We start from the raw sequence: 1,084,505 nt of genomic DNA, 5'->3' as shown, positions 1-1,084,505 counted from the left end.
GAATGGTCAAAGAAAGAGTAGGGCCGATCAGGGATAGCATAGGGAATTTGTGTGTGGAGTCTGAGGAGGTAGGGGAAGGCCTAAATGAGTTTTTTGCTTCTGTCTTTACGAAAGAAACAAACTTTGTAGTGAATGAAACCTTTGAAGAGCAGGTGTGCATGCTGAAATGGATAGAAATAGAGGAAGCTGATGTGCTGAAAATTTTGTCAAACATTAAGATTGACAAGTTACCAGGCCTGGACCAGATTTGTCCTCGGCTACTTTGGGAAATGAGAAATGCAATTGCTTCACCACTTGCGAAGATCTTTGCATCCTCGCTCTCCACTGAAGTCGTACCTGAGGACTGGAGAGAGGCAAATGTAATTCCTCTCTTCAAGAAAGGAAATAGGGAAATCCCCGGCAATTACAGACCAGTAAGTCTCACATCTGTCGTCTGCAAGGTGTTAGAAAGGATTCTGAGGGATAGGAATTATGACCATCTGGAAGAGCATAGCTTGATTAAATGCAGTCAACACGGCTTTATGAGGGGCAGGTCATGCCTCACAAACCTTATCGAGTTCTTTGAGGAGGTGACTATAAACGTTGATGAGGGTCGAGCTATGGATGTGGTGTATATGGACTTCAGCAAGGCATTTGATAAGGTTCCCCATGGTAGGCTCATTCAGAAGGTCAGGAGGAATGGGATACAGGGGAACTTAGCTGTCTAGATACAGAATTGGCTGGCCAACAGAAGCGAGTGGTAGTAGAAGGAAAATATTCTGCCTGGAAGTCAATGTTGAGTGATGTTCCACAGGGCTCTGTCCTTGGACCTCTACTGTTTGTAATTTTTATTAATGACTTGGATGAGGGGATTGAAGGATGGGTCAGCAAGTTTGCAGACGAAACAAAGATTAGAGATGTCGTTGACAGTATAGAGGGCTGTTGTAGGCTGCAGCGGGACACTGACAGGATGCAGAGACCGGCTGAGAGGTGGCAGATGGAGTTCAACCTGGATAAATGTGAGGTGATGCATTTTGGAAGGTTGAATTTGAAAGCTGAGTACAGAATTAAGGATAGGATTCTTGGCAGTGTGGAGGAAAAGAGGGATCTTGGTGTGCAGGTACATAGATCCCTTAAAATGGCCACCTAACTAGACAGGGTTGTTAAGAAAGCATATGGTGTTTTGGCTTTCATTAACAGGGGATTGAGTTTAAGAGCCGTGAGATCTTGTTGCAGTTCTATAAAACTTTGGTTAGACCGCACTTGGAATACTGCGTCCAGTTCTGGTCGCCCTATTATAGGAAAGATTTGGATGCTTTGGAGAGGGTTCAGAGGAGGTTTACCAGGGTCCTGCCTGGACTGGAGGGCTTATCTTATGAAGACAGGTTGACTGAGCTCGGACTTTTTTCATTGGAGAAAAGGAGGAGGAGAGGAGACCTAATTGAGGTATACAAGATAATGAGAGGCATAGATAATGTCAATAGCCAGAGACTATTTCCCAGGGCAGAAATGGCTAACACGAGGGGTCATAGTTTTAAGCTGGTTGGAGGAAAGTATAGAGGGGATGTCAGAGGCGGGTTCTTTACAAAGTCCATCGAGTCCACTGCGTCAATTAATCATGGCTGATGGGCATTTCAACTCCACGTACCCACACTCTCCCTTAATTCCTTGCGAGATCAAGAATAAATCAATCTCTGCCTTGAAGACATTTAATGTCCCAGCCTCCACTGTGCTCCGTGGCAATGAATTCCACAAGACCACCACTGTCTACTTAATAAATGTCTCCTCATTTCCCTTCTAAATTGACCCCCCTCTAATTCTAAGGCTGTGCCCACGGTTCTAGTCTCCCCGCCTAATGAAAACAAATTCCCAGCGTCCACCCTTTCTAAGCCATGTATCATCTTATAAGTTTCTATTAAATCTCCCCTCAACCTTCTGAACTCTAATGAATATAATCCCAGGATCCTCAGCCATTCATCTTATGTTAAGCTTATCATTCCAGGAATCATCCGTGTGAATCTCCACAGGACACACTCCAGTGCCAGTATGTCCTTCCTGAGGAGGGGGCCCAAAATTGAACACAGTATTCTAAATGGGGCCTAACCAGAGCTTTATAAAGTCTTAGAAGCACATCGTTGCTTTTATATTCCAACCCTCTTGAGATAAGTGGCAACATTACAGTTGCTTTCCTAATCACGGACTCAACCTGCAAGTCAATCTTTAGAGATTTCTGGACTAGCACTTCCAGATCCCTTTGTACTTTAGCTTTATGTATTTTCTCACTGTTTAGGGAACAGTCCATGCCTGTATTCTTTTTTCCAATGTGCAAGACCTCACATTTGCTCACGCTGAATTTCATCAGCCATTTCCTCAAGCACTCTCCGAAACTGTCTAAATTTTTCTGCAACCTCCTCAGTACTACCTAGCTGTCCAACTAACTTTGTATCATCGGCAAACTTTGCCAGAATGCTCCCAGTCCCTTCATCCAGATCATGAATATAAAATGTGAACAGCTGTGGCCCCGACACTGAACGCCATGGGACACCACTTATCACCAGCTGCCATTCCAACAAAGAACCTTTTATCCCAACTCTCTGTCTTCGGTCAGACAGCCAATCCTCAATCCATGCCAGTAGCTCACCTTGAAGATCATGGGCCCTCACCTTACTCAGCAGCAGCCCATGAGGCACCTTATCAAAGCCTTTTGGAAGTCTAGGTAACATCCACTGAGTTTCCCTGGTCTAACCAACGTTTTACCTCTTCAAAGAATTTGAAGGTTTGTCAAGCACGACCTTCCCTTACTAAATCCATGCTGACTTGTTCTCATCCGACCCTGCACTTCCAAGAATTTAGAAATCGCATCCTTAAAGATGGATTCTAGAATTTTACCTACAACCGAGGTTAGGCTAATCGGCCTATAATTTTTCATCTTTTGTCTTGATCCTTTCTTGAACAAGGGGGTTACAACAGTGATTTTCCAATCATCTGGGACTTGCCCTGACTCCAGTGATTTTGGAAAGATCATAACCAATGTCTCTGCTATTTCCTCAGCCACCTCCCTCAGAACTCTAGGATGTAACCCATACAGGCTGGGAGATTTATCAATTTTTAGACCTTTTAGCTTTTGTAACACTTTCTCGTTTGTAATGGCTACCAACTCTGGCCCATGACTCTCCTTAATTGTTGGGATATTACTCATGTCTTCCACTGTGAAGACTGAAGCAAAGTACTTATTAAGTTCTTCAACTATTTCCTTATCTCCTAGCACGAGCCTTCCTGCACCAATTTGGAGCGGCCCAATTTCTACTTTTGCCTCTTGTTTGTTCCTTATGTATTGAAAGAAACTTTAACTATCATTTCTAATATTACTGGCTAGATTGCCTTCATAATTGAGCTTCTTGATCCTTATTTCTCTCTTTTGTTATCCTGTGTTTATTTTTGTAGTCTTCCCAATCTTCTGATTTCCCAGTGCTCTTGGCCACTTTATAGGTTCTCTCTTTTTATTTGATACATTTCTGACTTCCTTTGTCAGCCATGGCTATCCAATCACACTCCCCACCCCTACATCCCCCCTCACCCCGCTAATCCTTCTGTTCTTTGGGATGAACCTCTGTATTACGTCCTCAATTACACACAGAAACTCCTGCCATTGTTGCTCTACTGTCTGCCCTGCTCTGCTTCTAGTTGATTTTCGTCAGTTCCTCTCTCATGCCCCTATAATTACCTTTATTTAACTGTATCACCATTACGTCCAATTTCTCCTTTTCTCCTTCAAACTGCAGTCTGAACTCTACTATATTATGATCAATGCCTCCAAAGTGTTCCCTTACTTTAAGATCTTTTATAAAGTCTGGCTCATTACATAGCACTCGGTCCAGGATTGCCTGCTCCCTTTTTTTTTTAGATTAGATTACTTAGATTAGATTACTTACAGTGTGGAAACAGGCCCTTCGGCCCAACAAGTCCACACCGACCCGCCGAAGCGCAACCCACCCATACCCCTACCTTTACCCCTTTAACCTAACACTACGGGCAATTTAGCATGGCCAATTCACCTGACCCGCACATCTTTGGACTGTGGGAGGAAACCGGAGCACCCGGAGGAAACCCACGCAGACACGGGGAGAATGTGCAAACTCCACACAGTCAGTCGCCTGAGTCGGGAATTGAACCCGGGTCTACAGGCGCTGTGAGGCAGCAGTGCTAACCACTGGGCCACCGTGCCGCCCTTGTGGGCTTCATCACAAGCTTTTCCAAAAAGCCATCCTATAAGCATTCCATGAATTCACTTTCTTTGGATCTACCAGCAACATTATTCACCCAGTCCATTTGCATATTGAAGTCCCCCATGATCACTGTGACCTTGCCTTTCTGACACCCTATCTATGTCCCGGTACATCTTGTGCCCCTGGTCCTGAGCACTGCTGGGAGATCTCTACATAACTCCCATTATCATTTTTCTTTGTCTTTGTGGTTCCTCAACTCCACCCACACACTCTCCACATCATCTGCCCCTATGTCATTCAGTGCCATAGAGTTAATTTCATTCTTAACCAACAAGGCAACCCCACCCCCTCTGCCCGCCTCCCTGTCTTTTCGATAAGTTGTAAATCCTTGGATGTTTAACTCCCAGTCCTGAACCCCCAGCAATCACATCTCTGTGATGCCTACCACATCATAATCATTCACAATGATTGTGCCATTAATTCATCTATTTTGTTACTAATACTACAAGCATTCAGGTAAAGTGCCTTAATGCTAATTTCTTATCCTCATGATTTCCATAATCTCCAGTAATATGCCCTAAATTGTCCTTCCTTTTTGCTTCATTCCTAGTCTGCCTTAAACTTAAACCCTGCACACATGCTAACCTGCTGCTTATCTTTCTACTTGACTCCATACTCCCTGTTGCTTTCCCTTCCCCCGACTCACAAGTTTTAAAATCCTAGTGACCACTCTATTTATCCTTTTTGCCAGAACCCTGGTTCCAGATCGGTTCAGGTGGAGACCGTCCTATCGGTATAGATCATCTCGGTTCCAAAACTGATACCAATGTCCCATGAAGTGGAATCCCTCTTTCCCACACCATTCTCTTAGCCACATGTTTACTTCCCTAATTTTCTTATCCCTATGCCAATTGGCACGTGGCTTGGGCAGTAATCCGGAGATTATGACCTCCAAGGACCTGTTCTTCAATTTCCTTCCTAGTGCTTGGTAGTCCCCAGACAGGTCCTCCTTCCTAGCCTTGCCTATGTTGTTAGTGCCAATGTGGATCACAGCAATTGGATCCTCTCCCTCCCACTCCAATATCCTTTCAAGCTGGTTGGAGGTGTGCTGCCCCCGGCACCGGGCAGGCAACATGCCATGCGACTCCCGAACCGGCTTGCAAAGGATACTATCTGTCCCCCTAATTATAAAATCCCCTGTAAAATCCCCTATATGTGGGCGGCACGGTGGCACAGTGGTTAGCACTGCTGCCTCACAGTGCCAGAGACCCGGGTTCAATTCCCGCCTCAGGTGACTGACTGTGTGGAGTTTGCACATTCTCCCTGTGTCTGCGTGGGTTTCCTCCGGGTGCTCCGGTTTCCTCCCACAGTCCAAAGATGTGCAGGTCAGGTGAATTGCCCATGCTAAATTGCCTGTAGTGTTAGGTAAGGGGTAAATGTAGGGGTATGGGTGGGTTGTGCTTCGGCGGGTCGGTGTGGACTTGTTGGGCCGAAGGGCCTGTTTCCACGCTGTAATGTAATCTAATCTAATCTAAACAAGGACTTGTCTTTTTGGTCCCCAGTCTTGACTGGCCTTCTGCACCATAGTGCCGTGGTCAGCTGGCTCATCCTGTTCACAGTCCTTTTCCTCATCCATACAGGGCGCAAAAAATCTCATATATGTTGGAAAAGGTCAAAGGCTGAGGCCTTGCAGTATTTTTAATACACTTTCTGTTAATAATCATACACAACATGATCACATTGTCCTTCCCTCTTACTCTGTATACCCAATCCTAAGAGACACCTATTCAATGATGGGCATCCCTATGGGCAACCCCAGGTTCCTATGGTCTCATGGTGTTTAACAGACTCTATAATCTCTAAGCATTGGGATTGTTCTATGAATCCTATTCATTTACATTCCAAAGTTACTTGCTATACTCCTTGGGGTTTCTCTCAGGTTAGCTTATCTCTAGGGACAGCTTGAATTCTGTTATTCATTGTATTCCATTTTATCAAATTCAGCAACTCCTCTTACGTTTCAAACTGTCCTAATTATATATGAAGAAAAAAACAAAAGACAGTTAGTACTTGCTTATGTTTATAATATTGATTTCTATTATAATGTTAGCTATAAATGTAAAAGTGTACAGCTACTACTGTCAGGACTTCGTGATTAATGGATTGTGAGCAATCTATTTTGCTCAGGGTGTAAGAGAAGTCATTTCCTACAGCTGGTTTATTTCACATCCAGGATTAAATGCTTTTTCTTTAATACTTTTATTGAACTTTGATTATATGTATCTACTCTTATGTTAAAAACTATCCCAGGACTCTGAAGAAACTTTAGCTAGAACCCATGTTTTTTAATATTCTAGCGACTTTAAAGAATCAACTATTTGCTACAAAATGACGTTAGCTGGTGTCAGTGCAGCTGCTTAGGAGGTTGATTGGGTTTTATCTTGCACGGCATGTTTATCCAGTTCCTGGGACAATTATTCTTTCATTAGTGAAGGCTGGGATTAGTCACTTGTCCGTTTTGCAGGCATGGTCATTTCAAAACTGTTCACAAAGACTCTTTCCCTGGCCATAGAGCAGCTCAGTTCAAATGTGCTATCATTTTCATTAGTTAAAGGCAAGAACAGATTGTTTGTCTTGTTTATCTCCTGTCAGCCATCTTATGTTGTAATGCTAGAGCAGGCTGCCTTTCTTTGTTTGTCAGCCATTTTGTGAGCAGACATGGACTATCTTGTTATACGTAGATGTGGTACATCCGTACAAGTATCGCAAAGATGTGATTAATGGAATATAATGAGGGAAAATGTAAAAATTGTCTATTTTCCAGGAAGAATAAAAATCAGACTATCTAAATGGTGACAGAATTCAGATCTCTGAGATGCATAGGATCTGGGTGCCCTAGTGCATGAATTACAAAAGCTTAGTATATTGGTACATCAGATAACTAGGAAAGGTAATAGAATTTTATTGTTTAAAGCAAGAATAGACTACAAATAAAGGGAGATAATGCTTGTTATACAGAGCGCTGGTGAGACTACACCTGGAGTATTTGTACAGTATTGGTCTTCAAAATTTAGAAAGGATTTCAATGTGTTGAACGTAATTTATTAGTTTTGTTAGACATTTGTAATGAGTAGGTAATCTTATGAGGAAAGGTTGGATAGGATAGGCTTATACCAACAGATTTAGAAGTCAAAGTGACAACTTGGGTGAATCAAGAAATAGGAATAACTGTTTAAAAGCAAGTGGTCACCCATTTAAGATTGAGATGAGGAGAATTTGTTTTTCTCACTGGGGCTCTCTTCACATCATGGCAGAAGCAAAGTCTTTGAATAGTTTTAATAAGGCAGCATTAGATAGATTAATGATCAGCAATGGGTGAAAGGTTAATGGAGGTAGGCATGAATGTGGAAAAATCAGATCAGCCACGATTGTATTGAATGACGGAGCTGGCACAAAATGTTTAGTCAAGTCTTTGTCTGCTCCTAATTCATTCATTTGTATATTCGGATGCTATCAAGACTCTGTGAAGAGATGGTGAAATATCTACTAGGGAGTTGTCATACAAAAAACATTCGTGTAGTAATATGTAAATGAAAAATTTGTTGGAATGCTGGATAATCAGTAATTCCCCAATAAAGCAGAGACAAAAATGCAATAAACTCTGCGTTGGGACATTGGTCTAACCGAGCAGTGTCTATTGTGCCTAATGATCAGACACATAACATGCCAAATCCATGAGGGAAGAGCCACTTAAGTTGTATCCATGGGAGTAGATCACACTGTGGTGCTAGCACAATCCACTTTCAGCAGTAGTATAGAAAGAAGAGAGGCCAAAATCAGACTGTTGCTGCTGAATGGTATAAGAGAGGGTAAAACCTGGGACTGGCTCCATAGATGGGGGACTGATAGAAAATTGAAACCACGAGCAGCACTTTGCAAAATAGAAGGAGGACATTTGGGTTTGAAACAGCATTTCAGAACAAAAGAAGTGAGGGAGAAAAGATGGAAAAGACAGGAATTGGAATATGGTCGATCTTCATTGTCAGAATATTGACCAGCATCAGAACTTGCTCAGATGGGAGAGAAAAAAGTAGGACTAGAGTTCTGTGGATTGAGGAGAGAAGGTCAGTACTGTTCTTCCCTGGAGCTTACCGCCTCCTTAAAGTTATCCATTTATAACCCTTACATTAAGGAAAAGCAACCTTTTCTCTGAATAGATATGTTTCAAATAAATTGGAATTAAATTAGCTTGGATCACTTATTTGCTCTTTAATGCAATTTTGAAAAGAAAAACAAAGTTTTCTCTTCTTTTGCAATAAACCAGAAGCTCTCTCCTTTTATAAAACAAAAGGATGGAGTGGCAATCCATGTCAGATTGCTAATCCTTAGAAAATTCCACTCTATGAAAATTCTGATACAAAATTGGAACTGAAACAGCTGTCAGATTTGGGTAAAAACATCGTGCCTGCATTGAAGAAGTTTTCCTCCTCTCTCTATGCCTGCCTTGAAGAAGTTTTCCTCCTCTTTCTACAAGAATCTCAGGGAGCCCCTCTCCCACTGCAACTCCCAGGTCATTTCCTCTGCCCTGAAGCTCTTCAACCATGTCCTGAAACAAACGCGCAACAGTTTCCTCATTTCTCCTTCCCCCACCTCATCTAGTTCCAAACTTCCAGCTCAGCACTGTCCCCATGACTGGTCCTACCTGCCTATCTTCTTTTCCACCTATCCACTCCACCCTCCTCCTTGACCTATCACCTTCATCCCCTCCCCCACTCACCTATTGTACTCTATGCTACTTTCACACCACCCCCATCCTCCTTTAGCTTATCTCTCCACCTTTCAGACTCTCTGCCTTTATTCCTGATGAAGGGCTTTTGCCCAAAACGTCGATTTTACTGCTCCTTGGATGCTGCCTGAACTGCTGTGCTCTTCCAGCACCACTAATCCAGTGTCAGATTTGGGTGTTGCATTTGGAAACCAAAATGGCATCTGATGTGCATGTACATCCATCGCAAATCATGCAGAATTTTAATCATCATGGAGAGAAGAGAAAGCTTTCTTTACTCATGTCTGAAGCAAGTATGAGCCTATTTTGGTCTCTGCTGCAACCAAGAGGTCAAGGCAGCCAATGCCATTGCTGAGTACCTCATTAGTGCTAAAGAACATACAAGTTAGAAAAGTTATTGCTTTCTATAATTACCAGTAATCCAGCCCAATCATTTATCCAAAAATTAAAGCATGAAACTACATAAGCTCCAATGTTGTGGGGCGAAGGTGCTCAAAGACTGCATCCACATTTCTAAACCAAATTATCTTGACACAACAGATAACTTTTCTGGGTCAATGTAAACCATTGAACTGTTAGCTAACAGAGACAAACTTTTGGACAAAGGTCTCAAACTACATTTCTAGTCAAGCATCCTTGGGCTGCTTTGTACAGGGAAATGGATAATTAAGTGATGATTACACATTCCCATAACATTCAATGACACAACTTGGCAGGAATTGATTAGATTAGATTAGATTAGATTACAGTGTGGAAACAGGCCCTTCGGCCCAACAAGTCCACACCGACCTGCCGAAGCGCAACCCACCCATACATTTACCCCTTACCTAACACTACGGGCAATTTAGCATGGCCAATTCACCTGACCTGCACATCTTTGGACTGTGGGAGGAAACCGGAGTACCCGGAGGAAACCCACGCAGACACGGGGAGAACGTGCAAACTCCACACAGTCAGTCGCCTGAGTCGGGAATTGAACCCGGGTCTCAGGCGCTGTGAGGCAGCAGTGCTAACCACTGTGCCACCATGCCGCCCACAATTATTAACACCATTTAGTGATCTTGGCTCAACCATCTTCAGCAGCTTCCCCAAAGACTTTCCTTCCATTAATATCTTGGGGAACTGTCAGGTTCTCGAATATTAATAAGAGGATATTATAAGAGGATATAGGCTGACAATTACACAGCATTCAGTGTCATTCACAACTCCTCAACTGCTAAGCACTGCCTGTCCATTTGCAGCATTCAGCATTCAAGCTTGGAATGATATGTGGCAAGCAACATTTCTGCCACACAATGTCAAGAATTAAACATCAACAACAAAAGACAATCTAGCCATCTTGCCTTGATAGTCAATGGAACTACCATCACATTGAATTCACCCATAATTGACATCCTGAGGGTTATGGTTGACCAGAAACATAACTGGTTCAGTGATATACCTGCAAATCCAATTGCAATAAGAGAAGGTGAGAGACTAGGAACTCTGAACAAGTCAACTTTTGTCTCACGAAAGCCTATCTACAAAGTAAAAGGCACAAATCAAGATTGTGTGCATGGAGGAGTGAAGGTCTAACAGTTGAGACTTGACACCACCAAGGACAAAGCAGCCTACTTAATCAGCACCCAATCCACCACCTTAAATATTCATTTGTTCCACCAATGGTGTATAGTAGAGGTAGTACATAAAAGATGCAAGGATTTTTCAATAGTACCTTCCAAACACATGACCATTGCCACTTAAAAAGACAAGGGAGTAGATGCATAGGGGTACCAATAGCTGCACATTTCTCTCCAAGCCACACATCATCCTGACTTAGAATTATATCACTACTCCTTCACTGTTGTTAGGTGAAAATCATGGAGCTCCCTTTCTAACAGTATTGGGGGTGTGTCTACATAATTGGACTGCTGCAATTCAGGCATTCAGCTGAGTCCTACATTCTCAAGGGTAATTAAGAATGTTATACAAATCTCGGCTTTGCCAGTGTTACTCACATCCCTTCAAACAGAAAAAAAAATCCATGAAGGTGTTGAGGAGCTATTGGAAGTGTTCCAAATACCAGCATTTAATCAAAAAAATACAAATGGGCAAATTCAGCAGCAAATTATAGAGTAATGATAAAGACTGGCTTCAATCTTTCAATTGTTGGCTAGAATGGTATTGATGTGAAAGACAAAGAAGAACATGAATTCCTGAAACAGTTACAAGAGAGCTTTGTTGATTAATGTGTTTTCAGCCCAATGATGATAGAAACAGTTCTAGATCTGTTTCTGGGGATATGTTGAGGCAAGTGGACTATGTTTCAGTAGAAGTGCTTCTTGGGAACAGCGATCATAATATCATCAGCTTTGGAATAGTCATTAAATAGAACAGTAAACAATCAAATATAAAACGAGATAACTAGAGAAAGAAGTATCTATGGAGAGAGAAACAATGTTAAGGTTACATGTCTGATATGACTCATCTTCTGAATCTGTTCAGAATTCTTCTGAAGATGTCATGTCAGACTTCAAACATTAACTCTGTTTCTCTCATCACAGGTAGTACCAGACATGCTGACTTTCTCCAGTATTTTCTGTTTCTATTTCGGAATGTCCAGTATATGCTGTATTTTGCTTTTAATTAATTGGAGAAGGTCTCATTTCAGTGAGTTAAAAAGGGATCTGATTGAATGCATTAGAAAGCAATCCAAAGCTGGGGATCCATGGATGACTAAAATGAGTGATTAAACTGAAGCCTGTAATGAAAGTGTATGACAAGTGAAAGTTTAATAATCAAGTAGGAAAATAAGTTGAACATACAAAATAGAAAAGAGGATGAAAGGGTATGGGAATAAACTAACCTCTGACGTAACAGTCTTTAATAAACATTGAAACGGTAAACAGATATAAATTTTCATTAACCTCCAATATTTCCACTCATGTCTTGAGAGAGCTTTAAAGAGCTCCTTTTGGTTTCTGCCCTCTCCTTTCTGTATTCTCATCTATATGGAGTGGTCTTTCAATATGATTACACTAGCAATAACATAAGAACATATAATACCTTAAATGTAATGCAACATTCAATGGTAGTTCACAGAAGCATTATAAAACTAAGTGTGATATCAAACCATGGAAGGAGATAATAGGCCAGGTGACCAAATCTTTTGTTGAATGAACGGATCTTGACTTAAAGTGAAAAGAAGGTAAAAAGTAAAACAAGTTCAGTGAGGAAGCATCAGAGCTTGGGGCATGGATAACTGAAGGCATACTTATAACTGATGGAATCATTAACATCAGAGATGCACAAGAGGTCAGCATTACAGAGGTGCAGCTATTCCACAGAGTGCAGTGGAGCTGGGGAGATTATAGTTGTATGGAAGGGTGAGATCTTGGAGGAATAAAAAATGAGAATTTTATTGTGAGGGTGTTACTTAACCAGGAGATAATGTGGGTCGCATGTTTCAGATCTTCAGAATTTGCATTCTTTGTCTTTTTCTATCGATAATGTGGGTCAGTGAGTATAGGAGTGACTGGGGAATGGTAGCAGTACATTGATTGATATCATGTTAACAGATGGAAGGAAGGGGAAGACCATCCAGAAATGCATTGGAGAAGAAGAATCTAAAGGTGACAAAGATACGAATGAGGATTTAAAAAGCAAATGTCTTGATGCAAGAAGTGTTAGGAGGTGCTAGCAGCAGCATTAATATGATGTCAAAAGCTCACCAGGGGATCAAGTATGACACAACGGTTGCTCATAGACTGACTTAATCTCAGATTACTGCTAGTATAGTACAGAGTTTGAACTTCTTTTACAGTGCAATTTGATAATATTGTGAAACAGTATAAAATCCATGGAGATCTAAGTTGTGAAAAGTTGTCTCAAATAATCAACTATTACTCAAAAGAGACAAAGTTAAAAATCACACAACACCAGGTTATAGTCCAACAGGTTTAATTAGAAGCACACTAGCTTTCAGAGCGACGCTCCTTCATCAGGTGATAGTGGAGGGCTCGATCATAACACAGAATTTATAGCAAAAATTTACAGTGTGATGTAACTGAAATTATACATTGAAACATTGATTGTCTGTTAAGCCTTTCATCTGTTAGAGTACAGTGATAGTTTCATTTCTTTCATGTGTAAATCACAAAACCTTTTTTTTAAAGTTGCATTCTCGGGTTAGCTGTTAACAATGGTGATAGCTAGACAATATGTTGAAGGTGTTAGCCCCCTGTGTTCTCTGTCTATGACCTGGTGTTTAGATTGATTCTAATCTAAAAAGTGAGATAACAGAGTTTTACATAAATTCATGCAGTTTTTGAATATCGCCCCTTAGGTTTCTTTTATATCTTTCCCCTCTCACCAAAACCTATGCCCTCTAGTTCTGGATTCCCCGACCCCAGGGAAAAGACTTTGTCTACTTATCCTATCTGTTGGGGAGATTTCACTGCGGTGTTTAATGTAGGGCTAGGGAGGGTGACACTTCCAGCCCTGAAATGGTTAACAACAGCCAAGCGAGCTGCTGCAGGCGATTGCATGACTGCTGGAGCTTGTAAGGGATATGCATAATGTTAATTAAATCTTGGAGCCTGTAAATACCAGCCAGTATCAATTGCCCCATCGAAACTCGGGATTAATAAAGAAACTGATCGGAATCTGTAACTGTTAGACAAGTGTGAATTGCTCTATCGGAACCTGTAACTAGTGAGTGTGAATGGCTCTATTTAAGTCTAAAGTTGATAAGTGTAATTGACAATTTAGTTAAACTAAAACTATTGAAAATGGCTAGCCTGTCAGACGCATAGTAATTCCTTGACACAATGGACTATTGAATACGGGATCGGAACCGCTCCCAGGGATGGCTGAGCCATTGTCAAGCACAGCAGGAGCTGGACAGGCACTTCGATGCGGCCAATAGGAGGACGGATCCCCAGCGCGTGCAGATGAATGGACCAATGGGGAAGGCGAACTGACCGGGGACTCCAGGCAGCGCGAAGTATAATTGTGTCAACTTTGAACGGGAAGGCAGAACGCCTTCTCCAACGAATGCATGCTTGTAGATTCGTTGTATCAGTTAAGATTCTGTGAATAAACTGCTGTCTGCGTCTAATCATAGTTGCCAGTGTGAGTCTCTCCTTCCAAAAGAACACGCAAAGACGGGACCCTCCGGGTCCGTCTTAACATATCCATGCCCCTCATAATTTTGTAAACCTCTACAAGGTCACCCTCAGCGTCCGACTCTCCAGGCAAAACAGCCCCAGCCTGTTCAGCCTCTCCTTATAGCTCAAATTCTCCAACCCTGGCAGTATCCTTGTAAATCTTTTCTGAACCCTTTCAAGTTTCACAACATCTTTCCGATAGGAAGGAGACCAGAATTGCCTTAACCCGAGTTAATCAGGAAGCCCTGCCCAACCAAGGGATCAAGGGATCATTTTTATGAACTTAAGTCATTATGGTACCTTTTTGAGGGGACAGTGACCTATGTAAAAACTTTGTCTGGTTTTGTGTACTGTTGTTAATTCTGATGAGACTTGGGGTGCATTGTGTTTGCGTCCCTACTTCTCTGATGTATTGCAATTATTGATATGTATTGTATTTGTATAACTTGGAATAAAATTAAAAGATCAACGGATTTAGAGTCTCCTCTGTTCAGTGGACTGACTCTGAGTTGGCTGGCTACAGCCAATGTAATGTGCACAAGAAATAAAGATTGACTTGGTGATGAGATACCGGCCTCTGTGCAGTTATTTCCATGGTGACGGGAGAAAATAGTACATGCCTGAAGAACATTCACCAGCAATGGTTATCTTGGAGTTGAGGTAAGCATTTCTAGCATCACGCCTTCATTTGGGAAGATTTGCTCACTTGATCCTGCCATTGAAGACTGGGCCCATATGTGAAAAGAATGTGATTTTTTTTTCCAGGCTAATGCCATTGGGGCATATAAAAAGCAACAAGTAATTCTTCTGACTGCTTGCAGACATGCAGCATTTATGGTTATAAGGGCCTTAACTTTCCTAGAGGCACTAGGCACTAAAACCTTCCAAGTGTTGATGGAGTTGGTTAAGAAACATTACGATCCCAAACCTTCTCTAATCCTGAGATGCTATCAGTTTTATTGGGCTGTTAGAGAACTGAGATAATCTGTATCGAGTTATATGATAAGGTTACAATGACTGGCAGAGGCATGTGATGTTGGGTTAACCCTGAATGAGATGCTAAGGCACCATTTGGTATGTGGGATTAATGATGTAATCATGCAGAAGTGACTACTAGCTGAAGCCCAACGAGACTTCAAACAGGAACTACAACTGGTGTTGTTATTAGAAAATGGGGAAAATGGAGCCTGGCAACTACAGAGTATTGCAATGGAAATGAAGACTCTCACTTGTCCAAATGAACTTAGGGAACACCACTTGAGCATATACAATCACACAACCTCATACAGAGTAAATCCTGAGTAGAGGAACCCTTGGAGAGCCCACAGCAGAATGCCACAATAAAGCTGAGCCTTGGACAAGTGGCTAAAACGTTCTTCAGGATCTGGGATGGCAAGTCATTGTAGTTGCTGCTGGTACACGGAATCAAGACAGCAATAGAGTCCTACAAGGCCTGACTTGAGTAAAAAAATATTCATAGGGCTAGTACTCTTGAGAGTGCATATCCTGGAAAGCGCCCTTACATGTGGGTTGGAATAGGTAAATTACTCAGCGACATCCAAATTGGAACCAAATAAAATTAATGTTTGGTTAAATGGTCACCCAGTTCCCATGGAAGTTGATACCAGCACAGCTGTATCTGTGGTTGCAGAACCTGTTTTTAACAAAAAGAGCCTCTGGTATTAGTCCAGAGACTTGTGCACAGTTGGGCATGTATTTGGGCAGTCACAGTGAGGCGATTTGTACCTATACATTGACAGAAACAACAACTGAGCATAGCATCCCCCATCACGAAGGAAGTCCCTGTACACCTCCATCCCCCATCACGAAGGAAGTCCCTGTACACCTCCATCCCCCATCACGAAGGAAGTCCCTGTACACCTCTATCCCCCATCACGAAGGACATCCACCGCCTCCAACCTCATAGTCCCACAACCCCGCACCGCCCGCTTCTACCTCCTGCCCAAAATCCACAAACCTGACTCCCCCGGCCGACCCATTGTCTCAGCCTGCTCCTGCCCCACCGAACTCATCTCCGCATACCTTGACACTGTCCTGTCCCCCTTAGTCCAAGAACTCCCCACCTACGTTCGGGACACCACCCATGCCCTCCACCTGCTCCATGATTTTCGCTTCCCCGGTCCCCAACGCCTTATTTTCACCATGGACATCCAGTCCCTGTACACCTCCATCCCCCATCACGAAGGACTCAAAGCCCTCCGCTTCTTTCTTTCCCGCCGTACCGACCAGTACCCTTCCACTGACACCCTCCTTCGGCTGACTGAACTGGTCCTCACCCTGAACAACTTCTCTTTCCAATCCTCCCACTTCCTCCAAACGAAAGGAGTAGCCATGGGCACCCGCATGGGCCCCAGCTATGCCTGCCTCTTCGTAGGATATGTGGAACAATCCATCTTCCGCAACTACACTGGCCCCACCCCCCACCTTTTCCTCCGCTACATCGATGACTGTATCGGCGCCGCCTCGTGCTCCCACGAGGAGGTTGAACAGTTCATCCACTTCACCAACACCTTCCACCCCGACCTCAAATTCACCTGGACAGTCTTAGATTCCTCCCTCCCCTTCCTCGACCTTTCTATTTCTATCTCAGGCGACCGAATCAACACGGACATCTACTACAAACCGACCGACTCCCACAGCTACCTGGACTACACCTCCTCCCATCCTGCCCCCTGTAAAAACGCCATCCCATTCTCCCAATTCCTTCGACTCCGCCGCATCTGCTCCCAGGAGGACCAGTTCCAAAAACGCACAACCCAGATGGCCTCCTTCTTCAAGGACCGCAATTTCCCCCCCGACGTGGTCGACGATGCCCTCCACCGCATCTCTTCCACTTCCCGCTCCTCCGCCCTTGAACCCCGCCCCTCCAATCGCCACCAGGACAGAACCCCACTGGTCCTCACCTACCACCCCACCAATCTCCATGTACAGCGCATCATCCGCCGTCATTTCCGCCACCTCCAAACGGACCCCACCACCAAGGATATATTTCCCTCCCCTCCCCTATCAGCATTCCGTAAAGACCACTCCCTCCGTGACTCCCTCGTCAGATCCACACCCCCCACCAACCCACCCTCCACTCCCGGCACCTTCCCCTGCAACCGCAGGAGGTGCAAGACTTGCGCCCACACCTCCCCCCTCACCTCCCTCCAAGGCCCCAAAGGAAACTTCCATATCCGCCACAGATTCACCTGCACCTCCACACACATTATCTATTGCATCCTCTGCACAAAGCATACTGCAGTACATCACCTGTCAATCACTATGCCATGCTGAACTGTTCTTTCTGTCAATGCACAGGTACAAATCTCATGCACAAGTCTCTGGACTGATATCAGAGGCTCTCCATTACTCACTGTGCCAGAAACTCCTGACTGACTTCCCTGGACATCCGTAAAGATTACTACCCGGAGACTTTGAGACACAGCTATTTACTTGAACCATATACTGTATGTTTTCCATATATGAGACTGGTACATGGAACAGACGTGGGATTGATGTAGCAGTGTGCCACATGTCACCCATATGACTACATGGCCATAAGACATAGGAACAGGAGAAAGTTAATTGGCCCCTTGAGCCTCCTCTACCATTGAATAGGATCATGGCTGATCCAACACATGTCATGTGCACTCTTTTGCCCTTCTCCGTAACCCTAGATTCCCCTAATGATCAAAAATCCATTTATCTGGGAACTCGGCAAGATGGCGGCGATTCTGTAGAACTGCTGAGAACAGCTCTGTCTAACAGCCAAAGCATACTGGTGTATTTGCCATCCTTGGCCAACTTATGTGGTGGAATTATTAGTTTAAAACCTTACAGAACACATATTTGTTAATATTTGGGAGTGGGAAGGATGCCAAAGGGAAAAGGAGCGAGCAAACAGCAGGGAGGACACTTCCCTGCAGCACCTACCACACCAGAGACTGCAGCAGCAACAGCCTCTCCTGAACCAGCCCCGGGGACCTGACAGACGCACAGGAATTGGCTGCAGCCTTGAAACTTGGGGCTGCGATTGAGAAGATCCATAGGGAGATTCGTGCCCAGGTCCAACCTATCCGCATCCATGCTGCAGAAGCATAAGCAAGAGATCCAGGGCCTCAGGGAGCAGCTGGAGGAGGTGGAGGGTCAAACTAAGGCCTCGGAAGCTGCAATGGAGTCCTCATCCAGTCGGATCCAGCTGCTGGAGCGAGAGGTGCAGGCCTTGCGAGACCATATCGACGACCTCGAAAATCAAGGTCGGAGGATAAATCTCTGTTTTGTCGGGCTCCCTGAAGGTGAGGAAGGTGAGCAGCCAGTCAACTTCTTTGAAAGCTGGCTATTGAAGATTTTGGGCCTTCACATCGAGTCCAGCAGGCTGCAGATTGAAAGGGCTTATCGGGTTACTGTGCACAGGTCAGGCCCAGTGTAATGCCCCCGCCTGGTCCTAGTTCACTTCCACTCATTTAAGGGCAAGCAAAAAGTGATAGAAGCTTCCAGATCCCTGGGAAAAGATCTGCAGGCACTGCTGTACAAGGGGTCAAAAATCATGTTTTTCCAGGATTTCTCTGCAGCTGTATTTTGAAAGAGGAATTCCTTCGGTGAAGTTAAAAAGAAACTGAGGAACCTGAGCATCGAGTACTCCATGAGATATCCCGCAGTACTCCGTTTCAACCATGAGGACTCAGTTTATACATTTGACTCAGCAGATAAAGCTAAAAACTTTGTAGACACTTTAAAAATAGATGGACTGGCCTGAAGAATACAGTTAATGTTTGTTCTCTTTTCCTTCTTTCCCCATGTTTTCCCTTCCTTTTTTATTCCTTTCTTTCTCCTGAATAATTTCTTTTTTGGAAAGGGGGGAGAAATACTTGGAATAAGTTGTTCCTTTTTTTTTAATAACTGGATTTTCTGATGGGAAATTTTGTTGATATTCTTTGTTGTCTACCCTTTTTTTGTTTGTTCTGTTTCTCTTTTAGTAACAACTAGGGGTGACATGAAGCCAGGGATGGGTGGAGTGCTCATCCTGACTTTGTCTTTTTCCTGTTGATTTAAGGATCATCTCCTTGTTTTTTATTTCTGGCCTAAGGCTGGGCACAGTCCGGGTTTTGTTTAGATTAGATTCCCTGCAGTGTGGAAACAGGTCCTTCAGCCCAACCAGTCCACACCGAACCTCCGAAGAGTAACCCACCCAGACCCATTTCCCTCTGACTAATGCACCTAGCACTATGGGCAATTTAGCATGGCCAATTCACCTGGCCTGCACATCTTTGGATTGTGGGAGGAAACCGGAGCACCCGGAGGAATCCCATGCAGACACAGGGAGAATGTGCAAACTCCACGCAGACAGTCGCCCGGGGCTGGAATCGAAGCTGGGACCCTGGTGCTGTGAGGCAGCAGTGCTAACCACTGAGCCACCATGCCGCCCCTTCAGAAGGACAAGCTGCATCAGGTGCAGTCGCATTATTTGAAGGAGCTGTGAAAGAGGGGATGGGTAGGGTGAGTGCCCCCTATGGGCTGGGGCAAGAGTCTTCCATTCAAGGTTTTATGGTTGGTTTTCTTTTAGTTTTTTTGGTAGTAATAGTTGTTTATAGTTATGATGGAGTAGTTTTTGTATATATAATTCTTTACTTATGCTTGGCATTTTTTAAGCAAGATTCTCCCTCCCGGGGGTTCAAGGGTCTCTGAAAGGGGATATGGCTAAGTGTCTTATTAAATGGTGTACCTGGAACATCAAGGGAAGTCATTTGCCCGTTAAAAGGAAAAAATGTGCTTTCTAGCCTTAGGAGGGAAAGGGTTGATATTGCTTTGTTGCAGGAAACCCATCTTGATGATGGGGAACGCCTTAAATTACAACAGGGAGGGTTATATTCTTTTCATCCTTTACTACTAAAAGTAGGGGAGTGGCAATACTTATCCAAAAAAATCTTCCGTTCACATTATTAGAACAGGTGAAAGATGAGCAGGGACGGTTTGTGATACTTAAAGCCCTAATACATGGGGAGGAATATGGCATTTTAAATGTCTGCTGTGCTTCGGCGCATCCCCTCAAATTTTTGATTAGTGCTTTCTCTAAGTTGAGTGCCTTTGGAACCCGGCACATTATTATAGGTGGGATTTTAATTGTCTTTTGGATCCGACAGTGGACAGGATGCCTTGTGGGACCCCAACTATTTCTTTGCAAGCCAAGCAGGTGGTTGACTTATGCGAGGAGTTGGGGCTGGTGGATATTTGGAGATTCACCCTACCGGCAGGGACTTCACTTTTTCTTCAAACCCAAACAAATGTCACACGAGGTTTGATCTTTTCCTGGCTCCCTCAGACCTCCTGGATTCGATTATGGGTTGTAAAATTGGGAATATAGCTATCTCTGATCATGCCGCAGTATTTTTGGAAGTTAAGGCCAACAGTGAGGGGCTAGGTTTGTGGCACTGGCGTTTGGACCCTTTTCTCCTTAAAGATTCCAAATTTGTGGAATACCTTTTGAAGGAGTTTCAGTAATTCTTGACTATTAACTCAGGCACGGCTAGTAGTCTGTCTATGCTATGGGAGACCACTAAGGTCTTTCCTATGGGATTAGCTATTTTCTATTCGGCTAGCCAGAACTGACAGAAGGAGGAACAGCAGCGTCTACTTGAGATGCAGTTGAAAGTCGCCGAGGTGGCACATTTTGTGTGGCCTTCAGTGACTAAGCTACAGTGGATCATGGCCCTCCAGGCTGCCTTGAATTCAATACTGACACAAAACACAAAGAAAGAACTTGCTTTTGCTAGACAAAGGCTGTTCAAATATGGGGATAAGCCAGGGAAGTATTTAGTGTACCTGACTAGGAAAAAGCGTGCTCCCCAATCCATTACTACAATCAGACACAGTGCCAGGGTCCTTACATACGATGCTAATAAGATTAATGAGGCTTTTCAGAGATTTTACGTTGAATTGTATCAGTCTGAAAGTTGTGGGGACAGAAGAGCTAAAATGGAGGCCTTTGTTAAGAATTTGGACCTCCCAGGGATAACCTTGGAACAGGCCTCTCTCCTTAATGCCCCATTGACAGTTCAGGAAATACAGGAGGCAACTAAGCAACTTCAGAGTGGGAAAGCACCTGGCCCAGATGGTCTTCTGGGTGAGTTTTATAAGGAGTTTATAGGGATTCTGTCAGGGCCGATGTTGGAGATGTACAATCACTCCTATATGCATGAATGCCTACCACCATCTTTGAGAGAAGCTAATATTTCCTTAATTCTTAAGAAGCGGAAGCTTCCTGAGGATTGTGCCTCGTACAGGCCCATCGCTCTATTAAATTCAGATTTCAAGATTCTGTCCAAGGTCCTGGCGCTGAGATTGGAAAAGGTGTTGCCCTATATTGTTAAAAAGGAACAGACAGGCTTTATAAGGGACCGTAAGTCCTCTAATGATATTATAAGATTGCTGAATATAGTCCAAGTTTGTCAGCAACGATTGATTTAGGGGTTGGTTAGTTGCAGAGAAAGCATTTGACAGGGTGGAATGGCCGTATCTTTTTTATGTCTGAGAACAGTTTGGGTTGGGTGGAGTCTTTGCTAGGTAAGTGGAAATTTTATATTCTGGATTAGTGGTGCTGGAAGAGCACAGCAGTTCAGGCAGCATCCAAGGAGCAGCGAAATCGACGTTTTGGGCAAAAGCCCTTCATCAGGAATAAAGGCAGAGAGCCTGAAGGGTGGAGAGATAAGCTTGAGGAGGGTGGGGGTGGGGAGAAAGTAGCATAGAGTACAATAGGTGAGTGGGGGAGGGGATAGGTCAGGGAGGAGAGGGTGGAGTGGATAGGTGGAAAAGGAGATAGGCAGCCATTTTGAGGACAAGTCCGGACAAGTCATGGGGACGGTGCTGAGCTGGAAGTTTAGAACTAGGGTGAGGTGGGGGAAGGGGAAATGAGGAAACTGTTGAAGTCCACATTGATGCTCCCTCACCACCAGACGCCTGGAGGAAGAATGCCTCATCTTCCGCCTCAGAACACCTCTCAGATTCACACCAGGAGATTTTATATTGCTACCCTCTGGCCGTGGTCATCACCAACGGGGTGAAGTCTGGGAATTTTAGGATTGGTAGGGGTAGTCGGCAAGTCTGCCCCCTCTCACCATTGTTGTTTACGTTGGTGATCGAGCCGCTGGCAGACGCCATTCGTCAGAACGTCCACATAACCGCTCCGGAAGTGGGATCGAGGGCACACAAGATTACATTGTATGCGAGTGATGTCCTTCTGTTTTTATCAAACCCGAGGACCTCCATACCCCATTTGATACAATATATCAATTCATTTGGAGCTATTTCAGGATATAAGATCAACTTTGCAAAATCGGAGGCTATGCCTTTGGGGAACCTTAAGGATGTGCCAGAAGTTGAAGGTGGCCCCAAATTCCCTTTTAAGTGGTCACGGGCAGAGTTCCAATACTGAAGCATTTTTATTACCCCCAAGTTTGATCTGTTATTTCAGACTAACTTTGCTCATTTGCTCGATAATATTAGGCTAGATCTCCAGAGATGGGAGGCTCTTCCAATTTCATGGCTGGGCCGAATATTTCTTACTAAGATGAATGTTCTTCCCCATTTGCTTTATCCCATGCATATGCTCTCTATAATGTTTCCCAGGTCAACGCTGCGGAAGCTTATGGGACGGTTTGGTTCCTTTGTTTGACATCGTGGGCAGCCCCTCATCAAACTTATTAAATTGCAGTTGCCTCAAGGAAGGGGAGGAGTTGATTTCCCAGACATCAGGAGGTATCAATTGAGTTCCCTGCTGTCCTGTATCTGTGATTGGGTAGGTAATGATCCAAACTCAATATGGCTGGATATTGAGGCCTCTCAGGCAAAGTGCCCTCTTATTAACCTGTTGTTCATGGATAAGATGAGGACAGTTATGGACCACTGCCAGAACCTCATTAGTACAGTCAAGGCATGGAGGGCAATATGTCAGAGTGAGGGTTGCCTATCCAAGACTTCACCACTTACACCTATAGTTGGCATGCCAGGGTTCTGACCAGGGATGATGGACTCAGGGTTCAAACTATGGGCAGCGAGAGGGGTTTCTAGTTTGGAAGACTTATTTGAGGGGGAGGTTATGATGTCTTTTGAGCAACTGAGCTGCAAATATGGGTAGCCCAGCAGAGATCTTTTTCCATTTTTTTCCGGTTAGGGATTTCATCCAGAAGAAGACAATGCTTCTCACTAAGCCCTATAAGCCCAATACAGAGAGGTTGTTGCTACGTTCCACAAGCACCTTTTCGGTTAGTGCCCTCTATCGCCTGCTGGGTGGCAGGGCCTGGCAGGATATTAACCAGTTATGTGAGGTCTGGGAGCAAGAGCTAGGAGTGGAGATCTCCTTTGAAACATGGGAGAACATATGGGAGAATGCTCGAAAGATCTCAATCTGTAATAGGACATGAGCTATGCAGTTAAATGTTCTGCACAGGGCTCATCTGGCACCAGACCCTCTGGCGAAGTTTAAAAAAGGGGCATCTTCAGCATGCCCCAAATGTAAAATAAGTGTAGGTACTCTTACCCATTGCTTCTGGACATGCCACAGGCTCCGTGTTTATTGGAGCGCTGTGGCGGGAGAGACAGGGAGGGTATTGAGGACTGAAGTCAAAGTAGACCCGATATCTCTCCTCGTAGGTCTACCAAATGTACCATCTTTAGACGGGCATGGGAAGAAACTATTTAATATTCTTGCATAATGTGCATGGAAGAATACTCTGGTGAACTGGGTGTCTGAGAACCTGCCAGGCTTGCTGGGATTGCAGAAATTAATGATGGAGCACATTCCCTTGGACTTTTTTACAAACATGGTACACCACACAACAGACCATTTTTACAAGACATGGCAGCCCTACTTGAGTTATTTGGATATAGATTTGTCAGTTATCTTAACTAGGGTGTTTGTTTAACCAGGATGGTTAGGTTTGTCAAGCCCTGGGCCCTGGAGGGTGTCTCCTGAGTTAATACAGGCATGTATACAATGCTCCCATTCCTTTGTTTGGGAGCTTTGCGCTGAGCATAGCTGTTCTGTATTTGTGCTTTTTTTGTTTTTCGGTCTATTAGTTATTTACTTATCTATTGGTGTTGCTTTGCACAGAGTTAGAGTTTGTTTTGTATTATAGGGTAGGTTAGTAGTTAGTAGACAGTAGTTGTATTGTAATTTTTTTCTTTTTATTATTCTGATATTTGTTATTGATTGTATTTTTTTCAATAATGTTGTGTTCGTAAGGTTAAAAAAATTTGCTAACAAATATACTTACAAAAAGCAATCCATTTATCTCAGCCTTAAATATGCACATGGACTCTGCCAACACAGCTCTCTGCGGCAAGGAGTTCCAAAGGCTTATAGTTCTCTAAGAAGAAATTCCTTCTCATCTCAGCCATAAATTGGCGCCCCTTAATTTTGAGACTATGTCCTCTAGTCCTAGACTCTCCTGTGAGGGGGAACATCTTCACTGCATTTACACTGTCAAGCTTCTTAAGAATTCTATGTGTTTCAATGAGATCGCCTAACCCTGACTGCCATCGAGAGAGTGGCGCCTGAAAAGCACAGCAAGTCAGGTAGCATCTGAGGAGCAGGAGAATTGTTGGTCCAGGCAAGAGCCCTTCATCAGCCTGCTGGCTGTCAATAACTGTGACAAATTGCCTGGATTTATGTTAGCATGAAGTAGCAAAGCAATATAACATATAAGTTCACGAGCAGGCTTCACAGGTAAATGTGGACCTTAAACTCTTGTGGGAGAATCCAGAATTAGGTGCCAATGTTTAAAAATGCGACCTATTTAAGGAAGCAGTATTGAGATTCATTTTCCGAGGGTTTTGAAACCCTTTTCCTCAAAAGACAATGGAAGCAGAGAGTTGGAATATTAAGGTAGAGGTAGATGTTCATGATAAGCAATGGGTTGAAAGGTCATTGAGATTAGATAGGAATGTGGAGTAATCAGATCAGCCATGATCTTACTGAATGATGGAGCAGACTCAAGGAGTGACCTATTCCTGTTCCTCAATTTTATGTTTGTGAGTATACTCATAACCAATAGATGGTGCCAAACGTCCACAAAATGGGGCAGCAGAACAAATGGGCAGGAACAATTTTGTTCTCAATTTAGCAATGGGGAGGCAATGGCCCAGTGGTAATAATGCTAGACTCTTCATCCAGAAACTCAGCTAATGCTTAGTGGACCCAGGTTCTGATCCTGCTATGGCAAATGGTGAAATTTGGATTCAATAAAGAATCTGGAATTAATGGTCTATGATAATCCTGAAACCATTGTCAACTGTCAGAAAAAAAACTCAGCTGGATTTGTTAATGCCTTTTCGAGAAGGAATTTGCCATCCTTACTTGGTCTGGCCTATTCCTACTTGCTGAATGTTGAAGGGAAATATAAAAACAAATGCAGCAATAAATGATCTCTTCTGAGGGAACATTCTATAGGTTGACTGTCCAAACAATGACATTGTGCAGAAAGTAGACAAATTTAGAAGTATTCTATTGATATTCATTTCAATTAGATTTGAATTTATTAATCAACTAGAATCATAGAATCTATACAGTGTGGAAGCAGGTCATTTGGCCCATCAAGTCCACACCAACCCTTCAAAGAGCATCTTACTCAGACCCACCTCCATACCATATCCCTGCATTCCCCATGACTAACCCACCCACCCCTAGACACTATGGGCAATTTGCAATGGTCAATCCACCTAACCCACACATCTTTGGTCTGTGGGAGGTAACCAGAACACCCAGCGGAAACCTGTGTAAGCACAGGGATAATGTGCAAACTCCACATAGTCTCCTGAGGGTGGAATCGAACCGGGGTCTCTACACTGTAAGGCAGAAGTGCTAACGACTGATCCACTGTGCACAATTGATTAAGCACTTATTCTTGGAGACTCAGAGGCCTAGTTAGCTTTACCCCCTTATCTACAGTGGTGGATGCCAGCCTGGTACCTCCAATCCAATTCAAGCCAAGTGTCCATCAACAGCCACTGACCCAAGTATCTAAAATCTGGATGTTTTCCATGCTTTGCACACTTCAACCTCTTTATGTTTTAAAATAACTTTACACAAGCACTCTTGTTGGTGCGACAGACAAAGAAACACAGAATTTGGTTTGTGGTAAAACTTGATTATATTGATGAAATGTTTCTGAATAAAAATACCATGTCAGCATTTCCAAAATCCCCAAAATATTTACTCTATCTAGCTTTATCAGTCTGAGAAAGGATATTTACTCGCAATGATCAATGTGTTGGAGCTGGGCCATTGGAATTCCTTCCTCTCCGATGTAGGTCTGGCTCTCTTCCAGGAAGGTGGGTCTTGCAGGTCAGGGCAGATCTTCGCCTGAGTCTTCTTGGGTTGCTGCAGGGTCTTCTGCACATTTCTTCCCTGTCAGTCTTCACTAAGGGGATGATTTCCAGATGTATGTTTTAACCCTCTTGACCTGAACCTTCCTGAATGTTCTGTGGCCTTTGACCAATGGGGTCAGGAATTGGCTTCAAATCATCCAATGCGGTTGCATCAACATCTTTCACTATTGCCAATGCAAGGAGATATAAAGTGCTTCTTCTCAGCATTGGCTGGAAGTCAAGGTGCCAGAAAGTCTAATTGGTACGTCTCCAATGCATTACCTTCAGGCTGGTTAAAACTGGTTCCCCTGAATCTTTATGACCTCTTTGACCTTGCTTTCCACTGATCTCTATAACCAATAGCTGCTGGCTGCTGGTTAATTTAGTTTGGCCAATTTTTTGTCAGGCCCGATTTCTCTGGCTGTGGCTCAATTCAGACTGTCCAATTTTAGGCCCTGGTTCACTTGACCACATGGGAAAATCCAACATGATCTCAGTCTTCAGATCACTAGATTTTGGATGTTGAGCTTTGTAGGAGCAAACCTATCACCATTGAAACCCCTGAAACCTTTGTTATTAGATTTTGAAATGAATGGGTAAAAGGTTGCTCTTTCATCACATCTGTTCCAAACTGCTTCTAAACAGACACAAATAGATCCAACACCTGCTCACTTAATTCTTTCAACACTGTGTGAGATGGTGATTTATATCTCTACTTCCTCCAGTCTAGTAATCTTGGTTTGCTGCTTATGTTACGGTCTCTCTTATATTACAAAACCAAACACAGATTATTCTAACACCACCATATAAAGTATTCTTGAATCCAGAAGAATTCAGCTCCATGAGTGCATTTGGATTATAGATGTTCATAATCAATATCTATAATGCATTGAGCAGTGATAGATATGTCAAAATAGAATTTGTATTTAATTGGACTTCAACAGCACCTGTCTCCTTTTCATCTTCCCACATCCCAACCCACTCCCTTGCCCATCAAAAATAAATAGAATCAACCATAGGTCACCATTTTGTCTCTTTCCGAACAATCTGTTCTTGATCCTTTTATCCTTACAAATGAGTTCTGCATCTCCAGCCTCAATTTCCCCTCCAAAATCTTCAAGTACAATGTTGTCTTGCAAAGTTTTATCCACTTTCCAAAATCTCCAAGCTGGATTCCATCCCTGTAGCAGTACTAAATGTGGCTTTATGACTGTGATTATCATAACAAAGTACTCCTCATCCTTCTCAACCTATTTGCATCTTCTGCACAGCTAACCATGCAATCTTGCTCCAATGCCTTACATGCCTCATTTATGTTTTGGAGAGGCAATGTCATAGTGGGATTATCACTAGACTTTTATCCAGAAACTCAACTAACATTCACAGGACCTGGGTTTGAATTCTGCCACAGCAGATGGTGGTATTTGAATTCAAATAAAATTTTTCTGGAGTTGATCATGAACGTGAAATAATTGTCAATTATTGAAGCTCACGAATATTTTCAGGGAAGGCATTATGTTAGTTCACCTGGTCGGGCCTGCAAGTGACTCCAGACTCACAGCAATCTGGTTGGCTCTCAACTGCTCTCTGAAATGACCTAGCAAGCCTTTTAGTTGCATCAATCGCTATGCAGTCCCAACAAAGAAATGAAGCCAGATGGTTGCCTGTCAATGACCTGGCTCCAGTAGAGACATTGGCAGAAACAGCTTTGTCGACTCTTCCAGTGCCAAAATTGGGAGAGTTGTCTCACAGACTGTGAGGACTACAGATATTGGAGATCTTAGTTAAAAAGTGTGGCACTGGAAAAGCACAGCAGGTCAGGTAGCATCCAAGGAGCAGGAAAGTTGATGTTTCGGGCATAAGCTCATTCCTGATGAAGTGTCTCACAGACTAGTCAAGTATCAGCCTGACAGAAATACTCACAGAATCATACCTTACAAACAATATCCCAGACTTCACCATTACCATACTTGGACATGTCCTGTCCCACCAGCAGGGCAGATGGTATCACAGTGCTGTACAGACAGAAAAGAATTGCCTGGGAGTCTTCATCATTGACTGTGGATCCCATGAAGTTTCATGGCTTCAAGTTAAGCATGGGCAGGAAAACCTCGTGCTAGTTACTACGTACTTTCCTACTTTGGCTGATGAATCCATACTCTTTCCCGATGGAGAAAGCATTGAGGGTCGCCAGGGCACAAAATGTACTGTGAGTGGGGGAATTCCAATTTCCACAACCAAAAGTGGTTCAGCAACAGTACTACTACTAATCAAACTGAGTTTCTGGAATGTGGTGAAGGAACCAACAAGAGGGAAAAAAATACATGACATCATCTTTGCCAATCTGCTAGCTGCAGATGCATCTGTCCATGACAGGATCAGTAACAGTGACCACCACACAGTCCTTGTGGAGACTATGTCCTGCCTTCGCATTGAAAATGCATTCCATCATGTTGTGTCGCACTATGATTTTGCTAAATGGAACAGACTTCAAACAGATCTGTTAGCTCAGAACTGCACATTCGTGGAGGTGCTGTGGGCCAATCACCAGCAGCTGAATTGTGCTCCAGCTCAATCTGCAACCTCTTGGCCTGGCATATCCCCCACTCAACCATTATCATCAAGCCAGGCGATCACCCTGGTTCAACGGAGAGTGCACGAAGCATACCAAGAGCATAACCAGGCATACGTAAAAATGAAGCTTCAACCTGGTGAGATATAAAGCATGACTATCTGCCAAACAGCATAAGCAACAAGTGGTAGACAGATCTAAGATGATCCTCAACCAACGGATTAGATCTAAGCTCTGCAGTCTTGTCACATTCAGTCGCAAATGGTGGTGCATGGTTAACTCACTGAATATCCACATCCTCAATGATGGAAGAGCCCAACACTGTGCAAAAGATAAAGCTGAAGCAGTAACAGGAATGGTCCATTTCAGCCTTCTCCAGTGGTCCCCAGAATCACTGATACATAAAATATCGAAAATAGGAGTGGGAGTAGGTAATTCGGCCCTTTGAGCCCACTCCACTGTTTAACATAATCGTGGTTGATCTTATCCTGGTCTCAGTTTTACTTTTATTCCTGCTCCCCATAGCCCTTTATCACTATTTTCATCAGAAGCATATCTATTTCTTTCTCGAATCTGTTGATTGAATCTGCCTCCACTGCACTCTGGGGCAGTGAGTTCCACAGATTCACAATCCTCTGAGTAAAGTAGTTTCGCCTCATCTCAGTTTCAGACCTATCTTGTCTCATTCTATATCAATGCCACAAAGCAGAACATCTGTTAAACATCCACGTTGCAATCCCCTTTTATATACTTCAATCAGATCCCCCTTTACTCTTCTGAATTCCAGCAAGTATAAGCTGGAACAACATCACTGGAATCTCCTTGTGGACCTCTTCTGAGTGCCTCCAATGCCATCACATCCTTTCTCAAGTAAGGAGACCAAAACTGGACACTAGATTTCAGATGTGGTCAGATCTGCATTTCAGATATAATTGCAACAACACTTCTTTACTTTTATAATCCTGTCCTTATACAATAAGTACCAAGGTTCTATTTGCCTTTTTCATTATATGCTGCAGCTGCATAGCCACTTTCTGTATTTCTTGCACAAGGACACCCAGATCCCTCTGCACTGATGCACTTTGAATCTGCTTCCCATTTACAGAATAATTTACTCTTTTTATATTTCTAGCCACAATGGACAGCATCACATTTATGGGAGAAAGTGAATACTGCAGATGCTGAGATCAGAGAGGAGAGTGTGGTGGTGCAAAAGCACAGCAGGTCAGGCAGCTTCCTAGGAGCAGGAGAGTCGACTTTTCAGGCATAAGTCCTTCATCAGGAAAAATGCATTTATCCACATGTAACTCCATCTGCCAGATTCTGGTCCACTCTCCAAGCCTATCTGTAGACTGGTTATCTCCTCATCACTGCCTGCTTTCCTTTCTCTTTTAGTATAATCCATGAACTTTGCTATATTAGACTGTGTCTACTTGCAGATTGAAAATGTGTTGCTGGAAAAGCACAGCAGGTCAGTCAGCATCCAGGGAACAGGAGAATCGACGTTTCGGGCATAAGCCATTCCTGAAGAAGGGCTTATGCCTGAAACGTTGATTCTCCTGTTCCCTGGATGCTGCCTGACCTGCTGCGCTTTTCCAGCAACACATTTTCAGCTCTGATCTCCAGCATCTGCAGACCTCACTTTCTCCACTTGCAGATTATTTATGCAGATTAGTGGGCGGCACGGTGGGCGCCATTAGTGGGCGGCACGGTGGCACAGTGGTCAGCACTGCTGCCTCACAGCGCCAGAGACCCGGGTTCAATTCCCGACTCAGGCGACTGACTGTGTGGAGTTTGCACATTCTCCCCGTGTCTGCGTGGGTTTCCTCCGGGTGCTCCGGTTTCCTCCCACAGTCCAAAGATGTGCGGGTCAGGTGAATTGGCCATGCTAAATTGCCCGTAGTGTTAGGTAAGGGGTTAATGTAGGGGTATGGGTGGGTTACGCTTCGGCGGGTCGGTGTGGACTTGTTGGGCCGAAGGGCCTGTTTCCACACTGTAAAGTAATCTAATCAGATTGTAAATAGTTGAGGTCCAAGAGCTGAAGCCTGCAGCGCCCCACTGGTTATAAAGAACAAAAGAACAAATTACAGTTCACCATCCAGAGAAGAACCCATTTATCCTGAACCTCTGCTTTCTGTCAGTTAGCCAATCCTCTATCCAAGCCAATATTCTACCATTACCCTATCCCCCACCCCCATGCCTAACTTTCTGAATCAGTCTTTTATGGGGCACCTTATCAAATGCCTTCTGGAAGTCTACATGTACCACATACACCGGAACCCCATTGTCTATCTTGCTGGTTGCATCCTTAGAGAACTCTAGCAAATTTGTCAAATACGACTTGCCCTTCATGAAACTTTGCTGACAGTGATGAATTGAGCTTTGTTTTTCCAAGTGTTCAGTTATCTCCTACAGGCCATTCTACTATAAAGCACGTTTTGTCCACACAATTCGGCTGTAACACGATTGGTGAATTGGGGAACATTTTTTTAAAAATGTGAACTCCAGTTGTACCATACAACATGATTCCATCCCCAGCACTAGGTTTCGCTGTGCACTGGGGACTGGACTCGCATCAATATCATGTGGTCAGTCTGCTCACGTGCTTTGTGGTGAAGTGCTTCCTGAAAAGTACACTGTTGTACTTTATAATTGATTCCAATAACTTCCCCACTACAGAGGTCAAACTGACTGTTCTATCATTTCCCACTTCTTGTCTATCTCCTTTTTGAATAAGGTTGTAACATTAGTACGTTTCCAATCCATTGGGACCTTTACAAATCCTGGGAATTTTGGAAAATCATAACTGATGCATCCACTATCTCTGCCACCACGTCCTTTGATACCCTAGGGTGCCAGCCATCAGGCCCCAGGGATATATCTGCATTCATTCCCATCAGTTGACTTAATACCTTAATACTAAAGTACTTAGTAGTAATTTCACCAAGTTCCTCTGCAGTAACTGCAGTTTTTGGGAAGAAGTTATTGTCTTCCCCACTGTGAAAACTGAGACAAAATACTGTTTGAGTGTCTCTGCCATTTCTGAGTTTCCCATTATTGCCTCACCATTTTTGTCCTCTTCTCTTCTTTTTCATTATATTAGAGAAGCTTTTGGTATCAGTGTTTATGCTTTCTGCTAGTTTCCTTTCGTAGCTCATCTTAGCTCTTCTGATTTAAATTTTAGTAACTCTTTGTTGACATTTAAAGTTCTCCCAATCCACCCACGAAGTTTTGCAGTATGACATGCATTAGTTTTTGCCTTGATGTTCTCCTTGTTAAGCCATGGTTAATTTTTCATCTTTTTACAATTCCTTTTCCTCTCACGAATATACTTTAATTAAGTGGACCTGGCTCTTTATGTTTCCCAGTCCACTTGGGCCAATTCCTTCCTCAGGTGTGATCTTTTCCTAACACCAAAACTCTTACATGTGACTCAGTCTTCACTGTTTCAATCTGAATTTGAAATTCTAGCATGTTGTGGTCATCTCTTCCAAGAGAATCCTTAATTACAAGTTAATTTATCAATCCTCGTTCACTGTGTAGTGCCAAATCTAAAGTAGCCTGTTTTACGGTTGACTCCATGACATGTTGCTCTAAGAAACAATCCCTCCGACACTCCATTAAACTCTCTTCGAGGGCACCCTTGCCAAGTTGATTAATCCATTTTTTAATGCATGTTCAAATCACCATTGTGCCCTTCTCACATATCCTCATTGTTTCCCGGTTTATACTATATCCTACTTCAGAAGTACTAACTGGGGGCCTGTAAATTACTCGTAACAAGGAGTGTCTTCCCTTGCTTTTTATTTCCACCCAGACTGATTCAACATTTTGATCCCTTGTGCTAATATCATTTCTTAATATAGTCTTGATGTCATCCCTAACAAATATAGCGACTCCACCTCCTTCAGTTTTTTGTCTATCCTTTTGGAATACTGAGTACCCTTGGATATTTAACTCCTGGTCCTGATCTTCCTGTAACCACATTTTAGTAATCCCATCAGGTTTTACCCATTTGTCTCAATTTGTGCTGTCCACTCATCAACATTGAGGTACAAAGGTTTTTAGTAAGTTCTACTGGTTTGTCTTTCTTTTAATTTTTTTTCTGTACTATGCTTTCCACTCTTTCCATCCTTATTTATTAATAGCTTGAAACACTGAGCCTCACCTCTATCATTTACTACAACTTTCAAATCATTTTTTATGATTTTTTATGATTTCTTCCCTCACAATAGTCATTAAAGTGGTCCTGCCCGTTTGTTCTATTAACATCCACCTTCTGCTCACTTTTAGATCTGTTGCTTTGGTTCCTATTCCCCTGCCTTATTAGTTTAACTACAACTGAGTTGCACTAGCTTCCAATCCTCAATCTTCAGCCAATTTGATTTACTCCATCTGATAACAAGAAATGGGTGGAGGCACTGGATATTGCAAAGGTAAGGCTGCTGACAAAATTCCAGCAGAAGTAGTGAGGACTTGTGCTCCAGAACTTGCTGCTCCCTCAGCCAAACTCTTGTTACAACACTGGCTTCTACCCAACATCGAGGAAAATTTCCCGGGTATGTCTGGTACACAAAAAGCACGACAAATCGAACCCAACCAATTACTGCCTCATCAATCTACTCTTGATAATTGGTAAAGTGATGGAAGGTGTCATCAACATGCAATCAATAACCTGCTCAGTGATGCCCAGCTTGGGTTCTGCCAGGGCCAATCAGCTCCTGACCTCATTATACATTTGGTTCAGACTTGGATAAAAGAACTGAATTCCAGAGATGAGGTAAGAGTAACGCTTGTTGACATTAAGGCTGCTTTTTCAACTGCGTGTAGCATCAAGAGCCCTCACAAAAATGAAGTCAGTGGGTATCAGGGGCAAACTGTACTTGTTGAAGTCATACCTGGCACATACAAAGATGATTGTGGCTGCTGAAGGAAATAAGAAACAATGTCCAGTTAAGAGTCTCTGCATTTTAATTATTTGTTGTTCTTGAGATAAGGCATCTAATCCTCTTGTACATCAAAAAGATTGGATAGGACTGACTTCAGCACACCACTATCCAGTGAAGAGAGAATGTTCCTTGTGTGATCTACAATATGGTCAAGTAAGCACTACTAGCTCAACTCTACATTTGCATCCCGGTTAAAATTGGACTTAAAATATTCTGAGATTACTGACTGTTTGGCAGTGGCAGTAAATCTGGGTTTGGTGGTCAGAAATTCATTCATATCCCGTCCAGAGCCTTGGTAGAATATTTTTGAGAAGGAACAGTCTTTTTATATAATCACTGCTGGCAGACAATGATTAGTCTCCATTTGTGCCAGTTAGAATCTCACTAAATTGTTATAATGCTTATCAGTGATGTTCAGATGCTGTTACAAAGGGAATAAGGCATAAATATGGTGATTAAGACATATAAGAAAACTAAGGCTCAATTGTTCAAAATATGTGTGGAAACCTGTTTGAAGAGCATGCTATGTTTGATATTCAGCACAGTGAGAGCATGACTGTGAGTAGGTGCTAGTGAGTAAGAGGGTGGTGTGGTAGTCAGTGTGATTTCCCTAGATTTTGCTCCTCCATTACCAGCTGCCTACACCTTTCCTCTAACCACTGGTTTGTTTTCATTTACAATTTTAGGTAGTACCTATCCCGCCACTAGGATGGCATGATGGCTCAGTGGTTAGCAATGCTACCTCACAGCACCAGGGCAGAAACAATCAAGAGCAGCCTGGCCCCAGGAAAAATCTATGTAAAAATGTTTTTGACACCATTTTCTAGAAAACTCTCTTTAAGGACCACGTTAGTTTGCTTAATGCTTACCCCAATGGGGAATGAAGCAAGTTAAATATTGCTATGGGATCCTATGACTAGATTCACATTCAGATTTACAGATAGTAATAAAGCTTTAGCCTATTTGGAACAGAATGCACTGTGAAAATATCTTCCTAAGATTCATGCACTTTTTGATTTTTTTTATGTTTTAGGAATTAACGCTTAACTGTATAAAATTAGATAAATGCAGATTATTACAGTTGAAAGATTGAGGTCAGATTAACAGCTAGGAAGATTAAATCAGAAACAGCAGGTGGGCTTACCTAGTAGGGGATGTGGTGCCAACACTGCTTACAGTAATGACAGCCCAGACATAATGAATCTACAAGCACAGACCAAAACAGAAATTGCTGGAGAAGTTCAACAGGCCTGGCAATATCTGTTCAACTAAGTTAGTTAAAAACATTCATGTGAATGCTGAAAAGCTGTAAAACCCATTTACTTCATCAGATCAAAGAATAAGTAGTAAATGATGCAAATGTAACCTAAAATCAGGCAAAGGAGATGTCAGAATGAGTCACATTGTCATGAAGTTGGAAGGACCTGAAGAAGGATCTCTAGTTAAAATTTAAATATGCGTTTGTTGAGAGAATCAATTTAAAATCCAGAGCTGAGACACTAAACGCAGTGACGAGGCAGCACAAAAGCTGCTGTTAAAAGATTCCAGATGGTTAGGATTCAGGAGAAGACCCAGCAACTGGTGGAACAAAGCTTCATCAAAAGATTAGGGCTAACAGAAATCCTGGCTATTTTCAGTGCAGTGTATCTAAGAATGGGGTGACGGAAGTCCTCATGAAGTATTTGCAGCTGATAAAGATTGGAACAAAGAACAAAGAACAAAGAAAATTACAGGAAAGGAATAGGCCCTTCGGCTCTCCAAACCTCTGCTGATCCAGATCCTCTATCTAAACCTGTCACCTATTTTCTAAGGATCTGTATCCCTCTGCTCCCTGGCCATTCATATATCTGTCTAGATACATCTTAAATGATGCTATCACAACCGCCTCTGCCACCTCTGCTGGCAACGCGTTCCAGGCACCCACCACCCTCTGCGCAAAGAACTTTCCACACATATTTCCCTTAAACTTTTCCCCTCTCACCTTGAACTCGTGACCCCTAGTAATTGAGTCTCCCACTCTGGGAAAAAGCTTCTTGCTATCTGCACTGTCAATACCTCTCATGGTTTTGTAGACCTCAATCAGGTTCGCCCTCAACCTTCATTTTTCGAATGCAAATAATCCTAATCTAATCAACCTCTCTTCATAGCTAGCACCCTCCATAATGGGCAACATCCTGGTGAACTTCCGCTCGACCATCTCCAAGGCATCCACATCCCTTTGGTAATGTGGCGACCAGAACTAAATGCAGTATTCGTAGAATCATAGAGTCACAGAGATGTACAGCACGGAAACAAACCCTTCGGTCCAACCTGTCCATGCCGACCAGATATCCCAACCCAATCTAGTCCCACCTGCCAGCACTCGGCCCATATCTCTCCAAACCCTTCCTATTCTTGTACCCACCAAATGCCCCTTAAATGTTGCAATTGTGCCAGCCTCCACCACATCCTCTGGCAGCTCATTCCATACACGTACCACCCTCTGCGTGAAAAAGTTGCCCCTTAGGTTTCTTTTATATCTTTCCCCTCTCACCCTAAACCTATGCCCTCGTTCTGGATTCCCCGACCACAGGGAAAAGACTTTGCCTATTTATCCTATCCATGCCCCTCATAATTTTGTAAACGTCTATAACGTCACCCCTCAGCCTCCGACGCTCCATGGAAAACAACCCAGCCTATTCAGCCTCTCCCTGTAGCTCAGATCCTCCAGCCCTGGCAACATCCTTGTAAATCTTTTCTGAACCCTTTCAAGTTTCACAACATCTTTCCGATAGGAAGGAGACAAGAATTGCACGCAAAATTCCAACAGTGGCCGAACCAATGTCCTATACAGCCGCAACATGACCTCCCAACTCCTGTACTCAATACTCTGACCAATAAAGGAAAGCTTACCAAACGCCTTCTTCACTATCCTATCTACCTGCGACTCCACTTTCAAGTAGCTATGAACCTGCACTCCAAGGTCTCTTTGTTCAGCAACACTCCCCAGGACCTTACCATTAAATGTATAAGTCCTGCAAAGATTTGCTTTCCCAAAATGCAGCACCTCGAATTTATCTGAATTAAACTCCCACTCTTAGCAATTTCTCAGCCAGTTGGCCCATCTGGTCAAGATCCTGTTGTAATCTGAGGTAACCTTCTTCACTGTCCACTACACCTCCAATTTTGGTGTCATCCGCAAACTTACTAATTGTACCCCTTATGCTCGCATCCAAATCATTTATGTAAATGACAAATAGTAGAGGACCCAGCACTGATCCTTGTGGCACTCCACTGGTCACAGGCCTCCAGTCTGAAAAACAACCCTCCACCACCACCCTGTCTTCTACCTTTGAGCCAGTTCTGTATCCAAATGGCTAGTTCTCCCTGTATTTCATGAGATCTAACCTTGCTAATCAGTCTCCCATGGGAAACCTTGTCAAACACCTTACTGAAGTCCATATAGATCACATCTCCTGCTCTGACCCTTATCAATCTTCTTTGTTACTACTTCAAAAAACTCAATCAAGTTTGTGAGACATGAATACATGTACATCCTGTGCCTCAGGATTCTCTCCAACAACTTGCCCACCATCAAGGTCAGGCTCACCGGTCTATAGTTCCCTGGCTTGTCCTTACCGCCCTTCTTAAACAGTGGCACCACGTTTGCCAACCTCCAGTCTTCCGGCACCGCACCTGTGACTATCGATGATACAAATATCTCAGCAAGAGGCCCAGCAATCACTTCTCTAGCTTCCCACAGAGTTCTTGGGTATACCTGATCAGGTCCTGGGGATTTATCCACTTTTAACCGTTTCAAGACATCCAGCACTTCCTCCTCTGTAATCTGGACATTTTGCAAAATGTCATCATCTATTTCCCTACAGTCTATATCTTACATATCCTTTTCCACAGTAAATACTGATGCAAAATATTCGTTTAGTATCTCCCCCATTTTCTGTGGCTCCACACAAAGGCTGCCTTGCTGATCTTTGAGGGGCCCTATTCTCTCCCTAGTTACCCTTTTGTCCTTAATATCTTTGTAAAAACCCTTTGAATTCTCCTTAATTCTATTTGCCAAAGCTATCTCATGTCTCCGTTTTGCCCTCCTGATTTCCCTCTTAAGTATACTCCTACTGCCTTTATACTCTTCTAAGGATTCATTCAATCTATCCTGTGTACACCTGACTTATGCTTCCTCCTTTTTCTTAACCAAACCCTCAATTTCTTTAGTCATCCAGCATTCCCTATACCTACCAGCCTTCCCTTTCACCCTGACAGGAATATATTTTCTCTGGATTCTTGTTATCTCATTTCTGAAGGTTTCCTATTTTCCAACTGTCCCTTCACCTGCGAACATCTGTCTCCAATCAGCTTTCCAAAGTTCTTGCCTAATACCGTCAAAAATTGGCCTTTCTCCAATTTAGACTTCAACTTTTAGATTTTGTCTATCCTTTTCCATCACTATTTTAAAACAAATAGAGTTATGATCGCTGACCCCAAAGTGCTCCCCCACTGACACCTCAGTCACCTGCCCTGCCTTATTTCCCAACAGTAGGTCAAGTTTTGCACATCCACATGTAGGTACATCCACATACTGAATCAGAAAATTGTCTTCTATACACTTAAGAAATTCCTCTCCATCTAAACCTTTAACACTATAGCAGTCCCAGTCGATGTTTGGCAAGTTAAAATCCCCTACCATAACTACCCTATTATTCTTACAGATAGCTGAGATCTCCTTACAAGTTTGTTTCTCAATTTCCCTCTGACTATTGGGAGGTCTATAATACAATCCCAATAAGGTGATCATCCCTTTCTTATTTCTCAGTTCCACCCAAATAACTTCCTTGGATGTATTTCCGGGAATATCCTCCCTCAGCACAGCTGTAATGCTATCCCTTATCAAAAATGCCACGCCCCCTCCTCTTTTGCCTCCCTTTCTATCCTTCCTGTAGCATTTGTATCCTGGAACATTAAGCTGCCAGTCCGGCCCATCCCTGAGCTATGTTTCCATAATTGCTATGATATCCCAGTCCCATGTTCCTAACCATGCCCTAAGTTCATCTGCCTTCCCTGTTAGGCCCCTTGCATTGAAATAAATGCAGTTTATTAGTCCTACCTTGTCCCTGCCTGCCCTGACTGTTTGACTCACTTCTGTTCTCAGCTGTACCCGTCTCAGATCGATCTCTTTTCTCACTATCTCCCTGGGTCCCACCTCCCCACCTTACTAGTTTAAATCCTCCCGAGTAGTTCTAGCAAATTTCCCTGCCAATATATAAATCCCTTCCAATTTAGGTGCAATCCGTCCTTCTTGTACAGGTCACTCCTACTCCAAAAAAGATTCCAATGATCCAAAAATGTGAATCCTTCTCCCATACACCAGCTCCTCAGCCATGCATTCATCTGCTCTGTCTTCCTATTCCTGCCCTCACTAGCTCGTAGCACTGGGTGTAATCCAGATATTACTACCCCTGAGGACCTTCTTTTTAAATTTCTGTCTAACTCTCTGTAATCTCCCTTCTGAGTCTCAACCTTTTCCCTTCCATTGTCATTGGTTCCAATGTGGACAATGACCTCCTGCTGGCCCCTCTCCCCCGTGAGAACATTCTGCACCCTCTCTGAGACATCCTTGATCCTGGCATCAGGGAAACAACACACCATTCTGTTTTTTCTCTGCTGGCCACAGAAACGTCTGTTTGTACCTCTGACTACGGAATCCCCTAACACAATTGATCTCTTGGAAGCCGATGTACCCCTCATTGCATTATAGCCACTCTCAATACCAGAAACTTGGCTGTTTGTGCTACGTTCCCCTGAGAATCCATCACCCCCCACATTTTCCAAAACAGCATACCTGTTTGAAATGGGTATATCCACAAAAGACTCCTGCCCAGCTGCCTACCTCTCTTACCCTTCCTGGAGTTAACCCATTTATGTGACTGTATCTGAGACTTTCCCCCCTTCCTATAACTGCCATCCATCACATACTGTTACTGTTGCAAATTCCTCATCGCTTCTAACTGTCTCTCCAACCGATCCACTCGATCTGATAAGATTCGCATCCAACAGCATTTATGGCAGATATAATCCACAGTAACCCTTAAATTCTCTTTAAACTCCCACATCTGACAAGAAGTACATATCATTGCAAAGGCAATTTTTGCTCCTTCACAATCTACAGACCCAGAAAATAACACCATCTTACTCCTCTACAAACACTGCCCCAGGTTAAATTAATAGCTATGGCTTATATTTTAAGTTTAATCAAGAGACTTATCTCCAAAAACATATAATCAAGAAAGAATCCACTATACTCACTACTGCAGCCTTTCTCTTGGACAGACTTAAAACAACAAGTAACTTATCTGATTCTGTGCTGTGAACTTTGCCCAACAGTTCCTCCAAGATTAGTTATACATTTTACTGTTTGTTAATTTTCCCAGATGCACTCCGATGTCCAGCAATACACGAATTCAAACAGCAAAGGCAGTAACTGTGCAGGTTCTTTCTCTCTCTCTCTCTCTCTCTCTCTATCTCTCTCCCCTGCACTAACTTCACCATGTGCTTCCTTTGTTTGCTCTTCTCCCTTTTAAATTGCTGTTGTTTTGACTTTTTTTTTTCCAAAATTCCAAAAAATTGCAACAGCATATAAAACAGTAATTGCTTCTCCTGGAATTCGAGGAAATCACCTCCGACACCTAACATACCTCAAAAAAAGGAGCAGCTCTTACAGCCAGAATCTTTTCCCGTCCTCCATCTTGGATTCCAAATGTGACAGAACCAAAGTCTGATACAACTATAATATGCTGGAAATGTGTTGCTGGAAAAGCACAGCAGGTCAGGCAGCATCCAGGGAACAGGAGAATCGACGTTTCGGGCATAAGCCCTTCTTCAGGAATGTCGGTTCCATAGGCAGGTGCTGAGGAAGGAGATGTGGCTGTGGTAGCGAGTCTGTTTGAGAATGTGGCTGAAGAGCTTCTGTGCAGAGGAGATGACCTGGGGGGTGCAGTGAGAGAGGGACTCACTGAAATCTTTGTAGAGGGAGGAAGAGAGCTTCTTCAAGGAAGGCATCCTTGTAAGAGGATTCGCAGTAGGTTGAAATCTTTGAGGAGAAAGTGAGGTCTGCAGATGCTGGAGATCAGAGCTGGAAATGTGTTGCTGGAAAAGCGCAGCAGGTCAGGCAGCATCCAGGGAACAGGAGAATCAACGTTTCGGGCATAAGCCCTTCTTCAGGAACTATAATATGACCTGCCAACACTTGTACTCAATACCCTGTCTGATGAAGGAAAGCATAGCATATGCTTTCTTGACCACTATGTCAACCTGCGTTGCTACCTTCAGGGTACAATGGACCTGAACACCGAGACCTCTCTGTACATCAATTTTCCCCAAGGTATTTCCATTTACCGTATAGTTCAGTCTTGAATTGGATCTTCCAAAATGCATCACCTTGCATTTGTCTGGATTGTATTCCATCTCCATTTCTCCACCCAACTCTCCAATCTATCTATATTCTGTTGCATTCTCTGACAGTCCCCTTCACTGTCTGCTGCTCCACCAATCTTAGTGTCCTCTGATAACTTGCTCATCAGACCACTTACACCTTCCTCCAAATCAATCATGCATATCACAAACAACGGTGGTCCCAGCACGGATCCCTGTGGAACACCACTGGTCACAGTTCTCCATTTCAAGAAACTCCCTTCTCCTATTACTCTCTGTCTCTTGTTGCTCAGCCAGTTCTCTATCCATCTAGCTAGTACACCCGAGACCCCATGTGACTTCACTTTCTCCATCAGCCTGCCATGGGGAACCTTATAAAATGCCTTACTGAAGTCCATGTATATGATATCTACAGCTCTTCTTTTATCAATCAGCTTTGTCACTTCCTCAAAGAATTCTATTAAGTTGGTAAGATATGACCTTCCCTGCACAAATCCATGCCGCCTAGCACTGATAAGTCCATTTTCTTCCAAATGTAAATAGATCCTATCCCTCAGTATTTTCTCCAGCAGCTTCCCTACAACTGATGTCATGCTCACCAGTCTGTAATTACCTGGATTACTCCTGCTACCCTTCTTAAACAAGGGGACAGAATTAGCAAATCTCCAGTCCTCCGGGACCTCATCCATGTTCAAGGATGCTGCGAAGATATCTGTTAAGGCCCCAGCCATTTCCTCGCTCCCTTCCCTCAGTAACTTGGGATATATCCCATCCAAACCTGGGGACGTCTCCACCTTAATGCCTTTTAGAATACCCAACAATCCTCCCTCCTTATGCCGACTTGACCTAGAATAATCAAACATCTATCCTAAACTCAACATCCGTCATGTCCCTCTCCTCGATGAATACCTTCGCAAAATACTCATCAAGAATCTCACCCTTTTCTCTGACTCCAGGCATAACTTCTCTCCTTTGTCCTTGAGTGGGCCAACCCTTTCTCTAGTTACCCTCTTGCTCCTTATATACAAATAAAAGGCTTTGGGATTTTTTTTAACCTTGTTTGCTAAAGATATTTCATGACTCCCTTTTAGCCCTCTTTAATTCCTCATTTCATATTGGTCCTACTTTCCTGATATTCTTCCAAAACTTTGTCTGTTTTCAGTTGCCTAGACTTTATATATGCTTCCTTTTTCCCTTTAGCTAGTCTCACAATTTCACCTGTCATCCATGGTTCCCTAATCTTGCCATTTCTATCCCTCATTTTCACAGGGTCATGTTTGTCCTGCACTCTAATCAACCTCTTTTTAAAAGCCTCCCACATATCAAATGTGGATTTAGCCTCAAACAGCTGCTCCCAACCCACATTCCCCAACTCCTGCTGAATTTTGCAAAAGTTGGCCAATTTAGCACTCTTCCTTTAGAACTACTCTTGTCTTTGTCCATAAATATTCTAAAACTTACGGAATTGTGATCACTATTCCTAAAGTAATCCATTACTGGAAACATTCAACCACCTGGCCATGCTCATTCTCGAACACCAGGTCCAATATGGCCCCTTCCTGAGTTGGACTAGTTACATACTGCTCTATAAAACCTCCTGGATGCTCCTTACAAATTCTGCTCCAACTAAACTTCTGACACTAAGCCAATGTTGGGACAATTAAAATCTCCCATCATCACCACCCTGTTGCTCCTATATCTTTCTGTAATCTGTCTACATATTTGTACCTCTACCCCATGCTCGTTATTGGGAGGCCTGTAGTACAGCCCCAACATTGTTACTGCACCCTAAGTCTGAGTTCTGCCCATATTGCCTCACTGTTAGTCATCCATAATGCCTTTCTTCAGCACAGTTGTGATATCCTCTCTGACCAGTAATGCAACTCCCCCACCCCTTTTACTTCCCTCTCCATCTTGCCTGAAGCATCTAGATCCTCGGATATTTAGTTGTCAAACTTGCCCTTCCCTCAACCAAGTCTCAGTAATAACAATAACGTTATACTCCCAGGTACAGGTCACCACACTACCAGGAGGATGTGGATGCTTTGGAGTGGGTACAGAAAAGGTTTACCAGGATGTTGCCTGGTATGGGGGATTTTAGCTTTGAAGAAAGTTTGGATAGACTGGGTTTGTTTTCCTGATGGAACTTTATAAGATTGTAAATAGGATGGATAGAGTGGAAGTATGGGACATTTTTCTAAGGTGGAGGCTTTAATTACTCGGGACACAGGTTCAAGGTACGGTGGATGGGGGTGGTGGTGAGGCTTAAAAGAGGTGTGCAAGGCATTTTTTCCACACAAAGGGTGGTGAGTGCCTGGAACATGATGTCACAGGAGGTGGTAAGAGCAGACATATTAGCAGTATTCAAGAAGCACCTAGACAACTACATAACTAGGAAGGGAATACGTTGAAACTTTATTGCTGGAACAGCACAGCAGGTCAGGCAGCATCCAGGGAACAGGAGATTCGACGTTTCGGGCACAGGCCCTTCTTCAGGAATGAGCAGAGAGTGTTCAGCAGGAGAAGATAAAAGGTAGGGAGGAGGGACTTGGAGGAGGGGAGTTGGAAATGTGATAGGTGGAAAGAGGTCAAGGTGAGGGTGATAGGTCGGAGTAGGGTGGAGGCGGAGAGGTCAAGAAGAAGACTGCAGGTCAGGAAGGCGGTGCCGGGCTGGAAGGATCCGGCTGAGACAAGGTGGGGGGAGGGGGGATGAAGAAACTGGTGAAGTCCAAGTTCATCCCCTGCGGTTGGAGGGTTCCCAGTCGGAAGATAAGACGCTCCTCCTCCGACCGTCGGGTTGTTGTGGTTTGGCGGTGGATGAGTCCAATGACCTGCATATCCTCGGTGGAGTGGGAGGGGGAGTTGAAATGCTGTGCCACAGGTTGGTTGGGTTGGTTCGTCCGGGTGGCCCAGAGGTGCTCCCTGAATCGCTCCGCAAGTAGGCGGCCTGTCTCCCCAATATAGAGGAGGCCACACCGGCTGCAGCGGATGCAGTAGATGATGTGGGTGGAGGTGCAGGTGAATCTGTGGCGGATATGGAAGTTTCCCTTGGGGCCTTGGAGAGAAGTGAGGGGGGAGGTGTGGGCGCAAGTGTTGCACCTCCTGCGGTTGCAAGGGAAGGTGCCGGGAGTGGTGGTTGGGTCGGTGGGGGGTGTGGATCTGACAAGGGAGTCGCGGAGGGAGTGGTCTCTACGGAAAGCTGATAGGGGAGGGGAGGGAAATATATCCTTGGTGCTGGGGTCTGTTTGGAGGTGGCGGAAGTGACGGCGGATGATGCGCTGTACATGGAGATTGGTGGGGTGGTAGGTGAGGACCAGTGGGGTTCTGTCCTGGTGGCGGTTGGAGGGGCGGGGCTCAAGGGCGGAGGAGCGGGAAGTGGAGGAGATGCGGTGGAGGGCACCGTCGACCACGTCGGGGGGGAAATTGCGGTCCTTGAAGAAGGAGGCCATCTGTGTTGTACGTATTTTGAACTGGTCCTCCTGGGAGCAGATGCGGCGGAGACGAAGGAATTGGGAGAATGGGATGGCGTTTTTACAGGGGGCAGGATGGGAGGAGGTGTAGTCCAGGTAGCTGTGGGAGTCGGTAGGTTTGTAGTAGATGTCCGTGTTGATTCGGTCGCCTGAGATAGAAACAGAAAGGTCTAGGAAGGGGAGGGAGGAGTCCGAGACTGTCCAGGTGAATTTGAGGTCGGGGTGGAAGGTGTTGGTGTAGTGGATGAACTGTTCAACCTCCTCGTGGGAGCACGAGGTAGCGCCGATACAGTCATCAATGTAGCGAAGAAAAAGATGGGGGGTGGGGCCAGTGTAGTTGCGGAAGATGGATTGTTCCACATACCCTACGAAGAGGCAGGCATAGCTGGGGCCCATGCGGGTGCCCATGGCTACTCCTTTAGTTTGGAGAAAGTGGGAGGATTGGAAAGAAAAGTTGTTCAGGGTGAGGACCAGTTCGGTCAGTCGAAGGAGGGTGTCGGTGGAAGGGTACTGGGTGGTACGGCGGGAAAGGAAGAAGCGGAGTGCTTTGAGTCCTTCGTGATGGGGGATGGAGGTGTACAGGGACTGGATGTCCATGGTGAAGATGAGGCGTTGGGGACCGGGGAAGCGGAAATCCTGGAGGAGGTGGAGGGCGTGGGTGGTGTCACGAACGTAGGTGGGGAGTTCTTGGACTAATGGGGACAGGACCGTGTCGAGGTATGCCGAGATGAGTTCGGTTGGGCAGGAGCAGGCTGAGACGATGGGTCGTCCGGGGCAGTCAGGTTTGTGGATTTTGGGCAGGAGGAAGGGAATACATCCTGGAAGCAAACACAGTTTTAGTATGGAAGGGCAAATGTGTTAGTGCAGGCTTGGAGGGGTAAATGGCCTGTTCCAGTGCTGTACTGTTCTTTGTTCTTTACAATTTAGAAAATTCAGCATCAACTCAACGAAACTGTTTGAAATTGTGCTGGTGATTAGGTATTTGGAAGTAGTCTCAGGAATCCTGGGGATCTTTGTGTTTGTTACAGAGATTAAAATACCAAGCCAGGAGAAATTGTTGATGAATTCAACTTTTAAGATGTCCCAAAGCCAAATTTTCAAATGTGACACATTTGGATCCCTGCAGGAGACAGAGTTTTAATAAGATTTTGTGATCCATGTTTAGGTGGGATCTCGTCTGACAACATCAGACCTTTAAAATAGAGTCCATGGGGTGCTGAACTACAGTTTAGCTGTTAATTCATACTTATTTCATGTCAACCCTGAATGTCAGAATTTAAGTCATAACTTTGTGTATATGATTTGAAATCATTATTTTATCTGCATTATTGCTTATGGCATTTTGTTCAAGTGAGAATAAAATAAGATTTTTGGCTATTCAATTCAATCCTGAAATTCTTCCCATTGGTTCTTCTACATAATTCAGGTTTTTAAAGAGATTATGGCATATCAAGCCAGATACTGGGATATTCAAAAATCATTGTGTTTGTACACTCTCTATCTATCCATGATGTAACTGAAATGTATAATTTTTGCTATAAATTCTGTGTTACGATCGAGCCCTCCACTATCACCTGATGGAGGAGCATCGCTCCGAAAGCTAGTGTGCTTCCAATTAAACCTGTTGGGCTATAACCTGGTGTTGTGTGATTTTTAACTTTGTACACCCCAGTCCAACACCGGCATCTCCAAATCATATCCATCTCTTAGGTGCATGTAAAACTTTGAGGATTGATTTTCATTTGGATTCATAGCAAAGAATAATTCCTGCTGCGATGTATTATGGAATGGCTTGTATAATAGATCTATTATTTAAAATATTTCAAATTAATGGTCCCACTGCAATATTTGTAATGTTGCATTCATTGGGATCTGTGAACTGAAAACGTCTTCCTCACAGAAAAGCTCTCCTGTAAGATTGCTGACTTTGGCCTTGCACAACTGCTTGAGAATGATCATCACGAGCTGTAGTATTGGAAATACAAATAATATTGAATGAAATTTGTGACAACCAGAATTTGGAGCAAAATTTTCAATTTGTATGTGGCCATTAATCATTTAAGTACAGAGAAAAGTTAGTAGGCATGATCATAATAAATTTTTCATCAATTTGAAAGAAAAGAGGAAAATCTGCCCTTAGCTTCTGCATGTTTCCAAGTTATCAGATTTTTGTTTTTGAATCATGATCATAGGGTCAACAAAAATTATAATGACAACTGATTCCTCTGAAAATTATTGTTCGCTGTGACCAGGAGCAGGGTGCATAGCAACAAGATGTTTGAAAGGACAAACATCAATCCATTGACCTACTGACATCTTCACACTACTACTTTACCCTCAATTCTGTTGGGCAATCATGCCCTTATGTATAATTTGATGATTTTCACAATAGGCTAGAATTTGCAAAGTCATATTGCGGGGAGTGTCACAGACAGTCAGCAAAAATGGAAGATTGCACACAGAACACCTATGAATTTTAAAATGTGTGCTGAGAAATAGTGAAATAGTAAAGAAATACAACAAATTATCTGAAGAAAATAACTACATCTGCTACAAAAAATATTTTAATCTAGGATGTGTACATTAAAGATCCCAGATCTTAAGTAGTTTCATTGATTTCATTCACTTTTAGGACTTAAGTAGTGAGCAAAACAAATCAAAGTGAAAACCTCCCAATTCCAAATGCAAGCCCTTCATGAGTGGGAGAAGAAATGTAAACAAGTGGAATTAGTTAAAGGAGAGAGATACCAATGAAAATAACAGTTGAGGTTTGCTATTCCACCAATGCAAATTCTCAAGTAAAAGCAAAATATGACAGGTACTCTGTACATTGGATACAAGGACAGAGAATGTTGGAGAAGGTCAGCCGGTCTGACAGCATCTGTAGAGAGACAAACAGTGTAAATATTTTGAGTTCAATACGACTCTTCTTCAGAACTGAAAAATGATGGAAATCTTTTTATGCACTTTTGACAGAAATGGAGGACAGACAATGGGAACAGAGAGGGAGTTGGTGTAACTGACCACATGATGCATGTTTTTTTATTATTCTTACATTCTAACCCACAACCCCACCATAGCTTTGCCTTGTTTGTGTCTTATTTATTTTTCTCTCAGTAGAGAGGACCCATTCTCTCTACTTCAAACATGCATTTACATACATATTCATCTCGTTTTTTTTTAACCACCATTGACAAGGCTTTTATCTTATGCACTGGGCCTCTACACCATCTGTTCCCTTTGCTCCTGCTCCATCTCTGTCAAAATTATTAACAATATTCCAACACTTTTTATTTCTGAAGAGTCATGCTGGAATCATGGAATTATAGAATCATACAGCATGGAAACAGACCCTTCAGTTCAACTCATTCATGCCGACCAGATATGCTAAATTAATTAGTCCTATTTGCCAGCATTTGGCCTGTATGCCTCTAAAACCTTTCTAATCATATACCTATCCAGATGCCTTTTAAATGTATTTGTATTAGCCTCTGCCACTTCCTCTAGCAGCTTATTCCATACACACGTTACCGTCTGCGTGAAAAAGTTACCCTTGGTCCTTTAAAATCCTTCCCCTCTCACCTTAAACGTACGTTCTCTAGTCTCGGGTTACCCCACCCTAGGAAAAAGACCTTGGCTATTCACCCTTTCCATGCCCCTCATGATTTTATAAACCTCTATAAGGTCACTTCTAGCCTCTAATGCTTCAGGAGAAAGTAGTCCTGGCCTATTCAGCCTCTCACTATAACTCAAACGCTCCAGTCCAAGCAACATCTTTGTAAATCATTTCTGCACCATCCTTCCTATAGAAGGGCAATTAGAACTGCATGCAGTATTCTAAAAATAGTCTCACCAATGTCCTGTTCAGCCATGACAGAGCAACACAATTCCATTACTCAATGCACTGACCAATAAAGGCAAATATGCCAAATGCCTTCTTCATCACACTGTCAGTCTGCCACTCCACTCCACTTTCAAGGAACTATGCAACTGCACCCCTAGGTCTCTTTGGACTTAAGACATGAACTCTGCTTCCCTTTCCACAGATGCTGCTAGGCCTGCTGAGTTTTTCCAGCATTCTTTTTTTTTGTTTATGTGAATTGTCAAAGTGACACTTCAGATTGGGAACACAACATTTCCTATATTGTCCAATTCTTCCTTGTCTGACTGTCTCTTCACACCATAATTTCTATTTCTTCCACGTGAGTTCAAATCTTTACACCAAGCTCCAGCAATTTTTATGTGTTGAATTCTGCATACAATTGATGTATAAGACAGATCATAAGAGTTCATTGATTATTTCATGCAACTATAATTAGAAGTATTTTGTAATTTTCAATCACCTATTCTGAACATAATATGTTTAAATTTTTTCTATGTTAAAGTTGCGAGACAATGGACAGCACCAGAAGCATTCAGTGACAATATTTATACCTTCAAATCAGATTACTGATATTTTGGAGTACTTCTGTCTGAGAAAGTCCCATATTGTGACATCCCATTCCTAGATATGACAGTCACCTCATCAGTAGTGCGTGATTAATTAATCTATGCAACTACCTAAATTAATACAATATAATGAGATATACTTAGGCAAAACCACCACATAAATTAATAAAACAACGTATTTCTCCCCATGCCAAACCATAGCAATCAGCTCCGATTCTTAACTAAATAAATTATTGTTGCTTGCTTGGATTGTGTTGAAGGAAGTGAACATAATCCATATAACTATGCCGGGAAGATTGCAGTGAGAAATGGAGACCCCTGGAAGGAAGTAATAACAATCATTGATACAAAGATTGAGGTTGGCTCTAAATAGCAACAATGAAAAACTAAGCTAATGACATTCAATGCAGTAATAAAACAATGTTTTCCAATTTCCTCATGTCAGTCCTATAATGAAGTAAGTATCCTACATATGTAAGTGATAGAGCTGAAAATGTGTTGCTGGAAAAGCGCAGCAGGTCAGGCAGCATCCAAGGAACAGGAGAATCGACGTTTCGGGCATAAGCCCTTCTTCAAGGCTTATTTTCAGCTCTGATCTCCAGCATCTGCAGTCCTCACTTTCTCCTCCCATATGTAAGTGATAAACTCACAACCTGAGAGAAATCTGGGATCAGAAAATGATTACAATTAACAATCAGTGTGATGTCTAAAAAGACCAACTCTTACTAAAATTCAACATTATAACTGAATGATTTCTTAATGTCACGTGCTTGCCTTGTCTGATAGCAAGCTACTTGGATAACTCTTTATGTTGAAGAAGTAATCATCCAGAACTCTACTCATCAGTTATTCTGTGGCATGACTCCATTACCAATTCATGGATTTGCTAGTTGGATGCAAAGAAATTCCTGGCAAATGCATCATCATTGTTGGAGATAGAGTCCAAAGAGAGGGAACAGTTGCACAAAGGAATGGAGAACAATCAGCGTAGAAGAATGATGACTGCCAATGTGGTTGAGGCAAGGACATGGAGAATGTGCCTTATCCCAACCTCCACACACCAGATTTTGTTATCATGTATCGAAAAGTGTGGTACTGGAAAAGCACAGCAGGTCAGGCTACATCCGAGGAATCCTGATAAAGGGCTTAAGCTCGAAACATCGATTCTCCTGCTCCTCAGATACTGCCTGACCAGCTGTGCTTTTCCATTGCCACACTTTTTGACTCTGTTCTCCAATACCTGCAGTCCTCACTTTATCCTTGTCTTTGTTACCATATGGTTTGCTATTACACAGAACCCATTGTTAGCCACTAATTATCCTTATTAGCAGCTCTCCATTTTCATAGGCTGACCATTATCCACTCATTTGTCTGTCTAACTGTTCTTCTTTCTCTTTGGGCTCTATCTCTACCTATCATTTACTTCTTTCCTCCACCCACCACTCAATCTTTTGCATAAAAAAAAACTTTTTCCTAGCTACCATCAGTTTTGAAGAAGAGTCACTGGAGCCTAAACATTAACTCTGATTTCACTCCACAGATGCTGCCATTCCAGCAACTGCTGTTTTTGTTTCTGATTTCCAGAATTCTCAGTTCTTTTGTTTTTTTACATCATAATTGGTATTCAGGGAGTTACAACCTGGTGCTCAATGTTCTTTGCAAATATTTACAAAATTAAAATTTACCTGAATAAATGTTTCTGTTAAAAATATAGAGTCATAGTGCTGTACAGTATGGAAACAAACCTTCCAGTCCAACTCATCCATGTCAACCAGATATCTAAATTAATCTAATCCCATTAGTCAACATTTAGCTAAATCTTCCTGTTCATATACCCATCCAGACATCTTTTAAATGTTGTAATTGTACCTGCCTCTGGCATCTCATTTCATACATGCACCACCATCTGCATGAAAATGTTGCCCCTTTTAAATCCTTCCCCTCTCGCCTTAAACCTATGCCCTCTGGTTTTGGACTCCACTACCCTGGGGAAAAGACCTTGGTTATTCACCCTATTTATGCCTCTCATGACTTTCTCAACCTCTATAAGGTCACTCCTCAACCTCCAACACTTTACCTGAAATAGCCCAAACCTATTCAGCCTCTCCCTGTAACTCAAACCCTCCAACACTGGAAGATCCTCCTAATTTTTTTCTGAATCCTTTCAAGTTTCACAACATCGTTCCAATAGCAAGGAGAACAGTATTGAACACAGAATTCCAAAAGTGGCCTAAGCAATGTCCTGTACAGCTGCAACATGACCTCCTAATTCTTATACTCAATGCACTGACTAATAAAGGCAAGTGTACCAATTGTCTCCTCCACTACCATGTCTACCTGCAACTCTATTTCAAATAACTATGAACCTGCACTCCATCACTTTCCAGGCCCTATCATTAAATGTACAAGCCCTGCCCGGATTTGCCTTTCAAAAATGCAGCATCTCACATTTATCTAAATTAAACTCCAGCTGCCACTCCTTGGCCTATCAGCCCATTCGATCAAGGTCCCATTATACTCTGAAGTAACCTTCTAGGCTGTCTACTACACCTCCAATTTTTGAATGCTTTAGTTCTACTTTAAAATGCACATGGATGAGCACTTTAAATGCCATAACATTCAAGTCTATGGGCCAAGTGCATCAATGTGGGATTAGTGTAGAGACATCAGTACAGACTCAATGGGTCAAAGGGCCTTTTCTATGCTGTATGGCTCTGTTATTCCATGATTCTGTTTCATGTCAATAAATTAAGTGCTTAGTATATGACATTGCCACAATATATTCTTTCACATTTATGCCTCTTTTTTATGGCACTGCATGGTTTTTCACAACATTTGAAGGTATTAATATTATTTGGAGCAGTTAAAGAAAACAGAGAATGTGTTGCAGATTTTATGAATGAAGTCATAATGTCTCCACCTGCTGGCTGCCCATGCGGCCTCCATGAGATAATGCTTCAGTGTTGAGACCAGAAATCAGAGAACTTCAAATTAGAAGCAACTTTGAAATATGATGAAGTGTATTCTGGTGCCAGAGCAGAAGAACTAGTTTGACCAAAATAGGAATTTAGTGAAGAGAATAGATAGATTCTCTTGAATCATACTCAATTTGTACTAACCCTTAAACAAACCTTGGACTCTGTACCGTCAACACCAATTTGTGTTTTTTTTTAAATATCTATTTCATACCTGCTAACCATGTGTTCAGCCCTCCTTCGAAGCATTTGGAATATATATTTATATTTATGGACTTTGTGAAAAACTAGAAGAGATTAAATTGTTTACTAGATTCAAGAAAAAGAAAGGTGCATATGTCAAGTATAGACAGCAGGGATGAAGTGAATCCCTCGGAGTACAAGGGCAGTAGAAGAATATTTAAGAAGGAAATCAGGATGATGAAAAGGGCACATGTGATAACTTTGGCAAATAGGGTTACGGAGAATCCAAAGAGTTTCTACAAATACATTAAGGACAAAAGAGTTAACAGGGAGACAATAGGGCCTCTTAAAGATCAGCAAGGCAGCCTATGTGAAACCACAGGAGATGGTCGAGAAACAAAATGAGTATTTTGTTATCAGCATTTACTGTGGAGAAGAAAATGGAAGCTAAAGAACTTGGAGAAATAAATGGTGAAAAGTATCCACATTACAGAGGAGGAAGTGCTGGATGTCTTAAAATGCGTAAAGGTGGATAAATCTCTCGAACCTGATCAGCTGTACCCTAGAACTTTGTGGGAAGCGAGGGAAGTGATTGCTTGGTCCCTTGTTGAGATATTTATATCATTGCTAACTGTGGTTGAGGTGCTGGAAGACAGGAGGTTAGCTAACTTGTGTCATTATTTAAGAAAGGTACTGTATGTTCTCGAGTAATAGTAGTAATAGTAAATGTCGACCCCCAAAAATCTAGAATTTTCCATATATCTCATGTAAAAGACAATCCTACCTCTTCGCAGATTACAGATCAACATTCATGAGTCAGTGTGCCGGCTGTCACACACCGCTCTGTGTTTTCAGAATTACCATTATTCATTGTTTTTTTTATTTGTTTAGCGATCAATTGGACTTCTGCTAATGATACAGTATGATTTTTAACAGGCATGAATTTCAGCCACTCAAAAGTAGTATCCATGTAATAGTTGACCTCATAAATTTAATCTTAAAAAGTAGTTTAAAAATTTTGACTATTACTTGAGTACATACAATAGTAGGGAAAAGTCAGAGAATTATAGACCAGTGAGCCTGACATCAGTGGTGGGCAAGTTATTGGAGGGAATTGTGAGGGACAGAATTTTGCATGACTTTGGAAAGGCAAGGACTGATTGGAGATATTCAACATGGCTTTATGCGTGGGAAATCATATCTCACTAACTTGATTGAGTTTTTTGAAGAAGTGACAGAGAGGATTAATGAAGGCAGAGCAGTGGACATTGTCTATTTGGACTTCAGTAAGGCGTTCAACAAGGTTCCTCATGGTAGACTGGTTAACACAGTTAGATCACATGAAATGCAGGGAGAACTAGCCATTTGGAAACAAAATTGGCTAGAAGGTAGGAGACAGAGGGTGGTGGTGGAGGGTTGCTCTTCAGACTGGAGGCCTGTGCTACAGGGATCGGTACTGAGTCCACTGTTTTTTGTCATTTATATAAATGATTTGAATGTGAATATAGCAAGTATGGTTAGTAAATTTGCAGATGACACTAACATTGGTGGTGCTGTGGGCAGCCAAGAAGGTTACATTAGAATACAACAGAACTTTGATCAGATGGGCCAATGGGCTGAGGGAGTGGCAGATGGAATTTAATCTAGATAAATGTGATCTGCTACATTTTGGTAGGGCAAATCTTATACACTTAATCATAAGGTCTTAGGGAATGTTGCCAAACAAAAAGGCCTTGGAAGTGCAGGTCCATATTTCCATGAAAGTGGAGTCGCAGGTCGACAGGGTAGTGAAGAAGGCATTTGATGTACTTGCCTTTCTTGGTCAGTGCATTGAGTATAGGAGTTGGGAGGTTGTGTTGTAGCTGTACAAGACATTGGTCAGACCACTTTTGGAATACTACATTCAATTCTGGTCTCTTTGCTCTAGCAAAGATATTGTTAATCAGGATGTTGCCAAGATTGGATGGTTTGAGCTATAAGGAGAGGCTGAATAGCTTGGAGCTATTTTACCTAAAGCATTGGAGATTGAGAGGTGACCTTAAAGAGGCTAATAAAATCATGAGGGGATTGGATAAGGCGAATAGTCAAGGTCTTGTCCACAGGGTAATGGAGTCCAAAACTAGATGGCATAGTTTTAAGTTGAGAGGGAAAAGATTTAAAAGCACCCTAAGGGGCATCTTTTTCATGCAGAGGGTTGTACATGTGTGGAATGAACTGCCAGAGGAAGTGGTGGAGGCTAGTACAATTACACCTTTGAAAAGGCATCTGGATGGGTATATGAATAGGAAGGGTTTAAATGGATATGGGCCAAATGCCTGAAAATGGGACTAGATTTATTTAGGATATTTTGTTGGCATGGATGAGTCGGACTGAAGGGTCTGTTTCTGTGCTTTATATCTCTAAGTGTCTATGACTCTAACAATGTCATTAGTGATTCATGGGATGATGTGATTAGGACAACTTAAAATCAAAATTCATAAGAAATGGAATTGTTGTGGGCATTACTGGTGAGTCTTTGATAGATTTGTTACAGTCAAAAGAAGACCAAAAGCTCGAAAGTCATTCAGATGGTGAATGAAGCAGAAGTCCAGAATCAACACTGAACAATATGAAGGGAAGAAGGTTTTTGTAAAGAAGATCTTCATAATGCATTCAATACTTAAGGTACAGAATTACAATAGGTGCATGTGAAAACTAGTGAGGTGCATAACAAAATACTAATAGTCCTTGCCAACACTGGAGCAAAAAAAACCCCACAAGCATGAACAGCGGCCAGCTATTATAACCAATCAAAGCTGACAAAACCCAGTTATTAAAAACAATAAGTCAGTTTCAGAAATTGTGCTGAATCAGTACACAGTTATTAAAAAAAAAATCAAAGAATTATCCACATAAAGATGAAAGTGAGGTATAACTCTTTCCAGGAGAATGAGGTAAAAACAATGACTGCAGATGCTGGAAACCAGATTCTGGATTAGTGGTGCTGGAAGAGCACAGCAGTTCAGGCAGCATCCAAGGAGCTTTGAAATCGACGTTTTGGGCAAAAGCCCTTCATCAGGAATAAAGCTTTCCAGGTGAAGACAAATCCAGCATTTTCTTAGGGGAAATTGGTCTTCCAAGTCATTCATTTCCGCAAGGTGACATTTATATCAATTGCACCTCACAAATTTCAAGTTAGACCCAGGAACAACTGTCATAATATTGTCACAAAGCAAGCCCTGTTAGATAAAAAAACTGTTTACAGCTGAGAGATGTTCAACAAAATGGTCCAGCGATCAGCACACTTGATGCTAAAGGTCTCCTATAAGTAGCTGTTGAATATGGGGAACGTTAATCACTAGAAAACCTATAAGCACTTCGCAAACAAGAATTCTTTCTCCTGAGTAGAAAGACATATATCGACCTCAATCTCATTCAAAAGCTGGAAGGGGTTAAACAACAAAATATTAGGGTTAAGGTCAGGTTTAGGCTGAGGAACTATTGCAGACATTTACAAAATTAGTTCCTGAGTCAAAAGAAACACACATCTCAATGAGGAAGAAGGATTCCAGGAAGGGGATGATCGTCAACCAAGCAAATTAAGGATAGCATCAAATTGAAAGAAAAACATACAATTTGACAAAGATTCGAGATAAAACAAAGAATGAGGAAAGTTTTAAAAATCAATGGAAGATTACAAAGAAAAATGTGGGGGAAGCTGATTTTTAGTATAAGCTTGGAGGAAAATTCAAAATAGGTAGCATGAGTTTCTTTACATGTATGAAAAGAGAGAGACCAAAGTGCATATTGGCCCCTTAGAGAATGAAGCTGGGGAAATAGTTGTGGGGAAGCAGGAAATGGCAGAGAAGTTGAATTAGTATCAGAATTCATGGCATAAGAACCTACTTGCATTCGAAAATAACAAATAATCAAAGCGTAAAAGGGGGCTAGGACGTTAATACAATAGCTATTATTGTAGAAAAAGTACTAGGGTTAAAGGCCGATATATCCCCTGGACATGACATGTTGAATCCTAGGAGACAATAACTAAAGTGGTATTAATTTTCTGAGAATCCTTAGATTTGTAAATTCCCGAAGGATTGAAGAACTATTGCCAATGTCATTCACTTATTCAAAAAGCGAAAGGAACAAGAAATATAGGCCTGTTAACTTAATATCTCTCATTTGGAAGTTTTTAAAATCTATTATACAGCATGCAATAGCAGAGCATGTAGAAATACATAGGGGTATAATCAAGCAGAGTCAGCATGTCTTTATGAGGGGGAGATCATACCTGACAAATTTATTACAGTTCTTTAGTAGGAAGTAACAAGCAGCACATATATTAGGGAACTATTAGATGTGACATATCTGGATTTCCAAAAGGAGATTTTGAAACAATAAGGTACTCCATGTAAGGCTAATTAATAAGATACTAATTCATGGTGTTCAAGAGAGTAAATGAGCAAGGATAGGGGATTGGCTAGCTAATAGAAAACAAAAAAAGGGGGCATTTTTAGAATGGCAACCTGTAATTAATGAAATGTACAATTGCCAAGTTTGCACATGCCACAACTGTAGGTGGGAAGATAAATGATAAGGATGATTCAAAGATTCTACAGGGGATTTTGACAGGTTAAATGAGTTGGCAAAAAGTGAATCAATGGAATAAAGTGTGGGAAATTGTTAGCTTATGCACCTTGAAAGGAAGACTAGAGGAGGTGATTATTAGCAAGCTGCAGCAGAGGGATTTAAAGGTTCTCATATATAAACCACAAAAAAACTAGCATACAAATAAAACAGATAATAGGGATGGCAAATGGAATTGAAGATAAAAATAGAGAAATCTTTTTAAAACTACACAAAGTACTAGTTATAACACATCTTGAATACTGAGAACAGTTTTGGTCTCCTTACCTAGGCAAAGATATACTGCATTGGAGGCAGTCCAGAGAAGGTTCAGTTTTTTTTTGTATGAAGAGAGGTTGATTAGGTTTGGCCTATTGAAATTTGGAAGAATGAGAGCTGATCTTATTGAAACATATAAAATTCTTTCTGAGAGACTTTAGGTTGCATATTCTCAGAGTAAGGAGTAACCTAGTTATGACAGAGGAAGAGCAGGACGTTTTTTTTTTCTCTCTCAGCTAGTAATGCCACAATGGAATTGTTTTCTGGAGAGGTCTGTCGAGGCTGGGTCATTAAGTATATTCAAGGTTGTTATAGACAACTTTTTAATCAGCAAGAAAATCAAGGGCTTTGGGGAAAGTGGAGTTGAAGATTATCAAATCAGCCATGATCACATTGAATAGCAGAGCAGATGGGCTGAATAGCCTAATTCTGATCCTGTATCTTATGCTCTTATGGTCAGGAACAGACAGTCAAATAACAGCTGGTCAAGGAATAGATTATATAAAATTTTACAGGGTTTCCTAAGGCAAAACCTCCTTAGGTTAATTATTTGATATAAGTAATTTATTTCATACCATCAATGAAGATCTGAAAATATACCAGTTTTGCAGAAAAATCTTCCACTCTTATCAACACTGGAGAGTATTCAGATTCTAAGTGGAACCAAACATTGGAAAGAAAGGCAAACAAAGCAGCAACTGTACAGAGTACCCAACTTGAAACAAATGGAGCTTCTGCAATTGAATTGAGTCAGATTGTAACAGGGCTCAGCAAACAACTAGTTATGACAAACTTGTGTCACACACTATATGCCGAACAATCTCAAAAGAGAATAAGTTTTACTGGCATCTCCGCCCTCCTTATATTCCAAGAAGAATTCTGAACAAATATAATCGATTTTACATTAAACAAGAAGAAATCTTCAAGTAACAGAACTGAGGAAGTCAACCAGTTGATTTCACCAACAATTCAATCACTAAGGGTGAACAACAATGTTCAAACTATAAAGAAGTTGAAGTAATATTCCTACCTATGTAAACGCATATCTGCATGTGGATTCAGAACAAAAATTTACTGTCACAAATTTACTGTCACTCCGCATGTAAATTCAAAAAAGTCACCACTTGGAAGAGACAAACAATACCTAAAGGTTTGAGATGCTGCAAAGCTAAAAGTGCCTGTCCAAGTAGGAATGACCTCTTCCACAAAGGAAGTATGAGAGATTAAAGGCCCTCCAGTTTAGAACAGAACCTCAGGCTGTTGGGAAGATAGTCCATGATCTTCTACCCAATTAATTTTAATTCTTCTAAATCCGATGAGAAGAGGTTTGTGGAGAATAGTGAAACTCCAGTTCATCTGAATGTGTACTATCAAAAGCTTGTGAGGTGTGGGTAAATCTGCAGGTAGCAGTAAATATAATAATATGAACATATGTATACCAATAATAGTCGTGAGAAAACAACAGTTCCGAGGGTTTGTTGTAAATGGACCTGAAAGGGTTAATATTTGATTGAGCGCAATAAGGACCACCCATTGTGATGATGTAATGAGAACTTAGAGGAAAAGTGAAAAAGGACCCAAGGCTACTTCTTCATGTTAGTTTTTTATGGTAATGTAGAGCCTATTCTTATAATCTGTAAATAGTTGCAGCGAGGCATTGAACTACAACTTTTTTTTCTCTACAAGACGCTTCTCATTAGACCTCAAGATAGCTCCCATTGCATACTCTATACCACATAACCCCGAAAGAAACTGTACATATTGAAAACACAGATAGCAGCATACAACATAATTTGTCCAAGCACCCATCGGGGGAAGAGAATCTTCTGTTCCCTGCTCATTCACTCAGTTTACAAATCCTCAGTGGCAGCCACAAACTTTGGATACCCAATTGTAATTGTCTCTGCAAACCAAGGGAAGTAAATTGTTATTCATCAGACAAATGGTGAAATTCTCCTTAAAAAGGTGAAAGTATCCTTGAAATAGCAGCAGCTTTGTTTAACTAACCCCTGAAGAACTGAGCTAGCCACAGCAAGCTGGATTATTAATGATAGTTAACCATGAAAGAGATCTCCACAGCAATACCTTCAAGCAGATTTGGAATGATGTGCTGCCTAGCAGCCGTTGGATTTGTAAGATATTCAAAAGGCATCTCCAAGCACTTAAAGATAAAAATCCCTTGCAGATTATTTACTTTGCCCTGTTGATCATTAAGTAACAGGACAACATATACTGTGCAATTTACACTATACCATTTCCACTCAAACAAGAAAGGTTTAGGGGAAATGCTTTTCCTGTCAGGGCTTCATGAGTTAATAAATTTGTGGTTACGGTGAAGAAACCTTATGAAGTTTTGCATTGCAAAAATATACATTGTTTATTCAAATAAAGATTTTCAGGAAACTGTGGGTAAGTCAAGTCCAAGTGGGGCAAACATCAATAAGCCTCATCTGTCGTATTAATGCAAAGCACTGTTTCTAGGTCTTAATTAGAAAATAATATTGTGAAATGCTCTGCATGCAGTGTAGATAGAAATCTTAATGTAACTAATTTCTGAAAAATCTTTTTGTGGGAAAGTCCTAACCAACACTTGCTGCCAAATAGACAGTTTGAAAAATAAATACTTCACACATTTTTTTGGGTGTTTTGTCAGTTTATGTACCTTTCTTTCTCTGGTGATTCATTTTTTTAATACATTTTTACATACATACCATCTTTAGGTGCCTTTAAATACAGTTGTAACATTCTATTTCAAGGATTTATTTTAAAACTTAATTCTTTTGTTCCATCTCCAAGCTAGGTTTAAAGAGAACATGATTAGACAATCTTGCTTCAAGGGTTGATAGATTGTGCTGTGATGAACAGTGTGTAATATTTAAAAAAACTAACTTGAAAATTGAATCATACAATTGTAATCATACAATTCTTGTGGCACAAAAGTTATTCAGTCCATTGTGCCTGCACCAGTTCTATTACCAATCGCTTCCTTTTTCCCCACTTCCTTCACACCATTTTTATCCCTATTATGTTTGTTTAAAACCCTCCCAAAGATACTAACAAAACGATCTGTGAGAAACTCAGTCCCAACTCTGTTTAGGTGCATCCCGTCTGCCTTGTCTGGGTGCCACCTTCCCCAGAACCAGTCCCAGTACCCTGGGAATCTAAGCCGTCCCTCCCGCTCCATTTTTTAGCCACACATTCATCTGCCTTAACTTCCTATTTCTGTACTCATTTGCTGATGGCATTGGGAATAATCTGGAGATTACTATATTTGTGGCCCTTCTTGCCAACTTTCTATTCAGATCTCTAAATTCTGATTGTAGGACCACTTCCCTCTTTCTACCTAAGTCACTGTTACCAACATGGGTCACAGCCTCTGGTTGTACACTCTCCCCCTGAAGTATTTCCAAGAGCCTGTCTGTGGCACCAGAGAAGCATTATTCCATTCTAGAGTCACGTTGATGGCCACAGAAATGCCTGGCTGTCCCCCAAATGAAGAAATACTCCATCACTGTCACTTCTCCCTTCTTCTTCCTCCCCCTCTATACAGTCAAGCTGCTGTGCTGCCAGAAGCTTAGCTGTGTCTGCATTTTCTTGAGGAATTGGCACCCTCATCAGCTTCCAGAATGAAAGTCATGATTTGGAGATGCCGGTATTGAACTAGGGTGTTCAAAGTTGAAAATCACAAAACACTAGGTTGTAGTCCAACAGGTTTAATTGGAAGACTAGCTTTCTGAGTACTCCACAACCACCTGATGAAGGAGCAGCGCTCCGAAAGCTAGTGCTTCCAATTAAACTGTTGGACTATAACCTGGTATTGTGTGATTTTTAACACTAGAATGAAAAACTGAGTTGACAGCAGGACCGCAGGAATTCCTGCACTATTGGCCTGATGGTCTTTGCCTGCCTGGTGGTCACCCATTCCCCTCCTTCTTCCTGTCCCCTGAGCTCTGATGGGAACACCTCTCTAAATATGCTATCCATGTAACTATCAGCCTTGTGGACATGCCACAGAATTTCCAGCTGTTCTTTGAGCTCTCAGACTCGAACTTCAGGTTTTTGTAACTGAGAGCACTTCCTGCACACATATTGGGCATTACAGTGACATCACTGCAAGGTGATCAGGATTGGGAGATGAATATTCAAGGACACTGGTGGAGTTCATCACTTCCCACCTATGACAGACAGCTCCCAAATTCCATTTGGACAACGTGAACGGCCAAGTCTTCAACTTACTTGGGCTTATTTACTTGCTTATTTACTATGTACTAAGTTAGTAATTCAGTAATATGTTTCTTAGAATTTTTATTTGCGCTATTTCAGAAATCCCACCTTGCTATCAAATTTTCTTTCGGGTCATTAGAGGTAAAACTACCATTAGAGGTACAACAATAGGTGGCATCTCACTTGCTGTATCTAGAAAGTGGTCAAATCGCTCAAGACTAGGAAGAATCTATATATCATATTCAACATGAATAAGGGAAAATTCAAGATTGTTCCCATATTGTAATCTTTCCAGGATTCAAGAAATGTAAATATTTTGACTTGTGTATTGGCATTTTTGACAATGCTTAGCATTTTTGCATCAGGAAAGAATACAATTCCATTTAAATGTTATAGATAGGCCCAAGTGTTCCAAACACCAGTGGATGAGATCAAGGACCTCAGATTCAGCCTCACCCAATTATGAGTGGTGGTGGACAATTAAACAACTGACAGGATGAAGAGATTCCATGATATTTTCTATTCTCAACGTGGTGTAAAAGAAAAGACTGAAGTGTTCTCTACCATTTTCTCAAGGGAAATTGGGGATCCACATACCTTGATGAATGCAGCTCCTACAACACTACACATGATCCAGAACAAAAATTGAACTGGGCTAGCCATAAAAAATATACAAGAGCAGGCCAGAGGTGAGGAATACTGCAGCAAGTTACTCAAAGCCTGGCCGCCATCTGCAAGATACAAGTCAAGAGTGCAATGGAATATTCCTCTCTTGCCTGGATGAGTGCAGCTCAAACAATATTCAAGAAGCTTGACATGCTCCAGGATGAAACAGCCCACTTGGTTGGCACCACATCCTCAAGTATTCATTCCCTCCACCATGATGCCCAGTAGCAGCAGTATATTATCCACAAGGTGCATTGTAGAAATTCTCCAAATATCCTGAGACAGCACCTTCCAAACTCACTTTCAATAACATCTAGAATGACAAGGGCGGCAGATACGTGATAACAGCATCAGCAAGTTCCCCTCCAAGTCACTCACCATCATTACCTGTAAATATATCACCATTTCTTCACTGTCACTGGGTCAAAATCCTGGAATTCCCTACCTACTGCACACGGACTGCAGTAGTTCAAGAAGGCAGCTCACCAATACCGTTACTTCACCCCAACCTCATTGAAGGGCAACTTGGGATGAGCAATAAACACTGAATCAGCCAGCATCACCCAGATTCCACAAATGGATTAAAAAAAAAACTAGCCTTGCTTGTGATAATGACATGTTAGATCTTGTTACTGTGTTTTTTTAAAAAACAGGTTACCGGGTTACAAGCTCATGACTCCTGTAAAGGAATATTCAGTTGCAGTATTGCTACACTGAAGCAATGCACTGATGTATTCAAGCAAGGTATGGAAACAATGTGTGTTTTAACGATCTACAACAAAGGCTTTTAAGTTAGCAAACATTTAACAGGGAAGCACCGCACAACCTAAAGCTTGCGTGTTTGGATATGAATCATTGTACAAATTCAAGTTAACAGTGACATAAATTTAAGCTGAGAATTAAAAATGGTGCATTATATTCCAACATGCTGTAATTTTTAAGAACTGTCTGCTCTGTGTAATATTATTTAAAATAAAATATAACCTAAAACAATCCAGCATAAAAAATAAATCAACTTAAGCAATTATAGTTTCATTTTGAAACTTGCCAGGTATTTTAATGTATAAAATAACACAACAAATAATGTACAACCCAGTCAGTGTTGCTTTTGGAAACTAAGGTAGAAAAATCACACCAGCTCAGCATAACATGTGCAAAGTTGAATTTCGAAATGCACTTCCATTGTAATGAATATATTTTTGACTAAATTAACAAGACGTCCAATAGAGATGCACCATGTCATGGCTGCTGGGAGGGCACTTTCTGGAGAGAAAAATGTTCTTATACACAGTATGCAGAAGGCACTTTCATGGCATTTTCTCATTGATTTATTTTCTGCCAGCACAAATTGCTGTTGGCACTAGAGCACAATCTTCTGAAATTCAGCGCAACTGGTAGGTTTAGGTCATTGGTAAGTCCTTTGGCTTTCTAATATAGGACTGAACACAGAAAATTGAATGTGACAGAGAAATGTTTTGAGACCTAAATTCACATTAAATTGTAAGTAGTTTCAGCGACATAAGAATGAAAACACATGCATGATTTGAGGTGCTGCAATAAATAAACCTTTTGCTTCAGTAGCCCAACAAATTGTTTGTAGCTAAGTACGTTGGTACAGTCCTTCTGTGGCTGTAAAGAAGTCCTCCAGAATACTCTGTAAATATTCAAATGTAGGTCTGTCTTCTGGAACCTTTTTCCAGCAACTCATCATGATATCATAGAGTTCATCTGGGCAATGGTCTGGGCATGGCATTCGATATTCACGGTCTAAATTCCGAATCACTTCAGGGTTACTCATTCCTGGAAAAAACAGAAATGCAGCCAATAAATACCTGGCACAGTAACTGTTCCAGTATTTGTATTCAAACTCTGCATACTTCCAGTCAGCTTTCATAAATTTATTGATTGAATGAAAGTTGAAAATTTAGCCTGGCAAAAGTGGTCCTGTGATGGACTGGGCTTCTGTCTGGATTCTGTTAACCTTATCTCTGCCCTGACCTAAATCCAGTGGATTTCAATGCAATGCACTGCCATTTCATTGAGGTTAATTGGAGGGGAGTTGGAGTGGGGGACAGTGGTGGTAAACCGACAGGTCCAACTGGCCACAACAATCCTGCCCTAAAAATCCTAAGTTCACAGGACTGCCATCTCTTCAGTTGGTTTGACTGTAAAAAATAAATATCAGAGTTAATCATATTAAACCAGAAGTAACTAACTCATCTCCAGTCCTATACTGCATGAAACAATTTTACAAATTGACTACACCTCACTGGCATACTTTAGCTTTTTGATTCAGCCTAGCACATTTTCATTTTATTGTACTTGATATGATAAATATAAAGAAAATATAAATTCAAAACTTAATGTATATTTTTTAAAATTGTATTGCATTAGTGAGTGGTAGGTTGTGGGTTCAAACTTGTCACTCCTATCACAGTGGGGGAGATTGTTCATTAACTATTCATTGGTAATGGTAGCTGAATGACAGCAGTTTAGACATTGCCTAAAAGAATTGAATCTAAACACTCAATCGAGAATAGCTCTATTTTTCTTAAAACATAATGAAATGTGAAATAAGAAACAACCATTTGGCCCACCAAAATTAAATAACTCAATTGTCTGCATTTCTATCAAGCAGGACTCTGCAACAGGGATGGAGTCACACTTTTTCTGGAATTAATGAATTCCCCAACTATCAGCATTTGAATGGATTAGACAGAGAAGAAGGGTATCTCAGATTACAACAGGATCTGGACCAGATGAGCTTCGGAGGCTGAGAGGTGACCTTATAGAGGTTCACAAAATCATGAGGGGCTTGGATAGGATAAATAGACAAAGTCTTTTCACTGGGGTGGGGGAGTCCAGAACTAGAGGGCATAGGCTTAGGGTGAGAGGGGAAAGATATAAAAGAGACCTGGGGGCAACTTTTTCACACAGAGGGTGGTATGTGTATGGAATGAGCTGCCAGAGGAAGTTGTGGAGGCTGATACAATTGCAACATTTAAAAGGCATCTGGATGGGTATATGAATAGGAGGGGTTTGGAGGGATATAGGCCGGGTGCTGGCAGGTGAGACTAAATTGGGTTGGGATATCTGGTCGGCATGGACAAGTTGGACCGAAGGGTTCGTTTCTGTGCTGTACATCTCTATGACTCTATGACTCTCATATTAATTTAAGACTCAGGTTGGAATTTTTCCCATTTTAAGTTAAATATTGGAGGTTAGTGTGTTGGGTGGCCATGTGCACCAGAAGTGAATTATCTCATAGGATCATGTGCTTCTCAGCTCATTCCCTATGCAGGCAACATACTGCTTCAGTTACTCAGCAATTCACATGATGAGCAACCAGAAATTCTCACTTTGCCTGGGACCTTCTGCGGTTCAAGACCACAACAGCATATTGAAAGGCCTTTTGGACACCACTTCAGATGCTGCAAGCTGTAAGGATCACATCAGGCTGTGATGGGAACCATGAAACTAAACATCTGATGTGAATCTAAATTAGCTCCAAGGTTTATGTTCATGCATTCCTGGACTAGATTTCTGACAGAAGTTAGTCCTCTTCCTGAATCACTAGGTATGATGACTAGATATCTCATCAGACATGTTCAGCCTGATCAGAGATTGCAGCATAATTCAATGCTGTGGCTTCACTAAAGAAAGACAGGCAACAGTGCCAAAAGAAAGTGAATAACTTGCTGTGCTTTTTAAAAATTTACTCAAAGGATGTGGGCATCACAAGCCGGGATTCATTGTCCATCCCTAATTTCCCAGAGGACAATTGAAAGTCAACCACATTGTTATGGGTCTGGAGTCACATGTAGGCCAGACCAGATAAGGATTTCTAGTTTCCTTCCCTCAAGGACATTAGTCAATCAGATGCGTGTCTTTTTTTTTCCCTGACAATCAACAATGGTCTCATGATCTTCACCAGACCTTTAAATCCAGATTTTCATCAAATTCAAATTCCAGAACATTGCCTGGGACATCAAATTAATAGTCCAGCGATAATAACATTAGGCCCTCGTGTCCTCCCGAAAGTAGCTCCACAAGGGAAATCAACTTCATCTTTTCCCTGATACCTCACACTCTAAGGGCCATCACTCACTCTAATTCTGTTCACTGCACATACATTCCATCAAGGGTGTTGGATTGCAAGTGTCAATATCACAAGCAAAATGCCCCCTCAAGGGCTCACACCCATCACTTCCTCAAAAATTATTAACCCTTCCTATTCTCTGCTCTTCCTGCTCACTACCTGCAACTGCCTCACCATCTTAAATGGCTATGATCGTGCACCCATTTCTATCATACTCATGACTTCTCACATTATGGGCCAATCTTCACTGCAATCTGGTGATGAATGTCAAGACTAATAGAGGAACATAAGAAATAGGAGCAGGAGAGCTCCTGGACCAACAAAGGAATGGCAAACAGCAGGATTGTCACACCATTTTTGTATTCATACAGTTCTGGTCCCCTTACTTGACGAAGGGTAGAACTACACTGGAGTCAGTTCAGAGAAGGTTCACTCGATTAATTCTAGCTATGAAAGGCTTATCGTATAAGGAGACATTGAGCAGTTTAAGCCTATTGTTGCTAGAGTTTAGAAGTATGGAAGATTTAATTTAGATTAGATTAGATGAGATTAGATTACTTACAGCGTAGAAACAGGCCCTTCGGCCCAACAAGTCCACACCGACCCGCCGAAGCGTAACCCACCCATACCGCTACATTTACCCCTTTACCTAACACTACGGGCAATTTAGCATGGCCAATTCACCTGACTTGCACATCTTTGGACTGTGGGAGGAAACCGGAGCCCCCGGAGGAAACCCACACAGACACGGGGAGAACGTGCAAACTCCACACAGTCAGTCGCCTGAGTCGGGAATTGAACCCGGGTCTCTGGCGCTGCGAGGCAGCAGTGCTAACCACTGTGCCACCGTGCCGCCCACGGTGGTAATTATGGTATGTAAGATGTTAAGGGGGACACAGTGGATGTTTCCCCTTGTGGGACAATCTAGAACAAGAGCTCATAGATTGGCAGATTTAAAACAGAAATAAGAGGAATTACTTTTTTCAAAATGCCGTAAATCTGTAGAATTCACTACCCCTGAGTATGGCAGATGCTGGAACACTGAATAAATTTCAGGAGGAGGTAGACAGATTATTAGTAATAATGGGTTCACCATCAGGTGTGCCAGTGGCCCTTAGTAGACTGAAACAAAAGATACAGGAGTTCATCATGTTCTCAACACTGAGGTGGCTCTGGTATGTAAACACATGGAAAAGACAGAGGATGCTTTGGAGACCAGGTCCAGCTGTATATTCCCTGTCTGCCAGTTATACACTGTAGCCCATGTTCTATCACATTAAACATGGGCATTCACATCACTGACAAGGTGAAAGGGGGCCAAGATATTCAATCCCACTCCATGTGTGCCTCTTCTATTCGGTTAGGCAGACTGGTGACAGCCAGAACTGACAGACCGACAGATAAACACCCCAACAGCTTCTTCTCTAAAAGCTCTAATGGTGCCCAGCTCCTCCAGCTCCCCCTGCTCGTAACCACAATGTTTGCACCGGGTCAACATATGGAGGTTGAGCCTGCATTTAGGCAGAAGATTCCCAGCAAAGTCAAAGGTTAAAAGCTTTCTAGGACTAATCACCTAAATCTTCAAAGTTACCAAGGGTATCACACAGCAGGTTCTCTCCAACCCCACTGCAGAACTTGAGCCTGAACCTAGAAATGGTGGGAAGGAGAGGGAGGATAAACAAGTTTCAAGGACACAACTGCGGTTCAATCATTGTTTAAAAGCAGCATTTTTATAAATATATTTCCCTTGTACTATTTATAAGCCTGCTATACTATCACATTGTCACAACAGAACTGGGTTAATTGAAACAATGTGAGTATCTGCAAACCAATAAAAGGACATGCTACATTGCAACCACCAAACATTAATTGTTCCCTCAACCAACTGCAGATAGCCTCATCATCTGAGGGCCTATGAGCCTAGGACTGCAACCAACCTACTCTAAATGAGTGTCAGAGACACTGAGACCAAAGGCAAGATGTAAGAGAGGAGCCAGGGCCTGTTGTCCCCAGACATGTTGTTAAACTACTTTTAATGACTGTATTGAGGTCAGCCAGGTGGAACTCATACAATATGAGTTCCTTGATTGGGCCTATTAATAGAATCCCCACAGTGTGGAAGCAGGCCAATTGGCTCATCAAATCCATACCAATCCTCCAAAGAGCATCCCACCCCGATCCATCCCATCTCTGTAACTCCATATTCCCCATGGCTAAACCACCTAACCTGCACATCTTTCGACAGTGAGAGGAAACTGGAGCACTCAGATGAAACTCATGTTGTCATAGGGAGTTCATGCAAACTCCACACAGATTGTTGCCCGAGGCTGGAATCAAACCTGGATCCCTGGCGCTGTGAGGCAGCAGTGGCAACCACTGACCTACTGTACCACCCCAATCTAGTCCAGTCAGGGAGTCCCGGCTGACAAGCAACAACAGGAATATCAGACTTCTGGCTCTAACGAATCTGGATCAGTGTCAAAGACTCTTCATGTGTAAATAAAGAACGACTGGCTGACAGAATACTAGCCTCTGTAGAGTCATTTCAGTACTGTGGTCAATCCCTGGATAGTACATGGCACAGCCCTTAGGACTAATTGTGTTCGTACCCACTGATTGACTAGACTCCAGCTTTATCCCACTAGACATTCTTTCCCTTTGATTTTCACACACCAACATTCTCTTCCAGCATTAACATTATATTTACTGCATTAGCATTACATTTGCTGCATTATCTGCTGGCATATTCTGCACCTCTGAAGTTGACACAGCATCATGCAGAGACTGACTATTATGTGTTCTCTTCATTGTTTCCTACTGTCACAGGCTGCCTGCCTTTTATGGATGCTTAAGTTTAAGTTGGCTGCTTTTCACTCTGCACCAAAGCACGTCCTCTGAGTCAGAGGCTGCTGGCTGCTCCTGCTTGCAAAAGCTTCGTATGATAGAACAAGTGCAGTCTGAACCTGTTGATGCCACATATGTAACCTGATGTTCTGAGGCTGATGTATTGCCATTACCCAATTATGTGGGTAGAGGGTTCAGGGAGACACTGTCCCCAGTAACCATGGAGGCACTAAATATAATTGTAGCAGGTCCACTTAAAGTAAAAAGAAGAAAGATGGCTGACACGTCCATGAGCTCACCCAGACTCAAAGTAGAGGACCTGACTCAACTGGGACTCACTTTGTTTTGCTGTTGAGATTTGAAAGGAGTGGCTTTCTTAACTGAGAAGAAATAAATTTGGAAGGAAAAGTAAATATGACAACTTATGTAATTAATGAGGTGCAAATAGGCTTCATGCTATCGAATGGTATGAATCTAATCTTCCTTTTTGTGGAATGAGGTCTTGATTGCAAAGGTTTTTCTCTATGGTGAGAATTTAATGCTTAAACTCTCACTGAATTAAATCCTCACATTCAGAATTATTTTTACTATCTCAGGGAGGGGAAAATCATGCTAAGCAATTCTAATTTCCTGTTACATCACAAACATCACCACGGACTGGTTGGACTGAATGACCAGTTTCTGTGCTAAGAAATTAGACAGGTTTGTATTGATATGACACTTTCCATGACCACAGGATGTCTCAAAGCACTTCATGGCCGAAGAAACACTTTTGAAGTGTAATTTTCTGAAGTGCAATTTTGAAGTGAAATCACAGAGCCAGCTACCGCAAACACTAATGTGATAATGGCAAGATAACTTGTCTTAGTAATAGTTCAATAAGAGGTAAGTACTATCCAGAATAACTTCCCCATTCTTTATCAAAATAAATTAGATTAGATTCCCTACAGTCCCAACCAGTCCATACCAACCCTCCAAAGAGTAACCCACGCAGACCTAATTCCCTCTGACTAATGCACCTAACACTATGGGCAATTTAGCATGGCCAATTCACCTGACCTGCACATCTTTGGAGTATCATAGGATCATTTACATCCACCCAAGCAGGGAGATGGGACCTCAGTCTAATATCTCAACAGAAAGACAACACCTCCAACAAGGCAGCATATCCCCAATGCTGTACTGAGCAACATTCTTGACTTTTATAATCAAGTTAAACTTGTTTTTTTAACAAAGGTTAAGAGATCTGATAGAGACATTTACAATTAGAAGGGATTTTAATAAGGTATCACAAAATCACAGAATGGTTGCAGCAATGGGAAAGATAAATAATTAATAGTCACTAAAAATAACAAAAGTTTATTGTAGGAGATTTTTTAAAAAATATACATGTCCAGTGGTTTATTAGGACATTAGATGCACTGTGAAAAATTTCTGTGAAAAGCAAATCCACATAAACTCCAGTAAAGAGACTAGATGAATATGCGAAATGGAAAAATAAAGGGATTTGGAAAAGGATGTGGAAATGATACCAAGTAGAGAAATATTAGACATGGCTGTCATTGGTTCCAATGAGTTAAAGGTCTCCCCTGAGGCTGTAAAATTAAAGGTGGAGCTCATTATTTGCTGAACTGTGCACCGTATATTTGCACATGAACCATAGCATTCCATGTTTCTGAGGAAGCCAGAAAAAGTCTTTATACATCCATTCACACATTTCAAACCATGGCCTGACAGAATCAGAGAGCACTATCTAGATATTGAGCAATGTGTCAAAACATGCATCTGTTTTAAAAGTGCAGTTTCAGCTCTCGCTGGGATTAACATGACATTGCCAGCTTTAAGTCATCTGTTTAATAAGTATCATTAGGATTGGTGTTCAGCTACTCAATAGTACATTATATTACTGAATGCTTGCTGTCACTGTTATCATTTCAATGTAAAATAAATCATACATTAAATCCATTAAAATCCAGATATCCAGTGCAATTGCTACACTACCTGGATATGGCACTCTCCCATATGTTACAATCTCTGTTAAAAGTATTCCAAAGGACCAGACGTCAGACTTAATTGTGAACGTGCCATAATTAATAGCTTCTGGTGCTGTCCATTTGATTGGGAATTTGGCACCTGTGACAAAAAGAAAATAAAAAATGTAAAAATTATTGTTCTTGCCACCAATTTTCATCTTTTCTTTCCAGAAGGTTTTAACTTATTGTGCATTGTGCTCTGGACTCAGGGGCAAGTGCTGTTGACTACCAAACCAGCTGTTCCAAAGCTTGTCCTTTGAGTGAAAGTAACTGGATATCAAACAAGAATGAGAATATTTCCCGCCCATAATGTGTATATTGCATCAATAGAGCTGGGAACATTAAGAAAGAATAAGCCAGAGAAACTAGGATGTTCTTGAATGACTTAGTTCAACACCAGAAAATAAATTGACTTACTGAAGCACAAGGAGCAATTGTACTTAATAAAAATAAATAACAACCATCCTCCCATTGAATTTTTTTTTCATTTTATTAGAAGGAAACATCAACTAGACAGTGTGTGTGTATCTGATAAGCTGAACCACTTCAACTGCAATTTTTGTTCCAAACTTTCCAAGTACAGATAAGGTCTTGATATAGACACAGTTAGATCAACTCCAAATTTAACACTAAACTATCCACTATCCATACAAAATTCTTTGACGCATCTATGGCCCAGAGCAGTGGTGAAGAATGACAATGGGGTATTGAGGAATTCAGAATTATAGGGATTTCAGAAATGGGGAAAGCAGAAACAATGCTAAGTATATTATTAGCATTCTATACATTCAAAGGCTTAGGAACATATACTCCTTGAAAATTTGTGAATACAAAACAAAGCCTTACCTTCTCTTGCTGTGTATTCATTATCTATAAGCCTGGCAAGACCAAAGTCTGCAATTTTACAGATCAAAGCATCTGATACTAGAATATTGGCAGCTCGCAAGTCCCTGTGGATGTAGTTTTTCTGTTCAATGTATGCCATCCCCTCTGCAATCTGAAAAATAGACATTCCAGTACTTAAAGATTGACAATGAATGAAATATCAGTTCTTAAAATCACTGGTTCTCAATGTTTTCCTTGATGTATTGCCAAACTTGGGATAATCTCCGTTCAATCTCACACGCTTTCAACCCGATCCAAATCCCTTCATTACAGTTCAAATATAGCTGTGAATTAAACCATTTAATTCACACTCTGGTTCTGTAAAATCTAACCCACCATGCTGATCAGATTAAAAGGAACACAAAATTTTCCCACACCCACAAACCTGGTCGACACTTACTTCTACTGCATCTGTATGAATTCAGTGTAAATATAACAAAGGTGGCTTTCCACACCACTTTCTTATGAATTTCTCAAGTCCACAATAATGTAAAAATTATAAGTGCTTCAGAAAATTATGATATACTCAAACTCCTGTTACTTGGATCACTTCTCTCCAAACATTGTGCTGGGCAGACCTATTCAATGTCATGACAATTCTTGCTCTGAATCACGAGGAATCTTGCTCAGCTTCTTCAGTAAGATTTTCACATGCTTTTACTTGAGTTACATACTTTTTTACAGCTGCCACTGTGCCTCAGCAATCCAGTACAACATTACAACCATGTCTTCCAATGAATCTCAATGTTCTGTTCCAAGTGCACCAAAACTCCATTCCTCACAGCTTTATGGGTGTGCCTTCATTACATGGACTGTTGTGGTCAAGAAAGCAACTCAACCCAGTCATCTTAAGAGCAATGAGGGATAGGTAATAAATGCTAGCCTTGCCAGCATTGCTCACAGATGAACTTTGTCAGTTTATGTATGTTAACCCAAGTAACGTACACCAGAAAGAGTTGGGTTTTTTACATGACAGATGTCTTGAAGTTTATTTCCAAGACTAACTATTGACACAAACTGGTACACATTCTGGGTTTTGTGCTTACTGATATTACTATGCATATATTTTGGTGTCATGCAATTGTCTTAAAGTTACAGGCCTGTTTTGGTGTTTAATTTGTGCTCGATTAGAACACTTATATCCCACAGATGAATAAAAAATATATATATTATGGCCTTGGCCACAAGTATTTCATCTTCATATATGGTTCCCAATAAATCTGTCATTCTACCTTCCACTGGAACATCATTCATGGCCTATTCAATTGTAAGATATTCTAAGAGCTCGGATGCAACACCAAACCTTTCCTGCCACTTTGCAATAAGAGGAAGTAAGCACAGTTAGTGCACAGTCATTCTAGATTTAGGAGACCAATGACATTGTTTCTTAATAGACTTTTCAATCCTATAGCATTGTATTTAAAAAATCTTTTCATCCTGTGGCACAAATGCCTGGACTCCACTCTGCAATCCAATGGGGCATTATATTGGTAAAGCCAATGAGCTAAAGAACTATATTATACAGGTAAAATAAGTGAATTTTAAAGAAGGCCTCCAAGGACAAGATTGATCCGAAATGACTAAGTGGAGTTTAACAAGAGAATGCCAGACAGTCCATCTGTGGGAGCCGTAGATAATGTTCCAGCAGGTGACAGAGGCAGAGATGGGCTGACAGCTGGGGAATTTTTTTTATGTGAATATGTGTCTGTTGAATCAGGCCAATTGCCAACTCATCAGTGAAAATCCTTCAGTCTGAATTGACTAAGGTATGGATCAAGATCTCAGAGAAAAACAAGTTAAAATGAAGGCAGGAACAGGCAACCTTACAAAAGGACAAAGTAGGCAATTTTCCTGAGGAAGGAATAAGGAATTGGAAATTCAACTTGGGTAATGAGTGGGGAACCAAGATTACAAAGAGTTTGATTCAGCCTGGAAGCTAAGAATTGTCTATCATGTCAGGCAGGAATTCTCTTGAACTAGCAAAAATACCTTTTTCTCATGTTCAGCACAATTCAAGACCAGTTAAAACAATTTAATTGGTCAATCATTTTATTACTGCTTGTGACATTCTGCAATTTGAAAACTTACTGATGTGACTTTGGTACAAGGGACACTGCTTTTGTTTTCTTCAGTAAATTGTCTCAAAGCTCAGTGAAATAGTCACTGTTTTTCAACCTCTTCCAGAACATTGTTACAACTGTAGTTGTTTACTTGCAAAAGGAAAATATTCTTTACTTAAATTCAAAACCTACAATAGCTTTTGGAAAATTGTAAAAACTCATCTTGTGACATGGAGCTTTACTGTTGCCATAGCAATCAATTTGATGAGTACAATGGAATTCTACATTTTGAAGTGTTAGCACTGGGAATTCTGACACTCTATAACATTTGTGCAAATTGCTCCCTAAATCTTAAACAGACAGATGTCTGCATTATTTGATTTCTTCTCCTCAAGGCATTTTTTTTTCAAAATGTGCTTATCACAGTGGAAAATGGAAGCAATGAATTCATTTCCTCTGCTGATCTCACAATTGATAGGAAGCTGTAATAAAGCAGCAACAGCAGCAGCTTTTTCTGACAGACCGCTACTTCCTAACCTGTAACTTATCTTACTGAGAGCAGACTTCTAATTTTAGCAACACTGTAAATTAATTCTTTACATCGAGTCATAAATTGGATTACTGTGATGCAGAGCACATTGAAATTACTCTTTTAGTAGATTCAATGAGAAATATAAAAATATTCTTTCATTACTTTCTTACACACAATGTTAACCTGTTTTAATCAGTTATTCACTGCAACTGTGGGTGTTTGTCTCTCACTCCTATTTTCCTCCGACCACTAACAGCTGTAGTAGTGTATTGATTTGATCTGACTCTCACACCTACTCTCTACCCCCAGAAACTCAACACAGCTCGAACATCTTACATACATGATTAAACTAAATATGTTGGGCTACAGAAAATATCATGCTCAAATTGCAAAGAATTCTAACTGCACAGATCATTAAAAGTTGCAACTTTGAAAATCTTATGAATGTCTGACACCTAGGAAACAGGAAATCACCAACTACCAATAGAAAATGATCTTGGGGTCCTATTCCTCAATGACTATTAGGCCCAACAAGCCTGTCCGTTTTTTGACATCAACCTCATCTTATCATCATCTGACCATACCAAGCAATCCATTCTCACATTGATTATATAGTGGGTTTAGAGAGATGATAGATCTTGCACTAAACCATGATTTACTTTCTCCAAAACCACCTCACATTGTTGATGAAGCTTCAATATGTAACCCATTATTAGTCTCCAGACCACTTTTCCAATCCATTCCATTTAACGGATATCATAGAACATGTAAATTTGCCTGCAGTTTTATCCCCAACACTAAATGCACAACACTTTCTTCCTCGTTTATCTAAATCAATCTGTGACTTTTTCAGTTGAAGATGGTTCCTTTATGGAGAAAGTGAGGACTGCAGATGCTGGAGATCAGAGCTGAAAATGTGTTGCTGGAAAAGCGCAGCAGGTCAGGCAGCATCCAAGCAGCAGGAGAATCGACGTTTCAGGCATGAGCCCTTCTTCAGGAATGAGGAAAGTGTGTCCAGCAGGCTAAGATAAAAGGTAGGGAGGAGGGACTTGGGGGAGGGGCGTTGGAAATGCGATAGGTGGAAGGAGGTCAAGGTGAGGGTGATAGGCTGGAGTGGGGGTGGGGGGGCGGAGAGGTCAGGAAGAAGATTGCAGGTTAGGAAGGTGGTGCTGAGTTCGAGGGTTGGGACTGAGACAAGGTGAGGGGAGGGGAAATGAGGAAACTGGAGAAATCCGAGTTCATCCCTTGTGGTTGGACGGTTCCTAGGCGGAAGATGAGGCGTTCTTCCTCCAACCGTCGTGTTGCTATGGTCTGGCGATGGAGGAGTCCAAGGACCGGCATGTCCTTGGTGGAGTGGGAGGGGGAGTTGAAGTGTTGAGCCACAGGGTGGTTGGCTTGGTTGGTCCGGGTGTCCCAGAGGTGTTCTCTGAAACGTTCCGCAAGTAGACGGACTGTCTCCCCAATATAGAAGAGGCCACATCGGGTGCAGCGGATGCAATAAATGATGTGTGTGGAGGTGCAGGTGAATTTGTGGCGGATATGGAAGGATCCCTTGGGGCCTTGGAGGGAAGTAAGGGGGGAGGTGTGGGCTCAAGTTTTGCATTTCTTGCGGTTGCAGGGGAAGATGCCGGGAGTGGAGGTTGGGTTGGTGGGGGGTGTGGACCTGACGAGGGAGTCACGGAGGGAGTGGTCTTTTCAGAACGCTGATAGGGGAGGGGAGGTAAATATATCCCTGGTGGTGGGGTCCATTTGGAGGTGGTGGAAATGACGACGGATGATACTATGTATATGGAGGTTGGTGGGTGGTAGGTGAGGAACAGTGGGGTTCTGTCCTGGTGGCGATTGGAGGGGTGGGGCTCAAGGGCGGAGTAGCGGGAAGTGGAGGAGTTGTGGTGGAGGGCATCGTCGATCACGTCTGGGGGGAAATTGCGGTCTTTGTACGGTATTGGAACTGGTCATCCTGGGAGCAGATGCGGTGGAGACGAAGGAATTGGGAATATGGGATGGCGTTTTTACAGGTGGCAGGGTGGGAGGAGGTGTAGTCTAGGTAGCTGTGGCAGTCGGTCGGTTTATAGTAAATGTCCGCGTTGATTCGGTCGCCCGAGATAGAAATGGAAAGGTCTAGGAAGGGGAGGGAGGAGTCTGAGACGGTCCAGATGAATTTGAGGTCGGTTGGAAGGTGTTGGTAAAGTGGATGAACTGTTCAACCTCCTTGTGGGAGCACGAGGCAGCGCTGATACAGTCATCGATGTAGTGGAGGAAAAGGTGGGGGGTGGGGCCAGTGTAGTTGTGGAAGATGGACTGTTCCACATATCCTACCAGGAGGCAGGCATAGCTGGGGCCCATGCGGGTGCCCATGGCTACTCCTTTGGTTTGGAGGAAGTGGGAGGATTGGAAAGAGAAGTTGTTCAGGGTGAGGACCAGTGGAAGGGTACTGGTTGGTACAGCGGGAAAGGAAGAAGTGGAGGGCTTTGAGTCCTTCGTGCTGGGGGAGTGGAGGTGTACAGGGACTGGATGTCCATGGTGAAGATAAGGCGTTGGGGACCAGGGAAGCGAAAATCATGGAGGAGATGGAGGACGTGGGTGGTGTCCTGAACGTAGGTGGGGAGTTCTTGGACTAAGGGGGACAGGACCGTGTCGAGGTATGCAAAGATGAGTTCGGTGGGGCAGAAGCAGGCTGAGACAATGGGTCGGCCGGGGCAGTCAGGTTTGTGGATTTTGGGCAGGAGGTAGAAACGGGCGGTGCGGGGTTATGGGACTATGAGGTTGGAGGCGGTGGATGGGAGTTCCCCTGAGGTGATGAGGTTATGGATGGTCTGGGAGATAATGGTTTGGTGGTGGGAGGTGGGGTCATGGTCAAGGGGGCAGTAGGGGGAGGTGTCCGCGAGCTGGCGTTTAGCCTCAGCGGTGCAAAGGTCGGTGCGCCAAACTACTACTGCGCCTCCCTTGTCTGCCGGTTTGATAATGAGGTTGGGGTTGGAACGGAGGGAGTGGAGGGCTGCACATTCTGAGGGTGAGAGGTTGCAGTGGGTGAGAGGGGTGGAGAGGTTGAGGCGATTAATGTCGCGGCGGCAGTTGGCTATGAAGAGACCGAGGGCAGGTAAGAGGCCAGCACGGGGTGTCCAGGTGGATGGAGTGTGTTGGAGGCGGGAGAAGGGGTCGTCAGAGGGTGGGCGAGAATCCTGGTTGAAGAAGTAGGCACGGATGCGAAGGCGGCGGAAGAATTGTTCGATGTCACGCCGCATGTTGAACTCGTTAATCCGAGAGTGTAGGGGAATGAAGGTGAGGCCTCTGCTGAGGACTCTGCTGAGGATGGTTCCTTTATTCCAATATCTAAATTATTAACAAAACATGAGAAGAAGTGATATGAAACATTAAACCCTCCCTCTCTATCTGCATGGATGTTAGCTAACCTTCTGAGTGCTCCCAGATTTTTTTGCTTTTATTTCAGAATTCCAGAAACACCAGTATTTTAATAGTTTCCTGTGTTTGAAGTCAGCCTGATCAATAAACCTGACTTCCAGGCTAAAGGGAAGGGTGGTACAACAAGAGGAAGGACAATGGAGGAAAACTTGCTGTTACTTACTGAGGGTGGGTGGGAATTGGGAGGTCTGATTCTCATCCCAGGGTAGATAGGAAGTCTAATCCCCGATATCAGATATTGAGTATACCCTGAGGCCTTTGCAGTGAGAGACTGGGTGGTGCAATTGGAGACCAATGAGGAAGGAAGTCTACTTCCTTTTCCACCAATAATGCTCCAAAAACACAGAGCTTCTGTCTGATGCTGTCCTTGGCTACCTTTAACTGCCAGGTTTCCAAGAAGCCTACAAAGTTGGCAATTCAGAGGCTGCCAATCTTATTGGAATTGTTAAATATTCAACACAGTTCCCAGGAACAGGCTGGCAACCTGCCCATTGTCTAGCTGCCATTATATTCAGAAATAAGCATTCAAGATAATGGTTTTAGATTTTAAATCTATTATCTTACATGATCCAAACCCAACCATTTTGGGGGATTAAGATTCACTTCATGAAGCAAAATTTAATAACGCACTTCCCACGAAGTGAATTTTGTACACATACATTAATGCAAAGATCATGCTAATAAGGAGTTTCATTTCAATCGAGATTGTGATGAAAACCACTTTGTTTAATGCAATTGATAATTTGCAAGCTAGCAAGGTGTGGAAATTGCAACAGTCAGGGAACAGAAAATTCCAAGAGATGCTGCATTTATTTGACTGTTAAAAATATTAACGCCATTCAATATTGCCTAGGACCAAGGGCAGGTCTTCCTATCGGGTCTACACCGAACCTCTGGGGAGCATCTGATCCAGACCCAATACTCCCACCCTATCCCTGCATTTACCATGGTTAATAAACCTAGCCCGCCTATATGAAAACACTGCGGCACAATTTAGCATGGCCAACCCACCTACTCTGCATATCACTGGACTGTGGAAGGAAACTGGAGCACCCACATAGATCCAGTGAGAACATACAAACTCTACTCAAGCAGTCATCAAAGGATGGAATCGAACTCTGCTAGACAGCAGTGCTAACTCTGAGCCATTGTGCCACCCTACTTGATGCAAGGTTCTCAATGGATCACTCACAAAGCTCATAGGTCAGTAAGGAGCAATTCAATGGTTAAAGATAGTTGGTAATGTATGAGAGAGAGACAAGTGGACAGAAGTAGGCTTCATGTTAAGCAGCGTTGTCATTTAGCTAGAAAGTTCAGAAAACAACTGAACTACACTGATTCTAAGTTGCTACTCAGGAACAAGTTCTAAGAATAGTTGTGAATTTCTGTGCTCCTAGGACTCCCAAAAGAGTCTTAGGAATAACTTGATATAACTGAGCAATACTAGATCTCAGGGAAAAGTAAAGGGCAGGCCCTGCTTGCTGAAGCTAACTATTGATGGAAAGTTAGCATTGTGAAAGTGAATAAGTACTTGAGTTCTAGTTCTCAAAATCCAGGGAAATGTACACCCAGGATAGGAAGGTGATCCATCAGAACTTCAGCAATCACTAAGGCAGTCCATGCAGCTCTTAGAGGACAGATCATCAGAAGAATTGTGATTTATTGTGAAGTTTTGTTGAGATTTCAGACCTACCATGTCATAGAGTTATAGAATCATAAAGCACGGAAACAGACCTTTAGTCCAATTTGTCCATGTCGACCAGACATCCCAATCTGACTTAGTCCCATTTGCCAGTATTTAGCCCATAAATCCTTCTTATTCATACACCCATCCAGATGCTTTTTAAAAGTTATAATTTTACCTGCCTCCACCACTTTCTCTGGTCGTTTGTTCCATAAATGCACCACCCTCTACTTGAAAAAGGCCCCCACCAGGCCCTTTGTAAATCTTCCCCCGTTCACTTTAAATCTATGTCCCCTAGTTTTGGACTCTTCCACCCTGGGAAAAAGGCTTCAGCTGTTCACCATATCCATGCTCTTCATGATTCTATAAACCTCTAATGTCACCCCTCAGCCTCTTCGCTCTCGGCAAAATTGCCCCAGCCTATTCAGCCTCTCTTTATAACTCAAACTCTCCAATCTCAGCAACATCCTCATATATCCTTTGTATACCTTTTCAAGCTTAGCAACATTTTTCCTAAAGAAGGGAGACCAGAGTTGTATGTAGTATTCTAATAGTAGCTTCACCAGTGTCCTGTACCAATGAAAAATGTTATTTCAACTCCTATGTTCAATTTTCTTACCAAGGAAGGCAAGTGTGCCAAATACCTTCACCACCCTTTCTACCTGTGATTCCACTTTCAAGGAACTGAACATCTGCGCCCCGGGTCTCTTTGACCTGTAACAAATCCCAGGTCCCATACCATTTACTGCATAAATCCTGCCCCGGTTTGCCTTACCAAAATGCAACTCCTCACATTTATCTAAATTAAACTCATCTGCCACTCCTTGGACCATTGGCCGTTCTAATCAAGGTCCATTGTACTCCGAGATGATCTGCTTCACGGTGCACTACTCCATCTATTTTGGAGCCATCTGCAAACTTACTGTCCATGCCTCCTATATTCACATCCAAATGATTTATATAAATGATGAAAAGCAGTGAGACCTAGCACCAATTCTGCTGCATACCACTGGTCACAGTCCTTGAGTCCAAAAACCAACCCTCTATCACCACCCTCTAACTCCTGCCTTTAAGCTCCCCCTGAATTCCATGTGTTCTCACCTTACTAACCAGTCTACCAAGCAGAACCTTATCACTAACATCCAGGACTGTTGAGAAATTTGATTTTTGATTGAATTTGCCATTTGATGTGCTCTGTGGGGTGTTCTATTTGTTTGTTACCCATATTTGTCTCAATTAATTTTAGATGGGTACAGTACATTGTTCATTGAAAGTGGAGTTGCAGGTAGACAGGGTGTTGAAGATGATGTTTAGCATGCTTGCCTTTATTGGTCAGAATATTGAGTATAGGAGCTGAGCTGTCATGTTGTGGCTATACAGGACCTTGGGGAGGCCATTTTTAGAATACTGCATTCAATTCTAGTCTCCCTTCTATCGAAAGGATATTGTTAAACTTAAGAAAGTGCAGAAAAGATTTACAAACATGTTGCAAGAATTGGATTGTTTGAGCTATAGGAAGAGGCTGAATAGGCTGAGGCTTTCTTCTCTAGAGGCTGAGGGGTGAGCTTACAGACATTTATAAAATCATGAGGGACGTGGATTTGGTGAATAACCAAAATACTTCTCCCAGGGTAAAGGAGTCTAAAGCTAACAGGCATAGGTTTGAGGTGAGAAGGGAAGGAATTCAAAGGGATTTGAGGGGAAACATTTTCATGCCAAGAGTGGTGCGTGTATGGAACAACCTGCCAGAGGAGTTAGTGGAGGCAGCTACAATTACAACATTTAAAAGGCATATGAATAGGAAAGGAGAAAGTGAGGTCTGCAGATGCTGGAGATCAGAGCTGAAAATGTGTTGCTGGAAAAGCCCGAAACGTCGATTCTCCTGTTCCCTGGATGCTGCCTGACCTGCTGCGCTTTTCCAGCAACACATTTTCAGCTATGAATAGGAAAGGTTCAGAGGCCAAATGTTAACAAATAAAACTCAATCAGCTTTGGATATCTCATCGCTGAGAACAAGTTGCACTGAAAGGTCTGTTTCCATGCTGAAAAAATATCGATGACTCTCTGTTAGAATATGATTTTCATATACTAGATTAACTGTAACTGTTCTAACTTTGGACTTGAAGGTTTATTGTGGAGTGTACTAAACCACTGAATCTGTGGCTTTAATCTGTTAGCATCTAGCATCTCATATTTTGTGAACTTTACAAAAAGGATAGTTCGCAATATAATTTAGGGCCCTTCTGGGAGTTGAAATCCATAGTTAAATATATGAGTGTTGGGTTGGGTCTTGCTACGCTTAAAGTTGAGAAGATTTTCATGCTGAAGTTAGTTGCACATATTGGAAATCAAAATGACTGCTGTTGCTATGTCTTTTTCTGGACAGAAAAGACTTATCCTCAAATGATTTGCAAACAATGACCAAGGTTGTGCTAATCATTAGCAAAAAATTTGGAGTTAGAATTAAAAACATTATTCCTTGTTTCAATGGAACAAACGTAACTCACTTATTTAGTGAATCCTACTGCGCTCGTTCATTCAATGAAAAGGACTGCACATGATAATTCATTGAGTAGACGTACTCTCATTCGTTCAGAGCCACAAGCTGAACGCACATTCATTGAAACAAACTGCATTCATTGAATCATCGAACTGACTAAGGGACTCACGAACCTTCTGCTACAAAATATTCTGGTCGGTAAGGCAATGGATATTTATTCAAGTCTTTTAGAAATACAATCCTCAGAGTATGAAACAGTTAGAAATGTGGTATTTAACACTTAGAAACTTATTCCTGAAGTTTACTAAGTAAGGTTTTACAACAGCAAGGATAAAACATTTATGGAATTCACTATGAAAACAGAAATGTAATCAGGCTTTGTTGATTGGAATTAGAGTAAAACTTTGAAAATGTGAAGGATATCATGATTATGGAAAAATTTAGGAATGGAATTTTAATGACAATTCAGTCCTATTTGAATGAATGTCTGGTATCTTATCTTATCCATACTTGCCTCATGTTAACTTTGGATGTTAGGGTACAAGTTAGTAGATTGTGTGAATATTCTGCAATATTGTGTGTTGTAGGGTGTATAGTCATTTATTCAAAACAGTGGAATCATGTAACTTTATTCTGTTGGTTAGTACTTGGAATCTCACACTTTGTCAACTTTTTTAAAAGTTCCTAATTCCCACCAAATTGTAACAAATTTGGAGGCCTGGCCCAGAACCATTAACAAGCTTGAAGCCCCTATTCATTGGATAGCCTGCTAACAGAAACAATTAATGCATGGTCCAGTTCTGGTACTCACTGAATACAAGCAACTTGATAATCAAAACAATTTACTTGATAATGTGGGCATCTCCTTTATTAAGCTTCAACTTTTTTTTGGCATTAGAAATTAGAATTGGTACTTTTATCAATCAGTTCCATAATGGTCTCACAACATTTATCCTATGATTTCTTTATCAGGACAAAGTTAGGATATATTGTATTACAAATATTATTTTGCTAATCCCACCAATATCAGGTACAAAAAACATTCCAGGTGCTCAATATTTAACCTTAAACCAACATCTACATTTTTGCCGCACTGACCAAATGTACTTATGATAAGATCTTCAGATATCCGCTTCAATCAAATTATTAATTGCAGAATCTTAGAACATCAGGTGCTGCAAGACTCACGAGCAAACTATGAAGGGGAAGGCCATTGGTGCTGCTTTTTCCAGAGTTCAAACTTCTGGATATGGAAGAGAGCATCTCTAAGTCAGAGACTAAAAGAAAAATTACATCTTCCAGAGGTATATCCTTTAAAGTGGGCCCATGATGAATCATGTTATTCAGTCTTTGCAAGGAAAGGTACTCCTAAGGTAGGATGGTAAATTCACTCAAGCAAAAGATAGACTGCTTAAAAACACTTTTAAAACAAACAGTTCAGAACTTGTCTCTAGAGTGGGCGGCCAACCATTCATCCTCTCTACAAGTAATGCTTGCTTCTCTCAGGGTGAGGAAAAATATAATGTTGTGGAGTTGAAGGTGTTATACTGTACCTTTAAGAGACAGTGATAAATTGAAAAGTTGGCAAGCCTATCATGTAACTAACTGCAGGCACAGACTGTGCTGGATAATTTGAAGATGCAGTATGGGCTACCCAATGAGATTCAGTCAGACTAAGGATCTAATTTTACTGCTAGGCTGTTTAAGGAAATCATGGATAGCTAAGGTATACAGCACTTTAAGTCAAGTGCATATTAGAGGTGCCCCAAATGAATCTACTCAGTTTACTCCTTTTGGGTTAATATTCGGACAGGAAGTGAGAGGCCCTTTGAAATTATTAAAGAGAAATTGATAGGGCCAAAGTCGGAGATCCCACAATTGGATTATGTATCGGTGATGAGGGAGAGATTAAATTAGGTAGTTGAGTTCGTGAAACAGCACCTGAAGAGGGCACAGTATGGAATGACACAGGTGGCAGATAAAAACTCTAAAATATGGACATTTTCCTGTGCAGAAGATATATTAGTATTGTTACCAGTGATAGGTGATCCCTTCAAAGCCAGGTTTAGCAGTCCCTATCAAATTGAGAAAAAGTTAAGTCAGGTGAACTATCTGCCAGATAGGAGAAAACTGGTATGTCATGTAAATATGTTGAAACCTTACTATAATAGAGAGAAGGGACTGGAGAAGCAGGTGTTAGTTACTGCCTCTTAGAGTGAAGAATCAAAGCCAAATGTTATGAAATTTGATGTGCCTCAAAATATATTAATCAATGAGGAAGTCCTTGAGGAGTGGGATAGGTTAGTAATCTATCTGTCTCAGGAGCAAAGAATGCAGTTGAAATGTTTGTGCAGCAGTATGAGGAAATTTGCAGGAATAGGTTAGGGAGGATTAATGCTATCGTGCAAGAGATAGAAGTAGGGAATGCTGTTCCGATAAAATGATACCCCTACAGGCTTTATCCCTTCAAAGCCAGACAGGGCCAGAAGGAAGTGGAGGCAGTGCTCAACGAAGGTATCATTGAACTGAATCAGGATGAGTGGAGTTTGCCAATCGTTAGTTTCCAAACCTAATGGGGACTCAATGATTTTGCGTGGATTATCGGAAGATCAAAGCCATAACAAAATCAGACTCATACCTAATACCAAGATTGGAGGACTGTGTAAAGAAAGTTGGACTCACTGCGTGGTTATTGGCAGGTATCTTTATCAGAGAAAGCAAAAAACATTTTCACATTTGTAACCCCAAATGGGCTATATCAGTTCAAAGTGATGGAATGAAGAAAGCACCAGCCATATTCCAAAGACAGAGTTGTGGCTGGGTTAACAAACTGTGCAGTTTGTTTGGACGATGTAGTGATCTTTAGGGAGTTCTGGAATGATCACATGGTACAGTTGACAGAGTGCTTTAAATGAGCAAACTGGTAATAAACTTAAACAAAACTGAACAAAACTTAACCAAAGCTTTCTTCCTGACAGGAAGCGAAGTGTAGGTGGTGACCAGTGGGACCGCAGCTATTTACAATATACATTCATAAAGATGAAGGCATTAAAAGTAATATTAGCAAATTTGCTGATGACACAAAGCTGGGTGGCAAGGTGAAATGTGAAGAGAATGTTATGAAAATACAGGGTATCTTGGACAGGCTAGGTGAGTGGACGGATGCATGGCAGATGCAGTTTAATGCGGATAAATGTGTGGTTATCCACTTTGGTGGCAAGAACAGGAAGGCAGATTACTGTCTAAATGGAGTCAAGTTAGGTAAAGCAGAAGTATAGTGAGTTCTAGGTGTTCTTGTACATCAGTAAATGAAAGCATGCATGCAGGTACAGCAGGCAGTGAAGAAAACTAATGGCCTTCATAACAAGAGGAATTGAGTATAGGAGCAAAGAGGTCCTTCTGCAGCTGTACAGGGCCTTGGTAAGACCACACCTGGAGTATTGTGTGCAGTTTTCATCTCCAAATTTGAGGAAGGACATTCTGGCTATTGAGGGAGTTCAGCGTAGGTTCACGAGGTCAATTCCTGGAATGGTGGGACTATCATATGTTGAAAGATTGAAGCAACTGGGCTTGAACACACTTGAGTTTAGAAGGATGAGAGGGCAACTGATTGAGACATATAAGATATTTAATGGATTGGACACACTGGAGGCGGGAAGCATGTTTCCGTTGATGGGTGAGTCCAGAACCAGAGGACATAGTTTAAAAATAAGGGGTAGGCCATTTAGAACAGAGTTGAGGAGAAATTTCTTCACCCAGAAGTGAAGGATCTATGGAATGCTCTGCCCCAGAAAGCAGTGAAAGTCAAGTCTCTGGATACTTTCAAGAACGAGATAGATAGAACTTTTAAAGATCATGGAATAAAGGGTTATGGGGATAAGGCAGGAACAGATACTGAGTGTGGATGATCAGCCATGATCATAATGAATGGTGGTGCTGGCTCGAAGGGCCGAATGGCCTACTGTTGTACCTATTGTCTATTGAATTCGCAAAAGCAGAGGTGATGTTCTTGGTCATGGAAGAGTGACCCTAAGAAACACAAAGACGAAGGCCATTGAGGAATTTCCACGACCAACCTTGAAGAAAGGGATGCTTCGATTTTTGCGACTAAGCGGATTCTACCTGACGTTTGTTTCAAACTTCAGCAGTGTGGTGGCACCATTAACAGATTTGCTGAAGAAGAACACAAAGTTTCTGTGGACAGAACAATACCAGGAGGCATTTGACAATTTAAAAGCAGTATTGACCACCGTACCAGTTTTAGCGACCCCAAACCTTTTGAAACCCTTCTAAGTTGCAATCAATGCCAGTGACATAGGAGTTGGAGCTGTACTGCAACAGGAAGATGATGATGAAATCAAACTACCAGTTAGTTACTTTTCAAAGAAACTCAATACCCACCAGAGAAAATACTCTACAATTGAAAAAGAATTACAAAATTTTAATGTTTATGTCATGAATAATGTGTCGGAGATGGTTGTGTACATGGATCACACTCCTCTTACATTCTTAGAATGATTTAAAGGCAAGACTGTGAGATTATTTCATAGGAGTCTTATGTTACAGACTTTTAATTTCCAAATCGTACATGTTGTAGGTCATAAGAATGTAAAAGCAGGTGCATTATCGCAGATTTAACCAATAAACTACAGGTGCGATTGACTAGATACAAATGTTTTATGTGTGTGTGGACAGAAGTTACTATGAACTTAGATTAATGTCCTATGTATGTCATGGTAATTTGGTTAAGGAATAGAAAAAAAAGAAGCCATCTTTTCATTATGATGGTTCATTGTTTTTTAAGGGGGGAAGCAAGATACTAAAACACAATCAAATTTGAAATTTACTGTTTTGATAACATCAACCAATGAGATGATCCAATGTTTTAGAGTATAAAAGCAGGCATTTTTGACAGTCAGAGGAAAAGCACTTTCTGCCATCGAATAACAGCTATCCAAAATCATTCTCTCTGAAAGGTACCTTTTTCATATGAAACATCTTTGCAGCAGAAAACCAAAGACAACCCAGGGAAAATCTGCAGAGGATGATCGACACAGCTGGCTGGTTTTGAAACTTGATTTGCTGTAAATTTAATAGGGGCTTTATCGGACCAGTACATAGTTATAGAGTGGGAGGTAGATAAATCATTAAGACAAAAGAGGCTTACAGTTGTAGATAGTTGTTGTTTAATGTTCTCTTTTGGAATTAAAGAACAAAATTGGTTTTTTTTTCTGTGTGTCTGGTTTAAATTAGCAGGAGGGTTTACCACGTGTCATAACAATACTTTATTAGGTGAAAGAAAGCCAGTTCCAAAGTTCTGTGTGTACAATCTAAGGGCTAAGCCATAGACTTTCTGCCTTTCCAGGGGTTCCATCTCTAGCCCATCACATGTTAATAGTCATGCAGAGGCTACATACCAAGAAGGCATCATGGAAAAAATCTCCTTGCATCCAGGGGCTGACATCACTGTATCCTGGGTGAAAGTGACTACTGCAGATGCTGGAATTATCAGAGTCATGAGTGTGGTGCTTGTAAAGCACAGCAGGTCAGGCAGCATCAGAGAAGCAGGAAAATCGATATTTCAGGCAAAAGCCCTTAAATTCACCTGAGTGGATATGGATTCCTCAACTGCATTCCTTTTTTCATTTAATATTTGACTTTTTAAACTCATTCCATTTAGTGACTATACCCACTGATGAACAAGCGTTACTGCATTCAACCAGATTGTCATGAAATGGAACAGTCACCACTTGCATTATTAAATCTAATGCAGTTTATTTGAGCTTTTCACCAAACTCAATGCAATTGATCAGCAGAATTCCCAGTGAAGATATTGTCACTGACATCTATTTCTTGTGACATTAATATCTAGATATAAAAACTTACAGACCTCGGGTGAAAGAACCAAGAAGAGGAATTAATGAAGTAGCTCTACCAGGAGCTGGCAGAAATGTCATGAGCTAATAGCATCCTTCTTTGATGTATCATTATATCATAGTTGCTGCCATGTCTCTTCCTTGAAATCTCTTGTCCATAGCTATTAACTAGACATTGAATCTTAAATTCCGGGTTCACACTGTTTGCCAAGAAAGCGCAGAAAATAATCAGGTTAGGCTGGGTGCAACTTGAGCCACCCACTTTTCTACAGTTCTGGTCACAGTGATAGAGCAAAGTGAAACAATAGTAAAAACATAATTCCAGCAGACTTACCTGTGCAGACATGTCAATTAATTTTACTAGCTGAAGCTTACTTCCTTCATCAGTCTTTAAGAAGTCGAGCAAACTACCTGCAGTAGAATAAGTCACACAGTGAAATCATATTAGAGTCACCATCTGTGGCAATCAAGGAAGAGAATGCCACAGGATCAATAACACACTCCACAGGTTAAACCTTCATTCTATTTTTTTCAGGTAAGAAGTTCTATATTGGCAAGTAACCAAAAATTGGAGCACACATTGTAGAACTCACACTCATTGCAAAGTAAATTGCAGCAAAATTTGGACTTCATTGAACTTCAGTGGCAGAAATCATGCACAACAAAAGTCAATTCTGGGAAAAGGAGTCCATCCAATGGGATGCCTGAAAAACACTTGACCAGATACTGAGTCAAGCCATTTGATTGTTATACCTGTCAGCTACCTACTGCAGGAGCCAAACCTTTACATTTGTAAATGGCAAATCCTGCTCTACATCTGCTTCCTCAAACTGGTTTCAACCTGAGGTGCGTCACTGACACAACAGTAATGTTGATCATCAATACCCTTCCTTTTGCCAGTGAGGAAAATGCCCCCAAATTTATCTATAGCAAGTGAGTAAACTTGCTGTGGAGGTGTGAGAGGTGCCAATAGTTCATCCAGATATTTTCAATAAAACTAGAGAAGGTCCTCTTCTGATACTGTGGTAGTGTCCATATCCCTAAACCAGAAGGCTTGGGTTCAAGTCCAACCTGTTCCAGTGGTGTGTAATAATACCTCTGAACAGATTTTTAAAAAGCATCAAAGAGGCTTGAGGCACATTTTCAAATCTCTCAGGGCACATGCCTTATATCTAGTGCCAATATTTGGTTCCTAAACAGGTCAACAGAAATCCCACCCCATTTCTATAGCTTTGTGCAAAATGACAGGGAAATAACATACAATTTATTTAACTCCAATTTACAATGAAGTACAGCTACAAATCTGTGCATAAAATAAATATGTTAATTAATCAATATATCATAGATCAGGAAAATCACAGTTAATACAAAAAATGATAGCTATATTCATATTAATATGCTTCCACAGTTGCAATTGGATTAGTTATCAGGCAGCAGCATCTTCACTATACCTTTTGCCATATATTCTGTCACTATGTAGATGGGTTCTTTCGTTACAACGGCATATAGCTGCACCAGCTTGTCATGTCGAAGTGTCTTCATTAGGTTGGCTTCATCCAAGAATGCCTCAGGAGACATGCTACCTTCCTTCAGCATTTTAATAGCAACCTTGATATTGTCCTTATAGTGGCCTGGGATTTGAAAAACAAATGCAGTCCTGAAAATTCAATTCAAGTATTTTTTGGTCACAATCTTCTACAAACTTTTATGACTTAGGGACAGGAGTAAGCCATTTGGTCCCTCATACCAGCTCCACCATTCAATAAGACCATGAGTTGCCATGAATACTTTACAGTCCAACCGTCTACTTTAAACTTTTACTACAGGAATATCAACAATTACATCAAATATCATCAAACTACTTACCTTTATGTTGAAAAGAGTCAGTTTTTTGATGAAGAGAGTTCCAAAACCTCACAAGAGTCCATGAGAAAGACTAATCCTTACCTCTGTCTTAAATGGATGCCCTCTTACTTTTAAACAGTGATTCCTAATTCCAGACTGTCTGACAGGACTGAACATCCTTTCTGCATCCACCCTGCCAAGATCTCTCAGGAACTTTTATATTTCAATCAGGTTATCTCTCAAGTCTCCCAAACTTTTATGACCACAAACCAACCTGTCCAAATCTTCCTTGAAAGACAATCCACTCATTCCAGATATTAATCTGGGAGGCTTTCTCAAACAGTTTACAACAAATTTACTTCCTTACATAAGGAGATTAATATTTTACACAGTACTCCAGATGTCCTTGTAGAACTGCAAAATAATATCCCTACTTTTGCATTCAATTTCCCTCATAATAAAGAATAACATTCCTATTGAAATGCAGTTCCTGTATGCTCACCTCTTGTGATTCATGCGCAAAGACATCCAGTTCACTCTGCATCTCAAAACACTGCAATCTTTCACCATTTAGATCTTATGTTTCTTTATTTTTCCTGCCAGAACGAACAATTTCACATTTTTCCACAATTTCCATTTACCATTGCCCATTTACTTAACCTATCTATAATCCTTTTAAGCTTCTTTACACCCTCTTCACAACTTAGTTTCCTATTTATCTTACTGTCATTAGGAAAGTTAGCAACATAACCTTTCTCCTTTTCATCCAAGTCATTGATATGCATTGTGAAAAGTTAAGATGCCAGCAGTTATCCCTGTGGCACACCACTCATTACACGCTGCCAATGAAAAAAAAAAGACCCATTTGGACATTTTTTCGATTTCCTGTTAAAGAGCTAAATTCTACCTATACCAATATATTGCCCTCTACACCATGTGCTTTCATTTTCTATAATAACTTTCAACGTGATAGCTTATCAAATACCTTCTGCAAATTTAAGTACAGCACATCCACCAGTTCCCCTTTAACCACACAGCACATATACCTCCTCAAAGAAATCCAACAGATTGTTTTCTGGAAGAGAGATCACATTTAAGTAATATTGACTCTGTCTGATAAACTTGGACTTATCCAAAGGTTCTACTAAAATTTTATTGATATCATCTTCCCCATGATAGATGTTAAGCTAACTGGCCTATTGTTGCCTGCTTTCTGTCTCCTTTTATTTAATAAAGGACTTACATTCATTATTAAACGAATGGTTCCTTCAATCTAAGAAATTTTGAAAAATTAAAGCCAATGAATTAAGTGCTTCACTAACCACTTTTTAAAAAAATCTTAAGTGAAGTCCACCAGGGTCTGCAGAAATATTGCCCAAAGCCAAAATTTTGTTCCATACCAATTCCCTGGTAACTGTAATTTTCTTGAATTCTTCTCTCCCTTTTCTCGATTTACAGTTTTGTTTGTGTCTGCTATGTCTGTTCAAGTCATCTGTCATTGTCTCTTTTTCCATTATTAATTCCCCAGACTCATTTTCATGGGCCAATGCTCACATTGTTAACCTTTTCCTTTTTAAAATATCTTTAGAAACTCTTACTATCTGTTTTTATATTCCTAGCTAGGTTTATCTCATATCCTAATCTTTCCTTTTTAAAGTTATCATTTGCTGTATTTGAGATTTTGACCAACCTTCTGAATTGACACAATTCTCTTTTGTAATTATATGTTTTTCCTTTAAGATTGATTTTTCTTTGGAGTTAATCATGGATTGCGAGTCTTCCTCTTAGAATTTTCTCTCATTGGAATGTATCTATTCTGTGTATTCTAAAATACACCCTTAAATATCCGCCACTGTATTATTATTGATATATGTATTCACTAACTTGTAAGTTCAGTTTAGCCAGCTCTCATTCATGCTTTCATAATTGCATTAAAATATTAGGCTTGGCCCCATTTTTCTTGCACTTCATTCACATTATGTTCAGAACTACCTAGTGGCACTTCACTACAATGTCATTAATTAGTCCTATCTCTTGCACAATGCTAAATGCTGTGCATCTAGTAGTGCTGTGGAGGGTTCCAGAGGAATCAGTTTTTTCCCCTCTGTCTGGAATGTACAATCAGGCCAATCCCCACTTCACAAATTCAATCTAGAGAAAGAAATTGTTCCAGAGATTCAGATGCTCATTCTGGGTGGCATAGTCTTCATGGGAGTTGTGGTTGCTGCCTCAGGAAAGAGTTTAAAAGAAGTCACAGGGACTGATGGATGCAGAAGTGGCTGTTTGAACTGGCCCACTCCATCACCTTGCACGTTGTCATGGATATAAAATAATAACAACAAATTTCCCTCAACTCTCACCCATTCCTCGTCAATGCTAAAACAAACCCACCTCATGCCCCCGCCTGTGATATTGTGCCAGATGATCACTTTGGTACTTTGTGGCATTTGCCACCTCTACTAATATGTTGTACCAGCTTCATTGCCATTAATCCTCCTTTTTCTTTGTTTTGTCTTGGACAGATCTAGTCATTAGTGAGAGAGGATATACTACTATACAGTAATAACAAGAAGGTTTAATCAATGATATCAATTGGTACACTACATTGGGTCAGGCACTATTACAAGAATGTTATGGAGCTCCTATATATGTATTTGTTTCCTCTAAAAGCTTGTAAGTTTGCAGATGATATTAAAATTGATACAGTGAACTGTGAAGAAGGTTATCTAAGATTACAACAAAATCTTGATCAATTGGGTCAATGGACTGAAGAGTGGTGGGTGGAAATAAATTTGGATAAATGTGAATGCATTGCATTTTGGTAAAACAAACAAGGGTAGGGCCTTGGGTAGTGTAGAACAGAGAGGCCTTGAGGTTCAGGTACATAATTCTTTGACGTTTGTGTCACATATAGATAAGGTGGTTAAGAAGGCATTTAGCATGCTTGCCTTTATTGGTCAGACCTTTAGGTAAATGACTTGGGACATTATGTTGAGATTGTACAAGATGTTGGTGAGGCCTCTTCTGAAGTAATGCTCTAGTTCTGATTGCCTTGTTACATAGGTGGGATTTTTTAAGCTGGGGGAGGGTTCAGAAGAGATTTAACATGATATTGGCGGGAATAGAGGGTTTGAGTGATAAGAAGAGGCTGGATAGGCTAGGACATTTTTTTCACTGGAGCTTAGGAGGTTGAGGGGTGACCTTACAGAACTTATGAGGGATATAGATAAAGTGAATAGCAGGTATCTTTTCCCTAGGGTGGGTGATTTCAAGACAAATGGGCATATTTTTAACATGAGATAATTCCTTTATCTTCTGTCCCATGGCAACATGAAACATGTTAACCTTACACAGGCGGTGGTTCGTGTGTGGAATGAAATTCCTGAGGAAGTAGTGGATTAGGGCATAATTACAACATTTAAAAGACTGATGACAACAAACTTTGTTGTTGAAGCCCTCTGCTAACTTGATAAGTGGTTGTGCTCTCCATTTCATATGTACCATGGAAATACTTGAATAAACCACTAACCAGATAAGCTGAACACCATTACTTGTAAGCAGAGCTTGTGGCTTTTGCACTCATGTATTTCTAAATATGTTCTGAAGAAAATCTACCAAACTCTCTAAAAACAGGAAATGAGATCAATACCAGCACAACATTAATATATAAGCGTATTTTTTTAAATGGTCAAATAATCAGCTACATAAGGACTGATCATTGTTTTTTTTTCTCTCCTCTCAGTTGTTTAATTGTTGTTTAAGTTTTTTTTTCCAAGTTTATCATCAAAGTTACAATAATCAAAAGCCCAGCAGCAATTATATATTCACAGCATCATGAGTTATTGAAAAAGCTTGACATATCATATCTTACCCACTCCCTTACCTGCAATCACATCAATCTAACTTTTCTATTTCAAGTACTATCTATCCAAACGATGTACTTTTAATGAGACTATCAAATTCATTCAGATCTGACCTGGTAGAAGTATATAAAATTATGAGTGTCATGAATAGGGCATGAATAGTCAATGACTTTTATCTCCCGGACACAAATATCAAATATTAGGGACAAAGGTTTAAATTGAGAGGGGGAAAGTAAAACGAAGATGAGATAGTGGATTACAGACCAAGTCCAGACAGATGGAATTAGTTTAGAAATGAGTCATGGTCAGCACAGCAAATGATAACAGGCGAATGACCTGTTCTTGTGCTGTACAGAACTGTTCTGAATTAGATTAGATTACTTACAGTGTGGAAACAGGCCCTTTGGCCCAACAAGTCCACACCAACCCACCGAAGCGCAACCCACCCAGACATTTACCCCTTCACCTAATGCTATGGGCAATTTAGCATGGCCAATTCACCTAACTTGCACATTTTTGGACTGTGGGAGGAAACCAGAGCATCCGGAGGAAACCCACACAGACACGGGGAGAATGTGTAAACTCCACAGTCAGTCTCCTGAGGAGGGAATTGAACCCGGGTCTCTGGCGCTGTGAGGCAACAGTGCTAACCACTGTGCCACCGTGCCACCCAAACTGTGCCACCGTGCCACCCTATGTTCTGCGGACTAGCATCCACTGATAGAGCAACAATTGGGAATTCCTATGTTGGGTTTTCCTGATCAGCTTTCACAACCGAGAACAATCTAGGTAGTGTCCTACTGGCTGTATTCTATAGGGCAACAACTAGTGAGAAATATATAGAGAAGAGGGTGTGCTGGGGAAACACAGAGGTGTAAAGCAACAGTACAGTGATAAGTGGGGACTTCTATTGACCAATAATAGTAATAGAGTAAATGCAGAGGTAAGGAGGATCTTTTCAGGTATATTAAGGAGACATTTCTTGATCAGTTTTTTTAGTTCATGAAGGAAGAGACATTGTTGGATCTGCTCCTGGTGAATGAGGAGCATTGAGTGGGTCAAATGTCAATACAGTAATATTTTGAAATTGCAATCATAATATCTGAAGATTTTGATTAGCTGGAAAAAGAAAGAAGCAATCCAGAGTAAATAGACTTAATTGCAGCAGGGCCAATTTCAACCAATGAAAACAGATTTGGATCAGAGCTCTGAAGATAATAATTGTTATAGAGAACAAGGTGCATGAGAAAAATAGCAGAATGGCTTAGGTCAGGCTGATAAACCAAGAATCAAGCTCAATAAAGACAATTCAGGGGGAATGTAGAATAAGCAATAAAAGGGACTCAGAGTATGAAAATAGACTGTTAGCTAATATAAAAAGAATCCAAAAGTCTTCTGTAAGCAACTTAATAGTGAAAAAAACAACAAAAGGAGGAATGGGCAGATTAGGGACCAAACTGAACTCCTATTGGTAGATGTAGACAGTATGTCTGAGTTTCCAAGTGAGTAATTTGTGTATAAAACCCTGAGCATCTTGACATGGTGGATGTGGAAAGGATGTTTCCTGTCATATATGAACTATGTGGCACTGTTTAATAAATAGGAGTTGCCCTTGCAAGCCAGAGTCAAAGCGAATTTGTGGTCACGGGGGCTGTGTGACTTTTCTGTCTCATAAACTGGATATTTTAAAATTAAAGGGTAAATAGACCTTGTGAGGCAAGAGAATCATAGCTTATCAGGAACTATTCTAATTGAATGGCAGAACATGCTTGAGGGGTTGAATGGCTGATAGCTGTTCATTTTTTGTCTGCCTAATGGTGTGATGGAGGCTGATTCAATAATGGCTTTTGACACTCATCATATTTTTAAATGAGTACCTGAAGGGCAAAGAAAATCCAAGGCTATAGGAAGAACAGGAAATGAGATGAGCTAAATTGCTGTTAAAGAGAATTGGTGACAGTTGATGGGCAGAATTGTTTCCTTCGTTGCTATGACTGGGTCTATGATTCTATAGTGATAACTTTTCCAGAACATTAAGAAAAATTATGCTGTTTCTCCCAATCTCCTACACAATGAAACATTAGCAAACACCAAAGATTATGGTACTCTGTTAACAGACACCATCTAATATTGTTGTGTCTCCATAGTCCATGTTGTGGAGTTGCACGGTTGCTCATTGTTTAGCATTGCTGCCTCAGAGCGCCAGAGACACGGGTTCAATTCCAGTTTTGGACAACCGTCTGTGTGGAGTTTGCATGTTCTCCCCGTGTCTGTGTGGGTTTCCTCCGGGTGTTCTGGTTTCTTCTCACAATCCAAAGATGTGCAGGTTAGGTGAATTGGCCATGCTAAATTGCCCACAGTGTTCATGGATGTGTAGGATAGATGCATTAGTCAAAGGTAAATGAAGAGTAATAAATTAGGGGTATGGGTGGGTTACTCTTTGGAGCGTCAGTGTGGACTTTTTAGGCCAAAGGGCCTGTTTCCACAGTGTAGTGGTGAGCAACACTGCAGAGGTAGAAGTAGGCAATTTGATGATGGAGAGGGTATTGGGTCAAAAGTTCAAGGTCAAATAGGAAAACTAGATTACTATCCAACAGATAGATATGGTACAGCAAGAAAGTGGGTCAAAATTGTATTTATGTCAGTTAGAGGTAGGCGGAACTGACCTTCTTATAAAAGGGAGGAACCTATTAGTCACTCAATTTCTGAAGTAAATGCATTATATGGGCAAATAATGACGTCAAATCAAAATGATCATTTTTAATGCCCTAAATATTTTTAAGTTTCTTATGTTAATTTATTTCTTTTAGAGTCACTCATCCAAAACTTTACTAAAGCTAATTCTGAAAAGGAGGTCAACAACCCTCCCACATCAGCTAATATATCCTCTCAATAAGCCAAATAGTCAGCAATCTACATACCACACCTGTGACTATTAGTTACCAAGATACTCTGCACATGCCAAACTTTTGTTAATAAACAGCATCAGAGATTCTGAATGAATAATTGCAAACAGGGCTTGTGGTGAAACAATGGCCTTGATATTCAACAGTCTTTTTTTTACATTTTAAGTTTCAATGTTACAATTTTACAGTTTCCCTATCTCAATACCCAATTTAAATCTTTCCAGCAGGAAGCCCCATTCACTGGTAAATTTCATGGAAAGAGCATGCCATGATTGACAATAGGTAATCCCAGTGGTTGAAGGCAGAAGTGTACATTGGTGAAATTACTTCCAGTGTTTGCTGTGAGAAAGAATTAATTTATTCACCACTGACTTGATTCATGAAGCAGTGGCGCTAGTACTGGGAAAAATCAGATTAGTATCATTGGGAACATCCTACACCTGAATGGTGCTAGTGCCAGTGATCTAGCAAGCCACATATCTAGGGAAGTAGAGAATGCTTTAAACTAAATAGTGTGTGCAGTGGAGCAAACTTGGGAAGATGTAGTAAATCAAAGAATAGAGCCAAAGCCAGAGTGAAAGGTATTAAAATGTGAAATGATAAACAGTCTATAACAGAAAGGGATGAAGAGGACATAGAGTCATAGAGATGTACAGAAACAAACCCTTCGGTCCAACCTGTCCATGCCGACCAGATATCCCAACCCAATCTAGTCCCACCTGCCAGCACCCGCCAATATCCCTCCAAACCCCTCCTATTCAAATACCCATCCAACTGCCTCTTAAATGTTGCAATTGTACCAGCCTCCACCACATCCTCTGGCAGCTCGTTCCATACACGTACCACCCTCTGTGTGAAAAAGTTGCCCCTTAGGTCTCTTTTATATCTTTCCCCTCTCACCCTAAATCTATGCCCTCTAATTCTGGACTCCCCAACCCCAGGGAAAAGACTTTGTCTATTTATCCTATCCATGCCCCTCATAATTTTGTTAACATCTATAAGGTCACCCCGCAGCCTCCAATGCTCCAGGGAAAACAGCCCCAGCCTCTTCAGCCTCTCCCTATAGCTCAAATTCTCCAACCAGGGCAACATCCTTGTAAATCTTTTCTGAACCCTTTCAAGTTTCAAAACATCTTTCCGATAGGAAGGAGACCAGAATTGCATGCAATACTCCAACAGTGGCCTAACCAATGTCCTGTACAGCCGCAACATGACCTCCCAACTCCTGTACTCAATACTCTGACCGATAAAGGAAAGCACACCCAAACGCCTTCTTCACTATCCTACCTATCAGCGACTCCACTTTCAAGGAGTTATGACTAAGAGTAAATCATCAGGTAAAGTTGGGAGATTACAAAAAGTATAAGAGGACAAAATTAAAGGCTATCTGAATGCATGTAGCATTCTGATTAAAACAGATAATCTGATATCACAAGTAGAAATTTTAAGCTTAAATAAGTATAATTGGATAACCATTATGAAGACCTGACTGCAGAATAGCATAGTTTGGGAACCAAATTTTGATTGGTACAATGCATTTTACAAGAACAAAGTTAAAAATCACACAACACCAGGTTATAGTCCAACAGGTTTAATTGGAAGCACGCTAGCTTTCGGAGCGACGCTCCTTCACCTGACTTTTTTATAATTCTGGAAGCTAGTGTGCTTCCAATTAAACCTGCTGGACTATAACCTGATGTTGTGTGATTTTTAACTTTGTACACCCCAGTCCAACACCGGCATCTCCAAATCAAAAATACAGGAACAGAAAGTTAGTGAAGGCGAATGAGTGGCTCTGTTAATGAATTACCATATTGGTGCAATAGATGGGAATGACCTAATTCAGGAAACCAGAATATAGAAGTGGTCAGTGAGAGATAAAAATAATAAAGGATTCCCTTGCCTATTAGGAGTGATGCACAAGGCTGCTAACAGTAACCACACAAAAGAGTACGAAGGGAGAAAAATGGTAGTGCAGAGCAAATAATCAGGCCGTCTTAATCAATATATAGACTGGATAAATTAGACGAGAAAAGGTCACCTGTAGATACGTTCATAGAATGTTTTCATTTTATTTTTTTAAAACAGCTGACCAGACTAGTATTATGTAATGAAGTAGGATTAATTGATGACCTCACAGTGAGAGTACCTCTAGGAAGCAGTGATCCTACGATGATTAAATATTAAGACTAATACTTTAGATAAAGACAATTATGATAGCATGAAAACAAAGCTAAAGTTAACTGAAAAATTACATTAAGGGATATACCAATAGAAATTCAGTAGCAGACACTTAAGGGATGTTTCAGAACGTAGAATAGATCATTTTCAACAACAAAGGAATATTCCAAGGATAAAACGCACCATCTACGGTTCACAAAAAAAATGAAAGACAACACAAACATTAAAGAAGCTCACACTTGCTCAAAGATGGGTTGAAAGGCAAAGGGTTGGACAGAATAGAAAAAGAACAGCAGCAGAAGATAAATAGATTAATAAAACGGAAAGTAAACTTTCCAGAATTATAAAAAAGTCAGAAAGTTAAAAATCACACAACACCAGGTTATAGTCCAACATGTTTAATTGGAAGAACACTAGCTTTCGGAGCGTTGCTCCTTCATCAGGTGATAGTGGAGGACTCAATCCTAAGATACAGAATTTATAGCAAAAATTTACAGTGTGATGTAACTGAAATTATACATTGAAAAATACCTTGATTGTCTGTTGAGTCTGTTGAGAAAGACTCAGCAGACAATCAAGGTATTTTTCAATGTATAAATTTCAGTTACATCACACTGTAAATTTTTGCTATAAATTCTGTATCTTAGGATTGAGTCCTCCAATTTCACCTGATGAAGGAGCGACGCTCCGAAAGCTAGTGCTTCCAATCAAACCTGTTGGACTATAACCTGGTGTTGTGTGATTTTTAACTTTGTACATCCCAGTCCAACACCGGCATCTCCAAATCAAAAAAGTCAGAGTTTGTGTACATATTTTAAAGAAGATGAAAACAGTGAGCATTGGTCTTATAGAAAATGATTTTGGGAGTATCAAGTGGGAAAATGTATATTTGTCCATTCTGGCAGGAAGAATATAAAATAAGCTTACTATCTATTTGGTGAGAGATTACAGAGCTCTGAGATGCAGAGAAATTGAGGTGACTTAGTGCATGAATCGAAAAATGTTAGCATGCAGGTATAGCAAATAATTGGGAAAGCATATACAATGTTAATATTTATTGTAAGGGAATTTAATATAAAAGTACAGAGTGGTTATTTGACAATACTTGATTATTGCTGAGAAGAGACATATTTTGTCAAAACGTTTTGTCATAAAATCATCAGGACAGTTCACAAGAATAACAATTCAATGGGAAAACAACATACTGCATGAGGGAACAGTGTACATTGGTTTGCAAATAGATTCTGATTGGTAGAGATGTTGCCATGGTGAATGCACCAATTAGCTGCCAGGTTTTGCTTAAATTTTAAACCATGGAAGGTAGTCTCTAAAATTGCTCCCCTTAACAACCTTCAGATATGTCCTGTACTTATGAAATCTATCCTGGTGAATCTTTTCTTTCTCTTTGCAGGATTTATATCGGCCAAATTTCCTCAATCTCATGTTTTTAATTTATTTACAGTAGTATTTGCTCAATCTGAGTTTGTTACTCTTGGCAATGCATATATCCTGCTTGAATTTAGCCTGCATATATACAATGTTTTTCAGTACTTCAGGATATTTCAAAGTGCTTCATGACCAATTAAGCAATTTTAAGTGCTGTCAATGTTACACTGTAAGAAACACAACTATGAACACGCACATGGCAAGACAACAAATATCAGTTAATGTTTAAATAACTTTATTTAGTAATGTTAATTGAGGGATAAATATTGGCCATGACACCAGGGTGAACATTTTGTTCATTTTTCAAAAGCGCTGTGACACCTTTTACATCAGCCTGAGAGTGTAGACTTGTCCCATTTGGGGTATTTGCCTTGAGGTCAACTCCTCACACTTTGTGCTTTTCACCACATTTATTAGCATGTAATACCTCTTAAGGGTTGTTTGAGGTAGTTTACTGCCACCAATCCTTCCTTGGGTGTGTTTTGTCTTGGGCCTAGCTAGTGATTTGTGGTAAAGGATACATCACCACAAATTATCTACAGAAGACATACAGCTCTGAGGCACCAAGAAGGTTTATTGCATGATAGCAATAATACAACCAGTTTTGATAGATGCATCTGCTCTTTCCAAAAGATAGAGCAGAACACTTTGTCTCTATCCATAGACGGTGAGACATCAATGAAATGTGTGGACCCCCATGTAATATTAGCAGTTATCCATTCAGAACCATTATCTTATTCCACAAGTTTAATTTCACAGTTTAAGAACCTGAATTGTTCCACAGCTCGACAAGGTCATTATTCAAAATCATTCATTCAAAATCAGCAGCAGCCTGGATAGATACCGTAAATAGGGAGAAACTGTTTCTGCTCATGAACAGAACAAGAAGAAAAGGGCATCGATTTGAATTGTAAATAGAGCAAGGTGAAGCAAGGAAAGTCTTTTTCACTTAGAGTATGGAATGCACTATCTGGAGGCAATTTAACGGAGGGGGAATTCTTGAGAGGGAAGTATTCAAGAGGGAATTGAACAATTATTTGGTTAAAAAAGAATGTGCAAGGGGATTGGCACTAGATGATGCTTATTTAATGACCCAGAGTGGGCACGATAAATCAATTGGCCCCCTACATCATCATAATACTTCTGTGGTTCTGAGTGCAGTATTAAACTGCAGCGACAAACTGTTGCATATTAGTTAACTTCAGCCTTGATCTAATTGGCATCAGAGCAGATAAATAGACAAGAGTTTTTTTTCTCTTGTCACTTGTGTAGCTGTGACAGAAGAGAATTAACAACTCAACACTTGCTCAGTCCATGAAATCATGGCTGGGTGGGCATCAATGGTACAGCACCAATGATACAGCTCCCTATTTTACAGATTGACATTTACCCAGCTGCAAGTGGCCGACAAAATTCAGCCAACAGATTCCATTTTTGAAATTTGAAATTAATGATGTTGCCCTGAGGTCATCAGCAAACTTACTTCTGTGTTGAGAAGTAGGGTCCAAACCTATACTTAACAAGAAGCCTAAAAGTGCTTTCACACCATAAATATAAAAATAGATGTGGTTTCACACCAGCGATGCTAACATGAGATGAGCGGTTGAGGAAATTGGGGGAGTTAAACAGTAAGCTTTTTTTTCAAAAACAAAGCTGTGTACCTAATTTTGATTCAGGTCATCAGTGGACAAAAAATAAAAAGGACAAGAGGTGGGACAACAGAATTTCATATCATATCAGGACTACAATGTATGGGACTTGTGGACAATGAGATTACATGGATTCCTAAATGTGCATGAAATTGCTGACTTTGGTCACTCTGTTTCAGATTCTTTGGGCAAGAAATTTCTCTCTGGAAGTGGCACAACACAGGATATGCATCACTAACCTGTGGCACCAAGATGTCTCCGGGGAATCAATATAACTCAGCTTAGTGCCACTTACGAACAAGCTAACTTTCAACTGAGAGTGAAGTAAAAACATTCCAACACCATGGCAAAGATTTTTGAAGGGTTGTAGGGCTGCAAATTCTCACTGCTGGACAACTTGACAATTTGCCATCATTTTCCTGCCTCATGGCTATTCACCCACAGACAACAGATTGACATTTAGTCCTAAAGAGCCTGTTAAGGGCACTCTCCTGTGATTGACTGGCATGTGGGCATCCCTATTCAGAGGCCAAAGCCTAGCTGAGGGATTGATGTGGTCTCTTGGCAGTACAACAGGGCATCCACTGTGAAAGAAATGGAGGGTTATGTGAACAGAGTTCGATAAATAAGTATAGGAGGAGCTGGTTATATTGCAGCAACTGGTTGGGCCAGCTTCTATGCTAAATATTTAAAATAGTTCTATGCAAAAATGGAAATTAGTATCTAGACTCATGCAATTGTGAAGTGAAGCGGAATGATATTCATATCTCTAGGTACGATTTGTGCTGTATTTATATTGCAACGGATGGATGCTAAAGATCTGAAATAAAAACAGTCAATGGCTGGTAAAACTCAATCAGGCTGGTTATATCTGTAGTGAGACATCAAAGTTCACATCTTAGATACATTGGACTTGAAGTATTAACTATTTTTCCCTCCCCACAAATACAGCCAAACCTGCTATATGTTTCCAACACTTATTGCTTTTAGTTTTGAATAACTCTTAACTTACATTTCAATAGATGAATGGATTTATCTATAAACAAAGGAGTGTAACTATGTTTCTATTGAATGCTTTGGCAACAAACAGCAAATAAAATAATTTGAATCAATTTCCACTACAGTGTGCCTGCAGAATACTTTGAACAAGTTTCTGCCACACTATTATTTCCTGCACATTTACATGAGTTTGCATTACGGAGGCGTTGTTGTGTCGGAATGATATCAACATGTTTATTATCTCACAGCAATGGATTAGGTAGCAGTTCTCATAAAATTCCTGGTTAGTGTATGTGAAAACAATGGAGCTTCAAATACATAAAGTTCCCCCTTTAAAGGTAAAGTCACGATAATTTTACCAGATCATAGAGTTACTTCTCATGAGAGAGAGATGACTGATGATGGTTTAAGCTAAAGGTCACCATGCCTAAGACAAGGGGAGAGGTTGAGAAGAAGTCTTTCATGGTAACCTCAACTGGTGCAGGAATTGCTCCCACACTTTTGGCAGCACTCTGCATTGCAAATGAGCCATCCAGCCAACTGAGATAACTGGAACTTTGCTATTCAGTAAAGCATATTGAAGGTATGGGTCATGTGAATATTGGCCTGGGCAGATGCAACTTCAGCAATACTCAGAGAGCTCTACACTCCCCAGAACAAATCAGTCCACTTAACTGCCATCTCATCCATCACCTTAACATTCACTCCCTGCACCTGTAAGGCACAGAGGTTGCAATGTGTACCAGCTTCAAGAAGACACTACAGTAATTTACTCAGGTTTCTTTGACACATCTTCTAAATTTAAGACCACTACCATTCAGAAAGAGAACAGTGGCAGCTGCACAAAACCATCATCATCTGCAAGTTCCCTTTCCTACTGCATACCATCCTGACTTGGAGTTATATTGCCATCCCTCCACTGCTGCTGCGTCAAAATCCTGGAATTCCCATTCTAAGAGCACTGTGGGTGTACCGAAACTACGTGGACCACAGCAGTTCAAGAATGAAATTCCTCAACACCTTCCCAAAGGCAATTAGGGATAGGCAATAAATAAGAACTAGGCCAAGCCAGTGACACCTGAATCACATGAATAAATAATTGAAAACTTACCCATCCAGACTTCTCCAAACTGTCCAGCACCCAGTTTAGTTAACATTGTCAAGGATTCTCTTGGTATTTCCCACTCATCAGGCCACCATGGCTTCTGAGGAGTGAGCATTGGGCATGGTTTAGTCAGACGTTGGCACAAACCATCTGAATTTTCTGAAGATATGGCATAAGAGATCAATCAATAAGAGCAGGCTGATAGAATCAGAATGAAATTCTTGCATTAATGGCTGACATACTTACTTGAATAATAGGAAACAAGTTTTTGTAAATTTGGGAATGTGACTCTGGGAGTGATATAATAACCACCGGTGTCAAGGGTTCTAATCTTGTAGTGTTTTACTATATCACCATGTTTCGAGTCACAATCCTTGATAGAAAGTGAAAAGCCACCTGTACATGGTAGTGAAAGAGATAGTAAAACTGTTAGTGAGTTAAATATAATAAAACAAAGCTTGTCTTATACATTTCCCCTTTTTTAAATCATTTAAGCATTTTTAAAGTACTTTTGAAATATAAAGCCAGATTTTCAGGGAGATTCTTTAAAAATGGCAGACAGAACCCAAATCCAGAAGTCCTGCCATCATTTCATGAGAGATCACTATTTTGCGAGGGGAGTAAATTGGGTGAGATGTGACTCAGATGTAATGGAAATGCAAAATCAGCCAGACTATTTGAACTGCTTAAAATAACAGCAGAGTGATATTTAACATTTTTGGAGACCAATAAAGGCAAAAGAAAATTGAAACATTGAATTTACATAATCTTAAAACAATCGTTCCACCAGTTATGGCACACTTGCAAAATGCTCAGTTTCAAAATTCCATATCTCAACCCGAAGGGATGCAAAATGTGAGACTTTTTAAATCCCAAAAGACAGATTATCAGAGAATACTGCGGAGAAAAGTCTGAGATGAAATATTCAGCACGTTTCAAGCCCTTTTTTTTATTACAGCTTGAAGGTAGAATTTGAATTTTTATCTAATGAAGTATCAATATGGCTGACAGGAAATTTACGAACAATCTTTTATCACTGTATTTTCAGAAATAGCTTTCTATTGTGAACCAATTACAGATCTGATACAAAGTAAATCTCATATTAAAATTTCATATGCAGTCTGTATAAAGCAAATTCATATATCACCAACCTTTATTAGTTTCACTCGCTCGGATTAGAAAAGATCCTAACTTATTGCCTGGTGCTAACAGTTGCCTCTCAGCATCTTTGCGGGTTATTTCTCTGAAGAACCATCTGAAAATGAGTAAACAGAACATCTTTAATGCATACTTAGCCTGAGGATAGTCTCCCCTGTGTCTTGCACTGAGAAAACCCTCACAGCAGACTGCAATAATTTTATTTACACCTCCTAACAGAGAGGGTAGCTAAGAGGGCACTGTAACAAAATGCTCAGATTTTGTAATATACACTTTTTTTTTAAATTTGATTTAATTCTCTACAGTGTGGAAACAGGCTATTTGACACAACAAGTCGACAACAAACCTCCAAAGAGTGACCCATCCAGACCCATTCCCCTACATTTACCCCTGACCAATACAGGGAGGCGGTTTTTAAAATAAGGAAAGTGTGTCCAGCAGGCTATGATAAAAGGTAGGGAAGAGGGACTTGGGGGAGGGGCGTTGGAAATGCAATAGGTGGAAAGAGGTCAAGGTGAGGGTGATGGGCCGGAGTGAGGGTGGGGGTGATTCCTGAAGAAGGGATCATGCCCGAAACGTCGATTCTTCTGCTCCTTGGATGCTGCCTGACCTGCTGCGCTTTTCCAGCAACACATTTTCAGCCCTGACTAATACACCTAACACTATGGGCAATTTAGCATGACCTACCTCTTGCCCATTTTAAAAAAAGCTTGCACATTAAAATGTAAAACATGGCAAGGTATGTAATTTACTGGCCATAATGTCAACCAAATCTAAACTTTAACAGGTTAGATTGTATGTTTGTTGCTACTTTAATTACATCTGACACATAACAAATATGACCAATATCACATATTAGTTTACATGATGCTTTTCCTTAACACTACCACGGAGGCCCTTCAAGAGTAAGGACAGAATAGGGGCTGCTTAAAAAAGAAAGTAGGACGGCAAAGAGGGGCTATGAAATATTTTTGGTAGAAATTACTAAGAAAAACCCCAAGCCATTTTACAAGTATATTAAGAAAAAGAAGATTATGAGGAAACAGTAGGACCTATTAGAGACCAATAGGACAGCGATACAAGGAGTCAGAGGATGTCTTGAATGACGAGAGCTCTTAAATGAATATTTCTCATCTGTATTCACAGAGGAGAAAGACATTGTATCTGGAGATTTTAGTTGGGATGGTGAGGTTCTAGAGCAAGTTAGGATTAATAAAAATAAGGTATTAAATGTTTTAGTGGGCATAACATAGAACATTACAGTGCAGTACAGGCCCTTCGGCCCTCAATGTTGCGCCAACCTGTGAAACAAATCTGAAGCCCATCTAACCTACACTATTCCACTTTCATCCACATGTTTATCCAATGACTCTTAAAGTACCCTGAGAGTTGGCAAGTGTACTACTGTTGCAGGCTGGGCAGTCCACAGCGTTACTTCTCTCAGAGTAAAGAAACTACTCTGACATTTGTCCTATATCTATCACCCCTCAATTTAAAGCTATGTCGCCTTGTGCTAGCCAGCACCATCCAAGGAAAAAGGCTCTCATTGTCCACGTTATCTAATTCTCTGATCATATTGTATGCCTGTATTAAGTCACCTCTTAACCTTTTTCTCTCTAAAGAAAACAACTTCAAATCCCTCAGCCTTTCTTCATAAGACCTTCCTCCATACCAGGCAACGTCCCAGTAAATCTCCTCTGCACCCTTTCCAATGATTCCACATCCTTCCTATAATGCGGTGACCAGAAGTGTACGCAATACTCCAAGTGCAGCCACACCAGAGTTTTGTATAGCTGCCACATGACCTCATGGCTCCGAAACTCAATCCCTCAGCTAATAAAAGCTAACACACCATATGCTATCTTAACAACCCTATCAACCTAGATGGCAAATTTCAGGGATTTATGTACATGGACACCGAGATCTCTCTGCTCATCCACACTACATTAGCCTGGTACTCTGTATTCCTGTTACTCTTTCTGAAGTAAATCACCTCATACTTTTCCACATTAAACTCCATTTGCAGCTTATCTAGCCCTCTGTAACCTGCAACATCCTTCCACACTATCCAAAACTCCACCAACTTTAGTGTCAAGTGCAAATTTATTAACCCATCCTTCTCTGCCCACATACAGGTCATTTATAAAAAATGACAAACAGCAGTGACCCCAAAACAGATCCTTACAGTACACAATAGCAACTGAACTCCAGGATGAACATTTCCCATCAACCACCATCCTCTGTCTTCTTACAGCTAGCCAATTTCTGATCCAAACCATTAAATCACCCTCAATCCCATGCTTCTGAATTTTCTGCAATAGCCTACAGTGGGGAACTTTATTAAATGCTTTACTGAAATCCATATACACCACATCAACCGCTTTGCCATCATCCACCTGTTTGGTCACCATCTCAAAGAATTCAATAAGGCTTGTGAGGCACAACCTACTCTTCACAAAACCATGTTGACAATCCCAATCAACTTATTCCTCTCTAGATGATTATAAATCCTATCTCTTATAATCGTTTACAAGACTTTACCCATAACCAAAGTGAAGTTCACTGGTCTATAATTACCAGGGTTGCCTCTGCCCCCCTGTTTGAACAAAGGAACAACATTTGCTATCCTACAATCATCTGGCACTATTCTTGTAGACAATGATGACGTAAAGATCATAGCCAAAGTTCTGCAATCTCCTCACTAGCTTCTTAGAGAATCCTAGGATAAATCCCATTCGGCTCAGGGGACTTACCCATCTTCATACTTTCCAGAATTGCTAACACGTCCTCCTTATAAATTGCTATAAATTCTGTGTCTTACAATTGTGTACTCCACAACCACCTGATGAAGGAGCAGCGCTCCGAAAGCTAGTGCTTCCAATTAAACCTGTTGGACTATAACCTGGTGTTGTGTGGATTTTTAACTTTTTACACCCCAGTCCAACACCGGCATCTCCAAATCAAGACTGTATCTCAGTATTATCCTGAACAACATTGTCTTTTTCCTGTGTGAATACTGATGAAAAATATTCATTTAGAGCCTCTCCTGTCTCTTCGGACTTCATGCACAACTTTCCACTACTGTCCTTGATTGGCCTTAATCTTACTCTAGTCGCTCTTTTATTCCTGACATACCTACAGAAAGCTTTAGGGTTTTCCTTGATCCTACCTGTCAAAGACTTCTCATGTCCCCTCCTGCCTCTTCTTAGCTCTCTCCTTCAGTCCTTCCTGGCTAACTTGTAACTCTGAAGCATCCTAGCTGAGTCTTCACGTCTCATCTTTACATAAGCCTCCTTCTTCCTCTTGACAAGAGATGGCTGCCACATTTACTTCAAAATGGTGACTACGGTTCAAAATTAATTTAAGGACTTTTGGATGTTTCTAAAGGGCATAAATAGAGGCATTGTGAAATCTACCAACTTAAAAGTTAGGGTCTATTATTACAGTACAGTGAAAGCCATCTAGACTTCTCATTTCAAATCTTATAATTTATTTAAAATCTAATATCTTATATAGTTGTACTTAATATTCCTTGTCTGCGTTGCTGCTATCATGACTAAAAAGGGTCCTTTCCTCTTGACCAAAAACAATAGTTTGAGTACAATTAAAGAATGTCCCTAGTTCCACTAATAAATATTTCACATGTTAATAGATTATTTCTCTATTTGGTGTTTAAATGAAGTGATTTAAGTGCCTAAATCTATCTAACAATTTCCAACAATGTTCAGACTTTATTTATGCACTAGGATACAGTTTGCAAATGCTACACATTGTATTGATACTGTGAATAACAAAAATTTATAAGTTGACTCCAAAAAGGTCTTAATGCTGAGCAATTCAAGACATGATTCAAATAATGTGGGAGGATGGATTTCAGCTTTGCAATATATGATAGAAAAATGTTCCACCATTTAAAGAAGTGTTCCATTACTTCATTACAAAGAATGACAAAGTATTGGCAGAAACAATCATTCTGCCCAACATGTGTCTGTGTTCCACGTGAACCTCTTCTAACCTACTTCACCTTAGCCAATTGACATTACCTTCTATTCCTTTTCCCCTTGTATATTTATCTAGCTTCCTATTAATTACAAGGAAATCTAATCACTCTCTGGCATTATACATAACACAAAGGATGGTTAGGTACACCTGACAAACTTGTACATTGTTCAAATTTGTCTATGTGAATTTACAGTTCAGCCACAATTATAACTCTGACAAAAAAAACTTATCCCCAAAACATTATCATCATTTCTTATGTTAGATGCTAATGGATTTGCTGTGGATTGCCAAATTTTCTGGTATATTTTTGTTTTTGTTAACTTATAATCTTGTTAGACTGCACATAAATTGAAGAAAATTCATGAGGGACATTAGATGCAGTATACATAGTGAGACTGAAATAAAACTTAAAAACAGCAAAATAAGTTTCAAATTCCTTACAAATAGACATATTCAAATTTCACATTTTCTTCAGTCTTCTAACATTTGCAATGACTCTCCAATTAACCTTTAATGATTGTAACTTTTCTGGCCCAAGGATGGAAACAGTAACACAGAATTTAAGAAATGGTGTTAAAATGTTCCACAATGATAAATTGATAATAAAATTGGAAATATTTACTTTTCCACTTCTAATGATGCCACCCTGGCTACAAAGTTACTGGGGACAAATCCTTCTTTGCCAGAAACCAATGAAATTGCTTTCCACCAATCTCCTTGTCTGAAAAAAATAGAATAGTTGAGTCATTTTTGGAAATATGAAAACATTGAAATGCGTAATAATAGTTAATTCATCTATGAAAGTAATGTCCATATTATCTTTTCATAGTCTTAATATTTGCAACAGATACCTTGCTGTAATTTATTGTGTATTTTTGTAAAAAAAAAGGACATCATTTAAAACATTAAGTAAACATCTGAGGGCATTATATTTATGCTAAAAATCTTTATGTTTGTTCTTCAAGCCTCCCCAGATAAGGCATGTTTTAATTCACTTGACTTCACCGCGAGTTGCCATTCAAACTGATATTTCATAAAATTTATTGCACATGATACATCAATACATGCACAGGAGGGCTCTTGAGGTTAGTGACAAATATCACTGTCCTTCCTCCATTTCCTATTTTCTCTCAGTCTAGCATTTTATATTTAATCTCTCAACAGTAAAGGCTCTGGGTGCTTAACCTTCACAAGGAAACTAAAACACTACAAAGTAACAAGTCAACAGTAAAGTCAACAGTCATAAGTAAAGTACACTTTTTTTTTCTGAGAATCTAAATTTTAGCTTTAGATATGCACACAATTGTGTAATTGGCAAATACATAGCAGCTCATATTTTTCTTTTAAAAAGTTGATAAATCTTGATCATGTACTGTTCAGTTCTTTAGGAAGTGTATTTAGGAAGCATCAACCTTGTTGTTGTAAACTCACAGCAGGAACACAAGGACGGCCAACACAGAATAGGAAATTGTCACAGCAATGCAAGCTTCCAACACCAAGGTCTGAGTTTATTGTTGATGCACAGCAGACACAGTTTGCTGTTTTCTGTGTTGGATTATATGTGATCATGGTGTAGGTGAATCTGATGCTAGCAGTAAGATGTAGGAATAAGATGCCTCATCATCTTCTCTTGAGATTCTCCTTGATCTTCTTCACCTGAGAGTGGCATGGTAGCTCAGTGGTTAGCACTAATGCCTCACAATGCCAGAGGTCCAGGTTCAATTCCAGCCTTGTGTGACTGCACAGAGTTTGCATATTCTCCCTGTGTCTGAATGGGCTCACTTTGGACGCTTCAGTTTCCTCCCACAGTCCAAAGATGTATGGGTTAGGTGGCTTTGCCATGCAAAATTGCCCATAGTGACCAGGGATGTGCAGGCTAGGAGGATTAGCCATGGGAAATGCAGAATTTGGGGGTGGGTCTGGGTGGGATGTGGTATCAATGGGCTGAATGGCCTGCTTCCACGCTGTAGGGACTCTGTGCTTGGGAAAATGACATATTATATGGGGTTTATTTTCTAGTCTTAAGCATTTAGATTAAATGACCTGCAGATCCATACAGGAAGGATTCATCCTACTTTCCATTAGAATACCTTTGTATAATAAAGCATTTCAGTCAATGACAGTAGCTATAAAACAAAGCAGATCAGTATCTTAGAAGGACACAGAGAATCTGACCTATGCATTCTTCTTAATTAATGTACTGATCTCAAAGATCAAATAGTTTTAACCAAGAAATCTTGAGATCTCCAGACATGGGTGCCACCTTTGCCAAGATTACTTTCAATCCGGTGATACACCAAGGAGATCTCCAGGCATCCAGCAACATTATTTCATCATATCAGAGCAAACAATCAAGTCAAACAATTTTCAGTCAGTAAACCAGAAGGTTAATTGCATTGATTGTCTAAATTGTTTTACTAAATTTTAACAAGAGCGAACAATTAATTGGACAACACAAATTATACAGGTTGTTCTGTTCTCACGTGCATTTCATCAGCATGCATTGGCTATAATGCAATTGATGAATTGTGGACATTATTTAGACAACACAAACTTTCTACTGAATCTATTTTTGATTAGCGATCTTCTTCAGCTTGATTTTCTATAGTGTGAGGTTGCAGAGGAAGATAACTGTCGTGTTATAGCAGAACAACCTGTAATCTGAAAGAGCATAAACTTTAAAAAAATTTAAAACAATCAAATTCTATCTTACTGGAAACCCAATATGCACAGACAGATACTTTATAAGTAGTTATAGATAGCATTGTTGGTAAAAATTCAGTTACTCCTCAGTGATAAGAATTCAAGTTTTGTGGGATATTTATTTGATATTGCAATGTCCAAGAGGAAGTTATCATCAGTTTAATGATTTTTAAAAAATGATATCTGTGGGGATTTCATCAGCATATACGGAGATGGAGCAAGGAATGGATTTTTGTGTTTAATTCAGTGCTCTTCACACTTTTTCCCACTGTGGCCATGTTCTGAGGCTTGAAAACAATTGCAATCCCTAAGTAAGCAAGGGGGAGCAGGGAAAGACTTGCTAAAGCAGGGGGAAAGGAAGCTCAGTGATTGCTACTTCATGGCTCAGAACTGCATAATTTCAGTTCTCAACCCCCACTTTGGGAACCACTGCTTTAACTGTTCATGCACTGATATCAGAAGTTGTCAGTTTTCCAGTTGTAACAATGGCAACCATAGACAGTTTTGCTGATATTGCACAGCAAAATCTGGGCCAATATTTCTTCCATATTATACTGTACAAATACTACATCCATAACTAATGCAGCAATATTGTCTGATAGCATTAGTAAAACTTCAGGAATATGCTACTCAATTGCATGGAGTACCTCATATTAGAAAGGTGAAGGAATGGTGTCATCACCATTGTCTCTTCATTTTCTAAGATGTGTTAAGGATTACATTCCAGAGACTTAGGAACAAGTTGCATCTATTTAACTAAAAAGAAACTTACTCTGTTATGATGATAAGTTGTTCACCTTTCTTTAATCTTAGATCACGTTCACTTGTTGGTTCATAGTCATACAATGCTACAACTCTCTTTTCAGCTGGAAGAAAGACCATAAAATTGAGTTACTGCTTCACTGGTAAACAATTCTATTATCCAGTTTGTTAAGAAAATTTCTTTATTTTCTGAAAGCTCCCTTGACATCTCATAAGGAGTTCTCCCATGCCTCAGTACTCCAGACTTAACCCTTGGTTGTTACAAACTTTCTGCACTAGCAAAATTAAACAAAGAATGACAACTTGGAAATTTGGTGGTGGTAAGTTAATGAAAGTATCAACAAAAATCACACTTATAACATTCAATCAGATGTTGAAATGAATATTTTGGGGGATTCACTTCATGAAGAATGGATTGTCGTGTCTTATTTTCACCCCCACAGGCTTTGTTCTCCAATTTATTTATTTATTCAACTTATTATTCAATTTATTCAACAAATGTCAGACCATTTCCTGACTATGTCATTTCCAATTCTAGCACTAAAACAATTGAATTGGAGAATGTCAGTACTACCATGAAGGCATTTTGGTGTTAACCCTAATATAGTAGTCATGGCACTGAATTTTACCAAGAGATAGTGCAAGAACAAGCCTTAAATCAAATAAATGTAGTTTAAGAGATTTGGAGCTGAATTTTATGTTTTTTTGGCTAAAAAAAGTATAAGTTGTGTCGAGTTTCTTTTTCTCAGGAAATTCTGCCATAAGGCCTAGCAAGTTTTCTCACCATAACTTACAAACATGCTGTCTTCAATATCAACCTCACGCTTAGGCTATCCATCATGCCTGACTCTGGCCCCAACCTACCACACTATTCCCAAGACAGCTCACTAGTCAGGGGATATTTGCCAAATGGCTGGCATCCCTTAAGCCTCTGCCATCTTCAAAAAGCTGCTATGACTGCCCCCAGGGGAGTAATAATATTCCAAAGCTGCTTTACTTAGTCATGGATTGATTCTGAACATGTTTGACAAGGAGACAATGGCACTGTGATGCTCTGACAAGAGGTTTGGTGGATTGGCCATGCTAAATTGCCCACAGTGTCCAGGAATCTGTAGGTTAGGTGGATTAGCCATAGGAAATATAGGGTTACAGGGATAAGGTAGGGGGGTGGATCTGGATGGGATGCTCTTCAGAGAGTTGTTGTGGGCTCGATAGGTTCAATGGCCTGCTTTCACACTGTAGGGATTCTATGATTCCAATACGAGGACCTGGAGGTCCTGGTGGATGGGTGATGGAGAGGACAGTTGTCCAACTCTAGTAAAATGAGCACAGGAGGCAACACCACCAAACCCTAACATCATGGTCTGAGGTCACCACCTAGGTCAATTTCATCTCGACTACACAGTACCATAAGAAAGACTTCACTGCTGTGCCAGGTTAAGTTCCACACTCTTCGCTCTGCCATCTCTGATTCTGTTATTGTAACCACCTTCCGTCAACGTTCATGCTTTGCAATTCTCACTGTAGCCTGCAATGTCATCTCTCTCTCCCGCAATCACCCACTACCATATAGCACTTTCCACACCACTAACTCTGCAGAGCCTTTGCACCAGCAGTGTCACCATCTCTGAGATGAAACACCTGCATGCTCCCAACACCACCTCCTCGACCTCTGAGGATGTAAGTACCAAGGTCTCAGAGGAAGCATGGAAAAAGCTGTCTCCTGCAACCCTCTCCAACGCAGATACTGGAAATAAAGATGAAACATTTAGAACCAGGAATGTGGAATCAAATCTGGTGAGCACCTTGCTGCGATAGGCCTGCAATTGGGTGAAGAAGAAATGTCCCAGTCGACTGACACTGGAGGATTGGAGGACTGAAGGAGACCAGGCACTTGCCCAGGAGAGGACCCTGTGTTGTTGGAAATCATGGATTTCATTCACACCAACAGGGAGGAACAGGAGGTTCCTTACTCCCCAGAAGCTGCAGGACTGCAGCAAGTCATGCGACTGTCTGTCTGCCTTGGTGGCAGCCATGGAGATCCAGGTCCAGCCCCACCTCTGAGTCAGCTGGAGAGGCATAAATGCTTGCACTTCATTGTGCCAGCATTGATCCTGAGGACTGATGGCATAGCAACAGGGAGAATGTGGAGCATGGCATGCACTCCAGATGACCCCTCCTCACAAGTAGACAGGTTCATGCCAGAAGGTACCCAGTCAGCAGGAGGAACCACATATAAGCCCCTCAGAAGAGTCCAATGCTGGATTTTTCACTTCTCTATTTTTCTAACAACTGTAGCTTAAGAAGTTGTATCTAGGGATCTTTGTGCCTAAGACGGTACCGTAAGCGGCAACTTGTACGTTTTTCATTGTACTCATTTGAGTACATGTGACAATAAAGCTAATTCTAATTCTAAAATTGCAGAGGTGGCTAAGACATTGACCTTCAAACTGCCTGCCCTTTTGACCTTTGAAAGTTAGTGCTGAGGTGGGTCAACTTGCATCTGTCAATCATTCCTGGGATCACCCACCCTTCAGGGCCAACATGTTCTACTGCAGCCTGCTATGGAACATGGGAGTACACTAAGATGTGGTATGGAAAGGAGAGGCAAACAAAAATTCACTGAGGGCACTTTAATGGCATGGGTAACAATGCACTGTGTGCTATTTGGCACTTTTTTGCACTTCCTCATACAACATCCCTGCTATTTTGTGGCCTCAGTGTCCAAAGATGTTCTGATATGAATGACCTGGTCAGTGATTTCGTGGCCGGGAGTTGCAATATAAATAAATAGGGATGATGATTAGAATAGCCAGGGAATAGGGACCTCACTGGGGTTCTGTGTAGTGCATGGTCTGTGTGCCATGTTCTTTCCCATTAAAAGCCCTAACATTGTTTATTCTTGCAGCACTCACCCTCACAGGTCAAGCCAGTAATCCTGTCCCGTGCAAATGTGATTGCAGCCATTTCTTTCATCAATGCACACTTTCAATTTCCAACACAGTGGAAGGCCATATTGAGCACTGCTCAGCCAGTGGCTCCAACCACCTTTTCTAATGTGTTCATTAGCCCAAGAACTGTCAAACTTCCTTCTTTGTTGCCCTTCCTATAAGTCCCCCCTTGCCACCAAATCTCCCCAAACCACAAGCACATTTTACTCCTATTTCTGCAGACAAAGCTACAGAACTGATCAAGATCCACTGCCCAGACTTCAGAGACATTGACTCACCTCACCAAGGCCACTGCAACTGGAAGCTTTACCATAGTCAATCTCCTGGATTGGTATCAGAGAGTACCCTTGACTTACAGTATCAGGACCCCTTGACTGATGGGTGCCTCCGTGAACTTTAATTAGGACTACATCTCTAAGACTTTGGGACATGACTGGGTGTTTGCTGTTCATGCTGTTTGTTTGCTGTGTAAGCTACTGGCACATTGTGCAGGTGTGAGATTGACGTAGCAATGTGCCATATGGTAAAATATCTAATCCCTCTCCCCTATGACTGAGAGTAACTAACTGGCAGGGCAAGCTATCTGGTTGTGTGACTGTGCTATTTGGCATGGCATGGAAAAAGCACAGTGTGAACATGCAGATCAGTGTTAAGTGAGTGAGTGCTAAGAGAGCAAACCAGCAGCTCTGACGTGTAGCCTCATTCCATCCATGAGCTGGATACCTTCCTCTGTGTACAAAGTATCCCTGCTGCACCCTCTCAATGCTAGTTGCCAGTGCACCCTGCAATACAAGTCTGTGATTCCAGAGTGTCCTGCCAGTACATCAGAAAAATGCCATGATGGTCATGAGGGGTTGGTGAATACAGATTGTGAATAAAAGATGAGTGTGGCTGATGACCGCATGGGTCAGCCACATGATGCTCTTTGTTTGAACATATGACTGAGGCCCTTTGAAGAATGCAGCAAGCTGAATCCACCAGGAAGACACTCTGGTTTCCATGCCTGCTTTATCAATTTCTCGCTTGTAGAAATCTGAATATTAATGAGGTAAGTTGGGTCATCAATAAGGTACTTAACAAGCTATAACCCCCTTAATTAGTAACTCTCCAATGCCTAACAAGAAATTAGCAACAACTCTTTAGATTAGATTAGATTAGATTAGATTAGATTAGATTACCTACAGTGTGGAAACAGGCCCTTCGGCCCAACAAGTCCACACCGACCCGCCGAAGCGTAACCCACCCAGACCCATTCTCCTACATTTACCACTTACCTAACACTACGGGCAATTTAGCGTGGCCAATTCACCTAACCTGCACATTTTTGGATTGTGGGAGGAAACCGGAGCACCCGGAGGAAACCCACGCAGTCACGGGGAGAATGTGCAAACTCCACACAGTCAGTCGCCTGAGGCGGGAATTGAACCCGGGTCTCTGGCGCTGTGAGGCTGCAGTGCTAACCACTGTGCCACCGTGCCGCCCACAAACTCTTGTCAAATACTAAAACGTTACATGAGGTGCTCCTGATGTCAAGATAGGCCTTGCCAGACTTCTCATCCAGATCTGCCCCATATCTCACTATAGCCCATATCTGCCCCATATTTCATTATAGTCCATATCTTTCAAACTCCTGTAAGATTCTGCCCATGATTATTGGAAGTTAAAGAAATGAAATTTCTGCTTTGAATGAATTGTATTCAAAATGCAAATTAAGAAGGGCTAATTACATTTCAAGTACCCACTAACTGGTGGCATGGTGACACAATGGTTAGCACTACTGTCTCACAGCGCCAGAGACCTGGGTTCAATTCCCACCTCAGGCAACTGTCTGTGTGGAGTTTGCACATTCTCCCTGTGTCTGTGTGGGTTTCTTCCAGGTGCTCCAGTTTCCTCCCACAGTACAAAAATGTGCAGGTTAAGTGAATTGGCCATGCTGGATTGCCTGTAGTGTTAGGTGCATTAATCAGAGGGAAATGGGTCTGGGTGGGTTGCTCTTCGGCGGGTCGGTGTGGACTTGTTGGGCCGAAGGGCCTGTTTCCACACTGTAAGTAACCTAATCTATTTTCTGCAATTATAAACATAACATATTCTATGAGTCAGAGCAATTAAATGTATAGATGTAATTAAACTTGTAAAAATGACTGATAGTAATAGTTTGCCTAAAAAAAGTATACTTTCAAGAACCTTCCCAAACTAATGAATTCTGGGGTATTCTAAATCTTCAATCTGGATGCATATGCACTTAGTCCTTAAAGAACCTTAAAGGTTCACAGGAAAGAGAAGAACAAGTGATTTCAGATGTAACTTTGATTTTGTTTCTCTAATCTTTCGCACTGACTTTGTTGATTTCTGTCCTGATTGTGCTAATGGAAACAAACAGAAACATGTCCACTCAGCTTTCAGAAAGCTAGTCCAGTACACTGTCACAGGAAGTTCAATGGGAATCTATCAGAAAGGCCAGAATTTAATATAACTATACACTTAGAATCTTAAGAAATAAGAGAAGGAGTAAAGCATTCAGGACTTTGAGCATGTTCCACCATTCAATGATACCTTGTCTGATTTGATTACAGCCTAATACAACTTTCCTGCATGTTCCCCCCATAACACTTGACTCTCCTGTCAATGAAAAATCTGTTTAACTCAGTTTTGAATGTACATATTCAATGACCCAGCTTTTACTGCTCTCTGGGAAACAGATTACCATTAAACACTGACAACACTCCAGAGGTGAAATTCCTCCTTTGTTCCATCTCAAATGGGAGGGCACTTATTTTCAAACTGTGCCTCCTGTTCAGATTTCAACATTCCACCAGGAAACGTTCCACCATGAAACATCTCTCTGCTTCTCATCTATCAAGATTCCTCAGAATCTTACATTTCAATAATATCAGCTCTGATGCTGCAAAACTCTCCTGAGAATGCATCCAGCCTGTGTAACCTTTAAGGCAAGTCCATCATCTGAGGAATCTGTCTAGTGAGCTTTCTCTAATTCCATTTCAAGTCTATCCCTTTGCAAGTATGGAGATCAAAAGTTGACACAGCACTACAAGTGTGGCCATACCAATGTCCTGCACAGCTGTAGCAAGACTTCCAACTTTTATCCTCCATCCCCTTGTGATAAAGACCAACATTCCATTTCCTAATTGCTTGCTCTATCTACATGCTGATGTTTTGGTGATGTATGTTCAGGGATAACCTGATCCCTCTGTACTGCAATATCGTCTCTATTTAAATAATATTCTGCTTTTGTATTCTTCCTATGAAACCAGGCAACCTTATATCTTCCCACATTAAGTTCCATCTGCTTGTGACCATGTGCAGGAATTTCTATTTGGGTTTTTTTAAAGGATAAAAGCCAAGATAAGTGAGCTCAGCCTGTCAGGTAGTGGAGTCAGTAGCGATAGCTGATACACCAGAGGCATATCAAACTGTTGAACATTGGATCTGAAAATTACTTCATTCGATCAGGGATATGGACTGTGTTTGCTTGGCCAGCATTTATTTCCCATGCATCGTGGCATTGAGAAGGTGGTGATGGGCTGCCTTCTTGAACAACTACATTTCATTTGCTGTAGGAACACCCACAGTGATATTGGAGAGGGAATTCCAGGTTTTTGATCCAGTGACAGTGAAACAATGGCAATGTATTTCCCAGTTAGGGTGGTCAGTGGTTTGGAAGGGACTTTGCTCATCGTGAGGTAATGTATTTGTCGCTCTTGTGCTTCTAGATCCAAAGTAGTGGTCGTAGGCTTGGAAGGTGTTGTCTCAGGAGCCTTGGTGAAGTTCTCCTGGCTGAAGTTATGCAGAAGGCCTGTAAAGAAGTCTGTGAAATCAGGTTGAAGATGTCACTTTTACTTCACTGACGAAGTAAGCCACCAAGAGCAGTTTTCAGCACCCTTTCATTTGCACATTAACCTTTGGACAGATCAACTTCACTAACAAAAACTGAAAGAACTGTGTGCTGGAAATTAGAAACAAAAACAGATATTGCTGGAAAAGCTCAACATCTGGCAGCATTTGTGAAGAGAAATCAGAGTTAATGGTTTGCATCCAATTCTGACCTGAAACTTTAAACCTGATTTCTCTGCACAGATTCTGCCAGAACTGATGTGCGGTTTCTGTTTTTGTTGGCTTCACTAACAGTAAGCACCTTATATACAACCTCAATGGTCAGCTGTCATTGATACAGAGAGCAAGGACTTTGTCCTGACGCCATGGAAATTAATGGAGTCAGAGGTGCAGGTCCCACACTTGCATATCTCCACACTTAGAATAGGATGCACCAAGTAGGATATAATAATTTAAATGCATGTTGCTATTTTTATAAAGATCATTGCAGACAAACAAAAGGAGAAGAAAAAATAAATGTGAAATTGGGAAAGAATGATCAGGGAGAGCTCACAGTGCCCAGATTACCCCTGACCCTTTGCTTTTTGAGACACCCAAGATTACAAGAGAGCTCTTGTGAAGACCTGACTTCATGACCCAGCTACTCCAGAATTATGTTATAACATTTCTGAACAGGATGATTTTTTAAAAAAATTGGACAAGATTGTAAATGTAAGATAACCAAGGCACATAACCAATCATCAATGTTAATATTACTTATACATAAATTACCAAACAATAGTATTCCCTGCAATTAAAAGGCAGGGAATTACTACAATTCAGGGTACTGAACTGAATAAATGCATCCAAGAATCCTGAAGCAATAAGTTTGTTTGGAGTGCTTCCTAGAAAATAGTTTAATGACTATCGCAGCAATACTTAACGATACAAAGGGTATTTGTTTTAATTTGTTTTCCTTTTTTTCTGGATTGGCAGTGACTGCTGACCATGACATCAGGATTAATTTAAAGTATTTACTGATTAAGATTAATGTCTTCACACTGTCCTGCTATCACAAACAACATTATCTTAAAACAAATAAAATTTGGCTAGCCCAATCGCAGGAAATTATTGGCATAACATTAAGAAACATTTGATGTTGTCTATGAGACAGAACCATTAAATTATGCCTCAAAGTAAAACATTATGTTTCCAACATCATCAAAAGCAATCCAGCAAAATTGTGATGATTTACGTCATGGTTCAGATTCCCAAACCAGTACAGCATCTACAAGAAGCTAGTCATGCATTTCACATCAGTTTTCCAGTCTGCATGACTGACTTTGCTAATCTCATTGACTTTTTTCAGTAGCTGAATTTTACAATTCTACCTTGTATAAGACAAATGGAAATATATTAAATTACGAATCAGTGCTTTGTACATTTGAAAGACAATATTTGAAGGACAATATTAACAGATAATTTTACAATGATAAACTTAACATAGCTGTAATCATAATGCAATAATACTTGCAGGAGCACAAGTTTCATGAATATTGGGTGGAATTCCAGATCAGCTAACACCCACAACCCACACACTGTCCTCACACATCTATTTCCAAGCATCTTGCGATAATCCCTGGTAAGTTTCCAGTGCCTTATTGGCAATGGCCATCACACCAGGTTGCAAAGCTGATAATGGAGAGCTGGTTTCCCAGCAGCTCTTAGGTGCTCTATTCTACTAGGAAATAAATCTAATGTGGAACCATACCATGAGTGAAGATTATGACCAGCAAGAGGGAGTAAATGCCAGAAGTTGAGCTACGTGTACAAGTTTAAGCAAGTAGGAGAGGGAGACATTGTTGTGTCTTGTTCTGGCCATTTGTGCAAGTGGCTACTTTATGGTCAAAATACTGCTGGTTATATCCAGGAGCGGGCCGAGGGGAATACCAGGCTTTGTTGAGAAGGGCGAACAGCAACAAGGAAATGGTGAGGTAAGAGCTTTCTTTTTCCCTAAATCCACTAGTTGTTAAAGGTGCAGTTGACTGTTAAGTGCATGGCAAGGAATGAGAGAAGACTGATGAATTAAATTGTACTTATTTCAATGCAAGAGGCCTAACAGGTAAGGCAGATGAACTCAGGGAATATGGGACAGGGATATTAAAGCTATTGCAGAAACATGGTTGAGGGAGAGAACTGGCAGCTCAATGTTCCAAAGGATAGCTGCTATAGAAAGGATAGAAGGGGGGGCAAGAGAAGAAGGGAAGTGGCTTTTTTGATTGTGGAAAACATGGCAGCAGTACTTAGAGAGTATATTCCTGGGAGATCATCTAGTGATGAAAATGTGTTGCTGGAAAAGCGCAGCAGGTCAGGCAGCATCCAAGGAACAGGAAAATCGATGTTTCGGGCATAAACCCTTCTTCAGGAATGTGAGATCATCCAGTGAAGCTATATGGGTGGAACTGAGAAATAAGAAGTGGGTGATCACTTTGATGGGACTGACAGTCAGTGGGAAATTAAGGAGCAAATATGTAAGGAGATCACAGATAGCTGTGAGAATAATAGGGTTGTAATGGTAGGGGATCTTAATTTTCTCAGAAAATAGACTGGGAGAAAGTAACATAGACTACAATAGGTAAATGGGGGTGGGGATGGAGGTGATAGGTCAGAGAGGAGGGTGGGAGAAGGTAGCAAAGTACTACATACAATTCTGATTCCCCTGCTATTGAGAAGGATATTATTAAACTGGAAAGGATATAAAAATGATTTACAAAGATGTTACCGAAACTGGATGGTTTTAGTTATAAGGAGAGATAGGCTGAAACTTTTTTCCATGGAGCATACACAGCTGAGGGGTGAACTTATAAAGGTTTATTAAATCATGAGGGACATGGATAAGGCAAATAGTGCAGGTCTTTTCCCAGCATAGGGAATTCCAAAACTAGAGAGTATAGGTTTAAAATGAAAGGGGATAGATTTAAAAGGGACCTGAGGGGTAGCTTTTTCACACCCAGTGTGGTAATTATATGGAACAAGCTGCCAGAGGAAGTGGTAGATGCTAGCACAATTTAAAAGACATTTGGACAAGTACATGGATTGGAAATGTTCAGAAGGATATGGGCCAAATGCAGGCAAATGGGATGAGGTCAGTTTAGAAACCCTAATCAGCATGGATGAGTTGGGTCGAAGGTCTGTTACTGTGTTGTATGACTGTATAATTCCTTGAGTCTAAGAGAATGCTTACCTTGAAATTGCATTATGCTTCCCTGAGAAAAGCAATGTAGGATTCCCACCAGTTCTCCAATTAGTGGGTGGGACCCCCATTGCCAATTTTATCTTCAATAGTAACCTCATCCACTGCACCCAGTGCACAAAGAAAGGAAAAACAATCTTACCCTGAGAGTGTTCGATTAATGAAGTCTGATTATTAAACTGCACCTGCAAAATAAGCAATTAGTTTAATGAGAGAGGTCCTAGTAAAATTATTTTATATTAAAAGAAAGCAAAATAAACCAGAATCTCCAGGAGCACAATTGGTATTTCAGATACAAAATGGTAATGCAAAGTAATCTACAGACAGTTATTGTAGTGCAAACGTATATCTAATGCTAAAACACTTTCAGGCAAAAGATAATCTAGTACTAAGAAAGAAAGAAAAAGAATTTGCATTTGTATGGCACTTTTCACAACCTCAGGATATCCTAAATTACTTTACAGCGAATGAAATACTTTTGTAATGAACATACTGTTCTAAGCAGGAAATGTAGCATCCATTTTTTCCGTAAAAACATCCTACAAATAGCACTGGTATAATGAGTAGATCATCTGTTTAAGTGTGCTAGTTGAGAAATAAATATTGGTCAACACACTGGAGAAAGGTCCCATGCTCTTTTTAAAATAACACCACGACATATTTTACCAGAGAAAGCAGCTTGTGTTGGTGTTGTGTTCAAATGACACAGACTGCATCTGAAACCTATAGTCTGCTGATTCAAAGCCAAAATTGCTATCAAGGCTAATACTTATTGAGGGTTTAGGCAGTTCAACTAAAAAAAGGTGAAATATCAGTAAAGTATTTTTCTTCTATATTAATTTTATCCAAAAAAAGATATTTCCTAAAATTTATATTTGTAATGGAGAATGAAAAGAAGAGGGCCCCTATTTTATGCTGATCAAATATCTTCACTAGATTAAACAAAATGGTCATAGGGCTTCTTTCTTTCTCTTGGAGGAAAAACCAAATTTCTTCTGTTTTCCCAACCTCAGTCTAATTTCTGTGTAGCCTTTGTGTAGATTGGGATGAGATGCAAACACACATGCGCTCAGTCTGAGGTTGGAATCCCCATTAGGAAATGCCTTTTTATTTTTCTGTATTTTTGATTGTGGACTGAAATGCAAAAATTACTTTTTAAAACTAAGGTTGCTGAAGGACGACTGTATGTTTTTGAAAAGAAGCAAGCTGCACTGTTTACAGAGCTGCTGTTTCTTGTAGTAGAAAAAATTTACAGACCAAATGGAGCATGGGTGTGAACAAATGGAAATTCAGCCAGTAACAGAAAGCTGATTGATATGTGGATTGTGGTCAGTTATTGTTGACAAAAGCCTTCCACATGCCATCAACTATGTGATTGGTTTTCAGGTATCTGAACAGATTGGGGCTATGAACAGGATTTCTACCAGCCTAGGAGCTGTGTCTGTTCTTTGCAGTAAAAGCTAAAAGCTACTCAAAGAAGAAAGAAAAACAGTTTATTTTCCCTTCAGCAGCTGCTGTAAGCTGTGACTTTTCATTAATTAGAGACTGTTTTCCCTCTGCCCATAACATCTATTTTTCTTCCTGTATGTGCATTTCTATGCATGTACTTGTGTTGAGGAGATGTATAAGATAATTCACTTATGAGTTTGAGCTCTTCGCTAAACATGCATTATGAAAACAGGTGTGAGAATTTTTTTAACTGTGATAATGAATTATTTTTGTGATTTTTTTGTCAAAGTATTGGAGGTGTGGTATTATCCCTACACTAGGAATCCAGAACTTCAGACTAATACCCTTGGACATGAGTTTGATTCCCACCATGGCAAATGGTGAAATCTGAACTACAATGACCAGTTAGTCTAATGTCAACCATGTAATACTGTTAAATGTTACAAATATATACTTGATTCCACTCATTTTTTAGGGAAGGGAATCTGGCCGACATGTGACTACAAACCCACAGCAATGTGGTTGACTCTTAACAATTCAGGATGAGGGGGGGATCCAAGATGGCGGCGACCCAGCAAGACTGAGTCTATAGTGCTCCTCTCAAGACTTGGGTACAGTGGGTCACCCACCCCCTACCACGCTCACCAAATCATTTATAATAGTTGTGTAATTTTACATTTAAACAATTTAATCCTAAGTAAAAATGACTAAAGGGAAGGGAGCCCGCAGCTCTCAGCAACAGGAACCCCTCCCCCACCCTCTCCAGCTGCAGCAGAGGCATCCACAGCCACCCCGGGGGACTTACCTACAGTGACAAGCTTTGCAGAAATGATTTCCAAGCTGAATTCGAAGATCGATGCCTTTATTGCAGAATCCAGAAATCGTTGGGACTCGCTCTCGGCCGCGCTGCAGAAGCACGACCGAGAAATCCAAGAAATTGAGCGCCGAGTCGGAGGGGCGGAGTTAAAGGCTGCGACCTCCGAAACTACCGCTCAATCGGCCGTGGATCAGGTCCGGACTCTCGAACAGCGAGTCCGGACCTTGGAATATCATATTGACGACCTCGATAATCGAGGTCATCGAAAAAATATTCGTTTGCTGGGCCTTCCCGAACGGGAAGAGGAAGGCCAGCTTACAGCATTCCTGGAGCAGTAGCTGCCACAGCTTTTAAATCTGCAAGCTGGATCAGGCCAGGTAAGGGTGGAATGGGCCTACCGGGTCGCAATACGTGGGCCCGGCTCGAACCAGCGCCCGCGCCCGGTCCTGTTCCGGCTGCAGAGCTACAAGGAGAGGCAGATACTCCTAGAAGCCTCTAGAAATCTCGGAAAAGACCCCCAAGCTATGATCTATAAAGGATCCAAGATCATGCTATTTCAGGACTTTTCCCCGGCTCTGGTTCAAAAGAGGAAGGCATTCAATGAGGCGAAGAAGCGTTTAAGGGACTTAAATATTCAGTACTCCTTACACTACCCAGCGACGTTACGCTTTAACCATGAAGGATCCGTATATAACTTTGGATCACCAGAAAAGGCTAAGGAATTCTTGGACTCCCTTAGATAAACTGTAAGACATAATGGATGTTGGTTTGCCTTTCCCCCGCTTTGGTTTATATCCCCCCCTTTTTTTTCTCTTACCTTACTGTTTAATATTATCATGGGGGGTGGGGAGAGGGATTTGATTTTCTCCCCCCCTTTGGGTTGTTTTCTGTTATTATTTTATATATGTATATGAGGGATGTATGTATATGTGTGTATATATATATATAAAAGCTGGGAGGTTTGGTTAATGTTGGTGGGGGGAGGTGGTTACCTTATTCAATTTTACCTCTGTCTCTAGGAGCCGGGTTGTTTTCCCCTTGTTATTTTGTATTATTATATTTAATTATTATTTGTTGAGGTGGTAATTTTATAGTTATATGTTTATATATGGTATTAACATTACCAAATATATCCAGGTGTTGGTGTGGGTGGGGGTAGGGTGCTCATTGTTAACTCTAGCTTTGTATTATATTTGAATTCTCCTCATTTTATTGAGGAGTGCCTGGGTCAAGGGTGGGGCATTGGTTGGGAGACCAATTGGTTGGGAGATATGATGGACTTTTGGAGAGGAAGTGACACCCCCTGGGAACAAGGGGGAAAATCTCCACTTAGATACGTTTTATATTTTTTTTATTTAGAAATAGTTTTTTATTGTATTGTTGTGGGTGTATTAAAGAGGTTTTATTTTTGTAAATTTTATATGTTCTACGCTCGGGATGTTCTGGATAGGGTTCCCCCTCCCGAGGGGTCTCGGATTGGCCCAGAGGATTATGGTTGATCAGTCGGTTAAGTGGTGCACCTGGAATGTCAAGGGGAGTAATTTGCCAGTCAAAAGGAAGAAAATATTATCAAATCTTAAGAAGGAAAGAGTTGATATAGCTCTCCTACAGGAGACACACCTGTCGGATAAAGAACACTTGAAATTACAACAGGGCGGATTTGATCAGGCCTTTTTTTCTTCTTTTAGCTCAAAAAGCAGGGGAGTTGTTATTCTTGTTCAGAAGAATTTCCCTTTCAAAATCCTAAAGCAGATAAAAGACGAATCTGGATGATATATCTTGATTAAAGCCCTCATAAATGGAGAGGAATATGGGATTTTAAATTTTTTTCTGCCCCCCGGCACACCCCTTTAAATTTATAACGGAAGCGTTTTCAAAATTGATGGCTTTTGATGCGCGTCATATAATTATAGGGGGAGACTTTAATTGTATTATGGATCCGGAAACAGATAGGATTCCCAAGAGTACTGCAAGAGTATCTCCCAGATCTAGACAATTGATGGATCTGAACAAAGAATTAGGATTAGTAGATGTATGGAGATGTCTTCATCCACAGGGCAGAGATTTTTCTTTCTACTCTAATCCACATAAATGTCATACCAGAATTGATATGTTTTTTGCCCCCTCGATTTTGTTAAATTCCATATCATCCTGTAAAATAGGTAGTATAGCAATTTCCGACCACGCTGCTGTATATATGGAAACTAAGGTGAGGAACAATGGGACATCCCCTCGGCATTGGCGTATGGACCCCTTCTAATGAAAGCTAGTAAATTTGTAAAGTACTTCTCTCAAGAATTTAAAACTTTTTTAGAAATTAATTCAGATACAGCTAGCAACCCGTCAATGATGTGGGAGACCATCAAAGCTTACACGCGAGGTTTGATCATCTCCTACTCAGCGACCCAGAAGAAATTGAAGGGAGAACAACAGCGTCTGCTTGAAGCCCGCTTAAAAGCAGCTGAAACAGCATACACTAATAGACCTTCTATTATTAAATTGCAAAGGATTATAGCTCTTAGGACAGCTCTAAACACTACGCTTACTCAAACGGCTAAGAGGGAAATATTATTTGTAAAACAAAGGTTATATGAATATGGCGACAAACTGGGTAGATACTTAGCATTTCTTGCAAAGAAAAAAAAGGCCCCTCAGACTATTACATCTATCAAGGAAAGTACGGGTATTTTGACTCATGATCATAAAAAGATTAATGCGATCTTTAGAGAATTTTATTCTGAGTTATATAAATCACAGGATTGTGAAGACAGGACGAGGAGGATGCAGTCATTTTTTAAAAATTTGACTTTTCCAGGCCTAACTCCAGAACAAGTATCGGTCCTAAATGCTCCTCTTACACTCCAAGAAATACTTGATACAATTAGGCAACTTCAGAATGGTAAGGCGCCAGGCCCAGATGGTTTTCAAGCTGAATTCTATAAGGAATTTACAGAAATATTGGCTGGTCCACTTATGGACATGTATAATTATGCATATAGTCAGGGCTGTCTCCCGCCTTCGCTGAAAGAGGCAAATATCTCTCTTATCCTTAAAAAAAGAAAGGACCCAGAAGATTGTACATCATACAGACCAATATCCTTGCTAAATGTAGATTTTAAAATCCTTTCTAAAATGTTAGCACTGAGACTAGAAAGGATACTGCCACATATTATAAAGGAGGATCAGACGGGGTTTATTAAGGGCCGTAGATCATCCAATAATATTAGAAGGGCTCTGAATATGATTCAAGCCTGTCATCAGGGAAAGATACCAGGAGTAGTGGTTTCATTAGATGCGGAAAAGGCATTTGATAGGGTTGAATGGTCATATTTGTTTTACACATTGGAAAGGTTTGGCGTTGGACAGGTGTTAACCAAATGGGTCTCAACATTGTATAGTGATCCCAAAGCAGTTGTGGTTACCAATGGATTAGGTTCGGATAGCTTCAGTGTGGGTAGGGGCTGCCATCAGGGATGTCCTCTCTCGCCATTGTTATTTACGCTAATAATTGAACCACTAGCAGAAGCTATATGAGCTGATCCTAATATAGTGGCCCCAAGGATTGGTACAGGTAAACATAAAATTACCCTTTATGCAGATGATGTTCTTCTATTCCTCAGTAACCCTCTGATGTCCATACCTCGCCTAATCCAAGTTATCAATACATTTAGTGCATTCTCAGGCTATAAAATTAATTTATCAAAATCGGAGGCTATGCCAATGGGTGGTCTTGCTATGATACCCCGCTTAGCAGACGGATCCCTTTTTCCCTTTCGTTGGTCTCTGGAGAGCTTCTTATATTTAGGCATTTTTATTACTCCAGTATTTGGTCAGTTGTATAAGGCTAATTTTGTGTATTTACTGGAAAGGATAAGGCAGGATCTCCAGCGATGGGGAGACCTACCAATTTCCTGGTTGGGTAGAATAGCACTAATCAAAATGAATGTCCTGCCCCGTCTCCTATATCCTATGAGAATGCTTCCGGTGATGCTGCCGAGGACGGCTTTATGTAAACTATATGGCTGGCTGGGTTCCTTTATCTGGAATCATAGGCGGCCCCTCATTAAGCTGAAGAAGCTACAGCTTCCACAGGCAAGGGATGGATTGGACTTCCCAGACTTTAGGAAATATCAGTTAAGTTCCCTATTAAGTTACATAGCTGATTGGATCTTGTCTGATCCACAATCAATCTGGTTGGACATCGAGGCCTCTCAAGTGAAATATCCACTTATTAACCTTTTATTCTCAGACAAGAAGAAAATCATTACAGATCACTGTAAAAACCCTATAATACTAAATACAATCAAGGCTTGGAATATAATGCGGCAAAATGAGGGCAATTCACATAAAACATCCCCCTATGCACCGATAGTGGGAGCATGGGGATTCCAACCGGGGTTAACAGATGCCACTTTTAAACTCTGGAGATCCAGGGGTATCTCGTGTTTAGGGGATTTATTTAAAGATGGGGTCCTGATGTCTTTTGAACAGCTGCGTCAGAAATTCGGATTACCTGATGGAGACCTCTTTCGATACTTCCAAATTCGAGATTATATACAGAAGACTACGTTATTAGATAGTCTTTATAAATCAGATAGAGAATGTAGTGTCCTACGACCAGTGGGGGTATCTTCCGTCAGTACTATTTATCATTTACTACATGATGAAGTATCGGGAGATATGGATAATCTGCTTAAAACATGGGATCAGGATTTGGGACTAGAAATCTCTATAGAAACGTGGAATGATATTTGGGAAAACGCTAGAAGAATTACTATCTGTAACAGAACCCAGGCTATCCAGCTGAAGATACTTCATAGGGCCCATATAGCACCGGTTCGATTGGCAAAATGTAAGGCAGGAGCATCTCCAATGTGTCCTAAATGCAAAATAGAGGTGGGCACTCTTGTACATTGCTTATGGACCTGTCATAAGATCCGTAGATATTGGACTAAAGTAGCAAGTACCCTGACAGAAATTTTAGGAACGGAAATTAAAGTGGACCCTGTATCTCTCCTCTTGGGCTTTTCGAACTTTCCCTCCCTGGACACGTACGGGAAGAGACTATTTTCTATTCTTTCTTTCTGTGCAAGGAAAAATATTTTGGTGAACTGGGCGGCTGAGGGCCCCCCTGGACTTTCAAATTGGCACAGATTAATTATGGAATGTATTCCCCTTGACTTCCTTACAAATATGGTGCACCAAAAAAACGAATTTTTTTATAAAATATGGCAGCCCTTCTTGAATTACATAAATACAGATATTTCGGCTATCCTAACAAGGGCTTTTATTTAATTGAGATTACAAACCTGGCTGGTCCGGGGTCCCTCAGGGGAGGAATCCCGCACGAGTACGGATTTTATTACATCTGGTGTTAACACATTCTGAGCATGTAAGAGACTTAAATATACACTCTGGTTAGTTGTAGGTTACATTAGTAGATAGTTGAGTTTTGTTTGTTTGTTTTTTCCTCTTTTTCGGGGTTTTTCTTTTTGTTTTTTTGTTAAATTTTGGCTATTGTATATTTGAGCTAATTGTATATCAATGTTTATATCTGAGAGTTTTGTTTATTTTTGTAAACTTGTAAAAATGTTAAATTTCTAATAAAAAATCTATAAAAAAACACAATTCAGGATGGAACGTAAATGCTGGCCAGGCAGCAAAGCCCATGTCCTGTGACTGAATGGAAAGAAAATGTCTCAATCTTTATTCATACAACACTAAGAGGTGCAAAGTGTTTCGAGCCTGGGGCATTTGGAGTTCAATCTGGAGAAATGCAAGGTATTTTATTTTGGTACAACAAACAAGGGTATGGTTTATACAATTAATGGGAAAGCTTTACATAGTGTTGTAGAACAGAGGTACCTAGGGGTTCAAGTACACAATTCTTTGAAGTTTGTGTCACATATAGACAGAGTAGTTAAAAAGGGGGTTTGGCACGCTTGCTTTCATTGCTCAGTCCTTTTAATACAGAAATTGGAAAGTCACGTTGAGGTTGTACAGGACATTGGTGAGGCATCTTCTGGAATACTGTGTCCAGTTCTGGACGCCCAATTATAGGAAGGATATCATTAAGCTGGAGAGAGTTCAGAAGACATTTACTAAGATGTTACCGGGTATGGAAGGCTGAACTACAAAGAAGGGCTGGATAGGCTGAGGCTTTTTTTCACTGGAGCATATGAGATTGAGAGATGAACGTATAGAAGTTTATAAAATAATGAAGGGGATAGATGGAGTCAATGGTAACTGTCTTTTCCCCAGGATGGGAGATTTCATTTCATTGGGGCACATTTTTAAGGTGAGTGGAGAAAGATTTTAAAAAATACATGGGACATTTCTTTTTTTACACAGAGGGTGGTTCATGTGTGGAATGAATTTCCTAAAGAAGTCATGGATGTGGGTACAGTTACAGCATTTAAAAAGGATTTGGATAAGTACATGAATAGAAACCTTTGGAGGGATATGGACCAGGAGCAAGCAGGTGGGATTAGTTTAGTTTGGATTATGTTCAGCATGGACTGATTGGACCAAAGGGTCTGTTTCCATGCTGTATTGCTCTATGAATGTTAACATCCTCACTATTTGCCACACAATAATTTGGAATTATTGCTAATTTTGAAATTTTACACTGTGTCCCAATATCCACGTAATTTTAATATATCAAACAAAAAAAAGATCTGCACTGATCCTTGAGAACGCTACTGTCTACTTTCCTCCAATACAATAGCTGGTGTATAACAAAATGAAATCAATTGTATTTACATATACTGTAGTACTCTCACACCCTCAAGGTATTGTTTACAACTATCACAGCACTTTTGAAGTATCATTTTGTATTGCAGACAGGCTCATAAGCCACAACATCACATAAACCAGAATAAGATCAACGTCTAGTTAATTTATTGTGTGAGATGTTGATTGAGAAGTAAATGTTGACCAATTCATCAGATGTTAGCTTACTAGCTCTGCATTGGTCAGAATGCTTGATGAACTGCCTGACTTTTTTGCTAGAGCAGCATGGGCTGTTTGGCAGTCGCCCTCAGTTTAAAAATTTATTTGTTTGTGTTATAATGTAGTCTTTTCTCAAAATTGCAGTGGACAGAATACAAAAGGCCAAAGTAAGGTTTAGGATCCACAACTGTCTAACTCAAAGTAAGAATGCTATTTCTAAACCAATGTAGGCACCTATTAATACTAACAGAACATCATCATATTAGCCATGCTGATGCATTGTTAATTTGAAGTAATAATGATGAGAAATGGAAAATAAAATGATATGAATATAAAACAAAAGATTGTTTCAAAAAATGAAAAATGCTGAAAATACAGGACCACAATGCACTGTTCTTAGAGGAATGATTGGTTAATTCTTAGGACAGAGAAATCTTCAACACACTGGAATAGAATACTCCCCATTTGCGGAATGAGTGCAACTCCCATGACACTCAAAAAGCTTGACACTACCACATCCATAAACATCCACCAACATTACCAACATTCAGTAGCAGTAGTGTGTACCACCTACAACATGCACCACAGAAATTCACCAACGATCTTCAGACAACATCTTCCAAAGCCACAAATACTTCCATCTAGAAGAACAAGAGCAGCCAAATACATGGGAACACCACCAGATCCAAGTTCCCCATCAAGCCACTAACCATCTTGACTTGGAAATATATCGCCGCTCCTTCGCTGTCACTGGGTCAAAATCCTGAATCCGCTCCCTAACAGCACTGTGGGTCAATCCACAGTAATGGATTCCAGTGGTTCAAAAGGTGGCTCACCACCACTTTCTCGAGGGCAACTAGGGTTCGGCAATAAATGCCCGCCCAGCCAGTGATACCCAGACCCATGAGTTATTAAAAGAAAAGCACTGTAACTCATCCATCTTCTTTTTCTAGATGTTAACTGACCCATTGTGCATTTTCAGTATTTCTCTGCTATTATTTAAACTCTTCTGTATTTTTCCTTTAATATCTGAGTAAAAGTGGAGCATGCTGTAGTTCTACTCACTTGCTGAAGCGTAGTTTCACCGGGCAGCTGATTAGTCTGGTCCTTGAGGGTAAAGCTATGCCTTCCCTGTACACTGCTGGTGGCACAACCCATTTTTTCTGAAACAGAAGAAACAGAACATCAACTTGATCTCAATTTTGTGAAACTTAAAGTCCTCCAGAAATGCATTTTTCAACAACTTAAAATCTCACAGCAACTAACATCCATCATGTCTTCACCCAAATGGCAGTTATTAATGCATGAATCTTAACAATGGTTGTTCAATCATTTGGACCAGAGATGAGACTAATCTTTCACCTTCTGAAATTCAAACCTGTAGCAGGGACCATTAAAAACAGCATCATTTCCAAATGGGGACAGAATGTAGGCTCGAACCCCTACTTACAATGCCAAGTTATATTTATTTGGCAGTACTAGCTTTCAGAGCACTGCTTCATCAGGCAGCTGTGGAGCAGGATCATAATGGGTTGCAGGTTTCAGTTCATTAATAAGTAAATCCCAGAATTTCTTTCCAGTCACATTCTCAAGATATCTCGAGTTATCTCAAAAATGTGACTGGAAAGGAGTTCTGGCATTTAAATATAAATGAACCGAAACCTGCAACCCATTCTAAAAAATGAAAGACTTGACAGCAATTTAGGCGTGTTCAATATCTTGTATCAGTTGCATTACACTGAGGTCTTTTGCTATAAATTGTGTGCCTTGTGACCTTGCTCCACAAGTTACCTGATGAAGGAGCAGTGCTCTGAAATCTAGTACTGCCAAACAAACCTGTTGGACTATAACCTGGTGCTGTATGATTTTTAACTTGTCCACCCCACTGGCGCATCCACATTATGGCTACCTACAATAGTCACTCAGATTACTAGTATTCATCACTTAGATTCTCAGATGATCATTTACTAGGAGGCTCTTGTTACAAGAACATAAACCAACACAATCGGAACCTTCCCCAGAAGAAGAAAACTTAGAGTAAAAGAAAGTGAGGACTGCAGATGCTGGAAATTAGAGTCAAGAGTGTGGTGCTGGAAAAGTACAGTAGGTCAGGCAGCATCCGAGGAGCAGGAGAATCGATGTTTTGGGCAAAAGCCCTTCATCAGGAAGTTAGAGTAGAACCAAGCTAAGGCTGAATTGATCTTTCTTGAGTATCAACTCAATTAAATGACTGAAACTTTAAATGGTCTACATGAAAATCTAATAATAAAATATTCCACATCTTCTTGGTGCTGAAAAATGAGAGAAGAAAAATTTGCCTGTGTATCACTAAACAAAAGGGGAAACCTTACCTGAAAAGCAGTAAACACAACATGAAATCTTGTATGGATATTTCCAAACAATCGCTTGACCAGTTTTAAACTGAAAAATCTTTGAAACAAATTTTCTTAAAAGTCAGGTATTGTCAATTTTGGGTTGTTTCATGGAGGATTTCATGAACTCTAGTAATTTTTCTCATGCAATTCCCTGCTGCGTACCTCACTTTTGTATTCACCAATAGCAGATCTTGTTTTTATATAAGATGTGGAAATGTGTTGCTGGAAAAGCGCAGCAGGTCAGGCAGCATCTAGGGAACAGGAGAATCGACGTTTCGGGCATTAGCCCTTCTTCAGGAATGGCTAATGCCTGAAACGTCGATTCTCCTGTTCCCTAGATGCTGCCTGACCTGCTGCGCTTTTCCAGCAACACATTTCCATCTCTGATCTGCAGCATCTGCAGACCTCACTTTCTCCTCCTTGTTTTTATATAAACCCACCCATTCAGTAAATTTTTTAATTAAGTTGAACCAAAACACAACCATGGTAATTTAAAACAAAGATGTTAGTAATATGGGGTGGAATTTTGGCAGTGTCAGTTTCATTGAGCTTTGTCGGTAGTTTCTCTCCACAAGGCCCAGCAAATTTTCTTACACAATTATCCCAAACATACCTCATCAACTACTTCCCATGTTCCTATCGCATCCCTCACATCTAGTGCTAGGCTAATTCTCCCACTCACTGCAGCCAGAAGTATTCACCAATGTCAATTACCTTGGCATCAATCAACATCCCTGGAGCTGGCATCATATATAAAATGCTGTTGCAAACCTAGTCTTGAGCTCCCCCGGATGTGTGCAGATACTTGCCCAAGCATGGCTGAGAAGGGAACATCAGTGTTCTACCTTATGGACAGGACCTGGAGTTCCTGGTGGACATGTTGGTACAGAGGAGTGCTGTCTTCTTCTCTCACACTACCCAGGCAAATGTGATCATCACAGTCCAGAGGAAAATCCACCAATGCATGGTGAATGAAATTCTCCACCCTGTCAGGATAAGTGCTACTAAGCACCAAGTGCCATCAAGTCCCAGCAATCAAGTTTAAAGCATTGCTCATAATTGTGCCACAGTCCCATCACTTCCATGGTGTATTGACAGTTAATGTGGCATATTAAAAGGAATCTAAGGGGCAACATTTTCACGCAGTATGTGGCGCGTGTATGGAATGAACCACCAGAGGAAGTGGTGGAGGCTGGTACAATTACAACATTTAAAAGATATCTGAATGGCCATATGAACAGGAAGGGTTGAGAGGGATATGAGCCAAATGCTGGCAAATGTGACTAGATTAATTTAGGAATCTGGTCAGCTTGGATGAGTTGGACCAAAGGGTCTTTTTCCGTGTTATATATCTCTATGACTTCATTAGTCTAAGGTCTACCCCTTGGTCATGACATCTCTTTAGTCTTCTGCAGTTCTAATGAAGGGTCACTGGATCTAACCATTAACTTTTTTTTATCCACAGATGTGGCAGACTTACCGCGTTTCTCCAACACTCTGTTTGAGTTTCTGGTTCTGCCACTTTGTGTTGGTTAATCTCCAAACATAAATGTCTCCTTTCTGGTAGTCCTCCTTGTCAACCCCAAAGGCTTTGCAATTCCCAAATTCCCACTCCATCCATCTGTCTGAGTCTGCACTTATCCACTTTACACACTCCAGCTCCAGATATTTCACATGGTAGTGTAGTGTCTCCCTATGGAAACCAGGGTGCTGCTACCATTAATGACTCCCCTGCTTGTATGACCCTTTTCTCTCCCATGCTCTATTCTCACTGCAATTATTTACTGATTTGCTGCCCTTCCCCTTTTACGATAGTAATCCTCTCTGCATGCCAGGAATCTGCCTCCAGTTCCCATGCTTAGTTCCCCAACTACCCTTCCACAGCACTGGACATTTCTTAACCCTTCTTGACTTTTAGTGCACTCCCAGCCTGACTGTGACCAACTTATTAAGCAACTTAGCTGAAACATGTGTTGCTGGAAAAGCGCAGCAGGTCAAGCAGCATCCAAGGAGCAGGAGAATTGACGTTTCGGGCATAAGCCCTTCTTCAGGAATGAGGAAGGTGTGCCAAGCAGGCTAAGATAATAAGTAGGGAGGAGGGACTTGGGGGAGGGGCATTGGGAATGCGCTAGGTGGAAGGAGGTTAAGGTGAGGGTGATAGGCCGGAGAGGGGGTGTGGGTCCTTGGCTATCTCCATCACCAGACCATGGCAACATGACGCCTAGAGGAAGAGTGCCTCATCTTCCGCATAGGAACCCTCCAACCACAAGGAATGAGTGCAGATTTCTCCAGCTTTCTCATTTCCCCTCCCTCCACCTTTTCTCAGTCCCAACCCTCGGACTCAGCACCGCCTTCTTGACCTGCAATCTTCTTCCCGACCTCTCCGCCCCCACCCCCTCTCTGGCCTATCACCCTCACCTTAACCTCCTTCCACCTAGCGCATTCCCAACGCCCCGACCCCAAGTCCCTCCTCCCTACCTTTTATCTTAGCCTGCTTGGCATACCTTCCTCATTCCTGAAGAAGGGCATATGCCCGAAACGTTGATTCTCCTGCTCCTTGGATGCTGCCTGACCTGCTGCACTTTTCCAGCAACACATTTTTCAGCTCTAATCTCCAGCATCTGCAGTCCTCACTTTCTCCTTATTGAGCAACTCAACAGACATCCTTGAACAATGAATGACCAAACTGATATCTGTAAAACTTCCTAAGTGTGTTTACATGATTCCCCAGCACTGGACCCAGAGGGCTGACTGTGACCCCACTTTCCTGAACTGAAGAGGTATAGGCACCCTGACTGTCACCATCCCAACCAGATGCCTGACTGCACCCAAGCCCCTTGACCCACTGCTCCAGAACAGTTTTGGTCGCCATACTATAGGAAGGATGTGGAGGCACTGGAACGGGTGCAGAGAAGGTTTACCAGGATGTTGCCTGGTATGGAAGGAAGATCGTATGAGGAAAGACTGAGACACTTGGGGCTGTTTTCATTAGAGAAAAGAAGGTTTAGGGGTGACTTGATTGAGGTGTACAAGATGATTAGGGGGTTAGATAGGGTTGACAGTGTGAACCTTTTCCCGCATATGGAGTCGGGTATTACAAGGGGGCATAGCTTTAAATTAAGGGGGGGTAGATATAGGACTGAAGTTAGGGGTAGGTTCTTCACTCAGCGAGTCGTAAGTTCATGGAATGCCCTGCCAGTAGCAGTGGTGGACTCTCCCTCTTTATGGGCATTTAAGCGGGCATTGGATAGGTATATGGAGGATAGTGGGTTAGTATAGGTTAGGTGGGCTTGGATCGGCGCAACATCGAGGGCCAAAGGGCCTGTACTGCGCTGTATTCTTCTATGTTCTATGTTCTAACACCCTGACTGAAGGCTGCGTCCCCACTCTTGATCGAGGACATGGCCAATTGGTTGTAACACATGCAGTGGATTAAAATGCAAGATGCTGCAGCAGTACTGCGAGCCTTAAAGCTTTGGCTGAGGGGAAAAGCTCATGCAGGGATGCCATGAATATTCAGGTGGATGCAAAATGAGTGAACATTCAGAACACAAGCAAGCAGCCTTGATATGCAGTCTGATCCAGGCGGTGAGATGGCTGCCTGCCCCGTGTGCAAAGAGTCCTTGCAGCAGTATTACAAAGAGATGCTAATGCATTCTAAAGTGTAATATTAAAGTGCAGATGCACACTGTAAGTAGATCGAAGTGGATGGTTGCAAAGAGGCTGGGACATGTTGGATGCCAATTTTGGAATATATGACATTCATGTAGCTGCTGCCCGAACATGCCCAGAGGCAATGATGCCATGTGTCCAAGATGGAGGTCCAAAGGAAGGAGTAGTGAACTAGAGTTTCCAGTTTCCATTATTTATATATCAGAAATTGGTGGCACGCAGCCCTGGAAAGATTCCACCCACAGACTTCCTGACATTGTCGAAATCTCATTTATTTATCATTTCTTCAACACGATATGCAGATCTATTATCCTATGTATGTTAAACAGTTGATGTAGAATTCTTGAATTTCTATCCATTTGGGACATTACCTTGCAGTCGAGTGCAGACACAAAGCCAGGCAACTTGTCAACTTTTGACTACCCCTGAGAACAGTTGTAGTGAAATTAAATACATTGAATGGCCTTCCTCATCTGGATGTAAAGATACTAGTGAGAGTGGGTCATGTCTCTTTGTAGCTAGTTGATGTTCATGTATCCTGGTGGCTAGTTTTCTGCCTGTTTATCCAATGTAGTGTTTGTTACAGTTCTTGCAAGGTATTTTGATATATGAACATTAACTAGCCACAGAAAGACATGACCCACTCTCACCAATATCCTTACATACAGATAAGGAAGGACACCACTTCGCCTGGGATAACATATCCATCCTAGGACAAGCAAAACAGAGACACGCATGAGAATTCCTAGAAGCATGGCATTTCAACCAGAACTCTAACAACAAACACATTGAATTGGATCCCACCTCCTGAGAAAAATAACAGGAAATTATGTCACTACAGGAACTGACATCACCAACCCAAAGAAACCTAAACACATAATAAAAAGCAGGCCATACCACCAGTGCTTCATCCGGAGGCTCACTGATGATGTTACTTAGTATGGTGACGAAACATCTGAAAATAAAACCTTTCAGCTCAGCGAGCAAACTGACATCCGGAACCTCAATCTGAGTTACAAATCTTCTCAAAACTCGCAAGCATATTATGCTCTCCTGGTCTCATACTAAATTTATGCTATGATAGCGGTAAAAATGAACGGTACGTTTTCAACTTTCACCATCTTATTTTAATACATATGGTTTACAAAAGTGAAAAACACTGACTTAAAATGACTGTAATGATAACCTGTTCACAGGTAATGCAACATCATAGAGCTTTCAATAAATAAGAATCAGCTTAAATTGAAATTAACATTTTATCAAATTAACTAAATGCAGTCACTTAGATGTGTATCTCTTGTTTCAGTCACATCTTTCTTGAATGTTCACATAATGCAATGTAAGTCTAGCCTATTGTTTATCCAGTTGGAAGAAACAATGAAGCCAGATACAGGAATACACACAGGAATGGTATTTTGGGAACTATTTTTGGGCACAGCAGAAAAAAAAGGATGATAGATTTATAACAGCAAAAGTGGAAGGTTTGTTCTCTCTGTCTCTCCCTGTTTATCTCCCAGCCTCTTGGAGGACTATGCCTGGTAAACAGAAACATCCATTGAATGAGAACTCAAAGTTGTCTTTAAAATTTTGCCACTGCAGAGAATATGTCATAATTTAAACAACTGTAATCTCAAGTTAGTACTGAGACTCCTCTTTTTAAACTTCATACCTGTGTTTGTGAGCATGTTTGATGTTGTATTGTATTGTTGTTCCAGGGTTAATAACCAATAATATTTATCTTTCTTTCATTAAAAAAAAACATTGCAACTGACTCCTTCATTTTAGAACTAGCAAATTTCTTTTTAATTAAATATGATGCATGCTAAAAGTCATAAAAATCTTTATTTAAGCAAACTGAAGGGTGTTTAAAAGAGGGGAGCTGATTCTCAATCCTCCACACCTGGTTTTAACAGCAATTATTGCAATTAAGAAATGAGTATAATTCCACACAAAAAAAGCCTATCTGCTTCATCAGAGTTCTGAGCTCATTCAGATTTGAGCATTATAAACATAGAAAACATGCAGGAGGACGCCATTCAGCCCTTTGAGCCTATACCACCATTCAATATGATCATGGTTGATAATGCGATCTCAGTAACCCATTCCCACTTTCTCTCCATATCCCTTGATCCCTTTAGCTGCAATGGCCACGTCCAGCTTCCTGTGGGAGAGAATTCCACAGGTTGATAACTCTGAGTGAAGAAATACTTCCTCATCTCAGTCCCGAATGGCTTACTGTTTATTCTTAGACTGTGACCCCTAGTTGTGTACTACCCCAACATCGGGAACATTCTTCCCACATCTAGCCTGTCCAGTCCCATCAAGATTTTGTATGTTTCTATGAGATATCTCCTCATTCTTCTAAATTCCAGCAAGTACAAGTCCAGTCAATCCAGTCTTTCCTCATATGTCAATCCTGCCATCCTGGGAATGGATCTGGTGAACTTTTGCTAAATTCCCTCAACAGCAAGAATGTCCTTCCCTCATATGAGAAGACCAAAACTGCACATACTACTCAAGGTGTGGCCTCTCTAAGGCCCTATATAACTGCAGCAAGACATCCTTACTCTGATACTCAAATCCTCTCACTATGCAGGCCAGTATGCCATTGGCTTTCTTCACCACCTGCTGCACCTGCACACCAACCTTCAGCAATTGTTCCACCATGACACCCAGGTCTTGTTGCATCTTTTCCTAAACTGCTGCCATTGATAATAATCTGCCTTCCTGTTTTTGTGATCAAAGTGGATAACCTCATATTAATCCACATTATATTGCATTTTCCCACTCAGCCAGTCTGTCCAAGTCACCCGGCAGCTTCTTATCATCCTCCTCACAGCACGTGCTGCCACCCAGTTAGTGTCATCTGCAAATTAGGAGATACTGCATTCAATTCCTTCATCCAAATCGTTAATGTATATTGTGATCAGCTGGGATCCCAGCACTGAATCCTGCAGCACCCCACTCATCACTTCCTGCCACTCTAAAAAGGACATATCTATTCCAACTCTCTGCTTCCCTTCTGCCAACCAGCTCTCTATACAAAAGCATGACCATTTGACACCAAATTGATTAAAATATATATGCTTTTTTGGATATTCATAGAATAGTAAATGTCACTCTATGCATCTAAATAAAAGTAAAACTAAGTCCATAATACAGAATTTGTTAAAGAATACGATATATAACCAATAATAACGTCACTGTTTGCCGCACTTCTGTTTATACTCACTTGGTCATACATAACTTGAGTATTGCAAATAGACAAATGGACAAGCTTCTCATTTTGCACACATCAGGACAAAATCTTAAGAATACCAAGGGAATCTCAAAGGGAACAACCATTTATGTGGCATGGGAAGAAGGTGCTGATTAATTGACAAATGGAGTATGTTTAACAGAGGCATTTCCTTGGAAAATGCACTAAGGAATAGTTAACTGTCATTGTTTAATTTTAAATTTAATACTCTGATTGATCAACGATTTGCCATGAGGAATATACCAGTGAATGGCTGTCCCTCAAGCTTTGTTTACTTGAAAATATGTTTTTCTGTTCACAAAAAAAAGGCTCTGCCTGTAATTATAAGTAGTATCTAGCTGATGCTGGTGTGCCCATACTGTGAGACCAACTGATGATCTAAATTTGTTGCTAATGTAATTCTTCAGCAGACACCAGGACAGCAGCATCCTGTTAGAGGGGAATACCACCCGTGTTGATCGTGTATCGTAGCGGTATGAAATAGCTAGCTTATTGCAGGTGAAGTTAGCATTTAACCAAGATGTTACTATGCAGTGTACTATTCTCCCCTAATAGGTCATTGCTGTCAAACCAAAAAGATATGCAGCCTGCCATACAAATTAATAATGCGATAATATGATTTCAGTACCAGTATGATCGCAGATCATATCGAACAAGGTATTTACAACACAGTTAAAAATATAAACAATGGGAGAAAACAATTCACATCAGATGGGCAATTGTATTATTGATTTGTTTATTCAATGCAATTTAAATTTTGAGATACCAGTTGCCCAGACCATTTCCAAATTCAGAATTATGAGGTGTGTGGCTCTCGACCTTCTGCACAGCATTTCTCCCTTTTTAACTCTCAAAGTTATACATAAAAACAGATCATTGTATAGACATTTGTTCACTTCTATACTTTTTAAATTGTTTTTGGCATTTTGATTCCAACTAAACAGTTGATAAACAACAAGGTAAAGCAGCATTGCCTGCACAGAGGATTCATATCCTAATCCAAATGATGTCACTATATTTCTGAAAATGGATCATATCATCAAAATATGAACCGCCTTCTCAACTGAACCAAGTCCTTGAAATTCAACAATTTACTCAAGCTTCTTCAATTCACAATTCCTTATATTCAGAAATGTGCCTCGTGTTTGTCACATAGTCCTCACTGCTTTCTTTCACTAAAATGGTTTTCTTCCATAGTGGTAAAAATCCAACTACTGACCTAAAAATCTCACCATTTAGAGTACATCAACTCTGAGTATTTTTTCAGAAGTGATATCAATTTTAAAAAATGATTCAAATACCTCCTGGTCTTTGATTGAATTTCCGTAAGCCTACTTAGTAACGATGCTGAAAACTTGTTGCTGGAAAAGCGCAGCAGGTCAGGCAGCATCCAGGGAACAGGAGAATCGACGTTTCGGGCATAAGCCCTTCTTCGGGCTTATGCCTGAAACGTCGATTCTCCTGTTCCCTGGATGCTGCCTGACCTGCTGCGCTTTTCCAGCAACACATTTTCAGCTCTGATCTCCAGCATCTGCAGACCTCACTTTCTCCTACTTAGTAACGATGCTTTAAACCCTGCAGTTGTGAAGTGGCTTTCTCACAGCACATTGTAAATCTAAGTAAACCACATTACTGAGACATTTGTCTCATAAACTTATCACTTGGTTCAAATTTAAATCATAAAACAAGCTGGCTGGAAAACTGATATTAAAGGCAGGTTTCCTGTTTTGTTTAAATGCTGCACTTGTGTCTTTAAAAAGCTCACTTTGCTCTTTACTATGGTATTTGAACTGCCTACCCTTCCTAGAAAAAAACTTTCCATTTAAGTAACTACATTTTTACAACACCAGATAACAAAAATGTTAGAGAATAAAAATTCCTAAAAACAACATGTTTAGATTAATTTTTGAATTTTAATTAGTTGATTGGTTTTCTCATTGTGTGGGGTCTAGGGAAGTAACTTTCAGTTGTACAATGATTCGAGAGAAATTTATTTACAAGTAAATGTAGATAAAAGGATTTGGAGTGCCATACATCCAAAACATAAGTAGAACATACTAGAGATGTTTACTAGTCAACCAGTATTTAAAAGAGAACGATAGGTAAAACTTCAGGCACAACGTTTCATATGAAAACAAGAGGATTTGAATTACAGTTTCTGATCTGGATTAACCCAATTTTACAGCAGAAAATGGTGTCTCTTCAGTGGACGTTATGAGGAATGTCTTAAAGGTGTCTTCATTCAGCAGGCAACCTTTTCTTATTAAAGGTTGCTCATTCTAATAATATCTTTAGAAATCTTTCTTCTTAAGAAAGCAGTGGCTCGTGAAAACAAATCACCCTGGTCAAGAAGTAAACATTCATCTCATCAAGTTAGCTCTTTCCACAGATCACACATAATTTACCCCATCATGTCCTATCTATTGAATCTGTTGAAGGTTATTTAATTATTCTCTAAACCACAAAAAAACAACAAAAATAAGCACATTAGCTCCATCACGATCCACGTTAGCTTTAACCTGAAAAGGTCTCACTCTTTCTTGTCTAGTGCTGTGAAATACATACATTCATATCTGACTTTTCTTCATATTATAAACATACCATTGACAGACCCTTCACCATCTAAACAGTGCAGCAAAATACTGCATTTAAAATGCCAAGGCATAACAGGACCAAGCGCAGGTAAATGGGCTTCGTAAAGTTTGGTATCGGTTGGTTGGCATAGACATGGCTGGCTGCAGGACCTGTTTTGTGCTATATGACTCCACAACTAAAGATTGGAACATACAGGGAATTTTACAGAAGTGCCAATACCAAAAATCAAAGAACTCAAATGTTTGTTAAAAGCAAACACCTTGGAATTTAAAACCATTAATGCAAAGCTCAAAACGGGTTCACTGAAAAAAACGATGAATTTTATAAACCAACCTATTGCTAAGTTTGCAAAGTATTTATCAATAATTTTCATTACAAGAAACAAAAGGTGAGTACAATGTGGAATTCAGTTTAATATATTTGACAAGTGTGGTAAAGACAATGAAGAGGAAAAGAAGTGACTGAAAAATAACTTTCCTGAATCTATCAAAGCCATTTTTCCAAAGTCATAGAATGGGCAACATTGAATATACTATTACCATGCCATTGGAGAAAATGTAAAGGAAAATTAGACATGATAATCTGGTTAATTCATTATCATTACATATTTCTCCTCCTTGAGTTCACTGCTTGAAGGTAGGTCCAACTCACAGCAGCAAATCCTCCACCACTGAAGGCAGGTATTGAATCCACTCTAGCCAGAATGGGGATTGAACCCTGTGAAGTTAGCACCAACCTGAATCACACTGGTCATCCATGACACTGACATTAGAGACTCCAGCTTCTTTCTGTTGCCTGGCTAACCAGGCGTTTGATCCTGCTCTGATAGCTTGTCATCATAATTTATAAGGATTTGGAATTTGATATTCAAACTGTTTGGCTGCATTATGAACACATCTGCCTTGCCTTTTATATCCTGGAGTAGGTCTTAAACACAAAGATTCTAGCTCAGGGGCAAAGAAATGAGAACCCCTTTTTACACCATTGCCTAATGGTATAAAAAGTTATAATTAGATTTAACGAAGAAGAAATCATTTGAAGTCTTGAAAATGAAGCTATTCTTTATGTTTCTGTGAGATTCCAATAAACTTGAGATTAGGTAATTAGGTCACACTGAAATATGTACCAAATTAACATTTACATCCATGCGATTTCCTTCACAACCTCAAATCTCAAAACACATCATAGCCAAAGTAGTGTTGCAATGCAGTAAAATGCAGTGACTAATTTCCATATAAAAGAATCCATAAATAGCAATGAGATAAATAACTGGATAATCAGTTTTCTTGGTATTGTTTGTGAGATACATGTTATCCAAGACAACAGAAGAATTCCCCTGCCCTTATTCAAATAGTGCTGGAAGAAAGCAAAGGGGGCCATGTTTTAATCTTGTGACTGGAAATTAGTACTTTCCAAACTGCAGCACTCCCTCAGTAATTTACTGAAATGTCTGGCTTATATCTTCAGATTCTGGTGTGCATACAAATCTACATTCTACGAGTCCAAAGCTGAAGCTAACGCCAAAATACAAGATATTCTCACTTAAAGCTTTGATAGCTCTGTGATTATTTTACTGATGTAAAACATGCCCTTAAATATCCAACATGGTGAGAAGAATCCAGAAGAACATTCCACACCTGAAACTCACCATCCACTTTATTAATAAAAGCCCTTGCATTGAGGCCCAGATTGAAACCTGAAATATTTAAAGAATACACATCTGACCGTGAAATGCGCCCTTAATATTGCACTGAAGTGTCGGCTCAGATTGTTTGCCTCTCTTTCTGGTGAAGAGGTTTCAGCCTACAACCTTTTGATTCAGAGTTGACATCGCTTTCACTGAATCAAGGTTGTCATCTATCTGTTCTTATTTTTTTTTTAAAGACATTTTTAAATTAAAACGACTCAAATTGCTTCATGTTAATATTTGATTATCAAACAATATGATAGTACAAATAATGAAAGGAATCTTGTGGAGAACTCTGAAAAGATATTAAAATCTTCAAAAAAATTAGAATACTCCCCATATTAAAAAAAAGATATAATGTATGTAAAGAACGTGTCTTAGTTTATTGTTCCTAAACACAAATTTACTTCAGCAAAATTATAAAAGAAGAGGTCAGGATGATATGTTCAGCATCAAGATTCTATGTGTAAAAAGTTTAGTAGACAACAGAGTTAAGTGAGATTCAGTCTTTGCAGGTGCCATAGAAGTAGCGTATATCAATCAAAAAAATCAAAGCCAAGACAGACTGATCGTTTCTAAAGATCTAAATTATGTACACAAGCTGAGAGCGGAATTAATGGAATTGGAATTGGCTGTATGTAAGTGGAAGAGAATTTCAAAGAAGAAAAACTGCATTTATTACAAATGGAGTAAGATAAAGATATTTATATATTTTAAAAACTGTCATGCGAAATATACTTTGTCAGGTACAAATGAAAGGTATTATGGAAATATTTTGTACGGTGTGAGAGGATAGACCATAATCATTAGCTAAAAGGTCAAAAATTCCTTTGGGTGCTCACAGTGCTGGTATCTCAGAGATATTCAGGTAGAAGCTTGGTATTTAAGAACCAATCATTGGAATTTAATAAAGTACTGAATCCATGTGGAAATAAGATACATATTCAATGTTTAGCTTTCAAAATTTTATGTTATAACTTTACAAATAAGACAATTAAATAATTTATACCACTGCAACCCGGAGAATGAAAACAGCATTGCGCACCCAAAATATGGGGTCAACTGGAGGCTAATTTGTGAACAATCAAAAATGCAACAGATATCAATGGCACATGCAAAGTTTAACAGATAATTAGGTTAAATTAATTTTTAAAAACAGGATCCAACAAATACTTCTACTAGTCTGTAAATGTCATTGAGTGCTGGTTGTGCACCTCAACATCTGGTTTGCGCCCCAGTTTGTGTCAGTACGACACTCGGTTATGAAATACACTAGTTACATTAAAGCACCATAGAAAAACTTTAGAAAAATATTTTTGCACCAGCAAAAACACAAGATAGTTCTCCTCATATTACATGCAGGGATGCCCTTTTATGAGAATGGAGTGATCAAATTATTTTTCAACAAAGGGTAGATTGATTTTAAATTCGTTCATTCTAAATATAGTCGGAAGAATTTTCATTTGCATCTCATAATAAATAACTTCAGGCACATCCAAATACAGAGATCGAAGGAAGGAAACAAGCTATTTCACAACTAGTTAGTAAAACAGTACTACTATTAGCAGTATATTTGATATTATGGAATACATCATACATTTTCCAGACTTATTTTCCATTTCACTTACCTTTTCGAATTCCTCTTTTTCCCTTTTATCCAGAATATCAATTTTAAACACACCTAATTTCTTCCAAATTCTGAAGCACTTAACATAAGGAAGAAAATCTTCCTTTGCACCAGCTCGTCCTGATAGACGAGAATGCTTGCATATGACGGTTAGTTCTTGTCCATGTCAGAATTTCGCACAGTACCTGAGTCCTCCCTCAAATGATGAGGTTAAGAAACATTTATCTATGATTTTAACCCAGTTCACCAGTTGAGGTCCAATATATATATTTTTATCTTGCACCATTAGGCCTGGACTCCCACGATCCCACATCTCGGTAAATGTCGCAACGAATGTGTTGTTTTATTTGGTTTGATCTCAAACTGGCTGCAACCTGATAGCATTTAAAACAAATGTGACAAAATATTTAGGAACGTGCTTCCTGCTGTGAAACATATAGCATGAGTCTTGAAGGTTGGTGGTGGCAGAATAATTGCAAATAAAATCTACAGTACTTAGAGTCCAAGATCTTTCCATAGTAACCATTAATGGGGAAAGATCATTTGGAGATGATAAGCTATGTCCCAATGTATATGAGGAGAAATTGATAAACAATTGTGTCTTTAAACAACCCAGCCAGTTTAAAGTAATTTCCCTGGTCCCAGCAAGCAAATTTAATTTTACATCTTAAATAAAAGCAAAACACTGCTAATGTTAGAAAACTGAAAAAGGCTATAGAAACTCAATGGGTCTGGCAGGATTTGTGGTAAGAGAAATTAAGTTACAAATGGAGAGTCCTTTAAGGTTTTGAAGAAGAGCTACATCAGACTCAATACACTAACTCTGGTTGACAGAATTACTGTTTTGAGTGTGATATGGCTTTTCACGGTCATTAGATGCCTCATTGCATTTTATATTTTTTGTAGATAATGTGGTAGCATAAGGAATGCAGGAGCTATTTTGTGTATCGTAAACTCACACAAACTGCAATCTGATAGTGACCAGATAATCTGTTTTGTGATGTTGATTCTGAGATAAATATTGGCTAGGACCCAAGAACAACTTTTCTGCACTTCATCAAAATAATGCTTTAAAATCTTACGCAACCACCAAAGAATTCAAAAGAGAATTAAATATTGGGAGTTGGTGATGTCGTAGCAATGTCACTTGGTTCAAAATGCAGTTCTGGATCAATGGTGCTGGAAGAGCACAGCAGTTCAGGCAGCATCGAGGTGCTTCAGCAAAATCAACGTTTCGAGCAAAAGCCCTTCATCAGGAATAAAGGCAGAGAGCCTGAAGCGTGGAGAGATAAGCTAGGGGAGGGTGGGGGTGGGGAGAGAGTAGCATAGAGTACAATGGGCGAGTGGGGGAGGAGATGAAGGTGATAGGTCAGGGAGAAGAGGGTGGAGTGGATAGGTGGAAAAGGAGCTAGGCAGGTCGGACAAGTCCGGACAAGTCAAGGGGACTGGAAGTTTGAAACTAGGATGAGGTGGAGGAAGGAGGAATGAGGGAGCTGTGCAGTTCACCTACTCTCTTGAAACAGTATTTTGCGACCCAAAAGAGCAGAAGGTGAAATTTAGAATTACAAGTTAATGACACTTGACTATGATTTATTGTTACAAAAACTTGGGACCTCAAGAGGAAACATAATTGATTATCCACTTGGCAATTGTAGTTGAAGGTGGATGCTTTAGCTTTATCTTTTGTACTGATATGCTGGACTCCCCTATAGACTTCTTCCCGATGTTCTTTAGGAGAGGAAATTTGCCATCCTAATGTGGTCTGGCCTACATGATTCAAAAGCCCTACATGGATCAATTGCTTCCTGATGAAGGGCTTTTGCCCGAAACGTCGATTTTGCTGAAGCTCCTTGATGCTGCCTGAATTGCTGTGCTCTTCCAGCACCATTGATCCAGAATCTGGTTTCCAGCATCTGCAGTCATTGTTTTTACCTTGTTTTCTGAAATATCCCAATAACCCATTCAGCTGCGTCAAATCACTACAATGTCGAAAGAAAGCAATGACTTGGATGGACAAGCCAACATTAACCAAAGAACCATGAAGGATTATGTCAAACATAGATTTGTTAACACTGAAAAGTACTCTGGGGTCTTGTGCCAAAATTAGCAGAGTTGTCCCACAGATTAGTCAAGCAATATTCTGATATAGTCATGTTTACAGAATCATCTCGCAGTCACACCATTATCATCACTCGGTATGTCCAGTCCTACTGGCAAAATTGCCCACCAGAGGAAGTAGCACAGTGGTATATAGTTAGGAGGGAGTTGCTCTGGGAGTCCTCAACATTGACATCAGATTCTATAAAGTACCATGACATCAAGCCAAACATGACAAGGATACTGATTACCTGATCCTGCTGATTACTACATATCACATTCCTAACCACTTTTGACTGATGATTCATTACTTCTCCATTTGAGAATAAGCCACTGTGGACAATCAGCAGCTACAGAAATTTTTCAAACTATAATTTACAAGCTACTATGAGCATTTCCTTCACTCTACTATTACCATCAAGTTGTGAAACCAACTCTGATTTAATGAAGAAAACAGGAGAGCTTGCCTGGAGCAGCATCAGGTATACCTAAAAATGAGCTGTCAACTCAGTGAAGCTACAATGCACAACTAATTGCATGCCAAGTAGCAAAAACAGAATGTAACAGACATGGCTATGGGGGACAAGACTAGAGTGGTGCTGGAGAAGCACAGCAGGTCAGGCAGCATCTGAGGAGCAAGAAAATTGACGTTTCGGGCAGGAGCCCTTCATCAGGAAGGAGTCTATGGGGGAGTCCAGTGTATCAGTACAAAAGATAAAGCTGAAGCATCCATCTTCAACTAGAATTGCCAAGTGGATAATCAATTATGTTTCCTCTTGAGGTCCCAAGTATCACAATTGTAAGTCTTTAACCAATTCAATTCACTTCATGTGCTATCAAGAAACAGCTGAAGGCATTGCATATTGGCTATGGGCCCTTATCACATTCCAGCAATTGTCCTCAAGATTTGTTTCCTTGAACTAGCTGGACCCCAAACCATCTGTCCCCGTTCAGTTACAATACAAGCATCCAGCCAGCAATTTGGACAATTGTTCGGCTATGTCCTGTGCACAAACAACAGTATTCAAGAGGCAGCTAGATGTAGCACTTGGGGTGAATGAGATCAAAGGTCATAGGGAGAAAGCAGGATTAGGCTATTGAGTTTGACAATTAGCCACGATTGTGATGAATGGCAAAGTAGACTGAAAAGGCCAAATGGCCCTCTCCTGCTAATATAATTCTATGTTTCTATGTTTCACACTCATCTAGTCAATTATGTTGAATCAGTCTATTCTTGAACATCAGCAACAAGTCATCAACTATGAAACTGCACTTGAAAAGGAATAACTTGCTCTGACACTCAGTTCAGGTTCCACCAGGCTAATCAGCTCCTGGTCTTATTATATCCTTCATTCAAACACAAGTAAAAGAGTTGAACCCCTGGTGTGAGATGAAATAGAATGGCTCTTGACATCAAGGTTAACCTTTTACCAAGTATGGCATCAGGGAGTCTCAGCAAAACTGAAGTCCATGGGTCTCAGGAAGAAAACTTTTCCCTGTTTGGACATATATTTAGCACTATGAAGATGCTTGTAGTTGTTGAAGGTCAGTCATTTCAGTTCCAGAGCATCTCTGCAAGAGTTCCTCAGGGTAATGTCCTAGGCGCAAATATCTTCAACTGCTTCAACAACGTAAGGTCAGAAATGGAGATTTTTATGGAAGATTGCACAATGGTCATCACAATTCACAATACGCAGATGTTGAAGCAGTATGTATCTAAATGCAATAAGACCAGGAGAATATCGAGGCTCAGACTGATTGGTGAGAACTAACATTCACACCATACAAGTACCAGCTAATGGTCTTCTTCAACAAGAGAGAACTAGCCATCATCCCTAGATCATCAATGACATTACCAACACTAAACCTCATATAAAACACCCCAATTGATTGACACCCCATTCACGACATTCAACCCTTCAGTAATGATGCACAGTGGCAACAGTATGTACCACCTACAAGATACACTGCAGTAATTCATCAAGACTCCTTCAACAGCACTGTCCAAACCCATGAGGTTTACCAAACAAAAAGAAGTAGCTACTGAAATCCAATCACCTACAATTCTCTTCAAAGCCACACATCATCTTGACTTGGAACTATACCACCATTCCTTAATTGTTGCTAAGGCAAAATCTTAGAACTTCCTCCCTAACAGCAATATGGATGCACTTACCCAATCCAGTGGTTCAAGAAGGCAGTTCACCTTCACCTTCTCCAGGGTAATTAGGGGTGGACAATAGATGTTGACCAAATCAGCGACACCCATATTTCATGAATGAATGTTTTAAAAACCATGAAATATTGCTCTAACTCTAAGCCCCATTCCTTAAATATTGAATTCATTCATTTTTCTGGCAATAGTTTGTAAGTAAGTTAGTCTGTTCACAAACTTGGCATTACATTTAACTCTGAAATAAGCTTTCAACCTTTATCATACCATGAAGGCCACCTACTTCCATTTCTGTAAGTTCTCAGCTCATTTGTCAATGTAATCATCATTCTTGGGTTTTACCTCCAGATTCAATTAATCCAATACACATCTGACTGGCCTCGCATAGTTTTCCACAAAAAAACTTAAGGCCAAGAAACCAATCTGCCCATGGCTTAAATTGCAATAATTCCTGGTATAAATGCCACCCATGTGTGTGCTAACTTACATTGGCCCCCAGTCAACCTCTTGATTTTGAAAGCAGAGGTAGAAGGTCTCTTATTAGCAGAATAAATGTTTGGTCAATAACATCACCAATAATCTCCCAAAAAACAGTAAACAACCCTCATACAAATTTCAATCATTCACGTTTTTGTGCTGCATTAATTGATTTCAGCATTTAATCATTCAACATAATCTCTCCTTCTATGCTTTAAAGTCATATTGTTTTCTAATGTTCCTGTGAAGCACTTTGAGACATTTAATAATGTTAAAGCTACAGTACTGCTGTTATTGTTAATTCACTGGTCTGATGAAGAGACACACCTAAACATTAATCTGTCTCTGTGTAAAGATGGATTGGCCTGCTATATATATCTATAACTTCCATATTACATTGTTCATCTCAGCAATAGCTATTCAATCTATGTAATTCAGATGTCATTGTAACTCTTTACCTCAATCTAAGGAACTAGATAGGAAATTAAACCACATTGTTCAAAATTATTTGTTGGGTGTTTAAATTATTTGTTGGGATGTGGGCACTGCTGGCATCTGTAGCCCATCCTTAACTGCTCTGGAATTGAATAGACATATCAGAAGACAGTTAAGGGTTAATCACATTGCCATGGGTCTAGAATCACATCTAGGCCAGATCAAGTAAAGATTACAGATTTCCTTCCTTTATAACTATTGATGCTGGTTTCATGGTCAACCTTATTGATATTTATTTTGAAGATTTATTGATTGAACTAAAATTCTATCAGCTTGAGCTTTCAGATTACTAGTATAGCAACATTATTGCTATGCTGCTGTTTCTGCTTAGTTCTGTCCAGATTTCATTATTGAAAACTCAACCTAACTATTCTAATTCCATTTTCCATTTTCCAGCACTTGGCTCATTGTCGTGTATGCCTTGGCATCCGAAATATGCCTTAAATATTATGAGGGTTTCTGCCTCTATCATCCTTACAGGAAGTGAGTCCCACCAACTGCTGGTGAAAAAAATTTCCTCCCATCTCTTCTAAACCTCCTCCCCCTTACCTTAAATCTATGCCCCTTGGTCATTGCTCCCTCCACCAAGGACAAAAAATCCTTCATGTCTATTATATCTATGCCCCTCACAATTTTATACAACTCGCTCGGTCTCCTCTGCTCCAAGGAAAACAACCCCAGTCTATTCAATTTCTTTTCATAACTAGAACTCTCCAGTCCTGACAACATTCCGGAAAAAAATAACTGCAGCTGCCTCCCTAGTGTAATCATACCCCTCCTAAAATGTGGGCTCCAGAATTGCACACAATACTCTAGCTGTGGTCGAACCAATCTTTTACAGAGTTCCAGCACAACATGCCTGTTCTTAAAATACATGCCTCAGCTAATAATGGTATGTATCCTATATGACTTCTTAAACACTTCATCTACATGTCCTGATGCCTTAAGAGACCAGTGCAATGCATACCGCTGATTCTCAGTCTTCACAAGGTCTTATAAAATTATTAGATTGTTATGGTTAGAGATCTACCAAAAGCTATCCATGAAATGGTTTCTTCCTCTATGAAATTATTTTTCAATAAACAGCCTATTGCGATAAGATGATAGTCATTATAATGAGAAAATAATTTTTACAAACTGTACATAGATTACACATGATATTTAAAATGTAACACTTCATTCTAATAAAAAGATCATAGCATTAAATGGCTCATAAATTAAATCCATTATCAAATAAGGTGCACAGGGCTAAATAACTGTTGGTGATGTTACAGCACGTGATTCATGTTTTTATATCAAGTTCCTAACTCGCCCATTTGAATTGAATCGCTCCTTCTAGATGATAGAGATCACAAAATTAAAACAGAAAGTGCTGGAAAAACTTAGCAGGTCTGGCAGGTGTGGAGAGAAAAAAAGTCACATTTTTTGTCTGATATGATGCTTTTTGTTTCCCAGGAAGTCATACCAGATTCAAAACATTAACCTTGTTTCTCATAGATTCATAAACACTTACAACTCAGGAGGGGGTCATCGTGTCAGTAGAGATCCAGTTATACTAACCCATTTCCTGGAGGCTATGGCAATGCAAGTGAATCTATAAATGCTGTTTAAATATTATGAGAGTTTCTGACTCACTCATTCAGCCAGTTCCAGGCTCCCACCTGACTCTGAGTGAAAACATTTCACCTCAATTCTCTGCTTCCTACCTCTTAGTTTACTTTTATGTCCCTTGGTTATTGATCTGTCTACTTTTTCTCTCCACAGATGCTGCCCACACCTGCTGAGTTTCTCCAGAATTTTGTGTGCTTATTTCACATCTCCAGAATATGCAGTACTGTGCTTTTAAATGGTATAGGTCAAGATTTAGAAAGTGCTATCAAAGAATTCTTGGTGAGTTATCACAATGCATATCGCAGATGGTACATATACTGCCACTGTACATCAATGAAGGGAGTGAATGTTCAAGGTGGTGGATAAGGTGCTAATCAAATGGGCTGCTTTGTCTTGGATGGTGTCAAGCTTCTTAAGAGTTGCTGGAGCTGCATCCATTCAGGCAAATGAGGAGTATTCCATCACACTCCTGGCCCGTGCCTAGTAAGTGGACAGGCACGAGGGATATGGAAGGTGAATTACTCGCTGCAAAACCTTTAGCCTCTGACCAGCTTTCATAATCACAGTATTTATTTGGCTAGTCCAGTTCAGTTTTTGGTCAATGGTCAACCACAGTGATGCTGACATCATTGAACGCCAAGAGGTGATGGTCAAGATTCTTTCTCGTTGAAGATGGCTGTTCCCTGGCAATTGTATGATGTAAATGTTACTTACCATATTTTTGCCCAATCCTTGATGTTTAGATTACAGTAGTGCTGGAAAAGCACAGCAGGCCAGGCAGCATCAGAGTCACAGGAAAATTGACCTTTCGGGCAAAAGCTCTTCATCAGGAATGAGGATGGGAGCCTTGGGGCTGGAGAGATAAATGGGAGGGGGTGGGGCTAGGGAGAAGGTAGCTGAGAGTGCAATAGGTGGATGGAGGTGAGGGTAAAGATGATAGATCAGAGAGGAGGGTGGAGCAAATAGGTGGGAAGGAGGATTGAGAGGTAGAACAGGATATGAGGATGGTGCTGAGCTGGAAGGTTGGAACTGGGGTAAGGTGGGAATAGGAGAAATGAGGAAATTGGTGAAGTCCACATTGATGCCATGAGGTTGAAGGGTCCTGAGGCAGAAGATGAGGCGTTGTCCCTCCAGGCGTCGAGTGGGGAGGGAGTCGCGATGGAGGAGGCCCAGGACCTGCATGTCCTTGGCAGAGTAGGAGGGGGAGTTGAAATGTTCGGCCACAGGGCTGTGGGGTTGATTGGCACGATTACCCGGAGAAGTTCTCTGGCACGCCCTGCGAGAAGGTGTCCGGTCTCCTGGAAGAGACTGCATCAGGAGCAACGGATACAATAAATAACGTGTGGAAGTGCAAGTGAAACTGTGGAAGGCTCCTTTAGGGCTTTGGACAGAGATGAGGGGGGAGGTGTGGGTGCAGGTTTTGCAATTCCTGCGGTGGCAGGGGAAGGTGCCAGGAGGGGAGGGTGGGTTGTAGGGGGCATGGTCCTAACCAGGTAGTCACTGGGAGAACGGTCTTTGCGGAAAGCGGATAGGAGTGGGGAGAGAAATATGTCCCTAGTGGTGGGGTCTGTTTGTAGGTGGCAGAAATGTCAGCGGATAATGTGATTTATGCTGTGGTTGGTGGGGTGAAAGGTGAGGACCAAGGGGGTTCTGTCCTTGTTGCGGTTGGAGGGGTAGGGTGCAAGTCGGAGGTGCGAGACATGGATGAGATGCATTGGAGGGCATCCTCAACCACATGGGAAGGGAAATTGTGGTCTTTAAAGAAGAAGGCCATCTGGTGTGTTCTGTGGTGGAACTGGTCCTCCTGGAAATTGGGAGGAATTGGGAATACGGGATAGCATTTTTGCAGGAGTTAGGGTGAGAGGAGGTGGGTTTGTAGAAAATGTCAGTGTTGAGTCAGTCATCGTTGACGGAGATGGAGAGGTCCAGGAAGGGGAGGGAGGTGTCAGAGAGGGTCCAAGTAAATTTAATGTCGGGGTGTAATGTGTTGGTGAAGTTGATGAACTGTTCAACCTCCTCATGGGAGCACGAAGTGGCGCCAATGCAGTCATCAGTATAGTGGAGGAAAAGATAGGGAGTGGTGCCAGTGTAACTCCACAAGATGGACTGTTCTATGTAGCCGACAAAGAAACAGGCAAGCTGGGACCCATGCAGGTGTCCATGGTTATTCCTTTTGTCTGGAGGAAGTGGGAAGATTCGAAGGAGAAATTATTGAGGGTGAGGACCAGTTCAGCCAAATGAATAAGAATGTCAGTGGAAAGGTACTGGTGGGGATGTCGGGAGAGGAAGATACGGAGGGCTTGGTGGCCCTGGTCATGGAGGATGGAGGTGTAGAGGGACTGGATGTCCATGGTAAAGATAAGGCATTAGGGGCTGGGGAAATGGAAGTCTTAAAGGAGGTGCAGGGTGTGGGTGGTGTCCTGAACGTATGTGGGGAGTTCCTGGACCAGGTGAGAATAGGACAGTATTGAGGTAGGTGGAGATGCATTCAGTGAGGTAGGAACAGGCTGAGATGATGGGTCGGCTGGTGTAGTCAGGTTTGTGGACATCCATGAAAGTTTCACCTGCACTTCCACATGTTATTTATTGTATCAGTTGCTCCCGATGCAGTCTCCTCAACTTTGGGGAGACCAGACGTCTTCTAGCAGAGCACGTCAGAGAACATCCCAGGGACACCCACACCAATCAACCCCACTGCCCTGTGGCAGACCATTTCAACTCCCCCTCCCACTCTACCGAGGACATACAGGTCCTGGGCCTCTTCCATCGCCACTCCCTCACCACCTGACGTCTGGAGGAACAACGGCTCATTTTCCACCTCGGGACCCTTCAACCCCATGGCATCATTGTGGACCACCGGTTTCCTAATTTCTCCTACTCCCACCTTACCCCAGTTCCAACCTTCCAGCTCAGGACTGTCCTCATGACTTGCCCAACCTGTCAATCTTCCTTCCTACCTATCCACTTCACTCTCTTCTCTGACTTATCACCTTTACCCCCACCTCCATCCACCTGTTGCACTCTCAACTACCTTCTCCCTAGGTTCACGCCCCTCCCAATCATCTCTCCACCCCAAGGCTCCCAGCCTCATTCCTAATGAAGGGCTTTTGCCTGAAAGGTCGATTTTCCTGTTCCTCAGATGATACCTAACCTGCTGTGCTTTTCCAGCACCACTCTAATCTTGACTCTAATCTCCAGCATCTGCAGTACTCATTTTCGCCAAACCTTGATGTTGCCCAGATCTTGCAGTATATATGGACATGAATTCCCCAATACTGAGGAGTTTGGAATGTTGTTGAGTATTGTACAATCACCAGCAAACTTCCCTACTTTTAAACTTACGGAGGGAAGTAACTAAAGATGATTGGTCCGAGGACACTATCCTTAGGAAGGGGATCTTGAAGCAGCATGGTAGTGAGCTAGGAGACCTAGGTTCAAGTCGACCTGCTCCTGGGTACAATAACGCCCCTGAACAAGTTGAAATATAAAATACAGCGAAGAACACCTGAAATGATGTCCTGGGGCTGAGCTGACTCACCTCGAACAAGCACAAATTCTCCTCTATATTGGATATGACTTCAACCAGCAGAGAGTTTTCCCTATGTTTCTCATTGACACTGGTCGATGGCACATACAGTCAGAGAGTCATAGAATTATACTAACCCTTTGGTTTAACTCATCCATGCTGATCAAATATCGTAAACTAATCTACTCCCACTTGCCAGCATTTAGCCCATGTCTCTCTAAACCTTTCCTGCTTATGTACCCATCCAGATGCCTTTTGAATGTTGTAATTGTACCCATCTTCACAACTTCCTCTGGCAGCTTGTTCCATAATGCAACACGTTCTGTTTGAAAATGTTGCCTCTCAGATGTCTTTTAAATATTTACCTTCTCACCTGAAACTTTTGTCTAGTTTTGGACTCTCCTATCCTGGGAAAAAAACCTTGACTATTCACTCTTTCAATGACTCTCATGATTTTATAAACCATTATAAAGGCACCACTCAGCTTCCGCTTCTCCAGGGGTAAAACGACCTAGTGTATTCAGCCTCTCCCTCTAGCTCAAGTCCTTCAAACTCAGCAACATTCTCGTCAATTTTTTTTTAACTCTTCCAAATTTAACAACATCTTTTCTACAGCAGGGAGACCAGAATTGAATGTAGTATTCTAAAAGTTGCCTCACCATATTCCTGTAAAGCTGTAACATGATATCACAATTCCTATCCTCAATGCACTGACAAATGAAGACAAACGTGCCAAACACCTTCTTCACCACCTTGTCTACCTGTGACTCCACTTTCACGGAACCATGCATATGCAACCCTCGCTCCTTTGTTTGGCAACACACCCCAGGGCTGTACTACTAACTGTATAAGTCCTGCCCTCGTTTTCCTTACCAAAATGCATCACCTCACATTTATCCAAATTAAACAGTCCATTGGCCCACCTGATCAAAGTTTCAATCTACTCAAAGATAACCTTCTTCATTGCCTACTACACCACCAATTTTGGTGTAATCTACAAACTTTGGTGGCACAGTGGTTAGCACTGCTGCCTCACAGCGCCAGAGACCCGGGTTCAATTCCCGCCTCAGGCGACTGACTGTGTGGAGTTTGCACGTTCTCCCCGTGTCTGCATGGGTTTCCTCCGGATGCTCCGGTTTCCTCCCACAATCCAAAGATGTGCAGGTAAGGTGAATTGGCCATGCTAAATTGCCCGTAGTGTTAGGTAAGGGGTAAATGTAGGGGTATGGGTGGGTTGCGCTTCGACGGGTCGGTGTGGACTTGTTGGGCCAAAGGGCCTGTTTCCACACTGTAATGTAATCTAATCTAATTTACTAACCACACTTCCAGTATCCACATCTAAATCATTTATATAAATGATGAAAATGTTGTGTTGATATCAAGGCCAATCACTCTCACATCACTTCTGGAATTCAGTTCTTCTGCCCATGTTTGGACAAAGGCTCTAATAATTGTCACTCATCTCATGACCTCATGGAACCCAAACGGAGCATCAGAGAGCAGGTTATTCTTTTGCAAAGGTAGCTTCACAGGAAAGTCATTGACTGAAGCCAATGCTGTAGTTGTACTGGATAGCTTGCCTGGGGACATGATTAGTTTTGCAACACATCTTCAGTTCATTTGTCAGAATGTTGTCCGGGCCCTTAGACTTTGCAGTATCCTGTGTCTTCAGGCATTTGTTGATGCTTGTTCATTATTTGTTCACATGGAGTGAATTGGATTGTTTGAAGGCTGACATCTGTGATGCTAGCAACCGCAAAAGGAGGCTGAGATGTATCATCCACTCGACACATCTGGCTGAAAATACAAATGCTTCAAAGTTTTCTTTGTACTGATCAGTTGGGACATCCATTGCTGAGGATTGAGATATTTGTGGAGCCTCCACTTCATAATAGTTCTTTGCCATTCATGGCAGAACTTCGATCTGATCTATTGGTTAAGGGATTACTTAGACCTGTCCCTTGCTTGTTGTTTTGGCATGTAAATCATCCTAGATTGAAGCTTCTCTAGGTTGAAATCACATTTTTAGGTATGCCTGGGGCTGCTCTTGGCAAGTCCTTCTGTTCTCTTCCCTGAACCAGGGTTGATCTCCTCATTTTATGGTAATACTTGAGTGGATCATATACCGGACCTTGAGGTCACAGATCGTAGCTGAATACAGTTCTCTAGTGGGTTTTCTCTCTCAATGTTATTCAGCTCACCTCAGTACATAAGCACCATGCCTCCATGAGGCCACTCACATAATGTTGCCACCACTAGGGCCTTGCAGGTTTCCCATTACCAGCACCATATTCAAATTCCAGCTATGCAGCTGTTCAAATGCTGCAAACCAGGTAAAGCATGTCACATTTGTATGGAAGATGGCCAATACAGAAAAATTGTCACTGAGCTTTACTAACAGAGACTTGATGGATGGTGTGGTTCCCTCTGCATTCCAGCATACTGCATCCCCCGAGTTAATTTCTTAAAATTTCCCACCACAGTAGTGGCCCATGATAAATTCTTTGGCTTCAATGAACAGATTGACCCCCTCCCATCCAGGGACAGACTGTAACCCAACACCCAACCCCACCCCCCCACCCCACCCCCAATCAAATGGAATGACAACTTCAACTAATGACCCACCAGTCCTCTCATGCAGACCTGTGAATTTTCACCTATCTCTGGATTGTTGCACTCGACAATGATATAGAACCCCAGACCTTGAACACCCCGAGGGCTGATTGACTGTGCCTAAACTCCGGACTCATATCATACAATGCCCTCAACTAACATTGTCAATACCACCTAACTGACAACACTCCCAGTACACATAGACAAAGAGGACCACCAATTTGACTGAGACAATGTAACCATCTTAGGACAAGCTAAACAAAGATATGCACGGGAACTCTTACAGGCCTGGCTTTCAACTCGCAATGCCATCAACAAGCATGTTGACATAGATCCCATATACAAACCACTGCAAAGGAAAACTGGATATGATACCACCTACCTTAACAGACCAGGACATATAAATATCAAGCAGAGTAGAGCAACAACACTTCACGGAAGTCACAGTGATGGCGTTATCTAGTATGGTGAGGAAACACTTGCATGATGACCCACCAGCTCATTGAGCTAATCTACAACCACAAACAAACAATGAAACTCCCAGTGGACTAGCCTGAGGAGTATGGCCCTTAGTCCTTGAGACATGGCCATTTGGCCAAAGCACATTCAATGTGTTTGCCATATGGTTTACAGGCATATGCTGCAGATGTGGCACTGACAAAAGCAACACACAACCCCACCCTCATTTGGCTGATCACTGGTGGCAAACACATACAAATGATATTGTCCTCATTTCAGGCATATATCTTAAATATAAATGGAAATAGTTATTTACCAAACCATGCCTGAATGTTGTCTAAGTCTTGCCATATTCTGGCCACAGATTGCATCAGTATCTGAAGAGTTGCGAATGATGCTGAACATTGTGTATTCATCAGCAAACATCTACACTGTTGAGAAAAGATTTCTGATGAAGTAGCTTAAAATGGCTGGGCAAAAGAAATTTCCCTAATGAACTCATAATGGAGGTTCTGAAGCTGAGATGCTTGGCCAGCCAAGAGGGAATTGGATTTATCAAGTCTAAAGGTAACAAAGGCAAGAATACAGATTTCAGTAACACATGAGCTGAGGCAGGAGCAAAGTCAGGCAATGTTACTGAAGTAGAAATAGGCATATTTCGTGATCACACCATTTCTAGGCTGGAGAGATAAAAGTTTAGCAGTTCTAACACTGAATTAACTCGAGATCAATGAGTGAGCTAATTCTTAGCTGATCAGTTTTATTTCATAGTGGAAAGTTTGTAAGTAGTTAAAGCAGAGAAAGATAGAAGATTATGGGCAATGAAATTACTTTTATATTGCTATGTCAAACAGCTGGCATTGACACATTGGCTTCAACACAAAATAACTTAAATACCTTAATATCCCCCACGACTCAGTTAGGGAATGACACAGCCAGACCAGGTACACCTTCCACTATAGTTGTACAATGGAAATGGAATGATGAGGGTGTGCCAAGCAGGCTAAGATAAAAGGTAGGGAGGAGGGACTTGGGGAGGGGCGTTAGGAATGCGATAGGTGGAAGGAGGTTAAGGAGAGGGTGATAGGCCGGAGAGGGGGTAGGGGCGGAGAGGTCAGGAAGAAGATTGCAGGTCAAGAAGGCGGTGCTGAGTCCGAGGGTTGGGACTGAGATAAGGTGGGGGGAGGGGAAATGAGAAAGCTGGAGAAATCTGCATTCATCCCTTGTGGTTGGAGGCGGAAGATGAGGCAGAATATGGCAAGACTTCGACAATATTCAGGGATAGGTTGGTAAATAACTATTTCCATTTGTATTTAAGATATATGCCTGAAATGAGAGCAACACTTCCTCCAGGCGTCGTGTTGCCATGGTCTGGCGATGGAGAAGGCCAAGGACCTGCATGTCCTTGGCGGAGTGGGAGAGGGAGTTAAAGTGTTCAGCCACGGGGCGGTTGGGTTGGTTGGTTAGTGCGGGTGTCCCAGAGGTATTGCAGGGGAAGGTGCCAGGAGTGGAGGTTGGGTTGGTGGGGGGTGTGGACCTGACGAGGGAGTCGCGGAGGGAGTGGTCTTTTCGGAACGCTGATAGAGGAGGGTAGGGAAATATATCTTTGGTGATGAGGTCTGTTTGGAGGTGGCAGAAATGACGAAGGATGACACGATGTAACTGGAGGTTGGTGGGGTGGTAGGTGAGGACCAGTGGGGTTCTGTCCTGGTGGTGATTGGAGGGGCGGGGTTCAAGGACGGAGGAGCGGGAAGTGGAGGAGATGCAGTGGAGAGCATCGTCAACCACATCTGAGGGGAAATTGCGGTCTTTGAAGAAGGAGGCCATCTGGGTTGTTCGGTATTGGAATTGGTCCTCCTGGGAGCAGATGCGGCGGAGGCGAAGGAATTGGGTATATGGAATGACGTTTTTACAGGGGGAGACAGGCCGCCTACTTGCAGAACGTTTCAGAGAACACCTCTGGGACACCCGCACCAACCAACCCAACCGTCCCGTTGCTGAACACTTTAACTCCCCCTCCCACTCCACCAAGGACATGCAGGTCCTTGGCCTCCTCCATCGCCAGACCATGGCAACATGACGCCTGGAGGAACAGCGCCTCATCTTCCGCCTAGGAACCCTCCAACCACAAGGGATGAATGCAGATTTCTCCAGCTTTCTCATTTCCCCTCCCCCCACCTTATCTCAGTCCCAACCCTCGGTCTCAGCACCACCTTCCTAACCTGCAATCTTCTTCCCGACCTCTCCGCCCCCACCCCCTCTCCGGCCTATCGCCCTCACCTTAACCTTCTTCCACCTAGCGCATTCCCAACGCCCTTCCCCCAAGTCCCTCCTCCCTACCTTTTGCCTTAGCCTGCTTAGCACACCTTCCTCATTCCTGAAGAAGGGCTTATGCCCAAAACGTCGATTCTCCTGCTCCTTGGATGCTGCCTGACCTGCTGCGCTTTTCCAGCAACACATTTTTCAGCTCTGATCTCCAGCATCTGCAGTTCTCACTTTCTTCCAATGGAAATGGAAGCAAATAACTACCATAGCAAAGCTAATGATTCAAAGAGGTAATTAATTATCAGAGAATGCAAATGTGCAGAAGACATTTGTGGCTGAACATATTTTTATTGTAATTTCGCATTTCAAGAAGCTGAGTTTCAAAAATGCTTTTCAGTATAATTATGAATTAATATTTAGAACTTTGGTGTAAGAATTAGCCGATCATAATTTTAATTTCCATGATGGAATATGTTTATGAGGCTAAAACAAAACTTTTGCTGGTCAATATAGCAACTATGAGACATGAATTTAATTAAATAATGTTTTAATGATGTTTCTCATCACTTTCCAACATTGTACACTGCACTTGTGTTATACAACTCATTACAATATACTGCATTGTCGTAGCAGTATACCTTACTAACCAATAAATTGCTACAATTGTTAACACAGAAATGGCAGCATGTTCATACAACATTTCTCTACCTGCACTTTTAACAAAGGCATTAATCTGTGATGCAAATGTATTAATTATTCATCCATTGTGACCAATAGGAATTCTTAGGCTTATAAATCTGAGTTTGCTATTTTGTTTAAAAAATACAACATTAAATTTTAAAGTAGTTTTCAAGTAGAAACATAATGAACAAATCAATCGAAATCTTTTTGAAAATGTTTTCAAAACAGTCCAATACTATTTCTACATTAATACAGGATACCTCTTTGGAAATAAATTCTGAATCAGCACTTCATTGTGCAATAACCATAGAAATAAGAAATTAGATGCAAGTACTCTTTCTTTAGAATTTTAACACTATATTTTTGGCCAATTTTAAATTCAACATAACTTTTCAGAGCAACCTAAAATACCATTAGTTCTCATCTACCTGTTTGTAGCATTTACTTGCCTGGCATTCTAAAGCCAGGTTGCATTCAATATCTATATTAAATGGCTGCATCTTTCACAGAATGTTCTACAGTTTTATAAACCACAATGGAAAGTGTCCAATAGTGGACTAACAGTTCAGCATACGTGACAAAATGATGTGTTTTTTAATTTCACCAAACCACTAAGTTTAAGAATAACTCACATTTTACAGATAAAAAAGCAGCAGATATACTGCAGCTTATAAAGCAGGTTATTAACAAGATGAATAGAAAGGGGTTGTGGAAAGTAATTCTCATCAGAGTCAGCAGTGGCAAAAGTGTAATTTGTATATTTATAGTTTCACATTTCCACTTTATTTTCAGTAATACTGAGCTCCTGCTTTTTCAATTCCTGGCAACAAGATGATGGAAGTAGAGCTTGCTATTTGTTTGATTTTCCTCAGGATGTCATGAAAATGCAGAAGCAGCACTGCTGTCAAACATATTGATTCAGGAAGTTAACATTTTAAAACTATGCTGTATGCTGTAATGTTATGCTTGTAATGAAGATGCAGAAGATTTACCAAGTGTTGCAAACCTGTACAATGGGATAAGACATGGAGAAAATAATTCACCTTCTGTTACAATGGTACCTTAATTCTATTGACCTTTAAACTATATATCTAAGGTCAGGACAATTAGTAGATAACTTAATGAAGGAATGGGTTTATAATGAAGGAGTTCTGGTTCTTCAGAAACCATTGCAAAACCAATACATGTCTGATATATACAGGAGTGACTGGAATTAATTGAACCTGTGCTGATGGAAATGATTTGAATTTTTGAACCAGAACTATTATGAGTACCGTACAATTATTATCAAAATCAACTATTTTGTTAAGCAAGTTATAAACCACAATGAAAATGTGCAGTAGTGGACAAACGGTTCAGCATACATAACAATTTTTTGTTTTTATTTTCATCAAACCACTAAGTTTCAGAACAACTCATGTTTTACAGATGAAAAAGCAGCAGATATAATGCAGCTTAAACTTCCACTGTAGGCATTACTGGCATGGCTAGTACTTGTTACTTTTACCCATTTGCCCTTGAAATAAGTGGTTTGGTCAGCCATTTTAAATAGCATTTTAGAGGCAACCACATGTAGATCTAGTGTAACATGTAGGTCAAACAGAAGATTTCCCTCCCTAAAGGGCATTGGTGAACGAGATGCATTTCTATGACAATCAATAACACTTCCATGGTTAGTACTACTGAGATTAGCTTTCAATTCCAGTTTTTCTTCATTAATGGGATTTAAATTTCACTGGCTAACATGGTGGTGTTTTAATTTGTATTTCCAGAGCATTAGATTACTAATTATGACTATGTCACCTTCTAATGCAGGAGAAGAAAAGATTTAATGTGTAAAAACCATGAATTCTGGTGATCTCATCAATTCCTTACATTATTTGAATACTTAAGAAAGTTTGCTCTGCTGAATTTATTACAATCATAAAATACTCATTTTTAAAGATTTTATTTGTCATTAACCCACTCTTGCAATTTCTAAGGTTTTTCTAATTTAACTCTACAAGTCAATGAGTTTCTTGCTAAATAAAAATATATTGCCATTGCAATTGCATACAAGTGTGGAACTTGAAAAAGTTGTAGACATTGTTATGATGGCTTCAAATGTAATACTTTTGTGGACTTGAGTTTAAAGAATTGTGAAGGATTATTCCTTATAAGGAAAAGTCAATGAAAAGACAAGATAAATTTATTCTTAATAAGGCATTTCTCAGAAACCGTGCAATTCCAGATAATTACTAGTCTCTGTTGCTTGAACTCACTTCAGGGAAAACACCAGGCTTGGAGTTTGTCTTTGGAGAAAGTCTATTAAAAGCAAGCGACTCTGCTTTTGTCTCCTGCTTCTGAAGCAGCTTTGTTGTGAAAGCAGTGTTAAATCTAATTGTCCTCTTGAACAGTGATTGGAAGACTTCTCAATGCACTTGTTCCCCAAGCAAGTTACGTCTGTCAAGATCCCAGAGACATCTATATACATTGATGACACTAGTCTACACATAGCAGAATATCAGATTAACAGCCATTTGAACACTTCACACCTTAACCCTTTTGCCTTCAAAAACTGTTTTACCCAAAGCTTACCTCTGCAGAGAGAAATCAGTGATTTTCTGTTTACTCAATACATATATTTTGGGCTATTTAGAGAGGTAAAGATTTATATTTTCATATTACAAGGGGAGGTCATACTGTAGTGGTAATGTCTCTTCATTTGTAATCCAGCAATCCTAAGCTTATGTTCTGGGGACATGGGTTTAAACCCTAGCATGGTAGATGGTGATCTTTGAATTCACTAAAATTATTGCAACAATTTGCAAATGGTTCACTAATGTCATTTAAGGACAAAGATTTGTTGGTCTGACTCCAGACCTAAACCAATCTGGTTGACTTTTAACTGCTCTGGGCAACTAAGTCTAGGCAATAAACACTGAACTAGCCAATGATGCACACATTCCATGAACTAATAAAAAATATGGGGTTGTCAGTTTTGCATCTTCATCGAATAAGTTCTAGTTTATACCAAATCAAATGTTCTATGTTATTTGAAGAAGCATGTTTAATGCATCATTTTATTCTAAGTTGAATATACATAACATGTATGACTGGCCATATCATGAACAGGGAAAAAAAAAATTACATTTATGTTGTTACCCACAAAGTGGTGAGACTAGAAAAAGACAGTGCATTACCCCATCTTTGTCATAACAACATTATAACATTTTCTGTAAAGTTATCAATCTAGCTATTAACTAAGTAGACAAATGGTAATGTGAAATCAAAATACAAGATTTACCTGCAATAGTTTGGTCTAAGAGCTAATGGAAACCAACTTCTTAAATAAGTATTATTTTAAATAGTAAGCTATTAATAAGCCTGTAAAATGACAAATTAAATCAAACCGTTGTTACTTAGGTCCCCTTTGTTTGCACAGGATGTTAAAGAGCAAAGAGAATATTTTACATCAAAAAATGATTGGAAATGGTTCACAAATTTTTATCTGAGTGAATTTATAATAAGTGATTTTTTTGTGCTTGTAACATGGGTGGTATCTCTCATCAACGTGAGGGCAATAAGAGTTAGCATGTGGTATGGAACTGTAATCTCACGTATGTAAGATTGGAAAGCATTGATTTTTTTTCTCCCTGAAGGTCTTTGATTTTTAAGACAACACAATAACTTTCATAATTATTAGATCTGCTGCAAAAATCAGCACACAAGTCACTGAATTTACTGAATTCAACTTTAGAGTTTACCATGGTGGAACTTGAATGTGTAATCCCAGTTTTTTTCTAATCCTGTATTATAACCATTTGCAACATTTTGCAAATGTGTAGTTTTTTTCTTTATTCTTTCTTGGGATATAGACACCTGAAGAAGGGCTTATGCCCGAAACGTCGATTCTCCTGTTCCCTGGATGCTGCCTGACCTGCTGCGCTTTTCCAGCAACACATTTTCAGCTCTGATCTCCAGCATCTGCAGTCCTCACTTTCTCCTCCATATAGACACCACTGACAAGGCCAACATTTGTTACCTATTCTGAATTGCACTTGAACTGAGTGATTTGCTAGGCCATTTCAGTGAGCAGTTAAGTGTCAATTGCTGATGTTGATCTGGAGTCACATATAGGCCAGACCAGGAAAGGATGGCAGATTTCCTTCTGAAGGGGTCATTAGTGAATTAGTTTGCTTTTTATAACAATCAATTGTAATTTCTTGGCACCATGAGACTAACTGTACATTCCAAACTTATTCATTGAACTTAAGTTCTACCAGAATTAGTCTGGGTCTCTTAATTACTATTCAAGTGACATTACCACCATTACCTTCCTCATTCATCTAAATAACCCATCTATATAAAATCTACTGACAAAACAGGGTTCCTCTGAGCTTCTTTCACCTTGTGAATTTATAGGCTTCTGTAGCAATAAAAATTAGGATTATTAATAGCACACTTTATTGATTTGCATAAGTATCTTTAAATGTTATTAAGAGGGCCAGCTCCCATAGCCCAACTTTATTAGTTGCCTACAATTAGCACCATTTTTTCTAATGAACCAATTTAACCAAAACGCTATCTTATCTTTTCACTTTGAAGTATTGCAGTATTCTTCATTTCTATTTCAGATTTCCAGATTATATTTTAACCACCCTAAAACTCAAATTATTGAAATAGAATCATTAAACCCTCTTTGCAGATTTAGTTTTTAAATGACATTGAAAATCCTATATTAACAATTTTCAAATTATGAAATGGTCATTATTTTAATAGATATAAATAATCGAGAATCTAAAGATAGTTTCTGACTCTAGAGAACAATTTACAGCCTTAGTTTCTTAGAACTAACTTTGAAGACAGGCATTTAGAGTCAGATAAATACGGTATGGAAACAGACCCTTCGGTTCAACTCATCCACACTGACCAGACTTCCTAATCTGGCCTATGCTTATTTGTCAGCATTTAGCCCATATCCCTCTAAATGCTTCCTATTCATATATCAACCCAAATGCCTTTTCAATGTTGTAATTGTACCAGCCTCCACCACTTCCTCTTGCAGCTTGTTCCATACATACAGCATCCTCTGTGTGAAAAAGAAGCTCAGGTCCTTTTTTAATCTTTCCCCTCTCCCCTTAAACTTGTACTCTCTAGTTTTAGCTTCCCAGACCATAGGTAAAAGACTTTGGCTGTTCATCCTATCCATACTATTAGAGAGAAGTAAGCACAAAACATTGAATAGAACAAATTCCTGGAGTTTTATTTCCTTTATAAAAGTGTCAAATGCCTTCTGTATTTTTATTTGGTTTACTAAGTAAAGGTAAAGTCACTGTGGTCCCAGAGGATCATAGGGCTGCTCTCTCATTAGGGACAGAGAATGAGACAAGACTAGGGCAAGGTTGAAAATGTAGGACTTTCCTGGCAACCTCAGATGGTGCAGGAATAGAACCCATGTTGCTGGTATCACTCTGCACTCATTCATATCATAGTCACAGAATAATGCAAAATAGCAGACAATGATTCAAACCATCACTTCCTTTCCAGCTCTTTGAAAGAACTATCCAATTTGTTCAACTCTTTTGTCTATTTCCCTATTGATATTCTGCCTTCAAGTAGTTGTCCATATCCTTCTTGAGGTATGAATGCAATATACTCTGATGAAGAGTCATCTTGACAGAAATCATTAGTTTGCTTTCTCTCCATTGATGCTGCGTGACCCACTGTGATCTCCAGCATTTTTTTGTTTTCAATACAGATTCCAGCATCTACAGTATTTTGCTCATACATATGTTAGCAACTGCATTTTCTATAAACTTTATTTTCTATACCAACAAAATTTAGTGAACAGTTTTTTTTCTGTTGTTTAAATCGCTAAGTGAGTCACTTCTGTCTATTATGTAAGAATCTAAAATTTTGTCAGGAATATCAGACTGTTTCTTAGACTTAAACTTGCCCATAGATTTTCTGTAGCATTTTGCAAGGTAAGTAGCTGCCAATCAAATATCTAGCCAGTGCTGCAATCTCCACATGGCATTGGGAACTCTGAGGACAGGGACAACTGTGTGTCCCTTTAACCTATCAGAATGAACAACAATTGGTGTACAGGATGGAGCCTGAACAAGGAAAGGTAAGCTGGAATCTATGAACATTGACTTCAATGTTAAATCAGGTACTGAAAGTGGAATGAAGGGAGGAAAGCATTTGATTCAGAGAGAGGATAAAAAGAAGTTTTAAAAAATACTTTTCCTCAAACTTCAACTACATTAAAATCTTAAAGAATGAGATTGAATGGTTGTGAACAGTTAATTTTCAAAGTCACACAGGTTATTTGAGAGGATTTGTTAAGATACATTTGAATGGAATGAATTGACAACGTTAACCTTTTGTGCCGAATTTAGTACATGTATCATTAAGTCCAGAAACTTTACATGTATCATGCAAGTCCAGGAACCTTTTGTGTCGAATTTAGTACATATATCATGCAAGTCCAGGAACTTTACACCAGTGAACAGCTTTGATGGAATGTCGGACATAGTTGGCTCGAGTACTTTAAAGCGAGATAGTGAATCCCAAGCAGCAACCTTCGGATGTTCATGTTTAATTGCCTGAAGTTGCTGTTCAATTTAAACTTGCCCGCTATTTGGTCTCGCTGCTATTTTCACAGCAAAAAAAAATTGATCATAGATTACCAACAATAATCGCAGGAATTCCAGATTCAGTGATGAAGTGTTTAACGTAGATGTTCAGCTGGACAGAGTAGAACATAAAACAATACAGCGCAGAACAGGCCCTCGGTGTTGCGCCGACCTGTGAACTATAAAAATGCAAAAATCTCACGGAGTTGTCCAGCCATTCAGTTTCCATTCATTTCCAGCTTTTTTCAATACAATTAGCAATAAATTTGTAAAGTTGTATACTATATTTATTTTACAGAAAGTCGGCATCTCTCCCCATTGGCAATTTCTGTAGTTTGACTTGGAGCGTGTCGATTTGAAATGTTGGTGCATAACCAGATCAGAGATGGCATTTTTTATCTAGATAATGCGTCAATTGGTGGAGGGTGCAGATTTCAATGAAATTTCACCGAAACTGCGAAGTGAACATCGTGAGACATAACGTGAACTCTTTGCAACTTGGATGGGAGGGTGAAAGCGTTATTTCTTAGCTCTATAATAAATTACATGGAGCATCCGAAACACTCAGAACGCAACGTCCAATAACATCGCCGCAACTTACCGTCAGGTTTTGAGTTTCCTTGGAAAATATTACTGGCAGTAAAACCCTTCATTCATGGTGACGCTGGCCCAGGGGAACGCTGGCGATGAAAAGGGGAAAAGCTGAAAGACGCTGTTGTAATATTAATGCTGGTCACACAGGCTTTCCATCAGCTGCACCAACACGGTTTACAGTTCTCTGAGCAATGGGTTACGGCGCTTTCGCAACGCTAACATCACAAGAGTATAGACAGTACGGTGTGTGCAGGATGATCCTCCTCAGATCCATATCTACCGACCTTCCCCTTTGACCGCAGCCTCTAGGGGTTGACTCCTCGCTCGAACAGCCCAGCTGCTCACCCACGGTCTCCCTGACATATTGCTGACATGTCGCTTGCTGAAGCAGACACTGAGTTTTCCGCATCAACTTCTTATTTTAGTATCAGAGAAGCTCTCTGCCTGCCACACAGCCGCTGACCGGAGGGAGGATGTTCCCGGTTTATTTGTGGAATGATACTCGTTGTAAAAATTAACATTCCTGATGAAGAGCTTATGTCCGAAACGTCGACTCTCTTGCTCCTCTGATGCTGCCTGACCTGCTGTGCTTTTCCAGCAACACACTCTTCAACTCTGATCTCCAGCACCTCCAGTCCTCACTTTCTCCTCGTAAAAATTAACCCTTAAAGTCAGCATACGCCAGAGGTGGTACAGATCCCCTTGAAGAAAAATCAGTAAAACGAGTGACTGAGACATACTGGTGCTGCAATTTGGAGCTCCTGCATGATTAGAATATTCATTTTCAGATATTACTGGGGGTTTTAAGAGCTTGTTTTTTTTTTATAATTCGGTTTCCCTTTTCCCTTAGTGAACTGGAGATATTTCCACAATTAGAATGCTCCAGTGTTTAACAAAACACTGTCCATAACAAGGGAATAGCGAGTCTAAGAGAAATAGACCATTAGACCAGAGGAGGAAATGCTACAAGAGTAGAATTAGGCCATTCGGCCTATCAAGTGTGGTCCATCATATGATCATGTCTGATATCTTCCTATTCTTGTTTTTTTTCCCTGTAACTCTTGATCCACTTACGAATCCACTTGATCCACTCCTAGCTGTCTCTGCCTTAAATAGACTCAATGACTTGGCCTCCACAGCCGTCTGCAGTAACGAGTTCCACAGATCCTGAAAAAGCTACTCCTCATCTCAGCTCCAAAGTGTCATCCCCTCACTCTGAGCCTGTGCTATCAGGTCCTAGTCTCTCCTACTAATGGAAGCATTTTATTCAGATCTCTCAGTAGTCTGGGCATTTCAGTCAGATCCCTCATATGACAATCCCTTCATCCCTGGGATTATTCTTGTCAGGCTCCTCTGGACAGCCAACAAGGCAAACACATCCTTTTTATAGCCATCATTGAATGGCAGAATGGACTCAATGGACCGAATGGCATAATTTCTGCTCCTGTGTCTTATGCTCATAATATTCAAAACGATTTCTGACCAGAACCTCACACAGCATCAGCAGTACCTCATCTTGACAAGTCCTTTATCCCTGGGATCATTCTTGTAAACCTCCTCTGGACCCCCTCCAAGATCAATACATTCTTTCTAAGATATGGGGCCTAAAGCTGCTCACAATATTCTAAATACAGGCTGACCAGAATCTTATACACCCTCAGTAGTACAAACCTGCTCGTGTGTTCTAGCCCCCTCAAAATTAATGCTAATATTGCAATTGCCTTCCCAAGTGACAACCAAATCTGTACGTTAACCTTAAGAGAATCCTAAACTAGGACACCAACTAGGACACCAAATTCCATTTGTGCTTCAGATTTTCAAAGCCTTTCCTCATTTAGAAAATAATCCATACCTCTATCCGTCCTGCCAAAATGCATAACCTCAAGCTTTCCTACATTGAATACTATCTTCCACTTCTTTGCCCACTCTCCTTGCCTGTCAAAGTCTTTCTGCAGCCTCCCCACATCCTCAACACTACTTCTCTCACCACCTATATTTGTGTAAGCTTAGCAACAATGCCCTCAGTTCCTTCATTCAGATTGTTAATATATAACATAGATTGTTTTGGTCCCACCACTGAACACTGACAAAACTCCACGAGTCACTGGCTGCCATCCTGAAAAAAAGACCCCTGTATCGCCACTCACTTCTTTCTGCCAGTCAGCCAACCCTCTATCCATGCCAGTACCTTGCCCCTAACACAATGGGCTCTTAGCCTATTTGGCAGCCTCCTGCACAGACCCTTGCCAAACGCCTTCTGGAATTTCAAACAGATCATGTCCACTGGCTCTCTTTTGTCTAACTTGCTTGTTATCTCCACAAAATATTCTAACAGATTTGTCATGCATGACATTCCATTGAGGAAGCCATGCTGACTCCATCCTATTTTACCTTGCACTTCCAAGTAATCTGCAATCTCACCCTTAATAATGGACTGTAAAATCTTACCAAGCACTGAGGACAGGTTAAACAGCCTGTAATTTCCCATCTTTTGCCTCTTTCCTTTCAGAAACAAGAGTATTACATTAGCTGTTTTTCAGTCCTAGTGATTCCTGAAATATCACCACCAAAACCTTCACAATCACCTCAGTAAGTCTCTCTCAGAACCTTGGGATGTAGTCCGGTTGATTTATCCACCTCAGATCTTCCCAATTCTCCAGAATGTTCTTTTTTAGAAATATTACCAACTAGTCTACCCTCATATTTCACCTTCTCACCCTTTATTCCTTGATTTATTTGTCCTCTGCTGGTTTTTAAAGACTTTCCAAACCATCGATTTTCCCAGTAATCTTCACAGCATTGTATCCTTTCTCTTTCACTTTTATGCTATTCTGACATGCCCTCCGTTGCCTCTTCTGTATTTAGTATGTGTCCTTGTCCTTGGAGTGAATTTCTGCTCTACCTTGTGAATTACCCCTAAAAACTGTTGTCATTATTGGTCCACTGTCTTCCCTACTAGGCTCACCTTCCTATCCACTTTGGCCAGCTCCACCCTTATGTCCTTGTAGTTATCTTTACTCGACTGTAATACCATTATATCTGATTCAAGCTTCTCTCTCTCAAACTGCGGGGGGAATCCTATCATTTTATGGTCATTGCCCCATGGGGTGTTCCTTCACCTTTAGCTCCCTCATCAACTCAGCCTCATTACTCATCACCAAATCTGGATTCACTGTTCCCCAGTGGGCTCTACCAGAAGCTGCTCCAAAAAAAAACTATCTCAAAAACATTCCACAAATTCCTTATCTTGGGATCAACTCCCAAACTGTTCTTCTCAATCCACCTGCATATTGAAGTCCCCCATGATTATTGTAAAAAGCGCCTTTCTTTTGTGCCTTTTCCATCTCCTGGTTTATTTTCTGCCCCACATCCTAACTACTGCTCAGAGGCCTGTACACAACTCCCATCAGGGTCTTTTATCCTTGGTAGTTCCTCAAGTCTACCCACACAGATTCTGTGCCTTCCAACTCTATATCACTTCTTGCTATCAATTTAATTTCATTTCTCATCAACAAGGTTACCCCACCGCCTCTGCCCATCTTCCTGTCCTTTAGATAGAAAGTGGGTCTTGAATATTTAATTCCCAGCCCCAATCCCCTTGCAGCCGCATCTCTGTAAGACTCATAATATCAAGTTTATTTACCTTGGTTTGTATACCTTGCACATTTATGTAAAATACCCTCAGTCCTGTATTGACTACCCCACTTCTCATACTTGTGCCCTTCACTGCTGTTCCTGAAGTTTCCTGACTTTGCCCTATTACTTGTTCTGGAAAATTTAATAACTTCTGCTGAGCTCTCCGCCTTTTAATTAGTTTGATGTACTTTGACCTTCAGCTACCTCAGTTTGCAGTCAGCTCAACTACCTTATTCTGAATGCTTATGCATTAAGATACAAGGCGATTAATTTAGCTCTATTATCAAGTTTCACTGTACTTTTATTGTTCCTTGGTCCAATAATGATATCCAGTCTATTCCCTGCTTTTATTTTGTGGTAACAATCAATCCCATCACTAACCTGCAATCCTATCTTGTCCTTTAACTTTGATTTTATAATTGTCCTTGTAACTGAATCCATTCCCACACTATTTAGTTTAAAGTCTTAGTTACGTGATTCGGGGACACTGTCTCAGCATGACTCAGGTGGAGTTTGTCCCATCGGAATGGCTCCCTCCTGCCCCTGTAGTTATGCAAATGTCCCATGAATTTAAAGATTTTTCTCCTGAACCCATTTTTGAGTCATATATTTGCCTTTTTAATCTTATTGACCCTATGTCAATTAGTTCATGGCTTAGGTAGTAATCCAGAGAGTACTACCTTTTCAAATCTGCTGTTTAATTTATCCCCTCACTACTCATAATCCCTCAACAGAACTTCTTTCCTCTTTCTATCTATATTGTTAGTATCTATATGGACCCACAACAACTGGATTTTTCCCTTCCCACTCCAAATTCTTCCGAAGCCCAGATGAGTGAATCCAGGCACCAATGAAGCAACAATGAATCTCCATTCCAGCCACGGAGAACAGTGTCTATTCCCCTGAAAGAATGATCCCCAATTACAACTAAATTTCTCTTTTCTCCCCCCTCTTGAATGGCTCCCTCACCATGACGCTATGGTCAGTTTACTCAGCCCTTGCTCTCATCCACACAGGGAGCAAGAATCTCAAACCTCTAAGACAAGCTCAAGGGCTGAGGTTCCTTCAGCACGACTGCCTGGATTCCTCTAACTGCTTCATTCTTGGCCATACCCTTCTTTCACTGACCATTGATTGAATTCGAAGTAAATATTCTAAGGGGTCTGACTGGTCTCTGAAGCATAACGTCGAGTTAATTCCCCCCTTCTCATCTGCCCATCTGCCATTCTTACCTTGTCTGGCCCATGTGTGACTACAATGTGTCGACTCTCAATTGTCCTGTCAATGGAAAGTTATTCAATAGCATCTCAAAACAATTAAACCAGATGGACTATCCATTATCAACTTAGGCATCTGAAACAATGGAAAACTTGCTCTGTCCATCCTGCAAATCTTCTATCTAATATCTGAGCACTAATGCTAAAATTAGGAAAGCTATCTTACAGATTAGTTAAGCAACAGCTGACACAGATATATTTAAAAACATACCTTGCTTGGGCATGTCCTGTCCCAACAGCAAGTCAGACTGAGCAGAGGTGGCAGCACAGTGATATATAATCAGGAGGGGGTTCCTCTTGCAGTCCCCAACATTCACTGTGGACAGCATGAAGTGTCTTCACATCATACAGTCATACAGCATGGAATCAGACCCTTCGGTCCAAATAGTTCATGCTGACTATATTTCCAAACTAAACTAGTCTCACCTGCTTGTACTTGACCCATGTCCCTCCGAACCTTTCCTATCCATGAGCTTATCCAAAAGTCTTTTAAACGATGTAACTGTACCTGCATTCACCACTTTCTCTGGCTGTACATTCCATGCATGAATCACTCTCTGTGTAAAAAAGTTGCCTCTCATGTCCTTTTAAGTCTTTCTTCTCTCACCTTAAATATATGCCCCCCAGTTTTGAACTCCCCCACCCTAGGAAAAAGGCCTTTGTAATTCACTTTATTGATGCCCCTCATGATTTTATAAACCTCAATAAAATCACCTCTCAATCTCCTACACTTCAGTGGAAAAAGTCCCAGTCTTTCTAGTCTATTTTTATATCTCAAACCTTCCATTCTCAGCAACATCCCGGTAAATCTTCTCTGAATCCTCTCCAGTTTAATAATATCCTTCCTAAAACAGGGCAACCAGAACTGGACACAATATTCCAAAAGGAGTCTCAACAATGTCCTGTACAACCTCAATATGATGTCCAAATTCCTATACTCAAAGGTCAGAGCAAAGAAGGAACATGTGCTAAATGACTTCTTAACCATCCCGTCTACTTGCGACACAAATGTTAAAGAATTATGTATCTGAATCCCTACATCTCTTTGTTCGAGAACTCTACCTAGAGACCTATTGCTAATAGGATAAGTCCAAAATAAAGAGAATTTATTTTATGTAGAGGGTTCTGAACCTTTAGAAATCTCCACCAGAGGGCTGGGGAAGCTCAGTTTTTGAGTTTGTTTGAGATAGTGATTGATAGTTTTCATATTACCAGTAGTATTAAGGTTATGAGGACAGGGTGGGTAAAAGGCATTGAAGTGTTTGATCAGTCGTGTTTGTTTTGAATGGCAGGTAATGGCCTACACATGTTCGTTTTACTGATAGAAAATCAAACTGGTCAAATATAAAGGTCATAGCTGTTAGACTGGATCTGCAATAGATGTGTTTTTTTTGTCATACTGACCCTTATCCTGACTACTGAAGATGCATCTGACATGACAGAATTGGTGAAATAACATGCGCAGAGGCCAGTGTCCTGTCACCAAGTCACCCTTTATTTATTAGTGCACTGTACACTGACTGTGGCCAGCCAGCTCAGAGTCAGTCCTCAACTGAGGAGACTCGAGTCTCCTGGTCATATTTTTCTTTATTTTTTCCTTTTTTGAAAAAATGTATCAAAACTGTACAAAATACTAACAGTGAACAATAATCAGCAGTTTGCAAGAAACAGCAGTTTACAGGAGAAAGGCCAAACACCAATCCCCACCGTACAGTTCACAGGGAAATGTAGACAAACCCCAAATCCCATCTTATTTTATCAAAACGGAAACAGTAGGCAAACACATACAAACAGTCCGATCAACTGATCAATAAAACAGTGCGTATAACAAAGTCATCCCTGGCAACCTAGCAATTCCTGCCGCTACACCCGTTCCAGTTCCCTGTCAACCCCGTGCCCACTCCGACTATTGGTCTGCCCTGACACACCTTCCAGCCACGTCAAGGACAAAAACCTGTCCCATTCTCCCCCGCCCCAGCACTCCCACCAGTATCTAAGATTTTGCAACTGGTGCTGAACAATGTGCAAACATCCACTTTTATGACTTTATGATGGAGGAGTGGTCATTGATATAGTTGAAGATGATTGGCCCTAGGAAACTGTCCTGAGGAATTCCTGCAGTGATGGCCTAGAACTCAGACAAATGGCCTCCAAATACCATAGCCGAGTTCTTTTGTGCTAGGGTGAACCCAACTAGTTGAGAATTTTCTCCTGATTCCCATTCTCTTTTGTGGTCTCCTTCATTGCAACTCTTTCAAACAATGCCAAGGTCAGTCACTTTCCCTTCTGCTCTTAAATTCAGGTTTATTTGTGGATTCCAATGGCTATATAGACAAGTGCTAAGGCTCAAGGGCACTCAGAAGGTTCTTTGCAAATAGGACAGGATAATAAGTATGATTATATGTTAGATGTATTGATAGTTTAGGATTTTGTTCACCTTTTGCTTTTTTTGCCACTGCTTCTGATCTGTATTCACTTTCTAAGTGGACCACACAGTTTTTTTCATCTCATTAACATAAACTGAAGCACAGGCCAAGATAGGCAATATTGTGGGACTAGAGGTAAGTGCTGTCATGATAGGATGACTGGCCTTCTTCTGTGTAGAATTAATTATATGACTCTGTGAAGTTGGGAATCTTGATGGTGGAGGTCAGACACTCAGCTCAATGTTAAACAGGAAAGTGACGATACATGCAATGTGGTTCAGTCTCTGACAAAGGCCAAGAACTGGATGGCGTTGTTGACTAGGAAACAAAACGTTGAATGGGAGTCAAAGACAATAGCTGTGGTCATTCCAATATTTAAGCAAAAGCAATTTCTAATTATCAGAATCTGAAACTACAATAAGACAGCATGTGGAGTATGGCAATAACCTTTGCATAAAAGCTGTGTACACAGTATGGTGCGGGTCACATAACCCTTCCATATAACATTTTATAATTCTGCTCAGAATATGTATTGCAGCATGAACCACTGGCAAGTTATTTTTCAATAGTCTGCCATAGGCAGGAATATTAAAAGTGGACAGGCAGGAGCCTGAAAGAACACAGCAACCAGGCATTGACAGGAGGTACAGAAGTCAATGTTTTAGGTGTAACCCAATCGAAATGTCGGCTTCTGCACCTCTGATACTGCCTGTCTTGCTGAGTTCTTCTATCCTTCTGCCTGTCCACTTTGGATTCCAGCATCTGCAGGTTTTTTTTGTCTCTAACCAGGCAAGAATACTGACAGTTTTGGGGAACCTTCACATTTTTAACCATTTCAGAGACTTCCTGCAAGCAGCTAGGTACTTCAGGAGACCTCATAAGTTATCCAAAGAAAAGTATTCTCTCATTGCAGAAAACAGTGCCATTTTGTCCTCTGTGCTTCACTTTCAGGTACCTACGCTTTAAGATCCACCCTTTTTGGTGGCCTGCTGCAGCAGCAGTTCCTGTAAGGACCACAAGATAGGCTTCAATTAGATATGGCTTTCCTGAACACAGCTACCATTGATTGTTATAAATGTGAGAATCTATTGGTGCACAGTTTATTTTTCCTAAAGGTCCTGAGTAAGCATGTGGAATAGGATTAAAGTCTGGAATGACTGAAAAACCAAGATTTCAAAAACAGATTGACTTAAAGGAATAGAAAAATCTTCAACATAATGTAACACTGAACATTAGCCAAATGGCACAAACTTAATCAAATGCAGGCATGAGAAATATTAATGTACAGAATACTTAGTGTAATATCTATTTTTAATTTTATAAAAATAATCCAAGTTTATAATGGAGGTCACTGACAGTTGAAGAGATTCTATTTGTAACAAGAATATTATATCAACCCCATGTAAATACGGCATGTTCTGCTCATATTATCTAAACATATTTTTAATTGTTTACATTGCACTGCATAAGTGCACCACAAAATAGTTTGACACAGATTTTGCCATTATATTGAGCAATTGTCAATGTTGTCAAATTGTTTCTTTTAAATTGAGTAAGTCACCTGACCGTTAAGCATTAATTGCAAAGTCAACTTGCAAACATGTATTCACTTGTGTTGTTAAAAAAAGGCTGTGAAATAGATAGTGATGAAACCTTTCAAAGCACCAAATAAATGAACATTAAGTAAAAAGGACGGAAAGAAACTCAAAATGCAATTTATTATGTGGTTTCACCATGTGTAATGACATGGATCCAAGTTTTCTAGCAGTGGAAGGAGAACGCATGCTGCTGACTGGGATTTGAACCACCCAATTATATTTTATGTTACATCTTTGGACTTTCTGGTTCCAACTCCAGCTTGGAACCAAACATGAACAGCCTAATTAGGTGTGGCCAAGTGTAACTAAAACAAAGTGAAGACCCATCTCATTATTAGGGTTTGTCCTCAGCTCACAGACCTACAGAGTTTTAAAATTGACCTGTAAAAAGATGGCATTGAACAGCGTCCACCTCTCAGCAAATGCTCAACTCCACTCATACTCCTAAATGCTCACCTCTCTCCACCCCATCTCCATAAAAATGCTCACCCACCTAACCCACCGAGGATCATCTGTCCACTACATTCCCGACACTGCTCAACCATTTCAACCCGGCAATATAAATAGAAACTCATTCAGTTTTGCATAAAGTTGTCAAGTATTGTAATTGTTTTGGATAAATTATGGTGCTATGATAATTAGAATGATTAAGTACTGGACATGATTTTAAAATGGTATAAATGTCTAAAATCAACAACAGTCAAAGAGACAGTCACTTCCATGAGTTATGTCTCCTGAGTGCACATTTGCAGAATAAAACTGTTGTTTGTTCACACCCTCAACTCTAATATCATTATGACTTAAACACTGCAATGGAGCAAACTCCAGAAATGCGATTACCCAATAGCAGTTGACCCTGAAACTGCCACTCAGTTAAACAGTAATTATGGATGGGCAACAAATGGGCCTTGCCAGTGATAACCATATCCCAAGCAAGAAAAAGAATCAGTGGCCGTACATCAATTTATCAGTTCTGAGACTTTTCTGTGTACAGGTCATTCTGCTATAATGTGTGTTTCATTAATGCAAATTTGCCATAACGTGATTGAACTGGGGACACTGAATTTTTAAAACGTGTTGGATGTAATGCAATTACATCACCAACACTTCAAGCGCAGTTTCTAAGGTGCGAATTTTTTGTAACATGAGGTTGCACAAGAACGCAACCATCATGTTATAGAAGAACTACCTGTACCCAATAATGGTGATAATCATACTTCAAAATAACATTATCTAAAGTATGTTGGGAAATCATAAGAGCTATACTAAATCACAATTCAAGTTTACTTGTCTGGAACATATGATCATGTGTAGGCCATTGAGCCAGTTAAGCCTGTGGCTGATCATCTACCTTCATGCCATTTTTCCAGCAATATATGCATATTCCTTGGTCATTCATCTCCAGAAATCTATTCATTTCCTTCTCAAATATGCTGAAGAATTGAATTTACACAGTCCTTTGCAGTAAGGAATTCCAAACATTCGCCATCCTCTGCGTGAAGAAATTCCTCCTCATCTCAAATTTTAAATAGCCTACATCTTAATCTAAGATTGTGTCCCCAGTTCCACAATTACCAACTAGTGAAATATCCTACCAACTAGTAAAATTTTTACAGAGTGTGACAGGGCAACCACCCTGTCACACTCTGTAAAAATTTTATAAGTTTCAATTAGATTACCTCTGAATCTTTAAAATGCTAGAGATTAGAGGCCTAGTTTCCTCAATCTCTCCTCATAAAGTAATCCCACCATTCAAGGGATTAATCTGATAAATCTGTGTTGCACTCCCTCATTGACAAGGGCATCTTTTCTAAGATAAAGAGATCAGAACAGTATTTAACACTCCAGGTGTGGTTCTACGATAGTATTACCCAACTGCAGAAAGACATCTTTACAGCTGAACTGAAATCCCCTTACAATGAAGACCAACATACTATTTGCCTTCTTTATTGATTGTTGCCTCTGCATGCTAGCTTTTAGTGAATCATGAACAAGGACATACGGATCCTTTGGGCACGAACAATTTCCAACCTTTCACTATTTCAGAAATATTAGTTTTTCTGTGTTTTTTTCCCATTTAGTCACACCATTAAGTTAGCCTGTCCATGTCTGTTTGAAGCCTATGCACAACTTACAATTCTACCCAGTTTTTGTCATCAGCAAATTTGAAGATATTACAAATGGTAACTTCATCCAAATCATTGGTGTTAATTGTAAGCAGCTGTGACCTAGCACTGATTCTTGCTATTTCCCATTAGTATTGGTAAGTTTATGTTCTGGGAACCAGTGTTCAAAACCCACTATGGAAGATGGTGGGATTTGAATCCAATAATGATCTGGAATTAAAAGTCTAATGATGACCATAAACCACTAGCAATTGTTGAGGAAAAACGATCTGGTTCACGAATGCCTTTTAGGGAATGAACAAGGGTAGGCCATTCAGCCCCTCAAGACTGTTCCACCACCATTCAATGAGATCATGCCTGATCTGTAGCCTAACTCCAAATACCTGCCTTTCGCCCATATCTCTTCATACTTTTACTGAACAAAATTTGTCAATCTCAGATTTAAAATTAACAACTGATCCAGCATCTGCTGCCATTTGTGGAAGATAGTTCCATACATCTACCGCACTTTTTGAGTCGAAGTGCTTCCTAACTGTCCCTCGAACAATCTGGCCCCTTAGTTCTAGAATCCCTAACCAGTGGAAGTACTTTATCTACCTTATCTTTTCCTGTTAATACCTTGAAGATTTTGATCAGATCACTCCCTTAACCTTCTAAATTCTAGAGAAAACGAGCCTAATTTGGATAATTTCTCCTCATAATTTAATGCCTGAAGGTATCATTCTTGAAACCTACGCTGTATTTTCCATCAAGGCCAATGTATTGCCACCTGTCCTTACCTGCCATCTTTACCTGGTCTGGCCTACATGTGACTCCAGACTCGCAGCAATGTGGTTGCCAGTTAACTGCCCTCTCGTCAATTAAGGATGGACAATAATTGCTGGCCAAGACAATGATGCCTACATGCTGTGAAGATTTTTTTTAAAAAATCCTCAAATTCAAGAAGCTTTAACTAGCTTCTTAACCATGATTTGTCTTTCATAAATACAAGTTGACTCTGCCCATTTCTAAATGTCTGGTTATCACATCATTCATACCATATGCTAACGTTTTCCCTGCATTGATATCAAACTAAAACATCTGTTGTTATCCATTCTTGCTGTCTCCCTCCCTTCTTGAATAGTGGAGTTGTATTTGCCATCCTACAAAATTTTGAAAGATTTTATCACCGTTCCTTCAGTCGCTGAGTCAAAATAGAATAGGTTTTCCCCAATGAGGTAAGGAAGGGATAGTAGGGAGAAGGAACCTTGGATGACAAGAGATGTGGAACATCTAAAGAAGAAGAAGGAAACGTACTTAAAGTTGAGGAAGGAAGGATCAGACAGGACTCTAAAGGGTAACAAGGTAGTCAGAAAGGAACTGAAGAATGGACTTAGTAGAGCTAGAAGGGGGCATGAAAAAGCCTTGGTGAGTACAATTAAGAAAAGCCACAAGGTGTTCTATACTTATTTGAGGAACAAGAGGATGACCAGAGTGAGGGTAGGGCTGGCCAGGGATAGTGGAGGGAACTTGTGCTTGGAGTCGGAGGAGGTAGGGGAGGTTTTTAATGCTTCAGTATTCACCATTGAGAGGGACATTTGTGAGGACAGCGTGAAACAGACTGATTATTAAGAAGGAGGATGAGCTGGAAATTTTGAAATTCATAAGGGTAGTTAGATCCCCTGGGCCAGACAGAATACACCAAGGTTACGACAGGAAGTGAGAGAAGACTTTGCTGCACCTTTGGTGATGATCTTTGTGTCCAGATGACTGGAAGGTAGCAAATGTTATTCCCTTGTTCAAGAAACGGAATAGAGATAACCCTGGGAATTACAGACCAGTCAGCCTTACATAGGTGGTTGTTGGACAGGGGTCTTACAGACAGGATTTACGATCATTTGTAAAATCATAGTTTGATGACAGATGGTCAGCATGGCTCTGTGAGGGACAGGTCATGACTCACAAACCTTCTTGAATTCTTTGAGGATGTGCCAAAATACATTGATGAAAGAAGAGCAGTGGATGTGGTGTATATGGATTTTAGCAAGGCGTTTAATAAGAGTCCCCATGGTTGGCTCATTCAAATAGTAAGGAGGCATGGGATACAGGGAAATTTGGCTGCCTGGATACAGAATTGGCTGGCCCCTAGAAGACAGAGGGTAGTAGTAGAAGGAAAGCTTTCAGAGTCGGGAGTATGATGCTGGAAGAGCACAGGTCAGGCAGCAGGAGGTTCGACGTTTCAGGCATAAGCCCTTCATCAAATGAGGCTTCAAGAAAGTATTCAGCCTGGAGTACAGTGACCAGTAGTGTTCCAGAAGGAACTGCTCTGGGACCTATCTCTTTGTGATTTTTATAAATTTCTTGGAAGAGGAAGTGGATGGGTGGGTTAGTAATTTTGCTGATGACATGAGGTTGGTGGAGTTGTGGATAGTGTGGAGGGCAGTCGTAGATTGCAACGGGACTGGGCTGAGAAGTGCCAAATGGAGTTCAACCTGGAAAGGCTTGAAGTGATTCATTTTAGAAGGTCAAATTTGAATGCAGACTACAGGCTTAAAGGTAGGATTCTTGGTTGTGTGGAGGAGCAGATGGACCTTGGTGTCCATGTCTATAGATCCCTCAAAGTTGCTACCCAAGGTGAGAGGGTTGTTAAGAAGCTGTATGGTGATTTGGCTTTCATTAGCAGAGGAATTGAGTTTAAGAGTCGTGAGGTTGTGCTGCTGCTCCATAAGGCACTGGTCAGACCACTCTTGGAATATCCGCCACAAATTCACCTGCACCTCCACACACATCATCTATTGCATCCGCTGCACCCGATGTGGCCTCCTCTATATTGGGGAGACAGGCCGCCTACTTGCGGAACGTTTCAGAAAACACCTCTGGGACACCCGGACCAACCAACCCAACCACCCCGTAGCCCAACACTTTAACTCCCCCTCCCACTCCACCAAGGACATGCAGGTCCTTGGACTCCTCCATCGCCAGACCATGGCAACACGACGGTTGGAGGAAGAGCGCCTCATCTTCTGCCTGAGAACCCTCCAACCACAAGGGATGAACTCGGATTTCTCCAGTTTCCTCATTTCCCCTCCCCCCACCTTGTCTCAGTCAAATCCCTCGAACTCAGCACCGCCTTCCTAACCTGCAATCTTCTTCCTGACCTCTCCGCCCCCACCCCACTCCGGCCTATCACCCTCACCTTGACATCCCTCCACCTATCGCATTTCCAACGCCCCTCCCCCAAGTCCCTGCTCCCTACCTTTTATCTTAGCCTGCTGGACACACTTTTCTCATTCCTGAAGATGGGCTTATGCCCGAAACATCAATTCTCCTGTTCCTTGGATGCTGCCTGACCTGCTGCGCTTTTCCAGCAACACATTTTCAGCTCTGAAATGTTTTCCATTCCAATCAAAAATGAAGAGCTTCCAGATTCCAAGTGACAACAAAGTTCAAGACAAAGTGTAAGCAAGGAGGCAGCAGCCGAACCAACCACACCAATCATGAGGATGTACAGTAATAGACAGAGGCGCCAGGGACTGATATCATGGCCCCTGGTGCTGGTCCTGGCCCTGACTCCCAGCCATGCCCCAAACCAATCACAACAGCCTCACCACCAATGTAGGCAGCAAGGACCCATCCTGATTCTAACACAACAACCCGACATGTCAATTTTGCACAACAGCAGCCCCTCCCCCAGGGTCCCTAGTCCCTGATGCATTCCCACACCATCCTTCACCCCATCCCAGTGAATGGAAGTATCTACAACTCAATTAAATCAGTTTGCTAAACTCTACATTGGACAGGTATCTGCACAGACTTGAGGCCTGCCTTTTGGGGCTGAGGTGATTAGGAAGGCACATGGGGTCAAGCAAAATGTTCAACCTTCCCACCTTTTCCTCATTAATAAAACCTAGAATACTGCATGCTTTATTAACTGTTCTCCATCTAGCCTAAAACCTTTAATTACTTGAGAAAATCCAGATCTCTCACTCCTGCTAGCCTTTAGAATGGTTTATTTTATACTATCGTCCCATGTTCTACCAAAATATGAACCTCATACTTACCTATACTGAATTTAATCTATCACAAATCTCTGTCAACTTGTCAATGTCCTTTTGAAGTTCTACCCTCATAGTTTTCAATGCTTCTACTAGATCACTTCTGGTTTGAAATAACCCATGTACTCAGTAAGCAATTCAGAATATTCATACATGTACATTTTAGTACCATTCATAACCTCTCAGATACTGAAGCAGACCAGGTCCAAATACAACAAAATCTATACAATAGCCAGGCTTGCGCTGATGAGTCTCAAGTAACGTTAACACTACACACTGCCTCTTGACATTCAGTGGTCCCCCACTAACAACATCCTAGGGTTACCATTGACCAGAAATTCAACTGGCAGGAAGAAGCTATGAGTACTGCACAAAGTAACTCATGTTCTGACTTGCCAAAGCTTGTCCGCCATCTACAAGGCACAAGTCAGGTTAATGGAATACTCCTCACTTGCCTGAATGAGTGCAGCGGCAAGAGCAGTGAAGAAGCTTGACACCATCCAGGTCAAAGCAGCCCACTTGACTGGCACCACATCCACTTCCTCCACCAGGAAGTGCGCATCTGCCAGATGCACTGCAAAAATTTACTAACAATCCGAAGACACCTTCCGAACTATGGCGACTTCTGTCTAGCAGATGTATGGTGTAAATATATTTCTTACTTTAAAAACGGAAGGCTGGCTGTGACTCTGGATGGATTCAGTATTTAAAACTGTGGTGACTCTGTAACTCAAGCAGGGGGCGTGGCCACGTGAGGTCCCCATCTTGAACTCGGAAGAGTGCGGGGCGTGGCCACGTGACGTCCCCGTCTCGCACCCGGAAGAGTGCGGACCGGTCACGTAACGTCCCGTTTCGCGCCTCGGAAGTGGGTCGAGGAGGCCACGTGATGCCCCATTTCGCGGGCAAAAGAAGGTCATGTGGGGTCGGACAGCTAGGAATGTAAGAAGGTGGGGAAAGGAGTCAGATTAACACCCAATCAGAAGATAATTCTACCTCAGTGTTTATATGACGTTTTTTATTGTATAAAAGACTGGGGCAGGGACAAAACGAGGTCTTTTCTTTTTGAACTGGCATACTTTTGTAGTTTGTCAGGGACAAAGGGGTTTAGACCCAGAGCTCTGAATGCTTTGTTCACTTACTGTGTAAAATAAATTAAGAGTGTGAGACCGAATATCTTCTCCTATTGCTTCATTTAAAAGAACACGCAGGACTTGGCTCACACATAGAAGAAAGTAAGTTTGTAGATTGAGCCAAAGTCCAACAATGGGTACACCACCACCTGCAAATTCCCCTCTAATCTACTCAATCTTGACTTAGAAATATATCACTATTCCTTCACTGCCCTTCGTTTAAAATTCCTGGTACTTTCTCGCTAATAATATTGTGGGTCTACCTACAGAATAGGGACAGCAGTGTTTCAAGAAGACAACTCACCATCACATTCCCATTGATTAACAAGGGAATTGGCAATAAACTTTGGCCCTGCCAGCAATGCCCACGTCCCACGAATCAATTTTTAAAAAAGTTTCAAAAGTGAGATCCTGGCTTTGAGATGGTGCGGTTCAAAAAGTGTGATATAAAGACAAGTCTTTCTCTTACTAGAAACGTTTATGTTTATTTTTCAATAAGTGAGAAGCTGAGAAATACTTGGCGCAGACAGAACTGGAATGCCACGTAACCATAAAGGGATTTCCTCATACTGTGGGGAGGGAAGCATTAAGGAGCCGGATCCTTCAGAAATTGGAGGAAGGTAAGTATTTCAGAGAAATGGTGGGGAGGAGAGCATCATGAAGTGTAGGAAATATTAAGGTCTTGCAAAACTACTGTCGGTTGGAAATCGCTGATACTGAGACTGGGAAGTACTAGAGCCTTAAGCAGTTACTACTTCCTGTTCCCAGCCTGCATGGCTGCAATGTTGCTGGAGCTGAGAGGAAAGCAGTGTGTTTGCAGCACCTGAGCTCTGGAGGTTAGGGATCAGCTGCAAGTCTCACTGAGTACAGTGCAGACAGCTGGCAACCTGAGCTCTCTGCGGAACTCGGGGCTGAACTTGAACCCTGTTTGAATGGGACCGAAGAAAAGGAAAGTGGTGACTGCTCGGCCTGGGGCGAGGGAAAGAAGGAGCGGGCTGTCTGTGCAGCTGCAACCTGGTGTGGGACAGGGGGCGGAGCCGGAGCCCCGGGGCCATCTGCAGCAGCAGCTCCCGGAGGAGGCTCCGGTCACCAGCGTCTATTTCAACAAAGTGGCCCACCGCAGGCTGTCCTCGGGCTTCTTCAATCGGCCTTGTGTGACTTTGGCCAAGGAGTTTCTGGGTCAGGTCATGGTCCGAAAGTTTCCGGATGGTAGTGAAGTGAAAGGCAGGATAGTAGAGACTGAAGCGTACCTGGGCGGTGAGGACCAAGCGTCCCATTCCCGCGGGGGCAAACAGACTCCGAGGAATGCCGCTATGTTTATGACTCCAGGCACCATGTATGTTTATCAGATTTATGGGGTGTATTTCTGCTTAAATGTGTCCAGTCAGGGAGATGGTGCGGCCGTTCTGGTACGATCGCTGGAACCTCTGCATGGATTGGACACAATGAGACAACTTCGCAGCAAGCGGAGGCGAGAAGCTGGGAAACCCCTGAAAGACCATGAGCTATGTAACGGACCCTCGAAACTGTGTCAGGCGTTAGACATCACCAAGATCTTTGACAGGGGGGACTTGGCTACAGGCAATGAAATCTGGTTGGAACCTGGCCCTGAAGAAATAAATGGAGCAGATATAGTGTCCACCAGCCGCATTGGGATAGGCTATGCAGGGGAATGGGTTAACAAACCCCTGAGATTTTATATAAAGGGCAATAAATGTGTGAGTGTTGTAGACAGGGACGCTGAAAAGGTGAAAGATTAGTTGGGTTATGCCGTTACGAAATCACTGTTATGGTGCCCTAATTTTTCATAGTCTGTTTCAAAGCTTCAGACATTGTTAACTCTAAGTAACTTAGTCTGTTCAAAACACCAAGTATAGTGCAATATTCCAAAAATTCCGAACATTCTTTTGTTTTTTACACTCCTCATATTGACTGGCTGCAAGGGAGTTGAATTGAAAATATAGAAAACATCTTAAATGCCCAGATTAGTTCAAACCCATCATTGTGTTGAAGCCTCTTCAGAAAAGAGAAACTTTTTAAACCACTCTGAACAAATAAAATTCTTTCATGTACAACATAATGATGTAGATCGCTGAGAAAATACTTTGAAATATGTGTATTATATATGTCTTAATTAATTTTCACAATAAAATACCTTTTTTTTGCAATGGTCTATTATTTGACTACAGCAGCCCTTTATCCCAATAGGTCTATACTTTGTCAAGCAACTTAAAATGGCAGCAGGGTGGCTCAATGGTTCGCACTGCTGCCTCATAGTGCTAGGGCCCCAGGTTCAATTCCAGCCTACTCCCAGTGCTATGAGCTGGTGAGGGTAGAAACAGGAGGATAGAGCAGATGAATGTATGGCTGATGAGCTAGTGTATGGGAGAAGGATTCACATTTTTGGATCATTGGAATCTCTTTTGGGGTCGAAGTGACCTATATAAGAAAATCAGATTGCACCTAAATTGAAGGGGACTGATTTAAAGGCAGGGAAATTTACTAGAACTGATCAGGAGGATTAAAACTAGTAAGGTGGCAGGGTGGGACCCAGGGAGATAGTGAGGAAAGGGATCAAGCTGAGACTGGTACAATTGAGAACAAAAGTGAGTCAGTCAGGGCAGGCAGGGACAAGGTAGGACTAATAAACTGCATTTATTTCAATGCAAGGGGCCGAACAGGGAAGGAAGATGAACTCAGGGCATGGTTAGGAACATGGGACTGGGATATCATAGCAATTACAGAAACATGGCTCAGGGACGGGCAGGACTGGCAGCTTAATGTTCCGGGATGGAAATGCTACAGTAAGGATAGAAAGTGGGGGTGGGGGGGGGGGGGGGGGGTGGCATTTTTGATAAGGGATAGCATTACAGCTGTGCTGAGGGAGGATATTCCCGGAAATACATCCAGGGAAGTTATTTGGGTGGAACTGAGAAATATGAAAGGGATTGGGATTGTATTATAGACCCCCTAATAGTCAGTGAAATTGGGAAACAAACTTGTAAGGAGATCTCAGCTATCTGTAAGAATAATAGTGTGGTTATGGTAGAGGATTTTAACTTTCCAAACATAGACTGGAACTGCCATAGTGTTAAAGGTTTGGATGAAGAGGAATTTCTTAAGTGCGTACAAGACAATTTTCTGATTCAGTATGTGAATGTACCTACTAGAGAAGGTGCAAAACTTGACCTACTCTTGGGAAATAAGGCAGAGCAGGTGACTGAGGTGTCAGTGGGGGAGCACTTTGGGGCCAGTGACCATAATTCTATTTGTTTTAAAATAGTGATGGAAAAGGATAGACCAGATCTAAAAGTTGAAGTTCTAAATTGGAGAATGGCCAATTTTGACAGTATTAGGCAAGAACTTTCAAAAGCTGATTGGAGGCAGATGTTTGCAGGTAAAGGGACAGCTGGAAAATGGAAGCCTTCAGAAATGAGAAAAGAATCCAGAGAAAGTATATTCCTGTTAGGGTGAAAGGGAAGGCTGGTAGGTATAGGGAATGCTGGATGACTAAAGAAATTGAGGGTTTGGTTAAGAAAAAGAAGGAAGCATATGTAAGGTATAGACAGGATAGATCGAGTGAATCCTTAGAAGAGGAGAAAGGAAGTAGGAGTATACTTAAGAGGGAAATCAGGAGGGCAAAAAGGGGACATGAAATAGCTTTGACAAATAGAATTAAGGAGAATCCAAATTGCTTTTACAAAAATATTAAGGACAAAAGGGTAACTAGGGAGAGAATAGGGCCCCTCAAAGATCAGCAAGGTGGCCTTTGTGTGGAGCCGCAGAAAATGGGGAAGATACTAAATGAATATTTTGCATCAGTATTTACTGTGGAAAAGCATATGGTAGATATAGACTGTAGGGAAATAGATGGTGACATCTTGCAAAATGTCCAGATTACAGAGGAGGAAGTGCTGGATGTCTTGAAACGGTTAAAAATGGATAAATCCCCAGGACATGATCAGGTGTACCCGAGAACTCTGTGGGAAGGTAGAGAAGTGATTGCTGGGCCTCTTGCTGAGATATTTGTACCATTGATTGTCACAGGTGAGGTGCCGGAAGACTGGAGGTTGACAAACGTGGTGCCACTGTTTAAGAAGGGCACTAAAGACAAGCCAGGGAACTATAGACCAGTGAGCCTGACCTCGGTGGTGGGCAAGTTGTTGGAGGGAATCCTGAGGGACAGGATGTACATGTATTTGGAAAGGCAAGGACTGATTAGGGATAGTCAACATGGCTTTGTGCGTGGGAAATCATGTCTCACAAACTTGATGAGTTTTTTGAAGAAGTAACAAGATTGATGAGGGCAGAGCAGTAGATGTGATCTATATGGACTTCAGTAAGGCGTTTGACAAGGTTCCCCATGACAGACTGATTAGCAAGGTTAGATCTCATGGAATACAGGGAGAACGAGCCATTTGGATACAGAACTGGCTCAAAGGTAGAAGACAGAGAGTGGTGGTGGAGGGTTGTTTTTCAGACTGGAGGCCTGTGACCAGTGGAGTGCCACAAGGATCGGTGCTGGGTCCTCTACTTTTTGTCATTTACATAAATGATTTGGATGCGAGCATAAGAGGTACAATTAGTAAGTTTGCAGATGACACCAAAATTGGAGGTGTAGTAGACACCGAAGAGTGTTACCTTAGATTACAACAGGATCTTGACCAGATGGGCCAATGGGCTGAGAATTGGCAGATGGAGTTTATTTCAGATAAATGCGAGGTGCTGCATTTTGAGAAAGCAAATCTTAGCAGGACTTATACACTTAACGGTAAGGTCCTAGGGAGTGTTGCTGAACAAAGAGATCTTGGAGTGCAGGTTCATAGCTCCTTGAAAGTGAAGTCGCAGGTAGATAGGATAGTGAAGAAGGCATTTGGTATGCTTTCCTTTATTGGTCGGAGTATTGAGTACAGGAGTTGGGAGGTCATGTTGTGGCTGTACAGGACATTGGTTAGGCCACTGTTGGAATATTGCATGCAATTCTGGTCTCCTTCCTATTGGAAAGATGTTGTGAAACTTGAAAGGGTTCAGAAAAGATTTGTTGCTAGGATTGGAGGTTTTGAGCTATCGGGAGAGGCTGAACAGGCTGGGACTGTTTCCCCTGGAGTGTCGGACGCTGAGGGGTGACCTTATAGAGGTTTACAAAATTATGAGGGGCATGGATAGGGTAAATAGGCAAAGTCTTTTCCCTGGGGTGGGGGAGTCCAGAACTAGAGGACATAGGATTAGGGTGAGAGGGGAAAGATATAAAAGAGACCTAAGGGACAACGTTTTCACGCAGAGGGTGGTCCGTGTATTGAATGAGCTGCCAGAGGAAGTGGTGGAGGCTGGTACACTTGGAACATTTAAAAGGTATTTGGGTGGGTATATGAATAGGAAGGGTTTGGAGGGATACGGGCCAGGCGCTGGCAGGTGGGACTAGATTGGGTTGGGATATCTGGTCAGCATGGACAGGTTGGTCTGAAGGGTCTGTTTTCATGCTGTATATCTCCATGACTCTATAACTGTCTGTGAGGAGTTTGCACATTCTCTTCGTGTCTGCGTGGGTTTCCTCCGGGTGCTCTGATTTCCTCTCACAGTCCAAAGATGTGCAAGTCAGGTGAGTTGGCCATTCTAAATTGTCCATAGTGTTAGGTGCATTAGTCAGTGGGAAATGGGTCTAGGAGGGCCACTGTGGGCCGAAGGGCCTGTTTCCACACTGTAGGGAATCTAATCTAATCCCATTGCTCTCTTTTCACCAAAATGCTTTGGTTTTTTCTCTTTTTAAAATTTTTATTCAATTATCCTTAAAAGATGAAATAGTTTCTACCTAAAATAAGCAACCCCATTCCACATAATTATGCACATAAAGAAATTTCCCCATCCCTCTGTCAATTTTAACTTGATTCTACTTGCTCATTGTTTTCAAGAGATATTCTTTCCCTATTCGATGTCCAATTACAACAATCTTAAAAGATTCTGTTGTTTCTTCCCATTAGTCATCTGTTCTTCAGTCAAAATGGACTCAGAATCTCAGTTTTTTTTCTTCATAACTTCAGCTTCCATCTCGAGCATAATTATTATCCACCACACCTATATTCTCAATGGATTTAATGTTTATTGCATGATATAATTGTCCTAAACTGTACACAATATTAAATGGCCTAACCACTGCCTAGTATCTGCTTCTTATTTCCATCTTTCTGACTGTATCTTCCTCCTCTGACTTTCAAAAAATTATGTATTTAAACAAGCAGCCTTGTTTATCCTACATCTTTCCATTATGTGCCAACTCCCATTTTTTGTTTCTCTTTGTAAAATGTATTTCATCACATTTCTGCACCCTAATTGCATCCACCATGTCTATCCATTCACCTAAGCTGTCATGTCCCTGAATCTTTAAACTTGCTGCTTACCAAATCTGTATCCTGTAATGGATATAAACTGAGAACCATATAAACTTATTAATGCATATAAACTGAGAAGCATATAAACTTAGTAATGCTTATAAACTGAGAACAAAAGTGGATTCAGCACTACACCCTCCTTTATTAAACTTTCGGCATTACTAAATCAGAGGAAATGTTCATAACCCTCTTCTCCTGTCAAGCAACCTTATCTTAATCCATTATTAAATCTTGTACCACAAATCCCCATTGTTTAACCCTTTTCAGACAACTTATAAAAGTTCATGACTGCCGTTCTCCTTTATTCCAATTTGTCATTTCACCAGAATTATTGCCTTTCATAATTCTCTTGGGTATTTCACCGAATTAGGCTGCTGCTAACTTTGCTTTTTGAGGCTTTTCAGTGCAGGCCTGAAGTTGATCTTCATGAAACTCACTGCAATTTGGTTGTTTTTTTTTTAATTCTCAGGATAAGTAGAATAGTACAATTATTTGGGAATGTTTGACTGGGTTGTATAACTGTAAGAATTATGACTTATCAAGCCACAAGTATGTTGTCTCCAATGAAGGAGTAATGGTGGTGCAAACTGTACATCTGTTCTACTGTGTCTTGGGATTCCAGAGAGATGAATGGTTTATGGAAATACATATCATTGGTCTCCCAATGTCTTTGTTTGCTCATGTGGTACAATGGACTGATGTTGCTGAAGAATTGGCCATCCATCTGCAATGGAGAAAATGAGATCTGCAGATGTTGGAGATCAGAGTCGAGTATGTGTTGCTGGAAAAGCACAGCAGGTCAGGCAGCATCTGAGGAGCAGGAGAATCGACATTTCGGGCCACAGCTGCCTGACCTGCTGTGCTTTTCCAGCAACACAGTCTCGACATCCATCTGCAATATCTGGTGTTGACATCTAAATGTAAAGATGGTGTAAGATGTATTGTGTTTCAAACTTATGGCTGTTCCATTGTGCAAGAGCTCATAGTTCCATTAATGACACCCTGGGCTTTTGACAATTATGCCATTTGCTAGTTTATGAGAGGTCTCTAATGTTTTCTTCCTCAGAGGGATAGTGGTAATGTATTTTTTGCTCTTTCAAACAAAGCTATATCTAAAAATGGTTGCACAGTGATATCATCCCTCCTTTTAGAGCCTGAGACCTGGATTCAAGTCCCAATTGCTACCCTTCTGAACACATGAATTAAAAACATCTCCAACTTTACCAGATTGACACCTCATTTTAAAGTATACCTGGTGTTGATTCTGGAATGCCCTCCTGCACATTCATTGAACCAGATTTGATTCCTTTCCTTGACGTGGATAGTAGACTGATGTATATGCTCAGGTGAGTTTAAAGATTGTGACTGAATACAAGTATCCTGCTTTTTGGCCTGCAGCACCTTATGGATGCGCAGTTGGAGTTGTTAGATCCTTTCAAAGTCTGTCCCATTCAGCATGGTGGCCTCAGAACACTTCAACCGCAGGGCATCAATGTGGACTTCACCAGTTTCCTCATTTCCCCTCCCCCCACCTTACCCTAGTTCCAACCTTCCAGCTCAGCACCATCCTCACGACCTGTCCTACCTGCCAATCTTCCTTCCCGCCTATCCGCTCCACCCTCCTGTCTGACCTATCACCTTCATCCCCAGCCCCATCCACCTATTGTACTCTTTGCTACCTTCTTCCCAGCCCCAACCCCCTCCCATTTATCTCTCCACCCTGAAGGCTCCCTGCCTTCAGTCCTGATGAAGGGCTTTTGCCCAAAACATCGATTTTCCTGCTGCTCCGATGCTGCATTTCCAGCACCACTCTAATCTAGACTCTGATTTCCAGGATTTGTAGTCCTCACTTTTGCCTTCTTGTTTGGCATCCAATCCAACATTATCAATATCTACTCCTTCCATCACTAATGTACAGTAACAGCAGTGTGTACTATCTTTAAGATGTACTGCAACATCTGATCAAAATTCTTAAACAGCACCTTGGAAACCCAAGATCTCTGCCATCTAGAAGGACTAGTGCAGCAGATACATGGCAATGATGCTCATTTGAAGAGTCTGTACGGCACAATGGACTGAATGCTTCCTTCTGCACCATAATAATAACAATCATTACCGTGGCCGAAGGAAGCCATCTTTTGATTTTGGGACTATTTACACACTGTCGCATTTACATACATGATAAAATGACTCCATTTCAACAATATATTCATTACTGCTGTGAAACACTTCAGCTTATCCTGAAAATATAAGAAAGCACTAAACAAATGCAAGTTCTTTATCAGATAAGTTACCTGAAATTTATTACAGATTGACTACCCATTTGGAGACTTAATGCACAAGGTTACATTGGTCAATCAATTGGACAATCTCAATGGCCATTCCTTACCCTTCTTTTCACAGAGATAAAGATTCTGTAGAACTTTATCGTTACAGAGTCCCATCAAGCAGTCAGATCAAACCCTCCAATCACAAGGTTCTCAAACAACCTGACAACAGTGTATAGCAGTAACTAATCTGCATAAAATTATCAGTAGCAGAATGTAAATCATTTTAAATATATATGTGTAGACACTCACGACTTGACCCTACTGTTATAAAGTCATGTTGCACCATTTGATTGTATTGCAGAGAAAACAAAGACTTTCCATAATGTGTGAGGTGCTGCATTTTGGACAAAGAGATCTTGGAGTACAGGTTCATAGTTTATTGAAAGTGGAGTCGCAGGTAGATAGGATAGTGGAAGCGTCATTTGGTATGCTTCATTGGTCAGTGCATTGAGTATAGAAGTTCAGAGGTCATGTTGTGGCTGTATATTGCATTGGTTAGGCCACTTTTGGAATACTGCATGCAATTCTGGTCTCCGTGCTACAGGAAGGATATTGTGAACTTGAAGGGGTTCAGAAAAGATTTACAAGGATATTGCCAGGTTGGAGGGTTTGAGTTGTAGGGAGAGGCTGAATAGTCTGAGGCTATTATAAGGGTGAAAGTGAGGTCTGCAGATGCTGGAGATCAGAGCTGGAAATGTGTTGCTGGAAAAGCGCAGCAGGTCAGGCAGCATCCAGGGAACAGAAGAATCGACGTTTCGGGCATAAGCCCTTCTTCAGGAATGGGCAAAGTTTGTCCAGCAGGCTAAGATAAAAGGTAGGGAGGAGGGACTTGGGGGAGGGACGTTGGAAATGTGATAGGTGGAAAGAGGTCAAGGTGAGGGTGATAGGTCAGACTGGGGTGGGGGCGGAGAGGTCGGGAAGAAGATCTCAGGTTAGGAAGGCGGTGCTGAATTTGATGGATTTGACTGAGACAGGGTGGGGGGAGGGGAATTGAGGAAACTGGTGAAATCCGAGTTCATCCCTTGTGGTTGGAGGGTTCCTAGCCGGAAAATGAGGCGTTCTTCCTCCAACCGTCGTTTTGTTGTGGTCTGACGATGGAGGAGTCCAAAGAGCTGCATATCCTTGGTGGAGTGGGAGGGGGAATTGAAATGTTGAGCTACAGGGTGGTTGGGTTGGTTGGTCCGGGTGTCCCAGAGGTGTTCTCTGAAACGCTCCGCAAGTAGCCGGCCTGTCTCCCCAATATAGAGGAGGCCACATCGGGTGCAGAGGATGCAATAGATGATATGTGTGGAGGTGCAGGTGAATCTGTGGTGGATATGGAAGTTTCCTTTGGGGCCTTGGAGGGTGGTGAGGGGGGAGGTGTGGGCGCAAGTCTTGCACCTCCTGCGGTTGCAGGGGAAGGTGCCGGGAGTGGAGGTTGGGTTGGTGGGGGGTGTGGATCTGACGAGGGAGTCACGGAGGGAGTGGTCTTTACGGAATGCTGATAGGGGAGGGGAGAGAAATATATCCTTGGTGGTGGGGTCCGTTTGGAGGTAGCGGAAATGACGGCGGATGATGCGCTGTACATGGAGATTGGTGGGGTGGTACGTGAGGACCAGTGGGGTTCTGTCCTGGTGGCGGTTGGAGGGGCGGGGTTCAAGGGCGGAGGAGCGGGAAGTGGAAGAGATGCGGTGGAGGGCATCGTCGACCACGTCGGGGGGGAAATTGCGGTCCTTGAAGAAGGAGGCCATCTGGGTTGTGCGTTTTTGGAACTGGTCCTCCTGGGAGCAGATGCGGCGGAGTCGAAGGAATTGGGAGAATGGGATGGCGTTTTTACAGGGGGCAGGATGGGAGGAGGTGTAGTCCAGGTAGCTGTGGGAGTCGGTCGGTTTGTAGTAGATGTCCGTGTTGATTCGGTCGCCTGAGATAGAAATAGAAAGGTCGAGGAAGGGGAGGGAGGAATCTGAGACTGTCCAGGTGAATTTGAGGTCGGGGTGGAAGGTGTTGGTGAAGTGGATGAACTGTTCAACTTCCTCGTGGGAGCACGAGGCGGCGCCGTAAAGACCACTCCCTCCATGACTCCCTCGTCAGATCCACACCCTCCACCAACCCAACCTCCACTCCCGGCACCTTCCCCTGCAACCGCAGGAGGTGCAAGACTTGCGCCCACACCTCCCCCCTCACCTCCCTCCAAGGCCCCAAAGGAAACTTCCATATCCGCCACAGATTCACCTGCACCTCCACACATATCATCTATTGCATCCTCTGCACCCGATGTGGCCTCCTCTATATTGGGGAGACAGGCCGGCTACTTGCGGAGCGTTTTAGAGAACACCTCTGGGACACCCGGACCAACCAACCCAACCACCCTGTAGCTCAACATTTCAATTCCCCCTCCCACTCCACCAAGGATATGCAAGTCTTTGGACTCCTCCATCGTCAGACCACAACAAAACGACGGTTGGAGGAAGAACGCCTCATCTTCCGGCTAGGAACCCTCCAACCACAAGGGATGAACTCGGATTTCACCAGTTTCCTCATTTCCCCTCCCCCCACCCTGTCTCAGTCAAATCCATCAAATTCAGCACCGCCTTCCTAACCTGAGATCTTCTTCCCGACCTCTCCACCCCCACCCCAGTCTGACCTATCACCCTCACCTTGACCTCTTTCCACCTATCACATTTCCGACGCCCCTCCCCCAAGTCCCTCCTCCCTACCTTTTATCTTAGCCTGCTGGACAAACTTTCCCCATTCCTGAAGAAGGGCTTATGCCCGAAACGTCGATTCTCCTGTTCCCTGGATGCTGCCTGACCTGCTGCGCTTTTCCAGCAACACATTTCCAGCTATTATAAGGGTGACCTTATCGAGGTTTATAAAATCATGTGGTGCATAAATAGGATGAATAGATGCAGTCATTTCCTCAGGGTGGGGGAGTCCAAAACTGGAGGGCATGGATTTAAGGTGAGAGGAAAAGGATTTAAAAGAGAAGTAAGGGGCAATGTTTTCATGCAGAGGCTGGTACATGTATGGAATGAACTGCCAGAGGAAGTGGCGGAAGCTGTTGTAATTACAAATTTAAAAAGGCCTCTGGATGGGTATACGAATAGAAAGAGTTTAGAGGGATATGGGCCCAAATGTTGGCAAATGGGACTAAATTAATTTAGGATATCTGGTCAGCATAGACGAGTTGGACCGAAGGCTCTGTTTCCATGCTGTACATCTCTATGACTCTATATGTTTTCCGAAGAAGAAATTACACCAATAAATTGAAACATAATGCACTTAAACATGTTGTGAAGTGGAGAATTTCATTAGTAGCATTATAGATATTATGGGATTAGTAGCAGGGGAAAACTATAAAGGATTGTATTGCTGACACCCTGAGGCCAATTGAGTAACAGCATGACATAATATGAACATGGTTACGCCCTTTCAGTTAGGGAGCTGGCTAACTTAGTTGGCCAATTTGCAATTCAGCAAGGGTTTCATCCTATTCCTATTTAAGTAAACTTTGTACATGTTTCCTTATCCTGTGCCTTGAGAATGGAAGAGAATAGCAAAACACAACTGTCAAAACACAACTGACAAAACTGCATCAGCAAATATGTCAAAGGCATACCTCGGGGCAGACCATGAATAGAATTGCGGATGATTTTAACAAACCAAGCCTCTCGAACTGAACAGGGCCGATTGAAATGTTTTTCCTGCAATGGTCAGATCATTAAAGCAGCCCCTGAAATTAGCTATCTAGCATGCCTGCCTGATTACCAAAATATTCCTCCAGGTTCTCCAGCAGTTCTAACTAGAACAGGCTTCAGTGTGCATGGCACCCAATCAGGTGCAATGTGACCATTATTTCCCCTGTAGTTCAACTGATACATTTGATCATTTGGTTGATTTTGCAAAAATCAACCTCACTGAGCAACATCTCCTTCTGGAAGAAGTGGATTGATGAGATCAACCACTCATCATGGATCTAACTCAAAAATATACCTGAAGAGAAGAGGACTTCTGTTATGCAGTAGTAATGCCCCTAACTTTGATCCAGGAGACTTGGGTTCAGGCCCCATGTGCTCCAGAGGTCTTTCATAACATCTCTGATCCAGGTTGATTGGAGGAATCTGTCCTCGTCTATGAAATAACAGTCCCTGTTGACCTTGGTAAGTACCATGACATTAATCATGGAAAACAGTTTGTCAGCATGGAATTGGAGATGACTTTTAGGATGTACGTACCTTATGACTTGATTATCCCAATTTTAAACTCCTCTGGCATCATTGTGTTAATCTTGAGTGAAATCATGCTGCAAGGTTGTTTTTGTGTAGGAAGAAGGATCAAACAAGCTCAAGCAAATTGCAGTAATAACTCACACCAAGTGCCCACAAATATTATTTTTATACTACGCATTATACCATAACTTGGGTCTAGAATTGGCTGATTTCCTTCCATTGAAAAGTTAATAGTAATCCTTTCAACAACAATCCAATGGGATCATAATCACTTTGACTGATATCAGCTCAATTGAGTATCAGGTGTATTAAGTATAAAAGTTGGCAAATCATGTTATAAGAGCATAGACCATAAGAGTGAGGAGTAAACTTAGGCCATTTGGCCCATCATATGTGCTGCACCATTCAGTATGGCTGATAGGTTTCTCAACCACATTCTGCTGCCTTCTCCCAGTAATCCTTGACCCCCTACTAATCAAGAGTCTGTCTTAAATGCATTCAATGACTCCACATCCTTCTGCAGCAATGAGTTCCACAGATTCACCACCCTCTGGCTGAAAAATATTCATCCTATTACTAAAAGGTTGTCCCTTCACTCTGAGGCTGTGCCCTCAGATCTTAGTCTTTCCTACTCGTAGAAACATCTTCTCCAGGTGCACTCTAACCAGGCCACTCAGTATTCTTTAAGTTTTAATGAGATCCCCCTCATCCTTTTAAACTCCATTGGCTAATGACCCAGAGTCATCAAACACTCCACAGAGTCATAGAAATATACAGCATGGAAACAGACCCTTCAGTCTAACTCATTCATGCCAATCAGATATCGTACATTAATCTAGTACCATTTGCCACAATTTGGCCCATATCCCTCCAAACACTTTCTATTCATGTGCCTTTTAAATGTTATAATTGTACCAGCCTCCACCATTTCCTCTGACAGCTCATTCCATTCGCGTACCACCTTCTGTGTGAAAAAGTTGCCTGTTAGGTCCCTTTTAATTCTTTCCCCTCTCACCTTCAATCTATGTCCTCTAGTTTTGGACTCCCCTCCCTGGGAGAAAGACATTGGCTATTCACTCTATTCATGCCTCTCGTAATTTTATAAACTTCTATAAGGTCACCCCTTAGCCTCTGACAGTCTAGGAAAAATAACCTCAGCGTATTCAGCCTCTCCCTCTAGCTCAAACCCTCCAACCCTGGCAGTCTCTTTGTAAATCTTTTCCGAGTTCTTTCAAGTTTTGCAACATCCTTTCTATACTAGGAAGACCAGAATTGACAGCCTTTATCCCAGGGATTGTTCTTGTAAGTCTCCTTTATGTGCAGTTTTGGTCCACACACTGCAAGAAGGATGAGGAGGCTTTGGAAAGAGTGCAAAAGAGGTTTAGCAGCCTCTGTCTGGGTCAGAGTGTACTAGCTATAAGGAGAAGTTGGACAGGTTTTGATTGTTTTTGCTAGAGCATTGGAGGCTGAGAAGTATATAAAATTAAGCGAGACATATTTAGGGTGGATAGTCAGAGACTTTCTCACAGTGTGCAAATGCCAAATACTTGAGGGTATGGGTTTAGGGTGAGGGGGGAAAGTTTAAAAGCGATGTGCAAGGCAAGTTTTTTTTCACAAAGAGACTGGTAGGTGCATGGAACATGCTGCCATGGGAAGTGATAGAAGCAGAAACTAAAGCAATGGTTAAGAGGCATTTAGACAGACACATGAATAGGCAGAGAATGGAGGGACATAGACTTTGTGCAGGCAAGATGGGATTATTTTAGATTAACATCATGGTCAGCGCAGACATGGTGGGCTGAAGGGCCTGTTCTGCATTCAATTCTAGCTTTTTAGCTTAATTCAGTTTCTCAAACTGAATTTAGAAGTAATGTCTGAATTCCTACCTCTAGATTACTAGTGCAATATTTATATCAATTACACTGCAGCAACCCATATGACGATGCTTTCTCTCATGCAGGAATAAGTCAAGTTTCGGCATCATGATGGGCAATTTCAATTCTAGATTATCTGCTGTTTTCCTCTTTTCCATTCCTTAATTAAGAATTACCACTCATACAGGATTGATAAGTAGCGTATGTTTGATCTACTTGAACATCTCAAACAGCTTTACATAATAGACAAACTATTCACTTTCAGTTACAGAGTGACTTATATATACATCTTTGGTCTCACATGCTATTGCTTGGACTCTCATGACTTTTGATCATGGGTCAAAAGTGAGGACTGCAGATGCTGGAGATCAGAGCTGAAAATGTGTTGCTGGAAAAGCGCAGCAGGTCAGGCAGCATCCAAGGAACAGGAGAATCGACATTTCAGGCATAAGCCCTTCTTCAGGCTTATGCCCGAAATGTCGATTCTCCTGCTCCTTGGATGCTGCCTGACCTGCTGCGCTTTTCCAGCAACACATTTTCAGCTCATCTTCTTCCTTGGCTTATTAGCATCATCAGCTCTTAAAACCATTAAAAAAAACTCTTTTTTTCCCCCCAGATAAAACTACGTGCATTAAGAGTGAAAATACATATACATCAAGTAGTTTCAAAACTATTTATATATATCAAGAATTGAAAGTTTTATCAAGTTTAAGAGTCTAAGAGCTGAATTTTCCCAAAATGTATCCAAATTTCAGGCAATTTTATGGAGAGTTTCTCTCCTTGAGCCCTAGCAGGTTTGTCAGCTCAATTTTATGGCTCACCTCATTAAACATAAACCATGCCTGCAAGACAACTCTCGCACTACCTTATGCTTACCAGGCTGGAAATGTCTGCTGCTGCTGGGATCTTCTGGCTTTTCTGTCACCAGCACCACATCTGGAGCCCAGCTGTACACCAGTTCAAATATTTCAAGCTAGGAATCGGACCTTTTCATTCCAATGTTGGAAGAATTGCCAGAGATGGTCAATGTAGGAAAACTTTTGCTTTGCTAACAGGAGGCCCTTGTGGAGATGGTGGTGGATCGTCTTTCGTCAGAATTACCAGAGGAGACTGCAACACTAGATCCTGCCAGTCTGTTCCAAAGTTGCCACTGGGTCGCAGTATTTGCAAACCAGAAGTACACTCGGCAGTGCAGGAGGAAGAAAGGCTTTCAGTGTTCTTCCAGGGTAAGAGCCACCATCTTATCTCTGTACCTCAACTCACTCTAACTTTGCTACTGCACCTACCTCCCACAAGGTCATGGTCTAGCACTCTCAATCTGTTGCATGCAGCTTCTTCCTTCAATCAATCACTCACTCCATCCCCAGATGAACATGCTACTAACCCTGCACACCTTCTGTATTTTCAACTTACTCACTCAGGACAACTTACCACCTTTGCCCCACCTGCAAAAGCATGAACAGCTGTTCCAGCCACTTACATCCCACTCAATTCCTACCCTTATCTCATTCCAGTAGAAAACAGTCCTCTGTAGACCAGATAGAACCAAGTCAAATGCTGGAATCCCTGATTTATATCAGGCCAGGATACTCTCAGTATGTCTGACCTCTCTAGCCATAAATGCCTTGAAGTCATCTGCCCAGAGATTACAAAGCCAACAGGGCCCACTATCAAGCAGGGTCCCTACACGCCAAGCTACAGACCCCGGGTCTAAGCCTAGATGTAGTGAGAGCAAAAGGAACCATATGATGATACATGGTTGACTCTTCATTGCACACAGAATCTCATATTTACAAATATATTATAATTTTACCTCATCACCTGTCTGATCAACAGTCATTCTAGCTATGATTACAAGAATTAAACTAAACACACTAGCCTTCCTTAATACTGCACAATGTTATAGCCCTGTCTGAAGGATTGCTATCCTTTTCCTAATACACATACTAGCATAAAAGCCTTCCATTAGTTTGGAAGTTTAGCTTTTACTATTTTGCAATAAACATGAAGAAAAAAAAATCAAGAAACTACACTTGACATTGAGAATAAACAGAAACTGCTTCCTTTCCAGAATAAACACATTTACAGCCAATGAATGATAACTTCATCTCAATTGCATGAAAAGCAGTTGCAAATTAAGATCTGTCTGTCTTATGTCTAATGCTGCTTTACTTTATCATGGTGAGGGTGATGGTTTTCCTAACCAATATTCTGAGACCTGGGCCTCATGCAAAGGAAACCAGCAAACTGCACACCTCAAGCAGGCATCCAGATGTAGCTCACTGGTTCTGGGCTAACATGTTATTGAATGTCAACTGCACAGAGAGTCGTTAGGAAGATGCTCAGGAGGATTTGGGAATTTGGAAAGAGAAAGATACATCAGTGGCAGCAGCCCAGACTATTTTTGATGGGCATGACAAGTTGTTTGCTCTTCCAAATTGCACAAATGTTACATTTTTGTTAGTTATTTTAGAGATTCTTCGCTTCCGGTACATCTACAGAGCTGTTTGCTGCATTCACTCCAGCTGTGAAAATTATCTCAGTAACTCTCCAGAACTACGAATAACAGTAAACCAAGAAGCTCAGGCGTTAGGCATGTTAGTTTAATACAGTGGTGGACGGGAAAAAAAGCAAATAATGGACTGCTGTATATAACTTCCATAATGCCAATGGACAAGATATAATCCACACACTGAATTATTTTTCCACCCATTTTCTCACATGATGACTCGTAAATGACCACATGGTGGCAGCAAGTTACAGAGCCTTGAAATGAGCTGAAGGTTAAGACTTTTGTTCTTCCCAGAGTACTTTACCTCTAGTTGCTAACTCAGAGAAATAATCTGAACACCACTCCACATGCACAATAATGTGAAAAGATGCAGATTCTTCCTATTCAATATGTTAAGCACAGGTTCACTCATGGTGACAAGGTGGCTCAGTGGTTAGCAATGTTGCCTCATAGCGCCAGGAACCCGGGTTTGATCCCTGCCTCGGGCGACTGTATGGAGTTTGCACATTCTTCCCGTGTCTGTCCGGGTATCCTCCAGGTGCTCCAGTTTCCTCCTACAATCCAAAGATGTGCAAGTTAGGTTGTTTGGCTGTGCTAAATTGCCCACAGTGTTAGGTGCATTAATCAGGGTAAATGTAGAGTGGTGGAGTGGGTCTGGTGGGTTATTGTTTGGAGGGTTGGTGTGGACTTATTGCGCCAAATGGCCTGTTTCCACAATGTAGGTAATCTAATCCCTTCATCCTCTCAATTTCCTGCATTGTCTGACATTCAGCCTTGGATGGTTTGCAATTTCCTCATATTAGACCTTAGCAAAACAAAAGCTAAAGTTTTTGACCTCCGCCAAAACATCCCTTGTTAGTCCATCCCTCTTCCTAGATACTGTCTCACTTTGAAGCTGACTGTTTAAAAGCTTCATGTTGTGTTTGGCCCAAGCTAAGTTTCCAACCCCATGTTCCTCTCAATTAAAAGTAATTCTTCCTCCTACTTTCACCACATCAGAAATTTCACAGTCCATGCTGATGAAACTATACCTTTACTATCTTTTAGTGTGATTATACCAATTCTCCCTTTGACAGGCCTCACATTCTCCACAAACTTTAACTCTTCAAAACACTGCATCTGTCATTTACTCTGGATCATGTCATTCTCTCCCATCACCTCTCTCCTCCTGACCTACAATACCGTGAAGAAATATTCGGGAGAATTCTTGGGACCTAGTCAGTGTTCGTCTCTCAACTAGGACCAATTAAAGCAGATTGTCTGGCCATTTACTTTAGTTCTAGGAACTTGCTATCCCAAGGGCCAGCACACTGATGTATAAGAATATTTGAATTTAGTCTACTTCTGACCATTCTTCTGACTGGACAAACATTTAGCAGCAGCACAAGATTGTAAAATAGAGGACACAAAATATTATTAAAATTAAAGGAAAATGCTGTGCTATAAAAGAACTAACTATATGTACAAATCACTTTCAGAGAATTAAATCAGACTACACGTGGGTGAATTTTCCCTCATGAATGATACATCAGTGAACTCCTTGATTATTCTGTGTAGTTTAGAGTGTTTGATGTTACTGATGTCCCATTTGGCAAACCTAAGGCATAGAAAATAAGCTGTGGTTACTATGACTTTTGCAAATTGCGTATGATTATCAGATTTGAGCAGAGGTGGCAGAAGGCTGCCGAGAATACCATTGGTTCAGTGAAACCTGGAAGTGGAAAAGGTGTGTACGATGATTTCAGATGCAGTCAATGTAAGCACAGGTTATGTTTTACACATATGAAAGTTTTTAAGATAGAATGGATATAACATTGAAAGTTCAGCTCACAATCAAATAGAACACGATTACAAACAGTCTGGATCAAGCTGAGATAGTGGCCAGACTAGTAATTGATGCTAAGAGTATGAAGGCTATAGTGCAGAATGCAGGTAAGTGCTTCATTAAGAAGATTACAGACCATGGAAGACCATGAGTCAAAATAAACTTGACAATACCAAGGCAGTACAAAGGACAAGGAATATGTTGTCGAGGCAGAATTGGATGTCATCAGCAGAATGGATCAATGATGACCAGAGGTAATGGTATGGAAGTTACTATGCTGAATAATGGATCGATAAGCTTTCCTGGTGTTGTTCTGTCTATAATCAGAGATGTAAGAGGGTAACCAGATGAGGGTAATCACATCTTGCTTGACAATCAGAATGATCACAACAGGATTAAGTAATATAAGACCATAAGATATGGGACAGAAATTAGGCTATTCCACCCATCAAGTCTGCTCCACCATTCAGCCATGGCTGATAAGGTTTCTCAACCCCATTTTCCCACCTTCTCCTCATAACCTTTAATCCCCTTAACAATCAAGAACCTACCTAACTGTCTTATATATACTCAATGACCTGGCCTCCACAGCCTTCTGTAGCGATGAATTCCATAGGATTCACCACTCTCTGGCTGAAGATTCTCCTCATCTCCATTCTAATGGGTCTTCCCTTTATGCTAAGGCTGTGCCCTCGGGCCCTAATCTCTCCTGCTAATGGAAATATCTTCCTAACATTCGCTCTATCCAGGTCTTTTGGTATTCTATACATTTCAATTAGATTCCTCCTTATCCTTCTAAACTCTGTTGAGTACCAATCCAGAGTCCTCAAACATTCCTCATATGTTAAGACTTTCATTCCTGGGATCATTCTCATCACCCTCCTCTGAATCCACTCCAGGGCCAGTACATTCTTCCTGAGATGTGGGGCCGAAAATTGCTGGCAATATCGAATGTCTTCCATTCATGAAAAAAAATCAAGTGTCAATGTGTGGTTCAATAATGTGCAAAACACACTCCATTTATTTTAATTGGGTAAATGTTCTGTCCAATAAATTATCAAGCAACTGGGTTTGATTCCCATTCTATGTTAGTTGATGTCAGGTAGGCAACAATGTTACCATTTAAGATAGCTTCAGTACAAGTGGATTAGGAAAGAAGAAAATCAACTATATAATAAAAGCATGGAACTGCAGATGTTGGAGATCTGAAATAAAACAAAAAGTGCTGCAGAATCCCAGCAGGTTTGGCAGCACCTGTGGATAGGTACACAAAGTTAACATTTTGTGTTGGATATGAGTCTTCTTCAGAGCAGAGAGGGGTAAATTATAAGCAATGTGGTCTCCTTGCATGTGACAAGATAGGAGGATAAATCAATAACTTATTTTATTACAAAAGAGCAAGAAAGAAACTGATGGAATTGTTAACTGCACCACACCATTATTAAACCATACAAATCTGAAAACTTTTGGTTTCTTAAGCAGGTAAAATATATGGAATTTTTTTACACCTTGTCAACCTGTTAATACAACAGTTGGACATGAAAACCAACCTTAGTCTAGTCTTGGGCTGACCCTTGCCAAAACAAAAGCATATTTGAAAATGTCAGATAAGAACAGTATCTGTGCTAAGTCTTTATGGTGTATTAGGCTGCGGGAGTTCATTCGCTGGGCTTGTATGTGAAGATTGATTAGTTAGGTGAAAAATCAGAGTGGTTACCAGCATCAAGCAAAATCAGACATTAGGAAAAGTGGGGAAACTAGCAAGAAAGAAGTACACAGAATCATATTCTATGTGAGACTGAACAATGTTCATGTTATACATGTTGAATGACAAAACATCCCATGACCCTTCACTGTTGAAAGTTGGATCCAAGCAAGAGTAAAAATGGCCCTCACTTGGTTACATTCTTACATTTCTCAATGTTAGAACAGGGGAGGACATGAGAGCTCTAGGAGGCTGTTAAATCATATACAGGAGTAAGTTTGAAGGAGAGTTTCAATATCAATTTAATTGAATTGAATGAGTTTTATTGTTACATGAGGGAGTTTGATGATAGAGAGATCAGGAGTCTAAAAGATGCATAGTTCCAACACTGATGGTGCAGCAGTAAGAGAGGGAGAGTGTGGTCAGTCAAAAGAGTGAGTGGTTCTGGAAAAACTTGAGGAGGTTCTGAAGGAGGAGCAGTGGGGCTGTCGATGGCTTATAAAATGAGGTCAAGAAGTTTTTAAAAATGTGCCCAGGGATGGAGAATTGGCAAAGAACAGGTTAATTAGGTGGCAGGAGTTTGTGTGGAATAGAACATATTAGCATGGTTTAATAATGGTGTAGTGCACATTTGTAAAGTAAAAATATGAGCCTTTAGGAAATTTTAAGAGTTAAATTAGGAAGATTTAATTAGGAACACTTCAAACAGCTGACAATCCATGAGAGGGTTTTACAGTTAAAGTTTTGAACAATATTTTACAAATACTTGGCGCGTTGTAGGAATACCTCTTTCTGCAGACAGTTTCAGTGAACAGACTGGCGTGTAAATAAATCGGTAGCATGAGGACCCAACCAGACAACTGCTGTTGCATTCCCTGACAGTGGCAGAGAGTAGAGAAGGCACAGATAGGAGTCTGCACCAGTCACAAGGAGCAGGGAGGAACTGGCTGCAAAATATCTTTTACGGTCTCCTAGCAACATTCCTGACGCAGAAATCCCAGCTTTTCTTCCACCCCCCAGAACGTGCGACTTGCATTCTGATAAAGCCACGGTGCTGACTGCCGGTGAATGGTGGGCTGAGCTCAGTGCAGAAACCTGCAGCATGGATAACTGGAGCACAACTGATCGGCAGCATGCGATAATTCATCGGTTCGTATCTCGGTAAATACAGGTGAGCAGAACTTCTAATCCGTGCTATGTGAATAGAGGTTTACGTTTGGTTGAATTTACTGGTTCATCAAAACAGGCGTCCCATTGTAAGGGAAAAGTGGATTTGTTTTCTGACTGTTTTTGCACCTACTTGAACGAATGATGTCGTCTGTTAGAGAGGGTGAAACGAAATGGATTGGCGGGGTAGCATTTAACCCATTAAACATCCTTCCCGGAATATGCGTCTGATTTTTTGAGTGCGCCATTTAGACGAACCACGAAGGATTCCCCTCTTTGGAGTATTTATTACAATGATAAGGATATGAACTAGTCAATTAAAGATCCACCAGTCTTAATAACTCCGAATTGTCTAATATTCAAAATATGCTTTATATTTAAAGTACAAATGTATAGTCTGTAAAGAAGCAGAATCTGAAAAAAAACACTTTAGATTCAAAATAGGAAACTAGTTATCTTGAGATATTTGAGGAGTACACCAATCAGACAGCCCTCTTGTAGATTTAGACCAGAATATTCTGTTCCTTGGGATTGGAGCGCTATGAATCCACATAATGGTTACAATACGGAAGGAAGCCACATATCCCGCGGAGTTCTGTACCAATTTTCTGCAAGAATAACTCAGCCAGTCCCATCCCTCCATTGTTACATGTAGCCCTGCAAGAATGTTCACTACAGGCTCTTATCAAATTCCCTTTTGAAAGTCACAGTTGAATCTGCTTCCACCACCCTGTGAAAGTGCATTAATCTCTCACTGGGTAGTTTTTCCTTACACCACCCTTGATATTTTTGTCATTCGCCTTAAAACGATATCCCTAGCTTCTTGACCTTCTGCCAGTGAGAATGTGTGCTCTCTAATCTGTCCAGATTCCTCATGATCTTGAATACCTATAGCAAATCTCTCATCTTTCTTAAGATAACAACCCCAGCTTTCCCAATCCATTCATGTCTTGAAACTGAAGTTTCTCATATCAGGAATAATTCTTGTAAATTTCTGTGCCTTAGATCCGAAGTTCTAGAACTGGGCACAGTTAAAGCCAAACCAGTATTCCATCAAGTTTCATAATAACTTGCTTGCTTTTATGCTCTCTGCTTAATTTATAAAGCCCAGGATCATGTGTGCCTTTTAACCACTTTTCAATCTGGCCAGTCTCCTTAAAAGCACTCGTAGCAAAAGGTGTTGCTGTTTCAGTATCCACTGAATTCTGCCCTTTATTTTGTATTGCCTTTCCTCATTCTTTATATTAAAATTTGTCATTGCAAATTTCACTATGTTAATCTGCTGAATTTCTGCCCAATTCACCATGCTTTCTCTGTCCTCTTGAAGACTATCACTATCCTTCTCACCATTCACAATATTTCCAGTGACTAGTGGTAGTCAACACTTTCATGTAGCTATTTCTCCAAATGTTCAGGCGAACTTCAGGCAGCTCCAGTCAGAAACAGACAGAAACCTCATTCATAAATGCTAGTGAGACATTAAGTCCTCCAACACCAATGAGCAGCACAGCAGATGGGTGGCATAGTGGCTTAGTGGTTAGCACTGCTACCTCATAGCACCAGGGACCTGGCTTCAACTGCAGCCTTAGGTGACTGTATGAAGTTTGCAATTTCTCCCCATGTTTGTGTGGGTTTCCTCCCACAGTCCAAAAATGTGCAGATTGGGTGAATTGGCCAAGAGAAATGCAGGGTTACAGGAATGGGGTGGTGGGTCTGGGTGAAATGCTGTTCTCAGAGTTGGTGTGGACTCAGGTCAAGTGGCTTGTTTCTTGTTTCCACACTGTAGGGATTCTATGATTTTACTAATGTCTCATCCAGCCTCAGTACTCCTGCTCAAACATGCGGTGGAAGTCTCAACTGATAATTTTCCGAAAATTAGAGGGAGTCTCAGCTGCAGTCAAGTAAGACTGGGTACATGTTTCCAATTTTTTATGAATTTCGCATCTTGAAGACTTCCAACCTTAATATTTTTAGTACTGTAGGTTCTATACATAAAGTACCTGCAACTCTAAGTGCTGCTTCTTTTCCTTATTGAAGCCTGTGCTGCTGTCCTTTCAGAAATTGGTGAAAATCTTCACTTTCAGTCATTATACATTAACCCACCCAATTGTCTACCACTAGATCAGCAAACTACCTACTAGGGAGCACAAACAAAAACAGAAATTGCCGAAAAAGCTCAGCGGGTCTGGCAGCACCTATAAAGAGAAATCAGAGTTAATTTTTCGAGTCCAGTGATTCTTTCTCAGAACTGGGGAGGATATTTTTGGCTGGCAGCTCACCAACAGCTTTATAACAAAATAAACAAACTAAAATGGGTTGGGATTCACAATGATACTCATCATTCAATACCCTGATCACCTCTGGCCTTGACCATCCCATACTCTAGCCATCCTATGTCATGACCACTCTTTGACATGACCACATCCTACCCTGACCAGCTTCTTTCCTGACCATCCCATGTTCTGATCAACCCATGCCATGACACTCCCTGCCCTGATCAACTCCTTTCCGATGCAATAAAGTTAAAATTTCACTTCTGTCTTCTAATAATTATCTCTCACTGTAATAAAAACTCTAAATTCCCCTCCAGTTTCTATTGATAATTCTGACATTGGAAATCCAAGCACCATTGTTCCTAATGTAAATGCTGGGGTCCACTGTAAGAAGTCTCTAGATCAGGATGTGCTACTCCATTTTAAGTATTGCACTGCACGTTAAGAGTGCCATTTGGATGGATCTCAGCTGCCTTACTAATGACATAAAGGTTATTGCAGTGGAGACTTGCTTGTTGAAAGAACTCCAGCATCAAGCTTATTGCTTTAGCCATCATTTCCACCATTCCTTGAAGTGTTCTGTCTGCAAAGCTTGGGTCATGTGCCAGGTCCCGATCACTGGATGGGCCGTATTTCTGCTACTCAAGAGAGCATGACACTTCCTTTTACCTGACAACACGGCAAGCAGATCTCAACCTGACCAGGGAAATTCCCAGCCTGTAAAGCTGACCTCCTCTTGCTTGATTTGGAGATGCCGGTATTGGACTGGGGTGTACAAAGTTAAAAATCTCACAACACCAGGTTACAGTCCAACAGGTTTAATTGGAAGCACACTAGCCTCCGGAGCGACACTTCTTCATCAGGTGATAGTGGAGGGGCTCAATCCTAACACAGAATTTATAGCAAAAATTTACAGTGTGATGTAACTGAAATTATACATTGAAACATTGATTATCTGTTAAGCCTTTCATCTGTTAGAATACAGTGATAATTTCACTTCTTTCATGTGTAAATCACAAAACTTTTTTTTAAAAAGTTGCATTCTCGGGTTAGCTGTTAACAATGGTGATAGCTAGACAATATGTTGAAGATATTGTTTAGCTATCACCATTGTTAACAGCTAACCGAAGAATGCAACTTTTTTAAAAAAAGGTTTTGTGATTTACAAATGAAAGAAGTGAAACTATCACTGTATTCTAACAGATGAAAGGCTTAACAGACAATCAATGTTTCAATGTATAATTTCAGTTACATCACACTGTAAATTTTTGCTATAAATTCTGTGTTAGGATTGAGCCCTCCACTATCACCTGATGAAGGAGTGTTGCTCCGAAAGCTAGTGTGCTTCCAATTAAACCTGTTGGACAATAACCTGATGTTGTGTGATTTTTAACTCCTTTGCTTGTTCCATTGACACTGGTGATCATGATTTAGCAGACACAGGTTTTTTCCCAAAGCAAGGCCTTGTAAAAATTGGCTGCACAGGTCAGGATTTGGTGTGCCCACATTTCTAGGCCTTCTGTACATTCCCACCTGACTATAGCCAGTAAATGTAAGAACTGACAGGGTTTTTCAGAGCTTACTTTGTTACCAAATCACAAATATTTTCTTTACCCTTTCAGAATGTCTTCAGAGCTACGGTCTCTCATTTGTGGCATTTTACTCAGTTATTTGCAGTATGTTTTCCTTGCCTCTCACATCATTCCTGTAATGAAGTGCCTAGAACTTACAGAATACTTCAAAAGTGGCCCAGTCAAAGTTTTGTATAATTCAGAAGTCTAATTTTCCATTATATTCAGTGTTACTTTAAAATTCATAATCCAATCTGTCTTCTTGTGCACATCCATAACAAATGTCTATGCTTTTTCCATCATCCTGAATCGATATATTCCATTATTTTAATAAGAATCTGACAATTTAGAATGTTCTTCCATTTACTGTTATTTTCACATGAACAACATTTATAGCTTTGTGTGATGGCCTTGTGGAGCATTGGTCAGCATTCCTGCTTCTGAACCAGAAACTCCGGGTTCAGATCTTGTCCATTACTTAATGGCCGAGAGAGGTGTGTCCATAATGAAGCTAAACAGGTTGAATATTAATCTGCAAATCCTTCCAACACAGACAGTAGGAGTTGAAAAGATTCCAGGTCACCCATCTGATGGAAAGAATCTTGGACGCTCCATCATGCATGTTGCCACAGCACTCCGAGTGAACTGTAATATGCCACTGCCATATCACAGTTTTCTGTATTGAACTGCATATGCCATCCACCTGTCCAACAAATTAATCTATTTAAGTATTCTGTATTGTTACTCATTGTTTTTCTTGCCTTCAGTTTAGTATTACTTGCAAATTTTAATATCATTCTTCTTTGTGCCTATATTTGAATAATTTATATAAATGAAAACCAGATGAGATACCAGTGTACCTAAATTGGATGAACTGAAAAATTATCCTTTTAGCTTTTTTTTAAAATCTTTATTCTCTGAAGCCTGTTCTGCTCATTTCCATTTGGCTATATATTTTAATATGTGTTTGACTGTCAAAGCAAGCTGATTTGTAGCACAAAGTTCTCTGAAAGTGGATATATTAACCATTACACTGTATTTCATTTTGTGATTTCATCCAATAATGGTCATGATAAATAAAATTAACCAAAGAACTGCAGAAATCAGACAATACAACTCTGAGTCTATGATTCTTAGTATAATTCGTGGCAAAACTCAGCAGTTCTGGCAGAATGTGTGGAGAGAAAGTAGAAAGTGATCCTTCTTCATTGACAAGCAAGAATGATATTCAGTCATGGGAGGCAGTGCAGAAAAGAATTGCAGAACTAATCTCTGATATCAAATGACTGAACTGTGAGGAAAGGTTGAAATATATTGGGATTTTCAGCAGGAAAGGAATTGTCCTTTCAAAGAACATTTAATAGGGGAACACAGAAAGCAAATCAAGAATTTGCTTTAAATCACATTGCAAGAGAAAAACAGTGGGTCACAAGTTAAAGTGAGTAAATTTAGGATCCATATCCAGAAATTCTTCTTTACAGAAATCGTGACCAAGGTAAGGAGTGTACTGGCAGATCAGTGGAGGTCGAAATCCTCAGAAGTCTGCTTTTAAGTGCTGTAATATACAACCACCTTTGAAGAATGCCAAATGCATGGGCAAGGGTTATTTCCATCAAGTACTTGCAAGGGCATGATAGCAGCAGCTTTCCTGGCCAAATGTTTAGCTCTCTTGAAGATCAGCATGGCTAAAGAATTTTATCAAACTGTAACCTCTCCTAAAAACATGCTTGGGACCAAGTGATTTCTGGATTTCAGAATGTTCTGTATTACAGAGTGACTTTGGAGTATCTAACCACAAGTGTATGAACTGCAAACACTATAGATATACAAAACTGCGATAAAATATAAAGCAGTAATACAATTTGTTTTACTAATCCAAATGCTGTATCTTCCATATTTCTTCTCCCAAAATAATACACCAAAATAATGCAAATACTATTGAGGTGATGCATGAGTTCAAAATATAAAACCCAAGAAACAAGAGCAAGAATGGACTGTTTGATTTGTCAAGGCTTCTCCACCATTCAATAAGATCATGGCTGATGTGATTATAGTCCTAACTCCACTTTCCTATCTGTTCCCTCAAAACACTCAATCCCCTTTTTCGACTATAATCTGAATAATTCAGTCCTGAACATGCTGAATGACTCTACAGCACACTGGAGAAAAGAGTTCCAAACAGTCAAAGAAGAAGAAGAAATGCCTCATTTCTACCTTAAATGGGATACTCCTCATTTTGAGGAGTGCCCCCTAGTTCTAAATTCCCTCCATGAAAGGAAACATTCTCTTAACATCAAAGCAATGGAAAAAGGGGAGGAAAGTTTCACCAAGTGGACTACTCCTTTGCAGGACTAGCATGGTCTGAGTGGCCTCCTAGCTGTAACCATTCTGTGTTTCTAAGAAGCTCAGCCACAGTAGTTGAATCCACAACTTCATTCAATGCACTGATTCAGCAGCTCAGAAGTGTTCCTGCCAACCAGACAAATGTTCTTTCTTGTTATTATCAACAGGAAAGAAAGCTAATTAAGAACTAGCATATCCAGACTACATAAGAGAAGACTTGAAAGGTGATCAGATTGGCCTAGAGGATCCAGATCTAACTTTTATGGGAGGAGGCAGGCTGTGTACAAATGTGCAGCAATGATATCAAAAGGGATTGTTAACTTAATCAAACATTAGTCTGAATTGAATGATACTCACCGAAGGCCACAGTCAGGACATTCTCAGCTTTGAGTTTCACTGGACATTGTAGGGACGAGGGGCTGCCTGCCTGCCACTTTAATAGAAATTCAATTTTAGGCAGAAACATTGAAAATAAATGGAGTGAAATCTTCCCAGCTGCAGCATGGGCAATGGTGAGAAAGTTAGGAGAATCACATGAAGTGCTTCTTGGCATTACGAGCCAGGAGTCCCATTTTCCAACCAAGCAGCAAGATGACTTCCTCTGTGATAAATGGTAAAAAGCTTATTAACATGCATTAACATCCTCATTATTAAGTCATCTCCCCTCACTCTTATGCATTTTTCCATTTTCATGCCCATCAGATAGACAGTGACAATTCCCGACATGAAAGTCAGAACGATAACCTGGTGACTGCAAATTGCTACTTGCCCCTTCAGGTTTTCAGTTAGGACACGAAGCACCAATGTCTTTAGGGCATACTCCATGGATGGTGACCATGTATCCCCTGCCCATCCACACCTACACGTTTCTCTGACAAAGCAGGTTCCCAGTTTCCTTCTGTCCCATATGTCTGAGGCAGTTGACAGGAATCGTGCAGAATAGCTGTAGATGGCTATTGCAGCGCACATACAGCTGAGTTTAAGGATGGCACTGATGCCAGGAAACCTGGAAGGTGCTGGCCATGGCCTGTGATGAGTGAGACGCCACAGAGGCATGACGGACAGGTGATGAAGACTTGAGAAGATAATGTGAGAAAACTCTCAGAGAGAAACTCTCTTTGAAACTCATCATAATTGACAATTAGCTGATTTCTGGTAAACTTCAGCCCAGAATTTTTTTCCTTTCCGGAACAGTCTCCAGCAATACTTGTTAAGGGGAGGCAATCGTCTGATCGTATTATTGCTAGGCTATTAATCCAGAACCTTAGCTAACGTTCTGAGGATCCAAGTTTAAATCCCACCACAACAGATGGTCAAATTTGAATTCTTTTTTTTAAATGTCTGAAATTAAGAATCTACTGATGACCATGAAACCATTGCCAATCGTAAGGAAAAAAAATCCATCTGGCTCACTACTGTGCATCAGGGAATGAAACCTAGCATGACATGTGATGCTCAACTGCCCTCTGAAATGGCCTAGCAAGACACTCATTTGTATTAATAGGGTGTCAGTAAAGAAATGAAAATGGCTTACTGCCTGGCCTGATCTAGGCACTGGCATTAACGATAGCAGAAACAGCCCTGTCAACCCTGCAAAGCCCTCCTTCCTAACATCTGGGAGCTAGTGCCAAAATTGGAAGAGCTATCTCACAGACTAGTCAAGTAACAGCCTGTCATAGTCATATTCACAGAAACGTATCTTACAGACAAGGTCCCAGACACCATCATCACTATCTCTGGATGTGTCTTGTCTCACTAATAGGGCAGATCCACTCAAGGTGGCGTCATAGGTAGTTTCCTAGTGGTCCTAAACATTGACTCCAGACACCATGAAGTCTCATGCTATTAGGTTAAATAAAGGCAAGGAACGATCCTGCTAATTACCATGTACCGTCCTCCCTCCGCTGATAAAAACGGATGGCCACCAGTACTGTTCCAGAATGTACTGGTGTCCATTCTGTCCACCACCAACAGTAGTTCAGTAGCTGACCACGTTGGTCAGGTCATAAAGGACATAGCTGGTGGACTGGGTCTGTAGCATGTGCTGATGGAAAAACATACTTGACTTCATCCTCACCAATCTGCCGGCTGCAGATGTATCTGTCCATGACAGTATTGGTCAGAGTGACCATTGCACAGTCATTATGCAGAAAAAATCCCACCTTCACATTGAAAATAACCTCCATTGCATAGTGTAGCACTATCACTATTGTAAATGAGGCAGACTTCGAACAGATCTAGCAACTCAAGACTGGGTGTCTATGAGGTGCTGTGGGTCATCAGTAGCAGCAGAAACATACTTCAGCACAATCTGCAACCTCATGGCCTGTCAAATCCCCCTCTCAACCATTAACACTAATCCAGGAGATCAACCCTGATCCAATGGAGAATGCAGGAGAGTATGCCATGAGCAGCACCAGGCATACCTAAAGATGAGGTATCAACCTGGTGAAACTACTAATTAGGATACTTGCATATCAGCACATACAAAACTAAGCAATCACACAACCAACAGATCAGATGTAAGCCCTGCAGTCCTGCCACATTCTTTTGTGAACGGTAATGGATAATTAAACAACTTTCTGAAGAAGGAGGCTGCACAAATATCCCCATCCTCACTAATGGAAGAGCCCAACATATCAGTGCAAAAGATAAAGTTGAAGCCTCCTCCAGTGATGCTCAGCATCCCCAGATGCCAGTTTTCAGCCAAGCCAACGTTCCACGAGTGATTTAAGAAAACTTGTTGGTGGACCATTAAACAACCAGTAGAACTGACAACATTGTACATATTGCATTCTCTGCCCACTTGTATATTTAAATCATAATCAGTTTCTGACATCCAGCAGAGTACTCTATTTTCTTATTCAAGCAGCTGCAAACCTGCTTGAAGCAAGACAATTAAGAAGCTATTTAAAGGATTGTCTGAAAATTGAATCTACAGGGGAAATGGGTTTACAAAGTGCCAACTGTGTTTTCTCCACCAGTCATTTACTTTTCAAATGAAAAGTAGCAGCTAGCTGTTGAAAATCCCTGACCTCTGAACCGTGGTGCTGACAGATAAGGTGGCAATTAACAAAGAACAAACTGCCTGTCAGAAGCAGGGCATCACATACATCTCATTCTGTGTGATCTGCTGTCTTATATTTGGTGAAGCCAGAGATTCAACATCATGATAACAATTAATGCAGTGAATGCAGTGTATTCTGGTTTGGTGGTGGTGATGGTGGGGGGCTCTCTTTAGTCTCTGTTTTGTACCAATCACTTAAGCTGAGAACAATATCTACACAGCACAATGCAATACATGTCAACTGTTTTGAGGCAGACAGTTTATCGCAGTCATTTTTAGTGGCCATGAATTCCACTTTTCATATTCCAATTTTCTTCAGTAGTTTTCATTTGCAGTCAGTGCAATATAGGTGGCAATCCTTGATGGTGATAAAAACAGTTTCCAGCAATCTTTATTGGATTGTGGAATTCTCCCAATCAGCTATAGTAGCTTCAGTTAGAGCCGTAAACAGGGTTTCCAGCCGTCCCCTGCCAAATTTCTAGTGGCTGAATGGAAGAGTCCACAAGTAAATTCATGATGTTCCTCAATGTCCACAGTGTGATTTTTATATATCTTTGTTGTAACTGCACTGGTACTTCCCAGCAGAAATGCTGTATCATAACTAATGACTTTGTGTTTATTAATTGTATAGCTAGATCCAGTATTATTGTAACATCGGAAACCAAAGAAGGTTAATAAAAGGGCTTTGAATTTGATAACATGTATTTACACTAACTATATTCTATTGTGCAATAATATCTGAATATTGACTCATTTGAGAGTTCATCATTACGTTGGGCAATCAACCAGCAATTTCAGTGTTCACTTGGAAATGTGCCGTGTGGAGAAGCACACAGCCTTACAGTGGGGCACTAAAAAATGCCAGGGGAAGTAACGCTTTGTCATTTGTATAGTTTCTTTTCACTCTGCTTCAATTGATATCAGGATTTTTATCAGAACTTTTAGAAATCTATATTTAAAGAAATTGGCAAAAATATTAAGGTATCATTGTAAAAAGGAGGTTATTATAGTTCGTAGCTAGGGCGGCACGGTGGCTCAGTGGTTAGCACTGCTGCCTCATAGCGCCAGGGACCCGGGTTCATTTCCTGCCTTGGGCAACTGTCTGTGTGGAGTTTGCACATTCTGCGCGGGTTTCCTCCCACAGTCTAAAGATATGCAGGTTAGGTAAATTGGCCATGCTAAATTGCCCGTAGTGTTAGGTGTAGGGGAATGGGTCTGGGTGGGTTGTTCTTCGAACGGTCGGTGTGAGCTTGGTGGGCTGAAAGGCTGTTTCCACACTGTAGGGAAGCTAATCTAAATAAGACAGAACTGCGAATGCTAGAAATCTGAAACAAAAAGTGCAGGAGAAACTCAGCAGTGTGGAGAGAAACTAGAGTTGACACTTTGAGACCAGTAACCCTTCTTCAGATGTAGTTACTTTACTTCAGAATAAAATGTTGCATTATAAAGAAAATAAAATGTTGCCACTAAAACAAACTCATAATTAAATCTTGTTTCTTCAAGTAATAATACATGTATTGAAAATTCTTTTCAATTATAGGAGTTTGAAAATTTTCTAAACACAGCTCATCAGAATAGGATTTCAGAGAATCTGTTCTCTCTTACAGAAATCAGCTATAGTTTAACAAAGACACAATGGCTACGCAGTCTGTGCCGAAACTTGAAGTAAAGCTTTTTGAAGATGGACAGGACAACCCAGACAGTCAGAATGATGACCATCTGAGGAGTCTGAAAGCACTTACTCAAAAACTGAGGCTTGAAACCAGAAGACCTTCCTATTTAGAATGGAAAGCCAAACTTGAAGGGAAAGACTGGAAAAGCACAAAGCTGGAGGACCAAGGGCTCATAATGACAAAGAAGCCCGGTGAGGAGCCCAGTAACTTCAAGAAAGCACAAAGACAGTTCAGTGGGAGTTCTGTCAGCGATGGCAACTTGACTCCAGGAAAATTTAGTGGCTTTGAGAATATGGACGAAGCACTGAGCTGGCTCCGGAAGGAATTGGTAAGTTCAAACATGTTCTGTTTCCTTCTTAAGCTTAAAAAGACATTCTTCCCTTTTCTGGTTCTCCTAAGGAACATTGCAGCAAAGTGGGTAATACTAAGATGAACTGCTGTAATTATTTTTGCCCTGGTTTTACTTCAGTTCAGTTTACCTCAGCTTTAAATGTTACTTCAATAATCTAATTACCGACTTGCCTGAAGTATTATGCTAGTGTCTCAAAGCTGCTATTCATCAGTCCCTATTTTTGCCAAAAAACTGATTGACACGTACACAGGGCTCAATAAATTTCACAGTAAAATATTTGCATCAGTGCATCATAAAAAGGATTATTTATCAGAAAATCACTGCTTACACACACCAACACAGCAGCTAATTTGCATTGAAAGAACACCCACATTTGCAGCACGGTGGCTCAGTGGTTAGCACTGCTGCCTCACAGCACCAGGGTCCCAGATTCGATTCCAGCCTCGGGCGACTGTCTGTGTGGAGTTTGCATATTCTCCCCGTGTCTGCGTGGGTTTCCTCCGGGTGCTCCGGTTTCCTCCCACAGTCCACAGATGTGCAGGTCAGGTGAATTGGCCGTGCTAAATTGCCCGTAGTGCTAGGTGCATTAGTCAGAGGGAAATAGGTCTGGGCTGATTACTCTTCCAAGGGTCGGTGTGGACTGGTTTGGCCATAGGGTCTGTTTCCACACTGCAGGTAGTCTAATTTAATCTAAACTTGCTGAGCAGTGGCCATTCATTTCAAAGCAAATGCCAAAATGGTGATGTAAATTCAAACATATCAATGGGTAGTGAAATATAAAATAAGGCTGTGTTCACGAACATCTGCATGCACGGCTTCAATTACGTGAGATGGAATACTCCATAAATGAGTTCAGCTCTAACAATGCTAAAGAAGCTTGACACCATCCAGAAATAATACAGTCTGCTTGATTGGCACCACATCCACGAATAACCATTCCCTCCACTTCTGATACATAGTAGCAGCAGTGCACCATTGATAAGATGCAGTGCAGAAATTCACCAAGACTCCTTTGACAGCACCTTCCAAACCCAAGACCACTGCCATCTTGAAGGGTAAGGGCAGCAGACACATGGGGGCACCACAAGCCACTCACCATCCTGACTTGAAAATATAACCCAGTTTTTTCAGTGTCACTGGATCAAAAGCCTGGAACTCCTTCCTTAATGGCATTATGGGCGTACCACTGCCCACCCTCTTGAAGATAGAGTGCTACTCACCCTGGACCAAACCCCTGGCCCCTATTACACTGTTCCCACCCATGCTTTCCCATGTCACCCCTTTGCAAATCTTGCTGCCCCCTCCCCCCACAGTGGTACTGCTACCCTGCCGACCCTGAAGCCTCAGTCCCCAAGATTGACCTGCCACACTGTCCAGGTAAAAATGAGGACTGCAGATGCTGGAAACTTGAGTCTGTATTAGAGTGGTGCTGGAAGAGGTCAGGCAGCATCCAAGGAGTAGGAAAATCGACGTTTCGGGCCAAAGCCCTTCATCAGGAATAGAGGCAGGAAAATCGACGTTTCAGGCAAAAGCCCTTCCATCAGGAATAGAGGGTCTATTCCTGATGAAGAGCTTTTGCCCGAAACATCAATTTTCCTGCTCCTTGGATGCTGGCTGGTGTGCTTTTCCAGCACCACTCTAATCCTGCCACACTGTCCTATAGCAGAGGCCACACGCCCCACCTCCTTTAAGTTTCTATGGACAGATCCAACAGACTGACTATGGCCCACTCCTTTGAGTGACAGAATTAGACATCCACGGGCAAGGTGTGCCCAGAATCCTGATTGTTGCACATATTTTCCCTCAACATGTTAGCCCAACCTACGAACATGTTGCTACAAAGCCAAAGGACTCACCCACCTCCCAGACTGCAGAGAGACAACTGCTGACCAATAAACACTGACCAGATTCCTAACCATGGCCAATTCCCTAGGCTGGTATCCGTGTCTATTCTTGACTTAATGTGCCAGAAACTCCCGTCTCCATGTAATTCAGTAAGGACCAGTCCTCTAAGATTTTGAAACATGGCTATCTACTTGCAGCATGTTTGCTGCATAACCTCTGGTACATGACACAGGTCTGAGATTAATGTAGCAAAGTACTATACAGCAAGATGTGCAGCCCCCTAGGCTGAGAATTGCTCAGTAGCAAAGCAGGCTGCTTGTTTTTGTGACTGCACTAATTGGCACAAGGCAAGGCAGAGATGGCATGAGCAACATTCCCCTAAACTGTGCAGCTTCTCAGCCACTTGGAGATTTTTTACACATCAATCTGTGCATTGGCATCCAGATCTAGAAGCTGCTGTTGCGTATGTCCTCAGGATTCTATGCATTAACATGAAAATTAGAGGAAATGTATGCTATGAGCATGCATGTGGATGCTAAGTGAGTGAGGGCTAAGATGCAGTCTGATCCAGTCTGCAAGCTGGTGCCTATCTGTGCATGCAAAGTGTCAATGGCGTTCGATGTCAGTTGCTGATGAGCCCTACAGTTCAAGTCTGTGTATCCAGAGCATACTGCCAATGGGTATTACAAGTGGCAGTGTGATGCTCTTCAAAGGGTCGGTGTAGATATGATGGACCAAATGGCTTCCACACTGTAGGGATTCTATGATTCTATGACTGGCGGTCAGGCCTCCTCCACTCAGTAATAGAGTGGTGGAAGAATGCCCTTCAAGACATGCTGAGACTGCAAGTAAGCCTACAAAGATTGAAGATGGGCACCGAATCAAGATAAGTTCCACACATTTTTGGTAGGGAGGAAATAAGGTGCCCCAGAGATGGGTGGGGTTGGCAGGGAGTATTGGAGTCAAGAGTGCAGTGCTGGAAAAGCACAACAGGTCAGGCAGCATCTGAGGAACAGGAAAATCGACATTTTGGGCAAAAGCTCTTCATCAGGAATTCCTGATGAAGGGCCTTTGTCCAAAACGTCGATTTTCCTGCTGCTCAGATACTGCCTGACCTGCTGTGCTTTTCCAGCACCACGTTCTTGACTCTAATCTCCAGCATCTGCAGTACCCACTTTTGCCTGGCAAGGGGTATTAACTGAGGGAGCATGTTTTATAAGGGAGGCACAAATAGTCAAAACTTTGGGTTGGATGGATATGCGGTGAGTGCATTTCTTAAAGGGTTGCCCTCAATATGCACAAGGCCTCTACAAAAGGATAAAAAATGGCATTCTCACTTGTATCCATTTCTCATGGTTTTATGGCAGTGGACGTCTTAAGTGGACAATAGCTGACCATGTAAGGACCTCATTAGACCTAAGGGCAAGAAAACTAATGGATACCTTACCCATTCCTAGTATTCTTTGGTGGGCAGAAAGTGGTGATGTACCAGTATGATATATTTTACAAGCCTCCTTTCCCTCACACCCTGAAAATACACACATCGGCTGGGACTATAAAATCCAGCCCGTACATTTTCGCAACATTATTAATGCAAACATTTAGTCATATTGATTTGTGTCCACCAATTAAAACTGATGTGAATTTGCTTTCTATTAAATTGATGCCAAATATTCATAACAATTATAATTCAGCTACATTTCAACCAATCATTTTTTAATCATTCAGCAGATGTCCTTGCTGTTGGCTGGCCCATTATCTATTGCCCAGCCCTAATCACTCTTGAAAAGGTAATGATGAGTTGCCTCCTTGAACCATTGCAGTACATTTGATGTTATGTGTGCTATTGCCAGGAGGAGGGGTGTGGGTGGGTAGACTTTCAGGACTTTGACCCAGCGACACAAAAGGAACAGCAATATATTTCAAGTCAGGATGTTGAGAGCTTGGAAGGGACCTTGCAGATGATGATAGTCTCATGTATGTGCTGCTCTTATCTTTCAAAATTGTAGTGGTCTTGTGTTTGGAAAGTGCTTTCTAAAAAGCCTTGGTGATTTCTACACTGCGTCTTTTAAATGGTGCACACCGCTGCTAGTTTGTTTCGATCATGGAGGAAATATATGTATTGGGGCTTTGGGGATTCAGGAGGCGTGTTACTTGCTACAGGATCCCTAGCAACTGACCTGCTCTTTTAGCCATAGTGCTAGATTTATATGGATAGTCAATTTCTGGTCAATGGTAACCCCCAGGATGTTGATAGTGGAGGATTCAATGATGGTATCATCATGGCGAAGTGGTTAGATTACTCATTTTGGAGATAGTCATTGCCTGGCACTTGCGTGGTATGAATGTTACTTAGCAGTTGTCAGCCCAAGCCTGATATTGTCCAGGTCTTGAAGTGCTGGAACATGGATTGCTTCAGTGTCTGAGGAGTTATAAATGGTGCTCCACATTATGCAGCCATCATAGAATCCCTCCACTTTTACGTTAAGATGGAGGGAAGGTCATTTTTGAAGCAGCTGAAGACGGCTGGGCCGAAGGACTCTACTCTGAGGAACTCTGGGTGAGTTGTCCTGCAGAAACTTCCATATCCGCCACAGATTCACCTGTACCTCCACACATATCATCTATTGCATCCTTTGCACCCGATGTGGCCTCCTCTATATTGGGGTTGTGGAGCGTTTCAGGGAACACCTCTGGGACACCCGGACCAACCAACCCAACCACCCTGTAGCTCAACATTTCAATTCCCCCTCCCACTCCACCAAGGATATGCAGGTCTTTGGACTCCTCCATCGTCAGACCACAGCGAAACGACGGTTGGAGGAAGAACGCCTCATCTTCCGGCTAGGAACCCTCCAACCACAAGGGCTGAACTCGGATTTCACCAGTTTCCTCATTTCCCCTCCCCCCAGCCTGTCTCAGTCAAATCCATCAAATTCAGCACCGCCTTCCTAACCTGCAATCTTCTTCCCGACCTCTCCGCCCCCACCCCAGTCTGACCTATCACCCTCACCTTGACCTCTTTCCACCTATCACATTTCCGACGCCCCTCCCCCAAGTCCCTCCTCCCTATCTTTTATCTTAGCCTGCTGGACCAACTTTCCTCATTCCTGAAGAAGGGCTAATGCCCGAAACGTCGATTCTCCTGTTCCCTAGATGCTGCCTGACCTGCTGCGCTTTTCCAGCAACACATTTCCATCTCTGATCTCCAGCATCTGCAGACCTCACTTTGTCCTGCAGATGAGATGATTCATTTCCAACAAACATAACCTGAAAAAAAATCTTGAAGGTTCTCAAGTCCTGAAGACAAAAGGCATCATCAGTCGATGATCAGTGACATTGGGATAATTTAATGAATTTGAATATGGGCAAGGAAAATAGACTGCAAACTGTTTGGAAACAATGAGGGCATGGAGTGAGAGTTCAATCATTCCAAAAAGGAGTAAGTTTATTCAGATGAGTGAATACTGGTATTTGGTTCCACATATTGATGATTTAATCAATAGAAGGATTGACAGTTAGTGTTTGGCCTTACTGTTCAATTACACTGCCCATCTTTAAAAATCACACAACACCAGGTTATAGTCCAACAGGTTTATGGTGGTGGTGGAGGACGCAATTGCAAGACACAGAATTTATAGCAAAAGTTTACAGTGTGATGTAACTGAAATTATACATTGAAAAATACCTTGATTGTCTGTTGAGTCTTTCATCTGTTGAATACCATGATAGTTTCACTTCTTTCATATGTAAATCACAAAACCTTTTTTTTTAAAGTTGCATTCTCAGGTTAACTGTAACAACTGGTGTTAGCCAGACAATATGTTGAAGGTGTTAGCCCCGTGTGTTCTCTGTCTGTGTCATAATGTTTAGACTGATTCTAATCTAAAAAGTGAGTTAACAGAGTCTTACATGGATTCATGCAGTTTTTGAGCAAAGTACAATGTAACTGCAGGTACAAATTCACCCCACAAACATATATGTGTGCATATGGATTTGTGTGTGTGTGTATCTGTCTGTCTGGGTTGGGGGTTTGTGAGTGTGAGAGAGAGTGTGTATGTGACTGTAGAATGTCTAAGTCTGTGAGGGGTGCATGTGTGAGTGTGGGAATGTGTGTGTGTGTCTGAGGTGGGGAGTTGTGAGTGTCTGTGAGAGAGAGTGTATATGTGTGTGCGTGAGTGTAGAGTGGTCTAAGTCTGTGAGAGGATGCACGTGTGAGTGTGTGTGCCTGTAAGGGTGTGTGTGAGTGTATGTGTGCGTGTCCAGGTGTATATGTGTGTGTGTGTGTATATATAGTGCAATGGTGGTCACCTGTAGTGTGACATGAACCCAAGGTCCCGGTTGAGGCCCTCCCTATTGGTACGGAACTTAGCTATCAGCCTCTACTTGGCCACTGTTTGCTGCTGCCTGTCCCGAAGTCCGCCTTGGAGGATGGTCACCCAAAGGACCGAGGTTGAATGTCCTGGACCACTGAAGTGTTCCCCAACTGGGAGGGAACCCTCCTGTCTGTTGATTGTTGTGCGGTGCCCATTCATCCGTTGCCATAGCCTTTGCTCGGTTTCCCCAATGTACCATGCCTCAGGGCATCCTTGCCTGCAACGTATAAGATAGACAATGTTGGCTGAGTCACATGAGTACCTGCCATGTACATGGTGGGAGGTGTCCCCACGTGTAATGGTGGTATCCATGTCCACACTCTGACACGTCTTGCAGCGCCTACTGTGAAGGGGGTTGTATGGAGTTTTGTGATTTACATATGAAAGAAGTGAAACTATCATGGTATTCAAACAGATGAAAGACTCAACAACCAATCAAGGTATTTTTCAATGTATAATTTCAGTTACATCACACTGTAAACTTTTGCTATAAATTCTGTATCTTACAATTGTGTCCTCCACAACCACCTGATGAAGGTGCGTCGCTCCGAAAGTAGTGCTTCCAATTAAACCTGTACTATAACCTGGTGTTGTTTGATTTTTAAACTTTGCACACCCCAGTCCAACACTGGCATTTCCAAATCATGACTGCCCATCTTCAGTTTGCTAAGGGTAAGTAGCGCACAAAGCCCATTCCCATTTGAGAATGTAATCTGCCAGAGGTAAAATAGTGAATTTTAAATGACCCCAAACCCAAACATATTTTTCTAAATATACTTGCTTATGGCATGGATTTTATCAAGCATGGAAGGCCCTTTCAGCTCATCTGATTTATTCCTGTCAACAGTTCAGGCATAACTCAAGATAGTGGCCCAATATTCAATGCTTCTGCTAAGAACAGCAGTTGAGAAAATGTGCCGATTTATTGAACTCATGTGACTCTGTTTTTGCTGCTTGTACTGATCCACAGGGTTTATTTTTAAACCAGACAGAAATGCGTCTGCAAGACCAGCAGCTGGCAAGACAACTGATGCGTCTTCGTAGTGACATCAACAAGTTGAAGATTGAACAGACCTGCCACCTTCACCAACGAATGCTTAATGATGTCACCTATGAACTGGAGGAGAGGGATGAACTGTCGGATTTGTTTTGTGACTTCCCAGTAACCAATGCCTTCACTCTATCAGCACCTCTCAAACTTATCGGCGTTACTAAAATGAACATTAATTCCAGGAGATTTTCTTTATGTTAAAAATACTGAAAGCACTGTGCACTTCAGATTGTCAGCAGTTTCTCTTTGGAGATGACTACAGTAAGCCTCAGAAGTACAGAGAAAGTAATCTGAATTATTTCTTTTCTATGCTTTTGTTGCCTGTTTTTTGCAATTTTGTTTTTTCCTTTTTCTTCTCCCAGCCTTTTCTGAGCGCAACTGTTGCTGCTGTATCGGACCATGTGTAATGGAAACACTCCAAATAGGGTAACTGCAGGCTATTTGACCACAAAGTCCGATCTCCTCCAATATACGAGTAAAGGCTCTCATCATTAGAGATGAGAAGCGTGAAACCTGAGAAGACTTTTCCACCTTTCTTTTCCAGAAATCCCGCAATCAATTGTGTCACCACAGCCAGGTTCCAGTGATAAAATATCTGACCTTCTTTGTAATCAGGAGAGAAGGACCTTCAAACAATGCAGTACAGTAAGTTCTGCTATAACACGTGTTTCCTCAACGCGAATTGGCTTGAACGTGGTTGAAGATTTTAGAACAGTTATTTGTAGAACAGGAACTTTCCTTATCTATATTGCTGTAATGTGATTCTGGTCCCATAACGTAAATGGGACAGCTGTTGTGTGAAAAAAAGCAAATTACTGCGGATGCTGGAATCTGAAACAAAAAGAGAAAATGCTGGAAAATCTCAGCAGGTCTGGCAGCATCTGTAAGGAGAGAAAAGAGCTGACTTTTCGAGTCTAACTGACTCTTTGTCAAAGCTCTTGTGTGATTTTCTTAAAACACAAGAACAGAATATATTATATCAGAATCGACTGTATTACAATATTCATGGAAAAAAATGTAAACAGTTGGTAATTCCAGCTGGTGTTTGTAAGTTTCTTGAAGGGTGTAATTTACAACTCTAGTATTGATAGAAACAGACAGTTATGGATTGGCTGCTCATTATACAGCCTGCCAAATTTTCCAATCTGGTGAAGGCTACAGGAAGAATAATTAAGCACAAGCACCAGTTTCCCTCATTGGGCCTATAGCAAGCCAAAGCATACATGGCCAGAATGCCTGTAAATAGAACCACTGGGTTATCATGGCCCATCATTGATTTATAATTTTAACTAATACTGGGGTAGTGCCCCTAAGAGCTGTAAAAAATGCCTTGTGACACCATTCTTGCAGTCTCTGCAAAAATCATTCTCCTCTTTACCCAGACCTAACCTGAGTTGGATTGCAAGCTCTGTTAGTGTACAAATTGGGATCCAATAATGTTCACATGATTCAATTTTGTTACTGGAGTATACAGTTAGAAAGCTGGAATTTTCAGAGCATTGTTCATGTCTAGAAGCAAATAATTTGCGTGCTCCTCAGATGTCCCTAACTAAAATCTGAAAACGACAAACATACCTTGAAATGAGACTAGGTCCCATAAAAAGATTAATTAGTCAAATCTCTGAGAGACACTGCAGTAAAAATTCAAGTTAGATATTTGTAATCAAATATTTAACAAATCCAATGCACTATAGTAATTTATAAAAGGAAAGCAGTTAGATTAATTCACTTGATGAGCATGATCCTGACAGTTGTGAAACAAAGGGAGTTAAAACACCAATGCATTGTAGTGTGCAATATAGTGAGATGCAATTTTATAAAATGAAGAATCCTAAATTGGGCGGCACGGTGACTCAGTGGTAAGCACTACTACCTCACAGCACCAGGGTCCCAAGTTTGACTCCAGCCTCAGGCAGCTGTCTGTGTGGAGTTTGCACATTTCCTCTGTGTCTGCGTGGATTTTCTCTGGATGCTCTGGTTTCCTCCCACAATCCAAAGATGTGCAGGCTAGTGAATTGGCCATGCTAAATTGCCCATAGTGCTAGGTGCATTAGAGGGAAATGGGTCTGGGTGGGTTACTCTTCGGAGGGTCGGTGTGGACTGGTTGGGCCGAAGGGCTTGTTTCCGCACTGTAGGTAATCTAATCTAAAATCTAAATTTTAGTCAAGATTTCAGTAATAGATTGCCAGCCATTGCCAAGGAATCACTAAGATCCTGTTGTCATAATCTCCTAAATAACAAGAAACAGACAAGCATTAACCAAGACCCAGGAAAGGTTTGCTCGCCTGCATTTGTCACCTGAAGAATGGGATATGATGTGTTAAAAAACCAACAAAGTAAAGGTAAGAAAGACAAAGCAGTGAACAAGAAATGTAAAGAAAGCTAATAAAATTAATCACTGATTTGATGCACATTTGTCTCAACTTGTGAAGGTATTTCAATGCAAAGAAAGTCAAGATCTCTTGCGGACTTCACAACAGTGTTTAAATTGATTCATTAAAGTTAATTAAATTAACAGGGCGATAATTTTGCTGGGAAACAGCTCCTTGAACCGTAAAGGCAAATAATAGGATGCAAATTAAGGAAATACCTCCTTTGTCATGGTAGAACAGAAAGCCTGAGTAATCATTCACAGAGAATTATTGCATAAGCCAAAATGGAGCAGTAATTGTATGCAGAATTTTGGCTGTTTGTAGTACAGCTAGTGCAGAAGGGTGAGTATTCTGCAACTGCTGGTGGAAGATCTAGGCCATTATTTTAAGTTCCCATAAAACTTCAGTTTCCATTCTTTTCCTAGCTTTTCTCTGTCTTCTGAAAACAGTGATTTATGTTGGAGAATGGTTCCCATGGGATTAGTAACCATTCAGTTCATTTTAGCTGGCTACTCTTTATGAGCCAAAGCAGAGTATTTGTTCAATCAAGCCTAATGCCCATACAAAACTTCTGGCAGAGTTAAAGTTCACTGGAAACTAATTAATAAACTGTAATGTTCCTAACCTGTATGGTTCAGTACCCAAACCATTGAGCCTCAGGAGAAAAATTAACCTGAAATGTCATATTTTTCTCTCATGATTAGTATTCAATTCTTGATCTAGTTTTATACTGCAGATAAAAATGGACGTAGACAGTCATGCAAGATCAAGCTTGATGGGGGGAAACTGATTGCAGCCTTATTTGTTACTGACTGACAAAAGGAAGCAAGAGTGAACAAGGTCCGAATGGATATACCCTTCTCTGTATGACAAATGCCTTCTGTATATAAGTGTTCCAAGTGTTTTATTTAGATTTACATGGATAAAAAGTGAATATTTAACAGAATGTCCTTGGAAAATTAGCATAGGTAATGCTAAATTAACACATAATTAAGAAATGTTTGATAGAAAGAAGTGCATCTGAGTAACAAACATCATGTAGCCAACCATACCATAACATCCTGATACAATACACTGCTGGCTATGGGTAAATGCTGTTATGACATTGATGTTTGGCAGTGGCATTTCATGTCAGATTGTATTTGTTTCAAGTTCAGAAAGTCAATGACCAGCAGCAATACCTTGCTTTTTTTTTGGTTCTTTGATGCCATTAGTAATTATTTGGATTCACACCAAAAATAGCATTATACTCTGACATGGTTCCCACTGAAGAATCAAAGGTCATTTCCTTTTCTCATTTTAAATTGATCAGTTATTTTTTAATGTCAACTTCCATTGAATAAAAACAAATTCCACCTCATCAGTAGCTTTAACTTTGTTGTGCCATCATTGAAACTAATAAAATCTATTAGAGGAAACCAAAGTCAATTTGAATTTTTCCTGATTCTGATCAAAGGTGGTTGGAATTTCCATAACTACAGGAAGAGAGAAATTCTGCTTGGATAAGTTCTGGAGTGTTGAGGCCTTCACTAGGCTCAGAGTGAAAACTATGCTTTGTCTCAGCAGATTTTGAGTTCTGGTAGACCACATAATTCCTTGGTTAACCCAAAACATTACCAGGCAGCCTTAAAGTACTGATACTAATGCAGTGAACAGAGTCATCATCCATATCCCCCAAATCTGACTTTATTGGATATTTCATACGTGATGGAAATTTGTGGATCCAGGCCCTGAACTAAATTCCAAACTCCCACAGGTTTTATCTTAGAACTACGGTTTCACCCTCATTATCTCAATCTGTTAAATTGTAGTTTTCTCCAGAAAGCGAGTTTTCTTGCACTTCAGTCCTGATGAGTACAAGGTACAAAAATTTGACTTCAAGTCTTATGAGCAATGTTTGTGCTGTCAAAATTATGCAAGATTCATGAGCATTTTTCTTTAGTACTGTAAATTATGTTACAACTAACTGTGTATGGCAGAACTGATGTCAAATAAGGATAAGGTTCCATCCATAGAGTCATAGAGATGTACAGCATGTAAACAGACCCTTCGGTCCAACCCATCCATGCCGACCAAATATCCCAACCCAAATCTAGTCCCACCTGCCAGCATCCGGCCCATATCCCTCCAAACGCTTCCTATTCATATACCCATCCAAATGCCTCTTAAATGTTGCAATGTACCAGCCTCCACCACTGTTAAACAAAAGTTGACACCAAAGAGGACATTAGGAGGAGAGATGAGAAACTCGATCCAAAAAACAGACTTCTGTGCAACAAGCCATTCCTGCCTGCACTACTGTTCAAACAAACATCATTACATGGGAACACCACCATCAGCAAGTTTCCCTCCAAGCTACTTACGATTTGAGTTGGAAATATATCAGTTTCTTCACTGTCACTGAATCAAAATTCTGGAATTCCCTCTAAAGGCATTGTCGGTCTACTTACAACAAATGGACAGTAGCAGTTCAATAACTGCCTTCAAGTGCAATTCGATGGGTAATAATTGCTGGCCAGCCAGTGAAGCCCACATTCCATGAATCAATAATAAAGTTTATTGTGTTGTGACAATCTCCTGCTTTTCCACCATTCCCTTGCGTACTATTCCTACCCAAAACTTTAAGGTAGAGTCACAAGGGTCAGTCTAGAATTGAGACCCCTATGTTTCTGGCCCTGAAGGAGCTGACAGCATCCCCCATTCACTCAGTTGGTCTAGAGTCCTCACCAGTCCTACCTCCAGGTTCCTGCTAGAGCTGACAGTCTACCCCACCAATCCTTGCTGGAGTCAACACCTCTGCCTGACCCAGTTCTGCTGGCTGTGACAAATCCCCAGCCCTGCTAAAGCCACTGTTCTGACTGAACCTGATCCTGCTGAACTCAGCATACTGCTAACAGCACTGATTCCTGACACAATTCAACTCCTCTATGGCACACTCAGCACCTTATCTACCCACCACCCTACCCTCCCCACCCACTTGCCACGCTGTCCACCTGGCACACTACCCTTTAATCTACCCACATAGTACCCTATCCGCTCAGCTTCTCTGACACTGTGAAGGTGACTCTGGGATTTTTAACTCTTGAAGTACAGCAGTAAGTATTGTGAAAAGAAACATGTCTTGTCCTATAACGTTACTTCAGCACTGAGTGGATTTGTCCCTGATATTTCCAACTGATGCATTCAGGACAGGCTTTCCTTGGAATCTTGCTGAAAAAAATCATCGACTGATAACTGGATAATTTTACAGATTATTATTGTTGGTCAAATCTGATCCCACAGTAATTGGTATTTTGAGCCAAGAGAAGTCGCCAGTACTTCCAGCACCTTCTGTCTTTATTTCAGACTTTCAGCATCTGCAGTAGTTTGCTTTTATTTAACTGGGGAACTTATTAATCATACCAGCACCAAGTGTCAGACAAGCAGCCTGACACAGTTGATATTGAAACAGTAGAGGGATCGAAAGAGGTGGCAGAGAGTTGAGCTGCGTGTAACTCATTAAAAGTGCTTTGTAAATACACCTTGTTGCTGTGGTAGCTGGTATTAGTTGCTAAGGCTCAGGAGCAGGAACACAGATGTGTTTCTTTCTTTCCCCATTTGTCTCAGTTATATATTGTTTTTGATAACTGAGTGATGGGTGAACTTAATTGTCTGTTGTTAAGATTAAAAATATAAAAGGTGGTTGTTATTTTTAAGTAGAACTTTAAATCCATGCAATTCCCAACTGTGGTATTAAAGCCACCACCTAAACATCTGTCACGGAACGGATAGTACCCTTGGATTGTACTTTGGAAACCATTACTTTCAGGATGGGAGTGAAAAAGAAAATATCTCCGTGGGATTGCTTTCTTTATGATGATGACCAAAATAATTGTCAGTATTTATACCATTAATTTTATCTTTGGATTGGGTTTAGCAAACGTTTTGTAGCTGTATCATCCTGTTTTGAACTTCTTTGCAATCAGGATCTATAACCAGCAGATTTTTTAGGTTAGATTGCCTACAGTATGGAAACAGGCCCTTTGGCCCAAACATGTCCATATTGTCTCTCTGAAGAGCAACCCACCCAGACTCATTCCCCTACTGTGACTAATGCAATGGGACAATTTAGCATAGCCAATTCACCTGGCCTGCACATCTTTTAGATTGTGGGAGGAAACCCACACAGACATGGGGAGAATGTGCAAATACCACACAGACAATTGCCTAAAGCAGGAATTGAACCCATGTCCCTGGCAATGTGAGGCAACAGTGTGAGCCACTGTGCCACCCATTTAAGGGAGCGCAACAGATTGGAGATTCTTTCAGTTATAGTCTATATTATGATTCCATGCATGATATATCACTAACATGAAGCCAACATTTAATGTTTCAGAAGATGCTTTCATATTTCATAAAGTTGCTATTGGCATTCAAGCATAAATATAAAAGGAGGGAATCGTACACAAAGAATTGATCTGTTGGTGGCTTGGCACAGTGGCTCAGTGGTTAGCACTGCTGCCTCACAGCACCAGGGACCTGGGTTTGATTCCAGCCTCGGGCTACTGTCTGTGTGGAGTTTGCACATTCTCCCCGTGTCTGCATGGATTTCCTCTGGATGCTCCGGTTTCCTCCCACAGTCCAAAGATGTGCAAATTAGGTGAATTGGCCGTTCTAAATTGCCCATTGTGTTAGGTGCATTCGACAGGGGTAAATATGGGGTAGGGGAATGGGTCTGGTGGGTTACTCTTCGGAGGGTCAGTGTGGACTTGTTGGGCCAAAGGGCCTATTTCTATACTGCAGGGAATCTAATCTAATTAGAAAAGCAATAACATGCTTTGTATGGCATTGTAGCATTACTTGGGCAAATCGTCTCACATCAGAGCAACAAATGTTGAACTAATATGTTGCTGCAAAACAAGATATGTTTAGAGTTGCTCTATTAATAGGATGCAGTTAAACATGTCCTTGCCTAGTACCAGTATTGTTACAGCTGAGGTGTCTGTCAAGCAGGATATTGGCAGGAATATGTGGCAACAGTAAGTCACTGAGGGACGGAATGTGCAGATGCATGAAAGAAAACAAGTTGGCATACGAGGTCCAGCTGGTGTAAATCAACAGTTTTAAACATATAGGTTCCCAGGTCTGCCACTTCCAGTTGTACTTTAGGAGGTAGAATGATCAGGAATTTATCTCATTAATCTTACCATTCCTGACATCAAATTTACACTTTGGGGTTATTTTCTGTCAGCGCACCTCACTCTGACATTGCTAAGTGTATTCATATACTTTGTGATGCCCTGGCCCACTCCTCCATCACTGCTAAGACTTTTTCTCTCCCCATGGTACCATCACATTCAATCATAGAGTGTATATTACATACCCAAACACCTCCCCCCACCTGACTACCCAAGGCCCCAAATCTTCCACAGGAAGAAGCATTTCACTTGTTGTACTTCTTTCAATGTAGTCTACTGAGTTCATTGCTCACAATGTGAACTCCTTTCCAGTGGCAAGACCTAATGAAGACTGGGTAACTGCTTTAAAAACACTTTTGCTCTGTCTGTAGGAATGACCCTGACCTCCAGCTGCTTGCCAGTTCAATAAACCACCATTCTCTCATGTGAACATTTCTGTCCTGAGCTTGCTGCTAAGTTCCAATAAGGCAAGCTCAAAGAATAACACCTTATTTTTCACTTCAGCACCTTACAGCTTCTAGTACTCAATACTGAATTCCATAACTTCAGAAACTTACCACATTATATCTGTTCTCTACTCTTCTTACATTCTCTCCCCCTGCCCCCTCCACATTCTTGTTTGTATGCAAAAACAGAAATTGCTTGAAAAACTCAGCATGTCTGGCAGTGATCTTTCTTCAGAACTGATGGTAGCTAGGAAAGAGTTGCTTTTATGCAGAAGGTAGGGTGGGGGAGGGGATAAAGAGTAAATAATAGCGCACAGTGTAACAGTAGTAACACAGAGCCCAAAGAGACCGAAAGAGAGTTGGATAGACAAAGGAGTGCATAACAGTTAGCCTTAGAGAATGAATGGCTGCTAATGGAAAGACTATTAGTGGTTAACAATGGGTTATGTGTAATAGCAAACCATGTGATATCAAGGCCTGGTGAGTGGGGGTGAGGGAACATGTGGGGAAGGTGCTCAAGCCCTAAAATTGCTGAACTTGATATTGAATCCAGAAGGCTGTACATTCCCCAAGCAGAAAATGATGAGCTGTTCTTCCAGTTTGTGTTGAGCTTCGCTGGGGCACTGGAGCAAGCCTGAGATAGAAATGTTGCACAAGCTCAGGGGTGGGGAACCTGCAGTCTTCTAGACCATTGTGTGTGGCCTTTTGAATGATTCCAAATTTTGCAGAACAAATCTTTTATTTTTTATTAATTTTTTTTTGTCCTTTATTATTTTTATTTTAATCTTAAAATGAATGTATTTAAAATACCAGAGAGTAAAAGAAAATTCAATGAAATAATCCTCACAGACTGACCGCCACAATTAAAAAATTGGTAATTCATAAGGCTCCTAAAGAACTACAGATGGAATTGATTGAGCTCTCAGAAGATGACATTTTAAAGTCCTTATTTGATGCTAAGAAAGATCCGATAGAAATATGGAAAAATGCAATAGAATACCCATGCCTTCAGCAACGTGCACGAAAAATGCTTTCTTGCTTTTCAACCACTTATTGCTGCGAATCTACATTCTCCTACTTAACCAAAATCAAGACGCCCTTAAGGTCACAAATGATGGATACCCATCTAGAGGATCAGCTAAAACTGCAGACCTCCATGCTGCAACCAAATATTCAAATGCTTTCCTTCAAAAAGCAGTCACAACAAAGTCATTAAAAGGTTAATTAACTTTAGAATTAACATTTTTTTCTTTTTCTTTAGTTAGTACATTGTAGTTAGATTTTTACAAAATAATGTGAATTTTGAAGAATATATAATTGTAGTTTCTTGGATGCAGCCTTATTAGATTACAACTAACATAATGTGGCCTCCCAACATGAAAAGGTTCCCCACCTCTGCACAAGCAGTTTTCGTCACCCAGCTATAGGAGAGATGTTATTAAATTGGAGAGGGTTCAGAAAAGATTTACCAGGCTGGGAATGGAGGGTTTGTAAAAATAGGGTGCATAGGCTGGGACTTTTTTCACTGAAGGGTAGAAGATTGAAGGGTGACCTTATAGAGGTTTATAAAATAATGAAGTGCATGGGTAAGGTGAATAACAAAGGTCTTTTCCCTCGGGTGGGGGAATTCAAAACTAGGGGGCATACTTTTAAGGTGAGCGGAGAACGTTTTAAAAAGGACATGGGGGACAACTTTTTTGACACGAAGAATAGTTCTTGTGTGGATTGAACTGCCAGAGGAAGTGGTGGATGCAGGTCCAGTTACAATGTTTCAAAAACATTTGCATAAGTACATGAATGGGAAAGGTTTGGAGGGATATGGACTAGTTGGACTGAAAAATCTATTTCCATGCTCTATGACTGACTACAAAACTACAAATGGATAAAAATGAAGTTGGCTGACAAGTTGGAGATCTCAGGTTGCAAAGGTTTCTTGTTCTAAGCACAAAGAACTTCATTAAGTGGATGTGCCAAACTGTTTTTCCTGGACAAAATACTATTTCCCATTCTCTTCTCATTTCAACTACAACGTTTTGTTCTGCTGGCTATGGATTCTGATTGCATAGAATTTCAAATCAAGATCACAAAGCTACAATAAACTTTATTTAAGGAATGATCTATACAAAATCTGTGATATAAACACTGATGTGATTACTTTGGCTGTCATTATAAACAGTCTCTTGGAGAGAACTCCTCCCTCTATTTTTCACTTCTATCCTGAAACCAATGGCTCCTATAATGCAAAAGTTATCTGGTAATTGCTTAGATGGCTGATTAAATCATGATGGCTAGGAGTGAGCTGCTCCTGCCTCACCATACATAAACTAGGGGCACAACAGAAGTAGCTTTGTGGAAATTTACTACCCAAATATCAGATAATCAGCAGGTCGTGTATGATAATGTAAAAGCAAGCATTGATTGGGCATCATTTGAAAATGTTGCTGAAACCAAGTGTGTGCAACTGCAGCTTACCAGGATTTATTTTGGTTTTTTCTCATGGGCCCCTCTAGTATATCTCTTGTTTTATATATTAAAAAAATTCTAAAAGCTATGAAGCCGTTAATATTAAGAACAGAAGTTGAGTGATCAAAACCGAAGTCTCAGTACACCACACAAAGCTCTGATGCCTCAGAGATATGTAGATGTTGGCAAATCTATTATTTTAATGTCTGATATAACTACATTTTCATTAGACTTTTTTGTATTGATTTCAAAGAAGAATTAGAGTAAGCATCCATGTGAAGGAAGCTGTTCCAAAAGAAAAGTGATCAAGTGAAGTCTTCTGGCTGGGAATATAATTTTCCTCACTGTCAGCAATTTCTAAATGCACAAATTCTAAATGTACAGATGCTATGTTCTACAAATACTGTAAACAGTTCTTCTGTGCACTTGGGTGTTTTCTCTATTCATTTGTGTTAATAATGCTTACAGCTTAAATTACAATAAGCCTATGTTCCTCTATCTCTCCAATCTAACAGGCTGCCTTTAGATTAGATTATATTACCTACAGTGTGGAAACAGGCCCTTCGGCCCAACAAGTCCACACTGACCCTCCGAAGAGAAAGTCACCCCCCTATATTTACCCCGACTAATCCACCTAACACGACGGGCAATTTAGCATGGCCAATTCACCTGACCTGCACATCTTTGGACTGTAGGAGGAAACCAGAGCACCTGGAGGAAACCCACACAGACACGGGGAGAATGTGCAAACTCCACACAGACAGATGCGGAAATTGAACCCGGGTCCCTGGAGCTGTGAGGCAGCAGTGCTAACCACTGAGCCAAAATGTCGACTCTCTACGTGTCATACTTTCTATATTTAATATTATTGTTTGAATATTTTGAATTTAATATTTAATATTATTGTTTGAATTGTTACTCTGTTTTTTTTAATTTTCTAGTTTAGCATGTGTATAACTGCCTCCTTATAAATACCTTAGTTTAACGCTGATCATAGGTTCACTTTAGTCAATAGGTCCTTAAAAAGGATTGAAACACAACAGGCAATGACACAATGAGAGTAGTGTACCATTTTCTTGGACATTATAATAAATAAAAAGAGAAGCAAACAATATAGTCCTTTGAGGAGAAAGTGAGGTCTGCAGATGCTGGAGATCAGAGCTGAAAATGTGTTGCTGGAAAAGCGCAACAGGTCAGGCAGCATCCAGGGAACAGGAGAATCGACGTTTCCGGCATAAGCCCTTCTTCAAGAATATAGGTATAACTAGTTGTAACTATTATGTTCTCCTCACAATTTACCTTCCTGCATATCTCTCTCAGTGAACTTAGATATTTTATATTCCAAACCATTGTATAAGTCACTAATACAGATTTTTAATACCTACATTCCAGGCCCTGATCCTAATAAGACTTCACCTTTACAACCTAACACCCTGATGAATGTCTTCTGAAAATCTGAATACACTACATGCACTGGTTCCCCCCTATGTAGTTGGCTTGCTGCACCCTCACAGAAACATTAATAAATTAATCTAACATGATCTCCCTTTTGTAAAATTAAGCTTGGCTGTAGCTAACCACAAGTGCTCCAGAATTACTTATTTTTCCTATAACTCATGTTGGGCAAATCGACCTAGAGTTCTCTATTTTCTATTCCTCTTTTCTTGCTAACTTCCAAGGATCTTATGTTTGTTTTTGATAATCCCTTCCTTTTAACATACTTGTAAAAATGCCTGCTGTCTATTGTTGTGTATATCTGTTGCTAGTTATTCAGCATTTATCAGTTTTTGGGCATAATTTGCTTTTGTTTTTAAAATGCTTCTAATGCACATTTTTTGGTTAAATTGGAAGCCTAATCTTTTAATCTAATACTACTCTTTTCTCTATACAGTCCTTGGCCTAGTCTTCCAAAGAAGAATCACATTAGCTTTGAAACATCAACTCTTGTTTTCTCTCTCCACAAATGTTGCCAGACCTGCTGACTTTTGCAAGCATTATTTGGGTGAAATCTCAAAAGTGGGCTATAGTGGGAAAAGACACAGAATCGTGCCAGAAGTCCTTTGACTTCGTGCCAGAAGTCCTATATCAATATCGGGAACAACTCACTGCATCTAGACTTCAAGGGGAGATTTTCACAAAGTAACAGTGAGTTGTATATTAAGGGGGGATTATTGTTTGGACTGCAGATCTCACTTTATTAATATGCAGTTCTCTATCATCCACCTACTGTGAGCAAACTAAATGCCTAGAATTATCAGTATGGAAGTCAAGGCAAGCAGCTGATGACTTTTACCACTAGCTACTAAGAGTTTCCATGTTGGTCACCACACAACAGAATCTCATGGCCATGAGCTGCACGTGGAAACATAGAAGATAAAAGCAGGAACAGGCCATTCAACCCTTCAAGCCTGCTCTGCCATTTCAATATCATCATGGCTGATCATCAAGTTCAATATCCTAATTCTGTTCTCTCCCATATCCCTTGACCCCTTTAGTCACAAGAGCTTTATCTACCATCTTCTTGAAAACACAGTGTTTTGGCTTCAACTGCATATATGGTAGTGAATTCCACAGACTCACCATTTTGGATAAAGACATTTTTCATCTTAATCCGAAAAAAATTACCTTTTATCCTTAAGCTATGACTCCTGGTTCTGGACTACCCACCATTGGGAATATCCTTCTTGCATCTAACCTGTCTAGTCCTGTTAGAATTTTATAGTTTTCTATGAGATACCATCTCACTTTTTTAAGTGAAAACAATCTTAACCAATTCTAAATAATTAAATTGCTCCTTATTCATCAGTCCTGCTGTCCTAGGAGTCAATTTAGTAAACCTTAGCAAAAACATCCTTCCTCAGATAAGGAGACCAAAGCTCCACACAATATTCCAGGTATAACCTCATCAATGCCCTCTATAATTGCAGTTGGACATCCTTGTTCCTGTATTCAAATCCTTTTGTTATGAAGGCCAACATAGAGTTTGCTATTTTTACTACCTGTTGCACCTGTACATTTACTTGCACTGACTGGTACATAAGGAAACACAGATCTCATGGAAGATTCTCCTCTCTCAACCTACAGCCATTCAAATAATAATCTGCCTTCCTATTTTTGCTACTAAAGTGGTCACTCTCATATCCATCCAGATTGTACTGCATCTGCCATGTATTTGCCCACTCACTCAGCCTGTCCAAATCCCATGGTAACATCTCTGTATCCTCCTCATAGCTCACCCTTCCACCCAGTTTTGTGACATCTGCAATTTTGAAACATTATATTTGGTTCCCTCGTCTAAACCATTAACATATATTTTGAACAGCTGGGGGCCTACTATTGATCCCTCTGGTACCCCACTAGTGATTGCCTGCCATTCAGAAAAAAAAAGATTCCTACACTTCATTCCTGTCTGGTAACCAATTCTCTTTTCATTTAAATGTACTGCCCCCAACCCCGTATCATTTAATTTTACACATTAATCTCAAACATGAGGCTTCGTTGAAAGCTTTCTGATGGTCCAAATAAACCACATTCACTGGCTTCCCCAAATAACTCGACCTGTTATATACTTGAAGAACTTCAAATAAATTTGTCAAGCATGATTTTCCTTTTGTAAATCCATGCTGACTGTGTCTGATTCTACAATATTTTTCTAAGTGCTCTGCTATAAAATCCTTGATAATGGTCTCTAACATCTTCCCCACTACTGATGGCAAACTTTCTTGTCCTTGTTTTCCCTCTACCACTCTTGTTAAAAAGTGGGGTTACATTAGCTACCCTCCAATCTGTATGAACTGCCCCAAAATCTAAAGAATCTTGGAAGATGACCACCAATGCATCCATTATTTCTAAGGTCACTTCCATAAGTTCCCTCCCATGCAAATTATCAAGTCCTGGGGATTTATCAGCATTCAATTCCATCAAATTTCTCCAACACCATTTCTCTACTAATACAGATTTGCCTCAGTTCCTCCCTCTAACTAAACCCTGTCTTCCTCATCATTTCCAATACATTATTTGTTCTCTTCTTTTGTGAATACTAAAGCAAAGTATGAATTATAAGTTTCCCCGTTTCTGATTGTAAGGGGCATACTATAGTTTTCACCAATTTTTTTCTCTTTACCTACCTGTAGAAATATTTACAACATTGTAATGTGCTCTTCCTGTCAGATGTGGGAGATTATGGAGAGTTTCCATGTTACTGATGTTTATGTCTGCAGTAAGTGCGTTTGGTTGTGAATCATATCAGATCGCATGGATTGTTTGGAATGACAGTTAGAGGCAATGAGGAATTTACAAAAACTAGGGGGTATGATGGATAGCAGTTTCAGGAAGGGAGAAAATCCATTGATAGAGTCAGGTAGATGGGTTACCTCCAGGAAAGGTAGGAGAGGGAGGCAGATACTGCAAAAGTCTCCTGTGGCTATCCTCATCTCCAAAAAGTATGCCATTTTGGAAAATGTAAGGTGTGATGGACTCTCAGGGGAATGCAGCATGAACAGCCAAGTTTCTGGTACCAAGACTGGCTGTAATGTAATGAGAGGTAGGTCAGGTTCCAAGTAATCAATTGTGATAGGGGAGTCTCTAGTCAGCGACACAGACGGACGTTTCTGTGGCCAACAGTGAGAAATCAGAATGGTGTGTAACCTCCCTGATGCCAGGTTCAAGGATATCTCGGAGAGAGTGCAGAATGTTCTCAAGGGGGAGAGGGACCAGCAGGAGATCGTTGTACTCATTAGAACTAACAACATAGGAAGGGAAAAGGACGAGATTCTGAAGGGAGAATATAGGGAGCTAGGCAGGAATTTAAAAAGGATGTCCTCGAGGGAAGTACTATCTAGATTACTCCTGGTGCTACGAGCTAGTGAGGGAGGAATAGGAGGATAGAGTAGATGAATACATGGCTGAGGAGCTGGTGTAGGGGAGAAGGGTTCACATTTTTGGATCATTTGAATCTCTTCTGTTTAAGAAGGATGGACTGCACCTGAATTGGAAGGAGATTAATATACTGTCAGGCAGATTTGCTCAAGCTGCTCAGGATGATTTAAACTAGTAAGATGAGGGTGTGGGACCCATGGGGAATAATGAGGAAAGTGATCAGTCTGAGATTGGTACAGTTGGGAAAAGGAGCAAGTCAAACAATCAGGGGAGGCAGGAACAAAGCAGCAAATGAGTAAGGACTGATAAACTAAACTGCATTTATTTCAATACTTGAGGCCTAACAGGGAAGGCAGATGAACTCAGGGCATGGTAAGGAACATGGGATTGGGATATCATAGCAATTACAGAGACATGGCTCAGCGATAGACAGGACTGGCAGCTTAATGTTCCAGGGTACAAATGCTATAGGAAGAATAGAAAGGTGGGCAAGAGAGGAGGGAAAACAGCGTTTTTGATAAGGGGTGACATTATGGCTGGACTTAGGGAGGATATTCTTGGGAATATGTCTAGGGAAGTTATTTGGGTGGAACTGAGAAATAAGAAAGAGATGATCACCTTATTGGGATTGTATTATAGACCCCCCAATAGTCAGCAGGGAATTGAGAAACAAATTTGAAAAGAAATCTCAGTTATTTGTAAGAATAATATGGTGGTTAGAATAGGGGATTTTAACTTTCCAAACATAGACTGGGACTGCCATAGTGTTGAGGGTTTAGATGGAAAAGAATTTGTTAAGTGTGTACAAAAAAGTTTTCTGATTCAGTATGTGGATGTACCTACTGGAGAAGGTGACCATAATTCTATTTGTTTTAAAATAGTGATGGAAAAGGATAGACCAGATCTAAAAGTTGAAGTTGTAAATTGGAGAAAGGCCAATTTTGATGGTATTAGGCAAGTACTTTCAAAAGCTGATTGGGCACAGATGTTTGCAGGTAAAGGGACGGATGGAAAATGGGTAACCTTCAGAAATGAGGTAACAAGAGTCTAGAGACAGTTTGTTCCTATTAGGATGACAGGCAAGGCTGATAGGTGTAGGGAATGCTGGCTAGCTAAAGAAATTGAGGTTTTGGTTAAGAAAAAGAAGGAAGCATATGTAAAGTAGAGACCGCAAAATGAATCCTTTTAAAACTATAAAGGCAGTAAGAGTATATTTAAGAGGGAGATCAGGAGGGCAAAAAGGCAACATGAGCTAGCTTTGGCAAATAGGGTTAAGGAGAATCCAAAGGGATTTTATAAATATATTAAGGATAAGAATAATTAGGGGGAGAATATGGCCCCTTAAAGATCAGCAAGGCAGCCTATTGTGGATCCACAGGATCTGGGGAATAATAAATGATTATTTTGCATTAGTATTTACTGTGAAGAAGGATGTGGGAGATTTGGAATGTGGTGAAATAGATGGTGAAATCTTGAAACATGTCTGTATTACAGATGAGGAGGTCCTCGGGATTTTGTAACATGAATAAAGATGGATAAATCCCCAGGACCTGATGTGGGAAGCTAGGGAAAGTGATTGCTGGGCCTTTTGTTGAGATATTTGTATCATCAATAATAACAGGGGAGGTGCCACAAGACTGGAGGTTGGTTAACATGCTGCCACTACTTAAGAAAGGTGGTAATGAAAAGCCGGGGAACTATAGACCAGTGAGCCTGACATCGGTGATGGGAAAGTTATTGGAAGGAATGCTGAGGGACAGGATTTACATGTATTTGGAAAGGCAAGGTCTGATTAGGGATTGTCAGCATGGCTTTGTGTATGGAAATCATGTCTCACAAACTTGATTGAGTTTTTTGAAGGAGTAACGAAGAGGATTGACGTGGGCAGGGTGGTGGACGTGATCTATATGGACTTCAGTAAAGTATTTGACAAGGTTCCCCATGGGAAACTGGTTAGCAAGGTTAGATCTCATGCAATACAGGAAGAACTAGCCATTTGGATACAGAACTGGCAATGGAAAACAGGGTGGTGATGGAGGGTGCTTTTCAGTCTGGAGGCCTGTGACCAGTAGTGTGCAACAAGGATCAATGCTGGGTCCATTGCTTCTCATTAATTATATAAAAGATTTAGATGTGAATATAGGAGGTAAGGTTAGTATGTTTGCAGATGACACCAAAATTGAAGTTGTAGTAGACAGCAAAAAAGGTTACCTCAGAGTACAATGAGATCTTGGTCAGGGGGACCAATGGGCCAATGGGCCAAGGAGTGGCAGATGGAGTTTAATTTGGATAAATGTGAGGTGCTGCATTTTGGGAAAGCAAATCCTAGCAGGACCTATACGCTTAATGGTAAGTCCTAGGAAGTGTTGCTGAACAAAGAGACCTAGGAGTACAGACTCATAGTTCCTTGAAAATAGAGTCACAGGTAGATAGGATAGTAAAGAAGGCATTTGGTGTGCTTGCTGTTATTGGTCAGAGCATCGGATATAGAAGTTAGGAGGCTGTGTGGACATTGTTTAGGCCACTTTTGGAATATTGTGTGCGATTCTGGTCTCCCTCTTATTGAAAAGATGTTGTGAAACTTGAAAGGATTCAGAAAACATTTATAAGGATGTTGCCAGGGTTGGAGGCTTTGAGCTATGCAGAATGGCTGAATAGACTGGGGCTATTTTCCCTGGAGCTTATCTCTATCTACCCTGTATATACCCTTCATGATTTTGTAGACCTCAATGAGATCCTTCCTCAATCTCCTTTCTTCTAATGAAAACAATCCTAACCTACTCAACCTCTCATCATAGCTAACGCCTTCCATACCAGGCAACATCCTCATAAACCTTCTTTGCACCCTCTCCAAAGCGTCCACCTCCTTTTGGTAATGTAGCGACCAGAACTGTACATAGTATTCTAAATGCGGCCAAACCAAAGGCTTGTACAATTTTAACATGACCTGCCAGCCCTTATACTCAATACCCCATCTGATTAAGGCAAGCATACCATATGCCTTCTTGACCACTCTATCCACCTGTGCAGCCACCTTCAGGGTACAATGGACCTGATCTCCGATATCTCTCTGCTCATCCACTTTTCCCAAGGCTCTTCTGTTTACAGTATAGTTTGCTCTATAATTAGACTTCCCAAAATGCATAACCTCACATTTGCCTGGATTAAACTCAATCTGCCACTTCTCTGCCCAACTCTCCAGTCTATCTATATTATCCTGTATTCTTTGACAGTCCCCTATGCTTTCTGCTACTCCACCAATTTTCGTGTCATCTACAAATTTGCTGATCAGACCAACAGTGCCCTCTTCCAGATCATTTATATATATCACAAACAACAGTGGTCCCAGCACTGATCCCTGTGGAACACCACTGGTCACTTTTCTCCATTTCGAGAAACTCCCTTGAACTACTACTCTCTGTCTCGTGTTGCTCAACCAGTTCTTTATCCACCTAGCTAGAACATTCTGCACACCATGTGACTTCACTTTCTCCATTAGTTTATCATGGGGAACCTTATTAAACACCTTACTAAAGTCCATGTTTAATACATCTACAGCCCTTCCTTCATCTATCAACTTGGTCACTTCCACAAAGAACTCTATTAAGTTGGTAAGGCGCGATCTCCCCTGCACAAAACCATGTTGCCTATCGCTGTTAAGCCTGTTCTCTTCCAAAAATAAATAGATTTTATTCCTCAGTACCTTCTCCAGCAACTTTCCTACCAGTGACATCAGATTCACTGGTCTGTAGTTACCTGGAATATCCTTACTATCCTTCTTGTACAGGGAGACAACATTAGTAACTCTCCAGTCCTCCGGCACTTCACCTGTGTTGAAGGATGCTACAAAGATATCCTGTCAGGGCCCCAACTACTTCTTCTCTCACATCCCTCAATAAACAAGGATAGATCCCATCCGGTCCTGGGCATTTGTCCACCTTAATATCCTTCAGCCTACCCAACACATTCTCCCTCCTTATATCAATGTGATCCAGAGTCAATAAACTTCTATCTCTAATCTCAACATTCATCATGTCCCTCTCCTCAGTTAACACTGATGCAAAGTAATCATTGAGAATCTCACCCATTTTCTCAGGTTCGACACACAACCTTCCTTCCTTATCCTTTAGTCGACCAACCTTTTCTCTAGTTACCCTCTTGCTTCTTATGTATGAATAAAAGGCCTTGGGATTCTCCTTAATTCTGCTCGCTTAAGTTATTTCATGACCTCTTTTAGCCCACTTGATTCCTCGTTTAAGACTGGTCCTACTCTTCCGATAATCCTCCAGGGCCCATTCTGTTCTGAACTGCCTGGACTTTATGTATGCTTCCCTTTGGCTAGTTGCACAACTTCTCCTGTCATCCACGATTCACGAATCTTGCCTTTCCTATCCCTTGTTTTCAAAGGGACATGCCTATCCTGCACTATGTTCAAACTATCTTTGAAAGTCTCCCACATATCAAATGTGGACTTCCCTTCAAGAGGGATATGGGTCAAGTGCTGACAAGTGGGATTGGATTAATTTCGGGAATCTGGGTAGCATGGACGAGTTGGACCAAAGGGTCTGTTTCTGTGCTGTATATCTCGATGACTCTAAGCTGATATTCAGGCCATTGAGCTGTAAGCTTCCCAGATGAAATATAACATGTTGTTCATTTTCATTTGGCCTCACTCTGCCAATGGAGGAGGCCAAAGATGGACATGCTGCCTGGGGAGTGGGAGGGGGAATTAAAATGGATGGCATTTGGAAGGTCTGGTTAGTTGATGCATGCAGAGCGCAGATGGTCTGTGAATCGATCCCCAAGCATGTTTGTTCTCCCTGATATAGAGAAGACCACATTGGGAGGTAGGTATAGGTGGACTGATTTGCAAGTTTGCAAACGACACTAAGACTTTGGAATAGCAGATAGTGAAGAGGACTGTTAGAAAATACAGCAGAATATAGATAGATTGGCGACTTGGGCAGAGAAATGGCAGATGGAGTTCAATCCGGGCAAATGCAAGGTGATATATTTTGGAAGATCTAATTCAAGAGTGAACTAAAGGTAAATGGAAACGTCCTGGGGAAAATTGATGTACAGAGAGATTTGGGTGTTCAGGTCCATTGTAACCTGAAGATGGACAACACAGGTCAACAGAGTGGTCAAGAAAGCAGACAGCATGCTTTCCTTCATCGGATGGGATATGGAGTACAAGAGTTGGCAGATCATATTACAGTTGTGTAAGATTTTGGTTCAGCCACATTTGGAATACTGTGTACAATTCTGGTCGCCACATTACCAAAAGGATGTGGATGCTTTGGAGAGGGTGCAGATGATGTTCACCTGGATGTTGCCTGCTATGGAGGGCACTGCCTATGATGGCAGGTTGAGTAGATTAGGATTATTTTCATTAGAAAGATGGAGGTTGAGGGGGGACCTGAGTGAGGTCTACAAAATCATGAGAGGTATAGGCAGGGTGGATAGCAAGAAGCTTTTTCCCAGAGTGGGGGACTCAATTACTAGAGGTCATGAGTTCATGGTGAGAGGGGAAAAGTTTAAGGGAGATATGCTTGGAAAGTTCTTTACACAGAGCGTGGCGGGTGCCTGGAATGCGTAGCCAGCGGAGGAAGTAGAGGTGGGCATGATCATGCCATTTAAGATATATCCAGACTGATCTATGAATGGCCAGGGAGCAGAGGGATACAGATCCTTAGAAAATAGGTGACAAGTTTAGATAGAGGATCTGGACCGGTGCAGGCTTGAAGGCCTAAGGGCCTGTTCCTGTGCTGTAATTTTCTTTGTTCTTTGTTATTTAGGAGCCCCGCATGCAATAGATGACATTAGATGAGACCTTCAGAAATGAGAGGTCATTCTCTCTGATGGCTGTGAAGGTAACAGCTATTGTAAACGTAGCAACTCACTCCTTCCAGTGAGTGACGTTTCACCTGCATGGAATCACTCAGTCGTGTATCTATAAATGCATCAGAACACTGATCAGTGCAGTCTATGCAACAACACACTGGTTTGCTTTGTTTCCCAATGACAACGTCTTTGCTACAGCCTAGGTAGTAGTATTCAGGAACATAGTTGGTGTCCCCCAGCTACAGAGTGCCATTAGCTGTGTATACGTGATGCTGAAAGGGCCATATCACAGCACTGCAGAATGCGTCAACAGGAGGGGTGTCCACTTGATTCATTTTCATGCGATCTGTGATCACCACTACCACTTCCTGGATGCAGCTGTCACAACTCCTAAAAGCTGGAACACTCTGCATACCTGGTATGTTTGTGGATCTAGGAGTCTTACAAAGGTTGGTCATTGGGGGAAGCAAGGGCTACCCACTGTAACCATGGCTGATGACACTAATGTATAAATTCCTGACTAATGTGGAGCACAGATACAATGCTGTTCATGCTTCAATCACAGTGATGTTAGACCAGACGCTGGGGCTGCTGACAATGTAGTTCTGCTGATTGAACCAGACTTGAGGGAGGCCAACGGTAAAGTTCAGACACAGTTTGTTGCATCATCTTCTGCTCTGTATAATTAGAGCAGGCAAAGAGGCAATGTGATAGATGTTAAGAAGCTGGTGAAATGGGAGCAGTCTTCCAAGGAGGCAAGCAAATACACTGAGGACAAGAAAGCTTGCCTTGTCCATGATGTGGCCCAGCTCTGTCAGAACTACAAGCCAGCCAAGACCCAAATGAGAGCTGAGTGGAGCAGACCACGATGTAATGTAAAAAAATGTCATTGGTGCCAGCATTTGATTTGCCTTGTGGAGACAAACCACAACCGTTATTCAATTCATTGTGGTTACTTTTGCTGGTTTTAGAGTCATAAAGTCACACAGCATGGAAACAGGCCCTTTGGTCCAACTTGTCCATGCCAAACAAGTTTCACAAATTAAACTAATCTCACTTACTTGGGTTTGGCCCATATTCCTCTAAAGTTTTCCTCTTCATGTACCTGTCCAAATGTCTTTTACATGATGTAACTTTACTCAGAGAGTGGTAAGGGCATGGAATGCCCTACCTGGCAATGTAGTTAACTCAGCCACATTAGGGAGATTTAAACAATCCTTAGATAAGCACAAGGATAGTGGGATAGTGTAGGGGGATGAGCTTAGATTAGTTCACAGGTCGGCACAATATCGAGGGCCGAAGGGCCTGTTTGTGCTGTATTGTTCTATGTTCTATGTAACTGTATCTGCATCTACCACTTTCTCTAGCATTTGATTGGAATTGTCCGATTGCTTCCTAGGGTGCCCAGCTATATGGCCACACAGCCACTTTGTGGGTATGCGCACTTCGATGGACATGCCAATACCATTCCTAACACTGACCTCCACTTTCAGGCAGTCACAGTTATGCAGGGATGTCAGATGTTCACGAAGTAGAAAATTGTAAGAGAGAACATATCTTACCTGGATGTGATATTCTTCCACTCGACAATGAAGCTGCAAGTCTTCAAGATGCACTGGGTACAGAGGAGCTGTGACTTAGAGAAGGTGTTTGGATGGGCTATAGCAAATGGCAGGTTAACTGTGTGGCCCATTGGTTAAACTAGGCTGACAGAAAGGAGTCAGATGTGTAAAGAATGTTGATCAAGCTGGCTTTTTGCAAAGGTAGCATAGCTTTGTGGCTGCTGTGCCATTACATTGTGGCTGCTGTGCCATTACATTGTGGCTGCTGTGCCATTACATTGCCTGACTGTCAATGCTTGCCTGGTGCTCAGCAGCCTTTTAAAGATGTCATGAGTGCCAGGAATTCTGGATATTTGGGGAACATCTGGTGAATGGCAGATGGTCAGATGTGGTTAGAATCGGACAAGGGAGAGTCCAAGGAGCAGGGTGGATCATTAATAGACAGGATTGGTAAGATACAGTGAAAAAGCTCACTAGGCCTCATGAGAGAAACTCTGTAAAACCTGACAAAACTGGCAGCCAAAAAACAAACATAAGATTCAAGATTCTGGTTTTTGTGTTTTCTCTGGAAACTATAATACTTTGCTTTTATTTGCAGATTTAAATGGGTTGTGAAAAGTCCTTCATTATTCTAAGTCACTCTAATGCAACTCCTAAAACACAATAATTAAAGAGATTTTAAGGCCACTCTGATTGAGCTTTAATGTTGTTAAATCGCACTATTCTTGGGCCTTTGTTCTGAAGGACATTTGTCGACATTTTCTCATTTTTGTTACTTGTCCAGGAATTAGTAATCAGTTTGGTTATGACATTATTCTTAAACATTTTCCTAAATATCCTTGTACAATAATATCCCTATTGTAGACGATGAAGTCACATAAATAATTAATTATCAAATAATTAATAATTAATTATCAAACTGGAAAGGGCATCATCAAATGAGCAAAGACATTGCAGTGATGGCCTCCAGGAAGCCACTTCAGTGATTTATTCTTGATGTCAGTACTAAAGAATCTGGCCTACACTGCTGGCAGTGCTTCAAATTTACATATGTTTCTTTGATCATTGTTACTATGTTGAGACTTTCAGCTGTTAAGATGAAGTATTCAATACAAATTTTGTCAAGTATTTTGGAGACGAAAGAAAATGGTGGAAGCGAAGTGTTAAATTCGTTAAGGTGATGTTACCCGTTTCTAACCTATTCTGTACCACCGCATCGCATGTTCTGTGTTTATTCTGATTCTTTTAAAATTCAGTTTTCTGAACACTCTCCCTGAGCCATGGTCAAGCCAAATATAATTCTTTCTGAAGTGTTTGTGTTTTATGAGCTTGTTTCGAATCTTCCCCCTTTTCAGTGCCTCAGAGAGCAGCAAGTGCTGCAGTAGCTACTGTGCTCACTGTCATTGTGATCTTCCTGCTTTGGCATATTTTTGTAATACTGCCATAATTCTGTTGTCCTTGTTCCACAATGAAATCTGCCACAGTGCCATTCAACATTTTACAAAACATCTCAAAACCATGGAGCAGCACGGTGGCACATGGTTAGCACTGCTGCCTCACAGTGCCAGAGACCCAGGTTCAATTCCTGCCTCAGGTGATTCTCTGTGTGGAGTTTGCACATTCTCTGTGTGGGTTTCCTCTGGGTGCTCTGGTTTCCTCCCACAATCCAAAAAATGTGCAGGTTAGGTGAATTGGCCATGCTAAATTGCCCGTAGTGTTAGGTGAAGGGGTAAATGTAGGAGAATGGGTCTGGGTGGGTTACGCTTCGGCGGATTGAAGGGCCTGTTTCCACACTGTAAGTAATCTAATGGAGGAGTGATACCTCCATCAGCTGCCTAAATTTTAGAGCTATCTGAAGGGCTACCCAAGGATCCCCGCGAGATATTCAATAATTGTTCTGGTCGTATCTTGGCTCTTAAAGTTCAGATCAGTTTCTTTATATAGTTGATGTAAGGATTTCATTACCCATGGTAATAGAGGGCATCTATGTCTCCAAGGAACCCTTTTTTCTGCATCTTCAGGCTATCTCATCTAAAATTAAAGTAAATGCAAAATACTGCAAAAGCTGGAATGTGTTCCATGTTCCTATCTGAAAATTAAAAAAAAATAGAAATATCTGGAGCAGGTCAAGCAGTATCGCCAGACAGAGAAACAAAGGATGGAATCTTATCTGGTTCTCAGCAACATGGGCTATGGTGAGAAGGGAAGTATAATCATGCAAGATTTAGGACATCAAGTGGCATGATGAGTCTTCAATTAACACTCATTATTATTTGTGGAACACCTTGCTAACAGCCCATCTTGCCACAGGTTACATTCTTACCAAACTCACCATACAAACTAGCCATCAGGAAAACTCATAGGTTCCACTTGTGACTTGCTCCAAAGATGCTGGGCACCAATGTCTTGGGCATATTCAATGGGCACCAGCCATACCCCATGAACATTGGCACCCAACATGTGCCAACTACTTTAAATCCTCATAGAACATCTATGAACCACTTGTATATGCCCCTGCCCCTCTTGGGCTGCACCCGCAATGATCATTGCAATACTGCAGCAAGGAAACTTGACACTGAGGACCTGTATTCATCTTATGGCTTGGATCAGGCTGCATCTCCAGGGCTTTTTATTCATTGTCATCACACTCAGTCATTCTGAGCCTACCTGGAATCTCTCAGCATCCCTGCATTACATTGCCTTGCCTCATTGCACATGGCTCATATTGCTACTGACTTGCCATGCCATTTAATGCAATCACAAAGCCAGAAAGCTTACCACAGTTGTCAGCAGGCCTCAGTCCAATTAGGAGGGCCTTCAACAAGGCAGCCTTTGATACCAGTCTAGGGTCTTCTTGGGTGTCAGATTCAGGAGGTTCTGTGAATCCCTTTAACCTAGGAGCTTAACAGTTTGTGATAGTCTGTTCTAGAACCATAACAGACTGGGGAACATCATCTTGGATCTGGTTTTAAGAAGATATTTGGAACATATTCAAATTGACAGGCTACAATTAGCTGGATACTTTCAGGATTAGTGGTAGGTGCTCAGCTATTCCAATCTGTATAACTGATTTAGACAAAGATTTACAAAAGGTCTCCATATTGCTGGTGACACATTGGCTGTGTAAGGTAAGCAAGAGTGTAAGCTGTGAGGCAGGTACAAAAGGCTGTAAAGTAATATAAATGAGTGTGAGTACTAACATGCCAAGATTATTTACTTTGTAATAAGAACTGATAAGCGGAATGTTTTTAAAGGCCTTGAAACTTCTAAATAGTCATTGTCAGAGGAGATACACAAGAAATGCAGAAAGCTGGCAGAGATGTATAGCAAGCAATTAATAAGTTTCAGATGAAAAATGAGGGAGAAACATATTAATTTCTGAAGATTATACAATTTGCTATAAATTTAAAATGATCATTCTTAAATGTTTTGTTCCATTCTTCACCTATGTTATTGCAACTCTGGAATTTGGCTCTGGAGCTATTTGGAGTTTTATCTATCATTGTGTATGTAAAGTGTTCCTCATCAGTACATTCATTTGTCAATTGTCTATGGTTTTATAAATAATGTTTTCTTCATTCTCATTAACAACTTGCATTTTTATTGTATCTTTAACAAAGTAAAACGTCCCAAGGTAGTTCAGCAACATTCCATACCAAGATAATTTCTAAGCAATCAGTTCAGAGATATTATTCTTCCCCTCTGGAGAAGTTGGGGTTTGTCAGTTACTGGTTATCATTGGATTCCTGATTTTTTTTAATGAATTCCAATCCACCATTATTGGCAGTGTTTTGACTAAATCCTCCAGAATGTTATTGGAGTCTCTGGATTAATAGTTTAGTGATAAAGCTACTTGACCATCCCCTCTCCTTTATATTCCATATCAAACATCAAGAGATATAGGACAGGTGACAAAAAGCTAATTGAATAAATAGACTTTAACATGAGTTTTAAAGGGAAAGGAGAGAGAAACAGAGAGGTTTAGGTAGAAAATTCTGAAACCTTGGGCAGTTAAAGGTACAGCTGCAAATGGTGGAATGATAAAAATCAGAGATATACAAGAGACTAGAATATGAGGAGTGAAAGATTTCAGTGGGTTATAGGGCTGAAGGAAGTTATGGGGGTGTGGGGCGGGGGGATGTGCGGGGGTGTGGGGGGAGCGGTGAGTGCTGGTAATGATTTGAAACCCAAAATGAATGTTTCAAAATGAGACTGTTGCTCTAATGGGAGCCAACATGAGCCAGCAAATACAGAAGCAGTGGGTGAGTGGGAGTGTGCACAAGTTGGGTTACAGGCAGCAGTTTTTGGAATGAGCTCAGGTTTACAGGATATGTAAGGTGGAAGGCTGGACAGAGGAGCTGACAAAAATTAAAGCATATGATTTTTTAAAAATATATTTTGATTTCCCCACTATAGCAGTGCCCCTTGATAATCCGCCCCAACTTTCAGTGAACAGACACAAGGATTGAATGCAGTTCACTCACTGATTGACATGGAAAGACAACCCAAACTGATTTATGACCAGACTACTGACTGATCTCTGTACAGTTTCCTAACTGACTTCCTGCTAATCCAAGGACTGAACCTGCAGGACTGATTCCTTGACTGTATTGGTACAGAGCACCAGATTCTGAATGCCCCAAGTGAACAACTGATTGTGTCCAAGACCCTGGACTGGCATTGGATGATAGTTGAAACTTTATTGCTGGAACAGCACAGCAGGTCAGGCAGCATCCAGGGAACAGTAGATTCGACGTTTCGGGCACAGGCCCTTCTTCCTGAAGAAGGGCCTGTGCCCGAAACGTCGAATCTCCTGTTCCCTGGATGCTGCCTGACCTGCTGTGCTGTTCCAGCAATAAAGTTTCAACTTTGATCTCCAGCATCTGCAGACCTCACTTTCTCCTCTGGCATTGGATGATATCCTTGAATGACTGTGTCGGTACCTCCAATTGACTACGATTCCCCTGGTCTTGACTGTGGGCTAGTCCCTTTGGATTTTGAAGCATGGCCATTTGGTTAAAGCACATGTGACAGGTATGACAGTAATGTAACATGGTGCTGTACACCTGCCACCTTCACTGATTACTGCTGGCTAACATGGCAATCTGCCTAGGTTTACATCTGTGCTATAAGGCAAATCAAAACAGAAGTGCTGTGAGGCTGCAAATCATGAATAAGGCAATAATCCACAAAAAAGTAAGACAAAGCAGAGATGCTGTTAACATCCAACCAGATGCAAAGTGAGTCGTCACTAAGAAAGCAAGTGAAAAGTCCTATGATGCATCCTTTTTTGATACATCAGTTAGAGGCCTATCCCTGTGTGCAAAGTGGCCTGGCATTAGCATTACAGTGAATGGTGTTGTTGAGCTTCAAAGTGCAGTATGGAAATGCTGAACTGTATTATTAGTGATATATGCACAAAATTCAGCTGTTTATACTTGACGTGAGAATCTAATTTTTCAGTTCTTGCTATATTTTCTTAACTGAGTTGCCATCGCCCACATCATTCAAGTTCTGGGACTATTCCATCCATCTTATTTTTTATCAAAGCCAGAAAATAGAAGTAGCATGATAGCTGCATGTACTTGGAGATTACAAAGTGTATTGACTGATCCCTCACTAGACCACTCAAGCCATGTGGAGATTCTCCCCATTGTTGATTTACAGAGATCTTCCTTCAGCATCAGGAAATTGTTTAATCAGATTAAACAGGTTTTATGGTAATGTATTTTTTTAGGGAGAGAGTGAGGTCTGCAGATGCTGGAGATCAGAGCTGAAAATGTGTTGCTGGAAAAGCGCAGCAGGTCAGGCAGCATCCAGGGAACAGGAGAATCGACGTTTCGGGCATAAGCCCTGAAGAAGGGCTTTTGCCCGAAACGTCGATTCTCCTGTTCCCTGGATGCTGCCTGACCTGCTGCGTTTTTCCAGCAACACATTTTCAGCAATGTATTTTTTTAACCTTGTGCATGGGATATGATGTTGCTGACTAGACCAGCATTTATTGCCCATTTCTAATTGCCCAGAAGAAGGTGTTGATGAGCTGCCTTTTTGAACATCTGGTAAGATGCCTGAGTAGCAACCACTGTGGCAGCTTGTGGTTAGCAATGGAAGGTTGCCACCAAACCTCCTTCCTCTGCTAGTCTACATGACTGGTCAATAGTCTGTGATGGCTTTGGCCATGAATAAGTCTCAAAGGTTGAGACTCTTGTTTTAGAAAACAAGATGTAGTTTATTACAGAACAACGTAACAAAACAAGCTATATTGGACTCTTAGGCATATTAGTTACGAGTACAAGAGGTAGAGAAGACACCTTTGCATCCATTGGAAGGTTGATCCAGAGTCCAACTGATTCTCCACTCAGATAAAGTGAAACTGTACGGAGTTCAGCACAGCTCAAACATTAACTCTTTCAAAGGTATTATCTTAGATAACAATATCTGCAACATTTGGAATGCATTTCACACAGGCTTTGGGACCCCAACATCAGGGCCAAATGTAGAGTGCCACAAGGATCGGTGCTGGGTCCTCTACTTTTTGTCATTTATATAAATGATTTAGATGTGAACACAGGTGGTATAGTTAGTACCTTTGCAGATGACACCAAAATTGGAGGTGCAGTGGACAGTGAAGAAGGTTACCTCGATTACAACAGGATCTTGACCAGATGGGTCAATGGTCTGAGAAGTGGCAGATGGAGTTTAATTCAGATAAATGCAAGGTGCTGCATTTTGGGAAAGCAAATCTTAGCAGAACTTATGCACTTAATGGTAAGGTCCTAAGGAGTTTTGCTGAACAAAGAGACCTTGGAGTGCAGGTTCATAGCTCCTTGAAAGTGGAGTTGCAGGTAGATAGGATAGTGAAGAAGGCATTTTGTAAGCTTTCTTTTATTGGTCAGAGTATTGAGTACAGAAGTTGGGAGGTCATGTTGCGAATGTACGGGACATTGGTTAGGCCACTATTGGAATACTGCATGCAATTCTGGTCTTCTTCCTATTGGAAAGATGTTGTGAAACTTGAAAGGGTTCAGAAAAGATTTACAAGGATGGGTATATGAATAGGAAGGGTTTGGAGGGATATGGGCCGGATGCTGGCAGATGGGACTAGATTGGGTTGGGATATCTGGTCGGCGTGGACAGATGCATTTGCATCTTGGAACATTAAACTGCCAGTCCTGCTCATTCCTGAGCCATTGCTATGATATCCCAATCCCATGTTCCTAACCATGCCCTGAGTACATCTGCCTTCCCTGTTATTGAAATGCCACTTGATTTGAAATAAATGCAATTTAATTTATTAGTCCTACCTTGTCCCTGCCTGTCCTGACTGTTTGACTCACTTCTGTTCTCAACTGTATCAGTCTCAGATTGATCTCTTTCCTCACTATCTCCATGGGTCCCAGCACCTCCACCCCACCCCCCCCCCCCACCCCCCCCCCCCACCTTACTAGTTTAAATCCTCCCGAGCAGCTCTAGTAAATCTCCCTGCCAATATAAAAGGAGAAAATGAGGACTGAAGAAGGGCTTATGCCCGAAACATCGATTCTCCTGCTCATCGGATGCTGCCTGGCCTGCTGTGTTTGTCCGGCACAACATTTTGCAATTCTGCCAGTATATTAGTCCCCTTCCAATATAGGTGCAAACCGTCCTTCTTGCATAGGTCACCTCTACACCAAAAGAGATTCCAATGGTCCAAAAATGTGAATCCTTCTCCCATACACCAGCTCCTCAGCCATGCATTCATCTGCTCTGTCCTCCTATTCTTGCCTCATGTGCTCATAGCACCGGGAGTAATCCAGATATTACTACTCTTGAGGACCTCCTTTTTAAATTCTTACCTAACTCTCTGTAATCTCCCTTTAGAATATCAACCTTTTCCCTTCCTATGTCATTGGTTCCAATGTGGACAATGACCTCTTGCTGGCCCCTCTCCCCCATGAGAAAATTCTGCACCCTCTCTGAGACATCCTTGATCCTGGCACCAGGGAAACAATACACTATTCTGCTTTTTCACTGCTGGCCACAGAAAAGTCTGTCTGTACCTTGGACTAGAGAGTCTCCTAACACTTAGATCTCTTAGAACCTGACATACCCCTCATTGCATTACAGCCAGTCTCAATACCAGAAACGTGGCTGTTCGTGCTACATTGCCCTAAGAATCCATCACCCCCTACGTTTTCCAAAACAGCATACTTGTTTGAAATGGGGATAGCCACAGAAGGCTCCTGCACCAGCTGCCTACCTATCTTACGTTTCCTGGAGTTAACCTATCTATGTGACTGTATCTAACACTTTTCCCCCTTCCTATAACTGCCAACCATCGCATACTGTTGCTGTTGCAAATTCCTCATTGCTTCTAACTGTCTCTCCAAACGATCCATTCGATCTGCTAAGATTTGAAACCAACTGCATTTATTGCAGATATAATCCACAGTAACCTTTAAACTCTCCTTAAACTCCTACATCTGACAAGAAGCAGATATCACTCTACTAAAGACCATTTTTGTTCCTTCACGATCTACAGACCCAGAAAATAACACTGTCTTATTCCTCTACAAAACACTGCCCCAGGTTACATTAATAGTTATGGCTTATATTTTAAGTTTAATCATGAGACATATCTCAAAAAACAGATAATCAAAAAGAACCCACTCTACTCACTACTGCAGAGTTTCTGAAGGTCACACTTAAAAACAATACACTTATCTGCTTCTATGCTGTGAACTTCACCCAAACAGTTCCTCAAAGATCAGTTGTGAATTTCACTGTTTGTTAATTTTCCCAGACGTTCTCCAATGTCCAACAATACATGAATTCAAACAGCAGTAACTGTGCAGGTTCACTGCTGTGTCAGTTTCTTTCTTTCTCTCTCTGTCCTGCATTGACTTCACCATGTGCTTCCTTTGTCTGTTCTTCTCCTTTTTAAAACTGCTGTTGTTTTATCTTTTTTTTTCCCCAAAGTTCCAAAACAATGCAACTGCAAAAAAACAGTAATTGCTGCTCCTGGAATTCGAGGAAATCACCTCCAACACCTAACATACCTCAATAAAGGAGCAGCTCTTAGAGCCAGAAATTTTTCCCGTCCTCCATCTTGGATTACCCAGAATCCAGTCTCTAGAATAGATTTATTTGATGTATGAAATTTGAATGAAAAAAAACTTTAGTGAAACTTCACCCAATTTTTATTTATTTTCATAACATTTAAGGAGTAAACTATATGTATATGGCTAGCAAGATCCAGAATACAACCAGTCATTTGTTTTCTGCTGGCTATTGGTTTGTAAATAGCTTCCATCAAGTGTTTGTGTTATGTTCTGAAGAGGTCATATTGGACTCAAAACATTAATTATATTTCTCTCTCCACAGTTGCTGCCAGACCTCTTGAGTTTCTCCAGCACTTACTCTTCTCATTTCAGATTTCCAGCATTCACAGTACTTTCCTTTTATTGTACTATGTGCTTGTTTCTGTGGTCAATTCAATTTCCCCAGGACAATTGGCAAATTCTCAAAAGGTGGTGATGTGCCACGCAGTGAAAGCTCTCAAAGGAATGACTTCATTTGTAAAATTAACAAATGAATAAACTAAAATACTAAACAGAAGAAGAGGAAAACATTCATTCCACATGAAATTAATTTTCAAAAGATTTGATGATTTAAAAAAAACCACATTCTAGGTTATGGGACTAGTTTGCAAATGCCCTGAACTTTTATTGCCCACCCCTAGTTACTCTGTGGAGGCAGTTATGTCTGTCACTACTGTGATGGAACAAACTGAATTTTAAAGCCATTTTAGGGAGCCTCTGAAGGCAGTGTTAAGGCTTTTGACAATTGTTTTAGGCATTATTTTTAAAACTGCTTTGGTCACATCATTGAAAGTGATGGAGCAGAGGTTTAGTCGCTTTAAATGGTTGATAGATTATAGATTGTAGCTCAGAAGGTCAAGCAGTCACTTTGCCCTCAGTTTACTTCTGGGCCCCACTGTCTGTCTTCTTCAAAATGCTTTCAATGTATAATCTAATAGAAGCAGTTAATGCCCTGACCTGATACTAACCTTCTATCCAACTCTCCCATGACATGAATAGTTAATTAACAATGGATGTTTTCTTCTCTGGTATATCCACTGTTAGCTATTTCTGTCTCTAGTAAGATGAATTATCAATCCCAGTGAGACTGTTTATGCTGCTGAGTTGCTAATCTTTGCAAACAACCTCTTTAGATGGTAGTTTTTGTTTTATAATATGTAAATATTGATTATTAGAGTTCTAGTGTTTTGAAATTAGAAGGTTAAAGAGTTATTTGATCCAAATTTTCAAGAGATTGAGGAGAACAGAGATGATAGAGAGAAATGATATCCTCTTCGGGGGAGATCAGGGCTAGGTATCATACCTTCGAGATCATCAGGAAAGTTAGGAAATGATTTTTAATCAACAAAAGCAACTTATATTTGATATATTTTTGTTAGGAGATGAATTTTAATTGTTGATTTTAAATCAGATTGACAGATTTTTGATTTTCATTAAGCGATATGGGACAAAGCAGATCATTGAAAAGCAGTCAGCCTTTATGTGGTTAAATGGTCTGCTCCTTAGACTTTGTATAATGCAGACTATTTCTGTAAAGCATACTATGAGAAATGGTATTGTTAGTCTGGCATACTTTCGCAGAAAGCAATTTCTCTTAAATACTTTTGAACTTTAGTTAAAGTAAATTGAAATTAAAATGAATATTGCAGTCATATGCGAATAAATAGCTCTATTAATCTTTGCCCTTATTATGGATTGTTCCCTCCCATATTCCACATTTTTCTTTAGTTTATGGATGTAAAATTGTACAGAGTTTTACAAAATCTAATCTGTGACATGAAGTTTGCAATAGGGCATGAGAAATATGCTGCTTTAATGAAAGTGTCCCACAAAGACATGTTAAAGTGGCTTCTCATATAGTAAAACATTAAATTGCACACAAGTTACTAATACGTCATATGGATGTTTTTAAAACGATTATTCATGTTTCTTTTTCAGGAAAATATCAAAACTAAAAGTACAGATGGCACTGTGAATGATAAATCAAGGATAATGGAAGAATTGTTCAATAATCTGTTAACAAAAGAAGGCAAATAAAATGTGGAGCTCGGACCTCATGTCACTCTCCATTTCCCTCTCAATGTCTGATCATTTTTCCTTTCTGTGTCTTTCAAACTGAGTTATCCTCTTCCTTGTTCTCTTACATTTGTAATGTTGTTCCTTACTGCCTGTTTTCTGACAAGATGTTGAAAATGTGACACTTTATCAGAAAATGCTGAAAATAAGCAGTAAGGTCGGTGGAGTTGTGGATAGTGACGAAGGATGTTGTAGCTTACAGAGGGACATAGATAAGCTGCAGAGCTGGGCTGAGGGGTGGAAAATGGAGTTTAATGCGGACAAGTATGAGGTGATTCACTTTGGTTGGAGTAACTGGAATGCAAAGTACTGGGCTAATGGTAAGATTCTTGGTAGTGTAGATGAGCAGATAGATCTCGGTGTCCATGTACACAGATCCTTGAAAGTTGCCACCCAGGTTGACAGGATTGTTAAGAACGCATTGTTTTAGTTTTTACTAATAGAGGGATCGCGTTCCGGAACCATGAGGTTATGCTGCAGCTGTACAAAACTCTGGTGCGGCCGCACTTGGAGTATTGTGTACATTATAACAAGGATGTGGACGCTTTGGAAAGGGTGCAGAGGTGATTTACTAGGATGTTGCCTGGTATGGAGGGAAGGTCTTATGAGGAAAGGCTGAGGAAATTGAGGCTGTTTTCGTTAGAGAGAAGAAGGTTGAGATGTGACTTAATAGAGACATATAAGATAATCAGAGGGTTAGATAGGGTGGACAGGGAGAGCCTTTTTCCAAGTATGGTGACGGCCAGCACGAGGGGGCATAGCTTTAAATTGAGGGGTGATAGATATAGGACAGATGTCAGAGGTAGTTTCTTTACTCAGAGAGTAGTAAGGGTATGGAATGCTTTGCCTGCAATGGTAGTAGATTCGCCAACTTTAAGTACATTTAAGTCGTCATTGGACAAGCACATGGAATAGTGTAGGTTAGATGGGCTTCAGATTGGTATGCCAGGTCGGCGCAACGTTGAGGGCCGAAGGGCCTGTACTGTGCTGTAATGTTCTATGTTCTATATCCTGAGTTTGCATTTGGTGGCTGTCCTACTATACATTTCTAGCATTTTTTTGTTTCTGCCACATACAATGCATCAAGCATTTTGATTTTGTTTTTCAGGATGTTGTAATGCATCCTTCAGGATGTTTACTATCGTGCATTGTCTTGTGAAGAAAGATGAAAAACTATATCATACATTGTGTAAGACTTCAAATGACATGGTGATATTAGAATGACATACTACCAGTGACGAACAGTGAAACATTTTTGGTGCAATTCCTTTAAAAAACAATCTATGTATTCTCAATTTTCTGGTGCTGGTATTGGACTGGGGTGTACAAAGTTAAAAATCACACAACACCAGGCTAAAGTCCAACATGTTATTTGGAAGAACTAGCTTTCGGACCATGCTTCTTCATCAGGTGGTTGTGGAGCAGAATCATAAGGCACAACATTTATAGCAACAGGATTGCAGTGTCACAGAATGTAATATTAAACAAATTTAGCTTAAGTTTTCATCTTTTAGAATGATCATGTTAGTTTCGGTTCCTTAATATGTAAATCCCAGAACCTTTTTAAAGTTAATTTCTCAAGATAGCTTTCACAATAATTGCCACCTCAGCTCAGATAATGCATCGAAGATCTGAGGTTAAAGTCTGTCTGTGTCCCAATGTTAGGTCAAACTGATTCTATTTCTAAAGTGGGATTTACAGAATCTTACATGGATTTATGCAGTTTTTGAGCAAAATAAAATGTAATTCTATAAATACAAATTCACCTCACAGACTTATATAGGTAAATATACTATTCTATGCATCGTGCAGACAATAGCATGGTGAGGGAGAGCCAAGAGACTGTTGAAGGCCTTCCGTCCTAAGCTATTGACAAAATATTTATGGAAGTAATCTACTGTATGCAACGGCTAAAAACAACTATTCAAAGGTTAATTATGTGGCCAAAAATACCTTGGTTTTTAAGCTTTCCAAACGAGCCAACTGAAGTATGCTTAAAGCATACAGTTATGGTTGAATTACTGGCCGTTGGAGAGAGATCACCTGACTGTTGGATGTGTACCTTGTCTTCTTAAGGACTCCATTTGTAATCAAGAAATTATCCTATGATTCTAGACTCCATGTGGTATGTGTCCACAACATATGATTCTGCCTGGAAATTAATCTGCTTTGGTTTTGTAAGCTGTGCACATATGAATCAATTAGTTTGCTACAAAGTCTGCTTTATTATTCATAATTTGTTTTACTGTTTTAAACAAACTAATTCATGGAATTAATCAATCCCTGATGACTGACTGCTTAATAGACCCTTATCATTGACATGACAAAGACCAGCATAGCTTGAACCATTGGTTTCTGAGCAGAATTATACCAGTGGTCGATCTACATAGTTACTAGCTCTCTCTCTCCCCACCCAACTACCACACTTCTACCCAGTCCACTACTGTGACATTGTTTCCAACCTTCAATAGTCAGAAACCTTTTATAGAACAGAGTTAGTTCCACAACACAATCTCTAGATGGACTGAAAGAAAATAGCTTTAAACCACCTCAACTGCTTTTCCCTGCTATCAGTAAATACACCAAACTATGTACTGTGAACTTCCATATAGAGTTGCACAGACAGTCGCCCGAGGCTGGAATCGAGCTTGGGTCCCTGACACTGTGAGGCAACAGTGCTAACCACTGAGCACTGTGCCACCCTTCTTAGTTCAGTTTTGATGCAACTGAAATAGTGCAACACAGAACAAGGATAAAAGCTGGCAATTTCTGATCTATGTAGCTCAAAACAACAACACAACTTCTCCACTTACTGAATAATTGACCTCTAATTCAATTGTAGGTAGTTTGTTGATAAAGATTTTGCTGCTAAAACCATGTGTGGATGGCTTAAAGGCCTGCCTTTCTTGTCCATCTCCTTGTTTGAATACAATAAGTTCAGTTCTGTTTTGGATAAGGATATCTTTATCTGTTTACTACATACTTGTCTGCATGGGTTTCCTCTGGGTGCTCTGGTTTCCTCCCATAATCCAAAGATGTGCAGTTTGGTCGAATTGCCCATGCTAAATTGCCCATAGTGTTCAGGGATGTGCAGATTATGTGCATTAGTAAGGCGTAAATGCAAAGTAATAGGATAGGGGAATGGGTGTGGGTGGATTACTCTTCGGTTTGGTCTCGTTGGGCCAGTGGCCTTTTTCCACACTGTAGGGATTCTATGAATAAGTAATATGTTTATAATTCCAGATGTGGGCAGTGTCTGCATAAATGTCTGCATTTATTGCCGATCTCCTGTTGAACTGAGAATCTGATTTAAGGTGTTTCCTCTGCAATAACAGTCCACATTGATGAAGTTCTTATTGCGATAATATACACTTAAGAATTTTAATAACTGTTCATGGTTTGGCAAAGTCAATAAAGGTAAACTACTACACATGGATTGACAGACGGAGTAATAACTCTTTTAGGAATAAACTGCTTCTTGAGATGATACGAACAATGAGAAACTGTTATAAAAGGAGTTACAGTAACATGTGAATTGACCATCCCTGGGAAGAAGGAGTCACAGAAACCACATCAACAAGTTGTTTCCTGGGAAAGAGGAGATAACACGGCTTGGTAATCTGCTGCCTTATGACAGATGGACAAGTAGACAGGCTTGCAGAAGCCATATTCTGAAGTTAAGAGGTTAATTGTAGGAAAAGCTTTGTTTCGAACGGACAGCTAACTCCAAATAGTGACAAGGAACAAAGGAATTATTTTTGTTGAGAAGTCAAACTGCAGACTTGAGGTTTCTGAAAATATAATCAGTGTTGTCGATGAAAGAATCTAATGGACATCAATAATGTCACACCACAAACTTGAAGGAGTGAAAATTGTATAAAAATCCAGCATCAAAACAACTCAGCAGCAAAATTTTGAAGAACACTGGACCAAGTTCTGGAAACTTCCAGAGGCAGATCACAGTCGGTTGAAATCCTGGCTCGAGTTCAGCATTAATCAGATAATAGGTAAATTGGATCGTAGGCTTATATTTGCTTACTTGAGAGGTCCTAATAAAGGTTAAATCATTGTTTCAGTACTTCATTGCCTGTGAAAATTCTTAATAGGTAGCTGAATTAAAGGTGACTTGAGGTGATTTATCCACAACATGATCATGTGAGAATTCAGAGTATAAACTCTGAAAAGGTCTGGTGACATTTATCAAAATCACACCACTCCATGATTTCCAGGGGAATATAAAGCTGGTAGTGTTTCCATGACATTGCAGCTGGTATCTTTCTCTGTGGTAGAGGTCACAGTGCAGGAAAGTGCAATTGAATCTTCAGATTTTTTTTCTACAACAATAAAGCATAAACTCAAAACATTCTCAGCAACTAAGAAATTTTCAAAATCACAACCATACAAAAAGAAAAATGATGTCACTTATTTCTAAGTCATTTTGCACAAGAAAGAAAAGGTCTCATGCACCCCATCGATCAAGAGTCAAAACATGTTCTTGCTTGTAGCTCAAAAACAAAATCAATTGATAATTTATAAAGGACTCTAACATGTCTACCATGGCAACATATTACAAAGATCCAGAGCTCAGGAAATTAAAGTTCTCAACGATGTAAAACAAAAAATAACCTTATAAAAAATGATTTTGTATGTTGCTCATGGTTCTTTTAGAATCATCACAAATCAGTCTTTGTTGGTTCTTGATACTCCATTGAAGGAAACAGCTTTTCTTTATGTTCTCTTGTCTGACCACTCAGGATTTGAATACCTCTATCAAATGTCCTCTTAACTTTCTTTTCCCTAAGTGGAATGACCTGATGATAAGTACCTGAAAATTAAAAAAAATTGCTGCATCATAAAGAAAGGATGGGGATGTAGGACTAACTGCATTGTTTTTATAGAGAGCCTGTGCAGTCTGGCCCAAATGGCTTTCTTCTGTGCTGTAATTATAAGTCTATGAAAAGTAAGATGAGAAAACCAAGTCTATAAACTGGGAGGTAAGAAAATGCATGACGCGATTTCAGAAAATCTCCTTACATGTATCACACAGAGAATACATTCAATAAATAGAAGTACATAGCAGAAAATGAACAGTCAACTGATATTTGTATAGAACACACAACTAGACACAACACTGGGAAATGGACCAGAACCTTATAGAAAACATGTTATTTGTGATGCCTTGTTCATTAACATGTTCACAATTTTTTTAATCCTTACTTAGAAAGGAGCCATCAACAAGAATAGCAACTTCTCATCTACTTGCTAATCTATGCCAAATCTTCTGAAGGAAGCTTTACATCATTGACATTATAGCATCAGTCTAATGTCAATGACACTGCAGCATGAATGAAAATGGGAAGTAAGTGTAAAAAGTATGAGAAAGGACAAATGATTTGGAAGAGATTGTCAAAGAAAAGGGGCAGAATTACAGGATTTTAAAGTTACCTTAATATCAACTCTTGAGTGAACCCAATAATGCTGGTCAATGATGATGGAATTGTTGAAAAATTCTGTGTGAGGAACTTTGGCATCATGTTTTTGTAGCATTCCATTTTTTCGGAGGTAGGCAGAGGATCAAAAGATATATTGAAATTAAAATAGAAATTGCTGGAGAAACTCAACAGGTCTGGCAGCATCTGTGGAGAGATTTACAAAATTAATATTTTGGGTCCAATGACTCTTTGGAGTCCAGAATTCATACTTCAGAATTTATTTCAGGTATCCAGCATCTATAATAGTTTGCTTTTAATAGAGATATTGTGATTGTTGTACAAAATGGCACCAAAACACTGAGGCCATTCTAGCTGAGAGTAGAGTTCTGGAGGGATAAACAATAAGGCAGTATATTGAGGACATGGTGATAACTTTTCTTCTAATCTAAAGTGAGACTTTGTGACAAATAACTGATAAATAAGAAACTGATTGGACAGAGTCCTGTTGATAAAGGAAGCCTCAAGAGGTCCTGAGACCATGTACCATGACAATTGAACAAATGATTAGAAGTTTTGATTAGTAAATCAACCTGACAGGCTTGGTTAAGTGAGCAAGGAGAGCAAAGAGTCTTCTTCAGTGAAATCAGATGAGCTAATGGAGTAGAAGTCAATGACAAATGCGAAGTGAAATGATTCAAACCAATTTAGGAAACTATGAAAATGTACAAAAGTTATTTTGTTTATGCTTAAACTGTATTTTAGAAAGATAAAGAATGATTGAAGTTAAAAAATTGCAAAATGTAAATGATAAATTTGAATTTTTAAAAACTTTTTGATTGAAAGTGAAGAACCTTGGTGCTAGACTGTAGGGTGGTTGGGATTTTACAAGTGGCAGAAAAGTAGAGGGGAGCATAGAATGAGTCAGATTCAGGGCAGACATGGTGTGTATTTGAGTATCAGAGGGCAGGTGGAATGATATAGAAAAGTTAGTCAGATGTTCTTGATAGGATAAGTGTGTTTGGATGTTTACGACAGAAGAGGTTGGATTGGATGGCCAGGAAAAATGAAGGTTCTGTGTAAGGATTAGGGAACAGTGTTTGCATGGAAGGTCAGTTTTATAGGTAACCAGAGTTAGAGCAGGTTTTAAAATCCCTACCTTTTCCTGATTGACTATTAAGGTAAATTGTAAGTGTCCAAAGGCTCTGACTCTAACTCAGAGCTGGGGATCTTTTCAGAGGATTTGAGTATTTGCCTATCGGAAGTTTCAACTTTTGCACCTTCTGGGGTAAATCTGATCTCCAGTTCCCTGGAGACTGGAGAGTCCTGGCCATTGTTGTAGCATGGATGGAGAAAACAGGGGAGAGGTGTTTACAAAAACATGCTGCATAATAAGGAGAAACTGCTTCCAAAAGTTCAAGGATTGAGATCTAGGTAAACAATTTCTATAATTAAAATCTGTACAATGTAAAACAATGCAGTCCAAAGGTTATAGTGTAAAAGTTTACAAAGTGAAGAGGGCATACCATTTCTAACAGCTGTAAAAAGTAGTTTGAATTACAATTATCCACTGGACTTTTGTTGCAGGCTTTATACAGCTGTAAAATCTGAAGGATTTCTGTACATGAACCTTTAACAGTTACTGGAGTTTGATTATTAGACTCCTGGGCACACTCAGCAGAGACCACTGCCTTCATTGAGACAATGATTTCTGCTGACCAAGCCATAACAGTTACATCCAGCTGAGAAGCTTGTTTTGATATGTCAATAGCTAATGAAACAACCAGAAGAATGGTAGCATTTACTCCCACATTCTGAGAAACAAACAAAGAGAAATAGCCTCTGATATTATAAAAAATATTATACCGACACAACTGAAGAATAAAACTACATCTAAAGAAGGATAAGCTTTGCTTGACATTTACAGAGTTACACCTGTGTCTTCCGACTAACCATTGGAGGAAAAGCCAAATAGCAGCATGTGGTAAACCACCAACATCCATCTCTGTATCAACAGGATAAAACTGTTGCTGGCAAAAAAAAAAGATTGAGGCCATGGGTTAGCAGCATAGGGGAGGGGAAATCATTTGTTCTTGAATTCAAAGGTTTTTAAAGGAGCAGAATTCCAAGGCTGAAGGCAGTTGGAATTGGGTTTGTATTTTTGAACAGATTTGATTATCTTTACAGGCAGCATTATTTTCAGCTGTCAAAATCTTTGCGAAGCTATTTAGGCATTTATTTCAGCATAGAAAATCATTTTAAAAACAAGAGAGGAGGAATAGCCCCTTAAAATGTGGTGGCTGAAATTATCAGAAAATGGGGCTTTACATCCGAATTGCCTGCTTATTGCCCAATGATGTGTTTAAGTTAATTTGTGCATAACCTAAGTAAATTCAATCTATAAATAATAGTTATTGACTTAAATTTAATGAAAATGATTATAGTGTCACCAGAGAAATAAAAGGCAAAAGATTTAGTTACAGTCCTGTCACAGTCCTAGGCATGAATAGTGATGGATCATTAAACAACTCACTGGAGGAGGAGGCTCCACAAATATCCCCATCCTCAATAATGGAGAGGCCCATCACATCAATGCAAAAGATAACACTGAAACATTCACAGCAATTTTCAAACAAAAGTGCCAAGTGGATGATCCATTCTGGACTTCTTCGATGGTCCCCAGCTCTACAGAAACCAATTTGATTCTCTCTAGATGATATTAAGAAATAGTTGGAAGCATTGGATACTGCAAAGGCTATGGGCTCCACAACATTCTAGCCACTGCTGCCTCAAAGTGCCAGGGACACAGGTTTAATTCCCGCCTTGGGTAACTGTCTGTGTGGAGTTTGCACATTCTCCCCATATCTGCGTGGGTTTCCTCCGGGTGCTCTGGTTTCCTCCTACAATCACAAAGATGTGCAGGTTAGGTGAATTGGCCATGCTAAATTGCCCGTAGTGTTAGGTGCATTAATCAGGGATAAATGTAGGGGAATGGATCTCGGTGACAAATCCAACCCAGCCAATTACCACCTCATCAGTCTACTCTGATCATTAGTAAAGTGATGGAAAGTATCAACAGTACAATCAAGCAGCACCTGCTCAGCAATAACCTGCTCACTGATGCCCAAATTGGGTTCCACCAGAATCAGACAGCTCCTGACTTTGTTACAGCCTTGGTCCAAACAAGGACAAAATAGCTGAATTCCAGAGGTGAGATGAATGCCAGCTCTTGACATCAAGGCAATATTCGACTGAGTGCAGCATCAAGGAGTCCTCGCAAAATTCAAATCAATGGGTCTCAGTGGCAAAATCATACCTGGCACATTGGAAAATAGTTGTGGTTATTGGAGGTCAGTCATCTCAGTCCAGGACACCTCTGCAGGAGTTCCTCGGGAGTGTCCTAGGCCCAACCATCTTTAGCTGCTTCATCAATGACCTACATTGGGCATATTCACCAATGATTGCACAATGCTCAGCACCATTCGTGATTCCTCAGATACCTGAAGGGGTCCATGTTCAAATGTAACAAGATCTGGACACGGTGGCACAGTGGTTAGCACTGCTGCCTCACAGCGCCTGAGACCCGGGTTCAATTCCTGCCTCAGGCGACTGACTGTGTGGAGTTTGCACATTCTCCCCGTGTCTGCGTGGGTTTCCTCCGGGTGCTCCGGTTTCCTCCCACAGTCCAAAGATGTGCAGGTCAGGTGAATTGGCCATGCTAAATTGCCCGTAGTGTTAGGTAAGGGGTAAATGTAGGGGTATGGGTGGTTTGTGCTTCGGCGGGGCGGTGTGGACTTGTTGGGCCGAAGGGCCTGTTTCCACGCTGTAAAGTCATCTAATCTAATCTAATCTAATGTATAATATCTGGGGCTTGGGCTGACAAGTGGCAATTAACATCTGCACAACACATATGCCAGTTAACTAAATCTCCAATAAGCAACGGTTTAATCACCACCCCTTGACATTCAATGGCACTACCATCAATGAATCCCTCATTATTATCATCTCTGTACTTAAGAAAGCACATGTAATGTGCCTTACTGACTACCACCCAGTGGCTCTGACCTCATCATGGCCCAGTTCAACTCCAGTTTCCCAGCCTACAATTTGCCTACCAATGTAACTGGTCCACAGCGGATGCAGTATGCCTAAACCTGCACTCATCCCTGGAACATCTGGACAACATGGACATTTATGTGACCATTGGAGTGCCACAAGGATCGGTGCTGTGTCCTCTACTTTTTGTCATTTACATAAATGATTTGGATGTGAGCATAAGAGGTACAGTTAGTAAGTTTGCAGATGACACCAAAATTAGAGGTGTAGTGTACAGCGAAGAAAGTTACCTCAGATTACAACAGGATCTTGACCAGATGGGCCAATGGGCTGAGAAGTGGCACATGGAGTTTAATTCAGATAAATGCGAGGTGCTGCATTTTGGGAAAGCAAATCTTAGCAGGACTTACGCACTTAATGGTAAGGTCCTAGGGAGTGTTGCTGAACAAAGAGACCTTGGAGTGCAGGTTCATAACTCCTTGAAAGTGGAGTCGCAGGTAGTTAGGATAGTGAAGAACGCGTTTGGTATGCTTTCCTTTATTGGTCAGAGTATTGAGTATAGGAGTTGGGAGGTCATGTTGCGGCTGTACAGGACATTGGTTAGGCCATTGTTGGAATACTGCATGCAGTTCTGGTTTCCTTCCAATCAGAAAGATGTTGTGAAACTTGAAAGGGTTCAGAAAAGATTTACAAGGATGTTTCCAGGGTTGGAGGATTATAGCTATAGGGAGAGGCTGAACAGGCTGGGGCTGTTTTCCCTGGAGCGTCGGAGGCTGAGAGATGACCTTATAGAAGTTTACAAAATTATGAGGGGCATGGATAGGATAAATAGGCAAAGTCTTTTCCCTGGGGTGAGGGAGTCCAGAACTAGGGGGCATAGGTTTAGGGTGAGAGGGGAAAGATATAAAAGAGACCAAAGGTGCAAATCTTTCACACAGAGGGTGGTATGTGTATGGAATGAGCTGCCAGAGGAAGTGGTGGAGGCTGGTACAATTGCAACATTTAAGAAGCATTTGGATGGGTTTATGAATAGGAAGGGTTTGAAGGGATATGGGCCGGATGCTGGCAAGTGGGACTTGATTTGGTTGGGAATCTGATCGGCATGGACAGATTGGACCGAAGGGTCTGCTTCCATGCTGTACATCTCTATGACTCTATGACTCTATGTCAGACACCTACTCATTGACTACAGCTCTGCCTTCAACACCATCATCCCCTCCAGACTGATATCAAAAGTCTGTGACCTTGGACTCAGCTCTGCCTTCTACAACTAAATCCATATCTTTCTGATTCACTGAAGATAAGTTAATATGTGCATAGCCAACCACACCTCCTCCATAATAACATTCAACACTGCAGTCCCCCAAGGATGCGTCCTCTGCCCCCTACAGTACTCCCTGTACACTCACGACTGTGTTGCCAAATTCCGAGTGAACACCATCTGCAAGTTCACTGACGACACCACAGTAGTAGGACAGATATCTAACAACAAGTCAAATTACAGAAAGGAGGTAGAGGGCTTGGTGACGTGGTGCAATGAGAACAACTTCTCTCTCAACATTGGCAAAACTAAAGAATTGATCATTGACTTCAGACAGAAAAGAGGAGAACATGCTCTCATCTTCATCAACGGAACTGAGGTTGAGAGGTTGGACAGCATCAAGTTCTTTGGAGTGACAATAACCAACAACCTGTCCTGGACTTGCAATGAAGAAGGGCTAATGCCCGAAACGTCGATTCTCCTGTTCCCTAGATGCTGCCTGACCTGCTGCGCTTCTCCAGCAACACATTTCCATCTCTGATCTCCAGCATCTGCAGACCTCATTTTCTCTTGCAATGTAGATGTGACAGTCAAGAAGATACAACAATGCCTCTTCTTCCTCAGGCGGCTCAAGAAATTTGGAATATCCTTAAGGACCCTTACCAACTTCGACAGATGCACCATTGAAAGCATACTGTCTGGGTGCATATCAGCCTGGTATGGTAACTGCTCTGCATAGGACAATAAGAAACTACAGAAGGTGGTGTGCACAGCCAGACCATCAGGAAGCCAACCTTCCATCCATGGACTCCATTTATGTAGCATGCTGCTGCAGAAAGACTGTCTACATCATCAAAAATCCATTGCGCCTCAATACAACCTCTTTCATCAGGCAGAAGATGTAGAAGCTTGAACACACACACCTAAAAGGTTCAGGGATAGCTTCTTCCTGGCCATTATTAGACTGATGAATGGATTCTCTAGCATCAACTAATGCTGATCTTGTTTGCATTGATCTTGCCTAGCGCATGCCCTGTTGCAATGTAACCTGCATGCCTATCTCTTCGTCTTTAGCAATTGGAATGACAAGAACAATAACTTGCATTTGGATAGAGTCTTCAATACTAAAGAACAGCTCACAAAGTTTTACAAATAGGCATAAGTAAAACTGATGCTAAACCAGGGGAAAACAGCATAGGAAGAGCAACTGCAAGATTAGTTAAGCAATTGGATCTTGAGTTGGAAAGGGAGGTACAGAAAGAAGGAAATTTAGACAGTGAGGTCCAATGACTCAGGCAGCCTAAAATATTGCCATTAATAATGAAGCAAAGGGAGACAAAAAATGGTATTCATGACCAGAGTTATAGGAATGGAATGCTTGCGTGGGGATATAGTGGGGAGATGAATTAAAGTCATAGAGAGGTATACTGTGCCACAGTAGTTAGCATTGCTGCTTTACAGTGCTAAGGACCTGAGTTCAATTCCAGCCTTGGGTGACTGTCTCTGTGGAGTTGATATGGTTCTCCCCATGTCTACGTGGGTTTCTGAAGGGCTTTGCTTTCCTCCTATAGTCCAAAGATGTGCAGGTTAAGTGGGTTGGCCATGCTAAAATGCCCCATAGTGTCCAGGGATGTGTAGGCTAGGTGGGTTAGCCATGGTAAATGTGGGATTATGGGGATAGAGCAGGGGTATGGGTTTGGTTGGATGCTCTTTGGAGGGCTAGTGCCAATTCCTTTGGCCAAATTGCCTTTTCTGCACTGGAGGGATTCTGATTCTATGTGTAATGGGAAAGGGTTTTGAGGCCAGGATGCAAGTCTGCGTCAGAATTGAAGGGGACTAGGAAGATCTAATGTGAGGCAGAATGTTCATGCTATAGACTTGAACAAGCTGAATTTAAAATTGGACATGCATGGGACTCTCTATGTTAGAGTTGTTAAGTTTAGAGGTTAAAGGATGTAAGGTCAGTGTTAGTGTCACCATGTCTTCATGAAAGAGAAATCGTGCCTGACTAATTTATTAGAGGTTTTCATGAAAGTCTTAACCAGAGTGGATAGAGTAGATGTGTTATGTTTGGACTTCCAGGAGCCATTCAACAAGATACTTTACAAAAATTTAAGTTAGATGACAAGAGCTCATTGTGTTGAAGCTAGGATATAGACATTGTTAGAGAACTGGCTAATGGGTAGGAAACAGTGAGTAGGGATAAGAGATTCTTTTTCAGGTTGGTAACCTGTAACCAGTGGTGTTCCACAGGGATCAATGCTGGGAGTGCAACTATTTACAATATATGTTAATGATTTAGAGGAAGGAAGCAAATGTACTGTAGCCACCTTGCAGGTGACACAAAAAAAGGTGGAAAGGCAAGTTGCGAGAGGATTACAAACAGTATGCAGAGAGATATTGACAGGTGGACTATGAGTCTTTTGAGCTCTTTGCTATAGAAAACTATGGGAAAAGTTGGGTGGGCTTGTCTATAAAGAACATAGAACATAGAACAGTATAGCACTGTACAGGCCTTTAGGCCCTCGATGTTGTGCTGGCCTTTTATCCTACGCTAAGATCAGGCTAACCTACATATCCTTCACTGTACTAACTTCCACGTGCCTATCCAAGAGTCACTTAAGTGTCCCTAATGTATCTGACTCTACTACCACCACTGGCAATGCATTCCACGTATCCTTCCAATCTCTGTGTAAAGAACCTGCCTCTGATATCTCCCCTAAACCTTCCTTCAATTACCTTAAAATTACACCCCCTCATGATAGACATTTCCGCCTGAGAAAAAGTCTCTGGCTATCCACTCTATCTGTGCCTCTCAACATCTTGTACAGCTCTATCAAATTATCTCTCATCATTCTTCGCTCCAATGAGAAAAGCCCTAGCTCCCTCAACCTTTCTTCATAAGACATGCCTTCTAGTCCAGGCAGCATCCTGGTAAGTCTTCTCTGCACCTTTTCTAAAGCTTCCACATCTTTCCTGTAATGAGGCAACCAGAACTGAACACAATATTTAAGGTTGAAATAGATAAATTCTTGATCAGTAGAGGAATCAAGGATTATGGGGAAAGAGCAGGAAAGTAGTTGAGTGGAGTGTCAGAATTAATGGTGGACCAGGCTCAAGGGGATGAACGGACTACTCCTGTTCCTATTTCTTATGGTTTGGTCTTATGATATGGCACAGACAGGGAATGGTAGAAAATGGGAGTAACAATTGTATTGATAGTGAATGGGAGAGATATCAAAGTCAGCTCAGACTCAAATAACACAGGTTATAAGCAGATGTAGCATGATAAAATGGTTTAAGAAGTCAGTTGATATTAAAGATGAGAAGCCAGATGTTATGATCTGAAGTAGTTTGAAATTATGGAAGTGAGAATGAGATTCAATTGTATAAAATGTCTGGTTCCAAATGGGATTCGAAGATTTGTGCAGGGGACATTTTCTAATAAGTTTAATAGTCTCCAATACTGCTGTGATTTCGTACAAAATTAATTGCTTATGCATGTCTAATTGATGAATATATTCTGGAGAAGGTATTCTTTGCAATTCCAGGGCTTTATCTGTGAAATCCACGATAGTTCATTTGTATTTCTAAGGAATTCAGCACATATTTTTACTACAGAAACATTAAAGGAGGCGCTGGGTAGTGCTGAATACTAATAAGCAGTTTCTTGTCTTACTGTTAATCACATGGGTGAAGTTGACATAGTAACCCATTCATTTTGAATGAACACCCCAGGAAACAGTGCTACAATTGAGCTAATAGGAGCTTTCTTTTCACATCCCAATTTGAATGGAGACAGCCTTACTAGTATGTGCATATTTAGCTTTGTATGGTTTATATACTAGAAGGATATGCAAGCTGTATTGAATTCTAGAAAGCTAGTCATATGTTGATGCAGCAGTACTTTTTCTAACAAATGGCTTAGAATGAACTCTGGTCACTGGTTGGAGCAATTTATAGGCTTCCTAACATTAGCTACTGCAAAAGATCTTAAATTAAAAAGGGCAAATTAGAAAGTGAGGGTAAGCTAACAATAAATATAAAAATAGACAGCTACACTTTCTATTTTAGATTAGATTATCTACAGTGTGGAAACAGGCCATTCAGCCCAACAAGTCCACACTGACCCTCTGAAGAGTAACCCACCCAAACCCATTTCCTTCTGACTAATGCATCTAACACTATGGGCAAATTAGCATGGCCAATTCAGCTAACCTTCACATCTTTGGATTGTAGGAGGAAACCAGAGCAGCCACATGCAGTCAAAGGGAGAGTGTGCAAACTCCACACAGACAGTCACCTGTGATGGGAATTGAACTCAGGTCCCTGGTACTGTGAGGCAGCAGTGCTAGCCACTGAGCCACCATGCATAACCAACCTAGTGAACCCCCTCTGCATCTTCTCTTTTGCCAGTACATCCTTTCTCAAGTAAGGAGACCAAAGCTGTACACAATACTCCAGGTCTGGCCTCACAAGCACCCTGTACTCCTGCAATATAACCTTCCAGCTTTTAAACTCAATCCCTTTAGCAATGAAGGACAAAATTCCATTTATCTTCCTAATTACCTGTTGTACCTGCAGACCAGTATTCTGTGTTTCATGCACAAGGACACCCAGGTCCCTCTGCAGAGCACTATGCCACAACTTTTGAACATTCAAGTAATTGTGCCTATTACTGTTACTCCTACCAAAATGACTTCACATTTATTAACATGGTATCCCATCTGCCAGACCTTTGCCCACCCACTTAAACTATGTTCTTCTGCAAAGGTTCAGAGTCCTCTGCACACTTTACTCTGCCAGTCACCTTAGCGTCATCTGCAAACTTTGACACACTAAACACGGTCTTCAACTCCAAATCATCTGTGTAAATTGTGACTAACTGCAGTCTCAACACTGATCCCTGAGGCACACCACTAGTCACTGATTGTCAACCAGAATAAAACACATTTATTCCCACTCTTTGCTTCCTGTTAGTCAACCAAACCGCTGTCCAGTCTAATATTTTACCTGTAGCACCATGCATCCTTATCTTATGCAGCAGTCTTTTGTGTGGCACCTTGTCGAATGCCATCTAGAAATTTAAGTACACCATATCTACTGGGTCCCTGTTGTCTACCGTGCTCATAATGTCTTCACAGAGTTCCAAAAGATTAGTTAAGCATGGTCTGCCCTTTATGAACGCATGCTGCATCTGCCCAAAGAGACAATTTCTATCCAGATGTAGTGCTATTTATTCCATGATAATATACTCAAGCATCTTCCCACTACAGAAGTTAAACCAACTGGTCTATAATTCCCCATCTTTTGTCTACTGCCCTTTTTAAACAGTAATAAGATCCACCATTGCTGTTCCAGGAAACCAGAGCAGCCCCATGCAGTCAAAGGGAGAGAGTGCAAACTCCACACAGACAGTCACCTGTGATGGGAATTGAACTCAGGTCCCTGGTACTGTGAGGCAGCTGTGCTAGCCACTGAGCCACCATGCATAACCAACCTAGTGAACCACCTCTGCATCTTCTCTTGTGCCAGTACATCCTTTCTCAAGTAAGGAGACCAAAGCTGCACACAATTCTCCAGAGGCACTAAACTGCCTTGACTTAATCACTGGAATATATAGAAAGAGAATAGCCAGCTCACTTCTCTGGACTTTTGAATCACAAAACTGCTGTGGTGCAGAAGGAGGCCATTTGGCCTGTTGTGTCTGAACCAGCTTTCTAAATGAGTATTATGACTTATAGAGTAATAAAGTCATAGAGATGTACAGCATGAAAACAGACCCTTCAGTCCAGCCCTTCCATGCCAACCAGATATCCCAACCCAATCTAGTCCCACCTGCCAGCACCCGGCCCATATCCCTCCAAACCCTTCCTATTCATATACCCATCTAAATGCCTCTTAAATGTTGCAATTGTATCAGCCTCCACCATTTCCTCTAGCAGATCATTCCATACACGTACTACCCTCTGCGTGAAATAGTTGCCCCTTAGGTCTCTTTTATATCTTTACCCTCTCACCCTAAACCTATGGCCTTTAGTTCTGGACTCCCCAGCCCAGGGAAAAGACTTTGGCTATTTATCCTATCCATGCCTCTCATAATTTTGTAAACCTCTATAAGGTCACCCCTCAGCTTCCGACGCTCCAAGGAAAACAGCCTCAGCCTGTTCAGCCTCTCCCAATAGCTCAAATCCTCCAACCCTGGCAACATCCTTGTAAATCTTTTCTGAATCCTTTCAAGTTTCCCAACAACCTTCCGACAGAAAGGAGAATAGAACTGCATGCAATATTCCAACAGTGGCCTAACCAGTGTTTGTACAGCCGCAACATGACCTCCCAATTCCTGTACTCAATATTCTGACCAATAAAGGAAAGCATACTAAATGCCTTCTTCACTACCCTATCTACCTATGACTCTACTTTCAAGGACCTGCATTCCACTTTGTTCAGCAACACTCCCTCGGACCTTACCATTAAGTGTATAAGACTACTAAGATTTGCTTTCCCAAAATGCAGCACCTCGCATTTATCTGAATTAAACTCCATCTGTCACTTCTCAGCCCATTGGCCCATCTGATCAAGATCCTGTTGCAATTTGAAGTAACTTTCTTCGCTGTCCACTACACCTCCAATTTTGGTGTCATCTGCAAACTTATTAACTATACCTCTTATGCTCACATCCAAATCATTGATATAAATGACCAAAAGTAGAGGACCCAGCACCAATCCTTGTGGCATTCCACTGGTCAGAGGCCTCCAGTCTGAAAAACAACCCTCCACCAACACCCTCTGTCTTCTACCTTTGAGCCAGTTCTGTACCCAAATGGCTAGTTCTCCCTGCATTCCATGATAGCTAACCTTGCTAACCAGTGTCCCATGGGAAACCTTGTTGAACACCTTATTGCAGTCCATATAGATCTCATCTACCATTCTGCCCTCATCAATCCTCTTTGTTACTTCTTCAAAAAGCTCAATCAAGTTTGTGAGACATGATTTCCCAAGCACAAAGCCATGTTGACTATCCCTAATCAGCCCTTGCCTTTCCAAATACATATACATCCTGTCCCCCAGGATTCCCTCCAACAACTTGCCCACTACTGACATCAGGCTCACCGGTCTATAGTTCCCTGGCTTGTCCTTACCACCCTTCTTAAACAGTGGCACCATGTTAGGCAACTTACAGTCTTCCGGCACCTCACCTGTGACTATTGATGATACAAATATCTCAGCAAGAGGCCCAACAATCACTTCTCTAGCTTCCCACAGAGTTCTATGGTACACCTGATCAGGTCCTGGGGATTTTTTTTGTTTTTTTTTTAGATTAGATTAGGTTACATTACAGTGTGGAAACAGGCCCTTCGGCCCAACATGTCCACACCGACCTACCGAAGCGAAACCCACCCATACCCCTACATTTACCCCTTACCTAACACTACGGGCAATTTAGCATGGCCAGTTCACCTGGCCTGCACATCTTTGGACTGTGGGAGGAAACCGGAGCACCCGGAGGAAACCCACGCAGCCACGGGGAGAACGTGCAAACTCCACACAGTCAGTCGCCTGAGGCGGGAATTGAACCCGGGTCTCAGGCGCTGTGAGGCAGCAGTGCTAACCACTGTGCCACCGTGCCGCCCACCTTTGTCCACCTTTAGGCATTTCAACACATCCAGCATTTCCTCCTCTGTAATATGGACATTTTGCAAGGTGTCACCATCTATTTCACTACATTCTATATCTTCCATGTCCTTTTTCCCACAGTAAATACTGATGCAAAATACGTTTAGTATCTCCCCCGTTTTCTGCAGCTCCACACAAAGGCCGCCTTGCTGATCTTTGAGGGGCCCTATTCTCTCCCTAGTTACCCTTTTGTGCTTAATGTATTTGTAAAAACCCTTGGGATTCTCCTTAATTCTATTAGCCAAAGCTATCTCGTGCCATTCTTCTGTCTTTTCATTGTAAAATAACAACTCCTGCCAGCACATTGGTTGTAATGGTTGAAGGACACAGCTCACTACCATTAACTCAAAGGCGACTGGTGATCGTTTCAAATAAAAAAATCCAAGAATCTGATTAATGTATAATAATACAAGTAGTTAATGAGTGTGGTTTAGTACAGCTGTTTAAAATATTTTCATTTACTATTTAAATTCAGGCCACTCATGGACACTTCAATAAATCTCATATTTTGCTCTAAACACAATTTCAACTGTATTATTAAAATTGTACTAGGTTGCCACCAGTCAAGGAATATTTAATAAATGGAGAAAAAAATGAATAATTTCTTACTATTACATTTACAAATGATTCATGGAGGATTCTTTACAGTTTGGGCAAAGCAGTTATTGCAGAAACGTAGACCATAATCTCACTTTGGAATTTGAGCACAATTTCAAGTGTAATTTTTGTTGAGATTTCTGGTTGTGTCCAAAGTGGAAGCTCAAAGCCAGGATGTTGGTGTCAGATAAACATAATTCAAGCCCAGCACCTCATTCTTGTTTTCTTCCAAAGCAAAATAAAGTAATATCAGAAACTAAAATACTTCTGCAAAGAAGAATATGATGTTTAGATCAGTTGTTTGAATAGATAGTCATTTTTAATTTACTCTGTCAATCAGAATTTTCTGTGCTGAGGGAATAGATGTGAACAGAGGTTTCTTCACTTGAAAGGACAGTGTAGTAGGTAGCCCTATGCTTGGATACATCCTAGCAGTAGCCAGTCTTAATGGCTATGAAAACAAACTCATTTGCTTTGTTGGCTAGCTGTTGGGTTGGCACAGTTTATGTAAAGAAGGACATGAAAAATTCTTATTAAATTATGCAACATGTTTTGATGGTTAAACATGGATAGGTTACTCTTCAAAGAATCGGTGTGGACTTGTTGGGCTAAATGGCCTGTTTCTATACTGTAGGGATTCTATGAAAAGAAACATGCATGTGCATCTGCAAATGGAACACAGTTCTTGTGGGCAAGAAAATTGTAGAATTGATCATTAGTTTGTGCTAAAATTAACTTTTTTGAATTTGAGATTTCAGTAGATTGGATTTGGAGGAGAACATATATTTCACATTGGAGCATAAGATGCAAGAGCAGAAGTAGGCCATTCAGTCCATTGAATCTGTTCCACCACTCGATGAGATCATAGCTGATCTGATTATCCTCAACTCCACTTTCATGTGTTTTTCTGGGGTTTTTTTTGCTGCAGTAAAGAATTCCATAGATTGCCTTCACTCCATGAGGAAAAACTTCACCTTCATCTCTATCTTAGATTTGCGACCCTTTAATCTTAGATTATGATCTCTGATACTAGACTCCCCCAAAAGGGGGAACAACAACTTCTCTGCTATTATTTTGTCAAGCATCCTAAAAATCTTATCTGTTTCAATAGGGTCTACCTCATTCTTCTAAACTCCAATGAGAACCAGCCCAACTTACTCAATTTCCCACCATAAGAAAAGTCTTTAATTCCTGGGATCAACTTAGTGAACATTCTCTAGATTGCTTTGAATGCTAGTTTGTCTTTCCCAAATAACGGAACCAAAACTGTTCAGAGTGTTCCACATGTGGTTTGGCTTGTGCTTTGTATAGTTTTAGTAAGACATCTGCATTTTAGGATACCATTGTATTTGAAACAAGGGGCAACTGTGTATTTGCCTTCCCTATTATCTGCTGAACTTGGATACTTGTTCATTGTGATTCATGCACAAGGACCACCCCTCCCAAATCCCTATGCTGCAGTTATCTGTATTCTTTCTCCATTTACATAATCAGCCCTTCTATTCTTTCTGCCAAAGTCCATAGCAGTACATTTTTTCACATTGCTACCCATCTTCCAAATTTTTGCACACCCTGTTAACCTGACTATATTCCTCTGTAGGTTCTTTGTATCATCCTCATCAATTGCCTTCTAACCAGAGACCTGATAGAGGATTATGAGGGACATGGAAAAGGGTAGAAAGCAGCTGTTCCCTTAGTTGAACGGTCAAAAACAAGGGGAATAATTTTAAGGCGAAAGGCAGGAGATTCAGATGGGATTTGAGAAAACCTGTTTCACGCAGAGGGTGGTGGGAGTCTGGAATGCAGCTTGGGAGGGTAGTTGAGGTTAGTAACCTCACAACCTTTTACAAAGTACTTGGATGAGCACTTGAAATGTCATGCTGTAGACCTAGTGCGAGAAGGTGGGACTGGTGTCATTGTAGTGTAGCCATGACAGTACGGACCTTTTGGGTTAAAACGCTTCTCCTAACTGTATGATTCTATGATTCTATTTTTGTGTTATCTACAAAATTGTACATAATACATTCACGTCCATCATCCAAGTCATTAACATCTATCTTAATGAATTGTGGCCCCAGCAAGTGGCACTAATTATAGGTTGCTATCCTGAAAATGCCCCCTTTCACCCAACTCTCTGTCTTCTGTTAGTTAGCCAGTCCTCTTTTCATGCTAATATACTACCACCAACATTTTGCGCTCTTGTTTTATTAAATAGTCTCATAAATGCCTTTTGAAAATCCAAAAGTATTACATCTTTATCTATCCTGCTTGTTACCTCCCCAAACAGCTGTAATAAATGTGTCAGCCATGATTTCTGTTCATGAAGTCATGCTGACTCTGTTTGATTTTATTATGCGTGTTTAAATGCTTTGCTATAATATTCCTTGTAATAGACTCATCCCTATTTTCTAAACTGCAGATGTTAGGCTATCTGATCTTTAAATGCCTGCTTTGAGTCTTGCAACCTTTTTGAATAAAGGTGGCACATTTACCATTTTCCAATCCACTGGGACGTTTTGTGAATCTAAGGATTCTTGAAACACTACTATCAGCGCGTCCACTACCCCGTAGCTATTTCCTTTAAAATCCTAAGATGCTTCCATCAACTCAAGGGGACATACAGGGCTTTAACTTCATTAGCTTTCCTGGTAGATTTTTCTTTAGAGAAGTCATTGCATTTAACTCTTCACAGATTCCTTGGCCTCTTGATTATTTAGTATTCCTGGAATGTTCTTAAACTCCTTTACAGTGAAGACCACATAAAAGTACTTATTCTACTTCTCTGTCAGTTCCTGGATCCCTATTAATATTTTCCCCAACTTTGTTTTCTAATGCGGCTTCTCCTTTCTAGATGTTTAAAGAAGCTTTTACTCTCCACTTTAATATTGCTTGTTTGCCCCCAGCTTATTTTTTCCCTTTTTTTAAAATCATCTTTTGTTGGCTTGTAAAACTTACCTGACCTTCTGGTTGATCACTAATCTTTATCACATTGTATATTTTTCTTACAATGTGATGCTGTCCTTAACTTCCCTGGTTAACAATGGTCAGTTTATGCACACTCTTGACCTCTCTGTCCATCAACACCACCTCATACTATCACAGAGCTATCCAGCCCCGTGCCTCGATCCCACTTTATTTTCTAACTTGTTTGATGTTCTAACTTTCCCCTACTCATTGTCCCAGCTATCAGCTTTTCTCCTTCTTTGGTTTACTTCTAGCCATCCCTTTGTTTGCTTTCCTTGGACTCTACCTTGTCCTATCCACTCACTCCTTTCCACCACCCCCTGTCATCAGCATTAGTACCACCTTTTCCTCAACACCTTGAATTCAGAAGAAGGGTGCACTGGACTCAAAACATTAATTCTGCTTGCTCTCCACAGATGCTGCCAGACCTGCTGAGTTTCTTTGTTGTTGTTTTATATTATTATGATTAATTTATCCCTCTCTAGTGTCCTTCTTCTTCACTGGAGTATATCTTTGCTGTCAGTCATAACCATCTTTTCTGCTAAGCATGTTTTTCAGTTCACTTCAACCAATTCAAAGAAGCCCACTAACAATGAACATTTTAATGAAGTAATATTAACCTTATACCTCACCAACTATTTGAAAGAAAAAAAAAAGACTAGAGACCTAAACTCTAATATAAAAAAAGGTCTTTAGTTTAAGAACAGAAACACTCACTAATCAGATGCTTCAATTAGGTAAGCACAACAAAGCCCATGTCTCCTTCGAAGGATTAATGGATGTAGTTTTATTTCCATGCAGTTCAGTTTAACTTGCTAACAATCTAGCTGGAAAGGAGTATCGTTCTTGGGGAGATTTTGGTTAAAATTATATGCACTGATTAGGAATTTAAATCTTTTGAAAAGTGAAGGACTCTTCCAGCATAAGCTAAACCTCTGGGATAGCCAAGCTGAGAGAGAGAGAGAGAGAGAGAGAGAGAGTGTTCTTAGATGCAGTATTGTAGAGTTAAAAAGCAGTAGAACCAAAAGATTCCTGAAGCTGGTAATTTTCTCCATATCACTCCAATATTAGCATATGTGCTGCTGAATCATAGAATCCCTAAAGGTCATTCAGTTCATCGAATGTACACTGACCCTCTGAAGAACATCCCATCTAGACCTCACCCCACCCTATCATACCACATTTCCCATGGATAATCCACCTAGCCTGTACATCTTTGGACTGTTGATGAAGGCTTATACCCAAAATGTTGACTCTCCTGCTCCTTGGCTGCTGCCTGACCTGCTGTGCTTTTTCTAGTGCCACACTTTTTGACTCTGACTCTCCAGAATTTGCAGTCCTCACTTTCTCCATCTCTGGACTATAGCAGGAGTCTGGGAGAACATGAAAACTCTGCAGACAGTTGGCAGAGGATGGGATTAAACATAGGTCCCTGGCGCTGTGAAGCAGCAGTACTAACCATGGTACAGCCCAAAGGACACCTGGACTGAAATGAGAGATTACAACCATGGGATGGTCCATGAAGATTTGAAGAGACAACTTTATCAGCCTAGGAGGAAAGCCCAAGAATTCTCAGCTTTTACACGAACCTTTAAATTTGTACTGAGACCACACGGTTAATCTTACAGATTCTGATAGTATTGGAGTAAGTTTTTTGGGGGCAAGTGGAGAGCAGGGATTGTTGTATGCTGCATGCATAGACAGGAAACTTGATTAAGCAGCTTGGTTTAGAGTAAAAGTGACTGTTTATTGCCATTTGTGTAAAAAAGTACAATTTTAGATTGTTAGCTTTCATGTTCTTTGATTTTCGTATTTCTTTTTGGTTCAAATCTTTTCGTAAATAAATGAGTTTTCAGATTTCCACATCCCTGCACTCACAAAGATTAGTGCTTTTAGTCATTATTGAAATTGCAACAGTAGAAAGATCTGATGTAATGAATTGATGGCACAAATCATAGAATCCCTCCAGTGTGGAAACAGATGCTTCAGCCCAACAAGTCCACACTGTCCCTCTGAAGAGCAACCCACCCAGACCCATTTCCCTACTATACTATAATTACCCCGAATAATTATACTATATACTATAATTACCCCGAACTAATGCACCTAATCTACACATCCCTGAATACTACAGGCAATTTAGCATGGCTAATTCACCTAACCTGCAAATCTTTGGATTGTAGGAGGAAACTGGAGCACCTGGAGGAAACCTGCACAGACACAGGGAGAATGTGCAAACTCCACACAGACAGTCAACCGAGGCTGGAATCAAACTTGGGTTCCTGGTGCTGTGAGGTAGCTTTGCTAACCACTGAGCCACCGTGCCACCTCTTAAAATACAGGTTTTTATTGAATTCATATTTAGAATCTGTGTGGGATTTGAACTCATATCCCCAGCACATTAACCTAGGGAGCTAGATTACTAGCCCAATGACATTACCATTACACCAGCATGTTGCCAAATCACTAATTTAGCTGTAGATTTCACTGCACATAATCAGATGAAAACCTATTTTTTAAGTGTTCTCTGACACTGAAGATGAATGGATGTAATGGACTGAACTTTTTTTCTTCTTGAACCTTTAGGATTTGAGGGTTTTTCACTCCAAGGCTTAACAAGTTTTCTCACCATAACTGACCAAATGAGCATCGTTAATTACCATACCCCATTGACAACTCACATCCGATTCTGATTTAATCCTACCATGAACTGTTCCTCCAGCCACTCACCACTCAGGATATCACAAAATTCACTGGCATACCTTGAGCCTGCACCATCTTGAAAAGCCTGTTGTGCACTCAGATAAACACTATCCGTCAGAGCTATCCTACACGTTTCCTGACAATTACCCAGGGCATGGAAAACTGACAACCACTGTGGAGAAAGAGACTGGAGGACCTGCTGGATGGCATAGTGTAGATTTAGGACGTCCTCTTTTCCCAGGATCAGAATAGATCACAACACTAGACGTTATCAGTCTGGTCCAACATTGCTGTAACCCTAGTGGCAGTCTCAGCTGTCTAGAGGAATGTACAGCATAGTAAGAAAAGGGTCAATGAGCTTCTACACTAATCATTATAAGTACCACTCACTCACTCTCTCTCCTTTATTGTCCCCCAAAGCTTATGCTCTATCACTCTCACTATTCCTTGCAAAATTCTCTCACTTCCTGTCACATGCCCCCAACTCTGCATATCCTCTCTGCTGCCTACTCACTCAGGACACCTTCCCATCAGCACCAAACATAACACCAACTTTCATCTATCTTACTTCCTCCTCTCTATTCCAGGAGGAAAACAGCCCATAGTATGACACAAAAAGTTAAGGTAGGTGGTAGGTTGCCCCCCATTTTGAATCCTCACCCCTTCTGTGGAGAGCTTCGCTGCTTTGGCAGGCTCTAAAGTGGCATTTATGGCTGTTGTTGAATTATTCTGCCAAAACGTTCTCAGTGAAGGCAATTTCCCTTGCCTTGACTGAGGCATGTTGACAACCATTTCCTTGTTGTCCGCATTAAATGGTAAGGCAGACAGAAGCAAAATCTGTCATCTATGGCCGAAGGAACAAAGCACAAAAGGCAGGGCAAGGCAGGGCAGAGAGGCTGTGAACATCCAGTTGGGTCATAGTGCCTAAGCACTATTATAGCAAGTGAAAAGCCCAGAGATGCAGTTTGGCTCTGACTGGGTGCACACCATTGAGCACAGTGTCCTTGCTGGAGCAATGATAGTAACTGGTGCAGCCCGAGCTGCAGCATTGAAATGTCCTGCAAGTGGATCAGTGTTAGGTCACACGTTCTTAGAATCTGGCAAATATCGGAATCCAATATCTGTGGATATGAGGAGCATATGGTCAGTGCCCACAGAGTGTGGCCTTAATAGGTGGTGTCTAGTGTCTAACAGATACAGATCCTTTGGAGCAAGCAGTAAGCTGGATTACCTAATAGCCTAATTTTTGCTCAACATCTAACTAGTACACTGATACTTAATGGAGGTGTTTTGGGCATTTAACAAGGAATTAGTCCCCTTAATTAGCAACTTTCCACAGAAATCTCATCCTGCCACTTGACAAAAGCATAGATGATAGTAAGAGATATTTACAACATAGCATGTCTCCGACTCAATCTCAAATCTTGCCATACCCTACATCACTCAGACCCCTAAAGCATACCAATTGTTAATCTGTTTACCTGTGACTAATAATCTCAAAACTAACAAATGGATTTCAACAAAACATGTTATGATCCAGAAATTTTAATTTATCTATCCAGTAGTATTATCAGATAGAGAAAATTGATATTTTTTTTTAAAAATGTTTTTTTTATTTTGAATGTTGTTTTGTTATATCTGGAGGTTATAGATCATCTCAGCTGTTGTTGTGGAATTTGACACAATTGCTAACGTGTGAGCAGAGTTTTTTTTAAAGAGCAGACAATTGAATGTGGATTAGTCTGAAGTCTCTGTATGGTATGGAAGCTCTTAATAAAAATATTTATTTTCTTGGCTATACAATTAGAGAATCAATTAAGTAATGAACAGCCTCAGGTAAAAGGTACAGAATCATAATATTATTCAGCTAACAAAGCATTTTGAAAATGTGCTATTGTGTGCCCTCCTTTCTTGCTTACATGATTTTAATCTAAGACGTAATATGTTGCTAAATTACTATCTGAGCTATTTTAACAAAGATGTTTTTTTAACCAGAGAAATTGAAGATTGCAACTTAGATTCATATGGCATTCTAAGTTTAACAGACATTTTTGATGTTAACATTTTATAACTATCAGGAAGTTTAATAGAAGTGATACACTATTATTCTAATATGAATTGAGAAAATAAAGAAAAATAAACAATGAATGCACTTTTAGCAAGTTAATGTAAGGTTGCAAAAAAGAAAAGAATGCTTGTTAATCATACCTCCCTTGTTTATTTTTTCCAACAGTAGCAGCCACATAATAACAAAGTGAACTGATACATGGGAATAATATGTCATGGCCTGAGGGCTGATAACGCTGACCTTGGACTTGTACTTTCAGCAGATAATGCATACAAGATGTTTAGTGTTGAAAGACCAAACATTCTCAATAAAGCAGACACCAGTGAGTTTTGTTTTTTTAAAAAAAAACTAGTCAGGTTCTACAATTAAGCAGTACAACCTTTTTGACATAAAAGACTTAGGACTTTACTGAGTCAGATATTCATTCTAACAGCATTGAAAATTACTAAAATGAAGCCCTTTACTGTTTTAACTGAACATTAGAACATTGGAAAGGAGTAAATCCTGAAGTCTGTTCTATTGAGTGAGATAACAGCTGATAATTGTAGCCCAACTCCATGTGTCGATCCTTCCAGCATTTCAATTTGGCTAAAAAAAAATGAAATAGTGTCAATTTTAAAAGTAACAACTGTTCTTCCATCAACTGCTATTTGTCAAGAGAGGTCCAAACATAGTTTCACTTTGTGTGAAGAACATTTCATAATTTGGCTACTAAAACACTAGCTTTAATCTTTTGACAATGCATCCTAGCCCAAATGTCTCAACAGTGAAATCCTCCAATCTCCCTTATCATTAGGGGTACAAACATGTATAGAGATCATAGAAAGATGTAGGAGCAACAGGGTGGGAGTAATAGGAGATTTTAATTTTCTCAACATTGACTGGGATTCACTCAGTGATTGAGGTTGAGATAGAACAGAAGTTGTAAGGAGCACCCAGGAGGGTTTTTATAGAGCAGTATGTAGATAGTCCAACTCAGGAAGGGGCCATACTGGAGCTGGTGTTGGGGAATGAGCCTAACCAAATGGTTGAAGTTTCAGTGTGGGATTACTTTGGGAATAGTGGTCACAATTCCATAAGTTTTAGGATACCCATGGCCAAAGATGAGAGCGGTCCTAAAGAAAGAGTGCTAACTTGGAGGAAGGCCAATGATCCCAAAATTCAGCAGGAGCTGGGGAATGTGGATTGGGATGGGATTGTTTGAAGGTAAATCCACATTTGATAAATGGGAGGCTTTTAAAGAGAGGTTGATTAGAGTGCAGGACAGACATGTCCATGTGAAAAATGAGGGATAGAAATGGCAAGATTAGGGAACCATGGATAACAGGTGAAATTGTGAAATTAGCTAAGAGGAAAAAGGAAGCATACATAAGGTCTAGGTGACTGTAAACAGACAAAGCTTTGGAAGAATATCAGGAAAGTAGGACCAATCTGAAACAAGGAATTAAGAGGTCTAAAAGGAGTCATGAAATATCTTTTGCAAACAGGGTTAATGAAAATCCCAAAGCCGTTTATTCATATATAAGGAGTAAGAGGGTAACTAGAGAAAGGGTTGGCCCACTCAAGGACAAAAGAGGAAAGGTATGCTTGGAGTCAGAGAAAATGGTGAGACTCTTAATGAGTACTTGGCATCAGTATTCAGCAAGGAGGGGGAAATGACGGATGTTGAGGTTAGGGATAGCTATTTGTTTACTCTCAGTCAAGTCAGCATAAGGAGGGAGGAAGTATTTGGTACTCCAAAAGGCATTAAGGTGGACAAGTTTCCAGGTCCAGATGAGATCTATCCCATGTTACTGAGGGAAGCAAGAGAGGAAACAGTTGGGACCTTAACAGGTATCCTTTCAGTATCTTTGAACACGGGTGAGGTCCCGGAGGACTGGAGAATTGCTAATGTTGTCCCCTTGTTTAAGAAGGGGAGCAGGGATACTCCAGGTAATTACAGACCTGTGAGCTGCTGGAGAAGATACTGAGGGCTCGGATCTATTTACATTTGGAAGGAAATGGGCTTATCAGTGATAGGCAACATGATTTTGTGCAGGGAAGGTTATGTCTTACCAACTTAATAGAATTCTTTGAAGGAGTGAGCAAGTTGATTGATGAGGGAAGGGTTGTAGATGTCATATACATGGACTTCAGTAAGACATTTGACAAGGTTTCCCATGGTAGGCTGATGGAGAAAGTGAAGTTGCATGGGGTCCAGGGTCTACAAGCTAGATGGATAGAGAACTGGGTGGACAGCAGGAGACTGTAATAGTGGAAGGGAGTTTCTCAAAATAGAGAACTGTGACCAGTGATGTTCCACAGGGATTCTTACTGGGACCACTATTGTTTATGATATTCATAAATGATCAAGAGGAAGGTATAGGTGGTCTGATGAGCAAGTTTACAGATGGCACCAAGATTGGTGGACTAGCAGATGTGAAGGGGTCAGAGAATGCAACAGAATACAGTATCGATAGATTGGAGAGTTGGGTGGAGAAATGGCAGATGGAATTCAATCCAGACAAATGCAAGGTGATGCATTTTGGAAGATCCAATTCAAGACTGAACTATACGGTAAATGGAAAAGCCCCAGGTAAAATTGATGTACAGAGGGATCTGGGTGTTCAGGTCCATTGTACCCTGAAGGTGGCAATGCAGGTCAGTAGAGTGGTCAAGAGGCATACAGCATGCTTTCCTTCATCGGACAGGGTATTGAGTACAAGAGTTGGCAGGTCATGTTTCAGTTGTATAAGGCTTTGGTTCAGACACATTTGGAATACTGTGTACAATTCTGCTCATCACATTACCAAAAGGATGTGGATGCTTTGGAGAGGGTGCAGAGGTGGTTCATCAGGATGTTGCCTGTTATGGAGGGTGCTAGCTATGAAGAGAAGTTGAGTAGATTAAGATTATTTTCATTAGAAAGACAAAGTTTGAGGGGTGACCTGATTGAGGTCTACTAAATCATGAGAGTTATAGACAAGGGGGGGTAGCAAGAAGCTTTTTCCCCAGATTGGGAATTCAATTACTCAGGGTTATGAGTTCAAAGTGAGAGGGGAAATGTTTAAAAGGGAGATATGCGTGGAAAGGTCTTTATGCAGAGAGTGGTGGATGCCTGGAATGCATTGCCAGTGGAGGTGGTAAAAGACACCATCATGCCCACCTCTAAGATGTATCTAGACAGATACATCAATGGGCAGGGAGCAGTGGGATACAGATCCTTGGAAAATAGGTGACAGGTTTAGATAGAGGATCTGGATCGGTGCAGGCTTGGAGGGCTGAAGGGCATGTTCCTATGCTGTAATTTTCTTTGTCATTGGCTTTCTATTCTTCCTAACATTAGGTTGTTACAATCACCACCTTGTGCTCCCAGTACGGTCTGCCTAGGGCTGTGTATAACTTGAGCATGATTCCTACAACATCATAGATGGAATGGTCTCTTATGCTTAAAATTGTTCTTTACTCCTGTACAGTTTAGAATAATCACAGCATCCCGAGAATGCAGAAACAGGCCATTCAGCCCATCAGGTCCACAACTACCCTCCAAACAGCATCCCATCCAGACCCAGTACCCCTAACCTATCGCTTTAACCATGGCAAATTATCTAACATGTACATCATTGGAAACAACTTAGCATGACCGATCCACCTGCACTGCACATCATTGGATTGTGGGAAGAAACTGGAGCACCTGGAGGAAACCTTGATGAGCAGTCCCAAGTCATGGTTCACATAGGCAACAACATAGGTAGGAAGAGAGATGGGAATGTAAAGTTGAAATTCGGGGAGCTAGGGAGAAGCTTAGAGCTAGAACAAACAGAGCTGTTATCTCTGGTTTGTTGCCCATGCCACATGCTAGCGAGGTGAGGAATAGTGAGAGAGAGGAGTTTAACACATGGCTACAGGGATGGCGCAGGAGGGAGGGTTTTGGATTCCTGGATAATTGAAGCTCTTTCTGGGTTGGTGGGATCTCGACAAACAGGATGGTCTTCACCTGAACCAGGAGAGTACCAATATGCTTGGTGGGGGTGAAATCTGCTAATGCTCTTCAGATGGGTTTAAACTAGTTCAGCAGGGGCATGGGAACCTTAATTATACTATGAGTATACAGGAGGTTGAGTGTAGCGAGGTCAGAAATAAGGTTTCAAAGTCACAAGAGGGCATCAGCAAGCAAGAAGTTGGTTAGAAGTGTGTCTACTTCAACGTCAGGAGCATTTGGCATAAGGTGGGTGAATTTGCAGCATGGTTTGGTACCTGGGATTTTGATGATGTTGTCATTTCAGAGACATGGATAGAGCAGGGACAGGAATGGTTGTTGCAGGTTTCAGGATTTAAATGTTTCAGTAAGAACAGAGAAGGTGGTAAAAGACAGGTGGGGGTTGATGGTGTGGCATTATTAGTCAAGGACAGTATTACAGTTGCAGAAATGATGTTCGAGGACTCATCTACTGATGCAGTATGGGTTGAGGTTACAAACTGCTGGGAGTTTTGTATAGGCCTCTGAATTGTTCTAGAGATGTAGAGGGAAGGATAGCAAAGATGATTCTCAATAGGAGCAAGAGTGACATGGTAATTGTTATGGAGAGTTTAACTTTCCAAATATTGACTGGGAATATCACAGTTGAAGTACTTTAGGTCAAACAGTTTTTCTCCAATGTGTGTAGGAAGGTTCCCTGACACAGTATGTAGACAGGCCAACAAGGGATGAGGGCCACATTGGAGTTGGTACTGGGTAATGGACCCAGCCAGGTGTTAGATTTGAAGGTAGGTGTGCACTTTGGTGATAGTGACCACAATTTGGGTATGTTTACTTTGGCAATGGAAAGGGATAGGTATCTATCACAGGGCAAGAGTTATAGCTGATGAAAGGCAATTATGATGCATTTAAGCAAGATTTAGATTAGATTAGATTCCCTACAGTGTGGAAACAGGCCCTTCGGCCTAACAAGTCCACACCAACCCTCCGAAGAGCAATCTACCCAGACCCATTCCCCTAACATTACGGGCAATTTAGCGTGGTCAATTCACCTGAACTGCACATCTTTGGATTGTGGGAGGAAACTGGAGCACCCGGTGGAAACCCATGCAGACATGGGGAGAATGTGCAAACTCCACACAGACAGTTGCCTGAGGCGGATACATAAGATGGAGAAGGAAACTGCAGGGGATAGGCACAACTGAAATGTGGAGCTTATTAGAGAAACAGCTACTGCAGGTGCTTGATAAGTTATGTACCTGTCAGGCAGGGAGGAAGTGGATAAGCGTGGGAGCCGTGGTTTACTAAAGAAGTTGAATGTCAAGAGGGAGAAAGTGGCTTATGTTAGGATGAGACGTGAAGGCTGTTAGGGTGCTTGAGATTTACAAGTTAGCCAGGAAAGACCTAAAGAGAGAGCTAAGAAGAGTCAGGAGGGGACATGAGAAATCGCTGACGGATTGGATCAAGGAAAACTAAGGCTTTCTATAGCTAGGTCAGGAATAAAAGAATGACTAGAGCAAGATTAGTGCCAATCAAGGATAGTAGTGGGAAGTTATGCATGGAGACAGAGGAGATAGGGGAAGTGCTAAAATGAATATTTTTGTTAGTATTCACACTAGAGAAAGACAATGTTGTCAAGGAGAATACTGAGATACAGGCTACTAGACTAGATGGGATTTCTCACAAGGTGGAGGTGTTAACAATCCCAGAAAGTTTGAAAATAGATAAAGTCCATTAGGCCAGATGGGATTTATCCTAGGATTCTCTGTGAAGCCAGGGAGGAGATTGCTGAGCCTTTGTCTTTGATCTTTACATTGTCATTGTCTACAGGAATAGTGCCAGAAGACTGGAGGATAGCAGATGTTGCTTCCTTGTTCAAGAATGGGAGTAGAGACAACCTTGGTCATTATAGACCAGTGAGTCTTACTTTGGTTATGGGTAAAGTGTTGGAAAAGGTTATGAGAGCTAAGATTTATAATCATTTAGAAAAGAGTAAGTTGATTAGGGATAGTCAACATGGTTTTGTGAAGGATAGGCCATGCCTCACAAACCTTGAGTTTTTTTGAGAAGGTGAACAAACAGGTGGATGAGGATAAAGCATTTAATGTGGTGTATGTGCATTTTAGTAGGAGTTTTATAAAGTTCCCCACGGTAGGCTATTGCACAAAGTACAGAGGTACGGGATTGAAGGTGATTTGGCAGTTTGGTTCAGAAATTGGCTAGCTGAAAGATAACAAAGGGTGGTGATTGATGGGAAATGTTCATCCTAGAGTTCAGTTACTAATCGTGTACCGCAAGGATCTGTTTTGGATCCAATGCGGTTTGTCATTTTTATAAATGTCTTGAATGAGGATGTAGAAGGGTGGGTTAGTAAATTTACGGATGACACTAAGGTCGCTAGAGTTGTAGATCGTGCCAAAGGATTTTGCAAGTTGCAGAGGGACATAGAAAAGCTGCAGAGCTGGGCTGAAAGATGACAAATGGAGTTTAAAAGCAGAAAAGTGTGAGGTGATTCACTTTGGAAGGAGTAACAGGAATGCAGACTACTGGGCGAATAGTAAGATTCTTGGTAGTGTAGGTGACCAGAGAGATCTTGATGTCCATGTACATAGATCCCTGCAAGTTGCCACCCAGATTGATAGTGTGTTAGCTTTTATTAGTGAAGGGATTGAGTTTTGGATGTGGAAGCATTGGAAAGGTTCAGAGAAGATTTATTAGGATGTTAGTTGGAATGGAAGGAAGGTCTTATGAGGAAAGGCTGAGGGACTTGAGGCTGTTTTTGTTGGAGAGAAGAAGGTTGAGAGGTGACTTAATAGAGATTATAAGATAATCAGAGGGTTAGATAGGATGGGCAGCCTCTTTCTCCAGATGGTGATGGCTAGCATGAAGGGACATAGCCTTAAATGGAGGGGTGATGGATATAGAGCAGGTGTAGATTTAGTCAGAGGGTAGTGAGGGTGTGGAACAGACTGCCTGCAACAGTAATAGACTCACCAACTTTAAGGACACTTAAATGATCATTGGATAGACATATAGATGAAGGTTAAATGGGCTTCAGATTGGTTTCACAACTCGGCACAACATGGTGGCCAAAGGGCCTGTATTCCACTGTAATGTTCTATGCTCTAACATGCAAACTCCACAAAGCCAGTTGACCAAGGGTGGAATTGAACCCAGGTCGTTGTTGCTGTGAGGCAGCAGTGCTAACCAATGAACCACTGTACCACTCCATTCCAGAACTGTTTCTGGAGTTTGGTCTATAAAGTACTAGAAGCATTTCTGGAATTGTCAAGCCAACCTTTGCAGTTGGATGGTGTTCTCTCTTTTTTCAGCTCCACATTCTATAACTGTGATCATGGTAGACTGCTGCAGTGCGAGGTACAGATGATCTATTGGAATTTCTTTTGTGAAGGAAATAATTTTATAATGATCATCCAGTGCAAAAGAATACAAGCTTACAGTACTGTCAATCGTTACACCTCTTTCAGCCAAAAACATTCGAACACATTAAACATAGGACTCAGTTGGCTATTTGTCTCAGAACCACAAGCCTTTTAACTATTCATTGCAATAGGCTTTATGTGGTTACACTCCAGACTGCTGCTAACTTGACCTACTCTTGGGAAATAAAGCAGGGCAGGTGACTGAGATCAGTGGGGGAGTACTTTGGGGCCAGTGACCATAATTCTATTAGTTTGAAAATACTAATGGAAAAGGATAGAGCAGATCTAAAAGTTGAAGTTCTAAATTGGAGGAAAGCCAAATTTTGATAGTATTAGGCAAGAACTTTCAAAAGTTGATTGGGGGCAGGTGTTCGCAGGTAAAAGGATGTCTGTAAAATGGAAAGCCTTCAAAAATGAGATAACGAGGTTCCAGAGACAGTAATTTCCTGTTAGGGTGAAGAGCAAGGCTGGTAAGTGTAGGGAATGCTGAATGACTAGAGAAATCGAGGAGAAAGTGAGGACTGCAGATGCTGGAGATCAGAGCTGAAAATCAGGAATGAAGAAGGGCTCATGCCCGAAACGTCGATTCTCCTGCTCCTTGGATGCTGCCTGACCTGCTGCGCTTTTCCAGCAACACATTTTCAGCTAGAGAAATTGAGGTTTTGGTTAAGAAAAAAAAAGGAATCATATGTCAGGTAGAGATTGAGTGAATCCTTAGAAGAGTATAAAGACTGTAGGAGTATACTTAAGAGGGAAATCAGGACGACAAATAGGGTTAAAGAAAATCCAAAAGGAGTTTATAAATAAATTAAGGACAAAAGGGCAACTAGGGAGAGAACTAGCTGCCTTGCTGATCTTGGAGGGGGAACTGCAGGAGATGGGGTAAATATTAAGCTAATATTTTGCATCTGTGTTTATTGTGGAGAAGGATATGGAAGATAAAGAACGTGGGAAAAATAGATGGTGACAGCTTGAAAAATGTTATTATAGACGAGGTGCTGGATGTCTTAAAACACATTTAAAAAAAAAAACGATAAATCCCCAGGACCTGGTCAGGTGCACCCTAGAACTCTGTGGGAAGCAAGGGAAGTGATTGCTAGGCCCCTTGCTGAGATATTTGTATCATCAATAGTCACAGGTGAGGTGTCAGAAGACTGGAAGTTGGCTAACATGGTACCACGATTTAAGAAAGGTGGTAAGGAAAAGCCAGGGAACTAAAATTTGGTAAGCCAGACATCGGTGGTGGGCATATTGTTGGAGGGAATCCTGAGGGACAGCATCTATATGTACTTGCAAAATGCAAGGACTGATTAGGGATAGTCAACATAGCTTTGTGCACAGGAAATCGTATCTCATGAACTTGATTGAGTTTCTTGAAGAAGTAACAGTATTGATAAGGGCAGACTGATGGACATGATCTACATGAACATTAATAAGGTTTTCGACAAGGTTCCTCATGGTAGAGGGGTTGGCATGGTTAGATTTCATAGAATATAGGGAGAACTAGCCATTTGGATACAGAACTCGCTTGAAGGTAGAAGACAGAGGGTGATGGTGGAGGGTTGCTTTTCAGACTGGAGGTCTGTGACCAGTAGTGTGTCATAAGCATTGATGCTGGGTCCACTGCCAATATATCAATGATTTGTATGTGAACATAGCAGGTATGGTTAGTAAGTTTGTATATGACACCGAAGTTGGAGGTGCAGTGGACAGCAAAGGTTACCTTAGAGTACAATGGAATCTTGATCAGATGGGCCATTGGGCTGAGGAGTGGCAGATGGAGTTTAATTCAGATAAAATGTAAGATGCTACATTTTGGAAAGGCAAATCAGAGCTGGACTTACATATTTAATGGTATGGTCCTGAGGAATGTTGCTGAACAAAGAGACCTTGGAGTGCAGGTTCATAGTTCCATGAAAGTGAGGTGACAGGTAGATAGGACAGTGAAGACTGTGTTTGGTATACTTTGCTTTGTTGGTCAGAGTATTGAGTATTGGAGTTAGGAAGTCATGTTGTGGCTTTAGAGGACATCGGTTAGGCCACTTTTGGAATATTGTGCACAATTCTTCTCCCCCTATCAGAAGAACGTTGTGAAACTTTAAAGAGTTCAGAAAAAGTTTACAATGATGTTGCCAGGGTTGGAGGATTTGAGCTATAGGGAGGCTGGGGCTGTTTTCTCTGGAGTGTCGGAGGCTGAGGGGTGACCTTAGAGATTTATAAAATCATGTGGGGCAAGGATAAGTGTGTGTGGGTGGGTGGGGGGGGGGGGGGGGATTCCAGAATTGGAGGGCATAAGTTTAGGGTGAGAAATTTAAAAAGGGGCAACTTTTTCACGCAGAGCTTGGTGAGTGTATGGAATGAGCTGCTAGAGGAAGTGGTGGAGGCTGGTACAATTACAAAATTTTAAAGGCAGCTGGATGGGTATATACATAGGAAGGGTTGAGGCATATGGGATTACAGTGGGGATATCTGGTTGGCCTGGACGAGTTGGACTGAAGGGTCTGTTTCAGTGCTATACATCTCTATGACTCTATGGTGGGGGAATTAGTGTTTGGGTAGACTTGTGAGGTGGACCCTGAATCCACCCTAATCTGAATGGGAAATTAAAGGTGTACTAGTGATATCAATCAGACAGTCAGCACCAAGGCAGTCCAGTTGGTATTGCAACATACACTTTGAAGCTTTTACTTGGAATGGTAAAGGCGTCATTTTCTAAGCTCAGCAAGCCCTCCAGCTCTTATCGTACCTTGGAAGAATTTACAGGTTGAGGAGCAACCTGCTTGCACATTACGAATAATTCTTCCTTAGTCATCAAGTCTTTCAGTAGGATACAAATCCATAACTCTGCCTCAAGAGGCAGGAATGCTGCTCGTTTTACCAAGATCTCCATATCTCAACATTTGAGAAAAAGACTAACTCATTTAAATTGTACATGGTGGCAGATGAAAAACAACTTTCAGTTCTACTGGAAAGACCAAGATTAAAGGATAATCACAAACAATGGTTGAGATAAGAAATTACAAAAAATATAGAAAACGCAGGAAAATAATTTGCAGAGATTGCCACATTCACCAAATTTCTAGTGAAGCAGCATCCACAAGTTATTTTTCAAGAACTAGACAGTTGTCTGAAAAAAGTAACTTTAAAAGTTTTGCATGTAAGTAAATTGGATTGACTAAGTAACTCTAAGGGGGAGAAACACTGCAGACCCCATGAGATTTACTGTCCTAAAGTCTTTTTTGAAAACAAAAATACTTACATTACCTGTTATGAAACATTGGTGATCCAAAAAATCCTGGCCAATTATTCAATAGCAGCAATGTGTGGTGATACATATTATTTGAATAAAATGCTCACAAAACTCCTTTTGAAATAGCACAAAAATTAAGGCACAACCTAATAGGGACAGTAATAGAACATGCATGAATCAGCCAATTTTACCAAACCTGTGTGTTTCACTGAACTCTGGAATACATAATCCACCAGAAATCAGTGTAATGCCTACTCTGGCAATTTGAAAATGATATCCCTATGCAAGTTCAAAGTGTTAGGGCACTTCATTTGCAATTGAAACCTTAAGTACGAATCATTTTAAGATTCCCCAATCTTGACTGAAAATGCTCCTCTGCTGCACTCAGCTGGAAGTGCTTTAATACTGCAGTTTGCTCCAGGGGCTGCTAACCCAAGAATAACTTTTATAAATTCTAAATTTATTTCACAGTAGTCCTTCGATTTTTCTTTTAAAATCACTAGGTTAAGCACAATACAAAAAGTGCAAACTAAATTAGCAACTGTATAATTTAAACACAGCTGTAAATTATTAGCACTGATTTTTTACAATTGTCTACATCTCCCAGTAACTTTTGTGAAATCATAAAACACCATGCATGGAAACATTTAGGCATTTTCCCAAAGTTTATGCAGATTTCCAACATCACAATAGGAATTTAGGATAACTTGTAGAAGTTCTGAATCATTAATTTTGTGTGTGGGGTTGTCTTGTGCAGCCAAACCAATCAGTTGATAATTTGCAGAGTATAAAAAAATCTTTATAGACTCCAACTGGTTTATGATCCTAGACATCAATATTGTGGAACCTGATCAAAGTAATAGCTCATCACATGCAAGTTTCAGCATTGGCTGTCACCACCTAAAAAACTGTAGCAGAACAAAACCACCTAATATTCACCTGCTATGGTGTAACAGCATTCCTAACTCTTGACCAAAATGGCCTAGGTTTAAGATCCTCCAAATCCAGAAATGTATAACAACATTTCTGAACAGGTCAATTAGAAAATGTCCACAAGGTTGTTCTGTTATAACGCATTTTGTCAACGCAAATTCGCTATAACACAATTGACAAATTAGGGACACTGTTTCTAAAGTGCAAACTTTTAAAATGTGTGTTGGCTGGAATGCAAATACAGCACCAATACTTTAAATGCTGCTTCTAAAGAGCAATTTATCTGTAACATTGGGTTGCACAAGAATGCAGCCATTGCATTATAGAAGAACTGACTGTATTCATCCAACATTTTTTGTGGGCAGTTTGCAATGCAAGTCTGAATTTAAAAATGTGGCCAAGAAACTCAGCAGGTCTAGCCAAGTTTATTACTGCTCTCCCCACAAAGGCTGCCGGATCAGATCCTCCAGCACTGCTTTTATTTAATATCTTCATCTGCAGTATTTTGCCTTTGACCCATTGGATAGTAAGTAGGGACCAGACAATTAAGAGTTTTTGCAGGAACATTGCTGGTTCAGCAATTAATTCAAATCATACACACTTAATGCTATGGTATTATGTTACATGCTAACACAACGAATTGTTAAAAGGTCAGTTGGAGATGGATTACAAGAAATGTTCATAAGTTCACTACTGCCTTCTACATAGGCTTTCTCCTAGTTTACGAATCTCAGCTTCAGCCCAGTGTCATTCAAGATGAGCTTTGCAGAAAGTACAATAAAGATTATGGGAAAGCTGAGAAATAAGGTTGGTGTAACACTACTACAAGGGTCTTCATATTAAACAGAAAAAAATGCTGAACTCTTCTTTGAAGGCTTCTTACGTGAACATAATTCACAAGGCAGGAATTATCACTCCATTCTGCTGGAAAGGCAGCTTAAGTGGAAATATAAAGTGGCATGCTCTTACTGATGCAATCACTTTGTTACATTGTTGGTATAGTCTAAAGTCTCACAAAATTCACATCATAAGAAAATAATAAATATGAGCATGAGTAGGCTATTTGGGCTCAAATTTGTTCCATGGCTGATTTAATTGTGACTAACTTCAATTCCCTGCCCAACCCCTTAACATATAATCCCACTGTAAATCAGTAATATGTATGGCCTGCTGATTCAACAGACTTAGACTCAAAATCAAAAGAATACAATTTCTGACCTAGATCCTGTTGAAAACAATCAGTTTCGATGGGATTCCACTTTAAAAAAAAAAGAGCTTTTTTTTTCCCCTTTCCCTCTTGCATTCTTCAATTTGTATGCAGGTTCACAGTAATCATACAATGCAGGGATAGCAGGATTGGCAACAGGGGAACTGGGGAAGGTAACAAACAGTTAATTGGAGTATACATTAGCATTCAGAAGGCTAATGTTAATTTTCCAATGAGGAGGGTGTTACAACAGGGGTAGAAGGGAGAAGTGGCGGTCAAGTTGGAGATGGCCAAAAGGTTTGAGTGTTAAGGAGGAAAGGTCAACAGCTTGTTTGATTCTTTAGTATATACTACACTGGAATAGATTGTCTCAAATGCTACAATGCAACATAACAGACATCTCATCAGCTCGAGATCAAAGAAATTCAGAGATGCCAGTATTGAGACTTGACGTTGTGGCTTTTTAACGATGCTTCCCAGTTGAGCTGACAGAATGATGACCGGGGTGGAGTTTGGTTAAGTGTAGATCACAATACCGATTTGTAATTGGTTGGATGCACACACTCAAAAGAGGATTATGCTGTAGTCGTCTAAGGAGGAACGCAAATATTTTCCAACTAACCCGGTCAGAGATTTATTGTACACATTACACTGGAGCAGGTGGAATTGAGCTTGGGCCCCCAGGCCAGAGATAGGGATACTATCACAAGGGTACTAAAAGTGACTGCATAGAATAGGGCTACATTTAGCAGTGGGCAGTTACGTACATGGAATTAGATGTGCTAATGTATCAGGTGATAATGCAGCCAGTCAGGTTGCAAAGCACGATTTAGCACAGGGTTCTAATCAAAGTTAAAGATCACAACACTAGGTTATAGTCCAACTGGGTTATTCAGAAGCATTAACTTTTGGAGCGTTGCTCCTTCATCAGGTGGTTGTGAAGTATAAGATCGTAAGACATGGAATTTATAGCAAAAGTTGACAGTGTGATGTAACTGAAATTAGATATTGAAAAAGACCTAGATTGCTTAAGTCTCTCATCTTTTACAATGATCATTTTGGTTTGTTCTTTCATATGTAAATCACAGAACTTTGTTAATGTTACATTCTCACATGAACTTTAACATTAGATTCCATGTTGGCCCAGATAATGCACTGAAGTTGTGAGGTGCCCTGTGGAAAGCAGAATATCCTGGACTGCTTAAGTGTTCAGACTGATTCTAATCTAAAAAAGGGATTTACAAAAGCTTACATGGATCCATGCAGTTTTTCAGCAAAATAAAATGTATTTCTGCAAGTACAAATTCACCCCACAAACTTGTGTTCACGCTGGGGGTGGGGTACGAGCGTCTATACGAGACGGTGTGTGTGACAGAGTGTAAAGAGGTACAAATCTGTAAGAGGGTGCGTGAGTGTATATGTGAGCTATGAGAACTTGCGTACGAGGGAGTCTGTAGGAGTGTGTGTCTGTGGGCGCATGTGTGTCTGTGTGCACGCATGTGTATAGTGCAGTGGGGTCACCTGTAAAGCGATATGAACCCAAGGTCCCAGTGGAGGCCATCCCCATGGGGTCCAAACTTGGCTATCAGCCTCTGCTCGCCTATGTTGTGTTGTTGCCTGTGCCAAAGTCCGCCTTGGAGGATGATCACCCGAAGGTCCGAGACCGAATGTCCTAGACCACTGAAGTGTTCTCTGACTGGGGAACACTCCTGTCTTGATTGTTGCGTAGTGTCCATTCATCCATTGCTGTAGCCTCTGCTCAGTCTCACCAACGTATCATGCCTCAGGGTGTCCTTGCCTGCAGCATGATACAGACGTGGCCGAGTCACACGAGTACCTACCATGTACATAGTGGGAGGTGTCCCCATGTGTAATGGTGGTATCCGTGTAGACACCCTGCCACATCATGCAGTGTCCATTGTGACAGGATTGTACAGTGTTACCCTGAAAGCTAGGCAGTTTGCTGCAAACCTTTTTTGAGGTGGTTGTTTAAAAGGTGAGAAGTGGAGGCGCTCATCCATATTGACAGTATGTTGCAGGCTGTAAAAAACATGGCATAGTTTTTCGGTTCCTGGGAAATACTGGACAATGAAGGGTACCCTGTCAGTTGCAGCGTCTCTCTATGCAGGTGGTGGTTATGGTTTCTCGCTGTGGCAAGTCAGAAGTAGTGGTTGATGAGTTGAGCATCATATCCCATTTTTATGAGGGTATCCTGGAGTACTTCTAAGTTCCTATCATGTTCCTCCTCTTCTGAACAGATCCTGTGTATGCGTAGGGCTTGACTATAAGGATGGCTGTTTCAATGTGTTTCGGGTGGAAGCTGAAGTGTAGCATTGTGAGGTTATCCATGGGTTTGCAGTAGAGTGATGTGCGGAAGTGCCTGTCCATCAAGGACAGGCATGTGTCCAAGAATGAGACAGATACTACAGAGTAATCTATGGTGAGTTTGATGGTGGGATGAAACTCATTGTTAGCATGTAGTTGTTTCAGTGACTCCTCACCATGGGTCCAGAGGAAGAAAATGCCATCGACATACCTGGTGTATAGCATTGGTTGGAGATCCTGCATAGAGAAGCAGTATTGTTTGAATCTGTGCATAATTATGTTGGGGCACAAATTTGGTCCCCATGGCTGTTCCGTGTGTCTGGATGAAAAACTGGTTGTTAAAGGTGAAACGGTTGTTGTTGAGATAAAGCGGATGAGTTGTAAGGCGGTGCTCAGAGATTGGCAGTTGTTGGTCTTAAGTAGAGGCTGTTGCCACAATGCCCTCATTGTGGGGGATGCTGGTGTAGTGTTGAAACGTCCATTGTGACAAGAAAGGTTCCCAGTTTGACTGGTCCATGGGTGCTGAGTTAACGCAAGAAATCTGAAGATGGGTTTCAAGATGCCTTCGACATAGCCAGAGAGGATCTCACACAGGGTCCCACTGCCTGATACTGTGAGATGTCCTGGTATGTTGGCTTTGTGCATCTTCAGAAGGCAGTAGAAGTCACTTACGCAAAAGTACATGGGATCCCATGTTGCCCCATGGCCGAACACTTCAACTCCCCCTCCCACTCAAAAGACATGCAGGTCCTGGGTCTCCGCCACCACACCCTAATCATGTGACACGTGGAAGAACATCTTCTGCCTTGGCACCCTCCAACCACACAGTATCAATGTAGATATCACCAGTTTCCTTATTTTCCCTCCTCCCCCCCCCCCCAACCTATCTCAGTTCCAATCTTCCAACTTGACACCACCCTCATGACCTGTCCTACCTGCCAATCGTCCTTCCCACCTATCCACTCCAGCCTGCCATCTACCTATCGCACTCTCAGCTACCTTCCCCCAGCCCCACCTCCCTCACGTTTACCTCCCCACCCCCTCGGCTCATTCCTGACGAAGGGTTCTTGTCCAAAACATTGATTCTCGTGCTCCTCTGATGGTGCCTGACCTGCTGTGCTTTTCCAGCTCTCAACTGACCTCCAGCATCTGCAGTCCTCACTTTCTTCTAATGAAAGGTGCAGAGGAACAGGAAGAGTGGCAATGAAGACACCTTACATTTTCCTAGACAGAAAATGCTGCACAGCAATCAAAATGCTCAAACTTCAGTTCTCGGGCAGTATAATCAAGTGTGCATCTGATATAATACAAAGGAATGAAAAATGAACAATTGCAGCTAGTGTTATTTAGTTGCTGGTTTCATTTGGAAACTTGAGCGCTGTAGACATCACCAAATATCAATTGATAAATGGGTAAAAGAGCAACGCACGCCAAGAGAGAGTACCAATAAGAACTCAAGCTGATTCCATGAAAATATACACTACAAACTAAAAAAAAGGTCGCATCCAGAAATCCATATTAAAATGGCAGCAGTGCCATAACACTTCAGGATTGAAGTATTTAAATAGCAACTAAACCTAAAGTCATGCACTTAATGTATTGTAATAGAAGGTTTAAGCGTACAGTTTAAGCGATCTTGCTGGCACAGAAGGATTTTTGCATGGTTACAAAGTGTGTTTGAGTTATAATTCCAAGATTGAATGACTAGTACTTCAGAATTACACAATTTTATGACACATCAGTTGGAGCTGTCTGATTCTAAGGAGGTCAATAAACAGTATGCAGGTAATCTGAATGGCAAGAGATCAGGAAGGGGTGTGGTTAAATGAGATCAGGATATCTTTACACACCATTTACTGAAGCAAATATTTAAGCACATTAGGTGCTGAAGGCAGCAAATGGTGTATTGGCCTTTATTGGGAGGATTCGAGTTTGGAGCAGATACTCTATCAACAAGACATAGATCCTTGTTGAAAGGACATCTGGAGTATTGTGTATAGTTTAGGCCTGCTTATCCGAGGATGGATATGTTGGTTATGGGGGGGTACATAAAAGATTTAGAGGACTAATTCCTGAGGAGTTTGATGGGTTGGGGTCCAAAACTAGGGGTCTCAGTTTAAAGATACAGGCCATTTAAGGTCCAAGACAAGGAGAAATTGCTTCAAGTGTGGAAAACCTGTGAATCATGTGAAAGCATTGAGACCAAAACATTGAATGCTTTCAAGGAGGGCATTAATTTTGGCCTAAAAAGACTGCTGCCAAATCTCAAATGTTCATATTTATATAACACAATTCAAAACATCCCAAAGTGCTTTTCAAACACTGGATCCTTCAGTCCTCTAACCTGTTTCAGCAATTAGGTAACAATTCATTTATATCTACCCACTTGACCATACTCCTTGAATACACTGAAAAATTGTCAAATGTTTGAAACATTCAATTCACAATCAACCTCTAACAGTTGAAAGGTTCATTTCCAGACGTTTCGTTACCTTACTAGGTAACATCTTTGGTGGACCTCATGAGAAGCAATGCTAAAAATTCCTGCTATTTATACGTTTGAATTTCTTTGGGTTGGTGATGTCATTTCCTGTGGTGAAGTCACATGGATGTTTTTTTGTGCTGTCATTGTTGTTACTTTGTGTAAGTTTGTCTAGTTTTTTGTCATTTTCTGTGTTTGTTGTGGTCTAATATTTATGGCTTGCTGTACTGTGTCTGCCCATTCATGGTCTGTTGCATGACCTAGCAAAGATTTTTAATGCAAAATCTCCCTGTTGTATTTACTGAGTTTGTTGTGGGCATCATTAATCATTTCTCGAAGTGTTCTGCGGCCGTTTTGCTCTGCTATTCTTATGGCTAGTAGGGTGTTAAGGAGAGGTTTGTATTGAAGACATTTAGGTAGTACCTGTTTCCTTAGGCATTCGTGCAGAAGTACAGCTGTTCGCAGGTGGCGCTCTGTCGGATGGCATTTGTTTCCCATTTTCGGGCCAGTTTTAATGTTTTGCGCCCATTGGTCTTAGCGAGTTTCGAGAAGATTTGTAGCGCAAGTTGAGGTTTTGGATGTAGGTTGGCTCGCTGAGCTGAAAAGGTTCATTTCCAGACATTTTGTTACCTTACTAGGTAACATGTTCAGTCGACCTCATGCGAAGCAATGCTGAAAATTCCTGCTTTCTATTTATATGATTGGGTTTTTGGGATTGGTGATGTCATTTCCTGTGGTGAAGTCACTTCCTGTTCCTTTTCCCAGGGGGTGGCAGATGGGATCCCAGTCAATGTGTTTGTTGATAGAGTTCCAGTTGGAATGCCATGCTTCTAGGAATTCTCATGCATGTCTTTATTTGACTTGTCCTAGGATGGATGTATTGTCCCGGTCGAAGTGGTGTCCTTCCTCACATCAAGTTAGTGGACCTATGCTTTTCCACCTACTTCACCTTCAACAACAAAATTTACAGACAAACCAATGGAACACCCATGGGATCTCCGACATCCGGGTTCTTAGCAGAGGCAGTAATGCAACGACTTGAGCAAACAGCTCTGCCAACCATCCAACCCAAACTCTGGGTCCACTACATGGATGACACCTTTGTCATCACTAAACAAAACCTTCAAGATCATCAATAATACCCTTACTGGCATAAAAGTAATTAAAAGAGGCAGAAAACAACAAACTGCCATTCCTAAATGTCACAGTAGAGCAAACAGGAGCGAACAGCCAGCGGGGAACTTCAAACCAGCATCTAGAGAAAAACAACACATACAGACCAAATATTGAATTACAAAAGCAATTATTCCAACACCCACAAATGAAGCTGCATCAGAACATTTCAACGAGACAACACACTACAGCACAGAGGAACTAATCAGAGCAGAGGAAATCACCTATACCATGTATTCAAAAAGAATGGGTACCCAATGAACACAGTCCACCGATTTCTCAGCCACAAACCCAAACAAGCAGACAAAACACGTCCAGAAACCCTAGCCACTCTCCCTGGCAAAGACATCCCAGAAATGACTGCCAGACTACTCCGAACCCTTGGCATCATGGTAGCCCACAAACCCACCAAGACACTAAGACAGCAGCTAAGGAACTTGAAAGACCCTATACAGACAAGCAAAACTAACGTCACTTACAAAATACATGCAAGGACTGTAACAAACAGGCATAAAAGTAGCCAATAGGATACATGAACACCAACTAGCCACAAAAAGACATGACTCTCTCTCACTAGTATCCTTAAAACAGATGAGGAAGGACACATCGACTGGAACAATACATCTATCCTACGACAAGCCAAAGACACACACACAAGAATTCCTAGAAGCATGGCATTCCAACCAGAACTCTACCAACAAACACATCGAGTAAGACCCCATCTACCACTCCCTGAGAAAAGGAACTGGAAGTGACTTCACCACAGGAAATAACATCACCACAGGATATGACATCAACCCAAAGAAACCCAAACATATAAATAGAAAGCAGGAATTTTCATAATTGCTTCGCATGAGGTCCACTGAAAATGTTACTTAGTAAGGTAAAGAAATGTCTGGAAATGAACCTTTCAGCTCAATGAGCAAACCTTCCTTCAAAAACCTCAACCTGAGCTACAAATCTTCTCCAAACTCGCTACAACCTCTAATATTTTGATGGAGAAAGACCCAAATTTCCCCTATTCTTTGGTAATATCAAGAAACATTTCATAAAAACCTAACTAAAATTTTAGGACTTTGTGCCCTTGCTTAAGACTCTTTACCATGGGAAAGTAGTTTCTTTATCTAGTCTATTAGATACTTGGATCATTTTGAAAACCTCATCTATATCAGTACTTAACCTTCTATTCTCAAGGGACTATTATGGCATCTGCCTTAATAAAGTAGATAGGATGTCATTCTAGTGAATTCACACTATGCCCCCTCTGAAGTGCAAGCACTATTGCAATGTATGAAATGCAGCAGTCAGTCTTCACATAGCAGGATCCCACAAATAGCAGTACTCTAATTATTAAATTCCAGGATAAATGTTACTCAGGGAGTGGTGATCAAGGGCAAGCATAGCTTCCCTGCTCTCCTTTGCAATACTACTATAGGACATCACATGTTAAAGATAATGTCTGTTGGTGCAGCAACCCCAAACCCTTCACAGAAGCCCAAGTCAAAATCTTTACGCCAATACACTACCTCTCACTCCCACATCCTTTATTTCCATTGCTATCAAATCCTACCAAGTACAACCCCAAATGCCCCAAAACTTGTTTTTCAAGGCCACAGAGCTAATTGTGCCTTTCATAAAAGATGCACTTTGTCCAAGTGAAGAAACTTCATTTACAGGTGAGATATGAGTTTCAAATGAGGAAATTATTTTCTTAGAGCTATAAAGAAATAGTGACTCAAAAGGCCCATTTAAATAACATGGAAAATTATTCATGATATTAATAAATTGGACTATCAGTACAGAATTTTTAAAATATTAAGTGATCTGTGAAACATGCACATTCCAATTGAAAACAAGAATAATTTAAGTTAGACAGAATCAGAGAAATAGATCACACTCCTGATTCCTGACCTCCAGTCAGAACTGGAAAAGGATAAGAACTGCACAGATTTTATTCAAGTATGGGGCAAAAATGAAATGAAATGAAGGGGTGGAGAAGAGAAGAAAGTGTAAAAGTCAAAGTCTATGATGGGATGAAAGATGGATCAAATTACAAATTGGATGATGGTGCAAGGAAAAGTGGTAACAGAACATCAAAAATTGATGTGTCGAGGGGTTATCAACAACAAACTGAATCATGACCAGTACAGCTGTTTGGGGAATAAATGCAAAATTGTTGAACTCAACAGTACAGTTTTCTGGACACAGAGGTGGTGTTATTTCTTAAGCTTCTATTGAACTTCACTGAAAAGCAACTATAAAAGACAACTGGAAGCTTAGAACCACATCTTCAGATTGCATGGAAAATCAAGAAAACAAGCATCCATTCTGTACTGGTCTTCCACTTCAGAGGGCATGACACTATTCAAAGCTTAAATCATTATTTTATCTGGAAGATGCATTTGGAAACCCAGTGTGATAGAGAAATAAACTCAAAATGTCATTCAGTATTCTTTTAAAAAAAAAAATTGCTCAAAGAGAAAGGGACAAGGGAAAAGGAAAACAATATATTTAAATGGTGTCAGAAAAGAGTGATGTGAATAAGGACACTGTCAAGATAGGAGAGGATAATGGAAACTCAGGTCACAGATCTGGGAGGGAAATATAGCATCATCAGAACAGATGCGATAGGGACAAACAAGGAGGATGGGGAGAAAAGTCTTCAACAGGAAACAAGATGAAGTAACATATCTATAAAGATATAGTGAAAGGAATCAAAGGGGAGAATTAATGATAAACCAATTGGTGAAGTAGAGGGGAAATTTGAAACAAAGTTGGTGACATTTTCCAGTTTGGCAGCTGAGGAAGAGTCATTAATAAATGTTAGGACTGAAAGAGTTTTTCCACATGTCCCATGAAGATTCAGGCCAGTTACAAGACTAAATTTATTTTCATTGCAACATGTCTTATTTGGGGGAAGAGGACAACTAAAAAAGAACCTGTTCATAAAGCAAACATTCACATCAGACGGAAAAGCAAACATTCACATCAGATGGTAGCAGAGGGGTTTGGGTGCAGATGTTTCCTGTAGATGTCCCAAGATGGTCAATTGTTTTCAGGTGTCTATTTCTTTTATGAATGCATACTTATTAATTGTTTATTATATCAGTTTGTAGACTGTTTGGTCCACTTTATCATTGTATACATCGCAGTTTATAAACTGAACCAACAATTAAGCAAAGAGATGCATCTGGAGCAGTGTTCAGTTATGGTCACCTTGCTTTAGCAAGATGTTATTAAACAGGAGAGTGGAGAAGAAATTTACAAGGTTGTTGCCAGAACTTAATGGTCTGAACTATTAGGAGAGGTTGGCCAAGCGAGGACTTTTTCCTTTACAGCGTAGGAGACCGAGGGGGGAACCTTATAGAAGTGTCTACGGTTATGAAAGGCATGGATAAGATGACTTCACCCAACCTTATTCCCCAGGGTTGGGGAAATCGAGGACTCAAAGGCATTAGTTTAAGGTTAGCAGGGAAAGAATAAAAAGGGAGCCTGAGGGGCAACTTTTTTTAAAAAAAAAGTGTGGAATGCATAGGAATGAGCTACCAGCGGAAGTAGTTGAGGTGGGTACATTAACATTTAAAAAGGTATTTGGAAAAATACATGGATAGGAAAAGTTTAGAAGGATATGAGCCAAGTGCAGGGTAATGGGGTGAGCGTTGATGGACATGTTGGTCGGCTTGGACCAGTTTGGATCAAAGGGATTGTCTCCGTCCTGTAGGACTCTAGCTCTACACTAAAACCATCAATATTTGATAAAACTGACTTCCTGCACACCGTGACTAAGGCACTGCAGATTTCTTTGGATTGTTATGGCTATAAAATTAAAAAAACAATTTTAAGGTAAATTACTAGTACACACATAAGCAACATGAAGAAAGGAAACATGGAGTAATGTTAAGAATTTGACCAATAGGTATAACAGAAACATGACGAAGATGCAAAGTCTCCTTTATTAAACAGATTGGACATAAATAGACCCCAAAATAAATACGCATTTGACCTAAAGTGGAATATTACAGCTCTCGTACTTGTGCTAAAGACAGTCATAGTCCCTATGGTTAGGGAATAATATTGACCTGATTAATATTTTTGGCAAACATGGCCGGAATTTGCATTAAGCAAATAATGGATATTGAAAGCAAATCTGTACAAAGTAAAACTCAAATTATTGCATTAACATGCTTCACTGACCAATTATCTATTTTATACTTGCAAGTGCGAAATGTACTGCTGTCCCAAAATACCCTGCAAAGATAAATTCAGTTCTGTCATCATGCCTTTTAACAGGCATCAGGAATAAATATTACATGAAATGTGCTGTTTTACTGTGTTATCCTTTATCACAATTATAATACTGCTACTTTTAAAGCAAAACAATTAAACTATCAAAAAAAATCCGGAAATAATTGTTCCACTCTCACTCACCATTACACCTACCTCTCCAGTTATCCTGATTTACTGTTAGATTTATAACAGAAAGTGACCCCATCCAGAATGGGGCAGGTGATTAAAATTAAATGTCCTGCATTCAAAGTAACAATTTCCATGTTATCCTTGTCCACCTCAATGCTCAGGTAATTTCAGTGGCATCACTGAAGAGAAAATTTATTACCAATGCTGAAGGAGAAAATATAGTCAAAAAGTGTGGTGCTGGAAAAATACAGCCTGTCAGGTAGCATCTGAGGAGCAGGAGAGTTGACATTTTAAGCATAAGCTCTTCATCATTCCTGAAGAAGAGCTTATGCTTGAAACATCGACTCTCCTGCTTCTCGGATGTGCGCTCTTCGATGCTACACTTTTTGACTTTTATCTTCAACATCTGTAGTCCTCACTTTCACTCAGGAAAAGATGATATAGCTTGACATTCAACCTTTACAATAGCCCAAGCTAAAGGCTTTACTATTTAAACAAGCCAGATCATGAAACCGAAATGGTGCTGCACTACTGATATACAAGTCAAATGATAGGTGTGTTTGTAGTAGCTTGCATGGTTAGATTGCTTTTTCATTGAAGCAAACTGGTGTTGGAATCTCAGCCTTGGCTTATCTGTATTTGAACTTCTGGGCTGTGCCAGATAAACCAGATAATTGATTGAGAATAGTTGGAAGTAGTTGGCCAATGGAACAAACAGTAGACTGCACTTTGAAAAAAGTAAAGCATTACAAAACATGCACAGGTCCTTTCCTGCTACAAATGTGAATTGCTTTAGCAGATATTCTATACAGTGTAAAAATGATAAATCACAAACAAAATCGTACATATTTGTACATAAAGTAAATGGGCAACTTTCTGAACAGACTGGAGGAAACAAAAGATCAACTTCAGTCAAATGGAGAAATGGAACAAAACATCCGAGTAAAATCATGGCAAGTGATGCAGAAAACAACATCTAATATTCATATCCAAAGAGGGTAGCTTGATATCCCTTGTACCTGAAAAGTTCAAACATTTACATCTTCTTGTACTTGAAATATTTCACTGATACGCAGTTGTATTTTACCCTACCTCCATCCTAATATTTAAAAGACAACAATCACCATAACGACATGGTACACACAGCCACTTCCTTCAGTAAGTACAATTAATTAAGCATCCAAATCGGGAAACCCACCATGCAGTCTGCCAGTACAATGCCAGTGGTTTTCAACTCATTAATATCTGAGTTTACGACACTAAAATATTTTGAAAGGGACACTGAAGTGAATTTAACAGATCTTACTAGAGTATAATATTACATTTAGGTTTACAAACCAAGCATAAAATTAAATCACCTGAAGCACTGTTACCAAGTTACTTCACTACAAACTAATGAATGGGATATTGAAGCATCTGACAACACTCCATAAAAAAGTTAGTGGCTCCAAAGACCATTATACTGGCAGTAATAGCAAATCCATTCTTTCAGATTGATCTTGAGGTTTTCTTGTTTCCACATGCTATGCATATTAACTTCATACATTCTACCCACTGCACACTATCACATATACATACAATACAGTACATCTATTGGTAAAATGTTGAGTCATGCCAATAAACAAATAGAATATTTAAGAAAGGTTGTTTAAATGCAGTATAAATACAGCATCCAAATTGACTATTAACCAAAATTTGAAATTGCATCTCCAGTTTCATGAACATTTTTCTTCCTTTTAAATTTCATTAAATGGGAGAGTAAATACAGCATATTACATGAAAAATTTGCATGGGCTACGATTAAATAGCCCTTATTTTTTAATTAGAATTTAAAATTTAAAAATCCTTGCATTGGGTGTGCAGAAATAGAAAGGACATTTTGAAAAGTATCAATATACAGACACACCATTATGGTGCACCTTACTGTTCATTTCACCAGAACATTAAACCTTTGTATAAAACTCTACAAGTTTAAATGATAATGCTTTCCCTTATTTGAAAATGGAAGTAGAGCATAAATATTGCAGGAATAGCAGATAACTGCAGGAATTTTTAAAGCAAATATTTGAAAGCAGAACATAAAATCTGCAGCATGGTTCTCTTCATTTAAGAAAAATGCCAATTTTTCTTCTGTCAATTGTCTTTACCAAAATTTTAGTTATTTGCAATCACAATAATGCACTCCAACTATATACAAGCTCAACTTTCACAATCACATACCAGCTTTTCTGCACCTCCCATGAGAAGAATGGAAATATGTTGCCTAGTTTAGTCACAAGGCAAATTTCAGCAGCTACATTTGAATATGCAGCCAAGATTTACAGGAATTCAAAGTGTGCAGTATTATTTGCAAGCACCAGACATCACCTCATGCTGCAACATCATAGAGCAGAAATGGGACATAAATTTCAACTTCTTGGAGCCTTAGATTGAAAATGAAAAATCTGTCCAGAAGTGAATCAAATCATCCCTGACATCACAGTATACTGCAATATGTAACATTGTGCAGTTCAGATACAAAACCACGTGAAATGACAAGGAAAGTCTTGCTCACGACTGGAAGAAGCAAGCCTAACAGGTATTTGCTTTGTTACAAAAGGTTTCAATACAAATAAGCAGTTTTTCAGCGATAAAAAAAGTTATGGCCTGATTTCTTCATTTTTTAGAAATGTTTTAACAATCCATTTAAATATTCACATTGTAGTAAACTTCATTTAAGAACACATCGGTATAAGAAAGAAGTTTGACGGCTACTAACTGGATGTGCAAATTTCATTTCAAGATGAATCATGGTCCATACTGCAGCCAAGGGCCTCTATATCATGGCTAATATCAGAGATCATTCTATCCCATTCATCACCTTCAGAAGGCACAGACTGATCATCTGAGCCTGCAGTTGCTCCATTGCCATTTGTAGTTGAATTGGATGCATTACTCAAAGTCCTTCTGTATCGGCCAAAACTGTCCGTTATAATGCCCCTTCCATCCTTGACACCAATAGTTTCAAGGAAATTTTCAAAATGTAAGCTGTCTTTTTCTGGAATGAAAGGTCGGAGTCCTGGAAGATAAAAAACATGACTTTTTTACAAAAAAAAACAGAAGCAAACCTCTTAGTAGAATTTTGAATTAATTTTTCTTTTATATACCCAACACCTCAACCCACATTTCTATTGAAGAGGAAAACAACTATATCAGTCTGCATGCATTCAAATGTCTAAAATTTACAAATTGGACTTAAATATGGTAGAATGCATAGTAAAAATAATCAGATCTGTAAGTACATTTCCAGCATTGCTAATTGTCAATTGTTCAAGACCAAGTCAGTCACTACAGTGCAGCGGTTGCCTTCAATTTACACTTGAAGGCTTCCACACAATTAAGGGTCAAACTGTATCATCACATAATGCTGCTATATCTTTTCATTATAATTACCTCAAGACAGACATGCAACACTTCCCCTTTAAACTGATCCCAAATGAAATCCAAGAGAATTCTTATACAATCATCAGATACAGCAGCTCTAATGAAAATAAAGTTCAGGAACAACAACATTCACAAATAAATTATAGTAGCGGGGCTAAATGCCAGGAACATAAAGTTGAAACATGATTTGCAACCAAAAAAAAAGACCTCTCTGAAATGGTATTAAGTCAGGATTCCCAAACGTGGAAATCAGAACTCAAAGTGGGCTAACATTTGGGGGCCACGAGATCTGAAACAATAACATAAGGTGGAATTCAAACCAAGTTTAACAACCGTACTCCTGCTCTAATGGGTTCTCACTGAGGGGGTACAAAAACATTCAAGCTTTGAAATGCGGGTTGCATTAGGGAGAGAGTTGGGAAGCGCTGTATTGAAGAAGGTAGAACCAAATAAAATAAAGAAAAATCTTGGTGAAAAAGGAAATCATGGAAAATCTTTAAGTGAGCAAGAGAATCCAACAGGAATTTATTCCATTAACAACACGATAATTATGAAGTACAGCTTGTTCTGCTATAATGCGTTTCGTCAACCCGAATTTGCTGCAATTGAATCAGGGACATTGTTTCTAAAGCACGAAGCTTTACAATGTATTGGCTGTAACACTATTACATCGCCAACACTAAGTGCTGTTTCTGAAACACAATCGGTCTATAACTTAGGATTGCACAAGAACGTAACCATCAGGTCATAGAAGAACTGGCTGTACCTGCAAAACTTGAAAACTCAAAAGGAAAATTAAATCTAAAAAAAGAGATAAAATTCTTATATAACAGATAAAAGGAATGCAACATAAGTCAGTCAAAAGGTGAAAACATTTTTCAATAAAAGTCACGTAGGGTACAGCAATTAAAGGATGAGCAAGATAAACTCAGAAGAAAACTGACTAATGATTTTATCTCAGTACTTAAAAGATAATGGAACATACACTTCATTAAATGACTCGATTAGACGATGAGTTTGAATGGTTAATAGTGGGACAGGGGAAAAAAATACTTAAACAAAACTAAAGAGGCCAAGTCCCCAGAGTTCAGACGATATCCATAAGTCCATACTGAAGGAATCTAGAGGAGGAGACAGCAGAGACACTAGTTTACAAATACAGAAAAAAAGTTCTGTAGAATCAAGTGTATTGTTTTAGGAAAGGCAGATAATATCATTTTGATATTTAAAAGAAGGGGGAAGCCTGAAATTATTGGCCAATTAATTTATCATCTGTAGGATAGATGCTAGAATCCATATGAAATCAATATTAATATATAGATGGAAAATCTATGGGTCAACATAATTCCAAAAAGCTAGTTTCGCTTAACTAACCTGACAGGATTTCTTTTGAAGACTTAAAATTGGCAAGAGTGATGCAGCAGATTGCAGTGCGTGGACTGCCATAAAAAAAGCAAGTCAGGTATCTGAGTCAGGCTTGGGATAAAGGCTTGAACAAGTGGAGGGAGAGGACAAATGGTTGAAAATAGCAAATTGGATGAAAAAGAAAGTAAACAAGTGCAGAGGTAAAGTCTAATTATCTGTTTTGGAATGCAGGAATCAATGGCTCACAGACATTAAACTTAGTCAGATTTTGCAAGTGATACTGAGTGACTGCTCCTCAAACAGTTAAGCAATTAAGCTTAATACAAGCTAACATTAGAAAACTTGCAGAATAGGCAGTTAAATGGCAAATGAACTTTAATACAAAACAAGAAATTTACTGCTAAACTGCAAAATTGGATGAAAAACTATTAAAGGATGTAATAAAAGCATAAATCGGATTTAAATTTAATATTGCATTAAAATGCAGTGCTATTTTAGCTCTAAAGTTAAACAAAGAATTGCAGATGTTGTTAGTAAAACAAAAACAAATTACTGGAGAAACTCAGCAGGTTTGAAAGTATCTGCAGAGAGAAAGCAGAGTTCATGTCACAAATCGAATGACCCTTTTCCAAATTTCCAATAACTAGGAAATAGTGGTACTTGTGCGGTGGTAGGCCTGGGGAAAGAAAAAGGGGAGGAGCGAGAGATGGAAGCCACAGGGATACAAGGCAACATAACTAGGAGACAAAGCTCAGTGGAAAGAAAAAGTGGATAATGGGTACCAAAATAATGATGGAAATAAAGATTGGCATGCAGACAGAATGCAGATGTTTCACAAGGCAGTTGCTCAGGTCTGCGTTTCACCTCCCCAATGCAGAGGAGATTGCACTGCTCATAATGTGGTTTCAACACCGCCAATCCTTTTTCACCTACTTCCAGTCCCCATGATCAGCTTTTCTTTCTTCTGAGCATACAATTACCATCTCTCTGTCTCCCTAACAGGCATTCTCTCTCCGGGTTCCATCTTCAACCATCACACACCCCTAACCCAACTGAGAATTCAGATGGAACATAATTTTTCAAACTTAAAATTAAAAGGAACAATATGGAAAGCTAGTGAAACAATATGGATAGTCATGTTTCTTTAGTGAAAGTAAAGAATTTTTAAAAGTGTCAACAATAGGGTGGCATGGTGGCTCAGTGGTTAGCATTGCAGCCTCACAGCACCCGGGTCCCAGGTTCGATTCCAGCCTCGGGTGATTGTGTGCGGAGTTTGCACATTCTCCCCGTGTCTGCGTGGGTTTCCTCCGGGTGCTCAGGTTTCCTCCTACAGTCCAAAGCTGTGCAGGTCAGGTGAATTGGCCATGCTAAATTGTCCATAGTGTTAGGTGCATTAGTCAGAGGGAAACGGGTGTGGGTGGGTTACTCTTTGGAGGGTCAGTATGGACTTGTTGGACCTAAGGGCCTGTTTCCACACTGTAGGGAATCTAATCTAAAAAATAATGGAGGACACAACAGGTAAGTTGATCATTAAATATGACATTTGTCCCAACGATTATTTATGAAGAGTAATGACATTTCTTAGTACAGCTTCAGAAGTTGTACAGATATGAAATAAAAAAGCATGAATACTAGAAACATTCAACAAATCAAGCAGCAACTGTGGAGTGAGGAAACAGTAAATGTTTCAAGGCTGATGACCATTCAGAACTGAAATTGCTTAAAAGATGCAACAGTTCTAAGTTGGAAGGATAGAATAAATGAAAAGCATTGTTTATGCAGAAGACAGGAAACATTAAAATGACAGAGATAAATATTGTTCATTACTATTTTCCCTACCATCTATCCTATTCCCAAAGCTTCCTTTTCTTTCAACGGTCCCCTTTCTTGCTACTAGATTTCCAAGTACTCCTCCACTGCAGATAAAGGGAGCAACAGAAATATTCTCATCTCTCTCCCTTTCCTCCCACCCCTACTACACCCAAACCCCACTAAACTCCAAAACAGAGAAACTGCTAGAACATCAACTACTTCAAATATTTTGTTTTTATTTCATAGTTAAAACCTCTGCAGTATTTTGTTCTTGGTGAGCCTGAACAGAAAAAAAAAGACTAAGTTCGTTCCTAATGAAAGGTTAAATTACTTCGTGAAAATATTAAAACTAATATTTCAGTCCCCCATTCAGTAGGCTTCTGTACAATTTGAATTATAAAAGATATCTGCTTTATATAGACATGGCTAACTTCTACTTCACCAGACTGTGCCTTACAAATGGAAAGCTTCCCATTCCACCAAATGTATCACATGGAGTCCTTGGGCAAGTCAAAGGGGCCGGCCTCCTGTTGGTACGCTGACAGAATGACCCTGGTCAGTTACTACGCCGCAGACTTAGAACATCTAATGGTGAAGTGCTGACCCTACTACCTGCCACGGGGAGTTCACTTCTGCATGGAGTGGGATGTAAACTGCTGTCAGGATAGCAGAAGTAAAGAGCACACAATGAAATATACACTACAATAAAATAGCTTTGAGACAGAATTCTGAGGCCTTACTATAGTAGTCAGGGGCTTCAACCAGTCCACCTATCATGTACCACCAACAGGAATCCTGTCCCACCAGAGGTCCAAACACCCTGGACCTTTGCTGTAGAACCAAAGATACCTACTGCTCCATGCCCCATCCACATTTTGGTAAATCAGACGACAAGGCTATGGTCCTTCTCCCAGCTTACAAACAGGAACTGAAGTGCAAGGATCCAGAACAAAAAGTCGTACATTAATGATCTGAGGTAAATGGCGAGCATCTATATGACTGACTGTTTGGAGTCAGTGGACTGGTCCACATCCAAGAACTCAGCAGCCAATCTGAATATGTCACTAGTCATGGACTTCATCAGTAACCGTCTAGAGGTCTGTGTGCTAAAGAAATTAATCCAAGTGTTCCCCAACTGGAAGTCACGGATGAACTGGAAGACCCACTCTCTACTGAAATCCAGGTCTGAGGCATTAAAGCTGCGTGACCCTGACCCACACAGGAAATCTCGTTATGATCCTCACAAAGCTATCAGGGATGCCAAAGGACAATACCAAACTAAAGTCCCATGCTGACATACATCAACTGTGGCAAGGCCAGCATGATATAAACAGGCTATAAAAAGTGAATTTGAGTAGAATTGCTGACAACAATGCAAACCTCCCTGATTAGCTCAATGCTTATTTTCACTGCCCTTCTGTTCAAATGAATCCACAGCCACTGATGTCAGATTGCCCTTCAGGTGAACTCACAGAAAGCAACTGGCCTGGATGGACCCCCGACTAGGTACTTAGTTCTTGTGCGGACCACCTGACGGGAGTAGTCGCAGATATCTGTAACGTCTCCTCACTACAATGTGATGTGGCCACCTTCTCTAATAAGACCACTATCATCCAGTGCCTATGAAAACTCAGACAACTACTGCCCAGTAGTTTTGACACCCATCATTATGAAATGCTTTGAGAAGTTGGTAGGAGCACACATTAACTCCAGCCTTCCAGATTGCCTTGATCCTTTGCAATTCACCTACTGTCACAATAGGTCTGCAGCAGACACCATCTCCCCGACCCTACCTTCAGCCCTGGAACATCTGGATAATAAGGACATCTATGTCAGGCTCCTATTTATTGACTTTGACTCGGATTCAACATGACAATTCCAACAAAACTCATATCCAAATCAGGACCTAGGACTCTGCCTGCCACTCTGCAACTGGATCCTCTACCTCCTGACCTGCAAACCACAATCAACAAGGATAAGCAACACCATCTCCTCCATAATGATTCTCGACACCAGTTGCCTGCAAGGTTGTGTATTCTGCCTCTTTCGACACTCCTTACAGTCACCACTGTGGCCAAATTCAGCTTATAAATTTGCTGATGACATCACCCTAAAAAGGATGAGGGTCATTGGACCTGAAACGATAACAGATTTCTCTCCACAGTTGCTGCCAGACCTGCTGAGATTTTCCAGCAATTTCTGTTTAGGTTTTAGATTTCCAGCAACTGCAGTTGTTGTTAATCTCTCTCTCAATGTCAGCAAAACAAAGGAGTTGGTCATCGACTTCAGGAAGCGGAGCGAAGGACATGTTCCTGGTTTGTATCCTTGGTGCTGAGGTGGACGTGGTTGAGGGCTTCAAGTTCTTGAGAGTACATATCACTAACGATCTATCCTGGTCCATCCACGTCAATGCTACAATCGAGGAAACAATGCCTCTACTTTCTTATAAGGAATTTTATAAGGAAATTCTGCATCTCCACAATGACTTTTACGTATTTTTAAAAGATACACCAAAAGAAAGTACCCTATCTGGATGCATCACAATTGCTTTGCCCAAGACCACAAGAAATTATACAGCATTCTTAATGCAGCCCAGTCCGTCATGAAAACTAGCCTTCCACTGACTGTCTACACTTCCTAGTAGCTCAGGAAAACAGCCAACCTAATCAAAGACCCCTTCATCATGGTTATATGCTCTTCCATCCCCTTCCAATCAGGCAGAAGATACAAAAGTTTGAAAACACATACTAACAGATTTAAGAACAGCTTCTTACCTATGGTTCTCAGACATATGAACATACCTCAGTTGATTTTTCTCTGCGCCTTCTCTAGCTGTAACACTATATTCTGCATTGTTTTATTACTCTGGTGTACTTAAGGTAGGTATGATTTGTCAGGTTAGCATGCAATACAATACATTATGTATCTGTACATCTGACAATAAATCAAAGTATCAATGAAACATTTATGATTTTCTTAAAACTGAATTGGCTTTGTCAATGCGCGAGAAATACAAATTCTCATTACACACCCAAAAAAATTACTGTTTAACTCTAAATGGGACATGTAACTTACCAAGCAAAAGAAACTTTCTACCATCACCATACAACTGTCGAAGACTGATGCAAAATTCATGAATTGAGGCACCATTGCGATACTCGTGTAGAAGTGTAGCAAACTTCTGGATTTCTTCAGATGTTAACTTCGTTCTCAGCTGCAAAACAGAATTGACAATTAACTACATAACAGATCAAAATTTGTGACAAGAAACTATCAAATCATTCCCTACACACCTTCCTTAGCAGGACCGTGCCTCCTTAGTTTGGCACACACTTTTGTAGACAAACACTGACAAAGCAACTAGAGCTGTGGTGGCAACTAAAGAGATGTAGATTCTGTAAAACAAATATTTTCCGTTTCACTGCACTGATCCTGACGTGAGACCTCCTATGGTCTTGCAAATTCTTCAGTCCAGCAACAGGTCCACTGTCACTGGATTACTGAAGTACAATTTGTAGAAGATTAACTTTTCTCAGGCACATTCAACCAAAAATCACAGAACTGGATAACTGCTCATATGACAATATAGCAAATCTATTAAGATTATAGACAAGCATATGTCCATAAGCAACGAGCCTCAAACATTACAACTTTATTTCCAAACAAAGCCATTCAAGTTAACCAAAACCAGTATTACTTACGACCATTTGTTATCTTCCTTATTTAAAAAAAACAATTGCACGTTAAATTTACATTGTACCCAGTTTAGGGTGGGTGGCCGCAGTACTGATTTGCCAGGTTAGTAGTATGTAGGTTTCACTGAAAAGAATTATACTTCCAAATAGCCAATGTTTTCTGCATACAGAATATGCAGAAGTAGACCTCCTCTGCCAAATACTAGAACTTAAATACTTCTAGTTATAGCAGCAGTATACATAATTTCAAATATCTAAATCAACTCCAAGTTTTTAAAAACAGTAGAAAAATATTCAATGCCTTAAGCTGGATTCACTGTCACAAAAAAAAAAACAACTGTCAAACAATTGTGCAATAATGGTCAAGTTACAATATGATCAAATCATTTGGAGAAAAGTATGCTTTTGGAGAAAGAACACCTGGGCTCTTAAGATTCCTCAATTACAAAATAATAATGTAAAGGTTTTAAGGCATTTATTATTGTTGGGTTTATTGAAACTGCAACTATTACCAATTGCACGTGTTACCAAATGATTTTGACTGTCTCATTAAATACAATTTGAGAGCTATAGCAAGCATGTCAAACCAAAAACACAACAATTGAGTGATTTAGAGGTGTTGGTCATTACAGACTGAATATATCCAGTTTAATGCATTTCCAGACTTTCCTACACTGCAAAATATTAATAAAAATCAAAATGGAGCATGATTAGACTTAGTCCATAAAAAAGGTAAAAATTACAGAATTCATAAGTCAAAACACCATATAACATTGTCATTGCTATGACTCAGATAACACATTGTACAGACATCCGTCTCATTTATTTGCACGTTAAAGAGATCAGATTTCAGAATTTCTTTAGCTTTTTAATTTTATAAAGAGTTCTAATTTCTCAGCCTACTTAAAAGAGGGGAGAGTTGTAATTTACCTTGAGTATAGTCCAAATCAAGGCCAAGATATTTAGTCTGCTACACTAAATACCTATAGATCTTAAGCAGTGAAGCAGAAATATCCCAAAAAGTACAAGATCTATGATGATTCGGAGATGCCGGTGTTGGACTGGGGTGTACAAAGTTAAAAATCACACAACACCAGGTTATAGTCCAACAGGTTTAATTGGAAGCACACTAGATCTATGTACAAGTACAAGATCTATGATGTACAAAACATGAAATAGGTGAATGACAAACACATGACAACTCACATTTCTTATTATTTTGTGGATCATTTACACCAAGTAGTGGGGGCGGGGAACAGGGCAATCAAATTTCAGTGTATAAAAAAATTATAAAGTTTAATCTAGAATGATAGCAAAAAAATACAGTAAAAAATGTTTGTAAACATCCTTTAAAACTGAAGGGTTGACATCATTGTTCTCCATGTTTTCAGGATTATTTGAATGTTCTTGAATTTAGCATAGTACAGCTCCCCTTTCTGCTGGATATATTGAGGATGAACCAGGAGTCCTTCAACTCCACTGACCTTAAATGATAGGCAATTAGATAAACCACTACCACAAAAGTAATAATTTCAGTATGAAAGAGTATTTCGTTTTATTGCTATAACCAAAAACTAAAATGTTTGTTTTGACATCAGGAGCAGCAACTTACTGTCATCATGTAATCCTGAAGCAATTCAGCTGCAGAAGTACTGAGCTCACTGTCACTAACATTTTTGATCTGAGGTGATGGTAGAGTTGAAGATGGTGAATTTCCTCCTGCATCTGAACCCTGAAAAGACCTGAGTGAACCAAAAGAAACTTTTTTTTAAAAATGGAGACCTAAACAGCCAAGAAGAATGAACTTGAATCTAAAACACAAAATACTGGATTCAGTTTTACATTGTGAAATGCATCTAATTACCAAATTTTGACATTTAACTGTGATAAGCCAAACTCCAAGTACAAAATTACAGAAAATTTCACAAAACTGCATAATGGGCCAATTGGCCCTATTAGTCCATGCCAATGTTTATGTTTCATATGAATCGTCCTGACCTAAGTCTACCATACCAATTAATGCTTTCCTTTCTCTTGCTTGACCAGGTTCCCCTAAATATCTCTGTATACTATGCAACCATTCTGTAGTAGCAAGTTCCACGTTCTCTCAACGTTCTCTCATGTATTACAAATTTCCAATTGAATTCCTCAGTAGCTTTCTTAGACTGATGGCCTCTAGTTATGTTATTTCCCACAAAAGGCAAGATTTTCTCTATACACAAAGAAAGCTATTCATAATTTTAAATACGAGATCAGCCCTCTTCTCCCATCTAATTCAGCCTGTCAATCTTTTTCCTATATATATATATATATATATATATATATATATACACACACATTGTTGAAAGTCTTCTCTGCGTCCATACCAGTATCTCTACATCCTTTTTATTGCATGACTAGAACTGCACATGAAGCTCAGTGTTTGGTTCACTTCTGTTTAAATGTCCATACTAACCTATGGCACAATTGTAGCAATTGCTGTATTTGAACCTCAACTTGAAACTTCCAAGCAATAACTGACCTTCCTATTCTTTCCAAAAGTCTACATCACAAGTGACCCTTTAAATTTCATTTTGCAATTACCTGCCAATTCACAATTATTAACTGCTGTCCTTTTCAGTCTGGACGATCCTACCAATTTGATGACATCCACATTTATTGTGTTTTTGATTCCAAAGTCCTAATCATTAGTGTAAATTGTGTACAGACCATCTTCCTCCCTTTCTGCCAATCTGAGTAACTTGACTTCTGTCTCATCTGCTTCATCTAGAGGTCAGCTAGCCATTCATTCTGCCACTTGTTACCAACTCTACATTTACTGCCTTATTCATTAGCCCTTTGTGGGGGTTTTGAAGGAAAACATTTTAGACTGAACTGCATACAGATACAGCCTGCAGAGAATTTTATTCACAAAAAATATTTTTAAGCTTCCTGTTTCAGAAGGCCAAGGAGGAGGACTGCCTTCATGATAAGGAGGAAGTGACGACTGCAGATGCTGGAGATCAGTGTTGAAGAGTGTGGTGCTGGAAAAGCACAGCTGGTCTGGCAGCATCTGAGGAGCAGGAGAATCGACGTTAAGCATAAGTTCTTCATCAGGAATTATGAAGATTTTCCTGCTCCTCTGATGCTGCCTGACCAGCTGTGTATTGCCAGCACCACCCTCTTCGACCAATGTCCATATATCTCTACTTGCAGCCACCTTATACTTAACTGCTGAATTAGCAGCAAACTTGTTTTGGCATTATTTTGATACTGCTTGCCCTATTGAATTTAAGCAGGAGCTTCAGTCCCCACTTTTCAATTCCTTGCTCTATCTATTGCTAAAACAGTAGCCCTGCAAATTTCAGTTCAAGCGTTAATTCCCCATAAGAGTCACAAATGAACCTGCTCCCACCACATACAGTGCATTCCACTGGCTGCATAAAAATGGTTTTCCTCATGTCATCTTTGGTTCTTTATCTATTCAGCACAATCAACATTCCTGACGTTCAACACTTATGACAATGGGAACAGTTTCGCTTTATCTAATGTACAAAACCTTATGATTTGAGCACTGATAACAAATTTGCTCTGAACTTAAGTAAACTCAGCTTTTCTAAATTGACTTAATTGAAGTCCTTCATCCCTCGAAGGATTTTTGTTTTCTTGCAAGCTTCAGGTTTCAAATTCTACCTAAATTTTGGTTGTCAGAATTCTATGCAAAACTCCAGTGGAGACCAAACTAGTGTTAAGAGTCAGTTATCACAGTATAGACGGGGACCTTATGGTCCATCGATATTATGTCAATTCTCCACTGAGCAATGGAGCCAGTTCTATTCCCCAACTAAGCATGGACGTTTACTTCCTTTGAAACCATTTGTCTCTGGCTTCACTATGTATGCAGAGTTCTAGGTCATTACAATCCACCAAACTAACAAAAAAGATAGTTATTCACATCCTCACCGCCTCTGTTGCTCAAAAGTTTAAAGTTTGTGTCTCCAGAGTGCATCTACCATTAATTAATAGGAACAATTTTTAATGTCTTTGTTTCAACAAGTTGTAATCTTGTACATTCAAATTCCCCCGACCTCTTTTGCATCAAAGAAAACAATACCAACTTCTCCAACCGAAGTCCTTCTCCCTGGAACAATTTCATTAAAGCTGCCTGGCACCCTCACAAGGATGCATGTAGCCTTCCTAAAATGCGACAAAAGCAGACTGGAAAATGCTAGCTTTCACCTTTGTGCTTCCTCAGGCTTCAGTATAACTCCTTGCTTTGTACTCAATGCCTCTACTTAAATGAAACAAATTCCTATGCTTGCTAACTGCACTCCAATATTTCCTCCATCTTTAAAAGGATCTATGCACATTAAACACAAATTCCCCCACTCCTGTATGATGTGCCATTAAGTCTACATTTCTTCGCTCTTGCGCTTCTGACAAAATGCAACATCTCAACCATTGCAAATTCCACCCATCATGCTTTCCCATTGTCCTATATAATCTACTCTCATGGTTGAGAGGGAACCGATGTTGGGATCCAAATGAAGGGGGAGACATATTGGAATTTCACAAGCTAGGAAAAGCGTGGTGAATGGTTCTGTTAATTATAAGGGAGGTTTAGTTCAGTACTGACTTCCTGAAGAAATGGAATGTAGAATCAGTTTGAATAGAGATGAGAAATAAAGGTAGAGGTCATGCACACATTATAGGTCCCCTAACAGTAGTTAAACTGTAGGACAGCATAAATAAAGAAATAAAAAGTGAAGACATTTCCTGGAGAAATAGGTTTTCAAGCCAAGCAACCAGCAAGTTAATCTAGATCAGTTAATGTGCAATAAGAGACAATCAAAATCTCAGTCAAGGAGCCTCTAGGCAATATGACAAATTTAAAATTCTATATCTATGAGCAAACTAGAGTTATTTGGTCCATCAAAACTGCTCCACCATTCAATCAGGTTTCTTAACCCACTCTCCTGTCTTTTCCATGTAACCCTTGACCCCTGATCATGTAAGGACTGTTTAACCTTAATACACAATGACTTGACCAAGTAGGTTCGATACGGCCACCCTCAAATGTCAGCATGTTTCTTTAGAGAGGAGGCTCAAAACTGCTCAATATTCCAAATGTAGTATGACCAGAGTCTTATGCAGCCTCAACAGTAGATCTCTGCTCTTGCATTCTAGCCCTCTTGAATTGCCTTCCTAACTGCCAACTGAACCTGCATGTTAACCTTAAGAAAACCCTACACAGACTTCAGATTCGGAAGCCTTTCACCATTTCGAAAGGAGTCCATGCCTCTATTCTTCCTACCAAAGTACACTAGCTGATACTTTCTCATATTGTGTCCAGTTCCTCATTAGAGGAAAGCTTTAGAGAGGGTGCTGAGGAGATTTACTAGGATGCTGCCTGGACAGGAGGGCATGCCTTATGAAGAAAGGTTTGCTTTTCCCATTGCAGCGAAGGAGGGTGAGGGGTGACTTGATAGAGGCGTACAAGACGATGAGAGGCATAGAGAGAGTGGACAGCCAGAGACTTTTTCCCATGGTGGAATTGTTTATCACAAGGGGGCATAATTTAAAGGTAACTGGAGGAAGGTTCAAGGGAGATGTCAGACGTAGGTTCTTTACTCAATGGTGGGTGCATGAAATGCACTGCCAGTAGTGGTAGTAGAGTCGGATACATTAGGGACATTTAAGCGACTTAGATAGGCATGCGGAAGTTAGTACAATGAAGGGTATGTAGGTTAGTCTGATTTTAGAATAGGATAAAAGGCCGGCACAACATTGAGAGCCAAAGGGCCTTTACTATGCTGTACTGTTCTAAGTTCTATTACACTCCATTTGCCACTTTTGTCCATTCTCGTCTGTCCTTCTGCCACCTCCTATTTTCCCAACACTACCTGTCCTTCCACCTTTGTGTCATTCACAAACATAGCAACATTTGCTCTTAGTTCCTTCATCCAGATTAGTGTAAAACGTGAATAGCTGTGAACTTAACACTGACTCCTGTAGAACTCCTCCAGTCACTGGCTGCCATTTTAAAAAAAAGCACCCTTTATCCCTACATTCTGCCTTTTGCCAGTCAGCCAATCTATTATATGCCAGTACCTTGCTACTAACACCAGGGTCCTGTTTAGCAATCTCACCAGCAGACCTGGTGTCAACCGCTAGGGGAAAACTGTGTCTTCCGCCAGCTCAAAAACTGTTAGGAAGACTTCAATGTTCAAGGACTGGTAGAAGCCTGGAGTTCTTTTTGCGAGCATAAATTGCTGCTTGATCAACTACAGATTTCAACAGAGTTCAGTACACTTATATTGACCCAATCTTTAAAAGGGATACAGGGCACAATTAGTTATGTTGAGTTAGGTGACGTTTTCAGTATAATCTCACTGAATGGCAGAACAGGCTTGAGGAGTGAAATTCAAAAAAGTTAGTCTTTTAGAGCAACAGCAATTGTATCACTCTTAAAAAGCTGTCACACAAATGTGTGGTCAGTGATGACTTTGAGGGTTGTCAATAGGATTGAGCAAATGCATTAAGATGATGGATGGAGTGTTTTATGTATTTGGGTACTACAGCCCAGCTCACAAACCAGACCCAGAGCAGATAGGGCATACTTATTTAAAAAGATCTAGATACAAGAGCAGAAACATACTCCTGGGGCCATATAAGGCCCGGCAGCATTTGGAATACTTAATGCAGTTTTGGGCTCTGTGTCCAAAAGGATGCACATGCTGCATTGGAGGGGGTCCAGATTCTTATCTGAAGAATCCAAGATGGAGGACCGGAAAAAATTCTGTCTGTAACAGCTGCTCCTTTTAGCAGGTATTTTAGGTGCTGGAGGTGATTTCCTCAAATGCCAGGAGCAGCAATTACTGTTCTATATGCTGTTGCATTGCTTTGGAACCTTGGGGAAAAAAAGTAAAAACAACAGCAGTTTTAAGAGGGAGAAGAACAGTCAAAGGAAGCACAGTGAGGTCAGTGCAGGGGGGAGAGAGAGGGGAAAGAGAGAGGGAGGGAGAGGGAAAAGAGAGAGGGAGAGGGAAGAGGGAGGGAGAGAAAACAGACAGACAAATTGACAGCAGTGAACCTGCACAGTTACTGACTTTGCTGTTTGAATTCATGTATCTCTAGACATCGGAGTGCATCTGGGAAAATTAACAAACCATGAAATTCACAATTGATCTTGGAGGAACTATTTGGGCAAAGTTCACAGCACAGAAGCAGGTAAGTGTATTGTTTTTAAGTGGGACCTACAGAAAGTCTGCAGTAGTGAGTAGAGTGGGTTCTTTTTTGATTTTTTTTTAAGATAGATTGCTTGATTAAACTTAAAATATAAGCCATAATTTATTAATTTAATCTGGGTCAGCGTTTCGTAGAGGAATAAGTTGGTGTTATTTTCTGGATCTGTAGATTGTGAAGGAGCAAAAATGGCCTTTAGTAGAGTGATATGTGCTTCATGTCAGATGTGGGAGTTTAAAGAGAATTTAAGGGTTACTGCGGATTATATCTGCAATAAATGCTGTTGGTTGCGAATCTCATCAGACCGAATAGATCGGTTGGACAATTAGAAGCAATGAGGAATTTGCAACAGCAACAGTATGCAATGGATGGCAGTTATAGGAGGGGGGGGGGGGGGTGGAAAAGAGAAGAGTGTCTCAGGCACACAGATTGGTTAACTCCACGAAAGGTAAGAGAGGTAGAGGTAGGCAATTAGCGCAGGAGCCTTCTGTGTCTATACCCATTTCAAACAGTATGCTGTTTTGGAAAATGTAGGGGCTGACAGATTCTCAGAGGAACGTGGCACAAACAGCCAAGTTTCTGGTATTGAGACTGGCTCTAATGCAATGAAGAATATATCAGGTTCCAAGAGATCAATTGTATTAGGGGACTCTAGTCCAAGGTACAGACAGACATTTCTGTGGCCAGCAGCGAAAAATCAGAATGGTGTGTTGCTTCCCTGGTGCCAGGATCAAGAAAGTCTCAGAGTGTGCAGAATGTTCTCAAGGGGAGAGGATCCAGCAAGAGGTCATTGTCCACATTGGAACCAACAACATTGGAAGGGAAAAGATTGACATTCTGGAGGGAGATGACAGAGAGTTAGGCAGGAATTTTAAAAGGAGGTTCTCGAGTGTAGTAATATCTGGATTACTCCCAGTGCTATGAGCTAATGAGGGCAGGAATAGGAGGATAGAGCAGATGAATGCATGGCTGAGAAAGTGGTGTACGAGAGAAGGATTCACATTTTTGGACCATTGGAATTTCTTTTGGGGTAGAAGTGACCTGTGCAAGGAGGACGGTTTGCACCTAAATTGGAAGGGGACTAATATACTGGCAGGGAGATTTGTTAGAGCTGCTCGGGAGGATTTAAACTAGTAAGGTGGGGGAGTGAGACCCAGGGCGATAGTGGGGAGAGAGATCAATCTGACACTGGTACAGTTGAGAACAGTAGCGAGTCAAACAAACAGGCAGGGACAAGGTAGGACTAATAAATTAAACTGCATTTATTTCAATGCAAGGGGCCTAACAGGGAAGGCAGATGAACTCAGGGCATGGTTAGGAACATGGGACTGGGATATCATAGCAATTACAGAAACATGGCTCAACGATGGGCAGGACTGGCAGCTTAACGTTCCAGGATACAAATGCTATAGGAAGGATAGAAGGGGAGGCAAGGGAGGAAGAGGAGTGGCGTTTTTGATAAGGGATACATTACAGCTGTGCTAAGGGAGGATATTCCTGGAAATACATCCAGGCAAGTTATTTGGGTGGAACTGAGAAATAAGAAAGGGATGATCACCTTATTGGGATTGTATTATAGACCCCCTAATAGTCAGAGGAAAATTGGAAAACAAACTTGTAAGGAGATCTCAGCTATCTGTAAGAATAATAGGGTGGTTATGGTAGGGGATTTCCAAACAGAGTGGGACTGCCATAATATTAAGGGTATAGATGGAGAGGAATTTGTTAAGTGTGTACAAAAAGATTTTCTGATTCAATATGTGGATGTATCTACTCGAGAAGGTGCAAAACTTGACCTACTCTTGGGGAAAAAAAAGGCAGGGCAGGTGACTGAGGTGTCTGTGGGGGAGCACTTTGGGGCCAGCGACCATAACTCTATTAGATTTAAAATAGAGTGATGGAAAATTATAGACCAGATCTAAAAGTTGAAGTTCTAAATTGGAGAAGGGCCAATTTTGACAGTATTAGGCAAGAACTTTCAAAAGCTGATTGGGGGCAGATGTTCGAAGGTAAAGGGATGACTGGAAAATGGGAAGCCTTCAGAAATGAGATAATGAGAATCCAGAGAAAGTATATTCCTGTTCGGGTGAAAGGAAAGGTTGGTAGGTATAGGGAATGTGGGATGACGAAAGATATTGAGGAATTGGTTAAGAAAAAGAAGGAAGCATATGTCAGGTATAGACAAGATAGATTGAGTGAATCCTTAGAAGATTATAAAGGCAGTAGGAGTATACTTAAGAGGGAAATCAGGAGGGCAAAAAGGAGACATGAAATAGCTTTGGCAAGTAGAATTAAGGAGAATGAAGGTGAATCCAGAGGGTTTTTACAAATACATTAAGGACAAAAGGATAATTGGAGAGAAGACAGGGCCCCTCAAAGGATCAGCAAGGCGCCCTTTGTGTGGAGCTGCAGAAAATGGGGAGATACAAAATAAATATTTTGCATCAGTATTTACTGTGGAAAAGGATATGGAAGATATAGAAAGTAGTGAAATAAATGGTAAAACCTTGCAAAATGTCCATATTACAGAGGAGGAAGCGCTGGACGTCTTGCAACGCTGGATGTCTTGCAACGCATAAAGGTGGATAAATCCCCAGGGACTGATCAGGTGTACCCTAGAACTCTGAGGAAAGCTAGAGAAGTGCTTTCTGGACCTCTTGCTGAGATATTTGTATCAATAGTCACAGGTGAGGTGCCAGAAGACTGGAGGTTGGCTAACGTGTTGCCACTGTTTAACAACAGTAGTAAGGACAAGCCAGGGAACTATAGGCCAGTGAGCCTGACGTCGGTGGTGGGCAAGTTGTTGGAGGGAATCCCGAGGGACAGGATGTAAATGTATTTGGAAAGGCAAGGACTGATTAGGGATAGTCAACATGGTTTTGTGCATGGGAATCATGTCTCACAAACTTGATTGAGTTTTTTTGACGTAGTAACAAAGAGAATTGATAAGGGCAGAGCAGTAGATGTAATCTATATGGACTTCTGTAAGGCGTCAACAAGGTTTCCCCATGGGAGACTGGTTAGCAAGGTTAGATCTCACGGAATAAAGGGAGAGCTCGCCATTTGGATACAGAACTGGTTCAAATGTAGAAGACAGAGGATGGTGGTGGTGGATTGTTTTTCAGACTGGAGGCCTGTGACCAGTAGAGTGCCACAAGGATCTGTGCTGGGTCCTCTACTTTTTGTCATTTACATAAATGATCTGGATGCGAGCATAAGAGGTACTGTTAGTAAGTTTGCAGATGACACCAAAATTGGAGGTGTAGTGGACAGCGAAGGTGGTTACCTCGGAATTACAACAGGATCTTGATCAGATGGGTCAATGGGCTGAGAAGTGGCAGATGGAGTTTAATTTAGATAAATGTGAGGTGCTGCATTTTGGGAAAGCAAATCTTAGCAGGACTTATACTCTTAATGGTAAGGTCCTAGAGAGTGTTGCTGAACAAAGAGAGCTCGGAGTGCAGGTTCATAGCTCCTTGAAAGTGGAATCACAGGTAGATAGGATAGTGAAGGCAGCATTTGGTATGCTTTCTTTTATTGGTCAGAATATGGAGTACAGGAGTTGGGAGGTCATGTTGCAGCTGTACAGACACTGGTTTGGCCACTGTTGGAATATTGCGTGCAATTCTGGTCTCCTTCCTATCGGAAAGATGTTGGTGAAACTTGAAAGGTTCAGCAAAGATTTGCAAGGATGTTGCCAGGGTTGGAGGATTTGAGCTTTGGGGAGAGGCTGTTTTCCCTGGAGCGTCAGAAGCTGAGGGGTGACCTTATAGAGGTTTGCAAAATTATGAGGGGCATGGATAGGATAAATAGACAAAGTCTTTTCCCCAGGGTGGGGGAGTCCAGAAATAAAGGGCATAGGTTTAGGGTGAGAGGTGAAGGTACGTGTATGGATTGAGCTGCCAGAGGAAGTGGTGGAGGCTGGTACAACTGCAACATTTAAAAGGCATTTGGATGGGTATATGAATAGGAATGTTTTGGAAGGATATGGGCCAGGTGCTGGCAGGTGGGACTAGATTGGGTTGGGATATGGTCGGTATGGATGGGCTGGACCGAAGAGTCTGTTTCCATGCTATACCTCTCTATGACTCTTACACGTAATTTTTTTTTTTAAAAAGTATGGATGAGCAATTATAATGCACACTCAAATGAATTGAAATAGACCCATGCACAGTGGTTAGCACTGCTGCCTCACAGCGCCAGAGACCCGGGTTCAATTCCCATCTCAGGCAACCATCTGTGTGGAGTTTGCACATTCTCCCAGTGTCTGTGTGGGTTTCCTCCGGGTGTCCTGGTTTCCTCCCACAGTCCAAAGATTGTGCAGGTTAGGTGAATTGGCCATGCTAAATTGCCCGTAGTGTTAGGTGTAGGGTAATGGGTCCGGGTGGGTTGCTCTTTGGAGGGTCAGTGTGGACTTGTTAGGCTGAAGGGCCTGTTTCCACGCTAAAGTAATCTAATCTAATCTAAATTATGGAACAAAGAATAGCATATGAATACCAGATCATTAGTTGGGAGGCTATGTAACTGATCCAAGTTCTAAAGGATCATTTAAGTACCGGCAAAAAAGGGCAATGTACTTTCCAACAAAATTAGTTTGCAAGCCAAACTGCCTTACTTGTTTTCTAAAATAAAGAGACCTTTACAGTGACCAACAGTTGGCAATAACTCTGGTTGAGCAACATGTCTGATTAAGATTTTAAATATCTCGTCTTTATTCAGGAAAAGGAACAGGTGACAGCATGAATTTAATTGACTATTTCTCATTCAATCTAGTTGAACAAAGGTCATGTAGTTCATCAATATAACAAATATACTTTACACAAAAACTAGGTTCCCACAATATGCAGGTGGTCAAAGAGAGCTAAATTATGGGAAATACTTACAAGTTACTGATTTCTGCATCATACGGCTCTTTAACGTCCGCTTTACTTGAATCATCTGTTTCCAAAAGACACGTTAAATTGAGTGCAAATCAAATATGAAGTTCAAGCCTTGGTGTGAAATATGTAATCAAAGCTTAATCTTTTGCCAGCTGGGTAAAGGCATTTTTGGTATTGTACTTGGCCATAACATCACCAAATCCAGTCCGAAAAACAGAACCAAAAGATTAAATTTAAACTGGAGATAACTTTCATCTTGTATGATCTGTGGAATATGGTGTAAATTAGTAAGGAGATTCAAAATGCTTTAAGTAGTAAACATTTCATATTATTTTATTGCATCAGATAATTACTTCAAAATTACATTGGTCATCATTTTTGCCTCACTAGAAATCACTGCAAAAAAGGCATAATAGTTTAATATACTACTGAGAGAAGCTAAGGGCAAAATATCTTCTCATCTGATCTTTAATTCCAGGTACAACTGCTAAATTAGTTATCAGATGAGGGGGTTGATTCAGTGAAAAGAGGGGACAGGATGAAAACATTAGCATAAACAAAATGCATAACCTAAATTACCATTCAATTGCTTGCCAGATTTACTGGAACTAAAATGCAAGATTTTCGCTTTAAGAAAATCTTTCAATGAAGAAATTGAGTAAGAGAATACCTTATGTAGAGAGAAACTGGTTGGAGACTCAATGCAAAGGGATAAGGATCCAATATACCTGTTTGGAATATTATTAAGATATGGACAGGACATGGTACCATTTTAATAAAATATAAAAGAAAGAAAAAGAACAAGGTAAGATAGGATTAAAGCTTCCTTTTTACTCAGCAGACAAAAGTATCATTGGCCAATTAGTTACCTCCTTCTGCAAAATTCTAAAATTACATTTAGTAACTCCAGTGATGGCCAGTGAAGGCATGCTTAATTTTAACGACACTAGGACTGAAAGTCTTAGCAACTTTGAAGTTCACCAAGTATGGCTACATGGAATAGAGAACAACTTCACCTTCAAAAGCTAACTTCTTCTGATTCTAGTAATTGTTTTGTTAAAGAATTCTGGTCCTAACAAATTGCTGGGCCATGCTAAACTGTGACTGCACTAGTGAGGAGACTGCATTAGAGACAGAAGTGAAAACAGTGCACAAGGAAGGAATGCCGATTATACACACTTAAAAAATCTCTCAACACTAAGTTATAGTCCAACAGGTTTTTTTTGGAAGCACTAGCTTTCAGAGCGCTGTTCCTTTACCAGGTAGCTGAAGAAGCAGCGCTCCGAAAGCTGGTGCTTCCAAATAAACCTGTTGCACTATAACCTGATGTGTTATTTTTAACTTTGTCCACTCCAGTCCAGCAGTGGCTCCTCCACATCATACACACATAAACAAACAAACAAACAAATGAACCACCAGGGAAAGGTTCGACTTTATCCATTTGAGCACAAGTCATTTTTTTCAAAAAATGTTTTAATTACAGTCACACAGCATCTGACATTGAAAATTAGTTTAACTGCTGAATCTCATTCCTTCACATTTTAATAACTGGAACACTTAAAAAAAAAAATGCAAGTTCTGTAAAAAACCTTTAAAACATATGTCACTCACATCTACTTATCCCACCTTCTGGACCTGATGTGACAAGCAAATATTCTACTTCTACTTACTGTAACATACTCTGCAGTAAGAATTGTGAAAGGCCAAAAGTAACCTGCCCTGTTTAAAAGATCATAGACTTAGCCAAGACGACTAAAAAAAAGGCTTTCTAATCCTTGCAAGTTTCAGTACAAAATCCTGTACAAAATCTATGCACATGTGCAAGTAACAATGGTGCTGTTTGAAAAGGCCAATATATTACGAGTATAGATTACCATCAACAAGTCTTTTTCAGGTTAGAAAGCTGTCCAAAATAACTCTGCTTTCTACTGGGTCCCTTGTCAAGTTTGCTACTTTGAGCAATACTGAGAAATACAGGCCAATTTGATCTCAATAAACATTAGCCATTTCAGGAGTGAAAGTACTGAAATACTTCTCAGGTTACCAATCCAAGGCTGTTGATGCCAAGGATGCTTATAGTCATTGCAATTGCTGGTAGAAAATGCACATTCGAGTGGTATGCCAGACCAGCAAAAGCTCTGACTCCACCCACCTCCAAACCCAAGGTAAATACAGATAAAGTTTATTTTGTAGTAACCAAACACTCTGGAAAATAACATGATCTGAAAACTTCAAGACAATCCAGCATGGTAGCAAAAAAAAAATCCTGAAAACTTCAAAGTACAGTGACAAGGGCATAACTGTAACAAAAATTAGTAACGATCAGTTGGAAACTTGACTAAATCTTGGACAGTTTATTACATGTTGATTCTGACTTGCCTTTATGGTATTCAATGGAATAAATGGTGTAACAATTTACAAAACAATAATATTGACCACAAGGTAAAGTTGACTTGTTAACTGTGTACATACTTAAACTGTACTTCATAACAGATTACATTAAAGTTTCTGATAAGAAGCATTTTCCAAACTGTGAACTAAAAGCATAAAATCTTGATCAACGCCATTCTAATGGCAACCATGAACCACTGTGGATTATTGTAAAGACCAATCTGGATCAATGTCCTTCAGGGAATGAAATCTGCCATCGTTACCTGGTTTCGCATACATGAGACTCCTGACCCACAGCAAGGTGTTTGATTCTTAACTGCCCTTTGGGTAAGCCCTTACATACAAATCAGTAGAAAAGGCAACTATGACGACACATCAATGGTAACTGACTGCTCTTTTTGGTGAAAGATGAATAAAGTAGTTAGATCTGGCCACGAAACACTTGTTATACATGATTTTCGTTTGGAGTCCAGATGAATGACACTAAAATATCAGACTGGGAAGAATTTAAATTGTCTGCTGATGTATCATCTTAGCAAGCACAAATCTAAATGCCAATTATTTGTCAGGGTGACATACCCTGAGTGTTTTATTTTCATCCCAGATGCTGCCATTATAATGGCTGGGTGGCACATGTTTGTATGGTTTCCTGATGTTTTTGGTATTTTCTCTCATCCACATTTCCAGAAATGTAAATATTTAAATCCATCACCCCAAATGAGCTCCAGCCATAAAAACTAGAAAAATCTATGGATTTTCATAACTGTGCAAAGCAACCAGGATTAGATTTTTGAAATAAATGAACTCCAAATTTGATGTTCAATATACTGTTATATGGACATTACAAAATGCTCAGCATGGATAAATTCAGATAGAGCCAAAACCTCAAGAACGCAGAATTCTAAATACTTACCACTGTATATAGACATGTGCTTAGTTGGGGTAGATGCACCATCAAATATTGCTCTGTCCAAAAAGTCTATTGTGGACTCTGTGTAAACAACTTGGAAGACTTGACTAAGAAGAGAACAGAGTTCTTCTGCAGCTGCCTACAGGAAAAATGAAAATAGATGAATGGATATATTAAAAACTGATTAAAAAGGTGATAGAAAATTGTTTCTGGTAGCATAACATACCCTCATCCTTAATATACCAATGTGCTTCAAAGAATTTCCTTCTATGGGCAAACATTTACTTGCTAATATTAAATATCCAAAATGTTTGGATTAGGCAACAAGAGTCTATTCAAAACTGACTGCTTGATTTTTGATTATTACAAAAGGTCATCAAGAAATTTGGGCACAGTGGAGGAAGACGGAGTTGATCTGGATCGGTCATGATCTTTAATGACCAGCAGAGCGAGTTAAGGACTGAAAGATATACATATTTATGTCCTTCACTAAATTTTGCTGGCTTCAGATTCAGGAAGGCCATCTAAACTTTGTCACTTCCAACATTTTAATGTTTAAAATGTTATGGTGGCATTAATTAATTAAAAGAATGCACATTATTACTGAGAAATGGAACTCACTCTCATGAAATCTATACCAGCATTATGTATGCATGCTTCAGAGTTGCTTATGTGGAGAACAATCTACTCCAATACGCACTGACCTTTTAAAAAAAAAAGATACCTCTGGCAGCAGAAAATAGATCAAGCCTGTCAAGATTAAATTTCACATGCATCAATGCAGCCAAATCTGATCTCACCTGGATTTAAACCCTTACCTACAGATGAAGACACATCTGAAGCCTTAAGTCAAGCAATTTTGCTAAAATGTCTGTTTAACAGCAAAAAACATTCTGTGCAGTCTGAAGTGGATGAAACACATACTTAGTGTTGTCAGGAAGCCTGACAGTCCTTAGTTTGTGAACACAACTACTAATAAACTACCACTTGCTGATTACAAACCTCTTCTACAAGTTACTCATGAAGTTCATTCTGTCCTGGCTAATTTTGTAACCTATTTTAAGTAAGACAAATTCTCAAATTAGAGTTTAAACAACCTTCAACAAAAGCAAAACTTTTTATTTCAGATCCCTAGCATCCATGAATTGGAGAAACACCATAGGTCTGGATGAAATCTGGACAGATTAAAAGAATCTTTCTGAATTGAAATGTATGTGGCATAGCCATGGGGCAGTCCAACATTTTGCCTTTCCCTTTTAGTGCCAAATTGGACTCAAATTTAACCAATTCGCTCTTCCCAGATGCCACTAGACCTGCTGAGCTTTGCCAACATGTCATTTCTATTATTTTAGAAATATCATCGTCTGACTTCATCAAATTGTTACATAGCCGTAGACCGTATGCAAGATGGTAAACCCCCTACTTCCATAAGCTTCCCACAGAGATCTAGCGTATACCTGATCAGGTCCCGGGGATTTATCCACCTTTACACATTAAGACATCTAGCACCACCTCCTCTGTGATATGGACATTTTTTGAGATGTCGCTATTTATTTCCCCACATTCTCTATCTTCCATATGCTTCTCCACTATAAACACGGATGTAAAATATTCATTTATCTCCCTCATCGCCTGCGTTCCACACAGGCTGCCTTGCTGATCTTGGAGGGGTCCTATTCTCACCCTTGTTACTCTCTTGCCCTTAAATGTATTTGTAGAATCCCTTCAGATTCTCCATAACCCTACTTGCCCTCCTGATTTCCCTCTTAATTATACTCATACTGCCTTTTTCCTCCAACCAAAACCTCAATTTCTCTAGTCATCCAGCATTCCCTACATCCACCAGCCTTGCCCTTCACCCGAACAGGAACATACCAACTCCGGAATCTCGTTATCTCGTTTTTGAAGGATTCCAGTTTTTTTCAGCCATCCCTTTACCTGGGAACATCCATCCACAACCAACATCTGAAAGTTCTTGCCTAATGTCCTGCCTCCAATTCAGAAATTTTAACTTTTGGATCTGGTCTATCCTTTTCCATCACTATTTTAAAATAACAGAATTATCGTCACTGGCCCCAAAGTGCTCCAACACTGACACCTCAATCATCTGCCCTACCTTATTTCTCCAAGACTAGGTCAAGTTTTGCACCTTTGAGTCAGTATATCCACATACTAAATCACGTAAACTGCTCTGCATCTAAACCCTTAACACTATGGCAGTTTGAGTCAACGTTTGGAAAGTTAAAATCCCCTAACATAACCATCCTATTATTCGCACAGATAACAGATTTCCTTCCAAACTGGATTCCCATTTTCCTGCTAACTACTGGGGGTGGGGGGGTTGGGTCGGGTCTATAGCACCCTCCCAATAAGGTGATCATCCCTTATTTCTCAGTTCCACCCAAATAAATTTTCCTGGACATTTTCCCAGGAATATCTTCCCTAAGTACAGCTGTAATGTTATCCTTAATCCAAAGCTCCCCTCTTTTCCATCCTTCCTATAGCTTCAATACCCTGAAACATTATGCTGCCTGTCCCATCCAACCCTTAGCCACATCCCTGTAATTGCTATGATAACCCAGTCCCATGTTCCTAATCAAGGAGTTCATCTGCCTCACCTGTTGTTAGGACTCTTGCATCGAAATAAACACAGTTTAATTTATCAGTCCTGTCTCGTTCTCTACTTTGTTCCTGTCTGCCCTGTTTGACTTGTCCCTTTTTTCCAACTGTACCAGTCTCAGACTGCTCTCTTGCTGAGACTTCCTGCCTCCCAACACCTTATCAGTTTAAATCCTCATGAGCAGTTCTAGCAAATGTCTCGACCAGGGATATCAGTCCCCTTCCAATTCAGGTGCAACCAGTTCTTCTTATGCAAGTCACTTCTACCCCAGAAGACATTCCAATGGCCCAAAAATGTGAATCTTTCTCCCCTGCACCAGGTCCTTAGCCACGCATTCATTTGCTCTATCCTCCTATTCCTACCCTCATTAGCTTGTGACACCGGGAGTAATCCAGATATCACTACCCTCGAGGATCTCCTCCTTAAATTCCTGCCTAACTTTCTATACACTCTCCACAGAATCTCATCCTTTTCACTTCCTATGCTGTTAGTTCCAATGTCTATAATGACCTCTTGTGGATCCTGCTCCCCTTTGAGAATATTTTGCACCATCTCATATCTTTGATCCTGGATCCAGATAGGCAACAGACCATTATGATGCTTCGCTGTCTGTGCCTCGAGAGTCACCGATCACTATCGATCGCTTGGAACCTGGTGTACCCCTCATTATGTTAGAGCAAGTCTTGGTTCCAGAAACCTGGCTGTCAGTGCTACATTAGAGTCCATCATCTGCTATTTGTTCAAGATATGGATAGCCACAGGAGACTCCTGCATAACCTGCTGCCTTCTCCTTTCTTTCCTGGAAGTTACCCAAGTACCTGACTGTACCTTTGGTTTATCTCCTCCCTGCAACCGCCACCTGTCACAACCCCTAGCTCTTGTAAATTTCTTATTGCCTCTAACTGCAGCTCCAACTGACCCATGCAATCTGATAGGATTCGCAACCAACACCAAAATAAATCAGTAACATGGAAACTCTCCCTATGCTCCCACTTCCAACAGGAAGAGCATTTCACTCTACTACAGGCCATCTTTGCACTTTAATCTACAGACCCAGAAAATAGCATCCTCTTACTGCTCTAAAACAAGTGCTCCAGACCATCTTAGTATCTATGTTTTTATACTTTTAAAGTTTAATTAAGACACAGATCTCAATAACATATAATCAAAAAACCCACTCACTCTCTATTGTAGATTTACAAGAGAAAGCCAGTAGGGTTACACTTTAAAAAACCACTGAAGTTGCTCCCTTGCTCAGAACTCCCACAGACAGATTTCTCCAATGTCAGCTGTTTCTCAGAACGAACTCCTCTGTCCAGAGACCTAAAAGCAGGCAAATGGAGCAGCTGTGCAAGTTACACTGCTGTAACTGCCAGCAGTATGTTTCTTTCTTCATTTGCACCACTACCTATGTAGTCACATGACAAAAAGCAGTGGAGCAAACACCGATCCATGTGACACATCACTGGTCACAGGCCTCCAAACCTGAAAAGCAACCCTCTACACCATTGTCTTCTTTTTGCGAGTCATTTGTGAAGCCAAATGGCTAGCTCTCCCTGTATTCCAGGTGATCTAACCTTGCTAGCCAGTCTACTGTGAGGAACCTTGTCGAACACCTTACTGAAGTCCATGCAAATAATATTTACCAATCTTCCATCAATCATTTTATTCACTTCTTCAAAAAAATCAAGTCAGTGAGACAATTACCCACACACAAAGTTGACTATTCCTAATTAATCCTTGCCTTTCCAAAATCTTGTCCCTCAGAATTCCCTCCAACAACTTGGCCCTCACCAATGTCAGGTTCCCCAGTCTATAGCTCCCTGGCTTTTCCTTACCAAATTTCTTGAAGAATGGCAACATGTTAGCCAACCTCCAGTCTTCCAGCACCTCACCTGTGACTATCGATGATACAAATATCTCAGCAAGGGGCCCAGGAATCACTTCCCTAGCTTCCTAGAGTTCTTGGGTACATTCAGCAGATCCTGGGGATTTATCCAACTTTATGCGTTTAAGTAGTCCAGCAGCTTTTCTTCTGTAAGATGGACTTTTTCCAGATGCCACTATTTGCTCATGTTCTCTATTTTTTATATCTTTCTCCACAATAAACAATGATGCAAATTACTCTTTAGTATCTCTGCCCCTACAACATCACCTGGGTTCTGGATTAGTAGTTTAGCGATACTACCACTATGTCATTGCCAACCCTTATGGCCGAGTGGTTTTATTTTTAGGCGTGGATTAGCCTGCTACTGCTCTCATTTGAATATTTCAGGGAAAAAAAAAGATGGCTTCTTCTCAGTAAATGAGATTGCGTGGAGATTTAGATTTAAAGTTGAAGACCAACTCTTCCCATTCACAGTACAAAGACCAGAAGTAATTTTTTTCAGTCAAGAAGTACAAAGAAACTGCAAGAATTCTGTTTTGTGCAGCAAGTGGAAATAGCCAGAAACTTTCTATCCACAGGAGTTGTGTGGATAGAAACAAAATTTCCAAAGAAATTGGATGGGCACTTGAAGAAATAAACCTGCAGGGCTACTGGGATGGAATAGGATCATGACAATGACTGGATTGCTCCATGGGTGCTGGCAGAGTTATTTGTTCAAATGACCTGTGCCATAAATGGTTATGACTTTAATGACATTGCAATATGAAACACAAGATCTGCAGGGAAACAATTTTAAGCTACAAGTACAATTGAATGCACAAATAGGATCAAAAACAAAACAGTTTGGCATAATGGGGCCTCCTTTACAACTGAACGTCATTTTAAAAAAACTCTGCAATTCAATTAAAATCATGCTTCATTCTCAGATACTTTCCATATCCTGTGGGCACTACAGAAAAGTGTTGTTGAAAGAGTTGTACAACAGAAAATACCCATTCAGTCCCATGAGTGCAGTGGCTAAATAATTTAGTCACTCATTCTAATTCTGCTTCCCAGTTCGTAGCCTCGCAGGTGTCAGCACTTTGGCGGCAGATGTTTGTTTTCAACGAGCTGAAGGTTTCTGCCTCAGCCACAAAATCTTTTGACTCATGCATGATAATGGACAGTCCACTAAATTATACACAAAAAAGCTAAGTTACTAAATAGGCTTTTAATTAACAGGTAAATCCTTTGAAAGTTTCCTGGTATCATATCTAAAGTATAATTTTGCATCAATTAATCTGGATACATTTCTACATATTTGGACAAAAAAATTACTTTATTCTCTACAACCACCACCACCAGACTACACGGTTCCAAGGTTCCCGCTCCACTTTCTGACACCGACATCTGTATTTTAGTCGAATCTTCAGTGCTTTGATTGGTTGAATTCCCGGATTCATTGGCTGAAAGGGAAACAAAATATTTGTAATTACTTCTGTTGCTTTGAACAGTTTGTTCTGTTAGAATGACATTTGTTTATATAGTAAATACTTACTGTGGAAGGGTTATTGGACTCTAAAGTGTTAACCTCTCTCCACAGATGCTGCTAGTCCAACTGGAGTTTCTCTAGCAAATCAGTTTGTTTTATACTATTAGTTGCCTTAGTACTTCAGTACAAACTTGCAGTGCATTCCAGAACTAAGAACTTCCACCAGGAAGTAAACCATATAACATTTTATTTTCTACAGTGCTTTATTTACCAATGCTTTACTTGACATTTGGGTGTCAGCGTTCTTTGTGGCTGAAAGTTGTCGCATTTCTGGTATGTAGTTACCAGTTTGCATCATCTTTGCACAACTATGCGTGGACAATGAATTACCAACCACAGCACAGGATGACAGTTATTAGTACATTGGAACAGTTAAGAATGGCAAATTCTTTTGCCAGAGATTATGATGATCTGCCAGACTCAAGTTAACTTCACAAATCGTGCAGTGTTGTTAATCTAGTGAATAAGACTAGGACAGTCTTATGGCAATTTGTAGGTAACGTTTCACTTTTGTCAAAGCTACCAAATTTCTTTAGTCATAGCACAGAAGTTCAGAATCGCTAAAGTGCAGAAGCAAGCCATTCAGCCTAGAGTCCACACAGACCCACTCCCTTCATAAAATACTGTGCTAAGAACTAGACTTAAACTGGTTTAAAAACCTCAGATAGGGCATTAAATTCATAATTAAAATTTCCTTTCTTGCAGTCGATATCTCGATTTACAAGGCCCAGGATGCCATACACAATGATCTGATCTCCCAGTCCTTGCATCACTAATTATACCCTTCATTTACAAACAGAAGGAGTAGAATACATAAGCCAACTTCTTTCATACATGATCATGGCTCAATTATTTCCTCAATTCTACTTTTCCACCTTATCCTTTGGCTTCCTGTGATTAAAAGTATGTCTCAGCCATAATTATGCTCAATGAAATTTCCATACCCCTGTTGGGTAGAGGATTCCAAAGAATTAAGGCAGTAAAGGAATTTCTGATTTCAATCCAAAAATGATAAGCATGGCTTCCAGACACACTGTCCACATCATGTGATACTGTTCTTGGATGATCGCATCCCCCATTGTCTTTAATGTTTGTTCCAAAATCTTACCAACACTCACTTCTGTATCAAATGTCATTTCCCACGTATCTGCCCATTTCACTAATCTTCCATGCCCTCACTACACCTCATCCAACATTGGGTGCTGGTCCAACATGAATAATTAGCATCAATGAAATATCAAGAGGGATTTTGACAAGGTGGCGTTAGGAGGTTGTCAGTGCACATATGAACACTTTTTGGATCATGGGACATTGATATGGCCCACCTTCTCATGGGCAACTGTGGAGAGGACAAAATCATGTTGGCCAGTTAGCGATATCCATATCACACAACTGAATCAAAGTAGTAAATTTAAAATTCTATAGTTTTGCCGTAAGTTATGAACAATGAACAATTATGAGACGAACAAAAAAAAAATTTGTTTAGATAACACAGTTCTCTCCATAACTGACAGCTATCTGCACTGGATATAGTGAAAGCTACAAGTATGGACAACATCCCAGATGTATTAAAGACTGTATGCCAAAACTAACTGGACTTCTGGCCAAACCATTTCAGTGCAGCTAGTTACAAAACTGACATCGACCCAACAAAGTAGAAAATTATCCAGATATTCCCAAGTCCCGTGGGGAAGTGATGGCCTAGTGGAATTATCGCTGGACTGATAATCTAGAGACCCCATTAATACATTGTGGGGAATCTGGGTTCAAATCCTGATGGAGGAATTCAAATTCAGTAAAAATCTGGAATGAATAGTCTCAAGATCATGAATCCATTCTTGATCGTCAGAAAAGCCCATCTGGCTCACTAATGCCCTTGGGAGGAGGAAGCTGCCATTCTTACTTGGTCTGGCCTACATGACTCCAGACTGACAGCAATGTGGGTGACTCTTCACTGCCCTCTAGACAATTTGGGACAGGCAATCAATACTGGCCTTCCAGTAACACCTATATCCTATGAAGAAATTAAAAAATACAATTCTTAAAGCAAAATCAAAGACAGAGCTATACAGATCAGAAACAGAAGAAACCTTGGTGGCCAAACTCAATGCCAGCCAAGCTTCCTAAACTGAACTAGCCCCATTTGCCATACCCCTCTAAAGCCAAATGTCTTTCAAATGTTGTAATTGTACCCATCTCTTCCACTTCCTCTGGCAGTTTGCTTCATATACGCACCACCCTCAGAGAAAGTTACTCCTTCGGTTTCTTTTACATCTTTCCCCTCTCACCTTAAACCTATGCAGCTTCAGATTCTCAATCTGGGGAAAAGACCTAGGCTATTCACCTCATCGATGCCCTTCATGATTTTATAAGCCTCTATAAGGTTACTCCTCAGCCTATGTTCAAACAAATGTCAGGTACAATTCTTAACAGGATGTCCCAATTCCTATACTCAAATGCTCTGATGAAGGCAAGTGTGTGCCAAATGTATTCTTCACCACATGACACCACTTTCAAAGAACTAGGCACTTGCAGCCCGAGGTCTCTGTTCAACAACACTCCCCAAAGTCCTGTTCTAGTTTGTATTAAAATGCAAAGTCTTTACAATTGTCATAATTAACCTCCATCTGCCATTCCTCACCCCCCACCCCCAGCCCAAGATTTCATTGTTATCTTGGGTAACCTTCTTTTCTGTTCACTGTACCACCAATTTTGGTATCATCTGCAAACTTACTAACCATGCCTCCTATATTCTCATCCAAGTTGTTCACGTAAATGACGAACAATAGTGGACTCTGCACCAATCCTTGTGGCATACTGGTCATAAGACTCCAGACTGAACAATAACCCTCTATCTCCTAGCATCAAGCCATTTTTTGAATCTAATTGGCTAGGTCTCCCTGGATCCTATGCAATCTAACCTGTGTCTAGCATGCTGTACCTTGTCAAAGGTCTTACTAAGGTCCATGTAGATAAAGTCTACAGCTCTGCCTTCATCGACCTCGTTGGTCACCTCTTCAAAACATAACCAAATTTTAGTGACAATTTCCCAAAAACAATGCCCAACCTACTGAACCTAATCAGTCTTTGTCTTTCTCAATGTATGTAGACCCTGTCTCTCAGAATCCCAACAACTTACTTAACACCGATGTCAGGCTTACCAGGCTGTAGTTCCTGGTCTTTTCTTTGCAGCCTCTCAAATAATGGAACAAAATTAACCAATCTCAGTCTTCTGGCACCTCACCAGTGGTGGTCAATGATACAAATATCTCTGCTAAGGGTCCCATAGTTTTGCCCCTCACAATGCCCTGGGATACACTTAACCAGGTCCCAGGATTTATCTACCTTTATGCACTTCCAAGACCTCCAGCAAGTCCTCTCCAATGTGACTGTTTTCAGGACATCAGTATTTATTTCAAGTTCCCTAACTGCCATATCTTTTTCCATAGTAAATATTAGGATCTCACCCATCTCCTGTGGTTCCACAGGAAGATGGCCTTGTTGATCTTTAAGGGGCCCTATTCTCCCTACTTACTCTTTTGCTCTTAATATACTCGGTCAATCTCTTTGGATTCTCCTTTACCCTATCTGCCAAAGCTCTTGCCTGAACCCTTGAACTCAAGGGATTCACTCGATTCCAGTTGTCTATACTGGACTTCTGTCTTTTTCTTGATCAGAACCTCAATATCGCTAGTCATCCAGTGTTCCCCACTCCTTCTCTTCACATTAAAAGTAACATGCTGGCCCTGAACTCTCATTATCACGCATTGAACTGTGAACAGCATCCACTCATCAACTATTGAACGTTTCTGTCTTATACTATCAGAATTGATCTTGCTCCAAGTTAGAATTTTAACTTGTGGACTAGGCTTGTTCTTTTTCATAGCCAACCAGAAAAATACCCATTTATCCTCACTTTGCTTTCAGTTGATTAACAGGTCCTTTATCCGTGCTAATATATTACCTGTAACACCGTGCACCTTTATATTATACAGCAGCCTTTTGTGCAGCACCTTGAATGCCTGTGGAAATCCAAATATATCACATCCACCAATTCCCCACTGTCAATTCCAGTAAATTAGTTAAACATAACTGCCTTTCACAAGCCCATGCTGCGTCTGCCCGACAGGACAATGTCTGTCTATCCAGATGTCTCATTAGTTTCAAGCATTTCCCCACTGCACAAGTTATCAGCTGTAATTAGCCTGTCGTTTGTTTACCTCTTTTAAAAAAAAAAGTGGCCTCACATTTGCGGTTTCCCAATCTACCAGAACCACCCCAGAGTCCGCTGAATTCTGATAAATTACGAGTGCATTTGCCAATGCCCCATGCCATTTCTTTTAGTATCCTGGGATGCATTCCAACAGGGCCAAGAGACTCACTTAACCCCATTCGCTTGCCCAATATTATCCCTTTAATGATAATGAAAGTTTCCAGGTCCTCATCTGCCATAGCCTCCTTGTCAGTTACTGGAATGTTATTTGTATCTTCCACTAAGAAAACAGTCAAAATACCTATTCAATGCCACAGCCATTTCCTATTATCCTCTCAGTGAGGAATGTTTACCTCACTCTTTCATTTTATATATTTGTAGAAACTTTTCCCCGTTTTTAATATTCTGAGCTAGCTTACTCTCAATCTTTCCTTTCTTTATAGCGTCTGTAGCTGTTGATCTTAGTTAAACATAGCTAATAAAAGCCTTTTCCTACAGTCCATCCTTTTGCTGATCACTGAAAAGTCACTTTGAAAGTCCTCTACTGTTCCTCAATTGACCCACTATATTGTCTTTGCTAAATAAAAACCAAAAGGACTGTGGATGCTGTAAATTAGAAACAAAAACAAAGTGCTTGTATAGTTCAGGAGGTCTGGCAGTATCTATGGAGAGAAATTAAAGTTAACATTTCAGGTCAAAAGACTCTCTCAGGGGCTTTGTTCCCAGTCTACTTTAGCCAACTTTGCCCTCATCCCATTGTAGTTACCTTTGTTTAAGCACAAGACACACTGGATTTTAGCTTCTCACCCTCCATCTGTATTTTAAACTCAACCATACAGTGTTCGCTCTTTCAGAAAGGATCTCCAACTAGGATAATGATTAATTATTCCTGTCTCATTACACAGGACCAGATCTAGGACAGCTTGCTCCCTTGTAGGTTCCATTACATGTTGTTTGAGGAAACTATTTCAGATACATTCTATGAACTCCTTCTCAAGGCTTGACAGATTTGATTTAACTAAATATGTAGATTAAAATCCCTCATGATAATTGCTCTATCAGTTTTATAGTTATTTCTTTGTTTATTGCCTGTTCCACCATGAAGTATTACTTGGTGGCCTATAGACTATGCTTATAGATATTTTTTCCTCCTTACTATTTTAAATTTCCATTCGCATTGAATCAACCTTTTTCTCCTTTGAGCCTATATCATCTTTCTGATGCCATCTTTAATTATCAGAGCTAAACCTCCCTTTCCTCCCTGTCTGCCTTTCCCAATAGTTAGATATCCCCGAATATTTAACTCCCAGTCATGACCACCCTGCAACCACATCTCTGTAATAACCACTAAATCACACCCATTTGCAATGATTTGTGCATTAATTCACTTACCTTGTTTCGAATGCTACAAGCATTCAGGAAAAGTACCCTTATACCAGTTTTTAAAGATTTTTTAAAATCTTAACACAGCCATCAGAAGAACCTTTGTTTTTAAACATTCGCTCCTTTTCTGGCACTACCTGGTTTCCACTCGTTTTGTTGCTGACACTGATCAACTGCTCCTTGCTTTTTATTTACTATCATAATTCCCTTTTTCCTTAAAACCTCACCCACCCTAGCTCACTCAGAGCCTTCCCTCAGGTTCCCAAACACCCTGCCAAACTAGTAACTATCTATAGCACAGCATACCAATAACCTCTTCAGATGCCCAGTTTGGTTCTGCCAGGTCAATTTGGATCCAGATCCCATCACAGCTTAATTCCAAGCAGATTAAATAGCTGCATGCAGAAGTGATAAGGAGAGGATAACTGCCTTTGAGAAGATAGCAACGGACAGAACACAATAGTAAGGAACTCCAGTAAAGCAGAAATTGACTTTTTTTTAAAAAAAGGTTTTTCAGCAGTCTTGTCGGGAATTTCAAATAGTGGGAATGGAGGTTAGGGCAGTTCAACGTTCCTCCTGCAGAATGTGGAAGGTAAGGGTTACTAGTAGCGTCCCTGCTGACTGCATCTATTGCAAGCCCACCAACTCCAGCTTCTCAAAAAGCGCATTAGGGAACTGGAACTTTAACTTCGGATCAGTTGGGAGGTGGAAGGGGTTATTGACAGGAGTTACAGTGAGGTAATCACACCTCAGGTAAAAGAAAATGGTAGATGGGTTACTGTCAGGGGACGGAAAGGGAACTGGCAGACAGTGCAGGGATCCCCTGTGGCCATTCCCTCAAAAACAAGTATACGGATTTGGATACAGTTGGCGATGATAACGTACCACGGGTAAGCAATGGGGGACAGGTCTCTGGCAGCCTAACCCTGTTTCTCAGAAAGGAAGGGGGAAAGAGGATCAGAGCATGAGTCATTGGGGATTCCATAGTTAGTGTTTCTGTGGAAACTAGGTTGATGCGTTGCCTCCCAGGTGCCAGAGTTCACTATGTCTTTGACTGTGTTTTCAGGCGGAGGGGTGCAGCCCTAAGTCGTGGTCCACATAGGCACAAATGACATAGGTAGGAAAAGGGATGGGGTATTAAAGCAGACATTTAGGGAACTAGGGTAGAAGCTTAGAGAGACAAAACCAAAACAAAAACAAAACCAAACCATCTCTGGTTTGCTGCTGATGTCACATGCTAGCAAAATGAGGAATAGGGAAAGCAAGTATTTGAACGTGTGGCTGCAGGGATGGTGCAAGAGAGAGGATTTAGGATTCCTGGATAAGTGGGGTTAGGTGGGACTTCTATAAACAGGTTGGTCTTCACCTGAACCATAGGGGTACCAATATCCTGAGTGGAAAATTAGATAATGCTCTTCAGGTGGGTTTAAAACTAATTTTAGCAGGGGGATGCAAACCAAAATTGTAGTTTGAATATATGGGAGTATGAGTTTACTGAAGTCAGAACTAATATTTCAAGATCGCAAGGCGGCACCGGCAGGCAAGAAATTGGGGTTTGAAGTGTGTCTGCTTCAATGCCAGGAGCATCCAGAATAAGAAGGTGGGTGAACTTGCAGCGTGGGTTGGTACCTGGGACTTCGATGTTGTGGACACTTCGGAGACATGGATGGAGCAGGGACAGGAATGGTTATTGCAGGTTCCAGCATTTAGATGTTTCAGCAAGAACAGAGATAATGGTAAAAGAGCGTGTGGTGTGGTAGTGTTAGATTGAGGACAGTTACGGTTGCAGAAGGATGTTTGAGACTCCTCTACAGAGGTAATATGAGCTGAGATTAGAAACAGGAAGGGAGAGGTTACCCGGTTGTGAGTTTTCTATAGGTCTCCAAATAGTTCCAGGGATGTAGGAGAATAGGATAGCAAAGATGATCCTTGATGGGAGAGAGGGGGTCAGGCTAGTTATTATGGGGTTTTCAACTTTCCAAATATTGACTGGGAATTCGACAGTTCAAGTACTTTAGATTGGTCACTTTTGACCAGTGTGTGCAGGAGTGTTTCCTGACAGTATGTAGACAGGCTAATAAGGGGCAAGGCCACATTAGATTTGGTACTGGGTAATGAACCCAGCCAGGTATTAGATTTAGAGGTAGGTGAGCACTTTGGGTGATAGTGACCACACTTTGGGTGATAGTGACCACAATTCAGTTATGTTTACCTTATTGATGGAAAAGGGATAGGTATGTACCACAGGGCAAGAGGTACAGCTAAGGGAAAGGCAATTACAATGTGATTAGGCAAGATTTAGGATGCATAAGATGGTGAACAAAACTGCAGGGGATGGGCACAATTGAAATGTGGAGCTTATTCAAAAGGACCATGTACTGCAGTCAGGTCCTTGATAAGTATGTACCGGTCAAGCAGGGAAGAAGTTGTCAAACACGGGAGCAGTGGTTTACTAAGGAAGTAAAGGGCTTATGTTAGGATGAGATGTGAAGGCTCAGTTAGGGTGCTTGAGAGCTACAAGTTAGCCAGGTAAGACCTAAGGACAGAACGAAGGAGTGCCAGAAGGGGATATGAGAAATCATTGACGGATAGGATCAAGAAAAATTCTCGGGTTTTCTATAGCTATATCAGGAATAAAAGAATGCCTAGACTAAGATCAGGGACAATCAAGCAGAGTAGTGGGAAGTTGTGCGTGGAGTCAGGAGATATAGGAGGAGAAGCGTTAAATGAATAGTTTTGGTCAGTATTCACACTAGAAAAAGATAATGTGGTCGAGGAGAATACGGAGATACAGGTTACTAGACCAAATGGGATGGAGGTGCATAAGGAGAAGTGTTAGCAATTCTGGAAAGTTTAAAAATAGATAACTCCCCTGGGCCATATGGGATTTATCCAAGGATTCTCTGGGAAGCCAGGAGATTGCAGAGCCTTTGGCTTTGATCTTTATGTCGCCGTTGTCTATCGAAATAGTGCCAGAAGACTGGAAGATAGCAAATGTTGCTCCCTTGTTCAAGAAGGGGAGTAGAGTCAACCCTGGTAATTATAGACCTGAGAGTCTACTTTAATCCATTTATTCATTTCTAGATGATTGTATATCCTCTCTCTTATAACCCTTTCCAACATTTCACCCACAACTAGTGATAGTCAACACGGTTTTGTGAAGGGTAGGTCGTGCCTTACAAACCTTATTGAGTTTTTTTTTAAGATGACGACTAAACAGGTGGATGAGGGCAAAGCCATTGATGTGGAGTATATGAATTTCAGTAAGACATTTGATAAAGTTCCCCATTGTAGGCTACTGCACAAAATATGAAGATGTGGGATTGAGGGTGATTTTGCGGTTTGGATCAGAACTTGGCTAGCTGAAAGACAACAGAGGGTGGTGGTTGATGGAAAATATTCACCCTGGAGTTCAGTTACTAGTGGGATACTGCAAGGATCTGTTTTGGGTCCACTGCTGTTTGTCATTTTTATAATTGAGGATGAGGATGTAGAAGAATGGGTTAGTAAATTTACGGATTTCACCAAGATCAATACAGTGGGTAGTGATGAATGATGTTGTTGGTTACAGAGAGACAAGAGATAAGCTGTACAGCTGGGCTGAGGGGTAGCAAATGGAGTTTAATGTGGAAAAGTGAGGTGATTCACTTTTGAAGGAGTAGTAGGAATGCAGACTACTGGGCAAATGGTAAGATTCTTGATAGCGTAGATGAGCAGAGAGATCTCTATGTCCAGGTATATAGATCCTTGATAGTTGCCAGTTTGATAGGGTTGTTAAGACGGCATAGTGTGTTAGCTTTTATTGGTAGATGGATTGAGTTTCAGAACCATGAGATCACGCTGCAGCTGTACAAACCTCTGACATGGCCACATTTGGAGTATTGCGTACAGTTCTGGTCACCACGTTACAGCTTTGGAAAGGGTTCAGAGGAGATTTATTGGAATGTTGCCTGGTATTGAGGAAAGATCTTACGAGCTTGAGGTTGTTTTTGTTAGAGAGAAGTTGAGAGGTGACTTAATTGAGACACAAGGTAATCAGAGGGAGAGACCGGTTGGACAGTGAGAGCCTTTTTCCTTGTATGGTGGCTAGCATGAGGGGACGTAGCTTCAAATGGAGGGGTGATAGACATAGAATAGATGTCAAAGGTAGTTTATTTAGTCAGTAGTAGGGGTGTGGAATGCACTGCCTGCAACAGTAGTAGACTCACCAACCTTAAGGGCACTTGAATGGTCATTGGATGTGCATATGGATGAGAATGGAATAGTGTAGGTTAGAAGGGCTTCAGATTGGTTCCACAGGTCGGTGCAGTATGGAGGGCCAAAGGGCCTGCACTGCGCTGTAATGCTCTATGTTCTATGAGGAAGAATTTGGGGGTGAGAATTTCCACCGATGGCATTGTCAGAAGAAATGCAGTTGCCTTATTCTTTAGTAGGAGGAGTGTTCAGAATTAGGCGAAAAATTAACGTGTGTGAAGTGATAATGCCTTAAAATGCTCTTTTTGCTTATAATTTATGCTGCTGATATGTGACAAACACTTGCATTATGAAAACAGTCTACTGCCATTAATGTGTAGCAGATACAAAAGTTAACTTTTTTTTTAAACAATGCACATGCTTTTGTCTTAGATGCCAGGATGAATTGGGAGAATATCCTACCGAAGCACAAAACTTACCAGTTTTAAAAATGACCAGGTGAAGGGAATCATCTCTGATATAAGAGACTGCTGCAATGTCATGGATTGGAAGTCGGAGGATAATATCTTCACCATCTCGCCACACCAATTTAACATTGTATGCAGACACACTAATCACAGCATCTTGTTCTGATGTTAGTGGTCCTGGAAGCTGATGTGCCCTCTGAAAATTAAGAAAACATTTGTAAATAAATACCCATACCAGGCAACTTCCCAATAAATCTCCTCTGAACCCTTTCCAAAGCTGTAACGTGGTGACCAGAACTGTACGCAATACTCCAAATGTGGCCATGCCAGAGGTTTGTACAGCTGCAGCGTGATCTCATGGTTCTGAAACTCAATCCATGAAAACGACTAACTCGAACTAGTTAACCAAACTAGTTATGTGAGCAGCTAGCTGAAAATACTTTGCTCTCATAATTTCATCAGATAGGGAGTATAATTTTAGCTTTTCAGATTGCACACAGAAGGTGCTTAGTTTCAAATAAGGCCTAAATAATCATCAACATCATTGTAATAACTTGCCATTTCTCTAATACCTTAAAACAACAATGCCCTGAAGCATTTTACAGCCTAGGATGTTTCTTTGTTTAAAATATAGGCAATACCATAGTATAAGAGAACGCAGCGCCACATAGCAATACACCATTAAAGCAATGAGATCAAGTGACCAAGTAATCGGTTACTGTGATGCTAGGCAAGGAATGTGTTAGCTAGGACACTGGCAAAAGCTCCTTATTTCTTGCAAGATGCTTTGGAAGTTTAACTATATGGACCTTTATCCATTAGGGATTTAAAACACCATTCTACAGAAAGGCAAACTGTAGACCTGGTTTTATGTGCAGTAACCTTCCCAAATAGAACAATGAAAGCATTACTCACCCTTGCATTATCTAACAAATGCAGTATCTCAGTTCGACTGGATGGATTCAGGTAACCAGGCACTGACGTGAGTTGCCCTAAATACTACAATAAAGAGAGGACGCTAATCAAGCAATTAATAAATCCATGAAATTTGTTGAATGCAGGCAAATAAAGTACAAATTAGTGGAAGTACACAACAATATTGAATAATCTGTGATCTCTGCATATAAATCACTAAGTAACAATTTTAATAGAAGACTAAATAAGAGCTTACATTTGAAAGACATGAAACATGACAGATCTTAAATAATTTTAGTTAATTATACAGCAATTCCTCAAACTTGTGGTACAGAAGTGTGATGATTCTGCGCCTTTAACAAGGTTAGGTTGTCTATCGTTATTTTTTCAGAGTGTCATAAAGGTACAGGTTCCAGGAGGTTTAGGGTTGAAGGGTTTTAGGGTCAATTTGATTATAACTAACAGATACTGCCTCAGGCAAAATGCTTTCAAGTTTAAAAAATACTTGTACAATGAAAGGGAGTGGCCAGTTCTCCAAGTTCAGCTTTTCTCTGGTCTGGTTTGGTTTGAGCAGTCTGTGTGCTTTAGGTGGATAGTCAGTCAATCAACTTTGAAGCTACTGGCCCAAGAAATAACTACATGGAAGAAGGGGTTCCATGCTGAATATCTCTGCCATCTCTCTCTCTCTTCCCTGTAAGACCCTGTGTTTGATTTTTACCTTTTGTGCCAAAGGGTGTTTATGGGGTCTCTTGCAAATATGTGGAACAGCATCAGTAAATTGGGATAATTTGTTTGGGTTTTGGATAGGTTAAGTTATTCGGTATTCTGTTCTTTTGTTTATGTTTCATTCGGTAATCTTGTAAATAAATTGTTTTGTTTAAAAAAAAAAAAAAACTGGTTTGACCAGCTGCATCACTCCAGGAAATATCCGTTTTACACCTGCTTAAAACAATTCACAAAATTAGGGTCCGGGCTACTTTCTTGAAACATTGAGGGGTTTGACTTGGTCTATAACAGACTGGAGGAGGCTTTGCAGGACTTATTCTGTAGCTCCGATTTCGAATTAGAGTTTTTGGACTCAAAGGCAGCGAATGGTAGGGGTTAGTATCTTTTGTTCCAGGTGAATTCAGTTGGTTTAAACAGTGCTTGGGATAGTAATGGCTCTTTCAGTCACTAAAGAGGTTTCTAGGGGTGGAAGAAGTGATTTTTGAGGTTTTCGAAAAGGTGGTTAAGGCCAAGCTGCTGGAATTAGCAGATAAACTGAGGTCGGAGCTGCCTCCTTCTGAAAAGAAATGAGAGATAATTACAATAGCTCAACATTTAAGATTGTTGGAAATGCCATCAGAATCTTTAGAGATGGCTGAAACTCAATTGAAAATGAAGCAACTGGAGTTAGAGGCAAAAGTCAAGAAAAAAGCAACAAAATGAAACGGTTTAAATTATTAAAAGGAAAGGAAAGAGAGAGAAGGAGGAGTTTGAACTTCAGAAATTGGCACTTAAACAGAAAAGTCAGCTTAAAAAGGACTAATATGAAGGCTGAAGATAAGCTTAGTGAGGAAGAGAGTCAGGATGAGTAAACCCATGGTAGCCAAAGGCCTGAAAAGAAACTATTAAAATATATTCAAGTTTTGCCTAAATTTGAGAAGAAGAATGTGGAAGCCTTTTTCATCTCATTTGAAAAGGTAGCTAAGCAAATGTGGTGGCCAATTTGTAAACAAAATTTGTAGGTAAAGCTAGTGAGGTAACGGAGGCATATGAGGTGGTGAAGAAAGCCATCTTAAGTGCATATAGGCTACAGACAATGTTTTAGGAATCTAAGGAGGGATTTTGGTCAAACCTACATTGAGTTTGAAAGGATCAAACCAAGTAATTTTGATAGGTGGATAAGGACATTAAAAATAGAGCAAACCTATGATGTTCTTAGATTATTATTTTGGAGGAATTCAAAAATTCACTTCCTGAAGTAGTGAGAACTCATGTGGAAGTGCAGAAAATTAAAATGGCAAGATTAGCAACTAAAATGGCTAATATTTATGAATTGGTCCATAAATCAAAGTTTGGCTTCTGCATCAATTTCAATCTGTGAGATATAGAAATTAGGGAAGAGAGAAATCCTCATGCAGAAAAGGAAAAGATGGATCTTAGGGAAAATCATAAGGATAACTTACCACAGGATAAAAAAAAAGGAAACCCCTGAAGCAGAAAGAGAAGTTAAAAAACTCTGGTGTTTTCACTGCAATAAAATAGGCCACGTGAAATCAGTGTTGGTGGTTCAGGAAAAACACTAGGAAACAGGATAAGCCAGGGAATTTTGTTGGAGTGGTAACAGAAAGCACAGTGGAGGTTCGAAAGCTGCACCAACCTGGTTGGAGGTTGGTTGAGGAGGAAGTGCCAGATCTTCTTAAACCATATACCTGCAAAGGTAAAGTTTATTTGCATCGGCCAGGAGCAGCAGGCAAAGAGCTTACTATCTTGAAAGATACAGGATCCTCCCAATCTGTGATGTTGAAAGATGAGGAGAGATTACCTCTGAAGGACTATTGCCAGGATCCTCCCAATCTGTGATGTTGAAAGATGAGGAGAGACTACCTCTGAAGGACTATTGCCAGAAAAGTGCCAATAACAGGAATTTATGGTGAGACAAGAGCTCATTTATGTAGAATGAGGTCAGAGTGTCCAGTAAAAAGTGGAGGAATCGTGGTTGGAATACTGGACAAACTGTCAGTTCCAGGAATACAATTTGTCCTTGCTAACGATATAGCAGGGTCACAGGAGTGAACTGTAGTTGAAAGACTAGTGGAAGCTCAGGCAGCTGATCTATTTCAGGACACTTTCTGGGATCTTTTCCGACATGTTCAGTAACAAAGTCACTGAGTCACCATTTGAAATAGGAGAGATCAGAAAGTACAGATAATAAAGTTGAATTGTAATTAGCAGAGACCCTGTTTGATCAGATGGTTTGCACAAGCCAGCAGCAGATAGATGATAAAGCAGACATCTTTAGCTCAGATAAATCAACTGAGTTATAGCAGAAAGATGGAAATTTAAAGCAACTGTATTAAAAAAATACACAGAAAAAGAATCCAAATGTATCCCTAAATGCTATCTTTAAAAAAAAAAATCACATTCAGGCAGATGAGAAATGGGCAGAAGTTCTTAAAGTCGTATTGCCAGTGGATTTCGAAAGGTGGTGCTGCGAGTAGCGCACGAGCTGCTAGGGGTTACTTAGGGGTGAGAAAAACCCAAGCTAAAATACAAAAACATTTTTACTGGCCTGGATTGCATAAGGATGTAGTTGAATTTTGTTACTGGAAAACCACAGGTAGTAATAAAACCCACACCTTTATTACTTATTTGAGGAACCTTTTAATTGATTGCATCTGTTCTCTTCTATTTGTGTTTCATTTGGTGATCTTGTAAATAAATTGTTTTATTTAACACAGTGGTTTGACTAGCTGCTTACACTGCTTTAAACAACTGGCAAAGTTGGGTCGAGCTACTTTCTTGAAATGTTTTGAAGGCGTCTGGCCTGGTTCACAACAGAACTGATTCTGTTCTAGCCCTACTCCTCCACTAGTCATACATTTTAAATTTAACCAGGTTGATATGGTCAACTGTATAGGTTTAGATTATATATAGTTTACAAGAAACAATTCAGCCAGGATTGTTGTTTCCAAATAATGCTCCATAATGCTTCCTGGCTATGATGTCAAAGGCTTTTGTAAGGTCAAAAAGGTGGCCATGTCCAGGGTAGGTTCTTTGCATGATAGCTGCAGGAGAAATGCAGAGAAGTGAAAATGTCTATTGTACCCCTCTTTGGCCAAAGGCTGCGCTGCAATTCTGGGAGGCATTCCTCAGCCACAAGGAGATGGTTGAGGAGGATCTTGGCAACGTCTTTTCCAAATGGTTGACAACAGTGAGATTTCCCCTGTACTTCTCACAGTCAGACATGTTTTTTTTTGAAAACGCTCATGACTATGGCATGAGCTCTCCCAGAATGCTATCCTCCTCCCAGAGAAGACAGACAAAGGCACGTAGCTGCAGTATGAACTCTTTACCTCCACACTTCAATGCCTCAGCAGGGCTACCATCTGATCCAGCAGCCTTGTTCTTCTTGAGCTGGCAGATGGACTTCTCTACTTAGTGTGTGGCTGGGATGTTGCTAAGCTTATGGTGTATCGCAGTCAAGGACTCTCAGATCGATGACAGAGCTCTGGTTGAGGTCTCCACAAAAGTTCTCCCTCTGCATAGCTTCTTTGTCTTTGATAAGAGTCACTCAGTCCTTGGCCAGCAGTGGGGTGGGGCCTTGGATGTTTGATCCATAGGTTGTTTTAGCAACACAGAAGAAATCCTGCACATCATGGTTGTCGGTCATTTGTTGGGCTTCCAGTGCTTTCTCCATCCAGCACCTGTTCTTTATGTCACAGGTTCACGGTTTTACACTCAAATGCCATTAGTTCTGGGATCTCCTGATCATTTTCGTCAAACTAGTCCTGGTGATTCCTGCTTAAGTGACTGACTGGTTTTGCAGACAATGATAGCAACCTTGAGGGCAGACCAGAGACAGTTGGAATCTTGCGACCCGAAGTCAGTGAGGACTGCTAGGTTTGTGGAGAGAAACCGGTTGAACAAGGTTCTCTTTTCTGGGTCTGAGGGGGCCTTAACATTGAGTTCTTGCAGCACCACTTCTGTTGTCTCTGCTGTGGCGTGGCTATATTTATGTTAATCCTGGCTCAGATGAGGTGATGGCTCATCCAGTCATCAGTTCCTGGCAATGCACAGGTGACTCTAACGTCTTTCTGATCCCTTGTTCTGATAATGGCAAAGTCAAGGTGGGGTCAGCATTTGGAGCTCGGGTTTTGCCACGTCTTTTTTTGTTTGTCAATGGCTGAACAGTGCTGTTGATGAGAACATTATGGTCAGGAGAAGGGCAGGACATCTACTTCCCTACTTTCTCTCCCAATTACATCATCCCAGAAATCTGCACTTTTGCTGACCTTGATGCTGAAGTCGCCGAGGATGATTAGTTCGCCCACTGCAAGGACCAGAGACAGACTGGTCAAGGCTGAGTAGAATTCCACCTTGCCCTCAGCTGCTGCCTTCAATGTTGGTGCATATGTACCAAATACCATGACAGACTGGTTCTGAGCAAGGATGAGTTGGAATGTCATGTGGCAGTCACTTATTCTGCAGAGGCTAAAGTTGGCCCACCAGTTTGTGATGGCGCAGTCAAGTCCATGAATGTGGCATTCTTCTTTGGCCTGGTCTTCCCAGAAAGACGACTGGTCACCACCTTCTCATCTATCCATTCCACCCTATCACCACCAATGCCCACCTGCATCTATCGCCTTCCCAGGTAACATTTCCCCAGCCCCACCCTATTTATCTCAGTCCCCTTCCCCCCAACACATTCCAAAATGTCGATTCTCCTGCTCCTAGGATGCTGCCTGACTTGTTGTGCTTTTCCAGTGCCACACTTTTCGACCTTGCTCTGAGGTGCTCTTCACCTGTCTGCTGAATTTCACTTGGGGTGGTGATATCAATATCGCAGTGCCCGAGTTCCCAGGCAATGATGGTGATGCAGTGTTCCAGCCCATCACTGACAGGACTGTCCATAAGGTTTCTGATGTTCCAGGCCCCGATCATCATCCTGAGGGTGTGGAGAAACCATTGCACATTGACTACCAGCGGCGAGTGGGGGGGGGGGGGTCCAAGACAACTGAAACCAGGCATGACTGCTTGGCCTGAGGAAGAGTGCAGACAAATGGTTCAGTGAAGGGGAGCACGTCCTGCTGAGGCAGTGAGAGATCAGAGACGAGACTAGTAGGAGGAAGGAGAGAGGATAAAAAGGATAGCATGGCTGCTACCGTTGTGCTTAGTGTGCTGATCACTTCCACCGATCACAAAATTACTGAACTGGCAGGAATTTATATAAACACTGGGGCTGGGATTTTAGAAAATGGCTGGGCTGGGGAGTTATATCTGTAGGAACACTCTGCCAGAGACCTCTACCACAGCCTGCCTCGGCACAGACGTTACCAATAACTTCAGAAGTTAGCAACACCATGGAGTCACTGAATTTTATTAAAACTTCACAAATTCAACCAGTGGAGGAGTGGGATTTCTATTAAAAATTGTTACTTAATGTAAAACAAAGAGCATAAGTGAGTTGGGATGTGCCAACTCCATGCTTCACTGATTATGGCCTTGACAGCCAAGTCCAGACATACTCTTCCTAGTAAATCACTCAAAAGGTAGAAGACAGAGGTTGGTGGTGGAGGGTTGTTGAATCAGGTTGGAGACCTGTGACCAGTGGAGTGCCACAAGGATTGGTGCTGGGTCCACGACTTTTTATCATTTACACAAATGATGTGGATGTGACCATAAGAGGTATAGTTAGTAAAGTTTGCAGATGACACCAAAATCGGAGGTGTAGTGGACAGCGAAAATTACCTCAGATTACAACTGGACCTTGATCAGATGGGCTAATGGGCTGAGAAGTGACAGATGGAGTTCAATTCAGATAAATGCGAAATGCTGCATTTTGGGAAAGCAAATCAGAGCAGGACTTATACACTTAATGGTAAGGTCCAAGGAAGTGCTGCTGAACAAAGAGACCTTGGAGTGCAGGTTCATAGCTCCTTGAAAGTAGTGACAGATAGATAGGATAGTGAAGGCGGTGTTTGGTATGCTTTCCTTTATTGGTCAGAGTATGAGTATAGGAGTTGAGAGGTTGTGTTGAGGCTGTACAGGACATTGGTTAGACCACTGCTGGAATACTGCGTGCAATTCTGGCCTCCTTCCTGGCGGAAAGATGCTGTGAAATTTGAAAGGGTTCAGAAAAGATTTACAAGAATGTTGCCAGGGTTGGAGGATTTGAGCTATAGGGAGAGGCTGAACAGGCGGGGGCTGTTTTCCCTGGAGTGTCAGAGACTGAGGAGTGACCTCAGAGGTTTACAAAATCATGAGGGGCATGGATAGGGTAAATAGACAAAGTCTTTTCCCTGGGGTAAGGGAGTCCAGAACTAGAGGGCATAGGTTTAAGGTGAGAGGGAAAATATATAAAAGGGACAACTTTTTCACAGAGGGTGGTACGTGTATGGAATGAGCTGCCAGAGGAAGTGATGGAGGCTGGTACAATTGCAACATTTAAAAGGCATTTGGATGGGTATATGAATAGGAAGGGTTTGGAGGGATATGGGCCAGGTGCTGACAGGTGGGACTAGATTAGGTGGGGATATCTGGTTGGCATGGACAGGTTGGACCGAAGGGTCTGTTTCCATGTTGTACATTTCTATGGTTCTATGGCAAGGCACCTCTCATCTTGACTAAGAGGGGGTGGACCTAGATCGTTTGGGTGGTCAGCACTTCAGAAGCACAGGGTGACATAGGTGTAGCGCCAGTGCTAGTGTTTCACCCTGAGCCTGGTTACATGTAACGCATCTACCTGGGTACAAACTGCATGATACTCCTCAACCTTGGACGACTGAGCCAAAAAGTCACTGACACAGTAGTAAGACTGCTAACAAGGCGATGCGGTTTCAAATCAGATGGAGATTTCCTACTCACTGCAGCACAAAACCCCTCAACATTAGTTGAATGACTAAGAACAAGGGGGCATACTTAAAATGAAAAGCATGAGGTTTACAGTGGATTTGATGAAAAGCTTTTTCATTCAGTGTGGTGAAGGTTTGGAATAGACTGGGAGGATAGTCAAGGTGGGAAACCCTTCAACCTTTTTTAAAAGATACTTAAATGAATACTTAAAGTGTCATACATTTAAGGCTAGGGTCTAGCATGGGAATACAGGACTAGTGTGAGTAGCAATACATTCTTGGCAGTACAAAAAGACTCGTTGAGCCAAAAGACCTCTTCTATACTCTGTGAATCTATGAATTTAGGAGAAAGAGAAAAGTGGACAGAATTAATGGAATAGCTGATCTTTACTCATTTGGTGATTCCACATCTCAAATCTAAAAAGCTAAAAAGACAGTTTCAACAAACTCCAAACAGCAGAATACACAATAGGTTAATTTATGATTTTAATTCTCCCAGTGTCTGCGTGGGTTTCCTCAGAGTGCTCCGGTTTCCTTCCACAATCCAAAAATGTGCAGGTTAGGTAAATTGCCTGTAGTGTTAGGTGAAGGGGTAAATGTAGGGGAACGGGTCTGGGTGGGTTACGGGTCGGTGTGGACTTGTTGGGCTGAAGGGCCTGTTTCCACACTGGAAGTAGTCTAAAAGATCTAAAAAAAAAGCTTCAGAGAAGCTATTAGACTTTGAAACAGTTATGTTCATAGTCATATATGTTCCTTTTGTTCAGTTAAATTGTTTAATTGAATCTTGTAGTCAAAAATCAGGAGCTAAGTGGAAATGCAAGTTGTCACGTCATTAAAGATCAATTTCATGTCAAAAATGTGACAACACTAGGTTTCCACGGTCAGTGGAGTCAGACTATTTGTACTTATGAAGTGCTTTAACTGAAAATGCATGACTCTCAGCAGGTAAAACGCATCTTAAAAAAAAATAGCCTTCACCTCAGATACAGGTTAAGATCAGGGAAGACAAAGTGTACACTTCATCTCAGCACCATTATAAAAACATTCCATGGGATAAGAATGCTTGGTAGACAACAACTCCTTTTTGGGACAGATGCCACTAGTCATTTGCAGCAAGTACAGCATGGTGGCTGCAAATTTCAGTAGAGATAATCTCTGCCAGTTTGTCATCTCTCAGCTACTGAAAACTCCTAACAGACAGCCTGCGTGGTTTCCAATTAGATTCCCATCAGTTTTGGGCTTTCACAGCTCTTCTATCCACATTATAAGGTGCCTTCCTAATGTCAGCAGTACGCACATTTGTGTTAACCTGTTGCCACCTCTTAGTACAATCTTTCAAACAGTAGGGAATGGGCCATGCATCCATCTTGCTTCAAGTTCTAAGTCACTACACTTTCGGCAGTACATTCACATGATCTGTAAAACTGATTAATTACTCAAATGAGTAACTGGAATGTTAAGTTGCAGAAAAGAATATTTAAATTGCTTATTGATAAGTGGCCACTTTGAGTTAACTGACTTGAAAACAATATGTCAATTAACATGCCTTTTAACCAGGTAGAAAAACATCCAAAACATTTGTCTCCAGAGCCTAAACTCAGGTACTCAAAGTCTTCAGGCTCCCTGACAGTTCTACCTTCCCATGTATATACATTGAACATTTTTAGACGAGCGTTTAAACGTCAACTCAAACGTCCTCTAAACATTGGATCCTGTTTTAAAATAGGCTCTTAACCCCCATGCCCCAACACTGCACAGAAGGGCCATGGTGTTTGGTCCAACACTCCTATAATGACATGCTTTGAGTTGTGCATGTTCAATTAGGCTGAATAAAAAGGAATATAGGTATATTGGTGCTGATTTTTTCCTTAATGCCCCATCACAGGTGTATCAATTTTTTTTAAAAAAGTGAAGCTTTTCTTTTGTTGCTCCCCATTTAATCAAGTTTAGTCATAAAACCACATTTTGGGCTCTCAAAATTTTAACTCTTAATCCATCTCACCTCAGTCCAGTAAATGCGACTGAGGCAGCTGCCTAATGAGGCCAGATCATCCTCAAATCTCGTTCAGAAAATAAAGTTGCACTTCAGGAGTTAGTTCAATTATTTAAATGTTAGTCTACCTCCATTGGACATTAGAATAATGAAATGCAAATAATCAATGGTAAAAATAAAAAACTTCCTTCAAGAGTTTAAAAAAAGGGCAATTAGTCTCCACGATGCCAGCAAATGAGGCACCACTTGAGTGATGACCAGAGTAAATGAGAATATGATATGACAATTTTCAAAATAAAACTCAATAATCCTTTAAAAAAAGGAAGGCAGACAGAAAAATGAAAAGACATTGCTTTCATTTTTCAAAAACGAATGTGCTCAGTAATTCAAAAAGAAAAAAAGTTAATAGATTGGTTGCAGACCCAGATAGACTATTTATATTATGGTTCCTCTTTCTCAGCCCCTCCCAAAAGAAAGTCCATTCATGCAACAGAGCGCAAAAACAGGATGTGCATTAACAATGGATGGCAATAATTTTAAAAGGCAACACATGCATCCAAAGGATCAAACATATAGTTGTATTATACAGGTTTCTAAGAAAACGGATAGTAAATTTTAAAAAGCTACAGCTTATAATGAGGGGGTAGTTTCAGAACTTCAGTTCTACCTTTACTTCCTTTTCAATATAATCATTCAACAGAATCTCTGGTTCAACTCTGTGATCTGGCAAGGCCAGGGTAACTGTATGCAACGGTCTTCGTTCTGTAACCTTTTCTTGTGCCTTCTTATCACGTCCCTTCTCTCCTTTCAGGAAAACACGCTTAAACGGTGACACGATTCCAGGCTACAAATGCAAGCACAGGAGTTTCAGTTTAACATTTTGCAAATCAGTTGTTAAAAACATTGCATAAAACTACATTAAGATTGCTTGAGGTTATTAAGGCTACCTGGCCTTAAATCAGAAATACAAATTTATTGTAGTATCACTGAGTATTGATAATTTTTAATTTGACAAAATAAAAAGCCATTGCAAATGCAGTTAAGATATAAGCAGACTCTATTCCCAAATTCCAAAATGTAATTCTGCTTTTTGTAAAGTGTTAGCATTTGAATATCTTTTATTAGGTTTTGATTTCTGCTTTTGAATCTAGAGCATTACATTTTTCTGATAATTATATTTGCTTCCAAATTATTCCTTTTAAAGTCTGCAAAGAATTATCAGCATTGTATGACCTGAATCATGATGGCAAGTTATGAACTGGAATATAGTTCATGCTAAAATGTCACAGCGCTATTTGGACTGGGAGCAGTCTGCAGCAGAGAATGGAGCTTTTAAAAAAAAAGATAGATCTAGATTTTGATCAGGAAGGTTGGTCAGGCAAATGCTTCAGCTAGACGTAACCGCCAAGAAAATGGACATTAATGTAAAACTGAGCTCAGAGATGCCAAGATGTTCTGAGAAGAACGATTGAGTCATTAGTTAAAGAGTGACAGGAACCACACTGGGAATGAGAATCGGGGAGATGGGGTCCTCCTGGTGATGTCACTAGGCTAGATATTCTGAAGGTCCAGGCTAGATTTTATTTCTTCATAGGATGGGGGTGTTAGCATCACTTGATAGGTCAGCATTTAATGCCCATCCCACACTGCCATGCAGCAAGCAATAGTGAGCTGACTTCTTGAATGACTTCCACCTTTGGCTTGTAGGGACACAATACAGGTTAAAAGGTGGAGTTCCAGGATTTTCATTTAGTAAATAGTGAATAAATGGCAATAAGCAAAAGCTTGGGAGGTACCTTGCAGGTAGTGGTATTCCTATGCATCTACCACCTTCAAGGCAAAAGTGGCAGAGGTCAAGTGTTTGGAATTTGCTGTCACAGGAGCCTTAGTAAATTACTGCAGTGCATCTTCTACATGGCACACACAGCTGCAGGGCAGTGAACATTGAAGATGGTACATGGCTGGTGTTGAACTTTACTGTTGGAGCTACACTCACCCAGGCAAGCAGAAGTATTGCACTCACTCCACTTGTGATTTGTACAGCACGTGCAAACTTTGGCAAGTTAGGTGATGAGTTACTAAAGAATTCCTAGCTTCTGACTTGTTCTTATATCGGAACCAACTTTTACAGTGGTTATAATGAGTCAGTTCCATTCTCATCTGATCTTAAGAAAACAGCGCAATAGCCGTGCCATTGCCTCAGCGCCGGAATCACGTTCTAACCAATACAGGAAAGGAAAGTTCACGTTCTACAAAGAATGGTCTAAATTCTTCAATCACATGAAACCCAATTCATGTTGAAAAAACATGTGTTATAGCAGAACATGACAAACATTTTTATTAAGGCTAGAGTTGCTTGGGTGAAGTTTGGTGATCATGAATGTGTAACTTCACAAAACATGCAGATTACAATATACCAAACATTCGGGAACGAAAAAAGGCCTCAACTTAGAGCAATTAATAGTCACCTGGAATGATGCAGAGAGTCACCCACAGCTACAAAGTGCATCCCTCAACTTCTTTGAGGCTTCAACTTGATTTTCAAACTAAAACAAAAAGGTTCGCACCTGAAATTGGCAGACTCCTCCGTCCTCCAAAATCAAGCTACATGACCATCTGAATACTCCCTCTGCCCACTTGCCTGCATGGTTAGATATTTTCTAAAATCAAGCTATTCAGAGATGTTAGACATCTCTGCAGCAGGTAGGATGTGAATCCAGGCCTTACAGCCTGATACTGCGCTGCCATAAAGGGCCTCATATATGGATGCTTAAGTGATGCTTCATTAGTGATAGGCTGAAACTCCTGCATTGCTAGGAAAAGGGAAAAAAAAACATTTAGCCTGAGCCATACATGTTGAGATCATGTTTCATTTGAAAATGATCCAGGCTGCCAGTTCAGTCTTCAGGGAATGCTATGCTGATGTGCTCTCTTTTCAAAGGGCATTAAAATCAAACACCCACAAAACTCCGAGGTGAAGATAGATTTCTGAAAAAACAGTAATTAAATTATTCCACTGACCTAAAGAACGTTTATCCTGCAAATCAACATCATACAAATCTGATGTGGTCATTATCATGTTCTGTTTATAGTACTTGCTAGTGCACAAATTGACTAATGCACTTCTTGCATAACAGTGAGTACACCTCAAAATATTTCATTGGCTGCAAAGTGTTTTGACATCCTGTGGTCATGAAATGCACGATGTAAAAACACAATCATGGTTTCCTGCTCCTTTGGCTCTCAAAGCTATCCAAATGTCAGGTAGGACTGTTCAACTGAATGTCAGACATACATTGAAAACATGTAAAAATACAAATTTAATTTCAGACAACATCCCCATGAAACTATCATCCAATTATATAAAGGAATTGTGAACATCAACCCAGTGTGCAGACTACCATTTAATAACAGATTGCCAACATGGATCAGATAAATCAATTACTTTTTAAGCCTTTATTTGAATCAGAATTTGCTAACTTTCTGAACTTTCCCAAATCATTGCATTATTCAATCTTGGGATAGTGCAAACACGAGCAATATAAAACCAAAACAATGGTTACAATACAATTACTTGTCTTGAGCTTTCATTTTCAATTTTTGCCACTTCCGAGTGCACACATATCAAAATATGATCAATGTAAACAGCAAGAAAATAATGGTTCCTAAATCAGAAACATTAGACTCTACAAGCAAATAATCATGAAGCTGACTCCATAGATACTCAGGTGTAACTGCTACAAAACTTGCTCAGTAACAGGGAATGCCCAGATGGCCAAAAACCCATCTTCCGTTCCAAAGCTTTTTCCCTCAATTCTTAAATCACCAGCACTCCAAGGAGAGAAAAAAGGCAACACACCCCAGGGCTGTCTTCGAAGCAAGGCAAAATTGACATTGAATGACGAGGAGATAACTTGCCCATCAAACTGTATTACGTTTTGAGCTGTAACATCTTAAATAAATGCATTGGATAAAAGTTCAAGTAGCAGCAGCTCAGGATGCCTTGTCCCAAAAATGTATACAAGATAAACCTGTTCAGATAGGAGATGACCCACTTGGAGACCGATCCTCAAATAAGACAACTGATTTACCATCACTATTATGAACAAATTGAGAACTTTTACCATAAAATCAATTTGAAACTACGGATAAGGAGTACAAACTGAACTGTTTATCAATGAGGCGGCTTAAATTTATGCATGTGAAGCGTTACAAATGCAAACCATCAAATATGTATTGAAAAGTGAACTTTGCAAACTGCAGATCAAGAATCAGACTATCTTAAAAGTTGTAACAGCAGCATAGAACAGGAAATACTGTCACCACAGCTTCCTTCTGTAACTAGCTTTTATGGTGCTCACAATATGTTCTTTACATGTAAACATTAAACTCAGATAACCCTGTGTGCCAAATGGGCACTGGATAAATCCAAGATATTAATATAAACTTGCACTGCAACAGATTCATCTTTTAAAAAAGGTCTGAAGTCACTGTTACAATTGAAAATATGAAATTGATGTATAAATACTGTCAAATCTACTTAATACTGAACTTCAAATTGGATTTCAGTGAATCCATGAGTTTTAACACTTTCCTTGGCATCAAGTAAAAGGAGGTACCAACTTCAGGCTGGCCTCAAATCTGGTGTAGCTCATGACTATAATTAATAGTCTATGAGATCATGTGGCTTTCTTGATGACCTGAGGCAAATCCTGACCAGATCAGCAGTTCACCACAACTGTTAGAAAAAAATTACAAATTGAATTAACAAAGTTGGCCAAACATCCAAAAGCATAAAATTCCAGTTTTGCACAGAGTTAAAATTGTTGCCCACCCATTTAAAAAGAACTTTCTCCTGCTGCTTTCAATATCAGATGGGGCAAAGTCACTATGCAAAAGCACATAATTTGGGACATGATAGATTAAAATTTAGCTGAATCATGACAACCACCAGATTCCAGCAAACTTACTAACATAAAGCTGGCCATTCCATCCAATAGCTGCCAGCCAGAAAAATCTAAAACTAAATTCACTATCAGAATACTTCCCAATAATACTGCAATTTCCCATGCTTCTAACATTCTAAGTATTCCCTTGGATAATTTTTTTTTTAAACCTCAGGTCTTCGTTGCAGCAAAACTTTCCAAGATAACTGTGCTATCACTGGCAGGTGCTTTGAACCCATACCCATCTTAGTTTTTCTAAACTGTCATCTCAAGTCTTAGCTGCATTTATTTGTACCTACATTTACAGCATGGAAACAGACCGGTCAGTCCAACACGTCCATGCCGACCGGTTATTTTAACCTTATCTCACCCCATTTGCCACGGAGGATGGGAAAAAAAGAATTGTGGCTGTAAAAACTGCTCCTTTGAGGTATTTTAGATGGTGGAGGTGATTTCCTCAAATTCCAGGAGTAGCATTACGATTTTACATGTTGTTGCATTGTTTTGGAACTTTTGGTGGGAGGGGAAAGAACAATGTCAAAACAACAACACTTTAAAAATGGTGAAAGACAGACAAAAGACACCAAAGCACATGGTCAGGAGGGGCAGAAAGAAACCTACATTGCTAACTGACACAGCAGTGAATTTGCAGTTACTGTCTTTGCTGTTTGAGTTCATGTAGTACTGGACATCGGGGTGCATCTAGGAAAAACAAACAAACAGTATAATTCATAGCTGACCTTGGAGGTACCTGTGTGGGTGAGCTCACAGGACAGGAACAGATAACTACATAGTTTTTAATTTACCTTGCTAGAAGTCGAAATAGTGAATAGAGTGGGTTCTTTCTTGATTATGGTTTTATTTAAATGTGTCTCAGTTAAAATTTTAAAAATATTAATCACAAGTTCTAAGTTAGCCTGGCACACGTTTTTAAGAGCAAAAAAGACAGTGCTATTTTCTGGGTCTGTAGATTGTGAAGCAGCAAAAATGGCCCTTAGTAGAGATTATGTTCTTCTTGTCGGATGTGGGAGTTCAGGGAGAGCTTCCATGTTACTGATGATTATGTCTGCAGGAAGTGACTTTGGTTGCGAATCCTATCAAATCACATGCATCGACTGGAGTGACAGAGGCAATGAAGAACCTACAAAAACTTATGGGTGCGACGGATGGCAGTTATAGGAAGGGAGAAAAGCCGCAGATACACATAGATGGGTTAACTTCAGGAAAAAGGTAGGAGGGGTAGGCAGGAGTCCTCAGTGGCTATCGCCATTTCAAACAAGTCTGCTGTTTTGGAAAATTTATGGTGTCATGGACTCTCAGGGGAACGCAGCACAAACTGCCAAGTTTCTGCTTTCACGACAAGCTCTAATGCAATGAGGGGTACGCCAGATTCCAAGAGATCGATTGTGATAGGAGACTCTCGTCAAAGGCACAGACAGACGTTCGTGGCCAGCAGTGAGAAATCAGAATGGTGCATTGCCTCCCTGGTGTCAAGATCAAGAATGGCTCAGAGAGGGTGCAGAATGTTCTCAAAAGGGGAAGGTGACCAGCAGGAGGTCATTGTACACACTGGAACTAACAGCATAGAAAGTGAAAAGGTCAAAATTCAGTGGAAAGAATACAGAAAGTTAGACAGGAATTTAAAAAAGGTCCTCCAGGGCAGTAATATATGGATTACTCCCAGTGCCATAAGCTAGTAAGGGTAAGAATAGGAGGATAGAGCAGATGAACGTATGGCTGAGGAGCTGGTATATGGGAGGAGGATTCACAATTTTGGATCATTGGACTCTCTTTTGGGGTAGAAGTGACCTGTACAAGGAGGATGGATTGTACTTGAATTGGAAGGGGACTAATATACTGGCAGGGAGATTTGCTAGAGCTGCTTGGGAGGATTTAAATTACTAAGATGTGGAGTGGGACACAGGGAAATAGGGAGGAAAGAGTCTCAGATTGATCTCTTTCACCCATCATATTGAATAAAAATATGAACAAGGAGCTAAATTGGGCTCAAAACTAAAATGTGGACAGAAACATGTACAGAGGAACCTCGATTATCCAAATGACACAGGCAGGGTTAACAGGTTTCCTGAAGAAGGGCTTATGCCCGAAACGTCGATTCTCCTGTTCCCTGGATGCTGCCTGACCTGCTGCGCTTTTCCAGCAACACATTTCCAGCTCTGATCTCCAGCATCTGCAGACCTCACTTTCTCCTCAAGGGTTAACAGAATGCCAAATAACAATTTAGCCAAGCATCAGGACCTTGCGATCTTGTCCAGATAATCCAAAATTTAGATAATCGAAGTTCCTCTGTTTTAAGTTTGATTGTTTTTTTCTTTGTTGTGGGATTAACAAAGAAAGGACTTAGTTTTATTTGATTAGAATGTGATAGTAGTGCCTGGAAGTGTTTGGTTTAAAATCAGGCATCAGCCCAAAATGTTAAAATAATGTCTGTCACTATAAATGCTACCTGTACCAAGTGTTGAGACTTTTCAGTTTCTACTTCAGGTTTTGAGCATCTCTATTTGCTTTTATATAGAAATTTGTTACACTGCTTTATGTCTACTTTGTCAATTCCCTTTATCTTGTATACCTCGAATTGACCTCCCTCACTTCTTTAAACTTGTGTGTTTTAGGTCAAAACAGCTAACCTCGATTCACAAGACAAATTCCTCACTTTAGATCAATCTAGTACATCACCTCAAACTGTCTCTAACTTAAGTCCCTCAAAGGACCAAAACTGTATACAACACTTCAGGTGACACATGCAGTCACAGCAACACTTCCCTACTTTTATACTCTATTCCTTTAGCAAAGATGCCAAAATTTCATTTGCCTTCTTTATTACGTGCTGTACTGCATATTAATGTTCTGTGATTCATACACAAGGACACCTAGATCCCCCTGTACTGAAGCATTCTCAAGTGTCACTTCATTTAATATCCTTTCCATCCTTCCAATTAAATTAGATAACCTCTCTGTTATTCATGTTCAATTCCATCTGCCAAATTCTGGGCCTTTCACCTCACCTATTCATTTATATATATATAGAAATTTTAAAAATGTCTGTGTTGCAATTTATTTTCCCACCTATTTTCATGTCATCGACAATTTTGGCTATATCTTCTGCTGCTGCATCCAAGTCATTAACATGAATCAGAAGTAGTTGGGTCCCTGAGGGCAGAACATTGTGGTACCCTATTAGTTATATTTAGCCCACCACAAAAGAATCGCCCATTTATCGCACATCTGCTTTCTGTTAGTTAGACAATCCTGACACGATGCAATGATTAGTGATTTTATATACAGTACAACCTCGATTATCCGAACAAGGTCTCAAGGTCCCGTAAAAACAGCATTGGGCAACTCAACATTCAGTTATCAGTTAAACGGCATTGTGGCATGCATTGCCACATAACATAGGCACGCTCAGATAACCAGCATTCAAATTACCGCTTGTTTATGATCAGATCAGTTATCCAAACAAAATATTCCCTGCCGTGCAGATAACCGAGGTTGTGTTGTAAATGATTTGGATGTGAATATAGGAGGAAGTATTAGTAAGTTTGCAGATGACATCATAATTGGTGGCACAGTGGACAGAGAAGGAGATCTCTAGAGTACAACATCATTATCAAAATAAAAGCATGGCAGTACCATGTTTACCTGAAACAAGCAGATGCTGTTCAGAGCATTCTGGTAAGGGAAATTAATATAATCAAAAAAAGGTGCTCAGAAGCAAAAACAACATAAGGTTTCTTTTTTTTAAAATAAAAAGAGACTGCCACCTGTCATTTTGCTGTGCCAAGACATTTCAGTACACTTACAGACAGAAAGTCATGAAAAATATCAATTAGGACATGTACTCAATTCTTAAGATGTCTATCATTGGCAAGGACAGGACAGGCTTACTTGTATAGATTCCCCTTCCTTGGAGCATCATTTCTCCTAAATACAAATTAGTAAGGTCAGAGGAAGGAAGGATAGCATTATGAAGATGCATTAACCTTGTGGACGACAGCCTATACGAACAAAACATTTCCTTTCCAGGAAAGAAATGAGTAAATGGATTAGAACTAGCTAAAATAACCCAATTTTAGGCAAAATTTCAAATATAGTTTTAGTCTATGCAAGCACAAATTACAATAAAGCAGTTTATATTTTGTGAATATTAAAATGATGGCACCCCTCTAATAAATAGCTGTCAGCCAACTGCTAAGCTAGCAATACACAATTCAAGATATATTGCAAAATATTTTCTTGTAGAATTTATTGACATCTTTACATCCAGTGTGAAATAAAAAAACCCTACCAACCTCAAAAAATACAAAACATGATTGCAAAGGAAAAAGATCTTTAGATAAGGATGTTGCTCAGTGGCAGAATTACATGAAATATATAGCCAAGAATGGCCCTTTAAGTCCTCGAGAAGGTATCAGACCTTTTAATGCCATGCTTACTTCTGAACTGGATGACCCCAGAAGCATATCTGAAGGTTATACAAATTGAGTGAAAAGGACAATGTTTAAACCCAACAGAAATAAAGCTTGAATTTATACTGATAGGATAATTTGACACCAGCATAAGTTTTAAACTCTCTGCTGCAATGCTTTCCCAGAATAGTAGCATTCAAATGAACTGATCCTCAAAAGTTACAGCAACTCTCAAGTATTACACTGAATTCAAATGTTAATTGTCTGTCACGAAGAACACTACAGCTTCCACATTGGGACACTACAACCACAAGGTCTCAACAGTGAATTCATTGGTTTCCAAATCTCCCCATCCCAAATCCAGCCCTCCAACTCTGCACTGCTCTCTTGACCTGACCTATCTGTCCACATTCCTTCTCAGAGACCTATTACAATCACCTCATACCTGTGTTCACCTATCACCAACCCACCTACCTCTCTACCACTTCTGCCGCAACACCCATCTCTCGTTTCTTAGTCCCCTTCCCCAGTCTCGATGGAGGGTCCTGCCTCAAACAGGAACTCTCCAGATCCTCAGATGCTGCCCGACCTGCTTGTTTTTTCCAACACCACACTATCTACTCTGACTCTTCAGCATCTGCAGTCCTCTATCTCCTGCCCACAGATATAGCGTCGGACTTGCTGTGTTTTTTTTCAAAATTGGTTTATTATTTAGCCCATTCTTTTCAGCCAAAAAAGTTTGTTTCTCCTCCTCCCAACTTGGATTTCAAGCAGTGTTTTGTTCCCAACAATGACATAAGTTTAGATAGATGTAAAACTCAGCATGGTTAAGAGATAATGGTCATTTGGTCAGAGATTGGGATCGATACAACCTTACTTCATCTCCCTATTAAAATATATCCTATTCCCTTTTTCATGTATTTGTCTACTCCTATTTGACTAGATTCAAGTAACCATCTCAAATACTCCATTTGCACAGAATGTCACATTCTCACCACTCAAGGTCAATGATCTTCCCAAATATATCTTATTGGATTTAATGACAGATCCACTACAGCCAAACAGATACATACCCTCAGTGGGAACATAATTGGGTTATCCTAGCCTTGAGAGCAAGATAACCTAGTTTAGTCTTTCCGGATAGAACTGTTACACAGTTACAGTTGGAAGGCTAGGGCATGCATAAGACCAAAAAAAAACAAACGAAAGGAAGAATTAAGCACTTTGTGTACATTTACCAAGTGTTTGAATGGTATTGCATTAAATTAAACTTTGCAATGGAACAAAGAATTGTTGAAATGCCAAATATCAAAAAGCCAAAATGAGATAAACCAAAACTACAGGTTGTTGCATAACACAAATGATCAACTGGGGACACTTTCTAAAGCACAAACTATTAAAACATTTAACATGAATTTGCTGTAATGCAATTACATTAGAAACAGTGCTTAGTGTTGGCAAAGCGTTATTTTTCTACAACATGGGGTTGCACAAGAACACAACCAACTATTGTGTTATAAAAAAACTACCTGTATATCATATATACACGCACATGTATAGGTCAACGTATAAGCCTATCCCTAATTTTTGGCTGAAAAATCTTGTATTTTCCATATATCTCATGTATAAGTTGACTCTAGCTCTTCACAGTTACAGATCAACATTTGAGTCAGTGTGCCTGCCCACTGCGCTCCACTCTGGCTTTCCAGTCTGCAGGCTGCACTGCTCTGTTCCAGGTCTCCCAGTTCGCTAGCCATCACATTCCACACCACATTTGCAGAATTACTGTCACCTGAGAGTTTGTTTTCCACAGTTTCAATAACCCACGGTTTACTGTGGCCTGAACATATTTCAGGGAACATTCCAGAACCAGGGAACCGGGGGGGGGGGGGGGGGGGGGGTGCTGCCATATGGATTACCATATGGATACTACTCTAAAGGTGAAATGCAAATGACAATCAAGACTGGAGTACAAACTGTTTTCTTCATGTATCCTTTACTCAACCACTGTAGATATTGACTTGTCAGTATAGAAGTATTATAATGGTTTTAGCACTGTACATGGATGATCCCTGGAATGGTAGCTCTAACATATGAACGGCTGAGGTTCCTGGGATTGTATTCATTGGAGTTTAGAAGATTAAGGGGAGATTAAGGGGAGAAACGTACAAGATAATACATGGCTTGGAGAGGGTGGACGCTAGGAAATTGTTTCCGTTAGGCGAGGAGATTAGGACCTGTGGACACAGCCTTAGAATTAGAAGGGGGTAAATTCAGAACAGAAATGCGGAGACATTTCTTCAGCCAGAGAGTGGTGGGCCTGTGGAATTCATTGCCACAGAGTGCAGAGGAGGCTGGGACGCTAAATGTCTTCAAGGCAGAGATTGATAAATTCTTGATGTCACAAGGAATTAAGGGCTACGGGGAGAATGCGGGTAAGTGGAGTTGAAATGCCCATCAGCTATGATTGAATGGCGGAGTGGACTCGATGGGCCGAATGGCCTTACTTCCGCTCCTATATCTTATGGTCTTATGCTGGGGCGATTTTACTTTGTTTAACTTTGCTAATACCCAAGAAAAACAAACAATACAAAACATACAAGAGATTTGAGAGCAGCATACCATCATATGACTGATGTAATTACATGTCTTTCCACTGAATAATATCCGCGTCAACTAGCAAAACAATTCCTTGTATTACTTTACATCTCAAGTTAGTTCTAAAAATTCAATAGGATATAAATTATGCCACTCAGAGCAGCTTTAGATATGCTTCTGTGGTAGGTCTTGGAATGTACCCCTGTGGGTACTAGGGTACTACTGTACCATTCTACCATAGCAGGCAGAATAGAGACAGTTATTCGTGGATAAATGTTCAATAATGGCCAAAATTCTTTTTCCTTCTGTTGTTTATGATTTTATACAGAGATCTGGCTCTTGTTTGTCCATTTTTTGGACTCATATCAAGCATGAATTTAATTCCCTCAAAAACAATACCTTGTATTAGTCAACTCCCTAATTTCAGCTTTAAAAAAAGTCTTCAAAATTCAACCTATACACAAGTATATATGGTAGTTAAAATTTAGGGAAATAAAAAGGACTTTCACAGCTGTCCCACTTTTTTTTTGTTTTATTTCACAAACTTTAAAAAGCTTTCTTAAAACATGGACTATTATATAATAGACTTTGACAAATTTACAAAATTCCTACCTTAGTCAATTATTCATACACATCAAAACAAATTGAGCAAAGTCAACTGTTTTTATAAAACAAATGTAATGCAGCGCTGTGCAGTTCATGAATTCAAAACAAAAAGGATGATGTAATTGAGTTGTGGATAGTATTTAGAAATTTCACATTTAAAACGGAATGGGAGGCAGTCAAGTTACATTTGTCTTGGCAACAGCAACAAGTTTGTATTTTCCTTGGCTCTATTGCTCTCCCAGCAAAATGTTGCATTTTCAGTTGTACCTAAGAATGAGCAGGTTCCAAACTGGCTGATGTTCAATGACTATTGGAAATTCCAGTGGAGAAACTGTATGAGAAGCCAGACTTTAAAGCTTAGTTTTGTCATTCAGCTAAGGATGGTTTAAAGACAGTCTCATTAAAGTTTAACATGCATGCCTTAAGAGTATTTGAGGATGGTGTTGACATTCAACAGGAATCAGTTGAAATGTTTCCTCCCCCTCCTGATAGTTCAAGTGCTGGCAATGTTAATAGTCAGACTGAAGCCTCCACCGTATTACACTTTTGAAAGGTTTGAACCATGATAATTCCATAATTTTCTCAAGAATGATTTCACTTGCTCAGTGAGAGCAGGTTGGATAGCTAGATTGTTCAACATTTCCAAATAATACATGTGGCGATCAAATTTCTAGAAATAAGTCTAGATAAACCTAGCACAATTTAAAAATGTTTCATTCAGTATACACCAAAGGTTTCAAAATTAAAATGTAAAATTGCACATTTTCATATGCTATTATAAATAGTTCATTATAGAGAGAATAGATCATTCATAACCAACTAAGCAAACCCATATATTTATATTTGAAGTAAATCAATGTTAATATATTACAAACAGATGTTCAATAGCATTTTTTCCAAACTTAAAGCATTTTGGAGTTTTATGGGTCAACACTTCCAAAAAAATGGGTAGTTAATGATGTGGCTTTGTGGTTCGGAAAGTGACTTTCATATTTACCTACAAATCAGGGACTTGACATCTAACATTTTTTTTTGAAGTGAAGTGTTTTGGAAAGTAATAGTTATGAAAAACAGCATATCCGTGAAAGATGAAGTAACTGCACACAAAGAACCTTAACACCAGGTGTTATTTCAATATTTCTACTACACAATTACTAACGTTGCAACTAAATCCAGATTGTGTTGTGGTTACATTTCTAACAAAAAAATCAGTACAACAAATACTCACTATTTTTCTTTTAAGTGAATTGCAAAGATAGAAAATATGGGTGCAAGATGAGTATTGCAACTTTTCACTAAACTCGACTCAAGGGAGACCTTTGTGGACATAGCCTGCATCTGTGACACAAAGAAAGGCAACACCACAAATAGCCAAAAAAGGTAGATGCAGGGTAGTAGCCTGTAGAGTTAGATGGGCAAGGTTACAAGACTTCCTCTTTGCAGCAACCTTCCATCCAGTGGACTGCAACATGTATGCATTTTTATTGAAGGTTGCTAGGGCTGGTGGGGGTAGGGCAGCTTGGGTCAGAGTAAGTAGAAGAATGAGGGAAGGAGCAGAGAAAGGCATCAGAATTTTTAAAAAAACCTAATTGCTGACTCTGGATTTTGAAATGTACACACCTTAGTCTCTATTAATTCAGACCAGATGGTGAAATTTGTATATTTCTCAACTGAAAAAGAAAGACTGCTGCACAGCTTGCAAAGGTTTCAGGAAAAATATTTCCAAAGACAAAATGATCCCCAGGAACCTTTGTTGCTCTAAATGCAACAGCAAATAAAGACAGTTGTAAAAGAAACTGAAAATGTGAGCAGAACCTTAGATAGCATACAGAAAGTAGTGAGGCAGAACATGCAATTGTAGATCTATCATGTTGCACATTCAGAACTAAGTGCATGAATCATCCATAGTTGTCAGCTTACCACTGCCAGACAATACAATCAAGGGTGGAGAGAGAAAACTGCATCAAAAGACAGGCCATGTTAGCAATTACTTGAATAAAAGCAAAATGCTGCAGATGCTTAAAACAATTCTGGAGAATCTCAACAGATCTGGCAGAACACATGGAAAGAAAAAAAAAGTTAGCATTTGGATTTCAGTATGACTCTTCATCAAAACTGTTCTAAAGATTGCCAGACCTGCTGAATTTCTCCAGCACTCTGTTTATGATTTGTCCACTTTCACAATTGAGTCCTTCAAATTTTATCTTTCTGCACCAGATTCTCCTACACACCCCAGTTGAAAAATATAAACTTATTTATTACCACATGGAATTTGCTGATAAACATAATTCCTCTATAATAAAAAGGCCAAACAGCTCAGGCAACATTTAATTATCTTTTGCCTTTCACTTTAATTCCCATTACATCAGGTGCATTTTTGACTTTCCAACAAAACTCAAGGAACAGCACCTCTTCGTATGTGACTCTTTTCAGATCTTGACCTTCAAGAATCACATCAAATGGCTAGGACAATAGCATGCATTTTTAAAACATTTGTTAATCATTATGTTCTTTCATGGAATCTGTTCATTCTATTTTCTTTTTTGTAAGGACTGTACTACCTTCCCTGAACCCTCAAACCATCTTCAGCTGTCTCTTAAATGTATAAAATCTTATCTCATTATCACTTCAGATGTTGAACTAAATTTTCTTCAGCATGTTACCAACATCTATGTAGTTCTTTTCTCTTTCATTCCTTTAATAACATTAAAAAAAAAGACTATTCAGCTTCAAGTTTGCTCTGCTATTCAATATAATCCTGATCATCCTACTTGGTACCCTGTCCTCTCCCTACACCCTTTGATTCTTTTGTCCCCAAGAACAATACTCAACTCCTTGATTTAGCCTCAAGTGCCATCTGTGGCGGAGACTCTGGGTGAAAACATTCTCAGTCCTAAATGGCCAACCTTCTATCTTTAGGCTGCGTCCCCGATTCTGTATTCTTTGGTCATTAGGAACATCCTTCTTGCATTTATCCTATCTAGTCATGTTGGAATTTCAAAGGATCCTCTCTCTGAACTACAGAAAATGTAATCCTAGCTAATCCAGTGTCTCTTCATACATCAGTCCTGCCACTCCAGGAATCACTTACTTGGTAGCTAGAACATCTTTCCTCAGGGACAGAGGCCAATACTGCATACTGTGTGGCAGAGGCCAATATTGTGTGCAGTTTTGGTCGCCATACTATAGGAAGGATGTGGAGGCACTGGAACGGGTGCAGAGGAGGTTTACCAGGATGTTGCCTGGTATGGTAGGAAGATCGTATGAGGAAAGGCTGAGGCACTTGGGGTTGTTTTCATTGGAGAAAAGAAGGTTTAGGGGTGACTTGATAGAAGTGTACAAGATGATTAGGGGTTTAGATAGGGTTGACAGTGAGAAACTTTTTCCACGTATGGAGTCAGTTATTACAAGGGGGCATAGCTTTAAATTAAGAGGGGGTAGGTATAGGACAGATGTTAGGGGTAGGTTCTTTACTCAGCGAGTCGTGAGTTCATGGAATGCCCTGCCAGTAGCAGTGGTGGACTCTCCCTCATTATGGGCATTTAAGCGGGCATTGGATAGGCATATGGAGGATAGTGGGCTAGTGTAGGTTAGGTGGGCTTGGATCGGCGCAACATCGAGGGCCGAAGGGCCTGTACTGCGCTGTATTCTTCTATGTTCTAATACTCCAGGTGTAACACCAAGGCTCTGTACTAAACTCATTTATCCTTGAAGGCCAACGTACCATTTGCATTCTTCACAACCAAATGCACCAGAGTGCTTAATTTCAACAACTGGTGTACAAGGACAACAAAATCCTCTTGTTCTGAAGGAACTTTTCCAAATCCTAAGCTAGTATCTACTCAGTTTGCCAATGGCTCCGCTAAATTAATACTTTTTACTTATGATTGAGAGTTGTGCACAGCGTATCATGCCATTAAGAAGCAGACTGAGAAGAGAGAGGAGGAGCCAATGCTTGTGAAACAGCTGGAGTAGCAGCTTTACAAAGAGCACATGAGAGCAGGGAGGGCAACTTAAGATAATAGCAGACCTACACAAGAACAGCAATAATGGCAGGTGATTTAAAAAATCTGCTGAGAGCTCCTTCAACTTGTTCTTTCCTACAAGAGCCACAAATGAAACATTACAGGAAAGTATGGAGATGATTGGTGGGTATTTCTTCCATATTTCAGTTGGCCAAATGATTCCAAATAGGACAGTCATACAGTACTACCATATGGATATAGACCTTTAGGTCCAAACAGTCCATGCTGAACATAAACCCAAACTAAAATAGTTCTACCTGCCTGGTCCACATCACTCCAAACCTTTCCTATTCAGGTACTTATCCAAATGCCTTTTGAATGCTGTAACTGTACCACATGCATCACTTCCTCAGCAAGTTCCTTCCACACTTGAACCACCCTGTGTAAAAAAATTCACTTAAAAAAATCTTTCTTCGCTCATCTTAAAAATGTGTCCCCAGTCCTGAAATCCCCTACCCTATGGAAAAGACACCAACTTATCTATACTCATGGTTTCATAAACTAAGGTCACCTATCAACCTTATAGGAGGGAGGATGCAATAGATGGTGTGTGTGGAGGTGCAGGGAAATCTGTGGCGGATATGGAAGTTTCCTTTGGGGTCTTGGAGGGAGGTGAGGGGGAACACCTCTGGGACACCCAGACCAACCAACCCAACCACCCTGTAGCTCAACACTTCAACTCCCCCTCCCACTCCACCAAGGATATGCAGGTCTTTGGACTCCATTGCCAGACCACAACAAAACGACGGTTGGAGGAAGAGCGCCTCATCTTCCGCCTAGAAACCCTCCAACCACAAGGGATGAACTCGGATTTCACCAGTTTCCTCATTTCCCCTCCCCCCACCTTGTCTCAGTCAAATCCATCGAACTCAGCACCACCTTCCTAACCTGCAATCTTCTTTCCGACCTCCCCGCCCCCACCCCAGTCTGACCTATCACCCTCACCTTGACGTCTTTCCACCTATCACATTTCTGACACCCCTCTCCCAAGTCCCTCCTCCCTACCTTTTATCTTAGCCTGCTGGACAAACCTTCCTCATTCCTGAAGAAGGGCTTGTGCCCGAAACGTCGATTCTCCTGTTCCCTGGATGCTGCCTGACCTGCTGCGTTTTTCCAGCAACACATTTTCAGCTCTCAACCTTATGCATAGTGAAAAAAGTCCCTGTTTTTCCTTTATAACCTTCCACAACTAGCAACATTCTGGTAAATCTCTTCAGAGGCCTTTATAACTTAATATCCTTCCTATAGCCGGTGGCCAGAACAGGACACAGCATTCCAGAAGAGGCCTCACAAAATGTCCTGTCCAACCTCAACATTAGAGCTACTAAGTACAGTTAATAAATTCATCCTTAAAAATATTTTACAGCCAAATTAATTGGCTAGAGATGGCTGGGCAGCTGCAGTATGAGCACGATGATGAATGGCAATGGGTTCCATAATGACTATATCTGCAAGTATATGCTGTTTGAGGAATGTAGTTCAAAACTGACGAAATGGAGTCTGAGCTGGGGACACGAACACAGATGAGAGGTATCTGTAAAGCTATCTTGGTCAGGAGGCAGTCACACCCTTTAGATTAATCACATTAAATTTGGTCCAGGGTCAGGGACTGAAGGGTGTGACTGAGAGTAAGGCATATACAAGGACTGAAAAACATTTAGCAGCAGGAGGAGTTTCAACCATGGACTGGATAAAGCCAACAGGCACGAAAGGTTCTTGGCTCCTGGCACGGACTGCAAGGAGAATGAAAAAAACTGACTACAGCACTATGGAGGAGGAAGGGCAAAATAAGGAAATAAATAATGATGTTCTCTGCAGTACAATTCTAAAAAGGTTTAGACTACCTGATGCCCAGGTTCACAACATCTCTTCTGATTTGGAAAGGGATTGACAGAGGAACTTGAAGTATGAGGGGAAAGATCCAGTTGTTACAGTCCACATAGGGAAGAGATTCTCATGAGGAATCACAAGCAGCTGAGGGCTAAATTACTTGTTTTTATTCTTTTTAATTTCCAGATTACTACCTAAGCTACATTCAAATTGGTGTAGGTTAAATAAGATTTAAAAATTAAATGCATGGCTCAAAGACTGGTTTGGGAGAAATACAATCAATTCAGGGGCACTAGCAACTCTTGGGGAAAGACAACAGTTCTGCTGCAATGGGGTTCAATTGATCCATGCTGGGACCAGAATCCTGGTGAAACAAAGTAACGAGAGAAGAGGTACAGAATAGCAAAGAAGTGAATAATAAATCAAATATGCCAGCAGAACTTAAGAACTAAACAGTGTAATGGTTAAAGTTCAAGAGTCTTTGTCTGAATGCATGCAGCATTTACATCAAAGACAGAGTTGATGACAAATGAAATGCAGAATGCGACTTATTTGCCATTAAGAAGATTATGGTTACAGGGTGACCAAGGCTGGGAACTCTATTCAAGGGTATTTGACATTTCAGAAAAATAGGCGAAAGACAAAGACTGACCAGCTTAGAGCGGTCAAGGAGGGATAATTATGATGTTGAATCACTTTGGGTGGAAATCAGAAATGAAAAAGCAAGTCACAGGTAGAGATCTACAGACTCCCAAAACATTGCCTCACTGTAAGAGAAAGCATTAATTGAAAAAGGGCACAATGAATTGTCACTCGCAATTTGAAATTTCTAGACCAGTTTCTTGAAGCAGTATATTTCAGAATCTACCCGAGTCTATTTGTGATCTAGTATCGAAGAATTAACAAGGGATTAAGAGATCTCATCAAGGGTAGTCCAGGGACCAAATCATAATAGAATTTCAAATTTAGATTGAGGGAGATCAACACAAGTCTCAAACTGGGGTCCTCAACTTACAAAAGGAGAATGACATATGCAGATTTGACTAAAACAGGCTGAGAAAACAGACTAAGGGGAAAATCATAGGATGAGCAGTGACAGATGCTTAAGCAGATATTACATACTGTTCAGTATGAATGTATTCTGCTCAAAAATGGTTGGATAAGGATGCATAACCAACTGTTAACAAAGGCAGACAAATAGCCAAAACTAAGGCATACAATGCACTGAGAACTACTGGCAGGCCAGCAGCTTTGGGAGATTTAAGAAGCTAGTGACCAAGAGTTATTGAAAAGGAGAAAATTAATTGGCAAGAAAAAGTGAACCACAAGAACTTCTACAGAAGCATATGAGCGGCTAGATTAAATGTTAAACCTTTGGAGGTCGCAACTGGGGACTTGCTAAATGGGGAAACAGGGAAAGGGCAGTAATTTTTTTTTTAAAAATCAGTACTTTTCCCAAATGGAGAATACGAAAAACATCTCAAAATTAACAGATAAGCAAGGTACCAATGGGAGGAAACAAACCCGTCTATATCATGAGGGGTAAACTATTTGACAAACTAAAATGGGACTTGAGGCAGACAAACTGCCAGGACCTGATGGCTTTCATTCTAAAAAGGTTTCAAAAGAAGTGGCTGCAGAGGTAATGGAGATCAAAATATTCTATTACTCCAGATTCCAGCAGAGTACATGTTTTACAAATTGCTGGAAAGGTGATGACCATATTCGAGAAGGGAAATAAAGCTGGAAACTGCAGGTCTATTGGCCCAACATTTGTTGTTGAGAAAATGTTGTTTCTTCTTTTATAATGGACTCTAGCAGGACAGTCAGAAAAGTTTAAAACGTAATCAAGCTAAGTCAACATGGTTTTGTGAAAGGGATAAATCAGGTTTGACAAGTTTATTACAGTTATTTAAGGATATAACAAGCAGAGTTGAAAAAAAGAGAACAAGATGTGGGGCACTTGCAATTTGCAGAAGGCATTAAAAGATGCCACCAAAAAAAATTATTGCACAAGATTGGAGCTCACGGCGTTGGGGCAATGTACTAGCATAGATTCAGTATTACTGGGTTTCTTTCAAGTTGGAGGAGTGCCACATAAGGATCATAGAGATGTGCAGCACGGAAGCAGACCCTTTGGTCCAACCCGTCCATGCCGACCAGATATCCCAACCCAATCTAGTCCCACCTGCCAGCACTCGGCCTATATCCCTCCAAACCCTTCCTATTCATATACCCATCCAAATGTCTCTGAAATGTTGCAATCAGCCTCAACTATTTACGATCTCTATTAATGATTTTTTTGGGGGGGGGGCACACAGCTGACATTGTACTATATCCAAATTTTCCTAATGCAATATAGGAGGAAGCGATGGTGTGATTGAGGACAGAAGGAGTCCACAATTGGATATAAACAGGTTCAGTGAGTGAAAAGACAAGAAACGTTTACAGATTTTTAAAGTAGGAAACATCAGGTAAGAATTCTTCTTAACAGAGAGTGCAAGGCAGACTATGTAAAGATAGAAAGGAACTTCAAAAAAAAGAGGAATCTAAGCATTCTTGTGCATGAAATAAAACATTCGCATGCAGGTGCAATTAAGGAGGCAAAGAGAATTCGGGCTTCATTTTGAGGGGGTGGTGGGAATTTAAAAAAGGGGAAGTTATGTTACACCTGTATAGGGTTTTGGGAAGGGTGCACTGCTGTCTACAGTTTGGCCCCATATTTTCAAAAATGATTGAGTATTGGAACCTATTCAACAAAGAGATTCACTCATCTGATTCCTGGAATGAGGGGCTGACTTATCAAGAAAAGGCTAAATAGTTTAAACCTGCGTCATCAGGATTTAGGAAACAGGCCATTCAGCTCTTTGAGACTGCTCCACATGTCAATGATCATGGCCGATCCTCTCTCAGTCATATTTTTTGATGCCTTTAATGTATTTAAAGCATACCTTTGATATATTCAGTGACATGGCCTCAGCCTTCTAAACCAGGAATTCTATAGGTTCATGAGCGAACACATTTTTTTCTTAAGTGCTAAAAGGCCTACGCCATATCCTGAGATAATGACTCCTCCTTCTATACTCCAAAAACAATTCACCTCTCCAGCCCTTTGAAATAAATTCTAACAGAGCCCCTCATTTTTCTAAAATCTACTGAACACAAACTCATTCAAGCCAAACTATTCTCTCCACATTGGACAGTCCTACCATCACTAGCATGGTAAACATCTGCCGTACTCTTTATAGAAAGTATGTTCTTCCTACGGAGGAAAATAAAGTGGCATGCAATCCTCCAGGAATGGGCTCACCAGAGCACTGTATAACAGCAATAAATGAATCCTTACTGCAGAACTCAAATTCTCCTGCAATGGAGAATCAAATGTACATTTGTCTTCCCAATTACTTGTTGCGCTAACCTGTTTACTGTTTTTGTACACCAAACCAATGAAAAGGACAGATTAGAATCTGATTCTAATAGGCTTGACTGGGCAGACAGATGATATTTCCACTAGCAGGAAAATCTGAAACAAGAGACAAAGTTACAGAATAAGGCGGGGGTTACCTCAGGAGAAACTTTGTTCAGAGGGCAAACATCTGCCAATCGTATAGTGGCACTACAGCAAATCACCAAGGCTCCTCTGACAGCATCTTCCAAACACATGACCTCTACCACACAAGAGACTGAGGGGTAGTCTTTACATTGGAACACCACTTGCAAGGGACACCATTCTAACTAATCACTATTGCTCCATGCCACAGGACAAATTCCTGGAAATCCTTTCCGAGCAGCACTGTGGATGCCCTGAACAAGGAATGCTCATGAAGGCAATCCACTGCCGCCATCATCACCAAGACAAACAGCATCCATATCTCATGAACAAATAAAATCAATACTCTCAGGAATCCCTAAATCTAGACATCAAGAGTCAACATGAATACCAACCTCTCCCCTTATTTGTCCTATCTCAACTTAACAAATCAAATCAAGTGTTTAAAAACAAAAATATATTTGTTATTTAAAATTTCCAATATATTAAACTGAATATTCAATGAAAGTGATTACACTCCATTCACAGACTGCAATTTCAACTAATTTCAATGAAATCAAATCAATCGCAATTAAAGACAGTATTCCTGTCCATTGTCTGCGGCACGCAACCACTATATACAATATATGCAAATGCTGTTAAATATCATTTATTGCCATTGTGCTCAAGAGCCCAGGTATTTGAATAATTAACACCTTGCAGTACCTGGATAGGGCGTTTTCCCAAACGCAGATACAACACTGCAGGTGGTGGTGAGCTGTAGGTAGACTCAAAGCCATTAGGGACAGAACTCAGGATTTTGACCCAATAACAGTGGAGGAATGGCAATATATTTCCAAGTCGGGATGGCAAATGGCTTGGACAGCAACTTCAGGTGCTGTTCCCGTATTTGCTGGCCTTGCAAATGAAAGTGGAAGTGGTCATGAGTTTGGAATGCGATGTCTGAGAATCTTTGGCAAATTTCTACAGTGCAACTTGTAGATGATACATACTGCTAAACACTGGGGGAGGGGTGGATGGATGTTTGTGGGTGTGTTCTAATCAAGTGGGATGTGTCTTGGAAATTATCAAGCTTCTTCCATGTTGTTGGAACAGCACCTATTTAGGCAAACAGGCAGATATTTAACTGCATTCCTGACTTGCGCCTTGTAGATAGTGGACAGGTTTCAGTGAGTTAAGTGATTTACTTGCCTTAGTATTCCTAGCCTCCGACCTGCTCCTGTAGCCACTATGTTAACATAGCAAGACGGGTTTCTGGTGATTGATACCCCCTCCTCTCGGATGTTCATAGTGGATGAGATTACCACTGAATTGTCTCTAATTAGAAACCGTTATTACCTGACATTTGTGTGACGGAAATATTACTTGCAATCTGTCAACACAAGCCTGAATATTATTCAAATCTTGTTGCATTTGAACATTGCACAAACATCCCTACTTCTTATTTTATGAATGAGGGAAGTTATTAATGAAGCAGCCAAAGATGGTTGGGGCCTCGGAGGACCTCCTGCAGAGATGTCCTTTAGCTGCGATCACTGACCTTCAATAGCCACAGCTATTTTCCTATGTCAGGTATGACTCCAACCAACCATACTGATTGCCTCCAAATCATTCTTGACATGACGTTGAGTTAATGGCTATGGGCCCCAACACCACTTTTGTCATGAGTACTAAAGACTTGTGGTCCAGAACTTGCTGCTGCTCAAGCAAGCCGATCGAGTAGTTATAACACTGGCATCAACCGGATTAAAATGTAGAAAATTTCCCAGGTATGCCCTGGCCAATTACCAACCAAATCTATTCTCGATCAGTAAACTAATGGAAGGTGTCAAAAGTGATTCCCATTGTTTGAGCAAGCTCAATAGAAGCTACATTTGCTTAAAGCAGTCTTGATATCCATGGCTGCCACTCACTCAAATTCAGTGCTTTTGCCGATGTTTGCACTAAGTCAATAATGAGCAGCTGAGTGGTCTTGGCAGAACCCAAAGTGGGCATCACTGAGCGGGTGCTTCTTGCTAGCACTATTGATGACACCTTCCATCAACTTACTGCTTGTCAACAGTATACTGACGGGGTGGCAATTGGCTAGGCTGGATTTGTCCTGCTTTTCATGTACAGAACATACCTGGGAAACTTTCTACATCAAATCAGGCAGATATCAGTGTTATAATTGTACCGGATCAGCTTGGTTTGAGGAGCAGCAAGTTCTGGACCACAAGTCTTCAGTAGCATTGTCAGGGCCCATAGCTTTCGGAGGCAATGGATACTGCAACCATTTCTGAACTTGTGGAGTCGAATTGGTTGAAGACTGGCACCTATGATACTGGGTACCACTGAAGGAGGCAGAAATGAATCAATGTGGCTGAAGATTTGGGTGAATGCTTCAGTCTCCTTTTTTTTGCACTGATGTGCTGGGCTCCTCCATTATTGATAATGGGGAATTTTGTGCAGCTGCCTCCCAGTGAGTTGTTTAACTATGTACCGCCATTCGTGACTGCATACAGGACTGCTAAGGTTAGATCTGATCACAGTTGTGGGTCTGTTCAGCTTTTGGACTCACTTGCTGTTTGGCATGCAAGTAGTCCAAATGGTAACTTCACCAGGTTCACTTTTTTTAGGCATGTCTGTTGCTGTACCCGACTTTCCCTCCTGCACTCTGAACCAGTGTTGATCCTCAGGTTTGATGATAATGGCTGAGTGAGGGAATATGCTGAGGCCTAAGGTTGCAGATTGCATTGGTGTCCAATTCTGCTGCTGTTTATGACCCATAATGCCTCAGATGCCAAGTTTTGCACTGCTAGATGTGTTCAAAGTCTGTTTTATTTAGCATGGTGGTAGTGCCACACCTCGTGGAGGGTATTCTCAACATGAAGCCAGGACTCCATTTCACAAGGACTGTTTGGTTTTCATGTTTACCGATAGGTCTGCAGTTGGTGAGAATGAGATGAAGTATCCTTTTCCCTCTTTTTGCTTCCTGAGCCACCTGACGCAGAGATAGCAGCTATGGCCTTTAGGTCCTGACCAGTGCTGCTGCTAAGCCAAGCTTGATGGTGGAAACAGAAATCCTCCACTCAGTATATTTAATCACTTTTGTTACCCTCACAGCTTTGTCCAAATACTGTTAACATGGAGGAACAGTGATTCATTCACCAGCTAAGGGAAGACTCTACTTGGTAATCAGGAGGAGATTTCCTTGCTCATGTTTAACCTGAAGCCATGAGACTTCATTGGGTCCAATTAATGTTGAGGGCTCGCAGGGCAACTCTTCGACTGTATACCACCGTGCCACCACCTGTCCAGCTGATGGGACAGGATGAAACCAGGGCACAGTGGTAGTGGTGTTTAGGTCAGTCATACTCATGGAATTAGACCTGACATCAATATCAAGCTGTTACTTGACACTACCCCACCAGATGTTACTAAGGACGATTTTGAAGTGTCGACAGAGCTGTTACTGCAGTTTCTGGCACTGACCTCAACGATAGGTGCACTGTCTGGTTTTAATTTTTTGTTGAAAATCATTAGCAATTGGTAGAACTGAGTGGCTTGCTAGGCCATTTCAAAGGGCAGTTGAAAATCAACCATTCTTGTGGATCTGCGTCAGACAGGTGAAGACAGCAGATTTCCTTCCCCAAGGACATTAGTGAGTCAGGTGGGTTTTTCCAACAATTGACTGGTTTCAAGGTCATTAGCAGATTCTTAATTCCAGACATTTTTTATTGAATTCAATATAATTAGAATGCTAACTGAATTTCTGGAATAATACTCTATTGATAACATCACAAGGCCATTGCCTTTCTTTTCATATTGGCTAACATAACCAAAGGAAATAACAATGACATCAAATAGTCAAAGTTGTGACTAAATGTTGCAATCTGCAAAGTGTGAACAATAAACTGCTTAATTTATAATATTGTTTGTAAAGAAAGCTTCAAGCCATGATGGGATACAAGCAAAAATGGTCAAGAATTGCAACACTCCCTATTTCATTTAAATTAGTAACGGACACTATGGAAAAGAATGTTACATAACAGCTTTGAAACAGGCACTAATGATTATAGCCCCTGTGGTTGCCAGCTACATTTGTTGTATGCAGTCACTACCAATACCTGCAGTGTCCAAATTGCACCAGTTGTCATCAACAGTATGCTACAATGTTCCCATGGTGCCTATGAGAGAAGGTAACCTGCCTACTTAAAGAGCAAGTTTCAATGACTGGGAATGTTCATGTTAGATATCAAACCTATTCAAATAGGCAAGGGAAGCTTCAAAAGTAATTCCTGCAACCACAATGTCATTTAAAGGGTGGACTCCTCCACGACTTCCGTTTCACCGGCCCCCAACACCTCATCTTCACCATGGATATCCAATCCCTCTACACCTCCATCCGCCATGACCAGGGCCTCCAAGCCCTCCGTTTTCTCCTCTCCAGACGTCCCCAACAGTACCCTTCCACCGACACACTCATTCGTTTGGCCGAACTGGTCCTCGCCCTTAACAATTTCTCCTTTGAATCCTCCCACTTCCTCCAGACCAAAGGGGTAGCCATGGGCACACGTATGGGCCCCAGCTATGCCTGTCTCTTTGTTGGCTACGTAGAGCAGTTGATCTTCCGTAATTACAGTGGCACCACTCCTCACCTCTTCCTCCGCTACATTGATGACTGCATTGGCGCCACCTCATGCTCCCGCGAGGAGGTTGAGCAATTCATCAACTTCACCAACCACCCTGACCTTAAATTTACCTGGACCATCTCTGACACCTCCCTCCCCTTCCTGGACCTCTCCATCTCCATTAATGACGACCAACTTGACACTGACATTTTTTACAAACCAACCGACTCCCACAGCTACCTGGATTACACCTCTTCCCACCCTACCTCTTGCAAAAATGCCATCCCGTATTCCCAATTCCTCCGCCGGATCTGCTCCCAGGAGGACCAGTTCCACCACAGAACACACCAGATGGCCTCCTCCTTTAGAGACCGCAATTTCCCTTCCCACGTGGTTAAAGATGCCCTCCAACGCATCTCGTCTACATCCTGCACCTCCGCCCTCAGACCCCACCCCTCCAACCGGAACAAGGACAGAACGCCCCTGGTGCTCACCTTCCACCCTACCAACCTTCGCATAAACCAAATCACCCACCGACATTTCCGCCACGTCCAAACAGACCCCACCACCCCTTTCCACGTTCCGCGAAGACCGTTCCCTCCGTGACTACCTGGTCAGGTCCACGCCCCCCCCTACAACCCACCCTCCCATCCTGGCACTTTCCCCTGCCACCGCAGGAACTGTAAAACCTGCGCCCACACCTCCTCCCTCACCTCTATCCAAGGCCCTAAAGGAGCCTTCCACATCCAAAGTTTTACTTGCACATCCACTAATATCATTTATTGTATCCGTTGCTCCCAATGCGGTCTCCTCTACATTGGGGAGACTGGACGCCTCCTAGCAGAGCGCTTTAGGGAACATCTCCGGGATACCCGCACCAAGGCCCAGCATTTCAACTTCCCCTCCCACTCTGCCAAGGACATGGAGGTCCTGGGCCTCCTTCACCGCCGCTCCCTCACCACCAGACGCCTGGAGGAAGAACATCTCATCTTCCACCTCGGAACACTTCAACCCCAGAGCATCAATGTGGACTTCAACAGTTTCCTCATTTCCCCTTCCTCCACCTCAGCCTAGTTCTAAACTTGCAGCTCAGCACTGTCCCTATAACTTGTCCAGACTTGTCCTACCTGCCTATCTCATTTTCCACCAATCCACTCCACCCTCTCCTCCCTGACCTATCACCTTCATCGAGGAGGAGAAAGTGAGGTCTGCAGATGCTGGAGATCAGAGCCGAAAATGTGTTGCTGGAACAGCGCAGGTCAGGCAGCATCCAGAGAACAGGAGAATTGACGTTTCGGGCATAAGCCCTTTCCTGAAGAAGGGCTTATGCCCGAAACGTCGATTCTCCTGTTCCCTGGATGCTGCCTGACCTGCTGCGCTGTTCCAGCAACACATTTTCAGCTATCACCTTCATCCCCTCCCCCACGCACCCATTGTACTCTATGCTACTATCTCCCCACCCCCACCCTCCTCTAGCATATCTCTCCATGCTCCAGGCTCACTGCTTTTATTCCTGATGAAGGGCTTTTGCCCGAAACGTCGATTTCGAAGCTCCTGGGATGCTGCCTGAACTGCTGTGCTCTTCCAGCACCACTAATCCAGAATCTGGTTTCCAGCATCTGCAGTCATTGTTTTTACCAACGTTACTTCAGGCACTTCCAGCCTCGAACGCTCATCCAGTCAAGCATCAACACAGACTGCCAGGCTATAGAACTTCTATAGGACTTAATCAGTCCCATTCCCTGGCTTCATTCCTAAGCCCTGTCACTATTTCTCAAGTGGTTATCCAAAGTCCGTGAAACTGACTTTGAATCTCAGCTTCCAGCACGTTCAATGGGAGAGAGATCCAGATCATTTAAGTCCTATTCAACTTCTCACTATGACTTCCAATCCCGGAAGCATTTTGTGGAAGAGTGTCTGGGTGGAGTTGCATGTTCTCCCCACGACTGCATAGGTTTCAGCCGAATGGTCCGGTTTCCTCCCACAGTCCAAAGATGTACAAGTTAAATGAATTGGCCATGCTAAATTGCTCCACAATGTCCAGTGAGGTGCAGGCTAGGTGGGTTAGCCATGGTAAATGTGGGGTTACTGGGATAGGGTGGGATGTTCTGAAGGTTCAATTCAGACTCGATGAGCCAAACGGTTTCTTCCCACACTGCAGTGATTCTATAAAAGAGAGTGTGTAACCTCTTAAAGGAACAAACAGGAGCAACTTGTGGCTAGTTTACACAAACCAATCACACGTATAAAATCAGGGGTGGCATGGTAGCTCAGTGGTTAGCACTGTTGCCTCACAACGCCAGGGACTAGAGTTCGATTCCAGCATTGGATACCTGACTGTGTGGAGTTTGCATATTCTCCCAGTGTCTGCGTGGGTTTCCTCCGGGTGCTCCAGTTTCCTCCCACAATCCAAAGATGTGCAGGTCAGGTGAACTGGCCATGCTAAATCACCCATAGTGTTAGGTACATTAGTCAGGGGTAAATTATAGGGAAGGGGAATGGGTCTGGGTGGGTTACTCTTCAGAGGGTCTGTTTCTATACTGTAGGGAATCAAAAAAAAATTTCCCTGAACATGCTTTCTTCCAAGGAGACACCCCAGTTCTCTCAAATTTCAACCACTTTACATTTTTAAAAAGCCTCATATCCTTAAAGTATGGCAATCATAACTGGACACAATACTCCAGTTGTGTCCTAACAGCCTTCTAAGAGGATTCATCACAACCTGTGTGTTTTTGTTTATAGACTATTTAGCAACCCCAACATTCTATCATTTGCTAACCACTAAAAATTGCATCTTGCCACCTTTATAGATAGAGATCCATGAAGCCTCTGGTCCCTCTGCTCCTGCTTATCTGAGAAATTTATATTAACTTTCTGTCCCTTCGCCTTGACCAAATTAAATTCCTTCTGCCACTTCTGATTGCTATCATCTTCACTGTTTGCCACATCTGCAAAGTTTAGTTTCACCAGCAGGTGAGCTGGAGGAACAGGGAGAAAACTAAACCATGGTCATTGTCAGAGGGCAACATTATGGTTTTGACACTGAGCTATTACTGAAAAGATTAACATGGGAGTTGGAGGAAAGATGGGCTTGAATGAGGGAGGTAGCATCACAAGGATTTGACAAATTAACAAAGGTTGGAGATGCTGCATACGTCCATGAGGATAAAAATCAAAAAAAGGGAGCTGGTTAGTTGAAGAGAGGGCAATGACAGCAGTTCTTTAAAAAAGAAAAGGGATAGTACCCAACAGGAGGTAACCATTTTACTGTACTCCAGGAAGGGTATTTGAGTGTTCAGTATTTTAGTGGGAATTTGATCAAGAAGGCACAAGTGTGTCGAACAGGTAAGGACTTTAAGACAATATCAAGATCAATGCAAAAATTCAAGGCATCTGGTGAGCAAAGAAAAACAAGTGTTGACTTTTAAACCTCGGTTGAAAATTTTATTAAAATATTTGAAGAAAGTTTCTGCTTCCCAGTATTCCCTATTTGTCACATCCTTCCTAGTTTATCTTAAGCTAAGATACTCAGATACCCAGAGTGGTGGCTGTGTGGAATGCTCTGTCCCAGAGGGCAGTGGAGGCCCAGTCTCTGGATTCATTTAAGAGTTGGATAGATAGTGGAATCAAGGGTTACAGAGATAAGGCAGGATCAGGATACTGATTAAGGATGATCAGCCATGATCATATTGAATGGCGATGCAGGCTCGAAGGGCTGAATGGCCTACTCCTGCACCTATTGTCTATAATTTTTCCAATTTATATTGCTTTCTACATATTTCCAGGTATACAAGAATGAAAACTTAGGAGCCAAACCATGGTTTAAACCATGCTCTGCCTATTTAAGCATGCTGTACTATGCTTGAATGATTAAAAAAATTCAAATCTCAGTTAGGTTAAAACCCAATTCTTCTGTCAATTTCACTTTTAAAGATTCCCCACACCATGAAAAGTTCTTAAGTCACTAACATTTTGTGGGTTTCATATGATTTTAAGTTTGCTATGTTATAATACTTAAGTTACTTCATGGACCAGTTCACAAGGAGGTTAGTGAGTGCTCCAAATTAATACTATCACCACAGATGGAATCCCTGAGTGAGGAACAGAATCTTTTTGAGTCAACATAGAGATGACCATTACATTTATATTAGTTTACATTACATTTACATTACATTACAGTGTGGAAACAGGCCCTTCGGCCCAACAAGTCCACACTGACCCGCCGAAGCGCAACCCACCCATACCCCTACATGTACCCCTTACCTAACACTACGGGCAATTTAGCATGGCCAATTCAGCTGACCTGCACATCTTTTGGACTGTGGGAGGAAACCGGAGCACCCGGAGGAAACCCATGCAGACACAGGGAGAACGTGCAAACTCCACACAGTCAATCGCCTGAGGCGGAAATTGAACCCGGGTCTCAGGCGCTGTGAGGCAGCAGTGCTAACCATTGTGCCACCGTGCCGTCCACTAATCTAAATAACCAGATGATATTATTTAGACAGCAGTGTTAATTAAACACATCCACCTTTCAGAAGAGGATTCTCACCTTGAGAATCAGCTATTCAGGTCTCAACCAACATTTTAACAAGAACGTTTAACAAGAACCCCTGCAAATTTTAACACTTGGATCACAGCACCACAGCAGCCACTGCTGCCTAACCTTGCTACTGACCAAAATAGTAGCTCACATGGGTCATGGCCTACAGCATGGGATGCTCTGCTCCAAGGGTTGCACAACTGATTTCAGAGACAATTAGCTCACCCCATATCCAATAATTTGTAAAAATGTCATACTTTCTGAAGCAGTTAACACTTAGTTACAAATAAATTCCTGTCCAGCTGAAGTTGTGCATCCAAGGTAAGCATCAAACTGTCAAGTTCAAAGTCTGAAATGCAGTAACTTCGAAGTGCTGCAGGCTAAAAATTTGGCATATGGATCACTCGACAATTATCAAGCCAGGAAATGCATTAGAATGCTCGCCACCTTCCTGAATGCAGGCAGTTCCACCCGTTCTGAAGCAGGTTTTAAGCGTGTCAGCAAAGGGCAGTTTACTGGATTGGCACTCAGTCCAACTTGACCACTGACAGACTTGCCAACCCCTTAACACAACCTGAAAAACCTGTACCAAGACAGCAAGGGTAGCTAACATATGGGATGCCACCATCTGAGTTATCCTTCAAGCCAGATACCATCTTGACTTGAAATTATCTTGTCATTCCATAATCCTACAATTCCCTGATGCCAAGGACAGGCCTGCTTGTAAAATTCACATCCCATGACAAAACAAAGTTTTCCTTTTTCTGTTGTATCAAATGGAGCTTCTGAAATTGTTAAGAGGCCATGCTAAATTGCCCATAGTGTTAGGTGCATTAGTCAGAGTGAAATGGGTCTGGGTGGGTTACTCTTCGGAGGGTCAGTGTGGACTGGTTGGGCCGAAGGGCCTGATTCCACACTGTAGGGAATCTTTTAAAAAAAGCTGAACCATTGGTTGACGTTCTGCAAACACGAATGCATTAGTGTTCCAAAATAAGTTATTAAAAACAAGCTCATGTTTTCCGATCAGGTGCCATACTACAAAGTCAACACCACCGATTGCCAAACAATGGCAAGATATCATTCCTCTCGAGTTGCAAGGGTGTTAGGTGGTTCAGGTTTTTGCAATTATTCCTTTCTTTATTGAAATTGAAAATTATAAAATGTACTTTAGTTTAAAAGCTATGTACCATAGTTTTTAAAAAGGGGTTCAAAAGAGGCAGAAGCTGTCTTGCTCTAAACATAGGTAGAACTAGCCTAGTTAAATAAAACAGAAAAGAATGGAAAAGTATTATAGCTTGCAACAAGTGAAAGTAGACATCTTAATTGCTAAGTGTTTCAATCAATACCCTACAGCTTATATAGATTCAAACATTAAACAAATTCAGCGCAAGTTTTGCATGGGAATTTTTTTTTCTGTATTGCTAAAAATGCAGACTGATTTCTAAAGTCACTTTTAGTAGTCTCAGATATTTGGGCTGGACACCAAGTGCTGGTTGTTTAGCTTAGATTTGTTCCTATATAATCAGATATTTGTTAAAATGCTCATTTTAGTCATAATTTCAGAATATTGATCTTCAAATATTGATCAAAGCCTCAAATATAAATTTTACTCCTGCAGTTTAAGATCAATTTAAAAAGCAACTCAAAGAAACAAACAAACAAACAAAGTCACATTCTTGTGCAAACTGCATTGTTGAAAAAGAGTGCCAATGCTTTAAGCGCCATTTCTAAAGCAATGTAATCGTGTTACAGCCAATACACATTTTAAAAGTTTGTGCTTCCGAGACAGTGTCCTCAATTAGTCAAATCAGGTTAGTGAATTCACGTTAATGAAATGTGTTATAGCAGAATGACTTGTATGCGACAAACAAAGCTGTCTTAAAAACAAAAAAAGGTGAACAAGTTAAGAACTCATGTGAATTGCCTTGGGGCAATGTAAATGTAAGTGACACGAAGCGCATTACTAGAGATGTTAGGCAGATGAGCAAAAAATATTTTAAAGAGATCATATTCAAAAGCAGCATCTCAAAAAAAAGAGTAAACAGAAAGATTTAGCAAAGTAATTCTGTAGATTCGCACCATGAACACTACAGCATGACCACTAATGGACGATGCTCAAGAGTTCAGAATTAGAAGAATATAGATCTCACAGCAGTTTACAATGTTGCAGCAGATTAAAGATAGGCAAATGTATAGTCATGGAGGGATTTGTTTGACTGGGAGGTAGGTTAATTAACACAGTGATGGATGACTTTGCAGTTACAGATGCAGACATAAATTTGAATAACCAAGTGTGGGCATAAGCATGGGAGGCCAACTAACAAGGTGGTGTCAGAGCATTTAGGTCTAGAAGTAACAAAGGATATATGATGGTATCAGCATTTTATACTAGTTTAGACCATTGAAATCCAAGAAAATAAATTTCATAAGCTTTGCTTTAAGGTATGGTGACAGTTTTTAAAGGAACATGATGATTTTAGATTGAATGAGGTTTAACAGTTTTTAAAACTAAAGAACAACTTGGATTCCTGACTTAAGATAAGACTTTTTCCCACCCAATTGTCATCCACTCACAGGGACTCAGCTTGCAGTTGAGAAGTAAGTAAAGAGGCATTTAATTATACAGAGTCTGTGGAGCTCAATGATTACCACAGGGAGTAGTTGGGGTAAACACTTGTGGAAAAAAAATAAATACTTGAAGCAGATGTAAATTGTTCCCAGAAGAGATCAAGGCAGGCACAATATCTTAACATATTCCAAAGCACTGGAATAGTTGGGCCTTCTGTAGTGAACATATTCTAAGTCAATAATATGTCTAAATATTACTGGGATGCAGATGGAGTAGGCAAGACTAGCATTTAATGATTACCCTTAAAAGTTATACGGCATGGAAACTGAGCCTTAGCACAATTCATCCATGTCTTCCAGGTTTCCTAAACTGAACTAGCCCCATATCCCTTTAAATCCTTTCATGTACCGGTCCTAACGTCTTTTAAATGTTGTAAATGGCTCTTTGTATCCACAGTATAACATTCTACAGGTCGTTTTCAGACAGAGGCAGAATTTCCATCTACAGGAATTTTTGACTATCCTCCCTAGTAAAAAGGCAGCTTGGGATTATGTTAAAAATATACACAGTACTTTGGGGTTATAACCTAGAGACATGACATACCAAAGGCTGGATGCAGCCTAGGTCTTTCTGCATATTTCACATTGATAGATGTGAAGCTGGAAGAGAACAGCAGGTCAGAACGCAGAGGATCACAAAAACCAATGTTCTGGGCCAAAACCTTTCCTACTCCTTGGGTGCTGTCTAATCTGCTGTGTTCTTTAAGTTTCACATCTGAAAACTCTGACTTCCAGCACTGGCAGTCCTTATTGTTTCCAATGCCATCTGTACTTCAGTGTCCGAGTACAGATGGCATTGAATAGTGTTTGAAGTCCAGATACCTCTAGCTGTGACCTCACAATAGAGGAACTAATTGATGAAGCAGCTGAAGATAGTTGGGTATAGGACACTACCCCAAGGAACTCATACAGCACAAACAAGGATTAAGGTAAATGACTAATGACATGTACAAAAAACATTGGTGTAGCAATTAAGTCAACTGCAGTACTGTGCCCAGGTATTGATAATCATGAGGAAGGATTAATGTTTTAGAGAGAGCTCAGTTGCATGGATAAACTGGGCAATCTGAAGTATTTTCCTTGAAGATCAGAGGGTATTTAATTTTTCAAAATAAAAGGTTTTGCTAGGCAGAGGAGTAGAGAGAGAACTGTTCCCTCTGTGGAACAAAAGATTAAGAACCCAAAAGATTGAGTTAAAAGGCAAGACAAATGCACAAGTGAAAAAAAAATTAAGTGCAGTAACTAATTAAGATCTGGAATATACTGTCTAAACAAGTAAAGGCAAGTTCAATTTTAATTATTTGCTTTGGTGAAACCCTTTTGAAGGGAGAATAAAAATGGTCAATAAAAGGAAAAGCTAAAAATTGTACAGACATGACTGGCTGAATGGTTTCACTCTGTATTAAAGCCATTCTACGATTCTATTGCTGTTTTGCCCATCTCACTACCCTAATGCATTACTATCCCTCAGATTTACTGAGAAAACATCTCCATGGAGACCATTAACCCTAGTTAGTGAGCTGAAGATTTATAGCTCAGGTTGAGGTTCTAGGTTTAAGTTTGCTCACAAAGCTAGAAGGTTCATTGTCAGATGTCTCATCACCATACGAGGGAACAACACCACTGAGCCTCCAGTGATCCACTTTCTATGTGCATTTAGGTTTCATTGGGTTGGTGATGTAATTTTCTGTGGTGATTTCAATTCCTGTTCTTTTTCTCAGAGGGTGGTAAATGGGATCCAAGTCAGTGTTTGTTGGTAGAGTTGCGGTTGGAATGCCATGCTTCTAGGAATTCTTGTGCGTCTGCTTGGCTTGTCCTAGGATGGATGTGTTGTCCCAGTTGAAGTGGTGTCCTTCCTTATCTGTACGTAAGGATACTAGTGAGAGTGAGTTGTGTCTTTTTGTGGCTAGTTGATGTACATGTATCCTGGTGGCTAGATTTTCTACCCGTTTGTCCAATGTAATGTGTTACAGTTCTTGCAAGGTATTTCATAAATGAAATTAGTTTTGCTTGTTGTCTGTATAGGGTCTTTCAAGTTCATTAGCTGCTATTTCAGTGTGTTGGTGGGTTTGAGGGCTACTGTGATGCCACGAAGTCTGAGTAGTCTGGCAGTCATTTCTGAGATGTCTTTGATGTAGGGGAGAGTGGCTATGGTTTCTGGACACTGTCTGCTTCTTTGGGTTGGTTGCTAAGAAATCAGCAGACTTCATGGAGTACCCGTTGTTTTTGAATACTCTGTATGTGATTTTCCTCTGCGCTGCAGTGTGTCGTGGCTCATTGAAATAATGTTTTAATGTTGGGATGATTCTATCTGTAGTTCAGTATTTCATCCATATATGTTGCTTTCCTGTAGATGCTGGTTTGAAGTTCCCCATTGGCTGTTCGCTCTATTGTGACATCTATGGGTGGCAGGTTGTTGCTGTTTCCCTCTTCTTTCGTGAATTTTATGCTCGTAAGGCTATTAATGGTCTTGAAAGTTTCCTCTAATTTATTTCATTTCATGATGATAAAGGTGTCATCCATGTAGCGGATCCAAAGTTTGGGTTGGATGGTTGACAAAGCTGTTAGAGTCTCTGCATTACTGCCTCTGCTAGGAATCCAATATCTTATCCTGACATGACCACTCTCACTGGCATCCTAACACACAGATGAGAAAGGACACCACTTCGACTGGAACAAGACATCCATCCTAGGACAAGCCAAACAGAGAGACACGAGAATTCCTAGAAGCTTGGCATTCTAACCAGAACACTATTGATTTGGACCCCATTTACCACCCTCAGAAAAAGAACACAAAATGACATCACCAACCCAAGGAAACCTAACCAAATAGAAAACAGATCACTAACACCAGTGCTCCAGAGGGTGACTGATGACGTTACTAATATGGTGACGAAACATCTGAAAATGAACCTTCCACCTCAGTGAGCAAACTTACATCCATTATCTCTAGTGACGATTTAAAAGGGACTTCAGTGTCAAGATTTCTAGTCTAAAGATATTTAGTGTAACTAAGATTAGAGTGGGCAATTAATTCTAGAGAACCACTATGACATTAAATTTAAAGAACAGCCAATATCTTTGCACTACATTAATGCTATGATAAAATCCCAAGAGGGGGAATTCATGGTTTTGTACAGAAAGAGGTCAACCCAACGTCAAATAGGACAAGCTACAAAACTGTTTAGTTCAACCTGCGATGCAGACTAGGGACAGAAGTGCAGCTTGGAATATTACATCTGCACGTGTAGTTTTTGCAATAAGGGCAATGAGTGCAACATCCTGAGATTCCTGTTGATTTATTGTAAAGCCTAGAAATGTGAAGATATTAGCTTCTAAATATCAGACTCAATGCCAGGGCTCAAAGGAAATGCTTCACAACTGACAGTCTACCCATTTTCCATTGAACACTTTCCCCATAATGGAATACTAGCATGGTATTGTTAACTTACAGCAACACAGGCCAGAGACCATGATGGTTAATGCAGAGTTGAACTTCAGTTTGTCCCCCTCCTTATGTTAAGTTTAGAGCCACCTATTCGGAACATAGAGTTTCTATTTGTATCTGTTGAAAGAAGCACTATGAACTAGCAACCAGCCAGTCCATCTGCAAATATTAAGACACCTCTGAATAAGAACTTAGGACAAAGTTCAAATGTTATGTGGCTCAATTCAATGGTCTATGCAAGATTACCAATTGTTATACAGAGAAGATTGATGAAGATGCTGCTGGGGTTGGAGGGTTTGAGCTATGGGGACAGACTGAATAGGCTGGAGCTATTTTCCCTAGACCAGAGGCTGAGGGGTGACCTTCGCGATGTTTATAAAATCTGAGGGCATGCATAGGGTGAACAGTCAAGGTCTTTCCCCAGGAATCCAAAACTAGGAGGTCAGAGAGGGGAAAAGATTTATAAGGAACCAAAGGGGCAATTTTCACATAGAGGATAGTGTGTATATGGAATGAAGTGCCAGAGGTAGTGGTGGAAGCTGGTAGAATTGTAATACTTAAAAGGCATCTGGATGGATACATGAATATGAAAGGTCTACAGGAATACAGGCCAAATGCTAGCAAATAGATTAATTTAGGATATCTGATTAGCGTGGACAATTCGGATCAGAGGGTCTGTTTCCATGCTATTCATCTCTATGATTCTGCTGCATCAAGAACTGTAAAGCACAAATTAACTGTTTGGAATTCAGATACCATAAGAAATGCAATTTAGCAAACAGATAAGATTCCAAGTTTGCAGACTGGAGGCAGATATCTTTCAAAATAATGTGACATTGCCAAGTTTCCAGTGAAATGTTGCAGCAGAGTGACCCTAGTTCACAAAATTGTAGGTAATAACAATATCAAATGAGTGGGTAAAAAAATCTGACAAAAGCACAATGCTGTAGATGGTGCCAACCTGAAAAAAGGTGCTGTAAATTCATTGGTCAGACAGCACTGGAAAGAAAAATAGTTAATGTTTCAAACTGATCTGTCATAAAATTCTTGACTTTGTATTTAAGGAGAATAATAACAAAAGCAAAAGTGAATCATGAAATAATGAGATACCCAGCATGCATCTTTGGGCACCTAAATTAGAGGACAGAACATACTATTTATTTCTGTTCAAATCTAGGACATAAAAGGTTACAGCATTTTTCACCCCATTATCTGAAAGTCTAAATGAAAAACGTTGCGAAGGGATAAAAAAACTGCTGACCTGAGCAGAAAGGGTGAAAAGTTTTAAGGTAGGTAAATGTAAATAGACATTAACTAAAATGTGAAATTATTGATTTCGAATACTCAAGGAGAACAGGTGACTGAGTGGTTGGCACCATCGCCTCACAATGCCAGAGACCCCGGATCAATGTCAGACTTGGCCAACTGTGTAGCATTTACACGTTCCAGCGTCTGGATGGGTTTCTAAACCGGGTGCTCCGGTTTACTCCTACAGTCCAAAGATGTACAGGTTAGGCGAACATGGCAAACCTGGGGTTAGGCGGAGGGTCTGGGTGGGATCTTCTTCGGAGCGTCGATAGAGACTTGACGAACATCTGCAGGGATTCTAGGATTCTAACAGAATTATCAGCGCTTGGAATGAGAGCACGGTTAAAGCTGTCTTACGTGAAGACATAACTAGATTCGATACCGTATAGAAATTCCTAAAAACGCAAAACGTGCTAGTGCGACCGACGAGTCGTCTGAAATAATAGTTCCGATCAAAAAGTTTGCAAAGAGTCACTGTTTTGAACATCTGCCTAATCAAGTTGCACAAAAAAATCTCCGCATGAGATTGCAGACTTCTATACAATATACAACGCCACCGTTATCAACTGAATGAAACAAGAACACACTAACTACAATATTTTCACGTGAAGCTGTTACTTCAACAGCTGTACGTTAATTCTTCACGGCAAAAAAGTCCGCTGTCAAATATCTCTAAATAAAAAGCAAAGTACTGCAGACAGTGGAAGTGAAGCAGGGCGTGCTGGAAATTTGTTTACATTTCGGGCTGGGTGGGAAGACACCGTGGAGTTGCTCTCGATCAGTTTCAACAGCAGCAGCCGCTGAAGTGCCACCGCCTCCAGCTCCCAGCGGACATCAGAAAAAAACTCACCGTTGAAAAGCAGCCCAACCCAAAGGAGTAACAAAACGCCTTTTACTGATCATCTCCAAAGTTTAAACAACTACATCTGAAAAACTTTTGTTTTCAAAAAAAAAGGAGAAAACGTAAATCCTTCAACAAGTTTCGTCTATTTTAAGACGAGGCAACACCAAAATTACAAACTATATAAACCACCCCCTCCCTTTTTAGGGGGAAAAACACAAAATTTCGTGTTAGCAATTTTGAGAAGCTACTAAAGATGTTCTTACCTACCCTCCCCCGCGACCACAGGCCCTTTTTGGACCCAATCCTAATGAAGTGCTCCAGGTCAACACTCCGGCCGCTCAACAGACCCACACCCAGTACTGGCGATAACCAGATACCGCCGATAATTGGGGGCCTCCCTCGTTCTTTCATCACCTCAATTTACACCGCGGACGACTCTCACCTTTTTACCTTTCTTCGCATCATCCTCCATTTCTAGCTGAAGAACCAGCGGTAACTCCTTACAACCAGGGTGACGGCGAAAAGAAAACCGACTCCCGCCCACACTGACATTACGGCAGCGACATCAGACAACCACTCCAACCCAGGCCTAGCCGCCCATTCGTTGTGTGGACTAGACACTGGCTTCCCTGGACCACGCTGTCCCTTCCCTACCCACCCCGGTCAGAGCACACACCGCCGAGAACAACTTTTCAATCCTGCCGCCATCTTGGGCGTGCCTTCCCAGCTCACACTGGGTCAGTTCGAGGGGACTATCGCCTCAGCTGCAGCAACTCCTCCTCCAGGCCGCCAGGGGCCCTCAACCGCTGCTGCTCCTCCTTTTCTTCCAAACCGCCAGGGGGCCTCCGCCGCCAACCCTCTTCCTCCTCCTCCTCCTCCCAGCCGCCAAGAAGTTTCCACCGTTGCACCTCCTAATCCCCGTCCCGACCGGAAGGGGGCATCCGCTGCCGGAACCTCCGCCCTCGACCAGCAAGGGCTGAGTGCGTTTCACCGTCCGCCGTGGTTCATCAACCGGCCGGCAGCGACCAATCATCTTCAGGGCGCCACCTTCAGGAAGACTGGGGTACGATATGAAGAAAAGTAAATAGGACGGTCCCCACTCGTCCCTCGCAGCGGAGCGTGACAAAAAGATGCGGTCTTTATCCATTCCGCTCAGTTACTATTCAAATTCTACCTCCAGCTTCAAAACAATCCAGATCTGAATGCAAATAATGTGAACTTTGTCAGAAAACTAAATTTTGTTTCACTTGTATTGGGGAAAAATTGATGGGCCTTAAGAGGCATTACAAATAGAAACAAAATACTGTGCATGCTGGAGGTCAGCAGCGCTTACAGCACGTGTGAAGAAAGAATTCATATTTAAATCCAGTAAGACGTTTCAAGAAGTTTATCCAATGCTTTTTGCTGTTATTTATAGGAGGAAAAACAAGCTGATACAGATATGAAACCATGGTCAAAGAATATGTTTGGCTAAAAAATGTTGAACTTTTCCATTAGAAGTGCAATCTAATGAATTATTAACATTTTAGGTTTCTAGTTTTTTTTGGACTAAAAAAGAAATAAAATAAATAATTGACATTTGAATTTTTCCAGCAGTTCACTTCTGAAAAATTTACCATTTCTGTTTGGACTTATTTCAGGAATTTATGCTTTCAAGAAATATCACTGTGAAGCAATAGAGGGAGGTGATGGCTTAACTCATCTATTAATCCACAATAATATGGATGTAAGTTAACTTACTGAGTTGGAAAGTTTGTTTTCAGACATTTTATCATCAGTGAGAGCCTCTGGTGAAGCACTGGTGGTATGTCCTGCCTCTCTATTTATTGGTCTTGGTTTCTTAAGGTGGGTGATGTCATTTCAGGTTCTTTTTTATTTAAAATGAGTAATGTTCTGGGGACCTGGGTTCGAATCCCACGGCAGCAGATGGTGGAATTTGAATTCAATAAAAAAATCTAGAATTAAGAGTCAACTGATGACCATGAAACCATTGTCAATTGTTGGAAAAACCCATCTGGTTCACTAATGTCCTTTAGGGAAGGAAATCTGCCATCTTTATCTGGTCTGGCCTATATGTGACTCCAGAGCCACAGCAATGTGGTTGACTCTCAGCTGCTCTCTGGGGTAGGGACATTACCACTGTGCCACAAGACGCCCCATATCACACAACTGACCTATTTTTCTAATCTGAAAATGTGTTGCTGGAAAAGCGCAGCAGGTCAGATAGCATCCAAGGAACAGGAGAATCGACATTTCAGGCATAAGCCCTTCTTCAGGAATGAGGAAAGTCAGTTGATTATTTTTCTAATCAGTTGATACACCTTAAAAGCAGGTGGGACTTGAACCCAGACCTCTCAGTCCAAGGGTAGGGACACTACCACTGCACCAAAAGAGGGCCCATCACACAGTTGATTTTTAAAAAATTCTTTAAAGAATTCTTATCAACCTATTCAGAAATGTTATTACACACCTCTGGAGTCTTGAACCCAAGCCTCTCAACCCAGGGGTAGGGACTCCATCACACAACTGAATGAAGTTTTCCACTATCAAATCACCTGTGGCACATGTCGAGTATTAACCACCGCCATTAAATCACCCATGTTTCCAATTATTCAGTTTATGTGCACAGTCATTAAGGGCAATGCAATAATAAGGCTAACTTTTCTAATTAACCAGTTTGGAAATGTTGAGAGGGTGATGCTGGAAAAGCACAACATCACAAGCTCGACTCTGATCTCCAGCACCTGCAGTCTTCACTTTCTCCCTGTTCAGAGATGTTATTACATTCCTCTGGAGCAGGTGAGACTTGAACCCAGGTCTGTCTGGTCCAAGGCAGAAACACTATACAAGAGAGCTCACAATATTGAAGTTAAAAATCACGCAACACCAGGTTAAAGTTCAACAGGTTTAGTTGGAAGTACTAGCTTTTGGAGCGCACTCTGAAAGCTAGTACTTCCAACTAAACCTGTTGGACGATAACCTGGGTGTTATGTGATTTTTAACTGTCTACCCTAGTCCAACACTGGCACCTCCACATCATGGCTGCCACAATACTGTATTGAAAAGCAAGAGTAAATGAGATGACAGCTCTCCACTGTAACACCAGCAATTCACATAAATGTTTCTGTTGGCTTCAAACCTGCACCCTTTCACATGTAAAGCCAATGTGCAAACCACTACACCACAGAAACAATACACAAGACTAACTTTCAACTCCAAATTCAGTAAATCCTATCAGGTGTGATTTGAACCCAAATGCCCAGAACCTGGCCTTTATGATTATGAGTTCAGAAGATTACCACTGCATTATCTTCTTCACAGTGTGACAAAGAACTGACTTCTTCCATAGATTGGATATTTCTTGGTTATTCAACAACCTTTTCTCCACTCCAATAATTAACAAATTAAATTATAACGCAAAAACAACTCTGCAAACAAAAGTTATTTTAGTGTGCCTCTGAATTTTCTCTCAGTGTTTTTGAATCACTTGAAATTAGTTTTTAAGTAGGCACAAACATTTATAGTCAAATTAGCATCTTGATTACATCAATACTTGAGAATTACTAGTTTTTTTCAACAAAGTCTTTAACAGAATCAAGCTCTTCACTACAGAAACCCTCAGAAAGTACAATGAACTGATAATATGTCAATGTGAACCAAGGAAAATAAAAATAAACTTGTCGAGCCTGACCTTATGATCTGTTTATAGTCATTGAATATTAAAGTCTTATTGAGAACTGTTTTCTCTTGAGTTGAAAAGGCAGATTTGCATTTGATAGACTCTACTATTTGAGGAATAAATATGTTATTTACATGAAATTTGCCTATTGTAATTTCACTGAAATCCTTGAAGAAATCAACTTCCTAAATTCCAAACTTCTTTCATGGTAGTGTTCGCACTTGGGATTTAAGATTCAAAGCAATATCATCACGATTAGTTCCTTGAGTCTTAAGTTTGAACAGTGGCATGTGTTAGATTGTACAAAGGTTTGGAGGGTATCGACTTATTTATTTAAAGAATTAACTTACGTAACCTGGAGGTGGCAGAAGACTGGAGGTTGGCATACGAGAACTCTGTGGGAAGCTAGAGAAGTGATTGCTGGGCCTCTTGCTGAGATATTTGTATCATCGATAGTCATAGGTGAGGTGCCGGAAGACTGGAGTTTGCCAAACGTGGTGCCACTGTTTAAGAAGGGCTATAAAGACAAGCCAGGGAACTATAGACCGGTGAGCCTGACATCGGTGGTGGGCAAGTTGTTGGAGGGAATCCTGAGAGACAGGATGTACACGTATTTGGAAAGGCAAGGACGGATTCGGGATAGTCAACATGGTTTTGTGCATGGGAAATTATGTCTCACAAGCTTGATTGAGTTTTTTGAAGAAGTAACAAAGAGGATTGATGAGGGCAGAGCAGTAGATGTGATTTATATGGACTTCAGTAAGGCGTGCAACAAGGTTCCCCATTGGAGACTGATTAGCAAATTTAGATCTCATGAAATACAGGGAGAACTAGCCATTTGGATACAGAACTGGCTCAAAGGTAGAAGACAGAGGGTGGTGGTGGAGGGTTGTTTTTCAGACTGGAGGCCTGTGATCAGTGGAGTGCCACAAGGATTGGTGCTGGGCCCTCTACTTTTTGTCATTTACATAAATGATTTGCATGAGAGCATAAGAGGTACAGTTAGTAAGTTTGCAGATGACACCAAAATTGGAGGTGTAGTGGACAGCAAAGAAGGTTACCTCAGATTACAACGGGATCCTGACCAGATGGGCCAATGGACTGAGAGGTGGCAGATGGAGTTTAATTCAGATAGACATGAGGGTCTGCATTTTGGGAAAGCAAATCTTAGCAGGATTTATACACTTAATGGTAAGGTCACAGGGAGTATTGCTGAACAAAGAGACCTTGGAGTGCAAGTTCATAGCTCCTTGAAAGTGGAGTCGCAGGTAAATAAGATAGTGAAGAAGGCGTTTGGTATGCTTTCCTTTATTGGTCAGATATTGAGTACAGGAGTTGGGAGGTCATGTTGTGGCTGTACAGGACATTCGTTAGGCCACTGTTGGAATATTGCGTGCATTTCTGGTCTCCTTCCTATCGGAAAGATGTTGTGAAACTTTAAAGTGTTCAGAAAAGAGTCACAAAGATGTTGCCAGGGTTGGAGGATTTGAGCTATAGGGAGAGGCTGAACAGGCTGGGGCTGTTTTCCCTGGAGCGTCAGAGGCTGAGGGGTAACCTTATAGAGGTTTACAAAATTATGAGGGGCATGGATAAGGTAAATAGGCAAAGTCTTTTTCCTGGGGCCGGGGAGTCCAGAACTAGAGGGCATAGGTTTGGGGTGAGAGGGGAAAGATATAAAAAAGACCTAAGGGGCAACTTTTTCACACAGAGGGTGGTACAGGTATGGAATGAGTAGTCAGAGGAAGTGGTGGAGGCTGGTACAATTGCAACATTTAAGAGGCATTTGGATGGGTATATGAATAGGAAGGGTTTGGAGGGATATGGGCTGGGTACTGGCAGGTGGGACTAGATTGGGTTGGGATATCTGCTCGGCACGAACGGGTTGGACCAAAGGGTCTGTTTCCATGCTGTACATCTCTATGACTCTGTGATTTAACAACGTTTTTAAAACTTTCTCATTAACATCTTGTGAATCTTTAACTTTAGCATGAAGGAAGGCTTTAGAATAATAAGTTCAGGTGAAATCATTTAGACTCAAAATACTTTCTCTTCATGGATGCTACCTGACCCACAATTTCTCCAGCATTTTTGTTTTCAGTACAGATTCCAGCATTTGCAGTAATTTGCTCCTATACTAAATTTCATAATGACTCTGATCTTTCCTCTTCTCACAACCCCTGTAAGTAGCAGTTCTTTGGCTAACATGACCATCCAATTAAATTTAAATATAGTTGGTTATACCTGAATTAAACACACAACCATGCCGGTGATGGACTGGGATGGACAAAATTAAAAATCAGACAACACCTGCCTGACGAAAGAGCAGCACTCCAAAAGCTTGTACTTCCAAATAAACCTGTTGGACTATAACCTGGTATCGTGTCATTTTTAACTCAACGCACAGCAGCACACGCTCGCATTGTGATACAGGATTTCAACTTCACTCTTTAACATGTTGGTAGTGCCTGAAACACCTTCATTGGTCAGTGCCATTGAGATCCTGACTGCTGAATGTGGCTAGCGCAGAGACTGCTGAGGGAGCCAGTATTCATTGCTGAGGTGATTCGAGGTAATGCTTGCACATACTAATCTCCTACATATTGTACATTAACAACACCGGAGGAATGTGAGAGACAAGGACAAATTCCAGCACTTCTGTCTGATTCTCTCCCTTCCAATCTTAAAGAAATGACCTTCATTGCTACCAGGAACAATTGCACACACATATAAACAGATGTACTGTGAGATTCAAGCATGTTGACAACCAAATATTGTGAATCAGGGATTCTTCATTTCATTGGCATCAGGACTTTAGAAACATAAAGGGAAATTAAGGTTAAACTAATGAAACATAGCATTTACATGGACTTTAGCCCATTGAACACATCATGATTGAGGAAATCCATTGTCTGTCTCTCCCTCTCTGATACTTCTTTCTGACAAAGACACTCAGTCCTCCAGAGTGCCTGGTCAATAGCTAGAGCTCCCCTGCTCAGTGTTGTTACTCACCATTGCCACCTTTTGCTGGAGCCCCAATTTATAGACATTCACGGAAAGTCTATCTTTGGAGAGAGGACATTTTTGACTCTTGTAGCTGAATGCGCATGACCATGATATACAGTCAGGAGAGTACTGTCCTAGGAGTATTCAACATTGACTGCTGACCCCATCAAGTATCGTAGCATCAGATCAAGCATGGGCAAGGAAACCTCCTAATGATTACTGTCCTTCTGGGCTGATGCATCAGTGCTCCGTCATGTTGAATACCACTTGGAGGAAGTACTGGGGATGGCAAGGGTGCAGGATGTGTTCTGGGTGAGAATTTCTATGTCTACCACCCAGAGTGGTTTGGCAATAGCACTACTGCCTCAGCTGTTCAGGTTCTAAAGGACATAGCTGCTGGATTTGGTCTGCAGCAAGTGGTGAAGGAACCAACAAATGGGAAAAACATACTTGACCTCATCCTAACCAATGTGCCTGGCACTGATGCGCCTGTCCATAATAGTATCTGTAAGAGTGACCAGCATACAACTCTTGTGGAGTCAAAGTCTGAATTCATATAAATAAAACCCTCCATTGTGTTAAGTGGCCCAGTCACTGTGCAAAATGAGACTGACATTGAATAGATTTAGCAACTCAAGACTGGGCATACATGAGGTGATGTGGCCATCAGTAGCAGCGGAATTGTGCTCCAACACAAGCTGCAATCTCAACCCCACATATCTCCCATTCAACCATTACCATCAAGTCCAGGGATCTACCCTGGTTCAATGAAGAGTATGAGAAGGCATGACAGGAATAGCATCAGACACACCTAAAAATGATGTAAAGCTACCAAACAGATGATAGACAGAGCCAAATGATTCTACAACCAACTGATTGGACCTCAGCTCAGCAGTCTAACCACATGAATGGTGAGGATCACTAAACAATACCCTGGAGGAGGAGGCTCCACAAATATTTCCATCCTCAGTGATGGAAAATCCCAGTACAGTACATTAGTGCAAAAGATAAGGCTGAACTGTTTGCAAACTATATCGGCCAGAAATGCCGAGTGAATAATCCATCTTGGCCTCCTCCAGAAGTTTCCAGCATTACAGTTGCCAGTCGTCAGCTAATTCAATTCACTCCCTGTGATATCAATAAATAGTTAGAGACACTGGAGATTGCAAAGACAATGGATATTAACAATATTCCAGCAATAGTGTTGAAATCTTGAGCTCTGGAACCTGAGCTGCATCCCTATCCAAGCTCCTCCAATACAGTTACAACACTGGCATCGAACTGACCATGTGGAAATTTGCCTAGGAATGTCCTGTACACAAAAAGCAGGACAAATCCAACCTGGCCAATTAATGCTCCATCAGTCTGTTCTCGCTCATCAGTAAAGTGATAGAAGACATCATCAACAGTGGCATCAAGCAACACCTGCTTAGCAGTAACCTGCTGACTGAAGGTCAGTTTGGGTTCCACCACTTGGATTTGGCCTTATTACAATCTTGATTAGATTTAGATTAGATTCCCTACAGTATGGAAACAGGCCCTTCAGCCCAACAAGTCCACACCGACCCTGCAAAGAGTAACTCACCTAGATGCATTCCCCTACCCAATATTAACCCCTAACTAATGCATCTAACACTATGGGCAATTTTGCATAGCCAGTTCACCTGAACTACACATCTCTGGATTGTGGGAGGAAACCAGAGCACCCAGAGGAAACCCACGCAGACATGGGGAGAATGTGCAAACTCCACACAGACAGTCGTCCGAGGCGGATATTGAACCTGGTCCCTGGTGCTGGGAGGCTGCAGTGCTAACCACTGAGCCACCATGCTGATTAATTAGCCAATCTTCCATTGCTATTATCCCCAACACCATGAATTCTTATCGTGTTACCTTTTATCTGATATCTTATTATACCTATAGAAAATATAACAATAGTCAGATAATAACAACCATTTTATTAAACATTATTTCCCTTTCACATTCTACCAATCAATGTTCAAGGTTTGTGTAAAGATTTGTAGCTCAGTTGCCAGTGGTCGTGGTTGTGGGTATGTTCAACGAACAAACCCACAACCGCAACCATTCAATGTAGCCAGAAAAACTAACTACTCATGAACTTTTCTCTCAGAATCATCCTAATATCTCTCTGATCTGCTTGGAGGATGTTTGAAGAGGTATTATGATGATTACGAGGGCCTGGCAATTATTGGATGCCAACATTGTGGATGAGAGATGCATATAGATGGTGTCTGTGGGTCATACCCTAAGATGTTTTTGCATGTTGAGAAACGTAGAGGCTTTGATAACCAGCTGCAAGCTGAAATCTGCAGGTATCTAATTTGACTTCCATATTGAGAATTCTCAGAACCTAGTTTGCTTGTGGTGGGTGGTAGGATAGGAAGCTGCATATGAATGAAATGATATATGCTGCTAATAAAGGTGATAAACAAGCAATTATCCAGCCACTGCTTTGTTACAAGATGCATTAGTTGATCCTAATGCGAGATAGAACTCCCAGGCTTCTCAATGAGTTCTTGTGCAGTTCCTGGCATAGTTCACTTTCTTTAGGCCCCCATAAGATTTCCCCTGTTGACTTTGTCTTAAAGTATTATGACTGTATCAGCTACAACTCCATAATAATGGATTCTAGCATTGTCCCCATTGACAGGTATTAGGCTAACCAGACTGTAGATTTCTGCACTTAATTCTCTTCCTTTTTCGAATAGTAATGATACACTTATTGTTTTCCAATTCACTGGAACCTTGCCAGAATCAATCAATAATCTCGGGAATATTGGAAGATTTCAACCAATACATCCTACATATCTGCAGTAATTTCTTTTCTAAGGACGACTCAAAAAAATGGGATAAAGACACACAAGAAAAGATTAAGCCACTCACATCCGAGATTTCCTCTGGCATTTTCTTGAGTGACAGTCTCTCAAAAGTCTGTTCCCACTTGTCAGTGTGCAGACATGGCTGGCCTATGTCATAAGGCTGTCATTGACATCCTACCTAGATTGATAACATGTTGAATAAACCACCAGCATTTAATAATACCAATGCTTCAAACTCCAGTCGGTTGGTGGGACACTGCAGGTTCGTATTGTGAATTAAAATTAACCTTCTCAAGTTTAAATAGCACAAGACAAGGTAATTTCTCTCTATCTTGTTAAGTTTTTAATTAGCCTGCTAAAGACATGTTATGATAAGAATTTCGACTTTCTGGCCCAAAAGTAGGGAACATTATGTTTCAAGAATTTCTTTTTTTTCCAAAAAAAAAACAGGGACTTGAGACTTGGACTCCAAGTAACAATGCAGCACATCTCATTGGTATGAGCCCTCAAAATTTCATGAAACAAGTTAACTGTGAATTAACAATCTCAAATTTAAACACGTTTATTCAATCAGAATTCAAAGGGCTCATCTTACAACATTGTGTTGTCCTGTCTCTGAGCAAATGGCTCTCAACCAGAAAGATAACAATATACATTTTTAAAATCTAAATCTCATCACTACCCAAAAGGATATGCAGTTAGTATATTGGTCTAAACATGAACAAAATAATTAAATTCCAGAGGTGAACTGAAAATGACAGCCCTTGACATCAAGGCCACACTTGACTCTGTGTGGTATCAAGAAGCCTAGCAAAGCTGGAATCAGTGGGAATCAGAGGGAAAGCTCTCTACTGATTGGAGTCATACCAGGTACATAGGAAGATGGTTGTAGTTATTGGATATCTGCGATCTCAATTTCAGAACATCTCTGCAGGAGTTCCTCAGAATAGCGTCTCTGACCAGACCATCTTCAGTTGCTTTAACAGTGACCTTCCTTTCATTACAAGGTCAGAAATGGTGATGCTTGTTTATGATTGCACAATGTTCAGCACCATTTTTATCTCTCAGCACCCCCAGTCCACAAGCCTCATTCCTGATGAAGGACCTATGTCCAAAATATTGATTCTCCTGCTCCTCGGATGCTATCTGACCGGCTGTGCTTTTCCAGCACCACACTCTCGACTCTGATCTCCAGCATCTGCAGTCCTCACTTACTCCTACCATTTTCAACTCTTCAGATTATGAAGAAGTCATGTCCAAATGCAGCAAAAACTGCACAATATCGTGGCTTGAGCTGACAAGTGGTAAGTAATGTGCATATCACACAAATGTCCATCTCCAACAAGAGAGAATCTAACCATCACCCTTTACAGTCAATGGCAATATTATTGCTGAATCCCCACTATCAATACTTGAGGGTACAACTGCCTAGAAACCTAACTGGACTCACCATATAAATACAAAGGCTAGAAGAGCAGTTCAGAGCCTAGGAATGCCGCTGTGATTAACTCACCCCCTAACTCCCCAAAGCCTGCCTACCACCTACAAGGAATAAGTCAGGAGTAGGAGAAATATTCTTTAATTGCCTGGATGAATGCAGCTTTAACAACACTCAGTAAGCTTGACACCATCCAGTTGAAAAAAGCCCACTTGATTGGCACCACATTCACACACTACTTCCAGCACCCAGTAACTGTGGCATGTACTATCTAAATGTTACAGAAATTTATCAAAGATCCTTAGACAATACCTTCAAAACCCACAATACTCCCATCTAGATGGCAGCAGATCCATAGGCAAGTTCTCCCCTAAGCCACTCACCAGTCTAACTTGAAAATATACAGATATTGCCATTTCGTCAGTGCTGCTGGGACAAAATCATAGAAGTCCCTCCTTAACAGCATTTTGGGTCTATCCACAGCATATGGACTGCAGTGATTCAAGAAGGCAGCTCATCACCATATATTCCAAGACAACTGGGGATGGGCAATAAATGCTGGTTGAATTTGGGACATCAAGATCACAGAAGGGATTAAACAAAAACATGCTTCATTCTTTACTGCATTCCCTGTGCAAACTTTTGTGCCAGGCTATGTACATTACAGCAACCCACCAACAGACACATTCTTTCGACTCACCAATCATAACAATCGGAAGCAACAAAAAATGAATATTATAATTTTAGAATCTTGGTGACTGCAGGACAAGCTCAAATTCTTTTCAAGTATCATTTTCAGAACTCTCTATCTGCTGATGAAATTCCCAAATCCAAGCAATTTCACATCACCAACATAACTGGCATGAGAGGTGCAAAACGAAGCAGAATCAGGTTACTTTTACTTCTATTTTAACAGCATTATTGTGCTGAAGTGCCAGCACCATACCAAAATTGTAATCTCAACATGTACGTAATCAGAGGAAAATGTTGACATCCTCTTGAGCGCTACATGGCCTGTGCTTTTTAACTCAAAGGCTGCATTAACGAGCAACTGAAAGAGCGTACAAATTAAATTGCTTCTCCAAGAAAACAATACATGTTCTTATCTACTGACCTCTGAAGTGTTTCCATTTTCTTGAGCATACATTGAATTTACTTAATGGCACGTTTCAAGCTACATACATCTTCGACAGAACAAAATGTTTTTCCTTTGTTGTTAATGACACTGAAATGTTCTGTTCTTTGGAGTTCCCCGTGTAACTGAACTTCTTTGCTGGACTAGAAATGAAACAAACAACTTTCATTTCCTTTAGCACACATGTTAGTTATGTCTTGAGTCATTCTTCCGCTTTAACTGATTGTATTTCTGTTGAATTCTGCCACTGCTACATTAGCATGGAATTTTTATTTTGTAGGTTTGTGGCTATGTCTAATTTTTGCATTTTAGTTTTTATATTTTTAAGACAATACTTGTAGACCTCTCAGCCGATATAGCTTACAATGAATGCCACTGTATTTTACAATTGGTCAGGTCAGCAAAAACTCCTTATATTCCACGGTCCACAAAATATCAATATGACACTGGTATATTTGAAAATGATTGCTCCACACATAGATTTTGTTTTTCTTCTCGCCTTACCATCCTTTTCTTCTTCTTAATTTGTCACCTTGTTAGGGACCAGGCCAGATCCCCTCAAATATTTTAAGAAGGTAGCCTAGACCCTAACTTTTTCTTATTTTAAGGGTAGAAGTGAAGTGGGTATTCCAGGTGTGATAACTGGTCAAATCAATTGGCTTTAAGCAAAACACAATTTATTTGAACACTACAATTAAAACATGAACAAAGGAAGGCGGTATTTAGAATTACTTAACTTGTAGAAAACTTAACCAAACACTCGATACAGTAGCTTAACTAACTGTTCCAATATAGTAACATCCCATAAACACACCCCTTGGCAAAAAGGTAAATTCAAACACAAATTCTTACAGGCAGGAGGGAACACACCAGAGTGATTTCAGGGAAAATTTCTCAGGAATTTTTTACTGAAGCTTGCAACACTTCTGAGCTCCAAAATCTGGTGACTGCTACGCCTAAAACAAACTAAAAGAACCTGAACTGGGAGAACTGGCCACTCCCCTTTCATTGGTAAACTAGACACTTTGGCACCTCTACCTTTACAACCTCTCTTTAAAATAAAACCAAGAAGAAAGTAACCTTTTTAAAGTGACAGCATCATCACACCTTGCCCCTTAGAACAAAATGAATCATCAATATACAAAGATGGCTTAATTTTAAATCTTTTAGTCTTACTCCAACACATATATGTTACATTCACTCTAGGCATGCAACCATTCACTACTACATTCTATTTCTATTCGTTTACTCCTGCCATTGAACACTTCCAAGCTTTCTTCATCCAAGTCTCGACAACATGTTGGCAATTACATTTTCTCATCCTGCCACATGTATAATTTTCAAATTGAATGGTTGCACTAATAAGCTCCATCTAAACAGTCTGGAATTTTTGTCCTTAAATTTCTCCCAAAACTTTAATGGGTTCTGATCAGTGTATTCAATTGTCTCAGATACATTACTGGTAATATAAATGTTGAAACGTTGTAACACCATCACTCAACTTAAAGTCTCCTTCTCAATTGTGGTATATTAATATTGATAAATATCTAGTTTTCTGGAGAAATATCCAACAGGTTGTTCTATCTTCTCGTCATGTTATAAAAGTACAACACCGACATCAATAGCAAATTGGTTTTGCGTAATTAGGTGAGACTAAAACTGGGGCAGTGGTTAACACAGCTTTCTGGCTGTCGAATGACTTCTGACATTCCTCTGTCCACAGAAATTTTCCGCACTTCTTCAATAAGTCAGTGAGTGGAGCAACCATATTGCTAAAATCCTGCATGAATTCCTGATAAAATCCATTCAATCCCAGAAATCATTATACTGCTCTCTTCATCGATGGTATGGGAAACTCCCCAATAATCTTTATTTTCACATTTCATGGGGGCACCTGTCCATGTCCAACAACCTTGCCCAGAAACATGACTTGGGCTTTGGCAATTCACTCTTAGCCAGGTTTATCACCAAGCCCGCTTCCCGAAGTCCATTCAATAATTCACATAAACGCTGCAAATGTGACTAAGCATCACCAGGTCATTGAAGAATACTATTTGACAATCCAGAAATGACTTTTTTGTTAGTGTTTGGAAGTGGCTAGCACATTTTTCATACCAAATGGCAAGGCACTAAACTGATACAATTCATTCAGTGTTACAAAAGCTGAAACTGTCTTCACTCTTTCTTTTAAAGATACCTGCCAGTATTCTCTGAGTACGTCCAACTTTGGAAATATCCAACAGTTATCCAGCTTAGGAAATATCCAACGCTTGTCCCACCTTCCCAATACAGTCTTCCAAACGTGGAATCGGATATCATTCAGACTTTGTAACTACATTGACTTGCAAAAGTTGACACATAATCATTGGGTTCCATCTGGTTTTGGCACCATGACTGTGGCTGAGTTCCAGTCGCTGCAACTCACTTCGATTATGTTGTCATGGAGTATGCATTCAATCTCTTTTTGAGCCTGTGCCAACTTTGGAGGGTTAAGTCTACAACGATGTTGCTTAATTGGGACAGAGTTTCCTATATCTACATCATGCATTATTAGAACATAGAACATAGAAAATACAGCGCAGTACAGGCCCTTTGGCCCTCGATGTTGCGCCGATCCAAGCCCACCTAACCTACACCAGCCCACTATCCTCCATATGCCTATCCAATGCCTGTTTACATGCCCATAAAGAGGGAGAGTCCACCACTGCTACTGGCAGGGCATTCCATGAACTCACGACTCGCTGAGTAAAGAATCTACCCCTCACATCTGTCCTATACCTCCCACTCCTTAATTTAAAGCTATGCCCCCTCGTAATAGCTGACTCCATACATGGAAAAAGGTTCTCATGGTCAACCCTATCTAAACCCCTAATTAGTACCCCCCTAGATTAGTACTTCCCAACTTATTCCCACATACTTCTCCATGTGATAGTAATAATTCTTCCAGGTCATTTCGATTTTCCTCTGGAAGGTAATTCAATAATTTATCCCAATTTTTAAGAATTTCTTCATTGTCCAATCTAATGTGTGGAATGTCCAATTCAGAATCCCCTGAATTTGGTTCTTCTGTGTTGTAACAGTAACAAATTCCCCTTTGCTTTCCTTCCCTATCAAAATATCTTTTGAGTATAGTCACATGAAATACTCTGTGAGATTTCTTTCTATCTGGAGTTCTTATCAAATAGATCACCTCACTCAATCTCCTTTCGATTTGATAAGGTCCACTAAACCTTGCTTTTAAAGGTTCACTGGAAGTAACATGAGCACTTTATCTCCATGAGGAAAAATGGCGAGTTTTTGATTTCTTCTCTCCTTCTCTCCTGCTGTGATCTGTTTATATGCTGTCTGACCAACTTCCCCTCTCTATTTAATTAGTGCCTAAAATTTGACACATAGTCCAAACTTGTGGTTTCTGGCTTCTGACTCACTCATTTTTCCTTAATTAATTTCAGTTGTCCTCTCATCTCATGCCCAAAAAAGCATGGTGCTGGAAAAGCTCAGCCGCTCAGGCAGCTTCCGAGGAGCAGGAAAATTGATGTTTTGAGCATATGCTTTTCGTCAGGAATTTGGGGGACGGGGTGGCCCCAAAAGGACTGAGAGATAAATGGAAGGGGCGTGGAGCTGGGGAGAATGGGGAGAAGATAGCTGGGAATGTAATAGGTAGATGAAAGTGAGAGGTAATGGTAATAGGTCAGAGTGGGAGGGTAGAGTGGATAGGTGGGAAGGAAGATAGACAGGTAGGACAATTCAAGAGGGTGGTGCCAAGTTGGAAGGTTGGACTTGGCATAAGGTGGGGGGAGGGGAGATGAAGAAACTGGTGAAATTGACATTGATCCTGTGGAGGGTCCCAAGGCAGAGGTGTTCTTCCTGCCTCTATTCCTGATGAAGGGCTTTTGCCCAAAACATTGATTTTCCTGCTCCTCGGATGCTGCCTGACCTGCTGTGCTTTTCCAGCACCACTCTGATCTAAACTCTGGTCTCCAGCATCTGCAGTCCTCACTTTTGCTGAGGTGTTCTTCCTCCAGGTGTTGGGTGGCTAGAATTTGGTGGTGGAGGAGGCCCAGGACTTGCATGTGTTTGGTGGGGTTGAAGTGTTCGGCTACAGGACAATGGGGTTGTTTGGTCTATGTCCGAGAGATGTTCTCTGAAACATTCTGCAAGTTGGCGTCCCGTCTCCCTAATGTAGAGGAGACCACATCAAGAACACCAGACACAGTAGATCTAATGTGTCGAGGTGCAGGAAAATCTCTTTCTCATGTGGAAGGATACTTTGGGGCTTTGGAAGTAAGGGTGCAGGTTTAACACCTCTTAGCTCATACCCAAACACTAACTCAAATGGACTGAATTTGGTCAATTCATTTGGTGTATCCCTAATGACAAAAAGTGCAAATGGAATTCCTTTATCCCAATCGTCTGGATAGTCTTGACTATAAGCCCTTAACATGGTCTTTAAAGTTTGATGCCACCTTTCTAGTGCTCCTTGTAATTCCGAATGGTATGCAGTAGGTTTGAATTGTTTCATTCCTAAGCCATCCATAACTTCCCTGAATAATTTTGATATAAAATTTGACCCTTGGTCTGATTGTATCTTGGTGGATAGTCCGTATCTAGTGAAAAATTTGAGTAGCACTTCTACAATCATTTTAGCTGTGTTATTGTATAATGGAATGGCCTCTGGAAATCTAGTGGACACATGAATTATTGCTAACAGATACTTCTTCCCACTTTTTGTTATAGGTAGGGGTTCTACGCAATTAATTAAAACCCTTGTAAAAGGTTCCTTAAATGCAGGAATGGGTATTAAAGGTGCTGGTTTTATTAGTGCCTGCGGTTTCCAATTACCTGACATGAATGATATGTCTGGCAAAAGTCAGCTACAGCTTTATGCAGTTCAGGCCAGTAAAAATGTTTTTATATTTTAGCTTGAGTTTTTCTTACCTCTAAATGACCTCCCACTGGTAATTCATGTGCTACCTGCAACACCTCTTTTCTGTAACCCACTGGTAATACAACTTGATGAACTGTTCCCCATTTCTCATCCTTCTGAATATGTGATGGCCTCCATTTCCTCATCAATGCATCATTTTTAAGATAGTAGCATTTGGGAATACAATCAAATTCTTCTTCTGTGTATGGTTTTCGATACAATTGCTTCAGTTTCTCATCCTTCTGTTGCAGCTCAGTTAACTTCTTGGAACTAAAAATATCTACTTTGTCCTCCAACTGTCCTTGGTTGTTCTTAACCATTCAATCAAACATGGTCTCTGATGATTCTACTTCAAATTTCTCATCTGTATTCTTTGATTTCTCCTCCTACTTCAACTGATGCCTTTGAGACCTTGTTATCACACAGTCAGGAAAAATCCTAGGATATACTTCCCGTAATACTTCAGTTGCCTCCTTCTCCATTGGCTTTTGTTACGACATGGGGAAAGCCCCTCTGTTAATTTAAACCGGATGCACAAAGAAGCTCACCTCACATTGTAATCTGTTAAATTTTGAGAGGCAAAGAACTCTCCCAGATTTCACTATTTAAAGCAAAAATTAAGTCTAATAGAGAACATTAAAACACAAACTATTTACAACTCCTTTCTCTTAAACCTATCCTTTACCTCCCACTCTACAATAGTAGTCCAATAAAGTAAAACCCCGATTAAGAATTACAAAAAAAAGAAACCACTTTTCAAAACCAGTCTGCTTTGTCAATTCTTCTTTATAGATTTTTCTCTGTATTTTCCTGAGTCGTGTTTCTTTGATCTTCTGCTGCACAACATTTCTTATGGACAGGTCCCTTTTAGAGAGCTATTCAGCAGTCTGTACTTGTTGGTGCCCTTTGCTATTCTCCCCCTAACTATTCAAAATGTCCAGTTTTATACCCCAAAACATCAGAACATCGATGTCATCCCAAACAGTAAAATTCAATTTTGATTGGATTTTGGTATCTGGTTTATAATTTAAACTGATTGGCCAGATTTGAATTTGTTTTGTTCCATGGCAACACAACTCCAGCTATCTGTTTCAACCAAATGTTACATTTTTAGATTGTTCAGCACACTCTGTGCTTTCAGTCAGTCCTTGACAGCTTCCTCTCTCTCTTAAGGTACAGTACACACCTACACCTTCACAACACTTTTCAACCACGGTTAGTAGCACTCCTATCTGTGATCCAGCTATATCCAGGTATATTTGGGCAGCACAGTGGCTCAGTGGTTAGCACTGCTGCTTCACAATGCCAGGGACCCAGGTTTGATTCCAGCCTTGGGCGACTGTCTGTGTGGAGTTTACACATTCTCCCCCTGTCTGTGTGGGTGTGCTCTGCTTTCCTACCACAGTTTAAAGATGTGCAGGTTAGGTGAATTGTCTGTGCTAAATTGTCCATAGTGGTCAGGATGTGTAAGTTAGGTGCATTAGTCATGAGTAAATAGAGGATAGAAGAATAGATCTGGGTCAGTTAATCTTTGGAGGGCCAGTATGGACCTGTTGGGCTGAAGGGCCTGTTTTCACACTGTAGGGGATTCTATTCTATTAGAATGTCATTATCAAGGACAAATTGTGTTCCTGGAGCTGAGAGTTTCTCAAGGATTTCTACTACCACTTCTTCAATTTTCACTGGACACTTCGACCTCACTTTGCATAATGAAGCACTTCTCGTCTCACTGTGAATTCCACATACTAGCACTTTTTCTGGCAATAGTCCTTCTAAGTCACATATCTCCTCATCTATCAACATCAAAAATTGACTTGATCTCTTGATAACTTCTTTATCAGGTTCTTCTGGCCTATGCAAATGAAATTTACCTTCGCACGTAAATGTGTTAAGAAGATCTGACACGTTTTTCTCAACTAACCAGGTTGTACATTTTGGTGCAGCTTTTTAGCCTCCTTTACCGCTTCAACAAAATTCACTGGCTTATCCTGTTTTCCTATATCCGTCTTCCCAGTGTTTTTTTTTAACCACCAATGCTGTGACTTCATGTGGCCTACTTTACTGCAGTGAAAATGCCTGAGCCTTTTAACTTCTCTTCCTCTTCATGGGTTTCCTTTTTACCCTGTGGTAAGCTATTTTTATTATCTTCAATGAGATCCACTTTTCCCTTACCATCTAAGGATTTTTCTTTTCACTAATTTCTAACCCTCACAGATTGATATTGATGTTGGAAGCCACTTCATTTGTTTAGCCACTTGCTCAAATGAGATGAAAAAGGCTTTTACATCTTCTCATCAAATTTAGGCAATGCTTGAATATATTTAAACAGATTCCCACCAGACCTTTGGCTACGATAGGCTTGCTCATCATCACTATCCTCCTCAATAAGCCTACCTTCTTCCTTCACTTCTATCCCTTTACGCCAACTCTCCTGTCTATTGTCAACTTCTGAAGTTCAAGCTCTCTTTCTTTCTCAGTTTCTTGTATTAGGGCTTTCCTCTTCTTTTCTTTTGCCTCAGATTTTAACCACAAATCAAACTGTTTCAGTTCCCTATCACGTTCAAGCTGCTTCATCTACAATTGAATTCTAACCATTTCCAAAGATTCTAATTGTATTTCTAGCAAATTTAAATGTCAGCAATTACTGTGATTACCTCTTCTTTCCTCATAGACGAAGGCAACCCCAATTCCAGCTTGTCTGCCAATTCCAGCAGCCTTGCCTTGCTCACCTTTCGTAAAATACCCAAAGTCACTTCTGTAACTTAGTGACTGAAAGAGCCATTACTACACAAAGCACTGTTCAAACCAATTGAATTTGACAACCGAAACAAAAGACACGAACAGATACTCCTTGCCACCTTTGAGTCCAACAACCGTAAACGCAAATTGGAATTATAGAATCATCCCAGGTGATGCCCCCATTCTGTTATGGACCAGGCCAGACCCCCTCAAAAAAATTTAAGAACATAATACATCGAACATTACAGCACATTACAGGCCCTTGATATTGCGCCAATATGTGAAACCAATTTGAAGTCCATCTAATCTGCACTATTCCATTTTCGTCCATATGTCTATCCAATAACCATTTAAATGTCCTTAAAGTTGGCGAGTCTACTACTGTTGCATGCAGTGCGTTCCACGCCTCTACTACTCTCTGAGTAAAGAAACTCTGACATCTGTCGTATATCTATCACCCCCTCAGTTTAAAGCTATGCCCCTCATGCGAGCCATCATCATCCGAGACAAAGGCTCTCACTGTCCACCATATCTAACCCTCTGATTATCTTATGTGTCTTAATTAAGTCACCTCTCAACCTTCTTTTCTCCAATGAAAACAGTCTCAAGTCCCTCAGCCTTTCCTCGTAAGACCTTCCTTCCATACCAGGCAACATACCAGGTAAATCTCCTCTGAACCCTTTCCAAAGCTTCCACATCCTTCCTATAATGCAGTGACCAGAACTGTACACAATACTCCAAGTGCGGCCGCACCAGAGTTTTGTACAGCTGCAGCATGAAAAGAAGGTAGCCTGGACCCTAACCTTTTCTTATTTTAAAGTGTGATACAACTGGTCAAACCACTTGGCTTTAAACAAAACATACCAGCATTTTCTCTTTTGGTTTCAGATTGCAGCATCCACAGTAATTTGCTTTTATATAGGGTGTAACTCAATGTGTATATTGATGGAGTTCTGGTTAGAATGCCATGCCTCTAAGAATTCTCATGCATGTCTTTTCTTTTGCCTGTCCTAGGATGTGTGTATTGTCCTAGTCAAAATGGTGTCCTTCTTTGTCTGTATGTATAGAATCTCTAGGACGCATGACTGTTATTTTTTAAAAAACTGACGATCTTAAAAAGGCCAAATGCACTACTTGCAGATACCAACACTTACCAGCAGGTGGTGATAGACCTAACTCCACAGCTATTAAACAGAATTTCATCCTGTTAACAGCACTTAAAAAATCAGGGGAATTAAACAAGGCAGACTTCCAAAACATGAAACCAGATGGATCCAACACACCATGCTTCTATGGATGACCAAAAATGCACAAACCAGAGGCCCTTCTCAGACCCATAATCTCCCTACTGGTACACCAACATACAGACTAGACAAAGAACTCCACCAAAAACTAAAACAACTGATTGAAGATTCATGCCGCTTCATTCACTCCACCCAAGAATTCCTGAACACCATCATAGACACCAAGATAGAAGAGGACGAAGTAATGGTCTCCTTTGATGTTACAGCCGTTTTCACATCAATTAACATCAATCCGGACAAAAAAACACTGGCATCACTACTAGGAAAACCAAGACCACAAACACCAGACAGCACCAACGTCATCAGCAAAGATAACATTCTCATGCTAGTGGACCTGTGCCTCAACATCCACTTTACAATCAATAACAAAACCTACAAACAAGTCAACGGAACACCGATGAGATCACTAATATCAGGGCTAATAGCGGAAGTAATAATGCAGAGACTTAAACAAGCTGCTCTCCCACCTTTCCAGCCCAAACTTTGGGTCCACTACGTAGATAACACCTTTGTCATCACAAAATGGAACAAATTAGAGGAAACATACAACACCATCAATAATATCTTGACAAGCATAAAATTCACAAAAGAGGAGAACAACAACAGACTCCCATTCCTAAATGTGACAGTTGAACATATAGTTAACAGAGAGCTTCAAACCAGTGTCTACAGAAAAACAACAATCACTGACCAAATATTTAACTACAGAAGCAATCCCAACACCCACAAATGGAGCTGCATCAAAACATTATTTCAATGAGCTACATCACACTGCGGCACTCAAGAACTACAAAAAGCAGAAGAAAAATATCAACACAATGTTTTCAAGATAAACGGGTACCCAATAAACACAATCCACCAAACGAGCCCAAACAAGCAGACATAAAGCAACCAAATTACATCAAAGACATATCAGAAATGACTTCCAGACTACTCAGATCCCTTGGCATCATGGTAGCCCACAAACCTACCAACACACTGAAACAGCGACTAATGAATTTAAAGGATCCAAAAGATACCACCAGCAAAACTAATGTCATTTACAAGATACCATGAAAGAACTTGCTATCGGCAGACATGAACACCAACTGGCCACCAAAAGACATGACCTACTATCACTAGTTTCTATACATACAGACAAAGAAGGACACCACTTTGACTGGGACAACATACACATCCTAGGACAGGCGAAACAAAGACACGCACAGGAATTCTTAGAGGTATGACATTCTAACCAGAATTCCATCAATAAACACATCGATTTAGACCCTATCTACCTTCCCTTGAAAAAAAGAACCAGAAATAATATCACCAAGACCTGTAAATAGAGCGGAGAGACATACCACCAGCGCTTCATCAGAGACTCTCATTGATGATGTTACCTAGGATGGTGATGAAATGTCTGAAAACAAACCTTGAAGTGAGCTAACTTACATACTTAGTTAAGTTATTCCAAATTCCGCTTTCTTTTGTTTGTGTTTTTTGAAAACTTAACTGAATACTCGATACAAACTTAACTAATTCACTGTTCCAATATAGTAACATCCCATAAATACACCCCTTGGCAAAAACATAAATTCAAGTAGATTGTTACAGGCAAGAGGGAACAACATCCAGAGAGATTTTAGGAAAAGTCAGTCAGGAATTCTTTACTGAAGGTTGCAACACTCCAGGTCTCCAACATCTGGTGATTGCTACAGATAAAACAAACTAGAAAATATCTGATCTGGGAGAACTGGCCATTCTCTTTCCATCTTAAGCTAGACTCTTTTTCACCCCTGCCTTTATGACCTCTCTTCAAAAAAAACTAAGGACAAAATAACCTTCTTAAAGTGACGGCATTGTCACAACTCCCATATCGCTTCTGGTCTTTCTTTTCTGACCTTCATTGCATTTTCTTCCCAACTTGTCATCCTTCCATTCTCACTTTTCCCTTTTTGACTCACTTCCTCTCTACTTTGTCATCCCTCTGTCATCTGTTTTCCCTTATTTCTTATCCTTGATCCACTGACAGAGTCCTTTCATCTTCCTAATTTTTCTCACCTTCTTGACCATTTATTTTCCTGTTCCTTGTCATCTCTTTGAAATCTGTTTTTTCTCTACTCTTGCAAATGTCTTTCTACTCGCATCATTGGACTGGATTTCATATCACCGCAAGGATTCTTCTAATGAGGTCAAAAGTAGAGAGGGGAATGCAAAGCCTGTTTTGACAATGCCCAGAACTTGAGAGCTCAGGGCACCAAGAACTGCCAACCAATCAGAGAGTGGTTCCACTTCTGGGGCTTCATCTGGCAGCAGAGGATATATTGGTGAGCACGTACCTTCACATCCTTCACAATAGGAGGTGTCTTAGTGAGGGCAGGTCATTTTCAAGGGATCCTTGAAAGCAGAGGTTAAAAGTGCCGAGCACAGGCATTTGGCAGTATTAGAATCATAGAGTCACAGAGACGTACAGCATGGAAGCAGACCCTTCGGTCCAATCCCTCCATACCGACCAGATATCCCAACCCAATCTAGTCCCATCTGCCAGCACCCGGCCCATATCCCTCCAAACCCTTCCTATTCATATACCCATCCAAATGCCTCCTCAATGTTGCAATTGTACCAGCTCCACCACTTCCTCTAGCAGCTCATTCCATACCCTCTGTGTGAAAAAGTTGCTCCTTAGATCTCTTTTATATCTTCCTCTCTCACCCTAAACCTATGCCCTCTAGTTCTGCATTCCCTGACCCCATGCAGCTATGAACCTGCATTCCAAGGTCTCTTGGTTCAGCAACACTCCCTAGGACCTTACCATTGTGTATAAGTCCTGCTAAGATTTGCTTTCCCAAAATGCAGCACCTCGCATTTATCTGAATTAAACTCCATCTGCCACTTCTCAGCCCATTGGCCCATCTGGTCAAGATCTGAGGTAACTTTCTTCACTGTCCACTACACCTCCAATTTTGGTGTCATCTGCAAACTTACTAACTGTACCTCTTATGCTCACATCCAAATCATTCATGTAAATGACAATAAGTAGTGGACCCAGCGCCGATCCTTGTGGCACTCCACTGGTCACAAGCCTCCAGTCTGAAAAACAACCCTTTACCACCACCCTCTGTCTTCTATCTTTGAGCCAGTTCAAATGGCTAGTTCTCACAGTATTCCATGAGATCTAACCTTGCTAATCAGTCTGCCATGGGGAACCTTGTCAAACGCCTTACTGAAGTCCATATAGATCACATCTACTGCTCTGCCCTCATCAATCCTCTTTGTTACTTTTTCAAACAACTCAGTCAAGTTTGTGAGACATGATTTCCCACGCACAAAGCCATGTTGACTATCCCTAATCACTCCTTGCCTTTCCAAATACATGTACATCCTGTCCCTCAGGATTCCCTCCAACAACTTGCCCACCACTGACATCAGGCTCATTGGTCTATAGTTCCCTGGTTTTTCCTACCACCTTTCTTAAACATTGGCACCACGTTAGCCAACCTCCAGTCTTCCGGCACCTCACCTGTGACTATCGATGATACAAATATCTCAGCAAGAGGCACAGCATCACTTCTCTAGCTTCCCACAGAGTTCTCGGGTACACCTGATCATGTCGTGGGGATTTATCCACTTTTACGCGTTCAAGACATCCAGCACTTCCTCCTCTGCAATATGGACATTTTGCAAGGTGTCACCATCTATTTCCCGACATTCTATATCTTCCATATCCTTTTCCACAGTAAATACTGATGCAAAATACTTATTTTGTATCTCCCCCATTTTCTGTGGTTCCACACAAAGGCTGCCTTGCTGATCTTTGAGGGGCCCTATTTTCTCTCCAGTTACCCTTTTGTCCTTAATGTATTTGTAAAAACCCTTTGGATTCTCCTTAATTCTATTTGCCAAAGCTATCTCATGTGCCCTTTTTGCCCTCCTGATTTCCCTCTTAAATATACTCCTACTGCCTTTATACTCTTCTAAGGATTCACTCAATTTATCCCGTCTATACCTTACATATGCTTCCTTCTTTTTCTTAACCAAACCCTCAATTTCTTTAGTCATCCAACATTCCCTTTACCTACCAGCCTTTCCTTTCACCTGAACAGGAATATACTTTCTCTGGATTCTCGTTATCTAATTTCTGAAGGCTTCCCATTTTCCAGTCGTCCATTTATCTGCAAACGTCTGCACCCAATCAGCTTTTGAAATTTCTTGCCTAATACCGTCAAAATTGGCCTTTCTCCAATTTAGAACTTCAACTTTTAAATCTGGTCTATCCTTTTCCATCACTATTTGAAATCTAATGGAATTATGGTCGCTGGCCCCAAAGTGCTCCCCCACAGACACCTCAGTCACCTGCCCTGCCTTATTTCCCAAGAGTAGGTCAAGTTTTGTACCTTTTCCAGTAGGCACATCCACACACTGAATCAGAAATTTGTCTTGTACACACTTAACAAATTCCTCTGCAGCTAAACCCTTAACACTATGGGTTTCCAAACATCCCAGTCTATGTTTGGAAAGTTATAATCCGCTACCATAACCACCCTATTATTCTTACAGATAGCTGAGATCTCCTTACAAGTTTGTTTCTCAATTTCCCTCTCACTATTAGGGGGTCTATAATACAATCCCAATAAGGTGATCATCCCGTTCTTATTTCTCAGTTCCACCCAAATAACTTCCCTGGATGTATTTCCGGGAAAATCCTCCCTCAGTACAGCTGTAATGCTATCCCTTATCAAAAACGCCATTCCCCCTCCTCTCTTGCCTCCCTTTCTATCCTTCCTGTAGCATCTGAATCCTGGAACATTAAGCTGCCAGTCCTGCCCATCCCTGAGCCACGTTTCTGTAATTGCTATGATATCCCAGTCCCATGTTCCTAACCATGCCAAGAGTTCATCTGCCTTTCCTGTTAGGCCCCTTGCATTGAAATAAATGCAGTTTAATTTATTAGTCCTAACTTGTCCCTGCCTGCCCTGACTTTTTGACTCTCTTCTGTCCCAAATGTACCAGTCTCAGATTGATCTCTTTCCTCACTATCTTCTTGGGTCCCACCCCACTCCTCCTCACTATCTTCTTGGGTCCCACCCCCGCCTCCCCCACCTTACTAGTTTAAATCCTTCCGAGCAGCTCTAGCAAATCTCCCTACCAGTATATTAGCCCCCTTCCAATTTAGGTGCAATCCGTCCTTCTTGTACAGGTCACTTCTACCCCAAAACAGATCCCAATGATCCAAAAATGTGAATCTTTCTCCCATACACCAGCTCCTCAGCCATGTATTCATCTGCTCTATCCTCCTATTCCTACCCTCACTAGCTCATAGCACCGGGAGTAATCCAGATATTACTATTCTCGAGGACCTCCTTTTTAAATTCCTGCCTAACTCTCTGTAATCTCCCTTCAGAATCTCAACCATTTTCCTTCCTATGTCGTTGGTTCCAATGTAGACAATGCTGGCCCCTCTCCCCCTTGAGAACATTCTGCATCCTCTCTGAGACATTCTTGGTCCTGGCACCAGGGAAGCAACACACCATTCTGAATTTTTGCTGCTGGCCATAGATTTTTCGCTGTCTGATTTTTCACTGTCTGTACCTCAGACTAGATAGTCCCCTAACACAATTAATCTCTTGGAACCCAACGTACCCCTTGCTGCATTAGATTCAGTCTCAATACCAGAAACTTGGCTGTTCATGCTATATTCCCCTGAGAATCCATCACCCACTCCATTTTCCAAGACAGCATACTTGTTTGAAATGGGTATAGCCACAGAACACACCTGCACTAGGTGCCTACCTCTCTTACCTTTCCTGGAGTTAACCCATCTATGTGACTGTATCTGAGATTTTGCCCCCTTCCTATAACTGCTATCCATCACATACTGTTACTGCTGCAAATTCCTCATTGCTTCTAACTGTCTCTCCAACTGATCCATTTGATCTGATAACATTTGCAACCAACAGCATTTATTGCAGATATAATCTGCAGTAACCCTTGAACTCTCTTTAAACTCCCACATCTGACAAGAAGCACATATCACTCTACTAAAGACCATTTTTGCTCCTTCACAATCTACAGGCCTAGGAAATAACACCGTCTTATTCCTCTACAAAACACTGCCCCAGATTAGATTAATAGTTATGGCTTATGTTTTAAGTTTAATCAAGAGACATATCTCAAAAAACATATAATCAAGAAAGAACCCACTCTACTCACTACTGCAGACTTTCTGTCGGCCATTAAAAGAATTAACTTATCTGTTTCTGTGCTGTGAACTTCGCCCAAAGAATTCCTCTAAGATCATTTGTGAATTCCACTGTTTGTTAGTTTTCCCAGATGCATTCCGATGTCCAGCAATACATGAATTCAAACAGCAAAGGCAATACTGTGCAGGTTCACTCTGGTGTCAGTTTCTTTCTCTCTCTCTCCTGCACTAACCTCACCATGTGCTTCCTTTGACTGTTCTTCTCCCTTTTAAAACTGCTGTTGTTTTGACTTTTTTTCCCCAAAGTTCCAAAACAATGCAACAGCATTTAAAACAGTAATTGCTGCTCCTAGAATTCAAGGAAATCACCTCCAGCACCTAAAATACCTCAAAAAAGAAGCAGCTGTTACAGCCAGAAATTTTTCCTGTCCTCCATCTTGGATTACCCAGAATCTTAAATGATATATCTGCAAACACAAGAAGTATAGCAAATGAAGCCGATGAGCTGAGGGCATAGATGGACACATGGCAACATGATATCAATACTATTATGGAAATTAGACTTAAAGAGAAATAAGAATGGTAGTTCAGCGTTCCTGGGCATAGAGGTTTCAGGTAGAATAGAGAAGAATGGTGTGGTATTATTGTTTAAATAATGAGTTACATCTGTGATAAGTGATGATATACAAATGAAATGCTGGCAAATTTCTGAGTGCAAGCAGAATAGGGCAATCATTGTTGGGAATTTTGTCGTAAATGTACTTAAAGTAGAATTCAATGTTTTCAAATTCACTGCTCTCCACTCACAAAAATAAGCCATCTGTATGCAACATAATGATGCCTGAAAGAGTGACAGGATCTGCTTTCAACTGGAGACAGCCCAATTCTAATGAGATCGACTTTACTGAGAAATACCAAATTCTAAAAGCATCATTTAGGTCATACATGCATTTATCTAGTATCCAGAGTGCCCGTCTATATTTGGGCATTCATTTAGAGGGTGCTGAAATATTACCTTTGAGCTTAGCTCTCATCAGAAATGCAGCTTTATTATTAATTTATCTAAATTCCCAAGTATTAGTTGCGAACAAAGCAAAGAAGATCTTCAAAATTGCTTTTCTTGCCATTGGTGAATCTATTCTTATATTTTGGTGCCTCGTTTTTCTTTAAAACATTATGTCACAAAACATACTTTAGCCTTGTAAGCTCGATCAGGAGATGGCATTTTCATGCACACCTTTTAATGTGATAAGGCTAGCTGTCTCCTAACTGACACTTCGTGCATACTATAAATTACCTTCAGCTTTTGCTGTTTGGCAGATTTTGTTAGCTTGTCTTCTAATTTCTTTGTCATCACTAAAACTTCATAATCATATGGGCCTCTGCTCCTGGTGACGTTTCTGCTCTGTATTATATTTCTTAACCTTATTAAGGTACACCCTTTAGCTTGCTTCCATCTCTTTCTTAGATGTTAATGTTTGATCTCCCCCTTCTATTAATAGGATTTCTTTTAAAAACTCATTATGTCTTTCCAGAAATATGTTCGCTCCCAGAAGTGCTGTCTGAGCTCAGATCACATTTTCTTGCCTTCCATTTTTGTACTTCATGTTCCCAATCCATATGTCTAACCTCTTGCCCCTCAGCCTGTACATTCAGTGAGTTGTTATATATTCTATCGGCCTTCTCCGCTCCTCTTATAATAGTTTGATTTCTTCTGGTAAATGTTAGACTTTATTATACACTTTTGCAGCTGTCTCCTGGGACTGATGGCCTCATTTTGATCATCAGAACTGATCTGTCCTTCATCAGACAATCTGATCCTCATAGAATATGGTTTTCAGAAGTACCTGGTTCCTCATTGCCTTGTAAAAATCCTTTAGAATGTAAACATTTACAATCAATAAGAACCAATCTTGAAGAGTGTAACTGGTCCCCACGCTGTATAGTTATTATTTTAAAACCCTTCCCTTTTAGAATAAACCCTGCCTTTTGTTTGGAATTAAGACCCAGTGAAATATTTCTGAGATTTAACGAAAGCATTTCTGGCTATATGTAGTGTATTCAAATATTAAAAAAAGGTAGAGCTAATTATAGTCCCTTCCTAAGCTGGGGACTGATCACTTATTACTGACAGAACATGAGGATTTCTAAAAAAAACCTTGCTGATATGGACTATACCTTTGACTAACTGCAGTGAATTCTTAGCATGGACAGTTAGTGTAGAGGATAATTTACAGTTTAACTAATTTGCCAAAATGTAATGAACCATTTACCCTACTATTATCTAGTTCCTTTTACACACCTTGTTGATGATAAGTATCCATTCTGCCATATTAATAACCATTATTTCCATATTTGCACTCACCTGTTGAAAGAACAGTCTGTAAATTCTTCTTTCAAAAATGCCTTCCCAAAAAAGAGTGAGAAATCTTGTGAGTGGTCCAAGTCCCATCCCTATCAACTTTTCCACAACTTAATCTAAAGATAAGAAAATATCTTTCCTATGGCTGAATTTTACTGTTTTTGGCCATGTCCAAGTTATGTTGAGGTTTTTGGAGAATCTTGCTGCAAGATCCAGTTACTAATTGCACTGTAATAATTGCTGACCCTGACCCTATGTCAATCCGCACGTCTGATTTTCTCCCTGTCTTAGCATTTACCATTTACAGAAGAACTGACATCTGGGACCTGCCCTGTTTGGTTTTGGAGACAGTGAGGAAAGATGGCTGAGAAGGGGAAGTTGACATCAACAGGAATTTTCGGGGATGCTACACCACCAGATGATGGCAGCCTGGTTGGAGGTCACCATTACCATCTCAAGGATGAAGTGGCCCAGGCTGCAGTGCTTAAAGAAAGTCAATGACTTCTTTGCTTTGCTTTGCAAGGGCAAGTGCCATATTCTAGTCTCTGCTACCTCACACACATTCCACCTATGCCACTTCACCCACCTCACATCTATGTTCATGCTCTAATACCTGTTCTTTTGTATGTAGCCTTCCCTCTCTCACTCTTGTTACCTCTTCTTCCCACACTATTAGTACCCCTCCATGCTGCCTCCTCACTCCCATGGAACACCTCAACACTTTTCCTCAACATGTGCACACATGCAGCCCAGCCTTTGCTCTTGAGGACTGAAGGCAAAGTAAGATGGGGTGGGGAGGGAGCATTTGACCTCAGTCCAGGTGCCCCATTCTCACAGGGCAGTGTCAGGAGATATCCAGCTAGTGGAAGAGCCACATATTCAGGCCCCTCATCAGTTTCCACTTAGGATACAGCAGAGATGGCCGTGCCATCTACCTCCAGCCTTTTCACCTTCAGAAGTTCAGGAAAAAAAGAATCAATGTGTAGACCCTCAGCTTGTCTGCACAGTCCAGATACAAACATTCTAGGCTCACCACTACAAACCTCCAGGCTAAAATCCTCTACTGCCAAGCAGGCAGCCTTTGTCCCAGTTGCAGATCAGGGGAGCTCCCTATGACACAGCAAGAGGGAGAGAAAGAGGTGGTGATGGTGAAGGTGAAACTGCTCTGTAAATAGTTGATAAATGAATTATAATTGTTTCTATTTCCCATTTATGTGGTTGCTCACATCTCTGTGTAAGGTAACATCATAGGACACTTGTGAGGCGCAACAAACAGGGGATGAGCTGATTGTCTAATTCTTCATGTTGGAACAGGGGAGCAGTGTGCATCCATGTCATTGGTTCATTTTAATAACTTAGGCGCACCACTCCCTCCCACTCCACAACAATTCGACATTCCCAACTGTTTAACTGGCTGTGTGCACAGGAATATAGCTCTTAGAGAATTCCCCAGCAGTGATAGGGGGCAGCAACGCACAGAGAGGGTCACCTCTGCAGAATGGCCAGGAAGTAGGCAGCCTACAAAACTGTGTTGTGGCCAATGCATGATCTGTGTTCTTCCCCGGTAAAACTTATAAGCAGCAGTCCTTTCCCTTACATGACAGCTCACTTAACCTTGTCCATTTTGAGTGTGGTCCCGTTTTCTTTCCCATTGCATATTTCCATTTGCTTCACGATGGAAGAAGGTATTACCATCCACTCTCTCAATGCTCATCCCACAGGCTTCACACATCGCCAGCACCACAAACAACCTGTTTACATACCTTTACTCCTGTCTACCTTTCCTAGGCGTCTATGGAGATAAAGGATTGATTGTGAACTGCTCCCTGAAGCACACAGGCTTTTGGACATGGCTGACTGCTTGCTGCAGATGCGATGTGCTTGGCGTGAATAATTGCTGCCACATGGTACAGGTGTGACACTGACATGGCACATCACCAGACAATAATATGTACATACTCTTGTCTGAGGTTTGCTGGGCATCATGGCCAGTGCCTGGTTGTGAGACTGTGCTAATTATCACGTCAAGACACAACACGGCAAGGTAAGCATGGTTGTAGGCATTAGACACCAGGTGATTGTGCACTCAGAGAGCAAGTGAGGGGCCTGGGTAGGCAACGTGGTCCAAACTTTGGGCTTTGTGCCTGTCCCTATGTAGTAATTGTACTTGATGCATCTGGGCATTTCTCGTACTGATTTGCCTGGCAATGCCTGCATGTGCTGCTAGGGCTCACTGCCAGTGTACTGGAAATGCACGAAAACCTAAGGTTCACTGAATGTTGATGCCAATATCTATGGAAGAAGGATGAATGTGGCTGGTGACTATGGATCATGCCCAGGGTTACACTTTAGTCTTGGAGAGAATAGAGGGCATTCACAGGAAGCAACCAGCTGAATTCACCAGGCACCACTCTACTTTCTATGTTGGGTTTTCCCAGTTGCCTGTTTGTTGGGCAAGTTTGGTAAGATCATAAGCAGAGTATTAAAGAAGTGAGTTGGATTATCAAGGAGCTTAATAAGTGATAATTGGCAACTTGCTGTTACCCAGTGAGAATCTCATCACACTTCTTTGAAGAGCACACAAGATGAAGCAAGATAACCTTGAAATTGAGATAGATGTCAAAGAACCTCTCATTTGTTTCCTCCACACACTTGCTTATAAGATTCTGCCCTATGTACTATTGTCAACTGATTAAAAAATTGGAAAATCTACAACATTTAAAATTAATTTTTCTTTATCCTATATCTTTAACTCTACAGCTACCATGTCACTGAAATCTCTTGCTCAAAGCAGATTCACCATAGGTCGTGACAGTGTCCTTCAGTACTTTGTATCTTCAGCATCTGCAGTATTTTGCTTTAATAGACCAGCACTATATCCCCGGTTCCAGTTGGTCTCAAGCGACGAAAGCACTACTGGATTATAGCACCAAGTCCCAATGACCTGCATTTGATGTCCTCCAGTTCTCAGGCTATCCATGAATTGAAAAGTTTCTCTTTATCAATGCTCATCTCTCTCTGGATCTTCTCTTCTTCAAAGAAGTCAGCCCCACCCTCTTTAATCTATCTGTACAATTGAAGTTTCTCATCCCTAGAACCATTCTTATGAATCTTTTCTGTACTCAATCTAATGATTTCAAAACCAAAAGAGAAAATGCTGGTAATTTTAATGATATCAAAACACTTTCTAAGATGCGGTGTCCAGAATTCAGTTGAAGCCAACCTAGTATTTAAAGTGAGTTCATCATAATTTCCTCACAGGTTGCCACAGATTCCTGTATGTTTATTAACACATTTTTAAAATTATTATTTAATTTTTGCCGCTTTGTCAATCTACACTGCTATCTTCAATGATTTACGGACAAATGCACCCAAGTTTCTCTGCTCCTTTATACATTAAAAAAAATTCATGGAGTGTGAGCATCACTGGTTGGGTCAGCATTTATTTCCCATCTTTACTTGCCCTTGAGAAGATGGTGGTGGGCTGTCTTCTTGAACAGCTGCAGTCCATTTGGCATGTGTGAACCCAGAATGCCATTAGGAAGGGTGTCTTAGAATTTTGATCCAGTGACACTGAAGGAACAGAAATGTATTTCCAAATCAGGATGCTGAGTAGCTTGGAGTTGAACTTGCATGTGTTGGTGTTCCCATGTGTCTGCTGCCCTTGTCCTTTAAGGTAGTGGTCATGAGTTTGGAAGGTGATGTTCACAGAGCTTTGGTAACATGTTGCAATGCACCTTGTAAATGGTATACAATGTTACTACTGTGCATTAGCAATGGTGAGACTGAACATTTGTGGATATTGTGCAAATCAAGCCAGTGGTTTTGTCTTGCATGATTTCAAACTTCTTATGTGTTGTTGGAGTTACCTTCATCCAGGCATGTGGGGACACTTCTAACTTATACATTGAAAATGGTCTTTGGGGAGTAAAGAGATGAACTACTTGCTGCAGGATTCCTGGCCTCTGACTGCTCTTACAATGATAGTATTTATATGCCTAGTCCAGTTCAGTTTCTGGTCAATAATAACCCCACAATGTTGAATGCTGGGAATTTCGTGATTGTAATACAATTTAATATAATAGTTAGATTCTCTCTTATTAGGGATGGTCATTGTGTTGTGCAAATGTTACTTACCACTTGTCAGCCTAAACCTGGATATTGTTCTTAATTTGTTGCATTTGGACATAGACAGCTTCAGTATCTGAGGAATCACAGATGGTGCTGAACATTGTGCAATTATCGGTAAACATTCACATTTCCATCCTTATGATGGAAGAAGATCATTGTTAAAGCAGCTGAAGATAATTAGGCCAAGGACACTACTTTGAGGAAGTCCTGTAGAGATGTTTGAAGCTGGGATGACTGACATTCAACAACCACAACCACCTTCCAATGTGTCAGGTCTGACTTCAATCAGCAGAAAGTTTTCCCCTGATTTCCATTGACTTCAGTTTTTCTAGGGCTCCTTGATGCCACACATGGCCTTGATACAGCCTTGATGTCAAGGGCTATTCTCTCTCACATATCCTCTGGAATTCAGTGTTTTGTCCATGTCTGAAACAAGGCTGTGATGAGGTCAGTAGCTGAGAGGCCCTGTCAGAACCCAAACCAAGCATCACCAAGCAAGTTATTGCTAAGCTGGTACTGATTGATAATACTTGTATGTAGTGGAGAATCTCTGATTCAGGTGAAGGCTCATTCTCCTTGACTGGAGCTGTTGAATGCAATGAAGTTACAGGTGCATTGACCTCTCGTCTTGCCAGTGTTGCTGTGCTATCCTGGATACAGAATTGCAGTATCAGCACATATTGGACAGCTGTCCAGCATTCTGCTGGCCACCTCCTTTGAAATATGCATATCCAAGCCACCCCATTAGTGAGACCATGCAAGGATTTTTCCAACTTTCATTCCAGATTACCGACGACCCCTGACAGATCTGCTTGATGTTCCCATGCCTGCCATTGCAGATTGACTATATCACTTATTGCAAGGAGACACAAATGCTGTATGACACCGATCTCCAGCACTTGACTGAGTGTCAGAGACCTGGGGTGTTTCCTTCTCCTCAAGCTGCCTGGCATGTTTGTCAGTGATGTTGTCACCACAATGTGCCAAGTGTTTGTGGTGGGCAGAGCTGTGCCACTGCATACTCTGAGCTTTACACTCTTTCTCCTAAAAGTCAGCGTTGGTGAAATAGAGCTCGAGCCGTGACCTCCTCCTCACTGAGGTTTCCTCTGTTCAGTTAGTGCCTGCATAAGAAAAGAGATAATTATTCAGTGAAGGTGCAAAGCAAAGTGTTACATTGGTGCTCATCCAAGAAGGAAAGAGCATGAAGTTGCTTATTGGGTTCCCCGTTGTTCTCTCCATTTCACCACATGAGCAGTACTCGTCTTCTCTTGCCAGTTCTATGATTCATTACCCAAATAGGGTAAGGAGCATGATGATCCTCCCCAACTTAACCCACTGGTCGTGGCCATTTGGTCCCGTTGTGGAACAATCATTCCTGCATTCAGATAAAGCGAAAGCTTTATTGTGATCAGAGTGAGTACAGGATCTACATAACCATGTGAGGTGTAAGGCATTCCCAGTGAGTAAGTATGAAAAGCAGACAAGGTTAGTAGATTGAGAGGATGAGGTGGACATAAGTCTACATGAAACATGTAATGCTGAAGCTTGCAGTCATCACCCTGAGTGGGTTGTATGTACAGTGACACAGTTAGAATGAATGATGTACTTGTGAGTGTGAAGTAGCAGACATTATATCACTAACTCTTGTGAAGCTCAGGAAATCTTTTTTTTTGCAGCACAGTTTACCTGTCCATTTTTATTGTGGTCTCAGCACTGACATATGCTGCAAACACTGCTGGGCTGCACAGTTCTAATGGACTGGTCTTCTTATCCAGTCAATTGGAAGAGGACAGACGTTTCCTCCATTATGTTCCTGAAATCTTTTGAAATGAAGCTGAATGTTATGCCCTCATAGTTGGTAGTATTGAAATTGTACAAAAAACTAGTATTGTGTTGATAAAGTGCTTAGTGCCCAAAAAAACTGTCCATTTGCCTTTAGCACGATTTACTTGCCAGGAAACTATACCACAAAACACCACCACCCTCCTATTACATCTCAGTAGTCTTATCCTTGCAAGTTTACTATTCTGCATCAGAAAATATAAGTTGTAACATGTAGACTTGCTATCCTTAGTAATGTGTGACTTGACCAATTGAGAAGGTGAGAATGTGATGCAAATGTATCGTAAATTGAGTATTACAACTCTTGTTATACAGTGGTATTGTTCTACCTCTGACCAAAATGTCTAGGTTCAGGTCCCACCTGCTTCAGAGGTGTGTCAAGACATGTCTGAGCAAGTAAATTAAAAATAATTTACATTGGGTATTGTTGAGCTCAGAGATCATAAGGTAGTAATCATTGGACACAATGTACTCCTTATAAGTGGTTCATGAGTGACCATTTGAATTGGAATATGAAAAATGTTGACATTCAAATAAGCTGTGAACTGAAGCAGAAGAATGACATTGTTTTTTCATTAGAATCTTAATGGCTGCATTGGCCTTTAGTCAGGCTGACATTTCAGTACTCATAGAATCATTCAATACAGTTGAGTCTGTATTGTTACACTTTGCCACTTTGAAAATGCAGTTTGGTCCACTTTGGTCAAGGTGTTTTCCGGGTTAAGACATTATTGTGCTGATGTTATTCAGATCAATGCAGTGAGGTTCTGATTTTGCATTTGTATGAGTGATTTGCAAGTTCTAATTGTGACCCTTGAATTATTGCTGCCCCAATTCTTCATGTCATCTATTACATTGTGATTTCTGTACCTTCTATGATGGTTCACCATCTCTCCATTTTGTTTGAGGCCATTTACATAACAATTAATGTTGTTGTTACATGTAATATAATGTTGCTTTATTCCTAAAGTCAATGGCTCCCAAGAATCCTGTGGCCTTGCTCTTTCTGCACCCTCCCCATGCTGAGGTCAGAATCACCATGAATTATCTGGACCTTCTCTCTTTGAGACCATACAGACCCTTTACTTTACTGCCAGGTCGCAAACTACTCTGTCCATTTGCTCCTTATCACAATGAAACTCAATATATTGATGCCAATCCTGAGATTAGGGCATGTCCACAGACGTGATGATGGAGTGACCCCATCAAAAGATCCCCCAGATTATGTGCAATTTACCCTTCCTGATGGACCATGGCCCATATCCTGTACTGACTTGGCAAGACAATCCCAAGTGACTGTGACCCATCCTCAGGACTGATTTTACTATAATTCCGGAGGAGAAAGTGAGGTCTGCAGATGCTGGAGATCAGAGCTGAAAATGTGTTGCTGGAGAAGCGCAGCAGGTCAGGCAGCATCCAGAGAACAGGAGAATCGACGTTTCGGGCATATTCTCCTGTTCCCTGGATGCTGCCTGACCTGCTGCGCTTCTCCAGCAACACGTTTTCAGCTTTACTATAATTCCCCCAACTGACAACCAGCCAAGCACAGACTGCTTTTATTTATCTACAAGGACTGACGTTGGCCTAATAACTAGACAACAAGAGTATGGTTTCCTATATTTTTATAAGACCTATTGCCTGACTGATACACCTGAGTTTCCTACAGTTACAAGCTGCCTCCCTGTCCCTCTGTGCTAAAGGACTAGCTCTAAGCTAGAAGATACCTGGCTGCTCCTGCCGATAGATATTATCTCTAAGCCAATAGGCACTGGTTTTCCTGCCTGCAAATAGAACTGAAAACCAACAAGTGCAACCTGAGCCTGCCAGATAGCAAACAGCCTGATGTTCTTAAACTGATGCATTCTGTTGCCCTTTTCATGGATAGAGGGCTCAGTGAGACTGTTAATCATGACTGAAGTTGTATCATGAATAGAAGGTGGTTGACACAGTTGTGAATTCACCAGGACTTAATTCAAAAGATTCAACTCAGCAGGCACCAGACTAGTTCTTTTGGCCAGTTTTGGAGGCATTGAGTTTTTGAATTGTGGAGAAGATAGTTAGGAAGGGGATGTTAATAGGCAAGTTGTGTAAATAATGAAATGCAAATTGCCACCTGATGGTGAGAACTTTATCTCATCATCTAAGAAGGATAAACCTAATCTTGAGAGTTTCTCTCAAATTAGATTTTTGGTTTCTCACCCAATTAAGTTCTTCTGCTCACCAATGATACTGTCACCTCACGGAGGGTAAATTTGTTCCCCACATCAACCATTTCCTGTTTGACCATAGTATTTGTTATTTCCTGAAAGACTTTAATAAAATTAATCAAACACGACTTCCCTTTACAAAACCATGTTGATTCTACCTGATTGCATTGAGATATTTTTAATTACTTTATTATAACTTCCTTATTTATAAATTCTGAAACTTTACCTATGACAAGTATAAGGCGAACTAGTCAATTGTTACCTGATTTCTGCATCTCTCCCCTGTTGAATAAAGGAGCTATGTTTGACCTTCCAGAATCAAGAGAATCTTGGAAAATTACAGCATTAATTAAAGCATTTACAATCTCAACAGACACTGCTCATAAAACACTTATAGAGTCTATCAGGTTCTGATGACTTGTCAACCCTTAGTTCTAATAGTTTTATAATAACAATGCCTTTCGCTGGCAATTGTTTAACTTTTCTATTTTCTCCCAATCTCTCCTTCATTTTACCTTCTCTCCTTCTGTTCTTCTCCCCAAAAGTCCCAGCTCTTACTACAGTTTCCCCTCTCTCTCCTCCTCATTCTCTTAGTCATCCTTCTTCTCTCTACATCTATTTCCCCAACACCCTATCTAAGTAATTGTTTTTCTCTCCCCACCTTTCTCATTCTTCCCATCTTTCCTTATCTCTCTACATTTTGCTCTTACTTTCTAACTTTTTCTATCTGCAGACCTTCCCCTTTATTTCATTTCTCCCCTTTCTGACCTTTTCCTTTCTACCTCTATTCACAATTCCCATTTCCTCCTTTCTTGCCTCACTTTGCTTCCTCTCTTTTCACCCCTTTCTTCTTTGCATCTCTCCTTTTTGTCTTTTCTTATCTGTCTCTCATGTTCTCACCTCTCTCTCTTCCTTATCTTTCCGTTTATTTTTCTCTTTCATTATTTTATCTCCTCTGCGCTATTGATCTCAATTTCTATCTGCTTTTTCATTCCTACTGTGTCTCTTTCTGTAATCTACCGCTGCTATCTTTCTTCCATTTTTACCACTGTCCTCTTTTTTCACTTCCTTTCTTCTTCTCTCCTCCTTTGGATGTCCCTTGTGACTGAGGATGACTTCCTTCCATTCTAGAGTTGTGTGTCCTGAGGTGACTAAACAGTCGACTGTTGGACCAGCAGTTATTGTAACAGCGTATGGGTAGGGTGTTTGGGTTTTTGCATATTCCTTTGTTTGCTGTCTGCTCTTTGTTCTTATCTCTCCCTGGGCTTACTGGATATGTGCAAGATGGTTAACATATTCATGGATGCTTCTTTTGTCGTTTGCGTGATTTTTAGCAAGAGAATTCTGTGAGTTTGTGGGGAAGTTTGACTTTCATGGAAACTGTGAGGATGTCCTTGAAGAAATTTCTCTGCTTTCCGGGTGACAGCTTGTTGTCACAAAGCTCAGATTAACAGAGCTTGTGTCAGGCATGTGAGCAATTTAGTCTCCTAACATGGTTGATTGATCATGACCAGTCTCTTTGTGCTAAGAAAGTTGACTTAAAAAAGGACACTGATGTTGAAGTACCCTGTACTACCATTGGATTTGCAGGATTTTGCAGAAGCTTTATTAGAGATATTTATCTCAGGTTTTGAGGTGTACCTCCTTCCTTGTGTTCTCTTTTCTCTATTTTCTTTCTTTTACTCTCTTCCTTTCCATACTCTGATATCTTTCCTCATTCGTCCCCTTTCTTCTCTCTTTTCTCCTTTGTCAATTCTTCCTTTCCCCCTCTCATTTCCCCATATCCTGTATAGATGGTGGTATTGTGTTTGCAAATATATGGTCATTGTTTTGTATTCTATCATTTATAATAATATTGACAATATTTAATGTCTGGACTATTTTTATCAGGCAGGTTAAGGGGCACATTTGTTGGTGGCCTTGTTTGGTGGGTGATACCTGGCATAAGCCAACACAGGTGTGCCATGTGGAGGACTATCAAGTGCACATGGCCGTCAATTGTTGGGTGGTGGGGTCATTGGGCAGAGGGTTGGTTGGTGGGAAAGTAAAAGTGCAGGAGGTAAATCAATCCCAAAAACAAAGTTACTAAGTTACCCTAGTTAAAAATATTGTTTTCATGAGGGATGGATGGGATGGAAGAGAACATTGAGGATAAAAAGCATGATGGGGTGTCGTATTTGATGGATGGAAAGAATCAGATGGGGATGACACAATATAGGGAATATATGAGAAGTTGGGGATGACATGGGATGGGTGGCATTGGAGATGGATGGATGAATTGATGGAGTTGGTCAAATGCAGCAAAGTAACAGGATAAATCTTTACCACAATCTATTATTTGGAAGGTATTCTGTGTATAAAAAGTGAAGGCTCATTGGATTTGAGTAAAATGCATCAGAAAAGCCGTCAGTAAATTGTAAAGAGTACATTAATATTGATTCAATTGACAATGAAGGTAATAAGTCTATACCCTACAAATTCAAACAATGTAGCGCTGGAAGAGCACAGCAGATCAGGCAGCATCCGAGGAGCAGGAAGTTGATGTTTCGAGCATAAGCCCTTCATCAGAAATGTGGGGGCAAGGGGGCTGACATATAAATATTTGGGTGGGGATGGGGTTGGGGGGAGGTAATTGGGAAGGCGGTAGGTGGATGCAGGTGGGAGGGTGATTGTGACAGGTCAGGGGGGAGGGTGGAACGGATAAGTGAGAAGAAAGATGGAGAGGGGGGATAGATCAAGAGGGTGGTGCTGATTTAGAGGTTTGGGTCTGGGATGAGGTTGGGGAAGAGGACATTTGGAAACTAATTAACTTGATGTTGATGCTGTGTAGTTGAAGGGTCCCAAGGTGGAAGATGAGGGGTTCTTCTTTCAATCATCGAGTACTTGGAATTGGCAGTGGAGGAGGCCAAGGACTTGCATGCCATGGTGGACAGGGGGGAGGGAGTTGAAGTGGTCAGCCATGGGGAGTTTGGTATTATTGGGTGCATGTGTCCCAGAGATGTTATCTGAAATGCCCCACGAGTTGGCATCCTGTCTCACCTATTAGAGGAGATCACATCAAGAGCAATGGACACAGTAGATGAGGTGGGTGGATGTGCAGGAAAATCTCTGCCAGATGTGAAAAGATCCTTTGGGGCCTTGGACGGAGGTGAGGCAAAAGTTTTACACCTCATGCGGCAGGAAGGGAAGGTGTCCAGTGTGGAGGGTGGGTTGGTAGGGGACATGGACCTAATGAGGGAGTCACGGATGGAATGGTCTCTGCATTAGATAGATAGGGGTGGGGAGGGAAATATGTCTTTGGTGATGGGGCCTGACTGTAGGTGGCAGAAAATGTGTCCTGTGGTGTTAGATAAGATTAGATTCCCTACAGTGTGGAAACAGGCCTTTCGGCCCAACCAGTCCACACCAACCCTCTGAAGAGTAACCCATCCAGACCCATTTCCCTCTGAATAACGCACCTAACACTATAGGCAATTTAGCATGGCCAATTTACTTGACCTGCACATCTTTGGAATGTGGAAGCACCCAGAGGAAACCCATGCAGACTTGGGGAGAATGTACAAACTCCACACAGACAATCGTCCGAGGCTGGAATCAAACCTGGGAAGCTGGTGTTGTGAGGCAGCAGTGCTACCACTGAGCCACCATGCCACCCTTGTCCTGTGGTGTATAAGTAACATTTGTGAACAGTTTGATAAGAACATGTCATATTCTATGACTTTTCACTCAGGGAAGTGGTGGCTTAGTGGTTTTATTGCTAAACAACTAATGCAGAGGCCCAGGTAATGTTTTGTGGACTTGAGTTCAAAATTGTTCCATAACAAATGATCACATTTGAAAGGAGTCTTGTGGCAGTCAGTCATAGTGTCCCCACCTGTGAGCCAGGAGGTGCAGGTTCAAGTCCAACTTGTTCCTGAGGTGTGCACTGACGGCTCTGAACAGGCTGATTAAAAAAATATTGCATTCTTTGACTACAGGTCACAAAGTTTGTATTTATGTTCCTTGGCCTGGTTTTACAGATGGATAATTTTATTTGCTTTTTCCAGTGTAAGAATTTTGATTTTGTTAAAACATTTGTTGAAAGAGTAACTAGATTTCTACTTTTTAAAGGATTGTTGCAATAAAAACACTAATTTGATTACAATTGTTTTGCAGGACTCAGCTTGTGTACTGAAATTTAGTATATAACTAAAATACAAAGGTATTGCACCTCTAGATGTTGTGATGAGCATAAAACATGAAATCTCCCATTCATCTAAAAGTATTATCTATTTTGAGCTTCCTGACACATAGCACCTCAATTGGTTTCTGAATACTCATATGCGATAAGGCTTTCTCCGAATACCATTGTCCTCTTTTGCATTCTTTGCAGATTTGTGCTGACTTCCTTAATGCAACTTTGTCTCTTTGCTTGGCAACCTCAAAAGTGGTTAGAGTATCATCTCCAACTATTACACTAAAATCAGCAGTGACAAGACTGCAGTGTCCTCTGTCCAAAACCGGTGAATAGACAAAACCAAATTCTTTTCATTTTTCTCATCAGTCCTGTTGCAGCATAGACTTAAGTCATGCGACCTCACTGAAAATCAGGATGTTTCTCAGCATTTGAGATTATAACAGAAAATTAACTAATTTTAAATAAAATCTAATATCTGATATCAAATGGCATTGTGAGTTCACTGAGTGTATAAATCAATAATTCATTCATCAAGAAATGAAGGAATTTATTTTCAGAAGATGAAATACAAATTTCAAAGGCTGATTTTAATTTGACAAAATTGGCAACAATTATGTAGGAATGGCTTCAAAATTGACAGCCCAGTTAATGCCAAACCTCTGACCATTACTATTTCTGCAGAGTCCTATCACTGACACTGATTGACAGTTTAGTGAAAACTCAGTGTGCCATGAAATCTCTGCCTATTTTTACTGTCTATATAACCCAAGAAGCCCCAGTGAAGTAAATTTTAGATTACATCTCCATGTTCAGGAGAACCATGATCTATGATTGGCATACCTTCCCTGCACCTAAGCTACTTGTTGGGCAGCTGCTGGCCCACAGGGCATAGTACCATCCTAGATCCAGTGAGTTGCCTTGGTCACACATGGGATAGACAGTTTGTTTGATCCAGTGAAATGAGGCCCACACTTTATCATTACTCAGGTCTTTTCATGCCGCATTGTGTTGCTTGCCACATGCTGCCTGTCAGCATGCAATGTTATAAATTGAACTCTGTGATCCCTCGTTTCATCTGTACATTATGCCATGAAGTGAGGAAAATATCAGCAACATTGTACATTCTCAGGAATAAAGAGTTACTGTATTAGAATTCAATTAACATATTTGTAATCTCAGACAGAATTGAATTCACATTGCCCATATTGTTTGTTGTCTTCACCAATGCTGTGTATACCTAATATTGTGAATTGTGAGGCTAAGAAGTATTCAAATAAGCATTTGTAGTTTTCTGGATATGTTTGTCACCTGGCAGGATTCAGTAATTTGGATAGTTTAGGAATCTGCAGATCAGACCAAGAATGTCAAGAATTAGAAATTAAGTAGCCCAGTTGAGTGTGGCAACCACAAATCATGAACTCTCTACACTCATGCCTATCAGGATAGACATAATGGAAATTTGATGTACCCATCCCATCTCACCTGCTCCACCGTGCAATAAGGTCATGGTTGATTTGTGTATTATCTTAATTTGTTGCCATAGCTGAATACGATAAAATGGCTATTAAGGGCTTTCTTTTTCACTGATATAGACAAGTGAAGGAAAGTTGAGCTGATATAGAATTTCATATAAGCTCAAATCATGGCCTTTACAGTCAGATGACAAAATGCCTCCGAGACTTGATGAGGAGTGACTACAATGCAGTAAGACTGTGATAAGGCAGCTCTGATGAAAACCATCTGATTTGTGATTTCTGATTTTTATGTGAAATAGAAAGGGAAAGCTTGTCCAAGTTGAGATGAGACTTTTTAAAAAGTATAATTACATATTGGAGTAGGCACATATTCGTATAAGAATAGAAGTTCAAATTTATTGGAAGTTGGGGAATTAAAATTTCTGAAGGCAGTTAGCCTTGGATGCAGAGACTAGTTTTAATAAACACCCTTGAAGAAACTATTTTTTCCGTCAGCAAGTAGATTAGAACAAGAAACAGTGTAAACAAGATAACCTTGTAAGAGTACCAAGAGCCAAATAAGGTAGAAAGGGGGGGGGCAGGAACAATTTTGAAACAGGGTCACTGTAACCTCAAGAGAACAAACAACTGCTGCTTCCCTCGGATAAAAGGGAAGCTGTTCCCAAAATTGTTAGCTTTGTCACAGAATCATAGTATTATGGTTTAACTATGTAAAACTTAATGAGTAATTTTATATTAGAGCTGATATTAGAAATATTATAACAGTTGGTAGAAATTATCATCCTTTTAATCTTCTATACTAAGATCAGCAAAGGCTGTGAGCAATTTTGAAAAGTCATTAGTAATAAGCAAGTGGCTGGAAAATGTCTAGGAAGGAACATAACAATCGGTGTTGAAATGCAGTCAATGATTGTAAGATCCCAAGGAAAGGTGATAGGCGAACATCATGAGATGATGAGAGAACCGAATGTGGACCATGAAGTTGTTCATCTTTGATTCTGTATTCACGTAATTGAGTGTGTAGGTCTGCACAGATTTGGCAAGCACTGATGTCAATTTTGCATGGAACCATTGTAATGCAGTACATATAAATATCCTGTCCTTTATTGGGAAAGGTAGAGTGTCACTGATCGCTGATCTGAGCTGTAAACAAGAGGACAAATGGGTCCTATGTGAAAGCCAGATTCGGAGTGGTCTCTGGCCTCTCCCACAAGTGTGGGAAAGGAGCTCTGAATAAAGATCAATTTGTGCTACTGAACACAGATTCAGATTCATCTTTAAAATGCCGCTCTATCGGCCTTAACTCCTCTTTCCTGCTGGACCGCGCAACCCTTGATTCTCTTGTAATTCAAAACTCTTTTTGAATTCTGTTGAATATGTTCAGGATTAGTTGTTTGCAGCTTATATGATGCCCTTTGTAAAGACAGGCTGTAAATTAGTGCGAAGGCTTAAAAATATTGTAAAGCAGTTTATAAAATCATGAGGGACATGGGTAGGGTAAACAGACAAGGTCTTTTCCCATGGGTGGGCAAGTCCAAAACTAGAGGGCATAGATGACAGGAGAAATATTTAAAAGGGTTCTAAGGGGCAACTTGTTCACACAGAGGATGATGCGTGAATGGATTGAGTTGCCACAGGACGTGGTGGAGGTTGGTACAATTGCAACATTTAAAAGGTGTCTGATTAGTTTATGAATAGGAAGGGTTTAGGGGAATATGGGCAAAATGCTGGCAAATGGGACTCGACATATTTAAGATCTCTGATCAGCAAGGACGAGTTGACCAAAGGGCCTGTTTGTCTGTTTCTGTGCTATGTATCTCTATGACTCAATGAATACCAGCTAAAAAGATTGCATTGTGGGCGGCACGGTGGCACAGTGGTTAGCACTGCTGCCTCACAGCACCAGAGACCCGGGTTCAATTTCCACCTCTGGCGACTCTCTGTGTGGAGTTTGCACGTTCTCCCCATGTCTGCGTGGGTTTCCTCCGGGTGCTCCGGTTTCCTCCCACAGTCCAAAAATGTGCAGGTTAGGTGAATTGGCCAAGTTAAATTGCCCATAGTGTTAGGTGAAGGGGTAAATGTAGGGGCATGGGTCTGGGTGGGTTGCGCTTCGGCGGGTCGGTGTGGACTTGTTGGGCCGAAGGGCCTGTTTCCACACTGTAAGTAATCTAATTGTAATGGATGTGGTGCTGAGGACATTCATGATGCACATGGGCAGGAGAGCTGGGTGGTTAATAAAACCTGAAGAATAATCCTCTGAAGCGAATGGAGCAGAAGGGTTAACTCATTCTGACTGGACCTGAGGAACCATGAAGATAAGTCCATAAGTTCATAAAATATAAGAGTAGAATTTGGCCATTCGATCATGGCTAATATGCTTCTCACTCCCAATTTCCTGCCTTCTCTCCCTAACCGTTAAAGCCATTACCAATTAAGAATCAGTCTAACTTGTCCTTAAATTTACTCATTGTTTTAGTATCCACTGCACTTTGGGGTAGCAAATTCCACAGATTCACATCTCTTTGGGAGAATTAGTTTCTCTTAACTCTGTTTTAAATTTGCTACCCTTTATCCTAAGACCATGCTCTCTTATCTTAGAAAGCCTCATGTTGGATCATGTTCAAATAACAATAGAAATCGGTGAATGGCAAAAATAGCTTCTTTATTCAGCAACTACAGTAGCACAAGTTCGAGGTGGTAATAGAATCCCAAAATACAGTTCTTACAATAGCCTCTTTATACACGTTTCTTCCATATATTAAAATTGCATTACTATGGTGTTAGATTGTTTTATCGACAGTAAACAAGGGTTGGAGGGGCTTTTGCCCTTGGAGACAGGAGATGGGTTAAAACATGTGCTAAGTGTTGCCTGCCAATCCTGATAGCATTAAGAGTGTCATCTGGTCTACTTGCATATTTAAGAGGTATTAGTCCCTTTGTCTTTTAAGTTAGTAAAGCTTAGTAAAACTTACTCGGCCTATGTGCACTAAATAAGATTGAAATTTTACCTGGACTTAATAAAAGAATAAAGGATATTTAACAGATTACTCCAGCTGGGTTGTGAGATTTATTTACTATTTGCTGGTGTGAGTTTCATTCATTCATGCAATTTCACATAAGCATTGTTTTGACTGTTAGTTTCTTAAAGGGAAAACAGTCCAGTTAAAAGGTATTTAACAAGTATATACTAACTGGGGAAAATGCTCGCTGTCCTGTAATCTGTTCAGGTCCCAGAGACAGTTGATAAGGACTGATTAGGTTTTGGGTAGGTCATGGAGACATGATGGCAAGGATGGTATTGTTCTGAATAAGTTGGTAGTCTTTGATATTTATTTGGACATAGTTTTTGATGTAAAATAGTTTTGGGTAGGTCATGGAGACATGATGACGAGGATGGTATTGTTCTAAATAGGTTGGTAGATTTGATATTTATTCTGACATAGTGCTTGATGTAAATAGGCCTGATAAGGGTTGAAGGTGTAAAGGAGCAGTAATGAGTTTGGAAGTATTGCTTTAATTTTAGTCTATCTTGCAATAGCAAAATATACTACAGAGCCACAGTTTTATGAATGAATGAATGAAGCCATATTATAGTAAATAATGGGTTAGTAAAGGTTATGAATGATTGAACAGGAACCTGCGTATTAATGAATATAGAGAGCTGGTGAGTGAGTTAATTAAAGACGATATCTCACACCCACAAGAGGAAGCATCCACTCCATGTCTATTTTATCCATCCCTTTTATCATCTTGAATACCTCAATTTGATCTCCCCTCATTCTTCGAAATTCCAGAGTATACCGAAACTGTTCAATCTCTCCTCATCCTAACAACCCCTCATTTCTGGGATTAATCTAGTGAACCTCCTCTGAATGCCTCCAATGCCATTACATCTTACCTCAAATAAGGGGACAAAAACTGTGCACAATACTCCAGGTGCAGTCTCACTAATGCCTTGTATAGTTACAACAATACTTCCTTACCTTTATATTCTATTCCTTTTGCTATAAAAGCCAACATTCCATTCACTTTCTTTATTATGTGCTGCATCATGTTAGCTTTCTGTGACTCATGACACCCAGATCCCTCTGTACCGTAGCACCCCGATATCGCTCCCCATTTAGATAATAGGTCACCTTCCGATTTTTCCGACCAAAATGCATGACCTCACACTTACCCACATTAATCTCCATCTGCCACATTTTAGCTCACTCTCCTAACCTATCTGTATCCATTTGTATCTTATTTCCTCATTGCAATTTACAATCCTGCCTATTTTTGTGTCATTGCAAATTTGTCTATAGTGCCTTCTCTCCCTGTATCCAATTGTAAAAATATGTGGCTCAAGGACTGAACCCCATGGCACCCCACTAGTTACCTCTTGCCATCCAGAAAAAGGCCTATCTATCCTGATTCTCTGTCTTCTATTCATCAGCCAGTCACTTGTCCTAGCTAATTAATTATTCCTAATCCCATACGATCCAACCATGTGAAATAACCTTTTGTTTGGCACCTTATCAAATGGCTTCCAGAAGTCCTACCCTTACTGTTGCCTCTGACTTGCCCATTCCAAACGAATGGTACTATTGTCCTCCATTGTGAAAACTGAGGAAAAGTATTGATTTAGCATCTTTGCCGTTTCAGTGTTCCCCACTATTAACGCTCTGGTTTAATCTTCCAAGAGACCAACAGTAGTGCAAGAAGTCCCATGACATCACATGGATGGTCAGCATTGGTGAATCTATGTGACATTTCCATCAGCTCCTCATATTATTCAACATTCACACAGTGGCAGCGTGTAGCATTACGGAATCCTTCACAACATCAAGGCATTCTGTTGCATCCTTACAAAACTATCAATATTGGTAGCTTCACATTTATCTCTCACTATTTCCACATACTTCTAGCTTTAGAACTGTGGTAGGCAGTGTGTACTATCTAGAAGATGCATGGCAGAAATTCACCAAAGATCCTTAGACAGCACCTTCCAAATCCATGATCATCTAAAAGGACTAGGGCAGCAGATATATGCGAACACTATCACCTTCAAGTTCCCCTCCAAGCCACTCACCATCCTGGCTTGGAAATATATTACCATTCCTTCACTGTCACCGGGTCAAAATCCAGGAATTCCCTCTCTAATGACATTGTGGGTCAACCCACAGCAGATGGACTGCAATCGTTTAAAAAGGCAGTTCACCACCACCTTCTCAAGGGCAACTAGGGATGGACAATAAATACTGGCCAGCCAGTGATGCCCACGTACCACAAATGAATGAAGTTTTAAAAAGGCATATCAGATAAATATAGTGCAACACTATCACTGATATTTCTGCCCTCTCTCTTTCAGGACAGGCTCAGACTGTAGTGGAACAGATCAGAATCAGAGGCACAAGAACATTTACACTTCTTGAGCTGAACAGAGGAGATGGCTGTCCACATTGTACGACCAACCACGAAAGGAGTAGAAAAGTATGGCACTGGAAAAGCACAGCAGGCCAGGCAGCATCCAATGAGTAGGAGAGTCAACGGTTTGAGCATAAGCTCTTCATCAGGACATTCTTATGCCCGAAACATTGACTCTCCTTCTCCTCAGATGCTACTTGACCTGTTATGCTTTTCCAGTGCCACACTTTTTGACTTGATCTCCAGCATCTGCAGTCCTCACTTTCTCCAATTATGAAAGAACTCAAATCTTCTGGCATGACTGAGAATATTGAGGATAATGTTTTGTTCCTCCCTGTGCATCTTCTTTATTCCCAGGAAAACCTTATCCAACTGTGGTAGGCAAAGTGCTGATGACGTCACCATGGACATCTTCCTTCCCATCTTGATCTTTTTCCCTCACATCAACCTTCCCCTTCTCAGTTCCTGCTTTCAGACACCCTTGAACTTCCACTTGCTCTGGCAAAGAGGCCCATGAGGATGAAAGAGAGCAACAGAACAACATTGATGAAAAGGCCCTGGAGATATGATCTGACACCACTTCAGATGTTGGCATTGCATTCATCCTGAAGGTTAGTACACTTTGTATCAGCAAGTGATGAGTCATCAGGTTTGAGTAGCCTGCGGCCAGGCCTGCAAGAGGGTGGGCTTTTTTAAAATTCATTTTATGGGATGTGGGTGTTGCTGGCTGGCCAGCACTTATTACCAGTCCCTGGTTGCCCTCACGAAGGTGGTGATGATGACCTGCCTTCTTAAACTGCTGGAGTCCACGTGCTGTGGGTTGACCCACAATGCCATTAGAGAGGGTCTTCTAGGATTTTGACCCAGCTATTGTGAAGGAACAGTGATATATTTCCATATCAGAATGGTGATTGGTGTGGAGAGGATTTGAAGGTGGGGGTGCTCCCATGTATTTGCAGTGGGCTGCAATATACTACAGCAGAAGACCTAAATGAGGATCTGGATAGGGTGGAATATGCATGAATATTGAATGAAATGCATACTAAGATGTTTGGTACTTTGACATCAGCCTCCCCTCACTGAAAAGGAGCATGGAGAATCCTAGCAGCAGTTGGCCAGAGGTCATCTCAGCACCCTGGGTTCCATCTTCTTGTCATTTTACAAACCAAGAAGCACTGCTCCAACTGCCCCCATACCAGTTTCAGTCTTTCTGTGGATACCTGCCTTTTCTTCACATTGCCTCCACCTCCCTCCAATCTGCCCCCGGCGACTCTCCCCTCAGGAGGAATGCAGCATCACTCTTGATAAATTCAGGAACACCCAAAACTTTTCAACCAACATTTTACTGTAAATACTGCATTTGAAAGTGTTCCAACAATTACCCAACCTGCGAATTGTATGTCTTGTTCAAAATAATACTTGTCTTGAGCCTTTCAGCCAACTTCATGCTTGTTTACAGAGATTAAGACAGGGAGACTGCTTGCACACATATTGACAAATGTGGAATCCTGGGATCACATTAGCTGATTGGGTTATTTTGATGTTAGGATTAAGTTAATCAAAGGTCAGTTAGTGCATATAAGAAAGGTCACAGGAGGTGGCTGACGATACAAGACAGGCAGGTAGAGCGGTGCAAAGATTTTTTCCTCACTAGTTGAGGCCCAATCTGATTTTTCAGAATCTGGTTGGTTTTGAGTTTTGAATATATCCAGGGATGGTTTAATCTTCTGCACCAATAGCAGCAGAGAGATGGAAGAACAAATTGGACAGATCTTGGAAAGGTGCAAATGTAACTGAATTCTTATGGGTGACTCAAACTTCACCAATATTGATTGGATCCTCCTTAGTGCAGATGTTCTGGATGGAGCCGATTTTGTCAGGTATGTCCAGGAATGATTCCTGACTCAATATGTAGACAGGCTGACTAGTGGGGAGGCCATATTGGATTTGGTGCGAGGCAACAGGCCAGGCCAGGTGTCAAATCTCTTGGTGGGAGAGCATTTTGGTGACAGTGACCACAATTGCCTTACCTCTAGCAGAGTCATGGAGAGGGATAGGAACAGACAATATGGGAAGGTATTTAATTGGGGGAGGGGAAATTATAATACTATTAGACAGGAACTGTGGAGTATAAATTGGAAACAATTGTTCCACAGGAAATGCACAACATAAATGTGGAGGCTGTTTAAGAAGAACTTGTTGTGAGTGTTGGATAACTTTGTCCCACTCAGACAGGCAAGGAATGGTATGGTGAAGGAGCCTTGGATGACAAGAGAAGAGGGGCTTCTTGTCAAGAGGGAGCTTCTATTCAAGAGGAAGAAGGAAACTTACTTAAGGTTGAGGAAGCAAGGATCTGGCACAGCTTTAGAAGATTTCAGGGTAGCTAGGAAATACTCAAAAATGGATTGAGGAGAGCGAGGAGGGGGAACGAAAAAGCCTTGGTAAGAAGGATTAGGGAAAACCCAAATGCGTTCTATACTTACGTGAGGAATAAGAGAATGATCAGGAATAATGGAGGGAACTTGTGCAGAGTCTGAAGAGGTAGGGGAGGCCCTAAGAGAGGTAGGGGAGGCTTCAGTATTTGCTAGAGAGAGGGACCTTGTTGATACTGAGAACACCGCGGACCAGGTTAATAGGTTTGAATAGATTGATATTAAGAAAATGGATGTGCTAGAAATTCTGGGAGGCATCAAGATAGATAAGTACCCAGAGCCAGACCAGATATATCCAAGGTTACTACAGGAAGCGAGGAATGAGATTGCTGCACCTCTGGCAACAATCTTTGTATCCTCATTCCTCATTCTCCACAAGAGCAGTACCGGATGATTGGAGGGAGGTGAATGTTGTTCCTTGATTCAAGAAAGGGAATAGGGAATTCCCTGGGAATTACAGACTAGTCAGTCTACGTCTGTAGTAAGCAAGGTACTGGAAAGGATTCTGAGAGATAGGATTTATGACTATTTAGAAAAGCATAGTTTGATTAAATATAGCCAGCATGGCTTTGTGAGGGGCAGGTCATACTTACAAGCCTTATCGAGTTCTTTGAGGATGTGATGAGACAAGTTGATGAAGGTTGAGCAGTCGATGTGGTGTATATGGATTTCAGTAAGGCATTTGATAAGGTTCTCCACAGTAGGCTCATTGAGAAAGTTAGGAGGTATGGGCAATCTGGCTGTCTGGATATGGAATTGGCTGGCCGAAAGAAGACAGCGAGTGGTAGTGGATGGATAGTATTCTGCCTGGAAGTCGGTGACCAATGCTGTCCCACAGGGCCTCTGCTCTTTGCAATTTTTATAAATGACTTGGATGAAGAAGTGGAAAGGTGGGTTAGTAAGCTTGCCGATGACACAAAGGTCAATGGTGTTGTAGATTGTGTCGGGGGCTGTTGCGGGCTACAACAAGACATTGACAGGATGCAGAGCTGGGCTGAAAAGTGGCAGATGGAATTCAACCTGGATAGATGCAAAGTGATTCATTTTGGAAGGTCGAATTTGAATGCTGAATACAGGGTTAAAGACAGGATTCTTGGCAGTGTGGGGGAACAGCAGGATCTTGGGGTCCACATACATAGATCCCTCAAAGTTGTCACCCAAGTTGATAGGGTTGTTAAGAAGGCATATGATGTCTTGGCTTTCATTAACAGGGGGATTGAGTTGAAGAGCTGCAAGGTCTTGCTGAAACTCTATAACACCCTGGTTAGACACATTTGGAATATTGTGTCCAGTTCTGGTCACCTCATTATAGGAAGGATGTAGATGCTTTAGAGAAGGGGCAGAGGAGATTTACCAGGATACTGCAGGATTGAAGGGCTTGTCTTATGAAGAGAGGTTGAGTGAGCTAGGGTTTTTCACACTGGAGAGAAGAAGGAAGATAGGTGACTTGATAGAGGTGTACAAGGTAATGAGAGGCATAGATAGAGTAGATAAGCAGAGATTTTTCCCCAGGCAGAAATAGCTGTCACAAGGGGTCATAATTTTAAGGTAATTAGAGGAAGGTATAGGGGAGATATCTGAGGTAGGTTCTTTATGCAGAGAGTGGCGGGCGCATGGAATGTACTGCCAGTGATGGTAGTAGAATCAGAGACATTAGGGACGTTTGTGCAACTGCTGGACAAGCACATGGACAGCAGTGAATTGAGGGGTGTGTAGTGTTAGGTTGATCTTAGATTAGGATAAATGCTAGGCAAACATCGTGGGCCAAAGGTCTCATACTGTGCTATACTGTTCTATGCTCTATGTTCAAACCTGAGATGAAAATCCAGCCCCTGTACTCACAAGTAAAACTCTAACAGACTGCACAAACCGTAGTAATGTTCTCTGAATTCAGAAGAATAAAAAGTGGTTGACAAAGTTTTCTGAAGATAAAGGGGAACTCTAGGGTAGATAGAAATAAATTATCTCCACTGGTTGTGGAACCTAGGAATACAGGCCATAGTTGAAAATTAGAGTTAAGGCCTTCCTGAGTGATGTTAGGAAACACTTCCTCTTTAAGATGGTAGTGTTTTAGGGCTCTCTTTCATAAATGATAGTTGATGCTAGTTGAATTGTTGCATTTAGATCTGAGATTGATAGATTTATAACCATAGTGTCAGAGGAAGTATTATGTAGTTCTGCAATGTACTCAGTGAATTTCAAAACAAACTCAAGGAGTTAAATGACTTACCCCCATTTCTATATTCTTTTATTAGATAACCATGCTCAAATAAAGTTTATATCTCTGATGTTTCTTGTCCTGCTTTAGAATGAACAGATAGAGTCGAATGGTCAGTGAGATACCCATCAATCCTAAATTGGCAGAATATAATTTTAGCTTCTGCAGCTCACACTGTCGTGTATTATATGGGGTGTAGCTTCATGAAGATATGAATAAGTTCAGCTGTGAATTTAACCAGTGGAGTCCCAAACAAAAGAAATAAGGAAACACTGTTCACAAATATTTTAATTATATTACATGCCCACCAATGAGCTAAAGATTTAAAAGTGCTTTAATATAAAGGATTCTTTGAATGTTTATTTCATAAAATACTTGGACCATAAAGAACACACCGCATGGACCTTGTAGGAACTCTTTGTGGGCTATTATCTATGTTATGGGATGGGGCTTGCCAGTAACTGCAATGTGCTTGGATTTGTCGGAGCCCTTTTTGAATAGATTCGCTATATTTAGCACTTATTTTGGTGCTGAGGAATGTTGTTATAGAAAACCTTGCAGACAAAGGTCTACACCAAAGAAATCCTGTGTTGAATTATGCAATAATAAGCTGAAGAAAATAACACAAAAACAATAAACAGAATCTACAAAATCAAACAGTTACCAATGAGTCAAATTGCAATACAATCCTAATATGTGAATTCCAGGATTAAGAACCTAATTCAGTATCAAACAGGGAAAAAAAATTAAAAGACCAACTAGCCCTTCTAGTCTTCTGATCCAGAATATAGTCTAGAAAAACCATTGACATAACTTACCTCCTGACTTCACTTTCTCCCCAATCCTGCCAACTCCTAAGAGAAATGAGGGTCATAAAAATCTTTGGGAAATTTCTCTGCCCCTCAAAAGCAATGTTGCAAGCTGCAGAACCTTTAGGAGATCACTCAGATGATCCAAAACTCAAGATATCACCAGTCTTAATACAGCAAACAGCGTGGCTTTGAAGACAGGCTCCAACTGAAAACTTTCAATGAACGGTCTTAAATTACATCTAATTTACTTCTTTGTTGATCATCTCAAAGTTAAGATTTATGGATTAATTGATGAATTAGCAAACTCATTGAAAGCTAGCTAGGAAGCAGAAGGGAACAATCAATTGACAATAGTTCTGGTTGCAGCCGAGTTCTACAGTATTCCAAATGATGGCTCTCACAAGGGAAGCAATTTTTTGTATAAACTTCATTAGCAGGTGATGATTGTAGGAGAGATAAGCAATATTTAAACAGATCTGCTAGTGAACTAAGTAGCTTAAAGAAAGATATGCATTTTTATATAAGTATTGTAATGTAAGCTAGTTATGCTGGCTCAGAAAGGAGTAACATGTAATGTGATGAAATTTTGTTTATTGTTTTGCATTACTATCTTCTGCTGTTTATTATTACATGTTTTTGTACTGCTGTAAACTGGTAAATGTCCTTCAAATCCAAAATTAATGATCTTACTTTCTCTGTAACACCCGCTAAAGGAAGATATCAAAGTTGCTATGTTGAATGGAGCTGTTCTATACTTGTTACCTTCCAGAGTGATTTTCGCCCTCCTAGTGGTATGGCAGCTACAATGGTGACATCTTAGGGGCAGCAAGGTGGCTCAGTGGTTAGCACTGCTGCCTCGTGGTTCCAGGGACCCAGGTTCAATTTCAGCCTCAGGCGACTGTCTGTGTGGAGTTTACACATTCTCCCCGTGTCTGCATGGGTTTTCTCTGGGTGCTCCGGTTTCCTCTCACAGTCCAAAGATGTGCAGGTTAAGTGCATTGGCAATGCAAAGTTGCCCCTAGTGTTGTGGATGTGCAGGCTAAGTGGGTTAGTAATGGGAAACGCAGGTTGACTGGATGCTTACAGGTTGGTCTGGATGGAATGCTCTTTGGAGGGTCAGTATACATTCAATTGCTAGCCTCCATGCTGTAAGGATTCTATTTTTCGTGTTTCCAATATTGCAATATTACAGCAGACAGTAAGCTCTAATGCACTGTACAAGACCCATGCTATTAACTCTCTCAGTAAAAGTTGAACTGACTCATATGAAGCAGAAGTGGAATGAACTGCCAGAGGAATTGGTGGATGCAGTTACAACGTTTAAAAGACATTTGCATTAATACATGAGTACGAATGATTTGGAGGGATATGGGTCAAGCACAGGCAGTTGGGACTAGTTTTTTTGGGAACATGGTCGGTGTGGACTGATTGGACCAAAGGGTCTGTTTCCGTAATGTATGACTCTATGACACTATAATTCAACTATAGGAATCCTTTGGCAAAGACCTTTAGCTACAAGGTTTGTTATATCAATACTGCTCAGTATCAAAATAAATGCAAAATACTGCAATTATGAACCTAAAACAGTGCATGCTAGAGAAACACAGCAAGTCTGGCAGCATCTGTGGCAATGAAAAACAGAGTTAATCTTCTGAGTCTGGTATAATTCTTCTTCAGAAATAACTTTGCTCCTCTCTCCAGACATACTGCCAGACCTGCTGAGTTTTTCCCAAATGTTGTTTGTTTGTTTACTGCTCATCGTCAGCTTTCCACAAATTGTCAAAAGAAGAAAAGGAATTCAGGCAGAGATAAAAGACAGGTCCACTTGTACCTGAGGTAGCTGGCTCCCACTCAGAGATGTTTTCACATCAGGTTGCACTGACATTACTGGTCTTGAAAGTACTTTTTAATTCACCTTATGACGGAAGCGACCAGTGAATTATGATATCAACTGGAACACAAATAGTGACACAATTTAGATTTGCTTGATGCTGTAAAAATCAGCACAGGATAGAATTTTTATACTGATTATTTTATTTCAAACAATCACTGATAGCATTTTCTACATTGATCACTTTTTGTCTGACAATAAAACAGATGCTTTGTTTGCAAGTGAAAAGCCACTGTATATTGCCCCATGAGAAGAAACAGATGACACAAGAAGACATAACACTTTTACCAAGCTGCAGACCCCCTTAAAGACCTTACTAAAGCACCATGTTGATATCAACAATCCATTATATATATAGATAGGAAAATTTCCATTCCATCAATGTGCAAATGGTGTTAACCACAGGAACAGATTAAACCAAGTGATGTATGATACCTCAGCAGCATTTTAATTTAGCAACAATTCATTGTGCCAACACTATTTTAAGGAACAGACAGACTGTGGGTCGTTAGGCCAGAAATACCCATCGGGGCTCAGGCTATTTACGACCAGAAAGGAATCCCAAAACAGAAGGTATAATGATATGCAATGAGACTTGTGCCTTTGATTTGATTCTGGTGAAACATACAATTGGCGTTATGAAAGAGTGACTAAATGGATTAGGTGTGAAAAACTGGTCAATCATCTAAAATCTGTATACAAGTGTAAGTGTAAGTAGAGCTATAGTCCTTATAATATGTCGGCTCCTTGAATGAAAACAAAATTGGCTAATCACCAACATTATCCTTCTTTTGTGTTCACTATAAGCTGTAATATTACTTTATTGAATGAAGAATAATCTTCCTGACTCAGCAGCAGTCAAGATTCCTATCACAAGCTATTTGTACTGCCCAGGAACATTCCCAGTGAAGGTTTATTATCTGGGAGGGCCCACAAAATGGGCAAAAAACTGAGAAGTAGCTTCAAAAACTGAAATTGCTGGTGAAACTCAGGAGTCTGGCAGCATCTGTGGAGATAGGGTGTAGCAGCTAGGGTCTAGCAGCTAGGAAAAAGTGGCTTGGGGTGTGGGATGGGGAAGAGGTGAGTGAACAGGTAGAGGTGTTTCTCAGCTCAACGCCACCTATCTGCATACCTCTAATCAAACCCCTCCAACCTCATCTTCAGCATAAATACCACATTTTCCCAGTTGCTGTCAGTTCTGATGAAGAGTCACCAGACTCAAAGCAATAACTCTGCTTTCTCCCCACAGCTGCTGCTAGACCTGTTGTGTTTGACTAGCAATTTCTGGTTTTGTTTCAGATTTCCATCATCTGTATTGCTTTGTCTATTTTAGGGTAGTTTCAGGCTTTTGATATCAGAATGTGGAAAGCATATTTATTTAATTTATTATAATGGGAAGTATAACAATCTGTGGAATAGACCATTCTGAGTGAAGTTGAAGACCTTGGAGAATATCAAGTAAAGGATCAGTGAAATCAGGAAGAATTTAAGCACAAGGATAAGAATTTTAAATTTAGAGCATTGGAAGTGAGTTTTGGTATACTATGGGACACGTGCCTAAAGGTTCTAGAGAAACTGAAATATACGTCAGGCTGAGGGTTTAACAAGTCTAGCTAGGAGTGCACTAGAACTTCTAAAATAAGGAAGTAACAAAAGCATAGGTAATATAAAAAGAAAGTGCTGGAGAAACTCTGCAGGTCTAGCACCATATTGAACATAAAAACAGAATTAATGTTTTGAATTCATTTATTCTTCTTTAGTTCATAATAATAGTCATTGGATTCTTAAGTGATAACTTCGGGCTGAATTTTATGTTGTTTTGGCAAAGGTTGATTTGCATCATGTTTCTTGGAAGGATTCCTGCCACAAAGCACAGTGCTATTTTTTGCTGTATATTACTAAACACACTACATTCCTGATGAAGTATGCCCGAAACATTAACTCTCCTGCTCCTCGGATGCTGCCTGACATGCTGTGCTTTTCTAGCACCACACTTTTCAACTCACACCTCATCAACTACCTACCTTGCCCTAAAGGCAGCCCTCACATCTGATTCCATTTCCATCTTATCATGTGTTTTTCTCAAAACAACTTCCCACTCAGCAGATATCCACCAAAATACTGGCATTCATTGAGTTTGCATCATTTTAGAAAGGCCACTGTGCACTAGGGTAAATGTTGGTAATCTAGTGTTGCCCTTCACTGGCAATGTAATGGCATGGCAGCCACAAATCCAGGCTTCTCACGGACATAGCTAGCACTCTTGACTCTCTCTCACGTATACATACTGATCCTCTCACCCCAGTTACCATGTAATCATGACAGCACACAGTTTTCCAGTCATTAGCTACATCCTGTCAAAGTCAACATGCCTACTGGAAGCCTAGAAGTATATACAGGTTGTTCTGCTATAACATGTGTTTTGTCAGCGTGAATTGACTATAACGGTTTACTACGATTGGTCAGTGGGAAGGATGGAATGAATAGGTGAGTAGGAAGATGGACAGGTTAGAACAGATCAGGGAGGTGCGGAGGAGGCGTGGGACTAGACATGGGATCTTCAGAATGTAGTTGAAAAGCTTCAGATCAGAGGACGTAACCTGGGGTGGTAGTGAGAAAGAGACTCACTGAGGTATCTTCAGAGGGAGAAGGAAAACCTCTTCAAGGCCAACATCCTTAGAAGAGACTTTGCAGTGTTGATTTTCAGTGACTCAGAGATAGTAAGGACTACAGGAGGTAGAAGTCAGTTAATAGAGGTGGAGCTGGAAAGGCACAGCAGGTCAGGCAGCATCCGAGGAGCAGGAAAGTCACCATTTCAGGCTGAAACTCTTCATCAGGAGTGGGGAGGGAGAGGGAGCCCAGAAGTATAGAGATTGAGCAGGTGTGGGTCTGGGGGAAGGGTAGGTGGGATGGTAATAGGTGGATGCAGGTAGGGGGTTATTGTGATTGATCAGAGGGAAGAATGGAGCAGATAGGTCAGTAGGAAGATAGTCAGGTTAGAACAGGTCAGGGGAGGGGTGGGGCTAGACATGAAATCTTCAGAATGTGGTTGAAGAACTTCAGGGCAGAGGAGCAGGTAGGTGCTCAGTAAGTGAGCACTAAGACAGCAAATGAACAGGTCTGAGATGCAGCCTGGTCAATTCTGTTAGCTAAATATCTGTTCCTGCACAGCAATTTGCAGCAACATTTCGAAAACAGTTGCCAGGATGCACCAAAGTGCAGCTTCTTTGTACAAGTGGATCAGAGACACTGGTATGTTTTGGATGGCAGCATTTGTGAACATGGAGTGCATGTGACTAGTGCACTGGAGCATGACCCGAGAATTTGCTGCCAGGTGTCCAAAATGGCATCCCAGAAGAGCAAACAGTGAGCTGCAGTTGCCATTATCTACTCTGACTTTCACATCAGCAATTCTCAGCATCTGGTTTCTATTTAAACTGTGGTATGATAGGAAGTTGCATATTGCTGAGGTGAGATTTGCAGTTAATGAGGCTGATAACAAGCAGTAATCCCTGTTACTAGTGTTCATCCTTCGCAAGAATCTCGTCGAAACATCTGGAACTCGTTTGGAAAATGCAACTAATTGCTCTCAACTTCAAGAAAGGCCTCGCTGAACTTTTTACACTTCTCCCAGAATTCATAGCACACATTTTTCAGGACCCCCTATAAGATTCTGCCCTATAATTATATATATAGTTTGATGACTTGGTTGTGTTGGAAGTGCTTGGGAATGAAACATGCAGGTTTAGTTCAACGCTGCATTGAAACCTCACTTGATCCTAAATTTCCAAAAGTTGCTTGCAAAGAATGTTTTCTGGCATTAATGTGGCTGTTCAACATTTCACTTCTCAAGGATTTGCAGTTTCCTCAAATTGTGTCAGAAAAGATAATGGTATTTCTCAAAAATAGTAATCTTCTTTAATGTTATAATGACGTACAATCACATATGATTCTTTCATTTCCGCACTTTTCTTGAGTAGCATCATCATTTAACAGGTTCAAAGCCATAAATCTGACTGTGCTATCTTGATAATACTTCTTCTGAACTGTATCAAGAGTTAACTGCTAATCCTAGGTTTTTGTAGTGTCAAGGATGTTCAATGCTCAGGTTTTTGAAGATTTCTTTGCAATCAGAGGACAGTGAGTATTTCCTCCCAATTCATAAAATCAGTAGCATCTTCTGATTTCTTAATCATGAAGAGGTCTCATACACAAATCAAATTAATCTTGAGCGGTGTATATTTTCTGTTGGATTAAGTGAACATTCTTCTGAGACCTGTGAAGATTTCCTCTTGTTCAAAAGAATAAGATTTATAATTGGCATTTGGTTTCAGAGCTTTTTGAAGTTCTTCAACATATGGCAGACTAGTTAACTAGGTTCAGTTACATGGAATACAGGGAGAACTAATCATTTGGATACAAAATTGGCTCCTGATGAAGGGCTTATGCTGAAATATCAATTCTCCTGCTCCTTGGATGCTGCCTGACCTGCAGTGCTTTTCCAGCACCACGCTCTTGACTCAAAGGTAGGTGGTGGGAAAGTTGCTTTTTTGGACTCGAGGCCTGTGACCAGTGGTGTACTGCAAGGATCAGTACCAGGCTCACTACTTTTTGTCATTTATATAAATGATTTTGATATGAATATAGGAGGTATTGTTCATAAGTTTGTAGATGACACCAAAATTGGTGTTGTAGTGGACAGCGAAAAAGGATACCTCAGAGAACAACGGAACTTTGATTAGATGGGCCGAGAAGTGGCAGATGGAGTCTAATCTTGATAAATGTGAGGTTCTACATTTTGGCAGGGAAAGTCAGGGCAGGACTTATATACTTACTGGTAAGGTCCTGAGGAGTGTTGCTGAACAAAGAAACCTTGGAGTGCAGGTTCATTGTTCCTTGAAAGTGGTCACAGATAGACAGGGTAGTGAAGAAGGTATTTGGTCTGCTTGCCTTTATTGGTCAGTGCATTGAGTATATGAGCTGGGACATTATTTTGCGGCTGTACAAGATATTGGTTAGGCCGCTTTTGGAATATGACGTGCATTTCTGGTCTCCCTGCTATAGGAAGGATATTGTGAAACTTGAAAGGATTCAGAAAAAGATTTGCGAGGATGTTGCCAGGGTTTGAGCTATGGGGAGATGCTCAATAGGCTGGGGCTAGTTTCCCTGGAGCGACAGAGGCTGAGGGTGACCTATAAAATCATGAGGGATATGAATAGAATGAATATTCAAGGACTTTTCCCTGGGATAGGCAGTCCAAAACCATTCAATAAAACTAGAGCACATACGCTTAAGGTGCGAGAGGAAAGATTTGAAAGGGACCTAAGGGATAACTTTTTCACACAGAGGGTGGTGCATGAATGGAATAAGCTGCTAGAGGAGGTGGTGGATGCTGGTATAATTACAACATTTAAAAAGCAGCTGAATGGGTATGTGAATAGGAAGAGTTTAGAGGGATATGGGCCAAATGCTGGCACATGGGACTATATTAATTTAGGACAGCTGGTTGTCATGGATGAATTAGACCAAAGGGTCTGTTTCTGTGCTGTACATTTCTATGACACTATACTGTAAAACTTTAAGAGTGAAGAATGTATTTCTGCTTGAACGAGTTGTTTCCAATGACACATACCTGTTCCATGTGATTACTGCATTTTATGACTGCTCTCATCATTCCTTTAGAATACTGTTCTTCCTATGCTATGTTGTTCTTTGTCAGAAGGTTATAATTTCATTGTCTTCAATCAAGGTTTTTTTCCTGTCACATCTGTCTCCATGTCAAGTTTAAAATGAGTTGGATCACTCTTAAGCTGTATCTTCTCCATTATATCTGTTTCAGCTGAGTCACCAATTATCCCCAGGAATGTTGTGGTGCATGCAAACATGTGAACCAAGAGCTGGTGTAGGCCCTTCAGTCCTTCGAACCTACTCCTTTATTCAATAAAATTATGGTTGATCTGATTGTAACCAAAATCCACATTTCCTTTTACTCTATTGCTTGACAATAATCCATCTATGTTCCTTGAAATTTTAAAGTGCTCTGCTTCCAATACCCTTTCTGGAAAAGTTTTCCAAAAATCTACAATACTCTGACAGAAAAGAAATCACATCAGCTATGTTTGAAATGGTGACACCATACTTTAAAACTTGAGCCTTAGTGCTTCATTCGCCTGTAAGAGGAAATATCCTTCACACATCCAAACTATGAAGACACCTTAAGATTTTATGTATCCATCAAGTCACCATGAAATCTTCTAAACTTCTAACCTGTTAAACCTTTCATCATAGGTCATAAGCAACAATTTCACATACCAGTCTAGTAAATCTTCTCTGAACTGATATCATCTCACATCGACTGTATAACTGAAGCATAACTTCCTAACTTTTTTGTATTTATTTTGCTTTGTACTCAGTCCTTGTACCTTGCTTTAACAGCATATCAACCTTGCGTGTTTCATTCATTCGGACACCTGTATCATCGAGTCAAAGAGGTGTATAGCATGAAAACACATGTATCCTTCTGTATCCTTTTGTAGTCTCTTTATGCCCTCTTCACAACTTACTTTCCGACCTTTCTTTATGTCATTAGCCAATTTGGCAATCATCCAAGTCATTTAGGTAAATTGTAAGCAAATGAAATCCCAGCACCAAATTCTGTGGCACATCACTCTTACATCTTGGCAATCTGAAAAGATCCACTTACGCATGACCTCTGTTAGCCAACCAATTGTTTATCTAATGCCAATATGCTATCACCTACTCAAAAAGCTCTTTCCCAACCTCTGCAATATCTTCTTTTGGAAATCTAAGTATGGGACATCCACTAGTTCCCCTTCATCCACAGTACATTTAAGGCCTGTGACCAGTGGAGTGCCACAAGGATCTGTGCTGGGTCCTCTACTTTTTGTCATTCATATAAATGATTTGCATGCGAGCATAAGAGGTATGGTTAGTAAGTTTGCAGATGACACCAAAATTGAACAGCGAAGAAGGTTACCTTCTTGATCAGATGGGCCAATGGGCCGAGAAGTAGCAGATGGAGTTTAATGTAGAAAAATGAGAGGTTCTGCATTTTGGGAAAGTAAATCTTAGCAGGACTTATACACTTAATGGTAAGGTCCTAGAGAGAGTTGCTGAACAAAGCGACCTTGGAGTGCAAGTTCATAACTCCTTGAAAGTGGAATCACAGGTAGATAAGATAGTGAAGAAGGCGTTTGGGATGCTTTCTTTTGTGTTGCACCGAACGGTCTGTTTTCATGCTGTACATCTCTATGACTCTAATTCCAGTAGATTAGCAAAACACGCTTTCCCTTTTACAAAACTATATTGATTCTGCCTGATTTCTTTAAGCTTATCAAATTGCCATGCTGTAATTTCTTGAGTAACATCTTCTATATTTTTACTATGCCAGATATTAACTAACTTGGCTGTATTTTCCTACTCTCTGTCTCCGTCTCTCTTTTAGAATAAAGGAATTGCATTTCCAATATAATGGGACTTTGCTTGAATCAATGGAGCTTTGGAAAATTAGGACAAATGCAACAACTATCTCACTTATTACTTCTGTCAAGAATCTAGGTTGAAATCTATCATCACCTGGATATTTGTCAGCCTGCAGCTTCATCAATTTTCTCAGTGTCTCTTCTCATTATAATTTTCCTGAGTTCCTCTTTCCTTCCCAGTCCCTGATTTATAGCTGCTTTTAGAATGTTCTTTATATCCTTTACGGTAAAGATTCTATATCACCAATGTAAGGATATGAGGTAGAGATCTTATGACATGATAGGTAGCATCTCTGCATCTAACACATCAGGAATTCATAGCCGAGTTCATAAGTGTGGCCAGCCAGGTTGTGTATCAATTTGCAAATCCTTCCATCATATGACAATGGCAAGAGGTGAGAGCAACCCTGATCAGCCATGTGACAGAAAGACTGTTGGAGCCTCTACTAAATCTATTGACAGCTCTGAACAATAACACTGTTTTAGGACTTTTGTGGAGCAATAATAGTTGTTCCAACTCTGGGTCAGAAGGTCTGGTTTCAGGTTCCAACTGCCATGGAGATGTGTCAAAAAAATGTCTGAGCAGGTTGATTAAAAACAAAGGATATATTTTCTAGTGAAGGCATATCTTGGTAGTCAAGGATTTCCTTCAATGATGCTTGCTGTGGTGTGTTTGGGCCATTGTATGATGCTGGGGTGTTTTTGTACCCTAGTAAGTTGGACAAGTCTGCTGATCTTCTTGACCTAGGTTGATATTCTATTCCAGGTAGAAGTGCAGATGATGGAGATTAGAGTCAAGATTAGAGTGGTGCTGGAAAAGCTCAGCAGCCAGGCAGCATCCGAGAGCAGGAAAATCGGGCTTTTGCCCGAAACGTCGATTTTCCTGCTCTTTGGATGCTGCCTGACCTGCTGTGCTTTTCCAGCACCACTCTAATCTTGACTGGTTTTCTAACCCCATCATTCTCATATCTATTGTTTGATTTTAGCTTTTACCACAATCTGGGTAGTTCTTTTCAGTGTGAGATCCTCTTTTGATTGTATCATATATGAATGAAATGTATTAGTAATTCCACTGTCAATTTTGTCTCAAATTAGCTCCGTGTTAAATCATCATCACAAAATGCTGACAATGTGTGAAGATTAGCAATAAAATAGTTAACATGTTCTTCTGGGAATCTCTTATTATTAATTCTGGTTGTCTTTATTATATATGAAATAATTCCAGGAAACCAGCGTCCTGTCACCAAGTCACTCTTTATTTATACATTACACTGACCCAGATAGCTCAGAGCCAGCTCCTAGAGTGAGCTGAACCCTGACACTCTTGTTTACATCTGTAAGCCAGGACACCTTGGTTGGACCAGGTTAACAGCCCCAATCATGGAATTTATATCCTACAGAGTCCATCTGACTGACCTTGTTCCAATCACTGTATCCCTCCACGTTTAAGTCCTGGGATGTAGGCCCATTCTTTCTCCTGTAGTTTCTCCTGTGTCGTTCTTGAACCAGGTCCGGTTTCTCTTCCTCTGCCTTGGATACTGGCAGCATGGACAGGACTGGAGCCCATCTCTTGTGCTCAGAGCATCTCAACCGAAGTTCACCTTCATCAGGTGGTTATGGCATTGAGGTTAAGGTTGTGGCATCTGCTGTGTCCATCTCATCCTCTGAGATTTCTTCAATACTAGGCAGAGGGGGAGAACCCACATGTTCTGACAGTCTTGTTGAATGTTCTGAGAGGCTGGAATATGTTTTGCTCTTGCTCTATTTGGAAGGTTGCAGTATTCAGGTGATCCACATGCTTGTTCCCGACTGCCTCTCCCACCCGAATTTTGTACGTATGGGATCTGACCTCATGCTCACCATGCCTCTTACCCATGTAGGCCCATTCCCGTGGTTTCAACACTAAACTTGCTAACAGGATTCTTGTCTCCGGCATTGGCATTCCTGATGCTGTTTCACCCCCTCAAATTCTGGGAAGATCAGGTTTAACCTGGTACAGAGTCCACTCCCTATTAGCAACTCTGCTGGAGCTGTCATTGTAGTGGGTGGTCTTATAATCAAACAGGAACCGGGACAGTTCGGTATCGAGTGAAGCTGTACATCGTTTCTTTAAGCTTGCCTTCAAAGTTTGGACAGCTCTTTCCACCAGATCATTGGACAATGCATGGTATGGAGCTGTCCCTACATGTTGAATGCTATTTAACTTAAAGAAATACTCACATTCCCAGCTTGTAAATGATGTTATCTGTGACCAACATCTCTGTGTCTTGCAGAAGATTAGATTCGATTAGATTACTTACAGTGTGGAAACAGGCCCTTTGGCCCAACAAGTCCACACCGACCTGCAACCCACCCATACATTTACCCCTTCACCTAACACTACAGGCAATTTAGCATGGTCAATTCACCTGACTTGCACATCTTTAGACTGTGGGAGGAAACCGGAGAACCCAGAGGAAACCCATGCAGACACGGGGAGAATGTGCAAACTCCACACAGACAGTCGCCTGAGGTGGGAATTGAACCTGGGTCTCTGGCACTGTGAGGCAACAGTGCTAACCACTGTGCCACCGTGCTCGCAAACTTTCAATTGTTGTCCCTGTGTTTGACAAATGAACTCTATGCATATGCAACCACTTTGAATGGGCATCCACAATGACTGAAAAGATAGAGCCCATGAAAGGACTGGCATAGTTGACATGTAACTGAGTCCAGGATTTACCCGGTCATTCCCACAAATTTGAGGCAGTGATCTTTGTCCTTGTTGGCCCTTTGGGCAGTGTCCCATCAATGAGGCTATGTCAGCAAACAATCCTGGCCACCAGATGTAACTTCTTGCCAACACATCATTTTCGAAACCCCTGGCTGACCCTGGTTGAGTTCAGCCAGTATCTAATGGTGAACTTTGCTCTGGACAATCGCTCCTGCTCCCCATAATAATATGTCATCCTCAGTGGTGATCTGGTCTTGCTGGGTCCAGAGAAGTTTCAATTCTGGCTGTGATAGTCCTTTTGCTTCTCCCATCACCATCAGCTGTTTTAGTTTTGCCAGAATAGGATCTTTTTGTGTCCACAATCTGATATTGTCAGTGGTGACTGGAAGGGAGTCCAGAAAGTTTAAAACCAGAACAGACTCTTCTACTGGATGGTATACCATCGATGGTATATCCAACAGTGGGAGGTTGCTGAGGCATCTGCATGTATTACTTGACCTCTCAGATGACCTTCCAACTTATAATTACTCAGAATAAGAGCCCACCATTGAATTTGATCTGAAGCTATGAGCAGCACGGCTCTGTCCTCGTTAAGTAATCCCTAGCAAGGGTTTATGGTCTGTTACTATTACAAATTTATATCCGTAAAGATATTGTTGGAACTTTTTCACACCAAGGATGACCACCAAGCCTTCCTTCTCTATCTGGGCATAGCTTCGTTTGGCATCACCCAAAGTTCAAGAAGCATACATTATCAGATATTCCTCGTCGTTAGACCACCAGTGTGCAAACACTACCCCGATACCATACCGGGAGGCATTACATGTCAACACCACATCTCGCTTGGGACCAACACCTTAGACGATGATAGCTGCTTCTTCACTTCCCTCAAGGATATTTGTTGGCTATGAAACCATTTCCAAGCTGAACCTTTTTCAATAGCAAATGCACCAGTGCCAGGATGGAGGCCAGGTTACATATGGATTTTCTGTAATAATTCACCAAACCAAGGAAAGACCTAAACTCCGGTACGGACATGGGAGCTGGGGCACCTTTGATTACGCTCACTTTATCTTCCAATGGGTGTAACCCAGTCTTGTCAATTCTGTAGCTCAAGTAGGTCAATTGAGGTGCCTGGAACATGCATTTTTCCCTTCTAAGGTGTATACCCACCTTGGAGAAACGTTTAAGCATCTTTTCCAAGTTCTCTAAATGCTCTTTATTGGTGTTCCCAGTTATAGCCCATCATGTAGATAAATGGCGGTCTGTGCTGATCTTGTAAAATGATCTCCAACATCCATTAGAAAATGGCACAGGCTGATGATACCCCAAAAGGCAGACTCGTATATTGCTACAAACTCTTATGGGTATTAATTGTAGCATATTTCTGGGAATGTTCATCTAACCGCAATTGCAGCTACACTTGGCTTATATCCAGCTTTGTGAAGGATGGGCCCCCCTTCCCCTACCAGTTTTGCATATAAGTCCTCTATACAAGGGATTAGGTATTCATTCAGCTGTGAAAAGTGGTTTAGCATTTTTTGAAATCCCCACAAATGCGAACCGACCCGTCGGGATTCACAATTGGTACAACTGGTGCTGCCCTTTCCACAAACTCTAATGGCTTGATGATTCCTTTGCTTTCCAGCCTCCTGATATCTACCTCCAATTTTGCATGTAAGGCTAATGGCACTGGGCAGGGCTTGTCGAAACATGGAATTGCTTGCTGGTCAACATGCAAGGTGATCATGGCTGCTTTGATAGACACCAGACCTTCTTGAAAATCTTCATGGTATTTCATTAGGATTTCGCTCAGGCAGCCATTTTCTAATGAAAAAATGTTCAGCCAATCAAGTTGAATCTTTCTCAACCAATTTTGCCTCATCAAGCTTGGGCCTGAGCCTTTTTCGAAAATCAGTGGTAACTGAACCAGTTGCTTCTCATAAGAGACTGGAACGGAATGTAATTTATAAACGTTTCTTGGTATAGGTTCTCAGCCTGGCCAATGTATTATGCAAACTTAAGGATGGGAGTCCAGAGTGAATTTTGGTAAAGACTGGTTCCACAATCACTAATACAGCCATGCTAATATTGACCTCCATTAGAACGGGGTGACCATTTAACCAGCTGTTTATTTTGATTGGTTCTGATCTAGATGTTGCTAAGCAATTTAACTGTTCCAAAGCTCATAAGGCAGACTTATCAGAGTATGCACTCTCCTGGACACCATCCTATGAGCTCTCTTTCTCAATTCAGGGCTAGTGGGACACTTTTGCTGTCTCAAGTCCAATTATAATGGCCAGCCAGCCCGGATCCTTGAGAAAAGTTTAACCATTTGACTGAGGCCTGGCTTTGTTTTGGGTTTTGCTGTGGGCTGACCAAGAGTTCCTCTGTTCAGGATATGTCTTGAGTGAGGCTATGCAATTGCTTTCATTGAAATGGTGTTCCCCAAGCTAAGTTGGCCTGGCAAGAGTGTCCACCTCTGTCAGAATACCCTGTAACTCTTAAGTTCCACGCTACATTTTCTAATGGCAAAGCCAGTTTTATTTCAGTTGGGCTTCAGCTTGTAGATGCTTTTCCTTGGTCACATCATTAATCCCACATACCAAAAATTCTCTCAGCATCTCACTTAGGGTTAAACCAAAATCACATGCCCTTGCCAGTCATCTTAACCTTGTCAATATTCTTAGCTAAATCTGTCAACTCTTGAAAGCTTTTAGAATCTCAATTGTTTTGCTTTTAGAAACTATCCTCAGGGCAAGTTAGGCTTCTAATAACCAAAAAAGCTGGGACTCCACAAGCTGTCAAGAGAATTAGTTGCTGCTTTTCATCTGCTTCAATGCTATTTGCCCAGAAGAAAATGTATATTCTTTCTACATACTGGACCCAGTCTTCAATGGCAGGATCAAATGAGTCAAACTTCCCAAATAGCGGCGTGATGTAAGAAATGCTTACCCCAACTCAAAGAGGACTGTTGCAAACAAATCTCTTCAGCATGTGTTTTTCTCTCATTCCCACTGAAATAACTCCATGAAGGCTGGTATCCTGCCCATGGTCACCCTGTATTTACAAGTGAATAGTCCATCACAGTAACCCAGCTAGTTCAGAGTCAGCTCCGAGGGTGAGCAGAACCTCTGACACTCCTATTTATATCTGTCAGCCAGAACCAGCTGGTTGGACCAGGTGAATAGTCCTAATCAGGGACCTTATATTCTATGTTATCTACTAGCTGATCAAATTCCAATCACTACAATATGCTTGCTGATATATTTGTTGTATAACTTGCAATGTATTTTACTGTTTTAAATAAACCAATATTGTCATTAATCAATCCCTGAGAAGTGAGTGATTATTAGACCAATATCATTAATATTGTAGAACATAAACAGCATGGACTTTCTTGTTTTAAAACCTGGAAGTAATCACAATGTGAAGAATCACAAATATTCTATAGAGAAACAGCAAATGAACATTCAGTACAGCACACTGTATGAATAATCCACTAGTACAGCAAAGAAAATGTGGCAGACAGTACAATATAGCAGTGGAAATATTTTTAATGAAATACAGAGAGTCGTTGAGTCATAGAGATGTACAGCATGGAAACAGACCCTTTGGTCCAACCCGTCCATGCCAACCAGATATCCCAACCCAATCTAGTCCCACCTGCCAGCACCAGGCCCAGATCCCTCCAAACCCTTCCTATTCATGTACCTATCCAGATATCTTTTAAATGTTGCAATTGTACTAACCTCCACCACTTCCTCTGGCAGCTCATTCCACACACGCACCACCCTCTATGTGAAAACGTTGCCCCTTAGGTCTCTTTTATATCTTTCCCCTCTCACCCTAAACCTAGTTAAAAATCACACAACATCAGGTTACAGTCCAACAGGTTTATTTGGAAGAACCAGCTTTCACAGTGCTGCTCCTTCATCTGGTGATTGTGGAGAATAAGATCGTAAGACAGATTTTATAGCCAAAGAAACCAACATGGTCATTCTAAAAGATGAGAGATTTAACAAACAATCCAGGTCTTTTTCAATATAAAATTTCAGTTACATCACACTGTAAACTTTTGCTATACATTCTGTGTGTTACATTCTTCTTCTCCATAATTACCCAATGAAGGAGCATCGCTCCGAAAGCTAGTGTTTCCAAATAAACCTGTTGGACTATAACCTGGTGTTGTGTGAGTTTTAACTTTGTACACCCCAGTCCAACACCGGCGTCTCCAAATCATGACCTAAACCTATGCTCTCTAGTTCTAGACTCCCCCAGCACAGGGAAAAGACCATGTCTATTGACCCTAACCATGCCCCTCATGATCTTATAAACCTCTATAAGGTTACCCCTCAGCCTCCAACACTCCAGGAAAACAGTCCTAGCCTAATCAACCTCTCCCTATAGCTCAAACCCTCCAACCCTGGCAACATACTTGTAAATCTTTTCTGAACCCTTTCAAGTTTCACAACATCCTTCCAATAGGAAGGAGACCAGAGTTGCACTCACTATTCCAAAAGTGGCTTAACCAATGTCCTGTACAGCCACAACATGACCTCCCAACTCCTGTACTCAGTACTCTGACCAATAAAGGAAAGCATACCAAATGCCTTCTGCACAATTCTATTTACCTGCGACTCAACTTTCAAGGAGCTATGAATCTGCAGTCCAAGGTCTCTTTGTTCAGCAACACTCCCTTAGACCTTACCATTAAGTGCATAAGTCCTGCTAAGATTTGTTTCCCAAAATGCAGCACCTCGCATTTATCCATCTGCCACTCCTCAGCCTATTGGCTAATATTTCAGAAAATAGCATGGACACAGCCTGAGAAATTTGCAAGTATGCAAACTGAATGCTCAGAGGAGCACTGAATTGGAGCTACAAGAAAATATTTTCGAAGTTATAACAGACCTGTAAGATCAAGGAAAAGACTTTTGAGGTTTTACTTTTTTTGTCTAAAAAGAGGAAGGTAAAAAAAAATTGGAAATTCTGCTGCATTTTAAAATCAAGAAAAGGTGCAAATATCAAACAAACACAGTGAACGCTGGAGAAACTCAACGGGTCTGCAGAGAGAGAAACAGAGTTAATGCTTCAAGTCTAGAATTACTCTTCTTCAGATCTGATGTGAATTTTTTGTTTTTAATTTAAAGGTAAATTAAAAAGTTTATCCTACTGTTGTTTTAAGAGGACTAAAAAGAGTTTAAAGCTTGAAAATGTCTTGAAACAGATTCAAAAGCTTCATTCGAGCAATATTGCTGCACTTAAAAAATCTTGATCTTTGATGCAACAATACTGTTACATTGAAGAAGTTTAATCCTCAAAGAATCTTAAATCACAGCAGTGTTGTCAAAAAAGAACATTTTGGAAAGGCAACAGCAGGGAAGCTTGTTTGCATGCTAACTCAATTGCCAGCAAAATAAGATCAACAGCAAAATACATGCAAAATTGTCCAGTTTAGATTGGGACACAACAGACCTCCTAACAAAATGTAAAATACTTAAACATCATTCAGAACTATGGAACTGAATCTTACCAGATAATATGGCTAAATGTAATTTCTGGCAAGTTTCAAAAAAGTGTTTCCTTAGGCATCGCTTTAAGCTTGGAATCTATGGAATCAGTCTATGATCAGAATTGCATCAGAAATTGCAGCAAACTACTCAAGACATTCCTGCAGAAGTGAATCTGAAGTAAGACTGGATCATTACACTTTTTTCTGAATTAGTGGAGCTAAAATCTCAGCTTCCCCGTTGGACAGAGAAAATAAAAGCTTCAAAAGCAGAAATTAAACATCGAGCTTAGGATAAATCTAAGTTTGAGAATACTATTTCAGGGACGATAACATCTTTAAGGGGCACATTTGCTTGGCTCACAAAGATGAACAAAGAATTCAATAAACAATAAGGGAGCAAGATGAACTTTAGGTTATGTGTACCAATTCAGTAAAATTATTGCCACATATGGGAAGACATGGAAGAACTTGCACGTGGTAAACTAGGCTCAATATAAGCAGTTACTGAAACATTGGTTTAAGCTTAAAACAATGCCTGAGGAAATGACAAACTTGCAACACACACACATACACATACCCAAGGATCTGCAAATCATTTTCAGACAGTTGTTTCAAAAGTAATGATGTTCCATCGAGAGAACTCAAAAGGGACATAAAGAAAACCAAACATCCACAGAAGCAGAAAGTGGAACAGATGCATGCTTCCAACCTATCAAATTAACTTGATAAACAAGAACTACAGACAGTATTACAGATGATTGTGGGAATCAGCAGAACTCCAGTCAAAATCATCAACAGAGATCTGGTTGTAATAAACTACCTACATATTATGGAGTCTTATTGGCTCTATTTTAAATAGTTAAAATTACTTTGAAAAGGAGATGAATGTTGCATGTATACCTTTGCCTTTAAGAGGCTTCACCTTTCAAAGACTCCAAATACTGTCTATCTATACATGGCTACGATTCTGCTTGGCTGTCAATCTGACTGAAAGCACACATTAAACTAAATTGCTCTTCTGTAATGTTTGTTTTGTAATGTAAACTGCATTTTACAGTTTTCAATATAGCCAAGATATACAATTAGTCAATCCCTGAGGAGCAACTAGTTATTAGATTAATGTCATGAATGTAATAGCACCCTTTTTTAACAATATGGTTGGTTTGCCCATCTTCTGCTTCTTCTAAGTGAGATTTGCACCTCTTTAACAGAAAAATGGTGTTACATTGTTTCATGTATGTACAACTATTTTCTGTTTCACAACTGCAACATTTTCAATCCATTTAGTCAATTTATACAATTAATAAATTTCTTAATGTCTTATTTTTGTCAAATATATTTTTGCAGTTTTTTCTGACAACTTTAAATGACTGCAGTGATGCTCATTTACTAAATAAACCAATTTAAGACTTTGTTTGGCTTCTCAAGGTAAATGGTTTCAACCTCCCCTTGAAGGGACTGAACTTAATCTGGCGTATTGAGTGTCTTTCCCAGGTTTATGAATCAACTTTTAACCGCCTTGTAGCTGTGGTCAGACTCTGCAGTATTCACAAGGTTTTTTTCAGTAAATTTCACTATTTCTAGCTGTTTTGAATGTCCACAGACGAGGCTTAGTCCTGCTATTGCATCTGCAGCCTTTTCAACCACCGGGTGTCATTTTCACAGTAACCAAATCGCTTGCTCCTACAAACTGTTGAACATTTACAATACAAGGTAAAAACAATGACTGCAGATGCTGGAAACCAGATTCTGGATTAGTGATGCTGGAAGAGCACAGCAGTTCAGGCAGCATCCGAGGACAGGCAAAATCGACGTTTCGGGCAAAAGCCCTTCATCAGGCTTTTGCCCGAAACGTCGATTTTGCCTGTCCTCGGATGCTGCCTGAACTGCTGTGCTCTTCCAGCACCACTAATCCATTTACAATACAGTCAGTTTTCCTCCTGGAACCTTTCCTTTCTTCTCCTCAGAGCTTATAGTGTTTGCATTATTTCTTCAGAAGTCCACCACAGCTAAAATATTATATGAGACAGTGATGCCCACATGTTGCTACCATGGTATATGTTGTGGTCATGTATACTAAAACCATCTGAAATACCTTGGGTAGATTCACTGTCACCAATCCTTCTTCTTGCCATTAGTCTAAATTACTGATACCATATGGAGAATGATGCCCACACAAAGTCTGCAACAAAAGAGAAACTTGGTCTTGTTAAACAGATTTATTGATTTATTGTATCATATTTACTATCTGGTTACATCTGAGTCATTTAATCGACTCTGTGAGACTGCAGGTTAGACTTATTCTAAGGTACACACCAATGTTTAGTTGCATAGAAAGTAGTATTACGATAACATTTTTGTGACTGGCAACCAAACTGAATAGCTCCTCCCAGGAATAATCCTTAATATCCTGATGGGTAGGGCTGGTCTTGTTATCTGTTCATCCTTTAATTTACTAACTACTTTATACAACACACCTCATTCCTTCTTTAACCTCCACACAAACCTTGCCCATTTATTCATCACCCGCTTACCCACCTCATCCACCTGTCCACCTACTTACTAATCCATTCGCTAACATTGCAACTGAAACTTTAGATGTTCCATACTGCAGCCAGTACACTAAAGAAGGGACATGCCTCATTTCCCCAAAATCTACCCTGTTCCAACATTTCCCAAGGGGCACTACTCTGCGCATTTCTGAGAAGGCTGGGGTAAGAAGACTGTAGAAATCCATAGCAGTGTTGAGTCAGGGGAATTTACAAGAGTAGCTGCAGAAATCTGACAAATATTTTTGCCACTTGGAAAATCCAGATCAATTTTTTTTACTTTCAATGGCACTGCATTAAAGAAATTAGCTAGAGTGATCCATGTTCCTGAGACACAACTAGTGGTCACTAACCATATCTACTGGCACCGTGACACCTTTGTGACTGACACCAACAGACTCAGCCTTGCTATTTATTGGAAAGATAGCTACAACTATTATTTATTCAATTACAGAGGAACCTCGATTACCGAAGGACAAGGTGGGGAGAATATTGTTCGGTTAATTGAATGCTGGATAATCAAGTGCTGGATAACATAAATAGCTAAATATTGGGACCTTGCAAACTTGTTCGGATAATCCAAAATTCAGTTAATCAAATACCGGATAATCGAGGTTCTGCTGTATATTAAGGTCTTGATTTTCCCCTGTTATCTTATCCTAGGTCAGCTATGATAGCTATAAAGAATAGGGGAAAGCAGACAGCAAGAAACTGCTCTGCCAGTATCACAATCTTGTCTTTCCTGTCTCACTGAAAATGGACGATTGTTTACCATGCCAAACAAATGCCAGTAACAGTATCACATTCCCAGTCCATATTCAGGTTGTGGATTGCTTTTACCACTACTGTTTAAGACCATCTGATGAAAGGTGGCACTAAACAAGTAGTAATCTTGATAATAGTCACAATAGTTATGAATGGAGGAAAATGGGCCTAACAGAGCTTTTGGCAGTCTTCAATTACTTACCTGCTGCAGATGTTGACTGAAATCTTCAGTGGCAAATTAATTTCATTTTTGGGGTGTGTTGGCCGTGGCATGTATTCCTATGTCTGTCCTGGTGCTGTAGTGAAATTGGTGCTTGGGCTGTTTGGTTCCACATGTAGTCAAGTACAATCCTGATGTCAAGGGCAGCTGTTTTCACAGCTTCACTGGCATTAGCTTATATGTTCATTTTGTCTCTGGATCAAGACTGTCATGAGGTCTAGAGCTGAGTCGTTATGACAAAACTAGAATTGAATTTTGTTATCAATCAGGTTAATGGTGAGTGGATGCCACTTCAGTGCACTATTAATTACTCCATCCATTCCTCAGGTATTTGAAAAAGGCAGATAGTACAGTGAGTGTTGTATATCAAAATAGCTTGTCTCGACAGGTGGGCACTTTGAGTGCACAGACTTTCAGCTGAGATATTGGGGTACTGTTAGAGCTTACAGGTTTTGCTATCTGTCATGCACTCAGTTGCCTCCTATATTGCTTGGACTGAATTAGCGAACAGCGGCTATGATAATAGAATCCCTACAGAGTGGGGCCACTTGGCCCATCAAGTCCACACCAACCCTCTGAAGACATTCCCACCCAGACCCACCCTCTACACTATCCCTGTAACCCAGCATTTTCCATGGCTATGTCACTGAGCCTACACTATTTTGGGCAGTGAGAGGGAACCAAAGCAAACCCATGCAGACAGTTGTCTGAGGGTGGGATCAAACCCAGGTCCCTGACACTTTGGTGCAGCATTGCTAACTACTGAGTCGCTGGATACCTCGTTAATGTAAAAAGTAGAATTGTTCATTGCAAAGTGCTTGAAAACATTTAAGACTTGTTTCTTTTACTTGGGTACTGGATTTCTTCACAGTTAAAGATGAGATTGTTCCGTGGAACCTCCTATTCACATTAATTGACTACATGTTCTGAAGCATTCATGAGTGGATATGCTGGGGCTATATGGATTTGCTTTGGTTTGTTGTTTGAAGGAATGTATAGCTCTGTCTTTTGATGTTTTGACAGGAGTCCCTGCAGCTTCATTTGATTGCTTTTCATTCTAAGGTATTCTTCTATTGTTTTTAGTTAACGACTTGAGATTGGTCTATTGGCTTGATAATGATCAAGAACCAAAGGGTGTGCTTGGCCATAGGATTATGATTATAGTAGCACTTGATACCATAGCTAATAACCCACAGGACCTCATGAGTATCAATTTATGTTTTTAAATCTGTTTTCAGTCTGACACATTTGACAACAGAATATATGCATTCCGAAGACAGTTCTACTAATCATATCACTAGCAAATGTGCATGTAGAATGTAGGTTAATGAGGAAAAGGTCAAGTAGAATACTCCATTGTATTGATTCCTTCATCACTGGGCACAAAGAGGCCTGTTCTGCCAGATAGCATTCAAGACTCAGCTCAATCATTATAGCCCTGTATTATTCCCCAGTTAATATTAGCTAATTTGCCACAAACCAGGAAGTGAGGTCAGATTTCTTTGGTCTGTATAACTGAATGACTTGCCAAGCAACACCTTAACCCATTGGATCAAGTGGAGAACTACAACAATATTCTTAATGGGAAGAATATGATATCCTTCAAAAATTAATCACAGCCCAAATTATTTTAAGATCTCAACCGAACACTTGTCCATTACCCATCCCGGAATACAATCTTAATTGGCTGATCCTAATCTGCATCCACTGTCCAACTGAGACAGGTTCATGAGACTACGTGCCTAGTGGGTCTACAACCTTGAGAGGATGGCAGCCCCACTGACAGAGATGGGGCCAGCCCCTGTGGCATGGGAATAATGAAGTGTCGCCATTTTGAGCAATCCTCTGAAGAGGGTTGAGACTTCTGAGTGAGGCTTTACAGAACCCAAAACAATTACTGCAGTCACCTCCAAGTACCTGCCAGGTTTTGGCCTTAGCATGAGGTCCATCTATCCCTGGGATAAGCCAATATGACACAGTCCTCCAATCTGCCCACAACTGAACGCTGAATTATATAAATTACTGTCTCATTACCCACAGCTGACATGTTCATAGGTCTTATGGATTTCAACCACTAGCCCCTCCATTTCTAGTCTAAAACCTTCATCAGTGAGGCGAGGAAGATTCCACCCAATTTATCAAGACAGAAGGAATGTTTACTTCTGGCACCAAAACTAACTCTTACAGTTCAGTTTATTTTAGAACAAAATATACTGGGCAATGATGATGTGAACAAAGCTTTTGTACTGTCTGTAATCCTGATCATTGAAATGAAAAAGGGCAGTTGTAAGTTCTGTGGGCTCGTCGGACTTCTGGAGAAAGTGTATTAATTCTGCATAGTGTTTGTGTTTTATCAATCTGTACTACACAGTCATAATTGTTACCATTTAATGTAAAGGGAAACTGATGAAACCAAGTCATTTAAGTACTTGTATAATCATCTTGAAACATTTTGAAATTTCAAAACTAGTTTGTGCTCGTACAGTAAAAGTCACAAGAACAATTTTATAAAATGAAAACTGTTTATATTTTTTCATTTCAATCAATACATCATATAATGTATTAAAATGGAAAGGTACAAAATTTGAAATAAATACTTTCTGATTCATGTATAAATCTTTTGTCCAGATGATTTTATCTGCTCATGTTACAATAAAACATTTTAAATGGCATTTCACTTTTTTTAAAATGTGTTCTGTGAAACAGAACATTAACAAATACAACAACAAAAAAATTGTTTCGGCGTGATGTCTTGACACACTACGTTCCCCAAAACCACGTAAATAGTGGCGAAAACAGTAGAATTTGAATCTGTTAACTGAACATACTTTTTAAAACTGCAATTTCCAATCAGTCTAAATAAGCAAGCCATGTTCTGCACTTAGGATACATACATTCATTAATGTCCAAGGGAAGACAGCCACAGACATTGAAAGTGTTGGTGAAGGTCAAGAAACATTATTTGTTTTTATGGTTGCAGTGACAATATATACATGGAACAAAAATTTAAAGATGAATGATTTAAGAAACACGCATTAAAAATACTTGAATTAAACCAAACCTGAAAGGTCACTCACCTCATTACTTAGGCTTGACCAAAATAAGCTTTGTACTGTGTGCATATGATTTCTCAGTACTGTAGATAATGATATTTTCAATTCAGGTCATTTGTCAGCATTTGGCTTTGTGCTTGGTGTGCAAGTGCTGGACCCACTGTTAAATTTGTGGAGCCTTTTTTCTCACCCCAAAGTACCCTACACAGAAAGCTAAAGCAGCCATTCAGTTCTATTCTTTACTTAGATCCAAGAACTTAGCAATTGTTGAAGAGCCCAATGCTGAAGTCAAATATTGATGAGATGAGCAGGCCTCTGATTCTTCCAGCATGGCGACCGTCAACAATAATTAAGTTTAATTAATTTTTAAAACTCTTCCTATATGGAGTCAGGAGGAGAAGCCATGTTCTTCTTGACTCCACAAGAGATACGAATAACCACACCCCACTCCATCTGGCAGTCCATTGCAAACTCTGCCTTGGAACTTACCTGATGGCCAGGGTGGGTGAGAAAGGTGATCTGACAATGTTCTCTTCAGCATGGATGTGGATGCAAACTGAGTACAAATTGCCATTCACAGCTCCCTCCTCCCCTCAACATGCTTCTCAGTTTGGGTGAAAACTTATTGTGCACTGCCAAGACTAGGTCCTGCTGTATTCCCACTCAAATGCCTACCTTTATGGCAACACTTTAAAAATAATAGTACACTTAGATTATCAAAAATAGGACCACAACTTGGAAATTACTTTTTGCAACGTTAGCAAGTAAATTATTGACATATTCAATCCCCTCTTCACTATTTTAACCACTAATCAGTTTATTTCAACTGGGTTAAAGTTTCACTAAACATTGCACCAAGGAATCCCATTTCAATATGTTAAATTACTTCTCCATCGAGAATACCAGACAACAGGGCATAAAATCTGAAAATGTGTTGCTATGCCTAATAAAACAATCATTCAGAAAAATATGCTCCGTGATGTCAAAATGTAAAGTCACAACATAAAGGTAATTATCAGATTTTGTTATTTTATAATTTTACAGTAATTATTTTTGCTGGCCATACTTGTTTTGTACTGTTAGATTATGGAGGTGCAATTCCATGCTTAAGAAACATATTTATTTATTAAAATATATCTTAAAGAAATCTTTTTTCAAATACATTTTTTCCAATGATAACTTTTTCCATAGATTAACAAGTTTTTGCAATATCAGTTTAATAATGAAAAAAATTTAATCTCAAACATTTCAATGCAAGTATAACTAGAACTGAATTGAAATAATGCAAAGGCTATGCATGATTCATGTAACTGTTTGGTGCCTATTTCCTATTAAACCTTCTGATGAAGTTATTCAGCAGGGTTTCAGGGGTGAGGAGAACAAACAAATTTGTTGTTTATTATTTGCATGTGTGCTTTTATTATTTTGTACATGAATTAAATTAATGAAATTGCACAGATTTTGCTTTAGCTTCTATCTCAATGAAATAAAAGACCTTTGAAGAATTTGGTTTAACTCAGTTGACTACACCTCAATGACAAAGTTGCTATTGAACAAAATAGAAATAATACTGTGGTTCTTGGACAATAATTTGCCAAAGACTGCTTTAATTTCCACAACCTGGTTTTAAGGAACAGTATTAAAATACAGTAGATGAACTTAAGAAAATCCTAGCTTGAGACAAGATGCAGTAAAAGGATAAAAGAGTTATTTTCTGGTCAACAACCAATCACCATTATAGTCAAAATGAAACCATCCTGTGCACTGAAGACCTCAACAACATTTCTCAACATTTCACTAAGTACATCTGACCATGCAAGATTACACAAACATCTTTACTAGTTTTAAACTTTTAAACACTGACATTATGCAATTTTTCATAATTATACTGGTTAAATTAACAGCTAATAGCTGCCAAATATCAGATACATCATATACATATACTTTTTGTTTTTTTTGTATATAGAATCTGGACAACACAACATTACATATATTATAGAAAACACTTCTTTCTCAAAGAATAGGAAAAATATTTGCTATCAACTTAAGTTTACATGAAATAATACAAAATACAGTACAATAAAGATCAACGGGCTCAAAACAATATACATCCACCTTGCTTCGTGGCTTTTAAAAAGCGAATAAAGGACTAGACAATGACACAGCACATATAAGGCATATTATCAAAATATAGAAGCATTAACATCATGCTGTCTGATTCATATTAACATTTCCAACTTTTATGGGCAGATTATTAATCATGGATCCTGTTAACCCATGAAGCATTGCATACTGTCATCCCTTGGGCAATACATGAGAGGTAATGAAAGACTAATACTAGTTTTGATTATTTGAACATCTTATTTGATTTGCTTTTCCATATGCCACAAACTTTGGTTACAATTATTACACAACTGCACAATTAATAAGTGCTAGATTATTTTCTAAAAGAATTTATTCACACTTCATTCTTAATGTTGCAAATTTGGGCTCTGTAAATGTTAAGCCTGGTATTAGTTCTGTTGGCTTGCACGAACTGGCTGCCACATTGTATGTTGGATGAAACTTAAAGATTATGCTCTTTTAGCATCTTTCAGTATGTAAGTGGAATAAATCCAAACTGCACCAAAACTGTTGATTAATCTGTTATGCTACCATTTGAAGATGAGGAAAAGATATCTCGAAACTAACCTTGAACAACCAATCCACAACTCAAATTAACAGTGAATTGGAGATGTTGAAAAGAATACATCAGATTATATAACTGAATTGAAACATTTCTTCAAAAATGTGATTCAGTAGGTCAGTTTTCAGATAAACTTTGCAATTTGTTGGATAAAAGTATAGGCTCACTGTTGCAATCTAGTAGTAAAATAATACAAAAATGTCATATGTATATACTGATTCATTTACATTGATCTCTCATTTCAATAGCAATGCCCATCCCAATCAATACTAAAATCATAACTGAATATTGTCATTGTTTTGTACATATTGTTTTCATGTTTGAGTCATTGCCCAGACTGACAGTACTGGAAACAATGCATATGGTTATTATGAATATAAAAATCCTATTAAAGTTCATTTCTACATTGTTTAAACAGGACTGTTCACACTGCTTCCAAATCAGTAGAAATTGGGTCCAATAACTTTAAACAATATGAATATTTTCTTTAAAGATAATCGAACAGTAACAATGCAGTGAAGAGACGGGCCTTATATTTTAATCTTTACTATGCAGCTATCATTCTTATTGGAATGAAGAAAAGTTTCACAAATAATTTATCTGCATTTTAATGATAGATATTATCTCTGGTATATGCACCAATTATTGAGAAATTCAGCACAGTAAAGGTTAAAAGAACAAGTATATTGTTTCACATTTACAATGATACAATACAATCATTTTTTCCAAACTGCTTTCTTAATTAATATAGTAACATTTAAATACAAAGAAAGATGATACAAAAATCACAACTTAATAATCAAATATCCCTTTTAATTCAAGCGCAATATAACTCCATTGTGCTCTATAAGTTTGATGTAATTGATTTTCAATAATTAATGTTAAATTATCAATGTAAGGGATATTTCCATTCTCTGAAGTGAAAATAGATAATATGTACCATTATTATACTTATGTCAAACCAATTGGAATGTTTTCTATAAGGGGCTATAACTTTCATGGCAAAATAATTACAATGTAGACACTGACATAATGATGTGTTTGATTTTATCATTGAAATGATTACTGGTTAGTACTTTTTACGTGCATGAATTGAACGTGCTTGACTGTAAGTGAACAATTTGCATGAACTATTGTCTATAATGTATTTGAACAAGTCAGTCTTGTATATAGATTGTCTGATCGTCCAATTTACCGGCATTCTTGCAGTATTAGGCATGTGTACAGACCTTACCTTTCCAAATAAATCGATTAATTAGCTTTAAAGAACACTATCATACTTATATCTTTGCATGGATTTCTGGTTGTTGCTTCTTAGACAAGTTAATATTCAGAAATGCCCAGATAATTAGAGCTAGAAGTTGACATGAAAAACTGCTAGCAAGCACCAATATCACTTTTTCTGACACATTTTATGTAGTTATCTTTGAGAAATGTGCTTTAGATACAATATGATTATTTTAAAGTTTAAATGATCATGATAAGCCATAAATTCCACTCTAAGTTTAGATTACTCATAAAGAATGTAAAATAAACATTTTTGAAGAAAGACAATGTTAGCACTATAAATATTCAAGTTTTAAATCAATAGACAAATTAGCTGTGATGAAGATGGAGCACCATAAATTCTGCCTCAATCGAGGTCAGAAACAAAGGCAAATACTGTCACTTTGGCAGTTATTATTATGCTTAAATCTCCCTATTATAATTTAAGTATACATTGTACTGTTTCATGATCGCAATATTTTCACAAAATTGGATCATTCCATTTCATAATTTGCATTAGGAGGTTTGAGTAATTGCAGTTGTTATATTTTGAAGATTAACCTGTTGTATATGAATAAATGTCAATAATTTAAGATATTGAATATCTAGCCCTTATTAAAATAGCACTTTAAACAAGGAAGAAAATATCATATCTGGGAGAGCTCTGTGGATCTGTATCAAGAGTTTTTTCCTACATGTTAAAACACAAGTACAGCATTTGCTTGATAATTAGTTGTACCTGAGTATTTCTAATTGATCATGCTTACTAGTCTGGATCTGTATAATTTGCACCAGGTATAAAACATACCATTTGTTTTGTAAGGTGTGTGTGTGCTTATGTGTGCATGTGACATAACAGTCATTTTGAAATGAAGTATAAGGCAATTTGTCATTTTGTCAGTTTCTACTTTTCACGTACCTAATATGTTTTGCAGGTGACTGTACTATTACTTATGATTTTATTTTAAAACATATAGCACAAACTGTCATTTGTCATTTTGTCAGTTTCTACTTTTCACATACCTAATATGTTTTGCAGGTGACTGTACTATTACTTATGATTTTATTTTAAAACATCTCGCACAAACTGCTGTTATGATGTCAACAATGTTGTTTCCACAAGTCAGTTGATTTCCTGTAATCTTGTTCATGTACTGACAGATAATAGTAAAAGCAAGGTAAATGTCAGAATGGATTCTGCCAAACTGACCTTTGGTTTATAGAATATGTTATATTTTGATGTGAAATCACTTCACCTGCTGAAGGAACAGTACTCTAAAAGCTTGTGATTTCAAATAAACCTGTTGGACTATAACCTGGCGTCATGTAACTTCTGACTATGCTTTATTTTCATCTGAATTAAAATTGGGAAAAAATTGATATGAAAAAGATGACATAAGCAACTCTCTCTTCAAATATGTTGCAAAGCATAACCCATTCATTGCTGAACATTCTCAAAATAGTGTGGGTAAACATAATTAGAAGCATAGCTTCACATAGGAAATAACATCATCACAAAGTGGTTGGACCAAATGGTGTGTTTATGAATTAGAGATTTAGAGAGGTACAAACTACAACAGTAAATATGACAATGTAACCATTTCTACGTACTAAAACTATGTGGCAAATATAAATTTTAATCCACTTAAAATTAGAAATGTCAATATTACATAAAAGTGAATCAAAACTTTCTGAAGAAAATCTTGTGTTTGATAACTTACAGACAAATGCATTTTAATTAATTGTAAAAGGATGCAAGAAATGTTATTGCTCGGATTTTCTTTGACATAAATTTGCTTCATGTGAGTTATTTCAGTTTGCAAAAGGGGTGGTCTGAGTAGTATCTATCTATCTATCTAAGTACTATCTGAGTTCTGAAAGTATGAATACCAATTTAGTTTCTGCCAATTGGCAAAATTAAAATTATCTTAAGATTATCATAGCTGCTGGATTTAAAGATTACAGTAATTTGAAATGATCCCACAAAGCAACCTTTTTACCTATCAGGCAAATGGTACACAAAAGTATTTAATTTTGATTAATTTGGATCACAAGCACAATATTTTGTTTTTTTAACTATATAAAACTTGACCTGTCTGGTAATTGCATTATAATAGCAGGTGAGGTGAGGTGATATTTATCTTGTAAGTTTGGGAAAAGTACTGAGCAAAATATGATCATGCCATTAAGATGACCTTGTGAATTAATTCAAAATAGCTATCCACTGGTTTGTGAGTGTATGATTAAATCATGCTATAATATATATTACTTATACATTACAGCGAAGTACACACACCTGCAAAAGTATAAATTTAAAACATAACATTAACAGTACTGAGTTGTTCAACCATTCCATTTTCTTCAAATTACCAGACTGACCACCAGTATTGGGTGCACAGAAATTCTAATGAAGTATTGGGAAGACTGATGTAATTATCTTTGATCGCCACTACATGCTCTGTTCTTAGGCCACAGATCCATCTTTCTCTGCCAATTGTCTGAGGCATAAACATACTTTTTGCAAATTTGGTGTCATATTTAACCCTAGAATGAGCTTGCAATGATATATCTGCATTACATCTAGGACTGGTTACTTCCTCCACTGTAAAATTGCCTAATTCCACCCCTACCCTACTTCATTTGCTGCTGAAACCTTCAACTGTCCATTTGTTAATTCTGTATTTGAATATTCCAATGCATTCCTGGAAGGCTGTCCACACTTTGTTCTCTGTAAATTTGATGTATTTTTAATTCCTGCTGTTTATATGATTATATGATTAAAGACTTGGATTCAATCTCTGAAAAATCTGTACTCATTTATTTACATTGGTTTCTGATTAAGTAGCACCTTGATTTTAAAATTCTTATCCTTAATATCAAAGTCTTTATTGTGGAATGCCTGAAAACATTGTGGAGGCAGATTCAGTCAGGAATATAATAAGCACCTTTAGCCAGAATTTTCAGTGCTACAAGGGAAAACGTGTGGGAGTGGGGCTTGCTAAATTGTCTTTGCAAAAAGTTAGCATAGGCCCAACCAAGTGCCCTTATTCTATAGCCATTCAGTGATTCAAAATGCCTCCATGGCTTCACCTCACCTTCTCTGTGTAATTTTATCCAGTCACACAAATCCCAGAGATATTGGTTCTCCCCTATATTTGGCCTCCCGAACACTCAGATTTTAATTGCTTCATCATTGGTTGCTGTATCATCAGTTTGAACCAAAAACTCTGCAATTTTCCACATGAATCTCTTTATCTCTTTTCCTCACTTTCCTCCTTGAAGTTATTCTTTGATCATCCACCCAAATATCTCCTTAGGTGACTTGATGTTAAATTCTGTTTTTTAATGCTTTTATGAAGTGTTTTGAGAAATTTTATAGTGTTACAATAGAGGTTATACGAGGACAAGTTTTTGCTGCGGTTGAATTATTTATTTATGGTGATTGTAATAGAAAGGCAATTTAAAAATATTATTTACTTCTTTGCAAAGCCTAATTTTGTAAAATGCAAAAAGTCAGGTATTAGCTATATATAGTACATTAACGACTAAAAAATAAAAAAAAGTTTCAAAAGAAATTAATATTAAAAGAGCTCAATGTAAATTTTCCTAAATTCCTCACTTTAATTTTAAAACTGATTTAAAGATTATTGAAAGAAGTTAACATATTTGCCTGATCTGTTATAAGTCTGGCCAAAATAAAACCGTATACATCACAAAAAAATCCAGTTCAAAGATTTACTGCTTTCTGCATCTGAACTAGAATCAGCACTTCCTTCATAAATAAGATACTCATTGGATATGAAGAACATTTTATCTGTGGAACCTTTTATTTCTAGATCCTGAATTGGGTATTCCATGGACAATATTGGAGAACCAACAGAAAAGAGCTTGGATTATCATTACAAATAAAATTGGAATCAAAACTAATGCAAGTATACATTCATTATTGAATTAGAACAATTTTCATCTTACATTTGAATTCACTAAGCAGATCCAATTGTTTTATATTTCATCTTTATTTCACAAGGGAATTATACAATTACCTAAGTTATGTTTTGGTATCAGATGTAAATTATATTTACTTCATGACAGGTTTATAGTAAATTAACATGTTTGTTAGTTATATTTAATGAGACTGCATGTTAATTAAATCATAAATAATTGACCCCTTTAGGGCAGTTGTGTTGAAGAAAGGATAATGAACTGATTTTGTTAACTACAGATGTTAGCTGAAATGGAAGAGGAGCCTAACTGTAAAGGAATAACATATGTTGCTACATACCTGACTAAATATTAGCAGTTCAGAGGAACAAATGTGTATGGCCTTGTTCAGACAAAACATTAATAATTACAAATTGTTAAATATTTTTACATGTATAGTTTTGCATATTGTTAGTTATTAATTATAATTAGTTTATACACATAGTGATGGAAAATAATGGCAGCACAGACTGTTTTTTTTTTACAAATAATGTTCCTTGGAGATCCAGAACAAACACTTCAGGCGCTCAGAAAATGAAGCTTTCAAATTAACAATATAATTCTGTGGATAGTGCACAAGGGAGTGACATAGCTTCAACCAAATGAAATATTTGAAAGTTTATTTTCAAGTATTCACAACTTTTTCCGATATCATTTTAATTCCATGTTCCAACTAAAATCTACTACCTGTTTCACAATTCTACCTTCTGCAGACAGTTAATGTAATACACAAGAAGAACTGACAAAAACTTCATTTGTCAATAATTACAGAGACCACTTACTCAATTTATTGATATCACATCCCAATACAAGCTTTTTGTGAAAAAGCATTTAACATTGCTTATTTTTAAAAAATGTTATTCTATATGCTATTTATAATTATTATACATTACTGTATATACTGATTGGATTGTTGAGTTTAGGACCATGACAAATGCAACTCCAAAAAGACATTCCAAAATGATTTAACACCATATTATACTCTAATTATATGATTTCTCATAGAACATACTGGACAGCGTGCTTTAAGAAAAAGAAAGTAGGCAAACGGTGTCAGCTTATACCATGTAAAGGACGCCACAGAAGAAAATGTGGTATACGTTACAGGAATATTTTTATTTTAATTGGTATCTAGGCGATTGGGGGCACCAATATTGAACAGCCCACTAGAATGTGAATCAATGGTGCAGTTACTTGTCATTGTTAGTCTTTTCCTTATGCACACTAGAAAACTGATGCGAAATTGCAGTTATTTAAAACAGGAACGTAACGTATTGTGTATTTTTAATATTATTAGTTCAAGTCATAGGTTATACATAGAAATTTCATTATAACTGATTGTAATTATTACAGGGGCCTGTCAAGACTGAAATCTGTGTATAGAGCTTTCAGGTTTATTGCAAAAGCAAAACAGTTTTATTTAAAAACTATCTACCAATTAATTTTTAAATCTCAAATGGAAAGCAAACTAAAACTACATCAAATCAGAGAAATTATAATGAGGTAGATATAACTATGATAAAGTAAAACTGAAACTATACAAAATGGAAAAAAATCTGGCACAGTTAGAAGATGCCATTTCATTATCAATATCATGTTGTTACCATGAATTAAACATGTATACTTCAAGAAAAAGTCACTTAGCATTTTCACCTTGTTGATACGAAACATTTGCAAGGAAAAACTGTTTGAATATGGGGAAAAGAAAGTTTCCTAAAATTTGGAGGTTTCAGAGACTGGAATATTGCATAGTTGGGAGCTGGGGTTTCGTATCAAGGTGAAAAGAGCACGGTCAGATAAATATCCTTTGAAAATCATTTTTTTCATTTGACTTTTTAACTGTATATCTCACAGAGGAAATGTATGTACAGTACACACATGCTCACAAATTCCTGACATTTACAGCCATATAAATATCCTTTCTTAATTACTTCATGCACATTTTTGTTTGATAAATTTGTCATCACTTTTAAGCCTGTGAATTTAACTCACAGGCCCATCTCTTCCTCAGAAAGAAGGGAAAAAAGCACCTGGGCAAAGTTCAGCTTCACATGGATTGCTGTAACTTGAAATAGGAAAAAAAAACTTCTCAACTGTCTTGAGGTAAGAGTAGTTCACTAACCAAACATACATCTGAACATATAACATTACATTATAGGAAATAGCAAAGTTTTCTTCCATACATTATTTACAGTTTCTTTGTGTTGTTTTTGGATAAACAGCTATATCAATCTACAGTAAGGCTTCACAGGAAGTATTCGGTTTATTTTTTGTTTTCTAAAAACCACACTATAAAACTGAGGTTCGATGTTAGCACCTTTGATTATTGATGTTGCTCCCATTAACACAGTAGCTATTTCCTGTTGAGAACCTTATGTTTTTCAATGTGTTTGTTCCTGCAGGAGAAATACAAATTTTCCATGCAGCTGCACTAGAACCTCACATATAATATACATACATACATATATATATATATAATACAGTGATTCTTTTATTTTTACTGCACTGGCACATAATATGAAAAGGTACTGGCATTGTTGTTTGCTGTAAGTGGCTGCCTTGATAGGAGTACCATAAGCACCTAGAGAAAAGGCACCACAAGGTTGAGAAGCAAAGTGTTTTTCCTTTGTCTTTTTAAAATCACATCCTAAGCTAAGATAATTTAAGAACATAGGGCTTTCATGGTCAGCAGAACAAATAATACATTATTTTCCTTAACACAGATAACACTTTAAAAGACTGCATGCTAGGGTTAATTAGCACAAGGAAATATGGAATGGCTGTGTTTGGTTTTATTTCTGGGGTCCCCTCAAATGGAAGAGATTTGGACTCAGCCACAACTCATAAGTGACTATCCATTTCTACCTTTTGAACATAAGAGATAAAATGGGAAAGGTGGAAGAGAGAATTTTAAATGATTTTGCATGATGCCTGGTCATTTTTGGACATTTGTTCAAATGAGCAATGTCAGAGTACTCATTATTTTCAGAGAGGATGTCCTGTTTCTGAGAGCAGTTGGCCAATCAGATGGTCAGCAGTTCTCCTGTCCTAGTGACATCACAAGGCATTGCTGTGATTGCACTTATCCTGGGATCAAACTAAGGTCAGCCTTACTAGGACCAGTCAGGCAACTCCCTGCAATTTTCAGGTTTGTGCTTGGAGTGGGGGCAGATGTGATTAGTAAGGGTGGGAGAGTTTTTATTTGGGATGTGAAGCACAGCCCTGACCACCAAAGAAGGCCCCCATGGGCACATGGGGCCCAATCAGATGGGATTCCTAAGTCAACATGGTGTTTTATTATTTAACTGTGTTGTCTCCCCAAATGAGTTTGTCAGCAAGTTGGGAGATGATCCTTATTTAGCCACTTAAGAGCCTCAATTGGCAACTCGGTAGTCAGACTGATTTCCAACATCCTCACTGCTGAGAAAATCTCAGTTGGGAAGGTGATAAACAGCCGGCCTCATGCCTTCCCTGCAAATTCTCTAGTCCCACTGTTGTCTCCTAACTGATTATTAAAGGCCCCATTAAATTTGATCCTTAATTTCTTTGTTATTTTAATATTAGGTTAAAATGCATTGGAGTACATGACTCATTATTGAAGATTTATTTAAAAATTGCTTTCTTATAATAACATTGCTCAGGAATATACCATTCAATATAAATAAGCAACAGATGATACAAAATTATAGGATTCCTTTCTTTGCTATTAATTTTAAACATCCCAATTTCTTATTCCTGCTCTCAATAATACCATTCCAAATAAGACTGGAAAAGAACCAGCCAATGAAAAAGAAAGTTACCTGTAATGAAGGCTGATAATGAAAAACCTGATCTGTTCAATGTTTGTTGAACAGTATAGCCACAAAGGCAGTACACATGTTTACAAATTTATCTTTGCAAATACATTGTCCTATATTAAGTGGTCAGTATTAATTCATGGCATTTCTGAAGCAAAGGTGATAATTGATCATTTACTTCTTTTGTAAATGAAACAAATACACCAAACAATAGTGTGACACATGAATCCAAAGTCTGAAATGCATGTGTTAACTAATGGTAATCAACCAATATCCTATTTGCTCCTAGGAGACAAATAACTGGGCCTTTCATTACTTTCATACATAGATTTTAGCATTGATAGCTCAACATTGTGGTTCATCTGATGACAAGTCACTGTGGCAGATTGTAAAATGCAACTAGCATATTTGCAAGTTGCTAGCACCAGTCTGAAGTGTTTGGCTTTGGCCCACTGCTGTACAAAGTATTTCTAGCTGGATATTACCGAAAAGCATAAAGCCCAACCTATTGTCTTCTATAAATTTATGAAATGATCCCTCAAATGCTAGTTTCCTAGGAAGACAACCTAGACTATTGCTGCCTTATAAAAATCAATTAAAATAGCAAATTCATTTACTAGTATTTTATGATTTATATGATATTTGAACTAGATAACAAGCTGACCTTGAAAGCCCTTTAGATGATTCATGATTTACGATCTAGGTCCTTTGACTGCTGCAAAATTAGAGTTGCTTGCACACTTTACATCATGCTGCAGCACATGTTTTTGTGTATATAAAGATATAATAGTATTATATATGATGAAATATGATGACACAAATGACTAACTTGCTTCAGTGATAAGGAACATAAATGTAATGATCATCAGTGGTAATGCGTGCCAGAGTTAGGTTGTCTTAAAGTGCAATTTACCAACTAATAATGCATACCATATTGTTCATTACCACTATTATATAATGCCTCAGAGCATTAAACGTCAGCTTATAAAAATAAATCATACTATTTGTCGTTAAAAAAGTACACCAATTTAGTGTGTTTTGAAATTTAGCACCCTTGCAATTTGCTGTTTCAAGGAAGGTATGCTTTTGTGTTTGCTAATACACACCTGTCAGCCAATCACACTAGGTAATATAGACGTTGGCATTATATAATTAAATTAAATTATTGTAACCCCTTGGGTGCTGAAAAGAATTTGTGATTGTACATTTTCAGCTAAATGGCAGACTATTGTCAATGTTACATATGATTTTTGACTATCAATTAAGATTTAATGATACCAAAATCCTTTGTGACAGGTTTCTTTCAATTCTAAAAGGAAATTAATCTATTTTCTCAGTACACAAAGGGTTAACTTACTAAAGTTGCGTACAGATATCATACTAAAGATTCTAGTATAACGAATCATGACTATTGTGCTAGACGGTCCAGAAAGAAAAAGGCAGATTTTTTTTTTGTTAGTGATAAGCTTCATCTTGCTTGAGTTCATTAGACTCCCCAGCAAACAACAGTGCACCACAGTCTGAATTAAAAAATATTCCCTAATAATGTGGACAGATATTTCACTACGTTAAACAATGGCACACATGAACTTTAAAAAATTGCAACAAGTTGTGTCTTACACAATCCATTTTTTTAACCACAAAATTGGCATGATGGCACCAAGTTTGATTGGAACAATGCAGTGTCTTTAAAAACAGATGTAGCTGGTCAATTAACTTAATCTGTCTCACTTCATTTGCTTGTAAATGGATTGTAGCTGTAGTCAACCTCTGCTGTGTGTAAACATGTTTCAGTGTGTATATAGAAAAGATTTTACAATTAAATTTTCAGTATTTTCCTGAATTTTTATTTACTTTCATGAGATACTTTGAAAAATGCTGAACTTAAAGCAACACTGAAATAGTGTCTCAAAATCGTACTTCTGGTTGTATTCACTATCAACTGTTGTAATGTGGGTCTCTGCCTTATCAGTCATCAATTTGCTAAGAAATCACTCAATGTGATTGTTTGGATTTTGTGGTGGTATTGATGGTAAAACTGTCAACATTTACTGTCATTCCTCCACTGAAACTGACAGTGATGTCTGGAATCCTGACACGTAGAATAATTCAGAGGTCCAGAGGTTGCTGTCATTTAATTTTATTCTTTTTTAAAAATTTTATTCAGAGGTACACTGTTAAATATCTCATACTGTGACTAAAAAGGAAATGAATCACATTGGAGAGAACGTCTATTCTTACGCTGTTAGTCTCACTATAAAAATTCTTGAAAAATTTGCATTTTGTTGAGTGAAATGGAATTAGGATTTTAATAGCTTACTGTTTCATGGTTTTTGTTTAGCACCCATATCAATTTTATATTTGTAGAATGTTAAATTTTTTAATGATTAAAAAAAATCACTTTTTTGCAATTAAATGTTTGTATTTATCATCTTCATTAACCCAATCATAATAGTTTATTTCATAATTTGAGAATTTAACTTAAAAGTGAAACATATTAAGTGTGTATAATTTTCTAGCTTGTTCTTCATGAATACTTCAATGTGATTGCCTCTGTACTTCGCTTGCTGACACCACTGTTATTACAAACCAAATATCCCCCTTCACTTAGCAACTGCCACCAAGAAAGGGAAAACTTCGCTCAGCGAGTGCTGGATCTTTGTGGACAGCAAACTCCAAGATAACCACCCTTGCTTTGGGACTGACAGGAAAAACCAGGCCACTGTGTTTGGGACTTTCTTTTACATTGGAGAATATCATGTCATGTGCCTACAGATCTATGCTGGGAATTCTCTTAGCTTTTCATTTATGAAAATAATGTAGATGTAGGCACGAGGGAAATTGCATCAAAGTTTGCTGATATCATATAAAGAGAAGTCTGAATGTCAAAATTGAAAGGTTAGCTGGTTAAGCATGGTAGCTTCAGTTCAAAATGAACAAATAAAGGAAAGGAAATACAGCTTAAAGAGTAATTTGAGAAGAAAACTATGTTCTGTGCATACAGATTGTAGATGAAAATGGGCATTGAAAAGCAAATTGAATTTGTTTTTCATACTTGTTTGAATGGAAGTTGACTGAGACTGCCATAGTTTTAAAGGTTTAGATGGAGAGGAATTTCTTAAGTGCATACAAGACAATTTTCTGATTCAGTATGTGGATGCACCTACTAGAGAAGTTGCAAAACTTGACCTATGGGCAGGTGACTGAGGTGTCAGTGGGGGAGCACTTTGGGGCCAGCGACCATAATTCTATTTGTTTTAAAATAGTGATGGAAAAGGATAGACCAGATCTAAAAGTTGAGGTTCGAAATTGGAGAAAGGTCAATTTTGACGTGTATTAGGCAAGAACTTTCGAGAGCTGATTGGAGGCAGATGTTTGCAGATAAAGGGACGGCTGGAAAATGGGAAGCCTTCAGAAATGAGATAACAAGAATCCGGAGAAAGTATATTCCTGTCAGGGTGAAAGGGAAGGCTGGTAGGTATAGGGAATGCTGGATGACTAAAGAAATTGAGGGTTTGGTTAAGAAAAAGAATGAAGTGTCAGGTATAGACAGGATAGATCGAGTAAATCCTTAGAAGAGTATCAAGGAAGTAGGAGTATACTTAAGAGGGAAATCAGGAGGGCAAAAAGGGGGCATGAGATAGCATTGGCAAATAGAAATAAGGAGAATCCAAAGTGTTTTTACAAATATATTAAGGACAAAAGCGTAACTAGGAGAGAATAGGGCCCCTCAAAGATCAGCAAGGCGGCCTTTGTGTGGAGCCACAGAAAATGGGGGAGATACTAAATGAATAATTTACATCAGTATTTACTGTGGAAAAGGATATGGGAGATATAGACTGTAGGGAAATAGATGGTGACATCTTGCAAAATGTCCAGATTACAGAGGAGGAAGTGCTGGATGTCTTGAAATGGTTAAAGGTGGATAAATCCCCAGGACCTGATAAGGTGCACCCGAGAACTCTGTGGGAAAGCTAGAGAAGTGATTGCTGGGCCTCTTGTTGAGATATTTGTATCATCCATAGTCACAGGTGAGGTGCCGGAAGACTGGAGGTTGGCAAACGTGGTGCCACTGTTTAAGAAGGGCAGTAAAGACAAGCCAGGGAACTATAGACCGGTGAGCCTGACCTCGGTGGTGGGCAAATTGTTGGAGGGAATCCTGAGGGACAGGATATACATGTATTTGGAAAGGCAAGGACTGATTAGGGATAGTCAACATGGCTTTGTGCGTGGGAAATCATGTCTCACAAACTTGAATTTTTTGAAGAAGTAACAAAGAAGATTGATGAGGGCAGAGCAGTAGATGTGGTCTATATGGACTTCAGTAAGGTGTTTGACAAGGTTCCCCATGGGAGACTGATTAGCAAGGTTAGATCTCATGGAATAAAGGGAGAACTTAGGTACAGACAGGATAGATCGAGTGAATCCTTAGAAGAGTATAAAGGAAGTAGGAGTATACTTAAGAGGGAAATCAGGAGGGCAAAAAGGGGGCATGAGATAGCGTTGGCAAATAGAAATAAGGAGAATCTAAAGTGTTTTTACAAATACCTTAAGGACAAAAGGGTAACTAGGAGAGAATAGGCCCCCTCAAAGATCAGCAAGGCGGCCTTTGTGTGGAGCCACAGAAAATGGGGGAGATACTAAATGAATATTTTACATCAGTATTTACTGTGGAAAAGGATATGGGCGATATAGAGGGTGGTGGTGGAGGGTTGTTTTTCAGACTGGAGGCCTGTGACCAGTGGAGTTCCAAGGATCGGTGCTGGGTCCTCTACTTTTTGTCATTTACATAAATGATTTGGATGTGAGCATAAGAGGTACAGTTAGTAAGTTTGCAGATGACACCAAAATTGGAGGTGTAGTGGACAGCGAAGAGGGCTACCTCAGATTACAACAGAATCTGGACCAGATGGGCCAATGGGCTGAGAAGTGGCAGATGGAGTTTAATTCAGATAAATGCGAGATGTTGCATTTTGGGAAAGCAAATCTTAGCAGGACTATTACACTTAATGGCAAGGTCCTAGGGAATGTTGCCGAACAAAGATACCTTGGAGTACAGGTTCATAGCTCCTTGAAAGTGGAGTCACAGGTAGATAGGATAGTGAAGAAGGCGTTTGATATGCTTTCCTTTATTGATCAGGGTATTAAGTACAGGTGTTGCGAGGTCATGTTGTGGCTGTACAGGACATTGGTTAGGCCACTGTTGGAATATTGCATGCAATTCTGGTCTTCTTCCTACCAGAAGGAAGTTGTGAAACCTGAAAGAGTTCAGAAAAGATCTACAAGGATGTTGCCAGGGTTGAAGGATTTGAGCTATAGGGAGAGGCTGAACAGACTGGGGCTGTTTTCCCTGGAGTGTCGGAGGCTGAGGGGTGACCTTATAGAGGTTTACAAAATTATGAGGGGCATGGATAGGATAAATAGGCATAGTCTTTTCCCTGGGGTCGGGGAGTCCAGAACTAGAGGGCATAGGTTTAGGGTGAGACGGGAAAGATATAAGAGAGACCTAAGGGGCAACTTTTTCACGCAGAGGGTGGTACGTGTATGGAATGAGCTGCCAGATGATGTGGTGAAGGCTAGTACAATTGCAACATTTAAGAGGCATTTGGATGGGTATATGAATAGGAAGGGTTTGGAGAGATATGGGCTGGGTACTAGCAGGTGGGACCAGATTGGGTTGGGATATCTGGTCAGCGTGGACAGATTGGACCGAAGGGTCTGTTTCCATGCTGTACATCTCTATGACTCTATGAAGGCAGTGATGTTATATGCATTGATAAGGATACAATTGATGTTCTGAGCACTACATTATAGGAAGGGAATAAGAGCCATGCAAAAGTCATTGGAATAACGCCAAGGGAACTGTATTCTAGTCATGAAGAGCTGCTGTAAGAGGCTCTGTCAACAATGCTAAGAATTGATTTGATGAAAGTTTTCAAATTGATGAAAGGATTTGAATAGTTTAATATTGAAAGAATGTTAGAATGTATTCGACAAATGGTTATTAAGGCATGGAGTATGTCAATTTAAAGAGAATTGGTAAGTATTTAAAACAGAAGAATATAAAGAGACAGAAGAAAGGGCTAACACATTAGATTGATATGGACAGTGTCAGCTGAAAACTCACACCAACAAAGGCACACTGGACCAATTGTCTTCTGCAATGCTATAATTTACTAGTCCATTAGAGATGGCTGGAAGCAAATGGCCTGTGCTAGAAAAAAAATTGAATCTTTGTTGGTGGGTAAGTATTTTGGAATAGAAAATAATACATAGATGTGTTAGGTCATTAGATGAATAATTTTTTACATTATTTTCTTATTAAGTATCTTTGGCTATTTATCTATCAAACAAGGTAGACCGTGAGAAAAAAATTATAAGATGCCACCAGTAACAAAAAGGGTTGATCTTGCAGAATAACATGGAGTCATTTAATAGTTACTGTATTGCAGATGTCTTTTTTTTTGCAGAACTATATCATAAATTTTGAATAACTTCAAGGAAAATAAACTATAAATTTCATAAATTTGAATCGGAGTTTATACAGTTAGATTAAAATTTTCTAATGTAGCAGTGTGATATGGAAGTGACAATATGTATGAGCATTAAGAATAACCAAACACAGCAAAAGCATGGTGATGTGCATGTTCCAGTGCTGTGACATTTTATGGTTCTAACCATTGTTAATTAAATGATGCATCATTTCATATGGTTCATGTCTCTAACAAATACAAATACTGGAGAAATTCAGCAGATTGTGAAGAGATAATACTGGATTTGAAACTTTAACTTTGTTTCTTTTACGACAGGTGTTGACAGATCTGCTGAGCTTCTCCAGCATTTTCTGTGTTTGTTTCAGATTTACAGTAGTGTGTTGCTTTTACTAAAGTGTTTGACTATCTATTTGATAGATATGAACTAACAGTGTGGTTTACAAAAAATTTCAAACTATCTCATGGAAATGTTCTCACTGAGGCATGTGTGTGTATATGTATTTTCATAGATAAGATACATCTTCCCACTGGGAATACAAGGTAAATAAAATTGCCTCAAGATCTGTTACAGCATTGCTTATTTAAATAGGCTAGGAGAAAGTGAGGACTGCAAATGCTGGAGATCAAAGTCAAAACATGTGGTGCTGGAACAGCACAGCTGGTCAGTCGGCATCCGAGGAGCAGGAAAATCGATGTTTCGAACTGAGCTTATGCTCGAAACGTCGATTCTCCTGCTCCTCGGATGCTGCCTGACCACTGTGCTTTTCCAGCATGACATTTTCCGACTTCTTTAAATATACAAACAGTTTCTTCAGAGAATCAGTGATTCAATGATTCAGCTTTTTAAATAATAAAGTGTGGAATAGAAGTTTGAAGTTTTCTATCAAAATAAAACCATGTGGTATATTTACTCCTCAATTTTTCTGAATGCTGTATTCTTAGTGAGATGTTTTGTAATATTCATAATCTTGGATATAGCCCACGTAATTTGGCTCAATTTTTAACCACTACTTCATTGATTGAAAAGGAAATCAATGTGTTCTAAAGGATGGTAGGTGTGTGAAAATATTACAAAATATTGATGTTCTAATACATTGATTAGCACTATAAAACTATAAATCGGTAAACCAAATACGGTGGGTGAACTAAATGTACACATAGAAAATAGTGTGACTAATTAACTCTTTTTTCAATGTATTTTTGATTTCAAATATATGAGTAAGAGAAAGAAACTGTTTCAGTGCAAAATAATTTGCTAATGTTTTCAATAAGTTTGGAGAAATTCTATCATGCTAAAATGCTTCAAATTTAGAAGGGCCTATGATGTGAATGTGTTTTTGTACATATTTAAATATGAAATGAAATATCCTGTAAAGTCTGAAAGAAATTTGTTTTGTAGATAGTTTCCTTAAATTAGATTATGTTCATTGAGTTGTATTAAAAAGAAAATAGTATATGTCCAAGTATATATGCAATACTTTTGCTGCACAATAAATAACATTGTGATAATATTCGACATTGCTTCATACTAGTAAAATCTCAATCCACATTATCCAAGGAAGCCTTTAATCTCCTAAGCCAAAGCTATCTGGGAATCTCTGCACCAGAATACACCTGAGCTGCATAAGGAAGTCATAAGAGTCACCCTATTCCAGAAGTTTGCATGCACGTTCCTCATGCAAAGGCCTGATTTAGGCACACAAGGGTTAAAAGAAAGCTAGGTGTTGGAGGCTGTAAATTGGCTTATTGAATCTCACCATATGGCTTTGGCCAGAGTATTTTGGCCTGTCCGTTTATGGCAGACAGCTGTTATGGATTTAACATTATAAAAACCTGTTATATAATTCTGCGGCTCATGTGATTGTAAGCAATTAATCAGGTATATTCAGGTAAAGAAAAACTCCAGTTTTTTTTTCCCATGCTGCAAGTTATAAAATTGATAAATTTTCTGCAACTATTTAAATTAAAAAAGCACTCTGTAAATTACAAAACCAAACAGCAATATTTCAGTTAAAAAAGAAAAACTATATGTCAAAGATCTGATGCGCTGTACTTGACATATGGTTGCACCTTAAATGGTAATAACAGGTTGTTATTACTTGAATAAAAAGCTCACGTACACAAAGAAACATATAGTATTTACTTAGAAACATGACTTTTTTGCCAAGGATGGGATTGTGGAACTGAAAAAACCCCACAAGCTCACAAAACCCTGAAAGGGATTTAAAATTGCACCACTTATAAATTTTCTTATTAATTGATGTTGTATGATTTGCTTTTTCAGTCCCACCTACCGTCAGTCCTTAAATGTTCTGCATACAGGTAAATGGAGTGTATGTAAATGTATTACTTATGCTGTATCTGTGTCTGTACGTGTGCATGTATGCACTGGTATTTGTGACTTTTTAAGTAACTGTTGGAAATTCCTAATGAAGACTTTTATCATTAAATATACAGTATAAATACTGTATTTTGCCATGTAAAAAGATTTTTTTCACTTTTTTTGTTACTTACAAAACATATATAATATCTTTATATACAGACAGCTACCAGGAAAAGGAAAACATATCTGTGAGCTTTGTGTTTTGGGAGTTGTATGAGAGTATCTGAGTGCCTGACGTAAACATAATTACTTCTTTGTCAGTATCAGTGGGTGAAGCTTTAAAGTGAAGATTCATACTGTAGCAGCTCATATACAAGTGGCCCATCTCTATACCTAATACCTACAGATGTGGGAGTTACATACTGTAATATATTAACTGTTCTCCTCAGCCTTCTGTCTACAAAGTGGGCATCCCAGGCAGGATATCTTTTCCTTGGCATGTCAATCTTGATGATTGGTCCCTCCGGTAGGTAGGGTCGGCCTGATGGTGTAAGTGGCACTGTGGGTCGCACTTGGAATACAGGCAGGCAGGTCTCTGCTGCATCCTCCTCCTCTTGATCACCTGCCACTCTGGTTGGTGTAGTCTGGGATCCTCTAGGTGCTGCTGGCGTTGTTGCCATGGCCTCCAGCTCTGGAGGCAGAGGGATTCCCCAGAGGAGTTCAGCACAGCAAGAACTGGCAAGGATCCTTGTCCGTGGTCCCATGGGATGAAGTAAACCATAATACAGGAACATGAATGCTGCCCCGGCAACAAAACTAATAAAAACTGTACACAGTGCAGTTATGGCATAAAAGTCAGTGGTTGTGGGATCTCTGTAAAGATACCAAAGAAAAGTCAAGGCAGCATTTTCTGTCAAGATTACAGTATAATAGGCAAACATTCGATATCGTGTCCGGCCTTCTTTGACATTAAACCAGCAGAATATGTATACGATTCCTATCACCATATTGAACAGAATTTCCTCCCACTTGGACATGCAGAAATCTGTTCCTCCATGAATGATCCAGAATGCCATTGCACACCAGTGCACAACTACAAATATTCCAAAATATAACTGAAAAATAGAAGCAAACAATGCAAAAGAAATGACTCTGGATGATATGGTAAACAAACGCCAAAAGATGTGGATTAGGGCACCTCTGTAGCTCATGCTTTTTTTGTCATCCCTGGAGTCCCGCAGCAATTTGTGGTATGAAGCTAGCACCCAGGCAAGGGACATCAGGGAGGCCATAGAGGACAAACCTGGCATGACAGAGAGAAAACATGGTTATAATAATTACAGCACTAAATTCTCTGGTTCCAGTATATCTAGTGAAAAAAGTGGAATCAGGATGAAAATCTGTGCACAAATGTAGAAATATAAATTTACATAAATAACCGTAATGTGCCTGATACACTGTTTCGATTTTCTCAATCTAAATGAAGAGTTAAAATCATTATTAACAGAAACATAGATTCTTTCACAACTTTTTTCAATTTTATCTTCTAGGTTTTGTGAACAAATCCAGTAATGTGGTAATTTGCGATGATGCAACTAAAACCAAGTGACAGTGTAACTGGATTGTGCAGATCTTTATGAGCAAACAACAAAATTTAAGTCTTCTAGTACATAGACTGCAAAATCAGAATTTGTAAAATATTTGAATTAACTTTTTATTAATTATTAACTTTACTGGAGTTTCAGTAAAACAAACTCAAGCTTGTAAAATAAACCTTTGAAGTTGTATTTTAAATGTTAAAGTTGCATTCTAAAGTACAGGGGAACTTCGATTATTCGAACGAGATGGGTGGGCACTATTTCGGTCAGATAATCAATTATTCGGTTAATTGATTAAATGTCTTTCCTCTGGCGCTCGGAATTTTTAAAGTCTGCTCCTGTTCAGGAGATGGCAGCAGGTTACAGTGTGCGAGCCCCTGCCCCCCAGCACTGCTCTCTGTCCAACCTCTCCATCCAACACTGCCCCCCCGCTCTCCAATCCGGGCCAACATTGCCCCCCCACTCCCCAACCCCGTCCAAAATCGCCCCACCCCACTCCCCAATCCTGTCCAACACTGCCCAGCCTCCAAACACCGTCTGCCACCACCCCCTCTCCGGGGCAGCCGGACTGTACACCCACAATAAGACTGCTGCTGCAGCTGCCTGTGTGGGGTAAGTCTCTAAATAGCGTGCTCACACACACACACACCCTTTTACTGCAACGTTTTGAGAGGTTCCATGTTTGGCCTGTACAAGACAATGTTAGAGAGATTATCTGGGGAAGGAGGGTTTAGGGTACACCCCTCTGTAGAACACCAGGGAAAGTGTGGGGAGAGAGAGGGCGGGAGGTCAGTTATTTAGAGACTGTGCCTATTTAATCCCTATAAACAAAAGACGCAATCACTGTTGGAAACACATCTTTGATGTAATGTTTCCATCGGGACCTCGAGATCTCCTTCGCATAATTGGTATTCGGATAATCGAGGTTCCTCTGTATTGAAAAAGTCTGCTACTCCCAGCATAGTTATTTTGACTTGAAGAAATCAAAACCCAACCTCTGGAGAATGCTGTAAAATATGAGATTCAGACTATCTAAATTACAGGTTATTTATCAAAAAATAATCCCATTAAGCTAAAGTATGAAGATCACATACATTATGGATATAGTATTGTATTATAAATAACAAACTTGATAACTTGTGCTGTATTAAAACAAACTCATACAAATTAACTAAAAATATGAAGTAGTTTGTCTCATTAGCATACAAGAAAGTAATTTGAAGACAAAATGCAAAATCTAAACAACATAGCTAAACCATACAGGTGCAATCATTTAATTCAGGACTTCATTTGAATCTTTAGAGTAGGTTAAAATATCTAATTCCATTCAATGACACTTATTCTTTATATATTTAGTTCTCAGAAAAGGAACCTGTCTCGGTTGAAGTTGGAAGGCCCAGATCTTCCTAGCAGAACTGATGATGGTCAGATTGCTGCAACACTCAATAACTCCCAACTTGATTAAAAATCACAACACCAGGTTATAGGCCAAAAGGTTTATTTGGAAGCATGAGCTTTTTGAGCTTTGCTCATTCATCAGGTGGTTGTGGAGTATAAGATCATAAGACACAGGCTTTACGGCAAAAGTTTACAGTGTGATGTAACTGAAATTATATATTGAGAAAGACCTGGATTGTTTGTTAAGTTTCTCACCTTTTAGAATGAATATGTTGGTTTCAGTTCTTTCACATGTAAATCATAGAACTTTTGTGCGTTATTGTGCATGAATGTATGGGTCTGTAAGTGTGTGTGTAGTGCAATGTGGTCACCCTGTAGTGTGGCATGAACCCAAGGTCCCGGTTGAGGCCATCCCCATGGGCACTGAACTCATGGGTCCCCATGGGGATGGCCTCAACTGGGACCTTGGGTTCATGTCACATTACAGGTGACCCCACTGCACTACACACACACACAGACACATACACACACACACTCCTACAGACCTATACACCTCTGCAGATCCTCTCTCATACACAAGCTCTCTCTCATTTGCTCACACATACACTCCCACACTTGAATGCACACACGCACCTTCTCACAGACTTATACTCCTTTACACTCACACTCACACACATACACACACTCTCTCACAGACGCTCATAACCACCGCATTCCCCCCCCGCCCCCCGCCACATGCGCACACACATATAAGTTTGAGGGGTGAATTTGTACTTGCAGAATTACATTTTATTTTGTTCAAAAACTGCACAAATCCATGTAAGATTCTATAAATCCCTCTTGTAGATTTACAGACCCATATACTCACGCAGATCCTCTCTCATACACAAGCTCTCTCTCATACGCTCACACATATACTCCCATACTCACACACACATGTACCCTCTCAGACTTATATCCTTTTACACTCACACACATTCACATGCTCTCTCACAGACACTCATAAAACCACCCTCCCGACACACCCACATGCACACACACATATAAGTTTATTGCGTGAATTTGTACTTGCAGAATTACATTTTATTTTACTCAAAAAACTGCATAAATCCATGTAAGAATCTGTAAATCCAATTTTTTTTAGATTAGAATCAGTCTGAACATTGTGGCACAGTCTCACACAAACACCTCACACCCTCAGTGCATTAACTGGGCCGACAGGACACCAATTGTTAAAGTTCAGTTGAGAATGTAACTTTAAAAAAGTTCTGTGATTTACATATGAAAGAATTGAAATCAACATGTTCATTCTAAAAGATGAAAGACTTAACAAACAATCCAGGTCTTTTTCAATATATAATATCAACTTTTGCTATAAAGCCTGTATCTTATGATCTTATACTCCACTGATAAGGAGCAGCGCTCCCAAAGCTAGTACTTCCAAATAAACCTGTTGGCCTATAACCTGGTGTTGTGTGATTTTTAACTTTGTACCCCAGTCCAACACCGGCACCTCCAAATCATCCCAATTTTAATGTTATCGTGCATTTATTTTGGGATCTTCTGACTCAATTTGTCACAGGTAAGCACTATACAGGGTCCTTTGGAGAACTTTTTTGGAGCAAAGTAAAGTTGAGAGAAAGAACACATTCCCTATTTATGGCAATAAGTCTAAAAGTTCAGTTGCAATACTAGTGAATGGATCATTGAGTCAGTGAATTGGTTGAGTAAGTGAGTAGGTAAGATGGCTAAGTGGGTGAAATAGTATGTAGGGAAGTTTCAAAGAGGGGTACAAAATAATAGGGTAAGTGGTTATGTGGGTGAAGTGGTTAGTAAGTGAGTTGGATATATGGATTAGTAGATAGGTTAGGGTGGATGAGGTGGTTGGTGGGTGAGATAGTTCAGGGTATAGACATGTCATATTGAGTAAAGGATTAATCAGATATTTAAGAGGTAGCTGGGTTGAGTCAGGTTAGCAGTGTGGTATTTGGGAGGATTTGGGATTGTTCGTGATTGAGCAGTGTGGCCAGGTGTTGTTGGGTGTTTGAGGAGTTAGTCAGGTTGTTAATGCAGGGATCAGTTCTTGGTTACACAGGTGTTATATGAGGTTTAGATCAGTCTAATATTTCCTGATGACTGGATAGCTAAATCCTGAGGATTATTCCCAAAACAAATTCTAGATTAGAGTCAGAGACATTCATGGAGGTTGCTAGGTGGCAGGGAAATTGCCCATAGGAAATTGAACTTGACGATCACAGGGTACCAACACTCATCTTCAGATTTGTCTTTAGGGATTTGGAGACCAGATGATCTGGCTGCATAACATTTTCAAATTAATGTCGCTTCATTATATTAATACAAAATTATGCTTTGGTAACTATATAGGTTTTACCTTTGATCCACTAAAATTAAAATTGCCTGGGATATTATCAAATAGACATTTTTCTAAGATTTGTCTCCTTTAACGAATATATATATTTGAATTTATAAAATAATAATGACGAGGATGAATGTCAACAGCGGTGGTAAAATAAAATGGCACGTAAATTCTTCACTTCAATGCACCAAATTCTAAAATTTGTGTGATTTTAACAGATTAGTTTGGAAAATATTAAAACTGCAAAGCATATACTAAATGTGCTCCTTGCATCTAATCCAGATTAACACTTAATTTGTAATCATAAACATTGAATTAATTATTAAAAATAATCTGAGAAATGACAGAAGTTAAAACCACAATCAACAAATCTTCTCAAACATACAAAACCATTTATGATGATCCAGAAAATGTTGCAGATTGTTACATTTCTTTAGATTAGTTTCCAACATGTATTTCTAAAGGTAGATTTCTATGAGTTCCCCAGTGGCATTGAGATCACAGAACAGTAAACATCCATTCATTCTTTTTTTTCCCCCGGGACCTAACATCACAATGCCTAAACATTTTAGAACATAGAACAATAGCACAGGAATAGCACATAGAACAATAGCACAGGAATAGGCCCTTTGGCCCTGATGTTGTGCCGAACATTATGCCTTCTGCCTGCCATATCATTCCATAGAGACAGTGAGTACTGCAGATGCTGGAGAGTTAGAGTGGATAAAGAATTGAGTTGGGAAAAGCACAGCATGTCAAGCAGCATCAGAGGAGATGGAGAATCAACATTTCTGGTCAGAAATTTTCATCAGCTGTCCCGATTAAAGGTTCCGACCTGAAGAGTAGAGTCCCCTTCTCTTCTGATGCTGCTTGACCTTCTTTATCCTCTCCCATATTCCTCCATTCCTTGCATATTCATCTGCTTACCTAAAAGCTTCTATTGTATCTACCTCCACTACCACCCCGGCAGTGTGTTCCAAATTCCTACTACTCTCTGTGTAAAAAAATCTGCCCTCACATCTCCTTTGAACTTGCCCCCTCTCACCTTAAATGCATGCCCCCTAGTTTTAGACATTTCAAAGCTAGGAAAAAGATTCTGGCTATCAACTCTATCTCTGTATCTCATAACCTATCAAGAGAAACAACCTCAGTTTTTCTAGCCTCTTCTTATAGATCATAACCTTTAACCCAGGCAGCATTCTGGTAAATCTCTTCTGCATCCTATCCAAAGCCTCTATATCCTTCCTGTAATGTGGCAACCAGAATAGAACGCAATACTCTAAGTGTGGCCTAACCAATGTCTTCTAAGGCTGCAACTGACAGCCTGACTCTTGTACTCAATTCCCTGACCAATAAAAGCAGGCATCCTATCGAAGCTATTTGCATGGTCACTTTCAGGGAGCTATGGACTTGAACCCCAAGATCCCTCTGTACATCAATGCTGTTCAGGGTTCTGCCATTAAATGCATACTATTCTTTAACATTTGATCTCCCAAAGTGCAGCGCCTCATACTTATACAGATTAAACTCCATGTGCCATTTCTCCGCCCATTACTGCAACTGATCTATATCCCCCTGAATGCATTGTCAATCTTCTATACTATCCATAATTCCACTGATCTCTGTATCATCTGTAAACTTACTAACCCATCTATCAAGTCAATTATCATAAACAGCAGAGGTCTCAGTTCCGATCCCTGTGGAACACCACTTGTCACAATTTCCAGCCTGAAAAAAACCCTTCCACCAAATACTCTCTGTGTTCTAAGGGCAAGCCAATTTTGAATCCATGCGGCCAAGTCACCATGGATCCCATGTATCTCAATCCATGTAGACAACATCCACTACTCTATCCTCATCAATCACTTTTGTCACCTCGAAAAATTCAATCAGGTTAGTAAGATATGACCCAACCTGCACAAAGCCATGCTAACTGTCCCTAATTAGGCCATACTTTTTCAAATACATCCCAGAGAATTCTCTGTAATAGCTTCCCAGCTTATTCCCTTATTCCCTTCTTGAACAGAGTCACAACATTAGCTACTCACATGTCCTATGGGACCTCACCAGTGGCTAGTGAAGATACAAAGATCTTGGTCATGGCCCTGGCAATCTCCTCTCTTGCCTCTCTGAATAACCTGGGGCAGATACCATTGGGCCCTGAGGACTTATCCATCTTGTGATGGCTAAGTCCATTACAGTACAGCAAAAATGACCGACAACACCCCAAGAAGCTTTGCATTACATGTTTAACAGAAATTACAAAACGTGAGAAACATTTGTTTAATGTTTTCTCAGCAGAGAACAATGTTTCCTCAGTAAGATTGAATGTGCAACAGTTTTTGCTACCCTAACAATAAGAACATTTCATAAGTTATTTCATTTAAGGTTTTTCTAATCAATCAGTTATAATACCACAAGTAGGCTTTAATTAAGATTCTTCAAGAAAATCACAAATATAGTTTTCTAATAAATTATAAACTTAACACATACACAAATATTTATATATATATAAATCACTAAACAAAATATTAGAAAGAAAGGTTTAAGAACTAATTACAAGTAATAGATAATAGAGAAAGGACTCTCTATCGCTTATCAAGGAGAGAGGTTGAGAGAGTGGGAATGATGGGAAATCTCATTGAAGACTCTGTTACAGTCCTGAACAAAACAACTGTTCAGAGATAAAAATTCATAAGTACCATTAGTTTCCCACATATCAAAAGGTGCCCATTCAGATAACAGCAACAAGTCTACTATTAGAGTGTTATAGTCGAAACCCATAGGTGAACAACCCAGCACTAACTAACCAATAGTGTACAGGGGGAGGGAGTATGTGCTGCCATGTTAATATTACAAGAAAACTGTATGAAGACATTTTACTTGTATTTGAAATTAAAGTGTCATTGACTTCCAATCTGATTAAGAGGGTAATTGAACTCTTGTGTCAAGGCCAGATTTGAGGGACGTCTTTGGCCTCTTCCTATATTGTAACAGTAGAATGTATGAATAAATTACTATGTGCCTTGAGCTCTGCTGACTCTTGCAAGTTTATTATCTTCATAAAATTTATTCCAGCAGTTTTGAAACACTCTACTGCAAATAGGGTATTCTGCCTGACACCTATGTGCTAGGAACAGCAGAGTTGGTGAGTATTTTAATTTACCACTCTTTAGACAGATGGCACTCAGTGTGTAAATGTGCTTATAAGTCAGAACACAGTTGGAGCAAATACGGAGAGAGCAGTGTTAAAGGGTGTGGCATGTAAAAATACTGGGGTGACAAAACCACTGGAGCGCTAAGGGCTACACAAAAAAAAAGAAATATTGGGGTGAAGAAACCATCGAGGTGTGAAAGAATACACAAAAAAATCGAGAAATTAGTCTTGAGAGACAAACAGTATAGAGCTGTTGGAAAAACTGTGAGCAAAAGGAAGAGTGACTGGTTTCTGAGTACACTGTTAACTCTTTGTGGTCTGGTTTGAATGCACCTTTGCTCGTTGGTTGCTTTACATTGTCTTGTATAACTCGTATGGTTTTGTTGTCTGGAGCTCAAAATCTGGAGATACTTTGTATTTTGGGAATATATGATGATTTGAAATTGCAGTGCATATATCTGTATTAAGTTTGGAACATACATTATTAAAATGACATCACTTTAAGGGAACGAGTCACGGTTGTGAAAAAAAAACTAATATAAATTGTTGATTTGGAATTTGTGTCTTAAAGCATGGTAAAAATTTCTTAGAATTGGTCACAATTGATTGAAAAGGAATTGAAAATCAAAAAAGACATAACTTATCTCCTACTCCTTAAATGTCTCAAAAACAAAAGCCTGCGCCAATAAATATACACAGGACAGACACCAGAACTGTCTCAAACATAAACAGGAGGAAAGAAGCTTGGGTAAATTTTAATCTCAGGAATCTTGTGTTTAGATTATCATGTTTGGAATTTCATTTTCAGGCCAGAATGGACTTCAAAACATTGTTTTAACACACAGTTCTGGATTATAAGATTTACTCATTGCAAATGTACTTTGGTGTAAAAATATCGAAGTTGAAAATTGCAATTCTCTCTGGGCAATGTGTTTTTAAAAAGGGAGAATTTAACAAAGGAGGTGGGCTTTTCTATTGCTAGAAATATAACATATTCATTTCCTTGCAGGTGGAGGAGAGATGGATGATGTAATTATATGCAGGAATTTATGCCCCATCTCCTTTTTAATCTGTATTGGATCAATACTAATTCATACATTCTGCTTGATGTGGAATGGATGGATACTATTTATTTTTCAGAAATTTTTAGTCCATGCATGATGTTATTTTACTGCTACTGACTGAAGTAATCTGTGGAAATAAAACTGGAGGATAAAAAACAAACACATATTAAGGAACCTGAATCTGAAAAATATTGAATCTTAAAGCAAATTATGTAAATAGATTAACAAAGAAGAAATGCATATACATGATATTCAGGTTGCCTCAGTTTGGTTACCTTACTAGGTGTGGACAGATGCAGAGTAATCTCTAGCCGGTCACCAATGGCAACAGGAATGAACAGGCTGACAATTAACTGCAGACGAATTTCAGAAACTAATCAGGGACCAATGACTATTAGCATCCCACAGAGAAAGGGAATGGGATAACCTGATATATATTGATTCTGGATTAGTGGTGCTGGAAGAGCACAGCAGTTCAGGCAGCATCCAAGGAGCTTTGAAATCGACGTTTCGGGCAAAAGCCCTTCATCAGGAATAAAGGCAGTGAGCCTGAAGCATGAAGAGATAAGCTAGGGGAGGGTGGGGGTGGGGAGATAGTAGCATAGAGTACAATGGGTGAGTGGGGGAGGAGATGAAGGTGACAGGTCAGGGAGGAGAGGGTGGAGTGGATAGGTGGAAAAGGAGCTAGGCAGGTCGGACAAGTCCGGACAAATCATGGGGATGGTGCTGAGCTGGAAGTTTGAAACTAGGATAAGGTGGGGGAAGGGGAAATGAGGAAGCTGTTGAAGTCCACATTGATGACCTGGGGTTGAAGTGTTCCGAGGCGGAAGATGAGGCGTTCTTCCTCCAGGCGTCTAGTGGTGAGGGAGCGGCGGTGAAGGAGGCCCAGGACCTCCATGTCCTCGGAGGCTCACTGCCTTTTTTCCTGATTAAGGGCTTTTGCCCGAAACGTCGGTTTCAAAGCTCCTTGGATGCTGCCTGAACTGCTGTGCTCTTCCAGCACCACTAATCCAAAATCTGGTTTCCAGCATCTGCAGTCATTGTTTTTACCTGATATATATTGATGCACTATTAGGGGGCTGGCAGTGCAGCATGTTAATAGATACCAGAGCCTATATCTCTACTGCAGATCCGCATTTATCTTTAACAAATAAAACTGTGAAAGTACAGGGTGTAAGTGGTGGGACTCAAACGGCCACTCTGAGCCAACTGATTGATATGAGAATTGATGATTATATAATTAATGCTCATATTTATGTGTGCAAAAATAATGAAGGTAGTATTGGGGATAGCTTTATTGAAACAAATTGGAGCCATAATTGATGTGCAAGAAGCAGAAATTAAATGGACTCACCAGTTTAGATTTAGGAAGTTAAGGATTGCATGCCTCCTTAACAATATCAGTGCTACCTGGGCACTAAAAACATCCTCTCTCTTGACACAACTGGGGAAGGTGATATTATATTCCCCACACAGTATAGTCTAGCTATTGGAAGCTGGCAGACTGAGAGGTGTTACAGACAGGTTGGTGAGCCAAATGGGAAGCCGCACCATTGCCAGGAGATAAGCATGTTGAAGTGGCTAAAAACAATAGAGAGAACCCAGCAAGCTATGTACATCAGGAAGGAGAGACACACGATTGTATCCCTCTCATGGAGCAGGAAGAAGAGAGACAGTGTCGAGTTAAGGAAGAGCCATGAGAGGGGCCGAACGTGAAATACATGCTTGTAGATGGGGCACAGAAGTATAATGACTGTGAGGTCTGGATGGTGGGGGCTGTGGTTAATTTAAAAGGGAACCTTTGCAGGAGAAAGGATAGATGGATGTCACTTCACACAGGTAGCTGAACTAAAAGCATTTAATGCTGTCCTCCATCTAGGAAAAGAGTAAAGGGTTAACATCCACACAGACATAGATACCTCTTTTGTGTGGTCCACGACTACATGATGGCATCAGCAAGGTGAGGCTATATTACCTCAAGTGGAAGTACAATTCAATATGAGACTCTAGTGGAAGCAGCTATTGAATCAAAAGAGGCACAGTAATTAAAATTAAAACACTCAGAAAGATCCAAAGGCCAGACAAAGGGAACAAATACGCAGACAGTGGAGCAAAAGCAATGTTAGAACAGGAATTGATAACAGTAGCAAATGTGAAAAAAACAAGAAACTAAAGATGACGAATAGAATATTTTAAGTTTGCAAGCAGCAGCTAGTTTACAAGGGAATAACAGAATGGATTAAAGATGGGGCAGCGTTAGCACCAGTTGATGTTTGGAAGAAAGAAGGTAAGTTCCCACATTCTGTCAACGGACCCTATGCAATGTTTACCATGGACTAGCGCACATAGGGAGGAATAAAATGCTACAACTAATATCCAATTGCTTGTGATGGAAAGGAATGGGAAAGCATGTTGCTAAATTTTGTCAGTGATATACTGCATGTGCACAAGCAGAACCAGGACTATCAATTAAAATTAAAAAGAGCCACCAGCCCCATCCAGGGGAACCATGGAAACACATCCAAATGGACTTTATAGGTCATTCCCACAAAATTAGAATAAAAAATTCTGCATGGTTGACCAGTTCATAGATGGGTTGAAGCCTTCCTCACAAGGGATTTTATAGCAACCACAGTAGCAAGAATACTTGTCACGGAAACAATACAAAGATGGGGAGTTCCCCTACAATTGGATTCAGACCAAGGCTCCCACTTTACAGGCAAATGTCTGAAAGAAGCATCCAAACTCTTAGGAATAACACAGAATTATCATAGCCCCTACCACCCAAAAGCTCAGGTATGGTAAAGGGAATGAATAGAACTCTGAGAAATGCCCTGACTGAGGCAAAGGTATGAGAAGGGGTTAAATGGACCCCATCCTGACCAGCCATTTTAATGGCCCAGAGAGCAATACCCTTGAGAGCCACTGGACTAACACCCTTTGAACCCATAGCAGGAATGGCAAGAACAATCCCCTCGGGCCTGATTACTGGGGGACCAGAACTCACTAACAGGAAGGAACAAGTAAGAAGCATGAAATCCCTCTGTCAGCATTTACACATACTTATGGACAAGCAGAAGGTCAGCAGCTTGTCTAAGACTGGGAATCTCAAGAGACACCCAGAACAAACAGGAATTCCAGCCCTAGGAGCAAAGAACCTGGTAAAAATAATCTCAAGCAAGAGAGCCATTTGCCCCTGATGCGATGGACCTTATGAAGTAATATTAACAGGTAATAGGTATGGTGCTTGTTAATGAAAATGGAATTGATAAATGGAAACATCCTGTACAGTTAAAGGCATATAGAAACTAATAGCCATCAGCAAATCTGGTATTTTCTTTTTCTTTCTCTCTGTCAGATCACAACATGCCCTCTAGCAACATCATCTCAGAACTTCACGAACAATCAATATTACTTCGAAGATCTTGCAAAACAGATTGTGACATGGTTGCACTGTGGTAATTGTATTAAAGAATAATACTAATTAGCATGAAAATGCTACTCTTCTGTAAGGCTTCTCTTGACTTTGATCCCACTGAGAACAAATGGGTACGTGGTAAAGAAAGAATGTTAATATATACCTCTATATGACATATGCTTATGCCAATCGTACTAATGTCTCCAGTTGCTGGGTTTGTTCAGACATTCCCATACATTCAAAGGGCAGTATCTTTCTGAGATCAATTCCTTTCCTCGCATCTGAAGTGGCAGAATGGATCATTCACCAAAATGAATCCCCAATGGCTGGGGTTTGCATGGCTGACAAATCTTCTGCAGAGATCAGGTTATATAGGGTGGACATTAATAGTACATGAGAAGAATGGTTATCAGCAGTTTGCAGCTTTCCTGCTTTTGAGGGCTGGTATCTCCCATACCTCAACAGTTGTCACCATTACGGACACAACAAGGGTAGAAAAACTGGTTGCTTCTATTTGCCTTATTAGATTCAAGCTGGAGATGGCCTGTAGGTCAGAGTAGTAGTATTCAATATTTTATAGTTACTTTGCTGACATCTAAATTTACTTTTACCAACCTTATGTCAGCAGGAACCTTAAAACATGACTGATTTTTTTGAATATATAACTCATTTTATCATGTACAATGGCACTTATTTTGTGTGTGAATGCAAAGTGTATGCATGGCTACTGCCATCTTGGGCAATGTCATTTACCTAGGTTACATTGTGCCATTTCTACAGCAGGAGAGATCACTGAGGCAGCCATTAGAGAAACAAAAATGTTCTTTGCCTTTGTGTTTGCCTGGTATGGCAAACTAGCTAGAGAATCTATCAATATGGCAGCTATCCTAGGACAGATAGCAAATTACACCTCTCAGGACCTCGATAAGGTTAATACTGAAATGGTTGCCATCCAAACCACAGTACCAAGAACAGGATACACCTTGATTGGCTACTAACAGAAAAAGGGGTGCTTACAAACCCCAATCTCAAGCCAATGAAGTTGGCCCATGGGATGGCTGAAATCCCTGGGGACACCTTTGGTCCATGGAATCATAATCATCGTTATTATGATTATTATTTCTTTTTATAACACTGTAAATTTGTCCATGTATTGTTTGCAGATGCTCAAAACCATCTCCACATCCTTACATTTAATGAAGGATGAGGAACAAAGTTATGGATCAGGCCAGACCCCCTCAAAACATTTTAAGAAGGTAGCCCAAACCCTAACTTTTCTAGTTGTTTTAGGCAGATGTAAGGTGGATATCCCAGGAGTGATGCAGTTGGTCAAACCACTTGGTTTCAAGTAAAACAGAAATTATTTACATACCACCGAATGAAACGCAAACAAAATAAAATAAAATTTAGAACAACAACAATTTGAAAACCTGATCAAAACAATATCTCCCACAACTTAACAAGGAGCTGTTCCGATTTCCTGCAACATCTCCATAAACAGACCCATTGGCAAAAAGTAAATTCAAACACAGGTTCTCACAAGAGAGAGAGAGAGATAGCAGAGAGGATCAGCTCGAGATCATTTGCTGAAGCATGCAACCTCTTTTCACTCCAGCAGCTTCTCTGGGTCCCCAGCTAAAACTAAACAAAATGAGAAGAATCTCTGAACTGGGAGGAGTGGCCACTTCCCTTTCATTGTACAAGTGTTTAAACAAAACCTAAAAGCCCTTTTCCCTGATTGTTGCCTTAGGCACTATCTGTTAGCCATAATCAAAGTGGCCTAACCCCAGACAAACTGGAACCTCTTTCTTTTACGACCCCTAATAGAGTGTTGTACTAGAAATCCAATAATAGTTGAATAACCTAGCACTGAGTATACAGGGGGAGGGAGTAAGTGCCATCATGTTAATGTTACAAGGTAAATGTATAGAAAACACTTTATTTGTTTTTGAAATTAGAGTGTCATTGACATTTCCTCTGATCTGTCCTGATTAAGAGGGTAATTGAACCCTTCCGGTGAGAGCTGAAACTTTATTGCTGGAACAGCACAGCAGGTCAGACAGCATCTAGGGAACAGAAGATTCGACGTTTCGGGCACATGCCCTTCTTCACCTTGTAAAGTGGGGGAAGAAGGGCATGTGCCCGAAACGTCGAATCTTCTGTTCCCTAGATGCTGTCTGACCTGCTGTGCTGTTCCAGCAATAAAGTTTCAGCTTTGATCTCCAGCGTCTGCAGACCTCACTTTCTCCCTTCCGGTGAGACCAGACTTGAGGGCCTCCTTGTATTGTACCAGAATGGATGAATAAATCGCCACGTGCCAAGAGCTCTGCTGTCTCCTGAAAATTTATTATCTCCGTAAAAGTCATTCCAACACACCTTAATGCTCTTTAAGAAACCCAACACTACTTCAAAATGCTGTAGCATATTAGCATCCTCCACACAAATGTCACTATCTTCTGTATCCTTCTGCTGGGTGAATACCAACACAAAGTACTCATTTAGGATTTCACCCACATCCTCTGCCTCCAAGCAGAAGTTCAGTCCTTTATCCTTGAGTGGTCCTACCTTCTTCATAGTTATCCTGTTGTTATTGATGTATGTATAGAATGCCTTGGGATTCTGTTTAGCTCCCACCTATTGGAAGGATGTTGTGAAACTTGAAAAGGTTCAAAAAAGATTTACAAAGATGTTGCCAGTGTTGGAGGATTTGAGCTATAGGGAGAGGTTGAATAGGCTGGGGCTGTTTGCCCTGGAGCATCGGAGGCTGAGGGGTGACCTTATAGAGGTTTATAAAATCATAGGGGCATGGATAGGATAAATAGACAAGGTCTTATTTCTAAAGTGGGGGAATCCAGAACTAAAGGGCATAGGGTGAGAGGGGAAAAATTTAAAAGAGAGCTAAGGGGCAACTTTTTCACATACAGGTGGTGCGTGTATAGAATGAGCTGCCAGAGGAAGTGGTGGAGGCTGATACAATTACAATATTTTAAAGGAATCTGGATGGGTATATGAATAGGAAGGGTTTAGAAGGATATGGGCCAAGTGCTGGCTAATGGGACTAGATTATGTTAGGATATCTGGTCGGCATGGACGAGTTGGACTGAATGGTCTGTTTTCCATGCTGTACATCTCTATGACTATGACTTGCCAAGGTCATTTCATGATCCCTTCTTGCTCTCCTAATTCCCTGCTTGAGTTCTTTTCTGCTTTCTTTATATTCCTCATGGGCCCTGTCTGATTTTAGCATCATGAACTTTACATATGCTTCTTTTTTCTTTTTGGCTAAATTCACAACCTCCCTAATTATGCAAGGATCCCTTACCTTGCCATTTTTGTCCCTTCTCCTTACTGGGACATGCTGGATCTGAACTCTCCTCAGCAGGTCTTTAAATAATTCTCACATGTCAAGTACAGACTTGCTTGATAACAGTTAACACTCACTAGCTCCTGTCTAGATCAGAGTGGTGCTGGAAAAGCACAGCAGGTCAGGCAGTATCTGAGGAGCAGGAAAATCGACGTTTCGGGCAAAAGCCCTTCACTCCCTAGCTCCTACCTAAAACTGATGTAATTTTCCCTCCTCCAATTTTGTATCTTGCTGCAATGTCCTGACTTATCCTTATTCATAGCTATCTCAAAACTTAAGGAGTTGTGATCACTGTTTCCAAAATACTTTCCCACTGAAAGATCAGTCACCTGGCTAGGTGACATTATTTTCTTGTTGAATTATTTTCTTGTTGAATAGCACATCATGAATTTGTCTGTGATGTGCCTATTTTTTAACACTACTTCTTGCAAATCCACAAATGATCAGGAATCTATATTTTAGTCTTTAAAATAAATGGAGACAGTAGGCTGTTTGCCAATCCTAGAGCTTCTTCGAGAAATTGGATCAGAATTTTAAATGGATCAACAGAGAAAATGGCAAAGTCTAGAGGGAATATTTTTTAAGTATACATTTTGGATTCCTTTGAAGTCTTGGAGAGACTCAACTGTAATTTTAACTGGTATCTTGGTAGGAAGCTAAATTGAGTTTGCCATCAGGCCAATCTAGTAGGTAGTAAGAATCAGGCGGAATAGAAGTATCTTTCTAGGCTTACATGAAACTGTTAGCATTCCTCACTCTCTGCTGCTGTTTTCAATCATTTCAGTCCTTAGGATGATCCTAGCAGTGAATCCCATCACTTAACAAGACGTGGTGAGAAATCTCAGAATTGTGAAGGGTTCTTGCCGTGAAGTCAGGCTGGGAGATTTAAAATATACAGTCATCATTTCTCTAACTATTGGGGAATAAACTAAGGTGAAACAGTGTGTTTGCAGACAGCAGTCTGAAATTGTTTGTGTATCAACCCACCAGGAAGACAATGATTAAAAACTTGCTACATTTGGAAGTAGTTGAGGCAAATCATATATATGCACTTAAGGGAAGGCCATGTTAGCATGTGAAGGTGAAGTGATCGGGGTGATGCTAACTGAGTTGGATAAGCAGGGAGGGGAGGAGACTTAATTGGATTTTAAATGCTGACAATAGGATGCTTGACCAATTTTTGTGGTTTTTAATATAACAGAATGTTACCTTTTGTAATAAGTAAACAAAAGATAAACTAAAAATAGTCCGAGCACAAGACAAGACAGGAGATCCATGAAGTGAAGATTTTGAGTACAAACTAATCATTCACAATGCAAATTTTAAAGGTTTTAAAAATCATTCTGATAGCCTTACTAGTGAGCTAATATTCAACTTCTTACTTTGCTAATGCTTCAAATTTGTTACTATTATATGCCTTCTTAGTGGAGGAAACTTTTTCTATTTTGATTAGCTTTATCCTTATTTATATATAATTTTTCCCAAAATGTTTCTGTACTCTTTTCTTTACAAAAGTAAAATTATAACAGTAACCTTCTCTTTTATCCAATGTCAGATAGTTCCAAGTATCTATTTAAGAGATGGTCTCTAATTTTCTGAACACTGTCTCTGCAATTTTCTAACATTAAACTGAAATTAGACAAGTTCTCTTGAGTATTGTATCAGCAACCAATATTCAACAACATTAGATAATTTATGTAATATGCAACAGAGTTTAGGCAACTTTCTGTAAATTAGAAACATATATTTTGTTATGCATTTTATCTTAAGAAATTGAATGATGCAAGAATACCATGAAACCAGAAGTAACTATGTCAGAATTAATCTTTTGTAACATTGACTCTGGTATTTGTTAAGAATGCAAAGAGATGGAAAAAAATCTCAGAATTATGAAAAAGTTAATATCAATATGCAACAGCAACAAGAAGTAATCTTTTTTCACAGATAAAGAATTCCAAAAATCTCAAAATGATCTGACTAAATGTTTTATTGAAGCACAATTCTTTTGAAGGCATTTGTTTAGTAACTTGTACACAAACTATTTCATTGTGTGAAATCTTCTAGGCTGACAGAAGTTGAGGAAGAAGGCAAGAGGCCTTGAAAATGAGGGAGTTGTCATTAATACCCGATTCCAGTCACTGCCTTCATGCAATTACGTTCCAGGCAAGAATACCCATGAGCAACTTTCTCATCTAATGTCCATTTAAGACTCTGGTCAATTAGCAACCACTTACTAACCTCTTCTTGCCTCAGCTGCCACTTTTATGTCATGCAGACCTACAAGACTAGTGAAACTGTGCTGCTGCATATCAACTGGACAATATGGATTTAGTTGTGCCTAAGTGAGACATAAACATGAGGATAGAGACTTGCCACTAAGAGTCAACATCTTGCCTGCTCTTGCTTCCAAATTCCAGAGCTTCACACTTCCTCTCAACTTCACATAATCTCTGCTCCCCAACAATACTTACTTTCTCTCTGAGATTCCAGGTATACTCTGTCAGCATAGCAACAGCCACAGCCTTTTGCATTGTGATAAAGTTGCCAGCTTCTGAATGATTAGAAGCTCTAGGTAGATGCAGTATCCTCAATCAGGAGGAATGCCCAGTATCAGTGTCCTGCAGGGGCAAAATCTGGCATGCCTTCCTTCTAAGTGTGAGTCTTTGTGTTCCATTGCTTTTTTATGCAAAGCATCTGCCATATATATAATATTTGTCCAATAAAACAATTACAGATACTGTCCAAGCTTTTCTGGTACAAATACTTTTCTTTCCAGCTTTTTGATATTAATTCAAGTTCCCTTGCTTATTCTTATTTTTCAGTTGCTTTTGGGTTTTCTTGCTCAAAAATGTTAGTTTCCTTTATTTTGAGCTTCTAAATGCTCCTGCTCCTTTCTCTATTTCTCACATGGGCTGATAGTTGGCAAATAACATTCAAAGCATACAAGTGCCAGGTAATGACCATCTCCAACAAGAGGGAATCTAACCATCACCCCTTGACATTCATCGGCATTACCATCACTGAATTCCAACAGAATCAACTTCCTGGGGTTTACCATTGATCAGAAACTGAATGGACTAGCCATATAAACACAACAGCAACAAGAGTAGGCTAGGGATCCTGCAGCGAGTAACTAACTTCCTGACTCCCCAGTGCTTGTTCACCATCCATATGGCTTATGTCAGGAGAGTGATGGAATACTTTCCACTTACCTGGACAAAGCTTCCAGGACAAAACTTTCTTTATTTCTGACATTACAACAATGTTTTCACCTTATGTTATGTATTCATTTTAAAATTAATTTATTACTACTCAATCTCCCATAATACTTCGACTTTTCAAATTCAGATGTTCTAAAGGTTTCATTATTCTTCTTTAATATGTTCACTTTAGGCTTGAAAGAATGGTAGCATGGTGTATAGAAGATAGTTGTCTTGGACTGTCTTCCTAATGGTTTGAGTTCTGGGGCTCTCTACGGGAGGGCCTTTAGTGTCTTGATTTTTTTCATGAAGCATGTGGGCTCTACTACAGTAGGCACTTTTTCCTTGTGCAATGGACATTCAAAAGCAAGTGCTAAAAGTGAGGGGATGGCTGGGGCAACAGAACAGACTCTCACTGGAAAAAAAGGGCATCATTTGAGTAAGTTGGCTGACGTGCAGGCAGGCAAGTGGGAGACTGGAAGAACACAGCAAGCCAGACAGCATCAGGAGGTGGAGAAGTCAACATTTCAGTTGCAACCCTTCTTCAGGACATGCAATCAGAACAGACAAAAGAATTCACAGAACATAGAATATTACAGCACACTACAGGTTCAGCCCTCGATGTTGCGCCAACCTGTGAAGCCAGTCTGAAGCCTTTCTCTCCTACACTATTCCATTTTCATCCATAAACCTGGTGAGTCTACTACTGTTACAGGCAGTGCATTCCACCCCCCTTCTACTCTGAGTAAAGAAACTATTTCTGACATCTGCCCTATATCACCTTTCAATTTAAAGCTATGTTCCCTCATGCTAGCCATCACCATCCGAGGAAAGAGGCTCTCACTGTTCACTCCATCTAACCTTCTGATTATCTTATATGTCTCAATGAAATCACCTCTAACCTTTCTTCTCTTTAATGAAAACAGCCTCAAGTCCCTCAGCCTTTCCTCATAAGACCTTCCCTCCATACCAGATAACATCCGAGTAAATCTCCTCTGAAGCCTTTCCAAAGCTTCCACATCCTTTCTATAATGCGGTGACCAGAACTGTATGCAATACTCCAAGTGCTGCCGCACCAGAGTTTTGTACAGCTGCAGCATGACCGATGGCTCCAAAACTAAGTCCCTCTACTAATAAAAGCTAACACACCATGTTCCTTCTTAACAACCCTATCAACCTGGGTGGCAACTTTCAGGGATCTATGTACATGGACACTGAGATCTCTCTGCTCATCCACACTCCCAAGAATCACCTCATTTTTCACATTAAGCTCCATTTTCTACCTCTCAGCCCTGCTCTGCAGCTTATCTATGTCTCTCCGTAACCTGCAACATCCTTTAGCACTATCCACAACTCCACCGACCTTAGTGTCATCCGCAAATTTACTAACCCATCTTTCTACACCATCATCCAGGTCATTTATAAAAATGACAAACAACAGTGGAACAAAACAGATCCTTGCGGTACACTAGTAACTGAACTCCAGGATGAACATTTCCCATCAACCACCACCCTCTGTCTTCTTTCAGCTAGCCAATTTCTGATCCAAACTGCCAAATCACACTCAATTCTATGCCTATGTATTTTGTGCAATAAGCTACCATGGGGAACCTTATCAAACACCTTACTGAAATCCATTCACACCACATCAACTACTGTACCCTCATCCACCTGTTTGGTCATCATCTAAAAGAACTCAATAAGGTCTGTGAGGCACGATCTACCCTTCACAAGACTGTGTTGACTATCCCTAATCAACTTATTCCTCTCGAGATGATTATAAGTTCTATTTCTGAGAATCTTTTCCAACACTTTACCCACAACCAAAGTAAGGCTCACTGGTTTATAATTACTAGGGTTGCTTCTACTCCCCTTCTTGAACAAAGTTAAAAATCACACAACACCAGGTTATAGTCCAAAAGGTTTAATAGGAAGCACTAGCTTTCAGAGCACCGTTCCTTCAGGCGGTTGTGAGTTGTACACCCTAGTCCAACACCGGCATTTCCAAACCATGTCTCCTTGAACAAGGGGATAACATTTGCTACCCCCTTCTTCTGGCACTAATCCTGTAGACAATGAAGACATAAAGATCAAAGCTAAAGGCTCTGCAATCTCCTTCCTGGCTTCCCAGATAATCTACGATAAATCCCATTTTCACACTTTCCTGAACTGCTAACACCTCCACTTTGTGAAACTCAATCCCATCTAGTCGAGTAGCCTGCATCTCAATATTCTCCTCGACATTGTCTTTTTCCAGTGTGAATACTGATGAAAAGTATTGACTCTGTGCTTCACTTACCTCCTCAGACTCCATGCATAACTTCCTACTACTATCCTTGATTGGCCCCTAATCTTTCTCTAGTCATTCTTTTATTCCTGATATACCTATAGAAAGCTTTAGGGTTTTTCTTGATCCTATACACCAATGACTTCTCATATCTCCTCCTGGCTCTTCTTAGCTCTCTTTCAGTCTTTCCTGGCTAACATGTAACTCTCAAGCACCCTAACTGAGCCTTCACATCTCCTCCTAATATCAGCCTTCTTCTTCCTCTTGACAAGAGATTTAACTTCTTTAGAAAACCATGGCTCCCTCGCTTGACCACTTCCTCCTTGCCTGGTAGGTACATACTTATGAAGGACATGTAGTAGCTGTTCCTTGAATAAGCTCCACATCTCAATTATGCCCATCTCCTGCAGTTTCCCTCCCCATCCTATGCATCCTAAATCTTGCCTAATCACATTATAATTACCTTTCCCCCAGCAATAACTCTTGTCCTGTGTTTTATATACCTATGCCTTTGCATCTCTGCAGTTAACATAAGCAAATTGTATTCACAAAGTGCTCATTTACCTCCAAATCTAACATCCAGTACCTAATCCACTGTGGCCTTGCCTCTTGTTGGCTTGCCTACATACTGAGTTAGGAAACTATTCTGCACACTTTGGACAAAAATTGACCAATCTAAAGTACTTGAACTATAGTATTTCCAGTCCATATTTGGAATATTAAAGTCCCTATAACAACTACCTTTTACTCTTGCTCCTATTGAGAATTAACTTTGCTATCCTTTCCTTTACATGTATGGAACTATTCGGAGGTCTATTGAAAATTCCCTCTCCTTTCCTGTTTCTAAATTCAGCCCATACTACCTCAGTAGACAAGTCTCAAATGTCCTTTCTGCCACCATAATACTGTACTTGACTAATAATGCCACACCAACCCCTCTTTTACCATCTTCTTTGTTCTTACTGAAACATCTGAATTCCAGAACCTGCAACAATCCAATCTTGCTCTATTCATGTCTCGGAAATGGCCACAACATCAAAGTCCCAAGTCAAAACTGATGCTGCAAGTTAACCCACCTTATTCCGGATGCTCCTCACGTTGAAGTAGACACACGTCAAATCACCTTTCCTGCTTGCCGATGAACTCTTGCAACCTTGAAACCTCATTTCAGTGTGAAGTAGACACACTTCAAATCTCACTACTCTCAACCTCCTGAACACTAGAACTACAATTTAGGTCCCCATCCCCTTGCTGAACCTTCCCAAAGTTAAAACTTTCCCAAAGAGCATTAGCGAATTTCCCCATCAGGATATTGGTATCCCTCTGGTTCAGCTGTAGCCCATGCTGTTTGCAGAGGCCCCATCTAGCCCAGAATGAGCCCCAATTATCCAAATATCCAAACCCCTCCCTCCTGCACCATCCCTGTAGCCACATGTTCAACTCCTCTCTCTCTCTATTCCTCACTTTGCCAGCACATGGCACAGGCAACAAACCAGAGATAACAACTCTGTTTGTTCTAGCTCTAAGCTTCCACCATAGCTCTCTGAATTTCTGCCTTAAATCCACATCCCTTTTCCTACCTATGTCAGTAGTAGCGATGTGGACCACAGCTTGGGGCTGCTACCCCTTCCCCAATTCCTCAGCCCAATGTAACTAATGTAAATATTGTAACTAGTTCCTCATTTATCCTTAATTTATCTTCATGTTTGTGAATGCCTAATGTCACTGAAATAAAAAACCTTTGTTTTACCACCATTGGGCTGGTCATGTGTTCAAATCTCATTTTAGATCTGCAATATCTTGAATCTTTAGACATTACTTGTGGAGCAATAGCATGGGAAAGTGTGGAAACACTAACTGCACCTTCTAGTTTTCCACATTTAACTGCTCGCTGCAGATGTTGCTGTCAGTTTCATATCAGCAATGACAGCAAACTCTGTCAGTTAATACAGTCTTAACAACTGTAAAATCCAGGTTGTTGTAAGATAAAGGTCTGAGACACGCTCTATACAGGTTTAAACAAGGCTGCATTTATTGTTTCAAAATCCTTTAATCATTAAGATTTGCATCATCAATCAGGGTTCAGTTATCAATCCAAAAGGTTAACTTAGCCATTTGCTCAAAGTACTATGTTAGTCACAATACCCTCACATTCTATGTCATTTCAGATGTGCAGGTGTAAAAAGACACTTGTCAACAGTTTCATACCAGTAAGTTAGCAAATTATACAAATGCACAAGATGTTCTCATGGTTCCTTGATCAGCTATGTGCTTTCAATGCGAGTATAGTATGTGTCTTACTTCCAAGTTTGCATATTTTTCATTGTTTTCGTCGTTGATACCCAACCCAAGTATAAACTGGCACGCTAGTAAAAGTTTCATTTCTATTTCATGGATCTTACCAAATAGGTGGCCCAACATTATGATCTATTTCAATTTTTTACAGTTTTTTAAATGCTGAATCTGCAAAGCACTCAGAACAAGATGGACAACGTTTTGTATATTATTTAGATAATATGCTCAACAGACCTACAAGAAATCATATGTCTAAAACATCTCTCTACATGCTGGTTGGCAGATTTCATAGACGGCTGTCATTTCATGTAACTTCCATAGTTCTTTTGAAAATCAGTTTGTTGTGTCAATAACAAACCTTGTGCATTTAAGATATGTCTCTTTACTCATGTTAAAATATAACATATTTTAGACAATGGGTACTTTTAGCTGAGTTGTCTATTTTTTAACAAAAAATCATGAATTCATGAAGAGAAGTCTCTAGGAAAAATGCCTTCAATGAAACCAGGTTCCAAGTTCTTTCCAGTACTAACCTCCCTTCCAGAGTAAGAAGAGAAACTGGATGTCCAGATAAAAAACTGAAACCTTTGTAACTATTTCATATCATGATAGAAGAGTCTACTGGAGGTCATGTGCTTGTCAAAGGCACCCTTATTCCATTTATTAAAACTCTACAACTGAAATTACTCATGCATGATAATAATCTTATATCTCAGAAGCTAGTAAATATCAGGATTAAAGTTCAGAATTGATTTCATATCTTCTTTAAAGACTAAATTCTAATTTATTCTTCCAGTTTTAACATTTGCACAGCTCAATTGGATCTAGCAGAAACCTGAACTCACAGTAAAAGAATGGTGTTTTTATTCCTTCAAAGGTCAGCCATCTGTTGCAAATCCAAGGATAGTGTCTGAAAATTTAACCTCAGTAGGAGGTACCTCTCCCATGTTATAATAAAAGATAAATTGAACTTTTAGCATTTTCTCTGTTCGCCTGTAGAGACAGGAGAAGACAATTTAACTTATTGAACCTGTTCAGCCATTCAATAAGATCATGGTTGATCTGTGACCCAACTCTACTGATTCTGCCTTTGTTCCACATCCCCCAGTAGTTTAGTATCCAATATTATCGAATTGTGCATTCACTCAGTGCAACAATGCTACTTCAAACTTTTTAGGATGGATCAGCAACCATATTTGTGTAGGGGCATACAAAATATGTGTGTGTGTGCGTGCGTGCGTGTGTGTGTATGTGTGTGCTTAACTAATGGTCTTGCAGCCCAACCTGGCCTGATCCCAATAGTACAGGGCAGTGGGTAAGGTGCCTATTGAGCTGCTCAACCTTAGGCCTATAACTGGCCAATTATTGCTCACTAATGCTAATAATCTGGAGACAAAGGAATGAATTTTATGCTCAACTGTGGGGCAAGTTCAATGGGAAGATAAATGCAGAGCCCACTCGCTTCTGTCCTCTGCAGTTAGATTACATTTAATCAAGCAGTGGCCAACCAATGGGCATTGTACAGAAGGGATTATGGTAAATCAAGTCATTAGGATTGGAATTTGGATTTAAAGAGATTAAGCTGTGAACCAGAAGTCAGTCCCATTCACCAAGTCAAAGGCATGCTGCCCACTGGCTCTCTCTCCTTGGTTGGTATGTTATCCCATAAGACCAGAACAAATCAATTATACGAACAGCTAAACATTGTCACCTTCAGTGGTAGACATCTATACTAATCCCTTAACGTATTTGGACAAGTCGATTGAGTGGTAAGGAAGGTATATGATATACTTGCCTTTATTAGTCAAGGCATGAATTTTATGATCAAGAATATTATGCTGAAACTGTATAAAATGTTAGGCCACAGCTATGAATATTGTGTGCATTTCTGGAGAATCCACATTATCGGAGGAATGTGATAGCACTGAAGAAGGTGCAGAGGAGATTTACCAGGATATTGCCTGGGCTGGAGAATTTCAATCATGAAGAGAATCATAGAGATTGGATCAAAGACAGAAATTTTTGGAAAACTCAGTAGGTTTGGCAGCATCTGTGGAAAGAAAGTAGAGTTAACATTTCAGATCCAGTGACCCTTCTTCAGAACTTGACAGACTGGGTTTGTTTTCCTTGGAGCAGAGGAGATTGAGAGAGGACATCATTCTGATTTATAGAATGATGAGGGGCACTGAGAAAGTAGACAGGAAGATACTTTTGACATTGATGGAGAACTCAATGACCAGATGGCATAGAACGTAGAACATTACAGTGCAGTACAGGCCCTTCAGCCCTCAATGTTTCGCTGAGCTGTGAAACCAATCTGAACCCCATCTGAAACACTACACTATTCCATTTTAATCCATATGTTTACCAATGTCCATTTAAATGCTTTTAAAGTTGTCAAGTCCACTACTGTTGCAGGCAGGGCGTTCCATGCCCCTACTGCTCTCTGAGTAAAGAAACTACCTCTGACACCTGTCCTATATCTATCACCCCTCAATTTAAAACTATGTCCCCTCATGCTAGCCATCACCATCTGAGGAAAAAGGCTCTCACTGTCCACCCTATCTAGCCCTCTGATTATCTTATATGTCTCAACTAAGTCACCTTCCAACCTTCTCTTTAATGAAAACAGTCTCAAGTCCCTCAGCCTTTTCTCATAAGACTAAATGTGGAATAAAATACTACTGCCATTATTAATAAGATTGTCATAAAGAACTAACGTCCTTCAGAGAGGAAATGTTCAGTCTATATGTGACTGCATATTCATGATTATATAGTTGTCTTTTGAAATAGCTAAGCTAGCCATTCAATTGAAACAAACTCACCCAACAGGCAACTAGGATATGCACTAAATGCTGGGTTTGCATTAATGCTCATGTCCCAAAACAAAGTCCAATAAAAGTCTAAAAGATGATATAACATTCCTTCAAGGCTGGTAATCTGAACAGATAACGATGTGGAGGTACTGGTGTTGGACTGTGGTGGACAAAGTTAAAAATTACATGAGATACCAGGTTATAGTCTAACAGGTTTATTTGAAAGTATAGCTTTGGGAGCACTGCTCCCTTATCAGGTAGCTAGTGGGATAGGGTACATAGGACTCAGAATTTATAGTAAAAGATACAAGTGTCAGATGTGATGTATTAGACAAATCTAAGTTTTTAAACATTTAGAATGGGAGTGCAGGGTTCGATTGATTAATATGTAAATCCCAGAATTTCTTTCAAGTCACAGTCCTGAGATAACTTAAGATTCTATCAGCACATTAAAAAAAGGCGACATCTCAGCTCAGACAATGCATTAAAAGTGTAAGGTTAGAGTCTGTCTGTATTCCAACCTCGAGTCAGACTGGTTTTATTTCTAAAGTAGGAATTTATAAAATGTCACATGGACTGACTGCCTACAGATTGTGCGCTTTTTGAACAAAATAGAATGCATTTGCAAATACAAATCTGCAAATGCAAATTCACCCATAGACATATCTGTGTGTGCGCGTTAACGGATAATGAACTACAGTACTAAAAATGTTTGCTGCAATACAAAAGGAATCCACAATGTCATTTTTTTTGTATAAGTACTGAGATTTTTTTAACTAGATTGGAAAGGAATGTATTATATACAGTTCTATCAGAACCCCAGGACACTCCAAATCACTTCACAGCTAATAAAGTACTTTTGAAGTATTGTCATTGTTAGAAAATGAGTCAGCCAATTTACACAAAGCAAGCACTCTTAAACAGCACTAATATTAGTCAGATATTCTGGCTCTTTTACCCAAAACCACAAATTGGTTAGGTTTATGATTTTCTCTGAAAACTTTCTTTCCAACAATGTCTAACAAATTCTGGACATTCATTTTCTGCTATAGTATTCTTTTATTACTCAGTTTGCTTTGTTTTACACATTGTTAATTGATACAATTCAGGGGCTACAGTTACTTAAATCCTTGTCCAATCCCACGAAATGCATCATTTTAGAGGAAATCCAATCAGAGTTCAATGAATAGGGATAAGTATGTAATTTGTTAGCCCCTCGGGTACCTTGAGGACATAACTGAATCCAAAGAAGAAAGGGTAAAGTTCATCGTAGAGGAACAATAGGAACCATGATTGAGAACCAGGAAAGTACTTAAATTCCAAAATTGTAACATGCTTCATGTGGCAAAGTTCCTTTCATGGAAAACTGCTATTGTGTCTGCTGCAAGGGTAGTGAGCTTTCTGACTTAGTCACTGAATATCCCTACCTCACCTGTTATGAGGACAGAGCAGTGCTTAGTCCACATTCAAACATTTGGGCCCAGAGTTCTATCTGAATTCCAAGTGATGCATGAAATCACCATTCCATCTTCCCTTCTCGACATACGTCTGAAATGGTATGCAGTTTGAAATCATGTGGATATGAGGACAGTTCTCTGTTACTATGTAGAAAAAGCTGAAATTGTCAGAATATCTACAGCTACTTTCTGTGAAGGTAAACCTGTCTCTAAACAAAGAACTGCTCTATTAGTAGTAGAATGTATTCCATATCATACCCAGAGAGTGCTCCATCTGGCTGGACTAAGCCATTCTGAAGATAACGTGTCAGTATGTTAATAATTTTCAGCATATTTCTTAAGAAAGGCAACCAAGTGAATAATATTCCCACTATAACCAAATATCATTGTTAGAATTGGCCTGAAATAATGCATGTGAAATTTGTTGGAGCTGAATTATCTTTGGCATGTTGAAAGTTTGAATATCTGTTAAAAATCTACATGGAATCCCTACAGTGTGGAAGCAGGCCATTCAGCCCATACAGTCCACACTGACCGTCTGAAGAGCAACCCACCCAGATCCAACCCTTTACTCTATAACTCTGTATTTCCTATGCGTAATCCACCTAACTTGCACACTATGGGCAATTTGGTATGGCCAATCCATCTAACCCGTACATCTTTATTGTGGGAGGAAACCAGAGCACCCAGAGGAAACCCATGCAGGCATAGGGAGAATGTGCAACTCCATACAGATGGTGCAATTGAACCTGGGTACCTGATGCTTGAGACAGCAGTGCTAACCACAGAACCACTTGCACAGTATATTTTTATGTCCATAAAATAGCATTATGTGACATACCATATATATTGTACAGATAATATGTTCAAAAACGTTTCTCTAAAAATTAGCATTGGCACAATTTAATAATCTAATTTCTCTGGCAAGATTAGTAGTTTAAAGATTTTACAATAAAACTAGATACTCCACAGTATACATTCAAAAGGGAATATGCATAAAATAAAATGTGCCATAGATTTAAATTTTTAATAAAATGTTATCAAATGGCTAAGGCAACTTTCACCAAGCTAAATTATTGCAGAAGTTACATGAAATTTTGAGACAGGTGCGATACTTTAAGTATAGTTTGCTTGCTTTGTAACACTGTAGCATGAAGAATTCCATTATCCCCCAATATTTTCAACATGCCAACTTGTGGATCAGGAAAATTAATGCTGAAGTAACCAGAACCACTGCATATCACTTCTCTGTTCTGTACATATCTCTTACAAAATTAATTATGCCTATAATATTAGACATAAACAATCACTGTGCAAATGAATATAAAACTAGTTAAAATAAATATTGTGGCAGTCAGGATTTAATTTATAGATATATTTATATCTACTATCTTTAGTTACTTCACATGTAAATCATTGTATGTCATATGTAACTTGTTTGGTGATGTAGCAAAGAGATACTTCCATATAAGTGATTTGATTTGTGCTGTATTTAATCTTAACAAACCTATGGTAGGGAAAAGAGCTTTGTTTTCTTTGTTGTGGAACAGATTAACTGTTGACAGGATGTATTTTGTCAAAATAAGTTTTATATTAGACTTCTGCTAGAAAGAACTAAATTTCAACATTGCTGAGATTTTCAGAGGAAGTATTTGAGAAGAGAAATGAAAATCTCTTAGATCTGAGATACATTTTAATTTGACCCATCAGATTACATAATTTTATCCAGGATTGGCAAAGGATAATCCAATCCAAAGAGTAAAGGGGGCTACTTCTGAAGGAGTAATTAACATTGGATTAATTTAATCATGAACTTATGAAAAGTAATTTTAATGTATTTCAATCAGCACACACAAACATCAAAACCATCTCCCAAACAAGATTTAATAAATGATATGGGCTGTAAGAGTTTTGTACCTCACGACAAATATTTAAGCTTCCACAGCCCACACCAGCTACAAGATCTTGCATTCTTATCTATTTTTAAATGGCAGGAACAGAGGCATCAGGTTAATAATAACAAAGCACTAAATACGCCAACCTAGAATGAAAATAAAGGTGGAGGAGGATCAAAACCTTAATGTGGAGATTGAAATGCATTCATCATGGAAGGAAGAGTGAGTTTTGAGAAGATTTGTAACTCAGATTGTGGTTCTGGATGTTGGCTTGCTCACTGAGATAGAAGGTTCATTTTTCAGACGTTTCTTCACCATAATAGGTAACATCTGCTGACGTTTCCTGCTTTCTATTTATATGTTTGGTTTTCTTTGGGTTGCTGATGCCATTTCCTGTGATGATGTAATTTCCTACAGTGATGTCATTTCTTGTTCATTTTCTCAGGGGGTGGTAAATGGGATCCAAGTCAATGTGTTTGTTGATAGAGTTCACGTTGGAATGCCATGCTTCTAGGAGTTCTCGTGTTCTGTTTGGCTTGTCCTAGGATAGATGTGTTTTCCCAGTTGAAGTGGTGTCCTTTGTTATCTGCATGTAAGGATACTAGTGAGAGAGGGCCATGTCGTTTTGTGGCTAGTTGATGTTCATGTATCCTGGTGGCTAGTTTTATGCCTGCTTGTCCAAAAGAGTGTTTATTACAGTTCCTGCACAATATTTTGTAAATGACATTAGTTTTGCTTGTTATCTGTATAGGGTCTTTCAAGTTCACTAGCTGCTGTTTTAGTGTGTTGGTGGGTTTATGGGCTACCATGATGCCAAGGGGTCTGAGTAGTCTGGCAGTCATTTTTGAGATATCTTTGATGTAGGGTAGAGTGGCGAGGGCTTCTGGACACGTTTTGTCTGCTTGCTTGGGCTTGTTGCTGAGAAATCAATAGACTGTTCATTGGGTACCCATTCTTTTTGAATACACTATATAGTTGATTTTCCTCTGCTCTGCGTAGTTCCTCTGTGCTGCAGTGTGTGTTGGCTCATTGAAATAATGTTCTGATGCAGCTTCATTTGTGGATGTTGCGACGATTGCTTCTGTAGTTCAATATTTGGTCTGTATGTGGAGTTTTCCTGTAGATGCTGGTTTGAAGTTCCCCATTGATTGTTCGCTGTACTGTGACATTTAGGAATGGCAGTTTGTTGATGTTTTTCTCCTCTTTAGTGAATTTTATGCCAGTAAGGGTATAATTGATGGTCATGAAGGTTTCCTCAAATTTGTTTTGTTTGGCGATGACAAAGGTGTCATCCACATAGCAGACCCAAAGTTTGGGTTGGATGGTTGGCAGAGCTGTTTGTTCGAGTCTCTGCATTATTGTCTCTGCTAAGAACCCTGATATCAGAGATCCTGTGCAAGATACAAAATACCATGCAAGAAACACTATATTGGACAAACAGGCAGAAAACTAGCCACCAGGATACATGAACACCAACTAGCCACAAAACGACATGTCCCTGTCTCACTAGTATCCTTACATACAGATAACGAAGGACACCACTTCGACTGGGACAACACATCCATCCTAGGACAAGTCAAACAGAGACATGCAAGAGAATTCCTAGAAGCATGGCATTCCAACCAGAACTCTATCAACAAACACATTGACATGGACCCCATTTACCACTCCCTGAGAAAAAGAACAGGAAATTACATCACCACAGGAAATGACATCACGGATCCAAATAAACCCAAGCATATAAGTAGAAAGCAGGAAACATCAGCAGTGCTTCGTCTGGAGGCTCAGTGAAGATGTTACCTAGTATGATGACAAAACGTCTGAAAATTAGCCTTTCAGCTAAGCAAGCAAACCTACATCCAGTGGAAGGAAGAATTTATTTCAGTATAAATAAAGGACATTCATTCATTGGACATCAACGTGAAAGTGAACTACACAATTTAACAAGATAGCAATCAAGAAGTCATATTTAGATTATTTTAGATTAGATTAGATTAGATTGGAAACAGTGTGGAAACAGGCCCTTCGGCCCAACAAGTCCACACCGACCCGCCGAAGCACAACCCACCCATACCCCTACATTTACCCCTTACCTAACACTACGGGCAATTTAGCGTGGCCAATTCACCTGACCTGCACATCTTTGGACTGTGGGAGGAAACCGGAGCACCCGGAGGAAACCCACGCAGACACGGGGAGAACATGCAAACTCCACACAGTCAGTCGCCTGAGGCTGGAATTGAAAACGGGTCTCTGGCGCTGTGAGGCAACAGTGCTAACCACTGTGCCACCGTGCCGCCCATTTCTAATAATGCAACACATAAAAGTTGCTAGAGTGCTTGTTGTCATATCATATCAAGTACCCTTTTGAGAAATGAAGCATGTGGTGTCAGGTAATATTTTAGCAACACAATTTCCTGAAAAAAATATAAATTGTAAGCAACTTAAGGGTAAAACTATGGATATCATATTTGTTTCCAAGTGGCCTATGGTGCATCAACCTCTCGAGTTTGAAGTCCATTTTCTGTGTGTGCAATAGAAATAAACATAATAGCTTTCAAAGACAGAAATTCATAATTACACAAACCACAAATTCAACTGAATTAATTAATTCCTTAAGTGTTTTCCATAAACAGAGCACATCCATCAAAGTCTACCTTATACTGCCTAATTCCTCAGTAAATGTGGCAAGACCCAAGGTTAAACAAATAGTTCTTGTAACTGTATTCTGACTTAATAATATATATTTAGAAAAAGACTGCTTGGGCTCCTTTCAGCTTCAAAAATATGGTCTCACATACTCAGACAGTGGAGGTAATTTCCTGCGTTCATACAAGGAAGGTAACCCAAGATTTCCTCTCAATTGAAGAATGTCAGGGCTGGGGAAGACCAAAGCCTTCTTATGTAGCTCAGTGGAGTACTCCTGTTCACAAAGACATCTAAGACAGAGATGTTTTGACATTCGCTTGGACCTCTTCTGTTATGTTCGCTTGTTGCTGCTGCCAGGCAGTTGAAAGCATGGACTTCCCCCAAGTGAAAGGTAAAATTAGTTCCTTGTACTGCTGAGATCAAAAACCTGTGATTTTATATTTCAAACAGACCTCCTCCATTCAATGAGAGCTTTGTCCAAGGTGGTCAGTGGTTTGTTGAGGCAACCTTAATTTTTAGGATTATATTTCTGAATCCAACACTTCCAAAACTATTGAGGGGTGGTTTTAAAATTGCACTCATAATATTAAATTCATATCCCGTTTTATGTACTGACTTTTCCCACTATAAATGATTTGGATGTGAACATAAGAGGTATAGTTAGTAAGTTTGCAGATGACACCAAAATTGGAGGTGTAGTGGACAGCGAAGAAGGTTACCTCAGATTAAAACTGGATGGGCCAAATGGCTGAGGAGTGGCAGATGGAATTTAATTCAGATAAATGTGAGGTGCTGCATTTTGGGAAAGCAAATCTTAGCAGGACTTATACATTTAATGGTAAGGTCCTAGGGACCTTGGAGTGCAGATTCATAGCTCCTTGAAAGTAGAGTCGCAGGTAGATAGGATAGTAAAGAAGGCATTTGGTATGCTTTCCTTTATTGTTCAGAGTTTTGAGTACAGGAGTTGGGAGGTCATGTTGCAGCTGTACAGGACATTGGTTAGGCCACTTTTGGAATATTGCATGCAATTCTGGTCTCCTTCGTATCGGAAGGATGTTGTGAAACTTAAAAGGGTTCAGAAAAGATTTACAAGAATGTTGCCAGGGTTGGAGGATTTGAGCAATAGGGAGAGGTTGAACAGGCTGGGGCTGTTTTTCATGAAATGTCAGAGGCTGAGGAGTGACCTTATAGAGGTTTAAAAAATTATGAGGGACATGGATAGAATAAATAGACAAAGTCTTTTCCCTGTAGTGGGTGAGTCCAGAACTAGAGGGCATAGGTTTAGGGTGAGAGGGGAACGATATAAAAAAGAGACCTAAGGAGCAACGTTTTCTCACAGAGGGTGGTACGTGTATGGAATGAGCTGCCAGAGGAAGTGGTGGAGGCTAGTACAATTGCAACATTTAAAAGGTATCTTGATGGGTATATGAATAGGAAGGGTTTGGAGGGATATGGGCCGGGTGCTGGCAGTTGGGACTAGATTGGGTTGGGATATCTGGTCAGCATGGACAAATTGGACTGAAGGATCTGTTTCCGTGCAGTATATCGGTGTGATTCTAAGTGATGCTCGAAGTATTGCAGATCAGTAATGATGATGTAGTGAGATCAAAGTGGCAAGAGGAGGGATGAAGCCAAATCAGGATCATAAAGGGGATTTCAGTATTGAAGCAGAGGGTATGTCTGAAGTATTAAATGAATACTTTCTAACAGGCTTTAACAAAGAAGACAATGTTGCCAAAGTCATAGTGAAGGAGTAGATATTAAGCCACTGGATACGCTAAACATTTACTAAGAAGAGACACTGGAAAAGTTTCTTGTACTTAAAGTTGACAAGCCACAAGCACTGGGGAGCTGTATCCACAGACATTCAAGAGATAAGGGTGATCATTGACGAGATATTGTCCATTATCATCCAATTCTCCTTCAGCAATGAAGTAGTGCCAGAGGATTGGAGAATTGCATATGTTACACCCCTGTTCAAAAGATAAGCCCAGTAGTACAAGTAAATCAGTTTAACACTGGTGGTGGGAAAGATAATAGAGATGATAATCAGGATAAAATACACAATAATTTAACAAATGTGGGTTAATAAATGGAAGCCAGCACATATGTAATAAAAGCAAATAATGTTTGACTAAGGTCATGAATTTATAGGGTTAATAAGTATGATATGATTGTTATGATGCACTTGGGCATCTAAAAACACGATCATAGACATGTCATTAAAGTTAAAGGTCCCAATAACAGTGACAGTGATAGCATGGACATGAAATTAGCTGAAGGCCATGAAAAATAGTGTAATGAACAGTTGTTTCTCAGACTAGAAGAAAGGGTTAGGAAGTAGGTCTGGCAGCATTGTTTTACTTGATATGGTGTATATTAATGACATACCCTTGGGTATACTTGCTACAGTTTCAAAATTTGCAGATGATACAAAATTTTGAATTACTGCAAACTGAGGAGTATAGTCATAAACTTCAAAAGTACAAAGACAAGCTGGCGGAATGAGAGGGTACATGATATATAAAATTTAATAATGAATATGCACAGTCATATATTTTATAGGAAGAATAAATGGAGAAATAATAAGGTAAAATTCTAAAAAGTGTGCTGAATCTTGAGGGATTTTATGTGCAAATCTTAAAGTTGACAGGCCAAATTAAAAAGGTTTTAAAAGACATACTGGATCCTCAGTTTCATAAAATGATGGTATAGATTATAATATTATCATGAGAATTTAGAAAGTGCTTGTTTGGCCTCAACTGGAGCAGTACAGATTCCAGATTTTGGAAAGGATCTTATTGTTTGAGAGAGGGCACAGAAAAGATTTACAAGGTGTGTCCAGTTATCTGATTGGCAAGGCTGAGTTATTTTCTTTAGAGAAAAGGCTGAGCCACTGTAATAAATATGATATGATTGTTATGATGCACTTGGGCATCTAAAAACACGATCATAGACATGTCATTAAAGTTAAAGGTCCCAATAACAGTGACAGTGATAGCATGGACATGAAATTAGCTGAAGGCCATGAAAAATAGTGTAATGAACAGTTGTTTCTCAGACTAGAAGAAAGGGTTAGGAAGTAGGTCTGGCAGCATTGTTTTACTTGATATGGTGTATATTAATGACATACCCTTGGGTATACTTGCTACAGTTTCAAAATTTGCAGATGATACAAAATTTTGAATTACTGCAAACTGAGGAGTATAGTCATAAACTTCAAAAGTACAAAGACAAGCTGGCGGAATGAGAGGGTACATGATATATAAAATTTAATAATGAATATGCACAGTCATATATTTTATAGGAAGAATAAATGGAGAAATAATAAGGTAAAATTCTAAAAAGTGTGCTGAATCTTGAGGGATTTTATGTGCAAATCTTAAAGTTGACAGGCCAAATTAAAAAGGTTTTAAAAGACATACTGGATCCTCAGTTTCATAAAATGATGGTATAGATTATAATATTATCATGAGAATTTAGAAAGTGCTTGTTTGGCCTCAACTGGAGCAGTACAGATTCCAGATTTTGGAAAGGATCTTATTGTTTGAGAGAGGGCACAGAAAAGATTTACAATCAGAATCTCCTGTTCCCTGGATGCTGCCTGACCTGCTGTGCTGTTCCAGCAATAAAGTTTCAACTTTGATCTCCAGCATCTGCAGACCTCACTTTCTCCACTGTAATAGAGCAGTCCAAGCTCAAGAGAAACTGTTCCCACTGGCATAAAGACAGAGAACCAGACAACATTGATTTATGATGATTGACAAAAGAATCAAGAGTCACATGGTTATTCTTATGCAGCTAGTGACTTGCAAGAGAAAGTGTTTGTGGGACTCAGAGAAGGTAGTTACGTGGAGTTGCTCTTGCAGGGAGCCATAAAGGACAAGAAGACCTGAATCACCTTCTTTTGTGATGTACCAGTCATCTCATGAAATAAATCTGTTTTATGAATTGATTGATTGAAGGATAAATTTTAACCAAGACACCAGGAGGAGATCCTGTTCTTTTCAAATAATTCAATGGGATCTTTTACATCTATGGGGAAGTAAAAGGGAGCTTTGGTTTTATGTCTTATTCAAAGACAATACCTGTTACAACAGGTCGAGAGCAAGAAATCATGGGTCCTTCTGTTCTCTTGTTTCCAAGGCTCTTACCGCTCCCACCAAGTGCCTTCAGAATATGTTTAGAGTTCAATAAAATGTAACAGTGCAACACAAAAGGAGGTCATATAATTCATTGAGTCCATGCCAGTTCTTTTGAAGAGTAACACAGTCAGTTCTACCACTTATAGCATTCCACCCCTAGCCCTCAACAATTCTTCCTTTAGTTTTTCTCCAAGTATGTATCTAATGTTTCTTTTGAACACTAATTTGAATACTATCTGCTTCAATTAAAAAAAAATGCATAAAAAATCCTAGGCATTCTTTGGGCAGGGTGGGGGTGGGGGAAGGCCTGGATTCCGACTCAATAATCCCCACAACTGAACCTATCCGGAGTAAGTAAAGGAGAGAAACAGCCTGCTATTGGAGAGACATATGAGAGACAGATTCTCTGATTGAAGTAACTGTTTCTTACAGGTAAAACACTATTGATGCTGGAAATTGGAAATAAAAACAATGTGCTGGAGAAATTCAGGCAGGTCTGGCAGCATTTTTATCTGCAGGTCCCCTTACAGCCACCCCCAGACCTGAAGAAGGGTTACACCCAAAACATTGACATCTCCACCTCCTGATGCTGCCTGGCTTGTTGTGTTCTTCCAGCCTCCTGCTTGTCTACTTTGGATTCCAGCATCTATGTTTTTTTTGTCTCCAGCATCTGTTGAGACAGCAACAGAGGTAAAGCTTCAAGTCCGGTATGAATCTCCTTCAGAACTTTTCTTCTGTCTCTCCCATGTATGGGAAAACCTTGTTTGGTTGGTTAAAGGGGCAGTGCTGACCATGTCTAGTCCCCTCTGATTAGCAGCACCAGCTTTCCTGGTCCCAGCTCAGCACTCACATATACATACATTAGCATGTCAACCTGGATTATTTCTCAAGGTTCCAGAACAGATCTTGAACATGCAACAATTTGATGAAAAAGCTGGAGCCTTTCTACTGAAGCAAAGCTGACAATTACCCAAAATCCACAAAGCTAGTCAAGTGAATGATTGCTGCATGTCTGAGACAAATCCAGGAACATTTTATAGTTGTGAATGTTAATCTCTTCCATTTTTAGGATTCACAGGTGTTAGAATATGCTGCAAAAGCAACCATCATCCCTTTCACTCAGGGCAGTGCATTCCCCGGTAGTAAAGCCACTGAAAAGATTTAAATTTGCCTGACCCCAGAAAACTTGCTGTTTGGGTAGGGTAGTACTCTCCACCACCACACATCTGGCAGTTTTGCTTTTTGAGTGAAAAAAGAAACTAATGAGGCATCTCGAATAGAAAGCATGAGAGTGTGAGCAAGTGACAGGATTCAAATTGCATTTGCTCCTACACAGATGCAGGCATCAAACATGTCTTGTAAATATGTCCTGTGATGCTTGGATTTGATGATATGGCTTGACTTATTGATCTGTTTCAAACATTTTGAATCATCTGTTTGACTGAATCTACCCAGGAAAAGTAGCAGCAATCAACTCACACAGAATGTTGTAGACACCCTTAATGGTGCTGCAACAAACTATAACTCTCAGCAACATGTATAGTTGTCCAATAAATTTCAGTTTGCACAGTTCCTATGCCCTTTACTTCTTTCATTATCTGTTCAAGTCAGATATTCCAGTCAAACTCTCACTCCAAATTCTCCTGTAAGTCTTCAAATCTACATAATTTTACCTTTCACATAATGTTTAATGTATCATCTTTATGTTATTTATATGGGATTTAAATGTTCCTGCCTATTTGTTCAAGATAAACAAAAAATGGGCAATCTTTTAAATCTAGATTTGCAGTTTTATTTACCTTCCTCCCAGAATCCCATGAACTGACATAGCTAGTTGGTCAAAGATCAGAAAACAAGTCCTATAAATGAAGTTGTCATCACCTTTCAATGTTGTGCTAAGTTACTATTAATGAAGAAGGAAAAGGAAATGAGGTAGGACATAAAATAAGCTTCCCTTTTACTCATGTCTAAGACTAATTTAATGCCACTGCTTTCAGTAACAGTATCATGACACTGATACTAGCTTAGACCAACACTTGATGGGAGGACCAGCTGAGTTTCCAATGGATGAATATCTATTGGTGGGAATGGATTGATATAAAGAAGAACATAGCAAGGGATTTTTATTAAGAACAATTAAGTTTAACATTTTACACATCTGTCCAATATCCTACTCATATTATAGTTAACTGAATAATGTCACTTTTTCTCCAATAATACACCTTGTGGCCAGGAATATTTAGCATTCAGATGTAAGATGGAATGTTGTAGTAATAACACAAATTAGACCAGAATTCAGATATTTTTGATTAACCTGTTCAGGCATGTTATAAGACACCACTGGAGCATGTGGGATATGAATCCAGGCTTTCTAGTCCACAGCAAGGGACACTACAACTATGCCACACAGGCTCTTAGCTGAGAACTTATATGTTATAGAACATAGAACATAGAAGAATACAGCGCAGTACAGGCCCTTCGGCCCTCGATGTTGCGCCGATCCAAGCCCACCTAACCTACACTAGCCCACTATCCTCCAAATGCCTATCCAATGCCCGCTTAAATGCCCATAATGAGGGAGAGTCCACCACTGCTACTGGCAGGGCATTCCATGAACTCACGACTCGCTGAGTAAAGAACCTACCCCTAACATCTGTCCTATACCTACCCCCCCCCTTAATTTAAAGCTATGTCCCCTTGTAATAGCTGACTCCATATGTGGAAAAAGATTCTCACTGTCGACCTTATCTAAACCCCTAATCATCTTGTTGGTCTTACTGTTGCTGAGAAGTGAACTTTGGCTTTGCCTCAATCAAGGTTATTAATATGATTGGCCAAATTCCATGACTTCCAATGGTGGGAGATTCTCTGATCCTGGTCTGGTGAACACTGGTAAAGAATTAACAGCTGAGAGGAAGAGGCATAATGATCTCAGCAATTACAGTGATACCACTGACAATGATATCCATGTGCATATAACTGTCTCGATTCAAGAAGAGAAGGATTTTTACTTTTTTTTTCCCTTCAGCATGTCTTTGCAAAGAAGCTGCCAGGGATACAGACAATCTTTTTGGGGTGTGTTTGGATTAAGACCATTTTGTGACCTTGCCAGTAATGATTCATTTTGGGTACAACAGAGGTAATCAGTGTTATTCTTTCTCTTAATTTTCAGATTTCAGGCTTTTACAGCATGCTACTTTTGAGAGCTTCAAATTAATTATTGAGAGCAGATATTTGTATCAACTTGAGAGTGAATGTTTCTAAGGAAAGACTGACAGCAGGATGCCTAAGTGGTAACTTTAGAACTTAACAAAATTTAGGAGAATGAAAAAAGGCCAAAATCCCAAAGCAACCTCTGACAATATTCACAGTCTCCTCACTCCCCAGAAACATCTTCTGAACCTACTGAATTGCTTCAACAGCATCCCATAAAAACTAATTCTAGAACTATCTTACTCTTTATGTAAAATATTCTCATGATATTCTTTTGATTCGAACTTCCCATTTCAATTTTTGTTCATGGATATTTAATCCCTTTAGTATAGTAAACTATTTTCATCAATTTTGTTAATTCTGTTGACATTATTAAAGCTTAAGCTATACAATCTATTTACTTGTGAATATAGGTGCACTTGATAAAACTCTCCATGTATTCAATAAAATTGTATCCTACTTGCTAGGATTTCGCAAAAAACAAAGAATAGTTCAACTTTAATTTTTTTAGTTAAAACTATCTGATGCAGTGACTCCCCCATATCAATTCACAATAATTTGCATAAAATGTAAATTGCTTTTCAGTTTTGCACTCAGTTCTTAACTTTGAACAATTCCATCTAAAGTGTTAACTAAATTCTGTTGTCACAAAAGAGTAACATAGATATATATAATATATATTTAGCAAAACCTTTGAGTTATTGACGCTGAAAAGTCATGTTATTATTTCAATGCCCTAATCCACATAATTACATACTGTAATGTGCTATATATCATTGCATTGTGTTTTGAAAGCAGATCAGGACACAAATGCCAAATATTTTTAACATAGATAATGTACTTTTAATCTCTGAAAATGGACACCATAAAATGAATGTTGACTTCATAAATCATACACTTAGCAGTTATAAATAAACAAAGATATGGAAGATAGAGACTTACATGGTAAGGTTTCTGCCCGGTTTTTCTGGATCATTATGCAGAGTTGTAGCACCAGTTGTGGCGCACTCTCCAGGAAAGTCTCCAGAAGGCGCAACATGTTCACATCTGCATACTCGTACATCATGGCCCAGTAAAATCGGCGCTGGTGTTCGTTCTTCCTTCTGCTCTGAATGCCCAAGTACATTGTACGGATATACCTGGAAAAGCAAGATTTAAACTAGAGCACATCGCACATCAAGAATAGCATGACAGAAATTGGAATGACTGAAGCATCTTCTGAAATCAATGATTTTAAACAATCTTCAAACAAAAAATGATTCAGTTATTACCTTTGAACTGAAAAATACAAAAGAGGATTTTCAAATGTAAGCCATCCATCTTTCATGTGAAAAATTAACTCCTGACATTAGTGATTGTTGTGGACACTCATTTTTCCACCAGCTTTAATTTTCAAGCCTGCAATTAAATAAATGCTCAACATCCCTCCCCAAATTAAGCCAGAGGCAGTTTCAGTCTGAAATTCTAAGTCTGATGTCAGTTGTAGGAGTTTGAATACAACTTTAATGAACAAACAAGCAGAGTGTGTACCATGCATCAGGTTTCAGTTGTCGAAATCTTTGAACACCTTAACCAGCAATGTTTATACGGATTACATAAGAAAGATACATTTTAGCTGCTTTCTTTTTCTGGAACAAGTTTATGTCATCTTCTGATACATTGCAAGCTTGTTTTCAACATTTCACCCACCAAACAAGAGCTTCTCTGCTGAGCACCTCCATGCAGGTACATTTCCACTGTTAATTTGAGGCCCCTTTGATACTCATGTGTGTCCTGAAAATGGTTTAAATGCTGTCCATACACTGTCAGTTCTTGGCTGTTAGTGAAAGTCTTCTTCCCCCACCTGATTTACTCTTCTAATTGTACAAAAGCAGTGGCAGCAGTTCAATTGTCCCATTATAAAACTCAATTTCTTGTCCATTGATTTCAATTGGACAGATTTTTTTTTAATGAGGGAGAATCAATCTTCAGCATTGCTGTAAGTGAAAATACAACAGATAATAAGTTATACACTGCAACACTTAAATGACCCACAGTGATAGTGAACCGCTCATAACCATTCTTGATCAGGTTAGGTGCCAATTACCTGGCTATTTTGGAAAATTCAGTCCACTTTCACAGAATGTGTCAATGCAATTATCTTAATCATTCTCTATACTTACCACTTTAAACATGTTGATGATATCAGGGAAATAGAACAGTTTTTTTTTACACTTCCACTGTTATTAATTTGAAACATAAGGAATTGATGTGGTCATTCAGCCCTCTGAGTTCCATCAGTCGCTTAGCTCATGGTTGATCTTCTCCTCAATTTCCTTTAACTCTTTTTACTCCATATTCCTTGATGCACTTAACTAACAAAAATCATTTTCAGTGTTGAAACCTCCAACACCCAGGGAAATAGGACAACAGTTTCAACAATTGTTGAAGTTCAAAAGTCCTTCTTGATTTCACTTCTAAATGATCAAATTCTAATTTTAAGCTTATATCTCTTTGGCCTTGATTCTCCCAAAGAAAATAATTCCTTTGTATATACCCCCGCCCCCCTTCCCCCAGCCCAGGTACATGCAACACCAATGGCTGGTGTGTAGGAGCTGATTTCCCAGTTGTACAGAGTACTCAGACTTCACTATTTCTTGTATTGGGTGGATGTGAAATAACATTTGAGTGGTGAAGCTGTTGATTAGAAAATAAGTGCATGTATTTACTTTAGGGGTATTTTTTTTTGTCTTAGGACTCCAAACAAAAGTGAAAAAGAGCTGGCAAATGATGTCCTAATTCATTTTTTTGATAAATCTGAGAATGGTTATGACAGTATATTTAAGTTTTGTTCAATATACAGGTGATAAGTGAGATGTGATTAAAAATATTGAGAATACATTTTGGTGTAAGCAATGCAAATGGCATTTGTTTATTTCACTAATGTTCATTCAATTTAATAACACAATCTAAGGTTAATTTGGGATATTAGCATCACAGAACACATTTAAATACAATAATCCGGAGTATTTAACTTTTCAACGACTGATAAAATATTCAATATTGGAATGAGTGGTCTATTGAATTCAGTTTTCTTAAAAACACAGAAAAATAAATGTATACCGTAGATGCTTTTAGTGTTCAGATTTTAGCAATTTATGCGTGATAGGTAAGTAAACATATTTAACTGGAAAATTGTGTCTTGCATGAGAGAGCTTTGTAAGAGAGTTTCACTGCTTGAGATAGGATGAGTGTAGATGGGAAATTGTAGTAACCCTAACCCACCTCCAAACCACCCCCAGTCCAGCCACCTGCAGTTCTCAGAGGGGAAGGGTGACCAATTCACTATCAGAAGGTTGATTCATCAATGAAATCTTTTATTAAGGAGACTATGAGTCTTCATTTTAACTGGATTTTTAATTTTCATGGAGGCTAGGAATCACAGCACTCTAGAACCTGGGAGAAAAAAGGAATTGATAATTGTCAGGTTAACGAAGTAAAGGCCTTTATTGCATTTCTGTAAGTTTGAAAAGAGCAGTAGGCCCAACAAGCGTGCATCCTCGGAAGGGGATTAGTGTGATCATTTGACCTCCAAATCCCAACAATATTTGATCTGCCTCAATTATATCCAATCCATTTTGACAGAGCGGCAAGGAGAGATGGTGGAGTGAAGCGAGGGCTGCCAGGAAGGGTACGTTTTCCCATTTTTTCCAGTCTGGGAGCAGCGGGAGACAAAGCGGAGGTGGAGACCAGGAGAGTGCCGGGAAGGTAAGGACTTAATATATATTTGGGCAGCATCTAAACCCGAGATACTACACGTATAGTATCTCCCTCCCGTCTCCCCTCCTCTAACCAGAAGAAAAAGACTCTGTAAGGTAAGGCTTTTATTTTTTCTTTATCTTTCTTTTTCATATATTTAAGTGCATTGTCTGGTTTTAGTTAGTTGATATAAAGCTAAGGCTTACAATGTCAGGGGGACCTCAGACCCGTGGCATGTGCCTCTTGCTTGATGTGGGAGCTCAGGGACGTGGCTGACGTTCCTGACTCTTACACTTGTAAGAAGTGTATCCAGCTGCAGCTCTTGTTTGACCGCATGATGGCTCTGCAGCTGCGGATGGACTCAATTAGGAGCATCTGCAATGCTGAGGAGGTCGTGAATAGCACTGTTGGGGGAGATGGCTCACCAGGAGAGGGCAGCAATTGCCAAGATCATGGCACCGTGGCAGGCACTGCTGTTCAGAAGGGCGGGGAAAAAGACTCATCGGGCCATAGTCATAGGGAATTCTATTATAAGGGGAGTAGGTAGGCGGTTCTGTGGCCGAATGGTATGTTGCCTCCCGGGTGCTCGGGTCAGAGATGTCACCAATCGGCTGCAGAGCATTCTAAAAGGGGAGGGTGAACAGCCAGTTGTCTTTGCATATAGGCACCAACGGTATAAGTAAAAATAAACGAGATGAGGTCCTGAAAGAAGAATTCAGGGAGCTAGGAGAGAAGTTAAAGAGGGGGACCTCAAAGGTAGTGATCTCGGGATTACTACCAGTGCCATGTGCCAGCCAGCGTAGAAATGATAAAAAATAGGCAGGATTAACACGTGGCTTGATGGATGTGTAGGAGGGAGGGGTTCAGATTTATTGGACATTGGGACCAGTTCTGGGGAAGGTGAGACTATTACAAAATGGACGGTCTACATCTGAACCAGACTGGAACCAATGTCCTTGGGGGGAGTTTTGCTACTGCTGTTGCGGAGGTTTTAAACTAATGTGGCAGGGGGCTGGGAACCAGAAGAGAAAACAAGTAGACAGCGAGGTGGAAACTGGGGACTGTAAGAATCATGAAGATAGCATTAATAAGGGGAACAGTAGGTAGAGAGCAGATGAACACAAAAGAACTGGTGGCCTGAAATGCATCTATTTTGATGCAATGAGTATATTGTGTAAGGCAGATTAACTTAGGGCTTGGATTGGTGCCTGGGAGTATGACGTTATTGCAATCACAGAGACTTGGTTGAAGGAAGGGCATGATTGGCAATTAAATGTTCCAGGATATAGACGCTTCAGACAAGTCAGGGAGGGAAGTAAAAGGGGGGCAAGAGTTGCATTGCTGGTCAGGGATGATATCACAGCTGTGCTAAAGGAGGACACTATGGAGGGCTGGGTAATGAGGCATTATGGGTGGAGTTAAGAACTAAGAAGGGTGCAGTTATACTGTTGGGGCTGTATTACAGGCCTCCCAATGGCGAGTGTGAGGTAGAAAAACAAATAGGTAAACAGATTATAGGAAGGTGTAGAGGCAATAGGGTAGTGGTTATGGGAGATTTTAATTTTCCCAACATTGACTGGGATACACTTAGCGTCAGAGGTCTGGATGGAGTAGAATTTGTAAGAAGCATCCAGGAGAGTTTTCTATAGCAGTATGTCATTAGTCCGAAGAGGGAAGGGGCCATATTGGACCTGGTACTGGGGAATGAGCCAGGACAGGTGGTAGAAGTTGCGGTGGGAGATTTCTTTGGGAACAGTGACCACAATTCTGGAAGTTTTAGAATACTCGTAGACAAAGATGAGAGTGGTCCGAAGGGAAGAGTACTAAACTGGGCCAAGGCCAATTATATCAAAATTAGGCAGGAGTTGGGAAATGTGGATTGGACACAGCTATTTGAAGGAAAGTCTACATTTGATAATTGGGAGGCTTTCAAAGATAGATTAATGCTAGTGCAAAATAGACATGTCCCATTGAAGGCAAAGGATAGAAAAGGCAAGATTCATGAACCGTGCATGATAGGAGAAATTGTATGACTAGCCAAGAGGAAAAAGGAAGTGTATATAAGGTCTAGGCAGCTAAGAACAGAATGGGCCCTGGAGGAATATGGGAAGAGTAGGACCAGTCTTAAACGAGGAATCAAGTGGGCTAAAAGGGGTCATGAAATAGCTTTAGTGAGCAGAATTAAGGAGAATCCCAAAGCCTTTTATTCTTATATAAGAAGCATATATAAGAAGGTAAAGGATAAGGATAACTAGAGAAAGGATTGGTCCACTAAAGGAAGGCTATGTGTTGAACCTGAGACAATGGGTGAGATTCTGAATGATTACTTTGCATCAGTACTCACTGAGGAGAGGAACATGATGAATGTTGAGATTAGAGATAGAAATTTGATTAGTTTGGATCACGTTGACATAAGTAGGGAAGATGTGTTGGGTAGGTTAGAGGTTATTAAGGTGGACAAATCCCCAGGACCGGATGGGATCTATCCCAGGTTGCTGAGGAAAGCAAGAGAGGAAATAGCTGGGGCCTTGACAGATATCTTTGTGGCATCCTTAAACTTGGGTGAGGTGCCGGAGGACTGGAAAGTAGCTCATGTTGTCCCCCTGCACAAGAAGGATAGTTGGGATATTCCGGGTAACTACAGACCAGTGAGCCTGACGTCAGTGGTGGGAAAGTTGCTGGAGAAGGTACTGAGGGATAGGATCTATTTATATTTAGAAAAGAATGAGCTTATCAGTGATAGGCAACATGGTTTTGTGTGGGGGAGATTGTGCCTTACCAACTTACTAGAGTTCTTTGAGGAAGTGACCAGATTGATAGATGAAGGAAGGGCTGTCGATGTCATATACATGGACTTTAGTAAGGTATTTGATAAGATTCCCCATGGTAAATTAATAGAAAAAGTGAAGTCACATGGTGTGCAGGGTGTTTTAGCTAGAGAAGTAAAGAACTGGTTGAGTAACAGGAGGCAGAGAGTAGTAGTTGAAGGGAGTTTCTCGAAATGGAGAAAGGTGACCAGTGGTGTTCCACAGGGATCAGTGCTGGGGCCACTGTTGTTTGTGATATACATAAATGATCTGGAAGAGGGCACTTTTGGTATGATCAGCAAGTTTGCAGATGACACAAAGATTGGTGGAGTAGCAGAAAGCATAAGGGACTGTCAAAGAATACAGGAGAATATAGATAGACTGGGGAGTTGGGTGGAAAAGTAGCAGATGGAGTTCAATCCAGATAAATGTGAGGAGATGCATTTAAGCAAGTCTAATTCTGGAGCGAATTATACAATGAATGGAAGAGCCTTGGGAAAAGTTGATGGGCAGAAAGATCTGGGAGTGCAGGTCCATTGTACCCTGAAGGTTACTGCACAGGTGGATAGAGTGGTCAAGAAGGCATATGGTATGCTTGCCTTCATTGGACGGGGTATTGAGTATAAGTGCTGGCAAATCGTGTTAAAATTATACAAGCCATTGGTTCAGCTGCAGTTAGAATACTGTGTACAGTTCTGGTCGCCACATTACCAAAAGGATGTGGGCGCTTTGGGGAAGGTGCAGAGAAGGTTTACGAGGATGTTGCCTGGTATGGAAGGTGTTAGCTATGAGGAGGTGTTGAATAGGTTAGGTTTGTTTTCATTAGAAAAAAGGAGATTGAGGGGGGACCTGGTTGAGGTTTACAAGATCATGAAGAGTATAGACAGGGTGGATAGGGATAAGCTTTTTCCCAGGGTGAAGGATTCAATAACGAGAGGTCACGCTTTCAAGGTGAGAGGTGAAAAGTTTGAGGGGGATACACGCAGCAAGTACTTCACACAGAGGGCAGTGGGTGTCTGGAACGTGTTACCAGCAGAGGTGGTAGAGGCAGGCACGGTAGATTCATTTAAGATGCGTCTGAAAAAATGCATGAGTAGGTGGGGAGCAGGGGAATACAGACGCTTCGGAATTGGGTGACAGGTTTAGACAGTAGATTTGGATCAGTTCAGGCTTGGAGGGCCGAAGGGCCTGTTCCTGGGCTGTAAATTTTCTTTTTTCATTGTATATCTCATGTCCCCACAATATCCAATTTGTTCAATACCACCCCACCCAAATGATGATGTCAGACAGGAAACCTCTTTGAAAAATTTAAACACCCTGCAGTTAACTCTGCGGAACATCTGGGGAGCCTATACGTCTGGATTTGTTACCTGAAAATCCTCCCCACGGATCTGCTCACAGCTGTGCACAGGCCTTGAAGCCTGACAATGTCTAACTTCTTTCATTATTAACAACTATTAAGTACTTGCTCTGAATTCCTCACTGCAACATTAAAAATGGAAATTAACTACACTAGTGTCCCACAGTGACTCAATATAAATACTCAAGATTATAAATGCAAACTAGCTTGAAGGCTGCAATGGAGTCATACAACCTATGTGAATCAAGTTAAGGAAATGTGGCAAGAAGCAGAAAATGTGGAATAAAGCTAGATATCTAGATCTAGATCTTAGGTTCCTAATCTCACAAAGTCTTTTAAGTAACACAAAATGTGCAATTCAGTTTTTGCAAAGGATATCAATCCACACTACCAGCTATCTCAAGCAGGCAGTCAGCATGTAGACGACTGCCAAACAGTTTTTGATCTCAATGCTACATATTTTGTTATTCTTTTCAAAGAGGCTATATTCAGTCAGCTACTTTACCGTAAATGATATTCTCTATTTGGTAACTTGGCAGATAACGCAAGGGGTGTATTACATGTGACTGCCAGCTCCTTCTCAATAAATAACTCTTTCACAGCAGGTTGCACTATTACCATTTCATCCTATCAGAAAGTTAGAGTTTCACAACTGGCAACTTGATTATAGAGAACAGGGAGAATCTGAGAAACAGAAGAATAGTATTTTGTTTCTGTAAACCTGAAGTAGAACATTAAAAAGTATATTTAGTATGTATTATCAATGTCTTGAGAAAAATATGTATTTTTAATAATTTATTTCAACATTGCAATGTAATGAAAGTAGTCTTGTCAAACACAGATGACAATAATTAAGAGGCTTAAGTTTTATCAGGCAGTAGAGGGTGAAGTTGAGTCAGGCAACCTGAAATTGTGACAATATTTGGCTGCAAACCAAATATCCTCTGTTTTCCAAAAGCCATGCTATTCTTGTCTGGACTATTCATAAATTGGGAATATCTTGTGTGCAAAATCCACTTTTCTGAAGGCAAGGTTACCATTATGATGACCACAAGAAATTTGAGTATTTGTCCTGATGCTACAGTAGATTTTAGAAGCCAAATTAAAAAAAAACCTTAATGAATTCAAGGTCACTGGGGGATGTCTGCTGAGGAGCCAGGGACATTTTGGCGGATAATTGAAGTGTTTGACACTTCAAATGTCACTACAAAATGATATAGTGCAATGTCGATATGATTTTAATGCAATGATTGATCATAATGTTCTTTCTTGAAAGACATGTTAATCATACTTAGAATACCATTCTATAATAACATGCATTAACATCCTTGTCCAATCGGGAGATGATGCCTAGTGGCATTGTCAATGAACAAGTAATCCAGAAATGCAAGTAATATTCCGAGTTCAAATCCCACTAAGGCAGATGGTGTAATTTGAATTCAATAAAAATATGGAATTAAAAGACTAATGGGGGTCATGAAACCATTGTTGACTGTTGCAAACACCCATCTAGTTCATTAATGCCATTTAGAGAACTGTCATCTTTCATAGGTGTCCTGACCCACATAAATGTGGTTGACTTTTAACTGCCTTCTGAAATAGCATAGCAAGCCATTTAGTTGTGTCAATCGCTACAATAGAAAAAAAGGAATGAAACAAATCGGACTATAAGGCATTGACTAGAGCACTGGAAGTGAAGACAGCAAACACAGCCCTATTGAGCCTGAAAAAGTCCCATTCTTCACACTGAGAATACCCTCCATTGTGTTCTATGCAACTATCAGCATGTTTAATGCGACAGACTGGGCATCCAAGAAGCACTGTAAATTATCAGCAGTAGCCAAATTGCACTAAAACACAATCTTTAGCTTCATTGTATGGCATATCCCCCACTCTACCGTTACCATCAAGCCAAAGTATCAACATGGTTCAATGAAGAGCATAGCAGGACATGCCAGAAGCAGCATCGGACATGCCAGAAGCAGCATCAGGCATACCTAAAAATGAGGTGAAGCTACAAAACAGGACTATTTGCATGACAAACAGCAGAAGCAGTGAGTGATAGATAGAGCTAAACAATACCACTACCAATGGATCAGATCTAAATTCTGCAATCCTGTCGCATTCAGTCATGAATGGTGTTGGACAACTGAACATCTCAGTGGAGGATGAAGTTCCACAATTATTCCCGTCCTCAGCAATGGGGGAGACCAGCAATTAGTGCAAAAGACATGGCTGAAGGATTCACAACAATCTTCATCCAGAAATGTCAAGTGGGTGATCATGGCCTTCTCCAGAGATTCCAGTATCACTGATGATAGTTTTCAAATGATTCTAATCAGTCCGTGTGATATAAAGAAATGGTTGGAGCACTGGATACTGCCAAAGCTATGGTCTCTGACAACATTCCAATCAAAGCGCTGAAGACGCAATTCAGAACTTGCCACAAGCCTTGATTGCCCTTGATATCAAGGCTGCATTTGAACAAATATGGCAACGAGCTCTAGAAAACATGAGTCAATGAGAGTTGGGAGCAATTATGACTCTATATGGGGTGGATTAATACCCAGCACAAAGGAAAATGGTGGTGGTGGTTGGAGTTCATTCATCTCAGCTCCAGATCATCTCTGCAGCAGTTCCTCAGGGGCAGGAGTCTTGGACTAACTAGCTACAGCTGCTTCATCAATGTACCTCTCTTCATTATAAGGTTCGAAGTGGAGATGTTCACTGATAATTAAATAATGTTCAGCACCATTCATGACTTCTCAGACACTGAAGTAGTCCATGTCTAATTGCAGCAAAACCTGGATAATATCCAGGCTTTGGCAAATATGTGGCAAGTACCATTCACGTCACACAAGTGCCAGGTAATAGTCATCCCTCCAACAAGGTAAATCTCTCATCCCTTGACCTTTAATGACATTACCATCACTGATTCCCCACTATCAACAGCCTGAGGATTACTCTTAATCAGAAACTGAACAGGACTAGCCATACAAGTACTGTCGAATACTGGGAATACAAATGTCTCACCTCCTGACTCCCCAGAACCTACCATCTACAAAGTACACATAAAGATTGTGATGGAGTACTCTCCACTCGTCTGGATTAGTGCAGCTCTGACAATACAAGAAGCTTTACACCATCTAGGACAAAGCAGTCCATTTGATTGGCACCATACCCACAAATATTCATTTCTCCTATCCGGTTTCCTTCCACAATCCAAAGATGTGCAGTTTAGGTGAATTAACCATGCTAAATTGCCCAGAGTGTTCAGGGATGTGTAGGTTATGTGTATTAGTCAGGGGAAGTGTAAAGTATTAGGTGAATGGGTCTGGGTGGGTTACTCTTCGAAGAGTCAGTGTGGACTTGTTGGGCTGAAGGGCCTGTTTCCACACTGTAGGGATTCTATGAAAACTTACACCTAGTAACATCTAGAAAAACAAGAGCAGCAGAAACATAGGAACACCACAACCCGTAAGTTCCTCTCCAAGACATTCACCATCCTGACTTGGAAATATATCACTGTTCCTTCAGTGACACCGCATCAAAATCCTGGAACTCAATCCTTAATGGCATCTCTACAGCAAATGGTGCAGTGAGGGAACTCACCACCCTTTCAAGGGCAACTAGGGACTGGCAATAAATCCCAGTCAGAGAAGCCCACATCCCATGAATAAATTTTAAAAAGTGCCATAATGTATTCAAAACAGTGGAAATATTTTTGGGCAAGCTGTCATGTCATGTTTTGGACTGTGACTTAGTCAGAGTCACAAAGATATACAGCATGGAAACAGACCTTTCAATCCGACTCTTCCATGCCAACCAAATATCCTAAATTAATCTAGTCTCATTTGCTAGCATTTGACCTATATCCCTTTAAACCCTTCCTATTCCTATAACCATCCAGATGCCTTTTAAATGTTGTAATTTTATGACCCTTCACCACCTTCTCTGACAGCCCATTCCATACACACCACCCTCTGTGTGAAAAAGTTGCCTTTTAAGTCCCTTTTAAATTGTTTCCCTCTCAGCTTATACCTATGCCCTCTCATTTAGGATTGCCTTATCCTGGGGAAAGGATTTTGGCTATTCACATTATCCATGCTCCTTGTGATTTTATAAACTTCTATAAGGTCACTCTTCAGCCTCCAATACTGCAGGGAAAATAAACTGAGCCTATTCAGTCTCTTTCTAGAGCTCAAATGCTCCAACCCTGGCAATGTCCTTGTAAATCTTTTCTGAACCCTTCCAAGTTCCACAACATCTTTCATAGCAGGGAGACAAGAATTAAATGCAGTATTCAAAAAGTGACCTAACCAATGTCCTGTACAGCTACAACATGACCTCCCAATTCCAATACCCAGTAAAAGCAAATATACCAAATACCTTCTTCACTGTCCTATCTACCTGTGGCTCCATTTTCAAGGAATTAGGAAACTGCACTCTTTGTTTGGCAACAACCATTACCATAAAGTGTATAAGTCCTGCTATGATCTGCAAACTGACTAACCATCCCTCCTATATTCATATCCAAATTATTTATACAAATGACAAAAAACATTAGACCCAGTATCGAACCTTGTGACACACCACAGGTCATAGACTTCCAGTCCAAAAAGCAACTGTCCACCATCACCCTCTGTCTCCTACTTTCAAGTCAATTTTTCACCCAAATGGATAGGTCTCCCTGTATTCCATATGATCAACCTTGCTAACCAGTCTACTATGTATGCTTGTTGAATGCCTTAGAGATGTCCATATAGACAACATTCACCACTCTACCTTCATTAATCTTCTTCATCACTTCTTTAAAGAAGTGACACGTGATTTCTCATTCACAAAGCCACGTTGACTATCCTAAATGAGTCCTCGCCTTTCCAAATACTCCAGAAATATTTTATAAAAGTGTCAAACTATTAAATATTAAGAAAAACCTAACCACTTGCTCCATTTCATTGATCGACAACTAATCTGCATTGAAATAGAAACATCACTATGGATGAATTGATTTTTTGAGTCAAAGAGTGGCATCAGTCTAAAGGTTGGAGATATATCTGTTTAGTGCATGGCAGCTGTCTCATATGATTTTAACTTCCTCATTTCATATACATACATGAGGATGCAAATCTTATGAGTAGGAAGTTCTGAAGCTGGCTGGGACATCTCATATTCCAACTTCTCGATATGATATTTAAAAAAGTATCCAGTCAGGTCTTTACATCCAGTAAACCAGAAACATCTCTTTTGCTGGTATCTTCTACCCACCTCTGGAGATGTTTGATCCCATCTCTCTTGAAGTTCTTCTGCAGGCCCACAAGATAATATGCAAATACTGTTTTTTTGGGATACAAAATGAGCCTATCCTGACTGATTAAGTTCACCATGGACGTCAATGCTCATGGTTGGTTGAAAAGAAGCTGAATTCAGTCCCGATTATGGCCAGGGTAAGTGCCACTGTTTACTCACTGCTTCACACGTCGATGAGTACAAACTACGAGAGAAAGTTTGCTTTTCAGAAGAGTCTCGTACACAAGACTCGGTGTCAAGCACCTCCATCAGGTGCCAAATATACACTGATTGTGTCTCAGTTAACTAGAGCTACTGATGCTGCTGCTCCTTACACAACAGTCACATAACACCAGGTCGTCACCCAGCAGGTTTACATGAAATCACAAGCTTTTGGAGTGCTGCTCCTTTGTCAGGTGAAGTGACTGGTGTCATGTTATTTCTGATTTTGTTCACCCCAGTCCAATACCAGCATGTCCATATCATGGTTACACAACAGTGGTACTGCCTCTCACACATCTGTTAAAGTTCAAAGATAAAACATACTTGCTCCAACGTTCAGAAGCTAAGGTACATCAGTTCATTGACATCTTATCTCAACTGGAAAAATTAGTAACTTCTCATGAAAGATTTGCTTGGTACAAGGACACAATCATAAAATGTGGCTTTGGCCAAAACTCCTCAGAAGTATCTCATGCATACACAGCACATATTGTGGAATTGACCTCATCTATTCTATGAATTCTTGCTTATTCATCCTGAGAATCTCAGTGGTCCTTCTTACCAACCTGTTGTACACACACAGTCTTCCAACTCTGTCCTGAGCATCCCAAGCGGCTCACAGAACCCATTTCTTGTTTAAATAGTTGGAAATCCTAGGCCGTGCGAAACTGCAAAAGATCTTGACTCACATTTTGCTCATCCAACAGGAACATCTGGACTCTAGTCACTAGCATTTCTAACTGTTTAATGAATGATTGGTAGAATTCACAGAACAATTCTGATTTTATGCTAAACTGTGTCTATAACTGGAACAGAATGTAAAATATACAGACACTTAAGTGAAATCCTAGAAACTATACATGTTTTATATGTACAATATAAATTTTTCATTTGTGAACAACTTGGATTTATAGCCAGTGTAACATAATAATAACTTAAGGTACTTCACATGAAAGTTGGCAAATACGAACACCTGAATTTTTGTTCCTGAGGTGAGTGTGCTCTGCATGTCTGCTTCAGATGGCCAGATGTACTTTCTACAGGTATTGGGCAGATGCTGGAGTCAGTCTACCTCCCTCAGAAACAAATAGTCACAGGATCTGTGGGGTGCTGATGTGCACAGTTTAAAAGACCAACTTTGGACCTCTAAGCCTACCGCTCCACACCATGTCACTCTTCCACTCGCTTCTCATGCTCCAATCATGTCAACCATGTCCCCACCCATTCTCTCATGGCTCCTTACTCCCTCCATGCCAAACTATTCCCTGTGCCCAGGGAAACCACTCATTTCCACAAACTTTAATAGCCCCTATGCCAACTTAGTGCCAGTTCATCCTAACAAAACTAACAACATTTATGAGTACAGAAGGAATAAGTTTATGAATGTTCTGCAAATCAGTGATCACCACTGCAAGTCTCAGCCAGGTTTGCAGGTAGTTGTCACAATACATTTTTCTTCCAACATTCAACCATTTCTCTACTAATCAGCCTCTCAAAAAATTAAAAGATGGCAGCTCAAAAACAAAATCTATCTCCTTCACTCATGGCTGATGTCACCTTTCTGTGAAGGCAGCAATTCTAACAAGTAGAGCCATTTGAGCAGGACAATAATCACCAAGCACACAAATGTCCTCCTCAAACAATGGTTTAGATTCACAGATGGGTCAGAGAACTCTATTCTGTGTAGCCACAGTTTCCTTTTGATAACTGATACTACCTTGAGAAAATGAGAGTAAGATTCCTCAGGAGATTGCCAATATTTGGGTAACAGTTCACAGAAAAGAATCACTCCATTTGTTGGCTTTTTACTTTTAAAGTCTATCTATTTCTCTTCAATTTTATTGGTTTGCAGTCTATGTATTTATGAATTTCTGTACTTTGTAGAGACAGCTAAGAAAATTGACCTTTTCTTCAACTATTGTGTCAGCATGTTTAAAATAACACTGGGGCGACATGGTGGCTCATTGATTAGCACTGCTGCCTCACAGCACTAGGGTCCCAGGTTCGATTCCAGGGCAACTATCTATATGGAGTTTGCACATTCTCCCCGTGCCTGCGTGGGTTTCCTCCAAGTGCTCCGGTTTCCTCCCACAGTGCAAAGATGTGTAAACCAGGTGAATTGACCATGCTAAATTGCCCATAATGTTAGGTGCATTAGTCAGAGGGAAGTGGGCCTGGGTGGGTTGCTCTTCGGAGGGTTGGTGTGGGCTGAAGGGCCTATTTCCACACTGTAGGGAATCTAATCTAATCTAGTCATAAACCCCATGTGTTTGAATATTTTCTAATCTGGAATTTGCTCTGGATTGTTTTTGTTATGTTATCTCATTTCTGAGCATACTCTCACTTGTTCAAATCAGATGGGGTCAAGACAACAAAGCCTGTGATTAAAATCGTGGTGTTGATCTGCTCTAAGTAGGAATCCAACTGAAAACTCATGTTGGTTTAAATCCTTCTCATAAATATTTATGATTAAATCACCTTTCTTTTTAGATTTGAAATTCATGGATAAATATTTCTGTATCAGACACTTTATACCATCATATTCTTCACTGGGCTGTTTAAAAATATTGACGATTCCAAGATCACAAAGAGCATAAAAACAAAACAAAGAACTGCAGATGCTGGAGATCTAAAATAAAAACAGAAAATGCTGGTGAAACTCAGTACGTCTGGCAGCATCTATGGGAGGAAAACAGACTTAACGTTTTGAGTCTAATGACTCTTCATCAGAACTGGTCTGTTTTGTTTCAAAAAGAGCACTCACAGGCAGAAATAACTAATAAGACCATTTTATTAATAAGAGCAGGACAGCAATTTAAACACTCACTTATCTGACTCGTTCATGTGAGATTTAGCAATAAACAAAAGGCAAATCAGAAAATGGTGATGATGTTCCTGGGATAGTAGTTAATTGAGAGCAAATGGAGGAGACTGTTGACTCAATGTACTGATGTGGCTTGTTCAGTTCCCATGTGGTTTACTGGGACAGAATGTGCAAAACCTTACTGCAGTGTTATGCCTACTCTAAATCTTGGGCAATTTATTGGAAAATTTTGTGGCTCTGATATAACCAGTATATCTCCCATGAGCAGTCCAGGTTCTGAATAGCTGATTCTAATGTTAACTTGAGTCTTAAAGCAGGTTATGTATTTTATGACCTACCTGCTATTTCAGACCTCTGGAGCAGGTGAGACTTGAACTCAGGCTTTTGATTCAGAGGTAGGGACACTACCACTGTGCCACAAGAAGCACATCAAAGAGGCCTAAATTTGACACCTCTGTAATACAGAGGTGAAGCAAAGGCTAACACAAACAGAAATGTTAAACTGTCCAAAGATTAGATTACATTACAGTGTGGAAACAGGCCCTTTAGCCCAACAAGTCCACACCGATCCGCCGAAGCGCGACCCACCCATACCCATACCCCGACATTTACCCCTAACCTAATACTACGGGCAATTTAGTATGGTCAATTCACCTAACCTGCACATCTTTGTGACTGTGGGAGGAAACCGGAGCACCCGGAGGAAACCCACGCAGACACGGGGAGAACGTGCAAACTCCACACAGAGAGTCACCTGAGGCGGGAATTGAACCCGGGTCTCTGGCGCTGTGAGGCAGCAGTGCTAACCACTGTGCCACCGTGCCGCCCACTAATGCAGATGTGCAGACTAGGTGGGTTAGCTATGGTAAATGTGGGGTTAGAAATTTAGGTGGGGGCCTGGGTCTGAGTGGAATGCCCTTTGGAAGAACAGTGTGGTTTTGATGAGCCAAAAAGGCCTCTTCCCATGCTGTAGGAGCTCTTTGATTCTATGATTCTTAGAAAAAATGGATGAGAATAGTGGACATTTTAAAGCAACTGGCAGCATTAACAATGTGGCTTTAAAATGGCAATAGCAACAGACAGGACCAACAGCTAAAGTTTACACTGCAATTTTTCAGAAAACCACATCCTGTTTCCGTTAATTAAAATGTGTGTTAATCACAGCTTTCTTGGCCACAGCTTAACAAATTTACACCAGCTGGTGGATATTCCCAGTCTACATATAGGAACATTGCCTTCTCTCAACTCTTCCTGAACAAAATCAGTGAGAATACATTTAATGAATTATATGGTTATGAAATATAAACGTTAATTGATTAGAGAAAGAAATATCCCAAGTGAAGGGGATTTTTTATAGTGAAATGAAACACACTGTGCTTCCAGTGTTTACTATGATTCTGAAAGTAATATTTTAAGGGATTTTTTACATTCACTGAAAGCTTATCTGTTAATTATACGATATGTATCACATGTCAGATCCAAAGAGAGAAACATCTAGAACAAACCACAATAGCGACAGAAGATGGCCTATGAATAGATTACTCCCTATTTTCACGACTCCATTCCTGACTGAGATTTTAGTCCTTCATGTTTATGATAAAGTGAGAAGGGTAATTGTGAGACAGGGACATTTTGGGAGAGCATGGTAGTATAGGGTTAACTCAGCAAGGCAGAGGTCCTGCCAAATTTAACAACAGGACTCAGTGCAGCATAATTTGTTTCGTAATTCCACCCCTGACTTCCTCTGGCAAATGTCCAAATTGAGCATCTGGCTGGCTGCCAAGCTGGATAACCAACAGCTGACTGTTTCAGTCAAGGACCATTGGAGGACAGCACTCAATCTAGGGGCCGACTGTAGGTCCGACTTGAGAGAAGAATGAAATCAATGGAAATCTGGGAGAAAACTCTCCACTGCTTGGAGTCATAGTTAGCACAAAAAAAGGTGAATGTCATTGTTGCAGTTCATCTTAGCTCCAGGACATCACTACAGGAGCTCTTTCAGCTGCTTCACCAACAACCTTCCCTCATCATAAGGTCAGAAGTGAGGATGTTTGCCAATGTTTGCACAATGTTCAATGACTCACCCGATTCATGACTCCTCAGATACTGAAGCAGTCTATGTCCAAATGTAGCAAGGTGGGCAACCCCACTGTGCAATTGTGCTGTTGCCGTGGCTCCTTTTTCCAGACCATTCCATAGGAAGATGGGTTAAACTGAAAATTGAATAGAAAGGGATATCTAGAAGGACATGCAGCCTCCAAAGCAACAACCCATGAGCTATATTTGTAGAGAATGTCACACTGAAAATGAAATTAAAGCAAGAGATCCAATCCAATGCCGAGAATGTAATTACAGGATAATGTACAAAAAGAGAACAAAGAGATTGGTTGTTTTTGATGCCCAATGAAATTCAACTTCTTTTAAACTTCCACCAAAAAGAATTGCTGGTGTTCGTTGTCTAGTGTTCTCTCACATGTAAATTTCAGCAGACAGGAAGAATCTTATATTTTTGTTACTATTTCAGTTAGAATATTTCTTGCATTCTTCAAAACAGAGTATTTACAAGACCAGTTCTGTTTTATTTGATGGAATTAAATTCCATCTCATGGGGGCAGCATGGTGGCTCAGTGGTTAGCACAGCTGCCTCACAGTACCAGGGTCCCAAGTTCGATTCCAGCCTCGGGTGACAGTCTGTGTGGAGTTTGCACATTCTCCCCGTGTCCACATGGGTTGCTCTGGTTTCCTCCCACAGTACAAAGATGTGCAGGTCAGGTGAATTGCCCATGCTAAATTGCCTATAGTGTTAGGTGCATTAGTCACAGTGAAATGGGTCTGGGTGTGTTACTCTTCGGAGAGTCAGTGTGGACTGGTTGGTCCAAAAGGCCTGTTTCCACACTGTAGGGAATCTAATCTTACCTAAATTGCTTCAGATAATTAGAAACGATAACATGAGCTGATAAGTGGCAAACAACATTTATGCCACGCAAGTGTAATGATCACAGCTGATGTTACTACTGGACAAGTCATGCCCCAGACTGAAATCTGGCTTGATAGATCAGATTTTGTTTTGCTTTCATTTAATGAGATGATCTGTCACTGAAATACAAGCCAACAGAGCTGCAGATTCAATTTTAGTTCATTATGAAAAACAAAAGAAAATAAAACCAATCAAGATTTTTTTACATAGAGTACAATTTGGAAGATTTCATAATACCCAGTAAAAGTACTGTATTCAATCTATCCCTGTATAGTACTCAAACACCAAAAAACAAATTCTCTTCTGTATCACATCCAGAGGTTTGACTTAATTAGATTAGATTCCCTACAGTGTGGAAACAGGCCCTTTGACCCAACCAGTCCACACCAGCCCTCCGAAGAGTAACCCAACCGGACCCACTTTCCCTCTGACTAATGCACTTAACACCATGGGCAATTTAGCATGGCCAATTCACTTAACATGCACATCTTTGGACTGTGGGAGGAAACCGGAGCACCCGGAGGAAACCCACGCAGACACAGGGAGAATGTGCAAACTCCATACAGACAGTTGCCCAAGGCTGGAATCGAACCTGGGACCCTGGTGCTGTGAGGCAGCAGTGCTAACCCCTGAGCGACCATGCCACAGTTGCTTTAATTCCTGATCTTAAGAATCTGAAATCCCCTTCTTAGACTTTCTCAGCTTTGAATAACCTAAACAAACATTTCTTGTCTGGAACTTTCAAACTAAAACCCCTATATTGAGGTACACTTCCTGAAACAGTCAGGGAGAAACTGTTTCATATATCCAGATTTGATCATCTTTTCTACAAATTACCACCAAAAGGCTTCCAGGTTATGCATTTTTGCCAAAGCAAAAAAACGAAAGAGTCCCGGATCTTTCAAACCAAAAGCAGGTTAACGGTTATCAATTCTGAAGAAGGGTCACTGGACCCAAAATGTTAACTCTGCTTTCTGTCTGACGTGGCCGGACCTGCTGAGTTTTTTCCACAATTTCTGTTTTCATTTCTTATTTCTAACATCCACAGTTCTTTCAGTTTAATGCTCTTCAATGTTTAATGCATCCACTCATAAGCAAATTTCCATCAGCATTCCAGAAACTCTCTGATGCTAGCTTCAAAAACCAACAGTCTAGAAACACAAGCTATATCTTAAACCATCTCATACACACTAAGCAAAACCCACATGCCACTATCACACACAAGTCACAGGCAATGATCAATTCCAAAAGGAGAATCTCACTGTCTCTTGTTGATGCTGAATGGCATTATCATTGGTGAATCCTTCACCAGTTATATCTTAAGGGAAGGTTAACATTAACTGGAAATGTGACTGGACTAGTTATATAAATACTGTGACTTTGAAACATCAGAGGCTGGGAACTTTGCAGCAAGTAATTCACCCCCTGATTCCCCAAAGCTTTTCCAGCATTCACAAGGCCGAAGTCAGGAGTGTGATGGAATGCTGCTTGAATGAATGCAGCTCGGACAACAGTAACGAAGCTTGACACCATCAAAATAAAGCAGCTCTTTATTCAAAGATCAAGCTACCATATAAACCATTCACTTGCTCCATCACTTCCTGAAAAGCTTAATATCTACAAGACTGGGCAACTCTTGCCATTAGATTTTCCATGTCAGACACTGTGGGACGAAAATTCAATTTTATTTGTGAGACAAAGTCAGCAGTGCCGGATCAGCTGCTTGTCAGTGGAATGAAATTTCTGTAGAGCGTTTAAAGAGCAAGCCACCTGTCATTACCCATTTCCATGAAGTAATTGATCTCAACCAAAATGACCACTGGAAGAAGTCTCCACAAATATTAATCTTGCAGTGTAAAACACTCAACGTTATATAGATACACTAATACAAAAACAAATAATTGCAAATGCTGGAAATCTGATCTAAAACAATTATTCAAAATAGTCAGCAAATCAGGTAGCATTTGTAGAGAGAAAAACAGAAATTATGATTGAATCTTAGGGGCCAATGGTGGTTGAGGAAACAAATTAGTGGATCTACAAATTAGGGTGCTGTACCATCAGCAGCATGCCCACTGCTAACCTGCTCCTGCTGAAATTTTACACGTAGTCAATCAAGCATTTGGTAGGCTGCTTTTTGTAGCCCAATTAAGCCTCTTAAGTGGAAAATTAGGAACCTCTTCCCTCCACTTCTTCAATTTGCTAGGCAGCAGGAGAGGCTTATGTCCAAAGTGAAGCTTGGCAGGTTTAACCCTGTGGCTGATCAGTAAAAGGGATAGACGGGTAGTGCTTCCTTCCCAGGTATCCTGGATCAACTGGAAGCCCACCCAGAACCACCACAGTTTTGTATTCCTGAATGCAGCCTGCCCATACAAGATCCTGATGAGACACAGAGCTGCTGGTGTCCCAGTGATTTGCAGTAGGCCAGCAGATCTATGATACGAGACATTTAGGAGATGGACAAAAGTTCCATTTGAAACAAATTAAAGGGCCATCATCCAAAGAATTAAAACCATGTGAGACAGTCAACAGAGGCAGGTTGAACCCAATAATTTAATTGTGTGCAGGGAGCCAAGTCTCAATATGTAACTCAATAATTTAAGTTGACAACCTTTCTTCAGAATGGAGAAAGTTAAAAACATCTTGCATTATATGAAGCATTTTAAAGGGCATCTTAATGTGCTTTACAGTCATTTTGTGCATTGCAAGTTCTCACAAACAGAACGTCCATAATAACAACTGTGTTTTCTTGTAATGTGGATTGGGGAATATTGATCAAGATACTAGGGATATTTCCCTTGCTCAAAGTTTGTGAGACGATTTGTAGCTCGGGTGCTCGTTGTTGTGGTTCTGTTCGCCGAGCTGGGAATTTGTGTTGCAGACGTTCCGTCCCCTGTCTAGGGGACATCCTCAGTGCTTGGGAACCTCCTGTGAAGCGTTTCTGTGATCTTTCCTCCGCCATTTGTAGTGGTTTGAATCTGCCGCTTCCGGTTGTCAGTTCCAGCTGTCCGTTGCAGTGGTTGGTATATTGGGTCCAGGTCGATGTGCTTATTGATTGAATCTGTGGATGAGTGCCATGCCTCTAGGAATTCCCTGGCTGTTCTCTGTTTGGCCTGTCCTATAATAGTAGTGTTATAGACAATAGATAATATTAGTTTTGTCTAATAATAGACAACATTACTATTATAGGGCAAGCCAAACAGAGAACAACCAGGGAGGCATGGCACTCATCCACAGATTCAATCAATAAGCACATCGACCTGGACCCAATATACCAACCACTGCAACGGACAGCTGGAACTGACAACCGGAAGCGGCAGATTCAAACCACTACAAATGGCGGAGGAAAGATCACAGAAGCGCTTCACAGGAGGCTCCCAAGCACTGAGGATGTCACCTAGACAGGGAACGGAACGTCTGCAACACAAATTCCCAGCTCGGCGAACAGAACCACAATAATTCCCTTGCTCTTCTTCAATATGGTGTCATGCTTTTAAGCCCAACCGAGAGCTTAAAGGTCCCCAATTGCAGCACTCCCTCAATACGCATTGCAGTATCAACCAGGAATGGGACTTGAACCCAGAATCCTTAAGAGTTACAGGTGACTGTGTCAGAGAAGTAAAAGATTTAAAGCAAACACAGAGGTAGGGAAAAGTGAGGAACAAATTATGAAGAGAGGGAAGGAAGAAGAGATCAATTGTCAAAGTGGGCATAACATAAAAGGAGATGGTCGAGTAAAAAATAAATAAGATTGAATCCAGCGGGAGTGTAAGTGGGAAAAGCAGCCCTAATAATCATGAACAGCTGCTGTCCAAATACAATAGTGGAAGCAGGGACAGAGGTTATACCTGAAGTTGCTGTATTCAGTGTTCAGTTTGCAATATTGTAAAGTGGCTAATCAAGAAATTCTCTGCCCCATATTGACTCTGACATCTCAGTCCTCAGCTTCCCACACACTTCTAACTAAAAGAAAGCCTTGGATTTATATGATGACTTTCACAATATCTGGACTTCCCAAAGCACTTTAGAACCAATTAATTATTTTTTTAAGTGAAGTTACTTGTTCAAAGTTAGAGAATGCAAAAATTGAGTTGAAGTATGGTGCTGGAAAAGTACAGCAAGTCAGGCAGCGTCTGAGGAGCAGGAGAATTGACGTTTTAGGCATAAGACCTTCATCAGGAATAAAGAGGGACAGGAAAAAGGGATGAGAGATAAATAGGAGAGTGGGGGTGGGGCTGGGTTAAGGTACCTGGCAAGGCAATAACTAGATACAGATGATAGATCAGAATGGAGGGTGGAGCGGATGGGTAGAAAAGAAGATGGACAGGTAGGACACTTCAAGAGGGCAGTGCCGAGTTGGACGGTTGGATGTGGGATGAGGTGGTGGTGGTAGGGGATATGAGGAAACTGGTGAAATTGACGTGATGCCATGTGGTTGGAAGGCCCAAGGCAGAAGATGAAGCGTTCTTCCTCCAGATGTTGAATGGGTTGGATTTGGCGGTGGAGGAGGCCCAGGACTTGCATGTACTTGGCGGAGTGGGAGGAGGAATTGAAGTGGTCGGCCACAGGGTGGTGGGATTGTTTAGTGAGCACAACACAACAAATAGAAAAGTGATAATCATAGAATGTTGGCAGTACAGAAGGTCATCTGGTCCATTGTGTCCATAGTGGCTTTCAGTACGAACAATGCACATAATCGCCTTTCTTTTCCATGTAGTCTTGCAAACTTTTCTTCTTCAGACAGTTATCCAAATCCTTTACATCTCCCTCTATTATGTTCTCAGGCAGTGCATTCCAGATCCTAATTACTCACTGCATTAAAAAAGAACTTTCTTAATGTCACCATTGCTTCTTTTTGACTTTAGTTTGATGTGCTCATGTTCTCAACCATGACTTAAACTGCTTCTCTCTATCAACCGTGTCCAGCCTCCTTGTGAAGATATCTTCTTTCTTCTCTTACCCTTTCATCCCTAACAGCTCCAGCTTCAACCATCTACCCGAGCAATTGAAGTCCCTCATCCCTGGAATTATCATTTTAATAATTGTCTGCATATTTTCTAATGACATCACATCCTATCTAAAGTATGTTGCCCTGAACTGAACACAAAATCCCAGATGAGGCCGAATGAAGATTTTATAATAATTCACCACAACTTTCTTGTTTTTGTACTTGACACCCTTAAATATAAAACCCAGGATCCTCTATGCTTTTACAAACCACCTTCTCAACCTATCCAGATATCTTCACAAATTGTGCATATACAGTACATTGCCAGGTTCCGCTTCTCCTGCATCCCATATAGGATGATTTCCTTCATTTTATATTACCTTACTTTATTCTTCCTACTAAAACTTCACATTTCTCTGCATTACATTTAACCTTCCATGTGCCTGGCCAATTCCATTTAGGCTGTGTCATCTTGAAGTCTACCATTATCATTCTTACAGTTCTTAATACTTTTCAGTTTTGTGTCAACAGCAAGTTTTGAAATTGTATCATGTACACTCAAGCCTGTGTTATTAATATTTATCACAAAAAGCAGTAATACTAGCAATGAGCTGTGAGAAATCCCCAAAATATTTGTTCCTCAAGTCCATGTGAAATAATTCATCAACACATTTTGTTTCCTTTCACTCAGGTGGCTTTTGAAAGTTCATGCACACCATATCAACCACATTATTGTCATCAAGTTTCTCACGATTTTTTCAAACAACTCAATCAAATAGTTGAGAACAATTTGCCCTCAACAAATCCTTGCTGCCACTCCCTAACAAGTTCACAATTGCCAAAGTGACATAATTTTTTTCCCCCAATTAACAACTCTAAAAGCTAATCTGCCACTGAGATTAAAATGACTGGCATGTAGTTGGTGGGTAAAGCCTTACTTCCTTTTTGCATATCAAGCAGTATCTTTGCATAAGCAGTGACAAACATTTAAGCAGACATTTCATAATGCTTAACAAAAATGTATTCCAGTCAAAAAGAAGGACTCAACATGAAGGACGAATGATTCATGATTCAACAAGGTGGTCAAAGAGAATATCCACATGAAAAGAAAATTAAGGTGTACATAATGTAAAAAACTAGTTATAGGCCAAAGGATTGGAAATTTCGGAAAAACTCTACAACAAATAAATGAAAACTTAATAAGAGTGGGGGGGAGGGGTGTGAAATTGATTATGAAAGTAAATTGGCAAGAAATATAAAAACAAAAGCAAAATCTTCTACTGACATTTGAAAAGAGTGGCTAAAGTAAGTAGAGGACCATTGACAGAATAGGCTAGGGAATTGATATTTGGAACAGGGAAGAGGCAGATAATTTGTATGAATATTTTACATTAATAAACAACACTATGAACATGTCATAAATATTAAATGAGCAAGGTGTGAATGGAAGGAAAGGTCTTATAACAGTATATAAAATAAAGGACAAAGTATTTAATAAATTAATGGGACTGAAGACAGAGAAATCACCAAGACCTGATGGTCTGCATCTCAGGGTCTCAGAGGAAGTGGTTGCAGAGATAGTTGAGGCATTGGTTGAAACATTCCAGCCACTAGATTCCAGGAGTATTCCAATAATCTAGAAAACTGCAAATGTGATATCCCTGTTCAGGAACAAGATAGAAAGCAGGAAACCACAGTCCAGTTAGGGTTAACATCTGTTGTTGGAAAAATTCTAGAGTCCATTATTAAGAAAGAAATAGTAGGATACTTAGAAAGGTTTTACACAGGTAAACAGAGTCAACATGGTTTTGTGAAGGGGAAATCATGTTTGATAAATTTTCTAGAGTTCTCTGATGACATAACAATCTGAATTGATAAAGAGGAACCAGTAGATGTAGTGCATTTGAATTGAATTGAATTGAATTTATTGTCACGTGTACCAAGGCACAAGGCATTTGGTAAGGTGCTACATTAAAGAATATTGCATAAGATAGGAGCTAATGGTACTGGAAATAATGTACTAGCATGAATTAAGGGATGACTAACACACAAAGACAGTGGGCGAGGATTAATGGATCTTTTCATATTGGAAATAACTAAGTAGTGGAGTGCCGCAAGAATCAGTATTAGGGCCTCAATTATTTGCTTTCTGTATCTTAGAGGAGGAGGCAGATCATAATGTATCCACATTTGCTGATGATAGAAAAATAGGTGGGACAGCACATTGTGATGATGATATAAAGAATTTCCAAAGGAATATAAATAGGTTAAATGAATGGGGAGAAACTTGGCAAATGGCATTTAATGTAGGAAAGAATAAGATCATTTGTTTTGGTAGGAAGAACACAGAGGGATCTGGGTGTCTTGTACATGAAATGCAAATGTTAGTCAACGGAACAATTAATTACACAAAAACCTAGAAGACCAGAGCAAGAATAGGCTATTTGATCCCTTGAGCATGCTCCATAATTTAATATGATCATGACTGATCATCAAACTCAATGTTCTAATTCCACTCTCCCTCATATCCCTTGATGCCTTTAGCTACAGCAGCTATGTCTACCTCCTTCTTGAAAACTCTGTGTTAGTGAATTTCACAGGCCCATCAACTTTTCTTAACTGAATCCTAAAAGCTTTACCCCTTATCTTTAAATTATGGCCCATGCTTCTGGACTCCCCCGCTATCTGGAACACCCTTCCTGCATCTAACCTAACTAGTCCCATTAGATTTTTATGGGCTTACATAGATTCTTAAATATGAACATCTGCATATGCACAGAAACAGACACTTTGGAACAATTTGTCCATGCTGACCAGGTATTGTAAAGTAATGTAGACTCATGTGCTAGTATTTGGCCCATATCCTTCTAAATCCTTCCTATTCATGTATCCATCCAGATACTTTTTAAATATCACAATTGTACCAGCCTCCACCATTCCATACACGCACCAGCCTCTGTGTAAAAAGTGGCCTCTTAGGTCCCTTTTAAATCTTTCCCTTCTCATCTTAAACCTATGCCATCTAGTTTTGGACTTCCCTAGTCCGAGGAAAAGACATTGGCTATTAAACCTATCCATGCTCTTCATGGTTTTGTAAACCTCTTTTAATGTCACCCCTCAGCCTTCAATGCTCCGGGAAAACAGCCCCAGCTTATTCAGCCTGTCCCTTTAGCTCAAATGCTCCAATCATGATAACATTCTTGTAAATCATTTCTGAACCCTTTCAAGTTTCACAACAACTTTCTTGAAGCAGGGAGACCAGAACTGGATGCAGAATTCCAAAAGTGGCCTAACCAATGTCCCGTACAGCTGCAACATAATGTCGCAATTCCTATACACAATCTGCTGAGCAACAAAGGCAAGTGTACCAAGTGCCTTCTTCATTATCCTGTCTACCTGCAACTTTGTTTTTAAGGAATTATGAACGTGTACCCCAAGGTCTCTTTGGTCAGCAACTTTGATCACCCAGGACTTTACCATTAAGTGAATAAATCCTGCCCTGATTTGCTTTACCAAAATGCAGCATCTCACGTCTATCTAAAATAAATTTCATCTGCCACTCCTCAATCCATCTGCCCATCTGAGCAAAGATGTCTTGCTGCAATTTTATGAGATCGACCCTCATCTTCTAAGCTCCAGTGAAAACAAACCAAACTGACTCAATATTGTCTCATATGTCAGTCCTGCCTTTCCACGAATTAATTTGGTAAACCTTCCTTGCACTCCCTCTATAGCAAGATCATCTGTCCTCAGATAAGGAGATCAAAACTTTATTCTTTATTCATACAGGAAGTGAAAGCAGCACTGGCTTAGCAGCATTTCTTGCCCAACCCTAATTGCCCAGAGGGTAGATTAGATTTTTTAGATTATTTACAGTGTGGAAACAGGCTCTTTGGCCCAACAGGTCCACACCGACCCGCCGAACGCAACCCACCCAGACCCATTCCGCTATATTTACCCCTGCACCTAACACTACGGGCAATTTAGCATGGCCAATTCACCTGACCTGCACATTTTTGGACTGTGGGAGGAAACTGGATCACCTGGAGGAAACCCACGCAGACACGGGGAGAATGTGCAAACTCCACACAGTCAGTCGCCTGAGGCGGGAATTGAACCCGGGTCTCTGGCGCTGTGAGGCAGCAGTGCTAACCACTGTGCCACCGTGCCGCCCACGTTAAGAGTGAACCACATCTAGAGTCACAAGTAGGCCAGACCAGGTAAGGATGGCAGTTTCCTTCCATAAAGGCCATTTGTGAACTCCATACAATATTCCAAGTGTGGGCTCACCAATATTCTGTGTAATTGCAGCAAGAAATACTTATCCCTGTACTCAAATCCTCTTGCTATAAAAAGAGGTGCGCATATCATTTGCCCTTTTACTATCTGTTGCACCTGTGTACTTTTAGTGACTGATGCATGTGGACACTGAGGTCTCATTGATCATACCCCTCTCTCAATTTCCTATTTTCCTACCAAAGTGGATACCCTCATATTCATCCACAATATGCTGCATCTGCCATGCATTTGCCCACTTAGTCAACCTGTCTGAATCACACTGCAACATTTATGCATCCTCCTCACAGCTCAACCTTACATTCAGCTTTGTGTCATCTGCAAATTTTGAAATATTACATTTAGTTCACTCATCATTAGCGTATATTGTGGACAGCTGAGATCCGAGAAACAATCACCGCAGTACCCCACTAGACACTGCCTGCCATTCAGAAAATAGACCCATTTATTCATATTCTTTGTTTACTGTTTGCTAACAAATTTTCTTTACATCTCAGTGCACAACCCAAGTCCATCCGTTTTAATTTTACACATTAATCACTTATGGTGGGATTCTGTTGAAAACCTTCTGAAAGTCTAAATAAGCCTCTAATAAATTCTACTTGTGACATCCTTGAAGAATTCCAGTAAATTTGTCAAGCAAGATTTACATGTTGACTGTTTTAAGTGTTCTGTTATACAATCCTTGATCGTGGACTGCAGCATCTTTCCCACTACCAACTTCAGACGCACTGGGTCTATAATTCCCTGTTTTCTTTCCACCTCCATTTTAAATAGTGGGGTCACATTAGCTACCCTCCAATCTGTAGGAACTGTTTAGATGTCTAAAGAATCTTGGAAGCTGACCACCAAAGCATCCATTATTTCTAGGACCACTTCCATAAGTATTCTGGGATTAAGAAGTCCAATGGAATTTTGACCATCATTTCTAAGTTTATAAATTGGAGTTTATAAATAAGGAAATATTGCAACTGTATGGAATGTTGGTGAGGCCATACTTGGAGAACTGCTGAGATTTGGTCCCCATACTTAACAAGGATATACTGACAACATACAAGATTCTGTGGAGGCTTTACAGGGTGGATGTTGAGAAGATGTTTCCGCTCATGGGAGAATCTCAGATGAGGGACAAAGTTAAAGAATAAGGGGGAATAATTTCTTCTCCCAGATGATAGTGGATGTCTGGAATTCTCTACCTCAGAAAATTCTATTTAAAAAGTTGGCAGTTTCCCACACCTACTACCGAATCATTGATGTTCTCTTTTGTTTTTCAGTTTTCTTTATTTCCTAACTCTGCATCTTGGTTAAAACCTATTACATTCTCTAACTTTATCAAGTCTATTACCAATATGAAATGTAAATGCTGTTTTTCTCACTACAGATGCTGCTAGGTCTGCTGTTGAGTAATTCTATTTTTGTATTGTTTAAAAATATAACTTCTAAAATTAGAATAGATAACTCTTCAACACAAATACTAAGTGTGTGAGCAAAGCTGAAAAAAGAAACAGTAGGAAAAGCTCACTAATTTTTCAGCGTGTGACAAGTTTACACATATTTAATTGAAAGAAAGAGTGTTAATGTGACTCTAGTATAATATCTATTCTGTAGGAGACCAGCAAATGCTCTCCAAATTCTTCCATTGTTATTCAAGTGCTTGGCCTAACTGTCCACTTCAATGAATTGCCCCCCACCCCCCGTGCCCTACCCCAAGATACATGAGTTCACACAACTGTGCTGGTCCCTTATAAAACAGTTGACTAATAGAGGTGTCGTAGTACAATGGGTAGTCCTTACTTCTCAGCCACAAGCTCTGACTTTAGGTCTCACCTTAGAAGCTGATGCATTTTGATGACCATGGAAGATGCTGTCAAAACACAGCCAAATGGGGTGAATATTAACCTATATATACCTCCAAGATTCACTAATGGCAGGAAGGAGTGGAATAGATTCTGATTGGTGATAGAGATATATGCTGAAAAACCGAGATTAAGTAAATAGAATGCGAGGAATCTTATAAAGGGTATAAACCCTAGCAGAAACTAGTTGGTCTGAATAGCCTGTTTCTCTGTGTTTTTTCTATTTGAAAGACGATATATTCCGTAAGATCAGGTTTATTCTAAGTCAGTACATTCTATGCATTATAATTCAATTTACTTTTATATTTATGTTTCAAAGTACAGTGAAAAATGTCTTCATAAATCATTGCTTTTTGGCCAAATTTCTGTTGAGATATATATTTTAACAAGATCAATTGAAGAAGACAATTTTGATAATTCAAACTTACCCTTCCAAAACAACAGGTCAGGCAGCATCCGAGGAGCAGGAAAATCGATGTTTCGGACAAAAGCCCTTCATTTGCCCGAAACGTCAATTTTCCTGCTCCTCAGATGCAGTCTGAACTGCTGTGCTTTTTCAGCACCACTCTAATCTTGACTGTAATCTCCAGCATCTGCAATACCCACTCCTGCCTTCCAAAACAACAGCCCTATCATCTTCCTTTTGCAATTTTGCATTGTTTCCTCAATAATTATTATACATTTCTCCTACTTCAGATGAGTAAAGTAATTTATCATTTCATGGTACCCTGAGGTACCCCTTTTCAATGAACCTTCCTTATAACTGTTCCCTCTGTCACAGTATGTTTGTTTCATTAATCTGTATTACTTCATGTAGTATGTAGTATTCTCAACTTCACCGATGTCTCTCATAGACTCAGCCGAGATAGAATACTTTGTTTTATTCATTCAAAGAATCTGGGTGTCATTAACCAGCATTTATTGTCAATCCTTACCTAGCCAGAGGGCAATTAAGAATCAGCCACATTGATATATGTCTGGAGTCACATGTAGGACAGACCATGTATAGCTAACAGATTAATTTCTGTAAAGGACACTGGCGAACCATGTATGTTTTTATAATGGTCAACAGACGTTACATGGTCACTATTAGGCTATGATCTTTTCCATATCTTTCTTGAATGCAAATTGCATCAGCTGCCATGTTGGGATTCAAACCCATATCCACCAAACTGTAACCTGGAATTTGGATTACTAGCCCAGTGACATTACCCCCATGTCACTGCATACCCCTTATTTGTGAAACTTAGTGATAGTATGTGAGTAATAAAGGCAGTGATCATTATTACCTATTAACAAGTCAGTTATATTCTTTTACCACAGCAAGGTTTCTCCTTGCTGCTTGGGAAACTCTCAGTGTCATATGAAAGAGTTCTTGACACTTCTTTGGGCATTTGTTATGAAGATGTGAGTGTACTTTAAGAGAGTTAAAAGCAGCAGAATTATCAGACACAGCAACAAGTGTTCTCAATAAGGCAACAATGTATGTAACATCGGTCGAACAACTTGATTAGCTCATTCCCTGGAGACTAAAACAAATTTGAATTCGGTCAATCGGTTTAAATTATACTCCAAAAAAATATCAATTTCCAATCAAGCCTGAATTGAGTATATTGACAATCTTAAAAGCCAATGACACAATCCGATGCTCTGGGAGATAAGAAAGGGGGAAAATTGAACAGTTGAAAGGAGAACTGCCAAGTCCTAGCATGTAACAGACTGCTTGAAAAAGTATCTCTCTTAAAAGTACCTTTTTGATCAGTAACCTGTAGTGCAGAAATTCTTAACAAGGAGAAAAGAAGACACAGGAAGATCCGAAGACAAGAACCTAAAGCTGCCTGGTTTTGAGATAAGAAGTGTTGTTTGTAAATCTTAATTGGGAGTTTTATTGGACGAGTATTATAGGAGGGAAGGTAAAAGATAGGTTAGAGAAAGATATTGTAAATAGTGGTTAGTTAATTATTTTCTGTTATGCTTTAAGAAATAAAGTTGTTAAACTTTACATGGTTCTTGGCCACTCAAAGTTTACAGATTACTGCACAGGATAAATCTTTTCTGTGTTACTGGTTTTAAATTAAGCAGGAGAATTTAACCCATGTCATAACACATTATAGAGACAATTTCTGCCATGCTTCTGCAAGACAGGCTCAAATTTGCAAATATACACTTGGAATATTCAATGTGAAACACCTCTGCCCTCCATCCAGTGGGGTTAACAGTGAGGAGTGTATATGGGCTAATCCATTGTAACTGCTCAGACCTTGGTCTGCTCATTTTAAGGACCTGAAGCTGATTTCAACATACCCTTCATTGAAACATGGGCTCCTTTTTGAAATTGTAGTTGATTTAATCAGTTTTTAGTTTTCACATATATCCTGAAGGATCAGTCATATCTCATATTTCAGTCATTATTCTTTGATTGCATTCTCACAAATGAGCACTCCAGGGTTGATTACAGAGTGTGCCTATTCATTTCAACTTACAGCTACTTTATTGTAATTAATATGACAGGTTACTGTGGCAGCAGTCACACATAGACTGTCCATTTCAAATTATATTACATCAAATAATACCATCGGTGTAATCATTTTTTGAAAAGTAAATAAATTATGTTCAACATTAGAGACCCAGTCAATGGCTAACTGTCATTCTTACTTTAGCAGCTAATATTAGAGTCATAGAGTCAAAGGGCAGTAAACACAGAAACAAACCCTTCCATCCAACTCATCCATGCCGACCAGGTATTCTAAATTAATCGAGTCCCATTTGCCAGAATTTGGCCCATATCCCTCTTAACCCTTATATTCATCTATCCATCCAGATGCTTTTTGTAATTCCACCAGTCTCCACCACCTGGTAGTTCATTCCATACACCACCACCCTCTGCATGAAAAAGTTGCCACTTAAGTCTCTTTTAAATCTTTTCCCTCTCACCTTCAACCTATGCCCTCTAGTTTTCGACTCCCTACCCTGGGAAAAATACCTTAGTTGTTTACTCTATCCATGCTCCTCATGATTTTATAAACGTCTGAAAGGTTACCCGTCAGCCTCCAAAAGCCCAGGGAAAATAACTTAAGCTTAATCAGCCTCTCTCTATAGGTTAAACACTCCAACCCTGGCAACATCCTTATGAATCATTTCTGCAACCTTTCAAGTTTAACAACATCTTTCCTGTAGCAAAATTGAGTGCAGTATTCCAAAAGTGGCCAAACCAATGTTCTGTACAGCTACTACATGACCTCCCAACTCCTATATTCAATGTATTGAGCAATAAAGGCAAGCGTACTAAATACTTTCTTCATTATCCTGTTTACCTGCGAATTTCACGAAATTATGAATCAGCACCCCAAGGTCTCTTTGTTCGGCAACATTCCCCAGGACCCTACCATAAAGTGCAGAAGTCCTGTCCTGATTTTTCTTAACAAAATGCTGCATCTCACATTTATCTAAATTAAACTCCATCTGGCACTCCTCAGCCCATCAGCCCAGCTGATCTTAATGGCTTTAGTAATAGATCCACCATATCCTTCTTCTGGGGGTCATGGCCTTAAAAAAAATCTCAGTTTTGATCTGATCTTAAATGTGCTTATGGAAGAGGGGTGCCTGCTGAATTCTTCACAATGACCAATAAACATAAAAACAAAATTGAAAAAAGTATTACATAACTGGAATTGTTCTTAGGATGAGACAATAAGTGAATAGGAACTAGACGTAGGAATGGGCAATTCAGCCCCTTGAGCCTGCTCTGCCATTCAATATGATTATGGCTAGTCTCAGCTGCAACTCCACTTTCCTGACACCTTAACCCATTACTAATTAAAATTTTATCTATCTCTTCATCACAGTTTACTCAAAGTTCAGGTAACCACCAATTTCTGGGGTAATGAATTCCAAAGATTCATGATTGTTTGAGAGAATTTCTCCTCATCTCTGTTTTAGATATGATACTTTAATCCTAAAATTATGACCAAGTTCTAGTTCTAGATTGGGACAGAAGATGTAACATCTTCTCTACATCTACTTTGTCAATCCCCTTTAGCATCTCATAAACCTCAATTAGATCTTCCCCTATTCTTCAAAACTCTAGAGTGTACAGGCCTAAATTGCTATACCTCTCTCTCCTCTGGAATCAATCTAGTGAACCTCCTCTGAATTGCCTCCAATGCAATTACATCCTCCCTCAAGTGAGGGGACCAAAACTATGCATAGTACTCCAGATGTGGACTCACTCCTGCCTTTATAGTTGTGGCTACACTTCACTACTTTAATACTGTATTCCTTTATCAATAAATACCAAACTTCCATTTGATCTCTTATTCCCATTGAATAGTTTTCCATGATTCATGCATCAGTACACTCAGATCCCTCTGAAGTGAAGCGCTCTGAAATTTCTTTATTAATTTATGTACGCTAAAGGCATCAAGAGATATTAGAAGGGAGTAGGAGTATGGTTTTGAGAAAAGAGCAGCCAGAATGGCAAATTAAATGGCCTACCTCTGTTCCCATTTTCTGTGGTTCCATTCAGAAAACCAAAGGAAGCCATTCAGCCCATTATGTCCAGGTCAAAAATACAGAGGGACGTCGATTTTTCGGCATTCGACTATCCGAATATCGGATTATCCAGCAAGATCACAAGGTCTCGTACCTGGCTAAACTATATTATCCGGCATTCAATTATCCGGAATTCGATTAACTGGATTAGCGACTCCCCGCCCATGTCCTTTGGATAACCTAGGTTCCTCTGTTTTCAGAGAAGACACACTGCCACTTGCACAGGTAAATGTTTTATGATGGCCAACTTCACCAAAATCCCCAAACCAAAATTTAAAAATGCATAAATAACCATAATTTGGATAAATTTCTGCAATGAAACACAATGATAAATCAACAACTTTTGGAGTAAGACAGTGAGTAATAATGGTTGCATTTATAATTCAGCTCTTCAACTCTTAAGAGTGCTGTAGGAGCTTCAACATTGACCTGAATGGCAGGGAGTATCTTCTAAAATTGTCTAACCCTGAGGCAAGATTGGAAATAATTAGATTTTAGATTTAGATTTATTTTAATATTGTCACTTGTATCAAGGTACCGTGAAAAGTATATAATGTTGCCATATTCTGGCACCATCTTCGATTATAGAATAAATTGTATAAATGGTAAAATACTGAATAAATTAATACTAAATTGGTATTACAAAAACTGAAACAGCTTCAAAAGTTCATCTTTCCCTCTTTCTCTCTAATTGAACTGGCCTATAACATTTGCTAAACTTTTATTCTTCAGAGGTTTGAAGAAGCCAAGGCAGCGCTCTTATATAATCATCATAGAATTGTGATTTATGGGTGATAATAGATTTTGTTAGACGTTACATGAAAATGAATGAGAATAGATTTATTTTGCACTTATCTTGAAAAGAGTGCATTTAAACACGCTAATTTAAATTCTTTTTAAAAATTGTCCACACATCCAGAGCTATTTTTTGCATTTCAATTTACAAAATGAATTTACTAGGCAGCTTTTGCATTTCATTCTTGTAAAACACACAGGAGTGTTCCATTTTTTATAGGACCGAAAACCCTGAAAACTAAAATAATGATTTTGCATCAAGTACAGTGGAAACTCGATTATCCGAATGAGATGGGCGGGTACTATTTCATTCGGATAATCGATTATTCGGAAATCGATTAAATGCCTTTCCTCTGGGGGTCGATTTTAAAGTCTGCTCCTCGTTCAGGAGACTGCAGCAGCACATATTGTGTGAGGCCCTGCCCCCAACACCACCCCCCGCACCCCCCAATCCAGCACCGCCCCCCCAACCTGGTCCAACTACTTCCTTGTTCTCCGCCCAGTCCTACCTGCCCCCCGCCCCCCAACCCGGTCTAACCCTGCCCCCTGCCCCCCAAACCGGTCCAACGCCCCCCTCCCCAACCCCATCCAACCCCACCCCCAGCACAAATTGCACGTGCCCCTAGCCCCAACAAAGCCCCCTGCCAATTCCCCCGCCCCCTCTCCGGGTCAGCTGGACCGCCCACCAACAACAAGACTGCTGCTGCTGCAGGGGCCTTTGAGGGGGTAAGTCTCCAAATAGCATATACGCACAGCCACAGCCACACACACAACTTTTTACTGCAAGTTTTTGACAGGTTCTACGTTTGCCCTGTACAGGACAATGTTGGCGAGATTATTCCTGGGAAGTGGGGGCAGGGGGAGGAGGTTAGGGTACACCCCTCTATAGAACTCCAGGGAAAGTGTGGAGAGGGAGAGAGGGTAGGAGGTCAGTCATTTGGAGACGTTGCCTGTTTAATCACTGTAAACAAAAGACACGATCACTGTTGGAAACACGTCTTTGATGTAAAGTTTCTCTCAGGACCTTGAGATCTCCTTTGGAGAATCCAATTTTCGGATAATTGGTATTCGGATAACCGAGGTTCCCCTTTAATGTACTGTTTCCTTTGTGTACCAACAAGATATGGAAAATGCATGTTTTGATTCATGTAAATTTTTAACTTTGTTTGACATTTTTACATCACTGAGACTTCATTGGCAAAAAACACAATTCCAGGGTAAATTAAGTTTTATATGTTGAGACAGAATACAGGCATTTTCCTTTATGATTCCAAGAGAAGTATTCATAACATCAGTACAAGGATTAAGTCACTTCAATGCAATGCAACAGTTTCAAGTGATTCAAGCAATACACAAAACAGCATCTTTTGAATTCACATTGGCTTTCTATCATCAAGTCAGTCAGGACCCGGTATGAGTAGTCTCTTTTCTCCTTTTTGTTATGACATGGTGTAAACCCCTCTGCTAATTTAAACCCTACACACAGAGAAGCTCACCTCACACCGTCATCTGTTAAATTTCGAGAGGCAAAGAACTATCCCAGAGGTCACTATTTAAAGTAAAAATTAACAATTTTATTATTTAAGTCCAACAGAGAACATTGAAACAACAGCTATTTACAACTTGGTTGTCTCACTCTACGATACTGGTCCGATACATTCCCTCTTAAATTTACAGCAAAATCAATTTCAAACCCAGGTATAGTCTTCGGATGTCGAACTTTCTCTGTAGATTCCTCCAGGTCGACTGTGGTGTTCTGCTGCAAAAATTTCTTATTGACAGGTACCTTTCAGAGTGCTATTCGGCTCACAGTCTGTTTGTTAGTGCTCTTTGCTGTTCTTCCCCTTATTGTTCAAATTGTCCAATTTTACACCTCAAAACATCAGATCATTTCATTGGTTTGATGCCATCCCAAACTGTAAAACTCAAATTCGATTGGATTTAGGTATCTGGGGCATAATTTAAACTGATTGGCCAAATTTGAATTTGTTTTTGTTCCATGGCAACTCAGCTGCACTATTGGTTTCACAGTCAAATGTTATATTTAAATTCTTAAGCACTCTCTGTGCCTGCAGTCAATCCTTACCAGCTTTTCTACTCTTAAAGATACAGTACATGCCTACACTTCATAACACTTTCTTTCCTTAGGGAGAAGTGATAAATAGGAAATGTTCTCAGCACTATTGAGCTGGCATGCAATGTTGTGGTGCTGGAGATCAGAACTGATTAATACCAGAGATTTTGATACAAATAGTGCCTGGAAGTAATTGAGCTGGAAATCTCCTGAGGGGCAAACATGCCAAAATACTGTAGAAGATAGAATGTTGAACAGCATGAATAATGTACCCTAGCTTTAGGTAATACTTTGGGCTTGACTTGCCAGATAAAGAAAAGACTTTCTATAGCTAACTGTTCCTTTCATGTATATACTTTATTTACACTATAGGTTAACAACATTTTCTGATTCTCCTCCTCTCACGCCTACACAGACTTAACTATACATAAGGCTATTTCTAAGTGAGAGATTCTAAATCTAAAATTATTTTTGGCTGGCTATATTCTGCCAGTAGTATGACAATATTACCTCCATTATTGTGTACCTCATCCGTTTCTTGACTTCCCTGTGTCAAAATCAACATAGTAGTATAAAAACTTACAAATATTGGCACAAAATAAAAACCATTTTGGACATAGAAAGCATGTGAGTAATCATCTGCAAAGAGAAGTGAAGAAGGTTACCTAAGATTACAAAGAGATTTTAATCAATTGAGTCGATGGGCTCAGAAGTAGGAGATGGAGTTTAATTTGGGTAAATGCGAGGTATTGCATTTTGGTTTTAAAAAATGGTAGCACTTGTGTGATTAAATGGATAGTGTTGTAGAACAGAGAGACCTACAAATTCAGGTACATAATTCTTTGAAGTTTGCATCACAAATAGATAGGCTGGTTAAGAGGCATTTAGCATACTTGCATTCACTGCTCAGATCTTTGAGTAAAGGAGTTGGGAGGTTCTGCTGAGGTTGTACAAGACATTGGCAAGGCCTATTCTGGAGTACTGGGTCCAGTTCTGGTTACCCTATTATGGGAAGAATATTATTAAACTTGAGAGAGTTTAGAAGAGATTTACCAGGATGTTGCCAGGAATGAAAGTTTGAGTCATAAGGAGAGGCTGGATAGATTGAGACTTTTTTCACTAGCGTGTAGAAGGTTGAAGGTGACCTCATAAAGGTTTATAAAATCATGAGGGCTATACATAATGTGAATGGCAGGCATCTTATCCCTCGAGTGGAGAACTGCAAGATTAGGGGACATATTTTTAACATGAGAGGAAAAAGATTTGAAAAGACATTTGTGGCATTTATCTTTTACACAGAGAGTGGTTCGTGTATGGGAAGAATTTCCAGAGGAAGTGATGGATGTGGGTACAGATACAATGTTAAAATAAATTTAGGTAAGTACATGAATAAAAAATGTTTGTAGGGATATGGCCAAGTGCAGGTTAGTAGGACTAGTTTAGTTTGGGATTATAACATAAAAGAAAATTACTGCGGATGCTGGAATCTGAAACCAAAAGACAAAATGCTGGAAAATCTCAGCAGGTCTGGCAGCATCGGTAAGGAGAGAAAAGAGCTGACGTTTCGAGTCTGACTGACCCTTTGCCAAAGCTTTGACAAAGGTTCTGTTAGACTTTAAACGTCAGCTTTTCTCTCCTTACAGATGCTGCCAGATCTGCTGAGATTTTCCAGCATTTTCTCTTTTAGTTTAGGATTATGTTTGGCATGGACTGGTTGGAGTGAAGAGTCTGTTTCTGTGCTGTATAAATCTATGACTCTCGAAAAGGTAAACCAACATTTTGATTCGAAAGCTTTTTCAAAATTGGTTTGGTTTCAAGGTGGTGTCACAGTAAAATATATTGAATTGAGTTGAACTGAATTGAATTAGGTATCTTGTCACATGAGTTCACAAATTGCCATAATGGCACCATCTTAGGTACAAAGGTACTGAGGTATAGAATCTTGGTACAAAGCAGAAAAATAAAGAAAACACAGTTAAAAAGTTAAATAATTTAGCCTTCTTACTAAAAAGTAGAAAAACAAAGAAACACAGTTAAAAGTTCAACACCACAGTCCATAAGCACCTAATAGGTGGAAAGGCAGGTGGCAAAAAGAATACAAACAGTTCACAGAAAGATATTGATAAATTAAGCAAGTGGCAAAAAGTTTGCAAATGGAGTATGATGTGCGAAAATGTGCAGTCATTCATCTTTGAATGTAAAACAAAAGAATACAGTATTATTTCAATGGAGAAAAGGTGCAGCAAGCTGCAGCACAAAGTAAGTTCGGGTAACTGCACACAGAAAGCAAGCACACAGGTGCAACAGGTAATCAGGAAGGCTAATGGACTGTTGGAACTTCTTTCAAGTGGGTTGGATTGTCGACATAGGGAAGTTTTACTCCAATTGTACTTGGTGCTGGTGAGACACAAATGGAATACTGTGAGCAGTTTTGGTCCCCTTTCTTTTATTCATGATTGGATGAAACAGGATTGCAGAGCTTAGATCAGACCCAGTGTTTCTGGGGTCACTTAGCTCTGTCAATCACTTGCTTTTTATGCTGTTTGATATGTAAGAAGTCCTGTTTGGTAGCTTCACCAGGTATATATCTCATTTTAAGATATGCCTGCATTGCTCCTGGCATAGTCTCCTGAGATCTCCATTGAAACAGGTTTGATCCCCTGCCTTGACAATCATGGTTGAGAGGGGGATATGGCAGGCCATGATGTCGTACAATGTGCTAGAGTACAATTCTGCTTTTGTTGGTGGCCCACAGCACCTCAAGGATGCTGAGTCTTGAGTTGCTGGGTCTGTTCAAAGTTTAGCATGGTAAGAAAATATTTTGTTTCATTAGAGGCAGTTCAGAGAAAGTTCACTTGGATGATGCCCAATATGAAGGAATTGTAAAACAGGTTGGTATTCTATTCATTGGAATTTAGAAGAATGAGAGGTGATGTCATTGAAACATATATGATTCCTAAGGGTTTTGATGGAGTAAATACCAAGAGGATGTTTCCCTCATGGGAGAGTGTAGGAACGGAGGGCGAAGACTCAGAAGTAAGGGGCACCAATTTAAGATTCAAAAGAGGAGGAATTTCTTCTCCCAGAGGGCTGTGAACCTTTGGAACTCCTTGCCACAGAAAGCTGTGGGGGGGGGGGGGGGGGGGGGGGGGGGGGGGTGAGGGGCAGAGTCCTTGTGCAAATTTAAGGCTGAGGTAAGATTCTTGATCAGTAAGGGAATCAAGAGTTAGGGGAATCAAGAGTTACGGGGAAAATGCAGGAAAGTGGAGTTGAGGAATGTTGGGTCAGCCATGATCCTACTGAATGGTGGATCGAACTCCAGGGGTCACACAGTTTACTCCTATACCTATTCCATCTGTTCTTATGGTCTGATCACAATAAACCATATAGGCCTCAAATCACATCAAGGAAAGAGGAACGGTGGTGGCAGAAATGTTACAAACAAGCTTCAGCAGCTTGGAAAGTAACAAACCACATATGGTAGAGCGGCTCAGCATTCTGGTATTACAGAGAAATAAATACTAAAACGTAGCATCACAAAATAAAGGTCATAAAGGGCAAAAACAAATAACCAGCTTTCATTCCTGATGAATAGGTTACAAAAAGCAAGGGGATAATTTTAAAGCTAGTTCAACCCTTGAATCGACCACACTTATCAGAACTACTTATTGACACCAGTCAGACAGGCAGGTGACATAAGGAATTAGGAAGGCAAACAGAATCTCAACCTTCATTTCTAAGAATTTAAGCTCAGAAGTAGGGTTAGCTTATGACAGTTATATAGGGCTTTGGTGAGAACACACCTGCAAATGATATATTTGCCATAGAGCAAGTGCAGTGAAAGTTCACAAGGTTGATACTGAGTATGTCTCATGAGGAGAGATTGGCTCAATGGGGCCTGCATTCACTCAGGTTTATAAGAATGGGAAGGGATCTGACTAAAGTAGATAAAATTCTAACAGGGCTGGACAGACTAGAACCAGGGATCACAGACTCAGGAGGCAGCCGGTGACAACAGTGGGAGCAGGCAGCCCAAGCAGCCAGCGATGAGAATGGGAGCTGGCAGTTCAATGCAACTGATGGCAAGAGTAGGAGCAGAAAGTCTGGGGCAGTGCCAACAAGAGCAAGTAGCCTGGAGTGGCCAGCAGTGAGAACAAGAACATGCAGTCTGGGCTGCAAATTTGGCTACAGTGTATTTTTTTCCTTCCTCCAAATCATTAATATATGTTGGAACCAGTTGTAGTCCCAGCATTGTTCCCTGTGGAACCCCTCTGGTCATGGGTCACCAACCTGAAAAAGATACCTTTATCTGCTACTTGCTGTTTTCTGCTCATTAGCCAATTCTCTAACCTTGCCAATATACTACCTCCAACATCATTGGCTTTTAACTTATGATTTATCCTTTTGTAAGGTACCTTGGAAATCCAAATACAACACATCTTCTGGTTCTTTCACTCTGGTTGAGAATTCTTCAAAAAACTATAGTAAATTAGTCAGACATGATTTCCCTTTCATGATGTCATGCTGCTTAGAGGAACTACCACAAGTGAGTCTTATGAAGAGGTTCTTGCTTAATGACATGTAGTTTATTGTATGGTAGCAATTTGGTGAAGGTTACATTAGCTAGTTAGACACTGTTACCAAACTATCAGTATCATGGATGATCTATTCTCCCCATCATGTGGTTAAGCTTAATGCAGTGTCCAACATTAACTCTTTCATAATGATTGCCTTATACAACATTTCAGTTGTGTAAACACTTAAATAGCTGTTTCCAAAAGAAGTATGCAGTGCCTATGTCATACCTTGCTTTAACAACCCACAGTGAGCTGAAACAGCCTATGCTTCTTCTGTTTTTCCTTTGCCAAATCAACCCTTGCATCTCACCTCTCATTTCGGAATGATGTATTTTGCTTGCCTTTGTTAATAGCTTATAAAAAGATGATACAGAATAACAGGAATGTGACTGACAATGATGCTTCTTAGCATCCTTCGGTTTGAAAGGCTACTCATAACCAGACATACATAGAGACTGCATTTAAACACCATGCTTTTATGAGTAGCAAAACGAAATCTGACAGAGGATATTTGCATCACAATAATTTGGAATGAATACAGTGTAATCATTCCTTCTGGAGGATCTCCACAAAAAGGACAATTTCAGAACACACCAGATGGCCTCCTTCTTTAGAGACTGCAATTTCCCTTCTCACATGGTTAAAGATGCCCTCCAATGCATCTCGTCCACATCCCGCACCTCAGCTTTCAGACCCCACCCCTCCAACCGTAATAAGTACAGAACCCCCCTGGTGCTCACCTTCCCCTGTACCAATCTTCGCATAAACCAAATCATCCGTCGACATTTCTGCCACCTCCAAACAGACCCCACCACCAGGGATATATTTCCCTCCCCACCCCTTTCCACCTTCTGCAACGACCGTTCTCTCCGTGATTACCTGGTCAGGTCCACGCCCCCCTACAACCCACCCTCCCACCCTGCCACCGCAGGAATTGCAAAACCTGCGCCCACACCTCCTCCCTCACCTCCATCCAAGGCCCTAAAGGAGCCTTCCACATGCCTCAAAGCTTTACCTGCACATCCACCAATATCATTTATTGTACCCATTGCTCCCAATGCAGTCTCCTCTACATTGGGGAGACTGGACACCTCCTAGTAGAGCGCTTTAGGGAACATTGCCGGGACACCCGCAATCAACCACACCGCCCTGTGGCCCAACATTTCAACTCCCCCTCCCACTCTACCGTAGACATGGAGGTCCTGGGCCTCCTTCACCGCCGCTCCCTCACCACCAGACGCCTGGAGGAAGAACGCCTCATCTTCTGCCTTGGGACACTTCAACCCCAGGGCATCAATGTGGACTTCAACAGTTTCCTCATTTCCCCTTCCCTCACTCACCCCAGTTCCAAACTTCCAGCTCAGCACTGTCCCCATGACTTGTCCTACCACTATCTTCTTTTCCACCTATCCGCTTCACCCTCCCCCCTCCGACCTATCACCTTCATCCCCTCCCCCACTCACCTATTGTACATTCTCCCCACCCCCACTCTCCTCTCACTTATCTCTCCACCCTTCAGACACTCTGCCTGTATTCCTGATGAAGGGCTTTTGCTTGAAACGTCGATTTTACTGCTCCTCGGATGCTGCCTGAACTGCTGTGCTTTTCCAGCACCACTCTAATCTAGACTCTGGTTTCCAGCATCTGTAGCCATTGTGTTTACCCAATTCTTTCTACTGTCCAGGATATGAGACTGAGGAGATAGGAGAGATAAAAAGGTGAAACATCTTTTGTTCCTTTAAGATGTGCATGAGTACAGTAGTTTCACTTAATTTGGCAAATTTTGTGAAGTTCTTAAACATTGTGAGAAAACTTGTGGATGGTGTACTTGTTGTATACAAGTCTGAAAGAGTTAAAAAACTATTTTCTAATCAATATGATCAATGATGTTATTCCAACCACTGGACCAGATAGAACTTGAACCCTGACCTCCTGACTCAAAGGTAAGCTACACTGAGAAGTGCCGTAAGAACCATTCACTGTGATGATGTCATATGGATCTGTGAGCAAAATAGCATAGGACCTCAAAAGAGTGAGGCTTGGCCCCTCTCAAAGTCTTTGTAACAATCTTTATCATATTAATACAACCTGTGATTAGTTGCTTTTGTGCAATAAACTATATCTTATTAACCACAAGACAATCTTTTAGTTAGACAGAAAGTGATTTTCCTTCACGAGGTGTAGAATAAGGTCAGCAGCAGGGGTCCAAATTCTAGGGGCACATTGTGCTCTGGTCAGAGTGGAGCTGGGAGCATGGTTCTGGAACAGCACCAGGACCCATGATCCCATGATTTATATCCTTGCTTCTAAAATATCGGACCAAGCAGTCTGTGCTATTTCCTTCACTTAAGCGGAAGGTGGCAGCAATCTTTATCATGAGCAAAAGTTGATACAGTACAGTAAGCTGACATGTCCATACAGCAGAGATTAGAATCACTCAAGTGTATTTCCAATTTGATATTCAAGAGATTATGGGTTGGGGTATCCTCTACTCTGCAATGCAATCAGTATTGTCATGATTCAAGACTCAGAATGGGTTTCTCCCTTATATGGAGTTTGTGAACTGCTCGCTTTAAACATGCCCCTTATTGACAGCTTTTGGATTAGTGGTGCTGGAAGAGCACAGCAGTTCAGGCAGCATCCAAGAAGCTTTGATTTCGAAGCTCCTTGGATGCTGCCTAAACTGCTGTGCTCTTCCAGCACCACTAATCCAAAATCTGGTTTCCAACATCTGCAGTCATTGTTTTTATCTTATTGACAGCTTGCCAATTGTGAAGATGGGAAATCTGAAAGGATGGTCAACATTTATTGGTTTGCTACAACGTCTTTAAAGAAGAATGAAAGCATTGAGAGTGGAAAAAAGTAGCGTGAATAGGGAGTAGGGAAAATATTTTCAAACCTTCAGAACAAAATGAGTGAACATAAGAAACTTTATGTATTCAAAAGACACAAGCCATTTAGTAAGCTTGGCACACAATCTGAAGGCAGCTTTGCATAATTTTATAAAGATGTTTGTGAGTGGCTGTTTCCCGATATGGATCATTCATGTTTTGTTGGCAGTTAAATAATTAATGATAAAAATTGTGTTGGGGATATGTGGTGTTTGGGACCAGGTTGACCTTGTTAACTACAAGGTCCTTGATTGGGGTTGTTAACCTAAGTCAATTAGGAAAGCCTTGGCTGGCCAATATAACCATGAGATTAGAATCTCCTCAGTTGAGGATGGACTCTGAACTGTTGGGCTAGCTAGCTACAGCCAGTGTACAGTGAGGAGGAAGAGATTTCCCTAGGCTAGGGAGACATCTGTCTTCTGTTTTCTTTTTTAAAAAAGAAAAAATATATAAGCAAATAGAATAAAGGAGAACCCTAAGGCTTTGTATAAGTATGTGAGGAATAAAAGGATAATTAGGGTAGGAATAGGGCCAGTCAAAGACAGAAGTGGGAAGTTGAGTGTGGACCCTGTAGAGAACAGAGAGGTGCTAAATGAACATTTCTCATCGGTGTTCACTCAGGAAAAGAAGAATATTGTAGAGGAAAAGAATGAGGTATGGGATATTAGACTAGAAAGGATTGAGGTTAGTTACGCACAGGTGTTATCAATTCTAGAAGGAGTGAAAGTAGACAAATCCCCTGGGCCAGATGGGATTTATCCGAGGATTCTCTGGGAAGCTAGGGAGGAGATATCAGAGCCTTTGGCTTTGATATTTGAGTCGTCATTGTCTACAGGTTTAGTACCTGAGGACTGGATGATTGCAAATGTTGTGCCCTTGTTCAAGAAGGGCAGCAGAGATGACCCAGGAAATTATAGACCAGTGAACCTTACTTCTGTTAGGAAAGGTTTTGGAAAGGATTATGAGAGATAAGGTTTATAATCATCTAGCAAGCAACAATTTGATTTCAGATAGTCAACATGGTTTCGTCAAGGGCAGGTCGTATCTCACAAACCTCAGTGAGTTTTTTGAGAAGGTGACCAAGCATGTAGATGAGGGTAGAACAGTTTACTTGGACTTCAGTAAAGCCTTTGATAAGGTTCTACATGGTAGGCTGATGGAGAAAATGCAGAGACATGGAATTGAGGATGGTTTAAGAATTTGGATTAGAAACTGGCTTTCTGGAAGAAGGCAGCGAGTGGTGGTTGATGGAAAATATTCAGTCTGGAGTCCAGTTACTTAGTGGTGTGTCACAAGGATCTGTTTTGGGACCACTGCTGTTTGTCATTTTTATAAATGACTTAGACGCAGGCATAGGTGGATGGATTAGTAAATTTGCAGACAACACTAAAGTCAGTGGAGTAGTGGACAGTTTGGAAATATGTTACAGGTTGCATGGGAACTTGGATAAACTGCAGAATTGGCAAATGGAGTTCAATACAGCTAAATGTGAGGTGATGCACTTTGGGAAGAATAACAGGAAAGCAGAGTACTGGGTCAATGGAAAGATTCTTGGTAGTGTGGATGTGCAGAGGGATCTTGGAGTCCATGTGCATCGATCACTGAAAGTTGCCACACAGGTGGATAGGGCTGTTAAGAAGGTATATGGTGTGTTAGGTTTCATTGGTAGAGGAGAAAGTGAGGTCTGCAGATGCTGGAGATCAGAGCTGAAAATGTGTTGCTGGAAAAGCGCAGCAGGTCAGGCAGCATCCAGGGAACAGGAGAATCGACGTTTTGGGCATAAGCCCTTCTTCAGGAAGGGCTTATGCCCGAAGAAGGGCTTAAGCCTTCCTGATTCCTGAAGTAAGGTTCACTGGTCTATAATTTCCTGGGTCATCTCTGCTGCCCTTCTTGAACAAGGGCACAACATTTGCAATCCTCCAATCCTCAGGTACTAAACCTGTAGACAATGACGACTCAAATATAAAAGCCAAAGGCTCTGATATCTCCTCCCTAGCTTCCCAGAGAATCCTCGGATAAATCCCATCTGGCCCAGGGGATTTGTCTACTTTCACTCCTTCTAGAATTGATAACACCTGCGCGTAACTAACCTCAATCCTCAATCCTTAAGCCTTCTTAGATTCCTGAAGAAGGGCTTATGCCCGAAACGTCGATTCTCCTGTTCCCTGGATGCTGCCTGACCTGCTGCGCTTTTCCAGCAACACATTTTCAGCTTCATTGATAGAGGGATTGAGTTCCGGAACTGCAATTTCATGCTGCAACTATACAAAACACTGGTGCGGCCACACTTGGGATATTGTGCACAGTTCTGGTTGCCCCATTACAGAAAGGATGTGGAAGCATTGGAAAAGGTGCAGAGGAGATTTACCAGGATGTTGCCTGGTCTGGAGCGCACGTCTTATGTGGAAAGGCTGAGAGATTGGGGTCTGTTCTCATTGGAAAGAAGAAGGCTAAGAGGGGATTTGATAGAGACATACAAGATGATCAGAGGATTAGATAGGGTAGACAGTGAAAGACTTTTTCCGAGGATGATGACGTCAGCTTGTACGAGAGGGCATAACTACAAATTGAGCGGTGATAGATTTAAGACAGATGTCAGAGGCAAGTTCTTTACACAGAGAGTAGTATGGGCATGGAATGCCCTACCTGCTAAGATAGTCAACTTAGCCACATAACGGAGATTTAAACAATCCTTAGATAAGCACATGGATGATTTTGGGATCGTGTAGGGGGACGAGCTGAGAATAGTACACAGGTTGGTGCAACATCGAGGGCCGAAGGGCCTGTTCTGTGCTGTATTGTTCTATGTTCTATGTTTTATGATATGAGAATCTCCTAAGTTGAGGACTGATCAGTCCAGTGCACTTGTAAATAAAGGGTAACTTGGTGACGGGTCCTGGCCTCTGTGCAGTTATTTCAGCAGTGACAAGGATGGGATCAGTATGCGCCTGAGAAATGGTTGCTTGCAAATGTCATTTTGAAGGTCGGGTAAGCATTTCTGGCATCATGCCTCTATTTGGCAAACTTCAATTATTTGACCCTGCAGTCAAAGACTGTGTCCAGTCTGTTGCAAAATGTGAGATTGTTTTCTGGGCAAGTAACATTGGGGCAGATGGAAAGTAATGCGTAATCCTTCTAACTGCATGTGGACCTGCAGCATTCTCAGAGGCACCGGACACTAAAACCTTCCAAGAGTTGACAGAGTTGGCTCAGAAATATTATGATCCTAAATCTGCTCTAATTCTGAGCTGCTATTGGTTTTATTTGGCTGTTAGAGAACGGGGGGAATCCATATCGGGATTTTTTGATGAGGTTAAGATGACTGGCACACAACCCTGAGAGACTGTGTGGGGTGTGTGGGATTAATGATGTAACCATGCAGAAGCACCTACTAGCTGAGGCCTAACTGGACTTCTAAAGGCACTGCAGCTGGCCTTGTCATTTGAAAATGTGGCAAATGGAGCATGAGCTACAGGGCATCCCAATGGAAGTGGACACCCTTACATGTCCAATTGAACTTGTGAACACCACGTGAGTTAGGCAATCGCAGAGCCTCATGCAGGGGCAAGTCCTGAGCAGAAGGACCTGAGGCCAACCCACAGCAGAACCCACAACAAAGCGACCAAGTAGCTAATCATTTCTTCAGGATCTCGGCCAGCAAGCCATTGTAGTTGCTGCTAGTTTGTGAATTTGAAACAGCAAAGGAGTCTTACAAGACCTGACTTGGCTGTTTCAGTGAAGTCTTAGCAAAATACCCAGGAGGTTTCAAAAAGGGCTTGGGACTATCAAAGGGGCCAAAGCCACTTTACATGTTGACCAGGATACAATTCCAAGAGTTTGCAAAGCCCACCAGGAGCCATTTGCCTTGCGGGCAAAAGTAGAGGCGGAAATCAGGAGGTTGGAGAATGAAGGGATCACCAAACCAGTGCAGTTTGCAGAACAGGCAGCAGCAGTCATGCTGATTGTGAAGCCTGACAGATTGGTTCGCCTTTGTGGGAATTATAAGCAAACAGTAAATCACTTCTCACACCTGGATAAACATACCCAATCCTTCACATAGATGACTTGTACCTGAAGTTGGAGAGGTGGGCTGTTCTTTACAAAACTAGACATGAGCCACATCTACCTGCATTTGTGACTGTCCTAGAAGAATGTGACAATTAATACCCAAAAGGGTTTATATCAATATACAAAACTGCTACTTGGGCTATCATCAGCTCTTTTTCAGCGGACCATGGAGAACATTTTACAAGGGCTACCCCACGTTGCCATTTATCTGGATGATGTACTAATAACAGGGAAGACCAACAAAGAACACTTGGAGAATTTGGATATGGTGCTTAAACATTTCTCCCAGGCAGGTGACGGGAAGCGTGTGTGTTCCAGGTGCCCCACATGACCTACCTGGGTTACAGAGTGGACAAAATTGGGTTACACCCATTGGAAGAGAGAGCGAGAGTGATCAAAGGAGCCTCGGTTCCCATGTCCGTACTGGAGCTTAGGTCTTTCTTTTTGGGTTAGTGAATTATTTCAGAAAATTCATACGTAACTTGGCCTCCATATTGGCACCCTTATATCTGCTATTGAAAAAAGATCAGCCATGGAAATGGTTATGAAGCCAAGAAGCATCCTTTAGGGAAGTGAAAAAGCAGCTATCTTCATCTAAATTGTTGGCACATTATGATCCCAGGAGAGAAGTAGTGTTAATATGCGATGCCTCTCTGTGCGATATCATGGAAGTATAGCCTCACCGGTGCCCCAGTGGAAAGGAATATCCGATAGTGTATGCTTTCTGGACTCTGTCTGATGTTGAACACAAGTATGCTTAGATAGAGAAGGAAGGTTTGGTGTGAGCAAGTTCCGTCAGTATCTTTTATGGATGAGAATTTGTCAGCAGTGACGCACATAGCTTCTGGTCAAATTCAGCATTGGGCCCCTCTTCTCAGTACATGTACATGTTAGAACACCATCCAGGAAGCAATGTGGCTAACGTGGAAACCTTGAATCACTTCCCACTGACAGATACTCCACTGGTAGTCCCTCATCTGGCGGAAATGACGGCGGATGATGCGCTGTACATGGCAGTTAGTGGGGTGGTAGGTGAGGACCAGTAGGGTTCTGTCCTCTTGAACCCCGCCCCTCCAACCGCCACCAGGACAGAACCCCACTGGTCCTCACCTACCACCCCACTAACCTCCATGTACAGCGCATCATCCGCCGTCATTTCCGCCACCTCCAAATGGACCCCACCACCAAGGATATATTTCCCTCCCCTCCCCTATCAGCATTCCGTAAAGACCACTCCCTCCGTGACTACCTCGTCAGATCCACACCCCCCACCAACCCAACCTCCACTCCCGGCACCTTCCCCTGCAACCGCAGGAGGTGCAAGACTTGCGCCCACACCTCCCCTCTCACCTCCCTCCAAGGCCCCAAAGGAAACTTCCATATCCGCCACAGATTCACCTGTACCTCCACACATATCATCTATTGCATCCGCTGCACCCGATGTGGCCTCCTCTATATTGGGGAGACAGGCCGCCTACTTGCGGGGCGTTTCAGAGAACACCTCTGGGACACCCGGACCAACCAACCCAACCACCCTGTAGCTCAACATTTCAATTCCCCCTCCCACTCCACCAAGGATATGCAGGTCTTTGGACTCCTCCATCGTCAGACCACAGCGAAACGACGGTTGGAGGAAGAACGCCTCATCTTCCGGCTAGGAACCCTCCAACCACATGGGATGAACTCGGATTTCACCAGTTTCCTCATTTCCCCTCCCCCCACCCTGTCTCAGTCAAATCCATCAAATTCAGCACCGCCTCCCTAACCTGCAATCTTCTTCCCGACCTCTCCGCCCCCACCCCAATCTGTCCTATCACCCTCACCTTGACCTTTTTCCACCTATCACATTTCCGACGCCCCTCCCCCAAGTCCCTCCTCCCTATCTTTTATCTTAGCCTGCTGAACAAACTTTCCTCATTCCTGAAGAAGGGCTAATGCCCGAAACGTCGATTCTCCTGTTCCCTAGATGCTGCCTGACCTGCTGCGCTTCTCCAGCAACACATTTCTATTACTGTGGAGAGCAAGGGTGATTGTCCCAAGTAAAGGTGACTGCCAAAGACTGGCTAAACACCACCAGGCCATCCAGTGGTTTCCAAAATAAAGATGCTAGCAAGAAGATATGGGTTGGATGCCAACATAGCTACATTGGTGGAGCAGTGCCCAGAGTGCCAAAAGGTCAAAAATCGCTATCAGCAACACCCCCACCTTTGAGGGAATGGCTGGGTAAACAATGGATTCGGTTGCATGTCAACAATGCCAGTCCTTTCATGGGCACAATGTTCCTGGTCATTGTGGAGGCACATTCTAAGTGGTTGGACATGCATAAAGTCCATTTCACAAACTCAAGGATGACGATTGAGAAGGCGTGAACATTGTTCATGACGCATGGATTCCCAGAAGCATTGATCACAGACAATGGGATGTCATTTACTCGCAGGAAGTTTGAATATTTCTTAAAGTCCAAAGGCATTCAGCACATAAGGACAGCTCCACAACACCCGTCATCCAATGGTGTAGTAGAAAGAGTGGTCCAAACATTGAAAGCAGGCTTAAAGAAGCAGCCTACAATGTCAATTGAGACCAAACTGTCCCAGTTCTTGTTCAATTAGAGGACCATCCCACACAGAACTACAGGGATAGTTCCAGCAGAATTGCTGATGGGGAGGAGACTCCACATCATGTTAAACCAGGTATTTCCAGACCTGGGTGGGGAGGGTGAAATGGCAACGTTGACCAAATCCATCCTCTAAGTGAGAGAGACAACTTAATTCAGGCAACGAAGTTTGGTACCAGAACCATGGAAATGGCCCTGAATGGATACACTCCATCGCCAGACCATAGCAATACGACGGCTGGAGGAAGAGCGCCTCATCTTCCTCCTAGGAACCCTCCAACCACAAGGGATGAACTCAGATTTCTCCAGTTTCCTTATTTCCCCTCCCCACCTTGTCTCAGTCCCAATCCTCGAACTCAGCACCACCTTCCTAACCTGCAATCTTCTTCCTGACCTCTCCACCCCCACTCCCACTCCGGTCTATCACCCTCACCTTAACCTCTTTCCACCTATCGCATTTCCAATGCCCCTCCCCCAAGTCCCTCCTCCCTACCCTTTATCTTAGCCTGCTTGGCACACTCTCCTCATTCCTAAAGAAGGACTCATGCCCGAAACGTCGATTCTCCTGCTCCTTGAATGCTACCTGACCTGCTGCGCTTTTCCAGCAACACATATTCAGCTCTGATCTCCAGCATCTGCAGTCCTCACTTTCTCCTGAATGGATACAAGGCAAGGTTGAAGTGAGATCAGGTCCCAGCAACATTCAGGTAGGTGATACAGTCCTGAACAAATACATGGATCACCTGAAAGCCATTAATTCGCAAGTGGAGCAGGAGCAAAATGTACCTGACCGCTCAGAATAGCCAGAGGGCCTGTTAAAACTGCAGGCACTCCCACTCCATCTAGTGTCAAGGAAACCTCAGAGTCTGAAATGGATGCAGCCTCAATACTTTTGCTGCTGGAAGATGCAAGAGATGGGCCATGGTATGGTACACGCCGGCTGCGTCCGAGTCCGAGTAAGAGCAATCGGACCCGGGGTGAAAATCTTGCAAAAGAAGATACAAGCAAAAGACCAGGCCTACATCCCCAGACTTAAGGGGGGAGGGTGGGGCCTGGTTGACTTTGTTAACCAGTGGCAATCAAGAACCTATTAGTTAATAACCCCAATCAGTGAATAAAGATTTGTGCACTTTGTGTTTTCCACTGTGTCTCACACCTGCACACACACCATGGGTGCTGGGGAAAAAAAAATAAGCACTACCGCAGTTAGGTGGTAGTGTGGGGGTTAAAGGGAAAAAAAAAGAAAAAAAAAATTAAAAAAAGGGAAGTGTCACAAAAAAAAATTTAAAAAAAAGAGAAAAAAAAAATAAAGGTGGAATAAAAAAAAATAAAAAAAAATAACCCCAATCAGTGAATAAAGATTCGTGCACTTTGTGTTTTCCACTGTGTCTCACACCTGCACACACACCATGGGTGCTGGGGAAAAAAAAAAGCACTACCGCAGTTAGGTGGTAGTGTGGGGGTTAAAGGAAAAAAGAAAAAAAAAGAAAAAAAAAATATACACAGGAATGTAATAAGCACTACCGCACTTAGGTGGTAGTGTGGGGGTTAAATTTAAAAAAAAAGAAAAAAAAATTTAAACAGGAGATTCCGCAGGGAGTGGAGTGCATCAAAAAAAATAAAAAAAAAATAACCCCAATCAGGATAGCCTTGGCTGAACAATATAACCCAGGAGATTAGAATCTCCTCAGTTTGAGAGCTGACTCTGAGCTGGCTGGCCGCAGCCAAAATGAACAACATAGAGTCATAGAGAGGTACAGCACAGAAACAGACCCTTCGGTCCAACCCATCCATGCCGATCAGATATCACAACCCAATCTAGTCCCACCTGCCAGCACCTGGCCCATATCCCTTCAAACCCTTCCTTTTCATAGACCCATCCAGTTGCCTTTTAAATGTTGCAATTATACCAGCCTCCACCACTTCCCCTGGCAGCTCATTCCATACACGTATCACCCTCTGTGTGAAAATGTTGCCCATTAGGTCTCTTTTATATCTTTCCCCTCTCACCTTAAACCTATGCCCTCTAGTTCTGTACTCCCCCAACCAGGGAAAAGACTTTGTCTATTTATTCTATCCATGCCCCTCATGATTTATAAACCTCTATAAGGTCACCCCTCAGCCTCTGACACTCTAGGGAAAACAGCCCTAGCCTATTCAACCTATACATCAAATCCTCCAACCCTGGCAACATCCTTGTAAATCTTTTCTGAACCCTTTCAAGTTTCACAAAATATTTCCGGTAGGAAAGAGAGCAAAAATATAACCAGGAGATTAGAATCCTCTCAGTTAAGGATTGACTTTGAGCTGCCTGGCCACAGCCAGTGTACTGTGCACAAGTAAATAAAGAGTGACATGATGATGAGACCTGGCCTCTGTGCAGTTATTTCAGGATATAAATACACCATTTGATCCAGATCTGCATGAATTTGAGGTCTTGTCTATTTGAGAGGAGCTTAGATCCCCTGTAATATATTACCTGTAACAGATGGTCATGAGACAAAAATGCTCTTGTTACCTTGCTCCATAAAACCTGGACCATCAGTTTGTTCCATGTCATATTCCATGTCCATAAGATCTAAGCATTTTATTACATCTTTCCAGGAGGGCAATGCAAGTAAAGTTGTTTCAATATTTGAGAAATTAAGGACTGGATAACATAATGATTTTTGAGAAAATTTGAACAAAATGAAAGATTTGCTCTGTGTGCACATTGTATTCAGTTGAACAATGAATGGTGTAGGAACATAAGAACAGGAATAAGCCATTCAGCTCTTTGAGCCCGTCCTGCTAATCAATAAGATCATGGCTGATTGAACACTTCAATGCATTTATACACTCCATCCACATAACTCTGTATGCGCTACTAATCAGAAATCTAACACTGTCTACCTTAGAATTCCAAATGTTCACAACCCTCTGAGTTTAAAAAAAACCTTCAGCCTGGACCTAAGTGATAGTAAACTTAATTTTAAATTGTTGCCCCCCAGTTCTAGACTGCCCACCCAGGGGAAACATCTTAGCAGCAACTACCTATCTATCCCTGTGAGTAATTTGTATGTTTCAAATAGCAAGCAAGATACATTTTGGGGGTTGGGAGGGATTCAAACCTGACAAAGAGGAGTGGTCCAATTACGACAGACATTTGACAGAATGTAAATAAAATAGGAAATGAAAAAAATGTTTTCCTCACTGCAATGCTTTTGAGATGGTATCTAATCTATGATGTCGCAAAACTCCAATACAAACCTGGCTGGGATTGCACTGAGTGTTTGAATACCATGAAATTAAACAGTTGTCAAGCAAGACTGCTGCATGTTATATTGTGGAGGAGCCAGTGTTGAACTGGGATGGACAAAGTCAGAAGTCACATGATACCAGGTTATAATCCAAAGATTTATTTGAAATCACAAGCTTTCAGAGTGTAGCCCCTTCTTCACTTCACCTAACAAAGGGGCTTCACTCTGAAAGGTTGTGATATCAAATAAATCTGTTGGACTATAACCTAGTCGAGAGTGTGGTTCTGGAAAACGACAGCAGGTCAGGCAGCATCCGAGGTGCAGGAGAATTGATGTTTCGGGCATAAGCCCTTCATCAATAATGAGACTTGTGGGTCAGACTGAGAGATAAATGGGAGGGAGATGAGGTTGGGGTGAGGTAGCTGGGAAAGTGGTAGGTGGATGAAGGTGAAGGAGAAGGTGATAGGTCAGAGGGGGCAGTGATGGACAGGTCCAGAGGGTGATGCCGGGTCGGAGGCTTGGGACTGGGATAATGTGGAGGGAGAGGAAATGTGGAAGCTGTTGAAATCCACATTTATCCCGTGTGATAGCAGGGTTCCAAGATGGAATATGAGGCGTTCCTCTTCCAGGCATCAGGTGGTAATGGTTTGGCGGTGGAGCAGGGGGCAGTGATGGACGTGTCCAGAGGGCTGTGCCGAGTTGGAGGCTTGTGACTTCTGGCATATCATATTCTTTAATTAAAGAAACTCACAGGCAATGTGGATATGGTGAAATTTAAAAATCAATCTTCTGATTTTTGAAATGTAGATCTGCAAACTTAGCAATAACTACGGTGCAAACATTATAAAGCATTTCTTTGTAGCCACTAGAGGGAGCACATGTTTCTCAAATCTTACTTCACACTGACACAGCGCAGCCGGTCAGGCAGCATCCAAGGAGCAGGAGAATCGACGTTTCGGGCATGAGCCCTTCGTTGCCCAAAACGTCGATTCTCCTGCTACTTGGATGCTGCCTGACCTGCTGCGCTTTTCCAGCAATACATTATCAGCTCTGATCTACAGCATCTGCAGTCCTCACTTTCTTCTCACACTGACACAGTAATGTGGACTTTATCCAATTCATTAAATTGTTTAAGGAATGATTTTGCAAAATTATTCTGCTACCTTCCCTGAGATAAATCAAGTAAGCCTTCAGAATATCAATATAAGTTTACATTGTACATCGTCTGTGATTGTGATGTTCTACTCCTCTTGGTCCTCTCCCATTTCTGCAACTTTAACACATTTCATCAAATGTTTCATTACATCCTCCTGTTGGCTAGTTAAATGGGATGCCATTACTGGCTTCCATTATTAGCCATGCATTCCTACCACTGCTTTCCTTCTCATCCTTATTCTGCAGTTTCACAATGATTTGTCGTTAATCCCTAATCCACATACTTCCCTTGGCAACAATATTCCCAGGCATTGGACTAGAAACATTATCTCTCCATGAGCTCTTTAGAACGTGTCGGATTACTTATTCAAACTTTATTCTTGGATTAACCTTGCAGTTGAATCCTGAGAAGATCAAAACCATCATCATTTGCCTCAACACAAACTTTTGCTCATCGCTTACATTATCTCTCTTCTGAAGCACTGACTCAAAACCACGGCTATATTTGACCCTCAGCTGGGTTTCCAAATCCATATGATCTGTATCACAAAGAAATACTCACTTCTACCTCTGTTGCAATGCACAGTTGTATCTCAGCTCCTTTACCACTGAATACCTCATACATTCTATGTGTTAGTAGAGGGAGTAATCATTCTTAATTGACCATGTTAAATGACTAAATTGGGGTCTTGGGAAGAAGTCAGGCAGATCAATAGCTGCAAGCAAAATCGTGTGGTGGTAAGATCCCAAGCAAGTTTTGCCAGCCTTCTTGCTTCCTAGCCGACTCCAAGACCCCAATATTGAAACTAATTATTCCAAAGGTCTTCTTGTACTATCCACTGTAAACTTTCGTTCTTCAAAACTTTTCTGCACAAATCCCATTCATCTGCTTGCTTTCATCCACATATATGGTTCCCAGTTCAACAAAACCTGAAGTGTTTAATTTTTAATCCTTGTTTGAAACTCTTTAATGGTCCCACAACCTTATAAATATAATATTCTGTTTCTCTGACTCTGGCCTCCTGTACTCACTACTCGCTTCTTTAATCTATCTTAATCAGGGAATGATTTCAGCCAAATATTTTCCTTAATACCTTTTACGTGCCTACACCTTCTCCACTTTCCAAGGCCCTCCTTGAAATCCATTTGCTACAGCAATGTTTTGGTCACAATCCCTAGTCACTCTGTCCAGAAATTCTTTAGACTGTTTGTTTTATAATTAAAAGGTTTTTATATATGCACACTTTGGCAATATAATCTACTAACCAGTTACTTTATTTAGCAAGCTATTTACTTGGCCCTATTTTGTCTGTCACATCGCTTGACTGGCATCTCTCATTGGCAGTTTCCTGTGGATTGTTGTGTTTTCTCTCAATGTAATATCAAAAGAAAAAAGGAAAGCATATTTTAAAGCAGTATGTCATAACAGGAATTTAACTACTAAAAGAAAGAATCTACTTTAGAACATCTAATGATTCTCTCATTTCCAACATTTTAATTTTAATCTATATCTTCAGAATTATGCTTAAAGTGTGTCACATTGAAGAGATTGTGGGAAACATCTGTCAGCTCTACTCTGTAGACCTTCATTGCAATGGATAACTGAGCACAGAAAGGAAGAGTCAGTCCAGGGTACAGTCCTACATCATATAGAAAATTCACGAATTTGGAAGGAATTGAATACACTGTACCGGGTTCATTTTTCTGTTCTATGTATTTATTTTTGTTTCAAGGAACAGTACCACATTTAAGTCAGTACTGCCCAATTTTCCTTTGTCTGTAAGTAACAAAGTTGAAGTTTGGTCTCATTCCTGGTCATGAATCCACACTGGTGTGCCAATATATTGCAGAAGAATGCATCAGGTATGCTATTTTTTTTAAACACAGGTTTTGTTTGCTTATTCCAGTGGTTCAGACCAATATTACAGATCACATGACATTATTTGAAGCAAATTGCAACAAGAATTAGGAACAGGAGTAGGCCAATCAGTAAGGTCATGGTTAATCTGCACTTCAATTCCATTTTCCCATCTTGCATCCTATCTCTCAAAAGTCTTACCTAACAAAAATCTATCAATATTAAATTTGACTGACCTTAAATGTCAGTTATGAGTTTGATCTCTTGTGACCCAACATTTTGTACTCTAATGCATGAATACCCTTTACTGTTCTAGAACAACTTCAGTGTTTTCAAAGTCAAAGTAGCACTTCAAAGTCACATTGAAACCAGACCACATAAGCATTGATGATTTCCTTCTGTAAAACAACATTAATGAATCAACTGAATTTTTAACAACAAGTATCGATAGTTACATAGAGAGTATAACAGGCGAGCTGTCAATTTCAGATTTGTTATTTGAATTCAAATTCCATTTACTACCATGGCCTAAGCCCCTGGATTACTATTCCAGTGACAATCACCATCTCCCCTCATTTCTCCTTATCCAAGAATCAGAGGTGGATAAACCTACAAACCAGTTTAGCTTGTGTCAGCTATGAGCAAAATCTAGAAGATCCCAATTTAGATATAAATTTAGTGAGCCGTTAACAATGTGTAAGTTAATCAAAGACATCCAACATTGATTTTTTTGAAGGAAAGTTATAATTGTCAAATTACTTTGGAGATTTTTTTGAAGAAATTACTGATTGGATAGATAACAGAACAAAAAAAAAGCAAAAAAAAAAATACACTTGCAGAAAACATTTAGGCCATGGAGTACTTAGTGCAATGTAACAAAAGTACATTGCTTTAGATCTGAAATAAAAATAGAAAAATACTGGAAAATTGCAGCCTGTCTGGTAGCATTCATGGAGAAATAAACAGAACTTTTACATTGAGTCCAACAGGAATCTTCCTCAGAACAAATACCAAGTTCAGTTTAGATCACCTCCACAGAACATTAAAATAATGGAGAATGTGCAAATTAAATTAAACAATGAAATTTTATGCAAAATGAATTGAGATACTGGTAATGTTTGTGCTGAGTAGAGTAGATGAGGACAAGATTTAATAGCCTTGTTTATATAATGCATAGGGAAATACAATTTCCTCCTTTTGGGGGTTAATGAAAAGAGTTCATAAATTTATAATTGCTAAGAAGAGCGCGGGGCAGAGCTGGGGAAATTTTCTTTTTAATGTGTAGAAGGTCATGGTAATATGGAACACTTTACAACAGGAATGTTTAGGCTAGAGATCATTAAATTTTTTAAGGGAAAATTTGATAAATATTCAAAGCTGAGGAATACACAGGGCTATGGAATGACAACAGGATAATTAACTAATTTGAACTGCTGCTATTTCTATGATTCTAAACAAGCCATTGTAATCACTGTCAGACCTCTTTAGCTCAAAGTAGTGTTGTTTCCTCTTGTGGATGGTTGCTGACCTGAAGAACAGGTAGATACAATGCCTCTAGTTAACATTTTATTCTATATGGCATATCAACATGTTGAAACTGCAGCCAGTTTGGTTGTCATTATCACACTGCTCTTTGCATTTCAAAAGTGGGTCAGTTCTCCTGTGGAAGGACAGCACAATGGTCCTCTACATTGCCCTTCATTAAAAAGTTTCACCCACATATTCTTTCTATTTTTATGCCTCATCAGATGGCACCCAAATCCCCAAGTAGCTTCAAATCTTCACTACACCATAGGAAATCAATTACAAACAGCAAGGTCATTTAGAAGTAGTCTGTTTCCACAAACTATCATTATGTGAACATGTAATACATTAACACACTCACCAATCTCCTTCCGTCATGATCTCAGGTTTTCTCAGTGGATTTTATTTATACTCCAGGTGTTTCTATAAATAGATTTGTTATTTTAAAACTGGCCAATTCCCTTTCTGTATCTTTGTGTGGCAATAAAAAAAGGAAGGAAATCCTTGAGAAAGCAAGTCTGCATAAGTTCTTGTCAAATAGAATCTAGGTTTTCTAAGTTAGCTGTTCCCAGTTTAATTTTCTGGCAAAATGTGCATTAACACTTCAATTTGCTCAAATTCTTTTCATTTATTTTCCCTTCCATTCCCAGTGGTGATGGCTCAGTTAGTACCATTTCTCTCCTCTGAATCAGAAGTTTGCAGGTTCAAGCACTAAGTTTAGAGGTGACATTTTTCAAATTAGGCAACAAACCAAGACTCCATCTGCTCACTTGGGCGATATAAAACATTTCAAAGCACAAAAAAAAGTGGAATTTATGTAGAAATTCAGTCGTGAACATATTGAAACGTAGAGAGCCAGATTGATGACCCATATAGCCTACTAATGTTGCTAAAACGTTGTTATGGATCAGTAAAATAAATCCTGAAGGTATGCTTCAATATCAGAGTTTTCACTTCAAATATAGTGATTTGTTATACAATATCCAGAATTATTATGTTTATTGTAAGTTTATTGCAAATGCATATGGCTTAGTAGTAGCATTCATCGAGTAGGAAAGTGATTGGTTTGCCATCCTACTCAAGACGGCCTGAGGCAACTAAAACATGATGTTCAAATATTAGGTGCCTCAGAGAGGGGGGGGATTGGGGGGGGTGGAGGGGTGTTCTTGCATCCCACAGAATGGGCTCACAAATTGCATTCCCATCTCTTAGTAGAATTGGGTTTGACCATACTCCAAACAAACCTGAGAGCTGGAAATACTCTTCAGATAAATTTTGTATCCGATGCATGCAGATACAAATGCAACCCACTCCCTCATTGTAAAGCCTAGGTAAGGTCATTGTAAAAATGGTTGTAATTCAAAGAGAAAGATCTCTTTCCCTCAGGTAAACAGCTACTCTTGTAAATAGGTCAAAGATCCAACAGACAACATCCTTCAGCCAGAAGTGCTGAATGGTTGGTAGATCTTAGCCTTTTCTTGAGGTGTACAGCATCACAGATACCAGTCTTCAGCCAATTCAACTCAATCTATGTGGTATCATGAAATGGCTAATGAACTCTTGTGAAAACTATACAAGGCACTTGTTTGATTACATCTGGAATACTGTTAACAGTTTTGATCTCGTTATGTGAGGAAAAATATACTGGCATTAGAGGCAGTCCAGTACAGGAGGCTGATTGTGCTTTTCTAGGGATTGAAAATGTGTTGCTGGAAAAGGGCAGCAGGTCAGGCAGCATCCAAGGAACAGGAGAATCGACGTTTCGGGCACAAGCCCTTCTGATCTCCAGCATCTGCAGTCCTCACTTTCTCCTTTTCTAGGGATTTTCTTGTGTAAAGAAGTTGGGTAGGTTGGGCTTGTACTCACTGGAGTTTAGAAGGAGGAGAGGACATCTTATTGAAATATATAAGATTCTTCGACGGATTCACCGATGTGTGTGTGTATGGCAGGGTTGGGGTGGGGGGTGGGGGGGGGGGGGGTGGGGGGGGGAGCATAGAGAGTCTAGGAGAAAGCCTTAGAGAAAGAGGTTACCCATTTAAAACAAAGAAGAAGAGGCATTTCTTTTCTCAGAGGGTAGTAAATCTGTGGACTATTTTCTACTGCAGAGGGGTGTGCGTGTTGGATTGTTTAGTATATTCAAGGCAGAAAGATTATTAATTTGTAAGGGAATCAAGGGTTATAGGGAAGAAATAGAAAAGTCGAGTTGAGGGTTATCAGGTCACCTATGCCATCATTGGTGGAATGCACTGTTGGAGTTTGGAACATTCCAACAATAGTACTGAATGCTTGGGTTCCAGAACCTGATGCACCACTCCCTGACTCCCAGCCAAGCTGTACAATTCCTGTACAATTACAACACTGGCATCTACCAAGCAAGGTGGAAAATTGCCCAATTTATGGCCTATACAGAAAAAAACAGAATAAAATCAACTCAGCCAATTAAGGGTAATGTCAGCATTATCCCAAAGCACTATAGGAGAAAGTGAGGTCTGCAGATGCTGGAGATCAGAGCTGGAAACGTGTTGCTGGAAAAGCGCAGCAGGTCAGGCAGCATCCAGGGAACAGGAGAATCGACGTTTCGGGCATAAGCCTGAAGAAGGGCTTATGCCCGAAACGTCGATTCTCCTGTTCCCTGGATGCTGCCTGACCTGCTGCGCTTTTCCAGCAACACATTTCCAGCCCAAAGCACTATAGCGCTGCTTTCTCATTGGAGAGAGAGAGACACCTCAGGCCAATGTGAAGCCGAGAAGCCAGGACATTCATGGTGAATTCAGCTAAATAGGGAATTTGTTCCTCGTCAGTTTACTCTAAATCATCAGTACAGTGATGGAAGATGTCAGCATGCTGACATGGCTGACCTTCAGTTTGTGTTCTGCAGGGCCATTCACTACTGTGCTCATTGGAGTCTTGGTTCAAACATGGACAAAAGAGCTGAATCCCAGAACTTGATCTATCAAGACTCTGGTTGCCAGCATGTTTCAGGTGGAGCCCGTACCATTGAAACAGCTTCCGCCTTCCCTCATACTGCCCCGGCCGACCCATTGTCTCCGCCTGCTCCTGCCCCACCGAACTCATCTCTGCATACCTCGACACGGTCCTGTCCCCCTTAGTCCAAGAACTCCCCACCTACGTTCGGGACACCACCCATGCCCTCCACCTGCTCCATAATTTTCGCTTCCCCGGTCCCCAACGCCTTATTTTCACCATGGACATACAGTCCCTGTACACCTCCATCCCCCATCACGAAGGACTCAAAGCCCTCCGCTTCTTTCTTTCCCGCCGTACCGACCAGTACCCTTCCTTCGACTGACTGAACTGGTCCTCACCCTGAACAACTTCTCCTTCCTATCCTCCCACTTCCTCCAAACGAAAGGAGTAGCCATGGGCACCCGCATGGGCCCCAGCTATGCCTGCCTCTTCGTAGGATATGTGGAACAATCCATCTTCCGCAACTACACTGGCCCCACCCCCCACCTTTTCCTCCGCTACATCGATGACTGTATCGGGCGACGCCTCGTGCTCCCACGAGGAAGTTGAACAGTTCATCCACTTCACCAACACCTTCCACCCCGACCTCAAATTCACCTGGACAGTCTCAGATTCCTCCCTCCCCTTCCTCGACCTTTCTATTTCCATCTCAGTCGACCGAATCAACACGGACATCTACTACAAACCGACCGACTCCCACAGCTACCTGGACTACACCTCCTCCCATCCTGCCCCCTGTAAAAACGCCATCCCATTCTCCCAATTCCTTCGACTCCGCTGCATCTGCTCCCAGGAGGACCAGTTCCAAAAACGCACAACACAGATGGCCTCCTTCTTCAAGGACCGCAATTTCCCCCCCGACGTGGTCGACGATGCCCTCCACCGCATCTCTTCCACTTCCCGCTCCTCTGCCCTTGAACCCCGCCCCTCCAACCGCCACCAGGACAGAACCCCACTGGTCCTCACCTACCACCCCACCAATCTCCATGTACAGCGCATCATCCGCCGTCATTTCCGCTACCTCCAAACGGACCCCACCACCAAGGATATATTTCTCTCCCCTCCCCTATCAGCATTCCGTAAAGACCACTCCCTCCGTGACTCCCTCGTCAGATCCACACCCCCCACCAACCCAACCTCCACTCCCGGCACCTTCCCCTGCAACCGCAGGAGGTGCAAGACTTGTGCCCACACCTCCCCCCTCACCTCCCTCCAAGGCCCCAAAGGAAACTTCCATATCCGCCACAGATTCACCTGCACCTCCACACATATCATCTATTGCATCCTCTGCACCCGATGTGGCCTCCTCTATATTGGGGAGACAGGCCGGCTACTTGCGGAGCGTTTCAGAGAACACCTCTGGGACACCCGGACCAACCAACCCAACCACCCTGTAGCTCAACATTTCAATTCCCCCTCCCACTCCACCAAGGATATGCAGCTCTTTGGACTCCTCCATCGTCAGACCACAACAAAACGACGGTTGGAGGAAGAACGCCTCATCTTCCGGCTAGGAACCCTTCAACCACAAGGGATGAACTCGGATTTCACCAGTTTCCTCATTTCCCCTCCCCCCACCCTGTCTCAGTCAAATCCATCAAATTCAGCACCGCCTTCCTAACCTGAGATCTTCTTCCCGACCTCTCCGCCCCCACCCCAGTCTGACTTATCACCCTCACCTTGACCTCTTTCCACCTATCACATTTCCGACGCCCCTCTCCCAAGTCCCTCCTCCCTACCTTTTATCTTAGCCTGCTGGACAAACTTTCCCCATTCCTGAAGAAGGGCTTATGCCCGAAACGTCGATTCTCCTGTTCCCTGGATGCTGCCTGACCTGCTGCGCTTTTCCAGCAACACATTTCCAGCTCTGATCTCCAGCATCTGCAGACCTCACTTTCTCCTCATACTGGTGTCAATGTCCCATGAATTCAATTCCATTTCTCCCACACCAATCTTTGATTAGATTAGATTTCTTACAGTATGAAAACTGGCCTTTTGGCCCAACAAGTCCAAACCGATCCTCCGAAGAGTAACCCAGCCAGACCCATTCCTCCCTGACTAATTCTCCTAACACTATAGGCAATTCAGCATGGCCAATTCACCTGACCTGCACATCTTTGGAGAGTGGGAGGAAACTGGAACACCCAGAGGAAACCCACACAGACACGGGGAGAATGTGCAAACTCCACACAGACAGTTGCCCGAGGTGAGAATGAACCCAGGTCCCTGGCACTGTGAAGCAGCAGTGCTAACCACTGAACCACCATGAACCACATGTTTACCTTTTTAATCTTGCTGACTCTGTGCCAATTAGGTCATGACAGAGGTAGTAATCCAGAGATTATTACCTTTTTGGTTCTTCTTTTGATTTGGCCACAGCTGCTCATATTCCATCAGCAGGGCCTCTTTCCTCTTCCTACCTATAATGTTGATACCTATGTGGACTGTGACAATGGGATCTTTCCCCTCCCACTCCAAGTTGCTCTATTGCCCAGATGAGATACCAGGCAGGGTGCATAGCCTTCAGGAGTCTCGATCCTGGCCACAGAAAACAATCTATTCCCCTGACTATACTATCCCCAATTACAATTACATTTCTCTTTTCTCCCTCCTCTTGAATGGCTTCCTGTGCTATGGTCAATTTGCTTATCCTCCCTACAGCTCCCACTCTCATCCATGCGAGGAACAAGAATGTCAAATTTGTTAGACAAACTCAAGAGCTGATACTCCTTCAGTTCTACTTCCTGGATCTCTCTACCTACCTTGCTTGTTGTCACACCATCCTGTCCCAATGACCAAAATCAAGGTAAATAATCTAAGGGTTGTGATTGCCTCCTGAAACAGGTAACACTCCTCTTTCTGATGTGTTGCAGTGTTTGAAGCTCAGATTCCAACTCGTCATTTTTTTCCTTTCTTTTCAGTTTCTTGGTCCTCCTTTTTTATATTGTATAAACTTCCCAAGCCTCAAAATTACTGCTATCTCTGGCAACTTTATGGGCCTTTTGCTTTGATCATATATAGTTCTGAACTTATTTTGTCAGCCACAACTAGCGGACCTTTTTCTGTGTTTGTGCATCTTGAAAGAACTAGGAGAAAGTGAGGACTGCAGATGCTGGAGATCAGAGTCGAGTGTGTGGTGCTGGAAAAGCACAGCAGAAGAATCAACGTTTCGAGTTTAAGCCCTTCAGAAGCACTTATGCCCAAAACGTCGATTCTCCTGCTCCTCGGATGTTGCCTGACCTGCTGTGCTTTTCAACCTCTTGAAGGAATGTATAGTTGCTGTAAGTCATGTTATAATTTTTAAAGGCTGTTAATTAGCCAAATGCAGTCATACCTTTTAATACATTTCCCAAATTTACCTCAAACAATTTGTGCCTTATGCCTTCATAATTTCCCTTATTCAAATTTAAGACCCTTGCTTCAGAATGAATTACCTCACTTACAATCATAATGGAAAATTCTATCTTAATGTAAAATTCTGTCATAATGCGGTCAATCACTCCTAAAGAAGAAGAACAAGGTTGTTCATTAACCCTTTTTCATTACAAAATACGAGATACTTGCTATTGTATGCTTCTCAACATACTGCTCTAACATCCATAACACACCCCAAAAATTCATATCCCCTGCTTTAGCACTGAATTTGTTTACCTAGTCTTTATGGATATTGGAGTCATCCATGTTAACTGTTGCTCACGCTAGAGACTTTTTTTCATCTCTTGATTAATACCATGCTTCCACTCTACCAGTATTATTTGAACTCCTATAAATAACTCCATCCAACGTTTGTTCCCTTTGCTGTTCCTTAGTTACATCCAAACAGACTCCACACATTTTTCTTCCAATCTGACATCCTCCTTATGAGTGTACTGATCCCATTTTTTATTATCAGTGAAAATTCATCTACTTTTCCTTTTTGTCTTTCCTTCCTAAACATTGAAAATCAATGAATATTTATTTTCTAGACCTGCTCATGATGCAGCCAAATGCACTTGAGGTAATTTTCCAAAATTCACTGAACTTTGGGGCAGGTCCAGCAGAGTGAAAAACAGCAAATATGATGGAACTGTTTCAAAAAGGATGTAGACAAAAAAAAATGGGGAATGAGAGATTGGTTAGCTTAACTTCTGGGAAAAATTTTTGAATCTATTATCAAGGAAGAATGTTTTCATGCAGAGGGTGGTGTGTGTATGGAATGAGCAGCTAGAGGAAGTGGTGGAGGCTGGTACAATCGCAATATTTAAAATGCATCTGGATGGATATATGAATAGAAAGGAATTGGAGGGATATGGGCTGGGTGCTGGCAAGTGGAACTAGATTAGGTTAGGATATTTGGTTGTCGTGGACGAGTTGGACTGAAGCTGTTTCCGTGCTGTACATCTCTATGACTCTAAATAGCAAGACTTCTAGACAGAAATTGTCCTGTTAGGCAGACACAGTGTGAGTTCATGAAAGGTAGATCATGCTTAACTAATCTACTGGAATTCTATGAAGACATTATGAGCACGGTGGACAACAAGGTCCCAGCACATGTGCTGTATCTAGATTTCCAAAAGGCATTTTACAAAGTTCTTATGGCTGCTGCATAAGATAAAGATGCATGGCATCACGGGTAATGTATTAGCATGGGTAGAAGATTGATTAACAAACAGGAAGCAAAGAATGGGGATAGATGAGTGCTTTTCTGCTTGGCAATCAGTGACTAGTAGTGTGCCTCAGGGATCAGTGTTGGGACTGCAATTATTCATAATTTACACAGATGATTTGGAGCTGGGGACCACATGTAGTGTGTCAACGTTTGTGGATGACATTAAGATGAGTGGTAGGGCAAAGTATGCAGAGGACTGTGAAACTTTGCAGCGGGACATAGATAGTTTAAGTGTGTTGGCAAAGGTCTGGCAGATGGAGTACACAGTTAATAAATGTGAAGTCATCCATTTTGGTAGGAAAAACAGTAAAAACGATGACTATTTGAATGGTAAAAAGATGCAACATGCTGCTATGCAGAGGAACCTGGGTAACCTTGTGCATGAATCACAGAAGGTTGGTCTGCAGGTAAAACATCTAATTTTGTCCTTCATTGCTAAAGGGATTGAGTTTAAAAGCCAGGAGGTTATGTTGCAGCTGTATAGGGTGCTGGTGAGGCTGCATCTGGAGTACTGCGTACAGTTTTGGTCTCCTTACTTGAGAAAGGATGTTCACTAGGTTGAGTCCAGAGTTGAGGGGGTTGTCTCATGAGGAGAGACTGAGTATGCTGGGATTATATTCATTGAAATTTAGATGAATGAGGGGCATTCTTATAGGAACATATTAAATTATGAAGGGAATAGATAAGATAGAAGTAGAGAAACTAGGACAAGGGGGCATAGCCTCAAAATTCGGGTGAGCAGATTTAGGACTGAATTGAGAAGGAATTTCTTCACCCAGAGGACTGTGAATCTTTGGAATTCCATGCCCAGTGAAGTGGTTGAAGTTTCTTCATTGAATGCTTTTAAAGCTAAGATAGAGAGTTTCTGGATCAGTAAAAACAGTAAGGGTTATGGTAAGAGGGAAGGTGAGTGGAGCTGAGGCCACAAAAAGATCAGTCATGACCTTATTGAATGGTGGAGTGGACTCAAAGGGACAGATGCACTAATTCTGCTCCTATTTCTTATGTTCTGTAATTGATTGAAGAATAGCCTAAATATCTTCAGCCATGATCAGTTTGTATTTAGTTATAAAGACTGGCTTTATATCAAAAAAGACATGAATTTCTGGCATGGGTCTTCATGTGACTGAACAAGTTGATTCTCGACCTACAGATCTTTGGACATGGGGGCAAAATGTTTCATTAGGTAGACTCATAGAACATAGAACATAGAACATAGAACAATACAGCACAGAACAGGCCCTTCGGCCCACGATGTTGTGCCGAACATTTGTCCTAGCTTAAGCACCCATCCATGTACCTATCCAATTGCCGCTTAAAGGTCACCAATGATTCTGACTCTGCCACTCCCACAGGCAGCGCATTCCATGCCCCCATCACACTCTGGGTAAATAACCTACCCCTGACATCCCCCCTACACCTTCCACTCTTCACCTTAAATTTATGTCCCCTTGTAACACTCTGTTGTACCCGGGGGAAAAGTCTCTGACTGTCTACTCTATCTATTCCCCTGATCATCTTATAAACCTCTATCAAGTCACCCCTCATCCTTCGCCGTTCCAATGAGAAAAGGCCTAGCACTCTCAACCTATCCTCGTACGACCTATTCTCCATCCCAGGCAATATCCTGGTAAATCTCCTCTGCACTGTCTCCAAAGCTTCCACATCTTTCCTAAAATGAGGTGACCAGAACTGCACACAGTACTCCAAATGTGGCCTTACCAAGGTCCTATACAGCTGCAACATCACCTAACGACTCTTGAATTCAATCCCTCTGCTAATGAACGCTAATACACCATAGGCCTTCTTACAAGCTCTATCCACCTGAGTGGCAACTTTCAAAGATCTATGAACATAGACCCCAAGATCCCTCTGCTCCTCTACCTTACTAAGAACCCTAATGTTAACCCTGTATTCCGTATTCTTATTTGTTCTTCCAAAATGGACAACCTCACACTTGACAGGGTTGAACTCCATCTGCCACTCCTCAGCCCAGCTCTGCATCATATCTAAGTCCCTTTGCAGCCGACAACAGCCCTCCTCACCATCCACAACTCCACCAATCTTCGTATTGTCTGCAAATTTACTGACCCACCCATCGACTCCTTCTTCCAAGTAATTAATAAAAATTACAAACAGCAGAGGACCCAGAACTGATCCCTGCGAAACTCCACTTGTAACTGGGCTCCAGGCTGAATATTTACCATCTACCACTACTCTCTGACTTCAACCAGTTAGCCAATTGTCTATCCAACTGGCCAAACTTCCTACTATCCCATGCCTCCTGACTTTCTGCATACCATGGGGAACCTTATCAAATGCCTTACTAAAATCCATGTATACTACATCCACTGCTCTACCTTCATCCACATGCTTGGTCACCTCCTCAAAGAATTCAAAAAAACTTGTAAGGCAAGACCTACCTCTCACAAATCTGTGCTGGCTATCCCTAATCAAGCAGTGTATTTCCAGATACTCATAAATCCTATCCCTTAGTACCCTTTCCATTACTTTGCCTACCCCCGAAGTAAGACTAACTGGCCTGTAATTCCCGGGGTTATCCCTATTCCTTTTTTTGAACAGGGGCACAACATTCGCCACTCTCCAGTCCCCTTGCACCACCCCCATTGACAGTGAAGACGAAAAGATCATTGCCAACGGTTCTGCAATTTCCTCTCTTGCTTCCCACATAATCCTAGGATATATCCCGTCATGCCCGGGGGACTTGTCTATCCTCAAGTTTTTCAAAATGCCCAACACATCTTCCTTCCTAACAAGTATCTTCTTTAGCTTACCAGTCCATTTCATACTCTTCTCTTCAACAATACTGTCCCTGTCATTTGTAAATAATGAAGAAAAGTACTCATTCAAGACCTCTCCTATCTCTTCCGACTCAATACACAATGTCCCACTACTGTCCTTGATCGGACCTACCCTCGTTCTTGTCATTCTCATGTTTCTCATATATGCATAAAAGGCCTTGGGGTTATCCTTGATCCTACCTGCCAAAGATTTTTCATGCCCTCTCTTAGCTCTCCTAATCCCTTTCTTCAGCTCCCTCCTGGCTATCCTGTATCCCTCCAACACTCTGTCTGAACCTTGTTTCCTCAACCTTTTGTAAGCCTCCTCCTTCCTCCTTACAAGACATTCAACCTCCCTCATCAACCAAGGTTCCCTCACACGACCATCTCTTTCCTGCCTGACAGGTACATACACATCAAGGACACGTTGTATCTGTTCCTTGAAAAAGTTCCACATTTCAACTAGAAAACAAGATTTGCTTTATTTTCATTGCTGCCACTTTGCCTCATCATTTAAGGCATTTGGACACCAAAAGACCTAATGTCAAGTCTTTACCAACTGGAGACCATCACTTTCAAAGACTGGTACAGCAACCCAGTGACTAGAAACTGTAGTTTCTCAGGTGATTGAAAATTTCATTGAATCATAGGATTCCTACACTGACCAACCAAAGAGCATCCAACCCAGACCCATCCACCATCCCCTATCCCTGTAACCCTGCAGTTCCCACAGGCAATCCACCTAACCTATACATCTTTGGGCTGTGGGAGGAAACCAGAGCACCTGGAGGAAGCCCACGCAGACACAGAGAGAATGTGCAAACTCCACATAGACAGTCACTCAAGGCTGGAATCGAGCACAGGTCCCTGGCGCTGTGAGGCAGCAGTGCTAACTATCAAGCCTCTGTGCCACCCAAGGTACATCTGTTCCACTTGCCCAAAACACACCCTCCATCTGTCACACTCCCTCCAATGCCAACTTTCCACCTGTTCTTATCTTCCCTTTCATTTGTTCTCTAGCACACACACTCCAACTATTACACTACCTAATGCACTCTACCTCCAATACAGAATTTCCACCTGTCACACTTCTCCAACAGCCACTTTGAACCTGTTACACTCAACCAACACAAACATTCCTCCTGTCACACATGCCCCAATATCCAGTTAAAAGTCATGCAACACCAATTACACAAGGTTGTACTTCCAAATAAACCTGCTGGACTGTAACCTGGTGTTGTGTAATTTTGAACTTTGTCCACATCAGTCCAACACCAGCACATCCAAATCAATTAAAACATGTCACCCTCCCTTCTTCTACCTTACACAACCACCCAACACACATCTTCCATGTGTCCCTGGTGCTATGAGGCAGCAGAACAATCCACTAAGCCACCTTGCCACCCATTTATTTAACTGTACCTTATAAATTCAAATGCATTAAATGGAGCCAGTCACCTGCCCTCGTCTGTCACACTCCTTCAACACAACCCACCACATATTCCACATACATCAAACTCACATCCTCTTCCTTCTCAAACTCTCCAACACATACATTGCACCTCTCACAGTCCATCCAACATTGATATTCCACCTGTTAGATTCTCCTCAATATCTAATTTTCACCTATCCCACTCTTCCACCACCAAACCCCCTCCTGTTACACTCCCCCAACACACAGCCTTCTGACTCCACTCCACCCAACACCCAATTTCCACCTGTCACACTCCCCTCAATATCACATTTCCACCTGTCACACTCCACCCTCCACCTGACACTCTCCCAGACCACATTTCCTCCTCTTTTCACACTCACCCAATAACCAATTTCCACCTGTCACACAACCCTAACATGCACTGTCCTCCTGTAACATGCTCCCAACATGTAACCTCCTGTCACACTCACTGAACGCCCTAATCTCACTAATTTGATTGGAATTTTTTAAGAAGTAACAAAGAGAATAGATGAAAGCAGAGAAGAGGACTTGATCTATATGGATTCCAGTAAGGTGTTTAACGAGGTTCCGGATGGTAGACTGGTTAGCAAGTGAGGAATACAGGGAGAATTAGACATTTGGAGACAGAACTGACTTGAAGGTAGAAGACAGAGGGTGGTGGAAGAGGGTTGCTTTTCAGACTTGAGACCTGGGACTAGCACTGTGCTACAAGGATCAGTGCTGAGTCCACGGCTTTTTGTCATTAGGAGGTATGGTTAGTAATTTTGCAGATGTCACCAAGATTGATGGTGTAGTGCACAGCCAAGAAGGTTACCTCAAATGGGACCTTGCTCAAATGAGCTGGTGGGTTGAGAACTGGCAGATGGAGTTTAAGTTAGATAAATGTGAGGTGCTGCATTTTGGAAAGGCAGATGAGAGCAGCACTTATACATGTATTACCCAACTTAAGAGAGCTTAGGATTCAAGTTCATAGTTCCTTGAAAGTAGAGTCAGAGGGAGACAGGAGAGTGCAGAAGGTGTTTAGTGTGCTTGTCTTTATTGGTCAGTGCATTGAGTATAGGGGTTGAGAAGTCATGTTGCAGCTGTACATGACATTGGTTAGACCACTTATGGAATACTGCATTCAATTCTGGTCTCCTTACTGTAGCAAAGATGTTGAAAAACTTAAAAGGATTTGGAAAATATTTGCAATGATGTTGCCAAGGTTGGAGGATTTGAACTATAGCGAGAAACTTAATAGACTGGGGCTATCTTCCCGAGAGCGTTGGAGGCTGAGGGGTGACGTTCTAGAAGTTTATAAAATCATGAGGGGCATGGATAGGGACAAGGTCTTCTTCCTAGAGTAGTGGAGTTCAAACTAGAGGGCACTAAAGTCAGAGGGAAAGATTTAAAAGGGATCTAAGGGGCAACTTTTTCATGCAGAGGATGGTACGTACACAGAATGTGCTGTCAAAGGAAGTGGCAGAGGCTGGTACAATTACAACATTTAAAAGGCATCAGAGAGATATGGGCCAAGTGCTGACAAATGATTAATTTAGGATATTTGCTTGGCATGGACAAGTTGGACCAAAGATCTGTTTCCATGCATCTAGCTCTATGACTCTGAAACACTCTCCCAAAACTCAGCCTCCAACTGACTCACTCTTCTAATACTCTCCTCCTGTCACACTGTCTCCAATACACACCATCCTTCTGTCATACTTCCCCCAATACCCAACTTAAACATGTCACCCTCCCTTCTTCCACTCTACAAAATCTCCCAACACACATACTCCATGTGTCCTTGATGCTGTGAGAAAGCAGTGCTAACCACTGAGCCACCATGCCACTCATTTGTTTGACTGTACCTCATAAATTCAAGTCAGCTTGTCTCGAAAAAAACATCAGAAACGGTCACCTTGAATATAAATGGATCGTCTCCTAACTCATTCACAAAACATTCAGACAATCACCAAGGTACTCAACTGAGTGGGGACCAAGCGTTAGATATAATCACCTCAAAAAATGTTCCTACAATCTACGTGATATGACCATGTCTAATAACTGGTCAGTTGGTGACAGGGGATTGTATAACAAGCAAACTATCCCTCTTTTGTGTTTAGGAAACTGAATTGTTCCAGCTGTAAGAAATAATGCTGAAGCAGCAGGACTGCTCAATGAACCATCCTCTCTCTTCATCCAGCCTGAAAAGTAGAGGCAGTGTTTTCTGAATAAACTACAGCAGCTATTGTCTCAACAGGGAAAAAATATCTGTCAACATTTTCATATTGTCTCAAATTTGAGGGCAATATGGAGCTCAACTTGTAACTATCTAAATCATCAATTCATCAACCTGTAAGATGTATGTACCATTAGAATTAGAATTATGTTTATTGTCATGTGTACTCAAGTACAGGGATACATGAGTACAGCAAAGTGTACAATGTCAGCCTTTCTGGCACCATCATTAGAACAAAGATACCTAGATACAAAATCTTAGATATAAAATTAGAAAAATGAAAAAATAAAGTTAAATGATCAGCTTTGCAGTCCTTATAAAGCAAGGTAAAAGATACTGAGATGCAAAATCTTAGGTATAAAAACCTCTCAAAAGAAATATGTCTCAGGGCATACATTGTAGTTTGTAAACAGTTCAACACTTACTAAAATTGCAAGCATATCTATTAGAGAATTCTTTTGTGGACATTAATAATGGAAAGATTGGTGCCATTCTATATCTGTCCATTTGACCACAACATCACAATGAATGGCTGGGAAGTTTTTTTTCAAAGCCAATGATTTTTACCACAAATTCGGTCCATGAATTACATGGTTTAAAGATTACTTGGTGTTTCTTAAGTCATCAATACTTGCAGCACAATTGCTTCTCAGACCCTATTCCTGTCACAGCCTTAAACTAAGACACAACCTGTGTCATTCATATTCGTCATATTCCCTCCAGTACACATTCATTCCAATACACTGTCCTATCACAACTCATCAACACATATCTTTCACAGTTACTCTATCTTACATCCTCTACCTGTCACACTGACTCTTACACATATCCTCACATGTCCCAAGACTCAATTTCCATCTGTCATGGTCCACTCAGCAACCATCCTTCATGTATTACAATCTGTCAGTTCAAACTTTGACTCGCTTGAACAGATATTCTCCTTCTGTACACTCCACACAACACCGAAATTGCACCTATCAAGCTCCCCCCACCACACTGCCTCTACTTCTCACACTTCCTCAACATACCCCCCCAATACTTTCACAATCCCCCAACACACATCCGCCACCTGTCACACTTAGGCAACACATAACCTCCTCTGTCACACTCTGCACCAACACCCATTGTCCACCAATCACTCTCCTCCAAGCTCCCAACATTACATTGGTCACATTCCCCCAACATGCACTCTCCACCTCTCACACTTGGCTAAGACACATTCTCCTCCTGTCACAATCCACTAATGCATTCTCTCCTCCTTTACACTCCCCAATATTTAATTTCTACCTGCCACACTTGCTCAACACACACCCTCCTCATATCACATTCCCCCAACACATAACTTCACCTGTCACAATCTGCCAACACCCAATTTAAACATGTCACACTCCACCAATACCCTATTTCAGCCTGTCATATCACCCCCAGCACATACTGTCCTCCTGTCACATTCTCTCCAACATATATCCTCCACCTATCACACTCCCTCTATCACACACTGTCTTCCTGTTACAGATTCCCAAAACACAACCGCTACCTGTCACACTCCTCTCAGCATATACCCTCCACCTGTCACACATTTTCCAAAAACTCACGAAAAGCTCACTCATTTACAAGATTCTAAGTGAGTACTACGCTTGGGTATTCATCCAGGACAGGGACATGGAGGATAGTGAGATTTGTATGGAGTATACCAATGTGCTAGGGCATTTTGAGATCAAGAAAGAAGTGGTGTTGAGTCTTTTGAAGAGCATTAAGGTGGATAAGTCCCCAGAGCCAGGTTATCGATAGAGGCAAGAGAGAAGATTGTTCAGGTCTTGACCAAAATCTTTGTATCTGCGCTAATCACTGGAGAGATCCTGAAGAACTGATGAGTAGCTAATGTTGTTCCTGTGTTCAAGAAGGGAAATCAGGATAATCCAGGAAATTGGTGGTATGGTGGCTCAGTGGTTAGCACTGCTGCCTCACAGCACCAGGGATTTGGGTTCGATTCCAGCCTCAGGCGACTGTCTGTGTGAAGTTTGCACATTCTCCCCTTGTCTGCGTGGGTTCCTCCAGGTGTTCCAGTTTCCTCCCACAATCCAAAGATGTGCAGGTCAGGTGAATTGGCCATGCTAAATTGCCCACGGTGCTAGGTTCATTAGTGTGGGGTAATTATAAGGTAGAGGAACAGGTCTGTGTGGGCTTGTTAGGCCATATAGCCTGTTTCCATATTCGAGGGAATTTAATCTAAACTATAGATCAATGAGTCTCTCATCAGTGTTTGGGAAGCTATTGGAGAAAATTCTTACAGATAGGATTCATATGCATTTGGAAAAAAATGGCTGAATTAGCAACAGTCAGCATGGCTTTGTGCAGGGCAATTCCATGTCATACTAACTTGATTGAATTTTTCGAGGAGGTGACAAAGGATATCGATGAGGGTAGAGCAGTAGGTGTTGTCTCTCTGGATTTTACTAAAGCTTTCAACAAGGTCCCTCATGATAGGTTCATTCAGAAGATTAAGATGCTTGGGATCCATGGTGACTTGGCTGCGTGGATTCTGAATTGGCTTGCCCATAAAAGGTACAGGGTAATGGTGAATGGTTTTTCTGGCTGGACGTCCATGACTAGTGGTGTTTTGCAGGGTTCTGTCCTGGGACCTCTGCTATTGGTGATATGTATAAATGACTTGAATGAAAATGTCAATGGGTCAATTATTAAGTTTACAGACAATACAAAGATCAGTGGAATTGTGGATAATGTAAAAGGTTGTCAAAGGATACAGTGTGATAATAGATCAGTTGCAGATGTGGGCAGAGAAATGGCAGACAGAGTTTAATCTGGCTAAGTCTGAGGTGTTGCACTTTGGGAGATCAAATGTTAAGGAAAAGTATACGGTTAATAGCAGGACTCTGAACTGTATTGAAGTACTGAGGGATCTTCGGTTTCAAGTCATAGCTCCCTGGAAGTGGCCCTGCAAGTAGATATGGTGGTAACGAAGGCATTTGACATGCTTGCCTTTATTGGTCGGTGAAGTGAGTACAAGAGTCAGGATATCATGTTGCAGCTTTATAAGACTTTGGTTAGGTCACACTTAAGTATCACGTTCTATTCTGGTCGCCACATGACATAAAGGGTGTGGAGGCTTTGGAGAGGGTATAGAAGAGATTTACCAGGATGCTGCCTGGATTAGAGGATATGAACTATAAGGAGAGGCTAGAAAAACTTGAGTTATTTTCTCTGGAGCGATGGCCACTGAGGGGAGACTTGATAGAAATCAATAAAATTATGAGATGCATAAATAAGGTTGACAGTCAGAATCTTTTTCCCAGAGTTAATGTGTCTTAAACTAGGGAGCATGCATTTAAGGTGAGGGGGGAGGTTCAAAGGAGAGATGAGGGCAAGTTTTTTACACAGAGAATGGTAGGAATCTGGAACAGGCTGCTAGGGGTGGTAGTGGAGGCAGGTATGATAGAGATGTTTAAGGGACATTTAGATAAGCATATGAATTTGCAAGAAATGGAGGGTTCTGGACCATGGGCAGGCAGAATGGATTAGTTTAATTTGGCACCATGTTTGATACAATATTCTATGTTCTCTGTTAAAAACATATCTTTCACCTGTCGCACTCTCCATAAAATATATCTTCCACTGTCCCATTCCCTCCACCACCAATTTCCACCATTCAGGTTTCCAACACCCACTTCTCACCTGTCACATTCCCCTAAATAACACTGTCCACCTGTCACACTTCCCCAATACGGAACCTATCACATTTCCCCAGCACACACACTTCTCCTGCCGTATTCTCTCAAACACATATCCCATCCTGTTACAACACCTCATTTTCCATCTGTTACTCTCCCCCAACACACATCCTCCACCAGTAACACTCCTAAACAGATGCCTCCTGCTGTCACACCTACCACCCCCACATCCCCCAAACACATACTATCCTCTTATCACACTCTCCCTCCAACACCTAATTTCCACATAGTCAGAAACCACATGATACCAGGTAATAGTCCAGCAGGTTTATTAGGAATCACAGGTTTTCACGGTTACACACACACATCCCGGTCATACTCACTCCAAATCTTCAAATCTCCATACCTCCAATCGCTTCATTGCAATCAGACCAACATTCATTTATAGGTTGGGAATTGTTACCTCTTTATGCTTTATACAATGTTAAGCTCCCCACCCCCACCCTCCTCTAGCTTATCTCTCCACGCTTCAGGCTGTCTGCCTTTATTCTTGATGAAGGGCTTTTGTCCGAAACGTCGATTTTACTGCTCTTCGGATGCTGCCTGAACTGCTGTGCTCTTCCAGCACAGAATCTGGTTTCCAGATTCAGAATATGGTTCAGAATCTGGTTTCCAGCATCTGCAGTCATTGTATGTCCAATAGGTAAAAACAATGTTAAGTCACACAGATTTATGGTCCTTAATTTACAATGACTAGCTAAAATGAATCTAATCCATCTCCCATGATAAAATATTTTACAGCTTTATGAGACTACTATTGCCAGCTTTAAAATCAAAGTACTGCATAACAAAATTCCTCTAAATTCATCAATTTTCTTCTAAACCCCCTTGTAGGGTAGCCATAAAGGCTTTGATATAGAAAGTTGAAAAAAATTGCATGTGAACCAATAAATTTGATGATGATTTCATTTTTGTTTACACATCTGTCAGCTTCTTATAAAAAAAAGCATTTTTTTTAGGCGTTTCATATATGTTCCAGTTTACCTGTTATCCTCCAGATACAACTATTCATTAGACTACATTTACATAATTATTATTTCATCAGGCCTGAGGATTCTATGTTCGAGGCCTGATTAGAGTACAAGCGGCTGCTGTTGAACTTGGTCAATGGATTGAGGTTCTATTACTGAACCTTTGTAACAGGATTAAAGTGCTTAATATTTGCTTATTTTAAATATTGACCAGTTAACATAATGTTCCTACAGCAGGCACCTTAAAGCCTTTTCAAGTGCAATAAATGCCATTCCACAAAATATTTCCCTCATAACCTAGTTTCCTTTATTTTATCATTCCTCAGTGAGGTATTCACAGTGCACAAGCACAAATAGCCTCCCCCTATCTTGCCCATGAAGATCTTCTTTGTGTGTCAACTGAGGCACTGAATGACAGCAGATTGTTCATCTGGGAAAGCTGAGGGTAGGAGTCAGCTGAAACCAGTACTACTTAAAATGAAAGAGTTTATCCCTTTGTTATTAGACATTGGATGTCATACAAATATGTTAAATGTTCATATGCTAATATTGCCAGCAAATAATTTCTAGGTTAATGGGTTCTGTGCAGCTGGGATCATGAATGAAATGTCTGTGGAAATCAGCTTGCCAGGCTTGAATAATGAGGTGTACATTTTTTGGACTTTTACTAAGGTATGTTAGAGATTAGAGAGGAAACGTGCAAAATTTTCCCTAATGAGGTTAAATAGATTAGATAGAGATATGAATCAAGTGCCTGTTGGAAGGCATATGTTTGATGATCTTTTCTCAAAAGGCCATGCTCCTGCATAGCTAGGTTCAGGAGTTTCTTCGACATGAACTAATATGACACAATGCAAAAACAATTAAAACTTTGAAGAAAAATTCTGTTTTATATTTGATGATACAAAACTCTCTTTTGAAGGCAGCTGCTGCTTTGATTGCTGGATTCTCAAAAGGGCCTCAGGGTGGGCATCATGCTTGTTTTAGGTGACCACCAAGTACATCTGAAAAATAGGCTGACCCATTATTAGGTTGGATGTCTTTCAGATGTCCCTTAAGCATGGAATATTAGCCCTGAAGACTGGGCTTCATTCAGCCCACTTTGCAAATAAAGATTGATGCAATGAGATGCAATTTCTATCCACCAATTATATATGATTTCTTTTTCTTTAAGTTTGGATGGTTAAGTGGAAAGTATTGAAAAACACAATTGATAAAATTAAACATTTTAAAATGACCTATGGTGTGGGTATACCAGCTGCAAATCTCACTAAATTTGACAGGTATCTCTGTGCCATTTCCATATGGTTCCTCTACATAGAAGACAGAACAGGCAAGAAGACAAGCCTACACATTGGTTGGTTGGCTGGCAGCTCTATAACTGGGCTCCCATAAAGAGTCCTATTCAGAGACTGCATCCCAAATCTACTACAGGAAAAGAAGCAATAGTGAAGACACCATCGATACCAAACACCAGCCACTTGTTAAAAGCATGGTAGGAGGCTATCTAGATGGATACACCAGAATGAGTGAGATATGTGCCACCAGTGACACCTGCTTTTATAAATATGCATTTGATAACAATAGAAACTTTCAAAGTAAATGTTGCTTTTTTCTTTCAAGACAATAGCATGTAGAAGGGTTTATTCCTTTTTGAAATATTCCCTTTTGTAACAGATGAAAAACACCTCACCAGCTATTCTTATCTTATGCTGATCATTTATTTAGCTATCGTACCTAATATCACGAACACGATGTAATTTGATGGTGGCATGGGCCTCATGGTAATTTACATTTGTTGTTGGATACAGATTTCTAGTGCAGGTGATCAGCCAAAGGTTGCAAAGGAAGGACTTAGCCTTCCAAAAGCCTGTTGGTAATTGTTTCAGGAACTTTATGCATTGTTGCCTCTGTAAACTAATGTATGAGAAAAGCATCATGAATACTTCCTGCTGTAATGTGTATCAACATCAGGATCATATTATCAAGGTTATAAACCAGCTAAACATTCATATTGTGCTTTCTGTTTACAAATGTACTGGTTTCATATGTGGAACCCTGTAGTCCAAATGCTTTTCATTTATAATACCCATGAATCTTGGGAAACTTGCCAGCTGATAAAAGTCTGTCCCTTTCCTTATGTCTGCTTTCCACTGGGAAAATGATAAAGCGGCAAACATGGCGTCAGATACTTGCTGAAACAGATATAAATGGCAGACTACCTTATCTGGCATAGTTCCCCTGGGATGGCTTGGAAGGATTCCTTTACACAGTCTAATGCTGCTGTGACCTTCACAGTGATGGGAAATGTCGACGCAGATGTGTAAGTAAGGTTACATAGTGGCATAGTTCAGTTTCTGATTTGGCTTTGAAACAATGATAGCAAAGTAGGATCCTCTCCTATAGTCAGACAGGAGTGACATACAAAATTTAAAAAAAAAGAGAAAACAGGTCCTCAGTTGTTTACAGCAGTGAGTAGACTATTTGAAACATTCTTTGACGTAAAGATTTTGTTGTATCATGAATACAAAGCAGAAAAGAGCATATTGTAAATTCAATACAGAATTGGATACGTCCTCACTACCAACAATAACTGAAGTATCAAACTTAACAGCAGTTATCTGCTGATCGGAAGAGTAAGCGGAAAGAGAATGCATTTTGTGTTTATTCATTTATGGAGCGTGGGCATTGCTGGCTAGGCCAGCAGTTATTTTCCATCCTAAACACCCTTGAGAAGCTGTCTGCTTAAAGCGAGGCAGTCCAAGGTAGGTAGGAACACCAGCGGTGCTACTAGGAAAGAGGTCCCAGGAGTTTAAAGATTGCTGTTAGACTGTGAAGATGGGAATTTTTTTAACATTTAGAATATAAGCCACTTAAAAAAAACTGCAAAAGGAGTGGCAAGTTAGTCAATACTTTAGTAGCAACAGAACATCAGGGACAGTTAACAATCAGAATGGGGGTGGGGAATTGTCAGAATACTCACAGTAATTACCTCTACTGTGAGTAGCAAACTGAATGAACTGAAGCTTGTAGCTTGGGTGTGGCTCCAAAAATGTATGCAAATAAACAGATGGGTTCTGTGGTGCAGTGGTAGTGTTCCTACCTCGAAGCCAGAAGGCCTGGGATCAAGTTGTACTTTCTCCTGAGATATGTCCTACCTGCTCCTGAGGTGTGTAAAAGTTCAGTAAATTGTCTTTAGATTAAGCTCACAGTATTTATGAAATATTCCCTTTGTGCTTCAGTGTATCAAAGATTATTGTATTTGTATAGAACTGTAAATGAAAATCCGCACAACACAGTGACAAATCATTGAACATGCAACTGGGTTTCTTACTAGCATACACAAACATTACGTAAGCCCCCTACCCAGGTTTGAATATTCATCCAAACATAATACAAATTTGCACCAACTTAGACCATTTAGAATTTGGATGCATTTCAGATGGCCTGTCTCTTTAAAGGGGCACTCACACGCAGAGTGAAAAGCTTCCATTGCCAAATGTTTCTGTGCCTCCAGCATGCCAAGCATATGTGCCTTGCAGTGAGTTCCAAATATAGAAACAAAATAGTTCCGCAACGTAGATATTTATATTTTTGTACATTTTTATATCAATATTTTAATGGCCAATTCTAGGATATTAAACCAAAATGAAGTTTAAAGTTTCTGGTTACTTAAAAAATATAAATCTATCAAAAGTCTCAAATCATGTTGTTATATTACAAAGATTTTAGAGATGCAGCTGCATAATCTGGACCTTCATTTAAGCATTGCCTTAGAAAGAGGTTTCCTCATATGCTTAGATAGGATTTTCTCCAAAGTGATAACTTTTCTGCTTGAAACAGTACATCCAAACTGAGATGTTATCTCATCACTATCCTGAGGATATTAATACATACATTATTTTATATACAAGCAGATCTCCTGTGGCATTGCCTATGGTCACTTGGACAATACACTCTTTCTTAGCTCTTCACAGGCCCCTCTGTGAGGTAGTTGGAAAGATGTCTGATTCTGAATGTACACAACGAATTTTCAGCAGTAATCAGGTGTAGAAAGGTGCTTGAATGTTTAACTATAGTGAGACAAAGTTGTAATGGTTTGGGATTGTGGGAGGAAAATTGAAGTATTAAAGGTGGCAACTTGGAAAGTAGGAACAGGGTATGAGAAATGTGTTGCAATGTTACAGTATAAGAAAGTCAGTCTTTGGACCATAAATGAAGGTGCAGAAGTAGACTATTCAGACCATTGTGTCTTCTTTACCATTCAATGAGATCATAGGCTGATCTGATAATCCTTAACTCTGCTTTTCTGCCTTTTCCTCATAACCCGTCATTTCCTTACAGATTAAATTTCTGTCTATCTCAGCCTTGAATACATTGAACAACCCAATCTCTTCAACCCTCTCTGGTAAAGAATTCCACTTAGTTTCCCATTATTATTTCCCCAGTCTTATTTTCTGAGGGGACTATGTTTACTTTGGTGTATCTTTTAAAATATATATTTCGAGAAGCCTATTTGACATTACTTTCACATTTACCCTTGAGTTTATTTTCTCCCTCTCTTTTTTTTGGTGAAGAGTTGGGAGATATCAGGTTATGATTGTAAGGGAGATTCACCAGTTGGGTACCAGTGGAAAGGTTATGTTAGGTCTTGGATCTGTACCATGAATGTTGATGCCTGTGAGTACTGAAAGGTGTCTCAGATTCTCAGCAAGAGAATGGCTGTTTAGAATGGAAATCAGCTAAGAAGTAAATTAATGTCAATAGATATGAGGTGATGCATTCTAGTAAAAAAAGAGTAACAGCAGTAATTATTTATTGAACAAAAATAGGCTCAGTGCTACAGAAGGGGTAAGACATAGGGAGATACAGCTGCATAGTAAATTTAAAGCAGCGTGTTTAAGCAGAAAAGCTGTAAAATGTTAATAGAATTCTAGGCTTTATTGCATGAGGTATAGACTATGAAAGCCAAGGGGTGCAATAAGCCACACAAATTATAATAATACCTTACTTAAATTAGAGAGTATCATACTGTACTCCACACTTTTCAAACAATATTAGAGTTTGATAGAATTCTCTGGGATAATATATGCTATAAGGAAATACAAAAATGCAGAAAGACTTGAAAAATTGAACTTTTTTTCTTAGAACAATGTAATTATGTTCACTAATGTCCTTTAGTGAAAGAAATTGCATCCTTTACCTGATGTGGCCTACACGCGACTCCAGAACTCACATCAGTGTGATTGACTCTTAACTGCCCTCTGGGCAATAAATGCTAGCGTAGTGAGCAACACCCACATCTCATGGATGATTTTTTAAAAAATGGACATACTGCAAGTGTTCAAAATTAGGAAAGGGTGGTGCTGATTAGATCAGAAGAGGTAGGTGAGGTCGCAAATAAATACGTTGTGTTGGTATTCACCAAAGAAAAGGAATTGGCGGAGGATGATCTCAGGGAAGTCATGATGTGGAGGTGCCAGTGTTGGATTGGGATGGACAAGGCCAGAAGTCACATGATACCAGGGTATAATCCAAGAGGTGTTTTGAAATCACAAGCGTTCGTAGCACTGCCCCTTTGTCAGGTGAAGTCATTTCACCTGCCAAAGGGGCTGAGCTCCAAAAGCTTGTGATTTCAAATAAACCTGTCGGACTACAACCTGGTATTATGTGACTTCTTATCTCAGGGTAGGGAGTATCGAATTTCTAAATGAAGTCACTATTAAAAAAGAAGAGGTGTTGTACGTTTTAAAAACCCTTCAGGTAGAATAAGTCCCCGGGTCCTGATGGAATCGATCCTAGAATATTGAGGCAGGCAAGACAACAAATTGCTGGAGCATTGACAGTTAACTTTATATCCTCTTTGGTCACTGGTGAGGTCCCAGAGGACTGGAGAACAATCAATGTTGTCCCTTTGTTTAAGAAGGGGAGCAGGGATATTTCAGGAAATTACAGGCCTGTGAACCTCAAGTTGGTGATAGGGAAATTATTGGAAAAGATTCTCAGGGACAAGACCTATATGTGTTTAGAAACAAATTGACTTATTAGTGATAGACAGCATGGTTCTGTGCAGATGAAGTCATGTCTCACTAACTTGATCGAGTTTTTTGAGGAGGTGACCAAGATAAGGAAAAAGCAATTGATGTTGTCTACATAGACTTCAGTAAAGCCTATGACAAGGATCCTCACGGCAGACAGGTACAAAGGATAAAGTCACTTGGTATCAGGGATGAGCTGGCAAAATAGATACAGAACTGGCTTAGTCATAGGAGACAGAGGATATTGTGGAAGAATGCTTTTCAGAATGGAGGGTTATGACTAGTGATGTTCCTCAGGAATCAGTGCTGGGACCTCTGCTGTTCGTGGTCTACATAAAATAATTTCAAGGAAAATGTAGCCGGTCTAATTGGTAAGTTTGTGGATGATACAAAGATTGGTGGAGTTGCAAATAGTGAGGAGAATTGTCAGAGAATACAGCAGGATATAAACCATTTGGAGGCATGGGCAGAAAAATGACAGATGGAGTTTAGTCTGGACAAATGTGAGATAATGCATTGTGGAACGTCAAGTGCAGGTGGAAATTATACAACGAATGGGAGAACACTTAGGAGTATTGATATGCAGAAAGATCTGGATGTGAAGGTCGACAGATCACTGTAGGTGGCAGCACCGCTAGATGAGGTAGTAAAAAAATGGTCTTATAGCATGCTTGCCATCATTGGAAGGGGGCATTGAGTATAAGGATAGGCAAGTTATATTGCAGCTTTATAGAACTTTAGTTAGACCATACTTGAAATATTGCAGACAGTTCTGGTACAGAAAAGGTTTACCAGGATGTTGCCTCTTATGGGGGATTTTAGCTATGAAGAAAGGTTGGATAGACTGGGTTCATTTTCACTGAATCACAGGAGGTTGAGGGGTAACCTGATAGAAGATGGCTAGGATAGAGTGGAAATTATGAGGCTTTTTCCCAGGGAGGAGTCAATTACTAGGGGAAACAGGTTCAAGGTACAAAGGAGGGGGGAGGAGTTTAAAAGAGATGTGGGAGACAAGTTTTTCACACAAAAGATGGTGAGTTCCTGGAGCATGCTGCCAGAGGAGACGATGGAAGCAAATACAATAGCAGCATTCAAGAAACACCTGGATGAATACATGAATAAGAAGGGAAAAGAGGGATACGGATCCTGTAAGTGAAGACAGTTTTAGTATGGAAGGGCATAATGTGTCGGTGCAGGTATGGAGGGGCAAAGGCACCTGCTCCTGCGCTGTGTAGTTCTTTGTTCTAGATAAAAACAGATATGTCAGTTGACCAACAAGAATGTGAACGACCAATTGGTATATTGTTAATCCAAAACACATGAAGAAAACAGTTACTGAAAACAACTATCAGATCAGGCAAATGTTGACATTTTTATTTCTATATTAAAAATTTTGAGATAGGTTTGTAGTAGAAAATAAAACAATTACAAAATATACAGCATAATGTGAAATATGCTTGTATATTTGTATTTGTCACTTAAAATGTTTGCCTTATTGATATTGAAAGTTTGTCTTTCTTTGAATTACTCAGAACTGATACACTCAGCTTAAGGGACTCTGCAAGATGGCAGGCAACAAATTCTAATGTTCATCCACTGTACCACTTCCCTAAGGTTCTTTAGGATTAACCGTAAATAAGACCAGTGTTTGTTAACAGTAAATCTTGCTCTTTCTTCCCTATCTAATAGATGAAGGACTGTAGTCTCCAACTATTAGATCAGCTATTATTATTATGTCTAACTAAGGTTATTTAAATTTATTATTTCTTCAATTGTACATAAGCATCAAAACATTGTGTAGCATAAACTTAAGAATTTTATAAAAAGCAACTTTCACAGGAAGCGGTGAAAGTTGCTATATTGAAGGTGTTGTTTACATCATAGCTGCAAACTCTGAGACAACTGCAGCCCACAATACTGGCAAATGGCTGTTTTTCAAATAAAAGAGAAGTATACAGTAATGTTCCGAAGGGATTAATATTAGAACCTTTGTTCTTTATGTTATATATTTGTGGCTCAGACTCAAGGATTATAAAGTACAATTTGAGACGGCCCCAAACTTGGGAATGAACCAACTGGAAGAATGGTAAGACATAAAGTAATGTAATAGGCCAAGAATTTTTGGATGGTGAGGTTTTCTGGTCCTTCATCTGGAGAAACAGTGGGTAATTCATTTCAAGGAGTATAATTTGCATGGAGATGGAAGATTTTCTCCTTGCTCAGGAGAAATCTTGCCTCAGAGATCTCTCTCATCCCAGCAGTGTCAGAAGTGGACAGCCCATAATGTATTTAGGCACAAAGTTTCACCATGAGAGAGATCATTTCAATCATGGTGAAAATGGCAGTATTGGCCAAAAATTGCAAGTCCCATTGCTGACCACACTCTTTTCTGAGCAGGCAATACTGCAGACAGGCCAGGTTTGCACATCCACATTTTATTGAAGCACCTGGCCATTTAAACCAGTTGCCTCCACTAAAAGGGAATTTTGGCATCCATGTCGTGTGAAATCTGAGGTGTGCCCATTAGAGCTGCCAAGAACAGAGCTGAACTTGATAGATTTCTTTCTGGGGCTCCTCATTCTTCCTCCAAATCACTCATTGATGTTTGCCGGTGCCAGGGCAGAGGGACATCAAGCATATGCTGCTTGGAGTGTGATTATTCCCCGGGGCAAAGCAAATAAAGAGTCCTGCTACTGAACCTGGCAGCAGACCTACTTAGGTCCCTATGAACCATGAAGATTGCCAGCCCCAATTCAGACAAGTAGAAAGACAGACAGAGAGATAGGCATACACCAGCTGTGGCAAGATGCTTATATGGTAGACTGTACAAATTATTGTCCTGAAGTATGTACCACTTTGTTGTGAAATTGTGCAAGCATTCATAACCAAATCCATCTGAAGACCTACTTTAATTTTGCATGAAACTTCTACAATTGGAGCCCTATTTCATAAACTGCAGTTTCCGACAGATGTCACACAATATATTTGCATAATTGTTCCAGGAGTATAAAAAAAGAGACTCCAACTTAGTCATCGAAAACAGTCATTCATAATTCATTCCTTCGCCTTTGGTGTTGATTCCTTCTGTAGTCCTGGCAGTACTATTCATCATGAATCATGGTCATTACTCATGATCGGAACTAATGTAATGTTATTATTTACTAGTTAGTCTGACACTGTCATCACTTTGCAAATATACCACCAGGAATGAAAATGATATCAATAGATTAAGTGAATAACAGTAGGTCCTTGATCAGAGTCAAAGGCATGTGACACACAACATGAGAGAGTAACATAAATACGTCCTTAGTCTATTGATTATATGAAAAAAATCCTTGTAACTATGTCTGAAATCAGATGGAAAGAATATCATATAGTTTTCCACAATGCTGATTTTTACTCCACAGGGGTGAAGTCTAAGGGCACAGATTCTTCAGTACACCACATCTCTCTCCTTCGCCACCATAGAAAATTGGTTAGGGCATAGCTGATTTTAAATCCTGCTGTCCTGCCACAATAATATACAAGGGGTGACCTTACTAAGGTAAGGTGCAACTTCTGCCTCTCAGGGAGACAGTAAGTCTTCCCTTCAGGAGCTAATGGACAACCTGTTTTCCCAGCAACTCTACTGTCCCAACAGTATCAGAACTCAGCAGTCGCTGCTGCTGAAACTACTCAGAGTTCACAGAAACAAAAAATATTTAAGGTCTTTAGGTAGACTTGTGTGCTTAGTTCAGGGAGAGATTAGAGATTCCAGTGAAGTGATGGAAGAGCAGAATTCACTGTTTAGAGGCAATGGTGGCAAGCAAAAAGGAGGGATCGGACTGGGGGGGCGGGGGTAGATGAGGTGCCTCTGATGGGTTTGGGGGCCTCTCCTGTGTCCTGAAGGGTGTGGAGGCACCACCCTTCCTTCCCACCTTTGCTTGTGCAGGGAAACCTGTCAGCTAGCCATCTTATTCCTGGCATCCGCAGCATAGCGGTAGAGATGGACGAGGTCTTTAAGCGGTCATTAATTGGTGACTGATGAACCTCAATAGGCCCAAGTGTAGAAGTGGGGGTGGGAGGATGCTGCCTGAAGTTTTATTGAAGACCCATAACATGGGGTACAGGCCAGGGTGCTGGCTGCTCACTTTATTTTTTGTGTTTCCCCTTCACTCGCCCTTTACATATGTCAGTACGGGTTAGGTTCTTCGCCAACATGGTGTTCTTGGGATTTTAAATAGCTAGAGACATGCCAGAAAATAACAACAGCTACTCTTTTCCCTTGCTCTTCCTTACAGCTCCCTTTAGTGTTATTTTTCTGATTACAGCTGCAAGTAAATGCTATGCAAGTTTCCACTTAAAGTTAAATCATTTAGCATTGTCTCACGTTAATATCATTAATAAAGTAGAGTAAATTTATCTATTTAATGTTGCCAGTTTTGTTTTAAGATCATGTGCTACAGACTTCCTGTTCTAAAAGACCATAAGACAGGAGCAGAATAGATCATTCAGCCCATTAATTCTGCTCTGCCATTCAATAATATCATGGCTAATCTGATATTGAATTGAATTGAATTGGATGGGATTTATTGTCATATGTACCGAGGCACAGTGAAAAGCTTTGTCTTGCGAGCAATACAGGCAGCTCACAGAGTTAAATAGCATAGATAAGTAAATAATAGGTAAACAGTGCAAAGACAAAAACACAGGTACAGGCGAATGTTAAGAGCTTGTGAGTCCATTCAGTATTCTAACAACAGTAGGGTAGAAATTGTTAAGAAACCGGGTGCGTGTATTCAGGTTTCTGTACCTTCTCCCTGATGGTAGAGGTTGTAGACAAACATTAGAATGGTGCTGGAAAAGCACAGCAGGTCAGGTAGCATCTGAGGACCAGGGAAATCAATGTTTCAGTTAAGAGCTCTTCATCAGGAATGGCTCTGATCCAATGAAGGGCTCTTGCCCGAAATGTCATTTTTCCTGCTCTTCAGTTGCTGCCTGACCTGCTGCGCTTTTCCAGCACCACTCTAATCTTGACTCTAATCTCCAGCACTTGCAATACTCACTTCTGTCTTGTACAAAAACATTGCCAGGGTGGGATGAATCTTTAAGAATGCTGGTGACCTTTCCTTAACAGCGGGCCTGGAAGAAGGATTCTACAGATGGGAAGTTGGCCATTGTGATTGTCTGGGCCGAGTTCACCACTCTCTGTAACCATCTCCAATCTTGAATGGTACAGTTGCCATACCAGGTAGTGATACATCCAGACAGAATGCTCTCGATGGCGCACCTATAAAGATTGGTAAGGGTATTCGCCATCATGCCAAATTTCCTCAGCTGCCTGAGGAAGAGGAGACATCCACATGACGATTCCGAGAAAGCTTGTTGTGGATGACCACTCCCTGGAACTTGGCACTTTCCACTTGTTCCACCTCTATGCTGTTAATGTGTTGGGGGGGGGGGCATGAGTAACATCCCGCCAAAAGTCAATAATGAATTCCCTGCTTTTGCCAGCATTGAGAACCAGGTTGTTCTCAGTGCACCATTTTTCCAGGTCTTCCACCTCCCGTCTGTAGTCTGCTTCGTCACCTTCTGAGATTTGTCTGACTAATGTGGTGTCATCAGCGAACATGCAAATGGCATTAGTCTGGTATGTGGGGACATAGTCATGGGTATACAGTGAGTACAATAGGGGGCTGAGTACGCATCCCGGGGGGGTTCCAGTGTTGAGTGTTAGTGAGGATGAAATATTGTCCCCAATCTTCACTGATTGTGGCCTGTGGGTCAGGAAACTGAGGATCCATTTGCAGAGAGTGGGGCTTAGTCCAATCACAAAGTTTAGTAATCAGTCTCGAGGGGATAATCCTCAATTTCACTTTCCTGCCTTTGATCTGTGGTCTGATTTGTGCCTTATACAGTTTTAGCAAAACCTCCCTAATTTTATAATCCACTCCCTTTGAAATAAGGGCCGACTTTCCATTTGCATTCCCTATCATCCACTCAACTTGGAGGACATGAGAATTTTGTGATTAGTGGAATTTCCTCCTTAACAGCATTGTGGGTCTATCTACAGCACATATACTGCAGCGGTTCAAGAAGGCCACCACCACCTTCCCAAGGGCAACTAAAGATGAACAATATATGTTGACTCAGTCAGCAACATCCACATTCCACAAGTAAATAAAAGACGAATGAAGAATCCCAAATTGATTCAGGCCCAGCACTGATCCCTGTGGCACAGTACGAGTTAGTTTGCCAGCCTGAAAATGTCCCCAATCCCAATTTTGTATGTCTTTTATTAGTTAGCCATTCCTCTCTCCATGTTAATATACTACCTCCAACACCATGGGCTCTTGTCTTATTAAGTCGCCTTATGTGTATACCTCATCACATGTCTTCTGAAAATCCAAATATGTTGCAGCTTCTGATTTCTTTTTATCAATACTGTTTGATGCCACCTCAAAGAATTCTAATAAATTTGTTAGGTATGATTTCTTCTTCATGAAGCCATGCTGACACTGCATGGTCATATTACATATTTCTAAATGATCTGCTATTTCATCCTTTATAACAGACTGAAATTTTCTCAACCAAATACATTTAGCTAACTGGTATGCAGTTACCTGTTTTATGTCTCCTTTTTTTACAGATGTTCCATTGGCAGTTTTCCAATCATCTTGGATTTTTTCACAATCTATGAATTCCTGGTGCATTCATTATCTCTGTAGCTGTAAAACCATAAGACTATAAGGAATAGAAACAGAGGTGGGCCGTATCGAGCCTGCTCCATTATTTAATAGGATCATGGCTGATCCAATATTCCTCATACCCACGTTATACCCACGTTCCTACATTTTCTCCATAGCCCTTGATTCCCAACTGATCAAAAATTTATCTATCTCAGCCTTAAATATACACAAGTACTCGACCCCCACAGGTCTCTTTGGCAAGGAGTTCCAAACACTCTCAACTCTCTGAAAGAAGAAATTCCTCCTCATCTCAGTCTTAAATTGATACCCCTTTACTCTGAGACTATGCCTTCTACTCTGAAACTGTACCATAAGTGGAAACATCCTCTTACCCCTTAAAACTCCTTCAGAATCCTGTATCTTTCAATGAGATCACCTCTCATTCTTCTAAGCTCCAGTGAATAGAGTCCCAACCCGTTTAGCCTTTGCTCATAAGACAATCCCTCTATATAAGAGATCATTTGTGAACCCTTTCTGAAGAGCCGCCAATAAATAACATATTTCCTTAAATAAGGAGACCATAATTGCTCACAGTACACCGATGTGATCTCACCAGCCCTTTGTGCAGTTGCAGTAAGATTTCCCTACTCTTGCACTCTACTCTCTGGAAATAAGGGCCAACATTCCATTAGGCTTCCTGATTGCCTGTTGCACTTGTATGTTTGTTCTCTGTGTTATTGCACAAGCACCCCAAGTCCCTTTGTGTTGCAGCTTTCGGTATTTTTTCTCCATTTAAATGGCATTCTATTCTTTGTTTCCCCTTCCAAAATGAACAACTTATCTACTTCCTCTAATATCCTAGGATGCACCCATCAAATCCAAGGGTCTTATCCATCATAAGGCCCATTACTTTTCCTAACACTTTTTCTTGAGTGATAACTGTTGTACTTATTTCCTCTCCTGCGTGTCTGCACACGTGACCTTTTCCCAAGCTCTTCTACTCTTGACCTCAGTACGAGTGCCTCCTCTATGGCTCTCAGAGTTGCTACCAGGGCTTGTATACCCACAGACATCGCTTTCTATCCTTGCTTCCCCACCCAATTTGCACCCCTGCACCCCGCCCCCCCAGTCACCTTCCATCTTCAGTTCTTAACTTTTAATGCTGGGATGTATTTGCTTTTGCTATTGGCCATCACTCCCATTGTATATCACACTGAAGTTATGGTCTCCATGCAGTGGCAAAATTTGTTTGGTGCAGGTAGTCCGAGGAATTAACTTGAAAGCTGCATGAACCAACAGCTGTCACTAGTCGATTGGTCAATCTAAAAAAAACTGTTCAATGACTTTATTGTTTTACCGCATATAATTTTATTTCTTTTACATATAATGATGTGTGTTTTATGTTGCAAGTTATTTCAGATAAGATTGCACAGCACTGTATTGCATGGTATAATATTTTGACTTGTATACTTTTTTCCCCAACTATAGCTAGAACCTAATTCTAGCTTTAATACCACTTCCTATAGGAATCTGTGATTCACTTAAACTTGTTTCACTTAAATTCATATTTCTCAAAAATACAACCTCAACTTTAAGTGAGGACTTATTTATACAAGTTATTATTTCAAAATAGTACAACATTGCATTGCTATAGTTATTTGAAGGTTTGAAATAGTATTTATCAATGAAAGATTTTTGTTCCCATCAACCTTGTTTTTCCTTATTTAAAAACCATGGAATAATTTCTTTCCCCATGGCCCAATAATATTTTCTCACTTATTATTTATCCAATATCTAACTGAAAGGTACTTCTAAGTTTTCTTCACTTAGCATTCCCAATCACAACTTTTTTAAAAACATTTTTTGGATGTTGGTTTGCTCGCTGAGCTGGAAGATTCATGTTCAGACATTTCATCACCATACGAGGTAACATCTTCAGTGAGCCTTCAGACAAAGTTGATTCCTGCTTTCTATTTATATATTTGGGTTTCTTTGGGTTGGTGATGCCATTTCCTCTGGTGATGTCATTTCCCATGGTGATGTCATTTCCTGTTCTTTTTCTCAGGGGGTGGTAAATCGGGTCCAAGCCAATGTGTTTGTTGATAGCGTTCCAGTTGGAATGCCATGCTTCTAGGAATTCTCATGCATGTCTGGGTTTGGCTTGTCCTAGGATGGATGTGTTGTCCCAGTCAAAGTGGTGTCCTTCCTCATCTGTATGTAAGGATATTAGTGAGAGAGGGTCATGTTGTTTTGTGGCTATAACACTTATTCATTGGATGTGGGAATTGCTGGTGAGTCCAGTATTTATTGCCTATTCTTAATTTCCCAAAGTCAACCACGTTGCTGTGGACCTTGAGTCACTTCTAGGCCAGACCAGTTAAGAATGGCAGTTTCCTTCACTAAAGGATATTAGCGAACAAGATGATGGTTCTTTTCCAACAATCATTAGACTCTTAATTGCAGATTGCCTTGGCAGGATTTGAACCCAGGTCCCCGAACATTCAGTCTTTTGGTTAATAGTCTGGTGATAATACCTCCTATTTCAAGAACCCCAGTTTCCCCTCCCAAATGCTCTCCAGAATATCTCCTTCACTTCCTGCACCTCCACCCTTGAACCCTCCCCCATCCCCCCTTCCCCCCCCACCCCAGCCCCCGGAAACCACAACAAGGATAGAACTCCCTGGTCCTGACATTCCACCCCATGAATCTCTGGATACAGCACATTATCCTCCACCATTTCCGCCACCAACAGTCAGACCTCACCTCCAAGGATATATTTCCGTCCCCACCCATATCTGCATTCTGCAGAGAGCATTCCCTCTGCAACTCCCTCGTTAGGGTCATGTCTCCCAACAACCCACCCTCCACACCATGCACCTTCCCTTGTTACCACAGGAGGTGTAAAACCTGCACCCACTCTTCCACCCTCCTCACTTCCATCCAAGGCCCCAAAGGATCATTTCATATCTGGCGGAGATTTCCCTGCACATCCACCCATCTCATATACGTTGCTCTCGAAGTGGTCTCCTCTACATCTGTGGAGACAGGACACTAAGCAGAGCAGTTTTGGAAACATCTCTGGGACACACATATCAAACAACCCCACTGCCCTGTAGCAAACCACTTAAATTCCCCCAAGGACATGCAAGTCCTGGGCCTCCTCCACTGCCAATTCGAAACCACTTGCCAACTGGAGGACAAACGCCTCAACTTCCACCTCAGAACCCTACACAGCGTCAGCATCAATTTCATTAGTTTCCAAATTTCCTTTCCCCCCACTTCATCCCAGATCCAACCCTCCAACCCATCCTCTTGATCTGTCCTAACTCTCCATCTTCCTTCCCATGTATCCACTCCACCCTCCCCAACGACTGATCACAATTACCACCTCACCTGCAACCACTATTATATTCCCACCTACCTCCCCCCAGCCTCATCTCACCCCTCTATTTATCTTTCAGCCTCCTTCCCCCTCCCCATACCTGATGAAGGGCTTATGCCCGAAACATCACCTTTTCTGCTTTTCGGATGCTGCCTGACCTGCTGTGCTTTTCTAGCGTCATCCTTTTTAATACTGCTGATAATATCACCAGGCTATCACTGTGTGCATGTTAAAACAAAAAAGTTGCTTCTGTGGTTCTTTTGCCAAGCACCTTAGCTCTATGGCATAGTTACCAATCCTTCTTCTTATTTCTGAAGAAAAGTCACTTGACGCGAAATGTTAACTCTGATTTCTCTCCACTATTCCTGCCAGACTGCTGAGCTTTTCCAACAATTTCTGTTTTTTTTCTGATTTACAGTCGCTGCAGTTCTTTTGGTTTTTATTGCATATTCTCCCCTTATTTATATAGTTGCAACTTTATTTCATAAATAGAACATAGAACAGCATAGCATAGTACAGGCATTTCAGCCCTCAATGTGCCGGCCTTGTATCCTACTCTAAGATCAAACTAACCTACATACCCTTCATTTTACTATGGATAGGCACTTGGAAGACCATGTGCCTATCCAAGCATCGCTTAAGTGTCCCTAATGTATCTGACTGTACGACCACAGCAGTCCATTCCACACACCCACCAATCTCTGTGTAAAGAACCTACCTGCGACAGTTCCCCAAAGTCTTTCACCACTTACCTTAGAGTTATGCCTCCTCGTGATAGACATTTCCACTATAGGAAAAAGTCTCTGGCTATCCACTCTATCTAAGCCTCTCAACATCTTGTACACCTCTATTAAGTCACCGCTCATTTTTCTTCACTCCAATAAAAAAAGTCCAAGCTCCCTCAACCTTTCTTCATAAAAGATGCCCTCCAGTCCAGGCAGCATCCTGGTAAATCTCCTTGCACCCTCTCTAAAGCTTCTACATGTTTCCTATAATGAGGTGACCAGAACTGAACACAATATTCCATGTGTGGTCTAACTAGGGATCCATAGAGCTGTTGCATAATCTCGAGGGCTCTTAAACTCAATCCCCTTGTTAATGAAAGCCAACACACCATATGCCTTCTTAACAACCTTATCAACTTGGGTGGCAACTTTGAGGGATCTATGGTTGTGGACCCCAAGATTCCTCTGTTCCACCACACTGCCAAAAATCCTGCCTTTAACCCTGTATTCTGCATTCAAATTCAACCTTCCAAAGTGAATCACTTAACACTTTTCTAGGTTGAACACCATCTGCCACTTATCAGTCCAGTTCTGCATCCTGTCAATGTCCTGTTGCAACCTACAATTGCCCTCCACACTATCCACAACTCCACCAAATTTTGTGTCATTGGCAAACTTAATAATCCACCCTTCCAAAAGTCATTGATAAAAATCACAAACAGCAGAGGTCCCATTACAAACCCTGTGGAACACCACTAGTCACTGAGCTGAATACTTTCCAACTACTACCACCCGCTGTCTTCTATGGGCCAGCCAATTCTGTATCCAGGCAACCAGACTTCCCTGTGTCCCATGCGTCCTTACTTTGTGAATGAGCCTACCATGGGGAGCCTTATCAAATGCCTTGCTAAATACCATGTGCACACATCCACTGCTCTACCTTCATCAATATGTTTTGTCACATCTTCAAAGAATTCAATGAGGTTTTTGAGGCATGACCTGTCCCTCACAAAGCCATGCTATCTCTAATCAAACTATGGTTTTCTCTTAGAATCCTCTCCAGTATTTTGCCCACCACTGATGTAACACTGACTGGTCTGTAATTCTCAGGATTATCCTTATTCCCTTTCTGAACAAGGGAATAACATTTGCCAAACCCCAATCATCTGGTGTTACTCCAGTGGACAGTGAGGAAGCAAAGATCATCGCCAAAGATGCAGCAATCTCTTCCCTCACTTCCCGTAGTAATCTAGGGTATATCCCGTCTGGCCCAGGTGATATATTTATCCTTATGTTTTTCAAAATTTTCAGCACACCTTCCTTTGAGACATGAACCTGTTCAAGGACATCAGCCTGTTTCACCCTAGCCTCAGAAGCGTCAAGGTCCCTCTCAATAGTGAATACTGAAGCAAAGTATTCATTAAGGACCTTCCCTATTGCCTCCAACTCCAGGCGCAAGTTCCCTCCACTATCCCTGATCAGTCCTACCCTCACTCTGACCATCCTCTTGTTCCTCACATAAGTGTAGACTGCCTTGGAGATTTCCTTAATCCTACCCACCAAAGCTTTTTTATGCCCCCTTCTACCTCTCCTAAGTCCATTCTTCAGTTCCTTCCTGGATGCCTTCTAACCCTCGAAAGCCCTGTCCGATCCTTGCCTTCTCAATCTTAAGTAAGCTTCCTTCTTCCTCTTGACTAGATGTTCCATATCCCTTGCCACCCAAGGTTCTTTCAACCTATCATCTCGTCCTTGCCTCAATGGGACAAACCTGTCCAGCACTATCAGCAAGTCCTTCCTAAACAACCTCCACAGTTCTGTCATGCATTTCCCTGAGAACGTCTGTTCCCAATTTAGGCACCCAGTTCCTGTCTAATAGCACTGGAATTCCCCTTCACCCAGTTAAATACTTTCCCATACCATCTGCTCCTATCCCTCTCAATGTCTTTATAAAACCCTCTCAATGTTCTTTGTTCTAAAATAACAACCCTAGTTTCTGCTGGGTCTCCAGATAACTGCAATCCATCATTCCTCATGCCATTCTGGTAAATTTCTTCCTCTCCAAAGTCTTGACAACATTCTTAAAGGGTAGCATCCAGATTTGAATACAAAACTCTCACTGAGATTTAACCAGCATTTTCTATGGGTTGAGCACAACTTCAATGCTTTTGAATTTTGATGGTGAAACTTGAATATGATAAAATATGAAATCAAGAACTAGCCTAATGACAACCATGTAACTACTGCCATTGTTGTAGAAACCATTGTTGGCTCACTAACATCCTGTGGGAAGGAAACTTGACATTTTTACCTGGCCAAACTTAAATGTGACTCCAGACCCACAACAATAGTGACATCTAACTACCTCTGGGCAATTAGGGATGGGCTTTGATGCTGACCTCACCAGTAACACCCACATCCTGTGAACAAATAAAAAAAGGAAACCACTTTATCCACACTGGACAAGCATCATTTTCTTTTGTGCAGTGCCCAATTCAATACTTGCATTCTGTACTCATTGATCTTTCTGCTGGCCATTCTGCAAATATATCTTCTTTTTTGCTAATATTATGCTTTCATTTGTCCTGGACTGAACCTCAACATAATACATCCATTCCAATAAATACCATTACTGATGGGTAACAACCTTGGAACTTCTGCACACCTTTCTTGAGAATGAGTTTTTTTTCTCCCTTAGCAGATGTATTCTCAAAGCAGGATCACTGAAGCTAAAATAGACCTATCTCTGATGAGATTATCTTTCAGTTTTCAAAATCATACAACTCTGCAAAATGTATCAGCGTGGTCACCTCTCGATCAAATTGAGCCTTTAAGGCGTTCAGACTGGCTTTTCTGCTCCTCAGTGAGATCTATGATGCAATACAACTTGTACTCTTTCTTCAGCATTGAGAATAGAGTTAGTAATTTCATTTGGTCAGGATTGTCATTTAATTCTGTGGTTACCTCCTAATTTTGCCAGTGACACTGGAAGAACTTCTAATTCTGTCTCATATCATCTTTATCTCCACTGCACATGATTTGGCAAATCCAATGCCATCCTGACTCATCCAATAATTCAAGTCACAGACTACAGTTCCAATTCACGTTGTTCTTACAGTAGCTGACTCTTTTATGACTCTAAAAATATATAAAATTTCAGCTGGCTGCTTCTGAAATCATGTTTCATGTAATGTGTTTTAATGGCTACTACAGAGTGAAAAGACTTACCGCAGACATAGAGGTCATTTGAAGCCAGCAACCAAGTTAGTATAGTTGTGGGCGGCACGGTGGCACAGTGGTTAGCACTGCTGCCTCACAGCGCCTGAGACCCGGGTTCAATTCCCGCCTCAGTCGACTGACTGTGTGGACGTTCTCCCCCTGTCTGCATGGGTTTCCTCCGGGTGCTCCGGTTTCCTCCCACAGTCCAAAGATGTGCAGGGTCAGGTGAATTGGCCATGCTAAATTGCCCGTAGTGTTAGGTAAGGGGTAAATGTAGGGGTATGGGTGGGTTTCGCTTCGGCGGGTCGGTGTGGACTTGTTGGGCCGAAGGGCCTGTTTCCACACTGTAATGTAATCTAATCTAATAAAGTAAAAATGCATTTCTTCAGATAAATCTGATCAGCCATATGTATATCCATTTCACCTGCATATGTTATCCTGAAATGTGTTACTCTCTTCTTCATTAATTACTACAATTTTCAGTTTCTTATCAATTGCATATTTTAACATTATGCCCTGCATATCTAGGTAATTGACATATATCAAAAAAAAAGTCGTAATAACACAATTATATGGTTCCTTCCAGTTTTTTTAAAACAAATCTACTCCACTACTGTCTGGTTTCTATTCCTTTAAAAATTTTATATCAATACTGTTGCTCTGTCCTTAATCCATGGGCTCCCATTTTGCTAATTTATTCTCTTGAAGAACACTTCCGCAAGTACTTGTCAAGCTCTAAAATCTTGTTCAAGATGCTATTATTCAAATTTGAGTCCTGGCAGTGAGTGCTAACAGACTATTTGAGGGCAGTCAAATCCAGTCTTAGCCTCATCTGAATACTTCCAATGGAAGTCACTGGACATTGAGCAGCAACTGGAAATGTAACCATTTTCTAACTCAATCACACTAGAGTAAATTTGAAAATAACTATATCTTTCTTTGTTTAATTTCGTTAATAGTACAGAATGGAGAATTGAACCTGGAATAACCCACTCTGTATAATTCTGCTGCTCAGTGGATAAATGCATCAAGCCAATAACAGGGTTCAAATGCTACTTCAATCCTCAACACTCTTGAGACTAATTGTTACATGATGATTGTAACAAGAAATATGTGACACTTTTGTGATTCTGTGATAATTTAATTACATGAATGTGATTAAATGTTGTTTCTAAAGATTGCAAAATGTTGGCCTACAACCTTACGTTGGGAGCAATGTCGCTTTAAAATAAGAATGACAAATTAATCATAACTGTTATGTGGACACATTTGAGATGGAATGAAAAAAGTAAATAACTGCTTTCTGTTAACTGTGCAGTTGTATATTGCATTAATTGGTAGAGAGGGAGTAGTGATTACCATAAAAACCATCATACATACATTGTTTTTCCATTTCTGCTACCCTGGTTAAAATTATTTTATCTTCGGATGAAACAAACAGTAGATTTCTGACTTTGATGATGGGAGGAAAAGCTTCCACAATTCTCAGATAGAATCTTCAGATTTTATAAAGTAATACATTTGAAAGTTTTGCAACAGCCAACAAACATTCTATTAATTGGTATTTAAATCAAGATGCAAGTACAATATCAGCTTTAATAATTTGATGAACTTTTCCATTTCTCAATTATTTATTTAACAATGCCTGAAACGTTGCTTCACTTATTGCTGTGATCATTTTTCAGACATTGAGGAGGTTATCTAGGCTGTATTTATTGTATATTTTACACCTGTGCAAGAAAGAATTGCTGGTGACAATAAGCAATGGTAGAAGAACCTTATTCAAATAAATGTACTTCTTACATTCTAAAATTGATTAAATTAAGGCATTCATTATGGAACAAAAGTGAAGGGTCAAATGTAAGACACCACCAATATTTAAAATAGTCACAAACAAAATAAATCTGAATCTAGGCATCAAGTATCATCAAGCTTGGGTTTTAAACAATGATTATTATGGCAGAAAGTAAAGTCTCAGGGATTCCAATGTTCACATCTTCAAATAAATGGATTATCAGAGTAAGAGAATGCCTGTAAAGTCTTGATTTCAACACAGTGTGCTTGTGTAGGGCAGCAAAAACATTAGTAGAAAGGATGTGAAGCTTAGAAAGAACTAACAAGTAATGTTGAGAACTGCATTTACTGCTGTGCTATCAATAAAATTGAGGGAGGCAATAAAAGTTTGAAAAAGACAGAGGCTATTTCAGCATTGGGGAGGTGCAGTCATTCTCTCTGAAATCAAAAAGATAGTTAGAATAAGAAAGCTGATAGGTGGTTAGACTTGAGAGGGACTTAAATGAAGTGTGCCTTTGGGGGTTTGATAGAAAGAAGGCTTTCATTGCGCTATTGAAGGTTATTAGGAAATCAAGACATAGTGACTGAGATAATGCACAGTGAAATATTTTGTGTATTGAGGCTGTGATCTAAATAAGATTAATAGATGGAAAGAAACACTCAGAAAAAAAAGAGTAGGTAGGGCATAATTTGCATGATATTAATTCCAGGTGGTGCCCATTTTCCTCCAACGTGCCTACATTTTTCCACATAGAATTAGAACATAGAACATTACAGCGCAGTGCAGATCATTTGGCCCTTGATTTTGCACCAACCTGTGGAACCAATCTGAAGTCTATCTATCCTGCACTATTCCATTTTCATCCATATGTTTATCCAATGACCATTTAAATGCCCTTAAAGTTGGCAAGTCTACTACTTTTGCAGGCAGTGCATTCCACACCCCTACTACTCTCTGAGTAAAGAAACTACCTCTAACATCTGTCCTATATCTATCACCCCTCAATTTAAAACTATGTCCCCCCGTGCTTGCCATCACTATCCAAGGAAAAAAGCTCTCACTGTCCACCCTATCTAACTCTCTAAACATTTTATACATCTCAATTAAGTCACCCCTCAACCTTCTTCTCTCTAATGAAAACAGCCTCAAGTCCCTCAGCCTTTCCTCACAAGACCTTCCCTCCATACCAGGCAACATCCTAATAAAACTCCTCTGAACACTTTTCAAAGCTTCCATATCCTTCCGATAATGTGGTGACCAGAACTGTACCCAATACTCCATGTGCGGCCGCACCAGAGATTTGTACAGCTTCAGTATGACCTCATAACTCCGAAATTTAGTTCCTCTAACAATAAAAGCTAACATACCATATGCCTTCTTAACAATCCTATCAACCTGGGTGGCACCTTTCAGGGATCTATATACATGGACACCGAGATCTCTCTGCTCATCTACACTACCAAGAATCTTACCATTAGCTCAGTACTCTTTATTCCTGTTGCTCTTTCCAAAGTGAATCACTTCACACCTTTCCGCATTAAATTCCATTTGCTACCTCTCAACACAGCTTATCTATGTGTCTCTGTAACTTGCAGCATCCTTCAGCACTATCCAAAACTCAATCGACCTTAGTGCCATCATTCTATGCCCTCATCTAGATCATTTATAAAAATGACAAACAAAAGTGGCTCCAAAGCAGATCTATGTGTCGATCACTAGTAACTGAACTCCAGGATGAACGATTCCCATCAAATACCACCCTCTGTCCTCTTTCAGCTAGCCAATTTCTGAACCAAAATCTGTACTATTTTGTGCAATAGCCTACCATGGGAAACCTCATCAACTGCCTTACTGAAATCTGTTTACACCACAACAACCACTTTACCCTCATCCACCTGTTTGGTCACCATCTCAAAGGTTTGTGAGGCATGACCTACCCTTCACAACATATGCTATCCTCCAGTCTTCTGGCACTATTCCTATAGATAATGATGACATAAAGATCAAAGCCAAAGGCTCTGCAATCTCTTCCCAGAGAATCTGAGGATAAATCCTATCCAGCCCACGGGACTTAACTAGTTTCACACTCTCCAGAATTGTTAACACCTCCTCCTTGTGAACCTCAATCCTGTCTAGTCTCATAGCCTGTATCTCCATATTCTCCTTGACAATATTGTCATTTTCCAGTGTGAATACTGAGGAAAAATAAACATTTAGCACTTTTCCTATCTCCTCTAACTCCACGCACAAGTTCCCATGACAATTCTTGATTGGCCCTAAGCTTTCTCTAGTCATTCTTTTATTCCTGATGTATATATCAAAAGCTTTAGGATTTTCCTTGATTCTATCTGCCAATGACTTCTCAGGTCCCCTCCTGGCTCTTCTTAGCTCTCTCTTTAGGTCTTTTTTGGCTAACTTGTAACTCTCAAGCACCCTCACTGAGCCTTCACGTCTTATCCTAACATAAGCCTTCCTCTTCTTTTTGACAAAAGATTCAACTTCTTTAGTAAACCACAGTTCCCTCGCTCGACCACCTCCTCCCTGCCTGACATGTACACACTTATCAAGGACACGCAATAGCTGTTCCTTGAATAAGCTCTACATTTCAATTGTGCCCATCTCTTGCAGTTTCCTTCCCTATCCTATGCATCCTAAATCTTGCCTCATCACATCATAATTGCCTTTCCCCCAGCAATAACTCTTTCCCTGCGTTATATACCTCTCAGTTCCAGCATATCCATCAATCCGCAGTAGTATTTCCTCCTATTCATTTTCACAGAGTTATATGTAGTATTTGTAGACCAAAGAACAGAATCTGATTTTTCTCTCCAAACCCATGATGACACCACCTTTTAGACAACTGTTTTACCTGATCAAGTCTACATTAAACATCTGCTTCGCATCAGTCAGGGATTGTGCAATGGTCTCAAGAGCCGTTGGCCCCAGTGACCAACCTTTTAATGTCCTGGACCCTTAACTGCACCAGGTACATGAGAATTCTTCAGCATGTGGGAGTCATGATACCATAGCAAACACACATCTCCAGGAAGAGGTAACAGTGATCACAGATCACCTGCACAATAATTAAATGGAACCCTTTCCTATTCACGAATTCCACAGCGCTGGGATACGGACATCCCAATGTCATGTATGTGCAGTCGACAGTACCCAAGATCTTGGGGAAACTATGTTTCCAAATCCTATTGCCAGGGCTGCAGCACTGACCTCATCATTGAGAACAAAATGAATCAGTCACTATCCTGATACATTTATGGGTACACAGCTGAGGGATTCCATACAGGTTACCTTTTATTGTCTGGAAGGACAGACAATGACACCCCTCTTAACTTGACTGAGAACTAGCCCCAGCAGTTTCTACCATGCAGTGTGTTTGCCATGACATTAGCAAAGCATTTAACAAGTATGAATCCCCATCAACTGACACCCTTCTGTGGCTGTCTCAGCTTGCCATTCTGGTGGATGCCCCTCCCAAATCATTCATGGCAAGCAGTTTTCTCTGTGTCTGCCCTAAAAAGCCCTTTAGAATGGCAGTGATGACAGGCAAGGAAATGCAATTCAATGCAAATTAAGGCATAAATTGTGTGAGCTTGTAGGCACATGTAAAATGAGCAAATACTATGAGAGCGAAAAATCAGCCATGAATGCAGTCAGGTCCATTCCTTAACCTGAATCCTGCCAATGCACACAAAGTGTCCCTGTTGAGCCTTGTTATGTATGTCGGTGCCTCGTGTGCAGCCTGCTAGTGTATCGAGGCCAGTGTATTTCTAGATGGTTTAGCAGGTGCCAGATGCCACTATCTATAGACATTGAGTGTGAGCAACTGGTGCCTGTGGGTTGTGCCCTAAGCCGGTGTTCTCCAGTGTCCAAAATGGAGGTTACTCGGAGCAAGTTAAGCTGAATCTGCCAGGTTCACTCTCTGGTTTCCTTGTCAAGTTTTCCCAATGTTGAGTTTGTTTGGCAAATTTGGTAAGATCAGAGTGTGAATATTAATTAGGCTAGTTTTGGCAATAACAAAATATTTAATAAGCACAAATTCCCATCAACCAAACCCTGCTGCTGCCTAGCAAGAATTTCACCCGCCTCTTGTAAAAAGCATAAAAGGTGGAATAAAATGAGCTGAATGTCCAGATGCATCTTATCAGATTTGTTATCAGATTCTGACACACATCTTGCCAGAGTCCACATCACTCAGACCTCTTTCCACCCTATCTTTCCACAGCAGAACTGGGAAAACATGATTTTTATTCTGGCATTCCCTGCAGTATATAGTTGTTGTTATAGATGGTTAATAGCTTTAGTGGAAGAGAAGTAACAAGATAGACAGTAAACATAATATAAATGACAGTACTATTCACTGAGACAGTCAATCTGCTGTCATTTTTCTTTCCACGTATGTAATGTGGCGGACAACAACATATTACATTGCTGCACTAATGCATACTGTTAAAAGTGACATTTACTTGTTCAATATCACATATTGGTACATTGTAGATTTCCATCAAAATAAAAGAACTGTGAATGCTGAAGATCAGAAACAAACAAAAACAGCTGGAGAAACTCAGCAGGTCTGGCAGTATCTGTGGGGAGAAAAACAGAGTTAACATGTTTAGATTCTTCAACATTTTCTGATATAGATTCTCACCACGTTGTTGGAAAGAAGTACCAAATGGATGTCTAACTCTTTTGGAGGAAGGGCATGGCAGCAAACTGATAAAATCGCTTTCCTGTCAATGAGTGTCTTAACATTTAATTTAACTCTTCACGCTTACATACAACCAATTAATTGGTTTAGTAACATGTACAGCATAAGTCAGTTGTATCATAACAGTGCTATGATGAAAATCATATTATCTCAAATACAAAAAACAACTAACAAACTAAATATTGATTATTTTCTGCACATCTGGAAAAAGATTTTAGGTCAACCCTTTGCTAAATGCATAGAATTAATCAACATTACTGCATATGCACTGGATAGCAGAGAATTGTAGATGATGTTTTCAAACTGTAAACATAAAAAATGTTCCTAAGAAGTCAAGTAAATGAAACTAATTATTTTTAATTTCTGACTTGGCCAGTGACATATTTCCATTATTTTATTTTTAATTCACTCACGGGACTCATTGAGATGGTGATGGTGCCTTCTTGAACCACTGCAATACACATGCTGTAGCTTGACCCACAATGGTCTTAGAGATGGAATTCCATTATTTTGACCCAGTAACAGTGAAGGAATAGCAATCTATTTCCAAGTCAAGATGGTGAGTGGCTTGGAGGGAAACTTTCAGGTGGTGATGTTCCCCTGTAACTGTTCCCCTTGGTTTTCTAGATGGAAGTGATTGTAGGTATGGACGATGATGTCTGAGAATCTTTGGTGAATTTCTTCAGTGCTTCTTGTATACAGTACACACTGCTACTACTGAGCATCAATGGTGGAGAGAATGATGATTATGGATGTAGTGCCAATCAAGTGGAGTGCTTTGTCCTGGATGGTTCTGGAAGCTTCTTGAATGTTGTTGGAGCTACACCTACCCAGCGACGTGGGGGACATTTCATCACACTCCTGACTTGTGCATTGTAGATGGTGGACAGGCTTTGGGTAGTCAGGAGGTGAGTTATTTTCAGCAGTATTCTTAGCTTCTGATCTGGTCTTGTACCACTGTGTTTGTGTGGTGAGTTTAGTTGAATTTCTCGTCAATGGTAAGACACAGTTTTTGATAGTATGGTTTTAGTGATGGTAACACCATTCAATGCTAACAAGCAGTGGTTAAATTCTTTCTTATTGGAGATGGTCATTGCCTGGCATTTGTGTAATGCAAATGTTACTTGCCACCTGTCAGCCCAAGCCTAGATATTGTCCAGATCCTGTTACCTTCGAACACAGACTGCTTCAGTATTTGACAAGTAGCAAAGAGTGTTGAACATTTTGCAATCATCTACAAATATCCCCACTCTGATCTTATGATGGAGGTAAGATCATTGATGAAGAAGCTAAAGATAGTTGTGCCTGGGACATTAACCTGGAGGTGTGATGATTGACGTCCAACAACATGACCATCTTCCTATGCGCCAGTTATGACTCCAACCAGTCAAAGGTTTTCCCCCAATACTCATTGATTCCAGTTTTGTTAAGGCCCCTTGATGACACACTTGGTTGAATGCAGCCTTGATGTCAAGGGTTGTCACTCTCTCTTCACCTATGGAGTTCAGCTGCTTTGTCCATGTTTGAACCGGGGCTGTAATGTGGTCAAGAGCTGAGTGGCTCTGGTGGAACCCAAACTGGGTGACAGTGAGCAGGTTATTGCTGAGCAGTTGCTGCTTGATAGCACCGTTGATAACACCTTCCATCACTTTACACTTGATCAAGAGTGGACTGATGGGTTGGTAATTGGCCGGGCGGAATTTCATAGAATCCCTATGTGCGGAAGCAGACCATTTGGCCCATTAAGTCCACACTGGCTCTGCAAAGAGCTTCCTACCCAGACCCACCCCACTCTAATCCTGTAATCCAGTATTTCTCATAGCTAATCCACCTAACTTGCACATCTTTGGACAGTGAGAGGAAATCACCGCACCCAGAGGAAACTCACACAGACACGGGGAGAATGTGCAAACTCCACACAGATAACTGCATGAGACTGGAATAGAACTCCTGTCCCTAGCGCTGTGAGGCAACAGTGTTAACCACTGAGCCACTGTGCCGCCCTTGTTCTGCAGCAGGTGGTGAGGGAAAATATACTTCATATCATCCTCACCAATCTCCTGCTGCATATGAACCTGTCCATGACAGTATCAGTAAGAGTGATCACCACAGGCTCCTTGCTGAGCTGAAGACATGTCTTCACAGTGAGAATAGCCTCTATCATGTTGTCTGGCACCATCACCAAATTTGTTCTGCGTTTTGTGTACAGGACGTACCTGAGCAACTTTCCACATTATCAGGTAGATGCCAATGTTATAACTGTGCTGGAACAGTTGGGCTAGGGGAGCAGCAAGTTCTGGAGTACAAGTCATTGCCAAAATGTTGTCCGTAGTATTTGCAGTATCTAGTACCCACTGGAGTGTGGAGTCAATCGAATTGGCTGAAGACTAGAATCTGTAATGTGGGATATCACTCAACCAGGCTGAAATGGGTCAGATATTTGGCACTTCTTGCTCAAGATTGCTATGAATCTTTCAGCCTTATCTTTGGCTCTAATGTTCTGGACCTCTCCATCATCGAGGATGGGAATATTTGTATAGCCTCTCCTCCAGTCACTTTTAAAATTGTAGACAGTCATTGCTATGGACCAGGTCAGACCCCCTCAAAACATTTCAAGAAGGCTGTTTAAGCAAGTGTAAAGTGAATATCCCAGGAGTGATGCAGCTGGCCCAACCACTTGGTTTATAACAAAACAGCATTTATTTAAATGAACAAAAAGCAAATTTGAATAACCTAACTTATCTGAAAACCCAATCAACTGCACTGCAACTTAATGATGCTGCTCCAAAAACCTGTGACATCCCATAACACATCCCTTGGCAAAAAGGTAAAATGAAACACAGCTTCTTACAGGAGAGATGTCAGAGAGAGAAAGAGAGAGAGAGAGAGAGAGAGAGAGGATCAGCAAGGAACTGCTTCTTTGGTTCCAGCAGCTGCTCTGGGTTCCCAGCTAAAACTTGACCAGCAGCTGCAAACATAACAGCTTACTAAAACCAAATCAAACCAAACCCTGAACTGGGAGAACTGGCAACTCCCCTTTCATTGTACAAATGTTTTTAAAAGACACTTAAAAGCTTTTTTAAGTAGATAAACTCAGACATATTGAAACCTCTGCCTTTACGACCCCTCTGAAAACAAAACCAAGGGTAACATAACCTTGTTAAAGGAGTAGCATCATCACACTATTAACAATTAGATGTGGTGGGACTACAAAGCATACATCTGATCCATTGTTTGTCAGATCACTTAGCTCTATCTATCACTTACTGTTTATGTTGTTTGGCATGCAAGGTAATCCTGTTTGGTAGCTTCACTAGGTTGATGCCTAGGTATGCCTGGTACTGCTCCTGGCATGTCCTCTTCCATTGTCCATTGAACCAGGGTTTGATCCTCTGGTTTCATGGTAATGGTGGAGTGGGGGATGTTACAGATTGTGCTGGAGTACAATTCTGCTGCTGTTGATGGTCCACCATGCCTCATGGATGCTCAGTCCTGAGTTGCCAGATCTGTTTGAAATCTGTCCCGTTTAGCACAGTGACAGTGCCAGATGGCATAATGGAGGCTCCTCTCAGTGTGAAGTACATCTCCACATGGACTGTTTGGTGATCACTCCTACTGAAACTGTCATAATTAGGTGCATATGCAGCAGGAAAATTGATGAGGATGACGTGAAGTATGTTTTTCCCTCACCACCTGCTGCAGGCCCAGTGTGGCAGCTACGTCCTTCAGCAGCTGAGCCAATCTTGGTGGTAGGCATTGCATTCCTCTACCCAGAGTACATTTTCCACCTTGCTTTCCTTAGTGATTTCTCCAAATGGTATTCAACATTGAAAGTACTGATTCATCAGCCCAGTGAGGACTGTACATAATAATCAGCAGGAGGCTTCCTTGTCCATGTTTAACCTGAAGCCATGAGACTTCATGGAGTCCAGAGACAATGTTGGGGTCTCCCAGGGCAACTCCCTCACAACTATATACAACTGTGCCACCATCTCTGCTGGGTTTGGCCTGCGCATGGGACAGGTCATATCCAGGGATGGTAATGGTAGTGTTTGTGGCATTGCAAGATATGATTCCATGAGTATGACTATGCAGGCTGTTATTTGACTAGTCTGTGAGACAGTGATCCCAATTTTAACACTTGCCCCCAAATGTAAGTAAGGAGGTCCTTGCAGGGTCAACAGAATTGTTTTTTGTTGTTGTCTTTTCTGATGCCTACATTGATGTCTTGTTGAAATTTCGTTGTGATTGATACAACTGAATGGCTTGCTAGGCCATTTCAGAGGGCAGTTGAGGGTCTCCCATATTGCTGTGGGCCTGTAGTCACATGTAGGCCAGATCAGGTGAAGATGGTAAATTTCCTGCCCTGAAGGACATTAGTGAACCAGGTGGGTTTTTCTAACAATCAACAATGGTTTCATGGTCATCATTAAATTCTTAATTCCAGACTTTTTATAATTTAATTCAAATTTCACCATCTGCCATGGCGACATTTGAATATGGGTCCCCAAAACAATGATTTATTGCTTTAATAGTTTCGTGATAAAAACACTAGGCCATAGCTTTCTCCATTATTCAGCCAAAAAGGACTGATGCATTGGAAGGACTGCATAAAAATAATTGTTCCCACTAACAGATAAGTTTTAAAGTGGACAAAATTAACAATTCCATCCAATAGTCAAGTATGATTGTTTTTATTCACAGGATGTGGGTGTTACTGGTTAGGCCAGCATTTCTTGCCCATCCCTAATTGCCTAGAGGACATTGCCTTGGCCCTGGACTCAGATGGAGGCCAAATCAGATAAGCATGTCAGATTTTCTGAACAAAGGAAGGGCTTTAATGAACAAGCTGGGTTTTTAACAACAATGGTAACATTGGTGACATGGGTATCATTATACTAACTTTTGTTGAATTCAAGCTTTGCCATCTGCCATAGAACATAGAACAGCACGGCACAGTACAAGCCCTGCGGCCTCGGTGTTGTGCCGACCTTTTATCCTACTCTAAGATCAAACTAACCATGGTAGGATTTGAATCCTTGTTCCTAAAACAGGAGCCTGATTCTCTGGATTGCTAGATCTTTAGCATTACCACCATGCCACTGCCTACCCCACGGCTCATATGAGTCACATTTATAAATACTTATTATTACTACTTCATTGCAATCCATGGATTTTGGACATTTCCAGCACTAAAATTGATAGGGTGGGGGCATCGGAGAGATACATGACTCCCAGTAAAATCTTGAGCAACCTTTAATTCCTGGTCATCTCAGTGATAATTTCTCTTAAATGAGCCTAAAATGGCATCCCACTACCAGAGACTGAAATTCCTGTTTTGGGCCCTTTTTACCCCCACATGAAGATGGAACACTTTTCTTTTTGTGTGGAACCAGACACAGGCACTCCTGCATGATTCTCCTCGCATCATCCATGCCCTGAACCATTATGCCACTCCCCTACCCTCAGTAATAATTCTATCCATTGGCCTCAGCAAACAGCAAATGTTATAAAATCCAGAAGACAAGTTCATTGAAGCTATGTACTGTATTTGCCTCACTTTTTTTCTTATTCAACTATTATTGTCACTAATAATACATCTGCAACAAAATAAATTACAACGACATTGCTCTCTTCCAAAACAGATGTAACTGGATAGATCACCTTGTTATTGAAATAACTGCCATCTATCCTAGCTCAGAAGTAGCATTCTCATTTTTGAATCAGAAAAACATGAATGTAAATCTCACTTTAGAGTCTTACAGAGAGAGAGAAACAGAGTGCTGTGGAGTTGGAACTGAGTTGTAAAATTTAAATTTCACCTGCTCTTTCAAGTGGGTATCAAAGATTCATGATACGATGAAGAAGGGGATGAGAGTTCTCCAGATGACCTGGTAAGCATTTAGCTATCAACCAGCGTCTGTAAAACAAATCTCCTTGTTTATTAACTGATTGCTTCTGTGGTTTCTTGCTGCTCACTAATTTGCTGCTGTACTTCTTTGCTTTATATCTCATTCCCTGTGAAGAGTTTTGAATATCTATGAAAAATCCCGAATAAGTACGTCATTTCATTTGGGATGGAAGACAATTAGGTTTCTTTATGCATCCGCATCATTAGATAATAGCATCAGGCATTTTCATTAGACATGTATTCACATTAATTTCTGCAATGAGCCCAGAAGATTGAATATTCAATGGGATAATGCATAAATAAAACAAAGAACAGTGAATGCTGGAAATCTGAAACAAAAACAGAAAATACTGGAGAAACTCAGCAGGTCTGGCAGCATCTGTGGAGAGAAAGTAGAGTTAATGTTTCAGGTCCAGTGATCCTCTTCAGACTAATATTTAAGTGCTTTGAAATTATTTTGATTCCAATATAACCAAGTAGTCATTAAGGATTACCCTTTAGCTGTGAACATTAACAAATCCCAGCAGCTTATGCAACAGTTTACCTTGAGAACATAAATATGGCTAAAAAACAGAAAGCATTTTCATTGATGCAGATTTTGAGAGATTGTCAGCGATTTTAATTTAATATTATTGCCCCCTTTGCAAGGAAGGTCTTGTAGCACAGCATCCCTACTCCTGAGCCAGAAGCTTTGAGTTCATATCTCAATCCAAGCTTTAATGACGATGCAAGATCTTCAGCTGTAAATCCTGCGAACACACCAGTGGCAAATGGTAAAAGTAGGAGAGATTCCTGGGCTGCTAATCTATACTTCCCAGTCTCAGAAAAATGGTGAAAGGCTAGCAGCAGGAAAGATACTTAGCTGCAAAACCAACCATGAATTCAGGTGATGGTTGACACCAAGATAATCAGCTAGCATTGTTGTGTCCCCTATAATCATGGGAAATACTGAAAAGGATTTGTTCTCCATACTCTTTTGGCTTAATTTCCTGTTTTAGTCATTTTTTTTATTTCTAGGTTTCCCTATGTCTACCTTTTCCTGAATGTTGTTACCTGTCTTCTTAGCCCAGCAGGCTGCAAAACTTTGGATGTTTTGTCTTTTTTCTCTTGTACTGTAAAGGTAAGGGAAGGTGTCAATTACTAAGATAAACTATGTCAATATTCAGAACCTAAAATCTATCTCATTGTGTCCCTTATGTCCCTCTAGTGAGGGCTGAAGACAAAACTTTTTGGGGAACTTGACCCCATGCATTCCCCATAAAATGATAGCTGGCTGGAGACCAAAACCAACATTCTGCCTGCCAGTTAAAAATAATTGAAAACCTTCAATCAGAAGCACAATTTTGCATGTGTAACTCAGAGCAAATACCCACTGCCACAAAATCTCTGCTTCAATTTCCATTGTCTTCCCAGCCACTGCCTCACATTCAGATTAATTTTGAATATTATATTCTCTCTATCACAAAATTGGCTTTGTTCCAACTCCATAAAATAACGTTCCTCACTCTGAAACTTTCATCAATGTATTTTTTCCCGTAGAACGTATCAGGCTGGTCTCCTTGAAATTCAGCTCACACAGAACTCTTCTGTCCATTTCCCAACCCACAGAAAGCCCTTCTTACAGATTGCCTCATACTCGCTGACCTGTCGCCGTTCTTGTCCCCCAGTGCCACCAAGTTAAAACTTTCACCTCATGGACAAATCACCTTGTGGCTTCTGTTCTCACTAAACTTAATTTCTTCCACCCCTATAACAACATGAGGTCTTTCTGTTCCTCCAACTTTGACCTCTTGGGAATATCCCACTCCATTCTCCAATTAGTGACTGTACCTTCAATGATGCTTTCAGCTCTGAAATTTGTTCTCACAACCTTTGCATCTCTTCACCTTTCTCAGCTTCTTGAAAAACTTACTAAAACCCACCTTTTTTTTAATTCATTCACTACTTCTTTTAACAATTGTTTTTAATCACTGTTCCAATATCAGCTTCTTTGTTTTGGTGTCAATTTTTCACATGAACATGACTCTTTTAGTTTCTTGGGAAATTCTCATTTTGCAGTAGTAACAAATAAAATTGGGTGTGACATAAAACAAGCTGCTGGTGAAGGATGATTTGGTGCTATTAACTTGTGATTCATTTTGAAAACAGCAGCATACAGTTCTCACAATATTGAAGCAGAGGGTTTCAGCAGGTTTAATTAGCAGACATTTAACTTGTGAGAGCCAGAGGTTAAGCTGTTTCCTTTTTTTTGTTCAGTCAAAAATATACATTTCACCGGACCATTTGCAGGGTCTGCTGACTGTGTGGAGTTTGCACATTCTCCCCGTGTCTGCGTGGGTTTCCTCCGGGTGATCTGGTTTCCTCCCACAGTCCAAAAATGTGCAGGGTAGGTGAATTGGCCACTCTAAATTGCCCGTAGTGTTAGGTGCAGAGGTAAACATAGGGGAATGGATCTGGGTCGGTGTGGACTTGTTGGGCCGAAGGGCCTGTTTTCACACTGTAAGTAATCTAATCAAAAGCATTTTACTTCAGCTGGAGTCAGTCCTAATCAGAATATGACTAATCAGGAAGGTGAAGAGTTATCCAATAACACAGAAAAGTGGATAAATCCCCAGGACCTGATCAGTTGTACCCAAGAACTCTGTGGGAAGCTAGAGAAGTGATTGCTGGGAATCTTACTGAGATATTTGTATCATCGATAGTCACAGGTGAGGTGCCCGAAGATTGGAGGTTGGCTAACGTGGTGCCACTGTTTAAGAAAGGTAGTAAGGACAAGCCAGGGAACTATATGTCGGTGGTGGGCAATTTGTTGGAAGGAATCCTGAGGGACAGGATGTACATGTATTTGGAAAGGAAAGGACTGATTAGGGACAGTCAACATGGCATTGTGCTTGGGCAATCATGTCTCACAAACTTGAGTGAGTTTTTTGAAGAAGTAACAAAGAGGATTGATGAGGGCAGAGCAGTAGATGTGATCTATATGGACTTCAATAAGGCGTTCGACAAGGTTCGCCATGGGAAAATGGTGAGCAAGGTTAGATCTCATGGAATATAGGGAGAACTAGCCATTTGGATACAGAAGTGGCTCAAAGGTAGAAGACAGAGGGGTTGGAGGAGGGTTGTTCTTCAGACTGGAGGCCTACGACCAGTGGAGAGTCACAAGGATCGGTGCTGGGTCCTCTACTTTTCATCATTATATAAATTATTTGGATGTGGGCATAAAAGATATAGTTAGGAAGTTTGCTGATGACACCAAAAGTGGAGGTTTAGTGTACACCAAAGAATGGTACTTCAGATTACAACAGGATCTGGATCAGATGGGCCAATGGGCTGAGAAGTGGCAGATGGAGTTTAATTTAGATAAATGCAAGGTGCTGCATTTTGGGAAAGCAAATCTTAGCAGGATTTATATGCTTAATGGTAAGGTCCAGAGAGTATTGCTGAACAAAGAGACATTGGAATGTAGGTTCATAGCTCCTTGAAAGTGGAGTCGCAGGTAGATAGGATAGTGAAGAAGGCATTTGATATGCTTTCCTTTATTGATCAGAGTATTGAGTACAGGAGTTGGGAGGTCATGATGCGGCTGTACAGGACATTGGTTAGGCCACTGTTGGAATATTGCATGCAATTCTGGTCTTCTTCCTATCGGAAAGATGTTGTGAAACTTGAAATGGTTCAGAAAAGATTTACAAGGATGTTGCCAGGGTTGGAGGATTTGAGCTAGAGGGAGAGGCTGAACATGCTAGGGCTGTTTTCCCTAGAGCGTTGTAGACTGAGGGGTGACCTTATAGAGGTTTACAAAATTATGAGGGGCACGGATAGGATAAATAGACAAAGTCTTTTCCCTGTGGTCGGGGAGTCCAGAACTAGAGGGCATAAGTTTAGGGTGAGAGGGGAAAGATATAAAAGAGACCTACATGGCAACTGTTTCAGACAGAGGGTGATATGTGTATGGAATGAGCTGCCAGAGGAAGTGGTAGAGGCTGGTACAACTGCAACATTTAAAAGGCATTTGGATGGGTATATGAATAGGAAGGGTTTGGAAGGATATGGGCTGGGTGCTGGCAGGTGGGACTAGACTGGGTTGAGATATCTGGTCGGCATGGACGGGTTGGACTGAAGGTTTTGTTTCCATGCTGTACATTTCTATGACTCTATGACAAGAGAAGAATATGCTAGGACACATGTGAAATTACAATATCCACTAAACTTAATGACCAATATCTAGCATCCAGCTTGCTTATGAGTTAGAAGGTTCAACTCTGGATCCAGAGGTTTTAGCAGAAAATCTAGAATGTCACTCTAATCGAGTAGTAAGGGAGCGCTGCACTGTTGGAAACTTGTCTTTCATTTGGTCACATTTGGCATCTCAAGTAGATATTGTGGTTTTACTTTGAAGAAGAGGAGGTGAGTTATCTCCTGTATCCTGGCAAACATTCATCCCTCAGTCGGTATGACTCAAAAGAAAATCTGATCATTATCTTTGTTCTTTTTTGTGGGTGCTTATTGCACACAAATAGGACACATTTCCTACATTACAACAGTAACTTCACTTCAAAACTGTAATGTGCTTTTAGATATCCTGCGGTGGTGAAAGGCATTGTGGAAACACAAGTTATTTCTTCTTTTGAAAATGAAACAGAGATGTAGCTAGTTTGGGACATAATGCTTCAGTACCACAGCCAGATGCTGTCAGGGCCAATAACTTCTGCTATATATTGTCAAAGATGTTTCCTGATATCACATGGCGCGAATCAAAATGGGTGAAATTTGGCAACTGCTTAGCTGGGGACGTCAGGAGGAGATCAAAGTGAGTACATAAACCTGAAGAACAAAACAGAAGTACAGCACAATCATCATGCCCTTACTCAACTAAAAAACAAACCTTCTGCCCTCTATTTCCTACCTAATAATTTAACCATACAGATGCCCCTTAAATGTCACCAATGTGCCTGCTTCCACTATCTCTTCTGTCAGTGTGTTCAGGCTCCTACATGAAAAACTTCTCTGTGCGAAAAACTTGCCTCGCACATCTCCTTAAACCGTCCCCCTCTCACCTTGAACCTGTACCCTCTTGTAACTGAAACTTCAATCCTGGGAAAAAGCTTCTGACTATCCACCCTAGTCCATGCCTCTTGTAATTTTGTAGAACTCTATCAGGTCTCTTCTCAGCTGCCATCTTTCCAGTGAAAACAATCCTAGTCTTTTTAACCTGTCCTCATAGCCATGCCCTTGAGACCAAGCAACCTCCTGGTGAACCTTCTCTGCAATGTCTCCAAATCTTCCACATCCTTCTGGTAGTGTGGCGACCAAAACTACATACAATACTCCAAATGCAGCCTAACAAGGGTTTTTACATAGCTGCAACCTGGTTTGCCAACTCTTATATTCCAGGCCCTGGCTGATGAAGACGAGCTTTTAGGAAACTGTGGACCTGCACGCCCTAATCCATCTGTATATTAACGTTCCTAAGGGTTCTGCCATTTACAGTATAATTCACACTGAAATTTGATTCTCCAAAATGCATCACCTCGTATTTGTCTGGATTAAACTCCATCTGCCATTTCTGTGCCCAATTCATCAATCTATCTATCTCCTGTTGTATCCTTGCACAATCATCAGCACTATTAGTTACCCCATCAATCTTTGTATCATCTGCAAACTTACCAATCAGACCACTCACATTTTCCTCTAGATCATTTATATACACAACAAACAACAGAGGACCGTAGACTGATCCCTGTGGATCTCAATTCTGGTCTCCATTCTGAAAAGCACTCTTGCACTGCTACCTTCCATCTTCTATCATCAAGCTAGTTTTGTATCTATCTAGCCAGCCCACCTTGAATCCCATTGTGATTTTAGTTTTTCTACCAATCCACCATGTGGGACTTTATCAACTGCCTAACTAAAGCCCACATAAACTACTTCCATAGACTTTCACTCATCAATTATCTTTGTCACCTCTTCAAAAGAATTCAACCAGGTTGGTGAGACATGACCTTCTCACTAACTAGTCCATTTTCTTCCAAATGTACATATATCTTGTCCCTCAGTATCTTCTCCAAGAACTTACCCACCACAGACATGAGGCTCACCAGCCTAAACTTTATTGGATTATCCCCACTTCCTTTCTTGAACAAGGGTACAACTTTGGCTGATTTTCAGTCCTCTGGAAACTCGCCTCCAGTCAAAAAGGATGTAAAGATATCTGCTGATGTCCCAGCTAATTCTTCCCTTGCCTTCCGGAGAAACCTGGGATAGATCCCAGGCCGTGGGGACTTGTCTACACGTACATATTGTACATATTGATTAATTGAGACACTTAAGTCTGCAGAAAAGTATTAACTCTTTTACTGCAAGAAAGTTACCAAAAAATGTAACGAATTATTAATCACAATTACATGCACACTAAATGTAGAGTCATCCTATTAGCTATTGGATGGTTCTATCAATTGTGAATGTTTCTCTTTCTAACTTTTACACACCTATAATTGGTAAATTAGAAAATGTTTTTTACATTTATACAGAATAAAGGCTCTTTGTCCTCTCCAGTGTGGAAATGGGAGTGTAATTTGCATGAATTTCCTGTTCCCAAAACAGTGGCACATATAAATAGTTCACGGAAAGGTATCCCATTCACAAGTCCTGTCTTCCTTTACAAACAGGCCCAATTAGAACTGACAAAAGTGCAGAACAGAATTCTGGCTTAAGTCTTGTCAGGAAATAAGTCAGTGGGTCCTTTGAATTTACTGCTTATTCCTTCCACATTCCAAATGGGCTATCCTAATTTGCTATATATGTTGAACTTATTGGTATTTATACTGTGACATATTGTAATGCCACCCCTTTCTGGGGCTTCTAAGTTGTACAACTCCTGCATCTCTTATACTTTCCTTCTCCCTATTCTTAGATCTTTCTTTTTTTAACAATCAGTTTAACAATCAGTTCCCAACAAGGCCAATATATGAGCAGTGGAAGTGTATTTTGTATTGCTAAACTAATCATGTCAACATTAACAGTCACTGAAAAAATATTTTAGTTATTTTCCATGTATTTTCAGAGATACCCGGAAATTAAGATTATCCATGTTTTCTAAGAATTTTATAGTATGTATATTAAGGTACACTTCAGGCTAATTCAATGTTGTGTATTAAATACATGTTTTTCATGATGGTAAAATGCTTATGAGCATTACAAGGAGCTCTGATTTAAGGGGAGGCACTAGATAAAATAACATAAGATCTTAATTATTTAACTGATTTTTAAACTATGTAATAATGTTTCAAAGTATTAATGGCTGACATTTTGTAGAACTCTGTTACTGTCAAGCATTGAGTAAAATAAGGCAATCAATATTAAGTAAGGAGAGTTCGTATGAATAAGATCTTCACTGAGATTCACTAATCTGTTAAAATATATTTGAGTCTTTATTTTAACATATTTGTCAAAGGAATTTCAATACCATAAATTTTATAATGATAACTAAAAGTATGTTCAAATCCCAGACTGCATTTTATATACATTAATGAAATGATGACACAATGGAATGAGGAATTAGCATTTCAATCTCAAGCATTGTGCTATCTCAAAAAAAGAAAGATCTAAGAATAGGGAGAAGGAAAGTATAAGAGATGCAGGAGTTGTACAACTTAGAAGCCCCAGAAAGGGGTGGCATTACAATATGTCACAGTATAAATACCAATAAGTTCAACATATATAGCAAATTAGGATAGCCCATTTGGAATGTGGAAGGAATAAGCAGTAAATTCAAAGGACCCACTGACTTATGCTTATTTATAATAAAGAGAGAGAAACAAAAAAGATTATGAAGGAGAGAGGAGGTTAGAGGCCTGACAGGAGTGAGGTTTTGCCTTGCAATTGACAAACTCTTCTTTTAGTTTGTCCAAGATCCAGGAAAGAGGATTGAGAGAAACATTTAAAGGTAATGGAATAGCAATAAAATCTTGAACACCCTAAACTTCATAAAGTTAAGGATTTCTTAGAAAAGAAAATAATTTTCCATAGAAGACTAAAAACACTCACCTTCACCGATTAGGGCATTGAGTATAGAAGTTGAGAAGTTATGATGCAGTTGTACAGGATGTTGGTGAGACCACACTTGGAGTGTTTACTTGGAGTGTTTACGAGGACATTTACTTCTTTAGAGCATAGGAGACTATGGGGGGATCTTACAGCGGTGTATAAGATGTGTGAAAGGCATGGACAGAGTGAATGCACTCAGTCTTTTTTCCAGGTTTGGGGAATCAAGGCCGAGATGGCATCAGTTTAAGGTTAGAGAGGAAAGAATAAAAGGGAACCTGAGGGGCAGTTTATTTTACACAGAGAGTGGTATGCATGTTGAATGAGCTGCCAGTGGAAGTGGTTGAGGCAGGTAAATTAACATTTAAAAAACATTTGGACAAATACATGGATAGGAAAGGTTTAGAAGGATATGGTCCAAATGCAGAGAAATGGGGTTGGCGTGGATGGACATTTTGGTCAGCATGGGCCAGTTTAGGCCAAAGGGCCTGTCTCCTTGCTGTAGGACTCTATGATTCCATGTTTTGATCTTGTTCTCACAATGGATGTGAGAATTCAGTGCAAAATTGCAGTTGTTAAGGGAATTTTAAAATAAGGATTAAAACTATTTGAACTGAATCCAATAGCCATAGCCATGGTGGGCATGTGGCTGCCAAGTGAACATAGTGAAATTTAAATATTTCAGGGCACTTGACTTTTAGAAGCAGTAATAGGAAAGGAGGTATTGGTGGAGTTGATATCCCTGATTCTAAAGGATGGAATGATATGGCAGAAAGGAATAACCTTAAATTGGTAAATTAGGTCTGGAATAATTTTGTGTGGAGCTAGGAATCAATAAAAGGTATATAACACTAGAGATAGTGGTTCATAGCCCCCCACAAGAGTACAGAACAACCTTGATTATCCAAACATAATTATCCAAATATCAGATTATCCAAACAAGATCTCAAGGTCCCGTAAAAATAATATCAATTATCTGAACAATCCGTTATCTGAACTCTCAGTTATCTGATCAAAATACTCTCCACTCGTCTCGTTCGGATAATCGAGGTTGTTCTGTAATTAGCATTTTTGGCAGACTGTAAATCAGGAAATAAGTAATGCACACAACAAGGTAATATAATAATCGCAGGTGAACTTCCATCTTCATATAGCCTGGTCAAACTAAATTTGCAGTAAAACGCTATGAAATATTAGTACACGAAATGTATTCAAGGTAGTTTTCAAGATTAGTACATTGCAAAACCATCTCGACATCTTTACATTTTTTTTTACATTACATTACAGTGTGGAAACAGGTCCTTTGGCCCAACAAGTCCACACCGACCCGCCGAAGCGCAACCCACCCATACCCCTACATTTACTCCTTACCTAACACTACGGGCAATTTAGCATGGCCAATTCACCTGACCTGCACATCTTTGGACTGTGGGAGGAAACCGGAGCACCCGGAGGAAACCCACGCAGACACGGGGAGAACATGCAAACTCCACACAGTCAGTCTCCTGAGGCGGGAATTGAACCCGGGTCTCAGGCGCATCTGCTACATTAGATTTAGCACTCTGCAATGGGAAAGAGGAACCTGGACAACGTTCCTTCTTATTTACCCTTGCTGCATTCGGCCCATTTCTTGCACTATGCAGTCTCTTTAAGATTGTCACACAGCTACACATGCTTACATTCTAAAAGAGAATGCTATTGGTGCATCATCTGTTTTCCTCTGCACATCATATTTTCAACTGCGTCACTTAAAATTTACATGCAGGTACTGGGATCTGTCAAAGAAGCAAATTGTACATTAACCATTATTACAAAGGATTTGAAGTATGAGAGGAAAGAAGGTTCACTTCAATAATGTAGAAGCTTTGTGAGATCATACCTAAAGTCCTGTTACAGTTTTGCTCTCCTTAAGGTAAGGGTATCCTTTGGGCAAGATTGAGGACACCAAAAGTATATTCAATAGAGTGCAAATTTGCAAACCTTACATATTGTATACCCTCTTCTATATTTTCCAGTTGACAAAGCACCCAAACATCATGCAGATTTTATAGTTTAAACCCTAAAATGCTGAAGGATATCAGCTCCCCTGAACTGTAAAATCATAAAATCTAAAAATTCTTAACCTATGGACACGACTTTGAACTGTAAAATATGAATAGTTCAACCTCAACACAACCTACAGAGGTGATCTACATAGGTATGTAGGTATTATTGATATATGTATTCTCACACAAGCTGAACTCTGGCTCATTTAAAGAGTGGAATTAATACCATCACAAACGATGGTTCAAGGTAACTGTCATCAGCTAATGCAGTACCAAGCTGGAAGATATATTCTTATGAACAAAGTTACAGAAGGAATATTCACACATCCATCAATCCTGGAATTAGATATCACTGAAGTAGGGTAGGGATTGTAATGTTTCTGTTATGGAAACAATATTATGTCTAACTAGTTCTGTCTAAAACAGAGCATGGAATAAACCAAGAAATACAGGGTATGACAGCAGGAAGTATATTTGTGATATGGATCATCATAAAAGGAGGACAGCACCAGAGTATGGTTAGTACCATTAGGAGAAGAAGAATAGACCATAGAACATAGAACAATACAGCACAGAACAGGCCCTTCGGCCCACGATGTTGTGCCGAACTTCTAACCTAGATGAAGTACCCATCCATGTACCTATCCAAATGCCGCTTAAAGGTCGCCAATGATTCCGACTCTACCACTCCCACGAGCAGTGCATTCCATGCCCCCACCACTCTCTGGGTAAAGAACCCACCCCTGACATCTCCCCTATACCTTCCACCCTTCACCTTAAATTTATGTCCCCTTGTAACACTCTGTTGTACCCGGGGAAAAAGTTTCTGACTGTCTACTCTATCTATTCCTCTGATCATCTTATAAACATCTATCAAGTCACCCCTCATCCTTCGCCGTTCCAATGAGAAAAGGCCGAGAACTCTCAACCTATCCTCGTACGACTTCCTCTCCATTCCAGGCAACATCCTGGTAAATCTTCTCTGCACCCTCTCCAAAGCTTCCACATCTTTCTTAAAGTGAGGCGACCAGAACTGCACACAGTACTCCAACTGTGGCCTAACCAAAGTCCTGTACAGCTGCAACATCACTTCACGACTCTTGAATTCAATCCCTCTGCTAATGAACGATAATACTCCATAGGCCTTCTTACAAACTCTATCCACCTGAGTGGCAACCTTCAAAGATCTATGTACATAGACCCCAAGATCCCTCTGTTCCTCCACCTGACTTAGAACCCTACCATTAACCCTGTATTCCGCATTCTTATTTGTTCTTCCAAAATGGACAACCTCACACTTGGCAGGGTTGAACTCCATCTGCCACTCCTCAGCCCAGCTCTGCATCATATCTAAGTCCCTCTGCAGCCGAAAACAGCCCTCCTCACTGTCCACAACTCCACCAATCTTCGTATCATCTGCAAATTTACTGACCCACCCTTCAACTCCCTCATCTAAGTCATTAATAAAAATTACAAACAGCAGAGGACCCAGAACTGATCCCTGCGGAACTCCACTTGTAACTGGGCTCCAGGCTGAATATTTACCATCTACCACCACTCTCTGCCTTCGACCGGTTAGCCAGTTTTCTATCCAATTGGCCAAATTTCCCTCTATCCCATGCCTCCTGACTTTCCGCATAAGCCTACCATGGGGAACCTTATCAAATGCCTTACTAAAATCCATGTACACTACATCCACTGCTCTACCCTCATCCACATGCTTGGTCACCTCCTCGAAGAATTCAATAAGACTTGTAAGGCAAGACCTACCCTTCACAAATCCGTGCTGGCTGTCCCTAATCAAGCAGTGTCTTTCCAGATACTCATAAATCCTATCCCTCAGTACCCTTTCCATTACTTTGCCTACCACAGAAGTAAGACTAACAGGCCTGTAATTCCCGGGGTTATCCCTATTCCCTTTTTTGAACAGGGGCACAACATTCGCTACTCTCCAGTCCCCTGGTACCACCCCCGTTGCCAGTGAAGACGAGAAGATCATTGCCAACGGTACTGCAATTTCCTCTCTTGCTTCCCACATAATCCTAGGATATATCCCGTCAGGCCCGGGGGACTTGTCTATCCTCAAGTTGTTCAAAATGTCCAACACATCTTCCTTCCTAACAGGTATCTCTTCTAGCTTACCAGTCCATTTCACACTCTCCTCTTCTACAATACGGTCACTCTCGTTCGTAAATACTGAAGAGAAGTACTTGTTCAAGACCTCTCCTATCTCTTCCGACTCAATACACAGTCTCCCACTACTGTCCTTGATCGGACCTACCCTCGTTCTCGTCATTCTCAGGTTTCTCACATACGCATAAAATGCCTTGGGGTTATCCTTGATCCTATCCGCCAACGATTTTTCATGCCCTCTCTTAGCTCTCCTAATCCCTTTCTTCAGGTCCCTTCTGGCTATCCTGTATCCCTCCACTGCTCTGTCTGAATCCTGTTTCCTCAACCTTATGTAAGCCTCCTTCTTCCTCTTTACCAGACATTCAACCTCTCTCGTCAATCAAGGCTCTAGAGACGTGTCATCTCTAGATCCAGATCTACAATCATAATGGCAACAATTAGTTGTGTGGTTTATTGTAAGTTTCATTCAAACTAAAGAGCAGTTTGTACTGGTGGAGTTTTAAGTTTCAGTCAAATTATGGAGGAGTTTGAAGTGTGATAATTTGTGTAAATTTCAGTCAACCCTGAATTGGGTGCTTGAATTGTGGGTTTAGGGTAAAGTTCTGGAAAAGTCACAGGAGAATGTTCAAACTCCACACAGACAGTCACCCAAGGTTGGTGAGTTCAATAAATAAACAAAGCTGAGGGTGAGCCAAACATTGTGTGCATTTCAGGGGCAAATTATTGCAGATGCTGGAATCTGTACTAAAAACAAAAAAATGCTGAAGATCACAGCATCCATGAAGAGAAACCAAGCTAATGTTTTGACTCCATCTGACACTTCATCAGAGCTGAAGTGAAGCGTAATACAGGTTATTCTGCTATAACGCAATAGTTGTCTGCCGTTGCAGCCTCGTGTTATAGAAAATCAAGCTATGGGAAACCACTATAAAAATCATGCTGTAGAATATCACACTATGCAAAATCCGTTATACCTATTCAGCAGAAAGTTTGCATTATGCAAACAACATCCACAATTCATCAATCAAGTTATAGCCAATTCGCGCTGATGAAATGTGCATCTTAGAAGAACTACCTGTAGGTGGGAGGTGGGATGGGGGATAGTTGGAGTGCTGGGGGAGATAGGATGTTGATAGTTCAAATTAAGTGATTGGAATGTGTGATAGGCAGAACAATGGTGTGTCTAACTGCCAGACTGGAAAGAACAGACAGTCCCACTGAGGTGGGGAAAGGGGAGAGAGGACATGGTGACAGAGAATATAACAACCCCTGGTCTCACCTTTCACCCCACCAGCCTTTACATTCATTCTCTGCCATTTGAGACAACTCCAGTAGAACACCACCAAACACATCTTTGCCTCACTCCCCCGTGTCAATTTGGAGGGATTGTTACGTCTGGGACATACTAGTCATTCCTCGACCACCAACACCACCGCCCTTCGCATGGCAACATCCCATGTAATTGCAGAAAGTGCAACATCCTTTCTACCCCAGGACTCCAAATAGCCCCCACCCCTCCCCCCACCTACTGCATAAATCCTGTACCCTCCACGTTTCACTTCAGCTCTGATGAAGAGTCATCTAGATTTGAAACGTTAGCTTGCTTTCTCTCCACAGATGCTGTCTGACCTGCTGCGTTCTCCAGCACTTTTTTAGATTAGATTCCCTACAGTGTGAAAACAGGCCCTTCGGCCCAACCAGTCCACACCGACCCTCCGAAGAGTAACCCACCCAGACCCATTTCCCTCTGAATGATGCACCTAACACTGTGGGCAATTTAGCATGGCCAAATCACCTGACCTGCACATCTTTGGACTGTGGGAGGAAACCAGAGCACCCGAAGGAAACCCACGTATACACAGGGAGAATGTGCAAACTCCACACAGACAGTCACCCAAAGTTGGAATCGAACCTGCCACCCTGGAGCTGTGAGGCAGCAGTGCTAACCACTGAGCCACCGTGCCACCGTGCCACCCGCAATTGTTTTCAATTGTGTGCAATTTTGTCCTTTTAAATTCTTAAGTCCAAGAAACATTGTAAGGGCAAACATGAATGGAAACCCTTATAATACCCAAGCATTGTAGAAAATTGAATGTGCAAATTATGATTTATGTATGTATTGTATTCCTTGACATCAATATGACAGATAAGGTTTTTTATTCAGGTACACATATAATGTTTAGAATTACATTTTGATAATTTGAGTCATAGGTTGCTTTATATAACTTGGTTTTATTATCTTCCTTATCTCCGTTGTATTATGATCCCAGCTGATGTTATTACTTAACAAGTCAAATCCCAGACAAAATCTGGCTTGAGAATTCATATTTTGTTTTGTTTAGGTTTTAGCAAAGTCTCTCATTGAAACATGAATATGCAATGTTGCAGATTTGTTTTGAACTATAAAACAGAAGTTCATTAAGCAAAAGGAAAGATAAAATAGGCAGAAGATTTACTTATTGCAAACGTGCCATTACAAAACACATGCAGTGAAATATAACCCCAAAAATATGCATTTACAGATCCTAAAAGACTTCTGTACAGTAACCAAAAGCACGCACTGAGCAGTACTCACACCAAAAAATCCCTTTTTCTACTATGTCAATGTAATTTGACCCAGTATGGAAAATCTGAAATTCTTCCTGGAGCTATTATGAACATGTGTTTAAAGGTTCTCAGCTTCATATAACCTCTTTGGGTTTTTATCCAAGTAGTTTGTCTAGGACTATCACTAACTCCTTGTTGTAACTGAAATAACTCCACAGAAGCTGATGTTCTGTCATCAAGTCACCACTTATTTACAAGTGCACAGGACTTGACACTGGTCCGGCTTCCTCAGTGCCAGCTCTTAGTGTGAACAGAATCTCTAACATTCCTGTTTATTTTTTTTTCTTTGTGGGGCAGCTGGTCCAGGGATAGTCCCTCTGACACCTTCAAGGAGGAGATCCTTGCACGCGCGCACACACACACTGATCCAGCTCCCTCAAGAGCCAGCTGTCAGAGTGAACAGCACCTCTGACACTCCTATTTTTTTGTTTCTTTTTTTTCTTTTTTTCTCTTACCCCCACCCCCCACACTACCGCCTAACTGCGGTAGTGCTTATTTTTTTCCCCAGCACCCATGTTGTGTGTGTGCAGGTGTGAGACACAGTGAGAAACACAACGTGTACTAATCTTTATTCAATTTCCACCACCAGGAAGAAAGGAAAACACCTGATTGGCCAGTGACAAGCAGTGCCCTTCACAGTGCCCTGTGTGAAACATTCCTGTTTAAATCTGTCAACTAGGGCTCCCTGATTAGATCAGGTTAATAGCCCCAATCAGGGAGTTCATATTCTATGATGCCCACCTGGCTAACCTCATTACAATTACTACATTCCTCCCCATCTTAGGCCAGGAACGTGGGCCTGTTCTTTTTCTTGTAGCCTTTCTTTGGCAGTTTTGTATCGGGTCTGGTTCCTCCAACTCAGCCTCAGATGCCGGTGTGTACCGGCCTCTTAGCCCAGGGCATTTCAGAAGAAGTTCATCCTCCTCTTCAGGCGGTAAAGGTGTTGAGGCTGTGACATCTGTCGTATCCATCTATGGGAGAACCCACTGGTTCTGCCAGCCTTTCCAGCTGTTCTGAGGTGCCAGGTATGTTTTTGCTCCTGCCCTTGAGGTGGGTTTTCATCTTTCATGTGGTCCACGTGCTTGTTCAGGACTGGCTAACCTACCAGACCTTTACATTAGATTAGATTCCCTACAGTGTGGAAACAGGCCCTTCAGCCCAACCAGTCCACACCGACCCTCTCGAAGAGTAACCCACCAGGCCCATTTCCCTCTGACTAATGCACCTAACACTACGGGCAATTTAGCATGGTCAATTCACCTGACCTGCACAATTTTGGACTGTGGGAAGAAACCAGACCACCCGGAGGAAACCCACGCAGACACGGGGAGAATGTGAAAACTCCACACAGACAGTCACCCAAGGCTGGAATTGAACCTGGGCTCCTGGTGCTGTGAGGCAGCAGTGCTAACCACTGGGCCACCGTGCCACCCAATTGACCATGACTCTTATCCATACAGGGCCATTTCCGTGGCTGCATCCCCTGAAGTAAACTGTCTCTCTCACTTAGGGGAGTCTCGAGGCCGGGGGCATTGGTATTCCTGATGCCGATTCACCCTCTCTACCCCAGGACTGAGGAGATCAGATTTAACCTAACGTGGACTCTTCTCCCAATTAGCAACTCTCCTTGAGCTATCCTTCATCCCTGTGGTTGCATGAGGGGTGGTCCTATAATCAAACAAAACTGGGCCAGTTTGGTATTGAGTGAAGATGTTAGCTGTTTCTTTCAACCTGCCTTAATAATTTGGACTGCTGTAAGGCCATTTGACAATGGACGATGGTATGGAGCTGTCCTTATATGGCAAATATTATTTGACTTTAGGAAATACTGAAATTCCCTGCTGGTAAATGATGGCTTGTTGTCTATGGCCAAGACGATTGGGAGTCAGTGTATTACAAAAGATGCTTGCAGCTTTTCTGTTGTCATCCCTGTGTTTGATGAATGAACTCTATACACAGTCAACCACTTTACGTAGGCATCTACAATAACTAAGAACATTGGGCCCATAAAAGGACTGGCATAGTCAATATGTAACCGAATTTAGGATTTACACAGCCATTCCCACAATGGTGGGGACAGCTGGCAATAGCTTTTATCCTGTTGGAACATTGGGCAATGCCCCACTAACACTGCATCCAATCCTGGTCACCAGATGTAACTTCAAATGCCAGAGGTAAGATCACAGAAGCGCTTCACAGGAGGATCCCAAGTACTGAGGATGTCATCTAGACAGGGGACGAAACGTCTGCAACACAAATTCCCAGCTCGGCGAACAGAACCACAACAATGAGCACCCGAGCTACAAATCTTTTCACAGATGTAACTTCTCACCAACACCTTAATTTTGGACACCACCAGTGGAGTTCAACCAGTATCTGATGGTGACATTTGCTCTGGATAATCACTCTTCCTCCCCATAATAAAACTCAATTCTTTACAGTGATCTGGTCTCAGAAAGGTTTCAGTTCCAGTTGTGATGGCCCTTTTGTTAATCCAATCACCACCAGCTGTTTTAATTTTTTCCAGATCCAGATCATTTTGCATCTACACTCTGGTATTGTCAGTGGTGTCCAGAATGTTTAAAACAAGGAAGTTCTCTTCCAGTGTCAGCACCATCAGCACAAGGCTCCTGCTTTTGCCACTTGGCCTCTTGGACAATGTTCCAATTTGTAATTGTACTCACTTAGAATGAGAGCCCACTGCTGAATGTGACTTGAAGCTATGATCAGCACAGCCTTGTCTTCTTTGAGTGGCTCTAGCCCGAGTTTGTGGTCTATTACTATTACAAATTTACATCCATAAAGGTATTGGTGGAACTTTCTCACATCAAGGATGACTGCAAAATCTTCCTTCTCTATCTGGGTGTATTTGTGTTCTGCATCAGCCAAAGTCCGGGAAGCATATGTTATTGGGCTTTCCTCTCCATTGGGCCATTTGTGAGCCACCAATACCCAATAAAGCACTATACAGCATGTCAGGACCAGACCTTGCTTGGGATCATGGTGTGCCAACACCTTAGGCCATGATAATTACTTCTTCACTTCCCTAAAAGGCTACATTTGGCTCCGAGACCATTCCCAAGGCTGATTCTTTTTCAATAGCAGATGCAAGGTTGCCAGGATGGAACCCAGGTTACGTATGAACTTTCCATAATAATTCACCAGCCCAAGGAAAGACCTATGCTCTGGTACAGGCGTGGGAGCCAGGACACCTTTGATAACCCTCACTTTAACCTCCAACAGGTGTAAAACAATCTTGTTGACTTTGTAGCCCAAGTTTGGGGCTCCCAGAACAAACATTGTTCCCTCCTAAGGTATATACTCACCTTGCAGAAAATCTAAGGACTATGTCCAAGTTCTCTAAGCGTTCCTTATTATTTTTCCCTGTTATTAGCAGATCATCCAGATAAATGGCAACCTGGGGTAGACATTGTAAAATGTTCACCATCATCTGCTGAAAAATGGCAGAGGCTACTGATATCCCAGATGGATGTTATTTTGCTCACTGAGCTGGACAGTTCATTTTCAAATGTTTTGCCACCATACTAGGTAACATCATCAGTGAGCCTCCGGTGAAGCATTGGTGGTATGGCCCGTTTTTTATTTATGTGTTTAGCTTTCCTTGGGTCGGTGATGTCATTCCCTGTTCTTTTTCTCAGGGAGTCATAAATGGGATCCAAGTCAATGTGTTTGTTGATAGAGTTCCAGTTGGAGAGCCATGCTTCTTGGAATTCTCATGTGTGTCTCTGTTTGGCTTGTCCTACGATGGATATGTTGACCCAGTCAAAGTGCTGTCCTTCCTCATCTGTATATAAAGTGGGTCATGTCTTTTTGTGGCTAGTTGATGTTCATGTATCTTGATGGCTAGTTTTCTGCCTGTTTATCCAATGTACTGTTACAGTTCTTGCAAGTATTTTGTAAATTACGTTAGTTCGTGTTGTGTGATTTTTAACTTTGTACACCCCAGTCCAACACCGGCATCTCCAAATCACGACTACATTAGTTTTGCTTGTTCTCTGTATAGGGTCTTTCAAGTTCATTAGCTGCTGTTTTAGTGTGTTGGTGGGTTTGTGGGCTACCATGATACTAAGAGGCTTGAGTAGTCTGGCAGTCATTTCTGAGATGTCTTTGATGTAGGGGAGAGGAGCTAAGGTTTCTAGATGCGTTTTGTTTGCTTGTTTGGGTTTGTTGCTGAGAAATCGGCAGACTGTGTTCATTGGGTACCTGTTCTTCTTTAATATACCGTATAGGTGATTTTCCTCTGCTCTGTGTAGTTCCTCTGTGTTACAGTGTGTGGTGGCTTATTGAAATAATGTATTAATACAGCTCCGTTTGTTGGCATTGGGATGATTGCTTCTGTAGTTCAGTATTTGATCTGTATGTGTCGTTTTCCTGTAGATGCTGATTTGAAGTTCCCCATTGGCTGTTCGCAGTAGAGCGATCTCTAGGTATGGCAGTTTGTTGTTGCTTTCCTCCTGTTTAGTGAACTTTATGCCAGTAAGGTTATTATTGATAGTCTTGAAGTTTTCCTCTAATTTATTTTGTTTAATGATGACAAAGGTGTCATCCACGAAGCGGACGCAATGTTTGGGTTGGATAGTTAGCAGATCTGTATTACTGCCTCTGCTAAGAACCCTGATATCGGAGATCCCATCAGTGTTCTGTTGGTTTGTCTGTAAGTTTTGTTGTTGAAGGTGAAGTGGGTGGTAAGGCATAGGTCCACTAGTTTGACAATATTTGTCCTTGCTGATGAAGATGGCGATGTTTGGTGTGTATGTCTTTGGTTTTTCTAATACTGTAGTCAGTGTTTCCTTGGCCAGGTTGATGTTGATGGATATGAACAGGGCTGTTATGTCAAAGGAGACCATTATTTCATTCTCTTCTATCTTGGTGTCTTTGATGGTGTTCAGGAATTCTTGGGTGGAGTGGATGGAGTGGCATGAGTCTTCTACTAAGTGTTTTAGTCTTTGGTGTAGTTCCTTGGCCAAACTGTAAGCTAATCAAAACTCACTAATATTCCAAATGGCAGTCTCTTATATTGGTACAAACCATTATGAGTGTTAACTGGAGCATACTTCTGGGAATTCTGATATAACTGTTATAGCAGGTACACATGGATCATGTCCAGCTTCATGAAGGACAGCATCGCACCCTCTCCCACCAGTATTGCAAGACCTCTATGCAAGGGATTGCGTATTTATCCAGCTGTGAGAAATGGTTCACCATATCAGGTATAGACAGGATAGATCAAGTGAATCCTTAGAAGAGTATAAAGGCAGTAGGAGTATACTTAAGAGGGAAATCAGGAGTGCAAAAAGGGGACATGAGATAGCGTTGACAAATAGAATTAAGGAGAATCCAAAGGGTTTTTACAAATATATTAAGAACAAAAGGGTAACTAGGGAGAGAATAGGGTCCGTCAAAGATCAGGAAGGCGGCCTTTGTGTCGAGCCACAGAAAATGGGGGGGATACTAAATGAATATTTTACATCAGTATTTACTATGGAAAAGGATATGGAAGATATAGACTGTAGGGAAATAGATGGTGACATCTTGCAAAATGTCCAGATTACAGAGGAGGAAGGGCTGGATGTCTTGAAATGGTTAAAAGTGGTTAAAAGTGGATAAATCCCTAGGACCTGATCAGGTATACCCAAGGACTCTGTGGGAAGCTAGAGAAGTGATTGCTGGGTCTCTTGCTGAGGTATTTGTATCATCGATAGTCACAGGTGAGGTGCCGGAAGACTGGAGGTTGGCTAACGTGGTGCCACTATTTAAGAAGGGCGGTAAAGACATGCCAGGGAATATGCCTGACCTCAGTGGTGGGCAAGTTGTTGGAAGGAGTCCTGAGGGATAGGATGTACATGTATTTGGAAAGGCAAGGACTGATTAGGGATAGTCAACATGACTTTGAGCATGGGAAATCATGTCTCACAAACTTTATTGAGTATTTTGAAGAAGTAACAAAGACGATTGATGAGGGCAGAGCAGTAGATGTGATCTATATGGACTTCAGCAAGGCATTTGACAAGGTTCCCCATGGGAGACTGATTAGCAAGGTTAGATCTCATGGAATAAAGAGAGAACTAGCCATTTGGATATAGAACTGGCTCAAAGGTAGAAGACAGAGGGTGGTGGTGGAGGGTTGTTTTTCAGACTGGAAGCCTGTGACCAGTGGAGTGCCACGAGGATCGGTGCTGGGCCCTCTACTTTTTGTCATTTACATAAATGATTTGGATGCGAGCATAAGAGGTACAGTTAGTAAGTTTGCAGATGACACCAAAATTGGAGGTGTAGTGTACCTTAGATTACAACAGAATCTGGACCAGGTGGGCCAATGGGCTGAGAAGTGGCAGATGGAGTTTAATTCAGATAAATGCGAGGTGCTGCATTTTGGGAAAGCAAATCTTAGCAGGACTATTACACTTAATGGTAAGATCCTAGGGAGTGTTGCTGAACAAAGAGATCTTGGAGTGCAGGTTCATAGCTCCTTGAAAGTGGAGTCGCAGGTAGATAGGATAGTGAAGAAGGCGTTTGGTATGCTTTCCTTTATTGGTCAGAGTATTAAGTACAGGAGTTGGGAGGTCATGTTGTGGCTGTACAGGACATTGGTTAGGCCATTGTTGGAATATTGCATGCAATTCTGGTCTCCTTCCTATCAGAAAGATGTTGTGAAACTTGAAAGGGTTCAGAAAAGATTTACAAGGATGTTGCCAGGGTTGGAGGATTTGAGCTATAGGGAGAGGCTGAACATTCTGGGGCTGTTTTACCTGGAGCGTTGTAGACTGAGGGGTGACCTTATAGAGGTTTACAAAATTATGAGGAGCATGGATAGGATAAATAGGCAAAGTCTTTTCCCTGGGGTGGGGCAGTCCAGAACTAGAGGGCATAGGTTTAGGGTGAGAGGGAAAAGATATAAAAGAGACCTGAGGGGCAACCTTTTCACGCAGAGGGTGATACTTGTATGGAATGAGCTGCCAGAGGATGTGGTGGAGGCAGGTACAACTGCAACATTTAAAAGGCATTTGGATGGGTATATGAATAGGAAGGATTTGGAGGGATATGGGCCGGGTGCTGGCAGGTGGGACTAGATTGGGTTGGGATATCTGGTCAGCGTGGACAGGTTCGACCGAAGGGTCTGTTTCCCTGCTGTACATCTCTATGACTCTATGACTCTATTTGTTTAAAATCACCACAGAGGCGAACCAGCTCATTGGACTTCACAATTGGCATGATTGTGCTGCCTATCCCACAAATTGGACTGGTTTGATGATTCCTTTGATTTACACCTCATGATTTCTGCCTGTACTTTTGCACATCAGGCAATGGCACTGGGTGGGCCTTGCAGAATCATAGAATTGTTTCCTGGTCAACATGTAAGGTTGGCTCCTTTAATAGTCACTAGATCTTCCTGAAAATCTTTTGGGTATTTAATTAGAACTTTATTCAGGCAGCCATTTTCCAATCAAGAAGTGTTGAGCCAATCAAGTTTAATTTTTCTCAGCCAATTTCACCCCACCAGATTTGAGCCCAAGCCTTTTACTACAATCAGTGCTTCTCATAAGAGACCAGAACCAAACGTTGTACCTTTAATTTGTAAGGGTTCCCCAGTATAGATTCTTGGTCTAGGCAGTCTAATGTAAATATCAGGGTACGGGTCCAGAGTGAATTTAATTAAAGACGTGTTCTGCAATTGCTGATATAGCTGTGCCAGTGTCAACCTCCATTCAAACTGAGTGACCATTTAACCAGGCATTTATTTTGATTGGTTCTGATTTGGATGTTGCCAAGCAATTTAGCTGTTCCAAACCAGATGTAGGTGGGCTTTCCAGGTTGTGTGTTTTCCTGCATACCTGCATATGAGTTCTCTTACTCAAGTCAAGTCTAGTGGAACTCTTTTGCTGTCTGGAGTCCGCAAACCAGCAGCAACAAAAATGGCTTGCTGATATGAAAATGTTAACAGTTTGACAATAGACAATAGACAATAGGTGCAGGAGTAGGCCATTCAGCCCTTCGAGCCTGCATCACCATTCAATATAATCATGGCTGATCATTCCTAATCAGTATCCTGTTCCTGCCTTATCTCCATAACCCTTGATTCCACTATCTTTGAGAGCTCTATCCAACTCCTTCTTAAATGAATCCAGAGAGTGGTCCTCCACTGCCCTCTGGGGAAGAGCATTCCACACAGCCACCACTCTCTGGGTGAAGAAGTTTCTCCTGAGCTCTGTCCTAAATGGTCTACCCCGTATTTTTAAGCTGTGTCCTCTGGTTCGGCACTCACCCATCAGTGGAAATATGTTTCCTACTGCCAGAGTGTCCAATCCTTTCATAATCTTATACGTCTCTTCAGTCTTTCAGTGTAAGGTAATCCTGCCATTCCAGGAATTGACCTCGTGAACCTACGCTGCACTCCCTCAATAGCCAGAATGTCTTTTCTCAAATTTGGAGACCAGAACTACACGGAGTACTCCAGGTGTGGTCTCACCAGGGCCCTGTACAGCTGCAGAAGCACCTCTTTGCTTCTATACTCAATTCCTCTTGTTATGAAGGCCAGCTTGCTATTAGCCTTCTTCACTACCTGCTGCACCTGCACGCTTGCTCTCATTGACTGGTGTACAAGAACACCCAGATCTCTCTGTACTGCCCCTTTACATAAATTGATTCCATTGAGGTAGTAGTCTGCCTTCCTGTTCCTGCCACCAAAGTGGATAACCATACATTTATCCACATTAAACTGCACCTGCCATGCATCTGCCCACTCACCTAACTTGTCCAGGTCACCCTGTAATCTCCTAACATCCTCATCACATTTCACCCTGCCATCCAGCTTTGTATCATCAGCAAATTTGCTAATGTTATTGCTGATATCATCTTCTATATCATTAACATATATTGTAAAAAGCTGTGGTCCCAGCACGGATCCCTGCGGTACCCCACAGGTCACTGTCTGCCATTCCGAAATGGAGCCGTTTATCACTACCCTTTGTTTCCTATCAGCCAACCAACTTTCAATCCAATCTAGTACTTTGCCCCCAATACCATGCACCCTAATTTTACTCACTAACCTCCTGTGTGGGACTTTATCAAAAGCTTTCTGAAAGTACAGGTACACTATATCTACTGGATTTCCCTCGTCCAACTTCATAGTTACATCCTCAAAAAATTCAAGAAGATTAGTCAAGCATGATTTCCCCTTCATAAATCCATGCTGACTCTGTCCTATCCTGTTACTACTATCCAGAGGTGCAGTAATTTCATCCTTTATAATAGACTCCAGCATCTTTCCCACCACTGAGATCAGGCTAACTGGTCTATAATTACCTGCTTTCTCTCGCCCACCTTTCTTAAAAAGTGGTATAACATTAGCCACCCTCCAATCCTCAGGAACCGACCCCGAATCTATTGAACTCTGGAAAATAATCACCAACGCATCCACGATTTCTTGAGCCACCTCCTTCAGTACCCTGGGATGCAGACCATCAGGCCCCGGAGACTTACCAACCTTCAGACCTAACAGCCTCTCCAACACCAAATCCTGGCAAATTTAAATTCCCTTAAGTTCAGGTCCTTCAGCCACTGTTACCTCAGGGAAATTGCTTATGTCTTCCCAAGTGAACACAGATCTGAAGTACCCATTTAATTCCTCTGCCATTTCTTTGTTCCTAGTAATATATTCCCCTGTTTCTGTCTTCAAGGGCCCAATTTTTGTCCTAACCTTTTTTTTGCCTTGCACATACCTAAAAAAGCTTTTACTATCCTCCTTAATATTCTTGGCCAGTTTACCTTCGTACCTCATTTTTCCTCTGCGTATTTCCTTCTTAGTAATCCTCTGTTGCTATTTAAAAGCTTCCCAGTCCTCAGTTTTCCCACTTATCTTAGCTATGTTATACTTTTTCTCTTTTAACTTTATATGTTTCTTTACTTCCCTCGTCAGCCACGGCCGCCCATGCCTCCTCCTGGGATCTTTCTTCCTTTTAGGAATGAACTGATCCTGCAACTTCTGCATTATACACAGAAATATCCGCCATTGTTCCTCCACGGTCATCCCTGCTAAGGTAAAGCTTGGCTTTGTTTTGGGATTTTGCTGTGGGCTGACCCAGGGTCCCTTTGTTCAAGATATGTCCTGAGTGAGGCTATACAATTTCCTTCACTCAAGTGGTGTCCCCCCAGCTCAGTAAGCCTGGTGATGCTGTCCACTTCCAATGGCATACTGTGTGGCTCATACGTTCCATTTCCCACATTTTCTAAAGACAAAGCCAGTTTTAGTGCCTGATCGAAGTCCAGTTAGGCTTCAGCTAGTAAGTGCTTTTACATGGTGACATCATTAATCCCACATACCAAATGATCTCTCAGCATCTCCTTATGGATTACATCAAAGTCATATGCCCCTGCCAGTTGTCTTAAGCTTATTCAAAATCCCAACTGATTCCCTTGGTTCTCAAACTGCTGACTAAAACTGACAGCATCTCAGAATTACAGGAGGCTTGGGGTCATAATATTCTTAAATTAAATCCATCAAGTCTTGAAAGGTCTCAGTATCTGGTGCCTCAGAAAACGTTAGGCTTCCAATGATTGAAAAAGTTGCAGCTCCACAAGCAGTCAGGATAATTATTTGTTGATTTTCATCTGCCCCAATGTCATTTGCTCAGAAAACATAATGCATTCTTTCTACATATTGGGCCTAGCCTTCAAAGTAGGATTGAATGTGTTAAACTTCTCAAACAGACAGTAAAGAAGGTTTCCTAAGATTACAAAATGATCTTGATGAAATGGATCAATGGCCTGAAAAATGGCAGTTGGAGTTCAATCTGGCAAAGAATTGCATTTTGGTCCAACATACAAGGGTAGGACTGATACAATTAATGGTAGGGCCCTGGCTAGTATTATACAACAGAAGGACCTAATGGTGCAGATAATACTTCTTTGAAGTTTGCATCACATATAGACAGGGGGATTACGAAGGTATTTGGCATGCTTGCCTTCATTGCTCAGTCCTTTGAGCATAGGAGTTGGGAAGTCATGTTGGGGTTTGACAGGACATTGGTGAACCCTCTTCTGGAATATTCTTGTCACCCAGTTGGAGGGAGGATATTATTAAGCTAGAGAGGTTTCAGAAGAGGTTTACCAGGATTTGGCCAGATATGGAAGGTTTGATTTATAAAGAAATACTGGATAGGCTGGCACTCTTTTTCACTGGAGCATAAGAGGTTGAGAGGCGAACTGATAGCAGTTTATAAAATAATGAGGGGTATCGATAGAGTAAATGGTAGTTGTCTTTTCCCTCGGATGGAGGATTTCAAGACAATGAGGCACATTTTAAAGATAAGAGAAGAAAGATTTTAAAAAGAAATGAGGAGCAATTTTTTTTTTACAAAGGAGGTGGTTCGCATGTGGAATGTATGTCCTGAGGAAGTGGTGGATGTGAGTACAGTTGGAACACATAAAAGACATTTGGATAGATACATGAACAGGAAATGTTTGAAGGGATATGGGCCAGGTCAGGCAACTACGATTAGTTTAGCTTGGGATTATGTTTGGCATGGACTAGTTGGACTGAAGGGTCTGCTTCTGTGCTGAATTACTCTATGGCTCTAAATGCTTACCCAACTCAACAAAGATGACTGTTACAAGCAAATTGTTTCAATAGTGTATAATATTTTCTCTTGTAGCCATTCAAATAGCTCTACTGAGGGCGGTATCCCATCACCAAGTCACCCTTTATTTACACATGCATAGTAATTGACACTAGTTCAGCTTCCTCACAGCTAACTCTCAGAGTGAACAGAATCTCTGACACTTCTGTTTATATCTGTCAGCCAGGGCTCCCTGATTGGGGCTTTTAACCTGGTCCAATCAGGGATGTCATATTGTACGAGGACCACCTGGCTGACCTCGTTACAATCACTACAGTAAGTAATCCAATGTTCACAAAATTTAAATTCTCCCTTTCTTAGGGGAAGATTTGCACATGAAAACTTCGGCAGAACTGCCCAAGGTTGAAAGTAAAGCTGAAAAGGTAATTGTTTCCAAGGTATGGGAGTGTACTCTAAACTTTAAAAATGTCCAGAAACATGAACCTTGAGGTGTAATTGTTTTGCCTTGATTAATGGCAAACCCACCTAAAGTAAATACAAAATCATTTGTTCTGTAAACTAAGCCTCAAAAACATTTACAAAATCTCCTTGGCTACAGAAACAGTGAAATTTATTATAATTCCTTTCAGCACACAGAAAACCTTTATGTCATTACTTTGAAATCCATCAATCCAAACTTAACACAACATTTTGTAATGGGCGGCACGGTGGCACAGTGGTTAGCACTGCTGCCTCACAGTGCCAGAGACCCGGGTTCAATTCCCGACTCAGGCGACTGTCTGTGTGGAGTTTGCACATTCTCCCCGTGTCTGCGTGGGTTTCCTCCGGGTGCTCCGGTTTCCTCCCACAGTCCAAAGATGTGCAGGTCAGGTGAATTGGCCATGCTAAATTGCCCGTAGTGTTAGGTAAAGGGGTAAATGTAGGGGAATGGGTGTGTTGCGCTTCGGCGGGTCGGTGTGGACTTGTTGGGCCGAAGGGCCTGTTTCCACACTGTAAGTAATCTAATCTAATCTAATCTAATCTAATCACAACTGTTATTAAAACTACATATAAATCATACAGGTTACATCACATCTGCATGTCCAATACAAAATCTTTGGGGGCAGGTTTAGTCATTCCAAGCAAACCTTTGCTTTACATAAAAGATGAGCTTTTGTTTAATTGTGTTATTTAGGTTGTCATGATCACAGATTCTGGGTAACCCAAGATGGAGGATGGGAGAAATTTCTGGCTGTAAGAGCTGCTCCTTTTTTTTGAGGTATTTTAGGCGTTGGAGGAGATTTCCTCGAATTCCAGGAGCAGCAATTACTGTTTTATATGCTGTTGCATTGTTTTGGAACTTTGGAAAAAAAAAGTCAAAACAACAGCAGTTTAAAAGGGAGAAGAGCAGACAACGGAAGCACATGGTGAGGACAGTGAGAGAGAGAGAGAGAGAGAGAATGAACGAACCTGGACAGTTACTGCCTTTGCTGTTTTGAATTCGTGTATCATTGGACATCGGAGTGCATCTGGGAAAATTAACAAACAGTGAAATTCACAACTAATCTTGGAGGAACTGTTGGGCGAAGTTCACAGCACAGAATCAGATTAGTTAATTGTTGTTTTAAGTTTGTCCAAGAGAAAGGCTGCAGTAGTGAGTATAGTGGATTCTTTCTTGATTATATGTTTTTGGAGATAAGTCTCTTGATTAAACTTAAAATATAAGATATAACTATTCATTTAACCTGGGGAAATGTTTGTAGAGGAATAAGATGGTGTTATTTTCTGGGTCTGTAGATTGTGAAAGAGCAAAACTGGCCTTTGCAGTGATATGTACTTCTTGTCAGATGTGGGAGTTTAAAGAGAGTTTAAGGGTTACTGCGGATTATATCTGCCATAAATGCAGTTGGATGCGAATCTTATCAGAGCGAGTGGATTGGTTGGAGAGACAGATAGAAGCGATGAGGAATTTTCAACAGAAGCAGTATGTGATGGATGGCAGTTGCAAGGTTTGTAGCTCAGGTTGAGGATTAGGGTGTAGGTTTGCTCACTGAGCTGTGGGTTTGATATCCAGATGTTTCATTACCTGGCGAGGTAACATCATCAGTGGTGACCTCCAAGTGAAGCGAAGCTGTTGTCTCCTGCTTTCTATTTATATCTTTCTCCTGGCTGGGGTTCCTGGGGTTTTTGGTGATGTCATTTCCTGTTCGTTTTCTGAGGGGTTGATAGATGGCATCGAGATCTGTGTTTGTTTATGGCGTTGTGGTTGGAGTGCCAGGCCTCTAGGAATTCTCTGGCATGTCTTTTCTTAGCCTGTCCCAGGATAGATATGTTGTCCCAGTCGAAATGGTGTTTTTTTTCATCCGTGTGTAGGGCGACGAGGGAGAGAGGGTCGTGGCAGTTATAGGAAGGGGGGGGGGGGATGTCTCAGATACAGACACATAGATGGGTTAACTCGAGGAAGGGTGAGAGAAGTCGGCACCTAGGGCAGGAGTCTTTTGTGGATATACCCATTTCAAACAGGTATGCTGTTTTGGAAAATGTAGGGTGTGATGGATTCTCAGGGGAACGCAGTACGAACAGCCAAGTTCCTGGTATTGAGACTGGCTCTAATGCAACGAGGGGTATGTCGGCTTCCAAGAGATCAATTGTGTTAGGGGATTCTGTAGTCAGAGGTACAGACAGACGTTTCTGTGGCCAGCAGACAAAAAGCAGAATGGTGTGTTGTTTCCCTGGTGCCAGAATCAAGGATGTCTCAGAGAGGGTGCAGAATGTTCTCAAGGGGGAGAGGGGCCAGCAAGAGGTCATTGTCTACATTGGAACAATGACATAGGAAGGGAAAAGGTTGAGATTCTGAAGGGAGATTACAGAGAGTTAGGCAGGAAATTAAAAAGTAGGTCCTCAAGGGTAGTAATATCTTGATTACTCCCAGTGCTACGAGCTTGTGAGGGCAGGAATAGGAGGATAGAGCAGATGAATGCATGGCTGAGGAGCTGGTGTATGTGAGAAGGATTCACATTTTTGGATCATTGGAATCTCTTTTGGGGTAGAAGTGACCTGTATAAGAAGGACGGATTGCACCTAAATTGGAAGGGGGCTAATATACTGGCAGGGAAATTTGCTAGAACTGCTTGGGAGGATTTAAACTAATAAGGTGGGGGAGTGGGACCCAGGGAGATCGTGAGGAAAGAGATCGATCTGAGACGAGTACAGCTAAGAACAGAAATGAGTCAAACAGTCAGGGCAGGCAAGGACAAGGTAGGACTAATAAATTAAACTGCATTTATTTCAATGCAAGGCGCCTAACGGGGAAGGCAGATGAACTCAGGGCATGGTTAGGAACATGGGACTGGGATATCTAGTAATTACGGAAACATGGCTCAGGGATGGGCAGGACTGGCAGCTTAATGTTCCAGGATGCAAATGCTACAGGAAAGATAGAAAGGGAGGCAAGAGAGGAGGGGGAGTAGCATTTTAGATAAGGGATAGCATTACAGCTGTGCTGAGGGAAGATACTCCTGGAAATACATCCAGGGAAGTGATTTGGGTGGAACTGAGAAATAAGAAAGGGATGATCACCTTATTGGGATTCTATTATAGACCCCCCCAATAGTCAGAGGGGAATTGAGAAACAAACTTGGAAGGAGATCTCAGCTTTCTGTAAGAATAATAGAGTAGTTATGGTAGGGGATTTTAACTTTCCAAACATTGACTGGGAGTGCCATAGTGTTAAAGGTTTAGATGGAGAGGAATTTCTTAAGTGTGTACAAGACAATTTTCTGATTCGGTATGTGAATGTACCTACTAGAGAAGATGCAAAACTTGACCTACTCTTGGGAAATAAGGCAGGGCAGGTGACTGAGGTGTCAGTGGTGGAGCACTTTGGGGCCAGTGACCATAATTCTATTTGTTTTAAAATAGTGATAGAAAAGGATAGACCAGATCTAAAAGTTGAAGTTCTAAATTGGAGAAAGGCCAATTTTGACGGTATTAGGCAAAAACTTTCAAAAGCTGATTGCAGGCAGCTGTTCGCAGGTAAAGGGACGGTTGGAAAATGGGAAGCCTTCAGAAATGAGATAACAAGAATCCAGAGAAAGTATATTCCTGTCAGGGTGAAAGGGAACGCTGTCAGGTATAGGGAATGCTGGATGACTAAAGAAATTGAGGGTTTGGTTAAGAAAAAGAGGGAAGCATATGTCAGATATAGACAGGATAGATCGAGTGAATCCTTAGAAGAGTATAAAGAAAGTAGGAGTATACTTAAGAGGGAAATCAGGAGGGCAAAACGAGGACATGAGATAGCTTTGGAAATAGAATTAAGGAGAATCCAAAGGGTTTTTACAAATATATTAAGAACAAAAGGGTAACTAGGGAGAGAATAGCGCCCCTCAAAGATCAGCAAGGCGGCCTTTGTGTGGAGCCACGGAAAATGGGGGAGATATTAAATGAATATTTTGCATCAGTATTTACTGTGGAAAAGGATATGGAAGATATAGACTGTAGGGAAATAGACGGTGACATCTTGCAAAATGTCCAGATTACAGAGGAGGAAGTGCTGGATGCCTTGAAATGGTTAAAAGTGGTTAAATCCCCAAGACCTGATCAGGTGTACCCGAGAGCTCTATGGGAAGCTTGAGAAGTGATTTTTGGGCCTCTCGCTGAGAAAATTGTATCATCGATAGTCACAGGTGAGGTGCCAGAAGACTGGAGGTTGGCTAACGTGGAGCCACTGTTTAAGAAGGGCGGTAAAGGCAAGCCAGGGAACTATAGACCGGTGAGCCTGACCTCAGTGGTGGGCAAGTTATTGGAAGGAATCCTGAGGGACAGGATGTACATGTATTTGGAAAGGCAAGGACTGATTAGGGATAGTCAACATGGCTTTGTGCATGGGAAATCATGTCTCACAAACTTGATTGAGTTTTTTGAAGAAGTAACAAAGAAGATTGATGAGGGCAGAGCAGTAGATGTGATCTATATGGACTTCAGTAAGGCGTTCGACAAGGTTCCCCATGGGAGACTGATTAGCAAAGTTAGATCTCATGGAATACAGGGAGAACTAGCCATTTGGATACAGAACTGGCTCAAAGGTAGAAGACAGAGGGTGGTGGTGGAGGGTTGTTTTTCAGACTGGAGGCCTGTGACCAGTGGAGTGCCACGAGGATCGGTGCTGGGCCCTCTACGTTTTGTCATTTACATAAATGATTTGGATCTGAGCATAAGAGGTACAGTTAGTAAGTTTGCAGATGACACCAAAATTGGAGGTGTAGTGGTCAGCGAAGAGGGTTACCTCAGATTACAACAGGATCTGGACCAGATGGGCCAATGGGCTGAGAAGTGGTAGATGGAGTTTAATTCAGATAAATGCGAGGTGCTGCATTTTGGGAAAACAAATCTTATACACTTAATGGTAAGGGAGTGTTGCTGAACAAAGAGATCTTGGAGTGCAGGTTCATAGCACCTTGAAAGTGGAGTCACAGGTAGATAGGATAGTGAAAAAGGCGTTTGATATGCTTTCCTTTATTGGTCAGAGTGTTGAGTACAGGGGTTGGGAGGTCATGTTGCAGCTGTACAGGACATTGGTTAGGTCACTGTTGAAATATTGCGTGCAATTCTGGTCTCCTTCCTATCGGAAGGATGTTGTGAAACTTGAAAGGGTTCAGAAAAGATTTACAAGGATGTTGCCAGGGTTGGAGGATTATAGCTATAGGGAGAAGCTGAACATTCTGGGGCTGTTTTCCCTGGAGCGTTGGAGGCTGAGGGGTGACGTTATAGGGGTTCACAAAATTATGAGGGGCATGGATAGGGTAAATAGACAAAGTCTTTTTCCTGGGGTGGGGGAGTCCAGAACTACAGGGCATAGGTTTAGGGTGAGAGGGGAAAGATATAAAAGAGACCTAAGGGGCAACTTTATCACGTAGAGGGTGGTATGTGTACGGAATGAGCTGCCAGAGGATGTGGTGGAGGCTGGTACAATTGCAACATTTAAGAGGCATTTGGATGGTTATAAGAATAGGAAGGGTTTGGAGAGATATGGGCCGGGTGCTGGCAGGTGGGACTAGATTGGGTTGGGATATCTGGTCGGCATGGACGGGTTCGACTGAAGGGTCTGTTTCCCTGCTGTACATTACTATGACTCTATAAACCTAAGTCACCTATAGAGATTTCAAACTTTAATTACAATATGTGTGTTTTTGTTTAAAAGTACATGTAGCCAAATGTTGAATACAGATGTAAATTTAGTGCCTGCTGAGAGAGAGTTTCAGAATATTACAGCTGATAATGTGTCGAAAAAGCTTCAACGGGAGAAATGGATGACATTAAGAGACATGTAATCTCCTGGGGATTTCTCACACTGTGAATGTTATGGTAAATAAAACAGTAATTTGAATAAGAGACATATTTGCATTTTCCCCCTTTACCTTCCTTTCAAAAATAGAGATTTAGTTAAAAGTTCACCTTGGTTAAGGTATGTTAGTGTGACATCCTAATATGTCAACTAGAGTGCTGAGAGTATCACAGGTTTAAGAACAGCCAATTAAACACTCCTACACAGCAGGCAAAGAAAAGGGAAAAGAGTCTTCCTCACTTCAATCACTGCCAATCAGCCCCAGTCAAGAGGAACCAAGACAAAAGTGTTTCAATCAACCTACAAAGCCATAAGCTTGAAATCTCTCTCTTCAACAACATTCACTGTAACAACCATAATGTTCTACTCTTCAAACAACTTTGCCATGTAATGCTTTTAATTTTTATCTTATTTTGGAATTACTTCTCATGTCTAATCTATACGTGTTACATTAATATTTCTTCTCACGTTTCATAACTAATCCACTCACTCTATTTGTTGAGAAAGTGTGGTTAAATTGGACCATTTTAAAACTTAAGTTTATTTGGGTCTGGGGAAAGGTTTCCACAAGGGAAGGGATTTCTTTTGTTGCGACTGACAGGGGTGGGCGAATAACCAAGGTGAGACAGTTAATCCCTCCTCAACCAGGAGCTTAACAGTTTAAAGAATCCACTCTGAAACTGTAAAGAAAATTGGAAATTTCACACACATGAAAATCGTATGAACTTCTTAACCAAGATATAATTAGCTTTTCTTTGTGATCCCATCGGGCACACATTTATGTAACACATAAGTGATATATTCTGTTAATGTAATGTTAAATGGCATGTGGATTGTTTGATTCAGAGATATTGAGAATAAAATTTCTTTTTAATGCGATGCTCGTCATTCCCTGGAGTCATGCAGGTCTCTGAGTGTCTACGATTGGTGATTGAGATCCGTGGTCTGATGCAGTTGATAAACTCCTACTCCAAAGGCCAGAGTTCAATATCCAGTCTGGAGTCTCATGCTGCCAGGCAATCATTGTCAGTCAGTAACTTATCTTACTTTTCCCAGCAAAGGGGCAAGAAAGTGCAAGTGATGGGGGACTTGGCTTCCCTGAGGGTATGCTGCCTCAAGTGACCCTGTCAGCTCCTAGCAGTGTGGCAAAGGACTATGGTGACACTAAACCACAGCTAGGAAATTCAAAAGCAGGACGAGAAGTTGCTGCTGACCAAATGGCAGCGAGATCTGTCCCCTGGGACAATCCTACTAATACCTGTGCCAGAGGTATATCACATCTTCTTGCGTTTGGAAAAAATGAAACAGGCAGAGCAAACATGCACCAGGAAAAATCCTAACATTTTCAGTTTTTACTAGTGCAATGAAATTAAAATAGCTCAGAGCATCCTGTCTCCAGATGGTCAAAGACAGAACTTACTCCAACAAACAAACTATGGGATCCCTGGAAAGCCCTACTGCACTGACTACTGGCAATTGCCTTAGATGTTTAAGCTTGCATTGGAAGATTACCAGGCATCTGGAACCCTGCATGAAAGTCCCTACCACTGAGTATTCTGACTTACTAACTTTAATAATTGGTCTAGAAAATTTAGAGAAATTAAGACCAAAGTCGTCACTATTTTCACCACAACACTACACCCACAATCACTAATGCTATACGAACACCTGACTTGACCCCAATATATCTTTGGCACTTGAACTGACCCCTACACCCAAACCCTAGGCCCATCACTTGAAACCTTCATATATCCTAGACAAATCAACTGCTTCCCTCCCAACACCAACATAATCCACCAAGTATCTGACCGTCACCTGACACACAACCCCAATCTTGATAACAAAACCCTAAGACCCAATTAAATGCACCAATAGCAACCACCAACACAATGCCCTAAACCTGCCCATTCTCACACCTACCTACCACTTGTATATCTTCCCCACTTACCACGCTACTTTCTTACCTAACTGGCATACTAACCATTCAAACACATGGCATCCTACTCCTCACTCATTACATCCACTCCAAACTCTGCTCCCTCACACAGTTACCTTACAGATATTTTGTAATCAACCTTTTAGAGACACAATTACACCTCTAAAGCAGTTGGGATTTGAACATAGACCTCAACTGATGGTCTTTGCTTCTCTCCTTCTCAAAGAGAATTTGGGTCTTCCATTGCATTTTTTTCCCATTATTCTCATCTTTTTGAGGGAATGAGTTGAGATTTATAGCATGCTTTGTGTGGGGAAAAATACACTGGCTCTAATCTTAAGATTAGTTCCCTTTTTTTTGAATACTCTCACCAGAGAAAATTGTTCACTTTCATCCAAATAATCAAGATTCTTCACCACATTAAAGACCACAACAAAATTACTCTTAAAATCATTACAAAACCAAGGTTAAGAGATATAGAAAATTACGAGGAGCATAGATAGGATAATAGGAAGACACATTTGCTTTCATGGAGAGATCAATGTCCAAGTGGCATACATTTAAGGTAAGGGGCAAAAAGTTTAGAGGAGATGTAAGGAAAACCTTTTTCCAGCCAGAGATTAGTGGGAATCTGGAACTCACTGCTTGTACAAGTGGTGGAAGCAGAAACCCTCATTATACTTAAGAAGCATTGAAATGTGCACTTTCAATTCCAAAGCATACAAGACAATGAGCCAAGTGCAGAAAAATGGGATTATAATAGTTAAGTGGTTATTTCTGACTGGCATAGATGCAATGGGCTGAAGGGCCTTCCTTTGTGCTGGAGTTCTTCATGACTTTATGACTGTTACACAACCTTGCACTCATCATGTAATCTTTAATGTCCGGTATCAGGTTGGTGAATTTTCACATGCCCTCTTCAAGGACAATATATTTTACCTGAACTGAAGTTCCCAAAACTGAATGCAGTAGTCAGGATAGGTCTGGTCAATGTTCTGTATAACTCAAGCGTTTCTTTGTATTCTAAAGGGTTTTCTTTGTCTGACACAATCTGTTTATATTAAAATACTGTGTTACATCACAACACCTAGTGGCTTAAATATTCATATATCGCAAATTGATTTATGTTCCAGTAATTGGATTTTTATTAACAAGTGACTCTCATGACCAATGACTTCAAAGACAACCCTTCAAATATATGTACTGCCCTTGAACAGCGATTTAATTTTCCACATTTGAAATGGTGCATTGTTCATTGTATAAAAGGTACAGCATGACGACTTACATATTGTGACATAAAATTAATGTTTGGATCCACGAATTATCTTTTATTCTGCAGTTTTTGTGCAACTATAGAATATATGTTTATCTAATCTAAAATATAATCTAATATGTTTATATCTAATATGTTTATATCTAATATGTAATAATTGGACAGAGGCTCAATATTTATTTTAATATTCATATACTTTAATTTTACCTTTCTCACTACATTGCACATTCAAATTTAATAAACTGAATGACGAGCTTGATAGACAATACTAGTACAGTCTGACTTTTCAATCATTTACCTGGCCTCTCTTCTACAATTTATTTCTATGAGATAGCTACATGATGTCAGAGGAAATTTCACACTACATTATGATGGTTTACTCCTCCCATGAAGTGGGTGGCATGGTGGCAAGCACTGCTGCCTCACAGTGCCAGAGATCCAGGTTCAATTCCTGCCTCAGGCACATTCTCCCTGTGTCTGCGTGGGTTTCCTTCGGGTGCTCCGGTTTTCTCCCCCAGTACAAAAATGTGCAGGTTAGGTGAATTGGCCATGCTAAATTGCCCATAGTGTTAGATGAAGGGGTAAATGGAGGGGAATGGGTCTGGGTGGGTTGCGCTTTGGCGGGTCGGTGTGGACTTGTTGGGCCAACGGGCCTGTTTCCACACTGTAAGTAATCTAATCAAACAACTTGCATTGAACATTTAAGGTATCGCCTTTAGGAAAGCCTGCGTATCCTATTATTCAAAAGGCCCAGTATCCAGTTAAATCGTAAGCCCAAAGATCAAATGAAAAATGCTAGTTATGCAATCTGCCTCAGTTTCAACAGGAAGCAGATTTAATATTTCCTGAACTGTGGTTTAGGCTGTACACTGACCAATGCATTAAATTGTAAATTGCAACCGGCTTAACAATCCCTCCTTGACATATAGAAAGACATTAGCTATACAAAACTGCAATGTGATTTAGACTAAACATAAGGCTGTTATCCTTTGTGTATTATTTTGTAATTGAAGGGAATTCAGCCTGTAAAATGACTTCAGATAAACTATTCAATCAGAACAAGACAGACTCAGAAATACTGTTTAAAGTATGCCCATTCATTAAAAAAAAGCTCTTAAACTTAGAAAGAACTATCAAATAAATATTCTTTCATCAGAAACCAAATCAAGTCAATGGACGGTTGCTGGGTGAGATTTAGCTACCAAGTGCTCTGATATATCGATCTTAAGACTAACCCAAATTGCAACAAAGGAAAGATGGAACATGCCTCTACTAGATTTACATTTGTGTTTTAAAGGCACACCCAGCTGTCACAACAGGTGTCTAGCTTGTTTCAGTTTTCGTGTGTAGCAATCTATATCAACATATTACATGAAGAGACTGACTATAAGGTATCATTAGCAAACTTGCAGACAAAGTTAAGTGAGCAAATAAACTTTGAGGAGTTATGAAACAGCTTCCTATAATATCTTTATACTAAAGTTTGGTGACACCACATTCAAAATACTGTACATAGTTTTGATCTCCTTACCTTGGAGAGGGTACAACACAGGTTCACTAGCTTGATTTCTGGAAACTTGATTAAACTTACTTTCCAGGTGTTAAAAAGAATCAGAGGTGATCTTATTCAAACAAATTACATTCCTAAAGGTCATGACAGAGCATATGCCGGAAGGATACTTCACATGGCTGGGGAATCAAGAGATAGGGGCCAATGTCTCATAATAAATGTTGAACATTTTGTACTGAGAATAATAGAAATTTCACCTCAAATGTTTATATTTGAAACTGAACGAAGAACAGGACAGCGCAGAAACAGGCCCTTTAGTCCACCAACCCTGCACTGAAACATGACGCCTTTTCAAATTAATAACCTTTTGTTTCTCTCTACCTTAGAGAGCTATGGATATGCAATTGAGTAAACGCAAGATAGAGAATAATTGATTTTTGGATACTAAGGAATCAGGAATATTTGAAGACTATTAGAAGGCGATGATGAGATAGAAGATCAACCTTGATTTTACTGAATGACAGAGCAGGGTCAAAGGTTCAATAGCTGATTCCTGCTTGTGCTTCTTATGTCCTTATAACTCCAAGCATTTCAAACCTCACATTACTTCTTTTTTTCCTTTCTGACACAGTAGTAATGTGTTACCAGGTCAATATGCGCTCGTCAAAATCATTCAGTTCAATTTACCAACAATTGCAGCAGTAGAAAAACCATGGGTGGCATGGTGGTTCAGTGGTTAGCACGGCCTCCTCACAGCGCCAGGGACCTGGTTTGAATCCAGCCTTGGGCGATTGTCTGTATGGAATTTGCACATTCTCTGTGAATCTGCATGGGCTTTCTCCAGGTGCTCCGGTTTCCTCCCACAATCCAAAGATGTACAGGTTAGGTGAATTGGTCATGCTAAATTGCTCATAGTGCTCAGGAATGTGTAGGTGAGGGCTAAATGTAGAGTAATAGGGTAGGGGAATGAGTTTGGATGGGATACTCTTCAGAGGGTTGGTGTGGACTTGTTAGGCTGAAGGGCCTGTTTCCACACTGTAAGGATTCTATTCAATATAAAAAAGAAAGATACAGAAAAATAATATGAAACAATGATGTAATAAGAAATGCATGAAATACTGCAAGACCTGTGTAGGCTCCATGCATTCAAACAAAAGTTGGAGGTTTATTCTGTGCTTAATGCAACTATGTTCAAGGAGAAAACTGATTATTATTTCTTGCAAAGATAATGTAGTCTGTTCCTGAAGAGACTGTAGCGCTAAATCATGATACAGTATACAACATTCTGAGAATTAAAAAGAAAACTGACCAGAAGGATGAAGTTGATATTTGCATTGTGCAAAAATATAGACTCTAGATTGACTTCAAGGCTGTAACTTCATGCAATAATTCAGGTGGCTGGACTAAACTGCTTTGGTATCACTCTTCAAGGCTTATGGTAAAATCTAAGCCCCTGTTAATATTACTGTATTTTCCCCCCAGGAGTCCATTATTCTTCATATTATTCAGTTAAGGGGTTACAATGATATCAAATCACAAAAGCATAGCCCAGTTGTTTCAAGAATATCACCAGGAAATTGAGATTAAATTACAGCTGTTAACCAACCTCCTTCAAGCTCCTGACTTTTTTATGTTGACAGATCTAATTTTAAAATAGCATTTTAGATTGTAATGATATTGCTGCATGGAGAAATGGGAGAAATTAGTGGTTAATCAACATTTTATTCTTCAAACAATTGGTATCATTAAATGCACATACCCTTATATTCACATAATTCATGAACTGGTGTAAATATATTTTGAAACAGATTACCAAGGCATTGCTGAACATGTTATAATTAAGGTTGTTTTGTGTTGGATACTATTTTTCAGGAAACATGATTCAAAACAAAACTGCCTCAGTTTTCAATTTTTACTGTATTGATGTCACAACTGTAGACAGGATATGCTCCACATAAGCGGTCCCAACGCCTATGATGTCACTGACAGCAATGTCCAGGGTATCTGCCTGTATTGATGACAGTCGAGCTCAAACAAAGATACAAAAGAATACACAGAACTATTCTTGCAACCTTGTATTTCCCACTGCTTTGTTTCCTCCACCCTCCACCCCGCTCTCTTCACTGCTTCCACCCACCACAGTCATCCAACCTCTGTGCTGTATTCTGCTTAAGGGGATTGGCAAAAAGATTTGGGTTGAGGGAAGCCAAGAAGAGACAAGTGGGAGCAGCAAGGAGAGTGAGAGTTGGCAGCAATTTAATGAGGCAGTGTAACAGAAATCAGGGAGTGAGAAACAATGGAATTGACAGCATGGAGTGGATAGCAGGGAGTGGGGAACAGGAGAATGAGATGTAAAGGGTAGGATGTTTCTTAAGCACATGATAGGTAGCAGATGCACAACAGTAAGAGAAACAGTGTATGTACTAGTGGATGGAGTGGAAGCCAAGCCTTTTCTTATTCACAGGCTAAAGGTGTTGTTGGCTATGACAGCATCTGTTGGTCACTCCTAATTATCTTGGTGTGGATGCTAGTGAGCCACCTTCCTAAATCATTGCAGTTCATGGGGTGTACAAATTGCTAAAATGCTGTTAGTCAGGAAGTTCAGGATTTTGATACAGGAAAATGAAGGGACAATGATGTAGTTCCAAGTCAGGATGATGTGTGGCTTGGAAGCGAACTTGCAGACAGTGGTGTTTCCGTATGTCTGTTGCTGTTGTCTTTCTAGATGGTAGCGATCATAAGTTTTGAAGGAATCTTGGTACGTTATTGCAGTGTGTCTTGTAGATGGTGCACATTGACACCACTGTACGTTCCTGATGAAAATAGTGAATGTTGAAGTGGTCAATGTTGTGTCAATTGAGCAAACTGCTTTATCCTGAATAGTGAAGTTTATTGAGTGTTATTAGATTTATACGCATCTCAGGAAGTGGGGAGTATTCCATCACACTCCTGATTTGTGACTTTTGATAGTGGACATGCTTTGAACAGTGAGGAACTAAGTTACTTGCAACATAATTCTGTGTTCCGGTGAAGAGTCACCAGATTCGAAATGTTGACTATGTTTTCTCGCCAGTGATACTGCCACACCTGCTCAGTTTCTCCAGTGATTTCTGTTTTTGTTACATAATTCCTAACCTCTGATCTGCTCTTAAAACCACAATATTTCTGAAGAATTCCTACAGTAATGTCCTGGGACTGAGGTGATTGAGCTGTATACCCATAGACATCTTCCTATGGGCCAGGTATGAATCCAGCAGAGAATTTTCCCCTGAATCCCATTGACTCCAACTTTGCTCGGCATCCTTGACACTCAGTCAAATGCGGCCACTATGTTATGGATAGTCACTCTCAACTCATTTCTGGATTTCATCTCTTTGTCCATGTTTGAACCAAGTCTGTAAAGAGGTCAGAAGTTATTGCTGAATAACAATTGCACTTTCCAACGCTTTGCTGATGATAATGGAACAGTACGTGGCCAGGTTGGAATATTCCTGCTTGTGTGCAAAGGACTTACTTAAGCAACTTTTCACATTACCAACATTCTGTGTTGGTAATGTACCACAATACATGCCTGTGTTGTGGCTGCACTAGAACAGCCGAGCTAAACACTTGGCCAATTTTGAAGCACAAGTCTTCAGTATAGTTGCTGGAAATGTGGTCAGCCTTTGGAGTATTCAGTGGTCTTCAGTCTTTTCTTGATATCATGTTGAGCCAAATGAAATGGCTGAAGATGGGCAGCTGTGATGCTGAGGGTCCTCAGTAAGAAGCTGAAAGGATCATTCACTTGGCACTGTGGCTGAAGGTGATTCCTGTTTAGCAGCAGGATTTTCTATGTTTTCTGCAACTAGCATATCACTGATCCTTGATCTGTGGAGTAGAGTTTAACCTCCTTACCAAAAAGCAAAACATAACCAAGTAAATAGTTAAAATTATTTAAGCTGACCTAATTTCTCATAAACACCTTTAATATGCAATTGTTTATGTCCTAACATGGATCATTACCTAAAAATATTTGAACATGTGGAAATATACACATGAAGTTAAAATAAAGAATTAAATTTAAATTAAGAATAAAATATCTGCAGCAATGAGACACAGTACCATGAAACTTTCATTAAAATGTCTCATTTATCTTATTTGTGAATCCCACGTGATCCTCAAATATCCAGAACTAAGCATGTTTGCATTTGCATCCTTCCCACAATCTGGTAAGGGGCATATGTTTCCAGTTGACAGGACATACATCTATTCAAGAACTATCCTGACCCCATGGTATTCCAGGGTCCTGGAACCACTCCAGCGATAGGGATGCTAAGCTTTTGTCACAGTTGCAATGGCCCAGGCACACAGACGTGTTGTGACAGGCCTCAGCAGTACATCAGCACCCAACAACTTCATTTAAAAAACAAATGTGCAGTTCAGTGGTAGATGTTACATTTCCATGTTGGTGACTGTGCACATATGCATGGTGAGACTGATTGTATGGATTGTTTTTCTCTTTTTTTTTGTCAATGGCTTCTTCTAACAACATTTGTATGTTAGATATTAAGGCCAAACAGACAACTCCAAAATTGTGATTTCAACGTGTACTTTTGGCAGGAAATTGACTGATGTATGTCCATCATTCAAGTATCGTTAGTTATCTTGACTCAATAGGTTTTTGAGAGAGACTTCTAGATTGTTAATAAGATTGGTGTAGAGAAATGCTTTCGACATCACCCCTGAATTACTACTTCTAATTTTATGTTGATGAACCGTAGTTCTGAACTTTTCCATTGGAAAATGAAGTCTCATTCTATCAGTTGTATCAAATACTCATTATCCTGAGTTGGAAAATATCACTGTTCTTTCAGTGTCACTGGGTGAAAATCTTTCCTAATGGGATTATGGATCTACTAACAGCAAATAGACTGCAACAATTAGAATAGAATAGAATACCCTTTATTGTCACATGTATTCAAGTAAAGAAATACAGGAGTACAGTGAAAAGTTTGCAATGTCGGCCTTCTTGGGCACAAAGTACCTAGGCGCAGTTCTGAGATACAAAATAGAGAGATAAAGAAAAAAAAAGGAAAAAGTTCCATTACTTACAATTATTCATAGTATAAGTTAGAAAATGGGAAATAGTATTAAAAAGATAAGTCTTATAGTCTTTCTATAATGGGCCTGTCATTGATCAGTGCAGGGGGCTTCCACATGTGGTCTTACCAGGCTCACAAGCCACTGACTGCCCACAACAGTCCCCAGTCCAACAATGATAGCACTTTGCTCAAACCTCCAGCCCACTGGCCATCCCTGCATCGCTCAGGCCTCCAGCCAGTTGGCTGTCCCACCTCTGCTTGGGCCTCCAGCCCACTGGCTGATCTCACTCTGCTCCGTTCAAGGAGGTAGCACCACACCAACTTCTTAATGGCAACTAGGGATGGGCATCTATTGCTCTGCCAGCAATCCCCACATTCTGTGAATGAGTTAAAAAAAAGCAGGCCTCACCATCAATGTATCAGATGAAAGAACTAAAAAAGATGAAAATTTGATTCACCAAAAGGTTAAAACTTATTCCAATGTGTTTAGCAAAATGTAGTAGGATCCTCAAAATATAATTTGTATTTTTCCACAGAACAGAGGAATTAAATTAATCTTCTGTTGACCAGATAAATAGTAAAATGATCTTTCCAAAACCTGGAAATTGCAGTCTCTTCCCTGATCTGTGGTTGATCAGCCTGCATGTATTGTAGAGATCCACGCACCCCAAAGAAGGCAGCTTGACAAGTGTGAAAATGAATACTCAACCGTTAAAAGAAAAGAAAATTCATAAATCAAAACATTTTGTGCTTCTAATCAAATTCAGTCACCTGTTGGTCGTGTGAAACAAGATCATGTCAAATCAATAGTAACAAAAAGCTAGAGCAGCAGTTTGTCTGCAGGAGCGATGAGACAGGTCCACTTGAAAATTGTAATAAGCCAGTACAGTCTGCTGCAACCATTCAACATACTGTATCCAACTGTATGCTTTACTGATGACAGTTGACAAAATCATTGAGTGACCTATGCTCATTTGTTGACAGTGATAAGTATTGATCTGGCAATCTCACTTACGAGCAAAACTATTCTATTCCCAAGCTACTATTTCTGGCCACCATTCAAGAGCAGAAAATTATAAAACCATATAGCCCGAGGCTAACAAGGTAGTGGAACATATTTATTTTGCAAACATAAAAACAGAGAAGATACAGTTCTATCTGCTTTACTTCTTCTGTATCATGATGAAACATATGATTCAGATAAGGAGAGCATTGACATGATCACATCATCTAAACTGCATCCGTTGTGGTATAAGTAACTCTATTTCTACATAATTTTATTTCAGAGAATATGAACATACGAACATATGAATAAACATTTCCACTAGTTTCCTATTTTTGCCTCTTCATTTATTTTCTAGCTTTACTGTGACAATTTATGTCCTCTAACCAGGAATGGTTTTCAGACTATACAATGTTTCCTTCTTGACACCAAATTAAATAGGAATGTCAAGCTTTTCCCTGATGAAAAAAATCCACGAGCAAAATGTGCAAAACATTATTCCCAAATGATCCCTGTTTTAAAGATCTAAGGATTGTATTTGATTAAAATAAAAGGCTTGCAAAGAAATAATAGTAAATCTGAGGACTTGGAAGCTTTTATAATCCAGCAAAAAAGGCAAGTTTTGAGAATATTTATAGCTCAAGTTGAGGTTCTGGATGTAAGTTTGCTTGCTGAACTGGAAGGTTCGTTTTCAGATGTTTCATCATCATAATACGTAACATCATGAGTGAGCCTCCAGATGAAGCACTGGTGATATGGTCTGCTTTCTATTTGTGTGTTTCGGTTTCCTTGAATTGGTGATGTCATTTCCTGTTCTTTTTCTCAGGGGGTCCTAAACGGGATCCAAGTCAATGTGCTTGTTGATAGCGTTTCGGTTGGAATGCCATGCTTCTAGGAATTCTTGTGCATGTCTAGGTTTGGCTTGTCCCAGGATGGATGTGTTGACCCAGTCAAAGTGGTGTCCTTCCTCATCTGTGTGTAAGGATATTACCGAGAGTGGGTCATCCAACATCCACAAACGAAGCTGCATTAGAACATTACTTCAACGAGCCACCACACACTGCAGCACAGAGGAACTAAACAGAACAGAGGAAAATCACCTATACAGGTGCCGATTTCTCAACCGCAAACCCCAACAAGCAGACAAAACACATCCAGAAATCCTAGCTACTCTCTCCTACATGAAAGACATCTCAGAAATGGCTGCCAAACTACTCAGACCTCTTGGCATCATGGCACCACGAACACACTAAAACAGCAGCTAATGAACTTGAAAGACCCTATACAGACAACAAGCAAAACTAATGTCATTTACAAAATACCATGCAAAAACTGTAACAAACCCTACATTGGACAAACAGGTAGAAAACTAGCCACCAAGATATATGAACATCAACTAGCCACAAAAGACTTGACCCACTCTCTCAAGTTTCCTTACATGCAGATAAGGAAGGATACCATTTCGACTAGGACAACACATCCATCCTAGGACAAGCCAAACAGAGACACGCATGAGAATTCCTAAAAGCATGGCATTCCAACTAGAACCCTATCAACAAACACATTAACGTGGGTCCCATGTCCCCTTTCACAAATGTAATCCCCTAAGATCCCAGCCTGCTCCCTTCAATCCTCACAGTTGACTTTCCCAATATCCCACCATAGCAGTGACTCCTAATAACACCTTTCAGTCAACAGTTGCCCTTCACAGGCTATGGCTCACACTCCTGAATGACCTAGAAGGGCAGCCCTGATTGATGAAGGAGCAGACACCTGACATTTATCAGAGCAATACCCTGATGAACTTACACACTCGCTGGACTGGTTGCAATAGACCTGCACGTCTGATCATGGCACTCCAAAATGTAAGGATGCTGATCGTCCCAAATGCCCAAATGGCCATGTCCAAACTCCCAGAGAGTTATCAGAAATGACTTTTACTGACTGATGCTCCCGGACCTATTGCACTACCCCTCAAATTGACTGACTATACCCCTTCAGCTTTCAAAGTAGGCCCTTTGGCTGAATTACACTTGGTGTTGTGTTGCATAAGCTGCTGTAAGATGGTGCTGTGCAGCAATATGCCTGCCCCTGTTGACTGATCAGTGCTGGCAATTATAACAAGTTGCGTGGCTTTGTGTCCATGCTGTAAGCCAAAGCAAAGCAGAAGTACTGTGAGGTCTCAAGTTCAGAATGAATTACCAATGCACAAAATAAGGCTAGACAAAGAAAGGCAGAGATACCTTGGAAGCAGAAGCCAACATGTCATGCACAGAACCTCCCAACAGCTGCATAGTCACGTGGCATAGAGGGAACATTGACATTGACTGTGAGCATCTAAGTAGGTACAAAGTAAGTTTGCCAAGAAGAGCTAAGAATTCTGTGATGAAACCTGTTCCCTACGCACAAAGCAGCCTGGCAGCAACATTGCAATATAAGGTGTCATTGAACCCCTAAATGCAGGATTGAAATGGTGAAATGTATTCTAAATGGGTTGGAGATGTGCTGTAATGGTGTAGTGAGGCTGGTACATGTCTGATGCCAATGTCTTTGGACAAAGGCTGCAGGCAGTCATTGCCAATGGAGAGTGCCCTGAGATGTTCTAGAATGCCAGCCAATGTGGAGGCCAGCAAGTGGCAACCTGAAGTTGCCAGATAGTTGCTCAGAAATACATGTCAGAAATTGTTGCCATGTATTTCTTAGCCCTGCCAGGGAAAGTAGCAAATTGCACATAAGTGAGGTGAGGTTTGGTAATAGTGAGATATTAATGTATGCAAATAACCTCAGCTGCTGATTAGCGAGATTCTTGTCTCAGATTAAAACATTGAAAGAAGCATGTCAGGTTTTCCACCCAATGTCAAGAATTTCATTTCTTCAATCTCACCATGTTCTATGAATTGACTCAACATTGTCCATGTTGTTCAGGGGCTGAGATGATTCCACTCAGTGGAACCATGAGAAGTTGGTACAATGGAGGTAGACCCCACAAGAGAGGAGGGTGGATAACGGAGGGTAAAGTCATCAATAAGGTTGAAGGTCAAAAGTGAGCAGTGTTAAACAAAACACTGCAGTCATAAAAGAGTTGCGAAAACAAATATTTCTTTCTATTGTGTTTACGCACAAAATAGCCCCTCCAGGTTAACACATACACGAAAATTGGGCTGACAGAATCAATTATACACAATGGAATACCCCAATATTTCAACCGTGTTAGAAGAATGAATAAATAATAACATAAGCTTAAAGATGTACAATCCTTCATGTCCATAAACAATCGAAAAAATCAGCTCTTATAACTAAGAAGGAAATTTAGACATCATGAAGACTGACAAATCAGTGTATTCAGTAGAAATCATATTCATGTTAAAATAATATTTACAAGCATTGAAGTATTATTTTTGAAATTTACAATTCAATGTTTTGTTGTAGTATCATGGATTTTAGCCACTTTTTTAAAGCTATAAAAGTGAAATACTCTTATGTTAATGAACTCAGTTATTATTTCTTGGAATATATGTTAAAAATTATATTGTGAAAGTTTAATTGCTTTCTCCAATTTTTTTCTATTCTCTTTAAGACACTACCTCCTGCTGGGGTAATCACTTAGTCATTGTTTTATTTGAATGGCCAGTTTTCAAAAATGAAGCATTAGAGGTTATTTACCTCAGTTGGCTGGATGCCTGGTTTGTATTGCAAAGGGATCCCACCAGCTTGAGTTCAATTCCTGCACTGGCTGATGTTATCACAAAGGACTTTCGTTTCTCAAGTTCTCACCTCACCTAAGGCTTGATGACCTTCAGTTTAAACCACCACCAGTAGTCTCTGTCCATTTCAAGAGAGCAGCCTATTGGCTTGGTCAGAATATGGCAACCTACCCCTTTATACTTAAGCAAAGTAGTGAAGTCTCAGCAAGCTATCCAAGCAGAGCAGAATCTGAGTGAGATTGTGATTTCACTTCACATCCAGATGTGTGCACCTCACATCTAGATAAGTGCGCTTTCTCGCGGGATTAGAACCCAAAACCAATCCTCCAGCTTGCTGGAATATTATGATTCATGCTTGGGATCATATAACTTGCTACAGTCTGCTGGTACAGGTATTCTCATTTCTCTCCCTGATCATTATAAAGCAGAATTCTATAAATTAGAAAGGCCACAACTTTCAAGCATTGGCAATAAATTTTCCATCTTAGAACACTGACACTTTGTTCAATAAAGACTTTTATAATGTATTCTTGGTTTATAGCACATCATAAGTCATATTACATGTTACTTTCAGATACTTAAAGAAATATTGTTTCACTTCTATACTCCTACCTTGCAATATTAGGCCAATTAATGTGCCAGTATCATGAGAATTTTACATAATTCTATGTATTTCAGGAACACCAGATATTGATAAACACTTTTTTATGTGTTAAATAGTTAGACTGGAACGGAACGTTAAATGGTTCACTAGGACCTGGATAGGGCAATACTTGGATGGTATATAATCTCTCAGTTTATGATTACAAGTGGTGGAGACTGGATCACCCAACCAACAACTTGTTCTGAGATAGGCAAGGAGTTTGCAAGAGTATGGGTAAGATTAGTTTGAAGAAAGCAGTGAGTATAAATATTCACCCTTCAACGCCAACAGTCATTTTGAGTGCGAGCAGCAGCTGAGTTTAAACGAACCCGGAGGCTACAGCTAAGGTAAAACAGTTTGTTTTAAAATTACTTACCGGTAGCGGGCAGCGGTGTTTTTTTTTCTTCTTCACAGAAAGAGCGGGAGCAGGAGGGGGAAGTGACAACAACCAGAGGGGCAGCCGAGAAGGAAAGCAGTGAGTATATAAATCAGGAAGGCGGTACAAAGTAATAAAGTAATTAACTAAGCAGAGATGGCTGGGCAGGTGGTGTGCTGTAGCTGTATGATGTGGGAGCTGGCTGATCCCATTGTGAATGGCAGTGACCACATCTGCAGCAAGTGTTGGTTGCTGGAAGAACTCCGGATCAGAGTTGATGATCTGGAATCTGAGCTTCAAACACTGCAGCACATCTGGGAGGGGGAGAGTTACCTGGACGCTTTGTTCCAGGAGGCAGTCACACCTGGCAGTCACATTCAGTTAGTGATCAGGGACATTAGAGTGTGACTGTAAGTGAGGCAGGTAGGGGGAACCTGAGTTCAGGAGTCTCAGCCCTTGATCTTATCCAACAGGTGTAAGATTCTTGCTCCCTATACGGATGAGGAAAAGGGCTCTGGACAGGATGAGCCAGCTGACCATGGCACCATGGTGCAGAAGGCCATTCAAGAGGGGGGAGCAAAAATACAAGTAGTTGTTATAGGGGATTCTATAATTAGGGGGACAGATAGTGTCCTTTGCAAACTGGATCGGGAGTCTCGCATGGTGTCTTGCCTACCCGGTGCCAGGGTGCAGGACATCTCTGACCGGCTTGAAAGGATATTGGAGCGGGAGGGGGAGGATCCAGTTGTTGTGGTCCAGGTTGGGACTAACAACATAGGCAAAGCTAGGGTGGAGGACCTGTTTGGGGATCATCGAGCACTAGGAAGGAAATTGAAGTACAGGTCCTCAAGGGTCATAATCTCCGGATTACTGCTCGAGCCATGTGCCAATTGGCATAGGGATAAGAAAATTAGGGAAGTAAACACGTGGCTAAGGGATTGGTGTGGGAAAGAGGGATTCCACTTCATGGGGCATTGGCATCAGTTTTGGAACCGGGGGGGATCTGTACCGTTAGGACGGTCTCCACCTGAACCGATCAGGTACCAATGTTCGAGCGAAGAGGATAAATAGGGTGGTCAGTAGGACTTTAAATTTCTGAGTTGGGGGGGGGGAAGGGAAAGTGAAAGCGACAGGGAGTATGGAGTTAAATGGAAAGATAAGGGGCAGGATAGCATATGTGCAGGCTGGTTTAAACTTGAGACAGACTGGGAATGCAGCAAAAAGGAAGGATAACTTAGGACATCTTATGACTTCCAATATCTCTAATGATAAGAAAGTTAGCATTAAGGCACTTTACCTGAATGCTCGTAGCATTTGTAACAAAGCAGATGAACTAATGGCACAGATCATCGTGAATGATTATGATGTGGTAGGCATCATAGAGACGTGGTTACAGGGGGGTCAGGACTGGTAGTTAAACATCCAAGGGTTTTCAACTTATCGAAAAGACAGGGAGGTGGGCAGAGGGTTGCCTTGTTAGTTAAGAACAAAATTAAATCTATAGCACTGAATGACATAGCATCGGATGATGTAGAGTCTGTGTGGGTGGAATTGAGGAACCACAAAGGCAAAAAAACCATAATGGGAGTTATGTACAGACCTCCTAACAGTGGTCAGGACCAGGGGCGCAACATGTATCGGGAAATAGAGAAAGGCAAGGTCATGGTGATCATGGGAGACTTCAATATGCAGGTGGACTGGGTAAATAATGTTGCCAGTGGATCCAAAGAAAGGGAATTCATGGAATGCTTATAGGATGGCTTTTTGGAACAGCTTGTCATGGAGCCCACAAGGGAGCAGGCTATTCTGGACCTAGTGCTATGTAATGAACCAGACTTTATAAAAAATCTTAAAGTAAGGGAACACTTAGGAAGCAGCGATCATAATATGGTAGAGTTCAGTCTGCAGTTTGAAAGAGAGAAGGCAAAATCGGATGTAATGGTGTTACAGTTAAATAATTATGAAGGCATGAGAGAGGAACTGACAAAAATAGACTGGAAGCAGAGCCTAGCAGCGAAGACAGTAGAGCAAAAATGGCAGGAGTTTGTGGGTAAAATTGAGAACACTGTACAGAGGTTCATCCACAAGAAGAGAAAGATTATCCGGGGAGGGATTAGACAGCCATGACTGACAAAGGAAGTCAGGAAATCTATCAAAGAAAAAGAGAGATCCTATAAAGTGGCCAAGAGTGGGAAATCAGAAGATTGGGAAGGCTACAGAAACAAATAGAGGATAACAAAGAGAGAAATAAGGAAGGAGAGGATCAAATATGAAGGTAGGCTAGCCAGTAATATTAGAAATGATAGTAAAAGTTTCTTTCAATGCATAAGAAACAAACGACAGGCAAAAGTAGACATTGGGCCACTTCAAACTGATGCTGGAAGCCTAGTGATAGGAGAGAAGGAAATAGCAAGAGAACTTAATAAGTACTTTGCATCAGTCTTCACAGTGGAAGACATGAGGGAGTCAGGGGGCTGAGTTGAGTATGGTTGCCATTACAAAAGAGAAAGTGCTAGAAAAGCTAAAAGGTCTTAAAATTGATAAATCTCCTGGCCCCGATGGGCTACATCCTAGAGTTCTGAGGGAGGTGGCTGAGGAAATAGCGGAGGCGTTGATTGAGATCTTTCAAAAGTCACTGGAGTCAGGGAAAGTCCCGGATGTTTGGAAGATCGCTGTTGTAACCCTCTTGTTCAATAAAGGATCAAGACAAAAGATGGAAAATTATAGGCCAATTAGCCTAACCTCAGTTGTTGGTAAAATTCTAGAATCCATCATTAAGGATGAGGTTTCTAAATTCTTGGAAGAGCAGGGTCAGAATCGAACAAGTTAACATGGATTTAGTAAGGGGAGGTCGTGTCTGACAAACCTGCTGGAGTTCTTTGAAGAGGTGACAAGTAGATTAGACCGGGGAAACCCAGTGGATGTGGTCTACCTAGACTTCCAAAAGGCCTTTGATAAGGTGCCACACGGGAGACTGCTGAGCAAGGTGAGGGCCCATGGTGTTCGAGGTGAGCTACTGGTATGGATTGAGGATTGGCTGTCTGACAGAAGGCAGAGAGTTGGGATAAAAGGTTCTTTTTCGGAATGGCAGCAGGTGACAAGCGGTGTCCCGCAGGGTTCAGTGTTGGGGCCGCAGCTGTTCACATTATATATTAATGATCTGGATGAAGGGACTGGGGGCATTCTAGCGAAGATTGCCGACGATACAAAGTTAGGTGGAAAGGTAGGTAGTACTGAGGAAGTGGGGAGGCTGCAGAAGGATCTAGACAGTTTGGAAGAGTGGTCCAGGAAGTGGCTGATGGAATTCAATGTGAACAAATGCGAGGTCTTGCGCTTTGGAAAAAAATACAAGCATGGACTACTTTCTAAACAGTGAGAAAATTTGTAAAGCCAAAGTACAGAGGGATCTGGGAGTGCTAGTTGAGGATTCTCTAAAGGTAAACATGCAGGTTGAGTTCGTGATTAAGAAAGCGAATGCAATGTTGTCAATTATCTCAAGAAGGTTGGAATATAAAAGCACTGTTGTGCTACTGAGACTTTATAAAGCTCTGGTTAGGCCCCATTAGGTCCAGTTTTGGTCCTCACACCTCAGGAAGGACATACTAGCACTGGAGCGTGTCCAGCGGAGATTCACACGGATGATCCCTGGAATATGAGGAACGGCTGAGGATCCTGGGATTATATTCATTGGAGTTTAGAAGATTAAGGGGAGATCTAATAGAAACTTACAAGATAATACATGGCTTGGAGAGGGTGGACGCTAGGAAATTGTTTCCGTTAGGTGAGGAGACTAAGACCCGTGGACACAGCCTTAGAATTAGAGGGGGTAAATTCAGAAAGAAATGCGGAGACATTTCTTCAGCCAGAGAGTGGTGGGCCTGTGGAATTCATTGCCACAGAGTGCAGTGGAGGCTGGGACGCTAAATGTCTTCAAGGCAGAAATTGATAAATTCTTGTTGTCACAAGGAATTAAGGGCTACGGGGAGAATGCGGGTAAGTGGAGTTGAAATGTCCATCAGCTATAATTGAATGGCGGAGTGGACTCGATGGGCCGAATGGCCTTACTTCCGCTCCTATGTCTTATGTTCTTAATGGGGTCAAGACATTATGGTATTTATGCAATTAGAACATAGAACATAGAACAATACAGCACAGAACAGGCCCTTCGGCCCACGATGTTGTGCCGAACATTTGTCCTAGCTTAAGCACCCATCCATGTACCTATCCAATTGCCGCTTAAAGGTCACCAAAGATTCTGACTCTACCACTCCCACAGCAGCGCATTCCATGCCCCCACCACAATTCTATTGTATTTATGCATAGAATTACAAGGGTCTTGCAGTTGAGAAATTCACAGACATTGAACAAATTCTGGTTATAACATAGAAACAAGCAATACAGTCCATTTTAATCCCAATTACAACACTTAATGCCAGTTTGATTACATGTTGAGATTTTCCTACTACCTTCTATATATGCCACATTTTCCAGAATTGCGTTACATCCTTTTGATATCTTGGCCAGGTAAAACATCTGATTTTCAATTCTTGGGTTTTCCATAATTTTACATATCTTGCCGAGGAATTTAATGTGCTACTCACAATATCTCTTTGTGATATCTGGACAGTGCCATTATCTGATGAATAACCATCCATTCCTTGTCAGTAGGTTTGTGATGGTGTGCCCACTTCATCTTAGGCAACCTGCTTTGATTTTAATAGCACTCCAGAACTCCTTTCGCCTCTGAAGGAACCCCTTCAGTGCTAAAGTGGTTTGATGTGAAAACTCCTTGGAGAATGTGGCAATGTTTTCGATCATTCACAACACCAGAACTGTATGGCATCAAAATCATGGTTTACACTTCAGGTGCAGTGAAAGAGCTGTATGGTTTGTGAAGACTTGGGATACTAATCAGCAGAGAACTTGCAAACAGCTTGACAGGTCACCTTAAGCCATGTACTTGAAAAATGGCGTTCTTATTTCACCTTGTTTAACTAGCCATACCTTTTACAATGTGAACTCGACTTCTCATTCTTGTTAGATCCTCTCGATAGAAAGCATTGCATCTCATTACAATGTACCTCCTGTCAGGCATATAAATTCCATTCTCTTAGGACAGTGTAAGGGAGCGTATTCCTCATAAACTCATGCCATTGCTGGAAGCAACACTGGGATAGTATTTGCTGATACAATGTAGTTATTGAGTCTTGGGTTTCACTGGAATTCATTTGTCTACAGGAATTGCAAAGACTGACAACTTGCAAAAACTATTTGTGAAACTTTAAGAGAGCTTGTTTATGCAGACACTTTTCCTTAGGTGACTGCATCTATTTAATATTGAGTAGCACTACCTACTTGATTACACTTAGTGCTGAAGACTGAAGCAATATGGGTTGATGTATTTATCTGTACTTCACAAAGAGTTCAAAGCTCAAATAAATCAAACAGTTATACAAATATCATTATCCACAACGAGAAAACAGATATATCCAAAAGCAAGCCTAATTTTATAATAATTTTCTACAATCACCAAAAACCTTAACTCTATGTCAGTGAATTACAATCTTTTGAGTTATGTAAATTTAGCTGTTAATTAAATTCAGCAAAACAATGATTTTGGAACAACAATTTCTACTACACTCTTTAAGTAAAAATAAAATTCACATCATTTTGCAACAGGGAAACAAGGATACCAAGCAGGAGCTGGGAAAAGTTGCAGAGGGGAAAAAGGACTATAAAATTAACTGGGTCAGTTTTCAACATATTTTTGAGTAAAGATCGAAACAATATTGACTTAAATTGAAATGGGGAACAGATGGCAAGCAATGCTTCAGATTTGGTATGTGAAAGGTCTGAACATAAACATTTGACCTGAGAAAATTACTGAAATGAATGAAGTTGTGAATAGATTTGAGACAATAACAAATAAACATTAGTTTCTGAGAACAGAAATGCTTGTAAAACATTTTCTGTGATTGTACATTTTTAAAAAGTACACATAACATGCAGTATGTCATATTTTTGGATTGTAAGTGTTTGATACACATATTTTTCAATTGTAAGTATTTGATTTGGTAAATTAAAGCTTACAGGAATACTTACTTTGGAACAGCTGAACAAAAGAAAGTAGAGTGCAACTATACTGATGTATATTACAAATTCTTTGTGATATACATCAGTCACCAACAAATCCAAGATTGTGAGAGATTACTTCATTTGCTTCCTCGGTAAAGTGAAGTGCCACAAAATTACATTACTTATGTCGACGGAATGGGAGGTAATTCAAAGCACAGGAACAATTGAAAATTGAGTATAAAAATGAATTATTAATCATCCAGAAGCATCTGAGGCCATTGCCTTCTTGATCACAGTCATTACTCAGCAGTTAGGCTCTGTTACTATTGTATAATTATTTGCATATAAAAATTCCAAACTGTAAAAAAGTTACTACATATACAATAACATTTATCAGTTATTGTTATATACAAATATTTTATCTCCAAAGCAGAAATGATGAACATGAATTTTAACGATGCAAAAATTACATTAAATGAAAAAACTTCATTCAAAAGGATCATGTTCCTAAAACTTTCTCACTTGGATGTCAACTATTTGAATTTGTTAGATAATGGAAAGTACGATTGCCATCTCCTGGGAAAACAGTAATAATGCACATAAGGCAACAGGCTGCCAACTCAGCAAAAGAATGCTTTAAAGCACTGTATTCCCCCAAAAAATCAGAAGTCACTAAGTGCTGAGCAGACCTTTCAGCATCACATTTGTTCACTTCTATAAACTCAAAAGAATTTTTACAACTTAGCAAGAGATCATTTGGTCTGTTGAGCTCATGTTGGTTCTCTGTCGGAGCAATCCAGTTAGTCTTACTCTCTGTCTAAAGATGTGTAGATTCAAATCTCTGTTGTGCAATATCTAAACCAGGCAGTTCCACAGTATTCCAGTATACCAATGCTCATTTACCTGCAGGGGAAGACTCTGGGATTTAAACACTTACGCAGAAAATTCATCAAATCCATTCAGTTTCTATGAAGTAGTTTGTTGCATGATGCTGCTATAACATAGTGACTACAATTCTAATTGACTGAAAAATGCCATTGGCCTTGGGAACAGTGTCAAGAATTATTCAATTACTGCAGTGCTGTAGGTAGTGAAGATGTAGGTGATCCAGAATTTGTTTTGTGATTTCAGCCCACATGTGGACAACTACAATGAACTTGAAAGCTTCATGGAATCTCAAGGCCAGTGGCTTGTAAAAGGTCTTTGGGTCAGCGTGCCATATATATATATGAAAGGCTTACAGGAATCAGAAAGGAATAGGTTGTATTTTCTTCTCTTTGAGAATGTGTGGACAGATGATGGCTCTGTACAAGATTGTGGAGTGTCATACAATTCAAAAGACGTAGTTACATAACTTTCTGGAAGGCAGTTTATCTCATGCATTAAAATGTTATAAAATGCCCTAAAGTATTCACAAATAAAATCAGAAATCACGAGGCACAGAATTTTCATGCTATGGTTGTTCACCTTTATAGTTTCATAGCATGATTGCAGCATAGAAAGAGGCTATTGGAGGCAATATTATCATTAGAGTTACTACCTCTGAATGCATAAATTCTTGGAGCTTTGATCTCATGACTTAATGACTTTATAATATTTGATTTGAAAGATATTGCATCAATAAATACAGTTTACACTTTGCATTTAGTAAGAAAAATGATCCAGTATTGAAGCAAATTAATTTGATGCCCCAACAAATAATGTCACAATGTAGCATTATAATCTATTGGGAGAAAGGAGTCTAAACACATTTCAGACTAACGAAAAAGTGCTAATTACTTATGATGTCCAGAATTAATAGCAATTTTCTAATATTTTTACAAAAACAACTTGAGTATATTTTTGTCAGTGATACAATAGAATGCATGAAAATATTACTCAAAGCAAGGTAAGTATTGAAACCTGTGTGTCCAGCTCAGTATCTTAGCTCAAAAGTATTTCCAACTGCGGTAAGACTTGTAAGATTTTACATTGATTCAGATTACGTCTCAACTTTTCTTATCTCATGAAAATCCCAGTATTCTTATAGTTTTCTTTTAATAGGTTTATTCAACTGAGTCAATCCCCAGCACCCTGTGACCTGCATCACCAAACCCCACTTGTTATATACATTATTCAGGTTTTTTAAATTCAAAATATAGTTATGGCTCTATTTATTAGCCAAAAACTCCAACTTAATGACATCAAATTGTATTTGCCATGCTTTCTCATTCCCTTGTATTATTATATCCTTGCAGCTTGCTGTGGCCATCAGCATTATTTGTTGTGCTTCTTAAATTCATATAACCTGGAAACTCAAAACACCATACCCCTTCGCTCTAAAGGTGATTTATAGCGTACACAGTGAACAGAGGTTCAGAATGTGAACCCATTGAGTTTTCTGCTTACAGTGAGAAACAAACTCAATCTGCCTCCACAACACTGGTAATAACCTCCAAATCCAATACATTGAAAATAAAATTTATTGTATGGCCTATGATAAAAAATCTAAATGGGGAACATTTGCTGCCTCTGAACAATATCTTTTGAAGCACTGCCCATCATCACTGCCTTTTGATACAAACTTTTCTATTGTGTCAAAGTTGAATGGCAGACTAACTTGAAGTTGAGGTGATAGGCAAGGAAGAGGAAGCAGATGCAGAAGCTTCCCAACCAAATTAGAGAGTCACAAGCATACTGCAGAGGATAGTGCTATTCCCACTAGACCATCCCCAGCACTGTTTCTTTAATTGATATATACACCATGGATCACCATTCACTATCAATATCATAGATCCTTCCTAATTACAACCATTGATATGTGTAAAGAAATCTCTGCAACCAAATACAGGTGTCCCCGCTATCCCAAAGTAGAGCTTCCTATGAAACCATTCATAAGCCAAAATAGCGAAAAGCGAAGAAGCAATTACCATTAATTTATATGGGAAAAAACTTGCGCTTTCCCAGACTCAAAATTTAACCTATGAAATCATACCAAATAAGACATAAAACCAAGACTAACACTAATATATAGTAAAGGCTAATGGAGGTTGGGGTGGTGGGAGGTACAGGATACCTGAGGACATACCTTGCTAATGGATGCACAAAATAAATTGAGATAAAGCACAGATGCTCAGTTCAAAGCTATGGAGACTTGATGCTGAGTGTAGTTCCCAGAGAAGTTGCTTGGCAGTGCCATTCTCATTGCGCGCGTTTTTTTGTGAAGTGAAAATCGTCTTTCAGTTAGCGAAAACAAGTACTAAAATAGGTCTTGCATAAAAGCGAATTGGTGCAAAGTGAACGTTCAAAAGGTGGGGGATATCTGTACCACATTTTCGGAAGGTAGTCGATGCCCACATGGTTACCACATATGACACATTGCATTCAATCAAACCTCAAATACCCATTGAAAAATATACTCTCTGACACGTTGATATTGCATTGTCAACACAGCATTCATCAGCAAGTTTTGAGAAGACTTGTAGCTCAGGTTGAGGTTCTGGATGTAGGTTTGCTCGCTGAGCTGGAAGGTTCATTTTTAGACATTTCATCACCATACTAGGTAACATCTTCACTGAGCCTCTGGATGAAGTACTGCTGGTGTTTCCTGCTTTCCATTTATATGTTTAGATTTCCTTGGGTTGGTGATGTCATTTCGTGTGTGGATTCATTTCCTGTTTTTTTCTTAGGGGGTGCTAAATGTGATCCAAGTCAATGTGTTTGTTAATAGAGTTCTGGTTGGAATGCCATGCCTCCAGGAATTCTCGTGCATATCTCTGTTTGGCTTGTCCTAGGATGGATGTGTTGTCCCAGTCAAAGTGATGTTGTTCCTTATCTATATGTAAGGGTACTAGTGAGAGAGGGTATCAGAGAAATTTGCCCAATAGGTTAGAGATCACAAAACACAGCTCGAAGTGAAATTGACAAACAGTTTATTGCATTGCTGGAAGAGAAATTGACTGGGCTGACACAGAACTGACAGTCTGTACACGTAGATCAGATTTCTCTTCCCAGAGCTGAGGATGAGACCATACAATGTGGCTTATTAAGAAATGGGAAACTACAATATATCTGGAAATGGAGTAATCTAACTACAAGGATGCTAATTGAAAAACAGTTATCGGATGAATGTCCTGTTCCTTCACACAATCCAACATCCTGACAGTATCGATGGTTCCATTCCTCTTCACAGTTAGGTGTTAATGTCTCCTCTGAAGTGGTGAGGTGCTTCCATTGTCCTGTTCCTGGAGCACGTCCTTACTGGTGCCTCTCTGTCTGACCTGCTCTTTGTGTGGCTTTGGTATTGCTGGGTTGTGGAACTTCCCTTGGGGCTTTGAGATATCTGTGGTGCTTTGTCATTGTTAACGAGCTTAAAGTGTGTCCTTTTGTCTGCATGGGCTGTCTGATTTGGCTTGTGAGCCTGCTTGGGAATTCTTGGCGTTTTTGGTACAGTTTGGGCAATTTTGCTTTTGTGGGCCTATTGTAGGTTAGCAGGTCTTTTCCCACAGAGGGTCATTTGTTTTGTGGCTATTTGGTGTTCATGTATCCTGGTGGCAAGTTTTCTGCCTGTTTGTCCAATGTAGTGCTTGTTACAGTTCTTGCATGGTATTTTGTAAATGACATTAATTTTGCTTGTTGTCTGTATAGGGTCTTTCAAGCTCATTAGCTACTGCTTTTGTGTGCTTGTTCATGTATCCTGTATTCACCAGGATACATGAACATCAGCTCATCACAAAACAACATGACCCTCTCTCACTAGTATCATTACATACAGATAAGGAATGACACCACTTAGACTGGGACAACACATCCATCCTAGGACAAGCCAAACAGAGACATGCACGAGAATTCCTAGAAGCATGACATTCCAACTGGAACTATATCAACAAACACATTGGATCCCATTTAGCAACCCCTGAGAAAAATAACAGGAAATGATGTCACCACAGGAAATGACATCACCAACCCAACTAAACCCAAGAAAGCAGGAAACACCAGCAGTGCTTCATCTGGAAGCTCACTGAAAATGTTACCGAGTATGGTGAAGAAACATCTGAAAATGAACCTTGCAGCTTAGCAAGCAAACCTACATCCAGAACAGCATTCGTCACTTGCCTGATAATTTTATTGTCTGCAGATTGCTAGATCTCATATAACCTCACTGCAATGGACTGGAAGGGTCAAATAACTTAGAGGTTTCACCCATCCAAAGATCCTCCATGACTTGCACATTACTGAGGGAGAGAAACCACTGCTCTTGGGAAGTGTAACATGCAAATAAATGCCAAGAAAGAAAGAATTGCTTTATGTCTTGGTACGTATGAAGAGATACATTTGGAAGGGTTTAAACTAATTCAGGAAGGGGAGGGAACCTAATTTGTAATTCCAGTGTCCAGGAAGTTGAGAGCAGTGAGGTCAGAAATATGGTATCAGGGTTGCAAGAGCTCACCAGAAAGCAGGAAGGTGGTTTGAAGTGTGTCTACTTCAACACCAGGAGCATCCGGAATAAGGTGGGTGAACTTGCAGCATGCGTTGGTACCTGGGACTTCGATGTTGTGGCCACTTCGGAGACATGGATGGAGCAGGGACAGGAATAGTTGTTGCAGGTTCTGGGATTTAGATTGTTCAGTAGGAACAGAGAAGATGTTAAAAGAGTGGGAAGTGTGGCATTAACAGGTGGGTCAAGAACAATATTATGGTAGCAGAAAGGACGTTTAAGGACTCGTCTACTGAGGTAGTATGGGCTGAGGTTAGAAACAGGAAAGGAGTAGTCACTCTATTGTGAATTTTCCACAGGCCTCCAAATAGTTCCAGAGATGTAGAGGAACGGATAGCAAAGATAATTCTGGATAGGAGCAAGTGTAACAGGGTAGATGTTATGAGGGCCTTTAACTTTCCAAATATTGACTGAAAATACTATAGTTTGAGTACTTTAGATGGGTCAGTTTTTGTCCAATGTGTATAGGATGGTTTCCTGACACAGTATGTAGACAAGCCAGCAAGAGTGAGGCCACAGTGGATTTGGTATTGGGTAATGAACCTGGCCAGGTGTTAGATTCAGAGGTAGGTGAGCACTTTGGTGATAGGGACCACAATTCAGTTATGTTTATGTTAGCGATGGAAAGGGATAGGTGTATAACAGGGCAAGAGTTATTGCTGGAGGAAAGGCAATTATGATGCGATTAGGCAAGATTTAGGATTCACAGGATGGGGAAGGAAACTGCAGGGGACAAGCACAATTGAAATATGGAGCTTATTCAAGGAACAGCTACTGCATGTTCTTGATAAGTATGTACCTGTCAGGCAGGGAGGAAGTGGTCAAGCGAGGGGGCAATAGTTTACTGAAGAATTTGAAACTCTTGTCATGAGGAAAAAGAAGGCCTATGTTAGGATGAGATGTGAAGGCTCAGTTAGGGCACTTGAGAGTTACAAGTTAGCCAGAAAAGACATAGAGAGAGAGCTGAGAGAGGAGGCGACATGAGAACTTGTTAGCAGGTAGGATGAAAGAAAACCCTAAAGCTTTCTATAGGTATATCAGGAATAAAATAATGACTAGAGAAAGATTAGGGTCAATCAAGGAGAGTAGTGGGCAGTTGTGCATGGAATCTGAGGAGATAGGGGAAGCACTAAATGAATATTTTTTGTCTGTATTCACATTGGAATAAGATAACATTGTCAAGCAGAATACTGAGATACAGCCTAATCGACTAGACGAGATTAAGGTTCACAAGGAGGAGGTCTTAGCAATTCTGGAAAGTGTGAAAATAGATAAGCCCCCAGGCCAGATGGGCTTTATCCCAGGATACTCTGGGAAGCCAGGGCGGAGATTGCTGAACCTTTGGCTTTGATCTTTATGTTGTCATTGTCTACAGGAATAGTGCCAGAATACTGCAGGATAGAAAATGTTATCCCCATGTTCAAGAAGGGGAGTAGAGACAACCCTTGTAATTATAGACCAGTGAGCCTTACTTCGGTTGTGAGTAAAGTGTTGAAAAAGGTTATAAGAGATAGGAGTTATAATCATCTCAAGGGGAATAAGGTGATAGGGATAGTCAACACGGTTTTGTGAAGGGTAGGTTCACAAACCTTACTGAGTTCTTTGAGATGATGACCAAACAGGTGGATGAGAGTATTGGGGTTGATATAGTGTATATGGATTTCAATAAGGTGTTTGATAAGGTTCCCCATGGTAGGCTATTGCACAAAATACGGAGACAAGGGATTGAAGGTGATTTAGTGGTTTGAATCAGAAATTGGCCAGCTGAAAGAAGACAGAGGGTGGTGGCTGATGGGAAATGGTCATCCTGGAGTTCAGTTACTAATGGTGTACCGCAAGGATCTGTTTTGGGGCTACTGCTGTTTGTTATGTTTATAAATGATCTAGATGAGGGCCTAAAAGGATGGGTTAGTAAATTTGCAGATGACACTAAGGTCGGTGGAGTTGTGGATAATGCTGAAGGATGTTGCAGGTTACAGAGGGTCATAGATAAGCTGCTGAGTTGGGCTCAGAGGTGGCAAATGGAGTTTAATGCGGAAAAGTGTGAGGTGATTCACTTTGGAAAAGAACAACAGGAATAAAGAGTACTGTGCTAATGGTAAGATTCTTAGTATGCAGATGAGCAGAAAGATCTTGGTGTCCATGTACATAGATCCCTGTAAGTTGCCACCCAGGTTGATAGGATTGTTAAGAAGGTTTATGGTATGTTAACTTTTATTGGTAGAGGGATTGAGTTTTGGAGCTTTGAGATCATGCTGTAGCTGTACAAAGCTCTGGCACGGTTGCACTTGGAGTATTGCATACAATTCTGGTCACTGCATTATAGGAAGGATTAGATTAGATTAGATTAGATTAGATTAGATTAGATTAGATTAGATTAGATTAGATTACTTACAGTATGGAAACAGGCCCTTCGGCCCAACAAGTCCACACCGACCCGCCGAAGCGTAACCCACCCATACCCCTACATTTACCCCTTTACCTAACACTACGGGCAATTTAGCATGGCCAATTCACCTGACTTGCACATCTTTGGACTGTGGGAGGAAACCGGAGCCCCCGGAGGAAACCAACGCAGACACGGGGAGAACGTGCAAACTCCACACAGTCAGTCGCCTGAGTCGGGAATTGAACCCGGGTCTCTGGCGCTGCGAGGCAGCAGTGCTAACCACTGTGCCACCGTGCCGCCCACAAAGCTTTGGAATGTGGAAGCTTTGGAAAGGGTTCAGAGAAGATTTACTAGGATATTGCCTGGTGTGGAGGGAAGGTCTTATGAGTGACTTGAAGCTGCTTTCATTAGAAAGAAGAAGGTTGAGAGGTGACTTAATTGAGACCATAAGACATAGGAGCGGAAGTAAGGCCATTCGGCCCATCGAGTCCACTCCGCATATAAAATTATCAGAGGGTTAGATAGGCTGGACAGTGGGAACCTTATTTCTCAGATGGTGATGGCTAGCACGAGGGGATATAACTTTAAATTGTGGGGTGATAGATATAGGACAGCTGTCAGCGGTAGTTTCTTTACTCAGAGAGTGGTAGGGGCATGGAACACACAGCCTGCAACAGTAGTAAACTTGCCAACTTTAAGGACATTTAAATGGTCATTGGATAAACATTTGGTTGAAAATAGAATAGTGTAGGATAGCTGGGTTTTGGATTCGTTGCACAGGTCAGTGCAACATCGAGGGCCAAAGGGCCTGTACTGTGCTGTAATGTTCTGTGTTCTATATATAAATGTAGATACTCCGAATGTGCTAGTTTTAGCCAGAGAACCTCAGATTCTATGGTATCTCCATTTATCAATCCTGTACAAATACCTCTTCTTCATTTCAATTATGCAGTGCAAACAAAACCCCAAAGGGAGTACCTGTCCTGAGCTTTGTCTGGAGTGATTTAAATAGCAGCAGAACCAAGAATAAAATACTGAAGAAAGAAGCAATAAAATAGAGAAATACCTGAAAAGAAAGTTAAAGAGCAAGGTAGCTAATCAGGCCAAATCCTAGATCTGGGGCTCCACTTACTTAACATGTGCTTGACATAATGTGACCAAAATATGTCCATATCTTCAGTTTCAGATCTTCTGCATTTGTCCAATTTCCATCCACTTTAAGACTACCCTTATACTCTGAAGTTGGGGGAAAAAAATAGCCACCACCCACTCAATGTATTATCAGGCCTAGGGGAAGTTAATTCTTTTGGACAAGACATATGCTGTGGGTTGAGCCTTGCTTGAAGATTTTAACTTGCAACAAAAAAACAGTTTGTTCTAAATATCAAAAAAATATACAATATATGTTTGTGATAAGCATTCAGAATTTTCCTGTAAATTATCTGTCAGAAAATCCAACACCTCATGCATCAATCACGTGATTTTTTTTTGACCACATTCCATCCTGGCAATCTGACCCAAATGCTTCATAAACCAACAAACTAAATTCCTCAATGATTCAAATCCAATCTTTAAAAAAATTAAAGACTTTATTTGTTAAGCTAAAGACAGAATTAATAGAATCTGAACAGTAAGCCCCATTTCCAGCTTAAAAATTAGGTTAATTACAATTTAAAATTCTTTCTGTAATTTAAAGTGTGAATCTGATCCTGCACTGTAATTTTTATTATTGTAATTCCTTGTCCTTAAGTTTTCTAATTCTGTGCCTCACCTGCTACTTGAATACATGAGAAATTTAAACCTACATGATTTCCCAGATTCCCAATCTGGATCACTACCAGAAGTTTAATGTTCGAAAAATACCCCTACTGTGTCTGATATTGGTACTATTCTGCCATACCCAAACCCTAACAAGATGCCACAAATTAACATAAGATGCTGAAAGGTTTTTTTTTGTCATCATTCAGGCAGCACTATGTACATTACAGCAGATTGTACAGCTCCTGGGAATTGGTGGGAGAGTAGCCCACAGAGAGAATTAGGTTTGAGGTTTTGGATCTGTAGCCACGGATTTCCCAACCATAAATTTAAATGAATGGAAATCTGAGAGTGTAGGTTTCCTACTCTACTCCTTAACTAGTGCAAATAGAAAATACCTTTCCACATTAGCGATAATTAATTGGATAGTCAGTCCAAGGGGTTACAGTTTTAGACACAGACACGAAATATCTTAAGAGAGTATCCAGGGAAAAGCCGCATTTATATTGTCTCATTCCACTGGGGTGATATTATAAATTCTGTCACCGGCAAAGAGGCTCTCTAGATTTAAGCATAGATTGCATTTACAAGTATAACATGCTTGCATAATATACTATTTCCCAACCACACTCACCATTAGTGCAGTTCTGTATGGGCAGCAAAACCTTATCCAATTATCTTCACACGCTCCAACCTAATGATTTGCATTAAACTTCTGTCAAAAATTATTCTTCTGACTCTAGTCAACTTTACATTCAAAGTCCTCAAACCTCTGGAATACCACTTAGGAAACTTGCAGTGGATCTGATGCAAGGCAGCATTTTTGCTTTCTGAGAATGTTCCCCTGACAATACTTCAGACCTTAGTTTGTTGACATTGATAGAGTATGTGTGTGTGTTTGGGCCATTTTTGCAACACTGGAGTAGTCACTTTAGTTGGGAGAGGGACAAATCCACTTGATTATTGAAAGTTGACATTTATGAGTGTTTTGACTATTCATAATGAAATTGATGACATTGTAATCAATTATGTTCAGAAAACATAATTATGTTATTTAAACCTCAAAGTTTGGGTGAAGATTTGTAGCTCGGGTGTTCATGGTTGTGGTTCTGTTCGCCGAGCTGGAAATGTTTGTTGCAAACGTTTCGTCCCCTGTCTAGGTGACATCCTCAGTGCTTGGGAGCCTCCTGTGAAGCGCTTCTGTGGTGCTTCCTCCGGCATTTATAGTGGCCTGTCCCTGCCACTTCCGGTTGTCAGTTTCAGCTGTCCGCTGTAGTGGCCGGTATATTGGGTCCAGGTCGATGTGTTTGTTGATGGAGTTTGTGGATGAGTGCCATGCTTCTAGGAATTCCCTGGCTGTTCTCTGTTTGGCTTGCCCTATAATGGTAGTGTTGTCCCAGTCGAATTCATGTTGCTTGTCGTCTGCGTATGTGGCTACTAAGGATAGCTGGTCGTGTCGTTTCGTGGCTAGTTGATGTTCATGGATGCGGATCATTAGCTGTCTTCCTGTTTGTCCTATATAGTGTTTTGTGCAGTCCTTGCATGGGATTTTGTACACTACATTAGTTTTGCTCATGCTGGGTATCGGGTCCTTTGTTCTGGTGAGTTGTTGTCTGAGGATGGCTGTTGGTTTGTGTGCTGTTATAAGTCCTAGTGGTCGCAGTAGTCTGGCTGTCAGTTCTGAAATGCTCCTGATGTATGGTAGTGTGGCTAGTCCTTTGGGTTGCGGCATGTCCTCGTTCCGTTGTCTTTCTCTTAGGCATCTGTTGATGAAATTGCGCGAGTATCCGTTTTTGGCGAATACCTTGTATAGGTGTTCCTCTTCCTCTTCCTCTTTTTGCAATTCTGGTGTGCTGCAGTGTGTTGTGGCCCTTTTGAATAGTGTCTTGATGCAACTTCGTTTGTGTGTGTTGGTGTGGTTGCTTTCATAGTTCAGGACTTGGTCTGTGTGTGTGGCTTTCCTGTATACCTTTGTGGTGAATTCTCCGTTCGGTGTTCTCTGTACCATCACGTCTAGGAATGGGAGTTGGTTATCCTTTTCTTCTTCTCTCGTGAATCGGATTCCTGTGAGTGTGGCGTTGATGATCCGGTGTGTTTTCTCTATTTCTGTGTTTTTAATGATTACAAAGGTGTCATCAACATATCTGACCCAGAGTTTGTGTTGAATTTGTGGTAAGACTGTTTGTTCCAACCTTTGCATTACTGCTTCTGCTATGAGGCCAGAGATCGGTGAGCCCATGGGTTGATTTGTTTGTATATCTGGTTGTTGAATATGAAGTGTGTTGTGAGGCACAAGTCCAGTAGTTTAAGTATGCCGTCTTTGTTGATGGGTTCAACGTCCTGTTGTCTGTTCTGTATGTCCAGCAGGTTGGCTATTGTTTCTCTGGCTAGGGTTTTGTCAATAGAGGTGAACCTCTCTAAGGTCACCCCTTATCCTCCGATGCTCCAAGGGAAACAACTCCAAGCTATTTAGCCTCTCCCAATAGTTCAAGCCCTCCAACCTTGGCAACATTCTTGTAAATCTTTTCTGAACCCTTTCAAGTTTCACAAAATCCTTTCTATAGGAGGGAGACCAGAATTGCACACAATTTTCCAAAAGTGGCCTAACCACGTATTTTTGTATAATCTGCAAACATGGGTATAGTACATTCACTTTCCTTATCCAAGTCATTAATACATATTGTAAGTAACTGAGGCCCCAGGCACTGATCCCTGTAGCACATTGCTAGTTATAGGTTGCCATTTTTAGATGGCCTGGAAGTCAGAAATATAACAAATGTTACAAAGGACATTATTTGGAGATATGAACATACCCATTGAATTATAAAGTAATACAGCATAAAAGGAAGTCATTCTGTCCATCAAGTCTTAGAATCCCTACAGTGTGGATACAGGCCCTTTGGCCCAACAAGTTCACACCAACCCTCCAAAGAGTATCCCTCCAAACCCATTCCCCTACATTGACTCCTGATAAATGCATTTAACCTATGCATCCCTGAACACTATGGGCAATTTAGCACGGCCAATTCACCTAACCTGCGCACCTATGGACTATGGGAGGCGACCAGAGCACCCAGAGGAATCCCACACACAGATGGGGAGAATGTGCAAACTCCTCACAGAGGCTGGAAATGTACCCAGGTCTCTGGTGCTGTGGGGTAGCAGTGTTAACCACTGAGCCACCATGCCAACTCAGCTTCTCCAGTTCTTTTGAAGTGAAATTCGGCTAGTTTGACTCCTCCACTATTTATTCATTTTCCTTTTTTCTGCTTCAAAGTTTTATCCAGTCCCATTTCAAAGTTTACGAATTAATCTGTTTCCATCAATTTATCAGACTATGCATTCAATCCAAAGCACTCATTGTTTAAAGAGGTTCTCCTCATGTCTCCCCTAGTGCTTTTGCCAACACCTTACCATGTAGTTTGTGGTTATCAACTCCTCAGTTACTAGAAACAGTTTGTTTTTATGGAACAAAAACATAAATTGCTGGAAAAGCTCAGCAGGTCTGGCTCGACCCAAAACATTTTGCTTCATGGTGTAGCCAGATCTGCTGAGCTTTTCCAGCAATTCCTATTTTTGTTTCTGATTTACAGCATCTGCAGTTCTTTCAGTACATTCATGTACATTATTTAAACCCTCATTACATCTATCAAAACATTTAGTTTTTAACATTCTCAGGAGACATCCCACCTTCTCCAACCTTTCCCGATAATTACACTCTTTCATCTCTGGATCTATTCCAGCAAATCTCCTCAATACCCTGTCCAAAACATTCATAAAATGTGAACTATAGTATCCAGCAGCACAGTCTTTTTCTTTATATCCCTTTGAGATTGTACCATTTAGTATCGTCTTGCTCATCTAATGTCCTCTTGAAGCTTGTTATTATCTATGCACTGCTCATTACTTCCAAGCTTTGTGTCATTTGTAAATTTTGAATTGTGCCCTGTCCTCCAATGTCCAAGTCATTAGTTTTTTCAACAGCAGTCCCAGGAAGGATATTTAGGGAACTCCGGTGTATACATTTTTTTAGTTCAAATATTATTCACCACAATCCTGTTTTCTGCACCTGAACGAATTTTGAATTTGGCCCCTTTGTCAAATGGGCATTAATTTTGCTAACAAACCTAATATATAATACAACATCAAACATCTTTTGAGAATCCATACACACAATACCATTACCTCGCTCTCTGTCCTCAGCAAAAACCTAAATCTACTGGGTTAAACATGATTTTTATTGAACAATTCTATCCAGACTCTCCATTATTAATGCATGCTTTGGCAAGAAATTGTTCATTTTACGATGGATCATTTTTAAAAGTTTCCCATATCATTGATGTGAAACTGTCTAACATATAATTAGACATAAATAAGGGGAAGTGACAGTCAAGCAGTATTATAGCTGGACTGTTAATCCAGAGATCCAGGTAACATTTTGGGAACTGAGTTCAAATCCCACCTTGGCAGAAAGTGAAACTTGAATTTAATAAAAATTTGCTATTAAGAGTCTAATGATGACCATGAATCTCTTATTGATTGTCGGAAAAACCTACATGGTTCATTAATGTCCTTTAGGGAAGGAAACTGCTATCCTCACCTGGTCTGGCCTACAAGGGACTCCAACTCCACAGCAATGTGTTGGCTTTTAACTGCCCTCGAGACAATAAGACACCCTCATTCCATGAATGAATAGTAAAAAAAATTGCCCAATTTTTTGCCTCTACATTTTGAACAGGGATAAAGAATTGATAATGCTGCAAGTATTTGACAGTACTCCTGTTGTTATGAAATGTGTGTTAAAATCATTTCTTTTGATAGCTGAGATTATAAACTATGACAAATGGCTTGATCTATTTGTATGAATGAACTTAATAATTAATTAGGTCACTCTTGTTAGAATCATGATTTTAAACCAGAATATTTCAGAGAGCAGATAACTGAAGGTCTCCTGGAGTGTTAATGATTTTTTTTAATACTGTGTGATTTAGTTTAGAAGAGGGAAAAAAAAACATTAAGCAATTAGCTTAGCAGAATTTAGAATTACCAAGTTTTTTTAAATAAAAAGTAGTCAAAAATTTTGAAATCAGTTCAAATGAGACCTGACTGAACTTAGATACAAGAATAGTTTCTCTTAGATAAAATGAATTTATTCAGAGCAGTTAAGGGAATAAGTTACTTCAGTGTGAGGGTTTCATTTTGTAAAAAACATCCAGGCAAGGAGTGTATGGTTGGAAATTTGCATTGGTTATTCAAAGCTGAGAAAATCTAAGATCTCAGTTGTGTGAATCATTGACAAAGATTATATGGCTCAAAGTCCCAGAACTGAAAAGAAACAGATAACTCAACCTACAGATTTGATAGGGAAGAAAAATTTCTCAGAGTTTTCATTAAATGAAACGTGATGATGTTGGGAAGTAGATGGCATATTTAGATTAGATTAGATTAGATTACTTACAGTGTGGAAACAGGCCCTTCGGCCCAACAAGTCCACACCGACCCGCCGAAGCGCAACCCACCCATACCCCTACATTTACCCCTTAGCTAACACTATGGGCAATTTAGCATGGCCAATTCACCTGACCTGCACATCTTTTGGACTGTGGGAGGAAACCGGAGCACCCGGAGGAAACCCACGCAGACACGGGGAGAATGTGCAAACTCCACACAGTCAGTCGCCTGAGTCGGGAATTGAACCCGGATCTCTGGCGCTGTGAGGCAGCAGTGCTAACCACTGTGCCACCGTGCCACCCACAATTTAGTTTTCTTTCTTTTAAATAATATACATCTGTTTTATTGTTAAAATTAGATCTGTAGTCTGGTGTGCTTATGCTTCAATGAAAAATGCACTGCTCCTATATATGATCTTTCAGTGATTCATTCTTGCATCTGATTCATCCAGTAGTAAAATCATCTGGAATCATAACAGTGCATTGAAGGAGAACTGGAGGATCACCATCTCCAATTCTTGAATTAGTACACTTATTCTACCCTTACCACGGTTACTTTCATCAAACTGGTAAATTATCCACATTAATTACTATCAGGCAGTCTAGTATCTTTTTCATCTACTATTGCCTCATCCAATATTCTGGCAGTCTCATTTACCCTGGCTGTTCTTTGGTAAATACCAAAGCAAATAATTAATTTTATACTTCAGCCATGCCTTCTGCCTTCACCATCTGGTCTTCATTCAAGTCATGAATTGGTCCTCAAAGAACCCTTTTATGGTCAATACACCAATTGAAGACCCTGCATCTCATTTTACGTTTGACTCCAAGTTATTCCAGCACTGTTCTTTTGCTTTGGATTTCTTTTTATACTTGTCTACTGTATCGTTTATATCTGTTTTGCTCATAATTACTCTTTATCTCCTTTTTGGCTTTGGTTGTCCTCCCTTTCCCTTTGTAGGGATACACATGAACAGTATGACAAATCATCTTCACTTGAAAGGACTCCAAGTTACATGAGCTAGATTCCTTGCCAATTTGTCAAAAATCATCCATCTTCTAGTCAAGTTTTGTTATTTATATTGCACTCTGTCGTTCTGCGTAATTAATCTAAAATTTTACAGTAATATGATCACTATTTATGAGGAGTTCCCGGTCTATGACATGAAAAAGCTGCATTGAACACAGTGATAAATTGAAGTAATACATTTTGATTAGAGTACTGAGAAGACACAACTTAAACTAAGAGAAAAGACATTATAAGCACACAAATCTTTGAAAATGGCAAGATTAGTTGAAAAAGCTGCTAAAACAAATCCTTCGCTATATGAATAGTGGCACAGAGTACAAAAGCAGGAAGCAGTGCTGAACCTCTACAAAATACTGAAAAGGCCTCAACTATAGTCATATATTTACTTATGGGTATCACAGAAATGATAGAGAGATGCAGAAGAGATTTTCCACAATGGTAGGAGAGATTTAGGAATTCAGTTACCTATAGAGGATGGAAAGGTGAGGAGAAACTTCTGATGAGTTTGATTTATTGTTGTCACATATACTGAGATACAGTGAAAAGTGTTATTTTGTGTATCAGGGTAGCAGAACAGATTGTAGAACACAGTGTACAGCTGCAAAAAAGCTGCAGAAAGAGAGAGATCAGAATTAATATTTGAGAGGTCCATTCAAAGATCTGGTAATAGTGGGGAAGAAGCTGTTCTTGAATCTTTTCAGTGATTAGCAACATGGTTTTGTGCAGGAAAGGTCATGTCTTACCAACTTAATAGAATTCTTTGAGGAAGTTACAAAGTTGGTTGATGGGGGAAGGACTGTAGATGTCACATACATGCACTTCAGTAAGGCGCTTGATAAGGTTCTCCATGGTAGGCTGATGGAGAAAGTGAACTCGCATGGGGTCTAGGGTGTACTAGCTAGATGGATAGAGAACTGGCGGGCAGCAGGAAATGGAGTAGTGTTGGAAGAGAGTTTCTCAAAATAGGGAACTGTGACCAGTGGGGTTCCACAGGGATCAGTGTTGGGACCACTGTTGTTTGTGATATACACAACTAATTTGGAGGAAGGTATAGGTTGTCTGATTAGCAGATTTGCAGATGACACTAAGATTGGTAGAGTAGCAAATACTAAAGGGGTCTGTCAACTGAAGGTGGCAATGCAGTTCAATAGAGTGGTCAAGAAGGCATATGGCATGCTTTCCTTCATCGGACAGGGTATTGAGTACAAGAGTTGGCAGGTCATGTTACAGTTGTATAAGTTTGGCCACAATTGGAATACTGTGTGCAGTTCTGATCACCACATTACCAAAAAGATGTGGATGCTTTGAAGAGGGTGCAGAGGAGGTTCACCAGGATGTTGCCTGGTATGGAGGGTGCTAGCTATCAAGAGAATTGAGTAGATTAGGATTACTTTCATTAGAACGATGGAGGTTGGAGGGGTCCTGATTGAGGTCTACAAAATCATGAGAGGTATAGACAGGGTGGATAGCAAGAAGCTTTTTCCCAGAGTGGGGGACTCAATTATTAGGGGTCATGATTTCAAGGTGAGAGGGGAAAAGTTTAGGGGAGATATGCATGGAAAGTTCTTTATGCAGCGGGTGGTGGGGGCCTGGAATGCCTTGCCAGTGGAGAGGGTAGAGGCAGGCACGATAGTGCCATTTAAGATGTATCTAGACAGATCCATCAATGGGCAGGGAGCAGAGGGATACAGACCCTTAGAAAATAGGCAACAGTTTAGATAGAGGATCTGATTCAGTGCAGGCCTGGAGGGCCTAAGGGCCTGTTCCTGTGCTGTAATTTTCTTTGTTCTTTGTTCAAATGTGTCTTCAAACTTTGCTATCATCTGCCTGGTGAAAGAGGGTGGGAGAGAGTGTAACCAGGATGGGAATGGTCTTTGATTATGTTAGTTGTTTCCCTGAGCAACTCCAGCTCTGAGTCAATGGATGGTAGGCTGGTTTGTGTCATGGATGGAAGGCTGGTTTGTGTCATGTATTGGGTTGTATTCATGACTCTCTGCAGTTTCTTGTGGTTGTGAGAAGAGCACCTGCCATACTATGTTGTAACGTATCCAAATAAAATGCTTACTATGGTTCATCTATAAAAATTGGCTAGAGTCTTTGTGGATATGCCAAATTTTCTTAGCCTTCTGAGGAAGTAGAAACATTGTTGTGCTTTCTTGACTGTAATGTTGACATGGGTGGACCAGGACAGATTATTGGTGATTTATGAGATGTTGAAGAGGAGATTTTGTGGAGGTCTTCAAAATTATGAATAGTTTATACAGACTGAATTACAACAACTGTCCACAGTAACAGATGCAGTCATCAAATGGCACAGATTCAAGATGGTTGGCAGAAGAATCAGAAGCAGCATATAGAAAATATTTTGCACTTTGAGTCGTGATCTGGAAGAAAACCCCTGAAACTTCAATGAAATGTGTTTCAACAATAACATTTCAAGGAGAACTGGGAACTTTGAATGGAAAATAATTGCAAGATTATAGAGAAGCAGTAGGGTAGAGGAAATAACTGAATAGATCCTCAAAAGGTATTAGTGTAACATGAATGGGCTAAATGGCCTCCTTCTATGTTATATTCATTGGATATCACTTGTCTACCTAGTAAATTCCATGCCATTGCTCATAGGTTCCGTTAGTCCTTGCACGGATAATGAGCCTGATCCTAGAGCCTCAACTTTAATCACATAATTGGCAGATGTTTCTGGGTGGTGGAATTGGTCCTTGGTCTCAAGATTACTGACATTGCTTTCTCCAGTTCCTTTTCCAGACTTCCACTTGCCAACAGGCATTCTTAAAGAACTGTGTCTCTTCATACAGAGATTTCCTCCAAGTAGGCTTCTCTGAACAAGCGTTTCCCATACTTTGACATCTATGTTGCATTTCTTGAGAGAAGCCTTCAGGGTATCTTTGAAGCATTTCTTTCTTCCTCATCTCAGCTGAATGCCTTACTTGAGCTGAGTAAAAATTTTACTTTGGCAGTCGGAAGTCAGGCATCCTAAAGTCATGGGTGGCCCAACAATGATTCTATGGGTGCAATGTTAATGTTTGTTTGAAATCTTTTACACTGTGTTCCATGTAGATAGTTTGGTTTGTTTAATTTTAGTTTGCTTTCTTTTGTGTCCTAAAGAATGATCTCCGCCTTCCAGTTTTGAGCATAAGGTCTTCATCAGGAATGTGGGGGAAATCCAAGGAAGAACGACTCATTTTCTACCTTGGGACCCTCCAACCACACAGGATCAATGTTGATTTCACCAGTTTTCTTATCTCCCCCCCCCCCAACCCCCTATCCCAGATCTAACCCCTCCAACCCGGCACCACCCTCTTGAACTGTCCTACTTGTCCACCTTTTTTCCCACCTATCCACGCCACCCTCTGCTCTGACCTATCACCCACCTTCATCTACCTATCGCATTCCCAGCTACCTTCCCCAGCCCCAACCCCCTCCCATTTATCTCTCAGGCCCTTGGGCCTCCCCAGATGAAGAGATTATGTTCAAAATATCCACTCTACTGCTCCTCGGATGCTACCTGACCAGCTGTGCTTTTCCAGAACCACAATTTTTAACTTTGATCTCCAATATCTGCAGTCCTCACTATCTCCCAACCTTCCAGTTGCTTGCCATGTCAACACACTTTCTTGCTCTGATAATTAACATTTCTGTCTTAAGTATTACAATGAAGCTGAATAACAACCAGATAAACAACACCTCATTTTCCACTTAAGTACTTAACAGCGTTCAAGACTCATCATTGATTTCAACAACTTTAGATCATCTTTGTCCTCAATTTTGATTATCATACATTCCATCTGTGCCCCCACCCCACCAGTGTCCTGTTTGCAAAAGTTGGTCTCAGAAGAGCAGTTATTTTCTGATATGAATAACTACATACTCTTCATCCATATCATTCTATTACTATTAGCACCATCATTAGCTTTTGGTCTAGGGCACTTAGATGATCTGTTACACTTGTCCCTCCTCCTTCTTTTTCCTCCAAAATAAACCTACAATTTTTCCAGCCCTTTCAGTTTTAAGAATCATGTTGGACTCAAAAGTTAACTGTTTCTCTCTCCATAGACACTGAATTGCATAACAGAAAAGAATAGAGCAGGCAATTTGTTTTTTTTAATGGAAAGGTGAATATTTAGAGAAATGTTTTTGTACATTGCTCAGTTGTGACTTGACCACAGTCATATGACCACTCTGTAACTTGCAGTCACTTTAAAAGTAGTAGTCCTTAAAATACATTGCATGAAAGTAATGCTGCCTTAAAGAGAAGTAATCAAAATCTTGTTTTATACTTCAATGCCTCCCTGATGTGCAAAATAGTGTTCTCTAGTTCTGGAAGCAGTCACCTGCACTGAAGAGCAGATCGTCATGGGCCTGGTATCAAGGAGCACTTAAAGCCCAAACACTCCGTCACAGTTGTCTTTCCCTCCTCCTCTGACCTAAAATAAAAGAGGGTGCTTGGGGAGCGGTGCTAATGCAAAATTTGTTGGTAGCAGAGTAAGAAGTAAAGCTTTGGATTAAGAGACTTCAGAGAGCAGCGGCTCAATAGAAAGTACAGGTAAGCTCAGGTCTTTTTAAGCGTCCTTTTAACATTCCTGTTTAGTCTTACAGCAGTCGAGATGGCAGTTCAGGCATTCTTATGTTCCTCCTGCAGGATGTGGAAGCTCAGGGACAATTCTATCATCCCTGATGACTGCATTTGAGGGAAGTGCACACAACTGCGGCTCCTGGGAGACTGTGTTAGGGAGCTTGACTGAAAACACTCAGGATCATCTGAGATGCTGAGCGCTTCATAGATAAGAGTTTTAGGGAGGTGGTCACACCTAAGGTGCAGACAGAGAGTAGCTGGGTGACCACCAGGAAAGGTAAAGGGAGTAGACAGAGATTGCAGGATTCCCCTGTGGCCATTCCTCTTGAAAACAAGTATACCATTTTGGATACTGTTGGGGGGGGGGGAGAGACGACTGTTCAGGGAAAAGCAGGAGTAGCCAAATCGGTAGCGCCATGACTGGTTCTGAGGCACAGCAGGAAAGGGTAAAGTTAAGCCGGATCTTAGTTATAGAAGACTCGATAGCTTGGTGGACAGACAGGAGATTCTGTGGCTGCAAATGGGAATTTAGGATGGTGTGTTGCCTCCTGGGTGTCAGGATGTCTCGTAGCAGCTGCAGAACATTCTCAAGGGCGAGGGGGAGCAGCCAGAAGTCATTGTGCACGTTGGCACAAATGACATAGAGATATAGGGATGAGATCCTGCAAAGCGATTATAGAGAGCTAGGAAAAAAGTTAAAAACCAGGACCTTGTCAGTGCCAGTCTCTGGATTACTTCCAGTGTCATGTGCTAGTGAGGACAAGAACAGGAGGACATGGTACATGAATGCATGGCTACAGAATTAGTGCAGGGAGCAGGGATTCAGATTTTTAGATTATTGGAATCTTTTCTGTGGCAGACGTGACCTGTTCAAGAGGGATGGGTTACATCTGAACTGGTGGGAGGCCAATATCTTGGCAGCCAGGTTTGCTCATGTTACAAGGGAGGGTTTAAACTAGATTTGTGGAGGGGGTGGGATCCTCAACAGCAGTGAGGCAGGTGCAAGGCTGGTAGGAGATAATCAGAAATTATACAGTGAAGAGACAGGTCAGGCTGGAATATGACAGGGAGCAAGGAATGCCTGTTGGATTAAATTGCATCTATTTCAATGCAAGAGGGCTGACCGGTAAGGCTGATGAACATAGGGTGAGGGATATTATAGCCATCACAGAAACATAGCTAAGGGAGGGACAGGACTGACAGCTCAATGTGCCAGGGTACAGGTGCTTTAGGTGCAACAGAGGTGGTGGAAAAAGGGGGAGGGGAGTTGCATTTTAGATTAAGGTGAGTATCACAGCAGTAGTCAGAGAAGAATCATACATTTGAATTGAAGAATCATACGTGAAGCTTTGTTGGTGGAGCTAAGAAATAAGAAGGCTTTGTACGAGAGGCCCTCAAATAGTCAACGGGAATTAGAGGAACAAATATGTAGGGAGACTGGGGAGATTTGCAGGAACAATAGGATTGTCACAGTAGGGGATTTTAACTTTTTTATATTGGACTGAGTCTACCATACCATTAAGGGCCTAGATGGGGTCAAATTTGTGAAGTGCATTCAGGCAAGTTTCCTCAAGCCATATATAGAGTCCTACTCAGGAAGGGGCAAAACTTGACCTAAGCTTGGGAAATAGGGCAGGACAGATGACTGAGATCAGTGGGGGAGCACTTTGGGACGAGTGACCATAGTTCTATTAATTTTAAAATAGCTAGGAAGAGAGACAAAAGTGGTCCACAGGTTTAAGTTCTAAATTGGGGCAAGACAAATTTTGATGAAATTAGACAGGAGTTTGCAAGGTTTGACTGGAGTAGTTTGTAGGCAAAGGGACCTCTGGCAAGAGGGAGGCCTTTAAAAGTGAGAGAGCTACAGTTCAAGGTTATATGTTCCTGTGAGGATGGAGGGCAAGGTTGACAGGAATAGGGAACTCTGGATAGCAAGAGATATTGAGGCTTTGACCAGAAAAACGGAGGAGGTATGGCTTAGGTACAGGCAGCTGGGATCAAGGGAATCCCTGGGACTATACAGGAGATATAGGATTTAACTGAAGAAGGAAATCAAGAGGGCAAAAAAGGGCACAAGATAGTCTTGACTGAAAAGATAAGGGTGAATCCATAGAATAGGATGAAAAAGAATAACTAGACAGAGAATAGGACCTCTCAAAGACCAAAGTGGGCATGTATACGTAGAAATGCAGGAGATGGGTAAAGTCCTCAATGAATATTTCTCCTGTGTGTTTACTGTGAAGAAAGACATGAACACTTGCGAATTTGGGAAAGTTAGCGGTCATAAGGTAGGGGAATGAGTCTGGGTGGATACTTTTCAGAGGGTCGGTGTGGACTTGTTGGGCCAAAGGGCTTGTTTCCACACTGTAGGGATTCTATATCTTGGAGACAGTCCATATCACAGTAGAGGTTGTGTTGGATGTATTAGTATGTATGAAGATGGATAAACCTCCTGGTCCTGACCACATTTTTCCAAGAACATTGCAAGAGGCTAGAGAAGTACTTGCAGGGGCCCTGGTTGATATTTTTGCATAATTGTTAACCATAGGTGAGGTCCTGGAAGATTGGAAGGTAGAGAATGTTGTGCCCTTATTCAAGAAGGGCTGCAAAGAAAAACCTGGGAACTATAGACCAGTAAGCCTAAAATCTGTGGTGGGTAAGTTACTTGAAAAGATTATGAGATAGAAGATATTGGAAGGACAGGGTTTGATTAGGAATAGTCAGCATGGCTTTGTGCATGGGAGATCATGTTTCACTAATTTGTTACAGTTTTTTGATGAAGTAACCAGGAAGGTTGATGAGGGAAGGGTGGTAGACATAGTCTATATGGATTTCAGAAAAGCCTTTGATACGTTCCACATGGTAGGCTGCTCCGGAAGGTTAGATTGCATGGAATCCAGGGGATCTGGCAAACGGGCTACGTAATTGGCTTGATAGTAGGAAGCAGAGGCTAGTAGTGGAAGGATGCTTGTCAAACTGGAGGCATGTGACTAGTGGAGTGCCTCTGGGGTTGGTGCTGGGCCCATTACTGTTTGTTATCTCTCTCAATGATTTGGATGAGAATGTATAAGGCCTGATTACTAAGTTTGCAGGTGACACTAAAATAGGCGGTATTGCGGACAACGAGGAAGGTTATCAGAAATTGCAGCAGAACCTTGATCAGCTGGGGAAGTGGGCCAAGAAATGGCAAATTGAGTTTAATATAGATAAGTGTGAGGTCTTACATTTTGGAAAGTCAGTCAGGGTAGGAGTTTTGTGGTGAATGGTAGGGCCTTAAGGAGTGCAGTGGAACAGAGGGACTTTGGAGTTACCTGAAAATGGAGTCACAGGTAGACAGGGCAGTGATGAAGGCTTTTGGCACACTAGCCTTCATCAGTTAGGGCATTGAGTACAGTAGTTGTGAAGTTATTTTGCAGTTGTACAGGGTGTTGGTGAGGCTGCACTTGGAGTATTGTGTTCAGTTTTGGTCACCTTGCTATAGGAAGGATGTTATTAAACTGGAAAGAGTGCAGAAGAAATTTACAAGGATGTTGCCAGGACTTAACAGTCTGAGCTATAGGGAGAGGTTGGACAAGTTAAGACTTTTTTCTTTAGAGTGTAGGAGACTGAGCAGGGATCTTATAAAAGTGTATAAGATCATGAGAGGCATAGATAGGGTGAATGCACTCAGTCTTTTATTTCCCAGGGTTGAGGAATCGAGGACAAGACAGCATCTGTTTAATGTTAGAGGGGAAAGAATAAAATGGAACCTGAGGGGCAACTTTTTTTTACAGAGAGGGTGGTACACATATGAAATGAGTTGCCAGTAGACGTGGTTGAGGCTGATAAATTAACAACATTTAAAAGGCATTTGGGTAAATACATGGATAAGAAAAGTTTAGAAGAATATGGGCCAAGTGCAGGGAAATGGGGTTAGCGTGGATGGACATTTTGGTTGGCATGGACCAGTTTGGGCCAAAGGGCCTGTCTCTGTGCTGTAGGATTCCATGACTCTGAATGTCAGTGGTCCATGAGAGGGAAGACGAAGAAAGTGAACTTGAAACTGGGGACTGTGCTCAAAGCACTTCCGCTCTCCATCTGTTATCCTCAGACAGTGTCCATATGCTTCTTCATGTTCTAATAGTCCTGCCCAGTTGCAGCCGTCTTTGACAGGTTTCAAATGCCAGAGGATTTCAGCCAAGAGCAACTCAGCAGCCAGAACAGAAATCTGAACAGCCTGCCTCTACCCACACACACTGGAACCCCAGAGGCTATGCCACAGGAGAGTACAAAAACAAAGAGTAAATATTTATAGCAACTGTAGAAAGAAATCAGGGTTAATGTTTTGGGTTGAAGGATCACACTGATTTCTTTCCACAAATGCAGCGAGACCGGCTGAGTTTTTCCAGGAAATTCTGCTTTTGTATCACATTAATACATTGTTAAGCTTCGGTTAAATTTTTGACAAACATACAAGTTGCTTGTTTATTTCCCTTGACCATTTTTAGTTGCTGCTTGGAAAGTGGCCCCGTATGCAGAATTTCGTAGATTCCCTACAGTGTGGAAGTAAGCAATTCAGCCCATGGAGTCCACACCAATCCTCTGAAGAGCATCTCACCTAGACCCATCGCCCTACCCTGTATTTCCCAAATCAAATCCACATTACCTACACATCCCTGGACACTTTGGGCAATTTAGAATAGCAAATCCACCTTGCCTGCACATCTTTGAAATGTGGGAAAAACCAGAGCACCCTGAGGAAACCCACGTTGACACAGGGAGAATATCCAAACTCCACACAGACAGTCGCCCAGGTCCCTGGTGCTAACCACTGAGCCACTTCTTGGGATGTGCACATCACTGCAAAGCTAACATTTGTTGCCCATTGCTAATTTGCCTTGAGAAAGTAGTCACGAACCACTGTCATCCATGCTGTATAATTACAGTCTCAGTGCTGTGAGGAAAGGAGTTCCATGAGTTTGACCCAGTGCCAGTGAAGGAGCAGTTCTGTGGAGAGAAGACTGCTGTTGCTCTTGCTGGTGTTGTTCCTGCTATTGGTCTCTTTAGGGGCACTTTTCTTGCTGCTTTTCATCTTGGTTCTCATATTGTCCAAGGTAGAACAGCACAAGTAATGCAGTTTTTTTCCATTTTTTGTTCTTGGAATGCAGACTTTGCTGGCAATTCATTGTTTATCTGTAATTGTCCCCAAAAGTGTTCGTTAGCTCCCTTCTTGAACTGCTGCAATCCTGATGTCATAGATACAGTCAGAATGCTGTTAAGGGTGTTCCCAAATTTTGGCCCAATGCCATTGAAAGAACAGTGGTACAGTTCGAAGACTGTCTAGTAGGTACACATCCATGCTGATCTGACGTATGCCAGTTGGGAAGTAAACATCAAATGTTTAAAATTCTGAAGTACAGAAAGCCACCTCTAATGTAATGAAAGCACATTCATCACAAGTACCATAAACAGAAGCCTTTCACTTAAGTATAAGCTCTCAGTACTTAGGTGATTTTTCTTTTGACTGTTTTCTCTTGAGCTACCTCAAATGTCACTGCGATGTCACACTGCTTACTAAGGAACTTTAGGAAACATGAGAATTTTATGTACCCAAAAGTTGGAAATCTCTGTTCTGTAATGTTAAGACATGGGGTAAACCCCCTCTTTTAATTTAAACCAGCAACACAGAAAATATTTATCCCGTGCAGTAATCTGTGAAAATTCGAGAAGCTAAGAACTATTTAAAGTAAAAAGAAATAACTATATTTCTTAAAGTCTAACAAAGAACAATTAACTAGCAACTATTTACAACTCCTTCCTCTAATCTATCATTTATTTTCCCTTCTATAGTACTAGTCCGATAAAACCCTCAATTAAGATTTACCAAAATTCAAATTTCAAAACCAGGCAGCTGTCAAATCTTTCCTTTGTATCTTCCTCTGTAAGTTTTCTTCTTCTTAGGATTTCTCTTTCACTGGTCTTTGATGGATAAATGTACCTTTTGAGAGAGCTAATTTTTAATAGTCTGCAGATGTTGGTGGTTTGGCAGTTCTCTCTCAATTGTTCAGGTTTTCCCGGTCTTATGCCCCAAAGCAGTGGATTGTGTCATTGGCTTTTAATATTATCAATACAAAGGAACCTCAATTATCCGAATAGCGGATTATCCGAAGAAGATCTCAAGGTTCCTAGGTGTTTCAACACTGATGACGTCTTTTGTTTACAATGATTAAGAATGAACTCAGCTTACTGAAATGCTGCCAAGAACAGTCCTGGACATTAGTGGGACCCCAGGCACCGTCTCCAAATGGCTGACTTGTCTCTCTGTGTCTCTCTCTCTCTCTCTGTGTCTCTCTCTCTCTCTGTGTCTCTCTCTGTGTCTCTCTCTCCCTGTGTCTCTCTCTCCCTGTGTGTCTCTCTCCCTGTGTGTCTCTCTCCCTGTGTGTCTCTCTCCCTGTGTGTCTCTCTCCCTGTGTCTCTCACTCACTCTCACTCACTCTCACTCACTCTCACTCACTCTCACTCACTCTCACTCACTCTCACTCACTCTCACTCACTCTGGAGTTCAACTCAGGGGTGAACCCGAAACACCCCCTTCCCTAGATAATCCCTCCAACATTGTTCTGTACAGGGCAAAGGTGGAACTTGTCAAAAAGTTGCAATAAACAGCATGTGAGTATTATTTTGAGACTTACCCCCCAAAGGCAGCAACAGTCTTACTGTTGGTGCCCAGTCCGGCTGCCCTGGGGTGGGGGACGACAAGGGGCTCATGAGGGCTGACTGGGGTGGAGGTGCACAGAGGGGCATAGTAGCTGGGGGCGCGGACAGTGAGTGGGGTGCATGGGGGTGTGGGGCATCAGGGGTGAGGGTGCTGACAGGGGGCCATGTTGGATGGGATTGGGGGGTGGATGGGGCGGGGTCAAATAGGGTGGGGCAGGGGTGGGGTCAGACATGGGGTGGGGTCAGACTGGGGCAGGGCCCTCGCATGCAATGTGCTGCTGCCTAGTCTCCTGAATGGGGAGTGGACTTAGCAAGTGCTCGCTGTGTCAATCCGATTGAACTGATGGGGGGGGGGGGGGGGGGGGGGGGGGGTGGGTGGTGAGTGGTGTTTGGCAGGAGGCTTCAGCAATGCTGCAGGTCCCTTATACACAAGTGTGTGTCTGCTCAGAAACAAGTGCTAGATATTGATCTTCTTTGAAAAGTAAGCAACTGGCAGTTCAATCCCACGCTCATCTTTCTGTGGGAGGACAGCTCCAACTCCTATGTCACTAGCATTGACGGTAACTTTAAAAGACTTTGAAAAGTTTGGTGCAGCTAAAACTGGTTTGGTGGTTAATATTGATTTCAAACGGTAAAATATCTCTCGGCATGGTTCTGTCCACTGAAATATTGTGTTCTTCTTCAGCAAATCGGTTAACGGTGCCACTACACTCTGAAGTTTGGAATAAACTTCCAATAGAATCTGCCAAGTCCTAACAATCGAAACACCTCTCTCTTCAAGGTTGGTCGTGGAACTTCCTCGATGGCCTTCGTCTTTGCATTCCACGAGGTCAACCTTCCATGACCGATGTTATTTCCCAAGAACATCACCTCTGCTTTCGCAAATTCAGTTTTATTTGTGTTTATCACCAGTTGTGCTTCTCGTAGTCACTCAAAGAGCTCTGCCAACTGTACCATGTGATCTTTCCAGGACTAACTAAAGATCATTGCATCATCCAATAGACTGCACAGTTTGTTAACCCAGCCACAACTATGTTCACGAATGCATTCCTCATTCCAAAGGGCATCTTTAAACTGATAAAACAGAAATTTCTTATGCCATCTCTGATAAAGGTACCTAACAGTAACCACTCATTAAGGCCAACTCGGTGATGTAACTGGCTTGTCCTACTTTCCGATACAGTCCTCCAATCTCGGAATTGGATATGAGTCTGATTTTGTAATGGCATTGATCTTCTGATAATCCATGCAGAATTGTTGAGTCCCATCTGGTTTGGTAACTAAGACAGTCTGCTCTGACTCGGTTCGACGATATCCTTGTCAAGCATGGCCTCCACTTCTATCTGGATCTGCCTGGCTTTCAAAGGATTAAGCCGATAGGGTGTTGTTTTATCGAAGCACAATTCCCTATGTCTACTTCATGTACAATAGCATTAGTCCTCCCCATCGGATTCTCACCTAGTCCTTATATCGCAGTAAGGAATCTTTCAACTTAATTCTATTCTCATGAGACAGATAGCTTATTAACCTATCCCACTCCTCAAGGACTTCTTCCTTTTTAAATCTATTTTGAGGCACATCAAAATTCACACCATCTGGATTTGCTTCCTCACTCTGCGGGGTAATAACTAACACCCATTTCTCCAGTTCTTTCTCTCAGTATGATACGGTTTCAACATGGTCACATGACATACTCGAAAGTTTTTTTTTCTGTCGGTGATCTTTACCAGATAGTTCACCTGACTCAACTATTTTTCAATTTGATAGGGACCACTAAACCTGGCTTTGAAGAGATCTCCTATCACTGGTAACAGCACTAGCACATCATTCCCTTGGGAAAACATTCGAGGCTCAGAGTATTTATCTGCCACCTGCTTCATTCTATACTGTGTCCTCTTTACGTGCTGTTTAGCTAACTCACTTGCTGTTTTAATCTCTCCCTCACCATCGATACATAATCTAAGTGTGAGGTCTCCAACTTTAGTCCTGTCAAGTTTTCTTGAATTAATTTCAAAGGGCATGTTCCGAATATTAACTCGAAGGGAGTGAACTGAGTAGATTCATTTGGGGCATCTCTAACGGCAAACAATATGAATGGAATATCTTTATCCTAATCATTCGGGTAGTCCTGATAGGTCTCAACATGGTCTTCAAGGTCTAATGCCACCTTTCTAAAGCTCCCTGGGATTCAAGATGATGCGCACTGAATTTAAAGTGCCTAGTACCTAAGTTGTCTATAACCTCTTTAAACAGCCTTGCAGTAAAATTTCACCCTTGATCTGACTAAATCTCTCTGGGTAGCCCATACCGTGTGAAGAAAGCTATTAACTCCTCCACTACCCTTTTTGCCTTGATATTCCGTAATGGATTTGCCTCCAGAAATCTATTAGACACATCCAATATGGTTAATAAGGGCTAGTTCCCACTTTACGTTCTCTGGAGGGGACCTACACAATCAATTATAACCCGCATGAAAGATTCTTCAAATGCAAGAATTGGCAATAAAGGTGCTGGTTTTACTGCCACCTGTGACTTACCTACCATTTGGGATGTATGACACGTATGGCAAAAGTTAACAACATCCTTGTACATTCCAGGCCAATAAAAATGTTTTGGTACCTTAGCCTGAGTCTTTCGTAACCCGAGGTGACCTCCAACAGGTAGTTCATGTGCGAGCCGTCACATCTCCTGTCTATATGCTACTGGCAACACAATCTGGTGCATTTCAGCCCATTTTTCCTCTGCACTAACCTGCCGTCATCTCCATTTCCAACTTAGGATTCTATTGTTCAGATAATAAACCTCCAGAATATTCTCTGCCTCCTTTTTGGGGTACGTATCCACATATATATCTTTTATCGTCTTATTGCAAGTCTTTTAGCCTTTCAGGACTAAACACTTCTGTTTGATCCTCTGCCTGTTCAGGTTTTTCCCTCACCACTACATCAAACAGGGTGTCCACTAACTGAACCTCAACTCCATCATCTTTCTCTTTACTTTTTGCTTCATGCTGTGACTTATGGTAGTAGGATCTGGTTACTACACAGTCTGAGAAAATACCAGGATACCTATGTTTTAACTTCTCAGTTTCTTGGGCTTCTTCACAACAAGGGCTGTCACTCCCACCTTGGATCCTGTAAAATAATTCCCAAGAACAAACTTAATTCCTGGAACCCGTCACTCCCATTGTAACTCCGCAGTCTTCAGTTGGCACTTCAACCTGATCTTAGAGAGGGGAACACTAAATCTCTGTCCGTCTATCCCACAAATTACCACATTCTCAGGTAACAGTGGCACGGTGGCTCAGTGGTTAGCACTGCTGCCTCACAGCACCAGGGACCTGGGTTCAATTCCTGCCTCGGAAGTTTGCAGATTCTCCCTGTGTCTGCGTGGGTTTCCTCCGGGTGCTCCGGTTTCCTCCCACACTCCAGAGATGTGCAGGTTAGGTGAATTGGCCATGCTAATTGCCCATAGTGTTAGGAGCATTAGTCAAGGGTAAAGGTAGGGGAGTGGGTCTGGGTGGATTGCTCTTCGGAGGGTTGGTGTGGACTTGTTGGGCTGAAGGGCCTGCTTCCACACTGTAGGTAATCTAATCTAACAGATCAGAAAGACTGCGTATTTGCTCATCCCCAGAGACTGGTTAGATCCTGTATCTCTCAAAATTATAACTTCTTGTCCTTCTCCCCCTGTTCTTTCTTAGTAAGCTTTACCCACAGTGGGGAATTCTTTGTAGAGATCAGGTACTAACTCCATACTCAGCCCCTGCCTTTGCTGTGCGCTGTCCTGCAGCTCCTCAGCTCTTCTTGGGGTCTCCTTTACTTTCTTCACTAATGCCACTGGCTGAACTTCTTTTACCATATCTTTTTCCAGCTCTGTGACTTCACATGCCCCACTTTACCACAGTGGAGACACCTGAGGCCTTTCACCTTCTTTCCACCCGCTTGAGCTTCTTTTTTATCTTGTGGTAAATTCTTACCAGTGCTCTCTAGTCTTGGTTTTGTCGTGTAGGATCTCCCCTTCTCCCAACTTTTAACCCTCACAGGATGAAATTCTGGCCGGAGGCTTGTCTTATGCACTAACATGTATTCATCTGCTAATTCTGTCGTCCTTCTCACTTCCTGAACTTTCTGTTCCTCATGTTGCAGTTGTATAAGACTCTGGTGCAGCCGCATCTGGAGTATTGTGTGCAGTTTTGGTCGCCATACTATAGGAAGGATGTGGAGGCACTGGAACGGGTGCAGAGGAGGTTTACCAGGATGTTGCCTGGTATGGTAGAAAGATCTTTGATGAGAAAGTGAGGTCTGCAGATGCTGGAGATCAGAGATGGAAATGTGTTGCTGGAAAAGCGCAGCACGTCAGGCAGCATCTAGGGAACAGGAGAATCGACGTTTCGGGCATTAGCCCTTCTTCAGGAATGTGTGCAGAGGAGATGACCTGGGGGGTGCAGTGAGAGAGGGACTCACTGAAACCTTTGTAGAAGGTTTCCTGAAGAAGGGCTAATGCCCGAAACGTCGATTCTCCTGTTCCCTAGATGCTGCCTGACCTGCTGCGCTTTTCCAGCAACACATTTCCATGGTAGAAAGATCGTATGAGGAAAGGCTGAGGCAGTTGGGGTTGTTTTCATTGGAGAAAAGAAGGTTTAGGGGTGACTTGATAGAGGTGTATAAGATGATTAGGGGTTTAGATAGGGTCGACAGTGAGAATCTTTTTCCAAGTATGGAGTCAGCTATTACAAGGGGGCATAGCTTTAAATTAAGGGGGGGTAGGTATAGGACAGATGTTAGGGGTAGGTTCTTTACTCAGCGAGTCGTGAGTTCATGGAATGCCCTGCCAGTAGCAGTGGTGGACTCTCCCTCATTATGGGCATTTAAGCGGGCATTGGATAGGCATATGGAGGATAGTAGGCTAGTGTAGGTTAGGTGGGCTTGGATCGGCACAACATCGAGGGCCGAAGGGCCTGTACTGCGCTGTATTCTTCTATGTTCTATGTTCTATGTGAATTCTTATCTCTGGAAGTGAGTTTTTAAATTCCTCCAGCAGTATAATCTCTCTTAGAGCTTCATAGGTCTTATCTAGCTTTAAGGCTTGCACCCATCTATCAAAATGACTATGTTTAATTCTTTCGAACTCAAGAGAAGTCTGACCTGATTCCTTCTTTGTGTTTCTGAACTTGCTGTCTATATGCTTCTGGTACCAATTCATAAGCATTTAAAATAGCCGGTTTAACCTCTTCATAATCTCTTGACCCTTCATCTGAAAGTGCAGCAAATACCTCACTAGCTCTTAGTCTGAACTAGCATTACCCATAAATCCTTGGACCACTCCATCTGCCTAGCCATTTTTTTCAAATGAAATAAAGAAGGTTTTAACATCTTGCTCATCAAAATGTGGCAGAATTTAAACATATTTGTATATATCACTACCTTCTCTTTTAATCTCCGGCATATTAGCTTGACTTGGCTGACTTCATCGCAACTTCTCAAGGTCAAATTCTCTCTCTCTTTGCTCAGCTAAGAACCTTTGCTCTCTCTCTCTCTTTTCCTCTCTCTTGCCCTCCTTTTCTTTTTCCTCTCTCTGTTTATCTTCAAACTCCATTTTCCTCAATTGCAATTTAAGTTTTACTGCCTCTACTGCACTTGTCTGACTGAGTGTCTGACACACATAAGTGTTTGAATAATTCCCTTACAATTTCAGCTTTACTTTTGTCCTTGGTTAAAGCCAAAACAAGTTTCTTTGCTAATTCTAGAAGTATAGCCTTTTTCTTTCCTTCTCAACTTTCTTTGAGAATCATCTTCAAATCCCAGAACCTCTTTAGCAATTTTAAGAGCCATTTCTCTCACTTTTAATCAACCACAAGTCTCTGAAATTAAACAAATTGTTTCACCTACATTTTATTTGAGGATCCAGGACACTAACCTGCAAGTGTTTAATCTGCTGGGATTTTTCATACCTCAAATCTATTCAAATCTGTCTAAGTTGAAATCACAAATCCAAGACCTACTGTTCAAATCGCAGTCAAAAGCCCCCAGACCATTCAAATCCCAACAACTAGGCCCCAAATCTGTTACGACACGAGGTAAACCCCCTCTGTTAATTTAAACCAGCAACACAGAAAAGATTGGGATGGCATGGTGACTCAGTGGTTAGCATTGCTGTCTCACAGCACTAGGATCCCAGGTTAGATTCCAACCTCAGGCAACTGTTTGTAATGAGTTTGCACATTCTCCCGGTGCCTGTGTGGCTTTCCTCTGGGTGCTCTGGTTTCCTCCCACAGTCCAAAGATGTGCAGGCCAGGTGAATTGGCCATTCTAAATTGCCCATAGTGTTAGGTACATTAGTCAGAGGGAAATAGGTCTGGGTGGGTTACTCTTCGGAGGGTCGGTGTGGACTTGTTGGGCCAAAGGGTCTGTTTCCACACTGTGGAAATCTAATCTAATCATTTATCCCATCTGTGAAAATTTGTGAGGCGAGAACTAAAAAGTAAAAACTTTATTTCTTAAAGTCTAACAAAGAATAATTAACTAACTATTTACAACTCCTTCAGCTAACCTATTGTTTATTTTCCCTTCTATAATACTAGTCAGATAAAATGCCCAATTAGGATTTACCAAAATTCAAATTTCAAAACCAGGCAGCTGTCAAATCTTCCCTTTGTATCTTCCTCTGTAGATTTTCTTCATCTTAGGATTTCTCTTTCACCATTGATAGATAAAGGTACCTTTAGGAGAGCTAATTTTCCAGGCAGTCTGCAGATGTTGGGGGCTTGGCAGTTCTCTCTCAATTGTTCAAGTTTTTCCAGTCTTATACCCCAAAGCAACACATTGTGTCATTTATTTTTTTATGTTGTCAATATACTAAATTCAAACTTGAATGGAGTTTGGTATTTCTTGGGGGTATAATTTAAACTGATTGGCCACATTTGAATTTGTTTTATGTATCCACCCAACCAACTATTCTAGTTGCTGGACCACATATTACATTGTAATTTCTCCAGCATTCTGTGTGCCTAAGTCCTTCACTCTCTTTAAGGTACAGTATATTTCTACACCTTCATAGCAGTAAGCTGCACATTATTTATTAGCAAAATGAAATTGGCAGCCCTCCTATTCTGTGGGGGTTCCTTGCTTGCAGGCTGACTCACTGCAGCTAAATGTGGAAGTCAGCAGCTTGGGTCTGGCTTCCTGACATGCTGACAATTAGAAACTTTTGTCTGTCTACTAACACCGCATTCTCCTGGAAATCAAAACTCCCTCTATATATCTGCCCTCTTTACTAGCCTGTCTATATACAGCAATTTCATATGTCTGACATTTTTTCTGAGACAGAAATTGACGGTAAAATGTCAGATGTGATATTTTCCTATTTTTGAATGAAAATCTCAGTTACCAATTTTTCCAGGATCTATGGTAGGGACAACAAAGATTAATGGTGCTGGAAAAGTCGATGTTTCGAACATAAGCACTTCAGCAGGATTCTTCATTTCTGATGAAGAGCTTATGCTTGAAATGTTGACTCTCTTCCTCCTCGGATGTTGCCTGACCAGCTGTGCTTTTCCAGCACCTCACTTTTTGACTCTGATCTCTAGCATCTGCAATCCTCACTTTCTCCACAACAAATATGTAGACATTTCTTAATACTACTCCAAATTCCTCGTTTCAATGACAGTACAGTAGAGGCCTGTGCAATGCTGCTAGCAAAGCATGCATATGACTAATACGAATACAAGCATAAAAGGCTGAAAAGGCTACTGAAGTGCTTGTACAATGTTTTAGAAGGTGCTTTGCAGGACTTCAGGCCACTGTACAATTTAGTGAAATTAATAAGAGGCTATCATTCAATTTGCTCTGCATTTTCATTTAGAAATAATAATCTGTACAGTTATTTGGTTGTATTTGGTTTAAGGAAGAAAATACAGTGTGCTGGTAGATATGACAAAAGTAGGATGACCGTTAATGACTCAGAGTCATAAAGAATGGAAACAAACTGCTTGGTCCAACCAGTCCATTCAAACATAATCTCAAATTAAGCTAATCTGTAAAAAGAAACGCAGCAGATTGTGTGCACACCCAGACCATCATGGAAGCCAACCTCCCATCCGTGGACTCAATTTACACTTTTCGTTGCCATGGAAAGGCTGCCAACTTCATCAAAAGACGCCTCTCACCCCTGTAATGTTCTCTTACAACTTCTTCCATCAGGTAGAATATACAGAAGCTTGAAAACATGCACCAATAGGTTAAGGAACAAATTCTTCCCTGCTGTTACTAGACTGATGAATGGACTCTCTAACTTCAACTAACGTTGAGCTTGTTAATGTTGATCTTGCTTTGCATACCTCTAGTGCAGTGTAACCCATATGACTCACTCTGTCTAAGCACCCAATGATTTGTATGTTCTTGTTTGCTATGATCTGCCTGTACTGCTTGCAAAACAAAGCTTTGCACTCGCATTTGCCTGGATTGAACTTCATCTGCCATTTCTCTGCCCAACTCTCCAATCTATCTATATTTTGCTGCGTTCTCTGACAGTCTCCTTCACTATCTGCTACTGCACCAATCTTACTGTTATCTGCAAATTTGCAAATCAGACCACCTGTACCTTCCTCACAAACAACAATTGTCCCAACATGGGATCCCTGTGGAACACCACTGGTCACCGTTCTCCAGTTTGAGAAATTCCCTCCCTACTACTCTCTGTCTCCTGTTGCCAAGCCAGTTCTATATCCATCTAGCTAGTACACCCTGGACCCCATACAAATTCACTTTCTCAATCAGCCTACTGTATCAAATGCCTTACTGAAGTCCATGTACATGACATCTACAGTCCTTTCCTCATCACTTAACTTTGTCACTTTCTCAAAGAATTCTACTAAATTGGTAAGACATGACCTTCCCTGCACAAAACCACGCTGATCACTGATCAGCCCATTTTCTTCCATACATAAATAGATCCGATCCCTCAGTATCTTCTCCAGTAGCTTCCCTACCACTGACATCAGGCTCACTTGTCTATAATTACCTGGATCATCCTTGCTACTCTTCTTAAACAAAGGGACAACATTAGCAACCCTCACTTCCCTCAGCAACCTGGGATAGATCCCACCTGGACCTGGGGACTTGTCCACCTTAATGCCTTTTAGAATACCCACCAATTCCTCACTCCTTATGCCGACTTGACCTGGAATAATCAAACATCTATCCCTAATCTCAACATCCGCCATGTCCTTCTCCTCGGTGAACACTGATGCAAAGTACTCATTAAGAATTTCATCCATTTTCTCTGACTCCACGCATAAGTTTCCTCCTCTGTCCTTGAGTGGGCCAACCCTTTCTCTAGTTACCCTCTTGCTCTTTATATACGAATAAAAAGCTTGGGATTTTCCTTAACCCTGTTAAGGAAAAATAAACCTGTAGGGCTATAGCCTAGTGTTGTGTGATTTTTTAATCTATATCAATGCTTTGGATGAGAATGTACAAGGCATGATTAGTAAGTTTGCAGATTACACTAAAATAGACAGTGTTGTGGGCAGTGAAGAAGGTTATCAGAAATTGCGTGCATGGCGGAGAGAGGCAAGAGAGAGTGTGAGAGTGAGAGAGTGTATGTATGAGAGATTGAGAGAGAGGGAGAGGGAGAGGGAGAGCATGTGAGTGTGTGGAGATGCCTGTGTTGGACTGGGGTAGACAAAGTTAGAAATCACACAACACCAGGTTATAGTCCAACAGGTTTATTTGGAGGTACATGCAAACACTCACACTCTCTCCCACACATTCACAATCATTCCCTCACATGCACGCATATATCAGTCTATGGGATGAATTTGCATTTGCAGAATTTTAATTGCAGACACATTCTATTTTGTTCTAAACCACACAATCTGCAGGCAGTCAATGCAAGCAGTCAACTCATGTAACATTGTATAAATTCCTACTTTGGAAATAGAACCAGCCTGACGCAAGATTGGGATACAGAAAAACTCTAACCTCAAAATCCTTTAATGCATTGTCTGAGCTGAGATGTCACTTGTTTGATAAAACATTGTTATCTTGAGAATGTGACTTGAAAGAAGTTCTGGAATTGACATATCAGTGAACCGAAACCTGCAACTCCATTCTAAAAGGTGAAAGACTTAATAGCAATCTAGGTTTGTTCAATATATCGTATTAGTTGCATGCATACACTGGGTTTTGCTATAAATTCTGTGTCTTATGATCCTGCTCCACAGCTACCTGATGAAGGAGCAGTGTTGTAAAAGCTACTACTTCCAAATAAACCTGTTGGACGATAACCTGCTGTTGGGTGATTTTTAACTAAAACTAGGAGATACGCATTTAACATGAGAACAGGAATGTTCATAGGAGATGTGAAAGGAATTTTTTTTTTTACAGAGTGGTAGGAGTATGGAACATGCCACCAAGGGTGGTGGTGGAGGCAGATACAATAGGGGTGTTTAAGAGACTTCGAGAAAAGCACATGAATATGCAAGGAATGTAGGCTTATGGACCAAGGGCAGGCAGAAGGGATCAGTTTAATTTGGTGTCATGTTCAGCACAACATCATGGGCTGAAGGGCCCATTCCTGTGTTGTATAGTTTTATGTATAATGTTTTAAAGTCCAAGTGAACAACATCTACTGCTCTGCCCTCATCAATCTTTTCAGGAACTTACTCAAAAAAACTCAATCAAATGTGAGAGACTGAATTTCTGCACACAAAACCATGCCAACTATCTCTAATCAATTTTTTGCCTCTCTAAATGTCCATAAATCCTAACTTAAAATCATTTCCAACAATTTACCCACAACAAAAGTCAGACTCGCAGGTCTATGTTTCCCTGGTTTCTCATTACAACCTTTCTCAAACAAAGGTACATTAGCCATTCTCCAGTCATGACACACCTCACCAATAGTTATGTCTATAAAAGGTCTCACAATTTCCTCTCTTACTTTCTACAATGTTCTGGGATAAATTAGATCAGGTCCTGGAGATTTATCTACTTTTATATTCTCTCAGACTTCCTGAACTTCCACTTCTGTAATGTGAACTGTTTTTTTAAAACATCAAAATTCATTTTCCTTCTGTTGACAAATTAGCATTCACCTTTCTGCATACTAGTTCCAAGCTAGATCTTTCATAATCACCTTTAATGCAAAGCTTCACCATGAACCTCCATTTTTAGAGAGGAGGGTGGAATGTGTGTAGAAGCATGCGTGGAGATTCTAATGTTTTAAAACTAGCATTTCTGAGCAAACTGATTTAGACAACATGAATTGCCATTACAGCAGTATTCTCAAAATTTTATACTAAAAGTGATCTGACTGTGATGCAATATAAAAGATTTCCTTGTTTCAATTCAATAATTACCAAAAACAACATGTGGCTATAAACACACATTTGTCATCAATTTTTTCAACATAGTAATTTTTTTTTTTACAAACTATTTACAGGATTTTAATGAGCTCATTTTAATTCATAACTGCCAGCATCAAGCCAACAAATCTCAGTTTCCTTCATTGTAATTACTAGTACTTAAAATAGATATCGCTGAGAGATGTAGACACTAAAATTATGTAACACAATTAAAACTGCCACATAAAATTATCAATAAAAGTGTATCTTGCTGTTAAAAGTTCCTGCTAATCTGCTCAGCAAAATAATTTAATGATTTAGTTTAGTTATTTTTGTGGAAAATTAATAAACGACAAATCCAGACTCAGGTGTTCACTCCAACTTTAGGTGTGCAGAATATGAATTCCCAGCTCAATGAATCCACCACCATGTGGTGCAGATAAAATGCAATGATTTAGTAAGCTGGTTAAACTTAGTGGATGAAAAATAAACAATCTATTATTATTAGCCATGCACCTGCCACCCATTTATCAGAATGCACCCGCACTGTGGGCTTGTGAACAGGTCTCTGTCATCTGCACACCTTCATTATTAATAGATAGAATAAATCTATTGGCCTGTCAGTCATTGCTGAGCACATCATGCTTCAAGTCATTGCTGAAATATACATGGCACCAAACATGTATGCAGCTATTTTATCCAAAAACAAATAGTAGTCCTTGTTGGTGAAATGTTGAAAATTATTTGTGTTTGTAAGCTCATTGAAATGAATGACAGCAATGTAATCTAAATTTTTTTGTGTAACAAAATCAGCCAGGTGGACTTCTAGAATATGAGTTCCCTGATTAGGACTATAAATCTGGCTCAATCAGGGAGCCGCGGCTGACAGATATAAACAGGAATGTCAGAGCTTCATGTTCACTCTGACAGCTGGCTCTGAGGAAACTGGATCAGTGTCAAGGACTTTCCATGTGTAAAAAAGGGTGATTTGGTGATGGGATACCAGCCTCAGCTTGTAATCCTTTTCATCTTATATTTTTATTAACATAATGGCACACAGAGGAGCTGCCGAAGGAAGGCTTGTGGCTAAAATCCCCAGGATGCTAAGACCAGGACCTGTAGCTCTTAGTATAGAGGAGAATAGTCATAAACTCTGCTGGACATTGGCATCCATCTGGCGATTAAGTCCTCCTGCTCCTTGTCAGGTATGACCACTTGACCATGACTCTCAGCTGCTCTACCCATACATGAGCTTCTCATCCTCATCCATTTCAAAATTCATAGAATGCATAAGGGCTTCCTCCTCCTCTTCTTCCTGCTCAATGGCTGTAGGTCTTCCTGTGGTCTCATCATCAATTTAGATCTCTGCCACACAATTTAGTGCATCAATAACTATTGATACAATCTGTGCTCAGGCTTTTATACATTCCACCAAAGTAACCAAGAGACCTGAATCTCACCTGTAATTTAACAGCGGCCTTTCCAATGCTTACTTGTTGTAACTGCATTATGTCTGGATTTGTGGCTTCCTTAAAGTGGTCATCAGGCAAGCTTTTATTGAGTAGTCCACGTCCCCTGGACCAGAACCATGGCTTTGTGTTGGTGTTTGAAAATAAGTGAAAGGAGTTGTGAACTTTTTGGTATGAAGAGGTTGTGGCAGCTTCTTCAGAATCTTGCACATTCTTGAAGACACATTTTATTGTGGTCACAAACCACCTTGGCACTGACTAAATGAAGTTAGTTCATTTGGTGAAAGTGGCCACATGATTTTGGGACTTCATTTCAACCTGGCTGAATCAATGACTGCCCTAATCTTAAGAAAGCCCAGAATTTGGGGGAAAGCAGTGGTTTCTGTAACTGAGATGCTACTTAAGGTTCTCTCTTAAAAACTTAAGGTTCTCGCCCATATGACTAAACAAAGGATTTGTTACTGCTTTGATGCAGTAACTTTATGTGCAGTAACTGGGAAATACCGGCCTGGAGACATAGAAATTTAGTGCAGTAGTGACCGTAACAGTCACAGGCAGATCAGTGAAATGTGGCTCCGGTTGATGCTAACAACCCTTCTGGCTCAATGTAAGTCGCTGTTACTAAAGGGTAAAATCTACTTGTTCTCCCTGTCCTCCTCCTACTCCTCCTTCATGGCATTCAAATGGCAGCCTCTTCCTCCTGAACTTCAGCATCACCCCGCCCCACACCCCAACCTCCAGTTGTTTTCAATAGACAGTTCCAAAGCTTTGAAGTAAAAAGGTACCATACCCCTTCTCAAAACTCCTTTGCAGTATAACTCTTAAGAACAACTGACATGACATGACTGCAAGCAGCCCTTTTAGAAATTGAGATTTAATAAGTAAATGCTAGGTGTCTCGCATGGTGAGCTAAAATGAAAAGGATCTGGATTGATTTGTTCCAGTCAAGCTTTGCTGCTGCCAGTAGCAACACTGACTGTTAATGCCATCTGCACCTTTCAAATTAACCAAAATCCTTTTGAATACTGCTGCTTTTCTCTGGAAGCAACATCACTCCAATAGTTTCTCAACATTGTGGAAACTTGCTTTGAAGTCTGTTTGGCACTATCAATTCTATCAAAAGCCTAGATATGCATTTTCTGAGAATGTGAAAAATTCACCTGATAAAGGAGCAGCACTCCAAAAGCTAGTGCTTCCAAATAAACACGTTGGACTATAACCTGGTGTTGTGTGACTTTTAATTTTGTCCACCCCACTTCAACACCAGCAGCTTCAAGTCTTTGCTGAGAATGCACACATTTACCGTAATGGGAAAATGGTTTATTTGATTAGTGTGAGAAGGTACAAAACCAAAAACGGTTTATGGATATATGTGCAAACCAACCCAATGGCATACATTATTTATTTTTATTAGTACAAGATGACACAAAGATGGATGAATATGGTAGCATGGGCTTGGGGATTGGTGAGGCTGACTAAATGTTGAAGGAGGACAAGTCAGCAAGAGGCGAGGCCACATTGGATTTGGTACTGGGGAATGAACACGGCCAGGTGTTAAATTTGGAGGTGGATGAGAACTTGGGTGATAGTGACCACAATTCGATTCTGTTTACTTTAGCGATGGAAAGGGGAAGGTATCTTATGCAGGGCAAGAGTTATTTCTTGGGGAAAGGCAATTATGATGTGATTAGGCAAAATTTAGGATGCATAGGATGGGGAAGGAAAGTGCAGGGGATGGGGACAATTGAAATTAGATTAGATTACTTTACTTACTTACAATGTGGAAACAGGCCCTTCGGCCCAACAAGTCCACACCAACCCTCCGAAGAGCAACCCACCCAGACCCATTCCCCTACATTTACCCCTTCACCTAACGCTACGGGCAATTTAGCATGGCCAATTCACCTAACTTGCACATTTTTGGACTGTGGCAGGAAACCGGAGCACCCGGAGGAAACCCACGCAGACACAGAGAACGTGCAAGCTCAACACAGACAGTTGCCCGAGGTGGGAATTGAACCCGGGTCTCTGGTGCTGAGGCAGCAGTGCTAACCACTGTGGAGCTCATTCAAGGAAAAGCTACTGCGTGTCCTTGATAAGTATGTACCTGTCAGGCAAGGAGGATGTGGTAGAGTGAGGGAGCCGTGGTTTACTAAAGAAGTTGTCAAGAGGAAGAAGGAGGTTTATACTAGGATGAAACTTGAAGGCTCAGTTAGGGCACTTGAGAGTTACAGGTTAACCAGGGAAGAGCTAAAGAGAGAGCTAAGAGGAGCCAGGAGGGGACAGGAGAAGTCATTGGCAGATAGGATCAAGGATAAACCAAAGGCTTTCTATAGGTATATCAAGAAGAAAAGAACGATGAGAGAAAGATTAGGGCCAATCAAGGATAGTAGTGAGAAGTTGTGTGTGGAGTCCAAGGAGATAGGGAAAGTGCTAAATGAATATTTTTCATCAGTATTCACATTGGAAAAAGACAATGTTATTGAAGAGAATACTGAAATACAGGCTACTTGACTAGGTGGAATTGAGGTTCACAAGGTGGAAATATTAGCAATTTTAGAAAGTGTGAAAATAGGTAAGTCCCCTGGGCCGGATGGTATTTATCATAGGATTCTCTGGGAAGGCAGGGAGGAGCTTCAAAGGTGTTTTGCTTTGATCTTTATGTCATTATTGTTTACAGGAATAGTGCCAGAAGACTGGAGGATAGCAAATATTGCCCCTTTGTTCAAGAATGGAAGTAGAGACAACCCTGGTCATTATAACCAGTGAGCATTACTTTGGTTGTGGGTAAAGTGTTAGAAAAGGTTTTAAGAGATAGGATTTATAATCATCTACAGAGGAATAAGTTGATTATGATTATTCAAACAGTTTTGTAAAGGGTAAGTTGTGCCTCACAAACCTTACTGAGTTCTTTAAGAGGGTGACCAAACATGTGGATGAGGGTAAAGCAGTTGATGTGATGTATGTGGATTTCAGTAAGGCATTTGATAAGGTTCCCCATGGTAGGCTATTGCACAAAATATGGAAGCATGGGTTTGAGGGTGATTTAGTGGTTAGGATCAGAAATTGGCCTGCTGAAACAAGACGGAGGGTGGTGGTTAATGGGAAATGTTCATCCCGGTGTTCAGTTACTAGTGGTGTACCACACGGATCTGTCTTGGGCCAGTGCTGTTTGTTATGTTTATAAATGACCTAGATGAGGCATAGAAGGATGGGTTAGTAAATTTGCGGATGACACTAAGGTAGGTGGAATGGTGGATAGTGCTAAAGGATGTTGCAGGTTACAGAAGGACATAGATAAGCTGCAGAGCTGGGCTGAGAGGTGACACATGGAGTTTAATGCAGAAAAGTGTGAGTGATTCACTTTGGAAGGAGCAACAGGAATAAAGAGTACTATGCTAATGGTAGGATTCTTGGCAGTGTAGATAAGCAGAGAGATCTCGGTGTCCATGTACATAGATCCCTGAAAGTTGCCACCCAAGTTTATAGGGTTGTTAAGAAGGCGTACAGTATGTTAGCTTTTATTGGTAGAGGGATTGATTTTTGGAGCCACAAAGTCATGCTACAGCTGTCCAAAACTCTGGAGTGGCCACATTTGGAGTACTGCTTATAGTAGTGGTCAGTACATTACAGGAAGAATGTGGAAGCTTTGGAAAGGGTGCAGAGGAGATTTATGAGGATGTTGCCTGATATGGAGGGAAAGTCTTATGAGGAAAGGCTGAGGGACTTAAGGCTGTTTGTTCGAGAGAAGGTTGAGAGGTGACTTAATTGACCACATATAAGATGTTCAGAGGGTTAGATTGGGTGGACAGTGAGAGCCTTTTTTCTCGGATGGCGAGGAAACATAGCTTTAAATTGAGGGGTGATAGATATACGACAGATGTCAGAGTTTCTTTACTCAGAGAGTAGTAGGGGCATGGAACGCACTGCCTGCAACAGTAGTAGACTTGCCAACTTTAAGGGCATTTAAATGGTCATTGGATAAACATATGGATGAATATGGAATAGGCTTGGATAGATGGACTTCGGATTGGTTCCATAGGTCGGTGCAACACCGAGGGCCGAAGGGCCTGTACTGCGCTGTAATGTTCTACATCCTATGTTCTATGAGGAGGCATCTGGTTGCAATAGCAGGATGAGGCAGACATATCCCCACCCAGCCCAAGGTCTCCCACCAGGCATGGAGCAGATCCTCAATTTAATCCACCAGTCCGGACACTCAGGCTGAGCCAAGGCAGAGGTAGCAACAGCAGAAAGTTTGGTCCCAACGCAGAACCCTGTGGCACCAGCAACTGCATTGGTGAACTCAGACCAGCATAAGCTTATGGTGGCGGCAGGATTGGTGAAGGAGAGATGTTGCAAGAGAGTAGTGACTCTTTGTTCCAGCGGCAGCAGTGCGGTTACAAGTGTCTTTGGTTTAACTGTGGGGACTTAAGGATCAGGGTGCAGGAGCCAGACTCAGGCCCATGGCTGAGCCAGAAGCAGGAGCTCTTCCAATGACCAAACTTTATTGAGATAAGACGATAAAATGAAATTTATTGTTTAATTTTTCTGGCTTTGCATTTTGGTTTATTTTCTCTGTTTTAAGATGGTGTCAGAGAGTGGTGGCACGAAACAACATGTTTCACTGTATTTGTAATAAATACATGTAACAATAATTAAATAAAATCACAAGAGTTTCAGGGAAATGAAAAACTGATAGGGAAGACAATGTTGACAATAACTCAGTATCTTTGGAGACAGAAACAGAGTTATTATTTCATACTGGTGCATTTGTCATAGCTAATCCACTCAACCTACACATCCCCCGACACTATGGGCAATTTAGCATGTCCAATCTCCCTTACCTTCACATCTTTAGACTGTGGGAGGAAGCCAGAGCACCCAGATGAAACCCTTGCAGATACAGGGAGAACACGCAAACTCCACGCAATCACCCAAAGCTGCGATTGAACCTGAGTCATAAAGTCAGACCAACTCGTCAGCATCAGACCAACTTGTCCATGCCGACCAAATATCCTAACCCAATCGGGTCCCATCTGCCAGCACCCAGCCCATATCCCTCCAAACCCTTCCTATTCACATACCCATCCAGATGCCTTTTAAATGTTGCAATTATACTAGCCTCCACCACTTCCTCTGGCAGCCCATTCCACACACACTCTACTCTCTGTGTGAAAAAGTTGCCCCTTAGGTCTCTTTCCCCTTTCACCCTAACTCTATGCCCTCTAGTTCTGGACTCCCCCACCCTAGGGAAGATACTTTGTCTATTTACCCCATCCATACCCCTCATGATTTTATAAACCTCTATAAGGTCACCCCTCAGCCTCCGATGTTCCAGAGAAAACACCCCTAGCCTATTTAACCTCTCTCTATAGTTCAAATCCTCCAACCCTGGCAACATCCCTGTAAATCTTTTCTGAACCCTTTCAAGTTTCACAACAACCTTTTGATAGGAAGGAGACCAGAATTGTATGCAATATTCCAAAAGTGCCCTAACTAATGTTCTGTACAGCCACAACATGAACTCCCAGCTCCGTACTCAATAATCTGACCAATAAATGAAAGCATACCAAACGCCTTCTTCACTATCCTATCTACCTGTGACTCTACTTTCAAGGAGCTATGAACCTGCACTCCAAGGTCTCTTTGTTCAGCAACACTCTCAAGGACCTTACCATTAAGTGTATAAGTGCTGCTAAGGTTTGCATTCGCAAAATACAGCATCTCGCATTTATCTAAATTAAACTCCAGCTGCCACTTCTCAGCCCATTGGCTCATCTGATCAAGATCCCATTGTAATCCAAGGTAACCACCTTCACTGTCTCCAATTTTGGTGTCATCTGCAAACTTACTAATGATACCTCTTAAGCTCACATCCAAATCTTTTATATAAATGATGAAAAGTAATGGACTCAGTACCGATCCTTGTGGCACTCCACTAGTCACAGGCCTCCAATCTGAAAAACAACCCTCCACCATAACCGCTGTCTTCTACCTTTGACCCAGTTCTGTATACAAATGGCTAGTTCTCCCTGTATTCCATGAGATCTAACCTTGTCCCATGGGGAACCTTGTGGAACATCTTACTGAAGTCCATATAGATCACGTGTACCACTCTGCCCTCATCAATCCTCTTTGTTACTTCTCCAAAAAACTCAATCAAGTTTGTGAGACAAGATTTCCCACACACAAAGCCATGATGACTATCCCTAATCAGTCCTGGCTTTTCCAAATAGTCCTTGGTGCTGTGAGGCAGCAGTGCTAACCACTGTGCCACCATACCTCCACAACACTTTTTCATTATTTTGTCACTTTGATTTCTTCAGTTTTGACTGTCCAATTGTTTTCCCCTCCCTCATAATCATTATTAGACTCTCCTTTATCACCCTGTTTAATATCTGATGGGTGAATTAATCATTTGATTGGGGAGTGATGATGTCACTAGATTAGTAACCGAGAAAAATATGCTGAGGTTCTGGGAGGTGGATTCAAATTGCATTATAGCAGATGATGCGATTTGGATTCAATAAAAACAAAGAATAAAATGCTGTTCTATGATAATCACAAAATCATTGCCAATAGTTGTGAAAACTCATCTAGTTGACTAGTGTCTGTTTGGGAAGGAAATCTGCCATCTTTGCATCATCAACATCATAGAAAGCTGCAGCACAGGAAAAGGGCCATCAGCTCTTCACATCTGCGCCAGTCAAAAACAACCATCTAAATATTCTAATTCCATTTCAGCATTTGGCTCAGAGTCTTGGTATCACAAGTACACATGTAATTCTTCTTTAAATATTATGATGGTTTCTATCTCTACCACCCTTACAATCTGGCCTGCATGTGACTCCAGACTCTCAGAAACTTATTTGGCTCCCAACTGCCATCTGGGAAAGTAAGGAAAAGCAATTAATGCTGGTCTAGCCAGCCCACATGCCATGAACAGAAAGTATCCAATTGTGGTTGCATCACAATGTTAGATGGTAATGCATTTTCTAGCATACTATAAACTGTGAAACAAACTGCAGTCCAATGACTTTAGTGGCAGTGCCCAGCAAACTCCATTTGTAAGCAAGTAGTCAGGAATGTCAATAACCAAAATGGTGGTTATATTTTTTTTTGCAGCAACTTATAGTCATTTGCACTGTAAATCATGAAAAACAAGCAAAATAGTCAATTGCATTGGGCTGCTTGCATTTCTCTAAAAATATCTACTTGAAGTTATTCCCATAGTTTTGTTGAGTATAGGGTCAATTGTAGAAGTACAGGACACTGGTGGATCTGAGTATAGAAGCTACATGATTTCTAATGAACTCTACTGTTCTTTGTTCTATTGTTGGCCTCTAGACTGTTTCATAAGATCAAACTTTTCATCTTAATGGCACTCAGATGTCTTTTGTGAGCAAGATGCAATGCAGATTACTGTATCATTTTCAGGATAATGGCTCGAGTCCCATAGGTGATATGGTTCTCATTAGGCAGTGTGTGCTCTTTGCAAATTCAGTAATATGGAATCTGTTCTTCTAATTGTGAGGCCACATGGTTTTAAGCATTGGCTTACCTTATGTAATGCATAATGTATCACAGAATTCAAGTCCTACCATATTATAAAATTCATGGTCACAAATGATATCAACATGACCACCTTCAATGTGTAAGCCATCTTACTATCACTAACACTGCCTGCAACAGTATTATCACTTCACATGTCAAATTGTGTGAAACTTGTGAGATACTGAATCTCAAAGCTGCACTATTGAAGGTAATTTGACCATGTGTAGTTATTGATGACCTGATCCTCAATGGCTTACAATGTAGTCAATACTTGAGATTAATAGAGTAGGTTAATTTTCTACCATAGCAATACATGTGCCACTGTTGACAAGACTAGGTGCAGGCTCATGGTTCTTGCTTTGCAGTAGAGTATCTGCATTCTGACAATGGGTGCAACACTTCATCAACTGGTAATTTGTTTTCTTTGATATACTATGAGAGGACAACTCATCGCATTTCTTGATGTATACGATGTAACATTTGCATACGTTAGCTGAAACGTATAAAGACTGCCAGAGATACTACTTCCATCTTTAACATGTCAAACACTTTGTGTGTGATTGTCCCATTGTGCACCTTTGTGTAGCTCTGCTTGGCATTCTCTGCTTATTCAAGAACTAGCTTTATGATAAGAGTTAGCTTCAGTTCTAAATAATCAGCTCCTTATCCTTGACTAGATTCTTCAGCCTGGGGAAACAGCCATCTGCCATGGTCCAGCCCCTTCAGAATCTTGCATGCTTCAATAAAATCACCTTTTGCTCATGTACACTCAAGAGAATACAGGCCCACTTTATTTAGGCTCTCCAAAAGACAAATCACTGATCCTAGGAAACCACCAACTGAACATTTTCTGAACAATTTCCAGCTGGTGGGAGTATTCACAGACATATTCAACTTCTCCTTACTATGATCTGACGTCTGCACCATCAACCCAGTGCCAAAGAAAAATCATTCAACTTGCCTCAATGACTACCACCCGGTGGCTCTGACACATGTTATTATGAAGTACTCTGAGATGTTGGTCATGACTCACATAAACTCTAGCCTCCGAGACTGCGTTGATCCCTTGCAGTTTGCCTACCAGCGCAACTGGTCCATGGTCGACACCATCCCCCTGGCCCTACATTCATCCATGGAACATCTGGACAACAAAGATACATCAGGCTCATACTTATTGCCTACTGTTCCACCTTCAAAACCTTAATTCCAAACAAACCCATCTCCCAACTCTGGGACCGAGATCTCTGCTCCTTCCTCTGTAACTGGATTCTCGATTTCCTGACGAACAGTCAATAAGGATAGGTGACAACACCTCTGAAATAACTCCACAGAGGCCAATATCCCGTCACCAAGTCACCCTTCATTTACACATGCAGAGAACATAACACGGGTCCGGTTTCCTCAGAGTCACCTCTCAGAGTGAGCAGAACCTCTCAGGCGACTGACTGTGTGGAGTTTGCACGTTCTCCCCGTGTCTGCGTGGGTTTCCTCCGGGTGCTCCGGTTTCCTCCCACAGTCCAAAAAGATGTGCAGGGTCAGGTGAATTGGCCATGCTAAATTGCCCGTAGTGTTAGGTAAGGGGTAAATGTAGGGGTATGGGTGGGTTTCGCTTCGGCGGGTCGGTGTGGACTTGTTGGGCCGAAGGGCCTGTTTCCATACTGTAATGTAATCTAATCTAAAAAAAACCTCTGACAGTTCTGTTTATACCTGTCAGCCAGGTGCCCTGATGCCCTGGACGCACCAGAAAATCCACCTGGCTGATCTCGTTAGGATAGTACAACCTCCTCCACAATAAACCTTAACACCAGTGCCCCATAAGGCTGTGTACTCAGCCCTATTATACTCATTACACACACATGACTGTGTGGCTAAATTCCACACCAACCCCATTTACAAATTTGCTAATGACATCACTGCTGTAGGTTAGATCTCAAATAACAATAAGACAGAGTACAGGAAGAAGATTGAGTGTTTAATAGCATGGTGTACAGACACAATCTCTCCATCAACATCAGCAAAATGAAGGAGCTGGTCATTGATTTCAGGAAGTGGAGTGGAGGGCACACCCCTGTCAATGATGCGGAGGTGGAGGTGGTTGAGAGCATCAAGTTCCTGGGAGTGACAATCACCAACAATCTGTCCTGGTTTACTCACATTGACACTGCAGTCAAGGAAGAAAAGCAATGCTTTTACTTTCTGAGGAGGCTGAGGAAATTTGGAATTTCCACAAAGGTTCTTACAAATTTTTATAGATGTACCATAGAGAGAATCCTATCTGGTTGCATCCCGGTGTGGTTTAGCAACTGCTCTTCCTAAGACCACAAGAAACAGAGTTGTGAACACAGTCCATAATGCAAACCAGCCTCTCAGTAAGTAAGTTTAATACTGGACTGCTAAGTGCAGAACTGCAAACATATAAATGTCCAAGTAACACAAAATTTATGTGCGACTTGCACGTGAAGCAATAGGATGTGGGTTGATCACACACCTCAGCATGTTAGCCAGGTTCACATGAGATTAGCACCATTTAAAATAAATGTGCACCTTTTCAGAGTGAGGTACGTCCTAACTACAGCAGGTCCTGGAAATGACTGGTAGAGTGTTTAGGACCTACATGAAGGTTGACAGATGGCACAATAGCGAAAAAAAAAATGCTTCAATGTCCTCATTTGCTGTTGGCTCATGGACTCCCAAACTGCAGTTCTTGCGAGCTTGAAGGGGTTGTTCTATGATTTTTGGTCGCACTCAGCCCACACTCCTTACCTTCAGCATTTCGTTGAGAAGAGGGCCAGTCAGACTGAAGACTTTCCTGGGGGTCTGCTCCTGTATCTGGTAAAGCATCAACACGTCTAGACTGTGGACCAGGGAGGAGGATGTTAGACATAACAACCTGCCTTTCTTCTGTGGTTACATCAGTGTCCAGGTGTCCCTGTGGTTCAATAAAATAATATGAAGAGGCGTTGGGGTGCGGACAGCATTATCTCAACCAAAAATAACTTTTTAATTTAATTTGATACTTTTTTTGTTAGTGTTCCTTAATGATCTGTCACATTAATTTTGTTAGTTCTTTAATTTGGATCCTATTGTTGTCAAAAGAATACAGAAACACAGCACAAGGAGAGAATAGGCACCAGATATAACAGGATGTGAGAGAGAGAGAGAGAAAACACCAGATAAAACAGCATCAGAACAGAGAGTAGACTTCAGATAAAAGATAAAATAGAAAAAAGCACGAGATTCAGAATGTAAATACCAGAAAGAGAGTAGGAACTAGGTAAAACAGCTTAAGGTGAAACAGTAGCAGCCATATTAAATATAATGAGGAAGAGAGAAAGCAGACATCAGATAAAAAAGCACAAGGGGTGACACGATGGCTCAGTGGTTAGCACTGCTGCCTCACAGCACCAGGGACCCAGATTCAATTCCAGCCTCGGGCGACTGTGTGTGGAGTTTGCACATTCTTCCCATGTCTGCATGGGTTTCCTCCGGGTGCTCTGGTTTCCTCCCACAGTCAGGTCAGGTGAATTGGCCATGCTAAATTGCCCATAGTATTAGGTGCATTGGTTAAAGGGAAATGGGTCCGGATGGGTTATTCATTGGAGGGTCGGTGTGGACTGGTTGGGCTGAAGGGCCTGTTTCCACACTGTAGGGAATCTAATTTAATCATAAGAGAGAGAGCAGACCAGACAAAGTAGTTCAAGACAGTGCAGACAATAGACAAACCTGCATGTGGAGCATGAAAGCAGGAACAAATAAAAACAACATGAGAGAAAGAGGACCAAAGAAAACAGCAAATGAGAGAGAGACTGGACAGCATATAAAACTACACGAGCGAAAGGGGAAACCAGAAAACACAAGATGGGAGAATGTGAATGCTGACACCAGATAATACAATGTCTGGGGAGACAACAAATTAGATTAAATTGCATGAGAGAAAGCAGACACCAGGAAAAAAGTCTGCTTCAGAGAGAGCAAATAGACTTTAGATAAACTATCATGAGGAGAGGGAGACAGAGAGCACAGATGCCAAAGAAAGAAAATTGTGTGAGAGATGAAACCAGATAAAACTGCACACAGTGAAAGAGTGGACAAAGATAAAATATCTTAGAGTGAAAGTGCATACATTGGATAATATAGAGAACTGATCAAATAAAATAGCATGAAGAAGAAAAGGGGGGAGAGAAAGAGAGAGAGAAGCAAACATCAGATAAAACAGCATCACAGAGGGACAGCACGAACCAAATAAAACTGCACAGAACAGAGAACACCAGATAAAACATAGTGAATGAGAGAGAATGAGATAAAATAGAGAAAACAGACATCAGATAAAATTGCAAGAGGACAGAGAGCAGGAAGCAGACTGAAGTGTGTGTGTGTTTGCGCGTGTGAGAGAGAGAGAGCAGAAACCAGATAAAGCAAACAGTGATAAAGAGCTCACACTAGATAAAACAGCACAGGGACTGCAAATTTAGACACCAGATAAAAAAGTGGTGCAGAGAATAAGAGTGAAAGAGTGGAAACCAAACAAAATAGCATCAGAGAGAGAGACAGCAGCAACCAGATAAAACAGCATAAGGGGGCAATTTATACGGTGGCAACTCCTCCATTAGTTGGAGTTATACCAAGCATAAAGATAGATGATTGTGGTGGTTGAAGGTCAAACTTCCCAGCTCTAGGACATCACTGCAGGAGTTCCTCAGAGCAGTGTCCACAATATCCAGGCTTAGGTTGAAACATTCACACCACACAAATGTCAGGTAATTACCATCTTCAATAAGAGAAACCTAACCAACCTAATCAATGCCTTGACATTCAATGGCATTACCACCAGTGAATCAACATCCAAGGTGTCACTGTTGACCAGTGACAGGGGGAACTTATGTTTGGGAGAATTTCCTGCAGCAGTACATGTTCAATTCAGAAGAAAGGGGATATTGTTGGACCTTATTCTTGGGAATGAGGTAGGCCTCAGAAATCTAGTGACACTGAAAGAATATTTGGGGGACATTTATCATCATAACATGAGGTTTAGGACGACGGTGGAAAATAACATTGATCAATCCAGAGTGAGACTAATCAACTGATAGGAAGATGAATTTGATGGGACAAGAACAGAGCTGCAGTGGATAGACTGGAACTAAGGTTTGTCAGGAAAAAAAATGGGCTACTTCCAAAGCGGAGCTGGTTTGGTCATGGTCATATATTCCATTAAATGGAAAATGTAGGTCAAATAAGTCTAATACTCCCTTGCTGATAAATGAGATTTAAAAATTTAGTTAAAAAAGTAAAAGAGTTTATGACAGGCGTCAGGTAATAAATATAATTGAGAACTATGCTAAATACAGGGGTTCAGAAGAGAGTTGAAAAAGCAAATTAAAGAAGCAAAGAGGGATTGTAAGCAAAGAGACTGGCAGCAAACATTAAGTGAAAATCCAAATTTTTTGGTAAGCACATTAGTAGTAAAATACAGGAAACAAGATGGGACCAAAAAAGAGATTTAATCATGGAGGCAAAAAGCATGGCTAAAAGAACACTTTGCATTTTTCTTTACCTACAAAGGAGAAATGTTGCCCAGGCCATCATGACAGAGGAAGCTAAATTCAGAAGAGCTAGCACAGAAATGTCAAGGGAAAGTATATCGAATGAACTTGTTGGAGTTCTTTGAAAAAATAATAGAGAGGATTAATGAAGGCAATGCAGTTGAAGTAGTAAACATAAACTTCCCAAAGATGTTTGATGTAATGCTGTAAATTGTGAGTGTTTGGGGATAAAAAACATAGTAGTAATATTGATACAAAATTGGCTGAGTGATATGAACAAGAGGTTAATGGGTATTTTTTGTACTGAAGGAAAGTTTGTCATAAGGTTTCCCACTGGTTGACATTGGAATCCTTGCTTTTCATGATATATAAAAATGATCTAGATTTTGATACGAAGGCTTGATTTCAAGGATTACGGATGACACAAAACTACAAGAATTATAATTTGTGGAGAGGATAGTGCCGAATTTCAAAAAGACAAGTTTGTGGAGTGGGTGGACAGATGGCAAATTAAGTTCAATCTAGACAAGTGTGAGGTGATATACTTTGGTCCAAAGAGCATGGATAAAATGAAACTTAGTCTTCTAAAGGGTGTGCAGGACCATTATTCATTAAACGTAGCACAACAAGTGGGGAGAGCTGCTAATAAAGCATTCAATTTTCTAGGCTTCATTAATAGGGGTATAGCGTAGGGAGGTTATGTTTTGTTTCTGGTCCACTCTTGACAGTTTGCCTATGTCCAAACAGGTAGAGATCAGCCTAAACTACTGCTGCCAAAATGGGATGGCGCAGTGCAAAGCTGAACATTGGTCAAGGTTATTCTGATAGTCTATCTACAGTTTCCACATTTAAAAGCCAGTAGATAGTGTGTGACGACAAGGAATGTGGAGTGACTATGGTGGAGAGGTTATTCCTATAATGTTGATTTCTAATGTTATTTCTATACTGTGAGAATTTTGGAATGGAGGAAGGTACATCTGGATTATGCAAAGCAACTGGTGTCTACTAGAAGAGTTAACTCTGTGATTCCTTACCCAGGTACATTACCTGAGTTTAACATTAAAGCTAGTTAATTTTACTTTGCGGTGTGGTGGAGCAGGGAGATAGTTGTGTCATACTGCCAGTAGCTGCCCTTGTGACATGTTTTCACTTTTATCTGCACTGTTGGTTACTGCTGAAAGGCAGGAAGGTGCTGAAAAGTGTAAATTCCAATTTTCTCCAGGAAGCATGCCCAGATTGGTGAAAAAAAAATCCAGAAATATAAAACTTGCATTGTACCTCGCAAAGCAGGGCTAGAAGGTTTTACATCAGAGAAATTATCTGTACTTGTTTTTTGCCCACTGCTCTGATCTACTGACCTGTGAGCAAGAGCAATTGTTGATTATGAGTAAGGTGAGATCTATAATAAATTAGAAGAAAGGATTCAAGAAATTAGTTTACAAAGGTGAACGAAGTACTGGAATCTGACAGGATATGGCCAGGAATCCCGAGAGAAATAAAATGGAACCCAGAAATTATGGAGGTGATTTTAATTTGGCCCAAATAACTGGGCAGGAGCCGTGATTATGTCATCTCATCACTCATGCAATGGCTACTTTACATTACAATTATATGACAGAAACTTTGGCTTTTAAAGCAATGCACTGACTAAACAAGAAGCCGGCCTGCCCCATTGCAGCAGAAAACCACATCATGCTAGTGTGTATTTCTTCAGCAGTGTTAGTCTCAATATAAATGTCATTGGCAACATTTCTTCTTCTGGACAGAGGAGAGCACTCAACCCAGCTGCACAGGCTGACATTTTCTGCTTCCTGGTCTATACAGAATAACTGAATATACACAAGATTCAAGTGTTCAGACCTTTTTAATAGTTACCACCTAACTTTACCTTGAGTATGTCCAGCAGTCTTGAAAGTGCAATATCCTGTAATGTTAATTCCACAGTTCTAACCTCAGCATATTATTCAATAACTACTGGAAATAGTTTAGTAATTAAAAGATGCTTTGTAGACTGGTTTTGAGAGCATTTGCGATCTGTCTCCGGAAATGAGTGGGTCTCTGGGAATGAGGCTTGCAAGTGCACAGAAGACAATCCTTAAACATCAGGTGATAACCAGGTATGCCATAACAACAAAATGGAGAGCATGTTGCTCAGCTTTCAAGAACATAATCTGCATACGCAAAGCAAAATATAAAGTTGGTTGCTGCTGCTACCCCAGAACCTCAACACTAAGACTGAAGAAGGTTACAATGTACCAATTTATAGAGGTTACTCCAAGGACTGAACATTCTCACTCGTGAGTAAATGCCCTTTTGATGTTGCCAGATGTATCCTCTACTGGTGTATAGTGAAGCTGCTCAGCTCCCCTCGTCTCCATAAAGTAACTGAAGGCACATCTTACGGCATATACTAATAGGTGCTAACAGTCATTATCAATGTTTAAAAGAAAGCCCTCACACACACTACTCGTATAAAAATCATCGTTAGCAAGTGAATGTAATGAACATACTGAATGATAAATTCGTGAGCTGGATGCCAAAGGAAAACTATAACACACTAGTCGATAAGTAACTATTATAGGTAATTATGTTGCAGTTTTTATTTTGAATGATTAGAAATGCCTCGCTCACCATTGTATGGTATACCATACCTTACAAATACCTTTCATGTCCTGGATCTGAATCATCTTGCAACACAATGATCATGAATTGTAATGAATTATATTTTCTTCCGAGCAGAACTGTGCCTCAAAAACTATCAAGCACAAACTGCTGTAAGGATATTGAGAGACTAGAGTTGAAAAGCATTATAGTTAAACCACTCATATTCAAAGTAGTAATCCTGAAACAGTAAGCCAAGATACTTTAGTTGTTCAATAGATGTACAAATGTATTTAGAATTGTACAGAGAGACCTAGGGCAGTCTTAGTCATATTACACCAACAGTACTCATGAAAAATCCTACTGAGCAAAAACAGAACTCTGCATATGTTGTAATTATATCTGGTTAGAAATAAGTATAACTTATTAGATAGAAGACACATAAGTTGGAAAAATATTTAAAGATAAAGATCCATGTAGATCAAAGATTCCATTGCCAATAAGAAAAATCAGTACGGTCCACTTTGAAATTAGAATATAACTAAAAGGGGATATGGAGACACTACACGTATGCCGTTAATTAAATAAATTGCCATAAAATGAAAAGTATAAATAATAGTTTAAACACTGAAAAAAAGGCTTGGAAGGAGACATAGAATCATAATACTTGGGTGTGAAAATAAGATGTTAACAACTGCAGATATACAGGAACCATAAAACCTGAAGTGTTCAATTGAAAAGAGGGAACAAGGATTCTATTCACATTAATATCATTAGACACCAGAGTCAAACAACCTTCATGAAGGCAGATTAAAGAAGCACATTATTGTCTAATAAACTTTAAAAGGGTGTTTTTAAGATTGAAAGAATAAGGGAGAGGGAAACAAATTTCTATTTAAGAGTTATAAAAGATCACAAACAAATTGAGTATATAAGAGTTCACAACTTCTTAAAGGAATCTTAACTAAATAATTAGAAAAAAATGTCAATGATACAACATCACATGACAGTGAGAAGAACCGATTTAGATACCAATATTTGCAAAGCAGGAGGGATCCAAATAATATAAAAGTAAAACCCTTTCACTGAAAATTCAGTGATCGAAATCCTCAGAAAATAGTTCCTAATAGATATTTTTCACACTGGGGAAGATAATTTACTCACTCATGGCTTTACGGTAAAACTTTAACTGTAGATGGATATTTATCCTTAGCTGTTATAAGATATTTTATTTTCAGATATTCTTGAATAGTTATAAATCTTATTAAATTGAATTCTATAAGAATTGGCATTAAATCTTTTGATCGTCCTCCTGGACAATAGAGTTACTCTCTCATTAGAGAAAGATGACTGGTAGTGGTTTAACCTGAGGGTCTCCAAGCCTCAGGTGAGGTAAGTGGTTGAGAAGGAGAGTCGTTTATGGTAACCTCAGCTGGTGCAGGAATTGAACTCACGCTATTGGTATCACTCCACATCACAGACCAGCCATTCAAACTAACCGATCCCATATACACTTTAACTGGAATAATGAGAAATTGCATACCTTAAAATATGTGGAATGCTACAGCACAGCCAAGACTTTCGAAAAATATGCAGGTTATTTAGAGGAAAGTAACATTCTCAGGCAGCTTCTTCCCCTGTGGTTATGTAAATCCTCCAGACTCAAGACAAAGTGTTTGTAGCACCGATTAACTTGAACTGCAATGGACAGAGGTTATCGAGAAATACATTGATCGAAATTAGCTCTAAAAGTTAAAAACTATAATTCCCTACAGTTTCGGTTGCTCCTTCACTTTTAATGACCTCGATTTTGTGATCAACAGTGTCATTTTACACAGACTTAATTTTTTTGTAACAACTTGATTTTGCATTGGAACTTTCAAATGATTAGTGAAGTAAAATAATTTGGTAATGCTCTTCAGTGGGCCAAATGTGGCAAATAACTGAAGAATACCACAAAAATATTTAGGCCCAATATTCACCAGAGTAGGGTTTTGGAGGTGAGGGAGAGGAGGTAAAGTTTCCAAAGAGTTTTGGAGTTTTGATTCCATGGCACGCCCACTCCTTTTTAAACTGATTATCCCCCTTGAAGCTAGTTTAAATGCTAGGTTAAGCTGACTATTGAACAGCAAAATTATTGGCCTCAAGGCCACAGTCCAGGAGCAGAGATGTTAACATAAAAAAAACATGCAGATACCGGATTCCTTTAATAATGAAACCAGAAACAGGACTTGAAATGTAAACTCTACCCTTTCTCCATTAATGCTGCCAGACCTGCTGAGTTTCTCCAACACTCTTTGTTTTTGTAGCAGGAATGATTCATTGTTTTAGGATTAGAGATCACAGATGGCTGGGAGTGATTGGAAGGGTTCATTGATCATGAGCTGTCAGTTATCAAGTCATAGAATCAGGCCATTTGGCTCAGAGTCCAACCCAACTCTCTGAACAGCATCTGACATAGACACACCACCCTACTCTAACCCTGTAACTCTGCATTTCCCATGGCTAATCCACCAAGCCTGGACACCATGGGCAATTTAGCATGGCCAATCAGCCTAACCTGCACATCCTTGGACTGCGGGAGGAAACTGGAGCACCCAGCAAATCCATGCAGATACACAGAAAGAATGTGTAAACTCCACACAGGCAATCACCCAACGTTAGAATCAAACCTGGGTCCCATGCACTGTAAGGCATATGTGCTAACTACTGAGCCACTCTGCTGGAAGGTTGATATTGCTGTGAGTTTGGTCATTAAAACAATTATGACAGATGTGTTTCGGAGAAGGTTTTGCAAATCACCATTGGTGGGGTGATGTTTCTCTGTAAAAGCATTGAGCCAGGAAATCTTCCTGCCCCTCCTAACCCACAGGTAGTGCTGCAAATGTACTTAATGAACAAGTCCAGGTCTCTTCTATTTAGCTTTGCTATCACCTAGAAATCTGGCTGACCGTAAAAAAAAGACAATAAAAGTACCAAAATGTGAGGAGCCTTTTTAAAATCTATCAATGGTGTAGTGACTGGAACCAGGTGGACCTCATTGACGACGATGCTCCTGTATGACCCAGGTTAACAACCCCAATTGAAAAAATCCTTTCCACCTGGTTTGAATCACTACAAACATCAACCCACATTTTCAGAGCAGATTGATCAGCAACCACTTGTCTTGATTTTTGATAAATGTGTTCAACATTGTTATTGTTTCTGTGTTCAGATCTTAATATTGTATCTTCCCACCTGAACCAAAATTACTTATTTTGTGGAGACCAAAATTAGCCTTCAGAGTCAGAATCAGAAATTATAAATTTGAATATTTAATTTAAAGTCAAATTACATACAGAAAGCAAAATAAAGAGAAGAGAAAAATAATAAGATCAAGATAAAAGACAGATCATTTTAGAAAATATATAACTTCACAAACGTTCAAAGTCTCCAATGATTCCAATTTGGAAAAATGAAGATCCACAATTGTAGAAAAAATTATCAGGGCATTAATGTTTGTCTCTCAAAATGAATTACCCATCATAGATAGAACAGTCATAAGCTTTCCTAGCCAAACTTGGTTTCACAACAAACATGGAGAAAGTGAGAACTGCAGATGCTGGAGATCAGAATCGAGAGTGTGGTGCTGGAAAACACAGCAGGTCAGGCAGCGTCCAAGGAGCAGGAGAATTGATGTTTCGGCAAAAACCCTACATCAGGAATGAGGCCTCAAAACATAATTTCTTCTGATCCTTGGTTGCTGCCTGTCCTGCTGTGCTCTTATAGCACCACACTCTCGACTCTTCACAACAAATATGGTTATACTAAGAGCTACTATGTCTGTAGAGAGTAAGATTACAGTCATCAAATTGCACAGCATGGAAACAAACCCTTTGGTCCAACTTGTCCACACTGACCAGAGATCATCAATTAATTTAGTTCTATTTGCCAGCATTTGGCCCATATTCCTCTAAACTCCTTCTATTCATATACCCATCCAGATGCCTTTTAAATGTTGTAATTGTACCAGCCTCCACTACTTCCTGTGACAGCTCATTCCATACACACACCACCCTTTGCGTGAAAAAGTTTCCTCTCATGTTCTTTTTATATCTTTCTCCTCTCACCTTAAACCTATGCCGTCTAGTTTTGGATTCCCCTAATTTGGGAAAAAGACCTTGGCTATTCACTCTATCCATGCTCCTCATGATTTTATAAATATCTATAAGGTCACCCCTCAGCCTCAGATACTCCAGGAAAAATAGCCCCAGCCTATTTAGCTTCTCCATATAGCTCAAGTCCTCCATCCCAGCAAGATCCTTGTAAATCCTTTCCAAACCCTTTCAAGTTTAATAGCTTTCTTCTAGCTGGGAGACTAGAATTGAAAGCAGTATTCCAAAAATGACCTAACCTATGTCCTGTACAGCCACAAAATGATACCCCAACTCCTATATTCAATGCACTGACCAATAAAGGCAAGTGTACCAAATGCCTTCTTGACTACCCTATCTACCTGTGACTCCACCTTCAAGGAACTATGAAACTGTACCCTGAGGCCTCTTTGTTAGTAGTAAAAGGGTAGTAGTAGGTCTCTTTGCAGTAAAATGTTGTCTTCCAAAAAGCGTCAAAGCTCAAGCTACATTGGTTAATAAGATAATTGTACAGTAAATAACACGACAGTTTATATCAGTGTTTGCAGTCATTATTAATCGCACACTGTGACTTGCCTTGAGTTGTATCTAACATAATCTAAATTTTGCATTGCTATCAGCAACACTTTTTAATGCAGTCTACATACTTGCACATGACTTTGCTCCCTGCTAGGAGTATTCACACTGTGTACCTTGGGAATCAAAGACGTAGATTTCATTTGAACAAACAGAAGCTCATGAATTCACAATTAGAATTTCACACTTAGAATTTCTTTTAGTATACAAATATATGCTAGCAATGCCACATTGCAGATTCACTTCTACAGAGTATCTTTTATGTATCATCAGATTAAATAGCAGAAGAAATAATTCAGAAATTCACAACTAAAAATGACAACAACTTGTAGTTAAATAATTTCTTTAAGGTAGAAAATCCTCCAAGAGCTGTATAATGCAATAATGAAGATATATATTAATAATTTATGCAATATAAAAATTCAGAATTATTATTTACCAACCATTTACAGTGCAATCATTTATAGTATCAAACATTGCTATCAGATCATTTGCGGAGTGGACTCGATGGGCCGAATGGCCTTACTTCCGCTCCTATGTCTTATGGTCTTATCTCCACTGGGCTTCACTTCTCTCAGGGGAATAACCTCTGCTTCTTCAGTCTATTCAAGTTAAGGTAATCACTCATCTCTGGCATCATACTTCTTGCCAATCTTCATTAAACTCTTCAAGTCCTTCCCAAAGTACAAAACACAGTATACAGCAGGTGGGAGAAAATGAGGATTGCAGATGCTGGAGATCAGAATCAAAGAGTGTAGTACTGGAAAAGCACAGGCAGTCAGGCAGCATCCAATGAGCAAGAGAATTGACACTTCGGGCATAAGACCTTCATCAGGAATGAGGCTTGTGGGTCAAGGGGGCTGAGAGATAAATGGGGGGGGGGTGTGGGTTTGGGAGGAAGGTAGCTGTGAGTGCAATAGGTAGATGAAGGTGATAGGTTGGAGATGAGGGTGGAGCAGATAGGTGGAAAGGAAGATGGATAGGTAGGTCTGTTCAAGTGGGCAGTGCTGAGTTGGAATGTTGGGACTAGGATAAGGTGGGAGGAGGGGAAATGGGGAACTTGGTGAAATCCAGCTTGTTCCCCCCAGCCTCACCCCCCCTTCCATTTATCTCTCAGCTCCCTTGAACAATAAGCCTCAATCCTGATGAAGGGCTTATGCCTGAAATGTAGAGTCTCCTTCTCCTTGGATGCTGCCCCCCCGACTGTGCTTTTCCAGCCCCAATATCACAGCAAGTGCCAAACTAAGGTTTCATATAGTGTCATGCCTAATACAGGTATTTGAGTTAATTTACGATGGTCACATGTACCAAGTACAGTGAAAAGCTTTGTTTTGTGAGTTGTACAGGCCGATCATAGCAAACAAGGACACACAAATCACAGGGTTCTTAGACGGAATGAGGCATGCAAGATATGGTTGTGCAGGAGGTGCACAAAGCAAGGTCAACATTAGATTTGAAATTAGTCAGGTCCATTCAGCAATCTAATATCAGCTGGAAAGAAGCTGTCCTTGAACCTGTCGGTACATGTGTTCAAGCTTCTGTTTAATGGAAGAGGTTGGAAGAGAGTATAATTGGAGTGGGAGGGGTCTTTGATGATGTTGGCAGTCTTTCTACTGCAAGAAGAACTGTAAGTGGAGTCCATGGATAGGTTTCTGTGATGGTCGAAGCTGTGCACACAACTTTCTGTAGTTTCTTATGGTCTTGGGCAGAGCAGTTGCAATACTAAGCTGTTATGTACCCTGATAGAATACTTTCTTTGGTGTACCTGTAAAAGTTGATGAGGGTCCTTATGGACATGCTGAATTTTCTAAGCCATCTGAGGAAGAAGAGGTGTTGTTGTGTCGTTTTGACTGTCACATCTATTTAGGAGGTCCAGGACAGATTGACAGGAACTTGACAGTCTTGACCAGCTCGCCCTCAGCTCCATTGATGTAGATAAGGGTGTGTCCTCCACCCTTCTTCCTGAAGTCAATTATTGTCTTTTGCTGACAAGAAATGTTGTCATCTTCATAATTAGCAGAATGCTTAAACTCTTATTCGCTGACCGGGAATCAAACCCAAATTATGGACTTAATTATTATAGCCATAAGGCATAAACAGAGATCATAAATTTTCCAGATATTGCAATTATTGACAGTAAGAGTGTGAGAATAAATAAGCCTCTTTAGTTTTTAAACTCACAATAACATGTAGCTGAATATTTGAATTGGGATGCACATTCCAAGAGTAAGAATAGGCATGCCTCTTTCCATAATAGATTGATCACAAGTAGTAAGATATGACGATAATCCTCAACACCGGCACCCTGCAAGGCTGCATTCTCAGTCCCTTACTCTACTCCTTATATACTCATGAATGTGTGGTTAAATTTCACCCTAACTCCATTTACAAGTTCGCTGATGACACCACCATTGTATGCCAGATATCAAACAATGACGAGACAGAATATAAGAAGGAGAGAGTACCTGGTGGCATGATGTAAAGATATCAATCTCTCCCTCAATGTCAGTAAAATGAAAGAGCTGGTCATTGATTTCAGGAAGCAAAATGAGGACACACCCCTGTCTACATCATTGGCACTGAGGTGGAGATGGTCAAGAGCATCAAGTTCCTAGAGTGATGTTCATCAACAATCCATTCTAGTCCATTCAACAATCCAATCCATTCACGTTAATGCGATGGTAAAGAAAGCACAACAATACTCTCATTCTTCAGGAGACTAAAGAAAATTCAGCATGTCCGAATGCATCATGGTTTGGTATGGCAACTGCTCTGCCCAGGACCAAAAGAAACTAGACAGAATTATGAGCATAGCTGAGACCCATCACACAAGCTAACCTTCCATTCATTGACTCTATCTATACTTCTCACTATCTCAGGAAAGCAGCCAACATATTCAAAGACCTCTTCTACCAGTATAATTTCTTCCAACCTCTTCTGTTGGAAGCTTCTTCCACGCTGTTATTAGACTTTTGAATGGACCTCTCAAATTTTAAATTTAATGGTGATCTCTGAGGATCTCTACAAATTTCAAAATTGTGTCCTGTTTCCCTCACATTCCCCTATTGTACACTATTAATGTATATCAAAATCAGTATTACTCCTAGCTCTAAATCCAGGAAATACTGCAATATATCCCTTTCCAAGCTATATAAAAAAAAAGTCATTACAGCTTTGCAGCCCGTATGTCACCTAATGTTCTATGCCTGCTAGCCTCTTTTATTACATGATTTCAGTTTTGCTGATAAGCCTAATATATGGTAATTTTTCAAATGACACTTGAAAGCCCATGTGCATAACAGCAACCACTCTGCCCCCATTCACTCAATATTATTTAATCAAGTTAGTTAAACATGATTTCCTCTTAAATTGGTCCAGGTTCTCCTTTACTAGACTATGCTTGCTGAATGGGATCTATTCTGACTCCGTTGTCAGGCAGATAATAAATCGAGAACTTATTCTAATTTTTGCAACTATACTTGGCTATGCTAGAATTTCCTAAACTTTTTATTGTATAACATACTTTAAAAGTTATCACTGACTGCAATGTAAAGTGAACATTTCCATTTAAAATTTTATGCCATAACTAGACCCCATAGGAGCTGGAGGTCCACCTTTTGGTTTATGGTGTAAGGCAGCATGGTGGCTCAGTGGTTAGCACTACTGCCTCACAGCACCAGGGACCAGGTTCGATTCCAGCCTTGGGTGACTGTCTGTGTGGAGTTTGCACATTCTCCCTGTGTCTGCATGGGTTTGCTCCCACGATCCAAAGATGTGCAGGTTAGATGAATTGGCCGTGCTAAATTGCCCACAGTGTTCAGGGATGTGTGGGTTAGGTGTATTAGTCGGGGATAAATGTAGAGTAATAGGGTAGGGGAATGGGTCTGGGTGGGTTACTCTTCGGAGGGTCAGTATGGACTTGGGCAATGGACTGTTTCCACACTGTAGGGATTCTATGATATCCAGTCATAACATTATACTCAATTAAGCATAGCAATACACATTAGTGGGTGTGACATACAAACGTATTGTGGAGTGTGATATCTTTAGGGGTTTAATTAAGCTAAATGGATATCCAGTATATACAGCAACAAAATTTATCACATCTTGCCAGCCTAGTTTCCAATTGCAAACTTTAAACTGTCACACTTCTACTTTACTTAACATTGTGTTTTACTTGATCAGTTACTTAATTGATCTTATGATTGGTCAAATTTCAGATATTGATCTTCATGTTACACCTGAATGTGTAAAATGCAAGCGATTCATTTGTCACACCTGAGCTGCTTCAGGACAATTCTTTCATGTAATTTGTGTATGTTAACATAGAGAAGGTTGTTAATTAATGTTTAAAAAATGAAATTTAATACTGCTATTGACTGAAGTGATTATCAAATGCAATATAAGGTCCAATGAAATTTTTCTAAGTCACAGTCATAATAATTGTTGTGGTATAACATATTGCAAGGAACCTGGTGGATACCGAACAACGTGTACTTACATAGCATATTTAAAGCAGTGAAGTATCCCAAGGCATTTCACAAGAGCATTAGCAAGCTGCATAAAGCTGCATAAGGAGAAATTAGAACACTTGGCCAAATACTTGATCAAGTAATTCAGCCTTAAGAAGCTTTTTAAAGGAGAGCATTCAGAGTTCAAGATTTAAAATATTTGGGTCTAAGGAAAGGAGATAAAGTCCAGATAAAGAAACAGGAGTGGAAATGGCAACTCACACAGTGAATTGAATCTTACAGTCTTAGAAAATTTTCAAAGGTTAAATTCAAAAGTGGATTCAAACCCACATGTAATGCTTTTCTGCCTGCCTGTGCAAGCTTATTGGAGGCAGCAAAATAACAGCCAGTCTTCCACAGTATTATCCGATTAAGAATGGTAGATGGAATAGGCACTTCTACCAGTTGCCCTGATAAGGGAATCTGCAGCAACATCATTCTGTGTTCCACAGCATAACTGCAGCAAGTGCAAGGTACACAACTATACCTCAAGAGGAATGTACAGATATGGACAAGATATATGAAACTGTGATGAAATCCATTTCTTGGATGTCCAATTGTACTAAGGAAGACAGCAATCACTATAAAATATAACATTGCAAACTCACTTGATTCCAGGGTTATTAGATGATAACATTCACCATTCCCCTGTGTTAGGGAAGATGTTATTATAGGTTTGTCAATAGGTCACTCAGGAAAGTTCAGGGGATACTGGAAAGCAACTCAGTGACACAGTTTAGTTGGACAGAGGTGGAGGTGGATTCAATGGGAGTAGTGCTGATTTTTAGCTGTCCTGCAGGGAAGATATGGCTCTGTGTTGTTACAAACTCAGGAAGAAGTTTCAGAAATTATTAAGCAGGAAGTCCTGGGGAGCAATGAGAGTGGGGGTTGAAAAGCCACAAAAAGTATTTGCTTTCATAGATCTGAGTAATATTAGAACTTTTTAGATTAGATTAGATTAGATTACAGTGTGGAAACAGGCCCTTCGGCCCTTGGGGAAAGCCCAAAGATATATCTTAGAAAAGTGTCGGCAAAATAGTTGGAGTTGTGCTTGTCAATAAGAACTGGAGTGTAGTTTCGGAGTCAAGAGGAGCGTGATCACAGGACAAGAAGGTAAACAACTGGAACAGGAGCAGTTGGTGAGACAATCTATTACAAAGCAGCTCTTAAGAGGAAGTTTCAAGGTCAGATTAGTGAAAGTGAAGAATTGTGATCCCTTATGAAGCTTAATAAAATTTGATGACTTATTGTGTCGATAATGTCCAGGGTGGGGGGGGAGCAACAATTGCTCAGATATCCACTGGATTGGTGTTGATAGCATTTGCTCTTGGGTGCTCAATTTGGGATTTTCAAACCGTCACACATATGTTAGGAAATGCATTGGGTTATTCACCAGGTAATTAGGTTTTGTTATACTGATAATTCTGAATTTAATAGGCAGCTTTTTGGAATTTGTTGGGGTGACTGAGCACTTCTTCAATGAAACTGGAAGGCCAGGAAGGTTTGGATCAGTGATACAGAATGCTGCAGCCCTCGCCAGGTGAAAGGCTCTTGCTCACAGCACTCCTTTTCAGAGAGTACCCCACAAGCAATTATCATCTTCTTAGAAATCACATAAGCTGCATTGGACTATATTCACATTATTCTGCACCTCCTTGCTATTACTCTTCACCATGGCTTGGAAACAACTTAAGCAGCTCTTCCTAACATTTCAAAAGAAACAGCAGCAGCAACATAAACAGCAGCAGCAAGGGCAGGAGCAATATCTTTCTAGCTGTGTGCTTCTCAGCCACAAACTATTTCTGAGTAAGAGGGACGAATATGGAGATCGAGCTCCAAAGACCATGAGCTTTCTCAACATCTTTGAACATTAGTCCCTCAAGAAGCTGGAGAGGTTTTCATGTCAGTCAGTCCATTGCTGATACATGCAACCACCTGAATTTTGACCTCCTTTACAGTGGATTGGCTGGACATGCAGTGCATGTGACTGTCAAGGTGCCTGTCACAGGTTTCTGTCTCTTCCTGATTTGTGTCTCTCTTCCTGGAAGGAGAAAAGGCAGTGAGGTGTGTGTTTAAGACAGCTTGAATGGAAAGGAAGGAAGGGTGACGTTTCTGGCCAGTGACTGTTAGACATGTGTGCAGAGAGCAAAATGGTCAGTGTGAATATTAGCTCTTCAGGAAGGAAATGTGAGGAGATGCCTCCAGTGACGACAGAGTGGAGCTACAAAATAAGCTGTTCTGAGCAGTGATGTGCAGAAGAACGCTAAGAAAGTCAGGAGTATGAGAACTGCCATCTGAAATTGAAATATTATTCAAATTTCCACCTCTTGAGATCCTTAACCATTTTGGTGTGCCATGTGCAGATTCCAAGGACCACAATCCTGCTGCTGATTTCCTCAACTACTTCTATGTACATCTGCTTGACTGGAGATGTAATCTATTTTCTGCCATCCTTGGTAAAAATTACCTTACCACAGCCTTTCAGATCCCACAGCAGAAGAAAAGGAAGAATGAGAAAGCTGGGGAGCAGCATTCCCTGAATGCCTCTCAACTCCTGTGGTTTATGCAGATGAGTTGTTGTAAACCATGCTCAATGCCCCCACAGAAAGCCTTCAGTTGACAGATCCAGCATGTAATCCCACCTGTATTCTCTGACTGGTTAGGGAACCTACAAATGAGCGGCACGGTGGCTCAGTGGTTAGTACTGCTGCCTCACAGCGCAAGGGGCCAGGGTTCGATTCCCACCTCGGACGACTGTCTGAGTAACGTTTGCACATTCTCCCCATATCTGTGTGGGTTTCCTCCCACAATCCAAAGATGTGCAGGTCAGGTGAATTGGCCATGCTAAATTGCCCATAGTGTTAGGTGCATTAGTCAGGGACAAATATAGGTTAGGGGAATGGATCTGGGTGGGTTACTCTTCAGAGGGTCGGTGTGGACTTATTAGGCTGAAGGGCCTCTTTCCATACTGTAGGGAATCTAATCTAAAAACTGTGCTAAAGCCGTGTTTCTGTTAAGGAACCTTGGTAAAAGTTTTCTGGTGAGTCCCTGATCTGATCATCACTCTGTTATGGTGATAAGGATGCTGTTTATAAAATTGCATTCATGTCATGTTGCTGGCTTTTCACATATGAGAGTGTTAAAGGTATGGGCTGGTTTATCGTGAAAGGAACATCTATCATTAGATTAATAGTGGGATGGTCTCCATTATCATTTCCAGCTTCACCAGACCATCTCTTCTTTCTTTATGTCTTCCATTGAATTGTGTCCCCAATAATTGAATTATTCTTGACTTTCATCTAATCATTTTAGACCTACCATTTTATACTTTCCCTGTCTCCATTTCCCTGTTCCTGTACTAGCTTAAAAACAGTTCAATTCTGTTAACTTGTATTTCTAAAAGGTCATCAACTTGGAACAGTAATCAACTTAAAATATTAATTCTGTTTCTGTCTTCAAGGGTAATCACTGACTTGTTGAGTGGTTTACAAGATTTTCTGTTTATGGCTCACTAGAAATGAGACAAGTTGAACTCCCAGTTGATACTGAAAAGTGATCAAATGGCATTGAAAAACAAAATGAAAAAGACCAAAATACATTGAATAAATGTATGGAAGCAACACCACCTGCAAGTTCCCCTCTAAGCCACAGACCATCCTGACTTGGAACTATAACACTGTTCCTTCACCATCATTGAATCAAAACGCTGGAACTCACTTCTAAACAGTACTTTGTACCTACACCACAAGAACTGCAGGAGGTCAAGAAGGAGGTCCACCTTCCAACTGCCTTGGAATATGAAAAGAAATATCATGAGTCAATGGAGAATGATGCACACAATAATAAAGAATAATTCACAGGATGTGTTTACAAATTCCCAAATTGAGCTTCTTATGAAAGTACCTCCTGAATCATTTATAGTTCATGGAGTTACTTGTATGATATATTATTTGACTATATTGAATGCTGGGGTGACTATATTGAATGACAGACAAACAACATATAGCTAAGTCAATTTGAAAAAATCTTAACATAAACAGCAAAAAAAATACATTCTTTTTCTCAACAATATCCTTTTATGATACTCAATTTTAAAGAAATATTATTCCATCATTAACATTTTAATTTCTTACTTAATCAACTCTTTCCAGTTTTTTGAAACAATTTTAATGCTTCTTTCCAGTTTTGATGGTTAAAATATCTTTTCAGTTCTGACAGGTTGAAAACTTCTATACAGTTTCTTACAGCTTTAAAACTTCACAAACATACCTACAGTTCTAATGGGATAGAAATGTTCCCCTGAACAAACAATCTTATTCTTCTGAACAGAGCTCATAATAAACTATCAGTGTTCCTTATTAACTTCTTCTGAATATTATAAACTCAACAGTGTAAACACTCTGTCAATTAGCATTACAGATATCTAGTTATGTATTTACTAATTATATACTTTCTTCAAAATTGTGTTTCAGTCACTTTGCTACATGACTTTCTGACTGCTTAAAAAAAGTTACTATAATTTCATAGAACTGAAACCAAAATTAACCTGTCTGTATTTCAAAATTCCACATTCTCAAATGACAATAATATTGTACAATATTGTCACAGGATCAAAGGTAGGTAAATGCATTTGAGTTACAGATCAACCCAAGATCTAATTGAAGAGTAGATCAAAGTTAGAGTTGAACATTCATTTTCTTATGTTACTTTCCACGTTTGATGCAATTCTTTCTCCTTAATGTTCATAAATATATAAATAAATATGTTTTGGTTCCCAGAGGGTTAGCAAGTACTTTTAAAGTTGAGCTAGACAAATTCTTAATTGACAAGTGGTTCATATGTTATGGGAGTACACAGGAAAGTACATTTGAGAGCACCATCAGATCAGGCCACAGTTCTATCAAATATTGAAGCAGGCTGGAGAAGCTGAATGACCTATTCCTGGTTTGTAGATTTGCATGCTTTTGGGAGATTATCTGAGTCCTTTGTTTGTTTTACTGTCTGGTAATTTACTTTAAGGTATCTAATAACCATACCTGCCTCAATGGGAGTGAAAAGAAAGAAAAATGGAGTGCACACACATTGGAATCAATAATTAATGGCCAATCATTAAGTGTGCACTCTGAAAGAGTGCAAAGTTAAGCTAAAATTCAAGGAATGTTCCAACCCTATTAAATATCACTCAAATGACAATGAATTCCAGTTGCTTTCTCACTCATGTAGAAAATCATTCCAGTTCATTCTTGCCTACAGCATTGATGCTTATCAGTCTCCAAGGAGCATTGTGAATACACTTTGGCAGGATTGTAATCATGTGCACCTTCTTTCACAACCCATGTATTTAGAAAGCTACAATCTCTATAACAATGAATTATCATCGGCCATCCACTGGCCTGTTCCTCCATTTCTATTTTGGGAGAAGTGTCTTTGGAAAAGGTACTCTGGTTTTCCTGAACTAGGATCTGTATTCAAGATTACAGATGTCAGAAGAAGTCCTTGAGTTTTTATAATCTAGTCCTTAAAGACTAAATAATTCTTTGCACTTATATATTTTCACTTGCTGCTGTTTGTTCCATTCAAATTTTGCGAACCTGTAAATTTAACTTTTTGACACTGTTGCTTCATTGTTAAATGATTTCAAAGAACACCAAGGTGCATTATAGAGTCAGAGTCATGGAAATAAACCCTTTAATCCAACCAGTTCATGCTGATCATAATCCCAAACTAAACGAGTCCCAACATTTTCCTATTCATGTATCTGTCCAAATGTCATTTAAACATTGTAATTGTACCTGCATCCACCACTTTCTCAGGAAGTTCATTCCACAAGTAAACCACTCTCTGTAAAAAAAATTTGCCTCTTATGCCTTTTTTGAATCTCTGTCTTCTCACTTTAAAAATGTGCCTGCTAGTGTTGAAATCCCCCATCCAGGAATAAGACAACTAATATTAACACTATCTGTAACACTCATTATTTCATAACCTTCTGTCAGATCATCTCTCAATCTCCTACGCTCGAGTGAAAAATGTCCCAGCATATCCAACTTTTCTTTATAAATCAAACCTTCCATACACAACAACATTCAGGTAAATCTCTTCTGAACTCAGTCCAGCTTGATAATATCCATCCAACAACTGGGTGACGTATCAGAAACTTGAGATCCATGCAAATTAAAGAACCTTACATTTACCTTTATACGTGACCCCCAAGATTGTGGAGCATGCCTTTTGTTGTTTATAAAATTGGGCATTCTGGCTCCAAATACTGGGATATTGGAATGCACATTAATTCATGAAGTACCACAACAATGGTTAATCTTAGAATTATTCACGTAAATTGAAAGTTCTATTGAAATGTTGGCTTTCAAAACCACCTGCATATTTAATAGAAAAGAATTTTGATTGGATTTATTATTGTCACATGTACCAAGATACAATGGAAAATATTGGTTTTTTTGCTCACCAGACAAATCATACCTTTACCAAAGTACAACAGGGTAATAGAAGAAAGTGAGGACTGCAGATGCTGGACATCAGAGTTGAGAGTGTGGTGCTGGAAAAGCACAGCCGGTCAGGCAGTATCAAAGGAGCAGGGTAACACAGCAGGGTAATAGAACAGAATGCAAAATATTTGTGGGCGGCACGGTGGCACAGTGGTTAGCACTGCTGCCTCACAGCGCCTGAGACCCGGGTTCAATTCCCGCCTCAGGCGACTGACTGTGTGGAGTTTGCACGTTCTCCCCGTGTCTGCGTGGGTTTCCTCCCACAGTCCAAAAGATGTGCAGAGTCAGGTGAATTGGCCATGCTAAATTGCCCGTAGTGTTAGGTAAGGGGTAAATGTAGGGGTATGGGTGGGTTTCGCTTCGGCGGGTCGGTGTGGACTTGTTGGGCCGAAGGGCCTGTTTCCACACTGTAATGTAATGTAATCTAATCTAATCTAATCTAATCTAATCAATAATGTTACAGTTACAGAGAAGGTGCAGAAAAAGATCAACTCTAATATGTGAGAGGCTTATTCATAAGTCTGATAACTATAGGGAAGAATCCATTCTTGAATCTGTTGGTACGTGTTTTCAAACTTTTATATCTTATGTCTGATGGAAAAGGATAGAAGAGAGTATAACTAGGGTGGAAGGAGATTGTATTGACTGCTTTCCCAAGGCAGTAGGTGGAGTCAATGGAAAAAAGGCTGGTTTTTGAGATGGATTGGGCTGCATTCACAATATTCTGTGATTTCTTGCAGTCTCGGGGAGAGTGGTTGCCATACCAAGCTGCGATGCAACCAAGTAGGATGTTTTCTATGATACATCGACAAAAATTGGCACGTCATTGTGGACATGCATAATTTCCTTAGACTTCTGAGGAAGTAGAGACATTGGTGTGCTTTCTTGACTATAGCATAAATGTGCATGGACCAGTATAGATTATTGGTGATATTTACTCCTAAGAACCTGAAACTCTTGACCACCTCCACTTCAGTACCATTGAGGACACAGGGGTGTGTCCTTCTCCACTCCACTTCCTGGAACTGATCATCCACTTCTTAATTTTGCTGACATTGAGGGAGACGTTATTGGTATGGGCAGCACGGTGGCTCAATGGTTAGGACCGCAGCCTCACAGCACCAGGGATCCAGGTTTGAACCCAGCCTCGGGTGACTGTATGGAGTTTGTACATTCTCCCTGTTCTGCATGGGTTTCCTCCCACAGTCCAGAGATGTGCCGGTCATGGATTGGCCATGCTAAATTGCCCATAGTGTTAGGTGCGTCAGTCAGGGTGAAATGGGTCTGGGTGGGTTACTCTTCGGAGGGTTGGTGTGGATTTGTTGGGCTGAAGGGCCTGATTGCACACTGTAGGGAATCAGTCTATACACTATTCAATTAAGCAATCTATCTCTTTTCTGTACTCAGTCATTGTTTAAAATTGGGCCCACTACAGTGGTGTCATCAGCAAATCTGTTAATGGAGTTAGAGCTGAATTTGGCCGTACCGTTGAATGCATAAGGAGTACAGTAAGGAGTTGAGTATTCAGCCTTGCAGGACACTGGTGTTGAGGACTATTGCAGAGGAGCTGTCCTTGCCAATCCTAACTGATTGCAGTCCGCAGGTCAGGAAGTTGAGGATTCAGTTGTTCGGGGAGGGGGAAGGTGGGGTAGCAGAGTCCTAGGCCTTAGAGTTTGGAGATGATTTTTGTTGGAATCATGGTGTTGAAGATGAAGCTAAAGTCAATAAACAGAAATAGGCGGCATGGTGGCTCAGTGGTTAGCATTGCTGCCTCACAGAGCCAGAGGCCGAGGTTTGATTTCACCCTTGGGTGATCATCTGTGTGAAAAATGCACATTCTCCCCAGATCTATGTGGGTTTCCTCCAGGTGCTTTGGTTTCATCCCACTGTTCAAAGATATACAGATTAGGTGATTGGCTATACTAAATTGCACATAGTGTAAAATGTGTAGATTAGGTGAATTAGCGATGATAAAAAAGTATGTAGGGTTACAGGGATAGGGTAGGAGTTTTAGTCTGTATGGGATGCTCTTTGGAGGGTCAGTGTGAACATGATGGGCCAAATGGCCTGCTTCCACACTGTAGGCATTCAATGATTCTATACTCCTTGTTATCTAGATGTTCCAAGGATGAATGTAAGACCAGGGAGATGGCATCTGCTGAGGAGAACTACCTCCACTCTTTGGTAAGTAACACCTGGCTACTTTCTAAATAATGCTCAGATACATATAAAATTGTGAGAATGTTCTAAATTCAGGAAAAAAACAAAAATAAGCAACAAAGACTGAATTATCAAATTTTCCAAGCTATAAGTAGCAGGACTTTAAAAACAATTAGGAGATGGAAGAAATTGAGTACATTGTAGCTGAGGGCATGCATAACAAATGGATATGTGCCAGAAATTAATCATAGCAGCTACTGGAAGCCTGACAGGCTTGAAGAATTCATGCCAAACCACCATCCAGAAAATCTCAAAAGGCTAACACATGCTTTACCTATTTTAGCAGGTCACTTTGTAAAACTGATTCCCTAGTTCATTGCCTTGAGAAAGCAACAATACATCAAGACTTTGAGAGAGGGAAATTGGGAGCTCAGTACCAGCTCCAACTTCTGTCAAGACTGTGATTCTACAATTTTCGATCGTGACCACAGAAAGTCTCTTCTGCTAATTCATGAGCGTTTTCTTTTCTGATGTCCCAAAGTGGAAGCAAAAGTATTGAAAGGAACATTGCAGACTGAGATTTATGCTCGAAACATCGATTTTTCTGACTCCTCAGATGCTGCCTGACCGGCTGTACTTTTCCAGTATCACACTCTTGACTCTGATCTCCAGCATCTGCAGTCCTCACTTTCTCCTGTACAGATTAGAAGTCAGTGGAAGCTTCCAGAAAAAGACAAATCAACATCAAGGGTCTGGCTAGCCAAAGAAGATTTATCTTGACATCAGAATTGCAAGTGAGCTGACTTTCCAGTTACTTCTGCCTCTGCCAATAATCTATTTTCTCTATTTATTTGCCAGCATGTATGTGGAAGGGGGGAGTTTGTAAGGGATTAGGCTTTTAGTTAGTTGCACGATATGTGAATGGTTTATTTCCATTTACCTGTAGCTATAGTCTAATAACTTTATAATAAACAATAATGCCTGTTCAGTCCAGAAACGCGGTCTGTACTTCCTATCAACTTTGGTCTGAAAGCCTGGTAAATTTGGGTCCTGTATGTACCTTTAAAAAAAACTTCAACATTTGGCACAACACTGGGAATAGCAGGCTCAATTTATGGGACATTACCCCAGTGGGTCAGAACACAGGTCATGCTGCTGTCCTCTAGAGAAAATTCACTGGAGTCAAATCACAACAAGGTTAATCACACCTACTGTATTTATCAGAAAGTTAATTTCACCAGCCATTCAAATGTGCTTGAGAGATGCAATTGGTTCCATTTGTGCCTCCACATTCTTGCCTTTTGTTACTACATCTCCTGCACATCCCTCTTTCTCATTCAATGTCAGGTTTCTGTAAGTATCATTTTCAATGTTATTCTTTCCTCCTCTTTTCATCAGTTATAATACCTCCCTTTACTGTGTCATAATACACAACAAAATAAAAACAGTCCAAGGCTTCCCTTTATCTTGCACCACTGTTGTTCACAGCAAATCTCACTTTACTGCTGCCAAAGTGAGGTGACTCAGGATGCTAAGAATCACCTTTAAAAAGTGATCTTTCCAAAGTGTCTCCTGAGTTATCAGTCACCAACCACAAATAGAAATATTATTATTGGCAATAGTACCATTCTTCTTGGCAAAGAATGTACCACTTGCCTGGGCATGCGATATGCTGAATATTCTACCTCAACCCTGTACAATCATTGGAAAACGTTAAACAGTCAGAACTCAAGCAACAGATCAGGACTGCCAATTTGATTTGATTTGTTGTAGTCACATTTACCTACATTCAGTAGAAATCTTAGTTTTGCGAGCAGTACGGGCAAATAACGACCCACAGATCATTGGGTGCTTAGACAGAGTGAAGCAGACAAGGTTACAACTGCACAGGACGTGCGTAATGCAAAATCATCATTAGCAAGATCAATATTAATTGAAGTTAGAAAGTCCATTCAGCAATCTAATAACGGCAGGGAAGAAGCTGTTCTTGAACCTGTTGGTGCGTGTGTTACAAGTTTCTGTATTTTCTGCTTGATGGAAGAGAGCATTATCAGGGTGGGAGGGCTCTTTGATGATGTAGCAGCCTTTCTGTGGCAATGAGATGTGTAAATAGAATCCATGGGTGGGAGGTTGGCTTCTGTGATGGTCTGGGTGGTGCACATAACTTTCTGTAGTTTCATTCTGGGCAGAGCAGTTGCTGCATCAGGCCGTAATGCACCTTTATAGAATGCTTTATATGGTGCATCTGTAAAATTCGGTAAGGGTCCTTATTGACATGCTGAATTTCCTAAGCTGCCTGCAGAAGAAGAGGCATTGTAATGCCTTGACCATTGCATCTACATGGTAAGTCTAGGACAGATTGTCAGTTATCGTCACTCTTAGGAACTTGACGTTCTCGACACTCTCCACCTCAGCTCCATTGATGTAGGTTGAAGTCAATGATTAGTTCTTTTGTTTTGCTGACATTGAGAGTTTGTTATCATTGCACCACAACACCAAGCCATCTCCTTCCTTTACTCTGACTCATCATTGTTTGATATCCATCCTCCCACGGTAGTGTCGTAAGCGAACTTGAAGATTGTGTTCATTTGGAATTTGTCATGAGTGTACAGAGAGTGCCTGCCACTTCCCTCCAAGATTGTACTTATAGTATTGTTTATTTATTATTGCTAGTGTTTGACATGGGTAGAGGAAGAATTACACAACTCCAGGTTGTTCAGAACCACTTGTAATTCAGGTGGTCGGAGATTGAGAGTTAACAGTTAAGTGTTGCAAGTTTCACAGCTTTAAAGTCTGCAAAGGATTTTATGTCTTCTTTTGAATGAAAGAATTGGTATGGGACACTGTAGGTTTCTTCTCTGATCATGAGCTCATTCTTAACAGCATTCATTAGTTGCTTTCCCCATTGCTGTGATAACTCTGCTAATGACATTGGTATATCTAGAATACAATGTGCTAAAAAACAAATGGCAAATATGGGAAGCGATGATGAGAGAAAATTGTGAAGCAAAATACAGCAAAGAAGAATCTTTACCAGAAATGTGTCCAGTCTAAGTTAACATACTTTATGTTTACTAAACGTTAAGAATCTGAATGACCCTACATTGATTGGTTTAACTGTTTATTTATGAAGCTTCCTCTGGTGACTAGACATAATCCACATAAAGTGATGAAAATATTGCAAATCAAGTCGACTGGTCATGAGATAGTATCATCTGCTGCACTTTAATTGAGATTCAAAAAGATCAATCTGTGAGAAACAGGTTCTGCCCCAAGTCTGCACCTAAAGTGTTTAAGAGAGGTTGTGGGCTGTTTTTGTTTTTGGCATCAGCTGCTGAACATCATGGTGGCATGTGCCAGCCCACAAATGATGTCACAATTTTCCTCTGCATCAGCATGTGTATTCAAGAATTCATGTTTAGGGCCTTTTATGTCATGCTTGCATACATTTCTTTGAGCATCTCATTGATCAGATTTCTCTGCCTAACTCACTACATGGAAAATTCTGAGATATGCGAACACCTTCAATCCCTCAAACACACCTGCACAAGCAAAGTCACGTCTGTTTGATGAGTGACGACTTTTGGAAGCTTCACCTTTTGAGTTGTAGATTTGACCTTGCATGAAATGTCCAGAAGATATCACAATCAGCAAAGATGAAAGTGTCATTTCTCAACAGCAGTAAATAGTCAATGTTTCCTGCCAGAAAATTGGCTGAGAACACAGGTCTCAGAAACTAAGAGTCAGTCAGAAATCACATGACACCAAGTTAAAGCACAACAGGTTTATGTGAAATTACAAGCTTTCGAAGCACTGCTCCTTCATCAGGTGAAGTGCTCAACACCCCCACTTCAAAAGCAGGAGTCAGCCAATAGTAGTAGCTGCTTTTCCAATACACGTTGTGTTCTGCATTAAGAAACAAATTGTTTATAACCATGGATTCAAGGTAACAAAATGTGTTAACCACTTTTGTTATTTCATGTGGTGAGAAGTGGAACTCTGTTCCATGACCATAGTTTACCAGATGCTTATACTCAAGGAGAAACGTAAAGAAAATCCCTGGGTCTTTGTGGTTAATTGCTTCACTTGAGGTTAAGTACACACAAATGGAGGACATGGATTCGTTTTTGTTTTGATAGTTTATAAGGAGACAAATACTGGCAGCAATAGATAGGAGTCAGGAGGTATATATAGGACCATTTTATTCTGTGAACAAATCTGTCCTGAGCAAAGATTGGATCTAACTGGCGTCAGGATTATAATGTTTGAGTTTCCATGTGAGTGACCGATGCAGCTGAGAGGAGTTTGTTAAAGGCATGTCAAATGTTTTCGTATGGATAGACTGAACAGTCTGTTGCCTGACCTAACATGCAGGTATGAGCTGAAAATGTGTTGCTGGAAAAGCGCAGCAGGTCAGGCAGCATCTAAGGAACAGGAGAATCGACGTTTCGGGCATAAGCCCTCCTGAAAAGGGCTTATGCCCGAAACGTCGATTCTCCTGTTCCTTGGATGCTGCCTGACCTGCTGCGCTTTTCCAGCAACACATTTTCAGCTCTGATCTCTAGCATCTGCAGTCCTCACTTTCTCCTCTAACATGCAGGTAAACTACTTCCAGATCTGCAAGTAAGTCAAAAGTCAGGAACATGGAGAAGAAAATATCAAACAACCTGGGGGTTTGAACATAACCTTATTTTACTCCATTCCCCAAACTGTACAATATTCTGTATGTTGACATGACTGGACACTATTGTGAGCTGCACTCCCATGAAAAGGCTATTTTGTAGTCTTCAGTTGACATTCTTTCCATTTCTGTGCTGGACTCTATCACTATGACTCTACTATTGACTTAAAAGAAGAACACTCATCACTTGAGTTCAAAAACCCATCGATTACTAAGCAAGCAGAAGAGTACGCAGCTGGGATGGAATATCAGCCAAACTGCTTAAGCAAATACAGTCCCATCTACTACAACACCTGTATGTTCTCCTTCTTTGGTGGAAGGTAATGAATTAGTGATTTTATTATCGTGTGTGTTACAATGAGAAAAACAGTAAAATACAGTGAAAAGCTTTTCCACTAGTCTCATTTTGAACAGTTTTAAAGAATAAGAAAAAGATATAGTTTAAACAGAGCCTATCAGCATTGAGCCAGCTCATTATTATCAACGCCTGCACCCCCAACCATCTTCCACCGCCTTGCCATTATCTGTACCAGGCTCAACCAATGTTGAAATCACCACTCTTCAGGTGCCATAGACCAAGTTTTCTCTGCTACAGCTTCACCATCGCCTGCATTGGACCCACCAACGTCAGAGTTGCATCTGTTGCCACTGGGACCATTGGTCAATGCCACTGTGATTCTGTTCCGCCACCGTTTTGACACCACCAGCACCGGACCTAACCAATGATGAAGTTGCCAATACTGGGTTGCCATTGTTCGCTGCTGGGTCTACCTTGTGGGTATCGCCACTGCCAATGTAGCACTAATTCTGCTATCAGGTCCCAAGCTCATCCCAGAAAATTAAGTAGGGTCTAACTCAAATCTGCACTGGGCTCATTAGCCGCTGCCATAAAGTCCACACTGGGACCACCCATCACCACTGATGCTGTCTCAGCTCAGAACAAGAGGTGAGTAAAGGAAAGAAGAAGCTGGATCAAGCTCATAAAGAAAATACAGGGAGGAAGCTCAACCTTTTGACATAAAATGAAACAGAGATCTTGAAGAGACTCTACCTGTTCAGGTGGATATAAAACATCCCATTATTTTATTGGAAGCAGTATAGATCATTTTAGGGAGTTTTGCATACAGAAAATGCAGGAGGAGAGGTCAACATATTATATAAAGGAGGCATTAAATACAAAAAAGGGTGAGTAATGACAATTTGGAGGTGATACTACTTAGAAATTACAAATACTGTCTGCAATTTTGAGTGTTTCATTAAAGAATGCATATTAAAACCATACTAGGGTGATACAGGATAAGAAATAATAATTAAGATAAATACACATCATAAACAAACAAAACATATTCACTAGAGCAGAGGTTAATAGGGAATCAAATAGAAGTTTTGAAACAATATGAAAATGTACTTAAAGATTATTTTACCAGAGGATTGATATAACAAAGTATCCATTTATGATCCAAATTAAAATCACAAAAGAGGAAGTGAGAAGATTATTTTCATGCACAGAGTTACTGGAATATGGAACACAAATAACTACAAGGCTGAGTCAGACATGTTGGAACTAGCAGTGGCACAATAGGTTTAATTGCCTCCTTCTGTATTGACATTTCTATAACATCAGCAATTGAAGTATAGTATTAATAGAGCTAATATCACTTTCCCCTGCCTCTGAAATCATATCTAGCAGATTGAAGTGTCAGACGGCCCATTGTGCTGTTTGTAGAATAGACATTAATATGGCAAGTTGTTAGTTACATTTTAATGACAATTTCCATTTCAGTCACATCTTGCTTCTGCTGAAAACCAGTCTTGGACTCAGTAATGGAATCAGCACAGTCATAATAGAGGAGCTGCCCTTTTTATAGTCACATAACTAGAATGCTAGCCAACTTGGCCATTGAATGAACAGGAAAGGAACTAAAGATCAATTATGATTTCTGTTGGTGAGTCAATGTTGTTAAAAAGTCCAGATCCAGTGTGGGAAACCGAAAAATACCACAATTGTTTTATAATAAATATTTCCTATATAACATAAAAAGAACATGCAGCGAAAAGAAGCTTGACTATATTTCAACTTATTCCAACATGCTGACTATGTGTAAGAACCCAGATTTTAAACTTTAGTTAACCTGGCTCCAGCTATTATTCAATTAATGGAGGAAGGAATTGGGGGATTTGGTGCACCTAGAGCATGACTTATTGTCGAGAATGGTAGCTGAAGGGATTGTTTAAAGTTTGCCAGTAAACAGAGTTTACCTGGGGAATGATTTGCTTGCAGCGTAAGTATTCATGGAGATGCCAAATGAATTTAAGGAAACTGAGCAGTTACAGGAAAATGAACCAGGAGTTTTTCCATCATGTGTCGTGATGTGAACAATGACTGAACAAGTTCCATCATCAGAGGTCAATTGGCACCGGAGACAGAGATGTGGCTGTCTGAAACTTCCTTTGGGGATTTTGATAATCTGAAGGGAATTATCAATAAGTCCTTTCTGACTGAGGACCAGCAAGCTGATCTCGAGTTCTGCAACACAATAGAATCAAACTTGAGCTGAAGCAGAGCGAGTTTTAAATATTACTACATCAAAAATGGGAAACTGATGAGGAAGTGAAGACCTTCTCAGTATTGTCTCAATGAAGAACATCCAGTACTTCACCAGATCATCCAAAAACATCAAAAGATATTAAGGAAAGCCATGAAATTCCTATGGCAAGGCATGTAGGAATCCACACATATGCAAGTTGGCATTTTTTTTGTGCAGGCCTTCTTAAGGACATGGTGCAGTTTTGTAAAACATGGCATATATGCCAGATAGCTACAATCTGCAATCAAATTGGAACCTTTGATTCCAATACCAGATTTTGGGGAACCATTTAGTAAGGAATTGGTTGCTGGAAAAGCGGAGCAGGTCAGGCAGCATCCAAGGAGCAGGAGAATCGACGTTTCGGGCATGAGCCCTTCTTCAGGTTCCTGAAGAAGGGCTCATGCCCGAAATGTCGATTCTCCTGCTCCTTGGATGCTGTCTGACCTGCTGCGCTTTTCCAACAACACATTTTCAGCTCTGATCTCCAGCATCTGCAGTCCTCACTTTCTCCTAAGGAATTGGTTGGCTGTGTGTTATCATATAATAAAGTTTGTGAGAAGATCTGTAGCTCGGGTGCTTGTTGTTGTGGTTCTGTTCGCCGAGCTGGGAATTTGTGTTGCAGACGTTTCGTCCCCTGTCTTTCCTCCAGCATTTATAGTGATTTGTATCTACCGACAACCGGAAGTGGCAGATACAAATCACTATAAATGCCAGAGGAAACATCACAGAAGTGCTTGACAGGAGGCTCCCAAGCACTGAGGATGTCACCAGACAGGGGACAAAACGTCTACAACACAAATTCCCAGCTCGGCGAACAGAACCACAACATATCATATAATAAAGTCTGAAGGGGTACCTGAGACCAAGAAAAATGAGGATACTGGCAATGGATAGATTAGTTAAATATTATTTGTGTGTGAATTGGTTGTACAAATATGTGGGACTAGTAATAGTGGAGTGAGAGTTTTATGGAGAATAGATAAAGCTCTGACTTAAAGTGTGGACCTGGACTCTGTTTAAAAACTTGTAATATATAACATTGGTAGTAGAGGATAATTAGATTAGATTACATTACAGTGTAGAAACAGGCTCTTCGGCCCAACATGTCCACACCAACCCGCCGAAGCGCAACCCACCCATACCCCTACATTTACCCCTTACCTAACACTATGGGCAATTTAGCATGGCCAATTCACCTGACCTGCACATCTTTGGACTGTGGGAGGAAACCGGAGCACCCGGAGGAAACCCACGCAGACACGGGGAGAACGTGCAAACTCCACACAGTCAGTCGCCTGAGGCGGGAATTGAACCCGGGTCTCAGGCGCTGTGAGGCAGCAGTGCTAACCACTGTGCCACCGTGCCGCCCACAATTGAATCAAATTGTAATGTTCTGGGACATCAGTGTCCACCCCGGTTTTCAGAATAGTGGAAAAATGAAGTACCATGAGGACCTGGGTTAATTCTTTGCCTTAGAGGATACAAGGTATGGCCTTAGCACTTTTGTTACCATATAGAAGCAGGACACGAAGGAATGTTACATTTTAGATTTGAAGCCTGATGATTTGAACACAGATGAAAATTTCAGTAGTTTCTTGACTTTCATGAAAAAAATTGATCAAAAAATGATTTCATTGATTGCTTGCGAGGTGTGGTCAAACGTTGGCAACTTTAGGAAGACTGAAGATAATACCATGAAAGAGTACATAATAGAATTCTATGGAATGCATGCAAGACTGCAGAAATTTCATTTGAAATTTTCCAAATCTCTGCTGCCATTTAAGTTATTGGATTGTGTTAAAGTATCAAGTATGGGCTGACTTTTGGTCTTCACAGGAGTAAATTTTTTGATGATAAACACACATTGCTAGAACAAATGTCAGAAGCATTAAAAAGAGGACAATGGACAATATGACAGAAAATGAAGGGCAAAATCATAGAATCCCTACAGTGTGGAAACAAGCCCTTCTGCCCAACAAATCCACACCAATCCTCCAAAGAGTAACCCGCCCACACCAATTCCCCTACTCCACATTTCCTCGAATGTACTTAACCTCCATGTCCCTGAACACTATGGGCAATTTTGGCTTGGCCAATTCACTTAATCTTCACATTTTTGGATTGTGGGAGGAAACCCATGCAGACACGGGCAGAATGTTAAACTCCACACAGATGGTCACCCAAGGCTAGTCTCAAACCCGGGTTGCTGGCGCTGTGAGACAGCAGTGCTAACCACTGAGCCACTATGCCACCATAATGTTAACAAACTGGTGAGACTTTCTAGATACAGCTGACAGGCAATAGTACAAAAATGGAACTGTAACTAAAAGAAACGAGGACAGAAATCTTATTTTGAGAAGCTGGATAGGAAATAACTATGCCTATCACATAGATGACTATGCATGGAAATGATGTCTCCTGACAGAACATATAATGCTAAAGTAAGGCTAGTAGCATGAGGCTTTTGAGGGAAACCTGGGGAACTAAGATCCAAGAACAGATACACTAATAGGAAAAGCAAATTTGAAAGTTTTCTTTGCTATGTTATCCACAAATGCTGAGAATCTAGGTCTTTTATTGTGAAAGCTACATTTCTGCAGTGAGATCAGCTCTTCTTCCAAAATAGGCACCAAATATAGTGGGAACACTCTCAAAGTTAAATAAATGTGTATTTTACCTGAATGATGCCTCTCTAGTTTGTTGAGAAAGTGAGGTCTGCAGATGCTGGAGATCAAAGTTGAAACTTTATTGCTGGAACAGCACAGCAGGTCAGGCAGCATCCAGGGAACAGGAGATTCGACGTTTCGGGCACATGCCCTTCTTCAGGAATGAGCAGAGAGTGTTCAGCAGGAGAAGATAAAAGGTAGGGAGGAGGGACTTGGAGGAGGGGCGTTGGAAATGTGATAGGTGGAAAGAGGTCAAGGTGAGGGTGATAGGTCGGAGTAGGATGGAGGCGGAGAGGTCAAGAAGAAGACTGCAGGTCAGGAAGGCGGTGCCGGGCTGGAGGGATCCGACTGAGACAAGGTGGGGGGAGGGGGGATGAAGAAACTGGTGAAGTCCAAGTTCATCCCCTGCGGTTGGAGGGTTCCCAGTCGGAAGATAAGACGCTCCTCCTCCGACCGTCGGGTTGTTGTGGTTTGGCGGTGGATGAGTCCAATGACCTGTATATCCTCGGTGGAGTGGGAGGGGGAGTTGAAATGCTGTGCTACAGGTTGGTTGGGTTGGTTCGTCCGGGTGGCCCAGAGGTGCTCTCTGAATCGCTCCGCAAGTAGGCGGCCTGTCTCCCCAATATAGAGGAGGCCACACCAGCTGCAGCGGATGCAGTAGATGATGTGGGTGGAGGTGCAGGTGAATCTGTGGCGGATATGGAAGTTTCCTTTGGGGCCTTGGAGAGAAGTGAGGGGGGAGGTGTGGGCGCAAGTGTTGCACCTCTCTAGTTTGTTACTTTACAACAAAATTACAATTTTATTAGAATTGGGCTGACTTCAGTTAAAGGCGGACTCTACTAAGTTTTACTGGCACCAAGAAGGGCAATTTTTAGGCTTTTTTATGATGCAGGTGGATGATTTTGTATTGTGGGAAAATTGTCATGAAATGGGCTGAAAGCAGAATTCAAAAGTGAAAGTTGGACTTCAGGGCATTTTTATACATTTGATCCATTCTGCCTAATTTCCAATCATTGTCATTTTTGTTGTGGACTAGTCTAAATCCCCAGTAAAGATATCAAGGAGATAGCCTAGACTTCTTTCTTATTTAAAGGCAAGTGTAAGATGCAGTGTTCCAGAAATTAATTTAATTGGTTACACTACTTGGCTTTAAGCAAAACACATGTAATTCTTACAGCAGTTAAAATACAAAAAAATTGTTTATAACTTTAACTCTATTAGGAAACTTAATCATGATGTGAAAGTGCCAGTGTTGGACTGGGGTGGACAAAGTCAGAAGTCCTACAACACCAGGTTATAGTCCAATAGGTTTATTTGAAATGTACCTGACCAAAGGGCTGTGCTCCAAAAGCTTGTGTGATTTCAAATAAACCTATTGGACTGCAACTTGGTGTCGTGTGACGTCCGACTTTGGAAACCTTAACAGAATAGTAGCTTGTTCCAGTATAGTGACATCCCATAAACACATTCTTGGCAAAGGAAAAAGCCAAAAAATAGATAGTGTCACGTGCAGTGTTTCTCCACGACAGGAGGAATGAGCACCAAAAGAAAACTCTGGCAGAGAGAGAACCCAGATTTTTAGCTGTGGCAGTGAGAGAGAGAAAGTTTCCACAGCCAACATCAAAACCCCAACAACTGCTAAAAGCTAAACTAAAACCCGCCGCATTCCACCCACTCATATTGTTCCAATTTTTAAAAAAACAATGGCGTCACAAGCTGTTTATTGACTTGGAAAAGAATACGCTTCACCTCTGTCTCAACCTTTCTTCATAAACAAGGACAAAATACACCTCTTAAAGCCAGAGTATTGTAACACCTTCCCTTTAAACAAAAGAGCCACCATTATGCAAATATGGCTTCATTTAAAAAAAACTTTAGTTTTACACTATTACAATATATTATTAGTACATTACAATATATTATTGACTCGAAGCATGCAAATATTCCATACTACAGGTAATTTCAATCTGTTTCTTCCGCTCTGGTCTCCTTCCTATCAGAAAGATGTTGTGAAACTTGAAAGGGTTCAGAAAAGATTTACAAGGATGTTGCCAGGGTTGGAGGATTTGAGCTTTAGGGAGAGGCTGAACAGCTTGGGGCTGTTTTCCCTGGAGCATCGGAGGCTGAGGGGTGACCTTAGAGAGGTTTACAAAATTATGAGGGGTATGGATAGGATAAATAGACAAAGTCCTTTCCCTGGGATCAGGGAGTCCAGAACGACAGGGCATAGGTTTCGGGTGAGAGGGGAAAGATATAAAAGAGACCTAAGGGGCAACCTTTTCATGCAGAGGGAGGTACTTTTATGGAATGAGCTGCTAGAGAATGTGGTGGAGGCTGGTACAATTGCAACATTTAAGAGGCATTTGGATGGGTATATGAATAGGAAGGGTTTGGAGGGATATGGGCCGGGTGCTGGCAGGTGGGACTAGATTGGGTTGGGATATCTGGTCGGCGTGGACAGGTTGGACTGAAAGGTCTGTTTCCACACTGTACATCTCTATGACTCTACCAAACACCCTTATCTTCTTTCATCAAAGTCATGACAACACATCGGTAATTACATTCTCTCATCCTGCCATGTGTACAATTTTCAAATTATATAGCTGTGACAATAAACTCCATTTAAACAGTCTAGTATTTTTATCTTTAATATTTTCCAAAAATATTAAGGGATTATGATCAATATGTACAATTGTCTCAGAAACATTACTGGCAACATAAATGTTGAAATGTTGCAACACCAAACTCAAGATCCCCTTCTCAAGTGTGGAATATTTCTGTTGATGAATATTCAACTTTTGGGAACAATACCCAAAAGGTCTTTCTATCTTCTCAGCATCTTTTTGAAAGATATAGCACCAATATCCACATCACTTGCATCAATAGCCACTTTGAATGGCTTTACATAATTAGGTGTGGCTAACACTGAGGCAGGATTAACATAGCTTTCAGGCTGTCAAATGCCTTCTGACATTTCTCCATCCACAGAAATTTTCTGTACTTCTTCAATGAGTTAGTCAATGAAGCAACCACACTGCTAAAATTCGTATGAACTTGCCATAAAATCCATTCAGTCTCAGGAATTGTAGTACTTCCCTGCTTGTTGATGGTATGGGAAACTCCCCAATAACCTTTGGTTTTACATCCCATGGAGCCATCTGTCCATGTTCAATGATATGGCCTAGGAACGCAACTTGGGCTTTTGAGAATTCACTCTTCGCCAGGTTTAATCCCAAGCCTGGCTTTTGAACTTGCTTGAACAATTCTGATAGATGCTACAAATGTTCCTTCCTTCTGGTGATTCAAAATTAAAATTCACCAGATCATTTATGTAAACTACACAACTGAATAACCCTTAAATGATTTGATTGGTTAGGCTTTGAAATGTAGCTAGTGCATTTTTCATATCAAATGGCATAACTTTAAACTGGTAAAGTGCATTTGGTGTCACGGAAGCTATAATTTCCTTTGCTCTCGCAGATAAAGGTACCTGCCTGTATCCTTTGAGTAACTTAGTGTCGATACATAAGTTACTTGTCCCAGCTTCTGAATACAGCCTTCCAGCCCTGGAATAGGATATGAATCAGATTTCATAGTTGCACTGACTTGGCAGTAATCAACACATAAATGTTAGGTACCATCTGGCTTTGACACTGTGGGTAAGCTCCCTTCACTGCAACTCAGTAATATTCTCTTTGAACATGCTTTCCATCTCTTTTTGAATGTGTGCCAATTTTATACAGTTAAGTCCAAAAGGATGTTGCTTAATTGGAACAGCACTTCCTATCACTACATCATCTATAACCACTTTAGTACGTCCCAGCTTATTCCCATATATCTCACCATGTGATTATAATAACTCTTACAGATCATTTTGACTTTCCTCTGGAAGGTAATTTAATAATTTATCCCAATTTTTCAGAACTTCCTTATAATCCAATTTAATCTGAGAAATATCAAATTCAAATTTATCTGGATTTGGTTCATCATTCAAGTTATAACAAGTACCACATTCTCCTTTTGCTGTCCTTCCTGATCAAAATACAGCTTGACCACATTTACGTGACATACTCTGAGTTTTCTTTCTATCTCGTGTTCTTATCAAATAATTCACCTGAGCCAATTTTCTTTTGTTTTCATAAGGCCCACTAAACCTTGCTTTCAAAGGTTCACCTACCACTAGTAGTAATACTAACATTTTATCACTTCTAGCAAAACTATACATTTGTAATTTCTTCCTTGATTCTTGTTTCATCACTTGCTGTGCTACTTCCAAATGCTGTCTAGCCAATTGACCAAATCTATTTAATCTTTCCTTTAAAATTTGACACATAGTTAAAATATGTGGTCTCGAAATTCTGACTTACGAATTTTTCCTTAATTAATTGCAGTGCTCCTCTCATTTCACGTCTAAAAACTAATTCAAATGATTTGAATTAAGGGCATCGCTGATTGCAAAAAGTACAAATGAAATTCCTTTATCCCAGTCCTCTGGATAGTTTTGACTCTAAGCTCTCAACATGGTCTTTAAAGTTTGATGCTAATGCTCCTTGAGATTCTGGATGTAGGCAGTTGATTTAAATTGCTTTATTCCTAAGCTATCTATAACTTCTTTGAATAATTTCGATGTAAAATTTGACCCTTGATCTGATTATATCCTTGTGGGTAGTCTGTATCTTATTTAAAAAATTGAGTAATTCTTCTACAATCCTTCCAGCTGTGATACTGGGTAATGGAAGTGTACCCGAGACCAAATGGAATAAGGGACAGCTGATGTATGTTGCTTAAGAGTTAATTGGTGTGAACTGATTATATAAATACGGGAAACTAGTAATCAGTATTGCAAGAGTTTTATGGAGTATGTTTAACCGAAGTACTGATATTGCTAAAAGCTGGAATTTTTGAAAAATATTTATCTTCCTCTGTACAACTTATGTATGTCCTTTACTGAAAGCAAAAGCAATGTGGTGCCAATGTTTAAGAAAGGTGATAAGGACAAGCCAGGGAACTATAGACCAGTGAGCCTGATGCAGTGGTGGGCAAGTTGTTGGAGGGAATTCTGAGGGACAAGATGTACATGTATTTGGAAAGGTAAGGATTAACTAGAGATCATCAACATGGCTTTGTGTATGGGAAATCATGACTCACAAACTTGATTGAGTTTTTTGAAGAAGTAACAAAGAAAACTGATGAGGGCAGAGCGGTAGTTATGATCTGTATGGACTTCAGTAAGGCGTTTGGCAAGGTTCCCCATAGGAGACTGGTTAGCAAGGTTAGATCTCACAGAATACAAGGAGAACTAGCCATTTGGATACAGAACTGCCTCAAAGGTAGAAGACAGAGGGTGGTGGTGGAGGGTTGGCTTTCAGACTGGAGGCCTGTGACTTTTCATCATTTATATAAATGATTTGGATGTGAGCATAAGAGATATAGTTAGTACATTTGCAGATGACACCAAAATTGGAGGTGTAGTGGACAGCGAAGAGGGTTACCTCAGATTACAACAGGATCTTGATCAGATGGACCAATGGGCTGATAAGTGGCAGATGGAGTTTAATTCAGATAAATGCAAGGTCCCGCATTTTGGGAAAGCAAATCTTTGCAGGATTTATACACTTAATGGTAAAATCCTAAAGAGTGTTGTTGAACAAAGAGACCTTGGAGTGCAGGTTCATACCTCTTTGAAAGTGGAGTCGCAGGTAGATAGGATAGTGAAGAAGGTGTTTGGTAAGCTTTCCTTTATCGGTCAGAATATTAAGTACAGGAGTTGGGAGGTCATGTTGCGGTTGTACAGGGCGTTGGTTAGGCCACTGTTAGAATATTGCGTACAGTTCTGGTCTCCTTCTTAGAGGAAAGATGTTGTGAAACTTGAAAGGGTTCAGAAAAGATTTACAAAGATGTTGCCAGGGTTGGATAATTGAGGTATAAGGAGAGGTTAAATAGGCTGGGGCTGTTTTCCCTGGAGCGTCGGAGGCTGAGGGGTGACCTTATAGAGGTTTACAAAATCATGAGGGGCATGGATAGGGTAAATAGATAAAGTCTTTTTCCTGGGATGGAAGAGTCCAGAACTAGAGGGCATAAGTTTAGGGTAAGAGGGGAAAGATATAAGAGACCTAAGGGGCAACGTTTTCACGCAGAGGGTGGTACATGTATGGAATAAGCTGCCAGAGGAAGTGGTGGAGGCTAGTATAATTGCAACATTTAAAAGGCATTTGGGTATATGAATAGGAAGGGTTTGGAGGGATATGGGCCAGGTGCTGGCAGGTGAGACTAGATTGGGTTGGGATATCTGCTTGGAATGAACAGGTTGGGCCGAAGGGTCTGTTTCCGTGTTGTACATGTCTATGACTCTCTGACTCTATAAGGCACATTTCAGATTTCTTTTTCATCTACTAATTCAGTCATGTTATGGCACACATCCAGTGCAGATTTGGATTTGAATCCATGCCTCCTGGCTCAGAGAGCCATTTTGCTTTTTTAGGTGCAATCATTATGAAATGCCATGGGCATGTCTCATCATGGATATGGTCCTTGATTTATAGTTATTTTAATCAACCTGCTCAGATATGTTATAACATACTTCCAATTAAGGTGGGACTTGAATCACCATCACTGCACCACAAGATCCTGAGAATAATGGCAGGTATTTTTACTCTAGAGTAAGCACACCACCTTCCCTTCCAGAAGTCAAAAGGCTTCTCACTGTAGATATTTTGTAATAAACTTGTTGAGAAATTACATACCACTTGAATCACTCTCCCACAAAACCCCTATTTTTAGAATTTTAGATGTTTCTAAACATACTGAAATTTTGGAGTTCAATGTTTAGATTCAACCTTGTTTGAATTTGTACTATTATGGAAACTCTATATCGTGTAATAAAGAGACCATTAACCAACTGCAACAACTCTCCGGAAAGCATCCCACCCTCTCCCAGCATTTTACCATGGCTAACCTATCTAGCCTGTACATCCCTGGACAACATGAGGCAATTTAGATTGGCCAGTCCTCCTAACCTGCACATCTTTGGACTGTGAAAAGAAACTGCAGCACCTGACAGAAACCCATGCAGGCATGGGGAGAACATGCAAACTTCACACAGTCACCCAAGGCTGGTATTGAACCTAGGTCCTTGGAGCTGAGAGGCAGCAGTGCTAGCCACTGTGCCATAGTGCTACCATAAGTCATATTTATTTTAATTAGCCTTTTTGGATATGTTATAATACACATCAAGGGCAAGTGGAACCTTGAACCCATACCTCCTAGCCCAGATTTAGGGACACGACTAGTGTGCACTAGAGCAATCTTTATTTTTAAAACTGCAGATTTTCTACATATATGGGTTTTGGAGCTGCATTCCTCCAGGCAAGTGGGGAGTACTCCATCATTTCTCATACTTCTGCCTTGTAGATAGTGGAGAAGTATTGAGGTGATAGGAAGTGAGTTACTTGTTGCAGACTTCTCAATCTCTGACCTTTTCTCGTACCACAATATTTCTATGACTGATCCACTTCAGTTTCTGGTCAATGGTAACCCTCAGTTAGTGACAAATTTATGCAATTGAAAGTGCAGCGTGCTGGCTAGATTCTCCCTTACTGGAGATGGTCACTGCCTGACACTTGTGTGAAGCAAATGTTCATTTTTACTTATTAGCCAAGCTTGGATATTTTCCAAATCTTGCAGCATATGAATACAGACAGTTTCAGTGCCTGAGGATCAGTGAATGATGCTGAGTATTGCCTGTCCAGAGGAAAACTGCCATGTCTTGGGAAGTTGTACAACTAGGTGGAAGATGTACTGACCAAGCACAGCCCAGGTTTCTGTCGTGAAAACCATGCACTGTGTTGCAATGTACAAATCATCAGACGGCGAAATGAAGGGTTAATCATATTGTTACTCTGACAATAGATATTGAGCATGTGAGGAAGGAGCTGTGATGTCATTTTCTATGTACATTGCTACGAGATTGGGCTGAAAACAGATGGTGAGGAAACCAGCAAGAAGGAAAAATACACTTGACCGCATCCTCACCAAATTACCTGTTGTACTACCTACAAAGTGCAGTGTAGAAATTCACCAAAGGTCCTTAGTCAGCTCATTCCAAATTCATGATCACTTCTATCTAGAAGGATAAGTGCAGCAGATACATAGAAACAGTAGCATCTGCAATTTCCCCTCCAAGCCAATCACCATCCTGACTTGGAAATATATCACCATTCCTTCAATGTCACTGAGTCAAAATCCCTGGAACTTCATCCCGAGCAGCATTGTGGATTAACTGCATCACATGAACTGCAGCGGTTCAATAGGTTGCTCATCACCTTCTCAAGGGCAACTAGTCTTGGGCAACAAATGCTGGTCCAACCAGAAATGCCCACATCTCATGAACTAATGAAAAAATAATTAGGAAGCCCAGCTATCAGCAGTTATACAATTGATTCAGAGAGATAGAGAAACAAAACACAAGGCAGGCAGTGTCCTTATGCAATTGATACAAAATATTTGGAACTTAAAGATCACTGAATAATATTATCTGATGAAAAACATTATGCTCAATGAGTCAGAAACTCAGAGTAAAGCTTAAAGGAAGAAACAAAATTATTTGTTTAACCTTCTCGGAACCTAACATGGAAAAGTGAGCCCATTTTAAGGATGGAGATCACCTGCATAGAGAGAGTGATCTTTTGGAAAAGGCTGAGAAACAAATCAGGAAGTGATCCAACTGTCCATCCAGTGTGTAGATCACAGTCCTATGCAGCAAATTATTATAAATCCCAATCCCTGACGGACAATGAGGCACTTATGCATCAATGTAACATATTTATAATGATATAATTCCAGAAATGTCCCTGTCTGCACAGGAGGGTCACGTCACTTCACACATATGTTTACCCAACAATGACATTGATGGTTGAACAGGGTATCATGAAAGAACTTAGGGAGAGATATAGAATATCTTTCTGTGAAAATAAAGCTTATTAAAGTTCACTCTTAAGGGTGTAAACCCTAAGACCATGAGACATAGGAGCAGAAATTAGGTCATTCAGCCCATTGAGTCTGCTCTGCCATTGAATCATGGCTGATAAGTTTCTCAACCCCATGCTCCTGCTTTCTCCCTGTAACCCTTGATACCTGACAACCAAGAACTTATCTATCTCCATCTTAAATATGCTCAATGACCTGGCCTCCACAGCCTTCTGTGGCAGTGAATTCCATTGAATCACCACTCTCTGGCTCAAGAAGTTTCTCCTTATGTCCATTCTAAAAGGTCATCCCTTTACTCTCAGACTGTGCCCTGAAGGCCTAGCCTCTCCTACCAATGGAAACATCATCCCAACATCCACTCTGTCCAGGTCATGCAGTATTCTGCAAGTTTCAATTTGATTCCCCACCCCACCCCCAATCATCTTTCTAAGTGTAGACTGCACTTTTTTTTTACATAGTCTTTCCAATCTGAGGAGAATTTTAGACTTGGCAGAAGTGGAAATGAAAAACTTGCAACAAAATTATTTGGATACTTAAATTTAAATACAGGTTAATTCCTGAGAAACAAACACAAATTGCTGGTTAAACTCAGCAGATCTGGTAGCATCTGTGCAAAGAAAGCAGATTTATCATTTCAGGTCCAGTGACTTTTCATCAGAACCTCAGAAGTATTCAGAGTTTCTCCAGCAATTTCCAGCATTCGCAGTTCTTTGTTTTAGAGTAAAACCTGAGAAATCCTGGGCTGTCACCTACATTTAGATTATTCTGCTTGCCATAAATTATATTTTCACTGCTGAGGTCCCTAATGTACATACAAATGTCTTACCACTGGCAAATGTGTGCAGACTATGATTTCAATAAGGTTGGAGAAATTTGGGTGTAGGTTTGCTTGCTGAGCTGGAAGGTTCATTTTCAGATGTTTCATCACCGTACAAAGCAACATCCCCAGTGATTCTCCAGACAAAACACTGCTGGGTTTTCCTGCTTTCTATTTATATGTTTGGGTTTCCTTGGGTTGGTGATGTCATTTCCTGTGGTGACATCATTTCCTATGGTGATGTAATTTCCCATTCTTTTTCTCAGGGGTGGTAAATGGGATCCAATTCAATGTGTTTGTTGATAGAGTTCTAGTTGGAATGCCATGCTTCTAGGAATTCTCATGCGTGTCTCTGTTTGGCTTGTCCTAAGATGGATATGTTGTCCCAGTTGAAGTGGTGTCCTTCCTCATCCGTATGTGAGAATACTAGTGAGAGAGGGTCTTGTCATTTTGTGGCTAGTTGATGTTCATGTATCCTGGTGGCTAGTTTTCTGCCTGTTTGTCCAATATAGTGTTTGTTACAGTTCTTGCATGGTATTTTGTAAATGACATTAGTTTTGCTTGTTGTCTGTATGGGGTCTTTCGAGTTCATTTGCTGCTGTTTTAGTGTGTTGGTGGGTTTGTGGGCTACCATGATGCCAAGAGGTCTGAGTAGTCTGGCAGTCATCTCTGAGATGTCTTTCATGTAAGGGAGATTAGCTAGGATTTCTGGATGTGTTTTGTCTGCTTGTTGGGATTTATTGATGAGAAATCGGTGGAGTGTGTTCTTTGGGTACCCGTTCATTTTAAATACATTGTATAAATGATTTTCCTCTGCTCTGCATAGTTCCACTGTGCTGCAGTGTGTGGTTGCTTATTGAAGTAATGTTCTAATGCAGCTTCATTTGTGGATGTTTGGATGACCCACTCTCAGTAGTATCCTGACACACAGTTGAGGAAGGACACCACTTCAACTAGGACAACACATCCATCCTAGGACATGCCAAACCGAGACACGCAGTATAATTCCTAGAAACATGGCATTCCAACTGGAACTCTATCAACAAACACATTGACTTGGATCCCATTTACGAGCCCCTAAGAAAAAAAACAGGAAATGGCATCACCACAGGAAAGATGTCACCACAGGAAATAGCATCACCAATCCAAGGAAACCCAAACACCATAAATAGAAAGCGGGCCATACCACCAGTGCTTCATCCGGAGGCTCACTGAGGATGTTACCTAGTATGGTGATGAAACATTTGAAAATGATCCTTCCAGCTCAGCGAGCAGACCTACATCCTGAACCTCAACCTGAGCTACAAATCCTCTCAAAACTTGCTTGGAGAAATTTGTCATTCTCTGCCTTTATCATCATTTTCACCTCCACAATGTACCCAGCAATGCAAAGAACTTCATGGGGTTATTTAAAATTCAAACAGCCATTTTCTTTCTGCTATAATGCAGAATGGTGTATTTTAATTTAATTTCAATTTGAAAACTGGTGGTTTTTTTTAAAAGAGCAGGCTGCCAACCTGTACTGCAGTACAGCAACATCTCCATTTACACATTAAATATTCTGAAATAAACTTGTCTGAAATAAGCATGTCCCCCAACTCTGGATATATTTGGTGTCAGAGGGTATATGTGAGTTGGACTGATGCTCTGAAAAACATCCATGCTGTTGATTTTACTATTTATTTTATTCAGTGTGGCAGATTGGTTGTTTAACCACCAGTAACTGTGATTTCACACTTGAAGTAACACTTATCAACCTGTAATCACACTACATGCTCACTTCAAAAGCCATTTGATAATGTGCTTGAGACTCTGTAAAAACCTATCCAATACCATGATTCACAGCCTCAGTTTTTCCAGGTATTTTTTTCACACATGTGGAGATGTGTCACAACTGACTTGTGGCTGTGTCAGTTGGATCTCCCAGACTCATGTAAGCAATGAGATATCTGCAGTAGATAAGTAATGACACCAGGTTAGCAGTGAAAGGCTACTTCTACTACTCGCACTGTATAGCTTTCCTTCATCTCAAGTATTGTTTCCATACTGTCATGAATATTAATTTGGAGGAGCCAGTGTTGGATTGAGGAGAACAAAGTTAAAAATCACACAACACCAGGTTATAGTCCAACAGGTTTTAGATTAGATTCCCTATTGTGTGGAAACAGGCCTTCGGCCCAACGAGTCCACACCAACCCTCTGAAGAATAACCTACCTAGACCCATTTCCCTCTGACTAATTGACCTAACAGTATGGGGCAATTTAGCATAGCCCATTCACCTGATCTGCACATCTTTGGACTGTGGGAGTAAACTGGAGCACCCGGAGGAAACCCACGCAGACATAGGGAGAATGTGCAAACTCCACACAAACAGTCACCCGAGGCTGGAATCGAACCTAGTATCCTGGTGCTGTGAAGCAGCAGTGCTAACCACTGAGCCACTGTGGTTTATTTGGAAGTACTAGCTTTTGAAGCGCTGCTTCTTCATCAGATGGTTGTGAATCATGACCATAAGACACAGAATTTATCGCAAAAGATTAGTGATATAACGATACATTAAACAAACCTAGATTGTTAAGTCTTTCATCTTTTACAATGGATTTATTGTTTTTGGTTCTTTAATATGTACATCTCAGAACTTCTTTTAAGTCACATTCTCAAGATAATTTAAGATTTTATAACAAAAGGTGGCACCTGAGCTCAGACAATGCATTAAAGGTGTGAGTCTGACCAATCTTGAGTTAAACTGGTTCTATTTCCCAAGTGGAATTTAAAAGTATTATATGGATTAACTGCCTACATTGACTGCTTGCAGGTTTTGCATTTTTGTGCAAAATAAAATGTATCTGCAAATATAATTCTGCAAATACAAATTCACCCCATAAACCTGTGTGTGCGCATGCAGGAGAGATAAACAGAGTGTGTGTGCATGTGAGTGCACAGGAGACAGTGTGTTTACATGTGTGCAATCTTGGTTTTGCGTGTGTGTGTGTGTGTGAGAGAGAGAGAGAGAGAGAGAGAGATGGAGCACAAGCCTGTGAGACAGTGTGTGCATGGGTGAGAGTGCGGGAGGTACGCATGGGTGTGAGAGCATGTAAGAGTGTGTGTGTGGTGTGTGAGTGTGAGTGTGTGTGCGTGTGTGCATGTGTGTAGTGTAGTGGAGTCACATGTAGTGTGGCATGAACCCAAAGTCCCAGTTGAGGCCATTCCCATAGGTACTGAACTTGGCTATCAGCCTATGTTTGGCCTATTTATGTTGTTGCCTGTCTCAATGTCCGCCTTGGAAGATGGTCACCCGAAAGTTCGAGGCCAAATGTCCCTGACTGCCGAGGTATTCACAGACTGGGAGGAAACACCCCTGCCTGGTAATTGTTCTGCAGGATCCATTCATCCATTGTCTTAGCATCTACTTGGTCTCACCAATGTACCAATCCTCGGGGTATCCTTGCCTGCAGCATATGAGATAGACAACGCAGACCGAGTCACATGAGTATCTGCCATGTACATGGTGGGTGGTGCCTCCACATGTAATGGTGGTTTCCATGTTGACACACTGACATGTCTTGCAGTGGTTGCCGTGACAGGGTTGTACAGTGTTATGGTTGATGTTGTCCTGAAGGCTGGGCAGTTTGCTGCGAACAATCATCTATTTGAGGTTTGGTGGTTGTTTAAAGGCAAGAAGTGGAGGTGTAGGGAAGATCTTGGCGAGGTGCTCATCCTCATCGATAATGTGTTGCAAGCTGCGAAGAACATGGCGTAGTTTCTTGGTTCCTGGGATGTATTGGACATTGAAGGGTACCCTATTGGTTACATCCTGTGTCTGTCCCCTGAGGAGGTCATTATGGTTTCTCACTGTAGCACGTCGGAACTGGCAATCGAGTAGTTGAGCATCGTACCCTGTTCTTATGAGGGCATCCTTGAACACCTTCAGTTGTCCATCACGTTCCTCCTCATCTGAACAGATCCTGTGTGTGCGCAGGGCTTGCCTGTAAGGGATGGCTGTTTTAATATGTTTAGGGTGGGAGCTAGAGAAGTGTAGTATCATAAGGTTATCCGTGGGTAGAGTGAGGTGCTGAGGTGTCCATCCTTAATTGAAATCCATGGATCCAAGAATGAGACAGATACTAAAGAGTAGTCCATGGTAAGTCTGATGGTGGGATGAAACTCATTGATATCACTGTATTGTAGTTTCAGTGACTCCTCGCCATGGGTCCAGAGGAAGAAAATGTTGTCAATATATCTGGTATATAGTATTGGTTGGAGGTCCTGGGTAGAGAAGCTGTTTTGTTCGAACCTGTGCATGAAAATGTTGGCATATTGGGGTGCAAATTTAGTCCCCATGACTGTTCCATGTGTCTGGATGAAGAACTGGTTGTCAAAGGTGAAAACTTCGTGGTCAAGGATAAAGCGGATGAGTTGTAGGACAGAGCTTGGAGATTGGCAGCTGTTGATACTGAGTACTGAGGCTGTTGCCGCGATGCCATCATTGTGGAGGATGCGGTCACTACAGATTTCTTACAGAAACTCAGCACCCACAGACTAATTGAACCAGGAACATTCCTCATCACAATGGATGTTTCAGCACTCTACATCAGCATCCCCCATGATGGCGTCATGAATATTGTTATTCTTATTATTAGCCTCTTTGCCCTGCACTCAATACTTCCAAAAATGGGATTGGTAGACTTCCTGTTAACTGGCATTGTGGCTGGCACCATTTTAAAAGGGGAGAAAGCAACAGGTACTCAAAACCGCCAGCTGTAACAATAACTAAAACCTCAATTGCCACTTCAGGTTGGAGTTAAGGAAATTATACTTGATCTTTCATGCATTACTGATGAGACCTCTTGTTGAGTATCTTCTTCAATTCTGGACACCACACTCTGGGAAAGATATCATGAGGACAGAGAGAAGATTTCCGAAAATGGTTGCAGGAATGAGGGACTTTCATTATCTGAAGTGACTGGAGAATCCGGGTTGATCTCCATAAAGCAAAGGAAGGCAAGAGGAAATTTAACAGAGACAATTAAAGTTATGGGGAGTTTTGACAGGTTACATAGGGAGAGTGGTTCCAGTAGTAAAGGTTTAGTTTCCAGAGGATACAGATTTAAAATAGCTGACACAAAAACCACGGAGGGTGAAGAGAAATGATTTTAAATTTTAATTGAGAATAAAGTGAATAGTTGGTAGAAGTAGATTCAATAATAATTTTCAAAAAAATTACTCAATTACCTACTTAAAACAGAAACATTTAGAGGGCAACAGGAAAAAAGCGAAAGGAAGGCACAAATTAGATAGCTTTATTTTCAACAAACTGTTAGAGATGGGCTGATCAACCTTCTTCTGGACCATATTAGCTGGATCTGACTGGAAACTTAAACTAAGTTTGGGTTGTGATCAACTCCATGAGCATCCGAAGAGAAAAGGCCTAGCAAAACCAAGATCTGAATTATGTTTTGGGCCTGGAGAAGGAGTGATCTGTAGGAGGCCCACAAAAATAATCTGGGTTAAAAACAATGACTGCAGATGCTGGAAACCAGAGTTTAGATTAGAGTGGTGCTGGAAAAGCACAGCAGTTCAGGCAGCATCCGAGGAGCAGTAAAATCGACGTTTCGGGCAAAAGCTCTTCATCAGAAATACAGGCAGACTCTGCCTATATTCCTGATGAAGGGCTTTTGCCTGAAATGTCGATTTTACTGATCCTCGGATGCTGCCTGAACTGCTGTGCTTTTCCAGCACCACACAAAAATAATCTGGACAACCCTTTCCTAGGATTCGATCATCCACAAACTGAAAGCAACCACCAACAACTCCCTTTCCTACCTACATCTCCCTGCCTCCAAAATGTGCTTTCTCGACTCAGCTGCCGCGTTTTTACCTGGTCACAAATTTGGCAAACTGCTGCAGAGATGCTTGTTAGGTGCTTGACAAATGTAAATGAGGCACAGTCTTCAAATCGCAGTCTCTTATCTGCTTGAAAGAGTATCTCCAGTCAGACTCCCCAGTCAATCTGACCAGTAGGCATCCCAGTCAAACTGGAAAACACTGGGAGAGATCACAAATGACACTGATGTCCATCCTGAATCAGCACAAGTTTTGATGAAATTACAATATTTTTTAATGCTTTCACTCTCCACATATGATACCAGATTTGCTGAGTCTGTCCAGTAATTTCTGCTATTTCAGATCTCTAGTGTCCACAGCATTTTGCTTCTGGCTTCACTAAATTGGATCATTTTATTTCACCAAACTAGCCAAAGGAATAAGAGCCATCTGGATTCCACTATTAATTTTTATTGATGTATTTTGTACAAGTATTAGATTGTCAAGATTAAAAGTACAATATTTTGTGACTCTGGAAAACTCAAGAGTGAAAAAAGGTGGCTTAATGTTACACAAATTAGAAATTCTGAATGCAGCTATTTGACTTAAACTGCAAAGTTTGTTTTCATGCAATGAAGGAGCATAGTTACATTAATACTAGGAATGTGTGGACTAACTTAGAACATTAAAGAATCAGGCTTTTCTATTTCTACAACCATTTTATTTCTAACAGTTGGGTCAGTTTTAAAAACATGAAACAATCACACTTTATAAAGATTTATTTTATTAAGATGAAATATCTAATCCACTAACTGCGCATAGTCCTTTGGAAGAAATGGGCACTCTCAATGTAGAGGATGCTGTTTTGCAAATGAGACCACATGGGCTGAGATTTTCCTCCTTTCGGGACTACATAAGGGGCTGGAGATTGTTAGGTAACAACTAACTCACTGGCCCTGTGGCTAAGAAAGTCTACTTTACTGGTAACCAGTCAGGTGAAGAGCTGACTTTTGAAGAGGGCTTCTTCACCTATCACATGACTCGACAGGAGTCTCTCATCTCTAAGCTTATTCTTCAAGGGTCCAACAGTGAGAAGTTTGAGGTGTTTAATTTACTTTTCATGGGGTAGGTGGGGGGACATGATTGGGTTGGCAAGAGTAGGTGCTGGCGTTTAGAGGCTATTCCTTTGCCCTCATCATCAATGGCACTTCAGGGACTTTGTTGCTGATGAACCTTCTCACCCAGCATTTAATTGGTGAGTGTAAGAAGGGGCATGTCCCCTTTCAGGGCCAATTCGCCCAATTATTCCACTTTCTCACAAATTCCAGGGGAGAAAGATTAATGTCCCATATCTCATATTTCAGGGAACCATTAATTCATCGCAAGTAGCAGGAGTAAAGACACAACAAAATTCTCAAGCAAACAAATGTCAACGTCATGAAATATGGCTGGACTGTGCTCATTGCACCAAAATCTAAATCATCTGACAATGCACTTTGGAAACTAAAATAATCTGGATTCAAGGAGGGTATGTTGCAGCTTTGATATTACTGTTAATTTTAAAAATAATAGATGTGGAAAAATCCTGCATCGAAAAAGAAGTAAAAGGAAGAATACTGAGCCTCTGACAAATAGTAGGAATAGTTAATTCACTGGTTTGCTGTAGGGCACAATCCCTTACTCTCAATTCTTCCACAGTGTCTGCTCCCAAGAGGAGCAATTCCATTGCAGGTCATCCCAGATGCCCTCCTATTTCAAGAACTGCAATTTTCCCTCCCATGTGGTCAATGCCCTCCATCACATCTCCTCCACTTCCTGTACCTCAGCTCCCGAACCCCATTCCTCTAACCGCAACAAGGATAGAACCGCACCCTGATCCTCACGTTCCACTCCACAAATCTCCAGATACATTGCATTATCCTCCGCCATTCTTGCTACCTACAGTCAGACCCCACCACCAAAAATATATTTCCCTCCCTACTCCTATCTGTGTTCCGCAGAGACCACTTAATCTGTGATTCCTTCATTAGGTCCACACTCCCCACCAACCCTCGCTCCATACCAGGCACCTTCCCCAGCCGCAACATGTGGTACAAAAACCTATGCCCACACCTCCCCCTTCCCCTCCATCCAATGCCCTAAAGGGTCATTTCAAATCTGGCGGAGATTTTCCTGCACATGCTCCCACCTCATTTACTGCATCTGTCAACTCTTCTACTCCTCGTATGTTGCCTGATTCCAGCACCATGCTTTTCGACTCTGACTCTCCAGTATCTGCATTCTTCATTTTCTCCTAGTTGCTGTAGGAATATATAAATTACTAATTGGAGAGTGTTCAGAAAATATTTACCAGGATATTGCTGGGAGTAGAGGGTTTGAGTTATAAAAATAGACTGGATTGGCTGAGACTTTTTTCGCTGAAGCAGAGGAGGTTGAGGGGTGACCTGACAGAGGTTTCTAAAATCATGAGTGGCATAGGTAAGGTAAATAGCAAAGGTGGGGGAGTTCAAAATGAGGGGGCATGTATTTAAGGAGTGAAGAGAAAGGATATGAGGGGCAACGTTTTTACATAGAGAGTGGTTCTTGTATGGAATGAACTGCCTGAGGAAGTGGTGGATGCACGTACAGTTACAACATTTAAAAGACATTTTAATAAGTACATGAAAAGGAACGGTTTGGAGGGAGATGAGCCAAATGCAGGCAAGTGGGACTTTTTAAATTTGGGAACATGATTGGTATGGACTAGTTGGACCAAAAGGTCTATTTCCATGCTGTATGAATCTATGGGTCTATGACTTCCTTATAAATTTCCTTTAATATTCAGCACTGTAAAACGTTACCTTGCCAAACTTCTTGCTGTGATGCTGCTGAGTCTGGAAAGTTTAGAAATAATATACTGAAGACCTAAGTACAGTTGCTCACAGATTCCCTCTCCATTTTACGACTTAACTCATTTACTTTTACAATTTGTTTCTTTCTAATTTTTATCATGTTTATTACTCAGTATAATACTTTGTAAATAATCAACATTTTGTGCTTGCATTTAAGGTAAAAGGGGGAAAGTTCAAAAGAGATGTGAGGGGCAAGTTTTTTTACACAGAAAGTGGTAGGACTGTGGAGCACACTGCCTGGGGTGGTGGTGGAGGCAGGTACAATACAGTTGTTTAAGGGGCTTTTAGATATGGGCATGAATATGCAAGGAATTGAGGGATATGGACTAAATGCAGGCAGAAAGGATTAGTTTAAGTTGGCATCATGTTCGGCACAACATTGTGGGCCAAAGGGCCCACTCCTGTACTGCACTGTTCTATGTTCTATCTTCACTGGTTTATTTTACATATTTTAATTCCTTGCTTTTGCATCAGCATAATTAAACAGGGAGAAACTTACTTAAAATTCTTAATGTAAAAGATCTCGCTTGGTAGTATTCTCTGTTGCTCCTTTATTCACTTTGTCCAGTTTTTGACCATGTCTTTTTAAATTGTCATTTTTAACCAGACATGACTCCATGGAAAGCCACAGGAAAACAACATTTTTAAAAATAATACCTTCCCGTAGTCTGACTTTACTATAGGAGAATGACGTTGCTTATTAGGAGCTTCCGTTATGTCAATCTACACCAATGTACTCCAGTTTCTTTTACCTGTCTTTTTTCAGCACGTAACAGTTGCTCAGAGTTCATTATAGTTATTTTTTATCAACCTATTCAGATATGTTGTTATGACATTACTGAGGCAGGTAGGATTGACCTAGGCCATCTGGCTCTGATCAGCTTCTGCATCAGGTATGAAAACCTCATCCTCATTAAAAACAATACAATTAGACATTCTGATTAAGGGTTAGTATGGTCGACCCACAAGGAACACAAGGCTCTCTCTTAGTTATATTTACCTTGTGATCTTATGATAGACAACAGGTCCTATGGTTCAATTGTCTGAATTAAACTGAAGCAATTTTGGACTTCTTGATTTATATTGCAGAGGCAATAGATTTTATTTCACTCCATATCTCCCTTGTTCTGAGACAGAATGAGCTACAGTAGAAGACAGATTACAGATTTGAACACACTGAAGACTCATAAGAAAAAAAAATGTGATGGACAGCATATTTTGTTGGTAGGAGAAACAATTGAGGACATGTTCTCAGTCCAATAGAATGGCATGAAAGGGGAATGGAACTAGAAGCTAGAGATGGAATAACAATTGCTCAGCAGACAACAAACTCTTCTTTATGGTGTCAGTACCAAGGGAGCACTGAACTGCCAGACGTGGTGTTTCTCAAATGCTAAACCAAGGTGGACCTAAAAGATCCCAAGCTCCTATCTTGAACAGAAGATAGTTATTCCCTGTGTTCTGAGCAACATTTATGTCTCAACCAACAACACAAACAGAGATTTCATATTGTTATTGTTGGTGCTTGCTGTACGAAAATTGACATCCTTATTTCTTACACTACAACAGCGACCAGATCACAAAAATAATTAACTGGCTGTAAAATGCTTTGGGAAATCCAGAAGTCCTGAAGCACACTATACAAATGAACTCTTCCATGTTGTAATTTTATCCATAAGGGGAAAAAAAACCTCTCAATTATGCAGTATTCAGTCAATATAGTCAAGGAGAGTAGCAGAGATTGTAGCTCCATGGTTGGTCCTTCCAGGAACAATGGCACTTTAAGCTACGCAACAGAAATGACATTGTGGCTGGTAATTATGGAAGCACTATAGCTGCTTGCTTGCACACAAATGAACAGCAAGTGTAGAAATAAATTACAGACCTGTCACATCATTTATACAAGGTTTATTACATAATTAGAACATTTACTGCCTACATGGAATCCCACAAAGAATGGAAAATATTATCTTAATTAAGTGTTTGTTTCTTAAGCAACCAGCTTTTCAATATAGCTGGTGGGAAGAAAACTGGGGGAGTGTATGAATTTGAAAGTCCTTGGGTGGTTAAACTAAAAATTCAGGGAACTGCTTGCACTAAAAAGATAAGTATCTTGGCCAGCCCACTCTGTGGCTTCCACCACAATGCTGCCAATGGCCACTCAAGGAAACCATCAGCCTCCTGCTGATTTGTGTCCTCTCCCCCCCCCCACCACTTCATTTTCTGCTTTGATTATCGATATTCCTTGGTATCCAATTACTAACATCACAGCTCCCCCATGTCGCTGGTCTGCCTTTTTGACCTTCAGATAGGTGCTCAATTTGACAAGAAATTACAAACAGGTCCTGTTGTTTAATCCAATAGCACTTTTGTGTCCTCGCACTTGCCAAGTTGCTTTTGATCTCTAGTCACACATCCCTTTCTCTAAATGTCAAGGCCATAGCTTATGCAAAGGATCCAACTTTTTTTAATGCATAAACTATGCTGCTGTGACAGTTGTCAGATCTCAGGTGGCTTTTTTTGTCAGGAAGAGGAGAAAAGTAACCCACAGTATTCATCAAATGTATATTTGGTCAGTTTGGTCAATCCTGATGATTAACCAGGGTTATCTGAACACAGTTGCAGCCCTTCATGGTGGTAACCCTTACTTTCTCATGGAATATGACATTCGTTTACAGTGACTAGCTAGTCAGGAGCCAGGCAACCTTGAGAGAGGTGGTTACCCAATAAAAGTGCCATAACTGCTTAAAATGAGCAGGTTAAAGCTCTTTTCACTTTAAAGACAGCATAACACAGCTACTGGAATATTCTTCACTCTCTCATCAATTCAAACAGACATTCCTTACAAACTCTCCTCCTCCCTCCACCTCTCCCAGTTTCTACTTCTTAACCTGATTTCAAACATTCTCCACTTGCACCCTCCGCCCCTCTTCTTCAAATTAATTTCACCTTCGATCTCTACCCTTCATCACTCGAATTTAGCCTGGTATTCTTTTTCTCCTATCACCTCCCTTCCAGCTTGGGTCGATGCTCTCTCCTCATCTCCTTCACAACTTTGTTTCCTGTTCGTCCAGTACTCAGTGACATTTCCAACTCCCTCATCCCACCAGCAATTACTCAAATGTGGCTACTTATTGTGGATGTAAGTTTGTAATCTCCCAAATACTCTCACTCACAGGCATTCTACTCAAGTAGCAGCAAGAGAGAGGAGTCTGAGAGAAGGGGCTGGAAGTGTTGTTGAAGGGGAGAAATAGGAGCAGCGGTAAGGGACAAATCCAGCAGAAACATAGTGGTTCAGTGGTTAGCACTGTTGACTCTCAGCACCAGGGACTTGGGTTCGATTCCAGCCTTGGGCAACTGTCTGTGTGGAGTTTGCACATTCTCCCCCATGTCTGCATGGTTCCCTCTGGGTGCTCTGGTTTCCTCCTATAGTCCAAAGATGAGAAGTTAGGTGAATTGGCCATGCTAAATTGCCCATAGTGTTCAGGGATGTGTAGGCGAGGTGCATTAGTCACAGGTAAATGTAGAGTAATAGGGTAGGGAATTGGGTCCGGGTGGGTTACTCTTCACAGGGTTGGTGTGCACTTGTTTAGACAAATGGCCTGGTTCCACATTGCAGGGATTCTATGAATCATTTGCAGACCAGCAATAACCCTGACTTTCTGATTTGCAAACAGCTGAAAGCACTTTAAGCATTTCTGCAAATTGTTGCAATGGAGAGAATAGAATTGGAATCTTTGGACCAGTTTGAGGTTTTGCTTCTCAGCTTTACAATGTAATTTCACAGGCAGAAAAAGAAAACTGAAGTGATTTAATTTGCAGAGATGAATATTGATTAGACAGCACTACTTTTGCATCTTGCTGAAGTAGAAATTTGAAGAAACCTACTGTGAAAAAATTGCTTTCCATTAAACAGGAGGAATAAAATTTTAGCCAAAGGTTTTTTGCACTTGTAGAATATCAGTATTCATAGCAACAATACATGGCATGATTTTCCTCTGATATTTTCCGACATATCTTTTTCATTAAGTGCAATAGCTGCATAGGCTTGCTTTTCCAGTCTCACTGCAGGCAGTTCTGTTGTCATGAAATTATCTCTAAAAGCCATGGCTCATAGAATAACCATAGGTCATGTGCAACATTCCCATCTATGGTGATGTATGTATGAATTGTATGTTAAATATGAAAAATAAATTATTGTCTTCTGAAAATGTGATCATTATCTGGGAACACTGTACGTAACCTTGAGTGAGTCCACATCTGCAACTTAATCTTTGTTGAAATAGTCTGGAGTTGGCAGTCAACTGCGACACTGCATACAAAAAGCAGTTATGTAATTTGGGACTGTATGTAAACAGAACTGTGCTCAATTGCACTGCACACATAAAAAATATTCAGACAAATCACACTTTACACAAACAGCATTGCATACCTCTTTGAATTTCACACAAACAGCACTGGAGTGCTCACACACAGGACTGCATACAAACCATACTGCTGAAACAACACTGCACACCTACAACCCATCATACATACAACTCTGTATGCAAACAATCCTGCACCCAAACAACAATGCACACTTGCAACTGTACACAAACCTTAATGCTTACAGAACTGTACTCCAAAGGCACATGCACGCACATAATACTAGATATAAAACAATAATATGCAAATACATCATTTTCCATTGCAGTGGAGACAAACACAGTGCCAATATTCCACCAAATTCACGATGGCTGAAAAGTACTGTCGTAAAGAACGCCCCCGAGATTTCTTTGTCTCTTAATTTTATGTTACAAACAAACAACAGGGAGGTGTTCAAATTGGTAAAAACTATTTTCATACAAGCTGTTCCTTTAATATCTCCAAAAGTGTTTAATGTCCAGCTCAATTACTTGCAATTTCAATAAAGCTTAATGTCATATATCCGGTCCAAAACTTTATATTCAATCATCTTGAAGTAATGAGGTAAAAACAATGACTGCAGATGCTGGAAACCAGATTCTGGATCAGTGGTGCTGGAAGAGCACAGCAATTCAGGCAGCATCCGAGGACAGGCAAAATTGACGTTTCGGGCAAAAGCCCTTCATCGTTCCTGATGAAGGGCTTTTGCCCGAAACGTCGATTTTGCCTGTCCTCGGATGCTGCCTGAATTGCTGTGCTCTTCCAGCACCACTGATCCAGCATCTTGAAGCAATGTCTTGTTTATTTCTCTCCCATCTGCTTTCTTGCATAACATGATACTTAACGGCATTACTTGCCCTAAGTACAAGTTCCTAAGTAGCTATCACCAAAGTTCGACAATTTAGAAAGATGAATGTCTCACAGCTAAAGTCAAAGCCACTGCCTTCTGGGCCCTCACATAGCACACGGATTCTGCTGGCAGTTGATTGGTGGCACTCCTTTACCAAGATGGTAAGAAGACACTGCCAAAGTGCTTCACAGGCACCTTTTTGAATGCTAGGAAGCCTCATAGAACGTAAAAAAATGGAAATACTGAGCCCAGATTCTGCCCCTATTACCACCCTTGATGAACCAGTCTGCCGTACTAATATGCTTTGGAGTTTGAGGTTATGAATTCACACATCACTCCAGGGTTTGAGCACAGAGGGTATCACTACAAAGTTAAAAATCACGCATTTATAGTCCAACAGGTTTATTTGGAATTACAAGCTTTTGGAGCACTGCTCCTTCATCAAGTAGCTAGCGGAATAGAATCATAGGACATAGAATTTACAGCATAAGATCATAATGTCATACAACTGATGCCATATATTGAACAAAACTAGCTTGCTGTGAAGTCTTTCATCTTTTAGAATGGGTTGCAGGTTTCAATTCATTAATATGTAAATCCCAGAACTTCCTTCAAGTCACATTCCCGAGATAACTTAAGATTTCGGCAGTGGAGCTGAGTAGGAGTGGTCGATTTGCACTCTGAGAAGGTGAGTGAACTGATGTATTTGGATAGTGGCTAAACCTGAGACACTAAATGTATAGTGTCTCCCACACACCCATCCTTCTCCTCTAACCAAAAAGAAAAAGACTCTGTGTTGTATTAATAAGGTAAGGATTTTTGTTTTCTTTTTTATCATGTGCTGGTAAGCAGGGTGGTTGGAAAGTTTTTTTAAAATTTCATTTCATTTATTTATTTGTAATTAGATTAGATTACTTACAGCATGGAAACAGGCCCTTCGGCCCAACAAATCCACACTGACCCTCCGAAGACCAACCCACCCAGACCCATTCCCCTACATTTACCCCTTCACCTAACACTACGGGCAATTTAGCACAGCCAATTCACTTAACCTGCACATTTTTGGACTGTGGGAGGAAACCGGAGCACCTGGAGGAAACCCACACAGACACGGGGAGAATGTGCAAACGCCACACAGACAGTTGCCTGAGGGCGGGAATTGAACCCAGGTCTCTGGTACTGTGAGGCAGCAGTGCTAACTACTGTGCCACCGTGCCGCCTGTACATATTACATATTATATTTGGATTAAGTTAAGCTTAAGAGTAAAAATGGCAAGAGATCCCATAACCCATGCTATGCTCCTCTTGCTCAGTGTGGGAACTCCGGTACGCAGCTGATGTCCCTGACACCTTCACGTGCAGGAAGTGTGTCCAGCTGCAGCTCTTGTTAGACCACATGACGGCACTGGAGCTGCAGGTGGACTGACTTTGGAGCATCCAGGATGCTGAGGTGGTCATGGAGAGCACATTCAGTGAATTGGTCACACCGCAGATTAGGATTGCTGAGGGAGAAAGAGAATGGGTGACCAAAAGGCAGATAATGAGCAAGAAGGCAGTGCAAGTGTCCCCTGCAGTCATCTCTCTCCAAAACAGGTATAGTGTTTTGGATACTGTTGGGGGAAATGGCCCACCAGGAGAAGGCAGCAGTAGCCAAGTTCACAGCACCATGGCTGGCTCTGCTGTACAGAAGGGCGGGAAAAAGAATGGAAGGGCTATAGTCACAGGAAATTCAATTGTAAGGGGAGTGGATAGGTGGCTCTGTGGTCGAAAACGAGACTTCAGAATGGTATGTTGTTTCCCAGATGCATAGTCAGGCATGTCTCAGATCAGCTGCAGTATATTCTGAAGGGGTAGGGTGAACAGTCAGGCACCAATGATATAGGTAATAAATGGGATGAGGTCCTACAAGCAGAAGGTAGGGAGTTAGGAGCCAAGTTAAAAAGTAGGATAGTAATATCAGGATTGCTACTAGTGCCACTTGCTAGGCAGAGTAGAAATGAAAGAATAGGCAGGATGAATGAATGACTTTAGAGACGGGCTTCAGATTTTTGGGACATTGGGACGAGTTCTGGGGGAGGTGGGACTATTACAAAACGGATGGTCTACACCTGAGCAGGACTGGAACCAACGTCCTTGGGGAGTGGTTTTGCTAATGCTGTGGGGGAGAATTTAAACTAATGTGGCAGGGGGAATGGGAACCAAATGAGAAGGTTAGTAAACAGTAACAGGAGGTAGTAACTAAACCCTGTATAGAACTAGATAATGAAGTCAACGTGACTAAGGGGAAGAGTAGGCAGGAAGCAGATAATGAATGTGAAGGGACAGGTTTTCTGAGGTGCGTTTGTTTTAATGCAAAAAGTGTAGTAGGTAAGGCTTGGATTAGTCCCTGGGAGTATGATGATATTGCTATTTCTGAGACTTGGTTGAGGGCAGGGCGTGATTAGCAACTAAATATTCCAGGATATAGGTGCTTCAAGCAGGATAGAGAGGGAGGTAAAAGGTGTGGAGGAGTTGTATTACTGGTCAGAGAGTCGATCTCAACTGTGCTGAAGGAGGGCACTATGGAGAACTTGAGCAGTGAGGCAATATGGGCAGAGCTCAGAACCAGGAAGGGTGTGGTAACAATGTTGGGGCTGTACTACAGGCCTCTCAACAACAAACATGAGATAGAGGCAGATTATGGAAAGGTGTAGGAGCAACAGAGTACTGGTGATGAGATATTTTAATTTTCACAACATTGACTTGGATTCACTTAGTTTTAGAGGTTTAGATGGAGCAGAAATTGTAATGACCATCCAAGAGGGATATAGAACAGTATGTAAATAATGCAACTCGGGAAGGGGCCATACTGGACATGGTGTTGGGGAATAAGCCTGGCCAGGTGGTTGAAGTTTCAGTAGGGAATTATTTTGGGAATAGTGATCACAATTCCATAAGTTTCAGGATACTCATGGACAAAGACGAGAGTGATCCTCAAGGAAGAGTGCTAAATCGGGGAAAGGCCAACTATCGTAAAATTCGGCAGGAGCTTAGGAATTTGGATTGGGAGCAGCTGTTTGAGTGTAAATCCACATTTGATATGTGGGAAGCTTTTAAAGAGAGGTTGATTAGAGTGCAGGACAGACATGTCCCTATGAAAATGAGGGACAGAAATGGCAAGATTAGGGAACCATGGATGACAGGTGAAATTGTGAGACTAGCTAAGAGGAAAAAGGTAGCACATATGAGGTCTATGTGATTGAAAACAGACGAAACTTTGGAAGAATATCGGGAAGGAGGACCAATATAAAACGAGGACATAAGAGGGCTAAAAGGAGTCATGAAATATCTTTAGCAAACAGGGTTAAGAAAAATCTAAAAGCCTTTTATTCATAAATAAGGAGCAAGATGATGACGAGAGAAAGGGTTGGCCCTCTCATGGACAAGGGAGGGAGGATATGCGTGAAGTCAGAGAAAATGGGTGAGATTCTTAATGAGTGCTTTGTGTTGGTATTCACCGAAGAGAGGGACATGACTGATGTTGAGGTTAGGGATAAGTGTTTGATTACTCTCGGTCAAGTTGGCATAAGGAGGGAGGAAATGTTGGTAATCTAAAAGTCATTAAGGTAAACAAGTCCCCAGGTTTGGATGGGATCTATCCCAGGTTACTGAGGGAAATGAGAGAGGAAATAGCTGGGGCTTTAACAGATATCTTTGCAGCATTCATAACACATGTGAAGTCCCAGAGCACTGGACAATTGCTAATGTTGCTCTCTTGTTTAAGAAGGGGAGCAAAGGTAATCCAAGTAATTATAGGTTAGTGAGTCTGATGTCAGTGGTCGGGAAGCTGCTGGAGAAGATACTGAGGGATAGGATCTATTTCCATATGAAAGAAAACGGGCTTATCAGTGATAGGCAACATGGTTTTGTGCAGGGAAGGTCATGTCTTACCGTGCCACCTGGGTGGCACAGTGGCACAGTGGTTAGCACTGCTGCCTCACAGCGCCAGAGATCCGGGTTCAATTCCCACCTCAGGCGACTGATTGTGTGGAGTTTGCACGTTCTCCCCGTGTCTGCATGGGTTTCCTCCAGGTGCTCCGGTTTCCTCCCACAGTCCAAAGATGTGCAGGTCAGGTGAATTAGCCATGCTAAATTGCCCATAGTGTTAGGTAAGGGGTAAATGTAGGGGTATGGGTGGGTTGCGCTTCGGCGGGTTGGTGTGGACTTGTTGGGCCGAAGGGCCTGTTTCCACACTGTAATGTAATCTAATCTAACCTAATCAATTTAATAGAATTCTTTGAGGAAGTGACAAAGTTGATTGATGAGGGAAGGGCTGTAGATGTCATATACATGGACTTCAGTAAGGCATTTGATAAGGTTCCCCATGGTAGGCTGACGGAGAAAGTGAAGTCACATGGGGTCCAGGGCGTACTAGCTGGAGAACGGGTTGGGTAACAGGAGACAGTAGTAATGGAAGGGAGTTTCTCAAAATGGAGAACTGTGACCGGTGGCGTTCCACAGTGATCTGCGCTGGGACCATTGGTGTTTGTGATATACATAAATGATCTGGAGTAAGGTATAGGTGGTCTGATTAGCAAGTTTGCAGACAACACTAAGATTGGTGGAGTAGCAGATAATGAAGGGGACAGTCAGAGAATTAGCAGAATATAGAGTAATTGGAGAGTTTGGCGGAGAAATGGCAGATGGACTTCAGTCAGGCAAATGCAAGGTGATGCATTTTAGAAGATCCAGTTCAAGACTGAACTAATGGTAAATGGAAAAGCCCTGGGGAAAATGGATGTACAGAGAGATCTGGGCGTTCAGGTCCATTGCCACCTGAAGGTGGCAATGCAGGTCAATAGAGTGATCAAGATGGCTTATGGCATGCTTTCCTTCATCGGACAGGGTATTGAGTCATGTTACAGTTGCATAGGACTTTGGCTTGGCCACATTTGGAATACTGCGTACAGTTCTGGTCACAACATTACCGAAAGGATGTGGATGCTTTGGAGAGGGTGCAGAGGAGGTTCATCAGGATGTTGCTTTGTATAGAGGGCGCTAGCTATGAAGAGAGGTTGAGTAGTTAGGATTATTTTCATCAGAAAGATGGAGGTTGAGGGGAGACCTGATTGAGGTCTAAAAATTCATGAGAGGTATAGTCAGGGTGGATCACAAGAAACCTTTTCCCAGAGTGGGGGACTCAATTACTAGGGGTCACAAATTCAAAGGAAGATATGCGTGGCAAGTTCTTTACGCAGAGGGTGGTGAGTGCCTGGAATGCATTGCCAATGGAGGTGGTAGAAACAGGCACAATAGTGTCATTTAAAATGTATAAAAATACATGAATGGGCATGGAGCAGAAAGATACAGATTTTTTGAAAATAGGCGATAGGGCCTGTTCGTTTGCAATAATTTCCTTTGTTCTTTGTTTCATCTCGGCTCAGACAATGCATTTAAGGAGTGAGGTTAGAGTCTGTGTGTATTCCAATCTTGAGTCAGACTGGTTCTATTACCAAAGTAGGAATTTATACAATGTCACAAAGATTATAAAACAAACATTGACTGCCTGTGGAACGTATGTTTTTTGAACAAAATAGAATTTATCTTCAAATACAATTCTGCAAATGCAAATTCACCCTGTAGACTTTTATATGTGTGTGTGCGTGCAGGTGAGGGAGAGAGAGGGAGAGAGAGAGTGTGTTTGTGGGGGGGGGAAGAGGGAGAGAGTGTGAGTGTTTGTGTATGTGCATGCTTTATAGAGTGTGTGCAAAATTGTGATAGAGTATATGCCTGCTGGAGTGTGTGCGCATGAGTGTGAATGTGGGAGGCGTGTGCGTGCCTGAGAGGGGGACTGGAATACATACAGACTCTAACCTCACACCTTTAATGCATTGTCACTTTTTTTTGATAAAATCTTAAGTTATCTCAGGAATGTGACTTGAAAGAAGTTTACATATTAATGAATCAAAACCTGACCCCTGCTAAAAGATGAAAGACTTAACAGGTTTATTCAATATATGGCATTAGTTGTATGACACTATGATCTTTTGTCAAGAGTGTGGTGATGGAAAAGCATAACAGGTCAAAGCAGCATCCGAGGAGCAGGAGAATGATATTTTGGGTATAAACCCTCCACTATGACAGTTTGCTATAAATTCTGTGTCTTATAATCTTACTCTGCTAGCAACCTGATGAAGGAGTCGCACTCCGAAAGCTTGTACTTCCAAATCATTCTGTTGGACTATAACCTGGTGTTGTGTGATTTTTAACTTTGTCCATCCTAGTCCAAAATCAGCATGTCCACATCATAAGTGTCACTACAGTGCACACAGATGGATCTTTAAGTTTTGAGAGGAGTCATCATGAGGCATCAATATTGGCTGCCTATTCCAGTTCAGCAGTATTATGATACCCAGATTTGCAACTTTTCTGAGGCAATGAACTGTCTGAATCAATGGTATTGCAGATCTAGGCCAAATATACTTTGGGCATAGTCAGGAGTTGAGATTAATCCATGCGTCCTGTCTACCCATTGTTGGGTATGCTTGAATTTTTAGTCTTTTGCTTTGCACAAGGATAAACATATTGCTATGACACAGACGAATGTGGACATCAGATTTTAACTACCATTGTTGCTAGTTACACCTGAGACCTTTAATGGACTAAACAGTTTATAAAACTGAAGAATAATGTACCTAAATTTGTTGCAGTGATCACCTGACCACAGATTGCATCATGCTTTGAGAGTCCAATTTAGAATAATCAAAACCATCTGCATTAATATTACAATTTTATCTAAAAGGCATTGAAATCAGGGCAACTGCATCATAGTCAAGGATATAAATTTCTTGATAAACTTACATGCGTACACTAGTTTCACGTTATTTAGAATTAAAAGGCTCACCAGCCAGTTAGTCAGTTTAAACAGACAATGGAGCTAAGCTCAGGAATAGATACTGAATGGATATTGCACAGCTGCTCCTGAGCAGCAAAGAGAAGAAAGAAAAAATACATTTTCTCACTGCCTGCCTGTTTCTCTTGTCATGTCAGCAGCTGGTAAGAAAACAAACTGGGAAGTAATCATTTACTGAGAATTCAAAGATATCAACAAAGTGTGCTACAGCTTAGGACACAGGCCAACAGTGGGTCTCAGATTAAAAATCTAACACCTCAGGTTCTTGAAGGACTATTAATCTGGATATTCCTGTCATTACAAGGGACTCTTCCTTTTAAACATACTACATATGAGAATATATGTTTGACGTTATTTTTATTATTTTTTTCTTCAAGATTAAAACTTTTTCCAAACATACATATAGCTATACTTTGGCACATTTTGTCAATTCTACAACTGTACAAATAGGTAAAACAGAGTTTACAAGATTAATGTGTCAAACTTTATTGTAATGATTTGAAGGTTTGACAACCTGACCTGGTCTGGTGATTATATATCCAGAGAGGTACAGGTTGTTCTTTCCAGTTCTGAGGAAGGGTCACTCGATTCAAAACATTAACTCTGATTTCTCTCCACAGATGCTGCCAGGCCTGCTGAGCTTTTCCAGCAACTTCTGTTTTCTGTTGCTGATTTACAGCATCCGCAGTGATTTTCGTTTTATTTACATGCTATTGTTTGTTGTAACAGTTTGGTAACTTGCTCTTCTTGCCATTGATTGCTGTCATCAACATCACCACACATTCATCATTGCCAGAGTGTTCTTCCTCACTCTCTTTTTGTGCACCAATGATGTGCCATGCATTAGTTTTAACTGACTTTAATTCCTTTATAATTTAAGACCATGATCAGTAATGACTTTATATCATAAGAGCTTGATACATAGTCTTTTATGCTTTAATGCTTCCCTTAACGTCTTTATTTAATGATGAACGGTGGGTCCTCCCTTTTAGAATTCTTTTTACAGTAGGAATATGCTTATTCTGAAATATTCCTTTAAATGTCTGAAATCTTCTCCCTGTAATATGCTCTACAGCTACATTATGTAATTTGGATGTAAAATTTCAGACTAAACTTTTTTAGTTGTTTGAATTTGCTGGTGTGCATGTATTTGTACTTGCATATTCTATAAACTTTGACTGATATATAGGCATTTGTATCCAATTTGTGCTCTCTGAGACCGTAATGCCGGTAGTTCACTAATTGCACTCATCATGTATCTTTTTCACTCTCTTCTGTGTTTAAAGAATGTCCTGTATCTCAGAAGATTAAACAATTGCTTGCTATGCAAATTCGTTGACAGTGTCCTGCTAAACATAAGATATGTTGGGAATGATAATTGCTTCTCCATCATGCACATAACAATGTAATGTAAAAGTAAATGGTGCTGTTGTAGTACGGTGATAGTGTCTCTACCTCTGAGCCAGGAGACCTGGTTTCAAGGTTCCACTTGCTCCAGAGGTGTGTAATATCATCTCTGAATGTTCGACAAACTGAAAAATTTGCTTTGTTTCTTGACACTCACTGATCGTTGATTTGATGCTCTATACCTTACATCATTGTTTCTCAACATTTTCAGTATCAGTGAACACTTCAATGAAACAAACAATTCCCTGGCACACCCACATTTTTCATACTGCATGCACGGTCGACAGGGGTGCCTGGTGTAAGCAGATACTGCCTTCAATAATAGACACTGAGATTCTGGGGGAGATCAGAAACACGGACACAGCACCAACATGCAGGTAAAATAACGCTGAAAATTTCATGGCACATTTCTCACGTTGTCACAACACTTGAGATGAAAACCACTTTCTTATATTCTGCTCACTGCTTAAGTGTGGATAATGCATTGACAATGCAATATGGTCACTCGCTACTTTGTGTGTCTTGAAAAGATTGGGCAATTTGTTGCAATCTGTTGTCAGATACTAATTGATCTGAATAAAGTGAAAATAGCGCTCATCATGTCATGTTTGTGGTGTTGCTAAGTTGTCAAATAAATGAGATATTTAGAAGAAGTCCATCACAAGGATGTAATCTTCCTCATACATGGTGAATTAGTCTGTTCCCACTTTCATCCAAGCAGTGGATGGAACATCGTGTATTCATCATGTACAGGCTCCCTCTGTTGGGGTTGATATGTATGCCACGCTTCACGTGCATTCACAAGTCATTACATATCTTGACTCATCCCTACCCTGTACATTATCTCACGTGCCAGTAATTTTGTGTATTCAATATCCATGTACTCCTAGTATAACATTGGCATGGTATCATACTGTAATGCTTTTAGTATCAGGATTAGTTTGTCCTTGACAAAAAAACTTGTCATGATATATCAAGGTTGTCTCTGTCTCTGCATGGAAAAAATGAAGTTGGGTACAACTTCCACTCTGTTACTCTCGTAGTTGCGCATATATGGCAGTTGTCAAGTGCAACTGTTCACAATTTTGTCCGGAGGCAACGTAAGTCATTAACATTGAGAACATCTTTAAATTCATAATTTAAAGCAATAATTTGGTTATTGTATGGTCTGTGTAATCGTGCTCAATGTATCAGGCTTAATCATCCTTGGATATGGCTTGCAACCTTGTAGATCTTTGGGTGAATTAATTGCATCATTTGTGGTCTACTCCACCACAGTGGATGAGGTTTGAATCTCATTAATTGTGACAATCTGTGAATTCTGGTGGTCCTACCACTACTGAATCACTAATTTTTACCAGGAAGATTTTGGGAAGCCAAGATTGGCTTGCAAATTGGCACTGCAGTGTGATTCTGTTAGTGCATGTAATTTGTCATCTATTACATACAGTGAAAATGGACTCTTGTATGTTGTACCATGGAGCGCCCTTTGTTGAGGCATGTCTCTTTCAGGATGGGTGATGGTAATATGCTGGTACTAGTGCCTGTGCTGATTTTAGCTTTTAGTCTGAGTTCTCTACTATGATATTTAAGGTTGTAATAGCATCAGATCATTTGTTATCATCAACATGTTGCATGAGGTAAACTTGGTCATCTTCTGAAATTTGCCTTTCACTTGGTTGACTCTGAACCTCCATTAACTTGTTTGCATTTCTGCACCTTCTTACACTTTCCTTGCTGCCAGTTTTGTGGTGGTCCATCATTCGTTTTCCACCTGTGTTTTATTCTAGGATCTAGCTTGGCCTTTGAAAGAGATTTCTTAGAGATACAAACCCTACAGTACAGGGCATTGGTTAGTTCACTTTTGGAATAGTGTGTGCAGTGCTGGTCTCCCTCCTATCCAAAGGATGTTGTGAAACTTCAACGGGTTCAGAAAAATTTACAAGGATGTTAAAGTGGAGTAGCCTTTTATTTGTCACTTCTATATTATACAACTGATACAGTAAAAATGAGACGGCATTCCTCCAGGACCGAGGATGCTACACGGACGGCACAGACTACACACTCGTACACGGCATAAAGTGCATAAGAAGTGCAAAACACTCAAGTCATAGTGTAATAGAAGAATGAAAAATAATAGACACTTTTGAGCAGCAATTCAAAGTTGTGCACAGAATTTCAGATGGGAAAGAGTCCGATCATACTGTGTTAAGCAGCCTAATGATTTGGGGGAAGAAACCTTTGCACAGTCTGGCCATGAGAGACCGAATGCTCCAGTATCTTCTGCCAGATGGCAGGAGGGAGAAGAGTTTAAGTTAGGGGTGTGTTGGATCTTCCACAATGCTCTTAGCCTTTCGGATGCAGTGTGTGGTGTAATAGAGGGAACAGAGACCCCAATGATCCTCTCAGCTATCCTCACTATCCATTGTCTGGTCTTGGATCCGAGATGGTGCAATTCCCAAACCAGGCAGTTATGCAGCAGCTCAGGGTACTCTCAATGAACCCTCTGAAGAATGTGATGAGGATTTTTTTTAGAAGGGGGTGGCTTTCCTCAACCTACACAGAAAGTAAAGATACTGCTGGATTTTCTTGGCTATGGAGCTGGTGTTGAGGATCCAGGTGAGATTCTCCGCCAGGTGTACACCAAGAAATTTGGTGTTCTTCATGATCTTCACGAGGGAGCCATCGATGTTTAGCGGAGAATGATAGTTCCTTGCTCTGCACCAGTCCGTTAGCTGCTGCACCTTCTCTGTGTATGCTGACTCATCGTTCATGCTGATAAGACCCACTACAGTTGTAACATCAACAAACTTGATGATGTGATTCAACCTATGCATCACTGCACAGTTGTGTGTCAGCAGGCTGAACATCAGTGGACTGAGCACACTGCCCTGGGAGCCCCACGCTCAGTGTGATGGTGTTGGAGATGCTGTTTCCAATCCAGACTGACTGAGGTCTCCTGTCAGGAAGTCCAGGATCCAGTTACAAAGGGAAGTATTTAGGCCCAGCAGACTCAGTGTTCCAATCAGGTGCTGGGGAATGATAGTGTTAAATGCAGAAATGAAGTCTCTGAACAGTAGTCTGACATAGGTGTCCTTCTTCTCCAGGTGGGTGAGGGCCAGATGGAGGTTGGTGGAAATGGCATCATCTGTTGAGCAGTTTGGTCAATATGCAAACTGCAGGGTGTCCAGTAAGGGGTGCAGCAGAGTCTTAATATGCTTCATCACGAGCCTCTCGGAACACTCCATGGTGAGTGTCAGCGCAAAGAGGAGGTAGTCATTGAGACAGGATGCTGAAGACTATTTTGGCATGGGGACAATGGTAGCAGCCTTGAAGCATGTTGGAACTATGGCGCAGCTCAGGGAGATGTTAAAGATATCCATGAGAACATCCACCAGTACGTCAGAGCACCCTCTGAGCACTCTGCCAGGGATGTTATCTGGTCCAGCAGCCTTATGTGGGTTGACTCTGCATAGGGTTTTCCTCACATCAGCCCTGGTAAGACACAGAACCTGGTCATAGGGAAGGGGGGTGGGGTGTGGACTTCCTCACTGCCACATCATTTTATGCCTCAAACCGTGCATAAAAGTTGGTCAATTCATCCGGGAGGAAGGTGATGCTGTTCTGTGGTTGGTGATGGCCTGGATACCCTTCCACATGCTCCGCATACCGCCGCTGTCCTGAAAGTGACTGTGTATTCTCTGTGCGAGTGCACGCTTTGCCTCTTTGATGGCTTGGGTCAGGTTGGCCCTCGCTGTTGTTAGGGCCGCTTTGTCATCTGCTCTGAAGGTCCTCAGCAGCACACACACCTTTGTGATCATCCACGGTTTCTGGTTGGGGTGAGAAGGGATGGTCTTGGACACAATGACGACATCAATACACTTGCTAATGTAGCAAATCACTGACGCCGTGTACTCCTCTAAGTTGATGGACCACCTCCCTGAACACATGCCAGATGTACACTCAAAACAGTCTTGAATCGCTCCTGCAGACAAGTTTTTCACCTGCTTCAGAACCGGTTTGACACGTCTGATGAGCGGGCTGAATGCTGGGATTAGCAAAACAGAGATGTGGTCTGAGGAGCTGAGGTAGGGCCGGGGCCCTGCCCTGTATGTGTTGGGGATGTTTGTATAAACCAGATCCAGTGTGTTCGCCCCTATCGTCACAAAGTCCACTTGCTGGAGCACAGTCTTGAGATTTGCATGGTTGAAATCTCCGGCAACAATAAACAGTCCATCAGGGTGTGCGCGCTGCAGTCCGCTGACAGCCACATACAGTTCATAGAATGCCTCCTTACATTAGCACTAGGAGGAATATACACCCTGACTATAAGGACAGCAGTGAATTCCTGTGGCAACTAAAATGGTCTGCATCTAACAGTCACAAACTCCACCAGTGATGAGCAGTAACTGGAGACTAGCACAGAGTCTTTGCACGATTTTGTGATGATGTAGACACACAGACCCCACCCTGAGCCTTATTGCATAGAGCTGCATTTCTGTCAGCATGAAACAAGGAGAGTCCATTTTGCTGGATGGCAGTGTCTGAAACTCTGTCACTAAGCCAAGTTTCCATGAAAACAAGAACGCAGCAGTCTCTGAACTCACAATTAGGCGTCAGTCTGATGCAGTCCAGTTTATTGTCTAGGGAGTAGACATTGGAGAGCAGAATGGACAGTAGAGCTGGCAAGTTAGGGTTGGATTTTAGGACTCCTGCAAGCTTACCATGCCTCTGTCCCCTCGCACACCACTTTTGATGAGTCAACATCCGGCTACTGGCATCAAGTGAGGCTGAGGACTGGGGGCCTGGCCTCTGCAGCAAACTGAGAATTCCTCCATGCTCAACGCACTTCCGCCTCCTTGCACACCGTTTCCGACCCAGCGACTAGCATCAAGCGAGGCCGAGGACTGGAGACCTGGTATTCAAAGCAAGCCGAGATTGCGTAGCTCCTGCCGCAGCTTTCCATCTCGGTACGTTTTCAGCTGCTTCCTGGGCTATAGCAGTGTTGGTAGACTGTAACAGTGTCTGCAAACACTGAGTTTCCTGTTTCTCCTGGAATTTAGTAGCTCTTGGTCCAGAGAGGCTGCTGCCACACCGACATCTTGCACCTTTCACCAGGGTTGGAGGATTTGAGCTATAGGGAGATGTTGAATAGGCTGGAATTGTTTTCCCTGGAGCATCGGAGGCTGAAGGGTGACCTTATAGAGGCTTATAAATTCATGAGGGGTATGAATAGGATAAATAGACAAGGTCTTTTCCCTAGAATGAGAAAGTCCAGAACTAGAGGGCACAGGTTTAGGGTGAATGCTCTCTTTTAAAATTCATTCATGGGATGAGGGTGTCACTGGCTAGGGTAGCATTTAAAAGGGACCTAAGGAGCAACTTTTTCACACAGAGGATGGCGTGTGTATAGAATGAGCTGCCATAGGAAGTGGTGGAAGCTGGTATAATTACAACATTTAAAGGGATCTAGAAGGGCTGAGAGGGGTATGGGCCAATTGCTGGTAAATGGGACTAGATTGGGTTGGGATATCTGGTCATCATGGATGAGTTGAACCAAAGAGTCTGTTTCCATACTGTACATCTCGATGACTGTAACAGTCCTTGAAACTAACCTGTCTTACATATATCAAGAAAAGCTGGACAGTTGTTGGGTAGATGCAACAAATCGCATCTGCTAAAGATTTTGTTGATTTTACGCAGTTTTCCGACAGGACCAATAGTATAGACTATACCTAAGGAATGCAGTTGTTGTGGTTGGTTTATCAGTATGGCTTCCTAATCACATACTCAAGTAATGTGAAAATGGTATGCCTCTTTTTTGTTTCAAGAATCCGTCCTACACTATACTTTAATTAGTATAGAGGTGATGACTAACTTAAAATGTCTTTCTGATGCTCCTCTTCAGAAGTCAGTTTCATTCCCTTTGCTTTGGCATCTTCCAGCAAGTTGGTAAATAGTTTCTTGGGGTTGCTGTCTGTATGATACAAACTAAGGTATGTTAATCTTGAATTTAATCAATACTTTGAGCTAGTCTTTGAGAACACTTTGGATCTACCTGGATCTTTCTGCCTGTCCACGGAAAAGTTGAATATCTTAATTCTGCCAACCATCTCCGTGTTAATGGCAAGCAAGATGGAAAGCAAGATTTTGAGTTCTTTTCATGAGATTAGCTATCACTTGATCTGTAAAATGTAACTACATATGTTGTTTGAACAGTTGTAATTCAGGAAGAGTAAAACTTGATGTGGTTTCTGCTATACATGATTGTGCACTGTAACCTTCAGCTGTACACTGCTGAATTTGTGTCAATGTACCTTCTGTATAACAAAAATTCTTAAGATGTCTTTTATAAGATACTGTTACTTATGTTTCAACTGTCAAAAATAGAACATTCTATCCTTACAGCTTTCTGTATTGCATTGTACTGTTCTGGCTTTGTGTTTGGCTGAAGAGTCCACTTCAGCCTTTTTAATTTCAATTCAGGCAACACTGGAACTTTATTTTGTCTGGAAAGAACTAATGTGCTAATCAAAAAGTAATTGGCTCAGCATTCTTGGCAGTTAATATTATATCTAAAGACTTGTATAGCTCAAAGTTCTCACAAAGACTGCTTAAATATAAGGAACTCTTGCTTTGTCAGAACACACTTTGTTCAAAGCTGCTGCCCAATTTGTCTTCAATTTGTGCTCCAAATATGTATCACTAAGGTATTGGAATTTTATTGTAGACAGTCACCACGGCTACCATATGGCACAAGTTTGCCATTAGATCTGGCAATGTTTATGTCATCTCCCATAACATAAACTGGAGGTGAATATTGTAATATTGATGAATCCAAAAGACTGTTATTGAAACTAACTATTATGCATATGCATTACATTACTCGGGCACAGAAGTATCCAAGCTAATATTAAGCTACCTTTTAAAATTCATTCATGGGGTGAGGGGGTCACTGACTAGGCCAGCATTTCTTACTCATCCCTAAATGTCCAGAGGGCAGCTAAGAGTCAACTACATCTAGATCAGACCAGGTAAGGATTGCAGTTCCTTTCCCTGAAAGATATTCGAACCAGACAGGTTTTTATGACAATCGGCAATGGATTTATGATCATAATTAGACTCTTAATTCCAGACATTTAGTGAATTCAAATTCCACCATCTGCCATGGCAAGATTCAACCCAGGTCCCAAGAATATTACCCGGTTTCTAGATTTTCCCATAACCCCAGATATGTCCTTTCCAAGCTCATCTGCCCTATGAGATTCACTCTTGTTCCCTTGACCCTCTTCTCACTGAACTGCTAATCACTTCTCCTTCCCCTCAACACCTCATTATTAGTTGGCATTATTAACAGTTTACAGTGCTGAGATGTTAGGAGAAAGTGAGGACTGCAGATGCTGGAGCCCAGAGTTGAAAAATGTGATGCTGGAAAAACGCAGCAGGCCAGGCAGCATCCGAGGAGGCAGGAGAATCGATGTTTCGGGCATAAGCCCTTCTTCAGGAATGATGCTGTTCCCCCATCACCTCCCTCCAAGGCCCCAATGGATCCTTCCATATCCATCGCAAATTCACCTGCACTCCACACACATCATTAACTGTATCCGTTGCACCCGATGTGGTCTCCTCTGCATTGGGCAGACAGGCCGCCTACTTGCGGAATGTTTCAGGGAACACCTCTGGGACACCCGCACCAACCAACCCAACCGTCCCATGGCTGAACACTTTAACTCCCCCTCTCACTCTGCCAAGGATATGCAGGTCCTTGGCCTCCTCCATCGCCAGACCCTAACCACACGACGCCTGGAGGAAGAACGCCTCACCTTCCGCCTAGGAACCCTCCAACCACATGGGATGAATGTACATTTCTCCAACTTCCTCATTTCCCCTCCCCCCACCTTATCTCAGTCCCAACCCCCAGATTCAGCACCGCCCTCTTGACCTGCAATCTTCTTCCCGACCTCTCCGCCCCCACCCCCTCTCCGGCCTATCACCCTCACTTCCTTCCACTTATCGTATTCCCAGAGCCCCTCCCCCAAATCCCCTCCCCCTTACCTTTTATCTCAGCCCGCCTGGCACACCAGCCTCATTCCTGAAGAAGGGCTTATGCCCGAAACGTCGATTCTCCTGCGCCTCAGATGCTGCCTGGCCTGCTGTGTTTTTCTAGCATCACATTTTTTAGTACTGAGATGTTGCTCTCTTACATAAATTTGCTCTCATCATCCACTCATCAAAGAAACTACCCTTCACGCCATCATACTTGCAAACTATTGTCACATTATGAAACTCATTTCCTCTCCTTAAACATGTTGTCATCTTCCAAATCCATGTCCTTCTTTCCCAGAACAAAGTATGAATCTCTCTAAACAATTTTCTGCCACAATATCGAAATGGCTCATACCAAAGACAAAAATTATATCCTATTTGACTGCACCAAAGATAAGGTATCTCTTCCTGTCCTTGAATTACCTTCACTTTTTGACAGTGTTGACCACACCACTTTCTTTACTGCCTAACAAGAATCAAGCTACACCTGCTTTAAAAACATTCAACGTGCCTTCCTCCACCGCCTTCTGATGCAGACCGTTCCAAAGTGGCAAAATCCTCTAAGTGGAAAAAAAATGTTCTCCCCATGTCTGTGCTTAAAGGGTGACCCCTAATCTTTTACACAACGACTCTTTGTTCAGGACCTCACACAAAAAAGGAATTATCATTTCCACAGCCACTCTGTCAAGACTGTTCAGAATCTTACAAACTTCAACAAACCATCCCTCACTCTTCTCGATTCCAATGGGAACAAACCTGTCTGTACCACCATTCCTCATAAGGCAACCCACTCATTCCAGGTATCGTCTAGTAAATCTCCTTTGAACTGGCTTCTTTAAATAAGGAAGGCAAAACAGCATGGAGTATTAATATTTTGATCTTACCAAAGCTCTGTATAACTGAAGCATACATCTTGAGCAAAGGATAGCGTTCCATTAGCCTTCTTAATTACTTCCTGGACCTACATACTAAAATTTGAGAGTCATATATAGTACTAGAACACTTAGGTCTCTCTGTACATCAGAGTTTTGCAGTGATTCTTTGTTTGAGTAATGCTGTTTTTATCATCCTTCCTGAGAAAGTAAACAATTTCTTATTTTCCCACATTATATCCCATTTGCCAGATTTTCACCAACTTACTCATTCTAATTATATCCTTCTGTAAAATGCTTACATCTTTTTCACAACATACTTACCTGCCTACTTTGTGTAGTTTGCAAAGCAGCCAGTATTCCTTTGCTCCTCTCCTGCAAATTAGTGTTGCGTAGTGTATAAAGCTAAGGACCTAGCACAGCCTTCTGTGGGACTGCACTTGCCACATTTGCCAACCACACAAAGACCCATTTGTGCATATTCTGCCAGACAGGCAATCTTCCATCTATCCAATATATTACCCACTACACAATAAACTTCTATTTTCCAAAATAGCCTATGATGCGTCAATTTACCAAATGCCATGGAACATAGAACATAGAAAGGTATAGTACAGAACTGGCCCTTTGGCCCACGATGTTGTGCTGAGGATTAATCCTAATGTAAAATAAAATAACTTAACCTACGCCCCCTCAATTCTCTGCTATCCATGATCATGTCCAGCAGTCGCTTAAATGTCCCTAATGACTCTGCTTCCACCACTACTGCTGGCAAAGCATTCCATGCATTCACAACTCTGTGCGTAAAGAACCTTCCTCTGACATCCCCTCAATACCTTTCTCCTAATATCTTAAAACTATGACCCCAGTCAATCCTGCCCTGAGGAAAGGTCTCTGGCTATTGACACTATCCATGCCTCTCATTACCTTGTATACCTCGATCAGGTCACCTCTCTTCCTCCTTCTCTCCAGACAGAAACATCCGAACTTAGTCAACTTCTCTTCACAAGGCAAGCCCTCCAGTCCAGGTAGCATCCTGGTAAACCTTCTTTGCCCACTCTCCAAAGCCTCCGTATCTTTCCTATTGTAGGGCGACCAGAACTGGACACAATATTCCAAGTGTGGTCTCACCAGGGACTTGTAGAGCTGTAGCAAAATGTTGTGGCTCTTAAACTCAATTCCCCTGTTAATGAAAACCAAAACACCATATTCTTTCTTAGCAACCCTATCCACTTGGGTGGCAACTTTGAGGGATCTATGTACTTGAACACAAAGATCCCTCTGTTCCTCCACACTGCCAAGAATCCTGTCTTTAATCCTATATTCAGCATTCGAATTCGACCTTCCAAAATGCATTACTTCACATTTATCCAGGTTGAACTCTATCTGCCATTTCTCAGCCCAGCTCTGCATCCTGTCTGTTGCGCTGCAGCCTGCAATAGCCCTCGATACTATCAACAGCACCTCCAACCTTTGTATCATCTGCAAATTTACTAACCCACCCCTCAACCTCCTCATCCAAGTCATTTATAAAAACTACAAAGAGCAGAGACCCAAGAACAAAGCCTTGCGGGACCCCACTCAACACCGACTTCCAGGCAGAATATTTTCCATCGACAACCACGCTCTTCCTTCTGTCAGCGAGCCAATTCTGAATCCAGATAGCCAAATATCCCTGTATCCCATACTCTCTGACTTTATGAATGAGCCTACCATGGGGAACATTATCAAATGCATTACTGAATTCCATACACACCATATTCTCTGCTCAACCTTAGTCGACCTGTCTTGTCACTTCCTCAAAGAATAAGATTTGTGAGGCATGACCTGCCCCTCACAAAGCCATGCTGACTGCCTTTAATCACACTATGCTTTTCCAAATAGTCATACATCCTAACCCTCGGAATTCTTTCCAAAACTTTGCTGACCACAGACGTAAGACTGACTGGTGTGTAATTGCCAGGGATTTTCCCAATTATCCTTCTTGAAAAGAGGAACAACATTCGCCACCTTCCAATCCCCCGGTACATCTCCCGTGGAGAGTGAGGAAGCAAAAATCTTCGCCAGAGGCTTAGCAACCTCCTTTCTCACTTCCTGGAGCAGCCTCAGATAAATCTGGTCTGACCCTGGGGACTTCTCAATCTTAATGTTTGCCAAAATTTCCAATACATCAACTTCATCAATCTTGATCCTTTCAAGCCTGTATCCCAGTTCCTCAAAGTTCTCATACACAAGGTCCCTTTCCTTAGGGAAAACCAAAGCAAAAAACTCATTTAGGGCTTCCCCTATCTGCTCAGACTCCATTCACAAGTTCCCTACGCTATCCCTGATCGGCCCTACCTTCTCCCTCATCATTCTCTTATTCCTCACGTATAAGTAAAATGCCTTTGGGTTTTTCCTAATCTTTCTTGCCAAGCCTTTTTGGTGCCCCCTCCTTGCTCTCTTCAGTCCAATTCTGGGCTCCTTTCTAGCAAGCCTGTAATCCACTAAAGCTGTGCTGGATCGTTGCTTCTTCCACCTTATTTAAGCTGCCTTTTGATGAGAAGCTCCTCTGTTCTCGGCATCTAAGGTTCCTTAATCTAACCTCTTCTTACTTGTCTCAGAGGAACAAATTTGTGCATCACTCACAACAACTGCTCCTTAAACAGTCCCCACATGTCTGCTGTGCCCTTTCTATGGAACAATTGATCCCAGTCTGTACTGCCCAAATTCCTGTCTGATAGCATCATAATTTCCTTTTCCCCAGTTAAATATCTTCCCTTGGTAACTTCTCCTTTCCCTCTCAAGGCTATGGTAAATGTGAGGCAGGTGTGGTCACTGTCAGCAAAGTGTTTCTCCCACTGCGAGATCTGACACCTGTCCTGGCTATTGCCGAGCACCAAATCCCCCAAAATGGCCTCTCCCCTCGTCAGCCTGTCTACATACTGAGTAAGGAAACCCTCCTGAACACATCTGACAAAAACAGCTGCATCCAAACCATCTGAACTAAGGAAATTCCAGTCGATATTGGGAAAGTTGAAATTACCCATAATAACAACCCTGCTACATCTGCATTTTTCCAAACTCTGCCAGCCTTTGAGTTCTTCAATCTCAGTATTGCTATTAGGGGGTATGTAGAAAACCCCCAATGAGGTGGCTGCTCCCTTGCTGTTCCTAATTTCCACCCATACAGACTCAGTAGACACACCTTCCTCAACAACCTTCGTTTCTGTAGGTGTGATGCACTCTCTGATTAGCAATGCAGCACCCCCTCCTCTTTTTCCACTCTCCCTGTTCTTTTTAAATGTTCTAAACCCTGGAATATCTAGCAACCATTCCTGCCAGTGAAACCCACGTCTCCATTTTGGCCACAACATCATAGCTCCAAGTACTGATCCATGCTCTAAGTTCATCACTCTTATTTCTGACACTTCTTGCATTAAAGCAGACACACATTAAGCGATCCCTTTGTTTCATCACGTGAGAAACCTTCCTGACAGATTCACTACAACCTGTCACTGCCCCATCTACAACTGCACCCCTCTAAGATATGTAGCACTGATTCCCACCCCTCTACCAAACTAGTTTAAACCCTCCCAAACCACACTAACAAATCTCCACCCAGGATATTTGTGCTCTCCAGTTCAGGAGCAACCCATCCTTCATGTACAGGCCTTCTGGAAATTTACTGGATCATCTTTATCTATCTCACAAGTTAGCAAAGAAATCTCAAAAAAATGGTTCACATGATTTTCTCTTCAGAAAGAGATGTGCAAATTTGTGCAGGTTAGGTGGACTAGCCTTGCTAAATTGTCCCTTACTGTCCAAGGACGTGCGGCCTAGGTAGATTAGCCATGGTACATATGGGATTACAGGGATAGCATGGTGAGCTGGGAGTGGGTGGGATGCTCTTCAGAGGTTTGGTGCAGAATTGATGGGCCAAACTTGGAGGAGTTTATGATCCTAAAACAATGTAGATTCTTCCTGATTGCCATAGTTTTTCTAAGTGTCCAAATACAACCTCCATAATGATTGAATGATTGGTTGATTGATTGATTCAAACCCTTTTGATTAATTAATTCCACCCACATAGACTTCAAACTAAAAGGCCTATAGTTTCATGTTTACTGTCTTCCTCTATTCTTAAATACAGGAGTTATTTTTGTTGTTTTCCAGTCTGATGGAATCTTTCCTAAATGTAGGAAATTTTGGAAAATTAATACCAATGAACCCAGTAACTCATTAGCCACCACTTTAAGGACCTAGGATGAAGCCCATTTAGACATGAGGCTTCTCAGCCTACAGCTCCATCAGTTTGTTCAGTCTGCTTCCCTAGTGATTGCAAATTTACTAAGTTTTTCTCTGCTAGTTCCACCCTCTGATTCATAACCATTTCTGGAACTATTTTTGTCTTGACTATAGTGAAGACTCTTAAAGGGAATATTGCTAAATTGCTGAATTACTAAAATCAATAATTTTAATCACATCCTCACAGTGGAGTAAATTTCACTTTTGTTTGTTTTGGGGTGTTAAAGGAACGGGATTGAAATGTGATTATGTCTAATGTGGTTACTCATCAATGGTCTGAAAACATAAATGAAATATGAAAAGGGTTGATGTTAGTTCAGATTAGAGGAAACTTTGGCTGCAAGAATAAAAACTCAGATGCTGTGACATTATAATTGACAAGACAGTGTAATTAGAACATGATGAGTTTACATAAGAATTTTGAATTTAAAAAGTTTGACAAAGAAGTGTGACAAAAATATGACATCAGGAAATTAGGTTTTATAGACAGGAAATGTGTACAGACACAAGATTATCATTACAGTGATCTTTACTGAAACTATCATATCCATTCAGTTACATAGCTGACAAAAAGTATCACCACATTGAATATAAGTTGTAGAAAGTAGAACTAATTGGCACACTGTCTCTTACCATATAATTCCAGTTAATAACCTAACTCTCTTAATAATCCTACCACAATTCAGTTATCATTTACTCACAGTTTAGACTATTCAGAATGCTCTTGTCCCACGAGCAATTCAGCAAGTTAAGAATACTCCAAGTGAAGCAAAGAAACAGTAATGAATAAATCAGTTTCACAAAAAGAATTTTTATTGTGTGTGAAACATTTAGCATGCAGTTAAACTTTTGTTTATTTCCTAGGTATTCACATAATGATGATCAGATGTGATCCAGTATAAAAAGTTGTATTATGTCCTGTATTCCTTCGGTGTAACCCTTTATGTCACATAAAAGAAAGGGGTTGCTTTGAGAGCAAGGGGTTAATATAGCGGAAGGAGCTGATAAACTGGAATCTACTAAGCATAGTAAATCTTCCATGAAACATGAAAAATTGTATATGATGAAAAATCATATCATTTAAAGGCTGCTGTGTTCCAGGAAAAAATGCTTCTCTGGCTTCATGCCCATGTCAGCACACAAACTGCTGATGTTTCCTATTCCAGTCACGTCTCTCACTCCTCGCCAATATATCCATCAGAGTCAGAATGTACCATTGAACTGGCATGGTTGCAGCTCTTAGAAAGCTCAGCTTAAATCTATTTATTTCATTTTACTTGTCCTGTAAGTATAAATATTAATATATAGTGCCAAATCAGGTAACCTTAAACATAAATACAGCAGGCTTAACAGCCTAAACTGGCACACTTCGTTCACTGAATGAAGATACGGTGGCTCTCACATGCAGTGGTGCATAATTTCTCAGTTTGGCACTTTTTATGCAAATCTCCATTCACCTGCGAGAGCCATTTACACAACTGATATCAACCCATTTCATATTTCAAATATGCTTTCAGACCATTGATGAGTAACCATATTAGACATAATCACATTTCAATCCCATTTCTTTAACACCCCAAAACAAACACAAGTGGAATTTACTCCACCGTGAGGATGTGATAAAATTATTGATCTTCACACAGGAAAAGAAAAGCACTAGCTTGTAACTCCATCCGGAAGCAAGAATGTGTCAGGTCAAAGCAAGGAGAATTATCTCCTGAAATTAACTACCACTTTATGTCCAACATCTTGAAGCAAATGCAACAGCTCTGTAATCTTTCCCAGCACAATCCAAAAGCTAATGTATTATCAAGGAACAAGAATAGGCCATTCAAAAAGATCATGGCTGATCTGATTTTTAACTTCAATTCTACATTCCTGCATAACCTTTCATCCCAATGTTAATCAAGAAACTGCCTCTACCTGAAAAATATTTAAAGATTCTGCAGCCACTGACTTCTGAAGAAGAGGCCTCACAGTGTCAGGGCCCTGGGTTCGATTCCAGCCTCGGCCAACTGTGTGGAGTTTGCACATTCTCTTTGTGGGTTTCCTCCGGGTGCTGTGGTTTCCTCCCACAGTCCAAAGATGTGCAAGTTAGGTGAATTGGCCATGCTAAATTGCCCAGAGTGTTCAGGGATGTGGAGGTTAAGTGCAATAGTCAGGGTAAATGTGGAGTAATAGAGTAGGGGAATGGGTCTGGGTGGGTTACTGTTCAGAGGGCCGGTGTGGGCATGTTGGGCCAAATGGCCTGTTTCCACACTGTAGGAATTCTATTTTTAAAAATTCCAAAGATCCATAACCTTCTGATGGATTTTTTTTTTCTCATCAGTCTTTAAAGGCAACCCTTATTTTTCAGCTATTACTGCTAATATCAGATTCTCCCACAAAAGATTCTCATCCACTGAGTCAAGTCCCCAGAGGATAAGACCATAAGACCATAAGACATAGGAGTGGAAGTAAGGCCATTCGGCCCATCGAGTCCACTCCGCCATTCAATCATGGCTGATGCGCATTTCAGCTCCACTTACCAGCGTTCTCCCCGTAGCCCTTAATTCCTCTAGACAACAAGAATCTATCAATCTTGGCCTTGAAGACATTTAGCGTCCTGGCTTCCACTGCACTCCGTGGCAATGAATTCCACAGGCCCACCACTCTCTGGCTGAAGAAATGTCTCCGCATTTCTGTTCTGAAATGACCCCCTCTAATTCTAAGGCTGTGTCCACGGGTCCTAGTCTCCTCGTCTAACTGAAACAATTTCCTAGCATCCACCTTTTCCAAGCCATGTATTATTTTGTACGTCTCTATTAAGTCTCCCCTTAATCTTCTAAACTCCAACGAATACAATCCCAGTATCCTCAGCCGTTCCTCATAGACCTGTCATTCCAGGGATCATCCGTGTGAATCTCCGCTGGACACGTTCCAGTGCCAGTATGTCTTGTATGTTTCGATTAAATAACCTCTGACTCTTCTAAACTTCAGAGGATATAAATCTAGCCTTGCCTCATAAGGCAATCTACTCATTCCAGATATTAGTGTAGTAAACTTTCTCTGAACTGCTTCCAACTCTGTAGGTATAGTGACCAGTACTGTTTATAGTACTCCAGATGTGGAGTGCAAAGTACATCAACAAATTTAGCCACCATACCTTTGGTTGCTTCATTCAAATCATTTACACAAATTGTCAAGAACTGAGGTTCCATCACTGACCCCTACAGCACACCACTCATGATATCCTGTCAACTTGAAAAAGACCCTTTCATTCTTACTGTCTGCTTCCTGTTAGCCAGCAAATCTTCTCTCCATGCAAATATGTTCCTCCCTATACGATTACCTTGTATTTTTACCATTTTTACTAAATGCTTATGAAATCTAAGTATAAGACATCCACTGGTTCCCCCTTATCTGTAGTGCAAGTTATTTCTTCAAGCAATACTAATGAAAAAACCATGTCAGCTTTGCTTGATTATATTGAACTTACAACAGTGCCCTGTTATAATGTCTTAACAACAGCTAACATTTTCCCTATGACAGATATTAAACTAACTGACCTGTAGTTTCCTGAATTCTGTCTCCCTCCCTTTTTGTATAAAGGAGCTACATTAGATGTTTTCCATCCTAAAGGAACCTTTCTCAAATCTAGTGCGTTTTAGAAAATTAAAACCAGCCTTCAACTTTTTCAACAGCTACTGCTTTTAAGACCAGAGGATGAAATCTATCAGGACTTGATCAATTGTCAACCTGTAGTTCTAACAATTTACTCAGTACTTTTTCCCTGGTAATTGTAATTTTCTTCAGATCCTCCTCCCTTTCAATTCCTGATGTATAGCTATTTCTGGGATAAAGTTAAAAATCACACAACATCAGATTAAAGTCCAACAGGTTTACTTGGAAGCACTTGGAAGCTTTCAGAGCACCACTCCTTCATCAAGTGTTAGTGGATGTTAAGATTTCTGGGATATTATCTCTAAAGTGAAGACTGATACAAAATATTTGTTCAATTCATCTGCCATCTTTTCATCTTCAATTACTAATTTCCCAGCCCTATTTCTATAGGACCAAACTTATTTTTGTTACTCCTTTTCTTTTTTAAGTATCTAAAGCAACTCTTCTTATCTGTTTTAATATTTTTGGATAACTTTTTCTCATACACTATTGTTTCTCCTGATTAATCTTCTGGTAATTTTTAAAAAAATTTATAATCATCTACCTTTGACTAATTATATATCATTTCTTTGTGTTTGGTACCATATTTGTCATTTTTGGTAAACCTTAGAAATTTTTCTCATTTTTTTGGAATGTAACTATTCTGTGCTTTCTGGAATATCCTCTTAAATGTTTGCTACTGCATCCGCATTGACCTATCCCTTAACCTAAATTGTCAGTTCACTTTCACTAGCTATGCTTTCATGTTTCCATAACTAGGAGAAAGTGAGGACTGCAGATGCTGGAGATCAGAGCTGAAAAATGTGTTGCTGGAAAAGCACAGCAGGTCAGGCAGCATCCAAGACTCTCCTGCTCCTCGGATGCTGCCTGACCTGCTGTGCTTTTCCAGCTACACATTTTTCAGCTCATGTTTTCATAACTGTTTTCATTTAAATTCAAAATAGTATTCTGGGACCCACACTTCTCTACCTTTAAACTGTATGTAAAATTCAAACAAATTGTTATTGCTGCTACACAGGTGCACTTCCACTGAGGTCAGTAATTAATCCTATCTCATTGGTCAAAACCAGATCAAGTGTGGACTGCTCTCTGCTTGGTGTCTGAACATGCTAGGCTAAGAAATTGTCCCAAAAACATTCAATGAGTTACTCTTCTCGGCTCCTTCATCCCATCTGATTTAAGCGGTTTAAATGTAGGTTAATACTGGAAAAGACACAGCTTATTTATTCTAGTCAAAAAAAAACCCAAAGAACTGCAGATGCAGTAAATCAAATAAGAAGAAATTGCTGGAAAAACACAGCAGGCCTGAAGCATCTGTGGAGAGAAAGCAGAGTTAATGCTTTGGCTCAAGTGACCCTTTTACAGAAATGATAGTACTTAGAAATGGTTAGTATATGTATAGCAGACCAGGGATACTGGGGAGATGAAGCACAGACTGGGTAACTACTGATTAATTGTCATATGTACCGAAGTACAGTGAAAAGATTTGTTTATATGCAGTACAGGCAGATCACAGTAAACAAGGATGTACAGATCAAGAAGACTTAGACAGATGTATACAGGTTACATTGCACAGGGCATGCGCTAGGCTAGATCAACGTTAACAAGATCACCATTAGTAGAAGTTGGAAAGTATGTTCATCAGTGTAGTAATGGATGCTAAGAAGCTGTTCCTGAACTGGTTGGTATGTGTGTTCAGGCTTCTGTATCTTCTGCCTGAGGTTGTAAGAGAGCATTACCGGAGTGTGATGGGTCTTTGATGATGTTGGCATTCTTTCCATGGCAGTGAGCCATATAAATTGAGTTCATGACTTGGCTTCCGCGATAGTCTGGGGTGTGCACATCACCTTCTGTAGTTTCATACCAGGCTGTTATGCACCCAGAATATTCATTCAATGGTGCATCTGGCGAGGGTCCTTATGAAAATGCAAAATTTCCTGAGCCACCTGAGGAAGAAGAGGTGGTGTTGTGCCTTCTTGACCATCATCAAAGACACGCATGGGAATTCCTACCATTCAAACCAGAACTCCATCAGCAAACACATTAATGTGAACCCAATTTACCAATCTCTCAGAAAAAAACTGGAAGTGATATCACTCCCCCCAACCCCCACAACAGACCAAGACACATAAATAGAAAGTGGGACAGTACACCAGCACTTCAACGGAGGGTCACTGATCATCTAGCATGGTGATGAAACATCTGAGAACAAACCTTCAAGCTCAGTGAGCAAACTTGCAACCTGAACCACAATCTGAGTGACAAATCTTCAGAAAAATCACAAATATTCTCTTCCTTTCTTTCTGAAGTCAATGATCTGTTCTTTAATTCTGCTGATGTTGAGAGAGAGGTTGTTCTCATTGTACCACATCACCACTGCCTCTATCTCCCTTCTGTATTTTGATTTGTTTTGATGTTAGATATCTGACGTACTAAGGTCGTGTTGTCAGTGAATTTGTAGATGGTGTTCGTTCAGAATTTGGCAACAGTCATTTACAGAACACCTATATTTCGTCTGCAAAAATGACAGAGGCTTACGGTTGCCTGCCATTTCAACATACTATCATGATTCCTGGTTAATATCTCTGAGTCAGGCCTGATGCAGTGCTCCAGTGAAGCTCAGCACATAAGTTGGAAGAGCAACGCCTTATTTTTGGCTTGGGAGCCCTGCAGCCCTTTGGACTCAATATGGAGCATAATAATTTTAGGGCCTAAGCATCTTCTCCCAACACCCACACACAGGCCTTGTCATCACATAAGCTGCAATCACAAACAACCCATTTTCACCTAGCTATTCATTCATCCAGGCTGACTTTTACCCATTCCTTTGTCTAATCAACTATTTTTCTCTCACTGAGCTCCATCTTCACCTATTATTTACTCCCTCCCACTTCCCCCTTCTTAAGTATATAAACCAATCTTTTCCTGGACCCAAAACGTTAACTCTGGTTTCCCTCCACAGATGTTGCGTTTTTCCAGCAAATGTTGTTTTTGTACCTTACTCTGGTGACTGATAAAAATGGCATTATTGAAAATAACCAAACTTCTAACATGACTCAGCTCTTTAAAGCAGTAGTAATGTTCTTACAGTTAATCATTATCACAAAATAACTTCCTCCTATTTTCCTCTGGAAAAGATAACATTCACATATTCTGTTACAAGCCCATTAATAAATTTGCTACATCATCAGAATGTCACTGAAAAAAACATGGAACCACTGCAAAACTTGAATCAGTCCTAGTAAAATATACTTGCCAAATTTTCTATATAAATATTTAAATTTTACAAAAGAAAACTTGCTGACAATTTAAAAATATGTTAATAATGGCAGGCGAGTTCTTCATGTTAATTATTTTAATTCATATTTTACCATTTTCTGAGATCCTCTCTCCTTTACTATTGTGCTGGTTTATGGATCAATAGATGTAGATGTCTTATGATCCTTCTCCAACTGACTAAGTAAACTTGTAAATGAGCATTGAAGTTAATTTATCACAAAGATGCTGATGAAAACTGTGTCCAATCCTATCCTAACCTTTAATGGAAATTGGAAGGTGAGTAAGAGCAAAGTGATTTTCTCCCATGCAAAGACATAGCAATGAAAGCCAGTTTTAGAAACCCACGCATGTGGTGAGGTAACTCAGCACAGATAAGAATCACATCAGAAACCCTCTGAATCTTTGCCATATCCCAATGAGCAGTACAGTGAAACTAAACTTCATATATTGTCTTGATTACATCTTTATGTAAGCCATATTTTAAGGAAGAGTGGCAGTAGAAATGTTCCTAATCAAAGATGTCATGATACATACTTCTGCAACACAGTAGTGTTGAACCCACAATATGATGGGTGTCAATTTTGACTGTGATTGTTTGAAATGACCTGACAAAATCAGCATCTCAAGGTCTATACAATGCATGAAAGTGACCTCAGATTTGGAAATTACTGCACACAGTTGATCAGTTTTCAAGATCTATGATACATCAGGATATTACTATATTCATGAACTAGCTAGTAAAATTTTCCTGACACTATATTTAAAGAACTGTGAACAACAGAATCCAGTTACAAACATAAGAAAGTAACAAATTGAGTTAATGGTGGCCATTGACATTGTGAAAGAGTTTCAGATCCTCCACGTTCTCTTCTTTCTCTCAGGGCTCCCAGATTTGTTTGATTTGATTTTATATCACATGTACCTACATATACTGAAATGCTATTTTTTGTGAGCAGGACTGGCAAATCATAGCAAACAAGGGCATACAGATCATAGGGTGCATAGACAGAGTGAGGAATACAGGATTACACTTGCACACAAGGCAAGATCAACATTAATTGAAGTTATAGAGGTCCATTCAGCAGTCTAATAATGACAGGGAGGAAGCTATTGCTACATATGTTCAAATTTTTGCTTCTGCCTGATGGAAGGTGTTGGAAGAGAGAATCACCGGGGTGGGAGGGGTACTTTGGCAGACTTTCCTTGACAATGAAAAGTGTAAATGGAGGCCATGGATGGGAGATTGACTTCTGCAATGATCTGGGTTGTGCACAAACCTTCTTATGTTCCTGGGCAGAGCAGTTGCCATACGAGGCCGTTATGCATCTGAATAGAATGTTTTCTATGGTGCATCTATAAAAGTTGGTGAGGGTCCTTATAGACATGCATATTCTTCCTAGGCCTCCTGAGGAAGAGGCGTTGTTGTGCCTTCTTGATCTTGATTTAAGATTTGTCTTTGCTAGTTCCCGAATCACTTTTCTGTCCTGAACTTACATTTTCCATTGATTTTTATGGTTCTCTAAAATGTTCAATCTTGGTTTATAATAACAGTAAAGGATTCAAAACATTTATAATTTGTATGAATGAAGCCTCAGCTCTAGTGATCAGATTATATGATGGTAAAGTGAGGCTATTGTGAAGGACTTCCATATTTTATTTAAGATCTCACAATGCGAGTGCAATAGGCTGAACATTTTAAGCTTTGGGGTTTTTTTTTTGCATATTGGGGACCATAGCTCAATCATGAAAATTATCACTGGCATACCGGGCCTTCTGGCTGCTCTTTGTCACTGTCTCCAGGCTTCCCAACTTTCCAGTGAGGGCTGGTGGGTTGATGAAGGCATTATGTCAGAGGAAGGATTTCTAATTAAAATGGATCAAGGCATGTGTCAGAGTAACTCAAAAAGACTAGGATTGTTTTTGGCTGCAGCACTCAACAGAATATTGAAGAGACCTGAGATGTGTGGTGCTACATCTCCCACTCTTACCTGGAGGTCCGTTTAAGGGAGTTGAAAGGGCTGCAGCAGAAGTTCTCCTAAGGACAGGAGATAGAATACACCTTCTTCAATCAAGCAGACATGTTTGGAAATGGTCGTGTGGTCATTTTAATCTGGAGACATAAGGAGGGAGGAAGTGTTGCGTATTTGAAAAGGCATTAAGGTGGACAAGTCCCAAGGTCTGGATGGGATCTATCCCAGTTATTGAGGGAAGCAAGAGAGGAAATAGCAGGGGTTTTAACAGGTATCTTTGCAGCATCCTTGAAAACGGGGGAGGTCCCAGAGGACTGGAGAATTGCTCATATTGTCCTCTTGTTTAAGAAAGGTAGCAGGGATAATCCAGGTAATTACAGACCTGTGATCCTGATGTCAGTGGTTGGGAAGCTACTGGAGAAGATACTAAGGGATAGGATATATACCCATTTGGAAGAAAATGGTCTTATCGGTGATAGGCAGCATGGTTTTGTGCAGGGAAGGTCATGTCTTACAAACCTAATAGAATGCTTTGAAGAGGTGACAAAGTTGATTGATGAGGGGAGGGATGTAGATGTCACATACATGGACTTTAGTAAGGCGTTTGATAAGGTTCCCCATGGTAGGCTGATGAAGAAGGTGTAGTTGCATGGGGTCCGTGGTGTTCCAGCTGGATGGATAGAGAACTGGTTGGGCAACAGGAGACAGAGAGTAGCAGTGGAAGGGAGCTTCTCAAACCTGTGACCATTGGTGTCCCACAGGGACCCGTGCTGGGACCACTGTTGTTTGTGATATACATAACTGATTTGGTGGAAGGTGTAGCTTGCCTCATTAGCAAGTTTGCAGATGATACTAAGATTGGTGGAGTAGCAGATAGTGAAGGGAACAGTCAGAGAATACAGCAGAAAAGAGATAGATTGGAGAGTTGGGCAGAGAAATGCCAGATGGAGTTCAATCCGAATAAATGTGAGGTGATGCATTTTGAAAGATACAATTCCAGAGCGAACTATACAGTAAATGGAAGAGTCGTGGGGAAAATTGATGTACAGAGAGATGTGGGTATTCAGGTCCATTGTTCTCTGAAGGTGGCAACACAGGTCAGTAGAGTGGTCAAGGTGGCATATGGCATGCTTTTCTTAATCGGACAAAGTGTATTGAGCATAAGAGTTGGCAGGTCATGTTATAGTTAAGACTTTGGTTTGGCCACATTTGGAATACTGTGTACAGTTCTAGTTGTCGCATTACCAAAAGGATGTGGATTCTTTGGAGAGGGTGTGGAGGAGTTCACCAGGATATTGCCTAGTATAGAGGCTGCTAGCTATGAAGGGAGGTTGACTAGATTAGGATTATTTTCATTGGAAAGGAGAAGGTTGGGGGGGACCTGATTGAGGCCTACAAAATCATGAGAGGTGTAGACAGGGTGAATAGCAAGAAACATTTGCCCACAGTGGAGGACTCAATTACTAGGGTCATGAGTTCAAAGTGAGAGGAGAGAAGTTATGGGGAGATATATGTGGAATGTTCTTCACGCAGAGGATGGTGGGTGCCTGGAATGCATTGCCAGCAGAGGTGGTAGGGGTGGGAACAATAGCGTCATTTAAGATGTTTCTTGACAGATACATGAATGGTGAGGGATACAGATCCTTAGAAAAAAGGCAACAGATTTAGATAGTGGATATATATCAGTGCAGGCTTGAAGGGCTGAAGGGCCTGTTCCTGTGCAGTCATGTTCTTTGTTCTTTGAGACAATGGACCAGCAGGAACCAGGACGATGTGACAGGTGAATGACATAACACCGCTGGTGCCACTCCACAATGACTTACCCAGCATTCTCCTGCACACTGCATCTCAGATCACTTCACAACTTCACTCATTCTTGCAGAAATCCCACATTCCCATCTGTGAACTCAAAACTCACCACGAATCTCAGGTCCTCTCAAATCCACACTGCACATTTACCATGCTCAAATTTTGTTCTTCATTCCTCTGAACACAAGCTATTTCTAACAATCCCATCTGTCCTAACCATTAGAGGATAAAACATTGAAAAAACTGGCAGGATTCAGGTATGCAAGGTGGACAACCCTTCAGTAAGGGGCTTGAGTTATTTATATATATATATAGTAATATCATTTGTTTCCGATTTTTAAAATTTGAATGAATGGCATATGTATTTTCTGCATCTAAAGGGGTTTAATAATTAACTTGGCAGTATATCTGTAGCCATGGTAATTTCTTTTAAAATTGATTCCAGCCTCGGGCGACAGTCTCTGTGGAGTCTGTACATTCTCCTTGTGCTTGCATGGGTTTCCTCCGGGTGCTCCAGTTTCTTCCCATGGTTCAAAGTTGTGCAGATTAAGTAAAATGGCCATGGTAAATTGGCCACAGTGTTCAGGGATATGTAGGTGCATTGGTTAAGAGAAATGTAGAGTAATAAGGTAGGGGAATGGGTCTGGGTGGGTTACTCTTCAGAGGGTCGGTGGGGAATTGTTGGGCCAAAAGGCTTGTTTCCACACTGTAGGGATTCTATGATTCTATGATAATATTAGGAAGAGACTTTTGGGCAAGTAATGAGTCTTTGCTTACATTGGAAGCTTTTTTACAAGCAAAGAAACTGAACAGTGAGTCATATTTATAGTTTTAAAAAATCAAGATATGATCCTTTTTTTCTTTTGATGAGGGGAAGCACTCATAACTTGAGAGAAAAACATCTTTTTAGTTTCAGTTTGGGGCTTTTTGCAGAAGCCTTGGCTAAAGCTGGATGTGTACAATTGCATCTCAGAAAGGGAGTTAATTTATAATTGTTAACAAAAAGGTTATCACCGTATAAGGAACTTAGTTTAAAACCCTGAAGGGGTATGCAATACTGAGAAAGTCCTGAGCTTAGTTATCTGACAAAATGAGAAAGCGACTAAAAACAAAATCACGACAGGGCATTGTCGCCACAGTCTAGTCAAATCCTATGTAGGATAGAGAAGGGAGTTTGAGTACTATAATGGGATGCTGTTGGAATTATGGAAATGTATACAAAGAACAAAGAAAATTTACAGCCCAGGAACAAAACCTTCAGCCCTTCAAGCCTGAGCCGATTGAAATCCACTGTCTAAACCTGTCGCCCAATTCCTAAGCATCTGCATCCCTCTGCTCCCCACCTACTCATGCACCTGTCCAGATGCATCTTAAATGAATCTACCATGCCTGCTTCTACTACCTCTGCTGGCAACATGTTCCAGGCACCGACCACCCTCTGTGTAAAGTACTTGCCGCGAGTATCCCCCTTAACCTTTTCACCTCTCGCCTTGAAAGCGTGACCTCTCGTTATTGAATCCTTCACCCTGGGGAAAAAAGCTCATCTCTATCTACCCTGTCTATACTCTTCATGATTTTGTAGACCTCAATCAGGTCCCCCTCATTCTTCTTTTTTCGAATGAAAACAATCCTAACCTACTCAACCTCTCTTCATAGCTAGCATCTTCCATACCAGGCAACATCCTCATAAACCTTCTCTGCACCCTCTCCAAAGTGTCCATATCCTTTTGGTAATGTGGCGACCAGAACTGTACACAGTATTCTACATGCGGCCGAACCAATGTCTTATACAATTTTAACATGGCCTGCCAGCTCTTATACTCATTACCCCGTCCGATGAAGGCAAGTACACCATATACCTTTTTGACCACTCTATCCACCTGTGCAGCAACCTTCAGGGTAGAATGGACCTGAACTCCCAGATCTCTCTGCCCATCAACTTTTCCCAAGGCTTTTCTGTTTACTGTATAGTTTGCTCTAGAATTAGACTTCCCAAAATGCATCACCTCACATTTGCCTGGATTGAACGCCATCTGTCACTTCTCCGTCCAACTCTCCAGTCTATCTATATTATCTTGTATTCTTTGACAGTGCCCTATGCTTTCTGCTACTCCACCGATCTTCATGTCATCAGCAAATTTGCTGATCATACCAACAGTGCCCTCTTCCAGATCATTTATGTATATTACAAACAACAGTGGTCCCAGCACTTATCCCTTGGAACATCACTGGTCACCTTTCTCTATTTCAAGAAACTCCCTTCAACTACTACTCTGTTTCCTATTGCTCAACCAGTTCATTATCCATCATCTAGAACACCCTGCACATCATGTGACTTCACTTTCTCCATTAGTTTACCATGGAGAAACCTTATCAAATGCCTTACTGAAGTCCATGTATATGACATCACCATCCTTCCTTCATCTATCAACTTGGTCACTTCCTCAAAGAACTTTATTAAGTTGGTAAGGCACGATCTCCCCCGCACAAAACCATGTTGCCTATCACCGATAAGCCCATTCTTTTCCAAATACAAATAGATTTTATCCCTCAGGACATTCTCCAGCAATTTTCCCACCACTGGTGTCAGGCTCACTGGTCTGTAGTTACCCGGAATATCCCTACTACCCTTCTTGTACACGGGACAATATGAGCAACCCTCCAGTCCTCCAGCACCTCATCTGTGTTTAAGGATGCCACAAAGATATCTGTCAGGGCCCCAGCTATTTCCTCTCTTGCCTCCTTCAGCCACCTGGGATAGATCCCATCCGGTCCTGGGGATTTATCCACCTTCATAACCTCTAGCCTATCCAACACATCTTCTCTACTTATGTCAACATGATCCAGAGTAATCAAACTTCTATCTCTAATCTCAACATTCAACATGTCCCTCTCCTCAGTGAACACTGATGCAAAGTAATCATTCAGAATCTCAACCATTCTCTCAGGTTCGACAAACAGCCTTCCTTCCTTATCCTTTAGTGGTGCAATCCTTTCTCTAGTTATCTGCTTGTCTCTTTTATAAGAATAAAAGGCTTTGGGATTCTCCTTGATTCTACCTCCTTAAAGCCATTTCATGACCCCTTTTAGCCCGATTGATTCCTCATTTAAGACTGGTCCTACTCTCCCGTTATTTTTCCAGGGCCCGTTCTGTTCTTAGCTGTATGGACCTTATGGACACTTCCCTTTTTCTCTTGGCTAGTCATACAATTTCTCCTGTCATCCACAGTTCATGAATCTTGCCTTTCCTATCCTTTGCTTTCAATGGGACATGCCTGTCTTGCACTATCTTTAACCTATCTTTGAAAACCTCCCACATATCAAATGTGGACTTCCCTTCAAATAGCTGTGTCCAATCCACAATATTTATGCTCCACAGGAGCCTCCTCTGTGGTCCATCAATCCTGTCAGCTCAACCTATTCTTTTCTTTCTTGTGTGCTTATCTAGCTTGACCTTGGTTCCTTAAGTTCTTGGCATGCAAACACATGACAGTACAAATACAGACTAGATTGTTGTTATCCTGTTTGTTATCAGCATGCTCTGAAGAACCTTGCAGTACTTCTTATTGCAAAAACACACCAGAAGTGTGCAAACAGCTGTGTCCAATGCCTTGGCCCTGTTTAGTACTCTTCCCTTAATCCTTGTCTATGAGTATTCTAAAACTTACAGAATTGTGGTCACTGTCCCCAAACAAATCCCCCACCGCAACTTCTACCACCTGGCCTGGCTCATTAGCATGTAATTAGAAATCTTTAATTGTGAGTTTTATTTAATAATTTGGTTTATTCTTTTTTCTTTTCATTTATTTATCTTCTGTATTATTGTTAAACCCATATTCAAAGCATATTTTAGTGAAAGACCACCCTGTTATAGCCAAAGAAATTGAAAGTATGCTCTATAATTCCAGATTGCAATCTGAGGCCTGACTGGTCCAGCAATAGTATCAACTGGGATAATGGCACAGACACCTTGTTGGCCACTGGCTATGTCACTGGTCCACTGAGTAGGTGTTCTTGCACCATGTTGATTTAGATGACAGCAGCAATGCCTAGCTGAACCTCCTTAACTGTTTATACTTGCATAAATTGGGATAACATACAAATCCTATATTGGAGGTCTTGACTTTTATCACCTGTTTCTCAGTGTTGAACCACTGTGCCTCTGTATGGGTGTGTTTGTGTGGCACCAGTGCTACTTTTTGAAGTGTGTTGCATTGGAAAGCTGCTTACTGTAAAACCTCAGCAAGGAGAGGTGTGCAGCAGCATAGCTGCTCCCCATGACCCTGAAGGCTGAATACAGGAAAATGGAACGGTGAAGTTCTGGATGGATGAAATACCCTCAAAGGTGCAGCCAATCACCTGTCAAGCAGCAACAGCACTCTCTGACAAAGGAACGCTTTTCAAAACAATTTCGCAACCTCGCCATTTCTGCAGCCTCTCAGCCTTCACAACTTCTCAGTTTTGCTGAGACAGTCCCTCCTACTGTGCATTCACTTTCTTTCAAATCAGGTTGGAAACAGACTGCGACACTTCTCCACTGTTGAGAATGAGGAATTTAATTCGGAAAAACCTTTCTAATTACCTTCTTAAATGACTTCAACCACCTCCCTGCACAGCCAGGTTTCCCGATTTCCTTATTTACCAAGAAAAGCTGCTAGAGTACATCAGCAAATCAATCGGTTTTTCCAATCTTCCAGCTTTCTCTTCCACCTCCAAAAGCTTAGTAAAACTCCCTTGCCAATGATTTTTTATGCGATTTTTCATTTCATTCTGGTTGCACGCTTCAGGTGTGTTTTTGCAATAAGATTCTTCAGTGCATGGTGATAACAAACAGGATAACAACCTAGTCTGTATTTGTACTGTCATGTGTTTGCATGCCAAGAACTTAAGGAACCAAGGTCAAGCTAGATAAGCACACAAGAAAGAAAAGAATAGGTTGAGCTGACAGGATTGATGAACCACAGAGGAGGCTCCTGTGGAGCATAAATATTGTGTGTATCTGTTCAACTGTACTTTGTCAATGTATGCTCTATGTAATTCAACATGAAGGTGAGGTCAGTAATGAGTATCAAATATGAACCTGCTGATTACTTTTTATACATAAGCTGAATAACCATTCAAATTGTTTCCAGATTTTAAAAAAAGGCAACCAATGTGCCAAAATAATTCAGAATGTTGTGACATCTGATATACTAAATTCTTGGTATTGTAGTGCTCATTTAACAAGATTAGGTTGGCCTTAGGTTTTTTTTAGAGGGATCATAAAGACAGAGGTTCCATTTTGTCTGCATTTATCTACTTGAAGAAGCTTTAAGTTTAAAAAAAATAACTTATACAATGAAAAGAGAGTGGCCAGTTCTCACAGCTCAGCTTTTCTCTGGTTTGGTTTGGTTTTGGTGGTCTGTCTGTTCAGAGCTGCTAGTTAGTTTTTGTTTAGGCCACTGGTCAAAGAAATAGTTACATGGAAGAAGGTGTTCCATGCAGGATCTCTCTGACATCCCTCTCTCTGGCATCTCTCCTGTAGGACCCTGGATGATTTAACCTATTTTGCCAAGGGGTATTTATGAGGATTGTTGCAGGAATTTGGAACAGCATCATTAAATTGGGGTAGTCTGTTAGGTTTTCAGAATAGGTTAAGTTATTCTGTATTCTGTTCTCTTTTGTGTTTCATTCAGTACTCTGTAAAGAAATTCTGCTTTGTTTAAAACCGAGTGGTTTTGACCAGCTACATCACTCCTGGAATATCCACTTTAAACCTGTTCAAAACAACTTGAAAAGTTGGGGTCTGGGCTACTTTCTTGAAATGTTTTGAGGGGGTCTGGCCTGGTCTATAACAATATCAAGTAAAATAGCCACTTATTACTGTCCATTGCAAAATTTATAATTTAACTGGTTTTGATTTAAAAAGTTCACAAAGAACAGTATTGGCAGAGTCATTTTAAAAAGCCACATGCATCTGGAAACAACAAATGCTGGAGATCACAGCAGGTCAGGCAGCAAGCCCATGGAAAGCAAGCTAATGTTTTGAGTCTAGATGACTCTTCATCAGAGTCATTGAGTACAGATTTCAGTATCTGCAGTAATTTGGTCCTACACATGAATCTGGATGTTGCATGTTGTAGTGTATTGTTAGAAACAAAAATGTTTTGGTCTTAATATTTAATTTAAAAGGAAAACTACTGGGAAGGTCAACATAATTCTTTATGTGCCCAAAACAAAAAAGGAATGTTTTGCCGATGTCTTATTGTGAAAGAAGAAAACGTTGCTAAAACTGGTTTCATTACCTCAACAGCAAAATTGTAGACTCAGAATTCTAAATCCAAAGCAAAACTATCATCCATATTTGGGAGTTGGTTTTGTCAAAGCAAACATGGAGACTTGGAACAAGAATATAATTTCCCTTGGTCTGAACTAAGCAAGCGGCAATCTTAAAGAATTGTTTAGAAAACAGATAAAATAGAAAATGTTGCAAATAGTCAACAGGTGTAGCAGCATCTGTGGAGAGATAGCCTCGTGGTATTATTGCTGGACGAGCAAACCAAAGGCTCGGGTAATTTTCTGAAGACCAGGATTCAAATCCCACCACAGATGGTGTGTTTTGAACTCAATAAAAATCTAGAATTAAAATTAAATTAAATAAAACCATTGTCATAAAAAAAAACATCAGGCTCTTTAGGGGAAAAAAGACTGCAATTCTTACCTGGTCTGGAAAGACCAACAGCAACGTAGCTGTCTCTTAAATGGCCGAGAAAGCAATTCAATTGGATCAACAAGTAGAAAGTCTCAAAGAAAAGAAATGAAACCAGGTGGACCATCAGTCATCAACCAAGGTACTGGAAATGACAACGGCAAACGCTGCTCTGTTGATTTGCAAAGTCCTCCTTCTGACCATCAGTGGGCTGATGCCAAATAACAGCCTGAAATAGTCATACACATGGAATCACTTTAAGCACCATGTCCAAGACACCACCACGCCCCATACTGATGCCATATCTCACCTGAAGAACTGACTAATCAGAAGTGGTGGCTAGTATACAATCAGAAGGGAATTGTTCTGGAAGTCCTCTCATGCCATCAAGACAAACATGGGCAAGGTAACCTTCTGCTGCTTGGATAAAGAGTAGAGCTGGAAAAAGCACAGCAGTTCAAGCAGCATTAGAGGATGGGAATCGATGTTTCAGGTCGGAATCTTTTATCAGTCCTCATTGACATTAACATGCGAAATGAGACAGACCCAGCAACTCAAGACTGGGCATCCATCAGGGCTGTAGTTTGCCCTTCAGGTCTGCCCCACAATTCTATGGGATCACAGCTGATCTTCCCCAAGCCTCACTTCTTCTTTTGTGTCAGTTCCTCATAGCCCTCAACACTATGATAGTTCTAAAATTTATCTATTCTTTTTAAGTGTTTGCAGTGATCTAGCCTCCACAATTCTCTGAAGCAGAGAATTCCAAACATTTACTATCCTCTGGGGGAAGAAATTCTTTTACATCGCAATTCTAAATGAGTATCTCCTTTTATTTTGTAACAGTGCCCCTAGTTTGAGATACCCCAACTCATGAAAACATTTTGTCAACATTTATGCTGTCAAGCACCTCAGGATCTTGTATATTTTAGCAAGATAACACTTCATTCTTCTAAACTCTGAATGCATAAAGTCTAACCTGTTTAGTCATTTTTGACAAGTCAACTCTTTAATTCCAGGAATCAGGTTGGTAAACAAAAACAGAAACTGCTGGAGAAGCTCAGTAGGTCCTTCCGTTTTTTACACTCCAATCCCCTACAAAAATAGCCAAAATTCCAATTGCTGCTTTAATTGGTTGCTAAACCTGCTTATTAACTTTTGTGTTTCATGCACAAAAACACCAAGACCAATCTATCCTATCCTTTTTTGGAGTCTCTCTCTACATATAAACAGCCTGCCTTTTGCTTCTTCCTACTTATCTCCTATAAATTCCGTCTCCCAAGTTTTGGCTCAGTCACCAATCTGTCTACATTCCTTTGCAGATTCCTTATGTTCCCTTCTCAACATGCATCAGCAAAGTCAGATATATTATTCTTTATCCCCTCCTCCAAATCATTAATATAAATAGAAGGTAAAAAGCTGCAAGGCACTGTCCGGGCACATAAATTATTTACTGTGTCTTTCCAACCTGAGAAAGACTTATTAATCCCAACTTTTTGTCTTCTGTGTGTTAACCAATCTCTTTATCCATGATAATTCATTACATCCAGTGCCATGAGTTCCTATCTTGTGCAATAATCTTTTATGTGGCATCTTATCAAGTGTCTTCTGGAAATAATTCTGCAATATATTTTTTTTTTAGATTAGATTACTTAGGTGTGGAAACAGGCCCTTCGGCCCAACAAGTCCATACCGACCCTCCGAAGAGCAACCCACCCGGACCCATTCCCCTACATTTACCCCTTCGCCTAACACTATGGGCAACTTAGCACATTTTTGGACTGTAGGAGGAAACCAGAGCACTCGGAGGAAACCCATGTAGACACAGGGAGAATGTGCAAACTCCACACAGACAGTTGCCTGAGGCGGGAATTGAACCCAGGTCTCTGGCGCTGTGAGGCAGCAGTGCTAACCACTGTGCCAACGTGCCGCCCACACTCTGCAGCCACAGTGTGCCATTGGTACAGGGGATTAGATATGGACTCTTAGCAGCAATCTCACTGATTCAGCAAACTATTGTATCTAAATGTTGATGTCTCTGCATCTCTGCAGAGGAATGGTGAGTTTTCAAATCTACTGACCTCAGTCTAGCAAATGGGAAAATCTGTAACAATTTAGAAGTGGAACCATTCATTGTAATGCACCAAATCTACACGCTGATCTTATAGACGGAAAGTTAAAAGGGCACCCAATTGAATGTGTATCGTTTTCACCAGCTACAGGCAGTTCGTTAGAAACAAAAAAAAAACTGTTGATGCTGGAATCCAAAGTAGACAAGTAGGAGGCTGGAAGAACACAGCAAGCCAGGCAGCATCAGGAGGTGGAGAAGTTGATGTTTCAGGTGTCATCCTTCTTCAGGGCTGGAGGTGGGTGTGGGGGGAGCTGCAGACAAAAGGGGTGGCGGGGGCAGGGTGGTGAAGACAGGCAGAGGGTACGACCTGGTTGGTCAATGAGAGGAATTAATCCGCTAGGTGGCTGGGAGGAGTGGAAGGGAGGGGGAGGGGCTGGGATGGAGTCAGGGGATGAGAAGGGAGGTTATTTGAAATTGGAGAACTCAAGGTTGAGTCCTCCAGACTGTCAGCTGCCAGGCAGAACATGAGGTGTGGTTTCTCCAATTTGCAGTCGGGTTCGTTGTGGCAATGGAGGAGGCCAAGGATGGTCATGTTGAAAGGGAGTGGGAAGAGCAATTAAAATGGGCGGTGACAGGAAGGTGCGCCCAGATGCTAGTTGAACCATTCCCTACGTTAACGTTTAGTCTCCCTGGTATAGAGAAGACCACGTCTGGAGCTGGGTTGGAAGAGAGGCAGGTGAACCTCTGTCTCACCTGGAAGGACTGCTTGGGGCCCTGGATGGAGGCGGATGAAGTGGTGCATCTTTTCTGGTTGCAGAGGAAGGTAGGCGGGGGGGGTTGGTGGGGAAAGTGGCACAAATCAAGTACTGCCGAAGGCAACATTCCTTGCGGAAGGCAGAGAAGGGTGCGAGCAGGGAGATCTTTTTGTGGTGGGGTCTAGTTGGAGTTGGCGGAAGTGTTTAAGGATGATGTGTTGGATGTAAAGACTGATGGGGTGGTAGCTGAGGACAAGGAGGACTCTGTCTTTATTGCATTTGGAAGGGGGAGGTTGAGGGCAGTGTAACAGGGAATGGAGATCGTGCGGTGGAGGATTGTCTGGATGGAGGGAGGAAAAGCACACTGCTTGGCAGTGGAATGTCTCATCATCCAAGCAGATGTGTCAGAGGCGGAGGAATTGGGAGAATGGGATGGAGTTCTTGTAGGATACTGGGTGGGAAGAGGTGTAGTCCAAGTAGGTATAGGAGTCTATAGGTTTGTAGTAAACGTATGGAGACTGTCGTTGGAGATGGAAATGGAGAAGTCAAGAAAGGGGAAAGAAGTGTCCCAAATGGACCAAGTGAATTTGAGGGCAGGGTGGAAGTTGTGGGCGAGCTCAACAACCAGGTTCGGAGACCCAAAACAGAAGCTGTAAGGACTGAGCCTGAGCTAATTATATATAATACGTAAATATGCTTGTTAAGCATTAGAGGCAGGCACAACAAAAATAACAAGTTGGAAAAAGTGACAGTACAGCATTCCAGTGAATATATTCCATGGATATGAGTATTAAAAGATGTGAGGTTAATGTACGTTCTACCAAGTTATATCAAGCAGTTCCAAAGTAAGGGTAATATTGTACTACTTTCTTTTTTAGCCAACATGAGATAAATTGTTCCACTGGTATTGAACTAAGTTATTGGGCAGCCCCATTATAAAGGAAAATTCACAGTCAGTCTATTGAACTCAGAGAAGCTTTATCATCAGTCATTAAAGATCTCGCTCTCAGTATCAATGAAAACGGAAAGAGGAATAGTTAGCAGGTACGAACCTTCGACAATTTTTTTGCAACCCTGGTTGTGAATGTTGTAACTTGGTGTCGATATTTTATTTAAATATGCAAGAAAGTGAACCTTGAGAGTAACATCATTTACCCACCATTTGTGGTAAGGCCTTGTTTTAAAAAATTCTCAAGGTCAGGTTCGTAGGAGAGTAGTCTGACACAGAACAAACGACCAAGAGGCGAGTCTGCTAGAATATGAGCATTTTATTCCCCGCAGCGTCGCCAAAACCAGGTCTCATCTTACAACGGGTCTGGCTTATACTCACTCTACATGTTACCGGAACTGGGAGCCGTCAGTTCTCGTAGAGCGGTTGCCAACAACCCACGCTCGGCGGTTAAACGCAACCCCGGAGCAGACTCCCGGGTCTGGCTTATACTCACTCTACATGTTACCGGAACTGGGAGCCGTCAGTTCTCGTAGAGCGGTTGCCAACAACCCACGCTCGGCGGTTAAACGTAACCCCGGAGCAGACTCCCCGAACTGGAGACTTTTCCAGCTGATATACTCTTTTCCAGATATAAACATTCATGTGAACAGCAGAGCAAGGCTAAAAAACACATTCCATTCTGGTTACATACAGATAAGAAGATTCACACGGGACTAAGCAACACCTCCATTCCGGTTAGATTCACACATGTATTGGGACATAATTTTTAACCGTTTCACCACATTCCACTGCTTGGAATTTTACACCACATTCCACTGCTTGGCCCAATACATGTGTTACATTATGATTCACACATGTATTGGGACATAATTTTACACCACATTCCACTGCTTGGCCCAATACATGTGTTACATTATGCTTAATTCAGTTCAATTCGTTTCAGTTAATTTCAGTTCAGTCAATTCAGTGTAGTTCAATTCAGCTCAGTTCAGGTCTGTTCAGTTCAATTCAATTGTGTTCAATTCAGTTCCGTCCATTTCAATTCAATTTGGCTCAGTTCCATTTTGTTCCGTTCAATTTGATTCACTTCAGTTCCACTCAGTTCAGTTCAGTTCAATCCCATTCAATTCTGTTAACTCCGCTTCAGCTTTTTGGACATGCCCACATCCTCCGCTGTACCCCAGGCAAGGGGTTCTTCGGCAGAACTGGGATCCTCTCAAGGGTGGACAGCAGCGACCCTGGGGTTCCTCCGGTCGCCCCCCACCATTTCTCAAACAAACTGCCACATCATGCCATCCCGGGACGGTCGGGACCTCCACAGTTTGTTCTTCTGGTTTCTTAGTCTTTTTCCAAAACATTGTTCTGTATCAAAATCTCTCCTCAATTGCGATTGATCCTGCCGACTACGCCAAATGTTTTAAAAAATTCTCAAGGTCAGGTTCGTAGGAGAGTAGTCTGACACAGAACAAACGACCAAGAGGCGAGTCTGCTAGAATATGAGCATTTTATTCCCCGCAGCGTCGCCAAAACCAGGTCCAAACAACGGGTCTGGCTTATACTCACTCTACATGTTACCGGAACTGGGAGCCGTCAGTTCTCGTAGAGCGGTTGCCAACAACCCACGCTCGGCGGTTAAACGTAACCCCGGAGCAGACTCCCTGAACTGGAGACTTTTCCAGCTGATATACTCTTTTCCAGATATAAACATTCATGTGAACAGCAGAGCAAGGCTAAAAAACACATTCCATTCTGGTTACATACAGATAAGAAGATTCATACGGGACTAAGCAACACCTCCATTCCGGTTAGATTCACACATGTATTGGGACATAATTTTTAACCGTTTCACCACATTCCACTGCTTGGAATTTTACACCACAGGCCTACACAACATAACGGGCTACAAAGCAAAGCAAAATAGAAAGTGGACAAAAATATATATCCTTTTCCTGATGGGTTCAATGCATTTGACACTCATTTCAAACAGAAAATCAGTGAAATGGTGTCACCTGTCCTAACAGCCTCAGATGCACATGTTCCCTTGGTCACCACTGTTGATGTTAGATCAGCCTTTCTGAGAGTGAATCCACAGAAAACAACCAGCCCAGATGGAGTCCCCAGCCATGCCCTCAGATTCTGCGCATATTTGCTGGCAGAAGTACTTGCTGACATCCTTAACTTCTGCTTGCTACAAACTGAAGTCTCCACCTGCTTCAAGAAGACCACCGTCATCCTGGTACCAAAGAAAAGGCACGCAAGAGGCCTGAATGACTACCTCCCAGTAGCTCTGATCTCCATAATTATGAAGTGCTTTGAGATGTTGGTAATGGCTCCTATCAACTCTAGCCTCTCAGCCTGCCTCAATCTCAAATTCACCTACCATTATAACAGGTCCGCAACAGACACCACCTTCCTGGCCCAACACTCATTCCTAGAACATCTGGATCACAAGGATAACTATGTCAGGATCCTACTCATTGACTTCAATTTCATCTTCAACACTATAATTCCAACCAAGCTAATCTCCAAACTCCAAGACTTAGGTCTCTGCTCCACCCTCTGCAGATCCTTGACTTCCTGGCCCAGAGACCACAATTAGTGAGAATAGGCAACAGTGCTTCCTCCATGACAATCCTTAACAATGGCACCCCGCAAAGCTGCCCCTTGTATACTCCTTGTCTACTCATGACTGTGTGACCAAATTTCATCCTGACTCCATCTATAGGTTTACTGACAACACCACCATTGTAGGCCGGATCTTAAATAATGAGAAGACAGAATACAGGAAAGAGATAGAGTGGTTGGTGACATGGTGTAAAAATAACAACCTCTCCCTCAATATCAGCAAAATGAAAGAGTTGGTCATTGATTCCAGGAAGCAAGGTGGATGGCACAACCGATCTACATTAGTAGAGCTGAAGTGGAGGTGGTCAATAGCATCAAGTTTCTAGGAGTAACAATCACCAACAATCTGTCCTGGTCCACAGACATTGATGTGATGGACAAGAAAACACAATGCACTTCTACTTCCTCAGGAGACTCAAGGAAATTCAGCTTGTCCATAAAGACTCTTAGCAATTTTTATAGATGTACCATTAAAAAGTATTCTATCTGGATGCATCATGGCTTGGCAAGGCAGCCAGTGTAATCAAAGACCCCTGCCATCCCAGTTATAATCTCTTCTAGCCCCTTCCATCGAGCAGATAATACAGAAGTTTAAACACATGTACCAACAGATTCAAAACAGCTTCTTCCCACTGTTAATGGACTTCTGAATGGACATCTCAAATTTCAAATTTAATGCTGATGTCACTCTTTGTAGCTCTACACTGCAGTGTAATTTTGTATTCTGTTCTGTTCTATCACCCTTATGTACTTTGTATGTTATTATCTGCTTGTATGGCATGCAAAACTTTTTCACTGTACCTAGGTACATGTGACTACAATAAATCAAATCAGAAAATGTATTTATACTACATGTGAATAAGTAACACCAGTGCTTTAAAATATTGAGTACTTTGGTCACACAAAAGGAGCTTGGCATCTGGAAATAGAGCTTAAATTTGCTGCAATACAGATAAATGAAGGTTTAAATGTTCTTTGTTTCAATTTCCAAAGTCTCAGATAACAATCAGAAATGTAAATGCACGTATCCACCATGAAATGTACAAAGCATTGATTATAAGATCACATTTGGAATAAGTATATATTTGAGGGATTTTGGAGCAGCGTGGGAATTCAGTGCAGAGGAGAGAAGCGCTTTTCGCTTACTTTTTTGTTTCATAGTTTGCATAAATTGAACCCAGGATCAGGGACACAACCGTAAAAAAAAGTGCAACATCACAAGAACATCGTAAATTCATTGCTTGGTAATAGCTGCTAATTTGATTATCTAGTAAACTTTCAGATTGAAGGAATCTAGTAGACATATTAATAGATTTAGAACTGCAACAACAGTGTGAAATTTTTAGAAACACAAATTAAGAACTAAGAAAACAACAAAAAAGATGCCAGGCCAGGCAATGTGTTGTCATTGATATGAGAACATTGTAGTTCATCTTGACCACATTTGCAGCAAGTGTTGGTTCCTTGAGGAACTCTGACTCAGAGACTTGGAGTCTGAACTTCGAACACTGTGACACATCAGCGAGAGGCAGAGTTACCTGCATGCTGTCGTTCAGAATGCAATCACACCCCTTAGATTAACTACCCCAAATTCAGTCAATGGTCAGGAACAGGAGGGTATGACTACCAGCGAGGCAGGTAGAGGTGGTGCTGAAGGAACCTCAGCTGTTGCATTCACCTACCAGATTTGAGATTCTTGTTCCCTGTGAGAACAACAGCAGGGGCTATAGGTAGGATGAACAACCTGACCACAGCATCATTGTACAGAAAGCTATTAAAGCTGAGGAAGAAAAGAGAGAAGTAGTGTAATCAAGGATAATATAATTAGGGGAATAGACATTGATATCTATGGCAAGGATCAAGCATCCTGAAGGCTCTGCTGCCTGCCAATGTAGGATATCTCATCTGGGCTGTAGAGGAACTTGGAGTGGGAAGGGAAAGATCTACCTGTCGTAGTCTATATAGGTATCAATGATATAGGTAGAAAGAGGAAAGAGGTTCTGCAGAGGGAACACGAGCAGCATGGGGCTAATTATAAAGCAGAACCAAATAAGTAATAATTTCCAGATTACTATCTGAGCCACAAGTGAATTGATTCAGAGTCAACAAGATTAAAAGGGTAAACACATGACTCGAACATTGGTGTAGGAGAAATTAGTTCAAAGTTATGAGGCATTGTCACCAGTAATGGGGAAGGAGGGAGGGAGATGGTCCAATAGAACAGACTTCACCTGAACCATACTAGGTCCAGAGTCTGGGCAAATCACATAGGGCTTTAAACTGAAGGGATAGTTTGTATGAATATTATTTTCCACCAAGGAACTCAAAGTGCAAGGAAATTTGATAATAAAACAAAGCTAAGGCTTTGTATTTTAATGTAAAAAGCATTTGGAATAAGATTGATGTTTACAAGGAAATCAAAACTGGGAACTTAACATTCAGGGATCGAGAAGGCAGTGGTGTAGCACGATTAGTAAAAGGAAATGAGGACAGTTGTGATGGAAAGGGAAAGAAGATTTTGGTCAGATTAGTGCACAGACCCACAAAGAATAGCCACTCTGTCAAAGCGGAGGCAAAATACAGCAAGGGAAAGAAGATTTTGGTCAGATTAGTGCACAGACCCACAAAGAATAGCCACTCTGTCAAAGGCTATAAATCAACAAATAATGGGAACATGTAAAAATGAATTGAGAATTATGGGTGACTTTAATCTTCATATTGATTGGGTTAATCAAATTGCAAAGGGTAGCAATGATAATAAATTCATACAGTGTATAGCTTCTTAGAGAAATATGACATAGAGCAACCAGAGAACATGCTATCTTAGATCTGGTAATGGGTAATGAGGCAGGTTTAATAGATTACCTCAGAGTAAAAAAAATCCCCTGGGAAGTAGTGATCATCATGATCAAATTTAATGTTCAGTTCGAGAGTTAGAAACATGGGTTGGAAACAACTGTGTTTAACATAAATGAAAAAATAGAACTGAAGTGAACTGGGAAGACAGATTAGCAGAAATGGCAGTAAGCAAGCAGTGGCAGATATTTAAGGAGGTAATTCATGACTCAGCAAAAATACATCCCAGTAAAGAGAAAACATTCTATGAGAGGGATAAACTATGACTAACCAAGGAAGCTAAGGAGACTATTAAGTTGAAATAAAAAAAGAATGAAATAAATAAGGAGAATACGGAGATACAGGCTACGAGATTGAGATTCACAAGGAGGAGGTGTTAGCAATTCAGGAAAATTTGAAATGGGCTGGATGGGATTTATGCTAGGAATCTCTGGGAAGCCAAGGAGGAGATTGTAGAGCCTTTGGCTTTTATCTTTATGCCATCATTGTCCACAGGAATAATATCAGAAAACTGGAGGATAGCAAATGTTGTCCCCTTGTTCAAGAAGGGGATTAGAGACAACCCTGGTAATTATAGACCAGTGAGCCTTACTTCGGTTGTGGGTAAAATGTTGGAAAAGGTGATAAGACATAAGAATTATAATCATCTAAATAGGAATAAATTGATGTGGGATAACCAACATGGCTCTGTGAAGAGCAGGTCATGCCTCACAAACCCTATTGAATTCTGAGAGGAGATGACCAAACAGGTGGATGAGGATAAAGTGGTTGATATGACGTATATGGATGTCAGTAAGGCATTTGAAAAGGTTCCCCATTGGTAGACTATTGCGCAAAATACGGAGGCATGGGATTGAGGGTAATTTTGCGGTTTGGATCCGAAATTGGCTTGCTGCAAGAAGACAGAGGGTGGTGGTTGATGGGAAATGTTCATCCTTGGGTTCAGTTATTAGTTCAGTTCGTACTCGTGGTCCCTTCATGACCCAGATGAGGGTGTAGAAGGATAGGTTAGTAAATTTGCAGATGACATTAAGGTCGATAGAGTTATAGACAGTGCTGAAGGATGTTGTAGGTTACAGAAGGACATAGATAAGCTGCAGAGCTGGGCTGAGAGGTGGCAAATGGAATTTAATGTGAAGAAGTGTGAGGTGATTCACCTTGGAAGGAGCAACAAGAATAAAGAGTACTGTGCTAATGGTAAGATTCTTGGCAGTGTAAATACACAGAGAGATCTCTGTGTACATGTACATAGATCCCTGAAAGTTGCCCCCCAGGTTGACAGGTTTTTTTTAAGAAGGCATACAGTGTGTTAGCTGTTATTGGTAGAGGGATCGAGTTTCAGAGCCACAACGTCATGTACAAAACTCTAGAGCAGCCTCACTCTAGTATTGCATTATAGGAAAGATGTGCAAACTTTGGAAAGAGTTCAGAGGTGATTTACTAGGATGTTGCCTGGTATGGAGGGAAGGCCTTAAAAGGAAAGGCTGAGGTACTTGAGGCTGTTTGTACTAGAGAGAAGAAGGTTGAGAGGTGACTTAATTGAGACATATAAGATAATCAGAGGGATAGATAAGGTGGACAGTGAGAGCCTTTTTCCTTTAATGGTGATGGCTAGCACAAGGGGACATAGCTTTAAATTGAGGGGGTGATAGATATAGGACAGATGTCAGAGGTAGTTTCTTTACTGAGAGAGTAGTAGGGGCATGGAACGCCCTGCCTGCAACAGCAGTAGACTTGACAACTTTAAGGATTTTAAATGGCCATTAGATAATCATATGGACGAAAATAGGAATAGTGTAGGATAGATAGGTTTCAGATTGGTTCCACAGGTCAGTGCAACATTGAGGGCCAAACAGCCTGTACTGCATTGTAATGTTCTATGTTCATGCAAGGAGGCCAAAGTTAGTGACAGCTCCAAAGACTGAGATAAATTCCGAACTCAGAAATGGAGGACTAAAAAGATATCAAAGACAAAGAAAATGAAGTGTGAGGGCAAACTAATGAGAAATATATAAAAATTGACAATAAGAGCTGCTTTAAATATAAAAAAAGGAAGAAAGAGGTCAAAGTAACATATACCTCTTCGAAAACAAATCTGGGGAGATGGGTTTGGGAAACAAGGAAATGGCAAAGAACTTATCAGATATTTTGCTTCAGTGTTTATTTTGCTTCAAAGATACTTTGAACATTCCATTAATATTAAAGGATACAGGGAAGGAATGAAGGTAGAAAGGTAATGGGACTAAAGGTAGATAAGAAGCATGGACCTCATGGCTTGCATCTTTAGATCCAAAGGAGGTAGCTGTAGAGATAGTGGATGCATTGGTTGTAATTTTACAAAACATGGTTGGATTCTGGAGAAATACCAGTGAATTGGTCAATTGTTAACTTGACACTCCTATTCAAAAAGGGATGGATGCAAAAATAAAACAAGTAATTATAGGCCAATCAGCCGAACAGCTATTGTTGGAAAAGTATCAAAATCAATTATTAAGGAAGCAATGGCAGAACATTTGGAAAATTATGAAAACATAAACAGAAAATGTGAGAAACCTCAGCAGGTCTGACAGCATCTGTGGAGAGAAATCTGAGTCAACATTCCAGGACCAATTACCCTTCTTCAGAACTGATGGTAGCTTGGAAAAAGTTGTTTTTTATATAGAAGATAGGATGGGGGGAGGGGATAACAAGTAAAGAATACATGGAGAGAGAGAGACCAAAGAGAGAAAACAGTTGGACAGATAAAGGAGTGGATAATGGTCAGGCAAGGAGAATGATGACTGCAAAGAGGGACGATGAGTGGCTAGCAATGGCTAACATTTGGAAAATCATAATCTAATCAAACAGAGTAAATATGGCTTCATGAAAAGGAAATAGTGTCTGACTAATTTATCAGAAATCTTTGAGCAAGTCTCAATGAGAGTTGGTGGAGGGGAACCAGTAGATGTTATATTTGGACTTCCGGAGTGCATTTGACAAGGTACCTTATAAAAGATTATGTCATAAGGTAAGATCCCACAGTACTGAAGATTATATGTTGGCACGGATAAAGAATTGATTCATGGGCAGGAAACAGCAAGTGTGAACAAGGGGCTCTTTTCAGGTTGACAACCTATGGCCAGTGGGGTTCCACAGGGTTCAGTGCTGGGACCACACCTGGCTACAACAAATATTAATGACATAGAGGAAGAAGGTAAATGCATTGTAGCCAAATTTGCAGATGACACAAAAATAGGTGGAAAAGCAGTTTGTGAAAAGGATACAAACAACTTAGAGAGCGCCATTGACAGATTCAGTTAGTGGGCAATAAGTTGGCAAATGGAGTATAATGTAAAAAAAATGTGAAGTTGTCCATTTTGAAAGAGAGAACAAATGAACAGAATATTATTTAAATGGAGAAAAACTGCAGAAAACTGCAACACAAAGGGACATGAGGGCATTTGTCCATAAAACACAACACAGGTGCAGCAGGTAAACAGAAAGGCTCATGGAATGTTGGCCCTTATTCTCAGGAAATTGGCATATAAGAGTAAGGAAATCTTACTGCAATAGCACAAGTTGTTTGTGAGACCACATGTGGAGTACTGTGAGCAAGTTTTGGTCCCCTTATTTAAGGAAAGACATAATTTCATTGGAGGCAATTCAGAGCATGTTCACTTGGATGATCCCCAGTATGGAGGAGGTGTCTTATGAGCAAAGACAAAACAGATCAGGACTTACTGGAGTTTCAAAGAATGTGATCTCATTGTAACATTTGGATTCTGAAAGGGCTTGACAAGGTAAATGTTGAGAGAAATTTTCCCCTTATGGGAAAGTCTAGGATCAGAGGGCATAGTCTCTGAATAAAGAAGCACCAATTTAAGACTGAGATTAGATTAGATTAGATTCCCTACAGTGTGGAAACAGGCCCTTCAGCCCAACAAATCCACACCGACCCTCCGAAGTGTAACCCACCCAGACCTATTTCCCACTGACTAATGTACCTAACACTACAGGCATTTTAGAATGGCCAATTCACCTGACCTGCACATCTTTGGACTGTGGAAGGAAGCCGAAGCACCCGGAGGAAACCCATGCAGACATGGGGAGAATGTACAAACTCCAGTCGCCTGAGGCCAGAATCGAACCTGGGACCCTGGTGCTGTGGGGCAGCAGTACTAACCACTGAGCCATCATTGGGGAATTTCTTGTGTCAGAAGGTTGAAAACCTTTGGAACTGTTTGCCACAAAGAACAATGGAAGCAATGTCCTTGAGTATACTTAAAGCTGAGATAGATAGACAGATAAGATTAGATAAGATTCTTGATGTGCAGGGGAATCAAGGGATACAGAGAAAATACAGAGTAATAGATGTTGCGGTATGTTAGAGTGAGTTGTGGAGCGGGCTCAAGGGACGAATGGCCTACTCCTGTTCCTATTTCTTATAGTCTTATGTTCATATACATACATCTTGTGTGGCAGTCATGCAAACACTCTATTACTAAAACAAATCAGAGTTTTGGGTGATATATAAACATTGTCGCTAAGCTTTGCCAAGGCTAGTACAGTGTGATTAAACACTGTGGCATTGAAGTCAGAATTCAAGCTGGTAAATCTACTGATCAACAGATTAATAGTAGCACATCACACCTTGAGCCTTTCATACCCTAGCATTACTTTGTGTAAAACACCAAGTAATGATAGTGATGCTTGGGCAGCAAGCTTGTTGCCAATGGTAACAATGCTGCATAACAGTGCTTTGCACTTTTGCTCATCTCAGTGTTCAGAGATGGTATGTTATTATCATTTTGTATACTACAGTATCACCCTATATTTTACTGCAGCAATGACAGTGACACTTGAGATTTCGTAGTTGACTCAAATGAAACTGGCAGTTTGAAAACGTGTAGAATAATGCAGAAAGTCAAAATTTTGTGACAATTTCTCCTCCACTGTTGAGGTTCCTATAGGCTGCTCTAGCCCTTGCAAAACTAATAAAATCTTGGAACCTAACTTTGTGTTTACATTATCTAAACCCTAGAAAAGGTTACACATGTTTGACCAAGGGTTTTTTGGTCACAACGTCATAATTACTACAAAGCATCATTACTAACTCTGAAAACTTGCTAAGTTCGCCTTCCTTGTTATTTGTTTGTTTTTAAAACTTTCCTTATTCTCTGGTTTATCACATCCTGGCCACATTGTATGTTTTTTTTCTTTCAATTTGAAGCTATCCTTAACTTCTTTGATTGACAATGGCCAGCTTATTCCCTTTCTGGAATCCTTCCTCACTGAGAAATGCGTTTGTTGCAAGGCATGACATATTTTCTTAAACAGTTGTCAATGCTCCTCAACTGTCTTTTCATTGGAATCATAGAATCCCTACAGTGTAGAAACAGGCTATTTGGCCCAACATATCCACACTGACCCTCTGAAGAATAACCAGTCCAGACCCATTCTCCTACATTTACCTCTGACTAATGCACTATGGGCAATTTAGCATGGCCAATTCACCTAACCTGCATATCTTTGGACTGGAGAGGAAACCAGAGCACCCAAAGGAAACCCACGGAGACACTGGGAGAATGTGCGAACTCCATACAGACAATCGCCTGAGGCTGGAATTAAGCCCGGGTCCCTGACACTGAGAGACAGCAGTGCTAACCACTGAGCCACTCCAACACCCTTCAGCTAACTCATCCCTCATCTTTATGTAATTACCACTATTTAAGTTGAGCACAGTATTTCCAATCTGTTTCTCACTGTCAAATTGACTGCTGAAGTGAAGCATATTATGATCATTGTTTCCTAAGAGGATCTCTTTCCAGATCTAAAATTGCCTAATGCCCAACTGGATCCACAATGTTTTGTTCTAAAAAACCATGCTAATTTTACTCTATGAAATTTCCTCATCACAACATTTTCTAATTTGATTTTCCCATTCTACATGAAGATTGATCATATGGGCCAATGGGCTGAGAAGTGACAGTTGGAGTTTAATTTAGAAAAATACGAGGTGCTGCATTCTGGAAAAGCAAATCACAACAGGACTTATACACTTAATGGTAAGGTCCTGGGAAGTGTTGCTGAACAAAGAGACCTTGGGATGCAGTTTCATGGTTCCTTGAAAGTACAGTCGCAGGTAGACAGTATAGTGAAGGCGGCGTTTGGTATACTTTCCTTTATTGAGTTGGGAGGTCATGTTGTGGCTATACAGGACATTAGTAAGGCACTTTTTGGAATGTTGTGTGCAATTCTGGTCTCCCTCCTATCGGAAGGATGTTGTGAAACTTGAAAGCATTCAGAAAAGATTTATAAGGATGTTGCCAGGGTTAGGAGATTTGAGCTATAGGAGACTGGGGTTGTTTTCCTTGGAGTGTTGGAGGCTGAGGGGTGACCTTATAGAGGTTTACAAAATCATGAGGGGCATGGATAGGATAAATAGACAAGCTCTTTTCCCTGGGGTGAGGGAGTCCAGACTAGAGGGTATAGGTTAGGGTGAGAGGGGAAAGATATAAAAAGGAACCAGGGAGCAACCTTTTCACAAAGAGGGTGATATGTGTGTGGAATGAGCTGCCAAAGGAAGTGGTGGACACATAACTCTGAATATTTAGTACATGATTTTGATCTCCTTGTACCCATGTCTTCATAATGGCAATAAGATCATACCATTTAATCTCAATGTGTGCTGTTAATTTATTTGTTTTTTTCAAATACTATGTGCATTTAATAAAGAACTGTGGTCAGTTTGCTGATTTTCATTGCAGTCCCTACTCTCTTGCAAGAACTTCAAAACTGTTAAATAAATTGTAGAGGCTGAAGCTCCTCAAGGGCTGCCCCTATCTCTGGTACTGTACCCACTTCATTTATGCAGACAAAATCTTCTCCGATCATTTACACCATCCGAACCTGTGACCCCAGTAACCCTGCACGCTCTCTGCTACGCCTGTGCACCCATTCAGGACACCTCTTCACTTGCACCAATAGTACTACATCTGCTTTCATCTTTCATATTTACCTACCTTTCTCTCATTCAAGAGGAAACAGCTCACAGCAGGCCAGAAAGAATCAAAACGTGTGGTGTGCTGCCTGTCATTTGGCTGTGCACTGTTTAGGAGGAGAGGATCCTGGTTCTGACTGCCCTAATCAGAACCTGGACTAGTATCAGAAGCTACCATTGACTGACTATGCCAAGATTCCTGACCAAAGGCTATTTTTCCCTGACTGGACTAAGGCCTCCTGACAATCATGCCAAGCTTTCTGGCTTTGGGAAGACTGTAGTAGTATCGCTGGCTCAGGAGACGTGTGTGAAAAGACAAGAGTAGTAATTGCAAGGCAAGGATGCTGGAGTCATACAGGTAGGCTCAGTGATTAAGCACTATGACTGTGCAAAGAGCACAGAGATGCAGCGTGGTCCAGTTCATGAGCTGGGTATCTGCCCTTGAGTACACACTATCCTTCCTGAGGTTTCCACTGAAGTACAGAAATGTCCTGCAAGTGGATCAGTGATTGTGTCATGAGTGGTGATTAAGGATGGCACATTTTGAATGCCAGTGTCCATGAAGTGGGCTATATGTGGCTGGTGGCCATGGAACATGGGTGAGATGTTGATGCCCAATATCCACAAAAAGGTCTTTTGGAGCAATTACCAAGAACGCTTCAACCTACCAAGAACGCTTCCTCCACCCTGATTCCATGTTGAGTGTTCCTGATGTTTAGTTTGTTATGGTGAGTTTGGTAAGATTGAATGTTGTGGAGAGTTGGCCTGTTAACAGGTATTTGACAAGCATAATGAGCGTCAATTGGGAGGTCACCTTTGACTGGCAAGAATCTCACCACTTCAGGAAAAAAAGTGTACAAGAGGTGACTAGATGATCTCATAATTCAGACAGGACTCACAGAACACCTCACACATCCTACTACTCACTTCACTATTATCCACGTCGCTCAGAGTATAATAACATTCTGCTCAAAATTCAGGGCATTCTACCTGAAGACACTAAGTGTACAGATGACCCAAAGACATAATAGAGGTAAATGTTTATCATATAATTGCCATTACACAAACATGCTTACATGATAGCTGGGAACTGAATATTCAAGGATATTTGATGTTTAGGAGAACAGAGAAGTAAAATATGAAATGGGATCAATATATTAGTAAGGAAAGATCTATAATCAGAAAAACAAAGTGTAGACTCTTTGGGTGAAACTAAGAAACAGCAAAGGGCAGCAGACATTAGTTGTAGTTATTGAAAAACCAAATAGTAATGGTAACGTGAGGCATGGTATAAATCAGGACATTTGGAAATCTTGATATATGGGCAACACAGTAATCATACGTGACTTCTAATTGTATGCAGATCGATGAATGAAATGAGCACTAAAGCTGAGCAAGATTCAATCTTTGGATGCATTTAGAGTTTGAAAATCCTTGATTATCAATGGAATGTGGAGAAAAGGGAGATGAAGTGTTTGATCATCCATGATATTATTAAATGGCAGGGCAGGCTCAACAGGTTGAATGTCCTAATCCTGTTATTATGCTGCAATGCTCTCATGACAGGAATGAGAGCAGCTGGCTGGAACAGAACATCAGGAACTCGAACTTGTGTTTGCTTATGGAAGAATTTTCAAGTATTGAGCTGACTTTTTTATTGCAATACATTTAGCTGAGTTTGATAGCAGAATGTGTGACAGTAATAATGAATGCCTTCAAGAGAAAATGTTTCTGCCCTCTGCCACCTTGCTCCTGAATTCAGTTCCACCTTCTAATGTTCCTTCCCTCAAAAGTATGCGTTTTGATTCTGACTACAACATCTCACTTATCAATAATATTGCCCAAAAGTAACTTCAGTTTTGTTTTTAAAAATCATGTTACAAAAATTATTTTTGTGATGAAAGTTTTAGAAAGGTAGGTTTAAATTACATTCGATTCCCTACAGTGTGGAAACAGGCCCTTCGTCCCAACAAATCCACACACAACCATCCGAAGAGTAATCCACCCAGACCCATTTCCCTGAATTTCATCCTGACTAATGAAATTTAGCGTAGCCAATTCATCTGACCTGCACATCTTTTTGGACTGTGAGAGGAAACTGGAGCACCCGGAGGAAACCCACGCAGACACGGGGAGAACGTGCAAACTCCACGCAGTCACCTGAGGTGGGAAGTGAACCCAGGTCCCTGGCACTGTGAGGCAGACGTGCTAACCACTGAGCCACCATAAATATCAAAATGAATGACCACTTGTTTTAGTATTGGTATTCTTTTATGTTCTTTTAGTACTTAAAAACTACTTCCTGAAGTTGGTAATAGCTTTTAAATTCTTCACTGTATGTGGGAGTCGCTGACAAAGCCAACATTAATTTTGTATCGTTTATTGCCCTTGAGAATGTGTTGGCCAGCTACCATCCAACTGCAACTGAGTGACTTCCTGGGCCATTTAAATGGGAACTTAAGAATCAATCATATCACTGCAAATCTGGATTTGTGTGTATTCCAGACCAGGTATGGGTAATAGATTTCCTTCCCTGAAAGGACCTTAGTTATCAAGGCACGGGAACCAGCAGCAATTACACTATTAGACAAATTCTAAAATATCAACAATACAAAAACAAAATGTGTAACAACCGCAATATTGAAAAACAAAAAGATAGCAGCTGAAATAAATAGTTGTTACTGGAGGATAGAAGGAATATTTCAACGGCAACTATAAATCAGGAAATGGAAGTGAGGCAGGAACCCAGGAAAATTACAATCACCAGAGAAGTGATACTGAGTAAATTATTGGAGCTGCAGGGTGACCAATTTCTGTTATTCCTCAACAATCTTAAAAAAAGTGGCTAATGATATATTTGATGCACTTGTTCTAATTTTTTAAAGTTCCTTAGATTCAGGGACAATCCCATTAGTTTGGAAAATAGCTGTGTAATTCCTTTATTCAAAACTGAAAGGAGACAAAAATCTTGAAACCACAGGCCAGTTAGCTTAACATCTGTCATGGGATTAATATGAGAGTTATTATTTAGATAAGTTATCAGGCACAGTCAATATTGTTTTCTAAAGCAGAAATCATATTTGAGCAATTCATTAGTTTCTTTTGAGGACATAGAAGCGAATGATAATTTGCAAATGACACAAGCATTGGTTTGGTGGTTAATAGTGAGGAACAAGTTCTTAGGTGAGAGAAAGAAAGAAGCTGATTGGTCAGATCAGTGAAAGGTGGAATTTACTGCTGATAAGTATGACTTCCAAAAGATTTCCAAAGATGCATTTTAGATGAAGCAACAAATCAAGGCAGTATTCAATATATGATGAACACTAAGAAGCTCAGAGGAACAAAGAGATCTTGAGTGTTTGCCCATAGATCCCAGATTAATAGGGTGTTTAAGAAGTCATATGGGACACTTGTCAACAGAACTATTTTTTGGAGAAAGACACACCGAGTCTTGTGTTGATACTATATTAGTTTGAAATTTATCTCTCCAACAATGTTGATGTTGTGTCATTTATACAAACCACAGTCCTTCGATGGTTTTGGAGTAATTTCAGAGTATAAACTTACATTTGTCCCAGTGGGGTTTAATTCTCCAATCGTACATTTTAAAAATCTGGAAAAGACAATGCTTGTTGAGGTTACAGTTTCAATCTTCTTTAGGAGAAGGTGTGAAGAAAGATGTATGACTTATATTTATGAATTTCAGTTTCAGAGTTTGGATTTCAAAATGATAATAAATGGACCAAAGACAGAACTTGCTGGAGAATCTGAGCAGGTCTGGCAGCATCTGTGAAGAGAAGGCAGTATCAATATTTTCCATCCAGTGACCCTTCTTCTGAACAATGGACTATTGAAAAAATATGCTGAAAACAAGTTGTCTCTGGATGTAAAACATTGACTCCATTTCTCTCCACAGATGCTGCTAGACTTGCTGAGATTCTCCAGAAATTTCTGCTTTTGCTTCAGATTTTCAACATCCACAGTGTTTTTGTATTTTGTTTACTGATGTAGATGTTGGTTATTTCTGCAATGGTTTTTTTTAAAAAGGTCAGAAATTTCTTCTGGAATATTTGTGGGATTTCTAGCAGGTAGATTTAACAGTAAAGGTCATTAGTTCAGACCAATGCTTTTAGTTCAGAAAACCCAAACATTGGAAGCTTTCATATAATTATAATGGCACAGAAGGAGGCCATTTGGCCTATCATGCCTGCATCAACTCTTTTACCAAGTACCAATTTCCTGCCTTTTTCCCATTTCCCACCCTGGTAATGCTCTCCTACAACCTCTTCTAACAGGCAGAAGATACATAAGTTTAAACATAAACACCAACAGGTTCAAGAACAGCTTCTTCCCTGCCATTAATAGATGCTGAATAGACTCTCTAACTCCAAATAATGTTGATCATGCTAATGTTGATCTTGCTGCGCACATCTCCTGTGCAGTTGTAACCTGTATGCCTCACTCAGTCTAAATACCCGATGATCTGTAATTCCTTGTTTGCTATGATCTGCCTGTACTGCTCACAAATCAAATCTTCTCAGTGTACTTAGTTACATATGACTACAATAAATCAAAACAAATCAAATAGCCCTGTCTACAATGACTATCCAAACATTCTATGCTTTCTTGAATGTTTCAATTCAATATGCATCTATCACATTTCAAGGCGGTATATTCCACATTTTAACAGCATGCTGTGCAAAAGAGTATTTTTCTTACATCGCCCTTGCTTCATTTGCACATTATTTTAAACCCAAGTTCATTCTTGCTTCTTTTACAAGCAGACACACTTCACCTAATCTACACTGTTCAGCCTGCTCAAGATTTTAAAAATATCAATTAGATTGCCTCTCCTCCTTCTTCTCTCAAGTGAGGGGCAACTCAGAGGAGACCTGACTGAATTCAGAAGCAAATCTAGTTTAGTCTTTCTCGCAGAAGTAATGGACATTTTGGAAAAAGCATAATCACCTCATAGAAAAGTTTCATTTGTGAAACTTCTACAAGAGTTTGGTTTGAAATCTGTAGGTTATTAGAATGTAGATTCTCAAAGAAGAGCTCATGTTGTTGGATTTGGGGGAATAAAAATCTCTTTGAATTGTCTCCACAGTCCATGAGAAAAAACTAACAGAAGTCAGTGAAGTGAAGCTATAAGAAGTCGAGAGATGGGGTGTAATTTCTCTGGATTTAAATCACTCTTAATTGATGGTGTTGTGAAATAGATTGAAAGTATCTGATGAAGTATCACCAGACTCAAAACGTTAATTCTGCTTGGAAACTAAAAATGCTGGAGATCTCAGCAGGTTAGGAAGTATTCATGGAGAGAGCTCTGACAAAGAGTCATCTAGACGTGAAACACTAGCTTGCTGTCTCTCCAGCTCTCTCCATGAATACTTCCTAACCTGCTGAGATCTCCAGCATTTTTAGTTTCCAAGCAGAATTAACGTTTTGAGTCTGGTGATACTTCATCAGATACTTTCAATCTATTTGTGGGCGGCACGGTGGCACAGTGGTTAGCACTGCTGCCTCACAGCGCCTGAGACCCGGGTTCAATTCCCGCCTAAGGCGACTGACTGTGTGGAGTTTGCACGTTCTCCCCGTGTCTGCGTGGGTTTCCTCCGGGTGCTCCGGTTTCCTCCCACAGTCCAAAAGATGTGCAGGGTCAGGTGAATTAGCCATGCTAAATTGTCCGTAGTGTTAGGTAAGGGGTAAATGTAGGGGTATGGGTGGGTTTCGCTTCGGCGGGTCGGTGTGGACTTGTTGGGCCGAAGGGCCTGTTTCCACACTGTAATCTAATCTAATCTAATCTAATCTAATGTATGCTGCCTTACCCAGCATTTTTCTGTTTCCAGTACAGATTCTAGCATCTGCAGTAATTTACTCCTACATTGCTTTCTCCCCACAGACACGGCCAGACCTGCTGAGTTTCCCCAGTAATTTTCCAATTTTGTTTTGCGATTGAAGACTTGTTTTGTGTTGTGTTTAAACTCTTTCCAAACTGTCCAATATTAAGGTCACTCGTTTTTTTATTTCTCCTCATATGTTCTGTTCTTAAAGAAACTCTGCAGCCTTGTACATCTATATTTTAGTGACTGAAAATAATCACTTTACAAAGGTAAAATTAAAATCTTTCAAGTCAGATCTCATGGAATCCCTGCAGTACAGATAGAGGTAATTCAGCTCAAGTCTGCGTCAATCTTCCAAAGACAATCTGACCCAAATCCACTCCTCGACACTATATTCCTAACTCTGCATTAACCATGGCTAATTCTATACATCCCTGGAGACTACAAGGCAATTTAGCATGGTCAATCCACCTACCCATCTTTGGGTTGTGTGAGGAAGCTCACGCAGACATAGGGAGAATGTTCAAATTCCACACAGACAATCCCCCAAGGTTGGAATCAACCCAAGTCCCTGGCTGTGTGGCAGCAGTGTTAACCACTGTATCCCCCATGCTCTGCAACAGTACAGTCAGTTCTGATATAACACAATAGTTCCGTTCTGGTGCGATCGCATGTTATAAGAAAATTGCGCAATAGCGACACCATAAAAACTAATGGGGCTGGAATTGTGTTATAGCCAATATAGATAAGGAAAGCTAGTGTTCTACGAATAACAGTCCAAAGTTTTCAATCATATATTGCATCTGGATGGGTATATGAATAGGAAGGGTTTGGAGGGATATGGGCCGGGTGCTGGCAGGTGGGACTGGATTGGGTTGGGATATCTGGTTGGCATGGACAGGTTGGATCGAAGGGTCTGTTTCCATGCTGTACATCTCTACGACTCTAAATTAAAGTCAATTTGCATTGAAGAAACATGCATTATGTCAGAACCGACTGTACCACCAGCTGGGATCATAAACACATCACATAGCAAACAAGTAATTGACCACCTAGCTGCAGTCATCAAAAATCAGATCCTCAAAGGAACAAGGAATGATCTTGGTTTGTTATTTATTAATTCTCAGAATAAGAAGGCAAGCACATATTGTCCAAACAAAGTTGTTACACATTTGAGGACAGTAAGGTTTCTTTCCCTCAAGGACACGGATGGCATGGTGGCTTAGTGGATAGCATTGCTGCCTCACAGCACCAGGGACCCAGGTTAGATTCCAGCCTCGAGCAACTGTCTGTGCGGAGTTCGCACATTCTCCCAGTGTCTGTGTGGGTTTCCTCTGGGTGTTCCGATTTCCACCCACAATCCAAAGAAAGATGTGCAGGTTAGGTGAATTGGCTATGCTAAATTGCCCATAGTGTTCAGGAATATGTAGGTTCGGTGCATTAGTCAGGGGTAAATGTAGAGTAATAGGGTAGGGGAATGGGTCTGGGTGTGTTAATCTTCAGAGAGTTGGTGTGGACTTGTTGGGCCAAATGGCCTGTTTCCACACTGTAAAGATTCTATGATATAATGGGTATTTTATTTTTCTGATAAGAGCTTTATATTGACATTTTTAATCAAAACCAAATTCAAATTCTTAAATGGCCATGTTGGGATGTAATCTCAAATTCTCCTGATCCTAGGCTTCTGGATTACTAATTTATCATATAAATACTACACTACCATCCAGTTGAGAAACCTTCAGGCACTCAGAAATCAATGAAGTTGAAAAATCAGGCTGCACTGTGCAGGAAATAATACAACTGGTACTGAGAAACTGGAGGTCTTGATGCCTGCCACAGGAAGAATAGAAAATTGATCTCAAATTGCAGGATTCATTTTCAATTCTTTCATAATTTCCTGGGTTTGGTAAGATTTCATTAATCCTCCAACATCGGCATCATTTCCAAATAAGGTTAATTAGGCCACGACAGCATCTTCATATAGCTGATTCCAGATAAGTGAATAACTAACAACCGAGTGGTGGCTTCGAGATACGTGAATAGAAACTAAAATGTCAATATCATTTTCACAGCCACTGCAGCCTCTGACATTATCACAAATCTCCAGTATTGAATTTTAAGGTGGTGCTAGAGACACTTCTTCAGGAGCAATTCTGATTTAATATTGTATCATCTTATGACAAATGGAGCAGATCTGTTTCATGTTATCATATTGTGAACAAAAGGAGGCAACAAAGAGAAACTAGAAGTCAGTTTATTTTAAAAGTGGATTGCTATGAGGGCAAGCTTCCACCAGGTACAGATGGAGAAGAAGACAGTCATTTGTTTAAATTAAGCAAGATGACCCAATGTTGTGATGAAAAATTGTATGCTCCCTATTTTTGTATTGTTATCCAGACACAATTATACTGATTGAATGATTCAGTGTTAACTGCAGCCATGCACATTCACTAGCTGTGAAATTAGCAGGTGTTTTCTCAGTCCACCTTTAAAAAGATTGGAAAAGTGTATGGGGCATTTTTGAAAGATAGGAGAATGCAGTTCAGATCCTAAGGATGAATAACAGCTTTAGTGAGAAATTACACCACTGAATAAGTTTTTGTTGAGCAGTTTGAGTTTTCTCAAATATATGAGACTGTGGGATCAATTTACAGGATTCAACCTAACTCTGGTCTCACATTCTTGTAAGTCTATTGAATAAACTTAACCCATAAGCACTGACAAAGGAACTTGAACAGACAGCTGCACGGTTTAATGATAACTGTCTGTATAACCTCCTCCAGTCTGCCAGTGAACAGTAGGAGGTTTTTCTCCCAAAGAATGACAAAAGGAAACCATGCCATCTGATAAACCAAGCCCAGCTGGAAGCGGCAGACATGGAGAGTAGTTCAGAGGTCATCTATAGCAGTCAGCTACAAAGCAGGAAAAGGTTAAATGACTTATGTTCTGCAAGGATTCGTGAGGAAACTTACTATGAATATTCTTGCAAAGCTACGGAAGGTTTACATTTGTTGCATGTTGAAGGGGTGTGAATATAAAATGCTGTCACACTCCCAATGTCAATTGGGGGAGTGTTAAGACCAGATATGGCACTTGTGTCATGTACACTCGCCCACCTTATTGACTCTAAGGGTCTGGCACTAACGTCTGAGGAAAAGGAGGGACCCGCAGAGGTTGCAACTTTCTCTCTTTGTTCTGCACATGAGCACCAATGCGGATATTGGCACCTCAGTGGAATATGTTCATGTCTGGTGAAGAGACTGTGACATTTGGTTTGAACATTGCACAGTTGCTATATCAGCTGTTGGAGGCTGTGACAGTTCAGTTTCTGATACTCAGAGGAGTGTTAGAAACCAGGAAAATGCTGAGAACCAGGCAGATGAGCCTTTGGAATCATTTCTGAGTTGTCATATGTTGGCTGTCCAAAGGGAGGTGGGTGAAGATGTGAAAGAAATTCCAGATAGGATGCACACTGGGCTCAGATAGCAAGGGTGCTGTAATTACCCTCTCTTCTAAATACATTACTTCCTCCATTGAGAGACCAGCAAGACACATGGAGAGCCAAAGCCAGGACATGTTTAGTGGATGTTGGGTATGCGTTCAGATATGCAAGCCCTCATATGATCAATGACCTCAAGTAAGCATTATCACAATAAGAGAGGGATAGGACACATGGTACCCTTACTGGTCCTTATTCATTTCCGGTAAAAAGGGAAGGCCGGATATACCCATATTGGTGAGCAAGCACTGGGTTTCTCCATCTGGGGTCTCCTCCTGGGACAGTCTTAGCCCTTCAGGATGCAGAAACTATAACATCCAGAAGCATGTGAGCATATAGGCACCAAAACACATCAGTATTCTGTAAATACCTGCAACATAAGCAGACAGTGTTGACAGATAATTTGGACATTCAAGGAATAAACGTTTTTCTTTGTTTATTAAAAGCTTCTGGTTGATCCATGGATAAATTATTTGAGTGTGAGCACCAGTGTCACAGAAGACTGTCTTTCCAGAAAGATAGAGACATCCTAATCTGACTTGATTGCTGGGTAGTTCAGTTCCAACTACATGCCTGTCACACTGAAAGTAACAGTGGCCCCAAATATCCATGTCTCGGGATCCTTTAAGGGATCAGCAGAAGATCTTTGCAGCATTTTGCAATCTTCAAATCACCACTATTTTAAAACATTGGGAGAGACATTGTTCAGGAGCTTGAAAGCCTTTATACTGACGATAAAAGCTGGACAGAGAGGGTATAAGGCATCAGGGATATTTATAGTGCCATGGCTATTGCTGAAAGTATTTGGAACATGGTTTGTAGAGTCTTCTTTCAGGACAGCATCTTCTCTTGGGGCATACCTGTCTATGGTTCCTTTACTGGATTTCTGGATCTTTAGTGTCACCATGATGCTTACATTGTTAGAGGGTTGATTGTTGCTGCTCTGGCCAACAGCCCTCCTCTACCTCCTTCTCTTTTTCTCTTCCTCAGTGGACACAGTGGAGTGAACCATTTCCATGGCATCTTTGGCTTTTGCTGCTGTTGTCTGCCCTGTAATCAGGCTTCCTTGGAGTTAAGATCTTCCTCCCAGTGAGTTCATCACAGATGACCCCTTCACTGGCTCAATTTTCCACAAATTAATCACAGGAGAACGCCATTGCATTCTCCTGCAGACTCAACTGCAGCGACCTATTTTTGAAGAGTCACCAGATTCAAAACAGATGTTTTCTCCCCACAGATGCTGCCAGGCCTGATGAGTTTTTTCAGCAACTTCTGTTTTTGTTTCAGGCTTTCAGCATCTACAGTTCTTTGTTTTTTCTACCTCTTTTTTAATGTTCTCTCCTTAGCCAGTTGTTATCAAGCCATGGATCACTTTAAAGAATCCTGTCCTAATTTGGCCTACCCTTACAAACTCTGATACTTTGCAATGGGTTATATAACATATCAATACATTTATAAATAAATTGTCTAAGCTATTTCAGAATTGGCCATAAACAAAAGAAAGTGGGTGGGCTTTGAATTTTGGACTCACTTGTCTTCTGTGATAGTGGAATTGAACATAATTATGTTGGGAGTTGGCTTGTAAATGGTGTATTGTGACATCAGATCGATGGTGGGGAGGGGAGGTTCACCCACACCTTACTCATAAAACTCTGCTCCATGTCAATGCTTCATATCCAAAAGAGAACTGCAGATCTGAAACAAAAACATAAATTGATGGTGAAACTCAACAGGTCTGGCAGAATCTGTGGAGAGAAAGCAGAGTTAATGTTTCAAGTTTAGTAACTTGGCGTTCTAATGAATAGTCACAAGACTCGAAACGAAACTATGCCTTTTTCTCCATCTGCTGCCAGACCTAAAATCATATAGCATGGAAAAAGACCTTTCAGTCCAACCCATCCATGCTGACCAAGTTTCCCAAACTAACCTAGTCCCATTTGCCTGTGTTTGGCACATGGGTTTTTCCTATTCATGTACCTGCCCAAGTGTCATTTAAATTTTGTAAGTGTACCTGCATCTATCACTTCCTCTGGCAGTTCATTCCACATACAATCCACCTTCTGTGTGAAAAGGTTGCCCCTGAAGTTCCTTTTAAATCTTTCTTTCACCTTAAAAATATGCCCCCTAGTTTTGAACTCACTCACCTTAGGAAAAAGATCTTTGCTGTTCACCTAATCTATGTCTTCAGGATTTTGTAAACCTCTGTAAGGTTTATAATCAATCTCCTACACTCCAGTGAAAAAGGTTGCAGCCGATCCAGTCTTTCCTTATAACTTAAACCCTCCAGTCCCAGAACCATCCTCGTAAATCTTTTCTGAACCCTCAACTTAATAATATCCATCCTATAGCAGAGCAAACAGATCAAACAGTACTCCAAATATGGTCTCACCAATGTCCTGTACAACCTCAATGTGACATCCCAACTCCTATATTCACTGGTCTGAGCAATGAAGACAAGTGTGCTAAATGCCTTCCTAACCAGGGGTCTACCTGTGACGCAATTTTCAAAGAATTATGTAGCTGAACCCCTAGTTCGACAACACTACCTAGGACCCTACCATTTATTGTGCCCTTGTTCATTTTACCAAAACGCAATATCTCACATTTGTCCAAATTAACCTGTCTGCTACTCCTCAGCCCATTGGCCCAATTGATCACGATCCTTTTGTAATCTTAGCTAACCTTCTTCACTGTTGACTATCCCATTAATTTTGGTGTCATCCACAAACTTACTGACTAGGCCTCCTAAATTATTATCCAAATAGTTTACATAAATGACAAACAACTGTGGACACAGCACTGATTACTGCAGAACAGCGCTTCTCACAGGCCTCTGGTCTGAAAGAAACCCTCCACCATCACCCTCTGTTTCCTTCCATCAAGCCAATTTTGTATCCAATTGGCAAGCTCTCCCTGAATCGCATGAGATCTAACTTTACTACCATATGGAAGTTTTGCTAAAGTGCATGTAGTTTACATCTGTCGCTCTTCACTCAACCATTTTTTTGGTTAAGACATCAAAAACTTAATCAAGTCTGTGACAGATGATTTCCCATGCACAACGCCATGCTGACTATCCCTAATAATTTGTGCCTCACGAAATGCATTAAAACCCTGTCCCTCAGAATCCCCTGCAATTTCTGTAACATCTTTAACATAAAGAATGTCTGAATACATTTCAAATAATTACAAAACAAAAATGCCAAAGAATTGACGCTGGCAGGGGCCAGTAATAGGGTTGAATAGTCAGAATTTGAACAGAAAAGAGACTCAGTAAGTATAAAGATCTACTCCATGTAATTTTTTTAAATAGCTAGGTTATAAAATAAAGGCTACCCTTTCATTATTTGTTTCAAAATGGAACACAGAAGTAATGCGAGTAATGCAGCCCCACATATAATTCAAAAGTCAATTGAGACTAAGATCTGTAGATAACTAACAAGAACAGATGGAATGTAATTTTCAATTACTGTCAGGTTATCAAAACAGAAAATGTTCACGCATTAGAAAGCCAGTAGCTACAAGTTATTATGACATTTATCTGTTAAGTAACATGTTCCATTAGTAGTTTGTTAGTCGTTCACCATCTTCCAAATAAATATCTTTGTGCCAAATACTTACCATTGGATAACTATTGAAATTTGAACTGCTAATCTTCAGTGGTAGATTGCACACTAATCAGCTTAGCTGACAACAGAAAAAAATCTATCGAGAAAAGGTCAGAACTACAGCAGACTTTTAAGGCTGCATGAACAGTCAGTAGGGGCAAAAGTAAACTAACCTGAAAGAGCGTATTGAGTATGGCATCTATGACTGATTAATTTTCTGGTTTGCTCTTTTATTGAAGTAAATACTTTGGGTAAATTTCCCACTACTGTCAACACTATTTCCTGATAAGAATGAGATAGTAGCAGTACAAAATCAGTAAGATTCACATCCCTGCCAGATCTTGCCAATGGCCTGCTCAAGGCCATCTTCAGGCTGGATTAAAATAGGTTCTCAGTACTTAAGTCCAAAATACAGAGAAAGGTTTAAGTAGTTAAATAGCAGACTATGTGCATTGCACAACTCTGATGGGAATTCTTTGGATCATTGTGTTTGACCTATGCTGTGCATGGCTCATCAATTGATCTTTGGAGTAGATCAGCCTAACCAACCTTCCTTAAATCAACTGTGCCATACCACATCAAAAACACTGAGGAAGAAACATCTCCATAGGAGTGCTTCTCTTAGCCCCATCAAAAACAATCCTCAGCTGCTGATGATCTGTGCATCCCTACCACATTCTGTTTCCACACTGTAATGTAATCTAATCTAATGTAAAAAAAATCAAAAATTCTCAAACAACACTGTGCTGTCTTCATCATTCAGGCCTGGCCTCTTGGCCAGTTCAGTGTAACGTCTAGCTAATTTTCCACTTTCCTTCAAGATCATTAGGAAGTGCAGCATTTGTGCAGAAATGAAGCAGATATAAAACCAAAGAGTGTAGATTCCAATGAATGCTATTTAGAGCATTAACATTGCTTTCTATTGCAGTTGCACACAAATCTTTTGATTTTAGTATAAGCTTTTCTCTAATCTTTTAGTCATCTCCTGAAGTAATGTGGGGTTTGGTGTCTTTCAATTGTAGTTAACAACATTATCTGTATTGGTACAGAGCATTATGACTTACTTTAGCATTATTAGTACAGTGCTAATGTCAGACCAGCCTTTTGTTTACACCACTGGTAATACTCTCTTAAAAACACTGCAGTTCCACAAATTTGTGGTTGCATGATTTTGTCAGTGTTGTAGAACTGGAGGATTTCCAAAGTGATTATCCATAGTTGGGTCGTTTAAACGTCATGGACAAAGATGATTTAATCTCTCATGTTTGCAACTTTTATTGATTTGCATTGGTGCTTTCTAATTAATTACTTGACTGGAACTTTGGTTGAGCTTGTGAAAATTTATTTTTTTAAAATTAGTATCAACTTTCCGTTTCATTGCATCTCTTGAAAGATTGTGAGCATGCATAAGTGTAGCACATGGCTACATTCCTGGTGAATAGGGCAGGCTCATTGTGGCAGATGGTCTTCTCCTACATTTCTTTTAGTTTACTTATACATTCTTTTCAATTTGTTAATCTTGCTAATATGGTTTTTTTAATCACATATAATCATAATCTTGCTATAAAGCAGAAAATTGCCAATCTGGCAAATCCAACATTCAGATTTGCTAGCAGTTGTAAATACATAAATTTTTTGGCACATAAGAGATTCTGAATTGAAACTGTTTGAAATAGGATCACCCAAATAGTATTGTAAACATAGTTAATAAGGCTAAATCTTTTGCCAGCAGCACTTGCCAAGTCTGTAACAAGATTTAAGAGGATTTATGTACTCAAAGGCTGCCTGAGCACTTGGTCTGCACTTTTTATTATTACCATCTATTTACATAATATCTAAGAGTCATAGAGCCACACAGCACTGAAACAGACTGTTTGGTCCAACCAGTCTACGCCAACCATGTTCCCAACCAAAACTATTCCCAGCTGCCTGTGCTTGGCCCATGTCCCTCTAAACAGTTCTACTCAAGTACTTATCCAGTTGTCTTTTAAACAGTGTAACTGTACGTGCATCCACCACTTCCTCTGGCAGTTATGCTTCATATGTGTCAGTTCAAATTTACTGAGAGGTTAATAACATGGGTCTTGTGCAGTACATTAGAGCTTACTCTCTGCTATAACACGACTATATTGGAAGCATGAAAGATCGAATCAGAGTCCTTACTGTACGGAAACTAGCAATTTGGCCCATCAAATCTACACTGACCCTCTGAAGAGCATCCAACCCAGACCCACCCTATCCCTGTAACCCTGCATTTGTTATGACTAATCCATCTAGATTATACATCCCTGAACACTATGGGCAACTTAGCATGGCCAATCCTCCTAACCTGCGCATCTTTGGACTATGGGAGGAAACCAAAGCACCCAGAGAAAACCCACGCAGACATGGTAAGAATGTGTGAACTCCATGCAGACAGTTGTCCGAGGTTGGAGTCGGACCTGGGTCCTGACATCATGAGGCAACAGTGCTAACCACTGAGCCACTGTGCTGCCCCTAAGATATCACTATTATAGCTGCCATACCACCAGGAGGATGAAAATCACTACGGAATATAGCAACTTTGATATTTTTCTTTAGCAGATCTTACAGAGAAAGGTAGGCCATTAGTTTTAGAGCTGAAGAACATGTACTAGCTTACAGCAGTACAAAAACAGACTGGATAAAGGTGATTGACAGAGTGAATGCTGTATTGTATATGCAACATATCTGGAGCAGGGAGAAAGGAATCTTCAACCATCAGGATATTTATCAAGCTTCATTAAACATGATACTTTGTAATATGCAATGACAGTAGCTCTTTGTCATAATAAAATGGGAATTGTGTCTTTCAGTAAATGGACTGAAATATTTAATTGAGATCGCACCAGGTATAAACATTTAAGCTGCAACTGCTTAACAATTGTAAGCAGATCTCTTTATCTTCTTTACCTATCCTTTATGGAAGCAAATAACATGAAACATTTCTCATACACAAGTCTACTTGAAATAAGCTGGATAGTAGTAGAAAATGACAGAAAACTCAAGTAATTTGATATACCGTGATGTTTATCAAGTATATCCTTCTCTATCTCAGCTAATGACCAAACTGTATTAGCCATATCAACAACATGGATACAAAAACAACACAAAGACTTTATTCTGCAATGAATGGCTTCTCTCTTGACTTTTACAAGTCATTTTATGGTGGCATTTCTCGCGAGACCATGGATCTGTATCGGGCAAGTCTTGCTTCAATCTTTGTTGGTATAGCAGCATCTGTTGTGGCTGTAGAGGTCCACACGGGAGTGGCAGTCTCAGCAGCAGTGACTGCATTTGAAGGTGTTGACGGTGTTGTCTTTTTTTAGATTTTTTTTCAAGATTCACTACAGTGTAGAAACAGGCACTTCGGCCCAACAAGTCCACACCGACCCTCCGAACTGCAACCCACCCAGACCCATTTCCCTACATTCACCCCTGACTAATGCACCTAACACAATGGGCAATTTAGCATGGCCAATTCACTTAACTTTGGACTGTGGGAGGAAACCAGAGCACCCGGAGGAAACCCACGCAGAAACGGGGAGAATGTGCAAACACAGACAATTGCCTGAGGCAGGAATTGAACCCGGCTCCCTGGCACTGTGAGGCAGCAGTGCTAACCACTGAGCCGCCCATCTTGGTGCGGTTTCTTTCGGTGGGTGGGCTTTTCTTCAGCAGCAAGCCTCAACTTCTTTTCTCCTCTTCTTAGACCACTACATAATTCCAGCCTCCAGTGAGAGCGATTGCTTGCAATATCCTCCCACCTCTTGATATTAGTGTTCAGTGACCTCATGTCTCTCTTGCAGACATCTTTGAAATGAAGATGTGGCCGCCTTTGTGCACTCTTGCTGAGGCCAGTCCCCTCTACAGCTTGTCTTTTGGGATCCTCCCGTATGACATGCACTGTACGTGGCCCAGTTTGCAGTGACAGCATCGTTGGAGCAGGGTGAAGAGGCTGGGTATCTGGGCATGGGCCAGGACCTCATTGTTGGTGACTCAGTCAGTCCACTCGATGTCCAGGATGTGTCTCAGCCTGCAAAGGTAGAAGGCATTGAGACGCCACTATTGTCTGGAGTAGAGGCTCCAGGTCTCGCTGCCGTAAAGCAGTGCTCTGAGGACGCAGGCCCTGTAGACAACAACCTTGGTGTGCACTGTCAGCTTTCTGTTCTCCCAGACTCTTTCTGTCAGCCTGATGAAAATGGAGGCTGTTCATCCAATCCGTCTGTTGTTCTCGGAGTCCAGGAGGAGACCGTCCATGATTATGGAGCCAAGGTACGTAAACTCGTGGACTACCTCCAGCTCGTGGTTGTTGATGGTAATTACAGAGGGATGCTCAATGCTTTAACCCATCATGTTGGTCATTTTATAAGGTTCAAGTAAGGACTATAATCGAAAACTAGCCACTTACCTAGATGGGAAGACTGACACTGCAACATTCAGAGGATTCGACATAAGAACATGCAAGCCAGAAGCAGGATTAGGCCATTCGGCCTTCGAGCCTGATCCACCATTTAATAAAATCTTGGATAATCTGAATGTAAACTCAGTCCACCATCTTGACTATCCCTGATTAATCTTTCACCCCCTTGATCAACAAGAATCTATTAATGTCTCACATTAAAGCCAGTGAAAGATGCAGCTTTTTTTTTAGGAAGAGTTCAAAAGTTCAAATTATGGTACTCTCAAAAAATTGGTTTGCCTAATCTTTGTCTTAAATGAGCAGCTATTCTCAACAGTTGAGAACAAAGAATTTAAAAATTCATGAACTCGATGGATAGCAGAAATAAAGAAACAGACAGGTGGCATGGTGGCTCAGTGGTTAGCATTGGTGCCTCACAGCACCAGACCTGGGTTTGATTCCAATCTCGGGTAACTGTCGGTGTTGACTTTGCAGGTTGTTTCAGTTTCCTCCCACAGTCCAATGTTACACAGGTTAGCTGGATCAGCCATGTTAATTGCACGTAGTCTTTAGGGATGTGTAGGCTAGGTGGATTAGCTATGATAACTGTGCAGTTATGGAGATAGGGTGAAGGGCTGGCTTTAGGTGGGATATACTTCAGAGGGTCTGTGGTCAGACTTGATGGGCCAAAATGCCTCTATATACACTGCAGGGATTCTGTGATTCTAGGATCTCAAAACTGATTTTCTCCTATGAGAACTTCTTTCCAGCAGAATTATTTTTGGTTGTTCATGAACGTTATCGCCAAACAGTGCAAAAACAATTGTCACCTACTCTTTCTTCTGATATAAAACAAGATGTGTATAAAGTCACAAAACTACAAAAAATGACTGCCAGGTAACAATATTGTCTGCAGCTCAGAACTTGTCAAACTGCAATAGTGATTGCAAGCAGGTTCTAACTTTACAAAAAGAGCACCTGCAGTAGTAAATGTTGGCCATCACAACGGTTTGTAGTGTGGGTGCATCAGTTGAACAAAATCCATCTCTTTAGGCAAGGTTCTATGAAAAGAAGGCTCCTACCCAGTTTTCAAACTTGTTTCAAACCAAATGTACACTTGTAGCAGTTGGGATCTTGAAGAAACAGAATCACCTTGAAGTTGACAGAAAGGATCATGCTGAAAACATCAGAAAGATCAACATTTTCAGTAGGTTAATGCTGTGCCCAATTTTGGGGAGGAACAAGAAAAACAGAAAATATTTTAGGTATTCAGATAGCAAGTGTTTTGGTGGAGAGAAACATGGCTAACATTCCTGGTCAGTAATCTTTCTTTCAAAGATTTATTCTTCTGAAATATGAACTCTGCTTCTGTCTCCACAGATGCTGCTAGACTTGTTGATTATTTCCAGCATTTCCATTCTGATTTCAAATTTCCAGCACACAGGTGCAGGATGTATAAGGATCTAATCATACCGCATTGGAATATTGTGAGCTGTTTGGAATCCCATATCTAAGGAAGGATATGCTGGCATTGATGGGGGTCCAGAGGAGTTCTACAAGAATGATCCTGGGAATGAAGGGCTTGTCATATATGAGGAACAGTTGAGCACTCTGAGTCTATATTCAATGAAGTTTAAAGGGATGAGGTAGATCTGATTGAATTTTTTAAAATGCTGCAAACCCTGAATACAGTGGATGGAGAGGATGTTTCCACTAACTGGAGAGACTAGGACCCAAAGGCACAGCTTCACAGAGAAAGGACAACTTTTTAGAACTGAGATGAGGCAGAATTTTTTTCAGCCAGAAGGTGTTGAAACTGGGGAACTCATTGCTGCAGAGTGCTGTGGAGGCCACGTCACTGAGTATAGTTAAGACGGAAAGGGGATTAAGGTTTACAGGAGAATGCAGAAGAATGGCGTTGAGATACAGATTGAATGGTGGAGCAGAGTTGATGGCCCAAATGACCTAAATCTGCTTCTATATCTTATGGTCAATTATCTGCAGCATTTTGCTTTTGTGTTAGTGAAACAGCACACAGCTAATACTTTGTGAGCATACAAGGAATTTATCAATTCTTCCAAGGCTCTAGAATGATTCTTCATGTACCATGGCTTTTGGTAAGCAGAAGCAGGAATATAAAGAGGAAAATCCAATGTTGACCTAAATTGACAGGAAGAACGATGGGGGTGGGGGGAGGGGAGAAATCCCAGTGACCATTGTGGGGCAGCAATCAGCCTTACTGTCCAAACTGACCATCACCCTTCACTATATTCTCAGACTGAATGGCAGAGGGGGCGTCTTCCAATGTGAACACATTAAAGCACATTTCTACTGTAAATCAATTCAAATATATTCTATGATAGGCAGCCATTGATTAATATGCAATAACTCATTAAAATTTATGCTTCATATAAAGATTTAGTAACCCATTATAATTGAATGAGGATTGTCAAATGAAACAATAGAGTAGTGTAGCCAGTTAGTCATTGTCTGAATATAAGGGATGAGCTAAGAGGGAATTACTCTTTAGTGCTACATTCAAAATACTGGTGATGATAGAATTCTGAAAGAAAAACACAAAATGTTACAAATTTTCAATGGGTCAGGCAGCACATGTGGAGAGAGAGAGTTATGTTTCAAGTCAATGACCCTCCTATACATTAGCTGATAGCACATGGGGACATATGGAAAAGATGACTTGGTTCTGACCTATATCTCTTTTGAGAAGAGTTCCTTTGTTATACGAAAATAGCATGGCAACAATGACAAAAGATTAAAAATTCACGAAATCTGAACCTCGGCATTGTGCCAACAAAATCCTGAAAAGATTACATAACGTCATTCATCAAGAAGTATGGCAGGATATTTTTAATGTGATCTTTATTGAATGCAATAAGGATAAAATGCTTGAAGTCATTAAGCTTAAGCTCAAAAAGGTCAAACTGGATGGATTACTTTATATATTTCCTGAATTACTACCGCTTCACTGGACCATGTCTAAAAATGACTATATAATATTTAACAACATGATCATTTTACTATATCAGAAGAGCAACTCCTTCCATTTTCTCCTTGTGCAGTTGGTGCCAGAAGTATGGATACACATTAAGTATAATTTTCATGTGTTAGTTTAAATGATGGAACGATTATGAGAATACAAGCCTGAATTTCTGACATTACTTCTGCAGTTGTGCAACCTGTGCTGCGTGACTCTATGACTGGACCATACATAATTTGGGTAAGAGGAAGACTGCATTGGAACTCAGCACAGTAGATGAAGAATCAGGTTGGCGGAGTTGTATGAAGTTCGTTCACCTCAGCAGAAGGAAAAAGATTGGTACAACTTTGCAAGTAGTGGGGAAGGATGTGGGTGGGATAGCAAAAGAAATTTCTCCAGGGTCCTTTGACTGTTCACCATCCCATGATCCTGCTAGAACATACAACTGGACAAGCTTCATGTGATATCACTTCCCACCAGAGCTTTCTCCCTCTCTCCTTACAAGTGGACAACTTGTTGATATTTTTGTCTAGTTTGCCATCTGAATGATGACCTTTCATGCCAGTATTTGAGAGCAACTGAAGTTCACAAACATGTCCCTGTACACATCAGCATTTTCTCATGAGGAGGATGACATAAACATATCTTAAAGAATTCAAGAAGCTGCTTAACTGGTGCAAAACTCAGTGAGTACTCTAATGAAGAAAATGTATTAGTTAAATTTCAAACTTTATTCAATGAAAATAAAATGTTATGTGCCATTTGAATAAGTGTCAAGAGCTAGTGAGTAAACATTATTTGGAAGTATGAGACTCAAACAGAACTTGACAGTCTAACTACTGAAAAATAACCAAATGCCTGTAACAGAAAAAGACTGGTAAACCTCAAGTATTCATAAAAATGACAGTTGCAAAGGAAAACATATTAAAAATGATGGCTTTGGGGGTCATACAACGAACAATAAAAGCCTGAACAATAGCCACAGAGACAAATTGTTTGTCTTAAAAACCACACAGCGATTCGATCAATCATTTTAGGACATAAAAGAGTCAAGTTTATCATCAACTTCCTTGAAGTTTGAGACAAAGATACCCTAAAGAAATTATATTAGATTGTGAGTATAGTTTTCTTTAAACCTTGCTTGTTTGAATATCCAAAATTTTCTTTTGAAAATGAATTTAAATATTGCAAATAAATTTAAGGTACGATAGTCATTGTTGTAAGTAACATTCATTTTTGAGAGAATGCAGTTTTTAATAGTTTTCTTAGTGTGGTATTTATTAATACATCCACTAATTGTCTTAAAGTAGCATCTTTTCTATGATACAGTCTTCATTACATTAGTAAAATCGAGAATATTTTTTTGAAAAATCAATTTATCAGCAATTACAAAAGATTTGCAGTCTTGCATCCTCACAAGCCCACATCAGAAGAACAAAATCCTTGCTGAATGCGGATATTGGTAAACTTTAAAAACGCAATTATTTCTGTTATAACATGCCTGCAGATATAGTCTACTGAGTTAAGTTTGCCAGTTTGCAAACTCTTAGAAGGGCAGAGATTTTATTAAAGAACTTAAAAGTATGCACAAACTTTATTGCATTTATGAAAACATACATATACATATTGTGCACTAGAAAGCAAGAATACATCTTCTAAAAGGTTTCAGTGGAAATACACTTCTGCCTTAACAAGACCTTGGGAGAATTGCAGAAAGAAAACATTCAGAGAATCAAGCAATACTTGTTTGATTTGAAGAGTTAAAGCCTTGAGGAATTCCGGGATGACTTCCTTGATAAATTATATTAACTGAAAGCAATCTGATCTTTCAGTCACTGCATCAAACACTCAACTTACAAACAACTGATCCGATTGATAAAAGCTCAGAGGCACCATCGTATCTGGCAAACAGCCAATAACTTCATCCCATTGAGAAACTGAGAAGACATAGCAAGCACCACGCCAGATCCTCACATTCAGCCTAACAAAATCTTTACAGTCATCAGGACAGCAGGCTCTCACCATTTAATACACAAATTACCAACAAGAAAGGCCATGCTGAACACAATCTGTTGTATACATGCATTCCAGACCTTACACAAAAATGATCAAAATTTAATCAGGGAACAGTAAACTAAAATAAAAGCTGCTCTAAATCCCAGGAAATTATTTAGATTTCAATTTCTCTGGATAGGTACATGATGCAGTTAAGTAGGTACTTTGTGAAACAAACTTAGTACTTCAGCAAATTTATAGTTATAGTCATTGCATTAAGACAGATGGAAGGAAGATTTAAAACAAACTCTGTAGTTAAATGGCAGAAATATAGTGAAAGGAAAACGTAGTGTTTGAATTGATCCATTATCCCATGTTATAAAGTGAAATATTGCAGACTTAACCAATGATTCTCCATTTTCTCTTTATTTCTAAAATGTGAAACAGAAGATTAAGGTTAAAAGCATCTTGGTAGGAGAAACAGTTTTTTATAAAAACTCCCTTCATTTAAGCTCTCAAGGATTTTATCCATGACCTTAATCTACTGTATTCATTTATTGTATTGCAATACTCTAGAGCTCCATTTCACAAATAAAGATGTTGCAGTAAACAATAGAAGTATTTATTTTCACACTGCCTTAGTGCAACGGTTTTAAATGTAAAGAAAGAAGAAGAGATTAATGAGGCTCATGTAACTGTACATCCAACTTCCTTTAAAATTTATAGCTGAAAATGTAGAGCAAACTTTGTGCAATCTTGAACTCTTGTGCACTACAAAACAGTCTTGATCTTGTTTTGAAGCAGAACTTCACAAAAACAAAAATTAACATGAAGCATTTTACAATGTTTAACTGGGCTTCCTGCAGTTCTTTTAATGCAATGGATGGGTCAACGATATTATACAGAATTCAGCCAACCCAGTTTCACCAGTGTTGCTGAAAAGTTTGCTGAATTTTTGATGCTTTGACAGTGAATATATAAACCAACCAATGATGTGGGAAGCACATTTGCTGACATCTAATCATCAGAAGATTATTTTGTTCTACTAACCTCCAGTGAGTCATGCTCTTCCCACAGCACCTTTGAAATCTTTAATCCCGACCACCAAGAAGGACAAAGGCAGCAAATGTAAGGGTGCACCCCTATCTGTAAGTTCCCTATCAAGCTACACACCATCCTGAACTGGACTTACATCATCATCCCTGTTAGTAGGTCAAATTCCTGGATTTCCCTACACAACACACTCCAAAACACTGATGATACAAAAATATTTTCCTGTTCCCAAAGCATATGTATTTGAAGCGTGCATCAGCAAATGACTACCATGTGCCATTGTACATTTTAAAAAACCACTCATGAACAAGGTAACAGTTACTACTTCTGCTATGAATGGACGAGTTGTATAGATAATTGCGCGCGTGAGAGCGGTTTTCTTTGTGGAGCCCTACTCAAGCTTTCTGACATGGAGTGTGATGCACTAAGATGATCATCATGACCTGATGAGTTGATTAGGATAGCATATTTCTTTAAATAAAGGGACAGAAAACAAAACAATTTGCTACAGGACTCCTGGGCTATCCGGAGGTTTTCCAAAAGGGTGTGTGAGATACCAATCTGACTGCCATATGTTCACACATTGTTTGGACCAATGAAAACTTAGTTACCATAATCCTCCAATTAAAAAGAATTTTCATTGTGTCAATTTCTTAGCATTGCATTAGCTATCACAATACTGTACTTGGAACAGGACTAAGTGCAGGAATGATATGAAGAACAAAAAAAAATCACACAATCTTGCATTAATTTGAAATGTAGACGGCCGGAAAAAGAGTGTATCTTTCGCTTTTCCAACTGAGAACTATTTTCAATTAATTAACACTTGAAGACTTGAAGTCTTCTTCCAGATGGCCATGGGAAATGTTAAGATGGTGAACAACAACACAGATGTGTACAGCACTGCTGCTGCTGCAAAAATCTGACTTTCCCATTTTATATTTGGATAATTTGGCATTTTTCAACCATACTTCACTGTGAATGTCATGAGAGCAGCTCAAATGAAGCATCAGTGAATACTGTACTCAATGGTGATTCTGCTTGGTAATCCTTTACATCCATCTATTCAATCATACTATTAGCTCTAATCAATGTAAATATCAATATGACAACTTTGCTCCAATGGATCAACAGAACAACTAATTAAAAGCTCACAGACAGTTTACTATCATACATACACTTATTAATTCTTATGAGAAAAAGGGCATGACCTCCTTATGATTTTCTCTGGAGCCATAAAGACATGTGGATGAACCTGGACAACACCCTCTTCTAATTTTGATCTGTGACAGGCACAGAATCTCAGCTAACAGATTGGAGAAATCTTATGGTAAAATGGCGGTGGAGTAGAGCTTCTGAGCACAGGACTTGGCCATTCTATCCACTTTTCTTTCTCTTTGCTCATTTTTAAATGTTGAAAAGCTCAGGAGCTCACAGCGACTGCACGTAGGCCCAGCATGCCATGTGGCAGTCGACAAGTAGACCCAGCGCATACTTGTGGCTGGGGGGTTGGAGAGATCTTAGCTGCATCAACGAGGCGGTCCTAGCACGGACCCATCACTGCTGCAGTTTGGGTTCCTGGCGGCGTCTGTGTCCAGCGCAGATATATGGAAACTGCGATGGAGGCACGTTTGCACTCAGTATCATGACAGTGGCTGCATTGGCAAGGTGGGCTGGAAGTGGATTCATGGCGACGGCAGAGCTGCGATTGGGCCCGTGCAACACCTGCCATTGGAGGCATCTGCACTGGCGAGGTCCAGCAAGGACTTAATGGCGAGATCATTGTGCCGGTGTGATGGTACTGAGAGTGGCAGCGATGATGGCGTGGCGAAGGGATTCGTGCCTGGCCATCAGGCCTATGGTCTATGGTGGAACACTTAACAAGAAAACTGTAAAGTTGCTCACTTTTTCTTTATTCCTTTATTTTTACGCTTTTAAATTCTATGGTTTGGTTTATTTTTCTGGGTTTTAAAGCAGCGCTGGAGGGTGGCGACACTTTTCACTGCATTTTGTAACAAACTAAACACGACAATAAACAAATCAAATCAAATCATTAAATGTACCTTGCAGGGGTCATCAAAACTCCATCTTTAAACAGAGGATTCCATTTATATTTTAGTTGACGAAAAGGACATAATTTCAATGAAAATTATTTTTAAAGAAAAGAGGCAGGGCTATATTAGGTTTAAAGATAGGATCACTTTTAAAACTTCACACATTAATGAATAATTTCATAAAATGTTATTTTGTCTCCATATGAATTAGGTAAACCAAAGACAAAATTTGCCCTTTCCTTGAGAGATGGCAAAATAGATGAGTTGGCCCTGGAAAGAAACTCATCTGTTTCTCACCAACACAGCAATGAAATGGGGCAAGATGGTCCATTGGGAACTTTATCGACTCGACAGCCATTGAGGGCCTGGTTAATAAATAGCATCTTATGGGCCTCAATTTACCACCTCCAATTCACCTGTCTCCCAGTGGATGGAGAATGTTGGCTAATTTGTTGCCAGGTTTGGGAGGGTTGGGGAGGTGGTGTGCCAGATACAGCCTCCAGTTGCCACAATCTGTTAGTGAATAGAGGCACAGATGGGATAGGTAATGGGATCACCTCCAAAAGACCCCTCCGCACTTGGTTCTGCTTCTGGTTCTACTGGAAAGGTGGACGTATCAGACATATATCATTATATTGCAGTTTCACTTTTTTTTTCTGTTGTTACAAATAACAAAATATTGTCAAACAACTTTAACACTGTATATCCTTAACTGTGTTCACGTAGCTAAAAAATGGAAGTCAAGTTTTGTCTTACTTTTCAAAAATCTAAATTTGAACACAGTGAAAACTCATCACTGCAGGGATGGATTTCATTCATTCACAGAAAAAGATTTCATGAATGATTTATGAACATCCGATTCAAAACTTGATGCCGGAAGAGCAGATGGAGATGCTGCTAAAACAACCAAAGATATGTTAATGTTCATACTTTCTTGTCAGAGAATCGAACTATTTTAAAAAGAAAAATCTTGTCTGGCATTGAAAGTCATTATCTTTATCAGTAAATATTTGGGAGGCTTTTATTCATTTGACAAACGTGGACAGACTTCCCATGAGATGATTCATAATAATCAGATACTTTCTCTTTTTATATAGGCTAAGTATTTATTAAATGGAAAGGCCCAGAGTTTGTGGTCAGTGGTGAAACATAAAAGCTCAACACTTACTACCACCAAAGTCTGGTTGATTGATCCATAGATCAGTCAGACGGTAATTTTCCTTCTATCATTGTACAGCAAAACGGCAATTAAGTGCAAGGTGCTTCAATTGGGATTCTCAGTGTGCGACAGTAGGGATATCATCATTCTGTTTAAGCAGCAAACCACTTAGAAGAATTTTCATAATAGCAACCAGGAAACAAAAGGCAGTAAAATAAAATTACATTTGAAAACTTTTACATCGAACACGGAGTGTGATGAAGGTGAAAATATTATGATAGCTACTCGTGCAAGAAATTTTTTTTAAAGATTAACTTGAAAAATGTATTAATCTGTCATAGTATCAATAGACCTAATGGCTTCCTTCTGTAATGCAAATAAATCTAATCCATCATTTAACAGCACTTCATGATTTTTTTCAGGGATAGTTCTGTGTTCAACACATTTTATTCATCACATCACCACTAAAAACCCAGTTACACGTGCATGAACAAAATATAACTTTTGGAAGAGTTTCTCTAAGCAATGTAGGAGTGGGAAAATTGAAATTCTAATTTCAGTGACTGCCAACTCTGGGAGTGGCTACAGTGCAGGTGAGTCAGGGTACAGAGCGACAGACTACATTAATCTGCATTTTCCATTAGACTCATCCCAGGTATGGAGAGACTGATTTAAGAGGATCGTTGAGTAGATTAGGCCTATACTCATTAGAATTTAGAAGAATAGAGATGACGTTATTGAAACATTTAAGATTCTTAGGGTATTTGATAGGGTAGACCTGATGAAGGGCTTATACCTGAAATATCGATCCTCCTGCTCCTCAGATACTGCCTGACCTGCTGTGCTTTTCCAGCGCCATCCTTTTAGACTCTGACTCTGACATCTGTAGTCCTCACCTTCTCCTAGAGGCAGAAAGGTTGTTTCCTCTTGCAGGAGAGTCTAGGACCAAAGTGCAAACTCTCAAAATAAATGGTGACACAATTTCTTCTCTTATAGGCTAGTGAATCCCTGGAATATTTTACTTTAGAGGGTGCACATGGCTACATCGTTAAGTATATTCAAGGCTGAAGACTGACAGATTTTTAATCAGTAAGGGAATCAAGGGTTATGGGGAAAAGGCAGGAAAGTGGATTGAAGGATTATCAAATTAGCCATTGAATGGATCAGGACATGCAGGTCCTAGGCCTCCTCCATCGCCACTCACTCACTACCTGACGCCTGGAGGAAGAATGCCTCATCTTCCACTCGGAACACTTCAACCCAGGGCATCAATGTGGACTTCATCAGTTTCCTCTCCCCTCCCCTCCCCCCCCACCTTACCCCAGTTCCAACCTGCCAGCTCAACGCCATCCTCATGACCTGTCCTACCTGCCAATCCTCCTTCCCACCTATCCGCTCCACTCTCCACTCTGACCTATCACCTTCATCCCCACCCCCATCTACCTATTGTATTCTTTGCTACCTTCTCCCCAGCCCTACCCATTTATCTATCCACCCTGGAGGCTCCCTGCCTTCATTCCTGATGAAGAGCTTTTGCCCAAAACATCGATTTTCCTGCTCCTCGGATGCTGCCTGACCTGCTGTGCTTTTCCAGCACCACTCTAATCTGGACTCTGATTTCCAGCACCTGCAGTCCTCACTTTTGCCTAACACACTCAATGGGCTGACTGGCTTACTTCTGCACCTATGTCTTATGGTTTTATGGTCTGACAACCTGAGGTTGCAGTCAGCATCAGAGCGTTAATGACAGTTCATTGGTAAGCAGCCCACAAATGCACCTTATACATCTGTTCTTGAGGTAAAACAATATCAAGGCCAAAGCAACCAAATGTGTAATGCTAGACCTCCACTGGTCACATGTATTCATTACATTTAAGCACACGTACAAACATTCATAAGGGTAACTATGGTTGGACCCAAACTTTATTTATGTTATAGAATTTTTAAAAAAAATTTATTGGCAATGCAAACATTTAATTCTCTTAGTCATGACCATCACACAATAGAATTCATGTGCTTATAAATTTACAAAATATTTCAAAACAAACTGAAAATTTAGAAATAACTATTGTCAAGTGTACTATGTATGCTTTACATTATTGCACTTGACAAAGGGAAATTCTCATTCTTCACTTCCGAAGAACCAATTAAGAAACATTTTTTTCTCATTGCCATCAACATATTCTTGGGAACTTATTTATAAATTCTTTCAGTGGATATCTGCATTTATTGTTGATAAATTGTTGAACACTATGAAGTTCTATGGGCTGTTTTATAAAATAACAATAGCATATTATGGATTGGTTATGTATCGAAGCTAATTAAAAAATATTTATTTATTGACATTATTTATTTTAAAAGGAATAATCAAACATAAATTGTCTATTACCTCACCAAAGCTTCTTCAGCAGTTTTTTTTCCAAATGCACAACTGCAGCTGCACAAAAGGATAAGGACAGCAGACATATGGGAACATCACCACCTCAAGCTCTTGTGAGTCATACATATATTTCCTTCATTGCTGCTGAGTCAAAGCCCTGGAACTCTCCTGCTATCTTCATTGTGGTGTACTTACACCAGATGGACTGCAGTAGTTCAAGAACTCAACTCACCACCATCTTTTCAAGGGCAGGTAGAATCGAATAACCTTTATTGTCATATATAGTCAATGAGTATAGTGAAAAGTTTATACCATCAACAATTACAGCACAATTTAGAAACAAAAGTACCTAGGCACAGTTGCTTTAGTTACAAGATTTACACAGTTCAGAAATAAAATGTCCTTCATTACAGAAATAAATGTTCAGTACAGCAGACCACGCTGGCACCTAGTTCCAGTCTGCACCAAGCCCTAGCTCCACACTGCGCTAATGACACACCACGCAAGAAATCCCAATCTTACTAGCAACAATCACATACCAGAAACAACTAAAAAAAATTGCCAACTTATTTCCAGGTCTTTATCTATTCAATAGTGCCATCAGAACTGATCCTCCTTTATTTTGGCAGGTCTACGTTCCACTTTACAGATCTGTTGTTACTGAGAGTATATGTATGTAAATTGATTGACGATCACGTTACACTTGTTTGATGCTGCCAGTAGTTAAAAGCCTTCTTTATATTTACTATCCATATTGATATATTAGCGAGACAATCTTGGCAAAATATCCGTACATAATTACCAGCTTCAAAGAAGTATATACAGCACAGACATGAAATTTCTGATTGATAAAATTGGAAGAAGGATAAAGACTTTTTTTTAAAACAGGCAAACATATAATCTATCACAGCCTTGTTTGTAATTCATGTTACCATAAATAAACTGTTGCGTGATTCTTCAATGTTTGCCATTTTTCACATTATGACCTGGACTTCAACCCAATGGGAGATAGGAAATTTCCCAAATCAACCTGTCTGACTTGGGATAAAATGCCTGCAAAGGCAGGATTTCATTGTATTGTAGAAGAGGGGGAAGAAGCCTTAACAGGGCTCAGGTCTGCTGTACCTACAAAATGTACAGAGGCAGCTGCGGGTGTTGCTGGGCATGGAAGTAAGCAATAAAACAGAAAACCTATCTTGGTTCCCACACTTCCCACATATTTCTTCTATGCCAATCTACACCCCGCAACTGACCCCCACTGGACTCCATATCATCTATGCCAACTTACACCTTTCCACACAAACCATATGCACACTACTTTCCATGTGACTGCATTTCCAGTCACCCAGTAAACATATTGCACAGAACCAATTCACCTTGTAGTAGCAATGTCACGTGAATAAAAGCTTTTAAAAAGGTGATTCAACTATAACTTTCTTCAAAAATTTTTTTTTACTTCAGCTGTATAAAGACATCAATCAATGAGATCTTTAAAGCACGAACAGCAGAAACTGCAGTACTTGAAACTTCTATATCTTGTGTAAATAAACATGGAGCAATGGCACTGGGTCTTTGGCAAGTTCTTTTGAATTTGCCTTCAGAAGTTTTGTTCAACTAGACAATGGTTCCCAATGCATCTGAGGGGGCTAGAAAATGCCTGTCCCTACAATACAGCCAGCCAGGTTGCACTTGCAGGGTGTGGGCTTGCAATGCATATCTTAAACTCACCTTGACAAAAATCTGAAGGTGCCAGTGAGAGGACCGGGACTCCAAGAACTGGGTCCTGGTTGCCATTTTTTAAATAACCATGGACTGTCCCTGACTTTGAAAAATCCAGCCCCACGTGATTGATTTCCCATCAAGATTTTCCCACTTATATATGGCTTGAATGAAAAGAATGTGCTAACTCTGGAAAAATGTTTTAAACTGTGGCTAATGGTACCTTTGCAGAACTAATAGAAGGTACTGACCTGAAACATTGACTTCCTTCCTTCTCTGATGCTGCTTGACCTGCTGTGCTTTTTCCAGTTCCACTTTTTATCCACTCTGACTCTCCAGGATCTGCAATTTTCACTATCTCCAAGTTGCTGAAAATCATTATGTGAAACCTCTACCAAGGATGCCAAACTTGAAGAAAATTTCTTCCTCCCTCCACAAAGATTTCAGTGGGTCTCTGCCCCACTGCAACTCCCTGCTCATCCACTCCACCGTGAAGCTCTTTAACCATATCCTGAGATAGTCCGACTACTACAGCCATATCTCCTTCCTCAGCACCTGCCTACATAGCCAGTTTATCCCATACAACATTCAGACATTGGGAACTTTCTCAACGCAACAGCCATTAAGATCCTAAAGCGATCAATGAATTGCTCCTTATGGACTCCCATTCACCTGCCTCCTGGGAGGTGAGAATGGTGGCTTATTTGCCAATTGGCTGACCTGTCAGCCAGGTTTGTGGAAGGGTGTGTAGCCCCCAATTGCCATAATCTGTTGGCAAACTGTTGCACAGTAGGGATGGGTAAAGGAGTGACCTCTCAAAAAACCCTCTGCACTAGGTTCTGACTCTCCTGAGCCCCCTCTTTCTGTGGCCATCTCTTAATGATAAAAATATTTTTAAAAATAACTCTTGCTGCTGCATCCCCAGAGAAATCCCCCCCGTACACTCAAATGCTAGACATTAGTGTGGCCAGTATCGAGGAGTCTGATTCACCTGGAAGCATGTATTTTCTCTGCTTATCAGCTCTTAATGAGACAATTAGCAGATGGGGTGACCTTTGCTATTGATGGAGATGCCTTGTTGGTCATCACTTAACATGGTCACTCCGCTCTTCAAAGAAATTTGAGAAAATCCTGAAGACAATCAAGACTATTCATTCAATGCTCCTCAGAAAATCTGGCATTTTTTGTCTCAAAGTTAAAGATTCTTTTTCACAAATTGAGGATTTGCACCACTTCATTCAATGATTCTCACTCAAGTTGCTTTCATTTTCATCATTGTTTGATCTTTTATTACTGACTCAGCAGATTAAAGCTAGGTAAATTACAAAACCTTATATTCCAGTGATTGCACATATTCATTTTCCTGCCTATTTTTCTTCATCTATCACATAGAAGAACTTCTAAGTTTCTTCAGCATTGCATATGCAATCCAACACTACATTTTGTTAATTGGTTCTAAATTTCTGAAACATGTGCACTAATGTGTGTAAACTGGCAAAACAGTTCCGCATAAACAGATGGTTTCTCTTCATGTTGAGATAATTTTGTGCACTCACTGATCAGGACTTTCATGCAGACAAGATCCTGTGTTTGCAATGTAAATGGAAAACAATCATGGAGACTAGAATACTAACATGGAAAGATATACTTATTAGGGAGAGGAGCTAAACAAAAATAGAATGCTACCAGCCTCCAAAATGTTCACAAAGTACTGTCAGGAAATTGAATTCTACTTCTTAGTGCAGGGGGAGTTGCGCTGAGCAATGTGAGAAATTTGATTATGAACAGGAGAGCCAAAGATTAGTTGCCATCCTGTGATCAGATTAAACAACTACTAAATGAACAGAGTTGGATGAGATGTGAAAATTAAAAATCATTCAATTCGAATGTTACTGATCATCCTCAAACTTACACATTTAATCACTGATTCAAGTTTTAGCTTTACTCTTGAACTCACAATTGTAAGTGAAACAACTTTAAGTGAATCAAGTATTACAACTTGTGAACATTTCTCCCCTGGAAAAAAACAATGTGCAATATCAAAAATATTAAAAATTCATGTGCAGTGCTGTGCATCTCTTACTAAAACAACAAGGAAGGAAAAATGCACATGAAAATGCACCCTATTAGGGAGAAGAACCAAAAAAAAGGATGCTTCCAGATTCAAAATGTTCAAAAAGTACTCTCAAAATGAATCACTAAACATAAAAGAAATACTACACAGATTCAAATTAGATAACATTCACCAATCTCTCCTGTCTTTAGCAGTCCCTTAGGGTCTAGGATGACTAGCACCTATTCTCGTCCAGTGGATTCTGAGATGGCTGATCAGTCCAAAGCATGATCTGATTGCTCTGCCACAGGCAATGCACGAGTCCACTGAAGGGTTCGTTAGAGCAGCTGTTGGATATTTTTGCATTCTCTGTATCATTTCTTCTCTCTATGTTCCTGACAAACTTTTTCCTGTATTTGGTGCCAAACCAAATTAATTTTCTCCTAATTTGATTGGTTACCATGAGTTAATGCAGGTATTTGATCTGTGCAGGTATGCTTTGAGGACATCCCTGAAGTCTTTTTTGATGGAACTCTTGAGTGATTAGTAACTCAATGCTGGCCTCTCCTTCACCTGCTGCCAAGTTGAACAAAGGCCAGATTTGGGTCTTGCAAATCTTCGTTGAGAATGTGACCAAACAGGTAAAGCAGTTGATGTGGTTTAAATAGATTTCAGTAAGGCATTTCATAAGGTTTCCCACGGTATACGATTGCGCAAAATACGGAGGCATGGGATTCAGAGTGATTTAGCGGTTTGGATCAGAAACTGGTGAGCTGGAAGAACACAGAGGATGGTAGTTGATGGGAAATGTTCATCCTGGATTCAGTTACTAGTGGTGTAGTGTAAGGATCTGTTTTGGGTCCACCGCTGTTTGTCATTTTTATAAATGATCTAGATAAGGGCTTAGAAGGATGGGTGAGTACATTTGCTGATGACACTGAAGATGGTGGAGTTGTGGATAGTGATGAATGATGTTGCAGGTTACAGAAGGACATAAATAAATTGCAGAGCTGAGCTGAGAGGTGGCAAATGGAGTTTAATGTGGAAAAGTGTGAAGTGATTCAGTTTGGAAGGAGCAACAGGAATAAAGAATACTGGGCTAATGGTGAGATTCTTGGCAGTGCAGATGAGCAGAGAGATCTCACTGTCAATGTACATAGATACAAGAAATTTGCCAGCCAAGTTGATAGGGTTGTTAAGAAGGCCAGCCAAGTTGATAGGTGTGTTAGTTTTTATTGGTGGAGGGATTGCGTTTCGGAGCAACAAGGTCATGCTGCAGCTGTACAAAACTCTGGTGCTGGCATACTTGGAGTATTGCGTACAGTTCTGGTCACCGTATTACAGGAAGGATGTGGAAGCTTTGGAAAGGTCTCAAAAGCGATTTACTAGGATGTTGCCTGGTATGGAGGGAAAACTTATGAAGAAAGGCTCAGGGACTTGAGGTTGTTTTAGTTAGAGAGAAGGTTCAGAGGTGACTTAATTGAGACATAAGATAATCTGAGGGTTAGATAGGGCGAACAGTAAGAGCCTTTTTCCTCAGATGGTGATGGCTAGAAGGAGGGAATACAACTTTAAATTGAGGGATGATAGATGTAGGACAGATGTCAGAGGTAGTTTCTTTACTCAGAGAGTAGTAGGGGCATGGAACGCACTGCCTCCAACAGTATTAGATTCGCTAACTTTAAGGGCATTTAAATGGTCATTGGAAAAACATATGGATAAAAATGAGTTCAGAAATTAGCCCTTTCTCCACCAAAATGTAAAAGTTTCAGAATTCCAAACAAAAATGAATCCTTCAACAGCATTTGAGCATTACTTGATTCAGAATAACAGATTGGATCATGTGACATGACATCAGATCAACACAAATGGAGATATGAAACTGTGTGAAGCAGCACAGAGCAATGGTGCATAACCATACACAAAACTACATGAAATCAGAGCCAAAGATTCATACCATTATAACTGTTTAGTGAAATGTAAGATGGTGCAGATAGACAAAATAATTGCCAATCTGATAAAGAACAAAAAGCCATAGCATTGAACAATTATCTGTCCCCTACATTTGATGAGGATTTTCACATTGGTGTTTATCACCCTACTAGTTGTCAAAGCTTTTATAGAAGCATTAAGTGGAGGCAGATGGTATTCAACTCATCAAGCCTGGTCTGCCAATGCATAGATCATAACTGATCAGCACTTCAATTCCATTTTCACAGTTTCACATCTATTTAACATTTAAATACTTGAATCAGAAGTACCCAATCCCTGTTTTCCAGGGAAGCAGAAAAGAATTATCTGCAGCATGCTTTAATAAATTAACCCTCAATGCCCAAGTTTCATTGTGATGGAAGGATTGGACTAAACTATTTATCTAATCAACCTGTTCAGAAATGTTATTACAGACCTCTGGAGCAGGTGGGACTTGAACCAGGTTCAGGGGTAGGGACACTACTTCTGTGCCACAAGAGGGCCCAATTCAAGCTGTGAGATTTTAAGTCATGAACAATATAAATATGAAGTTCTAATCTTTCGTATTATAATCTACCAAAAAAAGACATTAATCATGTCTCTGCCATGTCTCAGCCTGGCAATGCTATGGGACTTCCCATTATCTCTTCTGTAAAGGAGACTGGTAGAACTCCTAAAATAATGCAAATAAAAGGAGAAAACAAAAAGTAACACCAGTTGTTTCCTTATAAAAAACCACAATATGTATATCCTTTTTCATGCAAATACACACCTAAACCACACAAATCTCTTACATAATGTACTGGAATGATCAATAAGCAAACCATTGGAACTCTAGGTGAATTTAGAGATGTGGTAGTACCAAAGTTTGGCTTCACCACATTGCATTTGGATTTGTTTCTTAGTCAGCCACAGAAAGCCACCTGGGTTTCATTCCCCAGGCCAATATTTTAACTTTAATAGGTCCATTATGGTGATCAAGTACGAGACATTATTTCGACCTCAGGTGAAGTATTGGGTACAGTCTGCACACCACAATTCAGGAAAGACATTGGAGGAAGCATAGACATCATTTATGAGAATGGTTGCAGGAATGAAAATTTTCAATTATGAAAATAGATTGGAGAAATTGGGAATATTTTCCTTGGAGAGGAGTTAGGTAGTGGATATTTTTCAAAGTATTCAAAATAATTAAAAGTCTCAATAGATTTCATAGGGGAAATTGATCCTGTTCATGAAAAAAAATTGAGAACAAGAGGGGACAGTTTTAAAATAATGTGCAAAAATAATCAAGTGTAATGTGAGAAAATCTATTCACATAATGAGCAGTCAGAGTCTGGAATGCACTTTCTTGGAATATGGTGGAGGTTCAACCAAGGTATTCATGGCTGTGTTAGATGATTATCTAAATAGAATTAACATTACAAGGTATGGGAAAGGTGGGGAAAGGAGAATGGTGTTAATCATATAACTTAGTTGAAGTGCAGGTGCACATAGAATGGGCTGAATGGCCTCCTTTTGCACCATAACATTCTGTGATTCTGTGAATTATAACTGAATACAAATGAAACCAATCCTTGAAGTTTGGAACGAGGCACCTGTCTGTCCTCTCAGTCAGGTTTTGGTGGGTGGAACAGGTGAAAGCAATAGAAAATGGAAAAAAAAAGGAATTTGATATTGATTCAGTTTGCACTACAATTACATCTGTCAGTGGGGAAATTTTGGAGTCTATTATAAAAGGTGCAAGAGCAGCGCATTCAGAAATACATAACCTAATTAAGCAGAAATAATATGGATTCATGAAGGAGAAAGCTTGCCTGAAAAGGTTATTTTGAGGAGGTAACAAGGTTAGTTTGAGGAGGTAACAAGCGGAATAGATAAAGGAGAACCAATATATACAACATATTTGGATTTCCAAAAAGCATTCAATAAGGTATGACAGGCGAGGCTACATAATAAGATAATATCTGAAAATGTGTTGCTGGAAAAGCGCAGGTCAGGCAGCATCCAAGGAGCAGGAGAATCAACGTTTCAGGCATGAGCCCTTCTTCAGGTTCCTGAGAAAGGCTCATGCCCGAAACGTTGATTCTCCTGCTCTCCAGCATCTGCAGTCCTCACTTTCTCCTAATAAGATAATATCTCATGGTATTGAAGGTAGTATATTCAGATGAGTAGAGAATGAGCTAAATCAACAAAAGGCAGAGAATTGGAATAAAGGTATCATTTTCAGAATGGCAATTTGTAACTAGCAGAGTGCTACAAAAATCAGTACAAAGTCACTATTATGTATAAATTACATTAGTGACAGATGACTTAAGTGAGTGCAACATTGCTAAGTTTGTGAATAAGAAAAAGGTGCATAGGCAAGTGATGAAGATGACAGAAAGATTCTACAAAGAGGTGCGGACAGGTTTAAGTGAATGGGCAAAATACTGGCAAATTGAATATAATGTGGGAAAATTTGAGTTTATGCACTTTGACAGAAAGAGTAGACGGGGTGAATATTACTTAAAATGAGAAAGACTTCAAAAAGCCGCAGCAAAGAGGGATTTTGGAGTCATTGTGCATAAATCACAAAAAGCTAGCAAACATGTTCAGCAGGAATTGGGGAAGGCAAATGGAATATTGTTCTTTATTTCAAAGGGAATGGCATATAAAATAAGTTGTCCTGTTAAGACCAAACATGGCACTCGTTGGACGTCACCTAGAATACTGTAAACAGTTTTTGTCCCCTCATCTAAGAGCAGATATACTGACATTGGAGGCTACGCAGAGAAGATTCATGAGATTGATTATGCATTTGTTCTTTCTCTGCTTGTAAAATAAACATTGATTAGAACATTGAGATAAGCTTATTCCAGAGCTTCAACCTTGGTTGCTAAAGGTTCAGCCAGTAATGGTACATAAAATAAAATTGGTTGTTGCAGAACATGCCAAAATTGAAGAAACTGAACTGTTAGTTTGTATTTGAGAAAATCTTGAATTTTGCATACATGCGAAAAAATACTTACACAAAGACTTACAGAATTATTTTGAAGTAAAAGGATTCATTAACTTCATGGTATTCCATCTTTCACACAACAGAAGTAAGATTGCATTTCAAGTTCCCTGACAATTTTTGGAAAGTTATCAATTTTGCACAGCAGAAACTCAATTATTAATTTTTTTCAATTTTTTTTGAAGTGACATGCTGGGTGCGGAGTGGTTGACATATAGTCCTCCAATCTTCCTGTCCCTCTCAGCACCAGGTGACCAAAGTTCAATGTGAAGGACTGAAACTATAACCAAACATTTAGAAGCAGCTACTTTAGATAATTAAAGAGGTTTAAGACCTATAATAATCTGCATATGTCCCATGGATTCCTTGAGCAGCAAAAAATTCCAGATATCTTGTGAGTCTGTGAACTGACTCAATCTACAGTTGTGTGGGACCACAGTGTACAACATCCTCCACCCAGGTCCCCAATGATAGTTCTCCCTTCAGTGTTGAGTCTAATTATTAGGATAATTATTAATGATAGAGGATAAACCATTGATGAGTCTTCACAAGAACACTCTACAACAAGATGTAGAGTTTTGCATCATAGCAGTAAGCCCAAGTTACACTTACTTAAGTTACTTAGACAGAGATAACCGTTCTGACCCCATCAAGATTTTGTTCAAGACTGCCTGATTCTTCAACCAAAGACTGTGTGACATCATCAGATTGAGTGGAGCTTAATGTAACTTTAACAACAATTCTTTCAGAATCATTACCTTTTACAATAGGTGGAATTAGCAAAATAAATAGCTAAAATAAAATGAATCTGGGCACCAATGTGTATTTCTCCAGTTCCTTTCTGCATTCTGAGGACCATGGGTGTTTTCTGGTGCATGGTACAATACAATAATATACAATTTTGAGAAACGTCCATATGGGGATAGTGTATTTTATCTAATATGTGATTTAATGACCACTTTGATTTGAGTATTTATAATTAAGATAGGACTTTTCTAACTAGTTGGCTTTGCACTGTCAAATCAGCTGCAGGTTACCTTTTTCGTATTGCCAAAAACTGCATATAGTATTTGTCATCTTAAACTTTGGAAATACTGAATTTACTCCATATCTATAACATAATACAACCAGATGTATTTCTGGATTACAAGCAGTCTGAAAATCAGGCAGCTGTGTACACTCTCTCACCATCAATTTGTGCCAGTTGTAACCATGGCAACTTCCTTGCCATGATTGCCCCAAGCTCACTGCACTGTCTGTACTCACTGATGTCACCAGCTAATCCAGAAAAGAAGTGAAACAATACACAAACACGTCAAATAAAGCAAAAGAAGAAATTCCAAAAAGATAGGTATATAATTATTACTGCATACCTCCTTGACAGCTAGATAGAAAATGATGATAAAAACAGTGAAGATAAATATTATGTCAGTTGCTATTATTAACTATAAATGCCAGAAAGAACCACTTTAGTCGTATTGTTCTCATGATACATCATTTTTTGTCAATATACATTTTCCTTCCCTTCCAATTTTTATTTAACTCTCAGTGGCTTTATTCAGATGATTCACACAATTATTATTCATTGGGAATATTAGCCCCCTCCAGGAACTCATGAATGTGGCCACATCTTCAAGCAAGTACTCTTATTTTAATTGTGGAGCCTACTCAGCTGTGGAACAATTACAGCCTATCAGATGTTCATCCTGACATCTATATTCAAGCAGTGCTTGTATGCTTGCAGCATGCAGCTACTGGTGAAAATTTTAAATGGAGACAGTGAGTTCTTTTGAATTAAAACAGGATAAATAACTAAAGAGACATCTGATACAAGGTATGAGAGGTGTCAAGTGATATACATACTATAGTTTTTATAAATTAAAAAACAGTTTCCAGCAATGAGGTATTTACCCTGTCTAATCTGGAATATATGCTTGTGATATTTTGTTATATTAAAGATGCAATGTCCGTACATATATATATAATATACATATGTTTGTAATGTATACATTTTGAAAACTGGCAATGAATAAAGGATTGGAATTAACTAAAATGAACATAAGAAAACAATTCTTGAAAATATAAGCGACATTAACATTTAGTAAATTGCCAAAACTTGAGGAAATTTCTAATACTTTAGCCAAAATCTTCCAAAGCTGTTTACTCTGTTGCTGTTCTTTTAGACTGAACAATATCAAATGTTAAACACCACAATTTAAGAAAGGTGAGAGAGTATGATCAAAAAATTAGAGTTCATCAGTGCTGGAAAGATCTCTTTAGATGCAAGATACTGGTAGCCACATTTTAAAATGCTTTAGATACAAAGGAGTATTTACTTTACGAAGCAAATGACCAACTCGAATCCATGACCTTTGCCTCAGAGACAAAATGCTACCAATGCATGGTTTTCCCATGTGTTGTTTCATTATGGTTAGCACAATCTATTACTGATACAGCAGATATAAATTTACTTTGTGTGAGCCTCCATTTTGCCTATGTCTGCAAATTGTAATTGCCCTATTTGCTACAAGATATTACTAGATTTCGCATAAAGCTTCAGTATTATGGTCCTCCCAAGTAAATTATATCTTCTACATGCCATTTGCTTAGCTATCAAGTTAAAAATTCCAGGACAATTGAAAACCAAGTGCGATTATCTCTAATCATTTCAAAAGCCAAAAGGGACCGAAATAAAGTTGATCAAATGGCAACAGAACATTGCGAATCAAGAGAAAAAAGCTTGAAGAGAGAGATTCACACAAATCTTTAGTAAACCTGCAGAATATCAAGAACTGATTTTGTCAGTTATTTGCTCAATCAAGGACAGATGATGGAGTCACATTTAGTGTGGTCACATGGATTTCCAAACCACATTTCGTAAAGAGCAACAGGATAGGTTGCCAATGATGATAAACCCATGGAATAAATGGGATGGTGGTGGCATAAATCTGAAGTTGGTTCACTTACAGAAAACAGAGTAGCAGCAAGTTTGTTTTTGGGGCTAAAGGAAAGTAGATTGCATGGTACCCCAGGGATTAGTGTTAAGATCAATATTTTTCTTGAAATCCCAATTATGTAAAGTTGGGTGCACTGGATATAATTTCACAATTTGTAAATGAAACAAATGTGGAAGTATTGTGAACTATGAGTTGGATAGTTACAGGGGACATAAGCAAGCTGATGAGAGTTGGGCATGGATTGTCCAATCAGGGTTTGAAACCCTGGGTTGGATCTAATGGTCTATTTTGGTTAAGACAGAATTGAGTTGAGGTTTTTGACTTCTTTTTGCTACAAGGCTTAATGAGATTCCTCACTTTCCTGAGCATGATTGCATCATTTAATCACCTACCATGCACCTATAGCATTAGCGAGTTTTGAGAAGATTTGTAGCTCAGCTCGAGGTTCTGGATGTAGGTTTGCTCGCTGAGTTGGAAGGTTCATTTTCAGACGTTTCATCACCATACTAGGTATGATCTTCAGTGAGCCTCCGGACAAAGCCTCTTCCAGCTCAGTGAGCAAACCTACATCCAGAACCTATAACATTCCTCATATCTAATTTCCACCTCATTTTACCAAATGGTCATTCCAGGAAAGATAGATATCTGGTATCAGTGTCGGTGAGGAGTAGAATGTCTGGTGGTGAGGGAGTAGTGTAGCAGGTAAATGGATGAGTGCTCAGGGACCCTTAGGAGTACAGATAGATTGGAGGGGAAGTTGGGGCTATCAAGGCAGTATGATCAGAGGCATGGGTAAAAACAAGGACTACAGATACTGGAAACCAGAGTCTAGATTAGACTGGTGCTGGAAGTGCGCAGCAGGTCAGGCAGCATCCGAGGAAGAGGAAAATCGATATTACGGGCAAAAGCCCTTCATCAGGAATAGAGGGTCAGAGGCATGGTCTTTGTATAGTGTGGTGGAAACCCATCAGGTCATGCTGGTTCAATGGGAAATCAAAGAAGGTCAGGTTGGTGTTGCTTTAGTGGTCAGATTGTATCCAGCAACATTTTGTGGGTCTGGGAGATCATCAGTGGTAGTCAGGAATCAGTTTGGGGTCAGAGATTTTACTGGGTCTGGGGTTTGGGTCCAGAGTGCATGAAGTTGGGCCAGGTCCAGTTGAGACAGATGGTGGTCAGGTGTCCATGGAGTTTGGAATCAGGCATTGGTGATGAGATAGGTCAGTTTAATATTCATTCGGGAGTTACAGTAGGTTTTAATTCCTCTAACTCTACTTGTGTAGCTATTCAGGTCAAACAGTCAGAACTCCTGAAGATCTCTAATATCAAGTGAGCTGGGAAATCTTTCGAAGACTTACAGATTCAGGGTCATAATCCATTAGAGATTTCAAAATCCAGGGAATCACCTCTGCCAAGAATGGGCCATGATTGGTGAAACTTAATTCAGTGTGAGAAGTGATACATTTTGGGAGATATATTTTCATACCACAGATGCAGTATAGACTATAAGATACATTTTCTAAAAAATAAAGTTTGGAGGGATATGGGCTGGGTGCTGGCAGGTGAGACTAGATTGGCTTGGGATATCTGGTCGGCGTGGATGAGTTGGACCAAAGGGTCTGGTTCCATGCTGTACATCTCTATGACTCCATGACTCGATCTCACTTCATTGGCATCCATCCACCCCCTCCAATATTCACTCACTCTACCACTAATGCACACAGGTAGCAATGTATAGAGAACCTATTCGTATAAATGAAGGTGGCAGGTTAGATTGAGAAAATGGTTAGAGTGGCATCTGGGATCAGGTTATATAGGCATAGAATGCAGAGATATAGAAGTTAAAATGAACCTTTATAAAACACTCCTTTATAAAACACCTTTATACTCCAGCCGCAGCAAAATTAAAGTCCAATTCCGGGCAATACACACGGAGGCTGGTTGTGAAGACTTTAGAGAGGCCGCTGAAAAGATTTATGAAAGTACTTTCAGAGACAATATCCAGAAGAACATAAAAGGACTATTATGAAATCTTTGCAGAGCACAAAAAAGACATGACACAGCAATTGGAAAGGTAAACCCTTACTCTGGTATAGACACATAAATAGCCATCATACAGTACTATTGCAAAGACATTCGAAACCAAGTCCTTTTGAAGTGCTGGCGAGGATCCTGATACCAGGGCTATATGTGACAGCAATACTAAAAATTCACTAAGGAAAAGGAAGTTGACAAAAACTAATTATCATTGGAACTAATGGCATAGCAAGGTACAGAATTAAAGTCCTGCTAGAGGGATTTTCAGAAGTGAGGCAGTAAATGGAAGAGCATGACACCAAGGATAGTAATTTTTTTTATCAGTCCTGATGACATTCTTCAATTAATATAAGATTGGTAAGGTTAGCAAAGTTAGCTTTGTGGCTAGGAAGACAGTATTGGAGGACAACTTCCAAATTTCTGCGACATTGGATTCAATGTTAGGTGAACAGGTAGGTTTCTATAAGTATAATGAAGCCTCAGACATTTAATTTGTGAACTATTGCCACATGTTATTATGGAAAGTCGTGAAATAATAGCAGAAATTAGTAAATTTCATGCAGGATTTAGAGCTGAATTTTCTCAGCCTCAAAAATAAAGTAGGGAAAAAGATTAGCAACATTAAAGAAAGACTCCATGTAGCACCAAAATATGATGCTGAGACAAATCGAAAGAGATTAATCTATTTGATTAGCATTAAGCAATTAGAAGGGGACTGTTAAAGCAGACTGCGAAGCAAATAGGGGAAGAGATATGCAGATAAGTAAGAAATAAATTGCTCAAAGGATGGAGCCACAATATTGCAAGACTTTAATTCTGTAAAGATAGAGTAGGTTAAATTTGCAAAACAGGAGTGGAGTTTATGCATGTATTCTGAATTGCTTTCTAGATCAGTATAGTTTTTATTCACCAAGGAAAGGTCTATGTTTGATAAAGATTCAGGACTGGATTGTCACAATTGTTATAAATAGTGAAATATGACAAAGTTGTTAGAAATAAGAACAAATAATCTGAAGAAACTCAGTGGGTCAGGTTGCATCAGTGCAAAGAAACATATTTTACAGCCAGGATTTTCACCAAGTTGGAATGATTCAGGAGGCCTTTAAAAATGATGATTAGGTCCTGAATCCCGAATTTAGGAACTCAATTCCCAAGTTTGCTGACTTTCATGAGGACCTTTTAATGGTGCAGGCTGATTTGGATTGTGAACCTGCACCCTGCATCCACAACCTGGCCAGTTCCATGCAGAGATAGGCATGTCTTTCACCTCTGCAATTTTCATGGAGTTAAGCCAGCTTCGAAAGGACTTATGGTTCGTGGTGCCCTAGAGGAGTCATGATTCAGTCTGTATTAGAGAAAGTTTTTAAAGGCAAATTCAAAAATGTCCTCATGTCCCCATATTAAGTTACAAACATATCAAAGTATGATCACACCTCTTATACGATCATACTCTCTGTACCAAACTATGCCTGTCTACCCTCATGAACCATTCTGAACTATACCCCTCTGATGGGCTTGCAGGTCTTTCATGCCACACTATGGCACTTCATTGTCCACTCAATACACCGACAGTAATTGAAGCAATCAACATGACTGTGAGAGTAGTTTACTTCTTTAAAAATAATTAATTATTTTCTATTTGTATAAAAAGATAGAAACATAGAAAATAGAAATAGGAGTAGGCCATTCAGCCTTTCATGCCTGGTCCAACATTCAATATGGTCATGGCTAATCATCCAATTTAGTACACTGTTCCCACTTTCTCCTCATATTCTTGACCCATTTAGCCCCAAGAACGAAATACAACGCCTTCCAGAAAACAGCAGCTTCCTGTGGCAGAAAATTCCACAAGCTCACCACTCACTGCGTGAAAGAAATTCTCCTCATCTCAGTCTTAAATGGCGTACCCCATAACCTTAAAGTGTGACTATTGGTTTTGGACTGCCCAATCATTGGGAATATCTTTCCTGCATTTACCCTGTCTAGTCCTGTAAGAATTTTATATTATTTTTACTACAATAAAAATGTCAATGATCCAGATCCTTTCAAGTTGCAATAATAGAATGTGCAAGTCACTTAAACTTGTGAAAAAGGTCATTGCAAATTGACAGCAAAGAGATCACTGTCTTTCAAGCAGGGATTCAGGTGTTTCAACAGAGAATGGATTTCTGGGCTTTCAGCCTAAACTTATTATGCATTCTTGGCTGACTAAATATGACATTGAAATGAGATGTCCAAATTTTGCTGCTTTTTCTTCATTTTGTTTCTTTCTTTACACCATGATGCTGCATGCAAAAATTTTATTTTAATGTGACAATCCATGCCTCATTTTGAAACAATCTTTATTCCTTCACTGAATCCCTCCACAGAAGCAAATTTTCTTGCTAAGTTTCTCCAGGTTTTTTTTTTGTTCTTGTTTCAGATTTCCAACATCTGCAGTACAACTACTGAAAAACAGAAACATGGAAGAATAGACTATAAAGAACAAATTTCAATAATGAGGGAGTAGCGTGGATAAATTGGAAAGAAAATTGACGGACAGACAATGGAACAAAATCAAAAAGAAACATTCAATTAAGAAATGATTAGGGTATCAATTAAGCATTCCCACAAAGAGTAAATAATGTTTTCATGCAAAAGAACATTAAGTAGAATTGAAAACAGCACTAAAAAGGGTTATTTGACACATTGTATCTGTGCAGCCTCTTTAGTTTTCTGAGCAATCAGCTATATTTTAAAATAATACATGAGTTCCTGTACTCTGAACTCTAATTTATTATTTTGCCTTGATATACAAGTGATCATTTCACTTGAAAGTTTCCTCAGTTGGCTTGTGTGAGAAAACTATTGTTAAAATCTTACTCAGATTCCATCAGAATCAGTAATAACTATTTTCTCCTGTTTAATTTCAGGTTGCATTTTCATGTGGAAAGAAAACAGAAAAGTGTTGTACGCATCAAACACAAAACAATAATTTAGATGATACATGAAGAAACACAAGTTAAGACCATTTAGAGAATTCAAATTAATTCAATTGGTATAGACCAAACATAGGGTGTTATTAAGCACTGATTCAGTCAAAGGAAATGTTTGGATTTCAAGAAGGCTCTTCAGCAGAATTAACCATGCCCAACTATTTAAGGAAAATAACATGTTATTTGACTCCAGCTGTCGTGCACCCGCAGAAATTAACATTTTTTGTTCTTCTCTGCACTAATCCTTGCATTCTTCCTTTCATCTCAAGCAACTGATGTAGGAGATAGCACCATGCTGACTTTCCCATGGCTTCACCATGAAATAACTCTTTACCCATGAGCCTAACAACAAAAAACCCACATACGTACAGTGAACAAGAGCTGCTAGATAACAATCAACCATGAAATCTCTGGCTGCTTCTTTTCCTCATCAGTAACTTAAAGATACTGATGTCAAGTGTAAAGCACATGGCCCAAGATCAACTCATTTGGCAAAGATGAGAACTGAACTGCAATTGTCTTGGTATGTATGATTTTAAAAGTAAAACTAAATGATAAATTAACGAACAAAGCTACAAGTGCCTGAAATTTTCTTCACGTTGCAACATTCCCTGAAACAGGTTGAAACTACTCTTCAATGTATCATAGAAACCAGATTCAGATGTGTGGTATGTTGTTAGAAAATCTCAGAACCCTTATAGATGTCTTGTGAGAAAATTAAACATTCTATTAGTAATCACTATTTCATCATCTCATGGTATTCGGTCAATCTTGTTCTTCTGAAATACTCAATTTTTTTTTAAACTGTACAGTTGAACAGAATTTGAGTCTACTAATTTTTTTTTTAAATGTTCAAAAATTATCTGACCCATTCTGGAAGCTTCACTGGGAATTTTGTAGAAGTTATACCTTTGCTCAACATCTCCCTGCTCCCCAAACCCAGAAAAGATGGTACGGTTAAGGGGTGTCTTGATTTGTTAAAAGTGCCTAAAAACGTTGAAACCAATGTGTCCTTACAAGGAATTGCTACATCAGTACTATCAGCTGTTCATGAGTTTTGTTCTTATGTAAGAAGAGAAAAACATGTTAACACTTGAATACACAATTAATTTATGTCATTGAGGTGAAAAGCAATTCCACACACTTTGCCATAGAGACTACAACATCGGTTCTTTCAAAACTGACAATCTTACCAGGCCATCACAAGAAGCTGGATTATGTATTTTGATGAACACAATGATTGTTGTGTTTTTTGTGAGTATCCATGAATTTCATGCTTCCAGTTACCGTGACATTTCTTCCTCATTGGTTATTTTCTATGTTTCATTTTATCTTTCAAACCAAATTTACCAACCATTCAAGAAAAATTGGTCTTTTCTTGCTAGTATGTCTTGCTCGGTCAGATAACATATTTCAACTACCTTATCACGTGACAAGTGACATTATTTCCTGTTGATGAGTTCCTCAGAGAGATGTTAGAATTTATAAAGAGGGTATAAAAACTCGCATAAAGGCACTTTATCTAAATGCTCATAACATTTGAAACAAGGTAGATGAATTAACGGCACAAATCATCACGAATGAGTATGATTTAGTAGCCTTCACCAAAACATGGTTGCAGGATGGACACAACTGGGAGTTAAATATCCAGAGTTATCAGACTATTTGGAATAACCGACAGGAAGATAAGGGAGGTTGTGGAGCTCTGATATTTAAAGATGGCATCAGGATGGTGGTGGGATGTGATATAGGTCTATGGAGAATAAGGTTGAATCCATTTGTGTGGAAATTAGAAATTCTAAGAAGAAAAAGTCACTGATGGGCATAATCTATAGGCTACCAAATAACAATATCACATTGGGGTGGGCAATAACCAAAGAAATAAGTAGTGCCTATAAAAATGGAACAGCAATTATCATGCAGGATTTTGATCTCATGTTGATTGGTTGAACCAGGACACCTAGAGGAGGGGTTCATTGAATGCATCCGCAATAGTTTTCTTGAACAGTATGTAATGAACCGACAAGGGAGCAAGCTATCCTAGATCTGGTACTTTGTAATGAAATAGGTATTATTAATTATCTCATAGTTAGGGATCCTCTTGGAAGGAGCAATCACAGTATGGTTGAATTTAGAATACAGATGGAAAATGAAAAGATAAAATTCAATACCAAGATCCTGTGCTTAAACAAAGGAGATGACAATAGGATGAAGGAGGAGTTGGCTAAAGTAAACTGAAAGCAAAGACTTTATAGTGGGACAGTTGATGAACAGTGGAGGACTTTCAAAGCAATTTTTCAAACTGCTCAGAAAAAGTATACACAGTGAAAAGGAAGGACTGTAGGAAAAGGGGTAATCTGCCATGGGTGTCTAAGGAAATAAGGGAGGCTATCAAATTAAAAGAGAAGGCATTCAAAGTGGCAAAGATCAGTGGGAAATTAGAAGATTGGGAAAACATTAAAGGTTAACAGAAAAGCACGAAAAAAAACTATAAAGAAAAGAAAAATAGATGATGAGAGTAAACTAGCTCAGAATATAAATGATGTGGAGGTGCCAGTGTTGGACTGGGGTAGACAAACTTAAAAATCACATCTGATTAAAGTCAGTTGGCCTACCTCACATGAGGACCTGGAGTAGAGGTACAGCTTCTGCTGTGCATTGTGCCCAGCCTAGAGTTGTAATGGTACATTGTCATTCGTTTGCATTGTGCATGATTTAGGTGACAATGACTCAAAGCATATTCCAATTTGTCATTTGGGTTGACTTTTGTTGAGCGTGTTGAAGATTTGTATTCTGACTGGCTCTCCAAAACTCATCTCTGGCAATAGTTTGGCAGCCTGGTCAAAATCATAAAATAAAAGCAAATTACTGCCGATGCTGGAATCTGGAACCAAAAGAGAAAATCTCAGCAGGTCTGGCAGGATCTGTAAGGAGAGAAAAGAGCTGACATTTTGAGTCTAACTGACCCTTTGTCAAAGCTTTGACAAAGGGTCAGTTAGACTAGAAAGATCAGCTCTTTTCTCTCCTTACAGATGCTGCCTGACTTGCTGAGATTTTCCAGCATTTTCTCTTTTGCATATCTTTCTAACATTTCATGTTGATTCTGTCACTTATGATATCTCCAATTTCAATAGCTTTTTTTTGCTATTGGAAGAGGAGATTGGGTTTGGTGTGACATTAGTATTTCTATTGGACTACTTTCCATGCCTTCAGTTAGTATTCTTCTCCACTCAAGGATGATTTTAAACTAATCTTCCCAATTTCTTGATCATACTTTTGCCACTTTTCACTGTCCCCTCAGCCGTTCAATTTGACAAGAGATAATATGGAGGTGTTGTATGACGCTGAATCTCCCAAACCTTTAGAAAGCTGGTGAATTCTTCATTTGAAAACTGACGGCCACTGCCACTCATCACAATACTTGGAGTTCAGTAATTACTAAAGTGTGCTTTCAGGCCTCCTACAACCACACAAGGAGTCATTAATGTCAGTTGACCTACCTCACATCAGTCAGATGAGTAGTCTACTGTGACACAATAATCAGTTCCTGCAAGAATCACTCTCAACATCACTGTGGTTTGTCTGGGATGTGTGTGTCATCAGAGGTTCTCTCGCTTGTTTAGTCTGGTACTCATTCCAAGTACTGGCTGATGTGGCGTCTGATTGCATGATTTAGGTTTGGCCAGTTGAGCACTTACTATCTTCCTTGGACTCAACTCACTTATTTTATGGTTTGCATGATGCACTTTAACATTTTCCTGTCAACTCTTCAAGGATAATGACTCTATATCCTTTGTACAATATGCCATCTTGAGCTGTCAATCCATCTTTGTATACCAAATCTGTCCTTATGACCACCGGTGCATTTGATGATCTTGAGACATAGTTTCATCTCCACATCTTGTTTTACTTTGAAAGTTGCATCTGATAGATTGTTTGCCATCTGTGATCTTCATTCCTATCATTCCTTCATTCGCTCAGCATAATCTGTTCTCAGCATATGCATGATGTAATAATTTAGCTTCATACTTTTCAAGGCTTCACATTCGGATGATCACGTTGATCCATTTTGTACAGGTCTGTGAAGAGCATGATGCTGCATGGCACTGTGTTCATCTGACATTGTATGTTTTTTTAAAAATTATTCATTCATGGGATGTTGGCATTGCTGACTAAGACAGTGTTTATTGCCAATCCTTAGGTGCATCAAGAAGGTTGTGGTGAGTTGCCTTCTTGAATCTCTGCAGTCCATTTGATGTAGGTAGACTCCCAATGTTGTTAGAAAGGATTCCTAGGACATTGACCCAGCAATATTGAAGAAATAGTGACATTTCCATGACAGGCTGAGGGTGGCTTAAAGGGGAACTTGGTGGTGTTTCCATGTATCTGCTGCCCTGGTCTTTCTGGATGATAATAGAAGCTGTGTGGGTTTGCAAAGAGCTATTGAAGGAGCCTTGGTGAATTTCTGCAGTACATTTTGAAACAGTCTTTCCTCAATGCTGATAAAGATGCAACTACTTGTAAGTACTCTGAAAAATTATTTAAATCTGTTGAGCTTTTGCAGTTTTGTCATAGGGGACAGTAAAATTGCCAGTTCTGTTTCATATCATCTTTCATTTCAACTGAGGCAGGAAAGGAAAGGTTACAGCCATTATATCTTACCCAGTCAATTCAGCTCTAGCTTGTTTCTTCACTCGCTTTCAGTGGCTTTTCGCAGCTTTTAAGCTATGGTCATTGCCTGTCTTTCAGAAGCTGGACTTCCAAACAGCTTTTCAACATTCAATCTCAGCTTTACTCTGACACCACATTACATTCTTGCAGTACAAACTAACCAGCTTCCTGTTTTAAAATTGAACTAAGATGGATGCCACCAGTCAGTGCTGCATGGAAGAGATCACATGACAATGGCAAGCCTGGGGCATATTAGTTTCCAATGTAGTATTTGTATCCCATAAACAGCAGAAAAAATAGGTGAAATGAAAGGTGTCATTTGGCCTGTTTTGAAATCTGCTTGACTTGATTGTTAGAGATGAAAGCAAGACTGTTTAACTGAGGAGTAGGTGTAAGGTACTTAAGTGTGGCAACAATGGCAGCAGTCTGAATTTACAATTAGACTCATAAAAATAACACATTTCTGGGTTTTTCGGAGACAGAGTGGAAAGAGCTGTGCTGCAAACTTCCTATTTACTTCTAAAATGAAGGGTCATAGGATCAATTAAATTGTAGTGTAAGTTTAACATCCAAAATAGCCTACTCCTACTGCTAACTCATATGCACGTATCGAGGATAAATAATTTCTACTGGATAGATGGTTAACATGTTTCACAGTGTCGTGGGGAAAGAGAATAGAGGGAACCTTCTGTTGAGAACAGGTAACAGAACAATCATTACTGCTAAGGATGGATCTGAGAAACTTATGAAAAACCAAAGAAAGCATCGGGAGACAATTACTTCAAATTTCTACTCAGCAAAAGGTCATATAGAATCGATTGAAAGGTGAGAGCAACAAAGGACTGTGATAAGGATTGTAATTCTGTGAAGAATGTGATTTAGTTTAAGTACAAAAAGGGAATATTCCCCTCAGTATCTTAATGTACAAATTGATAACAAAAAGAATAGTTTCTCATCATTGTGCTTGTAGTTATTGAAAAGATTTGGAAAGACTGTGACTTCCATTCTTTTGTGTTTTCAATGATGAAATGAATGGGGAAAAAAAGAACAAGGAATTACTGCAAGTTAACCATAACCATACTTTTTGAGTGCACTGTTCACACTGGTACTTGTTCAATCAGTGGAGATGTTGAGTGGCAGATGATCCGGCACCAAAAGGGTGTGCGCAAAGTGAGATTCAGCTGGCAACAAGTAGCTGATTGGTCTGTGGAGTGGTGACCAGTTGTCAGTGACAAAGGCCTTCTGCCTACCAACAGCTATGCAATTGAGTCCCAGAGTATCAAATAGCTTGGCATCTTCTCTATATATCCTTTCATGACTGAAGTATCTGATGTAATGATTCCTATGGATTGTTGGTGTTTCGACATGCCCCCCCATCCCAGCAACACCACCTTAGATCTGTTTTGAAGTATATTCAATGCTGTACACATTTGCCATAGATGGTCTTCAAACTATTCTGAATGAAATTCCATTGTATACCTTTAGATGGGATAGTTGAACCAGTGTTTCCAAAACGACAGATGACCTTCAGTACAAAAGTTTGAAAGACTGCTTTCAGAGTGTCTTTACCTCATTTGTATTGCCTACCTCCGTGTCATTTGCCCAGACACAGCTTCCCATGGAAGATCTATCAATCTCGTTTGTAAAATCGACAATTAATCTAGCATTAATGAGTTTCAGACTCCTATCAACCTTTGCGTGAAGAAACACTTCCTAATTTTAATCCAAAAAGGGTTGGCTCTTTATTTTTAAGAATATTCTTCTTTGTCTTGAATTCTCTGAAGTATTGGATGTCTCTTCATTCACCTTTTGTCCTTCATATTTCTGAGATCTTAAGCAAATCATCATCTACCTTCCAAATTTCAAGGAATATCATTTTATGTAGTCTTCATGTGCAACTTATTCCTGAAGCTAATGTATTCCCGTAAATCTATTCTGTACTCTTTCCAAGACCATTATATCCTTCCAATAGTATGGAGCCCAGAAAGGCTCACTATGTTTTTGGTGTGGTCCAACAAGGTTTCTTTTTCCATAAGTAGCTGAAACTTCACTTTTACTCCCTGATATTCTAATTGTCTCAATACAAAGATCAGAATCCATTAACCTTTTTGATTATATTTGTGACTCATTTTAAGTGTCTACACATCTGGACGATCTTAGTACACCATGGTTTCGAGCTTCTCACCATTTAAAAAGAACCCTTTCTAGAATTTTTAGTTCCAAAGTTGGAAGACAGTGCATTTATTCACAATAAAATCCACCTAAATTTTTGAAGATTATTTAATTCTTTCAACACTTTGTAATTTTATATGTCCATCTACACTTTGCTGACCATCTTTCCCTCATTGGCAATTTAATTAATAACAGGATAGACAATCACTTAAGACATAAATAAACAATGAACAGATGAGGCCCCAAATAGATCTTGCTACTTATTACACTCTACCAGATAGACAGCATGTATATTATACTCCTACTCTGTTTCTTCTTAACCAGGTCAATAGCTAAAGTTGAAGCTCATGGAACTGAAAACAAAGACTCCCTTCTGAGGGATTTTATCAAACATCTTTTGAAACTTCTTCCAAAAAAGCTCCATTGACACACAAGTTTGGTCAGTTCTTGAAAAGCTTTCATCAGATTTGCCCAGCATGACCTTCAAATCAATTTCCCTTACAAGTATTTGGTGCTTAGTGGCCTAATCATTAACATTTGACTTCAGTAGCGTGCTGAGGACAGATATTAGGCTAGTTGGTCTATAGTTCCTTCTCACTCATTTCTAAACTAATGGAGGGATATACACCATTTTTGTCATCTAGAAGGAATGATTCACAAACCATCATAACTTCAGAATATCATGTAATGATACCAAGACTTCAGAGGTTAAGTTATAAGGAGAGATTAAACAAATTAGGCCTATTTTTAAAAGAATTTAAAAGGTTAAATGGTGATCCAATTGAAGTCTTCAAGATTTTAACAGGAAAAGAAAGGGTAAAGATAGACTATTTCTACTGGTTGGAGATTCTAGACCTAGAGGGCACAATTTGAAAATTAAAGCCAGACCATTCAGGAGCGATGTTAGAAAGCACTTCTACATACAAAGGTAGGTGTTTGGAACTGCCACAAACAGCAGGAGATGCAGGATTAGTTGTTGACTTTAAATCTGAGAAAGACACATTTTTGAATCATAGAATTTGTGCGGCACGGTGGCACAGTGGTTAGCACTGCTGCCTCACAGCGCCAGACACCCGGGTTCAATTCCCGCCTCAGGCGACTCTCGGTGTGGAGTTTGCACATTCTCCCCGTGTCTGCGTGGGTTTCCTCTGGGTGCTCCAGTTTCCTCCCACAGTCCAAAAAATGTGCAGATTAGATGAATTGGCCATGCTAAATTGCCCGTAGAGTTAGGTGAAGGAGTAAATGTAGGGGAATGGGTCTGGGTGGGTTGCACTTCGGCGGGTCGGTGTGGACTAAGTAATCTAATCTAATGATAGAATCTCTACAGTGAGTAAACAGGCCCTTTGACCCAACAAGCCCACACTGACCCTCTGAAGAGTAACCTACCCAAACCAACTCCCCCCTACTCTATATTTACCACTGACGAAAGTACCAACCTACACATCCCTGAACACAATGGACAATTTTGCAGAGCCAATTCAACTAAATCTGCACATTTTTGGATTGTGGGACAAAGCCACAGCACCTGGAGGAAACACATGCAGATACGGGGAGACTGTGCAAACTCCAAACAGACAACTGCCCAAGGCTGGAAACAAACCTGGGTCCCTGGCAATGTGAGGCAGCAGCGCTAACCACTGAGCCACAGTGCCACCCCATTTTTTGTTAAGCAAAGGTATTAAGGGATATAGGCCAAAGGCCTAAGGAGTTAGGCCACAGATCAGCCATTATCTCATTTAATGGTGGAACAAACGTAAGGGATTCAATGGCCTCTTTCCTTGCCATTTCCTACGTTCTAACAATTTGGAATCTGCAAGGTCCTCACCTACTTCCTTTCGATTATTGGTATGGAAACAATCAGGTTCCTGACACTTACAGAATTATAGAGTCATAGAGATGTACAGCACGGAAACCTTCGGTCCAACTTATCCATGCCGACCAGATAGCTCAACCCAATCTAGTCCCGGCCAGCATATCCCTCCAAACCCCTCCCATTCATGTACCCATCCAGATGCCCTTTAAATAATGCAATTTACTAGCTTCCACCAGTCCCTCTGGCAGCTCATTCCATACACTACCCTCTGCATGAAAAAGTTGCCCCTAAAGTCTCTTACATATCTTTTCTCTCTCACCCTAAACCTACGCCATCTAGTTCTGGACTCCCCCCACCCCAGGGTAAAGACTTTATCTATTTATCCTATCCATGCCCTTCATCATTTTATAAACCACAATAAGGTCACCCCTCAGCCTCCGCACTCCAGGGAAAACAGCCCCTCCCTATAGCTCAAATCCTCCAACCCCAGCAACATCCTTCTAAATATTTTCTGAACCCTTTCACGTTTCACAACACCTTTCCGATAGGAAGGAGATCAGAATTGCATGCAATATTCCACAAGTGGTCTAACAAGTCTCCTGTACAGCCGCAACATGACCTCCCAACCCCTGTATTCAATACTCTGACCAATAAAGGAAAGCATACCAAACACCTTCTTTATATTTTGTCTACATGCTTTCAAGGAGCTATGAACCTGCACTCCAAGGTCTCTTTGTTCAGCAACACTCCTGAGGACCTTATCATTAAGTGTATAAGTTCTGCTAAAATTTGCTTTCCTAAAATGCAGCACTTTACATTTATCTAACTTAAACTCCATCTGGCACTTCTCAGTGCATTGGCCCATCCGGTCAAGATCCCATTGTAATCTGACGTAACCTTTTTCACTGTCCAGTACACATCCAATTTTGGTGTCATCAGCAAACTTGCTAACCATATCTCTTGATATAAATGATGGAAAGTAGTAGACCCAGCACAAATCCTGGTCATAGCACTCCACTGGTCACAGGCCTCTAGTCTGAAAATCAACCCTCCGCCACGACTCTCTGAGCCAGTTCTGTATCCAAATGGCTAATTCTCCTTGTATTCCATGAGATCTAACTTTGCTAACCAGTCTCCCATGGGGAACCCTGTTGAACATATCTACAGCACTGCCCTCATCAATCCTCTTTATTAATTCTTCAAAAAACTCAATCAAGTTTGTGAGACATGATTTCCCACGCACAAAGTCATGTTGACTATCCCCACTCAGTGCTGAAAATGTGTTGCTGGAAAAGCGCAGCAGGTCAGGCAGCATCCAAGGAGCAGGAGAATCGACATTTCAGGCATGAGCCCTTCTTCAGGAATGAGGAAAGTGTGCCAAGCAGGCTAAGATAAAAAGTAGGGAGGAGGGGCGGCATTGGAAATGCGATAGATGGAAGGAGGTTAAGGTGAGGGTGGTAGGCCGGAGTGGGGGTGGGGCGGAGAGGTCAGGAAGAAGATTGCAGGTTAGAAAGGTGGCGCTGAGTTCGAGGGTGGGGACTGAGACAATGAGGAAACTAGAGAAATCTGAGTTCATCCCTTGTGGTTGGAGGGTTCCTAGGTGGAAGATGAGGCGCTCTTCCTCCAGCCGTCGTGTTGCTATGGTCTGGCGATGGAGGAGTCCAAGGACCTGCATGCCCTTGGTGGAGTAGGAGGGGAGTTGAAGTGTTGAACCACGGGGTGGTTGGGTTGGTTGGTCCGGGTGTCCCAGAGGTGTTCTCTGAAACATTCTGCAAGTAGGCGGCCTGTCTCCCCAATATAGAGGAGGCCACATCGGGTGCAGCGGATGCAGTAAATGATGTGTGTGGAGGTGCAGTTGAATTTGTGGCAGATATGGAAGGATCCCTTGGGGCCTTGGAAGGAAGTAAGGGGGGAAGGTGTGGTCGCAAGTTTTGCATTTCTTGTGGTTGCAGGGGAAGGTGCCGGGAGTGGAGGTTGGGTTGGGTAGGGGTGTGGACCTGACGAGGGAGTCACGGAGGGAGTGGTCTTTTGGGAACGCTGATAGGGGAGGGGAGGGAAATATATCTCTGGTGGTGGGGTCCGTTTGGAGGTGGTAGAAATGACGACGGATGATACGATATATATGGAGGTTGGTGGGGTGGTAGGTATCCCTAATCAGTCCTTGCCTTTCCAAATATATGTACATCCTGTCCCTCAGAATTCCCTCCAAAAGCTTACCCACCACCGACGTCAGGCTCACAGGTCAATAGTTCCCTGGCTTGTCCTTACCACCTTTCTTAAACAGTGGCATTATGTTATCCAACTTCCAGTCTTTCAGCACTTCACCTGTGACTACCAATGAAACAAATATCTTAGCAAGGGGCCCAGCAATCACTTCCCAGGCTTCCCACAGAGTTCCAGGGTACACCCGATCAGATCCTGGGGATTTATCCACTTTTACGTATTTCAAGACATCCAGCACTTGCTCCTCTGTAATATGGACATTTTTCAAAATGTCATCATCTATCTCCCTACATTCTATATCTTCCATGTCCTCTTCCACAGTAAACAATGATGCAAAATACTCATTTAGTACCTCCCCCATCTCCTGCGGCTCCATAAAAAGGCTGCTTTGTTGATCTTTGAGGGGCCCTATTCTCTCCCTTTTGCCCTTAATGTATTTGTAAAATCCCTTTGGATTCGCCTTAACTCTATTTGCCAAAACTATCTCATGCTGAAAAATGTGTTGCTGGAAAAGCGCAGCAGGTCAGGCAGCATCCAAGGAGCACGAGAATCGACGTTTCGGGCATAAGCCCTTCTTCAGCCCGAAACATCGATTCTCCTGCTCCTTGGATGCTGCCTGACCTGCTGCACTTTTCCAGCAACACATTTTTCAGCTCTGATCTCCAGCATCTGCAGTCCTCACTTTCTCAAAGCTATCTCATGTCCCCTTTTTGCCCTCCTTATTTCCCTCATAAGTATACTCCTACTGCCTTTATACATTTCTAAGGATTCACTTCTCCAGTGTCATTATTTCCTTCAACATTGTTTATTTTGCTTATGTTGATTTTGATGAGTTACTGCCCCTAAATCTGTATTAATATCCATGAAAAGCTGGGAAGCCATCTTCCTTGTCTGCTGTAAATATTGCAAAGTTATTATTCAGTTTGTCCACCATTTAGGTTGTCAATACTATCATCAGATGTCAACAGGATCACATTGTCCTGACCATCTTCCTTTTCTTAATATCATAGAAAAATAGTGATTTTATATCATTTACAAGTTTCTATTCACAGTCCCTTTGTGTAGTTCCATTTTGATAACTTTGGATTCTTTGCATCTTTCCATTTCACCAGGATCTATGCTTTCTTCTGCATTCTTTTGGTGGATAATTTCAAAAACACATTACTTAACTGAAAATCTCCACGTCTATTCTTTAACCAGTAGCTAAAATTTCCCACATTGCAGCAGTCACTACAAGAACAGAAACAGCTGGAGAAACTCAGGTATAGCAGCATCTGAGACAGAACAATCAAATCAATGTCTTGGGCCCAGTGACTTTTCTTCAGAAAGGATGGATCCTGAAAGGTCACTAGACCTCAAATGTTGACTCTGCTTTCTCTCTTTGGATGCTATCAGACCGGAGTGTCTCCAGCTATTTCTGTTTTTGGTTCCATATTGCCAACATACATAGTTTTTTTTTTATTTATAGCAGTTGTCTTGTCCCAATAAAGTCAGAATCAGTGAAACTTAGTAGCTGTTTTATTTTTCCCTGTTTCAAACATAATGCTGAACTTGATCACATGATGATCATATTAAACAAATTGATCATTTACTATTAAACTTGCAGCTAAATTTGGCTGATTACTCATGACAACATCTAAAACTGCATGGTCTCTAAATTTCTCAAAAATAGTTATGCAAAAAATGTGTTTTATATAAGAGAAATTCATACATTTATTGCACCTTCCTCATTGAGAAAAGGGGGTCATGGAGACTGCCAATCATTGCTACATTCCCATGACAACACTTTGATCAAGCAGAAGATACTGCATAAATCTGAGAACTAAGACTGACAGTTAACTGTTCCCACTGCGCCTCCTTGCCAAAGAAGGCCTAAACAACCAATACTCTTTCCCTCATGCTGCATAAATTGGTGCCCCTTTCTTCAAGTCTGGTTTTTTTTTTGCAACTTAATTCTGAATCATGCAAGTTTCAACTTCTGGGGTCTTTTCAGCAATTGTTAAGTCTCTAAATGACATAAAAGCTCTGTTTGCATCAGAATCAGTGCAGCTAAAGTTTAGTAGACTGTTCCCTGGGATAACATGTTGCCCTATGATGAGATGCCAACTTAATTGGACCAGTGTTCAGAATTTAGAGGACTGAGAACCATTTTAATTGAAGTATATATAATGCTGAAGGGACTTGAGACAGAGGTTGTTTATTCCACCTGGGGAACCTGGAACAGAATGGAGTCGTCTCCGGCTAAGGAATTGATCATTGTGAACTAAAATGAGGAGAACTTTCACTGAAAAGATTGTGAATCTTCAGGTGTTGCATCATTGATATTTAAACTGGATCAAATGTCAAATACTTAGTCTCTCAGGAAATGTATAGTTGAAGCCCAAGATCAGCCAAGATTTTATTTAATGGTGGAGCAGGCTTGAAATACCATATGGCCTACTCCTAATTATAGTCCATGTGTGTAATCTTGTATATGTGGTGTGAAAAAAAAATCTATTTTGATACCACTTAGCCTTATGTGTTGAGTGTCTCCATATAGCACTCTGGTTCAACAATTAAGTCAGAAACCAGAGATAGAGGCATACAATAAAGCCAGTCTTACTGTCCACAAGTTCTGCAATGCAGACACAAAACCTAGTCTAGATCATTCATATATTTGTTACTTCACTTCTTTTTGTTGTTTTTCTGCACACTTAACTTGCTGGATAAGAAAGTTAAATAAATGTTGATGGAAGATTACAAGAACCAACACAAATATTGCACAATAAATCATTGCCTCCTTCCCTATTCTCTGCATCAAATTTCCACTTTCACCAGTTTTGATTTTTGCACTCAATTCAAGCTGTATTCTTTCATGACAACTGTGCAATCACAAATGATTTAATGATACTTTAATAATTTGAACTTTTAGATACAGTAACTATTGGAGATTTTAACTAATTTACAAGCGATTCACTTGAGAAATCACCTGTTTCTAAAATAACTGAAATAGAAATCACATGATTTATTTCATCTCAAAAGATACTTTTGAATAAGGACCATTGTCAAAGGCACTTAGAATCATAGAGATATACAACATGGAAACAAACCCTTCAGCCCAACTCATCCATTCCAAACACACTTCCGAAATAAATCTAGTCCCATTAGCTAACATTTGGCTGATGTCCCTCTTAGCCTGTCCTATTCGTATACCCATCCAGATACTTTTTAAATGTTCTAATTGTACCAGCCTCTACCACTTCCTCAGGCAGCTCTTTCCATACACGCACCACCCTCAGGGTGAAAAAGTTGCCCCTTTGCTCCCTTTTAAATCTTTTCCCTCTCACCCTAAACCTATGCCCACTAGTTCTGGACTCCCTAACCCTAGGGAAAAGACCTTGTCTATTTATCCTCTCCATACCTCTCATGATTTTAGCAACCACTATAAGATCATCCCCTCAGCCTCCAACACTCCAGCGAAAATAGCCCAGTTTATTCAGCTACTCCCTATAGCTTGAACCATTCCAACCCTGGCAACATCCTTGTAATTTTTTTCTGAACCCTTTCAAGTTTCACAACATCCTTCCTATAGCAGGGAGATCAGAATTGTGCAAAGTATTCCAATAGAGGCCTAACCAAAGTCCTGGAGAGCCGTAACATAACTTCCCAACTCATAAGCTTGATTTATTGCAGAATCATATCGAGTCATAGAAATGTACCGAAACAGACCCTTCTGTCCAACTCGCCCATGCCGACCAGATATCCCAATCCAATCTAGCCCCACCAGCCAGCACCTAGCCCATATCCCTCCAAACCCTTCCTATTCATATACCCATCCAGATGCCCTTTAAATGTTGCAATTGTACTAGCCACCACCACTTCCTCTGGCAGCTCATTCCATACACGCACCACTCTCTGCATGAAAAAGTAGCCCCTTAGGTCTCTTTTATATCTTTCCCCTCTCACCCTAAACTTATGCCCTCTAGTTCTGGACTCCCTGACCCCAGGGAAAAGACTTTGCCTATTTACCCTATCCATGCCCCTCATAATTTTGTAAAGTCATCCCTCAGCCTCCGAGGCTCCAGGGAAAACAGCCCCAGCCTGTTCAGCCTCTCCCTATAGCTCAAATCTTCCAACCCTGGCAACATCCTAGTAAATCTTTTCTGAACCCTTTCAAGTTTCACAATATCTTTCCAATAGGAAGGAGACCAGAACTGCACACAATACTCCAAAAGTCGCCTAACCAATGTCCTGTACAATCGCAACAAGAGGAGTGATGAGGGCAGAGCGGTTGACGTGATCTATATGGACTTCAGTAAGACATTTGACAAAGTTTCCATGGGAGACTGGTTAGCAAAGTTAGATCTCATAGAATACAGGGAGAACTAGCCATTTGGATACAGAACTGGCTCAAAGATAGAAGACAGAGGGTGATGGTGAAGGGTTGTTTTTCAGACTGGAGGCCTGTGACCAGTGGAGTGCACAAGGATCAGTGTTGAGGCCACTACTTTTCGTCATTTATGTAAATGATTTCAATATGAACATAGGAGGTATGGTTAGTAAGTTTGCAGATGACACCTTTGGGAGACACCTCTACTTAAGACTAACTGTAGGAAAAATAAATCTAAGCGTGACATGATAGGAAAACAAAGTTTACTGGTTGGTGAGAAGCTGATATTAGGGAGTAACTCTAAATTGTCTTAAAAATGCATCATTTACAAAACAGCAGCAGCTATTTGGATTTCAGTAAGAACTACAGCAAAAAGAGGTAAAATTAAATCAGGTCAAAATAAAATGAAAGTTTTTCTTTTGAAAAAGAGAAACTTATTGCAAGTGAAATAAAAGTTATGTTAGAGTAAGATTTTATATAGTAGGCTTGAATTTATTCTATAGCTATCAAATAATTTCAGAGGTTCAAGATGGCATGACAGCTAAGGCAAATGAAATGCCCATCGTGTCACATGTGTATAATCTTGGATTTACCACGTATCCAAGACAAACACATCATCTGCAGAAGGTGTCAGACACCAGACGAGCTTAAACTCAATAGTTTAAAAAGTTAAGCTGCAGCTGATTTCACTGTTGTGGATCTGCGAGGCAGAAGACTATGCAGATAGCATGTATGGATGTTCTCGGATCACAGATTAGAAGAAGTGTAGAGATGGAGGGGGAAAATGGTTGTCTACCAGACAGTCTAACAAAATCAAGCAGTTAATATGAGACTTGTCTGAGTCAGTTGTGCTCGCCAATGATATTCCACTTTGGAAACTGGAATTAGGAGAGTGAAGCCAGAGTCAGGTCCATGGCACTAAAAGCATCTGAACTGTACAGGGAAGTAAAGAGAATGACAGTGCAAGAATGATAGGGGATTCCATGTGAGTTTCTGCAGCTTTAAATTGACTCCAGGCTATCGTACCAGGGTCAAGTATATTATGGAGTGACAGCATGCCATCTTTCTTGGGGAGCAGGATCATGCAGAAATCATGGCCCATATTGGTACTAATGATAGAGATAGGAAGAGAGATAAAATTTCAGTGAGTTATGAAGGAAGTAATAAAAGGACATTGACAGCAGCAAGTTTAGGATTATTCCCAGTATGTGCTAGTGAGCATAGGATCAGGAGGAACAATTTGAACATGTGGCTGAAGAACTGGTGTAGGAGAGAGGGCAACAGATTGAGACATGAGGACTAGTTATTGGGCTGGTTTGATTGTACAGGTTGGACTGCTAACATGCTGATGGGACTAAGACTCTTTTCCTCAGAGGATGATCTGCTACTGCTGTTGGACTTGAATGGTGTGAGGTGGGGTCATGGTCAATGGGGCAGTAGGACACTTTAACTCCCCCTCCCACTCCGCCAAGGACATGCAGGTCTTTCGCCTCCATCGCCAGACCATGGCAACACGACGCCTGGAGGAAGAGCACCTCATCTTCTGCCTAGGAACCCTCCAACCACAAGTGATTAATGCAGATTTCTCCAGCTTTCTCATTTCCCCTCCCCCTACCTTATCTCAGTCCCAACCCTCGGACTCAGCAACGCCTTCTTGACCTGCAATCTTCTTCCTGACCTCTCCGCCCCCACCCCCACTCCGGCCTATCACCCTCACCTTAACCTCGTTCCACCTATGGCATTCCCAATGCCCCTCCCCCAAGTCCCTCCTCCCTACCTTTTATCTTAGCCTGCTTGGCACACCCTCCTCATTCCTGAAGAAGGGCTTATGCCCAAAACGTCGATTCTCCTGCTCCTTGGATGCTGCCTGAGTGTTGCACTTTTCCAGCAACACATTTTTCAGCTCTGATCTCCAGCATCTGCAGTCCTCACTTTCTCTCAGTTTACAAGTTAGCCGGGTAAGACAGAAAGAGAGAGCGAAGAGGAGCCAGGAGGGGACATGAGAAGTTGTTAGTGGATAGAATCAAGGAAAACTCTAAGGCTTTCTATAGGTATATCAAGAATAAAAGAATGACTTGACTAAGATTAGGGCCAATCCTGGATAGTCGTGGGAAGTTGTGTATGGAGTCAGAGGAGTTAGGGGAAGTGCTAAATTAATACTTTTTGTCAGCATTCACACTAGAAAAAGACAATGTGGTCAAGGAGAATACTGAGATACAGGCTACTAGACTGGATGGGATTGAGGTTCACAATGTTAGCAATTCTGGAAAGTATAGAAATAGATAAGTCTTCTGGGCCTGATGGGATTTATCCTCGAATTATCTGGGAAGTCAGAGAGGAGATTGCCAAACCTTTGGCTTTGATCTTTGTCATTGTCTACTGGAATAGTGCCAGAAGATTGGAGGATAGTAAATGTTTTTCCCTTGTTCAAGGGGAGGAGACAACACCGGAAATTATTGACCAGTGAGTCTTACTTCAGTTATGGGTAAAGTGTTGGAAAAGGTTATTAGAGATAGGATTTGTAATTATCTAGAAAGTATTAATTTGATTAGGGATAGTCAACACGGTTTTGAGAAGGATGGGTCGTGCCTCACAAACCTTACTAAGGTCTTTGAGAAGGTGACCAAACATGTGGATGAGGGTAAATCAGTTGATGCGGTGTATATGGATTCCAATAAAGATGTTTGATAAGGTTCCCCATTGTAGGCTATTGCACAAAATATGGAGGCATGAGATTGAGGGTGATTTAGTGGTTTGGATCCGAAATTGGCCAGCTGAAAGAAGACAGAGGGTGGTGGTTGATGGGAAATATTCATCTTGGAGTTCAGTTACTAGTAGTGTCGTGCAAGGATCTGTTTTGAGTTTGTCATTTTTATACATGACCTGGATGAAGGCAAAGAAGGATGGGTGAGTAAATTTGCGGATGACACGAAGGTTGGCAGAATTGTAAATAGTAACTGGATGTTGTAGGTTACAGAGAGACATAGATAAGCTGCAGGGTTGGGCTGAGAACTGGCAAATGGAGTTTAATTTGGAAAAGCCTGAGGTGATTCAGTTTGGAAGGAGCAACAGGAATGCACAGCTTTGTGCTAATAGTAAGATTCTTGATAGTGTAGATGAGCAGAGAGATCACTGTGTCCAGATCCTTGAAATCTGCCACCCAGGTTGATAGGGTTGTTAAGAAGGCATACAGTGTGTTAGCTTATATTGGTGGAGGGATTGGGTTTTGGAGCCACAAGATCATGCTGCATCTGTACAAAACTCTGGTGCGGCCACATTTGGAATATTGCATACAGGAATATAGGAAGGATGTGGAGCTTTGGAAAGGGTTCAGAGGAGATTTACTAGGATGTTGCCTGGTATGGAGGGAAGGTCTTATGAGGAAAGGCTGAGGGACTTGAGGCTGTTTCATTAAAGAGAAGAAGGTTGAGAGGTGACTTAATTGAGACAGAAAAGATAGTCAGAGGCTTAGATAGGTTGGACAGTGAGAACCTTTTTCCTCAAATGGCGATGGCTAGCATGAGGGGACATAGTTTTGAACTGAGGGGTGATAGATATAGGACAGATGTCAGAGGTAGTTTCTTAACTCAAGAGTAGTATGGGCGTGGAACGCACTGACTGCAACAGTAGTAGACTCACTTAAGGGCATTTAAATGGTCATTGGATAGTCATATGGATGTGAATGCAATAGTGTAGGTTAGATGGATTTCAGATTGGTTCCACAGGTTGGTGCAACATCGAGGGCTAAAGGGCTATACTGCATTGTAACATTTTATGTTCTATAACTTGGGCAAGAATAGGTCTACTCAAGATAAAGGAGGGAATTTATGTTTGGAGCCAAATAAATTGGGTGAGGTACTTAATGAGTACTTCACAATTGTTTTCACCAAAGAGAAAGACATGGATGATGGTGAGTTTAAGAGAGTGGTTTGTTGATACTCTGGAGCATGTTAATATTAAGGTGGTTGTGTTGGGTGTCCTGAAATATATTAAGGTAGATAAGTAGCCAGGCCTGGTGGGGCCTATCACGGGATAATGAAGACAAGGTGGGAGACTGCTGGGCCTTTGATAGAGATCTTTGTATTCTCTTTAATCACAGGTGAAGTCCTGGAAGACTGGAGAACAGCCAAAGTTGTTCCTTTGCTCACGAAGCGCAACAGGGATAATCCAGGTCATTTCAGACCCGTGAGGTTTGCATCAGTGGTAGGGAAATTATTGGAGAAGATTCTGAGGGACAAGATTTACTTGCATTTGAAGAATAGATTTATTTGGGTTATCAGCGTTTTTTTTTGCAAGAGCGGTCTTGTCTCACAAATTTTTCTGAGAAAGTGAGATAATTGATGAGGAAAGGGTAGTGAATGTTGTCTACATGGGCTTCTATTAAGACATTTGATAAGGTTCCTTCCTCATGGTAGGCTGGTCTAGAAGATCAAATCGCAAGGAATACAAAATTGGCTTGGCCATAGAAGAGAGAGAATAGTTATGGAGGAATGTTTTTCTGACTGAAGGTCTGTGACAGGTATCCTCCAAGGATCAGTGCTGGGATCCCCATTGCTGGCAATGTAAAGAAATGATTTGGATGAGAATGTCACTGCTCTGATTATAAAGTTTGCAGATGACACCAAGATCGATGGAGTTGTGGATAGTCATAGCATATGGTGTTTAATCTGGACAAATACGAGATGATGTATTTTGGGAGGTCAAACGCAAGAGCAAAGTATTTTGTAAATGGCCAGACTCTTAAGAGAGCGATTTCAGAGTGCAAGTCCATAACTCCCAGCAAGTAGCAACACAAGTAGATAAGGTGGTAAAGAAGGCATACAACATGCTTTCCTTCAATGTTCAGGGCATCGAATATAAAAGTTAGCAATTCACAGTACAACTACATAAGACTTTAGGTAGGACACATTTGAAGTATTATGCGCTGTACTACCCTCTAGGATGTGGAGTCTTTGGCGAGGATGCAGAAGAGATTTACCAGGGTGTTGCCTAGATTGGAGTGACTTAGCTATAAAAGGACAGGTTGAACAAACTAGGATTATTTGTTTTCGCTGGAGTGTCAGAGACTGACGGGCATCCTGGCAGAAGTATATAAAATTATGAGAGGCAGAATAGGGTGGATAGTTGGTGCCTTTTGCCCAGAATGGAAATGTCAAATGCTACAGAGCGCAGGTTTAAGGTTAGAGGGTGACAGCTTAAAGGAGATATTCAAAACCAAACTGTTTTTTCTCCACAGACGTTAGTAGCTGCCTGGAACGCACTACCACAGAAAGTTGTAGGAGGAGATACAATACCAAAGTTTAAGCGGTGTTTACACAAGACACATGAACAGGCAGAGAACAGAGAAATTAGAGCCATGTACAGGCAGATAGAATTCATTTAGAATAGCATAATGGTCAACATAGACTCGGTGGGTGAAGGGCCTATCCCTGTACAGTACAGTTCTATGTTCAAAACAAAGCAGAGCTGAGTACACCTTGAATGCAGAACAAAATCAATAAAATAAAGTTAAGGGCACTTCATGCACAGTATTTGTTACAAGATAGATGATTTAAAGGTATAAGTTGAAATATAATCATTATGATCTAATTGCCATTACAAAAACATAGTTACATATTGACCAGGGCCAGGACCAGGACCAGGAACTGAATATTCAAAAGGATATTCAACATTTAGGAAAGACAGACAAGCAACAAAAGATGGGATAATGCTGATAATAAGATCTGGTCACTTCATTAGTAAGGAGCATCTTCAGATCTGAAGAATAATGTCTGGAATCTATTTGGGTGGAACTAAGAAACAACAAGCAGCAGCAGACATTGGTTGTGGTTTTTATTTAGATTAGATTACTTAGTGTGGAAACAGGCCCTTCGGCCCAACAAGTATACACCGACCTGCCAAAGCGCAACCCACCCAGACCCATTCCCCTACATTTACCCCTGCACCTAACACTACGGGCAATTTAGCATGGCCAATTCACCTAACCTGCACATTTTTGGACTGTGGGAGGAAACTGGAGCACCCAGAGGAAACCCACACAGACACGGGGAGAATATGCAAACTCCACGTTGTTCTGCAATCAAGGTGTACTCAGCTCTGCTTTGTTTTGAACATAGAACAGTTATTGAAAGGCAGCAAAAATAATAATGATAGTATGGAGCATGATATAAATCAATCATCATGCTTGACTTCAATCTGCACATAGACTGGGTGACTCAATTGAACACAAAGACTGGTGGGAACAGGTTTCTGAAGTGTTTTAGGGATGATTTCCTTGAACAGCTTAGTGAAGAGCCAACAAAAAAGACAGGCTATTTTAGATCAAGCATTATGTCATGAAAAAAGGCTAATGGATACGCTTGTAAAGAACCTTTAGGGATGAATGACCATTATATAATAGAATTTTACATTTATGGTTGAAAATAAGGTTATATACCCTTCAGATTGAACTATTTAAATAAGGGAAATTATAAACGCATGAGGCACAAATTGGCTGAGTTAGGGTGAAAAAATGCATTAAAAGGAGTGATGGTGCATAGGCAAGAAGAGTCTTTAAAGAACCAATACATTGTTTAAAGCAACTATACATTCCTGCAAGGTGTAGTGATGCTTGTAGGGGTAGGGAGGACAGTTGGAATCTCAGTTTAAGGTGGTGGGTGGGCATATGTAAGGGTTTGGTCAAGATGGACTGTAAAAGGAGCCAAGTTAGAAAGGGACATAGAGGCTCAAGGGGTGAAGAACACCTGACAACCAGACCAAACCTTGTACTCACATTGCTTTCCATGATTGCTGATTGCTTAAAGAAATCTACAAATATAAAATAGCTGGAACCAACCCCAAAATTGGTTGAGCTAGCATCAGTTTGATGCCCAAAAATGGGCATGTCAAAAGGCCCTTTAAGAGGCATCTATCATTCACTGACAGAGTCAACGTTCATTTCAGTTGCAATCAGATCATCGTGGATGTGAAATGTATGCAATGTACAAATACTTGGGGCTCAAATGCTAGTGCTGAAAATGTGTTGCTGGAAAAGCGCAGCAGCAGGAGAATCGACGTTTCGGGCATGAGCCCTTCTTCAGGAAAGGCTCAAATGCTGGTCACAGGCAATGTTATTCGTGTCACTGGTCTTTGCAAATTGCAGATGGGTATCTCTGTGGAACAGAAGTAATCACAGGTGATCATACCAGTAGCACCTGCAGCTCACAACATAGCTAAGGCAAGATAACCTAGTGTTATGGAACTGATTAACTCTTCACGGTGGCGGCACGGTGGCACAGTAGTTAGCACTGCTGCCACACAGCGCCTGAGACCCGGGTTCAATTCAGGTGACTGACTGTGTGGAGTTTGCACGTTCTCCCTGTGTCTGCGTGGGTTTCTTACAGGTGCTCCGGTTTCCTCCCACAGTCCAAAGATGTGCAGGTCAGGTGAATTGGCCATACTAAATTGCCCATAGTGTTAGGTAAGGGGTAAATGTAGGGGTATGGGTGGGTTGCACTTCGGCGGGTCGGTGTGGACTTGTTGGGCCGAAGGGCCTGTTTCAACACTGTAATGTAATGTAAAATGTAATGTTCACTTAAACTGTAGGCAAAATTAAAGATGCTTTTTGTAGTGACGTGAGGGGCAATGCTTTTTTTAAACTGACAGTGGTTCGTGTGTGGAATGAACTTCCAGAGGAAGTGGTGGATGCAGGTACAGTTACAATGTTTAAAAGAGATTTAGATAAGTAATATTTGGAGGGATATGGACCAAGTGCAGGCAGGTGGGACTTGTTTAGTTTGAGATTATGGTTGGCACAGACTGGTTGGACTGAAGAGTCTGTTCCATGCTGTATGACTGACTCAATTAGTCTTCCCGCAGCACTTTCACTCCACTACTCTCTCTCCAGCCAGACCAGTAGAGCACACACCAAAATAAGGTCTCATGTCAAATTAACAAAACAAGTAATTCCATGGCCCTCCATGTCAGAATACATCTGACTCAACAGGTGAGCATTGCATTTTATAAATGACATGACTGCTGATTGTTCTCATTGTCAAAAACATCTTTTGTCTCTGACATAGGTTCATTGCCAGTGTAACTGACAGACAGGTATACCAGGTGTCATCATTGCAGATGCTGCTATGTAACAAGGATGAAGGAAGATGGAGCAGGGATAATCAAGCAAACCCTGAACCAGCGGAAGCTGAACAGCTTCCACCACTGGTTTATAAGCTGATGAGTTTGTAAGAATGTGTCGCAGTCAAAGAAGCCTTTTATCCTCAGTGCCAATTCCTTTGGATGAGTGAAGTGCAATGTTGGCACAGGCTTAGGAATTCCTGAGATGCTGTCACAAATTATGCTAATTAGACAAACAGACATTACCTTGATGACAACCAGAATAAGATAGCTACTGATTCCCTCAGTTCACCGGTACCGCTCCTGCAGCCAGCAGTTTGTGACAAAGAAAAACTGCTGCTGCTAGAATCCAAAGTAGACAAGCAGGAAGCTGGAAGAACACAACAAGTCAGGCAGCATCAAGGGGTGGAGAAGTAGAGGTTTTGGGTATAAGTCTTCAACTCCACATCTGCAGTTTTTTTTGGCTCTCCTATTTTTGGGGAATCAGTGGGTATCCTATTCTGATAGCCATTAAGGTGATGGCTGCAGAGAACTTGCACATGATTGCTTATGATTGATTCCTTCCAAGAAGCCTTGAGACAGATTCCACTTTCTTTAAAGAACAATTTTGTACTGCTGTGTTTGAGGGCATTGATACTGTCTGCAATCATGATTTATGACTTGATCATGCAACCCGCTATTTGAGGTGCAGCAGACATATAAAAAAAACATTCTTCAATCACAGCCACGGTGGAGCAGATGGCAGGGCTCCTGAAGTTGAAGTACAGCTGCTTAAACTTGTCTGAAGGACTGGAAGACTATTCAGTCTTCCAGAAAAATACATCTTGTATTCACAACATGCTGTGCTTGATGCAGTTATGCTGGACAAAGAGAGAAGGTGTTGAACACTGAGGAATTGTGAAACTGAGAGCAATCTTGAGGATAAGGTCATTGAGCTGAAAGAACATCATGTGCAATAGAAAGAAGTGCCACATCAAGCATAATAAGGTAGGCAAGACTTCATTATTGGAACTGGTGACAAACATGAGCTCAGTTTAGTGACCACATTTTGACTATAAAAACACATTTTGCTCAACAAGAGATAATTTAACGTCAGTTGGGAAATTTTGATTTCTGTTTATTTGGTTTTTGTAAATAAAAGCTGATGTTCTAAAATATTCGACACCTAGAGGAGTTCATAAAATAGGAAGTGATGACAGACCAGTGAGACTAGGTGCTTAAAGACCATGTTGGGAATGTGCAGTTTTATGTGCAAGGAAGTGTCAGTCATGCTACATGCATGCTGGGAGAAATGTTGATTAATGGTTTCTGTGCAACTATGTTGAAGGTGCAGGGCAGCTCTGGACAGCCAGCACTTGGCTAGTTGGAGCTGCAAGATGGCATCAACACCAGGGTACCTGCATTTCTGGGATATTGCAGCAACGGTAAGTTTTTTCAGCAACAGTGAGCGGCAGAATAGGGCTAGAATCAGATAAGACACACACCTTTGGGGTATGGTGCATATTTGTGGGCGGCACGGTGGCACAGTGGTTAGCACTGCTGCCTCACAGCGCCTGAGACCCGGGTTCAATTCCCGCCTCAGGCGACTGACTGTGTGGAGTTTGCACGTTCTCCCCGTGTCTGCGTGGGTTTCCTCCGGGTGCTCCGGTTTCCTCCCACAGTCCAAAGATGTGCAGGTCAGGTGAATTGACCATGTTAAATTGCCCGTACTGTTAGGTAAGGGGTAAATGTAGGGGTATGGGTGGGTTGCGCTTCGGCGGGTCGGTGTGGACTTGTTGGGCTGAAGGGCCTGTTTCCACGCTGTAATGTAATCTAAAAAAATCTAATCTGAATCAGGTAAGTTTGAGATGATCGAACAAGAAAATTCTAGGTCTCATGCATAGTTACCCTCCATGAAACTCAACGAAAAGGATACTGGAAGGTTCAGTATCGAGTCATAGAATCATCGAATCCCTATAGTTTGGAAGCAGGCCATTCAGCCCAGAATCCACACCGGCCCTCTGAGAAGCATCCCACCCAGACCTATCCCCCAAACCCAGTCATGTATTTCACCATGGCAAATCCACGTAGTCTGCACATCCCTAGGTACTATGGGCAATTTAACATGGTCAATCCACTTAACCTGCACATCTCTATTGGAAGGAAACTGAAGCAGTTGAAGGAAACCGACACAGGCAGGCAACCAATGCTGGAATTGAACCCTGCTCCCTGGCTTGATGAGACAATACTGCTAATCACTGAGCCACCCCCTCTCAGAAAATCATGTCAGATTCATCAAGTTTGCTACTTTGTAGAATAGGTATACAATAAAGCTGTCACCAGTTTTGATAAACACACAAGATTGCATTCCAAATTAGGCAGATTTCATTTTTGTCACTGAAATAATCAAAATGTGAAATAAACAAAATAAAGGTCTTTAAATAAATCATTTCAAATAGAAAGGATACATCAACATTTGCTTGAACCAGAGAACTCGGCAAAAGGTACTGCTGAAAGATTCTCTGGCATGCTTAGACAGGGTTATAATTCTATTCGCTATAAAAAATTCCTTGGAAAAATATCCAAGACACATTTCTAGATTATGAAGCAAGACGTGAAGAGATGCACATAGGTTCTCCCTGCTGAAACTGAAGCCTTCAAGCAAAATGGCAGTAACAAATTCTGGAAAAGCATAATAAGATATAAAACACAATGTAGATATCCATCAAAGGAATCTATTAAAAGCAAATCACATCATCAGAAGACTCTGGCATTTGAGCAACATTGACAAAGTTCAGAGTGCAATAAGGCAAAAAACTTGGGGAAAAAAAACATTGTATTTATTAAGAGAACTGAATACAATGGACTGGACTTTAGTGCCATAAATAGATTGTGGCAATACTGGCTTGTGTATGTAAAATGGAGTGAGATAGCATTCGTTCAGCAATCTGACAATCAGCATCTGAGATGGAAAACAAATGAAGCCAATCTGAGGTGTTGGTCAAGGGACTATAAACAGGACCACGGCTGTGTGCAGAAGCAGGGTCTATGGGTGAAGATTTCAATGGTTTGCTTGTAACAGACTTACTTTCTTCATTTATTTTTAAAAACACAGCAAGATGACTGTCAAAAGAATAGAGAATCAAGCACTAGTTTGAAGCACTGGTCATTCATGTACAGCCTTCCTCGCAGTAGATGCCATTCATAGCCTGCTCCAGTTTCAGTTGACCAGGTAGCAACAAGACATTTTAAATGCAGCATTACAGTATCTTCTTTAATGGAAGTACGAAAGCTCCTATAAAATAGAACTCGGTCTTAGTCTTCAACCTTCTTTCTCCTTAAAGCGTCTGACATTCCCTATCCAATACTGACCAAATTGGAATAAGTTAACTTTCTGAAAAGGGCAGTATTGCAGGCACTGCTGTGTGCCCTCTTACAATATACTGGGGTAGCCAGCTATAAGTCATACCCCTCTATTCTCTGAGTTATACTAAATGTTGACATTTTTATTTAAAGTATGCACAGGACCCTAATTTATCTGGCTTCCAGCCCAAGGTTGATAGAAAGCATGGACCATGTTTCTGTATTAAGCAAGAATTATTACAAAAGCAACTAAATTATATTCACAAAGAGATATAAACCACTGACCCATAAGATTAATAATTCAAACTCATCCCTTATAAACTCACCCTTAAACAACACATTGCCTGTTTTCAAACCAATCCAAATGAGCCCCAAACCTTGTCATGACTTAATGGGGCAGTGTACTGCAAATCAAGCCCTACTGTTCCCAGAGTTGTATCAAATGTTAAAGTTATATTTAAGTCCCATAGAGTGTTCCAATTTACCCGAGTTTCAGACCAAGGTTGGTAGAAAGCACAGATCTGGTTTCTGCACAAAACAAGAATGATTATTTATATGTAATTAGACAATAGCTACAAATAAACAGATGTAAACCATTGGCATCCCATCATAAACACCCCCTTTAATACAAGGGGGTAGAAAAAACAAACAGAAAAATCAGTCATCCTGATTTCAATGATGAGATATTCCTACTTTAGCTAGCCAGAATCTTGGGGTTTAATGTTATTTCTTTGGAAGCTTCCACTGGTTTCTAAGATATACAGAGTGAGTGATTCACCTGGAAAATATCTCTGAGTATGAATTCAGAAGTCCCAGTTCTCAAAACCTGCATGTAAAATAACTGGCTTTCTTTACAGTTAAACTGATTTTTAAAAATACTGCAGAGGACAGGCTTTTTTTTGTAGAGAATAACAAGAACATATACTTCTGTGTCTTTCTCTCTCTGTACCTGTAACTTGTTTCCAGTTTCAACCTGCTCAATCAGCTGAGAACCATTCAGCTTCTCTTGTGAACAACTCCTTGGGCAGGAACCTACATCCACAAAAAGTAAGTTGACACTAAGTATCAAATGCTGTGAAATTATGGAGCCATCCTGGGAAATCAATTTTTAAAAATAGTTCGAAATGCAGTTCAGAGTTTTAAAAAGACAAAAATAACATGTCCTTTCAGTACTTGACTCCACAATACAGCAGTCTCAGAAGAACAAATCTGGAAATGTAATCTTCAATGGGAAGGACTAAATAACTTGAGATTACCCAGACTTTTAATTTTACCATGCTTGGACTTCTTTCTTTCTTCAACAATTCCAACCTCACGCATGTGGAGGAAAACTAAGCAGCAGCTAATAATAATCGGTCTGCCAATATTTTTGAAATGGAAAGTCAAAATTGATGTCAACCGCACATTATTTTCTGGTAACAGATTGAAAAACTCTATCAAGAGAAACAGGAACTCTTGCACAAAGAAATCTGCTTTCATGTTATCTCAAAGATTCTCCTGAAAAATTAAGTACCCTTTTTGGAAGTGAAAATATAGAATCATAATATCTCTACAGTGAGGAAACAGGCTGTTCAATCTATCGATTCCACACTGACCCTCAGAAAAGCATCCCACCAACCTATCTCTGTAATCCTGCATTTCCCATGGCTAATCCAACTAGCCTGCACATCCCTAGACAGTATGGACAATTTAGCATAATCCACCTAACCAGCATATCTTTAGACGGTCAGAGGAAACTGGAACACATGGAGAAAATCCACACAGACACAAGGTCAATGTGTAAACTCCACAAAGATGCACGAGCGAAATCAAACCTTTGTGCTGTGAGGCAGCAGCACTAACCACACCACTGTGCTGCACCAAATATGATTGCTTTCAAAAGATGCCAAATATTGTCTCTCACTTGATAGAATCATTGTATAATGTAATTTAACTTACATAATCTAAAACATAAAACAAAGCATTGGTTAAAAGGTACTCGGCAGCAAATTACTATTTGCTGCCCCCAGGGAAACCTCTATACAAACCAGATTGAACCAACTGGTATTCTCCCTTAACTTGAAGTGATGAGGCCAGTGTAGTACCTCTATTGTTCCAGTTTGAATTCAACTAACTCAGGTCACACTAAGCGTTTCAGCTCTTCGCAGCTAAACATGACAACTTTTCATAAGCAAGGTAATGAAAGTTGAGAAAATTAAAATTGAGTTTTGATGCTTCAAACTTGCATGTAAACTACCTAGAAGAATTAAAACAACAATTTTGGAATTTACCTGAAGTATCAAAATTCCATTCCTCTGCTCCATTCGAGTCCTCTGAAACGAATCTTAATTTAGAAACAGTTTGCCAATTTTGACTCACTGCAAACTTTTAGTACTATAAAGATTCAAGAGAATTGTTTGGTTTCGTGTACAAAAGATGGAACATGTAACAGCACCTACCTTCAAATATGAGGTAATTATAGTGATGCATGCACAAAAAAAAAACCTAAAATTACAGATATGAACTGAGGAGCAGTGAACAGGATTTTCTAAAATATTCTTTTATAGGAGTTTCAGTTAACTCATAAGATTTTATGACACAACATGATTTTTATTTGTGTGCAACCAACACCAGATCACAATATACATAGCATGTTTTGGAAACACCAATTAAAGTCCACTGACAGCAGTGTTGCCAACTTTTGTTTTTCTTTAACCTTATTAATTTCTACTTTTGCTTACCAGCTTCTGTTAGGCTTATTTTTCTTTTGTTGCACAACTGAAATTTTCAAATACAAGAACATGAAGAAAAGCAATTTTTTTCTTTATTTCACAGCATTCAGCACAATAGCCCAATCTATTCATTTTCCAAAATCTGAACAATTCCATACTGTTTTCTCTTCTAAGGTGATGCCTGAATATGAAAGTAACATTTTCAAGAACATGCTCCTGACTTCCAACCTGAAAATGAATGCCTATTATGTATACATTTTGATATTGGCCTTCCTGTAATTTCACAACATCTACAGCAATCCATTAACGTGAAGCTCCATCTTTGCCATTTGTTGTCCATTCAGAGAAGCTTCTTCCTGGAAAATCAAACTTGTGCAATTAACATTCAACAATGCCCAGAAGGCACAATAAAACCCAAAATCTTGATCTTTTCACTGTACTTATTTAAGGTGTTCATGTCTTAGCTCCAAAGACACCCCAAACATCTCCCAGCCACTCTCCCTTTTAAATGTTCACTTTCATTCCCTCCATTTTCAATGAGGGTTTACTTGTCCTAATCTGTCGCACTGATCAGGCTCAAAATCTAGGTACAAGTTCTTTCATTTTATTGTCATCCAGTATCAGATAAGAGAATTACGTTGTAATAATGAGGTGTAACTGACAGTTATTGCTTTGTTTAAACAAAAGCTGCAACGCACTTCATAGATGTGAGGGCACACAATGCAATACCAGGAAAGGAAGAAAAAGGTGGAGGAAACACGAGTAGAATTGCAAAGCAAAGTATGGAAAGAACATGAAATACCAAAGTAAACAAGGATGTGGTAACAGGCAATATGATCAATTTGGAAAAGAACACAGGAAGAGTTTGGCAAAAACTGAATGTTTATGGAATGTTAAAGATTGAAGATGAGCATTAGAGTACGAATGTCTGAACATAAAGGCTTCAAGAGCTTCAATGTCAGACAGACTTAATTATGACAGTGCATAAATGATATGGAGAGAGAATGTGGAGTTTAAAAGCTTACTCAGGACTGAACAGGATGACAAAGCTACAAATAGTCTGATTCAGCTGAAGGCAAGGAAGTGGAGTTTACGGCAAGGACTGAATACAATAACTTATTTCCTCAATGTTGAGTTGCAAATTCAGTTAATTCAGATCCTTTCAGATGGTTGGCAAAATGTATTAGACAATGGCCTCAAAGGAATAATGCTGAACATTATTAGCTCGAGTGCATGACAACAGATGACATCACTTGGGGGCAGTCTGAAGATGAGCAAGTGGAGATGTCAGACGGTGGGATTCTTGGAGATCTCTGGATATGGCTCTAAAGAAAAGACAACAAATTCCTGTTTGAAATGTCAAGACTTTGATCAATGGATATGTATAGACTCCCAGCATTTGAAGGTATAGAGGTTGAGTGATTAAGGAATTGAGTAAGAAAGGGGTAAGGAAACAAATGATTGATCTTATGGATAACAAAAACTTTACAGGGAAGACAAGAGAGAGAGAGAGAATGAACCATATAAATATAAATTCTACAGTGGCTGGAAAATTAGAGGTATATAGGGATAAAAACATTCAGGAAAAATGTACAAATGATAGGGTAGAAACAGGAGGCAGATTGAGTTGCCAGCTAGTCATTGATAAGCTTGCATTTCAGAATGATTCTGTAATAGTATATAGGGACAGTGAAGCATGGATATGTTAGATGCTGCAATTGGTTTGGCCAGATGGATGCTAACTTTGTTCCATGACTAAGGGAGGAAGAGGCTGCACTGTGTGAACAGGAAGGGTGCAAAATGCTACAGGAAGGATAGAATGGGAGGTGAGAGAGGAGGGGGAATGGCATTTTTGATAAGGGATAGCAATACAGCTGTGCTGAGGGAAGATATTCTCGGAAATACATCCAGGGAAGTTATTTGGGTGGAACTGAGAAATAAGAAAGGGATGATCACCTTATTGGGATTGTATTATAGACCCCCAATAGTCAGAGGGAAAGTGAGAAACAAACTTGTAAGGAGATCTCAGCTATCTGTAAGAATAATAGTGTGGTTATGGTTGGGGATTTTAACTTTCCAAACATCGACTGGGACTGCCATAGTGTTAAAGGTTTAGATGGAGAGGAATTTCTTAAGTGCATACAAGACAATTTTCTGATTCAGTATGTGGATATACCGATGAGAGAAGGTGCAAAACTTGACCTACTGTTGGGAAATAAGGCAGGGTGTCAGTGGGGGAGCACTTCGGGGCCAGCGACCATAATTCCATTAGTTTTAAAATAGTGATGGAAAAGGATACACCAGATCTAAAAGTTGAAGTTCTAAATTGGAGAAAGGCCAATTTTGACAGAATTAGGCAAGAACTTTCAAAAGCTGGTTGGAGGCAGATGTTCGCAGGTAAAGGGATAGCTGGAAAATGGGAAGCCTTCAGAAATGAGATAACAAGAATCCAGAGAAAGTATATTCCTGTTCGGGTGAAAGGAAAGGCTGGTAGGAATACGGAATGCTGGATGACTAAAGAAATTGAGGGTTTGGTTAAGAAAAAGAAGGAAGCATATGTCAGGTATAGACAGGATAGATCGAGTGAATCTTTAGAAGCGTGTAAAGGAAATAGGAATACACTTAAGAGGGAAATCAGGAGGGCAAAAAGGAGACATGAGATAGTTTTGGCAAATAGAATTAAGGAGAATCCAAAGGGTTTTTACAAATATATTAAGGACAAAAGGGTAACTAGGGAGAGAATAGGGCCCCTCAAAAGATCAGCAAGGCAGCCTTTGTGTGGAGCCACAGAAAATGGGGGAGATACTAAATGAATATTTTGCATCAGTATTTACTGTGGAAAAGGATATGGAAGATATAGACTGTAGGGAAATAGATGGTGACATCTTGCAAAATGTCCAGATTACAGAAGAGGAAATGCTGGATGTCTTGAAACAGTTAAAGCTGGATAAATCCCCAGGACCTGATCAGGTGTACCCGAGAACTCTGTGGGAAGCTAGAGAAGTGATTGCTGGGCCTCTTGCTGAGATATTTGTATCATCGATAGTCACAGGTGAGATGCCGGAAGACTGAAGGTTGGCAAACGTGGTGCCACTGTTTAAGAAGGGCGGTAAAGACAAGCCAGGGAACTATAGACCCGTGAGCCTGACCTCAGAGGTGGGCAAGTTGTTGGAAGGAATCCTGAGGGACAGGATGGACATGTATTTGGAAAGGCAAGGACTGATTAGGGATAGTCAACATGGCCTTGTGCGTGGGAAATCATGTCTCACAAACTTGATTGAGTGTTTTGAAGAAGTAACAAAGATGATTGATGAGGGCAGAGGAGTAGATGTGATCTATATGGACTTCAGTAAGGCGTTCGACAAGGTTCCCCATGGGAGACTGATTAGCAAGATTAGATCTCATGGAATACAAGGAGAACTAGCCATTTGGATACAGAACTGGCTCAAAGGTAGAAGACAGAGGGTGTTGGTGGAGAGTTGTTTTTCAGACTGGAGGCCTGTGACCAGTGGAGTGCCACAAGGATCGGTGCTGGGTCCTCTACTTTTTGTCATTTACATAAATGATTTGGATACGAGCATAAGAGGTACAGTTAATAAGTTTGCAGATGACACCAAAATTGGATGTGTAGTGGACAGTGAAGAAGGTTACCTCAGATTACAACAGGATCTTGATCAGATGGGCCAATGGGCTGAGAAGTGGCAGATGGAGTTTAATTCAGATAAATGTGAGGTGCTGCATTTTGGGAAAGCAAATCTTAGCAGGACTTATACACTTCATGGTAAGGTCCTAGGGAGTGTTGCTGAAAAAAAGTGACCTTGGAGTGCAGGTTCACAGCTCCTTGAAAGTGGAGTCACAGGTAGACAGGATAGTGAAGGTGGCGTTTGGTATGCTTTCCTTTATTGGTCAGAGTACTGAGTACAGGACATTGGTTAGGCCACTGTTGGAATATTGCATGCAATTCTGGTCTCCTTCCTATTGGAAAGATGTTGTGAAACTTGAAAGGGTTCAGAAAAGATTTACAAGGATGTTGCCAGGGTTGGAGGATTTGAGCTATAGGGAGAGGCTGATCAGGATGGGGCTGTTTTCCCTGGAGCATCGGAGGCTGAGGGGTGACCTGATAGAGGTTTACAAAATTATGAGGGGCATGGATAGGATAAATAGGCAAAGTCTTTTTCCCTGGGGTCAGGGAGGCCAGAACTAGAGGGCATAGGTTTAGGGTGAGAGGGGAAAGATATAAAAGAGGCCTAAGGGGCAACATTTTCACGCAGAGGGTGGTATGTGAATGGAATGAGCTGCCACAGGATGTGGTGTAGGCTGGTACAATTGCAGCATTTAAGAGGCATTTGGATGGGTATATGAATAGGAAGGGTTTGGAGGGATATGAGCCGGGTGCTGGCAGGTGGGACTAGATTGGGTTGGGATATCTGGTTGGCATGGACGGGTTGGACCGAAGAGTTTGTTTCCATGCTGTACATCTCTATGACTCTATAAGTCAGTGATTATACTACAGGGAACTAAGTCATCAAAAACAAATATGAGGAGGTGATTAAGTTGACAGTGGAGCAACTGCTGTAGTGTAATTGGTAAAATGTCTAAAAAGAAAACTGTGACAAGTACTTTAGATTGAAATGACTGAAGTTATCACTGGGTACAAAGGTTAAGAGAGAAAAGAAAACGCAGAGGAAAAAAATGAGGTTTTTAAATGAAAAGCACAAAACACAGGAGAGAATATGAATATAAGATTGCTCACTGAGCTGCAAGGTTCGTTTTGTCACCATACTAGGTAACATCAGTGAGCCTCCAATGAAGCACTGGTATTATGACCCGCTTTCTATTTGTGTTTAGGTTTCCTTCACAAATAGAAAGCGGGTCATATCATCAGTGCTTCCCCAGTGCTACCATCACTCATTTCTGATGAAGGGCTTTTGCCTGAAACATCAGTTTTCCTGCTCAGATGCTGCCTGACCTTCTGTGCTTTTCTAGCACCACACTCTCGACTCTAATCTCCAGCATCTGCAGTCCTCACTTTTGCCTCACTGATGTTACCTAGTATGGTGACGAAACGTCTGAAAACTAACCTTCCAGCTCAGCAAGCGAAATTATATCCAGAACCTCAACCTGAGCTACAAATCTTCTCAAAACTCCCAAACAGGAGAGAATGCTGAAGCAGAGAGGCTAACGGCATAACTTGAAGACAAAGCCCTTGACATTTATACAGCTGCTTGAACAAGGCAAAAAGTAAAACCTATTGCTAAGCATTGTGACATTTTTTTAAATAGGAGAGTGAAATGCTACCAAAGTGTTTTTTTAATGTCTGTGCTAATGTCAATTCAATCATCCATAATGAAGCTGAAAATGTGTTGCTGGAAAAGCGCAGGTCAGGCAGCATCCAAGGAGCAGGAGAATCGACGTTTCGGGCATGAGCCCTTCTTCAGGAATCATAATGAAGCCTCTATTACTCTTCCTCAAGAGTACTGCAATATCATAAAGAGAAATACTGAAAATTGTAACAATTGTTAATGAGCCAGAATGTAAAGGCAAGTGTGAGTACAATATTGGATCACATGAAAAGAACAAAGAGGAAGTTGGATGAATGTCTCAGAGGAGAAGACTGGATGTGAAGGTCAGTGAGAGCAGAGAATCAGGCAGTTGAGTTTGCAGCTCTTTCATATGAAAACAGATGCAAGTACATTTAAGATAAAAAGGATGTTGGGAAAACTAATTGTTAAACTGGTCAAACTTGAGATAAAGTTCATCTATACATGTCAAAGCTCAGGAAGAAAATCACAGTAACTATTACATATATAAATGTAATTAGAAAAACAAACATGCCAGAATGTTACAAGTAGAACAAGTCTAGGAAACTGTGAATCAGCTAGCCTAACATTCATATTGATTCAAAGATCAAATAGAAAAAGAGCAGAAACCACGAGTAAAAGAATTGTAAGCATAAATTTCCAAACAGAACGGCAGAGACAAGCAGAATCAGAAGACAAGCAGCAGTGTGCAATATAGTAGATTGGTTAAAATGTTATTTTAATTAAACATTGATGATCGATCCAAAGGTAAAGAATATAAAAATGAAAAGAAAATTTGTGCAAAGTAGCTGGAGAAAACATTTAGAAATTGATGTCGTTTCTGGTGAGATACCTATGCTGCTAAGTAAACACTTCCATGAAATAATCAAATGAAACTGGACATGGAAGACAATAAAGGCACTTATGTTTGGGAAATCTATCAATTTGCAAGTTACCCAGTTGGACAGGATTACATCCCCTAAATAAAAGCCAATGTTTCTCGCTGACAATGTGCTCTCCGCAGACATAAATTAAACCAGAACCAATACTTTGGACATAAACTGACTGCAGGAGAAACATCAATTTTCTCAGAACTGTTTCACTTGGAATAGATGGTGTCAGAAATGTCAAAGGCACCAGGAGTATTTTCTCATTGGGTTCATAACCTCCAGTTCAGTGAGGTGCTGCTTATCCTTGACTTCAAGATAGACACATACTGTCTTCGGAATGAGTTGGTGTGTAGTTGATTGTCATGCACTTGGAATTTGTCAGCCAATGATGTCATCAGGTGACAAAATGATCACACAAAGCAAAAGCCTTAAAGCTGTGAAAACAATTTGCCCACCTTCTTATCGGCAGTTAAAAATCCTGCTAAAAGGAACAAGTGACTTAATGAGGAGATTGTGAAACTAATAAAAATAAGGATAACCATCTCAAACGAGGAGATTGGCCAGTTAAGACAAACACAAAAAGATCCTTCACTCGAAGTGCAGTAGCTCTGAGGAATTCTCTATCCCCATGGCTGCAAAACAGTCTGACAGAGACTGATGAATTTTTGGATACTGATGGAACCAAAGGATACAGGATTGGATGGGAAGATAGTGTTAATGTGGAAGATCAGCTATGATTCTATTAAGAGGCAGAGACTGCACAGAAAAAGTAAAAATAAAATTATTACAAAAGGCTTTGAGGCACACAGGATGCATCCCTACCACTGGGCCAGAAAGTCCACATTCAAGTCCCTCTTCAAATCTTGATGGCTATGGAAGGTGTGTCACAACACAAACAAACAAGTTAAACATCAATCTGGAAAGTCTTCCAATATGCTTATGGCAGGAGTTGAGAGCATGAGCAACTGCGTTTCAAAAAAACTATGGTTACCAGCACAGGATATATGGAAAGTAGGAAGGGCATTCAACTGTAAAAACAGTTGCCAAATCCAACAAGTTGACTCTAAGGTCAGAATTATAACAAACCCAGAAAACATGGGAAAAGCTGGAAGAAAAAAAAAATTGGAGTACATAATCTGTTAATCTTCTATCAATTGGGTGATAATTGCATTCAAGGAATGGACATGAGATAGGAGCAGAAATAAAGTATTTTATTTTATTGAAAGTGCAATGTGTGTCATTATAAATAATAACATTTTAAGTGATTAGTAGGCTCCAATGTTCTATCCTTGACCAACTGACAATCCAAAATTGAATTTACTCATTTTTTTTCTTGAAACTGTCAACTTTGAAAACATGCTATTAAGTTTTACATTTGGACAGCAACAGATAACTTATTTTCAAAAGTGGCTACCATTGCATACCATTGGATGGTCAAAGTTGAATATCTTCAATATTTTAATCTTATAATTACACCAATTGTCAAAATATCTAGGAATTAGCAAATCTTGTACAGATCTTTCTTCTTTTACAAACAGATGATCAAACTCAGAAAAGTCAAACTGTTCAAGCTTTGTTTTGAAACAAGTGATATAGATGACTATTAAATGATACAGATGATTTCTGTGTGTATTTTTAATCTATCTGTTCTGATATAAAATGACATATCACTGGGGTAGGTGGACTTGAACAAAGGCCACTTGACCAAGTGGTTAGGACACTAACACTGTGCCACACAAGCCTTCAGAATGCAAGGTTCTGAGATCAGACATTTTCAGACCATTATGGCCAATAGGCAGATTACTTCGTAAAGTTGCGCTAAAATATGTACAACTTGATGACATCCAAGATAACTATAATATACAAAAGATTTTTTAAGCAGTCATAACTTTACAACAGTCAAGTCAATTTTTATACAACTTCACATATTAACATACTTTTCTCTATATGATGTTTATACAACTAAGAAAGGGTCACAGGTGATACTTTCTCTCAAATTAATTTTTCCAAGCTTTAAAATCAATCAAGATCTCTTTATGGAAGAAGGTATTTCAACTGACATCATGGCAATTTGGGTCACGTGTGGATAGGTTCTCCCTCAGTGGTGCTGCAAATGGGTAGAAATCCATCTGACTGCCATGTTTTCATTTGAAAGAAAATGACTCAACTGCCTTCTAAAATTCCTTCCAAAAGAAAACACATCTTCTAATTAACTGTCCTGTTTGCTTGATCTATAGAACTGCAAACAGTTAAAAAAAGGAACAGAAAAGATCAAAATCCTATGAAATGATCAAATTTCTATGCAATACCAAGTTCTAGAGATCTTAAATTTAGGCTATTTTTGGCAACTTGTTAACTGTTCTCTTCAATTTTGGCAACTGATTTAAAATTTGCACAATACAGCTGAAAAATACAAGTCATCAACATGAAAATTCTAAAATGGACAAATGAATAATGGGGGTGTCACAGTGGCTAGCACTGCTGCCTCACAGTGCCAGGGTCCCAGGTTCGAGTCCAGCCTCGGACGACTGTCTGCATGGAATTTGCACATTCTCCCAGTGTCTGCATGGGTTTCCTCCGGGTGCTCCGGTTTCCTCCCACAGTCACAAAGATGTGCAGGTCAGGTGAATTGGCCATGGTAAATTGACCATAGTTGTCAGGAGCATTAGTCATAAGGGGGTGGGTTACTCTTCGGAGGGTCGGTGTGGACTTGTTGGGCCGAAAGGCCTGTTTCCACACTGTAGGGAATCTAATCTAATGTCAGTACACAATGCTAATAGATAAAGGCAATTTGTCACATTTATGGAACATTCGATCTTTTACTTGTAGAAAGTGAAATACTTCCAACTTCTGAATGGTAATTATTTACACCCTCAATTATAACTACAGAAGTCAAGCACCTATTTAACTCATTTTCCATTGAACTTCTTGCAAAACCTGTAATACTTCTATTTTTAATACAAAAATGGTGACCATGTTCTTATGAGTGGACATCAGTGAAACTCTGTAAAACCTGAAAGGAGAGAAAAGGAAAAAACAAAAACATTAATTAAAATGAAATCAGCATTGGAAACATTTAAAAAAAGACAAATTAAAACAAAAATAATGTTAAAACTAAGATGTATGAGTGAAAATACTTAATTTACACAATGTTTCTTGAAGGAAGCAACTCACAAAAATACATGCTCAAAAGTGAAAAATATCACTATCAGAATATATCCACAACCACTTTCCCTAGTTTTGGTCAACTAAATCTGTTCTATGCTGTCAATGTGGCCACATTAATAAACAGAAACCTCTACCTTCAACTTTCATTCCAAAATTCAAGGTCTCACTGGTTTCAAAGGCCCATTTTAAATAAATTTAGTGATCAACTGTAAACAGAAGAGATAAAAATAATCTACTTTTAAAAAGTTTTCCAATGTTAAGCAATTTAATTACATTGCTACCCCACATTAATATTAAAAGGTATTATAATAGTTAACTTTCAATGAAACGTTGCCAACTACCAGATTCATATCTCCCTCCTCTTTCAACCTCCAGACACCAAGCAACTGGTTAGAAAAAACCATGCAAGCTCTCCAGCCTCAAAATCATGACTGTATTGTGATTAGCTGATATGTGGTTGGCAACATTGTAAGTGCTGCTGAAACAAAGTGATTGATGTACCAACCCATGTAGGATGTGATACTTTACCACCTATAAAATATCGCAAATAAGAACAAGACTCATCAGAAAGTGTTATGCAAACCCAGAATCCACATAGTGCTGCATAAATGAACTTGCCACCACAGTGGTTAATTCAGCTTTCTTAAAGTGTGTGTTCAGCCTTAACATCCCAACCAAATACATCTTACCAAATTAAGATTGTAGCTTCCACCTGAAAAAGCTAACATGACTCCAGAGATATCCAAGGCCATTCAGAAAGTCACTGGTTGAAATTTAAAATTCATTAAAATTAACATGACAGGTGTGGTTTACTGGACAACTTTAGGTGACTGTAAGGTTGTAGAGAATGGAGAACTTCCTCAATGGTCTACTGGCAAAATAACTACTCAAGACAACAATAATCTATACAGGAGAAGAAGATCTGAGATTCAACTTCTGGTTTATGCTTCAAATTGATGTCCAGTATACTAGCAATAACAATACAGTATTTTAATGAGAAATTGGAAAAGCCAAGCACAAAGTTGTGAAGTTGCCAGAGAAAAATATCACCTAATGGCCTCTTCTTTTACTTAGTGTCTTCTCTATTACCATTCATTATGTAGTGTTCATCTCTTCCCGTTGGGCATTCCAGAGACTGACTTCAGCTTCTTTTAGACTAGAGACACTGATCATTATATCGCTGCCTTCATTTCTCCGATCAACTGCCACAGAAAAATAATTGATGAACCATGATAATTGGTAGCATCTCTTAAAAATACAGCAACATCTGTAATAATAGTTTTGAATTTACTACACTTCCTGCTTCATAAGCAACCCTGTAAAACTTACAAATATCATTGTCAAAAACTAACCAAATGAGCAACACAAAATTTTGAATTTGCATCCAAGCAACTTCTGACAACATTCTGCTCATCAGCTTTATTGTTAATAAAAAGAATCACACTTGTAAGTGCAAAGACCACCATATTTGAGGAAAGAAGTGCTCTTCTAATTTCAGGGAAATGCATAAAATGTGTCATACATAAGTGTAAAATGTAACATATATTCCTCAACATCCCAACTGAATACATTGATATTAAATTAACACTGTACCTTTCATCAAAATAGCTAACTCCTGAGAGATCCAAGGCTATTCAAAATAACTACCAAAAGCAACAATAATCCCCATACAGGATAATAATCTGAGATTCAATTTCTGGGCTATGCTTCAAGTAGTCCAGGACACTTTAGCAGGAGCTGAGCAAGACAGGAAGAGAGAGAGAGAGATCGGGAGAGAACGCGGGAGAGTGGGGGGAACCTCTGATGTGATCTCACTGTTAATGGGAGTGAGTGTCTGCCAGTTTGGTGTGATCAGGATCTGGCCCTGGCCTTGGCTCTGCAACATGAAGGACTCCTTCTTCACAGTGAAAGGAATCTCCATCAAGAAACATTCTCTCAGCATCAATGCAGCAAAGGCATCCATTGGCATCGGCAAATAGGCAGAGCAGTGCAGATTTGTGGAGGCAGCGGAGGATAGTTTGGGATCCTGGCAGTTTCTGATGAGGTGTGCCTACCGCTGACTCATTGCTGCCGAGATGGAAATGAGTCTGGGCTCCCAGCGATACCTGCATCAAGCTGGGATTCATGGAGGTGGCGGAGGCAAGTTTGGGTCGAGTACAAAACCTGGTGGCATCAGCAACGACTGCATCAACAAAGTGGGCATGAAATGGATTTACAGCAGCAACAGAGTCAAGTTTGGTATGGTATCTGGTGCCATCTGCATTGGCAAGGCCGGAAAAGGATTCAATGGTGAAGTCGTTGTTGGAGGACAGTTGCTACTGAAAAGTGGCAGACTTTTGTTCCAGTGGCAGCGACGTGATGAAGGGGACTTGTGTCTGGCCACCAGGCCCAGGCAGAGCATTTGGCAAGGAGGACAATAAAATTGAACATTTTTCTTTATTTTTTCGCTTTCCGACTATATTCTGGTTTATTTTTCTATATTTTAAGATGGCACTGGAGAATGGTGCAACACTATGCAACACTTCTCACTGTATTTTGTTGCAACATACACATGACAATAAATCGCCATCACCAGACCATGGCAACACGACGGCTGGTGGAAGAGCGCCTCATCTTCTGCCCCACTCCACCAAGGACATGCAGGTCCTTGGACTCCTCCATCGCCAGACCATGGCAACACGACGGTTGATGGAAGAGCGCCTCATCTTCTGCCCCACTCCACCAAGGACATGCAGGTCCTTGGACTCCTCCATCGCCAGACCATGGCAACACGACGGTTGGAGGAAAAGCGCCTCATCTTCTGCTCCCTCGAACTCAGACCGCCTTCCTAACCTGCAATCATCTTCCTGACCTCTCCGCCCCCACCCCACTCCGGCCTATCACCCTCACCTTGACCTCCCTCCACCTATCGCATTTCCAAAGCCCCTCCCCCAAGTCCCTCCTCCCTACCTTTTATCTTAGCCTGCTGGACACACTTTCCTCATTCCTGAAGAAGGGCTTATGCCCAAAACGTCGATTCTCCTGTTTCTTGGATGCTGCCTGACCTGCTGCGCTTTTCCAGCAACACATTTTCAGTTCTGATCTCCAGCATCTACAGCCCTCACTTTCTCCTCCATGACAATAAATAAACCAATAACTAGACAGTTTAAAATGTATTGGCTGTAAATTATTTTGAGGCATCTAGGGGGTGTCAGAAATGTTACATAATTTGCAAACCAGGTCTCATTAACAAACGTCAGCTGATCAACACAAAAAGCACAACAGAGAACAATAGAAAACATTGAAATATGTTAGGGGGCTGAGGAAGTGAAACAAGAAACACCTTCATCTCTTTCGGTTTTATTCTTGTTCAAAATTCCTCAGAAGAATGCAATTATTTCATTACCATTCTGCCATATTTTAGTGAACATTGCAAACATGAAAGCAGAACTGATTTTGATTTGGCTGAGTTTATCATCAATACCACTGTTTATTGCACGTGCAGGAACAGCACTATGCCACTGCCCAGCAAAGCAGCAGCAGTGACAGATGCCTGTTACAAAGATGGCGCTACCAATATGATCACAATGGGATTATACACATTGGACAGAAAGTAAGCACTAAGTGCTTCTGAGGAATTTTAGCAAAATGAGATTTCCCTTCCTTCTGAGCTACCACACTTACGTCAATAGTATGAAAGTAACCAAAACAAGTGTCAAACTAATTCAAACAATGAGCTGCCTTTGCTCTGAACCTTGCTGGAGTAGGACACACTTTGTGTGGGATAACAAAGTGCTGTTCTCACATGGGGATAATTAGTGCACAATTTCAAGGTTAAATGCCATTCCCACTGTGCACAGATGAATGATCAGCATACAATAGCCAGCCTACAATTCTGGGCCTCAGTTTTGAGGCCAAACAATCTTCATAGCTGTTTGTTAACAGCTTGTGGTCAGGTGGCCAGCAGCAGAAATAATTACAGGACTGGTTAAGAGCTACAGTCAAGCATGCTGGGAAATTTGATCCAGCTAGCTTAAACTCTGCCATGACCTGTCACTTCCTGTGTCGATCAATTAAGGCGAGTGCCATGATATGTTGAAGCATATTAGCACCAGCCTACCTTATATGCAATATGGAATGTCAAAACTTATGGCTCCCAAACATTTACTCAAACTCCATTGCTGGAATTGAACAATATGATCAGGCTTTGATCAATTCATTGTCTGAGTGCCAGAGATCCTTCTGGAAACGGAGCATATTTTCAGCTAAGTTAAAAGAACAAAAAATTTTCTGAGGAGAAACCTCCAAAACATTTCAAAAGTACATGCCTTGTAGGAACCTTCAGAGAGAACAAAGAATTACAAGGCAAGCTCCACATGAAGAACAAAGTTGGCCCCTTCATTTGAATCATGGTTGTAGTTAATTCAAGACAAACTTAAAGTAAGAGTTAGGGTTAAATGTGAATTAAGTTAAAGCTAAGGTATAGTGAAGTTAAATGAAGAGTTAAATCTTAAGTTAAATTAGATTAAATAAGAAGTAAAAGCTGCAATAAATGCAAGTTTTATATTGAATAAAGCATTAAATAAAGAAGGCTTTTTTAAAAAAATAACTTCAGAGTTAAAAAAAATGCTGAATTTCTGTTAGTCACACCTATTTAAGGCAAGGCAACAAAATGTAAAAGTACAGTTCCCAAGTCAGTTCTTGATATTTCCCTTTTTTGTTGCACATTATAGCAAAATATTTCAGGTGACAATTTCTTTGGCTGTATAATACATTTTACAATAGCAGCATTGACCTTTCTGAAATTAAATATTGTAAAATAAGAACGGAAGACACTGAAATGTGTTTTTAACTTTGGCTTCTGATACTTATCGCAAGTCAATTCTCACATCTGAATTTCTACTGAAAAAGTAATCACTTCACTCTTCATAATTAATTTATTTGAAGATGCTGTTTTCCCATTGCTAAAAGTTGAACGTTTTGCCATGCACTTATCAGGACAGCAATCCAAGAAACCAAACTTAGAAATGGAGCATCAGTTCATATAGTACTAGAAGAGAGTGCTCATTCGACAGACTATGGTTGGCATGGAGATGCAACAGGAATTGTTAAATGTCAATTTTAGCTGATTAAGCTCCCGACCAGGCATACATTGACTGGTCATGTGTTTGTCTGTTTTATCTGGATCACACAGGTGAATTCATGCTTCTTTTCTAAAGCTGAAACCAATACTGTGAATTCTAGTTGTGATGAAAAGATACAGGTCATTCTGGTATAAAATGTGTTTTGTTGATGCAAATTGGCTATAATGTGATTGACAAATTGTGGTCATTGTTTGGATAATGCTAACTTTCTACTGAACATGTCTAGCAATTTTCTGGAGGGATCTTCTACAGCGCAATTTTCCATTGTGCAAGGATACAATATACCAGAATGCACTCTATTTAAATGGTTACTGAAGAGGTTGAGAGGGAAACATCAGAAACCCATTCCCAGATATTATTTACTTGTCGATAATTGCAACCACTTCACAGGTAGGATTCTGATTTCAAATATTTACATAGGAAGCTTTCATTTTCAGAAGCAGGCAAAGATTTGACCACTGAAATACCTGTAAATTGGATAGATAATCTAAAATTGGACATCAAATACTTGCACTAATCACGACGTAAAAACTCTACAGCAAAACATTTACTGTTTTAAAAGCAAGAGAAGTGCACAACTATCCTTGCAAGAATCACTCAATAATGCATTACTTAACACATCCTATTTCTGGCATACAAAAGTAAAGCCAAAGCACTGATAAGATCATAGAATTCCTAGTGTGGAAACAGGACCTTTGGCCCACCAAGTCCACATTGACCCTCCGAAAAGCAACCCAGCCAGACCCATTCTCCTACCACATTACTCTACATTTTACCCCTGACTAATGCACCTAACCTACACATCCATGAACACACTGGGCAATTTAGCATTGCCAATTCACTTAACTTCTTTGGATGGTGGGAGGAAACCGGAGCACCTAGAAGAAACTCACACACACGGGGAGAATGTGCAAACTCCACACAGAGTCGTCCAAGACTGGAATTGAACCCGGGTCCCTGTGAGGTAGTGCTAACTGCTGAGCAATTGTGCTACACTAGATAGATGCCAGAATCAAAAACCAAAATGACTTTTGATGAAATTAAGATGAGAATGTGTACAAATATAATAAATTTCTGTCCTCTGTCAGCAAAGAGGAGAATGGGAAGGAATGGGCATCATAACCGAGGAAAGCAAAATCCAGGATTGTGCAAATATTGAATTTGGTGCTACTTGAGTTGTGGGGATATATATAGAGTCCTAATTTATGAGACACATAACAAAACATAAGTTTTGTTAATCATAACCCTGCTGTTTGCCTGACAAGTTAAAATTAATTCAAAATTAATTTGTTTAATTTGAGGAAAAAACTCAAAAATGAACAAAGATAAACTGATGGCTTGTTGCACTCTTCCTTTGTCCAGTTTTTTTAAAAACCTAATTAAATTCGTTGTGTATTTTATATTCACATCATTTTGCTAGTGTTGGCACTGTACAAATTAACCTGAAGAATGCTTTTGAGTTTTATCATCAGTCTTTGCTTAAAATCTATTTGAAAAACATAAGCAGACAGATGAAGAATAACAACAGAATTGTTGAAGTGACAAATTCTACTGACCCAAGTTTGGAACTGGAGAATTACTAATATGCTTCGGATGCAGAATTGTTTTAAGCTTGCAGTGAAACATTCTTGCAAAATCATGCAGTCATAGAATGGTAATAACAAAGAAGATGGCCATGTGATCTGTTATGCCATTTCTACAACAGAAATTTAACTTGTTCCAGTCTTTCACCATTCTCCCATCACCTTGCAAACATTCTATCTTCAGCAGCTTATCCAATCCCTTTTTAAAAAGCATTATTCAATCTGCTGCCACCATCCCTTCAGGCAGAATGTTGCGGATTCAAGCCACATTGTAATTTTGAACATCTCCAATGAATCTCCTCTCAACCTTCTCCAAAAAGAGCTGCAGCTTCTCCAATCCATCCAAGAAAGTGAAGGCCCTCATCCCTGGAACTATACTAAACTTTTTGCTCCACCCTCTTAAACATTCACATTCTTCCTAAAATATTGTACTCTATATTGAGCATAATACTCCAACTAACGTTGAACCATTGTTTTATAGGCATTCACAACCTGTTTCTTGTTGCACTTGATGCCTCTCATAACAAAGCCCAAGTTCCAATATCATGTTCTCAACCCATATGTGCCCACAGTTTATCAGTGTTGAAGAAACAAATAATAATTCATATGGGTGCCTATTATGTGAATGTTTGGATTTGCTTTATTTAGAAAAAAATTAAGCAATGCAAAATTCTTTATAAAAGTGGATAAAATGGCCTTACATAAAATGATTTGCAAAAACAAGGTCATTTAGTAAACAGTATTACCATTAAATCAAATTGGTAATTGCACACCAAATATTTTCAAACTATGGAAACAGAAAACTGAATATACCAAGTTTCACAGCTTTACATTTTCCGACAAAGCAAATGCTGTCAATAGAATGACAGAAAAACTTAGCACACAGGGATTCAACCCTGGTTCATGGAAGGATGTAGAAAAGCACGCCAGGAGCAGCACCAGGCAAACTTAAAAAATAACATGCACACCTGCATGCATGCTAAATAGATGAAACAGCAAACAATCTCATATTAAACAGGCCAAATTAAGATTCGGCAGTTCTGCCACATCGAGTCATAATAGCATTGGACAAAGAAGTAACCAGAAGAGAAGGTAGCGAAACAATTAGCCCCATATCCAATAATGGGTCGTCCTGTACCTCACCACAAAAAGATGATGAAGCTGAAATAGCTTCAGCCAGAAGACCCAAATGGATGTTTATCAATAACCTCCTCTTGAGATCTTAAGCTTCACAAATGCCTGTGTTCAGATGATCTGATTCACTCCACAAGATATCAAGAAACGGCCAAAGACATCAGATATTACAAAAGCTGTGGACCCTGACAACATCCCAGTTCTAGTATAGAAGCTTTTACTCCAGAACTAGCTATGGTCATAGCCAAACCAATCTACCTAACAATGTGATAAAACTGGACAAATGAAACCAATCCCTGCCATATCAGTTTACTCTTAACCATCAGGAAAATTGCAGAAGATGCTTTTGATAGTGTTGCTAAATGGTACTATATTCAGCAAAATCCTACTCACTGATATTCAGTTTGGGTTCTGCTAAGGGAAAATCAGCTTCATTCCTCATTACCTCTTTGATCCCAAATGGCCAAATGAGCTGAATTGATCCAAAATGGCCAAATGAGCTGAATTATAGAAGTGAGGTGACAATGACTACACTGAATTACCTCCAACAAGAAAGCCATCACCCCATGATGTTCAACAGCATTAATACCCTCACCTAGAGAACTGAACCAACCATATAAATATTGTAGCTACAAGAGTAGTTCAAAAGTTAGGAATTCTGTTGCAAATACCAAGCTCTCAATTTCTCAAAACCCACTCACCGTGAAAATGACACAAGACATGACTGCAGTAAAATACTTCCCACATGCCTGCATGAACGTTTCTCTAACAGCACTCATGAAACTCAACACCTGTCCAATCAGCATCCCATCCAGCAGCTTAAAACATTCTCTCTCTTCACTACTGGGTGCACAGTAGCAATGTGGATCACATTCAAAGTGCACAGCAGAAATTCACCAAGACACCTACAACCTTGAAGAGCAAGGAAAGCCAACTACCACCTGCAAATTCCTTCCAAAGTGACACATCATTGAATCAGTATTGTATTGGCATTCTTTCATTGTTCGAAAAACCTGAAAACATATCCTGTGCTTGCATGCAAAAGTGCAGTGGGAAGGAAGGGTTGGGGGGGCAGAAAATGAGGAACAACATAGAGTAAATGATTCTTTGAAATGCTGCAATGGGAGGAGAGATTCTGTCTGTCAGTGGTTCTAATCCAGCGGTGGCAGGAATAACAGAATGGACTGTTGAATATGGGCAATAATAGCACAGGAAAGTGGAAGAATGCAGGAATGAAATTAGGATTACACAGAAAGTGGGCTGTAGAAAGTATAGTCATTTGATCTATCACCTCAAAAATATCCTGATAGGATTTCTCCAGACTACACTGGGAATCCATTCACAATTACACTCTCAATCCAATTACAGGCACAAAGAAAGATCTGAACAGATTGAGGGGAATTATTGAAGGGGATTGAGGACCTTATTTAAAAAAAATACATTCTTTCTCTCTAGCTCCAGGCATTGGTTACCCAGCAACAAAATCTAAAACCAGGATTTTTTTTCTCTTTTTTGGGCCAATAATAACATTAATCATTCTGTGCCTCAAGCAAAATACAAGTAAGGATTTGGATGAAAACATAAGCAGAAGCTTCAGGCAAATGGAGATTTTCATTTATTACCAGAAGCCAAGTGCAGTTATTATTTTCGACCTCTATATTGCCCACGATCATCTTTACTTGTCATCCAAATCTTAACATTATTCCATTATACTTCTACTAATTCTAAGATTTCAAATAAACTGTTAATATAATTGCCAGCACTAAATAGAGGCCAGGAAATGGCATTAAAATTATCCTACAAGACCAACTTGTGCCAAAATTTATTTTAGCAATAATGGCTAAAAATGGAGCCATTCGCTATTAAAATGCTTCAGTCTTTTTAGAAACCTTAAATGACCAGCTTGCAGCAATAATCTAAACTTCCTGCTATGTTTATACTTATTCCATGCTGACCCAGCTCCCCATCTCCACATTCCTCTTTGAAACTCAGAGGTCAAATGTTCAGCAAATGGCATTAAATGAGATGCCCATCTCCAAAGGCCTCAAATCTTAAGAAGAACATGAGGTACTTTCATGGTACTGCTATACAGACACCCTACACCCATATTGGTGTAAACATTACATTGCTATCAAACCTTCACCAATAGATATTTTGTATATAAACACTACAGATTGAATTCACCATTGGCTTTTATAGTTTGGAAATTGGGTGAAATTTGGAACAGCTTATGGCAGAAACCCCAATATTCGGATAGAAAGGATATCAGGAGAGTTCTACCCAGAGGTGGCTCAGTGGTTTGCCAAAAAACAGCCTAATCATTCCTAAGTAGTTAAAAAGCACAACACCAGATTATTGTCCAACAGATTTATTTGGAGCAGCGGTCTGAAAGCTCGTACTTCCAAATAAACCGTTGGACTATAACCTGGTATTGAGAGATTTTTAACTTTGTCCACCCCAGATCAACACCAAGACATCATTCCTAAGTAGCGGAGAGGAAGTCATGGTTAAGATTCTTGAATATTGTTTGCAGCGTGAATAGGTACAATTGCTGTAAAATTAACTCACTTTAAGGTATAATGACGATTTAAAATGACAATTATTGTAAATAACAGTCATGTCAACTGGCTTCCCTCCACTATAATTCTGGACACAAATGCTATATTTAATACTTGGGTTTCTAAACTGGTGTGCCTGAGTAATAGAAAACTAAGTAATTGAACGTCTAGCCACCTGTTAATGGTTTTGATAACAACTTGATTGACACTATATATTCATGCACTACTGGAATGTTAATATTATTGTTACTACTAAGCAATCACTAATATCTCCACTTATAACTATTTGGATAGTTACTACCCTACCATGTACACTTTTTGTTAAACATATTGCCAAAGAATGGTTTTAAGAACTAACAGATCACAGAATCATTATAGTACTGGAAGCACTCAGCCCTTTACATCTGTGTCAGCTCTCTCAAAGAGCACTTCACCAATACCATTCCCCATCTTCCCAAAGCTGCACATTATTCCTTTTCAGATCAAATCTAATTCTCTCTGGAATGAATTCGAATCAGCCTGCATCCAGTATACTCTCAAAGCCACAATGATGAAAGTATCATTACAATATGAATTTGTGAACAGGCCATTCTAGCCAAGTAGTTCTAGTGCCATTAGAATATTGGTATCAAGCCAACAATGTGGAAAATTAACAGGTCTGTCCTGTCCTAAAGAGCAGGACAAATCCAACCTGGCCAATTATTACTATCGGTTTACTATATCATAAGTGATGGAAGATGTAATCAACAGTGTTATCAAGCAATACTTAATAAGCTCAACAATTACCTATTTACTGTTAAAAACTGAAAGAACTGAAAATGCTGTAAATCAGAAACAAAAACACAATGCTGGAAAAGCTCAGCAGGTCTGATTCTGCCTGACCTGCTGACTGATGATCAGTTCAGGTGTAACTGGGTCATTCATGCTTGACCTAATTAGAACTTTGGTCCAAACATGGGAAAAGGGCTAAATTCCAAAGATGAGCAAAGAAAAACTACCCTGGACATCAACACAATATATGATCTCGTAGGGCATCAAGGAGCCCAAGCAAAACTATGTCAATGGGAATCACAAGAAATTTCACCACTGGATGCAGTAATACAAGTAATGTTGTTTGTTTTTGTTGGAGGTCAATCATCTCAGCCCCAAGACATCTTTGCAGAAGCTCCTCAGCATAATGTCCTAGGCTTTCAGCTGCTTCATCAACAACCTTTCCTCAATCATTATGTCAGAATTGGGGATGCTTCCGTTGATGATTGAACAGTGTTCAGCACTATTCATAACAAATTGGATACTGAAGCAGTCCATATCCTGGACAACCACCAAACTTGGCAGATAAACAGCAAGGAGCATTCAAGCTTCACATTTGCCAGGCAATGACCATCTCTAACCCTAAGAATCAACTTAGGGCAGCTTATCTGAGCTGCCTACTTGCACTGGACATTTATTTCAAATGTTCTATCCATGTAGATGATTCTAAGTGAAGTTCCTTATCTCTACAATTATTCCAGTGTATTTTTTCCACCTTCTCTAATGCCTTTATACCCTTCCTAAAATGTGGCACCCAGGACAGGATGCAATAATGTAGTTGTAACCAAATCAAAGTTCCATATAAACACAACACACTCTTGCTTTTATACTTTAATGATTTATATGGCATCTGAAGCTTTATCAATAATGGCTTAAACACTGTCAACTTGCCTTGCCACCTTCAATGATTTATGCCCATTTACAAACAGGTTCCTTTGCTCCTGAACCCTATTAAAATTAGTATCCTTCATTTTATGCCTTTTTATGTTCTACTTACAAACATGAAACACTTCATACTTCTCTTCATAAAATTGTATCTGCTAGTTGTCTGCCCAATCCACCAACTTGTCTTTTTGATGTTCTACACAATCTTTTTTATGATTCACAACACTTTCAAGCTTTCTATCATCCACAAATTATAAATTTGTCCCCTGAAAATTAAAGTCAAGGTCCCAAATATAAATCAGGAAGACCAATTTCCTCCATCAAATAAACACCTATTTACCACTAATCTATTTCCTGTCACTCAGCCAATTTCATATCCATGTTGCAATTGTCCGTTTTGTTCCTTCAGCTCTAATTTTTCCCACAAGTCTGCTGCATATCACTTTAACAAATGTTTTTTGGAAGTCCATGCACAACGTACACTCAGCAAAGCCCTCAACACTCCCTCACTTTTACATCTTCAAAGATCTCAGCAAGTTAATTAAACATAATCTACCATACATACACTTGTGCTTGCTTTCCTTAATTAGTTTCCATTTATCCAAGTGAGTTGTACTTCAGGGAAAATTAAATATGTTCAGTTACCACTAGAAGTAACTGATCAAGATAGAGATTCAAGCTTGATTGTCAATTATTTTATACAAGTATTACAGGTAAAGGAAATTAGATTCAGATTTCCAGTATCCAAAGATTTTTGCATTTATTCAAATGAGATTTATGATGCCTTCTTATTACTGAATATAAAAATAGTATCTACTGTGTACTGAATTTGTGCAATGCACCTATTCAGTCATTCTACAAGGCTCTCTGACAGGAAATATTTCCTTTTTAGAAATGAGGGTCGTTCCCTTTCTGTGAATCAAATCAGTTTAACCAATTTGTGCTTCCATACATGTTCTTATTTCCCAGTATCCCTGTTGTGACTCTTATTCATTGATCAAAGGATACACTTACAGCATTGCTACAAAATGATTTTATTCTTCAATAAACTGAATTACTCGTTGCAAGCAGTTGACTCCAGAGCTGACTGGTGGTTTCCAAACAATAATGAAGTTGAAGCAAATAGGTGGCATCATCAGATGGACACTATCAGGCAGCTGTTACTTTAAAAAGCAACTATTGAAAAATTCAATGCACTTATCCCTTGCTGGAAAAGCACAGCAGGTCAGGCAGCATCCAATGAGCAGGAGAATCGACGTTTCGGGCATGAGCCCTTCTTCAGAAGAAGGGCTCATGCCCGAAACGTCGATTCTCCTGCTCCTTGGATGCTGCCTGACCTGCTGCGCTTTTCCAGCAACACATTTTCAGCTCTGATCTCCAGCATCTGCAGTCCTCATTTTCTCCTGCACATGAGCTTGACTGTCAAGAATCTGCCTTTAGTTTCTTTCTGTTAAAGCAGTTGACCATCAAAAGGTGGCTTTTCTCTTCCAGTTATCAAACAAAATCCATCTTCTGTTGGAAAGATCCATCCAAATAAAAACATGCACAATAAAGTAATTTGTATTGAGAATAGAACTTTTAAGATGAGGCAATACTAAATTAATGCCTAATCTACAACCAAAAGCTTTAGATTAGAAATAAGAATTCTACTTCAAATTACAAGAGCAATTAAGTTGAACAATCAAATTATCCTCCACATTTTTGACTGCATCCTGTTAAATTCATTACTCCAACATGCAAATATCAACCGACTCAATTTCCATGACATCAAACAATCCTCTCCTGCACTAGGAATTTTATTTTTGCCAGCCAATTAAATGGAGCAATGAAAGGCAATTTATGGAATTTGACCTCAATTCCCCATTCTATTAAGCTACTGACCTGAACTCTGCTGCTTTGGCAGATGCTTTGTGGAAACCTACTTGTTTTCCATAAGGAAAAAGAATAAATTGGATGCAAAATCTCCACCTCTTATTCTTCTTACAAAATGAATATTTCTTTGATACATATTGCACAATAACTAATTTATGTTCCTGCAGTCACTTTAAAATTAATCACAATCTCTTTTCTTCTGGGGTTTTGACTTTGGCAGAGCAAATGCAATAGCAAGGTCATCATTGTGTGTTTGGGTTTAACAATAGAGACTTGCCATAGATTCAGCTTCAAAGACTTAACCTACCTTCTATTGAAGTTTTGTCTTCATCTTTCTGGTACCTTGATGAACAACAATAAGAACTAAGCCTCCAACAGAGAACTCTAGCTACTACATTCTGATTTAATGGACTGTCACTCTTCAGTTGGTGGACTGAACATACACACCAATAAACTAAGGCTCAGCTAATAAACTAAAAGATAACTTCTTTTAACAAGAAAAATGGTCATGATTTTGACAACTGTTGATCACTACAGTGCCCCCATACACAAATTCTCAAAACGTGTCAAATGAGTTTTTAGTATTATAAATTACAAGATCTAAAAGCAAAACAAAACATAATAAATCACAGTTTAGGCTTCAGGTGAAGAATTGTGGACAATTCTGGGCATCACACTTTAAAACAAAGACAGGGTTACCAGCCGGTTATTATGGATGTGTGGCTTAAGTCACGAGCAGAGTGTGGGAGAAGTTAGGGCTGCTCTCCTTTGGACAAAGAAGACCAACGATGACTTAGTAGAGCTTGTCAAGATGCAGATAGATTTTGTAAAATAGATGGAGAAGATCAATTTAAAATAACTGACAAAAAATCTGGAAAGGAGATAAGTAGAAATATTTTCACTACAAATTATCAGGATTAGAAACATGCTATGTGAAAAGATGGCAGTAGCAGTTTCCATAAATATTTTTAATAGAGAATCAGACAGGTACTTGAAGATGAGGAATTTACCAGGTTATGGACAAAACCCAATAGATGAGGCATAATTGCTCTTTTCAAGAGCTGTATAAAAACGATGGATCACATTCCCTTCACCTTTTGCTGCACGATTCAATGAAATGAATAAGAGTTAGTGTAAGTGAGAAGTCAATATTACAATGCCCCTCAACAGATTTCAAAACATTAAGTATGGATACTCCCATGTGTTTTCAACAAATGCTACATTTGGAAGGTAGAAAGTTCCTTCCAATGTGGTGAACTGCTGCAAGGGAGTCAAACGAACTCCACATTCTCTGTTAGCTAGGGACCTTAAACTCTAAGAGCTTAATGGTGGAAAAGCACAGCCGGTCAAGGAGCCAGGGAGTTGACATGTTGAGCATAAACTGTTTGTCAGCTTATGCTCAAAACGTCAACTCTTCTGCTCCTCGGATGCTGCTTGACCAGCCATTCTTTTCCACCACTACATTCTTAGACTCTGATCTCCAGCATCTGCAGACCTTAATTTTTACCCACTTTAAACTGTAAGCCAGTCAACCAAAGATAAAAGCTCATTCTAAAAATTTATGGTCACATCAAACAAGCTGACAGGCATGGACTTTAATCCATTTCAGATACGTGACAATAAAAATCTAAGCTGCAAGCAAATCTGTCCTTTAATCTGTCAGAAGGCATTAAAAAACAAACAACACACTACCTCCTTTTATTTAAATGGATTGGACACCATTCTTCGAATGGACAGAATGTTTGGAACTGAACAGAATCTGAATCATAGCATCGTTAAGTTATTTCACCTTTAGTCTTTTAAAAGTTCTCTCCAAATTACTATCTAATTTTCTTTTGAAAGCTACTGTTGTACTGGTCTTCATAACACTCAGGCAACACATTCCAGACTATAACCATTTGCTAAGTATGTGGAACAGTTCTTCTTCATGTTATGTCCAGTTGCTTTGCCAACCATTTTAAGTAGGTGTCATCTGGTTCTCAACTCTTCCATCAATGAGAACAATTTATTGTCATCCCCATCCACTCTGTCCAGCACCCCTCATGACTTTGAACACTTCTATCAAATTTTCCATCAACTATTATTTAACAACCAGCACCTCAGCAACATAAGTCCATGCACATAACTGACATCACTCATCCTGCAACTAGGACGCCTTCATAAATTTCCAGAAGATATAATACTTCAGTTGAGAATAAACCAATGCATTATGAAGGTTTCCTTGCTTTTAGAGTAGATATCTCCTGTTCTTTTGTGAAATATGTTCTTTCATGGGACGTGGGCATCAAGGTCAAGGCTAGCATTTGCTGCTCATCACAAATCGTCCACATCGAGGTGATCGTGAGTCATTTTCTTGAACCACTGCAGTCTAACTGATATATGTACCCAAACACACCACTGCTCAGAAAGGAATTCTAGGATTTTGCTGAAGTGACAATGAAAAAATAGTGACAGAGCTCCAAATCAGAATTGTGCAAAGTTTGGCAGGAAGCTTGCACATAGTGGTGTTCCCACACAACTAACATCTTGTTATTCTACATAGTAGGGGCCACAGGTTTGTAAAATGATGTTGAAACAGCCTTGCAGAGCTGCTGTGGTGCATCTTATAGATGGTACATACTACTGCCCGAAGGATGTTGTAAAACTTGAAAAGATTCAGAAAAGATTTACAAGGATGTTGCCAGTGTTGCAGGATTTGAGCTATAAGAGGTTGAATAGGCTGGGGCTGTTTTCCCTGCAGCGTCAGAGGCTGAGGGGTGACCTTATAGGAATTTATAAAATCATGAGGGGCGTGGACAGAACATAGAAAAGTACAGCACAGAACAGGCCATTTGGCCCACGACATTGTGCCAAGGATTGATCCTAATGTAAAATAAAATAACTTACTCGACGCACCCCTTAATTCACTGCTATCCAGGTGCATGTCCAGCAGTCACTTAAATGTCCCCAGTGACTCTGCTGGGGAAAAGCCTCTGACTATTATCTTGTATACCTTGATGAGATCACCTCTCTTCCTCCTCCTCTCCAGAGAGAAAAGGATAGGATAAATAGACAAAGTCTCTTCCCTGAGGTGGGGGAGTCCAGAACTACAGGGCATAGGTTTAGGGTGAGAGGAGAAAGATGTAGAAGAGACCTAAGGGGCAAACTTTTTCACGCAGAGGGTGATTCGTGTATGGAATAAGCTGCCAGAGGAAGTGGTGGAGGCTAGTACAATTGCAATATTTAAAAGACATCTGGATGGGTGTATGAATAGGAAGGGTTTGAAGGGATATGGGCCAGGTGCTGGCAGGTGGGACGAGATTGATGATGGGATATCTGGTCGGCATGGGAGAGTTGGACCGAAGGGTCTGTTTCCGTGCAGTACCTCTCTATGACTCTATGTGGTATGAGTTAATATGTGAGGTGGTAGATGAAGTTCCAATCAAGCAAGCTGCTTTGTCCTGGATGATGAACTTCCTGAGTTTTGTTGGAGCTGTATTCACAAACCAAGTGGGGGTATTCCATCACACTCTGTAATGTACCCTGTGCATGGTGGATGGGCTTTACATCGTCAGGAGATAAATAATTCATTGCAGAATTCTCAGCCTCCAATGTTCCTGCAGCCACTATGTGTATGCAGTTAGTCAAATTCAGTTTCTGGTCAATTATAATCCCAAAATATTGACAGTGGGGGATTCAGCTATGCTCGTGTCAATAAATGTCAAGGTGAGATATTCAGATTTTTGTTTACTGAAGACAGTCATTGCGTGGCTTATCAGCCCAAGCCAGCATGTTTTCCAGGTCTAGCTGTATATGAACATGGACTGCTTTCATATCTGAAAAATCAGAAATGATACTGAATGTTGTGCCATCAGCAGTATCTACTGAAGCTGGCTGGGCCTAGGGCATTACTCTGCAAAACTCTTGCAGCAATATTTGAGCATTGAAGTGATTAAGCTTGTAACAACCATCTTCCTTTACATTAGGTATGATTTCAATTACTGGAGACCTTTTCCCTTGATCACTGTGAAACTCCAACTTTGCCTAGGATTCTTGGATATTGGGTCAAAAAACAGTGGCAACTCTCAGCTGACCCCTCAAGTTCAACTCTTTTGTCTATGTTTGGACCAAAATGACAATGAGATCAGAAGTTGAGCAATTCTGGTGGGACCCAAACTGTTGTATCAATGTCATGAATGCATCATCATTGGCTTGTGCTTCTACAAATTCCACTGCTGCTTCACTCAGTACTCAAAGATATGTCTAACCTGGCCCTGGTGACATCAACATTAAGTGCAACCAGCCTTCTTAATACCTCTTGAACAAATTTTAGTCCAGCCGGTGACTCAACTACCTCATATTCATTTTAATAACATGAATTACATGTTTTTCCTCAGTAAACATAAATGCAAAGTAGGCATTAAATGCCTTAACCATACTGTCTTCATGCACAAATCCATCTTTTGATCCCTAATTGACTCTACAGCTCCTTTTACCAAGGAAAAGCAAAACATTCAGATCCTTTGACTACCTTTTGCTATTTATATGCCTACAAAAGCTTTTGGATTTCTTTTTATGTTCAGGCACATCCTCTGTTTCTCAATCTTTTTCCAATTCCTCTTTGAAGTTTCTATATTCAGCCTGGTTCTCAGCTTGCAATACCAACCAAGCATTGTGGGATGTGTGCGTTGCTAACAAGGCTAATTTTAAATGCCTTTGAATGAATAACTTGCCAGATCTTTTTGGAGGGTGATTAAGAGAAAGATATATTGTGTGCAGTCTTGAGTCACATCTCAACCAGGCCAGATTAGAACAGGAGATTTCTTTACCTCAAGGTTATGAATGAATTGCCTTTCCAATCGATTAAGAAAGTGAATTCATAGTATCCAGCTGATGGATTTAAACTTATGTAACAAGATTACGAGCCCAGGCCTCTGGATTACTTGTTCAGAAACATAACCATTGTGCTACCATTCAATCTGATAAAAACTTCCTTTCTTTTGAGCATTAACTATAGCCTAGGAATGTCTTCTGCACGCCACTTAAAATTTTCAATTAAATATTAAAAACTACATAGCACCATATATTTTTGAAATTTAATGCAGACAACATCCATTGCATTTCCTTTATTAACACCTTCTATGACTTGCAAAAAGAACTCTGATATTTGCCAGTCACAGCTTTGTTTATTACAAGTCATGCTAGCTGTCCTAAATGAACATATGGGCAACCTCTGCGTTGCAAACGAGTTCCAATTCTCAGCATGTGCACAAGTTGATGTATATGCAAGTCTGAACCCAATGCAGGACAACATAAAAGTAGCAGTTCATAAGTACAGGAAATATATTCCAATATTTAAAGGTGCACGTGAGGCAAGTACAAGCATTCCTATATTTGACGTTTGTAAATTGGGGACCCTCTGTAAAGCATTTGAATTCTATCCTGTATTTTTGATCTCTAGAACTTAACTCCATTGTTAGAATAGCTGATCTATAATTATCAAGTTTTAAACTTTCTCAACTTCTGAGCAGATTTGCGATCTGAAATTGAACTTGTCACTATGTCCATATCCACAGATATTTAAAAGATTGTTCTCAGAGCTTCTGCTATTTTCTCTCTAACCCCTCAGCACTTCACAATGCTTAAAACTAGAGCTCAGTGCCTTTTCCAATTTTACCATGATAATCTTTTTTTCAGTCATACCTATAGGTAGTCAGTCCAATTGTCTACCTCTTTCCCTTGTAACTTGCCAATTCTCTTAACATCTTTGAAAATGAAGACGAAGACCAAATATTCATTCAGAATCCCATCATAATTCCTGCATGATTGGACACAATGAAACTTGAGTGCGGTGAGGAAAAATACATTTTCATATCTATTCAGACCTTTTATTTTCATTATATTATGGTTGAGAGTGGAAATACACATATTTCTCCAACGTAAAAACACTATACATGGCAAACCCACACTGTACAAAACACTGTCATAACCATTCAAGGGTCATAGAGATGTACAGTACAGAAACAGACCCTTTGGTCCAACTCATCCATGCCGATCAGATATGCTACCCTAATCTAGTCCCATTTGCCAGCACTTGGCCCATATTCCTCAAAACCCGTCCTATTCATATAGCCATCCAGATGCCTTTTAAATACTGTAATTGTACCAGCCTCCATCACTTCCTCTGGCAGCTCATTCCATACACACACCACCCCGTGTGTGAAAAAGCTGCTTCTTCACTCCCTTTTATATCTTTCCTGTCTCACCTTAAACCTATACCCTCTAAGTTCTGGACTTCCCCACCCCAGGGAAAAGACCTTGACTATTTATCCTATTCATGGCCCTCATGATTTTATAAAGCTCGATAACATGACCCTTAAATCTCTGATATAGTATATTACGAAAGATAATCATCACTTCAAACAATGCAATCATAACAGGGAGAACAAGTGAAATAAAATACTTAGCAAAAGTTCTCGCTAACTTGAAAAAACTTGACACAACAGTTCATTAATTAGACATATTTTGTCATGTTGGTGATTTGACAACTAATTAAATATAACAAAAACTCAGATTCCATTGCTTCAGGTACATGCTGCAGGCAGTGTTTTTAACCTCAGCTTATTTGTTAATTTAGACATCTTTTACTTCAAACCTACCAACCACTTTCCCAAATGCCTATCCTTAAGCAGGTGTCATCCTTCCCCTTTCTGCTGAGAAAGTTCTAGCTGTCAATATCAGACAAATTGATATTATTGTTGTGGTTCTGTTCGCCGAGCTGGGAATTTGTGTTGCAGACGTTTCGTCCCCTGTCTAGGTGACATCCTCAGTGCTTGTGAGCCTCCTGTGAAGCGCTTCTGAGATGTTTCCTCCGGCATTTATAGTGATTTGTATCTGCCGCTTCTGGTTGTCAGTTCCAGCTGTCCGCTGCAGTGGCCAGTATATTGGGTCCAGGTCGATGTGCTTATTGATTGAATCTGTGGATGAGTTAAAAACACAGAAATAGAGAACACACACCGGATCATCAACGCCACACTCACAGGAATCCGATTCACTAGAGAGGAAGAAAAGGACAACCAACTCCCATTCCTAGACATGATGGTACAGAGAACACCGAACGAAGAATTCACCACAAAGGTATACAGGTGAACCACACACACAGACCAAGTCCTAAACTACGAAAGCAACCACCCCAACACACACACAAAAAGTTGTATCAAGACACTGTTCAAAAGGGCCACAACACACAGCAGTACACCAGAACTGCAAAAAGAGGAAGAAGAACACCTATACAATGTATTTGCCAAAAACGGATACCCCCACAATTTCATCAACAGATGCCTAAGGGAATGAGGGCATGCCACAACCCAAAGGACTAGCCACACTACCATACATCAAAAACATTTATGAACTGACAGCCAGACTACTGCGACCACTAGGACTCATAACAGCACACAAACCAACAGCCACTCTCAGACAACAACTCACCAGGACGAAGGACCCGATACCCAGCATGAGGAAAACCAATGTAGTGTACAAAATCCCATTCAAGGACTGCACAAAACACTACATAGGACAAACAGGAAGACAGCTAAAGATCCGCATCCATGAACACCAATTAGCCACGAAATGACATGACCAGCTATCTTTAGTAGCCACACACTCAGATGACAGGAGTTCGACTGGGACAACACTACTATTATAGGACAAGCCAAACAGAGAACAGCCAGGGAATTCCTAGAGGCATGGCACTCATCCACAGATTCAATCAATAAGCACATCGACCTGGACCCAATATACCAGCCACTGCAACGGACAGCTGGAACTGACAACCGGAAGCGGCAGATACAAATCACTATAAATGCCGGAGGAAACATCACAGAAGCGCTTCACATGAGGCTCACAAGCACTGAGGATGTCACCTAGACTGGGGACGAAATGTGTGCAACACAAATTCCCAGCTCGGCGAACAGAACCACAACAACGAGCACCCGAGCTACAAATCTTCTCCCAAACTTTGAAATTGATATCATTTCTTGGTTGCAAGCCCAAAACTCCAAATCAAAAGGTAACTCTGATTTCAAAGGGTCACCTTCTAATTTCATGCTCTCTTTGATTCTCTCACTACTAATTTCAATTTGTCTTAGTTCACTGAACAGAATATCTAAAAATACAGTGTGCAGAAGTAAACATATTTAGCTATTTTGAATAATATTGTCAGACATTGTCATAATTAAAAAGATCTCTTTGTTTCTAACAAGAATGGAGCAATAATTTAACAAACAGGACAGAAGTAATTCTTCCAATAGCCACTTTTAATTTGAGTTCCAAGTGTAGCAAAGGAAATCCTACTGGCTCTTTTACTGAAAAATGAAAACTAATTTGAATAGAGCATTTGGGGAGTTTTTAGAAAACACTTGATTAACAACTTAAGGGACACGCAAGGCCAAACTACTTAGCCGAAAGGCTTCCTCTAATAGACCCTTATTTTTAAATTTTAGTTTGCCTAAGCCACTCTGTTGCCACATGAACTCTTATATAGTGGCTAATAAATGGGTTGTTTTTCTGCCCAACATCCATCAATGTCAAATCCAGTCAAGACAGCTATGTTGAAAGGTTTCCTTTCTCTCTTGCGATAGGACATGCTATGTAATTTTATTATTCGTATTATGTGTGGAGCCACAGGAAGTGGGAGAGATCCTTAATGAGTACTTTGTATTGGTATTTACAAAGGAGAAGGTCATGACTAATGTTGAGGTCACAGATCAGTGTACGAATACTTTTGGGAATGTCAATATATTTGGAGGAAGTTTTGGGTATCTTAAATTGCATTAAGGTAGACAAGTCCCCAGGGCCTGATGGGAATCTATCCCAGGTTTCTGCGAGAGGCAAGGGAAGAAATAGCTGTGGCATTAGCAGATATCTTCACATCCTCTTTGACCAGAGGACTGGAGATTAACCAAAGCTGTAACCTTGATTAGAAAGGAAGCAGGGATAATCCAGGAAATCATAGATTTGGTGAGTCTGACGTATGTGGTGGGAAAGCTCTTAAAGATACTGAGGGACAAGATGTTTGCACATTTGCAAGAAAATTGACCAGTTAGTGACAGACAGCATGATTTTGAACAGGGAAGATCATTTATCATCAACTTGATGAAATTTTGTTGAAGAGATGACAAAGATAACGGATGAAGGAATGGGCTGTGGATGTAGTTTATTTGGACTTAGCTAAGGCATTTGGTAAAGTCTCAACGGCAGAATACTACAAGAACTAAAATCCCGTGGGATTTGGGGTGGGCTGGCTAGATAGGTACAAAACTGGCTTGATCATAGATGACAGAGGATAGCGGTGAAAGGGTGTTTTTCAGAATGGAGACTAGTAACTACAGGTGTTCTGCAACTACAGGATCAGTCTTAGGTCCTCTGTTCTTTGTAGAATATATAAACGATCTGGAGAAAAATGTGGGTGATCCGATTAGTAAAAGTTTGCAGATGACGTGAAGATTGGTGGAATTGCTGTTAGTGCCAAAAATTGTGAAAGGATACAACCGAATATAGATAGATTGGCTACTTGAGCACAGAGATGGCAGATGGAGTGTAATCCAGAAAAATGTGAGGTGATGCATGTTGGGGAATCAAATTTAGGTGTGAATTATACTGTTAATGGCAGAACCCTTAGGAACATTAACATATAGACGGATTTGGACACGCAGGTCCACAGTTCCCAAAGGTGGCAACACAGGTGGCCAAGGTGATTAAGAAAGCGAATGGCATGCTTGTCTTCATCAGCCAGAACATGGAGTACAAGAGTTGGCAAATCATGTTGCAACTATATAAAAACTTTGTTAGGCCCCATTTGGAGTACGTGTGTGCATTTTTGGTCACCATACTACCAGAAGAATGTGGAAGCTTTGGAGATAGTACAGAGAAAATTCACCAGAATATTGCCTGGTCATGGCCTTGGTTATGAGGAAATGTTAAAAAGACTGGGATTGTTTTCATCAGAAAGATGGCGGCTGAGAGGAGACCTGATAGAGGTCTACAAAATTATGAGAGGCATAGATAGGGTGGATAACCACAGGCTTTTTCCCAGGCTTGAAGTTTCAATTACTATGGGGCACAGGTTCAAGGTGAGAGGGGGAAAGTTTAAGGGAAACGTGCAAGGGACATTTTTCATGCAGAGATGGTAGGAGCCTAGAACGCAATGTTAGAACAGGTGGTGAAAGCAGGCACATTGGTGATATTTAAGAGACATGAATAGGTAGGGAATAGAGGGATATGGATCAAATAAAGTGCAGAAGGTTTTTATTTAAATTTAGTTTGGGCAGAATGATCAGCATAGGGTTGGAGGGCCTGGCGTTATTTATAAAACATTAAGAGCAACTAATTGAGCACATGCATCTAGGATGCCACTTTTACTGCGACACTACACTTAGCTGCCGAACAAGATCAGCCACAGAGTGCTATAGAAATAAAGTACTGAAGCTCCAACATTTTGCGCACAATAATGATAATTCTGAGTTTCTGGAACAGTGCTTCCCAACATTTTCCACACTATGACCCTATTTTCGGACTTGTCAATTGTCACAACACTTTAGTGAGAAGTCAAGGTAAAGTTGTTACTGTCCGACTAGACCGTAGGGCTGTTCTCTCATTAGAGACAGATGACTGGTGGTGGTTTAACCGGAGGGTCACCACACTTACAGCAAGAGAACAGGTTGAGGAGGAGAGTCCTTTATGGTTATCTCAGACAGTGTGGAATTGAACCATGCTATTGGCATCACTCTGAGTCAAAACTGTCTGTCCAACCAACTGAGCTAACTGATCACTTACTGATAATTAAGAGAGTTCATTAATGCAGGATTGCAATCGTTCTAGCCTAGGTCAGAGCTCCACAGCTCAGATATCAATAGCACTCTCACCTCCAAAACTTCAGCTTGTGACCCTGGTTGGGGTTCTGACCCTCAACAAGCGAGACACTATTTTGGAAAATATAAGATTTAACAGTGTGCAACATGCAACAACTTTGCACTGGCGCAACACAAAACAGGAGAAGGTGAGGACTGCAGATGCTGGAAATGAGAGTCAAAAAGTGTGGTGCTGGAAGAGCACAGCCGGTCAGGCAGCATCCGAGGAGCAGGAAAATAGACGTTTTGGGCAGGAACCCTTCCTCAGGAATTTAGACCATTTGGCCTAAAGGTAGGGGCACTACCACTGCCTCATACAAGCCCTGCATGTCAAACCTTTTTGTAGTCAGCTCCTGAGAAGGACCTAGATTGAGCAGAGTCCATATTAACTAGCTTCTTCCAGTGCTAATATTTCTATGCATTGCGTGGCATATTAAAAAAGGTTTCTGGAAAACTTCTTTTTAAAATTGAAAACCACCTCTAAAGTATTCAAGGAAAATTGCCTGTTCATAACCAGCATGTTGACGAAGAATATCACCGGTGGGTAGCACGGTGGCACAGTGGTTAGCACTGATGCCTCACAGCGCCAGGGACCCAAGTTCAATTCCCATCTCAAGCAACTGTATTGTGGAGTTTGCACGTTCTCCTCGTGTCTGCGTGGGTTTACTCTGGTTTCCTCCCACAGTCCAAAAATGTACAGGTTAGGTAAATTGGCCATGCTAAATTGCCCGTAGTGTTAGGTGAAGGGGTAATTGTAGGGGAATGGGTCTGGGTGCGTTGCTCTTCGGGAGGTCAGTGTGGACTTGTTGGGCCGAAGGGTCTGTTTCCACACTAAGTAAACTAAATATCAGTTGTGAAAAGTGAAGCTACAAGAAAATACCACCACTCAGTATCCAAAAAAAAAGGTACATTTGCTATAGTTGGAGAAACATGAAACCACTTATTTTGCTGTGGGAGAAGCTCAAGTTCAGGTAGCTTTCACACACAGAATGAAGGACTGAACTTGCACAGAAACTTGCTTCAGAAAACTGTCTATCTGTTAAATTATAGCTTCTGCAATCAAATCTGTTTTCAGTCTAACAACTAAATTCACTGCATTGTCATAGAGTCATAGAGATGTATAGCACGGAAACAGACCCTTCGGTCCAACTCGTCCATGCCGACCAGATAGCCTAAATTAATCTAGTCTCATTTGCCAGCATTTGGCCCATATCCCTCTAAACCCTTCATGCATATACCCATCCAGAAGCCTTCTAAATGTTGTAATTGTACCAGGTTCCACCTCTGGAAGCTCATTCCATACACATACCACCCTCTGCGTAAAAACATTGTCCCTAAGGTCCCTTTTAAATCTTTCCCCTCATACCCTAAACCTATGCCCCCGAGCTCTGGACTCCCCCAACCACAGGGAGAACATCTGATCTATTTACCCTATCCATGCCTCTCATGATTTTATGAACCTCTCTAAGGTCACCCCTTGGTCTCTGACACGCCAGGGAAAACAACCGCAGTCTATTCAGCATCTCCCTATAGCTCAAACCCTCCAACCCTGACAACATTCTGGTCAATCATTTCTGAACCCGTTCAAGTTTCACATTATCCTTCTTATAGGAGGAAGACCAGAATTGCACACAACATTCCAAAAGTGGACAAAACAATGTCCTGTACAGCCACAACATGGCCTCCCAACTCCTGTACTCAATACTCTGACCAATAAAGGAAAGCATACCAAATGCCTTCTTCACTATCCTATCTACCTGCGACTCTACTTTCAAGGAACTATGAACCTGCTCTCCAAGATCTCTTTGTTCAGCAACATTCCCCGGGACCTTACCATGACATGTATAAGTCCTGCCCTGATTTGCCTTTCCAAAATGCAGCACCTCACATGTATCTAAATTAAACTCCACCTGCCACTCCTCAGCCCATTGGCCCATTTGATCAGTCCATCATAAGGAACCTTGTCGAACACCTTTCTGGAGTCCATATTGATCATGTCCACTGCTCTGCCCTCTTCAATCCTTTTCATTACTTCCTCAAAAAAACAAGATATCCCATACACAAAGCCATGTTGACTATCCCTAATCAGGCCTTGCCTATCCAAGTACTTTTAAATCCTGTCCCTCAGGATTCCCTCCAACAACTTGCCCACTGCCTATTTCTATTCATCTCAGTGTCAAGCACCTTAAATGCAGTAAACTGATTAGTTCAGTATTTCAGAATTTGGGAAACAAAGGATTAACACACTGAAATCCTTAGTAAAATCATTTCTAGTGTTACAATGGTATTTAGTCATTGTAACATCTATCAACATTATTATCAATTTGCACTGTGTCAAACAATAATGCCTTCTTCGGTGAACATGAATATTTGAGGGCAAAAATGCAAAAGTTTCCTCCAAAGTGCCCTGCCAATATCTCATTCAGTCAGTATCATTAGAAAAACTCTGGTTATCATAATTTTGTTGTTTATGAATGCATTGTGAATGAAAAGTAGTTATCATATATCCTACATTCCTTCATATGCAGACTAGGTATAAATCAGCCCCCTTTTAAATTATTGCGCTGTACAACCGTACCAAAGAAATCAATCATATATCTGAATAGAAAGAAGAATTAAACTGCAACCATGGTGATTTAATCAGCAGTGGAGGTGATAGAAGGTTAAACTAACCCTGAACTGTGCTTAGAGTTTGGTGGAGGTTTTCAGGAAGGGAGGAGGAGGAACAGGGCATAGTCACTAAAGCTGTTCCAGCGTTGAATATGATCATGGCTGAACTTCAACTCCACTATTCTCACGTTGCACTATAGCCCTTGTTACCAATATGAAAAATTTATAAAATTAGCACATTTTGAAACTCTCTTCAATTTCAGGCAAAATAGAAAAATAAAGGAAGTTGTACAATTTGTTCTGAACTCAGCCAACAAGCTTGGTTGCTTAGTAGTAAAAGAGAATGGGAAGCCTTTTGCTTGGAAGCAGGTACAGGTTGTTTCCACCTGGAGACAATGGCTCGTAAATCTGTAGTGACTATGTATTGGCCGTACCTGAATACAAGGCCATGGAGATGAGTTTCAAGAGTGGAAGAGTCAACAGAGAACCACTGTAGTATCATGGCACATGGTTTATCTAAGATACATTGACAAGAACAAGAGAGACATAACAGACAACAAAGCAGGAATGTGGGTGAATGGAAGGAATGGATGGTGTGCACAACTGAAAACACGCATGTAAAGAAATGATAGACTGTTTTTGCAATGTTACCTTATGTTGGCATGGACTGCTTTAAGATGAGGAAATGAATGGCGCTGCTTTCAACAAACATCCTCACTTCTGACCTTATGCTGGAAGAGACAATTTTTTTGTTGATGAAGCAACTGCATAGTTAAATTAAGAATGCTAAGGAACACTAGCTGTGTCGTTTTGATAGAAAAGCGACACTGATTTTTAATTCTGCCAGATATGACCCAAATCACAGGCGAGTATTTCTAATAATTTCAATTGATTTCCACATTACCAGGGTACTTGATGTCACACCTTCTCAATATCACCTTAATAACAAGGCTCGTCACTTGGATCTCATAGGAGTATAGCTGTCATGTTTATTTTTGGCCAAAATATTATAATGAGGCCAGTAACCAAGTGTTTAGAGTGGAGGCAAAACTGAATTTGGTGAGCAAATTCTGCCTGTTAGCACCACTGATAATTATTTCCAACACGTAGATGATTTAGGCAGAATCATAACTGCCTGATATGAATTTATCCTGTTTTTGGTGAACAGGGCACGATAAAACTTTTTTAATCTTTACATTGTCAAATAATTAAATACCTGTATTACAATAATGCTGGCAGAGTTGGGTCAGCATCACAGCTTGTGTTTTTAAAATCTACACGAAACATGGGCATTGCTGGCTGAGCAATCCCCAATTGTCCTGGAGAGTGTGATGGTGAGCTAACCACTGCAGTCCTTGGATAGAAAGACCTACATTTGCTCTCATGACTTTTTCTGCTGCATGGTTTTCCAAAATCTACGTGCAGCATTGGCCCCTGGAATTGGAAGCCAATGCACAGTAAAATCAATTGGCGCGTACAGAACCATTAAACAGCTGCACTGTTGTCCAGCTTAAAAGAAATACTACTCAGGACTAGTGCTATTAGAAAAGGACTTCTAGTATTTTATTGTCAGGCCACTGAAGGAACAGCGATATAGTTTCAAGTCAAATTAGTTTGCACTCAGAGGGAAATTTACAAGTGGCCATGTTCCCAGACAACTGCAGCCCTGGCATTTCTAGATGGTCAAAATCATGGTTTGGAAGGTGCAGTTGGAGGAGCCTTGATGCAGCACTTCTTGCAGATGTCAGCCACTGCTACCACGATGTAACAGCTATGGTGGCAGTGAATTTTGAAGGTGGGATATCAATCAAGCAGGCTACTTTTCCAGTATGGCTTCAAGCCTCTTGGAGTCACTTTGTGACAGCACTCAAACAGGTGAGTGAGAAGCATTCCATCACAGTGCTGGCACGTGCTTTGCAGATGATAGACATGCAATGTGGTGTCAGAAGCTAGGCTACACCCAACAGAATTTCAAGCCTTTGTCCCACTTATGTAGCCACAGTATGTACATCGATGGTCCAGTTTCATTTCTAGTTAATTGAAGCCTCCAGGATGCTGAAATGTTCTAAAGGACAGGTGTTCAACAAGACTGATCTTCAGCATTGCAACTGAGCTACCACTGTCTTCCATAACTTCTGTATCTAGTGTGCTTAGCTATTTATTATGCTAAATCGAGTGAATTGAATGGGCTGCAGGCCATCAAGTTGGTGGCCACAAGAGGAGATGCTTAGAGATTGTCCCTTCAGAATTTCAAATGTTCTGAGTCACTTGCTCCAACTGTGGTCCAAGATGACCAGTTGCTTTGGGAGTCATTGGCATGCATATAAGTGACATATCCCATCCAGTGGAGAGGACTTTGAGTGGTTAGCACCAGCAAAGTGGCTTGAGTGAGGATGCTGTTGTTGGGCCACCTTTTTTCCTATCAAATTTGAAGGATCCTCAAAGGCACATATGATTTTGCCAGTGCTTTGAAGTGCCTGCTGAAGCTCTTCCATTTCTCCAAAACACAAAAGTGGGATGCTTCCTGCTGCCAAGCAGTCTTTAGACATTAGTCTTATGTCATTGACCTGTGACTCAACTCGTAATTAACCAACCATTGCAAGTAGTGGGAAGCTTACTCGTGCAAGGAAAAAAAGCCATGGCATATGGGTATTGCAGGGTGGGCCAGCTTTTAATGCCCAGCTGTCGTTGCCTTTGAACTGAGTGGCTTGCTAGGTCAGGCAGCAGTTAAGAATCAATCACATTGCTGAGAGTCTAAAGCTAGATTTAGGTCAGACTAAGCTAGGACAGCTGTTTTTTTTTCCCTTAAGGATATTTGTAAACCAGCTAGATTTTTTACACCAATCAAACATGGTTTTGTGGTCATCATTAGACTATTAATTCCAGATTCTTATTGAATTCAAATTAAACTATCAAACCTAAGTCCCCAGAACATTACCTGGATCTCTGGATTAATAATCCAGCTACAATACCATAAAATCATCACCTCCCCTTTACACCGAATATTTCAGAAGCACTGGAAGTCCCAAAGCATACTACAAACAAAAAACAAAAGAATGTCTGCATTGTTTCATGGAGGGATTTTTTTTAAAGCAAGATAGGCAACAGATAATCTGTTTCAGTTGTAATGATTGAGAACTAAAGATTGATAAAGACACTAGGAAAACTCACCTTGTTCAAAAAAAACGTTGACTGTTAGTTCGAGCTCGTTGAAATCTGTCCATAATCCTGACCTTACCTCTTCCAAGCTACATTCCAAGACCTCAATGGAGTCTTTTCCTGCAGATAATGTGTGCACCTTATTTTGGCCAAAATATCAATGTGGATTTCATAGTACCTAGACTTAATATTCTTTAACATAATAACGAGTTTAATTTGTCCTCGCCTATACTGACTGAAAAAAACATACACTAATTTATGTAAAATCATGCCTTAAACATTTTGTTCCTCAATTATAATTCATGTATCAATTAGATGACACATCAGTTCCTGGTGCAGCTGTCTCTCCACCCCACTCCTGGACAGCTATTATATGCTAATAACAATGATTTCTAGGCATAAACTAAGCTGTGGTTTGATGGACTGTGAAGTGGCTTGCTCCATAATGTTAAAAAACATTTTCATTTCTCTATTCAACTTGAAACATTAAACTTGCAAAATAGCAAACATTCTGAAAATATCTCTCTCTTCATTAACAAAAATATTTTTGGGAGGAAAAATTCAAATCTAAAACTTTAATTTTCAACTAATTTCCCATATAGTAAAAGATTTCGTTCCAAGAAAATGCAAAAATTCAAATGGCAGGAAGTATCAGAGCCGTAAAAATTGTTTCAGAATCATCAATTGTACAATTTGGGGGCACAGTGGTTAGCACTGCTGCCTCACAGCGCCAGAGACCCAGGTTCAATTCCCGCCTCAGGCAACTCTCTGTGTGGAGTTTGCACGTTCTCCCTGTGTCTGCGTGGGTTTCCTCCAGGTGCTCCGGTTTCCTCCCACAGTCCAAAGATGTGCAGGTCAGGTGAATTGGCCATGCTAAATTGCCCATAGTGTTAGGTAAGGGGTAAATGTAGGGGTATGGGTGGGTTGCGCTTCGGCGGGGCGGTGTGGGCTTGTTGGGCCGAAGGGCCTGTTTCCACACTGTAAGTAATCTAATCTAAAAAAAAACTAATCATCATTATCATAAATGAGAAGGAATCTAGGTGCTATAAGATCTCACTAGGCAAGTGCTCACTGCTGCTCATGGGAGCCTTGCGTCCTACCAGGATATACAAGAAAGCACTTGCTGTGAGCAATGGATAGGCAACAGTAATAACTCAGCAGGACATCACAGATCTGACTTCTTACCATGTTCAACATTACCTCATTTGCTGGGAATCAGATTTAGATCAAACAAAACTGAAAGCATCCAGAGAGATAATATCTTCAATTAATTCAGCATTAAGACATTTTCCTGATAATTGAATCATACTCTTAAGCACTTTGGAACATTCCACACATTGCTATTTGGAAGGTAAAATTCACAGCTCTGACATAGTGCAAGCTTAGATTAGTTTAGATTAGATTCCCTAGTGTGGAAACAGGCCCTTCGGCCCAACCAGTCCATACCGACTCTCCGAACAGTAACCCACCCAGACTCCTTTCCCTCTGACTGATGTACCTAGCACTATGGGCAATTTAGCATGGCCAGTTCACCTGACCTGCACATCTTTGGACTGTGGGAGGAAACCAGAGTTATTATCAAAAAGATTTTTCCCCCTTTTCCTGTAGAAGGCTAGAAACAGCTAGCCCCAACTAAAGAGATTAGTAACTCTCAGAGGTGGTTAACTATGTTCCAAATCTCTGATACAGTCCCATAAATTTGTATCCAACAACCCAAATAAGTGTACTCCTGTATTCATTAATTTGGTGCTAACTGCGTTAATTATTGTGGTGTTAACATCACAGCTCATGTTTAATTAAATTTACTTAGAAATGAAGTAGAGGCATAGTATTAACTAATTTATTAAGTGATTTTAACAACCTGTTTCTCATATCGAAATATGGAGCTAGACATACAAACACAAAAAACTAAAGTTTGGACCTTGAGCATTTGTAAAACTGGAGCTGTGGAAGCAGTGGCGGCAATGGTGTATGGCTGTGGCTGAGCTCGAACCTAGATGGTGGTGAGTGGCGATCAATAGCCAGTGACGATGGATGGCAGCAGCAGCAGCAATCGGCCATGATGGACAGTGGCTGAGCGACTGGGGCCAAAGTCTTTTAAGCAGCAGCAAAGCCTGGGCAGATCTTAGCCCAGTGAGAATGAATGCATGCCTATTCAGGGAAGCCCAATGTGGAGCATCTGCAGATCCATGGCTCAGGAAAGGACTGTAATGTTGACACTTCAACTTTTATGCTAATACAACTGTAGTGTTGAACTTTTTTAAAAACTTATTTTTCTAACTAAGATTTTGTAACTAAGTACTTTGTACCTAAGGTTGTGCCACGTGTGATGATATTATGTACTCTTTTAACCCGTAACTGAGTACACATGACAATGAAACCAAAATCTAAATCTAGTCATTTGGGATCGACTAACAAATTTATGTATCATGAACAGTTATATCCAAGTCTGAGCAGACTGATAATTCTCACATTGCATATTAAAATAAGCAGCAAGTACAGTGAAAAAATACTCATGTCATGACCCACTGGGATAGCGCACTATTCCAGAGTCACCACAAAAGTTAAAATATCTTAAAATAATTTATAAGTACTCAAAATTCTTCAATTTACCTGATTTTCAGATCAAGATTGATAGAAAACATGGATCAGGTTTCTGTACTTAACAAGAATTACTGATTATTACAAGTAATTAGACTTTAGCCACAGGTAAAAAGTTACAAACCTTCAGCACATTAACACTACAAATTAAAACACCAATCCCCTTACAAACTTCCCTTTACAAACACACGGTCATACAAAAACAGGGGAAAATAGGTATGGACACAGGAAAACTTGGATTATTTTTCACAGGTTGCTGAGATCCTTATAATTCTCACGCTGGTCAGAACTTTGATCTTGAGAAACACAAGTTGGCTGGTTCACTGCCACACTCTGGCATCTTAATTTTATCTTGCTTAGGAAACACTTCAACAATGTTTCAAAATACCCATTTCCCAATGAAAACACAGGGTGAGAAGCAACCAGAGTGGACGAGGAGAAGAGGTGAAATGGCACTGTGGCTCCAAGACGATTCTTTAGACTTGAACTGTCAATGGTGTTTTTCTCTTCACAGATGTTTTCAATGGCATTCCTGCTAATTCATCTTCTGTGGGGTCTGCCATGTTCCATTCATGACAGCAGCTTCTGGAACTGGAAGTCAATGGTGTCAGCCATGTTGGCATGCTGACTGCTATGTGCAAACCCTTGGAGAGGCTGTGTACTCACATAGCTTAGAGGGAACATTTGGTTGTCAGATCTGGAGTTCTTCCAGCATTGTTATTATTAAATTTTCATACATATTTGATTCAATCATGAGATGAGGATGCAGCTGGCTAGGCTCACAAGGCATCAGATGATTTTATTGCTCATCCTTAATAGCCCCAAGAAAATTGTGGCAACATGCTTTCAGAACTGCTGCAGTCTTTGTGGTATCAGTAGATCCAGAGTGCTGTCAGAGTGTTTCAGAATATACCTTGCAACAGTGAAGAAATGGAAATACAGTTTCAAGTCAAGATGGTGCGTGGATTGAAGAGGAACTTACTGCTGGTGATGGCCCCATGCATCTAGTGCCATCTTTTGAGGTGGTGGATTTGGAAGCTACTAAGGAGCTTTAGTGAGTACCTGCAGTGAATCTAGTAGACCTTGTGCACTCCGCTGCCTCTGTGCATTAGTAGTGGAGGAAGTGAACGTGGATGTGGTATCAATCAAGCCAGTTTGTTTATCTAAGATGATGTTAGTGTTGGAGCTACACTCATTCAGGCAAGTGGGGAACATTTCATCACAGTCCTGACTTGGGCTGAAAAGATTGTTAAGCTGTTCCTCAAAGACAGGAGAAGAGTTACTTGCTGTCGGAGCCCTAGTTTCTGACCTGCTCTTGGTTCAGTTTCTGGTCAATGGAAGTCCCCAGGATTCTGCTAATGGGAGATTCAGCAATGGCAATACCATTGAATCTCAAGGTACAATGGTTAGATTTTCACTTGTTGGCAATAGTCATTCCCTGGTACTTCAAAGACATGAATGTTATTTTATTTATCAATCCAAATGTGAATGTCCCCATTATCACAGGAAATAAAAGCAGTAGTAGGTTATTCAGCCCTTTGAGCCTATTCTGACATTCAATATGATCATGGATGATTATCCAACTCAGTATCCTGTTCCCATCTTCTCTCCATACCCTTTGAACAATAGCCTTAAGAACATATCTAACTTTTCTGGAAACAGTGTGTTTTGGCCTCAACTGTTTTCCATGGCAAACAATTCCACAATCTCACTACTCTCTGGGTGAAAGAAATTCTCATTCAATTTTAAATAGCCGACACTAATCCTTAAATTGTAATCCCTGGTTCTGGACTCCCCAATCATCCCTCCAAAGCTGACCATGTCTAGTCCCATCAGATTTTTATAGGTTTCAATGAGATGCTCTTTATTCCTCTGAACAAGTGAATATAATCCTATCCAATCTAGTCTCTCTTTATGTCAAACCTGCTATCCAAGAGTCAGTCTGGTGAAACTTGGTTGTATTCCCATAATAACCAGAACATCCTTCCTCAAAAGGAGACCAAAACTGCACACAATACTCCCGATATGGTCTCACCAAAGACCTGTAACCATTAGAACAAGACCTGTTCCTGCACTCGAATCCTCATGTTCTGAAAGCCAACATACCATGTGCCTTTTCACCATCTGCTGTACCTCCATGTTTACTTTCAGCAACTAGTATACAATGTATTGCAATTCAGATTCATCTGTCTTCTATTTTACCCTATATACCCATATTATACATCACGTGTAATGTGTTTGTCCACTCATTCAGCTTGTCCAAGTCACATTGAAGCATTCCTCCATCCTCGTCACAGTTTACTGTTCATCCCAGTTTTGTATCATTTGCAAACTTGAAGATATTGCATACAGTTCTCTTACTCAACAATAAATACATTTTGCAAATAGCTGTGGTCCAAGCAATGATCCCTATGGTACTCACTCATCACTGCCTGCCACTCAGAAAAAAACAGTTTGTTCCAACTCTGTTTCCTATCTGCCCAACAGCTTTCTATCTGTCTCAATACACGAGCGCCCGGTGCCACGAGCTTCAATTTTATATGCTTAATCTTATCAAAAGCCTTCTGAAAGTCATATTCATTGACTCCCTGAGCAACTCTACTAATTACATCCTCAAAGAATTCCAGTAGATTTGTCAAACACAGTGTCCATTTTGTAAATCCATGCTGACTCAGTCCAATCCTGTATCTGTTTTCTAAGTGGTCTACTAAATATTTTATAATAATTTCCCCACTACTGAAGAAGGGCCTGTGCCCGAAACGTCGAATCTCCTGTTCCCTGGATGCTGCCTGACCTGCTGTGCTGTTCCAGCAATAAAGTTTCAACTTTGATCTCCAGCATCTGCAGACCTCACTTTCTCCCCACTACTGATGTCAGGCTAACTGGCCTATTATTCCCTGTTTTCTCTGTAGCTACTCTGCAATCCATTGGAACTGTTCTAGAGTCTACAGAATCTTGAACGATGACCACCCATGCAATCATTACTACGAGGACCACTTAGGTACTCCAGGAATTCAATTAAATCATGCCCTTAGGTTTTATTGCCTTTAATCTCATCAATTTCCCTAACACCATTTCTCAACTGATACTGATTTCCTTCAGTTCCTATCTCTCACTAGTGTTCCCCAACATTTTTGAGACATGATCTCTCTCTCCTTTGTAAAGGCAAAACCAAAATATGTACTTAACTGGTCTGCCATCTTTGTTTTCAATCATAAGGCCTCCTGTTTTTCACTGAAAAGGACTGACATTTGTTTTCACAATGTTTTTTCGCCGCTTAAATCAATTCCCCTGTCCTCCTTTGCAGAAATCTAAACAGCTCCCAATCCTTAGATCTGTTGCTTTTTGTACAAATTTCTTTGTCCCTTCCTTGGATCTAATACTATCCCTAATTTCCCTTGTTAGCCATGGTCAGGTCACCTTTTCTAGGAATAAACAATTGTTATAATTCCTCCATGCACTCTTCAAAATGTTTACCCTTCCTTATCTACATTTATCCCTTTACGGAAATGTCCCCAATTTATTGTAACCAGCTCACACCATCGTAGTTTCCTTTATTTAGAATCAAAACCAATTACATCACTCTCACTCTAATGAAATTTTTATTGCTTGTATTTGTAATTTCTTATTTAATGGCAATCCCAACCTGACCCCTCCAGCTTGGATATTCATAAACAATCCCCACACTAATTTTCTGTCCCAAGGTGTTTGGAAGCTCTACCCGTAAATTCCACTTCATTGTAGCTTCTCCACTCAGAACTTGGTGCAAATAGACAAACTGCTTCAGTATCTGGGGAATTGCAAATGATGCTGAACACTGCGCAATCCTCAGAGAGGATCCCCACTTCTAACCTTTAAAGTTGGTTGGATCTAGGGCAACACCTTGAGGAACTCCTGGAGAAAAGTCCTGAGATGGAAATGATTGATCAACAGCTTGACAGTGCCTCCCCACCCTTGCCTTGTTGACAACATATTCAATTAAATGTTAGTTTTCTGTCAAAGACAGTTAGACTCACTTCCCCTCTCATTTGTTCACATTTTTATCAAAACTGCAACGAGCTCAAGAACTGGAAAACCTGACAGAACCCAACTGAGTATCAGTGGACATGTTATTGTTCAGTAAGTGCCACTTGATAACAACAATGCGTGGACACAAAGCCCAAAGAGAAAAACATATATGAGGGATTTGAGTGAGATATAACAAAGCATTGGCTTTGCTTTCTTCCCGCGGAAGCTGCCACTCCTGCTGAGTTTCTTCAGCAATTTCTGTTTGTGCACAGCTTAGGTGCTAGGTTAGACTGGGCTATGTCTATAGGTGATGGCTGCCTTCTGGGGGCTATATTTCATACGGGGGGGGGGGGGGGGGGGGGGGGGAAGAGAAGAGACAGGATAGGCGGGGACACAACAACAGGTGCACAGGATTGGGAAAGTGGTGTTAATTGTGAAGGTGGGGTTTGGCATGCTTGCCAAAGTGCACTGAGTATAGGAGTTGGGAGGTCATGGTGCAGCTTTGGAAGAGTATGTGCAATTCTGGTCTCTCTCCTATCAGAAGGATGTTGTGACACTTGAAAGGGTTCAGAAAGTATTTGCAAGGATGTTGCCAGGGTTAGAGGGTTTGAACTACAGGCTGAATAAACTATGGCTATTTTCCTTGGAGCATTGGAGGCTGATGGGTAACCTTATAGAGGTTTATAAAATCATGAAGGACATGGATAGAGTAAATAGGCAAGGTCTTTTCCCAGGGTGGGGGAGTCCAAAACTAGACGGTACAGCTTTAAGGGGAAAGATTTAAAAGTGCCCTGAAGGGCAACATTTTCACACGAAGGGTGAAAGGTTTGTGGAATGAGCTGCCAGAGGAAGTGGAGGAATTGGTACAATTACAACATTTAAAAGGCATCTGGATGGATATATGAATAGGAATGGTTTAGGAGTGATATAGGCCAAATGCTGGAAACGGGACTAGATTAATTTAGGATATTTGATCAGCATGGACGAGATGGATCAAACGGTCTGCTTCCATGGATTCTGTACATTTCTATTACTCTAATCAAATAATACCTTCTATCATTTCACTGATGCTTGAGAGTAAACTGGCAGGGTGGTAATTGCCCACATAGATGTCATGGTTGTAACTGCACTGGAACAGGTTGCTGAGAAGCACACATTTAGTTTTGCAATGTTGTAAAGGCCCAGAGCCTTTGCAGTATCCAGTGCTTTCAGCCATTGCTTGATATCACATGGAGCAAATTGAATTGGCATGCCAGGGAACCTCAAGAAAAAGCCAAAACTAGTGATTCAATTAGCACTTGTAGCTGAAGGTATTTGGAAATACTTCAGCCATGCCTCATGTACTGATGTACTGGACTCCCCAATCACTAATGAATAAGGACATTTGTGCAGCCTCCTCCTTCAGTGAGTTCTTCAATGTCCACTAACATTCACAATGGCTTGTCATGCTGCCCACACTGTTTGGCATGCAAGCAGTCAGCTGTTGTCAATTCACCAAGCTGGTATCTCATCTTTAGATGTGCTTGGTGCTGCTCCTGGCATGGCTTAATCAAACTAGGATAGATCCTTAGCCTGAATGATATGAGCAGAGTGAGTGATACACTAAGCCATGAAGTTACAGGCTGTATACATTTTGCTATTGGTGATAGCCAAGAGCACTTCATAGGTGCCCAATCTCAAGTTGCTAGATCTGTTTGCAAACCATCCGATTCATCATGACAGTAGTGCCACACAATACCAAAGTATCCTCAATTTACAGGGAGGATTTCATCTTCTCACAATAATGGACAGATATCTTTGCTAAAGCTAGATTGAAGAGGGCAATGTCAAATATAACTTTCTCTTTGGTACACCCACCACTAGCTGTATGCCTCGTCCAGCACTACATTCTTTCGTACTGAGGCAGCCTGTTCAGTAGTGGTGCTATCATTTCATCCTTGGTATTGGGCATTGAGTTTCACCACACAAAGTACATACTGTGCCCTTGCAAGTTAGTTTTCTAACCAGCTGGGCCAGCATTTATTGACCAGCTTCAGTGTGGTAAAGTTCCTTCTTAAAGCATATCTATCAATTTAGTGTATGTACATCCACAACATTGTTCATCAGGAGGCAGTTTGAGGTTTTTGACCCAGCAATAGTGAAGGAAGGGCAGAATAGTTCTAAGTCATGTCACAAAACCAAGTCCCTTTTTATTCCCTAAAAGCTGTTTCTTGGCTCAAAGAGTCTGTGTCCTTTATTTTTTTCAGAGAGGCAATAAACCAGGTCGGACTCTGATCAGTCTGGTTTGGTACAGAGATGAAAAGGATTTTGAAAGGCCTTTTATTCTTACGTAAACAAATGACACTTCAGGCCAAAGTGGTCGTATTTTATAAGTGACCTGTATAATGAAAGGGGGAGTGGTCAGCTCTTTATCTAGCTGAGCTGAACAGTTTTTAATTTGGTCACAAACTGGGAGTTCAACAGGCAGCTGTGTGGAAACTCACTGTCTTTTCTGCCCTTCAATTCAATCTGTAAGCAGGTGTTCCATGTATACTGGTTTTTAAAGGGAGTTTCTTCATAGGGGCTGTTGTGTCTATTCAGAACAGCATAATTAAGTCTAACTGGATAGGTTGAGTTCTGAAGGGGTTCTTTATTCTGTTCTTTGTGTTTCATTGTGTAATTTTGTGAATATATTTTTTGTCTGTTTTAAAATCTAGTAGTCAACCTAGCTATCTTACTCCAGATAATTTTCATTGTACACTTACCGAAACAAATTGCAAAGTTAGGTCAAGGGCTGCCTGCTTAACAATGTTTTGAGTGGTCTGGCCTAGTTCATAACAGTCAGAATAGGGAGTGGCTTAGAGTGATATTCAATACAGAGGAGTACTGATTCATCAGCCAAGACAGAGGGCAGTCTGCAATAATCAGTAACTTGTTTCCTTGTCCATGCTTGACCTGATACCTTGGAAATCGAGTGACGAGTCGACGTTTCAGGTTGGAACCTTTCATCAAATGTTCAGACCTGAAATGTCAACTCCCCTGCTCTTCTGAAGCTGCTTGACCTGCTATGCTTTTTCCAGCTCCAGACTTTGACGGTCCAGCATCTACAGCCCTCACTGTCTCCCTGATACCTTGGGATCTGAAGTCAAATATTGAGGAACCCCATGGCAACACCACCTTGACTACATAGCATTGTACCACATGGCCAGTGGGTCTGTCGCCCCATTTCCCCCCCCCAGTCAAAGCAAAATGCTAAGAGCCACAGTATAGTTTTACCTCAATCTTTATTCCGAGCCCTGGAGCAAGAGAGAATAATCGCCCATGGGCGCAGGGATATGCGTTCCCGGTCTCCTCTGAAATTGCAGATTCTTAATGAATTGTATAGTCATTTCACAGGGAGGAGCATCCAGATAAGGCAACATACATATTGTAACGGTCACCCATTCAACCAGCAAGTGTCAATAGCAGAGACGAAGCCCCTTTACTGTTATACAATGAATGTTCTTAACCTTATTAACTGGATTCATACAATGGATACTTTACCCCTTGCAAGCTGATCTTGCATACCAAATGCTTCTAATATTCTGGATGTAGGTTTGGTCACTCAGCTGGACGCTGAAAAACACCTATACGGTGTATTCAAAAAGAACGGGCACCTAATGAACACAGTCCACCAATTTCTGAGCAACAAACTCAAACAGGCAGACAAAACACACCCAGAAACGCTAGCCACTCTCCCCTACATCAAAGACATCTCGGAAATGACTGCCAGACTACTCAGACCCTTTGGCATCATGGTAGCCCACAAACCTGCCAAAACATGAAAACAGCAGCTAATGAACTTGAAAGACCCTATACAGACAACAAGCAAAAACTAATATAATTTACAAAATACCTTGCAAGAACTGTAACATACACTGCATTGGACAAACAGGCAGAAAACTAGCCACCAGGTTACCATGAACATCAATTAGCCACAAAAAGACATGATCCACTCTCACTAGTATCTTTTCATACAGATGGGGAAGGACACCACTTCGACTGGGACAACACATCCATCCTAGGACAAGTCAAACAAAGACACATGCGAGAATTCCGAGAAGCATGGCATTCCAACCAGAACTCTATCAACAAACACATTGATTTGGATCCCATTTACCACTCCGAGAAAAAGAACTGGAAATGATGTCATCGACCCTAGGAAACTCAAACATATAAATAGAAAGCAAGCTACATCACCAGTGCCTCATTCAGAGGCTCACTGACGATGTTACCTAGGATGGTAATGTAACATCTGAAAATGAATCCTCCAGCTCAGTGAACAAACCTACATCCAGAATCTCAACCTGAGCTACAAATCTTCTCAAAACCCACTGGCTTCCAATATTGTTAAATGGCTCTACATAATGACTGCTTTTCCCATTATTAACCCATTACCCTTGCCTCAAGCACCCCAGTGTTAACTGTAAGTTCTTATCTGATCTGAGTCATGCTCAGCTAAACCTCTTGTTTCACAAAACTCAGACCTTAACTCTTTCCCTGCCTACGTACACCCTATATACATTCTCATATCTATCAGCCAGACAGAACATAGCCAGAGATGGTGACAGTATCTGGGACAGAGTCATGCTCATGTAATCATAAATGAGAGAAATATCTTAGTCTGTTGCTTGACTAATCCATCAAATAGGTAAAAACAAGGACTGCAGATGCTGGAAACCAGAGTCTACATTAGAGTAGTGCTGGAAAAGCACAGCAGGTCAGGCAGCATCCGAGAAGCAGGAAAAGTGACGCCTCAGGCAAAAGCCCTTCATCAGGAATATTCTCTGAATTGTTCCCCAATTTTGTCATAAGGTCCCAAATGTTAGGAAAGGATGGCTTTGCAGGATATCTGTGCTGTTGTCATGTCCAGTGCCTTTGTAAATGCTGGGTGATTCACCTGGTTTAATTCCTTTCATCAGGCATTGTAGCAGTTAAATACATAGCTTGCTAACTATTTGAGAGCATTTACGCATCAATTACATTATTGTAGATCTGGAATCACATGTTGGCCAGATTTCCTTCTTTAAAGGACATGAATCAGATGTTTCTCTTCTTTGAAAACATGAATCACTTCCTGGTCACCATTGGATGTGATGTATTAACTGAATTTAAGTTTGATTATCTGCTGTGATGGGATTCTAACATATATCCCCAGAACATTAGTCGGAGTCTCTCAATTACGTGTCCAGTGACAACAAAAATACACCCCACTTTGCAGGACACAAGGACATCCCAAAGCACATGATAGTCGGTCAATTATAGTTACTAAACAAGCATATCACACTGCTGATAAATTAAGTGCAAAACATAGTTATTGGAATTAATTTTATTTGTCAAATCATCCTTCTGCTGTCAATATTATTCAAAGGAAAGTTACTGAGTAGGAAGTGATGCAAAACTGAAAAGAAATAACCACTGTATGCAGTTAATTGAATTGTACTAGAGCATCCTGGAAAATAAGAATGTTAAACAATCCAAATTCAATTTAAATACCTTATTCTAAATTAATAATATCAAAGCCAAGTACAGATTTTTGAAAGAAACCAAGCCTTCAGATAAAACTATAATTAATGCCTCGAATGATAGATTCAGTGAATAAACTGAACAGTGAATTGCAATATACATTTTTTAGTTTAACTGTTTATTTTGGACATGGGAAATTTCAAATCAATAGGGGCCATATATGCCTAATACAAAAGGAATTCAGCCATAATTTCAGACAGGTTGTTGAAACGGGGGTTGGACTGTAGAGTGCAAGTTTGTCAAATCAGGAACATAGGAACAAGACGTCAAGACTGCTGCACAATTTATTACCATCCTAGCTGATTGAACACTTCAATGACTTGGCTTTAATGTCGCGTGTACTCAAACGAGTAGAGTGAAAACTTTACAAGTCTCCATTTGCAGTGTCATCTGAAGTACAAGATAGCTAGGTATAGAGTTATTCAGTTTAAGTCCTTACTAAAAAGAAATGAACAATAATGAAATTAAAAAGTCCAGCATTACAGATCATAGGAACAAGTTGGAAAAAAAGAGGAATGAAAAGTTCAGAACAACAGTCTTCAAATCCATCCACATCGGACCTTGACTTTGGATTTTGCTGGGCTTCACCTCGAGACTGGGAGATTGCATTAGATACCCTGAGATTGGAATTCTCTGCTGATGCCACGTCAGGCCAAAAGACCACCACAGGCCACCAGGGGGACACCCTTTAGGCCAAGAGGCAGGGAGTCAGAGGCAAAAGGTGTGGCGCTGGAAATGCACAGCAGGTCAGGCAGCATCCGAGGAGAGGAGAGTCGACATTTCAGGCATAAGCCCTTTATCAGGAATGTGGGTTGGGGAGGGTGGAGTTGGGGGGGGGAGAGAAAGGGGGGGTGGAAACGAGCAAATGGGCTGACAGATAGAGACTTACAGATCCTTGTGGAGGGAGGAGGAGAATGTCTTCAAGGTGAACATCCTTGGAAGAGGTTTCGCAATAAGATTATAACAACGAGGAGAAAATGAGGACTGCACATGCTGGAGATTGGAGTCAGGGGCCATGCTGACCAACACTACTAAGATATTTAAATAAAACTTCAGTTAATGCATTAAAAAGCAAATGCAGTGAATAAATTGAACAGCAATATCCATATTTTAGTTTAACTATTTATTTTGGACATGAGAAATTTCCAATTAGGGCAATTTTTGCTATGTATGAGAAGAAATGAGGAATAATTTCAGACAGTTTATTTAAATTTTGTGGCAGGACTGCATGCTTACTAAAACTACCCCAATAACCGTTCATACCACTGATGAAAAATTCATCAGCCTCTACTTTAAATACACTCAGTGAACTTTTCAGGCCTCTTGGGTAGAGAATTCAAAGATTCACGACAATCTGAACAAAGAAAATTGCCATCCTGCTCCGAAAGCCATCCTTATTTTTAAATCATGCCTTCTCATTCTAGACTACCTAAACAAGGGAACTATTTGACCTGCATTCTACTTTAACAATGCTTTATAAGCATTACTTATAAATACATGCAACTGAATTCATTGAAACATGAACAGAAAAGTATAATAAAGAGACAAATTGCACAAATAGCATGAATTTTAATATACAAATTTAAACAAACTGCCATGTCTGAGACATTAAACTGAAGTTTCGCTTGACCTCTCGCTGGATGCAAAAGATCCCATGTCATGGGGAACTGGAAAGTTCTCCCAGTATTCTGTTCAGTACTTATTTATCCCAAAAGCAGCTTACCAGATCGCTAATGCTCTGCTATTTTTGCATAAGCACGGTAACACAGACTGTAACATTCCTTGTAGAACAAAAGTAACTGCATTTCAAAGTATGCAGTGTTTTAGAACATAGAACATAGAACAGTACAGCACAGAACAGTCCCTTCAGCCCACGATGTTGTGCCGACCACTGATCCTCATGTCTGCACCCTCAAATTTCTGTGACCATATGCATGTCCAGGAGTCTCTTAAATGTCCCCAATGACCCTGCCTCCACAACTGCTGCTGGCAACGCATTTCATGCTCTCACAACTATCTGTGTAAAGAACCCACCTCTGATATCCCCTCTATACTTTCCTCCAACCAGCTTAAAACTATGACCCCTCGTGTTAGTCATTTCTGCCCTGGGAAATAGTCTCTGGCTATCGACTCTATCTATGCCTCTCATTATCTTGTATCCCTCAATTAGGTCCCCTCTTCTCCTCCTTTTCTCCAATGAAAAAAGTCCGAGCTCAGTCAACCTCTCCTCATAAGATAAGCCCTCCAGTCCAGGCAGCATCCTGGTAAACCTCCTCTGAACCCGCTCCAAAGCATCCACATCTTTCTTATAATAGGGCGACCAGAACTGGACGCAGTATTCCAAGTGCAGTCTAACCAAAGTTTTATAGAGCTGCAACAAGATCTCACGACTCTTAAACTCAATACCCCTGTTAATGAAAGCCAAAACACCATATGCTTTCTTAACAATCCTGCCCACTTGGGTGGCCATTTTAAGGGATCTATGTACCTGCACACCAAGATCCCTCTGTTCCTCCACACTGCCAAGAATCCTATCCTTAATCCTGTACTCAGCTTTCAAATTCGACCTTCCAAAATGCATCACCTTGCATTTATCAAGGTTGAACTCCATCTGCCACCTCTCAGCCCATCTCTACATCCTGTCAATGTCCCGCTGCAGCCTACAACTGCCCTTCAATCCCCTCGCCCAAGTCATTAACAAAAATTACAAACAATAGAGGCCCAAGGACAGAGCCCTGTGGAACACCACTCACCACAGACTTCCAGGCAGAATATTTTCCTTCTACTACCACTCGCTGTCTTCTGTTGGCCAGCCAATTCTGTATCCAGACAACTCTGTTGCCCTGAATCCCATTCCTCCTGACCTTCTGAATGAGCCTACCATGGGGAACCTTATCAAATGCCTTGCTAAAGTCCATATACACCATATCCACAGCTCGACCCTCATCAACGTTTCTAGTCACATCCTCAAAGAACTCGATAAGGTTTGTGAGGCATGACCTGCCCCTCACAAAGCCATGTTGACTGCATTTAATCAAGATGCTCTTCCAGATAGTCATAAATCCTATCTCTCAGAATCCTTTCTAACACCTTGCAGACTACAGATGTGAGACTTACTGGTCTGTATTTGCCGGGGATTTCCCTATTTCCTTTCTTGAAGAGAGGAATTACATTTGCCTCTCTCCAGTCCTCAGGTACGACTCCAGTGGAGAGCGGGGATGAAACGATCTTCACAAGTGGCGAAGCAATTGCATTTCTCGTTTCCCAAAGCAGCCGAGGACAAATCTGGTCCGGGCCTGGTGACTTGTCAATCTTAATGTTTGACAAAATTTTCAGCACATCAGCTTCCTCTATTTCTATCCATTTCAGCATGCACACCTGCTCTTCAAAGGTTTCATTCACTACAAAGTTTGTTTCTTTCATAAAGACAGAAGCAAAAAACTCATTTAGGGCTTCCCCTACCTCCTCAGACTCCACACACAAATTCCCTATGCTATCCCTGATCGGCCCTACTCTTTCTTTGACCATTCTCTTATTCCTCATAAGTGTAAAATGCCTTTCTGTTCTCCCTAATCCATTCTGCCAAGCCTTTCTCGTGCCCCCTCCTGGCTCTACTCAGACCATTTTTAAGCTCGTTCCTCGCCTGCCTGTAATCCTGTAGAGATGAGCTTGACCCTAGCTTCCTCCACCTTATGTAAGCTACCTTCTTCCTTTTGACGAGAAGCTCCACCGCTCTCGTCATCCAAGGTTCCTTTATCTTACCACTTCTTGCCTGTCTCAGAGGGACATATTTATTCATCACTTGCAACAACTGTTTCTTAAACAGTCTCCACATGTCTATAGTGCCTTTACCATGGAACAATTGCTCCCAATCCATGCTTCCTAACTCATGTCTAATCGCATCATAGTTTCCTCTTCCCCAATTAAATATCCTCCCATTTTGCCTAATCCTATCCTTCTCCATAGCTATGTAGAATGTGAGGCAGTTGTGGTCATTATCACCAAAATGCCCTCCCACCACAAGATCTGATACCTGCCCCGGCTCTTTCCAAGCACCAAGTCTAGAATGGCCTCTCTTCTCATTGGCCTGTCAATGCACTGAGTTAGGAAACCCTCCTGAACACACCTTACAAAAACAGCTCCATTCAAATCTTGGGTTTCAAGATTAGAAATGTTGGTCAGATCTAAATAAGATGCAAGTTTTTTTTTTTAAAAGACACATTCACACCCAGCAATGAAGCAGCAAAAGCTCTACTGTTGCATTCATGAGTCCTATTATTTGAAACCTGGGTAATTTGGGTAATTTTTAGAAAAAGCACTTTGACCCCATAACACTAAGTTTACATACTGTTATAATGCGCATTTCATCAACGCAAATTTGCTGTAACACAATTGACGAATTGGGGACACTGTTTCTACAGCACAAACTTTTAAAATGTGTGTTTGGTTGAAATGTAATTATAGTGCTAACACTTTCAGCGCTGTTTCTAAAGTATGATTTTTCTATAACGCAGGATTGCACAAGAATGCAAGCATTGCATTATAGAAGAACCAACTGGAATCAGAAGTGTATCATGTTTGATGGAAATAGGTGGTGCAATTTGAGGCAACAAAGAACATCACACTTCAACAGATTGGCAAAAGAGCAAAAGAACGTTGGCTGTAATCCAATTTATTGATTAATATTTAGCAACTTTGGCAATAGCCAAGGTTCTTGATAATACAAAACAAAAAAAGTCAAAAATTCCAAGAGAACAATGACATACAAAAAGTGAAATTGTTTTTCTATTAAGAATTGTGCAATCTATAAATCACAAAATAGATAGTTGCATCCAAAGCATCTACATCAATTTCACAGGTCCTTGATATTTCATCAGCTTTACAATATAACAATGCTATAAAATAAGCAAGATTTCATACAATCTCTTGGGATGCTAATACATGAGCAAGATTTAGTCCAGGAATGCTGGAGTGCAGGGCATTTGAAATTCAACTGCTAAGTAATAGTCATTAGTCTGTACAGTTAGCTTTCTGAAAACCGTCAGTTTTGGAACCATAACAAAGAGTTTAGCATGGTGACAATTTCTCAAAAGGCTGAGTAAGTTTCTATCTTTTTTTGGTAGTTTTTTTTCCCTAAGTATCATCCACAATTAATGTAATGTGTTAAGCTCAGTAAAGACATCAAATTAAATTTTCGTTGTATTCATATAATTTTAACAAACATAAAACATCAAATATTAAAGCCAGTTTTTATTTTATCATACAGTATAATAAAATATCCATTGGCATATCAATCAACAATTTGAAATTGCAGTATCTGCTCATTATAAAGGAAACAGTTCACAAGTAGAAACAAAAAAATTAAGCTTTAAGATTGTCCAAAGTGTAAAAATTAATAATATACTATTATAGTGTTTGAAAATCAAATCAGTATGAACGTATGAATTGTCGGTATTTTTCACAGCTTTGGTCAGATTGTTAATAGCAAATTAACCTAATGTAACCAAATCAGGATCTATTTTAAAAGAACTCATAAACCGAAGCTGGAGATGTAAAACAGAAACAAAGATTCTGACCTGAGCAGCTAAGAACATCAGATCAGTATCTTAACTCCAATTTACCAACACATTTCTTGAACGGTCAGAGTAAATATTGAGACCAACTAAAGCAAAGAACGTGACAAACTGATATTATCCATAGGATTATTTATCTTTACCCAAAAGATCTGTTTCACATGGTTGCTTTTAACGTTGTACTGCTTGATACAGCATTTCACCAGAGATAAAATCTTAATTTTTAAAGAAAATTTGTATCAAAGAAAGGGGAGAAAATACATCAGAAACAATTAGACAGTATGGAGCACTGTGTTATTTTTAAATGGTAAATTTACAGGATACATCATTATCTGATGGCTTTGCCGTTTGCCAAAATGTCATTTAAAACTACGTAAAATATACAGAGAAATAATCTCTTATTTTGAATAAAAACTATTTTTATAGCACAACATAGACAACATTATGTAGAAAAATAAGGCTTGCACTCAAACCAATAATTTAATTAATTGCCAGAAGTGAAAGAATTTAAGGTGGGTGTTCTGAACTCAAATTGAGAGGGATCGTGTCTCAGAGGTGCCAGTGTTGGACTGGGTAGGACAAAGTTAAAATTCACATAACATCAGGTTATAGTCCAACAGAAAGCACTAGCTTTCGGAGCGCTGCTCCTTCATCAAGGAGTTGTAGATCAGTAATTGGCAAACGCACTTGCCCATAATATGCACCATAGCTTTTCGAAAAGCCATAACACTGTTAGCATCACTTAGACTGCATTAGCTTGGACTGGACTGGCCCGTGATATGATCCACATGTTGGTCATTACAGAGGATCGGTTTTATCTGAAAAATCTCAAAAGATGTCTTCCTTTGTCTCAATCTCATGAAACAGAAGTTACAACTACAAACTTAATTCCACATGAATTGCAGTCTATGTAGGAATGGAAAAGAACAGATAATCCCAGGAACAGGGAACACAAATAAGTGGTAATTTTCAAAAATTTGCCAAATGCCAAATCTGGCAACACCTTTGGTGAGAGAAACAACTTATACTTCACGTCTGGGAAGCTAGAGAAGTGATTGCTGGGGCCCTTGCTGAAATATTTGTATCATCAATATTCACAGGTGATGTGCCGGAAGACTGAAGGTTGGCAAACGTGGTGTCACTATTTAAGAAGGGTGGTAAGTCAGGGAGCTATAGACCAGTGAGCCTGACCTCGGTAGTGGGCAAGTTGTTGGAGGGAATCCTGAGGGACAGGATGTACATGTATTTGGAAAGGCAAGGGCTGATTAGGGATAGCCAGCTTTGTGTGTGGGAAATCATGTCTCACAAACTTGACTAAGTTTTTTGAAGAAGTAACAAAGAGGATTGATGAGGGCAGAATGGTAGATGTGATCTATATGGACTTCAGTAAGGCATTCGACAAGGTTTCCCATGGGAGACCGATTAGCATGGAATACAGGGAGAATACACAGCACTGGCTCAAAGGTGATGGCGGAGGGTTGTTTTTCAGACTGGAGGCCTGTGACCAGTGGAGTGCCACAGGGATCAGTGCTGGGTCCTCTACTTTTTGTCATTTACAATGATTTGGATGCGACCATAAGAGGTACAGTTAGTAAGTCTGCAGCTGACACCAAAATTGGAGGTGTCGTGGACAGCGAAGAGGGTTACCTCAGATTACAACAGGATCGTGACATGGGCCAATGGACTGAGAAGTGGCAGATGGAGTTTAATTCAGATAAACGTGAGGCGCTGCATTTTGGGAAAGCAAATCTTAGGAGGACTTATACACTTAATGGTAAGGTCCTAGGGAGTGTTCCTGAACAAAGAGGCCTTGGAATGCAAGTTCATAGCTCCTTGACAGTGGAGTCGCAGGTAGATAGAATAGTGAAGAAGGTGTTTGGTATGCTTTCCTTTATTGGTCAAGAGTATTGAGCACAGGAGTTGGGAGGTCATGTTGCAGCTGTACAGGACATTGCGTTTGCCACTATTGCAATATTGCGTGCAATTCTGGTCTCCTTCCTATCGGAAAGATGTTGTGAAACTTGAAACGGTTCAGAAGAGATTTATAAGGATGTGCCAGGGTTAGAGAATTTGAGCTGTACGGAGAAGCTGAACAGGCTGGGGCTGTTTTCCCTGGAGCGTCGGAGGCTGAGGGGTGACCTTATAGAGGTTTACAAAATTATGAGGGGCATGGATAGTGTAAATAGGCAAAGTCATTTCCCTGGAGTCGGGGAATCCAGAACTAGATGGCATAGGTTTAGGGTGAAAGGGGAAAGATATAAAAGAGACCCAAGGGGCAATTTTTTCACACAGAGGGTGGTACGTGTATGGAACGAGCTGCCACAGGAAGTGGTGGAGGCTAGCACAATTGCAAAATTTAAGAGGCATTTGGATGGGTATATGAATAGGAAGGGTTTGGAGGGAAATGGACCAGGTGCTGGTAGGTGGGACTAGATTGGGTTGGGATCCAGGTCAGCATGGACGGGTTGAACCGAAGGGTCTGTTTCCGTGCTGTACATCTCTATGGCTCTTTGATGAAAGTTTACAAAGACAAAGTGGTAACTTGTTTCTCTCCCCACAGATACTCCAAACCTGAACATGACCACCATTTTCTGTCTTGATTTTAATTTTACAGCATCTATGATATTTTGCTTTTATTGCAGAAATAAGTTGCATATTAAAGTTTTTTTTCTTAAAATGACTGTTCCATGTCCTATTTCAGAAAACAAATTTTATTGTTCAAGAACTACAGAAAAAGCGCCAGATATAACATCATTGACATTCCACCTAGATCTTCCAAAGAACTAAAAACTTTCCTTGAGTCATCCAGTTTCCGTATCAGTCGAAGCGAACTCAAGAGACACAGTATGGTTCGAACTTCTTCGTCTTTATTCCGAACCCTGGAGAGAGTGATCGTATATGTACACAATGACATGAGTTCTCTGTGTTATCTGCAGAAACAGCAGATTCTTAAGGAATTATATAGTCACTTACAGGGAGCAGCATCCAAATAAGGCAACACCTAACAGGGTGACTGTTACAATCAGCAAGCATCAACAGTAAAGATTAAGCCATTTGGCATTACACAATAGATGTTCTTCACCTTGTTAAACACTACCCTTGCCCCCAAGACCTCACTGTTTACGGCAAGTTCTTATCTGGTCAAAGTCATGCTAGCTGAGCTTTTGTCACGCAACCCCAAACTTAACTCTTTCCCTACCTGCTCATACCTTATACACATTCTCATTCCCTCCTTTTATCATTCAATGTTAACCATCGAGATGGTAAAATCAGCTTTCATAAGATTCTGACAGCCAGTAATTATGCAAGTTATTGACACATAGCGTACAATTATTACAACAAAAGTTACTAGTCTATGCAGTAGATAGGATCCTCTCCACATAGAAAAGAAATGCTCAAGAGTAAAGTTCTTCAATCCACTGTCCTTAGTGATCACTCCACCCCCTTCAAACGGAGTGGAAACCAGCTAACTATCCAAAATCTCCTTCCAACCGGAAAACAAAATCCAGTCTGTCCTTGCACACCACTCCACAGAGAAATCTGAGTTCTTGGATAAGGGCAGTTAAATATTTAACGAGGCTGAGGAGACTTCCATTCTTGCAGAGATGCTTCAGATGGAGGATATCAGCGCATCTAAGCATGAAGTGCAGTACCTACAGCTGCAGCAACAGAGTAGGTGAAAGCAGCATTCTTTGCTGCTCCTGCTCTGCAGTCAAATGTAACAAAGCCAACTGGGTATTTTGATGTTAAAAAATCACACTGCACCAGGTTAGAGTCCAATAGGTTTAATTGGAAGCACACTAGCTTTCGGAGCGACGCTCCTTCATCAGGTGATAGTGGAGGGCTCGATCGTAACACAGAATTTATAGCAAAAATTTACAGTGTGATGTAACTGAAATTATACATTGAAAAATTGATTGTCTGTTAAGCCTTTCATCTGTTAGAATACAGTGATCGTTTCACTTCTTTCATGTGTAAATCACAAAACCTTTTTTTAATCCTCGGGTCTGTTAACTTGGACCATTGTTAACAGCTAACCCGAGAATGCAACTTTAAAAAAAAAAGATTTTGTGATTTGCACATGAAAGAAGTGTAAAGCGAGGTACGGACATCAGAGGATTACTGAGGAATAGAAGAACATCATCTGCATACAGGGTAATTTTATGTTTACCTGTACCAATCCTTGGGGCCGTAATATTAGGATCAGCCCATATAGATTCTGTTCGTGGTTTAATTATTAGCGTAAATAACAATGGCGAGAGAGGACATCCCTGATGGCAGCCCCTACCCACACTGAAGCTATCCGAACCTAATCCATTGGCAACCACAACTGCTTTGGGATCACTATACAATGTTGAGACCCATTTGGCAAACACCTTTCCAACGCCAAACCTTTCCAATGTGTAAAACAAATATGACCATTCAACCCTATCAAATGCCTTTTCCGCGTCTAATGAAACTACTACTCCTGGTATCTTTCCCTGATGACAGGCTTGAATCATATTCAGAGCCCTTCTAACATTATTGGATGATCTACGGCCCTTAATAAACCCCGTCTGATCCTCCTTTATGATATGTGGTTGTGTGATTTTTAACTTTGTACACCCCAGTCCAACACCGGCATCTCCAAACTGGGTATTTTGATGTTAGCTTGAAGGTGTACCTTCATATCTCTTAAAAGAAAGAAAAAGTAAAGTTCACGTGATTTAATGTCCATAGGAAGGCCACTGACAAAAAAGCGTACAGACCTCCTCCTCACTGTTGTTAGCTTTTTCACTTTTTACATTCATGACTGGGAAGCTGATTGAATTAGTTGGATCACGATGTGGAGGGGCAGGTGGTCCGAAGGTGTGCTTTACCTATGAATGGAGAAACTCCAGCGATGATGTTAGCTGCTGAAAGTATTTGTGATTTCCTCTCTCATTCTTTCCTTGCCAAAGTATGAAGACAGTCACACATTTAACGACACTAAATTGTGTCTGCCTTTTTCAACATTCTCAATCTTCTCGAAGTCTGTTACTCTGTTCACTATTTATGTCATTATCAAGTTTTATACAATACATAAACTTCTAAATTGTACAGCCTAAACAATTCAGTCATTTACAAATAACAATTAGTGGCCCTAAAATCAAACCCTCGGGGGACCCCATTCAGGTTATTCAAAAATGATTTTCCTTTGACAAATTAAAACTTGGCTAATGTGAAAGCTGTCAGGAAAAATATTTCAAAAATCTGGAACAGCAAAAAAAAAACAGCAAAATGTTTCCTGAGCTTTAGCCATTGAAGAGGCAGTTTCAGTTCGCATTTAAATCTTATTTGTGTGAAAAAAATGCAGCATATATTAAAATATGTTCTTCAAATGAAACTTTCCAAATAAGACAGTTGGAATCATACTGGTTACAGACCAGTAACTGTACAACTTTGCTAGAGATCAATATTCTCTTAATTTGCAATATGAAGTGGGCCAATGAGGTCTTAACAGTAATTGACAGAACTTAAACCACTTGGCCTCAAGCTCTAATATTCTCTAAAATTGTAACACATCAAAATTAAAATGCACTCTTCTGTATGTGAACACTGCATTTCAAAAAAGCAAAGATATTTTAATACAATACTCTCATTTGGCTAAAGCATGACCACTGACAATGGCTTTTTTAAAAACAGACATTGTAGAATTTCAAACAAATCAGCAGCTCAAGGCATGCAATTTGTTTTAAAGTCAAATGTTTGATATTTTTTTAAAAAGGACCTAATGTTGTATAATGTTGATGTAAAAACAAAGTATGCCCTATTGCATAGCCCACAAAACACAGGGAATTGAGATCTTGATTCAAACAAGGCAAAAGTCACTTAAAAGCATTTTCTGAACCATTGTTTTAGCAAACCAAAATATTTAAATAGCAAAAACTCTCAGCATGGCACAATTTACATTGAAACTTCCTTTTTCGACCCAAGTATTAGTACAACCTTAATTTCTGTGTTTCTCTTTTGTTTTTGCATCCTCTCGATGAAATTACACTTATAAGAGGAGAAAAGCCTCAGTGGACCACACAGCGCCGCAGTCCAAGCCACTCCCCCCTTCCCCCAGAAGAAGCGCGCGCAGAGTCGAGTCCACAGCCCATAAACTGACACTCCCACCACAAAACATCGGACAAAGCTTCCTCGGTAGTCAATGCTCTTCACTATCGGGATCTGAGCAGACCATCTCCACTTTCTCCTCCATTTCCCAGTGACGCATGTTGTCCTCAAAGTACTTCTAAGGGGAGGTGTGGGGAACAAACTTTAAGTATCACCAAATATTGTTTAAATGTTTTTCTTTGAAGTTCATCATTTCTAACTTTTGGTTTAATGCTTCTGAGCCTCAAACCTCATGTCTGTAGTACTCCAAACTCCTTTACATATGGGACTTTAACCCTCTTTTACCTCGGAAACTTGAATCCCAATTAAGTCCAAGGGACTCGAACCTCTTTCTCATTTTACTTCTCACAGGGACTTGAACCCCTTTTCTTACTCTATATGTCCGGGGACTAAAACCCCAATTAAAACCCAAGGGACTCAAACCCCTGCTTGTCAGTACGTTTATGAAACTGCATCTCTCGACTAAACTAATTATGGTTCAAGAAGTCCGTAGAATATAAAGCGATTGAACGAGGGGACCATTTCAGAGACACAGAAATATCGAGAGGTTCCGAGATTTAAAATCTTACCTAGTGAGCCGTCCGTCTCGAGATAATGGTGTTCTGGGCTATCACTGAAACCGTCTGATGGCAACTATTCGTTTGGACTCCTGCCTGACTTGACAATATTACCATCCCATTTCCGTATCAGTCGAAGCAAACTCTCAGAGACACAGTATGGCTTGACCTTCTTCATCTTTATTCCGAGCCCTGGAGAGAGAGTGATCGCCCATGTACACAAGCACACGAGTTCTCTGTCTTCTCTGCAGAAGCAGCAGATTCTTAAGGAATTATATAGTCACTATCCAAATAAGGCAACATCAGTACCTATTGGGTGACTGGTACAATCAGCAAGCATCAACAGTAAAGATTAAGCCATTTGGCATTACACAATAGATGTTCTTCACCTTGTTAAACCCGCTATCCTTGCCTCCAGTACCTCATTGTTTACTGCAGGTCATTATCTGGTCAAAGTCATGCTAGCTAAGCCTTTGCCACGTAGCCCTAAACTTAACTCTTTCCCTGCCTGCTCACACCTTATACACATTCTCACTTGAGGCTAGCAAACCATTCCTGAAGAAGGGCCTGTGCCCGAAACGTCGAATCTCCTGTTCCCTGGATGCTGCCTGACCTGCTGTGCTGTTCCAGCAATAAAGTTTCAACTAGCAAACCATCATCTTTGATTCCCACAAGCTGCAACATAACTTATCTATATGCAACTGCCCCCAGACCCAATACTTCATGCAGAACCTCAGCATGCAACTCAAACTGAAGTTCAATTTCCTGCCCTTCATTGGATCAAAAATCCAAATTGATAATTCTCTCAATTGTAGTTCAACTTCTTCATGACTTTCATCAACCTTCCTACCTTGACTTTCCAAATTATGATTCACTCAACTACTATTTTAGAATCTGTTGAACCACTGGCAGCCAGTATTTTCTACACTCTAAACACTTCAATCTTCGTAGCTTTCTCCCAGCTCTTAAAAAAGTTGTGCGTCTACATTTGGCCCACCCCTTAATGGTTGCTTTCATTCTCTTTATCATCTACTGTCAAATCTCTGAATTACTGCAGAGAATTGCATTTATACTAAACATAGTAAAAGAAATCTCATTGCCAAATTAATGACAGTCGACATAAATGCCTGAAGTGTACAGCACAAATCTGTAACTAAATTCTCAAAAAAGGATATAGTTCTGGCAAATAAAAGCAAGATTACAGCATTCATAGAAGACAGGAGTTTGTACTTTATTTGGACCTGTATTTACACATACACAAGAAAATAACTGGGTTGTCACTTTTTCAACTATCCTGCTGACCCAAATCCCAGAATATGCAGAATCCATGTACATTCATTTAAAAATTCAAAATGTATTAAAATCGGACATCACATTTATGCACATGAAAACAAAACAATATTTTTAGTCAGCTGAGAAAAAGCCTTGCAATGTGTTATTTACCACAGTAACAATGTTTGTCACAGCTGGATATCATGAGCCACCTAATTCACATAATTACTGCAATTAAAACTAATTGCAGTAATAGTAACCAACTCTTTGAGCACTCATGTATAAGAATAACCTTTGTTGACATGACCCCCATATGACATGACACAGATTGTTACAAAACATGCTACAAGAGTAATTGCTTACTTCAGACTGTAAACGTTCTCACTTCCTTATACTTACAAAAATAATACAAAAGGCAGTTTCACTGTTTAAACATATACATTTCTCAATATAAATCAGGTACAAAACTCATTATTTACCTGCCCTGTAATGTTCACACTTCAACAATGACATCATTGCCTTGCAACAGTGACCCCATTTACACTGCAGGAAGATTCAGCCTCCACGGATAACTGCACAAGACAGACTGGATGGGGAGAGTCAAAAGAATGAACATTTCATTTAAAGGCTTTCAGTGTGGTTGTTATTACTTGCTGCCAACCTTATGAAGGAAACCCCCTTTTAAAAGGTTACTCTGACAGCACTGTCACTGTTATTTAACTAGCATGCGTGCTTTAAGAGGAAATCTTGAAAATAAATTGAAGTGTATTTCAATGCCACAATATAGATCGCACACACTGCAACCTTCTGATAAAGCTGTTAGTAACATTCTGCATTCATTCTATGTTCTACAGGGTTGGTGACTCTCAATGAATATATGCCTAGATTTTTCAAAATGTATTATTTTGTTGACCAGCATTAATTGCCTCTTAAATTGCCACTTTCTAGAATCACTGCAGTCTATGTGGATCTGATCATTATGTGTACCTAGATGCTAGACAAAGGAGAGCCAATGGACATGATCTATTTGGATTTCCAAAAGTCCTTTGACAAGGTGCCACGTAGGAGACTGCTAAATAAGAAAAGAGCCAACTGTGTTAAGGGCAAGGTACTAACATGAAGAAGACTGGCTGACCAGCAGAAGGCAGAGAGTAGGGATAAAAGGGGTATTTTTTCAGGATGGCTGACAACGACTTGTGGATTCTGCAGGAGCCTGTGTTGTAACCACAACTATTCACATTATATATTAATGACTTGAACAAAGGAACTGTTGCTAATTCTGCAGGTGACAAAGCTAGGCAAAGGGATAGATAATATTGAGAAAGCAGTAAAACTGCAGAAAGACTTTGACAGACTAGGAGAGTGGACAAAGTGGCAGATGGAATACAATGTGGGAAAGCATTAGGCTGTTCACTTTGGCAAACAGAATTGAGGCACTACTTTCTCAATGGGGAAAGGCAGTTGGGAAACCTAATTCAGGATTCTCTTAAGGTTAATATGTAGGTTCAGTTGGCAGTTAGGAAGACAAAGAAAGGTCAGCATTCATTTTCAGAGGGTAAGAATACAAGAGCAGAGATGGTAAGGCTGTATAAGGCTCTGGCCAGACCACAATTGGAATAATGTGCAGAGTTTTGGGCACCATGTCTAAGGAGGCATGAGCTGGCATTGGAAGGCATCCAGCAGAGGTTTCTAAGAATGATTAGAAGCAGTTGAGGAGATTGGGTCTGCACTTGGAGTTTAGAAGGATGAGGGGGAAGTTTCATTGAACTTTACAGAATACTAAGATACATGGATGGAGTGGATGTTTGAGAACATATTTACACTAGTAGGAGAGACTAGGACCTGAGGGCACAGCCTAGAGTAAGGGACAAGCCTTTAGAACTGAGAAGAGAAATTTCTTCAGCCACATGGTGAATTGGCGGAACTCACTGCTGCAGAAGGCTGTGGAGGCCAAGTTGTTAAGTGTATTTAAAGCAAAGATTGATAGGTTCTTGATTGGTCAGGAGATCAAGTGCGGAGAGAATAAAGCAGGGTAATGGGATTGAGAAACTTATTAGCCCTGATCAATTGGTGAAGCCTCAACAGGGCCAAATGGCTTCATTCTGCTTTTCTATTATACAGTCTTATAAATGATATCTAGCTGGCATACGCAACTGTCACTGCAGGAGGCCCTGGTCCGGGTCGCACCTGACCCAGAGGTGTGTCATAACATCTGATTAAAATAATTGCAAGTGTTATTGTAAAGGTTAGACACTTTGAAGACACAACTACAACTTTGTCATCAAGAAATGTTCAGAAATCATCACACGCATGCATAAACTATAAACATGAAGCACTATACTAATAAAGGTTCCAGAAAAGAATTAAGAGTGCAGTATATGCCTCGTTTCGAGCAAAGGTGTATGCAAGTAGAAGAAAAAGAGGAGAAAGCGAGACTTGCAGATGCTGGAGACCAGAATCAAAAAGTATGGTGCTAGAATAGCACAGATCAGGCAGTACCCAAGGAGCAGGAGAGAATCAACATTTTGGCATAAATCCTTCATCAGGAATGGGGAGAGGGGGCCAAGGGGGCTGAGAGATAAATATTAAGGGGATTGGATCAGGGATAAAGTGGGGGGAGGGGAAATAAGGAAACTGGCGAAATTGACATTGACGCCATATGGTTGGAGAGTCCCAAGGCAGAACATGAGGTGTCCTTCCTCTAGGCGTCGGGTGGCTAGGATTTGGCGACAGAGGCGGTCCAAGTTACCTTCTACCCAGCCCCATCCCTCCTACTATTTATCTCTCAGTCCCCTCGATCCCCCCACACTCCACATTCCGGATGAAGGGCTTATGCCTGAAATGTCAAAATATCAAAAATGAGGGGGGGGGGATTTCATTGAAATTCACAGAATACTGAAAGACATGGATGGAGTGGACTTTGATAACATGTTTATGATACTTCTCAGTTTCTCTACAGTTGCAAATAGACATTTTCTCCTAATTCAGGAAACTATTTATGTTAATTTTGAAGCACCAAGAGGGTCTGATAACTGATCAGACTCTCATTCTATGTTGACAAAAAGATTCTAGACAAGTCTTTCCCCTTTGCACCGAGGCAACAGTTGCCCCAGACTTTTGTGCATCTCACAGAACATAGTCAGGGACATTGGAATGTGCCATTCTGCAATATTCAGTCAAGGTCAAGTTTTCACACTGAAAGACCAACTAGCTCTGGGCTGGCCAAAGAGCATCTTTCATCAAGTTGATGGTCTTCCAGGTACAGTCACCGTTTGACTTGATGTACATCTTGGGGAACAGCCCGTAGAGCACATAGTCCTGCATTACAGAGCTGCTCTGGATGCATCTTAAAAGCCAATGTATTTTCTCCAGACCTTCTTTGCAAAGGCACATACCAAGAGATGTGTGACCGTCTCTTCACCAGCGCAGCTGCTTTGAGGGCAGTATGCAGTGGTGTACATGGACTAAGCATTCATGATGGATCTGCCCATCTTACCACCAGCCAAGCTCTGTCTTGGTGCTAGTTGGAAAGTTCTGGTCAGGAAGCATTCTGCCAAATGACTGATTAGTATACTCAGGGAACCACATGACAGAATCCACCCTCTCCTTTTCACATAGGGTCAAGGATGCTACATGTTGACCACTTCCTAATGAAGTTGGTCATCAGAGCAATATGAAGTTACGTTGATTCAGAAGTCACTAATTTCCTGAATTAGTAGAAAATGCCTGTTTGCAACTGTAGAGAAACTGAGAAGTATCATAAACATATTATCAAAGTCCATTCCATCCATGTCTCTCAGTATTCTATGAATTTCAATGGAATTCCTCCTTGTTTTTGATATTTTGACATTTCAGGCATAAGCCCCTTCATTCGGAATGTGGGGTGTGGGGGGGCTGAGAGATAAACAGTAAGAGGGGTGGGCCTGGATGGAAGATAGCTTGGAAGGCGATGAGTAGGGAATGAGAGGGGGATAATGTTCACTTATTTTCACTCTTTGAACTGCAAGCATTTGTATTCCCAAATCTAGGTTCCTGCCACTGGACTGTTTTCCAATACAAAAACAAATGAAGCTACAACAGTAGAAATGGATATCAAGAAGGTATCACATTACATGAATGATCTTAGCAAGCAGAGTGGCCACATATGCAATTGCATTCTGGAATGGCTATGGAAGCATCAGTACTTAAAGGAGGGAAAAAAGATGGGAAAAATAAGTTGTGCCAAGGTACAACAAAGGTGTCCCTGAAAATGTTTCTCTAATGTTGCTGACAGCAATGCAGGAGATGAATTCTCATTTCCTGGTGACTTAAACTATCTAGATGAGTTGTCAAGTGCAGTTCCAGCCAGTATTAAGTGTTGATATGCAATCTATGCAGATTTGAAAGGAAACCAGAAGATCCACTAATATTGCTGTCACTAAGATTATTTAACAAAGGTAAAGTCCCCATAGTCCCAAAGGAGTCGGAGGGTTGACCTTATAGAGATTTATACAATCATGAGGAGCATGGATTGGGGAAAAGACCTTGTCTATTTACCCTGAGTGGTAGAGTTCAAAACTAAAGGGTGACAGGTTTAATAGGTTTAGGGTGACAGGGGAGAAATTTGAAAGGGACCTAAGGGGGCACCCTTTTCACAGAGGGTGTGATGTGTACTGAATGAGCTGCCAAACGAAATGATGGAGAGTGGTGCAATTATGACATTTAAAAGGCATCCAGATGGGTATATGAATATGCAGGGTTTAGAGGGATATAGGCCAAGTGCTGGTAAATGGGACTAGATTAATTTAGGGTATCTGGTCAGCATGGACGAGTTGGACCAAAAGGTCTGTTTCCGTGCAGTATATCTATGATTATGACCATAGGGTTGTTCTCTCTTTCGAGACAACTAATGGCACGTTTAATCCGAAGGTCAGAATATCTCAGGTGAGGGGAGAGGTTGAGAAGGCAGGACCTTCACAGTAACCTCAACTGGTGTGGGAATCGAACCCATGCTATTGGCATCACTTTACATCGCAAGTCAATTGATCTGACTGACCCTCATTTAGCATAGTATTACTCATTAATAAATACTTAATCAATAAAACACAATAATGTGTCAACAAATGAACTGTTCAACATTTTTCACCTGATCACCTCACTTGGGTTCCATTAATAGTACTTTGCTCAAGCATTATAAATCTCTGAACTTAACAAGAATCTCATCACCACTACGAAAGCCCACTCTGAAATTGTGATGGGCAAGCTTTAAAATCTAGGTATTCTATAAGTTTCTTTTAATTTAATTGATTCAAGATCCAACACACCCAAAACTAAAACTTTAGTAGGACTCAATAAATGGCAGCATCTCCCTATCTATCAAAAGTAACATTTTGTTATATCCAATGTATATAAAAATCAGGATTCAGATGCCTTTTGCACCCAGAAGTGACCACAAGATAACTGTTCAATCTTTTTTTGTGTGGCAGTACAGTTTGCACAAGAATGCAAATACGATGGAACGCACACATCAACCATTATTTCAACAGCTACATAATGAAAAACATGGTATCAGTTCAATAAACCAGAAGACAAGCACCATTTTGTTCCCACACTCATACGAGGTAGATTTAAATAAACACAAGGAACTTCAATTCTAAAACAAAAATGGAGTGCTAAAGAAACACAACAGACTGGCAGCATCGGTGATGAACAAACAGAATGAAATGTTTTAAGTTGAAAGGTCAATGCAGTCAATGTTAACTCTTTTCTCATTGCAGACCTGTTATATTCCTCCAGGTCACTACTTTTTTTTATCAGGTTAACTTAAATTAGATCAAGCCATTGTGTACTTGTGCAAAACAAATTCCCACTCCGGTTTAATATTTTCATATATTAAATGCTTATATTGAGCAGAAGCGAGCTCGCCAGAAAGCTGAACAAAGACAAGAATGCAGGCTGGAGTTTGATTTACATCGACTGCAGCCAAAATGCCAGGAAATAATTAAGCAGTGTTGCAATTTCATTTGGTTAGACAATTGTCCAGAGAAATAAAATATCAACATCTTAGCATTTATATTTTATTCCAAAAATACAAAAGTTTTCTGCAGAAGTTACCACACAAGTACTACCCAGCTTGAGGCACAGCAATCATTGCTCACAATTGATTTTAAATGAAATGACAATAAACACAATGCCATTTATTCATGTACTTATTTGGAGATTGCCTCAAGGTTACAGTTCAACCACAAAGCCACATTTAAAATACTCTTCAGTTTTAAGAGTTAAACAACTTCTCAAACCATGCATGCTTGAATTAAAATTATACAATAATTTGTATTAGGGCTGAGAGCAGAGAAAAAAACATGAACACTACTGACGGTCCATATTTGGTCAGCTGACATCAAACCATTTCATGTCATCCACAATTAAAGGGAGGGATTCTTCCAACATTCTGTCAAGAGAAACTTTGTCAGGCAGCAGCTGAAAGAAGGGATGGAATGCATATAACAAAAGGACCTAACTCAAGAATTTTGTAGAGATAAACCATCCTCAATTTCAATAGGTTCAATAACTAATAAGGCTATATCTATCTAAGGTGATAAAGACAATTCCAAACCTACAAATAGTTTCAGACAACACAAAGTTGAGAGAAAACACAGAGCTTAAAATGGAGGTGTCCCACCCAGAGCTTAAGATGAAAATTTAACTCTATTTTTCAACCATGGACTGTAGCAAAAGCTCAACAGCCTTGTTAAATTGCGAGTTGATCCCTCTCTTTGACAGCAACAAGTTGGTCAAATCTATCCCCAGAGTACACTTGTACAGTAGGACTACCCAATGAAAAAGAAGAGGAGGGATTTTCTCATCCTTGACAAATAAAACAAACTTAATGTCATATACTGCATCTCAAGAACACAAAGATCAAAAACAAGGCTTATCGCAGATCACAGGAGCTCACAATATGTTACAGTGATTGTATTTGTTCATTGACTCATGATGGACATGCTCATTGCAACACAACTGTCCATAAGCTTCTCTGTCAAGAAAAATCCAATCTTCCACTCAGTCATGTACCATAATATCCCAAAGAAGAAACTACCTTTCATCTTCATCAAAAATCATGGCACTCATGCTATATGCTGAAATTTATGTGGAAAATAATGATAATCCAACAATCATTGCATGTTTGAGAGAGGGGAAATGTAGGCTTGCAAAGGTTAAGCTTAAATAAGGATAATTACAAAGCAATGAGATCAGAGCTGGCTATAGCAGAGTGGGACAGGACTTTAGCAGATAACTATTACTGTTGAGGAACAATAATAGATAGTTAAGAATGCAGTTCATGCTTACACAGATATATGCCACTGAGAAAGATGATTTCTAGGAAGAGGATAAGTCAAAAACAGTTAACTGGGGAAGTTAAAAAGCAGCATCATATTGAAATAGAAAGTAAACTTTTGTGCCAAAGACTAGCGGTAAGCAGGAGAATTGAGAAAATTTTAAAAACCAACAAAAGACATCAAAAAATAAAGTGAGAGAAGATAAACTTTGAGGATAAACTTGTAAGTAATATCAAGGTGCACAGACAGAGCTTCTTTCAATACATAAAAAGGGAGAGAGAAGCCTAAGTTAATATAGATCCTCAAGAGAACAAGGCCAGGGAAATAATAATAATAGGGTGCCAGTAATAGAAGAGGGATTGGACAAATACTTTGCGCCAGCCTTCACTGAAAAATGCACAAAATCACTACATAACCAAGGAAAATAAAGGAAGACAGGAAATAAATACAATAACCTTCACCAGAGAAAAAGCAGAAGGGAAAATAAAAGGCCCCCTGTACCTTACAGGATGCATCACAGAATATTTCAGGATGGAGCTACAAAAATAATGAATGCACTGGTAGTAATCTTCCAAGAATCCTTCAGATTCTGGAAAATTCCCAGAGGAAACTACCAATGTCACACCATTATCAAAAAAGACTGACCTTTGAGAAATACAAAACAAACAAAAAAAAGGGAGGGATGCGAGCGCAAACAAATGACACAAAGCAGCATCGAGAACTCTTCTGTAGGTGTAATAATTATCCATCTCATTCCGAAGTGACAGTCTGGCTCAGTTAGTAGCATTAATGCTCCAGTCAGAAGGTTTGTTCAGGCCTCACAAAGGGCACAGGAACACTACCAGGTCTGTTTATTTGATGCAGTACTGAGCAAGTATTATCTTTTCTGATAAAGCTGAAACCAATACAATGTCCTGAACAGGAGTCAATGTAGGCAAAAAATACACAATCTAGCAAGTGCAACATGCTAAGATAAGGATAACAGAGATATGGATTAGGGCTGGAGCAGTGATGTTTCTGGAAGGTGGATGTTAGGAAGGCAGCAATGGAATGAAGTGACAATGACATGGTTCACAATTTTACCAAGTTAAAAAGTAGGTGAGATAGACATCATAAAGTAGCCTTCAGAAAATAAGCTGAAATAGATATTAAAGGTCCCAACAATTCAGGATGATACAACCGACATTTTCCACTTCAAGGGAAAACACCTCCTCTCAATCTTAACTCTCTCCTAATTAATATCTGCGATCATGAGCCAGCCTACAGACAAAAGACAGAAGGACAAAATTACACTTTATTTTTGAGTGACAATGCATACCTTTTGTCACCACAGAAGTGAGTTTTTATTGCAGATCAAATTAACCTGCAACATCAAATTTGCATTTCTAATCATCTGCTGCACCAGTGCACTAACTTTTGAGAATCTCGTACTGGGATACCTGGTTTTCTGTCTCCCTCCTCTCAAGTAGGCGAGTTATAGATTTTACTTCCAATACAGTTGGACATTTCAGGAACCTTGGTAACGTTTGAAATTTATTACATATGCCTCCTTTCTCAGCAACCATTTTTGTTTTAAAAATTCTGGGATAAAGCCATCTTCCTGGGAATTGTCACCTTTTAATCTTCTTCATACCTTTTCCTGGTGATTTTAATTGTTTTAAGGTTCTGCTTCCCTTCGACCCTTTGATTCAGAATCATTTCAGCTGTTATTTACATCCATTAATGAAAAATTGGTGTTTGATTCATTCACCATTTCCTTATTTTCCATTAGTAATTTCCCAAACCCATGAGGCTTCATGTTACTTGTTCTTTTCTTATTAAATACCTTTATAAACTTTGAATGCTTTCATAATTCTAGCTAGCTTTCTCTCGTTCTCTGCATTTTTCCTCAAGTATGTTTAGTCATTCTTCGCAGTTTTTCACACTGCACCAGGAGTAGTATAACATATATCAAAAAACTCCTATTGCATCTTTGAACTATCCAACTATCTAATTTCCAGGTTAATTTCAACCAGCTGTCTTCATATCCTCCTGACTGCCCCTATAGATCATTAATTAATTGGTGTCTTGTTGCACAATGTCATATCTATAACAGTGTGGTCCCTGTTTAGCTCTAGAACATATTGTTTTCAGAACAGTTGTGTGAAGCATCATGAACTCACGTACCAGATTACATTTGACAATCTGACTCATCCAACTATTACACTAAAATTATCCAGGACTATAAACATACCCTTCTCACAAGCTCCCAAATATTTCTTCTTGTATGTAGTGTAGGTTTTATTCAGGGGACAATGAATTACACCCAAGTGACTTCCAAACTTAACTTTGTGTCTAACAAAAATGATTCTACATCTTGATCTTTAGGACTAAAATCATGTCTCAGTCACTAATAAACCTACTTTGCAACATTTTCCTAGTTTGCTGTCCTGCTGAACATATTCTTGAATAACTAGATCCTGGTAACCATACCTCTACAATGAGCATCAGATCCATTTGGATTGTCGAATTATCCACTTTGTTACCAAACTACAGGCATTCAGAAACACAGGCATTGTTCTATCTTATTAGTAATTTTGCAACCTATATCTGCTGAGATTTCTTCTATCCCTTACAGCCACATTCTGATTATCATTTCCATTATTGTTACCTTGGCTTCTATTTTTATCTCATCTTTCCTCGTTGATCCCTTGCCTGCACCCAGCATGGTTCAGGTGAAGACCATCCCAATGGTCCAGTTCCTGCACTCCCAGTAGTCCATGAAGCATAACACATTTTTTGATTACCCAATGCCATAATTAGCAATCCATAGATCATGACCTTTCTCCTGCGCTCCCGAGCCCCCATACTCATCAAGCAGAACCATTTTCCCTATACCTATCCACATTGTTGGTACCATGTGGCTAGCAATGATTGGATTTTCCCCTTACAAATACAGGTGCCTCTCCAGCCGTATATCGCAAATCCTGCCACCAAGCATGCAATGGAGTCTTCTGAACTCTGTTTTCTGGAGCCAGCCTATCCCCCTAATTTCACTTTATTCCTGAAATCCAAACACTAAGGAAATTCAGGTGATCTGGTAAATGTTGCCAGATCTGTTGAATTTCCCAAAACTGTTTGCATTTCTGATCTCCAGGACCTGAAGCATTATGATTTTACTTTACCACCCCATTCCAATTTGCTGTCCTGATTTGAGCAATATCATGTAGCATATTTGACTCAGCAGTCCAGCAGCCCCCAGTTACATTCACATAAGCTGCAAAAACCTTGACTTCATTACACAATTGCAAGAAATGTGACTCCTCCATTTCTAACTTCTCGCTCATTACCTGTCTCACTTGTCTGTGTGTCTGCAGCTCTGCCACTAGTTCATTGACTGTGAGCCCGAGCCACTTACTTCAAATGCCCTTGCATTGGATCATTGTCCACCAGAAAATGGTAATACAAAATGTGAAACTGCAGACCATTAACTCAAAAATGGCATGATATTTTCAAACAAGTTTTAAAAGATAATGCCAAATATTGCACTCTTAAGTAAAAACCATCAAAACAGTTTAGATCTGCTAAGTTGCATTCATACATACAAAGCAGCAATAAAGAGAGTGGTTACACAAATTACCATTTCTCACTCCCCATCAGCACGTCAGTTATGTAGTATGAACAAAAATGTTGATATTCACAATATATATTAGAAGCAGGATATTAAAAGGGCCAAGGACAGAACATAGTATTTTCCCAGTAGTTTGCATTTACCGCACAGGATGACTGCAGTACCACTAAGAGTGGGATGCAAATTCAATAATCATGCTGACATGGCATCAAAACTTTGATCTGATTATGAAAAGTAGCTCACTGATGATGTCACCGAGTATGGTGACGAAACATCTGAAACTGAACCTTCCAGCTCATCAAGCAAACTTACATCCAGAAAGGTAGATGTGTCTGATATAACATAGCCACTTGAGGTGTTACTTCTGAAGATTTCAGCAGAGAAACTCCACATGCCCCCCCCCCTTCCAAACTCAGGTTATTTTCTGTTACCTACATGGACCGTGACCATTGAATCCTCCTCTTCCCATTCTACGTTAGTCTCCAAACAAATGTCCCAAACCTCACCATCAAGCAGTCAAGAGTCTCTGGACTCTCCAGCATGGCTCCAGAGAACTCTATACCCTTTGACCATACTGCCCCTAGTAGCAACTACAATGCTATTTAATTTCCCCACTCAAGCTTTTCCTGTGCCATGGTTTGTTCACTCAGCCACACTATAACCCGCTTCCATCTGCAAAGGCTCGAAGAACCTGTGATTTACTTGGAAAAAAAAAGAGAATGGCAATAAGGTGAGTTCATATATTTAGATTTCCTGATGGAGAAACAGGATAACACTTTTTCAAAATTCATTCTACAAATAGCATCATTGACATGCTGTGGTCAAATAGAAAATACAGTATTCTCAAAATCTTTTGATAGCCCATATACAGCAATGATTATCATGAATTCCACTCAAATAGTCTTAGCTACAGGAATGTTTATCAAAGGCAGCTTCACTTCAAAATAACACATGAAATGTGCAATATTTGCATAAAACTAAATTACTTTTTTGCAGCACAAATAACATTGTCAGTCCGTAATATTCAATTTAATCCTTATTAGGATGTTTAAACTGCCCATCCAGATACTGCACTTGTGGATGATTCTCATGTAATCAATTTCTACACTGGGCACTGCTACTCAATGCAATTTAGTTGGGTAAAGAAAAGTCCCATTTTTCTATGAGAGGTCTGAAAATCTCATGCATTTATCCAAAATCTCCTTCACTCACTACTGTATACAAATGTAACATGACAAGTGGATATCACCTCACTCCTCCACTTCGATTATTGCAAAGAAACAGTTTCAATACATTTTGTCATTTTTTTCTTCCCACACATTCTCTCCACATAAATGGTGAAATATTCCAAGAAAACAACGGCAGTGCTCTTCAGTTTATTCTCAATGGGTGTGCCACCCACGTATTTCCAAAGATCAGTCAGAATGCAGTTTCACACATTTCCCTTTTATCCCCCAACTTGTGTGTGTAAAGTCCCCACCTAACTCTGCTGCAAATGCCTGCATCGTACATTCCGCTTCAATAAATTAATAGCAAGTAAACTGCGTCTTTTTTCGTTTGTTATTCTTGTCCCAACAGTATGCTGTTAATGACTAATGCTAATAACTTACTGCAATTATTAAAGTTAATACATGAACAGTGATAATTGAGAAATCATTTGCTCAATCCACTAAAATCCTCCTCAAATATACTTTTTTATTAAATCACAATGGCCACCTTTCAAATGGTTATATGCAACGGTCATATTTAAAATATCGCTTCATTCTCCAAAGGCAAATCCGAGACCGTTGCAATATTACGCACTCTTATTACCTTTATTCTCATCTCACTACCAGAATTTATTATTAATACGCATTTACGGTAAACTCGATTAAGCTCACATGGATCAATGAGCATTTTTTTAAAGTGGAAGTCATCACATCATATCCCAAAAGCCAGAATGAGAACCACCGTTCATGTTCTATGATTCATTCTCACCGCTGCGCCATTTTTATGCTAACTGCAGAACGTTCAGTACCTGTGGTGAGAACCGGTAACTATAAACTCAAATACCGTTTTTGACGGATAAGAAATCGCAGTGACTTTCCAGACTAAATCTCCAATGAGTGTAAAAAAAAATCCATCACTCATCTTTCACAGTACCGATGTACTTGTTCCAGCTGCAGCACACGAACGTCCAACCAATGTTCCAAAGCAATCTTGCATTACCTTTTTCCCATTCACTCGGGAGACATGACCCTCCTACATCAATTTAGACGATGAGATGTGAGGACATCTCCCCCACCAGAAATACACATTTGATGCCTTGTTTTAAATACCCCTCACCCACCCCCGCGCACACGCACACAAATACCTCCACACTTGTCCCAGCTGCAGGATGTGAATGACCGACTGCCAGATCCACACCGAGGTCCTGCAGCAGCGGTTGTAGCCGGTGACGCCGGGTCGCCTGCTGCTCAGTCCCTCCACACCCCCGAGTCCCCCGCCGGCGTAATCCTGCATGAACCACCTGAAGCTGAGGATCTGCACCAGGACGGACGGCACCAGCACGAAGAAGAGCGTCAAGCCGAACCACCAGTAGTCCTGCTTCAGGTAATAGTCGGCCGCCAGCCAGAGGTCTGTGCCTACGTCCGAGAAGAAGACGAGCAGCGCGATAACGATCCAGAGACAGTCCAAGACGGGATGGTCCCCCCCTTTTAGGTTACACAGCGATCTCCTCAGGCAGGCGCTCCGGCAGCCCCAGTAACACGATGAGGTGTTACAGCAGTGGCAGATGTGGAATGAGCTGCTGGCTTCCGGCCCCCCGTCCAGCTGCTGCTCGTCACCCCCCTCGGTCACCGATTCGTCCAGGTTGTGCAGCTGGGCGAAACCGGTAACCCCAACACCGTCGGATTTCGCGGCCATCTTGGTGGGTGCCTGGCGCTCTCAGCTTCCGGGGTTACCCGGCCGAGCGGAAATGAGGGGGTGGGAGCCGCATTGTTACCTCACTTCCTGGATATGATGGGACGGGGTGGGGCCAGTAGTGGAAGAGTTTTGGAGACTTCTCCTGTTTGGAGTTCAGGTGAGCTTCACAGTCCTTACTATATGTCCAGGTACATGGGGAGGGGGCAGTATGTCCCTGAAGGACTTCGGCAATCTCCTCCCTATCTCTCTGCCTTGCCCACACTCTTTCCCCTGTGTCCCCTCACTTTAACCCCACGTCACCCTCTTCTCCTACTCCCAATCCGAAACCCTCTCCTCCACTAATCCCCACTTGTTCTCACATCCTCACTCCCACTCTCCATCAACGCATTCCGTTCTCCCTCTCTCCTTATTGCCTCACTCCCCTGCCAGCCCCGTCTCTTTGGCTCTCCATCCTTCTCTCTCACTCCCACCCTCCTCCAAACACACACACCACACTAATTTTCCTGCCTCTTGGAGAGAGAGAGAGAGAGAGAAAATACCCGCGTCCAAGCCATCACAAACTCGTCCCCCGATCCCCACCAGCTCAAATGCGGGCAGTTCAGTGGCTTTACATCAAAGAACTGAAGAGTCATTGCAGAGCTGCGATTTGAGATTGCGAAATCCATTTAAATGTTAAAACTAAGCCTCTTCCCCTGTCATTTATGAGCGATAGTTGCGGTTCTAAATTTTACCTCAAATGCCTGACTGGTGTTAACATGTCATTGCTTCTCTCTCACTTGTGAACCAACAGTTAAAAGCATGCATCAGGAGACGATAAAAGATCCATGTTAACATACAAAATAGACAGGTAGAACTACGGGGGAGGTGAAACAATGTTAAGTTAGTTAGTCTTGACTGCAAAAACGAACGCATTGCTTCTTTAAAGCCCCGTATTTTCTCACCGAGCTACTTTATGATCTTAGTCTTGTTTGCATGCCTTGCGATTGGTTACGGAACAACTTTGGTTTAACACACCGGGCCTGGTTATTCAGTCACAGCTACTCCAACGAAGGGTTCCATTGAATAGATTAACTTGTCTTTTTGCTTTCCAGATGCTGATTGGTCTGTTTCAATGTTCTATTTCTCTATTGTCCAGCTTGATGTGGAAGCCCGCAGCTACTTAACACCTTGCCTATTCAATCTTCACTATAAAGTTTCTACCAACCGCTTCTGGGACTGCTATCACCTCAAGTTTTAAGGATTTGTTTTTGTCCCTCCTTTTCTTCACAAGCAAGGTTTCTCTTATATGACATCATCTGTGAGGAGTCAGCTTCCGCAAAATTGCTGATGACCCAGGTCCAAGTCTCACGTTTCCTATGGCAAACCACTTGAGGAACAAATCATTGTATTCATACTCTAACACAAACTCCATAGCTCGAGGCCATTCTAATTGCTTTCCCAGCTACTGCCTTTTGCAAGTATCTGACCCTATAATTTCTTCAAAACAATACCACCTGTTATAACAATAACATTAATCCCATTGCTGCAATCTCAGTCCATCGTTAAACTCTTGTGAATGCTTTGGTAATTTTCAATTTGACAACTTCAATGTTCTCCTGGCTGGCCTTTCATTCTCCACATTACATATGTTCCAGCTCATCCAAATCTCTGCTGCCTATATCTTATCCAACAACACCTATTGGTTTCCAGTGACTTAAAGTCTAACCCAGGTATTGAAATTCACCCATAGTCTTATTGTCTCATCACTTTATTTTATAAACTCCACCAGTGTCAATATCTATTATTTATTTGAAGAGATAATAAAGTGTCAAATAGGGGGTAATGCTGCTGATACATTCCAGAAGGTGTTTGACACAGTACTACACAACAAACTGGCCAGGGAAAACATCATATAAAAGGAACAGTGGCAAAATGGATACAAAATTGGCTAAATCATAGAAACCCAGAGTAATGGCTAATGAATATTTTTCAGGCTGGTGGAAGGCTTGTAATTGAGTTCCCCAGAGTTTGGTATTTGGATCATCGCTGTTCCTGATATGTATTATTAATTTTCAGATGAGACAAAACTTGGATGTATTGTCAACTGTGAGGAAGATACAGCGGATTTTGACATGTTGGTGAAGTGGGCAGATATGTGGTTCAATGAAGAAATATGTGAAATGATGCATCTTTGTTGGAAGAACCTTTTAAAAATTGAGATGTGAAATTCTATAAGTGGTGCAGGAGCAGGGGATCTGAGTATATTTGCAGAGATAATTGAAGGTGGCAGGATAGGTGGAAAGGGCAGTTAATAGATGGAAAAGCATACAGTGTTTGTAGACTTGTACGACACATGTACACCATGTCTAACAATTGTGAATGCATTGGAAAAAGTGCAGAAGTGATTTACAAGAATTGTTCCAGGAATGATAACCTTCTGAGAATAGTTTTAAGAAGTTGAAGCAGTTCTCCTTGGAGAGAAGTCTGAGAGGAGTTGTGAGCGGGCAGGACAGTATAAATCAAGAGAAGCTGCTTCTACTTTAAAAGAAAAAAAACAAGAACATGATGGCAGATATTCAAACTGATGTGTGAATGAAGCTAGGGTGATACTGGAATAAAACTTTTTCACACCGTGAATAGTTAGGGTATGGGATACACTGCCTGGGACTGTGTGGAAGCAGTTCCATTGAAGGATTCAAGAGAGCATTGGATAATTATTTAGACAGACATGGTGTACAAGTGATTTGGAGAAAAGCCAGGAAATTAACACTAGGTCATAGAACTGTATGGGCACGTTGGGCTATATGGCCTCCTGCACCGTAACATTTCCGTGTTCTTTTGGCATATCTCCACTTTCCTTTTCCCTTACTTGGACCTCATATAGTAGAATTCATTGCCTCAAGTTTTCATCATGTCCACCACTCTCTGCCTTTCAGATCCTCCTCAAAACTCATTTTTTTGTCCAAATGCGCACTTGTTGAGCTCATTGGTACATTTTTCTATGTCAAAGAGGCTGCAAGAAATAAAAGTATTAGGCTGATCTTATGGATGTTTCCTTTCAGTGTTCTTGTTTTATGCTTAAAAACTCCAACTAGCTATAAATTGGATTTTTTGTGAGGAAGACCTGTCTCATCTTCGAAAATCCACTCAACTCATTTCTCAGAAAATTCTGAGGAACAGTCACTCGACCCAAAACGCTAACTGTCATATCTCCCCACAGATGCTGCCAGACCTGCTGAGCTTTTCCAGGCTTTTAATTTTTGTTCCTATTCTACAGCATCTGCAGTTCTTTAAGTTTTCATTTATTTTTCAATTTTTCTCCATTCATTACAGGTTTCCAACATTATTATAAACTGCTAAGGCTCTAAATCATTTTCTTTAAACGCCACCAAGTTCCTCATCAATTAATTGTAAGCATCTTAGTATAAACTCAATGTTTTTATTCAAAGCCAAATTAGTTTTCAAAAGCAGAGAAATAAAAGATATTGACGCTGTCAGATATCAAATCTATCTGAAAACGGACACTTATGTTTTCTATTAATTTTGGTTTATTCTGTTACATTCGCGTGAAAAGAGTGCAAGCTTAAAATAGAAAGAGAAAGCAAAATCTGACAGATTATGGATCAAAAAGTGAGAGTTGAGCTGAAAAAACCATCCAAACCTTAGCAAAGAGTAAAACTCAGAAGTCATAAATAAAAACAGCTGGATCACCATGGAAGCCTCCAGTTTTAAGGTTGGTCTTTAAGTATAATTTGGAAGTTGTGAATATCAACTGAATTCATGTCATTCATGACTAAATCTTTCAGTTTCCAAACTATTGCAGATATTCTTGTGTGCATTCACTACTAAACAGACAGATTTTTGAAATAGAACCATTGTATTTCAAGGAATATGCATCAATTTTTCTATGAATTATCAATTGATGAGTAATTTAAATTTTGAAAATGGCTACTTGATTCCAAATGATCCACAACAATTTGTTTTCACTGATGAGGGGGGGAGACAACAATAATAAACTATATCTACATTTATATTTGACTTCGTGCTTCATGCAATGGGTTTTGTTTGCTTAATATTGTGACAACCCCGTTCCCAGCCAAAATAGACATGATTAACAGAGGCATTAGCCAATCACATCTGGAGACCATTCTGCTGTAAATGACTGGCATTTTCGATACACAGTCAGCCTTAGTAGCAAAATCCAGAGGACAATAGGGCTGCTGTCATGAAAGAGAGATGACTGGTGATGTTGAATCTGAGGGTCATCACACCTCAGGAGAGGGTCAAGGTCAAGAAGTAGGTGGAACTTGCTTGGTGACCCCACATGCACACACAATTTACAACATGTAAGATTTTGCTTCTGAAAGATCAGATCACCTTGATTGTGTTGGTGGGTGTTATTATTGTTTTGGCCTAGGTAATACCTTTTAAAGAAACAGACTGGAAACTGTAGTAAGACTGTCTGTCTGTTTGCCACAAGACCCAACTTGGCTCTTGTCTGGGGTGTAGATTCCATTTGCTGTGTAAAACGGACAGTTTGCCATAAGTCTTGCATTTCCCCAGTTACTGGCAGAAAAATTATAATTATTCGGTTGATACATTGAACTCTGTGACATCCCTTGATACAGGAGAAGTTGTAATTACTTTAAAATGACTGGAGAATTTGTAATTGTTTTGAAAAGGTTGGATGCTTGCACTGGAAGCAGTGTCATAAGAAGAACATGGAAGTATGGACATTATTTGGCATGCACATAAGAACACAGAGACCAATTGAAGAAAGGGCTAAGAGTTGACCAAGTCCCAGAAAGAAGAATGCCACTTAAGTAAGATTGCATGCATTAAGGGAACCCAGAAGCTGATATCTGCAGAGGATTGTTCAGGAGAGAGACTACAATTCTACTTAAAAGAACAGTGTGGTGAAGCTGAGGTCATAGGTGGAGTGGATAGTCTTCTTTCTCCTTGGATACTCGTTGCTATATTTTCTGTTCCGAGTGTAATTTGTTTTTTGTAACAGATGATAAATTACCAGCTAATTCATGACTAACTTGCATTGATTCTAATTCATGTGAAAGTTGAAAGAAATGAAATGTTGTTTAATTCTTAGTTCATAGCTTTGGTTGATATGGTTCATTTGACCCCACAGGGCTTATAACAAGAGACAACTTTGGATTTTACTGAGAAGTACAAATGAACATTACTTGTTGAAACAAAAACAATTTCTGAGAACTGTCACCTAATCCAGCAGCAGTGTTAGAATTATTCCAACCTTAGTGCCTTTAAAACATTCATCAATGCCACAAAACTTTTGAAGCACTGTCATATTGAAGATGGCAGCATTGGCAAAGTAGGCACCGTTTGGGCTCCTGGACCCATCTGTTCTAGATGGCTTCTTCCTCTATAACTCTTTGGTCGTCTTTTTCGTTTTCTTCATTGTCTTCCTGTCAGCAGCGTGAGGGGAACAGGTGGCAAAGCGGTGGCCTAGCCTGGCAGAAAAGCCAGGGACTCTTGGTTGTGAATCTGGAGTGGCGGCTCCAAGCATTGGTGACGTGGTGGTTGAAGTGGCAGTGGTGTGGTATGCTTAGAGTGGGGACTTGAGGTGTTGGCAAGGTTGTGGCTTTAGCAGAGCAAAGGACTCCTGGTGGTGGGCCCAAAGCAGGGACTCTAGGCATCAGCAAGGCGGCAGCGGATCCATGGACTTCTGGTTGCAGTATGCTCAGAGCAAGGATTCCTGGTTATCAGCATGGCAGTGGCAGCAATTCCTGGTTGTGATCGTCCCATAGCTTGGGTCTCCTGGTTTGTCAGTGTGGTAATAGTAGCAGCAGAGCGGGGGGGCTTATCTTTGTGGGAAGAGTGTGGGTCCAGAATGGGACCCGACCGACAGGGTGGGCCCAGCTATGAAGAGATGGCACCTGAAGAATGACAACTCGGACATTGATGAGTCTGGTGCAAATGATGGTATGGGTGTCATCAGTCAGCCAGCTCAGGGTTCAGGACTCATGGTGGAGCAAAGATGAACTTTCTTTCAGCTTTGTCTTTTTATTCTTGAGGTATTCGAATGGTGCCAGATTGTGGCGACAGTTGAAGTTTTTGCTGTATTTTACTGTGTTGTTTATTGGAGAGTACAAGTAATAATAAGTCATCATACATTCATATTAACATAATTAGCTGCAGGAACCATTGAGCCCATTGAGTCTGGATTAGCATGCCCATATTTTCATGTAAATAAAATGCTAACTATTATGCTATAAATAATTTCTGTAGCAATTGGTTTGTGATACTGCAACACTGAAACTGACATTCAGAATCTATGCCATATCTTGCCAAGTAGGCAATCTGTGCCCAGGAATAGTGAGATAATTTGCACTGCCTACTGAGAGATTTAGCTGCTGGTTATGTAGCTGCTCATTTTTATTCTACACAAAATACCTGGCATTTTACTAATCCAATATAAATAGAATCCAAGTAATCAATTTTAAAATCCTCTACAGCATATTTACTACAGACAGATGCTATTATATGGAGTTGTGATGCCAAATACCAATGTGTTTTCCTGGTGCCTTTCAATGCCAACTCTACTGCTCATATCATTGGCAATTTTCCAAAAGACAACATACTAAGCACACATTGTCAATCAAGATTACAGGCAAAATTTTTATCATTAGATATGATTTGTATAGTTTTACTGAATTTCAATGTCCCTTCTTAGGTAGATATTAACAGTTAGTTAAAGGCATTAGACAACAACTAAAATACTTAACCTGTTTTCACTGAGAAACACAGTTTCATGTCATAAAACGATCAGTCTTATCAAGAGATTTCAGATTGGATTTGTAATCCATATGATCAATTAATATCATAAGTTTTCCACCTACAACAAGTCAGGCTGCAGTGATGGAGCATCATGCAGGATAGATGACTGGCGCAGGTACTGATTTAGTGACTCAAGATTCTTAAAGTTTATTGTGAAATTGAGAAACTAATTCAAATGGAGCATTCAGCATATTCAAAGGCTTTTTGTTAAGTAATTCCAACATGGGAGGTTGCTGTGTGGCAACAGCATTAGTTGCAAACACTCGATGTTGATTTCTTTGGGCCTCCACTTTAAATTATTGCTTTGTTTAAAAAAAAATCTGGATACTGTTTGATTGTTTTGTTATTAATAGTGTAGAGCAAATATAATGAAATATATATAAATGCATACTTGATTTATTTTTGCAAGATTGTAATCCAATATTGCGCCAATAGACTTTGATTGGCAGCAGACACAGCAGAGACATTTACTCCGTGTTTTTATCACAATGAATTAACATGTACTAATATGATATGACAGTAAATTTATACAAAAATGCAACAACTCTTAGTTCCTTTTGATAGTAGATTTCCTTTATCAAAAGTAGATTACTGAGAGACTAAAAGTTAAAATTCTGAAAGGTCATGTTTTTTAAACAAACTACAAATTATGATATTATCTTGTTAACTGAATATGAATTGCCATCTGTATCAATTTTTGAAAGTTGAATAACATTAAACTTTAATATTAAATAATATTTAAGACATCACCATGAAAGCCCCACCTTCTCAACATCACCCCTTGCCTGACGTGTGGTGACCCTCAGGTTAAACCATCACCAGGGAGAAAGTGAGGACTGCAGATGCTGGAGATCAGAGTTGAGAGTATGGTGCTGGAAAAGCACAGCAGGTCAGGCAGCAATGGAGGAGCAGGAGAATCGATGTTTCAGGCCTAATACCTGCTGAAGGGCTTATGCCAGAAATGTCGATTCTCCTGCTCTTCCGATGCTGCCTGACATGCTGTGCTTTTCCAGCATCAAGTTCTCGACTTAAACCATCTCTCTAATGCGAGCAGTGCATGCTCTGCTGGGACTATGGAGACCATGCCTGCTCACGCATTTTCATTGGTTTAAGCTGCTGGTGTGGCATTGATAAATTTTTGCTTATTGATGGTACAAATCAAAAAAATGTATTTCTATTTATTAAGCTTTTTATAAACTAAAATTGAAACTATCTGATTCTCTCACATTCAGCAATAAATTATACTCCCCTTTTCTCGAAGCATGGTGGACAAATGTTTTGTCAGTGTCTTTCAAGTAGCTGAAAGCATGTATAATGTTTACTCCTAATTTATGATTAATCCGTTTTACCAGGCAAGTTATTGTTGCAAAGATAAACTGGAACTTGGCACATACTAATTCAGTAGGGCAATATTGCAATGAAGAGATTAATAGTTACTCATGAGGTGCACACATTTGTCCTATTCAGTCCTGATAAGAGCAGTTTTTGAACATTTTGCTTAAAGGGCATGAACATCCATGATTAGAAAAAATATTTCTCAGAAAAGTTAATGTACAGTACAATTTGATCACTCAATTGCTTTGCTTGTTTAAATTCCAATGTGTAATAATGGGTTGTACTTGATTGTGCATCAGCATGCAAAGTATTTGTAATGGAGAAGTAACAGTTGTGATAACAATAAATAGATAACATTCCCATTATTGATCTGATCTTCAACCAGAATAGACATAAAAGTTTGTTTAATCCCTTCTCGTAATTGATGAATACTCGGAAGTCTTCCTCCTAGTGGTAGAAGATTAGCATCACATTAAACAACGAGCAAAGTTTGTTTTCAAAATGTAGTTTCAGAGAAGTAAAAGATTGGGGTACAAACCTTCCCTCTGAGCATCCAAGGCCCCAAAGAATCTTTCCAAGTCTGGCAGAGATTCACCTGCATTTCCTTTAACCTGATTTATTGCATCTGTTGCTCCCGGTGTAGTCTCCTCTATATCGGAGAGACCAAACGCAAATTCGGGAACCAGCTCGGTGAACACCTATGGTCTGTATGCTCCAATCAAGCCAATCTTCTGGATGCCAACCATTTCAAGTCTTTCCCCCACAGTCCACTCCCCTGACAACATATCATGGGCCGCCTCCACTGTCAAAATTAGGCCGCACAAGCTGGATGAAAAACACCTCCCACCTTGGGAGCTTACCTTAACATAGAATTCACCAGTTTTCAAAGCTTCTTTCTTCCCACCCTTGCCACCTCGTGCGTGTCTCGACTAGTCCTGTCCTAGGATACGTATGTTGTCCCAAGCGAAGTGGTGTCATTCCTTATCTGTATGTAAGGATACAAGTGGTAGTGGGTCTTGTCTTTTTGTGGCTAGTTGATGTTCGTGTATCCTGGTGGCTAGTTCTCTGCCTGTTTGTCCAATGTAATATTTCAGTAGTTGTCTAATGCCATTAACAAATGCTAGGTGTGAACTGTCACCCTTGACATTTGGTGACATTGCCATCACTGAATCCCACACTATTCACATCCTGGGTGTTACCATTGACCAGATACTGAACTGGACCTGCCATATAAATGCTGCGGTTACAAGAAGATGTCAGGCTTGGAGTTCTGTAGTGAATAACTCATCTCTGGATGACTCAGTGCCTCATCATCATATACAAGGCACAAGGTAGGGGTGTGATGGAATACTCTCCACATGTTTGTATGAGTACAGGGTCAATGACACTTAAGAAGCTTAAAGCATGCTTGACTGGCGCATCGTTGACCAGCTTCAGTTTCGCTCCATCCACTGGCACATTATGACAGCATCTTCCATTTCCATGATCTAAAACTGTGAACAACAGCAATCAAGTAGGAACTCCATCACCTGCCAATTCTTCTCCAAGTGACTCACTATCATAACTTGGAACTATATCAATGTTATTTCATTTCCACTTGATCAAATTATGAACATCCTTCTTAACATTGAGTGTACATATAACACATGGATGTAGCATTTAAAAGGGCAGATTGCCAGTACCTTTTCTCAGAGACAAAAGAATTGCAATGCTGGAATCCAAAGTAGACAGGCTGGACGAAAACAATAAGCCAAGCAACATCAGGAGGCGGAGTTGAAGAAGGATTGCACCCAAAACGTTGACTCCACCTCCTGATGCTGCCAGGCTTGCTGTGTTCTTCCAGCCTCCTGCCTGTTTACTACTTTTTCTCAGGTGAAAGTGAGTACTGCAGATGCTGAAGATCAGTGTCAAGATTAGAGTTGTGCTGGAAAAGCACAACAGGTCAGGCAGCATCCAAGGAGCAGGAAAATCGACATTTCAGGCAAAAGGCTTTTGCCCGAAATATCGATTCTTCTACTCCTCAGATGCTGCCTGACCTGCTGTGCTTTTCCAGCACCACTCTAATCTTGACTACTACCTTTTCTCAGGCAATCAGGGATGGGTAATAAATACTGATACAGCCCGCAATACCTACATCCCATTAGTTAGTTTTCTAAAAACATTCAGTTACATCAAACTGTACAGAAAGGTTGATGAACAATAAAACTAGATGGATCTCCAGATGTCAACTCAGGGATCAGAAGTGACAAAGGCATACCTACACAGTAAACTTTGCAAGGTCCTCATAACTAATGTCTGGGAAACACATCAAACTTGGGAGCATTTTCCCAAAGACTGGTCATATACCAATATTGTTACCATCATTAAATAAGTCATGTCACACCACCCGTCAGGTGTACCAAATGTGTTGACACAGTGGTATTGAGCCAAGAGGGAGTTGCTTTGACTGTAGTCAGCATTGCCTCTAGATCCCATGAAGTCTTATGGTATCAGGTCAAGCGTGCTAAAAAGAAATCTGAGGATTACCAGCCACTATCCTCACTTAGCTAATGAGTCAATATTCCTCCATATTGAACACGATTTTGGAAGAAATACTGAAAGTAATGAGAGCACTTTGGGTGGTTTACTTCAATGATCATCAGGAAGCATAACTTAGTATCATGACTAACAACTGAGATGGCTGAGTTTGAAAGACATATTTTCCAAACTGGTTGGCAGCAGCTGTTTCAGAAACAATATGAAGGAAAGAACTGCTCAACTTTGTTCACAACATTCTCCCTGTTGCAGATGCATCTGTCCACAACAACATTTTTGGGAATTATCACCTCACAGTCCTTGTGGAGAAAAAGCATCATTTTTGAAATAGGCCAACCTCCAATGTATTGTGTGATGCTTTCACCATACTGAACAGGATGGATTCAGAGTAGGTCCAACTGTTCAACACTAAGCATTCTCAAGGCTCTATTGGCTATCAGCTGCAACAAGATTGTATTTAGCCTCAACCTGTAACCTCATGGCCTGGCATTTCCTTCAATTTACTGTATCAGTAAACCAACTCTAATTCAATGTGTACTCTGGCATTGCAGGATTAGGACCAGGTCACTGAAGCTAAATCCACACTCTTAAACATTCTGCCTTCACTAATATCTCACAGTGACAGTAGTGTGCACCATCTACCAGATTTAGAGCAGAAACTCACCAAGGATCCTTCCAAACCACCTTTCAATTCTGTGATCTCTTAGAAATACTAAAGCAGCAGATGCATGGGAACATCACATCCTAGAGGTACCATTACAAATCAATCCTTCATTGGAACAATATTGCCATTCAATCATTTTCACATATCAATATCCTGGACTTCCTATGTAAACATTACTGTGGGTGTGACTGCACTAAATGTAATGTCAAGAAGGTGACTGAACATCACATTCTCCAGGGAAATTAGGAATGAGTGTTAAATACATATGTTGTCAATAGCCTTCACATCCCAAAGATGAATAAAAGAAATCCATTTTCAAAGGGGAAGACGTTGAAATACTGTTCATCAAACTAAGATTGAGTGAAAGACATACTTTGTTACAATTATATTTCAATTTTAATTGGTGGCAGTTATTGAGCAGCCAGTTATGCTTGGTACAATGATGAATCATGACCTTTGGTTTTGAAGTGGCCATTTCTCCCAAAAGTGCTCTTCTAATGCATTATATTGTTCTCCAATTTTGCTGCTGAGATTCCAATTAAATCCTCCTACTCCTTGTTACAAAGCACAACTGTTTCACATGCAGCTTTTGTATTTTAAATAAACTTAATTATTCACAGAAACAAAATCTGCCTCTCATCCCACATTATGGTTTACTGTTGGAATCTTGTCAATAATACCACCTCTTTTTATCAAAGTGTTTATGTGAAAAGGTTTTAACATATGTTACTGTTCCTGGTTTAAATCACACCAGATATTCAGTGTACTGACATGTGAAAAGGTTAGTCATTTTATGAAACCTTGTGAAGAACTCACAGGCTGTTGAGAGGTTTAACATGCGGCATCAAACTGTCTATTTCTTTCAGTAGCTGTTTGACCTGCTGTGCATTCCGCATGTTTCTTTTCATTCCAGAAAATGTAACAGTGATACTTTTTTCAGAGAATTGTTTATGAATGAATAATCATCAAACAGTTGTGTTCATGCTTCTACATATGGTGCAAGCTGTGAAAGCAGCCAATTGTCACAATATCATTAAAACTATTCCAAGATTTGATGAAGAAGCAGCCAGCCTAATTGAGGATGTGCTGAATGGAGCGGAGAGAAGTCTGCATGGGAAATTTGATGTACAAGAGTTTTTTTAGCCTCATTCTACGGTTTCCTGCGAAAATTTCAAAACTGGCATTAGCCAGGGATTTGAAATTTGATGACAACATACTCAGTCAAGGAACAGTGTCACACAACAGTAAAAGAACTCAGAAATGGTGAGCCTGTGAACTCAAGTCTGAAATAGGATTAGAAACCAGAGCAGGAAGAGGAATTTAACTTGATTAACCCCACCCTGTCATTCATTCAGATGATGGCTGATCTGCCTAGGCCTCAGGTCCTCTTTTAGCTCCTCATAGTGTTCATTTTGATATTTCAAAAATATATCTACTTTCTCTTTAAATACTTTCAGAGATCTAATTTCCGCAACACTCTGACAAAGAACAAAGAACGGTACCACACAGGAAAAAGCTCTTTGGCTCACCAAGGCTGCGCCAACACATGATGCCAATTTAAAATATGAAGCTTTTTCCTCTAAGCAGTCCATATTACCTGCCTATTCATGTAGCAGTTAAGATACCTTTTATATAATGCTATTGTATCTGCTTCTACTACCTCACTAGCAGTGCATTCCAGGTACTTACCATCCTCTGTGGAAAAGACTTGCCTCTCACAGCTCTTTTAAACATTCCCCTTTTTGCCTTAAAACTATGCCTTAGTAATTGGCACTTCTACCCTGCGAAAAAGACTCTGATTATCCATTCTATCTATGCTTCTCATAATTTTGTAAACTTTTATTAGGTCACTCCGTAGCCTCTGACATCCAAGTGAAAATGAACCATGTTTGACCAATCTCTCCTCATAGATAATGCCCCCCAAACCAGCCAATATCCTGGTAAACATTTTCAGTACCCTTTTCAAATCCTCGACATTCTTCTGGTAGTGTAGTGACTTGATTGTATGTAATAAACCAAACGTAGCCAAACTAAAATTCTATACATCTGCAACACAACTTGCCAATTTTTATACTCAAGTGCCCCAACTGATGAAGACAGACTTGCCATATGTATTCTTGACCATATTATCTACTTATGTCACCACTTTCAGTGAATTGTGGACCTGTACACCTAAAACACATGCGTATGTTAATACTTCTAAGGGTTTTGCCATTTATTTATACTTCCTTCCTGCATTAGACTGTCTTCATTTCATCACCTCACATTTGTATGGATTAAACTCCATCTGTCTTTCTTCACCCAAGTCTCCAGCCTATTTATATCCTGCTGTATCCTCTGGCAATCCTCCTCACTATCTGCAGCTTCTCCAATCTTTGTGTCATCTGCAAACTCAATGATCAGACTACCTACATTCTCCTCCAAATCATTTGTACATATTACAAACCACAAGGTGTCTGAGCAGTGATCCCTGTGCAATACCACTGGTCACAGATCTGCAGTCAGAAAAACACACTTCCACCACTATTCACCGTCTTCTATGACCAAGCCAGTTCTGTATTCATCTTACCACTCATCACAGATCCCATGTGACTTTACCTTCTGTATTAGCCTGCCATGAAGGACCTTGTCAAAGGCTGTGCTAAAGTCCATAACAACTACTCTGCCTTGGCACCTCCTCAAAAAACTCAATCAAGATTGTGAGAAAGCAATTTGTGAACAATTTCCTCCCAGCACGCTGAGCATTTTAAGTTACTGTCAGTCTCCTGCCTTTTACCCAGAACCTGCAGTTTCTAAATAATTATCAATGTCTCATTTGAAACACATTTCCATCCCACACATTGTATAAGACCAGAAGCTAGAGGAGCAGAATTAGGCTATTCAGCCTATTGAGAAAGTGAGGACTGCAGATGCTGGAGACCAGAGTTGAAAAATGTGGTGCTGGAAAAACACAGCAGGCCAGGCAGCATCCTAGGAGCAGGAGAATCGATGTTTCAGGCATAAGCCCTTCTTCAGCCTATTGAGTTTGCTCCACCATTCAATCATGGCTGATATGTTTCTCAATCTCATTCTCCTGCCTTCTCCCTTTGATTTCTATCCTAATCAAGAACTTATCTATCTCTGTCTTAAATACACTCAGTGACTTGGCCTCCACAGCCCTTTGCAGCAATAAATTCCACAGATTAACCACCCTCTGGCTGAAGAAAGTCCTCCCCATCTCAGTTCTTAACGGTCATCCCTTCAGTCTGAGGCTATGTCCTTGGGTCATAAACTCTCCCTCTGATGGAAATATCTCTACATTCACTTTTCCCAGGCCTCTCAATATGCTATAAATTTCAATCAGATTCAATAAGTTTCATCTTTCTAAGCTTCATTGAGTACAAATCCGGTGTCTTACCGCTCATCATATTGACAAGCCCTTCACTCTTGCGATTATTCTCGTAAACCTTCTCTGGACCCCCTCGATTGGCAACCCATCCTTTCTGAAATATGAAGGGTTTAAGAAGGGCCCAAAACAGCTCATAATATTCCAAATGCAGTCTGAACAGAACCTTATACATCCTCAGCAGTCCGCCTCTGCTCTTGTATTCTACTCATATTGAAATGTATGCTGACATTTCATCTGCCTTCCTAAGTACCAACTGAACCCATATGTTAACCTTAAGAGAATCCTAAACTAGGATTTCCAAGACCCTTTGTGCTTTAGATTTCAGAAGCCTTTCACCATTTAGAAAATATTCTATGTCTCTATTCTGCCAGCTAAAGTGTATAGCCTCACACAATCCCAACATTGTATTCCACCTGCCACTCCTAGCCTGTTAAGTCCTTCTGTAGCCTTCCCACTTCCTCAACAGTATCTCTCCCACCGAGAAAAAGTGAGAACTGCAGATGCTGGAGAGTCAGAGTCAAAACGTGTGATACTGGAAAAAGTACAGCAGGTCAGACAGCATCCGAGGAACATCCATTATTTCTGATGAAGGGCTTATGCCCGAAACATCGACTCTTCTGCTCCTCGGATGCTACCTGACCTGCTGTGCTTTTTCCAGCGCCACACTTTTCGTCACTATCTGTCCTTCGACATATCATTCTGACATCTGCAAACTTAGCAACAATGCCCTCAGTTCCTTCATCCAGATCATTAATGCATAACATGAAAAGTTGTGTTCTCTGCAAATCTCAACTAGTCACCAGCTACCAACCTGAAAAGACCCTTTTATCCACTGCCTTGTGCCAGTGAGCCAAAGCTCCATCCATGCAAGTATCTTATTCTTGACACGTGGGCTCTTGTCTTATTTCGCAGCCTCCTGTGCAGCATCTTGTCAAAAGCCAAATCAATCATGTTTACTAGCTCTCCTTTGTCCAATTTGCTGATGTGTCAGGCATGATCTCCCCTTGATGACGTCATGCTGACTCAGCTCGATTTTTACCATGCATTTCTAAGTATTCTGCAATCTCATCCTTAATAATGGACTCTGAACACTTACCAACAATCAAGGTCTGGCTAAATGTTTTAAGGTTTTCTGTCTTCTGCCTTCTTCCTTTCTTAAACAGGGTGTTCATCAGCTAATTTCCAGTTTTCTGGGACCCTCACTGACTCCAGTGATTCCTGAAAGATCACTACCAATGTATCAACATACTCCTCAGCCATATCCTTCAGAAGTCTGCGGTGTAGTCCATCTGGTCTGAGTTATTTATCCAATTTAAGATAACTCCCCATCACCTTCTCCTGAGTAATGGCAACTACGCTCACCTTGTCCCTTGACTGTATTGAAGTTCTGGTATGCTGCTGCTCTCGTGTGCTGTGAAACTGATGCAAAGTACCTATTTACTTCCTCCACCCTTTCTTTATTTCACATTACTACTCCTCAAGTTCATTTTCCAACAGTCCAATGTTCATTCTTGCCTCTCTCTTATCTGTAAGATATCTAAATTCCACAGATTTTTTTTTCTCATCTCACTTTTGCTGTTTTTGCTCAGCACTTTAAAAGTGTGCCCTTTGGTTCCACCCATTTTCAGGTGGAAACAGTTATCTCCATTCACACCATCCAGGTCCCTCATGATTTTGAAAAACATCAATCAAATTTCTCCTTAGCCTGCTCACTTCAAGGGAAAATATTTTCAACTTCTCCAGTTTGGTGGCTCAGTGGTTAGCACTGCTGACTCACATTACTAGGGATCCAGGTTTGATCCCTGTCTCAGGTGACTGTCTGTGTAGAGTTTGCACATTCTCCCCATGTCTGCGTGGGTGTCCTCTGGGTGCTCCACAATCCAAAGATGTGCAGGCCAGGTGAATTGGCCATGCTAAATTGCCCATAGCATTAGGTGCATTAGTCAAGGGTAAATATAGGGTAGGGGAATGAGATCTTGGTGGGTTGCTCTTCGGAGGGTCGGTGTGGACTTGTTGGGCTGAAGGGCCTGTTTCCATACTGTAGCGTATCTAATCGAATCTAATCCATTTTTTCTTCATCACTGGAGTATCACAGCCTTGTAACCATTCTTTCAAAGACCTGTTGTGCACCCTCTTTAAAATCTTCACAGAATTCCTGTAATATATGAGAACTATATAATTGTACATAATACTAACCAGTTAAGCACTAACCAGTATCTGATGCAAGTTCATCGTTACCTCCTTGCTCTTGTACTCTGAGTCTCTATGAAGTGTAGAAAACTGTACTTCAAAGGAAGGAGAAGGAAGCCCACATGAAGCTGGGAATTTTTGTTTGATTCCTCCAGCCTGATAGGCATCATTTTTGATACCAATGAGCTGCTCATAACAAGTCCACATGGTATCTGTACTTCCACAATACATATACCATGTCCTTCTAAGGAAGAAGATAATGACGTAAGATCCATGATACATTTCCAAGTCAGGATGGTGTGTGGGTTGAGAGGTGATCCATTTGTCACCTGTCCTTATTTATCTCAGCTGAAAAGATCATGGATTTTAAAGTGTTGAAATCAAGATGAGTGAAATCAGGAAGAAACACTTAATTTTAAAGTTAAAACAATTGCATCTGAAGAGGTATGTGAACTTACCTAGCTGTTCAGTTGTGCTGGGAATATAGCAACCTGCAATGCATGTATTCTGAGAATATATTATCCTGAATTTCATTTCCAAATTGGGAGTTTTTATGTGGAGCAAAGATATTGTGCAATGCAAGTTGTGGTATTCCTTTTAAACAGTTGTTTTTTTTTAATGAACAAGAAGATGATGGATCACTTATGCATGAAAATTCTTGTGCATGTCTTCCAAAAATTAAAAGAGGCAAAGGCAACCTTATCCAGAATCCTGACAGTTATTGTCTATCAGCACTTGTGCATGGTGAAAGTTGTGTTCCATCAATATAGTACGCACATAAAGTTTTTTGCAACTGCTACATATGGCTAAACCTCTTCCATCGGGGGTGGCGGGGTGTGTGGAGGTGGGGGTGGTGGGTGCTGATGACTCCAGCAAAACTCAACTCACTTGATTTGCTGCATTTCCTACCAGTGCAGTTATAAATTATTACTGTGTTGTGTACCAAAATAATAATGTCTAAGTTTTTGCTTCATGCAGTAAATATTCTAAATTAAAATAAGTTTCATTATACTTTCATTTTGATTCCATTTTATTTGATGTTCTCTGATGTTAAAACCAGGGAGTGAAAATTATGTTCAGTATTCTGATTAAGTCAGTCAAAAGTAGAGGTCAAATAGATCCAGTAGTGGGTGACAGATAGCAAGGATGAGAGACAGGAAAGAGGGGAAATGAGGAATAGATCAAGTGAAAGGAATGGAGGGGAGAGAGAGGAACTAAATATAAGAATGCATGGAATGAATCATTTCTCCACTGTGAGTGGATGGGAAATGGAGAGGAAGGGGATGGATGAGGTGAATGGGAAGTAGCAAGGGGAATGAAAGACTGAAGGATGCACGTAATGGGATAAGTTAGATGATAAATGTTTGGGCCAGTGCCAAATCTACTCTTTGTCAGCAAAGATCCAGTGCATAGCTCCAATTTTATTTTGCTGAGATGAGGAGAGCACTTTTCTTCTTTTTACTGGCATTGATATTTAGGAGGATAGATGGTTAATTTCACCTTGATTCTACTTCTGTCTTCAGTCCACTTTTATTGAATATTACTGAGGTTGAAGATGAGGAAAATTTGTTTTACTCAGTAGGTTGTGAAGCTTTGGAATTCTCTGCCTCGAATGCCTTTGAAGATTGTTTAAAGATTGATGGATTTTATTACCAGTGATGTACAGGGTTGTGGGAATGGGCGGGTAAAAGACATTGAAGTGCTGATCAGCCATTATCATATTGAATGGAGGGATATGTTCAATAATCAGAATCTACACCTATTCTTATGTTCCTATGATTCTGTACAGAAAGGGAAAACATGCACTTAATGTGTTGAAGTAGGGCAACAAGCTGTTCTCTTATGTCATTCAGATTTTTCACCTTGCTTTGTGGTTTAGCTACATTTAAGAGGCATTTAGATAGACACATGAACAGGCAGGGAATAGAGGGATCTGGACCATGTGCAGGCAAATGGAATTAGTTTATAATGCAATATGGTCGGCTCAAATGTGATAGGCCAAAGGACCTCTTCCTTGCTGCACTGTTCTGTGGAAGTGGCAGCTTGAACATTTGGCAATTTAAATAAAATATATTAAAATGTAATTGAATTAGTCAGGAAAATGCATAAATCTATGGTTTTATGCATGGAGAACATGATAGCATTTTTTATACATTCACAGGATATGGCTATCACTAGCTAAGCCAACATTTATTGCCCATCCTTAATTGCCCAGAGGGTAGTTAAGAGTCATTTCTGTGGGTCTGGAGTCACATGCTGGCCAGACCGAGTAAGAATGGTAAATTTCCTTCCCAAAATGACCTTGGTGAATCAGATGGGCTTTTCCAACAATTGACAATGTAATTAGGCTCATAATTCCAGACTGTTTTTTTAAAAATTTGAACTCAAAATCCATGATGGTAGAATTTAAACTTGTATCACCAGAAAATTACTCAGGATCTCTGATTAAATACTCCAGCAATAATACCACTAGATTCTGCCTCCCCAAATAATATTTTTCCCTCATTAATGTTCAAGTAAAACAAGTTCCTGTCCATGTTCAGATTATATTTTAATTTATAAAAGTGATGAATCAAAGGCAACTGCAGCCAACACAGGAAAGCAGTATATATTACAGCAATTCAGAATACTCCGGATTTGATGATTTTACTCTGTACTCGTTGAAAGCATTTCTTCCTTTTCCAGTTAGTTTTTACCTTGAGTATTCCTAATTAGTAACATTGATGTCTGGTTAAGCACAATCCAATTTGATCTCTTTGTTTGCTTTCAATCCCTCAGTTAGATTATTAGTTATTATTAATTAGTTAGCTGTTAGTTAGTACATTTTTTGTTTCTGAAGGATCATCTTCTTTATATAATTTCCCCCAGTTTAACTTATGTCCTCAATGTAACATTGAATAACTGTCAATAATTACAGTATTATCAGTTTAGAAGTGGAGACCACTGAGAACATACATCATCTCATTACAGAGTCTTTATAGAGATAGAGCAGCCCCAAGTCTCTGTGATGAGTTTTCTTAATTTTACAGTTCAAATATAACAACGTTTTGACACTTATGCAGAAATGATCAGTTCTACCTGGACTAACAGTTCAGAACTCCGAATTGCTGAATGTTTTTATGCATTAATAACAGTGCATTGCTGTTAAAAAAAAATGCTTTTAAAGCTTTTTGTCTTGCATGGATCAGGACAGATGCAAGAGTATTAAATCTCAAAAGGTGCAACAGTGTGTACTGTTAGAGAAAAGACTGCTGATTAATTGGCAAGATGACACTGATTGATCAAAGCATTCATAAGAATATAAGAAATATGAGCAGGAGTAGGTCATTTCATCCATCGAGCGTGCTCTGCCATTCAGTAAGATTTTGGCTGATCCTTTCTTGGATTAAGCTCCACTAATCCACTTGTTTACCATAACCCTTAATTCCCTTACTGGTTAAAAATCAATTCATCTTTCCCTTAAAAACATTCCACTGTTTCAGTGGGCAGGGCATTCCACAAATTCACAATGGCCTGGGTGAAGAAGTTCCTCCTCAACTCAGTCCTAAAACTGTGCCCTTTATTCTAAGGCTATGCTTCCCAGTTCTAGTTTCACCCGCCAATGGAAACAACCTCGCCTCTTCTAGCTTATCTATTCCGTTCATAATTTTACATTTTCCAATTAGGTCTCTCCTCATTCTTCTAAATTCCAATGAGTATAGTCCCAGAAGTTCCTGAAGAAGGGCTTATGCCCGTAACGTCGATTCTCCAGCTCCTTAGATGCTGCCTGACCTGCTGCGCTTTTCCAGCACCACATATTTCAGCCCCAGTCTACTCAATCCCTTCTCATAAACCAACCTTCTCAATTCTGGAATTAACCTAGTGTATGTCCTTTGCACCCCCTCCAGTGCCAGTACACCCCTTCCCATGTTAGGAGACCAAAACTGTAAACAGTACTCTAGGTGTGGCCTCACTAGCACTCTGTACAGCTGCAGTATAACCTCCCAATTTTTATACTCTCTCCCTCTAGTAATGAAGGACAATATTTCATTTGCCATCTTAATTACCTGCTACACCTGCAAACAAACTTTTTGTGATTCATGCACAAGGACATCCTGATGCCTCTGCACATCAGCATGCTGCAACTTTTCACCATTTAAACAACAGTCCATTTTGCTATTATTCCTATCAAAATGGATAGCCTAACATGTACCAACATTATACTCTATCTGTAAATCCTTGCCTACTCACTGAGACTATTTATATCCCTCTGCAGGCTTTCACTTCATCTGCAAAGTATGATACACTAACTAAAGAAGCTGTACCTAGGTACCTTCGTATCTAAGTTGATGATGGAATTGGTGACCTATAAACTTTTCACTATACTCATTGAGTTTCCAGTTGGCTCTGATATAATGCGATAATTCTGTTCCCGTGTGATCTCGCATTATAAGAAAATCGTGCAGTAGACATGCCATTTAAACTAATGGGACCAGAATCACATTATAGCCAATACAGGTAAGGAAAGTTTGTGTTCTACAAATAACGGTCTAAATTCTTCAATTATGTTAAAGCAATTCATGTTGAAGAAAGAAGCGTTATATAGAACCAATTGTATATAACAATAAAAGCTATTCTATTCTATTCTATTTCATATTTGGTCTCCAACTCTAAATTATCTATATAATTTGTAAACAATTGTGGTTCCAACTCTAATCCATGAGGCACATCACTCGCCCCTGATCGCCAACCAGAAAAACACTCATTTACTCCCACTGTTTGCTTTCTGTTAGTTAACCAATCTTCTATTCATGCTAATACATCACCTGTAAGATCTTGCACCTTTATCTCATATGCATCATGCTTTGTGTGGCAGCTTGCTGAATGCCTTTCTGAAAATCCAGATATGTCACATCTACTGGTTCCAAGTTGTCCATTGCACTTGTAATATCCTCAGAGAATTCCAGTAAATTAGTTAAACATGACCTATCTTGCATAGACTCATGCTGCAACTACCCAATGGAACAATTTCTATTCAGATGTCTCGCTATTTCTTCCTTGATTATTGATTGAAGAATTTCCCCCACCATAGGATTTAAGCTAACAGGCCTATAATTACCTGCCTTTGTCTCCCTCCTCTTATTAACAGTGATATCACATCTGCTGGAAACGCCCCAGAGTCCAACAAAGTTTAGTAAATTACCACAAGTGCCGATGCTTTTTTGCCCATCATCTCTTTTAGTACCCTGTGATGTATTCCATCAGAGCCAGGAGACTTGTCTACTTTTAGACCTATTAGCTTGCCCAACACTACCTCTTTCGGCCCTCACCTGCTAGAGCCTCCTTGTCATTAATTATTGACGTGTTATTTGTGTCTTCCATTGTGAAAACTGACACAAAATACCTGTTCAATGCCAGCAATTTACTCATTTCCCATTATTAAATCCCCCTTCTCATCCTCTAAAAGATTAATATTTACCTTAGCCGCTCCTTTTCATTTTATTTGTAGAAACTTTTGCTATCTGCTTTTATATTCTGAGCTAGTTTATAATCCATCTTATTTTTCTTTGTAGCTTTTCTTGTGGCTGTCAGTTGACATTTAAAGATTTCCCAATTGTTTAATTTCCCACTAATCTTTACCACTTGTTATGTATTTACTTTCAATTTGATACCGTCCTTTTTTTTCCTTAGTTATCGTGGCTGATTATCCCTTTACCTACAGTTCTTCCTTCTCACTGGTACAAACTTTCACTCAGCAATGTGAAAATCCTCCACTGTTCCTCAGTTGTACCATCATATAGTCTTTGCTCTCAGTCTACCTTAGCCAACCCCTCACTCATCCCATTTTAGTCTCCTTTGTTTAAGCACAAAGGATTGGATTTTATCTTCTCACACACCATCTATATTTTAAATTCAACCATATGGTTATCGCTCCTTACAAAAGGATCCCTAACGATGAGGTCATCGATTAATCCTGTCTTTTGACACAGGACAAATCTATAATAGCTTGCTCCTTCATAGGTTCCATTACATACTATTTGAGGAAACTATCAAAGATATATTCTATGAACTCTTCCTCAAGGCTGCCTTAACCGAATTGGTTTGACCAATCAATATGTAGATTAAAATCCCCCTTGGTAATTGCCATGCCATTTCTACATGTATTAGTTATTTTTGTTTATTGCCCACTCCACCATGATGTTGTTATTTGGTAGCCTATAGACTACCGCCTATCAGTGACTCCTTCTCCTTACTATTTCTAATTTCCACCCACATTGATTCAACCATATTCTCCATAGAGTCTATATCATCTCCTACTACCACCCTGATGTCAGCAAACATTAAACTGTATGTTAAAATAAGTGTTACGCATTTTTAATTATGGAATCGTGGACTCCATATAGTGCAGAAAAAGGTCATCCAGTCCATCAAGTTTGCACCCACCCTCTGAAGACCATTCCACCCAGACGCACACCCTCCTCACCATCCAAGGCCTCAGACATACCTTACAGATGAAGCAGTAATTCACCTCTACTTCAACTGTATTCACTGTTTACAATGTAGTCCCCATTACACTGGGGAGACAAAATGCAGGGTTAGTGACCATCTTGCTGAACACCTACACTCTGTCCACAAAAATGATCCCAAGCTTCCAATTGCCTGCCACTTTAGCATACTATCATGTTCCCATGACGATATTTCTGTCGTAGGCCTACAACAGTGTTCCAGTGAGCCTCATTGCAAGCTCGAAGAACATCTCATTTTCAGTTGGGGACCCTGCAGCCTCAAGACTAAGCATCTAATTCAATAACTTCAGAGTCTGATTCTATCCTTCCATGATTTTTACCTAACTCATACATGGTCCTGTTATGACATGGGTTGCTTTTAGCACAATCACCCATTCCCATGTACTACACACATTACAACATTGTATGGGTTGCATTCAGCATAGCTAACACTATTACCTCTTATTCAACTTTTATTCTGTCCTGCACTGCTATCCATTATCTCTGTGTTTACATATCCCTTTCATATTCTTCCCACAGAAGCTGCCAGACCAGCTCAGTTTCTCCAGCAATTTCTGCAAGTATTTTAAAAAGTTGTACAAGAATGAATGCCCATTTACTTCTCTGATTGATTTTTAATTGATTTCTTTCTGGAAAAATACATGCAAAAGAATTCAGTTGCATCAGGAGTGCTGCTGAACAACTTTGGACTGGAATGCTTCTTCTTGCTGCACCAATATATCCTTCATTTCTTCAGATGTAATGTGACTAAATGCAAGATTCCAACTATTTGTCGCATATTAGTTCGATGACCATGTACTGCTAATTTTAATCTTTGATATTGGCCCTCTCCTTCAATCCCATAATTAATGTGCAAAGTGGTCAGTTGTCTTAGTGCCATCCTGCCCTCATGCCTTAAATGTATCTGTTTCTCTTCTCAAATTTAAATGTCTTTTTAAGATCTATCTGGTGGATTGCGCATTGAGTCAAGATTTCTAGCTTCCCCAGTGCAATACAGTACCACTTCTTCACCATTAAATGCTCTGAGCTATTTTAAGCTGCTCTGTCACAACCAGACTCAGGCATTATTATTCATTAACCATGATACAGTTTTCATTGCTTAAAAGATAATATTTGAGTTTATGAGTTTAAAAATTGTTGTTGCAATTCTACTTGAAAGGTTCAGCATGCTAAACGTTCTTAAATGCACATTTACTTTCATAGGGCTTTGCAAAAGTAAACAGATACTTGACTACATTGGGCTGGAGGTGCATGGATGCTGAGAGTCTGTGTAGAGCTGATTATCTGATAGTGTTTATGGGTGAATACATGATAGAGCTCTATATTTATGGATATCTAACAGAACTACACATGAATGAATACAAATATAGGGTGGCTCAGTGATTAGCACTGCTGCCTTCCAGTGCCAGGAACCCAGGTTCAATTTCAGTCTCGGGTGACCATCTGTGTGGAGTTTGTACATTCTCCCCATGTCTGTGTGGGTTTCCTCCAGGTGCTCCAGTTTCCTCCCACAGTCCAAAGATATACAGGTTAGGTGAATTGTCCGTGCTAAATTGCCAATAGTGTTCAGGGATGTGTTGGTAAGGTGCATTAGTGAAGGGAAATGTAGATTAATAGGGTAGGGGAATGGGTCTGGGTGAAATACTCTTCAGAGGGTCGGTGTTGACTTATTAGGCCAAATGGCCTGTTTCTATACTGTAGGGATTCTATGATCATAGTACTGTGTGTTTACTCATTTTGTGGAATGTGGGCACTACTAGCTGGCTAGCATTTATTGCCTGCTCCTAGTTGCCCTTAAGAAGGTGGTGGTAAGCTATCCTCTTGAAATGTTGCACTTCACCAGCTGTAGGTTGACCCACATTGCTGTTCGGGAGGGAATTCCAAGATTTTGACCCAGTGACAACGAAAGAATGGCAATATATATCCAAGTCAGGATAGTCAGTGGCTTGGAGGGGAACTTGAAAATGGTGATGTACCTATATATCTGCTGCTCTTGTCCTAGGTGAAAGTGGTTGTGGGTTTGGAAGATGCTATCTGAGAGATCTTTGGTGAATTTCTGCAGTGCATCTTGTAGATAGCATGCACTGCTGCTAATGAGCATTGGTGGTGGAGGGAGTGGATGCTTATGGATGTGGTGCCAATCAAGCAGACTGCTTTGTCCTGGATGGTGTCATGCTTCTTCAGTGTTGCACTCATCCAGGCAAGTGGAGAGTATTCTATCACACTTCTGACTTGTGCCTTGTAGATGGTGAACAGACTTTGAGAAGCACAAGGTGTGCTACTATCCACAGTATTCACAGCCTCTGACCTGTTCTTGTACCCACTATGTTTATGTGGTAAGTCCAGTTGAGTTTCTGGTCAGTGATAACCCCAGGATGTTGATAGTGAAGGATTCAGTAATGGTAACACGATTGAATGTCAAGGGGCAGTGGTTAGATTGTCTCTTTCTGGTGATGGTCATGGCCTGGCATTTGTGTGGCGTGAATGTTACTTGTCACTTGTCAGCTCAAGCCTGAATATTGTGCAGATCTTGTTGCATTTGAACATGGACTATTTCAATGTCTGAGGAATTGCAAATAGTGCTGAACGTTGTGCAATCATCAATAAACATCTCCATTTCTGACCTTATGATCGAGGAAAGGTAATTGATGAAGAAGCTAAAGATGATTGGGCCTAGGTCACTATCCTGAGGAACTCCTGCAGAGATGTCCTAAACTGAGATGACTAACCTCCAATAACCATGACCATATTCCTATGTGTCAGGTATGACTTCAACCCCAGAAGAGTTTGCCCCCTGGCAGCCATTGACTCCAGTTTTGCTAGGGCTCCTTGATGCCATACCCAGTCAAATGCAACCTTGATGTCTAAGGCTGTCACTCTCACCTCACCTCTGGAATTCAGCTGTTTTCTACATGTTTGAACCAAGGTTGTAATGAGGTCAGGAGCTGACTGGTCCTGGTGCAACCCAAACTGGGTGTAATACTCAGCAGGTTATTGCTGAGCAGGTGCTGCCTGATAACACTGTTGACTACACCTTCTATCACTTTACCAATGATCCAGATTAGACTGACTGGCCAGTAGTTGGCTGGGTTGAATTTGACTTTTTTTTTAATGGACAACACATACTTGGGCAATTGTTGGGTAGATGCCAATGTCGTAAGTGTACTGGAAAGTATAAGTGAAATGAGAGTGACAAGTTCTGAAGCACAAGTCTTCAGTACTATTGCTAGAATATTGTCAGAGCCTATAGCCTTTGCAGTCTCTCGTGTCTCCAACTGTTATTTGATATCACATGAAGTGAACTGAATTGGCTGAAGACTGGTATCTCTAATGCTGGAGAACATGAGAGGAGGCCAAGATGGATCATCGATTAGGCACTTCTGGCTGAAGATTGCTGCAATTGCTTCAGCCTTACTTTTTGCATTGATGTGCTGGGCTCTTCCATGTTTGAGGGTGGGGATATGTGTGGAGCCTTCTTCACCAGTGAGTTGTTTAATCTTCCACCACCATTCATGACTGGATGTGGCGGATTGCAGAGGTTAGATCTGTTGGTTGTGGGATTGATCTACAGGTCTGCCTGGTGCTTATGGTAATGGTTGAGTGGGGGATATGCTGGACCATGAGGTTACAGCACACCCCCAGAAAACAGACAAAGCTTTGGAAGAATATTGGTGTAGGACTAATCTGAAACTAGGAATTAAGAGGGCTAAAGGGGGTCATTAGATATCTTTAGCAAACAGGGCTAAGGAAAATCCCAAAGCCTTTTATTCATATATAAGGAGCAAGAGGGTGTCTAGAGAAAGGGTTAGCCCACTCAAGGACAAAGGAATGAAGTTATGCGTGGAGTCAGAGAAAATGGGTGAGACTTTTAACGAGTACTTTGTATCAGTATTCACTGAGGAGAGGGATATGATAAATGTTTGATTACTCTAGATCAAGTCAGCATTAGGAGGGAGGAAGTGTTGGATATTCTAAAATGCATTAAGGTGGACAAGTCCCAGGTTACTGAGGGAAGCGAGAGAGGAAATAGCTGGGGCCTTAACAGATATCTTAGCAGCATCCTTGAACATGCGTGAGGTCCCAGAGGACTATAGGATTGCTAATGTTGTCACCTTGTTTAAGAAGGGTAGCAGGGATAATCTAGGTAATTATAGATTAGTGAGCCTGATGTCATTGATAGGGAGGCTGCTGGAGAAGACACTGAGAGAGGGATCTATTCCCATTTGGAAGAAAATGAGCTTATCAGTGATGGGCAACACGGTTTTGTGCAGGGAAGATCATCTCTTAACAACGTAATAGAATTCTTTGAGGAAATGACAAAGTTGATTGATGAGGGAAGGGCTGTAGATGTCATATACATGGACTTAATTAAGACATTTGATAAGGTTCCCCATGGTAGGCTGATGGAGAACGTGAAGTCATATGGGGTCCAGGATGTACTAGCTGGATGGATAAAGAAGTGGCTGGGCAATAGGAGACAGAGAGTAGTAGTGGAAGTGAGCTTCCCAAAATGGAGAACTGTGATAAGTGGTGTCCACAGGGATCCATGCTGGGACTACAGTTGTTTGTGATATACATAAATGATTTGGAGGAAGGTATAGGTGATCTGATCAACAAGTTTGCAGATTACACTAAGATTGGTGGAATAGCAGATAGTGAAGGACACTGTCAGAGAATGAAGCAAGTTGGTTGGAGAGTTGGGCAGAGAAATGGCAGATGGACTTCAATCGGGCAAATGCAAAGTGTTGCATTCTGGAAGATCCAATTCAAAAGCGAACTGTATAGTAAATTGAAAAGTCCTGGGGAAAATTGATTTACAGAGAGATCTGGGTTTTCTCGTCCATTGTTCCTCCCTGAAGGTGGAAACACAGGTCGATAGAGTGGTCAAGAACGCATACAACTTGCTTTCCTTCATCGAGTCATAGAGTCATAGAAATGTACAGCATGTAAACAGACCCTTCGGTCCAACCTGTCCATGCTGACCAGATATCCCAACCCAATCTAGTCCCACCTGCCAGGACTCAGCCCATATCCCTCCAAACCCTTTCTATTCATATACCCATCCAAATGCCTCTTAAATGTCCCAATTGTACCAGCCCTACCACTTCCTCTGGCAGCTCATTCCATACACATACCACTCTCTGTGTGAAAAAGTTGCCCCATAGGTCTCTTTTTTATCTTTCCCCTCTCACCCTAAACCTATGCCCTCTAGTTCTGGACTCCCTGACCCCAGGGAAAAGACTTTGCCTATTTACCCTATCCACGCCCCTCATAATTTTGTAAAGTCACCTCTCAGCCTCTGAAGCTCCAGGGAAAACAGCCCCAGCCTGTTCAGCCTCTCCCTATAGCTCAACTTGCGGGTGGCATGGTGGCTCAGTGGTTAGCACTGCTGCCTCACAGCGCCAGAGACCGGGGTTCAATTCCTGCCTCAGGCGACTGACTGTGTGGAGTTTGCACGTTCTCCCCGTTGAGGTGGGACCTGATTGAAGTCTACACAATCATGAGAGGTATAGACATGGTGAATAGCAAGAAGCTTTTTCCCAGAGTGGGGTCTCAATTACTCGGGGTCATGAGTTCAAAGTGAGAGGGGAAAAGTTTAAGGGAGAAATGTGTGGAAAGCTCTTTATGCAGAGGGTGGTGGGGGCCTGGAACGCATTGCCAGTGGAGGTGATAGAGGCAGGAACGATAGCATCATTTAAGATGTATCTAGACAGATCCATGGAAGGGCAGGGAGCTGAGGGATACAGACCCTTAGAAAATAGGTGACAGGTTTAGATTTGGATATGGATCGGTGCAGGCTTGGAGGGCCAAAGAGCCTGTTCCTGAACAGTAATTTTCTTTGTTCTTATTCTTTGTTCTTTGTTCTTTGTTATAGATTGTGCTGGAGTACAATTCTGCTGCTGCTGATGCTTCTTGGATCCCCAGTGTTGAGTTGCTGTATCTGTTTGAACTCTATCCCATTTAGCACAGCGATGGGCCAGACAACAAGATGAACATAATTTTCAATGTGAAAGTGGGACTTCGTCTCCAAAAAGACTGTGCAATGGTCACTCTAACTCACACTGTCATGGACAGATGCAGATTGGCAAGGATAAGGGCAGGTATGTTTTTCCCTCTTGTTATTCCCTCACCACCTGCCACAGACCCAGTTTAGCAGCTAAGTCCTTTAGGACCCAGCCAGCTTGATCAGTGATACTGCTGCCGAACAGTGCTGGACATTGAAAGCCTCACCCAGAGTAAACTTTGTGCTCTAACCATCCTCTGGATGTTGTTCAGCATGGTGGAGTACCAATTCAATAGCTGAGGGAAGATGGTACATGATAATAAGCAAGAGATTTCCTTGCCCATGTTTAACCAGGAACCATGAGACTTCATGCAGTCTGGAGTCAATGCTGAGGACTGCCAGGGCAACTCCCTCCCAACTGTATACCACTGTGCCACTATTTCTGTTGAGTGTGTCCAGCCAGTGAGACAGGACAGGTCCAGGGATGGTAATGGTGGTTTCTGGGACATTGTCTGTAAGATATGATTCTGTGAGTTTGGCAATGTCAGGCTGCTGCTGACTAGTTTTTTAGACAGCCCTTCCAATTTTGGGACTAGCCCCAAGATGTCAGTAAGGAGGAGTTTGCAGGGTCCACATTGCTGTTTGTGCCATTGTCTTTTCTTGTGCTTGGGTCGATATGTGGTGAACCATCTGGTTTCATTTCTTTGAGATTTTGTAGCGATTGGTGCAACTGAATGGCTTGCTAGAACATTCCAAAAGGCAACTGAGAGTCAACCACATTGCTATGGGTCTGGAGTCGCATGTAACCCAGACCAGGTGAGGATGACAGAGCTCCTTCCCTGAACTGGATGGGCTTTTCTGAAAATCAACAATGATTTCATGGTCATCAATAGATTCTTAATTCCAGACTTTTTTTATCAAATTCAAATTCCACCATCTGCCATGTCAGGATTCAAACTTGGGTCCCCAGAACATTACTTCAGTTTCAGGATTAATAGTCTAACGATAATATCACAAGGCCATCGTCGAGTGTGTCTGAATGTTTAACAGTTTGGGCTATGTGCATTTCTATATGAGATAATAATTTTAGAAATGAAGCAACAGTTAAGTATTTTATTATTTTGGAAAGTCTTCTGCATTTGGAAGAGGCACCACCACTGAATTATTTATTTTATGTTGACATCAAAAATAGTTGAATAAAATGAGAAGGGGGTAACTTCAGGGCTGGGTTTGTGGTTTCACATGAGTACTCAGTGTGAGGGAACAGCAATGCATTCAGATTGGTCATTGGCTCTCTTTTAAGGCTCCAGACACAACAGAAAGTTGCTTAATGCAGAAACACTATCCATAGTACAGAAGCCAAAAGAAACATGCAGCAGACAGTCGGCCTGCCAGCCACACTGTTTCTAAAAGCATGAAATGTCTCCTTATCAGGGTGCAAAATTTTGGCATCTTCCACAGCTCTGAATGTTGCTAACGACACATTGGGATTACCAGTCACCAGGATATCAAAGACACAACATTCAAAATAGATGTCTTCCACCTGCAGTTTCTCTTTGCATTTGGCTTTGGCCCCTTCTTCATTGTCAATGGGGGAGTTCAAGGGAAGTCTTTCTGTGAAAGGACAGCCTGATACACAGAGCTGCTGATCCTGCTCCTCTGTATGTGAGCTTGCTACTTCCTCAGGCATGAGGATGGCAAAGCCCAGATGCTGCCCCACCTGGCGCACTAACAGAGTTGTACCAATGTAACTCGCCTGGATTTCCACATGGCCAGCATCAGACTTTTCTTTGATCACAAGACTGTTGGCCCCATTTCTATCACCACCATTTACAGATCCATCTACAAATGCAGCTGGAATATTGTCAATTTCAGCTTGATACACTTTCTGGTCAATGCATTCCTTGGAATTCTTGAAAATAGCAGTAACCTGAAAATCAGTGAGAGAGAAATCATTAATCTCTGATTATTACAATCTGCGTTACTTACATTTTATGAATTACTCAGATTCTCACACCCTCTCACTCTGTCACACTTCACTCTGTAGCCCTCCACTTTTATTACTGGTCACTCATTTGTAGTCTATTCCTCACTCTCTATTGATTTTATAATCTCTCTACTCTTCCCATTGAGTACTTTTTGTTTACGCTCTATTCCCTTTTCCCTCCCTGGCACTCAAAGTTTGTCACTCACTCAACATTCCTCATGCCTTTTCATTTCTCTAATTTTCTGCTTTTTACATTTTGACTTTATTCATAAATGTTTTGTGTCTCTTGCTCACACTCACTGTTCCTTACTTTCACACACTCTACTTGCCTTTCACTTGCTGTCAACTTATCTACTGTCTATTGATCATTCAATTTTCCTTCCAACTCACTTTGTTCTGATTTTGTCTTCCTTCATTTTCCATTCCTCATTCATTGTCTGCTCTTTGTCACTTCTTATATTTTAAATACTGTCTTAGTTACTCATACTGCTCTTTATTCACTCACCCTTGAGGTGAACTTAAGGTAGGATTTAAATGGTTAGCCTGACTTCAGTTGCTTCAGGCCTGAGTGATTTTAAATCTTGTTTTTAAAATCATGTCCCTCACTTTCTTTTTGTAAAATGTCCCCACTCAAAAGCTGCTGCCAGTTGCGTATTCAATTTCCCAGGCTCCAAAAGCATAGGTGATCAGGTGAGGTAGGAGGAGATTATAGCAGGCAAAGCACAAACACTAAAGTAAGCACAAAGAGCTGCACTTACTGGAAGTTTGAAATAAAAACAGAGTGCTGAAGAAACACAGCAGGTCTGGCAGCATCTGTTGAGAGTTAGTGTTTCGAATCCAGTGACTCTTCATCGAGCATGACTGCTGACTTCTTCCCCAGCCAAGAGTGAAAACAGTGCCCTCATGCTATTGACATGAACACCTGATTAGCATATGTAATGCAGTGAAACTCACCAGTTTCCAGCTAGTTCCTTCTGTTTGCTCAGTAGAAAAGGTCAAAACTGAACCAGCATGATGAATGTGGAATGTTGATAAGTGAGTCTCAGAGTGGGTCTAACTGCCCACACATTTGGTTTCAGGCCTACATCCAGGAGAAAAATTGCCATTTCTCTTTTATTCTCTGTTCCTACTCATTCACTGCTGTCTGATTTTCTCCCATTTAACATGGTGACAAGAAAAGCAACAAACAGGAATCATTATCATCAGACTCATTAATAACTATCAATACTTTACTCCTGATGAACAGTTACATAATTGTCCTATGGACCATTATTGATTCATTTAAAGAATACGACCACCTCGCTGTCACAATTGCTCTGTGACCATTAACTCTTTTCAGTTAGTGCACCCTTCCGTTCCTGACAAATTAATAAAATTCCCTTAGTAATTGTCAACATCCTTCATTTACTGAATATTACTGTGCTTCTTTTAGTGACTATTCATAACATTTCCTTACTGTATATTAATACAATTCTGTTTGCAACATTGTCCCCAGGTAAAAATCAATCCAATTCTGTTCATGAACATTAAATATTTTCTGGTATTGAATGTTAACACAATCTTATTTTTACTATTCTTTTAATAAATCTTAATGCAATTCCTTCAGTGAATTTTAACATTATTCTTTGGTTGATTGTAAGCACCATTCTTTGAGTAAATGTTTGCATGATTCTTCAGGTGACCGTAAACATGATGTTATTTACCATGATCACTATTTTCTTTGTGATTGCAAATACTGTTCCCTAACTGAATATCAACCTTTCCCTTAGCGACCATTAACAGCAATATTTACATCATTTTGTTAATTCAGAAAATTGAAGTCACCCAAAACTATGCTGCCATTCAAACTTATACCATGTGCCACTCAGCTTTCACTTCTATGCTCACTAGTTTACAATGGCTCACAATTAAACAACACTTTGATTTTCATCCTTGGTATCCATTGTGTTGATCCTTTCTGTTCTCTGTGATCTCCTGCAGCTCAACAAACCTCCACAATATCAGTTCTGAAAAATAATAATACCAGGCTTGAAATATTAAATTCTAGCTCTCTTTCTACAGATGCTGCCAGACCTGTTGAGTTTCTCCAGCATTTTCTGTATTTGTTTCAGAGTTCCAGGTTCCACAGTTTTTCTCTTTTAACCCAAAATATCTTCGCCATTCCAGTCCTGGCATTTGCACATCCAAATTCTAAATACTCCATCATGTTCAGCCATGTTTACAGCCAACCATCCAAACCACAAGCTCTGAAATTCTCTCTCTAAACCCTTCTTCCTCCAGTAGGTTGTTCCTTAAAACCTTGGTCAAGCTTTGATTAATTTACTTTATCCTTCCTTGTGTGGCTCAGAGTCAAAGTTGATAATATCCCTGTTAAGATGACTTATCACATTAAAGGTTCCAAAGAAGGACAGTTTGTTGTTATTTAATGTCAATACCATTCTGCTTGTGACTGTTAACATAAGCCCTTAGGCAATATTAAAATGAAACTAGTTGAAGCTAATTAAATGTGGCAATCTTTCAGTGAATTCCAATGTGTTAACAATGATGAGGCTGCACTACACAATTCAATTCATGGGACACTTGCATCAAAACTTGCATCATACAAACTGTTTCATTGGGATGGTTTTGTACCTCAACTTAGCTGAGACCAGTTTCTCGTGAATTGAATATGAAGGATACAAGTAGGGCTTTAAGCTATAGCAAGGGTTAGGGAAAGGAGGGGAATTTATAAAATCTTCAGTGAAAAGTTAATGATGCAGAACAGGGCAGCAATTTGTAAAGGTAAAATAAACACTATAGATGCTGGAAATCCAAAATGAGATCAAAATAAGATAAGCATCTGTGGAGACATAGTTAATATTTCAGGTCAACAAATTTGGCAGGATCAATGGAGAGAGAAATAATTAACGTTTTGAGTCCAGCATAACTCTTCAGAAATAATGACAAAGAAGGGCAAAGGGAAAAGATGGGGTTGAGGGCCAGTGCAAAGGGTTGTTCATGGTGGTAAGAGAAAAAGAAAGAGATTTAAAACAGGAAATTAAAGTATGAAGAGGAGAAATAGATCCTCTCCCCTAAGAACAAAATAAACAAGACAAGAGATATTGGAATGGTTGGGATGGTGTCGGAGGAGGAATAAGGAAAACGGAGAACAGACATCATGCAGCAGCTTTGAAGCTGTGGGATTCAAGACTGAGACCTAGAAGTTGTAAAGGACCTAAATGGAAAATGAGGTTCCTTCAATTTGTACTGTATTTCATTGGGATATTGCAGTAGACATAGGACAGAAATGTTAGCATAACAGCAAGTTAGTTTATAAGTAGAGAAATGAGAATTTCTGAGCCTGTAGAAAAGTGAAGAGTCAAGAAGAAAACAGGAAAAAAGTTAGTGATAGATTAGAGGTCAGGGAGATTAATTGAATAAAGATTTCATGACAAAGCAACTAGAAAGAGTGATTATGGATATAGTGAAAAGAAAACAATTATTGTGTTCAAATGAATTATTACATAAAAATATTTTAATGCAACATGAAGGGATGAAGAAAGAAACAAAGGCCAATCCAGCAAAACAAAAAGGATAAAGAACACATAGAGCAAGATGGTTGCAGAAGCTGTGGTGTCAGTCCAGCAAGCTGTAGTGTGCTGAGGCAAAAGATAACATGTCGTTCCTCAAGCCTGCACTGACCTGAAGCACTATAGCAGTCCAAGGATAGAAATGTCAACATCGAAACAATGTATGGAGAATTATATGTCAAGCAACTGGACACTCAGTATCATGATTATGAATTGAACATATGTGTTCTACAAAACAGGCACCCAGTCTGCATTTAGTCTCCCAGTGTAGAGGAGACCGTTATTGTGAACAGCATATACAGGTACTAACTTGAAAGAAGTATGATAAAATAAATGTTTCACTCAGAAGACATATTTAGTAGAAGGTGGAGTAGACAGTAGAAGGAGGATGTGAATAACCAGGTGTTACATCTCCTCTATTTGCCTTCCACTCTTCTTCCAACCTCCTCCCCACTTTAGTGGCACAAAACCCCCTATTTTTATATTTTCCTTATTTATGTAAATGATTTGTTTGTGAACACAGGAGATATGGTTAGTAAGATTGGAGGTGTAATGGACAGTTAAAAAGTTTACCTCAGAGAATGACAGGATCTTGATCAGATGGACCAAGGGGCTGAGGAATGGGAGATAGAGTTTAATTTAGATAAATGTGAGGTGCTGAATTGTAGAAAGGCAAATCAGGATAGCGCTTATACACTTAATGGTAAGGTCCTGGGGAGTGTTGTGAGCAGAGACCTTGGAGTGCAGGTTCATGGTTCCTTGGAAGTGGAGTCCCAGGTAGACAGGATTGTGAAGAAGACATTTGATGTGCTTGCCTTTATTGGTCAGTTTACTGAGTTATGGGAGTTGGGAGGTCATGTTGCGGCTATACAGGACATTGATTAGGTCACTTTTGAAATACTGTGTGCAATTCTGGTCTCCCTGCTATAGGACCACCACTAATCCAGAATCTGGTTTCCAGCATCTGCAGTCATTGTTTTTACTCAACCCAAATGAATCCAGCCCCAAGATGGATTTTACACTTCTGGCCACACAACTCATAGATTCTTGCAGACAGTGTGGAAACAAAAGGTTTACTGTGGCAATTACCAGCATCTAACATTGGTCCACACTATTAACACACTTCTCACCATCGGAAAACAAATTCAACCGATCAAGCACTGAAAGAGAACAGTGACAAGACAATGCCCCAGAGATCCGGTGCAGAGATTTGTAGGCCCTGCAACAAGTATAACTACAGGCCCCTATCTCACATTGAGAGGTATCTAAACATTGAGTGGTATCCAAACAAGTGACAGACACAATGAAGGAAAAAACCATCATAACTGATGACGCTAACCAGAACAAAGACCAACAAAAATTTGAAGCACTGATTAACCTGACCAATGCTTCAAGTCTTCAGGCTCCCATTAAGGAGAAGACTGCACCTGACAAACCAGCAAAAGTAAAGAAAACCAAGTACTTACCCGATAAATCCAATACACACCTAACTGCATCTGCAGACTGAACCCAGACTGAATGGTTGTGCAGCTCGAAATCCTCTAACTTGCTTGGGGTATGACAAGCCACATCACCTGCATCAGGTGAATTTCAAAACCGTGTTCGAAGTGGTGAACATAATCCTGAGATCCCAGAGTTCCAACTTAGTTAGTAGAAGGTGGTAGGTGGTATCAGTGTATTGTGATTCAAATATAGTGACTCTAATTAATAGTCTATTTTAACTAATAGTGCATCCTGTACAATACATTATAGTTGTTTTACCCTTTTCTAGCATTGTTGAGTTACCTTTAGTTGTATTGTTATGTTACTTTTTTTGTACATAAATAAATGCAGAAATTCTTTGCCCTCAAAGATTGTCTGCTGCCTTTTCATTCCATCCTGATTAATAGTCCAGTGTTTAGAACCAGGGGTTGGGAGCAAATTGAAGTGCTTAGAAGTCAGGAGTATAACTGAGGGAAAACCATACCCCTACAAGGTGTATCCCAGAACTTTGTGGGAAGATGGGAAGTGATTGATGGGCCCCTTGCTGAGATATCTATCTTCAATAGCCATAGGTGAGGTGTTGGAAGACTTGAGGGTGAAGGATGCCATTATTTGAGAAAGATGGTAAGGATACACCAAGGAATTATAGACCACTAAGCCTGAAGTTAGTGGTGAGTAAGTTGTTGGAAGGGATTCTGAGGTACAGGAGATACATGTATTTGGAAAGGCTAGGGCTGATTAGGGATAGTCAACATGTGTTTGTGCATGGGAAATCGTGTCTCACTAGTTTGGTTGAGTTTTTTTGAATAAGTGACAAAGAAAATTGGTGAAGGCAGAGTGGTGAACATTGTCTATATGGACTTCAGCAAGGCATTTGACAAGGTTCCACATGTAGACTGGTTGGCAAGGTTAGTTTACATGGTATCCAGGGAGACCTAGCCATTTGAACATAAAATTGGCTTGAAGCAAAGAATTGTTGGTGGGGAGTTGGTTTTCAGACTGGAGGCCTGTGACCAGCAGTGTGCTGAGAGGATCGGTGCTGTGTCTACTGCTTTTTGCCATTTATATAAATTACTTGGATTTGAATATAGGAGTAAGTTTGCAGATGACACTAAACTTTTGGTGTAATGACAGTGAAAAAAGTTATCTCAGAGTACAATGGGACCTTGATCATCTGGGTCAATGGGCCAAGAAGTGGTAGATAGAGTTTAATTTAGATAAACAGACTCAATGTTTGTGCCCTAATGAACATAAAACTCACAGGCCCTAGTCCTGGGAAATGTAGGAGCATAGACAGAAGATTGACTAGATGGTAAAAGAATAGAGATAATGCTTAAATTGATATTTTCCTGAGTGATAGAAGGGTGTATGGCTAGGGTCTGTGCTGGGGTTCAGCATTTACAATTAACATCAGTGGCTTAGATAAGGGGAGTGAAAGCACAGTAGCTAAATCAACATGATGCAAAGATAAATAGGAAAGTACGTTAAGAAGATGATTTAAGGAAGTTCCAGGCAGATATAGGTGGGTTCAGCAAAAGTCAGGCTGGTGGAGCACAACATGGAAAAATGTGAAAATGTTCATTTTTGCAGGAAGAATAAAAAACAAAATGTTACTTCAATGGAGAATAGCAGTAGAATTCCAAAGTGTGAAAAGATTTAGAAGTTTCAGTTCATTAGTCAGAAAACATTGGCTTTTGATCTCAAAAAGGCAAATGGAAAACTATTCTCATTTGAGAGGAATTGAAGATTAAAGTAAGGATGTTATGCTTTAGTTATACTTGTGTTAGTAACATCACAACTTAATGGAATATGGTGTACACTCTTAGGTCTCCTTACTTTTAAGGTTCAGGCAAAGTTTACTAGACGGATGCCCAGAATGAACAGGTTGTCAAATGAAGAAAGCTTTTTCACACCAGAATTTAAAAGAATGAGGGGTGGCTTGATTTAAATATATAAAGTCCTGAATAGTCTTGATAAGATGGATATGGAAATAATCATTCCTCCCATGGGAGAACCCAGGACAAGAGACAACTGTTTAAAAAATAGAGATCACCTTTACCAGACAAAGCTGAGAGTTGATTTTTTTCTTAATGGATTATATAATTTTGGAACCCTTTGCCTCAGAAAGTGGTAGAGGCAGTTTCTTTAAAATATTTTAAGACAGATGTATTCTCACTAGACATAGGAATCAGAACGCCATAAGACCATAAAACATAGGAGCAGAAATTAAGCTATTCGGCCCATCAAATCTGCTCTGCCATTCAATAATGGCTGATAAGATTTTAAACCACATTTTCCCACTTTCTCCCTGTAACCTTTGATATCCCTTGGCACTCAAGAACTTATCTATCTCTGTTTTAAATATGCTCAATGACCTGGCCTCCACAGCCTTCTGTGGCAATGAATTCCACAGATTCACTACTTTCCGGCTGAAGAGGTTTCTCTTTATCTCCATTCTAAAACGTCTTCCTTTAATCTAAGGCGGCGCCCTCAAGTCCTCATCTCTCCTGCCCAATGGTAACACCTTTCCAACATCCACTCTGATCAGGCCATTCAGGATTCTGTAAGTTTCAATCAGGTCCCTCCTCATCCTTCTAAACTCATTGAGTATAGTCCCAGAGTGCTCAAATATTCCTCATACGTTAAGGCTTTCATTCCTGGGATCATTCTCTGGAACCTCTGGACACACTCCAGGGCCAATACATCTTTCCTAAGAAATAGGATTCAAAATTGCTCACAATCCAAGTTATCAGGGTTAGATAAGAATTTGGAATTCAAAATGCAAACAAACCCACCACAATCCTATTGAATGGTGGAGCACTCTCAAATGACTGAACAGAAATTTAGAAATGTACAAACTCGTAGCATAGTTGGGCCATTTGAAAATTGCTCAGAATTGACACACTACTCCAGTTGAAGCTAAACCAGCATTTTATAAAGAGCACCATAAATTCCTCACTTTTGAACTCTATGTCTCTGGTTTAAAAGCATAAGATGCATGCCCTTTAAAACCATTTTCTCAAATGACCCTACCCTGGCATCTTCAACAACTTTTGCATATAAAGCACCCCACGTCCTGTGATGGAACATCCTATGAAAAATTATATTCTTCATTTTATTTTTTTTTATTCATTCACAAGTCGTGGACATCACCAGCCAGGCCAGCATTTTTTGCTCATCCCAAATTGTTGTGAGTCTGCAGCCACAAGTAGGCCAGACCACATGAGGATGGCAGTTTTCTTGCGTCAAGGACATTAGTGAACCAGATGGGTTTTTCCAACAATCGATAATGGATTCATCGTCACCATCAGATTCTTAATTCCAATTTTTTGCTAGATTCAAATTCCACCATCTACTGTGGTATGATTCAAACCTGGGTTCCCAGAACATTTCCTGGGTCTCTGTCCAGCGAATTGCCTTCTCTTTTTTATGATATTTACTATATTCTCCTCCTTTAGAGGACAAATATAAAATACTCATTTAATAATTCAGTCATGTGTCTTTTCTCCATTTGTGAATCCTGTTTAGGTCCTAAATCAAACCCAGTCTTTCTTTCATCATCCTTTTATCATAGATTTGTTTGCTTGTAGAAGACATTGATTATTTGTTCTGAAAAAGGGTGACTGGACATGAAATGTTAACTCCACAGGTGCTTTGTTTCCACTGTTTTTCCAGCAATTTCTGTTTTTGTTTCCTTTATTAGCTATCAGTCTGTTCTCACATCCTCCCTTTGCTGGCTTATTAGTTATTCATTTCCCTTTCATATTCAAGCTTACCAGTGACACAAAGCTCGGTGGCAAAGGAGGCTATGAGAAGAACAAGTGAGAAGATTGCAAAAGGGATAGATATACGTTAATAAAAGCAAAATATTGAGGATGATGGAGATCTGAAATAAAAACAAATTGCTGGAGAAACTTCTTTGAAATGAAGCAGATTCATTGGACTCAAAACATTAGCTCTGTTTCTCTCTACACAGATGTTGCCAGACCTGCTGAGTTTCTCCAGCACCTTCAGTTTTATAACAAATATCGGTTAACTGATTAGGTAATAACGTGGCAAATAGAATATAATGTAGATAAATATGAGATTAGTCACTTTGGTACTATTTTAAATATTGCTGTTCAGAGGGATTTGATTATCCTTCTTCACAAAATTGAGAAAGTTAACAGGTGTAGCAAGCAGTTGGGAAAACACATGATATTGCAAGAGAGCTTAAGTACTTTGGGTTTTGGCGAGACCATACCCGGAATACTGTGGACAGTTTTGATCTCAGTAGGTAAAGAAGGATACGCTTGACTTAGACAGAGTGCAACATAAGCTAATAATCAGAGGACTGTCCTGTGAGGAGATACTAAGTAGAACAGGACCATATTCTGTAGAATAGAAGAATGCAAGCGCAAACATGTAAAATTATATTCCCCCATCTGAAGAGACTAGAATTAGATCCATTGACTCAAGATATGTGGGTTAGCCATTTATTACTTAAATGAGGAAAAAATCCTTCACTCAAAAGGCTGTAAAATCGTTTGAATTCACCACCTCAAGGAATGTAAATGAAATGTAGAAGAATAGAAAACAAGAGCAGGAGTGGGTTGTTTGGCCCATTGAGCTTGCTCCACCATTCAATATGATCATGACGACTCATCTACTCATTACTTTTACACCCCTAACCTTTGATTCCTTTCACCTTAAGAACTGTATCTAACTCCAACTTGAAAATAATCATTGTTTTCATAGAATCTGTACAGTGTAGAAACAGGCCCTTCAGCCCAACAAATCCACACCGACTCTCTGAAAAGTAACCCACCCGGACCCATTCCCTACATTTTACACCTGAGCAAGATGGGCAATTTAGCATGGCCATTTTAACTAACCTGCACACCTTTGGATTGTGGGAAGAAACCAGAACACCTGAAGGAAACACACGCAGGCACAGGGGGAATGTGCAAACTCCACACAGACAGTCACCTGAGGCTGGAAGTGACCCAAGTCCCTCATGCTGTGAGGCAGCAGTGCTAACCACTGAGCCACCATGCCACCCCAACCATTTTCTGTAGCAGAGAGTTCCACAGGCTCACCACCGTTTGGGTGAAGAAATTTTTTCTCATCTCAGTCCTAAATGGTCTATCCTGTCTTCATCTCAGCCCTAAATGTACACTCTTCACTGTAATCCTGTACTTTAATGTGACAATAAAATCTAAATCTAAATCTGTATCCTTAGACTTTAACTCCTTATTCTGGACTCCCAGGTCATTGGGAATATCCTTCCTGCATTTTCCTTATCTAGTCCTGTCAGAAATATATTGGTTTGTATGCGGTCCCTCTCATTCTTAACTTGAGTGAAAATAGTCCTAACCGATCCTGCATGATGTTTGATCATTTAGTATCAAAGGATTTTGGGTTTAGGAAAGTAGGAATATGGGGAGTTAAACAAAAAAGTGGAGTTGTGGTCAAAGATTAACAATGATCTTTTTAAATGGCAGAAAAGATTTAAAGAGGCATATAGCTTAATCCTGCTTATATTTCTTTTGCCCTTATGTTTAAAATACCCCACAATCATCACCTTACTGATTGTTGATATATTCTGATGTGGTGAGATAGGCACATTAGTCATTTGCACAGAGAGGTAATTATTGTCAATCACTGGCCATGCACCCTGAACTCGGCATGTGTGAAAATCATTGTAAAACGTCCTGATGTGGAGATTCCCAAAGACATCACAGTGCAGATAAGTGGGTTTCTGGCGTTGTTTAAAGTAAAAGCTCTTTTCATATTTGCAGGTGTCTGGCAGGTGTAAATTCTCCTGATTTTCTGCTGGGACACGGGGACGAGGTAGTGAAACTGCCCCTTCCTTGGAGCAATTATGCTGAATCATTAAGTCCTCAATTCCTTGTACAGCAGAATGGTATACTAGGTCACCACGGCAGAACCAAGCAGTTCGTTGGGTACAGAGTGAGTAAGATCGTAAGGCAATACAATAATCCTCATTCAAAGAATCGTCAAGGTGATTTGTGGCAAAAAGATATTCAGAGTTGCATCGAAGAATTCTGCATTTCGACAACACTGTAAATGATATAATGGGTTAAAATCCTTCGTAACAATACAGCAACGTTCAGTTGGGTATGTTAACAAATAATACCATCACAAATACATCGTGACTACTGGTAGAAATCAAAGTTCAGATTATTGGTATACCATGACTAAGGCCAAAAATAACTTAATGTGACAGTAACAGTTGAACGGAAGATAAAATAATAAATAACACCACAAGAACACTATAACTGATAACAAACTCTATATGTACAAAGTGATTGAGTATAAAATCAGTAATAACATCACAGGTACACTGGAACTGAGGGTAAAGTTGTTAATACCATCACAGGTACATTGAGATGAGGACAGAATCATTGCTAAATCCACAGGCACAATGAGACTGAGGGTAAATTCACAAATACACCACAGGTACACAGGAACTGAGGATAAAATCTCTAATAAAATCGGAGGTCATTGAGTCATAGAAATATGCAGCATGGAAACAGACCCTTCGGTCCAACTCATCCATGCCAACCAGATATCCCAACGCAATCTACGCCAACCTGCCAGCACCCAGCCCATATCCCTTCAAACCCTTCCTATTCATCTACCCATCCAAATGCCTTTTAAATGTTGCAATTGTAGTAGCCTTCACCACTTCCTCTGGCAGCTCATTCTATACAAATACCACCTTCTGAGTGAAAAGGTTGCCCCTTAGGTCCCTTTTACATTTTTCCCCTCTCACCCTAAACCTGTTCCCTCTAGTTTAGACTCCCCCAAGTCAGGGAAAAGACTTTGCCTATTTACCCTATCCAAATCCCTCATGATTTTATAAACCTCTACAAGGTCACCCCCTCAGCCTCAGATGCTCCAGGGAAAACTAGCCTGTTCAACCTCTCCCTATAGCTCAAATCCTCCAAGCCTGGCAACATCCTTGTAAATATTTTCTGAACCCTTTCAAGTTTCACAACATCTTTCCGATAGGAAGGAGACCAGAATTGCATGCAATATTCCAACAGCGGCCTAACCGATGTTCTATACAGCCGCAACATGACCTCCCAACTCCTGTACCTAATACTCTGACCAATAAAGGAAAGCATACCTAATGCCTTCTTCACTATCCCATCTACCTGCGACTCAACTTTCAAAGAATAATGAACCTGCACTCCAAGGTCTCTTTGTTCAGCAACACGCCCGAGGACCTTACCATTAAGTGTATAAACCCTGCTCTGATTTGCCTTTCCAAAATGCAGCACGTCACATTTATCTAAATTAAACTCCATCTGCTACTTCTCAGCCCATTGTCCCATCTGATCAAGATTCCGTTGTAATCTCAGGTAACCCTCTTCGCTATCCACTACGCCTCCAATTTTGGTATCATCTGCAAACTTACTAACTATACCTTTTTTGCTCACATCCAAATCATTTATATAAATGACAAAAAGTAGTGGATCCAGCACCAATCCTTGTGGCACTCCACTGGTTACAGGCCTCCAGCCTGAAAAACAACCCTCCACCACCACCCTCTGTCTTCTACTTTGAGCCAGTTCTGTATCTAGTGGGAATGAGGATAAAATCATTATTAAAAACACAGGTACATTGGAACTGAAGTTAAATCATTAATAACACCGCAGGTACAAAGTTAAAAATCACAACACCAGGTTATAGTCCAACAGGTTTAATTGGAAGCACACTAGCTTTCAGAGTGTCGCTCCTTCATCAGATGATAGTGGAGAGCTCAATCCTAACACACAGAATTTATAGCAAACATTTACAGTGTGATGTAACTGAAATTATACATTGAAAAATTGATTGTCTTTCATTTGTTTGAATACCATGATAGTTTCACTTCTTTCATGTGTAAATCACAAAACCTTTTTATAAAAGTTGCATTCTCAGGTTAGCTGTTAACAATGGTGATAGCTAGACAATATGTTGAAGGTGTTAGCCCCCTGTGTTCTCTGTCTATGCCATGATGTTTAGATTGATTCTAATCTAAAAAGTGAGATGATGGAGTTTTACATAAATTCATGCAGTTTTTGAGCAAAGTACAACGTAACCCTGCAAGTACAAATTGACCCCACAAAATATATGTGGGTCTTTGTGTGTGTTTGTCTGGGTTGGGAGTTATGTGTGTGTGTGTAGTGACTGTAGAGTGTCTTAAGTCTGCGAGGGGATGCATGTGAGAGCATGGGAGTGAGTGTGTCTGTAAGGGTGTGTATAGGAGTGTGTGTGTGTGTGTATAGGAGTGCCCGTGTGTGTGTATAGGAGTGCCTATGTGTGTGTGTGTATAGGAGTGTGAGTATGTGTGTATAGGAGTGTGTGTGTGTGTGTGTATAGGAGTGCCAGTGTGTGTGTGTGTGTGTATAGGAGTGTCCGTGTGTGTGTGTGTGTATAGGAGTGTCCGTGTGTGTGTGTGTGTCTGTGTGTGTGTGTGTATATAGGAGTGCCTGTGTGTGTGTGTGTGTGTATATAGGAGTGCCAGTGTGTGTGTGCGTATGTGTGTATAGGAGTGCCCGTGTGTGTGTAAATAGGAGTGCCTGTGTGTGTGTGTATAGGAGTGTCCGTGTGTGTGTGTGTGTATAGGAGTGCCTGTGTGTGTGTGTACGTGTGTGTGTGTGTAAAGGAGTGCGTGTGTGTGTATAGGAGTGCCTGTGTGTGTGTGTGTGTGTTTGTGTGTGTGTGTGTATATAGGAGTGCCTGTGTGTGTGTGTGTATAGGAGTGCCTTTGTCTGTGTGTGTGTGGGGACAGGAGTGCCCGTGTGTGTGTGTGTGGGTATAGGAGTGCCCGTGTGTCTGTGTGTATAGGAGTGCGTGTGTGTGTGTGTGTGTGTGTGTATAGGAGTGCCTGTGTGTGTGTGTGTATAGGAGTGCCTATGTGTGTGTGTGTGTAGGAGTGCCTGTGTGTGTGTGTGTGTAGGAGTGCCTGTGTGTGTGTGTGTGTATATATAGGAGTGCCTGTGTGTGTGTGTGTGTGCGTGTGTGTGTATAGGAGTGCGTGTGTGTGTGTGTATAGGAGTGCCTGTGTGTGTGTGTGTGTGCGTGTGTGTGTATAGGAGTGCGTGTGTGTGTGTGTATAGGAGTGCTTGTGTGTGTGTGTGTGTGTGTATAGGAGTGCCTGTGTGTGTGTATGTGTATAGGAGTGCCCGTGTGTATGTGTGTGTGTGTAAAAGTGTGCCTGGGTGGGTGTGTGTGTGTGTGTGTGTAGGAGTGTGTGTGTATAGGAGTGCCTGTGTGTGTGTATAGGAGTGTGTGTGTGCGTGTGTGTAGGAGTGCCTGTGTGTGTGTATAGGAGTGCCCGAGTGTGTGTGTATGTGTGTGTGTGTATATAGGAGTGCCCGTGTGTGTGTGCATAAGAGTGCCTGTGTGCATAGGAGTGCCTGTGTGTGTGTGTGTGTGTATAGGAGTGCGTGTGTGTGTGTGTATAGGAGTGCTTGTGTGTGTGTGTGTGTGAGTGTGTGTATAGGAGTGCCTGTTTGTGTGTGTGTGTATAGGAGTGTGTGTGCGTGTGTGTAGGAGTGCCTGTGTGTGTGTATAGGAGTGCCCGAGTGTGTGTGTATGTGTGTGTGTGTATATAGGAGTGCCTGTGTGTGTGTGTGTGTGTGCGCATAGGAGTGCCTGTGTGTGTGTGTGTGTATAGGAGTGCCTGTGTGTGTAGGAGTGCCTCTGTGTGTGTGTGTGTATATATAGGAGTGCCTGTGTGTGTGCGTGTGTATATATAGGAGTGCCTGTGTGTGTGTGTGCGCGTGTGTGTGTATAGGAGTGCGTGTGTGTGTGTGTGTGTGTGTATAGGAGTGCCTGTGTCTGTGTGTGTGTATAGGAGTGCCTGTGTGTGTGTGTATGTGTATAGGAGTGCCCGTGTGTATGTGTGTGTGTGTAAAAGTGTGCCTGGGTGGGTGTGTGTGTGTGTGTAGGAGTGTGTGTGTGTGTGTGTGTGTATAGGAGTGCCTGTGTGTGCGCGTGTGTGTAGGAGTGCCTGTGTGTGTGTATAGGAGTGCCCGAGTGTGTGTGTGTGTGTATGTGTGTGTGTGTATATAGGAGTGCCTGTGTGTGTGTGTGTGCATAGGAGTGCCTGTGTGTGTGTGTGTGTGGATAGGAGTGCCTGTGTGTGTGTGTGTGTGTATAGGAGTGCCCGTGTGTATGTGTGTGTGTGTAAAAGAGTGCCTGGGTGTGTGTGTGTGTGTGTGTGTGTGTGTGTATAGGAGTGCCCATGTGTGTGTGTGTGTGTGTATATATAGGAGTTCCTGTGTGTGTGTGTGTGCATGTGTGTGAATAGGAGTGCCCATGTGTGTGTATAGGAGTGCCTGTGTTTGTGTGTGTGTGTGCGTGTGTGTGTATAGGAGTGCCTGTGTGTGTGTGTATATAGGAGTGCCTGTGTGTGTGTGTGTGTGTGTGTGTGTGAATAGGAGTGCCTGTGTGTGTGTGTGTGTGGGTGTGTGTGTATAGGAGTGCCTGTGTGTGTGTGTGTGTGTGTGTATAGGAGTGCCTATGTGTGTGTGTGTGTGTATATATAGGAGTGCCTGTGTGTGTGCGTGTGTACATATAGGAGTGCCTGTGTGTGTGTGTGCGCGTGTGTGTGTATAGGAGTGCGTGTGTGTGTGTGTGTGTGTATAGGAGTGCCTGTGTCTATGTGTGTGTATAGGAGTGCCTGTGTGTGTGTGTATGTGTATAGGAGTGCCCGTGTGTATGTGTGTGTGTGTAAAAGTGTGCCTGGGTGGGTGTGTGTGTGTGTGTGTGTGTGTGTAGGAGTGTGTGTGTATAGGAGTGCCCGAGTGTGTGTGTGTGTGTATGTGTGTGTGTGTATATAGGAATGCCCGTGTGTGTGTGTGTGCATAGGAGTGCCTGTGTGTGTGTGTGTGTGCATAGGAGTGCCTGTGTGTGTGTGTGTGTGTGTGTATAGGAGTGCCCGTGTGTATGTGTGTGTGTGTAAAAGAGTGCCTGGGTGTGTGTGTGTGTGTGTGTGTATAGGAGTGCCCATGTGTGTGTGTGTGTGTGTGTGTGTGTGTGTGTATATAGGAGTGCCTGTGTTTGTGTGTGTGTATAGGAGTGCCTGTGTGTGTGTGTGTGTGTATATAGGAGTTCCTGTGTGTGTGTGTGTGCGTGTGTGTGAATAGGAGTGCCTGTGTGTGTGTGTGTGTGAATAGGAGTGCCTGTGTGTGTGTGTGTGTGTGTATAGGAGTGCCTGTGTGTGTGTGTGTGTGTGTGTATAGGAGTGCCTGTGTGTGTGTGTGTGTATAGGAGTGCCTATGTGTGTGTGTGTGTGTGTGTATAGGAGTGCCTATGTGTGTGTGTGTGTGTGTGTATAGGAGTGCCCGTGTGTATGTGTGTGTGTGTAAAAGAGTGCCTGGGTGTGTGTGTGTGTGTGTGTGTGCGTGTATAAGAGTGTGTGTGTGTATATATATAGGATTGCCAGTGTGTGTGTGTACAGGAGTGTGTGTGTGTGTATAGGAGTGTGTGCGTGTGTATAGGAGTGCCTGTGTGTGTGTATAGGAGTGCCCGTGTGTGTGAGTGTGTATAGGAGTGCCTGTGTGTGTGTGTGTGTGTGTATAGGAGTGCCTGTGTGTGTGTGTGTATAAGAGTGCCTGTGTGTGTGTGTGTATAAGAGTGCCTATGTGTGTGTGTGAATAGGAGTGCCTGTGTGTGTGTGTGTATAGGAGTGCCTGTGTGTGTGTGTGTGTGTGTGTATAGGAGTGCCTGTGTGTGTGTGTATAGGAGTGCCTGTGTGTGTGTGTGTGTGTGTGTATAGGAGTGCCTATGTGTGTGTGTGTGTGTGTGTGTGTGTGTGTATAGGAGTGCCCGTGTGTATGTGTGTGTGTGTAAAAGAGTGCCTGGGTGTGTGTGTGTGTGTGTGTGTATATATAGGATTGCCAGTGTGTGTGTGTACAGGAGTGTGTGTGTGTATATAGGAGTGTGTGCGTGTGTATAGGAGTGTCTGTGTGTGTGTATAGGAGTGCCCTTGTGTGTGAGTGTGTATAGGAGTGCCTGTGTGTGTGTGTGTGTGTGTGTGTGTATAGGAGTGGCTGTGTGTGTGTGTATAGGAGTGGCTGTGTGTGTGTGTATAGGATTGCTTGTGTGTGTGTGTGTAGGAGTGCCTGTGTGTGTGTGTGTGTATATAGGAGTGCGTGTGTGTGTATATAGGGGTGTGTGTGTGTGTATAGGAGTGCCTGTGTGTGTGTGTGTGTGTGAGTATAGGAGTGCCAGTGTGTGTGTGTGTGTGTATAGGAGTGCCAGTGTGTGTGTGTGTATATAGGAGTGCCTGTGTGTGTGTGTGTGTATATAGGAGTGCCAGTGTGTGTGCGTATGTGTGTATAGGAGTGCCCGTGTGTGTGTGTGTAAATAGGAGTGCCTGTGTGTGTGTATATAGGAGTGTCCGTGTGTGTGTGTGTAAAGGAGTGCGTTTGTGTGTATAGGAGTGCCTGTGTGTGTTTGTGTGTGTATATAGGAGTGCCTGTGTGTGTGTGTGCATAGGAGTGCCTTTGTCTGTGTGTGTGTGGGGACAGGAGTGCCTGTGTGTGTGTGTGTGTGTGTGTGTGGGTATAGGAGTGCCCGTGTGTCTGTGTGTATAGGAGTGCCTGTGTGTGTGTATAGGAGTGCTTGTGTGTGTGTGTGTGTGAGTGTGTGTATAGGAGTGCCTATGTGTGTGTGTGTGTAGGAGTGCCTGTGTGTGTGTGTGTGTGTGTGTGTGTGTGTGTGTATATAGGAGTGCCTGTGTGTGTGTGTGTGTGCATAGGAGTGCCTGTGTGTGTGTGTGTGTGTGTGTGTATAGGAGTGCCCGTGTGTATGTGTGTGTGTGTAAAAGAGTGCCTGGGTGTGTGTGTGTGTGTGTGTGGATAGGAGTGCCCATGTGTGTGTGTGTGTGTATAGGAGTGCCTGTGTTTGTGTGTGTGTGTGCGTGTGTGTGTATAGGAGTGCCTGTGTGTGTGTGTGTATATATAGGAGTTCCTGTGTGTGTGTGCGTGTGTGTGAATAGGAGTGCCTGTGTGTGTGTGTGTGTATGCATAGGAGTGCCTGTGTGTGTGTGTATAGGAGTGCCCGTGTGTATGTGTGTGTGTGTAAAAGAGTGCCTGGGTGTGTGTGTGTGTATAGGAGTGCCCATGTGTGTGTGTGTGTGTATATATAGGAGTTCCTGTGTGTGTGTGTGCATGTGTGTGAATAGGAGTGCCCATGTGTGTGTGTGTGTGTGTATAGGAGTGCCTGTGTTTGTGTGTGTGTGTGTATAGGAGTGCCTGTGTGTGTGTGTGTGTGTATAGGAGTTCCTGTGTGTGTGTGTGTGCATGTGTGTGAATAGGAGTGCCTGTGTGTGTGTGTGTGTGTGAATAGGAGTGCCTGTGTGTGCGTGTGTGTGTGTGTGTGTGTGTGTATAGGAGTGCCTATGTGTGTGTGTGTGTGTGTGTGTGTATATATATAGGAGTGCCTGTGTGTGTGCGTGTGTATATATAGGAGTGCCTGTGTGTGTGTGTGCGCGTGTGTGTGTATAGGAGTGCGCGTGTGTGTGTGTGTGTATAGGAGTGCCTGTGTCTGTGTGTGTGTATAGGAGTGCCCGAGTGTGTGTGTGTGTGTATGTGTGTGTGTGTATATAGGAGTGCCCGTGTGTGTGTGTGTGCATAGGAGTGCCTGTGTGTGTGTGCATAGGAGTGCCTGTGTGTGTGTGTGTGTGTGTGTGTGTGTGTGTGTGTATAGGAGTGCCCGTGTGTATGTGTGTGTGTGTAAAAGAGTGCCTGGGTGTGTGTGTGTGTGTATAGGAGTGCCCATGTGTGTGTGTATATAGGAGTGCCTGTGTTTGTGTGTGTGTGCGCGTGTGTGTGTATAGGAGTGCCTGTGTGTGTGTGTGTGTGTGTATATATAGGAGTTCCTGTGTGTGTGTGTGCGCATGTGTGTGAATAGGAGTGCCCATGTGTGTGTGTGTGTGTATATAGGAGTGCCTGTGTTTGTGTGTGTGTGTGCGTGTGTGTGTATAGGAGTGCCTGTGTGTGTGTGTGTGTGTGAATAGGAGTGCCTGTGTGTGTGTGTGTGTGTGTGAATAGGAGTGTGTGTGTGTGTGTGTGTATAGGAGTGCCTGTGTGTGTGTGTGTGTGTGTGTATAGGAGTGCCTGTGTGTGTGTGTGTGTGTATAGGAGTGCCTATGTGTGTGTGTGTGTGTATAGGAGTGCCTGTGTGTGTGTGTGTATAGGAGTGCCTTTGTCTGTGTGTGTGTGGGGACAGGAGTGCCCGTGTGTGTGTGTGTGTGTGTGGGTATAGGAGTGCCCGTGTGTCTGTGTGTATAGGAGTGCCTGTGTGTGTGTGTGTGTGTGTGTGTGTGTGTATAGGAGTGCCTGTGTGTGTGTGTGTGTGAGTGTGTGTATAGGAGTGCCTATGTGTGTGTGTGTGTGTGTGTGTGTGTGTGTGTGTGTAGGAGTGCCTGTGTGTGTGTGTGTGTGTATATATAGGAGTGCCTGTGTGTGCGTGTGTGTATAGGAGTGCCTGTGTGTGTGTGTGTGTATATATATAGGAGTTCCTGTGTGTGTGTGTGTATGTGTGTGAATAGGAGTGCCCATGTGTGTGTGTGTGTGTGTGTATAGGAGTGCCTGTGTTTGTGTGTGTGTGTGTGTGTGTGTGTGTGTGTGTGTGTGTATAGGAGTGCCTGTGTGTGTGTGTGTGTGTATATAGGAGTTCCTGTGTGTGTGTGTGTGTGTGTGAATAGGAGTGCCTGTGTGTGTGTGTGTGTGTGTGTGTGTGTGAATAGGAGTGCCTGTGTGTGTGTGTGTGTGTATAGGAGTGCCTATGTGTGTGTGTGTGTGTGTGTATATATATAGGAGTGCCTGTGTGTGTGCGTGTGTATATATAGGAGTGCCTGTGTGTGTGTGTGCGCGTGTGTGTGTATAGGAGTGTGTGTGTGTGTATAGGAGTGCCTGTGTCTGTGTGTGTGTATAGGAGTGCCTGTGTCTGTGTGTGTGTATAGGAGTGCCTGTGTGTGTGTGTGTATGTGTATAGGAGTGCCCGTGTGGATGTGTGTGTGTGTAAAAGTGTGCCTGGGTGGGGGAGTGTGTGTGTGTGTGTGTGTGTGTGTGTGTAGGAGTGTGTGTGTGTGTGTGTAGGAGTGCCTGTGTGTGTGTATAGGAGTGCCCGAGTGTGTGTGTGTGTGTATGTGTGTGTGTGTGTATATAGGAGTGCCCGTGTGTGTGTGTGTGCATAGGAGTGCCTGTGTGTGTGTGTGTGTGCATAGGAGTGCCTGTGTGTGTGTGTGTGTGTGTGTATAGGAGTGCCCGTGTGTATGTGTGTGTGTGTAAAAGAGTGCCTGGGTGTGTGTGTGTGTGTGTGTATAGGAGTGCCCATGTGTGTGTGTGTGTGTATATAGGAGTGCCTGTGTTTGTGTGTGTGTGTGTGTGTATAGGAGTGCCTGTGTGTGTGTATAGGAGTGTGTGTGTGCGTGTGTGTAGGAGTGCCTGTGTGTGTGTATAGGAGTGCCCGAGTGTGTGTATGTGTGTGTGTGTGTATATAGGAGTGCCCGTGTGTGTGTGCATAAGAGTGCCTGTGTGCATAGGAGTGCCTGTGTGTGTGTGTGTGTGCGTGTGTGTGTATAGGAGTGCGTGTGTGTGTGTGTATAGGAGTGCTTGTGTGTGTGTGTGTGTGAGTGTGTGTATAGGAGTGCCTGTTTGTGTGTGTGTGTATAGGAGTGTGTGTGCGTGTGTGTAGGAGTGCCTGTGTGTGTGTATAGGAGTGCCCGAGTGTGTGTGTATGTGTGTGTGTGTATATAGGAGTGCCTGTGTGTGTGTGTGTGCGCATAGGAGTGCCTGTGTGTGTGTGTGTGTATAGGAGTGCCTGTGTGTGTAGGAGTGCCTCTGTGTGTGTGTGTGTATATATAGGAGTGCCTGTGTGTGTGTGCGTGTGTATATATAGGAGTGCCTGTGTGTGTGTGTGCGCGTGTGTGTGTATAGGAGTGCGTGTGTGTGTGTGTGTGTGTGTATAGGAGTGCCTGTGTCTGTGTGTGTGTATAGGAGTGCCTGTATGTGTGTGTATGTGTATAGGAGTGCCCGTGTGTATGTGTGTGTGTGTAAAAGTGTGCCTGGGTGGGTGTGTGTGTGTGTGTGTGTAGGAGTGTGTGTGTGTGTGTGTATAGGAGTGCCTGTGTGTGCGTGTGTGTAGGAGTGCCTGTGTGTGTGTATAGGAGTGCCCATGTGTGTGTGTGTGTATATATAGGAGTTCCTGTGTGTGTGTGTATGTGTGTGAATAGGAGTGCCCATGTGTGTGTGTGTGTGTGTATAGGAGTGCCTGTGTTTGTGTGTGTGTGTGCGTGTGTGTGTATAGGAGTGCCTGTGTGTGTGTGTATATAGGAGTTCCTGTGTGTGTGTGTGTGTGCATGTGTGTGAATAGGAGTGCCTGTGTGTGTGTGTGAATAGGAGTGCCTGTGTGTGTGTGTGTGTGTGTGTGTATAGGAGTGCCTGTGTGTGTGTATAGGAGTGCCTATGTGTGTGTGTGTGTGTGTATATATAGGAGTGCCTGTGTGTGCGCGTGTGTACATATAGGAGTGCCTGTGTGTGTGTGTGCGCGTGTGTGTGTATAGGAGTGCGTGTGTGTGTGTGTGTGTGTATAGGAGTGCCTGTGTCTATGTGTGTGTATAGGAGTGCCTGTGTGTGTGTGTATGTGTATAGGAGTGCCCGTGTGTATGTGTGTGTGTGTAAAAGTGTGCCTGGGTGGGTGTGTGTGTGTAGGAGTGTGTGTGTGTGTGTGTGTAGGAGTGCCTGTGTGTGTGTATAGGAGTGCCCGAGTGTGTGTGTGTGTGTATATAGGAATGCCCGTGTGTGTGTGTGTGCATAGGAGTGCCTGTGTGTGTGTGTGTGTGCATAGGAGTGCCTGTGTGTGTGTGTGTGTATAGGAGTGCCCGTGTGTATGTGTGTGTGTGTAAAAGAGTGCCTGGGTGTGTGTGTGTGTGTGTGTGTGTATAGGAGTGCCCATGTGTGTGTGTGTGTGTGTGTGTATATAGGAGTGCCTGTGTTTGTGTGTGTGTATAGGAGTGCCTGTGTGTGTGTGTGTGTGTGTATATAGGAGTTCCTGTGTGTGTGTGTGTGCGTGTGTGTGAATAGGAGTGCCTGTGTGTGTGTGTGTGTGAATAGGAGTGCCTGTGTGTGTGTGTGTGTGTATAGGAGTGCCTGTGTGTGTGTGTGTGTGTGTGTGTGTGTGTGTATAGGAGTGCCCGTGTGTATGTGTGTGTGTGTAAAAGAGTGCCTGGGTGTGTGTGTGTGTGTGTGCGTGTATAAGAGTGTGTGTGTGTGTGTATATATAGGATTGCCAGTGTGTGTGTGTAAGAGGAGTGTGTGTGTGTGTATAGGAGTGTGTGCGTGTGTATAGGAGTGCCTGTGTGTGTGTATAGGAGTGCCCGTGTGTGTGAGTGTGTATAGGAGTGCCTGTGTGTGTGTGTGTGTGTGTGTATAGGAGTGCCTGTGTGTGTGTGTGTGTGTGTATAGGAGTGCCTGTGTGTGTGTGTGTGTGAATAGGAGTGCCTGTGTGTGTGTGTGTGTGTGTATAGGAGTGCCTGTGTGTGTGTGTGTGTGTGTGTGTGTGTATAGGAGTGCCCGTGTGTATGTGTGTGTGTGTAAAAGAGTGCCTGGGTGTGTGTGTGTGTGTGTGCGTGTATAAGAGTGTGTGTGTGTGTATATATAGGATTGCCAGTGTGTGTGTGTAAGAGGAGTGTGTGTGTGTGTATAGGAGTGTGTGCGTGTGTATAGGAGTGCCTGTGTGTGTGTATAGGAGTGCCCGTGTGTGTGAGTGTGTATAGGAGTGCCTGTGTGTGTGTGTGTGTGTGTGTATAGGAGTGCCTGTGTGTGTGTGTGTGTGTGTATAGGAGTGCCTGTGTGTGTGTGTGTGTGTGTGTATAGGAGTGCCTATGTGTGTGTGTGTGTGAATAGGAGTGCCTGTGTGTGTGTATAGGAGTGCCTGTGTGTGTGTGTGTGTGTGTATAGGAGTGCCTGTGTGTGTGTGTGTGTGTGTGTGTGTGTATAGGAGTGCCTGTGTGTGTGTGTATAGGAGTGCCTATGTGTGTGTGTGTGTGTGTGTGTGTGTGTGTGTATAGGAGTGCCCGTGTGTGTGTGTGTGTAAAAGAGTGCCTGTGTGTGTGTGTGTGCGTGTGTGTGAATAGGAGTGCCTGTGTGTGTGTGTGTGTGAATAGGAGTGCCTGTGTGTGTGTGTGTGTGTATAGGAGTGCCTGTGTGTGTGTGTGTGTGTGTGTGTGTATAGGAGTGCCCGTGTGTATGTGTGTGTGTGTAAAAGAGTGCCTGGGTGTGTGTGTGTGTGTGTGCGTGTATAAGAGTGTGTGTGTGTGTATATATAGGATTGCCAGTGTGTGTGTGTAAGAGGAGTGTGTGTGTGTGTATAGGAGTGTGTGCGTGTGTATAGGAGTGCCTGTGTGTGTGTATAGGAGTGCCCGTGTGTGTGAGTGTGTATAGGAGTGCCTGTGTGTGTGTGTGTGTGTGTGTATAGGAGTGCCTGTGTGTGTGTGTGTGTGTGTATAGGAGTGCCTGTGTGTGTGTGTGTGTGTGTGTATAGGAGTGCCTATGTGTGTGTGTGTGTGAATAGGAGTGCCTGTGTGTGTGTATAGGAGTGCCTGTGTGTGTGTGTGTGTGTGTGTATAGGAGTGCCTGTGTGTGTGTGTGTGTGTGTGTGTGTATAGGAGTGCCTGTGTGTGTGTGTATAGGAGTGCCTATGTGTGTGTGTGTGTGTGTGTGTGTGTGTGTGTGTGTGTGTGTGTATAGGAGTGCCCGTGTGTGTGTGTGTGTAAAAGAGTGCCTGGGTGTGTGTGTGTGTGTGTGTGCGTGTATAAGAGTGTGTGTGTGTGTATATATAGGATTGCCAGTGTGTGTGTGTACAGGAGTGTGTGTGTGTGTATAGGAGTGTGTGCGTGTGTATAGGAGTGCCTGTGTGTGTGTATAGGAGTGCCCGTGTGTGTGAGTGTGTATAGGAGTGCCTGTGTGTGTGTGTGTGTGTGTGTGTATAGGAGTGGCTGTGTGTGTGTGTAAAAGTGTGCCTGGGTGGGGGAGTGTGTGTGTGTGTGTGTGTGTGTGTGTGTAGGAGTGTGTGTGTGTGTGTGTAGGAGTGCCTGTGTGTGTGTATAGGAGTGCCCGAGTGTGTGTGTGTGTGTATGTGTGTGTGTGTGTATATAGGAGTGCCCGTGTGTGTGTGTGTGCATAGGAGTGCCTGTGTGTGTGTGTGTGTGCATAGGAGTGCCTGTGTGTGTGTGTGTGTGTATAGGAGTGCCCGTGTGTATGTGTGTGTGTGTAAAAGAGTGCCTGGGTGTGTGTGTGTGTGTGTGTATAGGAGTGCCCATGTGTGTGTGTGTATATAGGAGTGCCTGTGTTTGTGTGTGTGTGTGTGTGTATAGGAGTGCCTGTGTGTGTGTATAGGAGTGTGTGTGTGCGTGTGTGTAGGAGTGCCTGTGTGTGTGTATAGGAGTGCCCGAGTGTGTGTATGTGTGTGTGTGTATATAGGAGTGCCCGTGTGTGTGTGCATAAGAGTGCCTGTGTGCATAGGAGTGCCTGTGTGTGTGTGTGTGTGCGTGTGTGTGTATAGGAGTGCGTGTGTGTGTGTGTATAGGAGTGCTTGTGTGTGTGTGTGTGTGAGTGTGTGTATAGGAGTGCCTGTTTGTGTGTGTGTGTATAGGAGTGTGTGTGCGTGTGTGTAGGAGTGCCTGTGTGTGTGTATAGGAGTGCCCGAGTGTGTGTGTATGTGTGTGTGTATATATAGGAGTGCCTGTGTGTGTGTGCGCATAGGAGTGCCTGTGTGTGTGTGTGTGTGTATAGGAGTGCCTGTGTGTGTAGGAGTGCCTCTGTGTGTGTGTGTGTATATATAGGAGTGCCTGTGTGTGTGTGCGTGTGTATATATAGGAGTGCCTGTGTGTGTGTGTGCGCGTGTGTGTGTATAGGAGTGCGTGTGTGTGTGTGTGTGTGTGTATAGGAGTGCCTGTGTCTGTGTGTGTGTATAGGAGTGCCTGTGTGTGTGTGTATGTGTATAGGAGTGCCCGTGTGTATGTGTGTGTGTGTAAAAGTGTGCCTGGGTGGGTGTGTGTGTGTGTGTGTGTAGGAGTGTGTGTGTGTGTGTGTATAGGAGTGCCTGTGTGTGCGTGTGTGTAGGAGTGCCTGTGTGTGTGTATAGGAGTGCCCGAGTGTGTGTGTGTGTGTATGTGTGTGTGTGTATATAGGAGTGCCTGTGTGTGTGTGTGTGTGCATAGGAGTGCCTGTGTGTGTGTGTGTGTGTATAGGAGTGCCCGTGTGTATGTGTGTGTGTGTAAAAGAGTGCCTGGGTGTGTGTGTGTGTGTGTGTATAGGAGTGCCCATGTGTGTGTGTGTGTATATATAGGAGTTCCTGTGTGTGTGTGTATGTGTGTGAATAGGAGTGCCCATGTGTGTGTGTGTGTGTGTATAGGAGTGCCTGTGTTTGTGTGTGTGTGTGCGTGTGTGTGTATAGGAGTGCCTGTGTGTGTGTGTATATAGGAGTTCCTGTGTGTGTGTGTGTGTGCATGTGTGTGAATAGGAGTGCCTGTGTGTGTGTGAATAGGAGTGCCTGTGTGTGTGTGTGTGTGTGTGTGTATAGGAGTGCCTGTGTGTGTGTATAGGAGTGCCTATGTGTGTGTGTGTGTGTGTATATATAGGAGTGCCTGTGTGTGCGCGTGTGTACATATAGGAGTGCCTGTGTGTGTGTGTGCGCGTGTGTGTGTATAGGAGTGCGTGTGTGTGTGTGTGTGTGTATAGGAGTGCCTGTGTCTATGTGTGTGTATAGGAGTGCCTGTGTGTGTGTGTATGTGTATAGGAGTGCCCGTGTGTATGTGTGTGTGTGTAAAAGTGTGCCTGGGTGGGTGTGTGTGTGTAGGAGTGTGTGTGTGTGTGTGTAGGAGTGCCTGTGTGTGTGTATAGGAGTGCCCGAGTGTGTGTGTGTGTGTATATAGGAATGCCCGTGTGTGTGTGTGTGCATAGGAGTGCCTGTGTGTGTGTGTGTGTGCATAGGAGTGCCTGTGTGTGTGTGTGTGTATATAGGAGTGCCCGTGTGTATGTGTGTGTGTGTAAAAGAGTGCCTGGGTGTGTGTGTGTGTGTGTGTGTATAGGAGTGCCCATGTGTGTGTGTGTGCGTGTGTGTGAATAGGAGTGCCTGTGTGTGTGTGTGTGTGAATAGGAGTGCCTGTGTGTGTGTGTGTGTGTGTATAGGAGTGCCTGTGTGTGTGTGTGTGTGTGTGTGTATAGGAGTGCCCGTGTGTATGTGTGTGTGTGTAAAAGAGTGCCTGGGTGTGTGTGTGTGTGTGTGCGTGTATAAGAGTGTGTGTGTGTGTATATATAGGATTGCCAGTGTGTGTGTGTAAGAGGAGTGTGTGTGTGTGTATAGGAGTGTGTGCGTGTGTATAGGAGTGCCTGTGTGTGTGTATAGGAGTGCCCGTGTGTGTGAGTGTGTATAGGAGTGCCTGTGTGTGTGTGTGTGTGTGTGTGTATAGGAGTGCCTGTGTGTGTGTGTGTGTGTGTGTATAGGAGTGCCTGTGTGTGTGTGTGTGTGTGTGTATAGGAGTGCCTATGTGTGTGTGTGTGTGAATAGGAGTGCCTGTGTGTGTGTATAGGAGTGCCAGTGTGTGTGTGTGTGTGTGTGTATAGGAGTGCCTGTGTGTGTGTGTGTGTGTGTGTGTGTATAGGAGTGCCTGTGTGTGTGTGTATAGGAGTGCCTATGTGTGTGTGTGTGTGTGTGTGTGTATAGGAGTGCCCGTGTGTGTGTGTGTGTAAAAGAGTGCCTGGGTGTGTGTGTGTGTGTGTGTGCGTGTATAAGAGTGTGTGTGTGTGTGTATATATAGGATTGCCAGTGTGTGTGTGTACAGGAGTGTGTGTGTGTATAGGAGTGTGTGCGTGTGTATAGGAGTGCCTGTGTGTGTGTATAGGAGTGCCCGTGTGTGTGAGTGTGTATAGGAGTGCCTGTGTGTGTGTGTGTGTGTGTATAGGAGTGGCTGTGTGTGTGTGTATAGGAGTGGCTGTGTGTGTGTGTATAGGATTGCCTGTGTGTGTGTGTGTAGGAGTGCCTGTGTGTGTGTGTGTGTATATAGGAGTGCGTGTGTGTGTATATAGGGGTGTGTGTGTGTGTATAGGAGTGCCTGTGTGTGTGTGTATATGAGTGCCTGTGTGTGTGTGTGTGTGTGTGTGAGTATAGGAGTGCCAGTGTGTGTGTGTGTGTGTGTATAGGAGTGTCCGTGTGTGTGTACGTGTGTGTGTGTATATAGGAGTGCCTGTGTGTGTGTGTGTGTGTATATAGGAGTGCCAGTGTGTGTGCGTATGTGTGTATAGGAGTGCCCGTGTGTGTGTGTGTAAATAGGAGTGCCTGTGTGTGTGTGTATAGGAGTGTCCGTGTGTGTGTGTGTGTATAGGAGTGCCTGTGTGTGTGTGTAAAGGAGTGCGTTTGTGTGTATAGGAGTGCCTGTGTGTGTTTGTATATAGGAGTGCCTGTGTGTGTGTGTGTATAGGAGTGCCTGTGTGTGTGTGTGTATAGGAGTGCCTGTGTGTGTGTGTGTGTGTGTATAGGAGTGCCTGTGTGTGTGTGTGTGTGTGTATAGGAGTGCCTATGTGTGTGTGTGTGTGAATAGGAGTGCCTGTGTGTGTGTGTGTATAGGAGTGCCTGTGTGTGTGTGTGTGTGTGTATAGGAGTGCCTGTGTGTGTGTGTGTGTG

The 1,084,505-nt window shown here is 40.7% G+C and overlaps 6 protein-coding genes, 2 long non-coding RNA genes and 2 pseudogenes across 14 annotated transcripts in view; 5 read left to right on the top strand and 5 right to left on the bottom strand.

Annotated features, from left to right (window-relative positions):
- Positions 1-63,331: 63,331 nt before the first annotated feature.
- LOC122543725 (proto-oncogene tyrosine-protein kinase LCK) lies at positions 63,332-171,424 on the bottom strand. Of its 3 annotated transcripts, XM_043682498.2 has the most exons (14): positions 170,942-171,424; positions 170,395-170,519; positions 133,174-133,271; positions 123,034-123,076; positions 112,867-112,960; positions 110,014-110,112; positions 105,383-105,486; positions 104,478-104,627; positions 104,238-104,390; positions 89,689-89,868; positions 88,572-88,648; positions 72,124-72,274; positions 71,246-71,377; positions 63,332-64,101 (listed from the first exon to the last, which is right to left on the bottom strand). In XM_043682498.2, the coding sequence occupies exons 2-14, from the start codon at positions 170,468-170,470 to the stop codon at positions 63,902-63,904; spliced, it is 1,557 nt and encodes a 518-aa protein (XP_043538433.1). In that variant the 5' UTR covers positions 170,471-170,519; positions 170,942-171,424; the 3' UTR covers positions 63,332-63,901. The 3 variants fall into 3 exon arrangements, with proteins under 3 accessions (XP_043538433.1, XP_043538434.1, XP_043538439.1); XM_043682499.2 differs by lacking the exon at positions 170,395-170,519; XM_043682504.2 differs by lacking the exons at positions 170,395-170,519; positions 170,942-171,424 and adding an exon at positions 147,325-147,446.
- A 16,513-nt stretch (positions 171,425-187,937) lies between these two features.
- Positions 187,938-189,323, top strand: mpg (N-methylpurine DNA glycosylase). The gene has a single exon (XM_043687473.2). It carries the CDS (start codon positions 188,094-188,096, stop codon positions 188,919-188,921), a length of 828 nt encoding a protein of 275 aa, XP_043543408.2. The 5' UTR covers positions 187,938-188,093; the 3' UTR covers positions 188,922-189,323.
- Positions 189,324-208,871: 19,548 nt separating this feature from the next.
- fam167aa (family with sequence similarity 167 member Aa) lies at positions 208,872-234,025 on the top strand. The gene is made up of 3 exons (XM_043682496.2): positions 208,872-209,172; positions 220,030-220,423; positions 227,657-234,025. Exons 2-3 carry the CDS (start codon positions 220,058-220,060, stop codon positions 227,918-227,920), a joined length of 630 nt encoding a protein of 209 aa, XP_043538431.2. The 5' UTR covers positions 208,872-209,172; positions 220,030-220,057; the 3' UTR covers positions 227,921-234,025.
- A 54,035-nt stretch (positions 234,026-288,060) lies between these two features.
- ccm2 (CCM2 scaffold protein) lies at positions 288,061-415,601 on the bottom strand. Of its 5 annotated transcripts, XM_043682476.2 has the most exons (13): positions 403,831-404,247; positions 369,587-369,667; positions 364,687-364,863; positions 354,471-354,554; positions 353,568-353,751; positions 343,085-343,212; positions 337,263-337,398; positions 333,962-334,016; positions 323,467-323,596; positions 321,235-321,373; positions 314,420-314,617; positions 295,629-295,731; positions 288,061-288,960 (listed from the first exon to the last, which is right to left on the bottom strand). In XM_043682476.2, exons 1-13 carry the CDS (start codon positions 403,858-403,860, stop codon positions 288,852-288,854), a joined length of 1,554 nt encoding a protein of 517 aa, XP_043538411.2. In that variant the 5' UTR covers positions 403,861-404,247; the 3' UTR covers positions 288,061-288,851. The 5 variants fall into 5 exon arrangements, with proteins under 5 accessions (XP_043538411.2, XP_043538419.2, XP_043538422.2 ...); XM_043682484.2 differs by lacking the exons at positions 369,587-369,667; positions 403,831-404,247 and adding an exon at positions 415,463-415,601; XM_043682487.2 differs by lacking the exon at positions 295,629-295,731 and having other exon boundaries at positions 403,831-404,244.
- An 87,188-nt stretch (positions 415,602-502,789) lies between these two features.
- Positions 502,790-1,025,558, bottom strand: LOC122543619 (XK related 6a). The gene is made up of 3 exons (XM_043682445.2): positions 1,024,814-1,025,558; positions 543,727-543,923; positions 502,790-503,754 (listed from the first exon to the last, which is right to left on the bottom strand). The coding sequence occupies exons 1-3, from the start codon at positions 1,025,362-1,025,364 to the stop codon at positions 502,790-502,792; spliced, it is 1,713 nt and encodes a 570-aa protein (XP_043538380.1). The 5' UTR covers positions 1,025,365-1,025,558.
- LOC148150596 (DNA-directed RNA polymerases I, II, and III subunit RPABC4 pseudogene) lies at positions 561,264-561,431 on the top strand (annotated as a pseudogene).
- Positions 623,507-904,113, top strand: LOC148150594 (uncharacterized). The gene is made up of 3 exons (XR_015753223.1): positions 623,507-623,601; positions 781,832-781,898; positions 904,002-904,113. It is a non-coding gene; the product is annotated as an uncharacterized LOC148150594 (long non-coding RNA).
- On the bottom strand, positions 804,881-805,953 carry LOC148150595 (uncharacterized; annotated as a pseudogene).
- Positions 1,025,530-1,030,383, top strand: LOC148150593 (uncharacterized). Its single transcript, XR_015753222.1, has 2 exons — positions 1,025,530-1,029,076; positions 1,030,026-1,030,383. It is a non-coding gene; the product is annotated as an uncharacterized LOC148150593 (long non-coding RNA).
- Positions 1,030,384-1,055,874: 25,491 nt separating this feature from the next.
- The window catches only part of LOC122546711 (repulsive guidance molecule A-like), a 151,644-nt gene continuing 123,013 nt past the window's right edge, over positions 1,055,875-1,084,505 (bottom strand). Inside the window, exons 3-4 of the mRNA XM_087979806.1 lie at positions 1,067,377-1,067,876; positions 1,055,875-1,056,705 (exon numbers count right to left, since the gene is read on the bottom strand). Of these exons, the coding sequence (XP_087835932.1) occupies positions 1,056,103-1,056,705; positions 1,067,377-1,067,876 (1,103 nt within the window). The 3' untranslated portion in view covers positions 1,055,875-1,056,102. The remainder of the gene's footprint in view (positions 1,056,706-1,067,376; positions 1,067,877-1,084,505) is intronic.

The sequence above is a fragment of the Chiloscyllium plagiosum genome, unplaced genomic scaffold (genome assembly GCF_037043375.1).
Source record: "Chiloscyllium plagiosum isolate Xiang-an unplaced genomic scaffold, Cpla_swu_hap1 HiC_scaffold_3, whole genome shotgun sequence".
NCBI lineage: Eukaryota > Metazoa > Chordata > Chondrichthyes > Orectolobiformes > Hemiscylliidae > Chiloscyllium > Chiloscyllium plagiosum.
The sequence above is the reverse complement of the archived record's forward strand: the minus strand, read 5'-3'. Positions and strand labels throughout refer to the sequence as shown.

Coding starts and splice junctions, on each gene's coding strand:
- LOC122543725 (XM_043682498.2), bottom strand. CDS start 170,470: ATGTTCTACTCTGTCCAGCTGAACATCTACGTTAAACACTTCATCACT. Junction 105,487..110,013: donor GCATCATTAGAAGTGGAAAA/GTAAATATTTCC, acceptor ACTCATTTTCAG/ATGGTTCTTCAGAGAAATAA. Junction 64,102..71,245: donor TGGGAGAGTGCCATATCCAG/GTAGTGTAGCAA, acceptor TGTTTTTTCCAG/GAATGAGTAACCCTGAAGTG.
- mpg (XM_043687473.2), top strand. CDS start 188,094: ATGGGACCGAAGAAAAGGAAAGTGGTGACTGCTCGGCCTGGGGCGAGG.
- fam167aa (XM_043682496.2), top strand. CDS start 220,058: ATGGCTACGCAGTCTGTGCCGAAACTTGAAGTAAAGCTTTTTGAAGAT. Junction 220,424..227,656: donor GCTGGCTCCGGAAGGAATTG/GTAAGTTCAAAC, acceptor TTTTTAAACCAG/ACAGAAATGCGTCTGCAAGA.
- ccm2 (XM_043682476.2), bottom strand. CDS start 403,860: ATGGAGGATGATGCGAAGAAAGGTAAAAAG. Junction 364,864..369,586: donor CTGCTGTGTCAGTTAGCAAT/GTAGGTTTCTTT, acceptor TTGCATTTGTAG/CCTGGAATCGTGTCACCGTT. Junction 334,017..337,262: donor GCACATGTCTATATACAGTG/GTAAGTATTTAG, acceptor TTTTGGAAACAG/ATGATTCAAGTAAAGCGGAC.
- LOC122543619 (XM_043682445.2), bottom strand. CDS start 1,025,364: ATGGCCGCGAAATCCGACGGTGTTGGGGTTACCGGTTTCGCCCAGCTG. Junction 543,924..1,024,813: donor CAGCTGGGACAAGTGTGGAG/GTATTTGTGTGC, acceptor TTGCTTTTCCAG/GTATATCCGTACAATGTACT. Junction 503,755..543,726: donor CCGGGCAGAAACCTTACCAT/GTAAGTCTCTAT, acceptor CTGTCATGCCAG/GTTTGTCCTCTATGGCCTCC.